The 1153433-nt window shown below is 38.6% G+C and overlaps 1 protein-coding gene, 1 non-coding gene and 1 pseudogene across 15 annotated transcripts; 1 reads left to right on the top strand and 2 right to left on the bottom strand.

The window, feature by feature from the left end:
• Window positions 1-223141: 223141 nt before the first annotated feature.
• On the top strand, window positions 223142-1150540 carry TRPM3 (transient receptor potential cation channel subfamily M member 3). Of its 14 annotated transcripts, XM_068974645.1 has the most exons (28): window positions 550045-550221; window positions 847454-847533; window positions 848872-849076; window positions 867648-867861; window positions 871536-871660; window positions 889209-889380; window positions 906838-906912; window positions 929778-929952; window positions 953000-953123; window positions 1017008-1017080; window positions 1044138-1044238; window positions 1045609-1045743; window positions 1053015-1053065; window positions 1060308-1060343; window positions 1060511-1060651; window positions 1062000-1062029; window positions 1062817-1063106; window positions 1063735-1063963; window positions 1066229-1066396; window positions 1071061-1071201; window positions 1077673-1077801; window positions 1082716-1082967; window positions 1088750-1088924; window positions 1132262-1132412; window positions 1132533-1132732; window positions 1134696-1134828; window positions 1148512-1148795; window positions 1150445-1150540. In XM_068974645.1, the coding sequence occupies exons 1-28, from the start codon at window positions 550045-550047 to the stop codon at window positions 1150465-1150467; spliced, it is 4089 nt and encodes a 1362-aa protein (XP_068830746.1). In that variant the 3' UTR covers window positions 1150468-1150540. The 14 variants fall into 14 exon arrangements, with proteins under 14 accessions (XP_068830738.1, XP_068830741.1, XP_068830740.1 ...); XM_068974646.1 differs by lacking the exon at window positions 906838-906912; XM_068974632.1 differs by lacking the exon at window positions 1150445-1150540 and having other exon boundaries at window positions 1148512-1149964.
• Window positions 883794-883866, bottom strand: TRNAC-ACA (transfer RNA cysteine (anticodon ACA)). Its single transcript has one exon. It is a non-coding gene; the product is annotated as a tRNA-Cys (tRNA).
• Window positions 945524-946785, bottom strand: LOC138081205 (histone-binding protein RBBP4 pseudogene; annotated as a pseudogene).
• Window positions 1150541-1153433: the final 2893 nt, after the last annotated feature.

Here is a 1153433-nt window from a genome sequence, read left to right as displayed (position 1 = left end):
CCAACCAGTCCATTCTGAAGGAGATCAACCCTGGGATTTCTTTGGAGGGAATGATGCTAAAGCTGAAACTCCAGTACTTTGGCCACCTCATGAGAAGAGTTGACTCATTGGAAAAGACTTTGATGTTGGGAGGGATTAGGGGCAGGAGAAGAAGGGGATGACAGAGGATGAGATGGCTGGATGGCATCACTGACTCGATGGATGCGACTCAGAGTAAACTCCGGGAGTTGGTGATGGACAGGGAGGCCTGGCGTGCTGCGATTCATGGGGTCGCAAAGAGTCGGACATGACTGACCGACTGAACTGAACTGAACTGAGGATGGTATGGGAACTTTCAAACATCACCTGCTGGACCAGAGATTAAAGACTACCTCATTCTGTATACTTTCCTGGATCCTAAAAGGATAAAAAAGCGGATTCCTTGTCAGAACTTGTGTGTCAAGAAGCCACTATAAATTTACTTTTTCAAGTTCCACTTTTGGATGAAACATACAGCAGTTTTAAAAAGAGAAAATGAAAGTAATAGATATACTGATAAAAAAGGATAACATTTCCCTGTACTAGAATCACAACAGAACAACAAAGCTATACTTGGGTTGGACCATGCTGCAGTATATTTGAAAGCAGGCAGAAGCTTCTTGAAACGAGGCCCTTAAATAGGGTTTTCCTGGTTAAGAAAGGAGGCTGGAGAGCTCCTTGGGGCTGTCACTTCTATGAACTTAGTGCCTGGGAAAAACAGATTCTGTACATATTCGCAACGTGATAATGAGGTGAGGCCTACACAGTAGCAAATCTTCAATATCTGCAATACCATTAGGGACATAGGGGAAGAGAGGCAATTGCAGGGTGCCTCTAGACCTGGGAGACTGGCTGGAAAGGAAGGGGGAAAAAGACATTTTACCAAAATGAGCTTGAACTACAAACTCTAAAACATATGAAGAAATCTAGTCTTAAAAGGACAACCAATAATTTGAGACAAATTCATTTTTAGTACAATTAAAAATAATAGATTATGAAAAAAAGTCTTTAGATACATGCATTTAGGATCCTCAAAGTGTAAGTAAAGGAAAAACTTTCATAAAAATAAAAACAGGCAGAAATGAAACAAAAAGATACATATGAATTATAAATCTTATACACGACAAATAGAAGCAGTGGAATAAGACACACAGTATATTCTAAACTGATACGGTTGAAGGAAATGATAGTATTCTGGATGGTTATATTAGAGATTCCACAAGAATGCAGTACAAAGAGAGTAAGATAAAAAAAAAATGTGGAAAAGGAGAGAAGAGACTTTTGAAGACACAGATTGAAAGGCTTCAGCATACATCCAACAAGAAGTTCAAAAGAAAAAAAGGATGGTGAAAAATTACTGAGAGTGACTGAAGACATTTCAGAGTTAAAGAAATTCACAAATCTTCATATTTTAAAGAACGTGAAGAACAATGAAAAAAATAGAAATAAGTGCACATGTAGATGCAAGATGGTAACACTGCAGACTCCAAGCATAAAGAGAAGTCTTAAAAGCCACAAGAGAAAAAAACAGAATTCCTATTAATGAATACCTATAGATGAATAACAAACTTTTCATCTGCAGCAGATGCCAGATTACAACAGATATTTTCAAGGTGCTGATAGCAGATAACTGCAAACATTGGATTCTAAATCCAGATAAACTATGACTCAAAAATTAGGACCTTGTAAAGACAGTTTCAAACATTATAAAAATTTACCACTTAAAACCCTCAATGAGAGAACCATGAACACATATCCAAGGGTCAAGATGCAAAAGAAGAGAAACTCATATTCTTAGAATACTGCTGTGTTTAATTAACTATTGAAATTGTTGATACACACATACACACTAAAACTTCTAGATAAGAATACCGAGTGGAAGCAGAAGTGGTAGCCAGTGTCTTCTCATTATGTAGGAAAAGAAGACTTTGGTTATTTAGGAGTTGGATAGAGATGGTAAATAATTCTAGGTCAGTGTTTCTCAAACTTTGGTATCTGTCAAAATCACTTGGTGCACATAAGTTGTGGGTCCCATCCCCAGAGTTTATGATTCATTAAGTCTGTGTTGGAACCTGAGAATTTGCATCCCTAGTAATTACCAGGTGATGCTGATGCTGCTGGCCTGAGGTCCACACCTTGAGAACCAATCCTCCAGACTTAATTAGAAAAATATTGTCACTGACTCTGTAGATCAAAAAATTGAGTGACTGATAATAGAATAGAAATCATGTATAACACAAGTTGAAATGATATAACTAAGCCCATAGACATAAAGACAGTCTGCAACACAAAACTGAAAAAGACTTTATGTCCAGACTATATTAAGAATCTTTGCAAACATCTAAAAAAAAAGACAAAATCTTAGAACATTTGCAAAGCATATGAAGGCAGTTCACAGAAAAAGAAACCAGCATGGCTAAGTAAGCAAATGAAAAGTGCTTAGTCTCATCACTAACCAGGAAATGCAAATTAACACAGGATTTGTATCCAACAGATAGGTGAAAACGTAAAAGTCTCATGATTCTAAGTGTGAGTGGGGAAAGTAAAGAAACAGAACAGAAATCTGACATACAGGTGGTGAGAGAGTGAATTGTTGCAATCCTCAGAGAACATTTTGACTATATTTTGTAAGGGTTATAATCCTCATGTTATATCAAAATAAAGATGCACATTCTCTATGACCTGGGAGTTCTGCTTACATGGAACCCAGAAGAACTCTTGCATGTGTGTACAGAGGTATGTGAATGAATGTTATGGCAACATTGCTTTGCCAGGCAAGGAGGAAGGGAGACACAGCAGGCTTCTGCCCTTGAAAACTGTGTGTCCCAAGCAAAGATTTGGTGAGGAGTTTTCATAGTAATAGTTCAAAAGAGTGGGGTTGCTGATAAGATTAGGGTGTGTATAGGGTCTGCACTCCTTTAATCTGGTATTAGATCAGGTAATCTCTTGATAAGCTTCTCTGATCCTATAATCTAGCCTCAAATGGACTTCTCTAGAATGAAGAATGCTACAAATATTCCATTGGGAGTTTTAGTTCTATAAAGAGCTTAAAGGATATTTTTATGTGTATCCCCTGAGGTGGAACCAGGACCTTGTTCCAAGGCTGCCCTATTGTTGTTCAGTGTCTCTTTGTGACCCATGGACTGCAGTATGCCAGGCTTCCCTGTCCTTCACCATCTCCAAGAGTTTGCTCAAACTCATGTCCATTGAGTTGGTGATACCATCCAGCCATCTCGTCCTCTGTCTTCCCCTTCTCCTGCCTTCAATCTTTTCCAGCATCAGAGTCTTTTCCAATGAGTCAGCTCTTTGTATCAGGTGGCCAAAGTATTGGAGCGTCAGCATCAGTCTTTCCAATGAATATCCAGGGTTGATTTCCTTTAGGATTGACTGGTTTGATCTCCTTGGAGTCCAAGGGACTCTCAAGAATCTTCTTTAGTATCACAGTTCGAAAGCATCAATTCTTTGGCACCATTCTGTTTCTTAACTTTCCTCACTCACACTTAGAATTATCAGGCTTTAAAATTTTACATATCTGTTGGATACAAATCCTGTTTTTTGGTTACTCCTTCCTTAGCTCTGCATTCCCTTCCTTCCCTGATTAGCAGCAGTTTGAACCTGTGCTTTGTAACCCAAGGAAGGTCATGGAGGCTGGAATCTGTTTCTGATAAACAAGAAATAGGGGACACAGAAAGGTGTCCATGCCCAAGAGCTCCACAGGGTCCTGCCTGGTTCCAGAGAGACCAAGAGAAGTTCTTTCTGGAGAAAGTGGTACCTGAACCAAGTATTGATGTGGTTTCCAACTCTTATCTCTTTGGCTTTTTCTTTACCCCTCTCTTCTGTTTTGTGTTTGTTTTCTGCTCTCCTTCCTTCAGCCTTTATTCTTTTCTCATTCTATTCACTCTCTCTATATATCTGTGGCTTTGACTGCCAGCTGTATCCTGTCTAGATCTGTTTCTTAAACTTCAAGCTGGATATATTGCCCACTCTTTCCCCCTGCCGGCTTTATTGAGATGTCATGGACATGTAACATTGTGTAAGTTTAAGGTGTACAATGTGATGATCTGGTACTGGTATAAATTGAAAAATATTTGCTGAATCATTCTTAAACACTTTTGTCTAGTCTGAAAGTTTCACAGGCAATTCAATCTAAGACACTTAAAATGGATATTTTTTTAAACTCCTTTAACTATATCCTTCCTCTAATGCTTCCTATCAGTGAATGCCATTATAATCTGTCTATATACCTAATCTAAGCATTTAAGAGTTCATTCTACTCTGTCTATTTGGTCACCAAGAGTTACTGATTTTGCTACTTCATTTCTTTTGTAGCTATCTACTACTTGAATTTCACTGCTATTACCTTAGCTTGGGCCCTTCTCATTCTCTGCCTGTTGCATTCACCTACAAACAGGTCTCTCCATTTTCAGCCTTTCTTCTCTTTAGAGATCTTTTCCTTATTACTACTACAGTGACCTCTCAAAGCACAAAGCTGGCCTCTTTACTCTTCTGATTAAGGTCCTTTGATCACTCCCCATGGACATCAGGCTGCAATATGAACTGGTTGACCCGGCTCCTGAAGGAGGCATCATCTCTGGAATTCCCTCCGCTTGTTCATAATTTCCAACAAATCAAGCTACGTATGGTTTCCTGAATGGACGAGTCTCTCTCATGCTTTGGTGCTTATGCATATGGTGTTCCCTCTGCCTGGGACTTCTTTGTCCTCTTTCTCAAATGACTATACTTCAGTCACCCAGTTATTCCAAACTGCAAAAATTCTTCCCTGTCTCCTCCTTCCCCAGTTTGGCTTACTCTGACCCATAGGCTCTGTACCATTGTAGAATTTTTGGATCTAGCATTTATCACACCGTATATTTATTACCAGGTGTTCTGTCTGTATCTTTACTTGGTCTGTGAGGTCCCTGAGGCTAATGACTGTGATTTTGTTCTCCATGGCCTCAGATCCTAGGGTAGTTCCTGGCACATAGGCATAAGACATGTACTCAGCAGATGTGTGTGGAATGAATAAGTGGATCCAGCCTTCCTAAAGGATTTTCCCCATGGCCATCATGGTGCTGAATGCTTCACAGTCTTCATTATAAAAACAGAATAAGGAAGTAATAGAAATAAGCTAAAAAATTTCTCAAGAAAGCTAGAAATAAATGTTGAACAAATGAACCTTTAATAGGGTTTTTTAAACAGTCAAAACTGACATGTAGCGCAAAGCCACACAGAAAAATTCCTACCAGGCAAAATGGCATAAAGGATCACAAAATTATGAAGTAGCAACATAGTGAGACAAGTCCTGAAATAGCAAGTTTGAAATTTACTTAATGGCATATGTTGTAAGAAAGTCATAGGTGAAGCTTCTCAAAGACTGGAAAGATGTCCTTAATAATAACTCCCAGGTGGTCCAGTGGTAAAGAATCTGCCTGCCTATGCAGGAGACACAGGAGATGCGGGTTCAACCCCTGGGTCTGGACCCCTGGGTTGGGAAGATCCCCTGGAGTAGGAAATGGCAGCTCACTCCAGTATTCTTGCCTGGAAAATTCCATGGACAGAGGAGCCTGGCAGGGTATAGTTGATGGGGTCACAAAGAGTTGGACATGACTGAGTGACTGAGCACATTTAATATTAATAATAATTTTAACTAACCTTTATGAGCATTATGGGTGCCAGATATCATACTGAGTATGTTACATTCATATTCTCAGTTAACATTTACATAACACTCTGAAGACTATATAGTTATTGTGCCCAGGTTACTGATGAGAAAGACCAAGGCCTTTTTAATAGGCCAGATCTGCTGGATCCAAACCTAATGCTTTCTGCCTCCCAAGAAGGAGGTTTGTTGCCTCGACAACAGAGCTTGGCTTAGGTAATGCGCAGACAGTGCTTGTCCTCCATGGGGCCACACCAGCCAAGATGTATTTCCCTCCTGTCCTCTTGGTTGCCTTTTGTACATTTCCCTAGTAGGGAGTCTCTGAGGAAAGGAATTCACAAGGTCACATGTAAATGGACCAGAGGCTATGGAGGGAGGTAAACATTTTTACTTAATCCCATCTCCCAAGGGAAGTTTTCCTGTAAGGTCTGTGGGTAGGATTGCTGAGAATGAGCTTCCCCTTCCAAATGGGGAAGTGGTTGGGCCAAGAGCCAAAATAGCTTGTCCAAAGTCCCCGAAGAAGTCAGGACTAAAGCAGGAGGCTGAGTTTCCACCACGGGACATTCAGGTGGCTTAAATTGGTTGGGTAGGTGCATGAGAAAAAGGGCTTAAGAGAAGAAGTGCATCCTCACCATCAAGTTATGTATTGATTGTAGAACTCTGTCTTCAGTTGTTATGAAGTTTCTCAAAGTCTCTGGTTCAGAGCTTAGCTCACAGTATACCCCAATGTATGTTCTTAATGAATTAGGAAGATTTTACAGAGTATTCAGTATCTGATTTAACCTTCACAAATTCCTATCAGTTAGATATCATTGAACCTTTAATAAAGATGAGAGTATCCTGACTTTTAGCAAGACTAAATAACTTGTTCAGGGCCACTCTGAAAATAAGGACTGGAACTTGAGTTCCAGAGCAGGAGCCCTTGTGGTCACAGGTTGAAAGATTTGCCTTTTGCTGTTTTGTATTGGCTCACAAGAGCCCATTGTTAATTCAGGACTTTCTAAGCTGATTCCTCAGTTGTTAGTAGTTTGAAATTGCATGCTATATGTACTTTTATTACAGAAATTTGCGAACACTGTAATTAAGGGCTCCCTCCATCTGTGAATAGCCAGTTTACAGAACTCTTTAGTGTCTAAGCCTTCTTTGCTCCCATGATAATCCCAAATAACAAATTTTCCATTAAATATTACATCACAACTCACTTAAGCCTTACTTAAAGCTTTAATACATCCAACCAAAGAAACTGCCTTTAATGTGCTCTTTGTAGGTCTGGATCCTTATAAATAATAGATCCAGGGAATAACAGAGGTTAATATTAGTGAGAGGATTCTAAAAGATGCTATTTTCTCTGTATTTTATTTTTGTTGAAATACTTGGAAACTTTCCTGTTATTTATTTAATGTTTAACTTCCTCCACTAGAATATGAACTCTATGAAGACAGACACTTCATTTTTGGTACTCCTTGGTTAGACCATTGTGTGAAAAAGGATCACAAAAATATGTTCCTCAAACAGCAAATGTAGTTGAAACCAGCAGTAAGTTCACCAGCAGCAATCAAACAAGAAAGTAGTTATAATCCCACTCTCTAACTGTGAAAATCTTGTAGCCAAAGAATCAGAAGATTCTAGCATGGATAGGCTTAGCAGTGCTTTTAACCCACTCCCACCTTCTAGAAGAAGCACAAGGAGAAATTGTAGGTCTGCAAAATCCTGAAACTTCTTATAAATATTCGCACGTTTGTGGAGAAGCAGACTGAAGAAGTGAGTAGGTAGCTTAGGAAAAAGTCAAGGGAAACCCTTAACTATCATCTTTTCTCAGTAGAGAAAAGAAGGGTTTCCAGAGCTTTTAATTTTCCAGGGCTTTAAATAAATTGAGCAGTAATCTTAAGACTTTGGGCATCCTTGACCCATAGGAATATTTTTAGGGGAAATAGAACCCACAGCTTTGTGATGTGACTTCTCAGAAGGATATTAAGAGAATCTCTGAAGAAATAGAAGAACTCATGTCTTTTAAGTTGCCCAGAGCCCCAGCAGAGCTTCCCTCATTCCTTTGCACCATAGACCATAGAAAAATCAATCTAATACAATAATCACTTTTTAACCTTTAGCTTAAAGGAGAAAACCATGCAGACTCAGATGAGCTTCAAATAGTGTCACCGAGTTGGCTTGCATTCTGTTAGATAAAAGAAAGGTTTAGTTAGAGCTATCTGTCTTAACCTTATGTTAAAAAGAAAAAAAAAAAAATCCACAGTGCTAGATAGAGTGAAAATAGGGAAGGAAGAAAGAAAAGGAAGAAAGGCGAGGAGGGCAGAAGGAAGGGAAGTTGGAAGGAAGGAAGCCAGACTAGAAGATGGAAGGAAGGGATGGAGAGGGGGAAGGAAGGAAGGAAGGAAGAAGGGGGCACATACTGGGAAAAACACAGATCAGTAGTTAAGTCCATATTTCTGTGAGGGGTTTGGGTCGTAAAAGAATTATGAACAAAAATTCCTTATTAAGAACAGGGCTATTAGAAATCAGAATTCAAGGACAGAATGATACAAAACAGCAGCCTGAAGTACAAAAGGAGATTTCAGAGCTAAGGGAACAAATTGAGAACTGAAACAACCTCATTAGCAAACTTATACATAAACTAGAGACAACAAAGAACAGAGTACACACAGCTGAAGATCAAATTACTTACACAGAGAAAAAGCTGGAGATAATTGCAGCAGAAGAATTGAAGAGTTGAAAGCAGTTAGAACAAGGAGTCTCACCACCGCTGGTCCTCTGCTCATGTTTATGTTCGTACTCCACCAGTTCTCTCCCATTGGGAGCCCCAGTTCATTGACCTTATTACCTCTTCTTGTTACTCGTCCACCTCTCTAGCGTCGTGTCCTCTTTATCCAGCTTAGATATACCCAAAAATACAGTCCTTGGAAACCTAAATCATGCTTTTTATTTTGCTTTTTGGCAAATTCTCACTGGAATGATAGCCTTTCTGTTATGGATGATGCTTGGTTTAGAGCCAAAGATTTCCCGTATTGAAAGCTTTGATTCAGTGGTCTGTTGCTTGCCGTCAACCACTGGGAAACTTGAGCTTAACTCTCTTTCTCCCCTTATTATATTCATTTGACAAAACAAACAAAAATTAAAATTCAAAACAGAAACCCTATCATGAATAAACCCAACTATCATCTACTCTGAACACTTGAATAGGGGTTGGAATTACTAATGCAAATGGATTTACTAGTCCCACTTTATAAGTTTGTGCCCATAATTTTCAAAAGAGCCCTTGACACTTCCTGGCTTTTCTTGTGTTTTCTTTTTACTCTCTGGTTCTTCGAAATGACCTTTACACACTTCCTGTCCTCCTGCCTTTAGTATCCCTCTATTTCTACACTCTCTTAGGTGATGTTTTCTCTTTGCCTGACTGATAAAAGCAAACAGATGGCGACTTGACTTTCTCCTTCATACTTACTCAATCCATATCTTTCTAGATGTCTCAGCAGGAGAGTGGCCACTTCATCCTTCACAGAACACTTTCTGCTTTAGGACTTTGCTGGTTCTCTTCATCTCTCCCTGTGATTCTGTCTAATTTACTGGATTCTCCTCCTTCCACTCAAGGTGTGAGTGTATTTAAAGGCTTGGTCCTAGGTCATATGCCATCCTCATATATGCTGACTTATTTGGGGGTAGGGACCTGGACCCAAGTATCTTTTAAAGCATTTCAGGTGGTTTTGTTGTACAGTGAGGACAAAGACCACTGTCTACACAAGGTGATTTCCCCCTTGGTGTTAATTCCATCCATATGTTGACTACTCCTAAATTCCTCTCTCCACTGAACTCCAGACTAGACATAAATAGCTCTGTCTACTGGATTTCTCATAGATATCTCAGATGTGACATTCCCAGACTGCTGTTTCCAATGCAACTTATTACTGCTTCAGCTTTTACTGCTCTCAGTAAGTGCCACTCATTTAACTTGTTGCTTGGGTAAAACAAAACCAACAAACCTACAAAATGAACAATCAGACACACACTAGAATTTGTCCTTGGTTCCTTTTTTTTTTTTCCTCATTTTTTCACCTTGCTCTGGAAAGTCCCTTCTCCTCTACGTCACATATCCCAAATCTGCTACTGTTCTATATCTTCGCTATTATTGCTCTAGTCCAAGCCACCATTGGGCTTCCCTGATGGTTCAGCAGGTAAAGAACCCTGCAGTGCAGGAGATACTGGACACACTAGTTCGGTCCCTGGGTCAGGAAGATCCCCTGGAGAAGGGAATGGCAACCCACTCCAGTATTATTATCCGGGAAGTCCCATGAACAGAGGAGCCTGGAGGGCTACAGTCCATGGGGTCGCAAAGAGTCAGACACAACTGAGTGACTAAGCACACAGCACAAGCCACCAAGTAGTGTTGCCTTGATTACTACCATAATCTCCTAACTGGACTTCCTACTTCTACTTTTTCACTCCACTATCTTTTTCCTTTTTAAACATTATTTGTTTACTTATCTATTTGCTTTTGGCTGTGTTGGGTCTTTGTTGCTGCATGGGCTTTTCTCTGGTTGCAGCGAGTGGGGGCTGTTCTCCCTGCAGTGCGTGGGCTTCCTGTTGTGGTGGCTTCTCTTGTGGGGCACAGACTGTAGCATGTATGGCTTAGCAGTTGCGGTGCATGGGGTTAGTTCCTCTGAAGCATATGGAATCTTCCCGGACCAGGGATTGAACCCATCTCTCCTGCACTGGCAGGCAGATTCTTTACTGCTGAGCCACCAGGGAAGCCCCACCATCTCTTTCAATTCATTCTCTACACCGGAGTCAAAAATTAGTCTTCTAAAAATGTAAATTAGTTCATGTCCCTCTTTCCTCCTTTGCTTATATTCTCTAACATCTTTATGTTGAATGAGTATCAACCTCATATGCTGGCCTAAAATTCCCTGCATGAAATGACTTCTGTCTGCCTTTCTAACTGTATTCCCTTGTCTCCTAATCTCCACTCGTCACATGGGCTTTCTTTCTATTACTCAAACATGCTGCACTTAGTTAGGCCTTAGGCATCTTCTGGTCTTTCTGTGCATAATGTTTGTCCTTAAAGGACTTTTCTTACTGACAGTTTTGAATTGTTCAAGGACTCAGCTCACACGTCACATCTAAAGTGAGATCTTTCTTGGGTAAATAGCCTTTTACCCATTTATTTTCCATGTGCCCATATGTACATAGCACCAATCACACATGATTTGAAAACTATTTTGGGCTTTTTTCTTATATGTTTTGTTCATCTTTTCTCTCCTCCTTCAGCAGTTAAGTTCCATGAGTGTAAGAATCTTACCTGTTTCTCACTCTCATCTCCCCAGTGTCTGGATGCCCCAAATGTATTTGTTGAATATATTCAGGGATGGATAACCTATGGTAAAAATGATCAGTGTTGAGGATCAGTTCAGTTCGGTCACTCAGTCGTGTCCAACTCTTTGTGACCCCATGAACTGCAGCACGCCAGGCCTCCCTGTCCATCACCAACTCCCGGAGTCCACCCAAACTCATGTCCATTGAGTTGGTGATGCCATCCAACCATCTCATCCTCTGTTGTCCCCTTCTTCTCCTGCTCTCAGTTTTTCCCAGCATCAGGGTCTTTTCAAATGAGTCAGCTCTTCGCATCAGGTGGCCAGAGTATTGAGTTTCAGCTTCAACATCAGTCCTTCCAATGAGCACCCAGGACTGATCTCCTTTAGGATGGACTGGTTGGATCTCCTTGCAGTCCAAGGGATTCTCAATAGTCTTCTCCAACACCACAGTTCAAAAGCATCAATTCTTCGGCACTCAGCTTTCTTTAGAGTCCAGCTCTTGTATCTATACATGACCATTGGAAAAACCATAGCCTTGACTAGACGGACCTTTGTTGACAAAGTAATGTCTCTGCTTTCTAATATGCTGTCTAGGTTGGTCATAACTTTTCTTCCAAGGAGTAAGCATCTTTTAATTTCATGGTTGAGGATTAAATACATTTAAACAGAAAACTAGGGGTAAACACTTGGAGAATTATGACTACAAAACAAATTTAAAGTGTTAAAAATCTTGACAAAATGGAAATCACAATATAACTCATAAAGCTAAGAATGTGAAGGCTAATTTCCTTATTGTTCAAGTATAGAGTCAGTCTTTATTTCATTGCCTAAACACTTCTTTTGTTAAATGCAAGAACAGTTAAATCAATTAAATTTTACTTAAAAAACAGCATTCAAATACTATTCTGTTTTACATTTTCTCCCTACCTATCCATCCTCTTGTTGGTATACAGTGATAGAAAAAATGTTATAAAGAGAATGACTATTTTGAATATGATTGTTTTGGGATATGAGAGTTCTGGTGATTTTTTTTTTCTTTATTCTTTCATCCCCCCCCCCCATTGCTTATATTAAACAAATCATGCATTAATGAAGTCATTTTGAAAAGTAATGAGTGGAAGATGAAAAAGTATATACTACGTGTGTGGAGAATACCCTTTCCCAAGAAGCCCACTATGAAGGAGAGAATTGAAGTAGGATCAGCCTGGGAGATTTTCTCTAAAACTTTGCTAGTTTGTTCCTTATTTAACAAGAGAGGTACTCGAATATATTTGAATGCAGATAAAATGAATTTAGAAGCAAGAGTGTATGCATGTGGCATAGGGAGATGATCAATGGGTCAAGGTCCCTTCCAGAGAAGAGGAGAGTGAGTGAGTTTCTTAGGCCATTTAGAGCTCGCTTTTATTAGGTGGGAGGTAGGTGATTTATCTGTTGTAAAAGGGAGAAAAGGAGAAGGTGAGTGAAGAGATGCTGGATGGTGTGCATATTTAGAATTAGTGGTTGGAAGTTGAGGGGTTTGATAGCTAATTACTTGCATTATCTCTGTAAAGTTGGAGACATGTCATCACTTGAGAATGGGTGTGGGAGTTTGAGAAAATTGGAAACGTATAAAATGAAGAAACTACTAGAGAAAAATAAGATTAACATCAACTCAGTTGACGTTGCTGATTTTAAATGTAAAATGATAGCAATTTATTCAGCTGAATGACTTTTCTCTAGCTTTGCTCAGTTCTTTGGGTGCAGGAACGGGGACAGTGGGTTGTTGAATTCAGTTAGGGTGGGTACTTTGAGAAAAGATTTCTAGAGAAGTTCAGGAGTTTACAGGAGAAGGCTTGTAATGGAATCTGAGATGATGAAGAGAGAAGTGAGGAGGCTCTCTGACAGGTAAGGAGAAATTGGTTTGGCCTGTGGATTGAAAGATTATGATGAGTTTAAAGAAATATTGTCCCTGAGGCATTTGAGCTGTATGTTGTCCTTTCATGCACAATGGAAGTGGACTAGACAGAACATTCATATTAAGGTTTTAATCCTAGCCACCCTCATGTACAGCTGTGTGGTTTGGCACAAGATACTTGAGACTCAGTTTCTTTATATGTAAATAAAAGGGTTGAACAAGATCACATCTCAAACTTCAGCATGTACCGAATTACTGGAGTATCTTGTTAAAAGGTAGATTCTGGTTTAGTAGATCTTTGGTGGGATCTGAGGTTTTGCATTTGTAAGAAGCGACCATGTGATTCCAACATTGTTGGTCCATGGATCACATTTTGAGTAGCAAGGAAAGGAGACATTTTATGGTCTTCCAAATTCTGTTTATAAAACTCCGACTTCCTTCTTGCCTTCCTTTTCTGAACTTTGCCAAGTCATTTTGAAACCAAGATTTGGACACTTCTATAGTTTTAACTGAGCAGGAAGTAAATAGAGAACGATGCAAACTCTGCAGAATAACCCACGCCCAGCAACGGAAACAGAAAGGGTTGATGACGTCTTAAGCTTGTGCCTGCCTGGGTGGGGGTAAGTGATATGACATTTTCCCAGGCATGGCGTGTCAAACAGAAATGTACTATCACTCAGGAAATGGTTCCAATACAAACAGGGACACCAGAGATCACGCTTGTATGCAGACTGATCACTGCAAACGACATGTTACAGACAAGACACTCAGATAGATTTCCTTCCTTTGTCAGGTGAAAATGTTTCACTGTGTCAAGGTTCTTTTCCTTGAAACATATGTTCCCAATCTAATACATATATATACACATGCAAAGCCAACCACCAATAAGTCCTCTTTTACTCAGCCAATTTTAGGCTTCATTTTGTTTTAAAGCTAAAGACTTTGGGAAGCTCATCTGGTACCGACTTAGAGAAACCCACTTAAGCTGTTCCCATATTGTATATTTCCCGTATGAATTTCCATTTCAAAAGGTTCCAATTACAAGGATGTATTTTTCTGGTCTGAACATGTTTTTCACAAGCAACTAATTCATGTTTCAGTTATTAGAAAAATAATAAGGACTTTAGCAGGTTGAATCTGATATTTTAGCTCTAAAGAGAAAGTTTGTTATAAGAAGAAATAAGTGAAAGACTGGAACATAAGATTTTTGTAACAGCCATAACTATTTGAAGGCAGTTTCCATTTAATGAGATAGGTGTTAGTGAGGGTAGGAAATGCTGAATGTGAGTAATTGAGGAAGAGTCAGAGTCAACATTTCCTTTTGGGATCAGTTTCAATAGAGGAGGAAATCATTCTGAGAAGTAATTTTTGGCTTATATTGCATTTAAAACTGCCCATTGGCCAAATTTAGAAAGGATTGGGAAAGACACACTCAGGATCTAAATGTCAGCTTTTAGACTTCATCCTGTGGGGCAACCTCTCACCACTGAGATTGAAAAAAAGAGACTGATGCCATGTGTAAAATAGATAACTGGTAGGAAGCTGCTGTATCGCACAGGAAGCTCAGTTCAGTGTTGTGATGACCTAGAGGGGTGGGATGGAGGGGTAGGTGGAAGGGAGATTCAAGAGGGAGGGGATATATGTATATATATAGGTGATTCACTTTGTTGTACAGCAGAAACTAACACAGCGTTGTAAAGCAATTATCCTGCAATTAAAAAAATAGAGAAGAAGCTGATGTTATCTCATGACTCCTTCTTGGTTTCTGGAGGTGGGTTGGCCCTGTATTTGAGGATGGAAATAAAAGAGGAAGAGCCATCTTATCTAAGGTCTGTCTGTTAGGTTTTCTTTAGATATCCTGACTCAACTAAAGAAATGTCTTAGAATGTGTTTTGCATTGTGCTGAAAGCTAAGCCAGCTTTATATCCAAGAAATGGTGGTTGGGCCTCAAAAGTGAAAGTAAGGATGTTTATTGATATTAGTCCTTTGCAGCGGAGCAGACATCTACTGGACTATGAAAAGAGCAGTCTCAAAAACCCTCTTTGACAGGAGAAGAATGTTGTATTCTGTAAACACAAACTCCATGCTGTCTTTCTTCTCCCTACCTCTTAACACATCTTCGCACATATTGTTGAATCCACAGGCTATGGATTTGAGGACAGCATTGACTAAGCTAAGTGTCATGAAAGTGAAAGTGAAGTCACTCAGTCGTGTCCGCTCTTTACGACCCCATGGACTGTAGCCTCCCAGGCTCCTCTGTCCATGGGATTTTCCAGGCAGTAGTACTGGAGTGGATTGCCATTTCCTTCTCCAGGGGATCTTCCTGACCCAGGGATTGAACCTGGGTCTCCCACATTGTAGACAGATGCTTTACCATTTGAGCCACTAGGGAAGTCCAAGTGTCTTAAGGGGGTCACTTTAATTATAAATCCATAGCTCATCAATGGATTGAAATGAGGGAAAAAGAACTGGAATAACCTTCTTGGATTGCATTGTTACCATTTTGCAAAGCCAAGAAATTCCAAAGGTTTTCAACAACAGGCCTTGAGGAGACTTTTCCCAGGAGGCTGGCTGGGGGATGTGAGTAGCTTTTAAGAGATTGCAAATTACATTGAATAAAGAAGAGATTTTTTTTTTTTTTTCATGGAAGGAGTTTCTACTACATGTTGCAAATTAAATTCCAGATGTTCATCACTACAAAACCTCTACCAGACGTCCAAACTGGCTGGATATGTTTATTGCAAGTAAGGCACTCAGCACCTGTCCAAGGAGACAACCCCCACCCCGCCAACCCTTACCTTTTCATGTGCATTAACATGTTATTCATGCAGGAGTGACAAAATATTTAGACTCACTCAGTAATTAAAGAGGCTAGGAAAATTTCTAAAACTGTTAATTACTCTGAACATAGTTAAATAAATGACTATAGTATTCCTCTTGGGATATTTTTAAAGATTTATTAATCACACTGTTCAAAATATGAGATCCACTTTGGCAAGTTAATTCAGAGTAAAAAAGAACTTCAGATCAAATAATCCAACTCAAAGGAAAGATAGCAACATTTAGCAGCTCTAATTGCTGCTATAAGGTAGCTCATTTGCAGAAGAGTTATTTTTTGTAGAACTTCCACTTTTACAAGGCACAGGATTGCCTCCTCTTTTCTGTTACATGCATGTGATATCCTCAGCACATGCCAGTCCCTGGGGCCAGGCACTACCAGGCTGTTGGAGGTGGGTCCTTAAACAAGTCCCTTTTTTTCTGATCACATTTATATCTGAATGTCGGTTTGAGTTCTGCAGTTTGAGATGTATGTTAGAAATAAAAGTTAAGATTATAATCCTTGTGACTTTGGAACGAATGCTTCCATTTCTACTAAATCAGTTGGATTTTAAGCCACACATAATGATGGCCTCTGATACTTGTTGCTATGGAATGAGGTTCATGACATTGTACAGGAGACAGGGATCAAGTCCATCCCCATGGAAAAAAATGCAAAAAAGCAAAATGGCTGTCTGGGGAGGCCTTACAAATAGCTGTGAAAAGAAGAGAAGTGAAAAGCAAAGGAGAAAAGGAAAGATATAAGCATCTGAATGCAGAGTTCCAAAGAATGGCAAGAAGAGATAGGAAAGCCTTCTTTAGCGATCAGTGCAAAGAAACAGAGGAAAAGAACAGAATGGGAAAGACTAGAGATCTCTTCAAGAAAATTAGAGATACCAAGGGAACATTTCATGGAAAGAGGGGCTCGATAGAAGACAGAAATAGTATGGACCTAACAGAAGCAGAAGATATTAAGAAGAGATGGCAAGAATACACAGAAGAACTGTACAAAAAAGATCTTCACGACCCAGATAATCATGATGGTGTGATCACTCATTTAGAGCCAGACATCCTGGAATGTGAAGTCAAGTGGGCCTTAGAAAGCATCACTATGAACAAAGCTGGTGGAGGTGATGGAATTCCAGTAGAGCGATTTCAAATCCTGAAAGATGATGCTGTGAAAGTGCTGCACTCAATATGCCAGCAAATTTGGAAAACTCAGCAGTGGCCACAGGACTGGAAAAGGTCAGTTTTCATTCCAATCCCAAAGAAAGGCAATGCCAAAGAAGGCTCAAACTACCACAAATTTCACTCATCTCACATGCTAGTAAAGTAATGCTCAAAATTCTCCAAGCCAGACTTCACCAGTACATGAACCATGAACTTTCTGATGTTCAAGCTGGTTTTAGAAGAGGCAGAGGAACCAGAGATCAAACTGCCAACATCTGCTGGATCATGGAAAAAGCAAGAGAGTTCCAGAAAAACATCTATTTCTGCTTTGTTGACTAAGCCAAAGCCTTTGACTGTGTGGATCACAATAAACTGTGGAAAATTCTGAGAGAGATGGGAATACCAGACCACCTGACCTGCCTCTTGAGAAACCTATATGCAGGTCAGGAAGCAACAGTTAGAACAGGCCATGGAACACCAGACTGGTTCCAAATAGGGAAAGGAGTACGTCAAGGCTGTATATTGTCACCCTGCTTGTTTAACTTATATGCAGAGTACGTCATGAGAAATGCTGGACTGGAAGAAGCACAAGCTGAAATCAAGATTGCTGGGAGAAATATCAATAACCTCAGATATGCAGATGACACCACCCTTATGGCAGAAAGCGAAGAGGAACTAAAAAGCCTGTTGATGAAAATGATAGAGGAGAGTGAAAAAGTTGGCTTAAAGCTCAAGATTCAGAAAACGAAGATCATGGCATCTGGTCCCATCACTTCGTGGGAAATAGATGGGGAAACAGTGTCAGACTTTATTCTTTTGGGCTCCAAAATCACTGCAGATGGTGATTGCAGCTATGAAATTAAAAGACGCTTACTCCTTGGAAGAAAAGTTATGACCAACCTGGATAGCATATTCAAAAGCAGAGACATCACTTTGCCGACTAAGGTGCATCTAGTCAAGGCTATGGTTTTTCCAGTGGTCATGTATGGATTTGAGAGTTGGACTGTGAAGAAGGCTGAGCACCAAAGAATTGATGCTTTTAAACTGTGGTGTTGGAGAAGACTCTTGAGAGTCTCTTGGACTGCAAGGAGATCCAACCAGTCCATTCTGAAGGAGATCAACCCTGGGACTTCTTTGGAAGGAATGATGCTAATGCTGAAACTCCAGTACTTTGGCCACCTCATGCAAAGAGTTGACTCATTGGAAAAGACTTTGATGCTGGGAGGGATTGGGGGCAGGAGGAGAAGGGAATGACAGAGGATGGAATGGCTGGATGGCATCACTGACTTGATGGACATGAATCTGAGTGAACTCTGGGAGATGGTGATGGACAGGGAGGCCTGGCTTGCTGCAATTCATGGGGTCGCAAAGAGTCGGACACGACTGAGCGACTGAACTGACTGACTGGGCAAAAGGAAAGAAGTAAGGTGGTTTGCTTTGAAACTCACACTTCCATGCAGTTCATCACACATATCCTCCCTCCCTCCGTCTCTATCTACAGCCCATTCAGATGGCAAGACCGATTACCTCTTTTGCCTTCCGAGACCTTAGAGTGAATTTAGCCAGAATTAATTTTTTCTCTTTATTAAACAGATTTTCTTTTAGAGCAATATTCACACAAAATTCAGCAGAAAGCTAATATACACCTCTATGTCCCCTGCTATGTAGACTCCTCCCTGTCAACATCCTTCATATAAGAGGTACATTTGTTACAGTCAGTGAATGTACATTGACATATCACTATCACCCAAAGCCTGCAGTTTACACTAGGGTTCACTGTAGGTGGTGTACATTCTATGGGTTTGTACAGGTGTATAATGACATGCATTTATCATTATAATGTCACACATAGTAGTTTCACTGCCCTAAAACTTCTCTGTGTTCCAGCTATTTATCTCCTCCTCTCTCATAACCCCTGGCAACCACTGATCTTTCACTGTCTCCATGATTTTACCTTTTTCAGAATGTCATACAGTACGTAGCCTTTTCAGATTGGCCTCTTTCACTTAGTAATTCGAAGTTAAGTTTCCTCCATATCTTTCCTGGCTGAATCTCTTTTTATTCATGTAAAGATTTCTTTGTGTTGGAGTGGGGAGAACAAAAACACATAGAAGCTTGCCAGGAGCTGGGCTTCCAGTGTTGTGGTCATTCTGTGAGAAGATCCTAGGCTAGCACACCTTGGATTTTGATAGCCCATCAAACAACCTGGAAAGTTTTTATATCCCTGTTTGCCTGTCTGTTTTTGCTATTGGGGTGTCCACAGGTGATTTTTCGGTCCTCTTTTATTGCCTGCCAACTCAGTAAACGCAAGAATCAAACAAGGCTTGAGATGGATGATGGTTAGGAGAGGATGATATTTATTCATTTCTACAAACAAAAGGTAGAGAGAGTGTTTTTATATAGACAAACTCAGAATAGTTTATCTTCTAATTCCAGCTTCCTGTTTCAGCAGAGGGCACTCCGACCTTACCTACATACAACCTAGTGTTTTTTCATTTGACCAGTTTTGGAAAGTAGCTAGCTTATCATATCCATTCTTCAGTTTAACAGTCATTAGTGAGTGTTATTGTCAAAGTGGAAAGCAGATACATCAAATTAGGGCTCTGTCCCATCCTGTGTGATCCTAAAGTCCTTTGTTTCTCTCTTGCCTAAAGCCCCTACTGTTGTTCTCTAATGAAATCCATGCCTTTGCATGTAGCTTTTCTGACCAGTCTCTGAACTTCTTGGGACTGGGTCCCATATATTTCATCCTTGGGGTGTAGCACAATGCCTGGCATAGACTACCCACTCAATAAATATCTATTGAGCAAATGAGGGGGAAAAAAAGGTGGAGTCTGACCAAACTGTTGCAAACAAAGTGGTGATTGTACAATGTATTTGATGTTTCTCTAGAAGACATCATTTTGCTTTGTGGAGTCAATAGTTTTCCTTGTTGAAGTCATACTCATGCTCCATGTTGCCATGTATCAAGAGGCAAAAATTAGCATCTGCCTTAGATGTGGACTGGAAGAGCCTGTGGTGTCATCACATTCAGCCTGGCGTTGTCTGATGCCCATAATGGCTGGATCACGGCAAGTCATGTAGGTAATTACATGCTAGTTCTCTCAGCACACTTTGGGCTGACAAAAGCCCAAGACAAATCCAACTTGCTAATTTGCATGTGTCCTTCCTTAGTCCTTAAATGCTCTTCTCTCCATATCTGAATCTCAAAATTCTACCTAACATCCAGCCATCAGTTCAGATTCTACCTTTCTCATGAAGTTCTGTTTTTGGCCATCAGGAACCTCCACCTGGCCTCCTGTAGACATTGAACCTTTGAAGAACCCTCATAACTTTTATCCAGTTTTGGATAAAGTCTTGTCTTATATTTTTTATGGATTTCCCTAATGGACAACACTTCACACATATCAGAATTCATTGCTGCAGAAAATAATGTCCTGTGTGACATCACTGGAGAGGACTCTTATAAGCTTGCTCCTGGTTTACTCTGAACTTTGCTTCATGTGCTTTTTCTCTGCTTTTTCTTTGTGTCTTTTTTTTTTTTCTGTGATAAATTATAGACATGAGTCTAACTTTATGCTGACTCCTCCTGGGACTGAGAGTGGTCTTGTTCCCTGACTCACATATGTTTACACCTGTGTAACTATCAATCAGATCAAGATGTAGAACATTTTTATAGTTTCAAATTTTCCTCATGCTTCTTTCCAGTAAAAACCCTTACTTCCAAAAAAATCTCACCATTATTCTGACTTCTGTTGCCACAGATTGGTTTTGCCTGTTCTTTAATTTCAAATCAATAGGATGGGGGACTTCCCTTAATGGTCCACTAGTTAAGAATCCACATTGCATTGCAGGGGACATGGATTTGATCCCTGGCTGGGAAACTAAGATCCCACATGCCACAGGGCAACTAAGCCCAACTGTTGCAACTAAGACCCGACAGAACCAAATAGGTAAGTAAATAAAAATCAATAGAATCATAGTAGTATGAGTCTCATGTCTGGCTTCTTTTGCTCGATGTAATGTTTTTTGAAATTCATAAAAAATCCAGTATATCCAATAGAGTATCCATTGTAGTATATATCAGCAGTTTATATGTATACCATAATTTATTTTTTCTTCTGTTGACATTGTGTTGTTTCCAGATTTTGGCTATTAAAAATTACAGCTATGATGAACATTCCTGTATCAGTCTTTGAGAAGAACATATGTGTTAATTATCTTTGAAAATATCTAGGAGCCAGATTGTTGGATAACAGGGCAGATGCATTTTTATCTGTATTAGAAATTGCCAAACAGTTTTGTAAAGCAGCCATAATATTTTACATTCCCACCAGTCTGCATCCTTGATGGAACTTGGTATTGTCAGTCTTTTTAGTTTTAGCCATTTTAATGGGTATATGGGCTTCCCTGGTGGCTCAGAGGTTAAAGCATCTGCCTCCAATGCGGGAGACCCGGGTTCGATCCTTGGGTCGGGAAGATCCCCTGGAGAAGGAAATGGCAACCCACTCCAGTATTCTTGCCTGGAGAATCCCATGGACTAAGGAGCTTGGTGGGCTGCTGTCCACGGGGTCACAAAGAGTTGGACACGACTGAGTGACTTTACTAACGGGTATATAGTGATATCTTGTGGTTTAAATTTGCCTCTCTGATGATGAGTGACATTGAGATACTTTTCATATTACTATTGGCCGTTTGGATACCTTCTTTTGTGATGTGATTCATGTTATATTTTGAAATGATTTTTTTTTTTAAGCTTCTTATTCTGTCGTGAGTTCTATGACTGCATTTCTGAGTTATTCTAATTCAGATTTATGTTGTTATTTTATATAATTTATCATTAAAATTTTTTGATTAGTTAATATGAAAAATATTGTTTCAATTTTCATCTGTGAATATTTTTCTGGAGTAATTTAATTATCTGTAGAGATGCTATCTTGTACCTAATTTTCTATTTCTTATAAAAATATTGTATAGAATTCAACTATGATTCTTTTCTGTTGCTTATTTTTTGCATGAGATTAGTTTTCCTCCACTTTGAGAAAGAAGGGACATGTCAGGATAGCTTTTCTAGCTCCATTGCTGGAATTCTGTGTTTCTGTTAATTATTGTTCTTGTTCAGAAACATTGCCTCATACTTTTGAATATCTCCTGGTTTTGTTCCTCATCTCTACGTTCTTTGGACCTTTGCTTTTTTTCCCTCTCTTGGTCAGTTTAGGTTCTATTCCCAACAGTCCTTCCTTATGTGGAGCCTTGCTCTGGAAAAGCATTTTGGCAAATTAATTTCCCAGTTTGTAAGTCCCAGATTAATTAGTTAACTTCCAGCTCTTTGTGCTCAATTGCAAGCCCTCCTTCCAGTTCACCAGCATGCAGTCCTCAAACTGGCTTCCCATGCTTTCCAGTCAATATACGTTGGCAGTTTTGGAGTTATTTTCTTCTCAGATCTGTTAGATGCCTCCCTACTTCCCTTGGTTTTTTCCTCTATAGATGCTGATACTATCTGGGTCTGTGATTCATTCATACTTATTCCTGTTTGGGTTCATAAGAATAATTTATTCTTTAATATTTTAGCTTCTGTCTGTGCCTTTTTGGTTTGGTTCTGTTTTTATGGGGTGATTCAGGAAGATTAAAAACTATTCTCTTTCACCACTGTCTTTCTATATTCTGTTTTGAATTTAAGCCAGTGTGCATTTTTTTCAGTATATTTATATTTTAGGTATTACTCAGCTCATGGAACAGGAAAATACATCTCCAGAGCTTTAAGTGAACAGATACTGAGTTTTCAGCCCCTTAAAATCATACCATGGTAAATTGATATCTGCTGGGCCTTCGCATCAGACTCTTTTGAGAAAGGGAGCTTGGGAAGAATATATAACACTATGTTTAGCTCTTTTTTCTTTATTTTTTATTTTTGTTAAACAGTTCCCCTACTTCCTCTACTTGTTTTCCTTTCTTGATTTGAATTCCTGGGAGTATATTTCACTGGTTTTTTTATGTAAGAGATGGCTTAGCAAAAGAAACTGCTTAAACTGTTTTTTCACTTCCCAAAGCAAGTATTGACAAAGGTATGGATTTCAATCCAAACATACAATGGAACTCACCAGACGGTTTGAAATCTTTGCATAATGAAATTTCTCTGTGGGATTCCTGCTTTCTTCCTTGTCCCATTAGGACTCCTCCTATGCTGAGTTTAGATAATGAGCCTTCTGGTTCAGGATATTTTCCTTACTCCATGGTTAGAGACCATGCAAGTTGCGGTAACCACATAATCCAGTGGGTCTCTTAATTTTGTCTACATAAGAATCACTTGGGATTTTAGATCCCACAAACTGGAGATTCAGATACAGTATTATAGAGTGAGTCTAGTAATCTGTACAGGATATACATCCCAGATGCTGATGCAGCTGATCCGTCCAGAGATCTCAGTTTGAAAAACAGTAGTGGAAGCCAGAACTATTTTCAGAGACCAAATCAAAAGTAACTTTGGTGAATATGTTATCCAAAATAGACAGTGAAGTTTCAGAAAGAAATGCTTTTTGCGAATGTTCATTCATTCAGTTTTAGTTAACATCTTAAATGTTGTGTATGTGTGAGGGCCTTTGCTCATTCATTCTGAAATGAGTAAGAGATGAATCTAGACTCTGTGGCTAATATGAGAAAAAAGTGCAAAGGGAAAATTCCAATATAATGTTAAAAGGGCAAAAGCTTTGACCCTTGGTGTCTTTAAGGGAGTTATCTGTGGCTTTCCAAATTTGCCATATAACTTCCACCCTCAAACCCTGCTCCAATATATCTGTAATTAAGAATGAAGAGCAATAATCTCCTTTTCATTAAATGACATCCACAGGCTTCTGTTTCAATTTTGTTCAGTAAATTGGTAACACATCATGAATCTTTTGGTCTATCAAGAATATTAAATTCACAATGGCCAACAGTTATCTGAGATTCAACTACTCGAAAATAGTGCTATTAAAGCTAATTTGTTAAAAATTCAGATTTTTTCCAGATCCTACCTCTAGATATTAGTCAGTAGGTCATAAGTGGGGCCTATGAAAGCTCAGTTTTAATAATCTTTCAAGTAATGCTATTCCCATTGGTCTAAGGACTACATTCTGACTAGCACAGTTTTAGAAGAGCTGTAGGTAGCACTCAGGAACTAGTACTTAATATCTTAGATTGAGAAGTGGCAGAACATGGATGTGAAGAGGCTTTTCACAAAGGACCTAGGTCTTGCAAGTTCAGTAGGAGCTCTGAATGTGGGAGACCGTGAATCATGAGTAAAGAGAGGATTTCCAGGCAGAGGGCACAGTATGTGCGAAGACAAGAGGTGCAAAATACACAGAACATATGGGGCCCCGTCTATAGATAACTCTCTACAGTCTAAAAGCCCACAGTGACACTGGAGATGATGGGAAAAAAAACAAGTTTCTACTGGAGCAGTGCAGGAAATGAAAGTAATGGAAAAGTTAAGCTCCTACTTGAGCAGTAAAGGAAATGAAGACAATGGTATTTGAACCTCAAGGAAACAAATTGTGCCAAGAGATAGCAGGATGCACCAGTGCGTGATGTCCTTTCGAGATATTCCTGAGGAAAGGGTGGGTGGTTTGCTTCCAGGGATGAGTCAAGTGGAGTTTTGTGTGTGTGGGACAGATAATGTTTAGAGCTTCCATCCAGATTTCTGGTTCTGTGATATTAAAAATGCATTTAAGCTTTGGGGGCACAAAAAGTAAAAATACTTCATATGTGTTTCTACTTGATTTGACTTGAAACATGCAAAAAATGAGGAGGCTAGCTTCTATCAGAGAGGGGAAAAACTTTAACTGTCTTCTCATAGTACCTGTGAATGTATGTATTTGTGGCTGCAGGTTCAACTGTAAGTTCCTGACTGTATTCCTGGGTGAAGAATCCCACAAGAACCTAATCTGTCATTAGAATGAGCTGGCAGAGAATGTTGTAATACTGGGCAGCAAAGAGCACTGCCCCTGGTCAATAAATTGGGAGCTCTTAACAGTAGCATCTGGAGTTTACAGAAAAGAAAACATTTCATTAGAAGGAGCATTTCTAATTGTGGTCCCAATGACTTGCACATTGCTGGGTCTTTGTTTTCCTTCCTCAGGAGGACTGGTAAGTCTTTTACAAGAGGAAATAATAAGTAAGACCAACCAAGTCAAAGAGTTTCTGTGTGTATTTATAAGAGAAAAATAATATCCACTTTACCACAAATTTTTTTCTGATGAAAGATGAATTTTCTACCCCTCACCCCACTCCCAACAACTGGTTTGTAATTCTGGAGCCTGAAGTACTTCTGTTCTAATAAAAATTGCACCTTATCTCTCAGCAGCAACTAATGGCAGACCCTAGACTTCTGTGAATAGCCCGACACACTCTTTCTTTCTTCAGTTTTTTTAATCTGTCCAGATCTACAGTCAAAGAAGCGCTGCAGGCTCAGCTGCAGAACAGAAGCTGGGGGCTCTTTATTTGCATCTGATTGGCTTGGTAAATGGATTTGTCACACAAATCCTCCCTGAAAGGAAGTCACCCAAGTCTCTTGGCTTTTATTTATTTATTTTACGCTGCTAAGAATTGGGTTTGACTCTTTATTTTTTTGAGAGGGAATCCTTACAGCTCATTCATTCAGTCATTCATTTATGAACGTTTACTGAACATCTGCCAGCCACTGTGCCAGGCACAGGGTTACTAAGAACAGTTAAGACTCGGCTTTCGAACTTTCTAAAGTAAACAACTTTTTCCATTATCTTGTGGTACAAGAAGTTTTTTAAAGTCTACCTAGGGAAGCTCCCCAGACAGGGTAAAATGTAGTCTGGCTCCTTTTTAGAAGGAGGAGTTTTCTTTGAAGATAAGGGGTTGATTGGGATCAAGTGATGTCCCCTGGGAAGCTGAGGAAGACTTAACACAGGACAGCAGTAATAGCAAATGCAAAGTCAGAGGAACTTTGCTGTCTTTGGAAAACTGTAGGGAATTTGGATTGGATTTGGTTTGAGATGGATGGTGCCAGTAGCTGAAAACAGAGATGGAGAAGGGGCTGCATAGTGACACACGCAGTATACAGGCATGAGGAATATTCCTGGGCTCTCTGAAGGGTCTGGATACATGTGTGTGTGTGTGTGTGTGTGTGTGTGTGTGTGTGTGTGTGTGTGTTATCTCTAGTCTGTATAATGGGATAACAGTTATGCATACTTCATAGGATTGTTGTGAAGATAAGATAAATGTATCAGGGTTATAAATGTAAATAAGATAAATGTATCAGCCTGATTATTGCCAGTTTTTTTCTTCTCCATAAACTGTAGTAATTGCAGTGACAGCAGTGATAGTGGCTGTTTTTGTTGGTTTTGCCAATTATATGGGCTTCCCAGGTGGTGCAGTTGTGAAGACTGCCTGCCAATGCAGGAGGTGTGGGTTTGATCCCCGGGTTAGAAAGATCCCCTGGAGTAGGAAATGGAAACCCACTCCAGTATTCTTGCCTGGAAAACTGATGCCTTCAAATTGTGGTGCTGAAGAAGACTCTTGAAACTCCCTTGGACTGCAAGAAGATCAAACCAGTCCATCCCAAAGGAAGTTAGCTCTGAATGTTCACTGGAAGGACTGATGCTGAAGCTGAAGCTCTAGTACTTTGGCCATCTGATATGAAGAGGCAAGTCATTGGAAAAAACCCTGATGCTGTGAAAGATAGAAGGCGAAAGGAGAAGGGGGCGGCAGAGGATGAGATGGTTAAATAGACATGAATTTGAGCAAACTCCGGGAGATAGTGGAGGACAGAGTATCCTGGTATGCGACAGTCCATGGGGTTGCAGAGTTAAATACGACTTAGGGACTGAACAACAACAATGCTGATTACAGTGTTTCTGCAGTTTTTGCCCTCTGGGCCTGTTAATGACTGCAGGGAATCTGAAAAAGAATCCTGGTGAATTTGTTGCATCCCCCGGGGTAGCATGGTAAGATACTGCTTGGAGATATCCAGAAAGTTCTGGGTTTACTCCCTGAGCTGAGGATGAATAAAACCTTGATCAGGACAGTGAGAATGAAGAGGCAAATTTAATAAATCTCCCCAAATCTTCACCCCAAACTAGACTTTGCTGAGCTTGACACTGTTTCACTGGTGCTCTCTAGTGGCCTGTAGGAAAACAACATTCCTTAGTAATAGGAACAGGACTGAATACATTATACAATATATGCAGACCTTGGAATATGATGCAGCCATTTTAAAAGAATGAATGTGAGCAATCCCACTTGACTTGGAGGGATTTCCATGAGGAGTTGAGGGAGGAAGCGGAATGCAAAAAAGCATAATCTGAACTCCCTCTTGTAAAACAATGCTCCCCGCCAAACTTGTCACTGTAATATATAGATGTGTATGTATAAATCTGTATATAATATGATTAAATAGAATTATATAAGCATAAATAATATATAAAAGGATATAGACTATGTTTTAAAAGTGAATCTCTTTGGGGTGGGCACAAGGGCTTATGTACACAGAGGGAAAGATAAAAGCTTGAAAAAATAAACAAAAACAAAAACCTACTTTTATGTATTTACATAAAATTGTGACTGAATATATACATGTCCATAAATATTAATAGAAGTTTATTTACCAGTAAATAATCCAGGTGATGGAATTTATGAAGATAATTTCCCTGAAAAGCAAAATTCTATGGAATATTATTTACTCATCTATTTATAGTTTTACTTAGTGACTTTTTTTGGTCAAAGCCTAAAAGGGTCACTCTTTTAACTTATGGTATTATAGAAGTTCAGTGTATCCAGGAGGATTTGTTAAGCTACGCGTAAAGCTTGCACAGTGCAAAGTTTGTTTTCTTCGATCTCCAGGTTTTGCCTCTTTACCATAAAAATGTGAAAACAATCTCTTCTGACCCTGATACTGTGTTTTCATCCATTTGTATCAGCCTTCAAATGATGTTTGTTCTTGTTTGTTTGTCTTGCAGTGCCTGTTCTTCACTTTCATTTAAAGAGTAATAAAAATCTATCTGAAGATGCTAATTGAAATATGTAATAGCAATATGGGATAGTGGAAAGATACCAGCTCTGTCACTCACTATGTATGTAAACCTTGGCACATTATTATATTTCTGCTCTTCAGCTTCCTTATTTGCAAAATAGAGATTAAAAATAGGACATAACTCATAGGTTTGTTGTGAGGATTGAATGAGATAATTAAGGTAAAGTGTTTAGCAATATTCCTGGCACAGGATAGTCATTCATTCATCTGTTCATTCATTCATTCAAGAAATATTTACTGAGGGCCTACTGTGTATCAGGCTCTGTGCTGTTTGTGTGGCTATCCAGTGCTACCTTCAGAAATCTGATTTTGTTGGTGAAAGGTAGAGTTTTCATCTAACAAACTCTGTGCCTTCCACTTTTGAGCCTTATTTCAAAGGTTTTTGTGTCATTAGTTTCCCTTGCCAAAGTCCCAGAAGTTGGTTGGTATGGTGGGGAGAAAGTTGGCAGGCCACTACAGCATTCTCCAGCCTTACGTGCTTCAGGCAAGAATCTCTTCTATTTAGGATAATAATGAGGCACTAGTTTCAGTTTACTACAGTTTAACAGATGCCAACTCTGTGTTGGCATATACAAATTTCTGGGAATTAAAGAATTATTAAAACAAGAGTTCTCATTCAGAAGGAGAGAGATTAATATAATAAAAACTAATATTTTTAGTATTCTACTTTCTTGGAAGACAGTTCACCAACCTTGGATGCTAACATTTGGAAAGAATGAAGTCTAAAGAAAGCTCTAATCCTGCCAAAGACTGTTCTAGTACAGTTTCCCTCCAGTGCTACTTTCTGCTCAACTCCAGTGATTTTAGGGACCACACGGTAAAACTGTCACCATTTGAGCCCTAAGAAAACCACAGTCCCGCTACTGTGCTTGTCTGATCTCCCTGAGTGCTGCTCTACCTCCCTTTATTCTTTGCAGTTCTCAGGTCTTGAATGAATATGCCTTCTTGGTAGAACTTAGGTTACATGTTAAGCTCTAGTTAAAAGGGATTCATAGGAATGAAGTGTGATCTTTCCACCTCTTCTTATACAGAAAAGCATGGTAAAGGGGTTGGCTTCAGGAACTGAGTGAGCCAGTTTGTAATACCTTCCACAGTCTATCTCTTTAGCTCTGTCTACAAAGACCAATGATTAAACTTCAAAACAACTATGGCAGTAAGAAAACTTTCCCTCAAAACATAATGCAGCCATTTCTTACCTTCCTTCCAAAGGGGAAAGTCAGTTTCGCCAGTTAATAAAAATATCTTGATATGCATTTATCCTTTAGTTCAGGATGTGGCAAACTGTAGCTTTCAGGTTAAATTTAGCCACCACTCATTTTTTTGTAAATGAAATTTTGTTGGAACACAGCCATACTTATTTGTTTACATATTGTTTATGACCGCTCTTGTACTCCAATAGGTGAGTTTAATAATTGCAATTGATACAATATGACATACAAAGCCTAAAATATTCACTGTTAGACCCGTCTCAGAAAGTTTGCTGGCACCTGTTCTAGCTAATTTTAATGCTATCTTGATATCCCATAGCTAAATTATTAAATTAATCACCATGAATGCACCATATATGAAATAAAAAGGGAATGGGAAATTTTTTTTTAAAAGAAAAACTTACTAACATATTTGAGCAATATGAATGTATGCTATTGTCATCATTTCTACAACACATTAACAATTTCCTTTTCTCATTTTCCATTCTTTTACCCTCAGAAAGGGTATAATACCCCTGGCAGAATAACCCATGCTTTCATTTCTAAGGGGCTGAGCCTCATTGGTTCTATATTTATGTGCTTGCTGTATTTGTTCATTGACTATTACTGCTGAACATAGCAGTATTAGGAGTATTAGGAGGATCCAAAGGAATCATTGACTTCATGACACGTGCTTCTCTGCTTACATTGTAGAGCAGCAACCTTTTTTCCTTTTCATTATTAGGATCTGTTACCTCAGCAAACAAAATATCCCCCTAGTCCTTTTGCCAACACATTGCAGAGACATAGAAGCTCAAAATGATTGGGTAGCATTCTTATGTTCTAGATAAATCGAACTATTACTTTGTGAGCAAAAAGTGTCACTCCCTTACGTGCTGAGGTCTTTACACAAGTTAAGCACAGAGACACAAGAATGGAAAACAGAAATTTTGTCAGGAGTATATTAGAGGTAGTATTGAGAAGCATCATTCTAAGTTTTACCCTTCTGTTCCTTGTTTTGGGCTGAATTGTGTTACCTTCAAACATTTATATGTTGAAATCCTAATCCCTAGTACCTCAGAATGTGACTGTATTTGGAAAGAGGATCTTTACAGAGGAAAACAAGTTAAAATGAATACATTAAGGTGTACATTAATTAAAGATGATGTGTGTCCTTTTAAGAAGAGGAAATTTGAATGCAGACACATATAGAAAAAAGATAATGTGAAGACACAGAGAGAAGACAGCCATCTGCAAGTCAGTGATAGAGATCTGGAAGAGGTCCATTTCTTATGGCTCTCAGAAGGAACCAGCCCTGCCAAACTTTGATCTCCAGTTTCTAGCCTCCAGCACTGCAAGAAAATAAATTTCTGTTGTTTAAGCCACTTAGTCTATGGTACACTATGATGGCAGCCCAAGCAAAGAGATATAATCCTGGACCAATATAGTTTAGCACCATATATTATTTACTTACTTATAATAAACTGTAGAAGAGCAACCCAAACTCCTGGCTAATGTTATGACTTTTCAGTTGGCAATTCCACTGCTTAATATAGTCAGCTGCTTTTGAGTGATGGAGATCATCATAAGATTAGTGACTCCTGTGAGTGGCGCCCATTGCTTTAGCTGTGCTGGAAAATTAAATTCATTAGTCCGAATCAATATTTTGTGGTCTGTTTTAATGAGAGAGTCCAAGGGTGGTGATGTTGGCATAAGCATGACTAGCTGGGACTGCAAATCTATATGCAGAATAAATGTCTATTCCAGAGAAGACGAATTACTTCCTCTGCTCCACCAGGTGCCTGGCTGATTTCCCGGAGGTATAGTGCTAGCTATTGGTTCCTGTGGCTTGACTTTTGGATCGTCATTAGCCAGATAAACCTTGGTGTACTTTCTAGTGCATACTTTCCATTCCTGCCACTGCTGTTACCTGATAGATGAGCCCATTGAAAAGTGGATAGAAATGCCAGCTGACATCCACAGAGTAAATCATTTTGTTCACATAAATTATTGTTAGGTGCTATAAGAAGGAGCTTTTGGATGATCCTGTTAAACAGGTGTTTTAATACTTGGTTGATTCTGAGAAGACCATGCATGCATGCATGCGTGCTAAGTTGTTTCAGTCACGTCTGACTGTGCGATCCTGTGGACTGTAGCCTGTCAGGCTTCTCTGTCCATGGAATCCTCCAGGCGAGAATACTGGAGTGGGTTGCCATGTCCCTCTCCAGGGGACCTTCCCGACGGAAGATTCAAACCCATATCTCTTGGGTCTCCTCCATTGGCAGGTAGATTCTTTATCACTGGCACCAGCTGGGAAGCCCGAGAAGACCATATATATACTTATTCCTGATACCTACTCATCAATCTAAGTCCATGACTGTTCAGACAAACCATTAGCCACAAACTTCTGTGAATTATTGTAGACTGAGTGCTCAGTCCACTTGTCTTCTAGACATTTTCCAACTGCTGTCCTTAGGGCCAGACCTGATTAAGGCTGTATGTATGCAGTAGTTCATTTATGGCTAATGCTAGCATTTTGAACAAGACCAATTGTGAATCACGCTAACATTTCAACCTCCCACCCCCCTTAATCAACTTCTGAAAGGCAGCTTCCCACCAGGTCATATATGTGGCAGTGTAGCAGAAGTAGGCATATTAGGAATATGTATATAAAAATACATGCTTATATAAGTTGTACTTTCATGACCTACTTGAAGTGATATTAAATATAAAACCTTAATTGATTCTGAGGTGCTGCTGGCTTGGTGGATCAATAGCCCTAATTTATCACATATATTTCAGATCTCATGGTTGCTTTGTGTCTCATTGTCCATATTTTCAGGGATCAGGACCAAGTCAGAAACTTTATTTTAGAAGGAAAATAATGATTTGCTAAACAGTTAATTTTTTTCCCCAAATTCCAAAGGGCTTACACTGTGATCCTTCTTTGCAGACTTTCCTCAATTACCACAGAACATCCTGGTTTGTGATAGATATTTTAAGCACCTTTGAATTTGTTGGTTCATAAAGGCCAGTTGGTAGAATTCTTTGCCCTTCAACGATATGGGTTTGAACTTTAGGTCTTTAATCCATTTTGGGTTTCTTTTGTATATGGTGTTAGAGAATATTCTAATTTTATTCTTTTACATGTAACTGTCTTTTCTCCATTGTATATTCTTACCTAATTTGTTGTAGATAAGTTGATCATGAGTGTTTGGGTTTATTTCTGGGCTTTCTTTTCTGTTGCATTGATCTATATGTCTGTTTTTGTTGCAGTACCATACTGTTTTGATTACTGTAGCTTTGTAGTACAGAGAATAAAATTTTTAAACTTGTATGGAAACATGCTGCTGCTCTGCTAAGTTGCTTTAGTCGTGTCTGACTCTGTGCGACCCCATAGACTGCAGCCCACCAGACTCCCCCATCCCTGGGATTCTCTAGACAAGAATTCTGGAGTAGGTTGCCATTTCCTTCTCCAATGCATGAAAGTGAAAAGTCAAAGTGAAGTTGCTCAGTCATGTCTGACTCTTCATGACCCCATGGACTGCAGCCCACCAGGAGGACTGCAGCCTCCTTCATCCATGGGATTTTCCAGGCAAGAGGACTGCAGCCTCCTCCGTCCATGGGATTTTCCAGGCAAGAATACTGGAGTGGGGTGCCATTGCCTTCTCCAACTCAGGACTCTGGCTGCCTCTAAAAAATGTTTTCACGACAGACTCGTACTTTGTGTTTTTTGTAAACATAGAACACCCCAAATAGCCAGAACAGTCTTGAGAAAGAACTGAGCTGGAAGAATCATACTCCCTGACTTCAACTCCTTTTAAACATGAAAAAGTCTTCAAGTGAGGCAGCAAAAGTCTTATCCAACAGGGAGGTAAAGGCTACTTTTGCTGATAAGAGAGGCTCAATGGGGTTTTAGAGAATGGTAACTTGAAGTCTCCCAAATTCCATGCATTTCCCTGTTTCTGTTTTTGAGGTCCCACTCTTTCCAAATTCATGCCTTAACTCTCATATAAGACTTTTGGGTGGGTTGGAATTGGCCTTATATTGTAACTTAGCAACCAGTAGGATCAGATCTTACAGGTTCTGGGGGCTTCCCTGGTGGCTTGGTCAGTAAAGAATCTATCTGCAATGTGGGAGACCTGGGTTTGATCCCTAGTCAGGAAGATCCCCTGGAGAAGGAAATGGCAACCCACACCAGTGTTCTTGCCTGGGAAATCCCATAGACAGAGGAGCCTCATGAGCTACAGTCCAGAGGTGGTAGAGTCAGACATGACTGAGCAACTAACAGTTTACAGGTTCTGGGTTGCATCTGTGCAGCGGCTACAAGAGATAACGTACACACTGGGGAAGTCAGGGTTATCTGACTGTGCCTTTGGCCAAGAAATTAAAAGCCCAAGCATGCCATTTTCTTTGTTAAAGCTCTCCAGTACAGCCTGGCTCACACATGACCACTGTATGCCCCATATTTTTCAAAATAGCTTTCTATAGCAGTAATGTGACCCATAAAAGCCTGCAGCAGTTTCTTCATTCAAGGGAACTATAGTGACAGTTTGACCCTGAAATCCTTGGAAATCCATTAAGTAATTAGTGCCCCAACTTCTGGGGCTTCCCAGGTGGTGCTAGTATTAAAGAACCCTCCTGCCAATGTAGGAGATGTAAGAGACGTGGATTTGATTCTTCAGTTGGGAGGATCCCCTGGAGGAAGGCATGGTAACCCACTCCAGTATTCTTGCTTGGAGACTCCCATGGACAGAAGAGCCTGGTAGGCTCCAGTCCATAGGGTTGCAAAGAGTCAGACATGACTGAAGCAACTTAGCATGCATGAATGCACGCCCCAATTTCTAAGGCTAACCAGACTGACTGATCTCACACACACCTAATCAGAATAGATAGCTGTTATGGACTGAATGTTCATCTCCCCACCCCCTGCCCACAACTCATGTGCTGAAGTCCTAATCCAGATGTGAATGGTATTTGGATTTGAAGGTGGGCTCTTTGGAACATAATTAGGTTTAGATGAGGTCATAAGGATGGAGTTCCCGTGATAGGATTAATGTTCTTGTAAGAGGAAGAGTGATCAGAGAGTGCTTTCTCTCTCTTTGCCATGTGAGGACACAGTGAGAAGAAAGCAATCTGCCATCCACGAAGAGGGCCTTCACCAAACAGGGACTTCACTAAAAATGGATCTTGCACTTTCCACTCTCTTGAACTTTGAGAAAATAAGTGTGTTGTTTAAATACCCAGTCCTTGATATTTTGTTATGGCAGCTGAGGCAGGCTAACCCAATAACCAACATTAAATTTCCATTTCCTTAAAGGATCCAATTTTGGGAAGCATTTCTGGTATAAAGTCCCATATGGACCCGCATTAATAGTTGCAGACAACAGAATCTACTTTCAGTAGTTTATATAGAAAGTGATTAATTTTAGAGCATTAGCTAGCATGCCAAATTTTGAGGAGGGCCAGGGAGCTACGTTTGGATACTGTACAGTCAGGGAAAAATAGTGTAGAGAAACTCTAAGCCACCTTGGAGTTGTTTTAATGGAAATTTTCTTGTCGCTGTTGCATGTTCCGTATTATTTATGATATTAGCAGTGTGAGAGTAGAACCTCAGCCACAGTTACTGCAGGAGAGCCAAATACCTCTTCTCCTTGACAGAAGTTCTGATCTCCCTATGTGGCTGCCACCTACCATTATTTAGTTATGCATTACAAATCTCCAAAAGATATTTCTGCAAGAGAATCTTGTAAAATTTTCTTCTGCAAAAAACAGGCAAGGTGTCTTTCAAGAATTTGCTTGAATCCTGTATATTCAACATGAAAGCAACTGTTGAAGATGAAAAACTTCAAGGCAAGATCAATAATAAGGACAAACAAGATTCCTGACAAGTGTGAAATTGTCAGTTGGCTTGATAAGAACCAGACTGCAGAGAAGAAGGAATTTGAACATCAGAAGAAAGAGCTGGAAAATGTCTGCAGCCCTATCATTATCAAGCTATACCAGAGTTCAGGAGGCATGCCAAGAGGAATACCTGGGGGCTTCCTTGGTGGTGGAGTTTCTCCACCTGGGGATGCCTCTCTAGGCCCACCATTGTAGAGGTCTGAGCATACATTTAGCATTGTTCCATACAAAACATTGAAGGACCCAAATTTGTAGCAAATTCCATGGGAGTTTAAAATTTGAGCTGCTATAGTAAATAATTGGATATTGTTTTCTAGAGGGGTAATTTTTAAAGCTTTTTTTAAAATTTTATTAAAATGTTTAAAATTGGAGGATGTTGTGTTACAGCGTTGTGTTAGTTTCTGTTGTACAATGTAAACCATCTATAAATATACATATATCACCTCCCTCTTCACCCTCCCTTCCGCCTGCCATCCCCCCACCCCAACCCCATTGCCCTAGGTAACTAGACATTCATGATACTTGAATATGGAGAATGTGCACAGGGGAAGGAAATAACATTGCACTTTATAAGAACTGTGTGATAAGTAGAACATTTTGTTGTTCAGTCATTCAGTTGTGTTCAGCTCTTCGTGACCCCATGGACTGTGGCATGCCAGGCTTCCCTGACCTTCACTGTCTCTTGGAGTTTGCTCAAACTCATGGTTGTTGAATCGATGATGCCATCCAAGCATCTCATCCTCTGTTGCACGCTTATTCTCCTGCCCTCAGTCTTTCCCAGAATCAGGATCTTTTCCAGTGAGTCAGCTCTTCACATCAGGTGGCCAAAGTACTGAAGCTTCAGTTTCAGCATCAGTGCTTGTAATGAGTACTCAAGGTTAATTCTCTAAAGGATTGACCAATTTGATCTCCTTACTATCCAAGGGACTCTAAAAGTCTTATCCAGCACCACAATTTGAAAGCATCAGTTCTTTGATGCTCACTCTTCTTTATGGTCCAAATCTCACATTCATACATGACTACTGGAAAAACCATAATTCTGACTGTACAGACTTTCACCAGCAAATTAACATCTCTGTTTTTTAATACACTGTCTAGCTTTGTCATAGACTGTATTTAAAATTGGTTATGTATTATGTATTTTAAATATATTTCTATAAATGAATCTTACAGATTTCTACAATAGAACCTGGGTGATATTAACCTTGTAACACATGAAGACACATACTAGAAAGAACCTGAGGTGGGTGTTGAGTATACCAATCTGTAGTATTGTCTGCAGCTCCCATGAAGTCTAGTGAAAAATAATTGTGAAGACATAAATATGTAAGATTGTCAGTCTTGTCTTTTGTTATCTGTTTAAATATTCAAAAAGACCCTTCTATGTTATTGGACCTAAATGTCTCATTTACTCACTATAAGGATAAGCCATCCTTTTTAAGGATGCTTAAGGGAAAACTGGCTTCAGGGGAGGAAAACTGGGTTGAAACTCTATCTCTTTTTCTTTTTTCATGTCTGTGTACATGTCTCACTTCTCTAACATCTAGTTGAATAGCTCAGGACTTTGTTATTGCTTTCATAGCAATGAGAAAGTCACAGCACAGCTTGACAGGCCTGTAGCCACTGTTTCTCTCTGTGGTCCTTCTGCAGTTTGTTTGCAGGAATCCCTCAGAAGAAATGGAGTAGCCATCATGGTCAACAGAAGAGTCTGAAATGCAGTACTTGGATAGATCTCAAAAACGACAGAATGATCTCTGTTCGTTTCCAAGGCAAACCATTCAATATCACTGTAATCCAAGTCTATGCCCCAACCAGTAACACTGAAGAAGCTGAAGTGGAATGGTTCTATGAAGAACTACAAGACCTTTTAGAACTAACACCCAAAAAAGATGTCCTTTTCATTATAGGGGACTGGAATGCAAAAGTAGGGAGTCAAGAAACACCTGGAGTAACAGGCAAATTTGGCCTTGGAATGCAGAATGAAGCAGGGCAAAGACTAATAGAGTTTTGCCAAGAAAATGCACTGGTCATAGCAAACACCCTCTTCCAACAACACAAGAGAAGACTCTATACATGGACATCACCAGATGGTCAACACCGAAATCAAATTGATTATATTCTCTGCAGCCAAAGATGGAGAAGCTCTATACAGTCAACAAAAACAAGACCAGGAGCTGACTGTGGCTCAGATCATGAACTCCTTATTACCAAATTCAGACTTAAATTGAAGAAAGCAGGGAAAACTGCAAGACCATTCAGGTATGACCTAAATCAAATTCCTTATGATTATACGGTAGAAGTGAGAAATAGATTTAAGGGCCTAGGTCTGATAGATAGAGTGCCTGATGAATTATGGAATGAGGTTCATGACATTGTACAGGAGACAGGAATCAAGAAGATCCCAATGGAAAAGAAATGCAAAAAAGCAAAATGGCTGTCTGGGGAAGCCTTACAAATAGCTGTGAAAAGAAGAGAAGCGAAAAGCAAAGGAGAAAAGGAAAGATTTAAGCATCTGAATGCAGAGTTCCAAAGAATGGCAAGAAGAGATAAGAAAGCCTTCTTCAGTGATCAATGCAAAGAAATAGAGGAAAAGAACAGAATGGGAAAGACTAGAGATCTCTTCAAGAAAATTAGAGATACCAAGGGAACATTTCATGCAAAGATGGGGTCTATAAAGGACAGAAATAGTATGGACCTAACAGAAGCAGAAGATATTAAGAAGAGATGGCAAGAATACACAGAAGAACTGTACAAAAAAGATCTTCATGACCCAGATATTCATGATAGTGTGATCACTCATTTAGAGCCAGACATCCTGGAATGTGAAGTCAAGTGGGCCTTAGAAAGCATCATTACGAACAAAGCTAGTGGAAGTGATGGAATTCCAGTAGAGCGATTTCAAATCCTGAAAGATGATGCTGGGAAAGTGCTGCACTCAATATGCCAGCAAATTTGGAAAACTCAGCAGTGGCCACAGGACTGGAAAAGGTCAGTTTTCATTCCAATCCCAAAGAAAGGCAATGCCAAAGAATGCTCGAACTACCGAACAATTGCACTCATCTCACACACTAGTAAAGTAATGCTCAAAATTCTCCAAGCCAGGCTTCAGCAATACATGCACTGTGAACTTCCTGATGTTCAAGCTGGTTTTAGAAAAGACAGAGGAAGCAGAGATCAAATTGCCAACAACCGCTGGATCATGGAAAAAGCAAGAGAGTTCCAGAAAAACATCTATTTCTGCTTTATTGACTAAGCCAAAGCCTTTGACTGTGTGGATCACAATAAACTGTGGAAACTTCTGAAAGAGATGGGAATACCAGACCACCTGACCTGCCTCCTGAGAAATCTGTATGCAGGCCAGGAAGCAACAGTTAAAACTGGACATGGAACAACAGACTGGTTCCAGATAGGAAAAGGAGTACATCAAGGCTGTATATTGTCACCCTGCTTATTTAACTTCTATGCAGAGTACATCATGAGAAATGCTGGGCTGGAAGAAGCACAAGCTGGAATCAAGATTTCTGGGAGAAATATCAGTAACCTCAGATATGCAGATGACACCACCCTTATGGCAGAAAGTGAAGAGGAATTAAAAAGCCTCTTGATGAAAGTGAAAGTGGAGAGTGAAACAGTTGGCTTAAAGCTCAAGATTCAGAAAACGAAGATCATGGCATCTGGTCCCATCACTCCATGGGAAATAGATGGGGAAACAGTAGAAACAGTGTCAGACTTTATTCTTTTGGGCTCTAAAATCACTGCAGATGGTGACTGCAGCCATGAAATTAAAAGACGCTTACTCCTTGGAAGAAAAGTTATGACCAACCTAGATAGCATATTGAAAAGCAGAGACATTACTTTGCCGATTAAGGTCCGTCTAGTCAAGGCTACGGTTTTTCCAGTGGTCACGTATGGATGTGAGAGTTGGACTGTGAAGAAGGCTGAGCGCCGAAGAATTGATGTTTTTGAACTGTGGTGTTGGAGAAGACTCTTGAGAGTCCCTTGGACTGCAAGGAGATCCAACCAGTCCATTCTAAAGGACATCAGCCCTGGGATTTCTTTGGAAGGACTGATGCTGAAGCTGAAACTCCAGTACTTTGGCCACCTCATGCAAAGAGTTGACTCATTGGAAAAGACTCTGATGCTGGGAGGGATTGGAGGCAGGAGGAAAAGGGGACAACAGAGGATGAGATGGCTGGATGGCATCACTGACTCTATGGACGCGAGTCTGAATGAACTCCGGGAGTTGGTGATGGACAGGGAGGCCTGGCATGCTGCGGTTCATGGGGTCACAAGGAGTTGGACATGACTGAGTGACTGAACTGAACTGAACTGAACTGAATATCAAAGTATATTTAGCAGTGAATGCTGTTTTCTGATTCTCTCTCATCTCCTGTGAGAAAAGCAATTTGTCCTCTCAAATAATAAACTGGAGGGGTTCATGTGCTGCCACGTGCCATTTTCTCACATTCTTCTTAGAATAAAGAAGAATGAATAAAGAATAAAGAAGATTGAATAAAATCTACAGTATTTCTGCAAAAATACTATTCAAGTGCATCTCTGAGAGTGTCCATGTCTCTAATAGGAATGGTGCGGCCCTTAGCTAAGGGCAGGAGCTAAGGGGGTGATTGTATGTTTCAATGCCTGGTAAAGAAATGTGAGAAAAAACCACACCTACTTAGGAGCATTGCTCAGGAAGTGAGGAGAAACTATGGACCAAGTTTTAATGAGAAATGTATTCTGCCTCGGAGAGAAATGTTTGGGTAAAAACCTGTTCATGGGTAAGGATGGCCTGGCTCACTTTCTTAAGAAATAGTAAGTTTATTCTTTGTGGAAGGAAAAGAAAAGATCTTTAGAAAGGGGAATTTTAGAATGGAGGTTTTAAAAAATTTCTTTAAACTTTGATTTCATACTTGGAATATTTGTCATACCTTTATTTTTGTAAAATTTATTGAAGTATAGGTGATTTACAGTGTTGTGTTAATTTCTGCTGTACAGCAAAGTGATTCAGTTATATATATATATCATACATATATTATTTTTCATAATCTTTTCCTTTATAATTTATTACAGGATACTGAGTATAGTTATACAGTGAAAGAAACTGAAAGTGAAGTCGCTCAGTCATGTTCAACACTTTGCAACCCCATAGACCCCAGGCTTCTCAGTCCATGGGATTTTCCAGGCAAGAGTACTGGGGTGGGTTGTCATTTCCTTGACTTCGTTATTTATCTATTTTCTATGTAATAAGTTTGCATCTGCTAGTCCCAAACTCCCAAGCCATTTCTCCCTCCCTGCCTCCCCCTTGGCAACCAGAAGTCTGTTCTCTGTGTCTGTGAATCTGTTTCTGTTTCATGGATAAGTTCATTTATGTCATGTTTTAGATTCCACATATAAGTGATATCATATGGTATTTGTCTTTCTCTTTCTGACTTACTTCACTGACTATGATAATTTCTAGGTTTGTCCATGTTGCTGCAGATGGCATTATTTCATTCTTTCTTATGGCCTAGGAATATCCAGTGTGTGTGTGTGTATACATACACACCATGTCTATTCATTCATCTGTTTTGGACATTTAGGTTGCCTCCATGTCTTGGCTATTGTAAATTGTGCTTCTATGAACATAGGGACGCATATATCTTTTCAAATTACAGTTTTGTCTAGATATATGCCTAGGAATGGAATTGATAGATCATATGGCAACACTGTTTTAAGTTTTTTGAGGGACTTCCATACTGTTCTCCATAGTGATTGCACCAGTTTACATTGCTGCCAACAGTGTAGGAGGGTTTCCTGTTCTCCACACCCTCTCCAGCATTTGTTTGTGGACTTTTTAATGATGACCATTCTGACCAGTGTGAGGTAAGTAACACATTCTAGTTTTGATTTGCATTTCTCTAAGAATTAGCTATGGAGAAGGAAATGGCAACCCACTCCAGGATTCTTGCCTAGAGAATCCCATGGACAAAGGAGCCTGGTGGGCTACTGTCTATGGGGTCTCACAGAGTTAGACATGACTGAAGTGACTTAGCAGCAGCAGCAGCAATAATTAGCTGGGTTTCCCAGGTGGTACAGTGGTAAAGAATACACTTGCCCACACAGGAGATATAGGAGACACAGGTTTGATCCCTGGGTTGGAAAGATCCCTTGGAGGAAATGCCAACCTGCTCCAGTATTCTTGACTAGAAAATTCCATCAACAGGGGTGCCTGGTGGGCTACAGTCCATGGGGTCACAAAGAGTCAGACACAGCTGAGAGACTGAGCACACACACGCACAATAATTAACTATATTGAGCATCTTTTCATGTGCCTGTTGGCTATCTATATGTTTTCTTTGGAGAAAAGTCAATTTTGGTCTTCTGCCCATTTTTTTGGTTGAGTTTTTTGGTTGTTGTTGCTGTTATTGAGTTGTATGAGCTGTTTGTATATTTTGGAAATCAAGCCCTTCTTAGTTGCATCACTTGCAAATATTGTCTTCCAGTCCATAGGTTGTTTTTTGCTTTGTTTGTGGTTTCCTTTGCTGTTGCAAAAGCTAATAAATTTCCTTAGGTTCCATTTTTTATTTTTTCTTTTATTTCTATTGCCTTGGGAGAGTGACCTAAGGAAACACAGGTACAGTTTATGTCAGAAAGTGCTTTGCCTATGTTCTTTTCTAGGAGTTTAATAGTATCGTGGCTTTATATTTAAGTCATTAAGCCATTTTGAGTTTTTTTTCTTTAATGTATGGCATGAGTGTATGTTCTAACTTCACTGATTTACGTGTGGCTGTCCTAGAGGTAGGACATAGGTCACAAACTTACCTGCCTAGAGGTACTAGCCAAGTATTGTATAGTAAATGTTCGAAGTGGGCCCTGTGTAATACAATAGAAAGGGGTTGCAGCTATGGCTAATTAGTATTTAAAAGGGAGTAGTTGCTTCTCAACCCCAGCCCATTGTTGCCCTGTGAAAACGCAGGTAAGTTTTGCAGGATTTTCAAGCATTGCAAGAGAAACCCAGTGTTATCAAGAGAAAATGATGTGAAATTCTATTTCTAAAAATACTATTCAGGTCAAATGCATCTATCTCTTAATTAAGGGGCCATAGAGAATGAATATATCTTATTGCTTTTGTTATAATCTCTGTATATTTTTGTCAATTTCATAAAATATTTTTCTCCATGTTACTAACATAGTCATTTTTGATTAAGGAGTTTCTCCTGAGATAATATGTGTTTATGGTTTTACTATGTCAGTGATTATCATAAACTAAAGAGCCTCTTGATGAAAGTGAAAGAGGAAAGTGAAAAAATTGGCTTAAAACTCAACATTCAGAAAACCAAGATCATAGCATCTGGACCCATCACTTCATGGAAAATAGAGGAGGAAACAGTGACAGACTTTATTTTTGGGGATTCCAAAATCACTGCAGATAGTGACTGCAGCCATGAAATTAAAAGACACTTGCTCCTTGGAAGAAAAGTTATGACCAACCTAGACAGGCATATTAAAAAGCAGAGACATTACTTTGCCAACAAAGGTGTGTCTAGTCAAAGCTATGGTTTTTCCAGTAGTCATGTATGGATGTGAGAGTTGGACTATAAAGAAAGCTAAGCACCACAGAATTGATGCTTTTGAACTGTGGTGCTGGAGAAGACTCTTGAGAGTCCCTTGGATTGCAAGGAGATCCAATCAGTCCATCCTTAAGGAAATCAGTCCTGAATATTCATTGGAAGGACTGATGCTGAAGCTCCAATACTTTGGCCACCTGATGCAAAGAGCCGACCCATTGGAAAAGACATTGATGCTGGGAAAGAGTGAGGGCTGGAGAAGGGTATGACAGAGGATGAGATGGTTGGATGGCATCACTGACTCAGTGGACATGAGTTTGAGTAAAGTTGGTGATGGACAGGGAGGCTTGGCATGCTGCAGTCCAGAGCAACTGGACTGAACTGAGCTGATATCAATGATTTAAGACTTCTTTTTTTTTTTCCTAATGGAGATTCTTATGAAAGAGATAGGTAAGTTGGTATGGCTGCAAAAATGCACTCCAGGATCTTCAAGAAGATATGTTTGCATCCGTTTCTTTGGAGAGGAAGGATTAATGTGAGAAGGGTATCTAGGGTTCCAAGATTTTGCAAATGAACTTTGTCTAGTTTTTGGTCCAGATGCTCTACAAATATGAACCAGAAGTTTTCACATAGTCTTTTCTACAAGGCATTTTTTTTCTTCCAGTAATAGGACAGAAAAACAAATTGCTGTTTAAAATTTCTAGGCACTTACCTGGAGGTCCAGTGGTTAAGACTCCATGCTTCCAGTGCAGGGGACATAAGATCCCACATGGTGCAGAACAACAACAACAACAAAATTTCTACAGTAGTTTCTCTTTGTTGTCTGGTCTTATTTATATACTGTGATAAAACTATTATTGTTTCTTTGATATTTTCTTCCTTTTCAATTCTTGCTCTCTTTTTTGAGAACTCCTAATATTCAGATATTGACCTTTTAGACTAATCCTCTAAATATTGCACTGTAACTTTTATATAGAAACTTATTATAAGATTAAGGAAGTTCCCTTCTGTTCCAATTTTGCTAACAGCTTTATGTTTTTATAAATGAGTTTTTAATTTTATCAAGTGATAGTGTTGCATCTATTGAGATTTTCATGGTTTTCCTCTTGTTAATATGAAGAATTTCTTAAACTGATTTTAGAATGTTAAATCATCTGTACATTCCTGAAATAAACCCTGCTTGATTAGGATGTATCATAGTTTTCACATATTGCTGATTTGACTTTCTAAAATTTTAAAAGGATGATGGATATCTTTGTAAGAAACTTTAGCTATAATTTTCTGTTTTGTAATTGTCACATCTTGAGATTAGGTTATATTGACTATCAAATGAATTAGAGGTATTTGTTATTTTTATTTTCTGGAAATAGATAGTATTAAATAATCTTATCATTTCTTCTTTAAATATTTGGAGGATCACTAAGCCAACTGAAACTACAGATTACTTTGTGGAAAGGTTTTATTCAATTTCTTTAACAGATATAGGACTATTCAGATTTTCTGTATTTTCTTGTGTTAGTTTTGGTAAGTTGTGGTTTTCCAAGTTTTTCCAAGATGGACTGATTTAGCAGTGAATCACAAGTTTTGATGTGTTACATTTTTGCTAACGTTTAGTTAAAGTAGTTCTAATTTTTGTTGTGATTTCTTCATTAACTCATAGGTTATTTAGAAATGTACTGCTTAATTTCCCAATATTTAGAGTTTTCTTGTATCTTTTGATTTCAACTATGGTCAGAGATTGTTCTCTGTATGTCTTCAGTCATTAAAATTTTGTTGAAACTGGCCTTATGGTCCAGCATATAGTCAAATTTTTGTATATGTTCCATAAAGTCCATCTAGTCAAGGCTATGGTTTTTCCAGTAGTCATGTATGAATGTGAGAGTTGGACTGTGAAGAAGGATGAGCGCCGAAGAATTGATGCTTTTGAACTGTGGTGTTGGAGAAGACTCTTGAGAGTCCCTTGGACTGCAAGGAGATCTAACTGGTCCATTCTGAAGGAGATCGGTCCTGGGATTTCTTTGGAAGGAATGATGCTAAAGCTGAAATTCCAGTACTTTGGCAACCTCAGAGTTAACTCACTGGAAAAGACTCTGATGCTGGGAGGGATTGGGGGCAGGAGGAGAAGGGGACGACAGAGGATGAGATGGCTGGATGGCATCACTGACTCAATGGATGTGAGTCTGAGCGAACTCTGGGAGTTGGTGATGGACAGGGAGGCCTGGCATGCTGCGATTCATGGGGTCACAAAGAGTCGGACACGACTGAGTGACTGAACTGAACTGAACTGATACCAAAACAGAATAAATACTCAGTTACTAAGAGATGAGGGTTGAAATCTTCAACCGTAATTGTGGATTTGTCTATTACTCCTGTTAAATTGATAATTTTTAATTGCTAAATACAAATTAAAGTTTTTTATATTTTCCTGGTCAGTTTGCACACATTTTATGAAATGTCCCTCTTTTTCTCTAGTAACTTTCTTGCCTTAGAATTGACTTTGGGTGACATTAGTATAGGCAAATGAGCTTTTATTAGTTGTTATTTGTATGTATATATTTTCCATCATTTTACTTTTATGTATTTTAAATTCTTATCTATTACTTATAAAATGTGCTTGTTGTCATTATCATGTAATTAGATTTTGAATTATATTTATCCTTACATCTTTGACATTTGAGTGTATAGTCCATTTATAATTAATACAATATATATTTTGGTTTAAGTCTTCAATCTTATTATTAGTTTTGTATTTGTCCCACATGTTTTTGTATTTATATTTATTTCCTTTCTTGCATTCTCTTTGAGTAATTAAATATTTCTTATTATTACATTTCCCTTCTACTCACTTGTTATTAATATTGGGTCAGCCAAAACATTTGTTTGGGTTTTCCCATAAGATTGTAGAGAAAAACCCTCACAAACTTTTTGGTCAACCCTACATTCCTCTACTCTTTTTTCAATAGTTGCCTCCCTAATGTAAATTACTACTTTTAATATATCTAGGGTAATGCAAGAAACTTAGAAGAGTTTACACCCCTCAGCTTCACCCAGTGGTATGCTGGAGCTGACTCAAATCTATCCCTAAAGACTGATTGATAAATTTTCAGAAATTTTGCAAGCCAATTGTTGGAACGCTGATATAGCTTGAAATTGACTGTGGTGGTAGTGTTTATACCAAAGGAACTGAAAATAATCAAAGTAGATGTTTGGGGTTTTTTGAGAACTTGTCAGAAATTACTAACACATGACTATCTCCATCCCCCTTTCTATTACTGTGTCCATATATTTTAATACTGTATGTATTTTAGACTCCACAAAATTATTTTACATAGTCAGTATTCCATATGAATAGATGAGTAGAATCATAGATCCTTGACAGAACTTAATAACTGTGTAATTTAAAATCACCATGTTTCAGTACTACGGAGGACTGAAGTATAATGAATAAATATCTAACCAATTGAGCTGACTTCAGATGTGGGCAGAGACATTGCTTGATTTGACTTCTTTTTGTATCAACAACCTGAGGAATGTTAACTATTGTTCCAGGCATTCAGCCTAGTATTTGTTGAATGAAAGGTGAAATCAGTAAACACATGATCTATAACTTATTAGATAGTTATCTTTGATACTACTACAATTGTTACTATTATAATAAAATTAAGAAAGGAATCCCTTTTTCTATATACCTGAAATGCAGCATGCATTCAATAAATATTCCAGAATTGGTGAATGCATAATGACAAGCCACAAATAAGCGCCTACTCATCAGCATAATCTTCTCTAAAACTGGTACTATTACTATTTTATCTCAAAATGTCTATTTATTCTTCATTCTCAGCTTCTTCTAGAAAGCCTTTCCTGAGCTTCTAAGCTCATGTTAGGTACCCATTTGTGCCTCCTCACCATCCCTGTCTTTCTCTAGCCTGACACATATCTCAGTGCACTGTAATAGCTTGTTTAATATCAGTCATATCCAATAGCCTGGATGCTCTTTGAAGTCAAGGATTATGGCTCTTTTGTCATATACTATATGTTAAATACATTTAACTTGAATATAGGAATTGCACATTCCCAAAGTCAGGTGCTAAATCTCATTTGCCTGTTTTTACTTTGCGGTGTTGGCATGGTACTATGTTGCTACATGGTTCTCAATCAATGCTTCTTGTTTAAAGTTGCCTCCCATTAGGCCGTTCAGAAATAAGAAACTGCTTTTAATATTAACTTGGACAAAACATACAAGACTGAGCTTGGCTTTAACAGGCACACAATGATATTTGAAGTATTTTCTGTTTTAGTATTCCAACTTTTGCTCCTTTCCAACAATATCAGTGACTAAGCTCTTTTGGCATTTCCAAAAAAAGGGGAAGACATAGTCACAGGATACATTAATTAGAGCATTTCCAAACGTTTATGTGGTATTGAGTGGTGATGTTTAACAAAACTTGGCAGGAGTGAATCAAATATGATACCAGAATGAAGTCAGGAGTCTTGACTTCCAGCTTCATGGTTGAATAGCTTTGTTCCATTTGCTCAGCAGGCAGAATGCCTTGGAAGCTCTTTGTTGTGCCCCATATAGTACTTGGTCCATATCTTACCCAAGAAGTCAGAATCTGTGTTTTTCAATCCAGTCATCATTCTTCCACAAGCCTCTGGCTCCATTGAACAATTAATTTAACTAGAATAACAATTTTTCCTTTGTCTTGCCATTGCCAAAGCATATTGTGAAAGTTTATAGACCAGAATCATGTATTTGGCACTACACAAAGTTTGTGGAACTCCCTGGTTATGGCCTTCGGCTCAGAACCAGTTGGCAACTCTGACTGATTGGGTCAATTACATTTGCAAAGATTTTAGTTCTTAGAAAATCATATTCTATGAATAATGAAAGGGAGAAAAAAAAACTCTCTAACTTGGCCTGGATGAGGCTAGTCATGTCATCTGTCCTAAATTTAAATTTGTTGAGGATGGAGAAGACATCATCTCTCTTTTTAATGATTACAGGTCATCGTTTCCATAGCCTGACTGCTTTTGGCAACATGTTATTGTACTAAATGGCACATAGACAGTTTTGCAGAGAAGGCAATGGCAACCCACTCCAGTACTCTTGCCTGGAAACTCCCATGGTTGGAGGAGCCTAGTAGGCTGCAATCCATGGGGTTGCTAAGAGTTGGACACGACTGAGTGACTTCCCTTTCACTTTTCACTTTCATGCATTGGAGAAGGAGATGGCACCCTACGCCAGTGTTGTTGCCTGGAGAATCCCAGGGATGGGGAAGGCTGGTGGCAGCCGTCTACGGGGTCGCACAGAGTCGGACATAACTGAAGCGACTTAGCAGCAGCAGCAGCAGACAGTTTTGAAACTCATGCCGTGAGATTTTCCTGCTTTCTTCTTATCTTCTTTTTATTTTCTAATCACAGCCTGCTTTGTCTGGAACTTCTCTTTGGCTGTGCTGTTAGAAAATCCTAATCAGAATTTCCTTAGGGAAGGTTTTTTGAGTTGGTCACTGAACATATTCTTTCTACCTAACAGAGCACGTTTAATGAGTAATTGAAACCATTAGATGGTCTATAGTCTGAAGAACTGTTCAGTTTCTAGGGGCCAGGGCTTGGAAGCAAGATGGAGCCTGTGCTTACCATGTGGAGAAAGGTTTGCTGCCAGATCAGATTGGAAAAATGCCTGCTCTAAGTCACATGCCACATTATTTATCTAGCTCCTGCGTCTGTCTTCTCTATTGTGCAAGTGATATCATCCCCCCTTCCCCAGCCTCACACACAATTGTGTGTTTATTTTTGTGTGTATGATATGGGGACACAATGGGGACTGTTTATCTTTTTGATTTTCTAACTCTATGTTTACTTCCTTTGTGATTCCTGTTAAGTACAGAGAAAAACCGAGTGGCAATTCAGGGTTGCTTAATTCAGGGTAAAATTCCCTCTGCCTTACGCATTCTCTTCAACTTATGACCCAGATGGGCTCCTACCTTCTCAGCTCTGAGCCGAGAGAATGTGTGGGCACAGTTGCATCCTCTACCTTGTTTCCCTTAGTTTTTCTTTAACCACAGTTCTGGGAGGGGCAGCCTCAGGATAGATTCCTACTGTTAGAAGCAGTGTCCTCTCTGCATTATGGCAGAACCTCTCAGAGGTCATCCAACAGAAATCTTGACATTGGAGCCGTAGGATAACTTGGAACTGTGGACTATTGAGAATGAAAATACAGTGGTTTAATTCTTCCTCCTCAAGACTAAAACCCTATTATATACATTTACAAAATGGTGCTATACAATTCATAGTTTTGCAACCTAGTTAAAAAATATGTCATCAACAGCTTCCTGTGTCCGCAAATGTAAATCCGTGTTGTCATTCTTACTGACTCCTTGGTGTTTGACTGTGGCTGATTAGACCTTCCTTTGTTGATATAGAATAGAAGATTTAATTAATAGGCCTCTTTTTGTAATAGATTTCATAGTAGTTTCTATGTTTTATTTCAGGCCAAAAAATTACTGCCTCTGTACTTTAGCATATTATTTTCTTTTCTAAATTCCTTTTTAATGTTGTAGTTATTATTTTTTATTGCAGTTTATTTGACTTACAATATATTAGTTTTAGGTGTATAGCATAGTGGTTCATTATTTTTATACATTACAAAATGATCACCATAAAAAAATCTAGGTATCATTTGTCACTGTACAAAGTTATTACAATATTATTGACAATATTCCCTATGCTATACATGTTTGTGACTTATTTTATAACTGGATGTTAATACCTTTTAATCTCTCTCATCTATTTCCCTCACCTCCTACCCCCATTCCCTCTGGCAACCTCTAGTGTGTTGTCTGTATCTGTGAGTCTGTCTCAGTTTTGTTATGTTTTGTCATTTGTTTTTTAAATTCCATATGTATGTGAAATTATGGTATTTGTCTTCCTCTGACTTATTTCACTTAGCATAATACACTCTGATTTTATACATGTTGTTGCAATGACAAGATTTCATTTTTAATGGCGGAGTAATATTCCACTGTGTGTGTGTGTGTGTGTGTGTGTGTGTGTGCGCGCGCGCGTGCATGCACACGTGTGCCACATCTTTCTAATTCACTCATCTACCAATAGTACTTAAGTTGCTTCTATATTTTGGCTATTGTATTAATAAATAATGCTTCAGTGAACATAAGAGCCCCAAACCTTTTCAAATTGATGTTTTGTTTTTGGAAAAATTCCCCGAACTGGAATTACTGGATTATGTAGTAGTTGTATTTTCAATTTTTTGAGAAACCTTTGTATTATTTCTTACAGTGTCTATACCAACTTACATTCCTACCAACAATGCACATGGATTTCCTTTCCTCTACATGCTCACCAACACTTATTATGTGTCATTTTGATGATAATTATTCTGAGAGGTATGAGGTAATATCTCATTGTGGTTTTGATTTGCATTCTGTTGACGATTAGCAGTGTTGAGCATCTTTTCATGTGTCTGTTGGCCGTTTGTATGCCTTCTTTGGAGAAATGTTTATTCACGTCTTCTGCCTATTTTTAATTGAGTTGTTTGTTGTTTGATGTTGAATTGTCCAGTTCTTCAGGTTTCCCTGGTGGCTCAGATGGTAGAGAATCTGCCTGCAATGTGGGAGACCTGTGTTCAATCGCTGGGTTGGGAAGATCCCCTGGAGGAGGGTATGGCAACCCACTCTAGTATCCTTGCCTGGAAAATCCTCATGGACAGAGGAGCCTGGTGGGCTACAGTCCATGGGGTTGCAGAGAGTCAGACACAACTGAGTGCCTAAGATATGTCATTTGCAGGTATTTTCTCCCATTCAGTAGGCTGCTTTTTTATTTTGTTGACTATTTCCTTTGCTGTGTAAAAGCTTTTTAGTTTGATATAGTCACATTTGTTTATTTTTGCTTTTGTTTCCCTTACCTGAGGAGACATTCCAAAAAAATATTGCTAGGATGCATGCCAAAGAGTATACCACCTACTGTTTTTTCTAGGAGTTTTATGGTTTCAGGTCTTACATTTAAATCTTTAGTTAATTTTGAATTTATATTTGTATATGGTATGAGAAGGTAGTCCAGAGTGGTTCTTTTGCATGTAGTTGTCCAGTTTTCTCAGTGCCACTTATTGAAGAGTCTGTGTTTTCCCCATTGTATGTTCTTGCTTCTTTTGTTGTAGATTAATTGTCCATATAAGTGTGGGTTCATTTCTGGGCTCTCTATTCAGTTTGATCCGTGTGTTTGTTTTTGTGCCAGTACACTCCTGTAATGGAATTCCAGTTGAGCTATTTCAAATCCTGAAAGATGATGCTGTGAAAGTGCTGCACTCAATATGCCAGCAAATTTGGAAAACTCAGCAGTGACCACAGGACTGGAAAAGGTCAGTTTTCATTCCAGTCTCAAAGAAAGGTAATGCCAAAGAATGCTCAAACTGCTGCACAATTGCACTCATCTCACACGCTAGTAAAGTAATGCTCACAATTTTCCAAGTCAGGCTTCAACAATACGTGAACCGTGAACTTCCAGATGTTCAAGCTGGTTTTAGAAAAGGCAGAGGAACCAGAGATCAATTTGCCAACATCCACTGGATCATTGAAAAAGCAAGAGAGTTCCAGAAAAACATCTATTTCTGTTTTATTGACTATGCCAAAGCCTTTGACTGTGTGGATCACAATAACTGTGGAAACTTCTGAAAGAGATGGGAATACCAGACCACCTGATCTGCCTCTTGAGAAACCTGTATGCAGGTCAGGAAGCAACAGTTAAAACTGGACATGGAACACCAGACTGGTTCCAAATAGGAAAAGGATTATGTCAAGGCTGTATATTGTCACCTTGCTTATTTAACTTCTATGCAGAGTACATCATGAGAAACGCTGGGCTGGAAGAAGCACAAGCTGGAATCAAGATTGCTGGGAGAAATATCAATAACCTCAGATATGCAGATGACACTACCCTTATGGCAGAAAGTGAAGAGGAGCTAAAAAGCCTCTTGATGAAAGTGAAAGAGGAGAGTGAAAAAGTTGGCTTAAAGCTCAAGATTCAGAAAACGAAGATCATGGCATCTGGTCCCGTCACTTCATGGCAAATAGATAGGGAAACAGTGGAAACAGTGTCAGACTTTATATCTTTGGGCTCCAGAATCACTGCAGATGGCGATTGCAGCCATGAAATTAAAAGACGCTTACTCCTGGAAGGAAAGTTATGACCAACCTAGATAGCATATTGAAAAGCAGAGACTTTGCCAACAAAGGTCCATCTAGTCAAGGCTATGGTTTTTCCAGTGGTCATGAATGGATTCGAGGGTTGGACTGTGAAGAAAGCTGAGTGCCGAAGAATTGATGCTTTTGAACTGTGGTGTTGGAGAAGACTCTTGAGAGTCCCTTGGACTGCAAGGAGATCCAACCAGTCCATCCTAAAGGAGATCAGCCCTGAGTGTTCTCTGGAAGGAATGATGCTAAAGCTGAAACTCCAGTACTCTGGCCACCTCATGTGAAGAACTGACTCATTGGAAAAGACTCTGATACTGGGAGGGATTGGGGGCAGGAGGAAAAGGGGACGATGGAAAAGAGGACGCTTTACCATCTGAGCCACCAGGGAATCCCAATTATTGATAAGTATGTACTTATTGCCATTTTGTTCATTGTTTTCAGGTTGTTTAGGGAGTTCTTTGTTCCTTTCTTCTTTTTTTGCTTTCTTTTCTTGTAATTTGATGGCTATTTTTAGTGTTGTTTTTGGATCCCTTTCTCTATTGTGTGTGTGTGTATCTTTTATAGTGTTTTGGTTTTTGGTTATCATAAAGTTCATATATAACAACATATATATAACTTTGTGTGTGTGTATATGAATTGTATGTGGCTATTATGGATCTAGATGAGTTTAATACTTTTGTCTTTTAACTTTCTTACTAGCTTTATAAGTGGTTGACCTACTAGCTTTACTATAAATTTGCCTTTATTAGGGAGATTGTTTTCTTTTGTTATTTTCATATTTTTAGTTGTAATCATTTGCTTTCTGCTTGGAGAAGTCCCTTTAACCTTTCTTGTAAAACCAGTTTAATGGTGCTTAATTCTTTTAGTTTTAGCTTACGTCTGTAAGATTCTTTATCTCTCCTTCAAATCTGAATGATAGCCTTGCTGAGTAGAGTATTCTTGGCTGTAAGCTTTTTTCCTTTCATTACTGTAAGTATATTCTACCACTACTTTCTGGCCTGCAAAATTTCTGCTGAAGATTCAGCTGATGGGATTATGGTAGTTCCCTCGTGCAGGACTGGTTTCTTTTCTTTTGGTGCTTTGAAGATTCTTTATTTTTAATTTTTCCATTTTAATTATGATGTATCTTGGTGTGGCTCTTTGTGTTGATCTTGTTTGGGACTCTGTGCTTTCGGCACCTGGATGTCTGTTTCCAAGTTAGGAAAGTTTTTATCTATCATCTTTAAATTCATTCTCTTCTCTTTTCTCTCTTTTCCTTCTGGGACCTCTATAGTGTAAATATTAGTATATATCATGTTGTCCCAGAAGTCTGTCCTTATTTAGAAAATTTATTTTTTCTTCTTTCTTCTCAGCTTGGGTGATTTCCACTATTTTGTCCGCTAATTCACTGACCTGTCCCTCTGTATCATTTAGTCTATATGTTTGTTTTGGCCACATGGCTTGTGAGATCTTAAGTTCCCTGACCAGGGATCAAACCCAGGCCCCCTGCAGTGGAAGCTTGAAATCCTAACCAATGGACCACCAGGGAATTTCCTCATTTAGTCTGTTATTGATTCCTCCTAATACATTTTTCAGTTGTTATATTCTTCATCACTATTGTTCTTTATGTTTTCTAATTCTTTGTTAAAAATCTCACTGTGCTCATCCATTTTGCTGAGTTCATCGAGCATACTTAGGATCATTACATTGAACTCTTCATTGGGTAGATTGCTTAGCTTCATTTCGCTTAGTTCATTTGTGGTTTTGTTTTATTTCTCCTGTTGCAACATAGATCTCTGTCTCTTCATTTCGCCTGATTCTCTGTGTTTATTTCTTTTAATTCTTTATTTAGTTATTATAAAATATGGCCTGTATTTCTTATGCTTTACAATATATACTTGTAGCCTATTTATTTTATATATAACAGTAGTTTGTATCTCTTAGTGAAAAGCTGAAAGTGTTAGTCACTCAAATCATGTCCAGTTCTTTGTGATCCCATGGACTGTAGCCTGCCAGGCTCCTCTGTCCATGGAATTCACCCAGCAAAAATACTGGAGTGGGTTGCCATTTCCTTCTCCAGGGGATCTTCCTGATCCAGGGATTGAACTTGAGTCTCCTGCATCACAGGCAGATTTTTTACTGTCTGAAACACCAAGGAAGCCCCTAACAATAGTTTGTATCTCTTAACCACCATCCCTATATTGCCGCTCTCCCCTCTCTCTCACACCACTGATAATAGTTTATTCTTTATATATCTCTCCATTTATTCCTATATATTTCATAGGTCAGTTATGTTTTCTGATCACTAGAGAGATAGCCTTCTGTACAAAACATCCTATGGGGCCCAGCAGCACACTCCCTCTGGTCAACAGAGCTATGTGTTCTAGGGGTGTCCGTTTTGTGGGCTGAATGAGCTGTTTTGTTGTGGCAGGGATGAATTCTATGGGAGCATTGGTAGGCAGGGCTAACCCCCAACCCAGTTGACTGCCAGAACCTTCCTCATGTGGTGGCTGCCAGGCCACTTGTGTGTTGGGCATGTCCCTGCATGGTTGGTTGTGTGGCCTGAGGGGTGCTAGGCCTGGTGCCACCTACTGGTTGATGGGTAATCCTCCAACATGAATAGGCTAGAAGGAAGAATCCACATTGGCCCTTGTCAGCACCCATATCCTTATGGTAGAATAAGCTCCCTCAGATGGCTGCTGCCAGTGTCTGTGTCCCCAGGCGTGTCACAGTTGCCTTCTGCTTCTCTAAGAGGCTCTCCAGGGTCAGCAGGTAGATCTGAACCAGGCTCCTTACAAATTACTGTCTCTGTCCTGGGACTAAGAGCATGTAAAACTGTGCTTGTGCCCTTAACAGCTGAGTCTGTGTTTCTGTGAGAGAGTCTGTGGCTCTCCTGTATGCAGACCCAGCCATTCTAGTGGCTTATCTTCCTGGTGCAGGGCTTCTGGGTTGGGGAGCCTGATGTTGGGCTCAAACCCCTTGTTCCTTGGGGACAACATTTTAAATTGTGATCATCCTCGCATTTGTGGGTCACTTAACTAGCGGTGCAAGTCTTGACTGCTCTATCTCTGCCCTTCCTACCTGTCTCAACTGTGGATCCTTTATATCTTTCAGTTCAGTTCAGGCACTCAGTCGTGTCGGACTCCTTGCAATCCCATGGACTGCAGCACGCCAGGCTTCCCTGTCCATCAACAACTCCCGGAGCTTACTCAAACTCATGTACATAGAGTTGGTGATGCCATCCAACCATCTCATCCTCTGTCGCCCCCTTCTCCCACCTTCAATCTTTCCCATCATCAGGGTCTTTTCCAGTGAGTCAGTTCTTCACATCAGGTGGCCAAAGTATTGGAGTTTTCAGCTTCAGCATCAGTCCTTCCAATGAATATTCAGGACTGATTTCCTTGAGGATGGACTGGTTGGATCTCCTTGCAGTCCAAGGGACTCTCAAGAGTCTTCTCCAACACCACAGTTCAAAAGCATCAATTCTTCAGCTCTCAGCTTTCTTTATAGTGCAACTCTCACATCCATAGCTGACTACTGGAGAAACCATAGCCTTGACTAGACGGACCTTTGTTGGCAAAGTAATGTCTCTGCTTTTTAATATGCTGTCTAGGTTTGTCATAACTTTTCTTCCAAAGAGCAAGCATCTTTTAATTTCATGGCTACAGTCACCATCTGCAGTGATTTTGGAACCCAAGAAAATAAAGTCTCTCACTGTTTCCATTATTTCCCCAACTATTTGCCATGAAGTGATGGGACCAGATGCCATGATTTTCATTTTCTGAATGTTGAGCTTTAAGCCAACTTTTTCACTCTCCTCTTGTACTTTCATCAAGAGGCTCTTTAGTTCTTCTTCGCTTTCTGCCACAAGGGTGGTGTCATCTGCATATCTGAGGTTATTGATATTTCTCCCAGCAATCTTGATTCCAGCTTGTGCTTCTTCCAGCCCAGCATTTCTCATGATGTACTCTGCATATAAGTTAAATACACAGGGTGACAATATACAGCCTTGACATACTCCTTTCCCAATTTGGAACCAGTCTGTTGGTTCCATGTCCAGTTTTAACTGTTGCTTCCTGACCTGCATACATATTTCTCAGGAGAAAGGTCAGATGGTCTGGTATTCCCATCTCTTTAAGAATTTTCCACAGTTTGTTGTGATCCACACAATCAAAGGCTTTGGTATAGTCAGTAAAGCAGAAGTAGGTGTTTTTCTGGAACTCTCTTGCTTTTTCGATTATCCAACGGATGTTGGCAGTTTGGTTCTTCTGCCTTTTATATCATCTTTAGTTGTAGAAAACCTTTACTTCTGATCTTCAGGTTGTTTTCATAGATATCTGCTCTGAAATAGTTGTAATTTTTGTTTGCCTGTGGGAGGAGGTGAACTCAGGGTCTTCCTACTCTACCATCTTGGCCACCTGGCATTTTCTTTTCTAAGCCTCTGAAACAGTTCTAAGTCTCTTAAGGTTTTCCAGAACATTGTAGGTAAATGCAATGCTCATTTCAGCTATTGATAGTCAAACAATTGCTGGTGAGGTTTAAGGTACCGCATTGAAGTTTAAATGTGTTCAGAAAAAAATTTCCTAAGCTCCAGGACATACTGATAAACAGAGTTAAAATACCTAAATCTGATTAACCTTGGGCCCAGTTCCTCTGGACATACGTTAATTGTCCCCACCATTATTAACGTGTTGTGATAAAGAGCCTCTTGCCTTAACGTTTTTCTAATATTTGAATACTGTGAAATCCTACTTATAGTGGCCTTATTCCTTTACCTTTTGATTTCATTATGGTTATGAGATGCTGCAGCTGTCAGCACCATTTATACTATGGTGAAAGTTTCATAAGTCTTGTTGATTTTTTTTCTCTGATTTTTTCTTAAAAAATGTTGTTCAAAGGAAAGAGGATAATCATATTGAGTACCTAATGTAGGACGGTGGCCTGACAAGTGTGATGGGAAAGGTTTGGGGCGGCGGAACAGTGGGGAGTATGTGAATAGATGAGGGAATATGGGGGCGGGAGTAGAGGTTTTATGAATTTGGAGTCTGGGATCATTACAGGACAGTATGTCCAATCATAGTATTGTGCATCACAGTTTCTGATGTGGTCATAGATAAGAGTATAATATTTAGGCCTTATGGGGAGAAGAAAAAGAAATATTAAAACTTAACATTCAGAAAACGAAGATCATGGCATCTGGTCCCATCACTTCATGGCAAATAGATGGGGAAATAATGGAAACAGTGAAACTTTATTTTTTTGGGCCTCCAAAATCATTGCAGATGGTGACTGCAGCTATGAAGTAGAAGATGTTTGCTCCTTGGAAGAAAAGCTATGACCAACCTAGACAGCATACTAAAAAGCAAAGACATTATATACCAACAAAGGTCCATCTAGTCAAAGCTATGGTTTTTCCAGTAGTCATGTATGGATGTGAGAGTTGGACTATAAAGAAAGCTGAGCACTGAAGAATTGATGCTTTTGAACTGTGGTGTTGGGGAAGACTCTTGAGAGTCCCTTGGACTGCAAGGAGAACCAACCAGTCTATCCTCAAGGAAATCAGTCCTAAATATTCATTGGAAGGACTGATGCTGAAGCTGAAACTCCTGAGGCAAAGAACTGACTCATTGGAAAAGACCCTGATGCTGGGAAAGATTGAGGGCAGGAGGAGAAGAGGGCGACAGAGGATGAGATGGTTGGATGGCATCACCGACTCTATGTACATGAGTTTGAGTAAGCTCTGGAAGTTGTTGATGGACAGGGAAGCCTGGTGTGCTGCAGTCCATGGTGTCGCAAAGAGTCCAACATGACTGAGCAGCTGAACTGAACTGAACTGATGGGGAGAAGAGTGTAATATTTAGCCCTTATGGGGAGAAGGGGCAATTCTTATATTCCATGGATGGATCTGATAAGGAGCTTGAAAAAAAAAGCCTCATTTCACAAACTTGCAATGAGGAAATGGTCTCTTTAATATTCAACAGATGTCAAGCAGTTTCTTTTATGTAATGTATTACAGTAGGCAAAGGAATCATAGGCAAAAGGGCCAAGAATACTATGTAAGTACTAAAATACTGACAGTTCAGCACCTTATAAGGGATGGCCAGTGGAGAAGGTGGTCCAGGATCCTGAATTTTGACTCTTTTCACTTTTTGACAGTCAGTGGGGCAATGCCTGATGTCACTGGAGGATATAAAGTGCCTCAGTCCTCATAACCATTCGTAATGGAGCAGGGGTAATTCCAGCTTTCTTTATGTCCAGATGTTCTGAGAATTATAGTAAGTGGCAGTACTTTGCAATCCATGAGTTACTACATGAATGTCAGTAGTCATTACTGCTATGATTATTCTCTGTAAGGCTGTCTGAGATCTTATCTGGAAGAAAATGTAATTTCATTCTCATAACAATCCTGAGAAGGGAAGAAACTACATTGACTCTTGAACAACATGGGTTTGAGATGCTTAGGTTCAATTATATGTGGACTTTTGTGTGTGTGTACTACAGTACTACACAATCCAGAGTTAAGTGAATCCGTGTATAAGGAACTGTGGGCTGACTGTAAGTTATAACATGAATTTTTAACTGTGTGGGGGGTCAGTGCCTCTAACCCCTGTGGTGTTCAAAAGTCAACTTTATTTTAACTTTGCAAAATGAAAATAGCTTTATTTGGTTTGATTGTGAAAATAATACCTATATAGCATATCCAGAAAATAAATATAAACCAAAGAAAATTCCTTAAATTTTGGTACATATCGCCAAAGAACTTTTCAAAAAGATTCAACCAGTATAATTATCAGACATGTATGAGAGAAGCCAAAACACAAAATACTGTGTTTTGCTCATCTTTTAAATTATAGCCACACTGTTATTTTATTTATATTTCTTTGATTACTAGTGAGACTGAACATCTATTCATATGTTTATTGGTCCTACTTTTTGACGCCTATTTAAATCCTTTACCCATTTTTCTTTCTGTTTTGTGCTGATTTATAAGAAAATTGATGTTCTATGCCTGTTTACCTTTCCCCAGTACATATGTTGCAAGTATTTTACTCTAGGTGTTGTGTTATAGCCTTGATTGAAGTATTTTTGTTATTAAAAAAGCTTTATGTTTTATATAAATAAAGCATAATTAATTATATTTTCATAATTAGCATTTATATTAATAATTTGAGTTAATAAAACACTATTCATATTAATATCTTCATTTATGGCTTCTGGTTTTTCACCATACATGGAAAGGCTTTCCTCATCTAAAGATGTAAAATTATTCACCTGTATTTCCTTTGAAAATAACATTTATTGGATGTCTACATGTGCTTGGAGCTGTTTTTGCCTTATTGCATGTATAATGTCATTAAATTTTCACCAGAATCTTATGAGTTACATTTTATCATCATCTTCATTTTTCAAATAAAAAAATTTCAGGACAGAAAGCATGATTTATTCAAGGTCACTCAGCTGAGAAGTGATAAATTCACAACTAGAGGACAGATATATAACTCCATAAAATATGAACTTTTCAAGTATTTCATATTCCAGAGATGACCCTACTGAAGATATTTAATTTGAATAAGTTCATAAATTAAAAAGCAGTCATTACCAATATTTCCCTAGAAAAAAATACCCAATTGCGAAAAGAATTACGTTACTAGCTTTATGTAGGCCAGGATAATAATAATAATAATAATAATAATAATAATAATAAAGAAAGAGGGATAATGGCTGAGAATTCCAGGAACTAATTTACAGAGTAAAAATTATTAATTTCCATAATGTAGATGGATGGAATATTTTGGTTATTCAAATATTCTAGTTAAAATGCAAGGTAGTCTCTGTGAGTAAGTGGATGAATATTCTGAGGTCCTTCCTGGTCAGAAATTGTATTCTTCTGTAATAATCAGGAAGAAATGAATGAATGTTATGTCCCCCTTAACAATAGCTTCTTAATAGGGCCAACATTTTGTTTCTACATTCTTTATACATTACATTTGTTAATTGATTTTTATAGCCAGGCCTTGGTTTCATACCTTTTCTTTTTTCCAGTTTAAGCACTGTTTGATACCATATCTATTTGTTTTCTTTGAATTCTTTGTCATGCTACACATTTGTGAGCCACTTCTAGCATAATCAAACAAGTGAACCACAAGATGTTCTGTAAATGAGTTATCCAGGCTCTTGTTAAGACGAGAACTGGTGGGCAAATTAAAAATATATATAAAGCATGATGAAGATATTGGTGTTGATATGGGTCTTTCATGTTGATACTTTGAGTTTTGGCTACTTTCAGAAGATTTGTAGAGGAAATGAGATGTTTTCATATTGCATAAAAGAGTTATTAACATTCCTTTGAAAGTTTCATATCACAGAGAAAATAGTGACTTTTCTTAGTTGATATTCAGTAGTTAAGGATGATCTCCAATATTTTAAAGTCAAGAAAAAATACGTGGAATAATAAGGCAATAGGAGATTGTTTTAACCAGTGTAGTGTTTTAACCAGAAAATGTTGCAGAATAATTTCAGTTTACTTAAGAAATTCAGTGCATGTAAGAAGCAATATCTAAGGATGTTTATTTTTTGTCTAGGGTTGTCATAAAGATAATTTTTTGTGTACTTTAGTGATCTAAAATAGATAATTCAAAGGTATGAAGAGAAAAAATTGTAGACAAATTATCCACTAAGTAAGGGAATTGAATGAAGGTGATAAGTGAACCTAACATTGTTTGTGTCTTCAAAGAATGTTTCCTGAACAAAAGCCTAGATAAATTCCTTTGAGTAAGCCAAATTTCTTTTTGCCTGTTTGACGTTAGAAACATGAAAGAGAGTGAGAGAGAGAGAGACTCTGGCTACTGGATAGTAGTGTCTCTGTCTCAGAGAGAAGGGGAGAGACAGAGAGAACATGACTAACCCCTGGGTAATAAAACTAATCTCTTTTTGGGATGAACCATATGTAATCTTCATGACCAAGATAATCATGATGGTGTGATCACTCACCTAGAGCCAGACATCCTGGAATGTGAAGTCAAGTGGGCCTTAGAAAGCATCACTATGAACAAAGCTAGTGGAGGTGATGGAATTCCAGTAGAGTGATTTCAAATCCTGAAAGATGATGCTGTAAAAGTGCTGCACTCAATATGCCAGCAAATTTGGAAAACTCAGCAGTGGCCACAGGACTGGAAAAGGTCAGTTTTTGGTCCAATCCCAAAGAAAGGCAATGCCAAAGAATGCTCAAACTACTGCACAATTGCACTCATCTCACATGCTAGTAAAGTAATGCTCAAAATTCTCCAAGCCAGGCTTCACCAATACATGAACCACGAACTTCCAGATGTTCAAGCTGGTTTTAGAAAAGGCAGAGGAACCAGAGATCAAATTGCCAACATCTGCTTGATCATGGTAAAAGCAAGAGAGTTCCAGAAAAATATCTATTTCTGCTTTATTGACTATGCCAAAGCCTTAGACTGTGTGGATCACAATAAACTGTGGAAAATTCTGAAAGAGATGCGAAAACCAGACCACCTGACCTGCCTCTTGAGAAACCTATATGCAGGTCAGGAAGCAACAGTTAGAACTGGACATGGAACACCAGACTGGTTCCAAATAGGAAAAGGAGTATATCAAGGCTGTATATTGTCACTCTGCTTATTTAACTTCTATGCAGAGTACATCATGAGAAATGCTGGGCTGGAAGAAGCACAAGCTGGAATCAAGATTGCTGGGAGAAATATCAACAACCTCAGATATGCAGATGACACCACCCTTATGGCAGAAAGTGAAGAGGAGCTAAAAAACCTGTTGATGAAAATGAAAGAGGAGAGTGAAAAAGTTGGCTTAAAGCTCAAGATTCAGAAAACGAAGATCATGGCATCTGGTCCCATCACTCCATGGGAAATAGATGGGGAAACAGTGGAAACAGTGTTAGACTTTATTTTTGGGGGCTCCAAAATCACTGCAGATGGTGATTGCAGCCATGAAATTGAAAGACGCTTACTCCTTGGAAGGAAAGTTATAACCAACCTAGACAGCATAGTGAAAAGCAGAGACATTACTTTGCCAACAAAGGTCCGTCTAGTCAAGGCTATGGTTTTTCCAGAGGTCATGTATGCATGTGAGAGTTGGACTATAAAGAAAGCTGAGCGCCGAAGAATTGATGCTTTTGAACTGTGGTGTTGGAGAAGACTCTTGAGAGTCCCTTGGACTGCAAGGAGATCCAACCAGTCTATTCTAAAGGAGATCAGTCCTGGATGTTCATTGGAAGGACTGATGCTAAAGTTGAAACTCCAATACTTTGGCCACCTCATGTGAAGAGTTGATTCATTGGTAAAGACTTTGATGCTGGGAGGGATTGGGGGCAGGAGGAGAAGGGGACGACGGAGGATGAGATAGCTAGATGGCATCACTGACTCGATGGACATGAATTTGGGTAAACTCCGGGAGTTGTGATGGACAGGGAGGCCTGGCGTGCTGTGATTCATGGGGTCGCAAAGAATCGGACACGACTGAGCAACTGAACTGAACTGCCTGATACATAATGGGCCTTGACTCAGTGGTAAAAAATTCTCCTGACAATGCAGGAAACTGGAGTTCAATCCCTTGCTTGGGAAAATCCGCGGAGAAGAGGGGATCCTCATGTCCACATTAAGTTGGTGATGCTATCATCTCATCCTCTGTTGCCCCCTTCTCCTTTTGCCTTCAGTCTTTCAAAAGGAGTTTATGGCAGAGGATGACATGTGGGATACCTGAACCCTTGGTAGTAAATAGAGGAGACAGAGACAGTATGTAAAAATACAAAAAGAAGGGAAAAGATGACAGAATCCTACAACCCACTCCAGTATTCTTGCCTGTGAAATCTCATGGACAGAGGAGCCTGTCAGGCTACACCGTGGGATCACAAAATCAGACATGACTTAGTGACTAACTAACAGCAACAAACTTAATGGATAGAGAGTTAAGCAGAGTTGAAAGATGATGACTTGAATAATTGCATAGATAATGGTTCCATTTACTAAGATGGGATGGCTAGAGGAAGGAAGCCTGAAGGGAATTGGACATAGATATGTTTGAAGTTCATGGCAAGGATCTGGACTGGAGATGCAGATGCAGGAGCCATTTATTTATTTGGTCAACAAATATCTATGGGGTACTTACTATGTGCCAGGCACATTTGGGAAGCACTGTTCTTTGTTCACTATAACTGTAGGCCATAGGTAATTGGACTATTTGAGGAAATATTAGGGAGAAGGCTCTGCCTCTTCTTACAACCTTTTGTTCACTCTTTACTAAGGGAGAGAGAAAAGGTTCATCAGTAGCTCAGAACTTAAAGTTAATGGACTGCATTTTACTGTGGGCTGAGCCACTGTATTAATGGTGAGTGTTATTAATGGCGATAATGGTCCTCTTCTTTCATCTGCTTCTGGTTCCTTGCTGTTAGCAGTTTAAACTGTCAGAGACTTTCCCCTTGTGTGAACTATGGTTATTCCCTTTCTCTGATCTTGCCGCATAGGTCAGACTGGCTGCAAAATCAGTGGGGGCCAGGTGGGAACTACAAAGTCAGGTAAGCTCTGAAAAATGTTTTGGTGTTGAGCTTGCTCTATGACCGTCTTTCTGTTCCTCTGTGTTGTGCCCGGTGAGGTATGCCTCTGATTCTTATCCAAGTGAGCAGATATGTGAGTGGATTTGAGGTTGCTGTGCTGTTCTGGCCTTCATTGCTCACTAACTCCAGGTGTAGCTCAGTCTTAGGTCTGAAGCCTGGGAAGCAGTGGATCTCACTGTGACCTAATTGAGCCTGAGTTGTGTTTCCCATCCTAGCTTTTGCTAGAGCTCTGCTCTGCTAATGCCTTAGTTTTGTTTGGCTAGTGAGCTCTTGTGCAAACTCCACTGGCTAGGTTTTAAAGGGAAGGAGGGGAGAGTGGTAATTCCATTCAGTTCAGTGTGACTTGATTCTGAGTGTATTTAAATAACATGTGAGGTTGTTTAGTTGCTAAATTGTGTCTGACTCTTTGTGATCCCATTGACTGCAGCACTCCAGGCTTCTCTGTCCTCTGCTATCTCCTGGAGTTTGCTTGAATTCATGTTCTCATTGAGTTGGCATTGCTATCTAACCATCTCTTCATCTGTTGCCCTCAGTCTTTCAAAAGGAGAAGCGGGTGGCAGAGGATGACATGTGGGATACCTGAAGCTTTGGTAGTAAATCGAGGACACAGAGATAGTAAAAATATGAAAAGAGGGGAAAATATGACAGAATCCTAAAACTCACAATATGTAAGGGGACAGGCATTACATTATATAACTGTACTGTGAAAGAACTAAAAAGTCAAATAGAAACATGCTAATACTGCCCGTGTGGACATTGGCACCAGGGAAAGTTTTGGTATTTCTCTTGTTTTCACTTTGTGTGCCTTTTTTTCTTCTGTCTTAACAATGAGCAGTAGCTACTTTTATAATAATAAAATAAAACTTTAAAAAAGTCATATGGAGAAGGAATTTAGCAGTATGATTTAGGCAGTAGAAAAACTCCTTGGAATAACAGTGTTTTAAGATGTTAGCTGATTCTAAAATACTGCTATTTCTCTATGGTCTCAAGGAGAGAAGAATCTTCCTTCCACCTGAGGGTACGATGAACAAATGAGCTCTTTGATTCCATGTGCATTATAAGTGTGCATCTACGGCAGTTAACAATTGTATGAAGCAAATATGGATTTTGAGGAAATTCATTTTGTGAGGAGCCATCTGGGGATAATAAAGTCTAGGGCTGGGAAGCACATACTAAGACTGGAGAAAGTATGCAAAAGGAAAGTCATCTGCTCTACGAGTAGAAGGAATTTATTCTTCCGTTCAGCAAATCCTCACTGAGAATCTGTTATGTGTCAGGTTCTATGAGAGGTGTTGGGAATACAGTGGTTAGTGGCATTAATGTGACTTCTGTCTTTACTAACCTTCCATATTAGCAAGGCTACAGGCAAGTAAAGAGGGAGTTATAACAGTGAAAATAGTGTGATGAGGCATTAGGAGCACTTGAAAGCATCTAAAACAGCCCTTGGTGAGAGATGAAGGGGGGGATGGTGGTGCTGTGATGGTCGTGGTGGAGAGAAGCAAGTAACTGCTGAGGACCTATGCTTTTCCTAGCTGTATGTCTAGAGATTCCTCCCCAGATAAGAAAGTATCATTTTCCTTCAAAAACTTGAGTATGCAAAGTTGTGATGCTTCAGTATAGATATGCTGATATTCCTGTAATAGACAAATAAATGACTGTTTATTAATCACCAAAATAGCTAAATAGCATGAACACTTAGCCCAGTATCTGAATATACTTTTTAGTTTTCCTTAAAAGGCCTCTTTCACTTAAGCTGTCAGTTTTCCATACCTAAATCCAGCTGAAAAGTTAATTTATCAATAGACGATGTCAAAAGTCAAGACAGCCAGGCTGTTCTGTAGCAGCTGTAGAAGATTACAGCCTGTTAAGTTTGTAATGACACATGTCACTGTGCCACTCTGCTTCAGGAAAGCCATATGTTCTTTCTTAGATGTTTCGGGCCTGAGTTCCCTCATGATTTCATCTTAGTGCTAGTGTGTCTCATAGATGTGTAGGGAGCCAGGTACATCAAAGGTATATCTTCTAGGTTTAAAAAAGGAAAATTGTATGAGCAGGAGATTGAAACAAAGATTGAGAAAAAAATGTGCAGCCCTATGGTTTTATTCTCATTGCCATATGGTTCTGAGCCTATGATCTGCCAAAAATTCCAGCCTAATTTCTGGTAAGCTTTTCATTAATTAAATGTGGGAATTGGTATATGTAAAATGACCATGCTAGCTAGCTATAGGGGGAGCTTACCTCTGCCTTTTGGATTTAGAGATGCAAGGAGGTTTACGGGAAAGCATGGCATTAGACCCTAACCTTTCTGGGCCAGGAGGTGCAGGAAGGGGCATGTCCTGAGAAGGTTGTAAGGTTATGGACCTGTAAGGTTATGAGGATGTAATGAGAGAATGCTAGTGAAAACACTTAGCGCATGTAACAAGCATGTAATAAAACCTCAATAAGTGTTCTTCCCTTTTCCTTTCCTATAATTATTTCCCTCTCCTGTCTGGTCCTCAGACTTTACCAACTCTTCTGCCAGCTTGTTTGGGGACATAGAACAGGTTTTGTGGAAGCAGAACTGTGGTAGCAGGGCCGCTATTTCTACTTAGCTTTCAGGCAAGGACATAGCTTTTTCAAATTATAATAATTCTGGGTCATCCTTGACTTTGAACAGAAGTATCTCTCAAGTTGTCTCAGTGCCCACATCACAGCTGGTCCCCCAGTCAGAGTCTGAGGGCAGGTGGTTGGAATGTTGGATACAAGAGAGCAGGGTTCTCGCTTATAGCAGTGTTCCCTTCCTTCCTCCCTTCTTTTCTTCTTCACTCCCACCCTTCCTCTCTCTTTCCTTCTATTCTTTCCTACCAGATGAAGAAAATAAAGCAGAAACAGTTAAAAAGGAGTAGAAAAACTCCTAAAGAGTAGAAAAATTCCTAAAAATTAGAAATCCTAGTTCAGCCGTTTACTAAAGCTATGTACCAAATGTAACTCTAAAATTCCTAGAAACAAAGCAGAATTACTCAAGCGCACAGGAGCCAAAAATAGGCTATTTTAGCAGTTTGGCAGTGATACATTTGTGCATAATCCTAACCTTGGCTTGTTCAGTAGAGTGTTTCAGTTCTCATCATATTTATTGCTTGGTTCCTTTTTTGCGTCTACAACTATTTGTAATTATATAAAATTGCATATTTTCTGGTTTCTTATCTTCTGACTTGATTAGACTGTAATCTTCTTGAGGGCAGGGACTATGCCTAAGTTGTTTACTATTGTATACCCATTGCCTGGCAGAATGACTTTTGCACAGTAAATGTTCATAAATTTTGGTGAACATGAGTGAATGAAAGATTTTGAAAGGTATATTTTCTGTTCACTTATACAGATTAAGTAAATAAAGTTAAAAAGACTCCACCAGGAATAAGATCAGGAATGAAATTCCCTCAGATGTTTAAATTTAAGGATCAAAGATCAAGAGTAACTATAGTTTTGCATAGCAATTTGTATCCAGTGGACCCAAGATATTGAAGAGTATATTAAGGAATTATTGGGAGACTGTATATATATATATGGAGAAGGCAATGGCACCCCACTCCAGTACTCTTGCCCAGAAAATCCCATGGATGGAGGAGCCTGGTGGGCTGCCGTCTATGGGGTCGTAGAGTCGGACACGACCGAAGTGACTTAGCAGCAGCAGCATACATATATTATGTATGGCTGAGTTGCTTTGCTGTGCACTTGAGACTATCACAAAATTGTTAATCGTCTATACTCCAATATAAAATTTTTAAAAAATCAATGAGAGTGCTGCACTCTCTCCTTTGGGGTAATTTTAATCTATTCTTATCCATACAAAATAATAAAGCCCTAAATCACTGGGGGCAGGAGAAGAAGGGGACGACAGAGGATGAGATGGCTGGATAGCATCACTGACTCGATGGACGTGAATCTGAGTGAACTCTGGGAGTTGGTGATGGACAGGGAGGCCTGGCGTGCTGTGATTCATGGGGTTGCAAAAGAGTCGGATACGACTGAGCGACTGAACTGGACTGAACTGAACTGATGGGGGAAAACACGCATGTGTGCTCAGTCACTCAGTCGTATCCAGCTCTTTGTGATCCCATGGACTGCAGCCCACCAGCTTCCTCTGTCCGTGGAATTTTCCAGGGAAGAATTCAGAAGTGGGTTGCCATTTCATACTCCAGGGGACCTTTCTGACCCAGGAATCAAAACAGCGTCTATTGTATCCACTGGCAGGCAGATTCTTTACGATGAGTTACCAGGGAAGCCAGGAATAACCATATTCTATAAATGAAGAAAGAACGGGATGACTTGTCCAAATCCAAATAGTGAGCCACTGACGAAGATCCCGGAAATGTCTGATGAGCTGTGGGAGCCTCTCTGAGTCACTAACTCCTCTGTGGCTCATCTGGCAAGTGGAATTGTAATAGATGTCCTATAACTTGTCTCACAGGGTTATTGAGAGATTTAAATCTCCTACTAGATGTGAAAGCCTTTCTGAGACTCATTATATAAATGTAAGATAAAAAAGTGTTATGTTTTATTTTGCTCGCAGCATGTGGTTCTGTATTACTAGGGGAAAGCTAAACTGCAAAAACAATAGACCCCAAAGTAATGACTCCAAACAGCAAAGTTTCTTTCCTTCTCACATAACAGTCTAGGCTGGTTTTAATGGTGACAGAGGTAGTGGTCAGGTGGTGGGAGTGGAGTCTCTCCATGTAGTCATTCAAGGACTTAGACTGACTGTGACTCTGCCATCCTCAACACATGACTTATGGTTGCTCTGGGTCATGCTCTTGCCACTTATAGGAGTGACAGTATGTTTAATGGGTCGTATCCAGCTCTTTCCAAAAGTGGCAATGTTGACTTGTACTCGTTGGAGTACATATCACATTGCCACCCCTAATGGTGAAACAAGCTGGGTAACACAGTGCTGTTGGCCAGCCCTGTGCCTTTTTTTGGTGATAGAAATTGAGAATAGATTTTGGTGGGCAGTTGGCAGTAGATGCTACTGCTGTTTTATCTGGATGCTTTTTTATCCTTCTTTTAAATAGGCTTTCATAGCACTGTATAGCTCACATTTTTCACACTGGTTGAACACACAGTTTCACATTTTATGTTTATTTGATTAATTTTCCCCTGCTAGACAAGGGTGAGGATCATATATCCCTTGTTCATCATGGATCTCCAGTACTTGACACAGGGCCAGGCTCATATATTCAATATTTGTTCCATGAGAAAGAATACATGAATGTATCAAGACATTGATTGACCTAAAGAACCTCAGATGAGACTTTGGATGTGGCTTGTAAGGTGCTGGGGCCTTGTTCTCATCCAACATCTCTTTACAACTTTTGATGTACTTGGGGAAAGGAAATATAATGAATGGGCAGAATTCTAAGATGGACCCCAGTGACCCTCACCCTCTTATAATCTCCTTTCCTTGAGAGTAGGTAAAACATTTAAGTGTGATGTTGTTGTTGTTGTTATAGTTGCTCAGTTGTGTCTGACTCTTTTGTGACCTCATGGACTATAGCCTGCCAAGCTTCTCCGTCCATGCAATTTTCCAGGCAAGATTCCTGGGATGGGTTGCCTTTTCCTCCTCCAGGGAATCTTCCCTACCCAGGAACTGAACCCGCGTCTCCTGCACTGGCAGACAGATTATTTACTGCTGTTACTCCACGATAGGGTTAGGTTATATGGCATGCTTGCCTTTGAGAAAGGGAAATCCTGAGTGGACCCCACCTACTTGTGAGCCCTTGGAAGGGGCTAGGTTCTCCCTGAAGAGACTGAAAGTGTGAGAGGAATTCGATGCAAGGGAGACTCCTGTTGGTGGCTTTTAATATGAAAGGGGCCACATGGCAAGGAATACAGATTGCTTCTAGGAGTTGACAGGGGCCCTCAACTAACAGCCAGCAAGGAAATGGGGGCCCCAGTCCTACAACCACGAAGATAATTGAATTTGGCTAACAACCTAAATGAACTGACAAGTGGATTTTCCACCAGAGCCTTCAGATGGAAACTTAAGCTACCTGAAGCCTTATTTCCACTACAGAAGACTGAGCAGACATACTCAGATTTCTGATCTATAGAAACCATGAGATAATGAACAGGTTTTGTCTTACACTACTAAGCTCATGGTAATTTGTTAGGCATTAATGGAAAACTAACACAGGTTTGTGTTTGTATACTGGGAGCAAACAGATGGGATGGGGCTGGGGCAGAAGGAGGTTAAAGAAGAGAGAATGTTGTCTATTTCCTTGAGGGTTTCATGGATCTAATGTCTGAAACTTAGGATGACTGATGGTTCCCGTTTGCCTAGGACTGAGGGTTTCTGGGGTATGTGGGATTTTCAAAGCCAGTTATAGGACAGTCCTGGAAAAAACAGTTGGTAACCCTGCAAACTGTGGGAGTGACTTTGTGAAGAATGGGTACATTTAAACTAGTGATAGGATGGCCTTCTTTTGCTCAGTAGCAGCAGGATTTCAGTGCTTACTTTGGCCCACAATAGCTTGTGGTTTCCAGAGCGTTGACACCAGTGTGATTGTGGTAGAACCTGCAATAGAGGCTGTTGGGAGGTCCAGCCCTCAGGTGACTTTGGAGGTTGCAGGCTCAAGTGAGAAGTCACTGAGGGACATTATATGAATGTCAAGTGTAGTCACAGGGATGTCTCCAGGATTCCCCGGAATTAACCACACATGTCTCTGAAATGAATCCACAGCTCCTGTGTGATACAGATTGGCAAGTGCCAGGGAAATCTGCATTCTCATTGGAAATGTGACCTCGTCACAATCACAGGCTCATGATGCTTAAATGCACATGCATTCATTATGCCAGGCATTGTACTAAATGTTCTCACACATGCGGGGTCACAGAATCTCACAAAATCTTACAAGATGGATATTATAAGCCCCATTTTGACTATGAGCAATCTGAGGCTTAGTGAATTTACATAATTTGTTTAGGAATAGCCACCTGGGGCTATTTTATATGCATGCTACATCTACAGGAAATACTAAAAACAGCTTTAAGAATCAGTGCGTAGATAGCATCTGCAAAACACTCGAAGGACTGTGGGAGAGCACAGTAGTAACTGTCTTTTCTATTTGTCTCTTCTGACTTAGCTTAGGAGCTGGAAGCTCTTTGCAAAGAGGTAAGGGATACATTCAGTCTGAATGCCATTCACATAGTTCCTGCAGGCAAAATATCTGCATTTATCAAGGAGAGCTTAAACCTAGTATCTGACCATGAATTGCTATTAATTAAAAGACTTTGGCAGATGGATTAAGTGAATTCAGTAAGCATCAGCACATGATCTACTATGATGCTCCTTCATAAAATAAAGACTATCTGACAAAAAGGTAGAAAAATATACCATGTTTTGTCCATTGTTGTTTAGTTGCTTAGTTGTGTGTAACTCTTTTTGTGACCCCATGGACTGTAGCCCACCAGGCTCTCTGTCCATGGGATTTCCCAGGCAAAAATACTGAAATGGGTTGCCATTTCCTTTTCCAGGGGATCTTCCTGACCAGGAATCGAACCCATGCTTCCTGCATTGCAGGCAGATTCCTTAACACTGAACCACATTTATTTATTTGTAGTGCCAAGGTTATACAACCAGACAATGAGCATGTCTCCTTCCAGCTCTTGTTTGTGAAGAAAATAGATTATGGCAACCCACTTCAGTACTCTTGCCTGGAAAACCCCATGTACGGAGGAGCCTGGTAGGCTACATGCAGTCCATGGGGTCGCAAAGAGTTGGACATGACTGAGCGACTTCACTTCACTCCCTTCACTCACTTCGTACTTTATCGCTGAAGAAGGAAATGGCAACCCATTCCGGTGTTCTTGCCTGGAGAGTCCCATGGACAGAGGAGCCTGGTGGGCCATGGTCCATGGGGTCACAGAGAGTTGGACACGACTGAAGTGACTGAGCACGCACGCACGCACTTCACTTGCTGACCAAGGGCCACTGTGTACATTTGGGCAGGTTGTTTACTGCACAAGTGTGCCTGGCATAGTAGATATTTTTTATAATTTGCAAAGAAAAAGTGCTTTAGTGGGCTTAGAAGCAGCCATCCTAAACCCACTTGGTGCCATGCCTCTTTCTTTCTCTATTTAGGCAGAACCTAGGGCTTACGTTATGGTTCAGCTGGTAAAGAATCTGCCTGCAGTACAGGAGACCTGGGTTCGATCCCTGGGTTGGGAAGATCCCCCGGAGAAGGGAAAGGCTACCCTCTTCAGTATTCTGGCCTGGAGAATTCCATGGATTATAGTCCATGGGGTTGCAAAGAGTCAGACATAACTTAGCGACTTTCACTTTCACTTTGGCTCTAAGAGGTCCGGTGAATGCTGGCAGGTGTTCAGTTCAGTTGAGTTCAGTCGCTCAGTCGTGTCTGACTCTCTGCGACCCCATGAATCGCAGCACACCAGGCCTCCCTGTCCATCACAACTCCTGGAGTTCACTCAGACTCATGTCCATCGAGTCAGTGATGCCATCCAGCCATCTCATCCTCTGTTGTCCCCTTCTCCTTCTGCCCCCAATCCCTCCCAGCATCAGAGTCTTTTCCAACTCTTCGCATGAGGTGGCTAAAGTACTGGAGTTTCAGCTTCAGCATCATTCCCTCCAAAGAAATCCCAGGGCTGATCTCCTTCAGAATGGACTGGTTGGATCTTCTTGCAGTCCAAGGGACTCTCAAGAGTCTTCTCCAACACCATACTTCAAAGGCATCAATTCTTCAGCACTCAGCCTTCTTCACAGTCCAACTCTCAAATCCATACATGACCACAGGAAAAACCATAGCCTTGACTAGATGGACCTTCGTCGGCAAAGTAATGTCTCTGCTTTTGAATATACTATCTAGGTTGGTCATAACTTTTCTTCCAAGGAGTAAGCGTCTTTTAATTTCATGGCTGCAGTCACCATCTGCAGTGATTTTGGAGTCCCAAAAAATAAAGTCTAAAATACTGTTTCCACTGTTTCCTCATCTGTTTCCCATGAAGTGATGGGACCAGATGCCATGATCTTCGTTTTCTGAATGTTGAGCTTTAGGCCAACTTTTTGACTCTCCGCTTTCACTTTCATCAAGAGGCTTTTTAGTTCCTCTTCACTTTCTGCCATAAGGGTGGTATCATCTGCATATCTGAGGTTATTGATATTTCTCCCAGCAATCTTAATTCCAGCTTGTGTTTCTGGAAGGTGTAGGGCCTTTCAAATAGTATGGCCAGACTGTGTGTTGGCATAGGTGTGGGTCAGGTGGAAATAACCTAGCTATCCCTGTATATTGGGAGTTTATGTACTATTTATAGTTAGTATATCACAGACCATAATATGAGGATAACAGGAAGATATCCTAGAGCCACAGAGACCTGGACCTACCTGAAAAAACTTATAAGGGGGTCTGAATCTTTAGCTAGGGTGTGCAAATAATGCTTCATTTTTTTGGTAACACATCTTATCTTTATTAGAAGACAATGCCTGCCTAATAATCTCAGTTATTTTTTGCTAATTATTTCAAGTTTCAATGCAGACAATTCTGGTCTTCAATCCTTCACCTGATTCTCAGCACCACAGATTCAGTGTTTATTTCCTCTCCTCTTTTCTCAGTTCCAGGGGCTTAAATTGGTTGATGGTACTGTAGAGACGAGGGAGTGTCTGTCTCCTGTCATTGGCAGCTATGCCTTTGATAGACAGTAGATTTAACTCATCCTGTTGAGACTTTGGTCTTTCACATCTGTGTCCACTGACTTTCAGTGTCATTCAGTGAATGTTTTAGTATCAGGACATTCAGGGAACACGTATTCCTGTTTGCAAGGAACAAACTTGCTCAGTCTGCAAGCCTTTTTAAACCACTTTGACATCCTTTTGGGAATACTGGAAAATTTTAGCTCTGTCATCCCATTACAGACTTGTGCAAGAGCTTTGGAGGACAGCTTCTGGGTCCTTTCTGCTTTTGAAAACGCACTGTATTCTGGGGCTTTACCATCCTACTCTTGAGATCTGTCCCAAGGGAGGTGGGCACTTGTAGGAGACACTTAGCAGGGCCTAACTTTCTTTTCAGTTCAGTTCAGTTCAATCGCTCAGTGATGTCTGACTCTTTGCGACCCCATGAACCGCAGCATGCCAGGCCTCCCTGTCCATCACCAACCCCCAGAGTCCACCTAAACCCATGTTCATTGAGTCGGTGATGCCATCCAACCATCTCATCCTCTGTCATCCCCTTCTCCTCCTGCCCTCAATCTTTCCCAGCATCAGGGTCTTTTCAAATGAGTCAGCTCTTCACAACAGGTGGCCAAAGTATTGGAGTTTCAGCTTCAACATGAGTCCTTCCAATGAACACCCAGGACTGATCTCCTTTAGAATGGACTGGTTGGATCTCCTTGCAGTCCAAGGGACTCTCAAGAGGCTTCTCCAACACCACAGTTCAAAAGCATCAATTCTTTGGTGCTCAGCTTTCTTCACAGTCCAACTCTCACATCCATACATGACTACTGGAAAAACCATAGCCTTGACTAGACGGACCTTTGTTGGCAAAGTAATGTCTCTGCTTTTTATATGCTATCTAGGTTGGTCATAACTTTCCTTCCAAGGAGTTAAGCGTCTTTTAATTTCATGGCTGCAATCACCATCTGCAGTGATTTTGGATCCCCCTAAAATAAAGTCTGACACTGTTTCCACTGTTGCCCTATCTATTTGCCATGAAGTGGTGGGACCGGATGCCATGATCTTCATTTTCTGAAAGTTGAGCTTTAAGCCAACTTTTTCACTCTTCTCTTGTACTTTCATCAAGAGGCTCTTTAGTTCTTCTTCACTTTCTGCCATAAGGGTGGTGTCATCTGCATATCTGAGGTTATTGATATTTCTCCCGGCAATCTTGATTCCAGCTTGTGCTTCTTCCAGCCCAGCATTTCTCATGATGTACTCTGCATAGAAGTTAAATAAGCAGGGTGACAATATACAGCCTGATGTACTCCTTTTCCTATTTGGAACCAGTCTGTTGTTCCATGTTGTTCCATGTCCAGTTCTAACTGTTGCTTCCTGGCTTGCATACAGGTTTCTCAAGAGGCAGGTCAGGTGGTCTGGTATTCCCATCTCTTTCAGAATTTCTTACTTTTACTTTGCTTTTTTAATCAAATTTTAGCCTAAGAACTGGCTTTTAAGTCATCTATTATTTATAAGATTAACTTTGCTTCTTGGTCCTTTGTTTTAAGGACCAAGCATCTCTCTCAATGTATTCCCTCTGCTGAGAGCTTTGGAAATCTATGTGGAGAGAGCTGAGACAGGACTCTTTGTTGTTCTCCTGTGGTCATCCTACCTGAATATATAAACTTGGAGGGCCTGACTGCAGCCTGGAAAGGGAAGCTAAAAGCCCAGAGCGGATAATACCAAATATTACTTCTTTATGCTTGGTAGAGTGAAATCAGAAACTGAACTGAGGCTGGGCAAGAGTCACTAGAGAGCAGGACCATGAGTCACTATGTACAACCTCTCCACTGATGACACCAAGCCCATCCTTGGACTGTGGGTGAATAGAGAGAATTCACATGTGCAGTGTCTAGGAAGAAGCCTTGCAGAATAAGGGAGAGTCATTCACAGATGACAGATTCAGAGGAAGGGCAGAACTTTAAAAAATCACCTGGAATAGCATCAGGAGAAGAAATGTCATTATCCTCAAAATGTGCATGGGGAATAAATTTATAAAGAAGACCTTGGAGATTTTTCCCTTCCTTAATTGTACTTGAAGAAGGCCCAATCTACAAATGACCTTGGCGTCATTCTCTCCCTTTAGGTACCAACTATCTTCCTTTTTGGACTCCCCTGTTGGCTCAGACAGTAAAGCGTCTGACTACAATGCCAGAGACCTGAGTTCAATCCCTGGGTCATGAAGATCTCCTGGAGAAGAAAATGGCAATCCACTCCAGTATTCTTGCCTAGAAAATCCATGGACAGAGGAGCCTGGTAGGCTACAGTCCATGGGGTCGCAAACAGTCGGACGCGACTGAGCGACTTCACTTTCACTTTCACAATCTTTCTGTTGGTGACAGAGCTGGATGGGAGGTTATCTAATGTGTTTGGTCTTACCTTCCAAGCCTCCAAGATTTTCTCTGTTTCCACATACCAATATGGTCTTTAATCTCTTTTATTAACTATGTGGAGAACACAAATATCTTAGACTTGGTGTTGTGTTATATCAGCCTTAGATTTTGGAAATGGATTATGTTCTTATCTTTTTATATTTCCAATGATATTTTGTTGAAAAATGTGGAGAGGCTACATTGGGGTCAGCATCCTAAACTAGATTTCACATCGTGAGTTTTTAAAATGATATTTAATAATAGTTCAAATACATCTTTTTATTTTATGATTATTAAGGGGACTTATATTGAAAAGAAAATTAATTATTTTTATAAACAAGTCCTTAACATTATTGGAGTAAAAGGTATCCCAAAAAAAGTATTTCTTTTTCTGGAATAGTTAAAAGTGATAAAAATGAAATGAATCTGTGAATAGTGTGAGCCTGTGTAGGCTGTGTGTTGCACAGCAGGGGATGAATGATGCCCCTGGAGTTGATGAATTCAGTCCCAGTGAAAACTCTGTCACTTAGTAAATGCCATAAAAATATTTTAAAATGGACGTTTTTATCACACACATATCTGAAACCACATTTGATTAAAAAAAGACATAAAAAAGGTTGGCAAATAATTTTCCTTTCACATCATTGATGATGGTTAGCAGTTGAACTGTGTGAAGAAGGATTCTGGGGACTTCCCTGGTGGTCCAGTGGTTAAGATTCTGCACTTCCATTGTAGAGACTGCAGGTTTGATTCCTGGTTGGGGAACTAAGATCCCACATGCCACTTTGCCAACAACAAAAAGAAGGATTTTGAAGCTACATCCAAACCTGCAGCGGATAGGGGAGAGAGCTCAGGACTGATTGATCATGATTGTCAGAGGCACTGACAAAGGAGTGGAAATATATGTGTCATGCTTTTGGTATCTTTGATATGAAATATGAGAAAAGCATGAATAAAGACAAACTAGGAGAAGCAATGATGTAAAAACTAAATGGATTAGTTTCAAAAATTCTAAGATGTCTTTTCCCAATTTAACATGTAGCTTGGTTAAAAGTATGGACAAAACCCTGTACCATGAGCTCTGGGGGAAAAGATTATTAGATAAAGCTGGGATCCCTTCAGATTCATGGATACCCATGGATTGAATTCTGAACCCTGAAAGCTTTTTTATTCAAGCAGTCTTTTATTCAAGACTGTCAAGAATATTGACGCTCCTTACAAAGTGATCTTACTGAGCATTTTGTGGTGTATCAAACTTTGATGACTTCACAGTGATAGAAAGGACATTTCCTTTATTGTGTTCATTTAAACAATATTTTTTTCTTGATGTTTGTTTCATGATTGTGTTAGTCTGTTTGGGCTGCCATGTCAAAATACAACAGGCTAGAATGGATGGCTTAAATAACAGAAATCTGTTTCCCCAAACTTCTGGAGGCTGAAAGTCCAAGATCAAGGTGCTAGCAAAATTGGCTTTTGAGGAAGCCTCTCTCCCTCAGTTGTAGGTGGCCACCTTCTAGCTATAGCCTCCCATGACCTTTCCTCAGCAAATACACAGAGAGAAAAGGAGAGAGAAGAGAAGAGAGGGAGAGGAAGATAGAGATGGAGGGAGAGAGAGAGATTGAGTGAATAAGAGGGAGATGGAGGGATCTGCTGTCTTTTCCTCTTCTTACAAGGAAGAGGATTGGTTTAATGCCTATTGGATATGGACCCACTCTTATTACATCATTTAACTTTAATTCCCTTCTTAAATACCCTATCTCAAATATAGTCACATTGGGGCTAAGGCATTTAATGTATAAATTTGAAGGGGAGACAGTTCAGTCCATATCAGTAGTCTTCTGCCTTCAGTGACAAGTAGTCTCCTGGAGGGGACGGACATGCTCAGCTTCTTACAATGCAAGAATGAAATCAGTACTGGGAGAGGAATACAAGAAAGTGCTGAGGGAGTTAGAGGTTACCACTAGTGACAACCACAGCCTTCTCCAAGTTAACCTTTTCCTTATCTCTTTAGCTACTTGGTTCTCCCTAAACATCAATCATATCTTAGTCAATGATGTTTCAGACTGTTCTGCAGAGCCCTAGTGTTCCATGGCTGTATTTCAGTAATTCCTTAAATGTGTGCTCCAGATTTCACTTAAAAGTATACTTCAACTATCAAAACAGTAATAAAATAACATGTAAACAAGCCACGTGAAATAATTCATGTGTGTTATATGCCAAATTTTAATACATTAAGGACCACTTAACAACTTAGAGTGTCAGGTAATCTTGATGCCCTGTAGGCCTTGAAATGAAACCATTGCCATTTCTGACTAATTGAAGAATATCTTTAGAACACAAGACAAGCTGTCAGAAAGATTACCTGTGCAGAGAAGCAAAAATATTATACAGATAAATTGAATGTTGAGGTTAATGTAAAATCTAATTCTCATTTACCTCCCAATTTCTGCTTTTTTCCTTTTCATTAAAACAAACTGACTTAATAAAATTGTTACATATATGAATTTATACCTCAAATGAATGCTAATGAATTTATGTCAATTAATATCAGCTTTATACTTACATAGTATAAGATTTCATCTGAAAGTAGGATTGCTGCTAGAGCAAGTTTGAAATCACTGTTCTATTTGCTTACATGTATCCTTTGCTGCATGTGCTATTAACCAACTAATGGCTGCTGAAGCCTGTCATATGATGTACATTGAGCAGTGAGGTATGATTTGGATCAAACAGTTAAAATCAGGCACATGGAAATCTAGGTAGGTAAACACACATATCATTTACCTGCCCTTGGGTCATTAGTTTTTCTGCCTGATGGTGATCATTCACTCATTATAAACCTTTAGAATTTTAATTTAAAAAATTAGTGTAGGGAGCTAAGTTGGGGAGGGACATTAATATGAGTATTTGGTATTAAGATGAGAGCAGCTCGGTAGGAAACTTCCTAATGGAAATGTCACTGATAGTAATTGCCCCTTTTCAGTCAAGCAGCTCTTTGATTTTCCTCCAGCATTAGGGGACCAGGCAGCCTGACAGATACAGTGAAATAAGAAGGGTGATTTAGAAAGCTAGAGAATCTGGAAAGCTGGCTAGGGAATTTGGAGACAGCGTGTAATTTGATATTTGCATTATCTGAAAAGTGCATTGGGTCATGCTTTTTAATTGCTAAGCAGAAATTTAGTGGAGGCAAACTGGTGTGGGATATGAGAATGGAGACAATGAGCAGAATCCCAGGCCCGTGGATGTGTACTTGTGGGCAGGGGATGTGCAGGAGAACCAGTCAAGTTCAGGGGAGCACTAACAGACAGTTGCTCTCTTTGACAGTTGCTCTCGGCTTTCTCCCATGAGATCTCTCTAGCTGTCTGAGGGCCCAAAGGTGATGTGTCAAGGACCCTTGAAACATTAGGAAGATGTATAGCATCATCTTGTAGGTGGTATGTGAGATGTTTATTATTACTCAAAGCTTATGAAATCTTCCATTAATTAAAGTGAATGTGCGAAAAGCTCTAAATACAGTCTCTGAACTAAAGCAGCTTTTTTTAGCTTAAAAAAATTAATTCTTGGAATTCTTAAACCTAGTATAAGCAACATCCTACTTTCAGAGAAAATGCTTACAAGTTTAAGACTGAAATTTTCTGATGCTTACACAGCTTCTTGCCAGTGGATTATGTTTGCCTTCCATTCTTTAGACTTCCGATGTTGGTATCCCCTGTGTTTTTTTAAATCATTTTCTCCTTTATGAAAACAGCTTTGTGATCTACTTAAAATGAAGAGATGGAATGAAAATTCTGGTCCTGGATATTTCTTTTCTTTTTCAATGATGAAAACTTCCTTTATAAAGTACATTAAGGGAAACATATCAGAGGGCATAAATTATTCTATATTTTCATGTGACAAGTTAATACTAAGATTGAGTTTTTCTGTCTGTCTCTGAGGTGACTCTCATTGCTCTGAGAATAGATAATACACAGAGAAATACACATTTGGATGACTGTATAAAGATGGCACGTATGCTTAAGGATTTCCATAGTGAAGTTAGATGAATGTTATCAATATTCATTTTTCTTTTCTCAAGAATGAAAATACTACCACTGTCCTGTAAAACTAACCTGAATCTGTATTAACGGGCTGATGTAATGTTCAGGGGGGTTTTTTGGTTGATTTCCTAGCAGTCAAGAGATACCATGACGATTCACTGTGTCTGATTTTTGTGGCTTGGTAATGGTTCAGACACATGGGAGTAATTCAAAGCTTTGCTTTTGCGGGTTCAATAATTCCATCGCCACTTAGAAATGAAGTGATAGATTTTTTTAAAGCAACTAAATAATGCATGGTGTGATGGGATGAGGAAAGTATTGCTAAAATTCACATCAAAAAGCATTCTCTATCACTCTGCTCGGTTCTCAGAGCTGTTCCATTAGTGCCCCTTTAACATGTAATATTTCCCAATTAAATGTGTTGGTAAGAATTATTCATTTTAATAATTAAAAAGCTTCCCCAGCTCCCTGAAGAGCGTTACCATGGAGGCCCAGCTCCACTGCTGGGAATAATCACAGCATGCTAATGTAAGGAGAGGATGTCAGTTGAATGCTAGTATTGCCATTGGGTGAAACTAACTTTGAGCTTATTTCAGAGGCTGAGCCCTGAGACACCCATGAAGTGACCTTTTGCTATGGCAGACTGTGATACGGGTTTGTTTTGTGACTATTATGGAGTGTAACATTTATCAGCTGTTATGTATATAGATTATGCTTTGAGACATTCTAGGATAATGTGAGAAAGCTTTCTGATTGTTTTCCATATTACTTGTTAGCCCAGTTGGGTTTTGTAATGCCTCAAGAGCGTCCATGAAATTCTGCAAAGAAAACTTTCTTTCATTTTAAGTTAAAGAAATGTATGACCTTGAGGCTTTTAGCAGAGCCTGATATAAAAGTAAACTTTGAGAAAGAGTCCTAACCAAATGCAACTATAGTCGTTGGTCTATTGGTAGCAGCCCTATTGAATCTTGGTGTCAGGGGAGTAATGAGACAGTACCCTCTTGGGTATAAAATGCCAGTAAAGATAATTATAGCTGACAGCTTTAGGGTATTGATAATTGCCAAACACTTCAGTTACTATTATAAGAAAATTATAGAGTACCCTAAAGCCAAAGACCCCATCCCATTACTTCATTATTTTTGATTTATGGTAAGAATCAAGATAACCATTACCACTACAGCTCATCCTAATTGTTTATGCTTAGAGAGTACTTACCATGGAACACTGTTCTAAGTGCATTACATAAATGGAATCATTTAATTATGATTTTCAAAGATCTACAAAGGTCCTAGATTCTGATAATTTGATAAAGATATCAACAATGCTAACTATGTTTACAAATATGAACAGTGCCCATGCGATGATGATGCTCTGTGACTGTTTAGTACTACATATCTTTCAAACCATTCTCACACTTACTCATTTGATTTTTGCAACAAACCACTGAGGTAAACAGAACTATTTTTTGTTAGTTGTACAGAGACATTATGGACTTTCCCACAGTATTAACAGTTAATATTGGAATCCCCATATCTCCAAATTGGAAGTATTTTTACCGATTTTTAGCAGTGAGGAAAAAAACTGACTTACAGAGATTTGTAGTTTGCTCAGGCTTTAGGTCTTGTCACTGTCATTCTTATGAATTTTCCACAGCGTCAGTATTTTTGCTCTGATTGTCAAAATGGAATTACCTTTCTTTAGCTTTCCTTGATAATAGCTTTGCTTAAGGTCACTCAGGAACACTCTAAGAATAAGAAGAGCAAAGTGGCCTCTCAGAAGGCTTTTCATCAGTTCCCAACTTGGTTAACCTGGAAAATGAATAAAAGATGAGAAAGCAGAAAAGGGTCAGAAGGCAGAGGGGGAGAGCAGATGACCTGTCTTTGATTTCTGACAGCCTCCCTGGAAGAGGACAAAATTGAGCACTTTCTGGGTTCCCAGGCAGTGAGTGTACTGAAGTGTGGTCTCCCACAGGATTCTAAGCTGCAGTCAGCCCATCTTGGGTAGCTTGCTCAAAGTTTTTTGTCCATGTTTGCGAATAGTCATAATGTAGTTGTGATGTGTGAGGGATGGCCAGAAGCCTGGGCTGTAGGAACCAGCTGTCCACGTTTCTCCTAGGGTGGATCTGATTCTCCATCTGTCAGCAGGCCTTGCCACCATCTTCTCTGTAATTCAGGGCCTGTCTTGACAGATGGTTCTTACATGATGTTATCATTGCTTTTGTTTGGGGGGACGTTTTCTCAGTCCTCAATTTATAGTTAATGTTTTAGTTAAATCTTTCTTTGTTATCTTGGGCTGTGTATAGACATAGCCTAGTGATTTTCATGTGTGCTGAGTAGTGTAAATAACCTGCTAATCATAAGTTTGAATACAGCAGTACATTTATGTGATGTTTGCATCACCCCTGAACTGAAGAGAGAATCATCACTAATTACTTTGAGTAGAAAGGGAGAGAGATTCCTCTCATAGTTTGTCCCCTAAGTTCCTCCAAGTCCCAGTTGTGCTGTTTTTCATATTCCAAGATAATTATGATCTACTACTTATCTGGCTAACTTAATTAGGGCACGTTTGGTTGTAAGGAATAAAACTGTGTGCCAAATGAATCAGGTTAAAAGAATGAAGGATTCATTTTGGGGTACGAAAGTGGATTTTGAAGACCGTTCACAGCTACAAAATGAAGTGTGGCCTGTTCTTATGGGATTGGGGCTTGGAAATACTGTCAGAGTGCTAACTCTTTCTTTCCTTCTGATTCCTCATTGTATTTGTTGTCTGCTTTTCTTGGAGTGTCTATAGACAGTCTTCTGTGCCGGCATAGCCTCTCATGGCCGTCTCCAAATGGTAGCTTCAGCGTTCAGATTTCCCCTGTTCTATAGTCTCATCTTGGCAGCTGATTGACCTGGACTCTGTGTATGAGTCTCTCTTCTTAATTGTAAGCATCAGAAATCACCATGGCTAATTTAAGAAAAAAAGGAATTTACTAGGGATACTGGGGAGCTCACAGAATTGTGGGAAAGTGTTGGAAAATGGTCAAGAAACCGAGAGACTTCGTAGTCAGACCCACAGCCGTAGAATAGTCCTCTGAGGACACCACTGCTCCCAAGTATCTGACTAGTACTAGGGACACAGGATTCAGTATTGCTACTTCTGCTGCTGCCCATATCAGTCCCTTCAAAATGATTCTCTAGTGTCCCTACAATTGTGCATCACTAGGTTTGAATTCGAAGTCCAGGGTAGGTATTTCTGATTACTCAAGTGTAGATCATTTGCCAGTTCTTTGGCTGCAGAAGAGGCTGGGAAAGCAAGTATCAGGCACTTTTAGGCTCTGTGGTAGAAAAAGAACTATCATTTCTACCATGTCTCATTAGGTGAGAAATTCCTCAAACCAAGGAAGGGTATTTGTATTCTAGGCAGCCCCAAATCAAATGGTCACTATACTCAATGTCACAGTTCCTCATGTTTGAGTGAATATGAACAATCCATTCTGAATCAGATATCAGAATCAGATATGGGAAACTGTAAAGCAGCAGTTGCCCATAACCAGTGAAACAAAATGGGCTTCCCTGGTGGGTCAGTTGGTGAAGAATCCGCCTGTGCTGCAGGAGACCTAGGTTCAGTCCCTGGGTGGGGAAGATCCCCTGGAGGAGGAAACAGCAACCTACTCTAGTAGTCTTGCCCGGAGAATTCCATGGACAGAGAAGCCTGGTGGGCTACTATCCATGGGGGTCAGAGTCTGACATGACTGAGCAACTACACCACCACCACCAGTGAAACAAGATACCTTTATACATAGAGCTGCATTTTGCAGGGTTTAGGTGGCAGATTCTTCTCTAAGAAGCTAGGTGAAGTGTGTGGAAATCATGGGTAGGTGATCATGGCTACCTCTATTTCTGATACTGGCTCAAGATCAATGTGTTGAGGTGACTAGTATATTACTTCCTGACTTTCCTTCTGTTGCATTAATATGTTTATTTAGTTTTTCTAGAATAAAAATGATACTTTGGGGGCATTTAGTAGCTTCATGGACCCAACCTCTTCCAGAAAGCCCTATTCCTTTTCATGCTTAGCTAATTGACAAATTCGAGCCTCCTCCTTCACTAGACACTTGAAATTGTAGCTTCTAATAGTCTCCAGACTGTGTCTAATGATATATCCCTGTGGGGCTTTGACAAAGATCTGGCAAATATATCTTACATTTTTGAGGTATCTACCTGTGTAATCTTTGAGAATGTGTACCTGTGTATCTCTCTCAGAGATTGGTTAAGTGTAAAAATGGAAAAATGCTTTGGAGAGGTGACACTACTAAATAATAATTTATTATAATGATTTTTGCTCATTCAGAAATGTATATTGCATGCCATTATATGCTAGGAACTGTGACAAATTTCATTAAGCTTTGTTTTTCTTATTTTAAGCAGAAATGCTCATGGTAAATTGCAATAAATCTCTCTTAACTGTAGCCAAGTAAATAACCAGTTAGAGCCACATGTAGACATACATAGTAAAAGCCATATACAGCTTTACATTTCTATAATTTAATAATTTGGATATTTGGGATTAAATTATAGGGAGACTAGATATGTGGCTCAATATTATAGTTCCCCCTCAAGAGAGTTTGAATTTTTTATCATTAATAAAGGATTCTGAAACTCTTTCTGGAGTTTTTGTTTGGGGCCTGAATTTTTAAAGTACAACTGGGTATTTGTTTTGAAATAGCTAAATGGTGCCAGGAGCAACAATTATCATTAATGTTTGCTGTCATTTGAGCTTTGGAGGAGGAAAAATAAAGCTCATGGGAAATACTGAAATTTGTACGTAATAAAAGGAGTCTATAAGAAGAAAACATAAGTAAGAATGAATATTATATGAAAATTTCATCATACTGAGGGGCAAGAGTAGTAAAAAGATTTTCTTAATTATATAGTCAGATGTTTAAAGTACGAGGCTATCATATTAAATTTGGTGAAAATATTTGGTCTTTTGGATGGAAGATGTGGAAGTTTAAACATGGGCGTATATTTAAGAATATTAATGATCTATCCCATCTTTTTTCTTTTTAACAAACTCACTTCATGATCTACATGCACATCTGTCTTTATTCTGAAGGTCTGTTATATCCCAGAAAGATGCTGTAGTTGTGTTTCAAAAGTAATGACACATAATTTTGTGACACAATTTTGTCACAAAAATGATTGGCAGGGCAGTTTTGTTTGATAACATGATTGTGTGATATATCAAAATAAGCCATGCTCTTTTATACTATTTAAAAATAAAGAAGAAACATGAAGACATGTGAAACAGTAGTTTATATATTCAGTAGAATTAAGACAAATCACTAAAATGATCTCTTTAGCTCTTAGGGGGACTAAGTTAAAGGGCAAATACACATATAGCAGCAGGCATGGCCATAACTTAGAATCACTTGCTATAGACTAGTCTGCTGGAATGAGATCCTTCTGCAGCCACTCCTGTTCAGCCAAAGTATGGATGGAAAACACCCTTGTTATGTTAAACATTAGAATCAAGCAAACTTACCATCTAACCGAATTCTCTAAAATAAGACTCGGTCAACTTTCTATAAAGGGCCAGATAGTGAATATTTTTGGTTTTGTGGTTCTTACAGTCTCTGTCACAACTACTCAATTCTGCTGTTTGAGTTTAAAAGCATCCATAGACAATATGTAAATGAATAAGTGTGGCTGTGTTCCCAAAGGATTTTATTTATAAGCACTGAAATGTGAATCTCACATAATTTTGTGTGTCACAAAATGTTCTTCTTTTTATTTTTTTGGCCATCTAAAAATGTAAAAACTATACCTTTGTGTATGGGCCACCTGAAAACAGGTGAAGGTACAAATTTGGCCCATGAGCAGTAATTTACCAGCCCTGCTTTAAAGTGCTCTGGCCATTTCCTTCTCTCATAGCTTCCAAACTAATTAGGATTAAATAGACTTTCAGGAGGCACACTGCATCTGTTGCATCACAACTTTGTTTTAAAATACTGTGACCTGAATTTTAAATGTAGATAAAAGTGGCTAGAATTTATAGGTTCAGTATTTAACTACTCTCTTCCACATTATGCAATTCATCTTTTATTTCATAACATAGTTTCTAATCCTTTTCCCTTCAAATCTAATTTGTATGTGACATATATAATCTTCTTTGGAAAAGATATTTGCCTTGACTCAAACAATCCCTTTGTTCACTCTTAGTTTTTACTCTTGAAATGAGAGAACACACATTTTGGTTCTGGATGAATAAGAGAAAAAAAGTAAATGGAGTTGAACATCAGCCAAAATACAGTCTTTGCATAAGATGCCCAACTAATTTTCCTTAGCTTTGTCTGCTCTATTAATTTTCTGCCAGTTGCTTATTTTCTTCCAAATCTTACACATCCACTGGATGCAAAAGGAACAGCAGTAAAATCCGTATTTGAGCCAGATTAGTAGAAAGAACTCAGCCATTTACACTATTATAACCAAAAATAATTTCTTAATTCAATTTAACCAATAATGATAGTGTGAGCATGTTTTTCTAAAGACAGTACTGTTTAGAGTGAGAGATGATAAAAGCCCATGCAGTCGAGAAGAAAGAATATGCTCAACTATATTCCAATAAAAATAAATAACAATAGATATGTCACCTGGTCTAGCCAAGAGGGTAACAGCATCGGAGGACAAAACTGTTCTGTAGGGTCCTTTTACTTTCCCCCTCCAAGTGTTGTATCACTAAGAAGGTGTTGGCCCCTCTGAAATTCTACAATGCGGAATAATTTCTCACACTGCTTCTTTTTGTAGTACCATCATAATATGAAGGTTTTGTTATACAGCTTCTTGAGCACATCTAAGATTACAGCACTGAAGATTCCTGCTAGCCTGAGTTCCCCACCTGGATGGTGCCCACCACTTGGGAATACCTGGTTGTTAATCCTCTACTGTTTCTAGCTGGGTACCCTGAAAGTCACGTTCCTAATGTGGGAAATGTCTTTTCCCATTTTTGTTACTCTGTGCTGCAAAGCTCTGCTGTCTCCACTGTTTCTTACCAAATAGAGAACACACTTCTAACGTTTTAAATGTCATGTTTGTTGTTACCCCCTTTCCCCACCTCAGGATTCAGGAACTGCTCCTTGAAGGTGGTGATGTGAATAAATTGAGGACCAGACACCAAAATATGATCATTTTTTTCCCCTTAGTAAGAACCCAGTGACCTCAAAGCAAGTGTATACATTTTAGTTCTCTCTTTTCAGCATGAATTTCTTCCCCTGAGCTTTCTCAGACACTCACTTGTCTAGATCGTTGGCCAGGTAAATTCCATAAGCCCCACTAAAATGCTCAGAAGCCACACATAGCTTGGATTTCCATTCTGGAATTTCCATAAATGAATATAATAGAGTGAGTCACACAAGTGGCAGAAGTTGTAGGTAAGTGTTCAGGGAGACTGAAGATTATGCTTGAGCTAGAGTTGTCCAGGGAAGAGTCTAACAGAATCTAGCATTTGAGCTGGACTTTGAAAAATGGATATGAATAGAAATTAAAGTCAACAGACATAGTCAGTGTCTTTTTCCTTTGGTACTCTGATACACATTTTAGGAGTTGATAGTCAAAGGCCACTTATGTAGACAGATCATTAGGGGACAGACAATAGACTAGGTGTTTAAAAAAATCATGAAGTAAATAAACAAATATTTAGAAAAAGAAATCAGTGGGAGAAGGGATTTCTTACGTTAGTCAGTGCATCAATGTTAGCTACAGATCAGAGTGCCTACTATGCCCTGTGCTGCTGCTGCTAAGTCGCTTCAGTCGTGTCCGACTCTGTGCGACCCCATGGACTGTAGCCACCAGGCTCCTCCATACATGGGATTTTCCAGGCAAGGGTACTGGAGTGGGGTGCCATTGCCTTCTCTGACTATGCCCTGTAGCCTGTTTCAATTATATCTGCATAATATATAAACAAACTTGTGTGCAGGAAAGACTTTATGGGAGAGATGGGATTTCAGAAGTTTTTGAATACTTTCTGAAGATTTAGGAGGCTCTGACCAATACTAGTTCATAATACTGGTGGGATAAAGTTTCTTGGAATACCACCAGAATGAAACCCAGTGTGAAATATTTTTTGTTTTTGCTTTAATTGCTTTTCTATTGAATAGAGGTTTAAAAATATATCAGACAGGTTGATTTTTGATTGAAAAAGATTCATTTCTGTGTAAATCACCTAAAATAGCAAAAAAGAGCAAAACTATCAGTGTTGGATTCTCTGGAATTTTTAAAATTTTTTTTATTGAAATATAGAAACAAATTGCCAGTCCAGGTTCGATGCATGATAGTGGATGCTTGCGGCTGGTGCGCTGGGATGACCCAGAGGGATGGTATGGGGAGGGAGGAGGGAGGGGGGTTCAGAATGGGGAATACGTGTATACCTGTGGCGGATTCATGTTGGTGTATGGTAAAACCAATGCAATATTGTAAAGTAATAACCTCCAATTAAAATAAATAAATTTATATGAAAAAAGAAACATCACAAAACAAAACAAAGAAATACAGTTGATTTACAAAGCTGTGTTAGTTTCAGATGTACAGCAAACTAACTCATATATATATTATGTGTATATATATATATATATATATATATATATATATATATGCATTTTTTATTTTTCTGGAGAAATGGCAACCCACTCCAGTATTCTTGCTTGGAAAATTCCATGGACAGAGGAATCTGACAGGCTATAGTCCATGGGGTTGCAAAGAGTCAGACACAACTGAGTGACTGACTACATACATTCTTTTTTTTAGATTCTTTTCCATTATAGGTTATTATAAGATACTGAGTATGGTTCCCTGTGCTATACAGTAGGGCCTTGTTGTTTATCTATTTTATATATAGTATATGTAAATGTTAATCTCATATATGTATATATGTTACTCTCAACCTCCTAATTTATCTCTGCCACCCATTTCCCCTTTGGTAACCATGCGTTTGTTTACTATCTCTGTGAATCTATTTCTGTTTTGTAAATAAACTCATTTGTCTCATTTCTTAAAGATTGCACATATAAGTGATATCATATGATAACTGTCTTTCTCTGTCTGAGTTTACTGAGTATGAGCATCTCTCTAGGTCCATCCATGTTGTCACAAATGACATTACTTAATTCTTTTTATGGCTGAGTAATATTCCATTCTGTACATATACCACATGTTCTTTTTCTATTCATCTGTTGATGGACCTTTATAATTATATAATATTTTTCTATGGTGGCACATGGTAACTAGACTTATCACAGTGATCTTTTTGAAATGCATAGGAATATTGAATCAATATGTTGTATATCAGGAGCAAACATAGCATTATATGTAGGTCAATTATACTTCAAAAACAAACAAGCAAACAAAAAAAAAAAAACTCATAGGAAAAGAGATTTGTGGTTACCAGAAGTGCAGAGTGGGATCAATTGAATGAAAATAGTCAAAAGGTTCAGATTTCCAATTATAAGATAAGTAAGTGCTAGGGATGTACAGTACAACATGATAAATATAATTAGTGCTGTTGTATGCTGTTTATAAAAGTAGTTAAGAAAGTAAATCTCAAATCCTCCTGACAAGGAAATTTTTTCTCTATTTCTTTATTTTTGTATCTATAGGAGATGATAGATATTTATTAAACTTATTATGGCAATCATTTCATGATATATGTTAGTCAAATCATTATGTTGTACACCTTAAACCTATACAGTGCTGAATGTCAATTATAGTTCAATAAAACTAGAAGAAAAATAGTTTTAGTATACTAAGTCCAACATCTGGACCCAATCAATGTTTATTTCTTTTTCACTGTTCTTTTTCTGCCCTAAGTTTGGGCTCTACTTTCCTTTGTATTCGCATGTTTTATAATCTTTAGTTGAAATGGACATTTTGCATAACATTTTGAAGCACCTCTGTATTTTAACTTTTTTCATTGACAAAAACCTTTGTTTTCTATTTGGTAACTTACTTGGGCTTGATCAGTAGAATCTTTTCTGTGGTATGTGACCACTGATGTGTCCGCTCGGTTTTTAGTTTTTATTTCTAGTCTAGCTTCCTAATGGCTTTTGCTGTGTCTTCTACCTCAATTGTTAGCCACTGTTTTGGGCTGATGTACTTAAACACCTCAACCCCATAATCTTTCCCCCTCTACTATGGATCAGTATGTATGTTTGGTAGCATGTTCAAAGTTCAGATAATTCTTACTTGCCTTGAATTTTATTTACTACCAGACCATCTCAAATTTTCCTTGCACACACGTTTAGTTTTGTAGTCACACAGGGATGTAAGGGATGTACAGGGATGTATCTAGCTCTTGTATGCCTGTGCGAGTGCTCAGTTGCTTAGTTGTGTCTGACTCTTTGTGACCCCCATGGACTGAAGCCAGTCAGGCTCCTCTGTCCATGGAATTTTCCAGGCAAAAGTACTGGAGTGGGCTGCCAGGGGATCTTCCCAACAAGGGGATCTTCCCAACCCAGGCTCGAATCCTTATCTCCTGAATTGGCAGGTGGAGTCTTTACTACTGTGCCACCTGGGAAGCCCCAGCTCTTGTATGGTTCTCCTTTTTAGGTTTTCCCTATTAACATTCTGGTTGGTCCACAGCTTGCCCCATCTATAACTTAATCTCCGGCTAGCAGAGCTGTGGATTTGCCCCATTCTTTTTCTACTGCATTTGCCTCTTCTACTGACAGCCTTGCTGGGTATGGATTTTTACCTTCTGCCCCAAATCAAGTCTTCCGATACTGGCAGAAAGCTGCTAGTTTTCATGGTCAATTTTGCTTTTGTAATTCTTCTGCGCTGACAAACTAGGGGATTCAGAAGTGGAATGGGAGCAGCCCTAGGCAAAAAGCCTGCAGAATCCCACACCTCTTGCCCAAAGTTCAGTTGATTTTCATGAATAAATGCTTCTTAATTTGTTGTCTACCATTAGTTAATTTCTAGAGACCTGAAGTGATTGTTTTATTTTTTTCCAGTTTTATGGTTGTTTTTAATGGCGTGGATGGGAGGCTTTATACCTCTTTAGGGTCCTTTAGACAATTAAATGTTTTTAAAGCATCGGAGTGCAGGTGTCTTGTTTTACTTATGAGTCTAGTTTATGGCCAGAGGAAGAAGGATCTGCTCCCTCAGGCGATTATTTTCCCCTTTTCAGAACTATCACATCAAAAGTGATACTTTGATGTTGCAAAATATAATCTATTTAAAGATGGCAGTAACTAATGGATTTAATTTTATTTTTTCTCATCACATATGGATGACCTTTGGCATGCTGACAGTAAGATTATTTGTGTAAATGGTGTGGCTTGGTGTGGCTCATCATATTGATGAGTGGGATGCATACTGTTAAGTTCCTTATTTTAAAGAAGATTTAAAATTACACATTTTTACAACTTTTAAACTTTAAATCTCTTAATTATCACTATATTAATGGAGATGAGCAAAAGTGTAATAATATTCAAATATTGTACAATATGAAAATCATATGTGCTGCTGCCTATTTTGAAATAGTTTTATTTATTGTACAAACAGTTTTTAGCTACCAGGTTAAACACTGTATATGTAGTCTTTAATTTAGTCTTGCCATTTCCTTGATGGGATTGTTATTTTATCAGAATATATTGTTATTATATTATCATCATTATATATATCATCACTTTACAGATGTGGAAATTGTGACTGAGAGAAGTTAAGTAACTTGTTCAAGGACAGATGAATAAATATTGGTATATGCATATCAGAAACCCAATTGGTCTGCCTCTCATATCTTGCTTGGATAATATATGGTCATGTGATGTGGAAACTCATAGTATTATTTCCAACTGGGGGTAATATGAATTTTAGAGGTTAGGCTTTTTAAATTCCTTATCCTTTATTTCTGCTGAACTTTTAGCATTGCTTCTGAGGCTGATTAAAAAGTGTCCACTTAGAGCAGTTCTGGATTCTTTGGCAGTACCTTACTGACCTATGAATTCCCTACAGCAGAGTGGTAATTGCTTTTATATGCCTTATCTTACAGCTCTTGCTTTACATAAGGCAACAAAATCAATAAGCAAAAAATTTTTTAAACCATCATTTAAATACAGATAATCTTCTCTTTGCCTTCCAAGTATTGGAAAAACTTAGATAAACAGCTGAGATCTTAAAATTAGTTTCTCTGAAATTCACAACTTTAAACCCTGATGCATTAAATAGAATGGTGCTCTAAGTTCAATATGTTTTTTATTGCCTTTCTTAAATGAAGAATACATGATGATAGCATAAGGAATATGAAAGCAGTTATAACTTTTGCCACTTGAAAAAACTTTGGGATAAAGAAAAATACTATAACCATCCTTGAGTTTCATTTGTTTATTTCCAACATGTGATTCTCCCTTAAGGATATCATGCTTGGTCTCTATACTTAGAAAAAACATGTTAAATTAGAGTAACACCTCATATATGTGAGAAACTACTTATTTGCTAAAATTTACTGTTTTCTTATCTGTTTGTTTGAGAGTACCTTTGAAGAGTGAACAAAGTGTTCCTCTTTTCCTGGGAGCCTGCCTGGAATGGAAACATAGCCAAATGGACTAATGCTGCTAATGTTTACCTTTTGAGAACGAATGCAGCCCAAATCATTTCAGTCTCTTTGATGCTCACAAGAGAGGGAGGAAAAAAACTCATGATCAAGTAACATAAACTAGTTAGTCTTCACTTTTGCTGAGGTCCTGCTGCCAGCTGTGGGTTTTCTAAAATGCTGAGGGAGATTCTGAATCCTGAGTGGTCAAAAGCACACAAATTGTACTAGAAGCTATTCTTATTGAAAAATGAGCAATAATAGAGGTGTGGAAACAGCTCATTTTACCTTTCTGATTTTTCTGAGGTTTGAATCATGTTCCTCTTATTACTGGAGGCTGTTTTGCCCACAGCTGATTTTGTTCTTAGGTGGCTCAGCATTTGAATATATCAGAGCATCACTTTGCTCTCAGTGTGGCTCAGTGACAAGGCATGATTGTTATGTAAAGGGGGAACAATGAGTAGGGGGTTCTTTGCTTCCAAGGTTTGTCCACAAATACCCTACACCTAAAGATATTCTCAAGGCCCTGAGATGTATAAATTGTCCTAAAAAATCACCACCACAACTGCTACCTACTCTTCAGAATCCTCCAATTCTGTCTGCCCTCCCCAAACATACAGTTTCCACCAACTATTATATATACAGGCCTATAGAACGAAGAATGTAGTCTGGTGGCCTCTATGATAAAATGCAAACATAATTATAGAGGAATTAGTTTCTAGTGCAAAAAATATGTCTTAATTTTTCCTGTAAACTTTTGGGCAAAGTATGATTTTTTTTTATGCCATTTCTCCTCAGACATGGAGTTTTAAAACAGATTACTTCAGGAAAGAAAATTATCTGATAAGCAGAAGTTTAAGTACTCTGTGATAGGAAGGAAAGACTGAGGAAACTTTCTAATTGTGGCCCCCCTGGATGAGTAATCAGAGAAAGCAATGGCAACCCACTTCAGTACTCTTGCCTGGAAAATCCCATGGACGGGGGAGCCTGGTAGGCTGCAGTCCATGGGGTCTCGAAGAGTTGGACACGACTGAGTGACTTCACTTTCACATTTCACTTTCACGCATTGGAGAACGAAATGGCAACCCACTCCAGTGTTCTTGCCTGGAGAATCCCAGGGACAGAGGAGCCTGGTGGGCTACCGTCTATGGGGTCGCACAGAGTCGGACACGACTGAAGCGACTTGGCAGCAGCAGCAGCATGAGTAATACAATATTCTGGTTTGTAGTCAGACTTCTCAGGAATTGAAGCACACAGATTGGAAGTCTGAGAAAATGAACAAAAGTGATCATGATCAGATCATAGCCTATAGAAATATTTCAAAAAGTGATACACTGATGTGCAGAGGCCCTGTGTAAACTACCAGACATAAGGATTTTGAAGAGGAGATAAATGTCCCTCAATACCTTTTGGGTGAATAATGCAGACAAAATAAAATACTTTTCTTCTTTATTTCAAATCAGTGGGAAACCTGTGAAGTAGAAACTACTGTTCTGGAAAACAAGGGAACTGGATTTGGCATTAAGTTGTAAGTTTTCTATTAAGATCTTTGGAATTCAGAATTGACATGTGGAATGTCAGCTATTGTTTATGACTACATAGCTGTGACAGTACATAAATAATAAATGTTTGCTTCATCTTATATCCAAGAGCCTGGGATGCTGGGGTGACCTTAGAAATGTTGCCTCTCTCTCACTGGCAGTAATTTGAAGATGGTTTTGATGAATCAAGGTGGAAATTAACATTCTTCCCCATGAAACATACAGGCCTTTGGCTACACACAAAAAAGCTAGACCTGTTGTGTTCTGATTTATTGGAAGTCTGATTAAAATTCTCAGATGAAGCTTACCTTTGTATGAAAATACATATGGATACTGTTCAGCAGCTATATTATTTCTGTATGTCAGGATGTGTGATACTGTGTATAAGTATCAGCCAGACTCCAAACAGAAACTACTGTGAGTTTAAAACAGGAGATTTAATACCAGATTGTCTAAGCAGGTGAAAGAAAGCTGAGTAGCCAAATGGAACACAATTAAGTTGATCTCACTAACTCACTGGGCATGAGTTTGAGCAAGCTCTGGGAGTTGGTGATGGACAGGGAAACCTGGTGTGCTGCAGTCCATGGGGTTGCGAAGAGTTAGACACGACTGAGCAACTGAACTGAACTGAGGAATTAATGGCAGCAGGAAGTCATTACCATCCTATGTTAATTATTTACTGCTGTGTAACAAATCATCCCTAAAGTTACTGGTTTAAAACAACAAAATATTATTATCTCATACAGTTTTGAAAGTTGGGAATATTAGTGTGGTTTAAATGGCTGCCTCTGGCTCAAAGTCCCCAATGAAGTTGTAGTCAAGCTGTTAGCTGGGGTTGCTGTCCTACCTATGGGTGCTTGACCAACGTGAGGCATTTACTTCCACGTTCAGTCAGGTGATGATTGGTAGACTCTGGTCTCTTGCCATATGAGTCTCTCCACAGAGTAACTTTACATCATGGCAGCTAGCTTCCCCTAAAACAAGTGGACCATGAGAGAGAGAGTGTACTCAAGATAGAGCCCTAGTCTTTTTTAAAAAATTATTAAAGTATAATTGACCTACAACAGTATGTTAGTTCCAGGCACTGCTGCTGCTAAGTTGCTTCAGTCGTGTCCGACTCTGTGCGACCCCATAGACGGAAGCCCACCAGGCTCCCCCGTCCCTGGGATTCTCCAGGCAAGAACACTGGAGTGGGTTGCCGTTTCCTTCTCCAGTGCATGAAAGTGAAAAGTGAAAGGGAAGTCGCTCAGCCGTGTCCAATTCTTAGCAACCCCATGGACTGTAGCCCTACCAGGCTCTTCCATCCATGGGATTTTCCAGGCAAGAGTACTGGAGTGGGGTGCCATTGCCTTCTCCAGTTCCAGGCACACAGCATAGTTATTTAATATTTATATACATGAAAAAATCATCACCATGATAAATCTAGTTACCATCTTTTACCGTATAAAGACATTAAGTGAAAAGTGAAAGTGAAGTCGCTCAGTCATGCCTGACTCTTAGCGACCCCATGGACTGCAGCCTACCAGACTCCTCCATCCATGGGATTTTCCAGGCAAGAGTACTGGAGTGGGGTGCCATTGCTATCTCCAATTACAAGGTTATTGACTGTATTTTCCAGGCTATACATTTCATCTCCCTGATTTAACTTCTCTTGTATTGAAAGTTGGTACATATTACTCTTCCTCACCTGTTTCACTCATGCTCCAGTCTTTTTATATCTAAAATGATATCCCATTACTTCTGCTGTTTTCTACTTATTATGAGTCACGAAGTCCAGCCCACACTCAAAGGGGGAGGATTATACAAGTGTGAGCATACCAGAAGTTATGTATATTAGTTTGCTAGGACTGCTGTAACAAAGTACTACAAACTGGGTGGTTTAACAGAAACTTATTGTCTCAGTTCTGGAGTCTAGAGGTCTGAAATGAAAGTGTCAGCAGGGCGTTTCCTTCTGGGGGCTGTGAGGGACTCAGTCCCATGCCTTTTCTGTGCTTTTGATTATTTGGTGGCATCTTTGGCATTCCTTGTCTTGTAGATGAATGACTTCAGTCTCTGCCTTCATCTTCACATGATGTTCTCCCTGCATCTGTGTTTGTCTCTCTCTAAAGTTTTCCTTTTTATGAGGATGGCAGTGGTACTGGATTAGGGCCTACCCTAATGATCTCAACTTGACTCATCTGTAAAACCTTATCTTCAAATAAGGGTTAGAAATTCGCTAACTCTGCAGGTTAGAAATTCACTGATACTGAGGGTTAGATATTCAGTATATCTTTTTTTTTTACTGGGGACACAATTCAACCCACAACAGTGAACATCCCTGGAGGCTGTTTTAGAAATGGCCCACCACATGTTGGTAGCTTGGAAGCCAAAGGGAGGAGACAATTTTTATGGCGCCTGCTGGGATCAGCTTCCACCTGATAGAAGCTAGAACCATGGCAGACTGTCTGGCCAGAGATGGAGCTGTGGAGAAGAGTCTTGCTGCCAGACTCTCTGATACATGAGCGTGGAGGGAATGGGAGAATAACCTGGTTCTTCCCCATTCTGCCCCATTCCAAGTCAGTTGACAAGGGCACCTACAAAAGTCAGCCCTCCTGGAAGAGCTGAGCTGGAGAAAGGCAAGCAGTGGATCTGAGGCACATATGTGCCTCATATGTGTTCGCTCTGCAGCAAGGCATCCCAGAGTGATGCAGCAAACTCACGGAGACATCACAGGATATTAAAAAAATTTTTGAGGTTAACACAGCAATGTCGATACTTGTTGGAACCACGTGCAATACTAGCTCAAGGTAGTTCACAGATGCAACATTAGATTGTACTACATTTCTTTTTGATATATTGGCAGTTTCTGTGTCCTAATTACTTTAGTAAGTGGAACTTTTAGATATATCTATACCTAGAGAAGCCATGAAAAAAATTCCCAAGACACTAAGGACTCTGTGAATTGAGAACATTTTGGAACGGCTGACATTAGGCATTATTTCTGTTATTATTCACCATGGCCATATTTATAGAGCAGTCCTGGGAAGGTTGATCCTTTAATGTCTTGGCAGCTAACTTTCTGCTCTCCATTATCCTATCTTGATCTTAGAATGACTGAATTCAAGGTTGGGCTGTGAGGACTGTGGAGTTGAATTAATCCAAGAGAACAGGAAAAGTCTTACCTAAGAAAACCAAGGTAACATTTATGGATCCCAGAGAGTGGGGCTTTAAAATTTTAGTGATTCATCTGCGAAGGATGCCATTTGAAAGAAAGGAAAATCTGGACACATGTGTATGTTCTAGCTAAACTGAGTATCACATGTCTGCATGCAGCTTCAGCCCTTGCACCTGCTGTTCTTATTGCCAGAGAAGTCTCCCCACCCCTACTCCTGTCTCACGTCCTATCAAGGGATGAATTTTCCTTCTTGGGCTCAGCCAAGAGCTCCCTTACTCCGTTATACCTATCCTGTACTCTTTCATAGCTGCTGGTGCTGTCCCATCATAATAGTTACCACACTGAGCCACTAAGCATCTTTATGGATTTCTTCCTGCTGGTTTGTAGGCTCCATGAGGGAATCAGTTATTTCTGTCTTGCCATCACTGTATCTTTAGTATACAGAGCCTGGCACATAGACACTAAATAGATATTTTAGGAATGAGTAATTTTTTTGGAATTAGATTGAAAAGAGAGATTACAGCTTTTATTACAGTGAGTCAAAGGTGGATACTTCCATTGGTGACAGAGTATCTTCTGTTATAGTCCTCAAATACACTAGAAAAGGAAATGGTTCTGTAACAGGAAATGTAATTTAATCAGATCTGAATATTCACATTGTGACTCAAATATGCATAAGTGATGCTTTATTTATAGTGGACCGTTGTGCCTGACTTGTCCTTTGAAGATCACTCAGCAGTTTTCCGTTCACAGCTTAGTCTCTTCCATGTTAACTCAGTCTCTTTAAGGAAAGAAAGCTTTTTCCATGGAAAGGGTCATCTATGTTTGGGTGGTTTGAGTGATGTTTGTTAGGAGGAAGGGTGCATCTGTTCTGCAACCATCTTCTGATCCCTGGATCCTACTGCAGTGCAGCTTGTCTTGCCTGGCCATGGGTCCTGTTTGGCATTGGCCTGGTTATTCAGCATCAGCTGACAGCCTTGATGATGTCCAAGTTCTGCCATGCTTGTGATCTTGAGGATCTTGCATTTTATATCTTCCTTATCCCAGACCTGGGTCTCTTCTGGTTCACAAAACATACTGATCTCTATAAAGCCCAGAAAACTTCGGCTGCCTTCTCTGCATCCCATCAGATTGTGAACATCCCTCAGGCTCCCATGAGTCAAAACACAAGTGCTGTTTTTTTTTTTTTTTTTTTTAATCACCTAAGCACCATGTCCCTGCATTGGCAGGCAGAATATCAGGCTCCCTTGAGGCAGCTTATACTCTTTCCAGGATATTCCCTGGAAATTCAGGCCCAGCTGACTTTCTTTGTTATTCTGCCAAGCCTCCTTGGGGGTCCTATTATTTCACACTCCCTGCAGCTAAGGCTCAGAGAAATAGGGTGTTGAAAACAGTGACCCACCCCAGTCTTGATTTACTTAATTCCTTCTCTGCTTTATGACCTAATTTTACAAATTCTTTGAGCTCAGTCCTCTAAACTTGGTCTTTTTTGGCAATTCAAAATATACCCTTCTCTCACTTTAGTGAAATTCTAACTAATCAAAAGCACTTTGGCTTTTGGAGGATTATTTTTCCTCTGGGTATAAAAATATTTTATTTGAAACTCAAAGCCAAGCAATGACTTCTTGGTTATAGGAGATATCTGCCTTTCCTTTATCCAGGGAGCTTGTGTTCGGGGCTCAGCTTTACTGGTGAAAAGGATGATAAATTCAAAGAAGAGAGGTGAAGGCAGGCAGGGAAGGAGATTTAATATAAAAAAATATTATCTGACTACATTTGTAGTTACAACTTATATTGCATTTATGTTAATATAAAGCTTTATTGCTCACAAAATGCTTTTGGTTTATCATCTTGAAGAAGTAGAGAAGAATGGTTAAAAGCCCACAATTTAAATCTGGGTTTTGATCATAATTCAGCCATGCACCAACAGTGTGATATTTGATGAGCTAATAAAAATTTCTTCACTTGTAAAATAAAAATGAAAAGAACATATTCACAGTGTTATCACCATTAAATAATGCTTCATTTATGTGAAGAATTTGGCATATATCCAGAAATTAAAGAGTATAAGGACTTCCCTGGTGGTCCAGTTGCTAGGACTTTGTGATCCCAATGCAGGGGGCCAGGGTTCCACTCCTGGTCAAGGAGCTAGATCCCACATGGTGCAGCCAAGAGTTCACATGCTGTGACCGAAAGATCCTTCATGCCAGCAGTAAGCCCCGGCACAGCCAAATTAATTAATTAATTTAAAAAAAAAGAAATTGAAGAGTATAAATAAGGGCCACAGCTTAATTTTTCAGCTGCTATTAATCTCTTTGGAGCTTTCTTCTTCAGTCAGATTTGTTCAAACTGCAACCTTAGTCATGGATTTCCTTCAGTTGGCCTAGAGTAAAGAAAATGGAGGCCCTTAATTGCTAAAATATTTGGAAGTTCATGTGTGCCACTCTCAAATGGCCATTTCACATGGCCTTGTGCTGCTTCTATGCTTGGGGTCTTTGTTGACTGATACTGAGAACTTGGGAGCTTCCAGCCCAGATTCCCCACATGGGAGGCAGGGGGCAGGGAGTGGTTCTAGTCTCACTAAAACCTTAGCCTTGCAAATGAAGCCCTCCTCTTTCACACCCAGTGATTCTCCTTTTCCCCCAGCCCCTATCCTCCTCTGGGCCAACCCAACATAATCTCAAGAAGTTCACATTTTAGCAACAAAAGCCAGGCATGGAGACTTATACCATAATATTTGTACTTTCTGTGGGGCACCTCTTGTGTTCTGCTGCAGCAAGAACAAAGCACATGTTAATATCTCAATATACTATCCTTCTATGCAGTGAATAAATGAAAGGAGTTGTTATATTTATGCCATTTTATCTTGCCATTTATGCCAAGATAAAAAATTTTGAAATATACTTTAAACCCAAACCCAGTGAAAGAGTTTTAGGAATGATTATTTCAAGAATATTGAAAATGAAGATAAAGCATCAGACAATCAGAATAATAAGATTTCTATCAAACTTGTAGGAAGGAGAAAAAGGACTCAGACCAACACTGAATATTGGGCTTTGGGAATTTGTCCTTGTTATCAGAATGAATTTAGAAATCAGAACCTAGGTATCTATAATGATTAAAGATGGCAATGCAAATATGCATAGTACAAACAAAGCTCACGGAGGTGATGGAATTCCAGCTGAGCTATTTCAAATCCTGAAAGGATGCTGTTAAGTGTTACATTCAGTATGCCAGTAAATTTGGAAAACTCAGCAGTGGCCACAGGACTGGAAAAGGTAACTTTTCATTCCAATCCCAAAGAAGGGCAATGTCAAAGAATGTTCAAACTACCACACTATTGAGCTCATTTCACATGCTAGCAAGGTAATGCTCAAAACCCTTGAATTTAGGCTTCAACCGAAAACTTCCAGATGTACAAGCTGGATTTAGAAAAGGCAGAGGAACTAGAGATCAAATTGCCAACATCTGTTGATTGTGGAAAAAGTAAGAGAATTCCAGAAAAACATCTACTTTCATTTTATGACTACGCTAAAGCCTTTGACTGTGTGGATCACAGCAAACTGTGGAAAATTCATAAAGAGATGGGAATACCAGACCACCTTATCTGTCTCCTGAGAAACCTGTATTCAGGTCAAGAAGCAACAGTTAGAATTGGACATGGAACAAGGGGCTGGTTCCAAATTGGGAAAGGAGTACGTCAAGGCTGTATATTGTCACCCTGCTTATTTAACTTATACGTAGAGTACATCATGTGAAATGCTGGGCTGGGTGAATCATAAGCTGGAATCAAGATTGCTGGGAGAAACAGCAACAGCCTCAGATATGCAGATGACACCACTCTAATGACAGAAAGTGAGGAGGAACTAAACAGCCTCATGATGAACGTGAAAGACAAGAGTGAAAAAGCTGGTTTAAAACTCAGTATTCAAAAAACTAAGATTATGGCATCCGGTCCCATCACTTCATGGCAAATAGATGGAGAAAAAATGGAAATAGTGAAAATCTTTATATTCTTAGGCTCCAACATCACTGTGAATGACATCAAAAGATACTTGTTCCTTAGAAGAAGCTATAACAAACCTAGACAGTGTATTGAAAAGCAAAAATATCACTTTGCCGACAAAGGTCCATGTAGTCAAAGCTATGATTTTTCCAATAGCCACATACGGATGTGAGAGTTGGACCATAAAGAAGGCTGAGCGCTGAAGAATCGATGCTTTCAAACTGTAGTATTGGAGAAGACTCTTGAGAGTCCCTTGGACTGCAAGGATATCCAACCAGTCAATCCTAAAGGAAATCAACCCTAACATTCATTGGAAGAACTGATACTGAAGCTGAAACTCCAATACTTTGGCCACCTGATGTGAAAAACTGACTCATTTGAAAAGACCCTGATGCTGGGAAAGATTGAGGGCAGGAGGAGAAGGGGACGACAGAGGATGAGATGGTTGGATGGCATCACTGACTCGATGGGCATGAGTTTGAGCAAGCGTTGGGAGTTGGTGATGGACAGGGAAGCCTGGCGTGCTACAGTCCATGGGCTCGCAAAGAGTCGGACTCGACGAAGCGACTGAACTGAACTGTTTGAGTGAGACAATCCCATCTTGCAACCACCACTCCTACTAGACAGAAGTCCCAGCTTTTTTCTGCCTCAGAATGCTGATTACCAAGAGTGCAACTAGTCTATTCTAGCACCTTTGTGTGCATTAGTAAAGGGCACCCTCTACAGAGGCAGACTGCGGATACCAGAGTGCCTGGCTTGGTGACTCATTGGAAAAGACCCTGATGCTGGGAAAGATTGAAGGCAGGAGGAGAAGGGAATGACAGAGGATGAGATGGTTGGATGGCATCACTGACTTGATGGGCATAAGTTCGAGCAAGCTCTGGGAGTTGGTGATGGACAGGGAAGCCTGATGTGCTGCAGTTTGTGAGGCTGTAAAGAGCTGGACACAACTGAGTGTCCTTTGAACGACAACAAAGTCTCTTCAGTAAATGGTGCTCGGAAAACTGGACAGCTGTATGTAAAACAATGAAGCTGGAACACTCCCTAACACCATACATAAAAATAAACTCAAAGTGGATTAAAGATCTAAATGTAAGGCCAGAAACTATAAAATTCTTAGAGGGAAACATAGGCAGAATGCTCTTTGATATAAATTACCGCAAGTTCTTTTTTGAACCCACCTCCTAGAATCATGGTAATAAAAGCAAAAATAAAGAAATGGGACCTAATGTGTTAGTGTTAGTTGCTCAGTTGTGTCTGACTCCTTGTGATCCCATGAATTGTAGCCCCCCAGGGCTCTCTGTCCATGGAATTCTCCAGGCAAGAATACTGGAGCGTGTAGCTGTTCCCTTCTCCAGGGGATTTTCCTGACCCAGGAATCAAACCCGGGTCTCCTACACTGCAGGAAGATTCTTTATCATCTGAGCCACCAGGAAAGTCCACCTTTTGCATAGCAAAGGATACCATAAAAAAAAAAGAAAAGACAACTCTCAGAATGGGAGAAAATATTTGCAAATGAAGCAAGTAACAAAGAATTATTTTCCAAAATATACAAACAGCTCATGCATCTCAATATTAAACAAATGAACAACTTAGTGAAAAAAATGGGTGGAAGTTCTAAATAGACATTTCTCTAAAGAACACATACAAATGGCCAAAAAACGCATGAAAAGATGTTCAAAATCACTAATTATTAGAGAAATGCAAATCAAAACTACAATGAGGTATCACCTCACACCAGTCAGAATGTGCTGTGCTTAGGTGCTCAGTTGTGTCTGACTCTTGGTGACCCCATGGACTGTCAGAATGGCCCAGTCAGATGGCCATCATCAAGAAAATCTACAAACAATAAATGCTGGAGAAGCTGTGGAGAAAAGGGAACCCTCCTACACTGTTGGTGAGAATGTAAATTGGTACAGCCACTATGGAGAACAGTGTTGAGGTTCCTTATAAAACTAAAAATAGAACTAGCATATGACCCAGCAGTACCACTCCTGGGCATATATATGGAGAAAACCATATTTTGAAAAGATGCGTGCACCCCAGTGTTCACTGCAGCACTATTTACAGTAACCAGGACATGGAAGCAACCTAAATGTCTATCAACAGAGGAGTGGATAAAGAACATGTGGTACATATATACAATGGAATATTACTCAACCATAGAAAGAATGAAATAATGCCATTTACAGCAACATAGATGAACCTAGAGATTGTCATAGTGAATGAAGCAAGTCAGACACAGAAAGACAAATATCATATAATACTGCTTATATATGGAATCTAAAAAAGGGTACAAATGAACTTATATACAAAACAGAAATAGTCACAGATGTAGAAAACAAATTCAGTTACCAGGGAGTAAGGGAGGGGAAATGTCAAGTTGGAAGACTGAGATTGACATATATACGCACTACTATTAATAAGGACCTGCTATACAGTACTGGAGTAGGAAATGGCAACCCACTCCAGTATTCGGCCCAGGAAATCCCATGGCCAGAGGAGCCTGGTGGGCTACAGTCTCTGGGATCCCAAAGAGTTGAATATGACTAAGCAACTGAGCATGCAGACACACAAGACATTTAGGGAAACATGTGATAACATTTTTGAAAAGTGAAGAAAATATGAGAGGCCTTCATGAGGCTTGGAGACAGAAGACTGATGTTATAGTCCAGATCCGGGCAGGATCTCAGGTCACTTGACTTTTTAGTGTCCTTTATTTCCTTATATGGGTTTCCCTGGTGGCTCAGCTGGTAAAGAATCTGCTGCAGTGTGGGAGACCTGGGTTTGATCCTTGGGTTGGGAAGATCCACTGGAGGAGGGCATGGCAACCCACTCCAGTGTTCTTGCCTGGAGAATTCCATGGACAGAGGAGCCTGGCAGGCTGCAGTCCATGAGGTCGCAAAGCGTCGAACACGACTCAGCACAGCACAGCACAGCACAGCACAGCTGTATAGTACAAAGAACTCTACTCAATACTCTGTAATAGCCTATATGGGAAAATAATCAAAAAAATAATAGCTATATGTATAACACATACACTTTGCTATACACTTAAAACTAATACAATATTGTAAATCAGCTATGCTCCAATAAAATATTAAAAAGTAAAATAAAAAAAAATCTATTTTCCTTGGGAAAATAAAAATCTATTTGAAAAAAAAATTCTACTGAGATATTTTGGGCCACAGTTAGTTACTTTAACTTCTCTCTTCTAAAAGAGTTCCAAAGTTTAGCCAAAAATAGTTCTCCTGATAAACATTGAAGCCCAACCTATATTTCTTGAAAAAAGGTTTTTTAAGAAAATCTAGACTACATAGAGGAGTGGGAAAGAAATGCATAATCAAAACCAGAAATTCATACCTATAAAAGAAAGAGTACTGGAGTAGGGTGCCATTGCCTTCTCCGATAAAAGAAAAATGTTATATTTATTGAAAGTTGAAAACAGTTATGATATGTGATGCCATAGTCAAAGTAACTATGGCATACATTTAGAAAAAGTATTAGCGTTACAAAAGACAAAGGGTTTATACCCGTAATTATACACATGGCACTTAAAACTTGGCTAAGACAAATAAAGCAGTAGAAAAATGAGAAAAGTATGTGCTAGGAAAATACATGAAAAGTTGACATATCAATTTATCATGTTAGACTGATAAACAAACATCAACCCTGGCCTGTGGCCAGCATTACCTAAACAAATTCTGATCTTATCCCAAAGTGAACTTATTCTCCTTATGTTAAGCGATTGCTAAAATGATATTTTCTCATTCATATTCTTATCTACTTCTCGTCAGTAGCCTGAGAAGATATTATTGTCCCTATTTTTACATACAGTATATGGAAGAAGGAATCAGAGGTCTTCTTTGACTTGCTTAAGGTCATAGAACTAGTTGGGACCTAAATTCAGATCTCAATCTCCATTTTTTCCTTTGTATTGTATCACAAATGCTCCTAAGCAAATGGTTTCCTAACTCCTTCCAAAAACTCAACACTCATCCAAGTCCTAGCCATGGATGACTTAAAGCTGCTCACACCGAATACTGAAACTTTCTCCTCTGGTTGTCAAGGTACCATTTAATTCTTCCCAATCTCTGCTTGGCGAAATGCTATCCATTTGTGAAATCATTTGGGTATCTCTCAAATGCATGGTGTCAAAAGAAGACTCAGCTCTGTTAGTTGCCTCTGTCTCAAGTAAAATAGGCTAGATAGTCCACGATCAAGATTTTCTCAACCTGTGTGCTAAAGAAGTAAGACAACCAACGCACATAAAAAGATCTCACAGCTTCAGGCTACGCTGGTGAAAGAAACGGGAAAGAACCAAAATATATGGTTGCTATAGGCTGAGTGTGTCCTCCCAAAATGTATGTTGAATCCCTGTCCTCCAATGTGATATCATTTGGCAGTGGAGTTTTTGAGCGGTAGATTATGTTATGAGAGTGGGGCCCCTCATGATGTAATTAATGCTCTCATAAAAAGATGAAGAGACACAAGCCTTCTTTCTTCACTGTGAGCGTACAGCTAGAAGTCTGGAAAAGAGCCCTAACTAAACACTAAATCTGCTGGCACTTTGATCTTGTACTACTCAGCCTCCAGAACTGTGAGAAATAAATGTTTGCTGTTTATAAGTCACCCACTCTGTGATATTTGGTTACAGCAGCCTGGGCAGACTAAGACAGAGGTGCAAATAATGAACAGAAATTTGATGCAACTAGTCTTGTAACATTAGCTTAATATGTCAGTGTTTTTATTTCTTAAATTGTACTTGTAGTAGGCAAGAGTCTAAAGTGGCCCTCAGTGAGTCATAGCTTTACATAATCCTGTCCCCTTGAATGGAGGCAAAATTTGGGATTTGCTTCTAGCTAGATTATGGCAAAGATGATAGGATAGTCAGTCCCAGGATTGCAATTCATTACCTAAGACTCTATCTTAGTGGATCAGAGATGGAGTCTCCTGCTGGTCTATGTGAAGGGAATATAGGCTGCCAAGTTGTGAGAGGGCCACAGCTGTGGGTGGCCTCTAGTTGCTAAGAGTGGTCCTCAGCTGACAGTTAGCAAGAAAAACAGGGCCTTCAGTTCTGCAACCACAAGGAGATAAATTCTGCCAACAACCACATACACTTGGAAGAAAAACCTGAGCTCCGAAAAGAAACACAGGCCGGCTGACATCTTGATTGCAGTACTCTGAGACTCTGGGTAGAGGATCCAGCTAGGCATTGCCTGGACTCCAGACCCATGGAAACTATGAGATAAGAAATGTCTGTTGTTTTAAGCCACTGCCTTTGTGGTAACTTCTTAGGCAGCTAAAGAAAATAAATACAATACTTAACAGATACAAACCACAATGTTATGGAAAAAAACACAGCTCTGGAATATAGGAGACCTGGGTTCATCCCTCTTGAATCAGTGAGCTTGCTGTGGGGCATAGGTGACCCCATATGTGAACTGTTGGCCTGTTCAAGATCTCTTTAAGGTCTTGATACTAATGCCTCCTAGCTAATATTGACATTAATTCCTATAGGATTTTTACCCATATCAAATATACTGTATATTATCATCATATATTTTAATGTGGCCTGTTAGTTTCACTTATTTAGTTTTAGTATTATCATCTTCCCCCTGCCCTGCCAAAAGTACATTAAAATCAGCACCCTTAGATTTTGATTTAAAAAGGCAAGAAGAAGTTCTAGTTGAGAAAGGTGCTTGAGATAATTATCATTAACCTTTCAGAAATTTCATTGTAAAGCTGAGAAGAAATACATAGCTAAGGTCACAAAAGAGGAAATGAGAATTTTATGTTCTGAAACATTTGAGGAATCTGAAAGTTGGGTTATATGTGAGTCCTGTCTATTTCTGGAGCATTGCACAATGTAAGAAAATAGAATAAACTTATAGCATCTCTAGAGAGAACTACACCCACTCTCTAGGTAAGACTCTTACGCCAGAAGGTAGCACTTTCTCATCAGCATCAGGATGCTGGTGGTTCCTCAAGTTCATCTAAATGGTGTGCATTCACTCATGCATAAAAGAAAAGAGTGAACAGCAGTGCAGCCACCATTCATTTTATTGTACTTTGTCACTATTATGAAGCATCATGGTTCATATTTTTATTTAGTATAAATGATGAGCCTTCGTGAAGCAAAGCCCCATGCTCTGCAGGGTAAATGGTATATTCCCTCCTGATCCCACACGGCACTGTAAACAATGTAGACTTCTGCTATAAATAGGACCTGGGTCAGGAAACCTTTGTGGGATTATTAATAATCAATGCACTACTACACAGACAGTGTAAGATGAGGGCCAGAGTCATTATCATCCAGTTAGGAAAACCAACAAAATCTTGAGGAAACAAATAAATATTTCCTGTGCTCTAGGAGGCAGTTGATGTGACAGAATGAGGGATTCTTGATTAATTTGGTTTTCTTTCTTTGCATTTATTCAGCTCCGCAGTGGACACAAGAGCACTGGGGTTTCTTCTAGACGTCAGCCCTCAGAGCACAGGCGTTAACTGTCATTTACAAACTCACCACGCCACTGGAGGCGAACCTAGAAGGACAGAGCCGCCCAAAGCCAATCGCTGCCCCAACCTGTGGCAGGCTCCTGCCCCGGCTTTCCCCCGCCCCCTGGCGTCTCCCGCGCCCTCAGACCTGCTCCTCAGAGTGCCGGCTGCGCTCTCCTGCACCTGTCGCACCTCCTGGATTTGGCAGAAGGAAATGAGGAGACAGCTGGAGTCACTGTAGTTCCTCTGTTTGAAGGTTGCCCAAATGAAAAACAAACAAACAAATCTGGTGAGTTTCGTGTTTCTTTTAAGTGTACAGAAATGCAGCTGCTAAGTGATGTAGGAGATCAAAGGAGCCTTTTAAATAGGACACCAAAGTGTTCTTCCTGGCTTGATCCTTGATGGAGATTTGTTAGAAAACTTTAGAAGGAAGTTGCAAAAGAGGATTAGGTCTATTAAACTCGTCTGAATTGTGAAAAGTTCTTTAGAAAGCTCATTAAGTGTCCTCATTGCTGATCCTGTGGAGAATATGTTAGTGCAGTGAGCCCTGATGTTGTATTTCTGTTTTTTGTGGTAGGAGTCAAGGGCATACTTAAAAATATTTATTTAATAGAGGGATAAGGTGATATGATTGATTGCCTATTAATTGTCAAGTTTCTTTGAGTGAAACAAAGATATGTTCTAAAACATTCAGTAATTTCAGTACTTGGTGTCAATGAAGATTAATCTTAGTTTCCAAATTTGAAGTTATATCTTAAAATATAAAGACATTGTGTAGGGAAAATACCTGGTGCATTCTTTTTGGTGTACATTGCAATATTTTAAATAGCTTAGACTCCAATGATAGGGGCAAAAATGTTAATTGTTATTTCCTATCAGTACCTTAGCAGTTGTTAATTTTCCTAAAATTTCTATTTCTTTGTAAAATAATGTAAAATTACTTGTCATTGTAGATTGCAATAGAAAAAGTAAGTGATAGTATTTGAGTATTCATATTTTCTGAACAGAAAATCATAAACATTCTTTAAAGTTGCAGTTTTTATTTTATTCTGACCAGAATTGGTTAAATGGCTGGTTTGTAAATGGTTTATACTTTAAAGCTGTTTTTCTTTAATTTGACATGCTTTAAGTAAGTTCCTGATCCCTCTCACATTTCTCTTTAGGAGCAGAAAATCTTTAAATGTGCTACAGAGATAGAACTAATGTGGGAAATGTGTTCTATAGTACATTTTGGTGGTTGTTAATGTTTGTGTGAAGAAAATACCTTGGTTGGTCTGAGGGTTTTTTTTTTTTTCTATTTGGTCTCTAAATCCAATTAGCTGCTTTTGGTTAACTATTTTTTCTGGTTAAAATAATATATCTAAAAATTAATTTCCACCTGCAATTGTTTTAATCCACAAATTTAATTGAGAACTATGTAATCATTCATTATTTCAGTCAAATTTGAATCTGCCTTTGACAGCTTTAAGGGGCTTGCTTAGGAGGGGAAAGAGAAAGTGAGTGTGGAAGAAGCTCTTGAATTAAATAATGTATAAAGGTTAAACATAAAGCATTTTTGACTGTCATCATCATAATTCTAAATCATAGTTGACGATAGATATTGATCTCTTCCTCCGATAAGTCCTAACCTCCTTGATGTATATTTTTCTTCTGTTGATCAAATTTTCATTTTCTTAGCCTCTAAGGTTAGCTCCATAAAAGGTAGGTTTGAGGACAGGATCCCTGAAAGGTAGGTTTTTCATTTCATATTCATAGTAGACAGTTTGCTTTCATGGTGGGCCTGTCAAAGCACTGAGCTGTAGCATTGGTTGGCTCTCCAGCAGAAGGCAAGTGAATATGTGTACACATCTAATTGTAAGAGAAACTCTAGTCTTTAAATGATGTGTATAGAATTTCTCGAAATGAAATTTAAAAACCGTTTATAGCTATTCATTGAACAGTCGTTTTATTTCTCCTCAAATTTGAAGATTAATTCACAACATTTTAATTTGGCAATTGGAATATGACTTGACTGTTGGATAGAAACTATGATTGTCCATCTTTTGCCTTCTATGTAAAATGCCACCATTTTTCTTGTTTCAGTGAGTGAAAGTGGAAGTCACTCAGTCATGTCCGACTCTTTGCGACTCCATGGGCTATACAGTCCATGGAGTTCTTCAGGCCAGGATACTGGAGTGGGTAGCCTTTCCCTTCTCCAGATCTTCCCAACCCAGGGATCGAACCCAGCTCTCCCACATGGCAGGCAGATTCTTTAACAGCTGAGCCACCAGGGAAGCCCATATTCACTTGCCTTATTTCAGTACCCACTGGTATATCTTTTTGTCTTCATGTTTATAAAGTAAAGCCATGCAGTTTGTAAAATAAAGCCTCTATTTAATTTCATTAGACATTACCTAGAGTATGTGTTTCACAAGGTACGTTGGAGTTGGAAACTTCACCGTGTTGTCTTTTTAATTCAAAGTAGTATGCATGTTACTTTTGGAAAAAATATTTTAAACATGGTACATGTTCATTGTAGTTGTTAGAAGGTGAAGAAAAGTACAAAAACAATTATAAAGACCAGTTAGTCTCAATAGGTAGAGACAACTATTTAGTATTATGGTGTATTTATTAGTATAAAGCATGCAAATTTTTAAAAGTGAAGTCATACTGTGTACAAACTATATTCTGATTTTACCCATAAAATGTTATTTTCAAGCATTTTTTGCTATTTTTAAGTTGCTACATGATATTTTGTTAAATGGATAAGCCATAATTCTTTAAGATATTTGTTTGTTGACATTTAAAGGTTCATTTTATAGTAAGTAGATACAACAAGCTTTGCTTGGTACAATGCAATGTTGAAAACTGGCTCTTCCCTGTTCCACAAATGTGTTTTCACTTCTCAAAATGGAATGTTTCATTTGGAAATGGATAAAAGAGGCTCTTTGACTGATTTCAACACCTTCATTTTAATTTTAATGATAAGCATTGGAAACACCTTTTACTATAGTTAATATTGATAGAGTTCTACAAAGATTCATTTAAAAGACTTACTAGGCCATTAATACATCAAGGAAGCACCTTGTGAAGAGTCTCCTTTACAAATAATTCAGAACACTTTCCTCTTGCTTGTGTATTTGCAAGCAAGCAGGATATTTGTCTTTATTAAAATTCTCAAGGTACTACTGATACTATGATCTCTAAAATAGCAGTAGTAATGTCAGCTGAGGTGTAGTTTTTGGTGGGTTGTAAAATCAGTAGGGGATGATGGATTTTTAAATACTATCAGCTGCTAGCTTATAATTTGACTAGCAGTCCCTGATTCAACAGTTTCCTATGTTTCACTAAAATTCTTAGGAAGACATTTTAAAAGATGAATTCATTGTACTTTCAAAGACCCATACTGCTAGTATTTGGGAAAAATTTCACTGGGCTAGAAAATATCTGTAACACAAGGTTGATTGTGACCAGAAAATAGGAAGAAATCCACTATTTATCTTTTTTCTCATGTTTGACTCCTGATTCACAACTGTCTGTACCAAATAGGGAACGGGATTTCCATTTCTTTCCTGGGTACTGCTTTGGAGGAACTCCAAGTGCTCTATTCATGTGTCTCTGAGATATTCTAAAACTGTCAGAGGTGGCAGATCGCATAAACAACCATGGAGAAAGAGAATGGAAGATTGACAGTGGTGGTGGTGCCCTGCATTCCTCGGTAAAGCTTTGCAGGCAGGCTGAGAGACTGGGAGAAGCCCTGGAGTTGTATTTGGGTAGTTGAGGCTTTTAAGGTACTCCACCTCTTTGGCCAGGGCTGCCAGAGCCGGGCAGTGCAGTTTGTGCCCTGCCCCAAATGAGCAGGGCAGATGGAGGCTGTCTCAAGCGGGAATGGTGCCTTTTTGAAACTGTGTAGTGGGTGTCATACAAAGTCCCTGCACGTCCTAGTGGTGGCCTTGTCTTTAGAGCTTCAGAAACTCAGGCTGCTTAGGTAGGAGACACACCACAGCCAGCAGAACCGTGGTGCAAGTGTGACGAGACCCTGGGAGTTGGGATGGGAGCTACGTGAATCAGTCTACCTCCCAGCGGCAGTTCTGAGACAGGAATGCGATCAGAGCCCAACTGACCAAGAGTGAGGTCAAGGGCAATTCTCCTGGCCTTCTTGTTTGTTGGCAAACACCTGCCTGTATTCTCTTTTTATGAAAATAGAGTGCAATTCTGTTAGATAACAGATATATTTAAAAAATACTTGAAGGAAAATAATCTGGCCATCATGAGATCATGGGATTATGAGTGATTTTTCTTAAACTTAAAAATAATCTGTACATAATATTTAATAGTTATAAAAATGAAAATTATCTTTCACTTAGAAAATAACTAAAATAAGTTTCGTAGTCATTTGTATGCCAGCAATATTCAGATCTTTCTTACCTTTCCTTTTATTTGCTTTAGTTAGTGAAGATTCCTAATGAGAAGATGTCAGTAGTTCTCTTTTCTTTTTGAATTGACGTCTCAGTGACAAGTCACCTTTTAGTTTATCACACGCGGGGCGGTTAGGTATTATGGTAAAGAGACAAGGATTGCTTAATCACCCAGATTTTCTTCCTTCTTGTAATAGCCACACCAAAAACCACACCTGAAACAACTCTTATAATCTCAACAATTTCCCCCCTTGCTCTGGTTAGAGTGTGCTGGGCAACCAAGGTTATGTGATCTGGTGGGCCAGATCCGATTAATGTTTTTAATTGTGTTTTCAAGATGTAACACACCCAGGGAGATTTGTTCCAGATGGATGCAGTACAAAATGAAAAATAAAATAAAACCCCCTCCAAGCACAATATTGTTCTGAATATTTCTTTGAGGCATCAGCAGATTTTAAATCATTGGAAGATGAGCTGAAGGCATTCTCTACATTATTGTGCCTTTCCCAGTAATTTAAACTAAGTTTTAGTCTTAAAGGCTTTTTTGTGTAGCCCTTTTCTCTACCTGTCATTGGCAGTATCACTGATTATATTTTTTAAAAAAAATCAGAAAAAAGTATATAACAAGTCATAATGTGATGAATTATGAGTAAGAGTATTTTCTGTGATATACCCAATATTTTGTCTTAGTGCATGAACATGTCTGAGTATGTTTGTGTGCGAATGTGCATACTTTAAAAGGTCAAAGACAGCACAAAAGCTTTATCCTTTGCGAATATTCATGATAAATGTATATGTAATGAAGAAACCGTTATGTGAAAACTAATGAAATAAATACATCTGACTCTTATTTGTATAAATACACAAGTTGAGGTATTTAAAATAGCAAATCAGAAAATTTATTTATGTGGAAATTTCTGATAGTTACGAGATTCCTTATTTGATACATGCCTTATAAACTAGAATTTAATAATATTTTAAATGGCTCTTAGAATCTGCAAGAAAAAGCAAATTTGGTGGGGCGGATGCTTTTGAAAGTATGTAATAAGTTAATTTGGATCTGGGTATAAAGTTCTCACACACATATATTAGGCTTACAGGCTAGTTTTATTTTGATGCTCTTAGATTAATAACTAGTTCTTACACCTGACAACTTTTGCATATTAAAAGTGATATTAGTGATACTAATACATTTGTGTATTAAAAGTGATATTCCGTATTTAATGCCATTTTACCTTGTTGTTGTTGGGAGCTCTCCAGATTTATCTCTAGGATATTTTAATTGTGAAAGCACATTTAAAAACAGGTTTTTATACTCTGAATTAAGTACTTCTCTTTTACAATAAGTTTGCCTTTTCTCTTTGGATTTAAGTAGTATTAGAAAAATAAAACCATCTTAAACTCTCTCTTTCTTACAATTTAGAGAAAAAAGAAATACATCATAATCAGAGGTACTAGATGTTTAGGGAACAAAACTTAGGAAATCACTTAGTCACCCAGAATATAGAAAATTAATTGTGTTGAGTATGGAATAGGAGATGTGATGTTTGTCCTAAATCAGATCATAGGGACAGTTTGCACACAGGTAGGAGATGAAAACTTGTCAGTTATTAAATAATATGTTTAAAATATGCACACCTGTAAGCCTCAAGCAGTTTAAAACAGGCCTCTGTACTGCAACCTTAAGTTCCATTTTTAGGTAACTCAATGAAGCAGTTTGCTGTGAAATTCTTCTACTGGAGATTCCAGAATTTCCAAAACAAAAGAAATAGTATAAAACCATTTCAGATGTTTAGGATATGATCATTACCACTGAGATTTTTTTTTCTCCTTTTAGATTTCTCTATGAAGGTAAAATTACATAAACATAACAAATAGCATGAACATCTTTGGCTAAATGCTGTAACTGTTTGAGGCTTATATAAGTAATTGCCTTAAGTTTTTAAAAGTATTAAGATAATTAGTTTTTTTAAAAAATAATTATTTTATTGAAATGTAGTTGATTTGCAGTATGTTGATTTACACTATACAGCAAAGTGATTAGGTCATATATATATATATACATATATACACACACACACACACATATATTCTTTTTTTATATTCTTTTCCATTAGATTTATTACAGGATATTGAATATAGCTCCCTGTACTATACAGTGGGACCTTATTGTTTATCCATTCTCTATATAATAATTTGCATCTGCTAAACCCCCAGTCCCAATCCATTCTTCTCCATCTCCCTACTTCCTGGTCAGCCACAAGTCTGTTCTCTCTGTGAGTCTGTTTCTGTTTCATAGATAAATTCATCTGTGTCTTGTTTTAGGTTCCATATGTGAGTAATACCATGTGGTATTTGTCCTTCTTTTTCTGACTTGCTTCGTTTAGTATTATAGTATCTAAGTCCATCCATATTGCCGTAAATGGCACTGTTTCACTTCTTCTTTATGACTGAGTAGTGTTCCATTACATACATGTGCCGCATCTTCTTTACCCAGTCCTCTGTTGATGGACATTCAGGTTATTTCCATGTCTTGCCTATTGTGAATAGTGCCACCATGAACATGTTTTTTTTTTTTTTTTGAGTTGTAGTTTTGTCTGGATATATGCCCAGGAGTGAGATTACTGAATCATATGGCAACTCTAGTGCTTCTTTGAGGAAGCACCATACTGTTTTCCAAAATGGCTGCACCAATTTACATTCCACCAACAATGCAGGATGAGTCCCTTCTCTCCACACACTCTCCAGCATTGGTTATTTATAGGCTTTTTTAATGATGGCCATTCCAAGCAGTGCCATGTGGTACTTCATTGTAGTTTTGAGAGAATAAGTTGTTTTTAGTGGCATGGAGTAAGTGTGGAAAGCTAGAGATCTCTGCAGCCTGAACAGTAGCGCATAATTATTTTCATAGCATATTCATACCTTATAGACACAAGTATCTGGGTGTGCTGCTTCTTTACCTTGAAGTTACTAAGCATCTCTTTGAAAGCAAAATTTTCAGATACGTAGCTATCCAAAGAACAGATATTTGGAAGCGATATAATTTAGGAAGTTATGTGATGGTAATTTAGGAAGCATATAGAATATAAAGTGATTTAGATTGTTCTTTCAATCTGAAAACAGTTGCTAAAATAGCAGTGTGGTTTTGTTTTAGTACAGGAAAATAAAGTATATGCCAGGAATATCTTTTCCTTTTAATAAGTTTCCAAAGAACTGGAGAAAAGTCTGACTTGCATACTGAAAAGGATATGAATTGTGTAGAACCCTGGGTTATGTATAGACTTGCACTGGAAATTTTGTGGGGAAATGTCCAAATTAGTTTCTAATTTCTGTATTCTATGCAAGTCAATTCCATTTCTGTTAGTGTCTTCAGATGCAGTAGATATATGCAAAAATTCACTAGTAAAACCTTTTCTGTAAACTTTGGGAGACATTGCCAGTTCTAAATTGACAGTTTGGCAAATGTGGAAATCAACATTGTTGCAGAGAGGCTAAAATTTCACAGGCAAACTTTTCTGAGTGCCATTTGATCTGGTGGCATTTGAAGAGAATATCACTTTGAGACTATTGATTTACCACAAACTCTGTTGGGTAGTGTTACATAATCTGCCAAACTATGGCTATTGTTTTATCCAGACCAGATTTTCATTTCTCACCATTTGTCTGTCATGACCTTACCATTTGTAGAATTTATTTCAAATAGGGATAAATATTTATTTCAAATAAATAAATAAATTTATTCCAAATAGGAAAGTTAAAGTTGATTATGGGATTGAACCATCTTTTCACTTTTTTTTTAAGGTGGCTAATTTAGTTTGTAACTTATGCAGGTCCCCTCCTGCTCAAATCTCATTTTGCAGCTTGTCTTTATCAATAAGTTTTATAGAAATGGGAGCAAAGTAATAATTACTGGAGATTCCTATGACCTGCCTTTCCAAGAGGCATCTCCAGATGAACTTCGAGAATCATTGCTTTAGGTATTTCAGGAGTCATCACTTTGTGCTTCAGATACTTTGAAAGGTGATGAAATACACCTCCATCCCACTCCTTGTCTTCATTTTAACAGAGAAGTTCACATGGAAGAAATTAGCCTGGATAGCTAAGATTGGATTGTCTAGGGTTTAGTTTATCCCGTACACCCAGGTTAATGCAGAGCTGACATGTAGTATGGCTGGTCTAATAATCCTAAATGATGAATGTAGATATAATAGCTATGGAGGGAAAATTTTAGGACATTTTCTGAGTTTTAAAAATAAGAGGTTGTCAGTTCTTCAATATTATTGTCAGTTGTTGTCATTACTGTCATTATTAGCAATGTCAGTTCAAACCATTGTGCTTTTAAAATTGAGCTAAAAGGTTTAGATTCCCCAGACTATGGGGAAGATCTTGACCTAGAGCAAATAATTTATAGCAAAAAAATTCATATGTAAATAAGTCAGTGCTAAAATCTAACAATATAAAATTTAATCATGTATACCTTTGTTGATGTTTTTCAACTGTTTTAACATGCTTCAGAAAATTAAAAAATGAGGTAAATAATAGCTAGGAGGAGAGTTGTAATGTGTTAAAATTTTATTTGAGACTTTAAAAATATGTAAATTTATGGATAAAATAAACTATATGAATTAAGTTGTATGTATGTATAGAGAAGTGAGTGACTTTCAAGGCAAACAATATTTATTAGTGATCCAAGAGGGAAGAGAAGGGAAATTGTTGAAAGATGATGCTGTGAAAGTGCTACACTCAATATGCCAGCAAGTTTGGAAAACTCAGCAGTGGCCACAGGACTGGAAAAGGTCAGTTTTCATTCCAATTCCAAAGAAAGACAATGCAAAAGAATGCTCAAACTACTGCACGATTGCACTCATCTCACATGCTAGTAAAGTAATGCTCAAAATTCTCCAAGCCAGACTTCAGCAATACGTGAACTGTGAACTCCCTGATGTTCAAGCTGGTTTTAGAAAAGGCAGAGGAACCAGAGATCAAATTGCCAACATCTGCTGGATCATGGTAAAAGCAAGAGAGTTCCAGAAAAACATCTATTTCTGCTTTATTGACTAAGCCAAAGCCTTTGACTGTGTGGATCACAATAAACTGTGGAAAATTCTGAAAGACATGGGAATACCAGACCACCTAACTTGCCTCTTGAGAAATCTGTATACAGGTCAGGAAGCAACAGTTAGAACTAGACATGGAACAACAGACTGATTCCAAATAGGAAAAGGAGTATGTCAAGGCTGTATATGGTCACCCTGCTTATTTAACTTCTATGCAGAGTACATCATGAGAAATGCTGGACTGGAAGAAACACAAGCTAGAATCAAGGTTGCCGGGAGAAATATCGATAACCTCACATATGCAGATAACACCACCCTTATGGCAGAAAGTGAAGAGGAACTAAAAAGCCTCTTGATGAAAGTGAAAGAGGAGAGTGAAAAAGTTGGGTTAAAGCTCAACATTCAGAAAACGAAGATCATGGCATCTGGTCCCATCACTTCATGGCAAATAGATGGGGAAACAGTAGAAACAGTGTCAGACTTTATTTTTTGGGGCTCCAAAATCACTGCAGATGGTGACTGCAGCCATGAAATTAAAAGATGTTTACTCCTTGGAAGAAAAGTCATGACCAACCTAGATAGCATATTGAAAAGCAGAGACATTGCTTTGCCAACATAGGTCCGTCTCGTCAAGGCTATGGTTTTTCCAGTGGTCATGTATGGATGTGAGAGTTGGACTGTGAAGAAGGCTGAGCGCCGAATAATTGATGCTTTTGAAGTATGGTGTTGGAGAAGACTCTTGAGAGTCCCTTGGACTGCAAGGAGGTCCAACCAGTCCATTCTGAAGGAGATCAGCCCTTTGATTTATTTGGAAGGAATGAAGCTAAACCTGAAGCTCCAGTACTTTGGCCACCTCATGTGAAGAGTTGACTCATTGGAAAAGACTCTGATGCTGGGAGGAACTGGGGGCAGGAGGAGAAGGGGACGACTGAGGACGAGATGGCTGGATGGCATCATGGACTCGATGGACGTGAGTCTGAGTGAACTCCGGGAGTTGGTGATGGACAGGGAGGCCTGGCGTGCTGCGATTCATGGGGTCACAAAGAGTTGGACACGACTGAGCGACTGAACTGAACTGAACTGAACTGGGGTTCCTAACACCAAGTAGCTCACAACTATTAGTAACCCCACAGTAACAGTGGTGTGCTTCTGTGCTCAGTTGCTCAGTTGTATCCAACTCTTTGTGACTCATGGAGTAGGCTGCCAGACTCCTCTGTCCATGGGATTCTCCTGGCAAGAATACTGGGGTGGGATGCCATTTCCTCTTCCAAAGTATCCCTTGACCCAGGGATCAAACCCACATCTCTTCCATTTTCTGCATTGGCAGGCAGATTCTTTACCACGAGCACCACCTGGGAAGCCCACAGTTAACAGTACCACATGTTGGAAAAGAAGAGAGGCAGAGTTCTAAACTTTGCCTGGGGAGGTTCTGGAAGATTTGCCAGAACAGATGATGCTAGAGCAGCTTATGCATACTATTAATACATGTTTAAGAAATTTTTGCCTAACATCGTTATTGTTAATCCTAGTGACAACTGACCTTGGAATCAGATATTTTTTAAGATTATTTTTTCACTGGGTTTAGTTTGACTTTGGTCTCTGGCTTTGGATATCTTAGTTTTCACACTTTCTTCATGTCTGTAACTACTATAGAAGTAACAGATAAAAAGCCTTTATAAATGCTGTTTAACATGCATGCAAGTTTTAGAATTCAGTCTTTATGTAAAAACTCTGGAAATGATGTTGAAGGATGTCAAGTTGCAGATTTCTCAAGTGAGAAAGGATGTCACAGAAGTACATCTGTTATACTTGGATAGTTTGAGATTTATTTGAAAAGTCTAGTATATAATGGATGTGGCTGCTAAAATATTATGTGTCCTTTATGTGTCAGGAAAGCTGGTGATATCGAGGAGGCTGGTTGTTAGGTTCTCTTTAATCATTTCCCTCATGGCACAAACAGAGGAAAGGTAAGTAAGGTTTTACATTTTAAGTAAGTAACGAAGGTGAGGTGTTTAGACTTTTTAACTGCTCACTGAAGAGAAACTTGGCAAAGAATGAGAGGCAGCTTGAGGCCAACTCATATTAAACCACACTAAAAGTTTAGGACCAAATTCCTGGAAGAGCATTTCCCTACAAGGTAAGAAAAGCTCTGAGTGTGTGGTTAAAGGAAACCTTATATCAATGAGAAACATATTAAACTTCTTTATTAAAAATCTTGATTTTTTATTGAAGTTGGTTTACAATATTAGTTTCAGATGTACAATGTAGTGATTCAATATTTTAAGAGGTTATACTCCATTTAAAGTTATTATAATATATTGTCAATATTCCCTGTGGTGTACAATATATCCTTGTAGTTTTTATATGTAGTAGTTTGTACCTTTAAATCCTCTACCCCTATCTTGCCCCTCCATTTCCCTACTGGTGACTAGTTTGCTCCTATATCTTTAAGTCTGTTTTGGTTTTGTTATATTTATTCATTTGTTTTCTGTTTTGAATTCCACATGTGAGTGATGACATGCATTATTTGTCTTTTCTTGTTTGACTTATTTCACTAAGCAGAATACCTTTTAGGTTAATCCATGTTGTTGCAAATGACAGGATTTCATTTTTAATGGCTGAGTAATATTCCATGTATTTATATACATCTTCTTTATTCATTCATCTGTTGATGGACAATTAGGTTGCTTCCATGTCTTGGCTATTGTAAATAATGCTGTTGTGAACATTGGGATACATGTATCTCTTCAAGTTAGTGTTTCCTTTTTTTTTGGGTATATACCCAGGAGTAGAATTGCTGGATCATATGGTAGTTCTACTTTTAGTTTTTTGAGGAGTCTCCATACTGTTTTCCATAGTGGCTGCACCAGTTTACATTCCCGCCAACAGTGTACTAAGGTTTCCTTTTCTCCACATCCTTGCCAGCATTATTTGTTGACTTTTTGATTGATAGCCATTCTGACAGGTGTAGGGTAGATAGCTCATTTTGATTTGGGTTTACATTTTTCTAATAATTAAACTTCTTTAAAAACTAATACCAATTTTTCACTGATGCTTACTTAATAAAGATTTTGCTTTAATTTGCAAAATACTAAATTTTAACAACTAAAAATCCTATCCTTTTATGAGGAAGAACTGACTACAGTCACATTTCTGACAGGGCTCTTACCATGTGATTTAAATTATATATTAGAGGCAGCCTTGCCTAATGGTGGCATATTAAAATTGCAAGTTTAATTTCCATTCAAGTTGAAGTAGGAACTTTCAAAAATGATAAATACTGAACAGTGCAATATAGAAGTGATGTGAAATATCATTTTACTTTTTCTTAAAAAGATATTGTATGAAGCATATGGTTAAAAAGACCATAGAAATCTCTGGAAAGAGGAAGGTATAAAACAGTCTTTTAATTGGCAGAATCCCCTTCACTTATAAGATCTTTCTTATTAAATGTACAGCACAGAATACTGAGAAAAAATTGAATATCTTTGTTGAAAGATAAGTAAGTGGAACATGGTCAGAGCATTGCATGTAACATTTATCAAGCTTCAGAGGGGGGAGAAAGACATTGTCAGTTCTCTGTCACTGGGACAGTACTTTTTATAGTTATTAAGTCAGTGATATGCAGTACACAGAACCGTAAAGCAGGCTAATTTCTAAAGGTAAAAAAAAAAGTAATGTCTAATATTTTAGCTAGAAATGAGTAACTCTGTGGTTGCTCTCTTTATTTCTTTCCTTAGCTATTGTGGCTGTTTCTATTTTTAGTGCCCTTTCCCATCTACATTATTTTTAGTATTGAGAAAGAAGCATCTAATCAGACAGACCATGAGAATCTATAGATAAAATTACTGCTTTGGCATTATGTTTGTAGAAACTGAGTTTTCTGGACTTGACATAAAAATATATCCTTTTAAGTGTGGATCTTTGCATAAGTCATTAGCCATTGAGCCATAAAAATCACAGTTCTATTATCTTTTTCATTTGCCTCATTATGAGAATTCCCTTATGAAAGAACTGACAACTCTTGATTAATTCAGTGGTGCCATTTAGGCATCTTGTGGAAAAATTTCTTCTGAGAGGTGAGCAACCAAATGTCACTCTGAACTTCTGATATATTAATAGTGATTTCTTGAGAGTCATAATTTCATAAATTGTACTCATCCAGGTTTGTATTCTTCTTTGTCTTTTGTGTACAAACCATCCCCCCACCCCCTGCCCCAACATTTCCACAATTTAGCTTCCTCATAGCCTCCTTCCACCTACAAGGTGCTACGTTGCTGACTGCCCAACTTATTCAAGTGGCTAAGGACCTGAACACTGGGGAGTTCTTTGTGGCACAGCATAGTAATGATAAAACAGACTTGGAATTACTAAACATACCTTTTAGAATTCATTCACACACTATCTGATATGAGACTGTATTATAAACAGGTAGTTATATGCAATGCTATGTGTGCATGCTCAATCGTGTCTGATTCTTTGTGACCCCATTGACTATTGCTTGTCAGGCTTCTTTGTTCATGGAATTTTCCAGACAAGAATACTGGAGCAGGTTGCCATTTCTTTCTCTACAGGATCTTCCTGACTCAGGGGTTGAACTTGTGTTGTTTGTATCCCCTGCAAGTGGTAGCAGCAAGCAAAGGTAGAAGAAAACGTATGAGGTTGACTTAGTAATGATTTCCTTAATAACCCATTGTTTCCCTTTGAAAATTGGGAAAAAGTATTTTGGTTTAAAACTGTACTATCCCATCTTTCGAATGCCAGTGTTTTGAAACATAGTTAAAAAAGCATTATGCTAAGGTCAGTGTGTCTCAGCCTTGGATATGATTAGAATCAACAATTTTTAAAAATCACACGAATACCTGGGATTCACATCAGATGGATTTATTGAGAATTCTTGGGTGTTTTGCTGAGGCATTTATGGTTTCAAAAAATTTCCCTTTCCAGGTGGTTCCAATATCAGGCCCAATAGGGCTATGGATAGATATTGTGGGAGAGTCTATGCAGACTTTGTCCATGATAAGCAGGTCAACTGTCACTGTCACCCCATGAGCTCTGATCTATTACAACAACCCTGGCCAATCAGCTGCTACAACCTAGGTCTCCCAAAGATGTATACAGTCAACTTCTGTACCATATAAACTAACCAGTTCTGCCTTCTATTGGCTCCTCATGGACGTTAATTCCTTTGCTGTGCTATGCTTAATCGCTCAGTTGTGTCCCACTTGTTGAGACCCCATGAAATTGCAGCACTTCAGGCTTCTCTGTCCTTCACTGTCTCCTGGAGTTTGCTCAAAATCATGTCCATTGAGTTGGTGATGCCATCCAACCATCTCATCCTCTGTTGTCCCCTTTCTCCTCCTGCCCTCAGTCTTTTCTAGCATCAGGGTCTTTTACAGTGAGTCAGCTCTTCACATAAGATGGCCAAAGTATTGGAGCTTCAGCTTCAGCACCAGTCCTTCCAATGAATATTCAGGACTGATTTCCTTTAGGATTGATCTCCTTGCTGTCCAGAGGACTCTCAAGAGGCTTCTCCAGCACTGTAGTTTGAAAGCATTATTTCTTTAGCACTCAGCCTTCTTTATGGTCTCTCACATCCATACATGATTATGCATTGTGAGTTAAGATTGTTAGTTACTACATGGAAACAGTGCCTGCTGCTCCCTATTGTTGCTGTTACGTCTTTGATCCAAACCTCTCTTCTGAATGACATTACTGGATACTAGTAGTTATCGTTATATTGCAACTGTGTTGCTTCATGACTTGGTGGTCTGGGTCTTTAGCTAGATCTCACATATATTTGTCAGGGATTCTGTCTTCTATTTCCTTGGTCATTCTCAATCTTCTTTTCATTGCTCCCAACCCTGATCTTAAATATATCCCAGCCTTTATAGCTCTCTCTATAATAGTTGTATTCTGAATATTAACAATAGACTGTCCTTTCTGATTTCAAAATGCCATAGACTTCCTAATGTAGGCATTGAAAATAGTTCTTCCCTGGTGGCTCAGATGGTAAAGAATTCAACGGCAATGCGGGAGATTTGGGGTCGATCCTTGGGTTGGGAAGACCCTTTGGAGGAGGGCACTGGCAACCCACTCCAATATTCTTGCTTAGAGAATCCCCATGGACAGAGGAGCGTTGTGGCTACAACCCATGGGGTCACAGAGTCAGTCATGACTGAGTGACTAAGCACAGCACAGTACACACAGAATCAAGTCTTTAGTAGTTCAGTGAATAAACTATGCAGATTAAAGACATTTTGAAATGTGATGCTTTGAAATATTTGTTGAACCCTAAGTAGAATCACCATTTTGAACTAGCATGAAGGCATAATGGTATTTTTATGTAAAACAATTTTTCATTATTAGTCAGGGGCTGTATAGTTGTATAAATGCATGCATAAAATCAGAGTCTGCCAAGAATTAATCAACAGACAGTTTTCATGTATGGCTTCCTTTTAATGTAAAATCAGTTATTCTGACCTCTTTCTTTGAGCTCAAATATAGCTTTGATTATATCTAGGGGCTCTGGCTTCTGGTTATGTAGGCTTTCACATTGTGATGCTAAGAGCAGATGGAAAATTGTGCTATAATACTACAATGTAGTCTTGCAAATAGCTTTGAAGAATCAACCTAAAATTTCATAGACTTCTACTTTTAATGGCTACACCTGTATGATTGTTGCAAATGGTTTTATAATGTAACTAGCAGTCCTTCTTTGGAGTTTATCTTTATTTCTTTTAGGCTTCAAGTGGTCCTGTGATGCTTTATTTGAGCTCTTTAATTTGAAACAGAAATATACAGGAAAGTTGTCTGTAAAGCTGAGAGTAGGCAGGGAAATTTAAGGGTATGGGTAAGGGTTAAGGTATTCTGTGCATGTGTCTGGTCAAAGATAAGGAGCTACATTGAGTGGGGGAGGAAGGCCAGGAGCACAAAATATATGCTCAACCATTAGTTTATTGAGAACATAAACACTTGGATGAGTGAATGGAACCCCCACTATGTGCCACACACCACCACTGATTCTTACACCTCTAGCTCTTCTACCTGGTCAACATCTAGACCCTTTTCTCCAACCAATGCTATCTTCAGCTAGATAATTCAGGTTCTGTATTTCATTTTAGTTCACTCTTCATGTAAAGCTGGTACATTGTTAGAGAATATTTTCAATTTTACTTCCTTCTATTATTGATATTCCAAAACTTTGAACAGTTCAAAAGAAAAGTTACAAATTAAAAAAATGAGATTTTCAGTATTCTACATAAAAATGAGTCAGTGCAAAATAAGAGTGACACTTTTATTTTCAAATTCTAGAAATGTATGGGTTTCATGGTACTCCCCCCACTTCATGCAGAGTTACTAAGTAGGCTTGTGCAGATTTTGCACCATATAACTCTAGGGGTTGTATGAAGAATTTCATTCTATCATTATCAAATGTAACCCTTAAATTGTGCAGTGTATAACTTGGACAACTGTACCTGATGGCCTAGTATATGTTACCTACTCTTCTCAAAACAATAGTGAGAGCTCATGAAATATGGTTATGATGAATTTTTATATTAAGTTTTTTATTCAATACCACACTAGAGTGATATGTGCAGTTGTTTTTAGAGGAAATATTAACTGAACAGCCATTCCCAATGCTTCTGTATCTCATTCCTAGTTAACTATATTAGATAATCCCAGACTTTTCTTTGAGGACCAGTTGATGACTTGACTTTCTCTTTCATGATCTGCTGTTTTACATAAGCCAGTTTCAGTAACCCACCTAAAGTACAGGTTTGAGGGTGGCTATTTTAATTTCCCATTCCCTAGGGAAATATGTGGGCTTTCCAGGTGGTTCAGTAATAAAGAATCCACCTGCAGTGCGGGAGTCATAGGAGACACAGGTTCAATCCCTGGGTCAGGAAGACCCCCTGGAGGAGGGCGTGGCAACCCACTCCAGTATTCTTGCCTGGAGAATCCTGTGGACAGAGGAGCCTGGTGAACTACAGTCCATAGGGTCGCAAAGAGTTGGACATGACCAAAGTGATTTAACACAGCAGCACAGGGTAATATGTGTCGAACTTGCCTGATGTCAGGAATAAGTGGCTGTAAATACATTGTAAATACAGATTACTACTCTCCTTTTTGTTTATAGAACTAGAAGTTCTAATGTAGGGCCTGGGGATTTTTATTTCTGCCCTGGGGTATTATATTTATTATGATGCAGAATTTCCTTATCATAAAACATTGTTCCAGCAGAGTATCTACCACAAAATGTCTCCAATACCAAAGCCCATAACTAAAGTCAAAGGGGGTAGGCCAGGTGTGTCCCAGGAACTTCTTACAGAATGCTCAAATCTGCACCTTCAGTGAGGAGCTTCACAGTGGCTTTTGCAAGTTAGTCCATTATGTAATATTCTTAAGTCCATCCTATTTGAGTTGGAACTTTTCCAAAACATAATTTAGTGACTAACGAAGTCACTAACCAACCAGTGACTTTCTACCACTCATCAAAGACAGGGAGGCATCATATGCATGATTAAGAAAACTCTTTGGAATTCTGCCAGCTTGCTCAGACTGAAGAGAACTTGCCTGCAGATCACTTCATGGACACCACACAACAATGGGCATGGCTACACCTGTGCTACTGATGGGCTAACTAATAGTCCAAGAGGCTAACTCAGTTTCCCAAAGACACCCAGTCAGCCAGGGTTATGACCAGAACACATTTCTGCTTGATAGTGTTTTTTGACATTACGCCCCTCTCTATTACAGTGTGTGCTTATGTGTGTGTGTGTTGGGAGGAAGTACATGTTCTGACTTGTTGATCACTCTCTGGTCATGGGCAGGATGGATGGGCTGGGGTGAGCATGTGGCCTTTGGCAATGTGTGTACAAGTTGTGCTGGCTTGTAGGGTCATGGAAGACCACTCTAGATAGGAAGTTGCTTTTCTAGAATCATCATCTCATCTAGGGGGCCCATTTTCAGTGTGACAAAGATGAAGACACTCCAAACCAAGAGACACAAACTTTGGTTTAGACTTCTCAGAATTTTTTTTTCTTCCTGCCTCCATTTTGGCACCAGTGTTTACAGAGGCTGAATGTTTTCTCTACACGCAGAAGATATATGGTCCTGTAGTATATTGCTGTGAGGAGCCTTGCTCTCTAGGGAGCTGGATTCCTGTGGATTTTGACAATGGATTCTTCCTAGAAACAGTTTAAGAACAAATTGTGTAGGGAATGCCTACTAGGCATTAAGGATAGCATTATTGAGTGGGAGTTATGTGGGTTTGAATGACTTTGTTATCCTTGGGTTCTGACAAAACACTTTGGGTATTATTTCATCTCAGAGATGACAACAGAGTGCCTTCCAAGTGATTCTAAATAAATAATTGGCCTTGACATTTGCTTAGGTTATTGTTATACTTTGTAATTTTAGGTCTTATGTAGAAAAATTTCAGAGCAAAAGTTCTGGTGAGGTAAAATAGTGTTCCAAGGCAGCTGGGTTGACATGGGGGTTCACACACATTGGGGGTTCATGAAGACTTAGCAGACTCTTAACATTCACACAGACTTTCCCCTAATTCTGGGGGCCTGAGGTTGGCTGGTTTTCCCTACTCCTACCCTCGTGATTATCTGTTCTCAGGTTACCATGAATTTATCATTTGAATTGGAACACTTTTGAGAGTGAGTAGGGGCACTATTAATAATTATGGTGAGGCAGCAAGTGTGAAATGGGATTATTTTGGCTAAAACTATTGTAAGGTCACGTTACACTACTCTCATTTTAGAGAGGAAGGCAAACCTCTTCCCCATGCTGATTCTTCCTGTGGTGAATGACCCTAAGCTGGGTAAATTACTGGATGCCAAACAAAGGGACAATAGAGAACCCATAAGTGCATAGGAAATAAGTAGTCAGATTAAGGAGAACACGTTTTCGGTAAGAAATAGTGAGGGGCCACCACCTTATGTCATTCATACAGTAAACTCATGGTGAGTCACTGTGACTTCTCTCTCACTCTCTGTCTTAGAGGTGAAGTTCAGAAGTGACATGGTTTTCACAGGCTTGTGTAGTGATACACTTACTTAAAATGAAAATGAAACCTGGCTTTTTAAGATGAAAAATAAATCTTATTTGGCTGCTGGGTTTGACAGTGAGTACCAGTTATTATGACAGATGTCCTCTAAGTCAAGTGAACTAACTCTTCAGCTCTGAGGTTTTGAAAAAACAATTTTTAAGCCATTTACATTTTACCATATGACATAAAGTACACCGTTAGCAATTATTAAACAAACAGCAATGTTTAAATGTTAACTTAAAGGTATAGGTGGTAAATAGCTTTTCGTGATTCTTTTAAGCAATAATCTTTGAAGACCTTTTGAAGTGTTTGCATTGAGGCTTCATTTTTGCTGTCCTGGTTTCCTCCCTCACAGTTGCTGTGTCATCCACAGTGGCCATCATATATTTTTTCAAATGTAACCTATCCCTTCCATACATGTGGACCACTGTGGACCCAATATCTCTTCAAGTGAACCTCATGTTGAGAAGGTGCCTGAAAGGAAGACCCTGCCATCTTGTCCAGTCAGGCAACTCAACTGTCCTGGCCTGGACATTTTCACCTGTGTTCGGTTTGTCAGGATTCAAGTATACTTATTTCTGGAAAACTTGGTAAGGCCAGTTTATTTCAAAACATATATACTTCCCCCTTCTATTTGGCAGCAACGAGGTACATTTCCCCCTCTTCTTTGTGATGGCATTTAAAAATTAACAGTAAGAAAACAAATTGCTTTAAAATTTGGCACAGCATGAAGATTATGGATGAGGCCATTAAGTAGATTTCTATTTACAGAATACCAGAATTTATACCCAAGCCATAGTAGTCAATCCAATTATATCTTTATTAGTTTGGCAAAAATTTCCCTGTACCTGAAAGGTTGCGGTTTTGTTTTACTTTGTTCTTCAGTGACTCTTAATACAGTGATATAGATTTAATCAAAAGGAAGGTGATTGAAAATTTTCTTGAGGAAACTGGACCTCAGTCTTCCTGGTCAGTGCACAGAGGAATAAAATCAGGTTTACACAGGACAGAAAATTATGATAGGAATGATCCCTTTAGTCTTCTTTGCAATTCTTAAACTCAAAGTAGCCAAAATGAAACTGGGAACTTGAGAAGAAGTTCATGAAAAGGACCTGCTGCTTTGGAGCAGGGGAGGGTAAGGAGGGCCAGGCAGGGCTGCTTTGCATGGTGGCTTGCCCACCTGTACAAAGGAGCTATCGTAAACATAGACATCATAATTGCATAAACGTGGAGGCAGGCTTCTTGGGCAGATAGGAATTCTTAATCTAATTCTTAGTCTGTATGTACGGATACGTCTGAAAAAGTAAGTTCTCTCTGATGAGGTCAACAGTGCTGCTGTACCTTTGGTATTGACAAGAAGATCTATAAAAAGTGTTTTATATTTTTGTAGATTCTTAGTTAGAAATGGCACCTTCCCAGATATTATTTTATTTGATTTCAACAAGAATAGTTCACCACGTGTGGAAATGGCATTCATGTTGAAGAAGGCAACTCAGAGCATTCTGGCAAGCCTGGAAGGTTTATAAAAAGCATCTTCCAGGATTATACTCTGCTTTTTGTGTAAAATCTACTCATATCAGCAAATTAGCCTGTGAAACAGTTAGTTGACTCATGACTAATTAAAGAATGTCTCTGTATCCAAGATGAAAATAATTAAATGAGTAATTTACAAAAATTATTTTTTAACATTTGACAGAGCTAATTATGCCACCACTGCTACTTTAGGTAACCCAAAACTAACTGCATTATAATTATAATGTATTTGACTGGCAAAAATTTAACCCATGGTTTCAGGCTTCAAAGATATTTTTTCTTCAGCTCCCAAACTAGTAATTTTTCACAAAAGTCCATTAAACTTTCTAAAATTATATATATACCATTAGAAGGTAAACAGATGCCACATTTTGTGTGCTATCGAGGTGAAGGATTGGGTATAAGTAGAGTACATTGAAATAGATGGGTCTGGAAATGGAAAAGATGAGTTGGCACATTAGATATTAATATTTGTATAGGATTTCTCCTTGTTTTCTTATTTTCACCTTTTTAAAATTATCAATTTAGCACTTAATATTCATGATTACAGTGAAGTTTTGACATATATTATGTTGTTCAAATAGGTGTTATGGGAAAACCCAAATGAACTTCCTGGTCAACCCAACACTTCACATGAAAGTCCTTACTTAATAAACTAGGATGTTAGTTCAATACACAGCAGGGGAAATTACATAAAATTGTTTTAACTATGATTTTTGTTCCATTTTTTCTATTTCTGCTGCTGCTCACTAGAATCAGACACTTATTTCATTGGACTTTTGTAATAAATAGCATGTTAAACAGTCTCTTGCCTTGTGGCCTCCTTTATGCTTCATTCTGCATCTTTAGATTAATCTTGAGTGCCTCCTTCATTTACACCTCTTCAGTGGCTCAGTAGTTGATATGTAAACTACTTAGCCTGCCAATCAAAAGTAGCCACGCTTATTTAGTAAGTATTTACCAAACATTGTTGTGTTTAATCCTCACAGTAACCCTTGTGGTAGATGCCATTATCCCCTTTCTGTTAAGAAGGAAAGAGAGGCTTAGAGAGTTTGAATTATATTTTTAAAGTCACACAGCTCCTAAGTGGTAGCACTGAGGTTGGAACCAATCTGCCTGATTCCAAGGACTATGAATGTAACTGCTCGGCTAGACTTCCTTCAGAGAGATTCTAAATCTGACCCTAGTTTAAAACCTTTTGCTGTCATGTCAATTGCTTTCCTTCATCTAGTATTATTCAGTTATTCATTCAAAAATATTTATTAAGCATCTCCCATGTGCCATAGACTGGTAAAGAATGGTTGTCCCCTGCCCTTCCATGGCTTGTGATCTTGTGATGCTATTTTTCCATGCAACCTGGTCAAATTACTGTTCCCTAAGCATGCAATGCACTTTTCCTTCCCCATGCTATTTTCCAGTGCCTTCTTGTCATATCCTGTTTATCCCTTGAGAACTCTCTTTTCCTTCTTCTCTATCATGTCTTCTTAAACCACTCAACCTTATGGAGATTTCTCCCTTTCTGAAGTTTCAGTTTATATTCTTACTCTAAGTTCAAACACTAGCTCTGCCACCAATTTAACTGTGTGACCTTGGGAAAGCTAGTTGACTTCTCCGCACCTTAGTTTCCTCATCTATGAATGAGAGTAACAAAAGTATCTATCCCATAGAGTTATTGTGAGGATGAAATAAATTTATTTACGTAAAGTGTTCAAAACAGTGCCTGACATATTAATAATATGTGGTAGCTTAATTAATAATCACTATTAATACTTTATTATTGTATGTTTTATTTGTAAAGAATCATGTGACATTCCTGGTGTTAAGTATCTAGTATTGCATCTCTCTTGTGTTATTCTTTTAAAACTATTTATACTTTTCTTTTCCTATGGCACTTACCAGAGTTATTTGTCCCACTCTAATTTTGCTCTGATTTTTCTTTATAAGAGAATTTCTTGTCAGAATAAATATTATCTTAATTTATAAAAGGGTCATATTTTAAGAAGTAAAAGACCAGGTGGTAATTTAGCCTTATTCTACTTATAGTCTTATGTTTTACTTAGCAATATAAAAAAAATCCAACTTTTCTTGTGGCTATATAATGTTTACTTGTATATAGTAATCTTAAAAATAAAGAATAGACTGAGGAATTCATTATAAAAATCCTTTACATTTGAGTCTACTAATTGTTACTAAACCTTGGATTCTGAAGCTGTCATCTGCTTTAAACAGTAGCCTCCCAAATAACTTGATCAAGAAAATTACCCCTTTTGCAGTGAAATAAATACTTGAAATATTTGAAAGGTTAAAGGAAAATGTGTGCATAGTGTTGATAAAAATGTTGAAGGAGCATTTTGTTCAGGAGAACAATCAGTTTATCTTTTTCTCATGAAATCTAGATGCCTGGGATAAATTCTGATTATGGAGATTTCATGATCTAAGAAAAGACAAATTCCTAGAGAGAGCTTGTAATTCCTTTCTAGTAATCTTTTTATTTTTCATATATATGAGAGTATGAACACAGATACATTGTTGATGAAGTGATATCCTAAGCTGAAGGAAGAAAAGTGGACATGAGGTGTGTGTGAATGCGGGAAAGGGAACTAATATGAGGGCTGCTCTTGGCCAGACACTCTGCTGGATGTTTTGCATGTTATTATTAGAGAATGTTCAAGAAGAATTTTTTTTTTTTCTGGTAGCAGGTAACAAGAACTCAAAGCAGCTTATTTTAAGCAAAAATAATTTACTTTACTATGTTAGTAAATCCAAGATTGAGAGACAGCTTTATGCTGGGGTACAGCTGATGCCAATGAGAATTGGTCTCTCTCATCTCTGCTTTTCTCTGTGTTAGCTTCACATTTAAGAAGACTATCCACGAAGAAGCAAAGGTAGCTGGCCATTGATTGATCTAGTCCAGGTTTACATTATTCTTTCGCTAGGAATTTCAGGAAAATCTAGTGGAGAAACTGATCAGCCTTCCCTGGATTTGGTGCACATCCTTGAATAACTGCTTTGGTCAGAGGGATGATGCAGTCTGATTGGCCTATCTGGGTTGCGTGTTCACCCTCATTCTGGTGGAAGCAAGGCTTTCCAAAATGAGATTGTGATGATGAGTATCCACTAGAAAAGACATAAAAACACTTTCTTATAAAATAAGCAATGGTAAAAACATTAATGCCCTTCTTGACTCTCTTTCTTAAACCCCTCAGTCCTGGGAGGTTGAGCATGTTTGTGTACATATCTGAGTGCAGTTCCTCTTCCGGATCTAGAGGGCAGTGCTGCTTTCAGTCTTAGAAAGGTGAGGGTCACATAGGGGACCCAGGGTGCATAATTTACCAGCACAGCATCAACTTAGTCTTCCTCTTGGTCTCACTCCAAACTCGGTAGTGCAGTTCTCCATTTATTGAGTTTTTGCTTTGACTGCTTGTTACTGGGTTCATTGTCCTGTTCCATAGGGTTACACCAATCTAACTTTATGATTACCTTCTTTTTACTCCCTTCTCCAGTTGCTGGGGATTCCAGTTTCTGCCATGTCATTTTTGGATTGAAATCTCGTTAACATCCCAGCTCTGGCAGGAATAGGTTTTCTTTCTGTAAACTTCTTATATAGAATTAAATACTGATTTCCTGATCCCTCTTTTCTGTGTTGCAACCCAACTCACTGTCAAAACATCTTCCATTATCTTGGCTATTAGATTCACCTACTTAAATGTTCATTCTTTCATCTGTTAAATAATTATACTGTTTTTCCTTGATAAATATTATTTTGGTTCTCTTAGGTGCTTAGTTCTAGGTTAGGGCTGGAAAGAAAAATAATGAATGGTTCCTACCATCAAGATTTTAGGTTAAAATCTTAAGGACTTCACTAGTGGTACAATATATAATAATCCACCTGCCAATGTAGGGGTCATGCGTTTGATCCCCTGGTTTAAGAGGGTTCCACATGCCGCAGAGCTGCTAAGCTTGTGTGCCACAACTACTGAACTCGCAGTCTAAAGACTGAGCTGAAACTACTGAGCCCACATGCACAGAGCCTGTGCTGTACAACAAGAGAAGCCACCACTGTGAGAAGCCCATGCCCTGCAACAGAGTAGTCCCTGCTCATCACAATTAGAGGAAGCCTGCATGTAGCAATAAAGACCCAAATCGGCCAAAAATAAACAATTTAGTGTAAAAAAAAATCTTAAGAAAAGATTGCTTAAAACTCTCCAAATCACTAGAGAGCACTAGGAATGCATATACAAAGGCCAGGCCTGAACAGAGGGTCAGGAAGGCTTCCTGTGAATGTGGTCCTTGGTCCTTGAATGACTGGTAGTTAGCTGGAAATGGGAGCTATCCAAGCAAGAGGAACAGAATCTGCAAAGGCTCAGAGTCGTGAGAGAATACACACACTAGAATTCTGTGTGTCATTTATATGGAAGAGTGTTAGCAGATAAGGAAATCAAGGTGTAGAAAGTGACAAGATCATGAGGGGTTTTTAAGTCATAGAGAGGTGTTTGATCTTTTTTCCTAAAATAATTATCTGTCATTCCCTTCTTGAGGAGACTCCCTTTATATTTATTCATTTGAGGATTTTGGTGAACAGCAACTGAATTCTGCCTGTCTTCTTTTCTGTGTGACATATGAGCCACATCAGTTCAGCTGAGCATTTAGACTTCTGTCTGAAGGGCTGTACTTAAAAACCAGTTCTGGATCACATTTTTTGAGATCCTTTTTGAATTTCCTGACTCTGCTGAGACTTACTCTCTTATACTCTAAATTTCTGAAAATATTTAGTGATGGGCTAATCTCAGAGATGATGGAGAAAAACCTCCCTTTTGGAGTAAGGCAGAGGAACCAGAGATCCAATTGCCAACATCCATTGGATCATCAAAAAAGCAAGAGAAAAACATCTACTTCTGCTTTGTTGACTATACCAAAGCCTTTGACTGTGTGGATCATGACAAACTGTGGAAAAAACTTAAAGAGATGGGAATACCAGACCACCTGACCTACCTCTTGAAAAACCTGTATGCAGGTCAGGAAGCAATGGTTAGAACTGGACATGGAGCCAACAGACTGGTTCCAAATTGGGAAAGGAGTACATCAAGGCTGTATATTGTCACCCTGCTTATTTAGCTTATATGCAGAGTACATCATGAGAATCGCTGGGTTGGATAAAGCAAGCGGGAATCAAGCTGGAATCAAGATTGTTGGGAGAAATATCAATAACCTCAGATATGCAGATGACACCACCCGTATGGCAGAAAGTGAAGAAGAACTAAAGAGCCTCTTGATGAAAGTGAAAGAGGAGAGTGAAAAAGTTGGCTTAAAACTCAGGAAACTAAGATGATGGCATCTGGTTCCATCACTTCATGGCAAATAGATAGGGAAACAGTGGAAACAGTTGCTGACTTTATTTTTCTGGGCTCCAAAATCACTGCAGATGGTGATTGCCCCCATGAAATGAAAAGACGCTTACTCCTTGGAAGGAAAGTTAAGACCAACCTAGATAGCATATTAAAAAGCAGAGACATTACTTTGTCAACAAAGGTCTATCTAGTCAAGGCTATGGTTTTACCAGCGGTCATGTATGCATGTGAGAGTTGGATTATAAAGAAAGTTAAGCACAGAAGAATTGATGGTTTTGAACTATGGTGTTGGAGAAGACACCTGAGAGTCCCCTGGACTGCAAAGAGATCCAACCAGTCCATCCTAAAGGAGATCAGTCCTAGTTGTTCATTGGTAGGACTGACGTTGAAGCTGAAACTCCAATACTTTGGCCACCTGATGTGAAGAACTAACTCATTGGAAAAGACCCTGATGCTGGGAAAGACTGAGGGCAGGAGGAGAAGGGGACGACAGAGGATGAGATGGTTGGATGGCATCATCCAATGGACATGGGTTTGGGTGAACTCTGGGAGTTGCTGATGGACAGGGAGGGCTAGTGTGCTGCAGTTCATGTGGTCGCAAAGAGTCAGACACGACTGAGCGACTGAACTGAACTGAACTGAAGGTCAACACAGCTCTGTTTTGCCACATTACAATGCTGCCGTTTCTTTCATAATGCCATTAGCAGAAGAGAAGTATTTAAAACAAACATCTAAGAAGTGTGCCTCTTAGGCTTCCCTGTTTCTTAATTCACTGCAGTTGTTTTCTAAGTAGGATGAACTGAGAAGTTCTGCAAAGTTGAGTCCAGTGCATATTTTCTCCTCCACAAAGTGGCAATAGGACTGAACGTTCTCCTTTGGAATTATGCTTTTAGATAAAGAACTTGTCTGGTGAAACTATCTTAAAAGAAAGCTATAGAATTGTAGCATCTTGGAGGAGTAACATGTTTACATAAGGATAACAGATACATGGCCTGTATGGTACCCATCCTCTACTTCTGCATATCAGTCATGGGACTCTTTGCTACTGAATCTCAATTGGGCCTTAGAATCTGTGCCAGAACATGCTCCAGAAGACATTACCAATTAATTAGAATAGGAGCAAAATCAGTTTGTTGTCAGTGCATGGATTGAGTTGGATTGAGTAGTGTATAAAGTTGATAGAGCAGAAAGCCATCAGTAGAGGGTCATTAAAGCACTTACCTTTTGGTAAATGTAGGGAGTTGGGGGAAGAGGATGTCTTTCTGACTGTAGAGGAGTGGAGTTTTAAAGAAAAATGGTATACCACAAACATAAGTCTTGGGACAGGGAAGTTCACAATTTGTCTCTAAACTACCTCTACCTGGTTACTTTGTATTTCTGTATGTTCTAATTCTCATAGGAAGGAGAACTGAGAAGCTGTATAAAAAAATAATAATAATAGCAACAAAAAAACCCAAATTATGTAATTAAAAATATTCACCCCATTAGTTTCTACCATTTCATAGATCTCTTAGGCTCCAGGGATGGTCTCTGCTGGGCAGAACACTGGCATAAAATAATCACACTGGAACCTTGTAAGGATTGTAATTTCTAAAGTTACCTATTGATTAGGAAGCTTCTCTCTTCTGATCCTGTCAGGTCACTGTAATTTATAGTTATTCCTAAGGTATTTTGAAGGATATCACTTCTTGTTTTCACCTTCTTGAATAGAGCTTCCAATTGGATGAGCCCATTTTATCTGAAGAAAGATTCTGTTGAATAGAATCTGTTTTGTTTATGCTCTTGCATGAGGTGTGACATACAAAAATAACAGTGCATCTCACTAAATTTAAAAGGTCCCTTCTGTCATCTGTGTACAGATATATTTCTAGGTGGTTTGATAGAACAACTCCTTAGAGAGTTTGACTTCAGAAAACTGTATTTAGGAGCAGTTAATAAATAATGCCTGAGTGTCGAATAGGTACTGAGGATATATTCCAAAAGGAAGACCCTGGAATCCAACCCACACAATGTTTCCATATTGGCCACCTTTCTTTAGATAGACTTGATGACTGGGGACTGTGGTCTTGAACAATTTGGGGGTTACTTTTTGTTTTGCAACTATTGGAACTTTTTTTAAAGCCCTATACAGTGAAGTTCATTTATATAGTTCTGAGTAATTTTTTCCTGTGCTATTGTTCATGTCTATGGCCCTGCCAAAAAGAACATAGGCTTCAAATTAATTTTTCCTACGCATACTATTTTATGTGTTCTGTCTTTATTTTTGTTGTTGTGAGGTCACCAATTTTGTTTTCTCTTTGGTATCCAATATTCTTGGACAATTTTCTGTGGCCTCAGAGAGACTCAGAGGGAACAGATGTTGTATAAATCGTATCCCCCGCATGTTTTCCCAGTTATATTTTCCTTTTGAAAGAAAAAGCAGAGGACAGCTCTTGTGTATTACAACTTTTTTTAATGCCCAAAGACTATTTATTAAATCTACCCTACCTCTATTGTGAGAGAGAATGCTGCTTTTCAAATGGAATGACTGGTAGTCTCCCGCTGCTCGGAGGTTGATAAAGGACATTTTGTAGATACCCATAACTCTGGATAGCATATATGAGCCACAAATATTCCCTTATGTGGAGATCTTTTGAAACTCATATTAAGTTCCTGCCAAAGTCAGCTAGTCCAGGACTGTGTGTCAAAAATCTTAGCAGTGATTAATCATTCTACTTGGTTGAAAGACAGAGACAACTTCAGTGTCTATAAACTTTATTATCTGGGTTAAATACCTATTATATCTATGGGCCTGTTCCAATTTGCCAAGTAAAGCCAGAAGTCCACGTCACAACTTTTGTCCTGTTTTTCTGTGTAAATGTTGTGCCCCCTCTGCTGCAAATATTTGAAATAAGCTGAATAAACAGGACACAGTAGGTAACCTGGGGAATGTTTTAATCAGAAATATTTTCACTCATGGGGTAAGGCTTTGTATAACCTACTAGGAGTTGTGATTTGAACCACCCATTGCAAGCAATAAAGCATTGAAATGAGGATGTATTTTTTTATCAGATTTCCAGCTCCATATTTATTTATTTATTTTGTCAGTTACTCATATAAAACTTCATTGTGAATTGTGCAGATGCATAACTCTACCTGCCTATTGGGCAATATGTACAAATGTCAACTTTTCTTCCCAGATAATTTTTTCCATTATGCTTTTTCTTCCAAGTGTCAGAAGATAATATAAAAACACAAATGCATTGAAAAGACAAGTGTGAAATAAAGTGTATCCTTTTGCATTGCACATCTTAGTATCGGGTAGCTGATTTCCAACTCACACTGGGTGCTAGTGTCTTCTAAATGATAATTTGGCCGTACAGCATCAACGTGGTGAGATATGAGAAAAAAGTTTGTTTATTTAGCTTTCTAAAAACATATTTTGCTGTAAACTGTATCCTAAAATGTCATGTAATATATATGTGTAATTTTTATGTACCATGTACACTAATAATAAACTGAACACCTATGTAATCACACCTATCTTATGAAATACATCCATACCTTCTAAGTCCTTTGCATGTCCTTTCCTGAAACCTCTCCTATCCATCTACTCAGAGATAACTTCTATTTTGAAAGCTGTTACCATCTCTTACTTAGGATTGTATATCTGCATGTTTCCATAAATTATTTTTGAGCATGCAGAATTCAAAAATGACTTTTGACTTTCTGTTAATATAAATAAATGCATACCTATGGCTGATTCATGTTGAAGTTTGACAGAAAACAGCAAAATCCTGTAAAGCAATTATCCTTCAATAAAAAAATTAATTAAAAATATATTTTGTCTGTTTATTTTGCTCAAGATTATGCTTCATGTTAATGTGGTTAGCTGTGGTTCATTTATTTTCACTACTGTACAGTATTCCTTTGTATGAAAGAAAATCCCCTACTATTTATTTTAGCCATTCTATCAAAGGTCATTTTGAGCTGATATTTATATTTTCTTATTGCAAAAATATTGCTAGAGAGATTCTGGTCCATGTTGCCTGGTGATTATGGATAAGAGTTTTTCTAAGATATGCATATATCTAGGAGTGGAGTTACTGAGTTGTAGAGTTTGGACAAATTCTACTTTCTCGATATTGCTATCCAGCAGTTGGTTTTTATTCAATTATTTTAAAAGTGTATTTTAAAGAAATCAAACTTGTGAATGCAATTTAAACTTGATGTTAAATTCTATTTTCCCCAGCCACCACATGCCAAGAGAATGGCCCCTGGTTTATAGTTATAAACTATAGATCTGCATGAAGTTGTTGTTGGTAGCTTTGCTGTATTTTTCTTTTCTTTCTTGTCCTTTCTGATTGTATGTAATTAGTCCAGACAAGTTTCGTTAGAGTAATGCCATGGTTCCTTGGCTGACTCATCCCTACAGTCTTTCCCATTAGTGATACAATGAACAGTCTTTCTCTGCATCTGTAACTAAAGTGGTCATAGGTTGTTTGATCTGTCACCCTATCCTTCTGGGAATAGTATTCCTCGTCTTTTTAAACAATTTTTAAAATTTATTTTTAATTGATAAAATATATGTAATATAAAATTTACCATCTCAACCATTTTAAAGAGCATAGTTTAATAGTAGTTTAATGTTCACATTGTGTCAATGCATGCTAAGTTGCTTCAGTTGTGTCTGACTCTTTGCCACCCCATGAGCTGCCAGGCTCCTCTGTCTATGTGATTCTCTAGGCAAGAATACTGGCATGGGTTGCCATTTCCTCCTCTAGGGGATCTTCCAGACCCAGGAATTGAACCCATGTCTCTTGTGGCTCCTACATTGCAAGAAGATTCTTTACTGGTGAGCCACGGGGGAAGCCCAGTGTTCACATTATTGTAGACCAGTTGCCAGAGCTCCTTTTATCTTGCAAACTGAAACTCTGTATCCATTAAACAATAATCCCCCATCCCTCTGTTCCCCCAGTTCCTGGCAATCACCATTCTACTTTCTATCTCTATGAATTTGACCACTCTAGGTACTTCACATAAGTGGTATCACATAGTATTTGTATTTTTGTGACTGTCATTTCACTTAGCAAACTGTCCTCAGGGATCATCTATGTTGTACCATGTGTGAGAATTTCCTTTATTTTTAAGATTGAATAATATTCCATTGTATGTTTTCCACATTGTTTTTCTATTCATTCATCAATGGGCATGTGTGTTGCTTCCAACTTTTGTCTTCTGTTGATAATACTGCTGTGAAAGGGGTGTACAAATACCACTTCAAGACCCTGCTTTCAGTTCTTTTGGGTACATACCCCAAAGTGGAGTTGCTATTGTACCTCCTCTTCTTTGAGGAGTGCTGCCCCCTACAGGTGGTGCTAGTGGTAAAGAATCTGCCTTCCAGTGTAGGTGATGTAGGAGATGTGAGTTCAATCCCTGGGTCGGGAAGACCCCCTGGAGAAGGAAATGGCCACCCACTCCAGTATTCTTGCCTGGAGAATGCCATGGACAGAGGAGCCTGGCAGCCTATAGTCTACAGCGTCGCAGAGTTGGTCACGACTGAAGCGACATGGCATGCATGCATACACCCCTAACCCCATTCCAACTGTGTGGTTCTGGTGAAAGCTGCCAATTCAGTCAACACCATGCCTTTTCTTGTCACAGTTGACTGGCCGACAGATGAATATCTGATCCAAACAAAGTCAATAAGAGTTCTTCCCTGGGAGTTTTCAGAGCAGAGAAAATAATTCAACCTTCTCTGTGGTGGAAGCTGTGACGCTTAGATGCTGTCACTGGCCAGATGCTGTGTCATGTGGAGATGACCCTTCTATGAGAGGAGAAAATGAAACCATTAGGCAGAAAAAAAGTAGAGATTAAAAAGTTTTTCTGCCGATGTGTATGCCCATATAAGAAATGAATCGCCAGTCTAGGTTTGATGCAGGATACAGGATGCTTGGGGCTGGTGCACTGGGATGACCCAGAGAGATGGTATGGGAAGGGAGGTGGGAGGGGGATTCAGGATTGGGAACTCAGGTACACCAGTGGCGGATTCATGATTATGTATGGCAAAACCAATACAGTATTGTAAAGTAAAATGAAGTAAAATTAAAAAAAAAATAAAAAGTTTTTCTGACACCTTCTTTCCTGTTCTTTCTCCAGTCATATGACCTAATAAATTCCTCCCTTTAGTCAGTCAGTTTGAGTAGAATTTCTATTTTTTGTAGCAAAAAATATAGTGACTAAAAAAGTGACATAATTATACCTGCCTTATGCCCTAGGTAAATTCAACTTTATTTTGGTCAAAGGTCAACATTGATTTCTACAATTCTGAAGGCTGTTTTAATGAAATGAGAAGAAATATAATGATATAGAACAGATTTAATTGTGTACCACATCCCCTATTGAAACTGGCAGTCGGAAAGAATGAAACTGATAAAGTTTGAAATTAAACATATTTCTATAGTAGGTAATAGAATTTCATTGTTGTACCTAGTGGGAAGGTATATGTCTTCTCTTCTCCTTCATATAGGAGAAAAATATGATGTTCAGAGTATTTGTGGCTGGTTTAAGATAGTTGCTAAGTTGCTCCTTTGAGATTCTAGAAGGAGTTGTGAACAGAACATTAAATTATGGGGCATTTTCTGATGTGTGCATCCTAAGCCACGAGGGATTTGTTGATGTGTTAATGAAAATAGTTGATTGAAGTAATATAAAACCTTAGAATAGAAGGTGATTTTGAGGGACAGAAGTTTAAATGCGTGCTCCCTTTTTTGTTTTGGACTGAAAATAAAATTAGAGTAAAATCTTCATCCTGTATGGGGGAGACTCCAGATAGGGAAGAAATTTGAACTTCTCCAAGAAAGAGTTATAGAAGATGCTGATAACCAGGAGATTAAGAAATGAGATAGAGGGCTACAATTGACGACTTCAGTCTTTAGATATTATTTCACTTTTTAAAAGTTGGTAACAAGTTGTAAAGTGATTTCCCATGGTGTTGGCAGAGTAGGTGTCGGGGAATAGAACAATTGCTCCTTTGAGGGAGCTTGTTGGGTGTTTGCCTCCTGTAGTTAGATTTTTCTCTTTAAGAGAGCCATCTGCTTCATTAAACTTTCCAAGATCAGGCACTATCTACAGGGAGTTCCACAATACCTTAAAACTGAGAGCTGAAGCAAAGTTTTAAGTTGCTGCCAGAAAACCAGATGTTAACCAGATTGTCAAGCTCTTTTTTCTTTCCAGAACCAAAGATTTCAAGTGAGACTGAGTGAATGCAAATGTTGGACCATCCTTATAGTTAGAATTGGGAGCCAGCATTAGCCTCCTTTGGCCTCTGTTCATGAAGCACCTCCAGACTCAGTCAAAGGGAACTCTATTTATGGTTTAAAAAAAAGAGGGAGTGTAGAGGGAGAAATTCTGGCCTTTCACATTGTCTAGTGCACATTCCTTACTGAGAAATTATACATGCTAAATGCTGGGGAATTCAATAGATATTCCCAGGGCTGTTTCCCTAATCCAACATACATTTCTCCAAGTTTTGGTTGGGTTTTCATTTCTAATTGTACCCTGCAGACTGCCTACTGATCTCAAAAAGATTGAATGGAGGGAAAATATGTAATGGAAACTGAAAATGAAAACTGCTCCTTTTACGTCCCCCAAGAACTGACATTTGAATATCTGAATTATTTGGACTAGGTCTCTCACTCGAGATTTGCAGGCATGAAAATAAGTATATGATTTCTAGAAACAAATGCTGAGTGGGGCTATGTGGTTCAATACTCTGGGGGGTAGGAAAGCATCCATTTTTATTTTGACAAGTGCTAATATATTTCCTGGGATTAGGGAGTTCAAAGGTTCTCCCTATACCAACCAAACAAGGTAACATTCATGTGTTTTTAGGGATCCAAAACTTATTTTCTCCTTTTAACCTCTTTTCAAATTAAACTAAATCAAACACCAAGCAACTGAACAGCAACAGCAAAGCAAAACAAAAACAGTCTTATATTGTGGGTCTTATAGTTTCAAAATAGAAAAATATGTTTTAGGTGAATCTATTCTAACATTAACTATTATTCTCTCATTTCATTATACAGAATCAAGCAAGAAAAACCTCAATTCTGTTGACAGGTTTGATTTATCTAACATGGCTTTTAATTTAATATTTTACTATTTAAATAGGTCTTTATAATTATTGTTATTGAAGTATAGTTGCTGTACAATATTAAGTTATAGGTACTCATCTCACACGCTGGTAAAGTAATGCTCAAAATTCTCCAAGCCAGGCTTCAGCAACACGTGAACTTCCAGATGTTCAAGCTGGTTTTAGAAAAGGCAGAGGAACCAGAGATCAAACTTCCAACATCCGCTGGATCATGCAAAAAGCAAGAGAGTTCCAGAAAAACATCTATTTCTGCTTTATTGACTATGCCAAAGCCTTTGACTGTGTGGATCACAATAAACTGTGGAAAATTCTTCAAGAGATGGGAATCCCAGACCACCTGACCTGCCTCTTGAGAAATCTGTATGCAGGTGAGGAAGCAACAGTTAGAACTGGACATGAAACAACAGACTGGTTCCAAATAGGAAAAGGAGTACGTCAAGGCTGTATATTTTCACCCTGCTGATTTAACTTATATGCAGAGTACATCATGAGATGCTGGGCTGGAAGAAGCACAGGCTGGAATCAAGATTGCCAGGAGAAATATCAATAACCTGAGATATGCAGATGACACCACCCTTATGGCAGAAAGTGAAGAGGAACTAAAAAGCCTCTTGATGAAAGTGAAAGAGGACAGTGAAAAAGTTGGCTTAAAGGTCAACATTCAGAAAACAAAGATCGTGGCATCTGGTCCCATCACTTCATGGGAAACAGATGGGGAAACAGTATCAGACTTTATTCTTTTGGGCTCCAAAATCACTGCAGATGGTGACTGCAGCCATGAAATTAAAAGACGCTTACTCCTTGGAAGAAAAGTTATGACCAACCTAGATAGCATGTTGAAAAGCAGAGACATTACTTTGCCAACAAGGGTCCATCTAGTCAAGGCTATAGTTTTCCCGGTAGTCATGTATGGATGTGAGAGTTGGACTGTGAAGAAGGCTGAGCGCTGAAGAATTGATGCTTTTGAAGTGTGGTGTTGGAGAAGACTCTTGAGAGTCCCTTGGACTGCAAGGAGATCCAACCAGTCCATTCTAAAGGAGGTCAGCCCTGGGTGTTCTTTGGAAGGAATGATGCTAATGCTGAAACTCCAGTACTTTGGCCACCTCATGCAAAGAGTTGACTCATTGGAAAAGACTCTGATGCTGGGAGGGATTGAGGGCAGGAGGAGAAGGGGACGACAGAGGATGAGATGGCTCGATGGCATCACTGACTCAATGAACGTGAGTCTGAGTGAACTCCGGGAGATGGTGATGGACAGGGAGGCCTGGCGTGCTGCGATTCATGGGGTCGCAAAGAGTTGGACACGACTGATTGACTGAACTGAACTGAACCGATAGAATATAGTGATTCACAATTTTTAAAGATTATACTCCATTTATGAAATGGTTAATATGAAATTTTGTTTATATTCTCTGTGTTATACAGTATATCCTTATATACCTTACAATCCTTACCTCTATATTGCCCCTCATCCTTTCTTTCTCTCTAACCACTAATTTGTTCTCTCTCTCTGTGAGTCTGCTTCTTTTGTGTAATATTAATCAGCTTGTTGTGTTTTTTAAATGCTGCGTATATGATATTATACCGTATTTGTCTTTCTCTGTCTGACTTTATTTAATTTAGCATAATGCCTTCCACTTCCATCCGTGTTGCTGCAAATGGCAAAATTTCATTCTTTTATTCTATTAAAATAATTTGTTTAAATTATTATTTATTTAACTGAAGTTGGCCATATTTATTTAACTGAATCCATAGCTATTAATGGGCTTCCCAGGTAGCTTAATGGGTAAAGAACCCGCCTGCCAGTGAAGGAGATGTAAGAAGTGCAGGTTTGGTCCCTGGCCTGGAAGATTCCCTTGGAAGAGGGCATGACAACCCACTCCAGTATTCTTGTCTGGAGAATCCCCATGGACAGAGGAGCTTGGTGGGCTACAGTCGGTGGGGTCACAAAGAGTCGGACATGACTGAGCGACTGACACACACACACACACACACACACAATTATTAATACTTATGAAAATCTTTTAATAGCACTAGGAGAATAAAAATACATTGAATTCTTGGCGTGCCAGATGTAAAGATCTTCCATACATATACCTGAATGTCCTGATTCTGTTTTTGACCCACTGATGTGTCTAACTGTCATAATATGCTGTTATATGATGAAAATGTTCTTTAGACACACATATATGTATGCTTCTATTATTTAAAGGTATTTCAATTAAATTGCTCATTTCCATCACTGGAGTCTGCAAATATTTGGACTCATATTATTGTCATAGTTGATTTCAATAATAGAAGGAAGAACTGGCTTAACACATCTCATAACATGTGTTTAGTTGCTAAGTCATGTCCGACTTTGCAACCCCATGAACTGTAGCATGCCAGGCTCCTCTGTCTTCCACTGTCTGTCAGGGTTTGCGCAAATTCATGTTCATTGAGTCTCTGATGCTATCTCACCATCTCATCCTCTGCCACCACCTTCTCCTTTTGCCTTCAGTCTTTCCCAGCATCAGGAAAGACTTTTCTAATGAGTTGACTCTTTGCATCAGGTGGCCAAAGTGTTGGAGCTTCAGCTTCAACATCAGTCCTTCCAATGAATATTCAGGGTTGATCTATTTCTTGATTTCCTTTAGGGTTAACTGGTTTGATCTCCTTGCAGTTCAAGGAGATGTGTAGGGTCAGGGATATTCCATTTATTAGTGTCCTTCATTCTTCACCTACATCAGAGGCCTACTTCTGTTCAGCTTCCTTGAGGACCCTCATGGAGAGTTGAATGAAACAACTCTTCCATTGCTAAGGAAGGAAAAGCCTACATTTCCTACATTTCTCCCTTTACAGATAGAGTTTTTTTTGTTCACAGAAAGAAAATTCTTATTTACCAATTTCAAAAGATATAAATTGCTATATTAACATCACCTCTCAACTCTGTAGGCTTTTCCATAGCTGCTTTGGTGATCATTTATGATATTTTACATCTTTCTCTTTTTAGCGCATACTATCCAATCAAATCAGTGTAGCCTTCTGAAGCACTCGTTTGCAGCTGCAGGAGAAACATCCTGTTCCCTGTAATAACAATAGTTTAAGATTGCTGGCATCAATTTTTTCCTTCACTACTGGCAAGCAGAAAGCTCATCATCATGGGTACACTGCTCTTTTTCCAACTGTATTTCCTTCTCTCCAAGTAACAATGTATTATACTATCACTCCCTAGAAAACCTTGGGTTTCTGCTACTCAACCATAGAGCTGCTACAGACAGAATAGTTTTCTTATCGAATGAGCCATGGATTTTAAAACTGCCAATTCAATATGAATTAACATCAAGTTTCACTTAAAAAATGAGAATATCACTCAAAGAACATTTGAAACCGAAAAAGCAGTCACATCTTTAAAAAAAATTTAATCATCATAATCCCTTTTCAAGAATTCTCTTCACTCCTAGAATCTGCAAATAATATGCTCCAGATTTTCTTTACAAATCTGAGTAGTCTGCCTTTCACTTTTCCAAGTATGAGAAACTTCTTGGCTATTTGCCTGGGTTATGCAGCTCCTATACTACCAAACCAAATTTGAATCCATTTTAGACCAATACTGATATAAAAAAAGAGAAAGCCCTGCAGAGCTCTCAGCAGTACAAACAACTAAATATAGCTTTTGACCATTCTAACACTAGAACTAAATTGTGAGTTCCTTTTTGGCAGAGGCCATGCCTCTTTCTTTCCATCTTCCCACTTCTGCCTATCACAGAACTGAGCGTGTTGTAGGTACTCAATAAATACTCTGAACAATTATGTCTCTTTTTTTCTCCAGTTCAAAAAGCACACTCATTAGACAGCTTTAAGAAAATGTAAGAAGAAGAAAAAATTCACTCAAGGCCATGCAAGCCAAATTTCAGCACAGTTGGTTTAGTAAATGCATAGTTTGAAGAAAGGCCTCTATTGACTGTGCTGGTGCCAACTGTCGGGTCATTTCCCCAGCCTCGCTCTTTCTCATTCCCTGTAATCCTCAAAATAGTTCTTAAATATCTTTGCATATGAAAAATTCACATCTGCCATGACTATAGCTGGCTGAATGAGACATCACATTCATACTACTATGCCCCTGTTGTTGGGTTTAAGGGAATTCAGAAATTTACATATTGATAATTGTATCAGAGCCCTCGTATCTATCCAGTCACTTATGTAATGAGTGCTCACCAAGAACTGGGTCATTCTATGCTCTAAGAAAACTATAGTGAACACAATAGACCTGTCTCTTTCATCCTAGAGCATAACACTTGGTGAGAGAGAACAGAAATAAAACAAGCAAGCAATAGAGTAAGCATAGAATTCTGAGAAAATCAGAAAGTCAAGAGGAATCGGAGTTGCTTTAAAAAAAATTTATTGTGGTATAGTTGATTTAAAATGTTGTGTTAGTTTCAGGTGCACAGTAAATTGATTTATATATTTGTATAAAGTGAACATATATTCTTTTTCAGATTCTTTGCCCATATACGTCATCACAGAATATTGAATAGAGTTCTCTGTGCTGTGAAGTAGATCTTTGTTGGTTATCTGTGTTACATACATATACTAGTGTGGGTTTGTTAATCCCAAGCTCCTGGTTTATCCCTCCTTCCCCACACTACATTTCCCCTTTGGTAATTGTAAAGTTTGATTTCACTATCTGTAAGTCTGTTTCTGTTTTATAAATAAGTTCACGTGTCATTTTTAAAATTAGATTCCACACATGAGTGATAGCCTATGATATTTGTCTTTCTCTGTTGACTTACTTCACTTAGTGTGATAATCTCTAGGTCCAGCCATGTTGCTGCAAATGGCATTTTTCATTCTTATTATGACTGAGTAATATTCCATTCTATATATGTACCATAACATCTTTATCCCTTCATCTGTTGATAGGCATTTAGGTTTCTTCTATCTCTTGGCTGTTGTAAGCAGTGCTGCAGTGAACACTGAAGTGTTTGTGTCCTTCTGAACTGGTTTTCTCTGGATATATGCCCAGGGGTAGAATTTCTGGATCATATGGTAGTTCTATTTCCAGCTTTTTAAAGAACCTCCATACTCTTCTCCATAGTGGCTATAACCAGTTTACATTCCCACCAACAATGTAGGAGGGGATTCCCTTTAATCCACACCATCTCCAATATTTAATGTTCATTTTGTTGAGATATTTGCATTTCTGTTTACCAGGGATATTGACTGGTTTTCTTCTCTTGTACTGTCTTTATCTAGCTTTTGTATCAGAGTAATTTTGACCTTTTAAATGATTTTGAAAGTGTTCCTTTCTCTTCAGTTTTTTGGAAGTGTTTGAGAATTGGTGGTAAGTCTTAAAATATTTAGTAGAATTGATCAGTGAAAACATCTGATTCTAGGCTTTTGTTGTTGCTGTTGGGAGATTTTTGATACTAACTAAGTCTCCTTATTTTTTGTTGATCTGTTCAGATTTTATTTTTCTTCAGAATTCAGTCTTGGTAGTTTGCAGGTTTCTAGGAAAGTATCCATTTCTTCTAGGTTGTCTAATTAGTCAAAGTATAACTGTTCACAGTATCTCATGATCATTTGTATCTGTGAAGTATTAATTGTGATGGCTCCTGTTTTGAGCCTTCTCTCTTTATTCTTTGGTTAGTCTACCTAAGATTTATTAATTTTGTTTCTATTTTCAAAGAACTGATTTTTAATTTTGTTAATCTTTTCTATTTTCCCCTATTCTCTATTCCACTCATTTCTGCTCCAGTCTTTTTTATTTCCTTCTTTCTGCCAATTCTGGGCTTACTTTGTTCTTTCTTTTTATTTCCTTGAAGTATAATGTCAGACTTTATTTGAGATCTTTCTTTTTTATTGATGTAAGTGTTCATAGCTATGAACTTTCATCTTAGAATTGTTTTTGCTATATCCCATAAATTTTTATATTCTATGTTTCTCTTTTATTTGTCTTGCTGTCAAGATTTTTTAAATTTCCCTTTTAATTTCTTCTTTGATCTTTGGTTGTGGTCAAGAAAGTTGTTTAATTTTTATGTCTTTGTGTATTTTCCAACTTTCTTTTTGTTATTGATTTTTAGTTTCGTATCATGTGTCAAAACAGATCCTGGAAATAAGTTTGATCTTCTTGAATTTGTTTTTGTGGCCTAACATAGATCTATCCTAGAAAATATTTCACACGCTTGATAAAGAGTGTGTATTCTGTTGCTGTTCGATGTTTTTTGTATGTCTGTTAGGTCCATTTGATATGATGTTGTTCAGATCTGCTGTTCCCTTATTGATTCTGTCTGGATAATCTGTCCATTGTTGAGAGTAGAGTATCAGAATCTCCAATTATTATTGTATTGCTGTTTATTTCTCTTCTTAGTTGTTAGTATTCGTTTTATATATTTAGGTCCTCTGATGTTGAGTGCATGCATATTTACAATTTTTATACCTTCTTGAATTGATCCTTTAATCATTATATTATGACCTTTTGTCTCTTGTGACCATTATTAAAGTATTTTTTGTTTTTTTTTTGCTATGGGCTGTCTTTTCATTACCATTTTCTTGAAATTTTTCCATCCCTTTACTCTCAATCTATATGTGTCCTTAAAGCTATAGTGTCTTGTAGGCAGCAAATCATTGTATTTTGTATTTTAATTTTAAAATAAAAAAATCTATTCATCCATTCTGTCTTTGAATAGAAAATTTAATTGATTTACATTGAAGGTAATTATTGATGGTAGGAACTTCCTATTGGCATTTTTATTGTTTTTGGATCCCTTATTCCTTGCTGCTTCTCTTACTGTCTTTGTCATTTGAAGACTTTTGGGGTAGTATGCTTTGATTTTTTTGATCATAATCTTTTACTTATTTATTACAGATTTTTCCATTGTGGTTATCATGAAACTTAAAATATTTTATAGTTATAATATGCTGTTTTGAGTTGATAACTTTGATAGCATACAGAAACAATATTTTTTTCTTCTCTCCCCTCTTACATTTAAGATTTTGGTGTTACAATATTTCTTTTATTTGTGTTGTGTATCCAATACACAATTAGTATGTAGTTTTAAAAAATGTTTATTTTTTAACTTTTAGGCCAGAATTGTGATTTATTCACCATTATTACAATATTAGGGAATGTGGCTTCATGATATATTTACCATTTCCAGTGAGTTTTACACATTATGTGTTTTTTACCATATTGATTACATTAAGTCCCTTAGGTACGATCAAGTTCCATTCCTAGAGTGCATTTGTGAGACCAATTTGTTTGTTAAGTCCAACAAAGTTAGCCTAGTTACCCAACTAACACAATTAGTTATATAGTACTATATTGCTATAGATTTACAATACTTTTCACATAAATAATATATAAAAAACAAACACAAAGAATTGAAAAACATTTTTAATCTTACAATATAGTACCTTGAAAAGTATAGTAGTACCAGCTACATTACCACTGCTTTTATGCTTACTTCTGAACATCCTGGGCTTGAAATAAAGATAGTGTACTACTGTACTCTATATAGTACTATACAGTAAAGTACACAAAAGTACAGCCATTCATACTGTTTATAGAGGATGGTACCATTTATAAAGGAGGAATGCATGTGACAGTGTGCTCCGCAACTAGATGATACTGGGCTAAACTCCATGTTCAGACAGGGTCACAGATCAAGGTCTTCAGCTGGACAGAGGCTCAGGCTGTATTCTGTGATCAGGCAGGGCCACAGGGTGTGCTCCACAGTTGGGAAAGGTTGCTGGCTGGGCTCTCTGGTTGGGTAGAGCCTCCAACTGTACTTTCCAGTTGGGTGGGGCTGGAGACTGAACTGTAGTCAGGCTAGGTCACTGTCTGGGCTCCCTGGTTGAGTGGGACTTCAGGCTATGCTCTGCAATTGGGTGACTTCACTAGCTAGCCACCCTCCCTGGACAAAGCCATAAGCTGTGCACAGAATTTAGGCTGACTGTAGGGTCAGGTTTGTAGGCTGGACTCCAATGCTGCTCAGGATCACTGTTCAGGCTTGCTGATTGTGTGAGACTAGAAGTTACCTCAACAGTTGGGCAGGGCTGCTGGCTGCTGGGCAGCTCCATAGCTGGTACAGCTCATTGGCTAGGGATCCAAGTTAGGCAGAACTATCAGCCGAGCTCCCTGGCTAGACAGGTCCATCATTTCAGCTCTGCTAATGGGCAGAGTTGCTGGCTTAGAAATCTGCTTTGGCATTACTGTAAGCAGGAAGGTTGTCCATCATAATCTGATTGTTGCTGTAAGCTCTGGCCCCTTCTCCGTCTCTATCTGATCACCAGTGGTTGAGCTCCTCAGGTTCCCCTCGTATTCCCTGTAAGGGCCTGAGTGGGCCTCCTAGGGAAGCATCCCACAATGTTGAGGAACCTGGTTGTCCACTTTGGGCTTACTTTCTCTCCAAGACAGATCTTAGGCCAGGGTTGAGGTAGGCCTTTCGTCCTATGGCACTGTACGGGTTCGGGGCAGAGGTGGTGCAGTCAAAGTGCATGCCTCTTTTCTTTCTAAGGCAGTCCTTCTTTGTCTGTGTGGTCCAGGGGGCTTCAGCCTCATCCTCAGATTCTTGGATTTTCACAGTGGTATTTTGTCTGTGAAGAGTTGCTCGTTGATCTTCTTGTGAGAGAGACTGAAGTCAGGAACAAACAACGTCACCATTTTGATGATATCACTCCTCTTTTCATGATCTGCTGATTTCTGAAGTTTATCCTTGGACCTTATGCACATAGGAAGAATTAGAGCTATGCTGTGCATTTGAAGATAATTAGTATCTTTACATAATGTGTGAGAGGAAACTATTTTAGTCATGTTCTATCACCTCGAAAGCATGACCTGAAAGAATGTAAAAGCAGAATAGCTTTATTTTCCTTAAATTGTGTGTGTGATAAAGGGCATTTCTAACAACAGGTTGTTGTTGTTGTTCAGTTGATCAGTCGTGTCCAGCTCTTTGCAACCCAATGGACTGCAGCACGCCAGGCTTCCCTGACCATTACCATCTCCTGGAGCTTGCTCAAACTATGTCCATTGAGTTGGTGATGCCATCCAACCATCTTGTCCTTTGTTGTCCCCTTTTCCTCCTCCCTTCAGTCTTTCCCAGCATCAGGATCTTTTCTAATGAGTCAGTCTTTGTAGTAGGTGGTTGAAGTATTGGAGCATCAGCTTCAGCATCAGTCCTTCCAACGAATATTCAGGACTGATTTCCTTTAGGATGGACTGATTGGATTTCCTTGCAGTCCAAGGGACTCTCAAGAGTCTTCTCCAACACCACAGTTCAAAAGCATCAATTCTTTGGTGCTCAGCCTTCTTTATGATCCAATTCTCATATCCATAAATGACTACTGGAAAAACCATAGCTTTGACTATACAGACTTTGTATATAGCTTTGACTATATTACTTTGTCGGCAAAGTAATGTCTCTGCTTTTTAATACGCTGTCTAGGTTTGTCATAACTTTCCTTCCAAGGAGCAAGTGTCTTTTAATGTCATGGCTGTAGTCACCATCTGCAGTGATTTTGGAGCCCAAGAAAATAAAGTCTGTCACTGTTTCCACTGTTTTTCCATATATTTGCCATGAAGTGATGGGACCGGATGCCATGATCTTAGTTATTTGAATGTTGAATTTTAAGCCAGCTTTTTCACTTTCCTCTTTCACTTTCATCAAGACGCTCTTTAGTTCCTCTTCACTTTCTGCTGTAAGGATGGTATCATCTGCATATCTGCTGCTGCTGCTGCTGAGTCACTTCAGTCATGTCCGACTCTGTGCAACCCCAAAGACGGCAGCCCACCAGTCTCCACCGTCGTTGGGATTCTCCAGGCAAGAACACTGGAGTGGGTTGCCATTTCCTTCTCCAATGCAAGAAAGTGAGAAGTGAAAGTGAAGTCGCTCAGTCGTGTCTGACTCTTAGCAACCCCATGGACTGCAGCCTACCAGGCTCCTCCATCCGTGGGATTTTCCAGGCAAGGGTACTGGAGTGGGTTCTGCATATCTGAGGTTACTGTTTATTCCTCCTGGCAATCTTGATTCTGGCTTGTGCTTCATCCAGCCCAGGATTTTGCATGATGTACTCTGCATATAAGTTAAATAAGCAGGGTGACAATATACAGCCTTGAGATACTACTTTCCCAACTTTGAACCAGTCCATTGTTCCATCTCCAATTCTAACTGTTGTTTCTTGACCTGCATAAAGGTTTCTCAGGAGGCAGTTAAGGTGGTCTGGTATTCCCATCTCTTTAATAATTTTCTATCTTTTTGTGATCTACACAAATGCTTTAGTGTAGTCAGTGAAGCAGAAGTAGAGGTTTTTTCTGGTATTCTCTTGTTTTTTTCTATGATCCAATGGATGTGCGTCATTTGCTAGCAACAGGTAGCAGTTTTCAAATGACTTGAATAAAAAATCATGAAGACTGCAGAATCTCAGTATGCATGTGAGAGTTGGACTGTAAAGAAAGCTGAGTGCTGAAGAATTGATGCTTTTGAACTGTGGTGTTGGAGAAGACTCTTCAGAGTCCCTTGGACTGCAAGGAGATCCAACCAGTCCATCCTAAAGGAGATCAGTCTTGGGTGTTCATTGGAAGGACTGATATTGAAGCTGAAACTCCAATATTTTGGCCACCTGAGTGAAGAGTTGACTCATTTGAAAAGACCCTGATGCTGGGCAGAAGGAGAAGGGGATGACAGAGGATGAGATGGTTGGATGGCATCACCAACTCAATGGACAGGAGTTTGGGTAAACTCTAGGAGTTGGTGATGGACAGGGAGGCCTGGTGTGCTGTGGTTCATGGGGTCACAAAGAGTCAGACATGGCTGAGCGACTAAACTGAACTGATGCTTACTTATTAACAGTGAGACCATAAGCATGTTAAACCTCTCTGAACCTCAGTTTGCTCATCTGTAAGATGGGGAAATTTTCTGTTTTACAGCTTTCTTAAGGACATTAAATGAAATATTCTCTCTGGAACTTTATGTCCAAAGCCTGGCATTTAATAGACATGCAATGGATATAAGCATTCTCATTCGTTATGGATGATTGAAGAACCTGTGCATTATTCAGTATCTGGAAGCTGAGAATAATTTGAAAGGCTCACTTTCAGTTCAAATACCACAGTGATTCTTAAAAAAAAAAAAAAGATGATAAATAGTCTTATAAAGTAAAAACTTATACTTTAAAACCATTCAGATATGTAAATTGTATAGATCTGTGAAAATACAGTAATAAATTCTAATAACAATAACTATAAGAAAAACAAAAGTAATGATAGTAGCTATAATTAATTATAAGTTTATTTTGCTCACAGAGAAGATGATCTTATTTAATGTTTATTAAATAAGATAAACACTTGGATATTTATTATCCACATTTTTTGGATGTGGAGGTATAGAGATTAATTGCTCAAGTTCATGTAACTAGTAAGTAGAATTCCCAGAGCTGGGAACTATTCTGTCTTAATCTAAAGTCCAAGATCTGATGTGACCAGTACCACTTTGGATCCTAGGCCTATGGACCCTTGCCTTGCATTCTACACTTAAAAGGATCTCTTCTGACCCTCCTTTGGTGTGTCTTTTCCTTACGGGCCAGAGTCTGAGGAGCCAGAGGGACATGCTCACCCAGAGCCTGTGACCTCTTCTATACAACTTGGATTACTCCAGGCCTTGAAATTTGCATTCAGAGTCCCCAGCCAGCTTCCCAAACTTCTTTAGACTGATACCCAGTATATCCTCCTGAGCATGGGCCATCCATGGTGTGCACGCCCCAAGTGGGCTTGTGAGCTGGTGTGTACGCAAATGGACAGATGGGGCAGCTTGAGGTGCTGGCTGAAATTGAGGGTGATAAAAGGAGGTGGCTTGAATGCAACCAGGGTACTGTTATGTTCTCCTGGGGGCTGGCTGTTGCATTCTGGCCTGTACATTTCAGGAGTTCAAGAATTCTAAATCTGAATCTGGTTTTTCAGATCATAGTGAAGGCATTTTTCTCAAGAGAGGAGATACAACAAATTATATTTGATAGTTTCCTGTCTTGATTGATAACTTTTAGTTTTTGAGGATAGTTGCAAGAGCTAATTTAAAAGAAAAAACACTTTCTGCTCATTCAGATATCTGGATTATTAGGAGGTCTGTCTGTGGTAATTACTTTTTCCTTGGATATGGGCCTTTTTTTTTGGCTGTGCTGGGTCTTCCTTGCTATGTGGGCTTTTCTCTGGTGGCAGGGAGTGGGGGTTAAAGTCTAGTTGCAGTGCACAGGCTTCTCATTGTGGTGGCCCCTCTTGTTGCAGAGCATGGGCTCTATAGGGCACATGGACTTCAGTAATTGCGGCACATGGGCTCAGCAGCTGTAACTCCGAGGCTTTGGAGCACAGGCTCAATAGTTGTGCACAGGCTTAGTTGTTCCACGGCATGTGGGATCTTCAGGGATCAAACCCATGTCTTCTCAATCAGCAGGCAGATTCTTTACCACTGGGCTACCAGGGAAGCCCTGGGCTAATATTTTTTGGATTTTTCATAATTCTAGTGATTATGGATTGTATTTAGCACATTGTGATTGTATATCATAAAGACTCTACATTTTACTATGTTTCTCTGCAGAGTTTTTTTGTTTGCTCTTTTTCCATTTTGTTCTAGCAGACAGTTAAATGACCTGAATTCATGCTTTAAACCCAACTTCTTCTTTGTGGGTAGAATCTAAGTCTCAGGTCAGTTTTTTAAACCTTAGCTGAGCTGTGTGGAGTCTTCCAAGATAATGAGAATGGGCAGAATTTTTATATCAGATTTGGGGTTATCACTTTTCTGGTTCTTCTTTCTGAAATTTCTCTCCTCACTTTCCAGTTGCTATGGTTGCCCCGAAATCTCTCTCTTTAGTAAGCCAGTAGAACTGCAGGCTTCAATCAGCACAATGGTGAAAGGGACCTGCCCTTAAACTAAAGGCTTTAGAACTCAGGAAACTCACTTCTGTTGTCTTCTTTTAAGTGTCCACTCCTACTCTGTGCCCCAGAATCTGCCTTCTTTTAGTCACATGTAAACATGACTAATGAGTTCTTTATTAGTTATTCTCTTGGATATTAATATCATTTATTTTAGACAGCCAAATAGAATTTCATTTTATTTAACATTTTCAGTATTATTATTTTTCAAGAGGAAAAGTAATAATCAACCCTTGGCTTTTTGGGTTGATTTATTTTTTCCCTTGTGCTTATCTGCAAATTGATTATTTGGTCACCTACAAAATTATTTATCTTTGGACATTTGAACTATATATACATATATATAAGTATATAACTGACAGTGAGTCAAAGTTATTGTCAATATGTACATTTAAAGAAAAAAATGTAATTTTCATGAAAGTAAGTATCTGTTTGTTGAAGGCCAGACTGCATTGCCTATTTTCCCATTGTGAACTATAGCAGTGTTTACCTATTGGCCCTTGATGTTAATTGAGTCCCAGACCCTACTTGCCTTACTACTTTAATCCACTGAAAAATATAGTAGCAATATTATTAATATTTCCAGGTTATAGAACTTCTGTGCTCTAGTTTACCAGTTGTGTTTTAAGTTAAAGCATGTTCTATTTGAGCTAAGTAATTGGAGCAGAGTATACTAAAGACCAGTAACAGAAATTCAGTATCCAAGGATTTTGCTAACAAAATATAATCCAAAGAGAGAAAAATCTAAGAAAGATAATGTTTCATTTATATATGTTACTTTTAAATCTCTTAAGAAGGGTACTCATTTGAATAGCTGAACACTTGTAAAAAATCTGGATATTTTTCATTTCAAAGAGAGTTCATTTCAAAGAGAGGTTTCAAATGCAGATGATTCTTTATACCAAAATACACCGATACTGAATAATGAATGAAAGGGATTCAACTCTGGAGGCATTACTGCTGGTTTCTAATAAGCCCATAGGACAGTCCTTTGACTGAAGAAGCAATGGGAGGGAGCATTTACCTGTTACCCAAACAAAGTTACTATGTAGAGAGGGCCTTCTCTGCACTGGGGTTAGAGATGGTAAATGTTCCAGAGAATATGTTGAAATAAAGGGTTGTTATATACATATATATCACCATATGCCTCAGTTTGCTGTGCTTCCTATAACAAAAGTAATGATTCAGGATGACCGAAACAGACATTTTGTAAATATGAAGTATTTTTTTTATTTGTCAGCACTACGATTTGTCTGATTTTTCTGCCCCCAAATATATTTTACTCATTAATACAAAATTCTATATATATCAGTTTCTCTGTAATAGCAATGGTTAGAATATAAGATTCTCTGACAATAAATATCTTGACTAGTGGAACATATATGTTATGTTTGGTTCTTCTTTGATGATTCAGAAGATAACTCAATATCTCATTGTACTTTGGAGCCATTACAATTGTGGACATCATTTTCTATTAATATATTGACTCATATTAATTTTTCTAATACCCATTTGTTGAGTCTAGAGGAGGAAATGGCAACCTATTCCGGTATTCTTGTCTGGAAAATTCCATGCACAGAGGAGGCTGGTGGGCTACAGTCCATCGGATCACAAAGAGTTGAATATGACTTGAGTATATACACACACACTTGAATGTTTTCAGCAAGTAAAATACCATATTATACATATGGCTAGAAATAATGTTTAATAGTGTCATTTAATCAAATGATGTAAAATTAATAATTTCTTACACTTTGCACAAGTTTTTGCATTTCCTAGATTATTTTGCTCCCATATCACAGAGGACAACCCTGATGAATCTAAAGAATACATGAATTATTAACTGTCAGAAATCTGACAGAAGCTGAAACATAAATATAGTTACCTAAAACTGGAAGCATAAGTTGCAGTTCTTTTTTTAAATCATAATTTTGTTTGTTTATATTTAATAAGATGGAAAACCAAGGCAAAGATGAACGTTGAGCACTCTGTCCTCAAAGAGAAATTTGTTGCTGTCACATAAAAGTTGATATGTCCGATCTTGATGCCTTCATCTCTGATGGAAGGTTGATACTTTTGATTTCCCTCTTCTTAAACTGAGAAAGACTCCCCTCACTTCACCTATTTCTTTCTTTTGTCAGTCATTGTTTTAGCCCTTAATCTGTGAGTCAGAGACCTAGCGGGAAACATATGGAGTAATTTAAGTAAAAGGAACAAATGTGGCCAGGGCTTAAAGAAACCAGAAAGTCTTTTTACCTTTCTTTGACTGAAGAAGCAATGAGAGGGATCATTTACTTGTTACCCAGACAAAGTTACTATGTAGAGAGGGACTTCTGATAGGAGCTGGGACCTCCTGGAGGGACACATTAAGCTGTCACAGCTAATCAGGGAGGACCCCTGGCAAGAAATTCCCTGGCCTCACTTTCTTCCTAATATTTTTGGTAGTTCCAATAGCCAAGTCCAACCAGAAGTCAGAGACAAAGGAGCCTCCAAGGGCTCAGAGTAAGTAGATAGGTGTGGACATTGAATCTAAGGACACAGATGGAAAATATTCAGCATGCGCTGCATCATATCAAGTCAGTATCCCCACTGCTATCTTCTAGATGCAAGGATCCACGTTTTCCAGAATCCCCTGTGCCGTAGGGTTCTTAATTTTGGTCTGACAATAAAAGCCACTTGTGGGAGGTTAGAAGGATGAGGAAAAGTGAGAGACCTTTCTTTTCCCTACACAGTTGTGCACACATGAGTGCCCAAACAAGCAGTTCCAAGCATCTTCTAGGAAATACCTTGAGAACCATCCATTTCATGGTGAAGACTGTAATAGCTGGTGGGAACATTTCAGAAGTTTTGGAGATTCATAGCCACATTCCAACAAAAGGGCCATCAGTTGAGCTCATTGGTGGCAGCTTTCCTATGCCTTTGTTCTCTCAACACTTTAATGGCCATATATGGCTCTATTTCCAAATTTAGAAAATGTGAAATGGTTACAGTTTTTCTGACTGTTTTCCAATTGATACACAGAACATTTCCTGTCTCCTGAAGTGATTGAAATGTTCATCTTATTTGAAGAGGGACTATTGGGATAAGTGATCAGCTTGACACTGATATGAGGCCACAATGGGGAACCCTAAGGATGATGAGACAACAGGAGGCTCTGGGAGTGTGTTAAGGTGAAGAAAGGGGAAGGAAAATGAAGTAATGCTGTGCTGCAGAGTTCCCTGTGATAACTATGAAGAAGAATTCCGTTGTAACCATGGAGTTGGATGGCACTGTCAAATACCTAATAGATATGGGCCAGTTTTGGTTTTGTAAACAGTAGTCAGTTGATTCAAGTATGTTGTTATGATTTCAAGGCTATTAACCTCTTAGGAAAGTGACATATACCCCTTTTGCACACAATGTAGTTCATGGAGTTGCTCTCTGAACAGCTTCAATCCAGCTTAACCCAGTGGTTTTTTACTTCTGTTGCATATTAGAATTATCTAGGAAGTTTTTGAAAAAATCATACCAATTCCTTGGAATAACTCCATATCAGTTAAATAGAATCTCTAGGCATCAATGATTTTTTTTTTTGAAGCCTCACAGGTGATTATAATGGACAATCACTGAGATGTGGTTCTGAAGCCTTGCTACTCAAACTCTGATCCCCTGATCACAGGATGGGCAGCCATCCATCTATCCACCCATCTGCCTTGATAGAAGCATGGGCAACACTACTCCAAGTCTTTTGAATCAGAAGCTGCGTTTAAAGAAGATCTCCAGGTGACTTGTGTGCACTGTTGAAGACTGAGAAGCACTAGTTTGGCCATCCTAAGTAGGCAGAATTTACCATTGTTCCATCATATGATCCCATTAGCACTTGTCTTCTTTCAGAAAGCTTTGTTGAGGTATAATTGTGCAGTTTGATGAACTTTCCACTGTGGAACCATGAGCGTAATCAAGACAATGAACATATCCATCATCACCAGAAGATTCCTTCTGCCCTTTTCTTTTACTTTTTTCACACTCCTCTCCTCAGCACTTCCCCCAAGCCTTATCCCCATGCAACCATTGATCAGCTTTCTGTCACTGGGGTTAATGAATTATATACATGCAATGATATAATACATGCTTTGTTAATCTGGCTTCTTTCACTTAGCATAATTATTTTGAGATTTATCTGTACTCTTGTATGTCATTCTTTTTAATTGCTAACAAGTATTCTATTGCAATGGCAACCCACTCCAGTACTCTTGCCTGGAAAATCCCATGGATGGGGGAGCCTGGTAGGCTGCAGTCTATGGGGTCGCTAAGAGTCGGGCACGACTGAGCAACTTTACTTTCAGTTTTCGCTTTCATGCATTGGAGAAGGAAATGGCAACCCACTCCAGTGTTCTTGCCTGGAGAAGCCCAGGGACGGGGGAGCCTGGTGGGCTGCCATCTATGGGGTCGCACAGAGTCAGACACGACTGAAGCGACTTAGCAGCAGCAGCAGCAGCAGCAGCAGCAGCATTCTATTGCATGATGTAATACAATGTTTTTTATTCATCTGTTGATGGACACTTGGGTTGTTTCTAGTTTTGGCTTTTACGGAAGTTGCTATCAACTTTCATGTACAAATCTTCTATGGATATATATTTTCATTTTTTCTTGGATAAATACCTAAAAGTATAAAGACTAGATTTTACAGTAGATGTGTGTTTAACTTTTCATAGAAATCTTTTTCATAACAATCCTCTAAGGTAGGTGTTATTGTTGATCTCATTTTTCAGTTGACAAAAAACGGCCCAGAGAGGTTAAGTGATTACATTGTCTATTGTGAGATATTTCCTAATCTTTATAGTGATAACTCAGTGATGACAAAATTTTCGCAGTTCTTGGATATTTAATTATAGCCATTATTACAGTTTGGGGAGCACTCCTTGCTTCTAGGCCAGATATGACTCAAACCTTTTGGTACAGGGAGGGTCCTTACATATTCAGAAAATGCCTTTTCCTTCTGGCCATCATATATTATGAATTAGCAGATGATGCTGATTGAAGTCAAATCCCATGATTGCTGTTGAGAAATCTACTGGTAGACAAATTGCCATACTTTTTAGAAGATCTCTGAACCAGTCAGCATTACTGTGTAATAAACCTGAATGCTAAAATCTAAGAGCTTTCATTAATTTTCACATGTCTGTGAATTGGCTGGGAGCCATAGGATCAAGGGTGAACTTGGCTGGGTAACTGTTTGAAGCTGTAGGTGTGATTGAGCTTGGCTTTTTTCATTGTGTGTTGGGCTCAGGTTAGCTCCATTTGTCTTTATTTGAAGGCCCAAATATTAATTATTAATGCAATTATTCTTTATGAGCCCAGCCTGTAAGTTAAACTTACTAAAGTCAAATTGCAAGGGATCTGAGTAAAACTAATAGAATGGAAGAATGGAAATTGCACAAGTAGGAGCACAGTGGACAGAACACAAAAGTTTCACAGAATTTTTTCTTACAAGTAGGATTCCTTTAGCAGACTCTACAGTTATTTCTCTCCGTCAAATCTGTGAAGAGGCTGATATGTTTGCTTAAGGACTCTTGGATAAATTAAGGATCAAATAAATTCCATTTCAGTTCAGTTCAGTCGCTCAATCGTGTCTGATACTACATGACCCTGTGAACTGCAGTACACCAGGCTTCCATGTCTAACACCAACTCCTGGAGTTTACTCAAACTCACGTCGATTGTGTCGGTGATGCCATCCAACCATCTCATCCTGTGTCATCCCCTTCTCCTCCTGCCATCAATCTTTCCCAGCATCAAGGTCTTTTCGAATGAGTCACTTCTTCACATCAGGTGGCCAAAGTGTTGGAGTTTCAGCTTCAACATCAGTCTTCCAATGGATACTCAGGACTGATTTCCTTTATGATGGACTGATTGGATCTCCTTGCAGTCCAAGGGACTCTCAAGAGACTTCTCCAACACCACAGTTCAAAAGCATCAATTTTTTGGTGCTCAGCTTTCTTTATAGTCCAACTGTCACATCCATACATGACTACTGGAAACACCAAGCTTTGACTAGATAGACCTTTGTTGGCAAAGTAATGTCTTTGCTTTTTAAAGTGCTGTCTAGATTGGTCATAACTTTTCTTCCAAGGAGCAAGCATCTTTTAATTTCATGGCTTCAGTCACCATCTGCAGTGATTTTGGAGCCCCCCAAAATAAAGTCTCTCACTGTTTCCATTATTTCCCCATCTATTTGCCATGAAGTGATGGGACCAGATGCCATGATCTTTGTTTTCTGAATGTTGAGTTTTAAGCCAGCTTTTTCAAGCTCCTCTTTCATCAAGTGGCTCTTTAGTTCTTCTTCACTTTCTGCCATAAGGGTGGTGTCATCTGCATATCTGAGGTTATTGGTATTTCTCCCAGCAATCTTGATTCCAGCTTGTGCTTCATCCAGTGCAGCATTTCTCATGATGTACTCTGCATATAAGTTAAATAAGCAAGGTGACAATATACAGCCTTGACGTACTCTTTTCCCAATTTGGAACCAGTCTGTTGTTCCATGTCCAGTTCTAACTGTTACTTCCTGGCCTGCAGACAGATTTCTTAGGAGGTAGGTCAGGTAGTCTGGTATTCCCATCTCTGGAAGAATTTTCCACAGTTTGTTGTGATCCACATAGTCAAAGGCTTTGATGTAGTCAATAAAGCAGAAGTGGATATTTTTCTGGAACTCTCTCACTTTTTTGATGATCCAACAGATGTTGGCAATTTGATCTGTGGTTCCTGTGCCTTTTCTAAAACCAGCTTGAACATCTGGAAGTTCATGGTTCAGGTACTGTTGAAGCCTGGCTTGAGAATTTTGAGCATTACTTTGCTAGCGTGTGAGATGAGTGCAATTGTGTGGTAGTTAAGAGTGTTCTTTGGCATTGCCTTTCTTTGGGATTGGAATGAAAACCGACCTTTTCCAGTCCTGTGGCCACTGCTGAGTTTTCCACATTTGCTGGCATATTGAGTGCAGCACTTTCACAGCATCATCTTTCAGGATTTGAAATAGTCCAACTGGAATTTCATCACCTCCACTAGCTTTACTCATGGTGATGCTTTCTAAGGCCCACTTGACTTCACATTTCAGGATGTCTGGCTCTAGGTGAGTGATCATACCATTGTGATTATCTTGGTTATGAAGATCTTTTTTGTACAGGTCTTCTGTATATTCTTGCTGCCTCTTCTTAATATCTTTTGCTTCTGTTAGGTCCATACCATTTCTGTCCTTTTTTGTGCCCATCTTTATATGAAAATTTCCCTTGGTATCTCTGATTTTCTTGAAGAGATCTCTAGTGTTTCCCATTCTATTGTTTTCTTTTATTTCTTTGCATTGATTGCTGAAGAAGGCTTTCTTATCTCTCCTTGCTATTCTTTGGAACTCTGCATTCAAATGGGTATATCTTTCCTTTTCTCCTTTGCCTTTTGCTTCTCTTTTTTCACAGCTATTTGTAAGGCCTCTTCAGACAACAGTTTAACACACCAGATCTCACCTGGAGTACTGCATTCCATTCTGGTCCTTGAGGAAAGCCTAAAAATGACCTTGATAGCTTATAGAGAACTCTCAAAGTGATAAACTCTAGTCTGCCCTTTCACTTAAAGTTGGATTGTTAACAGACTGATGATTTAGCAGTATGAATAAGTTTAGCATACTGGATTAGAATGAATTTTCTGGCATAATGTTCAAGGCACTGATTCAACTGGCTTTGAATGAGATCATCAAATTGGTGTTAACAGTGCAAAATGAATGAATGACTGGCAGATAAGAGCATTATATGATTTTAAAATAATAACAGTCTTAGTCTGAGATAATCCATTAGCTACAAATGCCCTAAAAGTTCTTAGACTAAATCAGCCTTTGACTGAAATAACATTTCACCTTTTCCACTGTAATTAGTGTTTGTGTATCTATTTGGGAGCAGATATTTTCTCACTCATGTTATCTAAACACAAAATGAAAATAAGGACATAATTAGTATAAATTCAGTTCTTGGTAGGGTGTCACTGTCTAAATTAGAATTAATTAATTCTAATGTCAGAAACTCATTGTCCTCATAAGACAGGTGAGCTAAAAACACTTGGCTTGCAAATAATGGTACCACACCATCACCACCATTGGAACTAATTTGATGTGGCATCATGCAGATGAAACATGGATATGGTTTCCTAGGAAGAAATGCTTTTGGAGATAGGCAAAACATTGGCAGATGATCTCTACCTGCCAGCAGTGGAACGGGTGATAGTCTGGCCAAGAACATCGACATCTCTTGAATTTTTTGTAAACATAGAGGTGCTCTTCATTGACAGGTGAAAAAATGAATCATTTCAGTTTTATATGTTGGTGTAATATTCAGCTTACCGTTTCGTTCTTATTAATATCTCAGTACTAGTTGGGGTGCAGAATTCATAGAAGATGGAGTTTTTTAAAAATAATTTTATTCATTCATTTATTTTTGGCTGTTCTGGGTCTTCATTGCCGTGCAGACTTTTCTCTAGTTGTGGCGAGTGGGGGCTACTCTTCATTGCGGTGCGAGGGCTTCTCATTGTGGTGGCTTCTTTTGTTGCAGAGCATGAGCTCTAGGTATGCGGGCTTCAGTTGCAGCACATGGCCTTAGTAGTTATGGTTCTTCTAGAGCACAGGCTCAGTAGTTGTGGTGCAGAGGCTTAGTTACTCCACAGCATGTGGCATCTTCCGGGACCAAGGGTTGAACCCGTGTCTCCTGCATTGGCAGGCAGATTCTTTACCACTGAGCCAGCAGGGAAGTCAGGAGCTGGAGTTTTAATTAAGCTTATATTGAGAACTCCCATGATATTTCAATGGTAAAGCAATGTAAGACACAACCAGTCTTCCAAATTCAAGTTCATGCCCATAAACTAATGTTGCTTTAACTTTTGTCTATGACATACTATGCATGCATTAGAGAAAGTTATTTTTCCCTCATATCATTGGTTCTCTAACTTGAATGATAATAAGTATATTCGGGGCTGCTTATTAAAACTTTAGATTCCTAGGACCTACCCAAGAGTTTCTGATTCAATATACCTTGAAAGAAATGGAAAGTCAGCGTTTAAAATAAATCCCCTCATGGATTTTGAAGGTGGTCATGAGCTCATGCTTTGATGTAGACACCATTAGACCTTTGTGATAAGGATCAGAGCCGTCTTATGGAGATAGAAGATGACTTGTCTTATCATCTTGGTGTCTAGACGTATCCTGCGTGACCTCTTCTGCTCTATTATACAGACTTGAAGTGGAAATGCCTTAAGGTAAACATAGATTTAAAAAAAACATAAGCAAGCAAACAATATGAAGCAAGAAAGATTTAAAAAAAATTTGAATAAGTAGTCACGATTGAGAGAAAATAGTGTAAATAAGAAGGTATAAAATCTTGATTATTTGTTGTAACTAAGCTAATAACAACTTCGTTCAAATTCTCCAGGCAGCCAAAACAATAAGAAGGTACAGTTAGTTCTCCAGTCAGTTTTCTGTTCCTAAAATGAGGAACAAATACCCCTGATTTAGCAGAATTTGCCCTGGCGTAGAAGAACAATGAGTGCTGGGGCAGGCCATGTCCTCTGTGGCTTTCTTCATTGACAGGAAGGGGTGACCTATTTCCCCCACTCCTCCGTTGTTTCCCTACTCACGAAAGATGAGGTATACTATAATCTAGGTGCAGAAGGCTTCTATCTGGCCCCAGATTCCTAGATCTTCTTTTGTTTATTTCCTTTAAAAGCTGAAGATTGGCATGAAAAGTATTTCTCCCTAAACTCTCACACCTTTCTTCACTCATCCCTTCATTGATAATATTTACAGCAATCATCTCTCTTGCAGCAGAATGATGTTCTTCCATCATGCAGGGTCCTGCACAAGTGCTACCTTCTCTTGGAGACCTTTAGCCACATGATAGTTACTCCCTGTGTTATCCAACTTTATCTAAGGGGGACTGCAGAATATAGAGTTTTTACTGTTGAAAACATGATAGGAACCAGAATTATACCATCTTTCCCATCATTTTCAGATCCCACTCAGCTTTTAGGTCTTGATAGGGAGGAATAGGACTGACATAGGCTCCTGACTGTTTCTTGCTACTGAATTTAGTAGGATGAGAAAAAATCTTGAAAGCTGCTTTTTTAGATTTTGTCTGGAAGCCTGCTTGCATGTTAAAATCATTGCTACACTGATGTGGAGGTGAAATCTAGATGATGAAATTTGAAAGGCAAAACCAAAGATTTTCAAGTAATATGTAGTTTAGATTTGAAATTCCACCTTTACCAATTCATTCCTTTATGTTTAAAACTTTCAACTTTGGTTGCATCATAAAATATACAGGATTTTTCAATATGAGCACATTCATCAACTTCACTTTGTAGCAGAAGAACCAGGATTAATTGAGAATGCTGAGATGCTAGAAGCAGAAATCACTTACAGAAGGAATATAGGTGTACAAGGGAAGCAAGAATTAAAAATATTTATCTATATCATAATTTTACCATGATCTTAGGGCTAAGATCGTGGCATCCGGTCCTATTACTTCATGACAAATAGATGGGGAAACAGTGGAAACAGTGGCTGAGTTTATTTTTTTGGGCTCCAAAATCGCTGAAGATGGTGACTGTAGCCATGAAATTAAAAGACACTTATTCCTTGAAAGGAAAGTTATGACCAACCTAGACAGCATATTAAACAACAGAGACATTACTTTGCCAAAAAAAGTCCGTCTCGTCAAGGCTGTTGACTAGACTGTTTTTCCAGTAGTCATGTATGGATGTGAGAGTTGGACTATAAAGAAAGCTGAGTGCCAAAGAATTGATGGTTTTAAACTGTGGTGTTGGAGAAGACTCTTGAGAGTCCCTTGGACTGCAAGGAGATCCAACCAGTCCATTCTAAAAGAGATCAGTCCTGGGTGTTCATTGGAAGGACTCATGTTGAAGCTGAAACTCCAATACTTTGGCCACCTCATGCAAAGAGCTGACTCATTTGAAAAGACCCTGATGTTGGGAAAGATTGAAGGCAGGAGGAGAAGGGGATGACAGAGGATGAGATGGTTAGACGGCATCACCGACTCAATGGACATGGGTTTGGGTAAACTCTGGGAGTTGGTGATGGACAGGGAGGTCTGGCATGCTGCGGTTCATGGGATCTCAGAGTTGGACACAACTGAGTAACTGAACTGAATTCTTGCCTATGACACTGGGAGGTGCCATGTCATCTGCTCAAAAAAGATGTAATCTAAAAAGAAACGAAAGCCTTTAATGTTAGGGATGCTTTTTCACTAAAATTGGAATATGTAGCACTGACATATTTATAATATAAGGGGCCAGAGGAGATCATAATTAGCAGCTGAAGCCATGAAGAGGAGAGTGCAGGACTGCAGGTCACAGCAGATGCCAATGAGAACCTTGAATGAAATTTTCCCCAGACACTACTTATATTGTTTGTAAATTGTTGTTTTGGTGGCTAAGTTGTGTCTGACTCCATGATTCTATGGACTGTAGCCCACCAGGCTCCTCTGTCCATGGGATTTCCCAGGCAAGAATTCTGGAATAGGTTGACATTTCCTTCTCCAGGGAATCTTCCTGACTTAGGGATCGAACTTACATCTCCTACATTAGCAGGCAGATTCTTTACCACTGAGCCACCTGGAAAGCCTATATTATTTATGGGTAGTGAGAATTGATTCCACTGGGAGAAGTCACAGATCTGGAGAGGATTTTATCCAGAACATTAGGGAGGGGACATTGTTAGCCTTCTAGTCACTCGTTCCTACTTAATATGGCAAAATTTGTGTTAATAACTCCTAATGACCTGATGTCTAATAATATGGTAAAATCTGGGCAAAATGTAAGTGTTACTCCATTTGAAAATGGGCAGTCATATGGCCTCTTTGTTTTACAAAGTACATCTCAAAAGTACAGTAAGGTGTAATTGTCATTGCACATGAAAATAAGCCAAGCTTTCCCAAGGTTAATCTGAGAGAATGGTCTTAAATGTAAAAGGAAACTGTCCAGTGAAGTGACTACTCTTGAGAGCATTTCAGATACACATTATAAAGGAAAATTACATTAGCTCTTCATGAAAGGGAAATGGGAGAAACTAATTTTCTTTTCTTATTTTTTTTTAACATTCCCCAGTGGTATATTTTTAGAAGCTATTTTGAAAGTAGAGTTTTTGCTTAACACAAACATCTTCCAAACTTATTTGTAGACTAAAGCCCAATTTTTCTGTATGAATTAAAAAATGTATTTAATTCAAAACAAATTATTATTGTCAAATAAAAATAGGACATTCTTATTTAAATCTTCATAGATTTTAAAAATTATAATATCATTTATAAATTGTCTAAGTAGAAGTTATATACAAATTATATAAGTAGAAATTAGGTTCTTAAGTCCCTTATCAGACATGATGGAACCCACAATGTAGCCCAAACAAATCAACCCTTATTACTCTGCTGCACGTCCTTGGATCTCTGTATTACCCAGAGCCTAGGATTTGAATATCCTAATTCCTTGCAGGTTCCCTGGGCTGGAGGTTTATTACTCTGTGGCTTTCTAATCCTTACTAGGGTAATGTTGTTGCAGGGAATAAAGGGCCATAGAAATGGGAGGAAACTTTAAGAGAAGGGAAAGAGGGACCATTAGTGGTAGATTCTGAGGTCAGACTGGGTAAGGGTTTTATTATCACTGAAGTAGGATCACTGTGGGTAATTCATAGCTCTTAAGACTCTAAGGTAGGGACTACCTGTCTCTCATTTTTGAGTGTTATCTTTGAGTAGGGAAAAAAATCAGTAAATGAGTACATAAAAGCTATAGAACATTGGAGGTGGGGGGTTTCTTAAAGATTATCTGCACAACTGTGTTGTATAGATGTGGCAACACACTCAGAAAAGTTGGTCAAGTGCTCAGGCTTGCAGAGTCAGAGGCAGGGCTGGGGTTGGATTAGAATCCAGGATTCCTGAATCTTATTTGAATTTTTCCCCTTCTTTTCTCTCCATACTGTGTCTCCAGAGCTGTGGTTCTCAAGCAGGGGCAATGTTGCTTCCTGGGTATACCCTTTGGCAGTATCTGGAGATGTTTTTGTTTGTCATAAGTGGGTGTATGTTGGCAGGGGGAAGGTTGCTACTGACACCTACTGTGTAGAAGCCAGGAATGTTGTTGAAAATTGTACAATACACAGATAGTCCCTACAACAATGAATGACCTAAACTAAAATGTCAACATTCAGAAAACAAAGACATGGCATCTGGTCCCATCACTTCATGGCAAATAGATGGGGAAATAATGGAAACAGTGAGAGACTTTATTTTCTTGGGTTCCAAAATCACTGCAGATGGTGTCTGCAGCCATGAAATTAAAAGACACTTACTCCTTGGAAGGAAAGTTATGACCAACCTAGACAGCATATTCAAAAGCAGAGACATCACTTTGTCAACAAAGGTCCGTCTAGTCAGGGCTATGGTTTTTCCAGTAGTCATGTATGGATGTGAGAGTTGGACTATAAAGAAAGCTGAACTCAGAAGAATTGATGCTTTTCAACTGTGGTGTTGGAGAAGACTCTTGAGAGTCCCTTGGACTGCAAGGAGATCCAACCAATCCATCATAAGGGAAATCAGTCCTTGGTGTTCATTGGAAGGACTGATGTTCAAGCTGAAACTCCAATATTTTGGCCACCTGATGCGAAGAGCTGACTCACTGAAAAGACCTGATGTTGGGAAAGATTGAAGGCAGGAGGAGAAGGGGATGACAGAGGATGAGATGGTTAGATGGCATCACCGACTCAATCGACATGAGTTTGGGTAAAATCTGGGAGTTGGTGATGGACAGGGAGGCCTGGCGTGATGTGGTTCATGGGGTCACAAAGAGTCAGACACAACTGAGAAGCTGAACTGAAAATGTCAATAGTGCTGAGGTGAGGAAGCCTGCTTTAATAGCAAATCTTGCATTAAGCAAACAGAGTGTGAGAAAAACTAGATTTAAAAATAAGCAAATGCTTTATAAAGGATTTACCAAAGGTTTTGTTAATTGATCATATACTCTAATGTGAGAATCTTAAATAAGGCTTAATCAACAACAAAGTCAGAGACATGCAAGTACTGCAAAAAATCCTGACACTTACATGAACAAAACAGGAAAACAAGTGAGAAATAAACACGATGAGAGAAAGTCATGACCAGAATCCATTGAAAGGTTCAGATAAATGTCACACCTGATGCTCTCAGCTAATTTCTCATGCACTTTTTACATGATTCCTTTGCTCACTGACTTCAGCAGGCTTATGGGGATGGGGTAAAGCTGACAGGACTTTATTATGATCTCTTGGAATCAAAAGACCATGATCATCAAGAATGTCAACTCTGTGTACAGGAATGCAAGTGATTTCTTTGTGTTGATTTTATATCCAGCAAATTTACTATATTCATTGATTAGCTCTAGTAATTTTCTGGTGGAGTCTTTAGGGTTTTCTATTTAGAGGATCATGTCATCTGCAAACAGTGAGAGTTTTACTTCTTCTTTTCTAATCTGGATTCCTTTTATTTCTTTTTCTGCTTTGATTGCTGTGGCCAAAACTTCCAAAACTATGTTGAATAGTAGTGGTGAGAGTGGGCACCCTGTCTTGTTCCTGACTTTAGGGGAAATGCTTTCAATTTTTTACCATTGAGGATAATGTTTGCTGTGGGTTTGTCATATATAGCTTTTATTATGTTGAGGTATGTTCCTTCTATTCCTGCTTTCTGGAGAGTTTTTATCATAAAGAAACAGAAGACCTATATATAAAAAACTATAAAACACTGGTAAAAGAAATCAAAGAGAACACTAATGGAGAAATATACCGTGTTCATGGATCAGAAGAATCAATATAATGAAAATGAGTATACTACCCAAAGTAATCTACAGATTCAATGCAATCCCTATCAAGCCACCAATGGTATTTTTCACAGAGCTAAAACAAATAATTTCACAATTTGTACGGAAATACAAAAAACCTTGAATAGCCAAAGCAATCTTGAGAAAGAAGAATGGAACTGGAGGAATCAACCTGCCTGACTTCAGGCTCTACTACAAAGCCACAGTCATCAAGACAGTATGGTACTGGCACAAAGATAGAAATATAGGTCAGTGGAACAAAATAGAAAGCCAAGAGATAAATCCACGCATCTGTGGACACCTTATCTTTGACAAAAGAGGCAAAAATATATAATGGATTAAAGACAATCTCTTTAACAAGTGGTGCTGGGAAAACTGGTCAACCACTTGTAAAAGAATGAAACTAGAACACTTTCTAACACCATATACAAAAATAAACTCAAAATGGATGAAAGATCTAAACATAAGACCAGAAACTATAACTCCTAGAGGAAGACATAGGCAAAACACTCTCTGACATAAACCACAGCAGGATCCTCTATGACCCCCCTCCCAGAATATTGGAAATAAAAGCAAAAATAAACAAATGGGACCTAATTAAAATTAAAAGCTTCTGCACAACAAAGGAAACTATAAGCAAGGTGAAAAGACAGCCTTTGGAATGGGAGAAAATAATAGCAAATGAAGCAACAGACAAAAAATTAATCTAAAAAACATACAAGCAACTCCTGCAGCTCAATTCCAGAAAAATAAATGGCCCAATCAAAAAATGGGCCAAAGAACTAAACAGACATTTCTCCACAGAAGACATACAGATGGCTAACAAACACATGAAAAGATGCTCAACATCACTCATTATCAGAGAAATGCAAATCAAAACCACAATGAGGTACCATTTCATGCCAGTCAGAATGGCTGAGATCCAAAAGTCTACAAGCAATAAATGCTGGAGAGGGAGTGGAGAAAGGGAACCCTCTTACACTGTTGGTGGGAATGCAAACTAGCACAGCCACTGTGGAGAACAGTGTGGAGATTCCTTGAAAAACTGGAAATAGAACTGCCTTATGACCCAGCAATCCCACTGCTGGGCATACACACCAAGGAAACCAGAAATGAAAGAGACACATGTACCCCAATGTTCATCGCAGCACTGTTTATAATAGCCAGGACATGGAAACAACCTAGATGTCCATCAGCAGATGAATGGATAAGAAAGCGGTGGTACATATACACAATGGAGTATTACTCAGCCATTAAAAAGAATACATTTGAATCAGTTTTAATGAGGTGGATGAAACTGGAGCCTATTATACAGAGTGAAGTAAGTCGGGAAGAAAAACACCAATACAGTATACTAATGCATATGTATGGAATTTAGAAAAATGGAAATAATAACCCTGTATGCGAGACAGCAAAAGAGACACAGATGTATAGAACAGTCTTTTGGACTCTGTGGGAGAGGGCAAGAGTGGGATGATTTGGGAGAATGGCATTGAAACATGTATATTATCATATGTGAATTGAATTGCCAGTCCAGGTTTGATGCATGATACAGCATGCTCGGGGCTGGTGCACTGGGATGACCCAGAGGGATGGTATGGGGAAGGAGTTGGGAGGGGGGTTCAGGATGGGGAACACCTGTGGCAGATTCATGTCAATGTATGGCAAAACCAATACAATATTGTAAAGTAGTTAGCCTTCAATTAAAATAAATAAATTTATACTAAAAATAAAAAGAATGTCAACTCTGATACTTTGGAAAAACATCTTTATTCTCAATTTCTGAGTTTCTATCCTTTCTGAAAAATTTTAGAAGGAACAGTATCTCCAAGTGAATATTCAGTGATATTCAGTGACAGTTGATGCTAATAAGGTATTTCTGGTGGGTTCTATATTTTGCTGTACTGCTTTAAACTTGCAAGGAAATCATTTCTTCTATTTCAAAGAGTTGATAATTAAGAACTTCTTTAATTTTGAACCTTTTAATACAGGCATTTTTACAACATGTAAACCCTGGTTTATACACTAAGAGCAAAACTGAAATCAAAAGATTTTTATGGGAATTTATTTAACACTTGATCCTAGCCAGAATGTGGAGAAGTGATGGGAATCTATTTTAATACTGTTTCATTTGGTTTCTTGTAGCCCAAATCTAAGTGTCTTTTCTGTAGGCTATTTCTCTTTGGCCTCCAAGGTAAGACAGTTCATTTTTATGCTTTTCTCCTATCATTTTAATCTTTTAACTTCTCCCGTGGCAGAATGAAGGCATTTTTATTCTCTGCTTTCACTTCCTCTCAACTCTGTTTCCATTTTTTACCCAACAACTAAGGTGAAGGAAATTTCTTCTTTGAAAGTAACATTTTCCTGGATGTTCTAGGGAAGATGATATTCATTAATACCTGACTGATCCTTGGTATCCCATGGCTCAGAGGCAGGAGGGAGGCTTGGTTTGGATTAGGTGTCATAGAATATTTTGAGCTTTATACATCACTTCATGCATGTGTTTACTCTTAGGAAGATTGCCTGTGGAACGATACTACAGCAAAGGGGTTTGGGAGTTGCGAAAGAAAGGGTTTGAGCAGCCATCCCTGGGAGCCCCATGGGAAGGTATCATAAAGCAGGACAGAACTGTTAGAAATGCACAAAAATGCTCAAACTATTTCAGGATATTGTCCTGGGAGGCCTCTGCCCACAGCAGCAAATTCAGCTGCCAATATTCCATGTATTCATAACTTCGCATATTCTTAATTAATTCTCAAATCAAACATTTGTCATTGATTATACACAGTTCTCAGCACCACAGTCTCAGGAAATTAGCTGCCCAGTGTTCTCAGGAAAGAGTCCCTTTGTACATGAATATGCCATGATACGAATTCTTCAAGAGTAGAAGGGTTGTTATTATTTCTTTGTTGTTATTGTTTGTTGTTATTTCTTTTAGCACTTGTGAAAAGTACTTGAACTGGGATATGGTAAGGCTGCCTGTTTGGGGAAGCATACTCACAAATACATGCATACATGCACAATCCATAGAAACTAATGGAAACATGATTTACTTGGAGGATATTGCTATACAAAGACATAGATGTGTGTACTTAGGAGTTATGACCCTGAAATCCTGAGGCTGACTTTACAGTTAAGCATAATATTAATTTTTATCATTTTAGAGTTATGATTTTGCATTGAAATATTCTGCAAAGGCAGGAACAGTCAGAATCTAAGAATCAACAAGTTGGGAAAAAGAGATATATCTGAAAAATCCAGAGATAGGCTAAGTCAGTGCATATTTAAGGACCAAGGGTAATATTTTATGGAATTAGCATTTTTACAAGCTATTCCAAAAATGCTATATTGATAATATTTCTGCTTCTGCATGTTATGGATAAAAATAGAGAGATATAAAGCAGTAAAAAGCGTGTGTCCATGTTCTCCCAATCCTCTATCCCACTGAGGAAATAAATATCAATCTTTTCTTCTGCAAGAGTGACTACTTTATCATAACATAAACAAAACAGATCAGAAAGAATTAATACCTGGGAGAAGTAACTAAATAAATAAATGGAAAAGAACTTGAGAGAGATTTATTTTTGTGTTTTGTGTACTGTGATATTAGATCTGGGCAGTTCAGTGTTGGAGAGGTAGACGGTGCTGTGGTGTTTGTAGCTTCAGATCATTCCAACAGAGCCACCTTTGTATTTACTGAGAATGTGGATTGCAGGGTGGGACAATGAAACTCCAAATTTATCACAGCAAGGCTCAACAGGGGAAAAATACATGTGTAAGAACCATCAGGAGAAGTCCATTTAGCAAGAGGAAGCTAATTGCTTTATTTTTATTCCATGGCAAAATCAAAACCAGGTGGCTGGCAGGCAGCCCGCATGTGAAGATGTTTCTCAGAGTTTCTCAGTCATGGGTCGTGGATGCTGTCAGATGAAGTTGGAAGGCTGAAACAGCCATCTGGTGGCTGGTCATATTGTTGAACTCAGTGGCCCTGGTTCCATCATGGAGCTTTCTAGCTTAATCACCTTCTGGTGGGCTGCACATCCTTTATTAAGAATCAGCAGAGCTGCAAATGCTGGCCAGACAAAGCTGCACACACCTAATTAACCACTTTAAGGTTGATTGATACTCCATTTTTTATAAAAGTAGAACTCAGTCAGCAGTGTTTCTTAGACTTTATAATGAATGAGGTTCGCCTGGGGTAGGGGGGTGGTTTAAAACACAGAATTCTGAGTCTTCCCCAGGGTCTGATCTGGTAGGTAAGAAGTAGGTCCTGAGAAACTGCATTTCTATCAGGTTCCCTGGTGATGCCCTTTCTCTGGTTCACCATCTTGACAGGAGCCATTTGTTATGTTGCTGCTGCTGCTAAGTCGCTTCACTCATGTCCGGTTCTGTGCAACCCCATGGATGGCAGCCCACCAGGCTCCCCCGTCCCTGAGTTAGGTATAAATAAAACAAGAAGTGAGTTAAGTTTTCTCCCTTCACATTTGACTCAAAATTCCCAAACTTTTACTGCTGGCAAGTTATAAAGCAGGGTTACCTGTGTTAACCTTTTTATAAAAGTTCCTCCTGATCTTCGCTTTTAGGTGACATACCTGTCTCCACCCTTTCACCCTGATAAGCACAAATAAATGAGTGTTCCTATTTAGAGTGACTCATTACTTGGTTAGAAAACAAATTCACATCCAGTGTGGGCTGACCTTACCTCTAGTTTAATAAAAAGGAAAACAAAACCAGAGAACTCCCCAAGTCTGTTGTGCTTTCACGCTAACAAGCATTTGCTGAACTGAACTGGAGCTTTCTTTTTCTTTTTGATTCTATTCTTGGAGAACTAATTGACCTATACCTGGTATACTGTCTACTGAATGTTTTTCAGGGACTGCAATGATAGAGAAGTATAGAGCAGTGATGGGCTACAGAAAGATGGTAACGTTAAAAAAGGTGCTTTAAAATGTATCCAGAGATGAATATTATCTATTTTTTGTTAAAAGTGATGGCTTGTGTTCTGAATATATAACTTTAATTGACTAAAATAGAAGTTGGATAGGTGTATTAGAGGAAAGAAAAACTTTCTTATAAGTCTTGAAAAAGAGTGACCTAATCAGCATAGGTGAAATGAAGACATGATGGTTTAAAAGAGGCAGTGTTTTGTTTACATTTTAAGATGTAATTGATGTATAACATTGCATTAGTTTCATATATACAATGTAATGATTTGATATTTGTATACATTGTGAAATGACTACAATAAGTCTAGTTACTGTCTGTCACTGTACGAAGTTATATTTTTTTGTCTTGAGAACTTTTAAGATTTACTCTAAGCAGCTTTCAGATATGCAATATAATCTTACTGATTATAGTTGCCATCCTATGCATTACTTCCCCATGGTGTATTTATTTTATAACTGAAAGTTTGTATCTCTTGACCCTCTTTACCCATTTTGCCCACCCTCCCTGTCCATCTCTGGCAACCTCCAATCTGGTCTCCGTATCTATGAGTTTTGTTTTGTTTATCAGATTGCACATATAAGGGGAATTATACAGTATTTATCTTTCGTGGTTTGACTCATTTCACTTATCATAATGACCTTGAGGTCCATCCATGTTCTTACAAATGGCAAGATTTCCTTCTTTTTTATGGCTGCTGCTGCTGCTAAGTTGCTTCAGTCATGTCCGACTCTGTGCGACCCCATAGATGGCAGCCCGTCCTGGGATTCTCCAGGCAAGAACACTGGAATGGGTTGCCATTTCCTTCTCCAATGCTTGAAAGTGAAAAGTGAAAGTGAAGTCACTCAGTCGTGTCGGGCTCTTCGCGATCCCATGGAATGCAGCCCACCAGGCTCCTCCATCCATGGGATTTTCCAGGCAAGAGTACTGGACTAGTACTCCATTATGTATAATGTATATACATTGTTGTGCATTATATATATATATATCTTTATACAGATTGACCTCAACTTATGATGGGGTTAGATGGAAAGTTGAAAATATTGTAAGTTGAGAATGTATTTAATATGACTACCCCACTGATCATCATAGCTTCAGTTCAGTTCAGTTCAGTCGCTCAGTCATGTCCGACTCTTTGTGACCCCATGAATCGCAGCATGCCAGGCCTCCCTGTCCATCACCAACTCCCGGAGTTCACTCAAACTCAACATTCATTGAGTTGGTGATGCCATCCAGCCATCTCATCCTCTGTTGTCCCCTTTTCCTCCTGCCCCCAATCCGTCCCAGCATCAAAGTCTTTTCCAATGAGTCAACTCTTCGCATGAGGTGGCCAAAGTACTGGAGTTTCAGCTTTAGCATCATTCCTTCCAAAGAACAGCCAGGGCTGATCTCCTTCAGAATGGGCTGGTTGGATTTCCTTACAGTCCAAGGGACTCTCAGGAGTCTTCTCCAACACCACAGTTCAAAAGCATCAATTCTTCAGTGCTCAGCTTTCTTCACAGTCCAACTCTCACATCCATACATGACCACTGGAAAAACCATAGCCTTGACTAGATGGACCTTTGTTGGAAAAGTAATGTCTCTGCTTTTGAATATGCTATCTAGGTTGGTCATGACTTTTCTTCCAAGGAGTAAGCGTCTTTTAATTTCATGGCTGCAGTCACCATCTGCAGTGATTTTAGCCTAGCCTAACTTAAATGTGCTCAGAATACTTGTATTAGCCCATAGTTGGGTGAAATCATCTAACACAAAGCCTGTGTTTATAATGGTGTTGAATATCTCAGTAAATTATTGAATACTGTACTGAATGTAAAAGAGTGATTGTATGAACTCATAATGGTTAGAACTGAATCAGTTGATACCCTTTTGATGTTATGGTTAACTGGGAACTGTAGCTTATTTCCTCTGCCCAGCATCACCGGAGAATATCATACCACAAATGGCTAGCTAGGGTAAAGACCAAAATTCAAAATTTGAAGTATCGTTTCTGCTGAATGAATATTGCTTTCACATTAGCATAAAGATGAAAAATTGTAGGTTGAACCACTGTAAGTTGGGGGCAGCTATATATTTTGGATATTAGCCCCTTATCAAATATATGATTTACAGATATTTTCTCCCATTCAGTAGGTGCACTTTTCTTTTCTTTTTTTTTTCAGATTTTCTTTGCTGTGCAGGAGCTTTTTAGTTTTTGATGTAATCTCCGGTGCTTATTTTTGCATTTGTTGCATTTTCTTTTAGAGTAAGAAAAATCATTGCCAAGACGTATGTCAAGGAGTTTATTGCTTATGCTTTCTTCTGGGAGTTTATGGTTTCAGGTCTGTCTTACATACAAGTCTTTTATTTCAATTAATTTTTTGTGAATGATGTAAGATAGTGGTCTAGTTTCATGCTTTCTTGTATATGGATGTTTAGTTTTCCCAAAACCATTTATTGAAGAGATTGTCCTTTTCCTATTGTATATTCTTGGCTCCATTGTCATAAATTAATTGACCATAAATGTATAGATTTATTTCTGAGCTGTCCATTCTGTTCTGTTGATCTACATGTCCATTTTTATACCAATACCATACTCTTTTAATTGCAATAGCTTTGTAATTAAATATATTTGAAATAAAGGAACATACCTCCATCTTTGTTCTTTCACAAGATTGTTTTGGCTGTTCAGGGTATTTTGTGGTTCCATACAAATCTTAGAATTGTTTGTTTTGTTTTCTGAAAAATGCACTTGGAATTTTGATGGGGATTGCATCATCTACAGATTGGGCAATATGGACACTTTAACAATATTAATAATTCTTCCAGTTTTTAAACACAGAATATCTTTCCATTTATTTGTATCATCTTCAATTTCATTCTTCATTTTTGCATAGTTTTCAGAGTACCAGCCTTTCACTTCCTTGGTTAAATTTTTTTTTTCTGTACTTTATTTATTTATTTATTTATTTTTATTCTTACATGTGTTCCCAAACATGAACCCCCCTCCCACCTCCCTCCCCATAACATCTCTGTGGGTCATCCCCATGCACCAGCCCCAAGCATGCTGTATCCTGCATCAGACATAGACTGGCGATTCAATTCTTACATGATAGTATACATGATAGAATGCCATTCTCCCAAATCATCCCACCCTCTCCCTCTCCCTCTGAGTCCAAAAGTCCGTTATACACAGCTGTGTCTTTTTTCCTGTCTTGCATACAGGGTCGTCATTGCCATCTTTCTAAATTCCATATATATGTGTTAGTATACTGTATTGGTGTTTTTCTTTCTGGCTTACTTCACTCTGTATAATCGGCTCCAGTTTCATCCATGTCATCAGAACTGATTCAAATGAATTCTTTTTAACGGCTGAGTAATACTCCATTGTGTATATGTACCACCGCTTTCTTATCCATTCATCTGCTGATGGACATCTAGGTTGTTTCCATGTCCTGGCTATTATAAACAGTGCTGCGATGAACATCGGGGTACATGTGTCTCTTTCATTTCTGGTTTCCTCGGTGTGTATGCCCAGCAGTGGGATTGCTGGGTCATAAGGCAGTTCTATTTGCAATTTTTTAAGGAATCTCCACACTGTTCTCCATAGTGGCTGTACTAGTTTGCATTCCCACCAACAGTGTAGGAGGGTTCCCTTTTCTCCACACCCTCTCCAGCATTTATTGCTTGCAGATTTTTGGATCGCAGCCATTCTGACTGGTGTGAAGTGGTTAAATTTATTTCTAGGTATCTTATTCATTTTGATATAATTTTAAATGGAATTTAAAAAATTTTCATTTTCAGGTAGTTTATTATTAGTTGTATAGAAATCTGACAAGTTTTTGTCAATTGATTTTCTGTTGTGAAACTACTGAACTTGTTCATTATCTCAAAAATTTTTTGGTGGAATCTTTTTAGTTTTCTGTATCTAAAATCATGTCACCTGCAAGTAGTGATAGTTTTACTTCTTCTTTTACAGTTTGGATGATTTTTTCTTTTTCTTGTCTAATTGCTCTGACAGGACTTCCAGCGCTATGGTGAATGACAGTGGATATCCTTGTCTTGTTCCTCATCTTAGAGGAAAAGCTTTCACCTTTTCATTATTGACTATGATGATAGCTGTGGCTGTGTCTTATAGAGTCTTTAATTGTGTTAAGGCATGTTTCTTCTGTACCCACTTTTTGAGAATTTTTATCATAAATGGCTGTTGAATTTTGTTAAATGCTTTTCCTGCACCTATTGAGGTGATCGTATGGTTATTGTCTTTCATTCTGATAATGTGATGTATCAAACTGATTGATTTGCAGACACTGAAACATCTTTGCATCTCTGGAATAAATCCCACTTGATCATATTCTATTGTCATTCAATCCCTCAGTCACGTCTGACTCTTTGCAACCCCATGGACTGCAGCATGCCAGGCTTCCTGGTCCTTTACCATCTCCAGGAGCTTGCTCAAACTCATGTCCATTGAAGTTGGGAGGACATCCAACTATCCTGTCCTCTGTCATCCCCTTCTCCTCCTACCTTCAATCTTTCCCAGCATCAGGGTCTTTTCTAATGAGTTGGCTCTTCACGTCAGGTGGCCGAAGTATTGGAGCTTCAGCTTCAGCATCAGTCCTTCCAGTAAATATTCAGGATTGATTTCCTTTAGGATTGACTGGTTTGATCTCCTTGCAGTACAAGGGACTCTAAAGAGTCTACTCCAACACCACAGTTCAAAAGCATCAATTTTTTGGTGCTCAACCTTCTTTATGGTCCGACTCTCACATCCATACATGACTACTGGAAAAACCACAGCTTTGGCTATACAGACCTTTGTCAGCAAAGTAATGTCTCTGCTTTTTAATATGCTGTCTAGGTTGGCCATAGCTTTTCTTCCACGGAGCAAGTATCCTTTAATTTCATGGCTGAAGTCACCATCTGCAGTAATTTTGGAGCCCCCCCCCCAAATAAATGTTTCTTACTGTTTCCATTGTTTCCCCATCTATTTGCCATGAAGTGATGGGACTGGATGTCATGATCTTAGTTTTTTGAACGTTGAGTTTCAAACCAGCTTTCATTCTCCTCTTTCTCCCTCATCAAGAGGCTCTTTAGTTCCTCTTCACTTTCTGCCATAGGGGTGGTGTCATACTGTATAATCAATCTTTTAAATGTGTTGTTGAATTTGGTTTGCTAAATTTTGTCATGATTTTTTTTAAATCTATGTTCATTAGGGATATTGGCCTGTAATTTTGTTTTTGGTGTTGTCCTTTTCTGGTTTTAGTGTCAGGGTAATTTGAAGAAGAAAGGTGTTTTTTACTTCAGTGATTTAATGAAAATCTTCCCAATGGCTACAACAGTATCTTTTCTCTCTTTCACTTTCTTTTTTCTTTTCTTTCCTTCTGTTCCCTTTCATTTTCTTCCTTTCTCTTTTCAGTTCTTTGCTTTTTACCATTCACTATATTTTTACTTGTCCCTAATATGTACAAACCTAATTCAAGATTATAGAAGCAGAGATGACTTAAACAGAGATTCTGTTCTCAGTAAGGTACAGGTTAACAGTTTCACCATGTTTAAATCTACTTGAGCTCAAACTGTAATAATTTCATCTCAGATTCTTAATATACATTTTCATTTGGGTAGACTCCTTTGAAGAATGACATGATTGCCTTCCACACTTTGTCATGTTTTGCTTGACCTGGAAATTTCCTCATCTCATCCTAGGTGCCTCTTTAGAATCCTCTATCCTTCAATTTCATTTGCTGCTATGTTTTGATAGGTTTAAATAAATGTAGCTTACAGTGGATGGAGCTGTGTGTTCAACATTCAATGGAACTGCACATTCAAGATGAATACTGTCTACCCTTGCAGCTGATGAACTATAGCATGTACTCCAAAGTCAGGCAGTCTTATCAGCGGAGACTTGACAATGGCAGTCTTATCAGTGACAGCCAGCAATCTATCAGTGGAGCAGTTACTACATCCAAACAGCTATGGCTAAGTTATACTGGTTCATTCAGTGATTTAATGTACAATTATTAAATTTAATGATTTGCATTATGGGCATGCTTGTTGATTACTTTGTGGATCTGGAAGTGCTGAGGAGCAGTAGCATGGCCATAGCGTGGGTGACTCTGTCTTTGAGGCATGCTGAGACCTTGACAGCACTGATGACAGAGGAGGGAAGGAACTGATGAGTCAGCAGGACTGGGGACAGTGCCTTGACTCCTGACTGTAGCACTGACCAACAGAGAATGCTTGGGAAATATAACGTTTAGTTCTTACCAAAGACTGACATCTGAGGAGTTAGGACCAGCTCCACTGTCTACTGCCTGTGAAAACCTGCTAAGCCAAAATTCCCAGAGTAATATGAAAACATTAATAATACTTAAATTCTAGGATGGTTGTGAGGATTAAGTGAAAAGTGTCAAGTGTTTAGCACAATGCTCTCAATAAATATTAACTTCATTAATTACCTACATCCTCAAAAATAAGCTACTCACAGGCTTCTTTACATATTTTTTATGGAAAGAAGAACATCCTCTATTCAGATGTTCTTAAAGTATATCTTCAAACTAAAATCACTGGCATCTTCCTCAAAATGCAGCTCCTCAAGCTCTTCTCAGACCCACTAAGTCCAAAACACTCAGGGTGGGGCCCAGTAATCTGTGTTTCACAAGCATTTTAGGTGATTTTGATGCACCTCCAAGTTTAGAACTACAGCTCTAGTGGGACATAATGGAGTCATTTAAAACAGGGGCATGATGGTCATAGCTGATGAGTGAAGCACTGTGGTTCCAGGGATTGGCAACTACAGCAGAGGCTTCTCGTCATCAGCCAAAGATATTGGGGATGGGGTCTAATCTTTTAGGAAAAGAGACTGGGGCAAGAGGTAGACAGCATGGCAGACTAAACTCTATCTTTCCTTTCCTCACCCCCATCTGTATCGACTGACTTTGGGGACAGAGTTCTTACCCTTGGAGGGAATAGGAATGCTAATTATGCCAGAATCCAATCGTAAATTAGGGCAAAGTTAAAAAGAGTGTAAAGGAAATTTACTGTTCTGTGAATATATAGATAACCAGGTTTCACTTCCTGGAAGAGCTGAACTTATTCTTGATCAGATATGAATTAAGTTGGAACTAATGCTGAATATAAAAAATGTCTTTATCCTTCTAGCTGGATAGAGCTTGGTAGGGCAGGGGCTGAGATGCTGGTTGGATTAATACAAACTCTTTGGTAAAGCATAAGTAACTTTATTTCATATCTTGGACTCTCTGCTCTGTAGGCCTGTTCAGTGCTCTTGGCTGATGTATTCACAGGCATTTTGGAAAAATACTTTTTACTTTGTTTTAGCACTTTCTTTGAAAAGCCAGCAACGGCTGTGGCCACACTATTTGTGTCTGGTGCTAACTGCATGAAGCCCTGGGATTGCCCACTTAACTATCGACTGTGTCTCAATGTCCTGGGCTGGAAATTCAAAATGTATGTTTGTGATCATACCTGACTGAAGATGATGCTTTCCACAGTGCTCCTTGTGGAAGCCTCATGGTAGGAAATCATAGAATGATATAATTGTGAGGACCTCTGAGAAATCATCTGGCTTTGTCTCCCATGGAGAAACCAGGACAGAGGAAACAAGGAAAAGAAAAACAAAAAACAGACCATTGATTCTCTTCCCTCTTGCTGACACTATATAATGTCAGTGCTTTCTCCCCATACCAACAGAGAAAGTTAGGATCCGGGAGCCACTTGGATTTTTTCCCCTGCCATCTATCATTTGGGCTTTCACAGTGTGATACTCAACAGCTTGGAAATATTAGCACTAATATGTAAGATATGGACGGAAATTCAGCCTCACAATTATGATTAGAAACAAAATCAAGTTGAGCTGATGAGTGTCACATTGTTATTAAATAGAAATTAAAACCTAAAAATGTGAATGAGTTCAGTAAATATTTGAGGTCCCATTAGGGTGGTCCTCAAATATCAAATGGAAATAGCACCTGAAATCTTATTTAAAGTGTTTCCAGGACCCACGCCCCAAATTTCTAATTCATTGGATTAGGAATGAGGCCCAGAAATCTATATTTTTAACAGTTGTCCCCAGACATTGCTAATGTTAATGCTCTACAGTACATATATACTGAGTAGCTCTGTTTGGGGAAAAGGACAAATACTTTGTGAATAGTTACTATGTTCTGTCCCTAGACTGTAAGTTTCCCAGCAGCTGAAACTCTTCATTTGCCACAATATTGTTCAGTCTTGTGGCTTTAAATACCATTTATATGCCTACAACTCTAAATCTGTATTTTCAACCCAGATACAGCTCCTAACTTCAGTTCATATACCCACCCAACACCTCCATACAGATGTCTAAGGGACATCTGAAACTTAACATGTTGAAATTAAACTTTTAATCTTTCCCTAAACCAACTCTGCTTGTGGTATTTCCCTCTCAACTAATGCCAAACACATCTTTTCATTCACTCTTACCAACCTGATTCAACATACTCTGTCTAATCTCTCCTGCATGTGTGTTTGACTCTTTGACACTATGGACTGTAGTCCTCCAGGCTTCTCTGTCCATGGGATTTTTCAGGCAAGGATACTGGAGTGGGTTGCCATTTCCTTCTCCAGGGGATTTCTCCAACCTGGGGGTAGAAAACTAGTGTCTCTTGAGTCTCCTGCATTGGCAGGCAGCTTCTTTTACTACTGAGCCACCAGGGGAGCCCTCCTCTAATCCCTCGTCTTTGTTTAGTTGCTAAGTCATGTCAGAGTCTGAAACATCATGAACTGTAGCCCACCAGCCAGTTGTCTCATATCCATGCTTTCACACTTGCCCCCTATAGTCTATTTGCAACATAGAAGTCAAAGGGATCCTACTAAAATACCAAGCAGGACATGTGACTCTTTGGTTCAACACTTGCTATTTTGAATAAAAGCCAAAGTTCTTACAATGGACTGCAAAACTCAGTTTAAGAAGTGACTTCCTGTTGCCTCTGTGACTTTATGTCTTGTTCTTCTTGCTTTGCCACATGCACACAATCTCCTGATTCTTCCTGCAATGTCCTCTTCATGTTTGCACATAGGCCTTTATGTTGGCTTTTTGTTCACTTTGCCTGGAAACTGATGTCTCCATGTATCCACATAGCTCACCTTCTCTCACCTTCTTCATGCCCTTGCGTCTTTGCTCAAATTTGTCTTTTTTACCTTCTCAGTAAGTTCTATCTTAACTTCCCTATTTAGTGTTATAATGACTTCCACCATACCTAGCATTTCTGAACTCCTTCTCCCCTCCTCTGTGCTGTTTTCTTCTGTGACATTTATCACCATTTAACATATTATGAAATTTACTGATTCATTATGTTTATTGTCTTTTCTCCCATTAGAATGTAAGCTTCACAAGTGTAGAGATCTTTGTTTTGTTCAATGATGCCTCGCAGACACCTATAGCAGTGCCTGCCATGTGGTAGGTACTTTGTTAATTTGTTGAACAAATTAATTATGCATGATAAATTCTCAATGTTTATCAAATGAGAAAGCATTTAGAAATATTACTTCATTTAACTCATAGCAACCCTTTAATCCCCACTTGATAAATGAGAAAACCAAGGTTGACATATATTAAGTAACATAATCAAGGTCAAATATCCAAATATGCCTGACTCTGAAATGCTTTTACTTTCTACTTTTCCACTACTTATACAATGCCTCAGGCAATATGCTAACTGTTTAGGGGATATGAATGAAAGAGGCACATTTCCTTCTCTAAGGATCTCCTTCTCTAAGGATCTTTGTTAAACAAGACAGATGTACTGGAAAAAATAACTATCCTACAGGGAACTTGTAGTCTATTACTATAGCAAATGTATAGATAATTAACTATATTGCAAGGCAGAGTGTGGAATATATTATAAAAAATGCATAGGAGAGAGAATTAGTCTTCCATGGATTAACAAGAAATTGAACTTGTAGGAGGAGGAAATAATAATCGTTGGAAGTGTGAATAGCCACTGAATGATGGATGGGATTTAGCAGCTAGAGATGCAAAGGCAAGTATTTCCGCATGAGAAAAGGAAATAAGTAGGGAGGTGAAGATAAGGTATGGGGAACATAGTATTTTCTAGAAACAGTCAGTGTATGAGGAGACATAAAGGCAATAGCCTAGGTATATCTATTGGATCTTGCTTCTGAATGTACTAAAATGTTTTTGTTGATGGAAACACTGTATTCTAGGAGAGCTAGTCTGGCAGCATGCATTCATTTGTGTACCATTATTTATTAAGTGCCTGCTATGTATTTGATGAATAGTTTAAAATGGAGAGATGGAAGACGCCTCTGTTCTGTAACCTGGTAGAGATGGCAGCTAACTTAAATAAGAAAATACAACTCGATGAAATATTTACAATGGAAGGAGACACAGAACCTGTGACAGAAGAATAACTCAGTCTGAAGTCAGGGAAAACATTAGAGACTTATCAGAGGAAGTTACATTTCAGCTGAGACTTGAGGGATGTGTAGGCATTACCAGGGCAAATATGAGGACAAAGAGTGTTGTAGATAGGGAATGACATGTGCAGACCACCAGAAGTGACCAATAACAGGCACTGAGCCTGCCAGGGCTCAGAAAACATTCAGTACAGTTAGAAATAAAAAAAGAGAAAGTGGAAAGAAGTAATGTGGAGGAGTAAGCATAAGTACATTATAGCCATGTTAAATTTTTTAACTTTACCAAAAGGCAAAAGGGGTATCATCATGGGTTTCAAGCAGAGAAATTGTTATGATCAGATTTACATTTTAAAAGCAGAATGAATTGGAAGGGACTAAAAATGGAAGTAAGGAGATCTGTTCAGGGGCTGTTATAATAATCCAATCTGGTGGTAATCCATTAAAACAGATGGATGATATTATCAGGATTTGAAAACTGATAGAATATATGAGATGAGGGAAAGGGAGAGGTTAGAGATGACTTGCAAGTTTCTAAATTGTGCAAATGGTTCCTGGGTAGAGTCAATTACTGAAATATGACTGGATAGAAAGTATGCATGTAAGTGGGTGTATATATATGTAGATGTAATCAGTTAGTGAGTTATTTTAATAGACCAGACAAGAGATTAACAATGGTAATTGTAAAATGGAAATCAGGCAAATAATCTCTCATCAAATTTGTAAATATTTAAAAATTACTAGTAAGAATCCATGTCAATTTGGGAGGTAATGATGGCACAATTTTTATAATCCTTTTGTAATTTTCTAGATCATTTTATTTGATCTAGAAACAGTACAAACAGGTAACAATAGCCTGTTTATCTACTGTGTTGTTGAGTCAATACCTCATTTATTTAGTCAGTGCTTACAGATGTAGAGTATCTTAAACCATCTATTTATTTTTATTCAGGAAAGTTTTATTTTATTTTATTTTTTTAAATTTTTCTATATTTTACTTTACAATACTGTATTGGTTTTGCCATACATCAACATGAATCTGCCACAGGTGTATACGTGTTCTCAATCCTGAACCCCCCACTCACCTCCCTCCCCATACCATCTCTCTGGCTCATCCCAGTGCACCAGCCCCAAGCATCCTGTATCCTGCATCGAACCTAGACTGGCGATTCGTTTCTTACATGATATTATACATGTTTCAATGCCATTCCCCCAAATCATCCCACCCTCTCCCTCTCCCACAGAGTCCAAAAGACTGTTCTATACATCTGTGTCTCTTTTGCTGTCTCGCATACAGGATTATTGTTACCATCTTTCTAAATTCCATATATATGTGTTAGTATGTGGAAAATTCTGAGAGGTGGGAATACCAGACCACCTGATCTGCCTCTTGAGAAACCTATATGCAGGTCAGGAAGCAACAGTTAGAACTGGACATGAAACAACAGACTGGTTCCAAATAGGAAAAGGAGTACGTCAAGGCTGTATATGGTCACCCTGCGTATTTAACTTATATGCAGAGTACATCATGAGAAACGCTGGGCTGGAAGAAGCACAAGCTGGAATCAAGACTGCCTGGAGAAATATCAATAACCTAAGATATGCAGATGACACCACCCTTATGGCAGAAAGTGAAGAGGAGCTAAAAAGCCTCTTGATGAAAGTGAAAGAGGAGAGTGAAAAAGTTGGCCTAAAGCTCAACATTCAGAAAACAAAGATCATGGCATCTGGTCCCATCACTTCATGGGAAATAGATGGGGAAACAGTGGAAAAAGTGTCAGACTTTATTTTTTGGGGCTCCAAAATCACAGGGGCTACAGGTGGTGACTGTAGCCAAGAAATTAAAAGATGCTTACTCCTTGGAAGAAAAGTTATGACCAACGTAGATAGTATATTCAAAAGCAGAGACATTACTTTGTCTGTCTAGTCAAGGCTATGGTTTTTCCAGTGGTCATGTATGGATGGGAGAGTTGGACTGTGAAGAAAGCTGAGTGCTGAAGAATTGATGCTTTTGAACTGTGGTGTTGGAGAAGACTCTTGAGAGTCCCTTGCACTGAAAGAAGATCCAACCAGTCGACTCTGAAGGAGATCAACCCTGGGTGTTCTTTGGAAGGAATGAAGCTAAAGCTGAAACTCCAGTACTTTGGCCACCTCATGCGAAGAGTTGACTCATTGGAAAAGACTCTGATGCTGGGAGGGATTGGGGGCAGGAGGAGAAGGGGACGACAGAGGATGAGATGGCTGGATGGCATCACCAACTCGTTGGACGTGAGTCTGAGTGAACTCTGGCAGTTGGTGATGGACAGGGAGGCCTGGCGTGCTGTGATTCATGGGGTCGCAAAGACTGAGCGACTGAAATGAACTGAACTGAACTGACACCGTATTGGTGTTTTTCTTTCTGGCTTACTTCACGCTGTATAATTGGCTCCAGTTTCATCCATCTCGTTAGAACTGATTCAAATGTATTCTTTTTAATGGCTGAGTAATCTCCCTTGTGTGTATGTACCACAGCTTTCTTATCCATTCATTTGCTGATGGACATCTAGGTTACTTCCATGTCCTGGTTATTATAAACAGTGCTGTGATGAACACTGGGGTACACGTGTCTCTTTCAATTCTGGTTTCCTCGGTGTGTATTCCCAGAAGTGGGATTGCTGGGTCATAAGGGGCCACAAAAAGTCGGACATGACTGAGCGACTGACCTGAACTGAACTGAACTGAAGGCAGTGCTATTTCCAGTTTTTTAAGGAATCTCCACACTGTTCTCCATAGTGGCTGTACTAGTTTGCATTCCCACCAACAGTGTAAGAGGGTTCCCTTTTCCCCACACCCTCTGCAGCATTTATTGCTTGTAGACTTTTGGATCGCAGCCATTCTGATTGGTGTGAAATGGTATCTCATTGTGGTTTTGATTTGCATTTCTCTGATAATGAGTGATGTTGAGCATCTTTTCATGTGTTTGTTAGCCATCTGTATGTCTTCTTTGGAGAAATGTCTATTTAGTTTTTGTATGTTTTTGAGATTAGTTGTTTGTCAGTTGCTTCATTTGCTATTATTTTCTCCCATTCCGAAGGCTGTCTTTTCACCTTGCTTATAGTTTCCTTTATTGTGCAGAAGCTTTTTATTTTAATTAGGTCCCATTTGTTTATTTTTGCTGTCATTTCCAGTATTCTGGGAGGTGGGTCATAGAGGATCCTGCTGTGATTTATGTCAGAGAGTGTTTTGCTTATGTTCTCCTCTAGGAGTTTTATACTACCCGAAGCAATCTACAGATTCAATGTAATCCCTATCAAGCTACCAGCAGTATTTTTCACAGAGCTAGAACAAATAATTTCACAATTTGTATGGAAATACTAAAAACCTCGAATAGCCAAAGCAATCTTGAGAAAGAAGAATGGAACTGGAAGAATAAACCTGCCTGCCTTCAGGCTCTATTACAAAGCCACAGTCATCAAGACAGTATGGTACTGGCACACAGACAGAAATATAGATCAATGGAACAAAATAGAAAGCCAAGAGATAAATCCACACACCTAGGGACACCTCATCTTCAACAAAGGAGGCAAGAATATACAATGGATTAAAGACAATCTCTTTAACAAGTGGTGCTGGGAAAACTGGTCAACCACTTGTAAAAGAATGAAACTAGAACCCTTTCTAACACCATACACAAAAATAAACTCAAAATGGATTAAAGATCTAAACGTAAGACCAGAAACTATAAACCATCTTTTAAGATCAAAATTTATTATTAAACACATTAGAAATATCCATCATTATCATCTAATTATTTCAAGTATCTGAGGTAAAAAATAAATACACTGTTTAAACAAAGCATTAATTTATTAGCTACAGAACAATGGGAGCTTCTTGCTAGACCTGAGAATTCTTTTTCAAGAAACACAGTAATTTGCGAATTGTCTGATTGTATAGGTTTAAAAGGTAAATAGAGGCAATAACAAGCTACATATGGCTCATCTATATAAAGGATGGCTGGAAGTTCAACTTAGCTTGATTCTTCAGGGAGTGATTTTATTCAAACACTTAGCTGAATTCAGATATAATGTTCATCCAAGTGGCTCAGCACATCTGCCACAAAAGCCTCATTCTGGGCTTGTAAGCGTTCTTCTTTTGAAATGGTAAACTGAAGCATTACTTTTGAAAGCACCAGTATAGAACATGAGTCTTCAAAATATTCGTTCAGGGCAATCAGTAAGATGGTAATCTTCCTTGGGCTAAGAATGATGGGTGGCCAGTGCTCAGAAGCTGACTTAACTGTTTACCCTGATGGAGACTGGGATAGCAGCAATAATCCAACATATAGGAAAATTAGTCTCATCAACCAAATGGACTTGGTAAGATTCTCCTCCTTTCTAGTATTTTGAGTAAAAAAGATGGTCTGTGTAGTTCATATAGTTTTCAGGAGTGTGATCTGCTTTTATTATATATCTCCTTTTCAGAAAATATATAAAGAATTCCAACCCTACACCAGGGACTTTGTCAGGTGCTGGGGATACAAGATATAGGTGCTGGTTTTAAGAAGCTTATGGATTGGCACTGGGTACCTTCTCTTCATTCCATTCCTAGTAATTAAGCAACTAACATGTTGGTCTGCTTATGGCAGGTATTCAATAAATGAATAAATGTAATAATAAATAATTCATAATTTATAGTCCACACGGCCTGACTTGACTTTCCTAATTCCCTGTAGAGACCCCTGCACTTGAGTGGTTCATTTTTTCATGCAATAGCAAATATTTTGAGTAGGAAAATATTTATGAATACTTACTGCAGAGCCTTTGAATTTGCTGAAATAGATTTTTCTCAATGATTATTGTTCTGTAACACTGAACATCTAATACCAAGATTATTCCTTGCTAAATTATATTTTATAAAGTAATAACACATTTCTGCCCTAGCAACCAAAAAATAAAAAATTGGATACACACAGCTGAATGGAAGACAGTTTCCTCACTTAGCCACACATGATGGAGGATGAGGATCAGCAAGTATATGGTGACTTGAAGGGCCTTCAGTTTATTGTCTCTCATAGTAGTTCTCTCCTCCACAATTCTGTCTTCTTCTTTGGATCTCTGATGTCATTCACTTTTCAAAATCTGCCCTCAGGAAAGCACTCATAACTTTGTAGAAGACAAAAATTTATTCTCCCAGTGGCTCTTATAAGCTAAGTTTCATTGTAAAAACAAAAGTATGTAACCGGACAAAAGTATGATATCTTTTAGGGTCCAGGTGAGGGATCATGAGAGGAAGGATAGGGGATCTTTCTCAGTATCCTTATATAAGAGCGAGTTGCTCTCAATAAACATTCATATAAATTAATTCATTCTTTCCTTCAATAAGTGAATGGGTAATAAGACACAAAGTTTTTGGTACTTTTGAAACAAGATGGAGTTATGAAGTGGCAGAAGTTATGATTCAGAAGTAAAAAGTATACAGTAAATAAAATGGAAATAATGACATCAGAAGATGAGAGAGATAAATGGAGCAGACCTAGGAAAACATACATACTACCAAAGAGAGTAGCTGGCTTCAAACGTCTTACAAGGACTAAGGTCAAGGCCACACTTGACTCACATGCCATTGGAAAAGCGTATGTGTGTGTGCTCAGTCATGTCCGACTTTTTGTGACCTTATGAACTGTAGCTTGCTAGGCTCCTTTGTCCATGGGATTACCCTGGCAAGAATACTAGAGTGGGTTACCATTTCTTTCTCCAGGGAATCTTCCCGACACAGGGACTGAACCCACGTCTCTTGTGGCTCCTGTATGGGCAGGTAGATTCTTTACCACTGAGCCACCTAGAAAACCCTTGAAAAAGCATACTGGAAAGTATTTTAAAACTTCAAGTAGAATGGAAGTAAGAAGTTAGGAACCAAGAAGATAAGCTTTATGCTCTTTCCTTTTTATTCCTCATAATTCTAGCTCTACTTCTTCTCTTCATGATATTAAAAAAAAAATTGGCTTATCTTCAAATAACTTAATCTGTTCCCCATTTCCAGTATTCAAATTGTATGAGAATGAGATAGGCCCAGCTCATCTGTGCACAACAGACTTGGTATATTTATGTCAAATGTCTTTATCCTTGTCTAATCCATCGTCCATCAGTGGCTTCCCAAAGCTCGGGCCATGAGTAAGTAAGACTGTACCCTTTATAAGGGATTTGGGTTACCACAGGCATGAGACTAAAAAAATCTAGAGTAGAAATCAGTTCAGTTCAGTTCAGTTCAGTCGCTCAGTCGTGTCCAACTCTTTGCGACCCCATGAATCGCAGCACGCCAGGCCTCCCTGTCCATCACCAACCCCCTAAGTTCACTCAGACTCGCGTCCATCGAGTCAGTGATGCTATCCAGCCATCTCATCCTCTGTTGTCCCCTTCTCCTCCTGCCCCCAATCCCTCCCAGCATCAAAGTCTTTTCCAATGAGTCAACTCTTTGCATGAGGTGGCCAAAGTACTGGAGTTTCAGCTTTAGCATCATTCCTTCCAAAGAACAGCCAGGGCTGATCTCCTTCAGAATGGACTGGTTGGATCTCCTTGCAGTCCAAGGGACTCTCAAGAGTCTTCTCCAACACCACAGTTCAAAAGCATCAATTCTTCGGCACTCAGCCTTCTTCACAGTCCAACTCTCCCATCCATACATGACTACTGGAAAAACCATATCCTTGACTAGAAAGACCTTAGTCGGCAAAGTAATGTCTCTGCTTTTGAGTATGCTATCTAGGTTGGTCATAACTTTTCCTCCAAGGAGTAAGCATCTTTTAATTTCATGGCTTCACTCACCACCTGCAGTGATTTTGGAGCCCCCCAAAATAAAGTCTCTCACTGTTTCCACTGTTTCCCCATCTATTTCCTATGAAGTGATGGGACCTGATGCCATGATCTTCGTTTTCTGATTGTTGAGCTTTAAGTCAACTTTTTCACTCTCCACTTTCACTTTCATCAAGAGGCTTTTTAGCTCCTCTTCACTTTCTGCCATAAGGGTGGTGTCATCTGCATATCTCAGGTTATTGATATTTCTCATGGCAATCTTGATTCCAGCTTGTGTTTCTTCCAGTCCAGCATTTCTCATGATGTACTCTGCATATAAGTTAAATAAGCAGGGTGACAATATACAGCCTTGACGTACTCCTCTTCCTATTTGGAACCAGTCTGTTGTTCCATGTCCAGTTCTAACTGTTGCTTCCTGGCCTGCATACAGATTTCTCAAGAGGTAGGTCAGGTGGTCTGGTATTCCCATCTCTTTCAGAAGTTTCCACAGTTTATTGTGATCCACACAGTCAAAGGCTTTAGTATAGTCAATAAAGCAGAAATAGATGTTTTTCTGGAATTCTGTTGCTTTTTCCATGATCCAGCGGATGTTGTCAATTTGATCTCTGGTTCCTCTGCCTTTTCTAAAACCAGCTTGAACATCAGGAAGTTCACGGTTCACGTATTGCTGAAGCCTGGCTTGGAGAAATGAGTTACTAGAATATAAAAAGTGGTACCTTCTCTAAGTATTTACCATATGCTACATTCTGCCTTATACATTTTAAATTTAACCTTTGTAGCAATCCTTTCAGCATGTAGGATCATGATACTTACTTTTTATATGAGGAAACTGAGGTACTGAGATATTAAGTAACTTGTCAAAGGTGATTCATCAAGTGGCAGAGTTGAAAACTGAACTTAGGCAGCCTGGTTCCCAAACCTATGTTCACAATTATGTCCTGCTGAGTAGAACATAAAATTCTAATTTTTCACTTACTGTTAGTTATGTGTTTCTAGGCAAGTGATATAGCTCCTTTAAACTCTTAATTTTTCTATTCTTCCAATGAAGATAATGGTCTTCCCAGGTGGTGCTAGTGGTAAAGAATCTGCCTGCCAATGCAGGAAACTCAAGCGATGTATGTTCGATCCTGAGGAGATACCCTGGAGTAGGAAATATTTTTGCCGGCTGAAATTCCATGAACAGAGGAACCTGGTGGGCTATAGTCCACGGGGCAGCAAAGGATCTGATGTGACTGAGCACACAGTGAAGATAATAAGCTGCTCATATACCACGTCGATTGTTCTCAGGATTAAGTAAGAGTATTTGAGAATTCTTTTTAAACTGTAGAACAAGGTATTGCAATTTAAGACACAAACATTATCAGTTTGTGTAAGAATAATAAAAGTACAGAGAAGTTTGGTTAAGTAGTTAGATTTCTGATATAGTTGCTTTAAAAATTCATGTTTTTTGCCCTCAAGTTCCCATTATAAAATAGCTGTCATCACCTTTTACTCTTCAACACAGTAATCTTTTGGGGGATTTTTTTTTTTTCTTGATGCTAATCACATTTCTGCTGTGTGATCCAAGAAATGGTAATATTATAGGAAAGGGGCAAATGTTCTGGATCTAAATCTATTTTTCTCTTTTTCTCCTCCTCCTACCCATGATTATTTGTGGGATAGATAAATTTGTAACATACTTTAAAAGCTTCAGATAAAAGGTGTTATAGGCAATTTAAAATCAGTATGTTCTGTTACGTTTTTTTTTTCTTGAGACTTTCAGCAACAAACTGCATAATGGAAAGTTCTTTTATCTTAACTTCATATCTGTTTAGTTATGTATCTCTTTTATTTTAGCACGCTCAGATTTGCACAGCATACATCTAAATAAATACTATAAAAAATCATTAAATTTTTTTCCTTATCTATGAACCTTTTTTAACACAGTTCTTCAGATAAAGTAAGAACACCAATCCATTTAAAAGGGAATAATTGGAAATTGAGGCAGTTTTTTTTCCTTCCAGGTTTCTCTGTTGCAGTAGTAAACACATTAAATGCCAAAACAGCATTAGCCCCAAGAACGTATTAGCTTTCTATGGGATATTTAGAGCTCCATGGTAACAATTATTTGCAGAATTCACAAGATACACTTTGGAAACTAAAAGACACTTATCTCATTTCAGGAAGCATAACATACACAGGTGAAGGAGAATAGGAGAAGGTTTAAACGAAATTGTTGTTTCAAGAACAGTCTTTATCCATATTAATCTTTTCCTGTGGTTATAGTTATGTCTTTTCATACTCCCTTTGTGTATTTCTCATCTTCTTTCACACTGAAAAAGGGTAAGCTTGTGCTTGTAGTTTTCTGGGGTTTGTATATGGTTATGAGATTGGGGAGATATTACATTTCACCTCATAAAGTTGATTATGTCCTCAGTATGCATAAAAAGGAAATTTTCTTTATTTCTTTGCTCTTGGAGTAAGAGTCTCAGGTAAACTACTTGTTTTCATTTTACCTGGGCTGATGACCATATCCTTTTCCTATCCTTCATAGCATTCCTGTTGCATTTTTATCTCTGGGACAATAACCTGTATTCATAAACACAGAGATAAAAGAGTTGGGGTAATCATCTGCAAAAATGGTAAACATGATAAAAAGTTCAGCTATTATCCAGTGGCCCTGGCAGAAATTATGTTACTAAGATCATAGATGAAAGAGATCCTTTGGAGTTTCGAAGATGTGAAATGAATACTATCATCAGTTTCTCCTGGCCACAGAAGCAATGAAAGCAATAAACTTTGTCAAAATCTTTGCCAATTATAATTTCTCTCTCCCTCAGATTGTGGTCCTAAAATTCTTCTCCCACCTAAATATAAAAATGTAATCCATAGATGAATCAGTTCATGAGATTGCATTTTAATTTCTAAATGTCAAGATTGAGGACTTAATAGATATTTATAGAACATTACATCCAAAAGCAACAGAATATACATTCTTGTTAAGTGTGCAAGAAACATTTTCTAAAAGATCATGTAAAAGGCCACAAAACAAGTAGAAGTAAATTTAAAAACATTTAAATTATACCACGTTTCTTTCTCAACCATAGTGGTATTGAACTATAAATTAATTACATGAAAAAACTGGAAAATGCGCAAATACGAGGAGATGAAAAAACTTGCTACTAAATAACCAGTGAGTTAAAGAAGACATCAAAGGAGAAATTAAAAAAAAAAAACCTATGACAAGTGAAAATAAAAATGAAATATATCAAAATTTATGGGATGCAGCAAAACCAGTTCTAAGAGGGGAGTTCAGAGTAATAGAACTTAAGAAACCTAACACCTAACTCAAGAAACAAGGAGAATGTCAATTTAATTTTACACCTCAAGGAACTAGAAGAAAGCATATGAAACTCAAGTTAGTAGAATGAAAGAAATAACAAAGAACAGAGCAGAAATAAATTGAGATCGAAAAGATCAATTAAACTGAAAAAGAGCTAGTTCTTTGAAAAGATAAAATCAACAAATCTGTAGCTAAACTTATAAAGGAAAAAAGGGAGAGAATTCCAATTAAATCAGAAATGAAAGAGAAGATGTTACAACAGAGATCAAAGAAATACAAAGGATCATAAGAGACAGCTATAAACAATTAAATAATAATAAATGGGCAATCAAAATAAGTGGATACATTTCTAGAAACATATAACCTTACTAAAACTGATTTATGATGAAAGAGAACATTGAAACAAGTCAATTACTATGTATGGAGATTGAGTCAGTAATCAAAAATCTCTCAAAAATTGAGTGATTAGGAGTCTACCACTTCACTTTGAATTCTACCAAATATTCAAAGAAGATTTATTATACTCTTTAAAAAAATAGACCTGGATGGAACATTTCCAAACTCATTTTATGAGGCCAGTATTACCAGATCTCCAAAACAAAGAAAGAAAGACAAAGAAAATTATGGGCAATATCCTTGATGAACATAGATGCAAAAAACAAAATACCTGTAATCCATTAAAAGATTATGTACCATGACCGTATGAGATTATTCCAGAGATGCAAGAATGGTTCAACATTCAGAAATCAGTCAATGTGGTAAACCACATTAACAAAATGAAGTATAAAAATTATTTCATTATCTCATGGACTGTAGCCTGCCAGGCTCCTGTGTCCATGGGGATTCTCCAGGCAAGGATACTGGAGTGGGTTGCTATTCCCTCCTCCAGGGGATCTTCCCAATCCAGGGATCAAGCCCAGGTCTTCCACATTGCAGGCACATTCTTTTGCCATCTGACTCACCAGGGAAGCCCATTATCTCAAAAGATGCAGAAAAAGAAAATTTGACAAGATTTAACACCCATTTACGATATAAATTCTCAATAAAATGGATACAGGTGAACATATCTAGAGCTAACACCCCAGAAAGATGTCCTTGTCATCATAGGGGACTGGAATGCAAATGTAGGAAGTCAAGAGATACCGGGAGTAGCAGGCAAATTTGGCCTTGGAGTACAAAGTGAAGCAGGGCAAAGGCTAACAGAGTTTTGCCAAGAGAACGCATTGGTTATAGCAAACACCCTCTTCCAACAACACAAGAGAAGACTCTACACATGGACATCACCAGATGGTAAATACGGAAATCAGGTTGATTATATTCTTTGCAGCCAAAGATGGAGAAGCTCTAAACAGTCAGCGAAACAAGATTGGGACCTGACTGTGGCTGAGATCATGAACTCCTTATTGCCAAATTCAGACTTAAATTGAGGAAAGTAGGGAAAACCACTAGACCATTCAGGTATGACCTAAATCAAATCCCTTACGATTATGCAGTGGAAGTGAGAAATAGATCAAGGGATTATATCTGACAGACAAAGTACCTGAAGAACTATGGATGGAGGGTCATGACATTGTACAGGAGAGAGGGAGCAAGACAATCCCCAAGAAAAAAAAAATGCGAAAAGGCAAAATGGTTGTCTGAGGAGGCCTTACAAATAGCTGTAAAAAGAAGAGAAGTAAAGGCAAAGGAGAAAAGGAAAGATATACTCATTTGAATGCAGAGTTCCAAATAATAGCAAGGCGAGATATGAAAGCCTTCCTCAGTAATCAGTGCAAAGAAATAAAAGAAAACAATAGAATGGGAAAGATGAGATCCCTTCAAGAAAATTAGAGATACCGAGGAAACATTTCATGCAAAGATGAGCACAATAAAGGACAGAAATGGTATGGACCTAACAGAAGCAGAAGATATTAAGAAGAGGTGACGAGAATATACAGAAGAACTATACAGAAAAGATCTTCATGACCCAGATAACCACGATGATGTGATCACCCACCTAGAGCCAGACATCCTGGAATGCAAAGTCAAGTGGGCCTTAGGAAGCATCACTATGAACAAAGCTAGTGGAGGTAATGGAATTCCAGTTGAGCTATTTCAAAACCTTAAAGAACATGCTGTGGAAGTGCTGCATTCAATATGTCAGCAAATTTGAAAAACTCAGCAGTGGCCACAGGACTGGAAAAGGTCAGTTTTCATTCCAATCCCAAAGAAAGGCAATGCCAAAGAATGTTTAAACTACCACAACTGCACTCATCTCATACACTAGCAAGGTAATGCTCAAAATTCTCCAAGCCAGGCCTAAATGGTGCATGAACTGTGAACTTCCAGATGTTCAGGCTTGATTTAGAAAAGGCAGAGGAACCAGAAATCAAAAAGCCAACATCTGTTGGATTGCCAAGAAAGCAAGAGCATTACAGAAAAACATCTACTTCTGCTTTATTGACTACCCCAAAGCCTTTGACTGTGTGGATCACAATAAACTGTGGAGTATTCTTAAAGAGAAGGGAATACCAGATCACCTGACCTGCCTCTTGAGAAATCTGTATGCAGGTCAAGAAGCAACGATTAGAACTGGACATGGAACAACAGACTGGTTCCAAACTGGGAAAGGAGTGTGTCAAGGCTGTATATTGTCACCCTGCTTATTTAACTTCTATGCAGAGTGCATCATGTGAAATCCTGGGCTGGGTGAAGCACAGGCTGGAATCAAGATTACTGGGAGAAATATCAATAACGTTAGATACACAAATGACACCACCCTTATGGCAGAAAGAGAGGAAGAACAAAAGAACCTCTTGATGAAAGTGAAAGAGGAGAGTGAAAAAACTGGCTTAAAACTCAACATTCAGAAAACTAAGATCATGGCATTGGGTCCCATCACTTCATGTCAAATAGATGGGGAACAATGGAAACAGTGACAGACTTTTTTGGGGGGGCTCCAAAATCACTGCAGATGGTGAGTGCAGCCATGAATTTAAAAGGTGCTTGCTCCTTGGAAGGAAAGTTATGACCAACCTAGACAGCATAGTGAAAAGCAGAGACATTACTTTGCCAACAAAGGTCCATCTAGTCAAGTTTTTCCAGTGGTCATGTATGAATGTGAGAGTTGGACTATAAAGAAAGCTGAGCACCGAAGAACTGATGCTTTTGAACTGTAGTGTTGGAGAAGACTCTTGAGAATACCCTGGACAGTAAGGAGATCTAATCAGTCCATCCTAAATGAAATCAGTCCTGAATATTCATTGGAAGGACTGATGCTGAAGCTGAAACTCCAATACTTTGGCCTCCTGGTGTGAAGAACTGACTCCTTGGAAAAAACCCTGATGCTGGAAAAGATTGAAGGCAGGAGGAGAATGGGATGACAGATGATGAGATGGTTGGATGGCATCACTGACTCAATGGGCATGAATTTGAGCAAGCTCTGGGAGTTGGTAATAGACAGGGAAGCCTGGCATACTGCAGTTCTGGTGTCGCAAAGTGTCGGACATGACTGAATAACTGAACTGACTGAAACAGTGTTGGGAAATTGGATAGCCACATGCAGAAGAATGAAACTGGACCATTATGTTACATCACATCAGTTCAGTTCAGTTCAGGCGTTCAGTCGTGTCCGACTCTTTGCGACCCCAGGGATCTCAGCACGGTAGGCCTCCCTGTCCATCACCAAATGCCAGAGTTCACTCAGACTCACGTCCATTGAGTCGGTGATGCCATCCAGCCATCTCATCCTCTGTTGTCCCCTTCTCCTCCTGCCCCCAATCCCTCCCAGCATCAAAGTCTTTTCCAATGAGTCAACTCTTCGCATGAGGTGGCCAAAGTACTGGAGTTTCAGCTTTAGCATCATTCCTTCCAAAGAACAGCCAGGGCTGATCTCCTTCAGAATGGAATGGTTGGACCTCCTTGCAGTCCAAGGGACTCTCAAGAGTCTTCTCCAACACCACAGTTCAAAAGCATCAATTCTTTGGCGCTCAGCCTTCTTCACAGTCCAACTCTCACATCCATACATGACCACAGGAAAAGCCATAGCCTTTAATAGACGGACCTTAGTCGGCAAGGTAATGTCTCTGCTTTTGAATATGCTATCTAGGTTGGTCATAACTTTTCTTCGAAGGAGTAAGCGTCTTTTAATTTCATTGTTGCATTCACCATCTGCAGTGATTTTGGAGCCCCCCAAAAGAAAGTCTGACACTGTTTCCATTGTTTCCCCATCTATTTCCCATGAAGTGATGGGACTGGATGCCATGATCTTCATTTCCTGAATGTTGAGCTTTAAGCCAACTTTTTCACTCTCCTCTTTCACTTTCATCAAGAGGCACTTTAGTTCCTCTTCACTTTCTGCCATAAGAGTGGTGTCATCTGCATATCTGAGGTTATTGATATTTCTCCCAGCAATCTTGATTCCAGCTTGTGTTTCTTCCAGTCCAGCATTTCTCATAATGTACTCTGCATATAAGTTAAATGAGCAGGGTGACAATATACAGCCTTGACGTACTCCTTTTCCTATTTGGAAGCAGTCTGTTGTTCCATGTCCAGTTCTAACTGTTGCTTCCTGACCTGCATACAGATTTCTCAAGATACAGGTGAGGTGGTCTGGTATTCCCATCTCTTTCAGAATTTTCTACAGTTTATTGTGATCCAGATAGTCAAAGGCTTTGGCATAGTCAATAAAGCAACAATAGATGTTTTTCTGGAATTCTCTTGCTTTTTCCATGATCCAGCGGCTGTTGTCAATTTGATCTCTGGTTCCTCTGCCTTTTCTAAAACCAGCTTGAACAGCGGGAAGTTCATGGTTCATGTATTTCTGAAGCCTGGCTTTGAGAATTTTGAGCGTTACTTTACCAGCATGTGAGATGAGTGCAATTGTGTGGTAGTTTGCATATGAACATTAAATCAAAATGGATTAAAGACCAAATTAAGACCTGAAACCGTAAAACTCCTAGAAGAAAAGAGAGGTTATAAACTCGTTGACATCGGTCTTGGTGATGACTTTTTGAATCTGATACAGAAAGGAAAGACAGCAAAATAAACGAGTGGGATTGCATTAAACTAAAAACCTTTTGTACAGCAAGAGAAAGCATCCCTGAAATGAAAATACAACCTACTAAATGAGAAAAAAAATCCCTATTTGCAAGTCATATATCTGATAAGGGGCCAATAGGCAAAATATATAAAGAGCTCGTAGAACTCAATACAAGAAATTAGACTATCTGATTTAAAAATGGGCAGATCTAAATAGCCATTTCTTCTAACGAAGACATACATATGGCTGACAGGTATATGAAAATATGCTTTCCATCATTAATTATCAGGGAAATGCAGATCAAAAATACAGGCAACTCTTACTTCATACCTGTTAGAAGAGCTGTTATCAGAAATATTAGAAATACCACATATTGACAGGGAGGTAGAGAAAAGGAAGCACATTTGCATTCTTGGTGGAAATTCATGCAGGTACTATGGAAAACAGTATGGGGGTTCTCAAAAAATAGAAGTACCATATGATCCAGCAATTCCAACTCTGGTATTTAGCCAAAGAAAACAAAACACTAACTCGAATTGATATCTGCACCCAGAATGTTTATTGCAGTATTATTTACAGTAGCCAAGATATGGAAACAGTGCAAGTGTCTATCAATGGTAAATGAATAAAGAAGAAAAGATAGATCTGTATATAATGGAATATTATTTAGCCATAAAAAGAATGATACCTTGCCATTTGTGAGAAAGTGAATGGTCCTTGAGAGCATTATGCTAAGTGGAATAAATTAGAAAAAGACAAATACTGTGTGATCTTTCTTATGTCAAATTTATATGTTATATATTTAATATCATCTGTTATATATATATACTGTCTCTCTCTGTATATATATATTTAATCAATAATATATAGATAGATAGATAGATAGATAGATAGATAGATAGATAGATAGATAGATAGATAATCAAGCTTTGTAGATACAGAGAAGAGATTGGTGGGTGCCAGAGGCAGAGGGTGCAGGGGTGGGTTAAATGGCTGAACTTATTTTGTTTTTTAGTTTAAAATAAATTTGAAAAACAATTTAAAAATGTAATCCACACCTGAAATAGCTCATGAGACTCAATTTTAATTTCTACATGCTAGGGTTGAGGACTGAATTTTGAATGAGTTAGTGTTTCATGGTTGTCTATTTAGTGTGAATGAGTAATCTCCTCCATTGACTAGAAAGAGTACCTAAAATTATACTCTAAGAAGGGAATTCACTTAGGTGTTACTTTATTTTCAGTTTTTGAGGTTTCCTTTTTAAAATGAAGTGAAGTGAAGTCCCTCAGTCGTGTCCGACTCTTTGCGACCCGTGGACTGTAGCCCACCAGGCTCCTCTGTCCATGGGATTCTCCAGGCAAGAATACTGGAGTGGGTTGCCATTTCCTTCTCCAGGGGATCTTCCCGACTCAGGGATCAAACCCGGGTCTCCCGCGCTGCAGGCAGACGCTTTAACCTCTGTTTTTGGTAATAAAGAGTCATTATTTCTTTCTTGAGTAATAGGAACTGAAACACTGTTTATCCAGATGAAGAAAATTTTTACTCTATTAGTGAACAGCTAGCTATATGCAAATCTCAAAAAGTAACAGTGGGCTTCCAGTTCTGGACCAAGATAGAGTAGATATATTTTTCCCCATTCCTCCCACTAAGCACAGCTAAAATCCTGAACCTTAAATATAAAACAAACATAAGGCTCTGAAAATGGAGAGAAGATGAGTTCCCTGTGGTCCTGGAGACCTGAGGTGCAACATGGAAACATGGATTATCTTTTTGCTGATGTATCTCAGGGTGAGTGCTGGAGAAGCAGACAACCTGGAACTGTCACTGTGAGCAGACAAAAAGGCCCCAAGGAAAGCTTCCTGTTTCTAACCAAAGGACCAGAAAAGGAGCATCCTATTGAGACAGAAAACTTCACTCTACTTTACCAAGTCACCATGGGAAAATTGTAATCCCATAATAATCCCACTTCCACTCTTACCAGCAAAGGCTCAGCAGAGGCTGAGTGGGGAGCCTAGATCTCCAACTTCATCCAGCTATAATGAGGTTCCTCTCATCCCTCCACCCATGAAAGACTAATTAGGAGTCAAGACTTTCATCTTTGACTAGGGGAACTTGAATGTCAGTCCCATTTGAGAGTAATGAGTTACAGCCCCTGTTCCCCAACCTGTGTTGTTAGAGGAGGCCTGCTAAAACAAATTTATATAATATTTATAGAACGTACAATTGATATACAACTATGCAATCAAAAAACACATCATACCAAGAGAAAGGATAATCACAATTTGAATGAGAAAAGGAAGTCAACAGGAAGAAACTTCAATATGACATAGGTACTCAAATTATCTGTCAAGTCACACGTTATAATAATACTTCAATGAGTAATTATGAGCATTCTTAAAACAACTGAAAAAATAAAAAGTCTCAGCAAAATAATAGAAGATATAAATAGGAACAAATGGAAATGTTAGAGTCAAAAAAGAATAACCAAGATTAAAAGATGGGTTCAATGGCAGATTGGAGGGGAAATAAGAAATAATCAGGAAACCGGAAAGTAGCAAAAAAAAAAAAAAAATTCACAATTAGACCCAAAATAGACTAAAAAAAAAAAAAAATAGACTTTTGAGGCCCTATGGGACTAAAATAATTAAGCTAACATTCTTGTCAACAGAGTTCCAGAGGAGAAGGGAAGGAAGGTGGAAGTAAAAAGGTGTTCAAATAAATGACAGAAAACTTCATTTAACAGAAGACTTCAGAAAATTTGGCAAAAGATATGTCTATAGAAAACAGAAGCAATAAGCTCTTTGACCACACGTAGGCAATGGAATCCCAGTCCAGTACTCTTGCCTGGAAAATTCCATGGATGGAGGAGCCTGGTAGGCTGCAGTCCATGGGGTCGCTAAGAGTCAGACATGACTGAGCGACTTCACTTTCACTTTTCACTTTCATGCATTGGAGAAGGAAATGGCAACCCACTTCAGTGTTCTTGCCTGGAGAATCCCAGGGATTGCGGAGCCTGGTGGGCTGCCGTCTGTGGGGTCACACAGAGTTGGACATGACTGAAGTGACTTAGCAGCAGCAGCAGCAGCAATATATACATATATATATATATTTTTGGGGTGGGGTGGGGTGGAAATCTGTCTCCTTAGGCAAGGACAACAAAAGCAAAAATTTAAAAATGGGAAAACATCAAGCTAAACCTTTTGCACAGTGAAGGTAACTATCAATGAAACAAAAAGGCAACCTACTGAATGGGAGGAAATATTTGCAAATCATATGTTTGATAAGGGGTTAATGTCCAAAATATAAAAAGAAATCATATAATTCAACATCAAAGAAAACCAGACAAACCTGAGTTAAAAATGAGCAGAGCACCTGAATATACAATTTCCCAACATTCACATGAAATGATGCTCAAAATCACTCATCATCAGGGAAATGCAGATCAAAATCACAATGAGATATAACCTTATACCTGTTAAAATGACTATTAAGGAAAACAAGAGATAACACATGCTATTGAAGGTGTGGAGAAAAGGGAACTCTTGTGCACCATTGGTGGAAATATGAATTTATGTTGCTTCTATGGAAAACAATATGGAGGCTCTTCAAAAAATTAAAAATAGAACTATATATGACATAGAAATTCTACTTCTCAATATTTATCCAAAGAAAACAAAAGCATTGGTTCCAAAAGGCACATCTACAGAGACAGAAAGTAGATTAACGGTTGCCTGGGCTGGGAAGGGGGAACAGGATGGGGAGTGACTGTCAGTAGGTCTGAGGTTCCTTTGTGAGGTGATGGAATTATATGTGGTGAAAGATCACAAGTCTGTGAATACATTAAAAATCATTCATTACAATTTAAAATTTTTTATTTATTATGATTATTATTTTTACTTTACAATATTGTATTGGTTTTGCCACACATCAACATGAATCCCCCACGGGTGTACATGTGTTCCCAGTCCCAAACCCACTCCCACCTCCCCCTGCACACCATCCCTCCAGGTCATCCCAGTGCACCAGCCCCAACAGTTTATATGGATGAATGTTATGGTATGGGAATTCTATCTCAATAAAGCTGTTAAAATAAAAAAGGAAGTTGAACAAACCTTTAACAGTATAAACCCAAAGAAATTCATGTCAAGGCATATCATAATTAACTTTAGAAAACTAAAGACAAAAACCTTCATTGTTTCACCTCTGAAATAACCTTCGAAATGGGAACACAAATGGCATTGGATTGTCATCAGAAACCATGGAGGCTGGGAGTGGTGCAACGTTTTCAAGTACTGAAAGAAAAGAATCGTCAGTCCTGAATTCTATATCACACAAAAATTTCTGTCAGGAATGAAAGCATTGTGAGATAAAGGAAAATGAAAAGAATGTTCTCCAGCAGACCTATCCTGAAGTCAGAGCTAATAGAAGTTTTTGAAAGAGGAAGGAAATCTTGGAACATTAGGCAGGAAGTGCCAAATATGGGTAGACTGAAAGAGCCAAAAGATGGATAACTGTAATAGACTTTTCTTTTACTCTTGAGTTTTCCAAATTCTGTTGGATGATCTAAGCATAGAGTAAAACTGTCTGATGTGGATCGCAATATGTGCAGAGGAAATATTTAAGGCAATTGTATTATAATTGGAGGAGGAAAGGGGACTTAAAGGAAGGTGTTTTCACTCTGATTGTATTGACACCAGTAGATTTTTTTTTTGTGTGTGCTACAATAGTTTTGTATCTTGATTTCCATTGTAGTTTTAGGAATCTATGCATGAGTCAAATGATATAGAGTGATGTATATTTCACCAACATCAATTTCCTGACTTAGATACTGTGCTTTTTTACACAAGATATAACCGTTGATAGAAATTGGGAGGAGAGTACATGGAAACACTCTGTAGTGTATTGGAAGCTTCCTGTAAATCTACAAATACTTAGAAATAAACTTTAAAAAATAAAGGCGATTCAGAAAGTACAGAAACACCTATGGTGAAAATGTATGTGTATGTGTGTGTGTTACTATGTGAGAGAATGCATGTGTGCTAGAGTGCTATATTAAAAAGAAAGATGCTTAATAGAAGATAGAAGGGGAGAAATAAAAGGTAAATATCACTTATTCCTCAGCCAGGCTAATGGTAGTCCTCATACTTCTCATATAGTATATTATCTTCTCACAATTAATTTCTCTTATTTTTTTTATCACATTGTCTTCCGAATTCATACCTGCTGACTTCTGGCACCTTCATGTAACATGGATAATAAAAATGGTTGCTTGTGTTCTGTTTCAAAAACTGTCCCTTCATCTATCCTTCCCCAAAGTCAGGATGCATCTCCTGTTTTGTGACTTTGTTTCCCACATGAGTATGTCTTTGATGTTTACTAGCATCATAACTGCACCCCACTCCAGTACTCTTGCCTGGAAAATCTCATGGGCGGGGGAGCCCGGTGGGCTGTGGTCCATGGGGTAGCGGGGCGTCGGGCGCGACTGAGCGACTTCACTTTCACTTTTCACTTTCATGCATTGGAGAAGGAAATGGCAACCCACTCCAGTGTTCTTGCCTGGAGAAGCCCAGGGACGGGGGAGCCTGGTGGGCTGCCATCTAAGGGGTCGCACAGAGTCGGACACGACTGAAGTGACGCAGCAGCAGCAGCAGCATCCTTTGTGATTTTTTTTTTTTTTCAGTTACAAGAGTTTTAAAAATTAAGCATGTATCTGCTAGGTACAATATATGTAGAAAGTAGAGTAAATTTGAAGATTAGACTATTAAACAATATATTTGAGAGGACAAAAGAATAAGAGATGTTGTATCACATATTTTTAAACTTTATTTTTAGTAGTTTTAGACCATTACAAGAGATTAAACTAGAAATATTAACTACAATAACCTTAACAAACAGAGAGGCTAATTATAGTTAAAGAAGACAGAAGGTGGGATCTCTTGCTGACAAAAAGGAAAAATAAAAGCAATGATTAAGATAGTGGGAAGGATTGAAATGAAAAATAAGTCCACTTAAAAATAAGCAGCCCTTCCTTCATAAAAAGATACAAAGTTTAAGTTAGTTATTATTCCCTTATATGAAGATAGAATATATGAGAAATATAATAATAACCTTTAGATTTAATTATATTCAATAAATATCTACTTGTTATGATGAATGACAAATGCTTTCTGGATTTCTGCCTCTTTGAGTGAATTGAAAGATTGATACTTCTGAGGTGGAGCAAGTAGCCATGGAGATTAAAAAATATTAAGTTTAATGGATTTGCATTGCATTATTTTTAATAAGTAAATAAAACTGGGATAGTGATAGGAATTGCCTGTCATAACCACATTGAGTGGCTTATCTATCAAGAACTCCTGAATATATAGACAAGATACCTAGTGCATGTCCCCAAACTCAAAAGGATGACTTAGGAAAGGAATTCAAGTTTTTATGTTTCCATTTGTCAAGGGCAAACTGAGAGTGTTTCTAGTTAGATCTTGGAACTTAACCTATCCAGCATAAAAGCAATATTTGTTGTACTACATCTTTATCTAGCAGAGTATAATGATCTGTTTCAGAATCAAGAAACACAGAAAATAGTGCAATTCAGGAGTCCTGGCATTTGTTAGAGAGATAAGGAACTTGGGCCAATTATCCTGCACATTCTCCCTTTGCCTCTACTTTGATATCAGAATGCTGAAAACAAAAATCCTGCTAAAACTAATTAAAAACATGAAAAGAAGTAAAAAACTAATGATGTGCACATTGGCTTGATTGTGGTAAGGAAATTGTGGGCTGAAGTATAATAAAAGCCCTCAGTTATTTTAAAAAATAATCATTGGTGGGTAGAGCTGCCACCTCCCCACCAACTGCCTCCATGACTCACAGCCTGTTCCCCATCAACCCTGGGGAGCAGTGATGGGGGTGGCTGGGTGACAGACCTTATGTAGTATTTAGTTGTTAGCTGAAAAGTTTGGCTAGAAATCCAGCTGGTGGGAAGTGCTTCCCAAAGCACTGAAATGCTTAATGATGTCACCTAGGATTAGGCCAAAACCAAACAGCAGGTAAAGAAGTAGCTGCTGCTGCTGCTAAGTCGCTTCAGTCGTGTCTGACTCTGTGTGACCCCATAGACGGCAGCCCAACAGGCTCCCCCATCCGTGGGATTCTCCAGGCAAGAATACTGGAGTGGGTTGCCATTTCCTTTTCCAATGCGTGAAAGTGAAAGTGAAGTCACTCAGTTCTGTCCGACTCCCAGCGACCCATGGACTGCAGCCTACCAGGCTCCTCCGTCTGTGGGATTTTCCAGGCAAGAGTACTGGAGTGGGTTGCCATTGCCTTCTCCTAAAGTAGTTCAGTTCAGTCGCTAAGTCGTGTCTGACTCTTTGTGACCCCATGAATCGAAGAACGCCAGGCCTCCCTGTTCATCACCAACTCCCGGAGTAGAACCTTATACAAATAAATGTATTATTAACATTATCATTCACAAACCCTAGCACCATCACCATTATTTTACTAGAAATAAGAAATCAAGAACTGGGTAGCTTTTCTCCATTAAATAGATTGCCAGCATTTGTCTTGCTGCTGCTGCTATGTCACTTCAGTCATGTCTGACTCTTCCTGACCCCATGGACTGCAGCCTACCAGGCTCCTCCGTCCATGGGATTTTCCAGGCAAGAGTACTGGAGTGGGGTGCCATTGCCTTCTCTTTCAGCTCTCACAGAGGTATTTGGGAGAATCTGAAATTGATTATGTAAGTAAAAAAGGAAACAATATACAAGTGCCAAACATTTTAAAATGTGTATTTGTCATATTTCTTCTAGTTTGTTCTGATGATAACTTTATCAGTGACAGCATTAATGAATGTGATGAATAACTCAAATTTTGGGGTACAAAAAGTTAGCTATGACTTTTCCATTTATCACATAACATAAAAGTTATTTTTATTAAAATAAAACTTAAGTATGAGTAATATATACTGACAAGAATAGAGCTTTAAAGGATACTTTTAATAAGAAAGATTTCCGCCTCCCACCCCTTGTATTTCCAAAAGAAATAGTAAGCTCAGTGTTTATTTTCAGGAGTATGCCTTACACTTTGGATATGTTTAACAATTTTATTTTTTTTGGTATTGAAGTTGGCATCAATAGGTATTTTTCAATTATTGAGGATATTTATGTTAAAAGAATAAAACATTTTTTCACAAAATGTAGGTTCCGTTGTTTAGACAGAAGGATTTTTAAAACTTTTTTGTATAGAAATAGTATATATTTTTAGGAAGTTGCAAGGAAATGTATAAGGAAGTCCCTTGTACTCTTTCCCCAGTCTTCTGATGTTAACATCTTACACTATTGTATATCAAGATCAAAAAATTGACATTGGTTCAATCCATACCATTTCACTAGTTATACATGCATTCCTTTGCTACTTATTTCTTAATCTCTCAGATGTAAATTCCTAACTACTGCTTTGAAATAGTAAGAAGCAGGTAATCATTATATAGTAAGGAAATGTAGGATGATGGCTTAAAACAAAGCTTCTGGAATCAGACTGCTTAGGGTTTGAATCCTAGCTCTGTCATTTATTTGATATATGATCAAGGGCAAGTTACTTGACCTCTCCTGCTTAACAAGCTAATAGAGGTAACATTTGGAACAGTGTCTGGCACATAATAACTGCTCTGTTGTAATTAACTTTATTAAATATTATTTATATATTATAGTCTTTAAAGAGTCCTAAGCCACAGTAAATCACAAATAAACATTAGTCATTACTTGTTACATATTTCACTGAGAGAAGGGTCTCCTTGGCTAGAGGTATGTTAAGAAACAATTTTTACTTGGACAAGGTTATTATCTTTATTAGAGAAAGTCACAGAATTGTTATTGTTTTGTGTTGTCCCTTATGTTACATGGACCTTCTCCTGTGTTCAGTATAGCATAAACCCATCCTTTACAGGCTAAGTTGCTAAAGTGAAATGGCTATATAGAATAAGCTCAGTTCAGGAATCTCTGCTGAACAAAATAATTGCCATGGAATACTAAAATCTGACAATTTTGTATAAAACTTAGCAAAGATAACACTTCCCAAAGAGTGAGGTTTAGTATGAAAAATAAAGAGTGAGTGAATTGATAACCATAGGAACTATGCACAGTTGTATTTTAACACTCTCAATGAGATTCCATCCTGTTTTCCTCTTTCCTGAAGCAGGAAACTGCAGGTCCTAATGGGTGGAACTTGGGTCATTCTGGTGAGGAATTAGAGCACTTATTTTTCTATCTACACATATGCATTGTGGAGCAACCCTCAGGGCCTGCGTGTTTTGACCTGCAAGCCAGAGAAAGAGCCTGACAAATTTGACAGAAGGAGTGATTTTGCCAGATTCCTACTTGAAATTTCCTGATGCTCAACTTTACCCCCTGAGGAGGATAAAGTTGCAAAACCCATTTTAGATGCAAGGTGCGGAGAGCAGTGTTGTGACTATCAAGTGCTTCTGATTTCTACTGTATTTTGAGCGATTAACTTAGAAAAAGAGGCTTTCAGTTCAGTTCAGTCGCTCAGTCGTGTCCGACTCTTTGCGACCCCATAAATCGCAGCACGCCAGGCCTCCCTGTCCATCACCAACTCCTGGAGTTCACTCAGACTCTCGTTCATCGAGTCAGTGATGCCATCCAGCCATCTCATCCTCTGTCACCCCCTTCTTCTCCTGCCCTCAATCTCTCCCAGCATCAAAGTCTTTTCCAATGAGTCAACTCTTCGCGTGAGGTAGCCAAAGTACTGGAGTTTCAGCTTTAGCATCATTCCTTTCAGAGAACAGCCAGGGCTGATCTCCTTCAGAATGGACTGGTTGGATCTCCTTGCAGTCCAAGGGACTCTCAAGAGTCTTCTCCAACACCACAGTTCAAAAGCATCAATTCTTCGGCGCTCAGCCTTCTTCACAGTCCAACTCTCACATCCATACATGACCACTGGAAAAACCATAGCCTTGACTAGACGGACCTTAGTCGGCAAAGTAATGCCTCTGCTTTTGAATATGCTATCTAGGTTGGTCATAACTTTTCTTCCAAGGAGTAAGCATCTTTTAATTTCATGGCTGCAGTCACCATCTGCAGTGATTTTGGAGCCCCCCAAAAGAAAGTCGGACACTGTTTCCACTGTTTCTCCATCTGTTTCCCATGGAGTGATGGGACTGAATGCCATGATCTTCGTTTTCTGAATGTTGAGCTTTAAGCCAACTTTTTCACTCTCCACTTTCACTTTCATCAAGAGGCTTTTTAGTTCCTCTTCACTTTCTGCCATAAGGGTGGCGTCATCTGCATATCTGAGGTTATTGATATTTCTCCTGGCAATCTTGATTCCAGCTTGTGTTTCTTCCAGTCCAGCATTTCTCATGATGTACTCTGATCTTCTGTATTCCAATTATATGGGTTTTTTTTAAGCCACAAATGAAAAACAGGTATATTTCTTGACAAAATAAAGGAAATATTTTTAAGGGGAAAATAGTTTATTTATGGAAAAGAGAATAATGTCAATGAAATGATTGAGTCTGTTCTCTATCATAAGTAATTATTATAAAACTGAAGAATAATGATAGATCATTTAGCTACTTTTTAACATGCTAGGCAGGGTACTCTGTGTTTTGTAATTGCTACAACATTCCTGCTGGGTAGGTGTTATTAGGCCTATATTACACCACGCTCTGCTCTAAGGACACTGTGGGTCAAATAATAAATAAGATTCTTGCTTCAAATTGCCTAAATAAAGGCTGGAGTATGAACTCAGATCTGTCTGATCCCCAAATCTTTCTCTTTAGGCTAAATCTTTTATCTTCCATAAAGCATTACCTTTTCAAAGATGAAACTAATATAAAGGTCAGACTTGTCTTGGCCTCTCTTGAGTCTAAGATTTAGCTACAAGTGTGTGTGTGTTAGTTGCTCAGTCATGTCCGACACTTTGTGACCCCATGGACTACAGCCCGCCAGGCTTCCCTGTCCACGGGATTTTTCAGGCAAGAATACTGAAGTGGGTAGCCATTCCCTTCTCCAACGGATCTTCCTGACCCAGGGATCGAACCCCAGTCTCCTGCATTGCAGGCAGATTCTTTACTGTCTGAACCACCAGGGAAGCCCCTAGCTACAAGTAAAGGCATGTTTTTCTTGATAAAAGAATTTGATAGTCAAGGGAAAGATCACCTAGGAAATTTTTGTCATTCACGAAAGGAAAACTTCCAAAGAAAAACTCCTGCAGTGCCAGTTTACTTAATGCTATTCTCATGGTAGGAGTTTTCCTTAGAAACTTCCTACATTAAAGGGATGATTATAAATATACAATTTTCAACAGAGATTGCTATGATTTTTTTTAAGCAAATGTACAAACTACCCTCTATCATCTTTTATAGCTCAAAGAAAAAAAAAAAGCTTTATAATTCCAGGCATTTTGTTCAGGAGAGAAGAGGTAATGAGTACCATATGGCATGTCTGCTATAAGAAGTGATACATTATTTTATCATCCAGAGAACAGCATTGGGTAACAAGACCAGGATTTGTATCATGGGATCATGGAGCCAGGAGTATTCAGGGAAGAGTTTGCCAGCCTCTTATAATCTGTCACCACCTGTAACTCTCAAGTTACCACTTTCTCCAAAGATAGGGAAATTCTGGAGCATCCCCAAGTGTGAGAGGCCAGACAGCAAGGAAAAGCACAACTTAAGGGTCTTACAACTTCCTATCAGTTCAGAGGGGGTGATGGATCTATTCTGATAAAACTCTAGAATAAACCTGAAGAGTCAGGAATTTCAGAAGCTTTTTTGGTTCTGGTTTCCCCATGGATTGTTCTAATCTGGTTTCAAAGCTCATTGTTGGTCTCAAAACATTACAAGCCTTTACGAGAGGAGAGATGGGTTGAAAGTGGGTAGGGTGTGATATCTCATTTTGAATGGTATGTACCATGCATTGCCCACTTTCAGGGTTGGGGCATGAGTAAACACACACACACACACACACACACACAATTATTTCTAACAGTAAAGAATCTTTCCTCTGCTGATGACATTCTTCCTTTTTTTAAGAGTTGTACATAAAGGTTCAGCTGTAAACACTTATAGGCAAAAGATTTCCTAGGGTGAAAGGAATGAAATATACTTAGAAAAAATAAGGGAAATAGTAAAGGAAATGATAGGCTTTCAAAAAGAAATTTTATAATTTTTCAAAAGAAAGTCAAAGGTACTAGTTTTGGAGCTATTTACAAATGTTAAAAATGGAAAAGGAAATATCTCTCTGACACAAAGTCACAGGTTTAATAAAAATATAAAGGAATGGGCTGGGAGGCTTAAATACTTTTTTTTTCTCCAAGGTAGTAAACATTGTGGCTGAGTTAATGCTCATTTAGTCACTGAAAAATGCATTGCTACAGTTGGTATAAAGTCCTTTGTGAACAGTGAAAGTCTCAATAGTGCCTCTACACTTAGAAATAATCATTCATTCTGTCAAATTATTAAGAAATTGATGGAGGGAGATGCTACTGAGAAAGAATAAGAATATTTGATAGCTAGTTTGAAAAACAGCATCAAATAACACTGTGTACCTATATTTTTAAAAAGATAAGCAGAAGCATAAAATAAGGATTCAGATTATTTTGAATTTTGAGTTATTTCATTCAAAAAAAATAGATGAATGAGTTCAGTGATGTTATAAATGACAAGGAAGAATGAGAGCAGGAGCCCAAAGTAAAAGTCAAATTCTGTAACTCTTTCTTACATAGAATGTTCATGGAGTTGATCATTTAGATGCCTAATTAAATAAGTTCAGGCCATTAATGAATCCTTCTGACGTTTTGGGAGATTTTGGAATGCTTAAGGTTAAACCTCAAACGTAGGTCCTTGTGTATGAATAAAAAAGATTAATAAAATAGAACAAAGTTTTTCATGATATGGTAATAACTTCTTAGGAAATTAAGAAGAGTGGAATCATACTGTTGTTTTACTTGACTTAATGTGAAATATTAGATAAAAAGTCCCCGGTTCTCATGGGCCTCCTTGTAATTTCTGTCTCCATGATACCTGTAGGCATTTATTGTGAGAATCCTTTAGGTCTGCCAAGTGGTATATGAACTCCTTAGGGGCCAAAGACTGCAACTGCTTTACTTTTCTCAAATTATATTGTGCAAAGCTGGGAGTCATCCCCCAGGTTGTAGGCAAATTCCGTCTTCCTCAGTCTCTAGAAATGGTTGTCTTGAATCACCTCTCAAATAAATCTCTTAAAGCAGATTCTTTAGCATGGGGTCATGGACCTCCTTATATTGTGTGCAAACATCTGGGAGTATATAGCCATGCTTCTCTTCAGGGAAGAGGACGTATAGCCTCCTGAAGGCTTCTGAATTATTAACTCACCCCCTACCCCTACCCCCCAACTATCATGCTTGAAAACTGTACTTGGATGTTTTTATTTGGTGTTTTTTTGAAGTCAGTCACAGTTGCTGAGGTGGTATTTTATGGTGTTGCATATTTCTAAAACTGTTGTCCAATAAGGTAACTACTAGCTGTATATGGCTATTGAGTACTTGAAATATGGCTAATCTGAATGGAATTATGATGCAAATTTAAAGTACATACTGCATTTCAAAGGCTTAATACAAGAAAATGTAAAATATCTCATTAATTTTTGTATTGATTACATGTTGCACGCATGTGCGCTAAGTCGCTTCAGTCATGTCCAACTCTTTGTGACCCTGTGGACTATAGCCCACCAGGCTCCTCTGTCCATGGGATTCTCCAGGCAAGAATACTGGAGTGGGTTGCCATGTCCTCCTCCAGGGGATCTTCCTGACTCAGAGATCAAACCTGCGTCTCCTGTGGCTTCTGCATTGCAGGCAGATTCTTTACCTCTGAGCCACAAGGGAAGCCTTGATTACATGTTATAATGGAAATATTTTGGATATGTTGGGTTAAATAACATATTATTAACATTAATTTCATCTGTGAATACTAAAATACTTAATATTACATGTGAAATTTGAATTATATTTCTAATAAATAGTGTTTACCTAGAGTGTACAGCTCTACTTATCCAGAGCTACAGAAAAAAATAAATAATTTTTCAGTTACTATTAAAGAGCATCTTCTCTTACAGGGAAGGGAAGAGAATTAAGAATGTGAGCAAAATGCTTTACTCATATTAATTCACAGAATTCTCTCAGCTCCCCTGTGAGAGAAACAATATTGGCTGTGAGAATCCCCAAGAAAACAGACAACCTCATAACCATTCCCCCTGACTTTAATTCCTGAACCAACTATGACAATCCATTATCTTAATAGCAACAGTTATGCTTTAAATGTTAAACTAGTTTAGCAGTATTGTGGTAAAAATACACTAAAATAAAGTGTAATGGTTACATCCCCAGACTTGAGAGTCAGACACATCAGAATTGTAATTGGGACACCACCAATTACTACCTGTGTGTTTTGGGAAGGTTGCTGAAGCTCTCCAGACAGCAATTTCTTATTCTTTAATACAGAGGAGAGGATGAATTGGAATAGGTGTGTGCTCAGCTGTGCTTTGCACTGGGCCTGCTTGCATAGGAAATACTCCATAAATATTATTGTTTATTATTCTAATTATTACTGTTGCTCTGAAGAGGTTAGGCTAACTGGAGGTTAATCTCAAATGCTGCCACTTAAAAACTGAATAATTTGGGCCATGTTATTCTTGTTCTGTTTAAGTCTCTGTTTTCCTCACCTGCAAAATGAGAATAATATTTCCTACTTACTAGAGTTACTAGGATTAGTGATCTCCTTCAAGACACTTAGCACAGTGCTCGGCACCTTTGTGCCACTTTTACACAGTCCCTATTAGACTGCTATAATTATTTCCTCCCTATAGTGACACAGTGGAAAGGGGCATGGTCTGTGGAGCCAGACTTCCTGGGTTCAAGTCTAGGGTCTGCCACTCTCTAGTCATATAACTTTAAGCAATTTATTTAGCCTCTTTTGCCTCAGTTTCCTCATCTGGAAAATGGAGTCACTGTGAGAATTAAACAAATTAATCCACAGAGAGGAATGAAGCCTGGTACATAGTAAGTGCTTAACTAATGTTAACCATTTTAATACCATTGTTATTAGTTTTCAGTTTCTCATATTCTGCTTTTCCTTTTGTACTTTCATTGTTTTTCTTCCTCCTTTGTATTCTTTTCAACATATTTGAACTTTCAGGGATACTCTTGAATATTCTGAATAAATTATTGACACTTGGAACTAAAATTACTGCCATGATCTTAACCAGTATGTTTACTTTACCTCATAAAGTAATTTGGAAAGAATGAGATCGTGACAAATACATAGATTTTTCATGTTACCCATTACCTTCAAGTTGTTTCATCATAGGTATGGTCAAGAAGTTGAGATTCTGAGAACATTTTTAAAAAGTAATCTCAGAAATTATTAGATCTGAAACCCAGCTGGCCAAACCATATTACTGTTGCAGATCTGGCTAGAAACTTTCAACCAACTTGCAGAGTTGTTCACACAGGTGAATGATTTGTAGCACCCAACAGAATCTTTTTCAGTGAATATGATGGAAATAATGAATACGAGCACTTCATGTGTTTGCCACGGTTCCATGTTAGGTCTGGTTGAAAAATACTGGTGAAAGTGAAAGTCGCTCAGTCATGTCTGACTCTTTGAGACCCCATGAACTGTATAGTTCATGGAATTCTCCAGGCCAGAATACTGGAATGGGTAGCCTATCCCTTCTCCAGGGGATCTTTCTGACATAGAAATTGAACCGGCGTCTCCTGTATTGCAGGCAGATTCTTTACCAACTGAGGTATCAGGGAAGCCCGAAAAATACTGATAGGAAGTAAGAAATAAAGCTAACTAACCAGTCAATGAATACTAGGGCAAAATGTTGTTAGAGATCTTACAAATCACTTAAATTTTCACCTTTAGGTAAAAGAAACATTTGTCAATAAAGTCCTACAAAAAGAAGAGATTAGAGGACTATGACTTTCCCGTTTGCATTATCATTTTGGTTAAGTTTTTATTTTAACTAGCTTGGCATTGCTTTATATCTTACTGTAGTTTCTACACTGATGGGATTTATTTCCATGCCAGTAAACTGGACATATAGCTTCTTTCATTGTTACAACATAATTCATATCTTTCAGCCAATAGGATCATCTTTCTTTTCAGCTAAATGATTAGCATAATTCTACATAATTCGGTACATGTATTTCCTTTAGTCCTATTTAATACAAACCATCTTTTAATCTCAAGTGCTATAGTAGGCATTGGAATTTCCACTGAATGTCTCCAGACCACATTCACCAGGCACAGATGATTAGCAATGGAATATATCATGTTAATGACAATAGCTTGTCTCATTTTGTAGCTTTTTGTTGACTGTTTCTTTTGTGGAAGTCAAAAGAGAAGGTGAATCATTTGAGAGTTTTAGTTCATTGAGATTCTTCTGCCTTCAGCCTCTTCTCAAGCCGCCAAAATGATTTTGCATGAGTTGGAGGAAATGAACTTTGCAATACATCAAAGATGAAAAGGTAATTAAGATGCTGTTTCTTATTTAACTAATTGCTTTCAATTCATTCACCTTTGTACTTTGGAGGGGAAAATGCACAAATTTTTTCTGTTTTGAGTGGTGAAAAATGCTTAGTAGGATTCCAGTTAATACACTCAGATTAAAAATCACACTAAATAAATCTTTTCCAGTGTGAACAGAAATTGTGACTTTAAGAAATACGGTAATTTTGCTTGGCAACTTATATGTTCTCTCTTCACTCTGTTTTGTATTGAAGCAAACAACATTACTATTTGTCCTTATGCAGAAGAGGACAAAATTGCACAAAAATATCCAAATGGACAGTTTAAAATTTCAGTTTCATAAAGCCATTTAATGCACTTACATTTAGGAAACTAAATGTGTCTTAAGTGCTGGACCTAACTGTTTAGAACACTACTAGATATTTTTCTTGACTGTATAGTGCTGAAAAAAATTCATACTTTCTTAAAATTAAGAAAGAAAACGTAAGGACTTCACCTAGCGATTAGACCCTGTTTGTTTTGAAGATGACCGTTGATGTTTTCCTGTTCTTCATACTGGACAGAGAAATAATTGGACTTTAGCGGAAATGATTGCCTTCTGTTCTAATGTTCTAAATCAGAAAGTAAAGTAAGTAAAGTTGCTCAGTCGTGTCCAACTCTTTGTGACCCATGGACTGTAACCTTCGAGGTTCCTCCATCCATGGAATTTTCCAGGCAAGAGTACTGGAGTGGGTTGCCATTAGAAACCTCCAGGTACTGCATTCTGCACCTCACCTTGCCACACCTGTGTTGTGTATCCCTCTCGCTTGGAGTTCTTGCTACACACCTAAAAAAACCTTGTGACTTTAAAAGGTGATAATAAGTGATAAAATTTTAAGGATTACTCATCAAGGAAGGAGTGGCATTTTTAAAGAAGCAAAATTAGTGAAAGTTTCAGGTATCCATGATGAGGGAAAAGCAGTTTGAGAAGACCTGTATCCCTTGTACACGAGTAGGAACCAGTTTCTTTGACTGTTGACAAGATCAGTTCCTCCTGGGGGTAACAGAACCTTCTATCAGTTGAGAAGTCAGTTAAGCTTAAACAACTTATTTTAGCTTAAAGTAGATTATATTTATTTACTATATTTGATGTAAGGATAAAGTCTTTTCTTGGAGTATGTTACTAGTCTTTGAGTATGACTAGTATCTCTACTAGTCAGAAAGTATGTTACCTCTCATTTACCTTTTTACACAGACCACATCCATCCTGTAGGATCTAATTTCCAGTTAATTCCTATTTCTTTAAAAGAGAGAGAGATCTTAATGATAACTATAGAGAAGTTTGGTGTAAGTGAACTTTTGTATTTTTTCCACTTTATTATTCTTATTTTTATAGTTGTCTACACTACATTAATCATACTGCTTCATCCATAGTTTTGCATATAACAGTGGTTCATTCCTCCTTGTTACTGTATACTATTCCATATCTTACATATCCATATTTATGCTGATGGGCATGTAGATAGTTTCTAGTTTGGGATTTTCACAAATAGTGCTGCTGTAAATATTTTTTCAGTTTTTTATTGATTGCATGCATCCATTTTTGTTGGCTGTATACCTTGGAGTAGAATTGCAGGGTCATGCTACGCACACCATCAGCTTTAGTAGACAGTGTGAAATAGTTTTTCAAAATGGTTGTACCAGTATATTCCCACCAGCAGTGTGAGTGTTCCAATTGCTCCACACACATTCTTGCCAACCCTTGGTAGTTTTCATTGCTTGAATTTTCTGTCTACAGAATTTTGGCCAGTCTGATGGAAGTGTTATATTAATACTTAAAATTTTTAGGCATTATTTTGCAATAGGTAAGAATTTAGTTCATGTACATGACCCTTCCTTTTCTGTTCTTTCTTCCTTTTTCCATTCTCTCTGCCTTTATCCCAATTTTAATTGTTAAATTATTTTCAATTCTATTAATTTATTTTTATACTTCTTATACAACTTTGGTCATGATCTCTTAATTTTAAAATAAAATTTTAGAAAGCTATGTATATAGAAAGAGGCAAAATTGTTTATATATAAATATAAATTTATGCAAATACATGAATGAAAAATAGAGAGTTTATACTAAAAATTCCTCCCAAGTCATAATGTGTTTAAAGAGTAGAAAGCCTGTGCAGTTAGAAGGATTTGTTTGTTCTATGCTGAGAGTATGGTCTACAGAAAAACTAAAAATAGGAAGGAAGGAAGGGAGGGTGGTGAGAGTGGGAAAGAGAGGGGAGAAAGAAGAAAGGAAAGAAGGGAGAGAGGAAGGAAGGAAAAGAAGGAAGAAAGGAAGAAGAAAAGAAACTGTATAGATAACACAGTTAGGTTCTCTGACCTTCAGTGACTTCTTTAGGGAGGACTTGATGGGGTGTGTACTCACTGTGTCAGGACGTGTTTCAGGAAAGATATCATATTGTTTTCATATCAATTTCAGGAAAGATATGGCATTGTTTTCATTGTTTCATATCAATGTTTTCAGTTCTGTGGGCTTTCCAGAGAATTTCATCCACTTAGATGGCAAACTTCTATCACCAGGGTAACCTTACTGCTCCTTGTCTTTATTAACAGTCATTGGGCTTTTGGAGAATTGTTTTGCTTGAGTTGCAGGAATAATTGTGTCAGTTATCACATTTTTTTTTTTGGCTTTTGTGAGAATTAGCTCTCATCTACTGAAAGGAAGCTAATCTTCACTAAACACATTGTATCTCCTGCTTCATGGGCATTGACAAAGCCCACTTTGCTATGAGTCTAGTCATAGTGCTTAAGTTTTTAGTGAATTCACAAAGCAGTTGGCCCCAAATTCATTTCACACTTACCATTTTCAAATTTCTTAGTTTATTAGAATGTCAGTTCTGACTTTGCACCTCCATGTGTGTGAGGACATGATGAAAGAAATCAGACATTGTTTAGCTTAAGAGAAGATAAACATTAAGGGGCTTGTTAAGGCCATCTTCAAGAACTTGATGACTATCATGAGGAAGAGAACATATGTTAAATTGTGGTGACTCTAGAATTTGGAATAAAGGTAGAAGGTATGGGTTTCAGCTTAGTTTATAAGGATGAGCTTCCTAATGCTTAAAATTGTTTAGTAAGGAAATGTCCTGCTTGTAATAAAGAAGATATCTAATGCTACAGACTAAATGTTTAGACAGAGGGTGAATGATAGCTTGTTGGGTTTTTAAGGTTAGACCTCTAAGCTTCTATTTCATTCTGAGCCTCTATGGTTCAATAGAATGTATTATACTGAATCTGAGATACCATCTATTATAAAAAGCATCCTGATTTCAGAAAGGTTAAAAATGTAAAAAATTGAAGGTGTTAAAATTGATGAAATATGGTTCATATTCTCTTATTTTGTGAGGAAAACTTGTGAATCAAGCATAGCTATGTAGTTTTCATCACTTTCTCTATGTTTAATCTCCCCTCTCACACTTAGCTTGATCTAGTTGGTCCCACGGCATGCCTGTCTGTTTACACATACTAAAAATAACGAAAGGAAAAAAATATTTACTATTCATTCTCGTGGGATACAGTGCATGGCCATTTGACCCAGAGCAAACAGGATATGGAGAGAGTTTCTTCTGATTATAGACTCATAATAGAGTCAACAGGTTAGTAGGACTATGTACGATCATAGAGTACCTAAGACTAACAGAGGACTGTTGGGATCTGCTATTGCCTTCAAAACATTTTTTTGAATCCTACTTAAAGTTCACATTCCAGAACATTTCACAGTGTTATATTTTGATTGATTTATACATAAAATTTGTTTTTATTTCATGTAGATAATGTTATTTGACAATATAAGTAATTTTGCCTTAATCTTATTTTATTAATATTTGCATTCTTTAATGCCTAGAAACAATGGAGAAAAAAAGGTTTATATCATAATTCCCATTTGCCTTTCTAATGTATTAACATCCACCTTTGTAGCTGCCTTGACTCCTCCAGGAAAGTTAAGGCACTCTGGAAATGTTTTTTAACCGTAATCCCAGAATTTCAATGTTGGTGATTTTAAACATGTTCTTAGATCTGATGCTGCTTTTCTCTGATAACTTTGTGAGAGAGATGATAGACATTCAGCCTACTTTTCTAGTTACTGGCTCTTAGGAAATTTGAAAAAAGATAAATGAACATCAGAAGAAGAAAGAGTCAATTTTCTGCTTGACCATAATCATGTCTAATTTAGCCTCTTGTAAAGTTCCCAGACAATTGTGATCCTTGTCAAGTGAAAAAAAGAAATGCAGAGATGGTCTTGAAACAAGGCTTTAAAAATGTTTTTCTAAGATGAGGGCAATTGAAAGCTCATTTTTAGACCAAACAGCAAAAAAAAAAAAAAAAAAAAAAAGATATACGCAATCACAACTCATCATTAAATTTTTCTAAGTGTGTCTAGAAAACTTGTCAGTTGCTCTGAGTGTTCATGTATGTGCTGGTACCATCATTCATGACAGATACCATTGATTGATATTAGGGTTATTTTCCCCTTAATAGGCAGATGCAGGTGAGCCAGGGGCTTGCAGCTCAGTGAGGTGAGCATTCTTGGATTAAATGCTTTGATATATCTGGAAAGGCCCCTTGTAGCTCCTTTTCGGGGATGTTATCATTATACCTAAAGAATGAACTTTCAAGTCATCCAGATTAGCCTCAGGCTTTTCATCCTCTAGGGAATTCTCATTTCTGTTCCCCTTTGTTGACAACTAAGGGAAAAGATAAATATTTACTTTATCATAATTTTCTGACTTTTATTTTGCTCTCTAATTGATATTTAGTTCTCATACCTAATTTGTAAACTATGCATAATCATTTTGTTTTTGTCAGGGAGAGGAATCTGGGATGAATTATTATATTTCCATGAAATGTCACTAATAATTTCAAATCCATGAACCTAGATAGGAAGTGTGAAAATACAGAATGGAGCCTGTGGTTTTCTCATTAAATGCCATTGTGTGTTGCAAACATTGTTTAGAGTCTCATTTTGTTTAATATGAGTGTGTGATTTCTGGACACAGAGGGTTGTTTAAAAAGGGAGGAAGTATGCTTTGTGAGTCCCTTTGCTTAAAATGACAAGATTAATATTAATGTAGCATTACTCACAGGTGCACGGCTGTGGGATTTTAGGGCTCTGTGTTCTATTCTTGTGAACGAGCCACTTCCAAAACTTCTGCTTAATCAGAGTGACCACTGACGAATCAAATTATGATTTTCAAAACTGGTATCACAATACCAGTTTCCCCACAGCATTTCTCACTCTCCTTCCCTCTTATTGCCTTTTCACAGTTTTCTCCCAGGAGGACCTGGAATTATTCAAATAGGAGGGATAACACTCGATTTCAGAAAGAAATGAAAATACATCTGTTGCCATTGCAACAGTTAAACAACCAGACAGCGCTTTCAACTAGGAGCAAGTTTAGGCCTCCTTCTCTTTAATATTGAGCAAGGTTATTGTTTCAGCTTTGGTAAATTTGCAATGCCCCCAACGGCCTTCTCTCATCTGATCAAGGACATTTCTGAATAGGAGGACAGCTCAGTTTGGTAAAATAACTGACACAAAGCTGATGAGAGACTGTGGGCTTTCCTTCTAATGAGCAGAAGGCAATACGTGAACAGAGGCTGAGGTGGATGTGTCAAAAGAATATGCCACAAACAGGAGCTCACATATCATCCTCACTACCTAATGACTGTGCCGCCCTTGCCCCAGGAATGAAAGGGTAAATTGAATATGCATTCCAACCTGGAGAGAAAAGTGAGTTGATTTAAAAAGTATCACCTCCCTTTCCTCCCCAAAATTCCTCTTCTGCCCTGTTCTTGAAGGCTTTTAATTGCAGTTAAAACAGCAAGAATCACCCAGGGAAATTTTAACTATCCTGATTCCCAGGCCACAGTCAAGGCAATTAAATTAGACTCTGAGGAATATCAGAGTTAATTTTTTTTTTTCCTTAGGTAACTCCAATGTGCAGCCAAGTTTGAGAACAAGGGGGTTAGTTTGACCAAGCGTGAGAAGAAATTAGCGTGGAGTCTGACAAGGAGATGAAGCCCTACTTTTCCCAAGGATGTTTGGGAGACACTTGCTGCAAAGAGGAGAAAAGGAAGAAAGGAAAAAGAAAGGAGGACAAAGTTTTATGCTTCCAGTCTTTCTCCAAGCCAACTGGAGCCTCCATCCACCCAGTGTGGATAACCTAGGTTGCACCTGCAGCTCAGGGTGGGGTGAAGTTGATCTCCAGGCCTGGGGGACTCGGCGGGGTGGGGTTACTGGAAAGAGCTACCCCCCAATATCAGTAGCCCCAGGGGTGAGCCGTGCGTCTCCTTCCCCCCATCGCCCCCCGCCAGGGAAGGCGGCGGCTGCGGGTGGAGAGCAATTTGGGGGCGCAAAAGGAAGCTGTCTTTGGCGCAGGTGGCGCTCGCCGTCGTACGGTTTGGCCAATCGCGGGCGCAAGCGCAGCCTGGTGGTTGCGGTGGCGGCGGCGACGGCGGTAAACGAGCGCAGGGCTGTGGCAGGAGCCGGCGGAGGCAAAGGCGGCGCCAACAGTGAGCTACACGCAGGCGGGAGTGAGACCCAGTGGCGAGAGCTCTCGGCGCTGGGGTGTTGCCCAGCGGAGCGAGGCGAACTTAGCATGGGGAAGAAGTGGAGAGATGCGACCGAAATGGAGCGGGGCTGCTCGGACCGCGAGGACAGCGCGGAGAGCCGCAGGCGCAGCCGGAGCGCCAGCCGGGGCAGGTTTGCCGAGTCGTGGAAAAGGTTAAGTTCCAAGCAGGGATCCACCAAGCGCTCGGGACTCCCGTCGCAGCAGACGCCGGTGAGTGGCTGGGGGAGAGCCCCTGGTGTCTTCCACTGCTTGACGCGACTCGAGCCCTTTCCATGGTGCTGAACTTGCCTCGTTAGAGGCTCAAGCCAGGGAACTTGTGGAGCTGCTTCTAATGCAAGTGTTGGGGGCTGTGAGGGGGGGCAAGAAGGAACGACTTTCCTTTCCTCAGCTTGGGGAGGGTCTCCTGACGTCTCTGGTGTCTCTGCAAACGTGAAAACATGTTCGAGAGGCGAGGGCTCACTGTCAGATCATGAGAGTTCTGCAATTAAGAGAGCGTGGAAGATGTCGAGTGTATTTTTACTCGCAGACGTCCCGAGGGGTCTGCCTGTGCAGAGTAGTCAAAGGTACTAGGTATCCGCTGAATGAGAGCGGAATAGGAAGGACATGTCATATTTTTACTCTTAACACTTGCTCTTTTCCATCCCACACCCCCACTATGTTAATGGATGCATTTAATTGTTTGTAGAGTCATTTGCATGCAAAGAATAGCAAGAATATCCCAGGTGCTTATAATCCTACCGTTAACATGTACAACGTTCAGAAAACAGTTTCCCCATGTGTCAGCCCCTCTTCAGTGTCTAATTAGTGCAATGAAAGCACTCAGGTGAAATTAATACAGTCCTCATATGTGTGTAGAGAAGTACAGTTGATAAAAAAAAGCTATGCTTGCATTTTTAGTATTTTATATTTTGTTTTTCTTCAGCCTAAAGGGAGAGAACTCTGTTCTAGAAGAGAGTGCAGAGCCCTCCTGTTGCTCCTAGGGAAGAACGGCTCACTACTTTAACTTCTAAGACACCACTGAGAACATCAGTGTGTGTGTACTTATGTTTTACATCCAGAGGAGTTGACAGCAGAGATTATATAGTGAAGAGAAATTGAATTCATTTTTTAAAAAAGGACGGTACCTAAGCATTGTTTAGCGTGAGTAATATTAGCCTGTTCTGTTTTAGAAGGGTCATCATTGCAGGACAAAAATTAATTCCCAAAAAGCAGGCTGTCTGAAATACTCCTTCAATAGAGTAAAATATAAATGCGCATAGTATTTGGTAATTGTGTTTATTGTTTGCTACTTCTCCAAACTACTAGCAGAAAATGTTATTAAATATTTGAAATATTATACTTTAGGCTAAGTTGTTAATTTAAAACAGATATAGGGCACTTAAAATGCAATTAATTTCAACCATTGAAATACTGTTTTTCTAGAAATGTAGACTTGAAGATATTTTAAAAAGGAAAATATTCTAAAGATAGGATTTTTCTGAAATAAATTATGTAGAACATATAAAATTCATGACTTCTGGTTTCTATCAATTATGTGAACTAAGAATTAACTTCATTTCCCTTTTAATAGAAAGTCTGACTGTCAATCTAAGTAATTTCTTGTGCTGACTCTTTGATTCTGTTCAACAGGTGTGTGCAGAGTCTATATTAGGAACATACAAAATCTTCATAAAACTATAAGTTAGATTAAATAGCTTGTGAGTCTGTTAGCTAGAATAAAAATGTGAGAGAAAGAGGACATAATAGATACCATAACGACAAGATGACATCTGGAAAAGTAACCATGTTCTTTTATTTACTAACGGTGAAGATGGTGCTGTATTTCTCTGTAGCACTTGTTAATTGAAACGTTAGTAATACAGTTACAAATCAGAGGAAAAGCCTGTACTTATTCTCGCATATCATGGCAAGTTTGGTATTGATTTTTCTAAAAATCTAAGTGCATCTAGCCATGACTTTAATTATCAGAATTTTAAAAACAAATATAATGAGATTTCATAAATCTTGGAGCTGGGTTGACAGTTTTTAACCAAGGTTTGATTCCATTAATTAATAACAAAGACTTTTTACTTCATTTGTAAGTAATACATTCAACTTATTTTTGCAAACAGGAAGGAAACAATGTTTGCAACATATATGCTTATAAAAGTTTTTAATCTTTAAATAAGATTTGTTTTCTCCCTCTTAAAGTAAAGTGGTGCTATTTTCAACTTTCACTGAGTTTCATGTAGAAATAGCTTAAATATAGAGGTTAGGAAGAGATTAAAGCAATTAATATGATTAATAATGCTTTTTGTTTATTCTCATGATTAAATAAGAATTCTGTGATGTGGCTTTGGATTTTATTCATGTTGTATTGTACTCAGAAATATTGTGGCATCCATCCTGATAAACATCACATAAGGATTTTACTCTTTCCTTTGAAGACAAAATAGATAAATGTGGGAAATTTTTAGTTAATAATAAAACATGAAAGCTTTCCTACATCTTTCTGTCTTCTTTCTTTTAAGAATATAAAATGATTATAGAGTTTTATTAATGTGGCCTTTGTTACTCTCTGTTTTAGTTAGAGTCTTGAAATCACTTCCAGTTGAAGTTATTCCCAGGGAATGATACAGCCTATGACTCTGTCCCAGTGGGAATGATTGTGTTATTTTTCATTTTCACTAAGAACAAAGCAGAGCTACATCATGGATAATGGGGGAGATTTTCTTCAGCAAGAAGAGATCTGCCTTATTCTTGGTATCCAGGAGTGCTTTTCTTCTGTGATCTGAGTCATGGTGATTTTGTGTGTGAAGTATAGACGAGGTGTGTTTGAATCAATCTGGGTAATTAGATTTCCCAACTATTTATCATTGAATATATTGGAGTTTTCTTAGAAATATCTTAGAGGTTGGACTGGTCCCATGACTTAATGCCACTATTAGAAATCAGAAAGTCACATTTCTGGCAATTCCTTTGGTATTCAGAAAATGGTCTCTTGATGGTCTTTGTGGAGTGTGGCAGGCCCATGTTAGGACTGTGTGTGCCATCCAGCTCTCTGTGGTCCTGCAGCAGCAGCACCACCCCTGGTGCAACAGCTGGAGGGACAGGCAGCTGTTCTGAGTCTTAACAGTGGCATTAAAATGCATATTTTCAATTTCTGGGCCACAGCCCAGGGTGTGTCTGACAAATCAATCCTTGCTGATTTCAAAGGTTTTTTTTTTTTTCTTTCAGTTTTCTAATTCAAGAAGCTTCTCTTTCCTTATTTTTAGACTTCATGGTTGACAGTTCAAGCTTAAATCTAGTAATCTACAATACTCAAATTCACCCCAAGTTGTAAAATTCTGATAGGGTGAAGTACGATTTAATCATATTCATTCCTTGGAATTTCATAGATTATTTTTAAATTTAAAAATACTGTTTTTTTGGTGTGTGAATTCAAAGGAATTTTATATCAGTTTTACAGTTAAATTAATATGAAAATTATGTATTTGAATTTTGGATATAAAATTAAGTTTCTGGATATTAGTGTTTTATATAATGTCTCTGTTAAATTGGGCTTCCCTGATGGCTCAGATGGTAAAGAATCTGCCTGTAATGCAGGAGACCTGGGTTTGATCCCTGGGTTGGGAAGATCCCTGGATTAGGAAGATCCCCTGGAGAAGGAAGTAGCAACCCACTCTAGTAATCTTGCCTGAAGAATTCCATGAACAGAGGAGCTATAGTCCATGGGCTTGCAGAGAGTCAGACATGACTATCATTTTCACTTTCTGTTAAATTGGTTAATGAGTATAAAAGTAATTTAAAACTTCTTTGTCTCCATTCTATAGGATCTGGATTTCACATTTCTCCTTGTTCTATTATTTGTTTTAATTCCATCCACACAGAAATACATATAAATCTCTTGAAAGTTGAGTCAGCAAGTGCCATCTAGTGTTACAAACATCAGATGTTCACCAATGCTTATAGTATTTTTAATTTTGAAAGGTGATTTCTTCCTCTAGCCCATTTACACAACTGTATAATGGCTTGTTTTCAAATAGAATCAGATTTAATTTAATCTCTGAGTAACCTCTGTGCAAAAGAAAAAGAAACAGCAGTTCTGAGGGAGTCAAATGATGGAGTTGTAATTAGAGTTGCTTTTCAGCCTTAGATGTCATGCTTCCTTCCACTAATGCTATAATTACCCTCATCAGCAGGTGCCTACCACAGAACATCACACTTTGTGCAGACAAGAGGGCAACTATGGGTGTATAGAAGCAGCAGTGAGTCTATAGAAACAGCAGTCCTGCAAAGTAGACAAGTTTGGTTCAGCTGATGCCAAATTTCCTCTTCCCATAGCTGTTTGAGATGATGCTGTGTGTGCAGTGGGTATTCCATAAACAAACTTGATTCTGTTTCTGAGGCTGACTTGTCCCTTTTGGAGCAAGTGACTTCCAGTTGTTCCTGCCAAAAGCTGGGTTCTTCATGATCTTAAAATAAGCAAGAAAAAGCTGAGTCAAAGACAGGGCTAAAGTCAGAAAAACTCATTCCCAACCAATTGCCCATTTGAGGATTGTGTGGACGGTAGATCCCATGGTGGCTGTGGTAGAAACAACAGCAACTTGGTGAAAAGAATCCTCGCTTTCTTTTTCAGAGTCTAATATGGTACTGCAGTGTCATTAAACCCTTAATAGTTTATTCTTGTTACACAAAGGGCTCTCTGGTGAAAGAACAGATCCCCTGTAGTGCTAGTCCATTACTGGATAAACCATTTCTTGACAAGTTGATTTTTGTCTACTGCCTTTTATGCCTTGTATTTTTTTTTTTTAAAGGGACAACATTGCATCACTTAGGAACATGGCTATATTTTCTTCTTGTGATTTTTTGATGGGAAAAAAGCCATTTTCTGATAACCATCTATTTTGTTTAAGCATTTCTGGGTTCTTTTTCTAGTAAGTAATATAACAACTAACAAGCTTTTTCTTATCAATCACAGTGAATTAAAATTTAATTTAGTTTCATCTTTAAGTTGAGGGCCATGGTATTAGGTACCAAGTGAGTAATTAAAATATTTTGAGTTCTGAAGAGGAAGAATATCATCATAGAGAGATGGTTTTAAACATTTTTTTGGTTATTCCCAAGTATATTATAATAATTTCTTCTGCCATTATTTATTGAGATCTTAAAAAAGAATTAAATCATTAAAACTCATTTATAAATAGCAGCAAAACATATTCGTTTGTTCTGGTTAGCTGTGCTGGTCTGTACAGTGACTTTACTTTTTGTTTCTTTCATTGGCAAAGACAAAAGGGGGTATGGTGCTGGTAGAGCAAATATGAAAGGCTTATAATGAACAATGTTTAAAGAAACTTTTATTCCTCTAACATTCACTGAGTACTTAGGAAGTATAAGGCACTGTGGTAGGTACTGAGAAACTTCCTCAATAGACCTAATGGTTCAACACAAGACAGAGATATGCAAAGCAACAAGATAGGGTTAAACACAGTCTAGCTTCATGGTCAGAATACAACAGAGCAGACTCAAGTAGTCAGTACCTCTTAATGAGTGATGATGGAAAATTTAGCTAAGAAGCTTCCTAGACTTGGTGCCTGATTCTCAAAATATTAGGAAGAAAAAGAGTTGCTTAGATTTGGCAATTTGAAGAGAAAACAGGAAATCCTTTCTTAGTCATTTTAACAGACGCTTAAGAGTTGATGCCTGAATGCAGTCAATGGAAGGCATCACAGATGAGACAGAAAAGTAACCGTGATGACAACGACAAGGCCAAGCATGTATGTAGTACTCAGTATGTGCCAGGCACACTTCTAAGCACATCACAATATTTATTATCTATTGCCTGCCTTCAGCTGGACTGGGAGCAAAGGTGGGGACCTTTGTTTTGTTTATTGATTTATCCAGATGCCTTGAACAGTGCCTGGTGTATAATTCAGTTCAGTTCAGTTGCTCAGTCGTGTCCAACTCTGCAACCCCATGAACCGCAGCATGCCAGGCCTCCCTGTCCATCACCAACTCCCGGAGTTTACCCAAACTCATGTCCATTGAGTTGGTGATGCCATCTAACCATCTCATCTTCTGTCATACCCTTCTCCTCTTGCCTTCAATCTTTCCCAACATCAGGGTCTTTTCAAATGAGTCAGCTCTTCACGTCAGGTGGCCAAAATATTGGAGTTTCAGCTTCAACATCAGTCTTTGCAATGAATACCCAGGACTTATTTCCTTCATTTAAATACTTGTTCAGTGAATAAATTGGCCAATTAGGAACAAAATGGTACTTTTAAATTAATGTGAGGTAGAGTTTAGGTTCTTATCTATGAAAGAAAAGAGAAATATAGGCAATTTTTCTTTCTTTTTCTTTTTTTTTCAAGATGGGAGAAATTTTAGTACTTGATTTGCTGGGTGAAGAACTTATTAGAGAAAGAGAGGGTTTAAATAAGTAGGAAGAAAGAATAGAAATGAAACTGGTCCATGGATTTGGAGGAGTTGGGATATTTTTAATGGAAGGGTTGAAGATCTGTTTTCCCTCAGGGTTAATCCTGGTTCTCCCCTTTTCCTCTTAGGGGCCTGATTGGTGGAACTTAGACCCAACTGTTGATTCTTTTTCAGGTTTCACTTAGCACATATTTAGTCTCTTAAGTTAATGGATAATTCAAAATTATCATGCAAATATATGTAGTTTGGGGAAACTGTTGTTTATTTAATAATTCATAGATTGCTAAAATGTTACTTTGTATTTTTGACATTTCTAAATAGTAATGGTGAGGGACAAGAAGCCTGGCAAGCTGGTGTGCTGCAGTCCATGGGGTTGCACAGAGTCGGACATGGCTGAGCGACTGAACAACAAAATATTAAAACCTCAGTACTTTGATCTCACCAAATGCCTCAAGAGATGTGGGAAATTCTCAGATCTCAACAGGGTGGGAATCACTGCTTCAGTTTGCCCCCACCTGGGATGGTTATCTTGAGTTGACATGACAAGCTACCAGTCCCTGCGTACAGTGTCATGGGGTTGCATATTTACTTAAAATACCTCTGTAGAACATCAGAACTTCAACCATAAAATAGTCACACAAAACAGAACACATTCGTAGTAATCAGTTCAGTTCAGTTCAGTTGCTCAGTTGTGTCCGACTCTTTGAGACCCCATGAATCGCAGCATGCCAGGCCTTCCTGTCCATCACCAACTCCTGGAGTTCACTCAGACTCACGTCCATCGAGTCTGTGATGCCATCCAGCCATCTCATCCTCTGCCGTCCCCTTCTCCTTCTGCCCCCAGTCCCTCCCAGCATCAGAGTCTTTTCCAATGAGTCAACTCTTTGCATGAGGTGGCCAAAGTACTGGAGTTTCAGCTTTAGCATCATTCCTTCCAAAGAAATCCAGGGCTGATCTCCTTAATCAGCTACCTTTTGTTGATTTTTCTAGGTCTTCCTTGGGAATGAGCTTTATTATGGTGAAATTAGGAAGGACAGTTCTTTTGACTAAGTGTTCCCAACAGGCTCAATTTGAATGCAGCTCATCTCTATTTGGAAAGTTCTGTGGACAATCTGAAAGGATTTTAGAGAACAGTATGGTGGCTTTGGAAGCAGATAGATCTAGATTGTAACCCTGGCCTCTGTCAGTTATAACCTGTGTGGCTTTAGGTGAATTATATTTCTATGCCTCTCTTCTCCCCAGTTCTATTAGGAGGATTCCTTCTTCCTTTCCCATTGTTTAAGATTCACTCATGTTCTTTTTTTTTTAAATAAAGAAGGAGTAATTGTTGTATTTATTTTTATTTAAAATTGAAGATGTCCCAAATATGCAAAAATAGAAAATATTACAAAAATCACTCACATATATATACTTATATATATTTAATATGTATATATGTATATAATATATATATTTAATACACATTAAACCAAGGTTAACAATATGCCATGTTTTCTTTATATCTTTTTTATAAAAAATCTCACTGCTTTTTTATTCACCTAGTGCACATAATAAGAAAGTTCCATGAAAAAAAATTAAAACCCAGAATTTTACTCTTTTATGGCTAGTAAGTGCTTTGCTTTAACTGAAATATAGTTGATTTTTACAGTATTATATTAGTTTCAGGTGTACAACATAGAACACATTCAATGTTTTTATAGGTTATAGTCCATTTAAAGTTATTCCAAAGCAACAGCTATATTTTGCCGAGCTGTACAATAGAGCCTTGTTGCTCATCTGTTTTGTTTCTTTAACTGTTACAGACATAGCTAAAATATACCCCTACCATTCTAATGATTTCTTTCCCAAAGATAAGAATTATTTTGAACTTGAGGTTCATTCTTCTCATATAGATTTATTTTAGAAAAATCTCTGCTACATATTTATATATTCATAACTGTATATAAAGAAAGGTTCTGTATATTTAAAATTTTTTACCTGAATGTATAGTATATATTCTTTTGCAATTTGCTTTGTTCTCTCAACATTGTATTTTTTGTATCAAGGAGTTACATGTAGATGTTGCATATTATTTCAGTCTTTTGTACTGTAGGTAATATAGTCATTTTTTACTGGCAAAAATGAAGTTTATTTCCTTTTTTTTTTTTGGCTATTACAAACAATATTCAGTGAGAATCTGTGCACTGTCTCTCTGATTTTTTACCTACAAAAGCAGAGTACAAACTCAGGAACTGACCTTGCTCTTTGGAAGATATATGGACCAGGGCTTCTTCCCTACAGTTGTTTTGTACCAGAGAAAGGTTAGGATTGTCCAGGTGCTAACCTCTGAACAGAGCCAAAATTTGCCCAGGAGTTGAAAGGGAATGGTGCTGGCCTTCTGCTTTAAGACTGTATTGACATTCAGATCAGACTGGCCTGATTTCCAGTCTGACTCAGGTCATTAACTGGTTTTGCAGCTTTATCTTTCTGTGTCTCAGTCCTTAATTATAAAATGAAGATGGGAATACCTGTCTCCAGGATGAACTGTGAATGTAAAGTGCATTGATGTGTGTAGCTGGTTCATTGTCTGCCAAGAGCCACTTTTAAGTGGATGTAACCTAACTATTAATACTAACCAGAGGTTTACAACAAATATCAAAAATAGAAGCTGTCTTTGTTTGATAAAGAGTGTTTATAATCTTTAATCCTTTTGAAATTAACATGTTGGTTACAGTCAAGAGGTAATATAAGGCTAATGATCATTTGTATTGGGCTTCTGGTTTTGAAAGTGCTTTGGAAAATAGAGTCAGCTTGTCTTTTCCGAGGTAATTGTTTCCACAGTTGATTCTGGTCCTTGAAATGTCCATTATTCTATGTTTTTACTGAAGGTAAATTTATTGACATTTTTAGAAATAAAATGTGAAATCTGTACCATGTTGAAATAGGATGCTTTTTGCTTTTGGTATTTTTAACATTGGGTTATTCATGTTTTGAAATAAATTATGGTTGTAAAATTATTATCTTCATGATCCTGAAGACTTTTGGGAAAGAATGCTTTTTAAAATGTATTTATTAAGGAAAATCTGAACATAACACTAGAGAGAATAGTAACCACATTTACTCATAATCCAGCTTCAATAGTGATCAAATCGTGACAAATTGTACTTTATTTGTATACCTCTTTTTCCCATTTTCTCCCTCTTCACTAGATTATTTGCAAATTCCAGGTATCACATTATTTCTTCTAAAAATACCTGGAAAATAAGGACCCCTTATTTTAAACCATTATGAAGTTTAAGCAAATGAACAATTTCCTAATAACCACATATATTAAGTTGGAATCACATTTCCTTTATAATCTCATAATTCTGCTATCTACCCACAGTTTGTTTGAATCAGAATACAATGGTAATTGATACATTGTGTTTTTCAGTCTATGTTTCCTGACCAGATCTCATTTTTTTCCTGTTGAAAATTATTTTTCAAAGAAATTTATTGCCCTGTAGTGTTTCCTACCTTATATATTTTGCAGAATACATCCCAATGGCGTTGTCTTACATGCTTCTCTGTCCATTGTATTTCCTATGAACTGATAGTTTGATTGTAGGAACAGAAGCCTTGATCGGTTTTGATTATTTTTGGCGAGAATACTTCATAGTTGCCTCTTATTTTAGGTATTAGCTACCATTAATAATCATTGTCTAGAGCAGGTGTTGACAGACTTTTAATGTGAAATCCAAATAGTAAACATTTTAGGTTTTGTGCACTATCAAGTCTCTTGCAACTACTCCACTCTGCTGTTATAGCCCCAAAGCAGCCATAGACATTGTGTAAATAAGTTGACATGACCATCTTCCCATACAACTTTATAAATAAATACTGAAATTTGAATTTCATATAATTTTTAAATGTTGTAAATATTATTCTTTTAATTTTTTCAATCATTTCAGTTCAGTTCAGTCACTCAGTCGTGTCTGACTCTTTGCGACCCCATGAATCGCAGCACGCCAGGCCTCCCTGTCCATCACCAACTCCCGGAGTTCACTCAGACTCACATCCATCGAGTCAGTGATGCTATACAGCCATCTCATCCTCTGTCATCCCATTCTCCTTCTGCCTCCAATCCCTCCCAGCATCAGAGTCTTTTCCAATGAGTCAACTCTTTGCATGAGGTGGCCAAAGTACTGGAGTTTCAGCTTTAGCATCATTCCTTCCAAAGAACAGCCAGGGCTGATCTCCTTCAGAATGGACTGGTTGGATCTCCTTGCAGTCCAAAGGACTCTCAAGAGTCTTCTCCAACCCCACAGTTCAAAAGCATCAATTCTTTGGTGCTCAGCCTTCTTCACAGTCCAACTTTCACATCCATACATGACCACAGGAAAAACCATAGCCTTGACTAGACGGACCTTAGTCGGCAAAGTAGTGTCTCTGCTTTTGAATATGCTATCTAGGTTGGTCATAACTTTTCTTCCAAGGAGTAAACATCTTTTAATTTCATGGCTGCAGTCACCATCTGCAGTGATTTTGGAGCACCCCCAAAATAAAGTCTGACACTGTTTCCACTGTTTCCCCATCTATTTCCCATGAAGTGATGGGACCGGATGCCATGATCTTCGTTTTCTGAATGTTGAGCGTTAAGCCAACTTTTTCACTCTTCACTTTCACTTTAACCATGTAAGAATGTAAAAATCATTCTTAGCTTGCACGCTAAATAAAAAAAACAAGCCTCAGACTGGATCTATTCCTTAGCTGGAGTTTGTTTTTCGATGGCCAAGATCTGTTGTTTTATTAGGACATTGTAGAATGGTGATTTTACAATTCTGTCTTTCCTTTTTCATTTATTAGCTGAAATTTTATAAATAGAAACTGCTACTTCAACTATTTGCTTATTACTTTGAATTATAATTCATACCTTGAAGTCAAGATAAATATTTGGGAAAGACCATTTTTATTAGTTTTTGAACTAGTAATAATAATAGGAGCTTTATGGTGGCATTGATCTGTTAGTTTGCTGTCAGACCTTAGATTTTAATTGGGTCACTGTGTTCAGTTAACCATCAGAAACTATTTGACTCTTTATTATGAAGGCCAATTAAACTGTTATTAAATAGAAGATATAAAAACATACTGTCAAACTATTTCTGTATTAAAATGTTTGCTCTCAGTAGTTAAAAAATTCTGAGCATTGAGTTAATTCTACTGCTGCCATAAAAATTACCACAAACTTAGTGGGTGGAAGCCACATGGGTTTATATTATCTTACAATTTTGTAGTTCAGAAGTCTGATATGGGTTTCTCTAGACCAAAATCAAGGTGTTAACAGGACTGTGTGCATTTCTATAGTTTCAGTGGAGAATCCGTTTATTTGCCTTTTCCAGCTTCTAGAAGATACCACATTCCTTGACTCCTGGCTCCTGGCTGTTTCATCAAAGGCAGCAGATTTGCCTATCATTGACCCCTGCTTCCATTGTCACAATACTTTCTCTGACCCTCTCTTTTGCCTCCCCCGTCCATATTTAAGGACCCTTATAATTATACTGGACTCACTTGGATAATCCAAAACAATCACTTTCAGGTCAAATAATTAGCAACCATAATTCCCCTTTGCCATAGGAAGTAACATATGTATTCACAGGTTGAAGATGAGAGTGTGGACCTCTTTTGGAGGCCACTACTTTGCCTGTCAGAGACATTAAGGTATTATTGTTTCATTTGTTAAATCTTTACTAGACAGCTTTGAAGGTAGTGGTGAAAGATCCTCTCTACGGTATCTTTAAATCCATGATAAATACTCATCTCCTTAGAATGAGGTTATGCTGGAAAATGAAGGAACAGAATAGATAAGAATTTATTGCACTCTTCCCCCCCCCCCAATTTTCCCCCAGCTTTGTTGAGTTATAATTGACAGAATTATAAATATTTAAAGTATACAAGATAATATTTTGATAGAGTATACATTGTAAAATGATTACCACAATGAAGCTAGTTAACATAACCATCACGTCACATAGTTACCTTTTTGTCTTTGTGGCGAGAACATTTAAGATCTACTCCCTTAGCAAATTTTAAGTATATAATATAGTATTGTGGACTTTTGTCATTAGGTTTCCAGAGCTTATTTATCCTGCATAACTGAAACTTTCACTCCTTTGTTTTCTGAATGTTGAACTCATAGTGAAAAGTGTAGAAGTGACAATTACCTTTCCTACTCCTGGATATTCAGCAGATTTGGGGATATGGATGTTTTGTTTTGACATACATTTTAATGATCATCCACTCTGTACAAGATAAAGCCTCAAATACTGCAGGAGAAAGAAATGTTGAAAAGACTTCTGGAAGACTTATTTATGATTGGTGGGAGGGATGAAACTGTAATTTGGCATATAACATGATATACTATAACATATTAGGTATATAGTTAGCCATTATACATAAATGATATATTATGACTCATATTCATAAGTATATTAAGATTGTCTGAATTAGTCTGTTAAAAAGCTTAGTCAGAATCATCAGATGACTGAGAAAATCAATTGATTGGACCCATGAACAAACAGGTAGTAAATCTTTCAGTTTTTGAGTTTCTGACTTGAAGTTGTACAGGTAAAATAACTTTCTGGATATCCTTAATTAATATTTTCTTTAAAAGTTTTTATACAGTTTTAAAGGTTAATTTCCATTGATAGTTATTACAAAATATTGGCTCTATCCCCCTTGCTGTGCAAGACATCCTTGAGTCTACCTTACACACAGTAGTTTGTACCTCCCACTTCCCCACACCCCTGTACTGGCCCCTGCATTGGTAACCACTAGATTGCTCCCTAGATTTGTGAGTCTGCTTCTTTTATGTTATATTCACCAGTGTTTTATTTTTAGATTCCACATATAAGCGATATCATACAGTATTTATCTTTCTGTCTGACATTTCACTTAGCATAATGCCCTCCAAGTCCATTCATGTTTTTGCAAATGGCAAACATTTTTCTATATAAATGTCTCAAAAAGCAATTGTTACTTGTTTGTAAATATTTTATTGATTTTTGTTCCTTTTAATGAATGAAAATAACCCTTAATTTGAAAATTTTAATTGCAACCACTTTTTAAATAAGGCTGTAAATGTTTTTCCCTGTTGCTTGAGGATATCTGATTATTCATATAAGTGCTGGTCTCCTTTACTCAATAATCATTGTAACAATAGATAATTGTTATAAACCACTGTTAACAGAAAAGAAAGAAGGATGAATAATTAGCAGCAACTGAGGACATTACAATAGATAGTGTCTTCAAAATGCTAAGGGTCAAATAGGTTGAGAAATTGTCTCTCTTTATTTTAAGTGTTCCTATTTATTTTTTTATTGAAATATATTTCACTATAACTTGTGTAAATTTAAGATGTACAGTGTTAATTTGATACATTTATATATTATAATATCACGATAAAAGGTAAAAGGATAAAGATAAAGACAAAAGATCTCAATCTTGACTCAAGATAAGTCAAGGCATTCATCAACTCCTATCACTCCTGACTCAGGGTTTTCCTGTGATTATAGCTATGTATTATTGTTATTTTTAATTATAACTTTTATGTGTGATTAGGTTTAACATAATGTTGGTCAGTAAACTGTCGATTTTATTTCCTTAATGTTGACTTTTTAAAGTATGTTATAAAATAAAATCTTCAGAAGTTATTGGCGGGAAGTAGCAGAATACTCCAGTACTCTGGCCTGGAAAATCCCATGGACGGAGGAGCCTGGTAGGCTGCAGTCCATGGGGTCGCGAAGAGTCAGACACGACTGAGCGACTTCACTTTCACTTTTCACTTTCATGCACTGGAGAAGGAAATGGCAACCCACTCCAGTGTTCTTGCCTGGAGAATCCCAGGGACGGGGGAGCCTGGTGGGCTGCCGTATATGGTCGCACAGAGTCGGACACAACTGAAGCGACTTAGCAGCAGCAGCAGAATTGGACCTGACAGATGTTTGTCACCAACTCATTGTCCAGTACGGTGCCACTTTCAGAAAGAAATCTGTTTCCATTTGTTTGGATTTTATATCGTGAAGTTGACCCTCCTTGTAAAGACACGTTTTGAACAAAAAAATTAACTTTAAAATTGCTTTCCTTTGTTCTCAGTTATTGGCCACCATTTTGTAAGAAATATGGGGTTTTAAGTATTTAAAAGTATTAGATACCCTAGCACTAAGTGAAATTAATTTTGTTTGAAAGATAAACAATAATGATTCAAATTACTGGAGCCCAGGACAAAGTGGGAATGATTTCGGTTACAGCTACAGAAAGGGCTCACTGTTTAAAGAGTGCATCAAGTTATTGGATTGTAACTATAGAATGCAGTGGAAACAGTTACTAAAACAAGAGCTTAATTCATGTTTTGAAGGTCAAATACTCCAGATGAATAGACTTTGAAAAATGAATGCAGAAGGAACCAGTGATAAATAATGGCTAAATTCTCCTATTTTGCTCTCATTACCCATTAAGTACACATAGGGAAGGGAAAAAAATGTGTGGCTATATGGTATTGTATAACTGGTGCCTTTGGGTCCACCAATGGAGACAGACAACTTAGTATGATAACATTGTGGTCCTGCATTGATTTGAGCAGTGAGGTAATTCACAAGATATTATATTACTGCACAGTTTGTGAGTCATACACATTGTCAAACTTTGGAAGGCTGGGCATTATTTCTTCTTCCTGGGGAAAATGATTGTCAAACATATCCTTCAGTGGACCTAGAGTATAATTTAGGACTTTGGTTTAGGATCTCCTTTAGGATAAGGACTGTGTTTTATTTATCAGCGTAGCCCCACATTTTGCTCCATACCTGACATGTCGTGGAAATTCAGTACTTATGTGTGGAGTAAATGAAAAAATATAATGAAAATGCTCTAGACTTAGGTGTTTCATATCCTGGACAGAAAAAGGATGAAGGAAACGAGGAAAATACGCATTGTTTTGATATTTTTAAATACCAGGCACTTTCAATGATCACTTATGTAATCTTCTTTACAGTATTCTGAGGTAGGATTCATTTGGATGCCCAAAGTACAGATGAAGAAACTGAATTTCAGAGAAATCAAGTCAGCTTTAGCCAGGGTAACTGGGAAGTGGTAGAGGCAGAATTCAAATGCAACCATCTATTAATTTTTTCCCCAATACTCTGCTGATTTATGAGTTAGAGATAAAATACTTCAAAAACATAAAATAAGGTTTATGTCTTTTCCCTCACAAAAGTGATTTGCTCTTGGAGATAGCTTAATGGTCAGTACTGGGTGGTGAGACTAAGTCAGAGCAATATTGAGTAATGAAAGCAATTAAACTGTATTGACAGTCCTGCAAACAGACTTAGTCCCAGGAATAAACTATTGAATGGAGAAACAAAAGCACAATAATTTGTTATTGTTGCTAGTTTTCTTAACTGTTGTTGGGTGAGAATAGGACAATATAATTTTATTTACATGATTGTGATACTTTATTTCCTTTATTTTAAAAAATATGTTGAATCGTTTGCTTATTCTTTCAAGTTTTGCATAAACTCTGATTATTTCATTTTTGTGAGGTCAACCAGAACCAGATTTAGAAACCTTTAATCTCAAGTGAAACTTGAGTATAGGATACTTGTTAAATAAGTCCTGTGTCTGTGTGCATGTGCATGTGTGTGTGTGTTAGAAAAATGTGACAGATAAGAGAGGAATAAGAGCCTTTCCTGGGAGTTTAATCTGTGAAAGTAATTACCTTGGTTTTTCTTGAGGTCAGAATAGCATCAGTCCAATATGCTGTATCTTTAATATCATATATGAGAAGGGAATTAGTGTCCATAATAATGAACCTGAACCAAGATACTATATTCAGGCATAAGAGAAAGATAGATTTGTGCTTCATGCTTCCTGCTTACTAAGGCAAAAAGCTGAGTAAAGATCAGGAAAGGAGATGTTGAATAACAGTGGGTGAAAGAAAATGAGCTGTGGATTAACAGGAAAAACATTTAATCAAAAGGACCCTTTTCACAAGCATTCTTATTTAATCTTACTCTGATGGAAATAAGAAGTATATGTTTACATTTTCACAACCAAGGATGTTTAAAATCTAATTAGGATGTGCTGACATTTGCTGTAATTCTGAATTATGACCATAAAATTAAAGAGCTTCCATTCATTCTTCTCAGGTCTCTAGGATACCTATTGACGGGAGATGCAGGTGGTTGTAGAGATGTAAGAGAGGCAATGTGCCTACCTTCTTTACTTGTTATTATGAGGAAAGGGAGAAAATGGACATTTGCTGTATGCTCAGCACTTTTAATATTTAGGAAGTTTTTATATTTTATATGTGTTATCTCATCCAGTCCACACAGCAACCTGATTAGGTAAGCATCCCTCTTGGAGCTTGTATTCAGTCTAGTCAGGGCTGATAGAAGATACACAAAGTATGTAAATATATAATAAAATGTCTAGTGTATAAGCATTATGAAGAAAAATAAAACAAGGCCAGGAGGTAAAGAATGAGTGGGGTTACTATTTCAGCTAGAGGGGAAGCCTCTCTGATTGGTGCTATTAGGCAGATGTCAAGATGAAGTGAGAAAACAGGTCATGGAACTAACCTGGGCAAGAATGTTCCAGGCAGTGAAAACAGCAAGTACAAGAATCCAGAGGCAGAACAATGCCTGATGTGTTAGACCAAATAATTTAACAAACAGTAAATAAGAATTGAGTCAGGAGAAGAGGGGAAGGAGATAAAGATTTGAACCAAGATCTATCTGACTCCAAACCTATGTCCTCAGTGTTCCTCTCACACCATGAATTGAGAAGTTATATGGCAACTAGAGAATGACACAGGAAATTGAAAACAATTTGAGACTTACAGTATAGACTGTTAAGTGTAGAAAATCAGGAATAGGACAGAAAGATGTTTTGTTGGAGGCAAGATGACACAGGCTTGGGCTCTAGGATATGCATAAATGTGGGCTTGCAGATTCAAACTACAAGTTCAGTTCAGTTCAGTTCAGTTCATTCGCTCAGTCGTGTCCGACTCTCTGCGACCCCATGAATCACAGCACACCAGGCCCCCCTGTCCATCACCAACTCCCAGAGTTCACTCAAACTCACATCCATCGGGTCGGTGATGCCATCCAGCCATCTCATCCTCTGTCGTTCCCTTTCCCTCCTGCCCCCAATCCCTCCCAGCATCAAAGTCTTTTCCAATGAGTCAGCTCTTCGCATGAGGTGGCCAAAGTACTGGAGTTTCAGCTTTAGCATCGTTCCTTCCAAAGAATACCCAGGGCTGATCTCCTTCAGAATGGACTGGTTGGATCTCCTTGCAGTCCAAAGGACTCTCAAGAGTCTTCTCCAACACCACAGTTCAAAAGCATCAATTCTTTGGCGCTCAGCCTTCTTCACAGTCCAACTCTCACATCCATACATGACCCCTGGAAAAACCATAGCCTTGACTAGACAGACCTTTGTTGGCAAAGTAGTGTCTCTGCTTTTGAATATGCTATCTAGGTTGGTCATAACTTTTCTTCCAAGGAGTAAGCATCTTTTAATTTCATGGCTGCAGTCAAACTACAAAGAGGAGGTTAAAATGCAAAGAACAGTGACATGGGCATGTTAATAACACTTGCGCATGTTCAATTTCATGTGCCAGAGGCTGTACTGTGAGACTGATGTATATTGAATCCTTTGCTCACATAGCAACCTCATCGTACCCCTTTATGGAAGAGGAAACCAAGATGCAGAGATATAAAGTAACTTGCCCCATGCCATGGAGTTTAGGTTTGAGATTAGGATGCCTGGTTCCATATTCTGTACTCTTAAAGGATGTTGAGATTGAAAGAAAATGTGGAGCAATTTTAAAATTTGCACCCATAACTTTCCTGAGATGTGGACCAAAGATTGACCTATGACCTATGACAAACAGAGTTTAATCTTATCCTTCTGAAGAGTATGAAAGGAAGTTTGGGTGGAGTGTGTTGGGAAGGATGGTAAAGATACACATTTAGTCAAAGTATTTTTTTTTTATCTCAGTTTGCCTCTGGCTTTTAGCTGGGGTGAAAATGTGGTTGACCAGTGAGGTACAGTACTGTGCACATAGTTGATTCTCAATAAATCACTCCTTAAATCTGCTTCAAAATATTCTCTATAGTTTGTTTTTCTTTTTTAAAAATAATCTTTATATTTGATGAAGTTGAGAAACTTATTATTGAACTAGGGCAACTTCATGATTAAAACTTATTAAATATGTGCTCAAGTGTTAAGCCTTGAGAGAGTATAAATTTGTTTTCATTATTGCTTCTGGTATTTTTGTGTCTGTGTTTTATGTTTTTCACTGAGCAAGACTTTTAGGCTTGTTTCACTTGCAAATTGGCTGCTGAAATAAAAGCATCAGAACAAGTAGTTTTAGATTAAATTTGTCAAGTTCTATAGGGATACATGAGTGAGATTTAAAACAAACAATCTATCCAGGAATTCTGAAGGAATTTAACAAAGAATAAAACTCTTCATCAAAATGTGTAATCGATTTTAAATACCCACCACATTGGGTAAGTGTTCCCAAACCTGCTGGCTGTTGGAATCATCTGGGAACTGTTTAAAACTAAAGACTGCTAGACTGGCCACACTGTGCCTGTGGACTCTCCATCTCTGTGACAATGCTGGGAAAACTACGAATTTGGTAAGATCCTCGTGATCTAGATGATAACCCACATTAGGATACTTTTTACATAAGTATTATTGGTGATAGTGGGTCTCAGTGTTAGCACATATCAAAATTACCTGGAGGACTTGTAAAACCACTCTCCGGTGGAATCTAACTTCTGGTGGGCTTTAACTTCATTGTTTCTGAATAAATAAATTTCTCAATAAATGAAGACCTGAGGCATGGTCTGAGAATTTGCATTTTCAACAAGTTCCCGGATGCAATGGCTGTTACCATTGCTGCTGCTAATCTGGGCATTGCACTTTTGGAGCCATGACTTATATGAACTTCAGAGTAAGATGTGGGTGGTTTCAGGACAGGAAAGCAGTAGGATTTTCATTAATAGCATCAGGAAGACTCCACAGTACAGGATAGAACCAGTGACCACTTAAAAATAAAAAAATTATAGTAAGGCTACATAATTGCCCTAAGGTATATTCAATCAGTTCAGTTATTTGTGTGTTTTTTTTTTTAATTTTAAAATCTTTAATTCTTACATGTGTTCCCAAACATGAACCCCCCTGCCACCTCCCTCCCCATAACATCTCAGTGGGTCATCCCCATGCACCAACCCCAAGCATGCTGTATCCTGCGTCAGACATGGACTGGCGATTCAATTCTTACATGATAGTATACATGATAGAATGCCATTCTCCCAAATCATCCCACCCTCTCCCTCTCCCTCTGAGTCCAAAAGTCCGTTATACACAGCTGTGTCTTTTTTCCTGTCTTGCATATAAAGTCGTCATTGCCATCTTTCTAGATTCCATATGTATGTGTTAGTATACTGTATTGGTGTTTTTCTTTCTGGCTTACTTCACTCTGTATAATCGGCTCCAGTTTCATCCATCTCATCAGAACTGATTCAAATGAATTCTTTTTAACGGCTGAGTAATACTCCATTGTGTATATGTACCACTGCTTTCTTATCCATTCATCTGCTGATGGACATCTAGGTTGTTTCCATGTCCTGGCTATTATAAACAGTGCTGCGATGAACATCGGGGTACATGTGTCTCTTTCATTTCTGGTTTCCTCGGTGTGTATGCCCAGCAGTGGGATTGCTGGGTCATAAGGTAGTTCTATTTGCAATTTTTAAAGGAATCTCCACACTGTTCTCCATAGTGGCTGTACTAGTTTGCATTCCCACCAACAGTGTAGGAGGGTTCCCTTTTCTCCACACCCTCTCCAGCATTTATTGCTTGCAGATTTTTGGATCGCAGCCATTCTGACTGGTGTGAAGTGGTACCTCATTGTGGTTTTGATTTGCATTTCTCTGATAATGAGTGATGTTGAGCATCTTTTCATGTGTTTGTTAGCCATCTGTATGTCTTCTTTGGAGAAATGTCTATTTAGTTCTTTGTGGTTTTGTTTGTTTGTAAGTTAGTTAAGTTTGTAAATAATGGCTTAATAAGGGCAATATAACTTATTAGACAAAGGCTTTGTTTGGGTTCTAGACTTAGAACTCCTAAAATCATCTAGTTTCATGGCATTGGAAAAAATGGATGTGAGAAGGTAATCTTTTGTTCAAAGTAATCTTTTTGTTCAGATTTACAGGCATAAAAAGGAGATTAGCAGGTATTTTTCAAGGCAGAGAAAATAACATAGTGAATTACCTCTGGGATTAGGTCTGAAAATTTCTTTTCCTTAATGCTAGTAAATGTCTTACAACTGTGAATACCATGATAAATCACTCAGTGTGCTTAGATCCTAAATTCTTTCCAGTAAGAAAGTGCCAAGCTAGTAGAAATAAATTTAGGAAGGTCTTCACAACAAAATCTGTGATACAGGCAGGAGCAGCTGCATAATTTGTGGAGCTCTTTGCAAAATGAAAATGCAAGGCCCATGTTCAGAAATAACTAGGATTTCAAGACTGCCACAGGAAAGCATTAAGCAAAGTGTAGGATGTGGGGCCCTGTGGGGTAAACTGATCTCATACCCATGAGGCCAGCTCTGTGTATGGAGTCAAAAGGGTTTCAAAAGTCTTTGAGTTAGAGCTAGATTTGAATTCCATCCCTGACACTGTGTCACTTTGAGTGACATACTTTTGCCTTTTGGCTTCTTGATATGTACAATTTGCTGAATAAGTCTTACTTTGAAAATTTATTGAGAAAAACAAGTTAGGTAATAATGAAACTCTCTGTGGTAGCATGTGGCATATGGCAGATAATTTCTTTAAATTCAAAAAAAAAAAGAGTTGGTAGGGATGGAGAGATTACTCATCTCAGTATGGGTGTGATTTCTCATAGTCTTACTAAACTAATTTATTAAAGGTTTGCTGATTACTTATAGAGTGTGAGGCAGTGTCATAAGTGTCCATGTTTGTGTAGATCACAGTCTAATGGGAGACACGGCCAGTAAACAAGAAGATGAAACCGTAACTGTGAAATGTGATGTGAAGTGCAATGGAAAAAAATAACTGGCATATGCCGTATGGTCTTAGAGGGAGGCCCTGGGAAAGCCTCTCTGAAGAGGGGGTATTGAAACTGCTATTATCTACAGGTGAGGAAAATCTCATTAGGGGAAAAGAATTCCAAGTGGAGAGAGAAACACAAGCAAAGCCTCTTAAGCAGAAAGGACTTTGGTGTGTTTGAGGAACTAAATGAGACTAGTAGGCTGCAGCTAGAGAATGAGGTAGAGAGTGGTAAGAGATGAAATTGAGGAGGAACATAGGACTAGATAGATAGCCCTTTGTGAGTGAAAGTTAAGAAGTCTGGATTTTATTGCAAGTGTGATGGGAAACCATTGAAGACTTAAGTAGGGAGATAATGTGAGCTTATGGATATTATTAAAATATCACCAGATGCTTTGTAGACAGTAGTGAACCAGGACAAACAGGGAAGTAAGAAGCTATAGTGGAAAACTCAATGAGAAATGATAATGGGCCTGGACTAGGTTTGTGGCAGAGGCAATATGGAGAAATTGACTTTCTTTTTCTAATGTATTTTGGTGATAGGAGCAATTGAATTTGCAATTCGGATGTGTGTGAGTGTGAAGAGAGACAGATGAATCAAGAATAGATCTCAGATTTCTGGTTTGGGCAACTGGGTAGATGGTAATATCCTCAGAATTCATGAAGATCTGGAGGAAAACGATTTGGAGGAGAGTGAGAAGTCCAATTTTGAACATACTGATTTTGAGATGATGGAATCAAGTTGGTTAGCTGAACATTTATAACTGGAGTCCAGAGAGAGGTTCGAGTGAGAGATAGTGTGGATATCATCTGTTTATAGATGGTAATAAAGCCCTGGAAATGAATGATGATTTGGATGACAATACACAGAGAGGGGAGTGCAGAAAAGAACCCTGTGGATATGTTTAGTAGAGAAACCATCAAAGGAAACAAAAAGAACAACCAGAGATGTATTTAGTTTCTCATGTCACAGAGGTCAAGAGAAAATCTTCCAGGAGAGGAGAAGTGACTATAAGAGGGTTGAATGCTGCAGAGACTGATCTAGAAAAATGAGGATACTGGAGACCATTATATTTGGCAGTTTTATATTCTTGTGAACTTGCCAAGAAATTTTTGTTTCAGTAATGGGGACAGAAGCCAGATTGGAGTAGACTGAGGAATGAGGTAAAGTAGTGGAGACTGTGTGTGTACTCAATATTTTGAGATGTTTGATGTACAAAGGAGCAGAAAAAATGGGAGGGGCATTTAAGAGGGCATGCACTGTCAATGTGCTTTTTTCCTTATAAGATGAATAATGCTAGGGCATGTTTGTGTGCTGACAAATGAAACCACATAAAGGGAAAAATTAATGGAGAGAAGAGAGGCTTATTAAACACAAAGTCATAGTGAAGACTGAGGGGATCTGTAAAATTGTGCCAAAAAAGCAGAGTAACTGGCTGAGAATCAGTGGCCACAAAGTAAACCTAACATTTGAACTAAAAGAAACCTGACATTTGAACTAAAAGTAAATCTAACATTTGAACTATGTCCTGTCTTATGATATTGCTTGTGTTTGGGGTATGTAACTTGTTTTGCATACTTACTTGTTTCTCTTCTTGGCTTATCAGCTCCCAGAGGGAAACAAAATGTCTAATTTACCTGACCCCTTGCACAGTATCTTGGTATACATGTCATCCAATGAGTTTTCTGAAATGTTGTAGTGGGAAAAAAGATGAAAATTTGAACCCAGATATCTTAAGAATTGGTAGATGGCTTGCCATAAGGCACAAAATGATGATTTCTGAACAGTATATGAGCACAAATATAAATTGGACCTAGGGTTACTGAACTGAGATATAAAACAACAAAGAAATTAGATTTCTCCACAGAAGACTGTGTTTTGAATTATCTATAAGAAGCCTTATGATGATGTCAAGTGATAGTGATCTGTAAGACATCCTTAGGAATCCAAATGATGGGAGCTCTGGGTGGAAACCAAAAGCAGACCCTGAAAGTTGAAAAACTGAGCTGTATTCACTCTCCCTGGGAGCCCTCAAGGTCCAGAAGCTCAGCCAGCTGTTTCATTCAGCCCCTTCTCTCACCTTGTCTCGGACAAGGTAAAAACATTATTGGACTTGGAAGAAAGGCAGATGATGGAAGTAGGTTAGTTACGTGAAGACTTGGTTGACATCTTAATAATCTTGGCCCCATCGGAAAAACATTGTTTCTCTGTATTATGAAATTGCAAGCTGAGGCTAAGATTTAGGAAGAAGTAAACTGTGAGAAATAAAAGAAAAATATTATTTACTGGTTTAGGCAAAGATATTATTTCTCTGTAATGTCAATATCCTGAGCTATCCTTTTAGATTTTTTTCAAATATATACTTCTTAAATTCCATAGCCAGAGATACTGAAAACAAAATGTTAAAAGCAAAAACATTTTTTTTTAATTTCTAGAAGAACATGGTAATGTTTTCTATCCATAAAAGTTCAGTAATGAGCACAAAACATTGGAAGAAAACAAACTTAAAACTACTTTCATGGTAGCAGGCTTCAGTTCCAGAAGACTGTTTTGTAGAGAATGGTGACAATAAATAACTCCTAGTGAACAAAGGAGTGTTTACTCAAAAATGCCAGGTTTATATATTGCTTAGATGGAGAGTTTGCTTATTCTGTATTCTGGTCACATTCCCAAATGGTTTTAAAGCATGAATCTTGAAAACAAAGTGGCAAATTTTGATTGTTGTTAAAAGGGTGGTTCATAAATTAAAAAAAAAAAAATCCTATTGAAAGGTTTTTCTGGCCATCCTTACTGGATTTTTCCTGTTTACTTCATATAATGTTGTCAGTATAAAATTGCTTGTCGAAGAGTGAATATTTACTATGAACAGGAGAAGTAAATTTAATGGTAATGAAGGCAACTTGCTCACAGCAGGAAATGGAGTTATGCTCCAGGTTTTTTGCTTTGTTGAGCAAGTGATGAGAGACTGAAATGAAAGTGCTAAGAACTGAATGAAACTCTTAATAATCAGCAATATAGGGAATAGTCATAGAATATATTTGTTCAGTTTCATGGGGCGGAAATTAGAGAAGTTTTTGCTTTGTAGATATTGCATCTTGATGTGGTAATGAATGTGGGAGGGGCCCTTTAAAGGTCACCCATATCACTATGTGTATGTGGTAAACTGATAAAGCCAAAGGTTGATAAATTATTCTTAAATCTACACTGAACAAAAAGGTAAGATTTTATGAGTTGCTGTAATATGTGGTTGTCTCAAAGATCCAGAGATACTGGAAAATGTCAAATAATGTGTGTATTTTATCAGCTGAATAATCTTCAAAAGCTAAATGTTTATAAGAAGCCAAGCATAGCACTATGACATGGGTTCAGCCGAATGTGTCTCATCTGGAGTCCCTGTTTAATTTCAGTGATCTTGGAAATGTTTTTAATTCACCTGAAGTCTTTGGAGATATGTTTCAAGAAAAACCTTCAAATTGTTATCTAAAGCATAAGGAGACTGATTTCTTGAAGGAACCCTGAAGAAATCAGAAATCAGAAATCTCGAAGGTTTTTGTAAAATGTTTATTAGGATTCTATGGGGAACTAGGTGTGTGGTCAAGTGGTCATAACTCTGCCTCTGCGTTCAGTAGTGAATGCAGATTGAGGGATCTCAAAGGCAGAGTTTCCCAAGTCAAAAGGACAGAAAACCAATCCCTTAAATAATACATACAGATGGCATTGCTTGCTGTGAGTGTCTGTTTATAACTGTGTAGATAATCTGTCACGTTCTCCTTCAGCATCTGAGATACTGCTTCCTTTTTTCATATTTTCCTTTCAGTATGATGTCAGAATGGTCATGGTTTCTTCCTGAGTTGATAGTTGTATTATCGTACCTCTGTAATATTTGCTCCATTGCTCCTTTCAGAGTCTGTGCTTGACACAATTCCCCTAAACATCATCCTGAATGAAGGAGGGGTTTATTTAAGACACATTTGTTCAGCTAATTAGGTGGCCCTTTAAAGGAGGAAGTAGGCAATAAAGTCAGTCTATGTAGCATTCTTGTCCTGGTCTTTTCTTCAGTCACCTCTAATTCTCTCTTTTCCCAGTCCCCTTCTTACCAGACTTTCCACCCACACCACCCACCCTGAGATGTTTCAGATTCCTACTATTCTCTCCTCCTTATGAAGAGTAGTATAACACAAAGGTGGTAGCTAATGTTTATGAAGATTGTTAAATATGGAACATGTGAAAATTTTTATTTAAAATGATATGTAGCAGAACATTTTATTTTAAAATTAGTTTTATATTAGAATATATTTGATTTGCAGTGTTTAGTTTCTGCTATGCAGCAAAGCGTATCAGTTATATATATATACACACACACACATACATCCACTCTCTTTTAGATTCTATTCCCATATAGGTCATTGCCGGGTATTGAGTAGAGTTCCCTGTGCTATACAGTAGGTCCTTATTAGCTATCGATTTCGTCTATAGTAGTTTGTATATGTCAGTCTCAACCTTCCAATTTATCCCTACCCCATTTTCTCCCTTGGTAACCATGTTTGTTTTCTACATCTGTGACTCTATTTCTGTTTTGTAAATAGGTTCATGTGTACCATCCTTTTAGATTCCACATATAAGTGACCTCATATGATGTTTGTCTTTGACTTACTTTACTTAGTATGGTAATCTCTAGGTCCATCCATATTGCTGAAAATGGCATTATTTCTTTCTTTTTAATGACTAGTAATATTCCATTATATATATGTACTACATCTTTATCCATTTCTGTCAGTGGACATTTAGGTTACTTCTGTATCTTAGCTGTTGTAAATAGTGCTGCAGTGAACATTGGGGAGCAGGTATTTTTTCAAATTATGGTTTTCTCTGGATGTATGCCCAGGAGTGGAATTACTGGATCATATGGTAGCTCTACTTTCAGTTTAAGGAAACGTTATACTGTTCTCTGTAGTGGTTGTGCTAATTTATATTCCCACCAACAGTGTAAGAGGTTTCCCTTTTTTTCTCCACGCCTTCTTCAGCATTTATTGTGTGTAGCCTTTTAAAAGACGGCCATTCCGACTGGTATGAGGTGATACTTCATTGTAGTTTTGATTTGCATTACTCTAATAATTAGCATGTTAAACATCTTTCCATGTAGCAGCACATTTTAAATGTAAGAGTATAACTAGTTGGACTGTGGTTGGTTGACTATCTTTAAAAACTTATCTTTTTGACTGTGTTGAATGGCGTGTGGGGTCTTAGCCCTCTGACCAGGGAGTGAAGCCCTGCCCCTGCCCTGGAAGTGCAGACTCTCAGCCGCTGGATCACCAGGCTGATTGGTCCAAGTGATTGCTTGACTATCAAGGATAATTCATAATTTTAGCTAAAAAAGTAGTTTTGTTGGATTTCATTGAGCCTCAGGAGCTTTAATATTCAGTGTGAGAATTACACCTGAAATATGCATCTGAACCAAGATATGAGCATTGTTATCATTATTCCAGTCTTTATTATGGAACGGAAACTGTCAGACTGACATATTATAGGAAGGAAATTATCCAAAATGAGATGATGTATGTCAACTTTTAATGTAGTTTTACTTTTTTATTGTGGTAAAATAAGTAACACAAAATTTACCATTTTACCATTTTTAAGTGTACAGTTCAATGCATTCGCTACTTCCACATTGTGATATTAGAGCTTCTAAGGAAAAGTATTTTGTGACATTTATTTCTGGTTATAAATTTTTATTGCAGATGTTTTTGTCTCTTTTGCTATTAGTTACCCAGTTATGAAAACTAAGAGAATTCAAGATTTATGGCCACAATAAATTACCTGAATTGATACCTGACTGATTTTTCATCATGCTCAGAAATAAATTATTCCTCAGGCAAAGAGAAACCTACTAACCTGCAAACAAACAGAAAAACCACTTGAATATACACAAAAATTCCTCAAACTTGAGACATTTAACCAGTCATTGGGTTTTTTGGTCCTTTTGGAGAAATTTTTTAATAGGAAAAATCTTTTTAGAATAAATATCCACACCTTACTACTACTGTAAATAATTATTATACTACATTAAATCTTATCCATAAAGCCTTTTCTAATATGAACTTTGTAAGTTATTCTGGAAGAAAAATTGCTGTAGGAAGTAGATGCTATATTAAGATGAACAAAACTCATAATGGCTCTGACATTTTACATTTTATGATGGCTTGTTAGTTTTATTTTCCTCAAGTTTACGTTCACTACTATGTTTTCTCATACCCTGCTTTAGGTTGCTATCAGTGTAAGGAAATGTTAACATTTTCTAGATGTCTTATGGTTTTCATAGCACTTATGTACTTGTATCATTAGAGCCTTTTAGGAACCTTTTAGTTGGGGAGGAATGGCCATTCTCAGAAGAGTTTTACAGATTGAGATATTTAACTTGCCCGAAGTCATTAGTGGAGATTGATTAGTTCCTGAATGCTGAGGATCTTTTTCTGTTTCATGTAACACATGGATACCCTTTCCCCCTAGAAACAGTCAGTGAGGGCTGTAATGAGGGGCCCACCAATATCTGGTCATGGGGGCAGGTATGAGACCTAAAGCACGGATGGTTAGAGTCTCCATTCTTGGAGCATGAACAATGAGATTGCTTGAGGCTGAGGTTACTTCACTCAGCAGAGGCCATGTCGTGATGAGACCATTCCTGCTAAGAGCACTGCAGAGCTTCCAGCTCCCTCAATCTAAAATTGCCTTGCTGCTTCTTTTCTAGGTTCCCAAACATCCTGGACGCTCTGGGAGTCCTTGATATCTTTTCAATGAGTTCCTTTTTGTTTGAGTTTGCTGGAATCTTTCTGTTGCTTGCCACATCAGAACCAACAAAAGATCATTCCCAGTGTTGGTGCTTGAACTCAAATATTCCCTCATTACGTTCCATCAAATATTGGTTCTTTTAAAGCATATTGTTAAAGCTGAATTAAAGCAAACTTCTCATCCTTTTAAAAAGATATTTCCAATTACTTTAATGTTCATCCCCATTTTTTTCCCCCATTTCCATAGGACCTTCTCACCAAAGAGAAGTTTTTATAGTCTTTTTAGAAACTTAAATTTTTTTTTCCTTCATGTATTTGCTGACAGTGACAGAACATAATAAAGAGAAATGATTCATCAAGTACAGGCAAATATGTATTGAGGGGATAATAAAATAAGTCTTCCTCAAAGCTGAGGTAAGGCAGTAGTTAGAGATGAGTATGAAATGATTTGTTTGGTTTTCAAAGTAATCATGTCTTCTAAAGTCATTTTCTTAGAGTATTTCTTGTTTACATGTCTATGTGAGACAGTAAAAGGACCCAACGTGCTGGGTTCTTTAATATTTCTGTTTTGTTCATAGTTTACTTTTTTTTTCACTTTTTAAAAAAAAATTTATTTTTACTTTATTTTACTTTACAATACTGTATTGGTTTTGCCATACATTGACATGAATCCGCCACAGGTGTACATGAGTTCCCAATCCTGAACCCCCCTCCCACCTCCCACCCCATATCATCTCTCTGGATCATCCCCATGCACCGGCCCCAAGCATCCTGTATCCTGTATCGAACATAGACTGGTGATTTGTTTCTTACATGATAGTATACATGTTTCAATGCCATTCTCTCAAATCATCCCACCCTTTCCCTCTCCCTCAGAGTCCAAAAGTCTGTTCTATACATCTGTGTCTCTTTTGCTGTCTCGCATACAGGGTTATCCTTACCATATTTCTAAATTCCATATATATGTGTTAGTATACTGTGTTGGTGTTTTTCTTTCTGGCTTACTTCACTCTGTATAATTGGCTCCAGTTTCATCCATCTCATTAGAACTGATTCAAATGTATTCTTTTTAACAGCTGAGTAATACTCCATTGTGTATATGTACCACCGCTTTCTTATCCATTCATCTGCTGATGGACATCTAGGTTGTTTCCATGTCCTGGCTATTATAAACAGTGCTGCGATGAACATAGGGGTACATGTGTCTCTTTCATTTCTGGTTTCCTCAGTGTGTATGCCCAGCAGTGGGATTGCTGGGTCATAAGGCGGTCCGTCTAGTCAAGGCTATGGTTTTTCCAGTGGTCATGTATGGATGTGAGAGTTGGACTGTGAAGAAGGCTGAGCACCAAAGAATTGATGCTTTTGAACTGTGGTGTTGGGGGATTCTCTTGAGAGTCCCTTGGACTGCAGGGAGATCCAACCAGTCCATTCTGAAGGAGATCAGCCCTGGGATTTCTTAGGAAGGAATGATGCTAAAGCTGAAACTCCAGTACTTTGGCCACCTCATGCGAAGAGTTGACTCATTGGAAAAGACTCTGATGCTGGGAGGGATTGGGGGCAGGAGGAGAAGGGGACGACTGAGGATGAGATGGCTGGATGGCATCACTGACTCGATGGACGTGAGTCTGAGTGAACTCCAGGAGTTGGTGATGGACAGGGAGGCCTGGCGTGCTGCAATTCATGGGGTCGCAAATAGTCGGACATGACTGAGCGACTGAACTGAACTGAACTGAAGGCAGTGCTATTTGCAACTTTTAAAGTAATCTCCACACTGTTCTCCATAGTGGCTGTGCTAGTTTGCATTCCCACCGACAGTGTAAGAGGGTTCCCTTTTCTCCACACCCTCTCCAGCATTTATTGCTTGTAGATTTTTGGATTGCAGCCATTCTGACTGGTGTGAAATGGTATCTCATTGTGGTTTTGATTTGCATTTCTCTGATAATGAGTGATGTTGAGCATCTTTTCATGTGTTTGTTAGCCATCCGTATGTCTTCTTTGGAGAAATGTCTATTTAGTTCTTTGGCCCATTTTTTGATTGGGTCATTTATTTTTCTGGAATTGAGCTGCATAAGTTGCTTATATATTTTTGAGATTAGTTGTTTGTCAGTTGCTTCATTTGCTATTATTTTCTCCCATTCCGAAGGCTTTTGTTCACAGTTTGCTTTTTTTAATGCCCTCTCAGATATGCTTCCAGTACTTGTTTCTTGCAGATTCTTTATCCGCTAACTTAGATTAAGACACTAAGTTGCTTCAGTCATGTCCAACTCCTTGTGACTCTGTGGACTGTAACCCACCACGCTGCTCTGTCCATAGGATTCTCCAGGCAGGAATACTGGAGTGGGTTGCCATGCCCTACTCCAGGGGATCTTCTTGACCCAGGGGTTAAACTTGCATCTCTTAGGTCTCCTGCAATGGCAGGAGTGTTTTTTTACCAATAGCGACATCTGGGAAGCCCTAAGACACTAATGTCATAAGATAGATAGCACCAAGTCATTCATTCGGTCACTATTGGGTGTCCATGGGTTGGGCATTGTGTTAATATGGGTAGATATCTTTTAACAGGTAGACTGTTCTCTGAAAGGTTTGAACAGGAACGTCACAAAGGATGATATAAAAATGGCCAGTAAGCACATGAAAAGATGCTCAGTATCACTAGTTTATCAGGAAAATGTATATTAAAACCACAAAGACACATTAGATAGAATGACTAAAATTAAGAAGATTAATGCCCAGTATTGGTAAGGATGTAGAACAAGTGAAACTCCTATATTAGTGAGAATATAAACAGGTGCAACACTTTATAAAACAGTTTTACAGTTTCTCATAAAATTAAGCATACACTTACCATATATCTCTGTTGTCCCTATGAAAATATCACCACCCAAAGAGTATCACCTTAGTGTTCATAGCAGCTTTATTTGTAAGAGTCTCAAACTGGAAACACCTGGAAGGTCACTAATAGATGAATTAACAAACAAATTGTGGTATATCCATACAATAGAATACTCAGCAATAAAAAGGAATGGACTGAGAAATAAAATTGCATGGTTAAATCCTAATAATACGTTGAGTGAAAAAAGTCGAAAACAAAAGAGTACAAATCGTATGTTTTCATTTGTATGAGATTCCAGAAAAAAGCAATCTAAATCTATAGCAGAGCAGTGATTACCTAGGCCTGGGGATGGGAGTTTTGCTGTTTGGGAAGGGGCGGGAAGCTTTTGGGAGTGATAGAAATATTTGTATCTTATGGTGGTAGTTTCACAGGTGTATAATTTTGTTAAAACTCATTGATATGTACTTTTAAAATGAGTGCATCTTATTGTATGTAAGTTATACCTCAATAAGACTGGCAAAAATATAGGCGGGATACTGCCTTTAAAAGACTTTTTGTTTTATAAGTCAATTTGAAATACAATTTTAATTAAACTGGAAACACCACAAGGCGCTTATATTTTAAAAAGTATAGTACATTTTTGAGAATTTTAAATAAAAATTCCCATCTATTTACAATGATGGGGAAATTATCCAGGAAACCAAATATATATTCCACTATTAAATAATCTCTTATGGAACAAGAGTTCAACAAGTCCTCATGCCTTCATATCTTTAAGTAGCTTGTTCTACTCATTTGGGAGAAAAACAAAAAATTTTTTCCTAGGTGGTAAGAAGCTGTTGACCATTCAAACTAATTTATTGAATATAAAAATGATAATTTTAGCATACTTAACTCAGTATTTTATTATGTTTTATAAAATTTCTAAGAAAAAAATATGTGTTAACTTCTCCCATGCTTTCTTAAATAACTGCTTTTAGTTATGTTATTAAATTGCCTTCATGGACTTGTTTGTCTTAACAGGTGCCAAATAAATCCCAAACAGTACTTTGATTCTGTAGGCAAAATGCCTAGATTCTGCCTTTGTGGAATAAAGCATGTTAAAAACTCATTTTTTCATTTTGGTGCTGCTCTGCATTCCTCTCAACTAATGGAAGATAATACCTTACAAAAAATCATTGGGATAACAGGATTATTAAAAAATAGGTTTTCCTGAGGCCTCAGGTAATAATAGAAATTCAGCGTTCTACCATGCATTCTTTTAGTGTGCTTTCAGAGTAAGTTTTTGGGAAATAGTCTCCTCATAATTCCTTTACATTCCTAGCTTTCTAACACTATTTCATTTTTGGTGCTTATATTTTAAAATCCATGCATGAAAAATCTAGAGAGGCTCTTATAGATGAGAGCCTCACAAAGAGTCTTTTGGATACCCATTTGGAAACACAGGGTATAAAAACTCTCACTGAGGCAGCAACAGAAAGTGGGTGAAACATTTTCTAAGCTGGAGTCATTCAGCTTCCACATTGAGTTTAACGGCCATATGTATCAGTGGGGGTTTATAATTTCTTAAGTCTGTTTGCATTTTTGAATAGTTCTGAAACTTGTGGGTTTACCTCCTTAAAAGCATATTTTCATAGCACCCTTAATAATGCCTCTATTGCTAATTTAGGAAAAAGTTTTTCTTATTAGGTTATTTTTAACAGAAAAGGAAATGGCAGCACACTTCAGTATTCTTGCCTGGAGAATCCCATGGACAGAGGAGCTTGATGAGCTATAGTCCATGGGGTCACAAAGAGTTGGACTTGACTGAAGCGATTTAGCATGCATATAAATAGGAGAATATATTTATATATATTTGAAAAATAATAATTAGATAATTATACTATGTTGAAACTTAATTATGACTATATCAGTTTCTTGTGGCTACATGTAACAATCACAAAGGCAACAGAAACTTATTTTCTTGTAGTTTGGAGGCCAGAAGTCTGAAATTAGTATCACAAACTGAACTCAAGGTGCCAACAGGGCCACACTCCCTGCAGTCTTTAGAGGAGCATCTGTCCCTTGTCTTTTCCAGGCTCCAGTGGCTGTAGGCATCCCTTGGCTTGGGGCCACATTACTCCAGCCCTTTCTTCCGTGACCATGTCTTCTTCTGTCTAGGTCAGATTTCCCTCTGCCTCTCTCTTATAAGGGTACTTGCGACTTCATGTAGGGCCCACTCAGATAATGTGGAATAATCTTCTCAAAATCCTAACTCTATCACATTTGCAAAGAGCCTTTCTTCAAATAAGGTAACAATTACATGTTTCAGAGATTAATTAGGACCTTGTATCTTTGAATGCCATTACTCAGGCTACTGCAAATTCCTGAAAAATGAAGCTTGCTATGCTAATTACATTGCTCTTTTTCCTGTCACTTCAAAGCACATATGGTCTTTCCTACACATTTTGTAGTTTAAATATATTACTTATTTACTCAAAAAGAGACTGAATATCTCTGTTGTATAAGACACTATCTGTTGTCATTTACAATAATCAGAAGAATCTTGGGTTTTCTCTGCCTTACGAGTTAATGTCCTGTCTGTCCATTACAGTAGTAAAGATTTTGCAGACAAGACCTATGTGATACCATGCTGTGCATTGTGAACATGAGAATTTCATGGATTGTATTAATTTAAACTGTTCAGTCCTGTTGGTAACCAATGTGTCTATTACATGCTAAATTCAGAAAATGTGTTTGATGTACATAGACCATCTGACAGAATAGGGCTTTTGAAAGTATCTGTTCAAGAGAATAATGGCATCTCAGTTTTTTAAAGCTAGTTCACCATATCCCACTTCTGTGGTTTTTTTTTTTTTCCCCACTTTGTGAAAAGAAGTATAAAGGTAATCAATGAGTAAGCTGTTAAGAGAGAGGCAATATCAAGTCTTTCACAACAACAAATTATGATCTCCTATTGTTGTTATGATGAAATGATTCTTGTAATAAGACTTGATGTAGGAAAAAATCTATCATATTAAAATTTCATTTCCATGGTCTTACTTAGATGCTGGCATCTGTGCTTGAATGGTATATTTTTCATTTTAACAGTATCTTTTAGCTTTGTAGGCCACAAAAACATGCTGCTTCTGTGTGAGAGGTTAGAGCTACCCTATACATCATAAAGAATGGAGTTACAACAACTGCAATACAATAGGACAAATTAAATTTTATTTTTATGCAGCACAATTAAAAAGTTATTTTTCAGTTTAGCCTCATAAATATTACAAAGCAGAAAATCATTCTTGGGAAGCCATTTTTAGGATAGTGTCTGTCAATGAGGTGTAGTGAAGTACAGAGGAGTGAAAAGTGGGTTGACAGTATATGAGCCAGTGATGAGTATGCACTATTCATTCATCCATTGAACAGATATTAACAGACTGTCCAATGCTGAGAGGCTTGTTAAGGGTGTAGTTTGGGGGGGGTCTGCCCTCATGCATACAAATCACATTGTGAGTACTTACTAATTTTATGACCTTGAGAAAGTTGCTTAACCTCAGGTACCGAAGTCTATTTTCTTATCTATAAAAAAAGATAATAATAGAAATTATCTCATAATTTTAGAAGTTAAGTTAGATGAACTCTTAGAAGTAATAGAACTGGCACATACTAAGTGTTTAACAGTGTAAATTATTGATTTTCAGGATTTGAACTAGGTATAAAACCAAATAGGAGATAATAGCCATTTTGATGAGTTTGAGCTACCACCACTCTCATTCAAATTAATAAGTAGGCCATATTTAATGCGTTTGACAAATAGAAGTTTTTCCTTCAATGAAAATCAGAACTCCATGCCAAACTCCAAACTGGCCCTCAGATTCTGCATATCAAACCTAATTATCGTTCTAAACTTGCACCCCTAAAGTCTGAGTTCTGAACCTCTAGATCACTTTGTTGTCTTTGAGTTCAATCCTTGATCCCTCAAGCAATATCATTATTTCCATTTTTAAAGCGGACTCAATACTTTGAAATAGAGTTCTCTAATCCAGTGGAAACTATTATGTTTCATGAAGGTAGTGGCACAGATGACATGATTGCAACAAAGATGGCAGAACAAACCAAACACATTTGTGTTGGTTTGATTTAAGGTCACAACAAATATCTGGAGAAGTTCCAGCCATATTTTTTTCCATGAACAGGATTTCCATTTTCTCCTTTTTCTCTGTGTAAAGACAAAACAAAACTCATTTTTTGCTTACTGTGTGTGTGTATTTTTGTGTGGTGTGTGTGTGTGTTGTACTTTTCTTTTGGTAAATTGATATAAATGGTTTTCATATTTAGGAAGACCAGCTATAGCTAAATGCTGATGTTGGCAATGTTTAAGTTAATTCTGAGACATTTTCTTCCCTTGGAGTTACCCTTTCTAACATGCCTTAGTGTCCTCATTCTTTTAGGAAAACTTTGTTCTACTTTTACTTTTTTTCTTTTCTACAGAATGTATCTCTGTAGACAGAGGCTGCATTGTGTGCCTTCTTCCATGCTCTACATTCACCTCTTTAATTCAACAAATACTAAGCACTGCCCATATCCCAGGCATTGTGCTAGGTGCTAGGAATACTACAGTAAACAAAACAGACAAGGTTGGATCTCTTTTAAAGGGACCTATTTACCAATTTCTTATTGTTTTAAAATAATGACACTGTATTCAGTAATGGAAGCCTTTGTTTTTCTTGTTTTATTCTGTTACCTTCTTAATATTTATGCACTTAAGTGAGGGGCAATGAAAAAATAGGTACATGGATGTTTTCTTAGCCTTTGGCATCCTTTAAAATATATTTTCATCTTGAATATGTATTAGTTGTCATCTGCAAACTCTTAATTACTGTTCTTTGAAGCATGCCTGGTACAGGGAATAAAGACAAATAGAGCTGATACTTTTTGCATAGCACTGTGAAAAAGGGAATCATCAGGAGGAGATGAAATTCATAAAATGACACTTGTTATAAAGCAGTTATAATTAGATCTCAATATGTACAAAGCAAACACAGTTTTTCCAAGAGAACTCTGAACTTACGGTGGTTAGAGTGGTTTAAGCTTACTTTTATCCTCCTCTCATTTTCCTCAAGGAAAAAACACACATCTATTTGTATAACATTGACAAGCAGGAAATATCCATTTTTGGGGTTGACGTTTCAGGATAAGATCTTGTTTACATGAAAAGAAAACCTACCAATTATCTGTTACTGTTGGAATACCTTTGAGAATTGGAAGGATGTGGGCAGCTGGTTTGTGTCTCTACCTAACCTAACCCCAAAGGCTAATGATCATTTGTGCCCTTTCATAAACTCCTAAAATTTAGCACAGGAGGAAAGATCCAATTTTTTTCTGATTTCTGACCCTGTTTTTTCTTTGTATGTTCCACTGGGCATAGGACAGGGCCATACATTTGGTAAGGGAGTGCTATACTCTAACAGACTCAGAATGAAGTTGTTTTTATGTGATGGTAGAATCTATGGAGACAGTAAGACTAGGAGTAATTGTCACTACATTTTGCCAGTTGACAAATATTTACTAATAATTAGTATGAGTCCTGTGGACAGAGGAGTCTGGAGGGCTACAGTCCAGGGGGTCGCAAAGAATTGGACATGACTGCATTGGAGAAGGAAATGGCAACCCACTCCAGTGTTCTTGCCTGGAGAATCCCAGGGATGGGGGAGCCTGGTGGGCTGCATTCTAAGGGGTCGCATAGAGTTGGACACAACTGAAGCGACTTGGCAGCAGCAGAGACTGAGCATGCATGCGCAATTAATATGAGAGGATGTCAAGTCAAATGAAAAGGAACCTCTGATTTAGAGGCCCTCACAGTTTAGGTGAGGGCTTCCCAGGTGGCTCAATGATAAAGAATCTGCCTGCCAATGCAGGAGATGTGGGTTCAGTCCCTGGGTTGGAAAGGTCCCCTGGAGGAGGAAATGGCACCCTACTCCAGTGGGAAAGGAGCAGAAATTATGGCAGGGTAGTTAGATGGCGGGGGCAGGGCGGGGAGGCTGGATAAGAATATGTCTTGTGGCTTGTATGAAAAAGTTCAGACTTCATTGTTCATACAATGAGGAGCCATTGGAGGTTGTAGGAAGATCAGTGGCATTATCTTAAAACCCTGTTTGTCAGTTTCGAGATGGGCTGGAGGAGAGGAAAAGATTGACAGAGATAAAACTATTAGAAGATGACAGCACTAGTCCAGTCAAGAGATGACCAGGATCGGCCTGACATAAACACAAGAAAGGAAGGCAAGATTTATTTTGTAACATAGATTTGAAAGAAATTGATGAGCAATTAAATTGTAGGAGAGGATCGATAAAAGATGGGTAAGAGAAAGGCATCTGGAGTAATTGCAGATTCAAAATATTTGCCATGGAGATGTATCTGATTAGCTACATTTATTTCCTAATTTATTAATATAACACACAATTATTGAACACATTTTTATTTATTATGTGTTGGATACTCCTTTATCCTTAAAAATCCTATGACAAAAACTAGCATTATTGACCTATTACTTTGTGTTGGGCATGTGCTGCACACTAAGATATTTTTATTATCCTCGCTGTCACCCTGGAATGTGTGTATTATGGTCCTAATTTTATAAGTGAGGCTGCTGAAGCTGTGAGTAGCTTAGTTTTTCGTGAAATTGGATGTATAAGACGTTTACTAGTTGAATGAAAGATTCTAGAACTCTGCTCTTTTCTGCTTACTCTGCTTCTTTATGTCAGAATTTCATATACCCTGCATTTTCAGGATTTTGAAAGGAGAAATATTTCTAATTGGTCATTAGGAAGCACCAACTTGTTGACATCTCTGAATTCCTTTTAAGTTTTATTCCTGCGGATTCTTAATTCTCATTAGGAAAATGCATGTGTCCTTTGTCTTCTAGGAGTCTGGAGTTCCATAGGTCTTGTCTTTTTGGATGGCATCTCCCAAAGATTTTGTGGTGATAACTGCCTCATACTTGCCTTACAAGTGGTATAGAGCATAGGAGTTACACCACCTGTGTTCAGAGCTCTTCCCTGTCATTTATTAGCTGTGTAAGCTCACTTCCATTCTCTCTGCATCTGTTTACTCACTTATCAAATGCAGGTTATAGTCTTACTTCACGGGACTGTTGTGAAACTTAAATGAGGTAATGAATGTGAAAGGATTAATAGAGTAGTACCTGGCAAAAAGCAAACACTGAAAAATGGTAGTTATAATTAATATAGCTTTTTCAACCACCTATTTCATAAAGTGCTTTGTAACCTGGGCCATGTTTCTTCCTATAGTCATGCTCCTCTCCACCTCCCAAGCATACTCTATGTTCTAGCTACTCTGAGCCACTCATGGTTTACATTGAAAAAACCATTTTTTATTTACTTTTTGGTCACTCTGCTATCTTTGCATGTGGTTCCCTACCAGGATGGATAGATCCTATCTCCAAATCCTTTATTACCTCTTTCTCTAGAGTAAGAGTTAGTAAACTGTTTTCATTTTTTTGCTACGGGCTAAATAGGGCTCATTTTAGACTGTGGTATGTGGTATCCATAGCAATTACATGTTGCTGCCATTGTGCCATGAAAGCAGCTATGACAGTAATTGAAGGAATAATTGGGAATGCATTCCAATAAAGCTTTCTCACAAAACCAAATGAGTTGGTTTTGACTTGCAGGCCTATTTTGCCAACGCCTTTCTAGAAAGTTCTCTGGAAGCTCCCAGCTTGAGGTGTGTGCCCTTTTAGATGAGCCTTCACCCACTCATCTACTTGTATAACCAAGCATTCTTTACACTCAGGAAATTGTCTCTCTCCTAAGACTGAGAAATTTGAGAACAGGGATTGCATCTTCTCTTTTCTGACTTTTCATACCTTTCCAAGGGTAGAGAAGTCTCATTAATGTTTCTTGAGGAAATGGGTGAATCTCATTAACAAGATGCTGTGCACTGACTTTGTGATTCAATTGCTCTTAACAAAACTGATAAGATTAGTGGAAGGTTCAAATTGAGGCCCAATCAGCATGGATCAAAAGGTGTGGCCCCCTCAGTTCAGTTCAGTTCAGTTGTTCAGTCGTGTCCGACTCTTTGCGACCCCATGAGTCGCAGCACGCCAGACCTCCCTGTCCATCACCAACTCCTGGAGTTCACTCAAACTCACGTCCATCGAGTCAGTGATGCCATCCAGCCATCTCATCCTCTGTCGTCCCCTTCTCCTCCTGCCCCCAATCCCTCCCAGCATCAGAGTCTTTTCCAATGAGTCAGCCCTTCGCTTGTATCTTTCCTTTTCTCCTTTGCTTTTCACTTCTCTTCTTTTCACAGCTATTTGTGCGCCATCGCAGCCACCTGCGCTTAATAGCTGTGGCCTCTTCTCTCATAGATAACATGAAATTGGCATATACCATTCCTTTATGTTTGCTTTAAAGTATATTCTCTATAAAAGAGTATAACTTTCAGGGGCCATCAAAGTGAAACAATTTAATATAAACTGTTCTTTCATTTCTTAGAAATGGAATGATTCGGTTAAGTGCAATTTTAAGTTTAATGATATAGGAAAAAATTAGAGCGTGTGGATTCATTGCATGCTTGGAAATATCTGTCATGTAGATTATTGAAGTAGATAGAAGAAATACCATACATTCGTACAAGCCCTGAGAGCATCTTCACCATAGCTGAGTAGGGAAGAGGTTGAAGATAGGGGTTACCAAAATTATCAAAGAAGAATTGATCTGGAGAAGATGGCAAACCAGGTACCTTATATTTGATCATTTTCTGTTATCTCTTTTCCAGCTTTAGGAAACTGTATGCACTTCTTATTGTCAACAGGTCTTAAAGCAGCAGGGTTTTGTAGCATCTTTTCAAATTTTCATTAAGTTGTCCTAACACAAAAATGAATGTAATATCTAAAATGGCTTTGGATTTAAATTTATTTTGGCATATGTAAGCAGCAAAGTGCCAGGCTGTGTAGACTTGCATGCTGATTCTAATTTGTGATAAGGAATTGATGACAATTTGTTCGTGTTCATTTCTCCATTTCAGCCTTCCTGACTCAAAGGAGCAGAAACAATTCTGGTTTGTAGGCAGCCATCACTTTATTGATCATGAATCGTATGCCCTTTTAGAACTCTTTTCCTGGTAACCCATGAGAGTGATCTGAGGGGACAACATTAACTTTTACTTTTTGCTTCTTCCATTGACTGTTAAGCTGGATAAATCCTTCACTGGAACTAATTCTTCAGTTACTCAGTTAGCTGTCTGTGGTCAGATTTGAGTCTAAGCTTTATTTTGACTTTGCGCAAGGAGTCAGGCTGTGTCATTCTTTTCAAAGACTGTTTTGAAATGGCAAACAGGGACTTTGCCTTCCTCCTCATTATAGTTCTCATAACTCAAGTTCAGCTCTTTAGTACTTTAGCCTTATAGCTCATTTCCTATGCTCTGATTATTCTCTAAGCACCCTGTGTATTAATTCTGCTTTTAGGATGTCGTTATTTGTTCCAGAATATTCAGCAAATCCTTACTATGTACATCATCAACAGCAAACTCTTCACTTTTGCTTTTTTAAGCAGTATTTTTAACATAGAGACTTTATTTTTTATTCTTTTATTTTTGACCGTGTGCAGGCTTTCCTTAGTTGTAGAGAGTGGGGTCTGCTTTCTAGTTGTGGTGCACGGTCTTCTCACTGCAGTGACTTTTGTTTTAGAGCACGTGATCTAGGGGCACGGGCTTCAGCAGTTGCATGTGGGCTCAGCAGTTGTGCCTTGGTGGCTCTATGACACACAAGCTTCAGTAGTTGTGGCACAGGGGCTCATTAGTTGCGGCATGCAGGCCTTGGAGCATGCGGGCTTCAGTAGTTGTGGTACATGGGCTTAGTTTCTCTGTGGCATGTGGAATCTTCCAGGCCCAGGGACTGAACCTGTGTCCCCTGCATTGGCAGGCGGATTCTTTATCCACTGCACCACCAGGGAAGTCCCAACTCTGCTTTTAAGACTTCCAAAATCTGGCTCCATTCTATCCATCCATTCCTCAATTTTTTCTCTTTCACCTAACTCAAAACACTATTTTCATATCTTAGTTATTGTGAATAATGCTGCAGGGAATATGAGAGTGCAGCTATCTCTTGTCAAACTCAAAGAAGTAGAGAGTAGAATGGTAATTGCTAGGGCTGATGGGGAAAAGAGAAAATAAGGTACAAAGTTACACAAGAGGAATGAGTTCTGGAGATCTAATGTGCAACATGTGAAAAATAGTTAACAATACTGTGTTGTATACTTGAAATTTGCTAACAGGATAAATCTTAAATTCTTCTCAACACACACATACTCAACACACACAAACACACACAGTTGTAACTATATAGAGGTAATAAATTATTTGGGGCTTCCCTCATGGCTCAGCTGGTATCTCTATAAGAATCTACCTGCAATGCAGGAGACTTGGGTTTGATCCCTGGGTTGGGAAGGTCCCCTGGAGAAGGGAAAGGCTACCACTCCAGTTTTCTGACCTGTATAGTCCATGGAGTCACAAAGAGTCAGACACAACTGAGCGACTTTCACTTTCAATAAATTATTTAGCTTGATTCTAAACTTTCCACACTATATACATATATCAAAACATCAAATTATATGCCTTAAATACATATGATATTTACATATAGAAAATATCTCTATAAAGTTGTTTTAATAAAACCCACTATATCCAACAGATGAATTTATTTACTGTGCCTTTTGTTGTTCAATGGCTCTGTCATGTCCAATTCTTTGCGACCTCATGGACTGCAGCATGTCAGGCTTCCCTGTCCTTCACCATCTCCCGGAGCTTGCTCAAACTCATGTCCATTGATTTGGTGATGCCATCCAACTATCTTGTCCTCTGTCGTCCCCTTCGCCTCCTGCCTTCAGTTTTTCCCAGCATCAGGGTCTTTTAGGCCTGCCAAAACCATGTCCCCCATCTGATGGCCTTTCCTCTAACAGTTTGCTTATATGAATCCTGGGTGACCTTTGAGCCCCTCCAGTTCCCTGCATCCCCTGACTACCCCACCCTGCCCTGACCTGATCTTCTCTCATCTTTACCCTAATCTGCATCCATTTGTTTCAATTAAATGAAACTGTAAGTTCCTTGAAAGCAGAGGTTACTTGCTATATCATTGGTTCTTTCTTTTAAATATTTTTTTGGTGAGGACCATTTAAAAATCTTTATTGAATTTGTTACAGTACTGTTTCTGTTTTGTGTGTTGGGTTTTTGGCCCCAGAGCATGTGGGATCTTAGTTCCCTGACCAGGGATCATACCCACATTCCCCTGCATTGTAAAGTGAAGTCTCAACTACTGGGCTGTCAGGGAAGTCCCTAATTGATTCTTAATGAATATGTGTTCATTTTTTTAAAAATGAAAATTAGAAACCCTTTTTTTGAATGTATTTTTATAAAGTTTGTCATTTTCCATGTCATTAAGACCTTGGGGAGATACAGTGTAGGAGTAAAATTAATATCTGTTTTCTAATTATCTAAAGATAACATTGTTCTCATTTTAGATTTCTTTGTAGTCTTTATTTGAATATATATTTAATACATAACTATAATCACTGTGACTATATGAAATCTACAGTTCATCTAGATATTTTCACTTAGACTCTAAGCTCTGTGAAGCAGGGAGTTTATTTTCCACTATGCTCCCAGTGTTTTGATAATTGTCAGCTGTATGCTGGATATTAACAAGGACAATTCTCTCTGCTTATTTCCATATTAAATAGTCTTCTAAGTCATGATGGTTAATGGATTGATTCTTTGTTGTAATTATACTATGTTATTTTAACATCCTCTATTTTTGTGCCTTTAGATTGTTGCCATATTTTTCCTAATAAAATTGCTGCTCTGAGGCTTCTTGAACACAGACGTTGCTGTATGTATTTGGGTTTTCTTAAAAAATAAATATGGTTTTAGAATTGAGGCAAAGCGTATGGCCAAAATTCTTCTATTTAAAGGCAAATTGTGGATATTGTTAAAGCCCTTGATAAATGTTATAAATTTTGAGATTGAAAGGAGAACTTTCAGATCTACATTTCTCATTTATGAAATTGAGCAATTTCCTAACATTCATGGGTTGTATAATGATTATCAATTGCCTGTTCATGCCATGTGGGCTTTCTTTTATGAGGACGTTCCTCGTATTTCTCACTTTACCTTTATATGTGATTTATAGATTCAAAGTACAGACAGTTCCTGGCTTATGGTGGTTTGACTTGAAATTTTTTGATTTTACAGTAGTGAGAAAGCAATATGCCTTTGGTAGAAACAAAATTCAGATACTGGATTTTGATCTTTTTTCACACGAGCAGTATGTGTGTGGTATGATGCAACTTCCAGTTAGCCAATGTGATCATGAAGTCAACAACTGACACATTTAGAATCGTTCAGTTTTTTACTTTTAGTATAATATTTGCTAGGTTGTATTTGATAGTCAGTAGTTTATTGTAAAATGAGCTTTGTTGGATGATTTTTGTCACACTGTAGCCTAATCTAAGTGTTCTGAGCACTTTTAAGAGGCTAAGCTATGAAGTTCAGTGTGTAAGGTATATCAAATGCATTTTTTACTTTATTTTCACTTTACGATGAGTTTATTGGTATGTAATCCCATTGTAACTCGAACATCTGTACACATAGCACCTTATTTACTCACTGTAACAATCTTCTTGGAGAAACAGTGGCATGCATGAGCTTAGTTTTTTGCATGAAGAGAGATGCAAGAAGCTAAACTTCTTGCTCAGGGTAATGTGCTAACAAATACAGCTGGGACTAGAACTTGGCTTTTTTTTTTTTTTCCCAGTTAGGAAAGCGTGATAACGTTTTTACAGGAGACTTGGAAAATATAGAGCAAAGTTACATATAGTTCCACTATGTATTATGGTTATTTTTTTAAGTAGATAAATTAAGATTTTAGGTGAAGTTTCAATATCAAACTGCAAAAATTAATATAATGAATAGAGAAGTAGAAGGATGTAGTAGACATGCAAAGCACTATGAGACAACATCATTAAGGTTTATATAATTTTCACACAATAGCAGAATACAAATCGAATTCAAGTTCCCATAGACTATAAACCAGGAGACACTGGAACATATCCAGGGACATAAAACAAGGTGTAAAAATTTCATGATCTAAAGGTATTAAAATATAATTTAAAATAACCCACATATTTTCAAGTGCAATGTGACATTTACCGAGAGAGATCTTTGACTTAGCCTTTGAAAGCCTCAATAAAGTTAAAAGACTGAAAAAACAGAGAGGGTGATTGCTGAGAAGAAAGCATTTAAATGAGAAATTAATATGAAAGACACTTTAAAAATTCCATGTATTTGGAAATTAAATGTCCATTTTAAAATGATGGTTGTATCAGAAGCCATAACAAGGAAAATTAAGAAATATTTGTAACAAAATAAAAATAAAAAGAGAATTTATCATAATTTGTTGCATGCAGCTAAAGCTGTTCAATGCCAATAAATATAATGTGGAGTCTTGAATAAGGTATGAAAACAAATAATGGACACTAGCATAAATTTTTGTGAAATTTGAACAAAATCTGTACTTTAGTAAGTAATACTATATCACATGTTAATTTTGTGTTTACAGCATAGTAATTCTTTATATTCTCAGAATTGAATTAGAAATTTCAAGCCTCGTTTAGATTTTGTTTAATCACTAACATAATAAAATTTCTAGACTTTTAGCAGTAATATTAAATGCCAGAATAAATGGAACTATATCAAAGTTTAGAATGAATATAAATTAGAAATCTAGCATTATGTTCATACTTAGTCAAATGAATGGTACCAAAATGCCATAAATTTTTTAACTAGGCAAGATTTGTATGTTTTCTACAATATATATGTTATGCATAGTATTTATATATATATATATATATATACAAAAACTTTTCTATTATACTTAATAAAGGCTTGAGAAAGAACAACAAAAAAGAGATGAAGAAATTGGAAAACATAAACTAAATAAAATGGAAGCACTAAATATGCAATAGAAAAAAATGAAACAAACTAGATAAAAGATCATCATATAGTGCAGTTTTCTGTTTTTTTTTCCCCAGTTGTTTTTAAACATGGCTGCTCATTAGAATCACATCTGGAGCTTTGGAGAAAAAAACAATATCTAGGCATTTGTATTTTTTTAGAAAATTCCAGGATAATTCTAATGTACATCTGGAATTTAAAAAGTGATTACAGGTTTTTCTGTTAAATGGTAGTTTTAGTGATATAAAATTCTATTATTTCCTGCTGACCAATCATGATACAATGATATTAAAACAAATACTAGTTGGATTATCACAATAGTAAAAGATACTTATATGTTTTCACAATTAATAACCAGACAAAAAATAGAGGATAATTATAGTTGCAAACCATAATGGAAACATGGTTAACCTTGAAATATAAAATAATTACATACATTTTGAGGGGTTAAGTAGAGTGATGTGGTAAGTGGAAGTGTGTATATATACACAGGGTTTTCATCTACTGAGTCAGTCTATGTCTTCTCTTGGTTGGTACATTTAATCCATTTACATTTAAGGTAATTATTGATTTGTATGACTCTATTACCATTGTCTTAATTGTTTTGGGTTTACTTTTTATAGGTCTTTTCCTTCTCTTTTGTTTACAGCCTAGAGAAGTTCCTTTAACATTTGTTGTAAAGCTAGTTTGGCGGTGCTGAATTCTCTAAGTTTTGCTTGTCTGGAAAAGCTTTTGGTTTCTCTTCAAATCTAAGTGAGAGTCTTCCTGGGTAGAGTATTATTGGTTGTAAGTTCTTCTGTTTCATCACTTTCAATATATCATGCCATTTCCTTCTGGCTTGTAGAATTTTTGTTTAAAAATCAGCTAATAACCTTATGGGAGTTCTCTTTTTTCTTTACCACTTTTAATATTTTACCTTTGTCTTTAATTTTTGTTAGTTTGATTACTATGTGTGTTCCTCCTTAGGTTTATCCTGCCCAGGACTCTCTATACTTCCTGGACTTGATTGACTGTTTCCTTTTCTATGTTAGGGAAGTTTTCAGCTATTATCTCTTCAAATATTTTCTCAGGTCATTTTTCTCTCTCTCTTCTCCTTCTGGGACCCCTTTGATGTGAATGTTGATATGTTTAATGTTGTCCTAGAGGTCTCTTAGGCTGTCTTCATTTTTTTTTTTTTCATTCTTTTTTCTATATTCTGTTTTGCAGCAGTAATTTCCACCATTATGTCTTCCAGGTCACTTATCCATTCCTCTGCCTCATTTATTCTGCTACAGATTCCTCCTTCTAGTGTATTGATCATCTCTGTTTGTTTGTTCTTTAGTTCTTCTAGGTCTTTGATAAGCATTTCTTCTGTCTTCTCCATTCTGTTTCCAAGATCCTGGGTCATCTTTGCTATTACCGTTCTGAATTCTTTTTCTGGAAGGTTGCCTATCTCCATTTCATTTACTTAGTTTTCTGGGGATTTATTTTGTCCCTTCAACTGGGATGTTACCCCTCTGCCTTTTCATTTTGATTAGCTTTCTGGTATAGTTCTCAAAGCCTTTGACTGTGTGGATCACAATAAACTGTGGAAAATTCTGAAAGAGATGGGAATACCAGACCACCTGACCTGCCTCTTAAGAAATCTGTATGCAGGTCAGGAAGCAACAGTTAGAACTAGACATGGAACAACAGACTGGTTTCAAATAGGAAAAGGAGTACGTCAAGGCTGTATATTGTCACCCTGCTTATTTAACTTCTATGCAGAGTACATCATGAGAAATGCTGGACTGGAAGAAACACAAGCTGGAATCAAGATTGCCAGGAGAAATATTAATAACCTCAGATATGCAGATGACACCACCCTTATGGCAGAAAGTGAAGAGGAACTTAAAAGCCTCTTGATGAAAGTGAAAGAGGAGAGCGAAAAAGTTGGCTTAACATTCAGAAAACGAAGATCATGGCATCTGGTCCCATCACTTCATGGGAAATAGATGAGGAAACAGTGGAAACAGTGTCAGACTTTATTTTTGGGGGCTCCAAAATCACTGCAGATGGTGATTGCAGCCATGAAATTAAAAGACACTTACTCCTTGGAAGAAAAGTTATGACCAACCTAGATAGCATATTCAAAAGCAGAGACATTACTTTGCCGACTAAGCTCCGTCTAGTCAAGGCTATGGTTTTTCCCGTGGTCATGTATGGATGTGAGAGTTGGACTGTGAAGAAGGCTAAGCACCAAAGAATTGATGCTTTTGAACTGTGGTGTTGGAGAAGACTCTTGAGAGTCCTTTGGACTGCAAGGAGATCCAACCAGTCCATTCTGAAGGAGATCAGCCCTGGGATTTTTTTGGAAGGAATGATGCTGGAGCTGAAACTCCAGTACTTGGGCCACCTCATGCAAAGAGTTGACTCATTGGAAAAGACTCTGTTGCTGGGTGGGATTGAGGGCAGGAGGAGAAGGGGACGACTGGATGAGATGGCTGGATGGCATCACTGACTCGATGGACGTGAGTCTGAGTGAACTCCGGGAGCTGGTGATGGACAGGAAGGCCTGGCATGCTGTGATTCATGGGGTCGCAAAGAGTCGGACACGACTGAGTGACTGAACTGAACTGAGAGTTCTTCTTACTTCTTCTGTCTGATCTCTGGTGGATAAGGCTAAGTAAGAGGTTTGTGTAAGCTTCTTGATGGGAGGGACTGGCCTTGGGAAAAACTTGAGTCTTGCTCTGTGGGCAAGGCCATGCTCAATAAAAGTGAAAATGAAAGTGAAGTCGCTCAGTCCTGTCCAGCTCTTTGCGGCCCCATGGACTGTAGCCTACTAGGCTCCTCAGTCCATGGGATTTTCCAGGCAAGAGTACTGGAGTGGGTTGCCATTTCCTTCTCCAGGGGATCTTCCCAACCCAAGGATCGAACCCCAGTCTCCCACATTGTAGGCAGCCGCTTTAGTCTGAGCCACCAGGGAAGTCAGGCTCAATGAAACTTTAATCCAACTGTCTGCTCACAGGTGGGGCTGTGCTCCCTCTCTGTTAGTTGTTTGACCTGAGACATCCCAGCCTTGGAGTCTGCAGGCTCTGTGGTGGGGTTAATGGCAGTTTCCACGAGGACTCACACCAAGAGACATCTCCCAGGGTTGCTGCTGCCAGGGCCCCCACCCCAGTGGTGAGCCACTGCCAACCCACACCTCCACAAGAGACCCTCTAACTCTAGCAAGTAGGTCTAGTTCAGTCTCCTGGGGTCACTGCTCCTTTCCCCGGGGTCCTGATGGGTACAGATTTTGTTTGTGCCATCCAAGAGTAGAGTCTCTGTTTTCCCCAGTCCTGTGCACATCCTATAACCAGATCCCCTTGGCCTTCAAAGTTAGATTCCCTGGGGGTCCCTAGTCCTTTTGCCAAATCCCCAGGCTGGGAAGCCTAATGTGGGGCTCAGAACCTTCACAACAATGAGAAAACTTCTTTGGTATTATTGTTCTCCAGTTTGTGGGTTGTCCACCTGGCAGGTATGGGATTGGATTTCATCATGATTGTGACCATCCTATTGTTTCACTCTGGCTTCTGCTTTGTCTTTGGACGTGGGGTATGTTTTTTTGCTAGGTTCCAGCATCTTCCTGTTGATGATTGTTCAGCAGCTACTACAAGTAGTAGTAGATTTTGGTGTTGTTGCAAGAGAAGATGAGTGCGTGTCCTTCCATTCTGCCATCTTGAACCAGTCCTCCAGAATCTGGCTTTTTACTGTTATCTTAAAAGCTTTCTTATCAATAATACTCTGTCCTAAAGAAAATGTTTTCAAAGGAGAGATCTTTGGGCTTGTAAGGTAAAGAAAAATTATTACTATATGGGAGTATCAAGTATAATTGAATAGATGTATCATGAAGCTTATCATGACACAGACCAGTATTGATCACCTCCTTGGTCCTGTGCTAGTGCCTGACACAGGTGATGCACTTAATATATAGTTGCTAAGTAAATAAATGGACAGTCTATGTTGGATAAACTGGGTAAAGTTGCTGAGAGGGTACAAGTTTAGACTGAAAGTCTAACCTGTTTGAACGGGAGTTTGTCTTAGTAAATAATCCATTCTATTTTTCAGGCAATGTTCAGATCTACATTTGAAAGCAGTTTTTGCCATTTTAAAGAATATCCAATGTGGACTTGATGAGATTTGATGGGCTCAAAATAACATAAATTCCTCATCTTTCACTTTCAGTCTTTGTGATGTAGAAATGAGTTCTGAATAAATGCCTTGTAATATTAGAATCATGAGTTTAGGTTACTGTACTTCAGATTGCATAATCCTTGTCTAAAATTTCATTTCAGACTCCTCTGATTTAGGTAAGCAGATGTTTAATGCCAGGGATTTAACTCTGTCATTCCTTCTGCTTCTGGAAAAAATGTATCAGAGAACTATGGGGGATAAAGGTAAACCCCAAATCTTCCTCTCTGAAGTATTTTTTTAGGTTTAACCCAATAAGCATTCATAGAGATATTGTATGTAATATGTTATATGTAATAATCAACAGACCTTAGGATATCAGGAATCTCCATTATTAAGATAGGGTTCATAAGAGTATTTGATTCAGAAAAATGGTTTATTATTTAGAGTAAAAAGGAGAAGCAAAAACTGATTTGTGGTTATACCTAAAGGTCTTAAAAAACACTAGAATAGTATTGGAAAATTTATGCTTTATAATCAAAACCTATTATCCCTGACCAGCACGAGCAGCAGCAGCAGTAGTACCCTCCAGATAAAGACTATACTGTTCTTACTGTAAAGGAGATAATAATAGCTTCAAAAATGGTCCTTCTCTAAGTAGAGATACATTTCATTGTTGGAGCAGCATCATTTTATCCTGGTTTCCAACTGGACTGTTTTACTTAGAAATATCTTGTTATACTACATTAATGTTACTGAATTAATTTTCTATGTTGGAGACATATTTCTATATTATTTGTGATATAAGACTATTTTTCCTGCCTAATAAATTAGCATAATTAGGTATAAACAAACACTGGCAGAACAAAGCTTGTGCATGTTTTTACTCAGCTGTGTATGTTGTGCTTTTATTTTTTAACAGAAGGATTTTGTTCCAAAGATTGATTTTAATTTTCCTAGACATGACTCTTAAAAACATCTTTCTTCTGAAATGATGCTCCTATGATTGGGATTTTCCAAATGTAAGAGCTTAATAGGATGACTCATATATAGAACTGGCCCTCTGACTTTAAAATATTCTATCCCATGACAACAAACCTACTGCTTTAAATGAAAGCTAAATCAAAGTTTCTGTAAACAAACTATGGTGGTTTGCCTCATGCTTAGACACTAAATCATATCTGACTGTTCGTGACCCCATGAACTTGTATCCTGCCAGGTTCCTCTTTCCATAGGATTTTCCAGGCAAGAATACTGAAGTGGGTTGCCATTTCCTTCTCCAGGGGATCTTCTTGACCCAGGGATCAAACTAGTGTCTCCTGTGTTGGCAGGCAGATTCTTTACCATTGCACCATCTGGGGGCCCCATGATTGTTTTTTAGCTGTCTAAAATCAAACTGTGTCACATTCTGGGCTTCCAAGGTGGCACTAGTGCTGAAAAACCTGCCTGCCAGTGTAGGAGACATAAGAGACGTGGGTTCGACCACTGGGTTGGGAAGAGCCCCTGGAGGAGGGCATGGCAACTCACTCCAGTATTCTTGCCTGAAGAATTCCATGGACAGGGGAGCCTCACAGGCTGCAGTCCATAGAGTCACAAAGAGTCAGATGTGACTGAAGTGACTTAGCATGCACATGTCACTCTCTGGACTCAACAAACAATTAAAAGTTGTTTGTTAAGTGCTTTGATAATCATTACTGATGTATAAACATGTATACATTAAGAGTATCTTCTCAAAAAAGAGTTCGTGAAAAGAATTTATAAAGTTAAATGTAGAGAAAGTATATCTGCTAAATAATCTGTGATAAATTCTAAATATAATGAGCCAGAGCAGAAGACCAATAACTTTGCAAAGTTATTTCTGTTGCCAGCCTGCTTGAGTCCATTTTATGGCTCTAAGAGTTGTTTCTCATTGGTCATGGAATTAAGGTCAAATTACCAAGCTCTTCTTCAAAACAATCCTCTTACTTTTATTAACTTTCCAATTTATATATATATATATTTTTTCCATTTTAGCTTTTCTAAGTAGATTTCTGGAATATTTTCTTCTCCTGACTTTTTATTTTTTGGCCCTCACTCGTACCTTTGTTCATTTCCCAAATTCATACCCAGGGAAAATTATTCCGTGGTTTCAGACTGTCAGCTCCTAAACATTTATATTAATTCTTGAATTCCATTTCTCCCACCAAATCTTCTTTACTGATTAAAGAGGGCATTAATTTTTCCTCCAGCTATGTCTTTTCCAAAGCATGTAGTTTCTTCTTTGTTCCCATCTTCTGCTTCGAGGTTCTCTCTCCTTGACCCCCTACTAAAAGACATACTTTAGGCCAATTTTGATTGGCATGAAGCTTGCCCAGCACATGAATCTAATACACTCTTTTGATCATAAAGAATGAACTAACATAGAGTTTTAAGACATTAGTCAAGATGTCTAATCAAATGTTGAAGTAAGCTTTCATTACTTTGCTAGCAGTTAGAAAATAATCAGAAAGGAAAACAGTTAGTAATGTTTGATCGTCTACTTTGGTACCAATACTGCCTTGAGTATAGTACAGGTGTTATCAGGTATATTAAGGTTAATAATTCATCTCAATATGTGCAATTTCTTTAAAAATAACTTCCCTAGAAAATCCAAAGTTTTTGTAATAGTTGACCTTTTTCTGTATAACCTATTCTGGTTTGTTGACATAGTGCTTAGCATTTCCTCAATTATAGTACTCAGAATTTTTGTACATGACCACACACTCAGGAGCTCACTGTTCAGCTGAGGAAGGCAGAACATTTATATATGAAGTTGTTAATCCTTACATAAAAGCATACAATTAAGTACCAAATTGAGTACAAGAGATGAAGATCCAGAGAAGGGATGTGATGAAGGTGTTGGGGGAAATTTCCTAGAGAAGACAGATTGGGTCGAGCCCCACAAGAGAATAGAGAATGGGAAGAACACAGACAAAGGCTTCACTGTTTCTCAGTAGAAGTGCTATTGGCAGTACAGCTCTTCATTATGAGGGACTCCTCTGGTCACTGCAGGATATTTGGCATCCCTGGTCCAGGGGTACTAAATGACAGCAGTATCCCAGTTACAGTGGTGATCAAAATGCCCTACGCAGGTCCAAAACATTTGTGTGGTGCTGTGCTGCCTTGGTTGGGAGCCACTGTGGAACATGCCATCCTCTTATGGATGTCTTGATTTTGGCTTTCCCAGGCAAAGTTTACGAAGTCAGAAAGTAGAATTGTGTTTATTCGCACTGTAACATATTTTAGAAGATGTAGAGTTGAGTGTTTCTAAAGACAAGTTGGATTTTTCTCTTCAAGTTATTTCTAAATGAGTTTCTCAGTTATCCAGGAGAAACATTTTGGTAGGTTAGAGAAAATTATCTGTGAGATAGATAGATCAGACATAATTAAAAAGACTAGGATGTGTGAGGACAACCTAGGCACCAAAAATATGTAATTTTCTGAAATTGAGTCTCCAGAAAAATTTGGAACTGGTCAGTTTTGGCTGACTGATATACCCACACAGGGAAAATATCTTCCTATTTATTCTGGAATCCTGTACTCTCTATGTATCTTTATAAATTATGTATAAATAATACAAATTAAATCCAAAAAAAAGAATACATGCTTATTTAAGAAAATTTATAGGACACCAAACATTGTGGAAAAATAAAAATTATGGCCTCAATAATGATGGAAATTTTTCCAAAATATTTTCTATGATTCACACATGCAATCGATATACACAATGTAGTTTCCGGCTTTTTTTTCCACTTAAAATTATGATGAAGATATTTTATTGGGTTGGCCAAAAGTTTCCTTCAGGTTTTTCTGTCGGATCTTACAAAAACTCAAATGAACCTTTTCGTCAACCCAATACATATATATTAAACTCTTTATATTTGTCATGCATCAATAATAGATTATTTAATATGAATGAGTCAATTGTAGGACATTTTTCTTTTATCAGTTCTATGAAAACTCTCATGTTAAATGAATTCTGGCAAGTAGGTGTCATTTTTTTCTCTCTTAGCAATGATTATTTCTTGCATCTTACATCTGTTTGAAAAGAGGGCCTTAGGAAGTCAGTGGGACTCTTCTCAGAAAAAGGCTTATGTATATACTCAGAATTTCTAGCCCACCTGAAGACTCTCTGTGGATCCTTTAAAGAAATACAGATCTTGGATTATGGACTCCTATTTTTCAGCATAAAGTTTCTCTCAAATATGGGAAATGTCAGAGGAGAATGAATGAGGCGGCTGTCACTTAGTGGTCTCAGTGGAGCTTAATAGCATGAGTGTGCTGTGTGGTTTGCTCTTGCCAACTATTCGGAACCCTGAGGCCATCTAGAGTTTGTTTATTCCAAGCTATTGTACCAGAGCTTCCCTGGTGGCTCAGATGGTAAAGCGTCTGCCTGCAATGCGGGAGACCTGGGTTCGATCCCTGGGTTGAGAAGATCTCCTGGAGAAGGAAATGGTAACCCACTCCAGTACTCTTGCCTGGAGAATCCTATGGACGGAGGAGCCTGGTAGGCTACAGTCCATGGGGCCGCAGAGTCGGACACAACTGAGCGACTTCACTTTCACTTTCATTGTACCAGAATCTGTTTATTGATGGAACTGGCTGTGTAGTGTTGGAAGGAATATGTAGAATTTCTAAGTTATTAACTTGGGAAAGAACTGAAGTCTACATTTCCAATGAGTCTAGAGATAAATCTTTTTCTTTGGGCAAAACTAATTTGCTGCAGAATTAGGAAGTATCTAGGTTTTTGTTGGTGACTTCCAACTTTCCCTTCAGGTATTTTTAATCCTTTTGTTTGCTGTTGTGTCCTTAAGTTAAGCTCAACTGCAACTCTCCTCCACAAGCACACTTAAGTAGCACTTACCAGCGTCTCCCTTTTCATATCTTGCCCCATCACTCTCTCTTCTGTTTTATTCTTTTCCACTTAGGTCAAATTCTGGAGCATGAGAATGAAAATGGATATTGATTTCTCAACATATGGAGCATTTCACTCCATATTATGCTTTTCAGTATTTATAGAAATATCCACAAAGTGATGTTCTCTCTCAAACTTAACTCTGTGCTTCCCTTTGAATTTTTTTTATTGCCATAGAAACTTTAACACATTTAAAAGTCAATTCATTTATCTCACTCATTTGGCTTGAATAGAGCTCTCCTTTTCTTATTGCTACATTATTTCAATTGCCCGGGATTCAATTGCCTGGTCATCTTTGACATCTTCATTTCACTGGGCATTTAGAACTATGGCATCCTAATTCTTCGTGGAAAACAAAATTGCTTCCTCCTTTTTAGTTCTGACTACTGCTGGCCTAATCAAGGCCAATAATTTATGTTCTAGGTTGTCCTTCCTATGTTGTTCTATATTCCTACCAAATAATGTTCTGGAATGTTACTTTGACCACATTACACATGTACTTTTAAGCACTTAATGGCTTTTCCATTTCCTAGCGGGTAAAATGCTTTCAAGTGAATAATTATTCAAGTAACATGTCTTAAATGCCATTCTCCATACTGTAGAGGGTACAAATGTAATTTAGATGTAGTAACTCAAGAAATTGTCCCGTAGGAATATGAAGATGTGCATAGTTAACTATAATGCTAGATAGAAGGTGATCCAAATCTTGAGAGAGAGAAAGTTATAGTGAATTTTAATGGACTGATGTTTCCCTCTGACTGAGAGTCGGAAAGGCTTGTTAAAGCCAGAGCTAAAAGAATAAATGGGATATAGATGAGAGTGAAATGGGGCAATAGCCTTTGAAAACAGGGAAAATGATAGACTCACACTGAGCCTGGGCACATTTGGGGGATTCAGGTTATGCAGTTTAAACTTACTCTTGCATTGAGGACCTTGCAGATCTTGGGTTAGCCTTCTTTCTGGACTTCACTCCTTCCGTCTCCTTATATACATCCTTTGTTCTAACAAAACTGGCTAATGCTTTATTTGCCAAATGCCTTGACTCCCCCTCCTTCCTGTTTTTGCATTTGCATTTCTGTGAGTAGGCTCTTTCAGATTTTTTCCATAACCCAAATTCAGACTATCAGTTACAGGTCCTGATTCACTTCTGAAGATGTTTAGCGGGTATAAAGTCTGTTTTTAAATTAAATTTGAATGCCTGAATGTGAGGCACACATGCTCTCATTCACCACAGTTCCCTTATTTCTCTTGTCATACTTTTAAAAATGGCTTTTCTTTCCAGTTCCCACCCAGACCTTCATCAGCATTTGAGTTTCTGATAATCTCTATGAACTTGTTCAAATCCTACTGAATTTTTCTCTAATGATTTTCCAGATCACTCTAGCCCATGGGAATGACTTCTGTTTTTAAATTGTTTTCCTTCTCTGAACTTACCATTTTATCCCCTTCATCTGGAAATTATGTACTGTTTTAAAATGTCTGTGGATTTAGTGATTATGTTTGCATAAATATTTGGCTGTTATACCCTGTGTCTTCAGCACTGGTTATGTAGGAACTAGAAATATTTTACAAGTTTTTCATGCTACAAGAATGCCTTACATTTAGCATGAGTACAACGAATATTAGGTTGAACCATATGAAATTGTTGTTTGTGTTGATCCAAATGGTTGAATATTAGCAATTTCAAAGTGCAACATAATAAAAATAAAATTAGATTCTTAAATTTTCAAACTTATATAACTTCCTGAAATGAATTTTTTCATTGTTTGAATAGAAGTTCATTTATTTAGCATCCTTCTTGTGGAAAAATTCCAATAACATTTAATAAAACTTGACCATTATATTCATGAGTTAGAATTTTAAAAACCAGTCCAATGTAAGTATATGAATAATGACCATTATTAACATATTTATAATAGGAACAGTTTAGGGAAAAGGTATTGGCTTAGAATCACTTTATATGTTTTACCTATATATATATATGTATTTTTTTTTTCTCTCCAAGAAATAGAGGTAGATAGATGTAATTGCTTTTGTATTATTGTAGAATCAGTTATCTGAACTTGGTTTTTGATCTGAATGTTACTTCACTTTTTAACCTCAGTTTTCTATTGTGTAGAATAGAAATCATAGTAATATGTCCCTCATAGGTTTGTTGGGATGATCAAATAAGATAATATAGTTTAAGAGGCCAAGGATGGTGCCTAGTGTGTAATAGATGCTTATGTTGGTTTCCTCCCTTTTGATCTCCCAACAGGGATGGTCTTAGGGAGAATGTTGGTGACAAATGAGGGTAATTTATAGTGATCAAGGCTACAGAGAATCTGATATGTAGGACCAATTCATTAGAAAAGACCCTGATGCTGGGAAAGATTGAAGGCAGGATAAGAAGGGGGTGACAGAAGACGAGATAGTTGGATGGCATCACTGACTAAGTGGACATGAGTTTGAGCAAGCTCCAGGAGATGGTGAAGGACAGGGATGCCTGGTGTGCTGCAGTTCATGGGGTCGCGAAAAATCAGGCGTGACTGAGTGGCTGAACAACAAATGTTGCTCATTTGGATTGGTCTGATAAGTCACTCTGGCCTTGTGTTCAACACCTTTACCTCTTTGTTATATTGTGGTCACCTCTGTTTTAGCCAACTCCACGTTATCTTTTTATCTTTGCTGGAACTATCCTCTTCCCTCTGTCTCCTCATGAGGACAGGTCTCCCAGGACTCTGTGCTGCTTTCTCCCTTGTAGCAGGTAACCACAACTGCAGTAAAACACAACCACGTACTTCAGTGTTTATTACCTCCTTCATTAGATTTAAGTCTCCAATGCAGTGACCACATCAGTGAATATGCCACCATCACTGCAAGGCCAAGCATGGTGCCTGGTCCACAGTAGGACAGGGTTCAGTGAATGCTTGCAGAGCCAAAGGCTGACGTCTAGTTAGTGAATGTCTCCATCCAGAGTGCTGTGTGTACAGTCAAGATGGGGGGAGAGTCAGTCAAGTGGTCACCTCATGATAGTTTTCCAGCTGTAAACTGTCTAAAAGAGGACTACTGATTCATGTTTATGGTGCTGGTAGAAAGGAGAGTTTAGCTGAACCAGTGATTGGGTTCTCCTTTTAGAATGATCAGGATTGAGACATATGCAAGTGAATGAACTGAAATTTGGATATATTCTAAAAATATAAATGCTGCTCAGATGACAGCAGCCAAGTTCAGTTGTTGATTGAGATGAGGAAAATTATTTGTTTGTTATGCACATAAACAAGGAAAACTTAATAATCTCGACACAGTACATTTTTTCCCCTCCCTCTACCCTTTCCCCTTTATATCCTTTCTTCCTTTAAATAAATGGGCCCCTAATAGTTTTACCTCCTGTTCTATGTGCTGGTAAGATCTACATGGAGATAGATCTCACCTGTCTCATATGGAGAATGTAGCAGAATGTTTGTATGTGTGCATATATGTCTGTCTATGTGTGTATATATATGTATGTGTGTGGAGACACACACACACAAATGAATGTAATCAGTGCTGTCTTGTCTAAAATAGTAAGGTTTCTAGATGGGTTGTTTGATTCTATATGAGGTTGAGATTATCTTATTTTTAGCACGTAACATTTTGTTCTTCATTTTTTCTCTCAGAAGCTGTTGCTTGGCTATAGTTCTAATAGCAGGATCAGATTTTTCAAGTGGCCAAACCTATTCACATTTCAGTTCAATTCCCCAGAATTCTCATTTTGATTTCTCTGAAAAACAGTAGATTCCGTTGATCTCTGGGCTCTGGACTGCAAATGTGCATTTTCTCAAGCTAAGAGTACTCTCTCCTGGGATGCTGAAGCTACATTAGGGAAACTGAAGACAAAAATTCTTTCTTTGTTCTTGAGTTTTAAATGACTTTACTCTGAAGCTAAAGTCTCCCTTGGCTGGAATATGTAGAACCATTACAGAATTAAGAGGCTAGTAAAATGTACCAGTAGACCCTAATACACTGTGTCAACTGTTCTCTAGGCTCAACTAGGTAGATGAGGCAGGAGCATGGATTAATTTCTGCTTCAGCAGTAAACGCCTTACATGTGCCTAAAGGGATTTTTCATGCTGTCAATGGCTTTCCTGCACACCTCCGACATTATGAGGCCAAGATAATATAGCAAGTGCCATATATGCACTCTAAGGCTTTATCTCAGAAATTCTGTGAGGAGGGACTTGTACCAAGCTTTTCTTATCACTTTTCAATCTTTAAGTCTTTCTTATAACCCGACTTGATTTGAATCTCTCAGGCACATGTAACCAAATAGTCAGATTTTATACTTTTCTTGAAAAGAGATAATGCTCTTTGATTTTTTTATTCTCCTAAATTTCATGTAGCTATGTGTGTATCTGTGTGAGCTTGTTAAAAATAAATATGAAAAAACAAGCCCCAAGGTGAGGTTTTTTTTCCTCCTGATTCTTCATGTAACTGGTGGGTCTTCTTTTTCTTGTCTGGCTATGTGAAGCGGGTGCTGCCAAAATCTTGACAGTGGCATAGAACTCTGACTAATGAGCCTTTGATTACTGTGGATTCTTTGAAGACAGGAAAAGAATCCTTCAACTTCTTATAACTGGAGCTGTTCAAAGTATATTATTTGGCATTGGAAAAGTTATTTGAGAATGTAGATTAAAAAATACATATATACATATACATATATATACATGTATATATATATATATGTGGAAATATATTCAGTGTATGATTGAGTAGAACATTTGCCAGCATAGTGTCTGAAGTATGATCTTATTTTTATCCAATGAGAGGATACTTATATGTGTTTGCATCTGTATGTGCCTACATGTGCATGTCTTGTGGAATATGCATTTCCGTGCTAGTAATGGTTATCTCTGGAGATGGTACTTTGGTTTTTGGAAAACCTTTATAGTAGAAGTAGCTACTGGTAGGTAGTCTTGACTGCTTCATGTCAGGCATCGCTATGCCTTATCTAAATTATTTACTTCTCACATTTTGTAACATTTTGCATATTTTGATGTATAATATATAACATTATACATATTTTAATAAGAAACAAGTAATGTTTAATGAAAATAATAAAAATTAGTGTTTCAGAGTCTTTTTTTCATATTTTTCCAGCTATACTGAAAGTGATATGTATAGTTATCAAATACTTAATTTGAAAAGTTGTGGAATTAGCATTACTTTCATAAAGATCCAAAGTCTATCCCATTTTCTTCTAGTTTAAGGTACCTCTTCATAGATTCAATTTATGGATGTAAAATACCATGGTTCTTTGTAAAAATTAAGATAGTTTTTAGGATCCTGTCACTTTCTATTTATCTCTGCATCTGCCAGTAGTAAATCCTTCCTTGAGTGATAGCCCCCATAGATAATTTGTTGCTACCAAATTAAAGATTAGGTTCTAATATCTAGTTTCTTGTAACCATGAAGATTTAGAATTCAGAATCATGTTTAGTATCATGCTTGGCAATTGGCAGCTCTTTCACGTCCTGTGGTCTAAAATTCAGTGTTCTTGGAGCTATTTAGAAAGCTTCTTAACTGGCTTTAGACATGCATTCAACCCAGATGGTCTCAAGAACACTTTATCCTTCCAAGGCTATACCCTTGGAATGGCTGCTAGAGCAGGAATAGTAGGAATATACATTCCAAGGACGAGTGATGGGGTGAGGAGCCTTGAGTGCCAGAGTCCAGCTTGTAGGTCAACCAGTAGTCATGTTCTCTTGATGAGCTCCTCTAACATGAGTCATTCTGATACATAAGATAACCTGAATGAGTGTAGGAACCATTAGTTGAATAAATGGTATCCCTGGGAAAGCAACCTACAAGTATTCACTACATTTTCCAATATTCAAATTGTTATTCAGCTGTGTATTTTCAGTGCCAGTGGAGAATAAAGGACTCTTACTAGAAAAGTAAATGTTTGTACATTGTATTTATGTCCATCAGTTAAGTTACATGGTCAACTAAGAATCAAACTGAATTTATAGAATATTATCATTTTATTCAGAAAGTTTATGAGTTCTCAGGTTTTTACATATTACAGTTATTCGTATAAATTGAATCCTTATTTATACCTTATGCTACAGGGCAAGTATATAATGAGTGATCCGGTATCATGATGAGCAATATTATATACTTGATTTTCTTGGGATTACCATTAATAACAGCATGAAAGTTAATAAGGTTTAGTTATATATGTATACGCACACTCCCAATATTCAGTTGACTACCAGATATATCTGAACCTTGATATTGCACAGGTATATAAAGTCAGTGATTCTAGATTTATTCTCATTAATTCTGCTACCCCTAGCCCTCTGAATATTTACTATTTTAGGTAGTAGTCCACTGCTTTCCTCCTTTTACCTCCCAACCCAGAAATCTCAAACATTCTTAGTTCCATTCTTCAACTTGTAACTTCTACATTCAGCCAACCATGATTTCTTACTGATGTTTGTACCTATATATTCTAAGATTACTTAAAGGTAACAGATAATCTGTGGATGTCAGTGTGGTGACTAGCACATTTTCACTGTAGATAAGGGCTAGTCTTTTAATTTGAGCATCATAGTTTGGTCGTAATGTGATTGGGAATGACAGGGATTATTGCAAGTTGGATAGTAGCCATGTAAAAGAGCAGATTTCAAGTTTTCAAAATAGTCCAGTATTTAAAGAGGAGCAAGAAATCTGATTCTTTGTGTTAGCTTCTGATTTTTTAAATGTAAGCCTCTAATTTAAGTAAAAAATATACCAGGTATGTTAATATACTTTATAAATCCAGTTTGTACCTTTATACCTGTATATATAGATCATATTAGGTACTACTGTGTTTCATATACATTAAAACTGTTTTTTTTTTTTTAAGTAGTCATTGCTGCTGCTGCTGCTGCTGCTAAGTTCTTCAATTGTGTCCAACTCTGTGTGATTCCATAGACGGCAGCCCACCAGGCTCCCCTGTCCCTGGGATTTTCCAGGCAAGAATACTGGAGTGGGTTGCCATTTCCTTCTCCAATGCATGAAAGTGAAAACTGAAAGTGAAGTCGCTCAGTCGTGTCCGACTTTTGGTGACCCCGTGGACTGTAGCCTACAAGGTTCCTCCGTCCATGGAATTTTTAATGCAAGAGTACTAGAGTGGGTTGCCATTTCCTTCTCCAGGGGATCTTCCTGACCCAGGGATCGAACCCAGGTCTCCCACATTGCAGGCAGACGCTTTACCGTCTGAGCCACCAGGGAAGCCCAAGTAGTCATTAAGGAAATAATTATTTTTCAGAAAAACTGATTTTTTAGATTGATATTTTGAGAATACTGAAAAGGCAAATGTAGAAATAATGCTTTATTTCCTCATATTCTGGAACCATTCTCTAAGACTTCAAACAAACTTCCATAATCCAAATTTATAGCTCTCTGTGTGCTCACTCAGCCCTTTTAGATCTTTTGTTTGTCTTTCCCTTTATCGAGGGAAGAGTTTAGTTTCATTCCTAAAATGGAATGGAAGTTAACTATGTCCCATTGAATTATCTCAGGAGATTCAAAATTTTATAATTTCTTCAGTACATTTTGCCAAAGGAAGTAGACTTCAAAATCTGTAGACTTTTCCTCTTCATTATTTGAAAGATTTTTATTAGCTGAGAAATTAATGCCTTTTGTGACTGTTGATTCTTAAATGACCTTATAAATAATCTTTTAAAAATCTTGAGGTTTCCTGAACAGTTTTAAGGCTCACATGGTCTTGTATTACAATGAATTCTTCCTGATACTGTATTCATTGCACAGCATTTGATGCCTGAAATAAATTGTTACACTTAGGTACAATATACCAAGAGATTTGGTTTTGTTTTGTTTTCTTTCTGGCTTTGCCAGAAAGCCCTAAGACTGCTAAAGGCTAAGAAAATCATAGCTGAAAATTCAGTGGTATCTGTGGGAGCATCAAGGAATAGAAAGGTTAGTGACTGGCAGTTTCCATGGCAACAGCGGAATTTTCGGGCTAGAAAGATGGTAGGTTACACCATCAAATGTGCCAGAGATTGGTCTCCATGACGACAGCACTGTGAATGGGGAAATACATGCTCATGAGATTTTGTTTTAAAAACCTATTGGGTTATTTTAGAAGGAAATCCTTGATAAATCAGTATTTTTTTTCCTATTATGCTTTCCTTAAAAAATATGGTAAAAAAAACAAATTCCATTTGTTCTAATATTTGAGAAAGTGTCATTCTCACTTTCTCTGTATGTTTGTGTTACAGAAGGGGTTATTGACTTACAAATAACTCCTTTGGCAGCATATCTGAAATAGAGAACCCAAAGAATACAGAATTTTCAAATGTATTTACTTTAAAATTTCAACATTTATTTCAGGGAGCAGTGCCTCTAAATGTGAAAATAACTAGTTATTTAAACTTTATGATGTTTCTGAACATAAATCAACCACCAGAGAGCTTTATAACTGATGTATCAAAAAGACAAGATTTATTACACCAGTCATAGAGTAAAAGAATGTTCAGGACTAATTGCTACTCAGGTTCTTCTTATGCGTCAGTTTATAACAGCTCTTGGCAAATTTTCCTTATTGCTGTGTTTTGCAGTCTCTAATGTAAGCACTAGGGAAACGGAATGTGGCGTTAGTGTGTTGTGTACATAATTAAGACCTCGTATACAAAGTGTTAGTGAAGGATCGATTCAACCATAGAAATAAACACTGGCTTTATGCCTAGGGTTTAAAACACTTGGTGAACACATTTTGTTTTCATTTCATGGGCAGATGCTTGTGTAATCAGTTTTTGAGACCTGCTTGGTAAGATTGATTTGTTTGTGTTAGTGAGGAAATGCAAAGTTTACAAAACTGTAAGCAGGGTTGAGGAAAAGCAAAAGAGGCATAGTATCCACCAGGGTGGTACTAGCTGGAAGCAGGTAGGCTATATGGGACAAAAAACAGGTAGTCCAGAACCTGGAGAGAGGAGCTGCTGCCCTTTTGTAGAGGGACAGAGATAACTAACTTGGAGCTGCCTAACAGAGCAGGAGCTGAGAGAGGAAACACCCTGACCGTTCTTGGCACCCTTGTCAATCTCTTGTTGCTGTTTCCCACCAGCTCATCCTAACAGAAGTCAGAAGACAAAAAAGCATAATAGTCTCTCAAAGCCAGGTACCAGCGGCAGAGGACAGGGAAGAGAAGAGTGGAAAATGGATCTGCAGGGACAAACATAAGATATGTAGCACCAGCAGAAAGGAGACATATTTTAAAAGATCAAGAATAAATATTCAGTTCAGTTCAGTTGCTCAGTCATGTCTGACTCTTTGAGACCCCATGAACCGCAGCACGCCAGGCCTCCCTGTCCATCACCAACTCCCGGAGTTTACCCAAACTCATGTTCATTGAGTCGGTGATACCATCCAACCATCTCATCCTCTGTTGTCCCCTTCTCCTCCTGCCCTCAATCTTTCCCAGCATCAGGGTCTTTTCAAATGAGTCAGCTCTTCGCATCAGGTGGCCAAAGTATTGGAGTTTCAGCTTCAACATCAGTTCTTCCAATAAAAAAATTTTAGCTTGATTTAAAAATATCACAAATACATATGTATGTATATATATTAGTTTGGGTTAGTAGTGTTATAAATATTGATGTAAAGTGTTAGAGCAATAACTGTTTTTATGCTCTATGTTTTAAAAAAGCCTATTTTAAAAAATGAATAGTATCAAAAGATATTGACTAAATGTGTTTTTAATATAATGAGTTCTACTTCATCATTGTTGATAATCATTTATCCAATATCCATCTATAATATACAGTATTGTTTGGGGTTTATATAAAGTAAGCAAAGTACTAAAGTCCCCTTTTCTAAAGGTCAGTACTATAGACCTCAAAAGGATTATCAGACACTATTTTCATGTTTATTCTCTAATTTGAGATAATGTATAATATCAACTTTTAGTGAGTTAAGTAAAATGTATATGGTCATTCTGAGTAAAGGTGAAAAGGGAAGTATAAAACATTGTTCTGGTCTTTAAAGAGCTAAAGATTTAATTGAGAAAGAAGAATCCATTTGAGAGACATAAAAGACATTAAACAGACAAAATTTCTATTGCTGTTTTGAGGAATTTTTATTTAATATGTTCAAATAAAAGAAACCAGAATATCACACATTTGGAGGTTCATCTAGTGCTTTTACTAGGTCTGCATAAGGCAAGCATTTTCTATTGCTTCTGCCTTATAGTCTTATAGGTATGATTTTTTTTCTCTCTGACTGTTTAAATTCACTTCTAAATACCATGATACTTAGAGTGAAAAAACGTGAATCCACATCTTGGTTTTACTATTTTCTAGTAGTGTGGTTTAGACTTTTAACATATTGGCTCCTCAGTCACCTTATCTGTGAAATGTGAACTTAGAATAAAATAAAAAATGGAGAGATTTTCCATGTGCAGCGGCCACACAGTAAACACTACAAATAAAGTGGATTTTAGGTTTTTATTTAGTCAGCTAAACACTGTTAGATTTTTATGGAGAATCAAAGAAGTAACTGTTTCAAAGTTTAATTGACTAAAGTTCTCATTGACTTTTCTAGTCCATGACTTGTTTCCCTCTAGGTGAAACAAATAGTTCCTTTCAAGGACTCGGTTTAATAACTGAATCTTTAAAGTGGCTTCACGAATTATACATACTTAGCTTCTTGTTAAATTGTACAAGGATTTTGAGTTCCAAGTCTACAGAAACTGAATTGGTTTTCTTGAATTTAGTGTTTAATGTGGCAATTGTAGACAGTCATGGACAGTAAGAAAGGTAGACATTTGTTTGTGTTCAAACTTGTTAGTGCTTTTGCCTAGTGTCATGGAAACAAAGGCCAGTCTAAACTTTAGACCACAGGACACCATCACTTATAACACCAGAATGACAGCAGTTTATTGAATGCTTACTCGTCAGATACTGTACCAAGTGCTTTACATACATGATTTCACTTAACTTGAATAGAGACCCTGTAATTCCTAGGTCATATGATCCTCATTTTATGGATGAAGAAGCTGGAGTTTTGAGAAACTGAATCACCCTGTACAAGGCTGTGTAGGTAATAAATGACAGAAGTAGAATTTAAAATAAAGTCAGACACTAAATTGATGTTCTTAACCAAAACCACAATTTCAAATACTTAATTGTGTTAAATGACATGAATTTGTTTATCCATCCATTCATTCATTTACCCAACTGTTGCCTGTGTCACAGTATACTGTAATTGTTTTTTCTCTTCTCTCTCCTGTGGGTCTGTCAGCACTATGAGGTCAAGTTCAGGTGGAGAGGAGGTGCTCGAAAACTATAGAATCACCCCGCATTTACCGAACCCAGGACCTTCTCTTAGTGAAGAGGAGACGAATAGGAAGGATGAGGAACCTAGAAAGGACACTTAATAATGCTCCTGTCTGAAAACTAAAGCCATTCTAACATTAGAGGAAACCCTGTAATATAATGAATTGTGTGGGCTCTGAAGTAGGCATATTCACGTTTGCATCTTAATTTGCTAGTTGCAGTGAATTTGCTTGTTTCTGTGAGCCTCAGTTTCCTTACCTGTAGGTTGCTGTTAATAGTGGCTACATCATTAATTGTCATGAATACTTGTATGCTGATAACAAATATTAACATTTAATAATAAGAGGAATACTTTAGTGCCATCTGTTTGTCAATTTAGTCAGAAAATTTTTTTTAAACTTTGAAATTGGCAGTTGCCTGAAGTCCCACTTAATCACTGAAAGAATTAAATGACACACGAGGCCTTATCTAGTCATTGAAATAGCCAGGTTTTGACTTGACCCATACTTAGGGGACTCTTCCTTCCTCCTACTTGTGATCTCCAGGGATGTACTCACCTGCTGTCTTCTACTTCTGTGGTTTTGATAATATTCATCCTATGTCTTAGAGATATCAAGGGAACATTTCAAGCAAAGATGGGCATGATAAACGACAGAAATGGTAAGGACCTAACAGAAGCAGAAGAGATTAAGAAGAGGCAAAAATACACAGAAGAGCTAAACAGAAAACATCTCAATGACCCAGATAATCATGATGGTGTGGGTGGTCACTCACCTAGGGCCAGACATCCTGGAGTGTGAAGTCAAGTGGGCCTTAGAAAGCATTATTACAAACAAAGCTAGTGGAGGTGATGCAATTCCAGCTGAGCTATATAAAATCCTAAAAGATGATGCTGTTAAAATGCTGCACTCAATATACCACCAAATTTGGAAAGCTTGTCTGTGGCCACAGGACTGGAAAAGGTCCGTTTTCATTCTAATCCCAAAGAAGATCAAGGTCAAAAAAATGTTCAAACTACCATACAGTTGTGCTACTTTCACATGCTAGTAAGGCTATGCCCCAAATCCTTCAAGCTAAGCTTCAGCAGTATGTGACTGAGAACTTTCAGATGTACCAGCTAGGTTTAGAAAAGGCAGAGGAACCAGAGATCAAATTGCCAGCACTTGCTGGATCTTAGAGAAAGCAAGGGAATTTAAAAAAAAATTTACTTATGCTTTATTGACTACATAAAATGTCTTTGTGTGCATCACAACAAATGTGGAAAATTCTTAAAGAGATGGGAATACCAGGCCACCTTACCTGTCTCCTGAGAAACTTGTGTGCAGGTCAAGAAGCAACAGTTAGAACTTTACATGAACAACTGACTGGTTCAGAATTGGGAAAGGAGTACGACAAGGCTGAATATTGTCACTCTGTTTATTTAACTTATATGCAGAGTACATCATGCATTAACACCACTGATTCAATGGACACGAATTTGGGCAAACGCTGGGAGTTGGTGAGGCACAGGGAATCCTGGGGTGCTGCAGTACATGGGGTTGCAAAGAGTTGGACATGACCTGGTAACTAAACGACAATAGTATCATCCAAAATACTGGACTGATGAATCACAGGCTGTAATCAAGATTGCAGGGAGAAATATCAACAACCTCAGATATGCAGATGATACCACTCTAATGGCAGAAAGAGAAGAGGAACTAAAGAGCCTCTTGATGAGGTGAAAGAGAAGAGTGAAAAATCTGGCTTAAAACTCAATATTAAAAAAACTAAGATCATGGCATCAGGTCCCATCACTTCCTGGCAAATAGAAGGGAAAAAAGTAGAAGCAGTGACAGATTTTGTTTTATTGGGCTCCAAAATCACTGCGGATGGTGACTGCAGCCAGAAAATTAAAAGACTTGCTCCTTGGAAGAAAAGCTATGACAAATCTAGACAGTGTATTAAAAATCAGAGACATCACTTTGTTGACAAAAGTCCATATAGTCAAAGATATGGTTTTTCCAGTAGTCATGTGTGGATGTGAGAGTTGAACCATAAAGAAGGCTAAGTGCTGAAGAACTGATGCTTTGGAATTGTGGTGCTGATGCAAGGACTGATGCTGAAGCTGCACCTCCAATATTTTGGCCATTTGATATGAAGAGCCAACTCATTGAAAGAGATCCTGATGTTGGGAAAGATTGAAGACAAAAGGAGAAGAGGGGGGCAGAGGATGAGATAGTTAGATAGCATCACCAAATCAATGGACATGAATTTGATCAATCTCCAGGGGATAGTGAAGGACAGGGAAGCCTGGTGTGCTTCAGTCCATGGGGTTGCAAAGATTTAGACATGAGTTAGTGGCTGAACAGGGCTTCCCTGGTGGCTCAGAGGTTAAAGTGTATGACTACAATGCAGGAGACCTGAGTTCAATCCCTGGGTCAGGAAGATCCCCTGGAGAAGGGAATGGCAACCCACTCCAGTATTCTTGCCTGGAGAATCCCATGAAGGGAGGAGCCTTGTAGGCTACAGTCCCTGGGGTTGCAAAGAGTCGGACACGACTGAGCTACTTCACTTAGTGGCTGAACATTGACATTATATGTCTGGGACGATCTTTTCTCTTCCCCCATCTGACTGTCACTAGCTTTTTAAGATTTAATTCCAACTTTCATTCTTCTAAAAATTATTCTCTATCCTCTAGTGTTTATTGATGATTGAGTATTCTAGCCTCTACCACATGATACAACAATGTTTTATTCTGTCTTAGGTCATCTGGTATCATTTCATATGTGTGAGGATTATGGGCAGTGACTGTTGTCTTATTATTTCTTAAATATAGTCATAGTTGGCCCTTATTTCAACTTGGGAACTGACCTGACTCTGCTTTTTTAAATCTGTGTGTGTAATGTCCTTCCAGTGGTTACAAGTTGTTCTTGTTCTTCATTCTTCAGTCTTATACTTCCTAGTACATAAGGGCCAGTTGCATAAGTTCTTCCCTAGGAAGCTTTAAGAAGTTCTGAGTCAAGATGCTGAGTGCTTCAGAATCTTCTTGGCCAAAGATCAGAGGAGTACATTCTCCTAGTCAGGTCTTAAGTTGCTGCTACTGCTAAGTCGCATCAGTTGTGTCCGACTCTGTGCGACCCCATAGACGGCAGCCCAACAGGCTCCTCTGTCCCTGGGAGACTCCAGGCAAGAATACTGGAGTGGGTTGCCATTTCGTTCTCCAATGCATAAAACTGAAAAGTGAAAGTGAAGTTGTTCAGTCGTGTCTGATTCTTAGAGACCCCATGGACTGCAGCCTACCAGGCTCCTCCATCCATGGGATCCTTCAGGCAAGAGTATTGGAGTGTGGTACCATTGCCTTCTCCATTAAGTTACTAGGTAAGTCTTATTTATGATGTAGTGGGTGAAAGATTTAGAAATCCAAGAGATAAAACTCTGTAAAAATGGATTTTTTAAATACAATCACTTTTATTTTCTATGTAATATAATGTTAAATAAATATAATCAGATACAGGCCATACTGGCTTCTTCAGTTCAGTTGCTCAGTCGTGTCCGACTCTTTGCGACCCCATGAATTGCAGCATGCCAGGCCTCCCTGTCCATCACCAACTCCCGGAGTTCACTCAAACTCACTTCCATCGAGTCGGTGATGCCATCCAGGCATCTCATCATCTGTTGTCCCCTTCTCCTCCTGCCCCCAATCCCTCCCAGCATCAGAGTCTTTTCCAATGAGCCAACTCTTCACATGAGGTTGCCAAAGTACTGGAGTTTCAGCTTTAGCATCAGTCCTTCCAGAGAACACCCAGGACTGATCTCCTATAGAATGGACTGGTTGGATCTCCTTGCAGTCCAAGGGACTCTCAAGAGTCTTCTCCAACACCACAGTTCAAAAGCATCAATTCTTCAGCGCTCAGCTTCCTTCACAGTCCAACTCTCCTATCCATACATGACCACTGGAAAAACCATAGCCTTGACTAGACGAACCTTTGTTGGCAAACTAATGTCTATGCTTTTCAATATGCTATCTAGGTTGGTCATAACTTTTCTTCCAAGGAGTAAGCGTCTTTAAATTTCATGGCTGCAGTCACCATCTGCAGTGATTTTGGACCTCCCAAAATTAAAGTCTGACACTGTTTCCACTGTTTCGCCATCTATTTCCCGTGGAGTGATGGGACCAGATGCCATGGTCTTAGTTTCTGAATGTTGAGCTTTAAGCCAACTTTTTCACTCTCCTCTTTTACTTTCATCAAGAGGCTTTTTAGTTCCTCTTCGCTTTCTGCCATAAGGGTGGTGTCATCTGCATATCTGAAGTTATTGATATTTCTCCTGGCAATCTTGATTCCAGCTTGTGCTTCTTCAAGCCCAGCGTTTATCATGATGTACTCTGCATATAAGTTAAATAAGCAGGGTGATAATATACAGCCTTGACGTACTCCTTTTCCTATTTGGAAGCAGTCTGTTGTTCCATGTCCAGTTCTAACTGTTGCTTCCTGACCTGCATATAGGTCTTTCAAGAGGCAGGTCAGGTGGTCTGGTATTCCCATCTCTTTCAGAATTTTCCACAGTTTATTGTGATCCACACAGTCAAAGGCTTTGGCATAGTCAGTAAAGCAGAAATAGATGTTTCTCTGGAACTCTCTTGCTTTTTCCATGATCTAGTGGATGTTGGCAATTTGATCTCTGGTTCCTCTACCTTTTCAAAACCAGCTTGAACATCTGGTAGTTCATGGTTCACGTGTTGCTGAAGCCTGGCTTGGAGAATTTTGAGCACTACTTTACTAGCGTGTAAGATGAGTGCAATTGTGTGGTAGTTTGAGCATTCTTTGGCACTGCCTTTCTTTGGGATTGGAATGAAAACTGACCTTTTCCAGTCCTGTGGCCACTGCTGAGTTCTCCAAATTTGCTGGCATATTGAGTGCAGCACTTTCACAGCATCATCTTTCAGGATTTGAAATAGCTCAACTGGAATTCCATCACCTCCACTAGCTTTGTTCATAGTGATGCTTTCTAAGGCCCACTTGACTTCACATTCCAGGATGTCTGGCTCTAGGTGAGTGATCACGCCATCGTGATTATCTGGGTTGTGAAGATCTTTTTTGTACAGTTCTTCTGTGTATTCTTGCCACCTCTTCTTAATATCTTCCTGCTTCTGTTAGGTCCATACCATTTCTGTCCTTTATCGAGCCCATCTTTGCATGAAATGTTCCCTTGGTATCTCTAATTTTCTTGAGAAGATCTTTAGTCTTTCCCATTCTGTTGTTTTTCTCTATTTCTTTGCATTGATTGCTGAGGAAGGCTTTCTTATCTCTTCTTGCTCTTCTTTGGAACTCTGCATTCAGATGCTTATATCTTTCCTTTTCTCCTTTGCTTTTCACTTCTCTTCTTTTCACAGCTATTTGTTCGGCCTCCTCATATAGCCATTTTGCTCTTTTGCATTTCTTTTCCATGGGGATGGTCTTGATCCCTGTCTCCTGTACAGTGTCATGAACCTCAGTCCATATTTTATCAGGCATTCTATCTATCAGATCTAGTCCCTTAAATCTATTTCTCACTTCCACTGTATAATCATAGGGGATTTGATTTAACTCATACCTGAATGGTCTAGTGGTTTTCCCTACTTTCTTCAATTTCAGTCTGAATTTGGCAATAAGCAGTTCATGATCTGAGCCACAGTCAGCTCCTGGTCTTGTTTTTGTTGACTGTATAGAGCTTCTCCATCTTTGGCTGCAAAAAATATAATCAGTCTGATTTCGGTATTGACCATCTGGTGATGTCCATGTGTAGAATCTTCTCTTGTGTTGTTGGAAGGGTGTATTTGCTATGACCAGTGCGTTCTCTTGGCAAAACTCTATTAGCCTTTTCCCTGCTTCATTCCATATTCCAAGGCCAAATTTCTCTGTTACTCCACGTGTTTCTTGACTTCCTATTTTTGCATTCCAGTCCCTTATAATGAAAAGGACATCTTTTTTGGGTGTTAGTTCTAAAAGGTCTTGTAGATCTTCATAAAACCGTTCAACTTCAGCTTCTTCAACATTACTGGTTGGGGCATAGACTTGGATTACTGTGATATTGAATGGTTTGCCTTGGAAATGAACAGAGATCATTCTGTGGTTTTTGAGACTGCATCCAAGTACTGCATTTCGGACTCTTCTGTTGGCCATGATGGCTACTCTATTTATTCTAAGGGATTCCTGCCCACAGTAGTGTATATAATGGCCATCTGAGTTAAATTCACCCATTCCTGTCCATCTCAGTTTGCTGATTCCTAGAATGTTGATGTTCACTCTTGTCTTCTCCTGTTTGACTACTTCCACTTTGCTTTGATTCATGGACCTAAAATTCCCGTTCCTATGCAATATTGCTCTTTACAGCATCGGACCTTGCTTCTATCACCAGTCACTTCCACAACTGGGTATTGTTTTTGCTTTGGCTCCATCCCTTCATTCTTTCTGGAGTTATTTCTCCACTGATCTCCAGTAGCATATTGGGCACCTACTGACCTGGGGACTTCCTCTTTCAGTATCCTATCATTTTGCTTTTTCACACTGTTCATGGGGTTCTCAAGGCAAGAATACTGAAGTGGTTTGCTATTCCCATCTCCAGTGGATCACAGTCAGACCTCTCCACCATGACCCACCCGTCTTGGGTGGCTCCACACGGCATAGCTTAGTTTCATTGAGTTAGACCGGCTGTGGTCCGTGTGATCAGATTGACTATTTTTCTGTGATTATGGTTTCAGTGTGTCTGCCCTCTGATGCCCTCTTGCAACACGTACCATCTTACTTGCGTTTCTCTTACCTTGGACTGGCTTCTTAGCTCTTTGCTAATGAGGGTTCTTCCCCTGGGAAAAATTGTCTTCCTTAGGAGGGATGCTTTAGGGAGACTGATGTATGTCTGGTTCAGCCCAGTGGATTGAAGTTGATTACTGCTTCTCCAGGGTCAAAATGACCTACCTCCCTCCTTAGAAAATGAAATGATTGACAAAGATGAAACAATTTGAGCTTATCTGTTCTTAATTTTGGTACTGAGAGTTGGGATTCCTTGACTTCTAGTTAATAATACTGATATTGCAAAGTCACAAGCATGCATAATTTCTCATAATGCAGGACATGGTTTAAATGTTTACATACCGTTTCATATGTTTGTTCTTTTCTGTATTGTATGTATTATCCTTTGGGATTGGAATGGCCAAGGACTTGCTCTGTTAAGCACAAAGAACATCACTGACATTTTATAAGTGTGTCTTTCCCTTGAAAGGAGAATTTGCCTAGATAGATCTTAATAACCAAGAAGACCACTGCACATTGAGGGAAAGCTACAATCCCTTTGAATTATTGGAGTGTTGAACACTAACATTTTAAATCAAGATTGTACGTCTTGAATCTGCACATTTTAGTAAATTGCCTATGTTGAAGGATTGTAAAAGCAGTGAAAATTCATATATGCCTTTTTAAACCTGAGCAACCATTATTTTTCCCTAGGAAAATTGATAATTTAAATTGATGATTGTTCCAAATAATGCTCTTTAATACTTTGTCTCTTTCATAAGACCTACTTGAATAATGAAGGTCCATTCTATCATGGCATAAAGATATGATTAAGCATTTATATCATTTATATTTTCTTATTAATATGCCACTTGATGTTTTACATTTATCTAAAGTTAAAATATTTAGGTACTATATGATAAAGAAATGGAAATATCTAATTTCCATGTCAAGTGAAAGTAGTTATAAATTTCTGATGCAATACTGTACCTAAAAAAAAAATAATGTACCTCAAATAGAATTTAAAAATAAGATAACGCATTTTTGCTACTTAAAATTTATGCTCCTTTGATATTTATATCTTCATATTCTTATGACAAAGCAATTCTTTTTTTCAATTGCTGGACTTTTAAGAACAAAGTTGCATTAAATTATATTATTGACTGTTTCAGTGATAGTTGTACCCATTATATATTATTATTCAGGAATAGGTAATTCTTTAATAGTATCTAAAGTAAAGGTTGGACATGCCTAGGTCCTAGAAAAGGGAATTTTTTTGGACAAAAAATTCATTAAAATTTCACTTCAATGATATTTAAAGATATTCACTCAAAAGGGCATTGTTATAGTCTAACGTTTTGTTAATTTGAATAGTGACAACATAGAAACATCCCCCAAAGGTTTCAGAGGGCAGCAAGAGGAAGCATCTCTGTGTGAAAATACAAGGGAGAACTAAGTTGGAGTCTTATATCCTCAGGACCAGGTACAGTGTCTGTGACTTACTAGGTATTCAGTAAGTTTTTGACTGAATAGCATTTGCGTTTTGCCCAAATCAAAAAAATTATGGCAAAGGTTTCCAGTGCCTTGGATAGCTCTAACTATAGAATTATTAAATAAAGGATATTATAGATAAAACTGCCATAAACATTTTTGCTAAATAGTTTCTTAAAATATTTGTACCACTTTATAAGTATTTCTATCAGCTTGTGCTGTTTGTGTTCAGTTGCTCAGTTGTGTCTGACTCTGTGACCTCACGCACTGTAATCCACCAAGCTCCTCTGCTTATGGAATTTCCCAGGCAAGAATACTGGAGTGGGTTGCCATTTCCTACTCCAGGGGATTTTCCTGACCCAGGGATCAAACCTGCATTTCTTGTGTCTGCTGCATTGGCAGGTAGATTCTTTGCCACTGTATCACCTGGTGTCAGTGGTGTGCCTAAATTCTAGCTGTTCCATTTTCTTGCCACTAAATGGTATTTTCAGTTTTTCCCATGTTAGCCATTTCAGTCTGTGAGCAGGGGTATCTATTGTGTTTTAGCTTATAGCACCCTGTTGCTTAGATTTAGGCCTATATGCCTATCTTTTTTGAAGTTCTTGTTTCAAATCTTTTGTTCTTATTTCTATAGGATTGTCTTTATTTTTGATTTGCATTATTCATGTATTCTGGATATGAGTCATTTAGACATACATATGGCAAGTATGTTCTCCTACTCTGAAACTTTTCTATTTTTCGAATAGTGTCACTTGGCAATCCAAATGCCCATTAATAATGGAATGGATACATATATTGTTGTAATTTCATAAACTGAATATAATTTAGATTATATAGCAGTTTTAAAAATAGGCTACTGTACATGGGCAACATAGGTGTATCTCACAGATTAATGTTAAGTGAATAGACTAGTAATGTCTTATTTTTATATCTAGATGCTGTTCACCTAAATGTTGATTGTGTTGGTGTGTTTACTTAGTAAAATATTTTATACACTAATAATTTGTATACTTTTAGTATATATGTATGGTGGCTCATATATGGTGACTTCCCTGGTGGCTCAGCAGTAAAGAATCTGCCTGTAATGCACGAGACGTGGGTTCAATCCCTGGGTCAAGAAGATCCCCTGGAGGAGGGCATGGCAACCCATTCCTGTATTCTTGCCTGGAGAATCCCATGGACAGAGGAGCCTTGTGGCTACCTTCCATAGGGTCACAAAGAGTCCGACATGACTGAAACACTTGAGCATGCACGCATGCTGTAATATATGTATACTTTATCTATATATATCTGATACTTCAATAAAAACTTTACATAAAAGAGAGATTGACTAATCCCACTTATAGAAGGATAATGTGTCTAAAATAGAAACTCTTTAACAGAAGATGAAACATAATGGGCATGGTAATTTACTATAAATCTATCTTGTGATGTATTGATTCAGGTCAAGGTCATATTAAAATTTTGGCTATTGAATACAAGCAATTTAATAGAGCCAACAATGATGTTTCATGTTAAGTTTAAACTTGAGATTTGGTTTAAAGAAACTTAGATAAGAGCCTTCATATGACTGTTTCCTCCTTCTTGTCAAATGACTCGGATGATTATCTTTGAATAGTGGTTTAATACTCCATCTCTGGATAGTGGTCAATAGTCCATCTCTCAGGTTAAAGAATAGTTAGAAGGTTTTAATGCCCATATGTCTAAAGTTTATTATAATAATGTTACCAAAATAGCTTTGGCTAATAGGACTTTCTAATAGATAGCCATTATGTTTAAATATTTTTTTCCATATGAAGCAATATAGCAGGGTGAAAATTTAAAAAATTGGCATCTTCAAAAAGTCGTTTGAAACTTGTTTCTGTCATTTATCAGTTCTTCTCATTTGTGTGATTTCCTTAAGTTTTGAGCCATTTTTTAATTGGGTACTGAGAGAAACACTTTTATAGCAAATAGTAGGTACATGATAATTGGTAGCTATTATGCAGTTCTGAATTTTAAATTACACTCTATGAAAGAATTTTAATTGCAGTGATATAGATGAAAATTACATTTTATAAATAGCATTGAAAATAAAAAATACTTTCAAATTTAACTGAAATATTGAGCGTAAATATAAATTTTTAATTCACACTTCACTGTGGCTTATGAATAGAAACACAGAGTTATAAAATTTTTAATTTTCTTAGCATGTTATTAAATTAGAATAACCTTGATTATAAATCGTATTACCTATTTTTGATGATTAGAACCTGGATGTATGTGTTTAATTTGGTGAAAAGGAGTTACAATTCTAATTTGATGATGATGATAAAATAGCAAGCAATTATTGAGCCCTTACTACACGGCAGGCACTGTCTTATTAGTTTTATATACATTTTTGTGTTTAATCCTAACAACTTGGAAAAGATAGAACATTTAGATAACTGTTATACTGACAAGGAAAGAGAAAGTTTAATACAGCATTTAAAACATGCTACAAATACAAAACTCTTGGAAAATTACTAGTTATGTAGCTGTTTACTAACAATTATGAAACAATGTTGTAGATTTTAAATCTTACATTTATATATTTAAATAGATAAAGAAGTTTCATGTAAATCAAGTGGAGGGTAGACTTGTTTTCTCAAAGTTATGAGAATTGGCCTTAAAATTCTATATTGTATTTACATTACTCTATGTACTACATTATTCTATATAATATGTAGTATACATATTACTTAGATTATATTCTATGTTATATAATCCTAAATGAAAATGAGACATAAAAGTTTATTTTTTCCAGATTTCATTTAAGTTAATTCAGATTTCGGAATATAACTCCCTCACCTTTACCACTCAATGTTGGAAATGATTATCTATGAGTTAGAGGAAAGAGATTGAAGTCTTGTCAGGAAGTATCTGGTTACATAATTAAAAATTTTTTTTAATTGATTAATGTTTAATTGAAGGATAGTTGCTTTACAGAATTTTGCTGTTTTCTGTTAAACCTCAACATGAATCAGCCCTAGGTATACATATATCCCCTCCCTTTTGAAACTCCTTCCCATCTCCCTCCCTATCCCACCCCCCCTAGATTGATACAGAGCCCCTGTTTGAGTTTCCTGAGCCATACAGCAAGTTCCCATTGGCTATCTATTTTATATATGGTAATGTAAGTTTCCATGTTACTCTTTCCATACATCTCACTCTCTCCTCCCCTTTCTCCTGTCCATAAGTCTATTCTCTATGTCTGTTTCTCCACTGCTGCCCTGTAAATAAATTCTTCAGTACCATTTTTCTAGATTCCATATACATGTGTTAGAATATGATATTTATCTTTCTCTTTCTGACTTACTTCACTCTGTTTAATAAGCTCTAGGTACATCCACCTCTTCAGAACTGACTCAAAGGCATTCCTTTTTATGGCTGAGTAATATTCCATTGTATATATGTACCACAACTTCTTTACCATTTGCTATTGTAAATAGTGTTGCAAAGAACAATGTGATGCATGTGTCTTTTTCAGTTTTGGTTTCCTTGGGGTATATGCCTAGGAATGGGATTGCTGAGTCATATGCTGGTTTTATTCCTAGTTTTTTAAGGAATCTCCATACTGTCTTCCATAGTGGCTGTATCAATTTACATTCCCACTGACAGTGCAAAAGCATATCCTTTTCTCCACACCCTCTCCAGTATTTATTGTTTGTAGACTTTTTGATGATGGCCATTCTGACCAGTGTGAGGTGATATCTCATTGTAGTTTTCATTTGCATTTCTTTGATAATGAGGGGCATTGATCAACTTCTCATGTGTTTGTTAGCCATCTGTATGTCTTCTTTAGAGAAATGACTGTTTAGGTCTTTTCCCCACTGTTTGATTGGGTTGCTTGTTTTTCTGACATTGAGTTGTATGAGCTGCTTGTAGATTTTGGAAATTAATCCTTTGTCAGTTGTTTTACTCAGAGAAGGCAATGGCAACCCACTCCAGTACTCTTGCCTGGAAAATCCCATGGACGGAGGAGCCTCGTAGGCTGCAGTCCATGGGGTCGCTAAGAGTCGGACACAACTGACTTCACTTTCACTTTTCACTTTCATGTACTGGAGAAGGAAATGGCAACCCACTCCAGTGTTCCTGCCTGGAGACTCCCAGGGACGGGGGAGCCTGGTGGGTTACCGTCTATGGAGTCGCACAGAGTTGGACATGACTGAAGTGACTTAGCAGCAGCAGCAGCAGCAGTTGTTTTACTTGCTATTATTTTCTCCCACTCTGAGGGTTGTCTTTTGACCTTGCTTATAGTTTCCTTTGCTGTGCAAAAGCTTTTAAGTTTAATCAGGTCCCACTTGTTTACTTTTGTTTTTATTTCCATTACCCTAGGAGGTGGGTCATAGAGGATCTTGCTTTGATTTATGTCATCAAGTGTTCTGCCTATGTTTTCCTCTAAGAGTTTTATAGTTTCTGGTCTTACATTTAGATCTTTAATCCATTTTGAGTTTATCTTTGTGTATGGTATTAGGAAGTATTCTAATTTTATTCTTTTACATGTAGCTGTCCAGTTTTCCCAGCACCATTTATTAAAGAGGCTGTCTTTGCCCCATTGTGTATTCTTGCCTCCTTTGTGAAAAATAAGCTACCCACAGGTGCATGGGTTTTTTTCCTGGGCTTTCTATCTTGTTCCATTGGTCTACATTTCTGTTTTTGTGATAGTGCCATACTCTTTTATTGACTGTAGCTTTGTAGTATAATCTGAAGTCAGGACGGTTGAGTCCTCCAGGTCCACTCTTCTTTTGCAAGACTACTTTGGCTATTTGGGGTCTTTTGTGTTTCCATATGAATTGTGAAATTTTTTGTTCTAGTTCTGTGAAAAGTACCATTGGTAATTTGATAGAGATTGCTTTGAATCTGTACATTGTGTTTGGAAGTATAGTCGTTTTCACAATATTGATTCTTCCTACCCAGGAACATAGAGTATCTCTCCATCTGTTTATGTTGTCTTTGATTTCTTTCATCAGTGTCTTATAATTTTCTGTGTATAGTTCTTTTGTCTCTTTAGGAAAGTTTATTCCTAGATATTTAATTCTTTTTGTTTCTCTGTTAACTAATTCTTAATTTCTCTTTCTGATTTTTCATTGTTAGTATACAGAAATGTAAGTGATTCCTGTGTATTGATTTTATATCCTGCAACTTTGCTAAATTCATTGATTAGCTCTAGTAAGTTTCTGATACTTTCTTTAGAGTTTTCTATGTACAGTATCTGGAGAAGGCAATGGAAACCCACTCTAGTACTCTTGCCTGGAAAATCCCATGGACAGAGGAGCCTGGGAGACTACAATCCATGGGGTCGCGAAGAGTCGGACATGACAGAGCAACTTCACTTTCAAATTTTCACTTTCATGCATTGGAGAAGGAAATGGCAACCCACTCCAGTATTCTTGCCTGGAGAATCCCAGGGACAGAGGAGCCTGGTGGGCTGCCGTCTATGGGGTTGCACAGAGTCACCACACGACTGACGGGATTTAGCAGCAGCAGCAGTAGCATGTACAGTATCATGTCATCTGCAAACAGTGAGAGCTTTACTTCTTTTTCTATCTGGATTCCTTTTTTTCCTTTTTCTTCTCTGATTGCTGTATGTAGGATTCCTAACTACATTGAATAATAGTGGTGAAAGTGGACAGCCTTGTCTTGTTCCTGACCTTAGGGGGAATGCTTTAAGTTTTTCACCACTGAGAATAATGTTTGCTGTAGGCTTATCATGTATGTCCTTTACTATATTGAGGTCGGTTCCTTCTATGCTCATTTTTTGAAGAGTTTTCATCATAAATGGTTGCTGAATGTTGTCAAAGGCTTTTTCTGCATCTATTGAGATTATCATATGGTTTTTATCTTTCAATTTGTTAATATGGTGTATCACATTGATTGATTTGTGTATATTGAAGAATCCTTGCATCCCTGGAATAAACCCCACTTGATCATGGTGTATGAGCTTTTTGATGTGTTGCTGAATTCTGTTTGCTAAATTTTGTTGAGCATTTTTGCATCTATATTCATCTGTGATATTGGCCTGTAGTTTTCTTTTTTCATGTTGTCTTTGTCTGGTTTTGGAATCAGGGTGATTGTGACCTTGTAGAATGAGTTTGGAAGTGTTCCTTCCTCTGCAATTTTTTGAAAGAGTTTTAGAAGGATAGGCATTAGCTCTTCTCTAAATGTTTTTTATAATTCTCCTGTGAAGCCATCTGGTCCTTTGTTTTTGGGGAGATTTTTGATCACAGCTTCAATTTCAGTGCTTGTAATGGGTGGTTCATAATTTTTGTTTCTTCCTGGTTCAGTCTTGAAAGATTGAACTTTTCCGAGAATCTGTTCATTTCTTCCAGATTATCCATTTTATTGCCATAGAGTTCATAATATTCTCTTATAAACCTTTGTATTTCTGCACTGTCTGTTGTAACCTCTCCTTTTTCATTTCTAATTTGGCGATTTGATTCTTCTCTCTTTTTTTTCTTGATGAGTCTGGCTAAAGGTTTGTCAATTTTGTTTATCTTCTCAAAGGGCCAGCTTTTAGTTTTACTAATCTTTATTATTGTTTCTTTCATTTCTTTTTCATTTATTTCTGCTCGGATCTTTATGATTTCTTTCCTTCTACTACTTTTTTCCCCTTCTTTTTCCAGTTGTTTTAGGTGTAATGTTTGGTTGTCTAGTCAGTGTTTTCCTTGTTTCTTCAGGTAGGATTGTGTTGCTACAAACTTTCCTCTTAGAACTGCTTTTGCTGCATCCCATAAGTTTTGAGTTGTCATGTTTTCATTGTCATTTGTTTCTAGAAATTTTTTTATTTCCCTTTTGATTTCTTCAGTAACCTATTGGTTATTTAGAAACAAACTGTTTAATTTCCATGTGTTTATAGTTTTTACAGTTTTTTTCTTGTAATTGATATCTAGTCTCATAGCATTGTGGTTGGAGAACATGCTTGATGTGATTTCAGTTTTCTTAAATTTACTGAGGTTTGATTTATGACCCAAGATGTGGTCTATCCTGGAGAATGTTCCATGTGTACTTGAGAAGAAAGTGTATTCTGCATTTGGATGGAATGTCCTGAAGATATCAATGAGATCCATCTCATCTGATGTATTACTTAAGACTTGTGTTTCCTTATTAATTTTCTGTTTTGATGATCTGTCCATTGGTGTGAGTGGGGTGTTAAAGTCTCCTACTATTATTATGTTACTGTCAATTTCTCCTTTTATGTATGTTAGTGTTTGTCTTATGTATTGAGGTGCTCCTATGTTGGGTGCATAGATATTTAGACTTGTTATGTCTTCCTCTTGGATTGATCCCTTGATCATTATGTTGTGCCCTTCCTTATCTCTTGTAATCTTCTTTATTTTAAGGTCTATTTTATCTGTTATGAGGATTGCTACTCCAGCTTTTTTTTTGCTTCCTATTTGCATGGAGTATATTTTTCCATCCTCTCAGTTTTAGTCTATATGTATCTTTAGGTCTGAAGTAGGTTTCTTGTAGACAGCATATACATGCATCTTGTTTTTGTGTCCATTCAGCCAATCTGTGTCTTTTGGTTGGATCATTTAGTCCTTTTACATTTACAGTAATTATTGATAGATATGTTCCTATTGCCATTTTCTTTATTGTTTGGGGTTGATTTTGTAGATCTTTTTCTTTTCTTGTATTTCTTGACTATATAAGTCCCTTTAACATTTGTTGTAAAGCTGGTTTGGTGATACTGAATTTTCTTTTGCTTGTCTGAAAAGCTTTTTATTTCTCCATTAATTTTGAATGAGATCCTTGCTGGGTAATCTTGGTTGTAGATTCTTCCTTTCGATATTTTAAATGTATCCTGCCATTTCCTTGTGGCCTGCAGAGTTTCTGCTGAAAGATCAGCTGTTAAATGTATGGGGTTGCCCTTGTATATTACTTGTTGCTTCTCCCTTGCTGCTTTTAATATTCTTTCTTTGTGTTTAGTCTTTGTTAGTTTGATTAGTATGTGTCTTGGCATGTTTCTCCTTGGTTTTATCCTGTATGGGATTCTTTGCACCTCTTGGTCTTGATTGACTATTTCGTTTTCCATGTTGGGAAAATTTTCCACTGTAATCTCTTCAAAAATTTTCTCATACCCTTTCTTTTTCTCTTATTCTTCTGGGACCCCTTTGAATGTTGGTGCATTTGATATTGTCCCAGAGGTATCTGAGACTGTCCTCAGTTCTTTTCATTCTTTTTACTTTATTCTGCTCTTCAAAAGTCATTTCCACCATTTTATCTTCCTGCTCACTGATTCATTTTTCTGTTTCAAATATTCTGCTATTGATTCCTTCTAGAGTATTTTTAATTTCAGTAATTGTGTTGTTTGTCTCTGTATGTTTATTCTTTAATTCTTCTAGGTCTTTGTTAATTGATTCTTGCATTTTCTCCATTTGTTTTCAAGGTTTTTGATCATCTTTACTATCATTATTCTGAATTCTTTTTCAGGTAGTTTGCCTATTTCCTCTTCTTGTATTTGGACTTCTGTGTTTCTAGTTTGTCCCTTCAATTGTGTAGTATTTCTCTGCCTTTTCAATTTTTTTTGTAACTTTTTGTGTTTGAGGTCTCCTTTCCCCAGGCTTCAAGGTTGAATTCTTTCTTCTTCTTGGTTTCTTCCCCCCTAAGGTTGGTCCAGTGGTTTGTGTAAGCTTCGTATAGGGTGAGATTTGTGCTGCGTTTTTTTTTTTCTTTTTTTTTCCTTTCTGATAGGCAAGGCTGAGTGAGGTGGTAATCCTGTCTGCTAATGATTGGATTTGTATTTTTGTTTTGTTTGTTGTTTAGGTGAGGCATCTTGTATAGGGTGCTACTGGTGGTTGGGTGAAAGCAGGTCTTGTAATGCAAGTGGTTTCCTTTGTGTGAGTTCTCACTATTTGATACTCCCTGGGGTTAGTTCTCTGGTACTCTAGGGTCTTGGAGTCAGTGCTCCCACTTCAAAGGCCCAGGGCTTGATTTCTTCATCTAGGACTGATGAGATGAAAATGACCTCTTTGTTTTTCATATCTCCTTTATAGTTATTTCCCATATCTGGTCAACTACATCTTCAGTTTCTCTGCATCCAGCGTGCCTCAGGAGCCACAGTTCCTCTCACATAATTTTTTAAAGAAATATTTTATTGCAATATAATATGTATGCAGAAGCAACACAGATTATAAGTGTAGAAACTGATAAATATTCACAAAGAAGCACGTTAGTGTAGCCATAACCTAATTAAGAAATTGACCATCATCAGCAAGTCAGAAACCCCACACTAGCCTTGTAGTCACTATTCCTCTATATGTAGCACTAGTATATGGTCTGTCTTCTTCATTTAGTTTCTCTTAAGTTGCTTTTTTAATAGAAATATGTCCTTTTACTTATATTTTCAAGTGTATTGGCATCAGACCATAATAGCATCTTAATTTTTACATGTATAGACTATTATTATTCCTTTTAAAATTCCTGATATTAGAATTCCTATTTTCCCTCTTTGTTTCTTGATCCACATTACTAGGAATTCTATTAGACCTTTCAGAAAAACAAAGTTGTTGATTTCTCCTTTTGTATGTTTATCTTTTATTTCATTCATCCATTTTCTCTGCTTTCATTTTCATGATCTTTTTCCTTTTCCCTTTTTAAAGGGTTCAATTTGTATTTCTTTTTCTAAGTTGAGATGCATAGCTTATTGATTCTTTCAGCTCTTTTCAGCAACATATCAATATATGTGCAAGACTGTATCCCCAGTAAGCATGATCTTTTTTTATATGTCCTGTTTTATTTTTCAGTGTACTGATTTTTAAATTTCCATTGTGATTTCTCTTATGTTTGGAGGATATTATGCTTTTTGTATGTTTTATTTTCACTTACTAAATTATTTGGCAAAATTGAGTGGATTCAACAGAAGTCCATTGTTAGCAGTTGTCTATCTTGCTTGTTTTAGTGTTTATCTAGTTGTTTTGTTATGGATAATATAGAAAATATTTGATTCTTTTCATGAACCAGAGTCAAAGTGTTTTGTTTATTGCCTAAACTTAGGTGCAAAAAAAAGAGAACATTTCAGAACAGTAAATCACTAAAATCATCACATACAATTATATTAGAGGTAGAGATGATTGTATAACAAATGTATTACAAATATTACCACATAGTAAGCATTACCTATTTTGATTTGTTGTTTTAAAGCCTTAATATTTATACACATCCATAATGTAAGATTAAGTTCATTTTAGTCTGATATTGAAATTGGTGGATATTTGAGGCTCTACTTAGGGTACTTATCAAATTTAATTTATAAGAAACTAGAAAGAAACTCTTTTAATGCTATGACATTTAGAGAAACATAGACTGAAGTTAATTTGTAGTCTTAAAAGTGCTATTTAAATTTTACTAATTAAGTGAAACTTTTGGTCCCAAAAGACAGTGTTGAATATTAACATTAAATGCTTTAGGAACAATTGGTACCAATTACCGGTAATAATTGGTGAATCATGGTCTTATATTTCTACATATCTAAGGATGATTTAAGAAGTTTTAAGAGACATAGAGTAATCTTAAAATTTTGACTCAAATCTAGTATCATATTTTTTGACATAAAGAACACATGACAATGAAGAGTAACATCATTTTTAAGAAAAATCAGATTATCCCTACAACAGGTTAAAGTGATAAGACTTTAAAGACATGCATCTGGGTATTCGTATAACAACTGCATTTTCCAATTAGTAGTAAGGAATTTGTGAGTTTACTTTAGGTATGGCTTGCATGCTCAGTTGCTTTAGTCACGTCTGACTCTTTGTGATCCTATAGACTGTAGCGTGTCGGGCTCCTCTGTCCATGGGATTCTCCAGGCAAGAATACTGGACTGGGTTGCCAAGCCATCCTCCAGGGGATTTTCCCAAGCCAGGAATGGAACCCATGTCTTCTGCATTTCCTGCACTGCAGGTGGACTGTTTACCCCCTGAGCCTCCTGGGAAACCCTACTGTAGGAATATGAGATAATAAAGTATAAAGGATTTTAAAAAGTTGCTGTTTGAGTAAATAAAAATCCTTTTTATTTTTAAAAAAATGTGTTTATTTTTTATTATACTGCCAGGCTGAATCTGTCTTTAGAATCTGAAAATAATGCCTTTTTTCTTTTTCTCATCTTGAAACTACTGCACCTTTTTGTTATAAATTGTTAAAGGACTTTTTGATGTGTCTGTGCAGGTTGTGCTGTAGGCTCAGTGTGTTTTTCTTGAGGTGGGGAAAGGAGGAGATTTTTGGAAAAAAAATGGAGAGTCCATTACAATAACAGAAGTCTTCAGTGAAATGAAACACTTAAGCTTATAAATACTTGGCATGTATAAAAGTGAGAAGTGACATTATAACCCTCACATTGTATTGCTTTTTCCGAAGTGCTTCTTGAATGCCATCAACTATGATTTTACTTTGTGTTTTAATGAGTTGGTTTATTAATGATGAAATGGTTTCAGTTAGTTGTGTTTCAGTTACTTTTGATTCTTAGTGAAAGGAAAGTGAAGTTGCTCAGTCATGTCTGACTCTTCGAGACCCCATGGACTATATCCTACCAGGTCTCTCTGTCCATGGAATTTTCCAAGCAAGAGTACTGGAGTGGGTTGCCATTTCCTTCTCCAGGGGATCTTCCCGATGCAGGGATTAAACTTGGGGCTCCTGTGCTGCAGGCAGACGCTTTATCCTCTGAGCCACCAGGGAAGCCACCTTTTAACTTTATATTTTCTTCTAGCTTTAGGATCCTAGGAATTAATGGGTAAAAAAAGAAATTGTCTGACTACCTTATTTCCCTTTTTTAAAGGACAGTGGATTACTCGTTATTACCTGAAGTCTCTAAATATGAAAAAAAATTAAAAATGTTTATTTACATGAGAATATGGTTATAAATATGGTTATAGAGGTTATTATACTCTGGTTGCCATTAGGTCATATTCCAGTGACTACTCCAAGCAGGCATTATACAGGTAGCCAGTTACCTAGCAAGGTAAAAAATTCACCAGTAAGTTTAGCTACTGAAATTCTTTTCACAAAGAAAATGAAAATGAGAAGAAAAAATAGAAGGTAAGACAGTTGAACCAACAGTGTGGTTTGAAGTACACAGGGCCACATGTGTGTGGTTTGTGGCACCTCTTGCTGAAGAGGCACGTCATGTAGGCAGTATGCAGTGTAAATACTCTTGCTTCCCATTGTAGTAGGTTATGGCAACATGTGATTTGATTAACACCGTTAAGTAGGACACACAGAAGGTTTTAGGACCATTGAGAGTTGTAGGAATTCCTGTGATTTGTGTCTCTAAATTTTATTGGAAAAAAATCATGGTATAGATGATAAAAAATTCATGTATTACTTCTGAATTGCCCTAGAGTAGATATGGAACTCTAGCTATAATATTTCTTTGCCTTCTTTCCTCTTTTTTCATTTTTTTTTTCAGACTCAACTTATGTACTTTTGGGGGCTCTTCATAGAGTAGAGGCAAAGGACCACCCCAGACATACAGATACACATTTTATTGCAGGTCTTTTCACTTATTAATTCAATAAACATTTCCCAGGCCACCATCACTATATGCTGGCCCTTCTGCTCCCTGCTGGGCAAACACTGTTGAACAAGGTAGACAGGGTCCTTTCCACCTACTGGTTAGGACACTGCTTTACTCCTTTGGTACCAAAAAAATGATCCAATGGTGGAATTTTTTTCCCTATAGGCCTTATAAGATTCTGAGATAAAAATTTCCCTGCTGTTACTTGTATTCACATGGGAGTCAGACCTGTAGTTTGGCCGGCTGACTAAGGATTATACTAATTCTAAAGTTTATCAGCAGAAGTTTCAGGGTAGCAATAGCTGCCCTGATCTAAGGCATAAACTCTGTAGCTGTCAAACAATTAATCAGAAGGTTGAATCAGCTTTTACAGTTGTATTCACAATCAGAGGAAATAGTGCTGTTGGGAGTCTTCATCACAATTTATTAATACCAAAGAAAATCATCTTAAGTTCACTGTGGCAAATCCAAAATCTTGGTCCTCTCTTTAATGGTTGCAGATCCACCCCTGGTTACTGATACTTCTTTAGCCAGTTAGCCTAACACACACACATACACACACACACACACACACACACTCACTCACTCACTCACTCGGAGGAAGATATTGTGACAGTAAGTTGAAACACCAGCTGTTTAATACATCTAAAGTAGGAGAAACACATCTCCTAGGATCCCCAAAAAAGCAACCTTAAACCATCCTAAGAGTAACTGAAAATTTGCCCAGGACCCAGGCAGACACTAACTGCACATATTCCTCAAGAGAGGTGCCAAATTCCCCATGGGTATTTTGCAAATAACTTAGCAACACAGAGAAATTGCTAATTCCTAATGCCTGTTCTCTGTTTACAGCATTTTTGCCTTTATCCTTTTACTTAATGGTTTGGTGAGTTTGTACCTAAACCAGATCTTTTTGGATGAGAAAACAGGCTGAAGGAGAACAGTGAAACTGCATCTAGAGCTCAGGTCTTCTTTCTCCTCCTGTTACTATTTTATGCTGCGTATCTTTATCTCTGTTCAAAACTTCACAAAATGTTATAAACTTTTATTGTAAAAACCATAGACAACTCGTTGAACTTCAGAAAATCTCTATTTTCTCTGTCTACAAAATAGATATGATAAAATCTTCCTGAGGTCTACTGAGGATTAGTGGCCTTCTCCCCACCATACAGAACAGAGGAAGACACTCCAGGAGGCTCAGCTGTTACTATGCAACACTTTCCAAAATGCTTTACTATGCATATTCTCTTTTGATTGTTTGTATACATTTTTTCTGAATTGTGCTCTTAGCCTGGGGTAAAGCATTGCTAATATCTCCAGATTTTTCAAACTATTGTTTTAAGAAAGGAAATTTGATTCTGAAATTACATTGAATGTTTTTCTAATGATCACTTTGCTTTGTTTATCATCTTGTTAGAACAAGACAGTTCAAAAAAAAAAAAATCCATAGGAAATTCCTTATTATTTCTATTCATCATAACAGGGTAACGCCTTCTGTCTGCCTGGCACTTTGAAACAGTCAATTAAATAGATTCATTTGCTTTATGAAAGTTTTCAGCTTCTTTCAATTGGTGGAATCTCAGCTATAAGAAGTCTATTTGAATTTGTAAGGACAGTTTAAATTTCTGAATGTGCAGATTCACCATTGCCAAATTATTTCCACTAGAGAGTAATCTACATTGAAATTACTGACTTCACTTTTCATAGACCTTTCATGTAGTAAAAAAAAAAAAAAAATGCAAGTTTTAAAGATACAAATAGAAAGCAATTCTTTTCATGACCAACTGCTATGTGGAATAAATTATTAGTAGGAAAATGATCTCTTGGGGAGATAAAATTTTAGACAGCACCTGACCATATGCCCTTAAAAATACAAAGAATTGCAGTGGCTCCACAGGGTCAAGCCCTAAGCAGGCTGATCACATAGGTATGTTAGGGGAAGCACACTGACTGAAACCACCCACCCTGGCCAGGCACCATAGTAACCATTTGCATGAGTTGTCTTATGACAGGAGATCCTGATAAGGAATACAGAACTAATAAGCCACCACCAACCGGAAGAGTACAGGAAAGGTCGAAAGGAGACACTGCGTGTCCGTCCACTTCCCAGAATCCCTCTCACTAGCATCCATCTTGGCTGAGCGATGCATGCACCACCAGGAAAGACTCTGAATTAGAGTGATTGGGCAAAGACCACCCGGAAACTAATCCCATCACCATAAAACCCTGCATTGAAACCATGCGCAGAGCAGTTCTCCTGTGTTCCCTTACCCTACTGCTCTCCAGCCAGGTGCCCTTCCCCAGTAAATCTCTTGCTTTGTCAGCAGATGTGTCTCCTTGGACAATTCATTTCTGAGTGTTACACAAGAGCCCGGTTTTGGGCCCTGGAAGGGGTCTGCCTTCTTGCAACAGGTAGGCTTAGGTGTGGACCCCACATATCCCCCACACCACCCCAGGCTCTCTTCCTGCCTGTTTCATGAGACTTCAGGCTGTCTGCTCAGCTGCTGAGCTTAACGTGGCCCTGCCCTTCCTCCGTTACTGTGTGTCTCAAGCCCCATCCACCTCCCTGCTCTTCTCCCTGGTGCCAACACACAATGTGATTCCCTTAGGTTCTCTAACTCCATTTCTCATGTTTTCTAAGGGAACAATAAGAGACTGTCCATGCTAAGGTGCTTGTGGGTGCTTTTGTATAGATTTCCAATAACACTTGTGTATTTTAATAACATGGACTCTAATAACAGAAAAAAAATGAACTTACATTTTTGTTCCAACACTTACATTTGAGTGGTTACCAGGTACTAAGCATTTACTGTACTAATTTCTTTATTTGTAAGATTTTTATAATGGTCAATCTTTGGAAAACTCTTTTAACAGCCTTCACTTCATTTTATTCATGTTTGAGCTCAAGTGTAACCTCCAAAAGATCTTTGATAATCACCATTTATCCCCCTTTTCTATTTCATTTTGTCTTGTAACATTTATTGTACCGACATTATATTTAATATTGATCATGTGTTTGTTTATATTTTCATATCAAGCAACATGGTAGTCCCATGAGGACATGACCTTTGTTTTGTTTGCCTCAGTTTCCTCCATATTTAGAACAATAGGTGTTACATGCATATTTGTTGAATGAAGTTGGACTTATCCCCATTTCCACAGCTTAAAAAACAGGACTTAGAAAATTGAGCTCAAAGTCACACACTAAGAAAGTGCATGGAAATGGGTCAGAACCTAGGCTTGTTTGGCCCCAAATCCTTCATCTCTCATTACATCATGGTGCAACTTTTCCCACCCCTGCCATATAGCAAGGAGGGATCCTAATTAAATAAATGGCAGATGCCACAATCTCTTCAGGATACAGTTCTTAAAGTCACACCCTTCAGAATCCCTAAAATCATAATGCTTAGGTTGCTATCAGTTTTACCTTATAACCCAGCTCAGTTCGTGTTTCTATCAGGGGAATTTTTAGAATCTAAAGTGATGTCTTGAGTGAAATGAAGTGAAAAATATCATTATAGGGTGGGACAAATAATATGAAGATCAGTCCAATATGTTACCTGGACACTGAAAATAGTTAAAAAAAAAAAAGAAAGAAAAAAAATCGTATGCCTCTACATAGGGTAGAGCTTAGTAGGAAAACAGAACTTAACAAAACCATGCAATTGTATGACTTAATATAAAAAAGCAGTTCACTGTGGGTCAGTGGCAGGAATTCTGTTAGATTCTCTCCTTTATTCCAGGGACCCAGGGTCATGGAATAGAGCCAGACGTGGGATCTTTGGCCGCTGTTTACAGTGACCTGCTCTTCTGCTCTCGAGTCCCCTGTCAGCCTATTTCCTCCTGTACCTTTTCTTTCTGTTTCACTTTCCTTTCTGACCTAGTGTCACTAATACCAGGTTTTATTTTGTCTGTAGGTCTACATTGTTAAAATGTGCAGATTCTAGTGAGAAATAAGATTGTATCTTATTATTCTACTTCCTTTATGAAAAACAGATTCTTTTCCCCCAGGCGAATGCTTGTGAACATTCATGTGATTATTCAGTTAAAAAGAAGAGGGATGTATTCCTGTGTCAGTGATTCACAGTTCATGGTTTTCTTAATTGTAGACTTCTCTGTTGTCACTTTTAGTGTCCTGGGTCAGTAACCAGTCATCCAGGATGATAAAAGACATTTTATTTAATGAGACACAAGCTGTAGGTATAAATATTCTTATATTGTGTCATCCATGGAATCCTTACTACCTCCTCTCTCCTAGGATTTGTGAAAATTTTAAAATCACTTCCTTGTCCCAGTTTAGCTCTGAACCTCATGTTAAACTCTTAAGAGGATTTATAATTTTTTATAGTCATTTGGAATAACCAGTTGGGTTTTCTGATAAGCAAACAAATTAGCTGAGCTTCTTCTAATGACTTCCTGACACTGCTGAAGGCAGATGTGTTAAGGTAATCTGCCCACCACACATGTTTTACCCTGACCAATTAGTGGCTAAAAATGTTCAGAAAATTATCCCATTTAATTCAGCAAAGATAAATGATGACTCCATGTGTCTCATTATCTTTGAGTGCTTAACTTTTTCATAAGTGATTTGAGAGTTAGTTTTCAAAATTGTTTTTGAAATTGATATATTCTAATCATGGTTAACAGAAATATTAAAGCTGCCCCAGGAATGGACGATGTTTTCTTTATATATGGGGACCCAATACTTTATTTTAAGCCATATTCTGTGTTCTCTGCTTCTCTTTTTCTCCTTTTTTTGTGTGCATAAAGATGTCTTATCATCATACCATGAGATAGTACTAAATATTTTTCCAGTCCTATTATTCTTCCTGGTTGGCACTAACAAATAGTTTTCAAAATTCAAATGAACTTCAGTACCACAAGTTTAGCATATTATTTCATCCATTTATTTCATAAATGTTTTGTAAATATGCTAGGCTTGGGCATACAGTGGGCTCTAAGCCAGGTTCAGGGTCTATTTCCCACAGAACTTATAGACTAGTGGGATGTCAGCCTTCAACAAGCACTTGGTTCTAGTGTGGTGTGTTCTGGTAGTGAGTAGAAGCTATGGGAACATGTGTCAGGGTCCTCCTGTTCAGGGATGAGGAGAGAATTCCCAGAGTAAGTGTGATTTAAGCTGAGATGCAATGGATGAGAGTGAGTTAGCTTAGAAAAAGAGATTTTTACAAAGAATACAGTTTTACTTTTTATGCTTTTGAGCTTCTACCTCTGACAAGTGTATTTTATGGAGATGGCTAGGACCAGAAGGGGTGTTTTGTTTTGTTTTTCTTTTTAAGGAAAAACAACTCATTGAATTAAAAAAGACAACAACAACAAAGCATAGTTAGACCATGTGAGGCAATGTAGTGACATGAAAATGAAAGGACCTTAGAATGATGGGGGCTTGAGTTCAAATCACACCTCTGCTGTTTATTACTGTGAGTCCCTGGACACATAACTATGCCAATCTTCATTTCTTTCTTCTCTACCTAGGACGATGAAATAATGAGGTATAAAGTATCAGCATGCAGTAGCTTCTATCTAAATGGTATCATTTTTGTTACTGACTCAGGACTCAAAACAAGCTATCACATTACACATTTGCAAAGAGGATGAGCAAATTAGACCACTGAAAGGCATTTGATTTGAGTGACCATTTTTGCTCTCTTATTCATGACATGGCATGGGTGGCACCTTTTTTTCAGAAACAAATTACTCCATGCCAGGAAAGATGGTGACAATCATTGAGATTTTCTTGTAGTTAGTAGTGAATCCAAATGAAGTGAGTTCTACAAGTGCAGTGAATTTTATATGTTCTTTATGGGAGTAAGAACCTATGCCAGCATTTTGGAGTCTCTACTGTTATGTGGTTTCCTGGAGCACAACTCTGGAGTTCTGTTTTATTCCTTTAGTTTAAAAAAGATGAACTTGATGGAATTAAGAGTATTTACTTAGCAAGCTCTTAATCCAGATTCTGTGGAGAGCATTTTCATGGCATATCACATTTAACCAGCGTTTATGATCATATACATGAGAAGCAGTCAGTGTAGTGATGGGGAACCTAGATTGCTGTTACCCTGACTGTGTTCTAGTTCTGGTCTTGCTGTGTCTTAGCTTGGATAAGTTAATGTCACCACCCCTGTCTTTCCCATTTCTACAGTAATCATTATTACAGTAATAATAGCCATCTGATAGTGATTTCATGGTCAGTTAAGATAATGAATATAAAGTACATACTGCATGCTTAGCACAGAGCAAGGGCTCAATTAATGGTAACTAATCTCTCAATTTGGTTTGTAACATAAAAATAAAAAGTGAAACTCCAGGTCTGTTGGCAAGTACAGATCTATTACAGACAGAACAAAACTAGTTCCATGACCCTTCCAGGAAAAGACGGTAGGATGGTGTTGTTCCCCTGGGAATGATGGCAGATATCCTCTTATTAGCTGGGTGTTTCCCTTAATACACTGTTAACTTTCCAATAGTAATTTAAGTTCTAGCTGAGCCCATATGCAGAAATTTGCCATATGAAAATGTTATCGGAATGATCACTCAGCAGTAAGTCATACAGGTAGTAAAATGAATAAAGTTAACATTTCTGGGTTTTTCAACTGTAATATTAGCAAGACTTCTTGTTTTCAAAGTATTGCTCTGAAGATGATTTTGCTTTTTTAGTTTGCTTGTTTCATATGAAAGAATTGCTCTTAATGATCTTAAGCAATTCCAATGAAATGCTAGTCTGTTTTCACAAACCCATGCCTACTAAGTTTAATTCCTAAAGTGGTTATCATTATTATTTTATCTTTATAAGTTCTGGCCTAAATTTTGTACAGTCATTAACTAGAGCCATAATCTGTGTTCCCAAGGCACTCAGCTTTAGTAGACATGCTACTGCTAAGTCACTTCAGTTGTGTCCGACTCTGTGCAACACCATAGACGGCAGCCCACCAGGCTCCCCCGTCTCTGGGATTCTCCAGGCAAGAACACTGGAGGGGGTTGCCATTTCCTTCTCCAAGGCATGAAAGTGAAAAGTGAAAGTGAAGTCGCTTAGTCGAGTCCGACTCTTAGAAACCCCATGGACTGCAGCCCACCAGGCTCCTCCATCCATGGGATATTCCAAGCAAGAGTACTGGAGTGGGTTGCTAATAGGTGATGTTTAATTTGAAATTTTAGATCTAAATTCATTATGTTAGAAGAAAATGTATTTAATTAACTTATAAAGAATTGCCATCCATTATGTTCAGGAGATTTATCTGTAGTCATAAAGACAGGCAGTAATATTAAATAGAGGATCATTATGGATGATGGTAGTTTGAAACTTTCATTTTAACTCATTGTTAGAACGTGTGAGTACAAGGGCTACCCTAATTGAAATTTTCTTTAAATAGATAAAAGTAATAATTCTTCAGGGCCAGCCACAGGGTAAATAGTCAAGTAGACAGTTTTTCTTGGATCCAGTCACAGCTACCTGTACCACCGCTCTCCTTGCTGTTCTGAAGAAAGCCCCTCAAGGTGAGCACTATTAACTTCCTATTCACTGGACCCTGCCCTTCACAAGGTTAGTATCCTTTGTTCTGGGCTGATTGTTTTTAATGGCTTCAGGCACATCTCTTCCCAGGGGATCCAGGTTTGTAATTTTTTATCCCTGAACAAGAAAACCTTAAAAATCCCCGTGTGCAATGAAAGATATTCTGGTTGTGCACAGACCTAGACAGGGGATAGAGAAAACCCTGCCTGAAGTTCTTCCAGTTGCCCATATGGAAGATAAGGCCTGTATATGGCTTTATCCATGGGTATCATTCACACAGTGAGCAACACTAGGGGAGTTAGCCATTCAAGGCGCCATCCCAATGTGGCATTAAGTAAGGTGTGATGATCATAAAGCAAATCGCCTCCTATCTGAACCTTAAATCTCTTGCCAATGAAATGAAGAAGCTTCATCTCGAACATCCTGTGATTCTGTAATCTCTTTTGTCTCTTTTTGCACTCCTGCTTCCATTGGACTGCAGGGGGGAAAAATGGAATGATTTTTATTTTTCAAGTATATTTGAAACTGATCAGGGAAGAATGACTAGTCCTTCAACTCTGCAATAAATCCAGTTTAATTAGTGTCAACTTTTTGGTAGAAGTTGTAGCATGATATAGACTTTGAAAAAAAATTAGAGGCACTTCATACGGAATAATTCATTGGTGCTAGAAACACTGCCGTCTATGGGGTCGCACAGAGTCGGACACAACTGAAGTGACTTAGCAGCAGCAGCAGCAGCAGCAGCAGCAGCAGAAACAAAGAAAGCCATTTTTACCTACCAGAATTTCTCCATTTCTGTGGCAGTGCCATAGGAATACCACCAATAAAAATGCAATCTGGTCAAAAGAGTGAGCTTCGATGAAAACACATACACAAGAAAAAAACTTGCTCTCTTTTCCAGCCAGGTTGCTGTACCGGAGCCCCTCATATGTAAAACTTTGATAGCTACCACTGTTTAATCAACAATTTTGGTATGGTCAGCCACAAGGACTGCACATGACCACTCCCTGCCATAAATATTTCCACCTAAAGGAGGCAACATTTTTGGGTAAAATTTTCCTGTCCCTTTTGCTTCATTTTATCTCTACCTTGTAACTTTCATTTTCCTAAAAATCTTAGAGAGTTAAACTTATTATTCTATGATCTTTCAAACCATCATAGGGACATTTAGTGTTCTCATATTTATTAGATTTTGGAAATGCAAGGCTCATTTCGAGGTGACATGATAGTTAAGATTTATCAAAGTCTAATTTTTAAAAATTATTATGAAAAATGTTTAATATACACAAAAAAGAATAGTATAATTACCCCCTACATATCTATCCTCTGGCTTCCACAATTTTAAACATGGTGGCAATTTGCTTTCTTCCTATTTTTCTGAAGCCTTTTTCTACAACTCCACTGTTACAGTTCAAAGTCCTTTGATATAAAAGGATACACTGGGTTGAGAATATCCGCTGGAGGAGGGCATGGCAATCCACTCCAGTATTCTTGCCTGGAGAATCCCCATGGACAGAGGAGCTTGGCAGGCTACAGTCCATGGAGTTGCAGAGTCAGACGTGACTGAGTGAGTAAGCACAGCACAACTACTTTATGGTTGCACAGCCAGAAAGTAAAGATTAGGACAAATATGATAAGAATGATACTGATGAAATAACAACCAACAATTATTTTAACTATATGCCAGCTACTTTCCCACCAACATTGTTCATTCTCTCTCCTTTATTTAATAATTTTTAATTCAATTCCTACTAAGTGCCAGGTAGTGTTCTAGGTGCAGGAATATAGTAAGAAGTAGACCCCCAAATCTCTGCTCTCATGCATCTTGTAGTAGTATTCTGTATAGATCATTCTGTTTGACTGTATACTGCAACTTTACTGATAGCTACTCTTCTTTTCCCCATTTTATTACTGGGGAAATTGAGTCCCAGAGAGTTGAAGTATTTTAAATTCAAGGTCACACAGGTAGGATGTGACACCAAGAATTTAAATACAAATGGTTTGCTCCCATGATCTGTTATTATAGTTCAGTTTAGTCACTCAGTTGTGTAGTCTCTTTGTGACCCCATGAATCATAGCATGCCAGGCCTCCCTGTCCATCACCAACTCCTGGAGTTTACTCAAACTCATGTCCATTGAGTTGGTGATGCCATCCAGCCATCTCATCCTCTGTCGTTCCCTTCTCCTCCTGTCCCCAATCCCTCCTAATATCAGGGTTTTTTCCAATAAGTCAACTTTTCGCATGAGGTGGCCAAAGTATTGTAGTTTCAGCTTCAGCATCAGTCCTTCCAGTGAACACCCAGGACTGATCTCCTTTAGGATAGACTGGTTGGATCTCCTTGCAGTCCAAGGGACTCTCAAGAGTCTTCTCCAACACCACACTTCAAAAGCATCAATTCTTCGGCACTCAGCTTTCCTCACAGTTCAACTCTCACATCCATGCATGACCACTGGAGAAACCATAGCCTTGACTAGATGGAACTTTGCTGGCAAAGTAATGTCTCTGCTTTTCAATATGCTATCTAGGTTGCTCATAATTTTCCTTCCAAGGAGTAAGCGTTTTTTAATTTCATGGCTGCAGTCATTATCTGCAGTGATTTTGGAGCCCCCCAAAATAAAGTCTACCACTGTTTCCACTGTTTCCCCATTTATTTGGCATGAAGTGATGGGACCAAATGCCATGATCTTAGTTTTCTGAATGTTGAGCTTTAAGCCAACTTTTTCACTCTCCTGTTTCACTTTTTATCAAGAGACTTTTTAGCTCCTCTTCACTTTCTGCCATAAGGGTGGTGTCATTTGCATTTCTGAGGTTACTGATATTTCTCCTGGCAATCTTGATTCCAGCTTGTGCTTCTTCCAGCCCGGTGTTTCTCATGATATACTCTGCATAGAAGTTAAATAAGCAGGGTGACAATATACAGCCTTGACGTACTCCTTTTCCTATTTGGAACCAGTCTGTTGTTCCATGAACAGTTCTAACTGTTGCTTCCTGACCTGCATACAGATTTCTCAAGAGGCAGGTCAGGTGGTCTGGTATTTCCATCTCTTTCAGAATTTTTCACAGTTTATTGTGATCCACACAGTCAAAAACTTGGGCATAGTCAATAAAGCAGAAGTAGATGTTTTCCTGAAACTCTCTTGCTTTCCCGATGATCCAGCGGATGTTGACAATTTGATCTCTGGTTCCTCTGCCTTTTCTAAAACCAGCTTGAACATCTGGAAATTCAAAGTTCATGCATTGCTGAAGCCTGGCTTGGAGAATTTTGAGCATTACTTTACTAGTGTGTGAGATGAGTGCAATTGTATGGTAGTTTGAGCATTCTTTGGCATTGCCTTTCTTTGGGATTGGAATGAAAACTGACCTTTTCCAGTCCTGTGGCCACTGCTGAGTTTTCCAAATTTGCTGGCATATTGAGTGCAGCACTTCCACAGCATCTTCTTTTAGGATTTGAAATAGCTCAACTGGAATTCCATCACCTCCACTAGCTTTGTTCACGAGAGTGCATCAGAAGGCAGACACACTGAAACCATAATCACAGAAAGCTAGCCAATCTGATTGCACAGACCACAGCCTTGTCTAACTCAGTGAAACTAAGCCATGCCGTGTGGGGCCACCCAAGACGGATAGGTCATGGTGGAGAGATCTGACAGAATGTGGTCCACTAGAGAAGGGGATGGCAAACCACTTCAGTATTCTTGCCTTGAGAACCCCATGAACAGTATGAAAAAGCAAAATGATAGGATAATGAAAGAGCAACTCCCCAGGTTGGTAAGTGCCCAGTATGCTACTGGAGATCAGTGGAGAAATAACTCCAGAAAGAATGAAGGGATGGAGCCAAAACAAAAACAATACCCATTTGTGAATGTGACTGTTATCATAAACACCATGCTATATTGTCTCCATATCAAGCTCCAGAGCCTTTATATGTAACCACTCTGCTATGCCATACCTCTAGTTCTGCATTTCTTACTGAAGTTTTTATCTTTATCTTTAAAAATGAAACATTGGTGTCAAGTAGACTATGTGTCCCTATGGTTCATTGAGCCTGTTTCCAGGGAACTTCTTTCAGAGGCAAGGGGGCAGTTGTATGTCCATACTTGTTCAGTCATTGGTATGTTAGGTAAGATCTTCAATTATGGTTGTGAATTTTCTGATGGTAACAGAGAAGGCTGGCTTGTTTTAAAATTTGAGCAGCTTTGTTTCTTAGGATCAATCTTTGAGCTGTCCAGCTAAGATACCCTAACTCAGCCAATATAAAATTGAATTTAGAGGATAGGAAAATGGACTTCTAAAAATATCCCTTAAAAAAAAATTTCTAAAAGATAGCTTTCCTATTGGAGAAAAAGGTAGGAAATAGGAAAAAGATTTAGCATATTTCTAGTACTGACTCATCACAAATATGTCAGAATGTGAGAGATATACTAACCAGCCACAGAAAATGAGTTAAAGCAGTGAGAAACTGACAACATGGAAGGTAAGAAATTGCTTTTAAAAAAAGCATTCTCTTACTGTGTTTCATAGAAACATGCCAATTGATGAGATGTTTGAATTTAAAAGGTAAAACAGAGACATTCAGTATCTACAGTTAGGCTTGCTTCCCTTTTAAAGAGTTCTTACAGAGTAAGGGTATTTTCCCACCTTAGTGGGAGCTGTTAAATATGAGTGTTAAGGATATTATTAAGTTGGGCCTCAAAGGCCCTAAATTGCAAAGGCTTCTCTGGAAGAGTCTATCTATAGAAATAGCCATGAAGAGTTCTGAAATGGATTGAAACCATAAGATATTGAAAGCATTTGTGTTGTGGCCAAAATTGAGGGTAGTGCTTAATTAAAAATTTTAACATCTTTCATAAGACATCTTGACACTCTTGCTTAGGAACCAAGAAATATTCCCTGTGTGCTCCTTCTGTTAGACTGAGTCTTGAAAATAATGAAATTTTCTTCTTAATGTGAAATTCCAGGAACATCTTAAAATCCTAGAAGGAAATATGTGCCCAAAGAGAGAATTGTTAAGAATATAAAGATTAAAATTTTAAATATTGGAAAAATAGGAACTGCAAGAGGTTAACCATGTTTGTCTCTAGCAATTAAATTGACAAGTTAATGCAGAGACTTTAAAAGTATTTGTATCTTAGAATAATAGCATTTACTTAGGCACATTCCAGAATTTTCTGTCAGTGTTTCAGTACTTCTCTTCAAGAATTTTTTCTTCATGGATGCAGCTATATTTGATCATAGATACAACTCACAAAACAAGAATGTTTTTTCTTTTCCTTACTAACCATTTCTTGACTCGTCACCAAATGAGTTATTTAAATTCTGACAGATTTATTGTCTCACATTCAAGTTCCAAGCCTTTTCTTTCTTCTACATATTGGTTGCTATCCCCTAATTCTTTCTCTTTGGGTAGAAGATAATAATTGCTATAATTAATCCTCCCCTAACCCCAGTTCTTAACATTTAGATAAATGACACCTAGCCTTGGTTTCAAGTCTCAAAGAAGCACCATATCGTAAAAAAAAGTATGCCATAATTCTTAAATGGTCAATAGAATGATTTGAACTTATTTTAATGTATAGAAGTTATAAGTTATTTTTAGAAAAATATAAAAGGCCCAGAGTATAACTGCTGCTGGCAAAAAGTTTGGGAATTATAGGCTATATCTATCTGTTCATCCTTTGGGCAGTAGTATCTATGTGTTGCAAGCTCTGATAATTCTCATACAATTTCTGTAAAAATCTGTAAATTTTCTTCTAAGTGACTTGTGCTTTAAAGGTCTATTTAAGGAAGTCTTTGTGATTTTGAAGTCACAAACTTATTCTCTTACATTTTCTTTTGGTAGTTTTTATGATTTTTCCCTTCCACATTTTTATCTTTGGTCTCTTGGGACTTAATATTTGAATTTGATATGCAGTATCCTAATTTTATGTTCTTCTATATTGTGTTGTTGTTCAGTTGCCCAGTTGTGTCTGACTCTTTGTACCCCATGAATTCTCTGTCCCTTACTATATTCTGAAGTTTGCCCAAGTTCATATCCATTGCATTGGTGATGCCATCCAGCCATCTCATCCTCTGACACCCTCTTCTGTCCTCAGTCTTTCCCAGCATCAGGGATTTTTCCAATGAGTCGCCTGTTGGCATCAGATGACCAAAATACTGGAGCTTCAGCTTTAGCATCAGTCCTTCCAGTGAGTATTCAGGATTGATTTCTCTTAAGATTGGCTGGTTTGATTTGGCTGTGCAAGGGACTTTCAGAAGACTTCTCTAGTACCGCAGTTTGAAGGCAACAATTCTTTGGTGTTCTGCCTTTTTTTATGGTCCAGTTCTCACAACCAAGCATGACTACTGGGAAGACCATAGGCTTAACTATATAGACCTTTCTACTTTAAAATTCACTGTCTAGGTTTGTCATAGCTTTCCTGCCAAGAAGCAATTGTCTTCTGATTTCATGGCTGCAATCACCATCTGCAGTGATTTTAGAGCCCCCAAAGAGGAAATCTACCAATACTTCCACCTTTTTCCCTTCTATTTGCCATGAAGTAATGGGGCCAGATGCCATAATCTTAATTTTTTTAAATATTTAGTTTTAGACTGTCTCTTTCACTCTCCTCCACCCTCATCGAAAGGCTCTTTAGTTCCTCTTTACTTTCTGCTACTAGAGTGGTATTAGCTGCATATCTGAGGTTGATGTTGTTTCTCCTGCCTGTCTTGATTCCAGTTTGTAACTCATCCAGCCCAGTGTTTCTCATGATGTGCTCAGCATATAGGTTAAACAGAGTGACAGCAGACAGCCCTGTTGTACTCCTTTCTCAATCTTGAACCAGTCAGTTGTTCCATACAGGGTTTTAACTATTGCTTCTTGACCTACATGCTTGTTTCTCAGGAGACAGGTAAGATGGTCTGGTATCCCAATCTCTCAAGGAGCTTTCCACAGTTTCTTATGATCCACATGGTCAAAGGCTTTAGCACAGTTGATGAAACAAAGGTAGATGTTTTTCTAGAATTCCCCTGCTTTCTCTATGATCCAACGAATGTTGGCAATTTAACCTCTGGTTCCCCTGCCTTTTCTAAACCCTGTTTGGACGTCTGGAAGTTCTTAGTTCACATAACGCTGAAGCCTAGCACGCAGGAGTTTAAGCATGACCTTACTAGCATGGGAGATGAGTACAATTGTCTGGTGGTTAGAATATTCTTTAGTACTACCCTTCTTGGGGATGGGATGAGGATTGACTTTTTCCAGTCATGTGGCCACTGCTGGGTCTTTCAGATTTGCTGACATATTGAACGCAACGTCTTGATAGCATCATCCTTAAGGGTTTTGAAAGGCTCTACTTGAATTCCATTGCATCACTAGCTTTATTAACAGCAGCGCTTCCTAAGGCACACTTGACTTCACACTACAGAATGCCTGGCTCTGGGTGACTGACCACACCATTGTCATAATCCGGTCTCTAAGATCTTCTATGTAGAGAGTCAATTTCCCCAATACTATTTATTACATAGTTCTTTCTTTCCAGATTGACATGTTCTGGGTTCCTATGTAAATGCTTTTGTTTCTATATTCTCTAATGTATCTCCTTTTGTTTATCTGTTATTGTTCCAGAACTGTGCTGTCATAAAATCTGTGAATTTTTTTATGTGACTTGACATATGATAAAGTCTCCTGTTTTTGATCTTTGAAAAATTGTTTTATCTCTGTATTAAAACCTCTTCCATGAAAAATTTCTAGATCTGTCCGTTTTATCTGCTTTCCCTATGATCAGATACTTGATAGAAGAGAGATGTCTTATTCCAGCTTTAAAACTTCTGCTGACTTCCTCATTCACCTTGCTTTGTTTTCTGCTTTTTTTTGTTCTGACCACACTTTTGTATTTTCAATGCCTTTATATAGGGTAAGAAGTTCGAAATATCTTGTAATTAGAGGGATTGTCAGTAGATTTATAAAACATTAAGGCTTATGGTCCTATTTAATCTGAAGAGAACAGAAAGCTTGAGCGAATGGATATGCTTGGAGCCCTTCATTTTAGGGCCAGAGTATATTCTAACCCATAATCTCTACAGTAGACCCCTGTAGTTGTTTTTCCATTATCAGTGGTGGGTTGTGTTTGTCTAGCTGTGTATCTTACTTCACCCTGCCTGACAAATAACACATTTTCTGAAAGATGGTCCAAGGTTTACATGTCCATTGCTGTCAAGAGTAATGTAAAATTAACAGATCGAGATAGAGATTGAACCCATAACTTTGGCCTCATTAAACCCTACCAGTGAGTGAATTGTTAAAGCCACAGAGAAAAAGAGAAAACAACAAACACTGTTGGGAATGATGTTTGATAACAAATTAAATGGATGTTCTGATAATTACTGAACATTCAGACTACTTTGCTAAAAGTGAGATTTGAACCCAAATTTATCAAGTTTATTGAAGATAAAATGCCTGCTACCTCTTGTTAATAATTAGGTTCTGTTGAGTAAGTATTGTATTCTCTTAAAATACAATAAGTATTTTTATTTCCACTGTATTCATCTTTTTCTATACTTTTTCTCTCTCCCCAAGGGCCTTGTTGCATTAAGATCTGGGATAGAAATGTAGAGTGAGTAATATGGTTTATTTTGATAAACTGAAATTTGTTTACAACAGAGTATTATCTTTTAAATTGCTTTCCAAATGCTTTTGGAATTACTTTCCTTCATCACAGATTCATGGGAAAAGCTTTAGAACTGAATAGTTGCCTCTAGATCTCTTTTTAATGATTAAAATTTTTTTCTTCTTTCAAAGATAGCATATCACTTAAGTATGAAGCAGTTAAGCCTGCTTTGAACCTAGTCCCAGTGATCTGAGAGCATGATTTGTATTTCAGAGAAGGTCAGTTAATTCTGATGTATGCTATCACAATATAGGCAGTATTCCCAATTCCAGCAAAACATCTGGCAAATGCATGCTATTGTTAGAGAGTAGGCCAGGAAATGTTGATGGATGCAAATTCAAGCCAAAGTGAGAGCACAGTATTGCTGTCTTTGTAAATCATAGAGTTGTTATGAATTTTAGTACAACATAATGTGTCTGTTTAAGCTTCGTGTTTGGAACTCCCGAGCTTTGGTTCATTGTCAAGTTACACATCTCACACTGTTTGAACCAGTGGCACTTGAAGAATGTGAACATGCTTTTTAGAAATAAAACATTTTGGTTTGAAGAAAAATGACATGAAATTGTATTTTTAATATACAATTTGCTTTTTTTTTTTTTTTAGAAATAACAGAATACACAGAAAATGTTGGTAATGCAGCAAGAAGTAAAGCTTGCAATGTTTGAAAATAAGTCAAACCAATTTTAACTGAGTAATGTGTTCATTTTTTAAAAGCAGTTACTCCCCATAGCAAACCTAGCATTGCGGTAACCCTCAGTGTAGTGGTTTGATGAAGGGTGGGCTCTCTGTTCTATACATCCTGCTGTCTCTTTTCACTGTTTTGTTTTTCATGGGTTCTATCAGGCCAACAACCACATGATTTGCCAAGAACTGCTCTTAAAGAATTTTCTTGTCCCCATTCTGTCTAATCATTTTGTGTTTCCCACTCTTCCACTAGCCTCTTTCCTTGGGTCTCAGGTTTGGCTTACAGAAGAAACAAGAAAGATTAAGCAATAAATATGCATAATAAACAAAATGGTAGAAATCTCTGGGTTTTGTGCTACTATGTCAAAATGTTACATTGTTCATAAGTAACTGTTGCTAGCATTGATTAAGAACCTACTATGAGCTGATCATCGACTCAAGCAGTTCCTGTAGTTTATCTCATTTAATTCCCACAGCAACAAAATGAAATTGTTATATCCCCATTCTATAACTGTGAAAACTGAGGTCTAGCCAAGTGAAGTAATATTCCTATAAAGATGAGAAGTTGTGATTTGAATTCAAGTGTATTTTCCTAATCACTTCCCCATTCTACTGTCCTATGGAATGAGACATTAATCTCTGAATTTCCTGAATCACAGACTTCACAGGAAAAAATGTTTTGTTAAAAGTATGTGATCTTCTGGGCCCCAGTCAGTGTTAACTATATCCATTGGCTGAAGGGATAGTCACCTACTTGACATGATGTCAAGTGTGGCAGAGAGACCCACCTGCTGGTTATTGTCTGAAATTTCACAGTTAGGGATTTTCTCCAGAAATGAGAACACATTGATGGCTAGTGAGCTACTAAACTGGCAGGTTTTGTTTTTCCTGAAGTGTGCTTTATCCTAGTGCCATGATTTAGGTCATTTGGACTTTAATGTATTAGTTCTCCAGTAAAACTCCTACATTTCTTCAATGTATTTTCTCCTTTCAGAGGTTGTAATAGTTATGAAAGTGAAAGTGTTAGTCTGTCAGTTGTCTGACTCTTGGTGACCCCATGGACAGTAGCCCGTCAGACTCCTCTGTCCCAGGCAAGAATTCTGAGGTGGGTTGTCATTTCCTTCTTCAGGGGATTTTTCCTGACCCAAGGATCGAACTCGGGTCTCCGGCATTACAAGCAGCTTCTTTATCATCTGAACCACCAGGGAAGCCCCTAGGAAAAGCAGGATAGACTGCAATATGCTGTGATAAAAAGAAATATGCTAACTATCAGAGGTTTGCAGAGACAAAGGTTTTGTCAGCTCATGCTGTGTATTCATGTCCATTATAGGATTTTAGGGACCTATGTATGAGGGAATAAGGGATTCTGGAGATCTCACATCAGCAGTGAGTTGCTTTTGCTTTTAAGTAATACATATAACTTTTCCTTATAGCTTATTGAAGAAAAAATACTCATGTAGCCCCAAATAGTCATAAGAGGGCTGTCTTAATTTCCTAGGGCTGCTATAACAAAGTACTACAAAGTAGATGGCTTAGAGAAGCAGCAATTTCTTCCTTCACAGATCTGGGCTAGAAAGCTGAAATCCAGGTTTTGGAAGAATCGGTTCCTTCTGAAGGTCTGAGTGAGAATCTGCTCCATTCCTTTCTCCTCGCTTTGGTGGTCGCCAGCCATCTTCTTTGCTTGTAGAAACATTACTCTAATATCTGCCTCTGTCTTCACATGGGATTCTTTCTTGTGTGAGTCCAGATTCAGCATCTAAATTTCCCTTTTCCTGTAAGAACACTAGTCAATGGATTAGTGTGTACTCTCATCCAGTATTACTTCTGTGAAGATGCTTTTTCTAAATAGTTACATTCACAGATACTAGGGATTGGAATTTGGACATATCTTTTGTGGGGAATAAATTCAGGCCACAACAAGGACCATGAACTGTGAACTTCCAGATGTTCAAGCTGGTTTTAGAAAAGGCAGAGGAACCAGAGATCAAATTGCCAACATCTGCTGGATCATTGAAAAAGCAAGATAATCCCAGAAAAAACATCTACTTCTGCTTTATTGACTATGCCAAAGCCTTTGACTGTATAGATCACAATAAACTGTGGAAAATTCTGAAAGAGATGGGAATACCAGACCATCTGACCTGCCTCTTGAGAAATCTGTATGCAGGTCAGGAAGCACCAGTGAGAACTGGACATGGAACAACAGACTGTTTCCAAATTGGGAAAGGAGTAGGTCAGGGTTGTATATTATCACCTTGCTTATTTAACTTATATGCAGAGTACATCATGAGAAATGCTGGGCTGGAAGAAACACAAGCTGGAATCAAGATTGCCGGGAGAAATATCAATAACCTGAGATATGCAGATGACACCACCCTTATGGCAGAAAGAGAACTAAAGAGCCTCTTGATGAAAGTGAAAGAAGAAAGTGAAAAAGTTGGCTTAAAGCTCAGCATTCAGAAAACTAAGATCATGTCCATCTGGTCCCATCACTTCATGGGAAATAGATGGGGAAACAGTGGAAAGAGTGTCAGACTTTATTTCTTTGGGCTCCAAAATCACTGCAGATGGTGACTGCCGCCATGAAGTTAAAAGACACTTACTCCTTGGAAGGAAAGTTATGACCAACCTAGATAGCATATTAAAAAGCAGAGATATTACTTTGTCAACAAAGGTCTATCTAGTCAAGGCTATGGTTTTTCCAGTAGTCATGTATGGATGTGAGAGTTGGACTATAAAGAAAGCTGAGTGCTGAAGAATTGATGCTTTTGAACTATGGTGTTGGAGAAGACTCTTGAGAGTCCCTTGGACTGCAAGAAGGTCCTACCAGTCCATTCTAAAGGAGATCAGTCCCGGATGTTCATTGAAAGGACTGATGCTGAAGCTGAAACTTCAGTACTTTGGCCACCTCATGCGAAGAGCTGACTCATTTGAAAACACCCTGATGTTGGGAAAGATTGAGGGCAGGAGGAGAAGGGGACGACAGAAGATGAAATGGTTGGATGGCATCACTGACTCAATGGACATGAGTTTGGGTAAACTCTGGGAGTTGATGATGGTCAGGAAGGCCTGGTGTGCTGCAGTCCATGGGGTTGCAAAGAATCAGACACGACTGAGCAACTGAACTGAACTGAACTGAGAATAATTGGTAGGTGTGGACCTGGGCATTTATTTTGTGAACAGAGTGATTTGAATGTCAGGCAGGTTTGTAAACGCTGAGTTTCAGGTTGTTTTGACTCCAGGAGTCCCACATATTCTAAGGTCCTACCTGAAGGTTCTGGATCATTTTGGAAGAGGGCAGGAAAAGAACCTGGTTTGATGTGAAAGATTACAACCTCCTTTGGGTTCGGTGGTGTTTGAGACAGACAAAGGTTGGACCTTCTACAGATGGTCTGCAAGTGGCTTGAAACAGCTAGGGGGCATAAGTTAGAGGAGATGCTGAAGTCATATGACATGACCTATTTCCCTCTTGTTTGAAAAACTGAATTTGAGGATGTATTTCATTCTCAAAGCTTGTGACAGAGTTGCATCTCATGATGAGTACTGTTCATTTTGGTGCCCACAGTCACATGAACCATGTGGCAAGTGCATGTGTATCATAGGCCAAATGCTGTGATAGCTTATCCCATTCTTATCAGTTGAAACCTTAAAGGAATACAAATAGGACCATCATTTTTTATTGTGTCAGTGACATCCTTATACTATTTTTCCTAGGAAAAACGTTCATTGTGTAATCTAGTGAAAAAAATCTTGGAAGTTATACTGTATTTGAGTCACTTTCAGAGTATTCATAGAAGTTTTTATGTCAGTTACCCTTTAAAATTTTATCATACTTTTTCTTTCATATTATGGAACTTTTCATATGTATAAAAAGGTGAGAAGAATAGTATAATGAACACATATATGTATAATATTCACTTTAAAAATTTTCCCAATTTAATTCCTTTCTCCCTTATTTTTATTACCCCTCCCACCCAAAATACTTTTTGTTGAACTTGGGGTTCAATGTCAATAGGTGTTCAATTTCAATATTGTTTTAGAATGTCCAATGTTTTAGAGTTAATACCCTTATTTAATAAATGATGACATCTAGGGCATTTAAAATCTTTTGGGGGGTGTATGTAAATGTATGACCACAAGATATACAGCAATTGGACATTTTAATGCATTTTATAAACCATAGATTCCTGTATATATCTTTTATAGCTTTTTTTTTTTTAGCCAAACATTCTACTTTGAAGATCTAGCACTATTGGTGTATAATGCTATTTTGTTCGTTTTTATTGCTGTATAGTATTTCCATCTAGAAAGACCATGATATATTATTTCATTGACAGATGTTTAAACTGGAAATGTGATTAATTATACCTATAATTTAAATGATTCAATCTTTGCCATTTATAGCTGCCTCCTTCCTCCATTTTTTTCAATGATCATCAAAAGTATGCAATCATTTTTTTCAGGAAGCTTAAAGAAAAATAGATAATATTGCAGTGACTAAATTTGTGTGAATATGATTACAGCTTGAACACTGTGTGCCTAAGCTTACAATTGGCACTCGTGATGATTTGGTAAATGGAGAGGAGTCAGTGAGCCGTAATAAAGCTGAAGCTCCAGTCATATTCCATAACCTAATATTTTCTAGATCCGCTGAATCTGTTAAAGGCCAAATGAATTGGTAGGTTTCTATGGGAAAATATTTTCATATCAGTGTCTTCCGGATAGCCTGGCAGATTCACCTTTAAAAGAATTACTTATTGTAAGTAAAGGTCACCCAATCAGATCCTGTCACACTCTTGACCTTTTTGGTCTTGAATTCCAAGTTTTATTTTTAAAAAGTCTTTATTGAATTTGTTACAATATTGATTCTGTTTTATGTTTTGGGCTTTTGGCCCTGAGGCATGTGGGAATCTTAGCTCCAGGACCACAGATCCAGCCCACACCCTGTGCACTGGAAGGCAAAGTCTTAACACACTGGACTGCCAGGGAAAGCCCTTGAATTCTGAATTTTAAAATGCCCCCATTTTTAGCCTTAATTCAGAAAGTTTTAGAAATACTTGTTTCATGAACATGGCAATAGATATCAACATGGCCAAGTCACCAGAGTGTGTATGGAGCTATCATCTTCTCCCCTAAATATCTTCCATGTCAGTTATCAATGATGTTTCAAATGGTCTCATTAGAAAATAAATCCTTTCTGCTGTATAACTAAAGATAGTGCTTGTTAAATTTGGATGATATGAATTCTGGAAAATGCTTGTAGGTTAGATAACAAAGGTGGTAATTTCATACATTTGAAGGGGGAACCCAAGTCAATGAAATGAAATAAAACTAGAATGAATGGGAAAATTAAAAGAGTCAATGAAAAAACATTAGACTAGGCCAAGTATATTTGGCAAACTTTTGTATGAAAAACATCTAAGGATTTTAGATTACAGTAATCTTACTGTGAGTCAGCAGTTCAGTTATCCTGTGAAACTAAAGTTTAAACTGAAAGTTACATTAATAGAAATAGAAGTCCACAATCAAAGGAATTAATCAGACTGTTCTACTCAGGGACTAATCAAACATCTGAAAACTTGTTTGCAGTTCTGGAATCTGCAGTTTTCATTGACATGGATAGACTAGAAGTCTGAAAACTGACTAAAGTATTGAAAAGTTTAGAAATTGGGCTACTGAATAAAAATTTTCATCAATATGTATCTTTGGGGATCTAGCTTCCTTCACTTCTACTTAACAAAATTCATTTGAGATTCATCTATGTTACTATGTGAATCAATAGTTTGTTACTTTATATGCTGTGTAGTATATCCATTATGTGGATATACCATAGTTTATCTGTTTACTAGCTAAAGGACATCTTTGTTTGCAATTTTTGATTTTGAAAAAAGCTGCTATAAAAATTTCTTGCACAGATTTTTGTGTAACCATAAATTTGCATTTTTGGGGTGAAAACAGGGATAAAATTGCTGCTTCGTATGGTAGACTTCAACCTTAATAAAAAACTGCCACACTGTTTTCCAAAGTAGCCATATCATTTTGGATTCCTACCATCAGCATTCTTAGTTGTTCTGCCTTCTTGTTAGCACTTTACTTATTGTCAATATACATACGTGTGTATATATGTATGATTGTGTGTGTGTGTTTCTATAGCCATTGTAATGAAAGTGTACTGTTGGCTTTTTACCTATTTTTAAACTGTTTGTTTCTTATTATTGAGTTTTAAGAGTTCTTTATCTATTTGGATATATGTTCTTTGTAAAAAATGTGATTTTTAAGTATTTCCTCCCAGTCTGTGGGCAGCCTTTTAAATTTTCTTAACATGATGTTAGTTGGCATGTGAATCATTTATTTGTAGATAGTAATCAAGGTTATCAATCTATAATTTTATTGAACATAGATTTTTGAGTTATAGTTTTAGGTCATTTCTTATACTTAGGTTACAGAAGAATTCACTCAGTTTCCCCCTTGTATAATTGGCAGTTTTATTTTCAAAGTTTAGATCACATATGTTTGGAGTTTATTCTAGTATGTGGTATGCAGAATTGGTTCAGTAGACCCAATGTTAGTATTTTTAAAATGGCTATGCAATAATCCCAATATTATTTATTTGAGTATGTTTCTCCCTAGTGGTTTGAGTGGAGAAGGAAATGGCAACCCACTCCAGTATTCTTGCCTGGAAAATCCCAGGGACAGAGGAGCCTTGGTGGGCTGCCGTCTGTGGGATTGCACAGAGTCGGACACGACTGAAGCAACTTAGCAGCAGCAGCAACAGCAGCAGCAGCAACAGTGGTTTGAGATGCTATCTTTATAACATGCTCAATTTCCATAAGTTGTCAGGTCTGTTTTAAAGCTTTCTCTTCTGTTTTATTGGTTTGTCTATTCATGCACCAGTGTGTACTGTGTTTTAATTTTGGAGGCTTTGTTGTGTCAGGTAGAGCTAGATTTTCCTCAAGGACTCTCTTTTTCATACTGGTTTTCCCAATTTTTATTGTGTATCTGTTTTTTTCCATTTGAACTATAGTATCAATTTGTCTAGCTCCATGGAAAAATGTGATTTTTATTGTGATCACATTTTGTTGTTCAGTCGCTCAGTTGTGTCCAACTCTTTGCAACCCCATGGATTATAGCATGCCAGGCTTTCCTGTCCTTCACCATCTTCCAGAGCTTGCTCAAACTCAGGTCATTGAGTTGGTGATGCCATCCAACCATCTCATCCTCTGTCGTCCCCTTCTCCTCCTGCCTTCAGTCTTTTCCAGCATCAGGGTCTTTTCCAATGAGTTAGCTCTTCGCATCAGGTGGCCAAAATATTGGAGCTCCAGCTTCAGCATCAGTCCTTCCAGTGAACACTCAGGACTGATTTCCTTTAGGATGAACTGGTTGGATCTTCTTTCAGGTCAAGACTTGAGGTCAAGACTCTCATGAGTCTTCTATAACACCACAGTTTGAAAGGATTAATTATTTGGTGCTCAGCCTTCTTTATGGTCCATCTCTCACATCCATCCAGGACTACTGGAAAAACCATAACTTTGACTATACAGATCTTTGTCGGCAAAGTAATGTCTCTGCTTTTTCACTGTCTAGGTTGGTCATAGCTTTTCTTCCAAGGAGCAAACGTCTTTTAGTTTCATGGTTGTAGTCATGATCTGCAGTGATTTTGGAGCCCAAGAAAATAAAGTCTGTCACTGTTTCCATTGTTTCCCCATCTATTTTCCATGAAGTGGTAGGACCAGATGCCTTGATCTTAGTTTTTTAATGTTGAGCTTTAAGCTAGCTTTTTCACTCTTTTCTTTCACCTTCATCAAGAGGCTCTTCAGTTCCTCTTCGCTTTCTGCCATAAGGGTGGTATTATCTGCATGTCTGCGGTTATTGCTGTTTCTCCCAGCAATCTTGATTCCAGCTTGAGCTTTATCCAGCCCTGCATTTTGCATGATGTACTCTGCATATAAGTTAAATAAGCAGAATGACAACATACAGCCTTGGCATACTCCTCTCCCAATTTGGAACCAGTCTGTTGTTCCATACCCAGTTTTAACTGTTGCTTCTTGACCTGCATACAGGTTTCTCAAGAGGCAGGTGAGGTGGTCTGGTATTCCCATCTCTTGAAAAATTTTCCAGTTTGTTGTGATCACATTAAGTTTATGGATTAACTTGGAGAAAACTTACATCCTGATGCTATTAAGACTTTAAGACCAATAAAGAGATGTTTTCCATTTGTACAAGTCTCCATTTATGTCTTTTATGGATGTCTTTGTAATTTACTTCATAAAGCTTTTGAAGTTAACTGTCTAGGTTAATTCCTGGGTATATACCTTTATTGTTGCTATTGTGGATTGTTTTCTTTTCCATTTTGTCTTATAACTTGTTATATAAGGAATATTGATTTTTCCTTGCTAATTTTATATCTGCTACCTTGTTTAAATCTTTTATAATTTGTTAGTTTTAAAATTGATTCTCTAGTTGTTTTTTGGTGTAGTGGTATGTTACTTGCAAATAAAGATAGTTTTCTCTCTTCTTTTCTCATGTCTAGTTGCATTGGTTAATGCCTAGAGTACAGTGTTAAATAGTTTTGGAGATAGTGAGAATTAGAATCCTTGCTTTGTTCCTGATCTTAATGAGAGTGTTTATGCTGTTTCCTCACCAAGTAAAATGCTGACTCTAAGACTGAGGTAGGGGTGTGTGTGTTTGTGTATATGTGTACAAGAAAATATCCATCCTCTTAATCAAGGGTTTTACTAGAAGTAGCTGTTGAATTTTGTCAAATGTGTTTTGACTACCAATTTAATCATTTATTTTACATATTATTACTTTTTCAGTTCTAAGATTTCCATTGGTTTCTTTTGTAGTTTTCATATCTCTCCTGAAATCTCCATATCTTTACGTATAAATTCATCTTTTCTTGAAGTTTAGCATTGATCAAAGGTTCTTTTTCTTGTTTTCTGATTGTTGTGTGTTGATTCCAGTTTGCTTTGTCAATGGACCTGTTTATGATGACCTTTTGTCGCTTGACCAGAGTTATATTTCTGTTTCTCTGATAATATGCAGGACATTGCACTGATGAGATTTGGGTTCTGTCATTTCCCAGAACACTTTTATTTTCTGGAGGCTTGATTTCAGGTTTTTGTTTTTGGAGTGGTTCTGTATCAGTTTTACCCTCAAGTTAAGGAACACCTTAGTCATGAATTTGATTTTTACTCCTCAGGTAAACTGACAGCTTCAGTGGAATGGCTGAGGTATTTACCAAGCCCCTCTGACTTAGTGCAGCAGGCAGCTGTTGAAGTCTTGGTCAGTTTTCTCAGTATTCTGGTGTTTATTTTCCCTTGGGCTATTTGGGGTCTTGCATTTAAACTTGTACAGTTAGAAGTCACCCAAACATCTTAAGAGAAAATTCTCTGTAGATTTTAGGACTCCTTACAATTTTGCTCTCTCCTCTCAGGGAGTTTCCTCCTTTACTTACAGTTTCTCTAGCAACCCCAGGCTCTGACACTGGACTCCTCAGTTCATTAAGATAATCCCATTTTCTGCTTGAGGTCTATCTCTTGCCTTGAAAAGAATAGACTGTGCTCACAGAAGAGTAGTTGTGTTCATGTGGCTCTCATTCAGCATCATTTCTTTTTTCAAGCATGGATTCTATCCAGTTCCTATCTACTTTTTGGTCTCTTTTGAATACCTCCAACCATGTTAAAAATACATAAAGTAAATTTTTGATTGTTATCGACAGGATACTGTATAGTCTGATACAGTGACTCTCTCATGACGTGAATCCATAAGGACAGAACCAAGATTAGTATGCTTGTTCTACTTTATCACACTTCCCTACCTACTCTGGCACTTTGGTACTTCTTAGGTATAAGAAATGAGTTTTACTATTTTCTAGTTAATTTTCAAAGCTAGGTTGCCAGAAGCATTCTTCTTGGAATGTGGTACTATGCCAACAGTTTGGCTGTATTTAAATGAATTCATTCGTAGTTTGGAGGAATAACCACATTGTTTTCTCCTATACCGATGAGTCTCTAAACCCATGATAATTTGCCTGACTTTGGCAAACCCTTCTGCTGCTTTTATGTTGTTTATATACAGAATCTGAAGTTGAAGAGTGCCATATCTTGTCACTTTGAACAGGGTTAAAGATATTTTGTACTACAAACCCAAACTGATTTCCAGATGTTATGTTTGATAGCTCTGTTTGATAATAGACCTTTCCCAGAAATCCCTCATGTTTATAATTTTAATTTTAAGATTTGGAAAGTACATGACTTATCTTTAAGAAACTCATTTAAAATGATTATTTGCTTGTTCTTTCAAATAACCCAGATTATTGGTCCTAGGGCATAACAGAGACTAACTTATAATTTCATTTTAATTATTTCAAAAAGGGAAAAAACAGGTGAATTCAGTTTTGGCAACTGTCTTCAGAATTGTTTCATATCGATGTGAGGAGATACTTTGATATGCAGCTTCATCAAATTATGAATTGTGGGTTGAGTCATATAATGAGAAGATTATAAAAGGTGTGTTCTACTTCAAGAGTACTCTGTATATGAGAATGTAACTGGCAGTTTGTTAAGTTTAAGAATGGCTACTCATTTTAAGAATGGCCACTCATTTTAGATTAACTTTTAAAAATTGGAGTATAATTATTTTACAGTGTGGTGTTAGTTTTTGCTGTACAACAAAGTGAATCAGCTATGTGTATATATATCTGTCCTCTTCCTTTTGAACCTCCCTCCCACCCACCCTCCAGCTCATCACAGAGCACCAAGCTGAGCTCCTTGTGCTATAGAGCAGCTTCCCACTAACTATATATTTGACATGTGGTAGTGTATATACCGGAGAAGGCAATGGCACCCCACTCCAGTACTCTTGCCTGGAAAATCCCGTGGACAGAGGAGCCTGGTAGGCTGCAGTCCATGGGGTCACTAAGAGTCAGGCACGACTGAGCAACTTAGCAGCAGCAGCAGTGTATATGCATCAGTGCTACTGCTTGTCCCACCCTCCCCTACCTTCTCTGTGTCCACACGTCCTTTCTGTACATCTCCGTCTCTATTCTGCCCTGCAAATAGGTTCATCAGTACCAAGAACGATTCCTCATTTTATACAGTATTATTTCCTGAATGTGGTTTTGTGTCAATGGTCTTCTGATACACATAAAACGTCATCTAAAAGTCTGATTTGCCAAACTTCTACCAAGGATTTTAGGGGAGTGTTTAATTTACTGCAATCCATGATCATCTGTGCTAATTAGCAGGTCTTGCCAAAAATGAAAGTTAACTCGAAGTCCCCAGTGAGCCAGGACTATGACTCATGTTTACAGGCTTATTAATATGCATTCATGTCACTAAAATTGATTATAGTTGCTGTTATCCATAATTTCTGGTTATCCATAATCTCCTTTCTAGTATTCCCTAGTTCATTGTTCATTTCATTATGGTGGTTAAAATTTCAGTTGTGATTGCATTTTTTATTGTGGGGCAAAATTCTATCATATTATCTTTAACAGTTGACATTTTATTGAGTGATATTTTAAAGAGTTCAATTTTGGTATGTATGCCTGCATGCTCAGTCACTCAGTTGTGTCTGACTCTTTGCAACTCTATGGACCATAGCCCACCAGGCTCCTCTGTCTGTGGAATTTTCCTAGCAAGAATACTGAAGAGGATTGGCATTTCGTCCTCCAAGGGATCTTCCTGACCCAGGGTTTGTACCTGTGTCTCGTCATTGCAGGTAGATTCTTTACTGCTGAGCCACCTGGAAAGCCCATTGGTATGTATGTATGGTGTAAATTAATAAAAGGGTTTATACTTGGAAAGAAAAAGATGAATAGATGAAAATTACATAGTAATTAGGATGTTAGTTGGTGAGGGCTTGAACTTGTCATTCTTATAGAAATATAAAGGAAGTAATATTTAAGGTAATTAGATTAAAGAAATAAAGAATATCTAATGAGGCTTGGTGACTAGATGAAAATGGCTATGGTGGAGCAGTGCAACAGGGAGGCAATTTGAGGAGAAAAATGAGTACTGAAGAAGAAATAGATTAGTCAAGAGAAAATACAATTTGAGATAAAGGATTGTAGTTTAAGGATCCGGCCATGGATGAAATGCATATTTGGGATTCATTCTCATAGAAATGATAGATGAAATGTTGAAAGTAAATAAAACGGGATTAGCCATCATTTGTATTAGAACAGATGATGTTATGGTAATTCTGTGGCACAAATTTATAAAAACATTCTGTCTTAAAATATTTCAGTATGACTTATATTCCTGAGTATATTTCTGTATTAGAAATTGGCTTCTTTTTCCTAGCAGTTAGTAACTCATGTATATTAACCGCACAATAGGTTTTTAAATTTAAAAAGGAGAAAAAATAATCCCTTGGGTTTACTTTGCTGCTTGCTTATTACCATTTGGCAGAAACACATGAACCAAATGTTAAGCAGCTTTAATATTAGAGCTTTGATTGATTCAAGGTCCCTCTCTGGTGAATTGCTCAGTTAGTTATGATTTTTTTCTTCTAATTTTATTACTGATTACCCTATCTCCTTGCAACAGGAACTTCTTACCTTTTAATATATCATCTCTGTTGTCATTTTATACTTATGACTAGAAGAAGAAATAGTTTATTATTTTAGAAACTTTATCCTTATTCCACATGCTTATCAATTCATGTTTACTTTTGATTATCATCTCTGGCATGTCCCTTGTTAGTATATCAGAAACTGGATATTTGTTATCCCCTTTATCCTTCAGATGTTGCTGCATATTTATCTATTGAATGAATTTTTCAAGTTTAAAAATGTTAGGATATTTCACACACATGAATCTGAATTTCTAGCTGCTTTGGGAGAATTGGGAAATCTGGTGACACTCTACATTAACTATTTACCAGTTGCTGCTGCTGCTAAGTCGCTTCAATCATGTCCGACTCTATGTGACCCCATAGACTAGACTATGCAGCCCACCAGGGTCCGCCGTCCCTGGGATTTTCCAGGCAAGAACACTGGAGTGGGTTGCCATTTCCTTCTCCAAGACATGAAAGTCAAAAGTTAGCACAATAGTATTTGTTGTGGCAGTTTCTGTGGCTTGGGAATCCAGGTGCAGCCTGACTGGCCCCTCTGGCTCAGGGCCTCTCATGAATCTATACTCAAGGTACGTACTGGGATTGCTGTCACTGTAAAATTTCACTGGGAGAGGACCATCCAAGTTCACTCCAAAGGTTGTGGGAGGCATTCACCTCCTCAGGGGATGTAGGTTAAAGGCCATCCTCAGTTCCTTTTTTTAAAAAATAAATTTATTTTTTGTTGAACAATAATTGCTTTACAGAATTTTGCTGTTTTCTGTCAAACCTCAACATGAATAAGCCATAGGTATACATACATCCCCTCCCTTTTGGACCTCCCTCCCATATCCCTCCCCATCCTACCCCTCTAGGTTGATACAGAGCCCCTGTTTGGGTTTCCTGAGCCATACAGCGAAGTCCCATTGGCTATCTGTTTTACATATGGTAATGTAAGTTTCCATGTTACTCTTTCCATGCATCTCACCCTCTCCTCCCCTTTCCCCATGTCCATGAGTCTATTCTCTGTGTCTGTTTCTCCATTACTGCCCTGTAAATAAATTTTTCAGCACAATTTTTCTAGATTCTGTATATATGTGTTGGAATATGGTGTTTATCTTTCTTTTTCTGACTCACTTCACTCTGTATAATAGGTTCTAGGTTCATACACCTTATTAGAACTGATGCAAATGCATTCCTCTTTATGGCTGAGTAATATTTCATTATGTATATGTACCACCACAGTTCCTTTTCAAGTAGGCCTCTTCATAGGGCAGCTCATCACATGGCAGCTTGCTTCATCAGAACAAAAATGAGAGCAGGGCTAAAGTCACAGTTTTTTTGCAACTTAATCTTGGAAATGCCATCCAGATACTTTTGCTGTGTTTTTTTCACTGGACACAAGTCACTAGGTCCAGCCCATGCTCAAAATGAAGGCATTCATTACCCAAGGGAATAAATGCTGCCATGAGCCATTTTAAAAGTCATCGATTGCTCCCTGTTCATGAGTTTTCACAGCACAGGCATGTGTTAGAGCTGAGTCATGACAGGCTCCTTATGAGTGGGTCATGAACTCTGGTCCACAGCTGACCTCCTCCAGTCACCTTAACCTGTTTATGTTCCCTGCTGGGATTCTACATATAATTGAGTTAGTGACAATGACATTAAACAGGGATCATGATCTTTTTTGTAGAGATGTTTCTCGACAGTTTCAAATTCTACTCTTCTCTGCTCTGTGGAGAAAAAAATAACCACATGAAGTCAGAATAGGAGATTTGAAAAGGACCAAATTTAATATAGACTAGTTGGTTAAAATATACCACTTAGTTTTGCAGAGGTTAAGTATTCTCCAAGTTCTGAATTAAACATTATTAATATAGATATTTCAATTATTTAAAAACTGTTTAAGTAAACCTACTAAAGGTATTGATATTTAATAAAAGTTGTCATACTGAGAAGTCAGCAAAACTTATTTTGCAGTACATTTTAAAGTATTCTAAATATGTTATTAATTAAAAGCTTGTGGCACTGCACCAATTGTATTTAAGAAGCTCATTAAAATTATGCAGGAATGCTCAGTGCTATGAAGCACTTAGGGAGAATGGTATGAGTCAAGTTCCTCATGAAAATATGCAACTAAAATGAAATATCAACTTCATTATCAATTTATCCATATATAACACTGTAACTAATACCCTGATTTCAGATTTTGGGGTTTCTCAGATCATGTATTCTCATTGACTTTATAAATACATTTTTTAAAACATGAACTTATCTATGTTAATAAAATGTCACTTTTAGCTCAGTTGCAGTACTGTGTAAGAATTCACGTAAAGAAAAAGTTTCACTACTAGAAAGCATAAACAGTGTTCTAAGCTACTGGCTTGTAATAAATTTCCTTTGGGTTAAAGAATGGCAACCCACTCCAGTATTCTTGCCTAGAGAATCCCATGGACGGAGAAGCCTGGTAGGCTACAGTCCATGGGGTCGCTGAGAGTCGGACACGACTGAGTGGCTTCACTTTCACTTTTCACTTCCATGCACTGGAGAAGGAAATGGCAACCCACTACAGTGTTCTTGCCTGGAGAATCCCAGGGACGGGGGAGCCTGGTGGGCTGCTGTCTATGGGGTCGCTAACAGTCGGACACGAATTCACTTTCACTTTCACTTTCACTTTCATACATTGGAGAAGGAAATGGCAACCCACTCCAGTGTTCTTCCCTGGAGAATCCCAGGGGCGGGGGAGCCTGGTGGGCTGCCGTCTATGGGGTCGCACAGAGTTGGACATGACTGAAGCGACTTAGCAGCAGCAACGGCAGCGGCAGCAGCTTTCTTCTACTGTCTTTCTAAACGTGGGTCTTTTTTTCCTCACTATTTTTCTCCTGGTCTGCCAGCTTACACCCAACAACTCCTTCAAATTAAAACTCAGAATATGATGCATCCAAAGAGTTTTCTATATTTGTACCAAGGTTTATGAATACTTATGTTTGAGTTATTGGTTGCTCAGCATACAACAGGTGCTCATAAATGCTCCTTTAAAAAATTCAGAAACCATGAAACACATTTTTACCTTTTTCTGTATGGGGACAGTATCCTAAATTCTGGGGTCATGCATGTATCTTTTTTCCTCAGAACACAGAAAGAGTATAGATGAAATTTACTCTAGTATTTAAGGACAAGTGATTTGATGCAAGATATCTAAGGTATGTATTCATTTGTTTTTTATGGTTGCATATCATTTTGACTACCCATGGCAATGGTTTCAACCCCTCTTTAATTTCCCTTTTCCCAATTTCAATTTCATTCGAATATCCAAGTTATAAAGCATATAAAACAAAGCTTCTGGAGTTGAAACTGCATCTTCTTGGCCATTTTGAACCCTAATTGTATCCCCAAGGCTCAGCTCAGTTGTATAGCTTTGAGATACTCCGTATCCAACTCTTCTTGACCAGTTTTAATACTGAAAAATCATCAAATAATTAAAATTTTTTAAATTCTGTCTACTTTATGCTTTAAATCACATTAGATACTACTACATTAGAAAATTATAAGATCTAATCATGTCTTTACAGATGTTACTTAAAAGATGATATAAGGGTGAACAATCAAGGCATAAATAATTGAGAACTATGTCACAATTCTGGGGATTCTTGCTGTTGATGTGCTTCATGGATGCTACAAAGCTGGAGATAATAAATAATAGGTAACTTTTATTCAGTAGTGTCAGGCAGTTCTCTTGACTTATCTTATCATCATAGCAACTATATGTCTCTCCTCCTTTACATATGAGGAAACTGAGGCTTAGGAAGGTTAAGTGCCTTGCTCATATGCACTAGAGCAGAGTGTTCTAAGTTCACACTTTTGATTATTATACTTTTCTGGCATTCAGACTTGTCCATATGTGAGAATGGAAGGTCTTGGCCTCTGGAGCATGGCAATAGGGATGCATTTATTAGTATGACAGCATTCAAGGTAGCAGTTAAAATACAAATGTGATTCGTGATATAATGCTATGCATGAGACTATAAAAATTTAAAAGCAACTGAATAATCTTTTTTATTTTGGAAGCAGTTGTAATATACATTATCATAGATATGAAATTATCATGATTAGCTAATGTTTTAACAGATATTGCTATTCACATTGGAAAGATGAGGATATACACCAAAAGACTTTAAATGACTTGTCTGTCCTAAGTCACAGGACTAGGAACAGATTGAGAAATAGAAATCAGTCCTGGACTCCTTTGGAGCTCTTCCACCAAGGTTTTCTTCAGAATTGTAAAACAGAATTAAAAAAAAATTGGGTATTTTGTGGGTTGCCTCAATACTTTTATTAATAGCAATTTTCAGTTTATAATAATGCTTCATGCTTGTCAAAGAAATACTGGATGGAAATTAAACATTAATTACTTGGACATGGAGACTTGATTCACACCTAGTTTTCATTTTTTACAGATATCTTTAAAATACCACTAGAATTGAACCCCTTAATTATTTGATCATATTTTCCCCAGTAGCAATTGTGGAGGAATTCAAACCTGCTTGCATGAAACCTAACGGCAGTCAGGTTTAGTAGTAGTAGTTACTGGCAAGCTTTAGTCTTGTGATCAATCCGTTCTTGAGTATTAAATTAGTTAAAAACACTTTCCCTCTTGGCTCAAAATTTCAGAAAAAAACCCGGCTCAGTCACATGTTGAGCTCTTGATTATTTGACACCCCGTGGCCTGATAAGGCCGAGGAAAAGGTCAGGATGAAACATGAGGTATCCTAGTTAGATACCCTACTCAAAAACCTGGGACAAGTTGGGCTTCCAGACAGGCTGCAAAGATGAACGAGAAGCCATAATATAGATAGGGGATTGAGGACCCTTTGGCCTCCTCATTCTGATCACCTAGTAGCTTTTTCTCAGCACAGCATATCTTTTGCTTGGTTAATGCCTTCAGTAGTCATTCCCACCCTTGTTAATATCCAGAGGCTCATCATCATTTCCCAAATGAATTCAACTGAGTAGAGCTGTAGAGCAGCCAGTGCAACTTCAGACAGGAGGACTGGGTCCCTGAAGGGCTGCATTCCTGTTCTTCTACTTAATGTTAAATACCACACACAGCTGACACTCATGAACTGATTCTCCTTATATTCCTTCTGGAAGCAGGGAAGAGATAATGATTAATACATTACAACATTTTTAAAACATTGATAGACTGTCTTAGGAAGACACTGGTAGGTAGAGATTGTTTCTGAAGCAAAGCTAACTTCTGATGGGAATTCAGAGGTTGTTGGAGAGATAAAAGAAGAGTTGAGGGAACCTAGGAACAGTATGTGTTTTCTTTAAGATACACAGAATTTTTAAAAAAGGCTATATTATTTAAACCTTTTGAAGCACTGATTTATAGCTTTTGATTTGAACATCAGTGGTTAGCTTGTCCTGCACTTTTCCATTTGGTTGTAGAGTTGGTATCTTATTGCATATTTACCTGGTGAATTGTGCCTCAGAAGCTGGCAATGCGACTATTACTGCAGATAAAAATCCTCCTGTATCCTTGGAAAGCTAATACATCTCTGCTGGAGGCAACATTACCTGGGGAGGCCGAGTGTGTGATGTGGCTGCTCCGTTAGCTTGTTCTAGCATGCTGGGTGCTTAGGCATCCCTAGAAGTACTAAGATTAGATGGTTGTCCACATGGGTTGCTCTCCAAACTCACCTTTTTCCAGTGATTCCCACCCCCCTTAAAACATTTAAATAAAATCCTAACTGATGTCAAATCTTCAGCATCTCCTTAATAAAAATGGAGACATCCAGCCTCAGTACCACAAGAAGGTGGATGTTCCAGGAAAGATGGAGAAGTAACATAATTATAAACAGCAGGTCCTAACCACTAGTCCACGTGTAAAATCTCGGATCTGATCTTTGGAATGGACTTCTGCGATCGTGGAAATATCTTTTGAAATGATAGTCTTAGATTCTGTCCAAGCTGACCAAAAATGAGTAAAGTACCTGGGTTAATTTGGTTATGATTAGCAATAAAAAATATCAGCAGACAGGATTTCCCTAGTGGTTCAGTGGTTAAGATTCTGCTTCCAGTGCAGAGGATGTGGGTTTGATCCCTGGCTGGGGAACTAAGATCCCACATGCTGTGTGGCATGACCAAAAATTAAATATAATAAAATTTAAAAGCAATAAGCACAGTGAGAAAAATAAAATTCCAAAGGAAAGTCATTGTCAAATTACCATTCTAATTTAATGAAGTATGTGGCAGTATCTAGATCACTATATGTGTGAGAGAGAGAATGAGAATATGGTTAGTTAGCACCTTTAAGAATGAAAAAGGGAGAAGTTGCATCTTTGTCAACTTGGTTATTGCCATCATTTTTCTGTCTAAACAGTTCTTTCATTTATTAACAAGCTTATTTTCCTGTTATGTGAAAGGCAGTTCTTCAAAATATGCCTTGTCCTCTCTCACATGTGGGCAAAGATGTGTTGGAAGTCACACGATGGTTTCTTCAGTTTTTAGTTTTATAACTTATAATTTCTGTGACTCTAGACATTCTCTCTCTCTGAGCCTCTATTTCCTCACCTAAGAAATGGAGGAACACTTTCCTCACGAGATTTTTGTGAGGATTTAATAAGCATATATATAGTAAAAAGATCAAAAACATGTCTGTGGCCTTTGAAGATGATATAAGTGGGTATTTGAAGACATGTCAGTTCCTTTGCTTACCATATCAGCTCTGTTGACAAAAAATTAATCAGTTGATCTAAAAATGAAATCAAAAATTTTATTTGAGTCAAATTGAGGATTATAATCCTGGAAAGCCCCTCAGAATGCTCCAAGAACTATTCTACCCATTCGAAGTAAAAGCAGAGTTATAAGTTTTTTGAGACAAAGGGCTGGACAGTAAAGGATATATTAATATTACCAACAGTTCAACAGTCCAGATCAGCAAGTACAAAGTGGTGGGTCATGTGAACCCTTAAAAGATCAAGATGGAAGAGTACTTTAGAAGAATTGCCTTGTTGGAGTGAGGGAAATGTTGCTTTTTATGGTTAAACAGGTATTTCTGCTGATAGGGAGGCTTGGTCAATGTATAATGCAGATATGAAATGCACAGTAGAGGGGAGCAAGGAGGCCAAAGGGCAAAGACATCTTCTGTGTAAATTTTTCTTCTCTTTCCATGAAATATGAATTTTATTTCACAGCTCTTTTTGTAGAATTTGGCTTCTATTGAGATTAGTCCTGATTCACAGTCATGTGGAAGATTGTTTCAAAATTTTGTGCTATGGAAGATCTGGCTTTTTGGTTTGGGTTGCAGACAATACTAATGACTTTGGATCATTTATTCAAGAGATCTATGATTTCCAAGACTCTTGTCACTTAGATGCTTCCTTTAATTATTTCCTAGTTGTTATTTTCCTAATTCTTTATATATATATAAATTATATTATAATTATAAATGAAACAGTAAATATATATCTCTCTATAAAAATTGAATAGAAAGTTATACCAATGGGCATATTCTGACACTCTGTTTAAGGTAGCAAAGAAAAAAATTTCACAGAGAAGAGCAAATTCACCATTTTGAACATGACAAAAGCAATGGGAATAAAATCCAGAGTTTGATGTTAGGTCTCTGCTACAGTTTTCCAGTCAAGGCAGTTTTGATTGTGACGGAGCCCACTCTAGCTAGCTTAAGTAAAGACCTTCATTGTATGTCTCTAGTAGTTAATTTCATTGTCATCCAAGATCAGGAAGTAAATTACAGCCAGACCTCATGGGAATCAAAACTGGATAGCCAAGTATAAGATTCTTCTTTCTCCCTTTTAGGCTCCACGTTTCCTTTCATTTTGTCTTCTCTCTGATCTTAGTGTGTCAACTTCATTTTATTTTCTTAACCAGTTTATTTTGGCTTGCTCGTATTGGATATGGCTTAGCAAAGTCGTTTCTTAATCCCTCAGACTACACTGTGGCTTTTCATTATTGATGCCTAGATGCAACTGACAACATCTTTTTGTATCTTGGCTCAAATTCTCAAAACAGTTTGAGGTCAAATACCCATGCCTGATCCATTTGGTAGTTTTGGCTGTGAAGGGTACAGACAACTAACCATATCTAGTAAAACCCTTACTAGTTTAGTAAACTTGAAAAAGATTCAGATAAATTTTGTCATCTGAAGAAATGTGGATAACTACTTTCTTCAAAGTATAATGTGAGAACCAAAGTCAAATACTGTTAGGTAAGGTGTACAGAATTCTATCTATAGCAAGGGATTCTCCCTAAGGATTAATGGTTAATGAGTAAGTTAATCTTTTATCCCTCACCTCATTTTTTTTCCCTTTTGTTGTGTCTTCTGGTTGTATGCTTTTAAACTTTTTCTTATATATTAATTATGTGTCCTCAACTAGTTTATGAACACCTCGAGAGTACAAATAATTTCTTGCATCTCTTTACTAAAAGTTGTTTATCAAATTAATGTACATGTACTCAATAAGTACTTTCTGAATAAGAATGTTTTATACACAATAGCTTCAGCTCAGACCTCCTCAACAGCTCATAGACATTTAATCTCTCATGTCTAATATATTTACCAAGAAGTTCTTTTTATAGTAACTATTGACATTTAGTTGATGAAAGATGTGTATACTACGATTTATATCCTATTAGCCAGTGCATAAAATTTTTAAATGTTTATATTTGTGTTCCTTGTGTCTTATGACAAGAATGAAAAGTCTCATAAATGCCTCTTATAAAAGTGATATTATGCATATTCAGTTTCATGTTACTGAATTTTCTATTTGTACGATTTCAACTAAGTAGGTTAAGCAAGGGAGAGATTAAAATCTTCTGCTTTAGAACAATCAATGTGACTGAACTTGTAAAAGAGATCAGGGAAGCAAAGACTGGAAGTTAAGAGAATAGTTTCAAAGTGATTAGTATATCCTGGCAAGAGATGATAATGATGATGTCAGACTCTAGTTGAGTGGCTTTGAGGCTGGAGAAAGGTGGTTAGATTCAAAGAATATTTAGTAGGTAGAATAAAAAATTTTGGTTGAAGTTCAGATATGGTGAGGGGAAAGAGAGGATGGTTTTTGTTTCTAAAGATCCCTCTGGCTCATATTGCAGAGTGATGAGAAGTAAAAGAGGAGCCTGGAAGACGTATGGGTTGGTTTGTTAGGGAGTTACTGTTGCTGTCCATGATGACAATTTGGATGAAGATGAAAGCAAGTGGGATGGACAGAGGTGGACTGATTTAAGAGAGATACCGTGTTTAGAGGGTTAAAAACAATAATTGATGATGGCTTAGATATAGGAGGGGGATTAAGAAGAATGAAGTGTCAAGGGTGGTCCTAATGCATGGGTAGCTGGATGAATCATTTACTGAGGTAGGGAGTTGTGGAAGAGGATGTTATTTGGGAGGAAGATCAAAAGTTTATTTTTGGGATGTTGATCTTGAGATGACTTTGGAACATTCAGGAGGATTTTTCAAGTAGGTGAGTGAATATGTAAGTCTAGAGCTATGAAGGGAGGTTTTGGCCGGAGATACACTATTGTGAGTCATCATGTATAGTTGACAATTAAAGGCATGAGAGTGGATGAGATTGTCAGAGAAAAGAGAGGACTGTCAGTTGAGCTTAGAAAAATTTTAGCCTTTACCCACTAGGTCGGGGGAGTTACACCTGAAAAGGAGATAGAGGAGAAATTGTCAGGGTTTGAGCACTGGGGCTCAAATCTGTCATTGGGCTGGAGCAATGACAGAACAAGTGATAGAGTGTACGGGATATTCATAGAAGAGGGTTTTTTCCTTCTCTCATCTCTGACTGACATTGATGTTTTCTTATTTCCATACTATCTGTTGATCTGATTCATTTGTGGAAACTATTCTGATAAGCAGAGAATTCTGTTTCATGAGCAATTGCTCAGTGCTTAAATCATAGAATATATATTTGTTTTTAATTAACATTGCAAATATATTTGTAACACCAGAATAGAGGAAATACAATTCTAGAACTAATGCCATTCTATCCTGCCACTCTTTTTAAAGAATTTTCACACTCTAAGGAAGATAGTATTTTGGAATGATTATGGCCTGGAAGATAGCCCCTCCTGCTTACTCAGGTCTCTATTCTTCTAGACTTATCAGAAGTTATCTCTTCTCTGCTCTTTGCTTGCATTTTCTAATTATGTACCACAGTTCTTAAAGTAACAGTTATTTTAACATAATAAAATATGTTTTCTCAAGCTAGAATTTTATAATTCCTCCTTTTTAGGCATCACAGGAACCAGCAGTAATGGCCCAGGGAGTATATGTTTTCCCCTCTCCAAATTTCCTTCCTGTTTCATGCAGTAATAACCATTTGCTAAGGACCATTTCCTTGTTGCCAAAGTAATGGAATGTCTGAGCCTGAGGTTAACATTTTTAATAGTAATGTTACATTAATTTAATAATATTATCTTACAAAGTAAATGTAGCATTTGGCCATGGAGAAAACCATGAAGGCCAGCTCATTAATTTGTTCACTCATGGTTAATTATGAGAATGAAAAAATTAGAACTGCACTCAGAAATAAAAAGGAAAGACCTACTGATATAAGCAGCAAAATGGATGGATCGCAGAATTGTGAGGGCTTCCCTGGTGGCCCCGTTAGTAAAGAGCCTGCCCGCAACGCGAGTGACCTGGGTTTGATCCCTGGTTTGGGAAGATCCCCTGGAGAAGGAAATGGCAACCCACTCCAGAATTCTTGCCTGGAGAATTCCATGGACAGGAGTCTGGTAGGCTACAGTCCATGGGGTCACAAAGAGTCGGACACGACTGAGTGACTAACTTTTACTTTCAGAACTGTTTATGCTTAAAGAAGCCAAGCAAAATAGAATACATGATGTATGATTTTATTTCTGTAAGATTTTTAAAACTAGAAATGTATCTATAGTGACGGAACAGGTCAGCGGTTGCTGGGGCTTGGGGCTGAGGGTAGGGGAGAAGCCTGGGATGCATCACCAAGGGACTGGAAGAAACCTGAGGAGCTAATAGAAATATTCATTATTTTGATGTGGTGATGATTTCAAATGTTAGAACTAATCAAACCGAATGCATATTGAAAGTTTGTTTTACTTCGGTAAATTATATTTTTTTAAAAAAACTAAGTAACAATAAAAATCAAATTTACTCACCCTTCAAACTCTCAGTTTCTGTGTCCCTTTCATTTTAGAGGTGAGGAAACTGAAAGCAAAGGGCAGTATATCTTATGAAAGTTTCTCTGCCTGGTGTTAGGGCTGGTTGGTTATGATTAGATTGCAATTTCTCAACAACTGCCCTTCCAACAGAGTATCTCCTCCTCCTTAGAACCTTACCTAGTGAGAGAAAGAGGTCTTGAAATACTACATCCCTGGTGGTTAAAGGAGAGCTGTGTATGTTGTGAACATTGGTATTGAAAAATGAAAAACTTTACTTACCACTCAGATGTCCTTTAATTACATGCAATAAAATTTCATCATCAATGTAGAGTTGTGGAAGTTCCATGCAAATTTGTAATAGGTTAAAATTTAATATTTTAAAAGGAAACTGTCATTTTAGTTGTCAAAGATAAGTGATATATTAGTGGAACATAATTATATTTGCAGTTAAGCCTCTATTATATAATGTCTCATATTTCAAAACCTCTGATTTTGACTATTTTTAATAACTTGGAATTCAATAATAAATGCATTTCTGAATTGTTACAAAGTCTGTATTAATAGACTTGTCTTAGAAAGCTTTACTTTTTCCCAGTCTATTTAAAATGTTGAAACCCAACATTCTGCCTGCAGTTTTTCTAGAATGTATTCAAAGGATTCATTTTTGTTTGTGTTTTAGATGGGCCAAAATTTGATGAACATGATTACTGTTATATTTTTTATATCTTCTGAATACTTTCTTAAAAATAAAAACTGGTTCATTGGGTAAAAGAAGAATGAGTGAGAGTAGCAGTTCAAAATGTAATTAGAATTAAAATGACAGGATTTGTTGCCATTGTATATTTTGAATAATTTTTTTTCTTGACTCTATGGAAAACACAAAAGTTGTTTATATTTATCAATCATTTTCTACTTAACATTGTTATCATTCTAGCCAAGATACTTGCTGTTCCTTTTCTGCTAGAAAGAGTTGGTTAACCTCTTGTGCACTCATTTTTCGAACCTTTAATATCAGCATTCATGGACATGCTGCAGTGCAGATGTAATACGATAGGACAGAATTACATCCTGGTTGTTAAGAATGCATCATTGATATCTTCTGAAGAAGGGAGCAAAGCAGTGTCAGAAACCAAAAAGATCTCACTGGGAAAGCTGCCGTGTTCCTCTATCTTCAAAACTAGAAAGGTAGAATCTCTCTGTAACCTCTGACTCTTAGCCACACATGTTCTTTTAAGGAATCATGTGATTAGGATTGAGAACACCTACATAATTCAGGGTACTCTTGCTTTTGCAAGGTCCTTAACCTTAATCACATCTGCAAAGTCACCTTTGTGACTGAGAGTGGCCTGGTCCTAGGTTTTAAGGATTAGGGTATAGACGTCTTTGAGAGGCCATTATTATGCTTCATATATGGGTGAAATTCAAGAACAGTTAGGAACTAAAACAAGGGCAGGGAGAGACTGAATTAATGGATATATTTTAGAGAGTATCAGTTGGTGTGGTTTTCAACAGAAGAGTCAACAAATGGTGGTGGGGTGGAAGGGGGGAACTACCAACAGAAAAAAAAGCAGGCATCAGGATAACACTTTCAGTTTATTAGTTGCCACACTTTGCACGTAAAAAGCAATACTCTTTGTTCAGTCAATATTTAAATAAACTAATAACATGAAAGGGTCTGTTCTGTCACCTGGTTTTCAATTTTGTAGCAGGTGAAATTTCATTACTTAGGTACTTGAAGTTGTGTAGCAAACATTCATTAGAATGAGTTGACAACTATTGGGGTAAAAGAAAAATTAGGTTAATACCATTTTTAAACCTAGAGTTTCTTGCTTAGGATGAATTAAAGATTCATAGGAGAATGATGATACTTATACACCAAATAAACTAGAGATTACAAGAGTCTTCTTAGGAAGATTATTTTTACTTAAATAGGTAAAACTATGTTATGTGAACATCAATAGGCGTGTAAGATTAGTTCTAGCTTTTAAATTAGCAAAACAAAAAAGTTCTATTTTCACAAAGCTTAGTTGATATGGAAAGGCCGATTATACTTCAAAAACTTTTTTTAAAAACATTGCTGGATAATATTCTTTTTGTTTTAGTTAATTAAATGCCCTTCATTCCTTAAGGAATCCTTTTAGACTATATTTTTCTTTTTAAAATTAATTTTAATAAATGGACTGGATAAAATTAATACTCAGTTGACTCTAATAGATGCAAATATAGCTGGATTTGGTGGTCTTAAAATTAACTGTAGTTTGAGATTTAGGGCTCAAGCTATAAAGTCTGTGACAGGTGATCTAGGCAGAGTTGGAAGATAATTTTGTGTATCATGGGAAATTCCTCAGCTTCAACTATGTAGAAAGTTTTAAAAAAGGCTCTCATGTTTAAAAGGAAAAACTGGTTTTACATATAACAAATAGCTGAACTTTGCAATAGAATTATTTGGTCTGTTTTTTAAAGTTAACTCTAAATTTAGTAATTAATGGCTGCTAATTGACACCATGTTTACTAGTATAATTCTCTTATTCCATCTCCTGGAGTTGGGTAGATAACCTGGAAAGATCCACAGTTTGCTTTATTTCACTCTTCCTCGAGCCTTAGAGGATAAAAGAAAAGGACCAAGTGAAGTGAAGGTCATCTGGAGGCAGGGAAGGGAATTAATGCTTCTTAACACAAGCTATGCACTAGGTACAATGCTTCATGTTTTACACACATTGCCAAAGCTTACCAAGCTCATTATTATCCAAGACAGAGAAATGAAACTTAGAGTGGCCAAGAATTTTGTCAAACACACCTGCGCAGTACAGCATCACTTGAATTCAAGTAGACTTGACTCTGAAACTTTGTTCTTCTCATTGTCTCTGTGCTTCCTTCTTGAACCTTAAGATCCATTTTTTCTGCTTCTGCTCCTTAAACAGAAGACACTGTGTGCCATAAAGAAAGGGCAGGTCCTCAAAATGTGTGACACTGACAGGTTTACAGGATTTTCCAAAGTATCCCAGGGTTCCGAAATCAGAAAAGCCTTCAAGTCATGGAGCCATTCTTGTTATAGTTGTGTGATCCTTCTACTCCTTTAACCCAAAGTCTCACTTCCATGTAGTTACGAATCTTCTCCAGGAGCAGATGGACTATGAAGTTGGCTATGTTCTCTGCATGGTTATAGTGTAGGAGGGCTCCCTTTTCTCTACACCCTCTCTAGCATTTATTGTTTCTAGATTTTTGATGATAGCCATTTTCTGAATGGTGCAATGTGGTTCCTCATAGTTTTGATTTGTGTTTCTCTATTGATTAGCGATGTTTAGCATCTTTTCCTGTACCTCTTAGGCATTTGTATGTCTTGGACAAATGTCTATTTGAGATAGTTATACTTCAGCTCAGATCTTCCTGTCTCTTATCAACTCAATGGGATTTCTCTGAGGACTCTTGCCTTCTTGTCTGTTCCTCCCTTCCTTACACTCAATCCGGATAAGGAATAGAATGTAGGGCCTAAATCATTTTTCCTTATTTTAAAAAAACATTAATAATGTGGACTTAAGTTGGACCTACAAAACAAAAAGAGTTATCACACAGGCTACTGAAAGGGAAATGACCTCATATGTTGAGGAGTAAGAAAGGCGGGAATATATGGAAAATATGTTTGATAAAATGGATACAGATCTCTACTCTTTTTATGTGATGAAGGATAATATAATTGTGTTCATGGTGTATTGATCACAAGTGTATTTTATTTTTAAGGCCAGTATGGTATCATTTAAAAAACATCTATGGAAGTACTTAAAATTTAAGTGGGCTTTGGTGAAAAGGTGTTGGTTACATCATAATGCTGATAAGCAGGAAAATGTACCTCAATGTGATGTCCTTAGTCTTTAACAGTGGTGTTTATAAGGAATTTATAGTGATAGAACAAAAAACCTTTACAATAATATTTTAAAAACAAGATGGAAGTTGGGGATATGATATTTACTTAATTATGAAAGTGGATAAAATTCTAAACAAAACTGCTAAAATGTTAACAGTATTTGCCTGGGGAGTTTGGGCTTATTGCTGATATTTTTCTGCTTCATTATATTTTTTTCCACTACTTGAAAGTGGAAAATCAAATAAGGTTCCATGATGAGAAAAAAAAAAGAAAAAGCAGACAGTTTTATGAGTATTTTCAAGTGACCAGTGAGGAAACAAAACATCTTTCTGGCCAGATGAGACTTAATATTACTGCAAGTTAATTGATTTTGTGATCCTTCTGTTTAGATTAAAGTCAGTAGAAATCAGATAGTAACTGTACACCTAAATATTGTGTTATTTTAGCAACAGGAAAAAAATACTAAAAGTGATGCAACAATTTTTCAACCATCATGAATCACGAAAAGGCATCTCAGGAATCATATAAGGCACATTTTTGAACATTAAAATGATCTTTGTAGAAATAATCATAAATCAGTTATATAATTTTGCAGTAAAATAGGAATAGCATCTTAGTGCATTTTGCTATGTTCTAGTTCTTATAATTTCCTCTGATATGATTAACTTTGTCTAAAGAACCACACAGGTCATTTAGAAGTTTGGAAACAAGCTATCAGGTATCAGCTCATACTTTTTAGAGCTATTAAACTACTAGACTTGGGGATTAACATCAGTAAGCAATGAGTAGTAGTTATATAAATTGATAGGTATATTACTTTTAAAATTCTGAGTGTTTCATTTCTTCTAAATAGATGTTGTCAGAGCAGATTTAGGCTCACAGCAAATTTAAATAGAAAGTACTGAGGGTTCCCATATTCCTTTATACCCCTTGCCTCACATAGATACAACCTCGCCATCCATCATCATTCACATCAGAATGGTACGTTTATTTCAGTCAGTGAACCTACACTGACACACCATTATCACCCCAAAATCCGTAGTTTGCATTAGGGTTCAATCTGAGTGGTGTACGTCTGTGGATTTGGACAAATATATAATGATATGTATCTACCAGTATCACATGCAGAGAAGATTTCTGCTTCCCTAAAAACCCTCTGTGCTCTGCCTATTCATTGCTCCATTTCTCTAACCCCTGGCAAGCACTGATCCTTTTACTGTCTCCATAGCTTTGTCTTTTACAAAATGTTATATAATTTGAAATCATATATACCATGTATCCTTTTCACATTGGTTCTTTTTTCTTAGTAATGTGTGCTTAAGTTTCCGCAATGTCTTTTCATGGTTTGAAAACTTGTTTCTTTTTAACACTAAATAATATTCCATAGTCTGGATGGACCACAGTTGGTTTGCCTTTACCTAGTGAAAGTCATCTTTGTTGCTTCCAGGTTTTGGAAGTTTTTTTTTAAGCTGCTATGAATGTGTGCAGGTTTTTGTGTAAGTGTAAATTTCTTAGGTAAATGTGATGGAGCTTGATCACTGTATCATATGGTAAGAGCTTATTTCATTTTATAAGAAGCTGTCTTCCTAAGTGATTGTGTCATTTTCACCAACACTGAATGAGAGTTCTGTTGCCCCACATCCTCACCATCATCTGGTGTTGCCCATGTTGTGGATTTTGACCATTCTGTTAGGTGTGTTTTAATCTTCAATTCTGTCAACATATAATTTGGTGCATCTTTTCATAGACTTCTGGTCATCAATATATCTTCTTCCAGGTATCCAGATTTTTGGCCCATTTTTAGTATAATTTTTTGTTTTCTTATTGTTGCATTTAAGAGTTTTATTGTGTATTTTGAGTAATGGTGTTTGATCAGATATGTCTTTTGCAAATCTTTTCTCCCTGTTTGTGACTTCTCTTCTCATTCTCTCAGGCACGTCTGTCACATAACAGAAGCTCTCATGAAGCCTAGTTGATCAATTACTTCTTTCATGACTCATGCCTTTGGTATTGTATCTAAAAGGCCATTGCTATATTCAAGGTCATCTAGATTCTCTCCTATGTCATTTTCTAGGTGTTTTATGGTTTTTCACTTTACATTTAGGTTTATGATCCATGCTGAATTAATTTTGTGTAAGGTATGAGGTCTATCTAGATACATTTTATTACCTATGGATGTCAAGTTGTTCTATCACCCATTTTCTGAAGAGACTATCTTTTCTCCATTATATTGCCTTTCCTCTTGTCAAGGACCAATTGACTATATTCATGCAAGTCTATTTCTGGGCTCTCTATTCTGTTACATGGGTTGATTTGTCTATTCTTTCACTAATGCAACCTTGTCCTGAAGAGATATTACTTTGAAAACTAATAGAAAGTAGAGTTTTTTTCCTTCTTGACTGTGATACATATTTTCTAAAAAGATATTATTTTTGTAGAACTTGTTTTTCTAATGTTGAAATTAGTTCCGATATCCCAAAGAGTTTAAATTGTATTGAAAATATGAATTTACAGAAAAAAATACTTTCTTATACAGAAAAAAATACTTTCTTAGTGTTGGATTGGTTTCACTATACCTATTTGTATACAAGTTTTAAACTAATTTCTACAAGAATAGATATGAAATAATTATCAGAATGACATTAGATTATATTTTGTGCGTGTTTCCTTTAAAGTTACTTCTAAAAAGTATATAAGAATAAAGAGATGAAGAAAGAAAAAGTATAACATTATGGTTTCTGTTTATCCAGTTCTAGAGTAATCCTTCTGATAATTTTTACTAGGAAGGTATATTGAGGAATAAAACTCAATTGATAAACAGATTAATAATTTAAACCAATATAGATTAAAAGCTGTTTTAATCATTTATTACTATTTTTTAAACTTTAAAAATTATATCTCTTATTTCACATCTTATTTGACTATGTGATTAAAAAAAAATACATCAGGCTGTATCAGGTTTAACTTTCCTTGGTGCCTACATTTTGGTAAAAAGTGTTATTCAGGATATTGTTCTATGCTTGAAATCTCAGACCATGTCTGTTCAGTCTGAAAGATTGATTTGTATTAGCCATAGTCACAAGAGACTGATTTATGTCTTAATGCCTACTTATTAATTTATAGTAGGAGTTATATTAATACAATAACTGGGTCAGTTAACTATATAAGACACTCCCTTTGGATGAATAGATGTACTCTAGTGGCCAAATTGTAGATAGGAAGCTTGTTTAGAGGCTATAAAATTAGAGCAATGGGAATAGAATATTAATAGGTGTTTCTTTCCAGCTAAGGAGGCTGATAATTTGCCCTTTACCCCCTAGGGATTTTTCTATTATAATAACCAGAGATGTCACCCAGATTGCCCCTTAAATTTTTTTTTAACCTACCACTCCTTTCTTTGGATTGTATAAGGTTACTGAAACATACTGTCGTGAAATCATCCTTCATGAAATATTGGTGTCTAGTTCCAAGATTATAGTATATTTCTCATCTGATTCATTTTACTGAGTTAGTTCTGCTAATTCTTGGAAACAGATCTTCCTCAAAAAGGTAAACTGTCTGAAAATAATAGTATAGGATACAATGAATTCAGCTATTGTATGTTGATTCTTACTTCTTTTAATTTCAGAGATTGACACATTTTGAATTAGGATTCTATTCCCAATTTTGGCTTGTTCTTTTCCCCTATAGTATACTGAATGATAGGATATACCTATCATCCTAACTTTGAGTTCAGTTCAGTTGCTCAGTAGTGTCTGACTCTTTGCGACCCCATGAACTGCAGCATGCCAGGCCTCCCTGTCCATCACCAACTCCCAGAGTTTACCCAAACTCATGTCCATTGAGTCAGCGATGCCATTCAACCATCTCATCCTCTGTCAGCCCCTTCTCCTCCTGCCCTCAATCTTTCCCAACATCAGGGTCTTTTCAAATGAGTCGGCTGTTAGCATCAGGTGGCCAAAATGTTGGAATTTCAGCTTCAACATCAGTTCTCCCAATGAACACCCAGAACTGATATCCTTTAGGATGAACTGTTTGGATTTCCTTGCAGTCTAAGGGACTCTCAAGAGTCTTCTCCAACTCCACAGTTCAAAAGCGTCAATTCTTCGGCGCTCAGCTTTCTTTATACTCCAACTCTCAGATCCATACACGACTACTGGAAAAAACATAGCCTTGACTAGACGGACCTTTGTTGCCAAAGTAATGTTTCTGCTTTTCAATATGCTATCTAGGTTGGTCATAACTTTCCTTCCAAGGAGTAAGTGTCTTTTAATTTCATGGCTGCCATCACCATCTGCAGTGATTCTGTAGCCCAGAAAAAGAAAGTCAGCCATTGTTTCTACTGTTTTCCCATCTATTTCCTATGAAGTGATGGGACCAGATGCCATGATCTTAGTTTTCTGAATGTTGAGCTTTAAGCCAAGTTTTTCACTCTCCTCTTTTACTTTCATCAAGAGGCTCTTTAGTTCTTCTTCACTTTCTGCCATAAGGGTGGTGTCATCTGCATATCTGAGGTTATTGATATTTCTCCTGGCAATCTTGATTCCAGCCTGTGCTTCCTCCAGCCCAGCATTTCTCATGATGTACTCTACATATAAGTTAAATACGCAGGGTGACAATATACAGTCTTGACGTACTCCTTTTCCTGTTTGGAACCAGTCTGTTGTTCCATGTCCTGTTCTAACTGTTGCTTCCTGACCTGCATACAGATTTCTCAAGAGGCAGGTCAGGTGGTCTGGTATTCCCATCTCTTTCAGAATTTTCCACAATTTATTGTGATCCACACAGTCAAAGGCTTTGGAATAGTCAATAAAGCAGAAATAGATGTTTTTCTGGAACTCTCTTGCTTTTTCCATGATCCAGCAGATGTTGACAATTTGATCTCCAGTTCCTCTGCCTTTTCTATAACCAGCTTGAACATCTGGAAGTTTATGGTTCACATATTGGTGAAGCCTGGCTTGGAGAATTTTGAGCATTACTTTACTAGCGTGTGAGATGAGTGCAATTGTGCGGTAGTTTGAGCATTCTTTGGCATTGCCTTTCTTTGGGATTGGAACGGAAACTGACCTTTTCCAGTCCTGTGGCCACTGCTGAGTTTTCCAAATTTGCTGGCATATTGAATGCAGCATAATTGTGTATTTTATTTGATAGCTATGAATATCAGTAGTATAGTATTTTTGCTATCTACCTTAATATGTTATATATTTTTTGAAAGAAACTCTTTTTTAAAGATTTATTCTCCATTATGAAGTTCTGATCCATTGGTTGAATGATAGAAATCCTTCATTCAATATTAAATTCCATAAATCACCTTCAGAAAGTAAAATAGCATGCTGGAGAATTTTTTTGTATAATTTTGTCAATTCTGCCATGATATTTTTATGCTATTTTGATAAAAATGAATGTGTATTTTAGTTGTAAATTAACATGTCAGTATAAAGGTTTGGCTTCCAGGGTGGTCCTAATGGTAAAGAACCCTCCTGCCAATGCAGGAGACATAAGAAATGCGGGTTTCATCCCTGGTTCAGAAGATGCCCTGGAGGAGGGCATGGCAACCCACTCCAGTATTCTTGCCTGAAGAATCCCATGGACAAAGGAACCTGGTGGTCTACAGTCCATAGGGTTGCATAGAGTCAGACACAACCGAAGTGACTTGGTGTGCACGCATGTACATAAAGAGTTTTAGGAAAAATTTCATTCTAAGAAAATGGTAACAATTAATTAAATGTTCAAGTTGTATATTTATTAAATACAGTATATTTGTTATTCTGTTTTACGTTAATTCAGAATTATATCAAATTTGTAAAATCATGAAAATAAGGAAAGATCCAGCATTAGAAAAATGCAATTGTGGTAGATCTTGACAAGCATACTTTATTTTTGAGTGATATGTGTTTACAGTGATGGCTGGAATCCTTTACTTATGTCTGCTAAGTAATTAAAATGAGTTTGTCTTTAACCGTTTGTACTAGGAAACATCTATTTTTCATGCATTGAAAGTGAAACTTTTGGTATCTTTCTGGAAAAAGTATGAGAAATGTTTATTATTACTTTGAGCCTGTTTGTATTGACTATCCATGAAACAAATGGAAATTTTGCCATGAGTACAACACAAAAGTGGGATATTTATGAAACTCACCTCAGAATGTCTAGATGCTGAAAATTATAGCTGTAGTGAAATGGGTAATAACCAAGAATGTTTGTTTTGAGTCCTTTTGAAAAAGAATACATAATCTGATGAAACTACATTATTAAGTACACATTAAAAAACTAAGAGTTTCAGATGTTGTTGTTTGTATCTCTGACACTAAGTTCTGTTTCATAAGGTGGCTCCTGTGATTCTTTGGAACATGTAGCAGGGCCTTCAAATATTGACCAGTTAAAAACAAAATCTTATGCTATGGAAAACTCTGATAGTTGAGTAAAGTGCCAGTCAATCTTAGGCTACAATGTCTCTTGATGCTAGAATGATATAATCTGTGTTAAGCTGGAAAGAGAGATATTTAGGGAAGTATTGTATACAATCTAACACCAATTTAAGACCTCAGTTCATGAGGATTGGAAAATCAGTCTTAGCCAGAAGCCCCCATTGGTCTGTATTTCTTTTCATTGATAGTTTATTGGTTTTCTGCGTCTACGGTTTCATGGGCTGTCTTTGAGTTTCAAGTACAGAGCACAGCAGTACTGTTTATATCAATGCCCCCCATTACTTTGTTTTCTCTAGTGTAAAATAATTTTCATTCTGAGCCAGAACAAGTCCTACCTAATCTCCAGCTGGCCCCAGTAAATGAAATGACTAGGTTCTTCAGTTTAAGGGTGTTAAATACTACCTTTAGGAAAGGCGTTTTAATGAAGTGATAACTGATCATTAAATAGTTATGCCAACTATACATTCTTTTTGAATTGCTAATAAGACCATATAAATGTATAATCACAAGTTGATGTTTAAATTATATATCTAAACAACCTTATTAATTTCCCACTCCATTCTCCTGGATTCATGCTGAGATAATCTCAAATAATTCTCTATGCTCAGTGACAATGTGTAAAATAAGTAATCTTTTTATTTCTGAAATAAATATTTCTCAGTTATTCTTTCATATAGATTAGAAGTTATTTTTATTGATTTGGGGGAGTCAAGAATGTTAAAATATACTGAAACTTACATAAATCTTAAACATTTAATTATTGAAATATGAGTAAAATTCTTAGATAAAAAAGTTTTCAATGGCAAGTCACATAAAACATAGAACTCTAACCCTAAAACTCAAGAACTATTGTCACTTTTAGAAAATAAAACTCTATAGTAGAAAAGTTAGAGTAAACAATAAAGTAAAAGAATAAACCTACTCAGGCAACTCAGATTTATCCTAGAATTTATTCAATATTAATAAGTTCATTAATGTTCTTAGTCATTCAGTCATGTCCAGCTCTTTGCGACCCCATGGACTGTAGGCCACCAGGCCCTTCTGTCCATGGGGATTTTCCAGCAAGAATACTGAAGTGAGTTGCCATGCCGTCCTCCAGGGGATTTCCCTAACATGGGATTGAACCCAGGTCTCCCGCATTGCAGGAGGATTATTTACCATCTGAGACATAAGTTCATTAATAGAAGAGTCAGATATCACAATCTAGCAGAAACCAATAGGGTTATACTAATAGGTAAGGAAAAGACATTTAATAAACATTAGTACATTTTATAAGGCCACTCAAAATATAAATATAAGAATATTTCCTTGACATAATTAACATATATATTCCAAAGTAATAGGTATTTCTGCCCAGTTAAAAATGCTTACATAAAATGCAGAACATGTTTGTCATGATTATTTTAGCATACATTATTTTTAGTATTTTCGGCTGTTTTACAAATGTAAAACAATGTAGACTGCAAAATAGCAGTATCAGAATAACCAAGAAAATTCGCTGTAATTACTTTAAAATAATTTAAATTAAGAAATGACTCAAGTTCTTAGAAAATAGGTAACTACTGGTTAGACTTAATTGTAATACATTTACAGTTTTCCCTTCAAAAAAGGAGGAGAAATGCCCAATATAAAGCAGTTTTAAATAAAAGGTGGGCAGTTTGAGTAACAAATCTAGTTAGATGCACATTTTATACAATTTACTACAATGATTTCCAAAGAATTAAATATATAAGAAAAAATTATTTATTAGTTCTTAGTTGAAAAAATAATCCAAATTTAAAAGTGCCAGAAGTTTAAAAAAAGGAAAAAGATCAGCAAGTTTAATTAATCATATTTAAAGATAGTCACCCTAAGGAACCAAAATAATTAGTTAACTAAGTACAATACTTAAAAAATATTAAGAGCAAAAAGAATTTTTCAAAGCCAATATATTTATATTATTAACATATAAATATATAATATAATTATAAAATGTGTGCATTATGTAAATATGCAATTTGGTGAGAAAAATATTTGATCAAGTAGATAAAAGACCAAATTTAATAAAATACAACAGCAACTAACAAAATTCACAAGAGTGGCCATGTTGATAAATAAACATGAAAATAGAGGAAGAGCACAGCATTGTTATATTAGGTATAAATTGAAAGAGAGAACCAGAGAAAAGAAATTTTAAAGTAAGAAATAAGAAAATGGTTTTCCCTAATGAGGTTGCCATGAAACCATCAGTCACATGTACTGCTGCAGTCCGTCCACATAAAACTAACTTTGAAATTCATCAGTATTCCCAGAAGTGTTTATATCCTTTGAGCCAGTAATCCCACTCTGGCATTCCAGATTAATCTAAATGAAGATAAAGCTAAAATCATTAGGCTAAAAATACATTAAATGTTTGTTTAGCACAGCAGCATTTATTCTAGTAAAAATATTGGGAGCAAACTAAATAATGAATAATATATGAATTGCTAAAGTATGTTTCATAGTAACGTCAAAGGAATCTTTTACAGATAGTAACAATGATACAGTCTCAAAATATCCCTGAACAGATACTTGAATTTTTTAAAACTATCTTTATATTAACAAAAAAATAAAGAAACCCTATAGATATTAGAATAGTGTTTAGATATATATATGTATATATGTGTGTGTGTGTGTGTATATATATATATATATATATATATATATATATATATACACACACCCCACCCTGCTTGCCAGATTAGATTTGTAATATAAAAAGAATAAACTTAAAATTGAGAGAAAAAGGGACACTTTCCATACTGACTATGTCTGTGTATTACTTACAGAAATATCAAACTAAGAGCAGAAAATGAAAAAAGAAAGTGTTTATGGGACTGTTCCACATTAATTCAGGCAAAGTTCACTCTGCCAACTGGTGCCAATTACAAATGGAGGTCCTGGAGGCCAATAGAAGTCATATCATGGTTGTGAGTCTAGCATGAAGTTGTTAAAAAGAAAAAGAGAGAGAGAGAGAGAAATGATCTAGTCATATAACCAGAAAGTTAACAGATCTGCAGGGATTTCCTGGTTAGTCCAGAATTTAGATTGCAGAGTTATGACTTAATCTCAGTGAGCAAAATGTTTCTTTCCATCTTCTAAACTATAACCAGCCAGATATATTTATGGTAATAGTTAGCAAAGCCCCTGTGCATTTTTGCTTGAGACTATGCACTTAGAACAATTATGTATATGCATCACAATCAAATATCCTTTTTATTAATGGCAACCATCAAACCCTAGAAGAGGATCAAACTATCAACTTGAAATGCGGAAAGAGAAATTTTAGTATTCATGAGCCATTTTTCTTGGATGTTCTCTTTACAGTTAGAGAAAATTGCAAAGAAACATCATGATTAGGAATAAGCCATGATTGCATAAAGAAATTTCCAAAGGAAATAGGACTAGTATCTATATAAATCCTAATGATAAGATGATATAGCTGTGAAGAACAGGCATCATGACCTAAAAGAGAAAGTGGGGCAATGCTAAATTTTTACAATTTTTAAAGCTAATCTGAGAGCTCATATTTTACATCCTTCTCGTGTATTCTGGTAGAAAAGAACCCGCCTGCCAACGCAAGAGACTTAAGAGACGCAGGTTCGATCCCTGGGTCTGGAAGATCCCCTGGAGAAGGAAATGGCAACCCACTCTAGTATTATTGTCTGGAGAATCCCGTGGACAGAAAAGCCTGGCAGGCTACAGTCCATGGGGTCACACAGAGTCAGATATGACTGAAGCAACTTAGCACAGCACATATTCTGCAGAATGAGCCTTAACCCTGACTGCATATGAGCATCACCTTAGAGTGCTTAAAAAGTCCTGATGTCCAGGCCATGACAGAGCATTAAAATAGAACCTCTGGAGGTGGACCCAGGCACCACTATTCTTAAATATCCACAAGAAATACCAATATGCACACAAGGCTGAGAACTAGTGCCTTAAAGGAATATCAATGGTTTAAGAAAGTTATTTCATAAAATAGGGGCTGCAAATAAAAGTATCTATGTGGTCCTGATACGTAGTTAAATAGTACAAGTGAGTAAAGCTGACCAGGTTTTCTTTCATGATAGTGTCTTCAGTATTCTTTCAAAGCAAATACTTTGCTTAAATATCAATATTACACGTTTAGGAATGGTTTATTTTCTACCACCCCCAGCCATCCCCCCTCCCAGATATTTTCCTGTGTTGTTATTAAAATGTATTTGGGCCTATCTGTGGTTTGGGCCTATCTTTGGTTTGCCCAATTTTGATAGAGTTTCAGAACGAGAAATATTTCACTTTCTGCTTCATTGTGTGAAAACGTAGAGCTAGCGTGATAATAAAAGACAATCAACATGTGTCGGCTACACCATGGCAGCTGCTCTTTACCTGTGGCCTTCAGTTACCTTGCAGGAGTGCAGATCCAGTCATTACCATACTTTCTAGATAGTTCAGAAGACAGAGATTCAAATTTGTGTATGAAGTCGCTCAGTATTTATATATCAGTAACTCAATTTAAAAAGTGTAGTGTACATCAACATTGCAAACCAAAGAATACACGTATGGGCCTTTTCTGCTCACAAACCAAATCTGGTCAGCAGGGTGGCAGTTCATAGGTTTTGTTCTAAGGTAAATCTATTGAGGCCCCATAACTATTAGGTCAATTAGTTGACCTAATTGTATCATTTCAGAAAGAATCTGTTCTTGACTATAAAATAAGCAGGGTTCAGATTCAGTTATAAAAAATATGACTTGTCTCAAAGTAAGGTCAAAGAACTAGAATTAAGGCATGCGGTCAGATTTAGACTATTGGCCAACTATTGGCCAAAGGTTTTTGATAATGAGTGCTTCTATAGTCAGAGAAGGCAATGGCAGCCCACTCCAGTACTCTTGCCTGGGAAATCCCATGGATGGAGGAGCCTGGTGGGCTACTGTCCATGGGGTTGCAAAGAGTTGGACACTACTGAGCGACTTCACTTTCCCTTTTCACTTTCATGCATTGGAGAAGGAAATGGCAACCCACTCCAGTGTTCTTGCCTGGAGAATCCTAGGGACGGGGGAGCCTGGTGGGCTGCCGTCTATGGGGTTGTGCAGAGTCGGACACGACTGACGTGACTTAGAAGCAGCAGCAGCTTCTATAGTAACGTTACATCAGCTCTCACCAGGGGCAGTGCGTGTTCTATGGACTCTGGCAGGGTTTAGTTAGTAGGGAAGATGAGAATTGTAAGAACTAACATCAGTCATATCTAAGGCCTTGGAATAAATCTTTACACTGTTGACCCTTGCTGTGGCTTGTTGATATCTTTCTCTTGTTAGCACCAAAATCTAAACAGCTCACATAATCTTCCATATGGTCTTTTCACCAGGTTGGTTCTTGGAGAGAATTTGGGGGGAAAAATATTTTCTCCTTTAGCTGACTAGACAAAATATTGATGTTATATCTGGAGAGCAGTGGTCCTCAAGCCTCAATGCACATCAGAATCATCTGGAAAGAGTTGTTAAAGCACAGATTGCTGGTCCCACCCCCAGCATTTTTGATCAGTAGGTGTGTAATGGGACCTGAGAATTAACATTTCCAATAGGTTCCCAGCTGATGTTGATTGCTGCTGGTCTGGGAACCACATTTTGAATCCTCAGGTCTAAGATCTTTAATTCTCATTTTCCCACTGACCTATTTTTGTACAATTTTGTTTCTGATAGTGGGAAATGATGTTCTTTTGGTGTGTGTGTTAGAGCTCTCCTTTGAATAAGGTAAAGTACCAACTAAATAAGTATTACAGAGTGTTTCTTCATAGAGACAGCACTAACCTTTGGGTATTGTTAATTGGCAATTGTAGGAGACACTTGAGATCCCTTTCTTGTAAGTTTTCTGTGGCAGTCAATGGAAGCTGTCTCTGCATTCCAAACTTCCTGGCATGTTGGCGGGGATGATAACTGGGGAACCCCAGAGCCCATACCTTACATAGTCCCAGTGCAGGTTCCTAGATTGTCTGGTTGAAAGCATGATATCTGTCTTTATGTATCTGATGTTATTTTCTAAGACAGTTAAATCATGAGGCACATCCTGGACGCTGTTCATGGTTTCCTTGTTATTATGATGTTAGTTACTGGAGCTGTCATTTGTCAGGCATGGACCTAGTAATTGAACTCTGTGGAGATCAGAATTACTGAGAGAGGGAAAACATAAGCATATTCAGTTCAGCCAGATATTTTTTCTGTATTATTTTCTGGGAAGGATACCATTTGGAACAAATCTTAAAGGAACAAGTCAGTGATTCTCAACTCTGGCTGAGCTATTTTAAAAAATCCCCGGGCTTTGGGGTAGGAAACTGAGTGCTTGGACCCTCCACCCCCACCCCAGATTAATTAAATTTGATGCTACAGGGGTTGGTGCCTGGAATCGTGTTATATTTAAAAATCTCTCAGATTAGTGGTTCTCAAATTTTGACCGGCATCAAAATTATTTGCAAAGGCTGTTGGAGATTGCTGGGTCCCTCTTTCTAGAGTTTTTGATTGAGTAAGTCCGGGTTGGGGACCTAAGGATTTACTTTTCCAGCAAGTTCCCAGGTGATGCTGTTGCTACTAGTTTTGAAACTGTGCCTTGAAGACCACTGCTTCTAATGATTACAGTGTACAACTGTGGATAGCACGTCTGCTCTGGGTGCCTTTTCTCTGAGCTCAGCCGTTAGTTACTTCATTAACCTCAGCTTCCCTAGCAGGCTAAATAATAATCCCTAAATCTGCTATGAACCTTTCTTTACAGACTGAAGTATTTGGGGTGGGGGGGTGGCACTGTTAGTTCCTCTGGAGCCTTTAAATTATATGGCAATTTAATTTTGTATAAGCAAAACTATATTTGTATCAAATTTGCTACTTTAGTCACTTCTAGCTGTATCAGTCAGCTTCAGTGAGCTCTATCTTTGCTGATAGCTTTCACTATATTTTCCTGTAATTTTATTTATCAGACCACTAAATTGAAGAAAAATAGCAACCATAGCATCAGCAGGCCTAAAATAAATTAGATATATGTGGGCTGTTTTCTGCATTATACTCCCCTGATATGATAAATTCAGTCATCGTTTTATGAAGCTCACCATTACTGGAAAGGTTATTTTTACCAAAAATGTCTAAAGAGCATCTTCAAACTCAGTAAATCTTAGGAGTTTCCAAATCTTGGTTCTTGAACACTTTCTGGTTCTGCAGAATTCTGAATGTGTTTTAATCATAATTAAACTTTTAAAACATATATATATATATTATATATATATACATTAACTTTCTCACTGTACCCAAATGTTCATGCCTCTCTTGCTAGTATAATAAGGGTAAGGCCTTCACAGACATATCTGTATTTATATTACTAGCTGAATAAATTTGGGCAAATTACTTGGGTACTCCTTGCCTTAGTTTTCTTATCTGTAAAATAGGAGAAATCATCCTGTTTCACAAAGATATTGTAAGATCAAATATATGGAGGACCAAGTCCCCAGCCTAGTGCCTGAAAAAAGTGCTGTACGAGTGGGAGATATTTTTTGTGGTGTTAATGGTTTCTAAGAAACTCTTGGAACCCACTATGTGGAGAGAGGATGCCATGAACAAAATGGGAGATACACCCAAACCGCAGAACCAAATTTTAAAAAAATCATATATAACTCCATTGTGTCTAGGCATGGATTCACTATATATTACTTTTGTACTTCATTCTAAAATATTAAATATGCTTCCATGCAATGCATGCTGGATCTCTGCTCTAAAAAAAAAAAAAAAACACCTCATGCAGGTATGGTTGTTAACCTAGTTTTTAGTTTTATCTCTCACATTTACATGGTGACATAATGTGTCTATTAGGCATTGTTTTTAATGTGGAATCTTGGCAATAATTCACTTAGGCTTAATTAAAAATGGAATTTGATTTAATTAAAGGATTACCTTCACAATAGAAGCTAGGTTGGACTTCTTTGAAGTTTCTAAATCTTCCTTCTAATAATCACGTGACTGATGCCTTGTGAGACTGTGCTTATTTACAGCTTAAACCAGTCCTTTCAATACACTTCTCATTTCCCTGAATGGAAAAGGGCTTTGGAACTTTACCCTCCATTGAATGAGGTGGGTACACCCCGTAGTCTACTGTAGTTTTTCAAAGCCAGCACTAGTTTGGAAGAAATAAAGTTCCTGTAAAAAACAAAATCAAAATCAAAACCATACCCGGAAAACTCCAATTACTTTTATCTTGGTATGTTAATTTAGCAAGATTACAATATGACTGTATAATTCAATGCCACCCCTAATAGTTCAGATGGTAAAGTATCTGCCTGCAATGCAGGAGACCTGAGTTTTATCCCTGGGTCAGGAAGATCCCCTGGAGGAGGGCATGGCAACCCACTCCCGTATTCTTGCCTGGAGAATTTCATAGACAGAGGAGCCTGGCTGGCTACATACAGTCCATGAGGTTGCAGAGTGAGACATGACTGAGCAACTAACACATATCATTATGCAAATTAAATATATAGCTTATTTTAAGTACATTAGCTCAACTTGTTGCATTGATTATTGCAGTTCTTCAAGTTAGGAATTTTCTGTATTGGTCTCCAAAATGTGTGTGTCTCAGTCTTCACAGGTTTGTTGATGTCTATGTTTTTGTATAGGTTTGTGAGCATTTTAAGGAGAGAAGATTGTTACTATAATGCACAAAAACAAACCTTGAATCATCATTATAATATAATGAGGATAAAGCATAGTTTCATTTTCCTTCAGTATTTCTGTTGAAAAATGTTTAAAATGATATGAAATCTTTATTTTCTGTGTTTTCTCGAAGCCTTGATAAAAGAATTTTCTTTTTTACTTTAATAAGCTAGTGAAACAAGCTAGTCTCTTACATTTGATTTTCCCTAACCTTTATCCTATAGGATTGACCTTTCCTTTTCTCTCTTCCTCAGGGAGTGTATCTCTTCTTCTCACTGATGACCTAAAAACTTAAAAATAGTGTTAATGCCAAAAAACACATAGGATTATGATTCCTGCCCCCTCCTCCCCCCACATTTTTATCCACTGCATTCACTTGGACTTTTTGCCAACTGTCTACTTCTCTAGAGGTTCTTTTTGAATATTTCTACTTCTTTATTCTGCCAATGTTCAAAAGTTAACATCAAGAAAGCACTGTCATCAATTAGGATTTTCACTATAGGATGCAGTGTACAGATACAGAAACTTGACTTTGTTTTCTGCAATTGAACTCAACTTGATCATGAGCTCCCGTTTCTGCTGATGGTGAGATAAAATAAACTTACTCTTTCAAGGTAATTTGTTTTCTTCCTTTATACAATTTTGTCTTTATATAAGGCAGTGAGCCCAGGACTGTTTTCTACCATCCCTCTTTTATTTCCTTCTCTTGAGACAGAAGGGAAAGCTTATCGAGTCCTTTAGTAGTGAGATGCAATGGGCGGAGTGTCCTCTCTCTGGCCCCTGAGCGTGGATAACTAGGTTGATTCACCTCTAAGCATTGGTCGGCACCACCTGTAGCACCACCTCTGTCCCTGAAATCTGTGGTAGAATCGGGCCTCAAAAGTCAGCAGCTCTGAAAGCATCTACTTTAACTTCACTGGTGGCCACCAGGTGGGCCTGAGTGGGCCTCTCGGAGCCCCAGCTGTGAGCCAAGGCCCAAGCCTCCTCTGCTGTACCTTCCCCTTCAGTCTCTCTGCAGTTTATACAGTTTCCTCCGGGACCCACATCTTCTCCCTAGCCAGGGTTTCTTACGGACACAGGTAGTATCTTAATGTTAGACTTCTCATTTTACAGTCTCTTCATTCTGCAATACAGTTGTAAAGGGATTTTTAGAAAACTTTTTTTGGTTTAAAAAGTTATCCCATATTCTGCAGTTGATCTAATTTGTCTTTGTGAAAATCTTTCAGCTTTGATTCATTGGTCCTTTGAATGCATCCTTGCAACAACATCTGGCTCTTACAACATAAAAGCATTTGCTCTCACAAGTGTTGTCTTTAAAATGGAAATTAAGAGCCTGTTTTGGTAGTTCAAAAGTAGAGTATTAATTTATTTTTCTCTACTGGATTTTTGTCTGCAAATTCCATGAACAGAGTAGCTTGGTGGGCTACAGTCCATGGGGTTGTGAAGAGTCGGACATGACTAAGCAACTGAGCACAGAACTGGATTCTGCCTCTCTTCTGAACCAATGGATACCTCAGCTTCAAGGAGTACAGACTAAGGGTTGTGCTTAGTTGCTCAGTCATGTCCGACTCTTTGTGACCCCATGGATTGTAGCCTGCCTGGCTCCTCTGTCCATGGGATTCTCCAGGCAAGAATACTGGAGTGGGTTGCCATGCCCTCCCCCAGGGGATCTTCCCAAACCCAGGGACAGAACCTAGGTCTCCTGCATTGCAGGCATATTCTTTACCATCAGAGCCACCAGGGAAGCCCACAGACTAAGGATTAGCAATAATTAAATAAATTATATCAAATAATATTTCAGCATTATTTGATATTACTACTTCAAATAAGCTGATTTTATAAATATTGCATAATGGTTTTATTGTTTCAGATACTATTTTAGTGGATTTTGGGCTTTCATATCAATTAAGTAGCCCCAGGCTTCCCTGGTAGCTCAGACGGTAAGGAATCTGCCTGCAATGCAGGAGACTCAGGTTCAGTCCCTGTGTTGGGAAGATCCCCTGGAGAAGGGAATGGCTTCTTTCATTCCTACTTCAGTATTCTCGCCTATAGAACCCCATGGACAGAGGAGCCTGGCAGGCTATAGTCCATAGGGTTGCAAAGAGTTGGACACGACTGAACAACTAACACTTCCACTTTCATTTACTTAAATTGTTGGCTTTTCAGTTTGATTATAAAGTAGTATGTAATGAGGATGCATAAAATATTTATTAATATTTATTGGCAAATTTCTATGAATTTCTATTGGCAAACATATTAAGAAATACTTGCAATGACCTTTATTCTTATTGTGTGGTTTAAATAACTACAGTTTATTTTTTAACTGTGTAGGTTTTTAAAACGATAGTTACATAGAAAAACCTACTGTGTAGGAGTTGATTCGTGACACTAAATTATACATTTTTTGTTTTATATAGATATTTGGAGTTTGCTCCCAAAGCTACGGCAATTATCTCTAATGGTTCAGAGCAAAGAAGGGCATAAACAAACAAGCTATTTCAGACAGTTTCATTCAATGCAGAATTTGTAGAGAGAATAACTGATCAGATTTTATAACTATGAAGAAAACCCCTTGAGGGCAAATCTGTGTTCCCACAGAAGCATAAAGGGAATTAATATTTATGGAGCATCTTCTGTATGCCAGGCACTACACTAAGAGCTCATATGTATATGATGTTTTGTTTAGTCTCTGTTAGGAAGGTAGTTCTAGTAGTAAAAAAAAAAAAAAAAAAAAAAAGCGCATTTTGTAATGAAGCAATTGGCACATGGCCAAGCTGGAATTAAAAATGAGGTCTCTCTCCTACATTGCCAAACACTAAAATCAGTTCTTTCTTTCCATTACATAAACAAATGATTATTATATAAACATATAATAATCAAATGATTAAGAACATTTTTTAATTGAAGTGCAGTTAACTTAGAATATTATTTGTGTTTCAGGTGTACAAGATAGTAATTCAATATTTTTATAGGTTATACTCCATGTAAAGTTATTATGACATATTGGCTATTTTCTCTGTGTTCTTGATTATATCCTTGTAACTTATGTATTTTGTGTCTAGTAGTTTGTACCTCTTAATCTCCCTTACCCATTTACCCTCCCCGACCCTTCTCCCCTCTGGTACCAACCAGTCTGTTCTCCATATCTGTGAGTCTTGTCTCTATTTTATTTGTTCATTTGTTTTTTTCCCTTAGATTCCACATATGAGTGATAACATATAGTATCTGTCTTTCTCTCACTTAGTTCACTTAGCATAATACTTTCTAGATCCACCCATATTGTTGCAAATGTCAGAATTTTAGTCTTTTTTACACCTGAGTAGTATTCCGTTGTATATATACCACATATTCTGCATCCATTCATTTGTTGATGGACACTTTTGTTGCTCTCATATCTTTGCTTTTATAAAGCTGCTGTAAACTGTTTTAATTTAGTGTGTTCATTTTCTTTGTGTAAATACACAGGACTGGAATTGGTGGATCACGTTCCTTCTATTTTTACTGTTCTGAGGAACTTCCTTCCTGTTTTCTACAGTGGCTGCACCAGTTTATATTCCCACACGAGGGTTCCCATTTTCTGCATCTTCTCCAGTGCTTCCTGTTTGTTGTTTTTGATAACAGTCATTCGGACTGATGTGAGGTGATATCTCACTGGGGTTTTGATTTATATTTCCTGATATTAGTGATGCTGAGAATCTTTTCATGTACCTGTTGACTGTCAACATGTCATCTTTGGAAAAAATGCCTATTAAAACATCTCCTGACCATTTTAAAAGCAGGTTGTTTGTTTCCTTTAAGTTGTGTGAGTTATTTACATATTTTAGATAATAACCCTTTATCAGATATATCGTTTGCAAATATCCTTTCCCATTCAGTCAGTATGGTTTATATTGCTGTGCAAAAGCTTTTAAGTTTGATTAGGACCCATTTGTTTACTTTTGCTTTTGTTTCCCTTGCCTGAGGAGACAGATCCCAAAAAATATTGCTAAGACCAATGTCAAGGAGTACTGCCTATATTATCTGCCAGGAGTTTTATAGTTTTAGATCTTGTACTTAGGTATTTAATCCATTTGAATTTTTTTAAACAAGTCTTAAATTTTATTTTCATAATCATTTCGACAAGATTAAATGAGAGTGACTAAATTCAACTCAGTGAAAAATAAGTACAGCAAATTACTAGCTAATTTGAATAAGATTATCTTAACCAAAAAAAAAAAAAACAGAACAGATAATATACACTTTGTTTCTAATATTCAACTTTAATTCCATTAAGGAAAAATCACATCTGAACAAGGGAAATTACCCTTCCTTAGTCCTATTGAGATCCTCATCCATCATCCAGCTTTGGATTCATGGTTTTCCATTTGACCAGTATTTACTGAGTTTCTGTATTATAGCTGACAGGGGTTACAAAGATGAATGCAAATGGTCATTGTCCTCCAGGAGCCCACAGTCCAGTGGAGAAAGCTGAATTTTAAATAGAAGCCACAAGTGGGAATCCTAGGTCATAGCTTCAGCGTAGCAAGAATTATTAACTGCCTTTTCTGTAACTGCATGAAATCTCTATCTTGATCCCTCATTATGTCAGTAGTAAAAAGTTTACTTCTAGCCAATTCAGACTGATAGACAATTCAGGGTTTCCCCCTTGCCTTTCTCCCAGCTCCTTCAGCTCCCTTCTCAGATATGGGGGAAGCAAAATTCTTAGGAGCTCTCCTCCCTTTTTGGGCACCCTTGCCCACCGTCATAGTCACTTGCCAGTGGCTTATGGATGCTTGCTTCTCCTTCCCTTTTCTCTGGCTCCAGTCCATAAGACCTTCCAAATCAGAATGAACTTTGTGCTGGAAGATCCTCTGGACCTAGACTTTTGATCTTTTAAAATATTCTTTAGATTGCAGCCATTCTGGCTGGCGTGAAATGGTACCTCATTGTGGTTTTGATTTGCATTTCTCTGATAATGAGTGATGTTGAGCATCTTTTCATGTGTTTGTTAGCCATCGGTATGTCTTCTTTGGAGAAATGTCTATTTAGTTCTTTGGCCCATTTTTTGATTGGGTCATTTATTTTTCTGGAATTGAACTGTAGGAGTTGCTTGTATATTTTTGAGATTAGTTGTTTGTCAGTTGCTTCATTTGCTATGGGCATACACATGGAGGAAACCAGAATTGAAAGAGACACATGTACCATCGCAGCACTGTTTATAATAGCCAGGACATGGAAGCAACCTAGATGTCCATCAGCAGATGAATGGATAAGAAAGCTGTGGTACATATACACAATGGAGTATTACTCAGCCATTAAAAAGAATACATTTGAATCAGTTCTAATGAGGTGGATGAAACTGGAACCTATTATACAAAGTGAAGTAAGCCAGAAAGAGAAACACCAATACAGTATACTAACGCATATATATGGAATATAGAAAGATGGTAATGATAACCCTGTATGCGAGACAGCAGAAGAGACCCAGATGTATAGAACATTCTTTTGGACTCTGTGGGAGAGGGAGAGGGTGGGATGATTTTGGAGAATGGCACTGAAACATGTATAATATCATATATGAAATGAGTCGCCAGTCCAGGTTCAATGCAGGATACTGGATGCTTGGGGCTGGTGCACTGGGATGACCAGAGGGATGGGGAACACATGTATACCTGTGGCAGATACATGTTGATGTATGGCAAAACCAATACAATATTGTAAAGTAATTAACCTCTAATTAAAATAAATAAATTTATATTTTTAAAAAAATATTCTTTAAACAATGAACTACCAATTTGAGTCTATTTGGGGAGACCATGTGAGTTTATTTTTGTCTATGGTGTGAGAAAATGTTCTAATTTCATTCTTTACATGTAGCTGTTTAGTTTTCCCAATACTACTTACTAAAGAATCCATCCTGTTCCCGTTGTATATCCTTGTCTCCTTTGTCATAAACTAATTGACCATATGAATGTGGGTTTATTTTGGGGCTTTCTATTCTGTCTCAGTGCTCTATATGTCTGTCTTTGTGGCCATACCATACTGTTTTGATTACTATAGCTTTGAATGTAGTTTACCCTGAAGTCACAGCACCTGATATCTCCAGCTTCATTCTTACTTCTCAAGATTGCTTTGGCTAATTGGGGTCTTTTATGGTTCCATATAGATTTGGGGACTATTTGTTCCAATTCCCTGAAAAACGTCATGGATATTTTGATAGGGATTGAATTAAATCTGTAGATTGCTTTGGGGAGTATGGACATTCTAGCAATATTAATTCTTCTAATTCATGAACATGGGATATCATTTTATTTATTTATTATCTTCAGTTTCCTTCTTTAACTTTTTATAGTTTTCAGAGAACAGATCTTTCACCTCCTTGGTTAAAGTTATTCCTAGGTATTTTTTAAAGATGTGATTATTTTCTCGATTTCTTTTTCTGATAGTTCATTATTAGTGTATAAGATTACAATGGATTTCTGTATACTAATCTGGTATCCTGCAACTTTACTAAATTTGTTTATTAGTTCTAGTACTTCTTTTGTGGAGTCTTTGGAATTTTCTCCATATAGAAACATGTTATCTGCATATCGTTACAGTTTTACTTTTTCCCTTCTAATTTGAATGCCTTTTCTTTTTCTTGTCTGATTTCTGTGACTAGGACTTCCTCTATCATATTAAACAGAAGCAATGAGAGTGGATGTCCTTGTCTTGTTCCTCATTTTAGAGGAAAAGCTTTCAGCTTTTTACTGTTAGTATGATGTTTGCTGTGGGTTTATCATACTTGGTCTTTTATGATGTTGAAGTATATTGGGTTCGATTCCTGGGTCAGGAAGATCCCCTGGAGTAGGAAGTGGAACCCCATTCCAGTATTCTTTTCTGGAAAATTTTGGACAGAGGAGCCTGGTGGGGTACAGTCCATGGAGTCACAAAAAGTTGGACACAACTGAGTGAGCACGTTTCCTCTATGCCAACTTTGTGTACAGTGTTTAATCAAATCTTTAAATATTGTTTTCACATAAAGTATAACTCTAACTCTTATTTATTGACTTAGTATATCACTTTGAAACTGGGTGTAAAGGATTTGAAGAACAATTGGACACAATAGTTTGGCACAAATTCAGTTACTCTTGGAACCTGGGAATAACAGTAATCGACATAACTATAAAGCATTATTTCCCCTTCTGGGAATTATTTTGGAAAGAGCAGAATTTCCCTTTTCATGCTTTGTTTTATCCATAAGGTGAAAACTTACTCATCATCACATGCAAGTCCCAAGCATTACTTGGATGCTTACGGTCAAAGTGCTATACCACTTGCTCAGAAGACAAAAATGTGATCTCTTACTTGTAATCAGATGTCTATACTAAATTAAAAGGTTTGGGCACTTGTTTCCCTCCTGATATGGTTCCCTGGAAGGCAAGTATGTGGTTTTTCTTTTTATATTTAAAATGTATATACATGAACTGCCCTAAGCACACTTAAAAAAAAAGGAGCCTCAGTGTAGTAGCATGGAGGTTAGCTGTTTTTAAAAAAATTTTTTTTGTGTGTGATTTATCTCTACTTTCTTTTTTCCTTTTGTCTGTGCTGCGTGGCATGTGGGATCTTAGTTTCTGACCAGGGAACCCAGGGTCCCTGCAGTGGAAACACAGAGCCATAACCACTGGACCATGAGGGAAGTTCCCATATTAGATACTGAATGTGGATTAATTACTTTAAAGTGAATTTCAAAGTGCTATTTAGGCTCGACTGATAGTCCAATCTGGTCCTGAGAATATGAGTCATTAACTAGTGTCTTTTTAAGCTCTGAAATTCCATATATTTGGGGGGAACATCATTGACTTTTTTTCCATTTCATAAGGAAAAAATCTTTGAATAGTATCATGTAGGAATTCTACACTTGGAAAAAAATGCCAGGGCTTTTATTACTAATGAATTACCTTGAGTTGAAGATTCTAAGTTGGGAAATGTGAAAAAATTTCTGACTTAGTGTTCTGTTTAAATCAATATCATCTTTAAAAATAAATGTATACTTTAACATACCTTGCTATATTCATCATTCATACAGTCATTCTGACTTAACTGTGTGTATGCCAAGTCACTTCAGTCATGTCCAGCTCTGTGTGATCCAGTGGACTGTAGCCTGCTAGGCTCTTCTGTCCATGGGATTCTCCAAGCAAGAATACTGGAGTGGGCTGCCGTGCTCTTCTCCAAGACTTAACTGTACTGAGTTGAAAGGGTTGAATATTGTAAATTGTGGTTAAATGTGTAGGTCCTAATGCACCTTCACTTTACATTTTGGCACAGAATCCTTAGGAAGGCACTAAGTTACCTTATCTAGGGTACCATATATGATACAACTAAATAGGAAAATAACCCAATTAAATAATTTACTAGCTCATTAATAGGCAGACATCTCAATTTTTAGCTTCCTTGATAGTACCATTATAACTAGCTTACAGCTTCATGCATTTTGAAAGTGTTTTGACCACCAGTGAGAATATATTTAAATTAAATTTTCATAGAGTTAACAGTTAAGTTACTTTTCCTTTGGTTGCCTTACGATTAAAAATATTTCACCATTATAGAGTTCTTTTCATCTTTAAGAGCTATGAAATGAGGGACAGAGCCAGTGCTATCTTGCTTTCTTTATGGCTCTCAGCACAGGAAGAGATAATTTTTTATTCAAATTCCATTTTCTCTGTATATATGGGAAATAACACATGGAGGCAAATGAGGCATCTCCCTGGCTAATTTTATTAGACTCTCCTCTACCACTAAATTTCTCCCATGTAAAGCTGCCCTTTTTGTGTATTTTTATCCCATCTTCCTTCTCCTTTACATTGCAACATATCATATCTCTTTGAATTAAGATGATCTTTGCCCAGTTATCTAGAGTTTCTTCTTAATAGTTTTATTTTTCACAAATTTTCTTTTCAGTTTTTATAACTATGTACAAGACCATTTTTAGGAGAAAGCATGCAGTTTTAGTCACAACTCCAACAACTTTCTAGATGGAAAGTGTTGTTTGATTTTTTTTTCCCCTGAGAATTGAGTGACACATTTTACACTAAAACTAATAGTGGAACAAATACAGTTGGCAAATTGGAATAATTTCTCCATCACTGTAGTCCTTCCTTCCTTTTTTCCTTCCTTCCTTTTTCTTCTTCTCCTTTCTCTCCCTTAGTCCTTCTTCTTCAGAATTCTTCTCTTTCCTTCCTTTCCTATCGTCTTTCTATATCTATTTTATTTTTTCACTTTTTATAATTTTATTTTGGTATAGTTTTAGAATTGTAGATGAATTATAAAAATAGTATAAAGAATTTCCATATACTATCCATCTAGCTTCCCCCAAAGTTAACGTATTACATAACAAATAATATGTTTATCAAAACTGTTACTTTTACATTTTTTGTGTACCCCAAACTTTCTGTTGCAACACCTGTCAAGTACTACTAAGTAACAGGACTTCCTTATGTCAATGAAAATAATGCATGTTTCACAAGGATATAATGAAATAACATCAGCCCAAATTCTCTTTTTTCCCTTCTACCACTTACCCTTATTTAATCTCTGATTGTGTGCTTTTCAGAGAAGGCAATGGCACCCCACTCCAGTACTCTTGCCTGGAAAATCCCATGGATGGAGGAGCCTGATGGGCTGCAGTCCATGGGGTCGCTAAGAGTTGGACACGACTGAGCGACTTCACTTTGACTTTTCACTTTCATGCATTGGAGAAGGAAATGGCAACCCACTCCAGTGTTCTTGCCTGGAAAATCCCAGGGACGGGGGAGCCTGGTGGGCTGCCATCTAAGGGGTCACACAGAGTCGGACACGACTGAAGTGACTTAGCAGCCGCAGTAGCAATAGTAGTGTGCTTTTATGAATGACTTTAAAGAAAACTTTCCCTAATGTAATAATCTCACTAAAGAGGCTGTTTCAGAGCTTTAAGTGGCTTAATATCTCCCAAAACTTACTCCTGGAATACTGAAGCCATTTCTGAGCTATTCCCTTTGTCTCTAGTCTTGACATTTCCATCCTTTCTCCAGCCATCTGCCTGGGTGTTCTTTTTAGAGAGAATGTCAGAATTGTGTTATTCTCCTGCTTCACATTTTTCTGTGGTTCCTCATTGACCAGAGCCATGGTTTCCAAACTATGTACTTAAGGTGCCCTGGGCATGGCAGTTAACTCACATCGTTACCATCAGTAATGTTAAATATTTGAGGGAAACAAAGCTATCCATCCGTGGAACACCCTCTGTAACAGCTCGAGGTAGTTCAGTTTCAACATTAGATTAGCTCCATTTCTTTTGATGACATCATATTTTGTAAAGCTGAGTTTTCAGTGATTGCTATGATGAAAAGCAAGTGTTACATAAAAAACAACATAAAGCAAAAAAGGTGGCAGTGTACAATCTGATTCCAAAGTCTATGAAGATGTGGGTGCCCAACCAAGCATGTTCCATTGGTAAGTAATGTGGCTACTTAAGGATGAAAAAAAAAATGTTACTTTTCTTTTAAATATGTGTGTATTTTTTTCAAATGGTTACTAAGTTTTTAGGACATAAATATTTATTGTTTAGATCTAACTAAAAGAGAACTGTAATTTATCTTTTTGGATCTACAGTCTTGATGAAAAAAGTTACTAAAACTAAGAGTGCTACAAACCAAGGAAATATTCAAATCTCTGGTGAAAAAATAAAATTCAAACTCTATGGCAAGGAATGGCAGGCAGAATCCTTCAAAATCAGTTTCTGACCTTAAAATGGTGAAGTAGCACCATTCATGCTTACATTTCTAGGTTTCAATTTCCTTATCAATATGATTGGGATAATATTAGTACCTAATATATATTACTAGAATTGTCAAAATTAGCATGTACCAGCACTTAGCACGTGGTAAGCATTCAGCGACATTTTGATAATTAAATTCAGCATGATGATATTTGATCTTAAAATGAACATCGTCTCAGTCAAAACAGATGCAGACTAGAATCTAAGAGCCCCAATAGTCTTAGGAAATGGCAACCCACTCCAGTGTTCTTGCCTGGAGAATCCCAGGGACGGGGGAGCCTGGTGGGCTGCCGTCTATGGGGTCGCACAGAGTCGGACACGACTGAAGCGACTTAGCAGCAATAGTCTTAAGAGTTCTAGAGTTGGTTAACTTCCTTAAGGTAGCTCAGCTAGTTACTGGCAATGTGAGAACTCAGAGTCAGACCTCTTGAATCTGTCTCATCAGCCTTTCCTTCACTCTGCAAACAAAATTGGTAGCTTTCATCCTTGAGAAAGTGTGCATTAGGAAATACTAGTCATGAGTAGGTTTTCAAAGTTCAAGGAGGACATTAGGAAATCAAATCCAGCGTGTCTTTTTTATTTTCTACTTTTCTTTGGACAAAGGTTTATCTGATATTACATTTATGAAAAGGGGAAGAATGAAATACTGAGTTGTTTGTCTTCCTAAGAAAAGTAGGACAATGTGGGTTATAATTTGAATTGGTTCTTATTCTCATATTGCATTTTTGATTCTGTATCTTTTTTTCCTTAGAAGAGAGGTTTCTATAAAAATATTCAGATTTATTCTGCAGGTGAAAACACATTGCCTTAATGACGCAAGTGCCCTGAAGGAGATCTGTTTTGAGCTAGAGAGAGGTGTAGAGAGATGGCAGAGGTGACATTAGAAGGTCTTTCCTGTGTTGCTACCTGCAGTTTGGTCTTGGGCCCTGGCCAGCCACGGATAGGACATCTGTTTAGGCTCTGAATTCCTATTATTGAAAGAAATAGAACTAAAACAGAAAAGAGTATTTGATGGTCTCAGGATTTGTGAAGTATCATATTAAGCATTATTGCTACTGAACAAACTTAAAACTGTGAACCCTGATTGTATTTCTAGGTAAAAAAAAAATATTTGATTAGATTATTTCTAGGCCTTTCTTGTTTCATGGTAATTTACAGTATCAATTTTACTGTCTGTAGGACCATATACTCATATTCTACACTGGGGCTTAGAAAGGTCACTTAGCTCAGTGCGTGAGTTTCCTAATCTGTTTGATTGATCCAGCTGGGTCTATGGATTATATTTCCTTATAGCATGCAAAACAAACAAGCAATAAAACCAAACAAATCATAAGGATTTCCAGATCAAATAAATTTAGCATATATTCCTCTATTCCTTTTAGAGATTCATAATACACATTATTCTATTAAATACTCAAAATATCCTTCAGGAAAGATTAGTTTATTTGACTCAGTTTCCTAAAGAAACTTTCTTTTCTGTGACACAGTTTGTTGACATAACGTGGAATGACCACTCTGGACTACTGTGTGTGTGTGTGTGTGCACACGAAATTGCTTCGGTCCTGTCTGACTCTTTGCGACCCTATGGACTGTAGTCCGCCAGGCTCCTCTGTCCATGGGATTCTCCAGGCAAGGGAAGTAAAGTGGGTTGCCATTTCCTTCTCCAGGGGATCTTCCCCACCCAGGGGTAGAACCCAGGTCTCCTGTGTCTCCTGCATTGCCAGGTGGGTTCTTTACTACTAGTGCTGCCTGGACTAGAGTATCTTTAAATTCCAATGGTAAACATTTTTATGCTATGTTTCCAAAAAGATAACTTGGGGCCAAATGAGTTAGTAGCCAGCCCTCTACATCTGCTGAACTATGCCTTTCACCTTTTACTATATACAAGGATCAGTTGTGTTCTGAGTGTGCTAATAAGTAAACCATGAAATTGTACAGTCAAGAGTAAGGATAATGGAACAAACTGCTTGGATTCAGAATTCAAACCCTGCCTCTGCCACTTACTAGACTTGAGAACTAGGACACAATAAGAAACTCAGTGTTTCATTTTCTATCATCAGTTAAATGGAGATGATGATAGAACCTACATGGTAGAGTTCAGATCAGGAGCAGGGCCTGGCATGTAATAAGTTCTTAACAAATATTACTACTACTATGACGATGGTGATGACTTCTAAAGTAGCCTGCAGACTTCTTTTCTGCTGATATTGAGAAGGAATGGGAAGAGTCACATCTCAGTTTCATACATTGTTAAATTTGTATCTCCTTGAACTTGCTTCTCTCTGCAGTATTTCCCATCCCAGTAAATGACATTACCCTTCAGCCAATAAGTAGTTTAGGCCCCAAACTTAGGAGGCCAGTTATTAAGTTCGTTGTCCTCTACCTTCAAAATACTTCAAATAACATCTCAAAACCCATTCTTTTAAGATATTTATTAGCATCATCCAAGTGCGAGCTACCATTGTCTCTTTCCTGAGATCCTGCAATAACCATCTAATGGTTTGTGATCATTCATAGTTCCCTTATCAGTAGCAAGTAGTGTGCTCATTAAAACATACATCAAATAATTGGCTTCGGGCTCCATTGTGTAATATGGGGATAAAATGCAGACATCTAACTATGATCTTCAAAGTCTTACCTGAGCCCAGCTGGGGGCTCTTTGAACAACCTAGAGGGGTGGGATGGGTGTAAGGATGGGAGGGAGGCTTTAGAGGAAGGGGATGTATAAAAACTTACGGCTCATTCATGTGGTTTTGTGGCAGAAATCAACACAGCATTGTAAAACTATTATCTTCCAATTGGAATTTTTAAAAAAACTTCCAGAAAGCTAATTTCAAATACTGGCTATGGAAAACTTTTCAATAAAATAATGATTATACCTAAAAAAAAATTCTAAGCAAGTTCACACTTGAGCTTCCCTGGTAGCTCAGAGGTTAAAGCATCTGCCTGTAATGCGGGGGACCTGGGTTCGATCCCTGGGTCGGGAAGATCCCCTGGAGAAGGAAATGGCAACCCACTCCAGTATTCTTGCCTGGAGAATCCCATGGACAGAGGGGCAGATATTTTGTTCTATAGTCAGTCAAGGAATTTGTGGCTATAACAAATTTACGTTTATAAAAAGTTCGTTTTTATTAAAAGCACAGGCTGGCAATTAAAACCATAAACTTTGGTTCTTAAAAACAAACAAACAACAGCAACAAAAACAGTCCCTACCTGCCTCTCTAATCTCATCCCCTTCATTCACAATGCTTTGGACCTCCTGGTCACACACCAAATGTTTGTTCTTACCTTGATCTTTTGTTTTTGATGTTCTTTTTTCCTGCAGTATTGCTTCTCCAGATTTTTACAAACCTGGTTCCTTCTCTATTCTGGTTTGAGTCCAGTGTGACCTTCTCAGAAGGTCTGAGTCCAATGTTACCTTCTCAGAAGGACAATACTCCACCATCCTGGTAGCCTCTAACATACTCTATCTGAGTTTTAAAATTTGTTTATTTTTCCATCTTTCAGCATTTAAAGTTGTACAGGGATAGAGACCATACAAGTCTTGTGTATGGGCACTTAGAATAACTTTTATTTCCATTTCAGTATCATTTAATGACTGAATGCTGTTTTGCTTAAGTGTCTAATAGTACCCATATCACAGGCTTGTTTTGAAGGTTAAAAAAAAAAAAAACTACACATAAATAGCAGCCCAGTTCTTAGCAGATGGAAGACGCTGAGTATCTGTCCTTAGTATTCCTTAGTATTTTTATGCCACTTCCACATTTTTTCATTCCAACACCTCCAGTCAGTCAGTCAGTTCAGTCGCTCAGATATGTCCAACTCCTTGTGACCCCGTGGACAGCAGCACGCCAGGCCTCCCTGTCCATCACCAGCTCACTCAAACTCATGTCCATCGAGTCAGTAATGCCATCCAACCATCTCATCCTCTGTCGTCCCCTTCTCCTCCAGCCCTCAGTCTTTCCCAGCATCAGGGTCTTTTCAAATGAATCAGCTCTTCACATCAGGTGGCCAAAGTATTGGAGTTTCAGCTTCAAGATCAGTTCTTCCAATCAATATTCAGGACTGATTTCCTTTAGGATGGACTTGTTGGATCTCCTTGCAGTCGAAGGGACTCTCAAGAGTCTTCTCCAACACCACAATTTGAAAGCATCGGTTCTTTGGTGGTCAGTCTTCTTTATGGTCCAAATCTTACATCCATACATAAACTGGAAGAACCATAGCTTTGACTAGACAGACCTTTGTTGGTAAAGTAATGTCTGTGCTTACACCTCCAAGGTCCTAATAAAGAGGCTCCCCGCCACCCCAATATTTGGAGAATGCAAGAAGCAGAGTTAGGGCTTGAGACTGGGTCTTTGGGCCATTGGTCCAGGTTGTCTCTTACCATGTCACTCAACTTTTGTGGTAAAATTTGTTCAGCATTTAAGAGACATTGGATATTCTTTCATACACCATAGAAATAATTCTTTTTAAAGAAGAAGAAAACCACAACAATAGATTTGAACCCATGATGGAGTTAATTCATTATCCTATAATCATTTCAGATCTTTTTTTTAAAACATATTGAATTATCTATATGTTTTTACATCTTCTGAAATTCAACATTTGGAATGAGTTTTCATTCTATAGTATTATACTCAATCTACTTTAGATCTCTCATGTAATTAAAAAATTATATTTCCAAACTTTGAAAGTGCTGACCATTATTACTTATCATTTTCCATATCTAATCCCTATTCTACTCTTCTGAGCTTCATGTTATTTTCATAGTGAATAAGGGAGATTCATATTCAGGTACCTGTGTTCCTGATCAAATTGTACACATTGGAAAGTATTGAGATATATCATACATACAAATATGTGTAAAATGAACATATGTGTGTGTGTGTGTGTGTGTGTGTATAGTTTTTTAAAAGCCAAGCATTTCTATTCACCATCTAGGTTATAGAAATAGAACATGATCGGTACCTTTAACATCGGTACCTAAAAAAAAACAAAAACAAGAAACATTCTCTGTGTGCCTCTGTCTATACATAGAATTTGGTAATCATCATTCTTTTATTTTCCTTTATATCTCTTAACAATGTAAGTTTAGTTTTGCCTATTTTTGTTCATTTCATACAAATGGCATCATACTGTATATAATGTCTGGTGACTTGCTTTTTCATTTTATGTTCTGTGTTTGAAATTCATCCATGTTGATGAATACAACTGTGATTTCATCAGGCTCACATCAGTACAGAATTCCATTATGTGGATAAATCACTATTTATTTCTCCCTCATCTTATTGATGGATATTTGAACTGTTAGTTATTTGCTATTATGAACAGTGTTGCTGTGGACAATTTCTTGTGCTTGCTTATACACATGTGCAAGAGTTTTCTTCTAAGGTTTATACCTTGAATTGGGTTTTTTTTGTCATAGGATTTTCTCATATTCAGGTTTACTGTGTAGTACTAACTTGTTTTCCAAAGTGATTCTATCAAGTTACGTTTCCCTCCAGTGGTACATAAAAATTCATAGGGTTTTCTATCTTCCAGAGGATTGTCAAGAAGGCTGTCAGGCTTTCAAGTTTTACCAGTTTGGCAGCTGTGAAATGGTATCTCCTTGAGACTTTACTTTGCATTTCTTTGCTTACTAAAGAGACTAAGCATCTTTTTATATATTTATTTGTCTTTCCCATTGTCTTTTGTGGGAAATGTTTGCTCACATTTTTTTTTCTATTGGCTTGTCTTATTGACTTACAGAAATTATTTTTACAGATTCCAGGTGCTATTTTGTTTGTCATATGTACAACAAATATCTTCTCCAAAAATTTGGATTGTCAGTTCATGAATTGCTTTTTACAAGAGTTTTACATTTTGATATAGTTGAATTTACCTGTATTTTCCTTTTTAAAAAATTGGCATATAAACCATTCTCTGTCTTGATGTCATAAAGATATTACTCCTAACTTTTTCAATAACCCTTAATGTTTATAACTCTTCACATTAAAGTCCTTAAATAGACTTTTGTATAAATTCCAAAGATGGGATCTTCTGTTTCTGTGTGAATTTATAATTATTCCAACATAAGTTATTGAATGATATATCCATTCCCCACAGATGTACAATACCACCTCTATCATGTATCCAGTCTCCAGTTACACATGAATCTGTTTCTGAGCTCTCAGTTTCATTTCACTGACCTAGTTGTCTATCCCTGTGACAATACCATAGTTTTAAGATTGCTCTAGCTTTATGATAAGTCTTAATAACTTGTAGGGTAAGTCTTTTTTAGAATTTTCTTACCTCCTACCTGAAAATATTTAGAATCATTCTGTCTGGTCCTATAGAATATCCCCTTGGGATTTTTATTGAAATTGCATTGTAAGTATAGATCAGTTTAGGGAAAGGCATCGATATCTTTACAACATTAGGAATTTCTCTCAATGAAAATGTACCTCTAAATTTTGGTAATTTAGACATGCTTATGTTTTCTATACTCACAATAATGTTATCTGCAAGTAATAAAAGTTTTATTTCTTCTTTTACAAACCATTTGTATTTTATTTTTTCCCTTGACTTATTCCACTAATTTAAAAATCAAAGGTAATGTTGAATAGAAGTGATAGTGGGCATTTTTAAGATGTAAATTCAAAGGGAATGAGTTTGATATTTCACCATTGAATAAATGTTTCCTCTAACTTTTCTGTATATACCCTATTCAGGATAAAAAATTCTTTGATTTCTAGTTTTTAAAGAATTTGTTGTGAAAGAATGCTGGATTTTATATAGTGCTTTTACTAAATAAACTGAGAAGAATATATAGATTTTCTCCCTTTGGGTTGTTAATATGATGAAGTATGTTTCTTACTTCTTTTTCTAAAATATTTGCTTCTTTATTCATTTGTTTTGGCTGCACTAGGTCTTTGGTTGCAGCATACAGGATCTAGTCCCCTGACAGGGATTGAACCCAGGCCCCCTGCATTGGGAGCACAGAGTCTTAGCCGCTGGACCATCAGTGAAGTTCCTGCTTCTGATTTCTAATGCTCAGCTAACTTTACATTCTTGAGATAAATATTTAAGATTCTTTTTGATGCATTGCTATGTTTGTCATATATATTCTTTTTCAGATTCTTTTCCGTTATAGGTTAGTACAAGATATTGAATGTAATATTTTACTAATATAACTTTTGCTACCTTTTTTCTTTTAATTTTTTATGCCTTTATAAACATGCATGTAGATTTTCTTTTTTGAATCAGATCTGTTACTTTTTCTTAACTGGGGAGTCTAGTCATTTATGTTGAATATTTCAGGTATATTTGTCTTCATTTCTAACATATTGTTTGTGTTTCTATGTATTTTTTCACTTAGCTCTTTGTTCCAGAATTTTTTTCTCATCCCATTATTATCTTCCATGAGTTTAGAATGGATACATGCTCTGGCGACCCACTCCAGTACCTTTGCCCGGAAAATCCCATGGACGGCGGAGCCGGTAGGCTACAGTCCATGGGGTTGCAAAGAGTCGGACAGGACTGAGCGACTTCACTTTCACTTTCACTGTCTATTCTTTTAGGCCCAAAACATTTAAAACTGCTTATTTAACTTATCAAAATCCAATATTAATCCGTGTTTTTTTGAGTTGTCCAAAAAAATTCATTTGAGTTTTTCTGTCAGATACAGGAAAAACCTGAATGAACCTTTTGGCCAATTCAATATTATCTGCCCAAACAATATAAAGGTTTTAGAATAATTTAGCTAGTATTTTCTGAGTTGCATAATTGCTCTAGCTTTTAGCTATTAATATACTTTGATTCTTCTAACACCAGAAATAAGGCCTGTATTATTATTATTGTTTTGTTATACAGTTTCACACATATGATACAAATTTCCTTTGTTAATAATTTCTTGCATCTTATATATTCCTTTTGAGGTCATTTTCCTTTTTCTAACATATGAGCTTTAGAAGGCCTTTTGAGGGAGTCTCTTGGACGGAGGAGCCTGGTAGGCTGCAGTCCATGGGGTTGCTAAGAGTCGGACATGACTGAGCAACTTCACTTTGACTTTTCACTTTCATGCATTGGAGAAGGAAATGGCAACCCACTCCAGTGTTCTTGCCTAGAGAATCCCAGGGATGGGGAGCCTGGTGGGTTGCCGTCTGTGGGGTCGCACAGAGTCAGACATAACTGAAGTGACTTAGCGGCAGCAGCTTGATTCTACATAGTGTTTCTCTTGATTGATCTGAATCTTTGTTCCATTCTCATTCCACTGGACATTCTTGGTTGACATTTTTCTCTCTCAGTGTTCTGAAAATATTATTCCAACTACTGGTTTCCACAATTGCATGTAAAAATCATCACTCAGTATAATTTTATTTCATTGTGGACATTTATTTTAAATATGTTTTCTCTGTTTATGGTATTCTGAAATTTCACTCTTATTTATGGTCTCTTTGTTTATTCATGGGCTATCTTAAACTTCTTAAATATTTAAATTAGTATCTTAGGAATACTAAATCATTATCTCTTCAGATAGTGCCTCTGTCCTGTTTTGTCTTTCTCTTTTTTTGTGTGAAATTTGAATAGATCTGTCGCAGTTTCTCATTCTATTCCCTAGCTTTTTGACCTCTTAAATATTTTGCCCCTTTGTGCTACATTAAGGTAATTTTTTTAGATCCATCTTTTAAGTTCACGAATGTTTCTTTCAGTTCAGTTCAGTTCGGTCGCTCAGTCGTGTCCAACTTTGCAACCCCATAAATCACAGCATGCCAGGCCTCCTGGTCCATCACCAACTCCTGGAGTTCACCCAAACCCATGTCCATTGAGTCGGTGATGCTATCCAGCTATCTCATCCTCTGTTGTCCCCTTCTCCTCCTGCCCTCAATCTTTCCTAGTACCAGGGTCTTTTCAAATGAGTCAGCTCTTCACATCAGGTGGCCAAAGTATTAGAGTTTCAGCTTCAACATCAATCCTTCCAATGAACACCCAGGACTGATCTCCTTCAGGATGGACTGGTTAGACCTTCTTGCAGTCCAAGGGACTCTCAAGAGTCTTCTGCAACACCACAGTTCAAAAGCATCAATTCTTTGGTGCTCCGCTTTCTTTATAGTCCAACTCTCGCATCCATACATGACTACTGGAAAAACTATAGCCTTGACTAGATGGACCTTTGTTGGCAAAGTGATGTCTCTGCTTTTTAATATGCTGTCTAGGTTGGTCATAACTTTCCTTCCAAGGAGTAAGCGTCTTTTAATTTCATGGCTGAAATCTCCATCTGCAGTAATTTTGGAGCCCAGAAAAATAAAGTCAGCCACTGTTTCCACTGTTTCCCCATCTATTTGCCATGAAGTGATGGGACTGGATGCCATGATCTTAGTTCCCTGAATGTTGAGCTTTAAGCCAACTTTTTCACTCTCCACTTTCACTTTCATCAAGAGGCTCTTTAGTTCTTCTTCACTTTCTGCCATAAGGGTGGTGTCATCTGCATATCTGAGTTTATTGATATTCCTCCCGGCAATCTTGATTCCAGCTTGTGCTTCCTCTAGCCCAGCGTTTCTCATGATGTACTCTGCATATAAGTTAAATAAGCAGGGAGACAATATACAGCCTTGACGTACTCCTTTTCTTTAGCTGTGCCCAATCTCCTGGTGAACTCACTTATTAAAGTTCTTATTTCTATTATAGGTTTTATCTCTAGAGGTTTTATTGATATCTTTTGCTAAACTTTGTGTTCAGTCTTTGAAGATCTCTTTTTCTACTGAGTTACTCTCAGTATCAGTCATCTTCTATTTATTTCATTGAAGACATTTATAGGAACTAAATATTTATGAGTTTACAAGAGTGCTCCTGCAGTTTGTGTTTTCTGCTGACTCTGACCTACTGTTTGCTTACATGTTTTGTTAATTTTTTTCTTCTGAGCTTATGCTCCCTGAAACTTCACTTGTGAAAATTCTTGAAGCTTGATTTTACAGTTTGTTGTTCCCCTATAGAATATTTAAGTTTGCTCTGTGTGTGGTACTAGAGATACTACCCATTCATCCCTCTTTAAAGTAAATGTATACATTAGGGGTATTTGAGCGAATCCAGTTGTACAACTGAGTTTGGGATTAGAAAATCTCAGGGATAAATTTTTCTCTCCCACCTAGAGTCAAGAGCATGAAGGCATGATGCCCACTGTCACCCTCTGCAGGAGATTTTATTTTTCTCTCAAACACGTAAGAGATCCCAAATGTGTGTTGGGTTGGCCAAAAGTTCAAATTTGTCTGTAATATCTATGGAAAAACCCAAGTGAACTTTTGGCTAACCCAATATAGACTGGTCTGCTGTCTGACTTCCCATTTACTTGAGCCTTAAGCTTTTCCCTGCTATTTTCTGTTCATGTAATCTTCAAAAAACAGACTCTAGGTAACTGGTTTGGGTGATACTCCCAGAGTTCAGCAGGCTTCAGTGCTATTTTACCTCTCTGGATTCTTCCTTTCTTTTCATTACTGTCTTCCAGGAATTCTGTTCATTTCTCCACTAGCTCAGACCTGCACTAAAATTAATTTTTAAAAATCTATCATTTTTAGTTCTGTATTATAGAGATGTGTGTGTGTTTATAATAGTCTGCCATACTGTGGAGGAGCCTGGTGGGCTGCAGTCCATGGGGTCGCTGAGAGTTGGACACGACTCAGTGACTTCACTTTCACTTTTCACTTTCATGCATTGGAGAAGGAAATGGGAACCCACTTCAGTGTTCTTGCCTGGAGAATCCCAGGGACGGCGGAGCCTGGTGGGCTGCCGTCTGTGGGGTCACACAGAGTCGGACACAACTGAAGCGACTTAGCAGCAGCAGCAGCCTTACTATTGGTATGTACACATATATACAAATATGTTAAACAATTTAAAGCTATGGAGAAATAGTATCATAGATTTTAATTCTGTTAATAATGAAACAATTTTAGCTGACATACAGAAAATAATATAGATGACTTTGTAGACTAAGGAGTTATTCCTGTGCTAATGTGTTTTCTCCTTTCCCCAAAGTATCTCTTTTTAATGCCATGATTTAGTTAAATATCAGAGATTTAGAGTGAGGAATAATGGCGGGGGGAACCCTTCACTTTCAAGAAGTAGCAAATGTTATAAAATTTCTGTCTAACCAACAACAGATGATATGATTAACAAATACTTAGGATTGAACTTAGTCACAATATCAGACAATTAACACAGGCCTTCTGTCTTCTAGGAAGTTTTAAGTTCAGGGCCATCAAGACCTGTCCTTGGCTGTACCTGTAAGTAAGCAAACTGGTAGAGAACTTCCTAAAAATGTGACCTTGCCTGCAGGGTTAAAATTCCAGTTCTTATTACATGGGAGACATTGGGTATCTTTCCTAAAATCTCTAACCACCATTTCCTCGTATATTACGTGAATTTAATGAAAATTAAAAATTTACCTGTCTCATTTAGCTGCTGGTGAGAATTAAAACAGTTTATTTAGTTGGATATTTAGTGCATGACTAATGTAAAATATTAGTAGCCCAGTCTTATTTTTCTGAGTTAATGACATGTTCTATGATTCTGAAATTTTAGCCTTTTTATGCACTGAAATTCAGCAGTTGAATTTTGAAGATCTTTCTCTCTATCCTCCAAAGTGAGAACCTATGCTTGTAATGTTCCTATTTTTCTGAAGTTGCTCAGCATTCAAAAATATTTTGTCTGTTACCAAGAGCACATGTAAATTTTTGTAGATTAGTGTTTTTTTCTATACCCCACAGAAGTTGGAATTTGTGTGCCAGCTCTATAGTAATTTCTAGTATAAAAATCTGTTTTGCAGCAACAAAAGCACATTCCAAGATTCCTGAGACTCAGAAGGATAAGCCATTGCTTCTTTTCTAAATGCCTGTAATTCTTCCTCTTGGCATTCAATGCATTCAGGTAGTGTTTTTCTTACACACTTATGTCAAATTATATGATAAATTGCTAGAAGACAGGTATCCTAAAATTTCTTGTATTAATTATTCAATATATATTTTTAAGTTTTTAAGAATAATCATATCCCTAATTAATTCACTCATTTAACAAACAAGTAACCATTAAGCACCTAACTTTAAAAAAAGCATCTAAAAGAAAAGTTCTAGGCCATGGGGTAATGAACATCAGTAAACAGGAGATAAAAGGCCCTGTTCTCATGGAATTCAGATCTGTACGAGGGACAGGAAAATAAACAAGTAAATTAATATGCAGTATTAATAGTAGTAAGTGCAATGCTGTCATAAGAAATGTGGGATGGGAAGACACTCTTTGGCTGGGTAGGAGGGAAGGCCTCAGTAAGAGGTGTTATTTGAGCTTTGAATTAAACAAGAGAAGCCAAACATGTGAGAAGATGAAAGGAGAACAATCCAGGTAGGGGAAAGAGGTTGGCATTTTGAAAAATAGAAGGCCATTGTAGCTGAAAAATAACAAACAAGGTACATAGACTATTACTTGATGAGATCTGAGAAGTTGAGCAGGGCTGGGTCATTTAATAGGTGATTTTACTAACAGTATTTCAGTACAGTTGACTAGAATTTACCATATTGATTTCTATTTCATTTTGTCCCTTCCCCCTGTAAATTTGCTGCTATTTTCTTTGCTTAAGCTGTCATGCCAGTGAATCTCTTTTCCTATCTCAGCCTTCCATACTCATTGTAACTCCTTTGGGCTCAAAGGACCACAAAGCTAGTTTGATTAGTAAGAGATTAAGGGATAAATGTGTTAATGGGCTGGATTCTCTGGGAAGAGATTTTCCCTCTCCATGGAAGACATTCTGTAAAGGGAGCTTTGCACATGAAGGGCAGATCACAGCAAGATTCTGGCTTCTTGCAGTAAGCAGATTGCAAATCTGAATAAATTACATGTCCTTTCTTGGCTTAGCTTAATTTGAATTACTGTTGTCTAATATGAGTTTCCTGAGCTGTTAATCATGATTTGTCAACAAGTTGATTGTGAAGCTATAAAACAACTATCCTTAATCTGATGACACAGCATTTCAGTGGTTACCACACCTTCCTACCCGTAGGAGGAGCTCATGAAAGGATTCTTAGGATCTTGCATGTGTGTGTGCTCAGTCGTGTCCAGCCCTTTGCAACCCCATGGACTATAGCCTGCCAGGCTCCTCTGTCCATAGCATTGTCCAGGCAAACATACTGGAATGGGTTGCCATTTCCTATTCCAGGGGATCTTTCCAACCCAGGGGTCGAACCTGAGTCTTTTGCCTCTCCTGCATTGGCAGGTGGATTCTTTACCACTGGGCCACCTGGGAAGACCTTCTAAGGATCTCAGGCAACATTATTAAATCTTCTCATGGATATGGGGCGCTTGATCTGGTGGCTTATAGGTCTCCAGAAGTGTTGACAAAGGGCCATTCTTTTATGAAAGTCACGTGGATTTTTGCATTGGAAGAAATAAGTATTTGAAGGGATATTATAAGCAAATATGAACAATTTCATGCTGTGGCATTATGAATCTTCTGCTTTTGTAAAAGGGGTATGTAACTGTTTTGAAATTATGGGGCATTAATTTGCACCTGCAGGGTGACTGTCAAAGGGAGTCTAGGTGGCATTGCTCCATGAGACTTAATTTTGAAATTTGGTACAGACTCCAGCTGGGAAGTTAGGCTATAGAAAGCAGCAGGAGCAAGCTAAATGTGTATAGAAACTGGTGGTATTGGCCCTTGTTCTCAGCAGAGAAAGTCTTCTATGATGTCTGAGCACTTGAGAGCCTTGGACCAAACAGCATTGGCATTATTTGACTTTGACTGAGTAGCCCTGGGATGAAACGGCCTTTCATTCAACTTTGTTAAACTTAAGGGCATGCTGGGCCTTGCTTCACTCTGAGTTTGCCAAGGACAGGATTGGCAGCTGTGGAACAGAGCAAGACGTTTCTGCCACGTCAATCTCTTGATGGAGGCAGTAAGAGCTAATAGGCACTTTTCAACTCGGAATTATACTGTTTGTTCAGTATTTCCTTGTTTGTCTGGGTACAAAGAAAGGACTAGAAAGGCAAGAAGCACAGAGCCTCTCTTTACATAATGTAGCTGGGGCCCTCTAGTGGATGATGGTAAGTATGCAGGTAATTTGAACTGCAAGTCTGGAAAACAGAATTTCTAGCCCTCAGATCTGGAGAAGGCAATGGCACCCCACTCCAGTACTCTTGCCTGGAAAATCCCATGGACGGAGGAGCCTGGTAGGCTGCAGTCCATGGGGTCGCTAGGAGTTGAACACAACTGAGCGACTTCACTTTGACTTTTCACTTTCATGCATTGGAGAAGGAAATGGCAACCCACTCCAGTGTTCTCGCCTGGAGAATCCCAGGGATGGGGGAGCCTGGTGGGCTGCCGTCTATGGGGTCGCACAGAGTCGGACATGACTGAAGTGACTTAGCAGCAGCAGCAGCTTTTTAGTCTGTAAAAAATTGAACAAAATTAAAATATACTTTTTAAGTGCAATGTAAAATTCAGACTTAATTTTTCTTTATTAGAATTAGTTAATTCAACCTTTATAGCATATAATTTTATAGTGACTATTCTATTTCCTAGCTGAGTTCAGAATTGTGTATACTGTATATGTGTAAAAAATTAGTCTTTAAACTGTAAAATCTTAATAAAGATACAAAGTTAATAAAGCATAGTAAATAACTTTGCCTTCATTAACCTGAAGAGAGTATTTTAGTGATCAGCATAGTCAGCTTTGCTTCTTTACTGGTAATTCTAGAAATAGATGAGTCTCATCATCAGAAATGTTGGAATTTGCAAATTGGCTTGAAGATTTGCAAAGTGGGAGCCAGAACCTGCCAAGTGTTGTTAGAATAAGATTGATTCAATCTTAAAGTGCAAAAACATTAATGAAAGACACTTTTCGCTCAAAACTAGGGCATTACAAAGTCCATTTTTTGAAACAAAATAAGCAAACCATTTTTGACGTTTCCTTGAATTAGGAGTGTATATTTATGGTTCTGTGCTCAGTTGTAAGCTCTTTCTTAAAAACTAGAGTTCTAAAACTCACATGTGGAATGTAAAAACAACAACAACAGCAACAAACCAGAATAAATGAACAAACCAATCCAAAACAAACACAGAGAACAGAGTGGTGATTATCAGAAGGAAAGGGACAGGGTGGAGGAGGGCAAAATGGATAAAGGAGATCAGCTGTATGGTAACAAAATGAGCAAAGGGAATCAATCAATTGGTTTTCAAATTAAAACTAAATCTTTGGTGTGCACTCTGTTACGTATAAAGAAAGATAATAATGCTATACACATGACACTTCTATTATATAATGTTGTAAACCAGTGACACTTCACTTTCACTTTTCACTTCCATGCATTGGAGAAGGAAATGGCAACCCACTCCAGTGTTCTTGCCTGTAGAATCCCAGGGATGGGGGAGCCTGGTGGGCTGCAGTCTATGGGGTCTCACAGAGTCGGACACGACTGAAGCGACTTAGCAGCAGCAGCAGCAGTGATATCTCAATAAAAGTTAATTTTAAAAATATAGGAGTAGATACAATTTCCAAGAAAGGAATTCTTGCTACAAGCGGAGGAGGAGTCACAAGTGGAAGCTTTGGGAACACCAGAGAAGAGGAAAGGTGGCTGAAAGGGAGCCTACAAAGGAATGGTCAGTGAAGTGGAAGAGCTGCCTTCTGGCAGTGCCCTGGGGGAGGGAACAGTCTCACCAGTTGAGAGCAGCTGGCAGTGCTGGTCATCCAATACACCAAGCCTCCTTGAATAACACCTGAAACTGACCTAAAGGTGTCTGGTCACATAAGCCATATTTAGAGTCTGGTTGTACTTGTAGTGTAAGTACGTGAATCGCTTTGAGGTGGGACTGTTAATATTCCTTAGATAAGCACACTGATCCGATGCTTCCCCCTGCCCGCCCCCACTGCTGCACTGGTTTTAAGTTCTCCTGCTTAAAGTGAGCCTCAAACAAGAAAGAGCAGGCTGCTATTTTTGATTTTGAATTCCTGTACAGTTGGTGCTAACAGATGTTTCCAAACAACAGACTTCTAAAAATCACAACTCTTCTTGAAGCTTCAAACACAAATATGCACAGACTTTGTAATATTTTGGCATACCTCTTGTTTTAAAAATAAAACCATCTTCTCAACCCCTTGGGGTGGGTGAACCCATAGATAATTACCCTTTTCACATTTAGACATACCTCACTATTGTTGAGAATGTTCATGTACACTTCAATATGGTTTTCTCCTGTCTTTTTAATAGCTTTCAGTTCAGTTCAGTTGCTCAGTCATATCCTACTCTTTGGGACCCCATGGAATGCAGCACGCCAGGCCTCCCTGTCCATCACCACTCCCAGAGTTCACTCAAACTCATGTCCATTGAGTAGGTAATGCCATCCAACCATCACATCCTCTCTCGTCCCCTTCTCCTTCCACCTTCCACCTTTCCCAGGATCAGGATCTTTTCAAATGAGTCAGCTCTTTTCATTAGGTGGCAAAAGTATTGGAGTTTCAGCTTTAGCATCAGTCCTTCCAATGAATATTCAGGACTGATTTCCTTTGGGATAGACTGGTTGGATCTCCTTGCAGTCCAAGGAGTCTCAAGAGTCTTCTCCAACACCACAGTTCAAAAGCATCAATTCATCAGTGCTCAGCTTTCTTTATAGTACAACTCTCACATCCATACATGACGACTGGAAAAACTACAATAGCCTTAATGAGATATAAGCAATATGATGGCTCAGAGATCCAACAATGTCTAAAATAACATGAAAGGTACTTTTCCCCAGCTTATAAAAATACAGAGAGATGTAGACAACAGTAAAAGTGGTAATTAAAAAGACTTTTCTTTAAACCCCCACCAATAGAATTCATGTAGTCGTTGTTAAATATTTGAGTGCATACTACATACCAGTTTTCTATGTGGGGAGACAGCAGCGGAGAAATATTTTCCAAGGGAGCCTTATTCTAGACAATAAAATGGGTCAATTAAAATGGATAGTATGCTAGATGGAGGTGAGTGTTTCAGAAATAAAGGATCAGGAACAAATGCGAGTCCCCTTAAGTGTCTCAGGGTGCCTTTGCCTTCTTTTTAAAGGTCATCCGAGTTCTGTCACCATCCCTACTGAAGTTTGCCTCCCCTGTCTCCCTTGTGACCTGAGATGGTGCTGCCTTCTTGGCTTTGAAGTTTAACCTGGCAAGGCTACAACCAGCCAGGACAGGTCTTTATCATACTGATATGCCTCTCAGTTTATCTTTTGGGGCCCAGATTTTGTCTTTGGTGGTGCTTCTTCCTCCAGTGGATTCATTGATCATTTCAGGAGATCTGTATTGAGGACATATCATATGCCAGGCACTGTGTCAGATGCGGGGGGCACAGTGGTAAGACCATACATGGCCTTGCCTGCATGGAGCTTATTGTCTGGGTGGGGAAGGGGGAAGCAAAACGTGTAAGCACTAACTGCTACAAAGGAAGCAAACAGACTTTTGAAATAGAGAACAATAAAATACAGTAGTCAGGGGACTCCTCCTGGAAAGTGCACCATTCAAGTTGAGATTGGAAGAAGGGAAGGAATAAGCCTTTTAATTTATGTATTTGTGTGAGGGGAGGGTGGAGGGTTGCATTTCAGGCTGTAAGAACACCGTATACAAAGTCACTTAGCCAAAGGAGATAAAATCCAGAGCCTTCAAGGATCTGCACAAAGGCTTTCATAGAATTGAGTTGGAACTGGAATATTGAATGGCTTGAATCTGCCTCTTAAAGCAAACCTGACCTTAAGGCTTTATTTGACTCCATTGTTTATTTTTTCCTACACATCCCTCTCTTAAGAACTTGGCTTGGGAGAGGGCGAGGGTGGGATGATTTGAGAGAATGGCACTGAAACATGTATAATACCCTCTGTGAAGAGAATCGTCAGTCCAGGTTAGATGCATGATACAGGATGCTCGGGGCTGGTGCACTGGAATGACCCAGAGGGATGATATGGGGAGGGAGGTGGGAGGGGAGTTCAGGATGGGGAACACACGTACACCCGTGGTGGATTCGTGTTGATGTATGGCGAAACCAATACAATATTGTAGCTAAGTCACTTCAGTGGTGTCCGACTCTGTGTGACCCCATAGACGGCAGCCCACCAGGCTTCCCCATCTCTGGGATTCTCCAGGCAAGAACACTGGAGTGGGTTGCCATTTCCTTCTCCAATGCATGAAAGTGAAAAGTGAAAATGAAGCCACTCAGCTGTGTCTGACTCTTAGCGACCCCATGGACTGCAGCCTACCAGGCTCCTCCGTCCATGGGATTTTCCAGGGAAGAGTATTGGAGTGGGCTGCCATTGCCTTCTCTGGTAAAGTAATTAGCCTCCAATTAAAATAAATAAATTTATATTAAAACAATAAACCACACGCACACACAAAAAGAGCCTGGGGGTCGTTTCCATCCATGCTGGTTATTGGTGCATTTGACAAAGTATGAATCTCCTTTACTCCTGCGGCCTCCTCTCCCGGTCTACCTTCAGCTCCACCACTTAGACTCCTTTCTCAGAGATTATTTTCTGGGCCTCAGAGGTACCAGTACTAAATATTCCCACCACTGTTCTTCCTAGGATGTCACAGAGTCTATAATGTCTCCCATGTCATACCAGACCTCCTCAGTGGCTTGACACCCTCCTGAGACCCTGCTGCTGCTGCTGCTGCTGCTAAGTCGCTTCAGTCGTGTCCGACTCTGTGCGACCCCATAGAGACCCTAGTCACCAGCAAATGTGCTTGGCAAAAAGATACATTTTTAATTTTTTTCAGTTGGATAAAGTTTTCCTTTTGTTTCTCTTTTATAAGTACTGTATTTTCTAAAAGTTCCAGATGGACAAATATTTAACTACACCTGTATTGGGCTTCCCTGGTGGCTCAGATGGTAAAGAATCTGCCTGCAATGAGGAAGACTTGGGTTCAATCCCTTTGTTGGGAAGATCCCCTGGAGAAGGGCATGGCAACCCACTTCAGTATTCTTGTCTGGAGAATCACCATGGACAGAGGAGCCTGGCGGGCTACAGTCCATGGGGTCACAAAGAATAGGACACAACTGAGCGACTAAGCCCAGCACAGCACACCCGTATTGTCTTGCTGAATCTCAATAAGCCAACATACCTTTGATCTCTGTTGTATAACTGTCCATATTTGTTTTTGTTTTTTTTCCATAGTATATTTTTTACACAGTGGGTATCATTCCAACTGCTGATACTTTCACAGGAAGAGGTTGCCCTCCTTTGCCTGTGTGAACATTTCAGGCTTAGTAGCTGGGCCAAAGGAAATATTTGTGGTAAAGGACAATCTGTTAAAGAAACAAAGCTACTTCCTTTCATTTCCACAACGGGGTATCCAGCAGTTTGGAGAAACTGGAAGAAAATAATGAGCAGAAATGGTCATTGGGTATTTTTTGTGCCTAAGAAGGATAAGTTTGGTGAAGAGAGAAATTGAGAAATAAGTAATTGTTGCCAATCTGATATCCAAACAGTAGCATCTTACTGTTTTACTTGCATTTCTTTGATTACCATTGAGATGAACTGTCCCTGGATGTACTTGTTGGCCACTGGCATTTCCTCTGTGCATTGCTTCTTTGTCTCTTATTCTTTTTCTCTTGAGGCTTTACTTTTCTTATTGATAAATAAGATTTCTATATATGTGATGTATGGATATGTTAGTATATAATCATTAACCCTCTTATATATGTTTCCATGTATATGGAAACATATGTTTCCAGGTTTTTAGTTCTAGTCAAATCTGTCTATTTCATTATATCAGGTTGAACCATAGGCTGTTGCTGTTTCTGTACGTCAAACATGGTTAAAATAATGTAGCAATTACAAATGGTTCATCCTAAATAGTTTATGCCTTTGATGTAAGATTTGAGTTTCTACTTACCCTGAATTAGATTGTTTCATATATACTTTTTCTCATGCCTAATAACCTTATTGGGGAAGGAAATGGCAACCCACTCCAGTGTTCTTGCCTGGAGAATCTCAGGGGCGATGGAGCCTGGTGGGCTGACGTCTGTGGGGTCACACAGAGTCGGACACGACTGAAGTGACTTAGCAGCAGCAGCAGCAATAACTTTATATTTGTTCCTTTCAGAATTCTGTTTCTTTGAAAATAAGTACTCTACTATTCATTAGAGTATTAAAAACACTCTTCTAACATGGTGTAGTTTTATCTAATTTGGTACCTTTTGGTTTTGTCCTGATTCTAATACTGTGGTATTCATAGCTTCCCCTAACTCCTTTTAGCTTCACCTTAGAAATTGCCTCCTCTGGGAAGCCTCCTCTGACTCCCTTAGCTTGGTTTGGTGTGAACGTTCTGTGCTTTGGTGGGACCTGTATACATCCTTCTCCTATGGAGTTTACCTCATCTACTGGGATTGTTGGTTTCTTCACTGCAATCTGGGAGCATATTTTGTTTACTTCCAAGTCCTAGGAGCTCAGATATTGGTTGCCTCATAATAAATTCCCAAGTAGTATTCTTTTAATTGAATTGAACCACTTGAACAGGAGTTTCCCACAGATCAAAGAAGATTTTTTTAATAGTGTATATGATATACATCGGAAAAGGCAATGGCACCCCACTCCAGTACTCTTGCCTGGAAAATCCCATGGATGGAGGAGCCTGGTAGGCTGCAGTCCATGGGGTCGCTAGAGTCAGACACGACTGAGCAACTTCACTTTCTCTTTTCACTTTCATGCACTGGAGAAGGAAATGGCAACCCACTCCAGTACTCTTGCCTGGAAAATCCCATGGATGGAGGAGCCTGGTAGGCTGCAGTCCATGGGGTCGCTAGAGTCGGACACGACTGAGCAACTTCACTTTCACTTTTCACTTTCATGCATTGGAGAAGGAAATCGCAACCCACTGCAAGTAGTCTTTTTAGCACAGCACCAATGGACGTTATAGGAACATGAGAACAAAATGTGCTGAACTGAACTGTGACCCTGCAGTCGTTGTAGTTAGAACTCTCTTCCTTTTTCTTTCCTTGTCTTTTGTTTTCTTTTATTTTTTATATTTTCTAAGTAACCTACTTCCTTACATTTCTAGTCTCTGACCTTGTCTCCCCCTCTCTTTATTGATAACCATCAATGAAGTGCAATGTTTGACTCTTTCATGTACATGAGTATTATATCATAATGGAGTGTTTTCCTATTTGAATATTTTATTCTTGACTTTACCTAAATATTGTCTAGATGTTTGTTGAAAGAAGTGTAATTAGAAGACTTATATCATTATATTCAGGTTGACTGTAGATGTTTTTTTGGTGGGGGAGATGTTCTGCATTTTGTCTGATCATAAATATGTTGTAGGCCATTAAACTTCATTCATAGACTTTAGAATTTCACACTTTGTGCTGATCTTTGCTGTATACATCTTTCTTCTTTAATCTGTGTTGTTTTTTTTTTTAAATCACCAAACCCAGTCATGCTGCTTTGATTTACTGCACTGATTTTTCTTAAACTTTCCATTCATAAATGTTGTTTCCTACATCAACTGTAAATAGTTCATTGTAAACTCTTTTTAAAAAGCAAAAATAAACAGGAAAATATTTTTTTATTGAGGAATAAAGTCTACAAATGAAAAGGCACAGAAAACATGAACTCTAAAAACACTAAAGAAATATATATCAGTATACACTTCACTCAAAGCAAAAAATTTGTTTATCATTTCCATTTTATTCTCATCTTTTTACTCTATAGGCCTTTGTGGGGAGGGTCATCCTAAATATTGTGTCAATTATTCCCTTACTTTTCTTAATAGCTTTCAGAAATCAGCCTTTCTAGGAATTCTAAAATATTGTTTAGTTGTCTGGTTTTGTAATTCAGATAATTACAATAAAATCATTTACTACATGAATTTTTAGGTGGTTCAATTTTTATATATTTGAAATTTATCTGTTCTGATGAATGCAACTTACACTCTTTTTCATGGCAACATAATATTTTATGGTATGGATATATCACATCCATTTTTCCATTTTTCTTTTGAGATACATGTAGGGGTTTCCGGTTTTATTGCTACATCAAGCAGCATAATTGTAAATATTCTCATACATATTTCCTGGTGTGCATATGATAATTTTTTCCAGAATATATACTTAGTAATGAATTTTCTGAATCATAGACTAAGCAGCATGTTGGACTTACTTACATGATTTTACAAAGTAGTTTTATGCATTTTCAGACCTAGTTTCAATGAGATGAGAATCGACTGCTATATTTTCATGGCAACATTTAGTATTATTCTTTTATGTTTTTGCCAACATCATGGGCATGAATTGTATCTCACTGTGATTTTAGTTTATACTTCCATGATTACTAAAAAGATTAATATCTTTCAATAGGCTTTGAGGCCATTCATTTCTTCTATTTTGAATTCATGTTCATTCCTCTTTACCATTTTTCAATAGTGCTGTTTGACTTTATCTTATTATATATACTGCTTGGTAACTCTTTGATTATATGTTGTAAAAGTCTTCTAAATTTATAGCTTGTATTTTTATTTACATTATTTTGTTTATATATTTTATATTAATTAGTTAAATTTTGTATTTTAAAAATATAATTCCATTTACCAATTTTTCCCTTCATAATTTTCCCATTTGGTGCCTTGTTTAAGGAATAATTTTCTATCCCCCAAGATGAAAAGAAATCTTCCCTAAATTTCTTTGAAAATCTTATTTTTTATATGTAAGTGCTTAATTCATCAGGAATTGATTTATTTGTATGTCTGGAAAGGGATTTTTTTCCCACACATGTAGTCAATTGTCCCAGTATGATTTATTTTTAAAATTTCATTCTTTCTCTGCTGATCTGTATTATAAACTCAGTCACATATTGTGACTATGTGGCCTTCATTCTTTTTTCAAGCTCTCTGTTTTTGTTGGTTGCTCTATTTGTTAATCCCTGTTCCAATACTTGATTATCTCTATTAGTAAGGCTTTATAATAAAGTTGCATATCTGGTAATTAAGTCCCATGATATTATTCCTCTTCTTCTTTAGTATATTGGCAGTTTAGTATATTGGAATATTTAATATATTCTTCTTCTTTAGTATATAGGCAGTTATTAGAACTTTGAATTCCTTATGTATTTTAGAGTCAGTTTTTCAAGCATCACATATAAAACACTTACACACACAGTTGAACTTTTGATTGGGATAGAATTTATAGATCAATTTGTAATCAAATAACATTTCTTGCAATATTAAATATTCCAATCTGCTTATAATTCTACTTTTAAATTATTCTTTCATGTCCTTCAATAAAATATTACAATTTCACCATAGAGATTTTGCATTTGATTTTTTAAGCTACTCTAAATGGTATCTTTTTTAAAGTCTTCATTTTCTGAATTTTATTGCCAGTAAATAAAATTTCAAATTATTATTGTACACTGGTTTTTATATCCAAAAATCTTGCTAATGGTGTCAAAAGTCAGTAATTTATTGTGTGATTCTTTTTTGTTGTCTGCAACCATAATTATTATCATGGTTGAATGAAGATCATTTTGTTTTTTTCTTTTCCAACTCTTATGCCTTTATTTATTTTTTTTTTCTTGCCTGATTTTATTGGCTAAGAACTTCAGGACAAGGATGTACAGAAAAGGTGATAGCATGAATCTTTTTCTTTATGAACTCAAAAGAGATACTTTCAATATTTCAATATTGAGAATCAGATGGACTCTCCTTGTCTGTACTAGGTCTTAATATTGTATAAGCCCGTTAAGATAAATCACTGCAGGCAAAGGAGAGAATGCCAAATTATGTTTAAAGTTATGTTTCTGCCACAAAGCATATTAGGACCTTAAAATAACAATTAATTTATATCAGAGAAAAATAAAATGATATTTTCTTGTACTCTTGAGGTTGTAGACTAATGTATATTGCCATTATGTAGGGAGTAAAATCAGGAAAATAACACTTATTCCAGTGAGGAAAATATCATCAGAACACTTTCTGGTTCTCTCAGTGGACAATTTCTTAAGGAAATCCTTTGCAAAAATTCTCCCAATTAGAGAGCAACACAGTGGTTGACACATTAATTCGTTGCAGCATTTCTTGGAGAAAGGGAAGGTGGCAGGGTGCTTGCAGTGTCATTTAACTGTCTCAGTAAATGTATGAGGGACCTGGTGTACTCTTACCAATATTTTACAAGGTGAGAGTAAGTGATGGAAAGAACAGGATATTTCTACTACACAGCTGTCTCATTCAAAGAATATATATATATGTATGTGTGTATATATGTATGAAAAGTGAAAGTGAAGTCTCTCAGTTGTATCCAACTCTTTGCTACCCCATGGACATCAGGCTCCTCCACCCATGGGACTTTCTAGGCAAGAGTACTGGGGTGGGTTGCCATTTCCTTCTCCAGGGGATCTTCCCGACCCAGGGATCAAACCTGGGTCTCCCGCATTGTAGACAGATGCTTTACCATCTGAGCCACCAGGGAAGTCATATATATATCTATATATGAACCTCTTAAGTCTCACTCAGTAAAGCCACCCATTTCCATCCCAAATAAAAACAGAATTCTTGGTGCTGGTGATCCTGATATAAAGAAGGCTTTCTTTGTAGTAGACATTCATCCTCCTGAAATCCACTTGGAGGCTTTAGAAGTCAAATCCCAGGCATAGTAAATGTAGAAGCACCTCTGGTTGACACACTTGGTGAAAGTGCCGTGAGTCACAGGAGCACCTTGGAACTTGAGTGAATAACGGACAAGGGAGATGGTTTATTCACAGCTCCAGGGAAAGGGGTGGGGATGAACACTGTACAGAAACCATTGGTAATAGATGAAGAAATACATGGATTTTATCAGTGGGTGTATGTTATTCTTAAATAATTGCTCAGAGGTAAGAGGTGGCATATCCTATATTGTCAGGATCTATAGTTGAGACACACAGGGTAACTCAAGAAGGAAAAATCATAGGGAACAATGTGTAGGCTATAACTGGGGTGTTGGTTGCCCTAGAAAATATGTTTCATCGTGCCTAGCAGACATGTCTCTTGGGCAGTGTAAACCAGGCTTTGCTCCAGGCATAAACATTAAAAAGATGCAGAAACTTGAAATGTTTTTTAGAGATTCATCATCTCCCCAAAGAATTCCAAACCCATTACGGGCACAACAGCTTAATTGGCACTTGAGGGAGTAAATTAATAGTAAACATGATAAAGTTTCCAGAATAACATAAAGTCTTCCTTTTGAAATTTGAAACTTAACCTGTAACTTTACTGACATCCTTAATGATAACCCTAACAGGGAAAAGTGCAGGACATCATGATACTTTATCACATCATCACTTATTGGTATCATCTTAGCTTGCCAGTGCAGTCTCCCTGTTCTTATGATAAGAGATGAAAGGGGGAACAGAAGACAGAAAAACAGGTTCAGTGATGAAAAGCCAAGTGGCAGGGCCATCCTTCATTCCTTCCTTCTAGCGTGTGTTGTTGTGTTTGTTGGCAATACCACAGTGCGGTGATTATGGCATTGCTCTGGCAACCACTGCTGAAGAACTGTATAGATGGAACTGAACGTGTGGCTGATAGTGAAGGGGGACATAGAACAAATCGGGTTTTGATTTCTCTCTTTAACTTTAGGAATCTGGTCGTGTAAAATTATTGTTATAGAATTAAACATGCTTCAATACAATTTCTATATTATAAATTCCTATAAATTTTAATATCTTGGCTCTATATACCACACTAGAAACATACATCTTAACTTTCTCTACACAGAGCATAATTATGAATAAATAATATAACATTATAATAAATAGGTGACCATATAAAATGATAAAATATATAATATGAAAATGTATAAATGATTTGTATGGTTCCTCTTACAAATGGGCTAATTTCACAGCATTAGTCTTGAGGAATGAACTACATTCAGGAACATGAGCTTGATTTAGTGGATACAAATACATTTATCCTTTTCATCAGAGAATATAAACTTCTGAATCTGTTTCATCTTTGTACTTCCCAAGCTCCTTAAGTAATTATTGAATGAATAAATACATGGATGAATTAGTAAATTAATAAATGAGCTGATATATAAGTACACAGGTACATAAGTGTTTGGTATTTCTCTGGGAAAAGTGGTTAGTACATATTGTGTACCCTGTTGTCAAATAGAATTTCATTACTTTTATACCCCTTACATCAGTGTACAAGATTTTGCATTTGTAACTCAAAATTTTTTGTTATTGTTTAGAATCTTGTCGTGGTTCAGTCTGTCAGTCGTGTCCAACTCTTTGTGACCAGGCTATGTGCAGCTCAACAGGCTTCCCTGCCCTTTATCGTCTCTCAGAGCTTGTTCAAATTCATGTCCATTGAATCAGAGATGCCATCCAACCATCTCATCCTCTGTCATCCCTTCTCCTTCTGCCTTCAATATCTAGGGCTTCCCTGATAGCTCAATTGGTAAAAACTCTGCCTGCAATGCAGGAAACCCTGGTTCAATTCCTGGGTCAGGAAGATCCACTGGAGAAGAGATAGGCTACCCACTTCACTATTCTTGGGCTTCCCTGGTGGCTCAGCTAGTAAAGAATCTGCCTGCACTGTGGGAGACCTGGGTTCAATCCCTGGATTGGGAAGATCCCCTGGAGAAAGGATAGGTACCCATTCCAGTATTCTGGCCTGGAAAATTCCACGGACTGTATAGTCCATGGGGTTGCAGAATCACCTTTTGGAAATGTCAGTTTCTTTCTATACCACTTGTACTTTCTTGATGCATTCATCATTGAAAATTAAAGAAGAGAGATAAAAAAATGAAACACTTTTCTTTCATACCCAGACACTGTTTGAATAGGATATTCTCTCATTCAGTTTACTATCTGTGGGGTTCATTTGCCAATATTCCTTTGAAGGACAACTCTTAGCTTTCCAAGTTTTGAATTAAAAGATATTCTCTCTGTTACCCAAAATTATGTTTCAGATGATTCAGCTGTCAAAACAAGGCTGGGATAAGTGGTCTGTTCTTCACAAGACAAAGGATGAGAGCCACTTGTTTGGCCCCCCAGGGATAGAGAATGAATAGATTTTTATCCTTTTCTTCCTCCTATCATACTCCTGTTCACTGGGCTTCTCTCACGTCTTTTGAGTAAAGGAGACAGCTTCTGTTACTGTTCATCAAGTGGAAAAATGAGTCTGGTCCGTGTGTTTGGGACTTTGTGTCTCACACTGCTGGGGTCAGTAGTGACACCTCCCACTGAGAGGTGTGTTTGCCAATTTAGTCATTTTCCAAATCAAACCAGGTAACTCTGGGAGCCCTTTGTGACTCTTTTATGACTCTTTAGGAAAAGGGAAAAAATATATTTGACAACTGGGACTCATTTTATTACTAGCACTTATTGTAAAGTATAGGGTTTATTCAAACTTCCAGTAGCTCAACTTCCTACTTAATTTTTCTCTTAATTGCATGGAAAGTACTTTTCACATCAAATTTAGGAGAACTGTATTTTATTTCCACTTCAAATTTTGATTGGAATTTGACACATTGGATAGTTTGTGTTTGTATACATACACCAGTGTCGTCGTACTTCCAATGCAGCTCTACTGGGAAGTCACACACACACAAATGCACTGCAAGTATTTTGGGTGTGTGTGGGTATAATGTTGCTTCATTTTGGAGAGCTCTGATTAAACAGACACCTTCTGCAGCAGTGACTTTGTATAGATCTGTACAGATGGGCAGAACTTAAACCAGAGAGGCTGAAAGGACTTTCTGAAAGGAAGCCAAGAAACAGATCTAGTTTTCTGCACTGAAAACTTGGGGGAAAAACACATGAAAGTACATGCTATTTGTGTGTACATGCATGCTGGATGTATGTAGATCTTTTACTCCCATTTTTGGTCTTGGAATTATATATGCCATACCTAATATATACTTATTAAGTCTGAAACCAGATACTTAATGTAGAAATGTTAAAAAAAATTATGTTTTATTTAACAGAAATGGCTGAATATAGAGCAGTTGTCCCTGCCCTGGGGGCTCTTTGAAATGGCTTTGAACAACTTGGATGCAAATCTCTTAGGTGGTCTAAAGACAATAAAAAGATTACCTCTATTACATTTGTTTGCATTGTTTTCCACCTCATGATCTTTTTCTTTCTCTCTCTTTTTTTTTTTTCTGGTGATCATCTCTTCTACCTTAATTCTGGTCCTCTAACGTTTTCCCCAGTTGGTTCTTGCTTAAAAAAAAAAAAATTCTCTTCTCTACATCCTGTACATTTCTGCTACATCTCCATATTCTCTGTCCTAGAATCTTCCCTAGAGAGGGGATACCATGCAAAACAAAATAGAACTTTTTTTTTTTTACCCTTTTTGCAGTTCCGAACATGCAGTTTTGCCCAAGGGATTACTGAGGACGCTGATTCCTTTTTTTGACTGGGTGCAAGTACTTCTTACTCTTGCATGAAATCTGAGCCATCGCACGGGTTGAGAGAAGGATTCAACTCACCAACCTCTTTTATTCCTTGGAGAAAAAGTGAAATCAATTTTTCACCGAGTGCTAAGTTATTCTCTTTAAAGATATCTGTTGAGCATCTATTCTAGTTGACCCCATTCTGGGAATAAACATTGATGAATCAGACAGACAAAATTTCTGCCTTCAAAAAGCTTACATTTCAGTGGTGAAGAGACAGATACTCAACAAAATTAAAATGGGCAAGATAATAAGCTAAGGAGATAAGTATGAGAAAGAAAATAAAATGGAGTAATTTCATAAAATGTGACAGAGTCTTGAAATATGTAGGATTTGAATTACATGTCAGGAGAGATGTATATGAGAAAGCATAATATGTATAACAAATTAACCCACATCTAACAGCTTAAAAGCATTTATTGTATCCTGTGATTTTTGTTATATAGGAGTTCAGTACTGACTTAAATGGGTAGTTCTATCTCAGGGTCTCTTAGGAGTTGGCAGGCTTCTGAAAACTTGATAGGGGTTGGAGAATCTTCCAGGATAACTCATTCCCACTATTGTTGGCAGGTGGCCTCGGTTCCTCCCCCCACAGATCTTTTTATATGAACGTACGAGTGTTCTTCTGATATATTAATTGATTTTTTCCCAAACAAATGATCCAGGAGGGTAAATCAGAGCAACAATATTTTTGTTAGCCTTGGAAGTCTTATGATATTACTTTTATGCATTGCCATGCAATTTAATACTGGTGCAAGGTAGGAGGAAACCACTGCAAAGGTGTGAATTCCAGGAAGTGAGAATCATTTGAGGGTTGAGGGGACATTTTGGAAGCTGATACCCCAGGAAGAGATAGTTGAACTAAGGCCAGAATAATTAGAAAAGATCTGTTAAATGAATACTTTGGGGGAGGGCATCTCAGATGGTGGGAAAAACAGTTCATGTGACACTGAGGCAAGGAATAGTTCGTGTTTTCAAGCTTGGTTTGAGTCAGTGGAAATGTTGCATAGGATGAGTCCAAAGAGCAAGGGCCAGATTACACAGGACCTCACAGCGGCTTGGAATATATTCTGAGAAACTGTTGAGGGAGATGTTAAGTAGAGGAATAACAAAATCACATGAATACATGTTGAACAAAAGTACACTTCTAAGAAATGAACTGGACCTGAAAAACTGTAATACTAAAGAGAATGAGTTTAATACTTTTGACTTTGATTCTTGATGGTCATACTGTGCAAATGCATCAAAGATGTGAAGTATAAATATTTATTCTACTGTACTCTGTTGAGTAATAAAACAAAATCAATCCAGGGATTTAAATGTGAAGTATGGGCTTCTCTGAATCAGCCCTCACCCCCTATTCTGTCACCAGAAAGAGGCTATACTTTTGACTCTGATCGTTTATCGGAACCAAAACCTACAGGGAATTTCAGGCAGGAATATACCTCTTGAGGTATTTTATAAATGGTTCAAATATCAGGTTAAATTCCTGCTCAAACAGTTGGGTGTTCTCCCCTTTGTTTGCCATATAGAACGTCATTCACTCCTATTCCTCTAGTTCTTTTTCATGCTGTTAAGAGGCAGGGTTTAACTCATTTTTAGAAAATTCACTTCAGACGTTAAAGAATAGCTCTTTCTTCCCTTGACACCATGTTCCACCCTCTCAGCTCACTGGCCAGTGATGAATCTTGCCCTGGAGGTTCTAACCTCCAGAGAGAATGCAGCCTTTTATTTTAAAATGAGATTATTCTGCTCTGTTGCTTTGTGCAGGTGCTAAGATTCTGGCTATGGTTCACTGACTTGAAGGGAGGGATGTATTCAGTTTCTCTCTTAGCTACCTGCCATGTCCCTCAAAACATTTTAGCAATAATAGAATGTATTTTATGTACATAAAAATGTCCATAGTGTCTGTGTTGATCCTGTACTCAAAATTAACCTTTGATCCAGGCCTGGTGGTTTGATGTGAACTTTCTATCTCTTCACTGCTTACATTTCCTTCTTTTTACTTAAGAACAGGAACATTTGACTTTCATACAGAGACTTGCATATAATATACCATATATTTGTACTCTTCAAGTACAACTGTACTACCCTTTGTGTGTCTTTATTATTTAAGTATTTCAAACAGTTGAAATGTATCTGCGTTGTAGAACTGAATATCTCCATCTTGGTTCACTCTCCACCTGTGCCCACACCCTACACTCCATGCTCTTAGTCACCAATAAGTATACCGTATACTTGGCTGTCTCCCCTCCTTTGTTCATGTGGTTTGCTCTGGCTGAGAGGTCCTCTAACCTTACCTCTCTTGTGAATTTATATTTCTCTTTCAGTATTTAGTATGACTATCACTTCCCCCGGGGAGCCTTCTCTGATCTCTGTAAGCAGGTCTGTGTCCACTTCCACCATAAACCCATCTTAGGACATTCAGGCTTCTGCAAAGAGTATTTGGTTCTAAGTACCATAATTGCTTAATGATATAACTCAGTTCATAGTCTCTGAACTATATCATCATGCTAAGTCACTTCAGTCGTGTCCGACTCTGTGCAACCCCCTAGATGGCAGCTCACCAGGCTCCCCTGTCCCTGGGATTATCCAGGCAAGAACACTGGAGTGGGTTGCCATTTCCCTCTCCAATGCACGAAAGTGAAAAGTCAAAGTGAGGTCGCTCAGTCGTGTCCGACCCTCAGCGACCCCATGGACTGCAGCCTACCAGGCTTCTCCATCCATCGGATTTTCCAGGCAAGAGTACTGGAGTGGGGTGCCATTGCCTTCTCTGGAACTATATCATAGGCTCATAAATATTTATCTTAACCAGTCAGCTCAAAGCCATTTTAAGTAATCAGTGTAAAGTGTTTCAAGTGTTTCCAAGCAAATATGCTTCTGTGTCTTTGTTCATTAGAATCTTGTAACAGCTTCAAGAAAAGGAACAACTTCAGGGTGACTGATCTCAAAGGGTTTTAAGTATACTGAGAATGAAAATAATTCCTGACTTTTCTTGTACACACTGGAAGCTTTGGTAGCAACACTCAGGAAGATAGAGGTTTATCTTATGTGGTAATTGTTCTCATCATGTATCACCCATTGGGAGATTAGCAATCATGATACTTGCAAGTCCATCTTCTGTTGTGTACATCTGTTTAGATTATGTGACAGTAAGCAAATGCCAACTCAGATCTCTGGGCATTCTAAAAAGTAAATATAATTAATAATCACACAGAAAGAGTGAGCCTTGACTTTTAAAACGGGATACAGGCTGTGGAGTTTGAGGTCCTCTGAGAGGAGACTGGCAGAGATGATGAAGTGGACTGACTGAAGAGCTTCCCCGGGACTTTTGAATGTCTCTGTGACAAGGAGCTTCGGTACACAGTATTTGGGGAAGTCATCATCTGTTTACTTTTCTGTGTGTGTGTGTGTGTTTATTCATTAATTCAACCAAGATTATCTACCAAGCTCTCCTCATGGGCAGCCATTGCGCTGGGTACAGTAATGAATGAGACAGAAGTATATTGTCCCCATGTTGCTTCTAGTCTAGAATGGAAGACTGAATGATTGGAATGGAATGGATAATATGAATAATTTGTGTACTATCCTTTTAATAAATACCATAAAGTAGTATTCTGAGGTGTTCGTGAATATGATAATGGATAAGGTGTTAACTCAGTGGGAGCTCTTAGAGTTTTTCTATGGAGGTGACATTTAAATTGAATTTTAAAGGATAAGGTAATCAGGCAAAGACAGTCATGTCCCCAGATTGGGACATGGGGAGGAGAAGGACAGGTAGGCCAGGATAGGGAAGAAAGATCGAGCTCCAGGTGGGTGGAACAGTTTCTTGGGCCCTCTCCATGAATGAGTTTGCTATAAATGACAGACAGGGTTAGCTTTCTTGCTTTTTTTTTTTTTTGAAAGTTTGAATTATGCAGAATTAAAATTGACTTTTGGCATGAGTACTTTTTTGCAGGGAATAAGAAGGATATGATCTCCAAAGAATTAAAATTTTATTCATTAATAAAAACAGAACACACTATAACTATGTGCTTCTATGCTCATTTTACCATTAATGGAGAGAGTTAGGAAGGGAGAGAAAGAGAGATAAAAGGAAGGATAGGATTCCTAGAAGGAATTACTAGAGGGGCAAAGGGACAGAAAGAGAAGACAGCAGAATAAAATATGAATAGGGCAATGCATTGTTTGTATCAGCAATTAAAAAATAATTTTGTCCTTTCTTACTGGAACATCATTTTAGATTAGTATCTTTTTTTATTCCTTCATGATATAAAAATTACAAGGGTAGTCTGTGTTCACAGTCCTCTATTTTGACATCTTCAGATAAATTATTTTCCAGATTTCAGTGCCTAGACAACATAATTTTGAGAGCAGGACAAAGTTAAAGCAAGGGTCCAGACAGGCTTCTGTTCACTAGTACTGTGCAGTGGGATGCAAAGAGATGAGCCAGATTATGAAAATAGCCAGGAAATACCAAATATCCTAGGATTCTGTGTTTGGCTGCAGTAGAGTCCTTAGGTTTGAGAAGTCTGACAGGCTTCAAGCACTCACAGCATTGGCCCTGGTGATAGACACCAATTCCCTCTCTCTAACCAGAGAGGGTCCAAGCACGGCACAGTTGACACTCAATGATTTGATAAGTTACTTATCTTCAGAGAGAAATCAGGGTGTGACATCTGTTGATGATACCCATCAGTTTTGAATTTTAATTGAGTCGGTCACTTGAATTTAAAATACAGGGATATTTCCCTGGAGAAGGAAGTGGCACCCCACTCCAGTACTTCTGCCTGGAGAATCCCATGGAGGGAGGAGCCTGGTAGGCTACAGTCCATGGGGTTGCAAAGAGTCAGACACGACTGAGCGACTTCACTTTCACCTGAATTTAAAATACAGGGATAAAAAGAGGTGAGAGAGAAAGGATGGTCACTGGTTAGGAAAGGTGATGGTGTAAGGGAAGGACTACAACAGTAAATAGAAAACTGCTGGACATTAGAAAGGAAAATGTGAATACCCAAAAGATGCTTATTTTTGCTATTTAATACCAAGGGGATTTGTTCCCAATGCTTGAGCATGTGTTCTAGTCTTATGAATAGCCCTAGTCACATATTATGGAGGAGTAAAAGCAATTATTAATAAAAGAGGCTTGAACATCTTTCAAAAACAGATGTTTGAAAATGGATGAGGTGGATGAAGAGGGATTAGAAAATTAGTGAGACTAGAATCAAAGATGTCTTGAACTCGGTTAACTTGGTATAGGTACTCAGGTAGGACAATAAAGTAATAGCTACTTTGCACATATGGTCACTTACACGTCCCCAAGTGTCACCCATTTCAAAGAGGATTTTAAAAATCAGTCTTACTAATTTATAGTTCCATCTCTTATCCAAATGATTCATCTAAAGGTTATACGAGAAAACAAGTTTAATAAACTGCATGAGGAAATTAATGTCAGTAAGATAACCTGACTGCAAGGAGACCCAACCAGTCCATTCTGAAGGAGATCAGCCCTGGGATTTCTTTGGAAGGAATGATGCTAAAGCTGAAACTCCAGTACTTTGGCCACCTCATGCGAAGAGTTGACTTACTGGAAAAGACTGATGCTGGGAGGGATTGGGGGCAGGAGGAGAAGGGGACGATCGAGGATGAGATGGCTGGATGGCATCACGGACTCGATGGACGTGAGTCTGAGTGAACTCCAGGAGTTGGTGATGGACAGGGAGGCCTGTTGTGCTGCAATTCGTGGGGTCGCAGAGTCGGACACGACTGAGCGACTGAACTGAAATGAAGATAACCCTGAAGGGTAGTCTGTGTATCATTATCCTTCTCGGTATCATTATCCTCAAAGAAAATTTAAAATTAAAAAATAATTTTTTACATTTTAGATAGATATTTTATATGTAATATATGAGTGACTTTATTAATCTTTATATTTTTTCTTTGTGTCAGAAAAGTTCTAATTCATCTTTTCTCTTAATTCGTATTGAAATAATAAAGATCCTACACTTAGATTTAAGATAGCCAAGTGGGTGTTTCATATTATAAAAATATCTTTCTTTGCTCCCATCCAAATTAAATGTATTTCTTTGTTAAAGCACCTTGTGGTAAGATTTAAACATTCTTTCTCTAGTATTAATGAGAAATGATACACCCACACACACATAACCAACATGCTTCTAAGAATTTTTTTTTAATTTGGCATTAAATGGATTCTGAAAATATACCTTATCATAGAAATCTCTGCTTTGGGACACAAAAGCTAGAAGATGGAATAGTTTTATAACTGGGAAGAAAGGAAGGCAGAAATGACACTTAAGGGAAAGGCCGAGAGATGTGATGTTATGTGTGCAGCTCTGAAGTACACGTCTAGATTCTTCCTCAGGCTCCATTCAAGGGCTGCCTTGAACAAGTCACTCAAACTTTCCTAGCCTCAGTTTCCTTATCTGCAATATGGGTGATAGTGGTTCTTATCTCACAGGGTTTTGTAAGGATCAAAGAAGTGAATGTAAATCTCACATAGAGGCTGCACGTGGCACAGACTCATTTACTATCGGTCTCATCTGTTATTCTCTTAAGAGGAGGGCTATTCCTACGCTGATGTGAGGACTTCCCTTTGGGCTCCTTAATGCGACTACAGAAATAGCACTCACTCTTTTGTTTCCTGGTAATATCAGACAGTTGCGAAGGTAAGAGGTGGAGGCCACTTTTGTCAAAATGAATTCTCGTCTCCACCCTCTAGACAGAGTACACCACCCCACACTGTCGTTTTCTTATTCAGCTCTTAACCCTTTATCACTTTTGCTACTTCAGAATCTTAGAAATTGAATCAGAGGTAATAGCATTAACTGTGTGAGGCAGAAAAATGGAGTAGTGAATACTTCGACTTAGAGCAGGGAAGAGGGTTGTGTCTTTGAGATCTGAGGTAGTTATTTCCTTGCTTGGTTCTGTGGCCCTTGTACATAGCCACAGCATGTTATTTCTGGATTGGCTGTGATTATGCCAAAATTAACATACAGCTTTGCTTATCTCCTGTATGCAGAACAATCTTAAGTGCTCTGGAGTTTAGAGAAGGTAAATAAGATCACTTAGCCTAAGGAAAGTGTCAGACATATACATGTTAACTGACAGTTTCACATAAATCTGTGTTAAATGTCTTGCAAATTATGGCTCAAAGAATTGAAAGATGAAATAGATTGAGGTAAGCCCAGAAATAGTCTTATCTTTTGGAACTTTTCTTTCTCATGTTCTTGGAAATAAATTTCAAGCAAAATAGACAGTGTTTTGACCACACCATCTCCTGTTCATTTTTAAAATTTAATTTTAATATAATTAACCACAAAGAAGAAAAAATATTCATAGATTTGATTACTGTAACTTTTTAAAAGTATTTTTAATTGTAAGCAAACTAAGTCCAGATATTTGGAAGGAAGTTAACTAAGTTATAATGACAAGTAAATGAAATAAGATGCAGTTATTAAAAATGATACTTATAAAACATGACATAATGTTAAGTGAAATCAAAATTATAATAGTTTTAAAAAGAAGAAAAATAAGACAATGCTGCTGCTGCTGCTGCTAAGTCACTTCAGTTGTGTCCGACTCTCTGCGACCCCATAGACGGAAGCCCACCAGCTCCCCAATCCCTGGGATTCTCCAGGCAAGAACACTGGAGTGGGCTGCCATTTCCTTCTCCAATGCATGGAAGTGAAAGTGAAAGTGAAAGTGAAGTCGCTCAGTCATGTCTAACCTTTAGCAACCCCATGGACTGCTCCGTCCACCAGGCTCCTCCGTCCATGGGATTTTCCAGGCAAGAGTACTGGAGTGGGTTGCCATTGCCTTCTCCGAAGACAATGCTAGTGAGTGTTAAATGTAGGATTATAGTGATTTTTAGTTTTTTGCAGTTTTACTTAAAGCCATTAAAGTTCATATAAATGTAGTTTTAAAATAAAACTGAGGAAATCAGGCACCCAACTAAAATTACTGTCAACAGGAAATAAGTTTACAAATCCATCAGTTCAATTCAGTTCAGTCACTCAGTCCTGTCGTCTCCTTGTGACCCTATGGACTGCAACATGCCAGGCTTCCCTGTCCTTCACCATCTCCTGGAGCTTGCTCAAACTCATCTCCATCAAGTCCATGATGCCATCCAAACATCTCATCCTCTGTCATCTCTTTCTCCTCCTGCCTTCAATCTTTCCCAGCATCAGGGTCTTTTCAAATGAGTCAGTTCTTCATATCGGGTGGCCAACGTATTGGAGCTTCAGCTTTAGCATCAGTCCTTTCAATGAATATTCAGGACTGATTTCCTTTAGGATGGACTGGTTGGATCTCCTTGCAGTCCCAGGAACTCCAAGAGTCTTCTCCAATACCACAATTCAAAAGCATTGATTCTTTGGTGCTCAGCTTTCTTTATAGTCCAAATCTCACATCTATACATTGGAAAAACCATAGCTTCGACTAGACAGACCTTTGTCGGCAAAGTAATGTCTCTGCTTTTGAATATACTGTCTAGGTTGGTCATAACTTTTCTTCCAAGGAGCGAGCGTCTATTAATTTCATGGCTGCAGTCACCATCTGCAGTCATTTTGGAGCCCAGAAAAATAAAGTCCATTGTTTCTCCATCTATTTGCCATGAAGTGATGGGACCAGATGCCATGATCTTAGTTTTCTGAATGTTGAATTTTAAGCCAGTTTTTTCCACTGTCCTCTTTCACATTCATCAAGAGGCTCCTTAGTTCCTCTTCACTTTCTGCCATAAGGCAGATGTCATCTGCATATCTGAGCTTACTGATATTTCTCTGAGCAATCTTGATTCCAGCTTGTGCTTCACCCAGCCCGGCATTTTGCATGATGTACTCTGCATAGAATTTAAATAAGCAGGGTGACAATATACGCCTTGTCATACGCCTTTCCAATTTAGAACCAGTCTGTTGTTCCAAGTCCAGTTCTAACTGTTGCTTCTTGACCTGCATACAGATTTCTCAAGAGGCAGGTCAGGTGGTCCGGTATTCCCATCTCTTTCAGAATTTTCCACAGTTTGTTGTGATCCACACAGTCAAAGGCTTTGGAATACTCAATAAAGCAGAGGTAGATGTTTTTCCGCTATTCTCTTGCTTTTTCAATGATCCAGCGGATGTTGGCAATTTGATCTCTGGTTCCTCTGCCTTTTCTAAATCCAGCTTGAACATCTGGAAGTTCATGATTCAGGTACTGTTAACGCGTGGCTTAGAGAATTTTAAGCATTACTTTGCTAGCGTGGAAGATGAGTGCAATTGTGTGGTAATTTGAGCATTCTTTGGCATTGCCTTTCTTTGGGACTGGAATGAAAACTGACCTTTTTTAGTCCTGTGGCCACTGCTGAGTTTTCCAAATTTGCTGGCATATTGACTGCAGCACTTTCACAGCATCATCTTTTAGGATTTGAAATAGCTCAACTGGAATACCATCACCTCCACTAGCTTTGTTCATAGTGATGCTTTCTAAGGCTCACTTGACTTCACATTCCAGGATGTCTGGCTCTAGGTAAGTGATCACACCATCATGGTTATCTGGGTCATGAAGATCTTTTTTGTACAGTTCTGTGTATTCTTGCCACCTCTTCTTAACATCTTCTACTTCTGTTAGGTCCATACCATTCCTGTCCATAATGATCATTACAAACCCATAATAATCCCCCAAATAGTAAGAAGTCTGTAATTTAAAAAATTGAACTATATTTTATTTACAATGTTGTGTTAGTTGCAGGTGCAGAGCATAGTGATTCATTTTTCTTTGCAGATTATATTACATGTTATTACAAGATGTTGGGTATAATTCTCTGTGCTACAGAGCAAATCCTTGTTGCTTATTGTGTACTTTATATGTAGTAGTTTGTATCTGTTAATCCCATACTCTGAATTTATTGCTTTCCCCCTCACTCTCCTCTTTGCTAATAAACATAAGTTTGTTTTCTGTGTCTGTGAATTTCTGTTTGGCATACAGATTCATTTAGACTTCACATAGAAGTACTATCATATAGTACGTATACATATTTGTTTTTCTATATGACTGAATTCACTAAGCATAATAGTCTCTAGGTCTAGCCATCATTGCTAAAAATGGCAATATTTCTCTTTTGTGGCTGGGTAAGACTCTGTTTTACATGCACGCATACACCACCTCTTCTTAAGCCAGTCATCTGCTGATGGGCACTCAGGCTACTTCCATGTTTTGGTTATTATAAATAGTGTTTTTAGTCTATAATTTTTAAGAGGACAACTTTCTGGATACTGAAACCAGAGAAAATTTCTTTACCCTTTTGATTCTCAGATTTCGTTTCTGTAAAATACTCTGAATGTTGGGATGATTAAATATGATGATGCGTGTATACTTACCATGGCACTTAGTAGTCAGTAATCACCCAAAGTTCTTAATTTAATGCGTTTGTGTATTTAGAAGTATTTATGTAATTAATTAAAATATTAAAAACATTTTTCAAGGGATAGAAATTCTAAGTGAAATTCCTATAATGTAAATACCAATTTATCATTATCGTAAAATAATTTATTTTTGAATAAAAGCATATGAAGTAAGAGGAAACTTTTCTCAATGTACAAAATTCAGATCATGAATAGATACGAAAATCTAGATGGATATAATTCATGTGGACAGTGGAGGTACCTGCTTAAAAGGTTACTGCTAAACAAGTACAGATAAGGGATAGCCAGGGGGTCAAGAGCTCATACTCTAAGCCAGGCTGCCTGGGTTCAAGTCCCTACTTTGTTACATACACTCAAACGCCCTACCTAAGTTCAGTTTCATCATCTGTAGAGCAGGATTAATAATAGCACTGACTTGATACTGTTGTGGTAGAAATTAAGTGAATGAATATGTGCAAAGATCTGAGAGCAACACTTTGTGCATTAATGAGTGCCATGTACTTTAACTAGAAAATGTGATTATGAAGTTTTAGCTACCTTGTAAGTTTGTTTCCATCATTTCAGCCATTCATCCACTTTTGATGAGAAACCACTTAACGATGTTAATAAAATAAAATACCGTTCTTGGAAAATGTAAGTCCTAATGCTTTCAGAGGTGGAAATCTTCAGATGTGCATTCTTGAGGTGTAAAGACGTATTGAATGAGTATGAGCAAATCATTATATAGAGCAGTTTAACACACGTGGCATATTACTCTCCCCCCAGTTGTTTATCTCATAAAGAAATATCACTTCATCCTCAGAAAGTGAAGCCATCTGACCTCTGGATAAGAATTAAAACAGTTCACTCTGTTACCAGATTATTAGCTAGAATGAAGGAGTATTGACTATCAAATGATATTATCAAAAGACTCACCAGCACTCTGCTTATCTCAACTTTAAAAATCAACAAGCATTCAGGAGCACACAACACAAAGATGCATTCATTTGTAATTACAGATTTTATGAAATAATTTTCCTGAGGATTTCTATAGATATATAATTTCTATAAATATACAATTTCTCTTGGTGTAAATCAATTTCATTTAGATAAGTTTGTGTATATAAATATGTAAAGAAAATGGGTCTCATAGCTCAGTCAGATCCAATCATTTACTATTATAATGAAAAATATTTTCTATGTAATATTGTAGTCATCACTGTCAGTTCAGTTCAGTTGCTCAATTGTGTGCAACTCTTTGTGACCCCATGGACTGCAGCATGCCAGGCTTCCCTGTCCATCACCAACTCCCGGAGCCTACTCAAACTCAGGTCCATCACATCAGTGATACCATTCAACTATCTCATCCAATGTCATCCCCTTCTCCTCCTGCCTTCAATCTTTCCCAGCATCAGGATCTTTTCCAATGAGTTGGTTCTTTGCATCAGGTGGCCAGAGTATTGGAGTTTCAGCTCTAGCATCAGTCCTTCCAATGAATTTTCAGGACTGACTTCCTTTAAGATGGACTGGTTGGATCTCCTTGCAGTCCAAGGAACTCTCAAGAGTCTTCTCCAACACCACAGTTCAAAACCGTCAATTCTTTGGTGCTCAGATTTCTTTATAGTCCAACTCTCACATCCATACATGACTACTGGAAAAACAATAGCTTTGACTAGATGGACCTTTGTTGGTACAGTAATGTCTCTGCTTTTGAATATGCTGTCTAGGTTGGTCATAACTTTTCTTCCGAGGAGCAAGTGTCTTTTAATTTCATGGCTGCCATCACCATCTGGAGTGATTTTGGAGCCCCAAAAGTAAGTCTGTCACTGTTTTCATTGTTTCCCCATCTATTTGCCATGAAGTGATGGGACCAGATGCCATGGTCTTAGTTTTCTGAATGTTGAGTTTTAAGCCAGCTTTTCCACTGTCCTCTTTCAATTTCATCAAGAGGCTCTTAGTTCCTCTTCACTTTCTGCCATAAGGGTGAAGTAATCTGTGTTTCTGAGGTTATTGATATTTTTCCAGGCAATCTTGATTCCAGCTTATGCTTCATCCAGGCTGGCATTTCACATGATGTACTCTGAATATAAGTTAAATAAGTTGGGTGACAATATACAGCCTTGACATACCCCGATCATCACTATCACATGGATTTTTTGACCTTCTATTGAGCCCATGGCATGAAGGGTTTCACCACATCAGCACAAGATCACTATTTTGCTCCCAACTTTCTCTTATTTCCCTTTTTTATCAGATGACCCCAGCATCTGTGAAGTTACCCTATTTGACAACACAGTGTCCATCTTCTCCTCCATCTTCTTTACACTGTACCCACTCACTTGCCACCCAGTCAGATAGCATAGTCTCAAAAGTCTCTCCCTTAAATATTTGTTATCCTGTTAAAGATTCATCATTTTCATCTCTACCACTATAGCAGTTTGCTACCCATTTCTCCCACTAATCTCTATTGGATTACTTTAGAAGATGATCTTGAAACAACTCTTCTAAAATGCAAATCTGATTCAAGGCCAAATATTTCCCATATTGCTCCACAAAACACTAATTCTGTAGAATGTCAGAGATGTTACATTTTTGAAATTCTGGTTTAAATATTGTTAAACATGTTTCTTCATTGTAAGATTAATCAGGGCTTTTGGGATTTGTACATTATACTATCCAAAGGGTTGATTTTTTGTTTGTTTTGTTTTGTTTTTGGCCATGCCACACAACATGTGGCATCTTAGTTCCCTGACCGGGGATGGAACCCGAGCTTCATGGAAGCCAGGAAAGTCCCTCCAAAGATGTCTTAGTATATAACTTATATAAATTTTACTGAACTATACTGACCAAAAACTTCTTTCTTAGAAGTACAGAGAGGACTGGTGGCCTGCGGAAAGTACTTTGTGAAATACTATTTTGTTTGCCTCTCCAAATTCACCTTAACCTGTAGGATAAAGGGCAACTTTTTTAGCATAACAAGAGCCTCTCAGCCTCCTGCTACCACCTCATCCTCACTGCACCTGCTCTATAAACCTTCTGTTTTGACCCTGTCAAACTAATCAGGAAAGGAGTATATCAAGGCTGTATATTGTCACCCTACTTATTTAACTGATATGCAGAGTACATCATGAGAAATGCTGGGCTGGATGAAGCACAAGCTGGAATCAAGATTGCTGGGAGAAATATCAATAACCTCAGATATGCAGATGAAACCACCCATATGGCAGAAAGTGAAGAAGAACTAAAGAGCCTCTTGATGAAAGTGAAAGGAGAGTGAAAAAGCTGGCTTAAAACTCAACATTCAGAAAACTAAGATCATGGCATCCGGTCCCATCAACTCATGGCAAATAGATGGGCAAACAATGGAAACAATGAGAGACTTTTTGGGGGGGGGGGCTTCAAAATGACTGCAGATGGTGACGGCAGCCATAAAATTAAAAGACGCTTACTCCTTGGAAGAAAAGCTATGATAAACCCAGACAGCATAATAAAAAGCAGAAACATTACTTTGCCAACAAAGGTCCGTCTAGTCAAAGCTATGGTTTTTCCAGTAGTCATGTATGGATGTGAGATTTGGACTATAAAGAAAGCTGAGCAGTGAAGAATTGGTGGTTTTGAACTGTGGTGTTGGAGAAGACTCTTGAGAGTTCCTTGGACTGCAAGGAGATCCAACCAGTCCATCCTATAGAGAATCAGCCCTGAATATTCATTGGAAGGACTGATGCTGAAGCTGAAGCTCCAATACTTTGGCCACCTGATGTAAAGAACCAACTCATTTGAAAAGACCCAACTCATTTGAAAAGACCCAGCTCATTTGAAAAGGCCCTGATGCTGGGAAAGATTGAAGCTGGGAGGAGAAGGGGATGACAGAGGATGAGATAGTTGAATTGCATCACTGACTCGATGGACATGAGTTTGAGCAAGCTCCGAGAGTTGGTGATGAACAGGGAAGCCTGGCATGCTGCAGTTCATGGGGTTGCAAAGAGTTGACATAACAGTGACTCAACTGAACTGAACTGTCAAACTATATCTAGACCCAATGTCCTGTGTATTGTCAAGCCTTGCATGCCCTCTCTCTCTACCTGAAATGCTTTCTCTTATCTTGTCTGTTTGGTGAAATCTGCTTTATCCTTCAAGATGAAAGATGGGGTACAAATGATACCTACTTTGTAAAACATGCCTGAACCGACCCATGCAGTCAGTTTCTTTCTCCTCCATACTTGTTGGTACTTATCTCTCTTGTAGTTCTAGCCAAATTTTATTAAAAGTAAAATATGTGTACATAGTCCCATTTCTGTGCCAGACGGTGTGCTCCAGCACTTAGTCATGTCTGACTCTTTGCAACTCCATGGACTGTAGCCCACCAGGTTCCTCTGTCCATGGAATTTTCCAGGCAAGAATACTGGAGAGGGTTGCCATTTCCTGCTCCAGAGGGTCTTCCTGCCCTGCATCTCTTGCATTAGCAGATGGATTGTTTACCACTGCATGACCTGGGAAGCTATGTACCAGAGTAGGGGTCCTTGAGTGGCCAGTATTCTTTGATCCTGTGCTCTGGCCTCTGCTCCATGGTTGGTGCTCAATAAGACAAGGAATAGTGCTTCTGCAGAAGTAAGTGGTGGAGAAGGCAGTGGCACCCCACTCCAGTACTCTTGCCTGGAAAATCCCATGGACGGAGGAGCCTGGTGGGCTACAGCTGAGCGACTGGTGGACACAACTGAGCGACTTTACTTTCACTTTTCACCATCATGCATTGGAGAAGGAAATGGCAACCTACTCCAGTATTCTTGCCTGGAGAGTCCCAGGGACGGGGGAGCCTAGTGGGCTACCATATATGGGGTCACACAGAGTCGGACACGACTGAAGCAACTTAGCAGCAGCGGACTTAGCAGAAGTAAGTGGACACCCTATTGTCAGAGGAGAGAGATGCTATGTAATCAAGTTAGGACTGCAATGAAATCACAGAGGCAAAGCTGTGTTGCTAATTAATATGTGGCAACTTCAGACATGAGAACATAGCAGAAATAGCATCTGTATTCCAATGTCATTGTCTACTAAAAGAGATGTCCTCAAATCAAATGGTGAGCGTTAGTTGGACTCCAGATTACATCTTACCTTTTATTCTGCTTTCCTGGTCACCATATCTCTGAATAAAAGAGAAAAGAACAGAAGCGCTTTCACAGATACTGAAATCATTGTTGAGTATGTTACATCTCAGATTGTGGAAGGAGATCAAAGGAGGAATAATAAATAGTATTTTTTCCCCTTTAGATGTAATCACTCACTCTTGCTTGGCTATAAATCATTCATTTTTGAAATCAAGGTAATTATGTCGATAGCTGTCTATAAGAAGCAAACAGCAGAGTTGACTATCTCAGGAGAAAGCATCTTCAAAGAATGAATTTACTCAGAATAACATTAGAGCTTTTACAATTAAAAGGGGCATACAGAATCCATATTATTACATGTGAGAAATGATGCTGGAACAGAATAAAAGACTTCCTCACGTCAGATTTTATAGGTTGTGAAGGTATGTCTTTATGCACGTTTAAAAATAAAACCCAAATAAGACTAGAGAAATAAAGCAATGCAGACTTTAAGCTCATCAGGCAAAATAATATTGTCAAACTTTCATCTCTCCTTTTTACTCATTTGTGTAGAGCAGATGTCTTTTAAGTAATTTTTATTCTAGCTGATATTTTAGGTTGGTAGGTTGTTTTAGCCAAGATCCATGAAGAAGGTACCAAGGAATAATTTAGGAAGAGATGGATGGTGTTTGTGAATTGGGGCAGGTTGGGTGAATGCTTGGTGAGCCAGTGGGGTTGATGGTGAATCACCAGCTTGTAAAAGTTTTGCAGGATGAATCTAAAGCATTCTACAGAAGCAGAATGGTTGAGAGATGGTGAACTGGGAAGGCAGACAGGAACAGAGATGGCCACAGTAGTAGCTTTTGGTCATGTTTGCTTAGAGCAGGCCCAGCTGGTGGATTGATGGAAGCTCTAAGGATTTTGATGTAATCCTTTTGTGAACTAACTTGGGCTAGCTAAAAGGACACAGCTCCAGGGCTGCAGAAAGCAGTGTACTCCTACAAAGGGTGTGGTCTTGCTGGAATGAGGGCTATCTATGAAAGAGGGAGGGGCTCTCTTTCGATATTTGGGTAATGTCAGCTGACCTTATCTGAAGGAGAGACAGAAGGGATAGTTCATTTTTCCTCCTTGTCCTCACCTCCTCTGTACTCTAGAGGCTGCGTGATTTGATCTTACCATTTTCAAAAATACAGAAACAGTAAAAATTAAAACCAGATCAGTAAAATAGTATTTATTAAGAATTTATTGTGCCCATAAGAAGAGTTCATGAATTGGGGGCTTTCAAATTCCAAACTGATGTAAAGCTTACAGGATGGCTTGTAAAGTGAAAGTGATGAAATGGTTTAGTCTATACGGTGATTGGTGTTTATAGTGGGGGTTTCTCCAAGGAAGGATTAAATGTGATTATCTTATACCCTTAGAAAGGTGACTTTAATTTCTCTTATGATTAAAATCTAAAACAATAAAGAAACTCAAAATTAGCTTGTATCTAAATTTTCCTTTAGGGGAGGTGAAGGTTCTAATTTTAAAAATCAAAATTCTGTGTTATAATGAATTAATATTATACTTAAAATTTTATATATTTAGGTATCTATTTTAAAGCTCCCAAGTATAAAGGACAGTATTGTGGCACTGAAAGCAATGAAGAAGACAGTGTTTACTCTCAAGCACTTATTGTCTTATAGGAAAGATGAGCACAGAATTACTAGACTAATTCATCAGAAGGTAAGATTAGTGCTCTACTAGGGGAGTTCAGATGAGAAAGTGAAGAATTACAACTAGTGAGTGAAGAAAAATAAGCATCAGCTTTTTTTCTTTCTGATTTCCTGAGCACAAGTAATATATATCAAGAATATTTGCAGATTAGAAGTGTCATCCTCTAGTATTTATAAAGCTGGTAGAAAGCTGTGATATGGTATTAGTAGGTCGTTCTCAAGTTTTTCTCTTCAAACAAGACATTAAAAGGAAACTTTCTCTAAAAATGCGAGAATACCCTGTGTTGTCTCCCATTCCTCCTTCCACTCATTGTGCTGTTTTCCCTGTCTCAGGACCTTTCCATGCTGCTGCTAAGTCGCCTCAGTCGTGTCCGACTCTGTGTGACCCCATAGACGGCAGCCCACCAGGCTCCCCCGTCCCTGGGATTCTCCAGGCAAGAACACTGGAGTGGGTTGCCATTTCCTTCTCCAATGCATGAAAGTGAAAAGTGAAAGTGAAGTCGCTCAGCCATGTCCTAGCGACCCCATGGACTGCAGCCCGCCAGGCTCCTCACCTGCAATTCTGTCCCCATGCTCTTGGCTCCTGCACTGTACTCTGCTGACTGTTTCTCATATTTCACATCCCAGCTTAAATGTCACTTCCTAGAAAAGGTTCCTATTTACAGCATTTGTTCACGTCCACCATTACTCTTCAAAGCACTACTTGAGAGGAAGAACCCTTGCCTATTTTGTTCACTAATATATCCCTAAAGAAGGCCTAAGAAATAATGTATACTTAATATGTATATTTTGAATGAAGAGATGAATACATCTGTTCAAGTGTTTATCCCTACATTAGATTATATATAAGCTTCTTAAGGGCAGGGTAAATGTCTGTTTTGCTCATGCTAGTATACCTAGAACAGTGCCTAGTTTAAGGAAGATTGTCAAGAAATATTTTTTTTAAAGATTTAAATGAATTAATTGAAGTCTAGTTAAGGTAAAAAGTAAAATGAACAATAACGAAAGCTTATGATCCTACCATTAGGTTGCCAGTAGGTATAATTTTAAAAAATTATAGCTTCAAGATTAAATACATGTACACATCTTCTCAATTTGAATTTATTGTGGGATAATTCCTTAAACTTATTAAGCCAGATGTATTAATTTTAAACATGCTCCCTTTCCCCTCACAAAGAATTGTGACTGATAATCCATTATTAATATTCCTTATGAATCTTTCATCACTCTAAGTTAAATAATAAGTGTTGTTAATGGGGTTTACTATGCTAATTGCAGTTTGGAGTTACCAAGTCTTAAATTATGGACCACATGAAAGACTGATACTCATATTGTATAGTTTTATTGGTCTAAAATTATTCCCAATATTGCCCACCAGATGGCAGTGTACAGGAAAACTTTTCCACTTCCAAAAGAATTCATTCTTCAGCCACTTGATGGCATCTCTCCTTTGTTTTCAGAAACTCCTGACCCATTCGTCTTGATTCCTTTTGTGTTCCCTGTCTGCACAGCTTTCCTCCTGTAGTTCTTCCCTATCACACTGGCTTCCACCTGCAGTGCTAGTCTGCGTAAGATTCCCTAAAGAGAATGTCTTTAGGACGTTCATTTGAAGGATATTCATTGTGAATATTTTCTACTCTGATTGTTTAAATTATAAAGAAGAAGAAATTGTTTCATGCATTTTAAAGGCAACAGAAAGCTGCATGTGATTCTTTAAATATTATGAGAATATCATATATACATTTATATTAGATAAAATGTGTATGAGCAAGTGATGTTTTTGTTGAAAGGCTTTTGATTACCTTCTACAATAACATCATGTTGTTGAACTGTAATATGATTCCATATAGGGAGCTTTAAGCTCTACCATTCAATATAGACTATTTATACCTCCTTTGCCTATTAAAAACTCCTGATTTAAAAATATATATATTTAGGGGAAAATGTACAACCATATCAGAATCCCAATGTAATTTAGACTGTGATTTTATAGTGTTTGCAGACAAATGAGTTTTTAAAAATATGTGTATATACACACACACATATATATACAACATATATTTATAATTTGTTAGTAAGGGCTGATAAATTTCCTTTTAGGATATTTCCTTATTAACATATTTGACTTGTCAACCAAAATTCTTATAAGGCCATTATATAAAATGACGCTTTTGAAGATCATACTTTCAAAGCATTTTAAAGATGCTCCAGGAAGTTTAGCTATTATAACCAGCAGTTTTAAAATAAATTACCATGTTTTGTAAATGCTATTTTTAAGTCAGACAGTATATTCTACATGAAGCTTTGTTTCCATTGCCTACTGTTTAAAAGCAAATTGTAAACTTCTTAAAGCTCATTAGAGATGATCTGCTTTGAAATAAATCTGTTTTCATATTCTTCCCTCGTGAAGATTTTTATCTGTATATCCTCAAATGGCTTATCTTTGTACTGTGTGCTTTAAGACATTCTTCTTTTCATAGTTCACAGAACTTGGATTTATGATTTTGAGGACTCTTTCAAAGTGTTGGTGTTCAGAGAAGTTGACAACCATAGGGAGCTATGCAAATGTATAACAATAACTCTGTGTGTGTAACTGTGTACATTATAACACAAACCGGACCTCTGTTAAAAGTGCCTTGGTGAGTGTGTGCTTGCTGTGTTTGGCCGCTCAGTTGTGTCTGACTTTGTGGCCCCGTGGACTGCAGCCCGCCAGGCTCCTCTGTCCATGGAGTTCTCTAGGTGAGAACACTGGAGTGGGTTGCCATGCCCTCCTCCAGTGGATCTTCCCAATCTAGGGATCGGACATGTCTCCCACATTGAAGGCGGATTCTTTACCATCTGAGCCACTAGGGAAGCCCTTGGTTGGATGGGAGAAATCAATCAGAAAATGAGATTTGGTTATTTGTGTAGGAGCTTTCTCTCTCCTGTGCTCCTTCCACCCCCTTAAATCAGTTAAGATATAATTTGCTCCAAGTAACAGCAAACAAAAACTTAAAGTAAGATAGAAGAAAAATGCATTATCTCACGTAAAAAAGAGGACTGAGGTGTGGTTAATATAGAATCTGACAAGATATTCTTTCTGTCTTTCCTTTTTACCATTCAGCCTATCAGCTTTGTCTTCTGGCTTATCTGCTTATGGTTACTAGATGAGTGTATATGTCCATAAAGTGAAGTCGCTCAGTCGTGTCGGACTCTGCGACCCCTACCAGCCTCCTCTGTCTGTGGGATTTTCCAGGCAAGAGTACTGGAGTGGGTTGCCATTTCCTTTTCCAATATTTCTATAAGTCTCATTCAAATACCAGAACATCCAGAGAAAAAAAGATAATGCTTAACCATACCCAGAGCCCCTTGAAATCAACTCCCTCAGGTCTCATTGGCCAGAATTGATTGTCTGTATACTCCTTTCTAAACCAGTCCATGGCAAAGCAATTTGGTCTCCGTGATGACTCAGACTGTTTAGTTTACCACTGAGTCACATAGTGGAGGGGAGTATTTTCCAATGAAAACATCCAAGGGTGGATGGGCTTAGGGTAGACAACCAATAATTTCTGGTGCCTTACATTGGTGGAAGTGTGGGAGAGCTTGGAAAAATTTGTTAATCAGATAAGAGGGAGGGTATGCTTAAAATCTCAGTAATGTCCTTGGCTCAGGGACCCTCTGGGGATGATGATCCATTAGCCTTTGATATTGTGCTATCAGCTCAAAAAAGCTGTTCTGCTTGTTCTTTCAAATATTTCACTATTACATCCAGTTTAAAATCTTCACTCTAGCTGTAGGGTATTTGTTATATGATAAAGACTTGGGGTTCTGGGCCTCCTTGTTTTAAATCCTCGTTTATAAATGTGGGATCTCATATTTCTGCCAGGAATGGAAATCCTGTTGTTCAGTTGCAAAAGTTGTGTCCAACTCTTTTGTGACCCCATAAACTGTAGCCAGCCAGGCTTCTATGTCCATGGGATTTCCCAGGCAAGAATACTAGAGTAGGTTGCCATTTCCTTCTCCAGGGGACCTTCCCGACTCAGGAATCGAACCTATGTCTTCTGCATTGGCAGGCGGGTTCTTTAATTACCACTGAGCCACCAGGGAGGCCCTAGTAGTAATTCTAGACCATTAGGGGAGGGGAGATGGAGAAGGCAATGGCACCCCACTCCAGCACTCTTGCCTGGAAAATCCCATGGACGGAGGAGCCTGGTGGGCTGCAGTCCATGGGGTCGCTAAGAGTCAGACACGACTGAGCGACTTCACTTTCACTTTTCATTTTCATGTATTGGAGAAGGAAATGGCAACCCACTCCAGTACTCTTGCCTGGAGAATCCCAGGGACGGGGGAGCCTGGTAGGCTGCCGTCTTTGGGGTCGCACAGAGTCGGACACGACTGAAGCGACTTAGCAGCAGCAGGGGAGGGGAGAATGTATCCTGTATGCCACTAACCCCAGCAACTGTTCCTTTACACACATCTGATAACCTTGTATCCCTGAGAAAATAAAGGCCAGGTCATAGGAACTCCATCAGCTGATCTTCCTTTTGTCATTTCTGAGTCTCTACTTCTTCCTTTTCATTTACAAGCATGAAATACCCCTCCTCCATAGCTTCCTCCTGTTCCTCCAGTAACGTTTTTGATTCTTTTCCCTTCCAACTCCTTGAGCCCTGCGATCCCAGTCCTTCTCCAAGTCAGCTGGGCTAGAAACTTGGGACTTATCTTTGACCCCCACATGCAATGAGTTGCCAATTTCTATTGATTCTTCCTCTCAGGTATCATTCATTCTTTCCTGCTGTCACTGTTGTCTCTTGCTGAAATAATTTTGGTTTTTGTAGTTCAAATTATGTTCTTGAATCTGGCATTTGAAATAGAGTGTCTATTTTGCTATTTTTTATCTTTATTAAGTATTCTGAGAGGTAACCTTTTAGTGATCTATATTTGCTTTGCAGTACACTAGAATTACAGGGTACACATAAAACCTGAAGAGGCTGAAATGGTAGGAACTAACTACCAAGTACAGAGAGAGCACTAATTAAAATGTCTTACCACTAAATCTTCCTGATATTAGGGTAGATAAATTAGAACTGTGTGGATTTACAGAGGCTAATTTTGAGATGACAAAATAAATCCCATTATTATTCACATCCTAAAAGGAGGTTGATAATGTTGTAGGCGAATGTCAGTTGATTTTGTGAAACCAGCTATTTGTATAAATGGCTATTAAATAGGGCCAATTCAGTTCTAGGCGCTTCTTGTTCAAGCCATTGTTTACTTTTTTATTTTTTTCCTTTTAGTTCAAAATTTCAAGCCATTTTATATTATGGCCAAGACTGAACAGCTTGCTGAAACATCTCATTTTCCAGAACCATATGCTAAAAAGTATAAAGGGGAGCACCTTAAGTCATTTTATTTAGTTGGTATAAAATACCCTGCTGTTCTACTCTTGTTTTTGTTGATTTTATCCATTCACAAATCCAAAATACAATCAATCTTGTTTGCAGACATGACAGACATGCCTTTTTTATAATAGTTTTTAAAACATAAACACTTTGAAAATAAAAAAATCACTTAAAAATCTACAAATCCTAGAGAAGAACATAAAACATTCTTGTAAGACCATTTTAGTGTTAGAACTTTCATTGAATTACTTCTCCACCTACCAGTGGATCAAGTACACGGTACATTAGACAACAAAATGAGGATCCAAATCACCTAGCAATTCATTTCCCAAACCTTCATCCAAGTCTCATAATTTAAAAAGTTTTAAAATAATTAAAAAAAAAAAACCCAGCCTTAATCTAATCCCTTCCTTCTCAACTGATGGATCTTGGGTTCTCATTCCCTGAGAAAATACAAGTCATTCTTTATTAAAGTCATGAGACAGCCTTATCACTTCTTCCTTTCTGTAAATCTCTTTTCCATTCTTTCCTCTCTAGGCCGGTTGAGCCCTCCTCTTCTCCAATATAAACTCCAAACCTATGTATTTGACAACATGAATTAGTGTCTCCTGAGCCTTTAGCCTTTATCCTTCTAGTTGTCCATACTGTACACTTTCTAATCTTTGTCAGCCTCTCCCAGGAACTCATGATTACTCATCTCAGTTTTTTCAACTTCTTCCTAACTTTTCTATCAAATTCTTTGCGTTTCCACCACTACTGCTCCATCTAAAACCTACCTCGCCTGCACGTTGTTGGCACTACTAATTTTTTTTTTCATATTGAATTCCTTCAGTTATGTTCTCAAAACAATTAAAATTATGTCACTCCTTGCCTCAACAAAATTCATCAGTGCCTGTCTGTGGTCTGAAGATAAAATTCAAATGTCTTCACATTTCATTCATGCTCTTCTTTGGTCTGACACAAAACTACCTTTCCAAACCCATCTCCCAGAATATTCTTCGTTCTACGCACCCTGGACTTGCCCATGATGTATTACAATTGTCCTGCCTATGCTTATGTTGTTATAGCAACCCAGAAAGTCCTCCCCACAAACTTGAACTTATTAAGTCCTAGCTTCCCTGGTGGCTCAGAGGTTAAAGCGTCCGCCTCCAATGCAGGAGACCCGGGTTCAGTCCCTGGGTCGGGAAGATCCCCTGGAGAAGGAAATGGCAATCCACTCCAGTATTCCTGCCTGGAGAATCCCATGGACGGAGAAGCCTAGTAGGTTACAGTCCACGGGGTCGCAAACAGTCGGACACGGCTGAGCGACTTCACCTTACCTCACCTTACGTCACCTGTCTTTCATGATCCATTGGATTTACCTAAACTCCTTCCTCTGATCCTTCAGTGAGAATAAACCCAATGCTCCTGTACTCCTGAACTAAACTTTTTAGAAATGAAGAAGCGAAGTCGCTCAGTCGTGTCTGACTCTTTGCGACCCCATGGACACCAGGCTCCTCCATCCATGGGATTTTCTAGGCAAGAGTACTGGCGTGGGTTGCCTTTTCCTTCTCCAGGGAACTTCCCGACTCAGGGATCAAAGCCGGGTCTCTCACGTTGTAGACAGAAGCTTTACCGTCTGAGTCACCGGGGAAATCTACACTTCACTCATCCTGCTTGTTATTGTATCCAGTGGTTCATTTGCATTTTCCCCAACAAATGACACACCTTTTGAAGATGATGACTATATCTTATTTATCCTTGTAGCCATTCTCCCTTTCCTGCCCCAAGCATTTAGCAGAAGTTTTATACAAAGCAAGAACTCGGCAACATTTGCTAGAATGGAATTACTTACCTGTTATTCAAATAGTCTGGCTTACATTTTGATGAGATTTTTATAATTTCATGACATTTTCAATGTAAAGTAAAGCACAGTGCTCAACTTTCTAGCGTTCAGTGCACTGGTTTGCCTTAAAGGATCTTTGATGGGTCTAAATATTGATTCTCTTAGCATTCATGACATCACGACAGGGCTTGGCGTGTCCTGAAAGATTTATTCCATTATGCATTACAAACATCATTTTCTGTGTTTACTGTGATGTGACAAGGTTGTCAGAGTGGTTAAAAGCATGGGTGTTGAAATAAGAATGGGTGGATTGGAAATCAAACTGCCACTCACTTTTTTAAGACTCAAACTTTTTAGTCTTATTTTTAGACTTGGGCGAAAGGGGTCCTTGCTTTAGAAAGCTCTCCTCTTCCTCTGGCCACACCTTTCATCACAAGAGGAAGAGATCATGCCACCAAGGGGTATGTGTGTACCTAGCACCTGCACCTCCACTTTTAAAACATGCTTTTGGATTCCTGGGGCCTATTGTGCAGATGACCTTGTACCCACTTTCGGGTCCTGCACAGGCATCTCTCCTTGTCTGTTTTCCATGGGTAGACCACAAGAACAAAGTGTCCTCTGGGGAAAGCTATTTGGTAGAACAGGGACTGAGCTTAGACACAGGAGCTGGGCTGTCCACAGACTGAACACATGAGGTCTCTTAAAAAGTTGAATGTGGTCTAGGGTGAGAGGTTGGGATCCAGAATTATCTTTCCCCACATCTCTGTGTCCCTGTGTGGAGTTCGAGGAATTAAAAAAGTTTAAGCCTGATGTTACATATTTTTATGTTGATATATTGCCAAGATAAAAGTAGAGAACATATTTTATGTAACAGTGTATTAGCTTGGTATATAAATTTTGAATATTTGGACTCAAAGTGTCTAGGTCCCTATTTGTCTTCTTCCCTAAGCCTGGCATATGTAATAGGCTATAAAACTGGGATAATTAACACTTCTTTCCCTTACCAGCTGACACTGTAGGTTAATTATGATAATGTAATCACAGCACATCAGTTCTTAGTAAATGATCAGTAAATACAAGCTATTATTAGTAATAATTTATTCCTCCATTTGTTCACAATATTTTTGAGTACTTACAATGGATTAAGCACGGTTTTATGTGAAAACAGACAAGATTCCTGCCCTCATGCCATTTATATCTTAGAGAGACAGTGAAGACTTGACCAGAAAAATTGCAAGCTATGCCAAAAGCAATAAAATGATGAGATGATAAGCTAGAGAGTGATAGGACAGCACTGGGCTTCCAAGAAAGGATTCTGTCAGGAGGTGACAGTTGAACAATGAAGATGACAGCAGCTGGCTGTCAGCCAGCTGGCTGTCAGCTGGCTATCAGAAAGCTCCACGCAAAGACTGGGGCATGGGAATTCCAGGTGGCGGGAATAGCAGGTACGAAGGCTCTGGGGCAGGAGTAAGTTCAGTAGGATTGGGGGCACTGAGGCCAGTGCACTATGATCTGTGCCTTCCTCTGTACCCCAGCTATACTTCTTGGGTATGAAACTAGTAAACAGGGCAAGATTATTTATGTTTAACAGGATAAGTAGCTTGCATTTTACTTTGAGCAAACGGTCAATCAATGGAAGAGTTTAAGCAGAAGTGTGATATAGTCTCATTCACACTTTTGAGTGCTCAGTCTGATTGCAATATGGAAAATGGAATGATGAAAGTGATGAAGGCAATGATGAGCAATAGAAGTACAAGAGGAGAGCTAGTAAAATTAGTGAGGAGGCTGTTCCAGAAGGCCCAGGCAAGGGGTGGTGGTGGTAATGATAGTAATGGTCATAGAAGTAGAACTAATGGTGATTATAGAAGTAACATCAATATTAGTATCAGTAATAATAGCAGTGAACAATATAGAAGGATCTTTCTTTGTCAGGTTCTGAATTGAATACTATAGAATTAAATTTTTAGATAGCCAGCTTAAGTTTGAATTCTGTTTTTATTGAAATATATATAGTTGATTTACAATATTATTTTCAGAATCACAGTAGAGTAATTCTGCATTTTTACAGTTTATACTCTATTAAAAGTTATTACAAGATAATGGCTTAATTCCCTGTGCTGTAAATGTACCCTTGTGCTTGTCTGCTTTATACACAGAAGTTTATATCTCGTAATCCCATACCCCTGTCTTGCCCCTGTCCTGTTTACCTCTCCCCCCCAGTAACCACTTATTTGTTTTCTATACCTGTGAATGTATTTCTCTTTTGCTACATACATTCATTTGTATTTTTTTAGATTCCATATGTAAATAGGATCATACAGTGTTTATCTTTCTCCATTTGACTTGTTACACAAAGCATAATAAATTGCTGCAGTGGCAGAATTTCATTCTTTTTTATGGCTGAGTAATACTCCCATATGTGTGTGTGCCACAACTTCTTTATCCATTCAATTTTGTCTGTCCAGTGGACATTTAGGTTGCTTCCATATCTTGACTATTAGAAATAATGTTGCTGTAAATATTGGGTGCATATATCTTTTCAAATTAATGTTTTCATTTTTTTCTGGACATAAACCCAGGAGTTGAATTGTATCCAAGTCTAAATTTCTTCATTGATCGGTCATTCTTTTAACAAAAGTCAATCTTAAATGAATAGGTCATTTTCTCTACTTAACACATTAAGTACCAAGACTTTTGAGAGCATGACTGTATACTTATAGAGGGTGTTTAGCTGCGGGGAATCAAACATTTCCTCAGCTAAACTGATCATTTCACAGAGTCAGCCTTTTAGAGCTGAAAGTCATCCTGTGGATCCTGTGAATCATCTTCCAGTGAAGAAACTGCCTCTGAGGATTTAGTGAGCTAAGCTGAAGATGCCTCAGTTTCTTTTTGGCTTCTAGTCTGTATCATAGCCACGCTCTGTGCATAGCCCCATACCTTGTGCTGCTGAAGAACAATGGAAACTTATGTCTGAAATATTGCTTTCCACATCTGTCTGCCACACACACACACAAAAACAACTATTTAAAGCTTTGAGAAGCAGTGATTTCCCAAGTTGACACATATGCAAATGTGAGAGATGTTTTTGTCTTCAAGTCTCTTTCCGAAAGCAATATACCTCTGAGTCATTCTGATTCTGTGTGCTCACTGATGAAATGAGCGTTGCTGGATGTCTGATGAAATGAATGTCCTGAAAAAAGTCACATGAGATGGATTTCCTCTTAAGAATATTTTAAATCAACACTAATTTGCACAAAGTCCTTCTCTTAAACCTTTAATTTGAAAATGAATCTGCATATATAAGATTTATTTCTGTAATTTGTTTTATTTTTGATAGTTGAGTTTAGATTTCATAACATCAAATTAGTAAGCTTATGAAGCATTCACACATTACATAATAGAATTTCAGTGTATTCTGTGAAGTAATTTTACAGGAATTCCGATTTCAAACCATAATTATTTTTAAAGTGTGAACCAGTTGAATTTTTGGCTTGAGACGGTTAAGAAAAGGCCTCCAGAACTATAGTGAAAAGAGCAACAAGGACAAAAGCAGAAAAAGCTCTGGCAGCTTTGCTATTGTTACTATTGAAGAAGATTTTAAATTTTAACGTATGAAACAAAGAAACTGGTGAATGTGTCATTGCCTGAGATTCAAGGTCTGTTTGAAGGACAGTGCATGTAGCTGAAGAAATGTATTCTGCTGTTAACTTTAAATCTTACAAAGAAGTGATCATTTTGAGGTATTTTCCTCTATTTGTATTTTTCTTGGAATCCAAGTATCTTGGAGTATTTTTAAAGCTTTTTATATTTTTGGAAATAAATAGTTTAACAAGGACATGATGTTCATAAAAGTTTCAATGATCAACTAATAATATAAAGCAGAATCTACATTGTAGGAAATTTTTAACACAGGAAATTTGGTATCCTTCTAGGAGCCAAAAACATTCAATTAAAATTTTATTCCTGGCATGACCTAGATACCACTCTATGAATTCCTTGTAACAGACCTAATCCTACGATGAGTAGACTTCAGACTTCTGTTTTTTTGTTTTTTTTTCTAAAAAAATGTTAGTATTTTTGTCTCCCTCTCTCATTCTTACACCCTTGGTTTCTCTCTCTCTTTTCTTTACTTTTCCAAATCTACCTTAAATACTGAAAATATTTTTGTAAGAGTATTATTAAACACAAGAAATTGTTTTTTCAAATTTCTTTCTTGGTACCAGGCATTAAAGAATGTTTGTTGTCTAATCCTGGGTGTTTAATGCAAGAATTTAAAGTTATATTGACACTTTTAGAAACCATGAATATCTATATTACAGTAAGTATAGGCTTACTGTGTAAGAGTAAATATAGACTTTTCTGTGTTAGAGTAAATATAGACTTATCTGTGTTAGATAAAAGATGTTAAACTAATGGGCAAAGCCCTATGATAAAAATAATGTATTCCATGGGCTAAACATCATGGCTAGATTTATAATGCATTAATTCTTTTGCTCATTCAAGATGATGCTTGTTTATTGCTTACTCTTGTAAATAGGATGCCAAGGATAAAAAGATGACTATGACATAATTCTTGCTCTCCAGGAGTTTGTAATCTGGCCAATTTCTTCCCCTGATGGTCATTTTGAAGATTATGGCAGAACTTAACATTTCCCTAAAAGAATCCAAATAATTATTCAGTCTCTATGTAGAAAATTATTTTCAAATTTACAAAATAAATTTCTAATAATCAATCTGACAAATGCAAAAATTGGCACATCTAAGGCTTATCCAGTTCCAGTGGAGGGAAAAAATCTTTACATTTATGTAATGAATATCAAGATGCACTAAACTATTCCTCTGAACTATATTTAGATGCTATAAAGGTCTCTTCAGTTAATCCTTGACAAAAGGACGAAATCTTTCAAGTGAATGCACTCTTATGTGGCAAATGTTGTGAATAAATTCCACAGGCTGCCCTAATTAATTCCATTTTCTAAGTACAATGAAATCCCTCTTTTAACAAAGATCTAAATAGACAAAGTAGTCTTAAACTCCAATTCACGAGGCTGAATCTTGGTGATATAATAGTTTCAGTGCATAACTTTTATATCTGGAATATTTAAGGAGTTGGAGTTGATAAATTGCATGAAAACATATTTTTCTCATTCCTGTTTAGCTAAAAAGAAAGAATCAGGCCATCAACAACTTATTCTGAGAAATGCATAATATATTACCATTCAAAGGAATGAATAAGTATATTATATTTCCTGTTGAAATATATTCTGAATTTGTATCAAAGAAAACATGCAAATACTTCCTGTAACTAATGTAATCCTTTTTTTGATTCATGACTTTTGATATAGAAAGGCGATTTTGTTTTAAAATTATGCTACTTTTTAGTGAAGTTTATTTTCTTCAAAATATTTGATGCCTTTTGAAAGACAAATTCATGGATCAACATGGTTTTGTATATTTTCCTATGGAACATTGAGCTATAATTAAATATTACCATCACAAATTACAATCATGATTTAATATTTCAGTGATTTAGAAATGCCCTGAAGATATTTGAATTGTGAAACCTCTGCACTTTGAAATGTTTCTCTGTGAGAAACTTTAAAAAATATACCACTAATAGTGGTAGTGAGCCTGTTCTGCCATTTGTGCATGAGAAATGCTATAAATAAAAATCTATTAACAGGGTTAAATTTTAACACATGAAATGTTAAAAATTCCACATTGGATTTGTAGCACTAGATTTTTAAAATTCTATCATTTTTTTTCCCCCTTTTTAAAGGTAAGGAGGTATGGAAGGCCATCTCAAGAAGAGAGGTACACTTGACCCAACAAATCATATGTATTTTAGAATATTCTAGTTTGAGATATTTTGAGTACTGTATTTTGGTGGCTACTGTACAGTTGGTAGAAGGCCATATCAAAGAGAGTATTAATATCTCTTAGAATGAGAGTTGGCAGTTTTTCAAAAGTGCTCTTCAAAAGTGACAAAAGGGAGAAAGAAAGCCCAGTACCCCTCCACAGGGAGGAGTAGGTGATTGTTTGTATGGTGGAATTTGAGTTCCACCAAGAAGATCCCTGTTACCCTAAGTTTTCTCAACAATCTCACGTAATCTCATTGCCTAAAGTTCTACTGATATGTAGAGTTTATGACTAAGTGACCCTTGGTGATAAAGATGTATCATGCTAAATTTTATATTCGTGGTATCTTCTTTAACAAAACTCAAGAAAGAGGACTTTCTTACATAGTCAGATGATACTGAAGCACCGGGAACTGAGACCCAAGAGATGAGGGAACAAGATGGTTAAAATTAACTGAGGACAAAATAAAGGACACCCAAGCTGGGTTTTGTTTCACTTTGAATGTTTTTTTTTGTGGTTGAGCTGATAATTTAATTTAAATCATTGTATAATGCTTGGCTACAGAGAGATAGTTATCATTTCACCTTAGTTAGCGAATGATACATGAAGAAGGAAGCCAGATTCTTTTCCTGAAATATTGGCATACATAGTTCAAGATCCATGTTAGCTGGAATAAAAGTAGATTCACTGAGGAGAAAATGGCTATCTGAATAATTTAATGCTACTACTGCTTTTATTCTTCACAGAAATGCTTTATGGAAATGCAGAAACGATGTTACTTTGAAAAACCTGTGAATTTCCACTAATCCTTCATTATAATGAGCCATTAGAAATTTTATAGGTATAACCTACATGTCTCTATTGGGAATATGAAGATGAAAGATCTGCCAATCATGTTTTGGTTGTCTTCTAATCTTTTACTTGGGATTCATATTTATATTGAAAATGGCATCAAAACGTAAAGAAAGAATTAAATCCTATGAGAAGTGCCTAAAGTCTTTACAATGCAGTTCATCTTTCTGACCACCTAAATGTAAAATTTTGGCTGCTATTGCTCTCCATATCTCCTCCCCAGCCACTTTGTTTCAGAAACTTGCTTCAATTCCAAACAGTATGCTTAGCTGAAGAAATACTACTTAAAATCCCAAGATGGAAATATTTCAAAAGGATATGATCTAGACACATGTTGAAGTCATATGAAACATTCTGTATGTTAACATTATCACCACTTCATTCAGACAAAAGCAAAGAATATTTGAGTATACCAAGAACATTTCAGGTAAAGCTCATGAATTAGAAAATGTCAAAAATGAGGAGTCTAACATTTTTGTCTTCATAATTGAAGAGTTATATACATTTCTGGTATAGCTCAGAATTAAACTGCTTCAATATTTAACAACTTTTATCTATGGATTTTGTTTTGCTCAAAATGTGCAAAAAGGAGTTTTAAACAAAACTTGCTGTAGGGAGAGACACACTGGCATAGAGCGAACAATTATGGGACATTCTAGTTAGTTGATGTAAAGATATATTATCCTGCCTCTCTCCTGAGGGGATTTTTTAATTAGTGTTGGTGACTAGGGTGTCTTATATGTGGAGAGTTCAGAATAAAAATCATCAGAGCTAACTGAATGCCACCTGCCTTTGTTTTAGCAGAATTAGCAAAGTGCTGCTTATTTTCTTCCAGTTTGAACAATCAATAGAGTTGTGTGTTGTATGACTGCTCTTGTGAGCGGAAGTTGGTAACTTAATTCACCCCTAGAAGAGTCTCTGGAGGTCTGGGAGCAGCAGCTGAGGAGGAATGAATAGTAAAGTACCTTCCTTTTGATTCTTATTAAGTTAAATAAAATCATTTGCTTACGTGCCACTGTCATTCCTAAGTTTTTCCAGGTACTTCTTTGTATTTACGTCTGAAAATCTGGGGAAAAGATGAGGTGACAGGGCAAGGAAAGGTAAATGACCGGATTTCACAATCAAAAGAAACAATACATATTGAACACCTACCGTTCATTTATAGGTAAGGAAGGTCCATGTTCAGATAAGTTAAATACCTTATTACAGTCCATACGTAGTTGTGGTTTTCACACTAGAAATCAGGTGCTCTAAATACCAGCCAAGAGACACATAGATGTTTACAGTTTTAGGACAGATGCAGATACATTGCATCATTTGAGGTGTTTTTGGTAGGTTATGCCTGTTAACTTAGTATATAGCATCTTTAAACTGTGGAGCGTTGCTGAGCTATTTAAATGTTTGTCACACCATGATAGGTAAAATATCAATAACCTCAGATATGCAGATGACACCACCCTTACAGCAGAAAGTGAAGAGGAACTAAAAAGCCTCTTGATGAAAGTGAAAGAGGAGAGCGAAAAAGTTGGCTTACAGCTCAACATTCAGAAAAACGAAGATCATGGCATCTGGTCCCATCACTTCATGGGAAATAGATGGGGAAACAGTGGAAACAGTGTCAGACTTTATTTTTTTGGCTCCAAAATCACTGCAGATGGTGACTGCAGCCATGAAATTAAAAGACGCTTACTCCTTGGAAGAAAAGTTATGACCAATCTAAATAGCATATTGAAAAGCAGAGACATTACTTTGCCGACTAAGGTCCGTCTAGTCAAGGCTATGGTTTTCCCTGTGGTCATGTATGGATGTGAGAGTTGGACTGTGAAGAAGGCTGAGTGCTGAAGAATTGATGCTTTTGAACTGTGGTGTTGGAGAAGACTCTTGAGAGTCCCTTGGACTGCAGGAAAATCCAACCAGTCCATTCTGAAGATCAACCCTGGGATTTCTTTGGAAGGAATGATGCTAAAGCTGAAACTCCAGTACTTTGGCCACCTCATGCGAAGAGTTGACTCATTGGAAAAGACTCTGATGTTGGGAGGGATTGGGGGCAGGAGGAGAAGGGGACGACTGAGGATGAGATGGCTGGATGGCATCACTGACTCGATGGGCGTGAGTCTGAGTGAACTCTGGGAGTTGGTGATGGACAGGGAGGCCTGGCGTGCTGTGATTCATGGAGTCGCAAAGAGTCAGACACAACTGAGCGACTGAACTGAACTGAACTGATAGGTAAAAATTGCTTTATAGTTCTACAAATTGATTTTCAGGAAAGAAATTAATAAACAACAAAAAAGAAGTCATGAAGCATTTTGTAAGTTTTATCTTTGATGAGGCACACTGCTTTATATTTTATTCAAAACTCAGCCATTAAGGTAGAAGATAATTCTTCACTTTTAAACTTTCAGATTCTGATGTGTATTAAATCCAAGAATCCTAGGGAGATTGAAACTGTTATCAGTCACTGAAAACTGATTCATTATTATATTTTAAGTCATGATGCAGACAATTATTTATTCACTATTCAGTTATCAACAGTACATTTCTTAGTTTCAGCTTCAGCTAATGTATTTCAGGCACAAACTAAGGGGCAAGCACTAGGGTGGGTATCATAATCACATAAGAAGATGAATATAACAGTTTTTTTCCTTTCAAAAGCTAATGATCCTTTAAGGATGTAGTAGGGAAAAATCACACTGTATTTAATTTTATTAAACTTCAAGCAACTGTGTATACACACTCACTCACTGCAGCTCTGGGCAGTTTCATCTTCTGGGGCTATTGTGTCCCTTCATCCTTTTCCCTCAGACATATTCTAACTTTACTTTTTGTCTTACCGGAGTTTTATTCCCTGATTTATCTCACAGAGTCTCCAGCATTACCAGTTGCCTGATGGGGTTCCTAGACCCTGTGTCGGAATCAGTGACTTGGCCAAAGCCTGACCACACAGCCACTTCTATCCTCATAAAGCCAGTGGCTCACATGGACTTTTAGAATGGAACTGTGCACTATGGCAGCCACGTGTGGCTACTGAGCACTGGAAATGTGGCTAGTCCGAAAGAAAGTAAAATAGTAAAATGTCTCATTAATATTATTTAAAGCTTTTAAGTATGTTAGATTAAATAAAACATTAAAGTTTATTTTACCTTTTAATATGGCTATTAAAAATATAAAATTATGTATGTTTGCATATTACCTATATTATATAACACTTAAAATGGAAAATCACACTGTATTTCTAGTGCCCTTCTCTAGGATGAAGGTCAGCCAAGCTTTTCAGTAAGCAGCCAGAGAGTAAATGTTTTGGGCTTGAAGTCATAGACAGTATGTAATGAGTACAGCTATATTTGTGAGCTGCGTAGGGGAGAGGGAGGCCATATTTTGCCTGTGGGCCATAGTTTATGGATGCTTGATCTAGACCTTAAGCTGCTGGTAAATATTTCGCCCAGGGATGCTGACTTTAGTTGGTTTTTGAACATCTGCCTCTCTTGAGTCAATTTTACTAACTTAAAATTCGTACATTCACCTTGCTGTGCAATGCTATTAATCAGCCATTCTCCCATTTTAGAGAATGGAATAAAGGCCTGTGTTTGAGGCCCCACAGCAGAGAATGATCAAAGCAACTAATTTGCATACAAGACAGAGCATGATAAATGTAAAGCAAAATGGTGCGGGGGCACAGAAGGAGGTGGGGTGGGCACAGGGTGCTACCAATAAGCTTGTTAGCTTTCCCTTGAGAGCACTTTTTGATTGGAGGGCAGTCATATATTTTTGTGTGCGGACACAGATTACCTTATTTTACTCTTTAAAACCTGAGAAGTATGTTATTAAGACCATTTTATAAGGAGAGAGTGGCTGAGAAAGGCTAAGGAATGTGTTATTCGAAAGAACATAGGTTGTGAGAGACAGAGCTGGGGTGAGAACTGGGGCCTGTCTGAGATCAAAGCTCATAGTCTTTTTTGCTGAGTTGTATCTCTTCCTCTGATGGTCCTGAATGTCTGACATTGTATTGGAATATCACAGCGGGGCATAAACTAAGGAAATATCAATTGTCCCTCGAGTTAGCTAGTATATTAAAGGCTACTGGGAGCATGTGGTGTGGGATCAGCTTTTCTTCTTTAACTTACCTATTTGGATCAGTTGGTAAACTGAGTACCCCCCTCCCCCCCCACCAAAAAAGAAAAAAAAACTTTCTCAAAATTCAAAAGCAGTATATGTTAATATTAAGGACAGTGGACAAAGAAGGAAATAATGATATCTACTGTCTCTACTGTCTATTCTCTTAATATCCTCAGGGCAGGATTTCTAATATCTAGACATGGCCTTGGCATAGGGTAGCTGATGTCAAAAGTGGGATTGGTGATTCCTCTTAAAATGTGATTCATCTTTTGAGTTCAGTTTTTTTTTTTTTTTAAGTAATACTGGAGAAACTTTTAAACAGAAAACTTTATGTGTACACTTTATTATACAGTGAACCAGACATAAATATATACAAGAAACAATGAATTCTAAAACAATAGATACCTGATACCAACTTCTTTCTTACTAGTGAACACTGTTAGCCTGATGGTTTTTAACCTACTTGAGGGGTGAGTGGTGAAAGGGAATACAAACCATGCTGAGACTGAGATAAAAATTCATCCTGGACAAACGTAGCTTTGAGCACACACACAGTTTTGTACACAGTATCAGGCAGTTTATGGATCCTTGAAGGCCACTCATAGACTGTAATTTAAGACCCCCTGGTATGTGCTCATTGTCCCACATCTGTTGCTCCTCTGTTGGCCCATCCGATTTGCTTAAATTTACCCAAGACTCCCTGGCTCCTAACTCCCACAATAATGCTCACATATTTCAGTATCTAAGACACAGTTGTTGAGACTCCAAAAAAATTTATGTGATATCTTACAGTAGATGCTTAGATGCTATGTCAAGAAACATGACAGAACATAAGTGTACAAGGCTAAGCAATCTTTAGTTATCCTGAGTGAAGAGTAGACATTTTTTTTCTCAGTTTAGGAAAATTGCAACGGCACCCCACCCCAGTACTCTTGCCTGGAAAATTCCATGGACGGAGGAGCCTGGTAGGCCGCAGTCCATGGGGTCGCTGAGGGTCAGACACGACTGAGCGACTTCCCTTTCACTTTTCACTTTCATGCATTGGAGAAGGAAATGGCAACCCACTCCAGTGTTCTTGCCTGGAGAATCCCAGGAATGGGGGAGCCTGGTGGGCTGACGACTATAGGGTTGCACAGAGTCGGACACGACTGAAGCGACTTAGCAGCAGCAGCAGCAGGACAGTTTTATTGGTTTTTTGGATGGCAGCTACTTCTGCCTGTCAATGATATAAATATTTTAAGAATGACTAGACTGACTTAATCTATCCCTTAAAAACTTAATGTATAGATTTAAATAGCACAGAATATCATCAAAACCCTCTACAGTGAACCATAAAGGGCACCAGGAATAGGTACACTACTTGAGAGATTAGAGAATACACTGATGTGTGCTATTTTTGTCAAGTTGATGTCATTGTATGTGAGTTCTTAGTATTTTGGGAGGTGCTTATTTAAATAATTGTAATTCAGACCCATGAATAAAAATCTCCCTCACCAACCTTTTTTCACTTGCTTCATCTAAATAAATACACAGAAATAATGATACAGCTCTTCTCCCTGGAAAGTTTTGAGTGTGGTCATAATATAGTCATGAAACCACCAGTCAACGTTTCACATTCTTTTAGACTTGATTATATTATCACTCATTATGTAAAACTTTCGGAGAAGGCAATGGCACCCCACTCTAGTACTCTTCCCTGGAAAGCCCCATGGGTGGAGGAGCCTGGTGGGCTACAGCCCATGGGGTCGTGAAGAGTCGGACATGACTGAGTGACTTCACTTTCACTTTTCACTTTCCTGCATTGGAGAAGCAAATGGCAACCCACTCCAGTGTTCTTGCCTGGAGAATCCCAGAGACGGGGGAGCCTGGTGGGCTGCCGTCTGTGGGGTCGCACAGAGTCGGACACGACTGGAGTGACTTAGCAGCAGCAGCAGCAGCAGCAGCATGTAAAACTTTCCTTGCCTTGGCAAACGGTCACTCTGCCTTCTGTGCTCCTATAGCACTTTGAGCAGACTATGCAGCATGTATTGGAATTATGGGCCTGCTTTTCCCAGTAGATTGCAACCTTAGTCTCATCCATCTGTGTAACCCCAACTCTAAGCACAGTGCTTAGAATAGAAGCCCAATAAATGTGTGCTTCATGAATGGGAGAATGGGTAAATGTCCATAAGAAGGACCAAAGGAAAACAGTCATAGCAGGTAGCCAAATGAAGCACTGAAATGTCTCTGCTGGCAATTAAAATTCACTCTTGGTGATATTCCTTGGCAATATTAACATAGTGATTATAAATAGGGACACAGGAGCTAGATGGTAAGTTTCAGGAGCTAGATGGTGAGTTACACTATCAATCACTCTGTCGTGTCCAACTCTTCGTGACCCCATGGACTGTACAGTCCGTGGTTTTCTTCAGTCCAGAATACTGGAGTGGGTAGCCTTTCTCTTCTCCAGGGGAATCTTTCCAACCCAGGAATCGAACCCAGGTCTCCCACATTGCAAGCAGATTCTTTACTGGCTGAGCCACCGGGGAAGCCCATGCTTCAATTTATTTATCTGAAAATGGTTGTAAAAATATATCAACCTCATATATTGTGTTGATTATGTTACAAGTTTAATTAAATGAATCAATATTTGTAGAGTGCTGACTTGTAAGAAGTACTATGTGTGCTCTTTGTTATTATTATTATTTCTATGAATAGTTGTAGTGAAATGGAATGAACAGACAGTTCACACATCCTGTTTCACTTCCCCAAACTCTCACATGTCCTGTTTCACTTCCCCAGATGCTCTGGATGCACTGGGATCATGTGGATAAGGAAAGTTAGACCAAAAACTAGACTGACAGAGTTGGAATGTGAATAATCATGTATCTCTTCTCTAATTTCGCCTTTAATCAAATTTGTTGTAAAGAGATGATGAAAATTAGTTAAGTAAAGCCATCCTCTTCTTATCAGAAAAATTTATTTATAATTCCACAGTCTGTGATTCAAGTGAAATAATTATGGTTTGGAAAGAAAACATTTGGATGGAAACAGTCATTCCTCCTTTCCCAGGTCCTAGTTGCTCCAGGGTTATAAGTCAGGTGGTAGACGGTATGCTGAGGTCTTCCAGACTCCTAGGCACCTGTCAGGTACAGTCTAGCAGAATCCCAGAGGGGACACTGTAGACGGGATACCATTGCTTAAAAGCATTGTGCCCCTGATGCCAAGCATGCTGGCTTTGTTCCCACGTGAGTGGTCTGGCTTGGGAAGCTGAATGATCTGGCTAAAGGAACACCGGGTTTAAATAGGAGAGCTAGGTGTCAACCCAGACTTCAAAATCATTGCTTTAAACCTTTAGGTGTCAAAAGTTTTCCATTCATCCTTTGCCTGATATGGTGTTCACTGTTGTTGGTTTGGTTTGGTTTTAGTGGCTAAGTTCTGGCCAACTCTTTTGTGACCCTGTGGACTATATAGCCCACCAGACTCCTCTGTCCATGGGATTTCCCAAGCAAGAATACTGGACTGGATTGCCATTTCCTTCTCCAGGGAATCTTCCTGACCCAGAGACCAAGTGCTCGTCCTCGGCATTGGCAAGTGAATTCTTTACCCCTGAGCCACTGAGGAAGCCCTGATGTGTTATTAAATAGCATAAATTAATAAATTTTTATTGTTCACATTATAAGAATAATACTGTACAAAATACCATGGATATAAATTCTGACTTCAAAGGGAAGTGATGAAAGTGGCTGGGCAGGAAACTGCTGTCTTTAACTCTTTACTTGATTGCAGGGACACACAAGAAACATTCCTCAGTTCCCACTCCCCACCCTTGACACCCACATTCTTTAGTGCCTACAGAAGTGTAACAAGATGACTGTTACATGGCACGTCTTTGCTAAATGTACAACCAGGAACCTCAGTTACCCTGTCTAGAGTCCATAGGAGTGACAGTGTTCAGTCCAGTGAGTATGCATGCACTAAGTTGATCTCATAAATTATGGTGAGGGTGTTCTCATCAAATATTTTTATGAAGTAAATTTTCTTGGGGATCGGTGTGGAAATATTTGCTCTTCCGCAAGGGATAAGGCTAAAAACTTGACATTCAATTCCATGCCACAAACAAGTATTGAACTCCTATAAAGATAAAGAGATTGATCATTTCTTTAAAAGAATTTTCAGGGAAGAAAGTGAAAGTGAAGTCACTCAGTTGTGTCCAACTCTTCGTGACCCCATGGACTGCAGCCTACCAGGCTCCTCTGTCCATGGGATTTTCCAGGCAATAGTACTGGAGTGGGTTGCCATTGCCTTCTCCGAGTTAAATACTAGATGTTAGGAAAAACAGGCCTGGTTTCTAGGTGTGCTGCTGAGTTGTTATAGGGACTTTTGTTTGGCCTTTTAGACAGAAATTTTTCCAATGAAAGTCACAGAAAACAGAGAGGGTCGAACTAAATCTTAATTTGCCCGGTATGCTGGGTTCAATGCAAACATGTTCTTTTGGGGCTTCCCTGGTGACTTAGTCAGTAAAGAATCCACCTGAAAGGCGGGATACCCAGGTTTTGATCCCTGGGTCAGGAAGATCTCCTGGAGAAGGAAATGGAAACTCACTCCAGTGTTCTTTTTTTTTTTAATTCATTTTATTTTTTTATTTTTATTTATTTATTTATTTACTTTACTTTATTTTACTTTAAAATACTGTATTGGTTTTGCCATACATTGACATGAATCCACCACGGGTGTACATGCGTTCACAAACATGAACCCCCCTCCCACCTCCCTCCCCATAACATCTCTCTGGGTCATCCCCGTGCACCAGCCCCAAGCATGCTGTATCCTGCGTCGGACATAGACTGGCGATTTGATTCTTACATGATAGTATACCTGTTACAATGCCATTCTCCCAAATCATCCCACCTCTCCCTCTCCCTCTGAGTCCAAAAGTCTGTTATACACATCTGTTGTCTTCTTTTTTGCTGTCTTGCATACAGGGTCGTCATTGCCATCTTTCTAAATTCCATATATATGTGTTAGTATACTGTGTTGGTGTTTTTCTTTCTGGCTTACTTCACTCTGTATAATCGGCTCTAGTTTCACCCATCTCATCAGAACTGATTCAAATGAATTCTTTTTAATGGCTGAGTAATACTCCATTGTGTATATGTACCACTGCTTTCTTATCCATTCATCTGCTGATGGACATCTAGGTTGTTTCCATGTCCTGGCTATTATAAACAGTGCTGTGATGAACATTGGGGTACATGTGTCTCTTTCAATTCTGGTTTCCTTGGTGTGTATGCCCAGCAGTGGGATTGCTGGGTCATAAGGTAGTTCTATTTGCAATTTTTTAAGGAATCTCCACACTGTTCTCCATAGTGGCTGTACTAGTTTGCATTCCCACCAACAGTGTAGGAGGGTTCCCTTTTCTCCACACCCTCTCCAGCATTTATTGCTTGCAGATTTTTGGATCGCAGCCATTCTGACTGGTGTGAAGTGGTACCTCATTGTGGTTTTGATTTGGATTTGCATTTCTCTAATAATGAGTGACGTTGAGCATCTTTTCATGTGTTTGTTAGCCATCCGTATGTCTTCTTTGGAGAAATGTCTATTTAGTTCTTTGTCCCATTTTTAGATTGGGTCATTTATTTTTCTGGAATTGAGCTGCATAAGTTGCTTATATATTTTTGAGATTAGTTGTTTGTCAGTTGCTTCATTTGCTATTATTTTCTCCCATTCAGAAGGCTGTCTTTTCACCTTGCTTATAGTTTCCTTTGTTGTGCAGAAGCTTTTAATTTTAATTAGATCCCATTTGTTTATTTTTGCTTTTATTTCCAGAATTCTGGGAGGTGGATCATAGAGGATCCTGCTGTGATTTATGTCTGAGAGTGTTTTGCCTATGTTCTCCTCTAGGAGTTTTATAGTTTCTGGTCTTACATTTAGATCTTTAATCCATTTTGAGTTTATTTTTGTGTGCGGTGTTAGAAAGTGATCTAGTTTCATTCTTTTACAAGTGGTTGACCAGTTTTCCCAGCACCACTTGTTAAAGAGATGTCTTTACTCCATTGTATATTCTTGCCTCCTTTGTCAAAGATAAGGTGTCCATATGCGTGTGGATTCATCTCTGGGCTTTCTATTTTGTTCCATTGATCTATATTTCTGTCTTTGTGCCAGTACCATACTGTCTTGATGATCTGTGGCTTTGTAGTAGAGCCTGAAGTCAGGCAAGTTGATTCCTCCAGTTCCATTCTTCTTTCTCAAGATTGCTTTGGCTATTGGAGGTTTTATGTATTTCCATACAAATTTTGAAATTATTAGTTCTAGTTCTGTGAAAAATATGGCTGGTAGCTTGATAGGGATTGCATTGAATTTGTAAATTGCTTTGGGTAGTATACTCATGTTCACTATATTGATTCTTCCGATCCATGAACATGGTATATTTCTCCATCTATTAGTGTCTTCTTTGATTTCTTTCATCAGTGTTTTATAGTTTTCTATATATAGGTCTTTAGTTTCTTTAGGTAGATATATTCCTAAGTATTTTATTCTTTTCGTTGCAATGGTGAGTGGAATTGTTTCCTTAATTTCTTTTTCTACTTTCTCATTATTAGTGTATAGGAATGCAAGGGATTTCTGTGTGTTGATTTTATATCCTGCAACTTTACTATATTCATTGATTAGCTCTAGTAATTTTCTGGTGGAGTCTTTAGGGTTTTCTATGTAGAGGATCATGTCATTTGCAAACAGTGAAAGTTTTACTTCTTCTTTTCCAATATGGATTCCTTTTACTTCTTTTTCTGCTCTGATTGCTGTGGCCAAAACTTCCAGAACTATGTTGAATAGTAGCGGTGAAAGTGGGCACCCTTGTCTTGTTCCTGACTTTAGGGGAAATGCTTTCCATTTTTCCCCATTGAGGATAATGTTTGCTGTGGGTTTGTCATATATAGCTTTTATTATGTTGAGGTATGTTCCTTCTATTCCTGCTTTCTGGAGAGTTTTTATCATAAATGGATGTTGAATTTTGTCAAAGGCCTTCTCTGCATCTATTGAGATAATCATATGGCTTTTATTTTTCAATTTGTTAATGTGGTGAATTACATTGATTGATTTGTGGATATTGAAGAATCCTTGCATCCCTGGGATAAAGCCCACTTGGTCATGGTGTATGATCTTTTTAATGTGTTGTTGGATTCTGATTGCTAGAATTTTGTTGAGGATTTTGGCATCTATGTTCATCAGTGATATTGGCCTGTAGTTTTCTTTTTTTGTGGCATCTTTGTCAGGTTTTGGTATTAGGGTGATGGTGGCCTCATAGAATGAGTTTGGAAGTTTACCTTCCTCTGCAATTTTCTGGAAGCGTTTGAGTAGGATAGGTGTTAGCTCTTCTCAAAATTTTTGGTGGAATTCAGCTGTGAAGCTGTCTGGACCTGGGCTTTTGTTTGCTGGAAGATTTCTGATTACAGTTTCAATTTCCGTGCTTGTGATGGGTCTGTTAAGATTTTCTATTTCTTCCTGGTTCAGTTTTGGAAAATTTTACTTTTCTAAGAATTTGTCCATTTCTTCCACGTTGTCCATTTTATTGGCATATAACTGCTGATAGTAGTCTCTTATGATCCTTTGTATTTCTGTGTTGTCTGTTGTGATCTCTCCATTTTCATTTCTAATTTTATTGATTTGATTTTTCTCTCTTTGCTTCTTGATGTCACTCCAGTGTTCTTGTCTGAGAAATCCTGTGGACAGAGGAGCCTGGCGGACTACAGTCCCTGGGGGTCACAAGAGTCAGACACAACTTAGTTACTAAACACCACCACCACCACCATACTGGGTTCAGTGCAAACACATTCTTTGCTTAGTCTTTACTTTCCATTCATCCCTGTAGAATAATTGAAACATTAGTTACCTTTCTGTCTCTATCCATGTGTCTTAAAGTCTTCATGGGCCTATGTACTGGGATGTGAACACAAAGGTCTAAAGTAAAATTCCCAGCCTTCTGCTAAAGAAAAGAAGTATAGTTATTATTGTATGTAGATGAAAGTATATAATAACTGGATTAGCCTTTTTAGGCAATTACAGTGTGAAAATGATTTATAATCTTTGATTCCTTTACCATAACTCACCAAGAACTCTTTTTTTTTTAATTTTTTTTATTTAATTTTAAAATCTTTAATTCTTACATGTGTTCCCAAACATGAACCCCCCTCCCACCTCCCTCCCCATAACATCTCTGTGGGTCATCCCCATGCACCAGCCCCAAGCATGCTGTATCCTGCGTCAGACATAGACTGGCGATTCAATTCTTACATGATAGTATACATGATAGAATGCCATTCTCCCAAATCATCCCACCCTCTCCCTCTCCCTCTGAGTCCAAAAGTCCGTTATACACAGCTGTGTCTTTTTTCCTGTCTTGCATACAGGGTCATCATTGCTATCTTTCTAAATTCCATATATATGTGTTAGTATACTGTATTGGTGCTTTTCTTTCTGGCTTACTTCACTCTGTATAATCGGCTCCAGTTTCATCCATCTCATCAGAACTGATTCAAATGAATTCTTTTTAACGGCTGAGTAATACTCCATTGTTGGTGGGAATGCAAACTAGTACAGCCACTATGGAGAACAGTGTGGAGATTCCTTAAAAAATTGCAAATAGAACTACCTTATGACCCAGCGATCCCACTGCTGGGCATACACACCAAGGAAACCAAGAACTCTCATAAACAAATAGGAGAGACAAATGAACATAATAATCTCTAAATCCATTTTAATCTGTTTGATAGGTATGTGCACAAATTAGTAGAAGAATGATTAGTATTATAAATTAATACTTTGTAATACTTTGTTTGTAAGAATTATCTTCTAATAAAATCACATCTGTTACTAAACAACCAAGAATTTTTATAGATCCCCTTAGCTGGAAGCAAAATTCTGTTAGTAATTTTATACTTTAATTGCAGCAAGGAAGTATAGGTTCTCACTGAAGCCATCAAATGATTAACTTTCACAGTATACAGACTGGACCCTATTTTGCAGCTGTCTGGTGGCTCCACTTTAGCTTCTGATCCATCTATAGTTATAACATGTGCCTCTACCCTCCCATCCTGTGAGCCCACAAGGGGTAGAAATTGCCATATGTTGTAAGTAACTTTGAAGTGTCCCTGCTACTTAGCAGTATTAACGTCCTCTGTTTTGCATTGAAATGTCTGTTCATCCTGACATTAAAATTTTTTTTAAAGCCATGGAAAACTCTATTAAAAAGTACATGAGCAAATGCCTTTGCAATTAAAACCACCAACAAAGAAAATCTTCAGTTCCTTCCCGAAGTGGAACTGAGTACTCTAGAGATGCCCTTCAATTTTATTTCGCACTTAAGTAAACCTGCCTCCTAAATTTGCCAATTTCTTAATAGTGATCTTGCTTTGAATTCCCAAGGATGTTGAGAAAATTTAGTTCATTCATTGATAGTGGTCCAACAATACATTTAGTTAAGTTCAGAGGAAAGAGAAAAAAAAATTAACTCTGCTTCTGGAAGGAATCTCTTAAGCTGAAAAATGAGAGAAGTTAGAAAGTTCTGTAATTCCATGAATCCTAACATACTTGTGATCCTGAGCAAAAGTGATTTGCAAAGCAGAGCTCCCAGTCTGTCTTAACTTGGCAGGCTTTCACAGAGGAGGCTACAGATAAAGCCTATTGTAATAATACAAACAGATGCCATGGAAACGATTATCTTTGTCTTATGCATGCATTTTAAAAATGAGTGCTTTTCATTATCTCCTCCATGTACAAGCCAAATTCACTGTCTTAATAAGATACTTTAAGAAGTAAGATTTTAAAAGTAAATATTGTTTTCTAGTAAAAGTATCAGCCATGTTCAGGGATAGTAGTCATTCAACAGAAACTTTATGAACCACAACTTTTTGTCAGGCATCTGTATAAACATGAATAAGTCATTTTTCCTATCCTCCTAGTACTTACAGTCTTGAGAGTTTGATTTTTTGTGTGTGTTGTTTTGTGTTTCGTGGGATTTTTTTTTTTTTTTTGGCAACAGTGAACAAGTATATATCAATAAAGCCTGCTACAAAGTAAAATAAACAATGATAGGATTATGAAGGTCATGAAGAGGCTGAGCTGTAAAAAAGGAAGGGGTGAAAAAGGGAAATTATTAGCAAGGAATGCATTCTTTCAGGGAATGTCACCCTCTAAAGGGGAACAGATTATCCTTACCAGTGCTGATTAGGTAATTCCAGGTTGACAGGTTAAAGGTTATATTCCTGCCAGGGGAGGGAGGGCGAGACTGTGATTAGGTAATAAGTTTTGGTTTGTGGCATGAGATTTAGCACAAGTGACTCCATTTGGAGCCTGCTGTCTCATTTTTAACATGGCTTAAGTTTGCAAAGGAATTTAAATTTCCACCAGGCTCTGCTTTGGCAAACAGGTTTGTTGTGTGTTTGTGCTATCAGAAAAAGTTTTGTATTCAAGACTTTTAAAAAGTCAATGGATGGGATCATTTCTTTGTATCAATGTCAGTAGTAGTTATAGACCTAACGGAACATATGGATCATGTGTTGGCCTTCTGATCAGAATTTAAAAGTTGAGAATCATCGCAATAGCTCTTGAATGCACTCCCACCTCTTGATTGCTTTAAGAACTACTGTTTTCCATATGTGTTATATTCCTTTTTCAAAAGGATAAAGTCAAAAAGACAAGAGATCAACCCACTCCATAGCTATAGTCTTGTGTTTCATGACATCACTATAAAGTATCATTAGAAGTTATTTATTCTGAGGTTAAACATAATCAGCCTAGGGAAGAATTAAAGCAAAGGTCTAATTTCAGTTCAGTTCAGTCGCTCAGTCGTGTCCGACTCTGCAACCCCATCAATCACAGCACGCCAGGCCTCCCTGTCCATCACCATCTCCCGGAGTTCAGTCAAACTCACGTCCATTGAGTCGGTGAGGCTATCCAGCCATCTCATCCTCTGTCGTCCCCTTCTCCTCCTGCCCCCTGATCCCTCCCAGCATCAGAGTCTTTTCCAATGAGTCAACTCTTCGCATGAGGTGGCCAAAGTACTGGAGTTTCAGCTTTAGCATCATTCCTTCCAAACACCCAGGGCTGATCTCATTTAGAATGGACTGGTTGGGTCTCCTTGCAGTCCAAGGGACTCTCAAGGGTCTTCTCCAACACCACAGTTCAAAAGCATCAATTCTTCGGCACTCAGCCTTCTTCACAGTCCAACTCTCACATCCATACATGACCACTGGAAAAATCATAGCCTTGACTAGATGGACCTTTGTTGGCAAAGTAATGTCTCTGCTTTTCAATATGTTATCTAGGTTGGTCGTAACTTTCCTTCCAAGGAGTAAGCAGCTTTTAATTTCATGGCTGCAATCACCATCTGCAGTGATTTTGGAACCCCCAAAAATAAAGTCTGACACTATTTCCACTGTCTCCCCATCTATTTCCCATGTAGTGATGGGACTAGATTAGAGGCTGGCAAACTTTTTCTGTAAAGGGTCAGCTAGGGAATATTTTAGAATGTGTGTACCACACAAGTTTAACTATTAAACTCTGCCATTGAAGTACAAAAACAGCCAGCGACAAAATGTCAATTAATACCTGACTGTGCTTCTATAAAACTTTATAGATGGACACAAACATTTAAATTTCATGCAATGTTCATATGTCATTTATTGTTTTTTAAAAAAATTTTAATTGGAGGAATATTGCTTTACAATCTTATATTGGTTTCTGTATTGTATTTGCATATAACAATGCAAATAAGCCATAATTATGCATATATCACCTCCCTCTTGAGTCCTCCGCCCCTACCCCCATCCACCCCTCCAGGTCATCACAGAGTACCAGACAGGGCTTCCTGTACTATACCAAACTCCTCACTAGCTCTCTGTTTTACACATGGTGGTGTATATATGTCAATGCTACTTTCTCTGTTTGTCCCACCCCTTGCTTCCCCCACTGTGTCTACAAGTCCGTTCTCCATATCTGCATCTCGATTTCTTCCTTGCACATACACTCATCAAGACCATTTTTCTAGATTCCATATATATATATATTAATATACTGTTTTTGTGAGTTCTTGTTTCCTTCTAACTTACTTCATTCTGTTTAACAGGCTCTAGGTTCATCCACCTCAGTAGAACTGACTCAAATTCACTCTTTTTTATGGCTGAGTAATACTCCACTGTATCTATGTACCACATCTTCTTTATCCATCGATTCTTTTTCACCGTTTTAGAATATAAAAGCTATTCTTGTCTCATGTACAGTACAGAAGCAGCCAGTGAGCTGGATCTGGCCTGTAGGCGGTCGTTTGCCTCCACCATGGGGAGCTCCCCTTCCTCTCTATCAAGTGTTCTTTGCCTCTCCCTGGACCTTTTCCAGGCAACTATATTCTTTGGTAACCGACAGTACATATTTGACAGATGTAAGGGAGCATGTAAGATGGGTACCATTACCAGGTATTGTTTTGCTTGAGATTATTTTGGAAGTATATATTTTCTTTCTCCAACTGATTGCATATTTGCGTTAGAGAAAGAAACACTCTCTTCCTTCACCACCCTCCCCAGATCCCAGTACCTCTCTATGTCTGACCCTAACTCTATCCCTATTTCTCTAATTTAAATCCCCTTAATTTGGTTAGATATTTTAACTCAAAAATTTCTTTTGGAGCTGACTTCCTCAGAAGTGAGGTTAAACTTTAAGAAATAAATTTTGCTTATGAAAATGTGAACAATCGAATTGCAAGCTTGTTCCTTAAGAAGCAAGCAGTTAGTTTTAGCAGTCATTATGCAGAACAGAAATGAGGCATCAATTTGCTAATTCCTATTTCCTACTCTAACATCAGTTAGAATTCAATTTCTGGCTAGAGCACATGAATAATTAAAAGGGTTGAAGTTTCATGATTTGCATTATGTCTGGATGGGCTAAGATGTAGCCACTTAAGTTCTTTATAAGAAAATAGTTGCAGGGACTGCTACTAAAAGTCTTCAGATTTTCACAACTGGAAAGGTGTAAGGTTTACTAGGATTTCTAAGATATGTAATAAAACTTCATAATAACTTTTAAATCATTGAGGGTTGCATCTATGTTTATATTTTCCTGGCCGTGTCAATTTATAAAAGAAGAATTATAGTGCTTAGTTTAGCAGATATTATAAAAATATTGAGATGTTATTTTGAACATGAGATCTACTTCTATGACAGTAAATATTTCTTATGAGCAAATTTAATTTTTTTCATGTTAATTATAGGTACTTTAATTTGATTTACTTCAATGACCCAAGTAAATTCTTGGTTCTTGGTTCTTTCTTTCTTAATTAATCAATGTTAATCAAATTAGGGCTTCATACAGTAATTTGAAGTGTTTCTTCTTAACACATACACCCCCATCACCAAATGTTTATGTATCTTCCACTGCAGGAATGTTTTCTATTTATTTTTATTTTCTTATTTATTTCTGGCCATGCTATGTGGCTTCTGGGATCTTCCCCAACTAGGGATCAAACCTGGGGCCCCATCAGTGGCAGGACCAAGTCCTAACCACTGGACCACAAGAGGATTCCCTCTATTGATTTTTATTCCAGGTTTTGGGTAAAGGCTGGAAGTTAAGATCTAGCATTTCACTGAAATGTTTCCAAAGCTTTTAAACACCTAAATCATTGTGTTTTTTTGTGTGAATGTTTTATTAAAATGAAAATTTTAAACTGCAACAGTAGTTTGACGTCTGTTTTCACCTCTGCCCTTACCCTAGCAATATCATTTTGTGCTGTTTTCCAGTGGTTAGTTCCAGCTAAGGTCAATACCAATTATTCATTGGACAAGCATGTCAGATAAAAATAATTAGCTTAAAAATATTCTATCTACCCTGTTTTTTGGGGGGTGGGGGCGGGAGAAACACCAAAATTCTCTTCTCAGGAGCTCATGCTTCTTCCATTCCAGGGCTAGAGTTGAAAGAACAAAACTGAAATATTTCTAGCCCTTTCCTGTTTTGTAAACTTCCCTCCTTCCTTATGCCTTGTGATATAAGATGCCTTATTCCATTGGTCAATTGTGGGCCTGAGAAAGGAAGGCTTTTGGAATAAGGAAACAATTCCTGTCAAAGAATGGATCAGCATAATTTTAGAGCAGTTAAGAAAAAATAAAAAGTTAAGCTATATTGGGAAACTGATGAAAATTTAATATGCTTGACATATATCAACTCTTTATGTTCTTTTATATTGATTTTTTCAAAGGGCAATGAAGATCTGTTGAAAAGCATTAAGACCAACCAGTTTTCTGTGACATAGTTAAAAATATTTTAAAGTTTATTTTCATTTTGAACAATAACTGATTCAGGAAGTTTCTGTGTTTATACTATCCATTACTGTATGGAAAATTTTGAGTACCACACTAAAAGTGCCAGATTTCCCACTGAAGAATTAACTAAATGGTATATAATATTTATTACAAAATATATTTGGACTATTTCATATGTATCTCTCTATCTCTTTTGTCAAAAATCACTTTAAGGATTAATAACCAATTTAACTTAATTGGGCACACTACTGAAGTATCTTAATTTTTTTCATTTTAAAGAGGCAAATTATACGAGATGTATTGTTTGTTCCAGGAAGTAGGTCTGTAATTGTTAACAGCATGTTAAATATTTTATAGTGTCTTAATCCTTTTATTTAAGCAAAAGGAATTATGTATAAACTGGCTGCTTGTTCCATAAGATTGCAAGGAAGAGAGTTATCATTTCTAATCTGTTTTCATGGTGTAATGTTGTCTTTCAGTCACTGAGTCATCTCAAACTCTTTGTGACCCCATGAACTACAGGATGCCAAGTTTCTCTTTCCTTCACTATCTCCCTGAGTTTGCTCAAACTCATGTCCATTGAGTCAATGATGCCATCCAACCATCTCATCCTCCGTTGCCCCCTTCTCCTTTTGCCCTCAATCTTTCCCAGCATCTGGGTCTTTTCCAGTGAGTCAGCTCTTCGTATCAAAGTGACCAAAGTGTTCTAGCTTCAGCTTAAGCATCAGTCCTTCCAATGAATATTCGAGGTTAATTTCCTTTAGGATTGACTGGTTTGACCTCCTTGCTGTCCAAGGGACTCAAGAGTCTTCTCAAGCACCACAGTTCAAAAGCATCAGTTCACGATGCTCATCCTTCTTTGTGGTACAACTCACATCCATACACAACTACTGGAAAAACCATGGCTTTCACTATATGGACCTTTGTTGGCAGAGTGATGTCTCTGCTTTTTAATACACTGTCTAGATTTGTCATAGCTATCCTTCCAATAAGCAAGCATCTTTTAATTTCATGGCTGCAGTCACTGTCCCCATTGATTTTGGAAGCCCCCAAAAATGAAATCTGACACTTTTCCACATTTTCCCCATCTGCTTGCCATGAAGTGATAGGACTGATGCCATGATCTTGGTTTTTTGAGTGTTGAGTTTTAAGCCAGCTTTTTCACTCTCCTCTTTCACCTTCCAGAGGCTCTTTAGTTCTCATTCATTTTCTGCCATTAAAGTGGTAACATCTACATATCTGATTTTTTTCCTGGCAATCTTGATTCCAGCTTGTTTTTCATCCAGCCTAGCATTTTGCATGATGTACTCTGCATATAAGTTAAATAAGCAGGGTGCAATATACAGCCTTGACGTACTCCTTTCCCAATCTTGAACCAGTCTGTTGTTCCATGTAACTGTTTCTTCTTGTCCTGCATACAGGTTTCTCAGGGGGTGGGTAATGTGATCTGGTATTCCCATCTTTTTAAGAATATTCCACAGTTTGTTGTGATCAATATAGTCAAAGACAGACTTTTTTTTTTTTAAATTCTCTTGCTTTTTCTATGATCCAGCATATGCTGGCAATTTGATCTCTGATTCCTCGGCCTTTTTAAAATCTAGCTTGTACGTCTGAAAGTTCTTGGTTCATGTACTGCTGAAGCATAGCTTGAAGGATTTTGAACATAATCTTGCTGACCTGTGAAATGAGTGCAGTTGTACAGACATTTGAACATTCTTTGACATTGCCTTTCTTTGGGATTGGATTGATAACTTACTACTGAATTTTCCTAATTTGCTGGCAAAATGGCTGCAGCACTTTAACAGCATCATCTTTTAAGATCTGAAATAGCTCATCTGGAATTTCATCACATCCACTAGCTTTGTTTGTAGTAATGCTTCAGGTGTATACCGTGGATTTTAAAGATCAATGCTTTATTTTATACTGGTAGCTACTTCTTCAGTCTTCTTGTTTAGCTTCTGTGCTCACTTCAACTGCTAAAAAGAACTTCCCAGTAAGGTTGTCTTTGAGATAAATTAAAGGAACTGTCTGGTATGTTATGAATCGTTTTTGCCCTACAAGGCATTTTGCAAACCTGTGTACAGTAGTTCCCCCTTGTCTATAGGGGATATGGTCCAAGATCTCCAGTGGATGCCTGAAAAAGCATATAGTATCCAACTCTATAGGGTTAATTCTTAAACACTGTGGGAGTCAGGGGCACTGGCCTCCAAGCAGTCAAAAATCCTACAACTGTACAGTCAGTCCTTCATATCCACGGTTCCACTTCTGTGGACTCATCCAACTGCATGATTCGCGGATTGTGTCGTACTGTTATATATTTAACGGGGAAAAAAATTCTGATTGTAAGAGGACCAACACAGTTTAAACCAATGCTGTTTAAGGGTCCACTTGCATGTAATTTTTGTATGTTTCCCTATACATACCTATGATAAAATTTAATGCATAAATTAGGCACAGTAAAAAATGAACAGTAACTAATAATAAAATAGAACCATTATAGCAATATACTCCAACAGAAGTTATGTGAATATGGCCTCTCTCTTTCAAAATGGCTTATCATACAAATTTAACACCTTTGCCATCTTAACCGAGCACTTGTCACACACAGTGGCTGTGACTTTTGTAATTTGGGGTGTGACAGCAGAACTAGCACAGATCTCTTTTCTTCTCTCCCTTGAGGTGTGACAGCAAAACCGGCAGTCTCACAGATAGAAGATTCATTCTTACCGTGATAGATGGGAGATAATAAATCAGTGAAAGTTGCTCAGTCATGTCTGACTCTTTGCGACCCCATGGATTATGCAGTCCATGGAATCCTCCAGGCCAGAGTACTGAGTAGCTATAGCCTTTCCCTTCTCCAGGGCATCTTCCCAACCCAGGGATCAAATCCAGATCTGCTGCCCTGCAGGCGGATTCTTTACCAGCTGAGCCACAAGGGAAGCCCATGAATACTGGAGTGGGGAGCCTATCCCTTCTTCAGGGGATTTTCCTGACCCAGGAATTGAAGCCGGGTCTCCGGCATCGTAGGCGGATTTACCAACTGAGCTATCAGGAAAGCCCATAGGTCTCAGCAGCCTCAGCATACAATTTATTTTTCTTTCCTAAGTCAAAAACTTTCACCTTTTTACCTAAAGGAAGTGCTTGACAGCTTCTCTTCGGCATATCTGAATGTCTAACATCATTACTCTTTGTGCTTTGGGGCCAGTAAGTAAAATAAGGGTGAGCTGAACACAAGCACTGTGATGCTGCGACAGTGGATCCAATAACCCAGGTGGCTGGCTACTAAGGGACGGATGGGAGAGATATGCCGGTCAAAGATGATTTCACGTTCCAGGCAGGATGGAGTGGGACTGCATGAGATTTCATCACTGCTACTCAGAACATCACTCAACTTAAAGCTTATGAATTGTTTATTTCCGAAATTTTCCACGAAATATTTTCAGACCTAGGTGGACCACGGGTAACTGAAAATGCTGAAAGCGAAACAGTGTAGCTCCTCGGGGGCAGGCGGATACTATTGCATTTACTTTACCTGGTAAACTTTGTCTTTACCCTTGCCATCTAATAACTCTCATCTTAAAATTCCATTTTCCTTTCAAATTCCTGAAAGAGTGTTTTTTGGAATGGAAGCCAGGGCTTTGTCTGCTGTTTCCTTCCCCTGAGGTAGCTCATTCACACTCTTATTTTTACTGAAATCATAGTGTGCAAACACAAGGATTTCTGTCATTTTTATGGGAACTACCAGAAGACAGTTCAGTTTGTTCACCATGATGGCAGTGTTAGGCGAGAGACATTTATTAATTCGTGTGAATGAATCAGTTTCACTGCTACACAAAATGTGAATTTGAGAAGGATGAATAATTACTTCTTGAGGTGATATTGTTCTGACTACATAGTGTATAGTTCAAAATGTATCTATATTTTTAAATAATGCATAATTAGTAAATATAGCTTTATGTCCTCAAGTAATCCCTAATGTGTTTTACCACTTCACACAGCATTGCATATAATTCTGTTTAAAAAAAGTTTGCCCAGCAAAATTGACATGAGTGCCAGTCGATCTTCTTTACTCTCCTATCTAATTCTTTTCCTCCTTAACCACTATCTCCTTCACTAGGAAAAACCTGGGTTAGACACTTGAACTCAAGCAAGTTCAAAGTAGTACAAGTTAAATTCATTTTGAACTCAATGAGTAGCTTTATTTGAGGCTTTGAGAAGAAAAACTAGTGTGTATTTTCATAGAAGCAATCTTTCTCCTCCTTTTATACTCAAATCTTTGAAATGATATTCGTAAAAATTCTACTCTCTGTGGCACTGAATTACATTTCAAATGATGATAGTTGATGCTAGCAGATACTTCCATAATGTTCCTCACACTGTACCAAGAACTGTCCAAAGTACCGTGGGTGTGTCAACTCATTTAATCCACACAGCAACCCTAAGAGGTAGGTGCAACTATAACTGCTATTTTACAGATGAGGAAACTTGGGACACAAAGAGGTCAAGCAACATGCTCAAGGGCACAGAGCTAATATAGTTGAGAGCAGAGCTGGGATTTCAACCCAGCTTCCTCAAGATCATTCTGCCTTTCTAATATCATTAGCATTCAGTTTTGTCCAGCCCCTACTGAGATTTCAAGATGCAATTTTGGCTGAACAAACAAATGAAAATATTAAACACATAGGCTGAAATTTATGTCTGTTGCATTTTGGTACAAAATTAGGTATGGTGGATTTCACTACAGCTATGTTAAAAGGGAAAGATGGGGGAACAGTAATATTGAATATGCATTATGAGCCACGATTGTCCAGTAAGGGGGAAATTTCTCAGGTCTGTAGAAAAGGGAGGATGAAGCCAAGAAAGGTTAGTTAATAAATGTCCTGAGTAACTGTGTCCTGCTCCAGAGCTTCTCTGCTCTGAAACTAGACCTTCCTCAGTGTCAACCAGAGAAGCCCAACAGCTATGTATCTATGGGGGCCAACCTGCAGGCCACCAGTTTGTAACTTGGTTTTAAATAATTGATACTGTTTTCATATAGTCACTGCATACCATGGTATTACTTGCTTATTTGGAGCTTCTACTTTTATTAAAAAATGCATAATTCAAAAAATAAAAATAAAAAAATGCATAATTCAATATTTATAACATCCTTTATCAGAGAACATTTTCTAATACCTACTATGTATCAAGTACCATTTTAAGCTATTTATGTAAATTTACTTATTTATCCTTCATAACACTTCAATGCAGTGAGCCATACCATTAGGTTCATCTCATAAATGAGGGTACAGAAGAGGAAAAGGCCTTGTTGGTGGCATAGTTGGCATTTAGATCTGAACAAGCTTCATAGTCTAATCTCTTAAAAATGATTCTTTGCTAATCAAGAGTACTAAAATTTACTAACTGACACATGGTCCTACATTATCCAACTGATTCTTGGGCCCACCTGTCCTCCCCATGAGGCGTATATGTGCCTGCCACTCTATACCTGGAAAGATGCTCAGAGCAGATACGAAGGAAAAGTTAGGAAGTGTTAAAAGTAACAACCTGGGATCTCGCTGATGAAATCCATGCCAGAAAGCTCAATTATAGCAATATCCTTTTAAAATGTTAGTAATTGAATTATCTTGTGAGATATACACAAGGACCTAACTTATAATCCATGATACTGTATAACAAAGAATGCTTTGCAGTGCCGCTAGTATGCATAAACAGTGGTTTAGTAACCATAAAGAAAATAGTTTTCTTTACAAATATATAGATGGCTTACATGTATTACTAGATAAAATTTATAGGAGAAACTCTCTCTTAATGGATCCGATGCTTATTTGGTTTAGCAGCAGTTTTATTACTAAGTGTCAATCAGAAAGCAAACATTGGGGATGATTAAGGTGGAGTTAGAGGTCAGGTGACAGCAGCAGGATAGGTGGTCAGTGCATAGGGGAAAGGGGGCGATCTGGTGAAATACCCATGACCTTTGTTAACAGAATATGTAGACTATAAAACTCCACCTGCGATACGAAGCTAGAAATACAAATATTGAATATGCACATGTGCATGCACATGCTTAGTTGTGTCCGGCTCTTTGCGGCCCCATGAACTGTAGCCTGCCAGGCTCCTCCGCCCATGGGATTTCTGTGGCAAGAATACTTAAGTGGGTTGCCATTTCCTACTCTAGGGTAATCTTCCCAACCCAAGGAATGAACTCGTGTCTCCTGAGTCTCCTACATTTGGCAGGCGGATTCTTTTCCAGTGAGCCACCTGTGGAGCCCCTGAATATGCACATGAACAGGGACCAAAGGGTAATGTAGTGTTTCAGCAATGCACTTGAGGATGTGAGTATAAGTAATTGTTTTGCTTTCTGTTATTTCAGTACTATCTGAAATGAACTATTTAAAAAGAAGGGAAAGAAACATATTAAAGATCAAAAAATTGGGAAGTGAAATAAATATACTGCAAGTAAAACAAATAATATATAGAATACTATTTTGTGGAAATTAAAGAACACACATCTTTTATAGTAGTCTTTAATATGTATATATACATATATATCAATCATGGTATATCAATATATATCGATATATATATATATCATACATTGGTTCTAGTGAATTACCTATCTAGAAATTGGTTCAAGGTGATTATTCTTTAAGTGTTTGTATTGTAATATACAGTTTGGTAACATTTGATCCCTTTTTTAAGTCTAGCTGAGTTCTCAGACATAATTGATGTCAAACTGTTTTCTTTTTTCTAACTAACTTCAACGGATTCCCAACTGTATACTTTTAATATTATCCATATATTACTGGTGCTACTATAGAAATATTTTCTAATGTATGTATATTAGTTAAGATAAAGCTGGCTGCTGTGGCAGATGAATTTAATGGTTTAGCACAATAGAAGTTTCTCTCTCACTTGTGTCAGAGTTCAGTGGAAATAATCTTGGTTGGGTACCTCTTCTCCAAGCAGTAATTCAGGGTCCCGGAGCTCTATCTTGTGATTGTAGTGTTATCAATTTGACACCCAGACTTGCTTTGGGGACCATATTCACTCCAATCAGCTAGTCACCTGTAGGGGGTTGTTCATGGACTGACAGGATCTAGAAATAGAATGCATTCTTTTACCCAATTCTGATGGATAGAACTCAGCAACAGGACCATACCTAACCAAAGGGAGGTTTGGAAATGGTGTAGCTGAGTGTTTGGTTAGGAAGAAGAACAGGATTTAACGAGCACGTCGTCTCTGCCATTGATCCTCTTGGTAACCATATTTCTATTTCACTTTTCTCCCCTATGTGACACATTCTCATCCCCTTCCCATGAGAAATTTTGAACTATTAGAGCCAACATCATTAGAAAAAATTCCAGTGATCTGTAACTGTAAATTAAGTTTTCTAATTTAGCAGAAACAAAGTGGGGGAGGGAGGAGCCTGATTCAAGATACCCATTACAAAAATCGAAAGTTACAGCTACAAAAGTTAACAAAAATTGCAAAAAATGTCACCCTCTCAATAAAATGAATTTTCAACATTGCCTATACTTATAAAATTATTATATATCTTTTCTTTTCCCAATTCTTTTCTATTATAGGTTATTATAAGATATTAAATATAGTTCCCTGTCCTACACAGTAGGCTCCTGTTATTTTTTTATGTATAATAGTGTGTATTTGTTAATCCAAATTCCTAATATTTTCTCCCCTCTTTCCCTTTTGGTAACCATTAGTTTGTTCTCTATGTCTGTGGGTCTACTTCTGTTTTGTAAATAAGTTCATTTGTATCACTTTTTTAGATTCCAAATATAAGTGATATCATTTGGTATTTGTCTTTCTCTGACTTTGCTTAGTATGATAATCTCTAGATCCACCTACTTTGCTGCAAATGACATTATTCCATTCTCTTTTTTAGTGGCTGAATAATATTCCATTGTGTGTGTGAGTGTGCATGCATGCCACATCTTCTTTATCAATTTATCTGTTAACAGACATTTAGGTTGCTTCCAGGTCTTGGCTATTGTAAATGGTGCTGCTATGAACATTGGGGTACATGCATCTTTTTGAATGATAGTTTTCTTTGAATATGTGCCAAGTAGTGGGATTGCTGGGCTATGATTTTTCCAGTGGTCATGTATGGATGTGAGAGTTGGACTGTGAAGAAGGCTGAGCACCGAAGAATTGATGCTTTTGAACTGTGGTGTTGGAGAAGACTCTTGAGAGTCCCTTGGACTGCAAGGAGATCCAACCAGTCCATTCTGAAGATCAACCCTGGGATTTCTTTGGAAGGACTGATGCTAAAGCTGATACTCCAGTACTTTGGCCACCTCATGTGAAGAGTTGACTCATTGGAAAAGACTCTGATGCTAGGAGGGATTGGGGGCAGGAGGAGAAGGGGACGACAAAGGATGAAATGGCTGGATGGCATCACTGACTCGATGGACGTGAGTCTGAGTGAACTCCGGGAGTTGGTGATGGACAGGGAGGCCTGGCGTGCTGCGATTCAGGGGGTCACAAAGAGTTGGACACGACTGAGCGACTGAACTGAACTGAACTGATGGTTACCCTGCTTTTTGTTTTTTAAGGCACCTCCATACTATTTTCCACAGAAACTGTACCACTTTACATTCTTAGCAAGTGTAAGAGGGCTCCCTTCCCTCTGCACCCTCTCTACCATTTTGTTACTTCTGGACTTTTTGATGATGGCCCTTCTGACTATTGTGAGGTGACGCTTCTTTGTAATTTTGAATTGCATTTCTCTAATAATTAGTGACATGAGCCTTTTTTCATATGCCTGTTGGCCATCTGTTGTAAACTCTTTTAGAGAAATTTCCATTCATTTATTAGTCTCCTTTAGGTTGAACTTTAAACTGTCAATTTGCCTTCAGAAAGCAAAACCTTAAGCCTTATTTCAGCACCCCCACCCTCCACCACCCTGAAGCTTAGGTTTGGGAGAAGACAACATTAAAAATACTGTAAAAGGAGGGAATTACAATGATACTTTTTAGACTTTTTGTTCAGTAATATATACTTTTGTTATACTGACATAAACATTTAAGATAGTGTCTTTCTTTAGCTTAGGAAAAGCAAGAGAGTTCCAGAAAACATCTATTTCTGCCTTATTGAATATGCAAAGCCTTTGACTGTGTGGATCACAATAAACTGTGGAAAATTCTGAAAGACACGGGAATACCAGACCACCTGACCCGCCTCTTGAGAAACCTGTATGCAGGTCAGGAAGCAACAGTTAGAACTGGACATGGAACAACAGACTGGTTCCAAAGGCTGTATATTGTCACCTTGCTTATTTAACTTATATGCAGAGTACATCATGAGAAACGCTGGGCTGGAGGAAGCACAAGCTAGAATCAAGATAACTGGGAGAAATATCAATACCCTCAGATATGCAGATAACACCACCCTTATGGCAGAAAGTGATGAAGAACTAAAGAGCCTCTTGATGAAAGTGAAAGAGGAAAGTGAAAAAGTTGGCTGAAATCTCAACATTCAGAAAATTAAGATCATGGCCTCTGGTCCCATCACTTCATGGCAAATAGATGGGGAAACAGTGGAAACAGTGGCTGACTTTATTTTTCTGGGCTCCAAAATCACTGCAGATGGTGACTGACTGCAGTCATGAAATTAAAAGACACTTGTTCCTTGGAAAGAAAGTTATGACCAACCTAGATAGCATATTCAAAAGCAGAGACATTACTTTGTCAACAAAGGTCTGTCTAGTCAATGCTTATGGTTTTTCCAGTAGGCATGTATGGATGTGAGAGTTGTACTATAAGCTGAGCGCAGAAGAATTGATGCCTTTGAATTGTGGTGTTGGAGAAGACTCTTGAGAGTCCCTTGGACTGCAAGGAGATCCAACTAGTCCATCCTAAAGGAGATCAGTCCTGGGTGTTCACTAGAGGGACTGATGTTAAAGCTGAAACTCCAGTGCTTTGGCCACCTGATGTGAAGAACTGACCCATTTGAAAATACCTTGATGCTGGGAAAGATTGAGGGCAGGGGGAGAAGGGGACGACAGAGGATGAGATGGTTAGATGGCATCACTGACTCAATGGACATGGGTTTGGGTGGACTCTGGGAGTTGGTGATGTACAGGGAGGCCTGCTGTGCTGCGGTTCATGGGGTAGCAAAGAGTAGGACACGACTCAGCAACCAAATTGAACCTAGCTTAGAAATAAAGGTCATGTCAATGTATGGCAAAACCAGTACAGTATTGTAAAGTAAAATAAAGTAAAAATAAAAATTAAAAAAAAAAAAAAGAAAGAAAGGTCAAAAGTGAAAGTTGCTCAGTCACATCTGTCTCTTTGTAACTACTTGGACTGTAGCCTGCTAGGCTTCTCTGTCCATGGAATTCTCCAGTCCAGAATGCTGGAGTGGGTAGCCTTTCCCTACTCCAGGGGATCTTCCTAACCCAGGGCTCAAAGCCAGGTCTCCTGCATTGCAGGCAGATTCTTTACCATCTGAGTCACCAGGGAAGCTTGAAATAAAGGTTACTGGATATCAAATACATTTTTCTTAAAAAAATGTTTTATTTCACTACTGAAAAGGCAAGGCAAAAAAGTAACAAATATATTAGAATGTTGTATTCATTTCTATGTCAGAGAATAAAGTAGTCAAAGACACCTCACAAGCTCTCCAGGTAATGCATCTCGCAGATACTATATTACCCTGAGGCCAGGGCTCCTGGTAACTGAATTCACAGTTCAGTTCTCTGATCCTTGATGAAGTAGTCGGTTCAGAAATTTGCTGTTCAGTTGTTTCTTAAGGAAATAAATACAGATTAAAGTTAAGAGTTTGTCCACAACAAAAGATCCAGTGTTTATGTTTGAAAAAGAAGTGCTCTGAGTTATCAGAATAGCAATGCTTACAAATAGTTTTTATCTCATAGAATTGCAGACAAATAGAATACAGTCCAGCATAGAAAATGCCTGTATCAGTTATCACTGGGTACCAGACATTCAGCCTAGATGGTGTAAAGAATTCAAAGTTTAAGAATTAATGAGACCATGGGATAAAAGTAAGTGGAAAAGATCAACAAATACATAAATGTTACAAGGAATTTGGGCATTTATTGTGATTTTCTAGCACAGACCATGAGTTGAGGAGAGACTAAAATGATCTGGAAAGGCCAGTCATGAAGAGCATCATGGAAGAACATGAGCCTGAGAAAGGGGTTGAAGGTCGCAGGTAGGTGGCCTTTTTCAACATAGTCAAAAAGCAAATATATAAAACCCACAGGATCTTGTTTTATTTATTCAACAAAAATTTATTGAGTGACTACTATGTAGCCCACACCACAATGGCACTGAGGATAGAGACTGGTGTTGAAGTCAGAAATTACAGGCCTTTTCAATACAGCGTTTATGTTTTAGAGAGCTTGGATTCAGTATTCAAATGCTGGCTACTTTTTTTTTTTTTTTTTGACTTGTGTGGCCTTATAAAAGTTTTATTATCATTTTAAGCTCAAGTTTTCTTCATCTCTAAATCTAAAGCATAAAGGCTCACTGGCAGTGCTATTCTGAAGAGTAAATGAGAAAATTTATCTCTGCTGTCAAACAGTGCCTGGTATATAGGTAGTAAGAGCTCTGAAAACAAGAGTTGCTTTCCCCTTGGTTGGAACTTCCATAGTGGAATAGAAAAAGATTTATTGGATACTTGGTTGGGAGACAATCTGTGAATAGATTTCAGTGCCGGTCTGGGGGTTTGGGCAAGTTCTGTAAATTGTGGAGAGTCCTGCCCAGGGTAATATCATGATCACTGTGGGTGTGTAACAAGTGGACTAGGTCAGAGGTGCAAGGTGGATAACTGGGTAGTTTTTTAAAGCTTAATATCCTAGAATAAATGATACTGTGGTCCCTTGTGTTTAGGTAAATGTGGGGAGTTCATAAGAAAATGCATGTTATAAATTTATGGAATATATAACAGCATCTGTAGGAGTTTATAAACTGTTAAATGTTTCCCTTTACCCAGTCCTTCATTATCCTACACATCCCCTCTTATAGAGAGCCTCAGATGCGTGGAAGTCTTGAATGTTTTCAGATATTTCATACATTAAACAAAATAATTGGATGAGCAAAGAGGATTGTTGTCTTTGAGCTAATTACATTAAAGCTCTGTGGCAAGCACTTCTTCAGCTTGATGTCTGGATATGCATGGGAGTGCCTTAATTGGTGAGATTATAATAAGGATAGGCATTCTCTCAGCAGATAATAACTGCATGCTCAGTACTTAGACATTTGTGCAAGTTCTTTAGGAGTAAGATCGGCTGAGCTGCTTTGTTCAGTATATTAGATACTTCTGGATCCCAAGTGAAATGGAGATTTCAACATCATTACTGCCTTGTTTATATTGAGGAACTGTGCAAAATGACATGATCTGATTACTGCTCCTGCTTTGTGTACTGAGCTGTCAACACAGCCAAGCCCTTATACCTGTAATACAAAAGTCAAGTCAAAAGACAAGGCATTTGATTTGCTCTTTCAGATTCTTACATCTCTGATGGCAACTGGGGAAATCAGTTTGTAACTTTCAGTGTATATAAATGACACCAAAATCAATCAAGAGTAGAAAAAAAAAATCCTCTGAAGATTTTGCAGATTCTTTCCTGGTTACTGTGGCCTGCAGATGGATTTTTATATGAATAGTGCATGTGAGTGGAAACACTATCATGTATTTGATATGTAAACTCTTGGAGATAAAAGATTTTAAAAGCAAATCATAGGCACCTATTCTCCAGATACACAGAATCACAGTGGAGGGAGAGAGATGTACATATAAGATTGTGTGGCAGAAGTTAACTTGAGATGTATATGAGAGAGAGGCATGAAGTGAAGGGAGGGACCAGACATTTGAACTGGGCTTGAAGGATGCATGGGAGTTTGATACTGGAGTGGTTGGGTGGAGAGGACACAGTATCTGTAGGCAGAAGAGCCAGCCTGAGCACAAGCACAGAGAAATGAAAAAGTGGAAGGGATCACGAGCCACGGAGGGCAAGGCAGAGTGGCACTTGGGAGTGGGTGATGGGGCTAAAACAAGAAAGCTGAGATAGTCTCAGAATGCAAACAGTCTTATTTCTGGAGCTGAGAAATGTGTGCATCCAGTAAATGAACCATATGGACAGCAGCTTGAGAATTCGTGTACGTGCATGCACCTTGGTACACATTATATGACACATAAGTAATTTTATTTAACAGCAAACATTTAGATGGACCTAAATCAAATTTCAGAGAAGGCAATGGTAACCCACTCCAGTACTCTTGTCTGGAAAATTCCATGGACAGAGGAGCCTGGTAGGCTGCAGTCCATGGGGTCACTGAGAGTCAGACATGACTGAGCGACTTCACTTTCACTTTTCACTTCCATGCATTGGAGAAGGAAATGGCAACCCACTCCAGTGTTCTTGCCTGGAGAATCCCAGGGACGGGGGAGCCTGGTGGGCTGCCGTCTATGGCGTCACACAGAGTCAGACACGACTGAAGCGATGCAGCAGCAGCAGGAAATCAAATTTATCAATGCATTCTTATCTTGATTGACTCATGTGGCAGGAACAACAGGTTTTCATGTGAACTAACCTGCAGTAATCTTCCACTCAAAAATAGTTTTTTCCCCCTTTCTTTTTGAAAGGATGAGAATAACATTTAAGAAAGCAGTAAAGCTTTTATTTTTCATTTCTCATGCCTCCTTTGATGAAGGTTTATGCTGGAGTGTGAAATTCTCATAGGGAGAGGGAAGAAGGTGAATTTTACTATGTAGTAAATCAAGGCAGTGTGTTAGCTTTATGATTTTTATACAAATGTACCATATTGCTGTTCAAGGAAGAGGCTACCATCAAGGAAACACTGAATACAAATATATTGCTTAGTGAGCAGACGTGAACTGTACTTCTAAAGCAAAGGAAACAAAGTAAACGGATGACCTAACTCCTTCCTAAGGGAAGGAGTCTTAGAAGTGAGAATGCTTGGGGACTGGATGATTTTCTCCCAGAAATCCTGGACACAAGATAGAGGCCATTGCTGATTAACTGAGTTTTGGAAGCATCCATGTGGATATGATGTCACACAAATTGAATTAAAACCCATTCTAGATATTACGTGCTCCACTTTTGGGGAAGATAACAGTCTCTTCCTTTCTTGAATTTGTAAAATATCCACTGGTGGATATGTGTACATAAAAAGCATAGTACTATAAAGATAGCAATTTTTCACACATTTACTGTATGTCAAGTACTGTGCCTATTACTTTGTATACATTATTTAATTTTACACCGATTTTAAGAGGTAAGTATCATTTATTATCTATCAGTCAGTTCAGTCACTCAGTCATGTCCGACTCTTTGTGACCCCATAAACTGCAGCACGCCAGGCCTCCTTGTCCATCACCAACTCCTGGAGTTCACTCAAACTCATGTCCATCGAGTCCATGATGCCATCCAGCCATCTCATCCTCTGTCGTCCCCTTCTCCTCCTGCCCCCAATCGCTCCCAGCATCAGAGTCTTTTCCAATGAGTCAACTCTTCAGATGAAGTGGCCAAAGTACTGGAGTTTCAGCTTTAGCATCATTCCTTCCAAAGAACACCCAGGACTGATTTCCTTTAGAATGGACTCATTGAACCTCCTTGAAGTCCAAAGGACTCTCAGGAGTCTTCTCCAACACCACAGTTCAAAAGCATCAATTCTTCAGTGCTCAGCTTTCTTCACAGTCCAACTCTCACATCCATACATGACCACTGGAAAATCCATAGCCTTGACTAGACGGACCTTTGTTGGCAAAGTAATGTCTCTGCTTTTGAGTATGCTATCTAGGTTGGACATAACTTTCCTTCCAAGAAGTAAGCGTCTTTTAACTTCATGGCTGCAGTCACCATCTGCAGTGATTTTAGAGCCCCCCAAAATATAGTCTGACACTGTTTCCACTGTTTCTCCATCTATTTCCCATAAAGTGATGGGACCAGATGCCATGATCTTCGTTTTCTGAATGTTGAGCTTTCAGCCAACTTTTTCACTCTCCTCTTTCACTTTCAGCAAGAGGCTTTTTAGTTCCTCTTCACTTTCTGCCATAAGGGTGGTGTCTTCTGCATATCTGAGGTTATTGATATTTCTCCCAGCAATCTTGATTCCAGCTTGTGCTTCTTCAAGCCCAGCATTTCTCATGATGTACTCTGCATAGAAGTGAAATAAGCAGGGTGACAATATACAGCCTTGATGTACTCCTTTTCCTATTTGGAACCAGTTTGTTGTTCCATGTCCAGTTCTAACTGTTGCTTCCTGACCTGCATATAGGTTTCTCAAGAGGCAGGTCAGATGGTCTGGTATTCCCATCTCTTTCACAATTTTCCAGTTTCTTTCAGAAATTTCCACAGTTTATTAATGATCCACACAGTCAAAGGCTTTGGCATAGTCAATAAAGCAGAAATAGATGTTTTTCTGGAACTCTCTTGCTTTTTCCATGATCCAACGGATGTTGGAAATTTGATCTCTGGTTCCTTTGCCTTTTCTAAAACCAGCTTGAACATCTGGATGTTCATGGTTAACATATTGCTGAAGCCTGGCTTGGAGAATTTTGAGCATTACTTTACTAGCGTGTGAGATGAGTGCAGCTGTATGGTAGTTTGAGCATTCTTTGGCATTGCCTTTCTTTGGGATTGGAATGAAAACTGACCTTTTCCAGTCCTGTGGCCACTGCTGAGTTTTCCAAATTTGCTGGCATATTGAGTGGAGCACTTTCACAGCATCCTCTTTCAGGATTTGAAATAGCTCAGCTGGAATTCCATCACCTCCACTAGCTTTGTTCGTAGTGATGTTACTTTACTTACAAAAAAGGAAAGTGTGGGGATGTTAAATAGCTTGCTTTTTGGCACAAAGCTAGTGAGTAGTTACCTAGATTCACGTGCAGGTTAGGTGGCATGGTGGCTCTTGGGTCTTGATTCTGGGGTGTCTGGAGACAGTGCTCAGATGTGGGCTGAGAGCAGTTGTGTAGGTGTTTAAGAGGCAGGCACTTTCTAACACCCTGTTTGCCAGGGCTCTTCAAGCTCTAGGAGTTTCTACTATAAAGCATTATAATAAATATCACCTGGTAAAATCAGAGGTATCATTTAGCAGATTAAACAAGGACAGAAATTATGAAATTGCTTGTACACTCATTATAGGGATAGCAATGTATCAAGAGACATGGTCAGCCTGTGTATGTCAGCTATAGATGGCACTGCCATTGTGTCTATATGATGTTTTAACTTAAGAACTTCTCTTTTGCTAATCAGGTTGGAAAAGATGAAGATGTTGATAGTACCCGGTGTTGGCAAGGTTGTGGGAGAGCATGCACTTTCACACTGTGCTTCCAAGAGTATAAACAGCTATAGCTTTTGATGTTTCCCACTCAAATGAAAACAGTGTAATAATTTTATTCAGCATTTCCCTTTATAAAAATGTATTGTATAGGTGTATTTCTGTCCAAAGGAAGGTATATTCAATGTTTATTGCCATAGTTTATAATAGAAAAAATGGAAACAAACTAAATGTTCATTAAGAGAGAAGTGTTAAATTATTATTATAACTATATAATTGAATATTGGTTAACTTAAATAACTATATATATTAATATTTATGTGTAAATGCTTGTGTGTATATTGACATGAGGAGAGAAAGTATGTTCAGAGAAGAGAGGATTGTAGAATAATATGGAAAGTATATTCCTTTTTTACTTTTGTGTAAAAGTATGTGCCCTTATATGACCATATATTCTTGGAAAAAGTCTCAAGAAACAGCAAAATTAGGAGTGATCAGCTTTGGGTAATGGGAAAACAGGGAAGGGAACTTTTAAGTTTTGTGTAATATTCTTCTGTATGGTTTGAGTTTCTTGTTTTATGAAGAGGTTGTTGCTCTTTCTTTTTTTTAAAATAAATATGAAGTTTAAAAAAAAGCACTTGATTTTGTAATAGTTTTCTTCCTAAGATGATTCTGGTTTTCCCAGTTTCACTAATGCCAGGCTTCCAACTCTCGTTTCCCAGAAATTTACTGGTGGAGTGAGTGGCACAATGTGCACGTGCCTGGTCAGGATGGCAAGAGATTGCAGCCATCCTCCTCCTCCTTCCTTGCTTCTTCTAGCCTGTAGACCTTTGCCCAGAGTGCTGAGCATCTCAGAGGATGTGGTGGAATAAGAGATGAACAAGAATTTCTTGCTGTTGTGACTAGGAATTTCCTGGGGGAAAGAGGAAACGTCATACTGTGTGTTGAAATGTAATTCAGTTGGAACAAACTATGTGGAAACAAAGATTGTGATACTAGCATATAGCCTCTTGCATGTAGACTGATCAATTAGAAATGAAGGAATAATTTAACTTAAAATTGAACTAAAGTTTAACATTATCTGATCTGTGGGAAGAGATTTGCCAAGTACAATAGCACTGTTAGAAAGATAGCAAAAGTCTTGTTTTATCTGCTGTATAGAACTCCTGTTAAAAATTAAGTGAGCTAATTATTGGTATGCAATGTACTAGTAATTATAAATCAGCTTTATCTTTTAATTAAAACTGGGCTAGAATTATGTATGCTCACATGATGAAAGTACTATGCCCTATTATACATGTTTTTTAACTGATAGGGAAAAATACGTTCATGAGATGTCTTTAAAACCTTATGCATTCTCTGATTTGCTCACAGACCCTGTTGAGGGAGAATAAGATGGTTAGACTTGCTAGCTCATCTTTTCAGAGCATTAGTCAAACAGCGATACATGTGAGGAAAGCTTAAAGATTTTATAGATATTCAAATCTACTGTTTTTTAAAAGAGCTAAGTACACCAATTGATGGCAAATTTTGCCCATATTTCTATTTAGGGATATTGCAAATTTTTATAGAATTCCAATAAATCTCATTCCCAATCCTGTTCTGGGCTGACTGCATATTTCTTTGATCATTTAGATATCCTCTCAGTCAGACATAGTTCATCACTGGACATTAATCAATTGCCTTCTGAGGGCTAATTTGCAAATAAAATACCTTGGAGATAGGAAGTTAAGGTAGGCATAGAACTTGCCCTTAAAAAGCATATAATCTAGGGTTTGCTGGTGATCCAGTGGCTGAGACTGCACTTCCCTTGCAAGGGGCATGGGTTCAATCCTTGGTTGGGGAACTAAGATCCCGCCTGCCTCATGGTATGTATATGTATATATATATATTGTCCAAGGCTAGTTCTAGGATAGGGGTTTCTCTGGTGGCTCAGTGGTAAAGAATCTGCCTGTCAATCAGGGAGACAAGCATTCAATCCCTGGGTCAGGAAGATCCCCTGGAGAAGAAAATGGCAACCCATCCTAGTTTCCTTGCCTGGGACATCCCATGGATAGAGAAGCATTGCAGACTACAGTCCTTGGGCTTGCAAAAGAGTCAGACACCTCTTAGCGACTAAACAGCAACAGTAGAAGTTCTAGGATAATACTTCACAACAAGAAGATTACCTGCCTGCTCAATGCAGAATCTGTTCAGCTGGCATCATTGCAGAAAACAGTCATGGAATGAATTGAGGATGAGCAGATACCAGGAGAGGCCCAGACCATGTCTATTTTTCAGGGTTTCAATAATTTTGAAAAGAAATGCCAAATCTGGTCACAAAAACCGTTCTGTGTTTTAAATGATTACATTCAGCAAGTTAACACTTCTTTCATTTAGAGAGAAAGCCAGGAGTCTAGATTTGACCCTTATTAATGAGTATTGGGCCAAGTGGTCCTTTTGGAGCCCCCATTTCCAGGCCCCGGCATGGAGTCATACCCTGTTATCCATTGATCCATTTGAGTGCTTGGGATCAGTTGTTCCACACAGATGACATCTGGAAGAGGATTCCCAAAAGCTGTTTCTGGAGATAAAACCTGGCTGCCTGTGTAGCTGGAAACCTGTCCTGATTTTGGCCTAGCTAAGGGTAGGAATTGATGTTTCCTGACAAGGGTATGAGACAGGATGTGCCAGAGCAGTGATACTATTTCCCACTATATGTTAGTGGGGCTCTGACTGAATTGCTATTGAATTATCCACTCTGTGTAAAGTAATGGGTGTATAAATGAGGCCTGAAAGCTGTTAACTGCGTTTTCTTCTATTCCATAGCCTGTATTCTCTATAGTGGAAACCTCCTAATGTTTTTTATTTCTAATGCCCCCATACGTGACACTGTGAGAGATATCCTTGTTAAAAAACAGAAAACTCTGGGAAAATTAAACCACTTACATCATTCATGTTTGACTTCCCCAGCTTTGAGTATTTGGATGTTAATACGCTCTAGATAAATCATTAATTATAAATTCTGGAATTAGCATGAAATTAATAAGCAAAACTTAGAAAATAGGTTGGTATATGATGAAAAATATTATGCAATACAACTGTGCTTGGCTAGGAATGCTTTCAGAGTAGTTACAGGAGAAGGAGCCAATAATTGCAATAAGGCAGGAAATTGAAGACTGAAAGAGGAAAGATAGGGGGTGGATGGCCAAGAGGAGAAGTGCCTCCAGCTGAGGAGAACTTCCAAGAGAAAGATCTGATTCAAGTGAGGTATTTTCTTCTCTGTTCATCTACTTTCATTACCTTAGAGAACCTGGGGAAACATGAACAGTTAGTGCTGAAAGCAAGAAAGCACAGTAAGTGTCTCGGCCTTGACTTTGCAGGGTTTGTGGAGTGTGGTCTTCTAACTCAGGTGCACATTAATAAGTCCTGGATCATGAATACTTACTTGATTTGGGGTCTTACCCAAGTGGTGGGTGATAGATAATCTCATAAAATATGTTTTGCTGTATACCAGATTTGCTATTTATTGCCTTACTTTTCTATCTATATGCTATCAGATAAATGAATGTCTGTTTTAAAAGTTCCACTTGAGGAATGAGTTAAATCATTCAATTTCCTGATGGAATGAAGGGCTTGCTTTTTAATTTTTTTTATTAGTGAGCATTTTTAGTCATATGTGAAAGTGAAATTTTTCAGTCGTGTGCAGCTGTTTACAGCCCCATGGACTGTAGCCTACCAGGTTCCTCCGTCCATGGGATTTTCCAGGCAAGAATACTGGAGTAGGTTGCCATTTCCTTTTCCAGGAGATCTTCCCGACCCAGGGATTGAACCCGAGTCTCCTTCAATGTAGGCAGACATTTTACTGTCTGAGCCACCAGGGAAGTTATAAGAAAGCCATTACACTATTTTCTGTTTTTGTTGTTTATTTTGATCAAATAAGATTGAGAGTTGCTAAAAGTGTCTTTTAGGATAAATTGACTCATTTATTTATTTGATAGATATGTATGAAGTCAGGGCCATTTTTTTCATTGAGGTCAAATTAAATTAAACCTCATGCTAAGGTAAATTGAAAAAATAAACAATCAGATTTTACTTGCCTATGTATAAATATTTAAGACTCATAGGAATACAGATTCCTTTCATGGTCCTGGAACCCTGGAGAGCCGCTCTTCCTTCTATGACTATTTTTTGAGGAGGGAGATTCAGGGGGACAGGAAGTATTTACATCACTATCCTATGTGACCTGGTGGATTAGTGATATTTTCACCCTTTCATAGTTGTTTTCTTTCATATTCTCTGTTATGACTTCAACTTAAAGTAACATCTCTGAAATCTTAGTACCAAATTATATTTAGGAATAGAAAGGAAAACAAATGAACATCTATTTAATGCACAAGTGCTTATTATATGCTTGTGTGAATCTAGTAAAATACGGTCCATATAAAAAAGAAACAAGAAAACTGAGAGTGATATACAAAAAAGAGTTCAGGGCATGAATGATATAGTTGTTGTTAATTTTATCATTAAGTGGGCTTAAAAATGGCCCATGAGGCCCATCAAACATGCATTTCCCAGGCCCCCTATTGATTCCGGTTCTGTATTTATGAAGTGGCTCAGGAATTTGCACTTTCACAGACACATTGGGTGGTTATGATGCAGGTGGTACCAGAGACACAGAGAGGATTATCTTAACCTGTGCTTTATGTTAACCACCATGAGATAATCTTGAAATTATTACCTGGCACCAGACATTTGAGCACAAGTTGTATCTAAGGATTACTCAGCAGCTAGTTCAGTTAGAGCAGTCCCATGTGAGTCAGTGTGTATGGAAAATGCAAGAAAATAAAGCTGAAAAATGACCTCTTTTTGCTGAAAGACAATGGTAAATTTGATCTCAGATTTGTAAGTTTCAAAAAGAAAAACTGATCTGTAGAAATGCAATCATTACAGTATTTATCTCATAGGGAGGATTAAACATGATAGTGATTGTAAAATACTTTGTGTAGTATGTCACACAGTACCTGATAAGGTTTAATAAACACAGTATGTTCTTCTTCAGTTCAGTTCAGTTGCTCAGTCGTGTCTGGCTCTTTGCAACCTCATGGACTGCAGCATGCCAAGCTTGCCTGTCTATCATCAATACCTGGAGCTTTCCCAAACTAATATCCATTGAGTTGGTGATGCCATCCAATCATCTCATCCTCTGTCATCTCCTTCTCCTCCTGCCTTCAATCTTTCCCAGCATCAGGATCTTTCCTAATAAGTCAGCTTTTCACATCAGGTGGCCAAAGTGTTCTTCTTACTTACTATCATTTTGTTATTATTTAAGCTATGCATTTCTTATTCTCTGGTTTATTTTGAGTAGAGTAAGCTGAGGGCTTGATTATCATCTTGTGGTTTGAAGAGCTAGGTTTCCTCTGAATCAGAGGAAAATAGCAGTTATAGAATCCATTATTCTTTAAAAAAAAAAGTATACTTTGATTAAAACAGGAATTGGAATTAAAAAAGACTTACATATTTTCCTAATAGGGTTCAAAGTTGTAGAGGGCTTTTTGGTGTAATACAAAGATTAGTTTCCAGATAATTTAAAGGAGAACCTTAGATAGTCTGAATGGTGAATGACTGGGATAATGCCTTTGTTCTCAGGAAGATCACAAGATCTTTCTTGCTCTATAAAATAGGACTCTTTTTAAAAGGCATAGTTAAGTTAATTTTAATGGAAATGAATCCAACTTCTGAAGCATCTGAGTTCTCAGGTAAGAGCAGTCTTGTCAACCCCCTGTGATTAAATTAGCATGATGGAAGTAAACACTAGAGCCTTCATGAACTGCTTGCTTCTATTTTAGCAACTTTATTCTCAGAGGACTGAAGGGCCAAACCTGTAATTGTACTTTTATTCTATAATTAGAAAATCCAATATGCCAGAATTTGCAGGAAGATGAAGGGCCTCTTTAGAAGAACTGTTAATCTTTTATTTACTCTAACTGCCTAATCTTGGGATTTAGAAGTTTTAGCAGTTCAAATCTTGTTTTACACAAGAGAGAAATTCATATGGACTTATGCTTTTTTATTTTTGGTAAAAATTTTCAGAATTCCTTAGGCAACAAAGAGACCCTGTGGTCTAGGACACCTACCACATCACCCAAAAACTCACTCCTAGTTTTTAGTCAGGACCATATAGCCACTCTGCTTCTTTCCCTTATATCCAGTAAGATATGTTTTCAGAAATTAATCTGACCTCAGAATGTCTTTTATGGATTCCCATGTGAGATGCTGCAGCTCACATTCCTCACTAAGTGTAGCACTTACAGAGTATAGGTTTCTTTCTAGAAATGGGATCGGGTCATGCATGACCCATATACCTTAGGGAATTATATCCAGGTTAAATTCCTTTTCAGATGAACTGAATTTGAAGTATATTGGAAATGTCCCTTTCTAAGAAAGACGGATGATAAGGATCTCCTCTTTTGTTGTGTAATATAGAACCTATTATATTTTACTGAGAGAGATATGATTTCTTTCCAACATGGTAGCTCCAGCAAAGCAATTTCCTGCAATGATGAACACCAACATTCCAGATACATTAATGCCATATGGTGGGTCCTGCTGCTATTGTCAGGTGAGCCACTAAAATTTACTTCCTATTCTGGGAAACAGATTTGATTAGGAAGTCTCATTATGATTTAAGAATTTTGTTTACACAGGATGCTTATGGGGAAAAAAAATATTCCTCAAATGGATAATTCCCCAAGTGGGAATGTATGTTGTTTATGTTTAATTGATATGACAAGTAAAGTCCTTCTAGATCACTGCAAATCACAGCTGTCTACAGCTAAGTCAGCATCCTACTGAAGAAGTGTAGAGTCTGGTTTCCTCATTGCCTTGCTTCCTTCAGGCAATCAATCTCTTTACTAAGTAGATTCCATTAAAAACTGATCTCTTCAAAATTATCTAAACTGATCAAACTCACCAAAAATTAGTGAATCTTCCATTTTATTTTATATAATATCCATTGGGATTAGGTTCTCAATTAAGCAAAATGATGTTAAGAACAAAAATTAGGAGCATGGGAGACATTCTCAGCCTACAACTTGAGATATTGTGTATATTTTGCTGTTTTGTTGGACAAATGGATATTTGTTTGGTGACAATTAACTCCTTTTAGGATCATGAACGGTGATGCCTCCTTCCTTTTCCTGTCGTTTTTGATCAGCTCATCCTATCACTTTTTTCAGGCCCAGTCTGACTCATGCCATCCAGGCCTTCACTTTGGAACTAACAATGCATGGTTAGCTGCACACTGCATTTCACATCAAATTGTTCTGTTTTCAAGTGTGTTTGTTTTTTCTTCTAAACTGGATTGTCAGTTCTTTGAAAACAGGGGAAATGCTGGGATTAAGAACTAAGGAAAATCATGGTTTAGTATCTTCTGGAAATTCTTCTATCTAGTTCATCATTCTAATATATGAAACTTTTATTTAATAAAAGTTTAAATTGGCCTCTTAAGATATTTTTTTAAAAGTTAATTTTTAGAATCTATGGCAGCTGGTGTGTCACTGAGGGAATAAAGTAGATTAATTACATTAACTTCATAGAAGTAATTCATCTGAAGTAAGAAAGCAGCCTCTGCTTATCAGGGTTTCAGAGTGAAGTGAAGTGAAGTGAAGTAGCTCAGTCGTGTCCGACTCTGTGACCCCGTGGACTGTAGCCCACCAGGCTCCTCCCTCCATGGGGTTTTCCAGGCAAGAATACTGGAGTGGGTTGCCAGGGGGTAGAAAGGAATTTTTACTAGCAAATTGGAATAGCAAGGATGAGGGGAATGATGACTCTGAGATAGTTATAGATTCTATAACATTTATGTCTTATATTCTTAAAAATACTCTTAAAAATTGAATGAATCTTATAAATTTTCTATTTCCTCTTCATGTATATTTTCATCTTCTGATTTGCCTGCTCTTCTGTGGTTATTTCTTTAAATACTAAATACCAGTAACATAAAGATAATATCTAAAAAGAAAAGATGCCTGAAGTCTTATACAATGAGAGAAATTATTTTTTGTTTTTACTCTCCTGTTGATTTTACTTATTTCCGCCATTATGAACACATAGCATTATGTAAGCTTAAAGTACACAATATGTTGATTTGATTCATGTAAATGTTGCGGAATGATTACTATCATAGGTTATTTACCACCTCTCCCCCTGCTCCAATCATGTAGTTAATATTTCTTTTCCTCCTGTCATTATAAATTGCCTGTGTGTGTAACCTAATCTATTCAGATGCTTTTATATTGAACTACTGTGAGAAAGGTATGTTTATATTATGTAAAACAAAATGTATTGAATTTATGTACCCGTTTTCTGTAATAGTCTCTACTCTGTTATATTTTAAGCTGTAATTATGTATAACATATGCATAGCAATTCCTTCTTGAAAGTCTTATCAATATAAATGCAATAATACTGTAAATTATACATTACCCATTGCTACATTTGCCATGTATAGGTTTATTGCACTCTTTCTGCAGTGTGGCTATGTGATAAAAATCTTATCTAGAGGAAAATAAATTCCAAGAACCATCAAGCAGAATAATTCTTGTGCTGAGTTTAAGATCATATCTTGGTTTAATGAAAAACATTTTCTGTTAGCAAAAGCAGGTTCATTAGAAGCATTTTTGCTTTAATCTCTCCAATTCATTCTGGTACAAAAATATAATCTCCCTGTAGCTTAAGGAAAGTAAGGCAAAAAGAAAATGAAAACCTCATAAAAGTCGATTAGGATAGCCCTATGTGGTGCTTCCACATGACTTAGAAACTAAGCCTTAGAGTGCTAGTCCCAGAGGCAGAGGAAGCAAGAGCTAAAAATCTGAAAATCCCGGTGACATTTGGGGTCTGGGTTTAGTACCTTTAAGGATATTTATGATATTAGCTGGGTCTTCTTTAAATTGGGTATTTGTATATGGGAATAGCTGGGTTTCCTAGTGCATAAATGACACCAAACCCTGTCTATGTATGTGAAAACTTGGGTATTGAGTGTGCTAGAGAAATATGTCACATTGCATGCCATAAAGTCACTGATTTTTTTTCATACCTTCTAGTATTTCTGCTTGTAGCTTAGATTTTTAATGTCTAGCCTATCCATGTCCTTTATCTTTTGTTGATTTCATTTTCTGTGTTAAAACTCATCCATTCCTCCATCACCTGGCTTTAAGCCTTTGATGGCACATTTTTTTAGCAGCAGCCCAGACACAGAATACAATGGGTATTTCTTTGCTTCAGAGGTTTCGTCTGGGTCCTCTTTCTTTCCCAGTTTCACTGCCTGCCACCACTGAGACCAGTCATCACCCCAGCCTGCCTGTCACATCTACATCACTAGTTGCCTGCTAGCTCGTCACAATCCTTCCTGTATTTTACCTCTAGTCTTCATTATATTGTTGTTGTTCAGTTGCTCAGTCTTGTCAACTCTTTGTGACCCCATGGACTGCAGCACGCCAGGGTTCCCCGTCCTTCACCTTCTACTGGAGCTTGCTCAAACTCATGTCCATTGATTCGGTGATGCCATCCAACCATTTCATCTTCTGTAGTCCCCTTCTTCTCTTTCCTTCAGTCTTTCCCAACATTAGGGTCTTTCCCAGTAAATCAGCTCTTCACATCAGGTGCATCATTTTATTAGATATTTATTTTTCCTACGCACAGTTTCCTTGATCTGCTTCACTGTTTCTCAGATGCACTGATAACATTTGCAAGTGTTTCAGCTCATGTTCTCTGTTCTTCTACTCCTCAGTTGCCAGACTTTATAGGAAAGAAGCATAGGATTATACAGGCTGAGCCTATGACAGGTTTACACAACTGTAGTTTGGCCTTCACTGCAGTTTCATGAGCCATATACTTCTTTTGTGCAGCCCTAACTGCAATGGCAACCTACTCCAGTACTCTTGCCTGGAAAATCCCATGGACGGAGGAGCCTGGTAGGCTGCAGTCAATGGGGTCGCAAAGAGTCGGGCACTACTGAGCGACTTCACTTTCACTTTTCACTTTCATGCATTGGAGAAGGAAATGGCAACCCACTCCAGTGTTCTTGCCTGGAGAATCCCAGGGACAGAAGAGCCTGGTGGACTGCCGTCTATGAGGTTGCATAGAGTTGGACACAACTGAAGTGACGCAGCAGCAGCAACCTTGCTCTTGCAGAGGCTAATTCCAACCTTTTTTCTCTTCTTTGAATCCCAATCCTGCCTCCCCTCACTTTCAAATTTGTGGGGAAGATCATTACAGTCTGGCCAGAGCTGCTTTGCCTCTTCAGTCATGTTTACCTCCATCAGGTACTTTCTTCCACCTAATCCTCTTCTCCCTAAACTTCCTGTCTCCATGGGATTCAGCCCACCTGCCATTCACTTAGGACGATTTCAAGGCTCTCAGTCTCTCAGTTCCAATAGCCCCAGTTCTTCCTCTTCTACTTTTAAGTGAGACTAGCCCTCAGTATCTGAAAATAAAAAACCAAACAGATTTTGCTCGGCCTCACTGTCAAATCTTAGTACTCAAGTGTGGCTCTGTCTCTTCTGCTGACCTGCTAGAATGTGGCCCTCACCTGATGGCTGCATCATCTTCATCAGCAGCATCTCTTAGTGTCCTTGGACTCTGATTTCTAACTTTGCTGAATGCATATTCTGTCCCACAGTCCTGCTCTGATTTTCCTCCTGTTACCTAATAGTTCTTTTGTAATCTCAGACTTTAAATATAAAACTTCTTAAAGTTTATCCTTGATAATTTTCCCTTCTTATTCTTTGCTTGATATTCCCCAGTTTCAACTATCAACTATATTTTCACGATGCTCCAAGATATGCCTACATACAAATCTCTCTCCAGAATTACAACTCTATTTTCAAAGGCCTACTGTACATTTCAACTTAATTTTCCTGTGATTTCCTCTATTTACGTGTCTAAAATCTAACCAGTTATCTTTTTCCAAAACCTTTCCCCTTTGACATTTTATCCAAATGCTTTTTCACCTCCATATTTATTTTAATTTTTGAGTGAAGGAAAATAATGCTAGTAGAAACATATTCTTATTTGGTGCTGATAATCATGTGCAGACTGAGATATCACTTCTGTAGATTATGAAATATTTTCCTTCATGGGAAGTACATTGAATTGCAGATGATTATTGTGATCTGGTTTATTTTGGAGTGCAGTGACTGTAGAATGATTTTATTTTTAGCAGTTCATAATGCAAAGCAATGCCCAGATCATGTCAATTATTTGCTAATCAAATTCATTGTATTTTTACAAATAAAAGCTCACAAGTAAGAAAAATAATTTCAGGAAATAAATTGGTCTTCCTAGGTAATACATCTGAAAACAAATTAAAAGTTGACTCATGCTGTCCTCTAGCTGTTTCAATATCATTCTTACCTTGAATGAAGGTAGGAAAAAAAAAACACACTTGAACAATTTGTGATGTGCCTATCTCCAGAGCTGGTTTACTGGCAGGTAGTGAGCTATCTGTCCCCATAGTCCCTGATGGAATTTTTCATAAGGAACCTGGACACCTCCATCAATACACAGCCATGGATCTACCTTCTCTCAGACATAGGGAGATCCTTGCGTATGGATCTTTGTTTTAAGGAATAGCATTTTTGCAAAGTTTAACTTGTTTCTTTCATCATCAACAAATGTAAGTCTCTAAGGTAAATACACTGTCTTTCCACATATGTTCCATAGGAGAGAAAAAAATTTTCCTCTTTTCTCTTAAGGTTCCTGGCTGGGTCTGAATGTTAAACTGGCAAAGTCAGATTAACAGAAGAAAAGCATGCAGGTTTACTTAAGTTTTATGTGACATGGAAACTTTATAAGGAAATAGAGATCCAAAGGAACAATTACCCTAAGTATTTCTATGCTAGATTTGATGAAGAATGGTCAGTTGTGTAGAAATATAATAGGTCAAAGAGTATGAGGTAAGTGTAGTGACCTAGGGAAAAATCAGCAAGACATATTTGTTCAGATTCTTCTGGGCATCGTTTGTCTCCAGAGAGAAGGATGCTCCTTTCCTGGTATAGAGAGGGCACCTCTCACATATCAGGCTCTGAAATCATAACCTATTTCAGGGGAGAAGTTGTTGAAAAAGGCCAGAGTGACCTCCCTGCTTCTGTTTTCTTAAACTCCTTCAGTTTAAAACATTCAATATGCTAAGGTGACGTATTTCAGGATAGCATGTCCTGTACCCCATCATTCACGTCTTGCAATCTTTGTTTCTCTTGCTGTCCTTATTATTCTCATATGTCCTTATTATTAGAAAAAGTTATTATGATACTCTACTAATGAAAATGGGTGTTTGGAACAGGAGATTCCTTTTAAACTGTCTCTATGTGTTTGTATGAAAGTTTAGAATCTGGGGCAAAATTAAATTGTGATGCCTAAGAAAGAGGTATCAGTATTAGAGACAGAGAAGGAAGATCAGGAATGGTAAATATATTACCCTAGTATATTCCCCCAGTATGGGAAGCTCCAGTAGAAAGCCGAGTGAAGGGATTGGAGAAAAGGGAACATGTGGAATGGGGATTCAGAGAATGTGCTATGGTGAATAAGACACAATGCCTTTCTCCAAGTATACTATAGTATATTCAGGAAAGTCAACTTTGATCACTAATCCTTTTCACTGTAAGTAACTTCTTTCTGGAAAGGCAAAGAATCCTACACATGGATGGCACTCCTAGATTGCATGTTGGCAGTTGCGCATGGTGGATACATTTCACATAGCATAAAGCAGTTGGTAATACCGTTGTTTTATATTTATATTCATCATCAGTGTATATTCGTGGCATGGGATGATATTCAAGACACTGTGGAAAATGTAGAGACAAGGCACTTATGAGTCTAGTTACAAAGAGAGAACAAAAATTAGAAAGGTGATTAGATATCATTGACAGGTGGGTGGTTCAGTCAAAAGGTGTTCAGAAGAGGAATAAATGGTTTGCAGAAAAAAGCCCTACCAGCTGTTCTTCACTTTTCTACTTTGTCCTATATTTTGTAATTACCTTGGCACTTAAAATACTTCTATTTTCCATGTATGATGTCCTTGCTAAACTTCACACCATCTTTAACTTTGGTCTTTCATACACTGCACTCTGATTCAGTCCATTTTAGTTCAATGTGAAGAACCTATGTAGCTATTCTGTTTGGGACATTCTTTTACATGTCACATTTTGGGCTACAGTGAGAAAGGTTTGTTCCTCTCTGAGTCCTCACAATTAAAGATATGACTTGTTATTTGGTGGCAACTGTCCTTTAAGCATAACAGTCGTTGACTAAAAAAGATAGTCACAACCTGAAAATAGAGAGTTATTTTATTTGGTGGGAATGTTTAGGACTCCGAGCCCGGGAGACAGCATCTCAGTAGCTCTGAGAAAACTGCTCCAAGGAAGCAGGAGGGGAAGTCAGGCTACATGTAAGTTTGCAATAAAGAGAGCAGGCAGTCTGAACAGCAAAGATCAGGTATCAAGTTAAGGCATTTAGTATTCTCTGTATGGGAAGATGCAAGCCTCTGGACTCAGAATTCATTCCTTTCATATGCACCTCCGCTATCTGGGGCCAATTCTGTTTCCTTGATCACCTTGCTGCTTTGCATTCTCCCAGCTTCTCAGCAATCTTCCTAGCGGGGTCTTAGGATCCTCTGGATCTCAGTTTTGGGAGCCCTCATTACATTTGGAGGCCAGAAATCACTGATGGCTGTGACATTTCTTGTATATTAATATGGCAGGAGATACTTTCATTTCATACAATGATGAAACTATTAAGGACTTGTAGTCTATTTCTGTTTTACTTTTTTTAACACGTTCATCTGACAAGAATGAGATCATCTTTGTTCTCTTCCCTCCTATTCCCAACAAGTATCCCAAGTATCTGTGTGGCTAAATGCTACTGTTACTTTTAAGACTCAGTCCAGAAACATCTGCCTCCAAAAACCCTTCTATGATGTGAAACTTGTCTCAATTAGATGCTTGAAGTTGCCACATTACACAGTTCCAGAGGACCCATTTACTTCCTGTCTATGTGAGAGGCATTTCTGGATTTACACATTTCACAGCCTGAGCAGCAGTACACAGCAGCCTTGGGTGCTTCTCTCATAGCATCCTATGCCTCACTATTACAGTATTGAATATATTATATTTATTTATGATTTTAACACATTATATTTTAGAGACAGAAACTGTGACCTAATTCCTGGCCCATAGCAAGTACAGAATTAAGAGGTTTTTTTGTTTGTTTTTTGTTGTTTTTTAATGAAAAGGAAAAAAAAAAAAGGCTGAATGGAACCTCTGTAAAATTCTTACGTTAATGATGGCTCTAAAGACCTAGCTTTAACTCACACTGTTGCTATGCTACATATCCTGACTCATAGGTTTAGCAGTCCAGACTTTCTCCTCAGTTCTGACTCCTGGGCCATAATACTGGGGTTTCCATTTTTTAAGAGTCTTGTACCCATCTGACCCCTTCTGTTTCCCATCTCTCTCTCTATTTGATTATTCATTGGCCATTTTCACCTTATTCCCCAAGCTCATTAACTTTTTGTAATGAGTACAAGAAAATCTTTTCAAAACTCTAGCACCTCCAGTTTCTCCTCCAGGGCTTTTCCCATTTAGCTTTTGTTATGGATCTCTCATACCCTCTTTCTCCACACTTGCCACCACAAATTAGAAAATCAGTAAAGGCTGAATTTAGATTTTTATATTATTGTATATTTTTCTTTCCTACTTTCTCCCCGAGAGGGGAAAATCCATAGGATTAATAACACCAATTAGATATCAAATCTATTTGTCTAATTAAAACAAAATAACTGACTTTAGGGTGTTAGTCGCTCAGTCATGTCTGTCTCTTTGTGACCCCATGCACTGTAGCCTGCCAGTCTCCTCTGTCCATGGAATTCTCCAGGCAAGAATACTGGAGTGGATTGCCATTCCCTTCCCCAGGGGATCCTCCTGACCCAGAGATCAAACCTGGGTCTCCTGCATTGCAGGCTTTTTACCATCTGAGCTACTGGGGAAGCCCCAAGTCTGATGCCTCCAAATAGCTTAAAATTTTTTGCTTAGCTCCTATCCAGAAATAGTTTTCAAGTGAGCTTTCCTAATCAACCCTTAATCTGTATGCATGGTCTCATTCTGCATGTCATTTATCTGTTGCATATAAACAGTATTCACCTACATACTCTCCCCATTCAAGGCTGCATTTACAATTTTCTCTTACATAGAATAGATTTGGGGTCCTGCTTCCAGCTATTGGTGAACATGAAGAGCAAGCCTTGGAAACTGGAGGCTTTGACCTGCAGATGTGTTTTATTTGGCAAGTATACAACTTGGAAAAATTATTTAACATATGAAAATTGAAAGATTTCACATAAAAATTCAGTTTTCCAGGTTTTCTTTAAAATAAAGTCCAACAGATGATCCACTTTACAACATGGTAAATACCAGTGGGGGTTAGTAGCTACTTCATTTATACAAATATCTACCCTGCATAGACCAGTTTCCTCACCACTCCTTATTACCTGCCTGTGGAGGTCTAATGTTTATTACCATTCAGCTCTGCTTTTCCTCTGTATTCTCTTATTGTGAAGAAATACTTCCTCATATCCCTGGTTTTGTCAATTATAAGAAAATGAAAAATGACTTGAGAGGGAAGTTTCTTTTAAGCAAAAACTGGAAGTAGCTTATTTCTTTGTGTCAGTGACACATATTTCTACATATCAAATGCAAAAAAATAAAAATTGTGGAGCTTTAATGAGGCATCTACACTTGTTAAAGTTGCTTCCTAGTTCTTAAAGGCATTTACGTTTCTAAACATGAAAAATAAAAAGAATCATGTTATTGTTAAAATAATAATATTTCAGGAACTAACTCGTTTCTTGTGGCATAGGACAATCCTTAAAGAAAGTCAGGGTTAAAGAAAGGTGTTGGAGGTGCTGGAGTGGGAAATAATAATGAAGCAAAGCTCTGACTTAAACTCACTATAACTTTAGGTCACCTTGCAATACCCACTGCTGTCTTATTCTCTCCACCCAAGGTGAACATGGGGCCTAGGTTAGGAGAGGACTGATAGTATAGAAACTATAGTTATTTACCCTCTGATACTAAGAAGTCCAAACAAGTGAAAGCTAGACCATACGGAAGATAAGCATTATATTCAGTCATTGTAGTCTGTATGCCACTTGGAAGCAGAAGTGTCTGGTGGCTTCCAAGCCATATAAACAATACCAATAAATAGGATAGAGTGATGGGTGGTAGTTGGTAATTTGGTTTGCTTTGCCCATTAAAGCAACATTTTTGGCAATCTTACTGTTGTAAGATAACAACAGTATTTCTTTCTCTAAATGAGGTATGTCATAGTGTACTTATTTTCTGCTTCAGCAAAAATAATTCCATAGCAGTCTATCTGTCATGGTATTTATACAATTGTTGGTGAGATAACTGTGTACCTAATAAAAAGTATTGTTTTATCTTCTCCATTCGGCCACATCCTTCCCTCCACTTACCTCTTCTAATTTCTCAATTTTTTCTTCTGCAGAATGAAACTAGAATGCTATTAGATTTAAAAAATACATGCTGTCATGATTGCCTCCATAATTGGTTTATTGAGAAAGGTTGGGTAAATCTCTCATAGCTCAGCAGGGAGAACATTGTGAAAACAAAACCAGAAAACTCTAGCTCAACTTGTACAAGGAGTGACGTTGCTAGAGAGTTTTAATTGGACCTCAGACATGCGCCTATTTAGTTCTCAGAATTCTGGCAACTGCTGATTAGGTTCAAAATTAACTTCTGCATAGAGTAGAAGACTGTTGACTTTAGAAATGTATTGTCACTATGTGGAAATGTGATACCTATAAAGAATCAAAAATGCAAATATCATGGGAGAAAGAAGTGTGTGTATTGCTTTTTTTTGAGGGGGATGGAGAGTGGCAGGAGATAGTTTCTTGTTTTTACTGGTTTTATGGACAAAGAAGGTATTATTCAGATAAGTTAACTCTAGTGCGTGTGCTAGTGTTTTAGTGTAAAATATGGGACCATCAGAGGAAAAGAACAATTAATTTCAAATAAAACATCACAATATCTCTATCATACTCAGTGGTCTTGAGGAAGAAAACTCAGGAGAGAAGTGAAATAAATAAATGAGGAAATCATCTCTGTGTAGATCAGATTGAAATGAATACATCTTTTCCAGAATTATTAGGATGCTGACATAGGCCTTAAAACAACTGACTAGCCCAAATAATGTTTTCCATTTGAGTCAAATTTTGAAATAATGGCTGTAATAAATAAAATTTGTTTTTCCTCTTTTTTGATAACTCATTTTCTTTTATCTGTGGATCAACTGTATTCTAAAGACCAACTCCATTGATATTTACTTGATATGATATTGAAGTATCCAATAGAGTTCTTCAGTACCTTCTGATATGTATCTCATTTTCCTCAAAGAAGATGATAAAAAGCACCTGGGATATTTCCCTGTTATTTGCTGTAATGCCTTTAATCAACTTGATTTAATCAGTATGTGATTCCAAGTCATCTATATGAATTTTCAGTGTGCACAATACATTATTTTACATTATTGCTTTTTTTAAATAGTCAATTTCCAAATATTTTATGCTTGATGGTATGGCTAAATTTACTTTTTATGATGGTCTATTAGTCCTTTTAATTCTTCAAAACAAGATTGTAAAGAATATGCTGACATGGAAACATTGTATTTTTATTTCTTAATACAGTTTTCAACCTATTGTGTTGAATTTCCTATATTCATTCAGTCCATTTTGGCCAGCTATCATAAGTTTCTGGTCACTTTAGATTCTTGTAATTATTCTACTCCTGTTTAAATTCCAATGTCATATCTGATTTCAATGTTTTCTTCCCTTCTTCCAGCTGTAAACTGTGAACTTGGGTGTTTGGACTTTGGAGAATAGGAGAGTCTGCCTTTTAGATTTTCATTCCCTCTTCCTTTTCAAGGTCCAGGCTCTTGAAGTAAGGAAATAGAAGAATAGTGGAAGCAGAGCTTGTATGTAACTAGGCTGCTCTGGTTCCATCTGTGATCTGCTCAGAGAATGGATTCAATTTAGATTGTATGTGGGGGTGGGAGAGTCAGGACTTTGTTTCGCCTCTTATGGTGACCTCTACTGCTGACAACCCTTGCAGAGAAGGACAGCTAGCTTCCCTTGAGTCCTTCAAGAAGACTGTTCCCATTTCTGGTTCTTCCTCATCTGTCTCTGCCCTTCCATTGCTCTCCTTGCATCTTCATATAGGGCCACACCCTCTGATTGCCTCTGGGAACTTGTAAGAGGCTGCCCCACAATTTTTCTTCACAAGTATCAGTGTTAGTCCTTTTGAGACTTGCTGACTAAGACTACTCTGAAGACCTTTCTGCTTTCAGACAACTCTAGCCCAGAAATGGGCACCAGGTTCTATGTTTATGTTTATCCTACATTTCAAGGGGTGGATGTTAACCTTGCTTGAGAGCTTTCCCACTGTTCTCAACTCCAGCTCAGGAATCAACCAGCCTGGTTTCCTCACCAACTGCTGTAAATGAGTCTACTCCTCCCTGGAAATGCTTGGCTTTAAAGCAACTCTTCTTGTCTTTCTCTTGTGATGGGGACAGGGATGAGTAACCTCTCACCACAAAGGGTGCATAGTCATGAAGTCTAAGGCTTTTCTTCAGGTTCTTTCTTCCATGCATTGAGGGAATAGAGGACAGGGAGAAAGTTAGTGAGTGGGGGCACTGGGAGCTGATTCTGCCACTTTGAGAAGGCTACATCCGGGAGGCTTGTTGTTAGGACAATTTTGGACCCTCCCTGAAATATCCAAGGTCTCTTTCAACATTTTGTTAGGGTGTTTGTGTGTGTGTACATGTATGATAGTCTCTCTTCCATGGAATTAAGCTACTTTGAGGCAGAAAACATATATTGCAGCTTTTTTCATCCATACTAACCATCACTAACAATAAAATTGATATCAAAACAATAATAATAATGGCATACACTTAAATGATGCTTACTTTTTAGGTCAGGCATTGTTCTAAAAAACTTGTATATATTTATGTATTTAAGCCTCACAAACCCTATGAGATTGGTATTGTTATTGCTGCCATTTGGTTTGTGAAAATAGATTATAGAGTAGTTAAGTAACTTGCCTAAAGTCACATAGCTGATAAGCAGTGAAGCTGAGATTGGAACCCAGGCAGCCTGACTCTGACTCTACTTAAGGATTGCATGTAATATAGCTTCCTAGATGTGAAGAGAAGCCCCCAGCTCAATTTTTGGCTCCTCTTTTTATATGTTTTTTTCTTTTCCTTCTGAGCCTGCCCCATGTAAACTGGTCTAGCCAGGAGGCCTGTTTGTTTTACCTGAGGTTCTCACTCTGGTCCTCGGATCTTCCTTTGTTCTATTTTTGCAGGCTTTTCCCTTCTTTGTCTTTTAGCCACTGCCATTTTGGACTCCTTTTTTCTATTCTAGCTACCTAACATTCCCCCCTCAAGAGATGGGAGGCCCAGTTCTTTGGAAATAGGGGCGTTGAGGTCTCTCTGGCTACTTCCTGCTGAACTGGGATGGCAAGAGGGCATTGGGTTTCCCCCTCTTGCTAGTCTCAAGCCTCAGAGTCCTTACAGCAGTGTCCATCTAAGGGAGAGTAATATTTTCCATGGTCAGCTATAGCTTTATATATCCTTGTTAAACTGGCATTGCATGTTGGAACCTGTTGACCTGGGCAGAGACAAAATGATTAGACAGTTGATAATACATGGAGCAGTCATAAGCAGCATCAATATGGTGATAACAATGATTAGCAGGGGCATTAGCCAACTCCAAATTTCCCATCACCAGGAGGATCCTCCAAAGAGAGATTATAGCCACCCCAAGAACTCCCCAGCTCATTCTTTGAGATCCTGTAGGCTCTGAATGTTTTTCTTGAAGACTGTGGACTTCCTTTAACTTAGTTTGAGGTATTTACCCAGAAACAACAAGTCTCATTAAAGATGGCTCAAGTCCCTCCTTGTTCAGGTATCAGGAGATCATCCCCTGTCTGTTTTGGATTACAACCCCTGCCAAGCTGTGTTGGCTCTTTAGAGATATCCTGAGAAGTCTTATCCCCAGAAACTTAATTTTGGGGGCATTCATTAGAATGGCACTCATTTGTAGTTCTGAATGGGTATCTGAGATCTCCCAGGGGCTCACAGGTGTATTGAGTGTCCTCTTCTGTTTTCTTCCACAGCTTGACTTGTGAGTAGTGAAGCCAGGAGTCATGTCCTGGTACCTCGACTACCGGAGGTAGTATTACCGGATAAGAGCCCTTCCATGGAGTTGAACATTTGGGGACCCATCTTTCCAGACTTTTTTTTTCTTTTTTTTCTTTCCAGACTTTAATTAAGACTTGAATCCCTGGAGCATATAGTGGTGACTCTTTAGAATCTTTTGGGTCCTGGTTGACACCCCACAAGGGTATATCTTGTTGGAATTGCCCAAAGGCCATGGTATAAGACAAGAGGGTCTGAGCCTCTGGATCTTGGAAGAGGTCATTGACATAAACAAAAGGTCTCCCATATAGCATCTCATAAAGACTAAGACCAACCTGTTCTTCCTGGGATGAAAGGAGGTTTTCACTGTGCAGCAGTGAAAGGGGAGAGAGCCCTCAGGAGGTAGGAAGGAGGGTGGCTGAATTAAGAACCTCACAAGGGGATATAGTCAGCCTGGATTTTTCATCAGCACTACTTGATATCTGAGGATTCTTTGATCAGACATTCATAAATGGCCTCTCCCATTCAGGAGTTGTTTCACTTGGCTGGTAAAAATAGTTAATTTGCCCCCAAGAGAGATTTTTAAAGCTTCTTCTATCAGTACAGCAATAGTCGCAAGATTTCAAAGGTGGGGAGAGATCTCTTCCCAATAAGGGAGTAAGACACTCAGGGACCACCAGAAACTGGTGGAAAAATATATGTCCATCCCAGCAACAAAGAAGAGCTCTGCTGCTGCTGCTGCTGCTAAGTCGCTTCAGTCGTGTCCGACTGTGTGACCCCATAGACGGCAGCCCACCAGGCTCCCCCGTCCCTGGGATTCTCCAGGCAAGAACACTGGAGTGGTTTGCCATTTCCTACTCCAATGCATGAAAGTGAAAAGTGAAAGTGAAGTCATTCATTCTTGTCTGAACTCTTTGCGACCCCATGGACTGCAGCCTACCAGGCTCCTCCATCCATGGGATTTTCCAGGCAAGAGTACTGGAGTGGGGTGCCATTGCCTTCTCAGGTAAATCTTTTTGTAATTGTTTTTCCTGTAGCTCCCCAAATGGTACAGGCTTCAGGGGAGAAGGCTCTGGAACAGGAGGTCAGGACAGAGTAGGTAGCCCCTATGTCAACCAAGAAATTCTCGGATCTACTTGCCACATCCAGTTGCACCCTTGGCTCTAGCCCCGTGATGGTTATCTGCGACAGGTGGGCTTGCTGGAGTGGGCCACTTCAGTCCTGTTGAATCACCATGAGGGAAGGCTTAGCACTTGACTGGGACTTGAGGTCAGAGTGCTGCCCAGTGTCCCAGTTGATGGCATTTGTAGCAAGCCATTTTAGGAGACTTGTCACTAAGTTGGCCTAATGTCCTGCCTGTCTACAGATTAGGCATTTGCCTCCTGCCTTGACCTTCAAGGACTCAGGTTTTGCCATAGGGCTTCCCTGTAGGGTGGCCAGCATCTGGGCATGCCTTATCTCTTTCCTTTTCTTCCTTTCCTGGGCCTTGGCCTCCCTCTCCTGTTCTCATTATAAAAGGTATTGGTGGCTATCTGGACCATCTCATCTAAAGAGGCAGCAGGGTCCTGCTGCTGTAGCTGTTGTAACTTTATCCTGATGTCTGATGCACAATGGGACAGGAATTTGTCCTTTAAAATCACCTGTCCCTCATAAGAGTCAAAGTCCAGATTGGTAAACTTTAGGAGGGCCTCTTTTTGCCTTTCCAGAAAGGCAGTGGGGTTCTCATTGGATTCTTGAGTTATTGCTGAGACCCAGCACAGTCCCACAAGTAATAGGCTTCCTTCTATTTTCATAGGTGGACTTCCTTAGGAGTATGTCTTTCTGAAGCTTATCCTACCCAGTACTGTTGCAACCTGAGAGCCAGGCATCCCTGGGTCAGGGTGCAGATCCCCAGGCAGGCTGAGGCATGACAGCCTCCTGGAGACTGAATCCCTGGGCAGGTTGAGGCATGTTAACCTCCTGGGACCCTTGGACTGATGGATTCCTGAGCAGGTTGAGGCATGACAACCTTCCGAGGACCAGATCCCTAGGCAGGTCAAGGCAGGTCAGCCTCCTGGGACCCCCAGGCTGGAAGCTGGGCATCCCCAAGGTTTCCAGCATGACAAGTGCTGGGTCGGATTAAGGGGTTGTGATTTATTGCTGGTTTGTCCACTGCTGATGGGAATGATGCTTTTGAATTGGGGTACTCCAGTACTTTGGCCACCTCATGCAAAGAGTTTCAGCTTTAGCATCATTCCTTCCAAAGAAATCCCAGGGCTGATCTCCTTCAGAATGGACTGGTTGGATCTCCTTGCAGTCCAAGGGACTCTCAAGAGTCTTCTCCAACACCACAGTTCAAAAGCATCAATTCTTCAGTGTTCAGCCTTCTTCACAGTCCAATTCTCACATCCATACATGACCACAGGAAAAACCATAGCCTTGACTAGACAGACCTTAGTCGGCAAAGTAATGTCTCTGCTTTTGAATGTACTGTCTAGGTTGGTCATAACTTTTCTTCCAAGGAGTAAGCGTCTTTTAATTTCATGGCTGCAGTCACCATCTGCAGTGACTTTGGAGCCCCAAAAAATAAAGTTTGACACTGTTTCCACTGTTTCCCCATCTATTTCCCATGAAGTAATGGGACCAGATGCCATGATCTTCGTTTTCTGAATCTTGAGCTTTCAGCCAACTTTTTCACTCTTCTCTTTCACTTTCAGCAAGAGGCTTTTTAGCTCCTCTTCACTTTCTGCCATAAGGGTGGTGTCATCTGCATATCTGAGCTTATTGATATTTCTCCCGGCAATCTTGATTCCAGCTTGTGTTTCTTCCAGTCCAGCGTTTCTCATGATGTACTCTGCATAGAAGTTAAATAAGCAGGGTGACAATATACAGACTTGACGTACTCCTTTTCCTATTTGGAACCAGTCTGTTGTTCCATGTCCAGTTCTAACTGTTGCTTCCTGACCTGCATACAGATTTCTCAAGAGGCAGGTTAGGTGGTCTGGTATTCCCATCTCTTTTAGAATTTTCCAGTTTACTGTGATCCACACAGTCAAAGGCTTTGGCATAGTCAATAATGGGATAATAATGGGAATGATACCATGATGTAAAAGCAATTCAAGTCTGTGCCCTGAGACTGGGAACCTGGTGAAACAGCCGTAAGGCTTATCCTCTTATTGCTCTGAGGGAATTAAGTCACTGATTTCCTCCCCTAGTCTTTCATAAGAGCAGCTTAGGGTGTCTCCAGTGGTAAACATTTCACTGTCACAGACCCACTCTGGGTAATACTAGAAGTAATGACAAAGGAGTGGGTTGTCTCGTCCTGTTAGGGGCATTAAGAGTATTTTAATAATAAGTGGGGTGGAGCAATGTTGCCTACAAAGGGTCAGGGTCCTGGTTGTAGGAGTTAGTAAATGGCTTAGGAACAAATTAATAAGAGGCAATAGACAGGGGGGAAGGGGGCGGGGCACAACTTTTGAAAGAAGGACATGGTTCAAGGGGATAACATAAACAGATCAAAATCAAATTAGTCCAAGATGACAAGTCAAATTCAACTAAACCTTGATCCTCAATCTGCAAGTTAAATGACACACCCAGAGGTGCAAGGACAGTTCCAAAGCACTGTCGAAAGACCCAAGGAGTGAGTGGTTCCCTGATTGTTGGGATGATACTCCCACTCATTAGCATATGAAATCACCCAGCTCAAATCACCCAAAGACTAACCACATCACATTCCATGGCTACTGCACTCTCCTCTGTGATGGCCCACACCCTGTGAGTGTGCTTCTCTCTGAATCCAAACAAATCCACCTCTTAACCTATTGCTGTGTCTCTCACTGAATTTTTGCAATCAGACATCAGAGCCTAAGATTCATTAGGTCCTGAAGCCAGGCACCATGGGTTTTGGCCGGGCTCAAGTCCTAGGAGAGAGGAACTGAAGGACAGGAGGAAAAGGCAGTGGGAAAAATGTGCCAAGGAATCCCCTTCATAACCTGCAGGAAAATCTGCTAAATACCTGACCTGTGCTCACAGTTTTCATTGGCCTGATCCCTGGCACAAAGAAGATTAAGGACAGAAGAACCCCCACCTGCTTGGGCAACAGCTACTAAGGCACAGTAGAGCCTTTGGGACACCCTGGGGCACCCACTGCCACTCGCCTGTTCACAGGGGATTTGAGGAAGCAATAAATGAGAGACTATAAAGGAATTAAGATTTTGTTAGCCATATGTCTTTCCAGCCATAGGAGCAAGGACTTCTTACCCCAACGGGAGGTCTTTTGGAAGCTAAGGCTGAGCCGCATGAGCGTTCCGCCAAGTTTGTTTTTGCTGTCCCGGTTTCTAGCATGCTGGGCTTCTTGTCACTTCCCCTAAGCTGGGTTTTCTTTGCATCCAGCTTCCACCGCGGTGGGAGCTTTCGCTGAGCTGGGCTTCTGCTGTGCTTGATCTCCCCTTGTGGGGGCCAAGCTGAGGTTGTTTCAGCCAGGTTAAATCCAAGAAACAGCACCATAGATGTTGGGGGAGTGTGTAATTTCCTCACTCCTGTTTCCACAGCAAAAATTTGAAGCAACAAATGGACCAGTGTTACAGCTCTGTGATATAGCTCAGTTTTATTTAGAAAGCAAAGGAAAATACATCCTCGAGGCATGAGGGCAGGCTGACCCAAAAGATGTGAAGAGAGGAGAAACCTCCAGCTCAATTTTGGCTCCTCTTTTTATATGTTTTTTCTCCTCCCTCTGAGCCTCCTCTATATAAACTGGGCTAGCCAGGAGGGCTCTTTGTTTTACCAGAGGTTCTCACTTCGGTCCTCAGACCTTCCTTTGTTCTATTTTCACGGGCTTTTCCCTTCTTTGTCTTTTAGCCACCACTGTTTTGGACTCCTTTTTCCTATTGTAACTACCCAACAATACCAAGTGCAGAATTTTTTTGACAATCTGTCCTCAGTTTTTGCATGGTTTGATTATTTCAGTTTCAACAATCTGTGTGCTCTTCTGCTTAGATACTCACTTACTAAACAACTTGATTCCTCCTATTCATGAAAGAATAACTAAAAATAGCATATTTCTAACCCAATTCCTTTATTACTTACTATCCACCCTCAAATATTGTCACTGAAGCAGTAGGCCATCACAGATATATAGTTCTTATTTCCTGGCATACTTAAAAACAATAATGATGTAGCAAAACATTTGTAGGCTAATAGCTTGGCTAATTACTGAACTTTGATCAGAGTTTTAAGTTTCTGGAAAAAATATGTATTAATGGAAAATCAGAATGACTTTTCTTTGACTTATAGATTTTAATTGATATTCTTTTTGTAGTGTAAGAAGATTCCTTAGAGGATGCCCTTGTTTTAATTTTATCTTGCTTTAACTATGAAAGAGGCAAGAGTTGGGCAAATGATACTATCTATATGTTCAAGTGACTATAGGATAGAAGATAGTAGAAAGTAACATCTTTTGAAATTGAGAGCTATAGCCTTTAAAACTTTTTGAAATGGACAGTAATAAACTGTTAAAGATGTTTAGATAACACTGTAGACACATTTATGGTAACTTACTTCTGATTTTTTTAAAGTTGTGATACTATGCTATTTTGTTTAACAAAATATTCTTTGCCTTCCGAAGTGTAACATTTGTTAGCTCAGAAAACCAAAATGTTCCCTCAGCATTGCGTAGGTGTTATGCTTTTTGTTGATAATTTACTGTTTTTAAATCTTCTATTAATATTTGGAAAATAAACCTGAAGTCTAAGAAAGTCAGTATGTATCCAGTGTGGATTACTGTAGTCAAGGAAGCCCTCACTAATCTTTGTGTGTGGGAAGCAGGCAGACATGTAATATTTTTATTACATATAAAAAGGAATTAAATATTTAATCAAGTATGCTTTATGGAAATTTTACTGGACTTTGACATTCTTGAACACAATTGTCATGGAAGCCCCTTTATAACAAGGGTTATGACAAGAGCACTTTCAAGTGATTTCGTCTTAGACAGTAATTATCATGAAGATGCCTGTTATGACATCAAGCTGTGATCATTTTTCTTTCCAAAGCAATTTGGAATGCATATACAAGTGATATCTAGCATTCTTTCATAAAGGTTTGCAAATTTTCAAGAGGGTAACATTTTTCTGATGCTATATGAAAAATACGTCTAAAAGTCTCTTAAGAATCCTGAAGAATGCTTATAGCAAGTCTTCTTAAGTACAATGATGAACAATTTAGAAATATAAACACATTTTTGTCTTTCACATGACTTGAAAAGCGTTTAATAATAGAATCATTTGGGATTATATGGCTTGCATCTGAATCACAATCAGTTCTTCTCATTTAAATCTTTAAGAGTGCAAGAAGTTCAATTTGCTTTAAAAACGTAGATTAAAAGACTAGGCTATTCATTTAATTATTAACAATTATAGTTGGTATTTACTGATCAGTTACTATGTATCTGGTGTAGTGATGAAGTGAAAACAATGATGTAGATCCCGGTAGTGTAGTCGTATTCTGTGTAAAGAAACAAAGGCTTAAAATATAATGGGTTGCCCAAGTCTGATAGCAGTATTCAAACCAGTATCTGTCTCCAGAATTCAGGATCTCAGTCAGGATACATGATGGTCTTTCCTGAGCTCCCAAAGTACCTGAGCTAACAAACATCAGCCTAGGGTTGATCGTTAGAAGAATCCCATACACAGTCTGGTTACTAGAATATGACAATTTATTGATTAATTTAGAACAGTGGCTTTCAACTGTTACTTTGTATTAGAATTATTGGGGGAATTTTAAAACATCCTGAGATTCTGATTCAATTGGTCTTGGATGGGTCATGGACAGTGGTATTTTTTAAAACTGCTCTATAGTTAATGTTAGTGTATAGCCAGGATATAGATGCATTTATTTAGAGCAAACTGTGTCTTATAAGACAATAGCATTCAGTGGAAATATTTCAAGTTTATTTTAAGTTTAATTTTTAATATATTTGAACTATTAAGTAATTAAAATAAAGCACATTTTATAACATGTATTAGCTACAAGTGCTTAATCTCAGAATGAGCCAAGCTTATTTTAGTCTCAGGGTCTTTGCAGTTTGCCTACAATACGTTGAAGATTTGCCTGGATGGTTTCTTCTTTTTATTAATGTTTCTACTCTGATGTTCCTTTAGAGAGACTGTCTATGAGTGTCCCCCAAAATACACCTGCAATTTTTTATCACATTGTTTTTAAAGCTTTTCTTTGAGACACTTTTAATTTCCTGAATTTATCTTATTTTTAGTTGTTTTTTATTGATATCCTTGAAAAATGTGAACAGACGTCTCTGTCTTAATATGTGTCTATCCCTAGCACAAGGAGTGAAGTTTGGCACATAGTAAATACTCAGTAAATGTCTGTTGAGTGAATAAATGAACAGCAAAAATTTAGATTTTTGGATAGTGCAACTGCTTATAAACTAAACAGACTTTCCCAACTTTGAACACAATTTCTGTGTAAAGTATTGCCTAGATAATTGAAAAAAGAACACACCCAGTACACAGATAGAGGTATTCTGAATTCAGTTTAAAATAAAGGTGAATTTGACAAAGCTGCCATTCGTAACTGGGTTTGTGGCTCTTATTTGAGGATAAGCCTATGTTTCTGGAGAATGCCATCGTGTTTTACAACAAATTGATATCTCTAGTTGTACCAAGGCTCATTTTTTAGACTATACAGCAAAAAAAAAAAAAAAAGAGCCTACGGTGGTTCTTTTCATGTGTGTCATTAGTAACACTGGATATTATTTTATAAGTCTATACCATTTTGAAGTGAATTGTGATTTTGAATTCTAGGTTGTGTCATCCTTTGATAACAATGCTTTTCAACTTTGGTAAAATATTCTTTGCATAAAGTAAAACTATCTGGGAAAAACTGAGTTTCTAAAAATGGGAAGTTTAATAACAGGGAGTAATTAAAATAACTCATAGTGCTTGGCCTTTATCTGCTTTTTTAGAATGGCAGTTCCTAGAAAACTCCAAAGCCAGGTATAGGCACCTAGAATAATGTAAAAGAAAGCTCACTTCTTGAGTAAAATTGGCTTAGTGCTTAATATGAGATGGGGAAGTTTTCTTTAGTTAAGATTGTTTTGAAACAGAGAGAAGTCAGTTGGGTTTCATCCTGTGCAAGTGTATTTTGACCTGCTGCCGATTGAAGTTTGTTAGCTTCCAGTAAGTATAGCAATAACTTAAAAGTCTTTAAGTGTGAAGAAGATTTAGATACCACTTGTTCAGTCACGTTGTTTTGCTTCAAGGAAATTGGGCCCCAAATAGGAGAAGTGAATCTGGGACTCTGTCTTCCCTCAGTAATTGCAGTGTAGCTATATGAACTGCCTTTTCAGCAAATGTAGTGAATGGTTTACTCTTCCATCTTTTTTTAAAATACAAATTTATTTATTTTAATTGGTACTCTTACATCTTTTGATTTTTTTTCAAGAAGAGTTTTGCTTTGTGCTTGTAAAGACTAAAAATATATGTTTCGAATATAATAAATGTATATGAATAATATAAATGCAAAATATCACTGGATAAGAGACCTAAGGCATAAACAATCATTTGAAATGCCAGTTTGAAACAAAAGTTTTTCTGTGAATTTATCTAAAATAGAATTGGAAAATTCAAGGACAATAAGCTCCAAAGTTGTGGTGGTTGTTTTTGCTGCTTAAGACCTGAACTTTGCCATTGCAACTCCCCTCAGGTTCCCTCTCACAGTGCCAAACTAAATGTACTCCTGGTGTTTTATGACATTGGCCTTATAGAAAAATGGCTTCATAAGCCTCAAATTGTAAAACATTAAAGGAATTTGATAAAAAGTATTCTATTAGACTATGTGCAAGTAAGTAATGGAGGAGCCTGGTGGGCTGCAGTCCATGGGGTTGCTAAGAGTCTGACACAACTGAGCAACTTCACTTTCACTTTTCACTTTCATGCATCGGAGAAGGAAATGGCAACCCACTCCAGTGTTCTTGCCTGGAGAATCCCAGGGACTGGGGAGCCTGGTGGGCTGCCGTCAATGGGGTCACACAGAGTCGGACACGACTGAAGTGACTTAGCAGCAGCAGCAAATAAGTAAGGTTGCTAAATTACAAGAAAAAAATGAAGATGCTCACCATACTCTGGGCTTCTATTTTAGGGATGTAGAATTCCAACTCCTGTGGGAATGTAGTGAAAAAGCACAGACTTCAGAGTCAGGCTAACGAGTACTAGTCTCAGTACTGCTCCTGAACTAGGGCCCTCGGGCAAGTGACAGGATATCCCTGACCTTCCTTTGGCTTCTGCAAAATAACCCCGATAAAAGTACAAGTGGAGTGAACTGAACAGGGATATGTCCCAAGGCACCAATGTTAAAGGATTACAAACCCGTTAAAACTTGAAATTTTAATGGTGCCATTTAAAATTGTAATATTTGCATATTGGCAGCTTAGTACCTAATTAGCAAGAAAGAATATTTAAAACAGGAAGCTACCTTGTGACAAGTATTGTTACTGATACCCACACCTGAGACACATCGCCTAGAAGATCTGATGGTTCTACCATTCTGTGGGCTCAGTATTTGTTGCCAATGACTGCTCTGACAATGCCAGCTTCACAAGGGAGTAGCTGTTTCTCAGGTCTCTAGGTTTAATATTGTGCTGACTTTCTTATCACCCTACTATCTCGTTTAACTCGACTTTCTGTAGAGTAAGGTCCCTGCACTGTTGTTTTCTTCTTTGTGTCTATGAAGCAAGTGCTTGATGTAAGTCCTCTTTAAAGAGAGTTCAAATGAATGTACACAGTTATCTAAAAGTTACTTAACTGGGGATCTTGTCATTTCAAGAGCTTTAATCTGTGTCCTGATAGGAAAGATGAGCTGTTAAAGGAGAGTTCATTGTTAATAACTCTACTGTCTAGATGACTTCAACTTTCTTGGGCAGTAGTAAGGCCAGGAAGAGCCAGTGGTGATCACTCTAGTGGGAAGACAGACTGTATATCTATATATTATCTCCTGCTGGTTCTCCCCTCTGTATTTTCCGTTTCTAAAATATAATAATTTGAAATTCAAAATTAAAATTCTCCCTTGTTTATATTATTTTATTTGAATATCAGTGATCCAGTTTACTGGAAAATAGAACTTTTGGAGGGGGCAGTTAGGGTTAGGAGGATGGTCAAATGTGTATTTGTTCTATTTAAATATTTACTTGAGGTTGAAGCCTTTTAATAATGACTTACTCACATAAGTACAGTACTAATTGTAAAGGAATTTGTCAGTTCAAGTCCTGAGCATCCAGGTACAAGGCAACCAATATTCAGTTCTTTTTTTGAGAATCCATAGCATTTACCCACTAAAGTGACTTGGTTTTTAGCTGTGGCCTTGACTTGAGAAATAAATCTCAGAGTTACTATGCAGTAAACTTCAGAATCATTTCTCTTATTGTTTATAGCAGGGCAAGTTGAAAATTATAAAATTTTTATCAGCAAGGAGTTCACAGTTTTATGTCTGATTAAGGACATGTACTTCTGGTTATTTATAATATGTGTCCAGATTTTAAAAACCCACATTATCGTAAAATCAGCTATGATGTATAAATTGATTGAAAAACAAGCCATAGTTCTCGTACCTCTTTTTTAAGGAAAGACATATATCATAGTATGGTTTTTATAATATACATTTTTCATTTGTTGATGGCAGATAGTTAAAACAAAAATCTCAAAACCACCATACGAGAGCTTAACACATAATTAGTAATGGAAACATGATTGTTTTTCAACCTTTTTTTATTCTGCTGGGAGCCCATTCTATATTAGTGTGTATAGAATTGCCTTATACATTTTATGAACTACTAAATATCCTTTTATTCGGATTTATATAATGTAGTTAACCATTCTCCTGTGGGTAGAACTTTATACTGTTTCCAAACTTTTGCTACTGTAAACAATGATGCAAAGAATGTCTGTGTCCATGTCATTGAGCTTTTGAGTACTCAATACTCTGAGGCATAAATACCTAGCAGTAAAATTGCTTGGTCCTAGAGTCTGTATCAGAGAAGGCGATGGCACCCCACTCCAGTACTCTTGCCTGGAAAATCCCATAGACTGAGGAGCCTGGTAGGCTGCAGGCCATGGGGTCGCGAAGAGTCAAACACAATGGAACAACTTCACTTTGACTTTTCACTTTCATGCATTGGAGAAGGAAATGGCAACCCACTTCAGTGTTCTTGCCTGGAGAATCCCAGGGACTGGGGAGCCTGGTGGGCTGCCGTCAGTGGGGTCGCACAGAGTCGGACATGACTGAAGCGACTTAGTAGTAGTAGTAGCAGAGTCTGTATATTTTTTTATTTTTGATAAAGATAGCCAAAATGTCTATTAAATTATACCCTTACCAGAGGTTTGAAAAGATACATAATTCTTCACATCAAGCTTTTAGATCTGTACCAGTCCTGATAGGTGAAAAAATGGTATTTGAACACTTTTAATTTACACAGCTCTTCTTACAAATAAGAACATTTGAAGTTATTTATATTTTGTGTTCTTTTTGTTCAGTCTTAGATTGTTCTGCCTTTTCTGATTTGTGTAAACACTTTCCATATTGGAAAACTATGCCTTAGTGATAGGATTTGCAAATATCTGCAAACATTAATTTTCCTCATTTATCATTTATCTTGAGGCATCTTAGTGATATGCTTTGCCATGAAGAAAATTCAGTTTTATTTTTACCTATTCAATTTATGAATCTTTTAATTTATGACTTCTCCCAACACAACACATGCACACCCCCTCCCTTCTTCCCTTCCACTCCCTCTTCCTCTACCTTTTCCCCTCTTTCTTTCTCTTGTTTGTTAGGATTTTATCTGGAATTTATTTTGGTATGAGATAGATATCCAAACTTAGATTTTCCTAAATGATTTCCCAGTTGTCTAAATGTTTAATCTAGTTCTTCTACATGCCACTTACATCATAAAGTTCCGCATTTAATGTCTAGACTCTATTCTGTTCCATTGGTCTTTTAATGCAACAGAACCACAATATTTTAATAGCAGTAGACATAATAGAACTAGTGTTCATTCCACCTCCTCTTCATTAGAATTCTTTTCTAAAAATTTCCCTTTTGTACACATTTATTTTCCACGTGAACTAGATAAACAGCTTGGCATAGGTCTAAAAAATATGTTGCAATTGTATTTAAGATCTGTGCATCTGTTTTCTTAAGTGTTATTCATTTATGAATTTAGTGGGAGGCTATTTAATTGGATTTTGGCATCCATATTATACTGACTTTATACAGATAACTTGAAAGATTTTATTGTTTTGTTTTTAATGCTTTGGAACTGATTCAGTAGTATTGGAGGTATCTTTACTTTAAAATTTGGTATGGTATCAGAGCTATTTCCATAATCCTTATAGATCCCCACCCCGGGAATATCTGAGACTTGGGCTTGAAGGTATAACAGAGGGAAGAGGAATCACTTTTCTAATGTTTCTTCAATTTTACTTTCACCATTTAGTCTATTTATATATTCTGCTTATATACAGACTTTATTTTTTAGAGCAGTTTTAACTTTACAGTCAGATCAAGAGGATGGTATAGAAACCCTCTCCTCTCATATGCACATAGACTCACCTATTAACATCATTCACCAGAATGGTACATTTTTTTTTCACCAAGGATGAAGCAACATCGTCACTCCAAATCCATACTTTACGTAGGGTTCTTGGTTTTATATGTTTCAGTGGGTTTGGACAAACATATAATGACATGTATTCATCATTATAATATCACATAGAGTATTTTTACTGTCCCCAAATTCTCTGTGCTCCACTTATTTATTTCTTATCCCTCTAGCTCAGTTTTTGCAAATTATATTTTCCTAGTTAACCATGCATTTCATACAGAAGTTCAAATTCATTTTCAAATTGCTGAAAATATTAGCAGTATCTTATTTCTTCTAATTTCCTCTTTTGTAATTATTTTCCCTTTCACTGTGTGTGTGTGTGTGTGTATGTGTGTGTGTGTGTGTGTGTGTGTATGTGTGCATGTCTCTGGAAAAATACCACTTTTCCCTGGTTGTGTTTATTGTTTATTCAGTTATTTTTTTAAAGTCTCATTTCTTGTATTTTAAATTTATTCTATAATATTTCTATATTCTAATTATTTATTTTTCATTTTTCTTTACTGTCTTTTTTTTCTTTTTGTATTGCTTAGCTTCATTTTCCTCTTCTGTTTCAAAATTTTTGTGTAAGACTGTTTATTATTCAGTAATTTTCTTTTTCATTATTAATAAATATTTTAAGACTGAATTTGTTCCTAAACCAGACTTTATCTATTTTTTGTCATTATTAAGATAAATTTTATTATCTGTGTTTGCTAAGTATTCCATAAGTTTTAAAATTTATTTCCTCTAACTCACATGTATCTGTACTAATTATATTTTGGGGAGATTTATTGAGGTTTTTTAAATGGCCTAATATTTGTTTCTTTGTAATTATTATTAGTTCAACAGAAGTTTTTTGTTTTTTTAAAGATTATAGAAATTTATATCAATTACTTTGATAAATTTGACCCTTAGGTATAAGAAGACCTTGTTTATTTCTGGTCTACCTGATCTTTTGTTAGTGGAGGAAAAGGAATTCAAATTCTCTATCACTAATGTACTTCTATCTATATCTCATGTTTTCCTGTAGCTTTTGCTTTATGAATTTTACTGTAATTATATTCACAGATGTTATAACTGATTAACCTTCAGTGGGTTGAAATCATCATTGAATGCCTTCTTCTTTTTTTTTTAATGTTTATAGCCCTGAATTTAATCTGTTTGGTGTTAGTTCATAAACCCTTTAAACTCCTTTTGTTTACATTTCCTTAAATACTTTCACTCATCCTTTCATTTTTCAACTTCCATAATCACCTTGTTTTTGACAGAAAACAGCAAAATTCTGTATAGCAATTATCCTTCAATAAAAAAATAAATTTAAAAAGAATATGTCTTTCAATAGATAAGAAAATTCTTCTTACAATTATGTATAATGACCAGTTTAGCATCCTAAATTCTGCCATTATATTTAGTACTATATGTACTTCTGTTTCTTTAGACAATTTATTGGCTCTCTCCTATATGTGATATTTAAGTGGATACACTTTCATTTTGTCTCATTTGCCTTCCCTCATGACTTTCCCTTCACAATTTTGGGCGATTACATTTTTTACTAGTCCTGAAATTTAAATTATATCTTTGAATAGCTCTCTCTCTCTATAAGATACCTTTTGAATCTCCAGTGCTAAAAAAGAGAGAATGTCAGCATACATCCACTACCATCTCCTTCTTATTTAAATTTTGTAGTTATATTATTTCTATGTTTCATATTTCTTTTACCATAATTCTTTTACCAGGGTTGTATTTTTTTTTCTTTGTTCTAGAATCAGATGGCTTCAGTAGCCTCTGTATTTGCTGTCTTACTCCATTTTCCTCTTTTTCAGATGAAACTTAACCTCTGATTTTCAAGAAATTTCAAACTTTTTCAAGAAAACTTTCTTGGAACAATATTCTCTGAGTACTTATATGTTCAGAAATGTTTTCTGCGGCTTTTATACTCAAGTGATTGCTTAACTGGGTATAAAATTCTTGGTTCATGCTTTTCCTAAGATATTCCCAGGCATCACTCAACTGCTGCTGCTGCTGCTAAGCCTCTTCAGTCGTATCCGATTCTGTGCGACCCCATAGATGGCAGCCCACCAGGCTCCCCCATCCCTGGGATTCTCTAGGCAAGAATACTGGACTGGGTTGCCATTTCCTTCTCCAATGCATGAAAGTGAAAAGTCAAAGTGAAGTCGCTCATTCGTGTCTGACTATTAGTGACCCCATGGACTGCAGCCTACTAGGCTCCTCCATCCGTGGGATTTTCCAGGCAAGAGTACTGGAGTGGGTGCCATTGCCTTCTCTAATCACTCAACTATGTGCTAGTTATATACTATATGCTATATGCTAGTTATCTACTCTGGTGAATTATGTGAACAATTGACAGAAGAACAAGAAAGGAGACTTTTTAAAATCATAAAATCTACAATAAATCCCCCTATAGTAAAGCATTTCAAAACAATATCCAATAGACCTCAGTTGTATCTAAAAACATTATTATAGCATATTATGTGATAACGATATATATAACCATGTCCCAGGGTGTTAAGAAAAGTGTAAATTGCTTTCAGTGTTAAAATTCAAGAAAATGTAAATTTTTTTACAAATATCTTTCCACTAATTAAAAAATAGTCTAATATTTTAAACATCTGGCAATTTTAGGTAATTAAAAAGTTTGATTCTATGACATTTATTTCTTAAAGACTTAAGGAAAATATGATTCTTCTCCTTTAGCAGTTCTCAGTGGGAGAACAAGTATGTCATATTTACTGGAGAAGATTTTTAAACAGATGATTATACCACTCCCTCCCTGCCATTTTCATTTGAAAATGTGTAATTTTGTACAAAATGAAATATGATAGTGAGAAGCAGATAGGAACATCATTGGACTAAATTTTTCAAAGCAGGCTTCTTGATGAAGTGACTCGAGCTGAATAGATTTTTGTTAAGGGAGAGGGAGAATATTTGTAGATTCTGGAAAAGGAAATGTTGGTCAGAAAGTGCCACATAATTAGTACCAGTTGTAAGGCCCCTATTTATAGTGTTGCTGCTTTTTCTAATTGATCTAACATATGAGGTGTGTACCTACCTTTGTCCAGATGCAGCATTTTCTGTATCTGAGAATATGAATCAGCAGGGCTGACAGAAAATGAAGTTATTTTTTTTCATCAGTTATGTGATTAGAGCACTTGAAACAGGAAAAATTCCAAAATGCTATCTTAACCTGATTTCCATACAGACTGGAGATTGGTTTAAAAGAATCACTGGATGATTCTCAGTCCAGATCTCTTGAGAGTTTCTGTCAAGTACAGGTCTAGGACTTCAGAGAAGCTCTGAGAAAGTTTTCTTATGAGGAAAAACAGTTGGATTTGCTTTCCATTAACTGCTCAGCACAATTTTTATTGCTCTTGGTATGTGGGGTGTGTTAGGAGAAATATTTAATGACAGATGTGTGTGTTTTCTTTTAATATTAAAGAAAAATAGTTACCTAAACCTTGGCATATTTATATTTTAGTAGTTCCTGAGTGGAAATTCGGTACTAAAGGTTCCAAGATCTGTGTTAAATACATGGAGATTTTAAAACAGGAGCAAATTAACCCATGCCTTCCAGCACACTTGGAATATTTACGGTAATTTCTAGTCTTTTCTGTTTCCTAAGATAAAGATATTTTATATACTTTCTGTAAAGTGAGTGCAGAGAAAAAGAGAGTGAGCTGGGCAGTCAGGCAAGAAAAGGGAAATTTATTAGAGGGAAAAGAGAGGGTGACTGGCTCTTAAAGAGAACCTGTATCCTTCCTTCCTGACGGGGTCCTTCTTATACCCCACCAATGAAGAATTCTCTGAAGGGATGGTTAATTTTTAGCCTGTAGTTGAGTCCTGTGGTCACATAGCCAGAGGTCTGGAACCTGGTGGTCTTGCAGTTTTGAGAAGATAGGCACCAGTGAGAAAACAGAATACCATTTGGGCAATTTGGTCAGTCTCACGAATCACACTGATTTTATTCTTTGTTTGTGAGGTTGACATAATGAGCCATCTTATCACTGAGACTCCATGTGGGCCCTATCACTTTCATTCTTTATTCAACAAACATTTGTTGAACATTGTGAATTGGGGAAACACAGGTTTATAAAATACCTCCCATACATTCTGAGAATCCATGGAAGCAGTTATCTACAGACACCAAATCCATAGGAACTTTGGGAAGTACATGGAACTAAGTGGGAGCTCTGTGGTGTGTTTGGCATTTCCTGGTCTCAAGGCTCCTTAAACATCCAGCTTCTATTACTCAAAGTTTGTGGCTTCCCTGTGTACATCATTACTAAGTCAGGCCTGTGGTGTGTCCTTCTCACTGCCTGTTTACCTTCTCATCAGTTCTTACTCAATATTAAAAAAAAAAAAAGAAAATGTAAAAGTTTTCATTTATACTAGAGTAGTTTATGAAGTGTTTTTAACCCTGGGATTTGTGGACAGAGGAATTAAGACAAATTGCATCTCTGAGCCTTATTAACTATGTGACATTAGGCTCTTAATCCAATCTGTAAAACAGAAATAGTATGAAGGATCCTTATGAAGACTAAATGAGGTAATGTAAGTAAAGCATTTTGCAAAGGGCCTGACATATGATAACTGTCGATAATTATGTGTATGTAGCATATATTCCTCTCACAATTACTGTTTTTAATAAATTGTGAAGAACTCCTTAAAGGCAGTAAATAAGTCCACTCAGTTTTTCTGAGGATTAGGGAGAGTGTATTCCATGAGAGAGTAATGGAATAAATATCTGTTTAATGAGGGAATGTTAATAAATTATGCTGCTTAGATCTTCAAGAGAAAGCATGTTCTTTCACGGTTCCAAGGACATGGGTGACGCCTTATTTCCTATAACCAGCAGTGTCAGCTAGGGTACATGTTAAGTTGGGTGCTTAGTTTGAAAGACCTGGTGAAGTGGCTCAGTCGTGTCTGACTCTTTGTGACCCCATGGGCTGCAGCCTACCAGGCTCCTCCATTCATGGGATTTTCCAGGCAAGAATACTGGAGTGGGTTGTCATTTCCTTCTCCAGAGGATCTTCCTGACCCAGGGATCGAACCCAAGTCTCCTGCATTGAAGGCAGATGCTTTACCATGTGAGCTACTGGGGAAGTCCTGAAAGACCTGGGGTTGTATATTATTGTATCATTGTGTAGATTACAAAAGTAAAATCCATAAAATTATAAAAGAAGAAAAAAAAACTTATCTATAGGTGACTGATGATGCATCCACTTCAGTGGAGCTATTTAACATTTATAAAAAATGGATCAATATATTCTGACACTTTCAGGAGCACTACAACCTATTGATAAACAAATGGAATGGATGCAAACACATATAACCATACTTAAAAGGATTCAATTATTTTAAACCATATATATACAATAATTCTGTCTGTTCATTTACCATATATCCATTCATCAATCATTATTTTTATACTTAAATCTATAGAAGGGGTTGTCTATCTACCGTTCATTCATGTGACTATCTATTTATTTCCCTCTATGATGAAAGTGAAAGAGGAGAGTGAAAAAGTTGGCTTAAAGCTCAACATTCAGCAAACGAAGATCATGGCATCCGGTCCCATCACTTCATGGCAAATAGATGGGGAAACAGTGGAAACAGTGTCAGACTTTATTTTGGGGACTCCAAAATCACTGCAGATGGTGACTGCAGCCATGAAATTAAAAGACGCTTACTCCTTGGAAGGAAAGTTATGACCAACCTAGATAGCATATTCGAAAGCAGAGACATTACTTGGCCGACTAAGGTCCGTCTAGTCAAGGCTATGGTTTTTCCTGCGGTCGTGTATGGATGTGAGAGTTGGACTATGAAGAAGGCTGAGCGCTGAAGAATTGATGCTTTTGAACTGTGGTGTTGGAGAAGACTCTTGAGAGTCCCTTGGACTGCAAGGAGATCCAACCAGTTCATTCTGAAGGAGATCAACCCTGGGATTTCTTTGGAAGGAATGATGCTAAAGCTGAAACTCCAGTACTTTGGCCACCTCATGTGAAGAGTTGACTCATTGGAAAAGACTCTGATGCTGGGAGGGATTGGGGGCAGGAGGAGAAGGGGACGACAGAGGATGAGATGGCTGGATGGCATCACCGACTCGATGGACATGAGTCTGAGTGAACTCCGGGAGTTGGTGATGGACAGGGAGGCCTGGCATGCTGCAATTCATGGGGTCGCAAAGAGTCAGGCACGACTGAGCGACTGAACTGAAGTGAACTGATCTTTGTAAACATAAAAAAAAGAAATTCTGAGGACACAAACTAAACTGATAAAAATGGATATGCTGGATACTGGAGTGGACAAGGGAAATTTTTTCTCTTGTTTTGAGAAAAATTCTTGAGACTTTATAATGTCTCATAAGGAGAATCCTTTAACAAATTTTATGTTTTTAACCTCTATTTAGTAATTAAACAGGAAGCCCATGACACTATCTTCTTGTTGAAAATATAGTATTCTGTGTCAGAAGATGTTTTGCCTGTGTTCTCTTCTAAGAGTTTTATTGTATTGTGTTTAAGCCTTAAGTTTATTTTTAGTTTATTTTTATGTATGGTATGAGAGTGTGTTCTAACTTCATTGATTTACATGTGACTGTTTAGCTTTCCTGACACCACTTGTTGAAGAGACTGTCTTTTCCCCCATTGTATATTTTTGTCTCCTTTGTGGAAGATTAATTGACCATAGAATAGATGTGTGGGTTTATTTCTGGGCTCTGTATTCTGTTCCATTGATCCATATGTCTACTTTTGTACTAATATCATGCTATTTTTATTACTATAGCTTTGGAGTATTGTCTGAAGTCCTGATTTCTTCTTTTTCCTCACAATTGCATTGGCAATTCTGGGTCCTTTATGACTCCATATAAATATTTTGGATTATTTGTTCTATTTCTGTGAAAAATGTCATGGGTAATTTGATAGAGATTGAATTAAATCTGTAGATTGCTTTAGGTAGTATAGCCATTTTAACAATACTAATTCTTCCTCTATTAGAAAACTTTAATTTGAGGCTTAAATTCTCCATATTTTAAGACATGCTCCTTTCAATTTCTTTTGAATATTACTTTTAATAATATATTAATAGTAGCATACTTTTCTTTTTTGATTACACAAAACTAAGTTTAGGATCCTACATGAAAAAAATAGACTTTGGGATGTTTGTTTTGTCCATTCTTTATATTATATCTATTTTTTTCCCCCCAGAAACAGAATTGTTTTTTTCTGCAGTGTACCTCCAGGCTTCATATCAGTTTACTATGACTCTCAAAGTTCTCTGAATAGACATAATCTAGTGATTTACCACTTTCTTACTTATAATACTCTATAGAGTATTCCTGCTTCCCTGATAGCTCAGTTGGTAAAGAATCCATCTGCAATTCAGGAGACCTTGATTTGATTCCTGGGTTGGGAAAATCTGCTAGAGAAGGGATCGGCTACCCACTCCAGTATTCTTGGACTTCCCTTGTGGCTCAGCTGGTAAAGAATCCACCTGCAATGTGGGGGACCTGGGTTTGATCCCTGGGTTGGGAAGATCCTCTGGAGAAGGGTAAGGCTACCCACTCCAGTAGTCTGGGATGGAGAAGTCCATGGACTGTGTAGTCTGAGGGGTGGTGAAGAGTTGGACACGACTGAGAGACTTATTTTATTTTATAGAGTATTCTAAAATTCATTCTCAAAGTCTCATATCTTAAGAAACCTACACCTTTTACTGGAAAAGAGGAAGGAATAGCAGAAGTCCTTACCTGAAGGCCCACATTCAGTCATTCATCTGTTGTTATTCTCCTCTGGTATGTATCAGCTATCGGGAAATTATTCTATCAGATTTTCAAATGGAGTTCTATCTAGTATCTAAGACAGCATGCATATTTTCTCACATTTCCATGTCCTTTTTGACTTCACAATAGTCTGAAGGACATGTGATCCTTGACTCTTTGCTCTTCGTTATAATTACAATTTTAAGCAGCTTTTCTAGTTTCTCTAAGAATAATAATCAAAACTATGATTTGTGATTTGCTGTATTTTTTTATTTTTGTTGTTGTTGGACAATTATCTAATGGATATTTATGAAAACAAATAATTTTACCTTATTACAATATTTAAATAATTTACACATTCCTGGTAATATAGCTATTTGAAATACAAAAAATTATAACCTGGGTTGTCATGGATACATACATGTGGAAGCTTAGTCCATAAATTTATTACAAAATTGACTGTTTTCAGTATGTAATGTAGTGTAACCAAAAATCACTATTGTAATTGAGATTCATTTTCTTTTTCACCAAGGTTATGTCATTAAGCATATTGCTCCTTAATTGTGTGTGCATGTGTGTGTGTGTGTGTGTGTGTGTGTGTATGTTTTCCTCTAAAAACATTATGTTGCCAAAGGGCACAGTTTAAACTGTGTGTCAAAATGACTGATAGTAGTTTGGGTTGACTTCTGCTACCTGTCCTTTCCCTTGCTGATATGTCAAGTCAGCTCTGTATATAACCCTCAGAATAATGCTTATTATAATGTGTTAGGCCAAACCACTGGGGAGCTCATAGAAATTTAATTGACCCAAACAGGGAGAAAAAGTAAAACCTTTGCTCCTCCAAAAAAAGGTACCGAAATTTCACTGTGCTCTGCTTTTTAAGGATACAATAGCAGTTACTAAAAGTAGACTAGAAGCAAAAAACAAATTGATACCTACCTAAGAAAGTAGGGAAAAGAGAATATGAATGGGTGGGTGGAACCAGATATAGGTCAGATTGCCCATGAGCAAACAGTTAGATAAAAATAATTAGAAAAAGTTTTTGGTTTGTTTGAATAGGCCAAGATTGGATAAGACTGAAATTAAAGTGATCAGATGAAACTTTTTAAGGTAACTTTCTTGGATAAAACATATTGTTCCCGGGTACACAGAAGTTTGAAAATCATGAACCTTATTAAATTTGGAACTCCTACTCATTTTTGTGTTCTTTCTTTTCACAAGGTTGGCCATAAAGTAAGGGATATTTTGCTAAAACAGAGAAAACAAACATTTTGTCTGAGAACTGAAAAATATAAAAGGAAATTTAGAATGTATATCTTTTTCTTAATATATATATTTTATTGAAGTATAGTTGACTTACAGTGTTTCAGGTGCACAGCTGGTGATTCAGTTATCAGTTCAGTTCAGTCGCTCAACCATGTCTGACTCTGCGACCCCATGAACCGCAGCATGCCAGGCTTCTCTGTCCATTACAAACTCCCAGAGTTTACCCAAACTCATGGCCACTGAGTCAGTGATGCCATCCAACCATCTCATCCTCTGTTGTCCCCTTCTCCTCCTGCCCTCAATCTTTCCCAGCATCAGGGTCTTTCCAAATGAGTCAGTTCTTCGCATCAAGTATTGGAGTTTCAGCTTCAACATCAGTCCTTCCAATGAACGCCCAGGACTGATCTCCTTTAGGATGGACTGGTTGGATTTCCTTGCAGTCCAAGGGACTCTCAAGAGTCTTCTCCAACACCACAGTTCAAAAGCATCAATTCTTCAGTGCTCAGCTTTCTTTATAGTCCAACTCTCACATCCATACATGACCACCGGAAAAACCATAGCCTTGACTAGACAGCCCTTTGTTGACAAAGTAATGTCTCTTCTTTTGAATATGCTGTCTAGGTTGGTCATAACTTTCCTTCCAAGGAGTAAGCGTCTTTTAATTTCATGGCTGTAGTCACCATCTGCAGTGATTTTGGAGCCCACAAAAATAAAGTCAGCCACTGTTTCCCGTCTGTTTGCCATGAAATGATGGGACTGGATGCCATTATCTTAGTTTCTGAATGTTGAGTTTTAAGTCAACTTTTTCACTCTCTTCTTTCACTTTCATCAAGAGGCTCTTTAGTTCTTCTTCACTTTCTCCCATAAGGCTGGTGTCATCTGCATATCTGAGGTTATTGATATTTCTCCTGGCAATCTTGATTCTAGCTTGTGCTTCTTCCAGCCCAGTGTTTCTCATGATGTACTCTGCATATAATTTAAATAAGCAGGGTGATAATATACAGCCTTGATGTACTCCTTTTCCTATTTGGAAGCAGTCTGTTGTTCCATGTCCAGTTCTAACTGTTGCTTCCTGACCTGCATACAGGTTTCTCCAGAGGCAGGTCAGGTGGTCTGATATTCCCATCTCTTTCAGAAATTTCCACAGTTTATTAATGATCCACACAGTCAAAGGCTTTGGCATAGTCAATAAAGCATAAATAGATGTTTTTCAGGAACCCTCTTGCTTTTTCCATGATCCAGCAGATGTTGGCAATTTGATCTCTGGTTCCTCTCCCTTTTCTAAAGCCAGCTTGAACATCTGGAAGTTCACGGTTCATGTATTGCTAAAGCCTGGCTTGGAGAATTTTGAGCATTACTTTACTAGCTTGTGACATGAGTGCAATTGTGCAGTAGTTTGAGCATTCTTTTGCATTGCCTTTCTTTGGGATTGGAATGTAAATTGACCTTTTCCAGTCCTGTGGCCACTGCTGAGTGTTCTGAATTTGCTGGCATATTGAGTGCAACACTTTCACAGCATCATTTTTTAGGATTTGAAATAGCTCAACTGGAATTCCATCACCTCCACTAGCTTTGTTCGTAGTGATGCTTTCTAAGGCCCACTTGACTTCACATTCCAGGATGTCTGGCTCTAGGTGAGTGATCACCCCATCTTGATTATCTGGGTCATGAAGATCTTTTTTGTACAGTTCTTCTGTGTATTCTTGCTACCTCTTCTTAATATCTTCTCCTTCTTTTAGGTCCATACCATTTCTGTCCTTTATTGAGCCCAACTTCACATGAAGAGATTGCTAGTCTTTCCCATTCTGTTGTTTTCCTCTATTTCTTTGCATTGATTGCTGAGGAAGGCTTTCTTATCTCTCCTTGCTATTCTTTGGAGCTCTGCATTCAGTTATACATGTACACATATATTAGTTTTGAAATTACTTTCCACTCTAGGTTATTAGAAGATATTGGCCCTAGTTTCCTGTTCTGTACAGTAAACCTTTGTTGCTCCTTGCATATCTATTTTTTTAAGTTAGAAATATAGCATTCTATTCATACTAAGTCAAACAAATAGAATCAAAATATAATAAATTTTTTATTTAGGCAAAAATTCATAGGTTTTCTAAAATATATAACGGCTGAGTAATACTCCATTGTGTATACGTACCACAGCTTTCTTATCCATTCATCTGCCGATGGACATCTAGGTTGTTTCCATGTCCTGGCTATTATAAACATTGCTGCGATGAACATCGGGGTACATGTGTCTCTTTCAATTCTGGTTTCCTCGGTGTGTATGTCCAGCAGTGGGATTGCTGGGTCATAAGGCAGTTCTGTTTGCAATTTTTTAAGGAATCTCCACACTGTTCTCCATAGTGGCTGTACTAGTTTGCATTCCCACCAACAGTGTAGGAGGGTTCCCTTTTCTCCACATTCTCTCCAGCATTTATTGCTTGCAGATTTTTGGATCGCAGACATTCTGACTAGTGTGAAGTGGTACCTCATTGTGGTTTTGATTTGCATTTCTCTAATAATGAGTGATGTTGAGCATCTTTTCATGTGTTTGTTAGCCATCCATATGTCTTCTTTGGAGAAATGTCTATTTAGTTTTTTGGCCTATTTTTTGATTGGGTCATTTATTTTTCTGGAATTGAGCTGCATAAGTTGCTTGTATATTTTTGAGATTAGTTGTTTGTCAGTTGTTTCATTTGCTATTATTTTCTCCCATTCAGAAGGCTGTCTTTTCACCTTGCTTATATTGCCATTAAAAAGAATACATTTGAATCAGTTCTGATGAGATGGATGAAACTGGAGCTTATTATACAGAATGAAGTAAGCCAGAAAGAAAAACACCAATACAGTATACTAACACATATATATGGAATTTAGAAAGATGGCAATGATGACCCTGTATGTAAGACAGCAAAAAAGACGCAGAAGTGTATAGCGGACTTTTGGACTCAGAGGGAGAGGGAGAGGGTGGGATGATTTGGGAGAATGGCATTGAAACATGTATACTATCATGTAAGAATCGAATCGCCAGTCTGTGTCCGATGCAGGATACAGCATGCTTGGGGCTGGTGCACGGGGATGACCCAGAGAGATGTTATGGGGAGGGAGGTGGGAGGGTGGTTCATGTTTGGCAACGCATGTACACCTGTGGTGGATTCATGACAATGTATGGCAAAACCAATACAGTATTGTAAAGTAAAATAAAGTAAAAATTAAAATTAATATATATATATATTATACATATATTTATATATATGAATACAAAAGTTTTTCTACTATACCTAATAAAGGCTTGAGAAAAAACCTCAAAAAAAAAATAGAAGAGGGGGAGAAATTGGAAAACAAACTAAATGAAATGAGAGCACTGAATATGAAATAGAAGAAGTGAAACAAAATAGGTAAAAGTAAAAAATCATCATATATCAAGTTATTTTTTAAATTATTTATTTTAATTGAAGGCTAATTACTTTACAGTATTGTAGTGGTTTTTGCCATACATTGACATGAATCAGCCACATGTGTTGTCCATCCTGAACCCCCCTCCCACTTCCTTCCCCATCCCATCCCTCAGAGTCATCCCAGTGCATCAGCCGTGAGCACCCTGTCTCATGCATCAAACCTGGACTGGCGCTCTATTTCATATATGGTAATATACATATTTCAATGCTATCCTCTCAAATCATCCTACCCTCACCTTCTCCCACAGAGTCCAAAAGTCTATTCTTTACATCTGTGTCTCTTTTGCTGTCTTGCATATAGGGTCATCATTACCATGTTTCTAAATTTCATATATATGTGTTAATATACTGTACTGGTGTTTTTCTTTGTAACTTACTTCACTGTGTATAATAGGCTCCAGTTTCATCCACCTCATTAGAACTGATTAAAATGCATTCTTTTAAATAGCTGAGTAATACTCCATTGAGTCTATGTACCACAGCTTTCTTATCCATTTGTCTGTTGATGAGTCCAGTTGTTTGTAAACATGACTGCTCATTAGAAATGTATCTGGAGGTCTGGAGGAAAAAGAAAAGCAATATCTAAGCATTTGTATTTTTTTTTAATTTCAAGATAATTCTGATATGCATCTGGATTTTAAATTGATTACAGGTTTTTTATTAAATCATAATTTTGGTAGTAAGAGTTCTGTTATTTTTTGTTGACCAATCATGAGTCAATGGTATTGAGTATAGTTACATAATCACAATCCATAGCCAGACAAAAAATAAGATATAGTTACAATTGCAAGCCATAATGGGAACTCGAGTATGGAATTTGATTTTATCGTGATTGCACCCCTCCTGTCATCTTGCTGTGACTTCTTTTCTGTCTTTGGACGTGGGTTATGTCTTTTTGGTGGATTCCAGCATCCTTCCGTCGATGGTTGTTCAAAAGCTGGTTGGAATTTTGATGTTCTCACAGGAAGAGATGAGCTCATGTCCTTCTCCTCTGCCGTCTTAGAATGTACATTTTTAAAAGCCAGCTCTACTAACTGATATAGTTAATGGGATAAGTTTCTATCAGTGGAAAAATACTAAACTGCTTTGAAGATTGTGTGCTGTTTATATAAAGTAACAGAATCTGACAGTGCAGGAAAAATGCATCTTCACATAGGCAAAAGAGACAGCTTTAATATAAATTGCTAGACAAGCTTCTTTTTATAAATCATCAGTGAAAAATAAATGAGAATGTTACCTTTGTTAAAGTTAGTGTGCTCAAATTAGCTTGGTTGATGTTTTTTGATAATCTGATTTTAATTTTAATATTTAAACATTAAGTTTGAACTGAGGTTAAATTATATGTATAAAATATATAGAATAATGAAAAGTTTTAAGCAGAACACAGCTGTGAACATATTAGGCAGCTGTTCAACATATGCTTGTTGGAGATACTGCTGGATGAATTTTCTAATACGGCTTACCACGTTTCTGGTGTTATGAATTTGATAGGAACATTAAAATGTCAGTATAAAATATTCCACTATTTCAATGTGTAAATAATTTGAGTTACAGATAGCAATGGCTATTTGGCATAGGCAGCTGTAGTAATTTCTGTATGCTCTGTGTCCTCACAGAAATGAAATAAGAGACAACTTGGTGAATGCTAAATTTTTACAAAAGAATCACAAGGTTATCAATAACGTTGCTCAGATAGATGGAGGGAGACCATTAAAGACAGAATGAGTTTAGTGGAGATAGGAATGAAGTGCCATCATTCATATAGTGAAATGTGTGGTATGACAGAGGTTGGGCATGAGGGAAACTGTGTATAGAAGATGTAACTTTTGAGCTAGTTCAGAGGATGATCACAAGTCCGCCAAGTAAGTTGGGAAAGGAGCACTGGAAGGAGTGGTGTGGCAGACCCCCCTATACTTACAGCTCATTTCAGTGCACACTGGCTCAACTTAAAATTCCTCGATTTTAAATTGTTTCCTTGTTTGAGAATTCTGGCTGCTAGAGCCCTGTGTTATGATCCGGTGTAGTGAAAGTCACTCAGTTGTGTCTGACTCTTTGTGATCCCATGGGCTATACAGTCCATGGAATTCTCCAGGCCAGAATACTGGAGAGGGTAGCCTTTCCCTTCTCTGGGGGATCTTCCCAACCCAGGTATCAAACCCAGGTCTCCTGCATTATAGGCAGATTTTTTTTACCAGCTCAGCCACATTTGTAAGTGCTGGTGAATAAAATCCTTCCTGTTGGGCTACTGACAGTAGCCCCCAACCAATGACTAATAGGCACTGGTGTACAAATGCCCTGGCTCCCTCAGTCTTTGGGTGGGATAACTCTGGGAAGCAGGTTCTGCAGCATACAAAGCATCCCAGTGATACAAAGCTCCAAGCGCTTACTGAGTAACATCCTCATTGTTTTTCCCCTAACTTGTCTCAGTTTCTACTTTCCTTCTGTGTTTCCTGTAATAACTACCAAACACACTTCTTAGCCGCAAATTCTTGTTCCAGGGTTTGTCCTGGAGGAAGTTCAACCTCAAATATTTCAGACATTTCAAAACAGAGTGGCCACCATGTGCAAAGCCATCTTGGAGATGCCATGTCAAAAAATTTCCCAGCTCAAGCTGAGAAATAGGAAACTGGAGGTCTAGAGAGATTGATGTCTGGTCCAGTGTCACAGGAAAGAATTCTACATTTTGGACTCCAAATTTAGTGTTTGACACTAGTCAGCATTAAAATTTTTTGTATAACAAAGGTAAAACAAGATAGAAATACTACAGCAGTGACAAAACCTTCTCTGCTCAGTTTTGAAAACATTTGGACATTGTATACTGGTGTTTTTGATGATGTCCTTCATAGATAAGGATCTTGACTGTATTGCAGACCCAGTGAATGTAATTTCAGAAACAATCACAATACAACAAGTATAGTAACAGGGTATTAAAGATGTCATTGTAGAAGAAGAAGCTTCATTTCATGGAAAATCAAGAAGTCATGCCAGCATAATTGGAATTTTGCAGGACAGCAACTAACATAATTAGAAACGAGTGAAAGTGGTATATAAAAAATGTAGTCAGTCTGTGAAATATAATAAAAATATATTGTAAGTGGTAGTAATATTTTAAATCCTATTGTTCATGACCTCAGAGAGATGCTTCAAACACTGCCATGTTTTATTACAGATTCAGTCAGATATTGTCCATATAATCTCATTAACTCAAAATACTCCAGGTTTGTTTTGAAAAGTCCCTTTAATTTAATAAATAATGCACAGAAACAAAAGGATATCTTGGAACCAAAAGAGGAGTGAGGAATGACCTACTTGGAATCATCAGAAAAAGAATAGAATCAGAATCAGAGTCAAAGGGTAGAGTTATATCCATCTTCAAACTAAAAATTAGATGTTCATAGCTTGTTACAATAATTTTGAACTTGAAAATCCACCTTAAATATGAGTTTTAGTATTTTTGTATTTATAGTAAATACTCAAAATATTTGTATATGATATAAAAATATATAAATCCCCGAAAGTGAAAGTGAAAGTGAAGTCACTCAATCGTGTCCGACTCTTTGTGACCCCATGGACTATAGCCTACCAGGCTCCTCCCTCCATGGGATTCTCCAGGCAAGAGTACTGGAGTGGGTTGCCATTTCCTTCTCCTAGTTGCTATTTATAAAGATGTCTGAAGCTAATAAGTGCATTGATAAGTTATAGTACTTTAATACAACTAATTAAATTATTGAAAGTATCAGTAAGAATCAGAAGCTTAAGAATATGCTAACAGTCTAACTTTCTTAAGTCTCTGTGGAAACTTTAATTTTACATATCAGAGTTAAATGCATTACATTAATGTACTTACTTTTGGTTCTTATAAAAAGCAAAAGTTGTAAAACATCAACAACAAAAGTCGTCTATGCATAATTTCTTCTATTTAAACATTACTGAACACATGACAAGTGAGTTGGACATCAAGGGTGTTATCTGCCTTTTGTTGTCATTCAGTCAGTAAGTCATGTCTGACTCTGCAACCCCATGGACTGCAGCGCACCATGCTCCTCTGTCCTCCACTATCATCCTGAGTTTGCTCAAACTCGTGTCCCTTGAGTTGGTGATGCTATCAACCATTTCATCCTCTGCCACCCCTTTCTCCTTTTGCCTTCAGTCTTTCCCACATCAGGGTCTTTTTCAATGAGTCAGCTCTTCATATCAGGTGGCCAAGATATTGGAACTTCAGCTTCAGCATCAGTCCTTCCAATGAATATTCAGGGTTGATTTCCTTTAGAACTGAGTGGTTTATCTGCCTTCTTCTGAGCATAGTAACTAACTACATTTGAACGTGATAGAGTTCAGCTCAAGCACAGCCTCTTGAATCCCGGAGATGACCCCAGACAGAGCCAGCTGCTCTATTCCTCTGCTAAAATCATAGCTTGTTCACATTTACTTTATTATGCATTTCACTGTAATGTATTTATACAATATAGTAAACTACAGTATTTTCCTGTATAAGTACATGTATGAATCAGCTGTAAGGCACTAGTCCTGTTACTTGTATCTCAGGGCCAGGCACATAGTGGAAGCTCAGTAAATGTTTGTATGGATAGATGGATGAATGAATGAAAGAGTTAAAAATATGCTAATTTAGAGCAGTCATTGTGGAAAGTTATTTGCCTGTTGGCTTTAAAGTTACTGTAACATTAAAATATTTTCAAACATCATTCTAGGATGGCACAAAGGACCACACTTGGGTAGATGTCAGGATGCCATATTGAAGAGGAGGAGGAGATAAGAAGAGGTAGAATTAGACAATATTAGACAATTAGGAGGACAAAGAAGGAAAGGGAAGTAACTATTTTCAAACACCATGCCATTTCTTTTGGAAATGAAAGACATTGTACAGCAGGAATTTAAAACACTGGAGACAAAGTACCAGAGTTGAAATCATGCCTCTGCCACTTCTAGCTATGTGACTGCGGAGGTCAGCTTTTCTGTCCTTCATCCATAATTTGCCTCATAGGGCCGTTTATCCTAAAGCATAAGCTTCAAGTAACAGAAAACTTACTAGCTACTTAAATACTGCTGCTAAGTCACTTCAGTCGTGTCCGACTCTGTGTGATCCCATAGACAGCAGCCCACCAGGCTCCGCCGTCCCTGGGATTCTCTTATCTAGTGTAAGTAGAAGTCTCAGAGATGGTAAATTCTGGGTTGGCTCAACAGCTCAGGATATGAGGCCACTAGGTGCCATGTGTGTCTGTCTTTTGACCACTCACTCATGGCTTCAGAATGATTGTTACAACTCCAGGCTCTCCCTTCTCAAATGACAGCATCCCAAAGTAGGGACAAGTGGAGGGACAGTAAGTGGCTTGGCAAGGGAGTTGCAAGAGAACTTGGTGCTTTTCATGTCTTTCAGGAAGGGAAATCTTGTCCCCAACCTGTACCTAATTTCTTTCCCTTTTTGATTAGAACTAAAGGAAAGGGAAACAAGAAACAAGTATCTTATTAGAAAACAAGTATCTTTTTTCTTAGCCTTTCCAGCAGAAGAACAAATAAGAACGTGGTTATGAATGGTAGGTGAGTCACCAACAGAGTATAGGTCAATTTTGTTATAAGGATTATTACTGTGTATCCTCATGCCTGGCACAGATTTGATGTTGTTATTATTATCAATACTTATTTGATAAGTATTGTAATTATTACTATAATTACTCTGAAATGCATTGAAGAGAATAAATCCAAAATTTAGTATAGGTCTTCAATGGTAATATAGACTCCTTCTTACTGCTTACAGTTATTTTTATAAATTATTTACTAACTCAGACATTAGTATTATTCTGAGTGTTATCTTCACTCCTGCCCTTTTTTTAGCCCCCACCACTTTGGTCCATGTAAATTGCCAACTAAAAGAAATAGTTTGTTCCTGTTTTCAAGACTGAAATGAAAACAATGGTTTTTCTAACATACCAAATAAAATGAGTGAAGACTTTTGTTTGAATTATTTTTCCTATATCCTCAGGAATTAAGGTTGAGTTTTACCTGAGAGTTTCACAATGTATAAACTGTTCATTGTAGACCTCTTGAGGTAATAATTTGCCACACAGCCATTTCTATGTGGATTATTTAGCTAACAGAAAATTCATCTCATATGCTGTTCTCATCAATTTAATAATATTTGAGGATGTCACTTACTTCAGTTACAATATGAATTGTGGTAAGAGGGGGTAGCATTTAGGAGAGATTAAAGAGCATATATTCAGGGAATCCAGTAAGAATACCAAAGAGGTAAGCAAAACAAATAAAATGAAAAATAACCTCTAGAGAAGAGACCGAAGGATGAAAGTAACAAAATCTACAACCAAGGTTTTATGCTAGCCAATTAGGAGACCTCTTTCAAAGTATTAATCACTAGTCTCTTATATTATACAAATTATACACTAGTATAACTTCAAAGTCAGAAGCATTGAACAGTAGTAGTTTTTCATGTTTGTAAGTAGAAAAGCAAATAATCACATTTTAAAAATCAATTTTTACAGCAAGCAGAAACATACATGACTATTTGAAATATATATCACAGATATACTCTAGGATCAGAGACAATTGTGTTATGACTTCCATTTATTAAATGGTTGAAGTATTAGGAAAATGGCACTAAAACATAGACCTATTGTTTGTATACTTAATCTGTTTCTTTTTTAAAAAACAGTTTTATTAAGATGTAATTTTAATACCATAAAGTATACCTGTTTGAAGTATACATTTCAATGGTTGGTTTATTTTTAAGTGAAGGAAACACACTGGGAAAAAAAAAAGATTAAATAAAGAGAGAATGCTTGGAAAATGCTGATTTCCAATTAGAAGTTCAGGTAAATACTAAAAGTAAATTGGAAGACAAATTTTTCATTTAAAATCCCCAAAACATATTAAAAGTAATATTTATACACTGTATCATTCTTGTCTCCTAGGTTCAGGCACACTCAATGTTAGCACAGGATCACCTACCTGGGAACAGAAATATGCAGCATTTCTCCTCAGATAATGGGGGCAAATATAAACAAAAATAGAGAGGGAAAGCTGGAGGTGGGGGTTGAAGGAAACCAGGAGACTTCTGGCGTGTGAATTTGACAAAGAAGATTTTGTTGTCATGCTTAATTTTTTTTTTGATTTCTAATATTTCCTCTTTCCAAAGTTTCATAGTCTAATTGTGGAAGTTCCTTGAACATAGATTTTCAGCTGCTTAAATAATGTAGAAAGGTTACTTTCCTAAAAATAATACTTGAAATGTGTCATCCAAGCCTGAAGCTTCCTTTTGGACATTTTACAGAACTCTTGAGTCTTTTGCATATGAGCCCTTCTTAGTGACATATCATAAGTAAGGAACTGATGAGGATTACAGCTCAAAGTCATGTGCTCTTCCATGTGGAAAATTAAAGAAAAATAAGAGAACCATCTTCTTAAAAAAAGGATTAAAATAATTGGAATTTCTTAGCCATTTTGCCAAAGTTTATGTTGACACAATTGCCAAATATGTATGTTGTCTATAATCCCGCTGCTGCCGCTGCTGCTAAGTCGCTTCAGTCGTGTCCGACTCTGCGACCTCATAGACAGCAGCTCACCGGCTTCCCCGTCCCTGGGATTCTCCAGACAAGAACACTGGAGTGGGTTGCCATTTCCTTCTCCAATGCATGAAAGTGAAAAGTGAAAGTGAAGTCACTCAGTCGTGTCCGACTCTCAGTGACCCCATGGACTGCAGCCCACCAGGCTCCTCTGTCTGTGGGATTTTCCAGGCAAGAGTACTGGAGTGGGGTGCCATTGCCTGTGCTGTGCCTGTGCTTAGTCGCTCAGTTGTGTCCAACTCTTTGCAACCACATGGACTGTAGCCCTCCAGGCGCCTCTGTCCATGGGGATTCTCCAGGTAAGAATACTGGAGTGGGTTGCCATGGCCTCCTCCAGGGGATCTTCCCAACCCAGGGATCAAGCCCAGGTCTTCTTTATTGCAGGCTGGTTCTTTACCATCTGAGCCACCAGGGAAGCCCTCCTTGTCTATTCTGGGTGAATTTCAGTGCTGTTTTAAATGAAGTTTTAGGGAAAAGACACAACATAAAAAATAACTTTTGCATTATGAAGCACATGCTTGGAACATTATGTTTACCTCCACTCTGGAAGAAAATTTTACCTTTGGATCTGAAGTTAAAGGAAAATTTGGTTTTCATCACTAAAAAATGAAGAATTAATATTTGTTTTCTATAATTGACATGGTTTTCTTTCCTTCCTCTAGTTTTGTCTCACTCTGATCTGTTTTCTGCAGATGTATACATGCTAAATCGCTTCAGTCATGTCCGACACTTTGTGACCCCATGGACTATAGCCCGTCAGGCTCCTCTGTCCATGGCAAGAATACTGTAGTGGGTTACCATGCCCTCCTCCGGGGGATCTTTCAGCTCAGGGATCAAACCCCCATCTCTTACACCTCCTGCATTGGCAGCTGGGTTCTTTACCACTAGTGCCACCTGGGAAGCCCCAAGGGTAGAGTCATTTTCTAAAACACAATCCTGATCACAAAACCTGGAAACCTCCCCCACCCCATCCAGTTTAATGATACAATTCAAGCATTGTAGTTTGAACTGTTAATATCCACCGCAAGGCTATTGTTTTGCTTCACAAAACTTGCTGTATTCAAAAAGTACCATGGGTGCTCTCACTTGTTTGTCTTTACCGGGGCTGATCTTACTATCTAGAGGTTATCTTACTCTCATATTTGTGGCTAAATTGGCCAAATTCTTGTGCTTATAGAAATTGCATTTCTCTCTATGCTCCAGACTGAGAGGCTACCCCAAGATACTCCCCCTCCTGTCTCCCTTCAGCATGTTGTGTGTGTCCCTATCTAGATATGGATTAAAGGGCAATCCTAGGAATACCTACCTAGTCCCTGTTCTGTAATGGGCATTTGATTTTCTTAGACATTGATAATATCACTGGAAATGTTCCAAAGAGGAGGCTTTTGCATTTATTAGAGCTCCTTTCAAGAAGACCAAGGTGTGTGGTTGGGAAGCATTAATTGAACAGTAAATAGTGTTGAAGAGTGAAAATTCACAAGAAGTAGATTCCAGTTGTTAGATGGTCCTTGTTCCAAACTACCTTCTCAGGTATATGAGTCTCAGTACCTGAGACACTTGAATTATCAGATCGAGTATTTATATTTGATGTTAGAGCTGAATGACAGGGCAATAAAGGAGAGGCTCGGCCTAGTAATCTGAAATCATTCCCCACATGATACTCAACCTTACTCCAAAGTAAGCCTGAAATGATTAGTGCTTCTTGAGCCACAACATTAAGAATTTATGTCTTTAGCTTGTCTAAATTAAAAGATGCTTACTTCTTGGAAGAAAAGTTATGAGCAACCTAGATAGCATATTCAAAAGCAGAGACATTACTTTGCCAACAAAGGTCCGTCTAGTCAAGGCTATGGTTTTTCCTGTGGTCATGTATGGATGTGAGAGTTGGACTGTGAAGAAGGCTGAGCGCTGAAGAATTGATGCTTTTGAACTGTGGTGTTGCAGAAGACTCTTGAGAGTCCCTTGGACTGCAAGGAGATCCAACCAGTCCATTCTGAAGGAGATCAGCCCTGGGATTTCTTTGGAAGGAATGATGCTAAAGCTGAAACTCCAGTACTTTGGCCACCTCATGCGAAGAGTTGACTCATTGGGAAAAAGTCTGATGCTGGGAGGGATTGGGGGCAGAAGGAAAAGGGGATGACAGAGGATGAGATGGCTGGATGGCATTGCTGACTTGATGGACGTGAGTCTGAGTGAACGCCGGGAGTTGGTGATGGACAGGGAGGCCGGGTGTGCTGTGATTCATGGGGTCGCAAAGAGTCGGACACGACTGAGCAACTGAACTGAACTGAAGAGGCTCTCTCTGTTCAATCTTGCCTTTAGTCTGGCACTCACCATGCTAGGTATACTGTTCATTTTCTCAAGTAATGTGCTGATGTGTTCCATCATTATGTGCACTATATATTAATCATTTTATATCTTCAGCATGTGGTATAGTTCTGGGCACATAGATGCTCAGAGGGATTTGGTTGGATTAAAATATCTGTCCAGTGAGTTGGTCAAGCTTAATTAAATCACTTTAAAATGGTGTCTTCATAATTCTGCTAAAATCTTAAATTCAAGGTCAAGCTACAAGTGTGGCACCAATTTCCAGACCTAGTGATAGATATTTATGTAACTGCTCAGAAAACAATCAGTAATATTTGTAACATGTTAATAGCTCTTAAAATCCTACTCTATCTGAGAAAAATTAAAGCAGACCTATCTTTATCCCAAAGATAAGCATATGCTGTGGTATATCTGGCCCAGATGTTTCATAGCATAAACTCCAATAGAATAAAATTCTCTAGTTACATCTATAATGCCACTTGGCTGTGGGTGAGTTTAGCCTGAGATTGTCCTATTGTACAGACCCTGTAGTAAGTGTCAGGCAATATTCACTTTATATTCAAAATAGATAATGCTGAAAATGCTTTACTTGTGGCACAATTAAATGGATGGAAACTATCTAGGAAGGAATTAGTACTAAAATTAAAAATGTTAGCTCCAGAAAAAAACTCACTAGAACCATCACTCTTACTGTTTTCTAAAATTTATTTTTTTGAAGTGTGGTTGATTTACAATGTTGTATTAATTTCTGCTGTATAGAAAAGTGATTCAGTTATACATACATATATATATGTGTGCTTAGTCTCTCAGTCATGTCTGAGTCTTTGCAATCCCACAGACTGTAGCTCAGCAGGCTCCTCTGTCCATGGGGATTCTCCAGGCAAGAATACTGGAATGAGTTGCCAGGCCCTCCTCCAGGGGATCTTCCCAACCCAGGGTTCAAACCAAGGTCTTCCACATTGCAGGTACATTCTTTACCATCTGAGTCACCAGGGAAGCCCACAGATATGGATACGAATATAAATATAGATATAGACACATTCTTTTTCATGGTTTATTGCAGAATATTGAATATAGTTCCCTGTGCTATACAGTAGGACCTCATTTAGACCTTCTTTATATAATTTGCATCTGCTAGTCCCAAACTCCCAATCCATCCCTCCCCTAACCCCCCTGTCCCTTGGCCACCACAAGTCTGTTCTCTATGTCTGCGAGTCTGTTTGTGCTTCATAGATAAGTTCATTTGTGTCATAGTTTAGATTTCATATGTAAATGATATTGTGTGGTTTCTTTCTGTCTGACTTACTTCACTTAGTATGATCATCTCTAGGTCTATCCATGTAGCTACAAATGGCATTATTTCATTCTTTTGTATCGTTGAGTACCACATCTTTTTTATCCATTCATCTGTTGATGTATATTTAAGTTGCTTCCATGTCCTGGCTGTTGTAAATAGTGCCACTATAAACATAGAGATGCATGTATCTTTTTGAATTATAGTTATATCAGGATATATGCCAGAGTGAGATTGCTGAATCATATGACAACTCTATTTTTATTTTTTTGAGGAGTCTTCCGACTGTTTTTCATAGTGGCTGCACTAATTTACATTCCCACCAACAGTGTATGAGAATTTGCTTTTCTCCACACCCTGTGTAGCATTTTTTTCATAGATTTTTTTGATGATGACCATTCTGACTGATGTGAAGTGGTACCTCATTGTACTTTTTTTGCATTTCTCTAATAATTAGCAATCTTGAACATCTTTTCATGACCATCACTCTTATTTTATACAATTATCCTGGGACATGGAGGAGGGAGGTGCCCTTACTATGTTCACACTCCCATTTAGTAGAACAGACAGGAGAAAAATCCACCTGCCTTGGTTTCCATACTACTCCCGTTCTACAAAATCATGTCTATATGGCTTCAGCTTATGACTCTCCTCTCTACCACTAATCAGAACTGGAGATGACAGATGGCAGAATTTGTGTTGCAGAGGGAAATAGGGAGCTGAAGGGTCACTGAAAATTTAGTATCCAGTGTATGGAAAATATGCCAACATAAGATGAACTTATAGGTCCAGAAATAAATTTTTGCACCAGGTGAATGCTTAAAATTCAGGGATGCTGGAAATTGTCATAATTGATGATTCCAGAAATTTTGGATTTAGCTATATATTTTTTAAGGTTGTATTATGATGAGTTCCTTTTGCTGACTTTCTTCTTTGTCATTTTGCCTCTTTTTGCAAATCTTGCCCATCTTTCCTATTGTGAGGGTTTAGTGAGTTTTCAAGTTGGACTTTCCCCCAACTGGTTTGCTGCCAGGTTGACAGCTCTTAGAAACAGACATTCTCTATTTTTCTGACTACTAGTCCAGACAGCTTAGTTCAAGGTATTAACTTCTGATCCTCAAAGTCTCTAGTGGCTTCAGTTCCGGCAAACTTAGAAACCCAGTTACCTTTATTCAGCAGCCAGCCAATGAGATAGAATTCAATTCATTCACTGCTTTTGCCAGTCTTTTTTGTGGCAGAGATTTAGTCCCATTGAATCTGCAGGATTACATCTATCAGAGACTGAGATACAGAAATTTCATGGCATTTCGATCCTTCATTCTATGGAGATAGTGATTGAGGGAAAAAAGAGAAGCCATAATAATATTTGAAAATATGAAGCAATGGGATTTATTTAGAACAGATTGGATTATATCATAGAACAGACGATCCCTGTATTCACAGTTGCTGTTTAAGGAATTTTATCGCACCATTTGGAAAGCCCTCTAATAAAAAAGAGTAATGTACAACTGTACTTTGGTTAAGTATCAGCAAAGAAATATTAGTCCAAATATTTTAAATACAATGAGAAAGAAAGAGAAATTGAGACAGGTGTGCATGTGTGTGTGTACATGCACATACCCGTGTATACACATACACACAGATTTTTATAGATAGTAGGCAAAATAATGAGGTCATAAAAGAAGGAGAATGGACCAAAGATGGTGTTAAGAATTGCTGACCATGGAACAACTATAAAAATATATAAATGAGTATTTATCAGAGTGTGTGTTGAAGTTGGCTTTCCTTTGGCTTAACGTATGATAGGAGCTACAAAGGAAATGACTGCTAGATTTTAATGTATAAATGTTAAAAATTTTTAGAAGTAAACAAAAAGAACATAAACAAAGTAAAATACAAGTAGAAGGACTTCCCTAGTTGTCCAGTGGTTGACTCCATGCTTCCACTGCAAGGGGCATGAGTTTAATCCCTGATCAGGGAACTAAGATTTCACATGCTGTGAGGTATGTCCAAAATAATTTTTTTTTAAGTGGAAAACTTTAAAAATGAATTCTCATGATTATGGGTTAATAGACTTAGTATAAAAAGAGCTGTTAAAGAGTAATAGGAGAAACAAAATTCTATTATAAAGAAGCAATTTACTAGAAGAGTTACAAATGGCCACAGGAACATGGAGGTTTATAAGTTATCTAGTGAATTCACAATGCATTTCTTCTGTGATCAACTTGGCCAAAAATTAATTTAAATTAATGATATGCCTGGTTTTGTAAATGATTCATTCATAAGGACATTTTTGTATATTGCTGAGGGGCATGTAAATGGTGTATTTTTCTGGATAGCAATTTGGAAGTACCTGTCAAGAGCCTGAAAAAATATTCATAACTTATGAACCAATTATAGTCTTCAAACTAAATTGCATCTAAAGGAAATGATCAGAGAGGTGCCAAAAATGTATGAGCAAGTTTATCCATAGATAGTATTATTTATTACCATAAAAATGGAACCAGGTGACCACAAGAAAGCAGGAGTAGCAATACTCATATCAGATAAAATAGATTTTGAAATAAAGGCCTGAAAAGAGACAAAGAGGGACAGTACAGAATGATCAAAGGATCAATCCAATAAGAAGATAAACAATTATAAATATATATGCACCCAACATAGGAGCACCTCAATATGTAAGGCAAATGCTAACAAGTATGAAAGGGGAAATCAACAGTAACACAATAATAATGGGAGACTTCAATACCCTACTCACATCTATGGATAGATCAACCCACAGAAAATTAGCAAGAAAACACAAACTTTAAATGATACAGTGGACCAGTTAGACCTAATTGATATCTATAGGACATTTCACCCCAAACAATGAATTTCACCTTTTTCTCAAGTGCACACAGAACCTTCTCCAGGATAGATCACATCCTGGGCCATAAATCTGGCCTTAGTAAATTCAAAAAAATTGAAATCATTTGAAGCATCTTTTCTGATCCCAATGTGGTAAGATTAGATGTCAACTACAGGGAAAAAAAACTATTAAAAATACAAACATATGGAGGCTAAATAACACAATTCGGAATAACCAAAAAATCATGGAAGAAATCAAAAAGGAAATCAAAATATGCATAAAAACAAATGCAAATGGAAATATGACAACCCCAAATCTATGGGATTCAGTAAAAGCAGTGCTAAGGGGAAGGTCCATAGCATTACAAGCTTACCTCAAGAAACAAGAGAAAAATCAAATGAATAACCTAACTTTACACCTCAAACAACTAGAAAAAGAAGAAACGAAGAACCCAGGGTTAGTAGAAGGAAAGAAATAATAAAATTTAGGGCAGAAATAAATGAAAAAGAAAGGAAACTATATCAAAAATCAACAAAACTAAAAGCTTATTCTTTGAGAAGATAAATAAAATAGACAAATCATTAGCCAGACTCATCAAGAAAAAAAGGGAGAAGAATCAAATCAACAAAATTAGAATGAAAATAGAGAAATCATGACAGACAACACAGACATACAAAGGATCATAAGAAACTACTATCAGCAACTATATGCCAATAAAATGGACAACTTGGAAGAAATGGACAAATTCTCAGAAATGTATAACTTTCCAAAACTGAACCGGCAAGAAATAGAAAATATTAACAGACCCATCACAACCACAGAAATAGAAACTGTAATCAAATATCTTCCAACAAACAAAAGCCCAGGACCAGATGGTTTCACAGCTGAATTCTACCAAAAATGTGAAAAAGAGCTAACACCTATCCTACTCAAACGCTTCCAGAAAAGTTCAGAGGATGGGAAACTCACAAACTCATTCTATGAGGGCACCATCACCCTGATACCAAAACCAGACAAAGATGCCACATAAAAGAAAACTATAGGCCAATATCACTGATAAACATAGATGCAAAAACCCTCAACAAAATTCTAGCAAACAGAATCCAACAACATATTAGAAAGATCATACATCATGACCAAATGGGCTTTATCCCAGGGATGCAAGAATTCTTCAATATCCACAAACCAATCGATGTGATACACCAGATTAACAAATTGAAGGATAAAAACTATATGATTATCTCAATAGATGCAGAGAAAGCCGTTGACAAAATTCAAGACCCACTTATGATAAAAACTCTCCAGAAAGCAGGAATAGAAGGAACATACCTCAAGATAATAAAAGCCATATATGATAAACCCACAGCAAACATTATCCTCAATGATGAAAAATTGAAAGCATTTCCACTAAAGTCAGGAACAAGACAAGGATGCACACTCTCACCACTACTATTCAACATAGTTTTGGAAGTTTTAGCCACAGCAGTCAGAGAAGAAAAAGAAATAAAAGGAATCCAGATTGGAAGAGAAGTAGTAAAACTCTCATTGTTTGTAGATGACATGATCCTCTACATGGAAAACCCAAAGACACCACCAGAAAATTACTAGAGCTAATCAATAAATATAGTAAAGTTTCAGGATATAAAATTAACACACAGAAATCCCTTGCATTCCTATACACTAAAAACGAGAAAACAGAGAGAGAAATTAAGGAAACGATCTCATTCGCCATTGCAATGAAAAGAATAAAATACTTAGAAATAAATCTACCTAAAGAAACAGAAGATCTATATATAGAAAACTAAAAACACTGATGAAAGAAATCAAAGATGACACAACTAGATGGAGAAATATATCATGTTCATGGATCAGAAGAATCAATATAGTGAAAATGAGTATACTACCCAAAGCAATGTATAGATTCAGTGCAGTCCCTATCAAGCTACCAATTTGTTCTAGTTCTGGAATTTTCCACAGAACTAGAACAAATAATTTCACAGTTTGTATAGAAATACAGAAAACCTCAAATAGCCAAGGAAATCTTGAGAGAGAAGAATGGAACTGGAGTAATCAACCTGCCTGGCTTCAGACTATACTACAAAGCCACAGTCATCAAGACAGTATGGTACTGGCACAAAGACAGAAGTATAGATCAATGGAACAAAATAGAAAACCCAGAGATAAATCCACACACCTATGGGTACATTATCTTTGACAAAGAAGGCAAAAATATACAATCGAGAAAAGACAATCTCTTTAACAAGTGGTGCTGGGAAAACTGGTCAACCACATGTAAAAGAATAAAATTAGAACACTTTCTAACACCATACACAAAAATAACCTCAAAATGGATTAAAGATTTTAATGCAAGACCAGAAACTAAAACTCCTAGAGGAAAACATAGGCAACACTTTCTGACATAAATCACAGCAAGATCCTCTATGGCCCACCACCCAGAGTAATGGAAATAAAAGCAAAAATAAACAAATGGGACCTAATTAAACTTAAAAGCTTTTGCACAATGAAGGAAACTATAAACAATGTGAAAAGACCGCCTTCCTAGTGGGAGAAAATAATAGCAAATGAAGCAACTGGCAAATAATTAATCTCAAAAATATATAAACAGCTCATGGAGCTCAATACCAGAAAAATAAATGATCCAATCCAAAAATGGGCCAAAGAACTAAACAGACATTTTTCCAGAGAAGACATACAGATGGTTAACAAACATGAAAAAATGTTCAACATCACTCATCAGAGAAGTGCAAATCAAAACCACAATGAGGTACCATCTCACACCGGTCAGAATGGTTGCTATCCAAGTCTACAAGCAATAAACTCTGGAGAGGGTGTGGGGCAAAGGGAACCCTCTTACACTGTTGGTGGGAATGCAAACTAGTACAGCCACTATGGAGAATGGTATGGAGATTCCTTAAGAAACTGAAAATATATCTGCCAAATGACCCAGCAATCCCACTGCTGGGCATACACACTGAGAAAAACAGAACTGAGAGAGACACACGTACCCCAGGCATGTGAATGGATAAGAAATTTGTGGTACATATACACAATGGAATATTACTCAGCTATTATAAAGAATACATTTGAATCAGTTCTAATGAGGTGGATGAAACTGGAGCTGATTATACAGAGTGAAGTAGGTCAGAAAGAAAAACACCAGTACAGTATATTAACACATATATATGGAATTTAGAAAGATGGTAACAACGACCCTATATATGTGAGACAGCAAAAGAGACACAGATGTAAAGAACAGACTTTTGGACTCTGTGGAGAAGGCGAGGGTGAGATGATTTGAGAGACTAGCATTGCAACATGTATATTACCATATGTGAAATAGATCACTGGTCCAAGTTTAATACATGGAAACAGGGCACTCAAAGCCGGTGCACTGGACCAACCCAGAAGAATGGGATGGGGAAGAAAGCGGGTGGGGGTTTGGGATGGGGCACACATGTACACCTGTGGCTGATTCATGTCAATATATGGAAAAACTGCCACAATATTGTAAAGTAATTAGCCTCCAATTAAAATAAATGCTTTAAATAGGAAAAAAAATGGAACCAGGTTAATCTGCAGTGACTAAAATAGCACAATAAAGGTCTATATACCTATTTAATATTATTATTTCTAGGAATATTCAGTAACATGGAGGTCAATATATGATATCATAATATTGTTATATAATAAAGTATAATTCCTAAAATACTTGATTAAATTTCTGAAATCACAGCAATAGTTATTTATGGGTAATGAAAGAATGGGCATTTAAAATTTGTTATACTCCTATGAATTAAAAAAAATTGTAAAATTCTTTGTTATAATCAGGGACAAATATATTTCCCCCAGTTTTACTACACACAAAAAATTCACTGATTTTATGGTTTTATTAATTATAGCAATTATATGCAGTTGAGTAACTGGAATTACATTCAAGATATGCCCTATTTTCAGCACCCTAAAAATTCCTCATGTCCTTTTGCAGTCAATTCTATCCTCAAACAATTACTGGCAGTTGCTGTTCTTTCTGTCACTATTGTTTTGTCCTTTCTAGAATTTCATACATTTTTTTGAGATCCATGCTGCTATATATGCCATTTTATTTTGTTCTAAGAATTTTATTTTGAAAAAGTAACTCAGCATATAATTCACTCAAAGAATTAACCCAGGGGTGAAAGGTGGTTCACTTCAGTTCAGTTCAGTCACTCAGTCGTGTCTGACTCTTTGCGACTCCATGAATCACAGCACACCTGGCCTCCCTGTCCATCACCAACTCCCAGAGTTCACTCAGACCCATGTCCATCGAGTCAGTGATGCCATCCAGCCATCTCATCCTCTGTCGTCCCCTTCTCCTCCTGCCCCCAATCCATCCCAGCATCACAGTCTTTTCCAATGAGTCAACTCTTCGCATGAGGTGGCCAAAGTACTGGAGTTTCAGCTTTAGCATCAGTCCTTCCAAAGAAATCCCAGGGCTGATCTCCTTCAGAATGGACTGGTTGGATCTCCTTGCAGTCCAAGGGACTCTCAAGAGTCTTCTCCAACACCACAGTTTAGACATAGTGAAAAGAAAAAATATTGAGACTGGAGAGTCTAGATAAGTCATCTACATCTTCTGATTCTCAGTTTGCTCATCTCTAACATGAGATTAAAAATAATATTTTCCTTATCCATTCTTCAGTATCATTATGGGTAACAAATCAGAAAATGCTTATTAAAGCACTTTGTGAAGCATGAATATCAATTTCTGACTCAGTTATTATTGTGTGATATTAATGTGTAGGTCAGTGTACCTATCCTTTTCAAAAGGAGATTTGCCTTTATGTATATAAAATAGAGACTCTCCTTCATAAAGGTATATTCTAACATTAAGTTCAGTTCAGTCACTCAGTTGTGTCCGACTCTTTGCGACCCCATGAATCACAGCACACCTAGCCTCCCTATCCATCACCAACTCCCAGAGTTCACTCAGACTCACGTCCATCGAGTCGGCAATGCCATCCAGCCATCTCATCCTCTGTCGTCCCCTTCTCCTCCTGCCCCCAATCCCTCCCAGCATCAGAGTCTTTTCCAATGAGGCAACTTTTTGCATGAGGTGGCCAAAGTACTGGAGTTTCGTCTTTAGCATCATTTCTTCCAAAGAAATCCCAGGGCTGATCTCCTTCAGAATGGACTGGTTGGATCTCCTTGCAGTCCAAGGGACTCCCAAGAGTCTTCTCCAACACCACAGTTCAAAAGCATCAATTCTTCGGCGCTCAGCTTTCTTCACAGTCCAACTCTCACATCCATACATGACTACTGGAGAAACCATAGCCTTGACTAGATGGACCTTTGTTGGCAAAGTAATGTCTCTGCTTTTGAATATGCTATCTAGGTTGGTCATAACTTTCCTTCCAAGGAGTAAGTGTCTTTTAATTTCATGACTGCAGTCACCATCTGCAGTGATTTTGGAGCCCCAAAAAATAAAGTCTGACACTGTTTTCACTGTTTCCCCATCTATTTCCTATGAAGTGATGGGACCAGTTAAGCCCTAATAAATTGCTGTCATGGGAGATATTTGAGAATGGACCAGACTGTCAGCAGTGGTAAATGATCGAATTCTCTAGCATTAGTTATTTTCAGATTCAAGTTCTGATATCCATACTTTCCCCCATCCTCTTTCCCTTTTCTTTTCTAGATCCCTCTGCATTCAGAACTTGTTCTCTATCAACAGGTTAGAGTATGAGAATATACTCTTTTATTAATTCTTTGACATCTAGGAAGTTTTTCTTAAATGTTTAAGATTTGCATAAACAAAAAGGCAGTGAAAACCCAATGTGTTCCACCCAGTTTGCAGAGAGATACTTGGCACCATGAAATAACTTTAAATAACTTGAAAGAAAGAATACTAGCAAACCTGGCTAGGTCATTCCTTCAATATTTATTCATTCTACAGTCATTAAATTTTGATTGAGTTTCCATCATGTTCTAGACTTTCTATGGGACCTGGGGTATAGTTGGTATTTGTCCTAATAGAAATTACATTCAAGTAGGAGATTAAGGCAAAAAATAAATAAATAAGCCATTAAATAGTTACAGATTCTGATAAGAGTAAAACAAAAAGCTGCAGTGGGTGATGAAATAGGACTAACAAAATCAAGAAAGGACTCTCTAGAGAGATTATACCTAAGCAAGACCTGAAGCATGAGGAGGAGCTAATCTTGAGAAGAGCTGGAAAAAATAGCATGAGGAAAAGAAGAAACACTACGCAAATGCTCTGTGACAAGGAATACAGAAAAATCAGTATGGTGGGCACAGGATGAATACAAGAAAGTCCATAGTTGAAGCTGTAGAGTTCATAAGCACTATCACATCAGACTGCAATGAGGAGTCTGGGTTCTATCCTAACTCCCTGGGGAGAACTGGATGGTTTTACTCATGGGGATGTCTTGATTGTCTTGACCTGTTTTAATCCTCATTGTTTTCATAAAATTAAACTGGCCATTCTCTATTCTGATCTGTAGCCAACAGTTTACTTGCAAAGAATTTAATTAAGATGCAAAGAAAAACTACACCTATTAAAGCTTTTTCTACCTGTTTTCTAAAGTAATAATTTAAGATGTTCTCTTAGAGATAATTTGAGTTACTATAGAACATTCTAGTTCTTTCCTCTATTAATATATTTCTAATCCCTTATTGGGGAAGACTTCCCAGGGACAGTTGGGGGTCCCATGCAGTCAACCAGATACCCTCTGTCAACACATGTATTATTTAGGCTTCTGTGGGTGGCTTCAGCTAGATTTAGAATGACAGCAATCAGAATCTGATTTATTAGTCAATTTAGAATTGACTGTAAGTCAAATTTTTCTTTGCTACCTAATTTTCTGTTTTAGAATCTTCAGGTCAGTAGTAAAGTTTTAATATTTTGTCTTCTCCCAAAATGCTATATACATTTCATATGAAGATCAAGTAATTTTTAATAATCACCATAAATTTATATGATTACACAGATACCTTTGATATTTCATTACTGTGATAGTTATAAAGTTTTCTGGCCAAGTGTATTTTGATGTATAATTGAAGCTTGTTGTTACCCTAGTAAGAATATTGTCTTTCAGTCATGAAGACCATTGATTTTATGAGATATCTAACTAAAGTTTCTGAAACTAATTCTATTACCTTAAAAATAGATTTTTACTTTGTTTGTATATTATAAAATACTAAACAGTATCTCAAGAATTTATATTTGAATTAAAACCATGGCTCTGAAACTCTGTGAACTTGAATAAGTATTTAACATTTTGTGCCTCAGTTTTCTCATCCAGAAAATGCAGATGAGGATAAAAGCGAGATAATAATGAGGATTAAATCAGTTCATATATGTATATATGGAAAACTTAACCCACATTTGCAAGAATCATGTGAATCCTTCAGAAGCATTCATTTTCCACTTAATAAATACTGTACCCACTTAATAAATACTATACCTCAGGCCTTGTGTTAAAAATATTGACATACCAATGAATAAAAACAAATCATTGTCTGACCAGAGAGGTCTGAGCTTCCTGCCCAGGACAGGCTGCCCCAGCCAGTTGGAACAGAAGAGTAGAGAAGGAATGTGTACATTAGCAGTAAGAACATAAGAAATCCTGAGTCACTGGGAGAGCCATTGGTCCTTTTGTGCTCTGCAGGATTTTTATATTTAGGTTAAATGCACTAAGTTACTTTTTCCATCTTCAGATCATGTAGGTGGTCAAATACCACCTTTCTTTTGGAACACAACAAAAAAACTTGTATAAATCTTTTTGTTTTTAATTGATAACAGCATATTGTTTGAGTAAAAATTGTAGAACCAGATGCACAGATTATAGAATCAGATAGACCTGGATTCAAGTCCATATACTGCCCATGTGAATAAAAATAATCAATAATAATCAGAATAGGAAAGGGTTTTATTTGAGTCAAATTGAGGAGTAGCTTGGAAGCCTGTTTCCCAGATTACTCTTAAGAAACTGCTCCAGAGGAGCAGGGTTTTCAGCACAGTTTCGTATCTTGTCAGAACAAAGAACATTAAACACTTCTTCAAGGGTTGATTTCTAAAAGGTTTCAAAAAAAAAAAAAAAAAAGAACAGACCAGCACGTGCACAGTGAATCAGTATGGCCTTGGCAACTGGGAAGGGAATCTTGACATCAAAGGAGTAGTGTCATTGGCTTCCTAGGAAGGGCACATTTAATCTTTATTTTTAACATGGATGTTCTTTACTTCTTGTCAGTGTGCCCTTTCTTTCATTAAAGCAGATGTATAATGTATGTTTGATAGGCCACAGACTATTTTATTTAGTATAAAATCCATATGAACTCATGAATAAGCCAGAATGACTTCCATATATCTCAGTATGTGAAAATTTTATAATCATAACTTACTGCAAGTTTCTTAACTTTTTTGTCTTCAGTTTTCTGAGACTGTTTTCTCATATGTAAAATGACAATAATAATGCTATAAATCTCATAGGGTTGTTGTTAAAACTAAATGAGCTATGCAAGTCAAAGTATTACCACATTTTAGCATATATTAGGTGCTTAAAATTGTCAATCATCACTCTAACATTATTACAATTAGCTACCATGTTTAAAGATGAGGATTCATAAAAGTTGTAGAAATTGTCCAGTGACTTAATGTGAACTCAAATTCAGTTTTCCCTGATTTCAAAATGCATGTTATTTGTGTTGATTTTGTGCCTCCTCATAAGAAAAACAAAACAAAAACTTGACTAGTCTCTCTCAAAAGCTAAAATTGTGTGATCCCCACCACTATTATTAATTAAAAGAGAAAGACTTATGGTTGTTAAAAATATGTCACCAGATAAACATCAACAGTGATACATTTTATGGCAGACTAACAAAAATAGATAGCAAGTACAGTTTTCATTAGTTTTCTTTACTAAAATCCTCTACTGCTTTGAGGATTTTACAGATCACAGCATGTCTGTTTCCCAGGTGAGCAGACCTTATGGTTCTACTCAGTGCTAGCCATTAGTGTCAGAACCAGGATACCAAGGTGGAGTGTGCAGCTGGAGCAGTCTCACTGCTCTCATGGATGGGAGTCAGATAGTGTTTGAGAAGTACTTGTGAGCCTTGAACTTGTAACTTATTTAAGCACCCATTAATCAAAAGATCTGACTTATGCTATACTATTAGCAAGGAAATACTGAATTTTCCTCCAATTTACACAGTTTATTCAAGCAGTAATTGGAGAGTCACTGCTTAAATCCCACTCTTAAAAGAAAGTTATCCTTTCATTTGGTTTTTTCACCAAGTGGGCCAGATTTGTGGTTTTCATAATGGATAAGTATCTAAAATACTTATATTCTCTTTGAGTATGATGCACGTATATGTGTGTGTGTGTGTGTGTGTGTGTGTGTGTGTGTGTGTAACAGAGAAAAAGGGATGTCTAGGCTAAGAATCCTGAGTGACTTTAATTTCACTTTTCACTTTCATGCCCTGGAGAAAGAAATGGCAACCCAATCCAGTGTTCTTGCCTGGAGAATCCCAGGGAGGGCTGAGCCTGGTGGGCTGCACAGAGTCAGACACAACTGAAGCAACTTAGCAGCAGCAGCAGCAGGCTCAGAATAGAGAATATCTGTAGTAATGAATAGCACTGTGGGTATTAGAAGAATGCAAATATTAAGCAGTTTAGAAATGGCACATCTCAAATTTCTATATTTTTAACAAGTCTTCATGGACTCATCACAATTTCAGGATTGTACAAAAAATAATCCCCTTTGTGAATGAAAGTTTTAGAGTTTTGAAGCTTGAATGAGGGTATAATTTAGCTCTTGGCCTTTGAATACTTGTTATACATTTGTTGTGTGTGTGTATGTAATATTTCTATTTTTGATGAGACTGAAACTGCTTTTATTGATATACCTTAGTGTTTTCCAATTGGAACGTTTTATATATTAAAGCTTTGCACTCTGTTACTGGAATATGTGATTCCCTCCCAGCTGCAGAGAGGAAGGAAGCATTAGGTAAAGGCAGATATGGTTCTCTTCTGTGTTTTGTGAAGCTTACTCATCCTCTTACTGGAAGAAGCAAAGGAGAAAATGAAGGTGCTATGTTTTGTTTTTTGCTTTTCCTAGAGCAGCAGCTTTGGGAAAGACAGTAGATATGACTTTATATTGTTGATAATCAATTGCTAGTATTTTTAAGCTTTTACCATGTACTGGTTCCACTTTTGAGGGCTCTGCACATATTAGCTAATTAACTTCACAATATTCCTTTGGTATAGGTAGTATGTATCATTATCCCCAAGTTGCAGATGGAAAAACTAAAGCATAGTCAGGTTAAGAAACTTCCCAAAGCTACCTGAAATGGTAAAGTAGAGTTCAAATCTATGCGATTAACTATGTGGCCTGTGCTCTTAACCGTTGTGCCAGGCGTGTCAGTGAGAGAGAGAACAATCATCATTATCATTCATCATAATTACACTTGAATGAGTGTTTACTCTGTAAGCCTATTGTGCCAGGTGCTTTCAGTCTTCACAAAAACCTTGAGGCAGAAGCTGTTGTAGACTCCATTTTACAAGATGGAAACTAAGACTCTGGGAGGTAACTAACCGAGAGCTACATAGCTATAAGAGGTGAGACTTGAGTTTGAGTTAAATCTGGCTTCACAGCTAGCCAATAAAGACAGGGAGAGGGAAACACTGACAAATCCATGCCCACTTCTAGATAACGTGGCTTCCCATTACCTGTAGCTTATCACTATCTTCATTATGAGTCAGGGGCAAAAAAAGAGGCGATAACATGCATTTCAGGCTTCAGTTACAATGGAGGTCACTTTGTAACAGAGGTTCTATATGGCACAATTCATTTAGCAAGCGAGAGAGAGAGAGACAGAGTCAGCTTACTTTAACTGTATGCTCAGTAAACTAATTAATTCATGAAGAAAAATTTTTAAAGAAACTAAATTATTAGTGAGTTTCCCCTCAAAGCTCCCTACAGGACCATTATGAGAAGTAATTCCAGGGACTTAAGAGGATTAGACTTCATTCTATTTAAAATGCCCTATAACATAATATTGACTATAAATATGAAGACAGTTTTTACATAATGATAATCCATCATGTGAAGAAGGATTAAAGGTCCAAGATGTCCAGTATGGTTAAAAGGAGATTTGAGTCAAACTTGTTGCCTATCTTTTGGAGAATATTCTCTGGAAGAGAAACTTGACTGGAAAGTTCCAGGGAGAAACATTTTATCTTAGTTGTAGAAAGAACTTTCTCTCAACTAGAGCTGTCCACTCTTGGAATGGGTTACCTTAGAAACTCACCCACTACCTGCCACGGTGTGCAGAGGCAGGATAGCATTCAGGGAACCAGGGAGACATGGAATAGATAACTATTCTAATTTTGAGATCTTTTAATTTTACACAGCATAAAAGTTGTTTAAGCTGCTCAAGTGAGAGAGTCATGTATTTTAATAGAACAAAGCTGAGCGCCGAAGAATTGATGCTTTTGAACTGTGGTGTTAGAGAAGACTTTCTGAGAGTCCCTTGGACTGTAAGATCAGCCCTGGGATTTCTTTGGAAGGAATGATGCTAAAGCTGAAACTCCAGTACTTTGGCCACCTCATGCAGAGAGTTGACTCACTGGAAAAGACTCTGATGCTGGGAGGGATTGAGGGCAGGAGGAGAAGGGGACGACAGAGGATGAGATGGCTGGATGGCATCACTGACTCGATGGACATGAGTCTGAGTGAACTCTGGGAGTTGGTGATGGACAGGGAGGCCTGGCCTGCTGCAATTTATGGGGTCACAAAGAGTTGGACACAACTGAGCAACTGAACTGAACTGAACTGAATGCATGTTAGACTCTATTATCTATAAAAGATGCCAAAAGGGGAAAAACACCTGAAGTGTAGGAAAAAATTGTGTAATCTATTTGGAAAACATATTTGAAGCTAAGTTAAGAACTGTTCTTTATCGGTGGAATCTATAAGCAGATTTAATACCTTAGAAAATATTGTTGAAGGATATAAAATTTCTAAAAATTTAATTTTAAAATTTGAGTGTGATTAAAGAGAAGAAAGCCGGGGCTGCTTTGGTGGCTTGGACAGTAAAAAATCTGCCTGCAGTGCAGGAGACCCGGTTCCACTCATGGGTCAGGAAGGTATCCCAGAGAAGGGAATTGTAGCCCACTCCAGTATTCTTGCCTGGAGAATTCCATGGACAGAGGAGCCTGGTGGGCTACAGTCCATGGGGGTCACAAAGAGTCAGACACGACTGAGCGACAAACACTTAGAGAAGAGGAAAAGTGTTTTTTCAACAAAAATGTTAATTTGCCAGAGTTTACAATACAAATGCTTTTCTGATAAAAGTGATGAATTATCAAAGACAACAAGCAGGGTTCTGATATTGACATTACAAAGTATTGGGGCAAATGAATTTAACTCACAAAGATTTATTACCCTTGGGCTGGTTCCTGCTGTTTCTATGGGATGTTTGTGTATCGTCCTCTTGAACTAGGTACACTGCATTCACTGTGAGAGCCTTGAAATATCTGTTCTATTAATGTCCAGATACCAATGAATTTCAGTGTTTTAACAACATTGTGAAAAATTACATTGGAGCATATTTTTTTGAAAACACATTTCAGGTGGCAGTTTGGAACACTCTGAACTACCAGGATACCGTATCATTTCCTTTCTGTTTTCTTAGGTTTTCATGAGTCAGCCCATTGTATATCCAAGAATTATAAGGGGAGACAGTGTGCACAGTGGCACAATGCTAGGTGGAGGGTGCCATAATTTTTTTTTTAAGAGAAGGAATGTGTTTTCAAAAGAAAGTCAGGCAGCCTGTCTGTACTGTGGCTCATTAGCAGCATTGAGACAGTTCACATCTTATCATGATTCTTAAATTTAGCATCATTAAGGCAGCAAATAAAACACAAAGATGATCCGTGGGAAGTGGGCTTACATAGCATGGAAGAAAATTAGTTTATTGAAAGGCAGGCTTTGGAGTGCAAAAATTTGATGTGCTGGGTTTGCTATTTCAGAGGATACTTAATGTGGTCATGTCAGGCTTCTAAGTCTGTTGGAATTTATTCTGTAGATTTGTGAACATCCATGTTCATAAAACTGGTAAAACAAACATTTTGGATTTATGAAATGGAGATGTCTGGGGCTGGGCTTGCTCCTCTCTGCTCTTTCCTTATTAGACTCCTCTCTAAAACCCAGAAGGATACCATTCCATGTGAAAATATCATTTCTTGTAGCAGGTTGGGATCCTGAAAACTCTGCTTTAGATGTTGTGATAGCAAACAATTTTGGCCCAAACTATTCCAACAATGGGAGAAAACCTCCTTTCATGCACTATTATTTTTCTTTGATCTTTGTGCTGTAGTCTCCAAGTCTCTGGAGGTTTTGTGCTCACTCCTCTAATTTCCATTAGAGAGGGCTGTGAATCCTCCTCCTCCTCCTCCTCCGTTCCACAGAGTTCCTAACTATTCTCTTTGACCAAAATTATTCAGTAAAAATTAAAGGGGCTAGGAGGATCAAAGGATGTGTGTTTTTGGAATGGTGCTGTCATTTTTTGTGGGGTCCTTAACAGTGAGGAACAGTGGGGGGCAGGGGAGAGTCAATTGCAGTGTTTCAGCATTTTTACAGAGCTGCAAGGGAACCAACTTCTTAATAGCATCTAATATCTTAGGGAGGCTGGTGCTTTGTAGCCTAACCAAAAGCTACATCTTATAATCTGATGAATATCAAATCTGCAGTATAGCATGAGGAAATCCATACTGCCCTAGTAGTCTCCCACCTTTCTCTTTACCCTATTAACTAAACTCATGGTAACTCAAAAGAAGTTGTCAGGTTTAATATGCCTTGCTTGATTCATTACCTAGTACTAAAAGTATATATAGTTGTGTAGACTTCAGGAAATCACTAACAGGCACAAGTAGCATCAGTAGCATCAGTACTTGCTGCCTAGGTGATAAATCGTAGTATTAGGGACTCAGAATACACCAGGCACTGTTCAAAGTGATTCACTGATATCTTAGCTCTCTTAGTCTTCACAGCCTTGCGTGTGTGTGGTTTCATTTTTATCTCCATCTTACAGATGAAGACTAATGCACAGAGTTGTTTAGTCACTAAGTTGTGACCAACTCTCTTGCAACCCCATGGTCTGTAGCCCTCCAGGCTCCTCTGTCTTTGGGATTTCCCAGGCAAGAATACTGGGGTTGGTTACCATTTCCTTCCCCAAAGGATTTTCTCAGCCCAAGGATGGAACCCACATCTCCTGCATTGCAGATGGATTCTTTATCAAGCCACCAGGGAAACCCAAGGCATAGGGGTCAGAATTAGAATTCAAACCATGCAGCCTGATTCCAGAATTCATGGTTTACTTTTTTACTACATCAACCTCAAACCAAAGATCTGAAACAAATGCTCAGCATTTCTTCTTCATGATCTTTTAGTCAACTCTTATGTAAGGTTAAATCACCAGAAAGTTTAGGCAGGGACTTAATTGCTGTGGCTGCCTTAACTGCTGTAACTATGAAAGAAGTAGGAGAGAAGAGAAAGCTTGTCTTTATAGTCTTGTAGACTAGTTTCAATCTAAATCCCAGTTTTATTAGTTATGTTAATTCCCAGGAGACCAAACCCAGGTCTCCTGCATTGCAGGCAGATTTTTTACCATCTGAGCTACCAGGGAAGCCTCAGTTCTTAGCTGCTGCTGCTGCTGCTGCTGCTAAGTCGCTTCAGTCGTGTCTGACTCTGTGCGACCCCATACACAGCAGCCTACCAGGCTCCTCTGCCCATGGGATTTTCCAGGCAAGAGTACTGGAATGGGGTGCCATTGCCTTCTCCCAATTCTTAGCTACTAATTTCTCAAGATCTCAATTGCTCAATCTATGAAATGTGAATATGACAGTAGCATGTACTAAATAGGGTTATTGCTGATATGAACTTACATAATGCATTTAGAGTGCCTAGCGCAATACCAGACACAGACATGTTAGATGTTAACATTTTAAGCTGCCTTTAACCTTTGCTGGAAAGAGGATGATGACAGATAATGAACAGTGTGTGTGTGTGTGTGTGTGTGTGTGTGTGTGTGTGTGTGTGTGTTTTGGGGGGAGTCTATTAAAATATCGGTTAATAGAATGTAATCAGATGCATGTATTTTATTCCACAAGGCAAGTCAGTCATCTGGATTCTACCAGTAGACTAGATTTTCTGCAATAGTGTCCTTAGATCTGTAACACAGGAGCATTGTGAGGTAAATACGATTGTAATGCAATGTGTCAGGTATTTATTACACTCCAGGGAGGATCCATGTTGCTCCAAATTCTGAATTACAGCAGAGTCCCTGTGTTATCACATCTGCTCTCATATCTCCAATTCTGCTTCAGAATACGTAATAGTCTTGGAGCTGGGATTTACCATTCTCTTCTAGTTAATTAAAAACTGAAAATCAGTACAATCATAGGGAGGGACATAAAGAGGGAAAATAAGTTTAAGACAGAAATGCTCTAAGGATGAGGGAGTTCTCCTGGGCAGCTGGAAGTCAGTCGACTGTACTCACTAAGGTCTGATTCCTGGGGATGGGGTAGTCTTAGTGGGCTGTGACTTCTTCCTCTTCCCAGGCACTGGAACTTCACTGCTCTAAGTGAAATTATTTAATTTATGCTTTCAAATTGAAAAGTTGCCTTATTCTGTCTCAACATAGGTGCCCTAAAGACTATTCATGCCAGCACAGCAACTCTCTCTTAAAGCTATCCTTAGAAAATAATAGGGGTGGGTATTCCCCAATTCCGGAAACTCCATCTTTTATAGAAAGCATTCCATGTGGCACCTTAAGGGTTAAACTTTTGTTGCAGATAGAGTATCAAGTGGCTTTTCAGGAGAGGATAACCCCCAATTTAGAAACTGCCATTTCTAAACGGTAAGCCAAACATACGTTAGTTTACACTGCTTTCTATGAAAGGAATAACTCACCGCTTCTACTGTGTGTGTTAGTTTGCTTTTCTCTCTCCCGTCTACCTCCTGTCATCTATATCATGTGTATATCAGGGTGAGGACCGTCACTCACAGTTAATAAAAACCCCAGAACACGACAAAGATTCTTTTTATTGCAGATCCGTTTTACAATAGCTCTCAATTTATGATGTCACATAAATCAAAAGTGAAGTGTTTATCTTATCATTCCGAGGCATCCCTTCTTCTGTGTCCTAGCCCCTCCCCCTGTGCCAATTTCCAGCCCTCAAAATGCTTTGTATAAGAAAGTGCAAGTTCCCCGTTTTGGCTTTATTGATGTTCCCTTTTGCTCTCTTCCTGGCTCCCCCCCAAACCAAGTGAGCAGAGCAAATGGCCCGGGTTTTCCCCCAATGCCTGACCTGCGTTTACTGGGAGGAGAGCAGGAGAGGGAGCGCGCATTCCGAGCAGGCTGCTCTGACTCCGACCACAGGCTGTTCTGTGCAGGCTGTCCCTCTCCTTCAAAACCATGCATCCCCTCCCCGAAGCAGCAGGCAGTGTGCCTCCATTCAGCCACATTTGGTATGCATGAGCACGGCTGCAGGGAGAGGGGAGGTGGCTTTCTTAAGAAGGTTCAGTGGCTCAATGCCACTTGACTAGTCTCCCAAGTTGCAGGAAGCCTCTGCCCTGATGGAATTCGCAGGTGTGGAGATGACCATGGGATGCCAGGGTCGTGGGGGACCGTTTGTTTTCTAGGCATTGCTCAGGTTTGCGGTTTCTGGTTTTCCTGGTGGAATTTGGAAGGGGTCATGAATCAAACTGATGCTCCTCGACCCCTGAACTGGACCATCCGGAAGCTGTGCCACGCAGCCTTTCTCCCATCTGTCAGACTTCTTAAGGTACTGTAACTTGCTGCTTTGAATGGCTCTCATTGTGCTTTGCAGGTCTGAATACCCAACTTCGCACTTGGGCTGGGACACACCTTTTGGGGAGTACAGATTCCTGCAGTACTGGCTGTGTTGCCCATGGCTATTGAGAGGTTCTCAGCTCCCCTCACCCCATGGTGTCAGGGAGGGAGGATGGTCTCAGCCACATTTGAGAATGAGATTATGGTTGCAGAGAACGGGCTGCCTGAGTGCTCCCCACCCCCAAACATCCCTAAAATAGAATTAATTAACTTCTTTGGGAGGGTGGGAACAGTAGTGGGAGTGAAATCTCTTACTCCTGTGTGTCTGACTCCTGGATTTTTTTCCCTCCCTGGGGAAGCCCTTCGACCCAGTTTCCATTTAAATGGAACCTGAGAGAACAAAGGATTCTCCTTATTATTTTAAAAGCCCTATGTCCTTAGGTGGTCTCTCAGGTAAAGACAAAGAACAAACCTTATCAGACTGTGACTTTTTTGGCATACTTTTTTTTTTTTAAGGCATGATAATTTTAGTATCTTAAGTGAAGTCGGTGGTGGGAAAGTATTGTTAAATCTATACTGAGTGTGTGCTTCTAGCCAGCTTTCTCGCTAGCTCTGAGTTACACAAAAGAAACAGTACTATACCTCAGCTAGGATGCTACCTGGTGTCTGCAGCACTTCTCTTTCTAGAAGAAAATATATTAAAAACACTGAGAAAGTCCCCACGACTTCAAGATAATTCATCTTTACCATCTGCCTTGTAGGGAAGGAAATATAAGTAAAAATTTAAAGGTGCAGAAAACAAGTATTTCCCCTCAGAAAAGAGAATGTGGTAGTACTTTTTTGGGAAAAATGTATATCTCTGGATGTCCCTCCCACGTCCAGGTGAAGTTTAAAAGGCAAGATGAAGTTCTTCATCCTCTTTTCCATATTAATATGATACTGAGATTAATGATCACTGAAAAAATTACACTTACAGCATTTTTCTTTCTGAATCTGTGTTCTGGTTGGGTCAAGTTTGATGTGGACAATTAGTTCTATACAGCTAAGTGGCTTCTTGCATTGGAGTATTAACCCAGTATCCCTCCAGTATTCTTGCCTGGAGAATCCCATGGACAGAGGAGCCTGGAGGGCTACAGTTCATAGGGTTGCAAAGAGTCGGACATGATTTAGAGACTGAGCATGCATGCATTAACCCTGTCTGAGGTTCCTTTATCCTGTTCAACACAAACTGATTAACTTTCCCAAAGGTTACACCCACATTGTATTCAAACACCCATCATTTTGTTATGGTGGTGGTTTGCTTCCTTGAAAGAGTCTTTTGGAGGAAAAGGAGGTTTGGGAGTAGGAGAAAAGCTTCCTTGGATATAAGGGCTTTTGCTGTGTTGGAACAACATGTGTGATAGGGCATGAAAAAGAATGAGGCCAGGGACTAACAAATGTAAATTTTCCTCCAGAATTACTCCTGAATCTGGGGTCTAGGGTGAAGAGTATCTTGGCAAACCTAACTATGACTGAAAAAATTGACTTCAGCTATTGCATGTGCAATAAGAAACATTTTTCATTTAAATCATTCATTGGCTTTTCCCTGAAGTAATGTTTTTGAACTTATATAATGACTTTTTAACAGGTGTGTGTATACTACCTTCAATATATTATTCATTAATACTCTAATTTTTAAATGGAAAATGATATTTATTATTTGCTTGTCATAAAATCAGCAGAGAAGTATTCTTTTGGGGTAGATTACTTATTTTTAGAAGAGCTCTCATCTTTTTTAACTGTGAGTACCATTCATGTTATATATCAGCAACACTGTCAATACTATACCAATACCATACATCTCAGTCTTACCATCCTTTATGAACACGGTGTTTTATAACAAATTTTATTCATCTAAAAGGTGCATTAATGACTGCCCTTCAAATTCTCTCAATATCTGAAAGATAGGATTTGTTTTACTAGAGAACTTTCCTTTCAAACAACATCTGTATTTTTGGAAGATTATATGTCTTAGAAGACTTTAGATATTGAACACATTTCAAACTTGAAGAAAAGTACTACAAAATTCTTTCAGTAATACTTAGAAAGAAAAAAACACTGCTTTTGTATATGAGTTATTGTATTATCAGCATTCTGGATATGAATGCTGTGTAATTTTCCCGCTCCAGATTGTTGCTGTTTTGTCTTTATTATGTTAATTCCTGTGTGTTCTTGCCCTGCTTTTATATTTCAAGTAAAATGGAAGTTCCAGAGTAGTCATTTGTATCTTTTGGCCAGTGTTCTTCCTGATTTAGTCTATAAATTAAATATTAATAGCAATAATTGTACTGTTCTTTTCCCCACTTTCTGCTTATTCTTTCCCTCCCTTTCTGCTTATTCTTTCCCTCCCTCCCGCCCCCCTCAATCTCTTATTCTGTCTCCCTCACACTGCCACCACCATGCTAATATAATGGATGGATTCTCTGGAGTCTATTGAAACTGTAAGCTAATAACCCCAATTCTCCTATTCAACAGGTAATTTTCGTTCCTCTTCCAAGCCTTTTTCTGATGCAATATGCCCTTTCCAATGCCCTGACTTAGCCATAAATGCAGTTTAGGACATGATGGCATGATTAGATTCGACTAAACCCAGATCAATCACCATTTCTGACAAGACTGGGTGTGAGCCAATTTCCTCCCTGTCCTTTCCCGGAAAATGCATTTCTTTGCTAACTTACTTCAGTACCACACTAATGTTTAGAAATGGCTTCATAATCCTGTTTCCTGTATTTCCCATTTCTTAATAGAAACAAGATAGTAAAGAATTAGAAGGGAGAGGCCAGCATCTGAAGCACAAATTAAACCCAATGAGTGTTGGAATATAGTTATTATTCCTTCTGAAAACATCTTGTATTGTTATTTTGTCCATCTCAGAGAAAATTTTGAACATGCCAGCCAACTTACATTTTGAATTTGAGATTGCATTTGGGAATATCATTTGAAAATGAATTTTTGGACAAGCACATGATGATGATAGCCAAAAATCAGAGGCTGTTTTCAAACGGATACATTTCAAATGTGACCCTTTTCAATCTGTTTCTCTTCAGTTGTCATTTGCTTCATTTTGATATGTTTCAAGATTTATCTTAATATTAATCGCAGAAAGTCAAATTTATTTCAGTGATAGAATATTCTTAGCATATTTTATATTCATTTTAAGGTCTGTCTCTGCCATTATTTTCTTTGGGAGATTTTATTTTGGTTACTTCTGTTTAATTTGAATATTAATGTTAGAGCAGACAGCTTTTTCTGCATTGAAATCTTGGTAGATTTAGTGAAGGGGGCCTTTGAAAAATAGGTTGCTTTGGGGGAAAGGGAAGTTGTGCACTTGTAACAGATTTTGGATAAATACATTTAAGCCAATTTCTTGATGAAGACCAAATAATCTGCATCATTTTAGGATTTTCAAACAAAGAGTATTACTTTGCCACTAGATCAATGTCAGAAAGAGACTAGAGAAATTGTACTTTGGACAGTTAGGTCTAAAAAAATGAATCCTAATTCCTTCATGTTTCTAACCACCTCTGTGACCTTGGGAAAGTTACTTAACCTCTCTGTAACTTGGTGTCCTTCTCTTTAAAATAAAGACTTTAAATCTTGACTTAGATTTAATGCTATGATTCCCCATGGAAAAGGCTGCCATGCTGTGTGGGCATGGAAAAACGTAGTCTATTGAGGCTAAAAGTAATTAAACTGGGTTGGATATTAAAATGGAAGGAGGGCTAGAACAGTCAGCAGAGTTTAGATCATAGAGGGCCTTACCCACTAAACCAAGGCAGTTGACAATGATACTGAAAACTAGGGAGGGCCATTAAAGGGATCTTAGCAGCAAAGTGATTGCTAGATCCAGCTGTTAAATAGATTGCTTTGACTGTAGTGTCTAGAATGCATAGGAGATGGTGAGACTGGAAGCTGAGAGATTAAATTAGAGGCCTGAAGAGTTGATAAGGACCAGGGGTAATACATTTAGTCTCTTACTCATGTCCAACTCTTTGCAACCTCATGGACTATAGCCTTCCAGGCTTTTCTGTCAATGGAATTCTCCAAGCAAAAATACTGGAGTGGGTAGCCATTCCCTTTTCTAGAGGATCTTCCCAACCCAGGGTTGGAACCTGGGTCTGCCGGATTGCAGACAGATTCTTTACTGTCTAGTGACTGAACAATAACAACAGCAGGACTAATGCAAAAGTAATGGAGGTAAAATAAATAGGGCATTGTTAAATCAATTAGTTGTGGTAGAAGGAAGAATTTAGAATTTCTTGAGATATCTTACTTTGCTGTCTGGTGGTCCCAGTGATTGTGGTTCCAGTGTCTGAGAATAAAGATTCTGAGAAGGAAGGACAGAACTCGGTGATTCTTTGGTGAGCTAGAAAGGGTATGCCACTTACTGATGCTAATGAGACTGAGACAAAAGTAAGGAATGTCATTTCATGTCATTGATGGGATGAGTCCCACTGATAGCAGAACTCTTTGATGTAAATAATATATAATCAGTAATATCACTTAAAGTTTTCTAAGATGGTTTTTTCCTTTGCTCTGATAAAACAATGCCTAGTAAACTCCCATTTGTTTGAAATCCAGTTAAATATCTCAGAGTTTTAATTCATTTCCCCTCTCCTTTCTCTCTTTTTATTATCAAAAGAGGGATTAGTGAAAGTGAACTGGGTATAACACAAGAGAAATAATTGAAAGAACAATGATCAAGTTAGGCTACGAGATCCCAAATTCTGCCCAAGTACACAGTGTTTTCTACTCCTATAATTTCATGTCATGGTAACCAGTGTCCGTTATATTGTCCCTAAAGCATAGCATAGCAAGATCCTGATGACAAAATGAGTTGGGTCTTTTTTTCTACAGTTGATGCCAGACATAGCAGATACTGACTTCCCTTTGCTATTCTCAAACTCTTAGAAGACAATTATGTTGAGATTCATTTTGATTTGTTTTAAATTTGTTACTTTTAAGGACTCCTTTTCACATCTAAAATTCTGTATCTTTATATGGCAGGTAGAATAATATTAATAAACCAGAGCTTTTGTTTAGCTGGGACCAGACACTCCTGAACCACATGTCGGTGAGTAGCAGTTGAGTGTCCACAGGAAGAGAGGAAACATATACCTACTATATCTAGACATGTTCGTGAATGGTGGGGAGTGAGATCAGGGAACTGGTTATGGACCAATTCCACTAAGTGCCTTAAAGATGGGAAGCCTAAGAATAAATTGCATTTAGGAAAACACAGTGTGTGGTTAGGCAAAACTTTAAGGGCTGCTAATAAACTTCTATCTTTCCATCTCAGCATGCCAGGCTCAGATTCCCTTTAAGAAAATAAGAAAAAAAAAAAAATGTACCCAAACTAAAACCCAGGAGAGACAAAATCTGTGTGGTGCATTTCAAGTGGTGGCTTCAACTCAAGCTGCTGAACAGTGACCATGTGATTCGCCTTTTTGTGAAATGTTCCTTGGACATCCTGAGGGAAATTCCTGAGGCACCAAGAAACCCTCCTGTGTCTCTGGAGAGTTCTGCCTTCTGATACCCAGTATTGTGCGGTAAGGAATGAAACTGTGTGGTCATTGTAGAACAAGGGAGGATATAGCTGGGTTGTCCAAGCCCAGGGCATCTGGCTTAAGGATGACTTGTGGAGTCAGTAAAATGGAACAAAGTCTGTCTCAAAGGCAACAGTTCTGCCTTCCCTGCAGATGATTTCCTGTGGAGAGAAGGGTGTGAACACTGCCTTTTCAGCAGTGGCTTCAAATTCTCCCCACCTGCATCTAAGTCTGTTGGTATAACCTCAACTGGCTCCAAGCTCATCTGCAGACAACTGTCTCCTTTTCCATTAGCTAACATGAAAAAGTAGCTCACAAAAGGTATTCAGTAAATGTTTATTGAAGAATAAATGAGTGAAAGAACATGTGAATGATACATGAAATCCTAAGAAAGCTTAAAAAATCACTTGGCGAGCTTATAAGCAAAGCAGATATTCAAGCTCACCCCTGAGGATGCTGACTCAATAGGTAGCTGGTGGGTCCAGAAATTTGCATTTTAACCAGCTCTCCTAGTGATTCTGATATGAACAGCTCTTAGAAGGACCACACATTGAGGAAAAACTGCCTTAGATTCAACAAAGCTCAATTAAATGCCTTCTCTCTTTTGCTGGCATCTGGGCAGAACAGATTATGTGTTAGTTAACAGTAGGAGCAAAAGGGTTTTCAGAAACAGTTCACAAGTTTTCAAAACGTTTAATCATAAAAAATCATTTAGATACAGGAGTAATTGAGTTCAGCTGCCCTGTTTTGGTTTACAGATGATGTATCATCATAAAGTGAAGGAATGTTTGTTGCTTTTTTTTCTACTGTTTATCTATTTTAGATTTCCCTGTGTATTATTTCCATGATTTATTCAGGCATATGACATACAATTTTAGATTTTTTTCTAAAAAATTCAAAAAAATTATGTTGCATTTATATAGAGATATGATTGTGAACCAGAGCTCCCAAAGATAGTGTATATCATCAAGATTCTGGAGCATCTGCATATGTTCCTTTAAACTTCCCTAGGGAATGGTATGGACCTAACAGAAGGAGAAGATATTAAGAAGAGGTGGCAAGAATACACAGAAGAAATGTACAAAAAAGATCTTCACAACCCAGATAATCAAGATGGTGTGGTCTCTCACCTAGAGCCAGACATCCTGGAATGTGAAGTCAAGTGGGCTTTAGGAAGCATCACTACGAACAAAGCTAGTGGAGGTGATGGAATTCCAGTTGAGCCATTTCAAATCCTAAAAGATGATGCTGTGAATGTACTACACTCAATATGTCAGCAAATCTGGAAAACTCAGCAGTGGCCACAGGACTGGAAAAGATCAGATTTCATTCCAATCCCAAAGAAAGGCAATGCAAAAGAATGCTCAAACTACTGCACAATTGCACTCATCTTACATGCTAGTAAAGTAATGCTCAAAATTCTCCAAGCCAGGCTTCAACAACATGTGAACCATGAACTTCCTGATGTTCAGGCTGGTTTTAGAAAAGGCAGAGATAGTAGAGATCAAATTGCCAACATCTGCTGGATCATGGAAAAATCAAGAGAGTTCCAGAAAAACATCTATTTCTGCTTTATTGACTATGCCAAAGCCTTTGACTGTGTGGATCACGATAAACTTTGGAAACTTCTGAAAGAGATGGGAATACCAGACCACCTGACCTGCCTCTTGAGAAACCTGTATGCAGGTCAGGAAGCAACAGTTAGAACTGGACATGGAACAACAGACTGGTTCCAAATTGGGAAAGGAGTATGTCAAGGCTGTATATTGTCACCCTGCTTATTTAACTTCTATGCAGAGTACATCATGAGAAACATTGGGCTGGAGGAAGCACAAGCTGGAATCAAGATTGCTGTAAGAAATATCAATAACCTCAGATATGCAGATGACACCACCCTTATGGCAGAAAGTGGAAAAGAATAAAAGAGCCTTTTGATGAAAGTGAAAGAAGAGAGTGAAAAAGTTGGCTTGAAGCTCAACATTCAGAAAACTAAGATCATGGCATCCGGTCCCATCACTTCATGGCAAATAGATGGGGAAACAGTGGCTGACATTATTTTTGGGAGTTCCAAAATCACTGCAGATGGTGATTGCAGCCATGAAATTAAAAGATGCTTGCTTCTTGGAAGGAAAGTTATGACCAACCTAGACAGCATTTTAAAAGCAGAGACATTCCTTTGTCAAGAAAGATCCATCTAATCAAGGCTATGATTTTTCCAGTAGTCATGTATGAATGTGAGAGTTGGACTATAAAGAAAGCTGAATGCTGAAGAATTGATGCTTTTGAATTGTGGTGTTGGAGAAGACTCCTGAGAGTCCCTTGGACTGCAGGGAGATCCAGCCAGTCCATCCTAAAGGAGATCAGTCCTGGGCGTTCATTGGAAGGACTCATGCTGAACTGAAACTCCAGTACTTTGGCCACCTGATGTGAAGAGGTGACTCATTGGAAAAGACCCTAATGCTGGGAAAGATTGAAGGGAGGAGGAGAAAGGGACATCAGAGGATAAGATGGTTGGATGGCATCTTTGATGCGATGGACATGAATTTGAGTAGGCTTCAGGAGTTGGTGATGGACAGGGAAGCCTGACATGCTGCCTTCCATGGGTCTCAAAGAGTCATACATGACTGAGAGACTGAACTGGACTGATGCTCACAGAACACTTAATGATTTTCACAATTGTTTCTTACAGGATCATGCAGGAACGCTAACTTAGGTGCTAAGAATGTGTGGTCAATAAGTGATATCCTAGATTAGAAGAAAAAATGACACGTTATCCTGTCTTGTTTACTTCAAGTGGTTTTACCTTACATTTTGGAGGCAGAAGTCCTGCCAAAAAGAAAGGTTAACTTCAGCCCTAGTCATTTGGCCATTGCTGAAATGAGCAAGCTCCCTCGCAGCTGCTCCCGTTCTCTTACCTCTCCCAATCGCTAGCGTCACCCGTTCACCATGTTGCCCGGCTGGAACGCCTAGGCTCATGCCTCTGCTTTGTTTGCTTTCAGCCCTTATAGAATCAGCCAATCAGTTCTGCCGTGTTTTCTCATACATGTGTCTCTGTTCTACCCCTTCGGTCTATTCTAAGTTCCCAAAACCAATGTTTCTTTTTCTTGGCCCCCAAATACTATAGCAGTCTACTTCAAATTGATCCTCTCCACAGCTACCAGAATGGTTCCCTTAAATGCACATAAGACCAGGATACTGCCAAGTTTGACATTCTTTAATAGTACCCCTTTTCTTGTAGAATAAAATCCTCATCTCCTGGAATTGGTGTTTAAGACCCTCTGTGATCTGTCCTCCATCTACTTCTCTGCCTTTATACTTTGCTTTTCCCTTTCTCAAATCATGAATTTCCTTTTAGCTGGGCTTTTTGTGCAAGCTATTTCCATTGCCTGGAAAATCTGAACCCCTTCTTCTCCTACCTAACTCCTACCAATATTTTAATTCTCAACTAAGTTGGATGAGTTTAAGAAAAAATTTCCTGAATTCCTAAACCCAGACTGGGCTTTCCTTTTAATCATACTCATAAAAGTTAATGGGTGTTTCCATCTTTGCATTGAGCATGTTATAGTATTATTAGCTCTTTCACCTCATTCTGAAAAGCTTCTTAAAGTTAGGAACCATATCTTAGACAATTTCATGCATTATGTCATTTATCAGACAGCACAGGTTAATTGGGGTGCTAAGGCATATGTGCTAAGTTACTTCAGTTGTGTCTGACTCTTTGTGACCCTATGGACTGTAATGTCAGGCTCGTCTGTCCATGGGATTCTCCTCCCGGGAATCTTCCCAACATAAGGATCAAACCCACATCTCTTATGTCTCCTGCATTGGTAGATGGATTCTTTACCTCTAAGGACAGGGGTGCTAAATGAATAGGTAAATGTTGGAGGGAATGGATAACTATGCTCCTGATGCAGTGCTCTGATGCCACTTAAAAGCACCAAATGGTATTATAAGGTCTTGGCATTTTGTCTAATTAAAGGATACTTTGAGCTTGAGTTGATATATTTCATATATTTCCCAAATTGGAAGATTAGTTAAGGAATTGAACCAATGACTGGTACTCAATACAAGTGATGCAGAATAAAATATTTACATAAGGAAGAAACTGTAAGTAGGTAGAACCAGATGTCTGCTTTGAAAATATTTACTGAAAGTTAAAGTGAGAGATTGAAATTACCTCATTTATTGCTTTTGTTGGAGAAAAGGGAATTCCTTAATTTAGTGATTGAGAGACTTTAATATGTTGCTTCATGTAACTTTAGTAGTGTTTTTGGCTAGGTTACACTGTAAATTAGAGAAAGTACTATTAGAGGAAAAACTACACTGTTAAACTCAGAGTACTCTTGCTTTATCCTTTAAAAAATGCCATTGGCTAATGTCTAGATACAATTACGTGGACACAACTATATTGAAGTATTTTGTCATTTTTATTTAAAGGCAAATATGGCTTGAGATTTTTCCATTAGCATTAGGTTACTTATCTGTATCCTGAATCATGGATAGAAGTATTCTATCATCAGGTATCATAGATAGGGGCTTCCCAAGTGGCTCATTGGTAAAGAATCCACCTGCCAAAGCAGGAGACACAGATTTGATTTCTGGGTTGGGAAGATCCCCTCGAGAAGGAAATAGCAGCCCACTCCAGTATTCTTGCCTGGGAAACCCCATGCACATAGAGGAGTCTGGTGAGCTATAGTCCATGGAGTTGTGAAAGAGTCGGACGCAATTTAGTGACTAAACACCAAGAGCAACATCATGGGTAGATGGTATCAAATAGAAGTTCTAGTTTATTCTTTTGTGACAGGAACAAAACTTTCTCCAGACATAGTCAAATATCCTTTGGCACAGGTGTGGGAGATGAGGTGGAGAAGTCATCCCCAGTTAAGAAGGGCTGCTTTAAACATTTCCTCTTAAGGATGGAGAGTAGGTTGTTGATTTCACTGGAAACCTAACAGAGATTTCCTAGTGATGTAAAGAGGATTAACTTTAGATACACTTTCTTTTTAATTTTACAAAGATTGAAATTTAGGTTACATTTAGAAAATTAATTGGTCAAGTTTTAGTCACTAAATCTAGAAAGACTAAATGATTATTTTCTCAACTTATTGTCAATCATCTCTTGTAAGATAAGAAAATTAAATGTGACCAATTTGTCTGAAAGTGTTTGAATTTCCATATATTACTGCTTTATGTATTGTAAGCAGAACATGTGTGATATGATTAATATATTAAACAAAATATTTAATTTTCACCATTATTCTATAATAACTTCTACTTAGAAGTATTTAAGAATAATACAATATAAAATTCATTTCAATGGATAAACAAAAAAAATATTTTACTACTTCATCACGATGAATTTTTTTGTATAATGTTAGTTTGTGTGAGCAATCAAAGATTCTGAGATAAATCTAGTAATTAACACAAGGAAGGTACATAATTTAATTTAAAAATGAGCATAATTAAAGCTTATTTTCAATCATTAAATTGAGCATGATCAAATGGGCAGAATATTAGATTTTAGCCCTAATTCTGAATAATTATTAATCCCAGCTGAGTTACCTAGAATAAATAGTTTTATCTTGTAGTTTTCTCATATATAAAAAGACAGGATTGGAGTAGATAAGGACTGGCAAACTTTTTCTATAAAAGGCTAGATGGAAAAGTGGCTTGATGGGTCATATAGTTGCCCTCTCTATCACAACTATTCAATTTTGCCATTGTAGCTTGAGAAAGTAGCCACATACAATACATAATAAATGAATGTATTTGTGATCCAGTTAAACTTATTTAGGAACACTGTGCTATGGTCTGAGTGTTCATGTGTTAAAAATCCATATATTGAAATCCTGACCCCAAAGGTGATGGTATTAGTAGGTGGAACGTTCAGGTGGTACGTAAGTCATGAGGGAGGGATGCTTTTAAATGGTGTCTGTGCCTTGTAGAAGAGGCTCCAGAGAGCTCCCTACCCCTTCTAAAAAGAAGTCTGTGCCCTAGAAGAGGGCCCTCTCTTGACCATGGTGGAAACTTGATCTTGAGCTTCCAGCCTCCAGAACTGTGAGCAATAAGTTTCTACTGTTTATAACCTACCCAATCTGTGGTATTTTGTTATAGTGGCCTGAAGAGATTAACACTGAAATTTGAATTTCATGTAATTGTCACATATCATGAAATATTATTTTTATTTTTCAACCAGTTTGAAATATAACAGCTATTCTTGGCTCATCAGCCATACATAGAGGGCAGATTTTACTTGCCTGTGGACTCCAGTTTGTTAAACATGGGATGATTGTTAAGTTCCCTTATAGCTCTGATATTCTTGGATTAATTCATGATGACAGAAAGCCATTGCATGCTCCTATGTATTTTAAAATTACTTTGAAAGAACTGAGAGCAAATCATTTATTGTTATAATTGTTATCTCATACTCATTGGAGAGTGGTGTGGGATATACTTACTGTCTCATAATGTAAGTCACATTTAGTAAATGTTTGTGGGGAACATTTATTTTCTATTTCTAAAAATCTGAATGCTTCAGTTCTTTAAAAGATGTCTTTACTCAGAAACTATATTGAAATATACAGAGACTAAAAGTGAAGTGATACTAAAACTTAACATTTAAAAAGTCCTTTTCCATTTACGTTCTTTGCTTTACATTAAATGAACTGAACTTCACAGCAACACTGTGAAAAAAGTATAGAAAACTCAATTATCCCTCTTTTGAGCTGGAAAAATTAAATACCTTTACTCTCTCTTCATCTGAGACCCAACTAGATTATGGAGTAATATATTGATAAGACAAACAATTAGATCATTTGGGTACTTGACAGCAAAAACAATTAAATGGCATGTTCTCAAATTGATCATTGACAAAACAGGAAACTTCTCTGAATTTTAATTTCCTTTAATTATAAATTCAGTACAAATATTACTTTATGGTCAGAAATTAATGTTTGGTGTTGGCATACTCTGTAGCCAGTTTTCAGTTAATATGAGTTCCTTCCTTTCAGCCTAATAAAACAGAAATGGTGCAGTGCAAATGAACAAAATTTAAGATGTATTTTGTAATAATTTGGGTTTAGGGGAATATATACTATTCATGTGCAACTAATTACACTTTGTAGTTATTGTACCATCAGAGTCGTCAGTTATTGTAGGTTGTATTAGGGTTCTCCAAAGAAACAGAATCAATTGTGTGTGTGTGTGTGTGTGTAAGTAAAACAGTTTATTCTAAGGAATTGGCTCACATGATTGTGGAGGCTTAGCAAGTTCAAAATATGATGATGGACACTGGCAATCTGGAGACTCAGGAAAGAGTTGCATTTTTAGTCCAAATGCAGTCTTCGGTAGAACCAAGAATAACTGATGTTGCAGATAAAGTTCAAAGACAGTCTTCTGGAAAAGTCTGTCTCGTTTGGGGGAGGGTCAGTCTTTTGTCCTATTCAGGCCTTCAGCAAATTGTATGAGGCCCACCCACAGTTTGGGAGGCAATGTGCTTTACTCAGATACCACTGATTTAAATATTAATTTCAGCCAAATACACTCTAATGGAAACATTCATAATAATGTTCAGAAAAATATCTGAGCATTGTGGCCTAGATAAGTTTACATATAAAATTAGTAATCACATCAATCTTTGTCACAGTTATATTAAAGCTGCTATTTTACATGTACAATTGACCTTTGAACAATGGACTTGAACTGTGCAGGTCCACTTATATGTGGATTTTTTTTCAATAAATATATACTGTAGTACCAACAATCCAAGATTGGTTGAATTTGCAGTTGTGAAACCGTGGATATAGAGGGCTGGCTTTAAAGTCATATGTGAATTTTCAGCTGAGTGATGAGTCAGTGTCCCTAACCCCGGTATTATTGTTCAAAGATCAACTGTAGTTTGTTTGCAAATAACAGAAATCCATTCATACACTAACCAAAATTTCTTCTAAGGTTAATCTCTGGAATATCTAGCAAATGAAATAGAAATATATCCAGATAACAAAGGGACTCCCCCAGGCTTTTTTGTAATAGGGCCCTCGAGTCACTTGTTTTGGCTTCTCTTGACCCATCTGTTCTGTATTTCTGGTTTTCTTTGTAGACTGGCTTCCTCTATCACTCTATTTCGCTCATACTTGCCACAGTGTCCAGTTCTATATGATCCTGCTGCTGTATTTCTTCTTCAGTTCAGTCCAGTCGCTCAGTCGTGTCCGACTCTTTGCGACCCCATGAATCGCAGCATGCCAGGCCTCCCTGTCCATCACCAACTCCCGGAGTTCACTCAGACTCACGTCCATCAAGTCAGTGATGCCATCCAGCCATCTCATCCTCTGTCGTCCCCTTCTCCTCTTGCCCCCAATCCCTCCCAGCATCAGAGTCTTTTCCAATGAGTCAACTCTTCGCATGAAGTGGCCAAAGTACTGGAGCTTCAGCTTTAGCATCATTCCTTCCAAAGAACACCCAGGGCTGATCTCCTTCAAAATGGACTGGTTGGATCTCCTTGCAGTCCAAGGGACTCTCAAGAGTCTTCTCCAACACCACAGTTCAAAAGCATCAATTCATCGGCGCTCAGCTTTCTTCACAGTCCAACTCTCACATCCATACCTGACTACTGGAAAAACCATAGCCTTAACTAGACAGACCTTGTCAGCAAAGTAATGTCTCTGCTTTTGAGTATACTATCTAGATTGGTCATAACTTTCCTTCCAAGGAGTAAGCGTCTTTTAATTTCATGGCTGCAGTCACCATCTGCAGTGATTTTGGAGCCCCAAAAAATAAAGTCTGACACTGTTTCCACTGTCTCCCCATCTATTTCCCATGAAGTTATGGGACCGGATGCCATGATCTTCATTTTCTGAATGTTGAGCTTTAAGCCAACTTTTTCACTCTCCTCTTTCACTTTCATCAAGAGGCTTTTTAGTTCCTCTTCACTTTCTGCCATAAGGATGGTGTCATCTGCATATCTGAGGTTATTGATATTTCTCCTGGCAATCTTGATTCCAGCTTGTGTTTCTTCCAGTCCAGTGTTTCTCATGATGTACTCAGCATATAAGTTAAATAGGCAGGGTGACAATATTTCTTCTTATATCTTACCAGTTTATTTCTCCTATTTTCCTAGGGAATCTTACTGACTCAGGTTTGGTCATATATTCATTACTGCATACAGAGATTTGGTCAAGGAAACTGAATCACCTGATATAAATATGGCCACCTAGATCTGTTCTTCTAATAGGTAATGTGGGAAGGCAGCAGGTTTTGTTAGAAAGAAAAAGGCACAAATCTTCACTAATTCAGTTAGCATGAATCCCCTACACGCTCAATAGTTTAATGGTTCTGAAAGCCATTCAGCCTAAAAGATACAGCAAGCAATCCAAAACAAACAAAAAAAATTCATTCTGTAAATGTAGATAAATAATTAGTGTGTACCTTTTTGCTTAAATTACTGCAGATGGTGATTGCAGACATGGAATTAAAAGATGCTTGCTCCTTGAAAGGAAAGTTATGACCAACCTAGGCAGCATATTAAAAAGCAGAGACATTACTTTGCCAACAAAGGTCCATCTAGTCAAAGCTATGCTTTTTTCCAGTAATCATGTGTGGATGGGAGAGTTGGACTATAAAGAAAGCTGAGCAGAGAAGAATTGATGCTTTTGAACTGTGGTGTTGGAGAAGACTCTTGACAGTCCCTTGGACTGCAAGCAGATCCAACCAGTCCATCCTAAAGGAGATCAGTCCTGGGTGTTCATTGGAAGGACTGATGTTGAAGCTGAAACTCCAATACTTTGGCTACCTGATGCAGAGAGCTGACTCATTTGAAAAGACCCTGATGCTGGGAAAGATTGAGGGCAGGAGGAGAAGGGGATGACAGAGGATGAGGTGGTTGGATGGCATCACTGACACAATGGACATGGGTTTGGGTGGACTCCAGAGTTGGTGATGGACAGTGAGGCCTGGTGTACTGCAGTTCATGGGGTCACAAAGAGTCGAACATGACTGAGCGACTGAACTGAACAGGAGGAAATGAATTCCAACTGTAGAACTTGATTTTAGGTATACTATAAAAACTATTTTTGATGAACAGGCTTAGAGAACCAGGAAAAATAGTAATCTTTCCTGCATTAGAATCAAGAAGAAATGCTTTTAGAGTCCACTACAGGATAGCATGATGCGCTCCTCTATCTCCTTAAATGCTTCTTTGGGTTTCCTCTTCTGTTCATGGTTTCACCACTGCTGAAAAGTCCTATGGAGCTTTTAACGGGATTTGTCAATTCTTCTGACTGAATGGAATTGTACCATCCCAAATTTGTATCCTTAAAGAAAACCAAGTACCACATTGTTTAGAAGTACTAACATGATGGTGAACTAAATACAAGAAAAATTTTATGTTTTTAAAAAATTAACTGTTTGGAAGGAATTCAGTCTAAGAGATTAATGTTTTAATCAGATTATTCCTGTTTTCCTCAATGTTCATTTGAAGAGGAAAAGTTCAAAGACATTTAATGTTGTCATTTTGTTTATAGGTGTCCAGCAATTCACAGATCAAAACAGAAATATAAAATTAGCTTTTCTCCCCATTAATTTATTCATTCTTCACACATATTCATTCTGTAATTATCTATTGCCATGTGTCAGAAAGGTACAAAAAATATTAGAAATTCAGAGATGAAAAATACTAGGCTCCCCATCAAAAGGAGATAAAATGGAGTTAGATTATCAAGCAAATTGGAAGGGATACCATGGTTTGATATGTTTTTATATTGGTGAGCATAGATAAAAGAAACCAAATAATAGGCTGGAAGGTGCTAGAAAAGATAACTCCTGAACTAAGTATTGAAAGTGATGCCTATGGAAAGTTGGGATAGAAAGAATATTCCAGACAAATAAAGTGGCGTGTACAAAGGCAAGAAGGCATCCTAGAGAGTATTGCTCATGGAGATCGTTCCCATGAGGAAAGCTGAAGTATCAAGTGTAAAGGGATTGTCAAGGAAAGAAGTGGGCCAAGGGGAATGCCATGCAACTAAGGGATTACTTCTGGTGGTGAGTATGGAGTGTATTTATATTGCTCTGGCATATACAGCTCATACTCATTTTACGGTCTGCCCAGTTTAGTTTGCTCACATTGCAGTACAAGCTGCCACCTCCTCACCCTCTTCCTCACAGAATCTCTGTAGATAATACCACTGCACCCAGCTGTGCAAATGCAGAGGCAAACTCAGATTCATTAGTCATTAAATGTAGGAATTGTTCAGAAGCTGCAGGATGCTCTATTAAGAGTGTTACACTGTAGGAGAGATCTTCGTTGTTCTTTTCCTTTTGTGTGTGTGTGCCCTGGCAAACTCATTTTCCATATTCAAACAACTTTTCAAAGTGCCTCATCATGGAAAAATGTTTTGTCCTGTTTTATAGATTTTAAAATGTCTTCATCCAGAATGATAATGGACTTACAAAAATTGTAGTAAACAAATGCTATGACACATAACATCTTTCTTTTGCTATGGACAGCTATAAAATGTTAGGCACAGGGGCTAATGAGCTTACTGTGTAGCTGTCAATAATGGCACATCACTGAGTGGAGGGGTAGGTGTGCATTCAGATGTGTCCCCATTTAGCAGACAAGTAACTCTGCACATCAAAACTGTTCAACTTCTCTGGGGTTTCAGTCATCCTCCACCATTCTGTAAAAGTCTCTACCAGGTAAACTACAAGTGAACAGATAAACATCATCGAGAAAACTTTCTAACGCTGAGGTAAACTTACATATAGTAAAATTCATGAGTTTTCTTTCTAAACTCAACAATTTTTAGAATGTAATCACCTACAAGACCACTACCCTTAGCAAGATGCATTAAATTTACATCACTCTAAAGAATTCCTAGTCACCTTTCCCAGTTAATCCCACTATAACCACCACCACCCACAACCACCACTGACAGGCTTTTATCACTCTATATGATTAATAGTTTTGCCTGACATAGAATTTTGAATAAGTAGAATTATACAGTGTATACTTTTGCATCTGGCTTCTTCCACTCAACATAATGGTTCTGAGATTCATCCATTTTGTTTTGTCTATCAGTCTGTATAATATCACATTGTATGAATATGGTACGACTTGTTTATCCTTTTTTCTGTTAATGGACAGAGCTCCTACAGATCATGGTGCTATGAACATACTTGTGAACATATGCACTTATTTGTGTTGGGGATGCAAAAATAGGAAGTAAAAAACCTGGAATAACAGGCAAGTTTGGCCTTGGAGTACAAAATGAAGGAGGGCAAAGGCTGTGTTTGCCCAGAATTTTGCCCAGAGAATGCAATGGTCATAGTAAACGCCCTCCTCCAACAACACAAGAGATGACTCTGTACATGGTTATATACTAGGATTGCAGTTATTCACTTATAGGGTAGGCATATATTTGACCTTAGTAGAAACTGCCAAAGAATTTTACAAAATGGTCATGGCATTTTATACTCCCTTTATATAACATATAAAAATTTCAGCTGCTATATATTCTCACCAAAATTGGCATTGTCTCTCTTCCTTTACATTTTAGCCATTCTGATGGGTGTGCAGTTGTAACTTATTAAGGAATTTTCATCTCCATAATGAGTAATGTGATGTTAAATTTCACATGTAAACACATAGTAGCAAAAAACGTATGGGCAAGCCTCAGGAAAAGGGAAGAGAGTGAACTTTTATTGAGCTATTATTGTGATGCATGGTCTATATCTTGTCATCTAATCTTTGTTGTTGTTGTAGTTCAGTCACCTAGTTGTGTCCAACTCTTTGCGACCCATGGACTGCAGCACACCAGGCTTCCCTGCCCAAGTTCATATCCATTGTGTTGGTTATAACCATCCAGCCATCTCATCCTCTGTTACCCTCTTCTCCTTCTGTGTTGAGTCTTTCCCAGCATCAGGGTCTTTTCCAGTGAGTCAGCTGACCAATGTATTGGAGCTTCAGCTTCAGCATCAGTCCTTTCAATGAATATTCAAGGTTGATCTCCTTTAAGATTGATTGGTTTGATCTTCTTCATGTCCAAGGGACTCTCAAGAGTCTTCTCCAACACCACAGTTCAAAAGCATCAATTCTTCAGCGCTCTGCCTTCTCTATGGTCCTGCTCTCGCAACCATACTAGAAAGACCATAGCCTTGACTAAACGGACCTTTGTCAACAAAGTGATGTTTTTGCTTTTTACACACTGTCTAGATTTGTCATAGCTTTTCTGCCAAGAAGCAATCATCTACTGATTTCATGGCTGCAGTCACCATCTGCAGTGATTTTAGAGCCCAAGAAGAGGAAATCTGTTACAGCTTCCAGCTTTTCTCCTTCTATTTGCCATGAAATGATGGGGCTAGATGCTATGATCTTACTTTTTTTTTTTTAATATTGAGTTTTAAGCTGGCTTCTTCACTCTCCTCCTTTGCCATTTTCAAGCGGTTCTTTAGTTCTTCTTCACTTTCTCCCGTTAGAGTGGTATCATCCTTGTATCTGAGGTTATTGATATTTCTCTCGGCAATCTTGATTCCAGTTTGTAATTCATCCAGCCTGCCATTTCTCATGATGTGTTCTGAGTATAAGTTAAATAAACAGGGTGAAAATAAACAGCCTTATACTTCTTTATCCATCCTAAACCAGTCAGTTTTTCCATACAGGGTTCTTACTGTTGCTTATTGACCAGCATATAGGTTTCTCAGCAGACAGTTAAGATGGTCTGGTATTCCCATCTCTTTAAGAGTTTTTCACAAATAAACCACACAGTCAAAAGCTTTAGCCTAGTCGATGAAACAGTGGTAGATGATTTTCTGGAATTCCCTTGCATTCTCTGTAATCCAGAGAATGTTGGCAATTTGATCTCTGGTTCCTCTGCCTTTTCTAAACCCACCTTGAACATTTGAAAGTTCTTGGTTCACGTAATGTTGAAGCCTCACTTGGAGGATTTTGAGCATTACCTTACTAGCATGGAAGATAAATGCAGTTGTCTGGTGGTTTGACCATTCTTTAGTACTGCCTTTCTTGGGAATTGGAATGAGGATTGACCTTTCCCAGTCCTGTGGCCACTGCTGGGCTTTCCAAATTTGCTGTCATACTGAGTGCAGCACTTTGATAGCATCATCTTTTAGGATCTGAAATAGCTCAGCTGGAATTCCATCACCTTCACTAGCTTTATTGACAGCAGTGCTTCCTAAGGTCCACTTGACTTCACATTCCAGAATGTCTGGCTCTGGGTGAGTGACCACACCATGGTGGTTATCTGAGTCATTGTCATTTTTTGTACAATTCTTCCATGTATTCTTTCCATCTCTTCTTGATCTCTTCTGCTTCTATTACATCTTCACTGTTTCTGTTCTTTATTGAGCCCATCTTTGAATGAAATTTTCCTTTGATATTTTCAATTTTCTTGAAGAGATTTCTAGTCTTTCCTCTTCTGATGTTTTCCTCTGTTTCTTTGCACTGTTCATTGATGAAGACCTTTTTGTCTTTCCTTGCTATTCTCTGGAAATCTGTGTTTAATTGGGTGTACCTATGCCTTTCTCCTTTGGTTTTCTCTTCTCTTCTTTCTTCAGCTATTTGTAAAGCCCCCTCAGATGACCACTTTGCCTTCTTGATTTTCTTTATCCTTGGGATGGATTTATTTGCTGCCTCCAATACAATATTGTGGACCTCTGGCCATAGTTCTTCAGACAATCTGTTTACTAGATCTAATCCCTTGATTCTATTTGTCACCTCCACTGTATAATCATAGGGGATTTGATTTGCATTGTACCTGGCTGGCCTATTGGTTTTCCCCACTTTCTTTAGTGTAAGCCTGAATTTTGCTAACAGAAGCTGATAATAAGAGCTACAGTCAGCTCCAGGTCTTGTTTTTGTCAACTGTATACAGATGAGGAATCTGTGATTAAGAGACATTAAATTAAGCAGAGATAGTTAATAATATTAATTACTTTGCAATGTAGTTGGAAGAAATAAATGAATCAGACATGTTTATACACATTGTGTTGTATATTCTTAAGTACTGAGAATAGTGCTTGGCACATGAGAAACACTCAATTATGCATTTGCTGTTTTGAAACATAATGCTACAAATTGTAAATACAAACCAATTATCTTGTAGCTTTTAAGGAAAAATAGAGATGTAGAGATAGAGAAGGCAATGGCATCCCACTCCAGTACTTTTGCCTGGAAAATCCCATGGACGGAGGAGCCTGGTAGGCTGCAGTCCATGGGGTCGCTAGGAGTCAGCCACGACTGAGCAACTTCACTTTGACTTTTCACTTTCATGAATTGGAGAAGGAAATAGCAACCCACTCCAGTGTTCTTGCCTGGAGAATCCCAGGGATGGCGGAGCCTGGTGGACTGCCGTCTATGGGGTCGCACAGAGTCGGACACGACTGAAGCGACGCAGCAGTAGCAGCAGCAGAGATGCAGTAGGCCAAATATTTATCCATCTGAAGTCAACATAGGAACTTTCATGCAGTGTTGACTGTGCGACTAAGGATGTGTCCATATTAGTGGTGATGGTCACCTTTGAGGAGTTCCCAAGCAGGTCTGATTGTTCTGAGCTACAGTCATTCCACGAAATTTGATTTGAATGGAGAATGTCCATGTTTCAGAAAGAGGGCATTCTTTGTGATCCCATGGACTGTAGTCTACCAGGCTCCTTTGCCCATGGAATTTTCCCAGCAAGAATACTAGAGTGGATTGCCATTTCCTCCTCCAGGAGATCTTCCTAACCCAGGGATCAAACCCATGTCTCCTGTGCCTCCTGCATTGGCACGCTGATTCTTTACCACCGAGTCACCTGAAAATCTCAGGCTTCCAGTAGTTGAGTGATGAATTCACTGTTTCCACTAAACTTGTCAGATGCCTCCTACTTGTGAAATATCATACTGAGGGCTGGAAATACAAACTTTTGTAGTGATTATAGTTAGACTTCATGGCGATTAAGAGAAGAAATGGGTATCTTTCTGAATGTACTCTGTTTCTCCAACCCATCACATCTGGTTCTTTAATCAGTTATACTTAGACCATGTTGGGTGTTTTTGAAGACCTACCAGCTTCCAGGTCTTTGCAGTTAGCAATATCTTTTGTGTTTGGGACAGGCTTTTGGTTTTGATTTTGTTTTTATTTTTGTTTTAAGTTTCCTGTGAATACATTTCAAAGATCCCAGTGACACAAATAATTGTGCTAGTAATCGATAGTTTTTCAACTTCAACTTCTGAAATCTCACCTTATTTGGAAGGCTTCTCAAATACATAGCTATATTTTGATCTCAGCAGGTGGAAAGATTGGTTTTTGTAGCATACTCAGGTGCTAAGAGAGAAGATACTCACCCGTTTTTTCTAAGGTTCCTGTTTCATCTTTTCTTCTTCAGTTCAGTTCAGTCACTCAGTCGTCTCTGACTCTTTGAGACCCCATGGACTACAGCATGCCAGGCTTCCCTGTCCATCGCCAACTCTTGCAGCTTGCTCAGACTCATGTCCATTGAGTCGGTGATGCCATCCAACCATCTCATCCTCTGTCATCCGCTTCTCCTCCCGCCTTCAATCTTTCCAGCATGAGGGTCTTTTCTAAGGAGTCGGTTCTTTGCATCAGATGGCTAAAGTATTGGAGTTTCAGCTTCAGCATCAGTCCTTCCAGTGAATATTCAGTGTTGATTTCCTTTATGATTTACTTTTCTTCTTGGTAATTCTCATTTTGTAATAAGAAAATCTGATAAGAGTATTTATTTTGGTTACAAACAAGATTCAATGGGAAAAAAATAAAAATGTTTGCGAAAACTTCAAACAGTGCAATTCAGCATGTAATTTACTAGAAATAGGTGTTTTTACATGACCAAAGCTGTTATCCTCTTTTCTTATTTACATTCCTTTTATGTCAAAGAGGATCTGAGGTTATAATATTTTTACTTAAAGCTAAAACTTCTCTGACTAGTTCAAAAAGATTTTTACTTATACATCAGAGTTCTGTTAAAATACAAATATTGGGAGAGGGGAAAATGTCCTAATTTGTCAGAAGGGATGAAGCATATGTGCTGGACTCATAGTTTGAAGTCAATTCAATAAATATTTTGAGCATTGCCTGTGCTCCAAGCTGCATGCTAAGTATTAGCAATAAAAGATGAAGATGACACACTCTATACATTCTAGAATCTGAATGCCTAATGGGAGAAATCAACATGAACAATTAAGCATAATGCTTTCTAATGAAAAATGTAATAGAAAAATGCTTCTCATATTGAAAAACAACACTGCAAAATAAATAGTATTTCCTGAAGAAAAAGACATCATAAAATTGGTTATATTGGTATCATATGAATCTTAAAAGTTGACTTCAGCATCTTTTAAGGAGGGAAAGGACGTTCCAGGTAGAGAAAAGAGTATGTGGGAAAGCTAAGTTAAGATCTGTTCTTTATCAGTGGAATCTATAAGGAGATTTAATACCTTAGAAAATATTGTTGAAGGATATAAAATTTCTAAAAATTTAATTTTAAAATTTGAGTGTGATTAAAGAGAAGAAAGTCAGGCTGCTTTGGTGGCTTGGACAGTAAAGAATCTGCCTGCAATGCAGGAGACCTGGTTCCATTCATGGGTCAGGAAGATATCCTGGAGAAGGGAATGGCAACCCACGCCAGTATTCTTGCCTGGAGAATTCCATGGACAGAGGAGCCTGGCAGGCTACAGTCCCTAGGGTCGCAGAGAGTTGGACTTGATTAAACGACTGTCACTCACACTCACATGAATGAGCATGGCAACGTGTGGTGATTTGAAGTTTGATCAATGTAGCTAAGTAAAGTGGGCTTGAGGAAAAAGGAGGCACTGTGGAAGGAACTGGGTGGGGATAAATGAGAATATTTTCATGTTCATTGTTCAGTAGCTTGGATTTTACCTCTGAAGTTGTTTGTAAAGTGTTCTTAGGGGAAATTGTGTTCAACAAATATTCAGAAAAATCAGCTGTGTGAGAGTCTGAACTAGGCCCTAGGAATACAGTAGTGAATAAAAATTCATTCCCAGCCCTTAGAAATCCCAGATGAAACTAGGCCACCATAGAAACAATGTGGTTGATTCAAGGATAGGTGATTATCTTTACCTCTTGGGAAGAACTTTGGGAGCAGAAAGGAAAGCATTTTGTCCTGCTTTACCTTTGAAAAGACGCATTCCATTCACCCTGGAGATAGAAATGTTCAGGTTATGAACCAAAAGGTTAATGAATCTGTAGTGTCATTTCTGATTTTGCTTTGGCGTGGGGGAGATACTTGAAATACATTTGGAAAGAAAAATTTGTGCTAGATCTTCACTTGCACAGTTTTGGTGTTCAGCACACACGCATATCCCCTTAAAAGCAAAGCAGAAATGGAGGTTTTATTTAATAGCTTCTTCCAGAAGGCCCAGAGAGAAAGCTGTTGGGCTTCACAATACTGTAGCCAGTTTCGTTATCAATAATACAAGAGATGGGTGCTTAAATGTATGTTTCTCATAGGGAAAATGCTGCCACAGGAGCCAGTGACCTAAATTGTCTTTGAACATCGAACTTTCTAAAGTGAAGAGGACACATCTGCCCTTTGAATATTAAACAAGTCACTAAACTGGGTCAGAATGCCTACAAAGAGCATATTTACAGTGTTCCCCACTTATCCTCATAGGAAATAATGTCTTGGGCATTCATTAACTTGAAGAAACTAATGGTGTTTCCTGTACAATTCCTGTATCAAATCCTGCTTTTGATGGAACAGGTATTTTGCAATATTCATCTTTGAAAATATAGCCCTGTACCAAGTTTCAGATTTTCTTAACTGAATTTGAACTAATTTCTTGGAAATTACTTATCCATACTCCTGTATTCTATTTTTCTCCTCTGTATATGTATTCACTTATACACACACACACACACATTTGCTCTCCCTTCAGTCACTAGAATTTTTCTTAGCAATTGTTTGAGACTACATCAAGCTGCTGTCTTACATCAGAATCCTTGGGAGGAGGATATCAGCCAAGACTAAAAAAAAGACCCTTGGGGTGAATGATTGAAGGGTCAAGAATGACTCAGTCAGGAGCTATGGTAGGGTGCTCAAGAAGCAAAACACCCACAATCATCTCGAGAGCAGAGCCCATATCCTATTCGTGTTTAATTGCACAACACCAACATAAAGTCACAGATGCTTGTGTGTTTCCTGAATAGATGAAAAAATGAACACGTGGAAAGTAGAGGCAGGGACATTTCAAGAAGATAAGCTGTGGAGGAGAGGTACCATAGAGGACTGGCTTCAGGTAGTTAGGTGGTCCCAAAGGAAAAGTATATTTAGACTCTAGACACAAGAGAGAAAGTGAATAAAGAAAAGGAAATTTAGAATTCAAGCATGGTTTAAGAAGGAAAGATGAGTCAAAATCAGAGGCCACATGTTTTTCTTGGAAAGAAATTGAACTGTGTACACACAGTATTTGTTAAATAAGTCTAAAAATGCATAAAAACAGTTTATCTTCTAAGACATAAAAATTGACTCAAGGTATAAAGATTTTGATGGAGAAGAAAAGGAAGATGGAAACTGTGACTTAATCATCCAAGATAATTGTAGTAAAGATTTAGGAAATAATTGCTGTATGCGTGGTGGCATATTATGTATTCTACATATGTTATTTCCCTTAATCCTTGTCATAAAACTGCAAGGCCATTGGGGGAGGGGTAGTATTTTGGTCATTTATAGATAAAGAAACAAGTTGACCTTAAAATGATCTAGACGCAGTGAACAATTGTAGCTGAGCAAGGATTTGAACTTAGAGACTGCCTGCACAGGTCATTGCCTCCTAATAGTAATAGAACAGGGCTGGAGGCTTGAGTATCCTTTACTTCTAATTTTCCAAGGGTTTCTTATTTTCTCATGCTTATGTGAATATTGCTATACGGATGATATACTCTTTAAGGATGAAGACATTGGCTTGTGTATTTGAATTTCTTTGAGTGGATACCAAAATGTCTATATTTTGTAGTCAATTGAATGTTTGCTTATTAACTGATGTGTTAATCAAAGATGTTAAAATTTGGGATATGAAAATCAGGAATTGTAAGTCAGAAAGGAATTAGTTTTTATAAAACATGATGAAATGTGGAAATTTATCAATCCCTTGAAGTGTGGTCAATGCGAGGTGAGACAGTGCTGTGTGTCAGGCAAAATTTCTAAAGCAAAAGAACGTAAAATTTGATCCAGTGTTAAAAATAATGAGCAAGACTACAGCACAGTGTCCAGGACGTTGTAGGTTCAATATACATCAACAAGGATGCAGGATATAATCAGTGTTACATAGATCCAAATTTAATCTCTGTCACTGGAAACTTGGGGTAAATTACCTAATCTCTTTAAACCTCAGTTTCCTCATCTATAAAGGAAATAAGTGATACCTCCTTAGGACGCGACTGAACTGAACTGAGGTCTGTTAGTAATAATTAAATAAAGTAACAAACACAAAATACTTAGTTAAGACCTTACACATAGTAGATAATAAACATTAGCTATTATTATTTGATGTTGAATGGAGGAAAGAGAGCTGAGTTATAACACAAATGTAGCATGAATCTCATAGAGTCTTAAGTTGCCTTTTCTATTCTGGTGTATATGTAATGGGTACAGTGGGCTTGCCCCAGCTTTCCTGGGAAATTACTCAATTACAAATATAGTCATACATATGCTTAGATTATTAAAAAGACCACACACCAAAGAGATTGTTGTGGAATACAGCATTGTACCTACCGTATGTATTTTAGGAGACAAGGATTATGTATAGTGTGGAGATGAGGGAACTCTTTTCCTATAAAGTGCCTGAGATATTGGAAAGTAAAAGTCACTTAGTCATGTCTGACTCTTTGCGCCCCCATGGACTGTACAGTCCATGGAATTCTCCTGGCCAGAATACTGGAGTGGGTAGCCTTTCCCTTCTCCAGGGGATTCCCAACCCAGGGATCGAACCCAGGTCTCCCGTATTACCAGCTGAGCCACCAGGGAAGTCCAGAGATATTGGAAATACCAGCTAACATTGCTTTGGCTTCAGTGTCATATCATGAGGCCTAAGGAAAGGGGAACAAGCACTTCTCTCCTCGCCTGAGTAGTCCAGCCTGGTGCCCACTGCAGCACCACTCTGACAGCTCTGGGAGAGAAGGAAGTAGAGATGCCAACAGATGCATGGATACCACTTCCTGAATGGTGGGTCTGGAGGTGGTGATACTTGTGAAATGGTGTCTTAGGTTTCAAGGCCATTGAAATCACCAGGGGAGTCCAGGATCTCTGGACAAAATTTGAGGAGGATTAGAAATCCTCTGGTTGAGGTTTAGAGACAGAGAACTGCTCCAAGTCATATCTGAACATTTACAATTTTGGGGCCAGTGTGGTCAGGGGAGTAGGAATTATGTAGAATTCTAAGCTGTGAAGAATGTAACCAGTCATTTGTTTCCATTTTATCTTTTAGCATTTGGTCCAGAGAGCCTAAGTGATGTTCTCAAGATCACCTGCCTTAAGAATCTGTGTAACAAAGTTTGAGTGACAGAGGAGTATTCACCACTGCATGTGCCTGTTACCTGCTAACATTTTGAAGTGTGAGTGAGATGAGTATGTGTGAAAATGGATGCACTAAACCAGAAAACAGCAGCATGAAAAACCAAGCAGCCTGCTTTGTTCCCTTCCATGTATCTGCTCTCTTATCTGTCTTTAATGGTTGCCAACTGATGATATGAAGACAGACTTCCTTAACTCCTATGCACTAAATCAGTTAATATTGAGGTAAAACGAGGTTCCCTGAGAACTGTTGATTTCTCTCCCATTGTTTTAGTTGTTGCTTTATTTTTTCTCATTACCTTTGGTTTGAGATTGTGTTAGTAGAGCGAGAATATCTCCATGATCCATGGCTCAGTTAAAGGGACTAAGAGGAGACAAATGTATTGCAGACATGCCAGTGTTGACTATAGCACTGTCATTACACAATGAGACTGTCGTGACCTGAGCTTGCACCAGAGAGTCCATGCTGGTACTGGGTGAATTTTGGTGTGTTCTTTTCTTCCTCTTAATAGAAGAACATTCATGAGAGTCCCGGATGGTTTGAGGAGCTATCTTCTTGGCATCTTTCCCTTTCTGGATTGATTTAATCATATGACCTTTCCTTTCCCTTCATCTCTAACTTCATGCCATCTGTGATATTTGGCAGCTGCTGTTATATCCAGAGTACCTCTTGGCCCCAACATCTGTTGGTCTGAATGAAGCTGGAAATACTTTATCTGTTGGTAATGTCTTTCAAAACTATAATTGGTTATTTTGTCACCTGTTACATTGGGATAATCATTTCCTTTCTATGTGACACTGTTGGGCACTTTGATGTCTTATTTCTTTTTAGGCCCTAAAATGCAGAGGCATGTAAGCTTGAATAATGGAAAATTTTATATTCCTTTGGGGTATATATTTAGTTCTAGGAGATGTTCAGTGGTGGCATTCAGAATAAGGAGAATATAGAGTTGGAAATATCAGAAAGTTCTCTCTGGTGTGTTTTAAGCTCAGAAAAGTTTAGAAATAAGAAACTAAAAAAGTAAATCTATATATAAAAATTTATTTTGTGTCCATATTATGGATAAACAAATACCATATAGACATGTAAATTAAACATACCCTTATTGTATATGTTTGTGTATATACATATACATGTGTGTATAAAAAAAGTTGGCCAGTTGTATATGTGTGTATATCTGAAAGTATTCTTATTGCTACTATGTGAAATTTTATATTATTTACTTATTATTATTTATTATGATTATTTATATTATTTTATATTATGTATTTTATGTGTTTTTCAGTTTTTAAATAAGCACATGGAGCCCTTTTATAAAAAAGAACATTGTAAAGCACACCCATGCTTGCAGTCTTTTGACAACAAAAAAAGCTGCCAGTCAGAAGAACACAGAAATTGCAAATGTTACCTGGGCTCTGGCCAAACAGATCACAAGAATTGGTTCCCCATGCCCCCACCCCAGTCTACTTCTTTGAAGCACAAGCTATTTTGAGACAAAATGATATATGCAATCAATGAACTGACTGCAGTGGTATAACCAGTTACTCCAGCAATTCTCCTAGAGACAAAGTCTGATTGTGTTTCAATTCTAAATTTGTATTTCCTCTTAAATAGTTCCAGAGAGTTCACTCACACAAACTGTAGAAAACATAAAATAAATTGACCACCAGCTGATTTGAAAGTTACTGTTTAATTATGAAGGACTGTTTGTTTACAGATAATGATGGCAGCACACCAGGTAAATAAAATCTGCTGGTGCAGTTGTAGGTTCTTGAATTTCCTTCTCTGTTTTATTTCTTGCTTACCCAGAGGTCCCTCCAGCAATCGGGGAATCCTGCAAGCTTTTCATCTACAGAGTCCCATTCTCACTCTTAACCTCTGGAAGGCTTCCATAACACCCAGAGGCAATGTAGTATGTAGTCTTTGCTTTTTTGCAAGTTTCCTGACTCAGATTATGCTGATGATTTTCAGTTAGAAATTTGACCATGGATATGACTGTCTTCTTCTTTTAGATCCTAGCAGGTTAGTTCTAGCATTTTTTAGTAAAGAAAGATAAAAACAACTCTATAAAAAAATTGATTTCAATAAGAGCTTACCACACCCTGCTGTTTTGATTCTGATAAAAGCATAGAATTTATAACATTATTTGGAATTTACTTTTTTTTTTTTTTTTCAAAGCACTGATCCATTTTTGTTGTTGTTGTTTAGTTGCTAAGTCATGTCCAACTCTTTTGAGACCTCATGGAGTGTAGCCTGCCAGGCTCCTCGGTCCATGGGATTTCTTCAGCAAGAATACTGGAGTGGGTTGCCATTTCCTTCTCCAGGGGGTCTTCCTGAACCATGATCGAACCCAGTCTGCTACATTGAAGGCAGATTCTTTACGACTGAGCAAAAATGAACTTATTTTTAAAACATTAACTTGGCTTAATCAGATTTTCCCCCAGAATCAAGAAAGCTAATCTTGAAAAGTTATCCTGCTTGAATAAGCATCTTTTTTTTTTTTTTTTAACTTAACTTGCTTGATAAAGCCATGGCAGTCTCCAGAAAGGAAAAACATAGGCCCACTTTAAATTTTGTGACTGATCTAGCTAAAAATGGAAGAGGAGAATTGTAATTCGTTGAGAAGTTATTCTAATGAAAATCTCAAGTGTCCACTCCCTATCTCTGGCAGCTAAGTGAGCAATGGAAATATCCTTATAACTATGAGAAGAGAATAAACTTAAATGGAAAATTCTCATTCTCCTGCCTTGGAAAAGTTCCTTTTATCTTCTACCTATTTTAATTTGGGTTAAGAGCTTATAAGAAACAGTCTGAGAGCATAAATAAAAGGTTCTCCCTTCATGGCCTGCATCAGACCCTCCTCCAATTCCATGTTCTTTCATGAGAGAAGAAACAGAAGGGAATCTGGAAAATGGTTCCATTTCTTACACAAGATGATGGAGTCAGGTTGACTCCTCTATATTCGTTTAATAAGCAAATCCTTTGTAAGTGAAAACAGGAGAGTTTTTGTTCACATGAATTTTAACAGCCAAATGTAATCAGAAACTCAGTCCCAGAAGTAAAAAAGGAAATAGTAATATGTCCTTTGAGCCTTACTTTAGATAAAAGCCATGGCATTTCCCAGGGCTTGGATTACAATCCATTTTGCAGATACTCATCTGCAGGGATGATATGGATCCCATTCTGAATACAAAGTAGTTGTTTTGATTGGAGTATGCTAAGAGGACTTAGGAACTTCCTGGAACTTCACGTGCTTCCAAAACTGGAGAGCTTTACGGCTGTACTTTTCCTGGTCCTCCCTATAAACCCTGACTATATTCGTTGAGATCAATGTTATATTACTGAGTTGCAAGTCTGTATTCTGGGAATAGATCTTTTTCTTTTTTATTGAAGTATAGTTGATTTACAGTGGTGTGTAATTTCTGGTGTACAGCAAAGTGATTCAGTTGCACATATATAAACATTCATTTTTATTCTTTTCCATTATGGTTTATCATAGGATACTGAATGTAGTCCTCTGTGTATACAGTAGAACCTTGTTGTTTACCCATTCTGTATATACTAGTTTGCATCTACCAACCCCAACCTCCTACTCCCTCCTTCCCCTTCCCCCTCCCCCCTTGGAAACAATACGTCAGTTCTCTCTGCCTGTGAGTCTGTTTCTGTTTCAAAGATAAGCTCATTTATGTCATATTTTCAGTTCCATTCAGTTCGGTTGCTCAGTCATGCCCTACTCTTTGTGACCCCATGAACCGTAGCACACCAGGCCTCCCTGTCAATCACCAGTTCCTGGAGTCCACCCAAACCCATGTACATTATGTCGGTGATGCCATCCAACATCTCATCCTCTGTCGTCCCCTTCTCCTCCTGCCCTTAATCTTTCCAGTATCAGGGTCTTTTCAAATGAGTCAGCTTTCCACATCATGTGGCCAATGTATTGGAGTTTCAGCTTCAACATCAGTCCCTCCATTGAACACCCAGGACTGATCTCCTTTAGAATGGAATAGTTGGATCTCCTTGTAGTCCAAGAAACTCTCAAGAGTCTTTTCCAACATCACAGTTGAAAAGCATCAATTCTTCGGCACTCAGCTTTCATTATAGTCCAACTCTCACATCCATACATGACTACTGGGAAAATCGTAGCCTTGACTAGACTGATCATTGTTGGCAAAGTAATGTCTCTGCTTTTTAATATGCTGTCTAGGTTGATCATAACTTTCCTTCCAAGGAACAAGCGTCTTAATTTCATGGCTGCAGTCACCATCTGCAGTGATTTTGGAGCCCAGAAAAATAAAGTCAGCCATTGTTTCCCCATCTATTTTCCATAAAGTGATGGGACCAGATGCCATGATCTTCATTTTCTGAATGTTGAGCTTTAAGCCAACATTTTCACTCTCCTCTTTCACTTTCATCAAGAAGCTCTTTAGTTCTTCTTCACTTTCTGCCATAAGGGTGGTGTCATCTGCATATCTGAGGTTATTGATATTTCTCCCGGCAATCTTGATTCCAGCTGTGCTTCCTCCAACCCAGCGTTTCACATGATGTACTCTGCATAGAAGTTAAATAAGCAGGGTGACAATATCCAGCCTTGACATACTCCTTTTCCTATTTGGAACCAGTCTGTTGTTCCATGTCCAGTTCTAACTGTTGCTTTCTGACCGGCATACAGGTTTCTCAAGAGGCAGGTCAGATGGTCTGGTATTCCTATGTCTTTCAGAATTTTCCACAGGTTATTGTGATCCACACAGTCAAAGGCTTTGGCATAGTCAATAAAGCATAAATAGATGTTTTTCTGGAACTCTCTTGCTTTTTCCATGATCCAGCAGATGTTGGCAATTTGATCTCTGGTTCCTCTACCTCTTCTAAAACCAGCTTGAACATCTGGAAGTTCACGGTTCACGTATTGCTGAAGCTTGGCTTGGAGAATTTTGAGCATTACTTTACTAGCGTGTGAGATGAGTGCAATTGTGCAGTAGTTTGAGCATTCTTTGGCATTGCCTTTCTTTGTGATTGGAATGAAAACTGACCTTTTCCAGTCCTGTGGCCACTGCTGAGTTTTCCAAATTTGCTGGCATATTGAGTGCAGCACTTTCACAGCATCATCTTTCAGGATTTGAAATAGCTCAACTGGAATTCCATCACCTCCACTAGCTTTGTTTGTAGTGATGCTTCCTAAGGCCCACCTGACTTCACATTCCATGATGTCTGGTTCTAGGTGAGTATTAGTCATCACCTCATCGTGATTATCTTGGTCATGAAGCTGTTTTTTGTACAGTTCTTCCATGTATTCTTGCCACCTCTTCTTAATATTTTCTGCTTCTGTTAGGTCCATACCATTTCTGTCCTTTATTGAGCCCAAATAAGTGATATATGGTATTTATCTTTTTAAAAAAAACTTATTTATTTTATATTGGCATATAGCTGATTAACAATGTTGTGATAGTTTCAGGTGGAAAGGAAAGGGGCTCAGTCATATGTATATATGTATCCATTCTCCTCCAAACTCCCCTCCCATCATGACTGCACATAACAGTGAGTACAGTTCCCGGTGCTATATAGTACGACCTTGTTAATTAGCCATTCTATATATAATAGTCTACATCTACTAACCCCAGCCTCTTATGCCCACTCTCCTCCCTTCCTTCCCCCTTGAAAACAGTGTGTTTGTTTCCTATGCTTGTAAGTCTGTTTCTATTCTACAGATCAAAGTCATTTGTGTCATATTTTAGGTTCCACCTGTAAGTAATGTATGGTGCTTGTCTTTTTTTTCCTGACTTACATAACTTAGTACAAATGATCTCTAGGTTCATCCATGTTGCTGCAAATGGCATTATTTCATTCCTTTTTTATGACTAAGTAGTATTACATACGGAGAAGGTGATGGCACCCCACTCCAGTACTCTTGCCTGAAAAATCCCATGGACAGAGGAGCCTGGTAGGCTGCCATCTATGGGGTCGCACAGAGTCGGACACTAATGAAGTGACTTAGCAGCAGCAGCAGCAGTATTACATATATATAGTACATATATATATATATACACACTACTATATATAGTACATATATGTATATATACTACATTTTCTTTGTGAGAATGGATTTTTTTCTTTATATATAATGAAACCAGAGGCAAAGCCTAATTTTTATAATGTGCCTTGATAGCAATATCTAATGTACCACAGAACAGTTATTGTCTGGCAGGCATGGTACTTACTCCCTTTCATACATATATCTCTTTCATTTTCCCAACAGACCTGTGACAAAGGATTGCCTGTTCAATATACAACTGACAGCATTAGATGTTATGCTGTTAGGAAATAGTAGGAAGTGGTAGCTGATATTTGAACCTGGTCTGTGCTGTTAATTGCTAACTGATTCTCTCCTATTATACGCTTCTTGCTATGCTCTTCTGTTTCTTCCATGAAATACTGTGGATTCTCTTAAAAAAAAAAAAAAAGCATGGAACCTAGAATTGGAAGAGAAAGAGAGAAACAGATAAGCTAATAAAATGAGAATATACAGAACTGAAAGAAGATTCAATTTTCTAAACTTAAATAGATTGAAGCTGTCAGAGATGGTTTATACAAGAATAAGAACCTCATCCATTTTTCTTTTTCATTCTTGTGTCCCTAGCATTTAGTACAGTACTTGGCAAGTGGAGGCAACCAAATATTTTTAAATAAATTCATGTTTATTTTAAATTTATCCCAATGTTTAATGTAAAAGATACATTATAATAACATTCAAGGAACTGAGGAAATTGATTTTGTCAATTCAAATAAATGCTGCTGTGTTGGTCTTAAAGATTGAGAAATTTAGGATAAGGGCAGATAAAAGTAGAAACTTATTTTGCTGTTGTTATTCTTAAGTTAGTATTACAGTCTTATTTTGCTGTTGCTATTCTTAAGTCAGTATTACAGTCTTAAAAAATATACTGACATTATTTGTGAATACCTTCCTAATCAGATCCTAAAATTTCAAGTTGAGTATATTTTACAATTTCTAAAATTATATTTTATAATTTATGAAATATTAACAGAAAGCAGAAAAAACTATGCTTGATAAGCGAAGAAGTTAGTCTTAATTCCATTAGGGAAACAAATTTGTGAGAAATCACACTTAAATTTTAATAAGCCCATTATCTCCTTGTGTTTATCATGGAAACAGATAATCTGTGTTGCTTTATTTTCTATCATTTAAAAAGCTTGCTCAGGTTGCTTTACTGCACAGCTCCACGTGGCACCATCCTCAGTGCAGTGGATCTGTGTGAACAGTGCCCTGGGCTAAACAGGTGCCCTAGTTTCATAGCCATTGGCAACTTTGCCTTTCCTTCTGTCCATTTAGATGACTTAGGTCTAACCAATAGACTCTTGTTAGGTCCTTGTCATTTCTGTCCTTTATTGTGCCCATCATTTCATGAAATATTCCCTTGGTATCTCCAGTTTTCTTGGAGAGATTGTTGGTCTTTCCTATTCTATTGTTTCCCTCTGTTTCTTTGCATTGTTCACTTAAGAAGGCTTTCTTATCTCATCTTTGGAAGTCTGCATTCAGTTGGGTCTATCTTTCCCTTTCTCCTTTGCCTTTTGCTTCTCTTCTCAGTCATTTGTAAGGTCTCCTTAGACAACTGCTTTGTCTTCTTGCATTTCTTTTTCTTGAGGGTGGTTTTGATCACCACTTCCTGTACAATGTTATGAACTTCTGTTCATAGTTCTTCACGCACTCTGTCTTCCAGATCTAATCCCTTGAATCTATTTCTCACCTTCACTGTGCAATCATAAGGGATTTGGTTTAGGTCATATCTAAATGATCTAGTTCTAGTGATTATCCCTACTTTCTTCAATTTGAACCTGAGTTTTGCAATAAGGAGTTCATGATCTGATCCACAGTCAGCTCCAGGTCTTGCTTTTGCTGTTTGTGTAGATCTTCTTCATCTGCAGCTGCAATGAATATAATCAATCTGATTTGGGTATTGACCATCTGGTGATGTCCATGTGTAGAGTCACAAAGAGTCAGACATGAATTAGTGGCTGAACAACAACAGTAGATTCCTGGTTGCAAAGAACAGTTTATCCAGGGAATTTTTCATATTTATGTAATGTGATAATTTATTTTTATTTTACCATTTATTGAATACATATCTCAAATTTTGGGCTAAAGCTTGCAGATAAGTAAGACATGATGTCTAAAAGAGATCTGTTATTTGTAAGAATGAAAATTACTAAACTGATATGATAAATCTTTATCTACAAATAGTTGTGGTTGATGATTAAATGGTAAGGTAGCAGTATAGATATATAGAGGTATAAATGATACATGCTTGTGCTTGGATAGCTATAAATCAAGGTTATTATGTTATTTTTTATTTATTGGACTGTATTTCTTTATAATGGTATATTGATTTTATAATGATATTTTAAAATTGAGCCATCCATGCAAAATTCTTTATCCTCCAGGTATGTCCTTGCTGTTCACAGTAGCCAAAACTCAATCTTTCCATGGGCTTTCCAGTATTAGAAGATGCTTGGAAACTGGCCTCTTCTAGGCTTTATATTCTGGATTTTCTTTGCCTGCATGCTCAGTCACGTCTGACTCTTTGTGACCCCATGGATTATAGCCTGCCAAGCTCTTCCGTCCATATTTCCCAGGCAAGAATAATGGAGTGAGTTGCCATTTCCTTCTCCAGGAGATCTTCCCAACCCAAGAATCAAACCTGTATCTCCTGTGTCTCCTGCATCAGAGGCAAATTCTATACAACTGCACCAACTGGGAAACCCCCAAAAGGGGATGAGTCCTTTGAGCCAGGGGAGCTGAATTTTCTTTAGCAGTACAAGTAATGGGTGATTTCATTTGTGTCAGCTATGCACTCATCTCACATGCTAGCAAAGTAATGCTCAAAATTCTTCAAGCAAGACCTCAACAGTACGTGAACCAAGAGCTTCCAGATGTTCAAGCTGGATTTAGAAAAGGCAGAGGAACCAGAGATCAAATTGCCAACATCCGTTATATCATAGAAGAAGCAAGAAGTTCCAGAATAACATCTATTTCTGTTTTATTGACTATGCCAAAGCCTTTGACTGTATGGATCACAACAAACTGTAGAAAATTCTTAAAGGGATGGGAATGCCAGACACCTTACTGCCTTCTGAGAAATCTGTATGCAGGTCAAGAAGCAACAGTTAGAACTCGACTTGGAACAGTGGACTGGTTCTATATTGGGAAAGGAGTATATCAAGACTGTATATTGTCATTAAATAAGCTTATGTAACTTATATGAAGAATACATCATGAGAAATGCCAGGCTGGATGTAGCACAAGCTAGAATCAAGATTGCAGGGAGAAATATCAATAATCTCAGATATGCAGATGACAGCACCCTTACAGCAGAAAGTGAAGAGGAAAAAAAAAAAGAAAGAAAGTAAAGAGGAACTAATTAAAGAGCCTCTTGATGAAAGTGAAAGAGGACAGTGGGAAAAACTGGCTTAAAACTTCACATTCAAAAAACGAAGATCATGGCATCTAGGCCTATCACTTCATGGCAAATAGATGGAGAAACAATAGAAACAATGACAGACTTTTTATTTTCTTGGATTCCAGATTCACTGCAGATGGTGATTGCAGCCATGAAATTAAAAGACGTTTGCTCCTTGGAAGAAAAGCTATGAGCAACTTGGATAGCATGTTAAAAAGCAGAGACATTACTCTGCCAACAAAGGTTCGTCTAGTCAAAGCTGTGGTTTTTCCAGTAGTCATGTATGGATGTGAGAGATGGACCATAAAGAAAGCTGAGCACCGAAGAATTGATGCTTCTGAACTGTGGTGTTGGAGAAGACTCTTGAGAGTGTCAGGCTATAAGGAGATCCAACCAGCCATCCTCAAGGAAATCAGTCCTGAATATTTATTGAAAGGACTGATGCTGAAGCTTAAGCTCCAATACTTTGGCCACCTGATACAAAGAACTGACTCATTGGAAAAGACTTTGATACTGGGAAAGATTGAAGGCAGGAGAAGGGGATGACAGAGGATGAGATGGTTGGATGGCATCACCGCTTGATGGACATGAGTTTGAGCAAGCTCCAGGATTTGGGGTTGGACAGGGAAGCCTGGCATGCTGCAGTTCATGGGGTTGGAAAGAGTTAGACACGACTGATCGACTGAACTGACTGATGGCTCTTTGTGAGCTGAAAATAACAGAAAATGCAATCCCAACCAATTAAAAGCACAAAGTAAAATTTGGCTCCTCTAACTGAAAATTCCAGGAGCTGTTTGACTTCAAGTAGACAGTGTTGCTAGTATTCGGTTTCCCTTGTTCCATTTTTAAATTACACTTACTCTTGGCTTTTTCCATTTTCTTGTGGCCCAAGATGGTGGCAAAAATTCTGGACTGACATTATTTTTTTTCAAAGGTTCTAATCAGATCCTGTGGCAAATCCAAACCAACCATTTTGCAAGGGTAGTGTGATGCTCTGACTGGTTTAAATCTACATTGCATGCTCTAAATCTGAACTGGTATGTATTCTCCAGCTGAAGAATAGTGAATGAAACTGAGAGAGGGATGGTTCCTCAGAAATTTGAGCTTCAATTATTAGAAGTGGGGTGAAAGGAATTCTGGGAAGCAGGAGCAATAGATGTCAATCACATAGGCCACAAAGAGAAAACTGACCTTTATCCTTTAACACAGTTAACACAAGTTTTGTAATAAAAGCTGTCAACATGCTAAAGAATAAGATGTTCTTCTGCAAGGGAATGGCAAGCAGAGCATTTTTAAAGTTTTGATATTTCAAGGTGTTCCTTATTACACTGTTACAAAAAGTAGGGTCAGTAGCCATTAAGCAAAAATCAATTTAGATTGTAGAAAGTAACACTAAATTTTTGTGACTTGTTAAAAGAAAGGAGTGAGGGAGGTGTTAAAAAATTCCTACTACAGATATAAATCAAGAATCTGACAGTTTTACTGGTGATTTAAAATCATTGCACATGACTATTACTGACAGTACCTAATGTGTATTTGGTATTTACTACATGCCTGGCATTAAACACAGTACTTTTAATCCTCACTTAATCTTCTCAATATTCTCATGAAGTATAGGAATGTATCCTCATTTTATAAATGAAGAGGCTGAGGCATGGAGAAGTTAAATAACTTGTCTAAGATCACAGAGTGAGTGTAGTGAAGTCTGCCCTAAAATTTGGTGCAGTTTAAGAGATTACGACTTGGACTGTGCCTACAACTTTTTCCATTAACAGAAACAACCCATAGCGAGAAAAACCTGCTTTTTTTTAGTGTTAAGGGCAGATAGGAAGAGCAGGGTAACAGCCTGAAATTGTATTTTATGGGAGACCTTCCTAAACATGAAGTTGTGGTGTAAAAGATGGCCAACATGGTTATGATTCTGGAAATTGGCAGATGAGAAAGTTCATATCAAGGAAAGAGACATGATGACTTTGCCCCTATCTTAGTTCAGACTGTTATAACAAATTATCATGGACTAGGTGAGTTAAATAGCGAATGTTTATTTCTCACAGTTCTAAAAGCTAGAAATTTGAGGTCAGGGTACCATCAGAGCTCTTGTGAGGGTCCTCTTCTTGGTTCCGAGAGCTGCCCTTTCATGGCTCCTCGTATAAGGGCATTGATCCCATCATGACAGTTCACCTTCACAACCTGATTACCTCCCAAAGGCCCCATTTCCAAATGCTGTCACATGGGGTTTGGGATTTTAACATAAGGACTTTGAAGACACACATTCAGTTCGTACCATTCTACTTGTGAAAACTGGCTTGTAGCAATGGAATTATACTCACCCTGCATAGAGTAGTTTTTGGATGTTTCAGAAAGACAGTTTGCAGAGAAGACAAGACTTACTAGCAGCTCCCTTTCGGTATATTCTTTTACTTCTGTCTTCAATGCTTCTCCATTCTTTTTACATGTTTAAATACAGCTCGTCCTTGAAAGCTTAAAATGCCCTTTATTCCATGAAACCTTGCTTGATTCCTCCCTTCACCAGTGCAATCACGTGAGTTATCTCCTCCCAGTAGCTCCCAGAGTACTAAGACAGTTGCCTTAGGACCTTGTGCTGTGCTTTATTACCAGAAAGGTCTTATCTCTGACTTCAGTCTTTAAGTTCTTTGAGGACAAGTGCTTTGCCAGCTCCATCCATGAACATTTCCAGAGTGCCCCATTTGGCCTTGTGCATAGCAGATGCTCAGGACACCTCCTGAAGTGGCCTGGCTGGTGAGATGTGAGCTTCTGTCCCTGGTCATCTTCAACAGAGTGCTGAAGTCAGTGATTATGGGGATAAATTCCTACATTAAGTGGAAGGCACATTAAATAACTTCTAAGACCTTGTTTCATTCTGAGATTCTATGTTATTTATGGCATAACTTTATGCTTTTTATTTTTTTCACATCATTGTTGAAACATGACTTTATACATCTGACAAAAAAAAAAAAAATCCTTAATGAATTTCTGGCTCTTAAGTATCTAGATGTCTCTGCTGCTGCTGCTGATGCTAAGTCACTTCAGTCATGTCCAACTCTGTGCTTCCCCACAGACGGCAGCCCACCAGGCTCCCAGTCCCTGGGATTCTCCAGGCAAGAACACTGGAGTGGGTTGCCATTTCCTTCTCCAATGCATGAAAGTGAAAAGTCAAAGTGAAGTCGCTCAGTTGTGTCCTACTCTTCGCAACCCCATGGAGTGCAGCCTACCAGGCTCCTCCGTCCACGGGATTTTCCAGGCAAGAGTACTGGAGTGGGGTGCCGTTGCCTTTTCCGAGATGTCTCTAGCTAGACAGAAATACTTCCAGGTCATATAAAGGAAGATGCGATAATATAGACATAGAATGTGATACTTTTATCTATCCATAAGTGGATGATTTATATAAATTTTATGGACCTTTGAAAGCTATGTACTGTATATATGTGTTTTTGCATGTATGCTATATCCTTGTATAGCATGTTTAGAAATATAAAATCCTTCTGCAAAGAGCATTTCATTTTACAGTTGTATAGAAACTATATATACAGACAAGCAAATGTTTGTATATGTAACATATATAGCCATATATATGTATACATGTGTATATACAATGCACATGTATATATTATACACAGTCTTATTCACACACTGTGATTTATAAACTTGGCTTGATATTTAAAGCTGCCTTTTACCCTGGAAGGCAGCTGAGATTGTATCAGGATTATTTTTCAGAAAGGATGAACTAGAGAAAGAGGAGAAAAATATATCAGCAGCTGTCTCCTTCCCCTTCAAGTTTCCATTACACCTTCTTCCCACTTTTTCCCCATCTTTCTACTTATGAATCTTATCATCTGGTCCCAATGTACAAGTGCAAATAATGTATTTGAATGGAGTGAGTTTCAAAACCAAAAGAGCAAAAGAATATTTCAAAGAGAGGAAAATTGTGTAAAATGGTGCTGTGGAAATTTAGTACCTTGCCAATATTCACATACTAATTATGTTATGTTACCTTGGGTCAGGCAAGAATGAGGAAACCTCATTATACCTTGGAAATTCTGCTGCTTATACCTAGAAATACCAGTTGACTTTTTTGGTTAGGGCAGAAAATTTTGAACTTTCTTCGTAATGGTAGTTATCGTGAATCTAGAACAAGAGAGAAATATTGTTTATATATTTGGAAACATTTTGATAACCATATACAGTTTAGTTTGTATACCAACTATAATTTAATTTATATATAAACTATATATATTTTATACCAATATTTAAAATGTGATATAATAGATTTTGGGGTATACCAAACCCATTCAGACCTTTCTGTTCTCACTTAATGGAATGAAGTTCCTCCCTCTCCGAAGGTCTTACTCAGTCAGAATCTGAGTAGCTTCTGTCCTGAAATCTGTTTTCTCTTTTCAGCTATAACCAAATATTCTGTCTTCTTATAATATGGGTTCATAAATGTTTCTCTCTACCAACACTTGTCTCAAGATACTTTTCTTCCACAAATGTCTGTGGAGTCCCTGTAATCTGATAGGTATAACTGTATCTCATTGTTAACAAGAATATGTTTTGGTCTTATTTGCATTTCTAGCAGCTAGTCAAGCTCAAGCACAATTGAGATACATAGAAACACACTTGATTAAAGAATGAAGGACAGTGTAAGAGTTGAGGCAGATGGACTACCATAGATGCAATTTCTTTCTGGAAACTTTTAAATCCAAAGAATATCATGTCCTAAAGAAGGCTAAAGAAGATGTGTTATATATGTGTATATATATACACACATATATAAAATGGAGAAAAGATGAAATCTTTCCCTTTGTGGCAACTTGGATGGACCTTGAGATTATTACACTAAGTGATGTAAGTGGAGAAAGACAAATACCATATGATTTCACTCACATGTGGAATAGAATAAACATAAATATAATAAACAAATAAGACAAAAACAAACACACAGATACAGAGAATAGAGTTGTGGCTACCAAACGGGAAGCAAGGTGGAGGACAGGTGACACGGCTAAAGGGAGCCAACCTTATGGTGATGGATGAAAACTAAACCTTTGGTGGTGAGCACGCTGTAGTGTATACAGAAGCTGAAATATAATGCTGTGCACATGGAACTCTCACAAACCAATGTTGTTTCAATTTTTAAATAAAACATCATGTATACATTTTTTGAGCTTTTCAAATATTTGAACTTCAAATACTTGCTTTGTATATATGCAGTGTGTAATTTTCAAAATACAATTACTCTATGTACTCACCCTGAAGTCCTTTATTAGTTATAAGTGTTTTCCTAGCCTTTATACCCAATAGAATTTGCCTAAGCATACAACAACTTATGTTTAAAATCTACTTTGCTGATTAAAAGAAGGAAATGAGCTTGTACTTGCTTGCTTGCTCTCCCTCAAAGCTTATTAATCCGCATATATTTATTTTACTAAAGAATGTACCCAGTCATACAGTGAAGTGCAAATACATTGAGCTCCCACCATGCACACTTCACTGCTGGATTCTGTTGGAGTACAGAGACAAAGAAAATGGACTCTTCCCTCTAGGAGTCTAAAATGGTATTCACAGGATAGATATAATTCAAATAATGTTTTTTTCTTTTTTTTTTTTATAAAGGATCCCTGAGACACATGCTGTCTCAAGGTTGTGAGCAGAGAGAGTGGTAGAACAAAGAAGGACAAAATTAATTCCCATGGGTAGGATCTGAAAGGGTCTTTCGGAGGAAAGTGCATTTGAATCAAACTCTGTAGCCCATGATATAAACATTATATAGTATAAGCAGTATGAAGAAGGAAAAATCCAAGAGGAAGAAATGTCTTGGTCCAAAGGCTGGGAGCAGCAAGGTTAAAAGCTATTACTTGGCAGAGATAGGGTATAAGAAGGGAGATGGCATATCAGATAAGACTGGAAAGTCAGATTTGGGTCAGAAGTTCCCGGTGAGAGGTGAAGATCTTGCCTTAATTTCTCAGGCAACAGGGAGAAAAGGTTTTTAAGACAAAATAAAGAGACAAGCCATTATGTGTAAAAGTTTTCAAGAGTCAGAAACATCAGAGCCAATGACCAGGGAATTCATAAGTGGGAGGAAACATGGCAATTTCATAAGGAAATGAAATGCTCAGACATTACCCTCTTCTTCTCAAATAAGTACTCAGACTAGGACAAAGCATGTGACGTGTGTAGGGTATAAATTTAAAGGGTCATGAAAGTGCATGAAATAATACCTTAACCTAGTTCTGACCCTACCTGGAATATTAAATTGGCATTAGTGTAAAAAATTACTTGTGAACTTTTCTATGAGAACTCTCTTCCTATACTCTCAAATTCTCAAATAAGTACTCTCAAAAGTACTCTGGATTCTTTCCATGAGCCACTATTTTTAATTTCTGCAAGGGGAGAGGAAGGCTACTTTGCATGAAAAATTGCACTGCAATGAGATATTACACTGAACCAGGACAATTAGAAGATCTTACTCTCAGTAAGCCTGAAACACCCATTTATCTGGATAGGATATGACTCCCAGATCTTTGTCATTTACACCTCTTTCATTTAGATTCTCAGTCTGAAGTAGAGAAAAGGACATCAACTTAATGTTGATAAGCATTAAACTCTGAGCCATAAATTTGTGTCAGTGGTCCATTATGATAATCCAAACTTAATGCTCATTTTTAAGGTTGCTGAGAAGAGGAGAAAAAGAATCAATTGCTTCTTTTTTAAAACTGAAAATAAGGTGACACGAACATTTGCTCATTTGTGGCCCAAGATCCCTTCATTGCTAATTCATTATTGATTGCCTGTGTGATGTCATGTACAATCAAAGATGCTTAGAGTAGTTTTTATTTTATAAATATACTGCATGATCCATTGTTAAAATTAGTGTACACTACATCTGACTATCCCTCAGGACTATCTTACTCTACAGTCAGTCATCCTGTTTCTTACTCAAGATAAATGCAAGAAATATTCAGGAAGCACCTAGTGCGACACTGACATTTGCAGGTCCTCGGTCAAATACTGGCTCATTTCCCTTTCCTCTCTCAAAAATCTCCTTCCTCTGTAGAATTACTTTCTCCCCCAAAGGTTGGGTCCACATCACTCAACTTCAAGATTCAACTGCTAAGATAATTTTTCTAAAGTATTATTTGACTATCCTAAGCTGGGCATTTGATTGCTTTTAATGTATTTCACTACCTCGTAGAAAGAAAGGTGGTTTAAAAAAGTACACACACATGCACACGTACACATACCCTTCAATGTATAGGTCTGCTGATTTCAAAAACAACACATAATATGTAAAGTAATAGTCATTGAAAACAGGGCTACATTGACTTAAAAAAAAAAAACTTTATTTTGTATTGGGGTATAGCTGATTAACAATGTTGTGACAGTTTGAGGTAAACAGTGCAGGGACTCAGCCACACATATCCATGTATTCATTATATGTTCCCATCCATCAAAAAAATACAAAGTGTATTCAGAGGATTGTGATGTTTGTAATTTCAATAAATTCTTAAGCTTGGCTCTTTAATATTGACTCACTCAGTAAGATTCAGAGAGTTGCAGAATGGAGGATGGGAAAGAGCATGGACTTTGAATCAGTAAGGCTTGGGTTTAAATCTCCTATCTATCAGCCTTGTAGCTTGAGCAGGTTGCTTACTATTCTGAATATTCATTTAAGATATTAAATTGGCCTCCTGCAGTGCTGTAAGTATTAGGTGAGGTAATAATGTATGTAAACCATACAGTGTAGTTCTTGATCCATGGTTAGCATTCAATAAGTGGTAACAATAAATAACATTAATTACAATTTTAGGAAATTATTTCCCAACACAGTCATCCACTTTAGTTTATGTATATTCTAAGAATATATACTTGAAATTCAGACTCAAACCTCCTTTATGTGTTGAATGGATTCTTGAAATGCATTACTTGTCATGTCATCTAAATGAAGGCTGTTCTTTAGAACACATATATAGAGATATTTGAAAGATTTTCCTATTCAAGATAAGTGGATATCTCCATATGAAATCTTCATGTAAAGCAATTTTTAAAATTATCTTCCATGATGTTGTCTGTCCTGTTCCTGTCTTTTTAGTTCCTTCCTGCTATCCCTAAATCTCCTACAATGAGTAAAATTTAGAATTCATTAAGTTTTTATATGACTCTTCTTGCCTTTTCTACCACAGAGATCCTGTTCCTGGTAAACCCACTTTCATTGGTTACATTATTAATCTTTTGACTTCTTTCTTTTCCCTGACTCAGATCATTTTAATTCCAACAACAAGTTCCTTCTTCCTTGATTTGACAGGATATCAAGCCATGTAGGATCACATAATCTACTCAGAATCATAGACCACTAGATCTAGAAGGCATTTTATGTCTGTGAACAAAGATGAAACAGAAATTCCGAGAAATTAAGACAACTTGTGAACTATTATCCAGTGTCTGAGATTCATGTCTTAAAACCAAAGATGCCCTTTAATTACCTGGGATGAAATTGGAGAGTGGCTCTAATCTACCTTATGGTCATCCTCTTTGCTCCTTGTGTTGGTAGGTATTACATGAGAAGACGTGACAGATCAATGCAATTATACAGCCTTGTTAATAAGGTAACATTCCATCAATGTCAGCAAAATTGGCATCATTTGAATGGTTTCCTAACTTTTATTTTTGACATCAGCTATTTGCAGCCCATGAATATACTATTAGGAACAAAAACTTATAAATACAAAGCAACTAAATGATCATCAGTATACACCAAGGGAATTTCCCTTAGCATGCTAAGTATATTTCCATGATCTTAGGATTGGTGCTAGGATTAGTTGAGAGTATATAACTATTAACATGCGGTTAACTAAATTGGTATTTCAGGAACACTATTACATGTAAAACATTCATAGCCAGATAGATGCAGTTTTTCTGTATTCTTTCCAATAGGATTTATTTTAAAACATCCATTCATGTTGTTACATCTGTGCAGAGACATAAGGTTCTGCTAGTAGAAAAATCAGAAGATTGGAAGTAAGCAGATGTGACTGTTATCTTATTCAGAATCTTCCCAAATTACAACTCCAATAAGTCAGTGTGGCAGTATAGCTAAGGAAAGAGCCAGAATGTAAGACAGATGTTTACACTTTTATTAGGACTGCTTGATACCAAATCAAGATTCTGTGATCTTTGGAAAAACCATTGGCAATCATTTCAGAAATAGCTTACAAAGCATGTAGTTAAATTAAGTCTCTTATTTCGAAGTGCTCTCAGTGTGTATGTGTGTTTTCAAATAACAATAACATTAGGCATTTTCATCTGGATAGTCTACCAGAGTTCTTCCTTTAATGAAAGTCATTAAGTTAAGCTCACAGCTCTCTCTTAGCAAAGCCATACAAATTTTCAATAAAGGGCTTTTGTCTTGGCACCTTACGAATCTTTCCATAATTACTGTGAATCTCTCAAAAACTTCCCTTGTGTTGAAGCCTTATATATGAACCCTTAATGTTTAACACCAGTGAAGTACTTTTATATGCTGGGCACTATTCTAAGTATTTAATCCTTTCAACCATTACTAGAGAAGTTATTCTAATCATCCTGTATTTAAAGAGGAAAATACTGAAATACAGAGGCCAGCTTGTCCAGAGGTATGCAGCCTGTGGGAGATGAGGCAGGAGCAGAATCCAGGCATGGCCTTCCTAATTATTTCTATACATTGCTTCACTTTATCACTGTTACTTATGATTCTCTAGTACTATATCGTGTCTTCCCAAGTAGTTGGTTAATGCATTATAGGCACTGTTCCTCTTTATACTCTTTTAAGGCAGAGTAAATTTCATTTTGTTAAAGACTGGTCTAGCTTCATGCCCAGAAGGTTGAGGGTTGAGGAAGTGTCTGGACTTGCTGAGGGCTGAGCTTGAAGGATCAGGCCTGTCTCCAGGAGCTCCAGTGGCGCCATCAGTTAGCATGTGGTAGTTATAAGTCCTGTCTCCAGCCACCTGCCATTTCCAGTTTCTTCCCTCAAATGCCCCTGATCTTTGGTTTTATCCTTTGTAGGTGATGACTGACTCCATAATGTGTATTTAGAAGAGGTTTAGTCATCCCTGTGGAAGAAGAGACTTTCATAAACACAAAACCAGCTACATAACTTGCTAGGTTTAGTGCAAAATAAAAATGTGTAATTTTTTTATTAAAAAAAAAAAAGGAGATGGTTTACTGCTTCCTTCTGTGGTCTCTCTATCAACCTGTCATGGTGGTTTTTATTTGTTATTTGATGGTGTGCTCCCTTGGGCATGGAAAACTCACTAGTGAGTACCTAGGGCCCCTGCAGGAGGGAGAGGGGAAAAGGCCAATGGTTGAGTAGAGAAGCAGTTAGAGATGACCAAAGTTCCACCCTAAGGACGCATTGGGAGGTGGACTGTGGTTGAGCCTAGACTCTGAAGGTGCATCCTCTGTTGTCTCCTCAGACCTCACAGAATACAAATTAAAATGAAAGTAGTAGGAGTTTCAAGATGGCAACTCCAGAGTGAACCCCCAAGGGCAGGCCCTTTTAGAGCACTGGTTGCAGACCCATTAAACTGGCTCTATAAAAAAATTTTATTGAAGTCGTTGACTTATAATGTTGTGTTAATTTCTGCTGTATAGTTATATATTTCTCATATTTTATTGTGGCTTATCACAGGATATTGAATGTAATACCCTTTGCTATATAGTAGGATCTTGTTGTTACATGCTACATATAATAATTTATGTCTGCTAATCCCGAACTACCAATCCTTTATCCCCCTACCCAAGCAAGCTAGCTCTTACACATGTTTGTTTGGTTTGCCTTAGGGATCAGAGCTGATGTAGAATATGGCTGAAGCCCATCTAAACTATCTCTCACTCCTGCCATTATTAGGGTGATAGCATCTTTTGAGGTTGTTATTGTTGTCTTATTCCAATGACTAGATTTCAGTTCTTCGAGGGCAAAGCATCTCCTCTGTATCATTAAGAACTCTCACAAGGTGACCAGAGGACCACTGGGAGTAATGTGGGCACTGTGGAAAGTCCATTTGAGGATGAACAAGCCTTTGCAATCCAACAGAAAGATTACTTTCACCACTTTATGATGGCCGAGAGTTTTAATGTCCACTGGACTCACTGAGAAACATTGTTGTCTACTAAGCAAGCTGGAAAGGGGGCAGATGGATGAAATTTGCATAACCAATCACTCCACTCCACTGGGAAGACTCACATGCATTTTTAATAAAGAACTGTTTACTTCTCAACTTGTTTCCAAATGGTACAGTCCTAAGTGTGCAAACTGAAGGGGACTTTCAAAATCATCCCTTTTTAGTCAGGCACTTTACCAAAAAGAAAAGTGAGGCCTGGGATAGTGCCTTGACTTACCTAAGGTTACCCTTCTCCAGAGATACAGTTTTCATTTGGCCTGGTCTTAATTATAGCACACCTTTGCCTCGTAACCTGGCACTATTATTTTGGGACAGAAGCCAATTTGAGGAGACAGTGTGGAGTGCTACCCTCTCAATCATTCCTTCACTGCAAACCCCAACTTGTCAGTGTCCAGAAACAATACAAACAAACTTTTTCCTTCCCCAGAAAGCACATTCTTTGTTCACCTTGTGCATTAGTCAGATATTCTATCCAGTGTTTTGTTTCAGGACAAATTATACTCTGAGCCTGAGACTGTTTTGCCAATATTTTGTTTAACAAAGACTCACTGTAGGAATTACCATTTCATAAGCCAATAGCATGCAGGGTGGTGTCTCTTAATAAGCCAATAAAGAAGAAAAGTGAAAGTTGCTCAGTTGTGTTCAACTCTTTATGACCCCATGGACTGTACAGTCCATGGAATTCTCCAGGCCAGAATACTAGAGTGGGTAGACTTTCCCTTCTCCAGGGGATCTTCCCAACCCAAGAATGGAACCCAGGTCTCCCACATTGCAGGCAGTTCTTTACCAGCTGAACCACCAAGGAAGCCAAAGAATACTGGAGTGGGTAGCCTATCCCTTCTCCAGGGGATCTTCCCAACCCAGGAATCAAACTGGGGTCTCTTGCATCACAGGCAGATTCTTTACCAACTGAGCTATCAGGGAAGCCCAGTAAAGAAGTAACATACTCTAAATCAATGATAGATTAGTTACAATTTTCTAGGCCGAAATAGTCCAAATTTACTTGAGGTGTACCTTTATATGAGTTAGCACTCTGGGAAGGTAGCTTAATCAGTCATCAGCTGATGTCCAGCTGCTGGTGAAAACAAAAGTCCCCTGTTGTTGGAGCATGTTGCTAGGGAGTGATGGTGCTGGTATTGGTGAGATGATCTCCTTCATGAGGCCCCTGCATGCCCTTCACCTCTGCTAGTTTAAGAGTGGACTTGACAGAGGTAAGAGCTAACGTGCTACGGTCTTTCCATAGATATTAGATCAGCAACAGCAAGGAGCCACCTTGAACAGATGAAATACTCTCAGATGGTCCTCATAAACTCATAGGCCAAATGTCCCATTGCCATTCTTGCTGCTATGTGTGTCCCTTTTAAAAACTTTTTTTTTCTTTTTGATGTGAACCATTTTTAAAGTCTTTACTTTTGTTACAGTGTTGGGTTTTTTTTTTGGTCCACAAGCCATGCTGGATCTTAGCTCCCCCAAGGGGTTGAACCTGTGTCTCCTGCATTGCCTGTAGGCAGATTGTTAACCACTGGACCACTAGGAAAGAATCTGGACACCTGTTCTTACTGATAAGCCCCAGTGGTGCTCCCAGCAGCTGAACTGCTGAGTTCAGTTCAGTTCAGTCGCTCAGTCGTGTCCAACTTTTTGTGACCCCATTAACCGCAGCACGCCAGGCCTCCCTGTCCATCACCAACTCCTAGAGTTCACTCAAACTCATGTCCTTTGAGTCAGTGATGCCATCTAGCCATCTCATCCTCTGTTGTCCCCTTCTCCTCCTGCTCCCAATCCCTCCCAGCATCAGGGTCTTTTCCAATGAGTCAACTCTTCACATGAGGTGGCCAAAGTACTGGAGTTTCAGATTCAGCATCATTCCTTCAAAGAACACCCAGGACTGATCTCCTTTAAATGGGGAGGTTGGATCTCCTTGCAGTCCAAGGGAATCTCAAGAGTCTTCTCCAACACCACACTTCAAAAGCATCAGTTCTTTGGCACTCAGCTTTCTTCACAATCCAACTCTCATACCCATACATGACCACTGGAAAAACCATAACCTTGAATACACAGACCTTTGTTGGCAAAGTAATGTCTTTGCTTTTCAATATGCCATCTAGGTTGGTCATAACTTTTCTTCCAAGGAGTAAGCGTCTTTTAATTTCATGGCTGCCATCACCATCTGCAGTGATTTTGGAGCCCCCCCAAATAAAGTCTGACACTGTTTCCACTGTTTCCCCATCTATTTCCCATGAAGTGATGGAATCAGATGCCATGATCTTCATTTTCTGAATGTTGAGCTTTAAGCCAACTTTTTCACTCTCCTCTTTCACTTTCATCAAGAGGCTTTTTAGTTCCTCTTCACTTTCTGCCATAAAGGTGGTGTTATCTGCATATCTGAGGTTATTGATATTTCTCATGGCAATCTTGATTCCAGCTTGTGCTTCTTCCAGTCCTGCGTTTCTCATGATGTACTCTGCATATAAGTTAAATAAACAGGGTGACAATATACAGCCTTGATGTACTCCTTTTCCTATTTGGAACCAGTCTGTTGTTCCATATCCAGTTCTAACTGTTGCTTCCTCACCTGCATACAGGTTTCTCAAGAGGCAAGTCAGGTGGTCTGGGATTCCCTTCTCTTTCAGAATTTTCCACCGTTTATTGTGATCCACACAGTCAAAGGCTTTGGCATAGTCAATAAAGCAGAAATAGATGTTTTCCTGGAACTCTCTTGCTTTTTCCATGATCCAGCGGATGTTGGCAATTTGATCTCTGGTTCCTCTGCCTTTTCAAAACCAGCAGAACATCTGGAATTCATGGTTCATATATTGCTGAAGCCTGGCTTGGAGAATTTTGAGCATTACTTTACTAGCGTGTGAGATGAGTGCAACTGTGTGGTAGTTTGAGCATTCTTGGGCATTGCTTTTCTTTGTGATTGGAATGAAAACTGACCTTTTCCAGTCCTGTGGCCACTGCTGAGTTTTCCAAATTTGCTGGCATATTGAGTGCTGCACTTTCACAGCATCATCTTTCAGGATTTGAAATAACTCAGCTGGAATTCCATCACCTCCACTAGCTTTGTTTGTAGTGAAGCTTTCTAAGACCCACTTGACTTACATTCCAGGATGTCTGGCTCTAGGTGAGTGATCACACCATTATGATTATCTTGGTCGTGAAGCTGTTTTTTGTACAGTTGTTCTGTGTATTCTTGCCACCTCTTCTTAATATCTTCTGCATCTGTTAGGTCCATACCATTTCTGTCCTTTATCAAGTGCATCTTTGCATGAAATGTTCCCTTGGTATCTCTAATTTTCTTGAAGAGATCTCTAGTCTTTCCCATTCTGTTGTTTTCCTCTATTTCTTTGCATTGATCGCTGAAGAAGGCTTTCTTATCTCTTCTTGCTATTCTTTGGAACTCAACATTCAGATGCTTATATCTTTCCTTTTCTCCTTCGCTTTTTGCTTCTCTTCTTTTCACAGGTATTTGTAAGGCCTCCCCAGACAGCTGTTTTGCTTTTTTGCATTTCCTTTCTTGGGGATGGTCTTGATCTCTGTCTCCTGTACAATGTCTCAAACCTCCGTCCATAGTTCATCAGGCACTCTATCTATCAGATCTAGTCCCTTAAATCTGCTTCTCACTTCCACTGTATAATCATAAGGGATTTGATTTAGGTCATACCTGAATGGTCTAGTGGTTTTCCCTGCTTTCTTCAGTTTAAGTCTGAATTTGGCACTACTGAGTACTCATCAGCAAATGCACATGTGGATGACAGCATCCCACATACAACTTCACCTTTCTATCAAAACAATGCATAAAAACTTCATTCTTAGGTCTGAACTTTACTCTTAAAAACCACTTTATTTTTGTCATAAAAAATCAGTGGATTTGAAATCAAACTATCAACTGAGAAAAATACACAAGTTAGAAGGTGAGTGTTATATTTTATTTAGGTGCTTTGCGGAGGACTATAGCCCAGAGACTCAGCCTTGTAAATAACTCTGAGGGACTGTTCCACGGTGGTAAGGGAGGAGCCAGGATGTATAGGCATTTTTTTGTTGGAAAGAAAAGAACATATAGTTGAACATCAGAAGATTACTGCTAATCACAAAAATACAGACATTTCAAGTTAATGATTTTGGTGCTTTTCTATGTCTGGAAAAATGTAAGTCTGGGCTTATTTAATTACTCCTTTGATTTGTGTCTTAACTATCTAGGACTGGAATCCTGTTTCACTGCATTCTGAATTCCCCTCAGGGCACACAGTTATGGGCAGCTGATGACAGGCAATGTTAGTTGTTTCCTGGACTGTCAGGCCACATTCTTTGTCTGCAATATCAAACCACTACACAACATCCACTACCAATTCTGCTGGACCCAGTAGGACATTTCCTCTCCTTTGAGATGTTTAGATTGTACAGAGCCCTAGGCAGGCCAGCAGAGCGGCTTCTCCCCTCAGCCTCCCCAGGAATTCAAGGTGGATATGAAGGTATGCTGTTTAGGCCTGATGTGGAAACAGTGGTTTTTGTTCTGCTCTACTGGCATCAAGTAGTTTGAGGACCCTGAAGCTGACCCAGGCTCAGCAGGAAAGAGTGCCTTGACTTTCAGTAGTGGCTTCCTAGGTGCCAGGGGTAAAAGGATGGTAGTTCTGCCATGTATTTGGTTTGTCCTGACTTCTGTGCTTACTCTGGATTTCTTCCTGGATTTCTTATGCTATAATTTGAACTGCTGTTGGAAATATTTTAGCTGAAATTCTAGGTTCATAAACGAACTTTTATAACAGGCTCCTCCATTAGGACCTGCCAGTAGAAATCCTCTCAGTTTTTTACTTAACAAAATGTTATACCTATATATATATATATATGTAAGTCTAAATACCTTAAAACTTTTTTTACTTATGGTGATTTCTGTTTTTTAAAAAATTATTATTTGAAGAAGTAATCCAGCTTATGGCAAAAATTTTAGAGTACAAGAAAGCATGCAATGAAAAATATCATGACATCTCATCACCAATAATTAATTCCAAATTCTCCCTCAAAGAGGCAATTACTATTAAAAATTCCTTCTGTATCTTTCTAGAAATTTGCTATATATAAACAAAAGTGTATGTTTATACACATGAAAAGATATTTTACATATTTTTCCTCAGCTTGCTTTTTTTAAAAAAATAAGATTATACCTAGGAGACAGCTATCAGCACAAATGATCTCATTATTTAACATCTACATATATTTCCATTCCAAAGATGTTTCTTAGTTTATGTAACAAATCATCTAAAGAGGATGGTTTCCTAGATGTTTGCAATTGTAAACAACACTGTAAAAAGCCTCATGACTATGTTTTTGCCCACATATCCATATATATGTATGGTTTCCTAGAGGTAGATTTACTGACTCAAAAGATGCATGCAGTTAAAAGTTGTGATAGTATTTCCACACACTCTAAGAAGTTTGTGTGATGGCTAGCATTTGAAAACTGTGATGGAACAGAAAAAGACAAATATAAAACCAAAGCAGATGACTATAAATTGAATTCATATATTCTACTAAAAGCAAAAGTGAAGTGAAGTCACTCAGTCGTGTCCGACTCTTTGTGACCCTGTGGACTGTAGCCCACCAGGCTCCTCTGTCCATGGGATTCTCCAGGCAAGAATACTGGAGTGGGTTGCCATTTCCTTCTCCAGGGGATCTTCCTGACCCAGGGATCGAACCCAGGTCTCCCGCATTGCAGGCAGACACTTTAACCTCCGAGCAACCAGGGAAGCCTAAAAGCAAAGGAAATAGTAATTTAAATGGATCTAAAAACAATAAGTAGTTCAGTTTATCAAACACTTGCACCTGTTGTGTACTGAGCAGTGTCAGATGGATGAGAAGGAGCTGGAGGGCATGGGGAAGAAGGTGTACGCAGGTGAGTATGACTATATGCTTGTCTTACCTTTATGGGGTCCCCAGTCCACTGATGTGGGCAGTTGAGGATGCAGACACAGGTGTTACTGAAGCATGGGTGAGATGGCTTAAGACAGATATGGAGTTGAAAGGAAGAGGGCTCATGTTTATAGAACTTTTTGTACCTCAGATTTTTAAAAAATATTTCAGCCTGTAATGTTTATATACAATTCAGGAAGAACTTCTTACTGGATGTTCCATGTTTAGCCATGGGTTGTATTCCCTAAGTTGGTTTCTAAGTCTGTTCGCAGGTTAGAGTACCTTTCCTCATAGAAACATTGCCATGAATTATTTCAATTCCTAAACCATCACATAAAAGCAATCTTACCCACAATATAGCAGAAAAGTTGTGCATATGTGGTTAAAGAAGACAATAATTTTGTGGTTGCTGTTGTTTAGTCACTAAGTCGTGCCCAACTCTTTGTGATTCCATGGACTGTAGTCCACCAGGCTCCTCTGTCCATGGATTTCACAAGCAAGAATACCGAAATGGGTTGTCATTTCCTTCTCCTGGGAATCTTCCCAACCCAGGCATCAAGCCCTGCATCTCCTGCTTGGCAGGTGGATTCACCCCACTCCAGTACTCTTGCTTGGCAAATCCCATGGATGGAGGAGCCTGGTAGGCTGCAGTCCATGGGGTCGCTAAGAGTCAGGCATGACTGAGCGACTTCACTTTCACTTTTCACTTTCATGCATTGGAGAAGACAATGGCAACCCACTCCAGTGTTCTTGCCTGGAGAATCCTAGGGACCGGGGAGCCTGGTGGGCTGCCATCTATGGGATCACACAGAGATGGACATGACTGAAGCGACTTAGCAGCTGTAGCAGCACCTGGGAGAACAGGTAATTAGGCAAAAGATAAAACCGTCCATTTAAATGAGTAGCTTACCATCAGTGCCTGCACTTGAAGACTACCAGGCTTAGTTAGAGGAAGATGAAAAGGTCTGTGGAGATTCTGAAAGACACTGGCTGTTTCTGTGGAAACTTTCAAGGATTTTAGGAATTAACCAGTCCATCCCAATTTCTATTTTTTGTCCTTTGCACTGCTTTTGTTTTTTTATGAATCAGGAGAGATTTTCCTGCTGTGAAAAGGAAAGAGTTGGAAGAGTGAGTAGAAAGAAAAATGAATTCAAGTAGAGTGTATATCCCCATGAAAAGAGGTGTTCTTAAATGGAATTGAGGCCTATGTGGATAGGCAAGTGATTAAGCTTAGAGTCACACAATTCTGCAATCTGCCCAGGAGGTCATGATGTTTGTCCCAAAAGCCTTAGTTATTCTTCAAGAGGGATAGTGAGCTTGGTAGTGCTTGCTTTAAATCAGTAGTTATCAAACCTGGAAGTACTTCAGAGTCCTTTGGAAATTTTAGAAATGCACATTCCTGGCACCAGTAATGGAGATATGATAAGGAATTCCTATTTTTCTGTCCAAGTGCAGTGCATGACATAGGTGATTCTGATACTCAGCCATGGCCAAGAACTGTTATAGAGTTGGCCTTCATAGCCTTAGGTGAAAAGGAAGAAAGACTATATAAAACTTGGTGATGGTGTAACAAATACTTTTTTAGGCCAAGTGACTGTAATGTATGGAATGCTTATTTGTAACTCAGGAAAGTGCAGTCTCCTATTTTTGGTAGAATGGAAATGGGGGGACAGGTTGGTAAACAAGGCAGGTCCCTGATGTCTTTGAGTTCATATTCTGGTTTTTGCTCTATTCAGTGATTCTGATAAGTAATTCTCAATTGTACTACACTTGATGCTTGTCCAATCTAGGATGTGATTCCCTGGTTCCTAGTTGAGACTCAAGTGTTGATATCTTTAAAGGTCCCCAGGCTATTTTTAGCAATGAAAAGTATTGAGAACCTTGTCTAGATTTGCATGAGGTAAAAGAGGAAACTGCCTCTCTGCAGTGTTTTTCCTCTCCCAATTCAGCTCACCTCCCCCACTGGATTTTTTGTGTAAGGAAGATGCTAGTACTGTCAAAAATTTTTGAGATGAGGAAAGAGGGTGTGTCATTCACTATACTAAGCAGCAGAGAAGCTAAGAACAGCAGAGCAGTGATGTTCAGTGATTTCCAGAGGATCTTACCCGGTGTGGAGCAACTCACTTTCCCAGTGGGTGATTGATGCAGGGAACTCCCCACCCAGTCCAGGAATCTGAGAGCAGATAAAAGCTTTTCTCATATTCCAAAGAAGGTATACCCAGTAGCAAATTAGTTCCTTGTTTTTATTATATGATTTTGTGATGTGCTAGTAAAAGCTTCTTGATGAAAGTGAAAGAGGGGAGAGAAAAAGTTGGCTTAAAGCTGAACATTCAAAAAACAAAGATCATGGCATCTGGTCCCATCACTTCATGGGGAATAGATGGGGAAACAGTGGAAACAGTGTCAGACTTTATTTTTGGGGGCTCCAAAATCACTGCAGATGGTGATTGCAGCTATGAAATTAAAAGATGCTTACTCCTTGGAAGAAATGTTATGACCACCCTAGATAGCATATTGAAAAGCAGAGACATTACTTTGCCAACAAAGGTCTGTCTAGTCAAGGCTATGGTTTTTCCAGTGGTCATGTATGGATGTGAGAGTTGGACTGTGAAGAAAGCTGAGTGCCGAAGAATTGATGCTTTTGAAGTGTGGTGTTGGAGAAGACTCTTGAGAGTCCCTTGGACTGCAAGGAGATCCAACCAGTCCATTCTGAAGGAGATCAGCCCTGGGATTTCTTTGGAGGGAATGATGCTAAAGCTGAAACTCCAGTACTTTGGCCACCTCATGTGAAGAGTTGACTCATTGGGAAAGACTCTGATCCTGGGAGGGATTGGGGGCAGGAGGAGAAGGGGACGACCGAGGATGAGATGGCTGGATGGCATCACAGATTCGATGGACGTGAGTCTGAGTGAACTCCGGGAGCGGGTGATGGACAGGGAGGCCTGGCGTGCTACGATTCATGGGGTCGCAAAGAGTTGGACACGACTGAGCGACTGAACTGAACTGAACTGAGTGAATGTTTGATAACCAGCTCTGGAAAAACACAGAATTCCTGATCGGTAGCATTTGCTAGTTTCATGATGTAAATGCTGACTGATTTCAAGTAACAGCAGTTAAACACCTCTCTTGCAAGATACCTGAAAGCTGAACAAATCATAATCCTGAGCACTTAGAAGCCACTATATGTACACCACTAGATGTATCTTTCCTCCACCTCCCTCCACCCACATTCTAGTCAGTTTTTAAAATTAGACCTCTGAAAACTCTTCATTGACATGAACATCACAATTAAAAATAGCTTGCAGTATTTCTAATCTGAAATATCTTGCTATAAAACTCATGCCGATGGAATTACAGTTTTCCTTAAAGCAAATGAAAAAATTCATTTTACTCTTTGCTTCTTTTCAAAATTTAGAAAAATGACCCAGATATTATTTATGGTTTATTTATGAGCCACAAGATATTCATTAGATAGCTTTATAAGATTGACTTATAATGTGGAAGTTTTATAGATTTAAAAAATAAAGCATGTATATTTAATATGCAAATCAATCAATGTGATATCTATATTAACAAATGGAAAGATAAAAACCTTATGATAATCTCAATAGATAAAGAAAAAGCCTTTGACAAAATTTAGCACCCATTTATGATTAAAACTCTTCAAAAAATGGGCATAGAACAACCTACCTCAACCTAGTAAAGGCCATATATGATAAGCTTATAGCAGACATTATTCTCAGTGGTGAAAAACTGAAAGCATTCCCCTAAGATCAGCAACAAGACAAGGATGTCCACTTTCACCACTATTATACAACATAGTTCTGGAAGTACTAGCTAGAGCAATCAGAGAAGAAAAAGAAATAAAAGGAATCCAGTAAAGCTCTCTCTGTTTGCAGATGAGATGATACTCTACATCAGTTCAGTTCAGTTGCTCAGTTGTGTCCGACTCTTTGCAACCCCATGAACCTCAGCATGCCAGGCCTCCCTATCCATCACTAACTCCTGGAGTTTACTCAAACTCATGTCCATTGAGCCGGTTATGACATTCAACCATCTCATCCTCTGTCATATCTTTCTCCTCCTGCCCCCAATCCCTCCCAGCATCAGGGTCTTTTCCAATGAGTCAACTCTTCGCATGAGGTGGCCAAAGTATTGGAGTTTCAGTTTCAGCATCAGTCCTTCCAATGAACAACAGGACTGCTCTCCTTCAGAATGGACTGGTTGGATTTCCTTGCAGTCCAAGGGACTCTCAAGAGTCTTCTCCAACACCACACTTCAAAAGCATCAATTCTTCGGCACTCAGCTTTCTTTACAGTCCAACTGTCACATTCATACATGACTACTGGAAAAACCATAGCCTTGACTAGAAAGACCTTAGTTGGCAAAGTAATGTCTCTGCTTTTGAATATGCTATCTAAGTTGCTCATAACTTTCCTTCCAAGGAGTAAGCATCTTTTAATTTCATGGCTATAATCACCATCTGCAGTGATTTTGGAGCCCCTAAAAATAAAGTCTGACACTGTTTCCACTGTTTCCCCATCTATTTCCCATGAAGTGATAGGACCAGATGCCATGATCTTCGTTTTCTGAATGTTGAGTTTTAGGCCAACTTTTTCACTGTCCTCTTTCACTTTCATCAAGAGGCTTTTTAGTTCCTCTTTGCTCTCTGCCATAAGAGTGGTGTCATCTGCATATCTGAGGTTATTGATATTTCTCCTGGCAATCTTGATTCTAGCTTGTGCTTCTTCCAGCCCAGCATTTCTCATGATGTACTCTGCATAGAAGTTAAATAAGCAGGGTGACAATATACAGCCTTGACACACTCCTTTTCCTATTTGGAACCAGTCTGTTGTTCCATGTCCAGTTCTAACTGTTGCTTCCTGACCTGCATATAAGTTTCTCAAGAGGTAGGTCAGGTGGTCTGGTATTCCCATCTCTTTCAGAATTTTCCAGTTTATTGTGATCTACACAGTCAAAGGCTTTGGCATAGTCAATAAAGCAGAAATAGATGTTTTTCTGGAATTCTCTTGCTTTTTCCATGATCCAGCAGATGTTGGCAATTTGATCTCTGTTTCCTCTGCCTTTTCCAAAACCAGCTTGAACATCTGGAAGTTCACGCTTCACGTATTGCTGAAGCCTGGCTTAGAGAATTTTGAGCATTACTTTACTAGAGTGTACGATGAGTGCAATTGTGCGGTAGTTTGAGCATTCTTTGGCATTGCCTTTCTTTAGGATTGGGATGAAAACTGACCTTTTCCAGTCCTGTGGCCACTGCTGAGTTTTCCAAATTTGCTGGCATATTGAATGCAGCACTTTCACAGCATCATCTTTCAGGATTTGAAACAGCTCAACTGGAATTCCACTACCTCCACTAGCTTTGTTCGTAGTGATGCTTTCTAAGGCCCACTTGACTTCACTCTCCAGGATGTCTGACTCTAGGTGAGTGGTCACACCATCATGATCATCTGGGTCATGAAGATCTTTTTTGTACAGTTCTTCTGTGTATTCTTGCCACCTCTTCTTAATATCTTCTGCTTCTGTTAGGTCCATACTGTTTCTGTCCTTTATAGAGCCCAGCTTCGCATGAAAGGTTCCCTTGGTATCTCTAATTTTCTTGAAGAGATCTCTAGTCTTTCCCATTCTGTTGTTTTCGTATTTCTTTGCATTGATCGCTGAGGAAGGCTTTCTTATCTCTCCTTGCCAATCTTTGGAACTCTGCATTCAGATGCTTATATCTCTCCCTTTCTCCTTTTGTTTTTGCTTTTCTTCTTTTTATAGCTATTTGTAAGACCTCCTCAGACATGGTCTAGTGGTTCCCCCCCTTTCTTCAATTTAAGTCTGAATTTGGTAATAAGGAGTTCATGATCTGAGCCATAGTCAGCTCTTGGTCTTGTTTTTGCTGACTGTATAGAGCTTCTCCATCTTTGGCTGCAAGAATATATTCAAATTTTGGTGTTAACCATCTGGTGATGTCCATGTGTAGAATCTTCTCTTGTGTTGTTGGAAAAGGGTGTTTGCTATACCCAGTGTGTTCTCTTGGCAAAACTCTGTTAGCCTTTGCCCTGCTTCATTCAGTACTCCAAGGCCAAATTTGCCTGTTACTTCAGGTGTTTCTTGACCTCCTACTTTTTTGCATTCTAGTCCCCTATAATGAAAAGGACATCTTTGGGGGGTGTTATTTCTAAAAGGTCTTGTAGGTCTTCATAGAACCGTTCAACTTCAGCCTTTTCAGTGTTACTATTGGGGTATAGGCTTGGATTACCATGATATTGAATGGTTTGCCTTGGAAACGAACAGAGATCATTCTGTCGTTTTTGACATTGCATCCAAGTACTGCATTTCGGATTCTTTTGTTGACCATGATGGCTACCCCATTTCTCCTAAGGGATTCCTGCCCGTAGTAGAAGATATAATGGTCATCTGAGTTAAATTCACCCATTCCAGTCCATTTTAGTTCACTGATTCCTAGAATGTCAACATTCACTCTTGCCACTCCTGTTTGACCACTTCCAATTTGCCTTGATTCATGGACCTGACATTCCAGGTTCCTATGCAATATTGCTCTTTACAGCATCGGACCTTGCTTCTATTACCAGTCACATCCACAACTGAGTATTGTTTTTGCTTTGGCTCCATCCCTTCATTCTTTCTGGAGTTATTTCTCCACTAACCTCCAGTAGCATATTGGGCACTTACTGACCTGGGGAGTTCCTCCTTCAGTATCCTATCATTTTGCCTTTTCATACTGTTCATGGGATTCTCAAGGCAAGAATACTGAAGTGGTTTGCCATTCCCTTCTCCAGTGGACCACATTCTGTCAGACCTCTCCAGCATGACCCGCCCGTCTTAGGTGGCCCCACACGGCATGGCTTAGTTTCATTGAGATAGACAAGGCTGTGGTCCGTGTGATCAGATTGGCTAGTTTTCTGTGATTATGGATTCAGCGTGTTTGCCCGCTGATGTCCTCTCGCAACACCTGCCATATTACTTGTGTTTCTCTTACCTTGGACATGGGGTATCTCTTCATGGCTGCTCCAGCAAAGCGCAGCCACTGCTCCTTACCTTGGACGAGGGCTATCTCCTCACTGCCACCCCTCCTGACCTTGAATGAGGAGTAGCTCCTTTCAGCCCTCTATGCCCATGCAGCTGCGATACTGTACATAGAAAACCCTAAAGGTAGTATCAGAAAATTACTAGAGCTAATCAGTGAATTAGGCTTCCCTGGTGGTTCAGAGGTTAAAGCTTCTGCCTGCATTGCGGAAGACCTGGGTTTGATCCCTGGGTCAGGAAGATCCCCTGGAGAAGGAAATGGCAACCCACTCCAGTACTCTTACCTGGAGAATCCCATGGACAGAAGAGCTTGGTGGGCTATAGTCCACGGGGTCGCAAAGAGTCGGACATGACTGAGTAACTTCACTTTCACTTTCACTTTCATCAGTGAATTTAGCAAAGTTATAGGATACAAAGTCAATACACAGAATTCACTTTCATTTCTATACACTAACAATGAAAATCAGAAGAAATTAAGGAATCAATCCCATTCACCAATGCAACAAAAAGAATTAAATATCTAGGAATAAACTTACCTAATGAGACAAAAGAACTGTACACAGAAAATTATAAGACACTAAGGAAAGAAATCAATGATGACATAAACAGATGGAGAGATATTCCATGTTCCTGGGTAGGAAGAATCAATATTGTGTAAATAACTATATTACCAAATGCAATCTATAGAGTCAATGTGATCCCTATCATATTACCCATGGCATTTTTCACAGAACTAGAAAAAAATTCACAGTTCATATGGAAACACGAAAGACCCCAGATAGTGAAAGCAGTCTTGAGAAAAAGAATGGAACTGGAGGAATCAACCTTCCTGACTTCAGATCATACTACAAAGCTACAGTCATCAAGACAGTATCGTACTGGTACGAAAACAGAAATATAGACCAATGGAACAAGATAGAAAGCCCAGAAATAAACCTGTGTACCTGTGGGTACCTTATTTTTGACAAAGGAGGCAAGGATATACAATGGGGCAAAGACAGCCTCTTCAATAAATGGTGCTGGAAAAACTGGACAGCTAATGTAAAAGAATGAAATTAGAACACTTCCTAACACCATACACAAAGATTAACTCAGAATGGATTAAAGACCTAAATGTAAGACCAGAAAAGATAAAACTCTTAGAGGAAAGCATAAGAAGAACACTTGATGACATAAATCAAAGCAAGATCATCTATGACCCACCTCCTAGAGTAATGTAAATAAAAACAAAAGTAAACAAGTGGGACCTGATTAAACTTTAAAGGTTTTGCACAGAAAAGGAAACTATAAACAAGTTAAAAAGACAGCCCTCAGAATGGGAGAAAATAATAGCAAATGAAACAACTGACAAAGGATTAATTTCCAAAATTTACCAGCGGCTCATATAACTCAATGCCCAAAAAACAAACAACCCAATCAAAAAGTGGGAAAAAGACCTAAGCAGACATTTCTCCAAAGAAGACATAAAAATGGCTAACAAACAGATGAAAAGGTGCTCAACATCACTCATTGTTAGATAAATACAAACCAAACTACAACGAGATACCACCTCACACCAGTCAGAATGGCCATCATCAAAAAGTCTACAAACGATAAATGCTGGAAAGGGTGTGGAGAAAAGGGAATGCTCTTGCACTGTTGGTGGGGATGCAAACTGATACAGGCACTATGGAAGACGGTATGGAGATTCCTTAAAAAACTAGGAATAAAATCACAATCTGACGCAGCAATCCCACTGCTAGTCATATACCCTGTGACTGTGACTGTGCAAGTTGCTCAGTCATGTCCGACTCTTTGCGATCCCATGGGCTATACAGTCCATGGGATTCTCCAGGCCAGAATACTGAAGTGGGTAGCCTTTCTCTTCTCCAGGGCATCTTCCCGACCCAGGGATTGAACCCAGTGCTCCCGCATTGCATTACAGGCAGATTCTTTACCAATATACCCTGAGGAAGCCAAAATTGAAAAAGACACATGTACCCCACTTCATTGCAGCACTACTTACAATAGCTAGTACATGGAAGCAACCTAGATGTCCATCGACAGATGAATGAATATAGAAGTCGTGGTGCTTATACACAATGGAATATTACTAAGCCATAGAAAGGAACGCATTTGAGTCAGTTCTGATGAGGTGGATGAACCTTGAACCTATTATACAGAATGAAGTGCATCAGAAAGAGAAAGATAAGTATCATATTCTAACACATATATATGGAATCTAGAAAAATGGTACTGATGAATTTATTTACAGGGCAACAGTGGAGAAACAGACATAGAGAATAGACTTATGGACATGGGGAGAGGGGAAGAGAGGGTGAGATGTGTGTAAAGAATAACATGGAAACTTACATTACCATATGCAAAATAGATAGCCAATGGGAATTTGCTGTATGGCTCAGGAAGCTCAAACAGGGGCTCTGTATCAATCTGGAGGGATGGGATGGGGTTGGAGATAGGAGGGAGGTTCAAAAGGGAGGGGATATTTGTATACCTATGGCTGATTCATGTTGAGGTTTGATAGAAAACAATAAAATGCTGTATAACCATTATCCTTCAATAAAAATATAAATTAAAAAAATAAAGCATGTATATTTAAATCTATCACATAGCATGGAAGAGAAGATGGTTGCTTTCTGAGCATTTATTATCCAAATTTCCAAGGGAATAAGGTTGCACAGGGAAGCAAAGTTGACCATATCATACAAATATTCACAAATGAACTGACCACTTATGAAACTAGCCCCCATTCAACCACCCTTCCACTTGACATCTGGTCTGTTTAAACACTGAACAAAATGCAATGCCAACTGGTTTTAAGGTGCACTGGAAATCCTTTAATATGTGAAATTTCTTTGAAGCCAGTGTTGGTGAATGACTTGAAATTTGTGCAGAGCCTCAGACAGATAGTGATCTGAGTGAGTCAGCTGAATCAAGAAGTCAAGTTAGAAAAGAAATCTTTAGATAAAAATGAGATAGTTTCTTCAGAAGTGAATTATTCAAATATCAAAATATTGAGAGAGACTGATAAAAAAATTGATAGATATTTTTTGCCTAAATGACTGTCCTATTAGTGATGCTACAAAGTACCATGTAATCTTGTTAGGGAAGTTAACTACATTCCCATCCACAAGAAACAACAACAAAAAGAACAGAAAACAAAATAATTACAGTAAAGCCATTAGCTATTAGAAACAATAGCCTAACTCTAAAAATCAACAAACAGCTGTGTTTTTTTGACATTTGATGTAAAAATTATTCTCATAATTTGAATTTCATTTTTCCTGGATAAAATTCCATTCAAGATTTTTGCCTTTATTATATATAAGGGAATGTTTTTTCCTGCTTTAAATAGAGTCATTTCTAGTTAGCCTTTTCCAGGTAATTGCTATCTTTGAAAAATCATCATGAGATACTCCTGAATTCAATCCAGAACTTGCCAGGTCCCAACTTTTTTTTAGTAATAATGACAAGAATAATAATTATTGAGAGTCTGCTATGTACTATTCTCCTATGACTATGTGCTATTCTGAGCACTTTACAAAAATCATTTCTTTTAATCCTATAACAACCCTGTGAGATAGAAACATTTATTAACAGTATTTTTAGATATGAAGTAACTGAAATGAGAGGCTAGAAAGTAACTTGCTAAGGAGTGGAAGCAGATACAGATAAGACTTTAGAGCCTGCTGCCAGTGTTTACTAGTGACATAAAGGCCAAGAAATATTAAAAAGCTCAACTCCTCAAATATAATGGTGAACTGACCAAAAGTCATATTCTTATCTACATTAAAACACAGGATAAATACATTAATGCTGCTACTGCTACTGCTGCTGCTAAGTCGCTTCAGTCGTGTCTGACTCTGTGCGACCCCATAGATGGCAGCCCACCGGGCTCCCCCATCCCTGGGATTCTCTAGGCAAGAATACTGAAGTGGGTTGCCATTTCCTTCTCCAATGCATGAAAGTGAAAAGTGAAAGTGAAGTCGTTCAGTTGTGTCCAACTCTTAACGACCCCATGGACTGCAGCCTACCAGGCTCCTCTATCCTTGGGATTTTCCAGGCAAGAGTACTGGAGTGGGGTGCCATTGTCTTCCTATACCAAGAAATCCTCTCCCTAGTAACTGACTTATTCACATACTGATCAGAGTTTGAGTTTAAAATGCTGCAAGAAACAGCTGCACAAATTACTTGCCCCATAAGCATAAAAATATTGTACAATATTTGGACAGTAACTTAAGAGCTAACTGTGCATACCTTGCCTGTTCTGGTAGTTACTAAAATAGAACTAATTGCAGCTTCTTGAATTATATTGTTAACAATTATCATGGTGCTGCTGGCCTGTTAGTCAGATGGGAAAAGAAAAGCATGTTTTAGTTATTATTATTTAAAGGCTTTGCATTAATAGAATCAAAAGATGTATTATTTACATAGAGGAAAAATAGTCCCTCAAAGGAAGTTTAAATTAGAATAGTTTTATATGATAAAAGAGTATGCTTTTCCTTAGGTTAGTGACTTTCCCACTTTTTAATAGCTACTTAGGAAAATAAAATCAAGATAACTATAAATGCCTTTGTGTCACTATAAAATTTAGCATCCCTTTTTCAGCATTATCTCAGCAATTTTTTTCCTGGGATTTTAAAGGTTTAATATATTAAATTTGTGTATAATGGGATCTCTGACATATGTAAGCTGCCAGTTTGAAAAGCAAAGCTCTCTGCTTTCATATTATGCGATACAAGAAATAAGATTTTCCAAATAAATTAGTTTATTTTTCATTGATGATTGGTGGATTGGAATGAGAAAACAAATTACATCTTGCTTTAAAATAGAATTCAAGAAAATATAAATGAGTATATTGGAACGTGGGCATTAGTTGAAGTTTCATCTCTGGCCAGCAAAATTAAAGTAATTAGATAGTGTCAGAACCTAATCACTGATGAGGCCTGTATACTTTCTCAAGCTCAGAACTGGGAAATTAAATGCAAGACTGAGGATATAGTAAGATGCAGCATGTTTCTTTTGGAAAAGTATAACTGTCCTTTTACTATATTGCCGTTGTTGTTGTTCAGTCCCTAAGTTGTGCCAGACTCTTTTGTGACCCCATGGACTGTGGCCCTCTGTCCATGTGATTTCACAGGCAAGAATATGGAATGGATGGCCATTTCCTTCTCCAGGGAATCTCCCCAACCCAGGGATTGAACCTGGGTCTCCTACTTTGCAGGCAGGTTCTTTACCACTGAGCCACCAGGGAAGCCCTCCTTTTACTATATAGTGAAAACTGTATTATATATTCAGTCTTCCTTTTTGTTTCCATCTCAGGAAATTCAAAGACACAATTTTGGCTCAAAGACAGGATCTTGCCTTAAGCCTGTTGTTAAGTCTCACCTTTCCTCTATTCCTTCATTCTCATCCTTATCATTTCAATTTCTGTTTTTAGACTTCTGTTCATAAATTTATTTTTTCTCTCTCTCTGCATCATACTGTGTGTTATTTTAGTTTTTGTAAATTATTTTGAATCCTTGAAAAGACAGTAAAACTTTGAGATCTGGACAGGGAGGCCTGGCGTGCTGCGATTCATGGGGTTGCAAAGAGTCAGACGTGACTGAGCGACTGAGCTGAACTGAGGACTACCTAGGACCAGATCTTGACTCTGCCACTCAAGAGCTATGTGATCTCAGGCAAACAACTGAATTCATCTGTCATGTGTTTTTCTCCTTTGTAGAATGGGGTAGTAATGATACCTGACTCCTCAGGGTTGTTGTAAGGATTAAATGAGTTAATACATGTTCAGTGCTTTAGAAGTGTGTCTGGTACATGGTAACTTTTCAGTAGGTATTTTGCTATTGAAGAATTGGATGGACAGACATATCTAGGAGGAAGAAAAATAGGGAAATATAAGAAATGATGATAGGATTAACTACCTGAACTTAAAAGAAAATCAACTAAAGATAACCCTGAAAAGAAAATGTGGCCCTGATACTAACTGTGACAGCAAATAAAAAAATCTTAAACAGTATAAACATTGTCATCAGTGAAGGCATTCATTCCATGAACTACTGGAAACTAGATCTGAAATGTTTGGGTTTCCCCATATAAAGAAGTCAAACAGGCATGTGTTTTGTGACGTTAGTGTCAATTAGTTCCCCTCTGAAGTTATGTCTAATTGTTCAGGCCAAAATATCACTAGATTGCTACCTTATTAAGAAGTTAATCCTACCTAGTCAAGAGATCAAATGCCAAAAGAAGAAAAGAAAAATCAGAATCCTATTTTCTATTCTTCCTTCTTACCTCCTTCTTTTTTGCTTTCCTGGCACTGAGATATCTGTGAAGTCCCTTGAAAGAGTAAAAGAAAGAAAAATACACCTGACTTGTATTGAATGAACCAAGTTATCTGCTAGAAGCTCTCTCTAGTCTACATCCTCATGCCTCAAGCCTCCCGCTAGACATCACAGGTTCTGAGGACTTAAATGGATAGCCCAACACCTTATATTTAGTGAACAGCATAGCTGTATTCAAACTCTGATCTGTATGGTGCTAAAGCCTATTCTCATGGATACAGCCTGTTTGATATCTTTGATCACTCTACTACAGTGACTATTTATCAAAATACAACTATAATGCATGAATGTCTTGTTTAATTAGGAATCAGTCACAATGGATGTAAAGTCTGGGTTACATTTCCATGCTGTAAATTTTTAGAGAGAGGTTTTCCTCATTAGTTTAATATCATTTATTTCATTGTCACAATTGTAGTTCTGTGACTACAATCTTCTAACAACGTCTCATCCTTTTTTTTTTTTTCAATTAGTTTTGCTGATTTTTTTTAACTTTTTATTTTGTACTGGGATATAGCCAATTGGCAAAGTTACAGTAGTTTCAGATGAACAGCGAAGAAACTCAGCCATACATGTACTTGTATCCATTCTCCTCCAAACCTCCTTCCAGAAGTTGTTGAGGGACAGCCTCTCATCCTTTATTCTTTGTGACCCTGCCCATTCTTGATTACCGATAGACAAGTAATTTCCTAAAACACTCTCCTATTTCAGGTCATCTTTATTAGTTAAGGCACAAGATATGCTTTTGTAACCCAAAATCTTAGTGCCTGAAGCAAGAGTTTATTTCTGTCTCATGTAGCAGTCCAGAGCTAGCAAGCAGCTCTGCCATTATCAAAACATTGTTTTGAATGTTTTCTAAGAGTGAGGAAAAGGTAGGCCCAGGCAGGGAGATAGCCCAAAATGGCACATATCACTGCACTCACATCTTATTGGCCCAGACTAATTCATACAGTAAAACTAGCTACAAAACTAGAGAACCCTCTAACCAAGTGACTGTGGAGGTAGATGTTCTATACTAAAAGAAATAGATGTTCTGTGATAAGAGAAAGAAAATGCATATTGGGAAATGATCAGTGGTCTGTGACTCATTACTCCCAGACTAAGGAACCTCTAAGACTCTTCATTGTCTCTGTTATTGAAGCTGACCTAGTTTCCATTGCCTTCTATGACGACGAGTCATCTTACCCATTCATTTTTTTTTCCCCCTGGAGATTTGCCAACATAGGATTTTGTCAAGTTTAGAGTTGAAAAGAAATCTTCTAAAGCAACAGTTATAGTCTTGACATGTTAAAGCCTGTATGTATATCCCAAGCCCATAACTGAATTGGAAAATGTTCAGCCCCACCCCAGGATGAAGAGTATTGCATGTGTGATGGAGAAAATGAGATTTCTGTTTACGTTAATTAGACACAAAGATTTATATTTGTATTATAAAAAGGCAATAACTACACTGCAAAGATAACTTCAGAGTTGGATCTCTCTTCTCTCCCTCTCTAAACCTGATTATTTAAAAAGAGGTGAATATGTTATTGGCATGGGTAGCAGTTGACAGTGAGTATCTGGCAACTCATAGTTTTGCAAATGTTGTCCTTCTAAAATATCTTACTATGGTTTTGTGTTGTTTTGATTTTTTTTTTTTAAGAAAACACATCTGATAAGAAATCTGGCCCAAGAGAATTTAGAAAACAAAGCCTACAGAAATTGCAATGGATTTGTTCCACAAGCTGGTGCAAAGTTAAAAGCAAAATGAAGCATGTTTCTCTGCTCTGAGAGCAGAGAAACATTCTTCTCTGTTTTAATCAGAGTGCAGAGCTGTATGGCTGAAGTTGCTGTAGCACCATGCATCATTCATGACCTGCTGGAATAGACAGAGTGCATAACAATCAATGCGGAAATCCACTTCACTAGTAAGTTCACCAGTAGGTTACAGACATCTCCATTTTTTTTTTTTTTGCTGACCTAGGGCCTGGAGAAGGCAATGGCAACCCACTCCAGTACTCTTGCCTGGAAAACCCCATGGGCAGCGGAGCCTGGTAGGCTGCAGTCCATGGGGTCGCTACGAGTCGAACATGACTGAGAGACTTCACTTTCACTTTTCACTTTCCTGCATTGGAGAAGGAAATGGCAACCCACTCCAGTGTTCTTGCCTGGAGAATCCCAGGGACAGAGGAGCCTGGTGGGCTGCCATCTATGGGGTCGCACAGAGTCAGACACGACTGAAGCAACTTAGCAGCAGCAGCAGCAGGGCATTATCCACTCCCATGTCAGGAGCAAATTACCAATACATTTTAATCATAACCATTCACCCCAATATGTTTCCTGTTATTTTGGAAGTTGATTTGGGTGATGAGAGTTTTGACAACTCTTCGAGTGAAATATAATCATTTCATGCTCAACACCCATTAAAATCTAAATTAAAGAGAAAAATGATAGCTTGGCATATTACATTACTAGATTGGTACTTTAAATTCAGTTTTCTTGGCTTGGAATAATTTTATGTTAGGGGAGTTCAGTTCAGTTCAGTTGCTCAGTCGTGTCCGACTCTTTGCGACCCCATGAATCACAGCACGCCAGGCCTCCCTGTCCATCACCAACTCCCGGAGTTCACTCACACTCACGTCCATCGAGTCAGTGATGCCATCCAGCCATCTTATCCTCTGTCGTCCCCTTCTCCTCCTGCCCCCAGTCCCTCCCAGCATCAGGGTCTTTTCCAATGAGTCACTCTTCGCATGAGGTGGCCAAAGTGCTGGAGTTTCAGCTTTAGCATCATTCCTTCCAAAGAAATCCCAGGGCTGATCTCCTTCAGAATGGACTGGTTGGATCTCCTTGCAGTCCAAGGGACTCTCAAGAGTCTTCTCCAACACCACAGTTCAAAAGCATCAATTCTTCGGCGCTCAGCCTTCTTCACAGTCCAACTCTCACATCCATACATGACCACAGGAAAAACCATAGCCTTGACTAGACGGACCTTAGTTGGCAAAGTAATGTCTCTGCTTTTGAGTATGCTATCTAGGTTGGTCTTTTCTTCCAAGGAGTAAGCGTGTTTTAATTTCATGGCTGCAATCACCATCTGCAGTGATTTTGGAGCCCCAAAAAAATACTTTTTTAAAAAGATTTAATTATGACAAACAGATCTTCCTGTTCTTACCAACCTATCTCTTCCACCAATGTGAGGCCCTGTGGTAACCATTTTTATTACTTTGAATGCACTTACATAAAAATGCTAATACACATTCCCCTGCCATTCTTATATAAAAAGTAGTATTTAAGGTACTATGTATACTGCTGTGTACTTTTTCTTTCACAAGACATCTTAGCTTTTTATAGGAGTACATAGATAGCCTCATCATTCCTTTACAAAGTGGCATGCTTTCTTTTGTGTGGATGTGTCAAGGTTTATTTAACCAGTCTAAGGGGGCGTTTTTAACTAAGTCTTCAACTACTCTTATGGTAGGCATTATTATTCTGGATTTTCAGAGAAAGCCAAAGCTCTAGGAGCTCCTACAGTGCTTCCACAATGATCTCTATCTTCCAGGGTCTAGTAGGTGCATTCATATTACACTACTGTGATGGAAGCAATAGTCTCTCTTCTTAAAGATACTTGCTGTGTCTCCTTTCACATGCTCACAAGTAGTTTTCCTGTGCTAGAAAATTTCCACCTCAGAGTACAAGAGAAGTATTTGATGCCTTTGAGAATGCAGATTCCTAATCTGCCCCCTCCTGAGTTCTCATCAGCATGCCTGGGATGAATTCTGCAGCACAGCTCTCCCAGGTAGCCCAGCTCCATCATGGCTGTTCACATAGAATGGGAGATAGAGGTCCTCCTGGTTGGCATACACTCCAGATGGTTTGGGGGCAGCAATCCCTGGGCCACACTTCGACACAAAGCTGTAGATAGTCCCTAGGGATGTATGTTACTTGTGGAGAGCATCATGTTTGGTAGTCAGTGGCATTCCCTGATCCCATTGCCACCTGGTTCCATGTGGTGCCTTAGGCTTCCAGAGCACTTTGCAGCCTGGCCGTGTACAGGCTGCCTTAGATACCAGTAGTTGCAGCAGAGCATGAGTCTGACTATCTCTTGTGCCTTTGGGATTGAAAAAGACTGTAGTTCTCTGTAACAAATTAGCATATAAATAGGTGCTGTTGGACCCAAATCCTGAGTACACCAGGAACTGAAAGTATGTGTGAGGGATTTAATTAGGAAACTCTTACAATCTGTAATGAGAGAGAAAACAGAGAAATCTTCAATGACAAAGAATTGCTCCCTGACCTTACCTTTCACTTCTTTCTTGTTTCCACCAAAGTCAGGTCAGGAATTATCAGAACAAGACCATTTCTATAGACTGACCACTGTAGAATGTCAGAGCTTGCAGAACTGCTAGAGGTCATGTTAACATGAGGATTCTTAACCTAGAGCCTCTAGAAGGGACCTTTTAACATTCAGTGATCAGTGAACTCCCCAAAATCATAAAGTATTGTGTCAGAGGAGTCTCTGATCTCCTCTGATTAAAGACCACCAGTATAGCCTAGCACCTTCATTTCACTAATGAAACAATGATCCAAATGATTGCAGTTACTTTCCAAGGTCACATAATTATTTGTGGCAGGGATGGGGAGAGAATATAGGAATCTTTCTATTTGGTGATTGATATCTTATAGACTTTGAAAATAGCATATGAAGGTGGCCTAGTAAAAGGCCTTGGCAAGAAACATGCCATTGTCGGGACTTGCAAACTTTATAATAGAAAATGCTAATTGACTACTTTGTGCTAGCCACTGTTCTAAGTACTTTACATATTGGTTCATTTGAGTCTTATAATCACACCATAGAATGGATGAACTGTAGAAGTTAGCTTTTGAATGCAGAGAGGTAAATAAAGATTAGACAAGATGGTGAGATTAGGTGAAAAGGGGGAACAGGGACCAGGAGAGACTGGAAGAGGAAAACCTTTATGGTAAGCCACAAAGAAAAAGGTGGTCAGAAGAATAAATAATGTTCAGCTGTGGTTTTCCCCCACCTTAAAAAAAGTAATTCAGTATTTTGTTATTATCCCATTTTATTTATGAGGAAAAGAAAGTATAAAGATATTAATTTATCTGCCAGGATTTAAAGTCCAACCATTTGGTTCCAACAACCATGTTCTTTATCATTATGGTATGCCAGGTCTTTCTTTGAAATGATGATTAATGTCTACTGGGAAAATGAGCACCAAAATCATTTACAGATCCATGTTTTCATGAGACATGAGAGAAGGTAATCTTGGCTCTGTTCCTGCTAACTTCCGCAGCTGAACATGAGCCCGAGAATGAAGAATCATTGAGATGCTTTCAATGATGAAAGACGAGATTGTTACATACTAAAATGTCCATGGTTATTTCTGAATTCTCCAATATGTGATATTTTATTTTTACTTGGTGTTTTTCTGTTTTCTAAATTTTCTACAAATTATATCTGCCAGTTTGATAGTCAAAAGAAAATAAATATTATTTGAAAAACAGTATAAAAAACCCCAGAAATTCATTGCCTCCTTTTTTGTTTCAGATCATTGAGAGGGATGATTTGACTTCTTTACTTCTGTAGGTATTTGTGTCAGGTTTCAGGCCTCTGGGGTGTATTCTTGTCCATCTTCAGAGAACTTTTGTAGAGTAGGAATTTCAAGGGCTGACAAAACTGCTGTAATACTTTCTTGAGTTGAAGTATGGCACCAACCCCTAAAAGGAATCAGTGTTCCTTCAAACATTATCCACAGAACACTATGAATGAATGAATCGTAGGAGTTAACTTTTGAGCATAACAAAGTCTGGACACTGTAGAGAGATTAGATGAAAAGGGGGAACAGGGGCCAGGAGAGACTGGCAGAGGGGAAACCCTTAGGATAGGCCACATAGGAATAGGTGGTCTGAAGAATAAATGATGTTCAGCCTTGATTTTCACACCTTTAAAAAAGTTGTTTAATATGCAACAGCCTTCAGTGCTCTTCAGGAATGATTTGTCAGTGTGTGTCTGTTATGCCCAAACTTAGGGTGGTTAATTAGACAGCAGCATGAAATATGACCTGCTCTGTATTTGAGGCCTTCAGGGCCCCTCTCTGTTCTTTGCTGTCACTGAAGAAAATCGACATGATTCAAAGACCACACCCCATCTGCCAACACCCCATTTACAGAATGTTTTTAGAATCTATTATTTATGGCTAAGAAGTCCTGTGTCATGGAGTTTGTGACAGCTGCAGGTTTCAAGTCAATGTTCAATGTCTTGGAAAGTCTGCACAGAATTCATTTCTTTCAATTATATCTATTGGTATGAAAATTAGATCCTACCTTAACATTTCTCAATTGTCAGGCTGGACCATAAGCAAGGTTGTCAATATTTTATTAATAAAGATCACAAAGTCAAATCTTGCTTAGATATTATTGTCATCAAGATATAAAATATTTCACTTTGGTAAATTTTTTTTAAAGACTAAGTTTCATAACTTGAAGCTGTTAAAGCTATTTTCCCTAGCTTTAAACACGCAAAAGGAACATTTCTCAAATATGTGATACATTTCTACCCCTTTTGAAACAAAGCACTGAACTCTGGGTGGCTAGGGAGTCATCACTGGACATGAAGTTGATAATTCACAGAAAGTCTTGGTGCATGTTGTAGAAGTTTTCTCCTGCATATAAGTCCCAGACTGCTGTCCTGGGTCAGTTTGTGTGTCTGCATTTGAATTTATGATCTCTTCCCTTACTGTCCATCCCATGTCTAGGTAGTCTTTCTTCCTCTTGCCAGTGTGCTAGCCACAGACAGGTTGTATAATTTGACTTTCCTTCATCTCCTGGGTTCCAGGATTGCTTTAGGTAATTGAGGTGATTAACTAAATTTTTTAGATGAATTTATTTGCTATGAGCAGCATTAGATATTTTTAATATTTTTTGAATGAATTCACTTAATGATATGCCCTCGAAGTATTTACATTAGTCTCCCCATTGTTTAGAAAGGTGGGGTGAGCCAAGGAGTCACAGAATTCTGTGACTGTGACTAGGAGCTGAGACAGCCAGGCAGCCAGCCAGCTTCTCAGGAGCAGCACTGATGGTCCCCTGTTCTCCCAGGGGTCAGAGCCCTAATTCGTTCAGTCATCCATTCATCAAAGTGGTAGTTAAGAAGGATTAATTTTTTACTTGTGTGCAGAATGATTTCAAGGCTGTGAAGACTTAAGAGAGAATGGGGCTTCAAGGATTTGTAATGTTGAAAGCAGTTGAAGCCAGTTAGAGGCAATTTCAATAATTTAGCATGAAAAGTCACCCTTACTTGACAGTCCTACTTGAACATGTTTTCTTTATCCATTAGCTTTGAGATTCTTCAGAGACTACTGTCTTTAACAATAAAACTCAATCATATGGCACAGTTCATTATTACCTTGATTTGTATAAATGTCACCTGCAAAGTATTATGTAAGATCTGATCTATCAATTGCTTACAAGCCTTACCACCTAATTACAGTAGAGTGTGTTATAAATAAAAGTTACTCCTGCTAGACATTCCACCTCTAATTCACTTTGTTAAAAACTTGATTTATTGTATTTTTTTCAAATTATCCCCTCATCCTAATATGCCTACATATTCTAGTTTCTCAACAACTGCAGTATGCCACACTCTACCCCAGGTACTTGAGACACAATCACAGCCTATAAAAATTTATGGGCTATGAAAGAATAACAGTAAATCAAATTACACTAATAATTATTTTGTTACACTTATACTAAAGGTGACAAATTAGAATTTTAGCATATTATATTAAAACTTCTTTTATGGGACCTCTTTATCATAAAATGTCTCCAGTGCTTATTGGCTGTGCTCTCATTTAGCCCCTAATATCAATTTTTTTCCCCTTTCCCATGTTTGCAAACTAATCCATTCTCTTCTCATTTCAATAGGCATGCTATGTTGCGCTTCCATCCCAGGCCTTTTCCAGATCTCTATTTCAATGACTTAGACCTCTTTCTTCCATACCTCTCTTCCCTTTTGTCCTTCCTGTACCACACTTCCTGATGAAGCATCCACAGATGCCACATCTAAAGCAAAAGTCTTCTGCTTCCGAGACACCTTTGGTGGTCTTCCCTCCCCAGCAAGAGGAATGCCAGCCTTCTTAGACTGCATCCTAGGCTGTTGTCAACCTGGCTTCGGCAGCCAACCCAGCCTTATCTTACCCAGCTTATTTATTCGCCTAAACACAGTCTCTTCTCAGTCACTTTGGTCTACTTATTGTCTCCTCAGTGTTCACCTGTGCACATTATCAGATCCATCAGAAATGATCTACCTTGACACGTTGAAGCCCATCAATCCTCATATTTCAGTGTAGGTTCTTCCTATGAAGACTTTTGCATCCTCAGAGGGTTCTTTTCCTTTATGAACTTAAAATATTAACCTGCATTTCTTTCTTAACAGTGTAGCCTTTCTGTTGTTTCATTGTATTTGCACTGTGTGATTATACACCTAAGGCTGATGGTTTCTAGATATCAGGGACTATGTCGTGTTCAGGACACAGCACATTTTTTGCATGAAGTAGGTGCCCAGTAAATATTTGATTTCATAAAAGGATTCTAACTGTACTCAGCAAAGCTGAAGGCATTCTGTAAATCTGTATCAATGAGAATCTTCATAGGAATAGCATGCCAGGCTTCTCAGAGATGTCAAGAGCTTTCTGACTCTCCTAAGTAGCAGTTCATGAGAGGAGAGTAAGTGCTCTGATAGGAATTTAGACTTGCTTTGATAATGTGAGCAAAATGGCCAGCTTCCAGAGAAAGAGGACCAGTAGTGTTGTTTGGTTATTTACTTTAGAAAACAAGATTTGTCTTCCATTCCAGTTATCTCATCAATATTTTATTTGCTGTTTTCCTCTCCTGGGAATATAAGAGTAAGTCTATTGGATTTTCATTTACCTTTCAAAGAAACAAAAATATTTAGTAAGCAATATCCACAGTTTTAAGCATTGCTCTACTGATGGTAGTGAAGTCGGCATATATAAATTTGCCTATGTGTGATTTTCTAATATATTTGTATTGATGATTCTTGCAATTAACAGAATAGAAAATACAAAGGAATGACCCATTTTCTTTGGTTTTGAGTAATAACTTGAAAGCGTAGGAGAAGGAGGCCATCCAGACCATAACAATTGGCTGGCTTAATATAAAAATATAAAATGAAGATGCCCTGAAGACCACCTTATTACATTCATCAGCACATCCTGCATTTTAATAAAGGGCAGATAGATTAAAGCTATAGAGCTTTAGGAAACTGATTTTCTGAACTCCTGAAGGTGAGATAGCGTGTTCCTGGCAAATCCAGGGCAGTGGCACTGGGGATTTCAAGTGGCTATTTAATATTTATTATCAGTCTTTGTTGGAAGTTGGTATATGTCTTTAAATTTTCATTACCCAGCTGTGGCTCACTGCAGACATTTCCAGATCTTGGAGTCATGAAGCAACTGTAGAGATGAGAGTTCTCCATTCCAGCTCACCTTTGTAAACCCTTCTGTGGTTGGAGGGAGAGCTTTGATTACATGGTTATTATAGCCTTTGGGGTCACCAAGGTCACAAGCCAAGTATCAGGGGTTCCTAAGACCACCCTCCCCTGCCCCACTAGGTTTAGTGATTCACTAAGGACACTCAACAAGACTTAAACAGTCATACTTATGGCTAAGATGTGTTATAGGGAAGGCACAAAGCAAAATCAATGACAGGACAAGATGCATCGAGCAGAGTCTGAAGGAAGCCAAGCACAAGCTTCTGTGCTTCTCTCAGTAGAGTTGCACAGGACATGTTTAATCCCCACAGCAGTAGTTGTGCAAATATTTGTGAAATATTATCTACCATGTAAACTTATTAAACACATTGCCCAGGGTTTTTACTGGGGACTAGTGACATAGACACCTTCTGCCTAGCACATATCAAAATTCTAGACTCCAAAAATCATATTGTTTATACAGTTTAGACACGGTGAACCCCTCTCATCAGGTCTTAGAAGGGTGGGAGTCTTCTCAGTGTCCAAGTGTCCTGATGCCAGCCAAGGGCAAGTCTTGCATACAGGCCTTTCTAGGAACAGCAGTCTCAGGTCTACTATGCCATTTGTATATAACATTCAACCCCCATGTGCAATTGCACCGAGGACTATGTGATTGGGATGTCCTAAGCCACCAAGTTAGCTTTCTCCTTATTTATTCATTTAGAAAATTACATATTCCACATAGCTCTGCATGAAGTGGTCTCTTCCTACCTCTCTAGCTCCATCTGATGTCTCTGCCCTCTTTGTTAACAAGTCAGGTGCCCTGACTTTCTTTCAGTTCTTCCATGCTCCAGTGGCTTTTTATTTCAGAGCCTTGCTATAAACTGCACTTGGCTGTGCACTGTATAATCCTTCAGCTCTTGCTCTGGCAATTACTTATTGAGAGTTGTCTTCCCTGAGATAAGGACCTGCTTATTACTCACTCTCCAAGCACTCTGTTCTCTTTCTTCACATTAAAGACAATTGTAATCAAGTACTTACCAATACTTTTTAATTTGATATTCACCTTCTCTATAGATGTAAGTTTCTGATGGGTGTGGGACTGTGTCTATCTTGTTGGTAGTTATATTACTAGATGACTAGTACCTGTGATAACTGGCATTTGTTAATGAAAAAATAAAATCTTTCACTTTCAATGCTCTGAAAAGTAAAATGTGGCCGCATCACCAATGAATTCATCTCAAAGCAAATAAGCATATAGTTGGAGTGCATGTGTGAAGTACTAACAGACAGTGACTTGTGACTCATGCATGCAATTTTGAAACCTTCTATCACAGGGTAAGGAGAATGTTTCCACAGAGAATTGCTGTGGCTACTCAGGAGAATCTGGGAAGTCAAATGGGCCTGGGTTTGAAACAGCTTTGAAATCTACATACTGAATGACTTTGGATCAGTTATGAGCTTATTTTTCCTGTCTTAAAGTGAGGGTACTAAGCCCACCTTAGGAGTTGGAAGGATAATGTGGTGAAATCACATATCTAAGTGCTGAGCATACTACCTGGCATGCTGAGAGGACTCTGCAAATGATGGCTGTGGACTGTCAAGCTAGAGAGGAGCCTCCAGGTCATACTCTTTCCTCTCACCTGATCAAGAACATTTTCTAATTTCCCACCACATATCACAATTCTGTTAGAAAGCCTGTCCCTGGGAGCTGATCCAGGTCAACTGGTTAAGTTTTTGTGTTTATTAATCCTCATTCTGCCTGCTCTAACTTCTACCCTTAACGTCCAGTTTTGTTTCTTGGTACAACATAGAACAAGGCTGAACTCCTTTATACAATTTACCTTCAAATATATGAAGGCAGCTGTCAGATTGCACTAGGACTTTTTTAAAGATTAAATATCTTGAGTGCCTTCAACCACTCCTCACATACTATCATTTCCAGACCTTCCTGGTTTCCAGATCCCTTTCAGTCTTGGCTGCCTCCCTTCTCACACATACTCCATTTGGGTGGTGTGTCAGTCAGAGTTCTTCAGAGGAGCAAAACTAATAGACTATGAATTTTTTATTTTAAGGAATTGGCTCATGCAGTTGCCAAGACTGGCAAGTCTGAAATCTGTAGAGCAGCCCAAAACTCAGGCAGGAGTTGATGCTACAGTCTGGAGGCAGAATTTCTGTTTCCTGGGAAACCTCAGTTTTTGCTCTTAAGACATTCACTTGATTAGAAGAGGCCCGCCCACCCACATTACTAATGGTTAGCTGCTTAAAGTTAGCCACATCTATACCAGTACCTTCACAGGAAGGCCTTAAGTAGTATTTGATGAAATAACTGGGCATTGTCATCAACCAAGTTGCCATAAAAGTAACTATCACAGATGATATACTTAAACTATGATGCCAGATCTGAACATGAAACATTCGCTCTGACTAGGGTCCAACACAGGAGAATGTTAGCTCCCTTGATAACTACTTTGTGTTATATGTAATATAAGATTATTTTTTTAATTGGTGGATAATTGCTTTACAATGGTGTATTGATTTCTGCCATACAACAGTGTGAATCAGCCATAAGTATACATATGTCCCCTCCCTCTTGAACATCTCTCCCAACCCCTTACCCCATCCCACCCCTCTAGGTTGTCACAGAGCACTGGGTTGAGTTCCCTGTGTAAGACAGCAAGTTCCCACTAGCTATCTGTTTTGCATATGGCAATATATATGTTTCAGTGCTATTCTGTCAATTCATCCCACCCTCTCCTTCCCCTGCTGTTTCCACAAGTCTGTTCTCTATGTCTGCATCTGTATTCTTGCTCTACAAATAGGTTCATCATTACCATTTTTCTAGATTCCATATATATATGTGTATATGCATTCAGTTCAATCACTCAGTCATGTCTGACTCTTTGCGACTCCATGGACTGCAGCACGCCATGCTTCCCTGTCCATCACCAACTCCCAGAGCTTGCTCAGACTCATGTCCATTGAGTTGGTGATGCCATCCAACCATCTCATCCTCTATCATCCACTTTCCCTCCTGCCTTCAATCTTTCCCAGCATCAGGGTCTTTTCCAAGGAGTCAGTTCTTCACATCAGGTGGCCAAAGTTTTGGAGTTTCAGCTTCAGCATCAGTCTTTCCAATGAATATTCAGGATTGATTTCCTTTAGGATGGAATGGTTGGATCTCCTTGCTGTCCAAGGGACTCTCAAGAGTCTTCTCCAGCACCACAGTTCAAAAGCATCAATTCTTCCAACAGGAAGCTTCCGTAAGCCTCTTATTCTTATCTATCAGAGGGCAGACAGAATGAAAACCACAGTCACAGAAAACTAATCAAACTGATCACATGGACCAAAGCCTTGTCTAATTCAATGAAACTATGAGCCATGCCATGTAAGGCCTCCCAAGGCAGATGGGTCATGGTGGAGAGTTTTGATAAAAAGTGGTCCCCTGGAGAAAGGAATGGCAAACCACTTTAGTAATCTTGCGTTGAGAACCCCATGAACAGTATGCAAAGGCAAAAAGATATATATGCATTAGTATACAGTATTTGTTCCTCTCATTCTGACTTACTTCACTCTGTATAACAGGCTCTAAGTTTATCCACCTCACTAGAACTGACTCAAAAGTGGTCTAAAATTTTTATTAACTTTTAAAAAATAACCAGACCACAAAACTTGTTTGCATGAAATATATATACTACCCTTGCAAGCAAGGGGCCTGGACCCTGCTGGAGAAATCCCAGTTCAGGTCAGAGTATCCCTGACAATAGAGGAAAACCCCATATCAGAGGAAAGGGGGCGGTGGGGACTCTGTCAAGGAGTTTGGAGGAGGGAAGGAGATGGTTTTCTCTGACATACTCCTACTTTGTTTCCAGTAGCCTTTAACATACCTTCGCTTATCCTGTATCTAACCCTTCTGTTCACGTGTCCCTAACTGCCACCTAGAAGATACTAGCATGATACTAGTTAATAGCAACTTATAGTGTTATTTTTCCTCTAGGTTATTTACGACCTAATGACTCTTGAAATTAAAAAAAAAAACAAACATATAATAGCAGTGCATTTATTGTAGCAGAGCTTCAGACTCTAGAGACAGGCAGGGAGAAAAGTATTTTTGGAAACCAGATTCATCAGGTGGATCAGCTATGTCCTGCTCTCCATTCCTGACCTCTCTTCACTGTCCCCATCAGGAGGCTGACCCTTGCAAGAACCATTTGCACTCAGTTGGCCTTGCAGGGTCACTCTTTTGCATCTAGGCAGTGGTGTTGCCTCTGGCGTTGAATTGTTTTTCCAATTCCTCTGTTAATATTAGGAGGGACTGAGCAGCTGATGAACCAGCTGAACAAAACAGGAGTTTGGAGCGTGTTACTTCAAAAGTAGCGTAGCCTGCAATACCCATCAGTCAAAGCTCTGGATTCGACTGCCAGGTGGCTGCACAAACATGCTTAAAACATGTATATAGTAGCTTTTGCAAAAAATCAGGGCTTGTGCTGGGCTATGCCTTGGGTTATTTTGTTCATAAGTGGTACCAATTTGTAGTTCAGTATTTCACAGAATACAGGCTTCCCTGGTGGCTCAGATGGTCAAGAATCCACCTGCAGTGCAAGAGACTCAGGTTCAGCCCCTGGGTCTGGAAGATCCCTTGGAGAAGGGAATGGCTACTCACTCCAGTATTTTGCCAGGAGAATTCCATAGACAGAAGAGCCTGGCAGGTTACAGTCCATGGGGTCTCAAAGAGTCGGGCATGACTGAGTGACTAACGCACACACACAAACACATAAAGACACTCACATGATACCCATACCATTAGTGACTTGCAGATAATTTTAGGTGCTACATTGATAAACATATTTTATTCTAGACTCGTGCGCTTATCTATATTAGTACATACTCTTTAAAGTGTATTGTAAAGTTATATTCATTTTAATGCCTGATTTAAAATATGATTATCTCATTGAGCTGTATAAAGGTATACTTATTGCCTACTACTTGAAGTGAAGTCGCTCAGTTGTGTCCTACTCTTTGCGACCCCACGGACAGTAGCCTACCAGGCTCCACCATCCATGGGATTTTCCAGGTAAGAATACTGGAGTGGGCTGCCATTTCCTTCTCCAGGGGGTCTTTCCAACCCAGAGATCAAACCCGGGTCTCCGGCATTGCAGACAGACGCTTTACCGTCTGAGCCACCAGGGAAGCCCAAATGCAAACTCCGAAGAGAAACGCTAATTTGAGGCTATTTAAAAAGAAATATTCAACAGGTAATAGTACAGATAGTGTGCAGGGGTAAAAGTTATGATGGTGACGTGAGAATGACCACAGTTAGAAAACAATGTCCAATGAGAAAAGTCTGGACTTTACTATCAGAACTTTGTTCAGTTATCAGTTCCATTATGGTCTCTTTATGGTCTTTTGGTTCTCATCGATAAAATGGAAATGTTAATACTTAACGTTTAGGATAGATTTGAGCATTAGAGCTAATAATACAAAGTGCCAGGCTCATCTTAGGTACTCCTTAAATAGAAATTATTGCTTTTAGTATTTTAGATCTGTTAGAAGAAAATGGCACACTTATCAAAAAGAGGAGAACAAAGGCTAGATATCTTGCTTAAGACATAAAGACAGAAAACTAATGTGTGAGACTGTGTCAGTGTAACTAAGCAGTAGTTCAGTGGAGTGTGTGTGGAGCACTTCATTACCTGACAGTAGCTTCAAATACAAGAGCAGAATGAGTAGACACAATCAAGGGAGGCCAGGCTAGACTCTACACAGAAACAGACTCAGTGGTACAGAAAGTGTTGTGAAAGATTTTCAGATGAAGGTTCAGAGAGGCAGGACTGACCACACCCTGGCCCTTCAGAGGAAAGGGAGAAAGAGACATGGCCCCTCTGGTCCAGCAGAGGAGCAAGGAGAGGGACTGTTGTGTCAAAGCTCTCAGGAGCCCATTGCATGTGTGTCTGGAGACTAATAAAACAGAAGCAACACTACAGACTGAATTGCTCATCCTCTTCCTCTGTTTTGTTGAAATGTAAAAGAGATTACTTTGTCACTCCCAAGCCTCCAAGGCTTCCCTGATAGCTCAGTTGGTAAAGAATCCGCCTACATTGCAGAAGACCCCAGTTCGATTCCTGGGTCGGGAAGATCCTCTGGAGAAGGGAAAGGCTACCCACTCCAGTATTCTGGCCTGGAGAATTCTACGGACCTTATAGTCCGTGGGGTCACAAAGAATCAGACACGACTGAGCGACTTTCACTTTCCCAAGCCTCCAAAGCATTTCCTTGTCACTGTTTTGTCCATCTTGGTCAATAAACTGACAAGACTTTCCTCACAAGGGATGCCAGGTTCTGGAGTGTGGATGAAACCAGGAATCCTGTATTCGTTTGCTAGGGTTGCAGTAATGAAGTACCACAGACTGGGTGGCTTAAACACAGAAATTCGTCGCTTTTCTGGAGGTTAGATTCCTGAGGTCAGGGTGTCAGCAGGGTTAGTTTCCCCTGAGGCCTGTCTTCTCTTGTCTTCACTTTGTGCTTGTCTGTGCCCGAATTTACTGTCCTTGTAAAGACGCCAGTCATATTGGAGTACAATCCTCTCTTGTGACCTCACTACTCCTTAATTACCTCTCTAAGGCCCTATCTCCAAATACAGTCATGTTCTGTGATACTGAGGGTTAGGATTTCAATGTATGAATCAGATGGGGTGGGGGGCACAACTCTGCCAGTTCACGTGTTTGTTAACTACTCTTGGAAGAAAAGAATTCACACAGTGTGACCTGCTGACTGTGCCACAAGCTTCATCTTCATTTCAGTGAAGTGTGTCTAATTATCTATATCTGTGCGGATTAGAAAGATTAGAATTGAGGATGATTAGAATCATCCTTCTCTGAAGTTTTAAAATTAATAAAATCAGATTTCCTTTCAACATGTTATGACAAAATTCCAACAAGAGGCAGCACACTGTGATTAGTATCTTAATTTCCATTCACAGCTAATGAATACTTTGTAAACACTGGAATATAATTTGTTCTTCCTAAATTTTTCTAGATCCAATTCTACTCCCAAACATGTTATTTTAATATATCTTTAAGTTTGATTTGAATCATGACTCTGCCACTAGCTGCTGGAATGGTCTTGGGCAGTTTTGCTCATCTGTGTCATAGTTCATTGCTGTGTAGAATGAGGATGATATTTAGCTGATAGGGAAGCAAAGGGAATAACAGGAGATACTTGCTCTAAAGTGCTTTGTACAATGCCTGGCTCGCAACAGGCATTCAACAGATGATAAGTAAAGCTTTAAAGGTTATTTGTATACAGAGTATATGGAAAAAAAGGTGGATTCTTAGTTGTCAAATTAGGAAGTACTAAAAAGGCAGATGTGGTTCTCTTCAACTCATGCTCTTTGTCAAGAACAGAAGCTCTTCTGGATTACTGCCAAATCATTCATTCAAACCAACATTCATTCACAAACTCAGAAGGACACACCCACATTGAACTGTAATTCCCCCAATACATAAAATATTATTTTCAAGGATTGGCATAAAGATCTGAACTCTTATTACTTCTATATACATTATCAATTCCTTTAAGAGAGCAAGCAGCCAGGCTAGAGATCATATAATAAATGTCAGAGCAAATAGCACAAAGCAGTAAGTCATAAGTGATATTGCCTGGACATGAATGCATTTGAATTCTTATTCAGCTGAAAGTGTCTTTTTGGGAAAATGGTCCACTTGAATATAAGAAAGGATGTGTATTGACTGTTTTTCCTGCTACTCACAAGCCCTAACTGTAAAAATACATGCCAAAAAGTAGATAACTGAACCATTGGTCTTTCCCCTCTTGATTCTGTTGCTCACCCCGAATACTTTTCTAGGCACTGTATTTGAATCTTGTAGACACCTGTAATTTCCTCCATTTTATTCTCTATTCCCAATGGTGTCTAATTGTCTTTAGACTGCTTCTTTCTTATTTTTATGTCTGTTGTACTGACTTCACCTTAAATTCCCACTAATTCTTTCAGAGATTATTATTTTTATAAATAGTGTCCTTGACTTTATTATTTTTCCTCTCCAGTCTATCCACTTGCCTGATTAAGTTTCTTAAAATGTGGACTCTCTGTTCAATGCAACTCTTGAACTAGTGAATATTTAGTTGGCAGACTGCCTCCCAAATGGCTCAAGCACAACTTAATCTCTGGCTTTAAACATAACTAAACAGAGCCTTGCCTCCTAACTTGTGTTTCAAATGAACTGGAATCTCCAAGTCTATTCTGAACTCACTATTTAAAATACATATGTAGCAAGCATTTATTGAGTGCTTAGTATCTACCAAGCATTGTGCAGAGTGAATATATGCATTATCTTTTAAGATCATCAGTAACTCTGTAAGAAAGAACTATAAGATATTGTTTTATCTTTATTTTATAGGATGGAAGTAGGGCTCAGAAGGTTAAATGGCTTTTACCACGTCAAACAACTTATACTGGTGAGCTGGGTTTACCTGACTCAAAAGCCTTCCTTCTACCCCAAACCCTACTCCTTCACATCTACCCATTAGGCCTTTAAGGTGCATCTGAAGCATCTCCACTAGTAAAATTGTAAGTTCCTTTATTATAGGGGCTGTGGAGATGCCACTATCGTGGCATGTAGTTTTTGTAAGATCTAGCAGAGAGTTAACCTCATCATACATAATCAGTATATGTTTGATGAATGAGTGGACAGAACAGATGACTTCAAATAAAGCATAAAATAAAGTATGAAGCAAAGTGGTATGCAGTGCTGCTATAAGGGCTTACGTAAGCAAAAGCTGAGCTACGTTAAATTTCAGTTCACTTCACAAGTACCTCAGTCTGCCTCAAGGGAAAAATAAACAGATTCTATGAACGTTATGAGTTCATACCTGTGAAGGAACATTGCTGAACTGTGGCCTCCTATGAGAGAGAATAGAGTTTCATAGCAGGCATCCTGGATAACCAAAGATGCAGAATCCTGCACGTGGGAAACATCTTGGCCAACGATATTAGGCTGCTGCCCTCCTGGGGACCATTTTGTTTACCTAGCATCCACTCAACCTACTGGGTTGTCTTGGGTAAGACTAACTCTTTGATGACTGTAAAAAGAAATGGCCAAATAATTATTGGCCTTAATATACAGAGCACATTTGGAATGCAGAATAAGAAGGAAAGTTTCCATTTCCCATTCTCTATTTTTTGTGCGTAGTATAGTCTGAGCAGGTGTGTGGGTGAGGCAGTGTGCTCCCTCCAGCTGAGGGAGGGACACTGGACTTGGAATCAGAATACATGTGCTCAGGGGTCAGCTCCGTAACTGACGACTTGTGTATCTTTGGATACGTGGCTTACTACTGTAAGCCTCAGCTTCCTAATCTTCATAATGGAGGAGAATGATACTGACCTGACAGCATTGTTGAAATGAGATAATGAATTTAATGATACATTTTGTAAACTGTAAAGCACTTAGACACATTTTAGAGATGTGTCATAATGGAGATGCTCAAAGATGTGCTGAATGAATGCAAATCAGTTAAATAATAGAGGCTGAGACCACCAGCCTAGTAGATTCTTTATAGTGTAAGACTTTGTTCAAAAGCCAAGTTTTTCCTGTCTGACGTGACAGGAACTTGAGGACTCATCTAAGAAGCACTTCCATTTCCGTAAGCAACATTGCGCCTTATCCCTGCCCTACTTAAAGTTGTACTTTTTTTCTGTTTATTTTTTAAATTATCTGTTACTGAAGTGTATCTGAAACCTACATGAGTCTCACAAAAAATTATTGATGAGTCTAACTTATATGCATAAATATTAGTTGAGAACTTTCTAGGTCCCAAGCACTATGCTCTACACCAGAAAAACAATATGAAAAGGTCGCAGTTCCCATGTAACAATTTCCTCTTTGCATTGTCTCCTACTATTTGCATGACACTAACTGGGGCACAGTTAATAATTTTAGGATACACTTAATAAGGCTCTTGAGCACCTTCTGTGTTCCAAGTCCAATCGTTATTTTATGTATTTCCCATGTATGGCCCATAATAACCTGGACAGTGGTTTTTGTTTGTTTGTTTTTTGTGTTTTTTTTTTTTTTTTATTGTGATAAAAACACTTAACATGAGCTCTACCGTCTTAACAAATTTTAAGTGAACAATTTATTACTGTTGACCCTAGGTACAGTTTTGTGAGGCAGATCTGAAAGGAGGTTATTATTAACCCCTGGTTCCCAGATGAGGGAACTGAGTCTCAGAGAATGAAGTAACTTCCCAGACTCACACAGCTGAAAAGTGGAGGAAATGGGATTTTAACCTAGGCCACTGTAACTGTAAAAGCTATCCTCTTTTTAGTTACACCACCATGCTTCCTCTGTCTTCAAAGAGCCACAGTCCAGCAAGGCCAATACGCTATACCTATAATGACTAGGCAGAGTAAAACTGGCTAAGTGCCAGTTGCTTCAAGGACCTTTCCATTTGGCTGCTTCTTCCCTCCTTCCTTCCCTCAAACCAGGCAACACATATGCCTCCTTACAAGCTTGGGCTCCTCGGTGCCACTCTTTTCTTTTTCCTCTTATGAATCAAGTAAGAGTTGGTTACTTTGATTTCTGCATATAAAATGATGTTTTTAGGAACTAAAACTCCCATGTTAAGAAGGGACCTGCCAGAGCACTGTGGTACAGAGTTTTCTCGTGCCCTGAAATATGAATACTTAATTCTGGTCATGACTGTGAGCATTTCAGCTGATGTGGCTCTCATTGGGTACAAGATAGGAGCTGTGTGTCTAGACGAAGATCAAGTTACAGGTCAGCATGGCCTTGGAGAGGAAGAGTCAGGGTGTGCCTTGTGAGAAAAAGGATAAATGAGAGGATGAAGGACAAAAAGGATAAATGAAAGGATAAAGGAGTCAGCAATAATGACTATGACGCAGGAGCAAGAATGGTGCCAAAAACGTTAATGCAGCAAAGATGTGGTGAAGGAAGTGAGGGTCTTCAACCTGCTCTTGGGAAAGACTCATTTATTGTTATTTTGTGGCAAGCTCTTTTATTTGATAAAACAGCTTTGAATAATGTGAATTTGAAGGAAATGAATAATTTTCATCTGCTTTCATCTCATAATGTCTGATGTAGGGCTGAATGGAGCCATAGCTTAAGCTCCTGATGAAAAATCATGTCTCCCTCACATTAGCAATAAGAGGTTTTCAGTCCCTTTTGTTATTTAATACCCCATAGAAATCTGTCTTGACATCCTTCTCATATCAGCATCAAAGTGAGATTTTGCTCTCTGCAGCAGTCTCAAAAATTGGACACTGCTTTTCTGTTACCTACAGTTTCTGTGCATAGATGCAATTGCCTGAAATTGTTCATCCCACTCCAGTCCAGGGCTCAGACTTTAACCCATACATGAAACATGGGAGATTCAAATCACAGACTTGATTAAGGGGAGCAGCATAAGGCTTTCCCTGCTGGCTAGAGCTATGAAATACCTAGAGAGGAAACAGAACCAAATGGAAATTCTCCTGATTTTATGGTAGGTAAGAGCCACAGGATTTTTGCTGAAAGCACACCCTGCCCAGCATGCCTGCTTGGAGGAAGTTGGGTACTTCATGGATGGCTAGTGAGTAAACTGTCCACCAAAATACAAGGATTTAAGGCCCATAGGCCTGCCCCTAAGTGAAAGCCAACTTCTGTGTAGTTGAGACTAGAGGAGTTACTTAGTTCTTTGGCATAAAATGAGATAGGTAATTCAATAACTAAATGCCCTAAAACACTGAAAGATAGTTTTAGCCATTCTTTCATTTAACAAATATATTGAGGATCTGTTCTGAGCAGAATACCAATCTAGGCTGTGTTGTAGATGGGGTAATGAAAATACTACTCCTCACTTTTTAAAAAAAGTGTCAATAACATATTAGATTAAATATCCGTACTAGAGTTGAATAATAGTATGGCAAAAGAAAATATGGAATCATATTCATTCAGCAAATAATCGTTAAGCACGTAACCATGTACAAAGCATTGGTGAATCATTGGTGGATGAAAGTCACATTCTCTGACCTTGATACCCTTTTGTTCTAGAGAGATGCACCCAGTAGGCTTGCGTTTTGAAGGTGATGATTTTCTCTGGTGATTGAATGTACAAACTTGCAGTTGAATAGTTCATCTGTGGGGCAGATTTAGCCATTGCCAGCTTTCACTGATATGAAAGAATGAGTTTTTGCATGTGGTGAACCAACAGACCAGGTCCTGTCTTCTCAGCTACTCTTCATGTGAGATAATCAGATGAGCAAGATGTTGACTTATCTAGAGGGTCGCCAAAGGTGCAGGAGCTTGGACAGCATCCTTTGTACCAGAAGAATTCAATCCCTGCAAAAAGTCAATCTGTTGTTGAATTATTTCCAACATTGTTTGTGCTGTGCCTAGGTTCTTAATGATAGTTCCTGATCTGGAGCATTCAGATAAAATATATCATAAGATTTTCAGGGAAAAGTATTATGAAAAAGTTTTTACCTGATAATCATCAGTTCAGGCTAGAGCATTTGAATATTTAGAAGAAAACCAACAAAAACTGGAAGAATAGAAAAATAATTGAAAATCTATGAATGATTAAATATTACAGCATATTTATACATGTCAGTATATAGTAATTCCTATTAATCTCTAATGATCTTGATTCTAAAATGTCAGAAGACATCCACATATGAACTTTTTTCTTGGATTAGAGACCTTCTTCTTCTGTTGTGAAAGCATTTCATTAAATTGATTTTACACACATACACATACTTCTTTCTCTGAAAGAATAGTTTTGAGGAATTCATCTTTCTAGAACACTGCAAATTCAGCTTGCATTTGGTCTTCAAAATATTGCAAGGGAGTTCTTAGGGATTACAAGGGTAAGCCTATTTTGGCATATGTGTGAAAGTCATGAGGTATTTGGTGCTTATTAATTTAAGGTATTATTTTGAACATTTCTTAAGTAAATGTCATGGCATTTAGAAAAAAAAAAGTGGACTATAACTATGAAATATCAAAGACCAGATAAAATGTTAACTCAATTCTATTCTGATAAGTTTTTTATTCTGTGCCCCAGGCAAATATCTATTCAATATATATGTTGCTCTAGCAACACTTTCAAGTCATGGTAAATCTATTTTAAGTTATGAGTCTGAGAGTTGCATGCGTAGTTAATTTTCTTTTCCCCATCTTCCTTGGATTGCTAAGAAAATCCATCCAAAAAAAAAAAAAACAAACCCATTTCACAAAATGGGAATAGGAAAGAGGGTGATTTGTGGAGGATAGAGCTGGAAACAGGCAACAAATATTAAATAACTGAAATTATTCATATAATTTCATATAAGTGTAGAGAGAGAGTCTGAGAAATCATCTTAGAAGAGGGGACTATGAAGCAGATAACATTATTCGGATGCTTGAAAGAGATGTGCTTTTTTTTTTTTTTTGCTATTTTACAGGCCACCTAATTTACTTTTTCCGTTTCTAAGGTACTGAATATTAAATTGCCTCAAGTTTCTTGTTTAAAAGCTCACAAAATATCCAGTTGCAGAGGGTCAGTCAGGTAGTGTTTCCCAACATGAATTCCTCAGAAATGCTGTTCTTACAAGATACTCTATGATAAAAGAATATGTGGTCATATAAGCGTAGGAAATACCACAAGTTGCAGATCTTCCCAGAAAGTCATACCTTAGGACACAAGCTGCAGATACTCCTGGAAAGTCATACATTAGGAAATGAAAGATCTAAGAAGTGGTACAATAAATAATCCTTTTCATTTTTTATGTGTCAGATTTTCTCCTACTATTTGACCATAGAACCCCACTTTGAAGCGCTAGCAGCTATTTTTTTTTTTACTCAGAACTAATGTTGCACAGTATGCTAAATTGTGTGGAAAGCACCCCTGCCAAGTATTCTTCCCTGAGTCCCTTAGCCTGTAGTTGGAACTCTTCACAATTGAAAACATACTCGCATTACCTCCTTAAATCTCTGCTCAGGGATACTCTAGTCTTTGTTTCTGAAGGTCAGAAGACCTCATGTCTACTTGCTTTATGTCCCATAGGTTCCTCTACCCTTCTTCTGTTTGGCTGCTTCTTTTAGAAGACCTATCAGTAATCTCACGGAGAAGGCAATGGCACCCCACTCCAGTACTCTTGCCTGGAAAATCCCATGGACGGAGGAGCCTGGTGGGCTGCAGTCCATGGGGTCACCAAGAGTCAGACATGACTGAGTGACTTCACTTTCACTTTTCACTTTCATGCATTGGAGAAGGAAATGGCAACCCACTCCAGTGTTCTTGCCTGGAGAATCCCAGGGACAGTGGAGCCTGGTGGGCTGCTGTCTATGGGGTCGCACAGAGTTGGACACGACTGAAGCGACTTAGCAGCAGCAGCAGCAGCATCAATAATCTCACAGGCAAATTTTAGGCAGAATTTATTTGTTCGGTAAAAAATATTAAGCATCTATAGCATGGCAAATTTTACACTAGGTACTCAATACTCAAGTGAGAAAGAAAAAAACTTACACACCAGCTCAATACCTTTCTTCATGGAATTTATAGTCTAGCTAAGAAGAGAAATCATTCTTCACCTAATCGTAACAACTTGCAGATGGGTCACCTGCCATAAGAAAAGTATAAAGAAGGTGAAAATAGAGAAAAAATAAAGTCCTGATGGGGGCCACCAAAGAAGGAAACATGGAGGAGAATTGAAATGGTGTTCTAGGTTGAGTGAAAGCATTAAAAAATAAAGCTACACAAATATTCATAAAGTTCAGAGAATTTTTAATGGAGACTCTCCCAGCTTGGTGGGCTTCCCTTGTGGCTCGGCTGGTAAAGAATCCGCCTGCAATGTGAGAGACCTGGATCAATCCCTGGGTTGGGAAGATCCCCTGGAGAAGGGAAAGGCTACCCACTCCAGTATTTGGGCCTGGAGAATTCCATGGACTATATAGACCATGGCGGAGAAGGCAATGGCAACCCACTCCACTGTTCTTGCCTGGAGAATCCCAGGATGGGGGAGCCTGGTGGGCTACCGTCTCTGGGGCTGCACAGAGTCGGACACAACTGAAGCGACTTAGCAGCAGCAGCAGCAGCATAGAGACCATGGAGTCACAAAGAGTCGGACACAACGGAGCGACTTTCACTTTCACTTCCCCAGCTTGGCTAGACTGTGACAGGAAACAGTATGAACTAAGCCTGGAAAAGAAGTTTGGAGTTACATAGTAGATAATCTCACGTGTCAAACTAATGAATGAGGATTTTATATGTAAGGTAGTGGCAAGTATTAAAGAATCATCGAATGTCTTTATAATGATACAGTTAAAGCATTGAGGTTAACTTAGTAGCAATTACTAGGAAAAACTCAGGTGAAAGATGGTTAGAGACTGGGTCTACTGGGAAGTTAATAAAAATGCAAATAATATAAACAGGTTCAACAAGACTTGACAAGTAGGCAGTCATAGAGTGACTGAAAAACAAGTATGAGTCTGAGTCTTTGAGCTTTCTTGTCTGAGAGTCTAGGGAGAGAAATAGGAAAGCTGAAGAGCAGCTGCTTTGGGGGTGACAGGGACTGGGTGTTTGAGTTTTGATGTATTCTTATAAGAGTCCACAGAACATAGAGATAGCATTTCTAATCAAGCATTTTGGAAAGATACACTTGACTCTATTAAGAGAATATTGGATAAAAAAATATTTAAATCCTGTGACTAAAATGAATAATTGAGATCACAGAGATGCATCAGATTCTCATGGGAGAAAGAACAAAGTGAAAGTAGGCAAGGCTTAACTATGGAAAACTCCAGATAACAGGGGGAAAACAATCAGTGAAAGAGATAAAGAAATGGTGTGAAGTGTTGGTAAAAATGAGAATCGATCAGAGTAGTACCATCACAGAAACAAGGAAGGGGAAACTCTCAAGCAGTGATATGAAATGGGACAGGGGTAAAGAAAGGTCAGGTCTGGTGTAAGAGATGGACCTGGAAGCCTGGCGTGCTGCAGTCTGTGGGGCTGCAAATTGCTGGACATGACTGAGCAACTGTACTGAACTGAACTTAGAGTGGTTCCAGGAGGGCAATGTTCTGACTTGTAGTGTGTGTTGGAATCCCTTGGAGGACTGGTAAAACACAGATGGCTGTTCAGTTCTCCTCCCTAGTCACTCTCTGCCAAGATTTTGATTTTGTAGATCTGCAGTGAGGCCAGAAATTTCCATTTCTAACAGATTCCCAGCTGATGCTGGTGTAGATGTGCTAGCTAATTCAGGAACCATACTTTGAGAACCAATGTAATAGTGATGGAAAATTGTAACAAAAGCAAGAGAAGGGAATAAAAATTCATCCAGGTATCTGTGTGGCAGATGAAGGCAAATTCAAAATATTTGCCTATGAAAAAAAGATGGGGAAAGGCTGTAGATCAGGTAGTGAATTTCCCTCCCACAGCACCCAGTACAGTAACTTATATATATATTAGGTGCTTAGGGACTACCTATGAAGATAACCAATAGTCATTTCTTTCTCCTTGCTTTAGTAGCAAAGCTTTCTTAAACGTGGCCTTACATGTGTATAGTCACCTCTTCTAAACTCCTCCATCTCTTCCTGCAAGAAACTGCTCCCCAATTCCATATTATGTCAAAATATGCCAGCTGTGTGATAATTATCAGGGCTTCCCAGGTCGACTACTGGTAAAGAACCTGCCTGCCAATGCAGGAGACATAAGAGATGTGGGTTTGATCCTAGGGTCAGGAAGATACCTTGGAGGAGAGCATGGCAACCCATTCCAATATGCTTGCCTGGAAAATTACATGGACAAGGAGCCTGGCGGGCTACAGTCTGTGGGGTCACAAAGAGTCAGACACAACTGAAGCAACTTAGCATGCATACATGTTTCAATCACCCCAGCAACCAAAGTTGAGAGATAGCAAGGTTTGAGGCTCTCTACAAAGAGTTTAGCTGTTAAAGGATTAGGAGAACATGTCAACCATCACTTTAGCCTTGAAAATGCAGCAATGTGTGCATCCTTACATTTATGTGCTTAAAAGCTCAAGATCTGTTTTGCAAAGATATCAAATTTTCCGTTTCTCATAAAACTGCCAGAACTTGGCAGAAAGTGTGTGCTTTCTACCAAATGCAGTCATGCTTGTGTGTAATCCCAGGAAATAAGAATTAACGCAACTTTTGCAGTTTAGAAAAGTCATTTCAAAGTCTCTGTAGTTTTTTTCTTCATGACACTATGATTTTATTACCTATCATTTAAAACACCACTGTACTTCCTGATGAACTGTTTATGGCCCTTTCATTTTCCCCAACTACTTGGTCAGTTCATTTCAGCTGCTCAGTTGTGTGTAGTGCTTATTTAAATTAAATTTTTCCTTTCCTATTCAAAACCTTTTAAGGACTCTTCTCTTTGCAAAATTGACTTTTACCTGGGTAAGAAGAGAATGAAGAGTTACACAAATGTAATCACAGGCTGTCAGAAGGCTGAAGCATCTATTAACGATTAGAAGTCGGCTTCAGGACATCCAAAGGTCACTTAGTTTACATGTACATATTAACTTCAATACGAGGAAAATTGAAAGGATGAAAACTCAGTGTAAAAGGAAACAGTATAAAAGGTTAGTGTGTCCCTGCCAGCAATCTGGGATATTTATTGAATATCTACTATGTGCTTAACATGTAAAAGAAACAAGCATAAGGTAGATTGAGTTCTTCAAGTAAATACCATCTTTGGGTGACTAAACAAAATTACACAAAACAGCGGCAAGTGACTTTTTATTTTATTTTTTAATATAAATTTATTTATTTTAATTGGAGGTTAATTACTTTACAATATTGTATTGGTTTTGCCATACATCAACATGAATCTGCCACAGGTATGCACGTAAATGGTTTTTTAAGAAGTGGCTGTTTAGTGGCATGGCATACATTCTGTGGGGAATGCTGAATAATGCACACACACTGCAGAGTAGTGACATAAATTAGTGCAGTAGAGGTTAAGTTAATTTCATTTAATGCAGTCTATCTGAAATGTATTTGTACTCCTCCCATTTTTTTTTTCAAATAACTTCAATATTCTAAGGTATGCACTTTAGGAAATGAAAATGGAAAGGACAAAGCTGGACAACTAAAAATTTCTCTTAACTTTCAATCTTCAGTTTTCTGAGCTCTAATGTGGAAACAATAATGGCAATCCCATAGAAGATGCAGGAGTTAAATTAGATTCTGTGTGTGTGTGTGTGTTGAGTGGCAGATTTATCTTTACCTGTAAATCCTAAAATGTATTTCCCTCCAAACAAGGATATTCTCTTTCATAATAGGGTAACAATCTAATTCAGAAAATTTACACAAATACAACATTATCTGATCTACGTAATTTATTCAGGTTTTGCCCAGGGTTTTCATTCTACCTGAGGAAGTGCCTCGGTCTTCCCTTGTCTTTCCTGACCTTGATACTATTGTTTAGGAAGCTTATTTCTGCTGACTCTCTCAATCTTTGAGTTTGTCTAATATCTCTTTGTGATTATATCCAGGTTATGCATTTTTGCCATAGAAGTGTCATTCTGTCCTCCCCTGTGCATCATATCTGGAGGCACCTGATGCCTGTTTCTCATTGCTGGTGATGTTCATTTTGTCACTAGGTTTCTCCTGTTCTCCTGTGTCACTAGCAATTATGTAAGTATCTTGTTACTAATCAAAGTTTAAACTATGTGTTTTAGCATTCATTGACGACTCTTTCTGAATCAATTGTAACCGTAATGGCTGCCAAATGGTGATTTTTCAAAATTCCACATCAGAAGCAATTTTTAAAAACTATGCAATCTAAATCAAGAGATGCTACTCTCTGTAAATGCCTATAGTTTACAGAATGTCACCCTGAAATAAGAATGTTTTATATACAGCATGAAAAAATATCCCTAACACTCAGCTGTGACTATTAATGTCATGGGGATAGCACTGCTGAGAAGCAGAAAAGCAATATCAGGCTGATGAACAGTTATGCATTTCAAAGCTTCTGTCCCCTAAAAAGCTTTGTCCACTAATGATTATCTTTACAACATATTGAAATATTGTGTGCTTTGAGATAAACTATTTTTATGAGGAACTCTAGCTCTGATCACCACAACTTTTTTCCTGCTTTAAGACATAAAGTATTCTGTCTTTTGCCTTTATTTAAACAATAAAGTTATTGGTAAATGACTGAAAACCAATTAGAAATCTTTAAAGCCTTGTTTGAAATAGGCACAGGCTTTTTCTTTCCTGCACTGGGACTCCAGTTCCCTTTTACCCTTACATGAAAATTATGGCAAAAATTAATTCTCATAACACCTGTGAGATACATTAAAAGAGAAAAAGTTTAGCCACTTTTTAATTATTGCCCTTATAATTAAGTTATCCAATATTAGTATTTCAGACATTATATTTTGAAAAGTGATTTATACCATGAACAAAAAAGGTATAACATCTAATGATCACTTATTATGCCCCAGGTATAGGATATACTAATATAATAGTCTATATATTCTCATTTAGTTCAAAACCATTCTGAGGTATTATTCCCATTTATAGAAGATAAAACTGAGACAGAAGAGTTAGGTACTCTTCATTTTATTTCCAGTGTTTGTGAGTCCTGCTCATAAATCCTGAGAGTTAGAACCTATCTTTGTTCATTTGTGTTAATGAGAATGATCTTGAGGTTGAGTTGACCATGACTATAGCCCAAGAAGCTCAACAGTCTTCTGTACTTTTATGGCCACACATGGCATTTCCAGACCCAATACGTTTTCTTGAAATAGTACATTCTTTCATCCCTGGTAGTATCTAGCTCAAAACTATAGATTTACATTTTTGTAAATCATTAAAGAGTATCTGTGGGTAAAGGATTCGCCTGCAATGCAGGAGATGCAGAAGTGGGTTCGATCCTTGGATTGGGAAGATACCCTGGAGGAGGGCATGGCAACCCGTTCCAGTATTCTTGCCTAGAGAATCCCATAAACAGAGAAGCTTGGTAGGCTATAGTCCATAGGATCCCCAAGAGTCAGACACAACTGAAACCACTTAGTACATTGATTGTATGATTTAAAACTTTTATTTTTTGAATGTTACGTGCCTTCTTATCCACTTGTTGAATATTTGTTGATTACTTACTATGCCTGACACTATGCTGGGCTCTTTACATGTATAAGCACTTGGTTCCATACTTTCTGTATAGTAGTTTTTAATTCTGATTCTGCACATGAGAAAGCTGAAACTTAGAAAGATTTTTCTCAAGACAGAAACATGAAAAAGTTCAGAGTCAGGATTAAATTTCATGATTTGTCTGTTTCCAAAGTCCACAACCCATATAGCACCTTAACAACACTGACTTTGGTAAAGGTACAGGGATATGTGATATGTGCATGGTTGTAGTGATAAGGTTTTAATATGGATGCCAGGCACATATCTCTCTATTTCTTTTTCTTAAGTTTACTTCAGAATGTTTATTCCTGATTTATTAATGCAAAGTTTAAACTTTAATACAGAAATGAAAATATTTTAGAAGAAACTTGGGGCTATGGATTGGGACCATGACATTGAAGACAGTCAGATAATACTCTTCTGTCACTGCCTGATGAGTCAGTTTTGCTGAGATCTTCCAGTGGCTTCTTCTGGCAGCTTTCTGCTGTGAGACACCAGTGCAAATTATGTCCTTTGCCTAGAATGTCATACCTCCCCCCATTCTGTGACAGATTGTCTCCTATCCCTCAGGTCTCAGTGTGGATATGACTTCGTCAGAAAGCTTTTCCTGACCTGTGCATGTGCCCTCCTGGACTGCAAAGTCTTTGAGGCCAGAGCCCCATCTGAATCCCTGGTCCCTAATCCTATGCCTGACACTTAGTAGGTACTCAGGAAATAATTGTTAAACAGATAAATGGATTGGTGGATGAAAAGAGAAAGAGGGAAATGAAAAAGACAAGGGGAAGGAGATGGAGAGAAAAGGAAGAGGGGGAGAAATATTGTTAAGAGAGAAAGACAAGAATGGAGGGAAGGGGCGAGAGAAAAAGGAAAACAGGGGAGGAAAGGAAAATTCTCACGTTATACAGTAAGCATGTTGTAGTGTAAAAATTGGATGTAAGGCCAGCAGATATGAATTTAGATGCATTTGTTCCATAGCATTGAATACATTATTTCCCCCTCTCTGAACCTCTAATTCCTTATCAGTAAAATAAGGATTTGAACTTGAAGAGGCGTCTCAGATCTCTTCAAACTCTGTCATTCTCTAGAACTGCAATTGTTAGTGGGTAAGTGTTCTCAGATGCCGAATATGCGCTTCTCCACTTCTCCTCCAACTCCCCAAAGACTGAAACAGCCCACGGCCTTGAACAATACAAATCTGTTTGAAAACACTTCATGCTCTGTCACTTCAGCTTTTATCTCATTAAGCTGTCTAAGACTGTTGAAAATTGAGTAAGGTCATTAAAATCAATTTGTGGATTTCTTTTTGCTTGTAATCTATAGGCTCTATAGTATTTTTTGACTGAAAAAGACCAAAACAGCATGTATAAGCCTTAACAGCAAGAATGATAGGTTGCAGTAATTATTTATTTGAATGCATAAATGTCATTTTCTAGGATGACTGATGTTATCATGTTTCTCTTGAGTAGGATTCTCCTATGGCATTCTCACTTGATCAAACTATGGGTGGGCAGAAGGGAAGAACAGCAGACTGTCATGTATTATACAGGTTGTGGGCTCATATACATTTCTGATTAGATCTGAGGTGATCCGTTTCACAGTGAGTCTCTGCATGTGCCTGCCACATCATACCAATGTTCTCCAGGCTGCTAGCTGAGAAATGAGGTAAACCACACAGTCAGCTATGGTGGGAAGTCTTGAATAAGCAAGAAGTGCAGTTTTATAGCTTCATAATGGATGAGTTGTGCTGAGTAGGTGGGCAGGAGCCACTTTTTTGCACATAAGCACTCACACATATATATGAGCTTGCCTTATTTGAAGCCAAACATTATATATGCACACATATCACGTGTATAGATACAAACGTTTATGAATACATGAGATGCCACTGAATCTTAGGAAACTCTTGGCTTTCCACCCGATAAAGTTAAATGTAGTCAGAACACTGGATTTGTGTTCCATATTCAAACAGTTAAGTATAGCATTTCCCATGATACCAAGAATTAACTCGGAGGTTTTGGGGGTTGCTACTAATTGGTTAAACTAGTCTTAATACCTAAGTATCCAAAGTGTTGAGTTCTCCTCAATATTGTAAGTTGAATATAATTATAATAAGACTTGAAAAAGGCTAGATGATCAAGGTACTATTGATTCTCAATTAACACCCCTAAGATGAAAATAGAGTTTATAGCATAATTTTTCACTTGGGATGCTTTTGAAAGTTTTTCACTATTGCTGATGTTTCTCATACTGCTGCTTCTGTTATTAATCATGACCTGTTTGAGCACAGAAATTCTGTCTCATATTTCTTGGTATCCCAATCATAGCTTGGGATCACAGCATCATAAATGCTTAATGTTCATAATCATGTCATACTAGATTGTCCTAAATGTTGCATAATTAAAAAGACCAATCTGTGTTAAATTTGAAATATGTATTTTCACTCACATTTGAGTGTCTGTTGTTCTTCAGCTCCCATTGAATCATCTAGTGACATCACCAAAGCACAAAGGAATTGTCAAGTTCCCCTTGCTGCCATTCTTGTAAGTTGATTCATACTGGTAGGCAGATACTTCAAACTAATGCTATCTTAGCCTTCTTTCAAAAATTCTCTTAATCTGGGCATAAGGCCAAAAGCTGCTGTTTCAGAGAGTTCCCCTCAGGCAAAGTAAATTGAAAGAATTTCCTCATACATTCACCCAGTCCTTCAAAAATAGTATTCCAACAAATGTGTAGTGAAGACTTGTACTGTTAACTTTTCAGTTAATACCCAGCAAATGAAAAATAAATAATTAAATGAACTGGGGTCTGTGGAAAACCCACACGGCAGTGTGGATAATATACCCACTAATAAGCAAAATTTGGTTGCACTGAGTTTATATGGTCTTACTAAAAACCATGTCAAGGTGCCTGAGATATAAGTGCTTTCTCAAGAAAATTGAAGAGACATAATTTACAGAAATGTGACCTGGAGGTCAATGCTTCATGCATCCTAATTAAGTAAAGCAGTCACTGAAATTGCTTTCTGTCATCTGGATAAGAAGCAATTACAGTTACACTTCAGGTTGCCAGTTTGGTTAGGGAATAAAGTACTGTATTTAGCTGACTCCTTCAATCAATTGAGGGTCAATAAATTAATGTCCACAGTTGTAAAAATGTAATATGGCAAAGAGGGAAATCTAACAGCTTAGAAGATGGAAACTTTAAAAATTCAGCCTGAAACCATCCCCAGATCACAGGATTATAGTTAGTGATAATTTTTCTCTTTTGCTAAAACTGAAAAGATAGGTGCCAAAAGAGTCATATGGAAATAGGACCTGCTTGTTTAACTGCTTGTAATCTCTAATTGGTGCTAAGTAAGGCAGGAAGTTTTAATCAAGGTAAATGAGACTATGATGAATAGATAGTTAAAGAGTCCAGGAAGTAATAGAGTATAATTCCAAAAGAAAGATTACATTTAATCCAAATATGTAAAATGCTTCTGAGAGGGGGGGAAAGTTACCTCTTTATAGATTCTGTAAATTCAGTTAAATTGGGCTTGTCTTGTGGCTTAGAGGTTAAAGCGTCTGCTTCCAATGCAGGAGACCCAGGTTCGATCCCTGGGTCAGAAAGATCCCCTAGAGGAGGAAATGGCAACCCACTCCAGTATTCTTGCCTGGAGAATCCCATGGACAGAGGAGCCTGGGTGGCTACAGTACATGGGGTCACAGAGTCAGACACGACTGAGCGACTTCACTTTCAACTTTTCTCTTCAAATTCAGTTCATGGACACCTACTGAAAACCATTGATGACATTAATAACTATGTACCATACAGAAGGAATCATCATGAAAAAATACAAAACACTCTCATACACATACCCCTTGATATTCTAATAAAAAATAAATAAATGCCACATTTTTGGATATGAGGTTAATTGGACACAGATGATTGTTTTTTCAGTCTATGGGTTATAAGTTTACATCATTCTAAGTTAATCTTGTCTATATGAGAATAATATTTTGTGTTCTTAAAATGTTATTTAGCCTGTCAAGGAAAACTGTCATTTTAGCAACCTTTTATTTAAAATATATGCTTCTGTCATAAAAATTGAACTCATCAAATAAAGTATCTCTGTTACCTCTGAAAACAAAATCATGGCAGATTATCTTTAAATAATTTTAATAACTTTCCCTAACTATAAAGTAACATATGTTTACTGAACAAACTTTAGAAAATATGGTCAACAATTTTAAAATAATTATATCTCCTGAGCCTTAGGTGACCACAGTGAACATTCATTAACATTTGTGTTTGCTTAGAAACTTTATACTTTATCTATAGATAAGTGAGTCACTAGAAAGGGAACATGAATCAGACATTCTTGTCTCTATAGAAAGTTTCAGTATGTAATTTCAGGCTATTGGGGCCCCTGGAGTAACTTCTTTTAGCTAAAGGTTCAGAATATATCCTGATACATGACTCAAATGATAAAAGCAGTCTAACAAAGTAAGTCATAGCCCTGTTTCTACTCTAATTTCCTTACTAAATATTATTTCCTGAATTCCAGTCATCTGATTATTCTTTGTTATCAATATCTATCATACCGACATTTGAACTCATAACTATCTAAAGATATGAAGTGACATTGTAAGGTTTTGTTCTTTTTATGTTGCTGAGGGTCTCTCAACAATCATTATACACCTTGATTCTTAAAGAGTTTATAATCCCTGACGAGCTGTTCCCAAGAATACATTCATTGAAAAATACATTGAGTTTTCTTTTTCACATAGATTGTATTAACTTTATTATGGTATTTCTCTTCCTTTATCATATCTTCACTTAGTAGTTGAATTTGAAATGGGTAAATCTTGAGCTTTCTGTTGATGAATATTTATATCTTAATTTGGTGTCATTTATATTTTAGTCACCTTTCATATGTAACTTTTATTCTATATTGAATTTTGTATATATTTGGCTCTAGAGATCTGTGAGTACATAGACTATTAAAAATCTCTCATCTATTTAAACTGATTCCTGTTAGTATTTTGTTTTTCACTCTCTGTGGGATTATTTTGACCTTATTATAGGTTGGGTGTTCTTTTTTTTTTTTCCAGTGTTGTGTTAGTTTCAGATGTACAGCAAAGTGAATCTGTTATACATATAGATCTATGCACCCTGTTTTAGATTGTTTTCACATATAGGCCCTTAGAAAGTATTGAGTATAATTCTCTGTGCTATACAGTAGGTCCTTGTTAGCTGTCTATTTTATGTATAGTGGTATATATATGTCAATCCTAATTTTCCAGTTTACCCCTGCCCCGCTCCTTACCTCCTGGTAACCATAAGTTTATTTTCTATATGTGTGACTCTATTTCTGTTTTGTAGATAAGTTCATTTGTAGCTTAAAAAAAAAAAATTCCACGTATAAGTGATATCATTTGAAATTTGTCTTTTTCTGACTTAACTCAATCTGACAATCTCTAGAACCATCCATGTTGCTACAAATGGCATTATTTCATTCTTTTTTATGGCTGAGTAACATTCCATCATGGTAAATAATCCACCTGCCAACACAGGAGATGTGGGTTTGATCTCTGGGTTGGGAAGATCCCCTGGAGAAGGAAATGGCAAACCCACTCCAATATTCTTACCTGGGTAATCCCATGGACAGAGGTGCCTGGCCCATGGGATCACAAAGAGTCAGATACAACTTAGCAACTAAACAACAACAACAAATACTCCATTGTATATATGTACCACATCTTCTTTATACATTGCTCTGTTGACAGACATTTCGGTTGCTTCCATGTCCTAGCTATTGTAAATAGTACTGCAATGGACATTCAGGTGCATTTTTTTTTTAATTAAGGTTTTCTCCAGATATATGCCTAGGAGTAGGATTGCTGGATTACTGGTAGCTCTATCTTTAGTTTTTAAAAGAACCTCCATGCTGTTCTCATAGTAGCTTCACTAATTTACATTCCCACCAACAGTGTAGGAGAGTTCCCTTTTCTCCACATGATCTCTAGTTCTTTACCTAGAATCCTCATACTCCCAAGAGTTCAAGGATTTAATTCATAAGGTCTGTAAACTTGGATAGAAATATATATATATATATATATATTCATATTCACTAAGCTCTGACTGAAATTTAACATATAATTTCTTTACTTGTAGAAACAAGTAAATGTAGAGAACAAACCACAGTAGTGTTAGCAGTATCTATGACTTTGTCACCACTGAAACTCAAATATTTTCAACTCACTTTATAGTTGCTATTCTTGCACGCATGAGTGCTTGGTCGTGTCTCTTTGCGACCCCGTGGATTGTAGCCCACTGGGCTCCTCTGTCCATGGGACTTCTCAAGCAAGAATACGGGAGTGGGTTGCCGTTTCCTTCTCCAGGGTATCTTCCCAACCCAGGGATCAAACACATGTCTCTTGAGTCACCTGCATTGATACACAGGTTCTTTACCAGCTGAGCCACCAGAGAAGACTATAATTGCTATCAGTTCAGTTCAGCTCAGTTCAGTCACTCAGTCGTGTCTGACTCTGTGACCCCATGAATCGCAGCGCGCCAGGCCTTCCTATCCATCACCAACTCCGGGAGTTCACTCAGACTCATGTCCATCGAGTCAGTGATGCCATCCAGCCATCTCATCCTCGGTTGTCCCCTTCTCCTCCTGCCCCTAATCCCTCCCAGCATCAGAGTCTTTTCCAATGAGTCAACTCTTCGCATGAGGTGACCAAAGTACTGGAGTTTCAGCTTTAGCATCATTCCTTCCAAAGAAATCCCAGGGTTGATCTCCTATAACTTAAAATATCATTGCATGCATCACTACTTTGAAATTACGGAAGTTATTTGACCTACTGCCAGACTTGATGTCTAGTGTATTAAAGAAGGCTTACATATTTTTGTCACCAATTTCTGGCTTTAGTTTTTCAACAACAATATTTAGTCTTTTAGTGTTTTAATATAATAGGTTTTCTTTGTAAATAGAAGTAGTTTACTTTATGCACACACATATTTATTTTACTCTTCCACACATTAGAATTATATACCAACACACAGCATAAGTACCTTTCTTGATATTACACTTCAAAAATATCTTTTGATTAGTTTTCATACATAAAAAATGACTGTAGAACTTGGAAGAATTGGATAGGAAATCAACTTCAAAACAAACAAAAGGGAATGAATAAAAGGTAGATGGAGAACAAACAAGGATGATTCCAAATGATCTAGAAGAGGAAATTTCTAACCTTTATATTTATACCTGATGCTAATCTCATCCAGGGAATGAGTCGCCAGATTAATAAAGATCATTTCAAGAAGGCCTAGTAAGGCATGGAAGATGTGCTTTCATAAGGGAAGGCAGCAAATTTGCAGAATATAGTTCTAAAAAGAGGACTGTTAAATCTGGAAGCCATTGTTGACTGTGTCCTGAGGTGCAGTAGTGTCTTCAACTAGAGACATCTCCCCTTTCCCACGCATCCCCACCATTGCAAAGCTGAATCATCTTCAGGAAAAATTTCAGAAAGAAAAATAAGAAAATTTTATTCTGATTATTATTATATACCCAAGCCAGAGGTGTGTTTCTGGATCCTGTACTTCCACAAAAGAATGAATCATATGGAGGAAGTTGAGTGAGTGGTAACTAAGATGATCAGGGGACGGACATATCCCTTGATTTGAGAATGTGTAGACTGAACAAATACAGGGTCTATAAAAATCTGAAGATTATAAATAAGATGGAGATGGCCCTACTAAGCAAATTCTTGAACACAGAACTCTTATAAAGGAATTTGATTCAAGAATTTGAGTAAAAATAAATGATGTAGTCACTATACACTGCAAGTAATAAACTAGCCATTGGTATTTGTCAATATAAACAAAAAGGTGGGCTCAGAACAGTTAAGTGTGTGAATAGTGGCTTTCCAAAGGGATTTCGTTGAGGGAATGTAAAAATGATAAATCTACATACCTAAACTCCTGCAGTTATTGACAGGACAACCATTGTATATGACAAAATACCCTTCAATGACATTAACAGAAGCCACATGATGGGACTATATTCTGGTGCTCCCACTGTGTGTTTGTTGGTGTTGTTGTTGTTGTTTCTCTGGCTGCATGTGGCATATGGTATGCCAATGGCGATGGCTGCTAGGTCAATACTTGTCTCTTTTTTTTAATCCAAAACATGTTTATTGCAGTGGTTTCCCATTCATCTTGATGCAGGATACTTTATTTATTTTATTTTTCTTTTCTTTTTTTTTTTTTTTTAACTTTACAATACTGTATTGGTTTTGCCATGCATCAACATGAATCCACCACGGGTGTACATGAGTTCCCAATCCTGAACCCCCCTCCCACCTCCCTCCCCATACCATCTCTCTGGGTCATCCCAGTGCACCAGCCCCAAGCATCCTGTATTCTGCATTGAACCTAGACTGGTGATTCGTTTCTTATATGATATTATACATGTTTCAATGCCATTCTCCCAAATCATCCCACGCTTTCTCTCTCCCACAGAGTCCAAAAGACTGTTCTATACATCTGTGTCTCTTTTGCTGTCTCGCATATAGGGTTATTGTTACCCTCTCTCTAAATTCCATATATATGTGTTAGTATACTGTACTGGTGTTTTTCTTTCTGGCTTACTTCACTCTGTATAATCGGCTCCAGTTTCATCCACCTCATTAGAACTGATTCAAATGTATTCTTTTTAATGGCTTAGTAATACTCCATTGTGTATATGTACCACAGCTTTCTTATCCATTCATGGGCTGATGGACATCTAGGTTGTATTAAAGAAAAAATGTATCAATACCACCAACTTGGTATTTCCCCTAAAAGTGATCATATTGTGGTTCAATATGATAGAAAATATGAGGAAATATGAGCTTCATATAATTCATGCCCAGAAATGTAAGAAATATTTATTCCTTTTCCATGAGTCGTGTATTTATGCAAGTAAAGCTCAGACTCTCATAGAGCAGGATTCTCTCAGCTGTCATCCTGTAGGCTTCAGGGCTACTTCAACAGCTCCTTCTGCATCTCTCTGACAAGCAGAGCAGGTCTATCTGTAGGGGATTTAGAGCCACCAACTTCAGTCTAGATCGTTACTGTCTGTCAATCTTCATCAGTCAAGAGGGTTACAAAATAAGGAAAAAAATAATCAGCAAGAGCATGGAAAATGATGATTACAGTTTCTCTTTGGCAAATGACTGTTTCATTACCTATGATGCATTGCACTTTGTCAAAGAATAAATAGCTTGCTTGCTGATGAGAAGGTGAAGAAAATGCAGAGTTATCTCTAATTTGTGCTGGACTCACAAAACAAAGATTTGTTGGAAATCAGAGTCAGGAAAGGGGGGACTGATTTGAGAGATATGTGTTGAACTGGTTTCCCTTTGCAAGTAACTGTTTATACTTGAATGGGTGAGCAGCCACCTACACAATGCTGTGCTTCTCTGGCCTGCTTTCAAACAGCTTTAGAATTCAGAGATGCAGAGGTGTCAGTTTGCCCAGACACTGTGGAATAAACTCAGTTAGTAGAAGTATCAAAACACCTTAAGTAATAAGAAAGAAACAGAAAATTTTTAGCTTATGTTGCCTTGTGATCTGGTAATAATACAGTCAACTAAGTCTGAATATGAAGTACTCTTCTAAGATTTTTATATACATTAATTTATTTGGCTCTCATAATAGGCTTATATAATTCATATATTATAAGGAACCTGAGGCATAGAAGGGTTTCAATAACTTGCCCAGGATCATTCTGCTAATAATTGACAGAGTTAATGTCAGGTCTTAGACAGTCAAGTTCAGAGTTCACAGTCAGCAATTACATTCTATTGCATAGTTTGGGTGTATTCTGTCCAAGAAGGCACCATAAGATAGTTGCCATGGGTTTTCATCCGTAGTTAAGTAGAAACTTGTTCAGTTCACTTTAGTTCAGTTCAGTCACTCAGTCGTGTCCGACTCTGCAATCCCATGAATCACAGCACACCAGGCCTCCCTGTCCATCACCAACTCCCGGAGTTCACTCAGACTCACGTCCATCGAGTCCGTGATGCCATCCAGCCATCTCATCCTCTGTCGTCCCCTTTTCCTCCTGCCCCCAATCCCTCCCAGCATCAGGGTCTTTTCCAATGAGTCAACTCTTCGCATGAGGTGGCCAAAGTACTGGAGTTTCAGCTTTAGCATAAAGGATTTCTTCCTTCCAAAGAAATCCCAGGACTGATCTCCTTTAGAATGGACTGGTTGGATCTCCTTGCAGTCCAAGGGACTCTCAAGAGTCTTCTCCAACACCACAGTTCAAAAGCATCAATTCTTCAGCGCTTAGCTTTCTTCACAGTCCAACTCTCACATTCATACATGACCACTGGAAAAACCATAGCCTTGACTAGATGGACCTTAGTCGGCAAAGTAATGTGTCTGCTTTTGAGTATGCTATCTAGGTTGGTCATAACTTTCCTTCCAAAGAGTAAGCATCTTTTAATTTCATGGGTGCGGTCACCATCTGCAGTGATTTTGGAGCCCCGCAAAATAAACTCTGACACTGTTTCCACTGTTTCCTCATCTATTTCCTATGAAGTGATGGGACTGGATGCCATGATATTCGTTTTCTGAATGTTGACCCTTAAGCCAACTTTTTTGCTCTCCTCTTTCACTTTCATCAAGAGGCTTTTTAGCTCCTCTTCACTTTCTGCCATAAGGGTGGTGTCATCTGCATATCTGAGGTTATTGATATTTCCCGGCAATCTTGATTCCAGCTTGTGTTTCTTCCAGTCCAGCACTTCTCATGATGTACTCTGCATATAAGTTAAATAAGCAGGGTGACAATGTACAGCCTTGACATACTCCTTTTCCTATTTGGAACCAGTCTGTTGTTCCATGTCCAGTTCTAACTGTTGCTTCCTGACCTGCATACAGATTTCTCAAGAGGCAGGTCAGGTGGTCTGGTATTCTCATATCTTTCAGAATTTTCCACAGTTTATTGTGATCCATACCGTCAAAGGCTTTGACATAGTCAATAAAGCAGAAATAGATGTTTTTCTGGAACTCTCTTGCTTTTTTCCATGATCCAGCAGATGTTGGCAATTTGATCTCTGGTTCCTCTGCCTTTTCTAAAATCAGCTTGAACATCAGGGAGTTCACAGTTCACGTATTACTGAAGCCTGGCTTGGAGAATTTTGAGCATTACTTTACTAGCATGTGAGATGAGTGCAATTGTGTGGTAGTTTGAGCATTCTTTGGCATTGCCTTTCTTTGGGATTGGAATGAAAACTGACCTTTTCCAATCCTGTGGCCACTGATGAGTTTTCCAAATTTGCTGACGTTTTGAGTGCAGCACTTTCACAGCATTATCTTTCAGGACTTGAAGCAGCTCAACTGGAATTCCATCACCTCCACTAGCTTTGTTCATAGTGATGCTTTCCAAGGCCCACCTGACTTCACTTTCCAAGATGTCTGGCTCTAGATTAGTGATCACATCATCATGATTATCTGGGTCGTGAAGATCTTTTTTGTAGTTCTTCCCTGTATTCTTGCCATCTCTTCTGCTTCTGTTAGTTCCATACCATTTCTGTCCTTTATCCAGCCCATCTTTGCATGAAATGTTCCCTTGGTATCTCTAATTTTCTTGAAGAGATCTCTAGTCTTTCCCATTCTGTTGTTTTCCTCTATTTCTTTGCATTGATCACTGAAGAAGGCTTTCGTATCTCTCCTTGCTATTCTTTGGAACTCTGCATTCAGATTCTTATATCTTTCCTTTTCTCCTTTGCTTTTCACCTCTCTTCTTTTCACAGCTATTTGTAAGGCCTCCCCAGACAGCCATTTTGTTTTTTTGCATTTCTTTTCCATGGGGGTGGTCTTGATCCCTGTCTCCTGTACAATGTCACGAACCTCATTCCATAGTTCATCAGGCACTCTATCTATCAGATCTAGGCCCTTAAATCTATTTCTCACTTCCACTGTATAATCATAAGGGATTTGATTTAGGTCATACCTGAATGGTCTAGCGGTTTTCCCTACTTTCTTCAATTTAAGTCTGAATTTGGCAGTAAGGAGTTCATGATCTGAGCCACAGTCAGCTCCCGGTCTTGTTTTTGTTGACTGTATAGAGCTTCTTCATCTTTGGCTGCATATAATATAATCAGTCTATTTTCGGTGTTGACCATCTGGTGATGTCTATGTGTAGAGTCTTCTCTTGTGTTGTTGGAAGAGGGTGTTTGCTGTGACCAGTGCATTTTCTTGGCAAAACTCTATTAATCTTTGCCCTGCTTCATTCCGCATTCCAAGGCCAAATTAATTTATCGTTGTTTCATTCTTAACTAGTATTTCTCCTACCTCTCTGATATCCTGTATCCAATTTGTCCTAAATTTTCTAGAAAGTAATAATGACTTAATTCTTAATACTCCATGCCTCTAATAAGGTGCAGTGTGTGTGTGTGCTTCTTTTTATTCCAGTTTTATTGAGATATAATTGGTGTACAGTCCTGTGTAAGTTAAGGTATACACCATGTGGTTTGACTATTTCCTCCATTCTCCCCCTACCCCTTTGGCAAACACCTCTTTGTTCTCTGTATCTTTGACGCTTTTTCTGTTCTATTTGTTCATTTGTTTTATTTTTTAGATTCACATATAAGTAAAATCATATGGTAAATATTTGTTTTTTTCTGACTTATTTCACTAATTTCATTTAATATCTTCGATGTGCTTCCATTACATATATATTCTTTCTTTGAGTTTATAAAGGAGATATATGTTTATGTTTAATAATAATTAAAACTTTTTATTTTGAGATAAATGCAAAATTTACACACAGTTATAAGAAATAATACAGAGAGATCCTGAGTCTCCTTTACCTGATTTCCACCTATAGTAACATCTGGAAAAATCCCATGGGTGGAGGAGCCTGGTAGGCTGCAGTCCATGGGGTCGCCAAGAGTCGGACATGACTAAGTGACTTCAGTTTCACTTTTCACTTTCATGCATTGGAGAAGGAAATGGCAACCCACTCCACTGTTCTTGCCTGGAGCATCCCAGGGATGGGGGAGCCTGGTGGCTGCCATCTATGGGGTCGCACAGAGTTGGACACGACTGAAGTGACTTAGCAGCAGCAGCAGCAGCAGCAGCAGTATAATATCACAGCCAGGATATTGACATCAGTATGTTATCCACCTTGCTGTCCATGTTTTACTTTGTGTGTGTGTGTGTGTGTGTGTGTACTTAGTTCTCTACAGTTCTATCACAGAGTATGTTCATGCATCTAAACTGTAGTCAAGGTATGGAAGAGTTCTGTCACCACAACGATTCTTTGTGTTGGCCTTTTTGTAACCACACCGTCTTCTTCCTGTACCTCCCCTCCACTATTCCCAAACCTTGGCAAGCGCTATCCTGTTCTCCATTTCTAAAACAATGTTTCTCAGTTTTCTTTTCTAAAATTTTTACAGTTTTATGTTTTACAATTTAAGTCTGTGATCTATTTTGAGTTAATTTTTATATGAGGTGTGAGATTAAGTTGAGGTTCACCTATTTATTTATTCATTTTGACTATGGATTCCAATTTCTGTAGTATCATTTCTTAAAAAAAACTATCCTTGTTGATAAATTGTTTTTACACCTTTGTCAAAAATCAGTTTGACATATTTGTATGGGTCTATTACTAGGTTATTTATTCAGTTCCATTAATCTATGTACACATCCCTTTACAGATATCATATTATCTTGAGTAATGTATCCATATAGTAAGACTTGATTTGGGGTAGAATGATTCCTCCTACTTTGTTCTTTTTCAAGTTTGCTTTAACTGTTTTATATTTAATTATGATGTTAATTTATAATGAAAAGCAACAGTCCATGCTCCACTTACATTCTTATTCCAACCTCCTGGAGGCAAGAACTATGAACTAATTGCACTTTAGTTTCTTTTGTTGCTTTACCTTTTATCTCTTAGTAATATGCTTATATTTCTACCTCTTGATTGATCAATTTTTGATGTTATGCACTTATTTTCTGCTGTAATATATAGTGTCTTAGCATACTTAAATCAATGGCCATTCCCTCTTCTACCTTTTGGTATGGCTAAACCACTAGTTTTAGTTTGTTCACTGGGCATTTGTGTACCTTAAATGACATTACTGCTCATCCTACATTTTCACCTCGTATTGTCTTATATGTTAAACTTTTCAGCACTTTCATTCTGTTTTATGATGATTAATAATTGTTTTATTTCTTTATAGTCTGATTTGAAAAGTTGAAAATCAGTAGACATTATTTGCTTTTTATTTTTTTATTTTTTTTAAAATTTTAATTTTTACTTTATTTTACTTTACAATACTGTATTGGTTTTTAAAACTGTAAATATTTAATCATAAATTTCTCTGTTGTGCCAAATAGTACCCTGTGAATCATCTCCATTATAAATATTCCTTATACCAAGTTGAAATAGATTATCCCTACCAATTGTCAAAATTAAGTCATCTTTTAGATTACTTCACACCTGAATGATTGATTTATTATTGTTTATTGAATTGCAAATTATCAGTCTTTTGTGGATAAATTTTCTTAGTCAAGTATTGCATACATAAAAAGCTAAGATTATAACTGTACAGCCTGATTTATTTGTTTAAATAAATAATAATATTTATTATTTATATAGCAATATATGTAGCATTTATCAGGCTATACTTCCTTTATTTATCACAATAAATAGAACATTACTAGTACCTCCAAAACCTTGTTTGCACCACTTCAGTCATTACTTGTCCTTCTCCAGCATTTTCCTGACTTCAGACACTATATGAATTTGTTTTATTTGATTCTGAATTTTGTATAAATTGAGAGATACAAAATTAATCTTTTGTCTGGCTTCTTGTATTTAACATTAAGTTTGTAAAAGACATCACTGTGGTTGCATTCAGCAATAATTATTTTTGTTTCTGCAAAATAGTTTTTGTAGTAAAATATCACAATGTCTTTATTTTATCATTATTCAGTTTTAAATTTTATGTGATAACATTTTCACAATAAAATATTTAAAAAAGCAATCTCCCCTTCATAGAAAAAGCTATTTTTGACAGTACTTTAAGGAGACCCAAGTGAGACTACACTTAAAATTTATAAGCACGAGCCTGAATGCCTTTGTCTAGTCCTCCTCCGTGTTCAAGTGGGTTCTGATGGGATAGAACCCACTACTGCTTCCAGGGTCTTCTGTCGTGCCTTTCTTCACATAAATCTTGTAGGGTAAACAGAGACCTGACTCACTTTTCTCAGCCGCTCCCTTGAACTGTTGCATGCCATCCAGGAAAGCCATGATAGCCTGGTAAAATTTGTGGTGATGCAAGAAAGCGTCAAGTGGACCTTAGGAAGCATCACTATGAACAAAATTAGTGGAGGTGATAGAATTCCAGCTGAGCTATTTCAAATCCTAAACAATGATTCTGTTAAAGTACTGCACTCAATATACCAGCAAATTTGGAAAGCTCAGCAGTGGCCACAGAACTGGAAAAGGTCAGTTTTCATTCCAGTCCCCAAAAAAGGTAATGCCAAAGAATGTTCAAACTACCGCACAATTGCCCTCATCTCACACTCTTGCAAAGTAATGTTCAAAATTCTCCAAGCTAGGCTTCAACAGTACGTGAACCAAGAACTGCCAGATTTCAAAAAGGCAGAGGAACCAGAGATCAGATTGCCAACACCTGTTGGGTCATTGAAAAAGCAAGAGAATTCCAGAAAAATGTCTACATCTGCTTCATTGAGTGCACTTAAGCCTTTGACTGTGTGGATCACAACAAACTGTGGAAAATTCTTAAAGAGATGGGAATATCAGACTGCCTTACCTACTTCCTGAGAAATCTGTATGCAGGTTAAGAAGCAACAGTTAGAACCAGACATCAGACTGGTTCCAAACTGGGAAAGGAATACATCAAGGCTGTATATTGTCACCCTGCTTATTTAACTTATATGCAGAGTACGTCATGCAAAATGCCAGACTGGATGAAGCACAAGCTGGAATCAAGATTGCTGGAAGAAATATCAATAACCTCAGATATGCAGATAATACTGCCTTTATGGCAGAAAGCAAAGAGGAACTAAAGAGCCTCTAGATGGAAGTGAAAGAGGAGAGTAAAAATGCTGGCTTAAAGCTCAACATTCAAAAAACTAAGATCATGGCATCTGGTCCTATCACTTCATGGCAAATAGATGGGAAAACAATGGAAACAGTGTCAGACTTTATTTTTTGGGGCTCCAAAATCACTGCAGATGGTGACTGAAGCCATGAAATTAAAAGATGCTTGCTCCTTGGAAGAAAAGCTATGACCAACCTAGATAGTATATTCAAAAGCAGAGACATTACTTTGCCGACTAAGGTCCGTCTAGTCAAGGCTATGGTTTTTCCAGTAGTCATGTATGGATGTGAGAGCTGGACTATAAAGAAAGCTGAGTGCCGAAGAATTGATGCTTTTGAACTGTGGTGTTGGAGAAGACTCTTGAGAGTCCCTTGGACTGCAAGGAAATCAAACCAGCAGGGCAAAGAGCAGCAGAGCTATCTGCCCCCAGGCTGCATTCCGGCACACAGTAACAGTGGGGAAGTAGCCCAACGTGAACTTATAGATGGTGGTTAAGGGGCCATCATGCCAGATCTCAAATGTGGTGTTAAAAATATTGGTTTTCTCCAGCTGGTTCCACTGAATCTGGGCATATCATAGCTGCTTCTCCACACTTCTCAGCTCCTCATGTAGTTCTAGTTGTTGCCATTTTCGATTGACTGTAGTCCCTCTGATATTGCTTTTCCTGCTGGTCCAGGACCTCAGTCTCTTCTTGGGCTGCCTCAAGATCTGCTGCTACTCTTTCTTGTTTTTTCTCCACCCCCTCCACCTTCTGGACCAGCCTTGCTTCCTCCAGCTCCAAAATCTTCAGCTTCTCCTGCAGCATCTCCCTCTCATCTTCACTTGTCCATTCCCTGGTCTACAAACAGTGCTTGTAGTTCTGAATCTCAGATTCTGTGATGGTGAGTTGAATGTCCAGTAGCTCTAAAAGATAATTCAGTCCACACACACTGAGTGGTCCACATCTGTTTCACCAGAGAGAATGTAAAAAATGTCCCTAATAGCCTTCTGGATAATGTTGAGATTTCTCAGAGAGTCCAGTCTCTCAAGCAGAGTGAGGTTAAAATTGTCCCAGGAACATCCTACTGCCAGGGAGGTGAGGAGAGGTCCTGAAAAAGGCACTATCTTGTAGATTTTCAAAATTTCCCTCCTCGCTGGAGGAAGGGCCTCCCTCCTGGGTTTCTCCTGCCACCTCTGAGCTGAAATGAGCATCAGAGCTTCAGGTTCACAGGAAGTCTCCATGGACCGATTCTGTTTCAGTCCGGACTCATTTGCCAGTGCTGCAGCCAGGAGAGGTCATGGTGAAGGTCTTGATTCTCACCTTAACGCTGTTTCCTCTTGGTCTTGCAGTGTCTTTAATCCAACCCTGATGAGCATTTTTTCTCTTTGTGAGAGAAATTTGGCTAATGTGAATATGTTGTTTTAAGCCTTCTTTTTCTTGTCTTTGAGTATATACATACAGACTTTTTGTTGGGCATGTATTAGGAGTATAATTACTGTGTTAAAGCATATGAATATTTTCAAGTTTAATGAATACTGCTAAACAGTGTTTCTAAGTTTTGCTATCCTATAATCTCACTAACATGCATGAGAATTCTACTTGATCAATTTCTTCACCAACAGTCTTGGCAGTTATTTTAATTTTACCCAGTTTAGTGAGTAGAAGTTTTTACCTTATTTTAGTTTTAATTTGCATTTTCCTGATGAATAATGAGGTTGAATAGATTTTTACACATTTTTGGCTAGTTCTTTAACTATACTGATTTTGAACCTATTTTTGTTTATTTTGTGGCTTTTTTCCCCTACTTTCTTTAGACTATCTAATTGAGCCAAAAAATTATAATATTATCCAGTTTATCAATCTATTCTGTTTTGGTTACTGTATTTTGCCCTATTTAAAATATATTTGCCTATCCCAAGTTTATAGAAATATTGCATAATATTTTGATCTAGAAGGTTTGTTGTTTTACCTTTCATATTTAGATTTGCAGTCTACTTGAAATTAATATTTGTGTATCAATGTGAGGTAGGAATAGAAGTCAAAATATATTTTTCCCATATAAATATCTGCTACTTTGGTTGCATTTCTTTAAAATGTTATCCTTTTTCTGAAAGTTCTACAGTGAAATCTTAGTCATAAGTCTAGTGTCCATACATGAATGGATCTGTTTCTGCTCCTCTATCCTGTCACATTGTTCTATTTACCCATCTTTGTACCAACACACAGTGTAGCTTTTCCTGATTCTTTTTTAAAGTTTTTTAATTGAAGGATAATTGCTTTACAGAATTTTGTGGTTTTCTGTCATATGTGGACAAGAATCAGCCATAGGTATACCCACATCTCCTCCCTCCCTAACCTTCCTCCCATATCTCTCCCCACCCCACCCTTCAGCCTGTCACAGAGCCCTTTTTTGAGTTCCCTGAGTCACACAGCAAATTCCCATTGGCTGCCTATATTACATATGGTATTGCAAATTACCCATGTTGCTCTCTCCATACATCTCACCTTCTCCCTCCTCCTCTGCCTCTATGTCCATAGGTCTGGTCTCAATGTTGGTTTCTCCATTGCTGCCCTGAAAGTAAATTCATCAGGACCATCTCTTTAGATTCCATATATATGCATCAGTATACGATATTTATCTTTCTCTTTCTGACTCACTTCACTCTGTCTAATAGGCTCTAGATTCATCCACCTCATCAGAACTGACTCAAATGTGTTCCTTTTTATGGCTGAGTAGTATTCCATTGTGTATATGTACCACAGCTTCTTTATCCATTCATCTGTCAGTGGACAAGTAGGTCAATGCTTCCATGTTCTAACTATTGTAAATAGTGCTGCAGTGAACATTGGAGTACATGTAGTTTTTCTCAATTTTGGTTTCCTCAGGATATACGCCAAGGAGTGGGATTGCTGGGTCATATGGTGGTTTTATTCCTAGTTTTTTTAACGAATCTCCATACCGTCTTCCATAGTGCCTGTATCAATTTACATTCCTACCAATAGTGCAAGAGTGTCCCTTTTCACCACGCCCTTTCCAGCATTTATTGTTTCTAGACTTTTTGATGAGGGCCATTCTGGCTGGTGTGAGGTGATATCTCATTGTAGTTTTGATTTGCATTTCTTGTAAATAATGAACAATGTTGAGCATATTTTCATGTGTTTGTTACCCATCTGTATGTCTTCTTTGGAGAAATGTCTGTTTGCCCACTTTGTGCTTGGGTTGTTTGTTTTTCTGGTATTGAGTTGTATGAGCTGCTTGTATATTATGGAAATTAATCCTTTGTCAGTTGTTTTATTTGCTATTATTTTCTCCCATTCTGAGGGTTGTCTTTTCACCTTGTTTACAGTTTCCTTTGCTGTGCAAAAGCTTTTAAGTTTAATCATGTTCTACTTATTTACTTTTGTTTTTATTTCCTTTACTCTAGGAGGTGGGTCATAGAGGATCTTGCTTTGATTTATGTCATCGAGTGTTCTGCCTATGTTTTCTTCTAAGAGTTTCATAGTTTCTGGTCTTACATTTAGGCCTTTAATCCATTTTTAGTTTATCTTTGTGTATGGTGTTAGGAAGTGTTCTAATTTCATTCTTTTACATGTAGCTGTCCAGTTTTCCCAGCACCATTTATTGAACAGGCTGTCTTTGCCCCATTGTATATTCTCACCTCCTTTGTCAAAAACAAGGTACCCATAGGTGCATGGATTTATTTTTGGGCTTTCTATCCTGTTCCATTGGTCTATGTTTCTGTTTTTGTGTCAGTACCATACTGTTGATGACTGTAGCTTTGTAGTATAACCTGAAGTCAGGAAGGTTGATTCCTCCAGCTCCATTTTTGTTTCTCAAGACTGCTTTGGCTATTTGGGGTCTTTCATGTTTCCATATGAATTGTGAAACTTTTTGTTCTAGCTCTGTGAAAAAAATGCCATGGGTAATTTGATAGGGATCGCATTTAATCTGTAGACTGCATTTGGTAGTATAATCATTTCACAATATTGATTCTTCTTACCCAGGAACATGGAATATCTCTCCATCTGTTTATGTCATCTTTGATTTCTTTCATTAGTGTCTTATAATTTTCTTTGTACAGTTCTTTTGTCTCATTAGTTAAGTTTATTCCTAGATATTTAATTCTTTTTGTTGCAATGATGAATGCGCTTGATTCATTAATTGCTCTTTCTGATTTTTCATTGTTAGTGTGTAGAAATGCAAGTGATTCCTGTGTATTGATTTTGTATCCTGCAACTTTGCTAAATTGGCTGATTAGCTCTAGTAATCTTCTGATACTATATTTAGGGTTTTCTATGTACAGTATCATGTCACCTGCAAACAGTGAGAGCTTTACTTCTTTTCGATCTGGATTCCTTTTATTTCTTTTTCTTCTCTGATTGCTGTAGCTAGGACTTCCAAAACTTTGTTGAATAATAGTGGTGAAAGTAGATACCCTTGTCTTGTTCCTGATCTTAGGGGGAATGCTTTCAGTTTTTCACCATTGAGAATAATGTTTGCTGTAGGCTTATCATATATGCTATGACTTCCCTGGTAGCTCAGATGGTAAAGCGTCTGCCTACAATGTGGGAGACCTGGGTTCAATCCCTGGGTCGGGAAGATCTCCTGGAGAAGGAAATGGCACCCCACTCCAGTATTCTTGCCTGGAAAATCCCATGGATGGTGGAACCTGGTAGGCTATAGTCCATGGGGTCGCAAAGAGCTGGACACGACTGAGTGACTTCATTTTCACTTTCTTTCACTTTATCATATATAGCCTTTACTTTACCATACAGCTTCCTTCTATGCTCATTTTTGAAGAGTTTTCATCATAAATAGGTGCTGAATTTTGTCAAAGGCTTTTTCTTCATCTATTGAGATGATGATATGGTTTTTATCTCTCAATTTGTTAATATGGTGTATCACATTGATTGATTTCTGTATAGTGAAGAATCCTTGTATCCCTTGAATAAACCCCACTTGATCATGGTGTATGAGCTTTTATGTTGCTGAATTCTATTTGCTAAAATGGTGTTGAGTAATTTTGCATCTATGCTCATCAGTGATATTGGACTGTAGTTTTCTTTTTTTGTGTTATCTTCTTCTGGTTTTGTTATCAGGGTGATGGTGCTGTCATAGAATGAATTTGGAAGTGTTTCTTCCTCTGCAATTTTTTGAAAGAGTTTTAGGATAGGCATTAGCTCTTCTCTAAGTGTTTGATAGAATTCTCTGTGAAGACTTCTGATCTTGGTCTTTTGTTTTTCAGGGAGATTTTGGATCACAGCTTAAATTTCAGTGCTTGTAATTGGATTGTTCATAATTTCAATTTCTTCCTGATCCAGTCTTGAAGATTGAATGTTTCTAAGAATCTGTCCATTTCTTCCAGATTATCGATTTTATTGCCATTGTAGTTGTTCATTATAGTCTTTTATAATCCTTTGAATTCTGCATTATCTGTTGTAACCTCTCCTTTTTCATTTCTAATTTTGTTGATTTGATTCTTCTCTCTTTTTCTTGATAAGTCTGGCTAAGGCTTTGTCAATTTTGTTTATCTTCTCAATGAACCAGTTTTTAGTTTTATTAATCTTTACTATTTCTTTCATTTCTCTTCATTTATTTCTGGTTGATTCTTTATGATTTCTTTCCATCAATTAATTTTGGGGATTTTTTTCTTCTTTTTCCAGTTGTTTTAGGTGTAATGTTAGGTTGTCTATTTGATGTTTTTCTTGTTTCTTGGGAAATAGATGGGGAAACAGTGGAAACGGTGTCAAACTTTATTTTGGGGGGCTCCAAAATCACTGCAGATGGTGATTGCAGCCATGAAATTTAAAGATGCTTACTCCTTGCAAGGAAAGGTTATGACCAACCTAGATAGCGTATTCAAAAGCAGAGATATTACTTTACCAACAAAGGTCCATCTAGTCAAGGCTATGGTTTTTCCAGTGGTCGTGTATGGATGTGAGAGCTGGACCATGAAGAAAGCTGAGTGCCGAAGAATTGATGCTTTTGAACTGTGTGTTGGAGAAGACTGTTGAGAGTCCCTTGGACTGCAAGGAGATCTAACCTGTCCATCCTATAGATCAGTCCTGGGTGTTCATTGGAAGGACCGATGCTAAAGCTGAAATTCCCATACTTTAGCCATCTCATGTGAAGATTTGACTCATTGGAAAATACCCTGATGCTCGGAGGGATTAGGGGTTAGGGGGAGAAGGGGACGACAGAGGATGAGATGGCTGGGTGGCATCACCGACTCGATGGATGTGAGTTTGAGTGAACTCCGGCAGGAAGGCCTGGTGTGCTGTGATTCATGGTGTTACAAAGAGTTGGATTCAACTGAGTGACTGAACTGAACCCTGAATCATGGAATATCTTTCTATGTATTTATGTCATCTTTGATTTATTTCTTTAGTGTCTTATAATTTTTGGTATACAGGTCTTTGTCTCCTTAGGTAGGTTTATTCCTAGATATTTTATTGTTTCTGTTGCAATGGGGAATGGGATTGATTCCTTAATTTCTCTTTCTAAGTTTTCATTATTAGTATATAGAAATGCAAGTGATTTGTATGTATTTACCTTGTATCGTGTGACTTTGCTGAATTCACTGATTAGCTGTAGTGATTTTCTGATAGTTTCTTTCAGGTTTTCTATGTATAGTATCATTTCATCTGCAAACAGTGAGAGTTTTACTTCTTCTTTTCTGATCTGGATTCCTTTTATTTCTTTTCCTTTTCTAATTGTCATTGCTAGAACTTCCAAAACTATGTTGAATATTGGGGAGTGTGGACACACTTGTCTTGTTTCTGATCTTAGAGAGAATGCTTTCAGTTTTTCACCATTGAGAATAATGTTTGCTGTGTACGTTTCATATATGCCCTTTACTATGTTGAAGTAGGTTCCTTCTATGCCCATTTTTTGAAGAGTTTTCATTATAAATGGGTGCTGAATTTTTTCAAAGGTTTTTTCTGAATCTATTGAAATAATTATATGTTTTTACCTTTCAACATGTTAATATGGTGTATCACATTGATTGATTTGCATATATTGAAGAATCCTTGCTTCCCTGGAATAAACCCGACTTGATCATGGTATATGAGCTTTTTAATGTATTGTTGAATTCTGTGTGTGAGAATTCTGTTGAGGAGTTCTGCATCTATGTTCTTCAGTGATATTGGCCTGTATTGTCTTTGCCTGGTTTTAGCATCAGGGTTATTGCAGTCTCATAGAATGAGTTTGGAAGTGTTTATCCCTCTGTAATTTTTTGGAAGAGTTTCAGAAAAATAGGCATTAGCTCTTCTTTACATGTTTGATACAAATCCCCTGTGAAGTCATCTGGCCCTAACCTGGAGATGTTCCCTGTGCACTTGAGAAGAAAATGTATTCTTCTGCATTTGGATGGAAAGTCCTAAAGATACCAATTAGGTCCATTTGGTCTAATGTTTCATTTAAGGTTTGTGTTTCTTGATTCTCTGTTTTGATGACCTGTCTATTGGTGTAAGTGGGGTGTTAAAGTCCCCTACTATTATTGTGTTACTGTTGATTTGCCCACCCCCCATACCTGTTAGTGTTTGCTTTATGTATTAAGATGCTCCTATGTTGAGTGCATAAATATTTACAGCTGTTATGTCTTCTTCTTGGATTGATCCCTGATCATTTTGTAGTGTCCTTCTTTGTCACTTATAATATTCTTTATTTTTAAGTCTATTCTGTCTGGAATAAGTATTGCCACTCTGGCTTTCTTTTGGTTTTCATTCACATGAAATATCTTTTTCAGTCCTTTTACTCTCAATCTGTATGTATCTCTAGGTCTGAAGTGGTTCTCTTGTAGGCATATATATGGGTCTTGTTTTTTTTTTTTTTTTTTTAATCCATTCAGTCAGTCTGTATCTTTGGTTGGTGCATTTAATCCCTTTACATTTAGATAATTATTGATACATATGTTCCTATTGGCATTTTCTTGATTGTTTTGGCTTTGTTTTTATAGATCTTTCCTTTCTCCTGTGTTTACTGGCTATATAAGTCCCTTTAGTATTTGTTGCAAGGCCAGTTTGGTGGTGCTGAATTCTCTTAACTTCTGCTTGTCTGTAAAGCTTTTGATATCTCCATCAATTCTGAATGAAATCTTTGCTGGGTATGGTAATCTTGGTTGTAGATTTTTCTCTTTCATAACTTTAAATATATCCTGCCATTCCCTTCTGGTCTGCAGAATTTCTGCTGAAAGTTCTACTGTTAATTGTATGGGTTTTCCTTGTATGTTACATGTTGCTTTTCCCTTGCTGCTTTTAATATTCTTTCTTTGTGCCTAATTAATCTCTGTTAACTTGATTAATATTTGTCTCAATGTGTTTCTCCTTGGGTCTATCCTATAAGGGACTCTGCACTTTTTGGACTTGATAGACTATTTTCTTTCCATGTTGAAGAAGTTTTCAACTATAATTTCTTCAAAATGTTCTCAGTGCCTTTCTTTTTTTTCTTCTTCCTCTGAGACCCCTGTAACTCGAATGTTGCTGTATTTAATATTGTCCCAAAGGTCTCTGAGGCTATCCTCAATTCTTTTCATTCTTTTCCCTTTATCCTGCTCTTCAGCAGTTATTTCCACCATTCTATCTTCCAACTCACTTATCCGTTCCTCTGCTTCAGTTATCCTGCTATTGGTTCCTTCTAGAGTATTTTTAATTTCAGTAATTATTATTCATCTCTGTTTGCTTATTCTTTATTTTTCCTATGTCCTTGGTGATTCTATTAACTGTGTTAAATGTTTCTTGCATTTTCTCCATTCTCTTTTCAAGCCTTCAGAGCATCTTCACTATCATTAGTCTGAGTTTTGTTTCAGGTAGGTTGCTTATTTCCTCTTTGTTTATTTGCTCTTGTGAGTTTCTTGCTCTTTCGTTTGTGCCGTATTTCTCTGTCTTTTCATCATCTTTTTTGTTTTTTTGGTTTTTTTGTAACTTGCTCCACTTGAGATCTCGTTTATCCCAGGTTTTAGGGTTATATTTCTCTTCCCTTTGGCTTTTTCCCTTGGAGGGAAAGGTTGGTTGAGTGGTTTGTGTTGATTTTTTGTTAGGGGTGACTTGTGCCTGTGTTTTAGTGGGAGGAGATCAAACAGATCAAGCAGGTAACTACAGAAATAATGAGACATATACACACATTTCCACACATACAGTTACAACCAAAGTATTCTAAAGAAAAAAGTACCGGATATTGACTTGGTAAACAAAGGAAACCAAAAGTGATTCAACCAGTTAAAAGCAGAGCTAGCTAATGCTCAATCTGGAAAACTGAGCGTGAGCAGAGGGCTCATAGGGAATATAGCAAAGAGAGGTCAACAATTTAACTTACTTGGTGAAAAAAGAATGAGTGAAGGAAAAAAGGGAGAAAAAAAAGAAGGGAGGGAAAAGTGAAAAGGAGGGGAATGGAAAAGAGGGTAAAAAAAGAGAGAGAGAAAAGGAAAAACAGAAAAGCAAAGATAAATAGATGTATGTGGAAGAGATTTATATATATTCAGGAATAGCTACAGCTGGTAAGGAACTATAGGAAAAGCAGTTGAAAAAATAAAAAACAAAATCAAAAAACTCATTTCAAGGAGCTTAGCCTGGTGGGCTGCCATCTATGGGGTCGCACAGAGTCGGACACAACTGAAGCGACTTAGCAGCAGCAGCAGCAGCTGCAGCAGCAGCCTGTCCCCCTGGAGGACTGGGGTCTTCTGCTGTTGCCTAGAGCTTGCTTTGTGGGAGTTGTTCCATATCTTGGTGAGTTTTTGATGTATTTGTGGGGAGGCTGGCGATCACCTCACCTACTCCTCTGCCATCTTCTTTCGTCTCCCCACTGATTCTTGAAATGTGGTCATGTAAGTATTCCAGTTCAATGGCTGTTTGGATTATTTTTGACCCTTTAAATTCCCATATAAATTCTAAAATCAGGTTATCATTTTAAGAAAACTCTTAGACATAACTGGGATTGCTTGTTTATGGATCACTTTGCAGAGATATGGCATCTTTATAATATCAGTATTCCAACCCTTGAATCTAATATAGACTCCACAATTATTTAATTTTTAAAATATCTCCACTCTGTATATGTTTTTCAGTTTTCTGGGTACTTAGACTTCTTTCACTTCTTTTGTTAGAATTATTGCTAGGTATTTGAAGATTTTTTGTATAAACAGAAACTTTTTAAATTTAAAAATATAACTGTTGATGAAATACAGAAATAAATTAACTTATATTGACCTTTTAGCCAATAAACCAAATTATTTCACTCACTAATCCTAAAAAATATATCTGTAGATTCTTTTCTAGTTATTATAATTTTTTGTACTTTTAGTCACTTTAGTACATGGTTTTAGTTTGGGAAGATGATAAAAATTCTGGAGGTGGATATTGGTTATAGATGTGGAACAATGTGAATGTATTTAGTGCCATCAAACTGTGCCTTTAAAAATGGTTCAAAAGGTACATTTTGTGTTATGTGTATTTTACCACAGTTTTAAAAAGAGATGCTGATGATATCTGCAGTGTACTCATGGTTGGTAGTGTCTTCAGAATTTCTTTACCTCTCTCATGACTTATTACTGTTAGGTTAGAAGCAAAGGTGTAGGGAACTGTCCAAAATGTGTTTCTCAGTGTCCCATGTGGTATTCTGGTCAAAACAAAACTAGGCTCCATATCTCTAACTGAATTAAACTAAACAACTCTGGTTCATTGGTTTTCTTTTTCCTTAGCAGATTTTCATAAGGAAGGCTCTGGTTTAATTGATAAAAACTACAGAAAAAATATGAAAGTCCCCAAATGATAAAATCCAAAGTATATGGTAACTGGTAACGCTCATGGTACTCTGAAGTACTCTGAACATGAGGACACAGTGAATGAGGAAAAATGTCTTTGAACTGCTATAGAATGATTCTAGGACATAGTATCAAGTGAAAAAAAAGCAAGATTCAAAGGATTCAAAATATTTAAATCTAGTCTTGAAACTACATACAATGAGACTAGTCAGTTTGTTGAAGAATCATATGAGGTAACTGACCCAAGGACCCTTTGAAAATGTCAGTATAATGAATATCCAGAAAAGATAGCTATAAAGGTAATAAATGTATTCTAGTTTAAAAGAGATTACAGAGACTTGACAATGAAATGCTGTAAGTAATCCTTTATTGAATCCTGGGTCCAACAACAACAACAAAAATTTTTAAAGACATCTTTGGAAAATTTGAATATGAACTATATATTAAGTTATATTTTTCCATGTTACTTTTCATGGTTGTGATATTGGTTTTTATAGTTATATAGGAAAATATTATGGTTCTTACAGATATATGTTGAAGAATTTGGGAATAAAATGTCAGAATATCTGCAACTTGTGTTCAAGTAATTCTGAAGGATATATGTGGAGAATAGCTCTAGATGAAGGTATAGAGGTGCTCATTATACTATTACTTCAACTCAAAAGCAGATTTGAAATTTTTCAAACAAAAAGTTAAGGGGGGGAAAGGGATGTTCAGGATAAAAGATAATTTAAAATTAGAGCTAAGCCCTTTACTTATTTTGTAGTTCATTGAGTTTACATTGAAGTTTGCAGTTTGAGTTTACATTTAAGTAATGTTAAAGAGTTAATAGATTGGTCATCCTAACCAAATAAGCCTTCCTTGAATGCCTGTTATATCTGAGGTGTGGTAAGTATTACTAGAGAATAGACATGTATAATGAATGGAAGGAGAAAAGAGCCAAAAGAGAAAAATGATCAACATAATGGATGAAGTTACAGTGAAAACCTCAACGTAGAATAATTGTGTGTGTCTCAAAAGTTGGTCTTTATTTTCTCCGAGAGCTCTCATTGAAAAGAAATGTGTTTGCTTGTATTAGGTGGTTTTCTGGAGACTGACATTTGTTTTTAAAGTTTGAAAGCTAAAACCATTGGGTTCAGTTTCACTGAAGTGTAGTATTTCAAACCACTGATGATTGCTTATGTCATACAGTACATAAAATGACGTAGTAAATGGAGTCAGGGAATGCTTCTTTGACTTGATGTCAAAGGTGAACTTTTAACTAGGCAAATGGTATGAACTAAAGCATTCTAAACACGGGGAACAGCATGTGCAAAGAACAAAAACAGAAGGGGAACTTGGCGCTCATTTGGGAACTCAGAGAAGATCAGTATGTCTGGAGCACAGAAAGGGAAAAGATGAATTTAAGAAACAAGACTGGAACCCTCTATCCCTCTTCACCCCTTCATTCCTCACTTCCCCCATCTCTATTAGCTTGTCAACCATAAGGGGGCACCCAAGACCCAGTACCTGGTCTGTGGTCTGCGTGCCATTCCAAAGATATTTCTTTTCTTCCTTGGGGTTATACAGAACCATCTTGGGCAGCTCTCATCCCTTTCACATATGCCTCTGCCAACTGAGTAGCAAAGGGAAAACAGAAGTGACTGAGTTCCAAGTTACTGCCACCACATAATAGATGCTGTGTGTCTCATACTCCCTCTTGGGTTAGAAATCAGAATAGCTGCCTTAGACACATGGGGATTGACAATGTTTCATTAGAATGAATTTTTGCTTTGGATTCCACATCAAAACTACTTTTTCAGAGCTCGAGAATTGCTGATTTTATAGGAGGACAAAAGAAGAGAAGAGTGTTTGGTGTTATTTTTTACAATGTCTCTATTGTTCCTGGTTTTGTTTTGTTTTGTTTTTTTGTCCTTAGTGGACATTGTATGGCACCAAGGCATTTAGAATAATTCAGCATGCCTGTTTAGAAATCATGTAGATCAGTAGGAATAGTGTAACTTTGGGATACCAGATCTATGCTGCTACTGCTACTGCTGCTGCTGCTAAGTCGCTTCAGTCGTGTCCAACTCTGTGCAACCCCATAGACGGCAGCTCACTAGGCTCCCCCGTCCCTGGGATTCTCCAGGCAAGAACACTGGAGAAGGGTTGCCATTTCCTTCTCCATATCTAGAGGAAGCAGCATAAATCTTAGATTTGCTGAGATATAGTAAAGCTTTGCTGCTGCTGCTGCTGCTGCTGCTGCCAAGTCACTTAAGTCATGTCCAACTCTGTGCGACCCCATAGATGGCAGCCCACCAGGCTCCCCTGTCCCTGGGATTCTCCAGGCAACAACACTGGAGTGGGTTGCCATTTCCTTCTCCAATGCATGAAAGTGAAAAGTGAAAGTGAAGTTGCTCAGTCGTGTCCAACCCTCAGCAACCCCATGGACTGCAGCCTTCCAAGCTCCTCCATCCGTAAAGCTTTAGATGACTTTAATAGAAAGAACAAATGTAAAAATCTTAAAAGTGACGTGATGTATGTTTTTTTCTTTATTTCTATTTTTTAGTTAATCTAGTGTTGATAAAATGAATCAAAAGATGTAGCACTAATGAATTGGTTATAGACATAACCCCACATTGGGCTTACTTTTGGGAAGACCTAAGGGTTCTCAGACCACACCACCTACCATAGCCAGGACTCCCAGGTCCTGGTATTGGAGTGGCCCAGAACTGGCTTTGGTTTCCAACTGCACTAATATTAGTGAATTAAGCGCTAATTCACTTAATTACCCATCCACCATATCTATTCTGCACCAGTGTTTCACCTATTGGAGGGGAAGGCAATTAGGTAAAACTGAGGAAATTCATTGTTATTTTGCATTCTGTGTGTAATTGGTTGAGACCCTTCTAATAAGAAATGGCATTTTGTTTTCTAGCTAACATAAGAACAAAACTTATCAGACCCACATCAGTTTCTTCTATGTAAATGACATGACTGATAGATTGCAAGATGAAGTGATTAAAATTTATCTTGATTCTGTGAAGACTTTTATTCTGTGCATACTAATGAAAAAAAAAAAAAAAGGAAAAACAGCCCACCTCCCTTTTCAGGGTGTGTCAGTCCCGTGAACTAAATTAGCAGATACACACTTTATTGTCAGCTTCTTCTTAACTGTGCGAGGGGTCTAGATTGATGAGGTAAAGGGCAAGATCCCTTTCCTTTATGATGGCAGATAATTCTGTTATTTAATCAGCAAACTGTTGGTAAAGAATCCCCCTGCAATGCAGGAAACCCCGGTTCAATTTCTGAGTCAGGAAGATCCATGGAGAAGGTATAGCCTACCCACTCCAGTATTCTTGGGCTCCCCTTGTGGCTCAGCTGGTAAAGAATCCGCCTGCAGTGTGGGAGACCTGGGTTCAATCCCTGGGTTGGGAAGATCCCCTGGAGAAGGGAAAGGCTACCCACTCCAGTATTCTGGCCTGGAGAATTCCATGGAGGTCACAAAGAGTCAGACACAACTGAGTGACTTGCACTAATGGTAATAAAACCAGATAAGTTTGACAACTGGAAGAGGAAAGTCAAATTAAAAAAAAAAAAGAATCTAAATTTCTCTGGATCTGAACTAGATTGAAATTTTATTTTGTTGAATATATCACTTTCAAATTTATTTTTCATTTAAACACCACACCTCAGGGGATTATTTTTGTACCACAAAATCCTGGTCATGGGTCTGAAAAGCAATTTAGCACTTTCTTTATTTTATTTCCAAAACTTAGCAGTACTTTGGAAATGACTAAAGAAAAAATAATAGCTAAAATGAGATGGAATTCAACACTTTAACCTCAGCATTCAGCCAAATAGAATTTTAAGGCTCTGAATTGTAAACTCATTCCATTTGACTTGATTTTAGGGTCACATTGAGCCAAAACTAACTTATGTGCCTTGAATTCACTGCTTTGAACTGAAAAGTGAACTATTTACTTCCTCCCAATGAGAATACATTATGCTGAAAGATTGCTTCCTGTTTGTCCTAGAGGGCTTTCCCTTCCCTGAAAGAAGTCATAATTTGGGTCAGCTGTCTCTGCAGGGGCCATCCCTGACAGCTTTCTCAGGATAAGTGAGATCAGAAAAGCACCAAGCTGTCGTAATATATGAAGCTAAAGGCTTGGTAGAGCCCCTTCATTGCAGAGGGCTCTAATTTTAAATATGGCCTGAATTCTGAAGTCACAGAAGAGGAATACATTTCCCTCAAGTGACTTCTGCTGAACCACAGTGTGGATTGTTTCAGATGCTTCTGAAAGCCATTAGGATTGCTGTCCTGCGTGGATATTTTCGACCATCTGTAGGAGGAGTGCCCAGAAAATGTTGTACCTCTTTTTGGTGTGACGTTGGAAGGTGCTGGAGAATAAAAATAATCCTGGATCAACATATGAGTCAAATGCTGTATTTATCCATTCTGCAGTTAGGAAACAAAAACTTAAAATGCCACCTTGCCAAAAATAACAGGCAATTAAAGTATGTTGAATCCACGATACTACATGTGGTAGCCAAGTGTTCTCAAGAAGCATTATTGTAGAGGAATAATTGTAGAGGAATAATGGGGTTTCTTGTCTTTTATTTTCCCCTGATAATTCCCACCTAACTCTTTACCCTTTTGCCTTTGAAAAGAAATGAAGATTTCTTCTGGTTTTATACAGGGTAGTATCACCACTTCTGCTTATTATTTTCAATGACTGTCCTGGCAAATTCTGATGCTAAATTCTGGTCTGAAGGAGTCCAAGTGAGGAAGTATGAACATCCACCGACTGCCACATTCACACAGCTAGAAAAATCAATTCAGTTGAAAGTACACATGCAATCTACCTCAGGTGTGATGGTCAGCATATTACCAGGTCAGCGCCTTCATAATTCTTTCTCTCTAGTGAGGCCCTGTGGGAGACAGGCCACATACTCTGACTCGTCTTTACTGAGTATTTTCATGCCAGCATGCTCCCTTCTCTGAAAGGCAGCTGGAATTGGAGGAAAATGGAAAACTCATCTTAAGATGAAATGGAAGGCGCGAAGGAGCTTAAAGGAGGCAGTGATTGTCAGTCAGGCAGAAATACGGGGCTTTGCTACAATTATGCCTTGTAAATGTGCCTACCTTCCATCACAGTGCTTTCTATCTAGCATTTATGGTACAAAAAATTCTGGAAAGTATGAAAATAAGGAGCACACCATGTAGTATCGTAGGGGACAGAGGGATAGAAAGTAAAAGTTTAAAGAAAATGCAAGGACCACCATTGCAAAATAAATGGAAATACAGTTCTAGGACTTCTAAACCACACTAGTGAAGCTGTAGGTTTCACAGTGTTGTAATCTGGGTTCTAAGAGTAAATAATGTATCCTTTTTGTGGAAAGGAGTGGTATAAGATAACACAGTAGTAGAAAACAACTAAAAAATAGTGTCATGATGCGAATAAAATTCAGTGAAAGAGGTTACATCAGCATAAGTAAAAAACTAAAACTGAGAAATACAATTGAAGCATGATATATGGATTATATAAATAGAGAATCAAGTTAAAAACATTTTTTCAGCAACAGTTGTAACCTGAGAACAATAGAAACAGGCTGGAAGGCATATGGATAAGGTATTTCTTGTTACTGTGTGGGCTGCATGCTGTGGGATGTGGGATATTCTCTTGTGAGGCTTGAATGCTGTGTAAATGGATATTAGAAGAGTGTTGAGACAAAAAGACTCAATTCAGAGAAGTTAGATACAGAATATGAAGAAGGGCACAATAGTTCATCCAAGAAATGCAAAAAATAAAAAAATAAAAAATTTTACTAGAAATCTACAATGGATTACAATTAACAATAATACCCAGGAACACTGAACATTTAGGATTCTGTTAAATTAACTGCAATGTGTGTTAAGATCATCTGGAACCTAGACATTAATGACATGGCCTTCAAAAGAAGCTAGCCTACCTCCTTAAAGGGATGGTGAAAATATACTCTGATTGACTAGATTAAAAAGATAATTGGAAATGATAGTCTGGGAAAGACTATGTAAGAGATTTTGAAAAGGTGGAAGGAAGCCAAAGAAAGCTCAAAGTTAATGACTATAAATATGTGACACATAGGGGAGGGAAAAAGGAAAAAGAAATATACCTTACTGAAGTTATAAAACAGTTCAGTTTTGAGCTCTGTAATTTGAAAGTATATTGTCTATCTAGTCCTTAAGGTGCAGATAACAAACCATACTCCGTAGAGCATAAAGAGATTAAGGCAGAAGAAACCCCAATATGACCCACAGAGTCATAAACAAGAGTCATAAATCCCCATTAAAGGTATACTTATGACTGATTAGAAGGCTACTCTCATTTATGATAAAGAATGGCAAGCCTTCCCACAAATCTTGAGATCTAGAAAGTGTTCTCCTCATTTACCTTGCCGTGGGTGACAAATAACAACAAAAGAAATTTAGTCCAAATTTCTAGTTACTTGGAAATACTAAATTCTTCATGTTAAAGCTTTTGAGGACAGTTTAACCAGATAATTACTCAGTCCAACAAAAGAAAACTTTAGACTACTGTTAAGATGAAAAATAAAAGAGGTAATTCCAAATAAACCATTAAAGCAGATAGTATTCAGTATAGTAGGAATAACCCAGTGGGAAATTAGTATGATTTAATATTTGACTTGGCCATTGATTCACTGTTAGCCTTGCATACAATCTGAATACCATGTCCATGGGATGTAGCTGTAAGTGGAACCATATATTTACTGTCCTTGTTTGCTTAGTCTTTTATAAGCCAGCATAGCAAATGCTCCTGGGTATCTTGTTCACTTGGTTAGACTATCAGGATTTCTTTGCAGTAGACATAAATGACCCAAGTTCTTTGGTGTCATCATGGAGCATGAACAAGAGGACAGAATTTCTCTATCAGATTCCCTGTGACTTTCCACAGTATTTAATCTATGTTTCACCACCTAGGACTTCACTCTCTGAATATAGACTGAGCTAAGTATGTATAGATCAAAGTTCTTAATCCCCTTAAATGGTAGGCAGCGTTCCATTTCTGTGCATATTCGTTTACTTTTTCTAAGAATATATCATTGGCCATTCATCTGAAAAAGTTAAGAAAGGCCTTTCATTAATCCAAGAACATATTGTAGTGCCTTCACTATGTAAGACACTAGATTCTGTGATTACGAAAGTAAATATGACAGTAGTTGCCCTTAAGCAGTTTTCAGTCCAGCAGGGTAAACAAGCCCCAGACAGTTTCAAAGATGCAGTAATGACATGCATAGAGCTTGGATCCAGAGAATTACAGAGGAAAGGGGGATAAGATTAGAGTTTCTTCCTGAAATTGCATAAAATTATAGCAATTAGGAACCAAAGTTGGGACACCAAGATAGAACAATTAATAAATGAGTCCAACAATTTGCATGTGTGTGAATCAATGTGCATAGAGGCATACAGCAGTTGGGTTTTGCAGGGCTTTATTTTAAGCAATTAATTTTTAAGAGCCTGGAATGCTACATTTATTCATCATCTTGCGCACACATCTGGAAAGATGCTAGGAACCTCTAACATAACTAATTGAAACAAATGGTTCTTGTTGTGGCATTATGAATGGCTAGGCAAACAATATTGCACTGTACTTTAGCAGATTCTGCCACAGACTAATGGGAAAAAAGTCAAAATCCTACCAGATATCTCCCCTAATTGATACAAGGATGCTTGATAGGCAGGGATGACAAATGGTAAAACAAAAGGAAATATAAAGAAAAATGGCCCCAGTGCATTGGGTTTGAAAATTAAGTATTTTTTTAAGGAATAATCTAGCAGGTATATTTCAGCAAAGATCAGTTAAAAGCAGTAAGTAATCCATCTCTCTTCTACTTGTCATCTGCCCTGACCTAGGGAAAATTAGCTTAAACAGCTGGTTTAAATGTAGTATTTTAGTAAATCCTTTTAGGAAACCCTGATGAATACCGTTCAAAGAGAGTTAGATTTCTTATTGTTAGAAAATGGTGACTGTTTAAAAAATGATCAGCACACATGCATTGCTCTATAAACACTCCTAGAACAATTTTCAACCAAATGTAAGATAGAGAAATGAAATGTGATTACACACACACATAAACACAAACACCTTTACACTCTTACAAAGGAGGGAGCAGGAATCATGGAAACCTACATGCTCTGATTTCTGCAAAAGTCCCTGGTGTCTTAGTGGTTGTTGTCTATTAGGACTATCCACCTGGATTGAATGAATCACATGTGTAAAGAAAAGGTGGGATAAAGAACACACTCTGCAGAATAGAAGAAAAGGTGTTTTGAAGGTGATCAGACTAGGCTGGGTCCACGTTGCTAATTGATCAGCAGGGATAAATTAATTGTTTGCCATCCTTTGGTTCCTCACATCCATAGTGGCTGAAAGTTTTTAAATAGAATATACAATGAAATCAGAGTCAGCAGGAATGTAGCTAATCCACACGTTTAACTGCAGTTTGGGAAAAGAACAGTGCTCGATGCCTTCCTGGCAAGCCCTGGATGCTGAGTAAGCTGGTGAGGTTCCCCTGGAGAGTAAGGTGAGCTGGGAGAAGAGGGGAAACAATGGGTTTCCCTGGCCACACATTTGCGAAGGCCTTTTGAAACTGCACATTTCATTCCAGAGAGCAGTAAGCAGAGCCAGTTTCAGGCAGCAGCACTTTCCAATTAAAAGAAAGAATTAAATTTTAGAAATTGCTTTTAGGGAACATTAGAGAAGTAAACAAGAGAAAGAAGTGATATAGCCAAAATCAGGTAGTTCTCAAGCACAGGAGTCATAGCACAGCAGAATGATCATAAGCTTTGGGCTTGCATACGCCTGGGTCAATTCCTTAGGCACAGTAACGAGAATTTCTTACACTGACCAAGATATTTCATATCAACAGCTGACACACTTTGGGCATTTATTATGTGTTAGGCATTAGACCTGTATCCATTATTTCTATCAATACTTAATTCTTCTTACAGCTTCATTTTTTGATGAAATTTGGGAGACATCAAGGATCTTGTCTGAGGTTATGCAACCAATAAAGAGTAGAGTCAGGATTTTAGCTCAGTCTTTATGATTATTTGTGTCTCAGTTGCATTCTCTGTGAGATGGAAGTGCTGTTACTAAACTTCCAGGGTGACAGCTAGTAACTGTTGGTTCTCTCTCTCCCTCTCTGTAACTGTTTGCTCCCTTCAGAACTCAGAGTACACCTCTTAGAGTGTGCACTTTGGGTCACTGATGGTTGGGCCCTTGGAATTTGCCCAGTTTGCTGCAAAGAGAGTGATCCTAATTTGAGAGAAATCACCACCACCATGTGCAGGTGCTGGTCAGTGTACCCAGCCCTCCTGAAGCCCTTTCTCTTTCCTCTCTGGGCTCATTTCACAGTTGATTTCATCAAGTCTCTCAGCTTTAAAGACCCTCTCTATACTGCTGCCTCCCAAACCCACATTCCCAGTTCTGACCTTTCCTCAGAACTCCAGGCATGACATTTCCATTTGGATATCTAATAGGTATATTGTATGCTTGGCATGTCCAAAACTGAACTCTTGATTTTCTACCCTTGAGCTGCATCTTGAATGTACCAGAAATCAATTAGGGAGAGACATTTTTATCAGACAGAACAGTGTGCCCAGAGATAAAAGAGAACTGTGATGGTTCAGTGCATCTGGGAGCTTGAAACATTTTGGAACAGATGGAAAGCAGAGTACAAGGATCAACACACAGGCGGTGAGGCAATGGAAGGAGACACGCAGATCATAGAAGGCCTTCTGTGAACTACAAAGGATTTGGACACTATTAGGGAGAGGGCTTGGTGCCACTGAAGAAGTTTAAGGTAAGGGAATAACATGAAAACGTTAGGAAGACCCTCTGGAGAAGAGATCCTTCCTGTATATGTGCCATGGGCTCCGTTAGGAGTCTGGGAAAGCACAGAGATCCCTTCTCAGAAGTAGTAAAGAATCTGCCTGCAATGTAGGAGATGTGGTTTCAATCCCTGGGTCAGAAAGATCCCCTGGAGAAGGAAAAGGCAACCAACTCCAGTATTCTTGCCTAGCATGGCCAGAGGAGCCTGGCAGACTATATTCCTTGAGGTCTCAAAAGAACTGGACATGACTTAGCAGCTAAACGATGACATAGAATTTCAGAAGAGACCAGTTACATAGAAATACAGTGATCAAATTTAAAAATAAACTAATTTGTAATACAGCTATATATTTGATTCTTTATTAACTGCATTAAATAATAAGGTTTGTGTGCTTAGTTGCTCAGTCATATCCGACTTTTTGCAACCCTTTCAATTGTAGCCCACCAGGCTTCTTTGACCGTTGGATTTCCCAGGCAAGAATACTGGAGTGGGTTGCCATTTTCTCCTCCAGAGGACCTTCCCGACCCAGGGATCGAACCACATATCCTGTGTCTCCTGCATTGCAGGTAGATTCTTTACCTTCTGAGCCATCAGAGAAGTCCAGTAAGATCTAGGAGCAAGTCTAATAATTGGTAATTTTGAATGGTGGTGAACTTACATGCTATTGGGGATATTTGCTACAGCTTTAGTTAATTGGGAAAATGTGGTTTTGTTTGGGGACTAGCTCATATCTACTTCAAGTAACACTGAAATTGGTTTCTCTTTTCATCATAGAAGGAAATGCTAAATTTTGGTTTGAGATTACTGAAAATAAAGATATTTTCTTTTTCATCCAAGTTTATGGACCAGTGAATCTATCCAGGGTCCAGACTTAGACTCTCTATTGTAGGTGATACAGAGAATAAACGTGGGAGTGAGAATGAATAAGGGTGGAGGCTGTGAGGCTTGTGATGAGACAGGGAAAGTAGTTAGAAATATATTACCATAGTTCAGATGAGAAGTGAGGAAACTTGAAAGGAGCAATTCCTTTAAAACCAATGTAACACATATTCACTTCCAAAATAGATCATTTGAAGGGCAACTTTTATATTAGGAATGACATATCACAAGTTCCTTGCAAATAGAATCCCCCTTACCTTATTTAAGGTTTAATTTATATTAACTTTGAGATATGCAAACTTCAGAGACACAGTATTTTCTGGAGAGATACAATTGTGCTAGTTCTATTTTCGAAGCTCATTTAGAACATGGTGGGAAGAAGACTGAGTAGTTTTAAATTGTGATCTAGGGAAAAGATCTTGTCTGTGTATTTTATGCCTTTGTTTTTAAATATGTATGTGTGTATGCACACACCACACACACACACACACACACACACACAAACACACACACACACACTGCTTAATATCCTGACATCTGTGACAGTAACAAATAGCCTGGGATCAAGAGAGCTGAATTGTGCCTTCCTTCATTTCAAACAAACTTTTCTAGAACAGGGTGTTTGGGGCCAAGAATATGTTATAAAGGAACAGAGATCCAGGGAGTCACCTTTCAAGACCTATTTATCTCGTAAGTTGAACTGAAAGCTTCTATCTTGTTATGGACTCTTAAACTCTACTATCTGTCTTATGGTGTCTTATTGAATTTTCTACGCAGAAACTGTAAAGTAGGCTTTCCTATCCTTCATTTTTATTGCCAATAGCAGTAGTAAAGGAAGGGAAAAGGTTTGGACTCAATTACTGGTTTTAGATGTTTCCTTCTTTCATGACTGTGCATTTTGCCTCTCCAAGCAGAGAACATTCTTTGACATGAAGGTCCTGCATCTTCTGCTAAAGGCTGAACTTTGCATGTAGTAGATTTGTTGACTAAGAGAAATATCTCATCTCAACATAGAATAGACATTATGTACACAACTTGAGAACCAATGTTTCTGGGTTCCAGCTTCTCCACTTATTAGCTATATGATCTTGGGCAAATTTAAATACTATACCATTTTTATATTGTACAAAAAGCGTAAGGTTAGAACTTACAATAACTTTCTCAAAGAGATCTTATGACAGTTAAGTTAGTACACTTAAAAACCACTCACTACAGGATCTGGCAGGCAATTGCTTAATAAATGTTGGGTGTTATATATCTACAGGCTTCCCTGGTGGCTCATGTGGTAAAGAATCTGCCTGAAAGACCCAGGTTCAATCCCTGAGTTGGGAAGATCATCTATATGGGAAATACACACAGGCATCCTACACAAGTAGAAGTTCCTATAGACACTTGCTTTAGGTTATAAAAAGGGGGAAAGAGATAATTATGCTCCTATTAGATCTGACTTCACTGAAATTGGAAACATGCTTTATTTTCATTTGAAACACTTTAGAAGATAGAGTTTGGTTGAATGTGTGAGTTCCTGGTCTAAATAACCCCAACCAATTAGAATTTAGTTTGAACAACATATAAAGCTTACTACTCTAACTGAAATCACAAATCTTTCAAAAAAATCTTGATCTTCTTGACCAGATCAGAAGGACAAAGGTACTAATTGCCTTCCCCAACCATACAGAAGTACTGAGAAAATGAAAATTCAACAACAGTAACAAGGAAGGAAGCTCTTCACAGTTGTAAACCTTTGGGAATTGCTGTTTCTTCATGTTAGAAGTTCAGTTCCTGTCACTTCTATATTCTCAGCTAAGTCTGTGGGTGAGAAGGGAAGGTTATTTCACTGTAGGGCATTTATAACAAACTAAAGGAGATGGAGTGAAAGAGATGTACATTTATGTAGTCCTTGGTGATATGTCAAAAAAGTGAATATGTTGTTTCTCCTTCCATTTGGCCCTTGGAAGATAAGAACTGTCACTTCTTATTTATGTCATAGACATAAGCATAGGTGTCTGGTGGAAAAGGCAAAAGGAAGAATTTGTTCTTCCAATATGTTATCTTTTAAAAGCAATCATATAATTCAATTCCATTATATACATTATAATATATATGTTATTGTTATATAACAAAGCATCACAATCTTAGAGATTTAAAAGAATGATTTATTATCTCGCAGTTCTATATATGTCAGAAGTCTGGCACAACATGGCTGGCTTCTCTGCTCAGGGTATAGCAAAGATGATATCAGGGTGTTAGTCCTGATGTTGGCCAGCTGTGTGCTCCTCTGGAGGCTCATCTAGGGAAAGATCTCCCTCTGTGCTTCTTCAGGTTATTTTGGAATTCATTTACCTTCAGTTGAAGGACTGGGGTTGTCAGTTGGGGGGCTGATCTCAGCAACTAGAAGCCTCTCTCAGGTCCTTGCCATGTGTCCCCATAGGCAGTTCACAGTATGGATGCTGGGCTTCTTCCAGGCCTGCCTAAGTGCATCTCTCTGACTTCCTTTCTTAGACAACCAGCAAGAAAATTCGGGCTCATGTGATCAACTAGAACAGTCTTTTTGTTTTAAGATCAACTGATTTGGGACTTTAATTACGTGGGCAAAATTCCTATACAGCAGTACCTAGAATCATGTTTAATTAAATAATTAATGATTGGGATTTCAGGGGGACCATCTTAAATTTTTGCCTATCCAAAAATACATATACAAGGTATATTTACATATACAAGATATATTGTTTAGTTGCTAAGTTGTGTCTGACTCTCTTGTGACCCCATGGACTGTAGTCTGCCAGACTCCTTTGTCCATGGGATTTCTGAGGCACGAATACTGGAGTGGGTTGCCATTTCCTTCTCCAGACTTTTGACTGTTTGGATCCAAAGTTTATACACTTTACTCCATACTAGTGGTTCTCAAACATTAGAATGAATTTGAATCAAAGAAAACTGGTTAAACATGTTAATTTCTAGGCCCTCCTCCCAGATATTCTGATTTTCTAGATCATGGTCTGGAAATTGCTGTTCACAAAATCTTGCTGTATAGCAGTTTCCCAGGTGGCTAACACAAGCTTGCCTACCTGAAGAACAGATATTTTAACACCAAAAATTTAGAACATACAGAATAAGAGATAATATCTTACATCCTTATTTTTCACACTTATTCATAGAATGGTAACAAAATTGTCATGGAGTTTACTAAGCCTAGGACTGATATTTGGGAACTGCTGTTCTTTACCATAGTTGGAATATTTTTAAATTAGCTGTTTATATAACATACATGACTCATTAATTATTCATTAAATAAAATTTTACTATAATTTAAATCATAAGGGTACTTTAATATAATATTAAAAAAATATTAGCTCCCCAAAGACATTCCAGGAACTAACTGATAATTTGTTCCTTTGCAACCCCATGGACTGTAGCCCATCAGGCTCCTCTGTCCATGGGATTTCCCAGGCAAAAATACTAGAGTGGGTGGCCATTTCCATCTTCAGGGGATCTTCCTGACTCAGGGATTGAATCCACATCTCTTGCTTGGCAGGTGGATTCTTTACCACTGAGCCACCTATGAGGTTAACAATATTTTATCCTATAACTTTAACCTCAGAATGTTAATAATGGCAACAGGAGCCTTTTGATCTTGTTTTCATGGCTTCTATTCCCAAAAAGTTTTCATTGCTTGTAAAACACATAACTGATATATGTCTGTGTTTACTCACATATAATAATATATGTGTGAATATGTATTCTAACTTATTAGTGACAGCTACTGTATCACATATACTTGTCTCTGGCTTTCAGCTTTCCAAAATACCAGAATTAGTCATTGTAAATAATCTCTATGGCAACAAAATGATCATATCATGTCAGAAATAATACTGATTCATAAAATATTGGGGCATATAGTAGAGCTAAGGGATCTTAATAAGGGACAAAAGAAATGGAAGAATTAAGCAGAATTTTCCAAATAATGATCATATTACAATTACCATCCATATCAAATATAGCACATGAAAGTTGCATCTTTCTCTGTGTTCAGAATTTAGCAGTAAATGCAAAAATAGTGTAAAGTCAAAACTTCCTTTGAAAACCAAATAAAAGGAAAGAACAGAGCACACTTTTTTCAGTTAAGCCTTAGTTCAAGTATTTGGCTTAAGTTTGGGGAGGGGCATTTTGTATTTTAAAGACATTGTTTTTTATTTTGTTGTTGTGTTACTGTTGTGCTGATTTTGCTGAGTCCATATTATTTCACTGATTGACTGTAATGGACATATGATATAGTTCTCTAGCTTTAAATTTTTTTTTTTAAGTTTTAAAGCTCTTTGAGTTGAATTTCTATCCCTAACTGACTGGGGGGCTCTTTGAGTTGATTTCTATCCCTGACTGCCTCGAGGATTCACAGACATGGTGACGTTTAAGCTGAAAGCAACTAAATTTGAAAAAGTAGGTGCTATAGGTAGTGTTAGTCACTTAGTCATGTCCAACTCTTTGCAACCCCATGGATGAAGGTCACCAGACTCCTCTGTCCATGGAATTCTCCAGGCAAGAATACTGAAGTGGGTAGCCATTCCCTTCTTCAGGGGATCTTCCCGACCCAGAGATGGAACCTGGGACTCCCTTGTTGAGGGCAGATTCTTTACCATCTGAGCCACCAGGGAAGTGTAAAAAGTAAGAAAAGAAGGCAGATAAAGGAAGAAGAGATAAGCTGAGGGTTTAAAAATGAAAAGCAAATGTTCGCATGTGTTCCCACCATTGTTTTGTTTTATTTATTTATTTATTTATTTAATTTTTATTTTTACTTTATTTTACTTTACAATACTGTATTTTGCCATACATTGACATGAATCCACCACGGGTGTACATGAGTTCCCAAACATGAACCCCCCTCCCACCTCCCACCCCATATCATCTCTCTGGATCATCCCCGTGCACCAGCCCCAAGCATCCTGTATCCTGCATCAAACATAGACTGGCGATTCGTTTCTTACATGATATTATACATGTTTCAATGCCATTCTCCCAAATCGTCCCACCCTCTCCCTCAGAGTCCAAAAGTCCTCTCTACACATCTGTGTCTCTTTTGCTGTCTCACATACAGGGTCATCATTACCATCTTTCTAAATTCCATATATATGTGTTAGTATACTGTATTGGTGTTTTTCTTTCTGGCTTACTTCACTCTGTATAATCGGCTCCAGTTTCATCCAATTGTTTTAAATAAACATCTTATGGAAACAGCTTTTATGGACACTAAAATAGTATTTTTCAGCTTTGTTAATAAGGAAATTGAGTGCTTAAGAATTCTTGCTAGGCTTACATTAACAAATGTTGCAAACCCTTACATTTTCCTTTTTCTTTTTTTCATTACACTTTTCTTCCACCTTTGCTCATTTAACCCACTGCTCCCCACCCCGCCCGACCCACCTCTGTGGGTTTTTTCTTTTAGATTCTACATAGAAGTGAGATCATACAGTATTTACCTTTCTCTGTGTGACTTATTTCACTTAGCATAATGCCCTCTAGGTCCATTCATGTTATTAACAAATGGCAGGATTTCTTTCTTTTTATGGCTGAATAAGATTCCTTTGTATATATACCACATTTTCTTTATCCATCCATCAATGAAAGAGATTATTGATATCTGTAGTCTATTTCTGTACTGTTCAATAACTTAAATGTAAATTAATTAGAATTAAATACAGTAAGAAATCCTGTTCCTCAGTCACACTAGTTGTATTTCACATGCTCCCAAGCACTGCATGTGGCTAGAGGCTACCATATTTGAAAGATGTAGCGGTTTAGTATGACAGGTCCTGACATCAAGCCCACCAAGCACGAAGAGAGGAAAGGAAAGGTCCTCTCTTCATCCATCTGTCTTTAAGAAAAAAATTCTTTCCCAGACACTCTTTAGCAGCGGTCTGATTAAATTAGTCAGCACTGGATATTAGAGTAACCACTGACATTTTTGGCTTAAGGAATGTCTGGTACTGGCCCCTACAGACTCTGCCGCAGCATAGCTGTCCCCAAACCCTATAGATAATAATGCCATAATTAGACCTTCGTGATCTCATTTCAATTTTTTCTTCTTTTTACCCATCTGTTCCTTTGGCACTCCATGCCATCTGCTGGATATTGTTTACATCTGCATCTTAAAGTGTATTTAATTTGAGATAAAGAGCCCAACAGCAGAAAGCTGGAACCTAGGATACAGATGCAGGGAGCTCCACATGACCCCGTAATCTGTCGCTAAATGAGACAGTGGATGGCATATTAGTTTTCTATTGTAACTTTGGCAAATTATCACAAATTTAGTGGCTTAACACAATACAGTATATTCTCTTAGAATTCTGAAAGTTAGAAATCCAAAAGGAATCTGAAGCGGCTAAAATCAGGGTGTCAGCAGGGCCGATTCCTTCTGTAGGCTCCGGGGAACCTTGCCCCCGCCTCCTGCAGCTGTTAGACGGGGCGGGCATTTTTGGCCTTGTGGATGCCTCACGCTATTTTCTGCTTTCCTTGTCACCTCACCTTCTGTGCCCTGCCCCTGACCCTTTTGCCGCACTCTTATAGGAACCTTTATGTTTATACTGGCCTACCCAGATAATTCAAAATAATCTCACTATCTTAAGATTCTTAACAGTATAAAGTCCATTTCACCATGTAAGATAGTGAATTCTCAGGTTCCAGAGATTAAGACATGGACATCTTTTGGAAGGGTGCATGGAGAACGGGACATTATTCAGCCTACTATACAGATAGGAAATTCCATTATGCACCATCAAAAATATGTGGAAATGGAAACAAATGTCTAATTGGGAAACATGACTTATCTGAAGTCTTTAGTGATTCAGTTCAGTTCAGTTCAGTTGCTCAGTCATGTCCGACTCTTTGTGACCTCATGAAGCGCAGCACGCCAGGCCTCCCTGTCCATCACCAACTCCCGGAGTTCACTCAGACTCACGTCCATCGAGTCAGTGATGCCATCCAGCCATCTCATCCTCTGTCGTCCCCTTCTCCTCCTGCCGCTAATCCCTCCCAGCATCAGAGTCTTTTCCAATGAGTCAACTCTTTGCATGAGGTGGCCAAAGTACTGGAGTTTCAGCTTTAGCATCATTCCTTCCAGAGAAATCCTAGGGCTGATCTCCTTTAGATTGGACTGGTTGGATCTCCTTGTAGTCCAAGGGACTCTCAAGAGTCTTCTCCAACACCACAGTTCAAAAGCATCAATTCTTCGGCGCTCAGCTTTCTTCACAGTCCAACTCTCACATCCATACATGACCACAGGAAAAACCATAGCTTGACTACACGGACAGATTATAAGGCACTAAATAAATGCTGTTCTTATGGAATTTTGTATCTCTAAGCAATACCCTCTCCTCTTTGACAAATAAGGTGACATGACTTACCTGAGTTAACTGTTTTGGAATCTAGGCCAGAATGCAGGTGTCTGAGTCATAATTTATAAGAAGCATCAGGCAAGAAAAATGACCCCTCAAATGCCCTAGTACATTAATGCTATTATGCCTGCCAAAGCAGATTATATGTAATATGCTCAAGAGCTTTATTTGTAATGTTTTAAGGGAAAACTGATCCTGGAGGTGAAACCAGGAAAGGCAGAAAAAGCAGCTTCTCCTTTTTCACTGCATTGTTTCCTACTCACTCTAAGCATCATTCTCATTTATTTTTAATGTTAGTTTAATACCAAAAAAAAAAAAAGTGGCCGTGTGAATACCATTGCCAATAACAGGTAAAATGATGTCGTAGTGAAAGTGTTAGTCACTCAGTTGTTTCCAACTCTGCCCATGAACTGTAGCCTGCCAGGATCCCCCATCCATGGAATTCTCCAGGTAAGGATACTAGAGTGGATAGCCATTTCCTTCTCCAAGGGATTGTTCCAACCCAGGGATCAAACCTGGGTCTCCTGCATTGAAGGCAGATTTTTTACCATCTGAGCCACCAGGGAAGAGAACAGTTTTCAAAAGGCTACTTTCTGAACCCTTTTTCTACTTTCAAAAAGGAATTTCAAAATCAAGGGCAGTTTTTAAAGTAATTTTTATTAGTATAATTGTTTTACAATGTTATGCTAGTTCAAGGGTCTATTAAGCATGAGATAACGTTGTTTTGAGAGATGCCAGTAACGTATAACCAGTATTTATTATGCACCCAAGGGCTACAGAGCATTACTACTCCTTGAAAGAACAGTTACAAGAATCCTGTGAGGGGGACTCATGAGTCCCATACTATACAAGGAGGTGAAGTATGAATGGAGCTATTTGGGGAAATATTTCTGAGAATTGCCTGGAAATGGACTTTAAATAAAGGAAGTATGTAATATGGAAGAGAGGAAAACATATCATAATGACACCTCCTACGTACTCTCTCAGACCCTTACACAAATAATGGCAGATCCTAACAACATGCATTGCCCTCATTGTACAGAAAAAATGCTTGAAGTTCAGAGATAACTCTCCAGGGCCATGCAGCTCATCAGGGGCAGGAGCAGGGTGCAAATCAGACTCTTACTCTAAGGTCCATAACCCCTATACTATTATGCTATGTAGCTCCAGGGAGCAAAACATTTATGCCTTTAGTTGAGGAATCTTTTAGGAAATAAAGTACTACATTGACACCCCCTTCCTTTTTAGTGTGAAGTAGAGAAGAAGGAATGATCTGCCATGTATATATGTCAGAGTAGACAAGGAACTTATATCTTGTTGAGATCATCATTTACAATAATGTATAGTAAACATAGGGATGGAAGACGCTTCCTATAATAGCAAATAACAACAACATCAACAACAACAAAACTTGATCTGAACAGGGGGGTTTTTGGAAAGGTGTCCCTGAAGATATCATACTTTAGCTAAAGAAAGATTAGGAGTAAATTCAGCAAAAGATGGGTGGTTAGGATACATTCCAGATAGGTGATGGGGACAGTGTATGCAAAGATTCTGTGATGAGAAGGAGCAAAGTTCTGTGAAGGGACTGAAATAAGATATGCATACTTGGAGCACAAGAGCAAGGGAAGAGAGTAAGGGAAAATGAAGCTGAACAGCTAAGCAGAGAACAGGCCATGTAACGCTGTTTTGGCCATGCTAAAGATTTTTGTTTTCATTCCAAAAGCAAAGCCAGGAAAGATTTTTAATTGGGTAGAAACAGAAAGATGTGTTCACCTTATGATAAGATTAGCAAAGACTATGCTCCTACGTAGTGCAGTTACTATGGTAACTGACAACATCCAAGATGGAGAAAAGAAAAAAGATGTCAGTGGTACCAGGGAAATAATGATGATGATGGGAAGACTTTGGTGATAGGTTGGGAAATAGGGAGGTGGAGAATAATACCATTAGCTAAAACTTATTGAATATTTACTATTTGCGAGATGTGGTGGTAAATAACTTTTTCATGGATTATCTCATTTTTCACAGGAACTAAGCAGTAACATAGTATACTTTCAGCTTCCAGTGACAGAAATGCCAACTTAACATGTTCTTATGTTATATAATTAAAAGTCTGCAGGTAGCATAGTTTTGATGAATTCATTCAACAGTTCTAATGTCATCTGGGACCCAGGTTCATTCTGTGAGTCAGTGAATATCATATTCCTTTGGGTCGGTCAATCAGTCAGTTCAGTCGCTCAGTGGTGTCTGACTCTTTGCGACCCCATGGACTGCAGCACACCAGGCTTCCCTGTCCATCTCCAACGTGCTCAAACTCATGTCTATCGAGTTGGGTGAAGCCATCTTACCATATTATCCTCTGTCATCCCCTTCTGTTGCCTTCAGTCTTTCCCAGTATTAGGGTCTTTTCCAAGGAGTCAATTCTTCACATCAGGTGGCCAAAGTATTGGAGTTTCAGCTTTAGCATCAGTCCATCCAATGAATATTCAGGACTGATTTCCTTCAGAATTGACTGTTTTGACCTCCTTGCATTCCAAGGGACTCTCAAGAGTCTTCAACACCACAGTTCAAAAGCATCAATTCTTTGGCACTCAGATTTGTTTATAGTTCAACTCTCACATCCGTACATGACTCCTGGAAAGAACATATCTTCAACTAGATAGAACTTTGTTGGCAAAGTAATATCTCTGCTTTTTTTTAATTTTTAAAATTTATTTTAATTAGAGGCTAATTACTTTACAATATTGTGGTGGTTTTTGCCATACACTCACATGAATCAGCCACGGGTGTACATGTGTTCCCCATCCTGACCCTCCCACCCTCCTCCCTCCCCATCCCATCCCTCAGGGTCATCCCAGTGCACCAGCTATAGGCACCGTGTCTCATGCATCAAACCTGGACTGGAGATCTATTTCACATATGATAATATACATGTTTCAGTGCTATTTTCTCAAATCATCCCACCCTTGCCTTCTCCCACAGAGTCCAAAAGTCTGTTCTTTACATCTGTGTCTCTTTTGCTCTCTCGCATATAGGGTCACCATTACCATCTTTCTAATCTTTAATATCTCTGTTTTTTAATATGCTGTCTAGGTTGGTCATAGCTTTTCTTCCAAAGAGCAAACATCTTGTAATTTCATACCTGCAATTATGTCCTTTGGGAAGGACTCATGATTGCAAACTAGCTGCAGCATCTCCAGCCATCACTACATACAAAGCTATGTCCAGAAGGAAAAATTTCCCATCCCTGTCTCCTTCTTTCTGTTACCTTTCTTCTTTAGTTAAGCACTTTTTTGTAGATGTTGATTATTCTCACATTGTTTCTTTTTGAAAATAAAAATAAATAACTAGATGTATTTGTTTCCTCTTTTTTTAAAACAACCAAAAAATAGCATGCTATACACATTGTTCTACTCATAGATTTTTCTTGAATAACAATATATCCTAAAGATAGCTCATATAAAAAGGTCTTCATCTCTCCTTTTTATATCTGCTTGGCACTAAATTTATGGCTATTCTGGAATTTATCCAACTAGTCCCTTTTTGATAGACATTTAGATACATTCTAGCCTTTTGCTCTTACAAATAATGTTATACCGAGGGAACTGTTGATATATATCATTTCCTGTTTCTTTCTATGTGTCCTCAAAATAGACTTCCAAAAGATGAGTTGCTCTATTAAAGGGTTAATAAATGTGTAGTTTCAGTAGTAAACACCAAAATCCCCTTCTTAGTGTATGCTGTCCTCTTTGCCTTCCCAATAGCAACACGTCCGAGTGTCCATCTAATGTTGGCCTGGCCAGTGATGATTATTTTCAGACTTTGGAGTTTTGAAAATCTAATAGATAAAAAGTAGATTCATGTTATATTTAATTTCACATCTATCTTATTAGAAGCATGACTGAACATCGTTTAGTATGTTTAGGGATATTTGTTCTGTAATCTGTCTAGTTCTATCATTTACTCATTTTCCTATTGGGTTGTTAGTCTTTTCTAAAATTTGAGAAAGCTTTTATGTATATTATAGATTGTGATCTTTATTATTTAATTTACAAATATTTTACTTATTTGTCCCTTGGCATTTTATCTTACTGTTTACAGCTGTTTGTTAGGCAAAAGTTTTTACCCTTATGTACTCAAACATCAATTTTTTCTCAGAATTAGGGAAAGCACTTTCATTTTATCTTTTTTCCATACTTTTTTTCAGTTGTCTTCACTTGATAAAAACAAATCCATTATTTCCCTTCAAATCTTCATTGTATTCTAAATTTTCAAATGTATTTTGATCTGTGAACTTTCTATCCTATTCTATTGGTTTGTATCTCACTTCATATTCCAATGTACACTATTTTATCTGTAGAAGCTTATGATATTTAAAAAAAAATTTTGGATGTAGAACATTTTAAAGTCCTTAATTTGTTACAATAATGATTCATAATGTTTTATGTTTTGGTCTTTTGGCCCTGAGGCATGTGGGGTCTTAGCTCCCCTACCAGGGATTGAACCCACACCCCCTACATTGGAGGTTGAAGTCCTAACCACTGGACCACCAGGGAAATCCCCTCATGTGATATTTTGATATGTTAGCCACCCCGTCTCCCTTCCCAACATTGATTTTTTTTTTCAAGTTTTCTTGGAAATTTTGCTTGCTAACTCTTCCAGATAACTTGTAGATGACTTATCTGGCTCTAGGAAAAGATCAAATGGTACTTTCATTAGAACTTTATTGTATACGTAAACTGACTTAGGAGAATTGACATCTTTTTTATATTGAGTCTTTCTATCCAAGAACATGGTGTATCTTTCTATTTGTTCAAGTATACCTTTAAAAAAATGATTTTATTGTTTTAGAGCAGTTTTAGGTTCACAGCAAAACTGAGAGGAAGGTATAGAGGTTTTCCATCTATCTCTTGCCCTCAACTCATACATAGCCTCCCCATTATCAACACCCTCTACCCGAGTGGAACATTTGTTACAATTGATGAACCTACTTTGCCACATCATAGTCCCTCAAAGTCATAGTTTACATGATTGTTCACTCTTGGTATTGTACATTCTGTTTTATATATCATGTCATGCATCCATCATTATAGTAGTATGTGTAGTAATTCACTGCCCTAAAAATCCTGTGCACCCCACCTATTCAATCCCTCTACCCCCAACCCATGGCAACCACTAATCTCTTTACTGTCTCCATCATAGTTTTGCCTTTTCCAGAATGTCACATAGTTGGAATCACACAGAATGTAGCCTGTTCAGATTGGCTTCTTTCACTTAGTAATTTAATAATAATATATATTATTCCATTTTTTCATAGCTCAATGGCTCATTTCTCTTTATTACTAAATAATATTCTATCACATGATGTGCCACAGTTCATCTGTTCACCTACTAAAGGTCATCTTGGTTGCTTCCAAGTTTTGACAATTGTGAATAAAGTTGCTATAAACATTTTTGTGGAGGTTTGTGTGTGGACATGAATTTTCAGCTCCTTTGGATAAAAATTAAGGAACATGATTGATGGATCACATGGTAAGAGCATATTTAGTTATGTGAGAAACTGCCAAATTGTCTTCTTTAGGGGCTTCTATTTTGCGTTTTGACCAGCAATGGATGAGAGTTCCTGTTGCTCCACACCATTGCCAGTATTTGGTGTTATCAGTGTTCTGGATTGTGGCCATTCTTTGGATGTGTTATGGTATTTTATTGTTGTTTTAACTTGAATTTCTCTGATGATATATGGTTTGGAGCATCTTTTCATGTGCTTATTTGCCATCTGTATATCTTCTTTGTTGTGATGTCTGTTAAAGTCTTTGACCCATTTTTTAATGAGATTGTTTACTTTCTTATTATTGAGTTTTAAGAATCCTTTGTATATTTTGGATAACAGTCCTGGATCAAATATGTATTTTGCAGGTATTTTCTCCCAGTCTGTGAATCTGTGACTTGTCCTCCCATTCTTTTGATAGTGTCTTTTTCAGAGCATATATTTTTAAATTTAATTAAGTCTACTTATTAATTATTTCTAAGAGAGATGGGTTTGATCCCTGGGTTGGGAAGATCCCCTGGAGTAGGAAATGGAAACCCATTTCAATATTCTTGCCTGAAAATCCCATGGATTAAGAAGCCTGGCAGGCTACAGTCCATGGGGTCACAAAGAGTCAAACACGACTGAGCACACACACACACACACACACACACACACACACACATATCAATTATTTCCTCCATGAACTGTGCCTTTAGTGTTAAATCCAAAGAGTGACCATCATACCCAAGGTCATCCAAGTTTCCTCCTGTATTATCTTCTAAGCATGTTATAGTCTTGCATTTTTCATTTAGGTATTGTATTGATTTGATTTCATCTTGTGAAAGTTTTAAGGTCTGTGTCTAGATTCAGTTTTTTTCTTTTGCATTTGAGTATCCAGGTTTTCCAGCACCACTTGCTGAGAAAGCTGTCTTTGCTGTACTGTGTTCCCTTTGTTTCTTTAGCAAAGATCAGCTGAAAGTGTTTAGGAAGTTCTTCCTGGGCTGTCTCTTCTGTTCCACTGATCTAATTGTTTATTCTTTCACCAATATTGTACTGTCTTGATTTCTGTTTCATTGTAGTAAGTCTTGGAGTTACTACAGCAGTTTCAGTCTCCCAGCTTGGTTCTTCTCCTTCAATATTGTTTTGGTTATTCTGGAACTTTTGCTTCTCCATATAAACTTTAGAATTTGCATACTAATTTACTGGGATTTTTATTGCTATTATATTGCATTTATAAATCAAGTTGGGAAAAACTGACATCTTGAAAATAGAGTCTTCTTCTCTGTGAATATTTCCCCATTTGCTTAACTCATCTTTGATTTCTTAGAGTTTTGTAGTTTTCTTAAGACAAATATTATACATCTTTCTTTTGTTTGATTTGTACCTAAGTATTTATCTTTATGGGTACTAATATAAATTGTATTGTATTTTAAATGTCAAGTTCCACTCTTTCATTCCTGATATATAGGATGGTAATAGATCTTTTATCTTAACCATGGATCCTGTAACCCTACTATAATTACTTAGTAGTTCTTAGGAGAGTTGAAGTTGATTATTACAGACTTTCTATATACATGATCATGTAATCTGCATTCAAAGGTGATTTTGTTTCTTCCTTTCCAATCTAAGTGCCTTCTATATTTCTCTCTTGTCTTACTGCATTAGCTGGGACTTAAAATAGTGTAATGTTGAAAAGGAGTGGTGAGAGAGGACATCCTTTCCTTGTTTCTGATCTTTGTAGAAAAGGTTTGTATTTCTCACCATTAAGTATGATGCTAGTATAGCTATTTTGTAGGTATTTTTATCAAGTTGAGGAAATCCCCTTCTATTATCTTTTTTAAATGAAAGAAAAGTATTTCTAGAAATCTCTCAGAATATTTTTTATTCTATTTTGTTGGCCAGAATTGCATCACTTGCTCATTCCTAAAACATTCCCTGGCAAGGAAATAAAATTACCAAGATTGGTCCAAATAATCAAGATTTACTTTGGGGTCAAAATGAGACCCAGCTCACACTGTGTACACAACCAATTCATGCATAAACATAATATTTTATTAAGAAAGAAGCAGGAAGGGAGAGGATAGAGAATGACTGTTGAATTGGCTGCCAGCAGCATTTGCCACAGTTTGCCTCACTGGGTACCCAAGGCCCATCAACACCCATCACCACACAAATGTATATACATTTAAGAAATGGCATCTCTACCTAAATCACACCTGTTTCTTCTGTGGAGAAAACTTAAAATCTTAATCAGTTATTTGTGCTGCTGGGTCACTGATGGGAAGATGTTCCCCTTCATCAGGTCTAGATATGACTATTCATGTTCAGGTATTTTAGGTATAGAAGATAAGTTATTCGACTCCATCGTAACAAGTTACTATGTCAAAGAAATAAATGTATGACTACAGTTAAAACTGTAAGAAAAGGAGGTAAATGAGAAACAACATATGCTGAAATATGGCATATATTCAGTTACACAGGAAAGGTGAGGACTCTCTGGTAGAGGTCAGTCATTCTGGTCACCTCTGGTTCTGCCCTAAGGAAAGATCTTTCTTATCTATTGTCATTCAGAGTGACATCTGAGACATTTGTTGGGTAGAATGTCCTTCCTTTGAAGCAATTGTTTTAACACTCACTATACTTCCTGTAAATCTGAGTTGTAAAGCCCCTAAATCACTGTAGATTTTGTTACAGATTATCTGTAGCCAAGTATGTGATAAATTTAACAATCTAGTACTCAGAAATAAAAATTATTAGGCTTCCATTCTGATTTTTTCCCCTAGACAGCTCCATTGTAAAACCAGAGCCAACACTCCTTTTACATAACCCTTAAGAATATCTGTCCTCTGATCACTGGCCCATTTCCTCTGCTAAACCTAGAGCTTTGATTCTAATGTTAAAATATGAAATAGCATCTTTAGTAATATGGGAACATACCTCCTTTAAGCTTATTTTGGCCATCTATGTTTTCCTCTTTGTAAAGCGTTTTTAAGAGATAATGCTTGGAAGATGCTGGGCCCACTATTTTCTTAGGTGTGTTTCCTACCTCCCTCTCTGCATTTAAGAATGAGAATCCCATTATTCCAGCACTGCAAGGCTTTAAATTATAGAAATCTTGGTTGATTTTTAGTTTCAGCTATTGGCACAGAGAGTGTCTCTTAGCAAGTTTGACTCTTAAAATACTACACTGAATGCTGTGGGGCTGTTGCTAACACATATGTATAGGTTGAATTTTCCTTATGTTAATATCAGCCTTCTTAGTATGTAAGTTAGTAAAATTGTCTTCAGTTTTAACAATTGAATAACACAATGATTAAAGCAAACATTTTGACATTGAATGACAAAGCTTATCAACTTCCAATCTAGGAATAATGGAATTCTCAGTACCCTCTATCTCCTTTCTTCCTTCAATCAAATTCTCATTTTTAGGGTCTGTTATTTATAATGCACCATTCCTGATATTACTGTACCAAGGACATAGCCAGTAGTTAATGTTCTTAACACTTCAGAAAAGTGTGAGTTGTAGTTGTTGGACAGGCGATAATTGTGTCAGATAAGTCTCCATTCTACTAATTTTTAGGTTAAGTAAACTAAAATAGAAATTTAATGTATTTGTCCAAAGTTACAGAGCCCATGTGTGGTACACCTGTGAAATAGACATGTGATTCTAGAGCTCACATTCTTATCTTCATGTTATATTGCCTCTTTACTTTCTGGTTTATGAGACTGGACTGATGGAGTTTAGAGGCTAAATATACAGATAGACAATGGTTAGACCATATATAGGGCTTCCCTCTAGCTAAGTCAGTGAAGAATTTGCCTGCAGTGCAGAAGACCCGGGTTCAATCCCTGGGTTGGGAAGATCCTCTGGAGAAGGAAATGGCAACACACTCCAGTATTCTTGCTTGGAAAATCCCATGGACAGAGGAGCCTGGCAGGCTACAGTTCATGGGGTCACAAGAGTCGGATACAACATAGTGTCTAAACCACCAGACCATATATAAAATAGAACTCTGACCCATAATCAGCAGCAGCCAGCCCAGGAAGTGAACCTACTCTTTACAGTTTCTCCAACTGGAGGAAGCTAAATATATTCCCTCTAAGAAGTCACATAGAAGGCCTACTTCTAATTATCCCACCTCCAGCTTCCCCAAGCCAACACCCTCTAATCAGGGCATATCTGGAGCCATTTTTTCTTGACTATAAAGCATTTTCATTCCTCCGCCTACCTTTGAGTCTTTGCCAAACACCAGTAATGGTGGCTGACTCCCTTCTTGTGAATAAATAGTCTTTGCTTGCTCTCATTTGGGTCATCTTTTTGTTTATATCCACAGAATTATCATTCAATGAGAGAGAAAATGCTAAAATGAGAGAAAATCAAGCTTGGATAGGAGGTGTTTTATGTCTTTGATGTATCAAAACACACATGTCAAGTAGGCACTGTAAATTTATTGGTCTAAAGTGCCTAAACTGTGAAGGATGTGTAAAGTGACCTAGAAAAATGTGCAAAATGAGAAGATATGGGGTATTAGATGTGATCCTGGATGAACTCCTAAATATAATGGCTGGAAAAAGTCATATGATCCTGTAGAAGAGTATGAAAGGATGATAAGGAGATGGGAGAAAGACAAGGACTATGGGACTATGGATGTCAAGGGAAGAGAACTTTCCAAAGGAAGTGACTGACAGCATCTAAATAATGATGAGAGTCGAGTGGGATCAGTACCATGCAGGTCAGTTGTGCTTCTAGAAGAAATGCTACTATCAAGTGTTGGATTCCAGAATTGTGGGGCTTGACTAGAAAGAGTGATGAGGAAAGAAAGACTGAAAGTTTAAAGAGCTTTCACAAATTTGGCTGTGAAGGAGGAGGATGAAAATGTGCCAGGAGCTGAGGTAGAATGTGAGCATCAGAGAGGGTTACTTGAAGATGCCTAAGATTTGTGTATGTTTAGATGTTGACAAGAAGGATCTATTTGAAAGGTGTCGATTGATTATATGGGAGAAGAAAATGAATAATCGTCTGTCAGATTCCTGAGGAGACTATAGAGAGATCTAAAGCTTAGGTGACAGAAAGAACAGCTCCTTTAATTGAATAGGAAAGAAGTCAAGAGCTGTTGACTAGGTCAATGGGTTGTCATTTTCAAGTGGGTTTCTTTGGAAATCTCTGGTTTTCTGAATAATATATAGTGATATAAGAAATGTTTCTTTCTTTCTTTTTTTTTTTAGAAATGTTTCAAATAGTCACTGTAGAAACTAGGAGAGAGAGTTTACTGGGGAAATGATGGGAAGAGTGCTAGGCATAGTTGAAGGCCCATTTGAGGTTTATAATCTTGAATTTATTGTCACATCAGTAAATTGATCCAAGAATGTGAGGTTGTACTGTGTCACTGACTTGGAGAAATAATTACCAGAAAGATTCCATACTGGACTGAGAGGTAGAAGAGAATATGCGTAATGGATGAGATGAGCCTAGAGGTGGATATAACCCAGAACTGAGGATTGGTGAGATTTAGATGGTGAAATAGCCCTACTCTTCCAAGGTTGCAGGAAGAACAAGAAGCTTTGCAAGGTTTGCTTGAGTCACAGCAGCATATCGTGGCACCTTAGCGTATGTCCTTTTGGGACTGTTTTATAAACCTCCTAATACTTTTAGGAGCCATGAAATTAAGACATTTGCTCCTTGGAAGCAAAGTTATGACCAACCTGCTGCTGCTGCTGCTAAGTTGCTTCAGTCGTGTCCGATTCTGTGCGACCCCATAGACAGCAGCCCACCAGGCTCCCCCATCCCTGGGATTCTCCAGGCAAGAACACTGGAGTGGGTTGCCATTTCCTTCTCCAATGCAGGAAAGTGAAAAGTGAAAGTGAAGTTGCTCAGTCATGTCCGACTCTTTGCGACCCCAAGGACTGCAGCCCACCAGGGTCCCCCATCCATGTGATTTTCCAGGCAAGAGTACTGGAGTAGGGTTCCATTGCCTTCTCTGCCTAGACAGCATATTAAAAAAGCAGAGACATTACTTTGCCAACAAAGGTCCGTCTAGTCAGGGCTATGGTAGTAGTCATGTGTGGATGTGAGAGCTGGACTATAAAGAAAGCTGAGCACAAAAGAATTGACGCTTTTGAACTGTGGTGTTGGAGAAGATTCTTGAGAGTCCCTTGGTCTGCAAGGAGATCCAAAGAGTCCATCCTAAAGGAGATCAGTCCTGGGTGTTCACTGGAGGGACTGTTGTTGAAGCTGAAACTCCAATACTTAGGCCACCTGATGCGGAGAGCTGACTCATTTAAAAAGACTCTGATGCTGGGAAAGATTGAGGGCAGGAGGAGAAGGGGGCAACAGAGGATGAGATGGTTGGATGGCATCACCGACACAATGGACATGGGTTTGGGTGGACTCCGGGAGTTGGTGATGGACAGGGAGGCCTGGCGTGCTGTGGTTCATGGGGTTGCAAAGAGTTGGACACGACTGAGCAACTGAACTGAACTAAATGCTTTTAGTGCTCTGTTGAGTAGAGTCCAGTTTGTTTGGGGGTAACAAAGATAGTATTTTCTAAGATTAGGATGCTTGTATGCTTTTCTCTTATATTTTGAAACTTGTATTATGTGTTTTAACAACACAATCTAATGGAATGGGGGAAAAGATGCTATTATCCTCAAGTAATAATAATTATTAGCATTAATTTAATATTTACAGTGAGCTGGACAGTGTATCAAATATTTGCCTACATTTCCTCACTCCATCCTCCCAACAACTATATAATTTATGTAGAGCTCCTTTCGCTATCTTACAATCAAGGAAACTAAGGTTTACAGAATCTAGATGACTTGCTGGAGGTACCCCTGCTGAGAAATGATGGAATCAGAACTAGAATCCAGGCCCTTCTCAGGCAAAATTGTGATGTCAGTGAAAGTGATCTTCAGGAATTTCCTGATTCCCTGGCAACTGTCTGCCCTTAAGTTTTACTTTCTCACACCTTTCCTGGCACTCCCACCTCTCCAGAATGACACAGCTTCTCTCTTTTTCAACTAAAGCAATATAACAACCCTTGCTAATGGGTTAATCATGTACTCCCAGTTACTGTATTCATTATTTATTAGGAAACTTTCTAGAGACACGGGCCTAAATCAAAGAGATAGCTCTAATGGTGTTTCTACTCTCCCATTTTTAAGCCATTCTGTGCTGTAAAACTGCAAAAGAGGTGACAGTACTATTTTCATTTACCAGGGCCCTAAAATCAAGACCTGAAGCTCTGGAGCAAATACTGAAAGGTTGTTGCTGAACCACGCAAAGGCGCCGGAATACTTGGCCTCCGGAGGAGAAGAATTGAATCCGGGGCCAGAGATGAGGCTTGATCGCTCAGAGCTTTTGTGTAATAAAGTTTTATTAAAATATAAAGGAAATAGAGAAAGCTTCTGACATAGACATCAGTGGGGGGTAGAAAGAGTACCCACTTGCTAAAGCAATGGAGTTATACACTCTCCAATGAATCAAAAGAATGTCTGGAGGTTGTAAAGACCTCTCCAGACCTACTCCCATAATTTACATTTTAAGATAACAGGATTAGCCAGAAGGTTTAATCCAGAGATTGTCCTCAGGCAGGATACATTCTTGTTATATAATCCTAAGGAATGTAGAGGAGAAAAAGTTTGTCCTTTCCTCCTCCTTGAGAATTCCAGACCCCTCTCTCCTTGGGGACCCCTAGACTTCTTACCAACCTGCCTAGGAAATGACTCCCTCAACACCGTTATCTTTCTCAGTAGAAGCAAGCAGGTCTGTGGGGATGGGAGAGCAGAGAAGTGACACAGATTGTAGGTTCATCAGAGCTTATGCTAATTAGGAAGCAACTGCTTTGATGTAACTCTCAAGCTTCCAATCACCCAAAAAAAGAGGCATCTTGTGTGTGGATGCTTGTGTGTGTGCACTAACTTATGTGTGTTCATTGAAATTGCTTTAGAGTTATCTTTATGTGTTTTTTAAAATTCCAGCTTTGTTGAGTTATGATTGGCAAATATAGTTGTAACATATTTCAAGTGTACATTGTGATAATTCGATGTAGGCATTTTGCAAAGGTTCCCCCTCAATCCATTTAATTTATTAACACATCCATTCCATCACCTCACATATTTATCTTTTCGATTTGTGTGTGTGTATGTGTGTTGCTGAGATAGATTTCTTAACCAAATGAATATTATCCATGTCCTGAGTCCTAAAACATAAGTGAGGGTGGAAAGGCCATAGCAGTGTGCCTCTCTCTTGTGTAACATCTAGATTAGAAGTTTAAAGACAGCACAAAGTACCCAAAGAGTGGGCTCCCACATTTTGAAAAATAGTTCATTTTATTTTTTATTGCTTTTGCCTTTTGCCCTTTTTTAGAGAGAAGCTCAAGGTCAAACAGTTGGAGGGGATGTGTGTGGGCAGGGATCAGAATGCTAACGAACGAATGAATTGGGGGTGGGAAGTAAAGGAGCTGGAAACAAGATGAGTGAATGTAGAGGGATGAGCTAATCAGTCAAGTTGGATAGAGACTGCAGCAAAATAAAAACAGGAAGCAGATGCCTTAGAACCCCAGGGAGCAGCCGACAGAAGTGAGCAGAGGGAGAAAGAAAAATGAACACCTACACACAGACGGCATTGATTAGCTTCCTACATCAGGAAAATGAAGGAAAACCACTTTAAACCACTTTAGAAAAGCAAAAGGAAAATATGAAAACCTCCCCAGACTGCCCCCTCATATATCTTCCTTCCGTCTAACTCTGATCTCTCTCACGCAATCACTCCCTCTGGTCTTATTATCCTGGGTTATCACTCAAATCTTTCTTTCTGCCCTCCAAAGATGTCCAGAAATCTCAGTTCCTCCATAAAGCCTCTCCTGGCTATATTAAAAGAGGTCACACTGACATCTCCTTCCAGCAGACTGTCAGAGCACACTGTGAGCCTGGTTTAAGAAGGTTATGCTCAATGTAAGTGTTCAATGACAGGTATTCTCACTACAGCATTAGTGCTTGGCTGAGGGTGCTGCATGTGTGTACATCAGCATGTGCTATGGATTGAATTGCCTGCCCTGCCAATTCATATGTTGAAACTGTAGCCCCCAATATAATTGTATTAGAGATAGCGTCCTTAGGAGGTAGCTGTGGTTAAATGAGATCATGAGGGTGGGGTCATAATCTAAGAAGACTTGGGCCTTATTAGCAGAGGAAGAGAGCTAGCCCATCTTCTGCCCAACCAATCCCCCACCCCTATTCCCTGCCCCCCTGTGAAGACAAGGCAAGAAGGAGACTGTCTACAAGCCAGGAAAAGAGCCCTCACTAGAGCCTGAACCCTGCCTGAACCTTGATCTTGGACTTTTTATTCTTCAGAACTGTGGGGGGGGAAAAGTCTGTTGTTTATACCACCCAATCTGTTGTACTTTTTTATGGCAGCCCAAGCAGTCTGTGGGCTTCCCAAGTGGCACTAGAGGTAGAGAATCTGCCTGTCAATGCAAGAGACATGAGAGATGCAGGTTCAGTTCCTGGGTCAGGAAGATCCCCTGGAGGAGGAAATGGCAACCCACTCTGGTATTCTTGCCTTAAAATGCCATGGACAGAGGAGCTTGGTGGGCTACAGTCCCTGGGGTTGCAAAGAGTGGACACAACCAAGCACACACACATAAGCAATCTACGGCAGTATGTGTGGCTGGGGGGTGGTGGCAGTTGTGAAGAGTGTTGATTGAATTTAGGTCATCCGCTGTTAGAATAAAACTCTTATAAGCCAAGGATTGTTGAAAATATGTGAAGCCAGTACCTAATAAATACTAGTAAATTCTGCTTTATCTTTTAATACAGAAGTGACAAATGTCTTCTCCCTATTTTTCTTTAAGCACCCATTTGGCTCCCCTGTTTACTTTCCTCTCTGCCTCCCCAAACTTCTGTTTACCTAAAACCAGGGGCCCAGATATAGCAGTACAGGTGTTCCTCATTACATCACACTTGGCTTTATTACACTTCCATAATCTTTGATATTATTACTATGACTCACTGAAAGCTCAGATGATGGTTAGTGGTTTTTGGCAATAAAGCATTTTAAATTAAGGTATGTATAGTATTTTTGTAGACATAGTGCTATCACACACTTAGTAAACTACAATATAGCATGAACATAACTTTTATATTCACTTTAAAAGTAAAAAAAACTCATGTGATTTGCTTTATTGCAATATTCCCTTTATTGCTATGGTCTGGAACCAAACCCAGAATATCTCCCAAGTATGCCTATACTGGAAGTTCTGAATTATACAGGACAAGGTTGAAGTTACCTAATAACCCAGAGAATTCAGAGGCTTTGACAATTAGGTGTGGGTCTTTCACACTCTAGAGCATTTCTATTAAAGCTGTAACCAGTTGTATATATTTTTGGTTGGAGAAATCAACTCAGATAAATTATTTCAAATAAGGGCACTGGCAGTTATCAAGTAGTAGGTATTATATGGCAGCTTAGCTGGAAAAGTGCTTTTCCTACTACCTTAATCAATGTGCTGAAAAACTGCCTAGGACAAGCCTGGAAGTAATTGGATGATGTTAATTTAAAAGCAGATTGGAGGAACAATACTTCCTTCTCCTCCCTGGGTCAGCACACCCACATGGTAATTTACATCAAGGAATCCTTCCCTCTAACTCAGAAAGAGGATGGTCCCTGTGGGGCCCTCCTGATGTGAGGAATAAATGTGCCCCTGCAAACTCACCCTTTTAAATCATTAGATACTCCAGTCTAGCAAAATGGACCTCAGAAAAGAATATTAGCAAGGTTAGCAAGAAGACTGTTTGCTCTCTGTAATTCAGAGCCAGCCTGGAATGTAAAATGGCAGCGGTCATTTTAGCAGAAAGCCTAGTTCTGGTTCTGTTCCCATTACAAGGGTCTAGGGGAGGAGGACTATTAAGACATTCCATCTTCTTGCAATCTTTTTTTCTACATTATTCCTCAGCATCTCAAAAGCCTTTCTTGTACTGGATTCTGTATTACGTATATCTATGAACAATGCTGATTCTTAATTCTTGCAGGGTCCTGGCCAATTAGGGGGAAAGGAAGAGAGCCCAGGCTCAACATCCTTCCTCCCACTTCCATCCCTACGCAAATCCTGCAGTGCCCACGAAAACCAAAAGGAGTCCTAAGGTCAGGAATTTGTACCTGGAACGCCTTGCTCCCCCAGGACCACAGAGCCTCCTAACTCATATCCCTATGTCCTGTCCTCCCCACAGCACTGCAGCCCGGCTGGGATTAAAACCCTCGAGGTCCTAAATCCTGAAACCATTATAAAACCACTTCTTCTATGTAAATCAAAAATGTAAACAAGTCTAAATGTAATAGCCATACATCTTGTCATCTAGATCTGGACCTTTGTGAGAGGAGGACCTACTGACAGATAATAGGACGGCAGATACAAGCCAGGAATGTCCTGAGCAAACAGGGATGTACGATTACCCAACTGAGAACCATAAAGAGGTGTCAGACAGTATTTTTCCCATGATGACTAATTTGATTGGGATCAGATTCTTACGCCCCAAATGCATTCTCTAGTATAAATATCATTTACTTTTTCTTTTTTGAAAGAATTGATACTTGGTCTGCTTATTGTTAAATTCTGTGATTCTCAAATGTAATCCCTAGACCAGTATCATGAGAATCATCTGGGAATGTGTAAGAAATACAGATTCTCAGGCTGACTCAATACCCATTGAAGGTGGGGCCCAGCAGCTTATATTTTAACAAGCTTTCCAGGTAATTCTGACCCATGCTGAAGTTTGAGAAACATTGTGATAATCAACTCTGAAGATAACTTGTTAGGGAAGTTCATGAGGGATTTGATTGGAATGGTTTCCCTTTCAGTGGAAAAGGAAAATGACAGGATGGACCTAACCAGCATCTGCAGATAACTTATAAGCCTACTTGTCTTTCAAAGTCTTCATCTGTTGACTGGTTGTCTGATTCTGAAGAAGGCAGCAGCTGCACAGGCCATATCTAGGGCTTGGTAAAATGCTTTAGTTCCTTGGAGCTGGATCTCAATGTAAAGCATGCAAATATATTGTTTGACTTTCATATCATTGTGTTTCCAACACACCTTCAGAAATTTGCTATGTGGAATAGTAAAGGAATATCTGAACTTCCTAGCTGTGTGACACTGGGCAAGCAATTTCTCCATCTTTCATATATCAGTCAGAGTAGGTTGGGTGATGCTGTGCTAGCTAACAACCCCAAAATCTCAGTGACCTAACATGAGAGAGGCTGATTTCTTGCTCATGCTTTATGTTTACCATAGTTCAGAGGGGTGAGAAGGTCCTGCTCATTGGAGTAATTCAAGGACTACAAGTCACCAGCCATAAACGCTGCTGATCTCCATGTAGAGGTGAAAGAGTTCTGGAGTGTCTCACATCAGTAATAAAATGCTCTAACCTGGAAGTGACACATTGCACTTTGGCTCACAGCTTATTGTCAAAAACTAGTTATATGGTACAACCATGGGGGCCTCATGTATTAAACAAAAGACAGAAGAAATAAGTTACATGATATGAAAGAAAGGGATGAGTGTGATGCAGAAAGAAAACATCCAGCAGATAAGGAGGATGCGGTGTGCTGGGTGGAGGAGAAAGGAAGGGAGATTGTAAATTTAGACAGGGTGGTAGGGGAAGACCTTGGGGAGAAGGCGGCTTTCTAGCAAAGACTTAAAAGAGATGAAGGAGTCAGCCATGCAGATAGCAGGGGAAGAATATTCTAGGTAAATGAACAGAAGAGACAGCTAATGCAAGTGCAAATGTACCTGGGCATGTTCAGAGCCAGCAATGACGCTGCGTATATGACAGAGTGGAATGGAGAAGGTGGTTGGGAGGTAGGAGGTGAGGCCAGGGAAAGGTGCCTCCGTCTTCCTCAGGACTTTGACGTTTACTCTGACTGCGATGGTGCTAACCTATTACAGGCATTTGGGAAGAGGACTGACACGATCTGACTCACATTTTAAATTGATGTTCTGGTTGCCTTGTTGAAAATAAACTATATGAGGGCAAAGTTAGAAGAAAGGAGATGCATAGGAAGCTACTGTCATAATTTGGGCTCCTGATAAAAGTTTGGGCCAGAGAAGTAACAGAAGGGTTGGAAGCAGAGATCAGATTCTAGATATCTTTGATAGGTAGAGACAAGTGAGATTTTCTGACCAACTGGACATGAGACATAAAAGAAAGAAAAGGAGAGTAAGGGACCCACCTTGAGGATTTTTTCAAAGGAATTAGAAGAGTGGAGTAGCCATCAGTTGCCATAGGGAAGGCTGAGAGGGGAGGATTGAGTGCTAAACAATCAGTAAATGTCAAAAGTAAGAGGAGTACAAAATTCCACACAGCAGAACAGGCTGGCTTCCTTGATTTCACCAATCCAGCCAGATATAAGAGACTGGGACAGTTTTTTTGACAAACGACAGTGATTTTACTGGTTATCATGTTTTATAGAGATGCCTCAGAATGCAGTAGGATGATTAGGTAAAAATTAAAAAGCTAACAATACATCATATTCATCTTTGCATTTATCATGAGTAGAAAATCCATGTTATATAAGCAAATGATAAATATTTGATAAGTGAGCAAATGAAATTACCACTCTCCTATTTCCCCAAGTCTGAGCAATGGAATGGCAAATGGAGAGTTGTGACACAAGATTTAAAAAAAAAAAAAACAACAACTGAAAGATATGGGCTTGAAGAAACAGCCATTTGGCCCAAAGGGGACTTGGTAAAACCAGTGATGTATCACTGGTTTTAAGAAATACTACCCAACCTAACCTTAGAAGTAGCTGTATTAGTTGAAATTCTTTTCTGCTTTAGCAAGGTGTTCCTTTAAGATGACTCATCTCAAGATATCCACCAGGGCAAGAACATTCAATCTTCCAATTTTCTTTCTTCCCTAGGGGGAAAAAGTCTTATTTTAAAAAACTTGTTTCACTCTGGCATCTGTGGGAAAGGTATGAGAGTGGCATTTTGGAACAATTATCTTCATTTCCCTGGAATATGGGTGGCATCCAAACTTTAAGTTTTATGTTGAGGACACTGGCAGGGAACCCAGTGAGCATGTAGCCAGGTGACAAACTTCCTCATATGAAACAGGGCTGTTGACACCAAAACAAATGTTTCCACTTCATGCCATTTCTGTTTTATAAAGTAGTTGAAATTATGCTGATGGCAAATTAACACTCAGCCAAATGCCTTACCCCATGACAAGAAAAGTATTTTCTCATGGAAGCAGTATTTCAGGAATTTGTTACAAGCCATGGCATTGGAAGTAACTTGAATTCTTAAAAGCATCTTTCTAGTAGATGCAGGAAATAAATAGGATTGTTGCTGGGAAAAGAGAAAGAACATAAGTCTAGGGAAGGGAGAAACCTGTAAGAGGATTTTCTGAGCAACGTCAACCGACTACCAAAGAGTAAAATACGCTGCACTGACAGATAGTGGAATAGGCAGGGGGCTGGTTTTTCTTATGCTCAGTGGGCTGAGTTGCGTTTGCCTTGGTCACTAGATATCCAAACAGGCAGCAGCCCTGACAAGCATCCAATACATTTTTCATTTCATCTGTGCACATTTGTTAAAGCTTCAGTCTAGATAGCTGAGGCTCATACACCATTTTTTCTCTGACACATTGATAGCTTCTTTGTAATCACATTTCTTAAATATTTCTGACCTTCATACTTAAAGTAATGCTGTGCCTTTCTCTTATTTTAAAAAAAATCCCTAGAATTAAAGGAGAATCGTATTATGGTGATTCAGAAATAAGGAAATCGTGACTCAGAGAAATCATTCAGAGACTTGCCCACTGTCCATTTGTGGCTGCACCCAGGTTCGTTCATTCTCAGGCAGGAATTTTTACTATTCATAACTATCATTTACAAAGGACCCACTAGAATCCAGAGAGTAATGTGTTATCTCATTTAATCCTCACAATAATTTAGTAAGATAAAGACTGTTATTTGAACCTTTTTACAGAATGAAATATTGAGGCATAGAAAGGTTGAGAAACTTGCCCAAAGCCACACAGATACTTGGATGAGAAGCTGGGCATTAAATGTAGGCAGTCTGGTCCTTGGATTCCATCTTTTTAACTACTGCATAGACTGGCTTTTTAAAAACGAAAGTACTTTCAAAGAAATGAGCTTTTAGAAGATGTTGCCTTATTGTAGCGTATGTAACAGTCTCCAGGAACCCTCTGAATCAGAAGCACTGAGCCTGCGGCCTAGAAATCTTTTATGTTTAGACGCCTGTGGCTGAGCTCCATACTTTGAGAACACCTCTGCTGCTCAGATAACTGGTACCTAAGGTGGACTGGGGTGCCTTTGAATCTCTTCACTTTAATGTATACTTTGCACATTCTGGCTAGGGCCCTGGCACCAGAAGTACTTTCACCTGTGCGTGGATGTTGTTGAATCTAGCTGAGAAATTACTAGTTGTGTGACCTCCTGGAAGGAGAAGTTGAACTTCCCTGTTCTATGTTTTCTTTCATGGTAGACAAACCCTTCAGTTCTTGAAGTTTAGCTCTGAGATAATACTCAGTTCACTTTGCTCCTTCTTGACTAATACCTCATGCTAAGCTGTTCTGCACCAGGAATACAAGCATATCTATGTTTGCCTTCCTCTTATTATCCAGGAAATCTCACCATGGATAGTCTTCTCTACACTGGAAGGGGACTATTCTCACTAAGTAATTGCAATGAAAGTACTTACTGGATACAATGAAATGAGAGTCCCCTTGGGTTCTGTCCCAGGCTGAGAATGGAGATAAGGCTTGGAAGAGGAGGGAGGGAAAGAAGGGACACCAAAATGTGTGTCCTAGGCACTGTGCTTTATCATTTGAGGGTCTGTAATCTTCAAGGAACCTGTTGTCTACATTCTTACAGATGAAGACTTTGAGCACAGAGAAGTTAGGTAACATGCCCAAGGTTGTTCAGCTTAAAGATTCTGGCCTATCTTATTCCAAGAGTCTTTTCCTTCCATGATATCATGCTGGCCAAGACAATGCAGGTAGCTAGCTAAGGTAAGCTCCTAGGTGTTCCTAACATGCAGATTGCATCTTTAACCTTTGAGCTGAACCTGAGAGGTTCCCCAGGCCTAAAAGATATTGATCTCTGTTGTTATTGTTTACTCATGACTGACTCTTTGTGACCCTATGGGCTGTAGCTCACCACGCTCCTTCGTCCATGGGATTTACCAGGCAAGAATACTAGAGTGGATTGCCATTTCCTTCTCCAGGGAATCTTCCTGACCCAGGGATCAAACCCACATCTCCGCCATTGGCAGGTGGATTCTTTATTGCTGAGCCACCAGCTATCTACTGCAACTAATCAGAGGATCTTCTTTAGAAACTGTGACTATTCAGTGTTAGATAAGTATACATATAACATTTATTACTGATGTGAATAAAATGCGTTCTGGATTAAGGCCCTGGGTCGTATTACATATGTGTTCCAAGGTATTTAGAGGTGTTCATAACACTGTATGTTTAAAAGATTTTCCTTCTAGGTATTTCCTGGGAATGGCTGTGGTATAAGTAATAAGCTCTTTTTCCTTTGAAAAATCGTTTATTTATCTTTTATTTTTTACTCTTAAAACACATTTTGAAGTCAAAATAGCATGAAACTGTAAGATGGCTGTATTTGGCGACTCCTTTGCCGAAGTTATCTTTAACTTCCTGAAGAAATTAACAGTCTTTCATTCTCGTGGAACTGTGATCAACTATGAATTTTTGTCTTTATATACATTTCTTAATCTTTGTAAATTTCATGTTTCACCTATTAAAAACAAACACACACACAAAAAACACCTTTCTTATTTATATCTGGAAATTGTTACATCAAACAAAAAATGCTTCAGTAAATTAACATGCTGTACAAAGAGAAAGAATTTTCTTTTAAATCATGATGACTGGATTAGCCTGCTGGTTTCTCTGGTTAGTAGGCAGTCACTAATCTTTATAAGTATCATTCCTTTTTATTTATTACGTGCATGTGTATAGTTCACTTGCTGTGTGCCAGGCATTTTGTGAATAGTAACTCAGTTAACCTACCAAGAAAGTTGTTCTTTTAAGCATCAACTGTTTTATAAAATTCTCTGTCTGTTAGTGAGGAACTTTGTCACAACTTTGATCAATTCTAGGCTATGCAGTTTATAGAACTTTACCTTAAATTTTGTTTTCAGTGACATTTTTGTTACAGTTGGTAGTATTTCTTCAATGTCCTCAGTCTGAATTTTTAATTTTTTTTTCAATGGGAGATAATTATGACCCAGTGGTGTGCTGCAAATGTTAATAACTAGATGGAAGATGTTTAACAACAAGGTTGGAAGAAGGGATTAAGACCCTGATTTGTATCACTGGCCAATTCCTCTGATGTAACCATGGCTGTTTCACTGTCACAAGGTAGATTTGGGAAGAAATGCTAACAAGCATCTCCTGTGAGTGTGGTCTTTTCCTAATTTAAAGATGCCATAAATTTGAGTTTAGTGAGAATGATCTAAATAAGGTTTAAAAGAAAATGTTTTATGAAGTGGAAGATATTAGTTGCCTAATAGTTACTACGTTCTCATGTAGGTATAGTTGATAAGGGTTTAAATCTTATATAAACAGAAAGCAATAGGAGGACTGCCTAAGAATCAGTCATGTTTACTAGAAATTAAATATTTTTGCAAATAAATGAGACCTCCCTTACTTTGGCTAACTCAGCTAAAGTAAGCAGAGTAAGCATTGTCCTTGTCAGTATGATAAGAACACTGAGGAAAAAAGGTCTCGGCTATTATTCGGTTAAGTTCAGTTCAGTCGCTGAGTCGTGTCCGACACTTTGCGACCCCATGAATTGCAGCACGCCAGGCCTCCCCGTCCAACACCATCTCCCGGTGTTCACTCAAACTCACGTCCCTCAAGTCCGTGATGCCATCCAGCCATCTCATCCTCTGTCGTCCCCTTTTCCTCCTGCCCCCAGTCCCACTCCCAGCATCAGAGTCTTTTCCAATGAGTCAACTCTTTGCATGAGGTGGCCAAAGTACTGGAGTTTCAGCTTTAGCATCATTCCCTTCAAAGAAATCCCAGGGCTGATCTCCTTCAGAATGGACTGGTTGGATCTCCTTGCAGTCCAAGGGACTCTAAAGAGTCTTCTCCAACACCACAGTTCAAAAGCATTAGTTCTTCGGTGCTCAGTTTTCTTCACTGTCCAACTCTCACATCCATAAATTACCACTGGAAAAACCATAGCCTTGACTAGATGGACTTTGTTGGCAAAGTAATGTCTCTGCTTTTCAATATGCTATCTAGGGTGGTCATAACTTTTTTTCCAAGGAGTAAGCGTCTTTTAATTTCACCATCTGCAGTGATTTTGGAGCCCCCAAAAATAAAGTCTGACACTGTTTCCACTGTTTCCCCATCTATTTCCCATGAAGTGATGGGACCGGATGCCATGATCTTCATTTTCTGAATGTTGAGCTTTAAGCCAATTTTTTCACTCTCCTCTTTCACTCTCATCAAGAAGCTTTTTAGCTCTTCTTCACTTTCTGCCATAAGGGTGGTGTCATCTGCATATCTGAGGTTATTGATTCTCCCGGCAAGCTTGATTCCACCTTGTGCTTCTTCCAGCCCAGCATTTCTCATGATGTACTCTGCATATAAGTTAAATAAGCAGGGTAACAATATACAGCCTTGACATACTCTTTTTCCTATAGGGAACCAGTCTGTTGTTCCATGTCTAGTTCTAACTGTTGCTTCCTGACCTGCATATAGGTTTCTCATGAGGCAGGTCAGGTGATCTGGTATTCCCATCTCTTTCAGAATTTTCCACAGTTGATTGTGATCCACACAGTCAAAGGCTTTGACATAGTCAATAAAGCAGAAATAGATGTTTTTCTGGAACTCTCTTGCTTTTTCCATGATCCAGCAGATGTTGGCAATTTGATCTCTGGTTCCTTTGCCTTTTCTAAAACCCACTTGAACATCAGGAAGTTCACAGTTCACGTATTGCTGAAGCCTGGCTTGGAAAATTTTGAGCATTTCTTTACTAGTGTGTGAGATGAGTGCAACTGGGCCTTCTTTGCCATTGCCTTTCTTTGGGATTGGATTAAAAACTGACCTTTTCCAGTCCTGTGGCCACTGCTGAGTGTTCCGAATTTGCTGGCATATTGAGTGCAGCACTTTCACAGCATCATCTTTCAGGATTTGAAATAGTTCAACTGAAATTCCATCACCTCCACTAGCTTTGTTCATAGCGATGCTTTCTAAGGCCCACTTGACTTCACATTCTAGGATTTTGGCTCTAGGTGAGTGATCATACCATCATGATTATCCGGGTCGTGAAGATCTTTTTTGTACAGTTCTTCTGTGTATTCTTGCCACCTCTTCTTAATATCTTCTGCTTCTGTTAGGTCCATGCCGTTTCTGCCCTTTATCGAGCCCATCTTTGCATGAAATGGTCCCTTAGTATCTCCAATTTTCTTGAAGAGATCTCTAGTCTTTCGCATTCTGTTCTTTTCCTCTATTTCTTTGCATTGATCACTGAGGAAGGCTTTCTTATCTCTTCTTGCTATTCTTTGGAACTCTGCATTCAGATGCTTATATCTTTCCTTTCTCCTTTGCTTTTCACCTCTCTTCTTTTCACAGCTATTTGTAAGGCCTCCCCAGACAGCCATTTTGCTTTTTTGCATTTCTTTTCCATGGGGATGGTCTTGATCCCTGTCTCCTCTACAATGTCACGAACCTCATTCCATAATTCATCAGGCACTCTATCTATCAGATCTAGTCCCTTAAATCTATTTCTCACTTCCACTGTATAATCATAAGGGATTTGATTTAGGTCATACCTGAATGGTCTAGTGGTTTTCCTTACTTTCTTCAGTTTAAGTCTGAATTTGGCAATAAGGAGTTCATGATCTGGGCCACAGTCAGCTCCCAGTCTTGTTTTTGCTGACTGTTTAGAGCTTCTCCATCTTTGGCTGCAAAGAATATCATCAGTCTGATTTCGGTGTTGACCATCTGGTGATGTCCATGTGTAGAGTCTTCTCTTGTGTTGTTGGAAGAGGGTGTTTGCTATGACCAGTGCATTCTCTTGGCAAAATTCTATTAGCCTTTGCCCTGCTTCATTCCGTATTCCAAGGCCAAACTTGCCTGTTACTCCAGGTGTTTCTTGACTTCCTACTTTTGCATTCCAGTCCCCTATAATGAAAAGGACATCTTTTTTGGGTGTTAGTTCTAAAAGGTCTTGTAGGTCTTCATAGAACTGTTCCACTTCAGCTTCTTCAGCATTACTGGTTGGGGCATAGACTTGGATTACTGTGATATTGAATGGTTTGCCTTAGAAACGAACAGAGATCATTCTGTTGTTTTTGAGATTATTAACCACCCACAAAGTGTCACAGATGTGATAAAGTCACTGATGTGATAGTCTTTGAATTTAGAAATAGTTGTACATAGCAAGATATAAAGTGGACTAGACTATGATTCAACAGGCTCACATTGCAGGGTTGCTTTCTGTCTATGTCACGTAAAATGTCATTGAGGCCTCAATTATTTAATCTTTAATATTGGAAATAATAATTATTGAAAACATAAATACCACAGTACTTTAAAAGCCAAAGGTATTCACACGCGCGCACGCGCACACACACACACACACACACACACACACGTGCACACACACATGAATGATGAGGCACCTTAGGTAGGGGTTAGACTTTTAAAGTGAGAACATAAGAAGGCAGATCATATATAACCTCAATCCATGTTCCCAGTTCCTTCAATATCATAGATTTCATAGAAAATAATAATGATGATGGGTAACAGTTGGCTCCCAGCTGAATAATGCTTACCAGTTGAAACTTTTCAACCATTATAATCCAGATACCATCTGGTATTTCTTTTCCCCTTGGGATACAGAAAAAAATGTCTGTATTGATTCAAATCCAAAGCCTTCTTCAAGAACCTAAAAAAAATTCCTAAAGCACTTTTTAAGTAACAGCTTTGTTGAGATATTATTCACATTACCAAAAAGTTCACCTTTTTTTGGCAGCGGGGGGCCATATCACGAAGTATACAGGATCTTAGTTCTCAGGCAGGGATTGAACCCATGCCCCCTGCAGTGGAAGCAAGGCATCCTAACAATAGACCACCAGGGAGGTCCTAGTTCACCTTTTGAAAGTGTGCATTTAAATAGATTTTTGTATTCACAGAGTTGTACATCCATCACCACTGTTTAAATCCAAAATACTTTTTCATCATTCAAAATAAGCCCTGTCCTGGTTAGTTAGTTCCCATTTTCCCCTCATCCTATCCTGGCAAACACTAACCTACTTTTTATCTCTATAGATTTGCCTATTCTGAACATTTCATATAAGTGGAATTATATGTGGCCTTTTATGTCTGGCCTTTTCACTTTACAAATGTTTTCAAAATTCATTCATATCATAGCGTATGTCATACCTTCATTCTTTTATGGCAGAATAATGTTCTATTCTATGGCATACCACATCAGCTTATGGGCATTTGGACTGTTTCCATTTTTGATAATGAACAATACTGGTATGAACATCTATGTGCAAGTTTCTGTGTAAACACACATTTTCAATTCTCGGCCATATTCCTAGGAAGGGAATTGTTGGTTCATATGATAACTCTATTTAGTATTTTGAGGAAATACTTCCAAAGCAGCTGCACTATTTTACATTCTCACCAACAGTGTATGTGGATTCCAGTTTTTCCACATCATTGCCATCAGTTGTTATTGTCTGCCTTCTTTGTTACAGCCATCCTAAGGGATGTGAAGTGGAATCTTATTACAGTTTTGATTGGTATTTCTCTACTGACTAATGATGTTGAGCCTCTTTTCACATATTTATTGGCCATTTGTAAATCTTCTTTGGAGACGTATTTATTCAAGTCCATTTACCATTTTAAATTATATCATTTGTCTTTTTACTTATTGAGTTGACAATTTCTTTATATATTGTGGATACAAGTTTCTTATCAGATATATGATTTGCAGATATTTACTATCATTCTGTGGGTGTCTTTTCACTGTCTTGATGGTATCCTTTGGTACACAAAAGTTTTTAAATTTGATGCAGTCCAGACTTACAAATTGTTTCTTTTGTCACTTGTGCTTTAGTTATCTAAGTATCTGAAATAGATACCTAAGAAAGCATTGCTTAATCCAGGTCACAAAGATTTACTTCTGTGTCTTCCTCTAAGAGTTTTAATAGTGTTAACTCCCGGGTCTTAGGTCCGTTTTGAATTAGCTGAGTTAATTTTTCTCTGTGTTGTGGCACTGATCCTTCTGTGGTACCTCTACCCTCAGGCTCCTACTTCTCTACATAATGTCTCTTTTCTCACATTGACACACAGGAAAGCCAGGCCTTTCTTTGCTTTCTACACACACACTCACCCCCTCCCACCGCCCCCCTGCCCCAACACACACCTAAATTCCTCTTCGATAAAACATACCTGGGATAGTAGCCTTCACAAAAAGTTTAGTAGTCACATCGTATATCAAACAAACAACCTAAAATCATGTTTTAGTAGTCAAAGTTCTTTTGGCTAAAGGATATTTCACTATTAATTGTTCCCAATATAATACAGTTTCTTTTTCCTCTCTTCAGTTCTTCTTTCTCTCCCCTGAACTTCTTTCCAGGCTCTCTTGAGAACCAAAATATAAATGTCTCTAATTTTCTCATGCAATACCGCTTAACTTTTTTCATTTCCTTACTTGAGTTCCTCATGGTTTCTCACTTTCTTTTCTGCAAGAATGTATTCCCCTCTCCCTGAAAAAAAAAAAAAATGTTTTTCCTTAATAGGAATTCCGTTTCCATTTTCCACTTCATTATTTTAAGCAAGTTTTGGTAGAGTAATGAATGGAGAGTGATCTTAGCAGTGAGTAGAGAGCCCAGATACCTGAATAGCAAAACATAAAATCACCAAATGAATAAAGACACAAAAAGAGATGAAAAACACCTATGATGATGACTTCAGCTATTTCAACATGTTGACAACAGTTGAAGTAGAAGGGTCGTATGCTGCTGCTGCTGCTAAGTCACTTCAGTCATCTCCGACTCTGTGCGACCCCATAGACGGCAGCCCACCAGGCTCCCTCATCCCTGGGATTCTCCAGGCAAGAACACTGGAGTGTGTTGCCATTTCCTTCTCCAATGCATGAAAGTGAAAAGTGAAAGTGAAGTCTCTCAGTCGTGTCTGACTCTCAGTTAACCTATGGACTACAGCCCACCAGGCTCCTCCGTCCATGGGATTTTCCAGGCAAGAGTACTGGAGTGGGGTGCCATTGCCTTCTACAAGAAGGGTCGTATAGATCAGGTCAATATGGTGGGGGTTAGGAGTTATAGGGAGATGAATCAATGAAAAGGGAAAGGAAAACTACTTCTAATACAAAAAAAAAAAAAAAACTATGGTGTTTTGATTTATACAGATCCACAATCATTTGGAGCAGATATGTTTTATAATTTTGTATTTTTCAGATTTTGGAAAAGTATTACAGTAGATGTGCATTACATTATATAATACCCTGGTAGGCTCTGAGGCAGCATCACATAAGCAAACACAGCGTCAAAAGTATATAGACTAAGGGGGAAGAAAACCCTAAATATTAGTTGCTTGATATTGATTATTTAGGTCTGGTTTTGTTGTCAGATGAGTTAGGAAAAACTCTCTATTTTGGGTTTTGCTTTTGAAAATTCTGAATGTCATATTATGGAAATATGAGATGTAGAGATGATAAACCACTCTTCAAATGTTCTCTTTTCCTCAGACTACTCAACAAGGCTAGTGACAATGAGGATGAAGTTGAGGATGCTTCCCAAGGGCCAATCTTCTTTCTAGCTGGAGCATCTTTTGCCAGTGATTTGCCAGGCAGTTCAGCTTTGCTGCTTAAATACACTCACTTCAGCCTCATTTCCTCTCAGCTTTCTTTTTAACTTCAGTCTTACTTCAGTGAATATGGTTGGAACACAAGATGTTGAGCCAGTGTTGTCCAGGATAATAATGTGAGCTCAAAAAAGAGAAAGAGATCACTACAGAGAGGAGAGTAGCAGCAAAGAAGTAGACAAAAGCAGTATTAGCAAATTGCTACCCACTCCTGAAGGGGAAAAGCCCTATCAGCTGTACTGAAGCTCTCTTTGGAAAACCTTGAATAGTAATAAATGAGGACAGGCATCTAGAATCAGTGACTAGCAGCATTTATAGACTTAATGGAGGAATTAATCTTAATTTGCCTTTTGCTTAAAGGGATTCTATTGCAGCTTTGACACATGAAAAATGCTCAGGATTTGGATTCAATATACTGGGTCTTACCCAACTTCTTGAATGTGACCATAGGCAACATCATTTATTTTCATTAGTGAAGATTACCATTTTGTATGACTGACTGTGATTGGAACATTTTACATAAATTAGTCCTAATATTCATAACAGCCTTAATGAAAAAATACAGGTCTTAATATCTCCATATAATTGATAAGGAAATTGAGATTTGGAGAATTTACCTAACTTACCCAAGTTATACAGTAAGTGACCTATTCCATTGAAATTAGACACAGCTCTGTCTGATGTTAGAGCTTATATTCTTTCTATTATTTATGATGCCTCTTTGATTGATACCCTCATATAGCACATGAATACTAATTTTTACTGTACAGTGTAAAGACCTTCAGACCTAGTTTCAAATTAAGCTTATTATATACTAGCTATTCAAGCTTGGAATCATAATAGTAGTGTTAATAGTTACCATTACTATGTATTGAGCACTATTCTAAGAAACTTCATATAGATATAGCTATAGGTAGATACATAGGGGATAAAGACACCAACTTGGTTTCCATGGAGCTCCCATGACGTAAGGTGGATTAGTAGTTTCCACAGTGCATTGAAGGAACTACTAGACTCTTGAAATGTCCGAAGAGAAGAGGCTTTATGATAAGAGAAATTTGGAAAACCCTAACTGTATATTTCTCTTAAAAGTTCTCAGTTATATCCACCCAGTAATGATGCTGAGGAGTATTTAAGGTTAAAAAGAAATGGTTGTACATTGTTTAACTCAGGGGTTTCCCCGATATTTTGACCACAGAGCCTCTTATTCAGAGTTTATCTGTTAACATCCTTAACTTCCACGGAACACACTGAGAGATGCTAATATAAATGATACTGATATAAATGATACTTGTATACTGGTATAAAGTGACATGATCACATATTATTTTGTACAAATCTGTAAGTTCACAAAGACAAGACAGAGTTTCTCTCAGTCAGAACATGTTTCTGACTTTAGCTTCTCATTCTACTTGTGGGCTTCACCCACTGGAATATTTCTTTTTTTAATAAAAGTAAATTTTGGAGTTATGTCTTACTACCCAAATTCAAGGCGCTCAAATCTTCCTCTGTTTCGCTGCATCTTCCCAAGCCTCCCTCCCCTCTAGCCCACAGGGATCTCTCTGTTCTCTGCCCTGTCTCAGCGCTGATTGTCCCCAAAGAACTGGGGCTTCAGAGTCGTCTCTAAGAAACTAGAATTATGCAGAATTAAAATGTTCCACATTTGATGGAGCTGAATAGGAATAGATTGAAATTTGTGAGAAAGCCACAGTTTCAAAACAAAAGGCAACATTTCCTCCTTAGAATTCCAAAAGAAATTCACAAGGGGAAACTAACTTTCTTGCTTTCTTGCTTGCTTGCTTTTTTGTGACCCAATCCTTAGTACTCCATTACAAAAATTTTATTTAGCAAAAACAGATATTCACTTTAAGTCTTCTAAATTTGGACATGCATTTGCATTTAAATTTCTCATATATCTTTTTTAAAAAGATGTATTCAAAAAATTATGACTCTTCTCCCTGTGTGAATTCTTCATTGTTCTTAAAATTTAACATGTCCCAGCTATATGGAAATTTGTGAGTCTCTATTCAGAATTACTTTAAAAAAAAAAAATGTCGAAGTACAATATTCCTAATTGAAATTTAGCTCATTATTTATTACTGGGGACCCCTTTTATTGAAGTTGTGAAATCAAAGTACAATGTTTACTCTGTGTAAAATGTCCTAAATATGCTCAGTGCTGCTCTTGGGCAAGAACCATCCTTTGGCCCTCTGGCTGAAGCACCAATGGAAATGTAATCTATGCTAAGGGAAAATGCCCGCAAGCTGTTTTTACTTTGAATTGTATAAAATAAAGGTTAGCTCAAGGGTGTGACACTGTGGCTATCCTTGGAGAAGCTGGAGTTAGGTTGGAGAGGATGAATGAGTTAGAGAACTAGAATAGTACACACTGGCGTGTAGGTGCAAAAAGATTGTCTCAGATACCCATTAACTATAGTAACTTGACAACCACAAGCTAAATATGGTACTCATTGTATTACAGAGAGAAAATTAAAATTAGGCAAAGAAATAAAAATTGATGTAAATTTCTATTGCTTCATGTAATAAAAAAGAGTCAGGAAAGGCTTGATTTTGAACATGCTCACGCTTTGCTAAAATAAAACTAGCCACCTAAGCAGAATCTTTGGAACACAAAGGATGATTTATTTGAAATCCTGTGGTTAATTATAATACCATTATTCAAATTCAAATTATGATTTATTTTATGAACATTAGTCAGGGATAAGAATTATACCTGTGGCTCTGACTTAAACTGGTGGTTATTTATAATAATTCATATCAGTTCAGAATACAACTGGAAATTTATACATGAGTTTCTCAGCCACATTATTCCTACTTTAGGTACAGAGTCTATAATGTAGTAACTACACAGTAACCGGAATGGAATATTCACTCAAGACCTCTTCTTTGAGCCTATTCTTTGTTCCAAGTACTAGATATACATTTTGCCCTTCTAGGGTTTATAGTCTAGCAGAAGAGACCAAAAATCAAGGAAAATATATAGGTATATAAAAAGCATAATTGAGATAAATAAGACTGACAACTACTTCAGAATGATAGGTCTAGGTGAACAGAAATTTCCCTTCCCTTTGATCAGTCACTGTACTATATTGATTTGTATTCACTGATTTGCCAATAAAGCACTTGTGACATTTAAATCAAAGGTTAGAAACCTCTCTAACCCAAAAAAGGACGCTGCCAGAGAAAATACATTTTGATGGGAAGAATATAAAGATAACGGTATCTTAAATGTCATCATTGTCCCTCATTAGTTAAAAAACAACAAAAGAATCTTGCTTTAGAATATTTCTTTATAACTGCAGACAGAAACTTTCTAGACTAAAGTATGGCCTACTATTGATGCAAAAGACTCATTTTTTATTCAGTGTCTTTAAGGGCAACAGAGCTTGGGGAAGACTCTGGATTTTGGTGCAAGAGTATGAAACTGTACTCTCCCACATGCTGTTCAAGTGGACATGGACAGATTATTTAACAACCCAGAACCTCATTTTTTAAGCCTTTTAGTTGACACACAAAATGTTCAAAATGTCGATTTACAGTTCAATGAATTATCACCAAAATAAGTTTGTGAAGCCACCAGCCAAACCAAAATGTTAGCCATTACCAACCTATCAGAATCCCCTCTGAGGCTGCCTCCAGTCACTTCCCTTCTCTACCCTCCAAAGTAACCACTCTTTTGACTTCTCACACTACAGGGTAGTGTTATGCTTTCTTTTTTAAAACTTTGTGCATATAGGATCAAGTCATATGTATTGTTTATAGTGTCTGGCTTCTTTCATTGAGGCACATTTCTATATCTATGAAACCAGGGAAATGATGCCTACCTTATATCATGGTTTCAGGAAGGACATTGGAGTTTTGCTGCATGAAGAGTACATGGCTCCCAAATAGTTGAGAGAAAGGGGGAGTGGTTTATCCTCCTTAGTTCCATGTTCACAGGCAACAGGCAAACATATGGAAATGCTAGTGACATGGAAGGGATGGATTTGGAAGCATTTGATAGGCTTAATGTTGCCTTGAGATCTACTGTTAAAACTTGAACCTCAATCTTGGCAGTAAATTCTTTTCTTCCCAATGCCATTTCCTCCTATGGAGTAGCTGTTCCTTCTCCATTAATCTCCAAATGAGCTCAGTTAGTTTGCACTCCAGAAGCTTATAGAATTGACCCAGGCAGGTTTTCAGACAGAACAATAGTTACAAGTAATCATTCCAAAAGACTCAGACCCCCTGCTGATCAGTTCACACTCACATGCTTACTAGCATCAAATCCCACCACAGCCAAATGAGGAAGGTATTCCTATTATCCCTACTGTAAAGATGAGATACTAAGACTAGAAAAAGACTTGAAAGTTTACCCATCTTCCAGGAGATGGAGTTAGGATTTCAACCTAGGCAGTTGGTCTCCAGAATGTGGGCTAACTGCTGATGTGCAGGCCCCTGGAACAAACAGATCCTATCATTTTTACTGCAGTTCTTTAGGAAGTTATGTATAGATTTCAATTTATTGGAGAGATTTGGTTGAAAAAATAATAAGAAAGTCTATTACACTCTCCCCTCTAATGTCCACAGTGAACAAAGCTTGGAGGACACAGGCCACATATGCCTCATTAAAAGCCCTAAAATTTATGGTCTAAATCTATTTTTATTGTGTTACACCTATACTAGAGCATGTCATGTTATCTAATAAAGTGCTTTGGGGGATTTTAGGGCCCTGTCTAGTTCTATTACCATTTCCTTCTTTTTATCTTCATAACAGTTTTACTTATATCTTTATTTTTCTTTGTTGACCAATAATCACACCCCAATAGAGTCATTCATGAAGCTACTTCAGAAATTGAGAGAGCCTCTATAAATACCCACTGACAGGTTTAATCCTATGAAGTTGCTGGTAAAAGGGGCTATTTGAACATTTTATTATCTTCTTTACAATATTTATTAATATGTCTCAGTTTACAAAAACCAATCTAACAGTATCTACTTAGTGTTTTTTTTTTTTTTTATTCCAATACCATGCTAGGGGCCATGAATACAACAAAAAATTATATGACATAAGCCCCATCCTCAGAATGCTTGAAATTCAGTTAGGGAGGAGGACAAAGATATAATTACAGAAAGTTAAATGTTAGTTCAAAGCATTAGTGGAAATGTTACAGTAGTGCCTGTGAGTAAGAGAGCATCTAAGGTAGTTTCAGAATAATTACCACAGATGTCCAGAGAAGGTAGGAATCACATGGTCAGAAAAGCAATGGGATTGAAAATCCTCCTGGAGCATGAATAGGATTTGCAGAGTCAGGCTGTAAAACACTCTTGCGGATAAGCATGGCTTTACCCAAGGATTCAGGGAAGATGGGAAGATAGAAGGTAGAAGATTGAGTGCATTTATTTCAAATCCTGAAAGATGATCCTGTGAAAGTGCTGCACTCAATATGCCAGCAAATTTGGAAAACTCAGCAGTGGCCACAGGACTGGAAAAGGTCAGTTTTCATTCCAATTCCAAAGAAAGGCAATGCCAAAGAATGCTCAAACTACTGCACAATTGCACTCATCTCACATGCTAGTAAAGTAATGCTCAAAATTCTCCAAGCCAGGCTTCAGCAATACGTGAACTGTGAACTCCCTGATGTTCAAGCTGGTTTTAGAAAAGGCAGAGGAACCAGAGATCAAATTGCCACCGTCTGCTAGATCATGGAAAAAGTAAGAGAGTTCCAGGAAAACATCTACTTCTGCTTTATTGACTATTCCAAAGCCTTTGACTCTGTGGATCACAATAAACTGTGGAAAGTTCTGAGAGAGATGGGAATAGCAGACCACCTGACCTGCCTCTTGAGAAATCTGTATGCAGGTCAGGAAACAACAGTTAGAACTGGACATGGAACAACAGACTGGTTCCAAATAGGAAAAGGAGTATGTCAAGGCTGTATATTGTCACCCTGCTTATTTAACTTATATGCAGAGTACATCATGAGAAACGCTGGACTGGGAGAAACACAAGCTGGAATCAAGATTGCCAGGAGAAATATCAATAACCTCAGGTATGCAGATGACACCACCGTTATGTCAGAAAGTGAAGAGGAACTAAAGAGCCTCTTGATGAAAGTGAAAGAGGAGAGTGAAAGAGTTGGCTTAAAGCTCAACATTCAGAAAACGAAGATCATGGCATCCGGTCACTTCATGGGAAATAGATGGGGAAACAGTGGAAACAGTGTCAGACTTTATTTTGTGGGGCTCCAAAATGACTGCAGATGGTGACTGCAGCCATGAAATTAAAAGACACTTACTCCTTGGAAGGAAAGTTATGACCAACCTAGACAGCATACTCAAAAGCAGAGACATTACTTTGCCGACTAAGGCCCATCTAGTCAAGGCTATGGTTTTTCCTGTGGTCATGTGTGGATGTGAGAGTTGGACTGTGAAGAAGGCTGAGCACTGAAGAATTGATGCTTTTGAACTGTGGTGTTGGAGAAGACTCTTGAGAGTCCCTCGGACTGCAAGGAGATCCAACCAGTCCATTTTGAAGGAGATCAGCCCTGGGATTTCTTTGGAAGGAATGATGCTAAAGCTGAAACTCCAGTACTTTGGCTACCTCATGCAAAGAGTTGACTCATTGGAAAAGACTCTGATGCTGGGAGGGATTGGGGGCAGGAGGAGAAGGGGACGACAGAGGATGAGATGGCTGGATGGCATCACTGACTCGATGGACGTGAGTCTGAGTGAACTCCGGGAGTTGGTGATGGACAGGGAGGCCTGGCGTGCTGTGATTCATGGGGTCACAAAGAGTCAGACATGACTGAGCGACTAAACTGAACTGAGCTGATTTCCTGTTGCTTCTGTAACAAATGACCACAAACTTGGTGGCATCAAATAGCACAAATATATTATCTAACAGTTCTGCAGATCAGAAGTCTACAATAGGTCTAAGGTTAAAATCAGGTTTTGGCAGAGCTGCATTACTTTGGTAGGCTCTATTGGAGAATCTCTTTCCATGGTTTTTCCAGTTTCTAGAGGCCAAGTGCATTTCTAGGCTCTTGGCCCTTTTCTCCATCTTCAGAGCAGTTTATTCCAACCTCTGTTTATGTCATCACATATCCTCTGACTCTGACTCCGCTGCCTTCCTTTTATAAGGGCTCTGTGATTTTGTTAGGCCCACTGGAATCATGCAAGGTCATCTCACTTCACACTAGCTGAATCACATCTGCAAGGTTACTTTTGCCAGGTAAGATAACATGCTCACTGGATCTGGGGCATAGAACTTGGACATCTGATGGGGATAGGGGGGTACATTATTTTGTAGATTATACTCAACACCACACTGAGGAGGTTTCTAAGTGATAAGCTTTGAACTTTATCTTGAGCAACACGAAACCATGGAACATTTCAGTCTGGGAAATGACATGAGCAAAGCACAGAGTTAAAGCCAGAGCAGTGGATAGAAAAACATAGAGACAGGGAGACTAGTGCAGAGAGTGCTGAGTCTGTCACTGGACAGTGTGTGTAGTGTATTGTCTTTGCCTGTGCATATGTGTGTGTTGGTCATGTGTGGATGTGAGAGACCACTCACATATCCACCCACTTCTGTACTTGTGAATGCCACCTAAGCTTGTTCCAAATGAATATTTGCCTAGCCAAGGAAAAGCAGCCACTCCAGGAGGCCTGCACCTCTGTCTGCCTCCTAGTATTCCTGTTAGAGCAGAGATAATATGCAGGGATTTTGGTTTCCAAGTAACCATTATCAGGCATCAAAATATGAAACATTCATAGAGCTGGGAATTACCTTTCCAGACAACCTTCCAGGTGTTGCAAAGGGGTTTCGAATCTCTAAGATCTTTAAAACAAAGTAGTCTGTGATGGGCAATTGTACAAGCTGCAGTGATCTCCCAGAGAGACTGTTTCCTGGGGTGCCAGGGACAACTAGCACGCGGTCCTGCCAGGTCCTGCCAGATGGCAACCAGGAGAAGCCATCTGATTAACAGCAGAAGTCTGAATGTTGTTCAGAGCAGAGCTGAGGTGCTTCCCATTAACTAGCCTCGCTGTTGTTTTCCCTCTCTATATTGTCCAGAATTTGAAATAAGTTGTCATACACAACAAGTTTTGATTCAGACGCTATTGGAACTAGTTCTAACTATGTGAAATTGGGAAAAACAAACAAACCCAAAACCCATGAATCAAATGAATTAGCAGACACGCACAGACTAAAAGATTTTTGGGAGAATTCTCACTGACATACAGGCAAAAGCTTAAGTTGCCTCTCTGGCAAAACAAATTTTGATAGTTTAGGAATGAACAAGCCCAAATGGTTAATTAACTATGTGGGGGGTCCTGTCATCAGTGTAGCTGCTTATCTGGGATATTAAGATGGTATCAGATAGCTTACCCAACTGCCTGTAAGACTTGATAACATGGAATTTTTTTGAACAACAATGTGTGTTTTCAGCAACGGAAGAGAAAATTACAATGTTGGTATTCAGATTTTGAGGAATTACAACACAATTTGAAAGGGATGGGCATTATGAAATGAACATGTTCCCCTCTTTCCAAGGCTGAATGGTACAGCAGAGATATTTTGGTGGCTTTTAACTATTATGATGTTCAATAGCAAAGTAAGATTCTCAGAAATAAGCCCAGAAGTCCCCGAGGGAAAACATAAATATTCAGCTGTGCTTTTGAAGACTTGTATTTTCTTTCTTAATTGTGTTTACCTTTTAAACAACAACAAACAGAAGCCAAAAACTTGGCAGAGGGCTGTTTTTTAAAGAGAATGTATTTCTTGGCTGCCAACTGACTATGCCTCTTTTTTAATTGGTTCTTTTTTCTTTTTAAAAAAAGAGTGATACTTCCCACTTTCTTCAGAAACATCTTTCCCTTCAGACATGAAGAGTACTCAGACTTCAGAATGCTGCTGGGGGTGGATCACAAGGAGGATAAGTTCAGGAATGTGTTTATTATTATTATCATCGTCATTATTGCTATATTATTGCATGAAATTATAAGACTCAGAGTATGGGACATTAGAGAGATACTAGATTGAGAGAAACATTTGCATAAACAAATAATGACTATGCAACATAATAAGGCATTTGCACTTAAATTTTCCTTAAATTTCATGAACTAATCTCTACCAGCTCCAAACTGTTCTTCTGCAGCTTCCTCACCTCCCAGCCTTCAAATAATTGAAGGGGGTTAGGCCTTGCTCTGGGGAAGATTAAGCTTTGGCTTCAGGGAACTTTGTCACTGTTTGCTCTTCTACTCTGACAATCAAAACATTCTCCATATCAGTGATAAAGCTGTTTCACTTTCATGTCATCCATGTGTTTACTGCAATAGTACTTATATAGTACCTTTAGTAGCAATAGTACCTATAGTACTCCAATAGTACCTTTGCCTTCACAATGTGGCTAAGTGTTTGGTATAACTAGCTTTCGGAGAACAAGATGGCAGAGGATGAGTGGACATGGAGTACATTTGTCCCCATGGATACATCAGGAATACACCTTCAGACATAGAAGTGCATGCAGAACACCAGCGGAGAGCAGACAGGAGTACTGACCAGCGGAAAAGAGTATACAGAACCACGCAAAACTCGGTAGGATGAAGGACTTAGGGGAAAAACAAGACTGTTAGTAGGACTGGACCTGCCCTTGGTGGGTAAGGGAACTGAAGCAGGGGGTCTGATCCCCACAGCGGGGCAACTCTCTGAGTCAGAGGAGAAACATTTAAGGCTGAGAGTGAAAAGGCTGATCTGTGGCAGCGTAAATTGAATGAGACTCAGACAGTCCTTGTTGCAGCCATACATATGCTGGGCAGGAATGCGGGTCTCCTGGAAGGCACAGTGGCCGGGAGCTGGAGTTTAGGGATTGTGGAGCATTCCCAGTGCGAGGGCTGCTGTTGACTGTAGAGAGACGGATAGAGGGGATGTGAAGGAGATCGTGGTGGGAAATGCCTGTGGAGAAAAGCCAGGCAGCCATGGAAGCAAGGCGATACTGCTGAGTCACGCGTAGGGGGTGGAGCCATCACCATACCCTCTCTCTCTCCACACGCCAGCATCAGCAGGTGAACAATAGAGAGGCTGGCGCATCAAATGCCTCACACACTGAACTACAGAGTAGGACCCCACCCAGGATGCCCCTTTAAGTGCCTGATAAGCCAGTCTACAGAGTAGGACCCCAGTCGGGGGTCGGGGGGTGGGGGTGGTGGGGTGGGGAATGGGCCCTCTATGTGCCTGATGTGCTGAACAACAGAGAAGGACCCCAGGCAAGGGATCCTTCCAAGTATCTGAATGAGTGGAGCTGCGGATAAAGACTGGCCAAAGAGACCTTCTGATCGCCTGCTCTAAGAGGTTAGAAAAAAGACATTGATAGTGCCATAATTCCTGCGGTGGAGGTAGTCCATAGCCCTGCACACTTGGCGCTGCCAGGGTCACCGCAAGCCAAGCAGTTGCACCACCTTCACGCTCAACTCTCACTGGGGCAGAGCTGCCAAAGGCAACAAAAGTCTTGCATCTAGATGTGCAGTGTTGCTTCAATCATGTCCAACTCTTTGCAGCTCTGTAGACTGTGGCCTGCCAGGCTTCTCTGTCAGAGAGGGGGTTCTCCAGGCAAGAATATTGGAGCGTATTGGCGAATATTGGTTGTCATACCCTTCTGCTGCTGCTGCTGCTGCTGCTGTCCTAGTCGCCAACTTCCCTGAGTGCCTGATGCTGCTGGAACCCCTGCGACTCAAGCAGCTGCACTATCTCCACACCTGGCCCTCACAGGGTCAAGCCCAAGTCTCCAGGGCAGCCTCAGGAACAAACCCCAGTGGATGGCCCACATGTGGAGGTGGAAATAAAGCCACAGTTGAAACCGAGGGGCAGTGTGGCTAAGGAAGAAGACCCAAAACCTTCCCACCAGCTGTACAAACTGCAGATTAAATCTACACAATCAACTAGGCAGACTCTGTGTCTATGGAATATATAAAAGGATATTGAGAACTCCCACAAAAGAAAACACACTAGTTCTAATAGTTGTGGACATTGGAGGCAAGAACACAGAGGAGTAGGACCAGATTAGAATCTGAGCTGCCTCACAGCAGGTCCAGAGATCAGCACAGTGTTGGAGGGCATCCTAGGGAGGCGAGGTGGACTGTGACTCCCATCGAGGGAAAGGATTCTAACAGCAGTGACTCAAGAAAAACATTTATTATTCTTATGTTTTGACTTGTTCTGTAGATTCTTTTGGATACCCCCCCACCCCTCACATTGTAGTTGTTGATTTTATTGCACTATGAAATCTAATTAAGATTTTGAGCTTTTTTTCCCACTCACTCACTTTTTTATTGTTGCTATAAACCTCTGCCTCCACATTGGGCTTTTGCACTTCTGTGGAGTTTTCCTTTCTTTTTTTTTTTTTTCTCTCTCTTTTTTATAATTTTAATTGTTAATTTTTAAAATATATCTATATTTTTCTACATTTATTCCTTTGTTTGCCTTTCCTACAATTCTTTTCCCCTTGCAGTTGATCTTTAATGTGTATAAATCTTCTTCATCTTCCTCTGTTTAATTTGTATATCTATTCTTTCTTCCTTTCCTTTCCTTCCTTTCCTTTAGACATACTTGTTAGTTCTGTTTTCATTGCTTTATTCCTCATGTGTCACCTTGCTTTAGTTTTGTTTACCAGTTTTTACTTTAGTTAGTTTTGTTCTTAACTGGTAAATATTTTTTATTTCCTTTGTTCTCCAGGTCAATATACTGTACTTTATTTTTGTTGGACTGTTATGACTTTGCTTATGGGTGTATATGTATATGTGTACATTACATTATTTTAATTATTATTTGCCTGATTTTGTAACTACCATTTGTGTGGTATTCTTTTTTGACTTCTCAGTTCTGGGTATTTGTTTTAACCTCAGTTAATGCCATAACAAACCACTTGTGGAATCTTTGTTCCTGACCAGAGATCAAACCCTGAGCCTTTGGAGTGGGAGCACTGACTCCAAGACCATAGACTCCCAGAGAACTGACCTAGGGAGTATCAGATAGTGAGAACTCACACAAAGGAAACCACTTGAATACAAAACTCAGCATCACCCAACCACCAGTAGCACCCTATCCAGGACCCTCATTTAAACAACAAACAAAACAAAAATACAAACCCAATCATCAGCAGACAGGTCTACCACCTCACTCAGCTTTGCCCATCAGAGGAAAAGCAAACAAAAATTCAGCACAAGTCTCACCCTATGCAAAGCTTACACAAACCACTGGACCCACGTTAGGAGGGCAGAAACCAAAAGAAAGAAAGAATTCAACCTTGAAGCCTGGGAAAATGAGACCTCAAACACTAAAAGTTAAAAAAAAATAATAATAATAATGAAAAGGCAGAAAAATACTACATAAATGAAGGAACAAATTAGAAACACAGAAGTCCAAACAGATAAAGAGGAAATAGGCAAGATACTTGAAAAAGAATTCAGAATAATGATAGTAAAGATAATAAAAAAAAAACCTTTAAAACAAAATGGAGAAAATGCAAGAGTCAGTTAACAAAGACCTAGAAGAATTAAAGAATAAACAGAGGAAAGCAACACAATTACTGAAATGAAAAACACTCTAGAAGGAATCAATAGCAAAATATCTGAAGCAGAAGAACGAATCAGTGAGCTGGAAGATAAAATGGCAGAAATAACTTCTGAAGAGCAGAATAAAGCAAAAAGAGTGAAAAGAATTGAGGGTAGTTTCAGAGACCTCTGGGACAATATCAAGCATGCCAACATTCGACTTATAGAGATCCCAGAAGAAGAAGAGTAAAAGAAAGGGTATGAGAAAATTTTTGAAGAGATCATACTTGAAAATTTCTCTAACATGGAAAAGGAGGCACAAATTCAAGAGGCACAAAGAGTCCCATACAAGATAACCCAAGGAGAAACACACCAAGACACATGCTAATCAAGTTAACAAAGACTAAACACAAAGAAAGAATATTAAAAGCAGCAAAGGAGAAGCAGCAAGTAACATATAAGGGAAACCCCATACACTTAACAGCTGATCTTTCAAGAGAAACTCTGCAGGCCAGAAGGTAATGGCTGGTTATATTTAAAGTACTGAAAGAGAAAAATCTACAACCAAGATTATTGTACCCAGCAAGAATCTCATTCAAAATTGATGGAGAAATAAAAAGCTTTTCAGAGGAGCGAAAGTTCAGTACCACCAAACCAGCTTTACAACAAATGTTAAAGGGAATTATATAGTCAAGAAATACAAAAGAAGAATAAAGATCTACAAAATCAACCCTGAACAATTTTAAAAAATGGCAATAAAAACATATATCAATTATTAATTTAAATATAAATGGATTAAATGCTCCAACCAAAAGACACAGACTGGCTGAATGGATACAAAAACAAGACCTATGTATACGCTGTCTACAAGAAACCCACTTCAGACCTAAAGACACATATAGACTGAAAGTGAGAAGATGGAAAAATATATTCCATGCAAATGAGAAGCACAACCTGGAGTAACAATCCTCATATCAGACAAAATAGACCTTAAAATAAAGAAGATTACAAGGGATAAAGAAGGACACTACATAATGATAAGGGATCAACCCAAGAGGAAGACATAACAATTGTAGGTATCTATGCACCCAACATAGGAGCACCTCAATACATAAGACAAACAAAAATAGACATAAAAGGAGAAGTTGACAGTAACATAATAATAGTAGGAGACTCTAACACTCTACTCACTCCAATGGACAGATCATCAAAACAGAAAATTACTAAGGAAACACGTCTTAAGTGATACATTAGATGAGATGGATCTTATTGACATCTTCAGGATATTCCATCCAAATGCAGAAGAATATGCCTTCTCAAGCCCACATGGACCATTCTTCAGGATAGACCACATCGTGGGTCAGAAATCAAACCTCAATAAATTTAAGAAAATTGTAACTGTATCAAGCATCTTCTCAGACCACAATGCTATGAGACTAACAATGAATTACAGGAAAAAAAAAAACTGTAAGAAACACAAACACATGGAGATTAAACAACATGTTTCTAAATAACCAACAGGTTACTGAAGAAATCAAAAGGGAAATCAAAAAATTTCTAGAAACAAATGACAATGAAAACACAACTCAAAACCTATGGGATGCAGCAAAAGCAGTTCTAAGATGAAAGTTTATAGCAATAAAATCCAACCTCAAGAAACAAGAAAAACATCAAACAGACAACCTAACTTTACACCTAAAACAACTGGAAAAAGAAGAAGAAAAAAGCCCCAAAATTAGTAGAAGGAAAGAAATCATAATGATCCCGGCAGAAATAAATGAAAAAGAAATGAAAGAAATGATAGTAAAGATTAATAAAACTAAAAGCTGGCTCTTTGAGAAGATAAACAAAATTGACAAACCTTTAGCCAGGCTCATCAAGAAAAAAAGAGAGAAGAATCAAATCAACAAAATTAGAAATGAAAAAGTAGAGGTTACAACAGACAGTGCAGAAATACAAAGGATTATAAGAGACTATTATGAACAACTATATGGCAATAAAATGGATAACCTGGAAGAGATGGACAGATTCTTAGAAAGGTTCAATCTTCCAATACTGAACCAGGAAGAAATAGAAATTATGAACAACCCAATTATAAGCACTGAAATTGAAGCTGTGATAAAAAGTCTCCCAAAAAACAAAAGCCCAGGACCAGATGGCTTCGCAGAAGAATTCTGCCAAACATTTAGAGAAGAGCTAATGCCTATCCTTCTAAAATTCTTTGAAAAAATTGCAGAGGAAGGAACACTTCCAAACTCATTCTACAAGGCCACCATCACCCTGATACCAAAACCAGACAAAGACAACGTGAAAAAAAGAAAACTACAGGCCAATATCACTGATGAACATAGACGCAAAAATCCTCAACAAAATTTTAGCAAACAGAATTCAGCAACACATCAAAAAGCTCATACACCATGATCAAATGGGGTTTATTCCAGGGATGCAAGGATAATTCAATATACACAAATCAATCAATGTCATACTCCTTATTAACAAACTGAAAGATAAAAACCACATGATAATCTCAATAGATGTAGAAAAAGCCTTTGACAACATTCAGCACCCATTTATGATGAAAACTTTTCAAAAAATGGGCATAGAAGGAACCTACCTCAACCTAGTAAAGGCCATATATGGTAAGCTTACAGCAAACATTATTCTCAATGGTGAAAAACTAAAAGTATTCCCACTAAGATCAGGAATAAGACAAGGATATCCATTTTCAACACTATGATTCAACAAAGTTCTGGAAGTCCTAGCTACAGCAATCAGAGAAGAAAAAGAAATGAAAGGAATCCAGATCGGAAAAAAAGAGGTAAAGCTCTCACTGTTTGCAGATGACATGATACTGTACATAGAAAACCCTAAAGAAAGTATCAGAAAATTACTAGAGCTAATCAGTGAATTTAGAAAAGTTGCACGATACAAAATCAATACACAGAAATCACTTGCATTTCTGTATACTAACAATGAAAAACCAGAAAGAGAAATTATCAATCCTATTCACCACTGCAAGAAAAAGAATAGAATATCTAGGAATAAACTTACCTAAGGAGATAAAAGAACTGTACACAGAAAATTATAAGAAATCAAAGATGACATAAATAGATGGAGAGATATTCCCTGTTCCTGGGTAGGAAGAATCAATATTGTGGAAATGACTATACTACCAAATGTAACCTACAGATTCAATGCAATCCATATCAAATTACCAATTGCATTTTTTCACAGAACTAGAACAAAAAATTTCACAACTCATATGGAAACATAAAAGACCCTGATTAGCCAAAGCAGTCTTGAGAAAAAATGGAGCTGGAGAAATCAACCTTCCTGACTTCAGGTTATACTACAAAGCTACAGTCATCAACAGTATGGCAGTGGCACAAAAACAGAAATGTAGACCAATGGAACAGGATAGAAAGCCCAAAAATAAACCCATGCACCTATGGGTTCCTTATTTTTGACAAAGAAGGCAAGAATATGCAATGTAGCAAAGACAGCCTGTTCAATAAATGGTGCTGGGAAAACTGGACAGCTTAAAAGAATGAAATTAGAACACTTCCTAACACCAAACACAAAGATAAACTCAAAATGAATTAAAGACCTAAATGTAAGATCAGAAACTATAAAACTCTTAGAGGAAAACATAGGAAGAACACTCATTGACATAAATCAAAGCAAGATCCTCTATGACCCACCTCCTGGAGTAATGGAAATAAAAACAAAAATAAACAAGTGGGACCTGATTAAACTTAAAAGCTTTTGCACAGCAAAGGAAACTATAAACAAGATGAAAAGACAACCCTCAGAATGGGAGAAAATAATAGCAAATGAAACAACTGACGAAGGATTAATTTCCAAAATATATAAGCAGCTCATACAGCTCAATACCAGAAAAGCAAACAACCCAGTCAAAAAGTGGAAAAAAGACCTAAACAGACATTTCTCCAAAGAAGACATACAGATGGATAACAAACACATGAAAAGATGCTCAACATCACTCATTATTAGAGAAATGCAAATCAAAACTACAATGAGATATCACCCCACACCAGTCAGAATGGCCCTCGTCAAAAAGTCTACAAACAGTAAATGGTGGAGAGGGTGTGGGGAAAAGGGAATGCTCTTGTACTGTTGGTGGGGATGTAAACTGACGCAGGCACTATGGAAGACGGTATGGAGATTCCTTACAAAACTAGGAATAAAACCACCATATGACCCAGCAATCCCACTCCTAGGCATATACCTTGAGGAAACCAAAATTGAAAAAGACACATGTATCCCACTGTTCAATGCAGCACTATTTACGGTAGCTAGAACATGGAAGCAACCTTCCATGTTCATCGACAGATGAATGGATAAAGAAGTTGTGGTACATATACACAATGGAGTATTAATCAGCCATTAAGAAGGAACGTGTTTGAGTCAGTTCTAATGAGGTGGATGAACTTATACCCTATTACACAGAGTGAAGTAAGTCAGAAATAGAAAGATAAATGTAGTATTGTAACACATATATATGGAATCCAGAAAAATGGTACTGAAGAATTGATTTAAAGGGCAACAGTGGAAAAACAGACATAGAGAATAGACTTATGAACATGGGGAGAGGGGAGGAGAGAGATGTATGGAGAAAATAATTTGGAAACTTACATTACCATATGTAAAATAGATAGCCAATGGGAATTTGCTGTTTGTTTCAGGAAACTCAGACAGGGTCTCCGTATCAACCTAGAGGGGTGGAATGGGGAGGGAGATGGGAGGGAGGTTCAAAAGGGAGGGGATATATGTATACCTATAGCTGATTCTGTTGAAGTTTGAAGAAAATGACAAAATTCTGTAAAACAATTATCCTATAAATAAAAAATATATATATTTTTAAAAACTACCTTTCAGCATCTCAACTTTCGACATACCTTCCTCACTAAGGTTAATCATTTCTAGCTTTTTATTTAAATTGAAATATGTGGGACTCTTCCTTTCACTTGAATACTTACAGGCCACTGTTGTTGTTGTTCAATCACTCGGTCATGTCCAACGCTTTGAGACCCCATGGACTGTAGTACGCCAGGCTTCCCTGTCCATCATCATCTCCTGGAACTTGCTAGACTCATGTCCACTGAGTCCGTGATGCCATCCAACCATCTCTTCCTCTTTCTTTCCTTCACTTCCTGCCCAGCATCAGGGGCTTTTCTAATGAGTCAGCTCTTTTCATCTGGTGGCCAAAGTATTGGAGCTTCAGCTTCAGCATCAGTCCTTACAATGAATATTGAGGACTGATTTCCTTTAGGATTGACTGCTCTGATCTCTTTGCAGTCCACAGGACTCTCAAGAGTCTTCTCCAACACCAGAATTCAAAAGCATCAAATCTTCTGCACTCTGCCTTCTTTATGGTCCAACTCTCACACCCATACATGACCTCTGGGAAAACCATAGTTTTGACTATACAGACCCTGTCTGGAATGTAACGTCTTTGCTTTTTAATATGCTGTCTAGGTTTGTCATAGCTTTTCTTCCAAGGAGTAAGCGTCTTTTAATTTCATGGCTACAGTCGCCTTCTGCAGTGATTTTGGAGCCCAGGAAGATTAAGTCTGTCATGGTTTCCATTGTTTCTCCATCTCTTTGCCATGAAATGATGGGACTGGATACCATGATCTTGGTTTTTTGAATGTTGAGTTTTAAGCCAACTTTTTCACTCTCCTCTTTCACTTTCATCAAGAGGCTCTGTAGTTCTTCTTCACTTTTTGCCATAAGGGTGGTATCATCTGCATATAGGACTTCCTCGCTGGCTCAGACGGTAAAGCGTCTGCCCACAATGGGGGAGACCTGGGTTTGATCCCTGGGTTAGAAAGATCCCCTGGAGAATAAAATGGCAACCTGCTCCAGTACTCTTGCTTGGAAAATTTCACGGATGGAGGAGCCTCGTACACTACAGTCCATGAGGTAGCTAAGAGTCAGACACGACTGAATGACTTCACTTTTATCTGCATATCTGAGGTTCTTGATATCTCTCCCTGCAATCTTGATTCCAGCTTGTGCTTCATGCACCCTGGCATTTCACATGATGTGCTCTGCATATATGTTAAATAAGCAGAGTGACAAAATGCAGCCTTGACGTACTCCTTTGCTAATTTGAAACCATTCTGTCATTCCATGTCCAGTTCTAACTGTTGCTTCTTGACCTGCATACAGGTTTTTCAGGAGGCAAATAAGGTGGTCTGGTATTCCCATCTCTTGTAGAATTTTCCACAGTTTATTGTGATCCACACAGCCAAAGGCTGCAGCATAGTCAGTTCTGGCCTGATTTCAAAATTGTGTCTCAGGAAATAAGGAGGCCCAAGAGTTGGAAAGAGATGGGGGAGCAGTCGATTGATGGAGCAGTCAGAACACATTCAACATTTATGGATTGTTTGCCATCGTATTTGTTCAGTTTCAGGTGCCCCAAAACAGTTACAATAGTATCATTAAAGTCACTGATCACAGATCATCAAAGCAAATATAATAATAATGAAAAAGTGTGGAATATTGCAAGAATTGCCAAATGTGACACAGAGACACAAAGTGAACAAATGCTGTTGGAAAAATGGTACAGATAGACTACGCTAAGAGTCGGACACAACTGAGTGACTTCACTTTGACTTTTCACTTTCATGCACTGGAGAAGGAAATGGCAACCCACTCCAGTGTTGTTGCCTGGAGAATCCCAGGGATGGGGGAGCCTGGTGGGCTGCCGTCTATGGGGTCGCACAGAGTCGGACACGACTGACATGACTTAGCAGCAGCAGCAGACTTGTTCAGTACAGCATTGCCACAGCCTTCACTTTGCAAAACACACAGCCTCTGTGAAGTCAGGTGTGCTTGTACTAGATCCTACCTAATTGGGCTAAACTTAACAGGTCAGGTGTTCTGCTCTTAAGTCTATGTTGTCATCGCAGTTACATACTAGGCCAGTTTAAAAATAAAACTTCAAAAGTTAGAAACATTTGTAATGAAAAAGTAGCCATTAAAACTTTCATTCATTTATATATAATACATAAATGTATAGACATACATCCATATCTTTAGTTAGCACCTTACAGATTTTCAACATCTTTATTTTAGCTTTAAAAGCTTACTACAACTATTCCGTTTGCCTTGCTGATATGTTGCAGATTTTTTTCTTAGTTTTTTCTACTTAAAATTTGTTATCCTTATGTAGAAATACTGAATTAATTAACAAATTTTTGATGTGAAATAATATGCATTTCTCTTAGAAGAGTCTTGGCTGTATTTATTCATCTGACTAAAAAAAGGTTAAATCCTAAAAGCTATCCAAATTCTACATTTATTTTTGTGCTAAGTATATTAAGTATATTTTATGCTATGCTACTCTCAAGGTTACTCAGTTTCTTTATCTCTGATTCTCAGTTGAGTACCCTTCAAGTGACATTGCCAATAGTACAATTAGAATTTTGAGAGAGCCTATAATATGAAAACTTATTCAGTAGATATTAGACCACTGACTAATTGACATTGACCCCTGAAAGGTTGTCAGAGATAATGATATACTGGCACTCTCACTTTCATTATACTTTCCAGTATCCCAAATATGTTAGATGCCAAATAATAACCATGGAGCTGCCCCTCAATGATCTTGCAGTTACTCATTGAGACTGTTATATTAATTTGAAAATGATATTCAAACAATTGACAAAGACTATTCACAGAAAAGACACATGGTAACTCAGAATTCAGAGAACTTATGTTATAGAATATTTTCACCAAAAATGGAAGTTATATGCAGAGAGTCACCATCTTACTTAGTGAGCTAATAGAATACTATCAGACACCCTAGAATAGTAGTGGTCAAAAATCTTGGGTTCTGGTTCTAGCATATTGCCTGATTTTCTGTATGACCTTAAATATATCACTTACCTTCTCTGAGTTTCAAATTTCCCACCTATTACTTAGGAAGATAAAATGCCATTCCATTCTAGATGTAAAAGTACCATGAAGATCAAGTGTAATAAAACATATAAATGTGAATTTATAGAAGTATTAAGAGTAAGAGAGATGTTAACTGCCACTGTATTTATGCAGTCATGTGGGATAATGAAAATATATAAAGACAGGAGTATGAAGTATACAAACAAATAAAGATAATTAGATAAGGGAAGTAAATAAGGCCAGGAATAGTCCTCATTCTTCCTATAATCTCTTCTGCAATGCAGAAAGAGACTCCAAAAAAGACTACTCCCTAACTGTTAAAATAAAAAAGAATTTGATAGCTAAATACAGAGGAGTGTTACATAGGAAAAAGAAGGATGTGATTGTCACTTGTTTTCAATCACTAATTCAAGCAAAGAAGAATGTAATACAGGGAATTAGAGGCTGATTAGAGGCTGATATAACTGTTGAAAGGACTATAGAAGCAAAGGTCAGGAGGAAAATTCTGCAGGTTTTCAGCAACTCCGGAAGTTCAGGAAACACAGATTCTGCTACTGATGATCTTAATTGCCTGCAACTGCATAGTGACTCAGCAGTGCTCACCTAATAAGCCCCTGGGCATCTATCAGTGTTCGCCTGGCTGCTGCTGGAGAATGAAGGCTGTTCCTCTTCTGTGCTCCAGCTTTTCTGCAAGGGATTCCCACTGGCATAATTCAGATTAGAACCTAGAGGGCTAGGGATCGCAGAAAGTGTGGGTCCCAGGCTTTTCCCAAATGATAGGAGTGATATGTATTTGACAACCCAAGCTGACACACTCCTGCTCTTCCAAACCATATCTGCAATAACACTTGTGTGAAAAGACTAGAGTTAGAAAACAAGGGTCTCAAATGTTAAATCAGAGTCATTTGAGAGTTAGAAACTCGACTATTTCTGTACTCTTATATGTTATACTATTTACATAATTCTAAGTTTCCCACAATTAGGAGTTTCACCATTAATTTAATGAGCTTTTTTCTTAAAAAGCAACATTAAAGGTACACATTCAATGTAAGACTTGCCCCTTCCCAAATCACTGTTGTTCACAGTGTAAAGAGTAGTCTCAGAAATAAGAAATAAGATGTTACTGAAATTTTGGGGAGTTCTAATGGGACAAAGTCAGAAATCTCATCCTTCTCACATCCTTCTGCATACTTGTAACTAATCCTTTAACAAAACTGGGTCAGGATCAAGGCATTTTACTCCACACCAAAGAGGCCTGGTAGACATGCTCAAGGATATTTTATTGATCATTGAGCTATAGGAGAAATGGAGACAATGTCGCCGTCCTGGGCAGAGAAGGAACAGGGATAAGGGAGTATCACAGTCTTTCTGTACATGGACCTCCTTACAGTACACTAGGGAGAAGTAGATAGTTCTGTCTTTTTGTTTGATTTCTTTCTGTTCCCTTCTGACCTTTTTGTCTCATGTGACCAGAGAGGAAGTGGCCCCCTTCCTCCTTGAAGAACCCTGATCTTCTCTCTGTATTTCTTTCTGGGATCCTGTTTCTTCAGGGATGTACCTGATGCCCCAGCCTCAGAAGACCTACCCAAATTTCTCTAAACTATTACTGTAGGCATTTCAGAAAATGTTTCCCCTGCATTCCTCTTTGAGCTTCCTCTTGGGCTGGCTCTGGATGAGAGCCTTTGCAGTGGCATGAACAGATCTGAAATTTGGGCTTGGGTCCAGTGGCCTCCTCAGGCTACTCTGGCTTGTTTAGGCGAGAGTAGACTGCCTTGTTTAGGCCATAGTGGTTCTCTTTGGGGCCACTTCCAGCTCACTAGAGAGTTCTGCACTGGAACATGTTTATATTTACATAAATTTCCTTATAGACCTGGTGAGCAATAGTCAATTTATGACGTAGATTCTTAGACTCTGTGATGATCTCACTTGGTATTGAATAATTCAATTTTTATTGCCTAAAAAATAATTTTAGGAAGTTTAGCATATAATCAGTGTTGAGCTAGTGGCGTATGTTACCTATTATCAGGAATAGAAGTCCAAGCACTTCTGCCCACTGCATCTTAATATTGAAGTTTCCGAGGAAAACAGTGATGTCAGGAACAGGGTGTAATGGTGTTTAACTCATATAGAGAAGAGACAGAGCAAGACCAGCTTCAGTAGTTGGGCATCTTCACCCACGGTGCCTACATGCACCTGAAATATGACACAAAACAAAACACCCATCCCCTCCCTGTAAGGGACAGAGAGAACCATGGGGTTGGCCAGCTGCCATATGATACTTCCTTCCTTTTATTTTCCAGGTGAATTTCTACTTAAACTTCAGGAGGCTAGACTTTAAGCACCTCCATAAATTGGCCGTGTCTTATATTCACCTCCAAATTCCTGGTGCTTGTTAGAAAACTGGTACATCAGATGTGCTCGAGAACAATCAGTGTATCTGAAATGAACTTAATAACTGTGCATTTTCTGTATTCTTTATCTTAGTGTCAAGAGTCTTCTGCTTAAGTAATGTAAACAATCACTAGAAATTGCTCATTTAATTTCTGTGATATCTCATTAGCAGGAATCTTTTTGGTTATTACCCAAGTCTTTATTAAGAGTTGTATTATGAATTTCACATACAAAAATGTGTCCTAAAACACCATTTAAGAATTCAACAAATTGTAGTTGTGAGAGCAAGACCATCCCCTGTCAATGAGTTCAGACTGTAAGATGAGCAGTAAAACTTGACTACTAAAGAAAAATGTGCTTACATTAAGGCCACAAGTTCCTCAAATATTAGAGTCTTAGTTGAAAGACCTTGAGCAAATCCTTTAAGGAAGCAATTTGGACTCATTGATGGTTAGGAGATGATGCTTCAATTTTCAGGGCATTTGTTTTCTGGAGGAGAATCAAGGCATCTTGGGTCATGGATCCCAGGGAGCTTCCTGACCTTGAGCATTTTGGTCTACCTTAGAGCAGCCATTCTTAGCATGGAGTCAGCCTGGAGGTTTACGGGAAAGCTTTGTTCAACTGATCAGTAATCTAGAGGGCTGAGATATAGTGAAACAAGTCAGAGCTTCTTTGAATGTATGTTAGTTGTTTTGTTTGTTTAAATAGAATTCTATCCTCACTACCAAAACACTTGTCATGTTGAGTCAAGCTATTAGGAAACAGAAAAGAACAAGCAGCCCTTCCAGAAGACATTCCTTCAGCTCTGCAAAATATGCATTTCCCTGAAATTTACTACAGAAACTCAAGAACAGACTATATATTGGAAACACTCTCAATGAACTTTACTGCTTGTGGGTTGTATAAGCAACAATTATTACATTCTATTCTATTTCTTAAATTCTAGAAGGATTATACACCTGATTTATAGATTTGGTTTAGTAAAGAGAACCTAGCAATGTAATAAAATGAAATATATTTTAAAAGATTTTGTCTACCTCTTAATGTTGTATCTATGAATCCCTTAGAAGATATGGAGTAGCCATCATAGTCAACAAAAGAGTCCAAAATGCACCACTTTGATGCAATCTCAAAAACAACAGAATGATCTCCGTTCGTTTCCAAGACAAACCATTCAGTAATCACAGTAATCCAAATCTATACACCAACCAGTAATGCTGAAGAAGTGGAATGGTTCTATGAAGACCTACAAGACCTTCTAGAACCAACACCTAAAAAAGATGTCCTTTTCATTATAGGGAACTGGAATGCAAAAGTAGGAAGTCAAGAGATACCTGGAGTAACAGGTAAATTTGGCCTTGGAGTACAGAATGAAGCAGGGCAAAGGTTAATAGAGTTTTGCTAAGAGAATGCACTGGTCATAATAAGTCTTCACAACACAAGTGAAGCAACACAAGTGAAGACTCTACACATGGACATCACCAGATGGTCAATATCGAAATCAGATTGATGATATTCTTTGCAGCCAAAGATGGAGAAGCTCTATACAGTCAACAAAAACAAGACCAGGAGCTGACTGTGGCTCAGATCATGAACTCCTTGTTGCCAAATTCAGACTTAAATTGAAGAAAGTCGGGAAAACCACTAGACCATTCAGATATGACCTAAATCAGATCCCTTACGATTATACAGTGGAAGTGACAAATAGATTCAAGGGATTAGATCTGATCGACAGAGTGCCTGAAGAACTATGGACAAAGGTTCATGACACTGTACAGGAGGCAGTGATCAAGACCATCGCCAAGAAAAAGAAATGCAAAAAGGCAAAATGATTGTCAGAGGAGGACTTACAAATAGCTGAGAAGAGAACAGAATCAAAAGGCAAAGGAGAGAAGGAAAGGCACACACATTTGAATGCAGAGTTCCAAAGAATAGCAAGGAGAGATAAGAAAGCCTTCCTCAGTGATCAGTGCAAAGAAAAAGAGGAAAACAGAATGAGAAACAGTAGAGGTCTCATCAAGAAAATTAGAGATACCAAGGGAAGATTTCATGCACAGATGGACACAATAAAGGACAGAAATGGTATGGAGCTGACAGAAGCAGAAGATATTAAGAAGTGGCAAGAATACACAGAAGCATATACAAAAAAGATCTTCATGACCCAGGTAATGACGATGGTGTGATCACTCACCTAAAGCCAGACATCCTGGAATGTGAAGTCAAGTGGGCCTTAGGAAGCAGAACTACAAACAAAGCTAATGGAGGTGATGGAATTCCAGTTGAGCTATTTCAAATCCTGAAATATGATGCTGTCAAAGTGCTGCACTCAGTATGCCAACAAATTTGGAAAACTCAGCAGTGGCCACAGGACTGGAAAAGGTCGGTTTTCATTCCAATCCCAAAGAAAGGCAATACCAAAGAATGCTCAAACTACCGCACAATTGCACTCATCTCACACACTAGCAAAGTAATGCTCAAAATTCTCCAAGACAGACTTCAACAGTACGTGAACAGTGAACTTCCAGATGTTCAAGCTGGAATTAGAAGAGGCAGAGGAACCAGATATCAAATTGCCAACATCCACTGGATGATCAAAAAAGCAAGAGAGTTCCAGAAAAATATCTACTTCTGTTTTATTGACTATGCCAAAGCCCTTGACTGTGGATCACAACAAACTGTGGAATTCTGAAAGGGATGGGAATACCAGACTACCTGATCTGCCTCTTGAGAAACCTATATGCAGGTCAGGAAGCAACAGAGAACTGGGCATAGAACAACGAACTGGTTCCAAATAGGAAAAGGAGTGTGTCAAGGCTGCATATTGTCACCATGCTTATTTAACTTATATGCAGAGTACATCGTGAGAAACGCAGGGCTGTATGAAGCCCAAGCTGGAATCAAGATTGCTGGGAGAAATATCAATAACCTCTGATATGCAGAGATACCAACCTTATGGCAGAAAGTGAAGAAGAACTCAAGAGCCTCTTGATGAAAGTGAAAGAGGAGAGTGAAAAAGTTGGCTTAAAGCTCAATATTCAGAAAACGAAGATCATGGCATCCTGTCCCATCACTTCATGGCAAATAGATGGGGAAACAGTGGAAACAGTGACAGACTTTATTTGGGGGGGGGGTGGGGCTCCAAAATCACTACAGTTGGTGACTGCAGCTGTGAAATTGGAAGATGATTGCTCCTTGGAAGAAAAGTTATAACCAACCGAGACAGCATATTAAAAAGCAGAGACATTACTTTGCCAACAGAGGTCCGTCTAGTCAAAGCTATGGTTTTTCCAGTAGTCATGTATGGATGTGAAAGTTGGACTATAAAGAAAGCTGAGTGCTGAAGAATTGATGCTTTTGAACTGTGGTGTTGGAGAAGACTCTTGAGAGTCCCTTGGACTGCAAGGAGATCCAACCAGTCCTTCCTAAAGGAGATCGGTCCTGAATATTCATTGAAAGACTGATGCTGAAGCTGAAACTTTAATACTTTGGCAACCTGATGCGAAGAGCTGACTCATTTGAAAAGACCCTGATGCTGGGAAAGATTGAAGGCAGGAGGAGAAGGGGATGACAGAGGATGAGATGATTGGATGGCATCACTGCCTTGATGGACCATGAGTTTGAGTAAACCCAGGTGTTGGTTATGGACCGAGGGGCCTGGTGTGCTGCAGTCCATGGCGTCACAAAGAGTTGGACATGACTGAGCTATTGAACTGATCTGAACTGATGTTTTTCTTGATCTTTTACATGGCTAATATATATTTTATGCCAAACTCCTGTAATCCATTCTAATCCATGCTTTGACTATTTACAGGAGCATAGAATGCTGTGAGTGTACTCTATTTTTTTCTTTTTTGATTACCTTCATCATACGGTTCACTAACTTAGAGTTAGTTATATTGAACTGAAAATTACTCAAGAAGTTTATTATCATTATTTGTCAACACTCTATCTTTCCACCCATTCAGATATAATTCTTTATTAAGTATCTACCTAGGATGAATCCTGAGATGCAATATCTAGTTATTGTTTCCCACAAACTAAGTTGATTAAGTCAGAATATGTTCTTATAAGAAATCAGGTGAATTTGAAGGCTGAATACTTGAGAAACAAAGCAGCAAGGTAAATATGCTATAAGAAAAAACTCCAGTGCCGTCTGGAGAAGGTGGATAAGATTTAATAGGCCTTTTCAGGTTTTTAACTTCAATCAATTCATGCATCATGCTGTTGGCTTTTTCCTCTTCATCTTGGTTAATTCCATTTGCTTTAGAACTTGTCAGTCCATTAATGTGGAGGAAGCCCATTCTCAATACCTCAACTCAAAGAATCCTGTTCCCTGAAAAAGGTACATTTTCTGAAGAATTCCTATGTAATAATGGGCAGTCTCAGCTCTATTTATTCTCAATGAACTTGTTTTTCTTTCTGTGATAGTGTTACGTGGGTGCTATGTCACTTCCATTGTATCCCTTTGTGATCCCATGGACTGTAGCTTGCCAGGCTCCTCTGTCCATGGGATTCTCCAGGCAAGAATACTGGAGTGGGTTGCCATGCCCTCCTCCAGGGGATCTTCCTGACCTAGGGATCAAACCTTCATCTTTTATGTCTCTTGTATTGGCAGTTGGATTCTTTATCACTAGCACCACCTGGGAAGCCCTCTGTGATAGTGTTGCTGCTGCTGCTGCTGCTAAGTTGCTTCAGTCGTGTCCGACTCTGTGTGACCCCATAGACGGCAGCCCACCAGGCTGCCCTGTCCCTGGGATTCTCCAGGCAAGAACACTGGAGTGGGTTGCCATTTCCTTCTCCAATGAATGAAAGTGAAAAGTGAAAGTGAAGTTGCTCAGTCGTGTCCGACTCTTAGCGACCCCATGGACTGCAGCCTACCATGGGATATTACAGGCAAGAGTGCTAGAGTGGGTTGCCATTGCCTTCTCCGCTGTGATGGTGTTAGGAGCATACAATTAATATGTCACCCAAATCCATAAAAATATTGTGGAGATTTGCCCATCAATTTTTGATGGGCCAAGTCAAAAATATACTATAGCCACTTGAAAAATAATACCGTATAACAACACCGTGAGTGTGCAACAACTCTTAAACATTTCTGTGAAAGTTTTTTTTTTGAGGCTACAAATCATATTCTGGTTTGAATTTAAATTCTGTACTGTGGCATTACTTAAAAAGAAAGCCACTTTACTGTTTAAGTATTTTCTAAGTTGTTTAAGTAAAGCATATTTAGAAGGTTTTGTTAGAAATTATAGTACCCCATAGATTTTGCCATTTCTATTTAAGAGAAAGACTATGATTTCGTAGAGAGCCTTTCAAATCTTTTTTTCCCAAACCTTAGTAAACAAGGTATGAACAACTCATCAGTCATGCCAAAGTGAATTACATTAGCATTCTTCCCAACTGCAGTGCCAAGTCAGCATTCAGGGGGCTTCCAAGTGTGATGTGGACTCTGCAACAGGAATTAGTTTGTTCTGTAGCTTAGGCATGGGAAAGAAACGCAGACCTTGCTTGGCCAAGACAGTGACTCCCAAGTCACAGATGAAGGAGATGATTCTTATTACTAGAAACAAAAGGACGTTGAATTTCTTCTGGAAACTTGCATTATATTTTTTTGTTTAATTTTTTTTCACTTAAAACAAAGATGTAGTATGATTGATTTACAAGTTGTGTTAGTTCTAGGTGTACAGCAAAGTGATTCATTTTATATATGTATTTATATATTCTTTTTCAGATTATTTCCTATTATAATTTATTATGATACTGAATATAGTTCCCTCTGCTATACAGTATATCTTTTTTGTTTACTTATTTTCTATGTAGTAGTGTGTATCTGTCAATCCAAAACATCCAATTTATCTCCCCGACCACCACCACTTTCCTTTTTGGTAACCATAAGTTTGTTTTTTATGTCTGTGAGTCTGCTTTTGTTTTTATTTATGAACACACACTGTATCATCATCATATTATATTTGCTTAAAATCCACTGGCTCCCCTTTTATTGTCTTCAGGATTAAATTCAAACTCCCTAGCATATCGAAGTCCTTCTAGGGCGGCACTTCCCACCCCTAGCCTCTGTAGTCTCACTTGCTCCCTCTTCCTGAAGCTGCAGTCATATGAACCTTTGGGTCTCCCATGCTCCCCAAACGTGGTTACATCAGCTTAGAACACTGCCACCCTACCTAAACCATTATATTTTTAAACAGAAAAAGACCAAACCCATTTTTCCAGACTCACCTGATGAGTCACCTCCTCCATGAAGGCTTTCAAATATACTGGACCACTTTTGGCAGTTTTAGAACAAAAGTAATAAATCTATTTTCTGTTTATCTCAACTAGATTGTAAGCTATTTATGGGAAGAAATGTCATCATATTTATTACTATATTCCCAGTGTTCAGCATCATGTTCAGCACAGCACAGTAGAAAAACATTTCTTTTTTAAAAACACATTTTGAAAGGACTTCCCCGGTCTAGTTAATTAACCTATGCATCACCTCACATATTTATCTTTTTTTGTGAGAATTTAAGTTTTATCCTCTTAGCAAATTTCAGTCCCCACAAATTATTTATTTTATAATTGGAAGTTTGTACATTTTAACCCCCTTCACTTACTTCATCCACCTTCCACTCCCCCACCCTCCATCTCTGACAACCACCAATCTGTTCTCTGTATCTATGAGCTTGTTTTTTTTAGTGTTTTTTTTTAAATTCCACATATCAATGAGATCGCACTTCACTGAAAAATTTTGAAAATACAAAAATGTATTTTTATAAAAGGAAATTTAATTTTTTAGTTTATTCTATTATAAAAATAATACAGGCTAATTGCAGAAATGTAATATAAGTAATACTGAAGATAAAAAGAAAATAAAAATTATCATCCAGATATAACCACCATTAATACTCTATCATATTCTGTCCTTTTCAATGCGCAGATATTTTTAGAATGTACTAGATATTCTGTTTGTATAGTTGGGTAATCTACATTTTAGCCTTTATGATGGCCAGCTTCCTCAGTTAATAAATGTGGATGATGGTGACAATAATCCTTAATGTGAAAAGATGCTTTTCTAAGTCATTTATATATATTAACTCATGTAAATTTCAAAACAACTCTATTTCAGATTGTTATTATCTTCATTTTACAAACAACTAAAATACAGAGAGATCATGTAACTTGCCCAAGGCCACATAGCTACTAGGCTACTAGGTAGCTGAACCTCAGTTTGAGCCTAGATAGTTTTACTCTAAATCTGTGTTTAGAGCCACTGGATAACACTATCATCCATCTTCAATCTTATATTTATGGATGCACAATTTTAAGTTGTAAACATGAACCTTAATTTATTTAACAGTACCCTTATTGTTTGACACGGAAGATCTTTTTCTAATTTTCCGTATGATAAACAATGCTATGATAAATAGCTTTGTTCAGTCATGTTTGTATCCCCATCTTCGGTTTGTTCTTTTCCCTTTGAACATTATGCTACACCTACATGTGCTTCTTTTCAGTTCTACAAACTCAGAAAGCCCATCCCTGACTACTGTATCTGAGAGACCTGAGTATCCCTAGCTCTGTTATTCATTATTATTGCATGCCGTATATTTCCTCTAAAGCACCAAAGTTCTGATAAAATATACATCTGATGGTCTACATATTTTTTACTGCCTTCTTCACCTCTAGTGGTCTATGGACTCCATGAATCTATAGATCATGTCTATTTTGTAGAATACTATTTGCTCAAAGCTTAGTTCCATGCTCAGCCTATAGTAGGTATTTAAATACCAACTGAAAGAACAAATAAATTTGAGTGTGATGGCTGAGTCCAGGAGATTTCATGAGAATTTAAGCTAAGGGCATTACACTTTCTCTCCCTAAAAGCACAATGTAGAGGAAAAATTCCAGAATCTGCAAAAACAGGAATCAGTCTGCAATAAGGATATAATATGATGACACTGTTGAAGCAAGAAAGTCAGATCTTCCTTCATTAATTACCACTCTTGGCAATAGGGCAGATGGTTTAAGTAGTTCAGGAAAATCTGTGTCACAAGTGGCTCCAGGTCCAGTGTCATGCTGTAAATTCACTGGAAGCTGGGATTGTATTTTGGGCTGGTCACTACCCTGAAAAGTAGCTGGGATAGCAACTGCTGGGAGCAGCAGAAATTCTCTTTGCTGCTTGTAAATTCCTAATAGGGGAATGTTTGTTTATAGTCTCTCAAATACCCAAGCCATGTTTTTGAAGACACTCTCTTCAATTGTTAGTAGGTCCATTCATCTTTAACTTGAAACTCAACTCTCTGGTCACAGTTTCAATTCTTTATAGATATACCCAAACCAGAAAGCATGTTCCAAAAATTTATTTCTGTCTTTAAAGGGCTCTTTGTTTTTCAGACTTAGTGTTTCATCAGAGAAAAAGACAAGGAAAGGTCAGAATAGGGCTGAAAGCATACTGTTGAAACTATTAAAGCATATTTTGTTTTCAGCAATGTTCAATGTTTATCAGATTGGCACAGGTGATTCAAAATATACCTCTCTACTCTTTCCCAAGATAAAAATTCTTTTAAATAATTTATATTTGAAAAGGATTCTAGAGGAAGAAATTTCCTTCAATTCCAGAAGAAAAACTGTATGATTTGAACATGAAGTAAGAAGATATATTCATTAGCTAGAACCCTTTTATGAGAATGAAGAACAGCTTAGTGTTCTATCTGAAGGCAAGAAAACCTCTTGAGGGTGAGAATAAATATGTAGGAGCTGTATGCTGGATGATTCTAATGCTGTTGCTTATAAAATATAGTAACGGATTCAGTGGTATTTCTGTGCACTTGTAAATATAAAGAAAAGCAGGAACATCTTGAATGTTTTACAAATTACTATTTATCTTATAATAGTAATTTTCCCCTACTTAGTTTCCCTGCAAAAGGCTTTGGAAGAGATGTGAGAGACTTAGGTATACCTGTATGTGCTAACAGTGAAATAGAAACTTAAAACCCAAGCTGCAATCGTGTGTTCTTCTACAAAATACCTCACAGATGTTCTGGACTGTCATTATTCTCACACATACACCCAACCTTCCTCTCTACCCACACACCTGGCTCAGTAAATGTCATGGAAACACCTTGCAATCACTAAAAATGGTGTCATGGAGCCTCCAGAAGTAGGTCAGCCTTCCTTACTGTCTTCCCCTCCCCACTCCGAGCTCTAAGCTGGTTTGCAGAGCCAAGATAATTTACTAATTCTACTTTGAATGGCAACAAAAGGAAGTGCAAGAAAATCTTTTGTAAAAAACCCCCTCTATTCTTCCCTCCATTATCAGAGGATAATTCTCTAAATTACCAAAAAAGGAAATGTGAATACAAAATAAAAATAGTGAATGCCCTTGGTTTCTAAATTAAAACTTATAGCTCTCTGAATAGCTTTGGAGGGAGGCAGTTATTTATAAAATAAAAGGTGAGAATAATTATTTGTAAAATAAAGTAAAAGAGAGCATGTGCTTTAGACTCAAAAAAACAAGTTTAAATCTTGGTGCTGCTTTAAGACAATATCCAAATACCCAATTAGTAGGTGTTTAATCTCATTCGTCATCAAGGAAATGCAAAGTAAAACCACAACAAAATACCATTCTACAGCCTCCAGAATCACTGCAATGAAAAAGACAAAGTAGAATCCACATATTCTACCCATGGGGAGTATTTATGGTACAACTGCTTTCTATTTTACATTGTATTCTAAAGTTGACTATATTCATACTTTATGAGCCAGATATTCCATTTGTACACTTGTAGGTATGTACCAAATAAAAAGTGTACACATGTTCACCAGAAAGCACTGTTGAAAGGTTTATAGAAATATTATTAGTACACAGCTTAAATGTACATAGGAACTAGCCAACTAGGGCAGTAGACGGCACATAGTAGTTGTGGTAAATTTACAAATGAAATTCCATTCAACCATGAGAATAAAGGATTTCTATCCACATATAACAACAAATATGAGGCCAGAAACAAAAGGTTATATGTTGTATGATTCCTTTTATATAAATTACAAAAGCAGGAAAGATACTTCTTTGTGTTAGAAGTCAGACTATAGGTCATGAAGGGTGTGGAGATATGACCATAAGGGAACATGAAAAGAGCTTTTGGGTGCTACTAATCTGTTTTGTGATCTGGATGCTGTTTACATGAGGGTGTTCAGTTAGGAAAATCCATCAAGGTGTACATACACTTTAATAGCTTTAAAAATTCTAGTGTCTAGCTACGTATCCTTATATATGACTAGTACCCATTCTTGTACCAGTTATTATGAGAGTTTTATAAATAATAATGCATCTAATCATCACCCTAGAAGATAATTATGATTATTATCACCACTCTCTTACAGAAGAGGAAACCAGTGCATGGAATTTGCCAGAGACCCAGTGACTGGTCCATGTTGGAGCTGGGTTTCTCATTCTGCCTGCTTTCCTACAAATTCAGTTATTCAATGTTCTTACCAATCTATTGTACTGCTTCCCTAGGAACTTAATATCTGTGAGCTATCATTTTTCCTTTTATAGTACCAGCATAATAATACATCAAAAGTTGTACTTATAATTAAGTATTATATCATTTAATATAATTCAGTCATTCCTCAGTATTTGTGGGGAGCCCCCCTGCAGATACCAAAATGTATGGATGCTCAAGTCCTTTGCAGTTGGTTTCTGTATCTATGGATTCAACCAATGAAGGATCAAATCCATAATTGATTGAATCCATGGCAGCGAACCCACTGTTACGGAGGAGGGCTAACTATATGTGGGAGTTGTCTAGCTCACTAGGTGTTTAGTAAAAGTGAAGTGAAAATGAAGTCACTCAGTCATGTCCGACTCTTTGCGACCCCATGGACTGTAGCCCATCAGGCTCCTCTGTCCATGGGATTCTCCAGGCAAGAATATGGGAGTGGGTTGCCATTTCCTTCTCCAGGGGATCTTCCTGACCCAGGGATCGAAACCGGGTCTCCTGCATTGCAGGCAGACGCTTTACCCTCTGAGCCACTAGGTGTTTAATGTTAACTAAAAGCATAACTGTTCCACCTTTCTGACCAGAGTTAACCCAAGATCTTCCTAGTTCAGGGTCAACAAAGTTTATTATTCACATACTTCTCTCTCCCATTTCTGGTCCCATTGGGCCCCATGTCCTCAACACTCTGCTCCATCTCTCTCGTCTTCTGCCAGTTCTTATTGACTACGGCACTGCCTGAATAGTACAGAACCTCCCTCAATTTTAAATTTAATTCAAAATTACCTTGCTCTATATTTTAGGGTTGCTAACGGTTGCTAAGTGACAAGAACTCATCTAATTAATCTTATTCCACCAAAGTAAGTAATTTGCATTTTAACAATTATCAAGTAAAGGGACCTGATGTTGAAGATTTCAAGAAAATTTCAAGCCAGGAGGAAAGAGTTTGGGTTGGGTGGTGTTTTGTAGTAATAAGAATAACATTTCTTGGCATTTTGCATTCTGCACATTGTGTAGACATGATTTCATTGAATCATCACGGCAGTCTTAGCTGGATAGGGAGTATTTTGCTCATTGTAAGATGAGAAAGCTGAATGTTTAATGAATTTAAATGTATTTTTTGACAAATATATATGGAGTAAATACCCTGTGCCAAATATTGTTTTGGGTCCATGAGATCTTAAATTCCTGAGAGAAGAAAATGACCATATACAAATAACACACAAGTATATAAAGATAATTTAAATGATAGTTAAAAGGGGGTTAAATAGAATGGTGAGAAAGAAAGGGACTGGCAAGGCTGGGGTAAGGGCTTTATTTTTCCTGAGAAATTCAATGTAGCCTCTCCTTTGCCTTCTCACTTCCTTGTAAACAGTATTTCTCTACTCTGGCTGCACGTTAGAATCACCTGGGAACTTTGAAAAAAAAAAATACCAATGTCCAGGCGTCACCCCCTAAAAGAGTTTTTAATTGAGCATGATACACTTTTAAAAGCAAAAAACAAATGAATGACCCAAAGAATGACAGCACTTGTTTCTGTGGATGCTTGAAGTTTAATGCAAAACATGAATGTGCCTACATTGATTTCTGATCCCTCACCTAGTTTTATTGAGGCTTTTATATATGTGGTGTTTTTTTTCCCCTGTGAGCAGAGTAATCTGTCTCTGTGCAGTGAAAGAAGATAAAACCTTCCAAGCATAAGTGAGCATAAAGATTCCCTTAAAAACCACAAAAGATTATTGTTATTATTGATAACATTAATGTTATCTTTGTGACCATTTTAATCAAGAAATCTTTGAAAAGATTGAGGGAAATAGGAATTTAGGTTACAATTTTTCTACTAATAATCTCTTAACCAAGTTTCTCCTAGTGGTATAAGCTGTCAATACGGAGGAATTTGAATTAGTGTCAAAAGACATTGTCATCTATCTTTACCCGTTAAGGTATGAAAGATGTTAGTGGAGAAGGAAAAAGGGAAGTCTTTACAAGGAGAATATAGAATACCTCTTCACTTATCATCTCTTTCCTTGAAAAAAGAAAAAAAGATCAGAGAGAAAGAGGAAGAGAAAAAGGAAGGAAAGGAATGAGAACAGAGAAAATGGGGAGGTAGAAATGAATGAGAGGAATGTGGGTTCTGTGGTCTAAAGTAATGGAGCCAATTCATAAGTCAGAAGACAAAACAAAGGAACGTTAGAGAGACAGACTCTTTGCTCCAAGGCTGGCTGCCTCTCACTTGGGCATGTGGCTTCCTTTTTCCTAAATGAAGTAGGGATTGTTCAAGCAGGGTGGTCATTCATGAGGTACTGCATGTTTTCTCTTCTCTGATTTTCATTCATCCACCTCCAGCCCTCCAACTACTTCCTTCTCCGTACTGCCAGCTAGAGCAGAGACCAAACTGAGCTTTCTTCCCTGTTACTTGTATACCCTATGGAGTCATCTTTTAGGGGAAAAATTATTTTAAAATCATCATCATCATTATAATGACTAATATGCAATTACATTACTATTCAGCATCAGACATTTTTGGAGACTTTGAGGCCTATACAAAATCTTTTAACAAAATAGTAAGATTTTAGTTTTTTTGAGTTTAATAAAGTAAAAGAATTGCTTAACTTGGAAGTGTAGTTTAGTAACTGTGACCTATGTTTGCCATTAACTAGGATTTTGGTCACAAGTTAAGAGGATTTGCACATAGTCAATAAAAATGTCTTCTAACAATAGAAGAAATATTTCCTCAGTCTTTGCAAGGTCAGTTAACTGGTTATTGAATGGCTGTAAGAAACCAAAAAGGGGTTTAAACTGAGGGTAAACAGGAACTATGTGTCATTTATTCAAAGCATTTTGTGTCAAAAGTTTTACTGAGTGTCATGGGTAAATGCAATGATAGTCATACTTTCAATTTCTACATTCAAGAGATTCGTAATCTAAGCCTTAAGAGAGTTTTCATAGAGTTAAGCCATGTAAGTTTTGTGTCTAGAAGTTTCTAAATATGTAAAGAAATTCAAATGTAGTAAGAGATTCTTCTTCATCCAACATGTTCAGTCACCTTCTGTGAGCCACTTTGTCTCTTTAAACCCCATGCCCCTTGACGTGGGCATTATTATTCCTGCTTAACAAATGAGGACACCATGGATCACATAATTTAAGTGACTCAGCAAAACTCCCACAGTTAGTAGGCAATAGAACCCACATAGGGATTCAGATCTTGGACTCCACAAAGACAAAAAAAAGTCCTTCCATTTACTGCATAATCCTAGTTAGAGCACACTTATAGATGGCAAAGTACCTGTTACATTGGCTCTTTATTCTCCAAAATCAGTGTTTCTCAAACTTTGGTGAATATGAAGATCACCTTGAGAACTTGATGAAATTATAAATGCCCAGGCTTTGTTCTCCTTCAATTAGTTTTTCCTCTGTATTGTTCATTATTTCTCCACCAAAATTTGAGAAACACTGGTGAAAACCACCCATATCAGAGATGATCGGCAGAGGTTGGTTTGCCCAAAGACAATGCCAGAGCCATTGGTGGCTCCAGTGGCAGCCAGGACTCAGCCCCAAGCTGATCCCAAATCATTGCTTCTGAACTTGGAGTGGGATGTTAGTAGAGACAGAAGGCAAGGAAAGCATGTGCTAAGTAGAACAGTCTTTACTACTGAAGAAGATAGGAAAATGATATAATCACTGACAAAAGGTTTTGATCTCCAAGAGCCAGAGTTGATTTGTAAATAATCTGAGCAGTGTATTGATATGATTGTTGAAGCCCGAGATTCTCATCTTTTCTTACTGAATCTTGTCGTCCTTTCATTTCCCTCTCCTGTTGGAGTTCTGTACAGTTTTTGGCCTGAGTGTGTTGGCCAATCTCTCCTTTGCCGGAGACTCTCTAACCTGAATGGTTAATTCATTTGTCTGTGTATGCATGTCTATATGTGTGTATACAGACCCACCTAACAGCCTGTCTGTGATTTCCAAGTTTAAAAAGAATATAAAAAAGTGGTCCTGGGATAGATTTTTGAGAAGGAAAATTGTCTCTCCTTTTTCAAAGGTCTGTTGCTGGAAAGTGTGCATCAATAAAATACACCCAGGGCAGATACCACAGTGATAAACCCCTCACACTTTGCTCCACCCTACACAATGATTTTGAGATTTAATTCTTGCATACTTATATGCAAACTGTTAGAAATCATAGTGTTTATTATTTTTAAAAAGAATCTTAATAAATGCTTTAGCTGCAATGATATCTAAATGGAGAGTTAGTTTTGTCCATCACTAAGACACAGCAATGCTGATTGTCCTCCGTTGTTTTCAAATACAAGCTAGCTCCTTCTTTCCTCAATGCTTGCACATGTTCCCTCAGCGGGAACCACTCCTGTTCCCACCACTCTCCACCTCCACCCCCAGACTTGTCATTGCTAACTCCTCATCTTTGGTCTTAGCTCCACTGCCATCTCCTCTGAGAAGCCTTTCCTGGCCACCTTCAGGAAACCTGCTGGTTGTGCCTTGATCTTCTGTTTGTTTCACAGTTGTTTCCGTCATACCGTGTATACTGAACACCTTTATATACTTACATTTTGTGTACTTCCTTTGTTACATATGTCTTTGTCTGTTTCCCCACCATACCACAAGCCCCATAAGGGTTAGGGACAACCTGGCATTGCACTTAGCACATCATACATGTTCAAGACATTTTGAATCGATGGACCACCAAGACCAAGAGATTGAGACCCAGCCACTTTGTTTTCACCATTCCATATTTAGTATTCTGTAATCGCGCTGTCTTTACTTTCCAGAGAATGCTAACAGGGTTTCAAAGAAACCTGGAGAATGGAACTTGTTAATGAGAAACATGAGCTTAAATCCCAGCTTTGTCACTTCATAGGTTGGTGAACTTAGTCAAATATTTTACCTTTTTGTGTCAAAGTTTCCATATCTATAAGCTGAAGATAATACTTGTATCTAATTCAGAAGGTTGTAGTGAGTCTTACTTAAGTTAACACTTTTACAAGCTTTTTAAAAGAGTAGCTGGCGCATAAATTCTGGGCATTGTTTCTCAGGATATAGTTTCAAAAGCTATATACAGGGAAGGGTTCCAACACCTGCAGAAATTTTAAATTGGCTATAGGAAGGTTGAAGACACACAACTGAGAACCATTGTCCTTTGTTTTAAATACTGAGACATCATCTGGATTCCTCACTTTAACTTCTAAACTTTATATAGAAAGCAGCTTACTGTTATTATAATGGAGAATCTGCCTCATCAAGCTGAATTCTAAATGATCCTGCCACCTTCACACTTTAAGGAACAACATCTTATGTCATTAGCAGTATTAATTAATTTTACCTTAGTAGATAGGTACATTGAGGAGAAGGAACTCCCCAGGGCCAGAAAAAGAGTGAATAAAGATACTCAGAAAAGGTTATAGCAACTCTATTTCATAATCCAGCTCTCAGTTAAAATGATCGAGATGTCCTTACTTTAGATTTCCTATCCTTGCTCTCAGTATAAATTTTAATTGTACTTATCTTAGGAAATTTCTCTTTCCAATCTTTCACTGGTAAAATCAACCCTTGTGGGTATGTCTGATCACTATAAGCCAATTAGGGATTTGTTGATTTATCTTAAGAAAATGTTCTTTGAAGCATTAAGGTAAATCTATCTGTTGCCATTCAGAGCCTGTATTGCTTTAAGCAATTGGGCTGACTAATATTTGCTTTACTGTTGAAATTGAGTGATAAGTCATTAATCTTGCTGAATAATTCATATATATGAGAAAAGGGGATGAAGCTCTAAGACAAGTTTCAGGGACTGTTGGGTAATTAGCAGCAGGAGTAGGTGGAAACTCCTGTTCACTTTGAAAAGTTCTGTTATCAATAAAGATAATAATTTTGGTGAGAATTTTGGTAACAAAACTGTAAAGGGAGCAAAGCTCATTTTAGGTGTTCCCTGCTACCCTTTCACTCTTCTCTTCCTCTTCTTACTCAGTTGCTTTGAAGTAGCAGTTATTTGTGATACCCCCACCTTTCACAGAGGAAAATGGCTCTGTTTAAAAGCAGGTGTACTTTAACCCATTTGTGGTTTAATTAGGTATCCCTTGCACAAGTTATTGCATCACTATTTTAAAAATGTTCAGAGGACAGGTCATCAGGAAAGAATGAGAAAGAGTCAGCAGAGAGATAGGAGGAGAAGCATGATTAAATGGAGAGAGACATATTTACCAGAGGTAGAGAGAGCCTCCAGGAGGAAGGTGCTGTTAGCATGGGCCGATGTGAGGAGAGCTCCTAGAGAGTGACACCCATAGAGCCTGCAGAAGTTAGCAAAAGAGTCACTGGTGCCTTGAATAGAGTGGCTCAGTAAACTGAGAAGGGAACATAACCTGAGGAAGTGGGGATGGCGTAGTTACTACATGTTTGAAGTGGTGTTTTGCAATCTGTCCAGATCTCTGTAGTTTTTGATACAAACTCACCTAGAAATTCAAAACATATAACAAAAATCATGGAGCACTTTAGCTCCCTTTGCCCAACCCTCCCTTACACCATTTTAGTGATGCAACTCCAGATCCTATTCTCCAGAACAATCAGAAGTCCTAAAAGTGGGTTCCAAATTCTGCTTGCTTATTTACTGAACAGAATATACTGAGAAATTGTAATGGGAGAAGTTTTGCATAGGAAAGTAGCAAATTAGAAAACAAATCCTCAGAAATCAGCCTAGAGGTCAAATTTCTGAACTTTATTAAATTGTAAGGGGAGTTCTATGCCCTCCCAAAACATTGATAGCTTTTAGTCTAAGAATCTAGTCAGGCTCTCAGCTGATTTCTGCAGGACCTGCAGGAGTGACAAGGGATCACAAATACAGTTGCTGGAGCCCTTCTGCCCCAGGAACTTTGAAAGAGGATTTCACGCTGCATCCAGTAAACATTCAAATGTCTGTTTAGGGATGGCCACATTTTCAGTCAGTCACACTTTGAGGCTTCTTTTCTAGTGAAGTTTCTATATAAAAGGGTCAACAAAACATGCTATGTGTTCAGTTTCAACTCAAGAATTCATTAGTCTTTTTTTTTTTTTTGAAATGTTGGGTCTTTTTGTGGGGAGGAAGTTTGTTCATAGGAAAATTTGTAATGTCCCAGTGACTTTGGACATTTTTATCTGTAGTATGCTACAAGTTATTTTAGCAAGAATGAAATAAAATAATATAAAAATTACCATGTTTACTGATTCTAGTATAGTTCCAATAATTTAGATCCTCAAAAGATTTCTTTTAAAGTCATAAATAAGTCTTGTCATTTAGAGATGGCTACACTGAAGAAGAGGTACCTAACAGATTTGCCCAAAGATGAGTCTGTGGCCAAACTGAGAAGGGAAACGAGACTAGCATGAAACCTAAATCTAATTCCAAGCCCAGTGCCTGTTTCTCTGCCTATCTATCCACTTACCTAACCATCTTTAAAAGCTTTTCCATTTTAAAACATACAGTTATGGAAAGAAGGTATCTCATCAGCTCATGCCATGTGGTGAAGTTTCATCAAAATGTCTAACAAAACAAGTTCATTAATTCTTTTAAAACTGTTTTCAGTTCATGACACATTTCCTCATTGTGTTAATATTGAACAAAAGTGTCAGATAAGTGATGCTACAGGCTGATTTCCTCCCAAAGGCTTTTGAGATAGTTGAGATTGAAAATTGGTGGTAAGCCATGTATCTTTTGTATTGTCTGGGAAGCTGACAGTCTGGAAGATTTTGACAGATATGAGTTATAGCACAGAAATCCTACTGGAATTTCCTCTTAGATGCTAACTGGAGTCAGCTGAGCTGAGTACAAATGAGGTTGATGTTAGTTTACTTCACCAACAAGTCCAACTCTTGTTGTGAGCAGAGTGTAGTCATCCCTTGGTATCCATGGGGGATTGGTTCCAGAAGCCAGTCCCCCACAGATTGAAAGCCACAGGTTGGTACCTAAATCTGTGAATGCTCAAGTCTTCTGTATGAAGTGTTTTCTGTAGTATTATGAATACAGTGGGTCCTCCGTGTCTCTGGGTTCTGTGTCCCCCTGTTCTGCATCTGCAGATTCAACCTATCCAGTTTACAGTTGGTTGAATTCACAGACACGAAATTCATGGATCCTGAGGGTGAACTGTATATCTCATTGAGTCCTGATAAAAATCTATTTCCTAAGTCAACAGAACTCTAAGCATAGGAGGAGACCTGTGTGATACAAAAGTATTACAAGTACTTTAGAGGGGTAAAGCTTGTAGATTTCAATTAATTTGGACCATTAGGCAAAACACCCAGCAGCCTAGAAGTGATAACACTATTATCAGTTCTGATTTCCAGTCCTCCACTAACCCATTAGTGGTCTCTGGATAGATCAATTGCTTTCCCACTCAAGTGTCCCATTTCTCCCAACTGAATTTCCTTATCTGATTCCAAAGGGTTAAGCAAACATTTTTTCAAGAACTATAGAGCACAGAATCCCATTCTTGCCAAAATTTTGCAGAGGATGAAAATAATTCTCTTCTACCATGAAAAATTCTGTGTCTTCCAGGTCTTCCTACAAAATTTAGTGGATGAGACTGAGTGAATTTTTTTTTCTTTCTTGTTTGTTTTAGAAATCCCTGAAAATTGAATCAAAGCAAAGCAATACTATTGTTCACATCTAAACATTGGTACATTTAGTTATTGATTTACATACTTATTTACTGCATTTATTGAACTTACAGTACATTTATTACATACAATCAAGTTTGAAACCTTTGGAGGGCTGGATACTTGATATTATAAAATTACTTCCATGGAGCAGTCACCCCAAGAAAGCTTTGTCTCCTATGTTTTTATAGCCAAAGTTAATCCTATTGGTGAGGCAATGAGAGTAGTCTTTAGCATTATTAGAAAGCATTTGAAGGAAGGGAAGTGCATAAATGCACAAGTATTTGCAGACCTTTTGTTCTGTCAGTAACTGGACCACTAATACTCCTTTTCCTAATGTTTGTAGCTTTGAAACACATTAGGACAATTTTGGAAATGGGTTACTGATTTGAATGAACAGCATGCCTAAACATATTTACTGAGCATGGCCCTGCCCATCAGAACAAGACCCATTTTCCCCCTCAGTCAGTCTCTGCTATCAGGAAACTTCCATAAGCCTCTTATTCTTCTCCATCAGAGGCAGACAGAATGAAACCACATCACAGAAAACTAACCAGTCTGATCACATGAACCACAGCCTTGTCCAGCTCAATAAAGCTATGAGCCATGCCATGAAGAGTCACCCAAGACAGACAGGTCATGATGGAGAGTTCTGACAAAATGTGGTCCACTAGAGACAGGAATGGCAAACCACTTCACTATTCTTGCCTTTAGAACCCATGAACAGTATGAAAAGGCAAAAGGTAGGACATTGAAAGATGAACTCCCCAGGTCGGTAGGTGCCCAATATACTACTGGAGGTCAGTGGAGAAATAACTGCATAAAGAATGAAGAGACGGAACCAAAGCAAAAACAACACCCGGCTGTGGGTGTGACTGGTGATGGAAGTAAAGTCAGATGCTGTAAAGAGCAATATTGCATAGGAACCTGGAATGTCAGGTCCATGAATCAAGGCAAATTGGAAGTGGTCAAACAGGAGATGGCAAGAGTGAACGTCGACATTCTAGGAATCAGTGAAATAAAATGGACTGGAATGGGTGAATTTAACTCAGATGACCATTATATCTACTACTGCGGGCAGGAATCCCTTAGGAGAAATGAAGTAGCCATCGTGGTCAACAAAATAGTCTGAAATGCAGTACTTGGATACAATCTCAAAAACGACAGAATGATCTCTGTTCATTTCCAAGGCAAAACATTCAGTATCACAGTAATCCAAGTCTATGCCCCAACTAGTAATGCTGGAGAAGCTTGTTTGAACCGTATAAGACCTTTTAGAACTAACACCCAAAAAAGATGTTCTTTTCATTATAGGGGACTGGAATGCAAAAGTAGGAAGTCAAGAAACACCTGGGGTAACAGGGAAATTTGGCCTTGGACTACAGAATGAAGCAGGGAAAGGGCTAATAGAGTTTTGCCAAGAGAACGCACTGGTCATAGCAAACACCCTCTTCCAACAATACAAGAGAAGACTCTACACATGAACATCACCAGATGGTCAATACCGAAATTAGATTGATTCTATTCTTTGCAGCCAAAGATGGAGAAGCTCTATACAGTCAGCAAAAACAAGACTGGGAGCTGACTGTGGCTCAGATCATGAACTCCTTACTGCCAAATTCAGACTTAAATTGAAGAAAGTCAGAAAAACCGACTGGAGCATTCAGGTATGACCTAAATCAAATCCCTTACGATTATACAGTGGAAGTGACAAACAGATTCAAGGGATTAGATCTGATCGACAGAGTGCCTCAAAAACTATGGACAGAGGTTCGTGACATTGTACAGGAGGCAGTGATCAAGACCATCCCCAAGAAAAAGAAAGGCAAAAAGGCAAAATGGTTGTTTGAGGAGGCCTTACAAATGGCTGAGAAAAGAAGAGAATCAAAAGGCAAAGGAGAAAAGGAAAGATACACTCATTTGAATGCAGAGTTCTGAAGAATAGCAAAGAGAGATAAGAAAGCCTTCCTCAGTGATCAGTGCAAAGAAAAAGAGGAAAACAATAGAATGAGAAAGAGTAGAGATCTCATCAAGAAAATTAGAGATACCAAGGGAACATTTCATGCAAAGATGGGCACAACAAAGGATAGAAATGATAGGGGCCTAACAGAAGCAGAAGATATTAAGATGTGGCAAGAATACACAGAAGAACCATTCAAAAGAGATCTTCATGACCAGATAATCATGATGATGTGATCACTCACCTAGAGCCAGATATCCTGGAAGGTGGAGTCAAGTGGGCCTTAGGAAGCATCACTATGAACAAAGCTAGTAAAGATGATGTGATTCCAGTTGAGCTATTTCAAATCCTGAAAGATGATGCTGTGAAAGTGCTGCACTTAATATGCCAGCAAATTTGGAAAACTCAGCAGTGGCCACAGGACTGGAAAAGGACAGTTTTATTCCAATGCCATAAAATGCTCAAACTACCACACAATTGCACTCATCTCACATGCTAGTAAAGTAATGCTCAAAATTCTCTGAGGCAGGCTTCAACAGTATGTGAACTGTGAACTTCCAAGTATTTAAGCTGGATGTAGAAAAGGCAGAGGAACCAGAGATCAAATTGCTAATATCCGAGGGATCATGGAAAAAGTGAGAGGGTTCCAGAAAAACATCTACTTCTGCTTTACTGACTATGCCAAAGCCTTTGACTGTGTGGATCATAACAAACTGTGGAAAATTAAAGAGATGGGAATATCAGAGCACCTTGCCTGCCTCTTGAGAAATCTGTATGCAGATCAAGAAGCAAAATTAGAACTCAACATGGAACAACAGACTGGTTCCAAATCGGGAAAGGAGAATGTCAAGGCTGTATAATGTCACCCTGCTTATTTAATTTATAGGCACAGTACATAATGAGAAATGCCTGACTGGATGGATGAAGCACAAGCTGGAATCAAGATTGCTGAGAGAAAGATCAATAACCAGAGATATGCAGATGATTCCACCCTTATGGCAAAAAGCAAAGAAGAGCTAAAGAGCCTCTTGATGAAAGAGGAGAGTGAAAAAGTTGGCTTAAAACTCAATATTCAGAAAACTAAGATCATGGCATCTGGTCCCATCACTTCATGGCAAATAAATGGGAAAACAATGGACACAGTGACAGACTTCATTTTGTGGGGGCTCCAAAATCACTGCAGATGGTGGCTGAAGCCATGAAATTAAAAGACACTCACTCCTTGCAAGAAAAGTTATGACCAACCTAGGCAGCTTATTAAAAAGCAGAGACATTACTTTTCCAGCAAAGGTCCATTCGGTCAAAGCTATGGTTTTTCCAGTAGTCATGTATGGATGTGAGAGTTGGACTATTAAAGAAAGCTGAGCGCCAAAGAATAGATGCTTTTGAACTATGGTGTTGAAGACTCTTGAGAGTCACTTGGACTGCAATGAGATCCAACTAGTCCATCCTAGAGGAAATCAGTCCTGAATATTCATTGGAAGGACTGAATTGAAGCTGAAACTCCAATAATTTGCCCACCTGATGTGAAGAACTGACTCAGTGGAAAAGACCCTGGTGTTGGGAAGGATTGAAGGAGAGAAGGGGATGACAGAGGATGAGATGGTTGGATGGCATTGCCAACTTGATGGACATGAGTTTGAGTAAGCTCTGGGAGGTGGTGATGGACAGGGATGCCTGTTGTGCTGCAGTCCGTAGAGTCACAGTGAGTGGGACATGAATGAACAACTGAACCGAACTGAACTGAAGCATATTAGGATGTAGAGCATTTGTCGTGTTTGGGGTGGGGAGAGTCAGAATCTCTTTTTTCTTTATAAAATGTCCACAGATGTAAACAAGATTACATGTAAGTCTCATCCAGAAAACATTTAAGTATCTATCTATTCTTGGAATCAGACTATAGGTATAGCTAGTTTATCAGAGTTTGTAGTACCCCATGAACCAGACTAATATGTTGGACACGCATCATTGAGGGAAAGATGCAAAGTAGAGGTAAAATAGTAATGATAATGCATTTTCAAGAGTACAGGCCAAAGTTTAGTTACATTTGGTGGCTCAGTCAGTAAAGAATCTGCCTGCAATGCAGGAGACCCAGGTTCCATCCCTAGGTCGAGAAGATCCCTTGAAGAAGGGAATGGCTACCCACTCCAGTATTCTTGCCTGGAGAATTCCACGGAAAGGCAGCCTGGTATGCTACAGTCCATGGGGTTACAAAGAGTTGGACATGATTAAGCAACTAACACTGGGCTTCCCTGGTGGCTCTGACGGTAGAGAATCTGCCTGGAATGTGGGAGATCCAAGTTCAATCCCTGGTTTGGGAAGTCCCTTGGAGAAGGAAATGGCTACCCACTCCGGTATTCTTGCCTGAAGAATCCGATGGACAGAAGAGCCTGGCTACAGTCCATGGGGTTACAAAGAGTTGGACATGACTAAGCAACTAACACTTTCACTTTTTCACTAGAACTGTATAAACAACTTCCTGTTTAGAAGGTAATTTTTTTCTAATATATATACATGTTAGATAATTGTGCAAGTCAGCCTTGCCATCAAAATTATCCCCAGCACTCATTTTTTACTTCACCTAACACTTATTGAACACCATGGTAACTAGCCTGGAGTAAGCACTAATGTGGTTCCAAAAATGAATTCAGTCCTTTGCGCCTGAGATGCTCAAAGTCTGATGGGGAAGGCAAATCAACTAAACAGACTAATTAAATCCAACCCAGTAAATACTATGGTAGAGGTTACATTCAAAATGTCAGAGTTCTATAAGTCTAGAGAAAGTATCTGTCTGGAGAACTAGGAAATCCATTATAGAAAAGGATATTTCTATTGAGTGGATGGGAGTTAATGAGATAGATAAAAGAAGCAGTGGGTAGAATAAGGGGAAGAAAGGGGTGATGAAGATCATGGTGTAGTTGCAAAGCAGTGCATAGGAAAGTGATAGAAGATAAGATAATTAAATACAATAGATTAGGCTGCAGTCCGTGGGGTCGCTGAGGGTCGGGCACAACTGAGCGACTTCACTTTCGCTTTTCACTTTCATACATTGGAGAAGGAAATGGCAGCCCACTCCAGCGTTCTTGCCTTGAGAATCCCAGGGACGGGGGAGCTTGGTGGGCTGCTGTCTATGGGGTCGCAGAGAGCCGGACACGACTGAAGTGACTTAGTAGTAGTAGTAGTATGAAGGACTTTGGGCTTCCCTGATGGCTCAAAAGGTGAAGAATCTGCCTGCAGTGCAGGAGACCTGGGTTTGATCCCTGGGTTGGGAAGATCCACTGGAGGAGGGATCCGCTAACCACTCCAGTGTTCTTGCCTGGAGAATTCCATGGACAGAGGAGCCTGGTGGGCTACAGTCCATGGGATTGCAAAGAGTCAGACACAACTGAGCAACTTGCTCACATGAAGGACTTTATATGAATTTTTGTTTCATTTTCGGAGAATGTGATACCTTGGGAAAGGCCTTCTAGACTGTAAATGTCTCAACTACAAAATTTGTTTAAGCCCATGATTGCCCAGTTGTTTTCTCTGGCCATTTCATGGCACAACTCATAAAATCTCAGATGAAATTTCCCACTAATGACATGTAAATTATAATACCCTTCCCATATATCTCAATTGCACACCTCCTCATTAAAAATATCAATTGCCAAAAGACACAAAGGTATTTTATATTTATTCTGAGGGAAAGGGGAATTTCATTATAATGGGCATTTTGCATACATTATCCTGTTTAATTTTTCCAAGTCAATGGTGGTAGGCATTATTAATTCCTCATTTTTACGATAAAAAAGTTGAAAACTGATACTTAGAACAGTTAATTTGCCCAAATTGATTATCATAATAACTTTGCAAGTTACAGTTAATGCATTATACTTCAGTTCAGTTCAGTTCAGTTCAGTTCAGTCGCTCAGTCACGTCCGACTCTTTGCGACCCCATGAATCACAGCACGCCAGGCCTCCCTGTCCATCACCAACTCCCGGAGTTCACTCAGACTCATGTCCATTGAGTCAGTGATGCCATCCAGCCATCTCATCCTCCATTGTCCCCTTCTCCTCCTGCCCCCAATCCCTCCCAGTATCAGAGTCTTTTCCAATGAGTCAACTCTTCGCATGAGGTGGCCAAAGTACTGGAGTTTCAGCGTTAGCATCATTCCTTCCAAAGAACACCCAGGGCTGATCTCCTTCAGAATGGACTGGTTGGATCTCCTTGCAGTCCAAGGGACTCTCAAGAGTCTTCTCCAACACCACAGTTCAAAAGCATCAATTCTTTGGCGCTCAGCCTTCTTCACAGTCCAACTCTCACATCCATACATAACCACTGGAAAAACCATAGCCGTTACTAGATGGACCTTTGTTGGCAAAGTAATGTCTCTGCCTTTAAATATGCTATCTAGGTTGGTCATAACTTTCCTTCCAAGGAGTAAGCATCTTTTAATTTCATGGATGCAGTCACCATTATACTTAATATATTGCAAATGCACTTAATGCATATATTATATATAAATATATATTTCATATCTTATTTAACCTTCACAACTCTGTGAAGTCATATTTATTCCCATTTAGAGATGAGGAAACTGAAGCTAAGAAAGACTAAATAGATTGCTTATGGTAAAATTATGGTTTGTACCCAAGTCTAGCTGATTCCTACACCTATTTTTTTTTCCCCATTACTGTCACTTATGCTCAGAATGCAAACCTGAAATGCTTTCTGGTTTTCCCAGGCCTATTCCTAGAATCATCAAATATGTTTTCTTGCCAAACCCTTTCATTATTTTTTCTTATTGTACACTTATCAACTGTGTCTTTGTTATTTCTGAGTCTACCTGGGACTCAGCACATCTTGATGCTGCCTTTTGTATTCTAAAGATCTTGGTAAACTTTTAAAAAGGTTCTGACAAATGCATGTTTTGGACAACTGGGGAAAGTTTTGTTGTTTTTTGTTTTTTTTTTATTATCCAACATGTTGGTAAAGCAATGGAAGCCAAAAAATGCAATTATGTGGCTTCTATAACTTCAGGAATTAAGTTTGGTAAAAGAATTTATATAGCAAGTATTTAGAATATTCAATTTTATTCTCATTATCCTAGACACTCCCAAATATATGTGATAGGCAAACTTCAAAGTTTATTGCAAAACTTTGATTGTTGTTGTTGATGTTGTTGTTGTTGTTTTACAAATCTTAAAAGATTTGGTGAAAACATTGAAAGGTTTTTCATTTGGACAAAATCTATCTTTCTTCAAAGAGCTCATTTTTCCATTTCTTTCTGATATTCTCTATGCTGCAAAAAATAAAAAACTTTATCACAGAAAGCAAATAGAGTGCAATAGCAATCAATCCTACCTTTCATTTCTTTAAATGAAATGTTTTCTTCAAACTTCACTTTATTGTTGTTTTTGGAAGCCGATGAGTATGTGTCTTCGGTATAGCTCTGGGTTCCATCTCCAATCAGTTTTAGTCATCAAGTGTTCGCAGTTGTAAAGTCATTCTTATTTCTTAATCATAGACTTGTCTTCTTTGTGCATTTTCTTAATGCATCTTGAATACACTCTTAAAATTATATAACCTTAGCATTTTTGATTGCACTCACAAAATAGAGTTTTCAGCTTTTAGGTTTTTCAAATGTATTTTAGTTATTCTTAAAATTTTTAACTATACATACATTCAAATGCTTAATTTTCTATAAGGGCAATTATCATTATACCAGATACTCTATCCAGCATGAGTTTCATCAGAGTTTGAATAGTGTCCCCAAAGTTACCTTATTGTTAGCCTTGTAAAACTCATGAAAGGTAGGAAACAATTCTGATACATTTAAAAAGTTGCTTTTAGGAAAAAGTAAATATTATGTTTCTTTACCCAATCTGGAGTTTGGAAAATATGATTATTGGAACCCCAAAGGAATGATACTAAAGCTGAAACTCCAGTACTTTGGCCACCTCATGCGAAGAGTTGACTCATTGGAAAAGACTCTGATACTGGGAGGGATTAGGGGCAGAAGAAGAAGGGGTCGACAGAGGATAAGATGGCTGGATGGCATCCCCGACTCCATGGATGTGGGTTTGAGTGAACTCCGGGAGCTGGTGATGGACAGGGAGGCCTGGCGTGCTGCGATTCACGGGGTCGCAAAGAGTCGGACACAACTGTGCGACTGAACTGAACTGAACTGAATGTTCAGAGTTATCTAGTTTTCTCAGCTCTGATTGCTGCATTTGATGCGTATGAATGTGTACATTGTGTTTTTCCATCAGCTAGTTTCCTTTATCCTGCTTTTCCTGCTCCCAGCTCCCATATCTCAACCAAATACACTGGCAAGATTTTTGTCTTGGTTTTAGTGATTATTTTAAATGAACAGTTTTCTTGCCTCTGCCAAAGTTTATGGTAACCACTTTTGAAGTTTTTAACCATGCAGTTATGTCGTAGAACCTCATTGCACCTTGATAATCCTGCATTTCATTCCTTAATACCTCCTAATCCAACATTAATAAGAATGTGTGCTGCTATGCTCTATCCTTCACTTTTTATTTATTGTGGGCTCAAATATTAACATACTGTGGCTTAAATGTTAAATAAATGAAATGAGTCAATAATATACATGTTTTTTAATCAAAATCCAGTTGTAGGAAAAAGATAATGAAAAATTATAAAAGAAAATATCAAAATTTCACCCAGAGAAACAATTTCCATGGCACTGCTGAATCCTCACATAGAATCTTATATAATCTGCATTTAGTGACAACACGGACAATTTCTTGAACTACAGTTTTGAAAAAGATGATACTAACTGGCTATCATTTTCTGTATACTCTTAAAGTGTTATTCTAGGTACTTTAACAAATGTGACTATATTTCTATCTATTTTTGTTTTTTCACGCCCACTCCTGCCCTGCATTGTCTCCTGGGGATCTCTTCATTTCTCCCAGCACCCCTAAACAGCTGGATATAGCAAGAGAAACTGTGGGGAGCCAGGGATATTGCATCCCAACTCCACCATTTACCATCTTTAGGATCTATACTTTCTCTTTTTACATTCTCTGAGCCTCAGTTGCTGCACAGATAAAATGAGAATTAAAATATCTACCTCAAAAAGTTGTTGTGAAAAAGAAATTATATGTATATCCAGGGGTTGATACTTAAGATTCCACAGTTTCTCTTATAGCAGACAGACTGAAGACATGAGATTTTGACAGCTAATTCTAATTCTATACAGGGAACAAAACTAGAGCAAGGGACTGGGGAAGGAGAACAGCAAAAATGCATCCTAAAAAAATCAAAACACAAAAAATTCTTGAGCATATTCAAATACTTGGAGAAGCTCTTGGTTAAGATAAGGGTCCTGTGCCAAAAAAACAATGCGGGGAAGCAATTTTTCCCTAACTATAACAGGGAACAATAGATTTTCCAGTTATCAATGCCAGCCACAAAAAGACTCAGCCAGGACCCAGTGAACGATATGCTTTTGGATAGAACTGTCCTCAAGGGCCATCCACAACATACCATTTTGTAAAATACAATCATCATATAGCTTAGGCTCCAGAGTCATGAAAAAGTGTGAGGGAGAATTATGTTTAAGAAATTAGGCAATATATTTGAAGGCTCTTGGAACTTGTCAGATACCAACTAAATAAGCCAAGAGACTACTTTCTACTCTTTGTAAATGTGGCGAAAAAAACCACAGGAATGTAGCTTCTTTTCTTTCCTGTTCATGTGCTGGGTCTTTCCTGGACTGTGGAGGAAGCCATGGTCAAATGGCCAACTAAAAATCATAGTAATTCTTATCATATATTGTGCTATGCTGTTGCAGGAACCAAGGGCTTTCCTTAAGGACAGCTTAGTTGCAAGCTGCTGAAACACACTGAAGCTAGATTCTGTGGGGATAGTTAATTGTCAGGGCAACCTCTCAGATACCCGAAGCAAAGAGCAAAGGTCAGCCAGGTCTCTCATGAGGCTGCATGTTCTTCACTTCACCTCTCCACCTACCTGCTTTGTTCTCTCATATCTATGTGAGATCATGTTTCGCAGAGGCTTCTGTCATCTGTGACTCAGGTTTGTCATGTTTCCTTTGGATCCAGTTGAAAATATTCAGGTGCAACCCACTCCAGTACTCTTGCCTGGAAAATCCCATGGACGGAGGAGCCTGGTAGGCTGCAGTCCGTGGGGTCGCGGAGAGTCAGACACAACCGAGCGACTTCACTTTCACTTTCCACTTTCATGCATTGGAGAAGGAAATGGCAACCCACTCCAGTGTTCTTGCCTGGAGAATCCCAGGGACGGCAGAGCCTGGTGGGCTGCCATCTATGGGGTCACACAGAGTCAGACACGACTGAAGCGACTTAGCAGCAGCAGACCCAGTAAAGTAAACAGAGAGGGAGCCCTATTTGGTAGTCAATGTCACAGAGTTCCAGTGCTCCTTGTTGTCTCAGCTATATTTGGTATGTGTGTTTCAGATTGAATTTTCAAAAAAGACACTGTAATTGGGCATGCTTAATCTTTAGACAGGGTCACAAAGAGTCAGACACGAGTGAGAGACTGAACTGACTGAATCTCTAGACAAGGGCCCTTGGTTTCCTGTTTCCACATTGCTCTATTACTTTGGCCAGAGGGTCAAGATTATCTGTATAAAATGTGGCTGTTCCTAGGATCACCGTTTTGGTAAAAATTGAAGAGTGGAGTCATTTTAAAAGGGAGTAATGAAACCTGGTCTTATTCAGACAAGTCCAAGTATATCTAGTAGAGCTTCAGCCTGCAGTCCTACTGCAAATAATGGTATCTGCAGTTCACAAATGAAGATGCTGAGGCTCCAAGATATTAAAGCTCCTTCCTAATGTCACATACTAGTAAACTACAAAAGTAGCATTTGATTCCAATTGTATGTCTCTGACCCCAAAGGCCATGTTCTTCACATTTTGCCTTAACAGATGAATATCCAGATGGCCTGCAAAAATGGGGGCAATTTGTTTGAAGTCATAAGAATTCAGAATTAGTTTCCAAAATAGTTTCTACGCTTCTAAGCAGTGTATCCATTATCTTGGAATTAAGAGATATCACAGGAAAGCTCTTTGTAAGAAAATAAATACTGCATTTAAATGCTATTAGGAACTACTAATTAGTGGGAGAAAGCTGTTGCTCCCAAGCCAAAAATAGACAAATCAGTCTAAATTAGAGGAGAATGGATGGTACCCAAAAGGAAACTTGAGGCCCGATTGATTATGCTGGCCTCATGGTTTGCCCAAATCCCTCTGGTTGGCTGGTCCTATAAGGTACTGTGACGTTTGCCAAATCTCCCCTTTTTTTTTGGTACAAAATGCAGGTACTTCAGACTCTGTACCCAAGCCTTAGAGAAACATTGAAAGGAAGAACGCAGGAGAAAAGGATTCAGAAAGTCCTTGTGAATAGCGAAGATCATTAAAACAACCATTGGAAGCTGGCAGCCCAAGAAAGTATATAACAAAAAGCATTTTTACTCTCTCCATGAGAAAACCTTAATGTACTTCTCTAGGTTAGAAAGTTAAAATGGAAGATTTGGATGCCTTTAAGGTTTTCCTAGTTGTGTTGAGATTCCTTTACTTTGTCTCTTGCTGTGAATTTCCTGAAATGTCTGTTGGTCTACATGAATGTCTGGTGGTTGCTTTGTGGATGGCATTTACCAATATCATTCAGGGAACATTCAACAATGTCTTGTCATTTTCACTAAGCCGTGTCCAGCTCTTTTGTGACCCCATGGACTGTGCCCACCAGGCTCCTCTGTCTATGGCAAGAATACTGGTGTGGGTTGCCATTTCCTTCTCCAGGGCATCTTTCCGACCAATGGATTGAACCTGCATTGGCAGGTGGATTCTTCACCACTTAGCCACCAGGAGAGCCCTTCAATGATGTCTTATCTGCAGCTAAATGTATTTTCACCTTCTATATGCAGTACAGTACATTTGAATTTCTGTTAAAATATGGCAAAACCAATACAGTATTGCAAAGTAAAATAAAGTAAAAAATTTTAAATGTATATAAGGAGATATTCTTTCTCAAACTTCCCAATAAGAGAACTTTTCTTTGCCCCACCCCCAACATCCTTTGAAAAGAGAACTAGAGTACCAATTCAGACACAAAGTATGATAAACAGGAAAATGTTTCAATATGTCAGTAATAACTTATTGTATAAAACCTTGGTAAGTAAGACTGTGCCCTTCAACTATGACAGTCGTGGAGAATACTAGAATAAATTTTCATGTTACCTGAAATGGAATTTCCTTAGAGATGATGCATTTTCATATTAGCACTTAGCCTATAAACTGGAAATTTTCTTATTAAATTCAGTGCCTGCCATGGGGAGAGCTGTCAACACAGGTCTCCTCTGATTGGAAGATTTAGTTGACATGTTCTGCAGTGTGAGTATTTGTGATCTCAAATCTTCAAGGATACTGACAACTTTGAAAATTTAGTTCTTAAAATGCCTTCCCTAAGCACACCCAGGACTGATATTTCCCACCAGTTATGGTGTGTTGAGGAACAACACAGCATTGGATGGATGTGCAGAATACTAAATTATAACACATTTCAAAAGCTGCTTAAAAGTAATAGGTCATAGAAAAATGGTTCTGGTTGTTAACTTCTGTTATTGAAGTCCAAGACCAAGATGTGAGTAGGGTTTAAAGGTGTCTATGTTTCTTTGAAGCAGTACTACATGAAGAAAAAGTAGTGTTTATTTTTTTTTTTTCTGAGATGTTTTAAGATCCAAAAAGTAGTTCTGCTTTTGCTGTCTACCTGTCTCTTTTTCAAATGCATCTTTTTGAGTGAGCCTGCTTTTCATTTTCTTGTGAATCTCTCTGTGGAATCACATATAATCATATGATTTTGTAAAAGAATACAGTACATACAGTAGTATCTCTGAATTATGTAATCACAAACCTTTACAAATAAATACAAATAACTTCAGGAACAAATACATTAGTTTGGGGTAGACTTAAAATATTTTACAAAGGCTTTGTCTCACTTTGGTCTTGTGGACATCTTGCTCTGAAGATCACAGAAGCCCCCAAACCCAGATTTGTAATTTATTTCAGTTTCTTTTCAAATTAGAACTTTGAGAAGGAAACCATTATAGGTCATCTCTTGTTGATATTATTGGTCCCCAGTTTACTTTACCAGCAGCCTATGGACAGCTTTTGGCCCTCTTTAAAGAAGGATAACTTTTCTGTGTGTCTTAATAATAGTTGTTTGAGATATGCAGATTATAGATTGATTTTTAATGGTGAGTAGGGAGTTTTATTTTTCCAAAGCCTTATCCTTTTCTAGTTTTAAGTGGATCATAAAATGCCACATTGAAACTGAGCCCTCACCTAAATAGACGCTGTTTTCAGAGTAGTGAGACTGGCCTCATTTCCACATTGTAAACCATTTCTGAACCCAGGAAAGTTGCTGTTCTTCTCCAAATCCTGATTGTGTTGAAGAGGACTTATAACCTGTATTGACACTGAAAAATTTTTCTCCATTGGCCTGCTTGAAAGCACATATTGTGCTGCTTCTTCCATCTTCACATTAAATATTTTGGAAAATAAGTCACTGCTAATATCCCAGTCATCCAGTCCATATTCCACAAACATTTCTGGGGACTCTATCATAGAAACAATATAGAGTCTGGACAATGACTCGTAATCTCTGCAACTACTGTGTTTAAGACCCACCTCTGACTCCCACTGCCTCCCCCCAAACATTTTCCTCTGTGTCTCTAAGAAAATGGTCTGGTTTAACACATCATTGCTCACAGTGGTGAATCATCATTTATTTGCTCTCAATGTCACCAAAAATACATTTCCATCAATACTGAGTGAAGGCTGGTTTTGTATTTGAAATCTATTGTCTCATTTTTAGGTTCAATTTTGAGCCTGTGAGTTATTTCAATAATATCAATGTGCAAAGTAGATTTAATGGAAAACTCTTAAGCAAGCCTGCTCAAATCAGTCAAAAGTTAAAATTTGCTGTGTAGCAAATTTAAATGTTGGAAGGACAGCACCATCTGCTGGAAGGGGGCAGGTAGGGAAACACATGTTAGCAAAATGTTGGAGAATCTGAAGACCAAAATCTCTGATTAACACAAGAGTGTGTATATTCATGATTAAATAATTCACATATTAATTGGCAATTGTGTTATTTCAATGAAAATGACAGTTTATGGTTCAGTGGAAAGAGCACAGAGTGAAAGTAGGCTTCTGGTCTTGGTTCAGCCTTCATCTGTTTTTTTTTTCTTTTTCTTTTGAATCCATATAACCTTGAGGATATCACTTCTTAAAAATAAGAGTTCTATGTGGGTTTTGGGGGTACATGGGTAGTATTACTTAAGCCCCCTACTTCACGTTAGTCAGCTGAGGGAATGGTTGTTAAAGTGCGTTGTAACCTGTAAATCACCTTAGAGCTATAAGATATAAATGTTAGCATATCAAATTTTATTTCAGCAAGATGTAGTAGAAACAGAGCAGGTCTAATACACTGCCAGAGAGGCCATTAATTGGTAAAGTAATTTGGCAAGAAGAGAAAGAGCTTTAAAAACATTCATCTAGTTTGACTCAGTAATTTTACTCCTAGGAATCCCTCCAAAGAAAACCATTAGAGATGTGGAAATAGATTTATGATCAAGAACATTCATACTAACATTATTTATGATGTTGAAATACTGGAAATATAACTTATGGTCATCAGTTAGTAATAAATAAATCCCATGATAGAATCATGTGTAGCACTAAACATCATGGTTTGAAGAATAATGATGAGTAAATATTCATAACTTAATTATAAATAAAAAATATAAGATGTGAAAGTGAATGGCCAGTCTAATTGTAATTTTGGAAGGAAAAAGAAAAGAAGTGATCAAGGAAGGAAAAAGATATTGATAGACACTCAATACCATCAACACTGTTAACATTTTAGACTATATAATTCTTTGTTGTAGTTTGGCGGGGGTGGGGTACTGTCCTCTATATTGGAGGATATTTAGCAGCATCCCTGACCTGTATCCACCAGATGCTATAGCAACACTTCCCCTATATGTGACAATCAAAAATGTTTCCAAGCATTGCCAAATACCCTCTGAGAACCAAAAATCACTCTTGGATGAGAACCACTGGTTTAATGGAAAGTGATAAAAAAAAATTAGTTATTTCTTTGCTTGTATGTGTTCTAAGCCCTGTTTGACCAATAAGCTGGTTATAGAAATCAAATGGAGAAAATGGAGAGTAACTCACTGGTTCTCCAGGGTCTCGCTTAAAGGACGTTCTTGGGAAGTGAACTTGACATCTGACAAGAGCAACTCATGGGAGATATATGTCTATGCACAGATTGGAAAAAAAAAAAAGATTTTCTGACATATGACCTTTAGGTATTTAGACCTTTTTCCTTTGTACTAGTTACATTATTTTGTGGTCATTTCTTGGCAAAAGAAACTCTGTTCTCATCACTGACAGGTGATGAATGAGTAACTTTCTTTTTCTTTGCATTTTCTATATTTTCCATATTTTTCTGCAGTAAACATAGATTGATTTGTCATCAGAAGAAAGCAAATATGTTTTAAGAGACCCTTGAAGTGGACCAGGAAGCAAATGTGTGAATACTGGCTCGTGTTTTCCTGATGTAATCCTGATGAATTCACCTTCTTTTTTTCAGTCCCTTCATCATCTTAAAATTTGACAAAACCTGCATAAGGACATGTTTTGAAAAGTATAAAATGCCATGAAAATGAAAACACATTGGTATCCTAAGCAGCACAACTTCAGGTTTTCCTGAATTCTTTTTCATTAATTAGTTTACTCAAATTGTCAAATTAATAAATCAAGAAATTTTTAGGCTCCAGGTAATTGTTCCTGGATAGGTACCATAGTTTATAAGAGGCTGAATAATCTAGTCCATTTAGGAAGCCAAAATCAGAATGACCAGTCACTTTTTTTCTTGGTGGACATTATTTCTGCCAAGCAGATCATTTGTATTGTTTCAGCTGACCTCATAGCAGTTGAGCTTTTGTGGAATATGTTTACAAAGTCTGTTCTCTTTCCTCAGGTCCCAAATATTACATTTTATATAACATGCTGGTTACCTTCAAACTCTCCTTTTGAAAAATAACCTCTTTGGAGATCTAAAGCTCACCATGTGGAGAGAAAATGAGCCCGAGACCTCTTAGCTGCACAACAATAACTGAAATAGGATAAAAATGAGTGTGCTGTTTCCCTTTCCAATTTCTTGAAATGAAATTTTCTCAGCAGTGGAGTATCAGTATGTAAGTGTTTAGCCACAAGCTAAGTTCAAGGAGTTGTAATAAATTCTGAAAGCAGTGATTTAGTCAAAAAAAAAAAAAAAAGAAAAGGTAATCAAGGTAAAATATAATATTATGTATCTTCAAATACAGTAGAAGACCTGCAGAGATACAAAAATGTAAGGACTGACTTTCTGCCATCTAAACTCCTTTTTTAGTAGCTTTATCTAAGTATAATATACTTACCATTAAATTAATTCATTTTGGTTGCTGTTTGGTAATTGTTAGGAAGTCTGCAGAACTGTGCAATGAAACACACCAATTGAACTTCTTTTTGAGGCCTAATACTTTATTGTTCAAGTCAAACCTTATTAACAATGCATGGAGACGTGTGTGTGTGCATGTGTCTGTGTGCACACGCGTGCTTGTGTGTGATTGAGAACAGGATTTGGAGAGGTGATGTTTATTCAGAATTGAGTCTCTTTGTCTAAGAATGGACTATAAAGGAATGTTGTGAATGCAAAGGAGAAAAAGTGCTTAGGTTCTTGGGAGTTATATACATCAGGAAAACTTTTTTCAACCTGTGCACAGATACGTATCTTCTATGAGTTCTTCTTCCCAGATGTCAAATCCACTTCCTAAGAACGTTTAGGCAAGACCCTGGAGAGTCAGTATCTTACCCTCTGCTTTCTCCATTTGATTCCTATAACCAACTTACTGGGCTTTGCAATGTAGAAGTAGAGGAATTCTTTTCTTCCTACTTTCCCTTAAACCAGTGGTTCTCAGCTAAGAATGAGCCCCCACCCCATCTCAGGGCACATTTAACAATGTCTGGAGTCATTTGGGCTCTCACATCAAGGGGGACACTAATGGCATCTAGTAGGTAGAGGTTAGGGATGCTACCAAACATCTCATATTGCACAGAATATCCTCCCCAGCTCGCCATACACACAATAAACAATTGTTCTCTCCGAAGTGTCAGCAGTGCCAAGGTTGAGACTCTCTTCTGTAAGCTCACTTCATGCATCTGCTAGTCCCCACCATGGACAAAAATGTCCAGCAGGATACATGTCTTCTCCAGTCATAATTAAAAAGTCCTGTGGTCACTTTCAAACATGTAGAAGTTCACTCTAAGCAAAAATCAAATAATTCCAGTCTCATCTGGTTAAATATTGGAACTTACAAGCTTATTTGGAGTGAACACTTTTTCCACGTAGTAGTGCAGACCTGTTGGAAACCTGCAGCAGAAAGCAGCGTAGTTAGCTGATTCCCCCTTCCTATCTTGTGTAGCTCTCTGTTTCCTGAGCTATTTCTATGCCTGTTACGGTCCAGCCCAGGTGGCCAGGGAATTACATGATTGGTACAGTTTCCATTTGGCATTAGTGCTCTCCGGCATAATTCTTGGACAATACAGACATTTTCATTCATGTGATGCTTTTTCTGTTTCTTTAGATCATACTCTTGACCCCACCTTCCAAGGTCTTCTCCAGCTCCTTTCCTCCCCTACCTGCCTTCTTAAGGTACCCTCACTGGTATCTTCTTCTTCCACTGTTCATCCCTTCCTGAGGAGTTTCACTCATCAATCCAAATGCTCTTCTTTGAGCAGATCCCTTTTAAGACTTTCTCAGGCCAGATCCCATATGGAGTCCAGAGTTTGTTCCCAAGTGCATTCGTTACCTATGGCTATGTAACCGATTATGCTGGAACTTAATTGTTTAAAACAATAACACTTATTATGTTACAGTTTTTGTGGTTCTAGAATCCAGATGTGATTTTGCTGATTTCTCTGGCTCAGAGAATGCCACAAAACCACAGTCAGGGTATTGGCTGGGGCTGCTGTCTAGTGTTAAAGCCTTATTCGGAAAGGATCCTCACCCAAGCTCTTTCAAGTGGTAGTTGGGAAGATTTAGTTTCATGCTGACTGTTGCACAAAGACCACTGTCAATTCCTTGCCGTATGGGTCTTGCCTTATGGCAACTCACAACATGACAACTTGCTTCATCAGAGAAAGCAAGAGAGAACCAGAGAGAGGAAGCAAGAAGACCTCTGCCCTGCTAGAGTTAGAAAGTCACTCTGGAGTTTGGGGAGAATGAATATATATATATGGCTGAGTCCTTTCGTGGTTTGCCTGAAACTATCACAACACTGTTAATTAGCTACACCCCAGTACAAAGTAAAAAGCTTTTTTCTTAAAAAAAAGAAAGAAAGAAAGAAAGTCACCCTCTGTGCAGCCTTCCTTCTAAGAGACACTTACCAGACTCTCCTAGTGGACTGCCCATTGACCCACTTGGATCTATCACTTGGCTAAGGGAAAAGCAACCTTCTTTTTCCAATGGAAAATTGTCAAAGCACCTCAACAGCCCACCCCCAAATATTTTGTTTCTTGGACTACGTAATATTAATCTCCTACATAGATCGTAAGAGTGGTAGGCCTGGCTAATTGTTGGCAGTGCCAATCTGGAAGCTGCTTCTTTATAAATGCTGCAGGGGTGAGCTAGCATTTTGCTCTACAATGTGAAGGAAATTGGCAATTATTTATAATTTAGAATTTAGAGCTCACCAAAACTGAGGCAGAAAGTATTCACTTTTAATATCCTGCTACCTTTTAATCTGGAGGCAGCAGAGAATAGAGAAGCAGATTATAAAATTTTATTTAAGTACATTCTGGAAAATAGAATTTAAAATGAGAACTGTGGTAAAACTGAAAGAGAGAGACTAGAACATCTTGTATAGAAGAGTATAATCATTCATTTAATTAAGAATAAAATAGGCAAAGAATGAAGAGGACATAGACAAAGAGAAATGAATCTACTTATTAATGGAAAATCAGCAGGGGAGGCAATCAAATATTTGGAAGGACTAAGAAAAGATGATTTGGATATGCATTTGATGTCTGTTTTCCTCTTACAGCAACACTTGTCTGTCCAGAGGGAAAAAGAAATATTGAACTAAGAGTGTGTGTGCATGCATGCATGCTAAGTTGCTTCAGTCATGTCTGACTCTTTACAACCCCATGGACTGTAGCCCACCAGGCTCCTCTGTCCATGGGATTCACTAGGCAAAGAATACCGGAGTGGGTTGCCATGCCCTCCTACAGGAGATCTTCCCAACCAGGGGTCAAATCGGCGTCTCCTGCATTAGCAGGTTTGTTCTTCACCACTAGCACCACCTGAGAAGTCCCAGACTAAGAGTGTATAACCTGTATTTATCTTCTAAAAATTAATCTCTGATATTGGTTTACAGCACAATTTTCATCAGTTCAGAATGGAATAAGAAATACAGATTCTGAGCCACCATGGAAGCCACAGTTATAGTATGCATTTCATATTTATTCAGAATAAATATATTCTGTTCATTTCATTTTTTATAAGGGCTTCCCTGGTGGCTCAGATGGTAAAGCATCTCCTGCAGTGTGGGAGACCTGAGTTTGATCCCTGGGTTGAGAAGATCCCCTGGAGAAGGAAATGGCAACCCACTCCAGTACTCTTGCCTGGAAAATTCCATGGATGGAGGAGCCTGGTAGAGTACAGTCCATGGGGTCACAAGAGTCAGACATGACTGAGTGACTTCACTTATTTTTTATATTTGGGAATGTGACTGTTTCCTCTTATGAAACTTGAGAGTAGATGTCTGGTTATTTAGATGGGAGGTTTCATGTTTTTTACTCTTAACAGATTTTTGATGGTGTATTTTATCACTGATAATAATGGATACATAGTTCTAGATAAATATCAGTTCAGTTCAGTCACTCAGTCATATCTGACTCTTTGCAACCCCATATATCATAGCTCTCCAGGCCTCCCTGTCCATCACCAACTCCTGGAGTTTACCCAAAGTCATGTCCGTCGAGTTGGTGATGCCATCAGCCATCTCATCCTCTGTTGTCCCCTTCTCCTCTTGCCCCCAATCCCCCGAGCATCAGAGTCTTTTCCAATGATTCTGCTCTTCACATCAGGTGGCCAAAGTATTGGAGTTTCAGCTTCAGCATCAGTCCTTCAAATGAACACCCAGGACTGATATCCTTTAGAATGGACAGCTTGGATCTCCTTGCAGTCAAAGAGTCTCTCAAGAGTCTTCTCCAACACCACAGTTCAAAAGCATCAGTTCTTCTGCACTCAGCTTTCTTCACAGTCCAACTCTCACATCCATACATGACCACTGGGAAAACCATAGCCTTGACTAAATGGACCTTGTTGGCAAAGTAATGTCTCTGCTTTTGAATATGCTATCTAGGTTGGTCTTAACATTCCTTCCAAGGAGTAAGCATCTTTTAATTTCATGGCTGCAATCACCAACTGCAGTGATTTTGGAGCCCAGAAAAATAAAGTCAGCCACTGTTTCCCCATCTATTTCCCATGAAGTGATGGGACCAGATGCCATGATTTTAATTTTGTGAATGTTGAGCTTTAAGCCAACTTTTTCACTCTCCACTTTCACATTCATCAAGAGGCCTTTTAGTTCCTCTTCACTTTCTGACATAACAGTGGTGTCATCTGCATATCTGAGGTTATTGATTTTTCTCCCGGCAATCTTGATTCCAACTTGTGCTTCTTCCAGTCCAGCGTTTCTCATGATGTACTCTGATATAAGTTAAATAAGCAGGGTGACAATATGAAGCCTTGATGTACTCCTTTTCCTATTTGGAACCAGTCTGTTGTTCCATGTCCAGTTCTAACTGTTGCTTCCTGACCTGCATACAGATTTCTCAAGAGGCAGGTCAGGTGGTCTGGTATTCCCATGTCTTTCAGAATTTTCCAGAGTTTATTGTGATCTACACAGTCAAAGGCTTTGGCATAGTAAATAAAGCAGAAATAGATGTTTTTCTGAAACTCTCTTGCTTTTTTGACGATCCAGCAGATGTTGGCAATTTAATCTGATTCCTCTACCTTTTCTAAAAATCATTTGAACATCTGGAAGTTCATGGTTCACAGATTGCTGAAGCCTGACTTGGAGAATTTTGAGCATTACTTTACTAGCGTGTGAGATGAGTGCAATTGTGCAGGAGTTTGAGCATTCTTTTGCATTGCCTTTCTTTGGGACTGGAATGAAAACTGACCTTTTCCAGTCTTGAGCCACTGTTGAGTTTTCCAAATTTGCTGGCATATTGAGTGCAGCACTTGCACAGCATCATCTTTTAGGATTTGGAATAGCTCAACTGGAGTTCCATCACCTCCACTGGCTTTGTTCTTAGTGATGCTTTCTGAGGCCCACTTGACTTCACATTCCAGGATGTCTGGGTTCAGGTGAGTAATCATACCATCGTGATTATCCAGGTCGTGAAGATATTTTTTGTACAGTTCTTCTGTGTATTCTTGCCACCTCTTCTTAATATCTTTTGCTTCTGTTAGGTCCATACCATTTCTGTCCTTTATCGAGCACATCTTTGCATGAAAATTTCCCTTGGTATCTCTAATTTTCTTGAAGAGTCCTCTTCCTCGTTCTGTTGTTTTCCTTTGTTTCTTTGCACTGATCACTGAGGAAGATTTTCTTAATCTTTCCTTGCTATTCTTTGGAACTCTGCATTCAGATGCTTATATCTTTCCTTTTCTCCTTTGTTTTTCGCTTCTCTTCTTTTCACAACTATTTGTAAGGCCTCCTCAGACAGCCATTTTGCTTTTTTGCATTTCTTTTCCATGGGGATGGTCTTGATCCCTGCCTCCTGTACAATGTCACGAACCTCATTCCACAGTTCATCAGGCACTCTGTCTATCAGATCTAGTCCCTTAAATCTATTTCTCACTTCCACGGTATAATCATAAGTGATTTAATTTAGTCACCTGAATAGTCTAGTGGTTTTCCCTACTTTCTTCAATTTAAGTCTGAATTTGGCAATAAGGAGCTCATGATCTGAGTCACAGTCAGCTCCTGGACTTGTTTTTGCTGACTGTATAGAGCTTCTCCATCTTTGGCTGCAAAGAATATCATCAGTCTGATTTCAGTGTTGATCATCTGGTGATGTCCATGTGTAGAGTCTTCCCTTGTGTTGTTGGAAGAGGGTGTTTGCTATGACCAGTGCATTCTCTTGGCAAAACTCTAGTAGTGTTTGCCCTGCTTCATTCTGTACTCCAAGGCCAAATTTGCCTGTTACTCCAGGTGTTTCTTGACTTCCTACTTTTGCATTCCAGTCCCCTATAATGAAAAGGACATCTTTTTTGGGTGTTAGTTCTAAAAGGTCTTGTAGGTCTTCATAGAACTATTCAACTTCAGCTCCTTCAGGGTTATTGGTTGGAGCATAGGCTTGGATCACTGTGATATTGAATGGTTTGCCTTGGAAATGAACAGAGATCATTCTGTCATTTTTGAGATTGCATCCAAGTACTGCATTTCTGACTCTTTTGTTGACCATGATGGCTACTCCAATTTTTCTAAGGGATTCCTGCCCACAGTAGTAGACATAATGGTCACCTGAATTAAATTCACCCATCCCAGTTCATTTTATTTCACTGATTCCTAGAATGTCAACGTTCACTCCTGCCATCTCTTGTTTGACCACTTCCAATTTGCCTTGATTCATGGACCTGACATTCCAGGTTCCTATGCAATATTGCTCTTTACAGCATTGGACCTTGCTTCTATCACCAGTCACATCCACAACTGGGTATTGTTTTTGCTTTGGCTCCATCCCTTCATTCTTTCTGGAGTTATTTCTCCACTGATCTCCAGTAGCATATTGGGCACTTACTGTCCTGGGAAGTTCCTCCTCAGTATCCTATCATTTTGCCTTTTCATACTGTTTATGAGGTTCTCAAGGCAAGAATACTGATGTGGCTTGCCATTCCCTTCTCCAGTGGACCACATTCTGTCAGATCTCTCCACCATGACTCATCCATCTTGGGTGGCCCCACACGGCATGGCTTGGTTTCATTGAGTTAGACAAGGCTGTGGTCCATGTGATCAGATTGGCTAGTTTTCTGTGATTATAGTTTCAGTGTGTCTGCCCTCTGATGCCCTCTCACAACACCTACTGTCTTACTTGGGTTTCTCTTACCTTGGATGTGGGGTAGATAAATACAGGGAAGCCAAAATCAGCTGGTTTAGCTCCTTGTTAGAGTTCTAGCTAGATGTTTGACAGAAGTTTCTTACAATTAAAAAATTATTGACATTTTAAAATGTTCATTTTCCATTATCTTTTGTTTCTGCTTTTTTACTGCATTTCATTATTTCCATTATTTCTATTTCATTACCACTGCATAAAACTAATAAACTTTTCAAAGCACTGACTCCACTCACTAAATGATGAAACAAAATTTTAGTAAGCACCTCTTATATGCAAGACACAGAAGCATTGTGTGTGCTACAAATAAGAACAGGGCATGGTTGTTGCCTTAAAGAAGTTTGTAGTCAATGGGAAAGAAAAGTTTTTATCCCACAAATACAGTTTATTGATTTCTCACTAACAGAAATTAAATAGCTATTATGAATGAAGCAATAAAAAAAGACATATGTTCCTTACCCTTTTTAATTAATCCCAAATGCTGAACATGGGATAATTTATTATCTACAGTAACTATATTTATCTATTATGTCAGGTTGTTTTTTTCTTTTTTAATCTAGGCTCCCCATTGGACCTGATGGGACAAATTAGAGAAAGCAAGCTATATGAAAGTCAAACCTGGCAAGAGCTATTTCTTTACTTTTGACTGCATTTATACAAAAATATCTGCATTAGTTGATGGAGAAATCAAAACCTTTTAGACCTTTACAACTAAATATCAGCATGGACATAACGTAAAAGATGACGTAGAATCAGTTTCAGTTCAGTTCATTTGCTCAGTCATGACCGACTCTTTGTGACCCAATGAACCGCAGCATGCCAGGCCCCCCTGTCCATCCCCAACTCCCAGAGTTCACCCAAACCCATGTCCCTCGAGTCGGTGATGCCATCCAATCATCTCATCCTCTGTTGTCCCCTTCTCCTCCTGCCCTCAATCTTCCCCAGCATCAGGGTCTTTTCAAATGAGTCAGCTCTTCACATCAGGTGGCCAAAGTATTGGAGTTGCAGCTTCAACATCAGTCCTGCCAATGAACACCCAGGACTGATCTCCTTTAGGATGGACTGGTTGGATCTCCTTCCAGTCGAAGGGACTCTCAAGAGTCTTCTCCAACACCACAGTTCAAAAGAATCAACTCTTCAGCACTCAGCTTCCTTTATAGTCCAGCTCTCACACCCATACATGACCACTGGAAAAACCATAGCCTTGACTAAATGGACCTTTGTTGACAAAGTAACGTCTCTGCTTTTGGATATGCTATCTAGGTTGGTCATAACTTTCCTTCCAAGGAGTAAGCATCTTTTAATTTCATGAAATATAAGTACTATAATAGGAAAATAAAATAGCGCAGGAGCACAGAGAACTGTATAGTATTAACTCTGGCTGAGGAAAGTGATGAAAATAATTCTACTTGAGTTAACCATCAAGAAACTAACAAACATACATTCAGACATTTGTTGTTGCTTTTGTTTATTCACTACATTGTGTCTGATTCTTTATAACCCCATGGAGTCCACCAGGCTCCACTGTCCACAAGATTTCCCAGGCAAGAATACTGGAGTAGATTGCTATTTCCTTCTCCAGGGGATCTTCCTAACCTAAGGATCAAACCAGCATTTCCTGCATTGGCAGGCAGATTCCTTACTGCTGAACCACCAGGGTGGGAAAAGAATAAAAGACCTTCCAGACTGGGACAGGGTCTGTCTCATGGTAAAGTCATTTGCTAAAGCCAGGCATATTTCTAGAGCAGGGCTTAGTCTGACTGTGGCATCAGGTTCTTAAAGAAAAGTGACTGGTGAAACTGGGAGAGCAGATTCCAACCAGATGACGGAGAGCCTCAGTTGCCATGCTAAGTAGTTCAAATTTGTTTCTTAGCAGATGAGTAGCATTACATGATTTTTCACTTAGAGTGTGATAACATGGTACTTTAGGAAAATTACTCTTTGGGAAGTGTAGATTATAGAATGAATTGGAAAAGGGGAAGGCACTGGAGAGACACACAGCTCCACTGAGAGACTGCGGTCGGCTCCTTTTGAGAGACTACTGTAACTACCCAAGAAAGAGGCTCACACGTGATGAGTAGCAATGGAAGTAGAAAGGAACAAGGAGATTGAATAAACTGTGGATTGTATCTGTGATACAGTTGTTAGGTGCTCCATAGAAAATGCTACATTAGTTTGAGTAGAACAATATAAATCTGCTTTATATGAAAAACATATGACCATCATCTTACTGCATACCACAAGTATTATGTATCTGCCACAATCATTTTTAAGTGGAGACCTAGGTAGTTTATTTTTTAAACTCAAAAATCCACAAATGAATAATCTCTATACCCAAAGCTGACTTTTATCTCAAAATACTTATTTTTCTCTTTCTCCAGGAGGTGCTCTTCTCTGAGCATCCCTCACATGGCCTCATTTCTGGTTTACACAATGCCCAAGCCAGTGAGCTCCTTCATTAACTCAAGACTAAGGGTTTTATGGCATTGATCTGTCTTTAAAAGAATGCGTTTCTATTATATTCTGGGGACAAGGACAGGAAGAAAACATATACAGATGGAAGAATCACAGGCTCACCCTCATGTACTTCCTAGAACAAAGCAAGTGACATCACTTAAATATACTTAACTAGTGGATGGTCAGTTCCAACCAAGTGGCATGAAGATTTCAAAACAAAAGCAAACCCTCACTTGAAATAATGATGTTGTAGATGTGCATTTCCTTCAAGACTAGAAATCATAAAAATAATATATTTAGTGATGTTTCCTTTCTTGAGAGTCTAAATGTTTTTAAAATTACAAAAAATATTTGAAGTCATTATTACAGACTTTTAAAAGCATAGTCATTACTTAGTTGTAACTGCAGCTTGATCCATGCCTTTTCATCATCACACTGCACATGTCTATTCTGCTTCAGCATCTGTCTTTATAGGAAGTTTAGTTTGACACCAGTTTATTTCTCATTATACCTCCAGTGACTCTAAGAGATATAGATTATGGTGTTTAGCAACCATCATTAAAGATTATGATCTAATTCATTTTGCCCAAGGAACTTGGTGAGAAATCTGTAATTTTATTTCTCTGTTCTTTGACCTGGTCTTTCTCATGCCCAATAGAACATCTTGGTGTACTGCCATCTACGTGTGGTTACTGGCCATCACACAAAGGAAAGCAAGAACCTGAAAGCTTGGCATGTTTTATGTTTTCAAGAATCTGATAAACTAGTTAATAGTTTACCCTGGGAACTTTTGGAGAGACAATTAGATGCTCAGAATACCACAAAGACTTAGGAAATTAGATTTAAACCTAAAAGAACCTAATTCACTCATTGGTCTATTAACAACCTACTGTCTTTATGCTGGTACTACTGGACAGCATAGATTCTACTCTAGAACTGTTAATACTTTCATTTGTTTATTGAAGTGTAGTTGATTTACAGTATGTTCATTTTTGCTGTACAACACTGACTCAGTTATATATATATATTTTTTTTTTTTAAATACTCTTTTCCATTATGGATTATCATAATTGAGTATTGTTGTCTGTGCTATACAGTAGGACCTTGTTATTATCCATTCTATATATAACAGCTTGCATCTGCTAACCCCAACCTCCTACTCTATCCCTCCCCTAGCTCTCTCCTCCTTGGCAACCACAGCCTATTCTCTGTGTCTGTGAGTCTGTTTCTGTTTTGTAGATAGGTTCGTTTGTGTCCTATTTCAGATTCCGCATATAAGTGATATCATATGGTGTTTGCCTTTCTCTGACTTACTTCACTTAGTATGATGATCTCTAGTTGCATCCATGTCGCTGCCAGTGGCAGCACTTCATTCATTTTATGGCTGAGCAGTGTTCCATTGTATATATGCACCACATCTTCTTTATCCATTCATCTGTTGATGGACATTTAGCTTGTTTCCATGTCTTGATTATTGTAAACAGTGCTGCTATGAACAGAGGGATACATGCCTCTTTTTGCCTTAGAATTTTGTCTGGATATATGCCCAGGAGTAGACTTGCTGAATCACAGAGTAGCTCTATTTTTAGTTTTCTGAGGAGCCTCTCTACTGTTTTCCATAGTGGCTGTACCAATTTACATTCCCACCAACAGTATAGGAGGGCTCCCTTTTCTCCACATCCTCTCCAGCATTTGTTGTTAGTAGAGTTTTTAATGATGGCCATTCTGACTGGTTTGAGCTGGTACCTCATTGCAGTTTTGGTTTACATTTCTCTAATAATTAGAAATGTTGATCATCTTTTCATGTGCCTATTGGTCATTTGTATGTCTTCTTTGGAGAAATGACTATTTAGGTCTTCTGTTCATTTCTCAATTGGGTTGTTTTGGTTTTTGTTGTTGTTGAGTTGTTTGAGCTATTTGTATGTTTTGGAAATTAAGCCCTTGTTGGTCACATCGTTTGCAAATATCTTCTATTCTGTAAGTTGTCTTTTTGTCTTGTTTATGGTTTCCTTTGCTGTGCAAAAGTTTGTTAGCTTCATTAGGTCCCATTTGTTTATTTCTGTTGCCTTGGGAGACTGACCTAGGAAAACATTGGTGTGATTTTTGTCAGAGAATGTTTTGCCTAAGTTCATTTCTAAAAGTTTTTATGGATTCATGTCTTATGTTTAAGCCTTTAAGCCATTTTGAGTTTATATTTGTGTGTGGTGAGAGGATGTCTTCTAACTTCATTTATTTACATGCAGCTGTCAAACTTTCCCAGTATAACTTTTTGAGGAGATTTTTTCCCATTGTATATTCTTGCCTCCTTCATTGAGGATTAAAGGTGTTGACCATAGGTGTGTGGGTTTATGTCTGGTCTCTTCTGTTCTGTTCCATTGATCCGTATATCTGTTTTTGTGACAATACCATACTGTTTTCATTTCTGTAGCTTTATATTAATAGTATTGTCTGAAGTCTAGGAGAGTTATACTCCTATTTTAGAACAGTTAATATTTGATAACACTAAGCCAGTCATTCATTGATTATTGGTTACTTACATCTTTTTCTGCTATTTGAAATCACACAGATTTTAGCAGTGGCTATTTTCCTCTACTCCTTTAAACTTGGACATTGTAAATAAATGTACATGAACTTGATGACCTTTGTTTTCTGTATAATATCTCCCTCTAGCCCACTTTCATTAGTGGTGATGATGTGAAAAATGTGAAATCCAGAGGTGATCTTCACCAATGCAGGGAAAAGGAGGTCAGTATACTCTGTACCAGTTCTAGCACTGACTTTTGACCCCCAAAGACTTTTAACCTCAGAGAGTATAGTAAATCATTTCTGGGTAAACCAAATAAGACTGTTGGGAGACCTCTGTTACATGCAAAACTTATAGTTCAGACCTCTGAAATATGTCAAAGACACAGAGCCCTGGAAAACAAAACAAAATATGTGGAAATGACTCATTTGCAAATTTTGAAAAGCAAAAAAAAAAAAAAGGCTGTTTCTACCATTTTGTTTTTGGTTTGACAATTTCACCATTAGAGAGGTAAACATATGCACTACTCTACATTTATAGATTGTCCACTTAGACTTTATTTTATAGGATGCCTTCTCATAAACAGGATACTTGTTTATCTAAGTGGTTGCCTGGGATGGGATGGATGTATTATAAAGAAGAGAAGGAAACTTTGGGGAATGGTTAAATGTATGTTGTTATGATAATGGTATCATGCTTGGTATCAATGGTATCATATATAAACCCATTCCATGTATGTGTGGTTTATTCGATATCAATTGTAAATGATGGAGGAAGACAGAGAGACAGAGAGAGGCAAACTTAAAATACCTTTCACAACGGGCGGCTGCTACAGAGTTGGTGCCCGTTGCATTTTAGTTTGCTTTTCCTTCTCGTTATTTATTGTTTCTTTTCCAGGCTTTCTTTCCAAGCCTGTGATCTCAAATACTTGTTAGGGGCAATGTCCACATTTGTTTTGGCTTCCCATCTGCTCTTTTCCTGAGCAGTGCTTTCTAAATACTTGTGTTGATTTCAGAAAAGCAGCCCAAGCCTGTTTTAACATTTGCTCTACTGATCTACACTGCTCTCTCCTCACTCTCTTCACCTACTATCTGTTCTATCTGAGAAACTAGACTAAGAAATTTCAGTTTGTTTTAGCTGTTTGATGTTACTTTGTTTTATTAGTCCTGTGAGGAAGCTATTTAGAATTTCTTAGAACATCTTAGAATAACTGTTTTTAACTCTTTAACAGGTAACAATGTTTTTCTCCAAACATAATATTTTACCCATGGAAGGGTTGTATTTTTTTCTGTAGTTTTAACTTTGAGAAACTGTTTAATCTCTATAAAATATTCTTAACTCTGCTTTTGGGCTAAAAAATACTAGGAGAATTTTAAATTTCCTGGAAAATTAAAAATCAATATAATGATTCCCAGGGAAGATTGCATTAACTCTTTTAAATATTTATTTGCCCCCTCTTTCCCTCTTTGACTTTTCCTGTCTATATTGGCCAGGAAGATTGTCCTCGTATCAACTTCATCGAGGCAGTCATGGAGGGATCTACTTTGACTATTTTGACTCCACTCTTACTCTTCTCCTTGGTTAGACATCATTCTGTTTCCTCAAGTCAAAGCCAATTCCTTTATTCTTGTGCCTTAATCCTCACTCATGGCTACTCAAGCCCTGTCCCTCCAAGGTAGGTCCGGCCAGTCCCACAAGGAAGAAGAATGGATGTTGAGGTGTATGCAGGAGATATTTTTTAGTCCCAAGGAAGTAAATGAGGAGACAGGATGATGGGACATCATGAGGCTTGTTAGCAAAAAGAGATGAAGGCATGAACCAAAACAGCTGGCTAGGCAGTGGGAATTAAAAATAGAGGACAGGTTTAAGACATACTTAAAAACTACAATCAGTAGGGCTAGGTGACTTTTAGATGGTGAGTAGGAATATAAACCAGAGAAGGAAATGGCACTCCACTCCAGTACTCTTGCCTGGAAGATCCCATAACAGAGGAGCCTGTAGGCTGCAGTCCATGGGGTCGGGAAGAGTCGGACACGACTGAGCGACTTCACTTTCACTTTTCACTTTCATATATCGGAGAAGGAAATGGCAACCAACTCCAGTGTTCTTGCCTGAAGAATCCCAGGGATGAGGGAGCCTGGTGGGCTGCTGTCTATGGGGTCGCATAGGGTTGGACACGACTGAAGCGACTTAGCAGCAGCAGCAGGAATATAAACAACAGAGGGGAGGCTATTGGCATCCAGGTTTCTAATCACAGGTGGACTCATGGTGGTGACACTTACTAATAGAGAATATAGGTGATGAACAGGTTTTCGTAGAATCTCAGGAATTCGTATTTGGACATATCAAATTAAAGATGCCTTTGACGTGTCTAACGGGAAACACATAATAGATAATAATTGAGGTACAATTTTGTACGAAGTTACCCAGGAAGGGAGTAAAAAATTAGATAGTTTAGAATGAAGGGAGGGCCTAAATGGAACCTGAGGGAGTCAGTGTTTCACAGGTGGTCAGAAAAACAAGATCATGGAAAAGAAACCAAGGAGTGGCCAGAAAGGGTGCAGAAGAGTCAAAAACTAACTGGTTTCATTAAACGCTCCCCAAAGTATATGCTGTAGGACACTTCTCTGATTTGACATCATATGCTGCAGGATATATTCTTTGCTGGAAGAGTCCCCATCGGAGCAGTCTTCTGGTAAGGAAAATTGTTCAAGCTATAATCTAGAAATTTCTCAGTGTTGGGCCCCAGAGCACTTTTCAGACACAGTACATCTCATTTATATTCAATACAACTAGTACTATTCCTGAAACACACTTTAGAGCTAGTGTAATAGAAGCCAACAGGAGGGGAATGTCATCGGTTTCCATCGCTGCAGCAAAATCCAGGGCATGTTAGGGATGAAAACCATCTATTGCATTTGGCAGTGATCTACAGTGGTTAAGAACTTAAGAAATACTACTAATTACCTTATAGAACTTTTTTAAGGATAGAAATAGAAACTGTATGCAAACTGCTTAGAGCAATGTCTGGCCTATAGTAAGTACTGTAAGCTATTGTTTGGCAATTCTTAATCATAGCTTGGCAATTTTTGCTGCATTTTATAGCAGAATTTTTATTTCTAGAAGTTAAAAAGTGGTTAGAAAGTGATAAAAGTGATACTCAAAGATTCAGATTCTAAGATTTTTTTTCTAATTATAATTTTACCAAATTTTATTCTTTTTAAAGTAGAACAAGTAGAAAAGCAAGCACATAAACTAAGAGTATATTTCTTAACAAATTGCCACGAAGAGAACACACCCAAGTAACTACGAATCTGGGTGCAGACAGCATCCTAGAAGCCCAGTTCTTGCCCTTCCCAGTCACTATCCATACCCTCTTCCCTAAAGATAGCTATATTCTGACTTCCAGCACTAACTTTAAACTTTGCATGAATGGAATCATATATTCTTTTGTATATTATTTATTTTGTTTGACATTATATTGGTGTGAACCACCCACATTTCATGTACTTTTTCACTGGTGCATAGTATTCTATTGTGCCAGCATGCCATAATTCATTTATCTATCCTATAATTAATGTAAATTGGGGTTGTTTCCAGTTTGGGGCTATTATGAATATAATGATACTATATACATTCATTTATACACCCTATGGTGAACATGTGTGTACATTTCTGTTGCTATTTGCCTAGAAGTGGAATAGCTGGAGCATAGTAAATATATACATACTCAACATTGGAAATTCCAAGTAATTATGTCAATTTACACTCAAAATTGTAGCAATTTACACTCTACTTAGCATACAAGGGTTTCATTCTCATATCATCACCACTTCATATTGTCCATCTTTTCTTTTAGCTATTAGGGTGGGAATATACTGGTATTTCATTGTGGTTTTAATTTTAATTTCTTAATGACAAATGGAGTTGAATACATTTTAATATTTATTGGCCATGTGGATATCTTCATAGGACCTCATCAAGTCTTTTGCCAACATTCCTGGTAGATTGTATATCAAGCTCAGTTTTTATACTCTTCACCCAATTCACTCCCTGTAACTCTCATTTTTGGGGCCCTTAGTTACTTGATCAACAGACAGCCCAGTTGCCAATGCTGATATGTTTTTTATGTAATACCACAGGCTGCCTAGGGTTTCCCCAGAATAAGAGCTAGCCTTCTTCATGACCTCCTTCACACCCACCATGTCTGGAGCTATGACACTTCTGGTTCCCAGTTTCAACCCTACAAAACTGTAGAGGATCTGGCATCTCCCACCACCTCCTTAGGGGTTCCCTAGAAAGGTCAAGTACATTAACCTGGAAATATAAAAATTTGACAGTGGAAGACTCGAGCTGGAAGGAAACCAACATACAAATTCTCCTCCTTCCCTGCTTTCCATATACTCTCAGTATCTTTATGTCCTCTCTGGAAACTGAGAAGTCAGCTAGGTTTTCATATAAGGCTGTGAGTAGCTAGGTATTTGGTTTCCCTTCTTCCCTGCCTATCTTCTCTACCTTTACTCTTGCTTTCCTGGACTTTTAACCCTCCAGTAAAGCTTTCCCTCTTGTTAACTTTCCCTTGGGGTTAATTTTTAGGGAAATGGAACTATTGATTTAAAAGATTTCACGTGTGTAAACTTAATTGGCTATGTGTATTGTATTGGTTATGTATATTTCATATATTTTCTCTATTATGTGACTTTTAATTCTTATAATGCAGCTTTTGATTAATAGAAGTTTTTACTATAATGAATCATTCTTTCTTATGATTTATGTCCCAAGAAATCTTTGCCTACTCCAAAGATACAAAACTACTTGACCTCTTCTGAACGTTTTATTTCACATTTCATATTTATATCTATAATCCACCTGGGATTTGTCATTTGATGATGTTAGATCAGAGCATTTTTTCCTATGTGGATATGTGGTTAACACAGCAGCATTTATCTTTTATGTATTTCTCTGAGATTTCATGTCGGTCATGCATTAAGTGTCAACATATATGAGGGTCTGTGTCTGAACTCTGTTCTGCTGTTCTGTTCCATTGGTCTATTTGCCTATGTTTGAGCCAGTACCAAACTGTAGATTTATAATAAGTGTTCATATACGCTAGTGTGAATACTCCAAATTTGTTCTTCTTCAAGCTTGTTTTGACTATTTGGATCCCTGGGATTTTAATTGAAATCACATTGAATACGAGTCAACTTGGGGAGACCTGATATTTCCACAAGTATGGATCTTCCAATCCATGGTCATGGTGTATCCCTCCATTTGTTTAGATTGTCTTTAGTTTCATTCAGTACTGTTATTCTTACTTCTGTGGACTTCCTTTTTGTCCTGAACCCTGGCTCCACAAGTCCTTAGTACCGTCACAGCTTCCTAATGTCTTCAAAACTCAGTGTATATTCTGTCTAGTTCATATAGTTGTTCTTGGTGAAGTTAAACTCTTTCTACCTCTTTATTTAAATAATTAAATATTATTTTATTTGCTGATTCTCATTGTCTGTAATTATTTTCTGTAAAGTCACCAGGGACACTGAATTAGCAAATATGGGGTCATTCCTCCTAAGAGAAATACAGGGTTAAGTTCCTGTGGCCTTCTGCTCATAACATTTTCATTAACTGATCAGTACATAACCTTGATTTATATGTGTTTCTGTTTAAAGATTATTTCATGTACATTACTGATTCATTACATTGAATTCATAGCCAAAGCACTATAACATAACATTTGAATGAAGGTTATATGACACACATTTTCTCTGTAAGGGAAATCACAGCCTTTCCATACCAAGGAACACTAGGAGACACTTAAGCATAATATTACAGGAACATCATACCTGTGGCCAATTCATGTTGTTGTATAGCAAAAACCTTCACAATATCATGAAGTAGTTATCCTCCAATTACAATAAATAAATAACTTTTAAAAAAAGAAATCACCAGCATGAAGTGTAAAAAAATAAATGTTGCTAAATAGACTGTGGAAAGTATACAGCATGTGAACTGAAACAGCAAGTCAGTAGTCATCTTGTTTGGCCTCACCAGGGCATGCACATGTCAAGTAAGTCAAAGTGCTTGCCCCTCTGTGCAGGAATGAGCATGTGCCATAGGTATTGAATTAGGGTTACAAATAAATTATAGTGTGTAGAACAGTTTAAAATACAGAATCCATGACTAACAAAACTCAACTGTATTATTTAAGTAAAACTGTATCATTTTTAATAAGCTTTGCTATAAAATAATATAAATTTCAAAAGGAAATAGTAAATTATACAGAACTCATACATTTGGATATGTTCTAGTCCATTTGAACTCTTTATCCATCCCAAAGTTACCCTGTCTTTCCTGCTTTGTATCTGAACTTTTTAAAAAGTTATAATTTTTATCCACTTTAACTGAACATATATTAAATCCTCATCTAGCTGTTTCTCTCTCAGCCTGGAAGATTCTTCCCCAAACTTCCAGGAACTCCCCCAAACTCTCTGGCATTTACTTCCATGAAATTTAACAAAAGGATGTCCCTGACTTCACCTGCTAGAAGTCACCAGACCTCTTCACCTTTGATTTCCACCCCCTCCCCAGAGTCCAGGCTGTGTGAAGAATTACGCAGCTAGCCCCTCACAGCCTCATGGCAGAAAATGATAAAACTGTGTGCCATCCCCAGGGTAAGATTCTCTTTTTTTATACCTCTTCATCTCTTTTCTATGATAGATGTAAACTCCAAAATCCCTGGCTACTGCCTGGGATTTTTTGTATACAGTAGGAAAAAGCGGCTGATTCACAAGACTGTTTTCCTTAAATATTATTACAGAAATAAATATTCAGGAAAAAAGGATATTTTAAATTGTGAAGGAAGAACAGAATCACAGTGGTATTATCTTCCTATGAGCTCTTTTGTTAATTTGTGTGTGACTAGAGAAGTCAGGGGATTCTCCAACAAGAAGTGATTCTAATATCAGAATCTAGGTCCAAGAAATGGAGGATGCTTTGTCCTGGTATTGATCATCACTGAGTGTATTTATTAATCACAGAGATGACAAATGTTTATTCATTGCATTTCTAATGTCGAGGTATTTATAAAATGTTTAGCTTCTATGTATGGCTATAAATCTTGTTGGCCTATTTGCACAGTGGTATGTTACTCTTCTGAGTAATTAAATATACTTTATGGAAAAAAATAATATAATTGCAATTAAATATAGGTCATTCCCCTCAGTTGGTTTTAATGATACTTCACTTGTGACTCAGCTGGTAAAGAAACTGCTTGCAATGTGGGAGACCTGGGTTCCATCCCTGGGTTGAGAAGATCTCCTGGAGAAGGGAAAGGCTACCCACTCCAGTATTCTCGCCTAGAGAATTCTATGAACTGTATAGTCCATGGGGGTCACAAAGAGTTGGACACAACTAAGGGACTTTCACTTCACTTCAGTGAAAATTCTAACATAGGCCTTTTGGTTATCTTCTAGAAAATATTAACAGTTGCTACTGGTTTGTATACAAAGGGGAAGAGTGACTTTTAATTTGCTTTGAAAATGTTGATTTAAACAAAGAAGGCAATGGCAACCCACTCCAGTACTCTTGCCTGGAAAATCCCATGGACGGAGGGGCCTGGTGGGCTGCAGTCCATGGGGTCGCTAGGAGTCGGACACGACTGAGCGACTTCACTTTCACTTTTCACTTTCATGCATTGGAGAAGGAAATGGCAACCCACTCCAGTGTTCTTGCCTGGAGAATCTCAGGAACGGGGGAACCTGGTGAGCTGCCGTCTATGGGGTCGCACAGAGTCAGACATGACTGAAGTGACTTAGCAGCAGCAGCAGCAGCAGCAAACAGCTTTTTTAGGACTTCCCAAGCAACTCAGTGGCAAAGAATCTGCCTGCCAATGCAGGAGATGGGGGTAGATCCCTGGGGAGGGAAGATTCCCTGGAATCTTCCAGGGAATCAAGGAAATGGCAACCTACTCCAGTATTCTTGCCTGGGAAATCGGGCTACAGTCCATGGGGTCGCAAAGAGTCACACACAATTTAGCAACTCAACAGCAACGACACAAACAGCTTCTTTACTGAAGCTGTTATGCTTTAATATGTCCATATGTATTGGGCAGCTCCACAAAGTTCACTTCACTTTACTCACAAAGAGATTACAGTGACCTGTAATCTTGAGCAAACACTTCAGAAACCTTTTAAGCAACAACTTGTGGGAAGAATGCTATGAAAGGCATAAATCTGAAAATGCTACTCTAGAATATAACCTACATTACTTTGTAGACATAGAAATTCCAGTGGAGGAAAATAGATAATGATTGGCATGAGCCGTATCTATTTGTTATTGATGCTCTTGAGATGGCTTTTCAGGATTATTAGCACCTCCCCAGGATATCCTGAAATCTGCCAAAACAGTTGAGTTTTGCTTACCTACATCATTAAACTGCCCTGTAGATGAAGCAGGTGTTATGAGATTCAAGGATCATTAGAAGGAAAGCTTCCCCAGTCATAAAGAAAATTTAAACTCTGGAATACAAAAAAAATTTTAGAAAAGCTACTTTCAAACTTGGTTAATCTTAAAAGAAGCCAATTGTCAATTTAAAACTCTCCTCTAAGTCTTCTTTTAAAATGTCTTAAAATTAGCAAAACTTCAACACCTTCAAAGAGAAAATATTCTAAATGATTTAGAATTTGTTTTTAACTGAATGTGTAAAACCTAGTTAGCCCTTCCTTGAGAATTGCATCATTTTGTGTTGAAAGTAATTGCTGCTCCAGGGCCATTAATATACTCTGGACATTTGCCCCATCCCTAGATGGTCCCAGGATGTTCTGCCTTCTGCGGTTACTTCTTATCTGCCCCTGAGTTCCTTCCTTCTTATCCCTCTTCCTCTTTCATACTTTCCACTAGACTGTTTCTAATCTGCTGGGCTCTTGGAAACCTCAGTATGCATTACACTCATTGGTTCAGGTAGTAAATTCGAGAAGGTGGGCCCCTGAGCATCTGAGTTGCACTTCTTTGATTAGAAAGAAGTAACTTCACAGAAAACTTTCTTAGTTTTCTCTTGTTGTTATTCAGTCACTCAGTACAGCCAACAAATATTACGGCTTGGGACTGTGTTTTGGATAATCAGGTTTGCCATGAAAGTAAAGAATCTTTATTTTGTTAATTAATTTCAAAAGTAAGCAAAAAGAAAATATATGATAACTTCAAATCCTACATAATGCTATATCTCTGAGGAAACATTTTCTCCTTTCTGTTGTTGAGTATACACAGTGGACTCTTAATTGTACAATATTTAAACAAACTCATTTAGATATCTCTTATATATGAAGAGCCCTGCTGTTTGCAAGCAATACAGCCAAAACTATGGCAAACTAGATCCTTGCCCTTATTGTCTAGTGCTTTTAGCTAATAAAATTAAACAATATTCTATAGGTAAAATTTACCTTAAATCACTCTTTAGTATTTTATATGCATCATTTTGCTTTTTTGTTTTCTTCATTCTAAATAAACAACAATAAAAAAGTAAATTTCTTATCTTATAAATCCTTCATTATGGGAAAAATGTATGTTTATATCTAACTGTGATTTCTTTCTTTTTACTCAATCCTCTTTTTTTAAAAATAGTTCCCCAGGAATACTTTTAATATAACTCTTTAAGGAAATTATCCTTTGGGAAGGTGGATGAAGCCTCCATTCACACTTTATGAGGTCCAGAATGTTAATGTAGGAGTGCCAGCCTGGCATTTCCATATAATGGAGCTAATCCCCACACAAAATGTGTCAGTCATTTCACTGTGTATTAATGCCCCAGCTCTCATTTAAACAGTCAGGAAAGCTCAGATGTTTGTTTTAAGTGCAAAGCCCTGCTGATGCACCAACTTTGTTCAGGCCTCCGGCACATTGTCTGTGCTTCATGACCTGGAAAAAAGACCCATTATATCTGAAAATGTTAACGTTTCAACACAGGAAAGGACAGTAAGGTACAAACTAACAGGGAGTCATCTTTCCTTTGTACTGGATTTGGTTTCTGAATTCCTTCCTGGGAAAGAGTTCCGGCTGTAATTTTCCCCTGGCCAGCTACATGGATAACATCTTCACGTCCCCCTCCACTTCGTGTCCTCTTTTACATTTACAGCAGAACACACTGTGCCTTGTATTACAGCCGTCTCATGCGCTTGGGGCAGCCTCTGCTCAGACTGTAAATTGGAAGCAGGAGCAGGGCCATGTTGCTCTGCTCTTTATGACATGACACCAGGAGTTCTTTCAAAAGGTTCTGTGACTTATTCTAATAATATTCAAGCCAACAACTTTCTCTTCCCTTGAAACATTACTAGTGGAAATCACAGATACATATTTATTCAGTTGTTCATTCATTCACCAAGAATCCCCAGCACCTAATATGGTGCTTAGGGCTGAAAACATCCTTGAAAACTGAATCACTGAATAAATGGCCTGTGTTTTAATCATTGTAACTTCTCTGGAAGAAGGAAAAAAGCAGCTAACATGATTCTAATTCAAATAATAGATGAAAGATTGGGAGGAAAACTGAACTAACCCTAACTTGTCTATGAAAATGCAATGAATCTGTGTATCTCGTGCAAAATTTGGAACCCGTGCCCCTCCCTTATGTTCCCCAAGATTAAAATGTGGCCCCCAGAGTAACAAAATAAATCTTAACCAATTCCCATTCAGTCATTAGCATTTATTGAATAGATACAGTATCAGGCACAAAGGAGGAAATGAGGCATCCCAGATCTCGAATGCATTGAGGTCAGACATAACCACAGCTTTGCTGAGTATGTGGGATGTTGAAATGAAGGGGCATGCCTGAACTGGAGCTGGAGCCATGACCGACCTCGCAAGATTCTCCTTATTTGCTCCTAGGACTTTTCTGATCCTACCTTCCTATGTGTTATTTGCTTGCCAGTGGGGTGGATTTGGTTTCTTATTAGCTAGACATACTGGAGAGAAACGGGTCTTGTAAAGGACAATTACATAAAAATTGGTGTGTTTTGCTGACTAGATATTCAGTGTTGACCCTCATGTTCTTTGTGACTCCTCCCGCAGCCACCAAAGAATAAGAATGTCAGAAGATAAAGATTGGTTTCTGTGGCTACAGGCTTCTACCCATGTCATCTTATCCTATTTCTACAACAAGTACACTAAATGATGTTTAATAGAAACATAATTACAATGGTGGACATCATCAGCTGGTTTAAAATTCTACAAATATATGCCCTCACGAACTTTCTTATAAATTGTCCTCTGGTGTCATTCATTAATTAATAGTAACTTGGAAGTTAGTAACTTAGAAACAAACAAACTCACCTTATGTTTGTTCTTTTGTATCATTAAGTAACATAAAACCTTTGATATTTCAAATGTTTTAACTTGGCAAAGTCTAATAATCATTCACAGCTCCACATTGCTGTTCTTCTCCCATTATAAACTATTTTTTAATGCTTAAATTTTATTTTAAATTTGCTTGTTGAATTTATTTCTGAATATATAATAAAATTCCTAAGTATATTCTTTCTGTGGTATATTCCAATACATCTTGATAATTTTATTTATACAAAGTAAACATGCCTCCAGAATGTGCTGCCCTTCATACTACTTGATGGTATTTGGAGCTGCCTCCAAAGGATTTTGTCTCTTAAGCACTGACTCTATAGGATCTGAAAATGCTTATGGAGTTGTTAAATAATGTGCCCTTTGGGCTCAGTGATCAAGGGTTGTTCCTTTGGTTTTCATTTTTGTCACCATATCCAGACTCAAAACAATTGAGTCTGGACAGAGGACAGAGTGAAAAATGAGTAAGAAAAGAGATGGAAGTGTTCAGAATGTCATGATAAGAAATTTGGACACAAATCGTTAGGCAATGAGGATCTGTTGAATGTGATCAGATTTGTCTGAGAGACCTTGTTTTAATAAGTAAAGAATAACGGTAAGATTACCTCCAGAAATGACAGGTCATCTGTTAAGGCTACAATAAAATGTGGTATCCAGTTGATAGCAATGGTAGTTTGTATTATGCTATAAAATGAAGTCTTTCTTTTCACACTTTCAATTTTGGTTGCCCTATTGCTTCCCATTCCAGTACCACTGAAGTCTCTCTCTCTCTCTTTTCTCTTGTCTTCCATGCCCTGCTCCTTTCTCTGGCAACATCAGATTTCAGGTTTTCTGAACACTTTACACAGGCAATGGCCTTGACTCTGATTCTTTCCCTAAATGTTTTCTACAGAAGGATAGTACATTTCTTTCCATTATCCAAGCTGCATATCGGTAACAAGCTTACCAGTTAGGCACACATTTCCCAAAGCCATGTGGACCACCTTCATTCCCAGGAAGCCAGTCCAGATTTTATCAGAAGCTTCTGTTCTCCTCAGGCTGCTTTCAGATTGGTAGAAGAAGAGGGAAAACCAAGTAAATCTTTCAAAAACATTTACTGAAAACTTATTACCAACTGTTTAGTGAGAATTCAGGTTCCTTCAATAGCAAAATAAAGACTGTTCTGAGTTGCTTCATATGTAGCATTTGTCAGGGATCTCATTCAAGAGGAATATCCCAGAGATTGAAAGTAGTAGTAGTAGTGTTAGTCGCTCAGTTGGGTCGGACTCTTTGCAACCCCACAGACTGTAGCCTGCCAGGGTCCTCTGGCCATGGAATTCTACAGGCAAGAATACTGAATACTGGACTGGGTTGCCATTCTCTTCTCCAGAGGATCTTCCCAAACCAGGGATAGAACCCAGGTCTTCTACATTGCAGGCAGATTCTTTACCATCTGAGCTAAAGGGAAGTCCTCGAGCCCGGAGCGATGCTTTATTTTGTGTTAAACCATCAATTTTCCCTGGTGTAATGACAACTACCGGGACGTCTTGAGTCTTGCTATTAATATAATTGACCAGTCTGACACTCCTTGACCTTCATAAAAGATACTATTAATTGGCAGTGAGCTGGTACACAGTAATAAAGAGAATTCTTCTACGTTATCAGCATACTTTAGAAGTCATTGTTTAATTTTACAAACCATTAATATTCTCTGATTCTTCCCTTCACTAAATATAATCAATTGCTTCTCCCATTGGAGACATTTACCTACAGATTACATAATTTTTCTAGGAATTTACCTCTGGGAAAATAATTTCCTCTTCAAAACTCAGCCTAGATATTTTGGAACTTTTAACCCCAAGACTCTTTGGAGGTTTCTGGAGCAACTCTTTAATATAATCAAAGATCTTCATAAGGAATTGTTAAGAAATCAGTGGATGTCAGGTTTGGAACCAGACCCTCTCTCTTGTGCACCTCGATTTTCTCACCTATCAAAAAACCAGAATATCTGCTTAGCTCTAAAATGCTCTTTGATGTTGGGAAGTTCTTTTCACTGCTCTGGCATGTAGAACACTATTGTAAACTAGAGGAATTGGTTTTAATAAAACGTAAATCTCTTTTTAGGCCCTAGTCCTTACAAATCTCATCGTTATTATTTGTTAGTGGTAATCTTTTAATTAAAACCTACCTAATCCAAACCAAGAACAATATATAATGAACATGTTAGGCTTTTATTAATAAAGGTTAAAATATGCACAATGAACATCAGTAGTGATTAAACAGCTCTGTGGGGTTTTTTTTGTTTGTTTGTTTCTTTTATTATTAAAAGTACTCATCGTCTCTACCCATTCACAAATTGATTGGTACTGTTTTGTGTAATAGTTCATGTGCATTCACTTTTGAATCCTTTTGTCTTCTAGTATCTTGTTCGTTATTTTCTGTGACAGTCTGTATCTTGTAAAAGAAACTGAAGATATGGAAGCTAATCTAATTCGTGTAATCAATATAGGTAGCTGAAGTAGGAAATTCATCCAAACTCCAATATATTTGGAAGGATTTTAGCCTTTAAGTGATCATTCTAGTTAAATAAATGTATAAGATTAAATCACCACTTTCTACTAGGCTATAGAACTACCCCATGTCACCTACTGCAGTAAGTCATGACAGATAGTTAGAAGTGAACATCCTTAAAATTTGCTACTGTACAGACACTTTCAGGTCAGTCGCTATTGCAACCCCATGGACTCCAGCACACCAGGCTTCCCTGTTCATCACCAACTCCCTGAGCTTGCTCAAACTCATGTCCATTGAGTTGGCGATGCCATCCAACCATCTTATCCTCTGTCGTCCCCTTCTCCTTTCCCCTTCAGTCTTTCCCAGCATCAGAGTCTTTTCCATTGAGTCAGTTCTTTGAATCTGGTGGCCAAAGTATTGAAGTTTCAGTTTCAGCTTCAGCATCAGCCCTTCCAATAAATATTCAGGACTGATTTCCTTTAGGATTGACTGGTTCGATCTCCTTGCAGTCCAAGGGACTCTCAGTAGTCTTCTCCAACACAATTCAAAAGCATCAATTCTTCAGCAATCAGCTTTTATCGTCCAACTCTCACATCCATACATGAGTACTGGGAAAACCATAGCTTAGACTAGATGGACCTTTGTTGGCAAAGTAACGTCTCTGCTTTTTAATACACCTTACATAGCCAAAAAAAAAAAAAGCCTGCATAAAACAAAAGATATCACCCTAAACCTTTTTTAACTAAATCTTTTTTCCAGTTTTATTGAGAAATAATTGACATGCATCATTGTATACATTTAAGGCATACAGCATAATGGTTTGATTTACATATATTATGAAATGATTACCTCACTATGTTCAGTTAACATCTATCTTCTGATAAAGGCACAATAAAGAGAAAGGAAAAAAAATTTCCCCGGGATGAGACCTCTTAATTTAGGATAAAAACTTTCTTATATATCATAGAGGTGTGTTAGCTATAGTCATCTTGTTGTATATTATATCCCTAGTACTTAATCATCTTATAACTGGATGTTTGTAATTTTTGAAACCTAAACATTTTTATGAATTGCTACTATTCTGGTCTCTATCTCTTTTTCTGGGTATTGAACTTCATCTCATCTTTCTTTCCAAAAATATTTTTAATCTCTAATGATCATCCTTATACTCGTCAATTATAGTTTTTTAGTTTCTCTTTGATCATTTAGGCCACCTGCTGTCTGACCCATTTGACCAGTAATGCACTTTGTAAGAGGGGTTGCTTTCATCATGTGATGAGTTTTCACCATGGCCACACTCCAGATAATCCCCTCTTTCCTAATTTAGGGTTATCTAATAACTTTTGCTGTGTCTACTTAAATTTGCTATTTTTTCCAGATGTGTTTCTTGTAAGATTATCCCTTTCAAGGGCTAGTCTTTTGTCTGTCTCTTTTTGTAAAATATACATATTATTTAACTTTTTAAGGTCCTTCTGTATCTGTAAAATATATCTTCAGTGCAAATTGCCCCCAAATACCTTGTAATGTGGTAAATTCATTGAAAATGGTGAGTTTTTTCCCCAAAAGTATAGAGATTCACACACTTTAAGTATACACAGAAGTATAGAAATGATTATATTCAATAAGCCCCTCTGTACCCATCAACTTGCTTCAGTCTTACCAACTCATGGTCAAACTTGCTTCAGTTGACTCCACCACCCACTTTTTCTCCTCCTAGTATTATTTGAAACTCTCCTAGGCATTTTTTATCAATAAATATAGTGTTTAAATATATATATTAGAATATATGTATAACATGTTATACAAAAATACATATTAAATATATGTAATATATCATATATGTATAATATTAAGTAGAAAATTATCTTTAAAAAGTCTCTTCACTCATAAATACTGGGAATTTTCTGTCATCCATTTATATAAACACTGGAAGTTACTGTAAGTCATCTCTAATTGATCTATTCATAGTATTAGATTATTCTAATTAAAATATCAGATGTGAAGGAGGAGCAAAATTAGGATTCCATCTAAATATTAATTATGTAGCTTCATTTTAAATAACTTGGGCAATTAATCCATTCTCTTGATTTTTAGTGACATATAAACTATTTAGTAGTAAGATGGGCCTATTTGAAATGGGCCAGGTGATCCTGCTTAGTTGCAGAAAATATTAACAATTTTTAAAACCTTAACCTTTTGCAGAGTTAACAGGCATTACACATAAGAACAAAATTCAAAATAATGTACACTTCAGAATTCCATACAGAATAGAAAATGCAGTACTGGAGGGTCCAGTACTGGATCTCTGCAATAGGTAAGCCTATCTGTCTTCACAGCATCGATCTGTATGCTCATCTGTACAGGTCTGCATGTGTATAGATGGGCATACAGAATTGCCATAATACTTCTATTGTTTGTATAGCACCTCACACTATAATATTTCATCTGATGTTCAGTTCACTGTAGAGCTGGGGACTCTTATCTTGTCACCAGGCTCATAAGAAATAAAGTCTCTAAAAAGATAAGGCCAGATCTCTGTAAGGCCTGACCCTAGCCCCTGGTAGAGGCAACACTCCAGCAGATGTTTCCTGAATCCAAAACTTGTGCTCTTTTTCTCATTTCTGATTCTCGTGGGTCCTGTTAAGCCAGCGTACCACTGAGATTTAAGTTTCTTGAAGACATAGACCCTTAAAGATCTATTATAAGAAGTAATATAGACATGATGCTACTAATGTAGCGAACAGTCAAGTACTGCATAAATGCTAGTAATGTTACCAGATTTCTACATGACAGCTCAAACAGATATAGGTCTGGACCCTGGAGAGGCCCAGTGACACATATTCTGTTATTTGCAGAATTCTCAAGCGACCCACTCCAGTGTTCTTGCCTGGAGAATCCCAGGGACGGAGGAGCCTGGTAGGCTGCCGTCTATGAGGTCACACAGAGTCAGACACGACTGAAGTGACTTAGCAGCAGCAGCAGCAACTGCATTCAACCTTGTATTTTATTCTCCTGTTCAACTTTCTCTTGGTCAATAACCAAATTCCTAAAATGGTGTGTGTTACATAGTAGGTAAACAGGGAACATTTGTTGAATAAATATATGGGTGAAAATTGATGACAGTATCCCTGGCTCTTGTACCAAAGGAACAGACCTTGATTTAAAGAGAGATATTCCATGAGTTGCAAACACTGAATATAACAAAACAGAGAGGAGTAGTCCCAGGGAGCCCAGGTGATGCCCTGTGGTCCCTCGTGCCCAGGTATCTATTCACCCCATAGCCCAGGGCAAACCTCTGCTGAGCCCTAAACTTGACTGCTCTTAGCTGACAGTGTCACTAGACAACCCCACTGAAGATGTTCCCTTCTGTTCGTTTGTTTGTTTGTGTTTTCAAAAAGTCTTCACAGACATTGTGTTTGAGCCTCTAAATAACTCTGGAAGGAAACTCCCAAACACCTGTACCTCACCAGGTTCCTTGGTCTCTAAGCTCCTTTCCTATTCTGGTGCTGTGATTCTGAAGAACTACTTTCTCCTCACTTGTATTAATAAGTGAGAAACATGTGCTTGTCTGCCATGAAGTTAACTTCCCAACTCTTAAGCTATCGTAAAGCAAAGTAGACTTTTTCTGTGGTAATTTTCTGCGTATCATTTTTTATTTTGATTTTAGATCATATTCCCAATTAACATGTGTGTGCACATACATTTTTGTCTGTGTATTCTAAAGTTATGCATCACAGTTAGATAACTGTTTACATTCAGGCATAGACATGCATCCACTGCATTTGCACACAAAACCTTGCAAGAAAACTTATATCTTCGTATCTCAACAAGAAGCATGAATCAGTGTTGAAATTTAGTAGGATGGTTTCTGAATGCTTTTTCATTCTGCCTGCTATACATGGTCTCCTCTACCTGTTCCTCAAGATTCCCAAGTTCTTGGACATCCGTGACCCAATTTTCCCCTTATTTCCTATATATGGAGTAAACCCTTAAGCATATTATAACTTCTGGTATTTTCCAGTAGAAAAAAATTGTGCTTACCTAGCTATATTTTTTTCAGCTTCTTTTAAAATAACTGAGAGGCTTAGAATGCTTTGCATAAGACTTCTTTCACATCCCAAGCCTTTTTGGGTGAAAAAAGAATCCTTTGATGTAAATCTTTTTTGATGTAATCCTTTTCTAATATTAATCTTATTCACTGTGTGTCAATCTTTAATTACTATTAGCCCTTTAATCTGACCACGTGTGGGATTTGGGTTGTGGTGCGGGCTTTGCTAGCACAGTAATGTGACTCCAGCTACATGAATTAGCTTTCCCTTTTCAATAAATAAGAGTACAGGTCCCTAACTATTCCATCTTAGAGGTGTTCTTTTAATCTCCAAAGTTATCAAGGACAGCTAAAAGTAACCATAATATACCATAAGCTGTTGGTGGTCACCCTGGGGCATCTTGATATTTATGCTGTAGTATTATTATTTGTATTAGTAGTTATAGCATTATAACATACTTCTAGGGTACTTTATTATTTATAAAAAACTTCCTGTATAGGAGCCATTCATATTCCTTATTCATTTGACCTTAACAAAATCCCTATGATGCAAACAGGGCTCCCATTTTATGGATGAGAAAATTTGGGCTAGGAGTATTTCAATTATTTGATGAAGGTTGCTTTGACAAAGCCTCTTTTGACCCAGGTCCCTGGTATGGTCTATGTGACTTTACCAAGCAAATTTCCACAGTATGGTTATGCAGCTCTTCCAGTTTTGAAGATGTTTGGGCAGTAGTTTCATTAACAAATGTGTTATTGCTGTCTCAGGCGATATCTGTACCTAGATTTCAAAATAGTGATCTGGTGTAGAAGATTGTCCTCGAAGGAAATAGATCATCAGTGTTGCCTCTTTTTCAGAATATGTTGTGCATAAATATACTCATTTGTGTCAAATTTTAGATTCCATACATAATTGATATCATATGGTAATTTTCTTTCTCTTTCTGACTTCACTTAGTGTGATAGTCTTTAGGTCCATCTTTGTTGCTGCAGATGGCATTATTTCATTTTTTATGGATCACTTCATGGGAAATAGATGGGGAAACAGTGGAAACAGTGTCAGACTTTATTCTTTTGGGCTCTAAAATCACTGCAGATGGTGACTGCAGCCATGAAATTAAAAGACGCTTACTCCTTGGAAGAAAAGTTATGACCAACCTAGATAGCATATTCAAAAGCAGAGACATTACTTTGCCGACTAAGGTCCATCTAGTCAAGGCTATGGTTTTTCCAGTGGTCATGTATGGATGTGAGAGTTGGACTGTGAAGAAGGCTGAGTGCCAAAGAATTGATGCTCTTGAACTGTGGTGTTGGAGAAGACTCTTGAGAGTCCCTTGGACTGCAAGGAGGTCCAAGCAGTCCATTCTGAAGGAGATCAGCCCTGGGATTTCTTTGGACAGAATGATGCTAAAGCTGAAACTCCAGTACTTTGGCCACTTCATGTGAAGAGTTGACTCATTGGAAAAGACTCTGATGCTGGGAGGGATTGGGGGCAGGAGGAAAAGGGGACAACCAAGGATGAGATGGCTGGATGGCATCACCGACTTGATGGACATGAGTCTGAGTGAACTCCGGGAGTTGGTGATGGACAGGGAGGCCAGGCGTGCTGTGATTCATGGGGTCGCAAAGAGTTGGACACGACTGAGCGACTGAACTGCACTGAACTGAACTGAATGTTCCACTGTATCTGTGCACCACATCTTCTTTGTCCATTCCTCTGTGAATGGACATTTAGGTTGTTTCCACATCTTGGTTATTGTAAATAAGTGCTGCTGTAAACATAGGGGTTCATATATCTTTTTGAATAATAGTTTTGTCTGGATATATGCCCAAGATTGGGGTTGTTGGATCATATGACACCTCTGGTTTTTTTGTTTTTTGTGGAATGTTCATACTATTTACCATAGTAGCTGCACTTTCCCACCAACAGTGTAGGAGGATTCCCTTTTGCCTTTTGCCTATTCTACCACACACTATAGTTGAAATAACAATCACCAATTTTAATGGCTATCCTAGTATTGATTAGGAATTAGAGTACTCTTTAATTGGAAACCCTTGACCTACATGCAGAAATAGATTCTTTAAGTTTAATAGATCCCTTGAAAAGATTACCATCCATGATCATGATAGTTTTTCATAAATGTTTACAGATCGGCTAATTCCTTATTGAAGTGTAATTTCTTTACAATGTTGTGCTAGCTAGTTTTTCCATCCTTTTTTTTTTTTTTTGAGGTCAAACAGGCCAATACAAAACTTGAATCTAAAGAAGAAGAAATAGTGTATTCATTTGGATTTTTTTTTCATTTTAAAAGCATAAAGGATTGAATTAACCAAAATTGAATAGAATTGAACCATAGTATTTTTTTCAAGATAATTTGTTGTTGTTCTGTTGTTCCTTTGCAAAGTCCTGCCTGACTCTTTGCAATCTCACAGACTGCAGCATCCAGGCTCTTCTGTCCTTCACTGTCTCACAGAGGTTGCTCAAATTCATGTCCAGTGAATTAGTGATGCTATCTAACCACTTCATCCTCTGCCACCCACTTCTTTTGTCTTCAGTTTTTCTCAGCATCAGAGTCTTTTGCAATGACTTGGCTCTTTGTATAGGTGGTGAAAGTATAGGAGCTTCAGCTTCAGTCCTTCCAATGAATATTCAGGGTTGATGTCCCTTAGGATTAACTGGTTTGATCTCCTTGCAGTCCAAGCAACTCTCAAGAGTACCACAATTTGAAAGCATCAGTTCTTCAGCACTCACCTTCTTTGGGCTTCCCTATTGGCTCAGTTGTAAAGAATCCACCTGCCAACGCAGGAGATGCAACGTAAGTGGGGAAGATCCCCTGGAGAAGGAAATGGCAATCCATTCTAGAATTCTTGCCTGGGAAATCCCATGGACAGAGCAGTCGGGCAGCTACAGTCCATGGGATTGCAAAAGAGTTGGGCATGTTAGCAACTAAACAACAACAGTCTTCTTTATGGTCCAACTCACATCTGTACATCACTACTGGAAAAACCATGGTTTTGACTATACAGACCTTTGTTGACAAAGTGATGTCTCTGCTTTTTAATACGCTGTCTAGGTTTGTCATAGCTATCCTTCCAGGGAGCCAGCATCTTTTAATTTCATGGTTGTGGTCACCATCTGCAGTGATTTTAGAGTCCAAGAAAATAAAATCTGTCACTGCTTCCACTTTTCCCCCTTCTATTTGCACGAAGTGATGGGACCAGATGCCATGATCTTAGATTTTTAATGTTGAGTTTCAAGCCACTTTTTCACTGTGCTATTTCACCTTCATCAAGAGGCTCTTTAGTTCCTCTTTGCTTTCTGCCATTAGAGTGGTATTATCTGCATTTCAGAGATTGTTGATATTCCTTCTGGCAGTCTTGATTCCAGCTTGTCATTCATCCAGCCTGGCATTTCGCATGATGTAATCTGCATATAAGTTAAATAAACAGGATTACAATATACAGCCTTGTCATACTCCTTTCCCAATTTTAAACCAGTCCATTGTTCCAAGTAAGGTCCTAATGGTTGCTTCTTGAACTGCATGAAGATTTCTCAGGAGATAGATAAGGTGGTCTGATATTCCAATCTCTTTAAGAATTTTTCAGTTTGTTGTGGTCCACACAGTCAAAGGCTTTCATATAGTCAATGAAGCAGAAATAGATGTTTTTGTGGAATTCCCTTGTTTTTTCTGTGATCCAACAACTGTTGGAAATTTGATCCCTTGTTCCTCTGCCTTTTCTAAACCCAGCTTGTACATCTGGAATTTCTTTGTTCACATGCTGCTGAAGCCTAGCTTGAACTAGTGTGTGAAATGAGTGCAACTGTATGGTAATTTGAACATTCTTTGGCATTGCTCTCCTTTGGGATTGGAATGAAAACTGACCTTTTCCAGTCCTATGGCCACTGCTGAGCTTTCCAAATTTGCTTACATATTGAGTGTAGCACTTTAACAGCATCATCTTTTAGGATTTTCAATAACTCAGCTGAAATTCCTTCACCTCCACCAACTTTGTTCATAGAAATGCTTCCTAAGGCCCACTTGACTTCATACTCCAGAATATCTGGCTCTTGGTGAGTGGCCACACCATCGTTGTTATCCGGGTCATTAAAATCTTTTTTGTATAGTTGTTCTGTGTATTCTTGCCACCTCTTCTTAATCCCTTCTGCTTCTGTTAGGGCCTTACTGTTTCCATCCTTTATTGTGCCCAAGATAATTATTTTAAAAATAAAGAGCAGCACAATCTCACGATAGTCAGCTAAAACTGTTTCCCAGAAAGTAGTCAATTGTTAGAAATTGGTTTTATCTTCAATCTCAGAAATCAAAGTCTGACCCTATTAATGTAAAGAAAGAAATGGAAAATAACCTTTTTCTAGATATTTCCACTCATTTATAGATGCCTAGCTTAATGTCCGACAATAATAGTAGCTTCTTTCTCTGAAGAAAGAAGTTGTTAAATATAGTAACTCATTTTACTTTTGATAGTGTATAATACCCTTTTGTGCCTGTATGCTGGTGGCTCAGATGGTAAAGAATCTGCCTGCAATTCAGGAGACTCGGATTTGATCCCTGGATCAGGGAGATCCCCTGGAGAAGGGAATGGTTATGCACTCCAGTATTCTTGCCTGGAGAATTCCATGGACAGAAGAACCTGGCAGGCTACAGTCCGTGGGTTCTCAGAGTGGGACATGCCTGAGCAACTAGCACTTTCCCTTTCACCCTGTGGACTAAAAATGTAAATACTCCCATGAAAAATTAATTTTGAAATCTAGTCTTTCAAAGCTTTAAGACACAAGATGTTGAGATAATGTGGGTGGTACATATTTTTAAAGAATTCTCTCAGATCTTGCTTTCCCTTTTTTCCCCTCCTTTCTTTGTAAATCCCCCACAAAAGGATTAAAGTTATCATCTAAATGCCCACCTTGTTGTGAAACACTACAAATGCTAGGATAAACATGCATTCCATAACTTCTTCGAATCAAACTTCCATACAATAATTAAACGAAACTAGAATATGATGAGAACCTGAAACTCAGAGTGAAAAATGTTTATGATAAGACCTGATTTTGCTAGCCCTCTGACCTTGGACAGGCCTTTGGAACTCAGCCTGAGTTCTTTCATCTGGGATGTAGGGATAAAAATGCCTGCTTCGTAGAGTTCTCATTAGGATTAAATGAAATAGTGCATAAGAAACTGCCTAACACAGGGACTCATAACAGATAATACAGGTTTGTTTTACATAACAGCCCAGGAGGATTTGGAAGGGTAACTAATGATCCTACTCAAATTTTATTGTTGTTGTTGTTCATTTAATTCTCTTCATATAGTTTTATTATAGAGCTTAATTTTAAAAAATTTTTATAGTAGTTACTGTATAATATAAGTTAGAGGTTTACAATATAGTGATTTGCAATTTTTAAATGTTATATTTCATTTATAGTTATTATAAAATATTGTCTATATTTTCTGTGTTGTACAAATGTATCCTTGAACTGCAAAGACTTTAACACAAAAACCGAGTCCTATGTGCACTCCTTCTCACTCCACGTTCTTGCTTCCCGTTCACTTTCCACTATTCTAGCATCTTTTACTGATATTTATCTCTGTCTGTAAATAATACTTGTACTTTTTTAAATTTTTCACAATATACATTTTTACTATGAAAGATGAAGTTTAGCTATTTTGCTCTCCTTCCCCGACACACACTTCCTCTTCCCCTTTATTCACAACAGAGCGTTGGCAATTTTTTTTCAATATATGTTCAATATTTTCATCTTTATGATTATGTAAACTTTGCTAATTGCTGAGGCAACAAGGATTATAAAACTTCATTTCCTGAACAATATTGTAGGTTATCTGTGTTTCTTGCTGTTTTGATATGCATGATTGTCTTTGGACCTCTACCCAGGTTTTCCCTGTACCTTCAGGAGCTTCGTGAAATATCTCCATCCAGTTTTCCCCATCAGTCCTTTGGCTCCAGTCTGAGATTGTTGGTTCTGGATGTGCTGCCTAGCTGTCTTGTCAATTTGGCGCCTCGTTTTTCCATTTTCCTTTGATTTCCCTCTGCCCCTGTCCCATGCTTGGTTCCCTGTTCCTTGAATACCATGTTTTCTCATAGTTATGGAGCATGTTTTCCAGTAGCTTTCCGGGAACGGGTGCATAGGAGGTTAAGTTTTTAGATAGCTTAGATTCTGAAATTCCTTCATTCTGTTCTCACACTTGATTAAGAATTGCTTTCACTCATAATTTCAAGATAACTCCCACTGCTTTCTAAATTTCACTGACTCTTGATTTCGATTATGAAACCTATTTCCCCTGCCTGAAAGTTTATAGAGTGTTCTTTTTTTCTCAGTCTTTGGATGTTCTAGAGTGTTGTGTTTGGCATGTACTTCTCTGTTGGGTCAGTGGTAAAGAATCTGCCTGCCAATGCAGGAGATGCATGTGTGATCCCTGGGTCAGGAAGATCCCCTGGAGAAGCAAATGGCAACACGCTCTAGTATTCTTGCCTGGGAAATTCCGTGAACAGAGGAGTCTGGTGAGCTACAGTCCATGAGGTCACAAAAAGAGTCGGACATGACCTAGTGACTAAAAACAACAACAGCAATACTTTGGTGCAAGTTCATCTTTAGTCATTGGACTGAGCACTCAATGGCGCCTTCAATTTGGAAGTTTATGTTCTGCAATTCTGGAAACTTTTCTTGCACCCATTTTTTTTTTATAATTTCCTCCTTTGGTGTTCTTTTTTTCTATAAACCTTCTCTACTGATTCCCTAATCTTATTTTTTCCTCCTGTTTTTCTTTTTGTTTTATTTACTAAGAAATAACCTCACCTTTATCTGCCAGCACTTCTATATAGATTTTTTAAAAGATTTTCTCATATCTTTAACTTCTAATAATCCCTTTTTGTTTTTGAAATGCCCTTTGTTATAATCTCTCTTCTTTCATATGGGGGTTCTTTATCTCTCTGAGACTACTGATTATACTTATTACCCTTTTCCTCAGCACTGTTTCCTTTTGATTTGGATGGTCTGTCTTTCACATTAGAGGCTTCCTTCAAGTCCTGGTAACACTTCACGGTTGTTATATTTAATAATGAGTCACTAAAATGCAAATTAGAAATTCCTTGTACTGAGGTGGGACTTTTTTTTTTTTTTTTGGCTGGTAGCCTTTTCAGTGAGAACCAAATATTTTGGGGGACAGCCCCCCAAATCAAGATCCTTAGGTCTCTGTTTGGTGCTGTTTAGTATTTCCAAAGAAAAGTCCTCCAATGTCCTGTGTAAAGGTGGGCACACAATGAAGTAAAAGTGACCAGAGTGGGGTGAGGATATGCAGCCAAGCCACCCATGTGCACCTGAGAGAGGTAAGGGACTTCTGGGCTCTCACTGGTCTGTTTGTAGACGTTCACTCAGTGTTTTTGTTCTCGGTCTGGTGCCTCATGCCTTTTTTCAGCTGTGTCTCAGAATCCAATCCTCTGAGGTTCCTAGGTGGGAGAGGGGCAACTTCCTATCTCTGTGGAGTGGAGGAGGAAATTTGGCTTCTTCTTTCAAATATTTTCAACCAATTATCCCTGTGTGCTTGGGCTCACAGCTCCTCCCACACCTGCTCCCTCTATTCCTAAGCCTGTCTGAGGTTCAGCAGAGTACAACGGCTCATTTGTTGTTGCCTTGCGCCACCCTTTCGAGTCCCTTAGCTTAGGAGAGTCCCTCATTAGCTAAGTCAGTTACCACTCATCCACTCTGAAACTTCCAAAAATGTTAACATCCTGCCTGTGTCCCCACCTCCTTCTCCATGCTCTTGTCCTCATGAGTTATGCCTCTGTTGTTGCTGTTCCTTTACTCACTGTAGAATAGTAAAGAATAATGAGGAAAACTGTACGTATCTAATCTTCCATGTTTGATCAGGAGTGCTATTGATTCAGTCTCTTTCCATTCCAAAATGGACATCATCACCTCTCCAGCAAAGGTCGCCCAGAGGGGACCATATCCCCTTCCTCTTCTTATCCTAGGCTCAGGAGTCAGTGTCTCTGCTGAGGCAAAGCAGCTAGTCAAAAAGGTTAATGAATTATTATGGCCTCAGAAGGAGGGAAAAGTACATCCAGTCCTTCCAGTAATCACAGGAAACTTTAAAAATGATATGCAATGTGCATTAACAGTGGAGGTAAGAAAATAAGCAAAAGTTGAAAGCAAAGCATGTACTTGTCAATGGTAAAAGAAATTCAAAAATGAAATCTAATCAATTAGAACTTTTCTGAGAAAAATTTTGGAGAATATGTGCTGTTTAGTTCCAGTTTTATCTTGATTATTCAGAAAAATTTCATCTAAGATTGGATAAACCACACATGTAAGGAAAACATGCTCTTAACTCAGATTATCTCAATAAGAAATATTTTAAAAATGAAAATATTATTATAAAAATTCAAGTTTTCAGGGAATTATGTGCTACATGGTTATAATAGTTCACAATAAAGATTGAAGCTAAACTTCCTTTCATGATATAAAGCTTCATCATTATAGTGACTTGGGGAAAGCCAAATCTTGTTAATATGCCTTCTTGGTTCTATGGAGCATGCTACAATCTGTGCCAGATGCAATTAAAGAATGGTTCAAATGGCAATCTGTAGAGCTTTGAAGATATCCATGGGAAATAGGCTGCTTGGCTGTTCATTACCATTGTAATAGATTGGAAGTGACATTGGTTTAAAAAAAAATAACAACTCATCATTCTGGTCCAATTGACCAATTAGGGCACTCACACTTGTCATGCTGCAGTTGCACAATTGTTGACATTATTTTTCATCAAATGATGGTTATGGGAAAGGAATACAGTACTTTATAGACTTGTACAGTATCTTTGCTTTTGCCCAAATGTAAATCTTCATGCATATGAGAGTTAAATATGTATGTTTACATACATAGATAAAATAGAAAAAACAGTACTGGTGATAAGGAATGAATGAGTTGATAGTTGAGAAATGGATGTTGAAACACACAGAAAACTAGATAGCAAGAAAATATAAGATGTGTATGAGCTGCCTCGCTCACCCACATGTAACATAAATGAGAAGAATTACGTAACTACTGAAATGAGAAACAGTTTCCTGCTAGAAGTTTATTCTTCTCATTTCAGATATTCAGAGAAACTCTCCAGTAGTAATTCATAAAAAGAAGGTATTCATATTGACATGAATATTATAGTATAAAATTATACCTGTTAGATGTGTACACTGTATATTCCAAAATGCCCTAAAAATGGAAGAGAAAGCATTTTTGTGTTTATATTCCTCATAGAGTTTCCCACTAAGTCTTATTAATATTAGCACTTTAGATGACTAACAATGTAGTCAGTGAATAATTAGCTCTTTGAAGATCTTCCTAGCATTTAAACAATCTTCCATTTTCTTTTTGTAACTTCAACACTGAAATTAAGAGGAAGACTGCATTAGATGTGACACAATTTAGACTTAACATCACCTGAAATAATATAAACTAAATCACCTGAATTCATATCCTCAGCCCTCTTTCTTTCTAATTAGGGACCCCATCAGCTGGACAAAGGTGATATGAAAGAGATACTACTATACGTTAGTAGTATACATACTATACATTAGTAGTATCAGTAGTATACATACTATACGTTAGTAATATACATACTATACATTAGTAGTATACATACTATACATTAGTAGTATACATACTATACATTAGTAAACCTAGGCAGAATGCAATTACAGATTTTCATGTAGAAGAATGACTCTCCTTTTAGACCTTGTTTTGGTTTTGTTTTCTCCCAGTTATTAGTGACCAATATTGACACTTTATAAGTAAAAAGAGAAGTCTCAAAGAACCTCCACTGCCACATCTTCCTCAGTAGTCCTTGTTTCACTCTTGAGCTGTTGTCCCCCTCCCTCCCTTCTAAGTTTAGGGTAGCCAAGGTGGCCAAAATGCTTCCCAGGTGGCACAATGGTAAAAAATCTGCCTCCAAATGCAGGAGGCACAAGAGACATGGGTTTGATCCCTGGCTCAGGAAGATCCCCTGGCATAGGAAATGGCAATCCACTCCAGTGTTCTTGCCTAGAAGACTCCATAGACAGAGGAACCTGATGGGCTACCATCAATGGGGTCACAAAGAGTCAGACACGACTGAGCATACACACCCAAGGCAGTCAAAACAGGCACTTGAGATCTGGGCTGAGGTTGGATGGTGATGATCAGCTAGGCACACTTGTTCTATGACATGAAGTAAGGGCACAGGGCAAAGAGGGGAGAATGGAGACAAGAAATTTAATTGCTGTAAATTACTGTAATCATTAATCCATTAATAGAATAATTCTTAAACGTAGAACTTCTTGGGAGTTCCCTTTATAAGAATTCTACCAAAGATTCCAGTGTAGCACCTACTGAATTAGTGATTTTCAAAGATAATTTGAAGTATAATTGATATATTAAAAGAAGGAAAACACTGAAGTGAACATACCTCATGGGATGTTTTGGGACTGATTTTGTTTAATTTGGAGCTATTTATGAGTAGTATGGTTACTTTTTCTTCCTGATTTTAGCTTAACTCTCATTAATGAGAATGCCAATTAAATACTCTAAAATATTGATGGTTAATACCCTGACTAAAGGTGTAGTGCTGTCGGTCTAGAGCACACACATTTAATTTTGTTTCCATTATTCTTGGTTATATGTATTTGATTGATATATATATATACACACATATCTTTTATAACATATGAATTAAAATTTTGTATTCTCTGTGGTGTGTTTTAAATGGCACAGTTGTTCATTTGCACAGATATTAAGGGCCCACTTGTGCTTTCCCTTTGCTCAGTGCCAATAACTTAAGGAAGAAATACATTCTGGTTTTGCAGTTGAGGGGGAAAGAGGTGGGCAAAAAAATGACAAGTCTGAATGAAGAAGCTCTAGACAGAGGCAAAACAGAACCAGCACACACAAGGAAGAAGTGGAGATAACTAGGAAAATCAAGAAGAACTTTAGAGAAGATGAATTTTGAGCTAAGCTTTGAGGGTATCAGGTTTCCCTGGGAAAGCAAGCAAAAAAAGAAAAGGGGGCTCAAGGCCTGAGAAAAACCAGAAGCTAATGTACAGAGGAAAAGATCAATTTTCATTCCAATCCCAAAGAAGAACAATGCCAAAGAATGTTCAAACTACTGTACAATTGCATTCATTTCATGTGCTAGTAGGATTATACTCAGAATCCTTCAAGCTAGGGTTCAGCAGTATGAAACCAATATTTATGTACAAACTGGGTTTAGAAAAGGCAAAACCAGAGAGCAAATTGCCAACTTTCATTGGATCACAGAGAAAGTGAGGGAATTCCAGGGGAAAAAAAAAATCTACTTCTGTTTCATTGACTACACTAATGCCTTTGACTGTGTGGATCACAACAAACTGTGAAGTGTTCTTAAAGAAATGGGGATACCAGACCACCTTACCTGTCTCCTGAGAAACCTGTATGAGGGTCAAGAAGCACCAGTTAGAACCTTACATGGAACAACAGACTGGTTCAAAATTGGAAAAGAAGTACAACAAGGCTGTATATCGTCACCCTGCTTATTTAACTTCTATGCAGAGTACATCAAAGCAAAATGCCAGGCTAGATGAATCATGAGCTAGAATCAAGATTGCTGGGACAATATCAACAACCTCAGATATGCAGATGATACTACTCTAATGGCAAAAAGTGAAGAGAAACTAAAGCACCTCTTGATCAGGGTGAAAGAATTAAAAAGCTTGCTTAAAGCTCAATATAAAAATAAGATTATAGCATCTGGTCCCATCAATCCATGGCAAACAGAAGGAGGAAAAGTGAAAGCAGTGACAGATTTTATTTTCTTAGATTCAATTCCAAAATCACTGTGGACAATGACTGCAGCCATGAAATTAAAAGATGCTTATTCCTGGGAGGGAAAGCTGTGACAAACATAGACAGTGTATTAAAAAGCAGAGACATCAATCACTTTGCTGATAAAGGTCTGTATAGTGAAAGCTGTGGTTTTTCCAGTGGTCATATACAGATGTGAGAGTTGGACCATAAAGAAGTCTGAGTACCAAAGAATTGATGCTTTATAATTGTGGTGCTAGAGAAGATTCTTGAGAGTCCCCTGGACTCAAAACAGTCAATCCTAAAGAAAATAAACCCTGATTATTAATTGGAAGAACTGAAGCTGAAGCTTCAGTACTTTGGCCACCCCATGCAAAGAGCCAACTCGTTGGAAAAGATGCTGATGCTGGGAAATATTGAAGGCAAAAGGAGAAAGGGGTGGCAGAGGATGGGACGGTTAGATAACATCAATTCAATGGACATGAATTTAAGCAAATTCTGGGAGATAGTGAAGGACAGGGAAGCCTGGCGTATTGCACTCCATGCAATCGCAAAGAGTTGAGCACAACTTAGCAACTGAACAACAAAACAACAGCAATGTATGTGCGTGTGTGCTAAGTCACTTCAGTCGTGTCCAACTCTTGGCGACCCCATAGCCTGCCAGGCTTCTCTGTCCACGGGGTTCTCCAAGCATGAATACTGGAGTAGGTTGCCATTTCCTCCTCCAGGGGATCTTCCCAACCCAGGACTTGAATCAGTATCTCTTTCATCTCCTGCATTGGCAGCTGGGTTCTTTACCACTGGCGCCACCTGGGAAGCCCTACACAACAATGTAAAGAGGTGTGACTATCAATGATTCTCAATATTGGATAAACTAGAATGGCCTAGTTGGTGAATAGTGAGGATCATTGAGTAGTTCAGCAATAGGCATGGCTGTAAACATGTTTTGGAGGCAAATTGCACAGGTATTTGAATGCCATGCAAATATTTGGATAATAGAAGAAGAGAACAACCTATTCTTCTCTAAAATCTAAGAGTAGTGGTTTTCAACCATGACCTATTTGCCCCAAATGGATACTTGGCAATGACTGGAAACAGTTTTGGTTGTCACAACCAGGGGTGGGGATGCTACTGATTTCTAGTGAGTACAGCCCATAGATGTTGCTACTAAACATCCTACAAGGACAGAACAGTACCCACACCCAGCAAAGAATTATTCAGCCCCATGTGTCAACAGTAAAGAGGCTGAATATTTTTGATTTAAGAAGATATTTCTTATGGCACTGTGAAGGATGGCATAGGGCGAGGGAGTGGGGCACAGAGAGGCCTGTGCAGAAACAGAGTGAGAGACAGAACCTAATCTAGGCAGTGGCAATGGGTTTTGCATCTTGCAAATAAACATAAACAGCCAACTTTGAGAAACTCCAATTCTAACCAATGACCAACAGCAAATTGTTACTATTGTTGATCAGACAGTATTTCACAGAATTAACTGGTTATTTAAGAAATGAGATACTGCAGACCCACTAGTGCCTACAGATGCAAATCTGTGAGCAAGGGAACATAATGTGCATTTTTCACAAACTCCTGCGATAATTTTTAGCACGAGTTCCACTTCAAGTCATTGACTCTTAAACCTGTTTTCTAATACATAATTACTATTATATAATACAATTATTATATTGCCTATACTTATTTCCAAGCTTATCTTAGTTTTTTTTTTTAGTTACTTAAGTTAGTCAAATGCATGTCCCCCAGTTCTGTGAAGTGGGAACATAAATCAAGCCTATCTAGGATATTGCAAAAACAAAAGCATAGCTGTATCTTCTGTTTGCAGGAAGATGGAGTATTTGTTTAAATGTGCCTTGGGGTATTTGTATAAAGTGCCACATCTCTCCTATAATAAGGAGTACCTTTGCCACAGGCACACGTTGCCCCATGCTGGGGCCTTTACTAGTTCTGCCCTCACATGCCTGGTCAGCACATTCTCAGATGAATGGTTAATTCAGTTCTGCATGCTTTCACCAGGTCACTGCACCTCAGAGAGAAATCAGACATTTTCCTTGTAGGCTTCTGGGGTATCCTATACTTTTCCACCAAGAACATGAGCCAACATGTTATCAAGAGTTCTCTCTGGTTGGAGGTCTAGATTAGAGGTCACACACACACACACACACACACACATTTTCCTGCATAACTGTTTCTAAAAGACCCTCAATGAATTAGCACAACTTTTATAATATGGAAAGCATATACAAAATAAGCTGTAAAAAAAGCGACTTAATGGGTTTGCACATGGGCACTGTTCCTGCAAAGGAGCACTGTAAACCACCCCCTAGTACAGAAAGATACCCTAGGAACCCCTTTATTATGAGCAGCAACAAAGGATGGAGACCAAAAGGGGATGAATCTTATTACAAATGTATGTTTCTATATATCTTATGATCCCCCAAATATGTTTTACTTTACAGCCAAGAAAACAACTACCCAAATGCTAAAAATCAAGTTCCTTTAATTCAATCCCATTGATTGAAATGTTAGGACATCCAAGACCCATGGATGTCAGAACTAACACTATAACTATTTCCAAAAGCAAAATAACAACTACTATCGTGTACCTGATACAAGAACATGTCAACTTCTTTGTGCTTGTCCTACAAATCAGCTTTTTAGAGACAGAAAATATTCTGTCTTATAAGCCAGCTGACTCTGCCTTCCACAGAGGGTAAATTTGATGGACTAGAGTGCACAGATATCTGGGTCAGAAGAGCTGGCTTTATTACTGGCTCTGCTAGTTGCTTGTGGTGTGACCTTGAGTAAGTCATTTCTCCCTCAGTGTTGGTTTCTTCCAACATGGAGCTCAGTTAGAACCAATGAGATGTAGCACTTGAGAGCTGGATCTGTTAACTGTGAAGAAATCAGGATTTTTGATATCTATTGGCTCATATGATTTTACTGTGACCTTTCCTAGCTATTTTAATGAGAATCACTGAAGTCATGTTAGAGGAAAGGAAGTTATTGTGAGCTTAGAGACTGACTAGAATTGGAATGGGAAAATCATCAGGAAGCAGGATTACTCTCTCCATCTCTTTGTCTTTCATCGTCTACCTGGTTTCTTTCTTATACACAGTGCTTCTGCTTCTAATTACACAGGCACTGTGGTGTAGAACTCTGATAATGCACGTTCCTCTCTCTGAGTTTCTACTTATACCTAAGTGTTGTTACCTAATTGGAACTTTCTCTACCTCAAGACATCTCTGCATTAGATCCCCATGGTTCCTGGCTTCATTTTCTCTGAGTGTATAAGCTCAAATTATCAAGAAAAGGATGATGATTCATCAGCTTTTCTTTGAGTGTCAGTCCTTAAGTCAAAGGTAATGGCTAACTTTTGCTCTGAAGTCAGGCACAACCAGTGGTCCACTGGTCTATTCAGTTACAGCCATGGGTGGTGTGGGGATACGGGGTGAGGATATGGTATCATAATAAAAATGGGCACATATGGACAGATAGCAACTGACAGATGTCTAGGAAGTACACTGGTTTGAGTACTTCCCCATAATTCCTGTCTTCAGTACTCATATATGTATCTTTTCGCAGTTTGTTACCATCCTATTATGTGAAGTGTTACAGGAAACATAGATATCTAGGGATGTTGTTTTGAGGGATGAGTCCATGGTTTAAATGATACCCAGTCTAAAACAAAGTCACCACTCACTCAGATGAAGGACCAGAATCAGATTTCATTTTTCTCTGCTCTTTATGATGTTATGTGGTCATTGGAAATAGTTGCCATGACCTGCAGCCAAACCATCCTTGCAAAGTCATTTTCAAGGGAGAACTTTACCAATAAAGTCAAGGTAGACCTCATATGATCAATAATATGAAGTGGGAGACACAGGATGGAGATTAAGTTTAAAACTAATTTTGAGGAAGGTCACAGAATACTCAAAATGTCTCACTAACTTGGAAGTTTGGGTGTCATTCTGAGAAAATAAAGTAGCTGAAAACCTATGAAGAAGACAGAAACCAGCAGTGATTCCTAAGGCCTGAGTCTCCACACCTGCAGTCTTGCTGATAATCTAATATCCGATAATGGAAGAAAAAGAATACCAAGATTACTTCTAGAAACATATTTGTTACCATTCCAAACAGCTTTGGCATTTCCTGTTAGGAAATGTTATTTATATTAGCTGCCCTCAGTATAGCATTTTTCACTGTCTAGTTTGTGACTCTGTTAGAAATATGGCAGACCTAGCCTTCCCAGAGGAATGAGTCCTCTTTCTTTTCACTGTTAGATGACACCAAATGCATGTAACCAAATCAGCTAAAGTGAGGACTGGGTGATGTCAAGACACTAATTTATTTGGTCGACTATTTGGCTGAATGCTTTGTGTGCCCAAGAATCTACTGGGTAATAAATCATCGTTTTACTCTTTTGTACAGTCTCTTTCATATGTTGACTCTTAGTCTTTTGGCTAACACAGAAACTTTATACTTTGGCTAAGACTAAGTTCTTAGAACTTGAAAACTTGGTGATATTGTTATTGTTAGAGCATATTTCTGATTATTTAAGATAATTCGTTATTTATTAGGCAAACAGACTGAGTGCTAAATATGCCAGATATGGTACTAATTGCTGAGGAATCAGATGAGAGACATAGCCCCCACCCTTGAGGTACTTATAATCTGGACAAGGGAATAAACAGAAAGCTTTAGGAAATAGTAGAAAAGTTCTGAGGTCGAGCACAGATTGCTCTATAGAGAATATTTCTATAATCTTAATTTCTAAACAACATAACTCATAGGTGACAGGTTTCGGTGTCACTTGAGACATGCATAAAACTCCATAGGCAGTGCTCTAAAGGAAACTGCAGAAATGCAGAAATGTCCAAAAGCACCATTGTGATGTCGCCTTTTATTAGTTCACAAGAGGAGATGTAATTATTCTGCTAAGTCTTTGTTTGCTATTTGAGAGCAACAAATTAAACCCCACTAATCTACCTCTCTGGATGGTACTTATTGAACCTAAGAGGCTTCAATTATCAACAGCTTAATAAACTTACTAATCTGCATTAAATGAAATCCTTTGCAAAATCACATTGAAACAATGCTTAAGTCATAATCAGCCTGCCTGGTATCTACAGCCTACTGTGGCTGAGCACCAGAATGCACTGTGTAATCAAATTCCATGTTACTCAAATCTTGGAAAATTCCTATTAGGTGGTTGTATACAGTTTGTGTGTGTGTGTGTGTTTTGTCACATGAATTCATACAGTGCCTTTTTTAATCCAGAGAAAATTGACATTTAGGTATAAATCAAACAAGAATGTAATTTAAAACTGCTTAAGTTCAGCCACCTACTACCATAAAAAGAAACCAAAGAATGTTCTATTCTGCATACAGCAAGCCAGCATTCTGTGTAACAAGTCTTCATATGACATTCAAAGAATATAAGATTGTTATTATGTTATTAATCCAGACCACAGTACCTTGTGAGGTAATAAAGCAGTATCCTTTAGGTTTCCAAAAGGAGAAATGGAGGCAATACAATATTTCATCCCCAGTCATTGATGGGAACACCAGCTGGCTACCATTCCATCCCTCTATTTCTTCAGTCCAGACAAGGGAGGACTCTTAGAACAGAGTCACTGACTGAGTGGTTTAGGATTCACATAGGTATTCTCCAAGTGACTCGTATTGACGTCTGGCACCGGAGCTCAAGTTGATAGTAACAATGCCATGAGGAACTCATCAGTTAGCCCTCAAATGTTAAATAGTGAACATTACAGTACAGATGAGGGAAGGATCAGGCACCTAAGAACACAGAGAAAGGGAGCCATAGAATTAATTGAACAAAGTGTTTCAGGTTTTTGTCATCAATTTTATGGACCAATTAAACATTTAAACCTGTCCAAGGCACACAAGTGTTGACTCATTGGAAAAGACTTTGATGCTGGGAGGGATTGGGGGCAGGAAGAGAAGGGGATGACAGAGGATGAGATGGCTGGATGGCATCACTGACTCGATGGACGTGGTCTGAGTGAACTCCGGGAGTTGGTGATGGACAGGGAGGCCTGGTGTGCTGCAATTCATGGGGTCGCAATGAGTCGGACATGACTGAGCAACCGAACTGAACTGAAGGCACACACATGCAAATACTTACTAAAATCCATCCATTTAGCATTCTGCTGACACAGTTTTTTTTTGTTTTTTTGTTTTTGCAGTATAAAATGCAGAATTTTCTATCTGAGTTTAACAATATCTAGCAAGGACTATCATTTAAAAACTATCTAGATATTAAAACTTCTGCTTTTCTCTATTATTTTAAATTATGCTGATTAAAAATATTTTTCAGATCATCTCCATCCACGTGTATTTTCTAAGACTTGAAAATTTTGAGCAGAGGGAAGGTATAACGTCTAAATTCAGTGGAAAAACATGATTAATGGGCAATCATACTGTTAAACAAGTGGCTGGATTTAAATAACGGCAACTACTGACATTAAGAAAAGACTGCATACCCTCAGAATAGCATTTGACAATCCAGAACTTTTCTAAGATTTTATCCTTAGACTACAGAATATTAATTTGAAGATCCAAGCATTCAAGAATGATCTGTGGACCCATTGTCCTGAAAATGCACTAACAAACTATAATACCAACAAAAGGAAGGGTGGAGATATATTACATTTTTATTTATTTGTTTCTTTTCAGGACTTTCCAGCATGTTTTTGTAATACAAAATAGGTAAAAGTAGGACTTGGTATGTGCCTGCCAGGTTCCAACTAAAAAATGGTGTGTGTATGTATGTGTCGGGGGCTTCCCAGATGGCACTAATGGTAAAGAAACTGCCTGCCAATGCAAGAGATGTAAGAGATGGGGGCTCAGTCTCTGGGTTGGGAAGATCCCCTGGAGAAGGGCATGGTAACCACTCCAGTATTCTTGCCTGGAGAATCCCCATGGACAGAGGAGCCTGGGGCGTTCCAGGCCATAGGGTTGCATATGTGTGTTTATGCACACATACACGATGTGCTTGGGTGTGTGATCAGTCAATTCACTGGCAGTTCTTTAAAACCGACAGTCGCCAATGTTTTAAGACTTGACAGTTCTACTTGTGCTGAATATGTTAGGAATCTAGAGAGCAAGGCATTTAATTAATGAACATGTAAAGAAATGTTCCACCCGCAGTTGAAGGATCAATTTTCTTGGTAACTTTATATTACCGATAATTTTAACAAAGATTTATTGATGTACCAGACACTTGAGGTTCAAGAAGATTGTAATAACATAAATAGATATGGCGCCTCCCCTACATGAGCCTGAGGATATAGGCTAGCTGTACACTGTTAAGGACAGAAAGTGTTAATGGGTGGAGAATAAACAAAGTACAGGGGTGCTCAGGGAAGGAAACAAACATGTTTGCTGTAAAGATGACAACAGGGGAAATAGGAAAAGAAAGAACAATTTGAGCTAAATCCTAAAGTGTGGAGTATGAGAACAGGTAATTAAATTGAAACCACCTCCTTGAAACTATGGAAATAAGGAAGAACAAAAGTTAGGTAATTTAGTAAAATGCACCCATAATCATTTAAGTGCCTACTGTATGCTAGGAATGTCAGCTCTGTGCCAGACCCAGCTCAAATACCTGTCCTGGACAGTTATGCTTCCCTCCTTGACACCCTCTGAAGCTGTTCTACTTCCTAGCTCTCTGTCATTGAACTAGATGGCTAACCTCTACTGCCTTGGTGTCCTTACCTGAAAAATTATCCTAATAAAAGCATTTAACTTCACACGTTTGTTATGAGGATCAGATCAGTTGATATATGAAAATAATTAGCCCAGTGTATGGATAGCTGTAGGCCTTCCCAGATGACTCAGTGGTAAAGAATCTGCCTGCAGTGCCGGAAAGGCAGGAGATGTGAGTTTGATCCCAGAGTTGAGAAGATCCCCCGGAGAAGGAAATGGCAACCCATTCCAGTATTCTTGCCTGGGTAATCCCAAGGACAGAGGAGACTGGAGGGCTAAAATCCATGAAGTCACAAAGAGTCAGACATGACTGAGCAACTGAGCATGCATGCATACTGCAAAGGCTATAAATCTGTTAGCTATTATTGCTTTTATTAAATATTGTAACCTTTCATTCCTCTGATTGATTACCCTCTGAACAGTGCTTTTCACGTGGGAATCTTATTAAAATACAGGTGCAGATTCAGTAGGTCTTGGGTTGGTCCTGAGAATCCACATTTCTAACAACTTCCCAGATGCTGCTGGTTCGTCAAGTAGTGCCTTATGGCCCATGAATTGTTGCTGGTCCGTGAACTGTTTGTGAATAATAAGTGGAGCAAAAATTCAGAATAAACATTGAGAAACTTTTATAGCATTTTTCCACTGCCACAAAATCCAACTGCATAATCAGGTCATGGCATTTTACAAAACTATGAGTTTGTAATGGATTGAAAAAAGTTTTTCAAATGGTCCTTCACCACAAATCATTTGAGAAGCATTGTTCTAGAATACAGTATAAACTTAAAAGTAAATAGGAGGTCTTCATAAATTTTGTACCACCTCACCAACTAAAAGAACTTTGTACAAGGTTCGTATTCAACAAATATTCTTGAATGCTTGTGCGAATTCATTTTAAAATAAGCAAGTACACCTCTGATTGCCCATTTTCAAATTCTCTATATAATGACTGGAGTCAGTTCCAAGTAGCATCAACTTTAATGAAGTACAATTAACAATTTCATGACTAAGCTTCTGTTTACATCTTATGCTTAATGACTATGTAAAGACTTATACATACACTTACACAGGGAAGCCTGGCATGCTGCAGCCCATGGGGTCGCAAAGAGTCGGACATGACTGAGAGACTGAACTGAAAGACTTATACGTTACAACTGTAAGCACAGGAGATTATTTTCTCTACTTGATTCTCTCCTATAAAATATTAGATTTGTACATTTGTAGAAATGTATGCTCACTTTTATAATAACTCACTTTAAAATAACTAATGTTAGAATCTGAACACATACACACATGTATGTTAACATGAGTCCCACATTTCATCCTTGTTCTTCATCGACTGTTGCCTCAAGTAGAGGCAGTATTTATGAGCTTGGTGCAAAAGTAATTGTAACTGTGGTTTTTGCATTGTTGAAATTTGCTGTATGATATTGGAATGCAGTCTAAATAAATGTGATTATGTTATTCATATTTTAATGTATATTTTTTGCTTTATGTTTTTTTGCTAATGACTTATTACTTGCTGTTTATTTTATATTTATTTTAGACTATGGAAATGGAAATAATGTTAGACAAAAAGCAAATTCAAGTGATTTTCTTATGGTTCAAAATGGGTTGTAAAGCAGTGGAGACAACTCGCAACATCAACAATGCATTTGGGTCAGTAACTGCTAATGAACATACAGTGCAGTGGTGGCTCAAGAAGTTTTGCAAAAGGTGTGAGAGCCTTGAAGATGAGGAGCATAATGGCTGGCCATCGGAAGTTGACAACGACAATTGAGAACCATCATTGAAGCTGATCCTCTTACAACTACACAAGAAATTGCCAAATAACTCAGTGTCAACTCAGTTCTATGATCATTTGGCATTTGAACCATATTGGAAAGGTGAAAAGAAAAGCTCGATAAGTGGGTGCCTCGTTAGCTGACCAAAAATAAAATAATTCAGTGTTTTAAAGTATCATCTCCTCTTATTCTTTGCAACAACAATGAACCATTTCTCAATTGGATTGTGGCATGCAACGAAAGTGGATTGTATACGACAATGGGTTATGACCAGCTCAGTGGCTGGACTGAGAAGAAGCTCCAAAGCACTTCCCAAAAGAAAACTTGCATGAAAAAAAGGTCATGGTCACTGTTTGATGGTCTGCTGCCCATCTGATCCACTGAAGCTTTCTGAATTCCATTGAAACCATTATATCTAAGAAGTATGCTCAGCAAATTGATGAGATGCACTGAAAACTGCAATGCCTGCAGCTGGCATTGTTCAACAGAAGGGCCTAATTCTTGATTACCATGCCCAACCACACGTCACAAAACCAATGCTTCTAAAGTTGAGTGAGTTGGACACCGTATTCACCTGACCTCTTGCCAACTGACGACCACTTCTTCAAGTATCTTGACAACTTTATGCAGGGAAAGTGCTTCCACCACCAGCAGGATAGAGAAAATGCTTTTCAAGGACTTGTCTAATCCCAAAGTATGGATTTTCATGCTTTCAGGAATAAACAAAGTTATTTCTCATTGGCAAAATGTGTTGACTGTAATGGTTCATATTTTGATTAATAAAGATGTGTTTGAGCCTAATTTAATGATTTAAAATTCACAGTCCAAAACTGTAATTATGTTTGCACCAACCTAATAACATTCAGTTCAGTTCAGTCACTCAGTCATGTCCGAGTCAATGATGCCATCTAGCCATCTCATCCTCTGTCGTTCCCTTCTCCTCCTGCCCCCAATCCCTCCCAGCATCAGAGTCTTTTCCAATGAGTCAACTCTTTGCATGAGGTGGCCAAAGTATTGGAGTTTCAGCCTCAGCATCAGTCCTTCCAGTGAATACCCAGGACTGGTGTCCTTTAGAATGGACTGGTTGGATCTCCTTCCAGTCCAAGGGACTCTCAAGAATCTTCTCCAACACCACAGTTCAAAAGCATCAATTCTTCAGTGCTCAGCTTTCTTCACAGTCCAACTCTCACATCCATACATGATCACTGGGAAAACTGTAGCCTTGACTAGACAGACCTTTGTTGGCAAAGTTAATGTCTCTGCTTTTGAATATGCTATCTATGTTGGTCATAACTTTCCTTCCAAGGAATAAGTGTCTTTTAATTTCATGGCTGCAATCACCATCTGCAGTGATTTTGGAGCCCCCCAAAATAAAGTTTGACACTGTTTCCACTGTTTCCCCATCTATTTCCCATGAAGTGATGGGACCAGATGCCATGATCTTGGTTTTCTGAATGTTGAGCTTTAAGCCAACCATTTTACTCTCCTCTTTCACTTTCATCAAGAGCCTTTTTAGTTCTTCTTCGTCTTCTGCCATAAGAGTGGTGTCATCTGCATATCTGAGGTTATTGATATTTCTCCTGGCAATCTTGATTCCAGCTTGTGCTTCTTCCAGCCCAGAGTTTCTCATGATGTACTCTGCATAGAAGTTAAATAAGCAGGGTGACAATATATAGCCTTGACGTACTCCTTTTCCTATTTGGAACCAGTCTGTTGTTCCATGTCCAGTTCTAACTGTTGCTTCCTGACCTGCATGTAGGTTTCTCAAGAGGCAGGTCAGGTGGTCTGGTATTCCCATGTCTTTCAGAATTTTCCACAGTTTATTGTGATCCACACAGTCAAAGGCTTTGGCATAGTCAATAAGGCAGAAATAGATGTTTTTCTGGAACTCTTGCTTTTTCCATGATCCAGCGGATATTGGCAATTTGATCTCTGGTTCCTCTGCCTTTTCTAAAACCAGCTTGAACATCTGGAAGTTCATGGTTCACGTATTGCTGAAGCCTGGCTTGGAGAATTTTGAGCACTACTTTACTAGCGTGTGAGATGAGTGCAATTGTGCAGTAGTTTGAGCATTCTTTGGCATTGCCTTTCTTTGGGATTGGAATGAAAACTGACCTTTTCCATTAGTATACATATTAATATGTCCAAAAAATGTAGAAAGGAAAAGAAATACTTTTTTGAAAAAAAAAAGTATTATTTTGGGTGGGTATGTGTGAGTGAAAATCAGTATTATATTTTACACTTTTACCTATTTTGTTGTTTTCCAGCCACTCAGTCTGTCCAACTCTTTGCAACCCCATGGTCTGCAGCACGCCAGGTTTCCCTGTCCTTCACCATCTCAAGGACCTTGCTCAAACTCGTGTCCATTGAATCAGTGACGCCATCCAACCATCTCATCCTCTGTCATCCCCTTCTCCTCCTGCCTTCAATCTTTCCCACTTTCAAGGTTGTTTCTAATGATTTGGCTCTTTGAATCAGATGGCCAAAGCATTGGAACTTCAGCTTCAGCATCAGTCCTTCCAATTTATATTCAGGATTGATTTCCTTTAGGATTGACGGGTTTGATCTCCTTGCAGTCCAAGGGACTCTCAAGAGTCTTCTCCAGCACCACAATTCAAAAGCATCAATTCGTCAGTGCTCAGCCTTCTTTAGGGCCTAACACTCACATCCATACATGACTACTGGAATAACCATAACTTTGACTATATGGACCATTGTTGGCAAAGTAATGTCTCTGCTTTTTAATGTGCTTTCTAGGTTTGTCATAGCTTTTCTTCCAAGAAGTAAACGTCTTTTAGTTTCATGACTGCAGTCACCGTCTGCAGTAATTTTGGAGCCCCAAAAAATAAAGTCTGTTACTGTTTCCATTGTTTCCCCATCTATTTGCCATGATATGATGGCTTTTACCTATAGTGACAGTTTTAAAGGCTGGTCACAGATAGAAACACATAGAAAAGCCTTCCAGAGTCAGAAATTTCACGTCAGTGTGCATATTTATGATTTTCATTTGCCATTTTATCACCAGCTAGAAGCAGGGTGCCATTCACCAGGAAGAAGTTAGGTTTCTACTAGATATTGGAGAAAGGGACCTATGGTCTCTTGAAAATTTAGGGTTTGGAGTTTATATTAATAAATGAATTGAGATAGTCTGCTCCATGATTTTCAGTAATTAATGTCTTTACTAATTACTTTCAAAATCTTTATCATACTTCTCTCTCATATGCCAAACAGGAATCTTAAAATACATCACATTATCAAATTAAACAAATCTGTGGAGAATTGCTACTTCTAAAAATTTATTCAGAAATGTGGATGTCAAATCATTCACAACCTCCTCCAACCAGGTCATAAATATTATTTGTTTGTATCTCATCACAAAGCAGTACTCAAATTAAAGACTAAATTCTATCATGACAGTTTTATTCTTCTGACTTTTTTATATGGATCAGTTGTAGATCTGAAAGAAGGTTGGCCTGGATGGAGGTAGTAAGTGGGATGTGACTGTGCGAGGCATGTGAGACCTGCTAAGGAATGTCAATTTTATTCTAGGAGTCATGGAAGTCACTGAATGATATGGGGGAAGGGAGATGGAATGCCATGAGCTAATGTATCTTTTAAAAGAACATTAATAAAACTATTCAATATGATATTGCAATGATTTATACATGATATGCATTTGGCAAAACCCATAGAACTGTACAAAACAAAGTGTGAAACCTAAGTAAATTGTGAACTTTAGTTAATGAATATATATCATTATCAGTTCATCATTTGGAACAGATACAGCACAGCAATGCAAGATGTCAAATAATATGGGAAACCATGGGAAGAAGTAGAGGGAGGGGATACTTGAGAACTCTCTGTACTTCTGGTCAGTTTTGTTTTTTTTTAACCTAAAACTTCTCTAAGGTCTAAAGTCTATTAATTAAGAGGAAAAAATGATCACTGTTTTCGAGTGGAGAATGAATTAAGGGGACCAATTAGAAAGCCAGCACAATCCATTTTTAAAAATAGCTTCATCAGCATAGCTTCTTTCAAAAGTGTTTTGCTATCAGAAATTCATTTTGACATCAAATATCCAAAGAATGAACTCTCTACATCAGAGGGAGGATGAGATGCTAAGAAAATAGGAGAAAAAAATCACATTGCTATCCAATGGAATACAGTTTAGAGACTAAATGTATTTCTGCACTACTTACTAACATTTTTTATACCTACTTTTGAATTTTTGTTCATTTCTATGTGCATCAAGTTTAAATATATTTAGAGAAAACTAATAAATGTGTTAGTATCTTCCAGGACCTAAAGTCTTGCAGAGAAATTTTATATTAACATACTAAGGTAGGAATAAGTCAAAAGATATAGGATTTGGTAGGGAGTATGTAAGGAAATGCATTGCCAATATATAGAAGCTAATAACATTGAAAGCTTTAAACTATCACATTAGTACCACATAACCAGAGGCTGAATTTATGTGGATGGCTCTATTTTCTGCTTGAGAATCTAGTAATTTGACAGAGAAAGATGACTATCACACAGAAATACATTTATGCTGCGTTAACCCACTCCAGTATTCTTGCCGAGAGAATCCCATGGACAGAGGAAACTGGCAGGCCATGGTCCATGGGATTGCAGAGAGTTGGGCATGACTGAAGTAACTAAGCACAACTTAATATCTAATAATTTTTCATTTCCAGAGAGTAATAGGAATAGCTTTACAGTTGCATTGCTAGACCAATCTGCTTATAACTCACTTTTGATGATAAAAAATGGTCTTGATTTGGCCTCAGTTTCTCCAGTTAAGTAATTCTTGATTGTTAGGTTAAAAAAATTGCAAATTGTGGGCAGACTGCATATTCTGATGGGAATGATCCTCAGAATTTGATTTATCATTTGGTTGGAAATGAGGGCAAGAGAACACAAAGTTCTGGTCTTGAAAACTCTCTCAATGGCAGAACCAGAAATGTCAAGTTATTAATTGTGAAATGTCTTAATAATACTTGAAGTCTTATTGAAAAAGAATTAGGACTTGACATGTGTGCCAGATTGCTAAACCAGAGGCATTCTTAAGAATGGTTGGAGTCTGGGGAGAATTCTTTCAGGGATTATTTATTAATTCAAATCTCCTTATGTGCTTTGTGCTCAGTAAGCACAAAACTGTGCTCTGTTACATTTTTGTTTGTTATAAAAAGAATAATGGTTTCATGAATTTGTAAAAATTAAAACAAAATACTCCCTTATTTAAGAAGAGTAACCTCTACACCAATCTTGTACACATTAATAAGGAGCCAATGACAGTGCTGTCAGGTTCTGATTCCCATAATCCTTAGCTCTGAGAACAGAGCTTGACCTAGAAGATCACCAAGAGTAAGTCCTCCCCCAAGTTTAAATGACTCAATAAGACATGGCTATGATGCGTGTCACGGGACTTTTAATCAGCCATGCTTCCACTAGGCTCTGCCTTTGAATGGATAAAGAAAATCAGGATTTCAGAAATAAAATCCTGCAGCCAAATTTGTCTATACCTTGTGAGGATAAAGAGTTTGAACTGAACTTAATCACTCATTGATTAAGATGAATCTGTTTCTTTACCCAAAATACTTTAAAGTAATTAGGACTGATGATAAGCTGAAAATAATAAAAATAAGAGAGAGACTGATTTCCTAAGTAGTTAATCCTTATATGAGAACTCTACTGCAAATAGAAGTACAGCTACTTATCCATTGTCACTTTCTTCTTAACATCTTCATCCTCCCAGAGCAAAAGACACAAAATAAAAATCAGCCTCTGAACCTATGATATTATTTATCACATAAACTCTGTGTTTCTACATAACAAAATGTACCAATTTCATGATTCAGCACATTTCTTTGGCTTCTGACAAAATAAGAATGGTGCTGGAATGAATTGTGAAAGCTAAATAGAATTAAGGACTTAAAGGATGACATTACATCACCCTAGCTCTGCATTTACTTGACAGAAAACAAAGTTCTATTTCCCACACTTGCAGCCTAAACCAGTTTTATATGGCTGACTCCGCTGTAGTTATGCTTTTTGGTCAATGAAGGCAGTAAAGTTGCTGAAAGTATGTGTGGGACTTTAAATTTTTTATGTCACCATGTATGGAAACAGCAATTATATTCAAGCAAATGTCTAATCCTTGATCATAAATAGGATACTTTTGAAATAGAAGTCTATATCCTCATTTCAATTTTTTCAGCAGTCTTTTAGGCTTGATGAAGTGTATATATATATATATTTTTTTATTAAGATAAGAATAATTAAAACACACTTATCCCACCACAAAGAAGGCAAAAGTGACTCAGCATCCCTAAAATTAGACCTGGAACATACAGCATGCAGGGTTCTCTGTACCTTCTGTGTCCTATAGAAGCACAAGGACTTTGGCTCCATTAGGCTGAGCCAATAGCTGATGTACAACTAAGTGAGAGACTAAACCTCTGTAGGCCCCGGTTTTTTGTGAATATTGCATAAAATACTATGTGAGGAAGCATTTGTAAACTGTAAAATACTTTATAACTATAATATATTACTGCCATGCAATAATTTACTGATTTATAATGAAACAATTTTTCAAAGAAAGAAATGCGACAATTTTTCAAAGAAATGCGATATATATTTTTGTTTACAAAAATTCTGTGAGATTAACATTCGTGTATGTTCATAGTAAATCTATGTAAAATTCTGCATGTATTTAGGATAAATTTATGCAGTATGACCTACAGACAAAAGATGAGTTTCAGTTATAATTGTAAAGCATGATTTATTGAACTTTTTGCCTAACTAGTGATAAAAATATAATCTAATTTAACTTCATGTTATGGAGTATATGATTTAAGTTTAGAGGCTATAAAGTGAATTTTAGTACAAATAATTTAATAATTTATATGCTAATTATAGTAATTAAAATAATTTAGTGTAAATAGCTCACAAATAATTTTTCTCTAACTCTGACTAATTAGGAATGAGAAATTGATATTTCCACAGAAACAATGTTAAAAACAGGAGGACACAAAACTGCAGTTATGCAGTGATAGACTCAGAATATTGTGTGTTTGTAGCAGAAATAGGCAGTGGGGGGTTATAAATTTTGACATGAAAACAAATAATTTTAAAATTATATGACTTTTCTCCTAATGGAAGTGTGAGCAAGGTATGGAAGTGGATTGGTAGTTGTGGTAATTCATTCTGTCTGGCGGTTGTCAGCCAAGCTTGTCAAAGAATACAGTGTTTTGTACAGAGTTTGGAAGAATAAACAGGTGTTTGCTCAGCATAGAAGCAGGAACCTAGCCTTCCAGGTGAATGGGCCAGCATATTCAACGGTTGAGGAGCATGGCACAGCACGGTGCATTAGGGAAACAAGCAATAACCTAGTGTACTGGAACATCATGTGTTGAGAGATTGGAGGGAGATGGAGTGACTTGAATAGATAGTTCAGAGGCAGATCCTGAACATTTTTAAATACTGAACTGGTCTCATCTTGTTGAGGATGGGAAACCAAAGAAGAGTATTGACCAAGGGGTGTCCTGATTGATTGGTTTAAGAAAACTATGTTGATGATATTGTGCTTCAGAGGCAGCTGGCTTTGTCATGTTTCCCTGGCACTATTTTACTTTATAGGTCAATGGCAATTCTGAATATTAGAGAACACAATACATTTATTTACATACATTAGAATACAAACAAGGAATATTTAAGAGAAATTGGTCTTGTGTTTCCCAAACTTCCCTTGCTTATGTGATACCATCATAATTTTTAATCTAATTTATTAAATATTTTAATGGATTCATTTTTCATAACTCCATAAAAGAAAACATATGATGTCTCCAAACAGTAATATTTGTTAAATTATAGGTTTAGCCATTGCTTAAATATTACATATTATTATAAATCCAACTGTTAAAAGAAGAATGCATCTGGGTGCCACCTTTAGGAAACATGAGTCCAGTCTATCTGATGTCATCATCTTACAGGTGAGGAATTGATGTAAATCAAGTAAATCAAATGTTGTCCCTAAGTCACCTGTGTGAGCTGACTCCATCCCAAACATAGCTCTCGGTGTTGGAGTGACAGCACTAGCAAAATAAAATCACTGCCCTCAGGAACTTACATTCTAGTGATGGACATAGACAATAAATACATGAAGACTAGGTAATGTGAAGACCTGAGGAAAAGAAAGGGAAGCTGGAGTAGAGAAGTAGAGAATGATGACTCAGGTGGTCCTAGTGTGCTGATGCAGCAAGTGTGGGTGATCTGAGGATGCAGCTGTCCAGGTGGAAAGAAAAACAGAAGTAGAGGCACCTGAGGACGTAGAGGAAGAAGCAGAGCCCTGACATGCTTGAGGAAGAGCCAAGAAAGGCTAGTGCTGGTACCATGGAAGCCTGGTGCTTAGGACCATCACCCCTTCCCCTGCTGCCCCATCAGGCTACCCCCTTTCTCTGTTTGCACGGACTGATTAGTACACACCCGTTCCAGCCCACTGCTTGTTTTATTGGAATGCCGCCATGCTCATGACCTACGAGTGCTTTTGTGCCGCAACAGCAGAGTTGAGTGTTGTGACGAAGACCGTGTGACGCACAGAGAATCTAAATTATTTACTATCTGGCACTTTACAGAAAATGTTTACTGAGCTCTCCTCTATATCATGCTCTTGTTGTTGTTGTGAAGTGTAGACATCACAGAATAGAGTGATTTGTACATCTTTATAAAAATGAAATACAAATCATCCCTGTCAAAATTTAGTTTATGCTTGTAGAGAATCTGATTTCATTTTTTCAACTTGAGTTATGTACCAGTGGAAACTTTTTAATATATTCAAGTGTGATCATTTTACTTAATAATGAATTGGGAGAATAAGGTCATCTGTCATTACATAAAGATAGGAGTGAAGAATAACCACAGTTTGCATTACACTTGTGGTTTCCTCTTGTTAGTATTCAAATTATATTCTTTCTAAACTACATCTGAAAGAGGCTCCTGAAGTATCCTGTCAGGAGCTGGAGTTGCATTGTTGGGTAATGAATAGGATTTTTAAAATATCCTCATGGACAATGTGGCCCAGAGCTAAAATCTCTTTGGAACTAATTACCTTCTCAAATCACAGGGTCCTGAAGCTCATCGGTAACCTTATAGGAAAGAAATGCTGTGCTGAGTTTACCTGGGGCTTCCTTGTTCACTTAGAATGCTTGTGGTTCTGGTGACAGTATTTCTGTCTTTGGTGTAAAGTTCATGGAAGGTGCCTCATATTCTTGTCCCTATCAAATATTTCTCTCTAGAAAGGAAAAATAAGCAAAAAGAAAACAACAACAAAAAATAAGTAAGACTGGAGAAAATAGGACTAAAAAATACATGGGCAATATTTACAAGACAGTGTGGATCTGACTGAACTCAAGTCAGATGAAGAACTGAAGTAGTGTCTAGTGAAGATGGAAGAGGAGAAAGCTGAATTTTTCAAATATTTCTGACATAGGATTATCTGTAACCAATTTTAGTCTCATAATCTACAACTGCTAGGTCAGTGTCTCTCAGATCCTTGCCGGCCAGCCAGCCCTCCCCCTTTTCCTCCTTCTCCTCCTCTTTGTTCTCTTCCCTGCTCCTCCCTCCCTCCTTCCCTCTCTCCTCCCCCTCTCTCTGTGCCCCATTATCAATAGATCGTGCTTAACAGTTGGGAAAAAAACCTGGAAGTCTTCTGGCCACAAAGAATATACTGTAATGACTATAAATATAGAGTTACAGAAGAAAACTTAGGAAAATATAAAAAAGCAAAACAAAAAAATTCCATCTCTGTATCTATTTAAAATTTGTAATCATTCTCTACTTACAATTTTGTCCTGCTTTTCTCAGCTAATAGTGAAAAAATGTATATTTCTCTATGTGATTACATAGTCTTCTGAAACTTGTGATCATCAAACAGCATGAACTATAGTTTAATTAGCCTCCCACTGAGGGATTTTTGTTTCCAGTTTTTCTGTATTATAAAAAATGTTGCAGTGAACACCTTTGTGTGCTCACATCTCTGTTGATTCCTTAAGAATAAAGGCAGAGGAGTGTTACAGCTGCATAGAAGTAAGGGTATGCATATTATTAAGGTCATCATTACATATTATTCTGGAGCTAACTCCTGAAGACTGTCAAAGGGACTTCTCCATTTAGTGTTTAATGCTAACGTTCAGTCTGATGATTCATTTGCATTTTGCTTATTGTAATGTTTACTCAGTTGAAAGTCATTTAGTAATTTGTTACCTGCTATCTCCAGAGAAACCTTGGTAAGTGAGAGACCAGAAGATGGGGGGTTTGAAAGATCCATCCTGGAAGTTGCAGAAAGGCAGGGAGAAAGTTGTGGACCTGATCCTGATCAGAGATAGAAATAAGTTACCCAGTTCACACTGTGACTCTCAGGGAGTGCCCCCGTAACACATACAGGCACTTTGACGGGAGACTGTGGGAAAATGAAGCTCAAAGTGCGACTGTCCTCACAGGTACGCAGCCCACAGAGTTGATAACAAACACACCTCTCAGCTCTGAATTCCATCTGCAAGAAGAGATAAGTCCTTTGGAGATGAAGTGTTTGCATACTCACTTTTTAAAAAATATTTTTGCCTTGATGAAAGTTGAACTCTCTTCTTCCCGGTTTATTCACTTATCTAGCTAAGAAATACTGTTCTCTAAAAAACTTACTCTTGGAAGATATTTGAAAGAGTTCTTTTGTGTTGTGTGAGCAAGACCTTCTAAGTTGCCTTCACCTCCGCCCCACCCACCCCCAGATAAGCACATCACAAAGCCGCTGCTTGCAGCCTGCATCCATGTGCTATAACAGTCCCAGCTCATCTTTTCTTAATAGGGAAGCGGGGGAGTGTAGGTTTCTAGTCACACAGTTACAGTTGTGGGGGAGGGGCTGCAGGGTAAGACGTGTGATCAGTTTTATTATTATTATTTATTGACATTTCAGAAGTTGTGGAACATCACTGATAAACCCCAACTTTATTCTCCTTGGGTTCACATTCAGGGACTCAACTATTCTTTTGAAACATTCGAAGTTTTTAGCAGTTCCTCTTTAAAGAAATGCTATCATTCCATCCTTTGGGGAGGAATGAACAATGCTGCTTGTGTGCTCAAACCACTTGGAACATTAATATACTGTTTCCTTAGAAGGATTTGCTTTCCAAAGTTGAACTTTTCAGAACTCAGAACACCTTATCACACTTTCACAAGGCTTCGCTCTGAAAATGGAAAAAGGAAAGGGGGGAGAGCCTGTCAGGACTTGTGCCAGTTAAATCCGATCTCTCCGGGGATTTGTTTTTCTTCTGGCGTCAGATTAGATGTTCAAATCAAGCAGTGTTTGAGGGCTGCAAGGGAATGTCCATGGGATTCTTAGTGAGGCTAATCCCAAAGCAGCACATTCCAAGGGGCTAATCTGCCCAAGTTCATTGCTTACTTGAAACGTCTCTTGGGGGAAGAGCCCGGCAAGTGACTTTTTTTCCGGTGGGCGGTCATAAGAGCATTATTAACGGGATGACCAACCCCAGATGCAGCAAAATGAAAGCAACAGGAGCTGCTCGTGGGACTGCCTTTGCCACCACTCAGAGTCAGTGCTCAGGTAAAATTATTTCAGCTCATTTTCTTCTTGTTCAGCTTTCCAGTATTGGATCTGGGCATCTAGAGGAAGACCCAGGGACTGCCAGGGAGATGTTGAGGAAAAGCAAAAGGTAAAAATGAGCACAGGCGTTCAGTACCTTGAAGTCTCTGGTATTTTGTTCTGATTAGGGCAGAGTGTAAATTTTAAACCTGAGAGTCTCAAAATGAGGAACGTAGTAAAATTTTGCTCATAATTTGTTCCTAAGAAGTTAGTGAACTCTTTTTTTACTTTTTCTTTTCTAATGTGCAGTTATTGGTCTGGGTTGGCGTCCTTCTGTGAAGTTGCTCTCCCAACGGGGGGATTGCAATAGCAGTTTCCGAGGCTCTCTGGAGGCAGGTTTAGATATGATTCCTGGCTGGAGAAGGTCTTAACTCTATAGTGAGTGGGGAGTAGGTGGTAAGAAGAGTCACGGAAGTTTGAGGGACTAACGTTTATAGCAGAGTCTTTGTGAAAAACAGTTGAAACTGGTTAAATGAAACAACTTAATTTTTTTTCTTTATTTGCTTCCTATCATTTTGATGCTTTATTGTACAATTGACTTTCAAAATTCATATGTACTTTATTCTTTGAGGGTAATATACTTTGTTTGAAAGGTGAATGTCCTTATTTTTATTTTGAAAAAAATGTCTTTTAATTATTAGCCTTTGAAAAACACTTCCTTATTATACATCACACATGACTGATAATACAGAAAGACAAGAAAGAAAATAGCCCTTTACAAACTCAGCCATGGTCTTGTGACTGTTCTACCTTTAAAAAAGTGGTTTCTAAGGGCTGATAGCAGTCACCTTTTCTAAGAGTACAAGAGTCCTCCAAAGCATGTTTTAAAAGAAAAGATTTTCGGGCACACTGTTGAAGTTTTGCATTAGAAGAGAATTAGGGTCAACTAGAAACATGGCATGTCCAAACTGTTTTATGCTTTCTAACATCAAGAATAGCCATTCTAACCCAACTTAGTTGGATGTTGCGGCCAAGTATAAAGCTTCACAAAGAGTAGTTCAAAGCCTTTGAACAAAGGAAAAGGGAATTAGTTTAGAGGACAAGTTAAATCATGATTATACCCCAAATATGCCAGGAAAATGATTTTAAAATTCTAATATCCATCTGCATTGAAGACTGAATAAAAGCACAGTAAAGTAAAGCCCACAGTAAAGCATAGTAAATTTCTCCTATTTAGTACATGATGTTTGGTAGAATTCCTAATTTGTGTGTTATACATGTACTCTTTCTGTTATATATTATGTTTTCTTTCTCAAAAAAAGAATCCAATTCAATTATGAATGATAGAAAAAATTTTTACATTTCCTTTCCCCCCCTCCCAATTTTCTATGCCTTTGTAAGAGAAATTGTTAGTTTGGTAATAATGAGAAGTAGAAACTGATCCTTAATCCCTTGGCTGACAGTGAGGTAACTTTTCACCTTTGGGAAGGTAATTAAGTTGCTAAACCGCTTGCAAGTCAAATTTCTTAAACACAACAAACAAGTTAGCAATCCATATGCAGTCAGTCTTACTACACGCCATCCGAGTAAAGCTTCTAGGGCCTTCCATGGAACCAGGATCTGTAAGTGAGAGAAATAATGGAGCTGCCCTTGAAATTCTCAAGTCGGGAGTCCTGTGTGATTACATTTCTTTGTTGTAGCCATTATAATGATACCCCCTTCTTTTACTTTTCTCACATTCTTGTGTCTGCCTAATGTCCCACCTCATTCCTTGACCTCAGGGTGCGAGGAAGAGAGAGTAGAGTGTTGATTACTTCATTTGCGGGAACTGGAAGGAGGATATAAGTAGGGGAAAGGTGCAAGTGTGAACTGGTTCTCAGACATGCCTCTCCAAGGGCATTCCCAGGCCTGCCCAGATCTAGGTTATTTTAATACCAATAATGTCTAATTTGGAGAGACAGTTGAGCAGAGTGGATAAGAGTATGAACTCTGGAGTCAGACAGCTCAAGTTCAAAGTCTATCTTCTAATTTGCTACATCTCACACAGACACAACATAATAGTAGTAATTCCTCCATGGAGTTCTTATAAGGCTCCATGGAGATAATACATACAAGGCACAATTCCAGGCACATGCTAAATCCCAAATAAAAGTTAGGCATTGTTATTAACTACTGAGCACCTACTAAGTGCCAGATGCTTACCCTGAATCATCTACTTTGATTAATACAATTTTCAAAAGTAGCTATGATTATCCTCGTGTTATAGAAAAGGCTCAGAGAAGTTAAATACATATCTAGATATCTTGTCTATAGACAGTCAGGCCTTCTGGGAGCATATCATCTCCAGTGTGACAGAAAATCAATTTAGGTCAGATCTGCTATGGCAATTTAATAGTGTTTCTCACTTAAACCTTTATCTGAACTTTTAGTACCAGACCAGCGTTAAGACTGGTTCCTCTTCTTGAAGTGAAAACTTGCTACCTAAATCATGATAACAACTCTGTGTTTCAGGCATTATGGTTGTGCCCATTTTTATAAATGAGGAAAACTGAGGATCAGAGAAATTATATGACTTTGTTGAAGCTACAGTCTCATTCATACCACTTTTCTAACTGCAGACATCATTCTCTACCCATCATACTGCCATTCCTACTTTCTCTCAAAGAGTATTGATCAGCACTCCCTAAAATTCCCAGATGCTTTCCCAAAAGATCCTTCTGAATGCCAGCCAAAGTGGGCCCCCCAAAAGTGAAAGTATGCTCTCCCTTTTCTGCTCCCCAAGGTGTAGGGAAAGTTGGTTTCAGATGTCCAGAGAGGAATATTTTTACCATCTATCTGCCAAGAGATATTATCAAAGAAAGTATTCAGTTTCTAGGAAAAAAAATCACAGCCTATGAATAGTTTAACTTACAGGCTTTATACGAAGATAAAGACTGGTTATCTATGCTGCTAAGCTTATTTCTGCTGCAAAGATGTAGCCACTAGTTTTTCCTACATTTCTTAGAAGAAAAACTTTGAGAATAGACACTGAATCTTTCTCCATGCCAAAATGACAAACAGAACTGCAAATGTTACCTTTGTGGTATGACAGTGCAGAGGGCCACCTGGACCCAGGATCTCTGCGGCAGAGCAGCTGCTCCTTTACATCTGGACAGTGCATAAGCACTCAGAAATTCTGCGACCTGATTGTAACCATGACTGAAACAGGATGCTGGTCCTTTGTACCCCTCAAGCATTCCCTGTGTTGCTACTTTCAAAATGTGCTTTGTTATGCATCTAAGACAACTACTGCCTTCAGTGCCACATGCTCACATAGACTCCACTGTGAAAGAGGACAGAGATGCAGTATTAAGGGGCTGAGGACAAAGACCTTAGCACAACTTATACAGCCATTTGGGTCCTTAGAAGAGTTAGTATCAGTTATAGCCAACAAAACAGGGACTTGAAACAGTCAATGTTGGTCATTGAGACAGGCCAAGTAAACAGCTTGTTTGCACTTTGGCCCTGTATGTATTTTTTTAACTTTTTACTTTATATTGGAATATAGTTAATTAGGGCTTCCCTCTTAACTCAGCTGATAAAGAATTTGGCTGCAATGCAGGAGACCCCTGTTCCATTCCTGGGTCAGGAAGATCCCCTGGAGAAGGATCGGCTACCACTCCAGTATTCTTGGGCTCCCCTGGTGGCTCAGCTGGTTAAGAATCTGCTTGCAGTGCAGGAGACCAGGGTTCGATCCCTAGATTGGGAAGATCCCCTGGAGAAGGCAAAGGCTACCCACTCCAACACCAGGCCTGAAGAATTCCAGGGACTGGAAAGTCCATGGGGTCCAAAGATTCAGACACGATTGAGTGACTTTCACTTTACTTTACAGTTAATTAACAATGTTGTGTTAATTTCAGGTATACAACAAATTGATTCAGTTATACATATACATGTATCTATTCTTTTTTCTAATGTTTTTCCCAGTTAGGTTGTTACAGAATATTGAGCAGAGTTTCCTATGCTCTACACAGGAAAGTAGCTCCTTGTTTGTGATCCATTTTAAATATATTAATTGTAATGTGTATATGTCAATCCCAAACTCTCTGTATATTTTCAAAGTAGGAATTTTGTTCTGATCCTGGGTTAGATGGAAGATGACACCATGTGGAAATAACATTACATGGTACTCTACCAACTTCTATCTTAACCATTCGCTTAGAGAAGGAATCTTCTGAGTAGTTTACTAGATTTCATAGGAGATTCCTATACTGTTTCAAATGCTGGTAAAGAAAGGGGTTAAGGGATGAAGGATGGACACTGTTTTGGAACAAAGATGGTACAGTTTGTTGGAACTTGCTTTATCCTTCTGGGAACCTGATCTCAGTGGGCAGGCTGCTGTGTGGACAGTCCCAACAATGTTCATTCTAAGAAGCTGTATTTTGTGTGCTGAAAGGCATGTGAGATGCCAAAAAATGTGGCATCTACTTTCCTTCCAAAGGCATTACCTGTGAAATTTCTGATTGTGATTAAGACATTTATCTTCCTTATGTTTCCATCTCCTTTTTCCCCTTCCATATTCAAGCACTGATAATTTGGATTTTAGTAAAAGCATGGTGATGGATTAGGACTCAAATTATGTAATTTCCTCACCATTTTTCTTTCTTTCTATAAAGAAAATCTGATGAAAGTGTCGGCCATGAAAACTTTATGATTATTTAGGTATATTTCTTCCTTCCACTAATACTTGTTATCTAAAGGGTTACTGCTCTATAACTTTCATTTTCTCTGTAAATAGCATTATTTTTCTGTTCTTCGGAAGTCATTATGAACCTGAGCATTTTTTATTATGGTCATTTTCCTTTAACTCTCATATTATTACGTTAAAAATCTAATCAGCAGATTCTGATAGTAAGGGATTTTGTTATATACAGCATTTATGTGTGAAGTAAACAATTTCAATTCAGTTTATGAGATATTAGTCTGTTAAGTGTTTATGGAATTTTGCTTTCTAGTCAAAAATACTTAAAGGCTGTATTCCCCTTTCCTCTTCCTTTTTTTCAGGCTCAGAAGTCCTGGATAGAAAGAGCCTTTTATAAAAGAGAATGTGTTCACATCATCCCCAGCACCAAAGACCCCCATAGGTAAGCTTGCTGTCTTTATAATGTAGCAAGAACTTGAAGTAGCAGTTATGGGAATAAAACTATGATAGCAGTCACTATCCATTGCAAGAGATTTCATTGTTACTGAACATCTTTGAAACAATCTTATATATACACACCATGTAATATGGCATGCCTGTAGTTAATTCTTTAAGAGCCTGTACAAAATAACAGGTACACCCTCAGGAAGGGAGTTCATCATTGTAAGAATGGATTATATATATATATTTATCAGTTCAGTGCAGTTCAGTTCAGTTCAGTCTCTCGTATATATATATTTATTTATTTATATTTACTGTGGTTTCCCTTTCCAGCATTTCATCAAAATGGGTAGTTTTTACCAACATGCTCAGCTACAGCGAAAAAAAGAGACTTTTTTTTTTTAAAGAGACTTTTAAATGAGATACTCCTAGCAGATTACTGATTAGACTGCAGGCCTTCAGATTTCTATTCAAGAACATTTTTAAAATTCTACTTACTTCCTGATGATCAAAAGTATAGAAAGTGTGAAGCATTTGGGATAAAGTAATATATGCGTATCTGGAAGTGCCTTTATGAAAAGACAATATAATGAAGTAGTTTAAAATATAAACTCTGGAATCATATAAACCAGCTTTTCAACCTTGAATACCTTTAAAACTATAATACTGTACCCATACCGTGAATGTCACACTGTTTGTATTTAATAAATGGTAACTACATATCAGTATTATTGCTAATAGTCATAGTTGTGCTAGTAGTTAAGTACAAGCAACGTTTTCATGATATAAGGAACAAATTTTGTTTTCAGATATCTTGTGAATATTTTTTTCTTGTTTCTTCAAGAAAACTTAAGTTGCAAATTTTTATTCTCAGAATTGGATGTTTGACAATGAGTGTCAATTGGGAAAAGACAGGTTCTTACTCACATATGATTGAGAGTCCTTATTTAAATGTGCCTGTTAAAATTCTCCCCTTAAAGCTGCTCAGTGGCCTTTGTGCAAGATTTAATAGATGGGAGGAGTGAGAAGGAGAAAAATCTACAGGGCTTTCGTTATTAGGTTCCAGTCCTGAAGAATATGGCTGCTGTGAAAGGGGGCTGGTTCAGAAAGACGGGAGGCACATTACAGCTAGAGCAAAATGAGGAAGGGCCAGAGAAGTGTATTAATTTGTCACGTAAATCCTGAGTTCACCATTTGTCAGGTATGCTGCATATGGTTTCCACCTGAAAACTGACTTGCTGGCTTGCTACAGTTTGTAGATTTCTCCAGCAGATTGCCTTAAGTGTATATTCCAGTTGTCACTAATACAAGGGGTTCACTTTGACCTCTTACATTATAGGTGTTGCTGTGGGCGTCTAATAGGCCAGCATGTTGGCCTCACTCCCAGTATCTCGGTTCTTCAGAATGAGAAAAACGAAAGTCGCCTCTCTCGAAATGACATCCAGTCTGAGAAGTGGTCCATCAGCAAGCACACTCAACTCAGCCCTACCGATGCTTTTGGGACCATTGAGTTTCAAGGAGGCGGCCATTCCAACAAAGCCATGGTAATCAGAACACTGTAATTCACTTCTCAAGTTCTCTTTCAAGTCCTTCAGAGGAGTGGCAAAGAGCTGGGAATTTAGTCTTTGGGCTAAATCTCAACTTTGCCAGTTCCTTGCTGGGTGACCAGCTCTAATTATGTTTCTGCTATGCATCTCTGCTCTTCCTTTATCTAATGGGGGAAAGAAGACCTTACTTTCAGGATTTTAATGGCACCCCACTCCAGTACTCTTGCCTGGAAAATCACATGGACGGAGGAGCCTGGTGGGCTGCAGTCCATGGGGTCGCCAAGAGTTGGACACGACTGAGCGACTTCACTTTCACTTTTCACTTTCATGTATTGAAGAAGGAAATAGCAACCCACTCCAGTGTTCTTGCCTGGAGAATCCTAGGGACGGTGGAGCCTGGTGGGCTGCTGTCTATGGGGTCACACAGCGCGACTTAGCAGCAGCAGCAGCAGTATGAGATCAGACCTAGTGACTATTGTTTTTAATAATAATAGCAAGTAGCTTTCTATCATTATTCACTGTTTGTTATTTTATTTTCTGGCTCTCATCTATTGAGACATTTTTCTAACTCCTTTGGTTAAAAAGAAAGAAAAAAATTCTTACCCTTAGGTCTCCATTTCATTCTATTAGTAATTAGCATTTCTCTCAATTTAAGGGAGAAATGATCATCCCAGACTATTTCCTTCCCTGTTCTAACAGAGATCTTGCCCTCCAAATTAAGTGCTTTTTCTTCAATCAGCTGCATTCAATAATATTCTCAACAGAATAGCTCCATATGAAAAGCATTTTTTTTTTTTTGAAAGGAGGCATTCGGAAATACACAAATTTTACTTTTAAGAGTTATCACATCCAAATTTTAACTTTCATCATGGACTCCTCCCTACTTGGCTGACAGATTTTGCCAAGAAAAAAAAATCTACTATGTGTTTTTGGAAGCTCTAGAAACACTATTTTCCAACAAGCTTGCTTCTAACTGTCGAGCGAGACAGTTAGTTAGTTCGTTGAGGGTAAAGCAGTTGGAGGTGACTCTTCTCAGGCATGCCACAGAGATTTCTGAGTTTGGAGAGGAAATTTTGCTTAAAGAAGCATATTGTAAAATGCAGGGGAAGTCAGTTCACACCAGTTACAGTCTATAAATGTGCAATAAAGCCACCTCTTTTATCTATTTCTGCCCCCTCTCTGCTTTCCCCCACCCACTCCTCCTTCATACTGCGGTATTTTCTTCACCAAGAATGACTGACTTAATTCTGAACAATATATTGGAATGGAGGATGCTATGTGCCACCTCCACCAAGACCTGGGAGAACAAAGAAACGGTTAGGTAGTCTTGACCTAGACAGAATCAAGGGATATGGAGATTTGGTAACTTCCTCATCCACTTAAGGGATACATGTTCCCACAAAAGGTCATAAGAGTTACCAGCTCAGCTTAGTCTTCATTCAGAGTATGGGGTCGAACCACATATAGTGTGGATCCTCTGGAACCATGCATTAATTAAAAGCCATGCAAGTTCTCCCTGTAAGAAAAGGGCTGCAGATGATGAAGTGGGTTAGTGGTCAACAGTCATTATACAGCAGTGTACCCAGTGACTGCATAGATGCTTGGATGCTGCCTCTGAGCCCCGGCACAAGCCCAGAGGCACATGGCAAGCGTCCAGCCATTATTTCCTTCATTAACATGCAGTGTCTGTCAAGTATAGAGCATAAATTTGCTCTAAGAAGAGCATTCCTCCAAAGTCATCACCTGGGGAGACTGTAATTACCATGTTGCCACCAGTGCACAAAATGTGTTTAGGGGACTGATTTCAGACAATTTATCGATCACAACAGAAAAGCACCCTGTATTTTCTTCAAATGGTGTTTTTGATCAGAAGTTAATCTCAGTTCAGTTCAGTTTAGTCACTCAGTCATGTGTGACTCCTTGTGACCCCATGGACTGCAGCACACTAGGCTTCGCTGTCCATCACCAACTCCCAGAGCTCACTCAGACTCATGCCTATATAGTTGCTGATGCCATCCAACCATCTCATCCTCCGTCATCCCCTTCTGCATCTGCCCTCAATCCTCCCCAGCTTCAGGGTCTTTTCCAATAAGTCAGTTCTTAATCTCAAGTCCCTGAAATGCAAAAAACAAATGGCTTAGTCACAAATGACTTGTGCTGGTTTTTAAAACTCAGGTCAGTTCTCAGAAGATAAAGTTTTCCACCACTAAAAATTATGAAAGAATGAAGTACTAGTTTGGTAATGAAGAATGTGGGCTCTGAATGCGAACAGTCTATCCCAGACATATCATATATTTACTGTGTGCCACGAGAAACATTAATTAAATTCTCTGATGGTTTAGTCACTCAACTGTGTCCAACTCTTTGCGACTCCAAGGATGGTAGCCCACCAGGCTCTTCTGTCTATGGGATTTCCCAGACAAGAACACTGGAGTGGGTTGCCATTTCTTTCTTGAGGGGATCTTCCCGACCCAGGGATTGAATTGGGTCTCCTGTGTTGCAGGCAGATTCTTTACTGACTGAGCCACCAGGGAATTCTCTGGGCCTCAGTAATTTATTCTGTTATCTAGAAATAATGAAACTGCTATTATAAATGTTATATGAGATGACATCTGTAAGTCATCTGGCATAGTGCCAGGGCGCATTATAGATGTAAAATTAATTTTAACAGCTATTTTTACTACTATTCATTATTATTACTTGCTTCAGGCTCTGAAATTTTTTTGAAATATTTTGATTAATGTTTAGCAGGGCATACATTTGGGTACATATCTTGGCAAATTACTGTAGAAAATCAAACCATACTTTTTTAGTTAAGCCTTTAAAATATTAATAATTCAAGAAGTTCCTATTCTTTTACCTAGTAGTTAAGCCCAGAATGCAAAGCCATATTGCTTTGTTTGTAAGCTGGTCTGTAACTAACTGGTTCATAATCTGGCTCAGTTTATTTAACTTCCCAGTACCTCCGTTTCCTCATCTGCAAAATGAAGATAGTAATTCCTACTATATAAGGCTATAGCAAGAATTAAATGGGTCAATATGCATTAAGTACTTAGAACAGTATCTGATGTTAAAGCTAAATTAGTATTTGCTATGTTATTACTTCCAGCAAACATTCACTTACTTTAGTTACAAGAGGGGCTTTGCAGTCAGTTAAAATAAGATGCATAATCTTCAAGTTTTATAGAACTATATTTATACACTCACTCTCTCTACCTGGTCAGAAAATCTTGGTCAAACCAATTGACTTAGCTGAACCTCAAGATTTGTTATTTACAAAGTGGACATATTGCCTTATGGAATCTTTGCTGGCTTCAGACAGTGAAGAATCTGCCTGCAATGCAGGAGACCTGGGTTCAATCCCTAGGTAGGGAAGATCCCCTGGAAAAGGGAATGGCTACCTATTCCAGTATTCTTGCCTGGAGAATTCCATGGACAGAGGAGCCTGGCAGGCTACAGTCCATGGGGTCGCAGAGTCAGACATAACTGAGCACACACAGTGCTTTTATAGTCAGACATGACTGAGCGACTAACTCTTATAAGGATTAGAAAGAATATAAAATTACCTGGTATACAGCCAGTGCTCAATATATTTATGAAAATCATAGTGATAGGGCAGTGAAGGAGCTACCTTTATTTCCTGGGAATTTAAAGATGTGCTACATATTTCCACCGAAGTTCTAGGCTACATAAGATGGCATTAGTGACAGTCACAGATTGAAGGCTAGCACTGCGAACACCTGCTCATCAGTGACTGGAGACCTGTGACTTACAAACCACCAAATTACACACTTTGACTTCCACATTACATCAACCTCCTACATCTGCTTATTCTAATAAACACAAAATGAACTCTTACCTGGCATCCCCTCCACTTTATTCACTGCAGACCTCAACAATTAGACAGTTACTATGGGTGTGGCATTTGTGCCTCTTATGATGGACAAAGCCAAGATTCCTTCTCAGTTCAGTTCAGTTCAGTCACTCAGTTATGTCCAAATCATTGCGACCCCATGGACTGTAGCAGGCCAGGCCTCCCTGTCCATCACCAACTCCCGGAATTTACTCAAACTAATGTCCATTGAGTCAGTAATGCCATCCAACCATCTTATCCTCTGTTGTCCCCTTCTCCTCCTGCATTCAATCTTTCTCAGCATCAGGGTCTTTTCCAATGAGTCAGTTCTTCACATTGGGTGGCCAAAGTATTAAAGTTTCAGTTTCAGCATCAGTCCTTCCAATGAATATTCAGGACTGATTTCCTTTAGGATGGACTGGTTGGATCTCCTTGCTGTCCAATGGACTCTCAAGAGCCTTCTCCAACACTCAGTTCCAAAGGATCAATTCTCCGCCTCTCAGCTTTCTTTATAGTCCAACTCTCACATTCATACATGACTACTGGAAAAACAATAGCTTTGACTAGATGGACCTTTGTCGGCAAAGTGAAGTCTCTACTTTTTAATATGCTGTCTAGGTTGGTCATAACTTTTCTTCCAAGGAGCAACCGTCTTTTAATTTCATGGCTGCAGTCACCATCAGCAGTGATTTTGGAGCCCAAAAATAAAGTCTCTGTTTCCATTGTTTCCCCATCTTTGTGCCACGAAGTTGATGGAACCAGATGCCATGATCTTAGTTCTCTGAGTGTTGAGCTTTAAGCCAACTTTTTCACTCTCCTCTCTCACTTTCATCAGCAGGCTCTTTAATTCTTCTTCACTTTCTGCCATAAGGGTGGGGTCATCTGCATATCTGAGGTTATTGATATTTCTCCGGGCAATCTTGAGTCCAGCTTGTGCTTCTTCCAGCCCAGCGTTTCTCATGATGTACTCTGCATAGAAGTTAAATAAGCAGAGTGACAATGTACAGCCTTGACTTACTCCTTTCCCGATTTGGAGCCAGTCTGTTGTTCCATGTCCATTTCAACTGTTGCTTCTTGACCTCCATACAGATTTCTCAGGAGGCAGGTCAGGTGGTCTGGTATTCCCATCTCTTTCAGAATTTTCCACAGTTTATTGTGATCCACACAGTCAAGGCTTTGGCATAGTCAATAAAGCAGAAATAGATGTTTTTCTGGAACTCTCTTGCTTTTTCGATGATCCAGGGGATATTGGCAATTTGCTCTCTGGTTCCTCTGCCTTTTCTGAAACCAGCTTGAACATCTGGAAGTTCTTCACGGTTCATGTACTGTTGAAGCCTGGCTTGGAGAATTTTGAGCATTACTTTGCTAGCATGTGAGATGAGTGCAATTGTGCAGTAGTTTGAACATTCTTTGGCATTGCCTTTCTTTGGGATTGGAATGAAAACTAACTTTTTCCAGTCCTGTGGCCACCGCTGAGTTTTCCAAATTTGCTTACATGTTGAGTGCAGCACTTTCACAGCATCATCTTTTAGGATTTGAAATAGCTCAACTGGAATTCTATCCCTTCCACTAGCTTTGTTCGTAGTGGTGCATCCTAAGGCCCACTTGACTTCTCCTTTGAGGATGTCTGGCTCTAGGTGAGTGATCACACCATCATGATTATCTGGGTCATGAAGATCTTTTTGTATAGTTCTTCTGTGTATTCTTGCCACCTCTTCTTAATATCTTCTGCTTCTGTTAGGTCCATACTATTTCTGTCCTTTGTTGAGCCCATCTTTGCATGAAATGTTCCCTTGATGTCTCTAATTTTCTTGAAGAGAGCTCTAGTTTTTCCCATTCTGTTGTTTTCCTCTATCTCTTTGCACTGATGACTGAGGAAGGCTTTCTTATTTCTCCTTGCTATTCTTTGGAACTCTGCATTCAGATGGGTATATATTTCCTTTTCTCCCTTGCCTTTCTCTTCTCTTCTTTTCTCAGTTATTTGTAAGGCCTTCTCAGACATCCATTTTGTCTTTTTGCATTTCTTTTTCTTGGGGATGGTCTTGATCCCTGTCTCCTGTACAATGTCACGCACCTCCGTCCATAGTTCTTCAGGCACTCTGTCCATCAGATCTAATCCCTTGAATCTACTTGTCACTTCCACTGTATAATTGTAAGGTATTTGATTTGGGTCATACCTAAATGGTCTAGTGATTTTCCCTACTTCAATTTAAGTCTGAATTTGGCAATAAGGATTCCTTCTCATCATACAGTTTTTCTTCTACCTAAAAATTCTCCCCTCCTGAAGAGTTTTTAGTGAATCTAAAATTTCTAAGAACCCTGGAGATTGATACTCCAAATATATTTACTAGAACATGTATCCTTCAAACTATTAATCAAAATACTTTTGCAATGATTTTCAGGGTCTATAAAAAATAATGAATTTGTTATTCAACTAAAATTGATTAAACATCTAAATACTTGCCCAGTGCTGTGCCAAGTATTTATATTTATTTATATATTTCATGTTTATGACATTAGTATTATTTTTCCTATATGACAAAATGACATTTTAAAGCACAGAAATGTAAATAATTTGCCCCATGCCACACAGCTAATATACGATATGTGTATAATGTAATACTTAGAATTGAAGAAAAACTTCAAGAGGCAGCTAGATCTTTCACTCTGTTCCAGGAGAGTGAACACATAAGGACATTGAACTTTGACAGTTCTCCCCATGGGCTCACATAGTTCTATCGAATTCAGAGTTGTCTCTTGGCAGTCGGGTTAGGCAAGGTCAGCTACATGATTTGTGGGACCCAGTATAAAATGAAAGTGAAGGCATTCAGCAGGGATAAGGAAATCAGTACTCCTTCCCCATGAATGACAGCCCCAACCCTCAGTGGATGGGAAACCAACAATGGATTGCCATCTCCTCCCTGGGAATTGCTCAGTATCTATGTGAGGGTGAGACTTCCCACGAAGTTGTTCACAAAACCCACCAAAGTACAGCCAGCCCGAGGCAGGGATAGCTACATCTTTACCTTGGCCTGAAATACTACAGACCACATGCCCCACCTTGCCCTTGCCCTTGCCTTGAATTATTCTGGTTCTCCTGTCTGGAAAAAGGGATGGAGTTATCCACAGGGCAGATGACCTGTTTTATCAGGCAGGACAGTCATTTCTTGCTACCCTGTGCCTTCTTTAATGGGCTTTCCAGGTGGCTCAATGGTAAAGAGTCTGCCTGAGAATGCAGGAGATGCAGGAGGCACAAGTTTAATCCCTGGGTCCAAAAGATCCCCTGGAGAAGGGAATGGCAATCCACTCCATTATTCTTGCCTGGGAAATCCCATGGACAGAGGAGCCTGGCGGGCTACAGTCCACGGGGTCCCAAAGAGTCAGAAAAGACTGACTGACTGAGCACACAGACATGTGCCTTCTTTACCACTTGTTCTCTCCAGCAAACTGACATGCAGTTTGTCAAAGGGAAAAATCAGCACCTACTGTCTAAGAGTGCCAATCCTCAGATGTGGGAGGCATGGTTAAATTATTTACCAAGATTGAAGTGAAACAGGCCAACTAACTTAATATGTCTCTGGTCCCCTTCTCCTAACAACAATGTTTGAAAGTTGAAATGATTGTTAACAAAGTGGTCAAAAAATTCTAGAGGGCAGGTTAACTTTGACCTTCATTATTAAAAAAAATAAGTAAATAAGGTATAATGTTAACTTTTCCCCTCAAGACAACCCAAATTGACGCACTTGGGTCAAAATGCCAATGTGGTCTGGACACAGCACGAGGCAGAAGGTGCCATAGTTTGGTGGAAGATTCAGTTGAAGTAAAGGGACTCATTATTAAAATGTAGTGGGCTATATGAGAACCACATCTCACATTTGTATCTGTGTCACTACATAGATAGCACACCGTGATGTCACGGAACTTTGATCACCAAAGACAATGAGAGGTCAATGCAGTGGTTCTCTACTTGGAGGCTCAGAATAACCTGTGGGGCCACTACCAATGCCCATGCCCAGAATCATTCCCAGAGGTCTGGGGCAGAACCTGGACATCCAAAGTGTTTTAAAAGTTAGCTCAGTTATTCTACTGTTCAGCCAACCTTAAAAATACTAAATCATACCAATCTCTTTACCTATTTTACAGATAGACAACTCAAGCCCAAAGAAGTTAAATTATTTTCTGAGAGTCACCCAGTTATTTGACAAAGCTAGTTTTTGAACTCAAGATCCTTAGGATTCTCCATCAAATCTTTTTCTTCTCTGTCTTGTATGCCTGGTACAGACTATAGTAGATGTTTTGAAAAGAAGCTAGTTACTATATGTTTCTAGTTCCTTTCTATGAAGAAATGAAGTGAAAGTCACTCAGTCATGTCCAACTCTTTGAGACCTCATGGACTATACAGTCCATGGAATTCTCCAGGCAAGAATACTGGAGTGGGTAGCCCTTCCCTTCTGCAGGGGATCTTCCCAACCCAGGGATCAAACCCAGGTCTCCTGCATTGCAGGTGGATTCTTTACCACCTGAATCTCAAGGTAAGCCCAGTTCCTTTCTAAGGGTTTTGAAAATGTTTTAGTAGAATTATAAGATCACTAGTATTTGTTGAGGTTAATTGAACTCAAAAGCTGTGAGCACAAAGAGTTCTTCATAAAATTATATCCTAGGTTAATGGAACTATTATCCAAGACCTTCCCAGTACTTTTGCTGTTCTGTCCCTAATTCTCAGGCTTGACAAAGCCCAGTGAAACAGCAGTGAGACCAGCATCTCTCTTACTTTATGGAGAGAGAAACTGTGGCACAGAAAGAAGTCTTGTGCAAAGCTAACAGTGAATGAAGGAGTTGCATTCCTCTCTTCTTTACAGCAAGCCACATCCTACCAAACTGCATGCCCCAAACATCCATTCCTGGGGATTAAATGACCTCGCAGTTCACTCAGATGCCTCATGAAATCAGAACTCGGGGACAAAAGAAGGTTCTAAGATACTGAAGCCCTGGTTTAGGCATTTTCTTACTAGACTAGGTTCCAGGCAACTTTTTAAAACTGATGTAGCAATAATAAGATGGTCTGACAGCAGATGTTGGGTCCTTTCTCTAAGACTCTTCATATCTGGGGCTGAGGCTATTAAATTATTTAGAGAAGGAAGCATGCTGGACTTAATTAGAATCTTATTTGCTTACTAATCATCTCTTCCAAGTAATGCTGAGCTGACTTAGGGACCAGGTAAGTATAACCTAATTAAGGACTTGTATTTAAACTTCTCAAGTCACCTACATAATTCTCTTCATGTTTTCCCTTGGTATTCACTCTGCTTATTAGATCAAGTTGAGCCCCTTATTACAGTTTTCATATAATTTAGAGAATTATTCCTATGCCTCATTTCACACTTAGAGCTCTAAGTATTGAGTCAGCCAGGATGCAATCTTTCTATTCTGAGCATTAAGGTGAGGGTGTGAGAGGGAATAGGTGAGACTGAGGAGATATAATACTCCGTGTGTGTCTGGGGAAGGGCATGCTGTCAGCAGCATGACATCTACAATCTTATACTCTTAAAATGCTTTAGGATTAAATCTTCTTGTCTTAAAATTGTCTTTCTTTGCATTATGGAGATTTGAAATGAGAATCATCGATTGACATGCACAAAATATATTAAATAAATCCCAGTACAAAACAAAATGCCTCATCACTGGACTATAGCTAACTAAGCAGCTTTGTACAGCATGGTGTAGTTTTTGAGGGGTTTTGCAATTGCTCTGTTGCTTTCCATATTCCACCTTGAAATTTCTAGACTATTGAGATTATTGGCAGTACCTTTGAAAAACCTTTCAGAAACTGGGAATAAAGTTAGAATGTATCATTTAAACTTCTGATCTTAATCATAGGCCTATACAGAAGTAAGAACTAACCTTCCTCAAGAAACCCATCTTGCTCTAGAAAATTTTACACAAAAGCAATTCTGGCAGAAAATTTGCAGAGTACTCCCCTGCAACTGGGTGATATGCTCAGTGAAGTTTTATATTCTTTCTAAACCTTTAGTTTTGGCTTATCAGCATCAATCACCTGGAGCACCTGTTATCTAATATTGAAGAATCCTGAAAGCAATATAGAATAAATTACAATGGCATTTTAACTCCCAAAATTTTGTGAGTCAATCAAACAAAAACTCCTATAACAGTGACACCTCACATTTGCATTCCAAATATTTTCTTTCTAGGGATCTTTCTTTCTAGTGGTTCAACTCGCACATTAAACCGCTATAAGCATTAAACACTTGGTGCAAAACCAAAGGCTCCATGGACTTGGAAAGCTGATATCAGCAAAATTGTCTCAGGAGTCTGATGCAACATATTCTCCCTGGCCACAACTTTAATTAAAACTACTCATTTAAAATAGGGCTACAGAGAATTAGAAAATGAAAAGATGCTTGTCACAGTTCTCAATAGAAGGAAAATGGGGCAAATTTCCCACTACATGCTCAGAAGAAAGGCATTAAAAATACTGTTAAAATAGGTTTAGCTGTAGTAGTTCCATTACTCAGAGAAAGTACTACTGAAATATACCAATTGATTATTTCTCAGAATTGAAGATGGTTGCTCAGTGAGGGTTAGAAAGATTTGCCATTTACCGTTTCCTAAAGTGTAACCAGTTTTATTGTCCTGTAGTTATTTTACCTCTTCATTTAAAAGCTGGGCAAAATGATGTGAGTAAAACTTTAGTTTAAAACCAGAGGCAAATTACTCCACAATGGGTCAAGTTCAGAATTCTAAAGAAAATTATTATTATTTCTAATTAAACAGCCCCAGCCTATTCTAAGTAGTGATGGCTGCTTCTCCACTCAGCCTTCACCACCCTCAGTGTTTTGAAGAGAAGAATACTGTCTGATCTGTGGCACCTCTGTGACTTCCCTCTCAGTTTAATGCAGTGAAGCCGTAGTAAAGTTGAGTTCTGCTTTGACAAGTGAATAGTTATCGTTTCTAGTGATGGAGCAGGTTAGAGTGCCTTTAGGAAAAACTGCAGTGAAATCACCTGCTAAACAAACAAACCAAAAAACCTTAACAACTGGAAAAAGCAAAAACTCAAAAATTTTAGTTACCCAAATTTTTAGTTACCTCTGCCACTCAAACAAAACAAAAACTCAAATTTGCCACTATAGACTTACTTACAAAATTTCATTTGTCAGTTTGTGGTTTGGAATTCAAAGTATTCTTGTGAAAATCATGCTTGTATGCATTGGCCCCCAAAGCACCTAGGAAGAGATCAAATCGTACAATTTAAGATAGAACTTCTGTTTTGCATAGTGCTTTCTTTAGATGCTCTTCTTAAAATCTCATTAGCTCATCACACAGGCTGTCTCCTGTCAGGCAGGGACACTAATGATGTTAGTACTGGTGTAGATAACTCATTTGAGCTCAATTTATTTCTAGAAATTAAAATTAGGGAACTAAAGGCATGAAGGAGAAGGATAGGATTGGTGGCTGCAGATATAGGTAGCAGTTTCCCTCTGGATAGGTACTTTTTATAACTTGTACCAGTCACTCCCCAGATAACTTACAAAGGGCTACCTTGAAAAGTACATTAAAGAGCTAAAGGCAACTTATGTAGGTCGTGTGGTGCAAAAGTCATTTGTGAGTGCCTGTAGTCTAATTTCCATCTGTTGGTTTTCCTTCCAGGTCTTTCCCGCAATTTACTCTTTAGTGTTCTGTGTGGTGTTCAAGATTACCCTCATTTCACAAGAGAGGGTCTCAAACTGATCAGATGACTTACAGTGCAGTATCTGATGCTTGAATGTGTTGCTGCACATGATTGTGCTTAGTCACTCGGTTGTGTCCGACTCTTGGTGACCCCATGGACTGTAGCCCCCCGGGCTCTTTTGTCCATAGGGATTCTCCAGACAAGAATACTGGAGTGGTTTGCCATGCCTTGTCCAGGGAAACCTGTAAATGGGAGCATGCATCACTGCATCAGAGTACTGCCTAGGTCACAGAATTTAGTATACATGTTAGGAAGATTTCTGGTTATTTGTAAGGTGACCCCTTAGCAATTAATGACTTCACAAGTAGACAGTCAAAATTGCTTACCTTGATAACCAAAATAGCTCCTAATTTCTAATCACATTGACCATTTAGCAGGAATGAATTAATTGCTCTGGGCACAACCATTTATGAACCTGAAGCTGCTGATTTTGGCACAAGAATTAACTGTTATATTATTAATACAGTTCCAAGAGAGGTTACTGAGTAACATGATTTTTATGGGTATAAGAATATAATTTAGAAATTGAAATCTCCAAGTAATCATAAAATGTCCTTTTATCCCTTAGTTTTAATTACCGTGGTATCCCTAACTGTTTCCTTGAGCTGCTAAACAAAAACATGACAAAAGGTAATGGATTGATTCATTTAAATACTTCCATTTTAAAAGATCTTTTATTCTCCAAGAGAAGGACAAAATAAATCTAAAGTAATGGCCAACATTAAAGGGACAGGGACACCTAGTATTTGTGTTATTTATCAGCGTCTAGATAATCAGGGGTGGGCTGATAGATAACATAAATAATGTAGTTAATCATGGATTCCATTGTATAAGAATTAGTCCTGGTGAAAAAGAATCAGGTAGTTGGAATTGAGTAGCTTATTAATGACTGCACTTTCCTATTTCTCATGGCCTGAGTAATTTTCCAGTTTTTCCTCCATTCTTCTCTTTGATTTTTATGTAAAATATTGAAGTGTTCTTTCTTGCCTTTGGCCCAGTGATAAACACAAGACACACACCACTTAGAATCTTTGGTCTGGGAAAAAGTTGTAATTCTTCCTACTCATGTGGTCCCTTTTGGGAGCTAGTTAAAAATGCAAAACCTCAAGTCCCACCTCAGACCTATTATATAAGAACCTGAATTTTTGAGGTTCCCCCAGTCCATGGGGTATCGAAGAGTCGGTCACAACCGAGCGACTTCCCTTTCACTTTTCACTTTCATGCATTGGAGAAGGAAATGGCAACCCACTCCAGTGTCTTGCCTGGGGGAGCCTGGTGGGCTGCCGTCTATGGGGTCACACAGAGTCAGACACGACTGAAGTGACTTAGCAGCAGCAGCAAATGTGTTTTGCATATTAAAGTTTGAGGAGCCCAGCTCAACCTAGAGTTTCCACTGTAACAGTAGCTTTAATAATGGATTGGGTGAGTGGTTAACTAGTAGATAACTATTAATAATTCTGATGTCCCAGTCACTTGACTTCCCTGGGTCTCAGTGTCCTCATCCCTAAGGCAGAACTGAAACAGATGATTTCTAGTTTCCATGATTGCTAAGATATTTCCAAACTCCTTTTTATTTCTGAGATTGTAGCTACATCATAGCCAGGAGAGAAAGGATTATCCAAAATCATAGGTCAGGTGACACATGATCCCTCCCCTCAGATATCTTGCAAATGAGGAGATAAAACTGACACATGTAAGAAACGATGGGGAAAATATCTATGTATATTATACTGAGTTTCACTGAGAGTTATACTGTGTCAACATGAGCTTGCATTCTAAGGAAAAGTCAATAAGAACCTTTGAAAGACAAGAATGATTTATGTAGATGAAAGGGGAGAAACTGGGTTTTCCAGGACTTGAGGAATAGCATTAACCAAATACAGAAAAGAGTGGGGGAAATGCCTCTAAATAAGTCCAGTAAGGCCAAATTGTGGAGATCACGACAGGCAGAATGGGAGTTTACATATGATGTAACCCTTTGAATTGAAAAATAGTATTACTAAAAATGTATTGGGGATAGGAGTCGCCTGCTGGTGTCTCATTGAGAACACAGGGTTAGAAAAGCCGTGAGGACTGTTGTCATGACACATACTGACATCCTCGTAAGAGCATTTATTCTTAAAATAGCAACTAAAGCAATAGAGGGACAGGCCTGGTTGAGAGCACGATTTGAAAAATGGGTCATTAGAACTCGCAGACCGCTTGGTTATAGGTAAAGGAAAAGGAGAAGTAAGGGGAGAAAAGGCATTTATTATGTTTCCGAGGTCAACAGTAAGGACCTGGTGTCAGAGAGACCTGGAGTGTGAATTTACACACAGCAAATATGTGTCTGGAACACAAGGGATTTGGTTGTAAATTTAGGGTGTTTTTCTCGGTAGTTAAAATATTGAGAGCCAGGCGAAATATGGAAAGAGAGCTTATGAACAAAAGGACCTTACACAGGCCTTCCTTTCTTCCTCTGTAAGATAGAGAGCTAGGGAGAAGGTGATCTGAGGTCATTCATGCATTTCCACTGGAGCACTTATTAACTGGGGAACAAGTGTTTTGTGGTCACAAACAAGCTTTTCTTGGTTTCCTAACTAGGAAAAAGATTAATCTAGTTCAAAAGGAATTTTAAAATATTCACTAAATTGGTAGCTTTCCAGTGATCTGTTCATGTGATCAGTAAATTTGGTTCCTTATTGGTAACTTGTATATATAACATTAGAAGCTCCAAAGCGAATTATTTACCGAGTGAGACTTATTCCTAAAAACATATTTGAGTTATTCTTACTAATTACTGTAAATAATTGAACTCCAGAATGCATTATTTAGGTAGGTTAAGCCTATGAAAATTATTACACAGTCTCTGTAGTAATTTAGTATGGCTGTAGTCTCTCTTCACATTGAGTTAGTAATATAGGTGCGTCTGTTCCCAGATACTCCCTGTGGCTCAGGATATCACATTATTTACATGGCTAAATGAAACATGCAGGTGGGGACACTCAGTGAGGTATCTTGAAGTTCAAAAAGCGATAATCCTAATCATAAGCCTAAAACAACTTTAGGCTTGGAAGGGGCATATAATTTTAGAAGAATCTTTATATGTAAATGTTTTCCTATATTTAGAAGTGTAATTTATATCTCACCTTAGAAGAATATGGATCCTTGTTTTTTTTAAGGAATAAGAGAGTGATGTTGAGATATGAAGTTATTGAATAACTGGAAATGCAGTTTTTTAGCATCTCCCATACAGAACATTCTTGGTTTATATAGTTTTGAAGCCTTCTGAATCTCAGTTCTACTTTATTTGACTAAGTATCCCTTTCTAGAATTAGTCAAAATTATATAAATTTAATCTAGTAAAGCTCCTAAATTATGACTCCTTAGGTAGCATAAATTCAGTGTTTAGGCACAGAAAACATAGTGTCCATTATATAGGTAGCCTTCTTATAAACACTCAATGAGATAACAAATATAACAATAATAATTTTTTAAACTTTTATTTAAGAAACATTTATGTTTGCTTCTACCACTGCAATACCCTCTCTCCAGCCCCAAGGTTCCTATTTCACACATTATAAACTCTAGTTAAATTCTGTTGGTATATGATAAAATTCTATTAATATAATATACTTAGCTAAAATTGCCAACCTTTACTCTTTCCATTATGGAATTAATTTTTGCTGTGTAGATCAAATCAATATAAAATCAGCTTGTTAAATTCTAATACTACTTCTTTATATTTCTCGTATATGTACAATAAATGGTTAACTCTAGCTCTTTGGTATTTCTTGATGATGCAGCTTAATTTATCAAACTACTTTCCTATTTTGTATGTTTTTGCCTCACATTTCAACTAAATATACTTAAAATATACTTTAACAAAAGAATAACATATAATTTTTGAGATATTTATGGTAATGGGATCTCCCAGATCCAAAAAATATTACAATAAATTGTCATGTCCTGGACATGCTTGTATGATTACATGCAAGTCTATTCTTTTTGTTATGCAGCTTCAACATTAATATTTAACAAATTCCAAACTTAATACTTTTCTCTTACAATATGTAGACTTTAGAATACTTTAATTCTCATTATTGCTTCCTAATTTATATTCTATATTATCCAGCACTTTATTCTATCCCTTTCCACCATAACTTAGACACTATTATCACTTTATATTTTACAACTAACGCTTTTTAAAATTTACTGTTTATGCTAATATCTTTATTTACTACTCTTTCTTGTATCCCGGATCATCCATCTGGGGTCATGTAACTTCTGCCTGCTCCATGTATTTTAAAATTTCCTTCAGAGAAGTCTACTAGAGGTAAATACTTGGCTTTAGTAGTCTGAAAATGTCTGTAAAATGATCTTATTTTTGGAAAGATACTTTTTGTTGAATTCTACACTGACAAATTTCTCTTTGCACAATGAAGACACTGTTCTTGCCTCCATTGTTGCTGCTGGAAATAAGCCTTCAGTCTAGTTAGACTGTTTCCTTGTAGGTGATCAGTATTTCTTTTCTAGCTCCTTTTGAATGCTTCTCCCACCCCAACCCTTTGGTCTTCTCTATGACTGATGTATGGATGGGGTTTTCTTTTTAGTTATCCTGCTTCAGATTCATTGAACTTCTTGAATCTGAGAATTGAAATCTTTTAGTAATTCTGAGAAATTCCCTGCCAATATCTCTTCAAGTATTGTTTCTTGCCTGTTATCTCTTTTATTTCTATCTAGAATTCTGATTACCTCCTATAAAATTATCACATTTTCTTCTGTGTTTCTAATTCTCTGGTTTTTCTAGGCTGCATCTGGTTTATTTCTCTGTATCTATAGGATCAGTCCTGGGTGTTCATTGGAAGGACTGATGTCGAAGCTGAAGCTCCAATACTTTGGCCACCTGATGCGAAGAGCTGACTCATTTGAAAAGACCCTGATGCTGGGAAAGATGCAGGGCAGGAGGAGAAGGGGACGACAGAGGAGATGGTTGGATGGCATCACCAACTCAATGGACATGGGTTTGGGTGGACTCTGGGAGTTGGTGATGGACAGGGAGGCCTGGTGTGCTGCAGTTCATGGGATCACAAAGAGTCAGACATGACTGAGTGACTGAACTGAACTGAACTGAACTGACAGTTAGAGTATCTGATCTTATAGTTGCATTTATCCACTGTATTTCTCATTTAAATTTTTACATTTTAGTTTCTAGAAGTTCTGTTTTTTACTCTTTCAAATGGATGTGATCATTTTTTATAATCTTTTTCTTTATTCATATATTCAGCTTTCTCATTTATGTTCTTAATATATTAAATGTAGTCATTTTATATTCTCTGTCAGAGCATTTTACTGTCTTTGAGGATCTTATTCTGCTACCTATTGTGTCTTTTGGTTCTCATTCATGTTGCTTTATCTCCTTATGTAATTTGTAATATTTTTTACAATGAAATGCTTATTTTCCCAAGAGAATTACTTGAGACCTGGATTGATGATGCATTCCTTCACAAATCATTTGCATGTGCCTCTGCCGGTTATCTGGAGCCATTACTCCACTTACGTTAAATACTCTGATGCTTCTCAGACCACACTGAGAATGTAGATGTAAACCAACATCTGTATGAGGGCCCACTTTTGTTTATTAATAACCAGAGGAGAATTTAAAGAGACCCCATGCATAAAGCTGGGGGGTCTCTCCTTATGCCCTCCATACTGCATTAAGTTATTAAAACAGCTGTTCAGGGTCTTCCAGGGTTTAGGAAAAAGCCTCAAGGCCAAAGCTTCCTTTGGTATTCCTTACTTCCTGAGATTCCAGCTTCCACTTTGTTTAGGTATCTGAATATTTCTCTCAATGCCAGCTCAGCAATGCATTGCAAAAGGCTTTTCAGTGCATTTGCCAAGTATTCTAGTTGTTTCCAGATAGAAATGAAATCTTTATATAATGAAACAAAGATTTAAATGAGAATATTTATATAATTTTTTTAAAAGATATAACATGACGGTTGAACAGTCATGTCTGACTCTTTGAGACCCCATGGACTCCTTTGAGATCCTCCAGGCTCCTCTGTCCATGTCATTCTCCAGGCAATGATACTGGAATGGGTAGCCTTTCCCTTCTCGAAAGATGTTCTGGACCCAGGGATAGAACCTGGGTCTCTGGTATTGCAGGCAGATTCTTTACCACCTAAGCCATATGGGAAGCCCATCTAAATGTTTAGTTATATATATATATATTTGTCATTGTATGTATTTATAGAATTTTATTTATATATACTTACAATAACTTTATTTCTAGTCGCATATGTAAATACCTTGATATCTGCTATGCACTCTAATATTTTCAACTATTCTATAAAAATAATTGGCATGACTTTTGTCACTTTTCTTTGAAAGATAAAGCAAACCTTTGGTATGCAGTTAATTTAGGTTTAAGTAAATGTAATCAGCTGTTACCATATTTAAACTTTCTCATTACATTATGTAGAACTGTAGAATTTTTCTAAACCTACCAAAATAATAGGGTCACAGAAACAGTCATATATAGGTCCAGTTATTATAAAGGGATTACTTATATTGAAAATGGTAGCAATATGTGAACTGTTGCACAAATATTAATGTTAAATATAAATATGATTTCCTTTGAGCAAAGAAGGCATCCTGGGGAAAGTTGTGTTTATACTGCATTTTAGAAAGTTAAATAATTTTTTTTTTAATTTTAAAATCTTTAATTCTTACATGAGTTCCCAAACATAATTTTAAAATCTATAGTCATTCAGAATTTCAAGAACACTTGTTAAAAATGGTGAATCTCTTTATCTAATGAAGGTCTTCAGTAAAGCAATTGATTTTCCCCTTAAAAAAAAAAATCTTATTTCTTACAAGACATTTTCTTCAAGTAACTACACATATCATTGCAATCAGTAAAGACAAGCAGCTGCAGCCACCCTGCCCTGCCCGCCTCCCTAATCAACGGTCATTTCTTTTTCTAGTATGTACGAGTATCTTTCGATACAAAACCTGATCTCCTCCTACACCTGATGACCAAGGAATGGCAGTTGGAGCTTCCCAAGCTTCTCATCTCAGTGCATGGGGGCCTGCAGAACTTTGAACTCCAGCCAAAACTCAAGCAAGTCTTTGGCAAAGGTCTCATCAAAGCAGCCATGACGACTGGAGCATGGATATTCACTGGAGGAGTTAACACAGGTAATTGGAAGTGGGACAGAGAAGGACAGCATAAGATCACAAGAATGTCATGACTAAGATCGCTTTCTTCTAAGGGTAAATACATTTGCATATCCTCACCTCATCCCCTGCCCGCGTCCTCAGCTGCTGGTTCTTGCTCCTTTCAGTGCTTCTCACTCCTTCCTCTCCCTAAATGATAACTGTGCTGTCATTTCTCCACCAAGAATTACTTACACTTAAGACACAGACTGGAATACTTGACAATATAGAACTTATAAACATGACTGATGGAATTTGACAGGTTATTTTCAATACCTCAAATTGCCAAATAAGCATCCAATATTTTTTTAAGGAATAACTTTTGCTCTGAATTGGAGATTCCATACCTGTTCTTTAAGTGAGTTTAAGTTTGATGCAAGTAGCTTTAATTTTTGAAAAATGCCTTTCCCATCTAGGATGACAGCACACTCTGGAGTAGTATGTGTTTATCTTTTAAAATATTTCATTGAATCAACTCTGCACCAACAGAACATATCCCACTCTGAAGTCCAAGTAGTTTTTTCTACCTGCCAAATGAGTTTCTATATTGTGATCCAGGGAGGCTGTCAAATCAGTTCTTACAAAGCCACTTAGAGTTAAATGCTTATCTGCAGAACATTATGAATGTGCATTTGATAATGGAATGGATGCCTGTAAATTGTTTTGACATGTTTCCCCAGAGTGAATCAGAAGTGCCAATTGGAAGAGACAGGTATTGCTGCAGTAAGTTAATTCAGACTTGTTTTAAGACTCAAAGTCTGCCCATGTGGACACATTTGAAGTTAATGGGACATTCTGAACATAACCATGGACCAACTAGTTTTAAATGAAAATGTTATCTCAGTGTTGTTTAGTCATTGGTTTGTAGTTTAGATCAGGGTCCCCAGTCCCTGGGCCGTGGATCACCCGTTAGGAATCAGGCCGCACAGCAAGAGGTGAGCAGCAGGCAAGCTTCATCTGTGACTCCCCATCACTCCCCATCACTTGCATTGCTGCCTGCACCATCTCTCTCTCCCCAACCCCACCCCTGTCCGTGGAAAAATTGTCTTCCGCAAAATCTGTCTCTGGTGCCAAAAAGGTTGGGGACCGCTGGTTTAGATGATGTTTAAGTGAGACCCGCACTCAGAATTCTTCCCCATATCTAGAATTTGTGAACATTCAGCCCACAACAACATAGGTGCATTTCTGCTGTGAATGCTGCAAATTGCCTGTGCCTATCATTGTCATGTGAAACCCTGACTCAGTCTGTAAACTGAGATGATCTTAGAATGACCTGCCCAGCCAGCTGTTTATTTTATGGTGATCAAATAGCTACAGAACAGTTTTCTTTCTTGGCTGTTCAGGTTTTAAGCTCCAACTTCCACTCACAGTTTAACAGGCATCATTTGGCTATGATTATTCAGTCTTTTGCTTTCCTGACATAACCGGCAACTCCTATGGAGAGCAACTCAAAAGTTTCTAAAAGAAATTCTTACTAGGGAATTCCCTAGTGTCTGGTGGTTAGGACTCAGCACTCTCACTGCCAGGGGCCCAGGTTTGATCTCTGGTCAGGGAACTAAGATTCCAGTAAGTAGTATGGCACAGCCCCGGTTCCCACCCAGCCCCCCAAAAAAAAGAAAAGGAAAGAAGTATGTATCTTCTGTTTGCAGGCACTTGGGACATTGTATATTGTTTTTCTTCTTTTGTGAAAAGCATCTAATATCAAAAGGAGAATTTATAGCATAAATATTGTAAACCAAAGAGTTCACCTCTACCTCTCTCCAGGCATAGTGTTCAGTCCAGGACTCAAAGTGAGGTTCTAATGGTGGCACACTCAGCTTGAGTAAGAGGTGATAATGGAATTGTGGCAGATGGAGGGAGGGGTACCATGAAGTTAGCTTTCTTGTCCAGAACTGGACCCCAAAGGAGTTTTGCACATAAATAGGAAAAAAATTTCAGAGAAGGCAATGGCAACCCACTCCAGTACTCTTGCCTGGAAAACCCCATGGGCAGAGGAGCCTGGTAGGCTGCAGTCCATGGGGTCGCTACGAGTCGGACACAGCTGAGCGACTTCACTTTCACTTTTCATTTTCATGCATTGGAGAAGGAAATGGCAACCCACTCCAGTGTTCTTACCTGGAGAATCCCAGGGACAGGGGAGCCTGGTGGGCTGCTGTCTATGGGGTCACACAGAGTCGGACACAACTGAAGCAACTTAGCAGCAGTAGCAGCAGGAAAAAAATTTAACACTAATGTTGATAGCTTTGCCTTGTATTTGTTTTTCTTTATCAATACTCTATTTTAGAAGACCCATAGATGGATGAGTAAGAAAAATTGATGCTCTTCTCAACACTCCCAGCACAACTGAACGTGGATTAGTGGCTATTTACACTACCCTGTTGTTTGATTTTTTAAGGGCGGCTCTTTCTGTTTGATGTTATGAATACTGCAGAATCGGGTTGTTCACACATGTCTGTTGTCTCCTGTGGTTAAACTGCCTGGTGTGTTTTGTGTGCTTAGTTCAGTGACCAGTTCCCGGGCCCTCACTCTGTGCTGGCACCTGAAGCTCCTGCAGACAGTGAGACACGTATCTCCAACCTTCTCCTCAAAGAGTTTACTCTGAGCAGAGACATTCTTTCTCACATGTGATTATGAACCACCAAAGAATATGTTCAGTGACATACTGAACTATTCAAAATACACCAACTGCAACTCTGTTCAAATGGAGAAGAAATCAAACCCAACTTAACTTTCATGTAGGAGATGGCACTAGGTATGAGTTTTCCTTGAAGAATGCGTGCTGTTTTCCTTAAACAATAAGTGGAAACATCTCTTCTTAGAAAATATATTTCATATCTTCTATAAAAATGGTCACCTGAGAGGGAAGTTAAAAGATTAGAAATTACGTCTTCTCCAAATAGTTTATTAAAAAGTAAATGTACGTTTCCTACCATCTTGTAAACTAGATTTTCTCACTCTTAACTATGATGAGAAAGGTTGTGGTGATGGGAAGGCCGTTAGGACAGAGAGGAAAACAATTAGAATGATGTCTAAAAAGACATATTCATGTATTTTTAACATAAATTTTCCATAGACTATGTCAACCTTTTCTTTACAAGCAGAGTGTCCACGTTATGTCTCTGTATATAAGAAGGTGAAATCAAGATTAACAAGCAGAGTCTCCACATTATGTCTCTGTATATAAGAAGGTGAAATCAAGATTAACAAAATCCAAGTTAAGCAATTACTCTATTTGATGACCCTAATTCATATACAAACTTTGGTACAGATTTAATATATTATAGATGATGCTTTTTATAGGATATAGTCATGCTGTTAGTTCTTAGTTATGTTAATACATCATTATGCTTATAAGAAAAAGATTCTCTAAGTATAAAGTATTTTTCTTTTCACAGATACTGTATTCTTTTTTTTTTCATTAGAGATAAAATAAGGAATTCATTGCTAGAGTTCATCTGTAAGTCCAGGAAATGTATCCAGCATCAGAGCTACAAGTTTATGTTCTCTCCTGAACAAGTGTAGTTTTGTAGAAATGTGTCAAAATTTTATATTCAATGCATTTAATCTTAGAAAAAACAGTTACCACTGTTTCCTTCGGATCAATGGAAAGCAATGCTTTGAAAGGCAAAATTAACACTTCTCTTTTTTCTGCTTAGGTGTTATTCGTCATGTTGGCGATGCCTTGAAGGACCATGCATCTAAGTCTCGAGGAAAGATATGTACCATAGGTATCGCCCCCTGGGGAATTGTGGAAAACCAAGAAGACCTGATTGGAAGAGATGTAAGTTCTGGAAGCTGCTCCTCCATGTTGCTTCTCATAGAGGCAATATCAAAAGAGTAAAATAAAATTAATCAGGAAAGTCCTAAGTAAGACTTAACTTCCCTCTTGTTTTGAATCAGTAGGGTATCAATCAAATCAATCAATCAAAATATCAATCAAATTTTGCAAGTACTCTTGGCCCAATTATGTTAAAATTAATTAACAAAATGAGCTCTTTGACTGATACATAAAATGGGGACCTTTCTTCACCCAGGTCTCCAATTTCTTTGTTATTTGAGTGTCCTTCAACTAAGACAGGAGACTACAGAGGGAGATTCTTTTCACTCAAACTTGTGGCTTCCCTCTCCTTTGCTAAATGCTTGGGTGAGGAGTGGACACACTCCTGGGGATCTTTATTCCCCACTCCAGGACTACTCAGAAGCCCTTGACCAAACCCAGAAGAGTATCACCCTTTCTTTCCTATTCTGATGTCTAGAACCACACACTGAACAGAGAATTTGATCCTATTTTTTCTGAGTCATCATCTTATTTCTGTGCCTTCCAGGGTCTCATTTTTGTTTGTTTAAAACTTGCAAACAAGTCATTCCTTACCTCCCTTTTAGAGTTTTTCTCTGATACTAACAACCAGATTTTCCCCTTATGTAATGCTTTCCAAAATTCCAGGTGCATGGGTTAAACTATGCACGCAGATTGCCAGGCATTATTCACTTCTTTGTCCCCAGTAATTTTAGCAATTAATTATTTATCAATGCTTCTCTAAATCAGATCAATACAATCCTTCGTTTCCAATAAAGACCTGCAATACAGTGTAATAAGTGTGCTGAGCAGTGTTTTCTTAGTAACATGAAGTCCATTTGAGCCAAAAAAAAAAAAATTTTTTTTTTAATCAAGAGATTGAGAAGTAACTGGTCCTAAACCACTTCTCCTATTGTATTTATAGTGAAACCATCCTATTTCAGTGAAATATATGCAGTTTTTAAAATACAATGCAAAAACTTTGAATTTAAAAGTCAAAGATCCTGAAACGGAAGCAGCGAATAAATACTCTCTGCATCTTTCAGAACCTTTAAGTAATAAGAAATGTCCATATCAAGGCTACCAAATTACATGTAGAAACAGATCGATTCAGAATATATAGAAAAAGGAATAAGGTATTTTATCAGTGTAGTATTCTCTTAACTAAAATGTACTTGCTGTTTCATATCACATACAAGTTAAATCTTTCAAGCAGCAATTTCCAGTTTGTTATGTTGGCAGAACTGACTGGAAGTAATTGTAATTTTTTTCAAAGTATCTGAGACTAGTCTTTGTGGAATATATTTTGGTTAATTCTTGCCTTAGATTCCTCGTTGACTTTTAAGTATATATCAATTGTGAACTAGAACAAAAACGGTTCTTTTTTGTGCGTGTGAAAAACGGTTCTTAAAGAATTAGAATATGCTAAAATGTCCCCTAATACCAAGAGCATCTAATTGTTCATTTTATTAACAAATGAATTAATTATTTAAAATGCTGTGATGATTCAAAAGTCATTTTTAAATGTTCATAGATTCACATCTCTCTTATAAAACTGAGTTGTTATTATTCAGCTTTGTGGAGGGAAAACCATTTTGGAACTTTCTCATGCAGATGAACTGTGAATAAATGAAAGCTAATTATTTCTTTATTCAAGATAGAGTAGCCATGTAATTACCTCAGTTGCTTAATCATTTTTCAAAGAATGCGGCACTGCCTTTCTGTGTCATTTTGTTTGTCTTATAATTCTATATGATTGCAAAAAGGAAGTACTTATATTGTGTTCACTTGCCATGCTGGGTTAGAAAAATCACTTCTAATTCATTTTCCTCCAATTCTAGCTTCTTTCCTTTGATGTTACCTCCTCACGTTCTCCTCCCTTTCACTCTCCTTTTCTTTCTGCCTGTATTTCTTACCAGTGCTACGCCTATAGGAACTTGCGCCTAAGCCAATAGGGCTTACTTACATTATCTGGTTTCCCAGTGAAAAACTGGCCTTGATCCCAGTGCAGAGAGCAGAAAAAGCCACTTATAAGTTCAATAAAATGTGCACATTCATTGTCCCTGCTTACAGGGGTCTAATAAAGGCAAGTCATGGTTCACCAAGATCCAAGTGAACTTGCAGAGAGATTGAGAAAAGGAAATAAAATTGGCAGGTTGTAGAAAGCACAGGAATAACAATTGTATTTTTGTCCTTTAGTAAATCTTTGACCAAGGTCTATTGCATTTCAACCATTCTGGCATATTTTCCCCCAAACTGGGAAACCAGACTATGCATAGGATTTCTCAGGCTCTTGTATAATAGTGTTTGTTTCTCAGTGAGGCTATGCTATGCTAGATGGTGTCTTTAAATTATTTGGAGCAACAGTGCTGTTTCTGGTGTGCAGGATTTATGACATAGCTTAAGAGACATTTTAATATGTGTTTATTATTCTAATGTGATAATTTAAAAGGAATATGATGTCAGGCTATCATAAAAAAAGTATTTGAATGAAATATTGGTAGTCACTGGTGAAAATCCGCCCAAAATTCATTGAAATAGAAGTGTTGTCTGGTAAGCTTTTTTAAGTAGTTACAATAATTTTCATAACTGGCTTGATTCAATACCTTCCATCTTTATTCTTCCATTTTCTGTAAACAAACTCATATGTAATAAACATCAAAAAGGAAACCTTTTGATATCAGACATCAGGTAGCAGAGGAAAACAACCAACATATTATTAAAATTCCTGGCCATCTCAGAATTCTATCAAAATGCAATCATTTGAAAACAGGATTGTTACATTTTTGCTCAAGTGTATATCTATATCCCAAAATAAGATTGAAGTGGCACAAAATAAATGTCAAGGAGAATCTAGGAAATTTACTTGAAATAAATAAAAATATAAGGATAAAAGAAAGGCTCTATATCTAATGCCAAATATTTTATTTCAGTAGATTTATATCTAGACTGACAGAAAATATAGATCATTTATCTCTATGGGACTGGCTCTCAGATGGGCCATTTAGAGGCTGAAAATTCAATTGTTACCAGAGTTATGTTACTGATAGAAGTAGTAGACATCACAGTTGCATTGCTATTCATCTTAGAATTTGAATATACCTTTGGAATGGCACCATAAATGCAAATACTAGTCCTAAAAATAAAGAAGAAAGTTTAATTTGCCCTAGGGAGTGCTTGTAGGTATTCTAAAGCACTTACCTCCCTTCAAGTCTTATCTCTGAACTAGACTTGAAAGATACAGGACATGTATCTTTGGATTCTGACTTCAAATTAGAGCCACACGCATAGTAGATACTCAATAAATATTGAGGAAGATGATTGGCCATGATGAAATTCAGGCTTCTGGGAAAACAAACATTATGGGGAAAATATATAATAATAAATCTTTTCTGGTTCACAACTTTACCACAACTCCATCTCTACTCATTACAGAGCTTGAGCATACTATAGTAACTATAGTGAGGGATTTTTTTACCCAAGCATCTGCATGAAAAACTATTTTCTTACATAGTAGCTTAAACTGGGAGGTGAATGGTGAAAGCTCTACATGTTGGGTAGGGAGACAAACAAATGTGGAGGCCAACAGGCTCTTCTCTAACCCCTTTGAATCAGATGCATGATCCCCTTGTCTGAGTGATAGAACTAGCCTTAATTCTTTAAATGTGAATGGCTTCAACTCTGTTTAACCAAATCTTTTCAATTAATAAATAAAACAACAGACTTTAATGAAGAATAATGCTGTGAATACTAATATGATAACAATTTTTTTACCCTGCTGTTAGACCTTAAAATGAATATTGTTCAGCCCTTAAGTTTAATTCTACCTCTGTGAGTTTCCATATTATTCCTACTTTTCCTTCCTTCCATGGCCCAGAATCCTATACTTCCCTCAAACAAAGCTCAAACCTCCCTTCCACCAAGACAGTCTCCCTGACTTCACCCACAATGTCATATCTCTGATTATGATTCTCCCACAACTGTCTTACTCCTCAACTTAATTAAAAAGTCATCAAATATAGGGATTAAATGACACTCTGCATGAACATGAGGCATTGATATGTCACTGAAACTCTGAAATTTGATTTCTTTGCCTCTAAATTGACTATAAAAATCACTTGCTCTCTCTGTTTTATACAACTTCCATGAGCATAATCATAACAGTAACTTTAATTTGTGTGTGTGTGTGTGAGAGAAAGAGAGAGAGCTCTTATTTGAGCAAGCTCTCTTTGATTATATATATTAACCTTCTGAGCTATGTTCTATTTCATAAGAAAAATGATTAGAGCCAAGATTCACTGTCTCCAAAGCCCATGCTCTTAATTGATAGTATGCCAGGTGGTCTATAAGAAAATACTTAATGATATTATGTTTTTATTGTTAGTTGAGATACTGGCAGGTATTTTATGCCTGTCGATTGAACTCAGAAGTAGAATGAAAAAAAAAAAGTAGTCTCAATGAAAGTAACCAGAGCCCTTTCTTTGTCCCTAAAATACTCTCAATCTGCAATTATGATTATGAAAGTGTTGCCAGTGTGAACTGGTAAGAATATGATCTGGGAAACTGAGTGGTCTAGATTTACATCCCAGCTACTGCTAAGTCACTTCAGTCGTGTCCAACTCTGTGCGACTCCATAGATGGCCGCCCGTCAGGCTCCCCCATCCCTGGGATTCTCCAGGCAAGAACTCTGGAGTGGGTTACCATTTCCTTCTCCAACGCATGAAAGTGAAAAGTGAAAGTGAAGTCGCTCAGTCGTGTTCCACTGTTCGAGACCCCATGGACTGCAGCCTACCAGTCTCCTCCGTCCGTGGGATTCTCCAAGCAAGAGTACTGGAGTGGGGCACCATTGCCTTCTCCAGATTTATATCCCAGCTACACAATTTATTACTTATGTAACAATGGGCAAGTTTGTTAATCACACTGTGTTTAGTTTCACCATCAGTAAAATCGGAAGGATGATAGTGAGACTTCTGAGTGCCATTATAAGAATGAAATGAATTGTGATTTTCATATGACTCATTTCAGACTGAGCTTCTTGCTTTAGAAAACAGTCTGACCAGAATTGTTTCAGGTAATTTAACAGTTTCTGAAGACTTTATGATTTGTCTTTTTCCAAATTTAAATTAATAAAACATGCCAAATGAAAAATCTAGACATGATTACAAGAAAAAGCACTTTTCATCTTAACCTGAGGATGAAAATTGTGTTTGGGTAGATTTTCAAAACATGATCTCATGTGGTTGTTAAATTATCTTGAATTCAATGATAGCTTCTATTTTCCCTAAACTATACATTTATTTTCAGAATTTTATAACCTTTAAAAGTTGTTACCTTTAATTGGAAAGTGTTCTTTTGATGTCATTTTTATAGTTTAAGCCAAGAAATATCAAGTTTAATAATGCAATTGATGGATAATTCTAGTACAGTTTTCAACTCAGTGTATTTTTCACTTCAAATTCAAGCCAAATGTGAACTTCATATTGTAATCTCAGAAAACCTCCCAAGAGTGTCCTTACATGATATTTGTTGGACTTCTATGATAGGTTAGATAAGATATATTCAGAGGATGTGAGAGGAGAAATTGAGACAAGGAGACCCCACCAATGCTGTGCAGTCATAAAGGAGCCAATGCTACCTAACTCTGGGCCACACGCAGGTTTGGGACTACATTCAGTTGCATGACAATGCAGTTTCAGTAAGCAGTGCTGAATTTGGATTTGGACATGTTGGTTTCAAAGTTCCTTTGAAATATCTATGTGAAATTGTCCAGCAGCATTGTGAGAAAGATCTTGTTACCCACTTAGTTTCAGAAGGTGTCTGCATATAGATGACAACTGCTGCTGCTGCTAAGTCACTTCGGTTGTGTCTGAATCTGTGTGACCCCGTAGACAGCAGCCCACCAGGCTCCCCTGTCCCTGGGATTTTCCAGGCAAGAGTACTGGAATGGGGTGCCATAGCCTTCTCCGAGACGACAACTGAAGTCACTGCAATACAGGACAGGATGCAGGGAGGGCCTGAGGATATCCCAGATCCTGGTGTGAGCCAATATTTAATGGCTGCGCAGAGAGAAGCAGCCTGCAAATGGAGAGCAGAGGAAAGGCTAAGAGAGAGCAGCAAAAGCAGAGGGTGTTATGGAAGTCAAGGGAAGAGTGTGCTTCAGAGGATAGAGTGAAGGGTAATGCCCAGTATAACTGAGGGACTAAGGAAGATAAGGACTTGGAAGCATTCACTCAGTTTATCAAGACAGACATCATTTGCCTCACTGATCAAAGCTGTTTCAGAAGCCAAATGAAGGATCGAGCCACATTTCAATAGGTTGAGGAGGGGAAAAAAGTAGAGATGGCAAGTAGAAACTACCTTTTAGAGGTTTGGCTGAGATGAGAAGGGACATGAGTAGCCAAAGGGAACCATAGTTGGAGGGATTTTTTTCTTCAAAACTGGGAGAGATTTGAGTTTGTTTATGTTTGTGGTATAAATGGAGTTAGGGATGGTGAGGAGATAATTGATGAAATAAGTCCCAGAGTGGCCCTGTGGTGATGAGAGCTAAAGGGGAGATTAAACATCTGTACCCTTGTAACCAAAGGAGAAGAAGAAAAACTATGTAGGCAAAGAGTTGATGGTAGGATGTTGACGTTTAGTTGGAGGTTTATCATTTATCACAGAAATAATACTATCAACACTATTGTAGAGCTTAATAAGTATCAGCATCCAACTAAGCACTTTACACAGACAGTCATTTAATTCTCATAATGGCACTCAAAAGTTATTTTTAGTATCCCCATTTTACTAATGCGAGAAACTAAACATGATGAAATTAAGTAACTTGTCCAGTGTTACATAACTAATAAATTGTGTAGCTAGGATGTAAACCTAGGCCAGCCAGTACCCTCGATCATATCTTTACTTATTATGCAATATTACTTCTCCATATATGAGCAACTGTCATTTATTTGAGTTCATATGTGGATTGTTTCATGAGTTTTATATCTCACTGAACCCTAAAAATGCCCCAATGAGGTGGCCTATAATCATAATAATCTCCATTTACAAATAGAGACACTGACACACAGATAGTAAATAACCTGCTTAAGTCAACCAACTGGGAAGTGTGTAAGCACAGGAGTCAGCTAATCTGCTGAATGAGGATATACAGTGTTTGGGGTCAGATATATGAGGAGAGTGAAGGATGGTGGTCATTGCCCCAGTGGAGAACAGGACTAATCGGAGCCCAGAGATGGAATGCTAGGCAATTCAGAGGACCCAGGGTCACTAGAAGTCATGAAATTGTGATGCATCAGTGAATCCAGCATAGAGGAAAAAGAATACGTTTTGAAATCTCAAAGAAGATAACAACGATATACTATTATATTAGCTATCTATCACTGTATAACAGATTACCTCAAAACTTAATGGCTTAAGACATATTCATTATCTCACAGTTTCTGAATGGCTTACTTGGGTAGTTCTGAGTTGGGGTCTCTCTTAAGGTCACAGTCAAGTTGTAAGCTGAGGCTGCATCATCTAAAGGCTTAAATGGGCCTGGAGTGCCTTCTTCCAAGACGACTCATGGCTTTTGGGGAGAGTTCTCACCATGTCTACCTATCCAGAAAGGTGCCTTATTGATGGCACCTGGCTCACCCAGAGTAAGTGATTCAAGAGAGAGCAAAAAGGAAGCCCCTTATGACCTAGTTTTAGAAGCCACACACCATCCTTTTTGATTCTATGAATGCTTAGAAGTGAGTCACTGAATCCAGCCATATTAAGGGAAGATTTTCAAAGAATTTCTAAATATATTTTAAAATCACCCCACTGATACATGGTGATTTCTAAAGCAAGGCACCCCTTTCAAAACTTAAGGTCTTTTCCCACAACCAGTAAACCCTGTGTCTGAGTGGTACACAGTCCCCCTCAGGACAGGGCAAAAGGAGGTGAGCCTATTTGAGCAGAAAGCCTGAAATGTGGATGGTGCAACTCTCTGAAGCCCATGAGTTGAACACATTTTCAAAGTGCTGTAAAATGATGCATTTGTTTTCCTGTGGATTATAGTGGGAGTCAAGCAGCTAAAGTATCTGGGCATTCTTTACAGATGGATTTCTGGGTTTGCTGGTTTCTTATTTGGATTGCAGAGCTGGGATATAGTGTCTGGGTTTCAGTGTGACCCTGCTTTATACCTAGACTTACAGCTGAGTTGCCTGAATAGGAAACAACAAGCCAGTGCCCTGTTAGCTCAGACTTCACTGTAATTTTAAGGATGCACTGTGCCTTTCTTTTTTTCTTTAATATCATTCTCTCAGTCCCCTTATTTCTTTATCTCAGACACAGAGGTCGTTTCCCACTGCTCTGCGGTATGCTCTTTTCTCTCCCAGAAATGCATGCCTGATCCTAAGAGAACCCTGCCACTCCTTTTGTTTCTCTCTCTCCGAAGCACAAACCCCATTTTGCTGCTGCTGCCCTTCCTGACCTCTGTCTACTATCTAGTTCTAGAGGCCTCATCTGGAAATAATAGGATCAGCTGTCAGAAGGATTTTAATGCCTGGCTGAGTCACTGACAAAAATGTCCAACACCAAAACCAACCATAGTATCATTTAGAAATTTAAAATCAGGCTGGGTCCTCTGTCTTTCCTCTAAATATCTCCTGTCCTGTAAAGGAAATTAAGGTCTACCTGTGATTTAGAGGGAACAGTGTGCTTAGCGGGGCAGATTTGGCCAAGATACTCCACACCTCTAAGGTGCTATAGTTTTGTCTTTAGAATAAGCATGAAATGGATTAATCCACTTAAAAGTGTCTATCACAGTGCCTGGCATGCAATAAGCAATAAAAAGAATGCTAATTTTCTTCCTGTAAAAATTATAATCATGGTGCTATTAGGAGGGAAAGAGTGATTCAGTGGGCTATACTTCCCCTACCCTGTTATTGCCTGGGCAGCTTGATACACACCTCACCGGGTAATAAGGTCTGGGATTGCAGAAGGCTTGTGATTGATGACTCAAAAACCTGATTTAGCTCAATTCAGTTCTATTCAGGAAAGAAGTCACAGATACCTAAACGACTCTTGCATTGTGGAAAGTACCACAAAATGGAAGAGATCCCCAAGATTTGAGCAAACTACTTTTTTTTTGTAGCCAAAACACATAGCAAGGCATTGTTCGGTACTAACTTGGGAAAGGCAAGTGGATTTTTTAATACAGACTGTTCAGATTCAACTTTAGAGATAGAAAGCCTTTAGAATTTATAGTCAAGTCCTCTTCCTTACAGGTGAGAAACTACCATCCGAAAAGTTTATTTTGATAAATATACTTTGAACATTTATTTCAGATATTACTTAGATGCAAGATTATGTCTCTTTAAGCCAGTCCAGTACTTACCACATACATTTCCTAGAGAAATTCTGAGTGTGTGAATGAATGAATGAATATGTTAGGTAGTTAGAATAGGAAAAAAGGAGTCCAAAATGCCAGTGGATAAAAGACAAAGGAGGGAAAAGCATGAAAATGGAACGAAGGAAGGTCCGAGGACGGGAGTGAGAACCTCAGGTGAAACAAACAGCCCTCCTGGCTAGCCTAATTTAATAGGGCAGGCTCAGGGGGATGAGAAAAAAACATAAAAAGAGGAGCCAAAATTGAGCCCCTCTATTTTTTTGGTTGACCCGCCCTCACGCCTCAAGGATGTATTTTCCTTTGCCTGCCAAATAAAACTGAGCAGCAACCAAACTGTAACACTGCTCCACCATTTCAAATTTTTGCTGCAGTGAGACAGAACTGAGGAAATTACACACTCCCCCGACAAATAAACTGAAAGACTTGCCCAGGGTAACAAATTAGTAATTGGAGGAACTACAACTTAAAGTTCCATCTCCTGACTTCCTACTAGGCACTCCCAGGTGAGACCAGAACGTGCGTAAAAACAGCTAGGAAAATTCCAGCCAGTGCCCTATATCAACTCCCACATGATTGATTTAAACCTATCCAAGTAGAACAGATGCTCCTGAACGATGTTCAATTCTTCCACAGTGTCTCTAGATCAGTTCTCTCCTGACAATGATAATGGCCCTACAAATGTCCTGTATAAAGACCCTCCACCTCATTAACTCCTTGAGCAATTTCTGTTACATTCCCTCTTTGTTGAAAAGTAAAGGTACACAGAAGCCTTGGAACCAGACATTACCAAGCAGCCAATACAAAGTTGTGTACAGTAGATTAATGAATGATATACTAAGTATCAAAAATCCATTTCTGTGCAGATTTCCCTTCTGTGTATAGATACCAATGTCATTACCAGTCATGAAGATCACTTGATATGTAGACCTTTCAGACACCATTCACCCTTCTAGACACAGATTCCTCATTTGAAATGCAAAACACAGAATATTATTTGAGTGATTCTCTTCTCAGTTCTCTCAAGGGTGGTATATAACATGTACCATCCTATATTCTTAGGAGAGAAGATGATCTGTTATACACAGTCAATACTGCAGAACATTAGAGTTTGATTCTCCCAGGAAACACTGGCTGAGAAATGTGCTGGAGCAATCTGTATACCTACAGGTCACAGTTGTTCTTGCTATACACACATGCACATGCCCATACACACGTTTCCAAAAACATCCTCTTTTTATGAGCTCTTAACAATAAAAATGATGCATTACCTCCAGAATTTTGTCAGAGGGAAAATTCATTTGTATTCATGTGCTACAAAGACATTATTTTTTTCTATTTGAAAAACATAACAGGAAGATCAGCATATCTTTTGTAGATATGCAAATTGTAAGTTGAACAAAAATAGACTGCTGGTATGTTTGTTATGAGGAATATTAAGTAGATTTTGTAGAAAAGTTGGACCCAAGTGCATTCCTCTGAAGTATTTAGGAAGTTATTTCCAACTCTGCATTTAATCAGCAAACATTTCCAGAATATCACCATCTTAAATGACCTGCTGCTAGGTCACTTCAGTCGTGTCCGACTCTGTGCGACCCCAGAGATGGCAGCTCACCAGGCTCTTCTGTCCTTGGGATTCCCCAAGCAAGAACACTGGAGTGGGTTGCCATTTCCTTCTCCAATGCATGAGAGTGAAAAGTGAAAGTGAAGTCGCTCAGTCATGTCCGACTCTTTGCAACCCGGTAGACTACACCCCACCAGGCTCCTCTGTCCATGGGATTTTCCAAGCAAGAGTACTGGAGTGGGGTGCCATTGCCTTCTCCGCTTAAATGACCTACGAGGACATAAAAAGAAAAAAACACTTGCATATTTTAAGCAACTGATTACTAATTTGTTTTCTTTACTTATATTGATTAGCTTAAATACCTGTGTTAAAGAGAAATCAATGATTTGTCTCCCATCATTTCATTTTGGTCACTAGTTTGCAATTGGAAAATCAGTTTATAGTTGGTAAAATAAAGCCCAACTTGACAGGGAATTCACATTTGTAGATTGCCTGAAAAACCTACCAGGCATAGTGCCAGTTATTCACAGTAACTGTACTTGCCAGTTACACTATAATCTTATCTAATCCCCATGAGGTAAGAAGTTTTATCATTTCCCTTTTACAGATTAAAAATATGAGATTCATATTCACACACTGTTGACAGAACTGGGATTCAAAGAAATTTCCATGCTCTAAATGTTCATGATTGTTCTAGGAGTCAACATACCTTCCTCCAGTGATGACTAGAAAATAATTTAGGACATTTAACTTATTTTTTTGATTTATATCCTCCATTATTCAGCAGAAAGAAATCTTTGCCAAAATATAACCACCTTTAAGTTATCTTAACATAAGATTCAAAGAAACAGGAGCAGTAAAATGAAGAAATTAAAATTCATGAGTGACACTGTAAATTTGACCCTCTTATCATAACTAACTTAGATGTTTAATATTTCTAAAGAGCTGATGCACCATGTTTCACAAGAAAAGAAAGTAAAAACTCTGAAGACTGAAGTGCCAATGTCCTTGGAATATTGTGGTAGGGGAAACATATATGTAGAATATCAAAGTGAAGCTGCTCAGTCATGTCTGACTTTTTGCAACCCCATGGACTGTAGCCTGCAAGGCTCCTCTGTCTATGGGATTTTCCAGGCAAGGATACTGGAGTGGGCTGCCATTTCCTTCTCCAGGGGATCTTCCCAACCCAGGGATCGAACCTGGGTCTTCCGCATTGTAGGCAGATGCTTTTACCATCTGAGCCACCAGGGAAGTATATAGAACATAGTCAGATGATTTAATTATGTTCTTTTAATCTCAGATCATGGTAATAATGTCAGGTTGGCCCAGAAGCATTTTCACTCCTTTATTCATTTGAACCATTCAACTTCAGCTTCTTCAGCATTACTGGTTGGGGCACAGACTTGGATTACGGTGATATTGAATGGTTTTCCTTGGAAACAAACAGAGATCATTCTGTCATTTTTGAGACCGCATCCAAGTACTGCATTTCAGACTCTTTTGCTGACCATGATGGCTACTCCATTTCTTCTGAGGGATTCCTGCCCACAGTAGTAGATATAATGGTCACCTGAGTTAAATTCACCCATTCAAGTCCATTTTAGTTTGCTAATTCCTAGAATGTTGACGTTCACTCTTGCCATCTCTTGTTTGACCACTTCCAGTTTGCCTTGATTCATGGACCTGACATTCCAGGTTCCTATGCAATATTGCTCTTTACAGCATCAGACTTTGTTTCTATCACCAGTCACATCCACAGCTGGGTATTGTTTTTGCTTTGGCTTCATCCCTTCTTTCTTTCTGGAGTTATTTCTCCACTGATCTCCAGTAGCATATTGGACATCTACTGACCTGGAGAGTTCCTCATTCAGTAATCCTATTATTTTGCCTTTTCATACTGTTCATGGGGTTCTCAAGGCAAGAATACTGAAGTGGTTTGCCATTCCCTTCTCCAGTGGACCACATTCTGAAGTTGAATGGTTCTATGAAGACCTACAAGACCTTTTAGAACTAACACCCAAAAAAGATGTCCTTTTCATTATAGGGGACTGGAATGCAAAAGTAGGACGTCAAGAAACACCTGGGGTAACAGGCAAATTTGGCCTTGGAATGCGGAATGAAGCAGGGCAAAGACTAATAGAGTTTTGCCAAGAAAATGCACTGGTCATAGCAAACACCCTCTTCCAACAACACAAGGGAAGACTCTACACATGGACATCACCAGATGATCAACACCGAAATCAGATTGATTATATTCTCTGCAGCCAAAGATGGAGAAGCTCTATACAGTCAGCAAAAACAAGACCAGGAGCTGACTGTGGCTCAGATCATGAAGTCCTTATTGCCAAATTCAGACTTAAGTTGAAAAAAGTCGGGAAAACAGCTAGACCATTCAGGTATGACCTAAATCAAATCCCTTATGATTATACAGTGAAAGTGAGAAATAGATTTAAGGGTCTAGATCTGATGGATAGAGTGCCTGATGAACTATGGACGGAGGTTCGTGACATTGTACAGGAGACAGGGATCAAGACCATCCCCATGGAAAAGAAATACGAAAAAGCAAAATGGTTGTCTGGGGAGGTCTTACAAATAGCTGTGAAAAGAAGAGAAGCAAAAAGCGAAGGAGAAAAGGAAAGATATAAGCATCTGAATGCAGAGTTCCAAAGAATAGCAAGGAGAGATAAGAAAGCCTTCCTCAGTGATCAATGCAAAGAAATAGAGGAAAACAACAGAATGAGAAAGACTAGAGATCTCTTCAAGAAAATTAGAGATACCAAGGGAACATTTCATGCAAAGATGGACTGGATAAAGGACAGAAATGGTATGGACCTAACGGAAGCAGAAGATATTGAGAAGAGGTGGCAAGAATACACAGAACAACTGTACAAAAAAGACCTTCACAACCCAGATAATCACGATGGTGTGATCACTCATCTAGAGCCAGACATCCTGGAATGTGAAGTCAAGTGGGCCTTAGAAAGCATCACTACAAACAAAGCTAGTGAAGGTGATGGAATTCCAATGGAGCTATTTCAAATCCTGAAAGATGATGCTGTGAAAGTGCTGCACTCAATATGCCAGCAAATTTGGAAAACTCAGCAGTGGCCACAGGACTGGAAAAGGTCAGTTTTCATTCCAATACCAAAGAAAAGCAATGCCAAAGAATGCTCAAAATACTGCACAGTTGTACTCACCTCACATGCTAGTAAAGTAATGCTCAAAATTCTCCAAGCCAGGCTTCAACAAGATGTGAAGCGTGAACTTCCAGATGTTCAAGCTGGTTTTAGAAAAGGCAGAGGAACCAGAGATCAAATTGCCAATATCCGCTGGATCATGGAAAAAGCAAGAGAATTCCTGAAAAACATCTATTTCTGCTTTATTGACTATGCCAAAGCCTTTGACTGTGTGGATCACAATAAACTGTGCAAAATTCTGAGAGAGATGGGAATACCAGACCACCTGACCTGCCTCTTGAGAAATCTATATGCAGGTCAGGAAGCAACAGTTAGAACTGGACATGGAACAACAGACTGGTTCCAAATAGGAAAAGGAGTCAGTCAAGGCTGTAGATTGTCACCCTGCTTATTTAACTTCTATGCAGAGTACATCATGAGAAACGCTGGACTGGAAGAAACACAAGCTGGAATCAAGACTGCTGGGAGAAATATCAATAACCTCAGATATGCAGATGACACCACCCTTATGGCAGAAAGTGAAGAGGAACTAAAAAGCCTCTTGATGAAAGTGAAAGAGGAGAGTGAAAAAGTTGGCTTAAAGCTCAATGTTCAGAAAATGAAGATTATGGCATCCGGTCCCATCACTTCATGGGAAATAGATGGGGAAACAGTGGAAACAGTGTCAGACTTTATTTTTCTGGGCTCCAGAATCACTGCAAATGGTGACTGCAGCCATGAAATTAAAAGACGCTTACTCCTTGGAAGAAAAGTTATGACCAACCTAGATAGCATATTCAAAAGCAGAGACATTACTTTGCCGACCAAGGTCCGTCTAGTCAAGGCTATGGTTTTTCCAGTGGTCATATATGGACGTGAGAGTTGGACTGAGAAGAAGGCTGAGTGCGGAAGAATTGATGCTTTTGAACTGTGGTGTTGGAGAAGACTCTTGAGAGTCCGTTGGACTGCAAGGAGATCCAACCAGTCCATTCTGAAGGAGATCAGCCCTGGGATTGCTTTGGAAGGAATGATGCTAAAGCTGAAGCTCCAGTACTTTGGCCACCTCACGTGAAGAGTTGACTCATTGGAAAAGACTCTGATGCTGGGAGGGGGATTGGGGGCAGGAGGAGAAGGGGACAACAGAGGATGAGATGGCTGGATGGCATCACTGACTCACTGGACGTGAGTCTGAGTGAACTCCGGGAGTTGGTGATGGACAGGGAGGCCTGGTGTGCTGCAATTCATGGGGTTGCAAAGAGTTGGACACGACTGAGCGACTGAACTGAACTGAACTGAACTGATTCATTTGAAAATGTCAGTTTCACTTATGATCTTTAATTAGGTTCCCAAGAATTAGAAAACATGCCCTGTATCTCCGCTAGAACGTGTCTAGGGTTCACCATCATTAACCTCTAGAAAATCTACATGCCCCTCACAGAACTGCTTTGGGGTTCCCTCCTTTTTAGCATGGAGCCTTGGGGAACTGCTGTTAGGAAAGAGACAACAGTAACCTCAAGTGTTTTCTTTTGTCCAAAAGTACGATGCATAGGCACTTTAAGAATAGGAGAAAGTCTTCTGCTAAGTCTTTTTCAACAAAGCATTAATATTTATTAACTTGCACTCTGCAGTAGAATGAATGTTTTATGATCAAAAACAAGTAACAACAAAATGGAAATTTTAATCACAAGTGACCTACTCTTTCAGTGATAAAGAACTCAGGATGGGGTTAGCCAACCACTCTCTCTGTAATTCAGGGGTGAGGGGACTCTCATTCACTCATCTAGACAAAAGAGTAATTGAACACTGCTCCATGTGATTACTAGAAACAATAATCACAAATTTATGGGCTTCCTTTATCAATGAGAGCCAACAAGAATGAAGCCATGAATTAATGTTAAATTATGCTATATTTACAAATAAAGACATATTTTAAAAGACTGAAGGGTATTTCAAAAGCTCAGAATTACCCATTTTAAATGTAGATTAGATCAATTCCCAAACAATTCAGATAAGAGAGAGTTTTTAATTTTCAACTGTCTCAAGTTTCATTTAAATTAATTCATTCACTATTCATTGAGTAAATTGTGTGTGCCAGGCACATAGAAATGTGGGATTTTGAATCAGCATCAAGGTGTAAAATATGACTTTTATGAGATCTTTTCTACTAACACTGTCTTTATTAAATTACTTTCTAATTCCTTTATCAAACTACTCAATCTTACTACAGCTTTTCCTGATGAGTTATTTCATACCAAAAATGAACAAGAGCATCTCAACTCTATAATTAATGTATATACTGCATAAAGGCACAGAAATAAAAGCCCCTTTGCATTTATTTCTGTCTTGTCAATTTCAGTGATTCAGTACAGAGATAACTGTACAGAGTTTGTATAACAATGAGTTTGTTGAATGTCCCTTTTCATAGTCTTGAGTGAAGTTTTTACCTAAATATTCTAATACATCATTTTGTTTCCATTGTGTCTAAACAGTTTGGGAAAGGGGAATGAATAACCATGGATTTTGGAATCAGGCAGACCTGGATGTGAATTCTGGTTCTGTGTGTAGCAAACTCTTGTAAAACCTATGTCATCTCTATCTGTTTCCTCATATACACAATAAACATGACAGCACCTACCTTGCATGATTGTTTCAAGGAGGATAGATAATGTATAAAGCAACTAGTTCACAATAGGTTTTGTTTTTCTTTTTAGATCAAAAGTCTAAAAGACCATACTAAGCATTGTTCTGTTTTAGGTAGTATAATTCACCATGAAATTAAGATAACAAAACCAAAAACTATAACAGAGATGAACATTTTAAACCTGATTTATATTCATCTCATGGGACAGTTATTTTTACATTCAGCATTTCCACTTAAGGTGTCTAATAAGAACAGTGTAGATTTTTAAATAATAGACCTTCAGATTGCTGAATGAGAGCAGTCACTCCTACTCAATTCCCTACCCACCATCCCTAACCCTCCACTATACTCCCGAATCATGCCTGCTCTTCTGTGCCTGTTAGAGTGTGGACATGATAGAGAGAAGAAACATAGAAACAAAATAAACCTAAAAATTATTTTTGGTTCATCAGTATGTATAAACAATCAACTTCAAAATGAAACAGACATTCACATGCCAGTTTTTGAGAACAATAAAATCACAAACTCTTTCTGTATAAATCCCAAAATTAAAGAAATCCGTAATCCTTTAAGCATAATCATGCTTTGAATAGAACATTTACTATAAATCTTGCTTCTACCCAAAACAATATTAAAAAGAGGATATAGACTATTCTTTCACTGTCCCAAAGAATTTATCTCACTTCCCTCTCTCTCTTTCCTGTCTGTCTGATTCTCCTTTTCATATGTAGTACTCTTTTCTCTGACTTCTGCCCCTTCCTTTTGAAATTCTACAGGTGGTCCGGCCGTATCAGACCATGTCCAATCCCATGAGCAAGCTCACTGTTCTCAACAGTATGCATTCCCACTTCATTCTGGCCGACAATGGGACCACTGGAAAGTATGGAGCAGAGGTGAAGCTTAGGAGACAACTGGAAAAGCATATTTCACTCCAGAAGATAAACACAAGTAAGTCTACTGCTGTCTACTCATGCCTCATAGCAAATAAAAGTGAGGAAATTTCAAATGCAGACCATTATTTCTACGTGGCTAATGGTTAGAATTAGAGGAAGTCACCTAGAGGGGGATGACTGGAGGCTCAAGAAGCGATTACACAGTTAGTGGACTCAAGCTCACTCATTACGTGTGAAATATCCAACCCCGTTTGGAGTTTATAAATGCAGATAAGCCTTTCTTTCCAAACTTTTTTCTATATCCTTTACACAATGCTCTAAGGAGAGAAAGCACCCTGGAGAAATTTTTTCCACTTATTAAGCTATTTTGGGTGGCTAAAAGAAAAGAAAACAGTTTTTGATCTTAGCATAGATCTGGCTGTGCAAAGGCATTTCAAGGGAACTGACACTCTCTAAACTAAAGCATAATGTCTAACCATCTTGATGAAACTTTAATTATGTCTCTTAATTTTATGTATGTATTCATTCACTGTCTCTAGATACCTACATATTTAGATATATGTATGTATTTATAGGTACCATGTATACTTAGCCTATGGTTATACTAAAATTATCTAAGTACTTATGTGTTCTATGCAATATTTATTATGTACCCATTTAACTATAGAAGGTAGCATTGTAAAAACAATGATGCTCCTGAAATCACTAAATGGCTTGCATTTTAATATAATAGAGATATATAAACAATCTACTGTCCTTCCTCACAAAATACATTCATTTTGTTTTCACAAAGTAACACATAGCTTCATGGCAGATTCAGGTTTTGTGGTAACTGTGTGTTCCATCAGGGAAACTTGGCTTTAATTGATTGAACTTTCAAAGCCTGCCGTTCCAAATAATAAAAGATTTTCTTTGGCTCAGTAAGTTTTCAGAAGTTCAGTGTAACACAATTCAACAGATCCAAATGGCTTTTCTCATCTCTTGTCTTTTCTCTGCATCATCCAGAATGGATTGTGCTTGCTGTCACCACCTTCCTCCCCAGGACTGGGATGCCAGACCTGTCAGACCATAACTTGGCTTTCCTACAGTTTGTTTTCTGGTTCTACCTTTTACTACTTTACCATCTTTTACTACTGTTTTAACAGGCAAATTTCATACCTTCATCTTTTTCACAGAGAAGTCTGGAATAATAAATTGTGATGTAGGCCTGAAGTCAAAATTATATTAGAAAACTCTCTTCTATCTAAGAAACTTCAATAGTCTTTGGAAAGAGAAAGCACAGGATTACCCAAAGATAACCATCTTTGGGGGGGGGGGGGAAAGAGTAGAAAAGACTAGAAAATCCATCCAGAAACCAGCAGAGATCAAAAGTAAAAAAGTGCTATTGCCAATGGGTGGTTGTTATACTGAAATTGAATTTTATTATAATATTTGATAGAAAAGCAAATCTTATCTAATTAATGTTATCTATTTAGGTTTTCATAGGCTATAGGATTACTTTTTTTTTACACCAGCAGGTTAAGAAGGAACCTAAATAGGAATAACCTGAAAGCTGAAGGAGATGGAAGCAGGATAGACAAAGTGCAAATGCAGGGTCAAGTTCAGTGCTTAGTAATGAGACCAAATTTGTCCAGACACAAAAAGCATGCCATTGTGTCAGGTCCTGATGGCAGCTGGGCCAGATATATTCATTAATGTTGTGAAGAGAGCTAGGCATGTAGTTGTGTAAATTGTATTCTTAACTATGGAGGTGCCAGCAGGAGCTAAAACCTAGCCAGGGCTGTGTGTGCCAAACCCTGTACCTTATAGGCTGCCTGAGGAAAGATACTCTTTTCTACTTGGCCATTCGAGAGAAGGCACCCTTTTTTAATTAGGAGGTGCACCTTTCTCCAAAGCTCCTGGAGGTGCTATCTGCAGGGATGGCCCTGCAGAGGAGGCTTGTGGGCCGTGGCTAAGGAGCAGAGCCCAGCAGAGAGTTGGAGAGCAGGCCAAGGCTTGTGGCGTCAGGGGTTCTGGAGAAGCCAGGACACCAGGTGCACGCCTCATGCCATTCATGTGACAGTAGACCCTTGCAAGCATGTCGAGGCAGGTAGTGACATGCACGCATGTTGACAAGTGGAGTCCTGGTCAGGGGTCTAGGCCACAAAGGAGGGAATAAGCACAGATCCAGCTTCCAAGCTGAAACACAGGTCAGAGAAGCTGGCTTGAGACTCCTGAAAGGCTTCAAGTCCACAAATAAGACTGGACCTCAGATCTGGGGTAGAGGCCGAGCCCCTTGATTAGGCTAAATGATAGTCGCTGGAACAGAATGGGGGTAGGGAGAGGCAAGTAGTCATTTCATTCATCATAATTTATAAACATAATTTTCCTCCTTGTTTTGGGGACTGTATTTGAGGCTTTAAGAAATCCATAGGCTTCCATTCAATGCAAATAGTTCAATGAGAAAAAGAGAGTTAAAGATGCCCAGAGGAGATCCCTAAAGTCACAAGAAGTTAAAAGGCTCAGGACCAAGAATGTGCCACAAGTTGTAGTGAATGATGCTATGAGTTAGCTCTTCTACCAGTTCTATCCCTGAACTTGATAGTGGGAGGATGGCCAACTTATTCAGTTTTCCAGGGACTTTCTTAGATTTATCGTTGAAAGTTCCATGTCCCGGGGCCCGCACTGTCTCAGACAAACACAGATTGTGCATCACCCTCCATATCAGACTCATGAGTCATTAGCTCTACTTCCCTTTTCACTGCATTTACCCCACAAAACAAGGAAGGAACAACAAGGACCTCAGAGCTTAAGGAGTAACCCAGACTTCTGGAAGTAAAGAAAGACCTTGAGATGTCCATTCAGTTAGCAGCAAAGCAAAGTGCCCACTAAGAACCCGGAAGTCTCCAGAAGAGGACTGACTGAGAAATAAGGGGGAAAAGTTGACCTATTTAAAATAGGAAACAGCAGAAGTAAGAATATAAACTGTTAATGCAATTCTGCTCTCTAATCTGAACACTCTTTTTTCCTTTATAATTAACAATAGTTTGCTTCTTATTAAAAATAAATTTGTATTATATAACTATTCTAAAAATTACATCTTAATTTCCTTCTTTGAAAGTTTAAGAAATCTATAATACAACAGGAGAACTCAAATTTAGGAAGCCCTAATTTAGCCTCCTGAAGATGAGACCCTCCACCAAGATACCAGAGTAATACTATCACCACCTTTTATGCCTAGGATGACTCCAAGGATGTCTGAACACACTCAGCATTTTCCTGATTAAGGTATCATTCCTCCTCATCACTTAGGGGTGACCTACATACCATAGGAATCTTTCCATGAGTCTATTTTCTCACATAAATGACAATCTTCTGAAGAATATTTTCCTTAACCATTAAGTAAATCTTTCTCAAGAGACTTTAAAGCCCTTTCTCATCAACATGACAACTATGAATGATAACATACTACAAGCACCAGCATCTTAGGCTTCTCTCCGTGCTCTGGCATTCATTATCTCAGCTCTCCCCTCCCCCACTCATTCCTGCTGTCAGCAGTCCTTCCTGAAGTGTTGTCATTGGTTACTGAAGGACTTCTTTGTTTTGAAAGGAGAATCTTTCTGGATGTGAGTGGCTGAAGAGCACACTTTCATTTGCAGTTTTCTAAACTTCAGATTTAATGTGCAAAGCTTTCCCCATCATGCCTTTAGAAAACAAATATTTCTTGAACTCTTATTATGTACCAGTCATGATTAAGGTCCAGAAAAGCAGCAGTAGATAATTCATTGAGCCAAGTCAAGAGGGGCAAACAAATTAATAAATAAATAGGCAAACACATGTAGTAAGAAAGCCATTAAGAAAAATAGAACAGAGGAAGGTATATATGTGTTTCTCATGAGTACATGTTCCTGCATGCATGCACATATGTGTGTCAGGAGGAAAGTTTAGATTAGGTGATCAGGAATGGCCTCTAAAATGGTGTAATGTGTAAGCAAAAAATTGAATGAAGTGAGGGAGCCAGCTCTGAAAAGAGCATTCTGGGAAGAGTGAAAGCAAGAACAAAGACCCAGGTCTTTGATGACAAGCTCGATCTTAGAGTTGGAGTTTATTCTAATAGAGTTTTGATCTGGCAAGTTACCGCATCTCCCTAATGGTTTAAAACATCACTCTGCTGTTGTATGTAGAGATCTGACTGACATGGGGGCAAGATTAAAGGCAGGTAGATGTTTCAGTAGGCTGTTATCATAATGCAGGTGAGAGATGACAGTATTTCAAATTAGGATGGTAATAAAAGTAGTAAAAAACAGTAGATTCAAATATATGCATATGTGGTAAAATATACATAAAATTTACTGTTTTAATATTTTTAAGTATACAGTTCACTGTGTGAAACACATTTACATTGTTGTATAATCGTCACCACTATCTATCCTCAGAACTTTTCATCATTCCAAACTAAAGCTCTATATGCATTAAACACTGACTCCTCTTTATCCTCTCTCTTCAGTTCCTGCTAACCATGATTCAACTTTATATCTTTATGAATTTGCCTGTTCTAGATACCACATACATGTAGAATCATACAATACTGGTCCTAAGATATATTTTGAAGGTAGAGCTCAAGAAGAGTTGCTATAAATTGAGTATTCAGGAGAAAGAATAGACACATCAAGGTTACTGCACAGTCATCCTTACAGACGCCAGTGTATTCTTAAAGAACAGGGCTACTGGGAGCCCCTAATGAGTAAGTTTTTACAGAGAAAAGGGAGTTGAAAACCAGACTCAAGGGAGCTGAGACAAAGTCCTTGAGAAGGAGGGAGATGATGAGATTCAGTGCACAAATGAAAAATGTGGCCCTGGATAGGACAGGGGGGTTGCATCCTGGGTAGACAGAGTGAAGGCAGAGATTATGGGCATAGATGTGGATGGGATGGAACATTTTCTGCTGGGAAGATTGGTAGTTCTCTATATATGCCTTCTGTATCTAAAGAAAATAATTCAGGAGATCATTGGCTAAGAGTGTGAAAGGGCAAGGAGTACAGAAGATTATGGAGAAAAAAAGAGAAAATTATAGAGGCCCAGAGAGTGAGCTGACTAGGGAAATGCAGGATTGCCCACTTGGTATTTGTAGTCATAGTTTTACAGAGGTATGGATCATCATTGTTGTGTGTTTTTTTCCCAGGGATGTTCAGCTTGAGTAGGAAAGTAAGCATAGAGTTAGACCGAGAGCCTGTTGGGATTTTGCTAAGCAAGTAGAAAAGAGGAAAAGAGAATCAAGGGAGTGAGGCTGTATGGACTCTATATACCCATGCTGCTGCTGCTGCTGCTGCTGCTGCTGCTGCTAAGTCACTTCAGTCGTGTCCGACTCTGTGCGACCTCATAGACGGCAGCCAACCAGGCTCCCCCGTCCCTGGGATTCTCCAGGCAAGAACACTGGAGTGGGTTGCCATTTCCTTCTCCAATGCATGAAAATGAAAAGTGAAAGTGAAGCCACTCAGTCGTGTCCAACTCTTAACGACCCCATGGACTGCAGCCTACCAGGCTCCTCCATCCATGGGATTTTCCAGGCAAGAGTACTGGAGTGGGGTGCCATTGCCTTCTCCGCCAACTCTCTATAGCCCAGGAGTATTTTCAGTATCTGAATGAAAGCCGTACTTCCTCACCCATATCTTTGCCCATTCATGACATCATAAAATCATTCATCTAAAAGATCAGAATACAGTGCAGAGAAGTGATTAAGAGAATTCTCAAAGATAACTCACATCTTCAGTTAGTATTCCTAAGCATTATGTTAATTTCAGACTTTTGAATAAAAAGCATTCATCATAAACAATCCCTCATATTTATTTTATTGTTGTTCACATATTCATTTAAGTTGAATCAAATTAGCACAATGCTGGGAATATAGTAGCTATTCAATAAACACATGTTAACTGAAAGACCGAATACCAAGGGACAGCTCCAGAAAGTAATATATAAGTAACCTGATGAGACTTAAAATCCCAAGCATATTTTCTACATACATTTTTACTGTTAAAAATTCCCCCCCCCCAAAAAAGAGAGAGAATATTATAATAACCCCTCATAAACTATCATCCACATTCCACATTTATCAGCCCATAGTCTATCTTATTTTCTTTATGTATATAACCACCTACCTCTTTCTCTGGATAAGTTTGAAAGAAATCCAAACAGTATATCATTTCATCCATAAATATTTCAGTACCAAAACATTTCTTTAACTTGTGTTGGCCACATATAAGGTAGATTTTTTTTAAGTATTTCCTTAACTCAGTAGCAATATAATGGAAAATATTGGTCCAAGAATCCTTTAACAATTCTTTCAAATAATAAAAAATAAGAACTATCAATACATTATCAAGTGCTAAAATCCATCTAAAATTTTGATAGTCATTTTTTAGTCCCAAATTTGGGGACTAAATTTAAACAAGTATTACCTTGCAATTCTTAAAAAGAAAGATTAGAAAAATCCCCAGCAGCTGTGGTTTTCTTTGAAGTGTTTGAAGGGAAGAATATAACTTTTGGAAATAAAAGAAGTCTTTATATTGCCAGTAGTATAAGCTGAGAGTAGCAGGGAGACAAGGGGTTCAGATCTTCATGGCTCTGTGACCTTAGGCAAATTACTGTATTTCTCTCAGACTTTGTTTCTGTGTCTGTAAATCAGGGATAATAATTTTCCACAGTGTGGTGATTAAACGAGTCAACACGGGAAAGGAGTCTGGCATGTGGCAATTCAGAAACATTGATTAGCTTCCTGCCATCTTGGTGACACGCACAGCAGCTCCCCGTGGGAAACCATGTTCTGTGTTGGTATATCCTGATGGGCTGCCATGGGGTCCAGCCTGAGACCCAGACCTTCATTCAAAGCCCATCAGAGTCTAGAGTGTCTGTCAGAACATCTTTACCACAAATCAAACCTAGCTCTGCTCATTAGGGAGAAGCCATGCATCCCTGGAATTACATAAAGGGCCCAAAGAAAAAAATGAGGCTCAAAATTATATTCTGAAACCTATTAGCAAGACTCTAATAACTTCTTAAAGAATACATTTAAAGTCTTGATTGTTGCAGCAATAAATAGAAGACTTTTTTTTCAATATTGTTGAAAATATATTCTAAACTGTAGTTGTTCCTCTTTCCTGAATAAAGAATATAATGGAGAAAATTTGATGTTTCTTTAGAGAGTAAAGCTATTCTAGTGTCCTGGAGCAATCATTATGAATGTTTGTTAGTTAAGTTTGCTGAGAACTCTTATTTGGTGGAGGTATTAGGATTTGGGCTAAATGTGAGTTGATTCAGAATATATAAGATTGGATTTGTATATAAAGTTTCGATTTGGGCCAATATCAGATTTCCTGCTTTTATAATTTACCATTTGATTTTAAAAGATTGGAGGAAGAGGACAGAAATCTAGTTCTCTTTGTTCTCTGGTTGATAAAGTGTTACTACTTTGTGTTTGAATTTTATTTTAGGTTCCGCTGAATGCACAGTTTTATTCAGATTACGTATCTAATTACACTGTGAACAATAAATTTGCAGGAAATTTCATTATGAGACTAGACTTTTCCCCTTTGTCCTCTTCATATTATAAAGTGAATCTACATCAGAGTAAGTGCAGTGTTCCCCGGCAGTTGTGCTATACGTACTCTGCACCATTAATGAATGGGGCTGTCTGGGTAGGTTCAGATTTTTGTAACTGGTGCTTTTGCTACCATCAGGGTTTTCTTGAAAGAGAATTTGATGTTCTGCATTTTCTTTGCCCCAGAGTAACAACTGACATTTGAGCATAGCCTCATCTAATGAAGCCACGAAGAATACTGTTGTCTAAAGCAGCAGATTAAAATTGGCTTGGCAGTGCTAAGTAAACACGTAGCAGAAATGATCACAGAATTCATAAAGCACAATCAAATTTGGTATTTGAGGATTTTACTATTTAGAATTCTCTGGGAAAAAAAAACAAAAAACAGATGTTTTGTTATGCAGTCCCTTGGCCAATATACCTATTTATGTGTGATTCTGTCTTACACAAACTAACAAAAATAATGACAATAATAATGTCACCCAGTAGCACAGAATGTCATAGTTCTGCTTTATAATGGGAACAGATGTCTCGCTTTCCACTGAGTTGTTTGGTACCGGAGAACCATGAGCGGGCTAATCCGCACAGTGATTCAACCAAGCTGGTAAAGTCCTACAGGTTCCAGGAGAGTTTATTTTAAAAAGGTCACCTCCATGATGTGACACTCATCAATTCAAAGCATTTTATTTCTGTGAAATTTCCATAATCAGAAAAAGTACTCATAACTAATTCTTACACATGGCCACAGTAGTTTTCAACTAAGGTGACATTGCCTCCCAGAGGAGGTATTTTAAAATATCGGAGGGATGTGGTTGACAATTTCTGGCACTCCCAAAAGACACAAGGGAGGAGGCAGAAATTTAATATTCTCACACAGGACAATTTCACATGAAGAATTACCTGGACCAAATGCCAATCACATCTCTTAGAAAATACCACTCTGAGTATATTTCCTTGAGTTTCTTTTTCAAAATCTTGCTAGTACCCAGCACCTAATTCGCAGGGTCACAGACATCCAAAATACTCTGTCCTATTCTAAAGACTTGTAGAAGAAGCAGCAATAGGGAGCCAGTGGTGAGATTTAAAATATTTAACATTCTGTGAAGACTTTAGTATACTCTATCCACAGCAGAGGCTGGGTGCCAGCCCTGGCCTGTCCTTCAGATCCGAACATCCCTTGCTATGGGGAAGTTCTCGCTTTTATTCAACTTCACCTGCTCTGAATCTATTCTTTTCTGGATGAAGACCAAAGTCATCATCAGTGTTAGAGCTCTCAGTGTATTTGAAAACTGTAAATGGACTTGAATTGACGTCTTTGCCACAATGGCTCTAAGGAAGCTGTTTTTCATTTGAACAGACATACCAACCTGCTTACCAACAGAACTGACTCACAAAGTGAATCAGAATTTCTAGTTCAGCGACACCCTATCGTAGCACCACTGCTTTGTATGTTTCAGGCTCAGTGACTCCAGAAATGTGCTCAGTGCTAGGGGCTGTCCTGTCAGAGTCCTTGGTGTTCAGAGAAATCCTAGAATCCACAGTTATTAGCTGACCTGGGGACAGAGACAGAGGCCCAGAAATGTGGTTGCTTTACTTGCAGGCCCTTGAATAGCCTACTCACTAGAATTCATTGCCAAGGGAATATTTTGATACACCAAGGTCCTAAGAGAATAAAGAGTTTAAAACTGAATACAAAGAGACCTCTAAATTTAATCTATAAATTGCTGGGAATTATTTTGGAAATAAAGACACAGGGCAGTAATATAAGCCTTGAGTGAATGAATAAAATCATGACATAAAATGCTAAAAAGTAGTGCTTTTTATGACTCTGATTTCCCTGGACTAAACTTATAAGTCCTTAAGTCATTTCTGACTCTTTGCGACCCCATGAATTGCAACACGCCAGGCTTCCCTGTCCTTCACTATATCGCTGAGTTTGCTCAAACTCATGTCCTTTGAGTCAGTGATGCCATCCAACCATCTCATCCTCTGTCACCCCCTTCTCCTCTTACCCTCAATACTTCCCAGCATCAGGGTCTTTTCCAGTGACTTGGCTATAGATCCCTTATATGTATTAGTATTTTCATCTTGTTAAATTATGAAGATGACTTACCCTGGAAATTTGACATAGATCATCTAAAGAATATTATTGACATCCTTAATATTTACGAACCTCTCTGACACCAGAACTGGCATAATATTATGCATAGTAAGAGCTCAGTAAAGAGTTGTTGATTTGGCATTAAATACATTTAAGTGATTTTGACTCATTCATATTTTATAAGAAATGTGCAAAGTTACAATTTCCAAAAAACTCCAGAAATATTTTAGCAAAAGCAGCATTATTGAAATAAGCAGATAGATTCCTGGGTAGCTATTTTAAAAGATTTTAGTCATTTATATATAAATAAATAATTTATATCATAAATACTACATATATTATTTATTCTTATTATGACTGTTAAGTGAGTCTCATTGTATTGATGCAACACAAAAGACCAGGCCTAAGTGTCAACAATAATAGAGACGGAGGCACAAGGCAAAGGTGTGAATTACGTCAGAGTTTCCTTGGAAGGTTTTCCATTGTGTAGTAGGTTGGATAGAAATACAGTAAGAAGTTGGAATTAGCATGGAACCATCAAGTCCCTCACCCATGATTGACACTGCAAACCTAATGAGACATTTTTCCCACTGAGCCTTGATACAGCTAGGACCATTTCACATTCATGAAGACATAGGTTCTGCTGCTGTAGCAATGACTCAAAACAATGGATGCCTCAATAAGACAGAAGTTTGTTCCTTATACATGTGTTATTCTGAACGTGAGTCCAGTCTGATGTAGTACCCTCACAGTATTGAGTACTCAGATATCTTCTCTTTTTTTTTGCTCCAAACATCCCTATTTTCATGGTCTGTGGGAACACACTACCACATCTAGATTCTGGTCAGAAGTAATCAGGAAAAAGTCGTAACCCTTCCCCTTAAAGGCACAATGAGGAGGTCATATGCAGGATTTTGGCTTACATTCTATGTTCACATCTGGCAAAAAGTGGATTCGAAACTGCATCTTAGGCAAACAGCTAAAATTCTATCACTATGAAGGAAGAGAATAGATATCAGAATACAGTCAGTAGTTTTTGCCACACCTTTCCAGCATAGCATTTCATATCGTTATTAAGAATTGGCTGGAGTTGGCACGAGGTAAAGCTTACCTGCCATTCATAAGTAAGATACACCTATATGTTTCAGTGTGTTCATTGAGGAGCTTTGTCTATAAATAACATCTGTATTATATGCTTCATCGTGTGCCCTTTCACTCTTCACCTGTGTGTTTCTTGGTGATATATAGTTGAAAAGTTTTGTACTGGCTCTGGAGATTGTAATTTCCCCTTGAAATTGGATTGAAATATACCATCTAAAATTATATACATTATTTTAGACTATATTGATTTAATTAACTTTTTGGGTTAACCCAAACAGATCCTCTTAGCCTCCAACTGATTGCACAGGCTGTGCTGGTATAATTTATATACATTCCATAATAGATCTGTAGCCAAATATATTTTGCACATCATGTCTAACTTTTAAATGCCTAAATATTAAAAATAAATAGAACAGATTCTGTTCTGTGTTTCTATGATGTTGTGTTTAATATTTTAAAGATAAAACCTGAGAAATAATTTTCATGTGACCTACACAGGATTATACTCTTGGTAACAGGCAGTAGAATGGAGATTGGTCACCCCTCAGATCATTCCTGAGGAGGAAAGGTTGTAACTGAGTCTTGGCCTAGTTGGGGAAAAAAGGATGAAAAATCCTTCTTAAGGAATAAGAGCAACCTATCTTCTCACTCGTTGAGAAAATGTTTGACAAGATCTGAAAAGCAGATGCATTTGTGTGGGATTTAAAGCTTGCTTGTTCCAGTTATCCAATTTGACATTCCTACATTTTATAACCCCAAAGTGATAACTAGCAGTTTGGCAAAATATAACTGAAAGGCTCTTAAAACCTGAATGCCTGAAAATATATAATTAAGATATTTGCTGACCCTGAGAGTTATGAAAAAATTAATTAGTAGAACTTTGCTTAACAAATGGTAAATGGTCACCTTGTTTTAGAGACTGAAATACATGTGTCATTACTGATCCAACCCTAGTTAGCTTTTCTTTTGATGTTAGTTTTTATTCATAAAACTAAAAAGATAAAACTAAAATAGCTGGGGTTTCTTTTCTATCTTGTTAAGTGAATAAACCTAGGAGGATCTATTTAATAAAACCATAGGCCAGCACTTTGAAAACAGACCTTACCTTTCCTCTGTAGATCTTTGTATTGAATGGTTTCTTGGCCTATTTTTGTACTTTGCCTAGTATCTTTCTCCCTCATCTGTTTCTAATACCAAATTCAGAGCTATTGTGAGTTTTTCATTCAGACAGACTGTTTCTGTAGAAAACAGGTTCAATGTTTAGAAGCTCCATTAGAAATTACTATGTAGTTGTTGTTCCGTTGCTCAGTCATGTCCGACTCTTTGCAATCCCATGGACTGCGGCACACCAGGCTTCCTTCTCCTTCACCATTTCCTGGAGCTTGCTCAAACTCATGTCCATTGAGTCAGTGATGCCATCCAACCATCTCATCCTCTGTCATCCCCTTCTCCTCCTGCCTTCAATCTTTCCCAGCATCAAGGTCTTTTCCAATGAGTCAATTCTTCACATCAGTTGGCCAAAGTTTTGGAGTTTCAGCTTCAGTATCAGTCTTTCCAACAAATATTCAGGACTGATCTCCGTTAGGATTGACTGATTTGATCTCCTTGCAGTCCAAGGGACTCTTAAGAGTCTTCTCCAACACCACAGTTCAAAAGCATCAATTCTTTGGCATTCAGCCTTCTTTATGATCCAACTCTCACATTCATGCATGACCACTGGAAAAACAATAGCTTTGACTATACAGACCTTTGTTGGCAAAGTAATGTCTCTGCTTTTGAATACACTGTCTAGGTTTGTCATAGCTTTTTTCCCAAAGAGCAAGCGTCTTTTAATTTCATGGCTGCAGTCACCATCTGCAGTGATTTTGGAGCCCAAGAGAATAAAGTCATATATTTCCATTGTTTCCCCATCTGTTTGCCATGAAATAATTGGACAGGATGCCATGATCTTCACTTTTTGATTGAGTTTTAAACCAGCTTTTTCACTCTCCTCTTTCACCTTTATCAAGAAAATAGTATAAACAAATTCAAAAAATAAATGGAAAAAAGAAAATATTTGCATCCATGACAAAGAGCTCATTTACATAATAAGCATAGGGCATCTACAAAGCCAAAAGGAAAATCCTGTAAGACAAAGGGCAAAATATATTAACAGGATAATTGAGGGGCAGGGAGGGGGTGTGTGGAGTGCTCAACTCCACTTAAAATTAAAGAAATGAAAGCCAAGCCAACAATGAAATGCTTTCTAACCTATCAACATGGACAAAAACCAAAGTTAAAATTATCTAGTGTCAATAAGTATGTGTGGAAATCTGTATGGGAGGGTGGACAAATATGGGCAACCTTATTTGGAAGATAATTTGGCTACCCTGTTAAATTTTAATGTACATATGCTTTTTTTTTTAATAAGTTTTTATTTTTACTTTATTTTACTTTACAATACTGTATTGGTTTTGCTATACATTGACATGAATCCACCACGGGTGTACACTTCTAGGGATTTATTTTATGCATATTTATTGCCATATTGTTTATAGTAATAAAAATGGAAATAATTCAAAGATTCACCAATAAATGACCAATTAAATTCAACACACACCACTAATCTTGCTGGGAAAAATCCCATGGACAGAGCCCATGGAGTTGCAAAGAGTTGGGCACAACTGAGTTGAGTGACAGAGTACACATGCAGATTACATGTAGACATACAGTGAAGTGCTTTGAAGTTATTATGAATAATGTAATAGTTCTGTCTGGGCTCATATGGAAATATATCCAGTGGTAGTTTTATGTTCTTTTTCTTAAGTGAAAGCCTACCGAACAACAGTATAACTGTGCTTATAACCACATTTACATTTTCTTAATTATATATAACAGGTTTGATGCTTATATTTGAGAGTAGCTGAAATCAGAACCAAAATTATCTTCCCTGTTTAGATTTGGTAAATGACAAAATAGCCTAAATTTATTCCCAGTCCCTAGCCATAACCAGATATCCTAGTGTGATGGGGCTACTGGAAATACCCTACTTTTATATCTCTACTGTGAGCACAATTTTTTATAGCTAAATTGTGCATTTTCCTTTTACTACGCTCTTGGGCACCCTATAGTCCAGCTCCCCTCTTCCTGGGTCCTACTCCCTATGATGGAGCCAGCTCACACTCAACTCAGTCAAAAGCCATTTCACTCTGAATATTGTCTGTAATGCTCACACTAGAAAAAAAGGCTCCCACTATATTCCTGACTCCACTATGCTCTTAAGATGTTTTGTATGGAGACAAAATACATGTCAAAAGTTCTTCAGCTTTTCAAAATGTGGCAAGAAGGAGAACTCAAAAAATCTGTCGCCTGAAATAAATAGTGATCACTCTCTGTTAATTTCCCCTTGATAGTTCTTCTGTCACTCTACCAATATTTACTTGTGTATCTTCAATATACAACGCACTGTAGAGGTGGCTAGATAAATAAGACATAACCGTGCACTCGAATGGAGAAGACAATGGCACCCCACTCCAATGCTCTTGCCTGGAAAATCCCATCAACGGAGGAGCCTGGTGGGCTGCAGTCCATGGGGTCACTAAGATTCGGACATGACTGAGTGACTTGACCTTCACTTTTCACTTTCATGCATTGAAGGAAATGGCAACCCACTCCAGTGTTCTTTCTTGGAGAATCCCAGGGACAGGGGATCCTGGTGGGCTGCAGTCTATGGGGTTGCACAGAGTCGGATACGACTCAAGTGACTTAGCAGCAGCAGCAGCAGTGCACTTGAAGAACTTAGAGTTTTGCAATTATAGTTAACAATAACTAGCTATCAAGTGCTATTCTAAAAATTTTACAAGAAATAACTGACTTAATCCTTACAACAACCCTATGAAATAAGTACTATTATTATTCCCATTGGCCAATAGAAAAACTGAGGCAAAGAAAGGACAAGTAATAGCCCCCAAAGTCGGACTGTGAGTAAGTGGCAGATCCAAGAAGTCTGCCTGCATCCACGCCTCAACTGTTGAGCTCCATGTCTTCTCAGTATGAAAGGGCTGCATTGAACAGCAGCAGGTGTTAAATGCCCTTGAATGATATGAAATACAACAGGAATTCAGACCAAAAGCTTCTGATGGAATGTTTGTGGAGGGGGAGTGGTCAGGGAAGATTTTGATAGATGGAATCGGGGTAACAGAACGCAAGCACCATGCAGGTGAAAGCTTTCAATATTTAGAAAGGTAGTGCATAGCATGAGTCTACGTACATTTATTTTACTTTCATTAAATTGTTTTCCCTACCTTCATAAGCAAAATTTCAGCTGCAAATATAAGGTCTATATGTGAACTAGGCTTAGTTTGTTTTTTAGGAAATACGATCATCAAAATCATAAGGATAAGATATGGATGTTTCATTGTTTCCCTTTTATTGACGCTTCTTAATAGAATGTTGTCAAGATACAATATCATATAATATGATAAATAGGGCTTATTATGTATGCATAGATTAGATGGGGCAGAAGCAGAGCTATTCAATATTCATATTCTATATTTCATAACTGTAAATTATCATGGATATTATATATACATATATATTTCATCTAGTTCATTGCCTTCATTTCCCAGATAGGAAAGCTCACTTGGAAAAGGTCAATCATGTGTCCTACCTAAATTCATACAGTGAATTAACTGGCACAACTTTTAGAATTCAGGACTCCAGACTTCAAATCTGGTACTCTTTGCTCAGCACTGTCACCCCCTTAGTTTGGGAGCTACTTCTCTTATTCTTTTTAACAAAGCACCAGGAGACCTCAAATAAGAAAAGGTTCTCCAGAGGAAGGAATAAAAGCAGGGCATTGGGATATCAACCTTATTTGATGCAAAATCCTTAGCCCTTTATTCTCCCATTTTTCCCCTTGAGACCATTTCTCCACTGCATCCTGAAGGGTAAACAAGGAAGTATCAAGAGAATTGGAATCACAGTCAACTGACAGCAGATGTTCAGACATTTCCATTTTTAGCCATGCAACAAATCTGGTTGATCTGCACTAAAATGTCATTTAACTTTTGTTCATTAGGGCTTGGTAACTGTGGAGGGAAAAAAAGAAAGAAACTAAAAATACCAGCGTGCTGTTCAGTCTGCAGGAAGATGCAGCTAAGCCAGTTTTGTGCTGAGTTCCTTAAACAAGTGCTTTTGTGTTAAATTTCCAGGAGGATTTGTGTCATCAACTCTTTGAGGTTTTGCTCATAGTATTTAGCAAGTGGTCTAATTGTTGCATACAGTGAGTAGTAGAGCGGCCTTGGGAGGTATGTGCTCCCAAGCTGAATTTCTGTTCTCAGGAATGTGCTGATTAGTAAATTTAGGGGTTCAATTCCTGGGTTGGAAAGTTCCCCTGTAGAAGGAAGTGGCAACCCACTCCAGTATTCATTCTTGTCTGGAAAATCCCATGGACAGAGGAGCCTGGCAGACTACAGTTGATGGAGTCACAAGAGTCGGACATGACTTAGCGCTGTCTTTGGAAAACATACATTAGTTACTCTTAGTTTATTATTTTGCAACCTATTGAGAATCCAGAACAGCCAACCCTTATATTTTGTGCTTCAAGGAATATTGCTATGAAAAGGCTGCTCTGCCAAGTTACAGGCACTGAGGAATTACCAAATAATGTTCCCTGAAAAGTGGGATGGGACCCATCTATGCCTCTCACCAATCAGTTACTCCCTGCCCAACCAACAACAACTGGCGCGCTCTCTAGAAACCTAAGTTGATCCAAGGAAACTAAGTCTGGAAGATCTCACTTGAGGATCTGGGCTCCTCTGTAAATGCTGTTTTAGGGAAGGAGCAAAAGGGGGCAGAGGCAGATTCTCCTGAGGCCTAGATTTGAAATGAGATCCTGCCTGAGGCATCTAGCCTTTAACTAGCTTGTTAATAAGTTACCATTCCAGAGACATGACTCACCACTAAATTTATCTAGAATAGGTAGAATAGCCAAATTGGTAGGAAACCTATTATAATGAAATGTCTTCAACTTCTTTTGAAGATAGATAGATGATGGAGATAAATAATCTATATGACAGATAGACATAGAAATAAATGACTCTATCTAACTGATCATTTTCTTGGCTGAGAAAAAAAGAAGAGACGGAAATGTGGGGATCTCTTCAGTAAATAATGTTAGGTATGTTGAGTGACACATTTGGCGTTGGTTTCAGTTCCTCTTTAAAAGAAAATAAGTACATTGGCCTCTAAAAAAAGTACTTCTTTTAGGTCAAAAGTAGCTAGTTTTGTGAGAATAAGACACATTTCTAGAAATTAATAAGACTTTTTAAAGGAGGGTGGGAGGAATCCATTTCTTATTTGGTCTCAGAAGACATATTATTAGTATAATTAGTATAACAACAACAAACATTTCTTGAGGGTTTACTGAGTGCTAAGTATTGTAATAGGCACTTAACGTGGATTGACTCATTTAACCCTTTAACTCCTATAGCAGTTACCTAGGCTGAAACAGAATGATGAAGGATACATCCAGCAAAGGGGATGTGTATTTTAAGGGCCAGTTCAGCTGAAGGAGCAGTGAGGCGTGGTATAGCTGGTACAGAGTGCTGTCTGATGCTGTGCATAGATCTGAAAATGCAACCTGAGTTGCCATCACATGTGTACATTTACAAATTGGGCGATCAGTCTGCTTTAATAAAATGTGTATGTGACGGTTGGGTTGTAGAAATTTCAAAGATTTTATTTTTTGACAGGATGCCTGCCGTTTTTCTCTCTTGACTCCCGCTTGTTTTATTCATTTTGGGGTAGTTGCCAATTAGACCCAATTGGTAAGTATAATTAATGGACAACATGAATCTCCTCTTAAACCCCAACCAAGAAAATTAACCATAGAAATAATAATTTCCTTTATAAATTCCTAACACTATCCCTCCCTGTGACTGCTGTTTATCTCTATCTCTTCTAAAACATCCAACCACATCAGAGATTAATTACTCTCTATTACTTATCATCCTAATAATACCGCATAAGATGGAGAAGAGAGAAGTGAGCATTTCTTGAAGTCCTAGTATATTCCAGGCACTGTGCTAGCATTTTCATGTATACTATCCCTTTTAATAGTCACAAAAACCCTTCAAAGTAGGAATTATTATCTACCTTCTTTATAGTTGATAAAATGGCATCTCAGGGTAGTTAAGCCCTTGTTTTATTATCCACTTAGTGGCACATCCAGGTACAAACCTAGGCTGATGGGATTCCAAAATTGTTGCTCTTTTTGCCCTCATATAAGGAAGCATTATTTCATTCAAAAGGACTTTTCTCTAAAATGTTGTTACCTTGGAGGGTTTAGGGGTCATGATTTCACTCAACAACTGTTTGAACATGAAATCTCCATCAGGAGTGGGTTGAACATTGATTCAGTTGGGGTTAAGGATTGGCAGAACTTTGGGGTGGAGGGATTGTGGTTAGTGGCAAGGTGATAGGGGAATTGACAGGAACAGGATCAGGAAGAAGTAGGATGGGGTGGTGGCATGGGCGGCAGGGGTGAAGACAAATTGAGGAGTTCCTGGTCGTGTACCCATGGCTACAGTCTTTCTTCATGTGACTCGTGGACTTCCCTTTGTCATCCTATGCCTGAGAATATATGAAGGAGGCTGGGAAGGCAAAGGGACGTTCAATTGTCATCACCAGCATCTTTTTTGATCATTGCACCATCATCCAATGCGTTGCGGGTAACCATGACATGAATTTTCCATCACTAAGCTCATAACTATTCCATGAGATAAATAACAAGTAAAAGGTTATAGCAGAACTTCATCTGGGGAGCCCTGAAAGTAGGAAGCAGTGAATTTAGATTCTCATAGACTGGTAACCCTGGATTCAAATCAAGTGACCTGAAAAGGATGTTAAATTTCCTCTGAGCAGCTTACATATACATCAGGAACATCTCATTGTCTTTCTTGGATGCTCTAACATGTTCAGCCTCATCACTGAAAATTGTTACTACTGGTACACTCAACCATTCAAGTAGAAGACCATCCAAAACACATGATCAGTTAACTGTGGACTGTAATAACTTGCATTTTCTCGATGCTGTCAACTGAATGTTTGAAGTTTTCTTTGCCTTTTAAAGAATTTTCCCTTCAAAGAATAGGTTGTGTGAAGAAGACAGTTACAGTTTAGACATCTGCCCTCTCTTCATCTTATAAAATGACTTGACAGAAGTTAGCTGTGATGCTGAACTGTTTGCCATGCTCCTTAATGAGAAGTCATTTTGTCAATCAAGATAATCTCGGAGTTAAAAGAATAATATTGAAGGAATAGAACAAATTTTAGTGAAAGCTGTTTCTTGGTATTTGTCTTGTTTATCTGACTTATTTTCCAATTTGAGCTAGGAGCACTGTCTTTTTTAGGAAAGACCTCATTCCACATTGGAACTCTCTATTCTGGGACTGGGACAGTTCCTGTCAACAAATGAGTCTGAACTGGGGAACTGACCACCATTCTAATAAGATCTAGTAGGTTCTTCTACATGTAGGAAAGGATGCTGAGATCGCCTTTCAGATTAGAAAGATTTGGGTTGCAAATATTTGACTGCAACATTTCCTTTTACTGGCAAAACTAACAGCTTCCTCTGATGATAACATAAACCTCCTTGATGGAACTCAGTCTTTCCCTCCTTTCACTGCTAATTGGAAGACCTTGCATATCTTTTCATCATTTTTCTAGCTTTCTTCTCCTTCCTAATGCCTGTGGACCTTATGTCCCACCCACTGCAAGCTACTTGCAGTTTCTCTTAAATGACATACCCTGTTGGATGTGTTTTTGTCCCATTTTGACATCTGTGGAAATTCAGTGTTTCCCAACTCTGCTTACTGGCAAAATTCTACACTCTTAAATCTCAGCTTGAAAATCTTCTTTTCTCTGAAATCCTATCAGAAATCCCCTAACCTGAGACACTCGCACACACACAAGTGATTGTCTTAGACTCAGCTGTTTATCACATAGCCCATGTTCCCACAGCACTCCATAAACCTGTGTTGTAGCACAGCCTCTTTGATAGAGTGGTTGTTTGTGTGTACCACTTCCCCATCACCTGTAGATTGTGAGCTCCCTGTGAGCAGAGCCTGAGTCATCCTCACCTTCATCATCATCCAAAGGCAGCACAGTGCCTGGCACATGTGGGTAGGTAGGTGAACAATAAATTACTATAAACATCAATATTTGATTTTCTGGCCTTATTTCTAACTCTCATTTCCAGCCTGTTGTAAAAATGTAATAGACATGTTTAGAAACTACAAGCTATATAGAAAGGACACATAATAAAACAGTAATACCCAAACTCAGGGAGGATAAATAAATAGAAATGTGTACAGGCAGAGACCAACATGCATACTTCCAACTATCATGGGCATACAAGCATTTATTCTGGAAATTTGACTGTGTTTCTGTTGACTCGGGCTTGTGGTTAAATCATTTCTATCTTGTAGATTTAGATAATCTAAGGATATACATGTTTGTGGCAACCAGTGCCAACATGGCTTCATTATTTCCACTTACATAGAAGCAGAAATAAGTATTGATTTTTCCCACTTATCTAAAATGATAATTGCCCTTGGCTGCTTTTCAGTCTAGATTAACCATTCAGTAGAAATGTGTAGTTAACTTTAGAAAGTTAGACAAACATAAAATAGATAGGAAAACTTGTGCTGACTGATTACTTTTCTGCCATAATTAACAATTTTACAGTGGGATATAATTGGAGAAAATAAGGTGTCTCACTAGGGGGTCTTTAAAAAAGGCAGGCTGAGATTTTAATTCACTAGTGATGGATCAGGCTAGAGAACTTGTCATAGGACCTTTCAAAGCCCCTTCCCAGGGGCTTTCAAAATAGTGTTTGGTACCCACCTTTCAAAATAGTGTTTGGATCATTTCAAGCCATTTAAACTAGTGGATAAAAGTCTATATTTCATATAGACTTGGAAAATGACTAGAAATAGTATTCCCAAGATGTCAGTAATAAAGCTGTTGTAAGTTTTAACAGAATAAAATAAATCTTTTAACTTAAACTCGTAGCTGAAGATCATTAACCCCTGAAAAATATGAGAAAAATAGAGATGTTATGCCCTCATTTTGGCCAAATAAGCAAGCAGCTTTTTCTGTATTTTTGGCATCCGTCGCTGAGGCAAACAAGCACTCTTACTCTCACTGAACAGGCTGTCCCTGTTCTGCAAGGAGGCCAGATTTCACAAGCCGTGCAGTCCCACATGCCACAGCCCTGCAGGCAAACACTCAAGTCCTAAATCCCAGGCAGAGGAATCAACAGTTCTTGCTGGCTAATGAGCCTTGGCATCTCTGGGCCCACACGGGGCTCTCTGGCCTATCCTGGTGGAATTAGGCAGGTGCACATTTGCTGAAACAGTGGGGTGGGGGGTAAAGACTGAAGAATCAGCTTTTCTAGCCACCAGGCAAATCTGAGCTCATTATTACCAGCATTTCTTTCACCCAAAAGGAGAACACAGGAAGTGAATATTGACTCTGGTGCACATCAGAATTTAATATGAAGTCATGGGGGACTTTGGGAAGAAGTGGAAAGTTCACTTCACCCTGTATGTCTTTCTATCCTGTTTTCTTGGTATGCATGGGACAGAGTTTGTTTTGTTCCGTTGATTTATTTATTTCCATTTTCAAATAATAAGAACTGTTGTTGGGTGTGTGAATCATTGTTCATAAAGCTGGGCATGTAGGGAATGTCACATAATAGTTTTCCTTAATTTGAATAAATCCAAGTCCCCTTTCCTTCTAGTTTTGGTAAATTTAATCTTTATCTATTATGTCTCTCCAACACTGTCTCTCTTTCCCTCCCCTCCACCTCCCTCCTTCCCTCTCCCTCTCCTCTCTCTCCCCTCTCTCCTCATACCTCTTGCCTCTACCCTTCTCCCCTCCTGCTTCCTCTTTCTCTCCCTCCCCCATCTTCCTCTCATCTCTCCCTCTTTATTCTCATCTCTCCACTCTCCACCCCACTCTCCTCTCTCTCTCCCCCTACCGCTCCTCTCTAATGCTTATGGCATACCAGGAGAGTTGAATAAGAGCCTCTTAACTTCCCTCAGCCAAGGTGACCAGTGATAACAGCGACTGTCCAAACCTGCTTGGTCCCAGGTGGAAGGCTCTGGTGCTCCCTGGCTGAGGAAAGCCAGCAGCATCTTTGCTGAAGCTGATATCCCCATGCCCAGGGCTCTGCCGACCCAGACTCAGCTCCCCAAGGCACACATCACAGCAGCCTGGTCAGACCAGAGGTCTGTGCCAATCCTGCCCTTATGGAGCTTACATTTGGGCGGAAGGTGACAAAAAAAAACAAAATACATAGTGTATTTCCTAGTGAAATGTGCTGGGGAGAGAGAGAGAGAGAAAGCAGAAAAAAACAGAAAGGGGAGTTCAGGGAAGGGGCTGCAATTGTCAGTAGAATGAGAGGAAGACTCCCTGAAAAGGAGACATCTGAGTAAAGACTCAGTGGAAGTGCGGGAGAAATCCATGTGATGTCTCAGGGGAAACCATTTCCAGCTGGGGAATCGGCAATAAAAAGGCATGGAGGTGGGAATGTGAGCAACACATTTGAGGAGCATCAGGAAGCCTGTGTGGTCATATGGATAAAAGAGAGGAAAGGAGGAGGCCAGAGAGGGAACAAGGGCCAGAGAGGACAGAAAGACCTATGACTTTCACGATCACTGTGTGGCCAATGGAACTTGTAGAGTTTTGAGCAAAGGAATGAATTGTCTTGTATGTTTGCTGTACCTGCTGAGTTGAGAGTCATCCAAATCGGCATCAGGAATGACAGCAGAAAAGCCAGCCAAAATGACAATAATCCAGGCAAAAGCTAGGGGGGGCTTAGACTAAGGGTGGCAGCAGTTGAGGAGGTAAGTAGTCAAATTTGAGCTGTAGTTTGAAGGTAGAGCAGGCAAGATTTACCATAAGATTGGATATGGGGTATGGCTCCAGGTTTGGTGGGCTGATCAGCTAGAAGAATAGAGTTGCCATTTCCCAAGTAGAAAAGACTGTGAGGATGGGGATGGTGGGGATGAGACAATATCAGGAGCTTAACTTGGACATATCAGATCGGAGATGCTTCACAGTATGTGTGGAGACTGCAAGAGAAGCACAGTTATGTGATACTCAAGTTCGGTGGAGATATTTGGCCTGGATTCATAAGGATGGAAGTTGTCCATGTGTTGATGGTATGGGAAACCATGTAAGTGGATGAGATCACCAGGACAGTGTGTGAGGAGAGGACAAGACAGAGAGAACCAAGAACCGAGCTTTGAGACCGTACTTCTATAAGCAAAGGAGATGAAGGAACTGCTTATTAAGTGAAAGAGAAACCAGAGGTGAATGCTCTTTGGAAACCAAGCAAAGAACGTATTTCCAAGAGGAAGGAATGACCAACCATGTCAAATAGTTGAGACCTGGAAGCTGATCATTAGGAATGTTGCCCGTCATTCCCGGCAACAAAATAGGAGTTAACTAATAACTCAATTATTATTGACTTTTCAGCAAAGTACCAAGTAGAGAATATATTAAGTATAGATGAATAATTTCCAGCAGTTCAGTGAAACCCCTGTTGAATTAGAGTGAAGTGGTGACCCACTGGATTTTAAATAGTCAGCTGTAGGGGCTGAATTGCAAGAAGAGTACCTACTTTCCAGTATGGGCAGTAGTCTACCAACCATGTGCAGCTGATACAGGTGTCAGTGCTTGGCTGACACAGGTTTCCAGCTTGGTTGGTTTCTCATTGATCATAGGCATACTTGGACTTGGCAAACTACCTTATATGAATCATTTTTAACATTAGTTACTCAAAGGTTGGCAAGCTATGGCCTATAGGCCAAAACCAGCACATTACTCATCTTGTAAACAAAGCTTTATTGGAACATAGCCAGGTCAGTGCTCCTTCTTTCCTGTACCGTCTCAGGCTGCTTTCATGCTGTAGTGGCAGAGTTGATCACTTGCAACAGAAATCATCTGGCCTGCAAGGCTGAAAACATTTGCTGTCTGACCTGTTATAGGAAACGTTTGCAGACTCTTGTTTAGACTTTAATAGACTATTGGAAATATAACAAGGATGTTTCAGTAATGCTGCAGGGGCTTTCATGTTAATTTACTCCAAAGGGCACATCTTAGATTTCACTTATTTTCAAAGGCCAAAGTCTCCACTCCCTGCACTGTGAAGACAGTAGTTCTCAAAGTGTGGTCCCTGGACCAGCAACAACAGCATCACCCAGAAACTTGTTAGAAATGTACATCCTCAGGCTTCCCTTGTGGATCAGCTGGTAAAGAAATGCACATCCTCAAGTCCCATTCTAGACCCACCGATCAGAAGCTTTGTGTATTTTAGCTGATCCTCGAGGTGATTCTGGAGCATGCTAGGTTTGATAGCCATCCTGCTAGAGAAGACACTGATGGTAAGAAGAGCCGAGAACTGAAAAATGGGCATTTCCACCCACCCCTTCCTGTGATAATTTTCAATGCAAAAACTAGTTCTTGGCACATTAGAATCAGGGTTTTAAGAACAGTCCTTTGAGTGTCACACTCTTTTATATATATATATAAAACATTAGGATAACCCTAAAGTGCTAACCCTAATAAGTTAGCACTTATTATTGCAGTCAAATGACTCTTCATGGCAATGGTAGTAATAAGCCAAGTGGCTACTTCCCACCAACTTGACAGAGTAGGATAATGAGGTTAACCACCTCCAGTGATTAAGGACCCAGAATACCCCCTGCATGCCCCTAGGTTTTGACTATATCCAATTTCTCATCACGACACTCCAGTGTGCATAAGTGATTGAATATAATGAGGCATTTATTTATAAGAGAGAAAAGTTATTTATTTCCAGCACCAACAAGAATATGCTAGAACATGAGAAAAACTTTAAATTGATCATTTTCCCCTAAAGGATTTATGCAGGTGCTGCTGATATTGTTGTTGCTATTTTCCTTTGCTTAATGATCTAATCCTTCCTTGGAGCTTCATCCCTCTGTGTGTCTAGAGGAAGAAATATCTCTGATAATGAACAGCTGTGATTTATTTAGATGGTACTAGAAACTGGATCTCAGGAATCAGGGAGGGGCAACTAGTGAGTCTTGGCTTTTGTAAGCCAGGAAGAGGCAAACAAAGAAACAGTGAATAAACTCAGGCTCCTTTCTAAATATCTGAAATTGGCATCTGTTTTAAAAAATCTGCTAGAAATTCATTTGAGACCTTAGAGAGATCATATGTATGCTGCTGCTGCTAAGTCGCTTCAGTCATGTCCGACTCTGTGCGATCCCATAAATGGCAGCCCACCAGGCTCCCCCATCCCTGGGATTCTCCAGGCAAGAATACTAGAGTGGGTTGCCATTTCCTTCTCCAGTGCATGAAAGTGAAAGGTGAAAGTGCAGTCGCTCAGTCATGTCCTACTCTTAGCGACCCCATGGACTGCAGCCCACCAGGCTCCTCCATCCATGGGATTCTCCAGGCAAGAGTATTGGAGTGGGGTGCCATTGCCATGGTTCAGTTCAGTCGCTCAGTCGTGTCTGACTCTTTGCGACCCCATGAATCACAGCACGCCAGGCCTCCCTGTCCATCACCAACTCCCGGAGTTCACTCAGACTCACGTCCATCGAGTCCGTGATGCCATCCAACCATCTCATCCTCAGTCGTCCCCTTCTCCTCCTGCCCCCAATCCCTCCCAGCATCAGAGTCTTTTCCAGTGAGTCAACTCTTCGCATGAGGTGGCCAAAGTACTGGAGCTTCAGCTTTAGCATCATTCCTTCCAAAGAAATCCCAGGGTTGATCTCCTTCAGAATGGACTGGTTGAATCTCCTTGCAGTCCAAGGGACTCTCAAGAGTCTTCTCCAACACCACAGTTCAAAAGCATCAATTCTTCAGTGCTCAGCTTCTTCACAGTCCAGCTCTCACATCCATCATATGTATAGGTTTGTCCAAAACTAAATAGTTCTGGTTTTCATCCCCCAGAAATTATTAATGATGACCTCTTCACTTATGAGAACGCCCTGGTTTTTGCATGATAAATTACATAGTCACCATAATGAGAGACAAGCCAAGTAGAATGCAGAGTGCAGGCTCTGAATTTCCTAACAGACCTGTTTGAAACCCTGTTCAGACTTGTAATTTGCTCTCAAAGCCTCCATTTATTTAACTGTAAAATGTGGATGATAAGATCTCTGTCTTAGAGTTGGTGAGCAAATTGAGTGAGCATGTACAGTCTGCCTGGCTGAGTGCCCAGCAACTGGTGGGTGCTCTCGCTATAGCTGCTACTTCACCTGTGGGGAAAGAGCCTTCAGTCAGTTGGCTGAGTAGACTTCACTACATATAGTCATTCACTGCAACCCAGAAATTCATAAGCACCTTGTTTGAGCTCCATTTTTTGATAAGCTTTTTTAAATCTGTGGCAGTTGTTGTTTCCTTTTAAGGAACTATAAGGAAATTAAGGAAAAATTGTCTTCAGAAAAGGCTTTATTTGCATTTGAAAAATAAGATCATGCTCACAAACTTGAACCAGAGGCTCAAATTAGTTAAATGCTGCTTCAAAATGAATGCCAGAAACAGAAATAACAGCATTGTGATTCATGATGTTGGACCTTGAGGAAGTCCAGTAAATTATAACTCACTCTTGACAGGACAAGATTCAAATTGAGAGTTGAACACTAGAGTCAAGCAGATGGAGATCAAAATATCACTTTTATTAATGATGAAGTAGTTGGAGATAATGACTTAGTGTGAGGGCCAAATGGGTTTGCCTGCTCATTTCAGCCCATAGGCAGCCAACCAGAGAAGAAAATTGGGTCTACAGAAGCAGCTTTACTAATATCACTGACAGGCACTGGTCCATGGAGAAAAAGGAAAAAAGATGATAAATCCTCCTCACCGAAAGACTTTTCAACCAGGTTGCTGCTGCTGCTGCTGTGTCGCTTCGGTTGTGTCTGACTCTCTGCAACTCCATAGACAGCAGTCCACCAGGCTCCCTTGTCCCTGGGATTCTCCAGGCAAGAACACTGAAGTGCGTTACCATTTCCTTCTCCAATGCATGAAAGTGAAAAGTGAAAGTGAAGGCACTCAGTCATGTCCAACTCTGTGCAGCCCCATAGACTGCAGCCCACCAGGCTCCCCTGTCCATGAGATTTTCCAGGCAAGAGTACTGGAGTGGAGTGCCATCGCCTTCTCCTCAACCAGGTTCCTCAATTCTACATGTGGAGATGAGTAAGAGAAGGACAGAAGGCTAGATGAGTCACCCAAATGGAGCTCCCTCCCCATGGAAACTTGAAACCAGAAGCAAGAAGGTTCCCCATGACATTGTCACCATTTTCTCACTGAGAATTTAGTAACAGTCAAGTTTTGATCAGATTGGGCACATTATCTTTTGGAAAAGATGCCAGATAATCAAATAAAAATGTATTGCTTTTCCCAGCTGCTGGTCAGAAATTGAATTAAATATCAGTACTAAATCCCAAATAATCAGTACCCTTCCATTGTCTCATACATTTTAACGGCAGTCAGTTATCTTAATAACTATAATAACTTGGGTGGTAAATGAAGGTCACTCCTGGTCTACAGCAACTTAGCTGCTAATATGTATCCATCACGTCAGAGGCAGAATTAGGTTTCCACTTTAGTCATATAGTTCCCTATTCATCTCAGCCAGAGGAAGTAATAGCTTTTATGGACATTCTTCCAGCAAGGGGAAGAATGTAAACCTTGCATCGTTTTACCCAGTGGCCAGGACATGTTGTCATTCTGCTGCTGCTACTGCTAAGTCACGTCAGTTGTGTCCAACTCTGTGCGACCCCCTAGACGGCAGCCCACCAGGCTCCGCCGTCCCTGGGATTCTCCAGGCAAGAACACTGGAGTGGGTTGCCATTTCCTTCTCCAATGCATGAACGTAAAAAGTGAAAGGGAAGTCGCTCAGTTGTGTCAGACTCTTCACAACCCCATGGACTGCAGCCTTCCAGGCTCCTGCATCTATGGGATTCTCCAGGCAAGAGTACTAGAGTGGGCTGCCATTGCCTTCTCCGTGTTGTCACTCTAGCTAGGTCCAATTCTGAGACATAAATAAGAATCTGGACTCTTCCAAATTTAATCCAGATGGACCAGCAAAGTGTGAGCACTCACCCAGGTTTCTGACCATGTTCTCTTCTAGGTCTCTAACCACCACTGAGGCCAGTAGTAAAAGCCTGTGAAAGAGCACCAAGGGCCATTTAAATGGCTGTCATCTCTACTTCAGCAGTTTTCATCAATAGTATACAGATATGATACTCAGTCTCTTTACAACAACCTATTTATTTAGTCACTCCTTTTCAGGTGTGCTAGTCCCAAGGTATGGAGAAGAAAATGGCTGCCCACTCCAGTACTCTTGCCTGGAAAATCCCATGGATGGAGGGGCCTGGTAGGCTGCAGTCCATGGGGTCACTGAGGGTCAGACACGACTGAGCAACTTTTCACTTGCATGCATTGGAGAAGGAAATGGCAACCCACTCCAGTGTTCTTGCCTGGAGAGTCCCAGGGACTGGGGAGCCTGGTGGGCTGCCATCTATGGGGTCGCACAGAGTCAGACATGACTGAAGCGACGCAGCAGCAGCAGCAGCAGTAGTCCCAAGGTATAGACCCTAGACATTGTACTTTCTAATTTTGTTTCATTTCAGAAGTATTTATTTGAACTGCCTTCTAAGTGTGAGGCACTGTAGAAACTAGAATGTTGTCTCTGTCCCAAAGAGTTTACAGTGTAGTGAATGAAACTTTCATTAAAGCAAAGCAGAATTTTAAAAGTGCCATAGGATATGTAGAAAAATAAAAAACTAAACAATGGGACTACAAAGGAATGAATAATTAATATTGCCTCAGGAAGGGCCTCAGGAATTGGTAAAATTTGAACTGGACTTGGAAGATTGAGCTAGAGTTTATAAGGGTCCTCAATAAATAGCACCTCTATTCCTCATTCAAGTTCTAAACACTTTGAGAAATAAAAGAAGTAGTTGATGGAACACAGAATATCATTTTTAGTTGAGGGACAAGTTAGCATACATGACTTTTAGACTATAACCAAGTGGGTTTATGGACTCACCAGCATTATGCAGAATTCCACAGTAAGCCTTCATCCCCCATCCCACTGGGGCAGTACTGGGGGAATCGGGAGATGTCAGGTTTCCTGCAGGCAGGAAGATGCCAAGAGAAAGAAGAGTGAGCAAATCCAATTCTTCTTCAATTTACCAAGTGAGTAAAAGAGCATAGGAAACCCAAGGATGAGTTTAGGAAAAGTTCTTCCTCATGAAACCCAGATTAGGGCAAGATAACCCTTTCTGAAAATTAGGATAGCTAAAGAGAAATTTTAAAATAATCCTAGATGAAGGATAGAGAAAATAGTCTGGATGAGACTAGAATCAGAGTGAACAGAAAGTTCTGGAGAGCTGAGGCTGTGAATAAAGATTGGGTGCAGCATATAGGGAGCCTTGTCTGTCATACAAAATGATTTGGACTTTTATCTATAAGTATTGGGAACCCACTAAAGATTGTTACCGAGAAGACTATTTACAGATGATAACTAGCAGTTACGTGATGTTTGTTGCAGAGGCAGAGAAATCAGAAAGCAATCTCAGTAGTCCACAGGAAAACTAACAGCACAGAAACTGGGCATTTGGCATAATCCCTGATTTCATGAGGGCTTCCCTCATAGCTCAGTTGGTAAAGAATCCACCTGCAATGCAGGAGACCCCGGTTCAATTCCTGGGTTGGGAAGATCTGCTGTAGAAGGGATAGGCTACCCACTCCAGTATTCTTGGGCTTCTCTGGCAGCTTAGCTGGTAAAGAATCCGCCGGCAATGCGGGAGACCTGGGTTCAATTCCTGGGTTGGGAAGATCTCCTGGAGAAGGGAAAGGCTACCCACTCTAGTATTCCAGCCTGGGGAATTCCGTGGACTGTATAAGTCCATGGGGTCGCAAAGAGTAGGACATAACTGAGTGACTTTCAATTCACTTCACTTCACTTCCTGATTTCATGAGAATTTAAATCAGATCGGAATGCCTTGAAACTCAGATCAGTTGACTGAGGGAAACTAGTTTATATCATAAAAGATTTGAACATTTCTATGGAAATAATTACATCGTTGTCTAATATATGAGCAATCAGGATATACTTGAGGAGATTCAGTATCTTGCCTTCCTTCTGTACCCAAATTTTAGTGAGCAACCACAGCATGTAGAACACTATATGATATGCTGTGGATACAAAGATAAACCTACCTAGAGAGAAAAGAGATGTCCAAACGTGGAATTTAATGAGAGATATATAAGGTACTATGAGAATTTTTTCTTTTATAACAATACAGTTTGTTGACAAATTTATAAAGAATATCCATTGGCATGGGCTTCTTAAAAAAGTAAGTACTATGAGAACACACAATGAGAATAGTTAGTTCTGCCTGGTGGGGGGTGAAAGGGGGGGCATTAGGTAGACTTGTCTTTGAACCTGGGAACTGCAGGATGCATGTAAGTTCTCCAGAAAGAGTAAGTTAAAAAGAATATGCCTCAAAGAGAGAATCAAACGTTCCACATTTAGAGCAGGGAGAAATAATTGCAGACTCCTTCAAATGATGCAGAGAGATTTTTTAAAATTATTTTGGAAGGGCAAATTAATATGCCATTTTGCCATTACCAGCAATATTTTCCTTTCTCTTACCATTTCCCTCTCCTACCCAGGTATGCCCTGCACTGTGGGCTAGGTCTGTCCATGTTTTTTCAATTCATAATTCCCCTGGCTACTCTGCTGCTTATGAATTCTGCCAGGAAGCCAATGGAACTTGTACAAGCTGTGGACTTGGTTCCTGGCACATTTATAGGGGAAAGAATTAAAAAGTAAAATGAGTTAGAACCACTTTGATTACCTTATATTTGAGAAGGCAAGGAATGCCTTTTGATGTGGCTTTTGAACAGAGCAGACTAAGAAGGCTATAGCTTTGTTTGAGTGAGTTTTCTTGTAGACTTAGATCAATTACATTAAAACATTCAGCCTGCAAACAATGGCCTCAAAGAAAATAATGCTGGCGCTCTCTTTTTATGAAAGTAATACTTGCCTTATAGCCTTTGGGATTGGCTGTTCCCTTTCTTTTGAAATGATTCACATGGGATGTTGTTTGGATGTCCTAAAAACATACAGACATTAATAGCAGAACATTTCAGTCAGAGCTATCTGGCCTTGAGAGGATAACTGTTTTCCATTGACTAAGTCAAAAGCTAAGTTTGTTTATTAGCATTTAAAATCCTTGAAATCAACTTATGGGTTCTGTTCTTTGGCATTTACATCTCTGTCCAACCCAGAGAATTCAAAAGACTTAAGTTGATTGAATCACTGAGGAGAAGCCCCTTGGTAGAAAGCATTTGGAGGATGACGTGAAAAATCACCTACACCAAAGCAGACTTCTAGTGTTTTGATACAAGATAAAGGAATTGGGCTTCCTAAGCATATTATTGGAGAAGGCAATGGCACCCCACTCCAGTACTCTTGCCTGGAAAATCCCATGGGCAGAGGAGCCTGGTAGGCTGCAGTCCATGGGGTCATGAAGAGTCGGACACGACTGAGCGGCTTCACTTTCACTTTTCACTTTCATGCATTGGAGAAGGAAATGGCAACCCACTCCAGCGTTCTTGCCTGGAGAATCCCAGGGATGGAGGAGCCTGGTGGGCTGCCGTCTATGGGGTCGCACAGAGTCAGACACGACTGAAGCAGCTTAGCAGCAGCAGCAAACGTATTATTGGTCTGCATGAGAGAATATTCAGACTTCAGAAAAGTGTGTTTCAAAATATTTGTCTGAGCATTCTTTTGGTTTAAATACATAAAGTACATTTATCTTCATGAATCATTTATACATTTAAAGTAGAAACCTTTTATAAGCCTAATAAATATAAATAAGAATCTTTATAGTTGTGTTTGTTTAACCACATAGTTCTCAGTAAGTGCCAGGCTCTGTTCTATGTGCTTTACAAATAGCTCAATTTATTACTCTAAACAACCCTATGAATTGTATGCCAATTCTGTGTATTAGACGTGTGTAGAATTCTAAAATATATTTTTGGTTTATCAATTCATATCAAGATGCATTTCCGCATAATTCCAGCTACCATGTTAGTAGTTTTGTGTAAACATATTGTCAAAGTTTATAGTAGTAAGGGGGTAAAACAGAAGAGATTGAAGGAAATAGAAGAAATGCTGAGCCGGAAAGTAGGGGTCAACAGGAGGCAGCAGATAAATGAAGGTAGAGGCAGTTGTGGAACTGAGAATCAGAGGTGGAGATCAGGACAGGATAGGTTCAGCTCAGTTCCAGACAGGCATCCTGTGAGCTAAAGAAAAGTGTCGTCTGGGAGAGTGAGACAGGGCCAGGCTTCCGGAGTGTAGGGCTGGGGTGGTGGTGCTGTTGCATGACAAAGTGCTTCCAGAAAACTTCACTGAAATCAAGGCAGAACCCCAGTCTTGGGGCCCACGTTGCCAGGGAGGAGCAAGCAATGCCCCAGCCTTGCTGGCTTGTAGAAGAGAGTGCCCCTCTCCAGGAGTCAAGGGTATTCAGAGTGGTGTGATCACTGCCTCTGCCTTTGGACTTAGAACTCTTGGAAAGCCATCTAAATCCCATCTGCTGTTGGAGTGAAGTTCCTTGATAGACCTTGTGAGTGAGAGAAGCAGAGGAGTCACCGTGACTGGTGATCAGGCTTCCCACGTGAGCATCAGCTATGCTCCTAAATGAAGGCCTACCTGACACCGTGTAGATGGTATGTTTACACTCAAGTTAGACCTGAATATTGCCTCTTAAAACCCTACCTCAAAAAAAAAAACACCAACCTCTTCCATCCCCAATTTTTCTTCTCCAAAGGGCCCCCAACTACTGTCTCCTGCCAGGGTCCTCACACTGAGAAAAGAGCATCTGAGGACTTTCCATCTAGTTAAGGACAGGCGAAGGTGAAGACTAGATTAAATGTCTAAACGTGAAGCATCTTGTTGCATGTGATTTTCTCCTGACTTAATAATTTGTGCTGCTGCTGCTGCTGCTGCTAAATCGCGTCAGTCGTGTCCGACTCTGTGCGACCCCATAGCCAGCAGCCCAGCAGGCTCCTCTGTCCCTGGGATTCTCCAGGCAAGAATACTGAAGTGGGTTGCCACTTCCTTCTCCAATCATAACAGTGAAAAGTGAAAGTGCAGTCGCTCAGTCATGTCCGACTCTTAGCGACCCCATGGACTGCAGCCTACCAGGCTTCTCTGTCCATGGGATTTTCCAGGCGAGAGTACTGGAGTGGGGTGCCATTGCCTTCTCCAATAATTTGTGCAGTATTTTATATTTCCAAATAATTTTCCAAGCATCCATTTAAGTACAGAATTATAGTAACAAAAAATTGTAGTAATAATGATACATGACATTGGTTTGAAGTGGAATTGGCATTTACCAATTGAGTATATGGTCAGGATTTGTTAGAACAAATGGGTTTATTACCCACTTCCAAGTAAGATCAGGCACATTCCAATTATAGTTCTCTTCTCTTGGATAGATAATGTATTCTATCTCCAAAACATGAAGGCAGTATCTAAAACATCTGCTTCCTTCGAAGACTGTAGAGACATTCTAGTTAAAATGAGGTGCATTTTTTTATATCATCCCTAGATATTTTCTTGGGCTCATGCTGCTCCTTAGTAGCTCAGAGATTTCCAATCATGTTTATTTTGGGGGGAAAAAAGCATATTAAAATATTATTCTCTGTAGAATAATATTCTACAGTTATACCTGAATATTCATGTTCTGGTAAACTTCCTAATTGTAAGAAGCACCTTAAACTTAATAACCAAGAATAGCATTGAGTGTTGTCAAATATAGCTGATTACCAGCTTTATTTAATTTTCATAAATCCATCCCAGAATTTCCAGACCACAGAAGAGTTGCATTAAGAGTAGCAAGAACCGAATTCTAAAACTATTCAATACTTGTAAAAAGCTGTAGCATTATGCAAACTTCAGTCACTATTTCTCAAGTAGGCAGTAAACTGGTACCTATTAAAATCAGGTAGATACTAATAGCTTGACTGCTTCTTCTCCCATCACTACAGTAATTGTTGCCACCCACCCACCCCCCGATCTGTATAAAGTTCTGTTTGTAAACTACAAGACCTTAATGGCTTAGTGAGTTTACCACCCCTTTATAGTCCAAATACAGGAGACAGTGACCAGTATATCTATTGGCTGAGTCAACCATTGAATCAAAGACTAGACTATTCAAATGAGAAATGGGATAAAGAGGATGTGTTCAGTGCTTTTTAATGATGTACAAATTTTACTAATATAAATTTATAATTGTGCAGCATAAACTATGTTGACAAACTCTCACTATGTGCATACTTTCAAAGCATATGAATTCTCTTGGAAAACTTCTGAATCATTAAGAATCGCATAATCCCAGAACTGGCAAGGCCAGTGAGTTAACTGTGTCCATGTTACTGCTAAAGAATTTTATCTGGTAAACAGAAATGTCTACCCATCACTGTCTTGGTCTGAAAGTGACTAAGATCTTCAAGAAGTCATCTCTCATGTAAAGTTTCAAGCCTCTTTTCTAAATGACCTATACTGTAATGATCACATGATGTGTGGCTTTGGTCACTGACTTAATATCAATCTTCTATGCTCCATCATTATGTAAATAATAAACTGTTTTCCAACAAAAAATACAGTATTCCTGAGCCCATTGGCATTTTAGGTCATATACAGTAAGGTTGACAGTAAACCAAAGGATTAATTTAGTTGGATCAAATTTCTAGTTGTCCAAGAATTTCGCTACAGTACACCAAGTATTTTTACTTGTGGCTGAACTGATCATAGATTATAGTCTCATGCCAATGGAGAAAGAAAGGGGAAAAACTCTTTTGGAATTTTAAGACGTTCTTCTATCCCTTCCACCTCCCTTCTTCACAGTACCCAACCTGTTCTTTGTTCAATGCCAATTTTGACAATATTTGAATTATTGGTAGCCCAGACTGAACTGCATAGCAGGTATAACAAAATGAGACAGAAGTCTAAAAGGTTATCTTCTGCAAAGAAGCATTAATTGGGGCTCAGTTTATAATTTAAAAGCCCTGGGTCAACCTGGAATCCCCTAGACTGCTAAGTCCATTACTCAAGCTCACATTTTTTTTTATAGGCTATAATGCTTCCAGTTCCAAAATTACAAAAACTATAAAGAGTGTGGCAAACATCTTGCCTCTTCCTAATTAAGCAACGTTGTGTTGCTCTAAAATTAAATTCTAATGGAAATCTCTAAGAAGTTCTTTTTTCTGGTAGAAAATGAAAAATTATTATTATCAAGTAAGGAATTAACCTATTTTCCCCAAACCAAAAGAGCAAGTATTGACCAAAAAAAGCCTCTGAGGGACCTAGATAAAATGAGAGCTTTTTAGTAATAATAAAGGTTGTATTTTTAAAAAAACTATAAATCTAAACTGCTTTTTGCGACTGGTCCGTCAGTAGTTTCAGAAGAACAAGTACATTTGTGAAGCTCTTTAGAGTAATTATATTACTTCCTTTGTGGGCATAAATTGGTAGTGGTCCTTATGAATCCAGCTGGATCTTCAGTGAGTTCTCAAAATGCTTTCTTTATTTCACTAATAAAAATATACCATTCTTGATATTTTAAAAAGCTTTTTTCTTTACTAATGAGGTCATATGCTACGGATTTATAAAATTTATTTTCTCTAGAGACTTTTAAAATATCCCTTATCCAAAATACCACTTAGAAAAGAAAATGTGAATGGAAGAAATCAAGAGAAACAAGAAAAAGAGAAAGGAATGAAGGATAGGAGGAGAAATAAACCATAGACAGTGGGGAAGTTTGGTTAATCAATATAACTGGGCAGTAACAATGTGATATAGTTTCCCCAGACTAGTGTTTTGTCTGAAAACATTTTCTAGAACCTGTCTCAGATGCCTCAGTGCGTTTCATCAGTTAAGTTCAGTTGCTGAGTTGTGTCTAACTCTTTGTGACCCCATGGACTGGAGCACGCCAGGCTTCCCTGTCCATCACCAATTCCCAGAGCTTTCTCAGACTCAAGTCCATCAAGTCAATGATGCCATCCAACCATCTCATCCTCTGTCATCCCCTTCTTTTCCTGCCTTCAATCTTTCCCAGCATCAGGGCCTTTTGTAGTGAGTCAGTTCTTCACATCAGGTGGCAAAAGTATTGGAACTTCAGCTTTAGCATCAGTCCTTCCAGTGAATATTCAGGACTAATTTCCTTTAGGATGGACTGGTTTGATCTCCTTGCAGTCCAAGGAACTCTAAAGAGTCTCCTCCAACACCACAGTTCAAAAGCATCAATTCTTCGGCATTCAGCTTTCTTTATAGTCCAACTCTCACATCTATACATGACTACTGGAAAAACCATAGCTTTGACTAGACAGACCTTAGTCAGCAAAGTAATGTCTCTGCTTTTTAATATGCTGTCTAGGTTGGTCATAGCTTTTCTTCCAAGGAGCAAGCATCTTTTAATTTCATGGCTGCAATCACCATCTGCAGTGATTTTTGGAGTCCAAGAAAATAAAGTCTGCGCTGTTTTCATTGTTTCCCCATCTATTTGCCATGAAATGATGGGATCGAATTCAGGGGAATCTGCCTGCATTGCAGAAGACCCAGGTTCGATGCCTGGGTCAGGAAGATTCCCTGGAGAAGGGAATGGCAACCCATTCCAATATTCTTGCCTGGAAAATTCCATGGACAAAGGAGCCTAACGGTCCATGGGGTCACAAGGAGGTGGACATGACTGAGCAACTAACACTTTGACTTTCAGTGAGCTTCATAAAAGAACACAGATTGATGCTCATTGCATATATAGTGGTCCTTTGGTATCCTCAGGAGATTGGTTCCAGTCCCACCCCCCAGACACCAAAACTGCAGATGCTCAAGTCCTTTGTATAAAATGGCACAGTATTTGCAGGCAGCCCAAGAGCATCCTGCAGTAAACTTTAAATCACCTCTAAATGACATAATACTCAATACAGGTCAATGCTATGGCATTAATTGCCAACGCCCAGCAAATTCAAGTTTTGCCTTTTGGATCTTGCTGGAATTTTTTTTTTTCGATTTGCAGTTGGTTGAATTCATGGATGTGAAACTCACAGATACAGATGACCAACTGTGTATCAATGTTCTTAATTTAGGGTGGGGCTTTGTGAGAGTCCATTAGCAAGGTTTTTATGAATAGACTTTAGGAATCCATGAACTTTTAAAATTGCATAGAAGCATTTTTGTGACTGTCCATATGTGCCTTTGTTTTTCTTGGGAAAAGATCATTGGCTTTCACTGGATTCACAAAAGTATTGAAAGATTCTTGTCTCAAAAAAATAGGCTAAGGACCATTACTTTGGATCATTACTAATTATTTTATATCATTTTCTTTTCTCAGAAAAAGGCAATACATGAGAGTAGGGTGTGTGTATGTGTGTGTATCTGTGTGTGTATTGACAAAAAAGTTTAATGTTACCATATATTGGCACATTTACTTTACACAAAGCATATTTTTAGGCATGGCCTGATTCTCTACCACCTGTAACTAAGAAAATCAAAACTGCTACTATTTTAGGCTTTAAAAGTTTTTAATAGTCTTTGGAACAAATTTTTATCTAAAGGAAATGGGAGAGAATTTGGAGTCATTAGATATATTGAATATATTCAATTTATGAAAAAATAGATAATGTTTTGATTTTTGCTCCATCCAATTTTTAGCCCTGAGATATATATATATATATATGAATTAGTATAGTTGTTTTCTTCATTTCAGTTGCTTACAGCTTCATTTCAAATACAGGAAACATGACCATCTAAATGCTTCTCTATTTCTAGGATATAACAGTTTGATTTATTGACAGATACAGCTGACAGCTTATTGCTCACATCTGCCATGAAAAGTGATCCTTTGCACCTATGCATGCGTGTGTGCTCAGTTGCTTTGTTGTATTGACTCATTGTGACCTAATGGACTGTAGCCCGCCAGGGTCCTGTCCATGGGATTCTCCAGGTAAGAATACTAGAGGGAGTTTCCATGCCCTTCTCCAGGGGATCTTCCTGACCTAGAGATTGAACTCAGCTCTCCTGCATTGCAGGTGGATCCTTTAGTGTCTAAGTCACCAGGAAAGCCCTGTTTGCACCTATGTTTCCTCTCAAAGAGAGAATTTTCCAGACATCTTGCCTATTGTCTGGTAGACTCTAGATCAGGAACATTCTAGAAGGTCCATTTTATGACTTCTTCCTCCATGAATGGATCATAGCTGGTCTGTGAGTAGGAGTAATGATCCACTGATAGAATCAGTGCTCAAGAATGAGAATTTAGCCAATTTAGGCTAAACAGAATTTAGCCTATCTTAGAAGATCCTAGAAGTAGTGTAAATGTTATCATTTGGTATAAAACAGCAAGTATGGTGTATTGTCCCTTGACATAAAACAATATGGGAGTATGTGCTGAAGAAAAGCAAAGGAGAAAACTAAATGGCATGGTACTTTGGAAATACCTTATAAAATATCTTTAAACATGTAAGTTTATGTTTAAACATAAAATGCTTTATAAAATAACTTGTAATGTACCTTGGAAAAGAGTCTTTTCCAAGGCACTTTAGAATATAAATCTGTATAGGAGTGGGTATTTTTTATGACAGAAAATTCTCCTCAAAAAGAAGTATGCTGTATTAACATTTCAAGTTAGCCCTAATCTTCAATGTGCCTTTCAACAGGAACTTAATCATAATCAACAGCAGTGGGGAAAGTGTCTCCTTCACAGACACCAAAACAGAGCTTTAAAATGCCCATTTGTTTGAGTCCTTAGGGCTCTGGGTCAAAGGAGAACAGCATGACCTTTTACTTCCCTCTTTTTGGATTTGAGAGAGTTAATTCTCAGAAAGTTCCCATCCACAGAAAACTCTGATGAGACTATGAGTCATCTGTCTCACAATTCCTTTCAGGAACAAAAAGAAATCTTGGCTTCTTGCCTTAATCAACAATTGTCATTTTCTTACATTTTTTAAATGTAAATTTAAAATAGCATTCTTCTATGTGTAACTGGCATTTTGGACCATTCTTTACAGATGAAAATCAAACCATGAAAAATACTGATTTAAGGCCCTAAGGAGACTGATGTACTTATACTTTAGAAGTAAAACTGGTCACACAAGTCTAATAGAATCTTTTATTAATGGAGCAAGAAATCAAACATCAAACTCATTTCTCATAGGGAGGCAGTTTCTTGATAAAAGATAAAATACCATAGCAGAAGGGGGAAGAGAAAGAACTGAGGTGACTAAGGGGTTTTTTCAGTTCATATTTACAGAAATGGTACAAAAGCTTGATTCTTTCCTTTTTAAGATAACTGCTTTGTGTACCTTACAAAACCATCTCATTGTTATGGAACTGCCCATTTTCCTAACTATACTGAGAAGATAGAGTGAAAAAATACAATGTGACAAAATAAGTTATTGAACAAAGGAAGTTATTCATTCACCAATGATGATAACTTGAGGTGTCACTTGAAAACTAATTTGTTTCTCATGGGCTTCCCTGCTGGCTCCGATGGTTAAGAATCTGCCTGCAATGAAGGAGACCTAGGTTTGATCCCTGGGTCAGGAGGATCTCCTTGAGAAGGGAATGGCTACCCACTCCACTATTGTTGCCTGGAGAATTCCATGGACACAGAGAGAAGCCTGGCAGGCTACAGTCCACGGGGTTGCAGAATAGGACGTGACTGAGAGACTAACACTTCCACTTTTCTTTCACTCTCTTTTCTCATCAGGTCTCTCATGGACATTTGTTTTCAGTACTTCTCTTTATTATGTTAGATTGAACATACATAAGTGCTGATGTTAGGGTAATTTTTTACATGAAAACAGCAGTGTCTCTTGACTCAGTGTAAATAGCTGAAATTCCTTAATTCAGCTGAATTCAACCAATGTTTGCCCATCATGTGCGTGGCAACTCACTCTATGGTGAAGGACACAATAATGGCAAATGGCAGATGCCATATCTCCTGGTAATTTATTATGGCCGTTATATGTTAAAAATCCATAATCAAGCTGATCACCTGTGGCCTGAAATAGATAGACCCCTAATTTAGCTAGCAGTTGATTCCACAAGTTAAAATATACCCCCAGCTGATTTTGGTAGCCTTTGATATAAAAACCACTTAAGCATTTTCTTAGCACTGTGATAACTTCAGGAAGGTGACTTTTTTTTTTTTTTAACTTTCCATGTTTCATATAGGAAACTGGCCATTGAATCCACATGAGACTTGCTTAAGATCACATTTAGCTTCCAATCTTTTGGCTACTGGCTTCCTCTACTAACCAACTTTCCCACCTTTTTCCTCCCCTGTGAGGTATTGTCATCAACACTCTAACTGACCCCAGCACCCTGGGAGTTACAGGGAGAGGGCAAAGTCTAATGGACTCTCTGGTAGGAAAATTCTACTAAAGGGTTTTCTGTAAATTTTCGCCCTGTATGTTATCCCTTCATATGTTGTTTCCTCCCCATGCTCAGTAATTTTAGTTTGTGCTTTTTGTTTCTCTTTTTATTTCTTTGGTTTGCTGGCTTTGTGTTCTTTTCTCTTTTTTTTTTTCCTTTTCTTTTCCTTTTTTAATGCAGGAATCGGTCAAGGCGTTCCAGTGGTGGCACTAATTGTGGAAGGAGGACCCAATGTGATCTCAATTGTCTTGGAGTACCTTCGAGACACCCCTCCTGTGCCAGTTGTTGTCTGTGATGGGAGTGGACGGGCATCCGACATCCTGGCATTTGGGCATAAATATTCAGAAGAAGGCGGGTAGGTAATTTGCCAGGCCCTGGATTTAAACTATGAGTGTTAAGCTTGTGTTCCAAACTTGGAAGAGAGTGCGTAAGTTGATTGATGGTTCGGCATGGGAAGGAGGCTGGGAAGAGCAGGAGAACATATTCTAAATGTCCTATGAAGTGGGAAATACCATGAAAGCTCTGCTAGTCCACACTGATGATAAGGAGAACAAGGGGAATGGAGGGGCCGTAGGACATGGGCTCCTCCCTCTTCATTTTCCTTTTCTCTTTTCCTCCTTCCACTAAGGAATTGGTGTGTGTTTGTTTTTTTTCCAATGACTTTTATTGGAAGATAGTTGACTTATGTTAGTTTAGGTGTACATCCCTTATACATATATATATGTATATATTATTTTTCATATTCTCTTCATATATAGGTAATTACAGAATATTGAGTAGAGTTCCTTGTGCTATACAGTAGGTCATCAGTTGTCGTCTATTCTATGTATAGTAGCATATATGTGTTAATCCCGATCTCCCAATTCATCACTCCCCTCCCCATGTTTTCCCTTTGATAATCGTAAATTTGTTTTAAAGATTTGTGTTTTCCCTTTGGTGATCATACGTTTGATTTTGAGATTTTTGAGTTGGTTTCTGTTTTGTAAATAGGTTCATTTGTATCATTTTTATTAGATTCCACATATAAGTGATTTTATATGATATTATATGATTTTCTCTGCCTGACTTGGTATGATACTCCCTGGGTCCATTCATGTTGCTGCATGTGGCATTATTTCATTCTTTTTAATGACTGCATAGTATTCCATTATATATGTATACCATATCTTCTTTATCCATTCCTCTGTCAATTGATACTTAGGTTGCTTCCATCTCCCAGCTGTTGGATTAGAATGTGTGTATCCTTTTTGAATTATGGTTCTCTCCAGATATATGCCAAGGACTGGGATTGCTAGATCATATGGTAGCTCTATTTTTAGTTTTTTAAGGAACCTCCATACTTTCTCCATAGGAGGGTTCCTTTTCTCCACACCCTCTCCAGCATTTATTGTTTGTAGATTTTTAATGATGGCCATTCTGACTGGTGTGAGGTGATACCTCATTGCAGTTTCAAAGGTATATTACAAAGCTATAGTCATTAAAACAGTATGTTACTAGCACAAAAACAGAAATCTAGCTCAGTGGAATAAGATGGAGAGTCCAGAGATAAACCCATGCACCTATGGTCTAATCTGTGACAGAGGAAGCAAGAAGATGCAATGGAGAAAAGACAGTCTTTTCAATAAGTGGTGCTGGGAAAACTCAGAAGCCACTTGAAAAAGAATGAAATTAAAATGCTCTCTAACACCATACACAAAAATAAAGTGAATTAAAGACCTAAATGTAAGGATGGATACTATAATACTCTTAAAGGAAAACATAGGCAGAACACTCTCTGACTTAAATTGCAATGATATCTTTTTTGACCCACCTCCTAGAGTAATTAAAATAAAAATACACAAATGAGATCTAATTAAACTTAACAACTTTTGCACACCAAAGGAAACCATAAACAACATGAAAACACAACCTACAGAATGGGAGAAAATATTTGCAAACTATGCAACTGACAAGGGATTAATCAAAATATACAAACAGCTTGTGCAGCTCAATGTCAAAAAAAAAATCAAAAAATGGGCAGAAGATCTAAATTGACATTTCTCCAAAGAAGACACACAAATGGCTAAAAAGCACAGAAACTGGGTTTTTACATGTGAAGCACGACTAACCTGGACCATATAATGGAGGTTAGCAACTTGAGAGAAGCTGGGATCTGCAACTTCCAGGCTTGACCTCCAAACACTAGCATTCCCAAGCTGCTATGTGTGTACAAATACTAAATGTTTACAAAAGCGTTTGGTGCCCTGTCCCATCATATCCCTCTAGACTGGCTTGGAGAGTGGACTGTCTGTAATGATAACCACTCTGGTCCTGTGTAAACTGATCTTGAATCCTTCACACACTTTCCTTGATCTAGCAGCTCCCTTCCCCATGCTGCTTTCAACAGTCCAAGGCACCAACCCTTTGGAGGACTGACTTCCTTGCACAGCCAGCCCCTGCATCTGAGATCCCCTCCTGCAGATGATTAGAAGTAATTCATCTGAAGGTGTGGGTGACTTTAAGGAGGAGAACTCGAAGGAGCTATTGAAGTTTTAAAAAAGGAATTTCCTAACCTAATCATTTCTAACTCATGGATGTAGTGGGAGAAAGAAACCCCAAAGGAATTGGGCATCTTTTATTCATCCCTCCCATAAATATACAGTAAGTGTCTACTGGGTGCCATGCACTAAGATATGGGGGGGGGGGAAGCTATTTCTACCCTCAAAGAGTTCATAGCAAGTCTTATAAACTGACAAGTGTATCATTATAATAATAGTAATGACAGGTGAGTTTGTCTACTCGGACCACTCCCTCTGGCGCCTCTCCCTCACCCAGCCCAACTTAAAACAGACTCAGCATGGCAACTCAATGCCATTTCTCCTCTCCCCATTCCTCCTCTTGTCTTTGCCACCAGCCGAGCACACCTGGTAAGGCATTAAGCAGCACACTTCCCTTAGTTAGTACAGGTACTAGCCCTTAGTTCCTGTACCTAGGCATGTGAAAGGAAGAAAATCAGAGGCACAGAGCTCTCAGCTTAACATTGTGAACACTGACAGTGACTTTGCTGCTGCTGCTGTGCTAAGTCGCGTCAGTCGTGTCTAACTCTGTGCAACCCCATAGACGGCAGCCCACCAGGCTCCACCGTCCCTGGGATTCTCCAGGCAAGAACACTGGAGTGGGTTGCCATTTCCTTCTCCAGTGCATGAAAGTGAAAAGTGAAAGGGAAGTCGCTCAGTCATGTCTGACTCTTCCTGACCGCATGGACTGCAGCCCACCAGGCTCCTCCGTCCATGGGATTTTCCAGGCAAGAGTGCTGGAGTGAGTTACCATTGCCTTCTCCAGTGACTTTAGGCCCTGTTGAAACTTTTGATATTAAAAGGAAAAAGCACCAAGTTAGAGTTTGCTTTCTGGCAAATTCGATGAAGTTATCATTATCTTCTTTAATGGTAAGTACCAGTCCATTTTATAGTTAACAAACTAAACAGAATATTTGCCTACATGGTCCTGTGTCTGTTACCAATAAAAGTTGAAGATCCTCAGCTATGCTTTGTTGTTCAGTCACTCAGTCGTGCCCAACTCTTTGTGACTCCTTGGACTACAGCACGCCAGACTTCCCTATCCTTCACCATCTCCCATCCCAGAGCTTGCTCAAACTCATGTCCAATGATGCTTTGCTTTTATTAAAAACTTAGCCGTAGTTCTCATTAATTTAAATATAACAATCGGTTATTAAAGAATGTATATAGCCTTTAGCTTTGGCACTTTTTTTGTCTTAGTGCTGGCATTGTTTTGTTGTATTCCTACAAAGTCAATATAAGTTTGCACTCAGAATGCATATTTCCTTTCGAGAAACCTCAGCACTTCAGATTTCCAGGTTTACATACAATGAAAATATGGACCTTGTGCTTGTTTTTTTGTCATTGTCTTGGGTTGGGTTCCTTGAAAAATGTTGAAATCTCTGATAATCTGCTTTTCCTGATTCTCTTTTAATATAAGAGAAATATTACACATTTGGAGCAGGGCATGGCTCTATATATTATTTAACCTAGGGGACAGATACACAGAGAAATTAAGTGCTTTCTCCAGGCCATACAGCCCATGATCCCAGGCCAGTTCAGTATATTATAAAAATTTACTGAAATGTGTTTTGTGGTATATGCTCTATTGTTTCCTCATACAGTACTTCAATGATACTATCTTTTAAATATATAAGTATACTTAAGCTGCCTTCAGCTTTCTCTTTTTGTTATAATTTAATTTTTTATTTTTCTGTGTATTCTAAAAAGATAAAATCAATGCATTTCTGGTTACAAACTGAAATCCAAGCAGATCAGCTCTATATCATATGGATTCTTTTCCTTCCCCCACCCAGAACATCGTACCCCAGCTCTAAAATTAAGAGTCAGAAATACCATGCCCTATAATGAGTATAACTAGTATGAAGATTAAGAGTTAAGATATTTTTATATCTTTAGAATTATTAAAATTAAAACTTTAATAATTTTCAGAAAAATTTTAAAATGATTATTAAGAACATAGAAGACTAAAAGGGAACATTATATTTGCTGATCTAAATATGAGTGAGTGAAAGTCACTCAGTCATGTCTGACTCTTTGCGACCCCATGAACTATACAGTCCATGAAATTCTCCAGGCCAGAACACTGGAGTGGGTATCCTTTCCCTTCTCCAGGAGATCTTCCCAACCCAGGGATCAAACTTAGGTCTCCTACATTGTGGGTAGATTCTTTACCATCTGAACCACATGGAAAGCCCTAAATCTAAATATATATATATTAATATTATGATAAAAGTATGCTCTGCTTCAGGAAAGCAGTTATAAATTTAACATGATCAAATGCATTCAGAATTTTCTGTGTGCCCTCTGAATAACTGCCGGAATTAATCATGTTTATTTAACTTGATAAGAAATTGTCCAACCACACATGTGCAGCCAGTTTTAAAAATCATTAGTGTGCCTATTATATGCTAAAAAAAAAATGACCCAGCTGGACTTTATTCATCAAGAAGCATTTTTCTTTGATTTTCAACAAAGTCCAACAGAGTTGAGACATATTTCACTACAAGTAAATATAAATACGTAACTATGTTCGTATAAACAGAGTACGCTGCAGCCCATGGGGTCACGAAGAGTTGGACACGACTGAGCGAGTTCACTTTCACTTTTCACTTTCCTGTATTGGAGAAGGAAATGGCAACCCACTCCAGTGTTCTTGCCTGGAGAATCCCAGGGACGGTGGAGGCTGGTGGGCTGCCATCTATGGGATTGCATAGAGTCGCTCACGACTGAAGTGACTTAGCAGCAGCAGCAGCATGCAAATAAAAGTGTGCGATTGTACGTATAATATTGAATATAGGGAACATATATACTTGGTTTATGAAACCTGAATTGGGGTTTGAAATAATTTATTTTTATTTTTCAGTTACTTTAGAAATGTAAATACAATTTTTAAAATTTTAACTTCATTTACAAGTTGTTTAATATAGGCCCAAGGACTATAAATTTTTATATTCAGCTCTAAAGCTTTTCAATTTCATAATCCTAAAGATGTGGAAAAAAATTTACATACTTTGTATCTTAACTTTTGTGAACTTGATATTTTGACTTTAAATTCTCTGCTAATAACCACCTTTCAAGAACATGAATCTGAAAGGGAATGACTCTGGAAGCCAACTATGATTGGAAAAACTGATTAACTTTTGTAGATGAGATTATGTGAGGTAGAAAAAGGCAGACTATCTCTCTCAGTGCTGTGGGTTTAGATAAACTAGGAGACAATTACAATTAAATTCTTATTTTTATCTTTTCTCCCCATCTCTGTTCTGAGGCATATACTACCAGAAAAAAAAATGGTCAGACTTTGTTTTTTTCCTTATTGATGTACTGGATTTTCTATTTCTCATCTGTCTTAGTTTAGAATGAGAAACAAGTCACTTTCCCTGACTAATTTCATTGTTGTAGAAATATTATCAAATGTTATTTCTGCATCATGAATGACTCAGCACTGCAGGCATAAATAGATGACTGCTATCCAAGTAGCATTAGATTCAGTTACCTCAGTTTTTAAATATTAGGATTCCCCTTTTTGCTGTGTTGCCTGAGATGACCAGCTTTACTCCTAGTCAGGAATACCCTTGCAATTATAGGTGCCTGAAGAGCAAGTCAAAGATTACTTTGCTTGATAATTGTCAACTCAAGTCTCAGATTTCAGAGAAATAGGATCTAGCCCTTCATTTATCAGTTAGTGAGCAAGTACCCACTGATGAAAAATGTCAGCCTGAAAAAGACCTCTGAATGAATGTGTGTCCTGAGATGATGCCCCTTCTTCATCCAAATTGTTTTATTGATGTTTGTGTTTATTTTGTCAAGTTTATGCCCAAAATTATCACCTGGATTTACCATTTTTAGATACCTGAGGCAAGAAGCAGAACTCAAAGAAGCAGAAAACCTTAAAGTTTTAAGTAGTCATAGCTTTTGGAAGGTCATCAACGGGGCAGACACAGATAGACTTCACATCCTTATGTGCCCGTGGAATTTGCCTCAGGTACTGTGAAGAATAAATGAGCAAGGGCTCACTTTCAAATATAGGAGGTGAATAATGTATTCAAGATAAAAGTCTGATTTGTCTGTTTAAAGGGAACTTCCTTGGTGGCTCAGCAGTAAAGAATCTACCTGCCAAAACAGGAAAAATGAATTTGATCCCTGGGTCAGGAAGATTCCCCTGGGGAAGGAAATGGCTGCCCACTCCAGTATTTTTGCCTGGTAAATCCCATGTACAGAGGAGCCTGGCGGGCTACAATCCATGGGGTCACAAAGAGTCGGCCATGACTCAGTGACTAAACAGCAACACAACAATGGGGTTCCTACATTTTTGGATTGAAAGTGAAAGTGAATTAGATGAAGTAAAGGCATAAATGAAACACAAAGTGGAAATGAAGGAAAATTTGTTGCATGGCTTCAAATTATGCGACTATATCCTAACAGAGATGTGACAAGTTTGCTTCTCTCCAAAGAACATCAAAATGACCAAAGACAAGAGAAAGTCCATCAGGAAAGTATCATTTTAGAACTCCAGGTGTAGACTGTATTCCCTAAGGCATACCTTTCTGGGTGGTGGCCACTGGTTCCTTCTGCTCCTCAAGAGAGTTCTAGCTGAAGCTGAAGGACGCCACAGGCCTGTCATTTGTCTCTGTAAGATCTGTCCAAAGAAAGTGATTGATCTTGATGGATGGTACTCCAGCATGATTTAGACATAATTGGAATGTCAAGTGAGAAAGAAGGAAACAAATAGCAAGCATGCCAACTTCGTGTCCATTTTATTTGTTGTTAATTTCATCTTGCCTTGTCTCTTTTCTAGAATTTTCTATAAAAAGCATGTCAAAACTGGATTCTGTCTTGTGACCTCAGAAGGGAAGTAAGAAACGTTGGAAACATCTTGTACAGACACAGAATACTGGTGGCTTTATTATTATTATTTTTTTAATTGCTGCCTTTGTAAACTGCTTTCCAAGTTAACCTTTCACTGTAAGAGGATAGGCAGGATGTGTCACATTGGAGATTAATTGGAAATCTACAACACAGGCATGAGTACCAATAACTAGTATACATGTATACATAGTATACATGATAAATGTATAAAGTGTTACCAGAGCACACAGCTCTTGAGTGTGGCATTCCTCATGAGAATCAGTCAGTGGGAACATTTACGTTAATTATCCACAAAATGGCAATATAATGACTCTATTGCTTCTTTTCCCCTTTCCCATCAAATACTGTATCTAAACTGAGAGTCAGTATGAATGATCCAAGGAAAAGCTAACATATGACCCTCTTTTATGCAGCTCAACACAGAAAAAAGAACCAGTCTGAAGAGGCTGAAGGAAAGCTGGTAAAGGGGACAAATTATATGAGACAGTATAGTGTTCAGTGTGTGTGTATATATATTTTATTAAACTGAATTTATATAGACTCAAATTCAATGTAATGGAATTGATATGTTAATTTAATATTATAAAATTGATTAAATATAATTAAGTATATATATTGCTGCTGCTACTGCTGCTGCTAAGTCGCTTTAGTTGTGTCCGACTCTGTGCGACCCCATAGACGGGGGCCCACTGTCTCTGGGATTCTCCAGGCAACAATACTGGAGTGGGTTGCCATTTCCTTCTCCAAGGCATGAAAGTGAAAAGCGAAAGTGAAGTCACTCAGTCGTGCCCGACTCTTAGCGACCCCATTGACTGCAGCCTACCAGGATCCTCTGTCCATGGGATTTTCCAGGCAAGAGTACTGGAGTGGGGTGCCATTGCCTTCTCCAAGGATATATATTAACATATAAATAATATATATATGTGTGTATGTGTGTTTAAATTTTAAGTGAAAACCTAAAAGTAGGACTGATAACATCACTTTTCAAATCAATCAATCACCAGGTATTTTTCAAATGCTTGTTTTAGGCCTTTACTTGAGAAGTACAATTGAGCTAGTACAATAAAAAATAATTTTCAATTAGATGTTACTGAGTTCCATAAAGCAGAAAGAGGCATAGGTTGGAGTAGACAGAGTAAGTTTTATGAAGAGAGTATTACTTCAGTTTTTCTATTTGTGGAATATATAAAGATATATGGATACTTATCTCATTGTATCTAAGTTCCACAAGGCTAGAATAGCTATGTTTGTTTAGGCAAGTGCAAAATAAAATAAATATTTTTTTCTTAGAGTTTACTATTTGATCCGTCCGTGTCTACATGGGGATAATGAAGGATTAACTTTTTTAAAAAATCTAGATAATTTATTGAGGAAAGTGCCAGTGAAAACTTTTATTGATCTAAATTGACCAATACATTCTCTATATTGATTAAATTTACTTTAGAATTGCTCAACTCTAAGCTGGGGAAATGTGCCTTGAAATAAAGAGCAAACATGAGAAAAACAGAGCTGGGTAAAATCCATCACCATAAAGAAGTCTTTTTTAGGGAAGCACTGCCCACAACTTTCAGATAGCGCATCAGTGCAAGTGAAGACTTCAGAGGTATCAGTTGTGTTCCTCTGAGATTTGCTTAGCTGACTCTCAGCCATTTGTTACATAGAAAACACTCCGAATAAGCATGTGGTCGTCACATTTGGGCATGGCTGAGAATCACTTGGAAAGCAATTAAAGACAGAGTCCCCTAAGTATCCTGATTCAGTGTAGCTGGGCTGGAATGCAGGAAACTATTTGAAACCAAAACCCCAGGTGGTTCCAATGAGAGGGTCCATGGACAACACTTTCAGAAACTTTTTAAAAACTTATTTTATTGAAGTACAGGTGATTTACAATGTTGCATTAATTTCTGCTGTACAGCAAAGTGATTCAGTTATAATAGGATTGACATGACATTTCTTTACCCATCTAATTTCTAGGAAACTTTTCTTTCTGAAGTTCAGTGCATAGTTTCTGTCTCATGAGAGCTTTAAAACCAACAAATACATTTAAAAATCATCTGAGTGAGGTATAGATAATAAACTGTCCTGGTATTTAATCCTTCTACCTTAGAGGAAAGGAATTCTGAATCAATCTGGCGGACATTAGAACCTGCAGCTGCTAAAAATACAGTGTATTAACATCTCACCCAGTTGTATCATTAATAATAGATAATGTTTGGGATGTTCTTAATGGATTTTCGTCAGACTCCCTGTGTGATTCTCAGATGTTGATTATGAACCACAGGATTTATGAAAACTATTTACAGCAGTAACTGCCTTCTTATAAAAGCTTCTTCATCCAGAGAAACACGAAAGATGCATTGAAGTAGGACTCCAAGGTTAACACAAGTTTATACTTCTGTTGTCCAGAAAAGTCTCCATTCAGCTTCAATAAAGCCTTTCCTTTGCTGTCCTAATTGTTTGACAATCATTCTTGAGTTGATATACATGTTCATTGTGTTTTTGGATTTATTCAATGTAAATGAAGTGTCCATCCATGAGCAGTGACCCCTAAAGGTCTTAAGTAAAAAATTAAAAATCAGCTTCCCTAAAACCATGGAAACCATAGTTCAGTATCTTGGAGACCAGCTAATGTTTGGAGCTCTATGATCCTATATTCTTCATTTTCCCCCTTTGATAATATATTTGAGATTTTATAATCTCTGCTGGAGGGATGACAAGTTTTTATTTTGAGTGTCAACAATAATCAACTGATAGAGACGTCATAGAATGATGTGTTGAGAATGATTCTGAGACCACATCTGGACTCAGAAGAAAGATTACTGTGATAGATTAGCATTGGTGCAAAGAAGTAAAACTATAGTCGAAATATCACAGATGTCTACTCTTATTCTAGAATAAAAACAAGATCTTGTAAGTAGCCTGCATAGATTACTACCATTCAGTCATCAAGCAGCACACTGAATTATGAAACCAAGGGAAAAATAAGAAACTTATCTGCCTAAAAGATGCTTAGTAAATAAGTCAATTTTTTATCAACACTGTGAAGCACATCAGTGTTTAAATTACCCAATGAGATGAGCCTTTTCACACAAGCATAATAAACAGGATATGAACAACAGGAAGCTCTTTATTGTAGGGCGATGTTTGGAGCTGAACTGAGGGACAAAGTGCAATTGCCAATGGATAATTTGCTAGAAAAAGAATAACTTTTTTTTAAGCTAGGAACTAATTCATCACAGAATACATAAAAAAATAGATAAAATTACATTTGTCCCAACATCTCATAGTGTAGGATGTGGGGTTAGAAGGAATATTTTGACAAATTACTTTAGAAGAGAATTGGTATTTCCTATTCCTTTTTCTCCAGGCTTCCCTGGAGGCTCAAATAGTAAAGAATCTGCCCGCAATGTGGGAGATCCGGGTTTGATCCCTGGATTGGGGAGATCCCCTGGAGAAGGGCATGGCAACCCACTCCAATATTCTTGCCTGGGGAATCCCCATGGATAGAGAAGCCTGGTGGGCTACAGTCCATAGAGTCGCAAACAGTCAAACATGACTGAGCTACTCACATTTCTTTTCCTCCACATCCCTGACCCTCCCCACAAGTGCATACTTGAGGGATTAAGTTGCTATTTTTGTAAAGATCTACATACAAGAGCCTGATCTAGACACTTTATTTCATAAACATTTTGAGTTAGCTATGATGATTATCTCAACTTTATGAATGAGGAAATTGAGGAGAGGTGAGGAAAGTTCAGCATCAAACAGCTCGAGTGGTCTGTCCAGGCAGATGTGGCTTGAATGTCGGCTCTTAGGAGCTGCATGGCTTATCTCCTAGGAAAATGAGATCCAGGAACTGCAGGAGGTTTACTTGCCTCAGATCTGAGTTACTCCTGACAACAGAGGGGTCTGCACCCAGCTTCCATATTCTCCCTCTTGCTTTGCATGCTGGTTAGCTTCTCCTTTGAATTAAACATTGGACCAGCATTTAAAGCAGGTCAGTTGAAGAGGTGCCAACATTTTTGCCTGCCCAAGGAGCCTATACATCTCAAGCCAGCTCTCATTCTGTCTTCTATACAGGGCCTAAAACAGTAAAAGTTTGACTGTTCCTCTTGCTTGGCTATGTGCAGTATTCACTGATGGGATTTCACTTGGAATGAAATCAGAGTATGTTTTTTCCTTATAATTTTGGCAACAGAGAAGCTACCTGACCATGTGGCAGTCCCTGTATCCTGTGGCAACAATTCAATTTCAACTCTTGGGCACATTCATAACCAAAGGCAAGGGGAAGAAGAGACATTGTAGAGATGTAGCCAACACTGTTCAGGATTTTCCACCTTAACGTCCTGGTAGGTCCATGCCTCAGGCTGAGGATTTGGCACCTCTGTCTGCCTCAAGAGCAGCGCTGTCCAATAGAACTTTCTGTGATGATGGAAATGTCCTTTCTCTCTGCTGTCCAATCAGATAGGCACTGAGCCATTGAATTGTGGCTGGAGTGACTAAGAAATTGGATTTTAAATTTTATTTCATTGTAATAAATTTAAGTTTGAATTGCCACATGTGGCTAATAGCTAGCACAGCTCTGACATTTCTATAATTGGATTCTACCGCACTGAGAACCCTTGAATGTCTGACAGATTTCCACTGTTATTAGAAATTGTTCCCTTCATTTTTAAATTACATTCTTATATCCAACCAACATCATGTACTCAGGCATCCAATATTTTTGGACACGTACCATGTTCCAGGCACTATTCTAGATGTGGGCAAAAACATACATGTGAGCCAAATAAACAAACATTTTTGCTGTTGTGGAGCTTATATTTTAAATTTTAGCAAGGTTAGATAGATAATAAGTAATAAACATGTATAACATTTTTAAAGGTGACGTACAAGGGGAAAAGGAGAGGGGTGAGGGAAATAAAGATAAGAGGGGCAGAGGAAAAGCCTCGGTCTTCAGCATCTCCATGAACATAGAGAGAAGGAGTCCATGAGTACTCCTTTCTATTAACATGTAATCCATGCATCCAAGGAGTTACAGTCTAGTTAGGATTTTCTGAAATTAATCTGTCTTTATGAAGTGCCAAATATAAGATGTATAGCACAAACTTTGTCTTATAAAATGTATTAATTGCTTCTCTTACCACCACCCTCAACCCCAACTCACCACCTACTTCTGTCTCCTTTTGTATACGTATCTATGCCTTCTGTTTAATATTTCTGGCTCAGGATTGTAGAGTGGGTTTAAAAAAGTAGAGAGATAGACAGACAGATAGACAGGTAGGTAGGCAGGTGGAAAGAAAGAATGTAAGCCACATCACTCTATGGGAAGTGGTAGGTGGAATTTGCCAGAGAGCAGACTGTGCTATCAAGGTATGTGCATTGCCCAGTCATAGGCAGCTTCTTGAAGATCTGTCTAATTACCTGACATTGCTAGATGGAAACCCTCAGGAAAAGCATAGATAAACAACTTTTTTAGGTTAGATGTGCAAACAGGATCAGAGGTACTATTTCTAATAGGTCTTAGCTGATAGAAGCCATTTGTATCTGAAGCTGATCCTCAGTAAAAGCTTGGGCAAAGTAATTTCTGTCTGTTGGTCCCTTTTCTTCATTCTCTTCATATCTTCTCCAACTTCCTAGTCAGATAGTTCTTCCTGAAAAACCATCAATATCAGTCAGTTACAGCTAAGTGAATTTAATATTAAATATCACTTATCCCAAGAGGTATTCTCAGGGCTTCTAATTATTGAGTAAAATATTCGCCTTTTAATTAACTAAAAGGAATTTTGGGCATCTGCTAAGTTAAGAAAGTAACTCTGAGAGAGTGGTGGTGGATCCTTGAAATCACATTCCTCAGTCTCCTTATGCATAAGATATCTAAAATCCTGTCTCAGTGATACAACAGAAGAAATCTCTTCTTGTGTCTAGTCATTTAAACAAACCACTGAATTGAGACTGTATATTTAGATTAGTATAATTTATTATCAAAGATCATTCCTTCTGATTCTTTTGTCCTTTAAACCCAGCTCTGATGCTTTCAGCTTATAATCTTTAATGAGTCAATTTAACTCTGAAGACTTGATTCTTCATCTGTAAAGTGGTTGTTGTGAAGTTGTATCGTTCTTTTATCCTGAACTTCAAATTCCTCAGCAGGATTTTCAGATTAGCACGTTTCCTAGAACACACATATTTCTGGAGTCTTCCAGAAATATCAAAATATAAGATTCAGGAGGAGATCTAGGATTAAGTAAGAGTTATGATCCTAAAACATATTTGACTTCAAGATGATGTAAAATTATCGAGAATAGTGGCTTTAGGGTATCTTAGCATCACTTGTTTGTTTTTACTGGACACTGATGAACATAATGAGGGCTTCCCTGATAGCTCAGTTGGTAAAGAATCCGCCTATGATGCAGGAGACCCCGGTTTGATTCCTGGGTTAGAAAGATCTGCTGGAGAAGGGATAGGCTACCCATTCCAGTATTCTTGGGCTTCCCTTGTGGCTCAGCTGGTAAAGAATCCACCTGCAATGTGGGAGATCTGGGTTCAATCCTTGAGTTGGGAAGATCCCCTGGAGAAAGGAAGGGCTACCCACTCCAATATTCAGGCCTAGAGAATTTAATATGAGCTAATGAATTCTCTTCATTGATACCCTTCTAAGTGGTCTTGAATTATAGCCTTTTCCATCCCATTCACAGACCTGCTCCATCCAACTTTTATATTAGAAATACTGCAATTTTCTTTTCTCCATAGAATTTGTCTCCTCCAGCTAACTTGCATACCCAGTACTTTGCTTCACCCCTGATCTGGGCATTATTAGGATTCTTTGCAGGTGTGAAAGCCCGTGCGGTATTTAATAATAACAAAAAACTGCTTACTATTGAGCACCTCTTATGTACGAGAAACAGTGCTAGGTACTTTATATACCTGATCTTTTTTTCTAAGTTTGTGTGTGTGCATGTGTGCTAAGTGGCATCAGTCATGTCCCACTCTTTAAGACCCAGTGGACTACTGTAACACTCCAGGCTTCTCTGTCCATGGCAGTTTCCAGGCAAGAATGGCTGGAGTGGATCGCCACGCCTTTCTCCAACCCAGGGATCAAACCTGCGTCTCCTAAGTCTCCTGCATTGGCAGGTGGGCTCTTTACCACTAGCGCCATCTGGGAAGCCTTTTTTCTGAATGTATCAATCTATGAAGACATAGTCTATCCCCTTTCAACAGATAAGGAGATGGAGGATTAAAGAGATGGAATAACCTGCCTCAGGTCCCTCAACTAGTAAATGAAAGAACTGGATTCCAGCCAGAAACACCATATCAGAGAGCCTTAATTATAATATTCTATCCTCTATAGATGGAGAAGGAAATGGCAACCCACTCCAAAGATTGCAAAACTGACCTCACTCCTTCTATGTCTGACCTGAAATTAGTTGAAAAAAAAAAATGTAGATGTATGTTGAGTTGATTTTTAAATTTTATTTTATTGAAGTATAGTTGATTTACAATGTTGTGTTAATTTCTACTTTACAGCAAAGTGGTTCAGTAAATATATATATATATATATATAATTTTTCATATTCTTTTCCATTATGGTTATCATAGTGAGTTGATTTTTTTATATAGAAAAGCAATTTATTGCATTATACGCAGTTACACAGTTAGTCAAGGAGAGTAACAGGCCTGCTGGTGAAGCAGGTCACCCAAAATATAGATGGTATTAAACTAGTGGTCGAGGACTAACTCCTTTAAAAAAAAAAGCAACTCCGATCCAGGATTAATTTAATTTTAAAACCAAATACAAGCTATTGATTCATTCTTCTCAACTTAACTGGACAGTCTACCTGTGGTATAACTGTCAGGTAAAAGCATACATCCTTACAAGTTGGTGGTCACAAGTTTTTTTAAAAAACCATTTCACTGAAAGGAAAGAAATAATATGAAAACAGCTCAAGAAATACACTAACACGCAAAAATATATGGGGAAAGAGGAACACATTGTTTTGACTTAAATGAAGAAACTGAGAAGAGACCGGTCTATGTAAGGAAATGTGCATCCTGGAAAAGTTCAGCTTGTAGGAATTTGTATGACTTGAATCTCCCCTATTTCCTGAATAAAAACAACATCTTGTAGTATTTATACTTCATGCCTCAGACACCTACCTCACTTGGCTGTATTTCTTACTCACTCTAGCCTTTAGTTAAATGAGTTTGAAAAACTTGGGACTATAGCATAAGAAGAAAAATAACCACACACAATATTCCCCTTTTTGTGGCTACTTTTAGACCTCTGTTACTAGAAAATTCCTAAAGAAAATTTAAATATAAGTCTGTGGCTCTGCTGAATCAAGAAGCCCTCAGTTAACATTTAGAAAACACCTTCTGTTTGAACTAATAACATGTTGGTAGAACTTATTATGGAGGGATAACCAAACAAAGTCTCTGTCTCAAAACCAGTGTTAAATCAATCTCAAAGTTGAAAGGAAGGAAAGGGGAGTCTAAAGATCACAAATGCAGACATGTTCTAAATCCTTGTCCTTCTGGAGCCACACTTCCTTCAGGGTCTTCATCATTTTAAATGTTCTCTGCCATTTGCGACACTTGCATGATATTAACTTCTGATAAAGAACAAATTACCCAAGGTTCGTTGGGATTCCAGAAGAAATCAGATATCTTGGCAGTGTAACCACCATGAATAAATAACAACTCTGGTGGCCCATCTTCTGGGGATTGTTCCTCTCCAATTTTACTTAAATCCCAGACATTCAGTCTATGATCAATACCACTGGAAGCCAAAATAGTCTCGTTGTGAGGTGACCACTGAACCTGGACTATTTCATCCTTATGTGATTCAAAGGAATGCAACTTTAGTTTCAGATTTCTCAGATCCCACAGGGCAACAGTTTTGTCAGCTGATCTGTGGCAAGAATGAGCTCACTATAAGGACTGAAAGAAAGGCAGTTCACTTCAGCAGTGTGAGCATCAACTGAGTGGCTTGGTTTGGAAGTATTGTTTGAAGGAGTATCCCAGATCATGAGTTTCTGATCATCAGCAACCAACCCAAAGAGGGACTCATGGAGCAGATGCCAGGAGACATCCTCTACTACTGCTGTGTGCTCTGTAAAGATGGGCTTCGCATCCACAACTTTTCCTTCCTTTGGAACAGCACTTATGTCCCATAGGCAGATGGTGTGGTCATCTGAAGCACTCAGTAAGTGCCCACTGAGATGTGGGTTCCAAGAAACCCCGTAGCCTTCCTTCTGATGTCCACGGAGACACAAGTCTGGGTTGCACTCTCCAGAAGGGTCTGGTTTAGAAGGATATTTTGTATAGTCAAAAACAAGAACATCACAGGATGGAGTCTTTGTTGCAATGATGCAAGGGTTCTGGGGCTTATAGCATGCCCCGTTTACCTCTCCTTCGTGGTTGATCTTGATTTCTATTTCAGTTTTTCCACTAACCGAGCCAAAACCTCCAAATTCTCCTTTTTCACTGTTGTAGTGTGAAGCATCATCGTTAGGGAGCTGCACGCTGACTGTCAAAGGTGGTTTTGTTCATCTGACGTGTGTGTCCCCAGGACAAGTCGATGAATACTGAAATCTTTCCCTTCTGGTCTGGTTACACTGTGCAGTTAGGCTAGGCCACTCCACAGCATGGGTCATCACCAAATCGTAAAGAAAAGGGGTGTTCTTTTTCCATATTTTATATTCTTCGTTGATCACACATTCTTCTACTGAATCATCAAAGGCTGCTTCCTTGTCGGCCATGGCAGGTAGGCAAGCCGGCCGGGATCCCAGGGTTGAGCATTGTGGGAGCCTGCGGGTGCTTGCTCTGCACACGCAGCCTCTATTATTTCCCCAATGAGCTGATTTTATGTCATATGATTACTACAGACGGAATTTAAAAACACCAAGAGTCTATGTAAAGGAAATTTATCTTGATATCACCAAAAGCCTTAAAGTCTTCAAACAGTTATTGAGCACTCTTAGGGGCAAGACATCACCCTAGGCATCATAAGGGAAGCAGTGCATAAGCTCCTGACAAGGGCAACAAAGCTACTCCAAGGGGGAAACAGCCTTCAGAATTAGAACCAAATACAGGCTTTAGAGTTTGGTGGCCACTTTCTTCCTAAGTGTCATGTGAGATTAAAGAAAACTCACAGAGGCCTAGTATATTTCTCAGAGAGGAATCTGATTTTTTAAAAAAAGAATCAAGAAAATCAGATTGCTGCGGGGAGAAAACCCTATGCCACTTCTTCCATTCTCCCAAACATATTTGAAGTTCATACCAACACAAAGAGCACAGGGGAGTGGGAAGACCACCTAGTCAACTGCCACAAAACAGATGGCCTCTCATTCCCTCAGTCAACCCACAAACATTCTTCTAGAACCAATATTGAACTGTGCACTCTGCTAGAGCTTAGATACAGGCACTGTTAAAATGCATTCACTCCTTCAAGGAGTGCATAACCTACATACATGTAAATAAATAATTTCCATACAGTCTAATAATAATAGTAATTAGTAAGTATCCAGTGCTATGAGAACATCAATAGAGTGGCAATCAGAGATTTTCACACAGGAGGTGGACTTGGAGCTGAATTACGAATGATGAGTTTGAGTGATGGGATCAGATGTAGAGAGTATTTCAAGCAGGAAGTTGAAGGATGTAGAAACATGCAAGAGTCTGGTGTGTTCAAATGATAATAGTGTTTCATAGAATATGTGTGAGAGAGTGGCAGGGGATGCGCCTAGCCTGGAGAGAGACCATAAGTCTTAAATGCCATGTGTAAGTTGAGATGTTATATTGCTAGTAATGGGAAACTATTTTAGGATTTTAAGAAGGATGTCACAGAATCATATTTGCCTTGTAAGGGAACCATTAGATCAACACTAGGGAATGTAGTGGAGAAGGAAATGGCAACCCACTCCAGTGTTCTTGCCTGGAGAATCCCAGGGACGGGGGAGCCTGGTGGGCTGCCGTCTGTGGGGTCGCACAGAGTCGGACACGACTGAAGCAACTTAGCAGCAGCAGCAGCAGGGAATGTAGTAGAGGAGGATGGAGAAGAAACCAATTAGTGATTTGTTGGTGCCATTTGAGCAAGATGAGTCACCTCTGCCGTACTCTGCCTGAATTCTTGAATTATCATCACAATAAATAAATGGTGTTTTACATTCCTAAATTTGGAGTGTGTTACCTGTTAATAAATGACTAGAATATGTGATTTACAATCTTGTGAGTTACTTGTAGCTAGGACTAAATACTATTCTTTTCTCTACCTCTAGCCTTATTGCCTTTCACATAGTAAGCGCCAGTATTGTTTATTGAGTGAATTGAATGGATGTTTAGATGCCTGCATGGGGTGTTTGCAAACTTCCATTATCATAAAGCCTCCAAATCTAACTATCTCTACCTGAAATGTAAGAAAGAATGGTGATCTCTGACCTCTCCGAAGGTATGCGGAGCCCTGTTGACCCCAGGAGAGAGCTATGTTTAACACACAGAGGCCCCAGCCCCTGGTTGTGCTTCTTGACAAGAGGAACTGGTCAATGACCCTCCCAAGGAGCACTGTAGAATTGTGCTATTTTTTTTTTTTTGGCCATGCTATGTGGCATTTGGGATCCTCACCTGGGGATTGAACCCTGGCCCCCTGCAGTGGAAGCACGGAATCCTAACCACTGGACCTCCAGGGAAGTCCCTGTAGGACTGTTCTTTAATAATAGCAAATGCTTACGTAAGACTTGCTGTGTATCAGTCACTTTTGTAAGCATTTTGCAAAGTTAATCCATTTAATATTCATAAGTCTATGAGATAAGTACTATTATAGTCCCTATTTTACATATACAAAAAATATGACATGGAAATACTAAGTAATTTGCACAAGATCACGCAGCTAGCAAGTGACAATTGAACTCCAGGCAGCCTGCCCCTGGTGACCACAATGCTTTTATTCATGATGCTGTCCTGCTTCTTTGAGAAGAATTATGCTGTTACCTGTGACCCCATCCATTTGGGAATTATAATTGTTGGTAAAGAAGAAGTAAAAAAGGGAAGAGAAGAAGAGAAAAATACTAGTCTCTGTGACGTTAGACAAGATGTAAACTTTTTGTGCTCTTAAATGTTGAATTTAGTAATTTACTTTCACTTTAAGCAAATGATACAATTTCTTTTTTAAAGATTCCATGAGAAATGATATTTTGTAAGTATCAAATTGTGATATTATTAACAATCATTCTTTATACAAGTAAAATTTTCTCATATTGTATCTGAATAAGTTAATAGAGTGTCTGTGGGGGCATAAGAAGGTCTCCTTCCCCGAAAGCCATTAGCCTAAGCCTAGTTATTGAGTCCCATTGAATTCTAAATGCATTCCAATTTTTTAATCTAGGAACAAAACTTTGATATTGCAGGTAATTAAATTCATTCTGAGAAAAATATGTCCATGTGGATTAAATTGCCAGCTTTGAACAGAATACTAATAGCAAACCGTGGGAAGTTGTATTGGTTACTTCGAGCTTTGAATAAACACTGACCTATTTCAAATAACCCTGTGACTCATCTGAAAAGCTGCAGATCACAAGTACAGCATTTAAATGGAGACACAAATGCCAGAGTGTAGAGATTTTCCTCACTTCAGTGACTACACTTCCTAAATCAGAAAACCTTCTAATTTGAGGTTTACCAAAAATAGCACTGGTACATATGGAGCCACAAATCAACAGTTTCCATAAATAGTCAAGATTTTGTCAAAGACCCAGATCTAGAACTAAAATTTTATATAATAATTGACCATGTTTTGGTGTCAAAAAAAATTTCAATCACCATTCTAGTGCCATAAAAAGAAGTCTAAAATGGGCTATTTCTATTTTTGCTCATGATTAAATGTAGTAGTCAAGATTTTTAAATTATTCCAATGTTGTGCAGGAAAAAAATTGCAAAGAGCTAAGAAAGTAATAATTTCCAGAAAGTAGGTCTCCCAATATCATAAGGAGGTAGTCACAAAATAAGAAGGGTGTGGTGGAGAGACAGAGTAAGAATTTGTGCCAAATGGAAGACATCTGTGTCAGCATTAGAAATATTTGTGGACAATTAGAAGCAAATGTCATCTTCAAGGTATTACAATAAATGCACTTTGCCACTGTCCACATTTACCAGTTTCCCCTTGTCTTCTCCAATCTTGTCTGATTTCCTGCAGATATTCTCTATGTCAAACCAAAGAAAAGCAATTTCCTACAACAAATACACTCAAATTTCTACCTCCAGTGCAGATGATTAGGAAAGTGAAAGACATTTATAGATTTCAGTGAGGAAAAGCAATACCATAGAAGAAAGGCTGGATTCAATAGACCCAACTAAAGCACAGCAATCATCAAGCTTTGTGACTTTGTACACGTCATCTAACCTCTTAGGACCACAGTCTTCTCCTCTGGAACTGGAATTGATACCTTCCTTTCTCACATACTGTTATGAAGATTAAATGAGATTATCTCAGTGAAACCCGTTGTGAGTCATAAACCATGCACTATGAACACGTCAAGCTGTTATACAGTATCTTTTTAAACACAGTGTTATTAAATTCTCTGCAAAGAATGTGCAATCTAAAACCTGTTATTTCTCTGCCAAAAGGGGGGATTTGCAAGTGTTTGTGAGCTGTTATAGGCAAAGAAGCAACAGAAATGAAATTTTCCCCTTGATGCAGTCGGAGGATAGAAAAAGAAGTTAACCAGGAGTGGCAGTTATTTAATGTTTACTGAATATAACTTACGGCTTTGAAAGGATCATATCACCTTTGTTTCACCTACATCCATCTCTCCTCCAACAGTAACAATTATCCTACACTTTGGAAAACACCAACTGGTGAATTCTTGTACTTCTAGAGGTAGAACTCCGTGGGTTCTGTTGCTAAATGATTTAACCAAAGCCACAATTTTAGTCAGTTGTGAAATTGGACTAGAAAGGATAAGATGCTTAGTGTCTTTAGCTCTCCTAACCACCGAGGCCCACAATCAGCTAAGTTGCACATCATTTCTCAGTTTTTACAGAGTGACAAATTACTTACCAGTGACAGACAGATCCCTCAAAAGTTAATGACCTCAGAGAACTGGGATTTCATTACAAACGGTTAGCAATAGAAAACAAATTTTGAGTTGTTGTCAGAATTAAACATCTGCAGATGAATGATTGAATCTATCAAGTGGCTAATCAGAAGAGTCTCTTCTGTTGTCAATCATGTGTAACATTTATGTACACTTTATATTGCAAAAATCTCTAGACTCACCCACCAGGTTACCTGTCAAGTAGACATATGCCCAGGTATATCTCATGTCTTGACTCTTCTAGAAAATCAATTGGTTGTGAGTGTGTATATCTCATTTATCTCTGTAGCCTTAGCATTCATCACAGTGTCTGGCACTAAATAGATACCACTAAGCAATTGTCGAGTGAATATGAATGAATGAATGAATGAATGGCTTCAAACCGGTCTACACCCAAGGCTATGGAGTCCTATGGAATAATTCAGTAATCTTGTGAGGATTTGGTATCATTTTTCAACTTTATCTAGGTCATTCTCTTTTTCTAAATGTGTATGTTCATGGTATAAATCTTCCTGTGGGGCAAAAGGGGTAACGCAATCCTCCATTGAGCTGAATGACATTCCAGGGTCCTTGGTATAAATCTGTCATTGGGAATGCACTCACCTCAAAGTAGAGTCACCATAGTATCCAGCTTAGTGAGTCTAAGTGAATCTTCAGTCCTGGAGCACAGCAGGTCAGTAATATCATAATTCCCTGTGTAAGTAGCCACTGTGATGAAGAGAGGTGTTCACCAAGAGGTGTACAAGCACACTTGCGTTGCACTCAGTGTCATGTGAGGCAGCATGGTGGAGTGGAAAGAGCTCTAGACAAGGAATCAGAAGAGCTGGGTTCTGGTTCTGGTTTTGCCACTTGTTTTTTTAATGGTCTTAAGTATCTGGCTCTTTCTGGCTACAATGTTCTTCCCTTTTGAATTGGACAAATCTCTTGCCTATCAAGTGTTGGGTAGGTACCAAATGAGATAATAATTATAGTATACTATTTTATCTAGGAGTTGTTAGTACTTCTTGTGTGAAGGTGGTTTGTCAATTGTAAAAGATAGCCAAATTATGATCATTTTGTCCCTAGTCCTTAGGACCAGTTTTATCTTCCTGATTTGGAACAGTATCTATCAATATAGAGTGAATTTTCATTCCAGCTATTTGATGGCTGGTGGAGGTAGCCCATTCTCACCAGTCTATTGATAAAAGAGTTAAAATTAGTTGTGATTATTCCATATTCAAGAGATAATTAAGCTTTGGCTGATAATGACACACCTTCCTTGCTTTAATTCACTCTTCTATAATACAAAAACTATCTTTTAATAAAGTAGTCAATATGATACCTCTTTATGGTTCAGGCTTTTGTTGGTAAACAGCACAGTAAAAGGACCTGAATTGTGAACCAGATCAGCTACTATCTCCATGGAATGATTTTAGAGGAAACTTAAGTCCTATCTCTCCTCATTCATTGATACTCAAAAATCTCTCATTGAGATAATTTTTTTCTTTCTGCAGTTGGACATGAAGTTGAAATTTAAATCTCCTTCAAATAGGTAATATAGTAAGTTTTTACCAAGATGCAAAGGATTAATTGAAGGTATTTTTTGATAACAGCACTTGAGCAAGAGGGCATTAGATATATGCCATATAAAAGAAAAAAGGAGAACCATAAAAATAACCAAATCCATCTTCATTCTTTACTCATTTAAGTACTGAGATTTAAAAATTGATTTAATTTCAAATGTACTTTCTAAAAAAAGATTATAAAATAACTGCTGTGGAAAAAAAAATACTGGAAGAAAAAGCTCCTATCTAAAATAAATGTTTTCTTGTATTCTATACTTGTCAAAAATATGTACTAGATAGGATCTGAGTTAACTCATTTTCAACATTTTTTTTCACTACAGACTTATAAATGAATCTTTGAGGGACCAGCTATTGGTAACCATCCAGAAGACTTTCACATACACTCGAACCCAAGCTCAGCACCTCTTCATCATCCTCATGGAGTGCATGAAGAAGAAAGAACTGGTAGGTAACAGTGTGTCTGTAGGTGGCAGAGACCTCCCCATACCCCTTCTCTCTGTTGAACCATTTTCTTGAATCACACACCAATTGTTTCTCCTTTCCAGCCAAGCTCACACTCATCCTGAGGCTCCACTGGCTCCTGTAGCTTCCTCCCCTCAATAGCTGAGACATTGTGTTTTCTGCCTAGGTTTAATGAAGTGTGGGCAGCAGGGTTCTAGCATCATTTGCTACTGAAGGTGCCTCAGTGCAATGAGGTGAAGAGAGAACGTAGGTTTCCTCCCAGAGAATGCTTCCGTTGATCCTCTTAGGGTTTCACTTGGCTTGTGAGTTGTGAATTACTGATGTGCTTAGTATCTTAGTATCATCGATCTTAGTGGCTCAGGGTACAGGTTAATCTGTTCATCTGTACAGGTAGAAAATGAAGAAATGTACTCAAGGAAGTTTGGAAATTTCTATAATTTCTGAACTGCCCTTTGTAGCTACTGAAGAAGCATTTCTCACACCTCAGGAAAATGTCTTAGAAATGTGCCATCACAGAGACCTTCAGTTAGGGTGAGCAGAAATAGCAGGAGCTAACACTGAAGGAGCCCTTGCTATGTGCCCGGCAGAGTGCCAGATCATTCCACTCATGTGATCTCAGCAACTGTCCCAGTGTGAGAGGTACAGTTGTTACCCTCACTTTCTAGATGAGGAAACTCCAAGTCACCTGATGAGTAAATCAGGAACCAGACTGAAAACCAATGGTATTCCATCTCTGTGGTAAGTATTTTTATTCTGAAATGTCTCGTCGAAGCAAAGGTAGTGCATCATCCACTCTAGGTCTATTCGTGGTGGGCCTCAGCGAGATGAGATTATTCTCAAAGGCCATGGGAGCCTACCTGCTGATGAGGAGGTAGAAGAGGAGTGCACCCCTGAGCAGCGGCCGCACTCAGGCCGGGACAGTCTTGAGTCTGCTGAGCATCCTGGAATGGTTATTCCTGCGGCCGTGAGGGTGCACTGCTCCTCCAGAGGGGCACCAGGGCCAGACCCTAAACGGATCAGCTGTGAGGCAGGGCATGTGAGAGGAACTGGAGTGAGCTGCCTGCATCCAGTTCCCCAGCAGACTACAGGCTCCCCAGAGCTGGGCTGGAACTGTCTTGTTCACAACCGTGTCCCTATGTGTGTGACAGTGCCTGGCACACAGTGGTGCTCACTGAGGCTGCCAGGAAGGAGAGAAGGAGGTGATTTCTGACTTTAAAGAACTAAATATTTAGAAAAAAATACCTGACTTAAATAAACAAGACCAAACTCCAGAAAGCATCACATAGCCTTTGTGAAAAGCCTTCCAGCAGCTTCTAGGTTTAGCATGAAAGGAGTGAGGTGAGGAGAATGGGACAGTACCTCCAATTCTTGAGTACCTGACCTAAGTAGTCTGGCTGCCCCGTATAGAGAAGCCCGCTTGGAGATCAGGTTCAGAATCATGACTGCCAGCATCCCAGGAGAGCCTCTATCAATCCTGAAAGTGCCACTGCCGTCCTCCCATCTTGGAGGCAGTTAGCTCACAAACTATTAGCCCATGTTTCCTCCACTTTTAAGAGGGGCATGAAACTCTGAGCTTCTGCCTGCCACAGAAGGGATTTTCTCCTATTAATGAGTTTACAATGCTAAGGTCAGTGACTGTGAAAGCTTACCAGAACTCTACATTTCAGCCATCCTCCAACTTTCCTAGAAAGGCAGTCAGGCTCAAAATTCTAGGAACTAGTTGGAAGCCGTAAAACCAAATGAATGTACTTTTCTGGGTATTTTATAGGACGGTTCCCTGGGATTCTTTCTGTTTGGTAACTGTCTTGTTGCTTAATCGTGATCTCTGCTGAAATGTCAACTGTATTTTATTGTGACATATTCACTGTAATATGAACATTCATTCATTCGCTCATTCATTCTAGAGCTAGGTACCCCTAGCTCTAGACTAAGGACGTGTGAGCTTAACAAGCAGTAAGTTGTCCTGATCTCCATCCACATCTGGGCAGAAACTGGGATTTTTAAAATCATAAATGTAATTAATTTCCATTTTTGAAGGACTGTGTGTATGGATAGTACTAGATGCTTTAGAAAGGAGGTGGGAGGAGCTCGGCATTATTTTTCTCCTTTTGAAGGAAGTAGGGGAGGGAACAGAGGCTGAAGAGTTGTGGGGATGTGCAAACAACCAGGAGGAGCCACTCCAGGGCGCTCCCGCTGCAGAGCCCAGGTATCTTCTCCTCATCACACACCAGCAAGCATCTTTCAAGTTGCTTTTTTTTTCTTTTTTTCTTATTTAGGTGGTCTAAAGTTTTTATGGGACTTCCCTTGTGTTTTTATTCCCTGATTAGATACTTAATCCATCTAGTATTCAGTACAGAGTTTCTTTGCAACTTTAAAAAAAATTGAAGTATAATTGATTTCTATTTCAGGTGTACAGCAAAATGATTCACTTTTATATATATAATATATATATATATATCTTGTATACATATATAAAGAAGTTTCCGAGTCTTTTCCATTATAGTTTACTACAAGATACTGAATATGGTTCCTTGTACCATACAGTAGGTCCTTGTTGTTTATTTAACATATAGTAGTGTGTATCTGTTAATCCCTGTGATCCCTCCTCCCCTTTCCTCTTTGGTAACCGTGAGTTTGTTTTCTATGTCTGTGAGTCCATTTCTGTTTTGTAAATAAGTTGCTTTCTATCATATTTTAGATTCTATGTGTAATGACAGCACATAGTATTTGTCTTTCTCTTTCTGACTTACTTTGCCAAGTGTGATCATCTCTAGGTCCATTCACATGGCTGCAAGTGGCATTCTTTCATTCTTTCTATGGCTGAGTAATATTCTGCTGTATGTAAGTACCACATCTTTAACCATTCATCCATCAATGGACACTTAGGTTGCTTCCCTGTCATGAATATTGTAAATAATGCCGCTGTTTTTGAATTAGTATTTTTGTCTTTTCTGGGTGTATGCCCAGGAGTGGGATTGCTGAATCATATAGTAGCTCTATTTTCAGTCTTTTAAGGAACCTCCTTACTGTTCTCCCTAGTGGCTACACCAGTTTATATTCCCACCAACTAGTGTAGGAAGATTCCTCTTCAAATTTCTTTTGATTCCCTTTATGAATGAAGTGGGATGTCATATCCTGAACTCAATCTAACCATTCATTTCCAAGTTCAACTTAAGGATTTGGTTCTCTAGAGCTGTTCTTACATCTTTCTCATCCCAGCATCCTATTAATAGTGTCATAAAGACCTGCACTATAGATGCATATTTAGCTTGTGAAATTGGGCCTCTGGGCTATGTGGCTTCATGGAAAATATGCCTTGTTGGGCCTTTTGTATGAGTACTTTCTACACACTTCATATTGTTCCTGAAAAAAATCACTTCTCCTCTGCTTACTTCTCAACTTGGGTCAAAACACCTCAATCCTGTCATCTTCTGAGAAGATAATATCCTTCTAGAAACCAACCTGTGAGCTAAATCCCATCACTGTTATCTAAGAAAAAATATTAAAATAAAAGCAATAAAAACTGTCCACAGCAATATACTAATTTTGGGTCAAATGTAAAGGGTCAATGGTCCTCCACTTCTTCTTCTCCAAAGGGATGTGGTCATAAGGAACATTAGGACAGGAAAAGAGGGCCCCAGTGGCTTAGCACACTCTGAGGCTGATTACATGTATAGAGAGCACACAGCCTTTTAGTTCCAGAGGACAATGCCAGCTCCCTCCCTCTGCTGCTGCCTCTCGGAGCTCCCACCTGCCCTCTGAACTCCTGCAGAAGCTTCCCCCACATCCTCTCTGCCAACCCACCAGCCTTAGCCTGGGCAGTACATCTTCTACGGACACTTGATGGAGTATTGTTAGACTCAGCAATGTAAGCCCTATGATATGTGTGGCCCTGGAGAAGGCACTGGCAACGCACTCCAGTACTGTTGCCTGGAGAATCCCATGGGCGGAGGAGCCTGGTAGGCTGCAGTCCATGGGGTCGCTAAGAGTTGGACACGACTGAACAACTTCACTTTCAGTTTTCACTTTCATGCATTGGAAAAGGAAATGGCAGCCCGATCCAGTATTCTTGCCTGGAGAATCCCAGGGACGGGGGAGCCTGGTGGGCTGCCGTCTATGGGGTCCCACAGAGTCGGACACGACTGAAGCGACTTAGCAGCAGCAGCAGCTGCAAACAAGTCATGGTGGAGGATGGCAGCTGCCTGGCTCCTGGTTTACAATCTTTCATTTCCACGCTGATGGCTCCTCTAATTTGCTGCCTTCCTTTCCCAGCTGCTGGACCTCCTAGGGACCAGTGCTGTTCACTTTGCCACTGTTACCCAGTCTAAGCTTGCTTTGCCTGCAGCACAACAGGCCGATAAGTCTACAGATGAGGTGTTGAGGCAAGGAATACAACTTTATTTGGAAAGCAGCAGACTGAGAAGATGGCACACTAATGTCTCAAAATAACCATATTATCAGGGTCTGGATGTCAGGTTCTTCTATAGAACAGAGATGAGGGGAGATGAGGAAGTAAAGTAAAAAGGCCATTAATCTAGCAAATATCTCCTGAAATGTCCAGCCATAGGGAGGGGATGTGTTAATTTCTTCCTTCCTATAGCTATCCACTCCTGAACAGGATCCAGAACAAAGGCATTTTGGTTTAACATTCAGGCAAAGATGCAGGGTTCCCCAAGGCTGATCTTTGTGTCCGGACAGTATCCTTTTAGGGAACAAAAGCAATGTGAAGCAAAGGTTCGGAAATAAAAGAAACGGACCCAACTTGGAGTCACAATTGGTTCTTCCCTGTAATACCACCACTTCCCAGTCACATCTGACAAATCATGTCTCCACTCAAAATTGATGCTGCTCTAAAATCCAAGTCCCACCTCCAAGTACAAGAATCCTTCCCCCACCACCACCATCACTTCATATCAAACTTGAATGCCAAGCTTCTCCATAATTCACTAGTCTGATACCAAATTCCTGAGATCATCCACATGAAATATACTTTCATCCACATAAAAGTATGTTTTAAAATATAGCTTTCTGTGTCCTGTTCCTAGTTGACAGTCCAAACAATCACTCTCAAACCTGAGTCATTGTTTCTAATTCAATTAGGTCTTCGGTCATACTGAGCAATCTCTTTATTCATCTATAGTCAGTGGATCAGAGAAGGCAATGGCACCCCACTCCAGTACCCTTGCCTGGAAAATTCCATGGATGGAGGAGTCTGGTAGGCTGCAGTCCATGGGGTTGCTAAGAGTCAGACATGACTGAGCAACTTCACTTTCACTTTTCACTTGCATGCATTGGAGAAGGAAATGGCAACCCATTCCAGTGTTCTTGCCTGGAGAACCCCAGGGACGGGGGAGCCTGGTGGGCTGCCTCTATGGGGATGCACAGAGTCGGACATGACTGAAGTGACTTAGCAGCAGCAACAGCAGTCAGTTGATACCCTCTCCTGTTCTCTACAATCATTGTTCTAAACCTCTTACATGTCAATCTGACTGCTTCTCAGGGTCTTTTGTAATGCATTTCAGAATCTTTATGGTATGGCAACATGAACTTCCTTCCTTCTTATAGCTTGGTCTTATTTCCATATAATGATTCTAAAATCTGGAAGTAAATATTGCACCTAGAGTATTATGTTTATCCACTCCATCAATTCAAGATGTATAGGACTGAAAATAAACTGATTGTTTAAAGACATTAGTCAAGAATCTTCCAAGGATGTCTACAGATATAGAAAAGAGGTCGTTTGGGGAGAATTGGAGGGGACCTGGTATCTACCTTTATTTGGAAGATGATGGACAGAAACAACCTGAGAAGCTAAATTTAAGGAATAGGATCACTATTATGTCCCAGCAACTGAAGGTGTAGCATCTTGATAGCATCATATTCTCACTTGAGTAGAGCACCTTAAGGCAAGGAAAAGCCAAGGACATAGAAAATGTGCTAATGGAATAAATTGAAGCAAAGATATTAGGTCATCAAGTGTGTGTCCTTTTCAGTAACTTCTCTGTAGCTTTTGATGCTGTCAACTCCTCTTTCCTCTCCCACTACTTTCCTGAGAAGTAGTAGTGTTAGACTTTAGATTCTTTTTCTGATTCTTTGCCATTTCTCTTATAGTTCATTAATCTTTCTATTGCTAGCTCCCCTTCTTCCTCCTCATACTATAAAAAGATATTTATCAAAGACCAGTTCTTGGCCATTTCCCCTTTCATTTATTATTCTGACTTCAGTTATTTTGAGACAACTCCCAGATGCACACATATTGAGCCTTGTCTTCCTCCAGGCTCCTTCATTTCCAGAGTCCATACTTTCAAACATTCCCTCACTCTTCCTCTCTTAACCTATTAACCTGGTTCCCCCTAACCCAATATACCCCCATCAATCCATTTTATACACTGCAGGGATTTACAAACTTCTGTGAAGAGGCAGATGGTAAGTAGGTTAGGTTTTGTGTGCCCCAAACAGTTTCTGTTTGTTTATTTGATTTTAAACAAACCTTTAAACTATAAGAACCATTCTCAGCTTATTGGCTATAGGAAAACAGGCCACGGACCAAATTTGACCCTCAAATTATGATTTGTTGACCCCTGCTGTATAGTATTGCTAGACACTCTTGCTGGAGGATAGAACCAGTTCCATCAGTCCTTTGAATATGGAGTATAATGTGTTGCTTAGAGTGCCAGTTTTATATTTCACCACTTTTTTACAGACCCTCTCATACTAACCAAGCTAATTTTCCTGCAACCATTTTTTAATGTCCTACTTCCTTGAATTTGTTCAAGTCTAGAGCCCTCTCTTTAGCCATAGCCAGTTGCCAAACTCATGCACATATATGCACGTACATGCACACACACTCACGCTCACACACCTAGAAGATACCTCACTCCTTTATTTGTAACTCTTGTGGCACTTTTTTGTACTTTTAAGTTATTTATATATATCTCTCTCTCCAACTTCCCATGTAAGCTGTTAAGAACAGAGTCTCTAATTTGTTATTCTGTTTCCCCTGCATTCACTGTCCCTAACTGTGCTTATTGGATCCCAATAAATCTTTGATTAATGGGTGAGTGAGTGATTGAATGAAGTCATATGAATATACATTAAGGCAGAAAGATACATATTCAGTATCCACAAATTGCCCTAAAATCTTCACTAATACAGTATCATGTATCCTTAAGGTTTCATAGATTGGTTTATGGACATAGATTTGATTTGAGGCCAATTGCTTAAGTTACTGGACCTATGGGAGGTATCCCAGTATGGTTGTTATGAGGAACAAGCTCTCAAAATAAAAAAACCTACATTCAAATTCTGTCTATTAGTCACTACAGATGCAAGTTAGAGTATACATGTAGATACCTACTCTTATCCTTGTTTTTTTCTCTAGTCCTGGTTATAATTGTCATTGGGACACAGTTTAACTTGAGTCACTTGTCATCCATCTTCATGTTCATCTCGCTTCCTGCTTATCTTCACAGACAGAGAGTATAGACAAGAGGAACCATAACAGGTAAAGTCCTCCTTGGTAGGAAAGGAGTGAGCCTGTGTCTTCCTTATTTGGCATCAATGGCCAAACAAGTGCAGCAGATCTCCTATGGCCAGAAAGGTAAAAATTTCTTGGAGCTGAAAAAGGTATTTTTAAGCCAAATGGCTTAAAGTCGTAGAGTCATGTATCAAGGTTAGAAAATAGCTCTGTCTAACATAGTACATGGGAAGAAATAGAAATGCTCTTTGAGATCAATGCTGAATTGTATCTAGATCCTTATGGCAGAAAGTGAAGAGGAACTAAAAAGCCTCTTGATAAAAGTAAAAGAGGAGAGTGAAAAAGCTGGCTTAAAGCTCAACATTCAGAAAACGAAGATCATGGCATCTGGTCCCATCCCTCCATGGGAAATAGATGGGGAAACAGTGGAAACAGTGTCAGACTTTATTTTTGGGGGCTCCAAAATCACTGCAGATGGTGATTGCAGCCATGAAATTAAAAGACACTTACTCCTTGGAAGAAAAGTTATGACCAACCTAGATAGCATATTCAAAAGCAGAGACATTACTTTGCCAACTAAGGTCCATCTAGTCAAGGCTATAGTTTTTCCTGTGGTCATGTATGGATGTGAGAGTTGGACTGTGAAGAAGGCTGAGTGCCGAAGAATTGATGCTTTTGAACTGTGGTGTTGGAGAAGACTCTTGAGAGTCCCTTGGACTGCAAGGAGATCCAACCAATCCATTCTGAAGGAGATCAGCCCTGGGATTTCTTTGGAAGGAATGGTGCTAAAGCTGAAACTCTAGTACTTTGGCCACCTCATGTGAAGAGTTGACTCATTGGAAAAGACTTTGATGCTGGGAGGGATTGGGGGCAGGAGGAGAAGGGGACAACAGAGGATGAGATGGCTGGATGGCATCACTGACTCGATGGACGTGAGTCTGAGTGAACTCTGGGAGTTGGTGATGGACAGGGAGGCCTGGCATGCTGTGATTCATGGGGTCGCAAAGAGTCAGACACGACTGAGCGACTAAACTGCACTGAACTGAACCTAGATCCTTTTAAGTTCATTTAACTCTCCCTATAACAGAATTTAGGCTTCTGAGGTGCACTAGTGGTAAAGAACCCACCTGCCAATGCAGTAGATTAAAAGATGAGGGTTCAATCCCTGGGTTGGGAAGATACCCTGGAGGAAGGCATGGCAATCCACTCCAGTATTCTTGCCTGGAGAATCCCATGGAGAGAGGACCCTGGAGGGCTACAGTCCATAGTGTAGCAAAGAACTGGACACAACTGAAGAGACTTAGCATGCACACACGTAACATAATTTAAGGCCGGACACGACTGAGCGACTAAACACAGCACAGCATGTATATGAGATGGTGGAAAGAGGATGTAGGAGAAGTATTACTCCATTAAAAATGTTTCCATATTAGTTCTCAAAACACAGTGGGGTACTGATTAATCTTTGGAAGTTCTGAAGCTCTTTAGGTGATTAGAATATCCCTATCTTAGGAATAAGGATGATGAAGGCTTTGGAGTCAAGGTGTCTGACTTCATATCCTACATCTGTCATTTAATACGTGGCAATAGGCAAGTTATTTAGTGTCTAGATTAGTTAATTTTCTCTTCCAGAAAGTTGAGATAATAATAGTATTTATGTTATGGGGTTAATTATAAGGGTTAAATGAGTTAATATATGCAAAGAACATAGTGAGCACTAAATACTTTTATTGTAACACTAATGACGATGTCTATATAACACTTTAACAAAGATGATTTCTTGTCATCTTATTTGATACTGCAGTCAACCTTGCTAAGGTCAGTTTTAGTATTCAGAGTCGAACACGACTGACACAACTTAGCAGCAGCAGCAGCAGCAGCGGCAGCAGCAGCAGGGAAACCAAGACTCAAAGATTTAAGTACAAGCCCAACATCAGGTAGTTTATTAGAGGTAACCCCAAAATTTGAACCAAGAGCATCTTTCTGCAAGTTCTCAGCTCTTTCCCCAATATTTCAGCTGATTCCATGTTCTAAATATCAGGTATGACCAAGTTTAAAATGACTTTAGGTATACTAAAACGGCAACCCACTCCAGTATTCATGCCTGGAAAACCCCATGGACCGAGGAGCCTGGTGGGCTACAATCCATAGGGTCGCAAAGACTGAGTGACTTCTGTGTGTGTGTGTGTGTATGTGTGTGTGTGTGTGTATGTATGTGTGTGTATGGCTGATTCATGTTCAGTTCAGTTCAGTCGCTCAGTTGTGTCCAACTCTTTGCGACCCCATGAATTGCAGCACGCCAGGCCTCCCTGTCCATCACCAACTCCCAGAGTTCACTCAGACTCACATCCAACGAGTCAGTGATGCCATCCAGCCATCTCATCCTCTGTCGTCCCCTTCTCCTCCTGCCCCCAATCCCTCCCAGCATCAGAGTCTTTTCCAATCAGTCAGCTCTTCACATGAGGTGGCCAAAGTACTGGATTCATATTGATGTATGGCAAAAATCATCACAATATGATATTATTCTCCAATTAAAATAAATTAATCAATTTAAAAAATAAAGTAGAAGCTCGTTTACTCCTTCACTTCTATAATAATTGGAGCAAATATTTATTAGATTTTTAGAGTCCTGGAAAGGAAATAATACATTATTGATATTCCTGGAATGCCCTCTACCCCTATACAGTAGTCATTGTAGTCCTATAGGGAAAATGTAAGCACAGTGTCCAAATCACGTGAGATTTCTTCATCAAGGCATACTGAAATTCTTCTTTTCCAGCATAATATTTTAATCAGACTAACTAGGAACCCCAAATTAAAGATAACTCTCCTATATTCTCACAGCATATTCACTGAAATAAAAAAGAAATTTGAATGAAATTTCATTTACACAATTTCTTTATAAGACAGACAATAATAATGAGAAGAACACCTTTCATCTAATGATGCATAATGTATAATAATGCCCTATAATAGACAAAGGTCTGTTGCACTCCTTGTGTTATTTGAGCTGCAAAGTAAATGGGACAGGAATTACATCTTTTTTTTTTCAGTTAACTAGAAAAATTAAACAAATTGAGGAAGATTACAGAAGTATACAGAAAATAGCCATTGGAGTTTCAACCTTACAATCCAGGTCTCAGATTCTTTCTCATAATCAACAAAAATGCATAGAATTTTAATGCCTCTTTCAACCATATTCATTTAAAATTACTAATAGAGTAAGGCAGTGGGGAAATATAGCAAGTATTTTCTTTTACTAAGAAAAATAAAATAATGCAATAATTAAAATATAAATAATGTACAGAAATAAACACATTGTTGTATTATTTCCTTTAAGAGCTGACTTACTAAATAATTTACATGACAGTTGGTTTGAGTTCCAACTCTGGAAAGACTGTTCATCTCACTTGCACCCTTTATTTTCCCTATCCTCCCTGGTCCAGGGTCTCACCATTTTCTCCTAGGTCTTTGGTGTCTGCTTGGTCTCACTGCCACCAGTCTCTCCATTCCAACTAACACTCAACTGCTGAATGAATCCTTTTAAACAACATCTCTTATGACTTCCCATCTACTCAGAAACCCATATCTCATTCTTCAATGTTTTCCAAAGTGAAGAAAACCCACTACCAATTGCATATGAGATAATTTCAGGTAGAATGCAAATTCATTTTATTATTTTAAAAGGTTTTTATTTACATATGTATTAGTAGTGATTATAATAAAACACAAAACCATGGATATTAGCCTTAAAAAATATAAGTTTTAAAAGAGGATCAGTTTGAAAAAAGATCTAATTGTCATATTAAGATATAAATAATGGCAAAAAGATGAAAACTGTACAAGAATGACTGTAGGTTGAAACACACTGGTTTTCAGAATTAATTTTCAGTCTCTTAGCCTAGCATTCAAGACCCTCTGTGACCCAGATCTAGTCTGCTTTTCTGGTCAACAATGAGCAGTGCCACTACTTTTGTCCCGTATTACTCTAGTCTCACCATATCTAATTTTCTTTGAGAGAAAAGACTGTGCCTTATACATCTTTCTGTATTTTGTGCAAGCTCTTGAATCCTCTCTCAAATGTTAAATGCACTGGGTCCTATAAGCAGTGGGACAGAGTTCACTCCTACCCTTCGGCCTATTCCCAAATAGGAATTTTTCTGTTCTAAATGGGAATACATGGACTAGTGTTTTCCCTGAATTCAATAGAGTAACAAATCAGCCGAGTGTCCAAGAACAACTAGAAGTCTCTAGGGAGTTCTGTGAATCCTCTGAAAATGTACATAAGATTCTGTGTGTGTATGCATTTCATGGAAAGAATGCATTCACTTCTCAGATTCCCCAAGGTATGAGTAACTCCAGAGTTAAGAACCACTATATTAGAGGCCTGTCCATGGCAGCAAACAAATTATAATCATGGGAATCATAAACTTTGCCTCACATTCCTTCTGGTTACTCAGAGATATCCCATTTAGATAAACATTTAAACTCTGAGCATTTTTTAAATGTGTGAACTTTCACATTTTTCCATATGAGTTTTATAGAGATAAGTTCCATGCTAAACAGTCAATCATGCATTTTAGGAAGATATCCCCTTATAAATGGACTGTGATCCAAGAATCTATTTACATCCCAGAATCCATTTTCTGATATAGCAATGTAAATAATTTAGCAAAACTCTGGTTTGCTGTAAAAAGTCTAACAACAGGAAACCATGAAGTGTTGTAGGAAGGAAGTCAAAGATTGTCATTCCCTTCTTTGGGACATCCCCATCATCTTCCGCCAGTGTTACCCATCCCCCACCTCCTATAAGTCCATGTCCTGCCTGCGCAGCATCTTATCTGGAATCTGAAGTCCCAGCAGCAGGACTGAAAGCTCTTTGACCTCTGTAACTTGCTTGAACTTCCAACAGGGGAAACTAACTGAACCAAAGGAATGATTGATTAGGGGACTTTCAGTTCAGTTCAGTTCAGTCGCTCAGTCGTGTCCGACTCTTTGCAACCCCATGAATCGCAGCACGCCAGGCCTCCCTGTCCATCATCATCTCCCGGAGTTCACTTAGACTCGCGTCCATCAAGTCAGTGATGCCATCCAGCCATCTCATCCTCTGTCATCCCCTTCTCCTCCTGCCCCCAATCCCTCCCAGCATAAGAGTCTTTTCCAGTGAGTCAACTCTTCGCATGAGGTGGCCAAATTACTGGAGTTTCAGCTTTAGCATCATTCCTTCCAAAGAAATCCCAGGGTTGATCTCCTTCTGAATGGACTGCTTGGACTCCTTGCAGTCCAAGGGACTCTCAAGAGTCTTCTCCAACACCACAGTTCAAACGCATCAATTCTTCAGCGCTCAGCCTTCTTCACAGTCCAACTCTCACATCCATACATGACCACAGGAAAAACCATAGCCTTGACTAGATGGACCTTGGTCAGCAAAGTAATGTCTCTGCTTTTGTTTTTTTTATTTTTTTATTTATTTATTTATTTATTTTTTTAATTTTAAAATCTTTAATTCTTACATGTGTTCCCAAACATGAAACCCCCTCCCACCTCCCTCCCCATAACATCTCTGTGGGTCATCCCCATGCACCAGCCCCAAGCATGCTGTATCCTGCGTCAGACATAGACTGGCGATTCAATTCTTACATGATAGTATACATGATAGAATGCCATTCTCCCAAATCATCCCGCCCTCTCCGGAATATGCTATCTAGGTTGGTCATAACTTTTCTTCCAAGGAGTAAGTGTCTTTTAATTTCATGGCTGCAATCACCATCTGCAGTGATTTTGGAGCCCCAAAAAATAAAGTCTGACACTGTTTCCCCATCTACTTCCCATAAAGTGATGGGACCAGATGCCATGATCTTTGTTTTCTGAATGTTGAGCTTTAAGCCAACTTCTCTACTCTCTTCTTTTACTTTCATCAAGAGACTTTTTAGTTCCTCCTCACTTTCTGCCTTAAGGGTGGTGTCATCTGCATATCTGAGATTATTGATATAATTAAGAGGGAAATACAGGCGGGAAGGGCAATGAAGAGGTAGGATGTTGAGTCTTTTTTGGAAATCTTCTAATGTCAACTCTCACATTCAAATCATTTCCAAACTCTGCTTCCTACAGCATCTTCATGATGTGGAAAGACCAGGAGAAAAGGCATGCTGAACATGACAGATGGCAGCCTACCTTTTCTCTGTTTTAAATTCATCTTAGTTCTCCAACCCTTTCCCAGTAGTACTTCAGTCAACTAAAGTTAACTGAAGTTTGAAAATTGCTTCTTCAAAATAGACAGTTTCCCAGTTTATTCCCTTCCTCCTCTTCTTTTATTCCATAGTTCTTTCTTTTAATTTTATTAAAGTATAGTTGATATATGGGCTTCCCTGGTAGCTCAGAAGGTAAAGAATCTGCCTGCAGTGTGGCAGACCTGGGTGCAATCCCTGGGTTGGGAAGATCCCCTGCAGGAGGCATGGCAACGCACTACAGTATTCTTGCCTGGAGAATCCCACGGACAGAGGAGCCTGATGGGCTACAGTCCATGGGGTCACAAAGAATCGGACGTGAATAAGCACAGCACAGCATAGTTGATTTCCAGTGTGTTAATTTCTGCTGTACAGCAGAGTGACTCAGTTATTCAAATATATATACTTTTTCATATTCGTTTCCATTATGGTTTATCACAGGATATTGAATTCAGTTCCCTGTACTATATAGTAGGTACTTGTTGTTTATCCAGCCAATGTATAGTAGTTTGCATCTGCCAATTCCAAACTCCCACTTTTCCCTCCCCACCCAACCTCCTCCTTGGAAACCACAAGTCTGTTTGTTCTATATGTCTGAGTAAGTTACCATTTCATAGCTATGTTCATTTGTGTTGAATTTTAGATTCCACATAAAGTGACATCATATAGTATTTGTCTTTCTGACTTTTTAATTTGTTTTTAATTGAAAGATAATTTCTTTATAATATTGTGTTGGTTTCTGCTATACAGCAACATGAATTAGCCATAGGTACACATATGTATACAAAACTGTACAAAAAGATCAATACAAAAAAGATATTCATGACCCAGATAATCACAATGGTGTGATCACTCACCTAGAGCCAGACATCCTGGAATGCAAGGTCAACTGGGCCTTAGGAAGCATCACTATGAACAAAGCTAGTAGAGGTGATGGAATTCCAGTTGAGCTATTTCAAATCCTAAAAGATGATGCTGTGAAAGTGCTGCACTCAGTATGCCAGCAAATTTGGAAAACTCAGCAGTGGCCACAGGACTGGAAAAGGTCAGTTTTCATTCTAATCTCAAAGAAAGGCAATGCCAAAGAATGCTCAAACTACCGCAAAACTGTACTCATCTCACAGGCTAGTAAAGTAATGCTCAAAATTCTCCAAGCCAGGCTTCAACAGTATATGAACCGTGAACTTCCACATGTTCAAGCTGGATTTAGAAAAGGCAGAGGAACCAAAGATCAAATTGCCAACATCCATTAGGTCATCAAAAAAGCAAGAGAGCTCCTGAAGAACATCTACTTCTGCTTTATTGACTATGCCAAAGCCTTTGCCCGTGTGGACTACAACAAACTCTGGAAAATTCTGAAAGAGATGGGAATACCAGATCACCTGACCTGCCTCTTGAGAAACCTGTATGCAGGTCAGGAAGCAACAGTTAGAACTGGAAATGGAACAACAGACTGGTTCCAAATAGGGAAAGGAGCACATCAAGGCTGTATATTGTCACCCTGCTTATTTAACTTCTATGCAGAGTACATCATGAGAAACACTGGGCTGGATGAAGCACAGGCTGGAATCAAGATTGTCGGGAGAAATATCAATAACCACAGATATGCAGATGACACCACCCTTATGGCAGAAAGTGAAGAATATCTAAAGAGCCTCTTGATGAAAGTGAAAGAAGAGAGTGAAAAAGTTGGCTTAAAACTCAACATTCAGAAAACGAAGATCATGGCATCTGGTCCCATTACTTCATGGCAAATAGATGGGAAAACAGTGAAAACAGTGAGAGGCTTTATTTTGGGGGGCTCCAAAATCACTGCAGATGGTGACTGTAGCCATTAAATTAAAAGACGCTTGCTCCTTGGAAGAAAAGTTATGACCAACTTAGACAGCATATTAAAAAGCAGAAACACTTTGCCAACAAAGGTCCATCTAGTCAAGGCTATGGTTTTTCCAGTGGTCATGTATGGATGTGACAGTTGGAGTATAAAGAAAGCTGAGCCCGAAGAATTGATGCTTTTGAACTGTGTTGTTGGAGAAGACTCTTGAGAGTTCCTTGGACTGCAAGGAGATCTAACCAGTCTATCCTTAAGGAAATCAGTCTTGAATATTCATTGAAAGGACTGAAGCTGAAAGTCCAATACTCTGGCCACCTGTTGCAAAGAACTGACTCATTTGAAAAGACCCTGATGCTGGGAAAGCTTGAGGGCAGGAGGAGAAGGGGATGACAGAGGATGAGATGGTTGTGTGGCATCACTGACTCAACGGACATGAGTTTGAGTAAACTACGAGAGTTAGTCATGGACAGGGAGGCCGGCGTGCTGCAGTTCATGGGGTCACAAAGAGTCGGACACGACTGAGCCACTGAACTGAACTGACTGATACATGTCCCCCTCCCTCTTGAATCTGACTTACTTTGTTTAATATGATAATCTATGGGTCCATCTATGTTGCTGCAAATGACATTATTTCATTCTTGTTACGGCTGAATAATATTCCACTGTGTATATGTGCACCACATCTTCTTCATCCATTTTTCTGTCAATGGATACTTAGGTTGTTTCCATGTCTTGGCTATTGAGAATAGTGCTACTATGAACACAGGGATGCATGTATCTTTTCTCACTATAGTTTTGTCAGGATATACGCCCAGGAGTGTGATTGCTAGATCAAACGGCAACTCGATAGTTTTTTTGAGGGCAACCTCCATAGTGTTTTCCATAGTGGCTGTACCGATTTATATTCCCACCAACAGTATAAGACACTTCCTCTACCTCTGATTACACAATTTTACTCAAACCTGTAAGTTTTACTGTGTTTTTGACCTACAGTGTTTGCAGGAGGAAGAGAAGAGTAGAGGGTTGAGGGGGAAATAAGTAGGAAGAAGTTAGAGAGGCTATTTATATACATAAGTTACTGTAAACCAGATACTTTCTGAAACCAGATACTTTCTCTTCTGTGCTAATTAATGTGTATAAAATACCTTCTATCATTTGAACTCATTCACCCACACTTCCTTCTATATTTGTATTTATGCTTCTTCTTATTAGACATGAGGCTTAGTAAATGAATACATTCATCAGATTCCAAGGTTTCAGGCAGGGCCGTTAACCTGGTGTTGATCACATGTTGCACAATATATCATTTTCCCAAGTTTCACCAAACCCAAAACTTGACCTGGGAAAATTACCCTAATCGGAGGAAACAAACTGCACAAAGATCACTGCTGCTCTATTATGTCTATCGTTTAGTTTTGGGATTTTACTTGACCATCTTAGCCCTCAAAAAGAATTTAAATATTGTATCCACTAATCTCCTTTCCATTAAATAATATTCCCTTTCTTTTTCATTCTCACTTGGCACTTGTGTTTTCTTTATTCTCTGCCCATTTGTCCACTTCCAATGTTTGTTATTGGCACATGGCTATCAACCGTGGGGCCAGTGCTCAGGCCTTATTCTGGAACTGGTCTGTCATCTTCATTCCATAATGATGTGACTTACACTTCAACCTTCCCTATGCTTGTGGGCCTTAGCATTTGCCTTGGCAGCCACATAACTGTAGTTTCCTTCCCCTACTTCTCCTTCTTTTTATTTTATTTATTTATTTTTTAATTTTTATTTTTACTTTATTTTACTTTACAATACTGTATTGGTTTTGCCATGCATTGACATGAATCCACCATGGGTGTACATGCGTTCCCAAACATGAACCCCCCTCCCACCTCCCTCCCCATAACATCCCTCTGGGTCATCCCCATGCACCAGCCCCAAGCATGCTGTACCCTGCATCGGACATAGACTGGCGATTCGATTCTTACATGATAGTATACATGTTTCAATGCCATTCTCCCAAATCATCCCACCCTCTCCCTCTCCCTCTGAGTCCAAAAGTCCGCTATACACATCTGTGTCTTTTTTGCTGTCTTGCGTACAGGGTCATCATTGCCATCTTTCTAAATTCCATATATATGTGTTAGTATACTGTATTGGTGTTTTTCTTTCTGGCTTACTTCACTCTGTATAATCGGCTCCAGTTTCATCCATCTCATCAGAACTGATTCAAATGTATTCTTTTTAATGGCTTAATAATACTCCATTGTGTATATGTACCACAGCTTTCTTATCCATTCATCTGCTGATGGACGTCTAGGTTGTTTCCATGTCCTGGCTACTATAAATAGTGCTGCGATGAACATTGGGGTACATGTGTCTCTTTCAATTCTGGTTTCCTCGGTGTGTATGCCCAGCAGTGGGATTGCTGGGTCATAAGGCAGTTCTATTTGCAATTTTTTAAGGAATCTCCACACTGTTCTCCATAGTGGCTGTACTAGTTTGCATTCCCACCAACAGTGTAGGAGGGTTCCCTTTTCTCCACACCCTCTCCAGCATTTATTGCTTGTAGATTTTTGGATCGCAGACATTCTGACTGGTGTGAAGTGGTACCTCACTGTGGTTTTGATTTGCATTTCTCTGATAATGAGTGATGTTGAGCATCTTTTCATGTGTTTGTTAGCCATCCGTATGTCTTCTTTGGAGAAATGTCTATTTAGTTCTTTGGCCCATTTTTTGATTGGGTCATTTATTTTTAATTCATAGAAACATAGACACATAATTCATAGAAGCATAGACACATAATTCATAGAAGCATAGAGGCTTGGAGTATTAAGAAATCGCTTAGTAGTGATTCTCAGCCTTGGCTGCACATTAGAATCACCTGGGGAGCTTTAAAAACTACTGATGCCTAGACCCCACACCTGGATCCCTCACTCAGTTCTGGAGTATTTCCTGAGTGTGAAAGATCTTAAAAAGCTCTCCAAGTGGGATTTATCATATAAGACAATGCTTTCTTCTACACCATTATCACTTACATGTTCTATTTCCTTCTGTGCCTTTGGGCTTAGAGAAGGTTTAGCATAATTTTCCACAAGGAGATGGACTCATTTTTCTGTGAAATAAATTAAAAATCCACTTATATGAAAAACATTATTTTCCAAAGATACCAGCAAATGAAGTATGATCCAATGAGAACAGGCCTGGTGGCACTGGGCTAAGAAAGAGCATTATTAAGTAAAATTGGCTCCAAACTGACTTGATTTCAAATGTTGTGATCACATCCTCCTCCACCCTCCTCCAAACACTTGGCCATGACTTACAACAGCGGTGAGAATGGCTGTTGGGGTCTCACAGCACATTATGGGCTCTCTACACACGCCAGTGATAAGCCATGCAATGATAAAAGACAGGAAAGAGGCTGAAGGTATCACTGACTCATGGAGGAAAGGGAAGAGAGGGAGGAAGTAGAGGAGGAGAGAAAAAAAGGAAGAATCCATCCCTAGATTGCCAGTTGCTTTTTGTAATTTTACCTTCACTACAATACCAAGAGTCAAGTAATGCCATCCCTATTTTTACAGATTAAAAGGGTTCTTGGAGTGACTGGAGGCCACTCAGCTAGTAAGTGGCCTGCTTGGCCTCCTCCAACCACTTCTGCCTTACTGTCATCACCTGTTCAAAGTCTACCGCCCTAGTTTTGAAGGGGACATAGACTGTCCAGATCTGAGTGAAATAAAGTTGCAAGTGGGAGGAAGAGCAGTCTGCACCCAGGGGAGGAGCGCTACCTCTCTCATCCCTCTGGGTGGAGGCAAGCTGACTCAGGATCCAAGAAATGGAGTTTGAGTTTTTCAGGCAGCATGTTGCCCTCCAAAGGGATCTGGGTCACAGGAAAAATAAATTCCAGCAGAGGTCCCAGCAGGTGCTATTATACATGAATGCAAAGTCTTGAATGGTGAATCATTTTTGCCAGGCTTCCCCAGGAAATGGGCTGGAGGACTTCTATTATTGAGCTTCTGTTGTTGGGGACAGTTTTGGTTGTTGTGGAGAAGGCAGAGCATTCACAAAAACCCACCATTGTCTCATCTAACAACAATAAGACACAGTCAAATGCTAGTAATTCAAACACCTGGGCAAACCTGTACTTCAGCCAAATGGCATCATTTTGTTTCCATAATTATAGAGAACAGAATGATAACCAAAGGGAGAAATCTCTTACACTATCGTATTTAGGGGAGGGAGGTGGCCAACTCTCAAGAGAGATTTTCCCAAGGAATGATTACCAGTGTTCACCCTGTTTTTCTTGCTCTAGCACCGGTCTCTCATCTCAGTCACTCTGGTCTTCTTTCATCTCAAACACCCCTGAGGCTTTTTTGGTCTCAGACATTTGCTTATTATCTTCCATTTGTCTGAAACCTTTCCCTCCAGCCTTCATGTTGCTGGCTCTTATTCTTCATTTGCAATTTGAACATCACCTCCTCCAGGAAGCCTTCCCTGACCACCCTGTAAAAGCAGTTCCCCTTTTCATTCCATTATTTGTTCCCTAGTAGCATTTACCACCAGAGAGGGCAATGGCACCCCACTCCAGTACTCTTGCCTGGAAAATCCCATGGCCGGAGGAGCCTGGTAGGCTGCAGTCCATGGGGTGGCGAAGAGTCGGACACGACTGAGCGACTTCACTTTCACTTTTCACTTTCATGCATTGGAGAAGGAAATGGCAACCCACTCCAGTGTTATTGCCTGGAGAATCCCAGGGACAGGGGAGCCTGGTGGGGTGCCATCAGTGGGGTCACACAGAGTCGGACACGACTGAAGCGACTTAGCAGCAATAGCAGGAGCATTTACCACACTTGGCAATCCTCTTGTTTATTTATATTTGCACATGTTTTTGTTTATCTGCACCTTTAGCCTCTACAAAAGCATATCTGTCTTGCCCAGCATGTCACACATTTCTAAATACAAAGTAGATGCTCAATTTAAATATTTGCTGAATACATTAGCAAACAAAGCCCATGTCTGCCATGTCTGCTGATGTGTTTTCTCCCCCTACCTTTATTATAACTACTCTTTAGGGTGGGCTCTATTTCAGATGCTATGCTGTTGACACTTTGCTCATATTTCATTTAAGACTCAAAACACTCCTATGTGATAGATGTTATTTCTCTATTTTACAAATTAAGATATTAAGGTTTGATAAATTCGTATTCTTGCCTAAGCCAAGATCATAACTGAAACAGCCAGGACTCAAACACTGCTGCTGCTGCTGCTGCTGCTAAGTCGCTTCAGTCATGTCTGACTCTGTGCGACCCCATAGATGGCAGCCCACAAGGCTCCCCTGTCCCTGGGATTCTCCAGGCAAGAACACTGGAGTGGGTCGCCATTTCCTTCTCCAATGCATGAAAGTGAAAAGTGAAAGTGAAGTCGTTCGTGTGTCTAATGCTAAAGCTTGTGTTCTTTTCACTCTGTGACACTGTCTCTTAAGAAACAGGAGTGCTGGAGAGGATGAATAATCTCTCCAAAGAACTAAACAATGCTTCTGATTGATCTTTCTTCTTCTCCTTTTATTTGTTCATTCCTTCTCTCCATGTCCCCATGTAACATTGCCAAAAACATGCACATTCATTGGCAAGAAACACAGGGAAATAATCCCTGACTCAGATAGAACCTTATAGAAATCACGAAGTCAGAAAGCCATGTTGAATGGCAAGCTCCTTTCCATGGTAATCATGGAAATCTTCACTTTTAATACTTACATTTCTAGAGCCTCAATGCAGTGTATGCCCCTGGATGGGCTGAGTTCTCTGAGGAAAGAGTACAGGGTCCAAATAACACCCCCACGTGCATCCTCAAGACTTAGGGCTCACAAGAACCAACATGCAAGTTCTACTATAGACAAAAAATGAGTCAGAGTGTTGGAGGTGAGATTGCTGGGACTGCGATTCACTTAGCCATAGCTTTAAAGGCCCACGACCCAACTCTGCCTAAGACAAAATGTTTCTCAGCAACTCGATTCCTAACCAGACCTCAGCTTTCTGCCACCCATGAGCCATAACCTCTTCGTCTTCCTCCTTCACTGGTCTTCAGAAGTTCTCCATCTCCATTACAGCTGTTTTATCTCCTCGTGTGGGTTGATTCTGTCACTCTTCCTGCTTAGGAATACTTTGTAGCTCTCTCACCCCCAGTAGGATATGACAGAGAGCACAGAGAGAGTTTCTTAACCTTGTAGCATGCCAGTCACCTCCAAGACACCCTGTTGGCATGGGCACATAGAAGGGTGGGAAGCAGAGCCAATGCCAGCACAGCACACATCAAATACAAATAAACATGAGCATTTGCAACTGAAGCTCACTGCAGAAGACTAAGTAGGAAATGCGTGTCTTTTTAAAGCCAAACCATTATTCATGCCAACAAATTATAAGCACTGAACAGAAGTCCAGAATGTACTCAGGAACCACTCGTGGCATCCAGGGGATGCCTTCAGCTTAGAATATACATTCTAAGTTCATGTTCCACTCATGGTCTCCTTCGGGGAAAGGCAATCTGTTCGTTACCTGCAATAGTTTTTTGTTCAATAGACTACTTTTGCAGTCATTCATTCCTCAAACCTCTATTGAATGCTTGCCACATGCCAAGCACTATTCTAGCGACTAGGGATACAGCAGTATCTGTCCTCATTCAGCCTCTAATCCAGCAGAGAAGAAAGTATCATCGACTCTTCCAAGTCTGGCTCCAGCAGAGGTCCTCCTGCTCAGTGTCCTTTCAGCCAATACGAGACACATTTGGAGCAGAAGCAAAGCAAAGCTTTAATCTTTTGATTAGAGAATGGAGAGGTGGGAGCTCACGCTGTAGAGTACATGGTCTCCAGAGAGACCGTGGGCGGGATCCCTTTATGTGGATCTTGTCATCTTGGAGGGGGAGGAGTTCTGGTGGCAGGCGGGCAGGGCTGTGCTACTCTGGCTGCAGACTGCAATACCAGGCACAGGGTCCGTGCACAGGCTCACTGCCACCATCTTGAAGTGCATTGCCGGCTGTAGCACTTTGCACAAGGCGTACCCAGCTGAGGTGTCAGCACAGGTGTTTGTCACTATGAACTCTGATCTGTAGGGCTAGGCGCAAGGCCCCTGCCCATGGTACCCTGTAAGCAAGGACACTAGACTAAGCACAAAGGGGAAAAAAAGGTTAGATTTTTTGTTGTCCAGATTCTATTTTTATTTCCTAGGCTTGCTAATGGGCTTTGCTGGTAACAAAATAATAAAATAAATATATGGCAAGGAATAATCTTGTGCATTTAATGCATCAAGTACTACAGGGATTAAAAATCTGCCACCAGATTTAGCGAGACAGAATTCATTGGTGACCTTAAGAAGCATGGTTTTGATGGTGATGTGGGCAAAAATCCTATGAATAGGGTACATTCAAGAGAGAATGAGACTATAAGGAATGAGACAGTGAGAATAGAAACTGTATGTGAGGAATTTTGAAATAAAGGAAGAGAAAACGTGGGAAAGAAACTGGAGGAGAATGGAGCTCAAGAGATGATATCACAATAACTTTTCCATTTAAAAAAAATCTCCCATGATCTTAAACATTTACTCTATCCAGTACTAGAAACATAGGACAGAGAATTCAGTAGTTCATTCTCTTCTAAACCCAAGAGAAATGCCATCCAAATACTTCCAGCCTGGGGCCACTGAGGAATCAAAGAATTCAAATAATAATGACAGTGTTAAAAGCTGCCATTTTAAGAGTGCCTTTAGGATTAAGAAATTATATACATGTTTCCCCTTCCTTATTTAAATCTGAAAAACATAGTAAGTTGATATTTTTGTCAACTTCCCTCTCTAAATTTGAGAGAGGTTAAGTAATTTGTCCAAGGAACACAGAGTTATGGAATAGCGTAAGATTTGAGTCCATATTTGTTTGAATAAAAATCTTGTGTTTTTTTCTTCTTCTCTCTTCTAATGTAAGAATAGACTTCTGACTCTCCAGCCTAAACATCTCACCCAGAAATGACCTGATCATATAAAACATACAACTAGATGACCCCTAGTTCCTTCTAGCACTGCTTTCCTTAGCTTCTGTGGTTCATTTACACAGAAAGAATTTTTTTTCCTTATTTCAAAATCTTTCTCTTTTTACAAATTAACTTTATATCTCTTAGTGAACAGTCATCTTAAACGATTTTTAATGTAGTTTTGATTCAGTTTATTTTTTCCAATGTGAAAGTAATATCTGCTGATTGAGAATGTGTTTTTTATAGAAAATTTAGAGACCACCAAAAAATAAATGGAGAAAAAAATAAACCCAGGCCCACAAGCACCAGTCACTTTTGCTGTTTCCTTCTGTGTTTTTAGGGCTTCCTTGGTGGCTTAGCTGGTAAAGAATCCGCCTTCAGTGCAGGAGACCTGGGTTAAATCCCTGGGTTGGGAGATCCCCTGGAGAAGGGAAAGGCTATCCACTCCAGTATTCTGGCCTGGAGAATTCCATGAACTATGTAGTCCATGGGGTCACAAAGAGTCAGACATGACTGAGCGATTTTCACCTTTGCTTTCTATGCTTTTATGCATAAATTTTTAGATTTGTTTTGTTTTAAACACAGTTGTAATCAAGCATGTATTTCTAAAGTGAAAATTTTCACTTAACATTAAACTATTTGCATGTTTCATACCATTCATAAATACACATTTTTCAGAATTATACTACTCATTATGTTACAGTGAAATTTCCCTACTGAAAGCATTAGGCTGAATTTTATTAGGAAAAGATATGGAAAGTGCACTTAAGTTCCTACAGTCATGCTGTTAGAAAAGAATAAGTGTCTGATTATAAGGAAACATGTGTCACTACTGCTAGTACCTTCTTCCACCATGATTCTCAAAACGACTTTCTGTAGTGGAACCACCTTGGCAGGTGTAAATTTTAGAATCAGCCTGTTAACAATGTAATGACCTTGCTGAGAACACTTTAATAAACTTTGGATTAAGAAGCAAGCCGACCACACCTCTGCTTAACAAAACCCTTCCTAACCATTAAAATTGCACCTGAATGCTGTTTATGAGCATGTACTGAATATTCCAGCATTTGAACAGAGGATTATGTAGAGGCAACCTTTACTACTTGTCCCTTTTCACTCATGAAATTTATTTAATACAATTAATTTGAATCACTTAATGCCCAAACAGTTTATTGGGCAATTTGCTGGTGAGTGCCATGAATTGTTAGATTTATCATGGAATTTAACCAACTAGAGAACCTTTGTTCCTTAAATAGACAGTCTATGTGAAGGAGCCATAAGATAAGAAGAAATGGCACGACAGAAAGAAATGTGAAGACCCAGTTTGTACTTGACATCTGTGATGAATGCAGCCTTCCACTTATGTACCCTGCCAGTCCAACCTTGTTTGATTTTGCATTCTCCACGAATGTGGTTATAATCTGGCCCTGGTTAGAAAGTTCCATTGTAAGCTTCCTGTTTCCAGCCAGCAAGCTTACTTACATACCAGCTATTGACTCAGAAAACAGTGACCTACTACTGAAGAGGTCCTGGGTCACTGTACAGTATATTCTTTAAGTGCAACAAAAGCTATTTCAGGGACAATATTAGAAGCCAATTCCAAACACCAAAGAGAATCCCCTTTAATTCTCTCTCTCATATATGTTCCATTTCTCTTTTGGTCTTTCTTTGCCTTTTGTTTCTGCAAGGAATGTTACCAGTGAATCTGTGCCTGATCAAAAGTAGTTCATTTTATAAAATACAATTGAACTCAAACTATTGATGAATAGCATTTTTTTTCTTTTCTGGATTGTTGTTCCCTAGAAAAAGTGTACTTTCCAGACAGCTGTGTCTGTCACTAGGATTTTTTAATTTTTTTTTAATGCATTTGGGTGCAATAAATATACCCCCTTGGATTTTGATAAAGCCTAAATATAGGGAAATGTTTAAGGGAACATGTAAGGGAAAAAATGTCTTTTTCAGAAGAAGACATACTCAATACCTCAAAGCCTAATTTTAAGTGGTTTATACCCCCATGCCTAGCATTTATTCTGCATAGGAAGATATTTGAGAAAGAGAGCAACCATTTGGGGAATGAGTGATTTATAGTAGCAGTTGTTGAAACAACTGGCAGTCAGCCTGTCCAAACATTTTCCCAGATTTATAACATAAAATCACCATATCCGAATGAGCCTCCAGGGAGCTAAAACAACCAATTGACAAGCTGTTCTACTCCTTGTTAAGGCTGAGCTAGGCCACTCTCCTTATGGATCCCAAAACATTCAAAGCTAGGCCAAGTTTTTAAGCTCTCAGGAGTAATTACCTGTTTATTATTATTTCTTTTTCTGACGTTATAAAAAAGCAGCGGTTATTTGTATGGAGCAAGACAAAACAGTTATTTTTATTCTTCTGTTTGCTACCATGAGCTCTTAACACCTCAGGGTGAATTTTCATTTGTGTTAAATGTTAGCCTGATCCACTGATTGAGTATACTAGTCTCTCCATAGGAAGTTAAAGGACTTTAACAGAGGTCACTAGAGCAAAGAAACTATAGGAATCATCAAGGTTAAATCCACCCATTCCATTTACTGATGAAACCAGGATTTTAAATAATAACATTAATAGCTACAGCATTTACTGGGCATTTACCTTTTCTCAAGTGGCTTGGTTATTTCAGCCTGTCTGTCAAGCCAGTTTAGTTTCTCCAAAAATACGCCAAGGTCTTTTCTGACTGTTCTACATGTGTTAATTAACTTTTCCCACAACAGCCTAAGAAGATGATATTGTTAGTGTTCAGTTCAGTTCATTTCAGTCACTCAGTTGTGTCCGACTCTTTGAGACCCCATGAATTGCAGCACGCCAGGCCTCCCTGTCCATCACCAACTCCCAGAGTTCACTCAGACTCACGTCCATCGAGTCAGTGATGCCATCCAGCCATCTCATCCTCTGTCGTCCCCTTCTTCTCCTGCCCCCAATCCCTCCCAGCATCAAAGTCTTTTCCAATGAGTCAACTCTTCTCATGAGGTAGCCAAAGTATTGGAGTTTCAGCTTTAGCATCATTCCTTCCAAAGAAATCCCAGGGTTGATCTCCTTCAGAATGGACTGCTTGGACTCCTTGCAGTCCAAGGGACTCTCAAGAGTCTTCTCCAACACCACAGTTCAAAAGCATCAATTCTTCGGCGCTCAGCCTTCCTCACAGTCCAACTCTCACATCCATACATGACTACTGGAAAAACCATAGCCTTGACTAGATGGACATTAGTTGGCAAAGTAATGTCTCTGCTTTTGAATATGCTATCTAGATTGGTCAGAACTTTTCTTCCAAGGAGTAAGCGTCTTTTAATTTCATGGCTGCAGTCACCATCTGCAGTGATATTTTATTGTCTTGCAAAACAGTTACATGACTTGCTTGAAGTCACAGAGCCAGTTAAGTGGCTTAATATATGGGTATATATCATTATATTTCATTGTCTGTAACTAATACATGATAATTCTCATATATCACAGTACAGTTGTTATATATATGTTGAAACTTACAAAAATTCATTTTCCTAAAAGATTCTATGCATTTTGTATTTCATTAAAACATGTTGCAATAAGTCCATTATGTGCTGATAAGGAAAACCAGGAAAAAAATAATGTGCCATATCCCCATAATAAAGGTCTTCTGATTTTACTAGGTATTGGATTAAAACACAAAGCTTACATGTGAGAGGGTGTTCAGAAAATATCTGTTGACTCCAAATCTGACTTTCTCTCTCAGAATCATAATAGTGGATAATATGGATCCAGAAACTATATTTTCAAAGCTAAAATCGAGACTAGATGGCCTTGCACATGAGTTACAAGCTGGGCAGAACATTTGAAATGGGGACAATTCTGGAAAATTCCATCTGCATAGTGAATGTGTGTATTTAATGTGGGTATTTGGTGTGTGTGAGTATAAAATGCAGGATGCCATTTTTCAACTTCTTCTGTTTGATGCCTAATAAAAACATTTATAAATTTTGAAAACCTGGCTATTTTAGAAAATTGTAGGTAAAGCTTAGTAAACTTTGAGAGAGCAGGAATGTCCAGTATTCTCTCACACGTTAGCATAAGTTAGTCACCATGGACGCGGAGGACGTCTTCTCCCTGGATTTCTCCCAGTTCCAGAAACGTCTCCTTTCCTTGTCCATATCAGAAAATATAGGATCAGTCGCTATAAAAAGGTATGTTTTGGATGCTTGATTTAGAAAGCTGCTAAAATATGCTTTTCCTTTAAGGGACTTTCGAGTTCTCTCCCAGCCTTTGTCGCACTGGCCTGGGTGGTTCTGTGATTGCGGAGTATGCTCAGTGAAGCAGTGCTTGCAAAGCAATTGAAACTTCAAGTTGACTGGGCTCATAACAGAAGCCAGTCTACTTGAAAATACACGCTGGACTCCTTGAAATGGAACTTGTCATGCCCAGCAAAGCTGGTGACTGCCTGTCACATCTGGGAATTCTTGGAGGAACTGAACTAGCCTGACAGACCCTTCACATCATCAGGCAGCTCCCCACTGGTGACTCTGGTCTTCTTCCTCATTGGTTCCTGGTGGCATGGTGGTCGTGCTTCTAGTGGCCTTTTTTAAAAGTTGATGAGATACTTGATAAGATATTGTCTTGAATAACTAAAGGATTTGTTATTCACATGATATTTCTTATTTTGGAAAAAAAAAATTCTTCCTACTGCCCAATTTATTTTAGGCTGCCTCAGTTCTACCATAGAATTACCATATCTGTGCATGGGGTGAATTTGGCCTTACATCCTTATTCAGATTGATAGTATAATTATGGAGGGCCACTAATTGTGTCGCTTCCCAGGTGGTTCAGTGGTAAAGAATACGCCTGCCAACACAGGAGACCTGGGTTTGATCCCTGGGTTGGGAAGATCCCTAGAGTAAGAAATGGCAACCCACTCCGGTATTCTTGCCTGGAGAATCCCATGGACAGAGGAACTTGGCAGGCTACAGGCCATGAGGATCTCAAAAAATCAGAAACAACTGAATACACACACACACACACACACACACACACACAAATGATGTCATTCTCTCAAACACACTCTACTGCTTAATTAAAACTAGGTTTTTCTTTTCTAAAAGGTGAATAAAAATAAAATCCACTTTCTTTTCGAGGAATTAGAAGTATCCATTATACCTGGTGTAAATGGACTAGTTTCTCTTCATTCAGAATTTCAGGGACCTGCTGAAAATTGTGTCATTTTTCCCCACAGCTAAATTTAGCTTTGTTTGGCTGCTAATATATTATATTGTATCTAAGAACAGGGATGCCTAGTGTGCTACGGTTCATGGGGTCGCAGAGTCAGACAGGACTGAGCAGCTGAACTGAACTGAAGAACTATATTTGCTCTTTAAATAAATTACTCTTAGGATGTAGTTTTTAAGGATATATACTTTGAACTGAGCTTCCCCTAGCTACAGTTACCATTCCATTGAAACAAATCTCTATTTGGAATCACAATACCACTAAACTTTAGTAAAAGTTAATTAAATTATATATCTACCCAATTACTTGGGTAATTTTACTTTGCCAACAAAGGTGCATATAGTCAAAGCTATGGTTTTTCCAGTAGTCCATACTGTGAGAGTGGATGTGTGAGTTGAACCATAAAGAAGGCTAAGCACCAAAGAATGGATGCTTTTGAGCTCTGGTGTTGGAGAAGACTCTTGAGAGTCCCTTGGACTGCAAGGAGATCCAACCAGTCCATCCTAAAGGAAATTAGTCCTGACTATTCATTGGAAGGACTGATGCTGAAGCTGAAGCTCCAATATTTTGGGCGCCAGAGGCAAAGAACCAACTCATTAGAAAAGACCCTGATGCTGGGAAAGATTGAAGGAAGGAGGAGAAGGGGATGACAGAGGACAAGATGGTTGAATGTCATCAGTGACTCAGTGGACATGAGTTTGAGCAAGCTCCACGAGATTGTGAAGGACATGGAGGCCTGGTGTGCAGTACATGGGGTCGCAAAGATTCGGACACGACTGAGCAAATGAACAACAAAAATTACCTGGGACCTGAGTCAAAGGAAAAGTGATCCCAAAGGCAGGCACAGTACAAAAATATAAATAGTATAGATATAAAATATAGATACAGGAAATATAGATTTATTCTTAGGTATATTTGTATATATATATGTATGTGTGTATGTGTGTATATATACAAATATATCACTATATAAATGATGGTGCACTGCCATTTTAAAGGCTCCTAATTACATATATTACACGTGCAATATAGGGCTTCTTTGGTGACTCAGATGGTAAAGAATCTGCCTGCAATGCAGGAGACCCGGATTCAATCCGTGGGTCAGGAAGATCCCCTGGAATGGCAACTCACTCCAGGATTATTGCCTATATATGTGCATATTAACCAAGAGTCTTTAAATATATATATATGTAATTGGAGGAGGAAATGGCAACCCGCTCCAGAATTATTGCCTGGAGAATCCCATGGACAGGAGCCTGGCAGGCTACAGTCCCTGGGGTCCCAAGAGTTGGACACAACTTAGCAACTAAGCCACCACATACATATATATTTCATATCTATCTGCATTTATGGGTGTGCACAGTGTCTGGTGCTTAAAATATTTAAGTACTTAGCTAATGTTTTGGAAGGACTGAAGGGAGAGAAGGAATAAGGAAGAAAAGAGAAGGGGAAGCTGAAAACATAACTGAAAGAAATGGAGGGTTTGCATGAGAGAGGGACTCAGCGTCTGAGCATTTCTTCAATGTTCCCATGTATCTCTCCATGCATAACTTTCAAGCTAAGGAATGTAATGCTACCATGGACTGATAAGGAAGAGATTTAAAGGGAAAGAAATATCTCTCACTGATGTCCAGAAATGAATAGCAAAGTGACAGACTCAAAGACAAGTGCTGGATAGAAAATAATTACATTCTATTTTGCAGCACTGTTATTTCAATTTAATACAGTGGTTTTATAATTGTTAGCTTAAAACGTATATCTTTCCATGCCATTTTACCATGCCTATTTTTGGTAAATTGACTTTCTTTAGCAGCTTGGTTTATTTTATGTTATTTCTGCTGTGGGGCATCTAGGAAATTCTCTATTTAAAAAGCAAGGTCTAAAAGAGCTGATGATCAATAATAGAATCTTTTTGGATAATCTGACTAATCAGTAGGTGCTCTTGCCATGCAACAGAGAAGAGGTCCAAGACTGACTAGTAATCCTGTCTCTTTCTTTGTGTTCAGTTTGTTTTTACCCTCTCCGTAAACTGATAGTTTTCCAGAAAATAAGAGGAGATGAATTCTGAACTTTGGAGAGCAAAAAGGAAAAGGGCTAACAGTCATGATTCTTTTCATCTAGTGGATATTTTTCTGTCCCCTCTACCCACTGAGTAGAGGAAAGTACTGCATAAAATAAGGGGAAATGAGGCCCCAGTAACTGCAGTGTGAGAGCTGTCAGCCTCTACTGACCTATAGGACTCTGCTGCTGCTCTGCCTGTTTTATCAGTAAGCTTTATTTGCTTGAAAGCAATGGCCATTGACATCAAATATGGACATTACCTCTGACCTCTGCGGTTTCCATTCATTCTCCTTCTGTCCCTCCATAGAATCCAGGGAACTCTGCTGGGTCACCTCACTGAATGAGTGGGAAGTTGTTCAATAGCAGCGTTTGAGCACAAAATGTAAGAATTTCCACTGTGTGACTTTGAGTAACTTACTACCCCTTTCTAAGCTTTAGGTATCTCTGCTAAAGATAGGAACAATAATACTGAGGGTCATCGGGATGGTTAGTGAGAGCTGTACATGTACAATGTTTAGAGGAGTGCTTGCACACTACAGCTGTACACTACACTATTATTATTAATAAGTGAAAGTTGCTCAGTGTGTCCAACTTTTTGTGACCCCCCACCATGGACAGTAGCCTGCCAGTCTCCTCTGTCCATAGAATTCTCCAGGCAAGAATACTGGAGTGGGTGGCCATTCCCTTCTCCAGGGGATCTTCCCAAGCCAGGGATCGAACCCAGGTCTCCTGCATTGCAGGTAGTTTCTTTACCATCTGAGCCACCAGAGCTCTCTTCTATTCTCATCTTAGTCAGACTTGCTAATGTCACTTAGCAACTGCTCTCCTTAAAAGGCTGGACATGTTCAGTTCTTAATTCCCTGGTAGGGATAAACAGAAAGAGTTCAAGCAAGATTAATTAGAAAAATTTCCTGCTATAAGTATGTCAATGCTTAATTTATCTGAGAATCTCTTATACAGAAACCTCAACTATGTGGAACCAGGAAATAAATGAAAATAAAAAAGAGTTATTTGAATGCTGTCATTAATATCAAACAGTCTGACACTAAATCCCACAAAGGAAAAGGCACTAGATGCCAAGCAACCACCACTCTTCTGCTCAATTGCCACTACGCCTGCCCTTTATGGCTCAGGGAAGGTTGTGAGAAGAGTTTGTCAGACTGTAGAATCAGGAACCAATAAATAGCAGATACAGTTAGAGACCATTTCAATAGGACCAAATAGCCCTACGTTTCCTGACAGTCAGTAATACTGAGTGAAGTAAGTCAGATAAAGACAAATATCATATGATATCACTTATATGTAGAATCTTTAAGGAAAAAAAAGGTATAGATGAACTTACCTACAAAACAGAAACAGAGTTACAGATATAGAAAGCAAACTTACTGTTATCAGGGGTTAAACGGGAGAGGGATAAATTGGAAGATGGGGATTACCATATAAACACTACTATATAGAAAATAGGTAAGGACCTATTTAGAGAATAGTAATAAGGACCTACTGCATAGCACAGGGAACTCAACTGAGTAGAAAAGTTTCTATCCAAGAGAACTAACTTTTTTTAACTAACTCATTTTTAATTGGTGTCAAGCCATAACCCATACTTAACTAGAAATTTTACCTCTGTAGAACACTTCATTCTTTCAGTTCAGTTCAGTTCAGTTGCTCAGTTGTGTCTGACTCTTTGCGACCCCATGAATCGCAGCATGCCAGGCCTCCCTGTCCATCACCAACTCCAGGAGTTTACCCAAACTCATGTCCATCAAGTCGGTGATGCCATCCAGCCATCTCATCCTCTGTCGTCCCCTTCTCCTCCTGCCCCCAATCCCTCCCAGCATCAGTATCTCCAAATAACAGTCATCATCATATTACTGTACAATTTGTATAACAGGAATGTGTGAAAAATGCTAGCATTTGATGGCACTGGTAAATGTAAACATTTTTCTGAGGGTTCTTTGTGGGAAGGACTATGCTGGTTGAAAGGTACCTTCTTGATCTAAGAGAACTACACTCAAATTGTACAGAATTGCTCTGGGATGACAACATATTTACTATTGCCAAGTCTTGTGACTCACAAAGCCACTGTATGTGTGTATATGTGTATGTGTGTGCATGTGCTCATATCTCCCTGTTGTCATGATAGGATGTAAGTAGAACATTCTTCCAGTTTTGCTGTCTAAAAAGATCAACTTGCTGAGAGCTTCTATTTTCTCTGTCCTGGTATCTCTGTGTACACACACATTGCCGCACACATTGCTCTGTTGGCAGTTATAACCTGAGAAGCTGTTGTTAGCCTCAAGTTTCGCCAATTCTTTCCCTTTCCCTGCTCTTCGGAATCTGCCCCCGGGCTTTGGTGTAACTTATTCAAAGGCATTTTATAATACCAAAGAGTTCATCTTTTTGCTCACCAATGCAAAGGTTTTGAGGGCATGTGGGCCGCAATGACCCTACTCATTTTGGTTTCACGGCCCGCAGAGCACTGTATGCATCACTCCCTACCTTGTAGGGTGCTGCCCTGGGCCAACACTCCCCCCAGGCCATCCTGGTTTTCCTTTTTCTCTTAAGACCAACCCCATGCTCTCAGCACCAAAGCTAAAATGTAATAGTCATCTTGTATTCCTTTCTGTTTCTTGACCCCTGAAAATCACCCCACCTTGTGATTCTTCGTGATGTCCCTTGCACTGAGCCTCCACTCCATCACACAGCCACCTCCTAATCCAAGCCCTTATTACTTCTTAAACCTGATGCAGCAGCCCTGAAGCTGGGCCTCACCTTCAATTTGCACCCTGAGATTAATATGCATTTTACAGTCTTTGACTTTAGCAAGATAGCCTAAGAGGCTAAAAGCATCCTCTTTAGAGCTGAGCAGATCTGAGATCCAGTCTTGACTATGCCATTTACCAGTTAAGCACTCTTGGGTACCAATCTAATCTCTGAGCCTGGCAGAGTTGATGTGTGGATTAACAAAATGATATATATAAAGTGCTTGGCACAAGGCCTAATGAATTATGTCCAGATTCCTTAACACTGAAAATCATTCACAACTCGTAAGTCACCTTCTCTTTACTTGCCTTGTAAGTCACCTTCTTCTCCAGCCAATGGAATATGTGATGTTTTAATGTTCACTTTTCTCTTATTTTCTCTTACCATTGTCTTCTGTTGCCTACCACCACCATTGAATTTCCCTATTAAGTCTAGCTACCCCACAAAGTGCAGATCAAATCCTTGCCTTCTCATGAAATCTTCTTGAGTCATACCAGTCAGAAATGACCTTTGCTTCCTCAGCCTCTATATTCTTTCCCAAGTTAGAATTTTCTCATCACCTCATCACAGCTTCCTGATTTTTTATTATATTTGAATCTCTGCTGCTGCTTCTGCTGCTAAGTCGCTTCAGTTGTGTCCAACTCTGTGCAACCCCACAGACAGCAGCCCACCAGGATCCTCCATCCCTGGGATTCTCCAGGCAAGAATACTGGAGTGGGTTGCCATTTCCTTCTCCAATGCATGCATGCATGCTAAGTCGCTTCAGTCATGTCTGACTCTGTGCAACCCTATGGACAGCAGCCCGCAAGGCTCCTCTGTCCATGGGATTCTCTAGGCAAGAATACTGTAGTGGGTTGCCATTTCCTTCTCCATTGAATCTCTATTTCTCCCCAAATATTTTTACATTTGACCTATGTATATATAACATGGAATAATAAAGTAATCCTAAGCTGAACGACGAAGAATTGATGCTTTTAAACTGTGGTGTTGGAGAGGACTCTTGAGAGTCCCTTGGACTGCGAGGAGATCCAACCAGTCCTGGGTGTTCAGGACTCATGCTGAAGCTGAAACTCCAATACTTTGGCCACTTCATGCGAAAAGTTGACTCGTTGGAAAAGACCCTGATGCTCGGAGGGATTGAGGGTAGGAGGAGAAGGGGACGACAGAGGATGAGATGGCTGGATGGCATCGCCGACTCAATGGACATGAGTTTGAGTGAACTCCGGGAGTTGGTGATGGACAGGGAGGCCTGGCGTGCTGTGATTCATGGGGTCACGAAGAGTCAGACACAACTGAGCAACTGAACTGAATAGAGACAAAGAGGAAAGAATTGCTCTGTTTACCTCTCCTAAACAGTAATTCTCAAAAAAAAAAAAAAATAAAGGATGAACCCCAAAATCAGTCTGCAGATTTTTTTGCAAAGAGTTTTGACTTGGAGTAGTTATAGCCATGGTTTATGCAATGGACAACAATGAGAATAAACACAGCCATTCAGTGAGAAGATAAAGATGATGTGTGGAAATTGGCCTCAGGAAGAGAGAGGGATTACTTGATTTAAGGAAGAAACAATAGAGCTGATAAACAGAATTGTTCTTTCTTGGAACCAATTTAGTCTGAGCTTGAAAGATCAAAATCTTTTCAAAGGAAAGCTCACTGTAGATTGGTATAATATGACAGTCAGTGGGCCCTCGACTAATACTTTCTTTCACCATTTAACAAATGTCGTGTACTTCCATTGTCAGGTCAGAAAATGCAGCTTCATGGGAGGACTTCCATTCTTCCATCGGCTTCATTTTCATTTGCCAAACTAGTTTAAGGGGAAAACCTACTGGGGCTGCTTTTTGTTTCCCTTTATATTTCTATTCTTGTTATATGACAAAGGAGATTCTTGCTTCTTATTCTTCTTTAGTGGCCCTAGAAAAAAGCTGTTGAGAAAGCACAAATTGAAATAAAAAAACTGCTAAAGGAAGAGGGGGAAAACAGCATCTCCAAGCTGGGCATTGTGTAAATAAACAAGAAATTTTTTCTACCCAAGGGACTGATGGCCAGACATACAGGAACACTGGCAAGCATGCACACTTGAAGGCAGGGGGGATCTGGGGAGAGTTTGACTTCCAGTAAATGGTCTTTGTGATATTTTTTCTTTTATTTGTCATTGCTTGAGAAAATAATCATCATACTAAAATATAATTTTGCATCTCTATTTGCAGATGCTTTCAAATATACTCACTCAAACACACACACACATAATTCAGGATTATCTTGAGTCCTGGCCCAACATGTCCTTCAAAACACAGGTTTATGCAAACATCCATGCATCATCCCAGAAGGTTTTCTTTCTTTACCCTCTCTCAGGCTAGGAATGTATTTTAATACTGCATCTTATGACCACATGGGGACATTCTTGACCAAATGGCGGTATCTATTTTGTTTATAATTAGCCTGCAAGGCTACGAGTAAAGTGAATCCTAACTTTTTAGGATGTAGTGCTGAGCCTATTCTGTCTTTACTGGTGATACTGGGGATGGTTATTAGGTAAAAACCTGACCAGTCTCTGGCTGGGAAATAATGCAGAGACTCACAGGCACCTGAACCCAGACACTGAGTGTGTAAGATTGCAGCCTTGCCCCCTGAGGGGGCAAAGAGAAATATTTACTCTCAGATATGTTAAAGAAAAAATAATCTGATACTTGTTAAAGATGGTAAGGAAGCGTTTATTCAAGGGTGTACTGCAATAGCATTTTGCAGTAAAGAAGAGAGATTCGGCTCAACCTTAAACAGAACAAGGAAAAGTAGGGATTTATTTATAGCTAAGGAGTTGAAGGAGGAGGGTCCCTGAACGGAAAATTACTAAGAGGGTAGGGTGCTAAACTGACCTAAAAGGATTCTTGCTGAAGGCAGGCCAGGATGATCAAATATCACCTGGGGGGCCAGGGGGCCAGGGAGGTGGCGCAGTGGGAGAGGATGAGAAATTTTGCCAGATGCTGAGGGCGATAAGACATTGAGGGCAGAGGATTCTTGCTAAAACTAGTCAATCAATGCAGAGATGAATGTGGAAGCCCAAAGGTTAGAGCCTAGTCTTCAGAGGAGCCTGACTAAATTTTGGTCAGAGAGACAGTCTTTGTATACATTATACAGTCCCCATCTGAAAACTACAGGCCAGATTTGAACTCAGAATGAAGGATTCATTCCACAAACTCACTGAGCACTCATGGTGTGTCAGTGACACTACTGGGTAACAGGAATGTAGAAATGGAGGACATATGCTTGTCTTCCAGGAAATCAGAGACTATGGGAAGAGGCAGACAAGCAAATAGATTTATGCCCTTGAAACAGGCTGTCTAGATTCAAACGTGCCTTCCTAACTGCATGGGCTTCCACATGGAATCTAATCGCTCTGCCCTCAAGGTCACCCGCTGTGAAATGGGAATAACAGTAACCAGATGATAGAGTTTTGTGAGACTGGCTGAAGTCATGTTTATGAAGTGCTTGCACAGTGTTTGGCACATTGTGCAACATACAAGAGGCCTCAGTAATATTGCTGTCACCAATGTTGGCAGTGTTTGTGGTACAGTGTCAGAGGTATATTCACATAATTCCAAGGAAGTACAGAGGACAGACACCTAACCCGAGTAAAGGATGATCAGAATCAAGATGAGTTTGCAGGAGGTGATGCTTCAACTGTGCCTGGGAGGACAAAGGGGTTAGACACAGCTTCAGGGGCAAGATGTGCCAGCAGAGAGAACAGACAGGCAAAGCCACCACAATGGGAGAGAGAAAGCCTGGGGAACGTGATAAGGGTACCAAATGGGAAGGAAGTCCACAATTTTGAGTCCATACCAGATCCCAGAAATGATGCTATATAATTTAAAAAGATAATTCCACATAAAGCTTTGCAATAATTCTTTTTGTAAATAGGCAAAAAGTTATCACTATTTCACATAAACAGAAACTGAAGCCCGAAGAGGGCTTCCCAGGTCGTGCAGTGGTAAGGAATCTGCTTTCCGATGCATGAAACACAGGTTCAATCCCTGGGTCAGGAAGATCCCTTGGAGAAGGAAATGGCAACCCAGTATTCTTTCCTGGATAATTCCATGGACAGAGAAGCCTGGTGGGCTACAGTCCGTGGGATCCCAAAGAGTCGGACACAACAGTAGCAGCTAAGCAGTAACCTGTCTAGCAACTGCCGTGATTCACTCCTGAATCTTTATGAGTCTAAAGCTCACATTCTATACACAATCTTTACTCTCCAATCCAGAGCATAAAATGTCTCAGAGTGCCAAGAGGATTTTGGGGGATCATATAGTTTGCCCAAAGCTAGACCAGTGCCCACAGTGTGGGTTTGGGTGTTTCCTTGAGTCATGAAAGTGACAGGATTTCCTGAACTCATACTTAATGGGCTAAGTATCAACAATATGGTATGCATGGTGTGGAACAGAGATTATAGGGACTTCGTCCAGCAACATAAAAGGGGAACACTTAAAAATGATGATTTGTTTCTATGAGTTTGACTCTTATAGATTCACATGTAGGTGATGTCATACAGTATTTGTCTTTTTCTCTCTGACATCTCACTTAGCATAATGACCTCAAGATCCATCCATGTGGTATCCTGCAAATTGCAGGATTTCTTTCTTTTTCGTGAATGAAAAATATTCCATTGTATACATATGCCACATCTACTTTTTCCATTCATCTGTTGATGGACATTAGGATGTTTCCAAATCTTGGATGTTGTGAATAATGATACAGTTAACATGGAGTACAGTGTCTTTTCAATATCCTGTTTTCATTTTCTTTGGACATATAACCAGAAGTGAGATTGCTAGATCATTTAGTTAACTCTGTAGTGGTAATCATATTGCAATATACAAATGTATCAAATCAATATAGTGTACTTTTTTAAATTTATAGTGCTTTATGCCAATTATTAATATCTCAATTTTTAAAAATTATAGTAGTTTGCCCAAAGCTAATAGATTAGATAAAGCAGCAAATGAAAACAAGATTTTTCATATAGAATCATCCATAAAAATCAAGTCCCTTCACAGGGATAGTGTTAAGGGGATACAATTAATGTATCAGGTAGAAAGCTGAATCTATCAGATGCCCCTAATGCTGTTTTCTGCCATTCTGAGCATGAGGAGAGAAATTATGTGAACTGTAGAGCTAAAAACAACCCCAGTTATCACCCAGTCAGTTATTTTTTTGTGGATGGTAAAACCAAGATTCAGAGAAGTAAGGTGAATAGACCAATATCTCTTTGAAAACAGACATATGTCATAGGAAACTTGTCTTTGTTTTATTTTGTCACTTGTTTTGTTTTTGTTAGCCACACAAAGAAAACTCAGGAATCTGAAAGTATTCACAGAGGCTGAAATGGGTGTTTTCCTCTAAAACATCCCCCCCCACCCTTTATACTAGATTCTTCCACAGGCTCTAAAGTGGGTATTATTTAAACAGCTGTCTTTGACTGCTCCATCAGGGAAGGTGTAGAAAACCAGCCTGGAAGAAAGCAAATCCCCCAGTCTCAACAAGCTTACATGTTCTGCCTTCCAGCTATTTGTTTCTGGCCTTGCAGGACATTTGCTACCACTGCTGCTGCTGCTAAGTCACTTCAGTCATGTCCAACCCTGTGCAACCACATAGACGGCAGTCCACCAGGTTCCCCCATCCCCGGGGTTCTCCAGGCAAGAACACTGGAGTGGGTTGCCATTTCCTTCTCCAATGCATGAAAGTGAAAAGTGAAAGTGAAGTCACTCAGTCATGTCCGACTCTTAGCGACCCCATGGACTGCAGTCTACCAGGCTCCTCCATCCATGGGATTTTCCAGGCAAGAGTACTAGAGTGGGGTGCCATTGCCTTCTCCACAGGACACTTAGTTCTGTCCAAAATATCCATAAGAGGTTTGGTCCACACCAAAATGTCTGTGATACTTAGTTCTTTCCAAACCATTTGGCATGGACCAAATATGTTCATGGATACTTTGGATAGGACCAAAGTTCAGGGCCTTTTTGGCATGGACCAAATGTCTTATGGAGAAATTGGACAGGACCAAATGTCTGCTAACCACTTTAGGTGATCCTTATGCTTGAGCAGGAAGTGAAGGAGAAGCAAAATATATCTTTTCCTAAAGTGAGAAACTAATCTAAAATATTCTTTTTACCCTCAAAGACCTTTCTTACTGGATAAGACTCAGGGTTGCCCTAGCCAAGGGATTTCCCATGATATGGACTCAGTAACAGGTAGCATGCACTCCCAGTGGGCAGGTTCCCAGAGGGTTGATCAGGGGTATCTGGTCTATCAACTTTGGAAACTGTCAACAAGATTGTTGCCAGGGAAACTGGACTGATTTGAAAAGGGAGGAAAGAGAACCTGTCAGTCTATGGCATTTTGTGATGGCTTCTGGGCATCACGTCCCCTAGGAAGATCACAATCAAAGGACTAGTTGGGCTGTAGAGGTATACGATGTCTTGGTAATTGTGACAAACTCAGAAAAAGATGTATGAGAAATAAAAAGCATTTCAGACAAGCAAAAGTTAAGAAAATTCAGTACCATAAAACCAGCTTTACAACAAATGTTAAAGGGACTTATATAGTCAAGAAATTCAAGAGAAGAAAACAGATCTACAAAATCAACCCCAAACAATTAAGAAAATGGCAATAGGAACATACATGTCAATAATTACTTTCAATGTAATTGAATTAAATGCTCCAACCAAAAGACACAGACTGGCTGAATGGACACAAAAACAAAACCCATATATATGCTGTCTACAAGAAACCCACTTCAGACCTAAAGACACATATAGACTGAAAGTAAGAGGATGGGAAAATATATTCCATGCAAATAGAAGTGAAAGCTGGAGTAGCAATCCTCACATTGGACAAAATAGACCTTAAAATGAAGAAGATCACAGGAGATAAGGAAGGACACTACATGATAGGGGATCAATCCAAGAGGAAGACATAACAATTGTAAAAATCTATGCACCCAATATAGGAGCATCTCAAAACATAAAACACTACTAAACATAAAAGGAGAAATTGATAGTAACACAATAATAGTAGGAGACTTTAACACCCCACTCACCCCAATGGACAGATCATCAAAACAGCAGATTAATAAGGAAACACAAGTCTTAAATGATACATTAGATGAGATGGATCTCATTGATATCTTCAGGACATTCCATCCAAAGGCAGAAGAATACACCTTCTCCTCAAGTGCATATGGAACATTCTCCAAGGTAGACCACATCTTGGGTTACAAATCAAACCTCAGTAAATTTCAGAATATTGGAATCATATCAATCATCTTCTCAGACCACAATGCTATGAGACTAGGTATCAATTAGAAGAAAAAAACGGTAAGAAACACAAACAAATGGAGAATAAACAACATGTTTCTAAATAACCAACAGGTTACTGAAGAAGTCAAAAGGGAAATCAAAGAATTTCTAGAAACAAATGACAATGAAAACATGACAACTCAAAACCCATGGGATGCAGCAAAAGCAGTCCTAAGAGGAGAGTTTATGGCAACACAGTCCTATCTCGAGAAATGAGAAAAACATCGAGTAGACACCTAACTTTACACCTAAAACAACTGGAAAAAGAAGAACAAAAAAAAAAAAAAATTAGTAGAAGGAAAGAAATCATAAAGATCCAAGCAGAAACAAATGAAAAAAATAAAAGAAACAATAGTAAAGATTAATGAAACTAAAAGCTGGTTCTTTGAGAAGATAAACAAAATTGACAAACCTTTAGCCAGATTCATCAAGAAAAAAAGAGAGAAGAATCACATCAACAAAATTAGAAATGTAAAAGGAGAGGTTACAACAGACAGTGCAGAAATACAAAGGATTACAAGAGACTATTATGAACACCTATATGGCAATAAAATGGATAACTTGGAAGAAATGGACAGATTCCTGAAAAGTTCAATCTTCCAATACTGAACCAGGAAGAAATAGATATTATGAACAGCTCAATTACAAGTACTGAAGTTGAAGTTGTGATTAAAAAATCTCCCAAAAAAGAAAAGCCCAGGACCAGATGGCTTCACAGAATTCTATCAAACACTTATAGAAGAGCTAATGCCTATCCTTCTAAAACTCTTTCAAAAAATTGCAGAGGAAGGAACATTTCCAAACTTGTTCTATGAGGCCACCATCTCCCTGACCCAAAACCAGAAAAAGACAACATGAAGAAAAGAAAACTACAGGCCAATATCACTGATGAACCTAGATGCAACAATTCTCAACAAAATTTTAGCAAACAGAATTCAGCAACACATCAAAAAGCCCATACACCATGATCAAGTTGGGTTTATTCCAGGAATGCAAGGATTCTTCAATATATGCAAATCAACCAATGTGATACACCATATTAACAAATTGAAAGATTAAAACCATATGATAATCTCAATAGATGCAGAAAAAGACTTTGACAAAATTCAGCACCCATTTATGATGAAAACTCTTCAAAAATTAGGTATAGAAGGAAGCTACGTCAACATGGTAAAAGCCATACATGATAAGCCTCAGCAAATATTATTCTCAGTGGTGAAAAACTGAAAGCATCGTAACTAAGTTCAGGAACAAGACAAGGGTGTCCACTTTGACCGCTGTTATTCAACATTGTTCTGGAAGTCCTAGCGACAGCAATCAAATAAGAAAAAGAAATGAAATAAAACCAGATTGGAAAAGAAGTAAAGCTCTCACTGTTTGCAGATGGTATGATATTATATATATATATTATACCCTAAAGATAGTATCAGAAAATTATTAGAGCTAACCAGTGAATTTAGCAAAGTTGCAGGATACAAAATCAATACACAGAAATCACTTGCATTTCTATATACTAACAATGGAAAATCAGAAAGAGAAATTAAGGAATCAATCCCATTCACAAAAAGAATTAAATGTCTAGGAATAAACTTATCTAAAGTGACAAAAGAACTGTACACAGAAAATTATAAGACACTGATGAAAGAAATCATAGACAACATAAACAGATGGAGAGATATTCCATGTTCCTGGGTAGGAAGAATCAATATTGTGAAAATGACTATACTACCAAATGCAATCTACAGATTCAATGCAATCCCTATCAAATTACCAATGGCATTTTTCACAGAACTAGAACAAAAAGTTTCACAATTCATATGGAAACACAAAAGACCCCAAATAGCCAAAGCAGTCTTGAGAAAGAAGAATGGAGCTGGAGGAATCAAGCTTCCTGATTTCAGATTATACTACAAAGCTACAGTCATCAAGATAGTATGGTACTGGCACAAAAACAGAAATATAGACAAGATAGTAAGCTGAGAAATAAACCCATGCACCTATGAGTACCTTATTTTTGATAAAGGAGGCAAGAATATACAATGGGGCAAATATACAATATACAGTGGGGCTTCAATAAATGGCGCTGGGAAAGCTGGACAGCTACATGTAAACGAATGAAATTAGAACACTTCCTAACACCATACACAAAGATAGACTCAAAATGGATTAAAGACCTAAATGTAAGACCAGAAACTATAAAACTCTTAGAGGAAAACATAGGAAGAACACTCAATGACACAAATTAAAGCAGGATCCTCTATGACCCACCTCCTAGAGTAATGTAAATAAAAACAAAAGTAAACAAGTGGGACCTGATTAAACTTTAAAGCTTTTGCACAGCAAAGAAAACTATATGCAAGGTGAAAAGACAACCATCAGAATAAGAGAAAATAATAGCAATGAAACAACTTACAAAGGATTAATTTCCAAAATGTACAAGCAGGTCATACAACTCAATGCCAGAAAAACAAACAACCCAATCAAAAAGTGGGAAAGAGACCTAAACAGACATTTCTCCAAAGAAGACATACAGATGGCTAAAAAACATGAAAAGATGCTCAACATTGCTCATTATTAGAAAAATGCAAATCAAAACTACAATGAGATATCACCTCACACTGGTCAGTATGGCCATCATGAAAAAGTCTACAAACAATAAATCCTGGAGAGAGTGTGGAGAAAAGGGAATGCTCTTGCACTATTGGTGGGAATGTAAATTGATACAGCCACTATGGAAGATGGTATGGAGATTCCTTAAAAAACTAGGAATAAAATCACCATCAGTTCAGTTCAATTCAGTTGCTCAGTCGTGTCTGACGCTTTGTGACCCCATGAATTACAGCACGCCAGGCCTCCCTGTCCATCAACAACTCGCAGAGTTCACTCAAACTCACGTCCATCAAGTCGGTGATGCCATCCAGCCATCTCATCCTCTGTCATCCCCTTCTCCTCTTGCCCCCAATCCCTCACCATCAGAGTCTTTTCCAGTGAGTCAACTCTTCACATGAGGTGGCCAAAGTATTGGAGTTTCAGCTTCAACATCAGTCCTTCCAATGAACACCCAGGACTGATCTCCTTTAGGATGGACTGGTTGGATCTCCTTGCAGTCCAAGGGACTCTCAAGAGTCTTCTCCAACACCACAGTTCAAAAGCATCAATTCTTCGGTGCTCAGCTTTCTTCACAGTCTAACTCTCACATCCATACATGACCACTGGAAAAACCATAGCCTTGATTAGATGGACGTTTGTTGGCCAAGTAATGTCTCTGCTTTTCAATATGCTATCTAGGTTCGTCATAACTTTCCTTCCAAGGAGTAAGCGTCTTTTAATTTCATGGCTGCAGTCACCATCTGCAGTGATTTGGGAGCCCCCAGAAATACAGTCTGACACTGCTTCCACTGTTTCCCCATCTACTTCCCATGAAGTGATGGGACCAGATGCCATGATCTTCATTTTCTGAATGTTGAGCTTTAAGCCAACTTTTTCACTCTCCTCTTTCACTTTCATCAAGAGGCACTTTAGCTCCTCTTCACTTTCTGCCATAAGCGTGGTATCATCTGCATATCTGAAGTTATTGATATTTCTCCCAGCAATCTCGATTCCAGCTTGTGCTTCTTCCAGCCCCATATGACCCAGCAATCCCACTCCTAGGCCTATACCATGAGGAAACCAAAACTGAAAAAGACACATGTATCCCATTGTTCAGTGCAGCACTATTTACAATAGCTATAACATGGAAGTAACCTATATGTCCATTGACAGATGAATGGATAAAGAAGTTGTGGTACATATACACAATGGAATATTACTCAGCCATAAAAATGAACATATTTGAGTCAGTTCTAATGAGGTGGATGAGCCTAGAACCTATTATACAGAGTGAAGTGAGTCAGAAAGACAAATATAATATCATATTCTAGAGTACATATATGGAATCTAGAAAAATGGTACCAAAGAATTTATTTACAGGGCAGCAATGGAGAAACAAACATAAAGAATAGACTTATGGACATGGGGAGAGGGGAAGAGAGGGTGAGATGTATGGAAAGAGTAACATGGAAAATTACATTACCATATGTAAAATAGATAGCAAACAAGAATTCACTGTATAGTTCAGGAAACTCAGACAGGGGCTCCATATCAACCTAGAGGGATAGGATGGAAAGGGAGATGCAAGAGAGGTTCAGGAGGGAGAGGGATATGTGTATACCTATGGCTAATTCATGTTGAGGTTTGACAGAAAACAACAAAATTCTGTAAAGTAAGTATCCTTTAATTTAAAAAAAAAGAAAAAGATGCAGTTTCATTCTGTGATGGTGAAGAAAATAAGATAAAACACCTTACGGCAGAAAGTGAAGAACTAAAGCACCTCTTGATGAAAATGAAAGAGGAGAGTGAAAATGTTGGCTTAAACCTCAACATTCAGAAAACGAAGATCATGGCATCTGGTCCCATAGCTTCATGGCAAATAGATGGGGAAACAATGGAAACAGTGGCTGACTTTATTTTGGGGGGCTCCAAAATCGCTGCAGATGGTGACTGCAGCCATGAAATTAAAAGATGCTTACTCCTTGGAAGGAAAGTTATGACCAACCTAGACAGCATATTAAAAAGCAGAGACATTAACTTGTCAACAAACTTCCATCTAGTCAAGGCTATGGTTTTTCTAGTAGTCATGTATGGATGTGAGAGTTGGACTATAAAGAAAGCTGAGCACTGAAGAATTGATGCTTTTGAACTGTGGTGTTAGAGAAGACTCTTGAGAGTCCCTTGGACTGCAAGGAGATCCAACCAGTCCATCCTAAAGGAGATCAGTCCTGGGTGTTCATTGGAAGGACTGATGTTGAAGCTGAAACTCCAATACTTTGGCCACCTGATGCGAAGGGCTGACTCATTGGAAAAGACCCTGATGCTAGGAAAGAATGAGGGCAGGAGGAGAAGGGGACGACAGAGGATGAGGTGGTTAGATGGCATCACCAACTCAATGGACATGAGTTTGGGTAAACTCCAGGAGTTGTTGATGGACAGGGAGGCCTGGCGTGCTGCAGCCATGGGGTCGCAAAGAGTCAGACACAACTGAGCGAGTGAACTGAACTGAACCCAAAAAAATCCACACTAAAATTTATTACACCCTAATAAAAAGCCCATATGGTGTTGATCTATAAGAACCATCTGTTGTCCTGCATATTCTCCTGAGCGATATCTACTTTTTTTATAAAAGTACAGAAGATAATGTGTGTGAACACAATAGTGTCCTTCCTGAGATGGAAAATATTGCTTTCAGTAAAATTGAATTTCACCCATCTGGTTGGCTGAAAAGATGATAGATGACAAATATTCTTGATTCTACCAGCGAAGACCATGAAGCTAAAAAGAAATTTCTAGAAATATTGCTGGACCACTGGCAGATGTCACACTGGTATCCAGTAAGGTAGATCACCTAGCAATGTAATTTATGAAAGTTCAGTTCAGTTCAGTTGCTCAGTCGTGTCCGACTCTTTGCGACCCCATGAATTACAGCACGCCAGGCCTCCCTGTCCATCACCAACTCCCAGAGTTCACCCAAACTCATATCTATCGAGTCGCTGATGCCATCCAGCCATCATATCCTCTGTTGTCCCCTTCTCCTCCTGCCCTCAATCCCTCCCAGAATAAGGGTCTTTGCCAGTGAGTCAACTCTCCACATGAGGTGGCCAAAGTATTGGAGTTTCAGCTTCAGCATCAGTCCTTCCAATGAACACCCAGGATGATCTCCTTTAGGATGGACTGGTTGGATCTCCTTGCACTCCAAGGGACTCTCGAGAGTCCTCTCCAACACCACTTTAATAATAAGCAAATCTTGGTTTTACAAACAATAAGATAAAGCACAGTTTATAAAGACAAAAGGCAATTATATTAGTTATATATGTAGCTGTGTAACATATTACCACAAGACCCAGTAACTGAAAACCACCAGATGTTTATTATCTCAGTTTCTGTGGGTCAGGAATCCCAGAGCAGCAAGGATGAACACCTGTAGCTGGTGCCTCTGGCTCAGGGTACCCACATGACAGGGTCCCACAGTCATGCGGACAGCAGGTGCAGTCACGTCAGGCTCACCTGCCTCCGAGCTGTCTCACATGGATACTGCCCAGCCTCACATCCTCTCTGGCTCTTGACCAGAGACATCAGTTCTTCACCAAAAGAGTCACTTTCTTTCCCCAGAGTGGAAATAGCCAAGAAGGAGAGAGGGTGACAAAGCGTTCCTAAGACAGAAACCACAGTCTTTCTATAACCTCATCTCAACAGTTATATCCCATCACTTCTGCCATGGTCTAGTCTTTAAGAGTCACTCAGTCCAGCCCACATGGGGAGGAGTTACCCAAAGGCATGAATACTGGGAAGCAGGAGATAAGGAGACCATCATGGAGGTGCTGTTACAGTAGCCACTGTCTCCAAGCTCCTTATTTTATAGAAGCAGAAACCCATTTGGATGTTGGTCTGGACTCCACCACTCACCTTCAGGCCTTTGCAGGGTGGTTGTGATGATGCTTCTGAAAGGGCTGTGAAAACTGTCCAGCACAGGAAAATGGAAGGGCTTAATTTGCTTTTCTCATGGGTAACAGAGTCAACTCTTCACATGAGGTGGCCAAAGTATTGGAGTTTCAGCTTTAGCGTCAGTCCTTCCAATGAACACCCAGGACTGATCTCTTTTAGGATGGACTGGTTGGATCTCCTTGCAGTCCAAGGGACTCTCAAGAGTCTTCTCTAACACAACAGTTCAAAAGCATCAATTCTTCGGTGCTCAGCTTTCTTCACAGTCTAACTCTCACATCCTTACATGACCACTAGAAAAACCATAGCCTTGACTAGACGGACTTTGTTGGCAAAGTAATGTCTCTGCTTTTTAATATGCTATCTAGGTTGGTCATAGCTTTCCTTCCAAGGAGTAAGTGACTTTTAATTTCATGGCTGCAGTCACCATCTGCAGTGATTTTGGAGCCAAAAAATAAAGTCTGACACTGTTTCCACTGTTTCCCCATCTATTTGCCATGAAGCAAAGGGACCAGATGCCATGATCTTTGTTTTCTGAGTGTTGAGCTTTAAGCCAACTTTTTCACTCTCCTCTTTCACTTTCATCAAGAGGCTTTTTAGTTCCTCTTCACTTTTGCCATAAGGGTGGTGTCATCTGCATATCTGAGGTTATTGATATTTCTCGAGGCAATCTTGATTCCAGCTTGTGCTTCTTCCAGCCCAGCATTTCTCATGATGTACTCTACATATAAGTTAAATAAGCAGGGTGACAATATACAGCCTTGACGTACTCCTTTTCCGATTTGGAACCAGTCTGTTGTTCCATGTCCAGTTCTAACAGTTGATTCCTGACCTGCATACAGGTTTCTCAAGAGGCAGATGAGGTGATCTGGTATTCCCATCTCTTTCAGAATTTTCCACAGTTTATTGTGATCCACACAGTCAAAGGCTTTGGCATAGTCAATAAAGCAGAAATAGGTGTTTTTCTGGAACTCTGCTGCTTTTTCGATGATCCAGCGGATGTTAGCAATTTGAACTGTGGTTCCTCTGCCTTTTCTAAAACCAGCTTGATCATCTGGAAGTTCACAGTTCATGTATTGCTGAAGCCTGGCTTGGAGAATTTTGAGCATAACTTTACTAGCGTGTGAGATGAGTGCAATTGTGCGGTAGTTTGAACATTCTTTGGCATTGCCTTGCTTTGGGATTGGAATGAAAACAGACCTTTTCCAGTCCTGTGGCCATTGCTGTTTTCCAAATGTGCTGGCATATTGAATACAGCACTTTCATAGCATCCTCTTTCAGGATTTGAAATAGCTCAACTGGAATTCCATCACCTCCACTAGCTTTGTTCGTAGTGATGCTTCCTAAGGCCCACTTGACTTCACATTCCAGGATGTCTGGCTCTAGGTGAGTGATCACACCATCGTGATTATCTTGGTCATGAAGATCTTTTTTATATAGTTCTTCTGTGTATTCTTGCCACCTCTTCTTAATATCTTCTGCTTCCATTAGGTCCATACCATTTCTTTCCTTTATCGAGCACATCTTTGCATGAAATGTTCCCTTGGTATCTCTAATTTTCTTGAAGAGATCTCTAGTCTTTCCCATTCTGTTCTTTTCCTCTATTTCTTTGCATTGATCACTGAGGAAGGCTTTCTTATCTCTCCTTGCTATTCTTTGGAACTCTGCATTCAGATGCTTATATCTTTCCTTTCCTCCTTTGCTTTTCGCCTCTCTTCTTTTCACAGCTATTTGTAAGGCCTCCCAGACAGCCATTTTGCTTTTTCGGATTTCTTTTCCATGGGGACGGTCTTGATCCCTGTCTCCTGTACAATGTCACGAACCTCATTCCATAGTCCATCAGGCACTCTATCAGATCTAGTCCCTTAAATCTATTTCTCACTTCCACTGTATAATCATAAGGGTTTTGATTTAGGTCATACCTGAATGGTCTAGTGGTTTTCCCTACTTTCTTCAATCTAAGTCTGAATTTGGCAATAAGGAGTTCATGATCTGAGCCACAGTCAGCTCCCAGTCTTGTTTTTGCTGACTATATAGAGCTTCTCCATCTCTGGCTGCAAGAATATAATCAAATTTCGGTGTTGACCATCTGGTGATGTCCATGTGTAGAGTCTTCTCTTGTGTTGTTGAAAGAGGGTATTTGCTATAACCAGTGTGTTCTCTTGGCAAAACTCTATTAGTATTTGCCCTGCTTCATTCCGCATTCCAAGGCCAAATTTGCCTGTTATTCCAGGTGTTTCTTGACTTTCTACTTTTGCATTCAGTCCCCTATAATGAAAAGGACATCTTTTTGGGGTGTTAGTTCTAAAAGGTCTTATAGGTCTTCATAAAACCATTCAGCTTCAGCTTCTTCAGAGTTACTGGTTGGGGAATAGGCTTGGATTACTGTGATATTGAATGGTTTGCCTTGGAAATGAACAGAGATCATTCTGTCATTTTTGAGATTGCATCCAAGTACTGCATTTCGGACTCTTTTGTTAACCATGATGGCTACTCCATTTCTTCTAAGGGGTTCCTGCCCACAGTAGCAGATATAATGGTCATCTGAGTTAAATTCACCCATTCCAGTCCATTTTAGTTCGCTGATTCCTAGAATGTCGACATTCACTCTTGCCATCTCCTATTTGACCACTTCCAATTTGCCTTGATTCATGGACCTAACATTCTAGGTTCCTATGCAATATTGCTCTTTACAGCATTGGACCTTGCTTCTATCACCAGTCACATCCACAGCTAGGTAATGTTTTTGCTTTGGCTCCATCCCTTCATTCTTTCTGGAGTTATTTCTCTACTGATCTCCAGTAGCATATTGGGCACTTACTGACCTGGGGAGTTCCTCTTTCAGTATCCTATCATTTTGCCTTTTCCTACTGTTCATGGGGTTCTCAAGGCAGAATACTGAAGTGATTTGCCATTCCCTTCTCCAGTGGACCACATTCTGTCAGACCTCTTCACCGTGACCTGCCCGTCCTGGGTGGCCCCACATGGCATGGCTTAGTTTCATTGAGTTAGACAAGGCTGTAGTCCATGTGATCAGATTGACTAGTTTTCTGTGATTATGGTTTCAGTGTGTCTGCCCTCTGATGCCCTCTCGCAACACCTACCGTCTTACTTGGGTTTCTCTTAACCTTGGACGTGTGGTATCTCTTCATGTGGTATCTTTATGAAAGAGGTAGCATCAACTGTCAGTAAGAGAACCAAAAGCAGGAGATAGTAGGTAACGGGTTGTCATCTAGTTTCAGCCCTGTTCTTCTCTGGTGGCTCAGATGGTAAATAATTTGTCTGTGTTGCAAGAGACTTGGGTTTGATCCCTGGCTTGGGAAGATCCCCTGGAGAAGGAAATGGCTACCCACTCCAATATTCTTGCCTGGAGAATTCCATGGACAGAAGAGCCTGGTGGGCTATAGTCCATGGTGTCACAAAGAGTTGGACACTACTGAGTGACTTTCAGTTTTTTGCTTTCCAGTCCTGTAGGCAGCCCCACTGAAATTTCCCCCAGAAAATTAGTACATGAAGCATTTAGCCTGTTACTATTTTTGCCCTCATCATAAAATCAGCTGGTCACTTTTTCGTGTCCTCCCTGTGTGTCAGCTTAGAATTACAATGTGCTCTTTAGACTATGACGGAGATTCCAGACATGGACCTGAGGAGCCTTGATTGGGTTCATGACCAATATCCAACAGTTACCATATTGTGACATGACTTACGTGCTAAAACAAACCAAGAAAAGACAAAACAAAACAACAGTATCCAAAGCTTATGTTCACCAAATGATTTCACTTGCACCACCTACTTATTTGAGACAGCACTGCCTTGGGACCTGTACAACATCAAAAGAATAAATTATAAATATGGGAAACATAGGCAAAACACTCTATGACATAAATCATAGCCAGATTCTCTATGACCCACCTCCCAGAGTAATGGAAATAAAAGAAATATAAACAAATGGGACCTAATTAAACTTAAAAGCTTTTGCACAATGAAGGAAACTATAAGCAAGGTAAAAAGACAGCCTTCAGAATGGGAGAAAATAGTAGCAAATGAAGAAACTGACAAAAGAATTAATGTCAAAAATATACAGCAGCTCCTGCAGCTCAACTCCAGAAAAATAAACGACCCAATCAAAAAATGGGCCAATGAACTAAACAGACATTTCTCCAAAGAAGACATACAGATGGCTAACAAACACATGAAAAGATGCTCAACATCACTCATTATCAGAGAAATGCAAATCAAAACCACAATGAGGTACCATCTCACACAGGTCAGAATGTCTGCGATCAAAAAGCCTACAAACAATAAATGCTGGAGAGGGTGCGGAGAAAAGGGAACCCTCTTACACTGTTGATGGGAATGCAAACTAATACAGCCACTATGGAGAACACTATGGAGATTCCTTAAAAAACTGACAATAGAACTGCCATATGACTCAGCAATCCCACAGCTGGGCATACACACCAAGGAAACCAGAATTGAAAGAGACACGTGTACCCCAGTGTTCATCACAGCACTGTTAACAATAGCCAGGACATGGAAGCAACCCTAGATGTCCGTCGGCAGACAAATGGATAAGAAAGCTGTGGTACATATACACAATGGAGTATTACTCAGCCATTAAAAAGAATTCATTTGAATCAGTTCTGATGAGATGGATGAAACTGGAGCCAATTATACAGAGTGAAGTAAGCCAGAAAGAAAAACACCAATACAGTATACTAACACATATATATGGAATTTAGAAAGATGGCAATGACGACCCTGTATGCAAGACAGGAAAAAAGACACAGCTGTGTATAACAGACTTTTGGACTCAGAGGGAGAGGGAGAGGGTGGGATGATTTGGGAGAATGGCATTCTATCATGTATACTATCATGTAAGAATTGAATCGCCAGTCTATGTCTGACGCAGGATACAGCATGCTTGGGGCTGGTGCATGGGGATGACCCACAGAGATGTTATGGGGAGGGAGGTGGGAAGGGGGTTCATGTTTGGGAACACATGTAAGAATTAAAGATTTTAAAATTAAAAAAAAAAAAAAAGGCAAACTGACAATAGAACTGCCATATGACCCAGCAATCCCACAGCTGGGCATACACACCAAGGAAACCAGAATTGAAAGAGACACGTGTACCCCAATGTTCATCACAGCACTGTTAACAATAGCCAGGACATAGAAGCAACCCTAGATGTCCATCGGCAGACAAATGGATAAGAAAGCTGTGGTACATATACACAATGGAATATTATTACTCAGCCATTAAAAAGAATGCATTTGAATCAGTCCTAATGAGGTGGATGAAACTGGAGCCTATTATATATAGAGCAAGTAAGTCAGAAAGAAAAACACCAATACAGTATATTAATGCATATATATGGAATTTAGAAAGATGGTAACGATAACCCTGTATGTGAGACAGCAAAAGAGACACAGATGTAAAGAACAGTCTTTTGGATTCTGTGGGAGAAGGCGAGGGTGGGATGATTTGAGAGAATAGCATTGAAATATGTTTATTACAATATGTGAAACAGATTGCCAGTCCAGGTTTGATGCGTGAGACAGAGTGCTCAGGGCTTGCACACTGGAATGACCCTGAGGGATGGGATGGGGAGGAAAGTGGGAGGAGGGTTCAGGATGGGGAACACATGTACACCCATGGTTGATTCATGTCAGTGTATGGCAAAACCACTACAATATTGTAAAGTAATTAGCCTCCAATTAGAATAAATAATTTAAAAAATAAAACAAAAATAAGAGAAGTTAAACTGGGAGAAAGTGATGAGGTCAATCTATATTTCAAGACCCTTTTTTCAAAAAATAAGAGCTTAAATTCTTTACGGTGGCTGGTGGTGGTTTAGCCGCTAAGTCGTGTCGGACTATTTGCAACCCCATGGTCTATAGCCCACCAGGCTCCTCTGTGCATGAGGTTCTCCAGGCAAGAATACTGGAGTGGATTGCCATTCCCTTCTCCAGGGGATTTTCCCCACCCAGGGACTGAACCTGGGTCTCCTGCACTGCAGGAGGATTCTTTACCAACTGAGCCACTGAGGCTTCCCTGGTGGTTCAGACAGGAAAATATCTGCCTGCAATGCAGAAACCTGGGTTTCATCCATGAGTTGGGAAGATCCCCTGGAGAAGGGAATGACAACCCACTACAGTATTCCTGCCTGGAGAGTTTTATGGACAGAGGAGCCTGGCTGGCTATAGTCCATGGGATTGCAAAAAGTCAGACATGACAAAAATTTTCAGTGGTAGTAGTGGCACCAATAGAGATGGGACTTCTGACCTTGCTTGTAGCTGCTCTGCCTCCATGTGTGAAGTCTGCCCTTTCAGCATATACATGTGTCTCTTCCTATTACGATTTTGGTGCAACCGGCTTTATGAGAGTTGCTACCCTCTCTGCAGCACTTTTACTAAAGGAATTGGAGGCCATTACAACATATCTGGTTCAAGGACAACACAAGCTTCCTTTTAACTACAACTAACTGCTTATGTAATGTATGCATTTTTTTTATAAAATGCTCATTTCTAGTTATGAGATTCGTTTCTAGTGACAAGATCCCCAAACTTCTGGAAATCCATCCTAATGACAGAATGAATTAGCCATAAGTATACGTATGTCCCCTCCCTCTTGACCTAGGCATGCTTGAATTTCCTTTGATTTTTATCCTTTCCTCCATGTAAATCAGCATGTTCATTACTAGAAGCCCATACCTTTGGCAAAACGTTAACTTTAAGAGTTTTGTCAGCAAAGGGCGTTCACTTTTGAAACGCTGGAAATCAAATAGGAGTAACCTTTGGGTGCATAGTATGCCAGTCATCCAGCTGCATTGTCCTCTTCCCTATACTAAGTGGCCTTTGATTGTGCCAAAGTGAAAACTGAAGCCACTATCTGCTCAAAGACCTTTTATTACCAACCAGGATTCCTGTTAGGATCCTTATCAAGGGGTTTGTATTATTCTATATCTTGATGAACGTGGATTTTTGCACTTTCTATTAATCCCTCAAGTATTTTGAATTATCTGGAACATTAATGATTCATCAGGGAAATATTCTGCTACGCTGATGATTTTTAAAAGTCATTGCATTGTGATGATTGAATTACTTACGAGTCTGATTCTTTCCCTCTTTTCCTGCTTCTATCCTCAGGAAACATATCTCCAGACTTTATTAAGTAATTTAATGAGTAAATAAGAAATATTTTAGAGATGTGTCCTTTAAGGAATTTCCAGATGTAGCATGTTTGATGTCTTTAAATCTATTGGTTAACATTATTATTGTTTAACTTTTCTAAATTCCTAAAAAAATCATATGAACTTTGCTGATTATCTGTTGTGTAGCTATGGTATTTCTCTAAAATTCTCAGACATGTTACAAAGCATTTGTTAAACTCAGATATCATCTCTTCCATATCTAACACAGCATGAAATGATTGTGAAAATGTTCCTTTCTATTTCTGACAGATTGAGCCAAAGTGTTTTTGCAGCTTATGGATGTCTTTCAGTTTGATATCATGGTTATTTTCATTTTCAAAAGCCAGCCTCAATCTCCATGTCTACTTTCACAGATTTATTGCTCACTGTAACATAAATATAAATCACAAATTAAGCTAATTTATGATTAAAGGGAGTCAGTTTAATTTTCTCAGTATTTTTTTTTCTGTGCCTTTATCTTATTCAACTATACCTGTGGGCTTTTAAAAGTGGGAAGTCCATGATTAATTCAGCCACAAAATCTCTTATTTTGTTATTTAGGTGGTAACTGTACTTGTTTGCTGCTCAGAAAATGAACTAGACATTCTTCAAACATAAAATTACTTTTCCCAAATCATTTCTATATTTCTGGGTCTTTTTTCATTTTTCTGTAATATATTCTTGCTTCAAGTCTTTGTCTGAACTATGATTTAATCCAAAAGGCACCAAAGTTTCAAACACTGTGGTGAAACATATGGGTTAATACTTTTGGGTAAATTGGTGCCACCTATATCTCATAAAAGTCATATTAATACTTTTGCTGTTGTTCAGTCACTAAGTCATGTCTGACTCTGCAACCCCCTGGACTGCAGCACACCAGGCTTCCCTGTCCTTCACTGTTTCCCAGAGATTGCTCAAATTCATGTCTGTTTAGTCAGCAGTGCTATCTAACTATCTCATCCTCTCCTGCCCTCTTCTCCTTTTGCATTCAATCTTTCCAAGCATCAGGGTCTTTTCCAATGAGTCAGCTCTTTGCATCAGATGGCCAAAGTATTGGGGCTTCAGCTTCAGCATCAGTTCCTCCAGTGAATATTCAGGGTTGATTTCCTTTAGGATTGACTGATTTGATCTCCCTGCAATCCAAGGGACTCTCAAGAGTCTTCTCCAGCACTAAAATTCGAAAACATCAATTCTTCAGCACTCAGCCTTCTTTATGGTCCAACTCTCATATGCATACATGACTACTGGAAGAACCATAGCTTTCACTACACAGACATTTGTCAGTAAAGTGATGTCTTGATTTTATTACACTGTCTAGGTTTGTCATAGGTTTTCTTCCAAGGAGCAAGCATCTTTTAATTTCATGGCTACAGTCACCATCTGCAGTGATTTTGGAGCCCAAGAAAATAAAGTCTGTCACTATTTCCATTTTTCCCCCCATCTATTTGCCATGAAGTGATGGGACCAGATGTCATGATCTTAGTGTTTTGAATGTTGAGTTTTAAGCCAAGTGTTTTACTCTCTTTTATTTATTACATATTGATTATATATTTTATATATTAACACTAAAGCTTCAATAATTTCTAAAACTCAGTCTGCCTAGTTTCTATCACATGTTTGACTAAGTGCTTAGCAGTAATATAGTGTCCAGGAGACTCTTGCGTTAAAATTTACTCTTAATGCTTAAAATATACTCTTGATCTGTAGCCTAACAGTCCTGTTCACTTTAGCTGTTCCCATTTGTGTGTGGAATGTGATACTTTTTACTTTTTGGTTTCTCCAAACCAGTTTCCTGAACACAACTGTTTGGTGATGATTTATCCGCTTAACGAACATTTACTGAGCAGGGACTAGCAATCTTGTCTGCACATGAATCTCTCTTTAAAACAAAGAGACATATGTGCAAATAAGGGCAATGAAGGGTTAAAGTAGTATGCTAGACAGCCTTACAGAGTATCATAAATACACAAAGAGAAGTGAGGGTTCCAATCCTAATGCTATAGAAAGGCTTCTTCAGTAGTATATGTCAATGAAATTCTTGTAGTTTGCTCACTAAGCAGAGAGAAGGGCTTTCCAAAAAGAAAGAACTGAATGAACAAAGACTAAGAGGCTAGAAACAACATCCAAACCCCTGAAAGGATTAAGTTTTTCAGCACAAGGTGGGCATCAGGTGTGTGGGGTTGGGTCATGGCTTTGGTGGTGGGAGAGGATGCAAGGGCATGGTGGTGAAGATGTAGTCAGCAAGAGACAGGACAAAAGAAATTGCCAGGAATGGAATACCAGCATTCCTTGAATGCCCTGCTAAGAATTTTTAGTTTTGTACCATAAATAATTGAGGCCATTAAAATTTTAATAAGAAGGGTTATATAATCAGGAAGATTGCTTAAATAGCTGCATGGGGAATAGAATGGAAGGACCAATACTGAAACAACCGGAGTAGTTACGGTACTACAGACTGAGCAATGCTGTGATAGTGGGGATGGAGAAAGACGTTAACAGTGAGAAGCACTGCGGTATGTCATTTTCCACAATCTGACATGTCATATGTTAAGTTACTTTCCCTCTGTCTCTCCTCACTAGACTACACTCTGTGAAGGCAGGACTTGTTTGTCAGTTTCATTCACTGCTCTGTCCCCAGATCCTAAACAGTGCCTAGCACAGAGAAGCTCAGCAAAGGTGTGTTCAGTGAATCACTTGTATGCAGAGGGTGAGAGTGACAAATTCTTGACTTTAAAGGGGTGCAAAATGAAGCAAGAACTGAAGCAGAGAAGCTGATTGGCAGATAGGATGAAGGGCAGAGAACAGCGAAATCATCTCATCTTGAACAACTGAACTTGCATTCATGTGAGAATCAGAATTCCACCCAAGCTAAGGCAATCTGTCCACAAGCGAGCTAAAGACACAAAATGTCAAACTGAACTCGGGGGAAAGTTGTGTTTTTCTTTAACAAAAATGTTTGATGTTTGTTGTTTTGAAATCTTGAAGAACGCATTAATTTCTCTATATTTCATAGTGTTTTGACAAAATAACCAACCATGTCAAATCAATTTTAGGCTGCATGTGGAAAATACCAGTCTTACAAGAAAATCAGGCTTCATTTACTAAATTGCCTTTAAAATAATTAGATTAATGACTTCTACCTAACTTAAAATTTTTTCCTATTAAAATTTGCATTAACAAGATTTGATAGAATGAACACACATGACTATCTCTTCTACCCTTCAAAATGACAAGAAAACCAAAATGACAAAAAAAATATTCCTTAAATGCATCCCTATCAGAGCTCAGCATGGACAAAGATGGAAAAGGGTAACATATTAGGAGATAAGAAATTTTAAGTAATTTCTGGATTATTAAAAGCAGGTATAGAAACTATAGTTTTCTAAATAATTAAGATATTTCACTTATCATAAAGGATCAAAATAAAGATAGCAGGAGAGTCCTGGGATTAGAATCAGAATAATGAATTAAAGAACTCCTCTCAGATTACCTAGGCCAAGAAGCTCCATACCTACAAATTTTATCCTATAGATATATTCAGCCATGTGCATACAAGGGTATCCCCTGTAGTGGTGCTAATGTTGACAAAAGATTGGGAACAACCCATATATTCATTAAGAGAAGTACATGCATATAATGAAACATTAAGCACTGAACAGATAATGGTACACATCTCTTTGTGGCTGAATGGAATGGTCTCCAGAATAGATTGTCAAGTGGAAAAACAAGTGAAGTATAAAGCAACATGTACAACTTGCCACCACTTATGTGAAAGGGAGACACATGTATTTCTCTATATATGTGTATAGAGCATCTCTACAACTAATAATGCTGGCTACTTTTCTAAAGGGGTGCTGGAAAACTGACAATAGAAATGATACAGTTAATTTTCACCAAATATTTTTCTATACTGTTGGAACTGTTTTTGCCATGTGTATGTATTATATATGCAAATATATGATACTGTCAAAGGAAAAGGAAGGTGCAGAAGGGAAATGATAAAAAGATCTCGACAATGGAAAACAAAAATATGACTAAAGAAAACACACAAAAAAATAGTAATTAAATGTAGCTGAATTCATTTCTGCCTTTGAGAGAGAGGTTCTATTTGAGTTTTAGAAAAGACACCTAGCCTTGCTGTTTACAAGATACACACCTAAAACAAAATGACCACAGAAAAGTGACAATCAGATGAAATAATATACCAGACACATCCTGATCTCCTATAAGTGTATGTGTGACAACTACAATATTAGCGTAAAACAAAATACAATACAAAGAAACATCATAAATAGGAAAAGGAGACATTATATGCTGATTAAAAGTTCAATCTACCAAGAACAGATTGTCACAAATTTTTTTATCAATATGTATATATTTATAAAAAGTTTCAAAACATACAAAGGAAATAATGCTTACTTTCAAGGAATAACTGTGACCTAATAGGAGATTTTAACATGAGTAATCAGAAAGAAGAAACAAGTAAATATGTAGATATTTGAATAAAAAGTAGTATGTAATCTATATATAATATTGAACTTGTACCCAGCAAGTAGGGAGTAAACACTTTTTTGGGAACAAAATAATACATTTAGAAAATGTTATAAATATATATGTACATATACTCTCTAGTATTAAAACAATTTTAAGAGAAAATAAATTGCATATACTTTAAAGTAATGAAAATTGCATAAGGTATATAAAAACATGTGAGATACATAAACATATAAATGGATTTGTTAGGAACAATGAAAATAAATTGACCAGGAAGTCAACTTCTAGGAAAAGAACAGCTAAGGAAGCAAAAGCAGAAGAAATGATGAGCAGAGAATAGTAACTTCAAATTTTAAGTAATACTATTGATCAATAAAATGAAAATCTGATTCTTTAAAATGACAGTGATTTTGATCAAATGAAAGAGGAATGAAAAAACGTCCATAGATTTATAAATATAAAGGAGATTTTTAAATAAGAGAATTACGTGTATAATTGTATATCAACAAACTTGAAAATCTAGATGAAATCTTTGACTACATCAGAAAATATATAAAATTGAGCCTAGGAGAGGCAGAAAATCTCAACTGATCAATAGCTGTTGAAAATTTACAAAGAAGATCAGTGATCTATCCCTAAAAATGCTTCAGTGCTAGATAGCTTATAAACATTCTTCTAAATCTGCCTGTAGGAGAATTCCTTCATTACACTTATTGTTCTGGGGCATAGGTAAATTTAAAAAGCTTCCCAATTCATACCGAAAATATACCATAACCCTTATACAAAAACCAAGAGGAATGGTGACATATACCAACCTCACTTACTAACATAATTACAAAGACTCTAAATAAAATAATAGCAAATAATATTTTGCTAATTGTTGTTAAATAATAATACATTAATTGTTTTTTATTACTTATTTAACAACAATTAGCAAAATATTATATGCTACTATTTCAGAAATACGTGAACTGTGAAATTCCAGATGTTCAAACTGGTTTTAGAAAAGGCAGAGGAACCAGAGATCAAATTGCCAATATTTGCTGGACAATCGAAAAAGCAAGGGAGTTCAGAAAAACATCTATTTCTGCTTTATTGGCTATGCCAAAGCCTTTGACTGTGTGGATCACGATAAACTGTGGAAAATTCTGAAAAAGATGGGAATACCAGACCGCCTGACCTGCCTCTTGAGAAACCTGTATGCAGGTCAGGAAGCAACAGTTAGAACTGGACAGGAACAACAGACTGGCTCCAAATAGGAAAAGGAGTATGATAAGGCTGTCTATTGTCACCCTGCTTATTTAACTTATATGCAGAGTATACCATGAGAAATCCTGGGTTGGATGAAGCACAAGCTGAAATCAAGATTACTGGGAGAAATAATTAATAATCTCAGATATGCAGATAACTCCACCTTTATGGCAGAAAGGGAAGAACTAAAGAGCCTCTTGATGAAAGTGAAAGAGGAGAGACAAAAAGTTGGCCTAAAGCTCAACATTCAGAAGACTAAGATCATGACATCCGGTCCCATCACTTCATGGGACACAGATGGGGAAACAGTGGCTGACTTTATTTTGAGGGGCTCCAAAATCATTGCAGATGGTGATTGCAGCCATGAAATTAAAAGACACTTACTCCTTGGAAGGAAAGTTATGACCAACCTAGATAGCATATTAAAAAGCAGAAACATTACTTTGCCAACAAATATCCATCTAGTCAAGGCTATGGTTTTTCCACTAGACATGTATGGATGTGAGAGCTGGACTATAAAGAAAGCTGAGCACTGAAGAATTGATGCTTTTGAACTGTGGTGTTGGAGAAGACTCCTGAGAGTCCCTTGGACTGCAAGGAGATCCAACCAGTCCATCCTAAAGGAGATCAGTCCTGGGTATTCATTGGAAGGACTGATGCTGAAGCTCCAATACTTTGGCCACCTGATGCAAAGAACTGACTCATTGGAAAAGACCCTGATGCTGGAAAAGATTGAGGGCAGGAGGAGAAGGGGATGACAGAGGACAGAATGGTTGGATGGCATCATCGACTCAATGGACATGAGTTTAGGTGAACTCCAGGAGTTGGTGATGGACAGGGAGGCCTGGCGTGCTGCAGTCCATGGGGTTGCAAAGAGTCAGTCATGGCTGAGTTACTGAACTGAACTGAATAATACATTAAAACCAAGAAACTTTATATCAACCTATAATATGCCAAAACTACTATTTCAATTCACATCTCCACCAGGAATACTTAAGAATATCTGATTTTCTGCATCCTTGCCATCACCAAGGGTGGTGGGTGAAGATGACTCTGGCTTTCTTGTTCGACTCGTCTTTTTTTCTGTGAAAGACATATAAGTTGAGTGATAGTTTAAATATTTTAACTTCAATTTTAAATTTAAAGATTTAGAGGAGTGGAGGTATAATATATCAGGTCAACTAAATTATGAAATAAATTTCATCTCTGGATCCTTCAGTCTCCCTCTGGTCAGACTCTTTCTGGGGTCCTTAGATTCTTCAGTCTAAGCATACCAGGATGGGGGCATGGACAGGTGGACAGCTATTCCCTCCACACCAGCTTTCCAGAAAATCTGTGATGCCCCAGAGCACAATGCCACCTCAGGTTCCTTGATAAACAATAGCGCAAATGTCTGTGTCTCCACCACCCCTACCCCGAAATCCTTTAGCAACTCCATACTGTAAACCTTCCTTTCCCCTCCTCAAAGCTGTTTCAAAGAAAGCCTGGTAATCTGTTATTTCAGAATAAATTTAATTTAGCTATTTGCTGCCTCAGAAGAATTTGCATCTGAAGTGGGATCTCTAATTAGTCGGTGGAATTTAGGCATCTGCAGAACAAGTAGGTGAGATGTTTAAGGAGTTCGATTTGATGCCTAATTTCTGAATTCTTCTAAAACAATAAGAGATGTTATTCTGATAGTCTGCAATCTGCTACCAGCTCAGGACACAATAATACCTTTCAGACATTAGCCAGCCCTGGCTTAAAAGTTAAAGGTCTAGCCAAAATTCTACTTCTGCATCTTGGTTCTCTCTGCAGTGAGAAACTTGAAGCACACTTCAAGTTTTCTTCCCAATTCAGGCACTCCTGAGTTCAAACCAGAGAACTGCCCCTCATCTCCCAAGTGGATTTTCTGGGGTTATCCAGAGCTGTTTGGGAGAATGTCTTGATGGCACTTTGGCCAAACTTGTGCTTATGCAGAAGCAGATTTTAGTACAAACCTGCTGGAGCCGGAGGTACCGCCTCCACCCTGTCAGAGGTCAGCTCCAAGCTGTGGCCTGGAGGCCAAACACATCACTTAGGCGGATTTTGCCTGGCTCCCTCTATATCTTTTACATTTTTAAATTCAAAAGCCTATGAGGCTTTTCAACTTGTAATCTCTGCCTTACACTCACCCCAGGCTCTGAACAGATATGAATCGTTAAGCAGCTATTAACCCATTCGAGTCAGGTGCTCAAAGATCTTGTTCCTTTCCTTAGTTCTTCCCAGTATTTAAGGCACAAGATAGAAATGAGACAGCTACTGACTTCCTGGCATAGCTGTCCTTCTAAGTTGATGCTGACCATAAACAAATGACTCTGTCCCCAGGCAGTGGGCTAGAGGATTTCTAAGCAACTGATAGTTTAACAGTGTGTGAGTCTAGGTACCTGTGCTCTTCATCGTGGTAAAAAATTTAGAATTATATATTGTTGAATTGCTAAGTCATGTCTGACTCTTTGCGACCCATTGACTGAAGCACACAAGGCTTCCCTGTCCTTAACCATCTTCCCCAGAATTATGTGTTAGCCAATCCTATGAAGTTTACTTCCTATATAGTTAGAAATAAGTAAGCCCTATGAGTTCCCCATTTTACAGATAAAGAAACTTGAAGTCTAAAGCAATTGAATACAGTAGTAATTCAATCAATGTAGGTATTCAAATAATCTTTTGGCTTCCTTAAGTAGCTTCCCTCTGACTTGAAAAAAAATCTTTGTTATCATTAAGCATATTTTAATCCTTCACTGCTACCTCTGTACTCTCTGCCTCCTCATTCATCCCCAAAGAATACTTTTCTTACCAAAATTAAAAAGAAAAATGTTATTTTATTGCCTGCTTTTTCATTCTTACCACCTGGATACTGCTAAGTCATTCTCAAAAAGGTTTAAGGTTGCTGAGAAGACTGAAGGATCTAGACGCATCACAGTATTGAAACCCTTGAGTAGCTATTGCTAGGAGAGAATGTAGTGATGGCTGTATTGTACGCAAGCATAAACACACAAACGCATACAGACACAAACACATGCACAAATGCACATGGTACCTTTACTGAAGGGCGTACTAACTTTTAAAACACTTAATTTCCCAACCCAGTTTAAATTATGGCTTACACATTTTTGAAAATCTGGTAAGTTTTTATTTCTAAAGCTGAAATGATAAAAGGGGACATTTCCCTTTGTGTCTGGTTTCAGAGATTGTAACCATAATCAGTGAATTATCTAAATTGGTTTCTGTTCGGAGGCTATTGAGGCATCTCCCTCTTAATGGATTGCAGAGGCATCTAATTGAATTCTTGCCATATATGCTTTCTCTGTGGTTAAAAATCTACCTTATAGATATTAAGACAGTCTGTGTTCAAATACCGTCCCATTGATTTAATTTCTCTTGAGGGAAAAAAAATGTATTGCTAATGGTCACCTTGTCTCAAATTGCAGATTACAGTATTTCGGATGGGATCAGAAGGACACCAGGACATTGATTTAGCCATCCTGACAGCTTTGCTCAAAGGTAAAGAGTTTCTATATACAGGGAGTACAAAAGTAATTTAAATGCATTAGACAGCAATCTTATGTCTCCTAATAGTGGATATAATCCCAAATAATACCATGACACATCCAATTATTGATAACATAAGGACTTCTCTTTTAAGACATTCTTTTTTGTTGTTTTTTAATTGAAGAGTAATTGCTTTACAGAATTTTGTGGTTTTCTGTCAAACCTCAACATGAATCAGCCATAGGCATACATATATCCCCTTCCTTTTGAACCTCCCTCCCATCTCTCTCCCCATTCCACCCATCTAGGTTAACACAGAGCCCCTGTTTGAATTCCTGAGACTTACAGCACATTCCCGTTGGCTATCTATTTTACATATGGTAATGTAAGTTTCCATGTTACTCTCTCCATACATCTCCATACATTCTTAATGCTATTAAATTTCCCTATAATAGGCCTATTATAGTGTGACTTGATTTCAGAAATTTTTTAAATTTTTAAAAGCTTTTATTTATTTAATTTTGGGCTGTGCTGGTCTTCGTTGCTGCACAGGCTTTTCTCTAGTCGTAGCGAGCAGGGGCTACTCTCTAATGGTGGCATGCGTGTTTCTAATCGTGGAGGCTTCTTTTGTTGTGGAGCATGGATTCTAGGGCACTTGGTCTTCAGTAGTTGCAACCCGAGGGCTCAGGAGTCGGGGTTTCCAGGCACTAGGACACAGGCTTAGTTGCTCCACGGCGTTGTAACATCTTCCCAGGGATTGAACCTGTGTCTTCTGCATTGGCAAGTGGATGTTTACCACTGAACCACCAGGGAAGCCACTCAGTAAAATTTAAATGTACTACAATTCAATCATGTCTATTGAATCATAAAAAATTATGAAGTAAAAGGCATGCCTTGTCCCTTGATAATAAAAAAGTGAAACACCGCATTTATCTCCTTCAAAACTGGTAAATGGAGATGTGGCTCAATTATCAGTTAAAATTTTAGTCATCTTAATATCTTCTATTCAAAATATTTTCTTTGTCTTTCACCAATTTGTGAGACAAGTGTACTTCACCTTCAAATTAGTCTTAGAATTTATTTATTTTCCAACTGTTCTGTATGTGACATACCATATTAAATGCATTTTATATTATAACCAAGTAGTTACACATATGTAGTTAGAAAGCTGAAATAAAGTAAATAAAATAGTATTTACATTTACTATATGCAATGAAATTGGATATTTTCAATTCTAACCTATTCTGTTCTTTTTAATGCTAATTATATCCCACCAAATTGATTTATGACACACTAATGGGTCATAACCTGCAGTTTTAAAAACACGGCCATAGAAGATTAAAGGAAATTATGATTGCTCTCAGAAATTAACATTTCTAATCACTATAATGAACATTACTTATGCAGCAGTAGATGCTAATGGGAATTTATGCCATTAAAATATTATGGTGTGTCAACTCTATTTTGTGCAGGCTTTGAAATGCTCTCTGATTTTAACCCAGTTGATTTGTAAAGGATATCAAGTGTAATGCTTTTGCTGACTTCCTTAGAGGCCAAGAATATATTTATATCAGTTTCAAACTCTTTCAGTTTGTTAAATTTTTCTTCCCATGTATTTTAAAACTTATGCCTGGACAAGTAACATGGTTTAACATTTAATTTTTATAATTATGCTTAGTTTTTAATTATCTAACATATAAGGAACCTTTGTGCAATTCAGTTTTTATTCTATCATCTGAGAAAATCAGAAGTAAGATGGAAAGAGGAAGACAAGAAAGAGAGATGAAACTAAGCACTGCTCCATAGATTCAGCTCCTAGGGGAGAAAAGAATGAACGAGGAAAATATACATTTGCTGTGGCTTCTTTTTTGTCCCATTGAGTTTCTTTTTTTTTTTTAAGGATCTGTATATATTAAAGAATACTATTTATGTGATTCAGATTTATTAAGTATGTTCAAAAATGAAAAGAAAAGGGAGTCAAAAAGTTGTTCCAGAGATCTGAGAAGCCCGTAGTTTCTCAAATGCTGACACGTGGGGTAGCTTTTGAGACTAGGTCATGTCACATCACATTTGTCTTTCGCATTAAGGAAACAGCTCTCTGATATGTGTGATCTGAAACCAGAGACTGCACACCCTTCATCCTTCTCCTGCTTTTCAGTTCTGCCTCCTCCCCTCAACCCCTGCTCACTCATACACCCAGGGAATTCAAGGACTAGGAGCAGAATAGAGTTGCCAGAGAAAATGCAGGACATTGAATGTTTAGATCAACAGCAAATAAACTTTTAGCTCAAACTTGTCCCAAATATTGCATAGGACATACTTACACAAAATATATATTATATATATGTGTATAATATATATTTGTTATCTATCAAAAATTAAAACATAGCTGGGAGTCCTATATTTTTATTTGCTAAATCAGGTTATTTTACTCAAAGGAGTTGTGACACTATTAATACTTCTGAACTTCAAACACCTCTAGAGATTCTGCAAGAAGTGTAACTCAAGAATCTAAGATCCCCTCATTCTTCTGTCTGCCTCTGTCTCTCAGGCAGGCCCTGCTTAATCATAGCAATCAGAGATTTCCACTGGAAAGGGCCCCAGACTTACCTTAACAAACTATCCAGTGCTTATCAACTTGCTCTGGCAGTCACCTTATCCTATCTGCATCCCCCATGCAGCAGTTTCAATGAAGCCAGAAAACATCTACTCATAGTAGAAGTTATTTTAAGTGACTCCTTGATCCTGTCTGTGCATAGAAAGAAAAAGTGAAAGTGTTAGTCACTCAGTCATGTCTGACTCTTTGTGACCCCATGGACTTTAATCTGCCAGGCTCAAATCCATGGAATTCTCAAGACAAAAATACTGTAATGGGTAGCCATTTTCTTCTCCAGGGGATCTTCCTGACCCAGGGATCGAACCTGGGTCTTCTGCATTGCAGGCAGATTCTTTACCATCTGAGTTACCAGGGAAGCCTTCTGGGCATAGAGTCACTCCCAATTTTTTCCTCTTTTCTCATACAGCTTGGAGGTCAAATCATGTGGATGTGTATTCTTTTAATTCTGTACATGCACTGAAGTGAAATACATGATGACAGCTGTCCTCTATAAATGAGGAATTCTTTTTCTTTAGGTTTAGTCTTCATTGGTAAAGTTCATCTGTGGCATAAAGAGGGAATAACTTCTATTACTTACTTCATTTTCTGAAAAGTATTTTAGAAGAGAGTGCGAAAATGATAGAGTCCTCCTCAAAATTGTCAAGATCATCAAAAACAAGGGTAGTCTCAGAAATTGTCACAACCCCAAGGAGCCTAAGGAGACCTAACATCTAAATAATAATGTGGTTTCCTGGGTAATATTCTTGAGCAGAAAAAAAAAAGAACATTAGGTTGAAACTAGGAAAATCTTAATAAAGTATGGACTTTGTTTTCTTTAATGTTAAGGGAAAAATAAGTGATGCTGTCATATATTATGGATCTGAACAATAGACAGACTGTAGCCAAGAAAACTCCACACTTCTTAATGTCAAAGCGACAAAAAAAAAAGCATCTTATGGAATTAACTGTAGAAGTCAAGTGCAGATATAATCAAAACATCCACAGGCAGTATTTAAAGAGTCTATATAAATCACACAGGCATGGATAATGTGCACGGGATCAGTCAGTCAGTCATGTCCAACTCTTTACAATCCTATGGACTGTAGCCCACCAGGGTCCTCTGTCCACGGGCTTTTCCAGGCAAGAATACTGGAATAAAAATTCAAATACCAAGAAAAGTAGTCAATGTTCTAACTTTAGAAAAATTTCTAGTAAGAATGCTAGTGATTAGATTAAATCATACAAAACAATGAAAATCACTATTTACTGAGCCATTTTCCTTTAAAACTGTATCTTTTAAAAAACTAAATGAATAATAAAAGTAAATAATATCTAATGTTTTGAAACTACTTCTGAATGCAACCCCCTCCAACTCTATTAACTAGAAAATGCATGATTATTGTCACAAACTAGTACTGGCATCAATACACAATTAGTCTTGCTAAATAACTCATTTTTAAATGGCTTGATTAATCCTTGATAAAGCAAAACGCTTTTGTGCTGTGCTTAGTCACTCAGTCGTGTCCAACTCTTTGTGACCCACTGGACTGTAGCCCACCAGGATCCTCTGTCCATGGAATTCTCCAGGCAAGAATAGGGGAGTGGGTTGCCATGCCTTGCTCCAGGGGATCGTCCCAACCCAGGGATTGAACCAGGTCTCCTGCATTGCAGATGGATTCTTTACCATCTGAACCACCAGAGAAGCACAATATTCTAAACTAGTTTATGTCCAATAATTCTTTGCACCAGATACATTTCATAAGTAACTAGCACCTTAAAATGTTTACTGAGAAACTATCTTTGCTTAAACTTAGATGATTCATGAATAGGTTTTATGGGAATTTATTATGGCCCTGCTTTGAAAATTAAAAAACTATTTCTAATTATGTGTTTGATCTTTCCCACCCTTTTTTCTGTGTGTAGGCAGCTTAAACAACACATGCATGATTGCTTTCCTTTTAATACTGTTTTTTTTAAACCCAAAACTGTCTAGATAGCCTTATTAAGACCAAAAAAAGGACATTCATATTGATACTTTCATCACATATGTGCAATGCGGAGTTACCATAGTTATTAATTATTATACAACGGAAATAGATGATATTTTTTCCAAAAGAGATCACCAAAGTCAAAATGTGTGGCATATTTATTTTAGGCTTAAAAGGGCATAGGAGGTAAACTTTTGGAGAACAGTGAAATATTTCAGTTAAAGATGAAATTCACTCTGTAATTTTTACAATGTAGGTTCTTTGCAAAAGTATTATTAAACCTTTCTCTATATGAGACCACTTTTAATCTTCCTCGTGTGCTTTCACTATTAACCAGGCCCCCCCAAATCCACTTGTTTCATGATGGTTCGTTTTTATCTCTTTAGCCAAGTCTTTAATGTTGATGTCATGGAGCAGATTGACCAGGTGCACTCGAACCTCAGTACAGACCGTGCAGACCTACGTCTGCTACTGGACTCTTATTTTCACTTCATCCCAAAGCCACCGTGAAGCCACAGTGCCCCCTTTCACATGTCTACGTGCTCAGTCACTCAGTGGTGTCCGACTCTTTGTGACCCCGTGGACTGTAGCCTGCCAGTCTTCTCTGTACATGGGATTTTTCAGGCAGGAATGCTGGAGGTGGGTGCCATTTCCTTCTCTAGGGGATCTTCCCAACCAAGGGATCAAACTCAGGTCTCCTGTGTCTCCTGCACTGCATGCAGATTCTTTACTGCTGAGCCTTTGGGGAAGCCCTTTCACCTTGCTATTCCCATGCCTTTTACAAACTTTGAAATTGAGGCAAAGAGTCTAAAAGACATTCAGGATCCTTAGGCAAATCAATAGCAGAGCCAAAGCTTTCACTCAGGTCTCCTCACTTCTTTTCAGTTTTCTTTACATTACATGTATGAGTCTTGGGAACATCCGGGATTCCTTGGCTTTACACTGCCACGGAGATCTCAGACATTTACCCCTGTGACTCCAGGGGTATGTGAGTAATAATAGATCAGAACATCTGCTTCCCTGAAGCTCTGAGAACACTTACCAGGGTCCTCAGCTACCAGACGATCCTGGAAGCATGCACAGTGCCTTAATGATGAAACTAGAATGTCCACAATTTAACCTAATGTGGTGGAAGAAAAAGTACAGTCTGACACTTGTTTTATTTTTAAAGAGTACACCTCTGGTGAAATATTGATTCAACCAGGAAATTTTTAGTCACATGTGACAGAAACATAGTTCAACTTAGTTCAAGCAAAGAGAAATGCAGTACACCAGAAACCAGTACAACATTGTAAAGCAAGTTTCCTCCAGTGAAATTTTCTAATTTTTATAAATAAATCATAAAATTGAAAAGAGGAAATTAAAAGATATGTCATTTTAAAATAGAAAAAAAGAAATACAACGATTCCCATGACCAGGCGGTCTGAGACTTGTTGTGCAGAACAGCCATCAGCAGTCACAGACGCACATCCAACCCACTGAGCAAACCCCAGTTCAAAAGAGCCATCGTTTCTCACACTTGCAATGAGAAGTCCCAGGGAGCATTTGAATTTGCTTGCATTGGTTCAGTGCCCATCCCTGAATCCATCACTGTGGCAAAGAAGATGGGAGAATCCCTGTGAGCATGAAATGAGAAATGGGATCAGCTCCACCCAAGCCTTGGAGTTATGGATTTCCGACAATAACAACAAAAAAAAGAGGCTCTATAGCCAGGAAGTAGAGGCACAAAGGGTGCTGAGAAGACCAAAACCAACTAAATATATATGTATATATACATGACTCACAATTGTATTAAAAATGTATTGAGAACCAAAGAGTGTCAGATTTACCTAAGATGCAAGCACTTACGCACCTTAGGGGAACAAATTCTTCACTCACTAGACAAAAATGGAAACTAGGTCAAACTAATACTAATCAGGGTCAGATATCCACTCAAGGCATTCTCATAGAATTCACTTCAGGTAGACCTAAATATGAATCTATGAATATTATTTACTATATAGTTTCTTTTTATCACTATAGTCATTATCCTTTTCATTGATTATTTGATTATTTCTGCTAAAGATTTTAAAGGTGATTATATTCTTAACACTTTTCCCCCAATACCAAAGTCTATCCCTTAGGAGAAAATAATTTTGTAAAGACCAAATCACCCCAGGCTTTCCCAACTAGACTCCATCCACCCCATCCTCCACTACCACCCCAACCCCTCAGAATAGTACTTAGCACAGGGATACCACCCAGTAAATGGATTTTTAATAGTATGAAATACAGACACATTCAAAACATCACTACTCCCTGATTGAACCAACTGCCTTATATCATTGAGGCTTGGTTTCCTAGTCTAAAATAGAAATAATTATCATACCTCACTCATAGTCATTTTAATAATTGTAATTAATAATGCAAGTAAAACACTTAGCTGAACCTGGAAAGTTCTGTTTAATAAATGATAGCCTGACTAACCATGCTGATGATGATGCCCAACTAGAAATGAGAACAAGAGCCACATCTGTTTTACTCACCACCATATACACATATACACAGTGCCTGGCACACCATCAGTATTAAATATAGATATTTTGGAAGCATGAATAAATGATCAACAGACTCTGGGATTAGATGGTGTGTGTGTGTGTGTGTGTGTGTGTGTGTGTGTGTGTGGTTTGTATGTATAAATCCTAGTTCTTTGCTGCCTATAAAATTGACCAAGTTATTTAACTTCTGTACGTCTCAGTTCCCTTAACTATGAAAAAGGAAATTGTGACAAAAACAACAACCTTTCTCATGTGAGTTGATTTAAGGGACTGGAAGCTCTTTGAGGGCAGGCACTATGCTTTCTTCATAGAAAATACTGAACACTTAGTGCTTTATCAAGCAGTGGCTCGGTGGTCTAGGAGTATGATTCTCGCTTAGGGTGCAAGAGGTCCCAGGTTCAAGTCCTGGACAAGCCCTCTTGGACTTCCCCAGTGGCTCAGCAGTAAAGGATCTGCCTGCAGTGCAGGAGCCACAGGAGAGGTGAGTTTGATCCTTGGGTCAGGAAGATTCCCTGGAAGAAGGGAATGGCAACCCACTCCAGTATTCTTACCTGGAGAATCCCATGGACAGAGGAGCCTGGCAGGCTACAGTCCATGGGGTCGCAGAGTCAGACATGACTGAGCACACACAGTGCTTTTATACTCTTTCTCTTCTAAAACAGGCTTTTGGATTCCTAGGGAATTAGGATGTCCTTCGTATCCAAAATCCATCATAATCATAAAATCGTAATTTTGAAAGGACATATAAATTTGAGAACAACAAAACCGCTTGAGCATACACGTAAAGAACCAGAACAGAAATAAAATTTAAATTTTATTTTACAAAAATAAATTTAATCTTGAAAATGGTTGAACACATGCCCAGCCTCCTTAAAATGAAATTAATTTTCTGGCAATTTTATTTTCCTGCAAATCCAAGTAGATCTCAGAGCAATAAGAAAGACCAAGATAGATAGCAATTTTGGACATTTCTATTTGTCTCTAATAGAAGAGTGCAATAAAATAACTTAAATCTCTTAGTCCTTTCATTTGTATAATGTTTTACAATTCACAAAGCATTTTCACATAAATTTTATCATCTAATCTTTATAACAACTCTGTGGAATGGTTGCCAGTTAATTTATCTCCAAACTGGGTCTTCTGAGCCATGAAAGTGGGAGATAGTGATAATTAGGCCAGAACAGCTTGAATAAAGGAAGAATGCCCAGACAAATTGGGAAATGTGATCATTCTGATTACAAACTTCACCTTCCAATTAGAAAGTTTCCAGAGGAAAAGAATTTTGTCTTCTTTGCCTTCATATTCCAATCCAGAAAAAATGCCTGACATATGCTTAGCATTCAGTAAATATCCACTGATTGAAAGAAGTTATAGTCCCAGGCCAATCTGTAACTGGCCAAAGTCATGTCAACAACCAAAACGCAAACTGGACCTCCCATGACAGTTCACTGAGGTGGACTCCAACCTTTCAACTCACTGACTGACAGAAATGCAATTCTCCATCCTCCCCAGGATTTCTGCAAATTCTTGAAAGATGAAAGTCCTCATGGTCACCCTTGCCTGCAGGTTCCTGATTCTATGTGTGTTATTTCTGTTTCTCATCACAAAAGACAAAATGTAAAACTCAGCCTTGACACAGTTTCGAAAAAAATAACAAAATTCACTTACCCAAAACTTTTTGTTAAAAGCTTTAGTAGACTTTTATAAAAGCATAATAAACTTCTAAAAATATAGATAAGGTTGGAAGAAAAGTTCAATAATGCACACAACTCTTGATCACACAGCCAGCATCTCCAATGGTGAGAGCTTTTGGCTGTCTCACACAGGGACTTTGCATGGATCCTTCACATATGCGTCCCCTTTTGTCACGCTGTCCCCCTCTTCTCCCACTGTCCTCTTCTTCATGCTCCCCTCTAAGAGTAAAACAAACGTCCTCTTCAGACAGAGCACTTCATCCCCATCCTCTGACATTTTGGTCCTGTCCTGAAAGGCTCATCTACCCTAGGCAGTTTTGCAGGATATTTTCACAGACAGCTTCTTCCCTAAGCAGAGTTCTGGTGCCAGACTCATAGGAGAGAGTGACTTCTTTAACTCCTTTGATATAGGCAGTAAGTGAAGAGTAGGGCTTTGACTCATGTCCCTAATCAAAGGATGAGAATATGATGTTCTTTGCTCCAGGGCCATAATCACCAGCAGGAAAGTACAGTGTATAGTATAGTAGGTGCAAGTGTTTGCAAGAACTATGAACATTAGAACCCCCAGATCTGCAGTTGTGGACAGGCCATTTCTAGCAGATTTTCAAAGTTATGACCATGTCCATAAGATTGTCTCATTGTAGAATTATAAAGCTGGATAGAACTGTGAAGGCTTAGGACAGTGAGAGGTCCCTGCTGGTGAACTGGAATCCAGGTCTGCAGATGTCCAGGTCTGTTCCTCCTTCCCAACATCGTGCAGCCAGTTCTGATGGCAGATGTGGTCATCTCAGCTCCTTGTTACACAGAAGCTAAGCACCTTTCACTCTGCAGCTCCCTTGGGCCTCAGGATTGGCATGGGAACAATGCTGTGTGCATTTTAAGGTAATTACAAACCCAGAGCTCCCTGGCAGCTCTTGGCTTGTGAAGACATCATCATTGCCCACTGACCACAGTGCTACAGAATTGTACCTTTTCTTCCCTAACTTGCCGGAGAACAATGAGTCAGCCTCTTTGTTAAATCAGTTATTGAATATTTTGAGTTACATAACCATGCAGATTGGCAGGAGCATAATTCCAAAGTGAATGGTTTACATCGATACCAAAAATAATAGTGATAACTATAGTAAAACTAAAATGTAAGAATAACAACTAATATGGCACTTACTGTAGTAAAGCATTAACTGATTTAATCCTCACAATACTACAGTGGGACAGGTACTATCAGTATTACCCATTTCACACTTGAGGAAACTGAAGCACATATAAGCTACCATGACCGAGGTCACACAGCTAGATATTGATAGAGTCTAGACATGAACTCAGGTTATCTGGGCCCAGAACACTTGCTGCATCCTAAGCCTCTATGCCAGGACTGCATTTTAAGGACTGCCCTCATTTTTTATATCTTCTGAACAATAAGTGAGTAAAATTTCTTTGATGCATAAAAAAGTACAGATAGATTCCTAGATAAATATGGTTCACTGAACATGAGTCCACTGTTATTACTGTACACTGATTCCCTCTAAAGCAAGAGTAAATGGTCATTTATTAAAAGCACTAGAGCAGAAACAGTATTTTGTGCACACCACACTGATTTCGCTTTCTTCACACTGAAGACTAACATCCTAGCCTTCCTTGCAGAGAGGCTGAGACCATGTGACTGAGCTTTGATCAAACAGATGTGATCAGAGGTGATATAAACCATTTTTAGACATGGAAGATGAAAAGCAGATGTAAGAATGGAAAATAACACATGGGGAAAAAACTGAATATCAAGCTGACTTACACTTCGGTATGCTCAAAAGGTCCAGAAAGTTGGGGTGCATGGAGTCTTTTAAAAGAAGCAGCCAGAGTGCCATATCCTGTTGCCTACAGTCCCTTGTACTCCTAATTCCTCTCCAATAAAAAAGCAAAGGTATATTCTCTGAAGAGGGTAAAACATATTCTCTGCACCAGGAGACAGCAGGTGAAAGGTGAGGGCTAGGCTATAGACTGAAAGTGGGGGTGCTAAATAAATTATCAGATATTGGATGCTAAGACCCCAGCCCTCTCCCCTTTTTGGTTCCCAGCATGCTGGTGGCTGAGGGGCAGAGGTCTTCATTCTCCAAAGAGGAGACTGAAAAGGACTGAAAGTTCCTTTTTTTTTGTAAAATTTTATCCCTCTAAGAGAAAAGACCTAAAGATATTAATATAAATGATTCCCCATTTAAGGAACCAGCTTATCTTACAATGAGGTTCATGGTTGATAATTTCCATTCATGTGCTCAGGACTTCCAATCAGCACTTTAGCACCCACTCTTAAGTATGAGCAAATGTCCAACTGTAACCAGGCATATAAGAAATATCTCTAACATAGAGGACAGATATGCAAACAGATAAACAGAGAAATGAAATTTGGTGTAAACAGAACCAATGTAGGAAGAAAAAACTGCACCAAAACTATGATTACTACCCTCAGAGAAATGAAGGAAAATATTTAAACCATTAAAATATGAACAGCATCTTATATTTAGTTCAAGAACTAAAAAGAGCCCTTAGAAATTAAAAATGATAGTGGCAAACTAAAAATAAGTGGAAGAATTAAAAATAAAGTTGGAGAACTCTCCCGGAAAAGGGCAGACAGAATTAAAGATAATGAGAGAACAGAAGGTCAGAAGTCATTAATGTAATTCCAGAGAATGTTCCAGAACTCCAGAACACAGGTCACCAGATGATAAAAACCCAGAGTGCCCAGAACAATGAATACAAATAAACCCACACTAAGACAGATTATCATGATATTGAATAATACAGGGAACAACAACAACAAAACCTCTAAGAACTTCCAAAGAGAAAAACAAGTCACATGCAAAGAACCAGGAGCTAGGATGACATTGAATTCTGAACAACAGTGCAGAAGGCTGTTGTGAAATGCCGTAAAAATTCTGAAGAATATTTATTTGCAATCTAGAATTCTATATTAATCTACCAGCTACTTGTAAAAGTAGAATAAAGACATTGTCGGGCATAAGTTGTCAACACATTCACTACCCACGAACCATTTCTTTGGTACTTTACTGTAAGATGTGCTCGACCAAAATGAAAGAGAAAAAAAAGCAAACATGAAACATAGGAAACAGGAGCTCCCACACATGAGAAGTGTTGGGAATCCCTGGATGATATGAAAGGGAGACTCAAAGCAACAGTTCTGCACCAGGCATGAGAGGTAAAAGCAGGAGCTGCCGGACATTCTGAAGGCTCAAGCCTTAGAATGGCATAGGGTCACTTCTGCTGCATCCTATTGGGTAAAGTGTGTCAAAAGACCAGCCCAGATTTAGTGTGAATACTGGAAGGTACAGTTCCGTGGAAGCTGTCTTCAGAGACCAGCTTCCACAGAGGACCAACGTAATCAGCTACAAGAAGTGGCTGCCTCTGGAGAAGGAGGATTGGGATGATCAGCTTTGTGATATCTTCTAACAAATCTTGTAGGATGGATGACTCTAAACTCTGTGTATGCATAACCTTACTAAAAATAAACTGCAAAATAGTCCCTGGGTTATATAGTTCTTGAAGAAAGAGACAAAATGAGTAAAAAAAAAGAAAGAACGAACTGGTAGGAAATCATCAATGCAATAATTCCAGAAAATGTCCCAGAACTCCAAGGTATACATTTCTTTAGAATCCTGCTAAAAATTACAATGTGGAAAGTGCACATATTTTTCTTACCTGGGATTTCCCTGGCAGTCCAGTGGTTAAGACTCCATGTTTCCAATGCAGCAGTCATGGGTTGGATCCCTGTTTGGGAAACTTAGGTCCCACATGCCTCTACATGGCCAAAAGAAAAAAAAAAAAAAAAACTATTTTACTTACATGACTATGTAAATAATTTCATTTTGTCATATCACAAGCAAGCAGAATAACCCAATATAATGTTTTTCTTTTCTTTTACTCCCTCTGTCTTACACTGATAACATTCCTCAGTTTTGCATATTGTACGTAACACAGGAACACTTTTATAAAGTTTTTTAACATGTTAATGGGTAACCTTTGTAAAGTATTGACTTCTTTTATTGTAGAAAGCACACAATAAATAAAACACATTTGTGTAAGTAGGTTGGCAAAAAGAAGGAAATAGATGCCTTACGTTGTTAATCATAAGCCGTATAATTTTGTTTGTCTTATCTATTTGCATATGTTATTAGGACATGAGGAAATAACGGCAATATTTACACAGAAACTCTTGACAAATATCGTTAGGTAGACAGCCTGACTTTGTGAGGTTTTTGTATTGCTTTGGTCCATAAAAGTCTAGCACTTTAGCTCTAAAAATGAAACTAAGAACAGTTTTGCAAAGCTAATGAGACCTTACATAGAAAACAAAGACCCAATAAATAAGAGAAAAACAAAACAAAGCTTAATTACCACCTCCTGCCACTCCTAGACCCAGTAACCAGAGAATATAGGGACCCAGGAGAGAGAGAAAGTTCAAGGGTACAAGACTGAGAGGAGGAATGACCTTCAGTCCCTGAGGAGCCTTCAGTTACCTGACAGACAGGGAAGGTGCAGCTCTCAGCAGGAAGCAGCAAGTGCCAGGCACAGGTGTAATGTTACAGGCTGCCGAGGAGGGAGCCAGATGCACCTTCCTAATAGAATGTGGTTATGGCTCCTGTGAAGAACACCCAGTATCCATGGCCTGGGCTGCCCAGGCCTAAATACACAACCAATTTTCCCAATTTACATGCCTACAAAACAGTTACATTCTTATAATCCAAAAGGAACATTTGTATCTAAATTCAGACTCTTGCATTGTAACACATTTACCTTTTCTTGCTTATATTTGAGCACCTGTAAACTTCAACTCACTGAGGGGACTGTCTGAAGAAAAAAATTACTAGAAGGTAGCATTTGATTGACTCTCCAAGCTCTGTCAGAAAAACCTCTCCTAACATTCATTGCCAACTCTGACATATACATATAAGCCCCTGATAATTTAGGGACTATCAGTACTTAATTCTGAGACTTACTGTTTTATTTTATAGTTGGTATCCCTTTTATGAAAATTCAATGATAATCCTTCACATCAACCACAGTAGAAACAGTAGTAAGTCTGTCTGGTAACTGTTCATCCAGGAGCATCTGCATGCCAATAGTATTATTACCCTGACAAAATTATTAAAATATTATTATTAATCTGGTAAATTTATGGTTGGGAATATGTAAGGCACTCAAAATATTTGCACAGTGCTTTAATTTAACAAAGCATTTTTTTCATATATTATTATTTTTAATCCTCAGTCCCTTGAGGGAGATACTGTTGACCTTGTCTTCCACCAAGAAACTCAATCTTGGAAAGAATAAGTAACTTTTCCCAGCTCCTCGGGTAGTATCAGGGATATGTTAACTGATCACTGGAGCACCTACTATAAGGTATAAAGTGCTGCAAAATCTTCAAAGTCTTAAAATATGATAGAGTACACATCCCAATGTAAAATGTAAACAAAATGCTAAAAAAGCACAAATGAAAGAGACTGATGGGTTCAGGGAAAGTTTTATTTGAAATGCACCTCTGCATTTCAGAATGCTAAGCTTATTATATCAAACAGATAGCCTAGAGAAATCCAAAATAAATAGTGTGCCAATTATTTTTTCAGAGGAATTTAAAATTAAGATGACTTTTTTGTCTTTTTCCTTTTTCAAATTATTTTCCCATTTAGGTTCTCACAGAACATTGAGCAGTTTTCCCAAAGGCTAACTCCCCCTCACCTGACAGTCAGTGGGCAAGAGCTTTTATTGGTAGAGAGAGGGGGTTACATGCGGAAACAGCACAGTCAGCTCTGACAGCCATCTTGAAATTGATTGTTTTTCATACAGCTAGTCTTCAATTTCCAGATCGGTTTGTTACCGTTCCTTGAGGGCGGTTCCTGGCATTGTGGCAGCTTATGTCATGGCTGTGGTCTGGTCATAATGTAGTTACTTCTTCCACCTGATGGGGGTTTCATTATGTACAAAACAACCCAAAAGACATGGCTCAGAGTACTATCCATAGCCCTTGCGGAGAAACTAAATGTCCTTGACTTTACTTAATGACTAAACTAGTATTATTTTGTCCTGTTTGACAGTTTTTCTTTGCTTCTGCATTTTCTCACTTCTTGGATTAAGTTTATTCTTTGACTAAAGTCTTTCTGCAAACAAAAGGCAGGCAGTCGACACAGAGGGAAAGGGTTGATAGGGTCCTGCTGAAGCATAACTGTTTCAAATGGAGATCTCCTCTTTATGACTATCAGGAAGGGGTGGCAATCAAGATGAGGTCATTAAAATGAATGGGGCTGGTAGGATACAGTGGATGGAGCCCAATTTAGGACCAATCTTTACTGTTCCAAAGGGAAAGAAAAACTCTGAATTCATTTCGAGTCACTTCGGGAACTGGCCTAGACTATCATGTAGTCTTCTAAGGACTCCATCCAAAACGCTGACTAACTAACAGAACCCAGAGGAGAATGCAAGTTACATCTATGTATTTATATATATATATATATTTCCTTTGAGAGTAGAAACTGTGGTCCACCCTTATTTCCCCAAGGCCTAATAGAAAGGCTGGCAGAGAATTGGAATTCAATAAAAATCTGTTCAGTAAACGAAAACAGCTTCTCTAAAGGCTGTCCTTACAGGCAGTGAAATGAAGACATCAAGAATTTCAGCATAGAGTGGGAGTTGGGAGTAGGTGAAATGGGTGAAGGTGGTCAAAAGGAATAAACTTCCAGTTATAAGATAAGTAAGTTCTTGGGAGGTAGTGTATAGCATGGTGACTTTAGTTAACAGTGCTCTGTTTTATATTTGAAAGTTGCTAATAGAATAGATTTTAAAAGTTCTCATCACAAGAAAAATATGTGTTACTATATGAGAGTAAATTTATATTGTACACCTAAAACTAATATTAACATTAATGTCAATTATATCTCAGTATAACTGGGGGAAATTTTTTTAAATAAATAAAAGTTTAAGCTCATATGGCTTGACCAACCAAAAACAAATAAGAAGAATTTTAAAAGTTGATGTGTGAATTTTAGATAACATTTAACCAGCAGTTTTGGTCCTAATCATAGGGCATTAGAGAATATTCTGGCTTCTTTCATTAATGTGATATGGGTTATTTTATGATAGAGGAAGCAAAAGCCTGTTTGCCTATTTCCCTTTTTGTTGTAGATCTGATGAGTTTCATAAAACTTTTAAAATTTCTATGAATCAGGAAAAATGCTCAGCTCTTAAAACTAGATTGTCTGAGTTTGAATCTAATCTCTGAACAAACCAGCCTTCTCACCTTGGACGAGTTTCTATGCCTCTGTTTCCTCAACTGTAAAATGGAGATAATGGAACCTCAGCATTTGTTGTGAGAATTCAATACTTTAACACTTAGAAACAGTCCCTGGCACAAGCTAAGCATGAAAGAAACATTAGTTATTATTATCTCTCTTATTAACTAAAGATAAATCAAGATGCAAAAGCCCATCTTCCCCTCAAAGGACTCTTTCACTCAGCTGCCTGGTTTCCTCTTATAAGCCAACTCTGAATTTCATCAGCTAAAGTCAATCCAATCTGTCATGAGTCCTATTAACTTTCTCCTGAGAGTCTACCTAAAGTTATTTTTACCAAGAGGAGATAGTTATCATTCAGAGCAAGAAAATAGAGCAAAGAATAGATTGTCTGCAGACTTCACATACTTTTTATGTTTCAAGCCTTTAATTTGTTTTTTGTTTGTTTGTTTTTCAATGTAGCAACCACATTCCTAAGAGAGGCTCTCCAGGGTAGGTGATGTCTTTGCTCCGGGAGATAAGTGAAGGTGTATCCTAGCAATCAAGTCACATGACAGGGCCTTTCAGCCACTTTCCTTCCATCTTTGTGGTTTCCATGTACACAGAAAATCTGAAATCTTTGAATGAATGGTGGGTTTTCATTAACTGAGATTATATTGCATTTAGTTGCAAAACTTACAGGTAAAGTAAGTTGATAGAAATGAATAGAATCCCTGAGAACAATATTTAATTCAGGCAAGATTCTTTAGATAAGACGAGGAAAGGCCCAAAGACCCTAGCAAGAAGAAATGTTGATTGACCAATATAGGGATAGGTGTCATCATCCTATACATCACAGAATCATGGCACTAAAACATTGCAAGGTCAGTACCTCCTGCCCCCTCCTCCCACCACTAAGACCATCAAGCAAGATCATACTTAAGTATCCAAGTCAGATGACTCACCTAACCTTTTAAATTTGTAAACTCTCCCAAAGAGAGTCCACACTTCTATTTACAACCCACTTTCATCAAGAAGCTCTTTAGTTCCTCTTCACTTTCTGCCATTAGGGTAGTGTCATCTGCATGTTTGAAGTTATTAATATTTCTCTTGGCAATCTTGATTACAGCTCGAGCATTTTGCATGATGTACTTTGCATGTAAGTTAAATAAGCAGGGTGACAATATACAGCCTTGACATACTCCTTTCCCAATTTGGAACCAGTCTAACTGTTGCTTTTTGACCTGCATACAGGTTTCTCAAGAGGTAGGTAAGGTGGTCTGGTATTCCCATCTGTTTAAGAATTTTCCATGATTTGTTGTGATCCACATAGTAGCATAGTCAATAAAGCAGAAGTAAATGTCTTTCTGGAATTCCCTTGCTTTTTCTGTGATCCAGTGGATGTTGGCAATTTGACCTCTGGTTCCTCTGCCTTTTCTAAATCCAGCTTACACTTCTGGAATTTCTCAGTTCATGTACTAGTTCGAAGGACTTTTAGCATTATCTTGCTAGCATATGAAATGAGTGCAAGTGTGGTAGTTTGAACATTCTTTGGATGTATATATTTGTTTTTAATTTTCCTTGATGTCAGAAATACTGAATAGTCTACCTTTCTTACCATTCCATTATCTCCTTCATTAGACCCTCTTGCTTCTTCACTCTGCCTTCTGTCAAATGTAAAAAGTACCATGACTTTAAATCACATATCTACCTGAATAATCTCCAGATTCACCTCCAACCCTAACTTCCCTCTTTGCTCCCTTTACTAATTGTCTAATGGATAACTCCTCTGGTAGTCAAATTCAATTAAATTAATTGTCATGAACATAAATAGAAATAAATAAAAATATTCTTTCCCTCCAAAGCTGATTTCTACCATTTATGTTCACATAGCAGCCATCCTTTTGATTATCGAGGTTCAGAGCCTTCATCAAGGTTTTTTCTCTCTTGCTCATGCAAATTCTTGCTAATTCTGGACATTTTAGCCACCATAATGTCTTTCATGTCTATTCCTTCTTTTTCTTCCTTGCTCAGCATCATTAGGCCTTCAGGACTTTTGACCTGAATTATTGCAACGGCCTTTTAAGGAATCTTCCTGCTTCTTAGTGGACATATTCTTGTCCATCTTCTAATCTTCAGTATGGGATGCAAAGATCTGATCAGAACACTCTTGTACCTATAAAATCCTTCAGGACTTCCAATATAGGCATGGCAACATAAACTTATCATTCTCTTCTTTTCCTAGAAAGCTTCAAAAATCAATAATGAAAGAGGAAGAAAACAATAAGGAAACTCCATTTTTGGTGAACTAGGAAAGATTCCAAAATATTTGTATATGTGGGACATCTGTGGGAGGAAAGGGTAAAAGCTGGGGTGAGAGGAACCAGCGGTGGCAGTCCTCAGAAAGCACCCACAAAATCGTAATTACTAGGTGTGAGGAACACCCTAAGGTACAAATTTCTTTCCTTCGTCTAGAACAGAAAGTGTAAGAACGAGAGTGAGTTGGACAGTGGTAGGAGACTTTCCTGATCCTGACTTAGTACACATGAGTAGAGAAGATGAGCCACGTGCAGAATCATTCAGACAATCTGAGGAAATTTTCCTTCAGTGAAGCTGGGAAGAAAACCTTCCAACTGCAAATAATAACTAACCTTCAGTGCTACTCTGGACCTTTTATGACCCAACTCACTAAATGATACATACAAAAAAAAAAAAAAAGGAATTAGCATACAGATATATTCTAAGAAAAAAATAACAAAAGAGCAAAATGTGTTCACAGAAGACTAATACTGTATAAAAAAAATGTTTTCAGGGAACAGATGAACATTATGAATAAATATTTTACCATGAACTCTAAAAAAATTAAATCTCAATGAAGCACTTATCCATGAAGAAATACTTCAGAGTTGGAATACCAAAATTCAGGTGAGAGTGCATGAGGCAGCAAGAGGAGATAAAATGCACTCAGGAGTGAAGTGTGGGGGGCGGGGGGGGGGAAATAAAATGATCACAGAATTGCAGAATAAATGAGAACCAGTACAAAATCAAATATACGTTTTGAAAAACCTAGTGCTGAATACAAAGACTAGAAATGAGGGAAATAAAAATGAAATTAAATAGAGTTAATTGGGATTAAAGAGAAGTTATATTTATAGAAGATAGAAGAGAGATCCAACATAAACATAACTGGTAACTCCAGAGAAGAAAACCAAAATAATGGATCAAAACAAATATTTTGAAATATAATTACATAATTTAAAAATATAATTTAAGAATTTTTTATTAAAGAATTTTAAAACCTTGATGTGGATATTGAAAGGGCCACTTTATGCCAGGGGCGGGGGCGGGGGTGGAAATGGACTCTGAATCTTCAACACCCACACTTAAAATCCTAGTAAAGTTACTGAACTTCAAAGAAAAATAAAAGCTACTTTGGGCCTCCAGGGAAAATAATCAAGTCTTTTATGAGGTGAAAATCAAGCTGGCTTCAGACCTTCCTTCAGTATCATTCAATGCCAGGACACAACAGGGGAACAGATTTTATATTGAACTGATGTCATTCATCTGTAATGACTACTGAAAGAAACAAAACAGTCTAGAACTTTGGAAATGCTTTTCTCTCCAATTCCTCTTGAAAAAAATATCAGAGAAGTCAAGCTACCAACCAAGAGACGTTTGGTTGATAAAATCACTGTGAGCATTGATACTAAATCCTCAGAGAACTAAGATAAAAATAGGAATTTGAGTAACAGACAGGAATATAAATATTACTTGCCATAACAAGGTAAAAATAATACAGCAACAAAAAAATTGAGTGAAGGAAAAAAGGATGAAGGTAGAATTGCTAGGCTTTTTGCCCAGTATAATATAATATCCCTTTTGCCTAAGGAATATAACTTGAGACACAACTCAAGGATTAGTAAAAAGAAATATAATCGTATTTGACAGCACAGAGTAAAACATAAAAACATAATCTAATATTCTAAGGTTGAACGGTGGAGGAAAGGAAAGGGAGAGAAGGTACATGTAGAGGCACTAATTTATCCTTATCACAAGAGAGAGCTAATGCATGCTGTCTAGAGAAACATGACTGTGAGCCCCACTGCAGATTAGCTGAATCAGAATTACCATTTAAACAAGATCCCTAGGTATATCTTATGCACATTAAAATCTGAGAATTGCTACCATAACAAATTATCATAAACTCAGTGGCTTGAAACAGCAAAAGTTTACTCATACTTCTGGAGGCCAGAGGTCTAAAAGTCAGATGTTAGCAGGGCTATATTCCTTCCAGAGGCTTCAGAGGAGAATCATGCCCTTGCCTTTTTCAGCTTCCAGAGGCGGTGTTCATGCCTCTACTTGTGGTTCTTGCCTGACATCAGTCTTGCATCAGTCCAACCTGTTGCTTTCGCCTTCACATATCCTGCTACTACTTTGATCCCCTTGTGTTCCTCTTGTAAGAACTCTTGTGATTCCATTGCCTTAGGCCCACCAGATAACCCAGGACAGTCTCCCCATCTCAAAATGTTAACTTACTCACAGCTACAAAATTCATCTGCCATATAAAGTGACAGCTTCACTGGTTCCCAGGATCAGCACATTGACATCTTTAAGAGGTGAGGGCACCATCAGCCTACCACAAACTCCATTTATCCAAGTCTCCTTCACCCATCCCCTCTCTCAGCAAATTCTACTTCCTCCTTAAGGAGGCTCTGACTCGACTGACAGCAAGTGCCCCGGACTTATTTGTATAGATTTCACAGCACTTACCGCCATGTCCTTTGATATAGTGATTTGTATATTGGTCATATCTGTCCTTTTTTTCTCATTCTACCTTCATGCTTATTAGATTGCAGTTTCCTTGAGGGAAGAGTTTGGGTACATGCTTCCATTCCCACACTCTACTGAAGGCGCGCATGCTGATTTCATCAAGGACTTCTTAATTGACAAATCCAGGGCTCACTTTTGGGTTCATTTATTCATTCAACAAATAGTCATTCAACAACTATTATGTGCCAAGCCCTGTTCTGGACTCTAAGAATACAACAGTGAATAAAGGAGACGCAGTCCCTGACCTCCTATAGACATCCTGGTAAAGGAAATAAGTACCAGACTAATAGATACACAAGCTGGTTCCCAGTAATGAGAAGAATTATGGAAAGGGAAGGCCAGTCTTTTTCACTTGCCCTCTTTGCCAGCTTTGCCTGTTGATCATTCCCTCTTTCTTGAGAATCTCTCTTCCATAGTTTAGGGCGCTATGACCACTAGTTCTCTTCCTATCCCTCTGGGGGGTTTGGTTTGGTTTTGTGCTTTCTTTCTAAAAATTTGCTTTACTTTCGTACTTTTTAAGTATTATTGATATTCATTTACCCATCCTCTGCACTCTTCTTCTTGTCTCCTTCATGCTAATATTCCCCAATTCTCTTTCTCCAGGCGTGACCCGTGCCCTGCCCCAGACCTCAATATCTAGTGGCCTCTGATCATTCCCACCTGGGTATACCACAGGCATTTTAAGCTCAACATATGCAAGAATGGATTTTTCTGCCCCCAAATGCTTGTGTTAATCTTGCATTGCCAATCTCAGTTGGGCTTCCAAGCTAGAGACAAGGTGGTCACCTTTGACTTCTCTTTCTCTCCTGCCTCCCACTTTAAACTTCACCAAAGCCTATCAGTTTTGCTCTCTAAATATCCCTCCATCAAAGATGCCTCTTCAGATTCCCATTATACCTTTCCTAGAATATTGCAAAACTTCCCTAACTGCTTCTCTTCACTCTAACCCAATGCTCTTCCAGTCCATTCTTCACACTTCTCCTAAGACATAAATCTGACTGCATTGTTTCTGATAGAGTCCTCTAGTGGTTTCTCCGTGACTTAAGGATAAAACAATACTCCATATCCTTTATAAGTCCTTCTATTCTAGCTTCATCCTTCTCTGCGTCTAACTTATACTATACCCCAAACGCTGAATCTTCAGTGTCTTCCCATCAATTTTCCAAATTCACTGAGCTATTTAACTCCCCAGTCTTTGCATACACTATTTCCTTGGCTAGAATACCTTTCCTCATCTCATTTGTTCTAGTGAACTAATCCTTTAAAACTACATATGACCATTACTTATGCATTTAAATCCTCCCTGATCACCTGAAAAAAAGAGGAAATAATAAAACCATATTTTAATTCTTATACCTGCTTGTATTCATTTCTATAGCAGGGCCTTTGCACTTGACGTTTCCTCTTCCTAGAATGTCCCTCCATCCCCCACCTGTTCTTCATATGATGGCTTTTTCTAATCATTTAGGTCTTTGTTCAAGTGTTATTACTCTCAGGCAAGTCTCCTGTCCACTCATTTTAACAGAGCAGCTCCACCACCCTGATCATTATCAGTACCATCCTTAGACCTGTGTTTTAAAGGGCCTTCTCCATGGTCATCTGGGATCCAGCACCAACTAGGGCTGCAGTATGACGGGCAGGAGGGAGAGAGAGGGTGGGGACTGAGCCCATACCAGACCTGCATAGACCCCAGACCAATTGCAATACTTCAGGGCATTTTTGAAACTTCTATTTCTTACACGTGGTCAATCAGATGCCCCAAAGAACTCTCAGAGCTGTGCTATGAGGTATCCAATGGCTCCATGTCCAGCCCTGGTTTCAGGAGGGCAGCCTAGCCAGCAGATCACTCCAGCTGACTGGCACAATACTTTTGTCCTGGGGTCATGTGAAATGGATCACCTGAATGGTACTGCCACATTGATTTGGAATAACTCAAACTTTTCATGTATACATAGGTCCCGTATAACCTGGGAATCATACCGCTCCTTCCTAGCACTTATACATTCTGAAAGTATACTGTTTAACAGTTTGCTTATTTATCTATTTTCTGAGTGTCACACCTCCAGTAGTAAAAGTCAGTAGAAAAGAGTGACCTTAGCTATCTTGTTCACTATCAGACATTCAGTGCTAAACAGTTTCTGGCACCAAAGTTATTGGGTAAATATCTGTTGAGCAGGTAAGTGTATGATTGCATGAAATAGTGTATTTTAACTATAAACTTCTCTTCATCTCTAGAATATAAGCTCTCAAGATAAAGAATTTTGTCTTATTCACCTTGATCTTCAGACTGGCATAGTGGTTGCCATATGTGAAGGCATGAAGTCAGTATCTTTGAATGTATAAATAAATGAATAAACAAACAAATGAGTGAATGAATGATGATGTATTATTTAGACTTGAGGTTCTTAACCTTGTCTTCACAGTTCTAATATATAGATAAGGTTAAGAACCTCCAGTTCTTAAAAGCTCTTTAAAAACTTTTAAAAACTGCAATGCCCAGGGCCAGTTAAATCAGAGTCTCTGAAGAGGCATCACATCATGATTCCTTAAAACTCTCCAGAAAATTTCAGTGTACAACCACGGTTGAGGATAGAGTGACCAGCCATCCAGGTTTGTGCAGGACTAAGGCATCTCCCAGGATGTAGAAATTGCTGTGACAGTACCAGGCAAATGAGAATGGTTGGTTACCCTAGTTGAGAACCACTGATCCAAACTGTCATGTAGGACTGTCCTTGAGTGAGATATTTTCAATTTTTGAAAAGTCAAGACTCATCTGTTTCGTGCTTTCACTTGACACTTATCCAGTTACATTCAGGCAGCTTATGTTGACCTCAGTGACTGCTTCTGCTATGTGTTCTTCAGATTTGTGTGATGACTATTGACTTGGGTGACATACAAATGTGTGGCATACAAATGGCAAAGGAAATTATTAAACCATTACAGCAGGTCAGCAAGGACCAACAGGGCAGCTAAGCTTCCTTACCTGGAGGTAGCATAAAGTGCTGCTTTTCCAAATGCAATTCCAGTGAGCCTTCACTGTTTATTCTCCTTCAACATATTGACAGTACATTCTGACATATTACTATTCATTGCTTATTTATGTCAGTTACCCTGGTGTGAGCTTACAGTTCCTGCCATTGTCTAAGGAGACAAGAAATACTTTTCTTAATGGAAAAACTTCTATGTAAATTGAATTAATATTAATCAGTCCAGTTAGTATAATTCCTAATTAATTTAGTACAAGTATGTGATTTCTACTGAACCCGTCAATGTCAGGACACCAGAATCAGAAATACCCTTTGACTTGGGAAAAGAACACAGCACCAAAGCTCTCTAGGGCCTTGTTATTCAAAGGGTGGCCCTATATCAGCAGCATCATCTGGGAGCTAATTAGAAATCCAGAAACTCAGGTCCTACCCCCAGACCTACTAAATCAGAATCTTTAGAGGTGGGGCTCAAGAATCTGTGTTTTAAAAAGCTCTCCAGTTTATTTGTATACATGTTCAAATTTGAGAAGGGCTCATCTAGAGAACACTTGCCTAGTTCTTCACATCATTATCTCAAAGCCCAGAGGGAAGAGGTCAGGGTAAGCAGGGAAAAGAAGCATGTAGCACAGTCGTCCCCAAATTCTGCTTCACATTGAAAATACCTGGAGAACTTAAAAATTATCAGCTCCTAGGTTGCCACCTAAGGCACTATGATATCATTGGTTTGGGGCGTGACCTAGGCAAAGGGATGGTTTAAAAGATTCACATTTGATCCTAATGTACCGCAGAGACTGGGAGTCACTGATAGAGCAGCCATATCCCCAGCTTCTTGCTTTGGGCTTCTGCTGCCAAAGAACCCAGACGAATGGGCAACATCAGCATTTTCTATCCCTCCTTCCTTCACAAATATCAGAATCAGCAGTGACTCTGAATCTCACCCCTGGCATTATGAATGCTTATTCTGTTTCCCCTCTGTTGGTAGCTGTTTGATCTTTAACTTCTCTGGACCTCGGTATCATCTGTCAAATGGAGACAGTAAGACCCAATGCCAAGGATTATTTGGGACTTTACATATGATAATATGTGAATGTGCCAAATTTGCCATCCAAAGCCTCTGAGCCAGGGGACAGCATTACCTCCTTATGCTGCTCCCCCGGTGGCACAGGGGACATCCAGCAGCATGAAGTCGGGCGCATGTTTAGGGATGTCTCATGGCCCAACACACCGACGATATCAATGAATTGAAATAACCCTGTTTGCATGTGAGTTCATGTATACAATCTCATCTCAGTGTCACATCTCAGCTGGGTAAACGGGATAACTCTTATTGTCCCTGTTTTCCAGATGATAAAACAGTGGTTTAGAGAGGTCCAGTGCCACACAGCAGCAAACGGCAGACTCAGATCCTCTGACTATAACCCAGCGTTCTCTCCACCTAACCATCCACAGTCTCACATCCAGCTGCTTGGCAGTTTGCATTTTTGGACAAGGTGCATTGAGCTAGACCAGCTCTGTCCCGGTAGACCATCTCTGTGATGCTGGAACTGTTTTGTATCTGCATATTCCAATTCAAAGGCCACCAGCCACATGTGGCTACTGAGCATTTTAAGTGTGGCTAGTATGGGTGAGGAGTTAAGGTTTTAATTTAATTTTAATTAATTTAGATTAGTCACGTCCCCACTCCAGTTCTCTTGCCTGGAAAATCCCATGGACGGAGGAGCCTGGTAGGCTGCAGTCCATGGGGTCGCTAAGAGTCGGGCACGACTGAGTGACTTCACTTTCGCTTTTCACTTTCATGCACTGGAGAAGGAAATGGCAACCCACTCCCGTGTTCTTGCCTGGAGAATCCCAGGGACTGGGGAGCCTAGTAGGCTGCCGTCTGTGGGGTCGCACAGAGTCGGACATGACTGAAGCGACTTAGCAGCAGCAGCAGCAGATTAGTCCCGTATAGGGGCTTCCCTGGTGATTCAGTCGTTAAGAATCTGCCTTGCAATGCAAGGGACACTAGTTCAACCCCTGAGCTGGGAAGATTCCATATGCCTAAGTGCACCTAAGCCTGTGTGCCGCAACTCCTGAAGCCTGGGTGCCTAGAGCCCCATAACAAAAGAAACACCACAATGAGAGGCCCATGCATTGCAACAAAGACCTAACACAACCAAACGTAAAATAAACTTGCTTTTTTTGCTAAGTCACTTTAGTTGTGTCTGACTCTAGCCTGGACTGTAGCCTGCCAGGCTTCTCTGTCCATGAGATTCTCCAGGCCAGAAAACTGGAGTGGGTTGCCATTTCCTTCTCCAGGGGATCTTCCTGGTCCAGGGGTCAAACCCAGGTCTCTTATGTCTCCTGCACTGGCAGGCAGGTTCTTAGCACTAGCACCACCTGGAAGCCCTATAAAAAATAAGTAAATCTAAAAATAAAACGTCACCTGTAGATAGTGCAGCTCTAGCGACAGACTATGGAGAAAAATGGGAAACCGAGAAGTTATTCAGTGGTTTGTACTCACAAATCAAAGTAAACCTCAGCCACCTTTTTGCCTTTCTCTTAAAAGATCTTAACTCTTTTCAGTAGAGTGTTAAAGCTGGCTCACGAGTTGGTGAGGGCACCATCACTATGCAATATACAATCCAAATCATTGAAACCTGTGATTGGCCAGCGGAAACAACGTATATTGTAGAGCAACACTTCTCAAACATCAACGTGCACAGGAATCACCTGGGATCTTGTTGAGTACAGATTCTTATTTAGTAGGTTGGGGTGGGGCCTGAGGTTCTGCTTCTCTAACAGGTACCCAGGTGATGCGGCTGCTGCTGCCCCAGGGGCCACACCTTGATTAGAAAAACTGTAGAGCAGTGATCAGGTTAATAGTGTCTTCCTTACCCCTAAGGGCATTTGGCAACGTCTGGAGACATTTTTGATTGTCATGACTTGGTGGAGGAGGTGATATTGGCATCTGTTGGGTTAAGTCCAGAGATGGTACTAAATATTCTACAATGTATAAGATGCTATAGTTATCCTGCTCAAAATGGCAACAGTGCCAAGTTTGAGAACCCCCACTACACACCCAAGTCTACTTTCCAGGAAGAGGAGGTGGATTGGAGAGTGATGCAGCGGGTCTTCTTGGTATAATAACTGACTGTGTTCTCTCTCTCTTCTGCTTTTGTATATGCAGGAGCCAACGCCTCAGCCCCAGACCAACTGAGCTTAGCTTTAGCCTGGAACAGAGTCGACATCGCCCGCAGTCAGATCTTTATTTATGGGCAACAGTGGCCGGTAGAGTATATGTCATCACCCCTGAAAAGCACGCTTGCTTGGGCAAGGGTATTTGTTTAAGGTATCTCTGAGAGCGACTCCAGAAACCACTGCTTTCTCTTTAAGGTAGAAATATTCCTTTGTAGCTGTCCTCGGCTCCTTTTCTTATATTTAGGAAAACACTGCCACCTGGTGGTACAACACCAAATGTTCCAAACATTTCCATCTCTCTCGCATGGCCTTTGGTAGCAATGTTTAGCTGCAACTAATACTATTTCTTTTATATGCCTGAAAATACATATATGAAACAAAATTGTGTTAACTAAAATTAAGAAAGGAGTGGAATTAGCAGTTTGTTTCTGGTTGTCCTGGAGGTTGCTGCTGCCACGTGATGGCACCCCAGGCTGGTGTGGGACCGGGTCACACAACAGGATGCAGGATTTGCAGGCTTCCACGTGCAGGTGCCATCTGGTCCTGGAGGCTGAGCACAGGTCCTCCCTGTACCCAAGAACAACACAGGGGCAACCAAAGCTTTATATAACCGTTCTTAGTTTGTTTCCCTCAATTGGGTCTACCAAAAATAAAAACTTGGAAAATTGGCCATTGGCTGGTGTATGCCTGTATCCCCAGGACACAGCCAGCAGTCTGGAATTTGATTCCTGTGCCTGGAATCACTGAAGAAAAACACACCGTGTACAGGTCTTTTCCAACCCTCTCTGTCCCAGAGAGCTTCTGCCTGGGATTGAAACCCTGGCTTCCTTTAGTGCCAGTGGATTACTAGTGTGGAAAGATTTGTCTCAGAGTCTCTGAGAAATTTTGTGAAAGAAATTAAATAAAACCCTAGTAAACAGACCAAATGACCTAAATAGTTACTGGGTCTCCCTGTAGAAATGGGCAAGATGGAGGCAAGGTAAGGAAACTTAGCTTTAAAAAAAGAAAAAAACAGTCTACTTTCTGGTCTATTTATTAGATCCTCTTCTTGAGTCAGTCAGGAATCTAATTTAGAGCCTAAGGAAGATGAAAATGAAGGTAGCAAAATACTCACTTTGGCACTTTAGTGGTTTTGTAGAAGTTTGGTTAGAGAGCTGGGAGAGGAAAAGCCTTGTAGACCCTGAACCTTCTCAGAATCTAGAACAAAGAAGAGTTTTAGAGGGGAAAAAACATAGCCTTTAGAACTAGAAAGCCCTGTGTTTTGTTTGCAAAGACAAGCCCCAAAATACAGGAGTGTGGTGTCCCAAAAGTGAAATTGAGATACTCTTGCTAGCATGCTCTTGGAGGTGCTAAAGGTTTACCAGATGTCAAAGACATCCATTTCTAAAGTATTCAGGAAAATGCCAGAAAATTGCATCCTTAGACCTTAGGACAGACTAACTCAGTGACTTAATTTGCAGGTGGGGTCTCTGGAGCAAGCCATGTTGGATGCCTTAGTTCTGGACAGAGTGGATTTTGTGAAATTACTTATAGAGAATGGAGTAAGCATGCATCGTTTTCTCACCATCTCCAGACTAGAGGAATTGTACAATACGGTAGGACCAAGCTAAGGCACTTTTTATTTTCTCTACTTTTTTTTGTTTTACCTTATCCCGCCCCCAACATGAATGTGAGTCCCTGCCTTCCCCTCCAAATGCATGGATCATTTTCCACAAATGCTCCATTAGACAACAAACACCAAGTCACCAGAAATCCACTTGTTTTAACTGCTCAGTTGTCAGCATCTAAGAGGCAGAAAGTTACATGATCACCAAAAGGTAATGTTCTCAGGTCCTTATGCAAAACTACAAGGCTCTGGAAATTAGAACATACTTCATTCTGTAAACGCACAGTGTGTGAGGCAATCAGCAGAGCAGGACTGATTTAACTCCAACCATCAAAGGAGGCCAGTTAACTATCCTGTACCATCTTGTTATCCTCAGCACTATGAAGTTCATTCACTGCAGTATAACAGGATAAAATGTAAAAACTTCTTGTTTGGAGTTACCCAAGAAGATTTTGTTGCTTTGTTTTTATAACAATTTGTTAATTCATTCACTGGGGATATCAAGAAGTAATCAAAAGAAAAACTGCTATCTATGAAGTTTTTGAGAGTATTCAGTGAGTTAAGTACATCAGCTCTGAGCTGATACTCAGAAAAATCCAATGAAGTTTAAAGAATAGATATTATTTCCCTCCATTTTATAGATGGAGAAACTGAGGCCAAAAAGAGAATTGGCTTATTCAAGATCTCAAAGTTTCTAAGTAAAACAAAGGAGCCAGTATTGAACCAAAACGTCTTTCTCAGAGACCCTCATTTGTCACAGTGTTTCTTTGTCCCACCACCCTCAGCACTAATGAGATGGAGCTTATTGACCTCTCCCCAGCCAGAGGTAGGGATTAGCAGCTGCCACCCTGGCTCTGTAAGATTCCCACTGCGGGAAGTAGAAAACAACTTAGCAGAGTGGCCCCACACTTCTGTTTTCTCTACAGTACTTTTTCAGTTCAGCATACTGAGGCTTTCAGTAATAATGGGCCAAAATGGCAGAGTGGAGGCCTAGCCTTTGTTCCTCCACAAAAATCAGCAATTAGACAGCTACTCACAACAAAGACAGCTCTAGGAGAGCTCAGGAGTCCAATTAAGAAAACTTCAGCAAAACAGTGGAACAAAAAAAATCTGAAAATAACCACACAAAAAAGAGAAGAACAGCTTCTTTGTGCCTGTATCACCCTGTCCCCTGAGGCTGGCGCTGCTCAGTGCCAAGAGGAAGCTCCTCAGCTAGAAGGAGCTCCCCCCGTCTGGAAAAGAGAGTGGTGAGCCTTTCAGAGCACCACACAAAGCACTCACCCTACCAAGAGACCTGCAAATCTGAGACATTCTGTGATGGCCAGGAACACAGTATCAGCCAGGCTGACAGCTGAGTGACCACAGTTCCCAGTGACCTGCTCTGTAGAGGACCCTGGCAGCTTTCACTACTAAAGAAACCAATGGCCAGCAAAGCCTCCACAGAACCCTGCAGATTTCACTGGGTTTTGCTCTACAGATACTTGCATTCATAGACACCAGTCACCTGAGCCCCTCACCACACCCTCCCCTCTCAACCCTGCTGGATCCTAGGGTCTACCCCAGTGGCCAGCCCAAGCCTCTGTGGCTACATAATTTTAAGAACCCAGCCTAGACCCCCACAACTGTCCCCCACTACTGTGCACACTCTGAAAGCTAGCACCTCCAGCCAGGTACCCACACACGGCTGGGCTGACAGCCAGCACCACTGCCATGGGAGTACAAGACCCTAGAACTGTAAGTCCCTGCAGCCACATGAGTGCACGCCGGCAGCCAAGGCTGCGTGTGGGCCCAGATTCAGACCTATCTCCTGACACTCACCTGCACCACCAGGCTCACCTGCAGCTGGCCCCTCCAGCTGCGCACCTGCACGTCCCAACCCTGCTCCCTTCACTGGCCTCTACTCCCATGCACACAGCCATGGGGGAACCCTGCAGCTACAGCGGTGCATGCCAACAGTCAGAGCCTCTAAGGCTGCTTGTGGGCCCAGCTCCCTCCCTATCTTCTGTTATTGGCCTGCATACTAGGATTGCTTTCAAAGAGCTTCTTAGCTGTGCCCCTGCATCCCACTGGCCAGACTTCTGTCACTGGCCTACACTGGTCTACATGCACTCAAGGTAACACCCTGAAGCCACAGTAATGCATGCTGGCAGCCAGGGCCCTGCATCTGCCAACGCACCTGCAGTTGGCCCCCGCCCTTGCTGTTAGCCCAGGCTTCTGACACTGCATAGATGTTTGCACCTGGTTCCCACCATTATACAGGCACCTGCAGCTGGTCCCCGCAGCCAAATGTGTGCATGTACCACTGACTCCAGCCACCACTGCTGCCTGTTCTGGCCCCCAGCTGCTGCTAGACCTGTTGAAAAGCCCAGCAGCCCTTGCAGCCTTGCAGAAACACAAGAATAAACAAAGTCTGAAGTTAGGAAAAGGGAGGAGATAATACAGGGCAGAAATAAATGAAAGAGACTAGAAAAGCAATTTAAGAGATCAATGAAACAAGAGTTTATATTTTGAAAAGATAAGCAAAATTGATAATACTTTCGCTAGAATTACCAAGAAAAAAAGAAGACCGAAATAAATAAAATTATAAGTGAAAGAGAACACATTACAGTTGATACCACACAGACACAAAGGATCGCAAGAGACTACTATGGACAGTTATATGCCAACAAATAGGACAACATAGAAGAATTAGATAAATCCCTAGAAACATACAACCTACTAAGTCCAAGTCACACACACACACACACACACACACACACACACAAAAACAAAACAGAAAACTTAAACAAATCAGTAGTAAATAATAAGATTGAATCAGGAATCAAAACCCTCCCAACAAAGAAAAGCAGAGGACTAGATGGCTTCACAGGTGACTTCTACCAAACATTTAAAGAATTAACTCCAATTATTTTCCAATTCTTCAAAAAATGAAGAGGAGGGAATGCTCCCAAACTTATGTGGCCAGCATTACCATAATGGCAAAGCCAGATAAGGACACTGCAAGAAAAGAAAGAAAACTACAGGTCAATATCTCTGATGAATATAGATGCAAAATTTCTCAATGAAATACTAGCAAACCCGATTGAAGTACATTAAAAAGATCATACACCATGAACAAGTGGGATTCATCCCTAGGTGCAAGGATGGTTCAAAATGTACAAATTAATAAATGTGATACATTACATTAATAGAAAGAAATATAAAAACCATATGATCATCTCTATGGATACAGAAAATATATTTGATAGAATTCAACACCTTTTCATGGTAAAAACTCTTAACAAATTGAGTATGAAAGTAATACACCTCAACATTTTAAAGGCCATATATGACAAATCCATATATGCCTTTGAAATTGATGCTTTTGACCTGTGGTGCTGAGGAAAGCTATTGAGAGTCCCTTGGACTACAAGAAGATCAAACCAGTCAATCGTAAAGGAAATCAGTCCTGATTTGGACTTATTGGAAGTCCAATCAGTTCTGATTGGAAGGACTGATGCTGAAGCTGAAACTCCAGTTCTTTGGCCACCTGATGCAAAGAACTGACTCACTAGAAAAGATCCTGATTCTGGGAAAGATTGAAGGCAGGAGGAGAAGGGGACAACAGAGAATGAGGTGGTTGGATGGCATCACCAACTCAGCGGACATGAGTTTGAGCAAGCTCCAGGAAAAGCTTGATGGACAGGGAAGTCTGGCATGCTGCAGTCCATGGGCTTTCAAAGAGTCAGACATGACTGAGCGACTGAACTGAACTGAACCTCATACTCATTAGTGAAAGACCAAATGCTTTCCCTCTAAGATGAGGAACAAGACAATGGTGCCCACTCTTACCACTGCTATTCAATTTGTTACTGGAAGCCCTGACCAGAGAAATAAGGCCAAGAAAATGAAAAGAAATAAAAATTTTCATCTAAATTGAAAAGAAGTAAAATTTCTCTACTGATGACAGCATCTTGTATACAGAAAATCCTAAAGACTCCACAAAAAAATAAACTGTTAGAACTAATAAATTCAGTAAAGTTCAGTATACCAAATCCACATACAAAAATCAATTGTACTTACATACACTAACAGCAAACTATCTGAAAAAGAAAAAATAATTCTGTTTAGCAATAATAAAATACTTAGGAATAAATTTAAAGAAGTGAAAGATCTATACATCAAAAACTGTAAGACACTGATAAAAGAAAGTGAAGGTACAAATAAGTGGAAAGCTATTTCATGTTCATGAATTGGAAGTGTTGATATTGCTAAAATGTTCATACTACTAAAACCCATCTATAGATTCAATGTAATTGTGATGGCATTTTTCATAGAAAGAAAAAAAAAATCCTAAAATTTGCATGGAACCACAAAAGCCCCTGAATAACCAAAGCAGTCATGAGAAAGAAGAACAGAGGTGGAGACATCACCCTTCTTGATTTCAAACTATATCACAAACATGCAGTAATCAGAACAGTAATATTGGCATAAAAACAGACATATAGACCAATGAAACACAAACAAGAGCCCAGCAATAATCCCATGCATATCGTTAACCAATGTTAGACAAGGGAACCAAATATAGAAAACAATATGGAGGTTCCTCAGAAAACCGGAGCTGAGGCATGGGGGAAATGAGCAGATACGGCCAAAGGGTACAGATGTTCAGTGCAAGATGAATGCATTTCAGGTATCTAATGTATAGCATGGTGACTGTAGTTCACAGTACAGTGTTTTATATTTGAAACTTACTATGAGATTCAGATCTTTAATGTTCTCACATAACAACAACAAAACGATTACTGACTTAAAGAATATGTTAACTAATCTTATTGCCATAGATATTTCACAATATATCCAAGCATCAAATTATCACATTGTACACCTTAAACTTACACAATGTTCAGTTCAGTTCAGTCGCTCAGTCGTGTCCGACTCTTTGTGACCCCATGAATCACAGCACGCCAGGCCTCCGTGTCCATCACCAACTCCCAGAGTTCACCCAAACTCACGTCCATCTAGTCGGTGATGCCATCCAGCCATCTCATCCTCTGTTATCCCCTTCTCTTCCTGCCCCCAGTCCCTCCCAGCTTCAGAGTCTTTTCCAATGAGTCAATGCTTCACATGAGGTGGCCAAAGTACTGGAGTTTCAGCTTTAGCATCATTCCTTCCAAAGAACACCCAGGACTGATCTCCTTTAGGATGGACTGGTTGGATCTCCTTGCAGTCCAAGGGACTGTCAAGAGTCTTCTCCAACACCACAGTTCAAAAGCATGAATTCTTTGGCACTCAGCTTTCTTCACAGTCCAACTCTCACATCCATACATGACTACTGGAAAAACCATAGCCTTGACTAGACAGACCTTTGTTGGCAAAGTAATGTCTCTGCTACACAATGTTACATGTCAGTAAAACTGGGGAGGAAAGAATAATGGGGTTTTCAATAAATTAAAATACAGAATTGAATGACCCTCATATGAATAGAGAATCAAGTGAGTAGGGTGATTTATTTAAACTACTGAAAAGAAGTAGGAAAGTTATAGATCAAGAAAAGCCAAGAGATTTCATCACTCCAGTCAATGGTAATCAACTATCCCTGGAGTACTCTGTTGAAAAGGATTATGGGACAATGGATAGCCTCAGTGAAAGAATAGCTAACATTTATTGAGTGCTATAGTTATAGAAACACTTATAAACACTTCATCATTTAGTCCTAACAAAAATCCTACTGGATAAGTGGTATTATTATACTCATTTTAGAGATAATAAGACTGAGACACAGTTAAGCAGTTTGCCCATGGTCACAGCCGGTAAGCAGCAGGGCCAGGTTTGGAGACAAGCCTTCTGACTCCAAAATTTGAAGGTTTAATCCCTACAGAATACTGTATCCTTCGGTGGAAAAAGAGTTCTGATGAGTATGTCCACCTGAAGGGGCCAGTAGTTGAGGCAGTACACAGGGATTGTCTTGAATACTTGAATGTGTTCCAACAGTGCTTAAGAATTTACTGACACTGTTCAAGATCTTCCAACACAGTCACCAGATTTAGCAAATAAAAATATAGAATTCCCAGTTAGATGTGAATTTAAGAAAAACAACAAATAATTTTTAGTATGTCTCAATTATTGCATGAGACATACTCAAAATTATTCATTGTTATTGGTCAAAATGTACAGATTTCCAAATTTATTTATAAAATGTCATGAGAATGTAATGTACAACACAGTTACTATAGTTAATATATTGCATATTTGAACGTTGCTAAGAGAGTAGATCTTTATGGTCCTTAGCAAAAGAAAAAAATTGGGAATTATGTATGGCGACAGATACCAAAGAGACACTGTAATGATCATTTTGCCACATATGCAAATAACAAATCATTTTCATTGTATGCCTGAAAGTAATATGTTATATGTCAGTTATACCTCTATTTAAAAGGAAAAAGATGAGAAAACATAAAAACAGAAGTTGTAAATCAAAAGATTAAGAGATGTAGTTACATTTAAAACTTTTAATTTGATACATAAAAAATACATGAATACAAAAGAGAACTACAAAATAGACCATCAATATGACAAGAAAAAAACAGTTCAACATTAAGAATTAATAAAATGAATGAAAGTTAAAACAAATAAAAAGAAATTATTCATTGTCTCTCTGGGATTCAGATTTAACTAGGCATCCTCTATTTCATCTGGAATTCCTATTCTGAAAGACAAGAGGATAGCAAACCACCTACTTCATTTTAGTCTTACCTTAAGCAAACAAACTTTTTTTTTTTCGCACAATGGCAGAGTTGAATGTTGTGATGAAGACTGTTTGGCCCACAAAGTCTAAGATATTAACCATCTGGCTGTTTACAGAAAAAGTCTGCCAAGCCCTGCTTTAGCCAGTTTCTCATTCATTATGTGTAATAAACAAGTTGCAATTGGCAGTGTGCCAAAGTGTAATTCTAAAGCACTAAATTGGCCCTTGTGTCTCCTCCTGCTCCACAACTAGCCTCTTGAATGATGTTTTGACCCAGCTGTCATCAGAGTTGATGGCCTGTTTTGCAAAGTTTGAACCTAGAACCTCAAATGCTTTTTCTTGAGGAGCCATAATCCAAAAACCTGCCCCTGTGTTTGTTTAGAAAAGACAGGTACAACTGAGCAACTAGAACAAGGTTCATCTTGATGAACTGCCCCTCCACCAGCCAAAACCCTTCCCTCCAGATCCTTCTTTCCTTGCCAATGAGAGCCCCTGACTAGCAAAACCATTTGATTCTTCTTTATTGTTTTCAGAGACATGGGCCCTCAAACACATTGTACCACTTGGTCAGGGATGTCAAAAAGGTAAGAACCCTCTGGACTGCAGGTCGGAGGCCTTGTCTTGACTGCTTCCTGAGATTAGAAAGTGCCTGTTTTGCATGAGCTGCCGGAGGATTCCTGTCCCTGTCAGAACCCCCTCATTTCTGGACATGGTGTGTGTGTTTGTCTTTTAACTCTCAGACATCTCTGCTTCTAATGCAGCTGCGGTTTTATTGCCAGTCTCTGTGGTTTTAGATGCTTTCATCGGACATAATGCTTTGGGATAGTGGAACTCTAGGCTTTCCCCCCATGCTGTGTGGATTTATGCCATCACCTGTACTTTTCCATGTGCTCCTCACGTTTGGGGAGCTCACTTCCATGCCATCCAACCGATCATGAAAGGCTTATTTATTTCCTAGCTCCTGATACAGTGTATCACTGCCACTTCTAGTATGACACATAAGCATAAGCATAGCTCAAAAAGCCTCAGAAGAACAGAGACTACAACATAAATATACATTCCATTCTGTTAACACTTTATTTTATGTAATATATTTTTTCACATTCATCATCCAGTTTGACGGGGGTGGGGGAAAGTCAACTGGTTTGGGTCTAGTAGGTTTATTCCCAATTTAGAAATGAGGTTGAAACACAAGGAGGTGAGAACTATCTTGAATGGTTAGTAAGGAGCTAGAATTAGAACTCAGATCCTTTAATAATCATTATTATTAATATTAATTGGAGAAGGAAATGGCAACTCACTCCAGTACTCTTGCCTGAAAGATCCCATGGATGGAGAAGCCTGATAGGCTATAGTCCATGGTGTTGCAAAGAGTCAGGCAAAGTAATGGTAACTAAGGTTTAGTGATGACTAAGTGTGTGACATTAATCTGAGCTTTCTATGTGTCTTAGCTTACTTTATCTTCACAAAAATTATATGAAGTAATTATTTTACTATTATTATTTTTATTATATAGTGTTATCCCCATTTATAGATGAAAAAATGAGGCATAGGGAGGTTACATTTAATCCTAACCAGGTGGTTGTTCTTTTGCCCTGTACAAACTCTTTCCAAGGTAGCTTCAATTCTGAACCCTTGACCGGGTTCCCGGAAAATGACGTTTTCATTCCAAAAGTTAAGAATAGGCGGTGGGACCTCCCCTACCCCATGTACATGCACAGACGCACACACAGACATGTATACCCACCTACCAGTTGGTCTCAATTCTTTGCCAAAGTCCATAGGACATACTCAAAAAAATCTATAAAGTGAAGTTAAAAAATAAGAGTACCACTCCTTCATCTCATAGGAAGTCATAAGCTAGAACTACCCTTTAGGTGTCCTGTAGTCACTTACTAATTTTTTCCTTTGAAAGGCCAAGCAGAGGCCCTGGGGCTACTTATAATATACTATTAACCAGGTGGACTTTGCTGGTAATGAGTAAAGGGTACAAAAAGCCTTCTTCTGATGGCCCTTAGAAACTTTCCTCTCACTTTCCTCTCACCTCCATACAATCCTACTGAAAAATTTCTCATCTGTGCGAGTGAATGAAGCCTGTAGTTCCTTCAAAGCAAGGGAAATAGAGGCTGTGCCATCTGTACATTTTACCAAGATCACGCCTTTCCATACCTTGCCCCATTTCAAGCCATAAGCGTACCTGCCCTCTCAACAAGCCCATTTCTCTTTTCCTCAAGTCTTCCTATTTAGTTTAATTTATCTTGAATTAAAATCACCTGGAAACTAAACAGAGGGAAGTATCTCAGAAGATAAGGTGTACACACCTAGCATATATTCTTTGTCAAGGTACTTGTTGCTCATGTTCAATAGAATGTTTTAGTTTTTCTGAAATTATAAAAAGTAAAATATCCCCCTTTCCTTAATCTAGTCTGTGTCCTTGAAGGAATTATGAGGCTCTCTGAAGAGACAGCTGTGCGTTTGTCCTTCTGTCCCAGTCCCTGGCCAGTCCAGGCCTCCAGAGTTGCTCATCTGCCTCCATCACCCAGATGTCTTGCTTGATTTTCAGAGATTTTTACAGTTAGGTTCTACTGAATCTAAATGATCAAAACCTCTCCTAATAGGTTCTCTTCCTCTTTCTTTTTTCTGAAACCCTATTAACTGCCTCTTACATTTGCTTACATTTAGTAGAAGACATGTAGAGTGTTTTTAAGGTATGGTTTTATTTAACATCTTAGCTAAAGGTACACCTCAAAAATAATATAAACTCACTAGAAAGGACAGGATGGTAAGAATTTGGGTGGAAGGACTATCAGTTAAGAGCAATTTTATTTCTCTTTCAAATGTGATCCCAATACCGGAGCAAGAATATAGTTATATAAGGATTCATTTATTTGCTAATTTAGTAATGGGGAAAAAATGATAACAGATCACTCAAGATAGTACTGAACTTACTTAGAAACAATTTTTCTTGAGAAAAAGAGACTGCCAGTGTGGCTGGGAGAAATGAAAGCCTTTGTCTAGTTTCTTCTCTTGGGAAGAAATAGGGGCAGGAAATGCAGACTCCATTTATTTTTATGGTAAAGGTGAGTGTCCGACTACTGGAGAGCAAGAAAGAATCACAATGGTAGTCAAAGGAGCTGGCAGTGTCTACGTTTTATGGGTGAAAGGAGCTAAAAATGAGGTTTTTCTGTTTGTGTTTCTTTTTAAGAAGTGAATGAGAAAGAAATTAATATTGGCGCACATCTTCTTCAGAAGGTTTCAGATGACTTCCAGCAATTTATGCCAATAAGATATGCAAAATCTACAAAGACGAGTTTTAAAATGCTAAGAAAATCTTGATCACTTCAAACAATTTTCAAAATTAAGGAACATAATAATTAGCATATGCTTGTGCTTTACAATTATAGGACTTTATGTACATCTTAGTTGATTTAATCTATTATGACAAAAAATTAATCAGTAAGTGATAAGTACAAAATGAATGCTGTTCAAAAGTTAGAAACACAGCCCGGACCTTAAACATAATGTTTGATAATCTGTCTATTAAATGTAAATAACATTTATGAACCCAGAGAATACATTTAGGAATTATCATACCATCATTAAGTTAACCAGGATATCTCCAAGTCCAACTGTCCTTTGAAATCAACAGAATTGAACGTGGCGAATTTGAAGCTAGTTTCAAAATCTCAAATTACTTCTATCAAGAGAGCAATCTGAGAGTAGTGAAGTAGAGTTAGTATTCCACATCAACCAGAAATTTAAAATGATACCAGCCAGCCTAGTTCCCTGAGCCATTTTTGTGCATAATCCATTGGATGTACCAATGCTTTCATATTAAACCAGAGTGGCCTGAGTCTGTCTGCTTTTCCATGAAATCTAACTTGCCATTTTAGTAGCTGTCTGCTCAGCTTGTGCCTCTGTATGTTTTAAAGGTAGTTTTTCTTTCTTAAATTAAATGTACTAATGCTTCAGATTACCTGAATTATCCCTCCCCATAAAGAAGGGTGATATTTGAACATTATATAGAAAGAGAGGTGAAATTATGATAATAAAATTCATCTATATGGGAATTAAGACCCAGCGCTTTGCAGGATTTTAAAGCAAAAGCATTTCAGACACACTTTGGTAAAGAAAGGAAGTTTTCATAACTCCGTCTGCTAAATTTATGCAAATTTACCAAAGCATTCTTAATTTTCAAAAGAATGGTTGCCCAGTCTACTGGCATGCCATACATTGAGGGAGTGTCCTCTTTTCCCAGGAATTTTCACCAGGATGGTCTTTTCCCCATTCTCCCTTAGTAACTCTGACAACCAGCTATCATTTTATACCTTGCATATATCAGAAGGAAACAGTCTTCTTTGAAGGCTTGTTTCGAGTTTCAAAGAAAAAAAGTTTCCTAAACAGCTGAAATCTGATAGTGATATCATGAATTGACATCTGAAAAACAGTGCATTTAGAAAAGCATATCTAATAAATGAATTCAAATTATTCTTTTAATTAAAAGACATCCTTAGGCATGGCACAGATTAAAATTTAGCTTCAGAGTTGTGGCTCATGGCATGAAAAAAGACAACATTTTCAAGTTGTCAAATTTACCTATCCATGGATCAAAACCTCTCTATTTTACTCTCTGGATCAAATTATTTGAATCCTGTGGCTTGCTATGTGTTGCTAAGGCATGAAATGGGATATAAGTGTTCAGGTTTTACCAGTTATCAAAGTAATTACCAAAAAGGGGGAGCAGGGAATAACAGAAACAGCAGGCAGAATGAATATTACTCCAGTATATCAATTTCCTCTTTGAAAAGGAACCGAGCAAAGGAAGACTCCTCCAGAGGTTTTTGGACATTACCTGTGGAATACGAGGTGGCATTTTTTCTACTTTTTTTTTCCCAAAAAGGAAGTGGATGTTATGAGTACAATTGCATCCTTACCTAACCATTTATCCTCCCTTTTCTCTAAGCCTCTATCTCTACTAACCAAATTCCAGGGATTATTGGAAACTGCATCAACTCTGCAAGCTCTGGACAGGTCTTTGCCCAGTGACCTGGCAGCCGAGATATAAGAGCAGCCTGCCAGGTAGTGATTAAACAACTGAACCTTTAGAAAAAGGACCTTGAAGTAACTGTGCCCACATTGCCTGTTTTCAGAGCGCAAACTGAACCAAGTACAGAGAGACCCCTCATTGCCTTGGGTTAGGCGACCATCGCCCTCTGGGGGTCAAACAGAGTTCAGGCTAGTTCCTTTCAGGCCATCACCCAGAACAGTCACAGCATCTTTTCTCCTGCTTCAGACCAGACTGTACAAAAATCACTCTGAAATAATCAACTTTATATAAGAAATCTTTAGGAAAAGTATATTCCATCACCTGTTTTGGTAGTGAGTAAACCTATCAGCCCTTTATGAATTTGCATAAAATTCTGTAAAACATCACCAATGTTTATAGAATATTTGCAAAAACATGTTGCCCCTTAAATTTTTTTAATTTATTTTGAATTTTACTATTATCTCTTTCCTGACAACCCACTCTTATATCTCAAAAGCATAAATATCATCATTCAATATTGGTCTTCAGGCAATATTGATTCTTGTTCTTAGAATACAAACTAATGTTCACACATGGTTTCTCAAAAGAAAATATATAGGTAGTAGGCTCACTGTTACCCACATTTTAAATTTAGAAAATTGTTAGAAGGCTTAAAAATAGGCACAAATTCATAGACTCACTATGATTGTTGTTCGGTTGCATTACAATAAACCTTTGTTGCGGCGGGGCAGGGGGCAGGGCGGGGAGAGGTCCTGAAACCTGGCGCTTGGGCATTACAGACCATAAAGGACATGGAGTTCAGCCCCTTTTACTGGGAAGAAAACTGAGGCCTTGAGGGAAAGTGGATGATTTGTGAAAGATGGACAGAATCCAGAGCAGTTGACATGCAGCCAGTGCTCTTTCCCCTGCCAGCCTCACGGTGCCAAGGAAAATAGCACAGATGGGGTGAGCCTCCTCTGCAAGTCACCCTTGTAGGAGCCAAATGCACAGGAGATGAGGCTGACCCGCACGCCCAAAGCAGCTCTGGGGCACTGCTAATAACAGCCTCACATGACTGTCCAGTAAGAGCCAGACAATATGGAAACTGCAATCTTGTTAACCTGCCCACAATAATGGAGAAAAAGGGTTGCACAGGTAATATTCTTAAATTCAGTTTAGCACTTATGGAAAGGAAAATACATGAAAAGTTACTATCTTAAATCTTTCTCTAAGTTCTGTTTTAAAGGAACCGGATGATTTGGTCTTTCTTGATAGCCTGAGGATAGCTAGAGCTTTCCCACCCAGGAATGACTGGGTGGGAATGTTACTGAGACTATAATACTGAAGAACCCCAAATTGAGACTTGATTCCAAATACACTGATTAATTTCAATGTTTTACTTATTCACAATTTTACCCCTCCTCCCCAAAAATATCTTGAATGCCTACCATACACCAGGTATTGGGAATGTGAAGATAAATAAGACAGTTAAAAATAGGAAGCTATAAGTTTGATGGTAGGGTACAGTTGGCCACCTCTGATTCTGAATCCCTTTCAGATGATTGCTCTTGCCCATAGGAAAGCTCAGTAAGGATAACTGAGACCCACCTTCATAAGCTAATTTCCTAGTGACAATGATTATCTTCGTACACTTTGAATTTCCCAATGCTGCTGTGTAACCCCATCTGAACTTTATGTAGCAGACTCAGAATCACCTGGACAGCTCATAAAGTGCACAGCATCTCATACTTGAAGCAAGACAGGGTCCAGACCTTTGCGGTGTCACATTTCCCTGGTGGTTCAAATGCCACAAGGCTCGAAAACTACCACTGCTATGAAGCAGCAGGAATTTCACATAGCATCCTGAATGGATCCTCCATTAAAGGCAAACCCCAAAGTGGATGCAGTCCTCCGGCCCCTCCAAAATAAATCTAAGAAGACAGCATGCCAGGCTTCCTACACACGTGGCACCTCTACCATTCATGGTGCAGAGCACAGTTCTGCACCAGGGAACTAAACCTTTCAGATAGTGAGATCTGATCAGCTGTACCCTTTGGAACTCACCGTGAGCTCAGAATTTCCCACAAATAGCTAATTCTTCCATCACCTAACAAAGCAAAGATTTTCCTCAGGCGACACAGAAGTCCCTTTTGAAGTAGAAACCAATAATAAGGAGATAATAATAATAACTCTTCTGTTTTTGCATCTATATGTACAACATTAAACTTACACCATAGCTCTAGATCTTTAAGAAGCACTATTCTCTGAAAGAAAATATGAAAAATCTCTTTAATTTTGGAGAAATAAATATTCTATTGATTAAACTTCTCTTCTTTCACTCCTCTTTCTTCTTTAAACACAAGTGATGTTCATAAAAGTCTTCGTCATAACATCCATCATGCTCTCCTTTTATTAAAAAGGTGCCAATTTTTTAAAAATTGTTAATAGAAGTTTTGTATAAAGGATATTCCAGCTCTCAGCATATTTCACCTGATGCAGTCCCTGGTAATAACAACTACTTTCTGGAAGGAGTCTTCACTTAGGGAGTGTGAAGAAATAAATGATCAGCAAGGGGCCGAGAACAGGCCTGGGTCCGAGGCAGAGCAGTGAGGAGGTCTGGGGGAGCATCTGGGAACCTAGTTCCTTAGTGACTGGGAGTGGTAGAATTTGCCATTTGTGTTTCTTTCTGCTACACTGGTGTTTTTTTCTCCCCAGCTGAAGACTTGAATAAATATTTTGATTTTCTGTTATTGCCGACGATTACTGCATCTTCTTATTTAACTTATGTCTTCTTTCCAAGCGAGAATATCCAGGTTTCGGTTGGATCTATTTTAAGGTGAATTGATTAACCAGCATAATAATACATTCATATGTTTCTTTTTAATTATTATTATTATTATTATTATTATTTTAGTCTAAAATAGTTACAGAACACACGGAGTAGAATCCCTAGTAAACCCCGCTGTCTCTCGGATGTGTGTGTGTTCCATTCTTCCCTGGTAGGGGAACCTGCCCCCAGACTACAGAATCAGCCTGATCGATATTGGCCTGGTGATCGAGTACCTGATGGGAGGGGCTTATCGCTGCAACTACACGCGCAAGCGCTTCCGGACGCTCTACCACAATCTCTTTGGCCCAAAGAGGGTGAGGCTGGCTGCAATTCCATTTCCTCGATTCTGGGAAGGTCTAGGGTGCAGTAGATTTGGAGTGTGGCTGCTTCCTTGTCTGCGAGGGGGAAATCAGATGAGAAGGCAGCTGCCCTGTCTCTTCTTCCCTCTGCCATCAAATCTGTTTAAAAAAGAAAAAGAAAAAAAAGTACGAGTGTTATATTCTTTCTTTTCCTCACTAGATCCAATTCAAATCAGAAACTGGCATTGAAAGTGAACCTTTTTTAGCTTTTATACATGCTGTGAATTGAGATGACATGCTCAACTTCTAAATAAGTCTTTTGGTACATTAAAAAAGTAGTTTTTTCATTTTAAAAAGTAAACAATGATCAGAGAATAGTAATATATTCAAATAATCAGACGGTAAAGAATCCGTCTGCAATGTGGGAGACCTGGACTCGATCCCTGGGTTGAGAAGATCCCCTGGAGTGGGGCATGGCAACCCACTCCGGTATTCTTGCCTGGAGAATCCTCATGGACAGAGAAGCCTGGCGGGCTACAGTCCATGGGGTCACAAAGAGTCAGATACAACTGAGTGACTAAGCACAGCACAAAGCACAATCTTATCTACTTTATCAGTGTTCAAGATTTTTGGTCTTGAGATCTATCTATACCTTTAAAATTATTGAGGACTCCCCCCAGTGCTTTTTATCTATATGAGTTCTATTTAGCTCTATAATTGGCTGAGATGCCTTCTCTTCCGTCTTGGTCTGCACCTGTTTTGCACATTCCCAGTGTGACCAGTGGTGCTGCTATGTGTGCTTATACTTTCCATGCCACTGAGTGCCCTTTGACCTCAACAAATGTCCCTCTGGCCCCATTCACCCTTGCTTTACTGGTCACCAGCAAAGAGAGATAGCCAGCATGAATCATCTCAACATATAGTATTTCTGAATGATACCCCAAGTCTCCATATTACAGCGGACTCTCAGAGGTTTGAGGAACACCTCATCATTTGATTGAATGTCTCATTGTTCACTCAAGTGCTTGATGTCTAGAAGATGTCGACCAAGCAGGATGGTTTTAGAAAGATGGAAAAAATCTTGGTCTATAAAAGAGATTATAAGCCTGCAGGGTCTACCCTTTAGGCAATCTCATTATACCTCTCTAGTTTCCTAATTTTCTATAATTCACCAAAGTCACTAAATTTGTATTTCTCTTAGAATTTCCATAAAGAGCTCCCCCTGTGGTGTTTTATTTAGTGAAATGAATAAATGCTATATGATAAAATAGATTTGTTCCATTACCTGTTTAAGATACATTAGGATTCTTTTCTTACCTCTATAAAGAAAGATCTAACTTTGTCCATAAAATTTTTTTAACAGCCCAAAGCCTTGAAACTGTTGGGAATGGAGGTAAGTGTTTGTTCAAATTATTAGTGTCAATTATTTATTCTCTTTATTACATCTTTTAAATATATATATAAGTTCATTCCAGTGGTAGGACTTAGTACATGATTCTGAAATAAGGAAGTGACATTTTTCCCAGTGACAAGGGGGTAGGTCACAGTAGCTTTGAAAATTCTATCATGAGGTTATATTAGCATTGCAAACAAAAGTAAATCATATTTGAAATGCTAACTTGAAAACCAAGAAAGCATATAGGTTCCAGTAAGTGAAATCTACTCATGGGTAGATTACAAATGGCAACAGACCCAAAGGCCAGAAATTCTTCACAAATGCATCTAATGAAGTATGCAGAAACTCGAGATAGAGTATCTGTCTCCCATTTTCTGTTCATGTGGTTATTATCCGGTATCCAATTGCAAGTATAGGATGTCCTTGTCATTTTAGCAGAAAGGGTAATGCTGTCCATCACGAGGTACAAATGACCCTACCTGTAGAGGAAAAGAATAGATGAAAGTTTTGTTTTATTTTTTTTTAAGTCCATTGAAAAAGACTTGTTAATTAAAGTCTAACACTGACATGTTCTCATAGGACTGTGCTTCTGCATTTATTATAGCTTGTTTTAAAGTTAGGCATGCATGAACTTGTGAGTTCTTTTAGAACAGAAGCTAGGATCGTTCATTTCTTTCTGTATCTATCCCAGGGCTGGGTTAGTAGTAGATACATAGGAACTATTTACTGCATTGATTGGATTCATCTCTAACTTCATCTCTATGTTTTTTCCCTAAAATTACAGGATGATGTTCCCTTGAGGCGAGGAAGAAAGACAACCAAGAAGCGTGAAGAAGAGGTGGACATTGACTTGGATGACCCTGAGATCAACCACTTCCCTTTCCCTTTTCATGAGCTGATGGTGTGGGCCGTCCTGATGAAGCGGCAGAAGATGGCCCTGTTCTTCTGGCAGCATGGCGAGGAGGCCATGGCCAAGGCCCTGGTGGCCTGCAAGCTCTGCAAAGCCATGGCCCACGAGGCTTCTGAGAACGACATGGTAGATGACATCTCTCAGGAGCTAAACCACAACTCCAGGTTGGACAGTCCAGCAAATGGGGTGGTCAGGGGAAGAGAAGGGAGGATGGGCCCCAAATACTGGTTGTCTGAGCTACCCAGTACTTTAAGAGGAGGCAGAATGAACCCAATGGTGCACACAGAAGATGGACACAGACAGTTAACATCTATGGTACACAGTGCTAGATACAGAGGTACACACAGATGCATAGATTTCGTTTCACCCTCTCAACTGCCCCAAGAGGTAAGTCCCCTTAAAATACATACTTTACACCTACAGAAAATGAGACTGAGAATTTATGTAACTCGTCCAAGATCACACACTTGTGGTTGACAAGGCTTAACTGAACTGAGGTCTGTTGCATTTAAGAAGATAGACTGTACTCTGATTTGTGAATCTGCCTTACCCATCCGTAAATTTGGAGCCCTGAGTGCAGGGATCGTGACTAATTTGACTTACACCCCCATTTCTAAACTCCATATCTGGCACACAGTAGACGCTTAATGGTATTGGCTGGGTGAATGAGTGAATAGACTAGACTCCATAAGGAACGACTAAACCACACATGGCTTGGTCATTGGGTTGCCCCTTTCAGCATCTAGGTCTCCAACATCGCCAAAAGACAGCTCCTCATGTTCTCTCTTTCAGGGACTTTGGCCAGCTGGCCGTGGAGCTCCTGGACCAGTCCTACAAGCAGGATGAGCAGCTGGCCATGAAACTGCTGACGTATGAACTGAAGAACTGGAGCAATGCCACGTGCCTGCAGCTTGCGGTAGCTGCCAAACACCGTGACTTCATTGCACACACGTGCAGCCAGATGTTGCTCACAGACATGTGGATGGGTCGGCTCCGGATGCGCAAGAACTCAGGCCTCAAGGTCAGTGCTCCCAGAAGGCTCAGTCGGCTATGAGGCCCAGGGGTTGGTGGGAGTTTTCCAAGCCAAATCTGCAGTGGTAGTAGGCGTCCTCTTAACTCAGGAGGGGACTTCTAAGCCCCAACTATGCATCAGAATCTTCTGTAAAGAAGATTTTTGTAAAGAAGGCTTTTGTAAAATATGGAAATGAGGGCCAACCCCAAATTCTGCTAAATCAGAACATCCAGGTAGGACTTCCTGCCAGTCCAGTGGTTAGGACTCCATGCTTCCACTGCAGGGGGCACAGGTTTGATCCCTTGTCAGAAAACTAAGATCCCACCTGCCATGTGGCCAGACCAAGAGGGGAAAACCAAAAAAAAGAGCCTCTAGAGATGGTATGCATAGACAGTAATATTTCTCAGAAGACCCAAAGGTGACAGTCACGCACCGGTACTATAGAAGGTATCATTTGCTCTGTCACAGGCCATGGAGACACTCACCTAGACAACCTTTTACCTCCATGCAAGCCTGAACACCTTGGCCCTCCCTTGGCACCATGTCATAAAGAGACACTGGCTCCTATCAGCTAAACTTAAGAAATTTTTTAAATGAAATAAAAATGAGATAGATTTATATGTAAAGATGTTGCCAGATAATCCTGATCTATTCTTCAGTGAAGAAAAACAAGCTGCAGACCAATATATAGCCTGAGACCTGTTGTTTTTTAAAGTGCATGTACATGTATAGTTCTATCCATATAACTTCATATCTTCAAAAAACAAAAAGGATACACAGTAAACTTTTTGTAGTGCTTATCGCTGGGGTTGAAAATACAAGAAATAGGATAATCAATGGCTTTTGATTTTTTTATGTTTTCTTCTGTGTTTTACAAGAAAAACATTAAATTGAAAAGTTTTTTTAAAGACAAAATGGGGAAAGGAAGAGATTGAAGAATGTTTAAAAATGTTTTACTTGTTTAGTTTGTAGCTGTTGCAACTGAAACCAGCCAGGCTTACAGTTACCTAGAACAACCTGATCTAGAGGACTCTGAGGTCAGTCCAAATCAAAAGGGCCACCAAACCAGAGCAATCTGCTGAGGCCACCCTGATAGAACCAGCACCTCTCCCCCACTTCACTCTGTCTGTGGGATCTTGGCCCAGAGTCACAGAAGGGTTCCATGAAGTGGGTCATGGGCATTCTAGCACCACACCACAAACAATGCCAAAACTGGCTCTCAGCTCTGAGGACAGGGTGTCGTGTCCCCTGAAGGCTGCCAGGCCTGCCATCTGAGCCTTCCCAGGCTTGCCAGGCACCCTGAGGCCGGGTCACCACTTTCCCCTTTCCCTTAGCTGCTCTCAGGTCCCTGGGCACTGAAGCACAGGCTGTCCTTGCCTTCCTACTTGAGGATCATTTTTACTTGCCCTTCATGACCTCTCTTAGCCCGTCATGTTGGTGCACTTTCTTCAAGGAGGGTTGAACTCAGAAGCTTGTACATAAACCATTTTGGGATTGAGGGAAGAGATGGGAGAAGATTTAGGGAGCACAAATCAGGTGTCAGAAATTTGGTCCCAGGAAACAATAAGGTTCTGGATCTCTCATGTGGTTGGTAGTGAAACACAGTGCTGGGCCTCCTGGGGCATGGTGCAGGGGGCTTCTCATAGTGATACAGAGCCCGTGTATGTATGTATGTATGTGTGCGTGTGTGTGTGTGTTTCTGCTGGTTAATACGAAATGCTGAGGGATGCTAAAATGAATAACATGTTTTCTTACACAGATTTTCTTGAGGTCAATTTAGGACAGTATTTTTTACAGAGATAACCAGATGATGCATAATCAATTCCACTTGGCATATTAGTAAATAAATGCCAGTGGACATACATATGAATTGATTTCACAAAGCTAAGTGCTTTCACGCTACTAACTGGGAATCTGAATTTTTCCCTATATTTGCCTTGGGTAGGGTCTTTTTCCTCAGTTTCCTCTGTGCAAAGTAGGTGTTAATTGGGTAAGATGTATTTGAGTAAGATGCTTTGTTTCGCCAAAATCAGACTGAGCTACTGTGCGTGTTAACAGTTAACAGCTCCCAGTCACGTGGGCAGAAGGAAGTCTCTTAGCATGAATGTGCTTATTCAGACATGCAGGTCCTCACTCTGGGCACACCCAACACCCCTACACCCACACATGCACACAAACACAGACCCCACACCCCAGGTGTTCTAATTCTAAGCAACCACCCTTATCTTAATCCTTTAAATGTGATTATTATTATTATCATTATTATTACTTTAGGTAATTCTGGGAATTCTACTTCCTCCTTCAATTCTCAGCTTGGAGTTCAAGAACAAAGATGACATGCCCTATATGACTCAAGCCCAGGAAATCCACCTCCAAGAGAAGGAGCAGGAAGAACCAGAGAAGCCCACGAAGGAGAAAGACGAAGAGGACATGGAACTGACAGTAAGGAAACACTGTGCAGTTATTATAGGAGGGGAGAACCACTAACCCACCTCTCCTGTGGGTATGACTTAAGATTTAGTAACTCTGGAGGTCACCTTCCCACCAGTTACTTCCATTTAAGTATTGAGACCAGGGTATTATAAAAGTGTCTTCTCAAGGACTTCCTTGCTAGTTCAGTGACAGGTTCAATCCCTGATTAGGGAACTAAGATCCCATATACTGTGTGCTATGCAACCTCCCCGCCCCCAGAAAAAGTGTCCTCTCTATGCACAAGTAACTAAAGGGACTAATTCTAATCCTTTGGCCAGGATAAGTGGCGCTCAGCAACCCAGTGAAATTGAAAAGCAAGACACTCTGAATTTTCCAACTGGGCAATACTTTATAAACAACCAGGTGATGTGACAGTCTTAGCACCTGAAGAGAAAAGGGAATCTGATTTGGGAGCAGTCGGCTCCACTGAGCCGAAACTGTTGTGCTGATCAGAAGCTAAGCCTTTATCTATCTTCGAGGTCAGGCTCACAAATGCAGGACTAATTGAATTTTGAGGTTTGTATGGAAGGCTTTTATTAGCTCTTCCTGGTATAATTATAGAGCATGGATCCTTTGTTCTGTAGGGGGATTGGGGGCAGCTGGGCATGGGACAGCTTCCCACAACTCTAACTGGAGAGCAGTGTGACTGCCACTGGATTGTATTCAAAGTCTAAAAATATCCCAGGCTGTTAAAGGGACAAACAAGGCTTCAGAGCTTTGGTGACATAAGGCAACAACTCCTTAGAACTTCCTGGATATCCCCCAGCCTCCCTATCACTCTGACCAGTGACCGTGATGAGCCAGGAGTTGTTTGGGTAGAAAATAAAAACTGGTTTTGCTCAGGTGTCAAAAGGCCTTTGCATTATTATCCTAATGGGAACACCCTGTGAAATGTTTTTCCTCCAGATAAATGCCATTTCCTTCCAGCAGGTTCTTCTTAAAGATCTATTCGCAGACACATTCCCAGCCCCAAGTACAACAGTGAATAAGCATCGGGCCACAGCTTTTCACTCACTGAGCTGAAGTCCAATGTTTGCTTTCAGTTTTAGGATCCTTCTATAAATTAGTGGAGGCATCTGCTTCCTTCTATGTTAGGATCAAATGACTGTCTTCCCTAAAGATCTGACCTTAATTTTGGTCTGATTGCCTTCAAGTATAGGAAATCATATTTTAATCATTAGCAGAAACATTGGTGGTAGTAATATCGAATCTTTATTAAATACTTCAGCAGAATCCTGCCCCATCACCTCACAGTAGGACCTCAGGCACAGTTTCTTAACCTCTAATAGGAGAATAATAACATTATTACTATTATTAATAGCTCACAGGTACATGTAAACAATGTGAAAAGCTTACATGTAACTAATATTTACTTGTGCCTATCATGAGATAAATGTTTGTTAATGTTGTTGTAATGGTGTTAAATGCTTTACTTACACTTACTCATGGAATCCTCAAAGCAAGTTCACAAGGTAGGTACTATTGTTATACCATTTTACAGATGAGGAAGCTGAGATTCAAGATAGGTTAAGTGGCCCAAGGTTATCCACCTAATTAGTTCCAAGTTAGTTTGACATGGCCTTGACTTTGGCGTACATCCTAGGAGGGCTCAAAGTAGGAAACTAGGAAGGTAGTCAGAAGCTAAAGCAGTATTCTTTCTGGATGGGTCTCAAGGAGGAAAACAAAGAGGCAGCTTTCCTCTCCTGCTCCATTCAGAGTGTTGAGGATCTGATGTTTCAAGAAGCCACAATGAAAGGTGCATCTCTGGACTGAAAGCAAATTTTGCTTCCCAGAGAATAGCCCCTGCTGTTGCCTACTGAGAACCCAAGGAGAAGACACCACAGTAGCATTAATGCCTGAGCTGATTCTCCACAGGCTAAAACAGCAGGGAGAATGAAAGGAAGGCAGGCACTAATGGGCTGGCAAAATCAGAGTTGGACAGCACCTTTTTTTAATGTGGTGCTTCTTCAGACCCTAATGACAAGTTCTGTTACTGCTGGACCACTGGTCTCAGCTCACTCTGAACAGAACTGGAAAATGCAACTTGTTGACAACTCTGCTCCCTTCATAGGACTGATATCTGAGCTTCTGTGTTAAACCGATATATCCTCTCTTGGAATAGAACATTTTCCCTTGGCCCTTCCAAAGTTGTACATGAAATATCAGCCTCAGTTTGCTTCAGTTCAGTAGCCTTCAATAGCTTAGTTCACCTCAAAGGATCTTTCCCAGACTTGACATCTGTGTCCAGCCAGCAAAGATTCTGAAATCCGTGTTGTGCAGTCTTGTCTGTATTCGACCCTGTTGCAATCTGCTTTAAGAAATGTAGCCAAAGGAAATGTTTGACTACTGGAGAAAGAAATCAACAAAATCAGCACGTTAAGCTGCTTAGGCTGGAATTAATGAAATGCCAAAAGTGCTTTACTTAAACCATGAAGGAAAAGCCTCTTAGAAATGCACTCACTTTGAAATATTTTTTAATATTTAAGGCAAAATAGATTGTTCTGTTTTTCTTTTTGTTTTACCTGCCTTGCCAGGTAAGTGTCTTGAATTTTGCCTAATAAAGTCTCAATACATCCAGAGACCAAGGGCATTGTTGTAACTGTTGAAAAAGCCACGGTCCCTCAAGTTTACCCCAAAATGCTATTCTCTGAGATGCCTAAAACCCTCCAGGCTGCCTTTACTCTCATCTAAGTGTCTACCAAAATGTATTTTGATCCTGTATTTTTGAGCATATAAATAAACAGAAGTAGGATAGTTGTGTTACATAGACTATAAATTATAGAAGGCAAATATCATGTACTTGTAGAGTTTCTTGACATTAATGATCGATATTTGTAGAACCCTATTGCTGTCTAGTATCTATCATGAAGATTGATTCAGCTCACTGATCAAAATAAATACTTAGAGAGGCCATAGTATGGAGTCTTACTTATTCATTAGTTCAAGGTACTTTTCCAGCCAGAGGGTCAATAAAGGAATGGAAATTACCCTCTCCTGTAATTCTCTGGTTACAGGTAAATCGTTTGTGATTGTTGCATATTTAAGTAAAGTGAATACTTGAGGTAATGACAGAAATAGTTGAAACTAATATTTCATATTGTGCGTAAGGTGGTTTGAAGCCAGAACCACCTATTGGTTGTCTCTGTTACCAACTTCAGGGTAAATTATTTTGGTGATTAGAGCTTCAACTATAAACCCTTATTCCTAGTACTGTTTCTTCTCCCAAGCCCTTGTCAGTCTCTGAGTAGTTGTAAGATTCTACCCCGTTCTCACACTTAATAAAAATTTCCTTTGCCAAACATTGTAGAACTAATCTTGCTTAGAACAGCACAGAAAGAATTAAAGCCAAGAAATTATGGTGTAATAGACCCCTAATATCACACTTTTTTCTGGTGAGAGATCCCAACTAAATCATTTCAGTCAAGAGAATCTGAGAAAGTCTTAGTTCACTTTAAAGACCAGCTAGTATTTACTGGGGCTTCCCTGACGGCTCAGTGGTAAAGAATCTGCCTGCCAATGCAAGAGATGTGGATTTGATCCCCGGGTAAAGAAGATCCCCTGGAGAAGGGAGTGACCACCCACTCCAGTATTTTTGCCTGGGAAATCCCATGGACAGAGGAACCTGGCAGGCTACAGTCCATGGGGTCGCAAAAAAGTCAGACATGTCTTAGCAACTAAACAACAACAATATTTACTGAGCACTTATTAAATGCCAGATGCTGATTGATTTGTAGACCAACCCTCTATCAGGTGCTATTACTACCCTTATTTTACAGTTAAAGAAACTAAATCTCAAAGAGGTTAAAATAATTTGCCCAATGTGCCACAGATGCTAAGTGTCCAGATTAGGACCACTCTTCTTTCTGAATGTCTGCCTTTTTTCAAGTTCTGCCTTTTTAGTGACGTTTAATCACTGTTGTTCCTGCTGCTGTCAATAGTGAGAAGGAAATAATTGATTTAAGGAAATCTGCAACAACTTAAAAATGAGGTCCTTCTCAAGTCAGGCCTGACTTCTAGTCCCGCCTGGTTGACTCTCCCATGCAGAGGAATGTAGTGTGCCCAGGAATCACCAAACTAAGGCTTCACAGGGTTTGAAATCAGGAAACCAAGGCATATGCCTAAAAGTTGAGTAGATGTTTATAACCTAAGCTCAGGCACTTCAGATAACTAAACCTCTTGAATATCCATAGCCTTTGGACAAATAAGGCATTACTAGTCTAAGGTATCCTTAAGAGCCATTAGCATGAGTAGAGAACCCAAACCTGCCTGTCTCATGATAAAGCGAAAAAAGGGGTTGGGAAGAATGAGAGGTTCCTGGTCTTTCCAGGTTATGCTCTTTCTGTCTCTCAGAACTTTGGGTATCTTCCAACACCTCATCTTCCAGAGGTTCCAGGGAGGAAGAGACGAGGACAATCAAGAAATATCCCTAAGGCCTTCCATCCCAGGCAAAGGATATACAGATTCCATGTATAATGCAGACACACACCTAGAGAAGCACAATCTCCAAACCTCTGAGGACCCTGAACAAAGCTCTCAGGTTCTGGGAACACACTTGCCCATCTGTACAATGAGCATGTTGAACTGCCTGCTCTCCAGAACCCTGCTGTGATGCTATGGGTCCTCTTCCACCGTAGGCGATGTTGGGAAGAAACAACGGGGAGTCCTCCAGGAAGAAGGATGAAGAAGAAGTTCAGAGCAGACACCGGTTAATCCCCCTGGGCAGAAAAATCTATGAATTCTACAATGCACCCATTGTGAAGTTCTGGTTCTACACTGTAAGCATCTTTCCTTTTGTCGTTTTTAATGGATGGCCACAAAGAGCCAGCATCAGTTGCTCATGCACCTGGGTGGTTTCTTCTGCAAGTCATAATATAAGGACCACACAGGCAGGAATAACAGTCCTAAGACCTTGCTTTTTCCTATAGCTTTGCAAGATTTGTGGAGCTTGTGAGGCAGCTTCCACAGTTTCTACATTTCTCCTCCTTGCGGAAAATAAAGGAAATGGTAAAAGAGCTAACAGAAATAGAAATGAGATGAATATGAGTCAAGTCTAGAAGGGAAATAGAGGTCCTTTTTTACAAAATGCTTCCATGTTCTGGATGGATGAGTGCTGGATCAGGGTTGGCTATTTTAGATGTCAGTCCTGGTTTGAGGGGGACCGTTGGTGGGCTGAGCAGAGTGTTAGAAGGAAAACCACTAAAGATGGGGATCAGAAGTGTGTGATTACTCCCAATATAATCTGTCATCAAACAACCTTTATTGCTCTGACGCAAGCAACATGCAAACGAAACAGCAAAAAACATGTAAAGAAACCTACAGTCTCAGCAAATACTGTCCAGTAAGCATACCCTGCAAGTATTTTCTGCCCACAAAATGAAAGATTATCCTTGAAATAGCCTCCTGATAGGGGAGAAATGGCCTGACTGCTGGTTTTCTGCCTCTGTTTTTCATGGTATTTTAAGCTTAAGGTGAGTTTCGACCCAGGCCGTTTCTGCTGCTCCCCAGCCGCTGCGGCGTGGTGCCGGATGAAAAGCAGTGCATCTGCTCTTTTGGCCTTTCTCACAACCAGCTACACACCAGCCACTTGAGTCAGCAGCAGGATAATCCGAGTCTCAGGCCGAGATGACGCAAATGACTAGATGAGGTCCTTTTTGTGTGGTCCTGTGTGCTGACACTCAGTGATGACTTTAAGCCAGGCTTTCCTAACCTCATCACTATTGACATTTGGGGCAGAATAATTCTTTGTTAAGGAGGGCTGCCCTGTGCTTTGTACCATGCAGAGCAGCATCCTGGCCTCTGTCCACTAGGTGCCAGTAGCAGTCTCCGGCCCTAAATGTGATAAACACACTGTCTGAGACATTGCCAGACATCTCCTCTTGGGGTAAACCGCACATGTTGAAAATCACTGCTTTAAAGCATAGCCTTAAAAGAGGATGAGAAATTCTCAAAATATAAATAAAGTAAAAAGAAGTAAAAACTTTAATTTGTTAACATTAAAAAAAGAAAAATATTCTCCCCCCCCAAAAAAAATAACTAAGGGATGCAAAAATCATTTCTATTTATATATTGCATGCTGATATTTGTTGTTTTCTGACAACCAGTGACAAGCATGAACTTTGGAGTCAGACAGTCTAAGTAGAAATCCTGTCTGGGCCTCTTTATTATTGTGTGACCTTAAGCAATTTACTTTAACACTCTGTTCCCAATTTTCTTAAGATCAGGATAATAATAGTACCTGCTTTATAAGGATTGGTAAAGATTAAATGTGTTAAAATATGTAAAGCACTTAGAACAGTGCCTGGAACACATTAAGCATAATTAAATGTAACTTGTTATTCCTAGGCTAGACCAATTGCGGAGCAACAGTGCTTTATTCATCCATCCACTCAACAATGATAGACTATCATTTATTGAACACCTACTATGAGGCACTCTGCTAGGTGCTCTATATATACTTTTCCTAAACTAACAGTTTTATCAAGATAATATTTTTTATTGTATTTTATGCCCAGGTCTGCCCTTTCTCTTATATTAGACTGCTCTAATTGTCTCAGCCTAGGTCAGAATTTGGCAAACCACAGCTCATGGGTCAAATCCAGCCCACTGCCCATTATGGCCCATGAGCTAAGAGTGTTTTTTACATTTTTAAAGAGTTGAAATAAAACCGATTGAAGATGAATTTGTCACACATGAAATTCACATGTAATTCATATGTCCATGGATAAAGTTTTACAGGGACACAACCCAACCCATTCATTTACCTATAATCTGGCTGCTTTTATGCTCCAACTGTTGAGTTGGTCACTTGCAATAGAGACCATTTGACCCACAAAAACCTTAAACTATCTTAACTATCTGGTCCTTTAAAGAAATGTTTACAGATTCCTTTTCTAGAGCATAAAAGAAGCCAATAGAAGTAGCAGTTTCAGGAATTATCTATCACCTGTATAAATAGAGTATGTGATTCTTTTATCCTTCTAAGTCATCTTTTTTTTATCTTGTGTTCTGTATTAATTTTACTTCCTTGATTTTTCTAGTTCCCTTTACGCAGCTGAGGCAGTTTGTTAGCCACGAATATTTTTAGATCACAAATGCCCTGGCAATGGTTCGGAGCCTTAGGCATATACTGGAATCACCTGGAGTGCTAAAAAAACAACACCTGGGTTCTATTTAATCTATATTTTTAAAGATTCGTGGGTTCTTTTTCCTGGAGATTCTAATATTGTTGGTCTGGGGCACAGCCTAGACATCAGGATATTTCAAAGCTCCCAAGTGGTTGTAATGAGTAGCCAGGGATAAGAACCATTACTCTAGACAAAGGGCTGAGTTTTCAGCCTGGTATTTCTAAAACTTCCATGATGATAAAGGATTGTGTTAGAAATGCAAATTCCTGACCCTGTCATAGCCCCACTAAATGAATCTCCAGGGAGGAGCCTGAGAGGCTGTTTTAAGTTCTCAGGTGAGCCTTGTAGTCTGGGAAGCATAGGGCACACTGCTTTCCTTGTACAATATACTGCAGGTTGTGGGGCTGCCTCTTTGAGAAGGAGGGGAGGGCATGTGTCCAGCTCCTTTCTTCATGGCTGACTGGATTACCCTCCACATACCCCTTAGACCGAGGCTCCAGTTATGTCCAATTGTGTTTCCACAATGATTTCCAGAAATCCACGTGCACTGACAAAGCCCAGGCCTCAAGGAAGTAAATGGAGATGTGGAGTGTCAATCTTTAAAATCCCCAGAGATACTGACCAGTAAAATGCAGCTTTAAATCAAAGGGCCCATTTGCTTTTGTTTCTTGTCTGTAAGAGTAGTTCCCACCCCAATTTCCAAAAGTATCCCGTTCTACATTCCCAAGGTTCTGAAAGGTAAGGCACACCTCACTTCCACATAATGTGAGTTCCCTGTCTTAGCAAGTTTCCAGAGAGCAGGTTGAGTCCTCTTCTGTTCCAGCTGGCTCCCAGACTGGCTTGTGTGAGAGCCTGTTCCTAGGGCCCAGTTGGAGAGGACACCAGTTCAAGGTACCAGTGGTGCCAGGTCAGAGGGCACCACTGTGCTCTGGGCTTTTCCAGCAGGAGCAAACTCCTTCATCTGCTAACAGCATGCAGCCCTTCCACACTCTTGTGGCAGTAGGAAAAGGCCCAGAAAGAAGTGAGGAATGGCCAAGCCCCACCAGGGACCCCCAGGCAGCTTCAGCAGGCTTTGGTCGCTTACTTTTCATACTTTAGGAGTCACGCATCTTGGTTAATGGAAATTTTATAAAAATACATAAGGAAATAAACAGATTCTAAAAGGATTCCCACTAACCTAAGAATCATAAGGTTATGTTTCTTTTCAAAATTATGGAATTCTACCCACAGCCTGTTAAAGCTTATAGGATATATACAAGTATGTATATATATGAATATATATTCACACATACACCCACAACCATTAAACCATGTCCTGTTAGGGTAATGTGCAGCAAGGCCCCATGAATGTTAGCAAGTTCTAAGATTAGGTTGTTTCTAAGACAGCAGCCAGTCCTCTATTGTACCAATGAAACATGTTTAAAGCCCTATTTTTGGAAGTCCATATTTTGAGAGTTGTCCCCAAATAGTATATTGTAGCTTGATAATGGAAAGGAAAGCATTGTAGAGTAGTTATGATTTTAAAAATAGACAGGAGCTAAAAGAGAAGGTCCTGGAAGAAGCATAAGCAATGAGGTCAATTTAAAAAAGAACAAAGAACAGAGGTATGAATAATGAACAGGGGTAAAAAGGAAAGACTGAGGTAAGCAGAGGTAGAAGAATAGAAGTTTCTTGAAAATAGAGGTGTATAATAATGTTAGCCACCATTCACTGGGCTGTGTCGGGAGAGAGATGCATATTCCGGTCTCCCTGTCCTTCCAAAAGCTCTGCAGGGTCAGTTGCAAATATCTCCATTTCACAGAAGGAGGCCCAGGCAGGCAGAGTGATTTGCACAGAAAGATACAGCTGAGTGGAGGATTTTTGAATCCAAGTGTCACTGACTTTTCATCTACATTCCTTCCACCAAACACTAGTCCTTCTGCCAAACAAGTACACTGCGCCTGTATTTACAGGACAGAGGCAGATTGAAGGAGTTATTTAAGTACTAAAATGAAGAGGTTCTGGAAGAATTGTGTGTGTGTCACTGGGCCTACTTGTGACAAGAGGATAATGGTTTGGAAAGTTTTGCAACGAAGTAAGTAAAATGACAAAACCTTGGCGGTTAACAAGGCCCACCAGAAGCAGTGGAATTTGATCCAACAAGGAGAAAGAAGCAACTAAAAAGAGAAGGGTTTCAGGTCAGAAGGAGGCTGGGAGTATATTTTAGCATTTAACCATTAAAGTCCTTTCCTTGTGTTTTGTAAAATACAGAACTCACAGGGACTAGAGAGTGGATGCCAAAATATAATGGTAAACAGGAACCATATAAAACAAATTACACCTTAAACACCATCCTATACCATTGGATATAGGTTGAGTAGACAAGATTCTTTTCAGGTGAGGTTTTCATAGTGTGCTAATGATCTCAATGTGGGTGGGGTAGGAACTAAGGCGTGGTTATAAAGAGTGGTCCTTGGGCGGGGTGGGTGTATAGGAGCGAATCTCGCAAGAAGAGAAGGAGCTCTGCTGAGTCTTCAGCATCTGTTCAGCTGCCCTCTCACTTTATTACGTGATCTCCAACGTGTATATGCATATGCCAGCCCTTCGAGAGATGAGAAATTAAATAGCTGTGTCTGTAAATCCTTCAACATAACAAGGTCTCAGAAAATGTCTGTAAGTCTTATTCAGGATCTGTGTATTCATTTGTTTTTAAAAAGGAAAAGGAAGGAGAGGAAAGAAAAAGGATGAAAAAGAAGGGGAGACAAAAAAAGGGGGAAGGAAAAAACAGGAAAAAAAGAGAAAGGGGGAAGGAAAAAAGAAAGTGGGAAGAAAAAAGGAAAGGGGAGGAGGAAAAGAGGAAGGGAATAAAGGAAAGGTGGAAGAGAAAAAAAGGAGGGGAAGGAAAGAAAAGCGGTCCATTAGGAAAGAAAGCAGTGTTTTCGAGCTCTGCAGGGCTGCCCGAACCCCTGTGTCCCCAGCCAGGCTGCATGTTTTTCCACCTTCTAAGCAGCTTCCAGGGCTTCAGAATCACCCTGTACCTCCAGAATTCTCAAGGTCTCAGTCCTTTCGCCCACACCATTTCCTATTCTTTGCTAAGCTCCAAAGAGTGCAGATTTGAATTACTCAGTTCTAATCACAGCCCCTGAGGCCCCTAAAGCTAGCAAGTACAATACTCAACTTGAAGCCTCACCTAGAAAAGGCTTAGCTTCTTTGCCACTGCCCACCCTAGAATGAATTTTTTCCTCAGCCTCTTCTGTAAGAGCCTCACCAGCCCTCCTACTCTCCGCTCACTAGACATACCTAAGTCCTCCAGTGACAGTCACCAAACCTAAACCCTGAGGAGTATTCCTGGGACACACTGCCACTCAGCCCGTTCCATCAGGGTTCCACCTACAGTGTTAGTGCCTCGTGAGAATTAAATCTCACTCCAAGTCACAGTCAGCCTCGCAGACTCATTCTTTCCTATAAATTGCTTGTCTTCTCTTGCTTTGTTTCAAAGAAGGAGAAACCAGGAAGGACTATCCTAGCTTGGATAGGGCCGGAAAGTCGCACCAGGGATGAGGTAAAACCCTCCCAGGGTACTGCCAAGCAAGCACACTAAGATAGAAGGGGGAAAAAAAGTAAACACAGGAGAGAATTAAAGTGGGGCTCCAAGGAAGTCCAGGCTATTTTTATGTTGTTTTCACCAATACACAAGTGTAGCATGTGTCTGCCTTTCCTTCTTATAGACATTTAATCTACCTGGCATTCTTTAGGCAAAAATTCATTGTGCTGTCCTGGTTCAAGGACCCAAGCCTCATATCTACGCAAGAGCAGTCCCTGAGAGAGGAGGTTCCCTTTTTAGCCAAGAAGACTCCAGAAATGGGGTAATTGCAAAACAAAATGGTGCATCGTGACACATTGGCACAAGCAGAATGTGGGGACCCGAGACACGCAAGGTTCAAAAGGAAGACTGAATATCAGTTATTTCAAATATTGTAGTCTTTTAAAGTTCTTTCAATGGTTTAGCGCCTAGAAGTTCGTTTCACCGTGAGTAACCGTCCTGCTTGCTGACCTTGTCGTGTCCTGCTGCACAGTGCCCTTGCCCAAGGGCAGGGCTCCCAGGTCTTCGCAGCCAGAGCACTGTATTGTGTTTCCTTACAGCTGGCGTACATCGGATACTTGATGCTGTTCAACTATATCGTGCTAGTGAAGATGGAGCGCTGGCCTTCTACCCAGGAATGGATCGTCATTTCCTATATTTTCACCCTGGGAATAGAAAAGATGAGAGAGGTAACCACTTTCCTAAAAGAAAACAGAGGAGAAAGACAGTGGTTAGTTACCTCTGTGAATGGAGGGGAGTAAGGAAGGTTGGGGTCCAAATTAAGCCAGAGAAATGCAAATTAAGCATTTCTCTAATGCTGCCACAGAAATAAGGGATGTGGTTTCGACCACTGCAGACAAACCTGGGAGGCTTCAGTGTGTGTTTATAAGATTGTCACTTCACGTAAGTTTGAGATCTAATCTATATTTTCTAGAGCATCACTCTTGCCCCAAGAAACTTCCAGTTTTCTTCAACACTGTTTACACCTCTCTTTCCTCATCTTGATAAATGTGACTTTTAAATTTTTTTTCTACTTAAACTGTTTTTAATCTTTGAATTTTCCACTTTTAATTCCCATTGCAACCCCTTACTTGGGGTCTTTTTGGACCCAGTCTACCAATACCTATGATTCTGCAAATGCATTTCAGCAGCTCCAGGAAGAACTATGCCTTCATTAATTTATTCCCTGGCTTATTCCTTCTCAACATTTATTATCCCCTTGCTGGGCAATAGCCTCTCTACCAGCCCTCGGCAAAATGAGCATATTTCTTGTCCTTCAGGTTGAGGGTATGGGTCTCTCTCTTCTCCCTCACCGCATCGCATTAAAGAAGCCATCAAAATGCCCCCCTCTTGTGACACTTGAATTCAAGGCTAACCTTGGGCCATCAGATTCAGAGCCTTTATACTAAATGCAGTCAAGCAGTCGTCCACCAGAGGGCTCTGCAACCCCGTCCAACAGGCTCCCAGAGCTGGTTCCCAAGTCCACAGGGATGGCAGGCTTGTGCAATGAGATTCCTCTGCATTTCCCCCTGAAACTAGTCGGCTGGCGAGGCTTTTTCTGGAAGAATTACTCCCTGTCAAGTCCACTGCATTCTCAAGAGCTCTACTTGCTGTACTATAGTCAGTGGGAAAATATATTGGGCTCCACAGAAAAAATAATTCCTACAAACCCACAAATTCACACTTGCCTTCATTACTGCTGCTTGCTGCTAAATTGCTTCAGTTATTCCGACTCTTTGCGACCCCATGGACTGTAGCCCGCCAGGCTCCTCTGTCCATGGGATTCTCCAGGCAAGAATATACTGGAGTGGGTTGCTATGCCTCCTTCAGGGGATCTTCCCAACCCAGGGATCGAACCCATATCTGTTATGTCTCCTGAATTGGCAGGTGGGTTCTTTACCACTAGTGCCACCTGGGAAATCCCTGCCTTCATTACTAAGTCAGCTTAAAAGGGTCTTACTATCAGGGCTAAAATGTTCTCTTCCAAGAAAAAGTAGGATCATTTTTTAAAATATGTGTAAATGGTTAAGAGCCCTTCCCTTGGGTTTTTAAACTACCTTGGGATATTTAAATTCTAGCCATCGCACCCCTATTTTGAGAGTCCCATTTTATAAGGAACAGGATTTTTATTGTTGTTAATGGATGCCTGTCTGCTCTCAGGCTTTCCCATCCATAATGCCTTCCACTTCCTGATCAGTGTTGTGTATTCCCCATTTGTAGACTGAAAACAGTAATAAATTCGCTGTGGTCTTTGTGTAGCTCTCTGAGAACTGAGGCTGCTACTGCTAAGGGCTCTGTTGCTGTGAAGAGCCAGCTCGCTGGCTTTGTGATTTAAAGCCTTAGATGCATATTCCTTCCCCATGATAAGCAGAAAAGGGAAAGGCTAGAGCAGGGAGACTGGAATCTCTCCAGGGACTAGACTAGAAGAAGACAGGGAGCAGTCTGTACTCCACGGACTGTTCTGGAAGAAGCTGCCAAGCCGGCGGGCTGCCAGGAATCTCCAGGCTGGCTATCCATTTCTCCTGAGGCGGCATATAACAGCAGGGAGGGCAGAGCCTGGAGCCCGGGGTCAGCAGGGGGTCAACCAAGAGCCCTTGTTTCCAAGGCAGCTGTGGGACGGGAGGCACTGACCACCTAAGTATCTGACCTTTTCCTCTCCGGCCCCGTGAGGTTGCCCCTCGCCCCACATGCTTGAATCCACTAAAGAAATCCTCGGGCGCCAAGAGTCCTGCCTTGAGCCGCCTCACAGTCAGCACGGGCCCTGCAGACCTCAGACGCAAGAGCCTGGAAACAGGGAAAATCTGTAGGCTTCTGTGCCTCCAGGGACCTACAAGGAGGGCTTTGTGGTTTCACGTTCTGCCAACCCCTTCCCGGCAACACATTCTTCTGCACGGAGTCAGCCCAGCAAGCCGGGTGATCCCGTAACAGCATGTAACTGCTGCTCCGTGCGGGTGCTCATCCTCCCACTGGGGCCTCCTCCAGCCACTTGTAAGGTAGATGACGCGGCTGTGAGGGCGTCCCTCTCCACAGCTGTGGGAACTAAGACTCGGGGATTGAGCAAATTCTCTGCATCCCACAGCTATGAAAGAGAGCTGGGTCTTAAACCAGACTGACCCGGCCTTAGGCCCACCCTGCCCGTGGTTACAAACTGGGACGCTCCCTGGATCCCAGGGATCCTAAGAGAGGCCTCACCTTATGCACTCTGCTTTTATCTGTTTCTATGTTGAGATTTCACAAAGATACTTTCACTGTTTTTAAAAAAATATTTTGCTACAAACCTTAGAGTACGGACCAACGGTTAGAGAAACTCTTAATTTAAGACATTCCCAAACCCCTTAGGACACCTACGGGAGCACACACACTGATTTTTGTCTCGTTAGGATGGATGGGGAGCCATCAGGACAACAACTGCAACAGGAATTCCTCAAGGGCAGGACAGTGACTCCAACCTGTGGTCAGCAGCATGACTGGGAACTTTTAGAAATGTAAATCCTCAGGCATATTAAAGCAGAAACTCCAAGGGTGGGGCTTAGGTAACTGCTTTCACCAGCCCTCCAGGTGATTCCAATGCATGCTGAGGGCTAGGGGGTTAGGAATGAGGTACTAGAAGAATGAAGCTACCAGGTAGCTCCTGGTTTCTTGCTCAGCCTTTCAAGCTCCAGTCTTGACTTACTAAGACCACCCTTCCTTACACTTCAGGCCAAGGCAAGCTACTAAAGTCATTGTGAAGATTCAGATCAATAGCTGCAGATTAAACCTGTCCCATCTTTGCACTCCCTTCTTTGAGAGATCCTGAACTGGGAAAGGGGTGGGTCATGGCTTGAAGAGGTGGAAATCTCAGAGGTAAACACAAATGATTCATAAAGGTAGCCCTGCTACGTAGCTTCACGAGGTTCCTCACACCCTGTGGTACAGAATGGGTGGCAATTCCTACTATCCAGCTGTGCATTTCATAGAGTGTAGAGCAGCAAAAAGTCCCCTCTGGATTTAAGATAAGTCAGAATACCACCCAGCAGTTAAGATATCCAAGGGAGAGGACAGTTACTATGGAGTATCTGTGCAACAATCAGTCAGGCAGTCAACAACTATTTCTTGAGTGTCTGTTATGTAGCAGGCCCTAGGGAACAAAGGGTCTGTCCTCAGAGTTTATAGATGAGAGGAGAGATCAAAGAATATTGAGAGGAATGCATGGATAGATGATAGCTAGTTAGCTAGACCAGCATATATGTACACCCATACATAAACATGTATGAGGAAGGTTTTCAACGAATGAAAAAAATCTTCAAAAAATAAATAGGATAATTGACTTGGGGATGTGGAGACCACTGCAAGGAGGGTGGTCAAGAAAGTTCTTCTAGGAGGGGGAAATATGAGTGGAGACCTTGAGTATAAGCAGTCACCACACATGTAAAAATCAGGGAGAAGAAAATGCCCAACAGAAGGAACAAGTGCAAATGTCCTGAATATAGAATGGATTTGTTATCTGAAGACAGAACAGGGAGAATATGGTGGGATGTTAAATGAGGCCACCATAAGGAATTTGGATCTTTCTGTATTTGTAATGGAAACCGTCAAAAGGCTTAAGTATTCAGTTATCACAATTTGCTCTAGTTTTCGGAGAAGGCAATGGCAACCCACTCCAGTACTCTTGCCTGGAAAATCCCACGGATGGAAGAGCCTGGTAGGCTGCAGTCCATGGGGTCGCTAAGAGTCAGGCATGACTGAGCGACTTCACCTTCACTTTTCACTTTCATGCATTGGAGAAGGAAATGGCAGCCCACTCCAGTATTCTTGCCTGGAGAATCCCAGGGACAGAGGAGCCTGCTGGGCTGCCGTCTATGGGGTCGCACAGAGTCAGACACGACTGAAGCGACTTAGCAGCAGCAGCTCTAGTTTTGCTGTTATTCATCCATCTCTCATGTCTCTCTTTTTCTTCTAAATTGAGGCTTAATTCACCTGTAAGAAAATGAACACCTCATAAGGGTACAGCTTGATGCATTTTTTTACCTACCTATACAAGTGTGTAATCACCACTCAGATTGTGCCTTAGGCTTTTAAAGGTCTTTCTGGGTGCTGCTCAGAGGCTGGCTAGGCAACAGTGATGGCCGGGATACCAGTTAGAAGGCTATTGCAGTCGTCTGGGCAATGGGATGGGGCTTCGGAGAGGAGGACAGCAGTGGAGGTAGTGAGAAGAGGTCCCACTAGGTTGTATTTGGAAATAGAACTGATATGTTGATGCAGAGGACATGGGTGTGAAAGAGGGGAATGAAGGAATCCTCCTAAGTTAGTGGCCTGAGTAACTCAACATGGTGATACTGTTTACTGAGATGGAGAAGGATTTTGGAGATTTGCAGGGTATTAAGAATCAATAATTTAATACCAAAACTCTAATGTGTGTCTTAGGATTGTAAGGCATCCTAAAGGATCAGATTTACTCCTTATATACAACTGAGCTAAGCTTAGGTCATCCAGAGCCTCTTGAATAGATACAGGTAGACCTAAAAGGAGCTACTAATGTCAGCTCACAGACCAAGCTCTTTCCAACTGGGCTGAAAATATAGACAGAAATCAAGCCTAACCTCACTCTTTTTCCTGACTTTTAGATTTTGATGTCAGAGCCAGGAAAGTTGCTACAAAAAGTGAAGGTGTGGTTGCAAGAGTACTGGAATGTCACAGACCTCATTGCCATCCTTCTGTTCTCTGTCGGAATGATTCTTCGTCTCCAAGACCAACCCTTCAGGAGTGATGGGAGGGTCATCTATTGTGTGAACATCATTTATTGGTACATTCGTCTATTAGACATCTTCGGCGTGAACAAGTATTTGGGCCCATATGTGATGATGATTGGAAAAATGGTAAGCGAGGTCCTCTGATTCCATGTTATAAGTTCTCAGAGGAGGAGTGCTTATCATAGGAAGAGGGAAATCATTCATTTGGGCCTGCCATCACTGTCTGAGATGGCCCTGGAGGTGTTTTATTTTTTAATTCCTTTCACGTGTTCAGAAGTTTGACTTCATCTATATACATAACTGGAGAATTCACTCTCACTCACTCAACTTACTGACAAATAAACATCATCTATTTTGTGCCGGGCACCTGAGTGGGAATTGAGTATATAAAGATCCTCATTCAGTGAGATAAATGATGAGAGCGAGTGGTGACTACCATAGGGTGAGACTGCTATAACAGAGATGTGTATAAAATGCCACAGGGACATAAAAGGTTGATCAGAGAAGGCTTCCTGTGGAGGTTACATTTTAGCTGGATATTGGAGAAGATATGGATATCCACTCAATGTTTAACAGATTTCTTTTTTCTTAATGAAGTTCTAGAAAAAATGTCTTCACTGTACACAGATGGAAGAAAAGCCAGTTTATTTAAGATGAGATGAATTATGTTGCGTTTGAGTTGAACATTAAGTTCTGTCAATATATCATGTGTTTTGTTACATTACTGGGAAATGATGTGTTAAAAACTAGGTTCCAGAATGATATTCCTACTTATTCTCAAAAAAAAAAAGAACCCCAAGTGCCAAGCTAATATGCTTCCCTACTTATGGCTTTGGACTTGTTCCAGTATCCCTGGAATACATACACTAATTTCTAGACTTTCTCCATAAAGGCTGAGCACTCACAGGACAGCATCGGTGTGAATCTGAAACTGCACCAGTAAATCAGCTCCCTCTCCAAACTCAGAAGAGGAGGAATCGGAGCCTGATGCTCAGAAACTAGGTGCTTTTATCAGTTAAACCATACACACCTCATACAAAGAGAGGGAGAATTTGAATCTAAAAGGAAAGGGTTATGAGACCTTGAGCAATTTATTTAACAACTCTTGGAGATGCAGTTTGCTCATTTCCGAGTAGTAATAATAAATGCAAATCTCATAAGGTTGCAGTGATAATTAGAAATAACACGTTAAGTGGCCAACTGTATCTGATTCACAGTAGGAAGTTGATAAACTGTATCTTTTATCATTGTTAAAGTACAATGGAAAAAACTGAGAATACTTATTTGCTCCATTTCTAATCCTTTTGAACAAAAGCTTGGTGTTTTTAATACCAGCATTGTTTAGAGAGAACATCACAAAGCCCATTCTGTAGTGGAAAAACTTGAATTCAACAGTGTGTCCGGCTCTTTGTAACTGCATTGTCTATGCAGTCCATGGAATTCTCCAGGCAAGGATACTGGAATGGGTAACCTTTCCTTTCTCCAGGGTATCTTCCCAACCCAGGGATCGAACCCAGGTCTGCCACATTGCAGGCAGATTCTTTACCAGCTGAGCCACAAGGGAAGGCCAAGAATACTGAAGTGGGCAGCTTATTTATTTTTTAACTGGAGGATCATTAATGAATTCAGTAAGCTTGAGTTAATTAACCTCTAATTAAAAAAAAAAAAAAAAGCTTGAGTTACTTACCCAAAACTGAATCCCAGTTCGTTTGAGAGATTTTTGATTAGAAAACAAATCTGTATCTTATTATATAACATTACCTCTTATATCATTGTACTTTAGTATTGAATTTGAGATGGTGGTGAAAATTTCCGCATCTAAAAGCAGAATCTCCACCTAGTCTATGGGAGAGAGTTAGGAGACAGGATCTGTTAGTTTTTCACACAATTTATATATAACAATGTGTAGATGTATGAATTTTCTGGACGGAGGGGAAAAGGTTCTATGAGACTGTCAAATATATTTTCAAATGTACCCAATGAAAGTGAAGAACAGCTGCAAAATTAAGCCACGTTTTCTCGACCTTGACACTATTGCTACTTCGGACTAGAGAATTCTTTGTTGGGGGTGGGGTGGGGTGGGCTGTCCTGTGCATCATAGGGTGTTTAGCAGCAACCTTGGCCTCTACCCTCTGGGTGTCAGTGATATGTGTGTGCATGAGCACATGCACTTGTGTGTATGCACACACACATATAACAACAACAACATTTCCAGATATTGCTGTATGTTCGCTGCAGAGCAAGTTGCCTTCTGTTGAGAACCACTGTGTTATGCAAATACATTATCTGATGGGTTGTTTTTCCTAATTGATCATTACCTTATTTCAGTAAATAAAGTTAGGAAGGACTCAAACCAGGCGTATTACCTTTAAGAGGTTGGGTCACATTTAAATAATTGAAATAAGTAAAGTCAACTCTAATGCCCCACGTCTATTTTAAAATTCATCTCTGTCTTTTTAATAATGACATGATTATTTCCCCAGTTTGATAAGAATGAAACCTTACCGTGGAGTGAGCAAGAGAGATGTACTGCATTTTTCTACATTCTAACTTATTCTCAACTAGTTAGTGATATCATTCATAAGTAGAAAATGAGTATATTTGGGGACTTTGTTGTCTTTCTATGGCTTTTAAGATAATTAGTTCAGTAATTGAGCCATTGATCCAGAAGATAGGTAAACTATGCCTATAGAATTATCAGTGAGCCAGGTGGACTGCCAGAGTGGAAGCTTAACAAAATATGCCTGGATGTGATTATTCCAAAAGCCCCTATTTAATATTAAACAGTGAAGTAACTTACCTGGTCCAGGCACAACTGAAGGCAGCTAAGGTACTTAGACTCAATACTGGTTAAGTATGTTTCCAACTGATCTTCAGCTCTAAAATCACTTAACAGATTTCTAACCTCTTTTCCTTCATATTCTACTTCTCAGTGGTTCTCTAAGCCTAGTACTAAGTTATACCACTTATGTAACATGGATAAAAACAACGTAAATAGGTATCATTTACTATGCACCAAACACCATGTCAGACATGTCAGTCATTACAACCCCATGAAATAGGCTTTAGTTTATTTATCTCACATTCGAACAGACTAAAACTGGGCAAGAAACAAAGGTTTCAAACTCCTCTCTCACTCCACAGTGTGACCTTTTTTCAATTTTAATAATAATAATAATACATTAACTTTTACCAAGAACTACTCATATTGTTTCACACCTTATATCATTTAATCCTTAGAAAAAAAATATGCGTCATTACTGTTATGATTATTATCCCTACTTTACAAATTAAAAGAAAACCAAGACCAAGCAACATGCCCAAGATCACCTAGTTGTTTTTGCTAGCAGAGCCAAGGCGAGAACTCAGGTATTCTGACACCTGAGGATGCTTAACCACTGCAGTATATGCTCTCCTCTAGAAACTCCAGTACTTTGGCCACCCACCTCATGCAAAGAGTTGACTCATTGGAAAAGACTCTGATGCTGGGAGGGATTGGGGGCAGGAGGAGAAGGGGACGACAGAGGATGAGATGGCTGGATGGCATCACTGACTTGATGGACGTGAGTCTGAATGAACTCCAGGAGTTGGTGATGGACAGGGAGGCCTGGCGTGCTGCAATTCATGGGGTCGCAAAGAGTCGGACACTACTGAGCGACTGAACTGAACTGAACTGATACAACCCAACTGAAGGATGTTTAAAAGAATGAGAGACAATCAGCACTCTTCATATTGAACCAACTGGACAATTTTTGTTTAAAAGCAGAAGCCAGACCCAGTTCTGACAGTATCTTGTTTCTGCAGTTCAGCAGATACCAGTATTTATACGAAGTTATGACGCCTTTGAAATATGTGAAGTTGAGTGTTTGGGAACAGTGTTTGTTTGATTGTTTTGACCCTTTGAATAGGTATTACGATCAAGCTGAATGGAAACAGTCCTGAGAAATTAGATTAGAACAGTTGCTGTATTTACTGGCTGAATTTTCTTGGATCAAACTAGGTCCTAAATCTCATAAGTAAACACCTTCCTTTCCCCACCCACCTTTTAATCAGTCTAAATAAATATAACAGAAAGGACCCCTTTGTGCTTTTTCATTAATAGAACTTTTTATAAATAAATGAAAGAATTTTGCAAGATAAGAGAGAGAGGGGATGAGAAACAGACCCACGTTTCCTATAAAACTGCTGACTCTCTCATTTTAAGAGAGTTCTGAGGCTACTAAGTTGTGAAAAGAATAGCATATATTTTTAAGGACAGTGAACAGATATGAATGAACATCAAATTTTGATATATTTAATTTCAAAGTCAGACAGTACTTGAGAGATTTTGAAGTTGCCTTGCAAGTTGATTAATTAACCTAAAATGTATCGAGCCCCTAGTGTCCTGAGGCCTACAGGAAGTCTGTAATGTTTTAATTCCAGTAACTGGCACCATGGAATGTATCCTTGCAAAATGAAATTTAAAACTAATTTAAAGCCTTCATTGCCACTGATAAAATTATCATCGGTCTTTCTTTGTGGATGGGCATTCCTTCAGGAAATTTGATATCCAAGAGAAGACAGTCTTTTCTAGTAGGTGGTTTTATGCAAGGGATAGAAACCAATCTCCTACTAACTTAAACCCAGGAGGGATGACTTGATTTACAGCAGGGCATGATGGAAGCTACTGCACCCAGGCCCCGAACACCATCACAACCCAGTCTCCTTCCCTGGAATACCTGCTTTATTCACTCTGATCTGTTTCCCTAGTGGGAAACAGCCTTAGACACTCTGAATTCACTTTATTACAGAGAGAGCAAGGGAGCTTCTCTCCCCAGTTCAGTTAAAAAAAATCCAAAGAAAGATTCTGGTTGGCCTGTCTTGTGTCACTGTTGTCAGACAGCAAGTTACCATGATTAACCCAGCCTGGAAAAGACACCTACCTTTAGGGCCAAAATGGGTGGGAAAAACAAAAAAACTGTTTCTGAAAGAAGGAGGCAATGGATTCTGGCCAGGCAAAATAATAGTTATTGCATCCTCATCTATTTTCGGTGATAACAGGAAAGTAATTTGGCATATGAGAAACAGATCCCAGATAACATGTATCATGAAAACAAGCAAAAAAGAAAGAAAGAGGAACAAGAGATAGCATTGTACTTGAATGGAGTCAAGTACAAGTCAAGAATTTTATGAACTGTCAAGATGAAAATCCAGCATTTCAACAGCAAGCACAGAAATAGGCCATTAGGCTACCTGATTCTAATTCCTACAAAAAAAAAAACAGCCTCCGTAACTGATAGAATACAATGCAGAAGAAAAAGCAGAAAGAGTGGTTCTCTGAGAGACTGGTTTGTGGTAGAAAAGTGTGCAATGAGGTGGGGCCACAAGAGTAAGGCAGTTTAAGATGGATATTTGGGTTGTCTGAGTCTTGTTTACAAATAATTATTCTCTTGGGCTTTTCAGCTCTTGATAAGCCTTTCAGAATTTGGAGAATTTACAGCATGGCAATAGTTGTCAAAATAGTTCAACTATCCCAGTTCCAACTTTGCTAAGAAGAAAGAGAGCCAGCAAGGACATTTGTCTTTCCCAGGAGCAGAAAAAATGTCAGTACTACATTCATAGTCTCAAGTGTCTGTGTCATATGACTCATGCCTAGTCATGACTAGGTCCCACAGAAAACAATGGAAGATGGAGGGGTCCTCTTGTACCTGTGCTTTTTCTTTTTAAATGATTTTGTTAGTAACTGTTAAGAGTTGTTGGACATTGGTTTCAGTAGACCAAGTGGTTACCTGATCACAGCTCCCTGTCTCAACATCCCTTATCAGCAGTCTCAAAAGTGAGCCAAGTTTTCCATCAGTGTCAGCATCACAGGAATACTCAATCATTCTGATTTTCATTTGTTTCTCCCTCTGCTTCCCCCTGCTTCCAGATGATAGACATGATGTACTTTGTCATCATCATGCTGGTGGTGCTCATGAGTTTTGGGGTCGCCAGGCAAGCCATTCTCTTTCCCAATGAGGAGCCATCATGGAAACTGGCCAAGAACATCTTCTACATGCCCTATTGGATGATTTATGGGGAAGTGTTTGCGGACCAGATAGACCGTAAGCAAGTTTATGATTCTCATACACCAAAGTCAGGTATTTAACTTTAATTGGGTCATATCTTTTCCAAGTTCATTTGTTTGTTCTCAATAAATGGCTCAAGATAGAGGACTGATTCCTAGCTTGCTATATTGGAGGTAAAAAAACAATTATAGAAGGTGAATATACAATTTTAGCAAAGTAGTCCTCGGGTGTTTTTTCAGGTATGTCCTTCCTGTGACATCTGGTGTGCCAAATTTGACCAAGAATGGACCATTTTAAAAGAACTAAATTCCTTGGGGATTCAAAATCCTGGGGCCATGTGTTGAATATTTCAATATTAAAAGTATATCATATCATTACTCCCCATCCCTATTCTAGCCTTTAAAAAATAAATTCCTTGGGTTTGACTTCAGGACAAATAAACAATTCTCAATTTCGCCATCAGAATTCAAGAGTGAGGGCAAACAGCTGCGTGGTGTTTTCCTTGCACTGGAAACTATTCTCCAGTTCCTTTTCCCACTGTCTTAAATTATGTGCTATTGAGACTCAAAAGAAGCTAGCATTCATTGCCTGGAAGTATGGAAAGTGCCTTAGGTTATAAACGGAGTTGCTTGCTTATAAATGCCAAAAAAAAAAAAAAAAAGGATATCATGAAGTGACTCATTGTAGGGAGTGAGTGCCAGCAGGCCCCTGATGCTTCATGCCCTAATAGATGCTGATTCTCTGTAATAAACACCCTTCTTGTACTGAGTTTGAAGATAGCTGTATCCTATGAGTCTGTTCCAGCATTTTATTTGGACCAAATGTCAGGGCACACCAAGCATTGGGAAATTATTTGGGAAGAAAGCTTCAGAAAAGAAATATCTTTCATTGTGGAGGAGTTGAATCCCAGGAGCAACCATTTTTCATTTTCCCTGAGGAGTTTAGCTCTAGAAATAACATCCTTCCACCATTGTTGAATTAACATTTTTCTAACATTTTTTGCTGACAGGCCAACCATCTGAGCTCTGGACTGTGGACACGGATTAGAGTTATATATCTAGACAGTATAGCTTATTAAGAACAGGAGCAAAAACTAGTCGGCATCCCCCAACACCCACCCCTGCCAGTCTTAGGTAGGACTAAGACTAGGGAAATAAGGACAAATGGCCGCAAAGCGTGAGTCCTACAGGCCTGTGAAGAGTCTGTGTACAACAGCCGCAGAATGCACTAGTCTGTCATTTTCCCTGATGAGTTTTGAACAAATACTCTTTTCTTCTCAAAATGAGTTATCTGAGGCAAGAAGGTTTTTTTTGAAACACCTAATTGGAACAAATACCCATTTCATGAGACTTAGCCAACTCACTGAGCAAAAATTCTAATTCCATCTCCCAGTTGGAATATCTTTGACAATGTGCAGCCTTCACCAAGACAGCTTTCTAGGGACGGGGGAAAACGCTTTTGAATTCATTCTTTCAAATGGTCCCTGAAGGCAACAGGACACTCGAAAGCCCACCTGTGATCATTCTTCTCAGCAATTAACTGTACTATTTTTCCCCAACAATTCGCTTTTCCACTTATCTCTCCTTTCTTCCCCTATGAGATTAAGCCCCCATAGGCCTGTTGACAATGTGACATTTTGGGATGGGAGAAAGAGGGAGGTGTGGGTGTGCTTTATGAGTGGGATTCTGTCCGTCCGTCTACAAGTGGCCATTTATTGATGTTGTACTATGAACGCAGCCTAGTGCAACAAACACCACCATTTGGCTGAATCAGAGGATCTATTATTGTTATTTTAAAGAAGGGCTGATTGTAGTTTAGAACTTGCAAAAACCCTGGAGGTGGAAGTGTGGTGTTTTGTGTGAGTGAAGTATGGAAACAGATGTACCACATTGTTGAGTAGACCTGTGATGCCCTATGTGTGAGAATAAATTTCTGCCCCATTTCCTACATACCCCAGTATGTAGCCAACCCAGCCTTGGATGGATGCACCCTTCATGACTCCCTTCCCCCAACCACTGACCTTCCGTTTTGATGTTCTGAAATTGGCTGCAGTAGTAGCCACTGTTCTAAGCTAAATCAGCCAGTTTATTGTCTAGAGTGCTAAACAGTATTTGTCCTTTCTCAAATGGGTATAGAAGGCTGCCCCCAAATCTGTCATTAAATTTGGCCTGTGTCATTGAATATCCCTGTCTTCTAAATGATTTGATTTCCATGTTGTGGCACTGAGTGGGCCCAAGGGAGATTGGGTGACAGCCCCGCCCTGTCATTCAGAACTGCCCAGGAGACTTGGTACCAAGCTGTTTGAGAACGGTACAAATCGTTTATGCTGCCCTGCGGTGTGTTGCCTCTTTTCTGTGCCATGTCCAGGTTGATTTGTGAAGCATGTGTTCAGGCTAATTGGATTTCATATCCACCTAGACTGCCAGGGTCCACCAGCCCCATCCTGTGGACGTGCCGTGGGGGCGCCTCTCCAAGCCCTGCTCATTCTTGCACACCTTCTCAGAGGGACTCATTTGTAACATAATGCACGCGCTCCATATCTAACTCTTTTTTTTTTAGCTGCAAAAGTGCTGAAGCCATTTCATATTGCAGAAATAATCTTTCTTAATTGGAATGAATATATTATATGTGGTTGTATAATGGGGGCCGCGGGGTGGTGGGGAGGTTATTAACATCTGTCCCACACCTCAGAAGGGAGGACAACTTTAAATGCCCTCACTTCTGGGAAACAGTGTTAACCAACTATAGATTTTTAAAATACATTTCATTTTTTTTCTTGTAGTTTGTCCTAAACCCAGAGAATATCAATAAGGCCAAAAAAAGCTAGAATGAAACTTCTAAGGTTACTTTCCAAATATGCTCAAAGACTAAAAGGAAAAAGAGGAAAAAACAAAAAAACAAAAAGGAGTGTAAATGCCCAAAATGACTTTTCACCTCTGAGCCAGGTTGGATGAACACAAATGATAGTCCAGCCTTAATCTCAATTTATCTTTAGTTTAGCAGCTGAAACATTTGCTTTGGTGTTGAGAGCAGAAGTGAGTGTTAAAACATGATTGGAAACAGCAGATAATAAAACTCAGGAAAGGAGAGTGACAATCTGCTCTGTCTAGACAGCTTTGCCAAACACCCTGATTAACTGATGGGGGTTGCACTTGCCGTCATTGTCTGATTGGTTGGTTCCTGGTTGTTTTTTTTGAATAGCCCCAAAGCATCTCAGGTGTCTATGTTATATATACTAGCTCTCTAAGACCCAATCTAAGGGCTACCATGAGGGAATTTGGTTGCTAAAAGTGTTGCTACTGAATGATGGCATCCTTCTGGGCCTCTCATCAAATGAACCCTGTTGCATGGCTTCTGAGAGCTGGTCAGGATCCCACTGGAGCCTGAGGGGAAAAGAGCCACTTAAGAGAAGAGGAGGTGCAGAATAAATTTTCAGCACATTCATTCCAAGGCTGGGCAAAGCTAAAATTAGACCGATTCTAGCCATCTGAGAAATCCAGTTCTACGTTTTGGTGTGTGAGGTGCTTGGAAATACACCTTTCTTGGCAGAGAAAATGGGGTGTCTCTGGCTTCCTCAAGTCTCTGAATGAATGAGACTTCCCTTTATTTACAGGGCATCCTTGTGTTGCCTGCTGTACACTCAGATTCTCCAGGCTATACCAGGGCAGGGGGAAAATGAATCATGCTCTTGAATGCATTAAATCAGCATCTAAATTTAGTCCTTCTTTCTGTCTCTCTGAGTATTTTCACAAGTTTGGTTGGTAATGTGAAAGCAGGATGTCCAAAACTTACTTTCTACCATGACAACTTATTATTTGGTTGTTTCTAGTCACCAGGGACGGGGGAGCCTAGTGGGCTGCCGTCTATGGGGTCACACAGAGTCGGACACGACTTAAGTGACTTAGCAGCAGCAGTCACCCTAAATTAACTATCCAACCTACTTAGTGCATAGATCACATTTTTTTTCTTTTATTGCCTAAGGCCTTTCCATCTGAAATTAATAGCTTATCTGGAGTAAGAGGGATTTTTGTGCTGTCGTTTTGATTTGGTTTTGCTCATTTATTTATTTACTATTAAAAACAAACAAACCTCTGTAGGCTTGTGGTCTGTGTGATGTTGACTGGACTTAAAGTGTTGCTTTTGTCATGAAACAAGGAGCATGTACGTGTATGTACAGTTCAAACATTCTCCTGTATTACTTTTCTGTCTCAAATTATTTGTTGCTCATTTCAGCTGTAGAAATTAGGATAGCACAAGGCCAGTCTCTAAAATATGCCTGCTGTGGTGAAGCTTAGAACAGCAAGAACAGAGAGGGTGGCTATTGTTAAAAGTTTCACTCTGGTTCTGGAAACTCGGGGCTATGCATCTGTTTGGTATTCGGGACTGGCCTTCACTAATGAATTCAGAGCGCACTAATGCCTGACAGCTAGAGCATGGGGAGTGTTGCCTGACCAAAGAAATATTTCAGAAAAGACAAACTTGAGCCAAAGCCAACTTTTGGGAAAGGGGGCAATTGTTTTGCTGGGTTTTGTTTTTGCAAATTGCTAAGGAAGTAAGCCAATATGAGGCACCACCCCCATTTTCTGTCCCTGAAAGTCATCTTATACTCCAGAGACTCCCCACCCAACGTGTTTACTAATACAAACTGAGGCTTAGCAGCCTTACAAACAGCAGAACTACCTGCAGATAGGCCATTGTGATGCAGTTCAGTTCACATTATGACCAGCATTTGTTCCACTGTCATCAGACTGATTTTAGCCTTTGCTCACAGCTCAGGCTCCATTTTTAATTTGTTCATTCTTCATTCAATGGAATCCATTGAATCCATTCAGAGGATATTTATTTTATTCCTACTGTGAACTGAACATCTAGATACAGCGATGCATGTGACAGAGACATTGTCCTCAAGGAGTTTGCAGTCCAGGAAAGGCAGACTGACGTGGTCAATATACGTGGGGATGGAGCCCCAGACAGCAAGTAGCCAGTTCTTCCTGAAGGGAAAGGAGGGGCACAATAGAGGAACCCTGGCAGAGTGGGAAGGTTGAACTGAGCCCTGAAATATTGCTATTTGCTAGGCAGATGGGAGCAGGGGGGTGTGAAGGAGAAGAATGACATTCCAAACTGAGACTCAGCATGGAAAGTTCCAGGCTCAGCAGGTAGTTTAATATGGCTGACTGCAGGGTGAGAGGCAGGAGGCAGGAAACAGGACAGATGGGTCTGAAAAGAGACAGGAGCGTAGATTTTAGAGGCCGTGTCCCTCATGCTCAGGGTAGTACCATGCTCTGATACAAGTTTTAGTTGAAGCTATCGAGCAAAAAAGGGGCCATAAAAGGGATGGAGATGGGACCTGGGAGGACCTTAGGTAATAAAGTAGCAGTTGGGATGGAGAAGATAGGCAGCAGGAAACTTCAGGAAGGTAAATTCAGAAGCACCAGGACACAGTCAGATGGTGCAGAAGGTGGTAGTGCAGGAAGTGGATGGAATTTAAGATGGAGGAGTTGAAGTTCACTCCAAGCATTCCAGCTTAGTCTAACCAGTGCTGTCACATACTGAGATAGAGGACCTCTGGGGGGAAGGGGATCTGTGTACTTGAGGTTAGATGGAGCTTGAAGTTTCCATGGCAATGTGAGGAAAATCATGAAGCAGACTCTTGTATGTAGAACTCTGGAGCTAAGTAGAAAGAGCTGGATTGGAGATACAGATTTGGGGATCAAGAATATACTGACCTGTCAAAGCCACGGAAGCGAGTAAACTTTCCAAGCAGCACAAGTAGAGAAGGCCAGAGCAGAACGCTGAGAATGGGGGAGTCAGTGCAAGAGAAGAGCACAGTTAAGTGGGTGTTTAAAAGTCCATTCAATTAGACATTTAGGAAATCACTGGTGACTTTGGCTAGAGAATTTTCATTTCAATGGGGAGTGCAAAAATCAATTAAAGTGATTTAAGAGTAAATGAGTAGCAAGGCAAAGCGTTTACCAGGGAAAGGGAGGAAGAGAAGTGTTTTATATATATGGGGGGAAGGGTGTCAATGAAGTGAGGCTTGGCAAAGAAAAAGTATTGTTTTGTAATCACCCCTAGGGAAAGTCACTGACTCAGTACCTATCAAAGAATCGCTTAGGGCCACCTCTTTGCATAGCTCAGTTGTCTGTTTTCTCAGTCAAAACTCAGCAGCCCAGATCAGGAAAAACAAGTAGCTGGATTAAGTCAAGATTGAAGTTTTGTTGTGCCAATATAGCAAAAATAAAGGGGCCTAGGGATTTTGAAACAGCTTGCAAGAGTTCTTAAAGTTATGCATTATGAACTCTAAGGTGGAGGGTGAAGAAAATAAAGGTACAATGTTGGTAAGTATTTTTGAATTAAAAAGAGTAATCGAAGGACTAGACTTCTAGCCTGAATACCAAGTATTCTGAGAACTGAGGTTCCTCAGAGGAGTGACAATAAGATGCTGTGGTCAGAGAATGGTAAACTGGTACTAAGGTGGGACATTTAGGATAACGATAAAGTCCAAGAGTGGCTATAAGAATGGGTTCCAAGATACACTGGAATTGAGGTCCTGCACAGTGAAGCTAGCTTCTTCTGTGTTTGTCACTACAGGTATTGAAGTGTCCATACTAATGCCACAAGATGGAGTAGACAGGAAGACTTTGAGCAGGATAACCTGAAACTCAAGGAAGAAAGGGCTTTTTGCACAAGAATGAAAAACAGTAGTTTAGAAGAGGCAAAGTATCAGTGAGAATGCAGACAAGACTTACAGGAACCTTACTGGCAGATGAGCAGAAATGTGTGATTTCCATTTGAGAAGGTTACAGGGAGGTGGTGTCTTCCTGCAAAAGAATTTTAGCTAAGGCAAGAAAATGTGGTATAAGAAAGCATAGGATTCTGTGTTCGGTGGTAAGGGTTTTCCAGAAAGCTCTGGGAAAAGGGAGAAATAGGAAAATTCAGTGGGCAGAAAGCCCAACATCGTATGAGACAATAGCATAAGGCAGGATAGTTAAGCGGAAGAGTTTGCTTTGCAAAAAATAGAGATCGTGGGTAAGACCTGGTTGTGAGAATAATTTTTTCAGATTGAGGCAGCTGGAGACTAGAGCCTGGTAGCATAAGAGGCAGATGAGGATGATGAGATCTAGTCTCAAGAGTGACCATTGCTCAAGTTTCCAAGATTGTGTTGGAGACAAATTATTCTGGTGCCCAAGGAGTGGGTATGGCTCCTAGGCCACAGATGCAGATGCTGCTAGAAAATTCAACTATATTTTTATTATAATTCTGCTTCTTTCTATTTTACATACCTACCCTCTTACACTAGGGGGAAATTATGACCTCAGGGTCACCCCTCTTTACTTTCCTTGAGGTAGATTAATGTTGAGGTGGGTCAGGCTGTAGTTTTGAGTCACCGTCTACACATGTCCACACAGTTTGCTGCTAAAATATCCATTATACTCATCACTATGCAAATCTAGTTGACTTTTGAGGTCTTCCCACAGTCTCAAATCCTAGACACTTTCTCCCCCTGGGACTCTGCTACCGCAACTGAGCTGCCAGGAAGACCATGCAGCCTGAACCTATAAAGCACTTGCAAACTGGCATCTACTCTGAAACAGCCTCACATGTGTGCATAGACACACATTTCTCTCCTTTCCCTTCCAGTCTCGCTCCTGCCAGAACACTTTCACCTGTTCCCTAGATTCTCCTTTCTGTTGCCCATTCTGTTATATACATATACATTACATATACATATTGTAAAAGGGCAAGGCAACCTACTCCAGTATTCTTGCCTAGAGAATCCCATGGACAGAGTATCCTGACAGGCTACAGTCCATAGGGTTGCAAAGAGTCAGACATGACTGAAGCAACTCAGCATGCATACATATACATACAGATATAATACAAATGCTTTAAAGTGCAGAGAGCTTATACATCTGAACCACAAAAGCAGCCAGAGGCTTGAAGGCTGTCTCTGGGTTGTGCCTTGCAACCGCTCCTTCCCTGATTCAGAGCCAATACCTGCTTGCAAGACAAGCAGGAAAAATGAGTGAGTATTTCGGAATGCTATCCCCCACATTGATTTAACCATCTTGTAAGGAAAAACAGGATGCCCCAAAGAAAAGCAAACTTGTTGGTGCCAGGCATGCTAGCTGTAATCTCTGTGTTTCAAAGGGAGGATTGTGTGTGAAGGGATCATGATAATCATAATAATTTATATGTCATAATAAATCATCTCACAATATTGCTGTGGGATTTCCCAAGCTCTCAGCATGGTAGTAGGTCTTACAAGTTCTTCTAGACTAGCCCTGTCCTAGAATCTTCTGTGATAATGGAACTGATATAGACCTGCACTTTTCATCACATGTGGCTAGTGGGCCCTTGAAATGTGACCAGTGTGAAGGAAGTTTTAGTTTAAAGGGCTGTGTGTTGCTAATTGCTACCCTACTGGAGAGCACAGTTCTAGTATATGAAAGTCCTTTGGAACACCAGCTCATGAGAGCCAGGAATACATCTGCCTTCTTTCCTGCTGTAGTGTCAGCATCTCAAACTGTGTCTGGGACAAAAAAAAAAGCTCAGAAAATAGTTGATGCATGAAATAAACCCCTTAATGTAAGAACTAGAAAGAGAGTAAGGTTGTTCTCTGCTTTACAGTTTTTAAAAGAAGATTTCAATGATACATAATGGAATTTGAAATTTTTTCAATTGAGAGAATGAAAAAGAGTTACATTTATTTAAAAAGAATGTAAAATTTGGGTGAATTAAATGTAGTGATCATGGATTCGTATTTCAAACACACACACACACAGAAAGTGAACTCAGCTGGGATCCTAGAGTTGTTAACTTCCTGCAATATAGCTGAATTTGTATTCAAGAAGAGAATTACAGCCGCATTTAGGAAATATTTATTGAACAAGTCATCATTCTAGATTCTGTGCAGAGATAGAATGTTGGATGGCAGAAGAGAGGACGGAGGGAGCAAGACCAGAAGAAAGGGAGGAAGGGCGGGGGTTTGGTCAGGCCGTTTGTTGCTGAGGGCCCCTGAGGAAGGAAGACAGAGCTGTGTGAGCCTAGTGGTGGGACTGGATGAGACCGGAGCAGAAACCCCTGCCAACTCTGCCCTGTGCCACACTGCAGGTGGTTGCCATGCATCCCGTAACAACGGCCCTTTCCACAGGCGCAGTGTTCTGACCAAACACACCCAGGCAGATGGCTGATTTCTACTCAAAGCAGAGCAAAGCACATCCCGTCTGATAACGTGGCAAGATTTTAACTGATGTTTATTAACAACAACTGAAAAATAGACTGACCTCCACACAGGTTAACTATTAGCAGACAGTCCCAGCAAGATTCACATGTTAACTGTTTTTTCTCAAATGTGACAAGATAAACCTGCAGCCTCAGTAAGGAAGGGGGAAGGGGGGAAGAAAGGTGCTCAAGATTTTTTACAAGATACTGTCCAGTGGAGCGTATAGCTTCCTGCCGTTAGATTTCAGACTCTGTCTGGCAAGTGACGTTTGACTGAATTGCTTGGCATTCAGCTAGACATTTGGTATCTAGAATATCAGGCCTGAAGTTAAGATGAGGACATGCTTTGCAGAAGACCCCAATATCTTAAGGTCGGATGCAGAATTTTGAGTGTTTGCCATGATGACACACTCAGTTCAAGTAGATACCATCCACTGATAAGTTAAAACTAGAGGGGGCTATTTCTTAATCTGGGTCATCATTATGTGATAGCAGGATGTCATTGTCACAGTGTAATATAAAAAGGAATAAAGCAGACACCCTGCTATCACATTTTCCAGATTCTAGTTAGAATAGGTTCATTCATTCAGTGACATTTACTGAGCGACTCTGTGTGCCAGACACTGTGCTAGGAACTGGGGATTAAAAAGAGACATACATTACTGCCTTGGCTTTGAAAAATGTCTAATGGGGATGACTGACAAATAAACAAATCAATGCATATTTCCATAGAGATGATGTTTAAGGACATGGCTCAAAGGAAAGAAAGTACTTTCATTTGAGGGTGGGCAGGAGTGAGCGGGACATGGTGAAGCAGAGAAAAACAAGGGAGGGCAAAGTACAGCCAGAGAAATTCTCCTGGAGGTAACAGTTAAGCCGGATCATAAAGGGTATTAAGAGTTTCCCAGACAGATCCTAAGAGGGCATTCTAGACAGAGGGACCATTGTGCACACAGCTCGAGAGAGAGGACAAGGCATACATGGAGAGAGCAGAGCAGTGAGCCTCCCTCCCTGGACCGGACAGTCAGGGTTAGTGCCCCCACAGGTGCTCCCAAGCCTCCTCTACCTGCCCCGGGTTAATGTATGCACCACACTGGTTTCTTCTTCTTTCTTATGTGTATCTCCCCACTGGACTATATGCATTTTGAGAGGGTGAAAGCCCCACGATTTGTGTGCATCTTTTCCACCATATTTGAGTGAGTGAATGGAGAAGAGGTTAGAAAGGCAGGTTGTGAAGCCTTTGTATGTTAGGCCAAGAAATTTGAATCTTTTCTGATGGGAAATGCCCAGTTTACCTTGTGTGGAGCTCGTTTCTAAGTTAAAGCTCCAATTTATGGAATTTGCACGTTGTGAATGTCAAGTGGTGATATTGTGGTTGGAAAATACACAACCCTGATACCCATTTCAGGGAAGTTAGATGAGCCATAGAAAACCCTTTGGTTCCAAAATGTATTTTAAAAAAGAAGTAGCAAGTTTTGAAGAGTCAAAACATCATCCCCTGAATAGATTGAATCTACTGACTCTTCTCCTCTTGGTGTAAAATATTTGAATCTTTCGTCTTAACCGCCCTCCACCCAAAGTAGCTGAAATCAGCATTCAGGGGAGGAAAGTTAAAATGGGGGCAGGTAATGAAACTGATGGCTCCAGTGGGAAAGGCAGACTTTGAGCAGCCAGAGAGCTTCGTGAGGCGACTCTGTGCCTGGAGGGCAGAGAAAGTGAGATGGGTGTGGGGACATTCAGAAAGAGAGGTGGTGGCAAAAACAGCTATGCCTACCTTGCAGTTTTGCCAAGGGCCCTGGCAGATGCCCGGCTTGCCTCCAAAAACAGTCTTCTATGCTGTCTGCAATAAATTGCTGATGCCTGAATTTAAATATCAGGACTGCTTGAAGTTCTAAACAGCTTCAGGCTCCCCTAGTTCAGGCTGCAGGTGCTGGAGTTCCCCAGTCTAGCTTCTCCGTTTCGGTCAGGTTTCTTCTCATCTACAACCTGGCTCTCCCTGTGAGAGGATTAACAGGTACAAAAGAGAGGAAGGAAGCGAGAGAAAAGGAGTATGCATTCAGGTACCACCCTCTCTCATCTTCTCCTTTAGTTCATCCTTCGTTTATCTTCAGGTCCATTAAAAGTCTACTTCCCAGGAAACTCAAGGTTCAGAAAGCCCCAGGAAAGTCAACAGAAGCTAGAAGAGCCTCAGAGAAGTTTTCTTGTGACCACAGAATCTCCCACCGTTAAGCCTACCCCGCTGGTTCTCAACCAGGAACAATTTCACCACCACCCCCACTCTCACCCCAGGGGACATTTAGCACTGCTTAGAAGTGTCTTTGTGTATCACAACTCAAAAGATGCTACTGGCATCTAGTGGTAGAGGCCAGGGATGCTACTACACAGGACAGTCTCCTAACCAAAAAAAATCATCCAACCTAAAATGCCTAGTGCTGAGGCTGAGAAAACCTTGTCTATCAGAATCCAAAATTCATTTTTTTTATTGTTGCTTCTCGAAGAAAAATGGCACAAGGTAGCTAGTTGCCATCAACATCTGCAAAGTCCTCAAGGACAGATCTGAGAAGATCCCAGGTCCTTACAACCTGATGCCAGGAACATAGTGTTTTAGGCCCCTATCTGCCATCCCTTACAGAGTTTCTCAACATCTCTCCATGCTCTGCTCACTCATTTGATCTTCAGACCAAAGACCAAGTTCGGACATCTTGCAATTATGGTGTCAGACTAGTCAACATGATAAGCCACTTTTAGAAAGGCCCCGTCTCCTGTTCTTGGGGACCAGTTTTGAATGGAATAAATCTAGCTACTACTGCAATGAAGTATGAGGAAAACCCAGAAGCCTTACCTGTGGTTCACAATTTACTAAATATTTTGCTGATCCAGGTAGAGACTAACAAACTTCAAAACTTCCCAAGTTTGTATCTGAGAGATGCCAGTGGTTTTTTAATAGGAAAGCAACATCCTGCGTGACTAGAGAAAGTTGCCTGAGTGACCTTGGAAGTCCTGTGAAATTGTCCCGTTCAACCAGTCCAGCTCATCCTCTGGGATGAAGCAGGAAGGAGAAGCACACTCCCCGTGAGCAGACTCAGTAGGTACAGCTACTGGCCGACTTAACACCATGGGACCAGATCCAAAGCCATTTTAAAATATTTGCTGCAGCCAGTGATTCTCTCCTGAGTAGACCACAGTATCCAGCTTTACAAAATCACAGTCCTTGAAGCAAAGGAATGGAGTCTGTGGCATGCCCTTTTTAATATTCTGAACAAAGGCTTTATAAATAAAATGCCACTGTGAATTGAGTGGTTACAGTACTGCTCCAGGAAAGCCAGTTGCTGACAAGTACATCAAAGTCAAGGATGTCACCTGAGGAACATAGCGTTCAACAGCCAGAGGAACTGTGTATGGTGTATGCGGTTCTATCATATAGCGAGTACTTGAATATACAGGGCAGGGACACCTCCATCAAACAGGCCAGGCACTAAAAGACGAGATTCTTTTCAGTGAATTTAAGATTATACAACCTGTCAGGAGTCTACACGAGATAACCAAGTGTCGAACATGTCACCGCTCTTTGAAAAATGTACAGCAACTGCACTTAAGCAGATTGTACCGAATATAAGGATGCCTGAGCTCTTTATTAGCTGTCAAGTGTATTACAAAGGCTGTGTCATGAAATTCATGGGTTTCTTCTGGCATTTCTAGGTAAAGGGAAGTCAATTAACATTTGCTGAGATCCTGTTACGATGGCTGGCACCGGACCAGGCTCAGGATATTCTGAAACCTGCTGAATCCTGATATACTGTCAGTGTACAAAAAGAGTAGAGATTAAGTAAATTCCTTACAGTGCACAGCCAGGTTGGTGGAGGCAGAATTGGAACCCAAGCCTGTTTAGCTCCTAAGTCAGTGCTCTCATCTCTACATTGTAACAGAAGGCTGCTTCCATCTGATTCCACAGCTCTCCTTTCTCCTCCACACCTCACTCCACGGACTGGACCATAGTTATGCATTTATTTACCTAGAAACTACTTATCAAGTGCCCTACTTGGCCCTGGAGAGAAAATGGTGCAAAGAGAGGTTTCATCTTTCCCTTAATGGGAATTATGTTCTCCTGAGGGCAGGTGAGAGGTAAAGTAAAGAGAAGGTCATGGAGTCATTGGGGTAAGGATTCAATTTTACATAGAATGGGAAAGACCTTGAAGAGGTGTTTGTACTGAAATATGAATGATGAAAACCCAGGTGGCAAGAACTGGGGAAAGAACATTCCAAACAGAGGGAGCAGAAACAACAAAAGCCATGATGTGGCAGGAATGATCTAGTTGTGTTTAACTAGAATCAGAAAGAATGCCTGTGTGACTGGAGTTTAAGATCCAAAGTAGCTCGTTTGTATAATACATTTTGGTGGAAATCCTGGATTTGAATGTGTGATTTAATTCTAGCTTGTTGTTCAGTTGCTAAGTCATGTCTGACCTTTTGCAACCCCATGAACTGGAGCATGCCAGGCTTCTTTTCCTATCACTATCTCCCTGAGTTTGCTCAAACTCATGTCCATTGAGTCAGTAATGGCATCCAACCATCTCATCCTCTGTCTACCTGTTCTCCTCCTGCTCTCAATCTTCCCCAGCATCAGGATCTTTTCCAGTGAGTCTGTTCTTTGCATCAAGTAGCCAAAGTATTGGAGCTTCAGCTTCAGCATCAGTCCTTCCAATGAATATTCAGGACTGATTTCCTTTAGGACTGATTGGTTGGATCTCCTTGCAGTCCAAGGGACTCTCAAGAGTCTTCTCCAACACCCCAGTTCCAAAGCATCAATTCTTCGGCGCTCAGTCTTCTTTATGGTCCACCTCTCACATCCACACATGACAACTGGAAAACCATAGCTTTAACTATACAGACCTTTGTCAGCAAAGTGATATCTCTGCTTTTTAAAATGCTGTCTAGGATTGACATATATCTGTTCTTCCAAGGAACAAGCATCTTTAAATTTCGTGGCTGCAGTCACTGTCTGCATTGATTTCGGAGCCCAAGAAAATGAAATCTGATACTGTCCACATTTTCCCCATCTATTTGCCATGAAGTGATCGGACCGGATGCCATCATCTTCATTTTTTGAATGCTGAGTTTTAAACCAGCTTTTTCACTCTCCTCTTTCACTGTCAAGAGGCTCCTTAGTTCCTCTTCACTTTCTGCCATTAAATTGGTATCATCTGCATGTCTGAGATTTGTTATTTCTTCCAGCAATCTTGATTCCAGCTTGTGATTCATCTAGCCTGGCATTTCACATGATGTACTCTCCATATAAGTTAAATAAGCAGAGTGACAATATACAGCTTTGATGTACTCTTTTTCCTATTTGGAACCAGTCTGTTGTTCCATATCCAATTCTAACTGTTGCTTCTTATCCTGCATACAGGTTTCTCAGGAAGCAGGTAAGGTAGTCTCGCATTCCCATTCTCTTTAAGAATATTCCATAGTTTGTTGTGATCCATGCAGTCAAAGGCTTTAGCATAGTCAAGGAAGCCGAAGTAGATTTTTTTTTGGAATTCCCTTGCTTTTTCTATGATCCAGCAAAAGTCGGCAATTTGATCTCTGGTTCCTCTGCCTTTTCTAAATCCAGCTTGTACATCTGGAAATTCTAGGTTAGGGACTGGATTTAAGAACAGATCAACAACTCTGTAATCATTCATTCAGAAACCAGCCCACCATCATATGCTGATAGGAGGGTAGAGAATCTTCCAGAAACCAATGGCTTCCAGAATCAAGAAGGGAGCAGCCCTTTGGCCTCACTGAAGGGTTCCCTCAACACTGGGATGGTAGTACTGAGGGTGCTTTCAAAAAACAACCATCATGAATGAATTAGACACCCACATGGAAAACTCACTATACCTCCCAAGAGGAAATTTACCTGTCTCTGTGAGTGTGTCAGATAGCCTCCGTCATCAAAACTGTGAACATCTTAGTAATGTAAACAAGGATACACACTTGTAAATGAGACATGCTCACAGATGAGTCAGAAAATTACAAATTGGGAAGAGGCAGATAAAAAATGTTAGCCGTGAGAAACCAGCACTATGCACTGGATATAACACAGTCAAGGGGAAAACATCTTCCAGAAGAGTTTGCTTTGGGGAGTTACCATTGGCCCCATAGGAGTTCACAGTGTACAGAGCGCCTGGTGTGCGTGCAGAGCTCAGTTACAAATGGCTTGAGGCACTGTAGCAGGGACAGCCCATGATGGGACCAAGAGCTGGATACTCTGAATCCCAGTTCTGTCACCTCCAATAGCTCTGTGACCTTGAGCAAGTTGGTTACCCTCTCTGTGCTTCAGTATTCTTAGCAAATTTAGGACAGTAAGGAAGTTTTGCCTTGGTGTACCTCTCCCACAGCAACACTAGTAAGAAAAAGAGCAGTCTTTCCCGCATCAATACAGGAGTTCATGCATATTAGTGTTTATGATGAAGCTAACATCTGCATCTGTGTCAGAGTGTGATGTGTTCAAAGAAAACATTAATGAATAATGGCCCTAGTGATGTGCAGATGTGCCAAATTAATGAAATTTGGGGAAAGAATGAAACAAAATTTGCACTTTAAAGGGCACAATATTAAGGACTTCTCAGAGATAAGGTGGTATTGGTGTTAAGCAAGGCAAGGGTGAAGTGGAAACGCTTATAGAGTCGAGTCATATACAGTGGATGTTCACCAGGCTGTTGCTTAAACCTCCAGTCCCTTGCAGCAGGGAAGCCAGCTCCAAATAGGTGCAGGAGCCTTGAGCCATCCAAACAGCAAGGTGCTCTCCAGCATCCTCTATTCCACTGTGTTCTTTTCAAACAAAATCCATTGAAACAGTTATGCCAAAACAAGCTGTCTCAAATAGCATTCCTCTCACTTGAGTGGCGCAGTGGTAAAGAACCTGCCTGCCACTGCTGGAAGCGCAGGAGACACGGGGTTGACCCCTGGGTCAGGACGATCCCCTGGAGTAGGAAATTGCCACCCACTCCAGTGTTCTTGGCTGGGAAATTGCATGGACAGAGGAGCCCGGTGGGCTATAGCCCATGGGGTCACAAAGAGTCAGACATAACTGAGCGACTGAGCAGGCACACACACTCTCTTTACAGCAATGCAGAACCAAGGTTCTGTCGCTGCTGATCATCATGAAAACCAACGATCTTCTTTGCCCTATTATGTCTGCCTTCCAGCCAGCCTGAAAGTCATTGTGGATAGCTAATGCAATTTCTCATCCGTTCATAGATTCAGCAAATGTTTAGAACCTACTGTGTTCCAAGCACTATGGTGGGTGCTGGGGTATATTAATGAGTAAAACCTGAGTAGGGGCATCAGATATCAAACACAGAATCTCACAAACACTTAACCTTAAGCTCTGGTGAGTGTGTGTTCAAGAAATAGAGGTGATATGAGAACATCAAATAAGGAGACTCAGGGAAAAGCTTTCTGAGGAAGTGACTTTTTGAGTTAAGCTATGCAGAGTAAGTAGGAGTTTGCCAGGCAATGAGCAGGAGAACCCAGAAGTAGTCTTTGCCAAGTCCCTGAGTCAGAAAGGAGGTAACTCTTGCCAGTAACTGGGAGAAAACCAACATGATAGAAAGATAGTACACAAGGGAATATATAGTTTGAAAAAAGCTGAATAGCAAATGAGGGTCAAGTTGTCTAGGACCTTCTAGGCCAGTGTAGGGATATGAGTTTTTTCTTAGATTTAATGGAAAATTTTTGAAAGGCTTGTTGCAGAATTTAGCTGTAGTAGTGATTGTAGTGGTTGTGTTATGTATATGTGTGTTTGTGTGTGTATGTGTGTGTATGTGTGTGTGCATACTTTTGTAAGTGTGTTTATGTGTCTGTGATGTGAATTGCATGATTTGATCAATCAGCATCAATCCAGCTGTTACCATAGGGACTATTGAAGGCCCCACAAGCACCAGATCATGCTGAATAGGAGCACAAACCTGAATTCCAGGCAAAGTTTCGCCCTCATAAGCTGGCTGTGAACCCAGCCTCTAGCTGAGCAATGAATTGATTGGTCTTAAACTATATCAGTGGTGATTTGACTTGGTACTTGGTCTCTGTATTTTAGAAATTTTATCTTGTAACTCAAGGAGTGTTTCTGCCTACCCTGCTCGCTTGGAGGGGGGGCACCACTGGTATTTAATATGTGGGGTTCAGGGAGGGCCCATGTCCTGCAATGTACAGGACACTCACACAGTCAAGCATTGTTCTCTCTCCCACACAGCTCTCCAGTGTTTCTTGCAGGCATTCATCTAGGTGAAAAACCTGGATATGATTATCTGAGCCTAGCTCCATTTTACATTTAAAGACACAATATTTTTGCATGTTTTTAATAAGCAGTAATTTTTTCCAGGAATGAAACCACCATGAAAATTGATGGCAGTGGTATTTTGTTTGCTTTGGACATTTCCCAAGGGTTGTTCACCCTTTAGAAAATCAGCTCATCAGTGACAATGCTGCCCATTGTTCTTGAGTCTTCTATTCAGTCTACATTTGTGTCTGTCATTCATGCAGATTCTTCACATAGGTGTGGAGGTATCTTCACATAGGTATCTGCCCACTTCACTGTGGCTTGTGGAATAGTCAGACCTGAGCGTTTATATATCAAAATATTTATTATGTTATAAATCGCTTTCCTTTTATTCTCCCTGTATTTTTAAAATTAGAACACTATATTGATTTTTCTATAATTATGCATACAGGTAAATTATACCATTGATAAATTTTATTTCAGAACAGTAAAGGAAAAAATACAAATATTATAAAAAAGAGTTGTTGGATCTGATAAGATTGATAGCAATGAACAAGCCTTTTTGGTGTTTCAAAATACTGTGATTTTAAGAATCTATCTATCTACTATCTTTGGATAGTCTCTTGGTAACTTTTAATATGTAGAGAATTCTATGTAAAACTTTATTTTGTTACATAGCCCAGAGAGTTATCAAGGTTGACACCACGTGAGAAATCACACCACATGAGAAGTCACGTGGGTGTCATTTATCCTGAACATAATATGACAAGACAGACATTTGACCTTTGTGGTAGTTGTTCAGTCGCTAAGTCACATCTGACTCTTTGCAACCCTGTGGACTGCAGCCTGCCAGGCTTCCCTGTCCTTTACTATTTCCCTGAGTTTGCTCAAACTCATGTCCATTGAGTCAAGTGATGCCATCCAACCATCTCATCCTCTGTCATCCCCTTCCCCTCCTGCCCCTAATCATTCCCAGCATCAGGATCTTTTCCAGTGAGTCTGTTCTTTGCATCAGGTAGTCAAAGTGTTGGAGCTTCAGCTTCAGCATCAGTCCTTCCAATGAATATTCAGGACTGATTTCCTTTAGGATTAACTGGTTGGATATCCTTGCAGTCCAAGGGATTTTCCAGAGTCTTCTCCAATGCCCCTGTTCAAAAGCATCAATTCTTCGGCTCTCAGCCTTCTTTATGGTCCACCTCTCACATCCATATATGACTACTGGAAAAAACATAGCTTTGAAGCCTTTGTGGAATTCTTCCCCAAATTCTTTAACTCCAGTCTAATCAGGAGGGGAGAAATATATGACAAAATCAAATTGAGTGATATACTTCAAAGCACCTGACCAGTATTCCTCAAAAGTGTCAAGGTCATTAAAAAAACAAGGGAAAAAAAGTGAAAAAAAAAAAGAGGACTGAGAAACTGTCACAAACCAGGAGACTAAGGAGATTTGATGACCAGATGCAACGTAGCATCCTGGATGGGACCCTGAAAGAGAAAAAAGACATTTGCAGAAAATTGATCAAGTATTGACCCAAGCCTGGAGTTTAGTTAACAGTAACATCCCAATGTACATTTCTTCATTTTATCAAAAGCACAGTAGTTGTGTAAGACTTACACTAGAGGAGACTAGGTCAAGGGTATACAGAAATTCTCTATACTATTTTGGCAACTTTTCTATAAATCTAAAATTATTCAACTTTTTTTGTCCCTTTAAAAAACATAGGAAGACATTAGGAGTCCCACATTTAAAAAATATAGTTTTTCTAAAGATATAAAAATGCTCATCATATGAAAAGATACAATTAAAACAGAAGAAATGTCATATCTTTCTTGGACCCTTATACTCTAGGGTCAATATATGAAGAAAACAAAGACTATATGGAAACCATTGTCAGCTGATACAAAACATCTTGTCCTTAGTGAATAAACAAATGCCAAGAGACGTGGTAGAAATGGAGGGAATAGAGTGGTCATGTCAATCAGATTAATTGAGACCAAGCTTTGAAGAAGGAAAAGGGCCTTGCAGGCAAGACGGAAAGGCTGATTGATAGAAGCAGACTATTCTTGGGAAAAGTTTGGGTCAAGTATTAATGAGATATGAGGGTAATAAAAATAATAATAGTCAAAACTGGAATAGCACTGTCTGTAATCAGGCATCGTCATCGTTTGCAAGTGCTCACTCAGTTATTCCCCATAAACAGTCTATGAGGTAGGATTGTTGTTGTTGTTTAGTTGCTAAGTTGTATCCAACTCTTTGCAACCCCATGGACTACAGCCTGCCTGGCTCCTCTGTCCATGGGATATCCCAGGCAAGAATACTGGAGTGGGTTGCCATTTCTTTCTCCAGGGCATCTTTCCAACCCAGGGATCAAGCCTGAGTTTCCTGCACTGCAGGCAGATTCTTTACCACCAAGCCACCTGGAAAGCCCTGAGATAGGATTATTGCCCTTATTTCTAAGGGATAAAGAAACTGAGTCACAGAGAATATTATGTACATGTTAGATTGAACTATGAAATTACCATTTTTGTAGGTCAAAATTGTTTACTCTCAGAAATTTCATGTGGTTCGACCTAATAAGTAAATTGCCTAAAGTCCATGGCTATTTTGACAGGCAGAGCTAAACTTTGAACCCTGGCAGCTGGCTCAAGAGTCTGGGCTAAGAGCCTTGTGGCTAGAGGGCCTCTTACAGACGTGGCCAACACTTACTGAATGCATACTGTGCGCCCAGCGCTATCTAAAGTTCTACACGTATCAAGAAGTCATTTATCTTTGCCTCAACACTCTTGAGGTAGGTATGATAATCACCCCATTTATAGTTGAGGAAACGGAGACTCAGAGATATTTAAGTGGCCTGCCAAAGCTTACACAGCCAATAAACGGCAGAGCTGGGATTGGAACTCAGGCTGACTGGCCCTGGGGCCTGGGCCCAGTGCTCCCTGCCTCTCTTGTGTTTGCAGATGTGATGTGACAGAACCTGAACTGAGATAAGCTTTCACTGCATTTCAGTACTCTGGAGAGGAAAGGCTTTTCCTGTCAAACCTCAGGACAGATCCTCAGGACTTTGCACTGGAAGGATACATGAGAAAGGGACATTGCATTTTCTGGACAGCTCAAAATGAATGATGTTGTTATTCTGATGGAGTAGAAAACTGACCTCGTAATTACTTCAAAAATAAGTAAATAAAAGACAGATGAAAGATAATGGAGCCAAAGGAGAGAAAGAGAATGTGAAAGACTAGAAGATGCATTATAGAAGGTATTTTAGATGTTTCTGTGCTGGAGATATTTGGAATCAAGTATTTTATTTGTAACTGATTAGCTTGTTCTGGAGAAAGCAATGGCAACCCACTCCAGTACTCTTGCCTGGAAAATCCCATGGACAGAGGAGCCTGGTAGGCTGCAGTCCATGGGGTCATTAAGAGTCGGACACGACTGAGCGACTTCACTTTCACTTTTCACTTTCATGCATTGGAGAAGGAAATGGCAACCCACTCCAGTATTCTTGCCTGGAGAATCCCAGGGACAGAGGAGCCTAGTGGGCTGCTGTCTATGGGGTCGCACAGAGTCGGACACGACTGAAGCGACTTAGCAGCAGCAACAGCTTGTTCCTACTCTTAAATGATTGACTGACCATTCAGTGAACATTTGGTGCTTGGATCTACTCTGTTGAACAATCAGTGGTCATGTCAGAATGGCCCAATACTCCATCTATTTAATTTGCACCCAGAATCTCTTAGGCAAAGAAGAAAAACCTAGCCACTGTTGCTATCCAGCAAATTAACTTTTTAAAGTGTCATTTAATAATATCTAAAACTCTTCTAATCTTAACTATCATGTGAATCAAATTAGAAAAGTCTGAATTATAGAATATTTTAAAATGCAGTTTTATTTTTACATGTACAATATCTTGGGCTAGCTAGCTATGGATTGTTTAGCAAGAAGATTCTACACAAATAAAGAGTCCAAGAATCTAAAGTAATTTCAATCTTGAGTATAAAATAATTCAGATCACTAGATCTACAAAAATATGAAAACCTCTTTATCTCTTTAACTCTCAAAATAGAGCAAATTAAGGCCCATGAACCACTGTTTGTGGATCAATATTCTGGGTCAGCTCTGTGGAAATATAATTTAGACTAGAGCCAGGCCCAAACAGGCATAAGTATAAAAAAATATTAACTAATTCATATGAATATTTAATTATTTAAATTAAGTAATTTAATTTAACTGCAGTGGCCGCAGTGACTGCAGTGGCCACAGTGACTGCAGTGGCCTCAGTGACTGGCACCATATATTACTGGCACCACTCTGTCCACTTGGGCCTGTACCTGCCATAACAATGGCAATTCTTTTGCATTCAGAAGCACATAAACATGACTGTGAACATCTCTGTTGATCTCAAATGCTGACATACAGACTTCCACCAGTTAGCAAAGCCAGATCCCTTCATTGGATATTCCCCAACTTGACATCACTGGTTCCTATTGTAATCTGGAACCAGCTGGAGCAGTGCATATCCATGGCAACCATCAGTATAACCAATTCCTTCACTCACCTAGTAACATGAAATAATAGACTATCCTTTATAACACACAGCGGCTAACAAGATTTGGTTTTGTTCCTTGATTATACATTATTTTGGGTTGGCCCTCAGCCTCTTCTCAGCAGAAATCCTACTGCAAACCCAACACTACTGTGTTAAATGAAGCTATCAGTCATGGTGGATGCAAATAGCTATACCTAAGAAAGGTGCTTATTCTTGGGCCCATTTACACACTTTAGTGAAATGGAGAGATCTCTGTTTCCATGGGTAAAAAGCAGACTGTTTACACAGTTAACTGGGATAAATGAGACCTATGGAAGGCTTAAATTGAGTCTTTAAGCCTGTGGGTTGAAGCTAAATGATGCTTCCGGGCCTGGAATTATTCATACCCCTTCCAAAGAATATTAGTTTACTCATTTTCAAAGGTACCATTGAACAATAAATAAAATAAAACCTGGGTTTTCCATTTCTTTCATTATATTTGTGGTGATAAATATACATTTTTCCATTTACACTGAATGTATTATCCACACAGATGTGGTTCTAAAATAAGCATGTTGGCCTAAAATCACTTCTGGTTCAATTTACTCTGAAAAGTTTTTATAACATGAAGAGTATTATTTATGAACATCACCATTTGAGAGCCACTGACCCAGACAAAAGAACGAAACAAAGACAGTCTAAATACAGATGTCTGGGCATAAAAACCTTTATGACTCTAATGTAACTCTCAACTCCATCACCATGAAAAATAACACAATGTTGTTGTTAAGAGGATGAAATCTTAGGTTTGAATCCAGGCTCTGAGGTCTCTTACTAGCTGTGTGTCTTTGGGCAATTCACTTGCCTATTTGTTGCCTTGGTTTACTCAACTGTAAAATGGACATAAAAGAATCTACCTAATGTGGACTAAATTGTGTCCCCTCCGAAATTTATAGGTTGTATCCCTAAGCCCCATTGTGATTGCACTGGGGCCTGGAAGGTAATCAGATTTAGATGAGATCACAAGAGTGGGACCCTCATGATGGGATTAGTGCCCTTATAAGGAGAGACTGAAGAGATCTTTCTTCTCTCTCTGCCTTCTGAGCACACAGTGAGAAGGTAGCCATTTGAAGCCAGGCTGTCACTGGGGAACCAGATAAGCTGGCTATTTGATCTTGGACTTACTAACCTCTGGAATTGTGAGAGGTATCTGTTATTTAAACCACCCAGTTTATGGTATTTTGTTTTATGGCTGTTTGAGCTAAAACACCACCTTATTCTTTTTTTCATATTTTTATGAGCTGAAAATTATAAAGCATGCAAAATAATGCCTGAAATATAGCAAGTGTTTTCTGAACTGGTTTTCAAATGAAATTTTTTTAAAAAATAAATGAATGGGTGGGAAGTTCTAAAGTGTTTCTTTCAGGGTTTCCACCATTTTGTCTTATAAACAGCCTCCATAATCTTAATAATCTTTTTGAAAAATCGTTTATTACCATGACAAGTGAGCTAATATATGTGAAGGTATCTGACATGGAATCTGATACACCCATCTCTAGGGCGTTCGTAACCACAGTTGTCTGCTATAAAAATGCTTGTTTTATTAATACTTGAGTTTGAGACTTGTTTCATCAGACCCACATCAACCTGTTCTTTGAAAAGCTGTAGTGAAAATCCGGGCCATCTGCCTTATGTCGGTTCAAGTAGACATGTCCTATTGTGCCCTCAAGGAACAATGATCTCACTCAATCCACTGGATGTTGGTTTTATATAGTCTTAAGTAGAGTTGCATCTTACACTGGGATTTGGTTGTAGCTAGGGGAGAAGGCAATGGCACCCCACTCCAGTACTCTTGCCTGGAAAATCCCATGGACAGAGGAGCCTGGTGGGCTGCAGTCCATGGGGTCGCTAAGAGTTGGACACGACTGAGCGACTTCACTTTCACCTTTCACTTTCATGCATTGGAGAAGGAAATGGCAACCCACTCCAGTATTCTTGCCTGGAGAATCCCAGGGATGGGGGAGCCTGACAGGCTGCTGTCTATGGGGTCGCAGAGAGTGGGACACGACTGAAGTGACTTAGCAGCAGCAGGTGGTACATTAAATGCATATAGGAGACTGTTCCTTTGTATCTTGTTAACTAACTTAGCAGTCAAGCTGGATTTTACCCCATAACTTTCTTTAGCTTTCCCTCCTCTTCTCTCCACTCTCCCTCCAGGTGGGGGCGGGGGTGTGCCCACATATATGCTTATCATTGAGCAAGCAGCCCAGAGTCTGCACATTAACCATTCTCTTTTTATGAAATAGTTGTATAAAATACAGAGAAAGAAAGAACATTCGGTTACAAACTGCCCAAGTTTGCAACCCACAAGCTGGTCCACCAGAACCCAGAGAACATCCTTTGTTTCACAATTAGGCAAGAGATATAGTAGAAAAAGCCCAACTTGTTTCCTTTCTGTGTAGGACTCAGAAACTAGCCATTTTATATTGCTTTGTGTTTTAGTTTTCAGATTTTCCCACAGGTCTATTCAGATTAACTTGGACAAAGGAAATGCCTCCTCTGAGATACTGCATGAAGCATATGCTTAGGAAAATTGGGAAGGCCTTTAAAAAGAATATCATATGTTTTTCACGTCATTAGCTTGTACTTTGTGTGATAACAAAGTGAAGCCATCTAATTTTCAAATACTTGAATCAACATCATCAAGTCAGTTGATCACTTGTGGGAAAAAAACAGCATCTTTGGTGTGTGTGGGGGGTTTTGTCTAGGTACAGGAGATAAATAGAGGTTTTATATAAACCATCTATTTCATTTAAAAAGAGGTAGCAACCTTCCTATTTTCATGAAGAAAAGAAATGAGAAACCCACCCTTTCTTTGCATATGCCTTGTGATAGATAGACTTTTGAATCAAACTCTCTAGAAGTTTTTCAGACTAACTGTGACTACAGCTTTTGGTTAGGTTTCCTGCCCCAAGAAAGGTTAAGATACTTAAGAAACAGAGGGTCCTTGCCTGTCCCTAAGCTTACTGTTCATTGACACAGCAGGTACAGCGAATAGTTTGCACTAAGAGCCACTACTGAGGGGTTTAAGCAGCGATGAGAAAAGCTTGGATTGTGTTCTGAAGTCATTATAATAAGAACCTCTCCCAAGACTCATACTGTGAGGACTTCTTCTATCTATAAAAGTTGATTTTGCTCAAATCAGCTTTCCCTCAGCAGGCTGCTTGTTTGGCCAATAAAGGCAGAATAACTGTTGACGTGGTTAGGATTGAAAGAGTGAGCCCGGGCACCTGTTCTCATTAGCGCTCCATCTCTTTATGGTGGTGAACACAGAGGGAGTCTGAGAGCTACCGTTGCAGACTGTGAAGGAACAGGGTTTAGCTCCCTTAGTCCACCACCTGGGGACAGAGGGTTGGCTCCTATTTCATTTAAGGGCATGCATGCTAAGTCAATTTAGTTGTTTCTGACTCTTTGCAACCCTATGGACTGTAGCTCACAGGCTCCTCTGTCCATGGGATTCTCTAGGCAAGAATACTGGAGCGGGTTGCCATGCCCTTCTCCATGAGATCTTCCAACCCAGGGATCAAACCTCTGTCTCTTGTGTCTCCTGCACTGGCAGTCAGGTTCTTTACCACTGGCACCACTTAGAAAGTCCTCACTTAAGGGTTTTGAGGGTCTCTTGGGAAAAACAGAAGTAATGAAGAAAGGGCTTACTGAATAAATGAAAAAACTGTCAGGCAGTAGCCAGAATAGATGAGGGGGGATTACTCAGCTGCTTTAGTAAAACCAATAAGAATTAACAGTAAATAGCAATACCTTATCATGACCTGATTGGATCCTGGGAGATCCTTCCATAGACCCAAATAGGACATTCATCCTCCCTCCTACCATTAGCGTTCTTCTTTATTCTCTGCTCCTTTCTATATTATATTATCAGACTCAGTCCTGGTTCTTAGAACACAGCAGGAGTGCTTATGGCCCAGGGCCTTTGCCTTAGCCCTGCCTGCAGCTTCAGACACCCTCTCCCCAGACTGCTTCTTAGTCAACTCCCTGATCCAAGACTGGAGTCTGCTCCCATTTCACCTTCTCGTTGCCATTCCTAGGCACCCACATGCCCACTTGATCCTTCTGGCCCTGCCTTACTTCTACAGCACTTATCCCCTTCTACAATGCCACTTAGCTTACTTATTTATGATGCTATTATTTATTTTCTGCCTACCTACCACCTCTCTCAGGGCAAGCTGAAGAAGGGCAGGGACCTTTGATGCTTCGTTCACTGGTGTAACCCAAGCACTTAGAACAGTGTCTGGCACATCGTAGGGGATTCATAAATACTTGTGGAATGAGTGATGAGATCTAGGCATGTACCATCATCATTATTAATATTATTTCTATTAAAAGTATGATTTTATCACCCTCAGACATTTTATTAATCATTGACTTACTCGATAGTGTATAGATGGCAAATATCGGACCTGGGACTCCAACTGAGCTCACTGAGATTAGTAGCTTATGTCTAGTAACTTCAAAGAATGCTTAAATAAGATGGGTCACTGATAGGTAGATTCCAAAACAGGAAACATACAAGGATATTATTGAAAATATTCAAACCACAATTCAGAGCAAAGTGCCTTTCCCATCTTGCTCCTTTCTATGCCCCCCCACCCTGCTTCTCCACTTGATCAACATCCAAGTTTCTTATTTTTAACAGGTAAACTTTTCAAGATAAAAGTGTTTGTTTTCACTGATGTGTGCCAGTGTTGCTCTGGGAAAGAAAAAAGTTGTTAGCCCACTATACAAGGGTCTACTGTCATCCAACTCTTCTGTTATAATAATGATGATGTTTCTCTTCTGCCTCAGCTGGACTCCTAGTCACATGACAGCAAGTGATGGGCGCTGGGATCTGAGCCCACCCATAGCAGTTGAGGTTTAAGTAGAACAGGAACTAACTATGATCCAGAGTCTTTGTTTGAGGAGCAGGAGTTGAAGTGTGAGATGCTCACATTTTATTAATAGCAGTAAACAGACAAGCAGGCAGAGGGGCCTTCAAGTGAAAAGGGGGAGAGCAGAGTCCGGGATCCAGATGGCAGTATAGGGAGGACAGGCCCACTCTCAGACAGAGCCAGGAGCATGAGGTCTGAGTACAAATGGATTTCTTCTGTTATCTGTCACTTCCCAGGGGATTTGTAAATAATGTCAGCAGGAGCTTGTGAATGCTTGCAAATGCATTCCTGAATGTTAGGGGCCACATTGATTGTTTCCCTTAATGTCCTGTAACTCTGGGGGTGCAATCTGATGGGAGTCGGCAGGAGCCATGGATCATTTCTGTGGAGCTGGTCCAGCCTAGTATTCCTGATGAAATGCACAGAGATAGCAAAGCCTGGCCTGAAAGATTGGTGACCAATCCTTCTAAGCCCAAAGAGCCCTGATGCCAGGTTGCTGGTTTCTTTTCATGAGACACTCTCTCTGGAAGAAGGCCCTGGCTCTTCCCTCTTCATATGGCCAGTAGGACAGATGTGTGGGGTTCTGAAAAATTATGCAGTCCTTCTTTAAATAAGAACCAGAAGCATATTCCTTACTGTAAGGCATGGTGGCTCGGTGGAATGGACCCACCCGGGGAACCTTCCACGGTCAAGGTAATGAGGAGGGAGTCCCACTCCCTGCACATGGGCTGGAAGGGACACCTGCTTCTGTCCTCAAAGCTCTGGACAGGGTGTCAGTGAAGCCTGAGGAGTCGGGATGAGAATGTCACAGCCAAGAGTTACAGTGGAGGTGGACGTAGCGCAAATTCTGGAAGAGTAAATCGTATATTTGACTTTTTTCTCTGAATGTTTTTGGTTTCGGTTTGATGAAGAAAGAAGCTTGTCTAATCCTATTTTGCTTAGGCAGATATCCAAGAGAGTGAGAAGAGCCCTCAGTAAAATTGAAACTTAAGTGCTTTATATTTCCATCCTTCCAACCCCTCCCTGAGCCGCTTTCCTCGCTCTCTCTGGGGCTCCTCCTAATTACCATGAGCCTCCAGCACACTGGATCTGGGCCTGCTCTGATGAAACTACCAGCCTGAGAAGCTGTCCCTCTCTGAGGGGTTTATCGCTGTGTCCTCAACTAGAGAAACATTGCTCACAAGAAAACAAAACCCACTCAGATTAAATAAAGATTGACTGTAAGTGTCTAAGAGGAAACCTCAAGAACATTCAAAGACAGGAAGCAAAGCATGACGTAAGCTGACTGGAAATGAAGCTGGAAGTGGTTTTGGGAAGCCGGAATCTGAAGACATGGCCACTCGACTGCTTTTCTGTCCGCTTATTTCCAGGCTCAATCCACCAGTCGTCTCTCATCCTCTCTTCCTGTCTGGCTCTTGCTTCTCTTTCCTTCCTCCCTTTCTTACCCTTTCTTCTCAGATGGCTTGCTTTACTTTTAAATGACTCAGCTTGGTCTGACTGTATGATCTCCAGTTAATTAAGATCCCCTGGAGAAGGAAATGGCAATCCACTCCAGTCCTCTTGCCTGGAAAATCCCATGGACAGAGGAGCCCGGTAGGCTACAGTCCATGGGGTCGCAAAGAGTCAGACATGACTGAGCGACTTTACTCCATCTTCTAACTAAAGTCTCTGCACCTCAGTTTAATTTTTAAATTTTATTTTTAATTGGAGAATAACTGCTTTACAATGTTGTGTTAGTTTCTGCTGTACAGCAACGTGAATCACCGATATATATACATATATACCTTCCCTCTTGAGTCTCCCTCCCACCTCACCCGGCATCCCAGCCCCCTAGGTCGCCACAGAGCACCCAGCTGATCTCCCTGTTCAGTTTAATTTCTAAAAACCAAGTCTGATTAGCCATTGGTCATTCAGTGAATTGGCTCCTTGCCCCTTGGATGATGGTGGGGCCTGCTCCCTGGGCAATGATGGGATGTGGCCTGAATTAAGGGAGGAGGGTGAAGAAATTAGGAAAAGGCTTTGTCAACCCGAGAGACCTGGGGCTACCTCTTCTAGCTGTGAGCAGGGCCAGGGGAGTGGAACGTGTATATCAGGCATCTTTGACATTATCTATTGGCAACAGATGTTGATATTATCTATTGATAATGCTGTAGGACAAACCACTCCAGAAGGCAGTGGCGTGAAGCTGTAGGCATTTATTGAGCTCAGTAGCCTGTGGGTTGCCTGGATGATTCTTCTGTCTTGACTAGGCTTGGGAATGTGCCAAGGGGTCAGCTGGCTGGCAGCTGATCCAAATACAACCTCAGCTCAAACAACAGAAGTAACTAGGACCAGAGGGTCCTGTGTTTTATTCTCCAGCAGACTGGCTCAGGCATGTTCCTCGTGGTGATGACTGAAGTGGAAGAATGGAAACAAAAACACTCAAGGGTGTTTTCAAGTTCTGTATGGGTCACATTTGCTGACATCCCCATGGCCAAAGAAACTCACATGTTGAAACTCGGGGGCAAGGAACCAAGGGGCAAGGAAATAGAACTTGCCTGTTTAGTCAGAGAAATAAAACTATCAAATCACATGGCAAGGGAGGTTGGATACAGTGGGAGAGAAATTGGAGCTATTAATGCAATCAATTTGCTGCATCATGACAACAGACCCGCTGACATGTAAACAGCAAGTCTAGGTACACGTCCTTTCCCAGCAAGTTTTGTACAGGATCTTTTGATAGTAATTCCTAACTGCAAATAATGAATTTTGAATCCTTCTTAAATAACAGCAAGTAAATGACAGTTGTCTCTAAAGTAAAGAATAAATTTAAAAATAGCTAGAACACAGAACGAAGATAACGGAGGGCGTTGGATGTTCCCTACCTCCCCCCTCCCCTGCCTGTAATTCACACACAACATACCTTAGCTTGCTTTCTAATTCACTGGATTAAAAAACAAAAGCTTATTAATTTAATTGTGCTTCCTAAATAGCTGAAAGCTGAGCATGTGTAACCCTAACCCTCTCAAATTAGAGGCTGTGTCATCAGTGACTTCTTTTCCCTCCTGGTGGTGTCTGGGTTCTGTATCCATGCAATGGGGCCTAGTTGTTTGTTTGCTTTTCTGATAGGAATGAAAAGGATACAGCTTTTGTAAGTGGCCTTTTATAAGTTAGCTCCTGAGATAGATAATCCAGTCTGGGGCTTATTCTGGTCTTCTGTTTCTTTTCTTAGATTTGTAGAGTAATAAAATGTCTGGACTAGATGGGGCTTAGAAATCATCCAGCATTTCCCAACCTTTAGTTAGTCCCATAAACCATTCACTGTTTTGTAACATCTGTCCACTCTGTAATATTTTGAATTAAGTTAACTCAATTTCAAAACCTAAATCAATTTATTTTTAAAAATTTATATCGTGGCCATAAGTTGAAACCTCAGTGTGATTTGATGTAATAGAAAATGACCATAAAATAAACAGAATGAAAACACCACCTTGTTATGAAATTCTGTCCAGCAAGTCTTTACTAAAAGACTTGGGCCTTCAGCCCGCCAAGTCTTTACTAAAAAGGAAGCTTAGCAAATGTGAAGGAAGCGTTAAAGAAATTATCCTCAAACTGATGCATTCTCTCTGATGGAGTCTGGAAGATGTAGACAGGCTTGAAAAAGTCATGACTCTCTCACTGTCCAGTTCAGCACTACTTACTGCCCTGTTCCTGTACCCTACAGTCATTTTGGACTTTCTGAGTTGTGTGGACATCATACTGGAGAGGATATCAATAGTCCAAGTCCCTCCATTCACAGATGAAGGAGCCCAGGCAGCCTCTTACGCCTTTCTCATGGTTGCCTTTGTACTGTGTCACTACCAACTTGCCTAACGTATAGGCTAGGGGAAGGGGAAAGAAATGAACCACAAAAGAAGTAAAACGCAGAGCTGGTGGGTAGTGATTTCAACTCTACGAAGTTGTGCTTACCTGGTTTTCAATTATATCTTCCTTTCCTGGTCTCCTTTCCTAGAGGACATTGGCTATAGCCTATTGAAAGAAACAGAAAGACCCTCTTTCTTCCATAAAGAAGACTTCTGCCTGGATTTACTGCTATCTAGAACTCTTGGATCAGGAACCTTCTAGACTGCCCATGGAATTCTCTAAGCCAGAATACTGGAGGGGTATTACTAGCCTTTCCCTTCTCCAGGGGATCTTCCCAACCCCGGGATTGAACCCAGATCTCCCTCTTTACCAGCTGAGCAGATTCTTTACCAACTGAGCCACAAGGGAAGCCCAAGAATACTGGAGTGGGTAGCCTGTCCCTTCTCCAGAGGATCTTCCTGACCCAGGAATTGAACCAGGGTCTCCTGCATTGCAGGTGGGTTCTTTACCAACTGAGCTATCAGGGAAACCCTTCTAGATAGATAGCTATACAAAAGGAGGCATCTGTAGTTCTCTTGCCCAGAAAAGCGTTGTGTCAGAAAAAACAGGCCAAAAAAGCAGGGCTATGTTAGTCTTAATTCCTTGGAGTAAGCCATAGGAGCTGTGCTAATGGCATTCTAAATCCTCCATGTCAAACTGTGGATTTTCAAAATAAGGTGGAGAAATCTTCTTTGTCTCCTTATCTTTCCAAGATGGAATTTTAGTTGAAAATCCTTTCTTAAAAAAAAAAAAAATCGGATAAATGTAGTCATACATTCAACTAAGCTCTTTATTCCATTGCCTATGATTTGGAATAAGCTATAATGCAAACAAGCAAAATGGCTATCTGAGGAGGCCTTGCAAATAGCTGTGAAAGGAAGAGAAGCAAAAAGCAAAGGAGAAAAGGAAAGATAAATCCGTTTGATTGCAGAGTTCCAAAGAATAGCAAGGAAAGATAAGAGAGCCTTCCTCAGTGATCAGTGAAAAGAAATAGAGAAAAATAATAGAATGAGAGAGACTAGAGATCTCTTCAAGAAAATTAGAGATACCAAGGGAACATTTCACATAAGGTAGACTCGATAAAGGACAGAAATGGTATGGATCTAACATAAGCAGAAGATATTAAGAAGAGGTAGCAAGAATACACAGAAGAATTGTTCAAAAAAGTTCTTCATGACTCACCTGGAGCCAGACATCCTGGAATGTGAAGTCAGGTGGGCCTTAGGAAGCATCACTACGAACAAAGCTAGTGGAGGTGATGGAATTCCAGTTGAGCTATTTCAAATCCTAAAAGATGATGCTGTGAAAGTGCTGCATTCAACATGTCAGCAAATTTGGAAAACTCAGCAGTGCCCACAGGACTGGAAAAGGTCCATTTTCATTTCAATCCCAAAGAAAGCCAATGCCAAAGAATGCTCAAACTATCGCACAATTGCACTCATCTCACATGCTAGTAAAGTAATACTCAAAATTCTCCAAGCCAGACTTCAGCAATACATGAACCGTGAACTTCCAGATGTTCAAGCTGGTTTTAGAAAAGGCAGAAGAACCAGAGATCAAATTGCCAACACCGCTTGGTCATCGAAAAAGCAAGAGAGTTCCAGAAAAACATCTATTTTTGCTTTATTGACTATGGCAAAGCCTTTGACTGTGTGGATCACAACAAACTGTGGAAAATTCTGAAAGAGATGGGAATACCAGACCACCTGACCTGCCTCTTGAGAAACCTATATGTAGGTCAGGAATCAACTGTTAGAACTGGACATGAAACAACAGACTGGTTCCAAATAGGAAAAGGAGTACATCAAGGCTATGTATTGTCACCCTGCTTATTTAACTTATACGCAGAGTACATCATGAGAAACGCTGGGCTGGATGAAGCACAAGAATCAAGATTGCCAGGAGAAATATCAATAACCACAGATATGCAGATGACACCACCCTTATGGCAGAAAGTGAAGAAGAACTGAAGAGGCTCTTGATGAAAGTAAAAGAGGAGAGTGAAAAAGCTGGCTTAAAGTTCAACATTCAGAAAACGAAGATCATGGCTTCTGGTCCCATCACTTCATGGCAAGTAGATGGGGAAACAGTGGAAACAGTGGCTGACTTTATTTTGGGGGGCTTCAAAATCACTGCAGATGGTGACTGCAGCCATGAAATTAAAAGATGCTTACTTCTTGGAAGGAAAGTTATGACTAACCTAGACAGCATAATAAAAAGCAGTGACATTACTTTGCCAACAAAGGTCCATCTAGTCAAGGCTACGGTTTTTCCAGTAGTCATGTATGGATGTGAGAGTTGGACTATAAAGAAAACTGAGCACTGAAGAATTGATGCTTTTGATCTGTGGTGTTGGAGAAGACTCTTGAGAGTCCCTTGGACTGCAAGGAGGTCCAACCAGTCCATTCTAAAGGAGATCCGTCCTGGGTGTTCATTGGAAGGACTGATGTTAGAGCTGAAACTCCAATACTCTGGCCTCCTGATGCAAAGAACTGACTCATTGGAAAAGACCCTGGTGCTGGGAAAGACTAAGGGCAGACAGAGAAGGGCACAACAGAGGATGAGATGGTTGGATGGCATCGCCGACTCAATGGACATGAGTTTGGGTAGACTCCGGGAGTTGGCGATGGACAGGGAGGCCTGGCATCCTGCAGTCCATGGGGTCACAAAGAGTCAGACATGACTGAGCGACTGAACTGGACTGAACTGATTGAGGCATTTCTTCAGCCATGTATGAAAGAGACTATCTTCTTGAAATATCCTTCTTCTTTATATTTTTAAACATAATGTTCATTTTATCAAATACTGGTGTTTCATTTCAAATTTCTCATGCTTTTATGAAATCAATATGATGTATGTATTAAGTAAATAAATGCTTCTTTCCTCCATGCCTTATAGAGTAAAATCAAAAGAGCAAGTGTCCATCTTTGAAACAAGGATACCAGCACCTGATACCTATTATATGAATCAGATTTTTTTTCTTCACACTGAATTTTAGTGTTCCATACATGTGTTACCTGATCTGAACAGCTTGGACTATTATTTGTGTTAATGAAAGCAAGAAACATTCAGATGTCTATCAGTCTGTCTTTACATTTGTTCACAGTTGAGATTCCTCTCAACCCCATGTTGGTTCTTTCTCCAAAAGCAGAGATAGACTAGTTGAGCAAGTTTTCATGGATATCCTGACCCTGTTCTTACTGTCTTTGAAATACTGACAGAGGTACTAAGGCTTTCTGAGCCTCACTCCTTCACCTTTAAATGGGGCAGCAAAATTGATCATGTTAGAGTATTATAAAGATCAAAACAGGTGATGTAAGTAAAGCTTATAGCACAGCACCTTTCCTTGAAGCTTGTGACAGGTGATCACTAGCTTTATTACGTTGGAAAGGCCATTTGAAATAGCGAGGAATACATACAGGCTTTGGGGTCAGAGAGGAGGAGGACCCATTTCTGCTTCATTCATAATTGCATCTCCAGAACCAATTCCCACTGGCACAGAGGAGGAACTCATTATTTTTTTGGATGAATAAATGAATGGTTCTGGCATTATCCCTTATTAGCTGTGTGATCCTGGGTAAGGCATTTCGTTGCTCAGGGCATGTTTCCACAGCTGGAAGGGTAATACATCTGTTACGGACGTGCCAGGAAGCTTAAGTGTAATGGCTGACGTGAAGTGCCCAGCACAGAGGCCAGCACGTGCTGTGCTTTCCACAGGTGTTTATTCCAAATTTCTACTGCCCTTCACTTTTGGTGATCCCAAATAATGAACTAAGATCAGCAGTTCCTACAGAAGCATCCATTTTAAAAGTTGTCTTTCAAAATGGGCAGCAGTCAGTGTCAAGGAGCCCAGGATGTATGTAGGTGGCCTTTCATTAAAAATGTCAGGGTCTGAGAATAGCAGGATGTCTAATTTGACCCTTTTGTGTTCCTGGGCAACTTCAAAGTAGTATAGTTTGGGCAAAGGCCAAGCCAAGTTGGCAAAAGGAGGATCCTGAAAAGAGGCATGGAAATTATCTTTGACCAAGACCTCATTTTCTCATTTTTTAAGGAAGTATGAGGAAGGTTCCATTGCTTGTGTCAGTGTCAGTTGATTGGTGTGCTTTTGGGAGTTTTGCCTTAAAAAGGATCCCTGACAGAAGAGTATCATGATGATTAGCAACGTCTGCCGTGAGTTTAAGATGGGGTGTTATGGCTGCTGTATGAGATTTATACAATCGCATTCAGAAGGGAGACTTGCTATAGCCTTTACCAATGTCAGGCATGACCCTTTGCAAGTTAATAGCAAAAACAAATAACCAAACATCCATGTTTTTCCTCTCTTTTAGCTTTTTGCTCTTAATAGGAACCATCTCATATTAGCAGGTCATGGTGGCCCTTAAGATCTTGAAGTAAATAGGAGAACAGATACTGACCCAGTGAAACTGATCACCTATAACCCTTACAGAAATGCCTGGTATTGCAAGTTAAATGTATAGTATGTGATATTCCTGCCCGCATTCTTCTGGCAAATATTTATTGATCATCTTCTGTATGCCAGGCAACGTTATGGCTGCTATAGTGAACTAAACAGACAAAAGCACTTTTCCCCATGCCTTTCATTCTAGTGAGGGATGCTGTTGACTTTTATTTTGGCTATTATAAAAATTTATCTATGATTAAAAAAAAAAAAAAAAAAGACATTCCAGCCACTCCAGAACATGTAGAGAAAAGGGAGGACTTTCTTACTCTCCCCTGCGTAATCTGGTTGGTCATGACTACACAACCTCTCATTCTGGAGTCCAGTCATCCATTTCACTTCCTATCAATGCACTTTCAACTTTCTGCCTTGTGATATGCCAATGTGATCCACATAGATAAACCATAGAGAACCTGAATTCTCAGATGTTTTATCCCTTCTAATTTGGCCGTAATTTGGCATCGATGTAAGTGCCCCACTCTGTATCTGTACCCTCACCCTAAGGCCTTCTGTGGCCTAATCTATCTATGATCAGCTTCTAGAACAGGGTTTTATTCACTTTGGGAGTAACTGGAAGCTTTGGCCAAAGTTTCGCAAGTGTGTTTACCCTACTGACGTGATAATAAGTAAAATCTGTACCATTAGTTTGAGTCAGAGGCCCCAGTTGGACAATTGAGCTTTGACCAGTGTAGACCTCTCATGCTTTCTATACTTGCTAGAGAAAAACAGCAACAGAGCCTTTGGCTCCTCAGTTCAGTTCAGTTCAGTTCAGTTGCTCAGTCATGTCCGACTCTCTGTGACCCCATGAATCACAGCACACCAGGCCTCCCTGTCCATCACCAACTCCCGGAGTTCACTCAGACTCACGTCCATCAAGTCACTGATGCCATCCAACCATCTCATCCTCTGTCGTCCCCTTCTCCTCCTGCCCCCAATCCCTCCCAGCATCAGAGTCTTTTCCAATGAGTCAACTCTTCGCATGAGGTGGCCAAAGCACTGGAGTTTCAGCTTCAGCATCATTCCTTTCAAAGAAATCCCAGGGCTGATCTCCTTCAGAATGGACTGGTTGGATCTCCTTGCAGTCCAAGGGACTCTCAAGAGTCTTCTCCAACACCACAGTTCAAAAGCATCAATTCTTCAGCGCTCAGCTTTCTTCACAGTCCAACTCTTACATCCATATATGACCACTGGAAAAACCATAGCCTTGACTAGATGGACCTTAGTTGGCAAAGTAATGTCTCTGCTTTTGAATATGCTATCTAGGTTGGTCATAACTTTCCTTCCAAGGAGTAAGCATCTTTTAATTTCATGGCTGCAATCACCATCTGTAGTGATTTTGGAGCCCCAAAAAATAAAGTCTGTCACTGTTTCCACTGTTTTCCCATCTATTTCCCATGAAGTGATGGGACCGGATGCCATGATCTTTATTTTCTGAATGTTGAGCTTTAAGCCAACTTTTTCACTCTCCTCTTTCACTTTCATCAAGAAGCTCTTTAGTTCCTCTTCACTTTCTGCCATAAGGGTGGTGTCATCTTCATATCTGAGGTTATTGATATTTCTCCTGGCAATCTTGATTCTTGTGCTTCATCCAGCCCAGTGTTTCTCATGATGTACTCTCCATCTAAGTTAAATAAGCAGGGTAATAATATACAGCCTTGACGAACTCCTTTTCCTATTTGGAACCAGTCTGTTGTTCCATAAAACTCCAGACTTGTGACTCAACCTTGATGTCAGATCAGATTTCACATTCCCAGTTGCCCCTTCCAGTCTCTTCATGCTACTCCAAGGCGCCAATGCAGCCTCCCAGGCATGGCATACACAAAATGTCAACATCTTTAATTATTGTGGACAGGGAACAGGGAAGCAAGTGTGATTTTATTGGCCAGGACTCACTGCAAGTGATAGAAACCCAATTCAAACTGACTTAAGGAAAAAAGGAATTTTATGGTTCATATAACTGAAGAATTCTGGTTTTAGGCATGACTGAATTGTGAATCTGTTTCTCTTCTCTGTGATGGAGTCACTCCTAGGCAGGCTCTCTTCCCTTGGTAGACTTATACTGCAATGTAAAAAGAGAACTTCTCTTTAATATGAGTCCCAGCAAAAATCTCAAGCCTTATGCTCATTGGTTCTTATTGGTCAGGCTAGGATCACATCCTTGAACCAATCACTGCCATCAGGGGATAAAATACATGTGTAAATCTCCTTGAGATGGAACTGCAGCTCATTTCACCCAAACTTCTGGACTGTGAGTAGGGGAAGGACAGTTCCACAAAGGGAAACCAGGATGCCATTACCAGAGGAAGGGGAAATGTTTACCAGGCAGGTGGAACCATCCTCTAGAGCAATGGTCCCCAGCCTCTGGGATCTAATGCCTGTTGATCTGGGGTGGAGCTGATGTAATAATAATAGAAATAAAGTGTACAATAGATGTAATGTGCTTGAATCATGCAAAAACCATCCCCTACCCGTCTGTGGGAAAATTGTCTTCCACAAAACCAGTCCCTGGTGTCAAAAGGTTGGGGACTGCTGCACTGGAGACACTCTGCACTGACTGTCACCAGCAAAGAGGAAGGTGACAACTTGTCATTTCTTGCAAAAGGGTTGGGAGAAAAACCACTCATGTCAGGTTCTAAGCAGGAAGGAGGAGGTGCAGTGGGGGCTACCAGCCCACATATTCCCAAACACCCACCCATGTGCCATCTTGGGTTTATGTGTCCTGGAGTGTTTCCCTGGGAATATGAACCCCAGATACTGGTTGGGACCATTTTACAGTCCAGATAACTTATTCTCCATCCTAAAATCTGCTGCTTGTCCTGCCTTAAGGCACCTCATTCATCTTCATCCGTGGTAGACATCTGTAAGTTTGAGTCATAGCACCTTCTAGTACAGATAAATACTCTGAGCAAGGACATGGCTAGGAGCCATTACAAAGCAATGTTTGGCACTAACTGCTGCATATAATGTTTACTGCCTCTTTGCTGATTTTACCAAATGAAGACTGTTTCTTACTGATTCATTTTTATTATCATTATCACTGTCACAAAGATCATCTAACTCATTTATACTGTACTTGTTGTAGAAGCTAGATGATGGTCCTTAAGGCTGATCCTGACTAGCAGCCTGCTTGGTGTCACTCAGGCTAGAGGGGCTATGGCAGTTCTGCCTCTTCAGAGCCCCTAGCAGTGTTCCTATCACCCAATAAATGTGAAGACTGTTCCCTTTCTGTGCCACCTACTGAACTGTAAGTTCCTTAGCAACAGGGACTGTCTCTTTGACCCCCCAGCATCTCTTTTTTTTTTTACTTTATTTTACTTTACAATACTGTATTGGTTTTGCCATGCATTGACATGAATCCACCATGGGTGTACTTGAGTTTCCAAACATGAACCCCCCTCCCACCTCCCTCCCCATAACATCTCTCTGGGTCATCACTGTGCACCAGCCCCAGTCATGCTGTATCCTGCATCAGACATAGACTGGTGATTCGATTCTTACATGATAGTATACATGTTTCAATGCCATTCTCCCAAATCATCCCACCCTCTCCCTCTCCCTCTGAGTCCAAAAGTCCGTTATACACATCTGTGTCTTTTTTGCTGTCTTGCATACAGGGTCGTCATTGCCATCTTCCTAAATTCCATATATATGTTAGTATACCGTATTGGTGTTTTTCTTTCTGGCTTACTTCACTCTGTATAATCGGCTCCAGTTTCATCCATCTCATCAGAACTGATTCAAATGTATTCTTTTTAATGGCTGAGTAATACTCCATTGTGTATATGTACCACAGCTTTCTTATCCATTCATCTGCTGATGGACATCTAGGTTGTTTCCATGTCCTGGCTATTATAAACAGTGCTGCGATGGACATTGGGGTACATGTGTCTCTTTCAATTCTGGTTTCCTCGGTGTGTATGCCCAGCAGTGGGATTGCTGGGTCATAAGGCCATTCTATTTGCAATTTTTTAAGGAATCTCCACACCGTTCTCCATAGTGGCTGTACTAGTTTGCATTCCCACCAACAGTGTAAGAGGGTTCCCTTTTCTCCACACCCTCTCCAGCAACATATTATAACCACTCAACAAATGTTTGTAGAATAAGTGTTATGCTTAGTGATTGCAAAATAAAGAGCATTAAGACATAGTCCCTAACCTTGAGAAGCTTCAAGTCTATTAATTACAAAAATAATTAATGATGACACCAACTAATGTTAATCACTGTTGGTGTTAAAGTGCTGCGTGCTAGATACTAAGGTAAGTGCTCCCCAACACTATCTCATTTAAAGATCTTGACGCTCTCCCCCATATATACTACTACCCTTTTACAGATGAGAAGGCTGAAGTTCATGGAGTAAGCTAACATAGCATTATTTAAAAATGGTGGAATCAGGATTTGAATCCAGATATGCTGAATGAAAATGCCATTTTCTAACCACTGAAGGAATACTACCATTCTATAAAGGCAGGATGGAAAAAAATTGGGAGAAGGTGGAATAAATGAATATTCACAGGATCGTCAGAGAGATCCCAGAGCCAATTGTGATGACATCAAAGCAAAGCAAATCTTATATAAAGATGATAAGTTCGTCCAATTTTGTAACTAGTAGGGAAACCAAGCAGAGATCCAGAGACATGTTAATGACACTATCTGAAGACTCATGGAAATGTGCACAGGCCACCTGAAACTAGGAAGCACCTACTGTTCTCACTGGTTTTTTCCTCTAGGCTAGAAGAAAGTTTTTTTCCTCTACTGGAGGAAGTGTCTGCATCTTCACTAAATACAGGGTCCCTGGAAGTCCAGTAGTTAAGACTCCAAGCTTCCAATGCAAGGCATGCAGGTTCCATCCCTGGTTGAAGAACTAAGATCCCGTATGTTGTGTGGCCAAAAATGAATACATAAATATGAGGTCAAAAGATGGATGAGTCCTGCCCGTCACAAGTTTATTTTACATTCTCCCAGAATGTAAAGGGAAATTGCAAAATGACATTAAATAGAGATAGGGATCATACTTGTAAAAACTATGTACACTTTGCCCCTTACCCCAAGCCGTTCTTTCTGCTGCTCTTTGTCGGCTTCCACATAGAGATCTGAGCAGAAGCCAAAGAAAAGGGTAGCCCTGGTCTGACAGCCCCAAAAGAGGTCAAGCTGGGAGGAAGCAGGTAGGATGGGTAGGGATCCTAAGCTTTGCTGAGGAGAGGAAAGCAAAGTGAGCTAATCCATGAAGCCTACAGCCAAGTGGGTATCAGAGACCCAGGCATCTGGTTGAGCATGAGAAGCTTTCTTGCCAGGCGACAGGTAGGATTTCTGGAAACGACCTAAGGAAAAAGGTACCAGCAACTGCTTAGAGCTAGAACTGTCCAAGATGAGTAGGCTTGCAGAGCTGTGGCAGATGTTAGTGCTCAGCAACCAAACTGTGTTTAATGATCTCCTTTAGTCACTCAACAAACAGTTTTCACATGTGGATGTGTGTGAATGTGCTGTGTGTATAGACTGAGCTGGGTGATGGGAAACCATGAAGAGATATGTTCCCAGTGGGAATCCTATGTTGGACACAAAGACCAGTAAATTGGCAACAGTGATACAGTACTGAGAAGCCCCCAGCACCCCTACCCCCACCCCACCCCTGCCAAAGGGGCAAACAAACGGAGCTCTGGGATTATAAGGAAGACAGAATTACTAAAGAAAAAATTATTCATGACATTTGGTAAAGGAAGACTTTGTTCAAGGGGGCTACTGCAATGAAATTCTGTACTAGAAGAGAGAGACTGGGTTTGACTCTGAGTGAAAAATAAAAGGGAAGTTTATAGCCAGGCGCAAGGTGTGGGTCAGTGGATGGAAGATCACTAAGAGGAAACATCAGGAGTAAGGGGGCTTCTGGCTTACCTGACCTAATGTATTTTTACTGAAGACAGGCCAGGCTGATTACACTTCAGATGGAGGACAGTGGAGGATGAGGAATGTGATCAAATGTTGATGGTGATCAGATACTGAGGATGGGGATTCTGGCTAAATGTACTTAGCAGAATTCTTGCTAAAATTGGGCAAATGCAGAGACAAATGTGGAAGTGCACAGATTGAGGCCACAGAAGAGCCTGAGTCGAGTGAGGTCAAGTAGAGGATCTTTGTCAATACCTATCCCAGTCCTGGTTGAAAAGGAGCAGAAAGTTAGCCAAAAGCTAAGTGAGCACTGAAGAATGACTAGGATTCACCCAGGTGAAGCATGGGAGTAGGAGCAAGGTGTCAGAGGGGCTTTTTGGAAGCATGACTAAAAATCAGGAAGTAAGAGAGAGCATGACATTTCTGGGAACTTCAAAAACTTGGTCTAGTTTGTGCTCAGAGGGAGATGTAGAAAGTGGCAAGAGATGGTACCAAGCTAACTACCCTCGGAGTCTGGGCTTCATCCTGGAGTCAGTGAGGGCCTCTGTCGCTGGGTTTTCATTCCACAGGAGGAAATTATCAGGACCCCTTACTGAGCTGTCTTGGGTCAGTAGCGACACAACTGCCAACAACAAAATAGATGCCAGCTCTTTGAGAACACCCGACTCCATCCACACCTGATCCTCTTGCAGGCACATCCAAAGGAAGCACTTTGGCCATCTTTTCCTGGCCACTAAAACAGAGTCTTGGTGACCTGATATTATCAAAACCCTCATAAGTTGAGAAGATGTATTTTGGACCTGAGAGCATATCAAAAATCACAGAATTTTTCCAGCCTAATTTTAATTTAGTAGACTCACGTTAGTGGCACCTGAGAATTACTTGGGGAAATCTTTGAAAGAAATATTGATGCCAGGGCCACCTTCAAAGATTCTGATTCAGTTATCTGGGGTGGAGCTGGGCCTTGGCAGTTTTTAAAGATCCCTAGTGCTGTCAGGACTGAGAACAGCTGCAGAGCACAGAACCTAGCCACCTGAACTCCTGAGAAGGAAATGGACTCCCCTTCCATCCTCCAAGTCCTCCAGCCAAGATTCTCGGTCAACTTTGCACACTTTCCCAGCAGATCTCCAGAAGCTGCCTCTGTCAACTGCTATGACTGCTTCATGCCCCACTCCTCTTTTACAAGTAGATGCAAGAGGACCCTGTTCTAAAGCAGGCATAAGACAGCTGGAACAGGAAAGCGACCTCACCTACCCTGGGCACTCACAGCCATCAACACACCATCTCACTTCCCAGGTTGTGTTGTCTGTGCAGCACTGAGGAGCTTTGTCAAGGATTTGTTTTCCCCTGGATTCACCCGGAAACTCCAAGCAGGCCTCATTAGCACATTACTCACGCTCACCCAAGTCCCACACATCACTTTCCTCCTCACCCCCACCTCCAGATTTTTCCTTTTTCTCTACTTGCTCGTTTATTCAGTGCAGTTGGGTTTTGTTCCCTGTGCCCCGAGAAGCACATTTTTGGAATGGAAATGCTGCTGGAAAAAAAAGCAGGTGGCTACAGGCTCCAGGGTCCCAGCCCATCGCCCCTCATCGTCCTCCCCGTGAAATGCCGTCCATCAGGAGCACTGAGTGACAGTCCTCCTAAATACTTCCCAAGGTGCTGCCCTGTTTCGCTCCTTCCACACTGAGACAGCAAATCATTAACTCAGAGCCCCTGGGTTGTTTCTTGCAGCAATTAACAGCTGCCCTGGTGTTAATTCGCAATCGATAGTCTCTCAATGTTGCTGCTCTTACAGCTGTCGGCTTCTGAGCCCCACAGCACATTTTGAAAGTAACATGATGGGGCAATGAGACTGCCCCTCCTGAGCTTCTGGAAAGCCCTCACCAGGATTCCTGGGGAGATCCGGTGCCCCAGGGACTCAGCCAGCCAGCAGGGGGCCCCACCCGCCTCTTTCAGATGACAAACTCAGGAGACTAGCAGAACTGAGTTCCCTCTGCAGTGGCAGCCCTAGGGATATTCATGAAGCTTTTGTTTGTTTATTTAGGCTTTTCTGGAAGTCTTTTCTGTTTGTTTTGAGATGGCTGTGTTTTTCCTTCATCTAAAAAAAAAAATCCTTCTCATTCAAATCAGTCTATGATTTTAATCCGAGAGCCACACAATTTCTCACATCTTGCCTGTGTTGCTTCCTCCAGCTCCCTGTGGACAGAATGAGACTCGAGAGGATGGTAAAATAATCCAACTGCCTCCCTGCAAGACAGGAGCCTGGATCGTGCCGGCCATCATGGCCTGCTACCTTCTAGTGGCAAACATCCTGCTGGTCAACCTCCTCATCGCTGTCTTCAAGTAAGAGGGTCTTTCTTCAGAACCCATGGAATAAAGTAGGGAGACTGAGGCAGGAGGGGAGCGTGATGTTGCGGAAAGCAAGGGTGTTTCTCACTTGATTCCCTCTGGTCTCTTTTTCAGCAATACATTTTTTGAGGTAAAATCAATATCCAATCAAGTGTGGAAGTTCCAGAGGTATCAGCTCATCATGACTTTCCATGAAAGGCCCGTTCTGCCCCCACCTCTGATCATATTCAGCCACATGACCATGATATTCCAGCACCTGTGTTGCCGATGGAGGAAACACGAGAGTGACCCAGATGAAAGGGACTATGGCCTGAGTAAGCTTTGAGTGACAACCCCCGGCAGCTACAGAGCAGGAATCCCCACGGCTTCTGTAAGCTATCATGCAGGACCACTGGGCACCTGGTTCCTCCTGCTTCCTGCCCACAGCTCTGATGACTTGGGAGGGATAGGAGGGTATGCTCGATGAAAAATGGTGCTGGAAAGAAGACAGGAGAGGCTGCAACTGAGCATTCTTAACCTCTCTGCTTTCTCAGTGAGATAAAACCAGACTCCAGCAGGGCTGTCTTAGCACCTTCATAGGTTCTAAGCTTACTTGCCAGACATCCCACCACAAGATATATCAACCATGTTAATATGCTCCCAATACTACTGTATATATGACTTAAGCATCTTGACATGCAGAGTTGTAGGTGACTAAGTCTGACTTTCTATGATTGTTTTTGGATCTATAGTGTTTTTAGGCCTTAAACATTTCCCAAACCTTAGGGGTGGTTCCTATATGACTTCATGAGGAAACCAACAGTATTTTCCATAATCCAAGGATAAAAAAGACTTTCCGCCAACCGCCTTCTAGCCCAGTATTTCTAAAAAGAGGTTCAATTGGGGGAATAATTCTTTATTACATAGAATTGTTCCACACATTGTAGAAGATTGAGCACATCCAGCCTCCACTCATTGAATACTAACAGCTCCTGCAAGTTCCTAAATGTCCCCTGGGTACACCCACTGTTAAGAACAGTGGGATCCAGCCCCATATAAGCAACCTCCTGTGGTTTCTCAAAGAGTGTCAAATAGACCACCTACACTAAATCCACTGAATCAGAGCCTTTAGGGTTATGGCCCAAGAATTACCTCCAGGTGATTAGTAGTGCAACTAAAGTTTGGAACCAAAGCCACTTAATAATCAACTGTTTCTTTGGTCTGAAGCTTTTAACAACTTCTTTGACATAGCAATGCCTGACCTCTTTTGAGACATTAAAATTGGAAAGTTGGAGAGGGATTAAGAATTCAAAAATTCATTGTTCCCATTTGAAATACCCATTTAGGCAAGTAGAAGGCTCAGGGGAGAAAAGGTTCAGATTTCTCCTGGGCTCTTTCTACCACTGTATCAGTTACTAATTTGTTTACTTGCTATAAACAGAACACCAGATAAACAATAATACAAATATGTAAGGTTTTACTTTACTCACCCAACAAAAAGTGAAAAGGTAAATAGCCCAGAGCTCAATAATGACTCACTAAAGTGAAAGACCCCACACCTATTTTTAGACTCAGCTATTCCCTGTCACACTGTCTTGACTCAATAGCGAAATAGCTGCTGTACTTCCAGTCATCACATGTTCATGTTCAAGGCATGAAGAAGTATAAAGATGAAAAAAAGTAGAATCAACCACATACCTGTAGTTTATCAGGAAACCAAAATCTCTTTCCAATACCTTTGAAAGAAAAAGGCGGTGTAGGTGGGGTGGGGATTGAAATGTCAACCCTTTCCTGCAGCAGTTTTTTTTTGGTACCTTGAGCCAAACTGTGTTTCTTGGTTCCTGCTAACTTCAAGGAATGCTGGAAAGATTTGGCTTTCCAGTCTCAGTAGTTGGAAGAGGGAGGGGAAATTGGGTTACAAAGGGCTTTTAGTAAGGCAAATGAACAATGTGTGTCTGCCACACTCCTCAGCCCAGGAGTTTTTAATAAACCTTTTTCTACATAGCTTCCCTTTCCTTTATTTAGCTACATTGTTATCCTTACTACATATATTATTCTAACCAGTCTCTGCAGTAAACCAGGTATACTTAGGTGAGATTCAGAGGTCCATAATGAATCTAACACCCAAAAAGAGGACAATGCCACAAGTCAGCTGACCAGGTTTGGATTTAGTTTGAGTATCAGTGAAGAATCGAGGCACCATTCCCTAACCCGATTTGAGTTCGGAATGTCGTTAGGCCCACAGATCAGGCTCATTGCTTTCACTTCTCTGCCTCATATCTCTCATCTTTTCCACAGAGCTCTTCATAACTGATGATGAGCTCAAGAAAGTACATGATTTTGAGGAGCAGTGCATAGAGGAATATTTCAGAGAAAAGGATGATCGATTCAACTCGTCCAATGATGAGAGGATACGGGTGACTTCAGAAAGGTGTGTTCTCTGGGCGCATGTCTCCTGGGGGTGTTTTATTCCATGGCATGCCTTATCAATTGGTTTTGTTTACAGGACCACAAAGAAACAGAGATCCCTCCCCCGCTTTTTGCTTATTTTTATTGTACAAGAAATCATTGAGCTTATGAGAGAACAGAACACTGTCTGAAATGTCTAAAGATCAAAATCCCAGACTTGTAAGGCCTAGATTTCTCCAGCAGGCAGTAGAAGTCTCCCTTCTTGGACACTCGAGATTGTTGAGTCCAGGACAGGGCAAGAGTTGTTGGCTCAGACCAGAAATTGGAAAGTTCAGACCTAGACACAAACCAAGAGAGGCCCAGCCCAACTCAAGGCTCTCATCAAGTCTGTGTTTCATGTAGATCACTGAGCATCTTCTCCAAAGGTCAAGATGGTCCTCAGGCCTGGCTTACATGGGTGCTCAATGCCTTCTGAATAAACAACAGCAAGAGACTTTTGAATTAGAATAATCGTTGAGGGTGGGTTTTTTTTCAATTATTTTGTTTTTTTCAATTCTTATAGAACAAGGTAAAAGCAAAGAAATAAAAGCATATTTTTTTCTACTTACTTATTATACAGTTTTAGATCTCACTGACCAAATAAGTTTATAGACCAGCAGGGCTGTGAGAAAAAAATCTCAAAATAAAGAGAAGAGAATACTTTAAATTTAATAAATCTAAATTTATGCAAATAAATTTACATTTTTCTGATTTTCTTCATTTTGCTGTAGTCTAATACAAACTTCATTCCAGGCTGGCATATTCTAGCATTTGGGGCACTGCTTTTCTTAAGAACACCCCAAGTATTACAAAACATTAGTGTAACTTTAAATTTTAAGCACTTGCAATATAAAGATGGCAGAAGTTACTTATAAATAGTGAGGAAAAGGATGATGCATTGATGACACCGGTTGATATATGACTCAGACTTTTAAGATTTGAGTCAGTCACGTCTAGTTTTCATGAAATGACATTTTGTCTGCTTAGCCACTTCATATATTTTCTCTAATGGCTCTGCAGAAAAGACACAAATAGCATTTTTCTATCCCTGGCCCATCATTTATTTAAGGAATGCAGTCTAGATAAGTGGTTATATACACACATGCCATTTAGTGATTGTATCCATAGGTACTAGCCAATATTAATGAAATTTAAAGCCGTGTACAGATTTTATACACATCTATCATTACAAACTAGAACATTTTATGATGATATGATGTGAAGCAATTTTCTAGCAAACAGAGGAAGAAGCTGCAAATCTGAAGACCTCTCTCATGCTAAGGCCTTGAAAAAGTTATTTATTAATAGACATATTAGCCATGTAGTTCCCATAAAATTGTGCCATGTGGACACATTGTCCATTACTCAGGCATATTTGCAAAGCGTGTGTCCAGGACCCTTTGCAATGGCTTTTTGGATTCAGAAAACTGCAGACCTGGGAGGAAAGAAAGGTAGAGGGAGGAATATTAAGATTCAAAGAAGTCCTTGTCTCTCTGGGTAACTAGCATGAGAGGTGCAGACACCAGGGCGTGCAAACTGTGGTCTGTCTCAAAGCCCCTTTGAATGGGAACATGGAGCTAGAGCACCTCCACCTGAGGCTCTCACCCCACATTTACAGATGCTTCCAGGAGACTTCTTCCCCAAGGCCCTCTTCCTCTCTGGGGAGTTACCGAGCCCCACCCTTCAGGAAGGTGACCAAGATGAACAATTCCCAGAAATCAGGACAGAGTGCAGGGCAGCCCTCCCTGCGACCTAGGCGTTAGCTGACCTTCTGGAGTAACGGGGCCCAGAGGGCCAGGGTGAGTTCACAGCTAAGCCCAGGTGCCAGAGAAGTGACTCTAAGCCCAGGCCTCATTCTGCTTCTGTAGCTTCTGTCTGTGTTTATTTGAAGTTCTGCTTTTGGTGGTGATGGTAGTAGTTTTGCATCTGCAAAGGTACCAAAAGTAATGTCTTTAAACACTAGAATTATACTCAGTACAACAGAAGCACCATGAGGGGCATCGGGGAACAGAGATCAACCAAGGGAGGGAGGGGATCCACATTACCCATTTCACTCATTCTCCAGGACATGTCCTTTCTAAGTGGAGTGGCAGGTGAATCGGCTGTCCTGTTTGACATGAGCTAGCTGGCTAGCTAGGTGAATAGATAGATGGGTAGAGAGATGATAGGTAAGTATGCATAAACTCACATGTGAATACATATGCTAAATTTATATAAGTTAACTATTCACATTTTATACTATATATTTTATAATTTTCTCCTCTTATTAGATAACCTCAATACAGAGATTTGAAATCAGAAAACTTGAGAGCTGGTTCTTTGCTCTGTTTCTTCCGTTGCTTCTACCTTTAAAATTCAGTTAATTTATTCAAGTTTTATTTGCATGAATCTCTTTAGAAATAAAAATGTACTTCTAAAATTGTCTATTTAAATGGATCATTATTAAATTATATTTTTGTCACCAAATAGTATGTATAGGGAGGACCCAATACAATATTCAGGAGATCATTAACACCTTGGAGGAACTGATTCTGAGAAACCCTTGTCTTTGCCATTTTTATATAGTAACAACGATGATGTATCTAAAGCAATACAGTTCCAAAATATAGTGAGCTTATTGATTGTAACCAATGCTGTTAGTTATTTGGGACAGTATCTAGCTAGTAATAATTATATTAAAATAGCCAAATTTTTAAGCTGTTAAGCAACATTGGTAACTACCTTCTTTTTTTAATATAAATGTATTTATTTTAATTGGAGGCTAATTACTTTATAATATTGTATTGGTTTTGCCATACATCAACATGAATCCGCCACAGGTATACACATGTTCCCCATCCTGAACCCCCCTCCCACCTCCCTCCCTGTACCATCCCTCTGGGTCGTCCCAGTGCACCAGCCCCAAGCATCCAGTATCATGCATCGAACCTGGACTGGCGATTCGTTTCTTATATGATATTATACATGTTTCAATGCCATTCTCCCAAATCATCCCACCCTCTCCCTCTCCCACAGAGTCCAAAGACTGTTTTATACATCTGTGTCTCTTTTGCTGACTCGCATACAGGGTTATCGTTACCATCTTTCTAAATTCCATATATATGCGTTAGTATACTATATTGGTGTTTTTCTTTCTGGCTTACTTCACTCTATAACTACCTTCTTTTCTGAGGATGTTTTTACCCTGGCTTACAATAACCAATCCTTGGAGTTTGTGCCATCAAATTCTGTGCTCATCATCCTTTAACTAGTGGATTCTGTTTCAATACATGCATAGTGGGGCTTTGACTGTGTACCAGGCAATAAGGCAGAGCTCTGTCCTCAAAAAGCACAGTCTCATTGAGTTCTAGTGTACACCCAAGGCAGGAACAGCCAGAAACATCTAACTCACAGTTGTCAAACATTAGAAAGCCTTAAAATCATCCGGAAAGCTTGTTACAAGACAGGTTTCTGGGCATCCACCTACATCCTTGGTTTCTGATTCACCGAGTCTATGGTGGGGCCTGAGAACTTGCATTTCCCAGTAATGCTGATGGTAATTACTGCTAGTCCTGAACCACACTTTGGGGAACACTAATGGAATATAATGGACAAGCTTAAAGTCCCAAGTAGGATAGGACAGTGCAGAATTATTCACTGTGGAACATACATCAATAAAATTCAGTACCTTACATTTGGAACAGTTCTGGAGGTCATTAGTACAGATTGTGTGTGTGTGTGTGAAAGTCACTCATTCATGTCTGACTTTTTACGACCCCATGGACTATACAGTCCATGGAATTCTCCAGGCCAGAATGCTAGAGTGGGTAGTCTTTGCCTTCTCCAGGGGATCTTCCCAACCCAAGGATCAAACCCAGGTCTCCCATATTGCAGGAGGATTCTTTACCAGCTGAGCCAGAAGGGAAGCCCAAGAACAGACTGCTTGTACCCAAAGCAGTGTTTCTCCTACACATCTGACCAGCAGCAATTTAACAAGCATGTGCTGAGCAGGGCCTGGGGTTGGAGTGGGGATAGAAGGACTTTGCTTTGAAAGAATGTATGATCCAGTTACACTCAGCCTCTATTTGAGCACCTCCTGAAGGAGGAGAAGCTGCCTTAGATACCAGCCTCATGAATAAATACAGAAAAAATTACATTCTACTCTCTCTGAAAGAATGTTTCACATATGGTAATATCACCATCATCTCCCATTTGCTTTATCTTTTCTAAACGAAATATCCCCAAATCCTTTAACCACTTAGCATGTGTACAGCAGATCTTCCACTACCCTGCCCACTTTCTCAATATGCACTTTGAATTTTCAACATCACCCTTTAAATGTGGTATCTAAATGGAACCTAATTCTGTGTTAGAGTTAGAGCCTAGACTCAATGCCTTTATTCATTCACTTACTGTTTTTGATCATCTACTATGCTGCTGCTGCTGCTGCTAAGTTGCTTCAGTCAGGTCTGTGTGACCCCATAGACAGCAGCCCACCAGGCTCCCCCGTCCCTGGGATTCTCCAGGCAAGAACCCTGGAGTGGGTTGCCGTTTCCTTCTCCAATGCATGAAAGTGAAAAGTGAAAGTGAAGTCACTGAGTCGTGTCCAACTCTCAGCGACCCCATGGACTGCAGCCTTCCAGGCTCCTCCGTCCGTGGGATTTTCCAGGCAAGAGTAGTGGAGTGGGGTGCCATTGCTTTCTCCGGATCATCTACTATATGCTAACCTAATACTTACAGAGTGCAATAGGAAAAGAACATGTAACAAGGGAAAAGTGAAAGTGAAGTAGCTCAGTCGTGTCCGACTCTTTGTGACCCCATGGACTGTAGCCTACCGGGCTCCTCTGTCCATGACATTTTCCAGGCAATAGTACTGGAGTGGATTGCCATCTCCTTCTCCAGGGGATCTTCTCGACCCAGGGATCGAAGCCAGGTCTCCTGCATTGTAGACAGACACTTTACCATCTAAGCCACAGGGAAGTCCCTTCTGTAACAAGGGAAAGAACATAGTAAAATGGAAAGATTTTAATACTAATTCTGCAGTAACTAGCTGTGTGACCTTGAAGAAGTTACTTAACTCCTCTGAACCTATGTCCCAATCAGTAACATGGGGACATACCTGTGGTATAAATACCTAACTAAAATCTTTAAAGTTATTGAGATAACATACATGAGATACTATGTTTTAACCGGTAGTTATTATTTTTGGATCTACACATTTTATTTGCTATGGGATTGCATTACCATCATAGCAGCCAAGTCACATCTTTGGTTCAGAGTGAGCCTACAATTAATTAAAACCAAGCCTTTTTCACATGAGATATTTCAAATACCTTCCAACTTCTTTGGAAATGTTTGTTTCTAACCTAAAATCAAGACTTAGCATTCATTGCTATGAAATTTGTCTTTAATTCCACTTACATTTCTCCAGTCAACCTAGTGTATCAACCCATTTACTAAAATCACAATGTACTTTATGAAAAATATTGTGCATCTATGTTTCTTTGTTAGTCCAGATTATCAAAAGAGAGACAAGATTAATACTGAACCTCCTGTTAATTAATCCTGTCTCTTTAAAGTACCCAAAAGATAGCATCAGCTTAATTACTTACGACTAAGCTGTTCTATGGGCTTCCCAGATGGCTCAGCGGTAAAGAATCCACCTGCCAATGCAGGAGACTCAGGGCACACAGGTTCAGTCCCTAGGTTGGGGAGATCCCCTGGAGAAGGAAATGGCAATCTGTTCCAGTATTCTTGCCTGGGAAATCCCATGGACAGAGGATCCTGGTGGGCTACAGTCCATGGGGTTGCAAAAGAGTCGTACACGACTTAGTGACTAAACAACAACAAGCCGTTCTATAATGCTGCCTAGAATTGATGTCATACTCCCGTAATTCATAGAATCAGGAATGTTGAGTACTGAGAAAACATTTCCTATCTGCAGTCTCCTGGCATTTCTTTTTATTTCCCTTTGGCTCTTAAGGGTCACCTAGATTTTCTGGTGATCACAGATGAAAGTTCTTTTCTGTTCCCTTTAACTCATTTAAAGCAGGTTTTGCAAACTGGTCACTCGTGGGCAACACCTGCCCACAGAGGGCTGTTGTGCTGAGCTGACAGTGATTGTTAAAATTCACTCTGAAAGCCTTTGGCCTGGACGTGCTCTCTTCTGCCACAGAACCTTCCACTGTCTCTTATGCTTTGCCTGCTTCATGTACTTAGTTGATCTGCCCTCCCATAGGGATTTGGTCCTCAGACCCCTAACTTACAGCTTCTAGTTTATCCTCACCATCACCCTAGCTGTTGGGCTCCACTTTTCAGAAGTTTCAGTTTGAATTTTCTCCTTGACAATAACAATTTAGGCAAACTGGAATATACATCATTCCTTGTTATCATCTTTTAATCTAACATTATCTTTCCCAAACCAATAGGCTCTGTAGCCCCCTTTTTCCACTTTACCTAGATCCAAAAAGTATTAGACAATGACTATTAATAGTATTTTCCAGTTACAATGTTTCATAACAAAGAGAGAATAATTTAGAATATATGAAATTTATAAATAATCCCCAAATAGTGTAAGTCATATAAGCGGAGCTTCAGCCACTTGCCACTGTATCTTTTTTTAAAGCTGATCTTTGCTATCTCCACGGATAGATCCAAGTTTAACTTTTCTCCCCTCTTTTGGTCCCAGAGTTAATTAGAAGGATAAGTGGCCCAAAGGGACGGGTCCTTGTCGTCATTTAGTCACTAAGTCATGTCTGACTCTTGGCAACCCCATGGACTGTGGCCTGCCAGGCTCCTCTGTCCATGGGATTCTCCAGGCAGGAATACTAGAGTGGGTTGCCATTTCCTTCTCCAGGGGATCTTCCAGACCCAGAAATCAAACCCAGGTGTCCTGCATTGCAGGCAGATTCTTTACCTAGTGAGCTATGAGGAAAGCCCATAGGAAAGGGGTAGGTGACCCTAAAGTTCACAAATTAAGTTTCAGTCTATGGATAAGCCAGAGTTAACTTTAGCTGCTCTGCACCATTGTCTTTGATCTGAAAAGCTGTGTCAGTATACCCCTTGCCCCCAGAAGAGCCCCCACAACTGGGCTCATGTGATCTGAAGTTGTCTCTGCTCTTCCTCCTACACCCATCCAACTGCTAGCACTCCAGGGAATATTTGAAGTTTAGAACAGGCATGACCAGCCAGTTGTCTTTTTCCTTTTACCATATTTCCTTTAATTACATTTTGAGGTTATCAGAAAAAAAAAATGAATTTTCTGGAAGGTTAACACACACAATACAATCATCCTTCAGTTCAGTTCAGTTCAGTCACTTAGTCGTGTCCGACTCTTTGCGACCCCATGAATTACAGCACGCCAGGCCTCCCTGTCCATCACCAACTCCCAGAGTTCACTCAGACTCATGTCCATCGAGTCGGTGATGCCATCCAGCCATCTCATCCTCTGTCGTTCCCTTCTCCTCCTGCCCTCAATCCCTCCCAGCATCAGAGTCTTTTCCAATGAGTCAACTCTTCGCATGAGGTGGCCAAAGTACTGGAGTTTCAGCTTTAGCATCATTCCTTCCAAAGAACACACAGAACTGATCTCCTTTAGAATGAACTGGTTGGATCTCCTTGCAGTCCAAGGGACTCTCAAGAGTCTTCTCCATCACCACAGTTCAAAAGCATCAATTCTTCGGTGCTCAGCCTTCTTCACAGTCCAACTCTCATATCCATACATGACCAAAGGAAAAACCATAGCCTTGACTAGATGGACCTTTGTTGGCAAAGTAATGTCTCTGCTTTTCAATATGCTATCTAGGTTGGTCATAACTTTTCTTCCAAGGAGTAAGCATGGATTTCATGGCTGCAGTCACCATCTGCAGTGATTTTGGAGCCCCCCAAAATAGTCTGACACTGTTTCCACTGTTTCCCCATCTATTTCCCATGAAGTGATGGGACCAGATGCCATGATCTTCATTTTCTGAATGTTGAGCTTTAAGCCAACTTTTTCACTCTCCTCTTTCACTTTCATCAAGAAGCTTTTTAGTTCCTCTTCACTTTCTGCCATAAGGGTGGTGTCATCTGCATATCTGAGGTTATTGAGATTTCTCCCGGCAATCTTGATTCCAGCTTGTGCTTCTTCCAGCCCAGCATTTCTCATGATGTACTCTGCATATAAGTTAAATAAGCCAGCTGATAATATACAGCCTTGATGTACTCCTTTTTCTATTTGGACTCAAATTCAGACTTAAATTGAAGAAAGTAGGGAAAACCACTAGACCATTCAGGTATGACCTAAATCAAATCCCTTATGATTATACAGTGAAAGTGAGAAATAGATTTAAGGGACTAGATCTGATAGAGTGCCTGATGAACTATGGATGGAGGTTCCTGACATTGTACAGGAGACAGGGATCAAGTCCATCCCCATGGAAAAGAAATGTAAAAAAGCAAAATGGCTGTCTGAGGAGGCCTTACAAATAGCTGTGAAAAGAAGAGAAGTGAAAAGCAAAGGAGAAGAGGGAAGATATAAGCATCTGAATGCAGAGTTCCAAAGGATAACAAGAAGAGATAAGAAAGCCTTCCTCAGTGATCAATGCAAAGAAATAGAGGAAAACAACAAAATGGGAAAGACTAGAGATCTCCCAGAAAATTAGAAATACCAAGTGAACATTTCATGCAAAGATGTGCTCAATAAAGGACAGAAATGGTATGAACCTAACAGAAGCAGACGATATTAAGAAGAGGTGGCAAGAATACAGTAATCCTTAACATATTGCATATTGAAGTTGAAATTTTCTGTGCTGCCAGAATCTTCTTTTGAATGCCCTTTTCCTTATTACTTTGGCTCTTAGAGGCTGGTTGTCTTACGACCTGGATTTCTTTTTTTAACCAGCCTATTGAGTCCCCTTTGATGGGCTTCTGGCTGTTGCTTTCTTGGCCTCCTGGGAACAAGAACCACCTCATACCTTTCTAGGTTTCTGTTGGGTGCCTATTATGATTGTCTCTTGAGTTATTCTGAAATAAGTCACACAAGATCTGGAAATTTGAAAGAAGGAAAGAAAAATAAAGTGTTCCTCCCATACAACATCTTTCTTTCCAAATTCCTTTTTCTTTTCTTACTTAGTCACTGCCATATGTGTCTCCTTGAGGATTCCTTTTGATCCATAAAATCTTATCATTCTTATCTCCATATGATCTCCTAAGTTATTTGACCAGAGTCAGCTCCTGGAAACTACCCCTATAAGCCAAAACTCTTGATTTGTTTCTCACACCTATTTATATCTATAACACATGCCCATTGACAAATTAACTTTTTGAAAATTCTTTTTAAAGATTAAGGGAAGAACTCTATGTATGGAACAAGCGTATGTAAGTTTGACTCTAGGAACTTTCATAATTTTTATAACTCCTACATTAAACCCCTATCACTTATATCAGTGATCTAACTGATGCACAGTCAAGTGGTTAAACACATCCAGGATTCAGAAAGAAAACAGATCAAACAGTCCTTTTTTTTTAATTCAAGTCTTACATTCCAAACCACCTCAGAGCCCACAGGACAGTTAAGATTTGGTGAAGAACAGCTCCTTGACCTTGTTCTAGAATGCTTTTCTCCACTAGCTCGACCCCCTGGAGCCATGCTTCTTTATCTTTGCTCTTGAGGCTCCCACTGTGTACCTCCTTGCTTTCCCGGAGGACCCCCTTCTTCCTTGTACCTCCTCTCTTCCTCCCATTCCTTTGGATCCTTAGTGTCTGGGTTCTGTTTATTCCCCACAACCAAGTCCTTACTCTTTCATTGCCTCTTGGTGCCTTAGCTCAGCCTTTCACCAGCTAGTTTTCTCTGCAGTGTTGGATTCTGGAACTAAAGTGAGGTAGGAATCAACTTGCCTGACTTCAGGCTCTACTACAAAGCCACAGTCATCAAAACAGTATGGTACTGGCACAAAGACAGACATATAGATCAATGGAACAAAATAGAAAGCCCAGAGATAAATCCACACACCTATGGACACCTTATCTTTGACAAAGGAGGCAAGAATATACAATGGAGTAAAGACAATCTCTTTAACAAGTGGTGCTGGGAAAACTGGTCAACCACTTGTAAAAGAATGAAACTAGATCACTTTCTAACACCGCACACAAAAATAAACTCAAAATGGATTAAAGATCTAAATGTAAGACCAGAAACTATAAAACTCCTAGAGGAGAATATAGGCAAAACACTCTCAGACATAAATCACAGCAGGATCCTCTATGATCCACCTCCCAGAATTCTGGAAATAAAAACAAAAATAAACAAATGGGATCTAATTAAAATTAAAAGCTTCTGCACAACAAAGGAAAATATACGCAAGGTGAAAAGACAGCCTTCTGAATGGGAGAAAATAATAGCAAATGAAGCAACTGACAAACAACTAATCTCAAAAATATACAAGCAACTTATGCAGCTCAATTCCAGAAAAATAAACGACCCAATCAAAAAATGGGCCAAAGAACTAAATAGACATTTCTCCAAAGAAGACATACGGATGGCTAACAAACACATGAAAAGATGCTCAACATCACTCATTATCAGAGAAATGCAAATCAAAACCACAATGAGGTACCACTTCACACCAGTCAGAATGGCTGCGATCCAAAAATCTGCAAGCAATAAATGCTGGAGAGGGTGTGGAGAAAAGGGAACCCTCCTACACTGTTGGTGGGAATGCAAACTAGTACAGCCACTATGGAGAACAGCGTGGAGATTCCTTAAAAAATTGCAAATAGAACTACCTTATGACCCAGCAATCCCACTGCTGGGTATACACACCGAGGAAACCAGAATTGAAAGAGACACATGTACCCCAATGTTCATCGCAGCACTGTTTATAATAGCCAGGACATGGAAACAACCTAGATGTCCATCAGCAGATGAATGGATAAGAAAGCTTTGGTACATGTACCCAATGGAGTATTACTCAGCCGTTAAAAAGAATTCATTTGAATCAGTTCTGATGAGATGGATGAAACTGGAGCCGATTATACAGAGTGAAGTAAGCCAGAAAGAAAAACACCAATACAGTATACTAACACATATATATGGAATTTAGGAAGATGGCAATGACGACCCTGTATACAAGACAGGAAAAAAGACACAGCTGTGTATAACGGACTTTTGGACTCAGAGAGAGAGGGAGAGGGCGGGATGATTTGGGAGAATGGCATTCTATCATGTATACTATCATGTAAGAATTGAATCGCCAGTCTATGTCTGACGCAGGATACAGCATGCTTGGGGCTGGTGCATGGGGATGACCCAGAGAGATGTTATGGGGAGGGAGGTGGGAGGGGGTTTCATGTTTGGGAACACATGTAAGAATTAAAGATTTTAAAATTTAATAAAAAAAATAAAAAATAAAAATAAAAAAAATAAAAAAAAAAATAAAGTGAGGTAGGGTGCGCAGGGGGGTCCCCACAGCGCAGGGAGATATCTTCCCATGCTCAAACCAATAACCACATGCAGTTATACTCAGAGAACATCTTTATCTCTTTCCATACCAACCTTGTATACACTAGACTCCAAGAAAGGACAGGAGAGGGAGGAAGAAAGTTATCCTGCCTTTTGTAACTCTGCCAACACTAGAAAGCTAGGTGGACTCAGTACCTAAGTATCCCAAACAAAAATCCTCATTTTACAGAAATGTACCATCTGTCCCACTCCTGCATTTAATGAAGTAGTATTTTTATCTACTTACCGAAAGCATATTCCATTGCAAAAACGAACTGTAATACTTGCAAACTCCATAGGATAGATGATGAAAAAGTCAATTGTAAGTCTCTAAGACACACAAAATTATTATTGTAAGTAATTTGTTTCTTGGCCTACATGTATACCACAAAACAAGTGAAATAGGAAAAAGTTGAATTTTCTTTCTGAATCATCTGTGCTAGCTGGATGAGTAGCATTGGGTTTGCCAGATACAGAATTGCTCAGTGTACAAGTCTTTTGGAAATATACCTGAGCATTGTGGCAGAGTGTGCCAAGACCCTAGAGGTGCCAAACTGGCTATGGAGCAGCAGAAAGGAGCAAAAAGAAAAAAAAAAGTCTCTGAAGCAGGGCTCTTGAGAGCAGTCCAGAAACTTAGACTGATGAAGAGAAACTGAGAGATAAAAGAGCAGAGTGAGTTGTGGGGGTGCGGGCGAGGGTGTTGCAAAGGTTAGAGAATCACATATTCCCACTCTGGCCAGCAGAAGAAGTAGGCTTTTATACATGTGTGTGTGGTTTTTTTTAAACCTATAGGTCCCTCAGAGAGAGAAACCACATGCCTCTTATATCTCCTTCTGGCATTGAAATATATATTCTTCACTGGTAGAGGTGCTGCTATTGTTAACACACCACCACCACCATCACAACAATTGGCGGGACCTAGCTCTAATTCCTATCATCTTTTGTAAAGCATGCAGCCATGTTCCTTTTAAGGGTCAATGGTCAAGTAATTTGCTGTGCATATTGGAAGAATTGGGACAGTATCTTTATCCTCTCAAAAAAAGTTGTGAATAGATCTTATTTAGATTCTTCAAGATTTGCCTTTTGACATTTAAAAGTGAAAGTTTAAGCTCAAACCAAAACTTGGCTTTGGTTTGTCCTTTCCAAGTTAATTTGAACAAGTGAAAAATATGGCACAATTTTATTTTAAATATGTGGTCTCTGTCTTTATAAGTAAATGGCCTAGCAACCCATTAAACAATTGAAATCAAGTTTGTTACAGTGATTTGTTCAGTGAGCCTTTCTTGACATCTGGCAGGTATTGGGCTGGCAACATGGAAATGCAAAGAGGAATATGAGACAGATCACACCCTTAAGAATGGGGACTATAGAAATAACTGGGATAGAAAGCACCTGGATCAGCTACCTGGAAAGACAGAGAGAGGCGTAGGATGATTTATTGATAGCCACTCTAGAGTTTACCACAAATTATGTAATCTTGGCTAAATTTCTTGATATTTGTTTATCCTTTATTAATGAAAGGATCGGGTTAAATAAGGTCAACCCCAGGTGACTCAGTAACAGGACCATATCAGTTCCTTTGGAGGCACTACTTTCTAAAAGGATTGTTGTGAATAAGAACAATAACAAAAGATTATTATGTATATGCAAAATAAACATAATCCCAGTCCATAAAATACAAATTTTACATGTACACTACGGTAAGAATAGCTACATTCTACAATTCTACTGCAAAACTGGATAAAGTCATCCAAATTTTTTCATCTCATTTTGCTGGTGACTGTTAAGCCAACATCCTAGTCCTTATTTAGGTCACTGAACCCTGCCCCAAGCCACAGTGAAGCTAGGAGGGTAGGAAAGAGTGGGACTTTGGCCCCGCTCCACTTCAAGACCTCCTTGCCTTAATGTTTAGTTGTTGGGACTGAGTTTCCCTGAGGGAAGGGGGATTAGTAGCCAGAAACTGCTGGATTCAATCAACTCTCAAGCCTATTCTAGCTTAGAAAGATTGGAGTTCTGTGATTCCCAGTGACAGGGTCACAGCCATCCTCTCCTTTCCACCCCTTCTCACTACCCACACCCCCTCAGTTCCCCCCAGTGGGACAGTGATGGCACCAAGTTGGGGCACAATTCTAAGCCCCTCTGTCCCTGCTCCACAGCCTCCTGCAGAGAAACTACCCAGAGTGACTCTGGTTCTCTCTTCCCGCCCAGGGTGGAGAATATGTCCATGCGGCTGGAGGAAGTCAACGAGCGGGAGCATTGCATGAAGGCCTCGCTCCAGACCGTGGACATCCGGCTGGCGCAGCTCGAGGACCTCATCGGGCGCATGGCCACAGCCCTGGAGCGCCTGACGGGTCTAGAGCGGGCTGAGTCCAACAAAATCCGCTCGCGGACCTCCTCGGACTGCACAGATGCAGCCTACATTGTCCGCCAGAGCAGCTTCAATAGCCAGGAGGGGAACACCTTCAAGCTCCAAGAGAGTATAGACCCTGCAGGTGAGGAGACCTTGTCCCCAACTTCTCCAACCTTAATGCCCCGTATGCGAAGCCATTCTTTCTATTCAGTCAATATGAAAGACAAAGGTGGGATAGAAAAGTTGGAGAGTCTTTTTAAAGAAAGGTCCCTGAGCCTACACCGAGCTACTAGTTCCCACTCTGTAGCAAAAGAATCCAAAGCTCCTGCAGCCCCTGCAAACACCTTGGCCATTGTTCCCGACTCCAGAAGACCATCTTCATGTATAGACATCTATGTCTCTGCCATGGATGAGCTCCACTGTGATATAGACCCACTGGACAATTCCATGAACATCCTTGGGCTGGGAGAACCAAGCTTTTCAGCTCCAGTACCTTCCGCAGCTCCTTCAAGTAGTGCCTACGCGACTCTTGCACCCACAGACAGACTGCCAAGCCGGAGCATTGATTTTGAGGACATCACCTCCATGGACACTAGGTCTTTTTCTTCAGACTATACCCACATCCCAGAATGCCAAAACCCATGGGACACTGACCCTCCAATGTACCACACCATTGAGCGTTCCAAAAGTAGCCGCTACCTAGCCACCACCCCATTTCTTCTAGAAGAAGCCTCCGTTGTGAAATCACATAGCTTTATGTTTTCTCCTTCGAGGAGCTGTTATGCCAACTTTGGGGTGCCCATGAAAACAGCAGAATATACGAGTATTACAGACTGTATTGACACGAGATGTGTCAATGCTCCTCAAGTGATTGCTGACAGAACCACCTTCCTGGGAGGTCTTGGAGGGAAAGTGGAGGAATCGTTGTGCTGCCACCCCGAGCGGGAGGCAGAACTGAGTCACCCCAGCTCTGATGGTGAGGAGAATGAGGCCAAGGGCCGGAGAGCCACCATCACAATGCCCCCCCAGGCGGGTGATAATTCAGACAGAACCCTGTCCAACAACATCGCAGTTCCCAAGATAGAGCGCGCCAACAGCTACTCAGCAGAGGAGCCAAGCACACCATATGCCCACACCAGGAAGAGCTTCTCCATCAGTGACCAACTCGACAGGCAGCGGAACACAGCAAGCCTGAGAAATCCCTTCCAGAGGAGTAAGTCCTCCAAGCCAGAGGGCCGAGGGGACAGTCTGTCCATGAGGAGACTCTCCAGAATGTCTGCTTTTCACAGCTTTGAAAGCAAGCACAACTAAACCTTCTAAGAAGCTTTGCAGGAGGCTCAAGAATCCAGCCCTCAAATTCTCCCTGAAATTCACCTGTCCCTGTTTCTTGAAACTCACCTGCTTCATTCTTAGCTGAGCAAAACAAGTCATTCCTTGGGAGTTGCTAACTAAAATGCGATGAAGAAAGCATTTGATCTGGCCCAGTGCAAAACACAGGGGGTTTAGGTCATGTTCACACTCGATGGGTAGGGAGGGGAAGGAGGGAAAAGAAGGGTTGAGATGAATGTGTAGAACTAGTCATTTCAGAAAGCCATGGGCTCTGGGAATGAATGGGGCATCAAGCATGCTCCATGCCAGGAGGCATCTTTCCATTTCTGACCATTATCAAGAGTTTTAGGATGCAGGGCTAAATTGCGAAATAAAATAAAGTAGCCAGCATACAAATGAGATATTCTAAACTTCAATTCTGTTTTCTTTTCACATTGGCTCCATCACTGGTGACTGATGAAGAGCATCCTTTTTATTCAGTATAAGCCGGCAGCAAGCAATTCTACCTAACGTCCCACATCCTTCTCATGCCAACACTTCTGTAATTGATCATTATAAAGAAAAAACAAGGTAACAGTCATAGTTCACCTGTCTCTTATATATTCATTTCTGGTGCCACAACTTTTATCTCTTTTGAAGAAAATAAAGGGAAAAGAAATGCCTTTTTGTATTGCAATCAAAATGAAAGAAGAGTTGATGTTAAAACCAATTGTCAAGTGGTTTATTATATACAGTGGGCATTCAAGTATAGTCACGTAAGCTCAGGATGAATGTAATTAAATAATTTTATATTTTTTAATTTATTTTATATCTCACCTATCATCAATGAAGCCACTCACGGAATATACAATAGTGAACTTTAAAAAAACATAGTAGGCAGAACTCACCTAAAACTGCCGTATGAGATACTGCTATATTCTCACCATCTATGTTATGTGTGATGCTGCTGTGTGACCATCATCATGTGTATGAATCCACCATGTCTTCTGAACACCTCCAGGATGTAACTGCCAATTTTCCACACCACCTGTCACATGACCATTTTGTATATGAATATCTGGTTACATGTGGATATTTTCATACCTAGAGTTTTGCCATTTAATCTGAGCTCAGCATAAATTTAATTGGAGTTTTTCAAGGGCTGGTATCTTTTTTATGGAAATGTTCCAAAGCACTTTTTAGGGAAGTTTCAAAACCATAAATAACCTTAGAATTGACTGAGAGTTTGGTATCAACCCAAGCCATCAGTAGCAGGCGTACCATGAGTATTTTTCTTATACACAGAGCTATAAAAAAGATGGGATAGACTAAAATAGAAAGCAAATAAACATATAGAGAGTCCTGTGGTATATGCTGCTTATATGCATTTACACAGAGAGACATGTTAATATATAGTTTATAAACAGACATAGAGAGCTTTCTTAAAAGGCTTGGACTTTTCTATCATCTTGAGATATAACCAGGATTTTTTAATATCCAAGGAGTTCCATGGAAAGAGTTAATTATATTAAATTTTGACATGTTGAAATTATAAATTTTTAAAATCCCGATGACCTTAACTTTTCCTTGTACAAAACTAGAGTTGCCAACATGACTCACTGCCTCCCCTCTGCCTCTTTTTTCTGCGGAAGCACTTGCTATCATGACATCTCATTTAGTCTGGTTTCTCCTGCACAAAGAGATTATTTCAAGCACAATCAGAATAGATGTACGGTTCTAAACCAGATAGTATTAAGGACTCTCAAATACAGGCATACGCTTCTAGATCAGAATCTGGATTTAAAGTGGCATAAAGAAATCTTTATCAACTCTTTGGATTCCTATTTGGATTACTGATTTTAAGAATAAAAATCTTTAAGGAAAAAGACTTAATACTTCCTGGTTATTTTGTTTTGCTATAGTTTTGAATTCCAGATTTCTCATTTTGTGAAATCAAGTGAATACATGGACAAAATCTCTAGCCTTTAAATATTTAAAACAAAAACCAAAATCTTCTGAACAAGCTTTTCAGGTGTAGAGACAATGATGTTGCTGCATATAAAGAATTAAACAATTCCATCTTCACTCCTTGGATTTAAGTGAGCAAGAAACAAGTCACCGGAGTCCCTCATATATAATTGCTCTAGAAACAATTATATTTTTACTGGCCATTTCCCCCTCAATAAACATCCATTTGGTCTAAGAATAGATTAGTTGCCCTAAAACTTCCTTGAGTCATGAATCTCCTTGAGAATCTAATGAAAGCTCTCGGCTCACCTCCCAGAAAAAAAAAAAAAAAAAAAGTATGTACATGTGAAGTTGCAATATAACCTTAAAGGGTTCATGTACCCCTGGTTCCATATTGATTGATAATGAGGAAGAGGAACCATGTTCATTCATAATCAATGCAGCTGTAATAGGCACTTTACATTTCAAGACCATTTCTCTGTGATTCTCAGGAAGGCCAAGTCTCAGCACCAGAGTTTAAACCCAGATTTTGTTACTTTTGTTCCTTAGATTAGCTTTTGCTAGTTTGATGTATTTACATCCTAAACACTTTGATGATTTTAAATATGGAGCATACTTATGAAGCCAAAGGCTTCTCTAAATCTGTGGAGGAATCTAAGAAGGAGGTGAAAATATTATTCTTTGTTCACAGAGCAGGATATCACAGCACCTCCAGGGCCTCATTCTGGACCAGATTGAAAATAGGGGAAAGAAATTATGAGCATGAGTGTTTCCATTCATTGTGATTTCTGGAGAGAACCAAACCTAGGAAATAAAGTATTTAACAGCCTTGACCTTGTGACTACCTGGCCCTTTGGTTGTGCATGAAAATGAAGTTCTTAAGTCTTTTGTGAAGTGTGTGAAATATATAAGCCAAATTTAAGTGACTTTAAACACAACCTGGATAACTTTCATGAGCCATTTCTTTCCTGTGCATTTACATGTGTGTTATGTTTCCATCCATTTCTTTCCATTTTTGGGTGTTCTGCACACCAGTGTGGCTTTGATTCTGTGGCCTTGTACGGTCAGCTTGTGTCCAGACCATTTATTCCGCCATGTCCCTGATCGAGGGGATATTAATTACCTTCTCTGTGAATTTAGCAGCCCATGAGCAGCAAGTTATTGAGGAATATAAATAAAGTCATAGAGCGCTCAAGGAAGTAATAGCTTTGGTTTAATCATATGCTACTAAGGTGCCAATTTTTATATACTACTATATGTAATGATTTGTTCTAAATTGCTCAGTCCTTTTGAAAAAAAATGTAAGGATGTTTAATGAAAATTACCTTGGGAATTCCTGATTAATCAACAAACTTTATATTTATACTTAGAAACTCTCTCTTGGGTAGATTTGAATGAAGCTGGAAAGCTTGGCTATAATTGGCAGGGCTAGTTTATTTCTCCAGCCAGAAGGTGTATTAGGGGTCAGAATGCAGCACTTTACAGAACTGGATTTTGTTTTTAA

The sequence above is a fragment of the Capricornis sumatraensis genome, chromosome 6 (genome assembly GCF_032405125.1).
Source record: "Capricornis sumatraensis isolate serow.1 chromosome 6, serow.2, whole genome shotgun sequence".
In the NCBI taxonomy this organism is placed as follows: Eukaryota; Metazoa; Chordata; class Mammalia; order Artiodactyla; family Bovidae; genus Capricornis; species Capricornis sumatraensis.
Note: the sequence above shows the minus strand (reverse complement) of the source record. Positions and strands in the feature narration are given on the sequence as shown.

What these genes read in the sequence shown, in the direction of transcription:
- TRPM3 (XM_068974632.1), top strand. Translation starts at nt 550,045, where the DNA reads ATGCCAGGGTCGTGGGGGACCGTTTGTTTTCTAGGCATTGCTCAGGTT. An exon ending in TAGAGGAATTGTACAATACG is followed by an intron (nt 1,045,744 to 1,053,014) that starts GTAGGACCAAGC and finishes TATTGTTTTCAG; the next exon opens with AGACATGGGCCCTCAAACAC. An exon ending in TGATGATGATTGGAAAAATG is followed by an intron (nt 1,082,968 to 1,088,749) that starts GTAAGCGAGGTC and finishes CCCTGCTTCCAG; the next exon opens with ATGATAGACATGATGTACTT.